The 1153433-nt window shown below is 37.6% G+C and overlaps 1 protein-coding gene across 1 annotated transcript; it reads right to left on the bottom strand.

The window, feature by feature from the left end:
- Positions 1 to 21699: 21699 nt before the first annotated feature.
- Positions 21700 to 800838, bottom strand: LOC124166453. The gene is made up of 8 exons (XM_046543984.1): positions 800835 to 800838; positions 799535 to 800116; positions 593115 to 593582; positions 420853 to 420975; positions 324343 to 324492; positions 283925 to 284461; positions 204805 to 205130; positions 21700 to 22773 (listed from the first exon to the last, which is right to left on the bottom strand). Exons 1-8 carry the CDS (start codon positions 800836 to 800838, stop codon positions 21889 to 21891), a joined length of 3075 nt encoding a protein of 1024 aa, XP_046399940.1. The 3' UTR covers positions 21700 to 21888.
- Between the last annotated feature and the right edge of the window lie 352595 nt (positions 800839 to 1153433).

Consider the following 1153433-nt stretch of genomic DNA (forward strand, 5'->3'; position numbering starts at 1 on the left):
CAGAGAATTTTCAGAGACTGCCCGATCCCTGCTTGAATATCGTGTGGAGGACATTTTAACCACAACACTCCGTCCGTCGGATGGGACGTAAATCACGGTCCCCTTGGCGCTTTTCTTTAAGAGCAGGCTAATGCCAACGCCGGGTTTCTCTCCACCCTTCCTTACCCATCCTTCCCTCATGGCGCAAATGACCTTAGCTGTCGGTCGCCTCCTCCAAATACCATACCATACCTTCAGTTATTATTATTACATTATTATATTATACATTATTATTCTCTATTAAAAACTCTCAATTTATCCGAAATTTCATGATTTAATTAATTATGGATATTTGAAATCGAACGATCTTTTTTTTCCACTTTCGGAAATTTAGCCTGGGGAGATTTTTTCTTGTGATTTGTTTGTCTATCTAAACATTTTCTCATGTTATTTTCTCTCTATTTTGCCTTTAAATGGTCTACATATATTTTTCTTCTTCCGTAAACATCGCGCACGAAATGATTCAACCTATCGTTGCCATCGGTATCCTGTAAATATGACAGGTTATGGGAATGGATCTTGAACATTAGACGTGTTTCTACTTCTGGAAAGTATTACTGGCAATGAAGAAATAACCCTCCGCCATTGGTACCTTTTTGAATTGTATTCGTGCTTCCTTTCTCAATTGTTACTTAAAATCTTCAGTTTTGAAAATATTATATATCTCTTATGAGAATGGTAAGAGGTTTTAGGCAGTGTGTTCAGAAACGACCGATTTTTCCAGCGGACTCATTGGAATGGTGTTGCTGCGTTTCTTAATCCTCATTTCAATGCCCTCCAAGTTTCTCCCATGTGAACTTTCTCGATTTCTTTGCATGGTAGCCGATGTACTCTTTCCTTCTCGATTTTATCTATTAAGTTACAGATTCCTCACTGAATCTCATGCTAATCTTTGAGGCTTGAATGTTGTGACTCTTTGTTGTTTCGCACATTACGCCCTGGTTACGCTTTATGATGCCGTTATGTCTTTCGTGTGACTCTGGGGACCATCTTTTTTTAAATGTTACGGCCTATTTTAAATAATTGATTCCTGTTCGTAGCGAGTTTTTTTTTTTGATAAGTGATAATGAAATAAGTTTCCATTGCAACCAACCCTGCGATTTAAATAAATAAAAGATTGTAACACATTCCACAAAATTACTTTTGTGGAATGTGCTACGATCTTTTATTCATTTAAATATGTCTAACTTCCATCAATTGAAGCCTGAATCTGTTGAACTTCATCCCACGATTGGTGAAAGTATAGAGTATTTATAATTCTATGATTCTCCACTATTATACTCAGTCATATTATATTCGTCATCATCGGCTGAACACATCCGTTGTAGGCTAAACACTGACGCACAGCAGCTTTATTTTGCATCGCTTTTGCAAGCGAAGGTTTTATCAATGCGTTAACTTGATGACATGGTTCGTGAGGAATATTGTGGCCACTAAAATTTGGAGCAAGTAAGTGGATGATCAGGAGTAGGTAATAATTTCTAATTATTTTCTGCTGAAGAAAATTTGCTTGCATTTTACCTACCATTGCGACAAAGTTTACAATGTATTACCGAAATCAGTTTCGAAGCAACATTTTCATGACTCAAACGAAAGCATAAATGAATTTAAAGAGTGGGTGGAGCATACCGATCGGACGAGATCCCACAGCCCAGCAATCATAAATCCGTCCCTCTGAGCATAACGTATAGTAATGAAACAGTAAAAATTTTGAATGCTTAATAATAATACTAAAAAGCGTTTATTGTTGGACCTTTAGGACGCTACAGACTTAGCATAGATAAAAATTTCACTTGCTGTCACAGGTTAGAAAAAAGTACGAAATAATATGATTTCCAAGACCTTCAAGAGATACCTTAACTTCAGCATAAAATAAATTGTACCTTGCATATTGAAAAAATGTTTCAACAATAACTTCCATTCAATAAATAAACCAAAAGCTATATAACTCAATAGTAAAAATAAGCCCAAAAATATATAACTAAAATAACACGTATTACAACGATAACCTCCACTCAGTAAATAAATAGATCTCAAACAATGCATCTGTAACTGAATATAATTTGAGAAAAATAAATTATGGAAAGTTCACAAAATATGAAAGAAAAAGTGATTGAACCGTGATATACAGTAGTATACATTAGAGACACCATGTATTTTTAACCTCTACCGGAAATCCAGGTTTACATATTTACAGAAGAAATAAATAGAGCATTCATAATGTTGATAACACTTAAGGGAGCCATGCGAAAACCTCAAGGACGTATCAAAATCTATTCTTGCACCCGTTGTCCCGTAAATCCACTGTCATTTGCCTAAAGTAAAAATATTGTTGATTAATTAATGTAAATAAAATAAATATATATTGTTGAATAATAGATCTATGAATCCAACACATTATAAAAGGTATAATTTCTATTTCGTACTTCCAAATATTCCCAATTTTAGACACGTATTCCATTTTACGAAATTGTAGGAAAGTTTTTGTACGAGTTTAGATGCCAAAAACATTTATGCTCACTTTAGTTTACGATGTAAAATTGTCATCTGTTGCGTATGGTTTGAGGAGGAGATTTAATTAGATTTGCCTTGAGCATAAGCGTGTATTTGGATGACATTCAAAGGTTAATTTGCCAAAGGCTTGATATTTATAGAAATTGAAATCAATGCTATTCTTTATTCGCCAAAATGTACGCCGAGTTATGTGTTCAGGAGCACTTATATAAAACAATTAATTAAAATATCATTTCAATCCCAATTCACGTTTTTTAATTTTCTCGTTTTAATTACATAAGTTTTGCAAATAGATGTAGTTCATTCAAATAGGAGGTCTACGATAGGCTTAGGTCTCAAACGAAATCCATTCAACATATATTTTTGCAATTACCTAAAATGTTTCACAAAGTACCATTTGGGACAATACTACTCGCGGATAGACAAACATTTGCATCTCGAGGCAACGTAATTTTCTGCGTTCAATAAAGAGTTTCCAGTGAAATACTTAGAAGAGTTTAGTTTACTTTTATAGTTTAATTTGAGACTCCGAGGCAGAGTGATATTTCCAAGAGTATCACAGTTTACACTTGGCCGGCTTTTTTGCTCCTTATCGACTAATTTTGTTTTCTCAGACTCAGGACGCGAGAAAATGGGCTCCTATTCCATATTATGCGAATGAGGACAGAGGAAAGCTCTACTTGCGGAAGGAAAATGGAAATTTCACTGATAAATTAAAATACTCCCGTTTGGATTTCAATTCAGGCGTTTGATACCACTCTACCGATAGGGAATGAATATTTGCCGACTCTTTTCAATGGAAATCCTTCTAGTGAAATACCATTGTTGGTTCTTAACCCTCTCAGCATCACTTACTTGGAATTATACTGCTGGGTGATGCCAAAAGTATTTAGAAGAAATGTATCACCCTCGTTAGAGAAAAATCTGCTATGCCATTCTTTGATACATCAAAATGATTTTTTTTTATTTTTCTACTAAATAAAAATTAATTATAAAGGTAGTTAAAAATCAATATGTTAATATTGATTTTTAACTACCTTTATAATTAATTTTTATTTTTTTTATTTAAGAGATTATTTGATGCATGATTATTGTTTTGAAAAACTACCGTCTTCAAAGCCGATGGTTAAGCTCGTGGTATTATTCATTAGATGAGGAAAAACTAACATATCGGCCTACAGCATTCAAGGGGTTTATTTATCATTTGATCAGTATTATTGGCATTCTGATGACAGTTTTTCCAATTCAATTGTTTCCAACAAAATTAATATTTTTGTTAAATTTTTTAATGAAAATTTGTGGTTTTCACGACCTCATAACCTACCTATCGAATTCCTTACCTTGACAGTGGTAATAATTTTCTGAAATCTAGGCCCCATTGAATGACAAATATCTTAGAAGTTTACTACTTCAAAGTTGAATTAAGACCGAACACATTCAAGTTTTACTTTTTTTTAATTGTATTTTTTCTTCGTTTAATTTCAGAGCTGAAATTAAAAAAAATATTAGTGAGGATGGTAAGGGAAGGCAAGAAGAGATATTTATTAATGTAATGATAACTACGCGGCTACTTAAAAATGTTGATGATGATATAGCAAGGGCTAGTTTCAAAGTAAACCTAACAGTGCATTAAAATAATGAAGGTTTTTTTATGAAATGAGATGAGATAATCATGTATTACTTCCGCGTATTATGCCAAAAATGTTTCAATTAATAAATATCTGCATATATTTTGAAGGAAATCCCTGATTTTGGCTCGGATGCTACACTGTTCCTATGGTGTTTAGTACTTTGTTTGTACAAAGAAAGCCATTAATCATATGATTACATCAATTTCCTAGTTTTCGGGTTGAAAAGCCATTTCCATAATTATGACCGAAGTTAACATGATGAAAACTCATTAATTCATTGTTAATGCTTCAAAAAGATTTATCAGGGTTTAAGTTAGAACTAGGGTCCTTACAGTGCCATTTTTTTACCAGCAGAGATATTTGTTATTGATAATAATAAATATGGAAAGGTAATGATCAACTCGGCCAAATAGAGAATTGTATGTATTCAATTAATTTTGTGGTCACTAAAAATCTAGCACATTTTCGGCCTCACATACATGCTATCTCCGCCATCTTCTCGTAATCTGCCTTCTCCAAAGTCATTGCGAGTTTCCTCATGCCCATCTTTTCGCCATATCCTCCTTCATCTAGCAGAATCATACATTACAATCACTGTTTGCTTCCAGAAAAAGTAATTGCAAAAAGGGGGGCAAAAAAGTTGATTTTCTTATTGAAAAAATTAAAGTTTTCGGTGATTTCTGTGGATATGCAAATATTCCTCAAGTCATTGTATATTTTCATTGAGATTTGCCTTATTGTTTTTCTTAATATCTTCGAAAAAACGTGGTCGTCTGTGTTTCACGCATCCCTTATAAATGTAGGTAAAATTACAAGTGAAATACATGAATGTTCGTTGTAAACACATCAGTCTTAGTTCGGCTTCCTACCTTACCAAGGTGAACCTATTTTTGGGCTCGTACTCTTCAGGTATCAAATGATTTGGAGCTTGAAGTTCATTCCATTCACGGCAACTGTCTAGGCAACTATATATATCTCATGATTTAACCCGCTCCGCGAGTAATTAATTTCTTCGTGTATAGAACTTAACGTGTCAATTTTCCGTTTGGATGCCATTCTCAACTTTGGCGTGTTTGATGTCACTCCACCGCGACTTCCATTTTGTTCACGTCAATCGCTTTGAGAGATATCTCTGTTTGCCTCCTTACCTATCCATCTTTAACTTTCCTCCCTTTGGTGTGACTCCAGCAGCTCTAAATCATCAGCCGATCTATCTACACCCACCCCTCCTCCCTTGTCTCAAGGATTGTATCCTCATTTCCTTGACTCCATGTTCGTCTTATACTCCCTTTTCCTCCAGCAGGAATCCATCTTCCTTCCTCACAGCGCTATTCCCTTCCCGCCCCTAACGAGTAACTACAAATATTGACTGCGGTGATCCGTTCCTCTCGAGAACTTTCCTTGATTTTCTTCCTTCCTCCTTCCATGTTCCTTTACAAAACCTCTTCCAATATCCTGAGCTACCCAGTTCTCAGCACAGGAGATGGAAGAAAGGGAGGGGACTGGTTGAAAAAATACATACTACCCCGCGAGCCGCCTAAAAAGTCGTGTGGCAGTGGGTATTAGGACACCAGCCGTCAAAAGTAAACACAAGTAAAAGCAAATGCTCAAAACAAATTAGGTACGCCTAGCATTTATTGAAGTACTTTACGGTTCGGGGGAAAAATATCTATCCGTTCAGCGCCATATCTATCTTTATTTATCGCTTCTTTCGGACCTAGTGGGGCTCTAGGATGATGACCTCCGTGTCGCTCCTAAAGATATTTATTCTCAAATGTTCAAGCAGCCTAGCGCGCTGCCTCTGAGTCTCAAAAATCTATCAAGTCTCCTTAGTCTAGATCGATAGATTAAAATAGATCAGTACCCACTGCAATGAGTGATATGGAGCGGAATTTCTCTTGTAAAAATCAGTTCTTTTTAATTCGATTATTGTATTAAACGGCGATAAGTTTATTACGCTGCGATAGGTAAAATGCTAAAATTAACCGAAAAAAGTTAATGGGCAAGGAAACTCTAAATCCATTTTTTGCAGAAATCAGTGCAATCATTATACTGCTGATAGTACAGAAAACTGGAGATAATATATTCAAAGGCAATTATTTGAATGGAATCAGTTTTTCACAATACTTTACAATGAATGGAATGTTTACAGCAAATTTTTTTCTAATCATCATTTGTAATCAAACGAAGCCTCAGACTAAGGTCGTGGATTCGAGACCTGGGCATCATCATATATTTGTGCAAAATGACATTCTATACCGAACCTAGAACCACGATGGAAATCACGTCACTTTGCATGGTGTTCTGTTAATTGACGTGAAAGTGAGGACATATATATGAGGGGGTGAGAAGCCAAGGGGCGGTGGCGCCGACTCCATGGGGCGTGAGGGGGCCCGAACCCCCTCTAAAATTCGTTATGGGCGTGAGGAAAAAATGTGTCAAGCTTGTCGATTTTCCCCGGAGTGTCCAGTTATCGAGATTCGAGTTATCAGGGTTCTAATATTCATCATATGACTCTTCAAAAATGCTGAAAAAACTTTAAACTCACTATTTATAAAATTTCCCGGAGCAAGATCCCCGGTTTGGGCCCCCTAATATTTTTTGTAAGTCGGCATCCCTGCCAAGGGGTACAAGTGATTATTTTTTTAAGCATAGTTGCATAAAGATATTGAAAGAGTACATGTATAAAAAGTTGGTGGACAAGGGATACGAGTAAGTCTCTGTTCTATTCTGACATCGAGTGTAAAATCAAATGCAATATCTAGTTGATCTCGTTTGTTTTCTTTACCTAATATCTGTACCTAACACAATTTAGAAAAAAAATCACTTTTAATCCTTGGCTTCTCCCTCCTCATATACAGATTTGTATAAACGGACAACCAATATGGCTTTTTTTCCCTTGCACTTACGAGAAAATGCGCCAAAAATATGTCGGTTTTATTTCTAAGCTACCGCCTCGTATGTACACCTCGCTGTCTTCTCTCTCTTTTAGCTTTCGCGGCAGATTCCTTCATTTCGCCTCCATGCCTTGCTTTTCCTTCCATGTTTATTTTTTTTGCCTCCTTTCGACTTCTACCACCAGGGGGTCGACCGCGTTCCTGTTTTGCGAACTCGATCTCAAGGGCCATGCCTTGTTGATTGTGTGGTTTTGTGCCTCTCTCACTCTTTACTTTCTTCTTCGTGTGTACATCTCCATCTTCGGAGAACTCTCGCCTCGCTTCCACTGCTTCTCTCAATAATACCTCAAAGCCTTTGACAAGTAGTCGCACGAATATTACAATGGGATAATTTCAACTGATTCAGGAGTTATACAGTGGAAGTTCGGCAAATTGAAATGAAAGGTAGTTAGACTTTTCAGCAATAATTTAATTCGTACGTCGCGTTTCGGAATAGGGTAATAGTTTCCTTCATCAAAGGAAATGAAATGCATTGATTGCGATTCCTTACCCACCATTAGCGTATTCATAATATATAAATATTTGGTTTTAGAAATCCCAGTTTAGACGAATGGCAACGGTCAATATTAACCTCATTTGAAAAAGGCCAGATTGGCGCCAATGCGATTCCACTCCACGTGACGTCACAGGGACCTAGTTTCTATACGAGAAAATAGGATTTTTACATTGTCTGAGATTACTAATGAATGCATGAGGCACAGAGCTCAGGGAAACATCTCTTAATAATCACATATCGAAAATACCTAACTTCGGAAAGTTTCCTTCGTTTGATAGGGGGATAATAATCCTTATTTAAGCCAAGCGCTACCAGCTAGCATGGTACTCTGCTACCTGCATGCATCCTGCATCGTATCAGCGCTCAAAGCCTCACCCCATGGTCACCTCACTTGCGGCAGCGGGAACCAGAACGACGTCACACGGAGTTTACCCCGCATTCATACTTACCCGTCGCGTTTTCGCGCGCTGGAAATTTTTCACTTTTCATTTAATCGCGAAAAATAGATATCGTCATTTAAAAATCTAAAAGCGTGAAATACGTACTCCAGGTGTAATAATCTTTCGATTTAGGCAATAAAAAATAATAGGAAACCACCCTATTAGAGAGCCATCGTCAGGTACAAGGCATTACAGTACGTAAGAGCGTCATATTTATGATGATGGATGTGTGATCCGGAACTCGCCGTACGAATTAAAGTATTGTGAAAAATTTGCTGCAACGTTTCATTTCAATATCGCAATAGGAGGGTTCTGTACATAAATACTCTACACTATAGTAATGTAAATTCTATGGTTCTGTAGTTGGCGGGGATCGGGTTAGTGTTACTTTGTATTGGTTTCAAAACAGTCAGTCCACGTTCGAGTCTCAGCGATGGTAGAAATTTAGTAGTGGCGACCCTATCCCTTCTTGAGAGCTTTGTGGTGAGCACTTTAAACCCAGCACTCCGTCCGTCGAATGGGACACTAAGCAGTTAACTCCTTTGCGCCAAGCAAGGTGACTGCATAGAGAAGGCCCAATTTCATCCCATAGAAGGCTGATTTCTGATGCGATCCACTTTTTCTTCCAATATTTTGCATCATGGTCCTTGCAAATGCGAGGAATAGAATTGGAAAGTTATGAATTTGATTGATAACATCTTCGTTCATATAAGTGTCGGTTAATACCGCTACTTATACCTTAATTCCCCTTGAAACTCGGATCACTTTGTCCGTCAGCGACGCGAGTGGCGACTTCTGTAAACCCATTTGAATGCGCGGTCGTTGACAGCACATTTGGAGGCCGACTTGAGGATCCTCTTTCGTAACATTCGTGGCGCCGGATTTCTCTCCACCTTTACTTCCCAACCCTTCCCTTCTGTCGTAAAGGACCTCAGCTGTCAGCCGCTTTCTCCTAATATCGTACCATCCCGTCGGGTATTAAATGCGTCGCCCACTGCGCATTTAAAAGGTTCACAAGGGTCGACACAAGCGTCTCTGGCAGCCGAGTTATCCGAATTTCACGGTGGATAAGCTACACTAACCATCTCTTTACCGAAATTTATATTTGGAGTGGTGTGCTCTAAAAATTTCACAACTTTTCAATAGAATTTATTGCGAGTGCAAATACTCCATTTAAAATCTTAAAAATAAATTGATCAGATTGCACTCCGAGCGGTGGAAATTTTCGAAAAGCGATCAAGTTGGGACGGACTGTAGCCTCCTCTATAAATATTGTGTATGCTTATGTTATGGAGGAAAAGTATCCCTCAGTTTGACGATAGAGGACAGATGGTATTAATCCAATGGTGGGCAGAGCTATGGGGATTTTTTCTCGTTATAGTCATTGTTTGATGTAACTTTGATCATGTATTTAAACGTGAATTTAAACTTAATTTTTTAAATATGGTAGAATGCATTGCAATCATAATCATCACTAAGTGAAGTAAAATGATCCTGTTGGAATTTTAGATCGCCTCTGAAAAGTAAACATTTAATTTCTTAAAAAATGAATAGATTCGGGCCTTAATTGGTGGATATTCTGTTTGTATTATATTCTGTTTGTATTCCGTCTCAGATCTATATGGAACGAGGAGGGAGTAATACGTCTTATTTTAACTTCCCTCGTTTGAATTCGGTCGAGGAATAAAGTACCGTCAGAAGGGAAATGGATCTGTTCGCAGCCCGTTGTTGGGGGGACAACATTTGTCTGGATACTTCTCCCTCAAAATGTAGACATTCACAGAATCACTATCGCAGGGTTAGTTTGCAGCAGGTATCTTTCTATCCTAATATTTTTTAGGCTAACCTATCATTAAGAATACTTTTCTTAAAGCTGGTTTGAGGCCTCTACGGTCTTCAAAGTCATTCAATGTGCTATCAATACATTGAACTCGATTTACCATGCTTCATTACACTTCTTATTTTCACTGACATATTAACTGTGGTCTGTTATTATGGAAGGAAACGTTTATATAATTCATCCAGTCCTGCCATATATCGACGATTAATCTGATCTGTAGATCTCCTTTTTTGGAACTATTAACAGCTTTAGGACTTGTTTTGAGAGGAAAATGGGAGATTATAAGAGAAGTTACGCATTCACGTGGAGTTTGTAGAAAGTTCTTTATGCCTTCAAAAGTACGTCTCTTAACTATTTGATGTATTCCATTTGCGAGAAAGCTTTTTAATTACTCTACTTAATGAAATTTGTGATTTTTTACTAGTTGATTTAAAGCAAATTGTTTAACCTAACGTGAGCGGCTTCATACAATGCCACAGGTTATATATATGCGTCGAAAAACACGCCCCGTTGTGTACTTTTCAGAGGAGACTTAAGGTCCTTATATCATTCCAGATCACAGGCATAACAATGTAAATATTTACACATACATTTTTGCTAAATGGATTTACCTGATTACCATATTAATGATTACCAATTGATGAACTCAGTTAATAAACGACTCCTTTACGGCTAAAATAGACGAAAAACTTGTTTTTGACACAATATGCTCGAGGCATTCCCCAATCTTCTCAAATAATTTACTAATCAAAATATTTGTATCATTTAGCCGTAAACGGTAATGATTGAAAAGTTTGCTTGGATCTCAGTGTAATGGGTGGTACCTAATTTCAAATTAAAATTAAAAGTAATCATCTAGAACAAATGCACAATAATTTTACAAAAGACTAAAGTCTCTTTTTTTTTTAAGGTTGACACAATGTTACAACTCTTGAGTTTCCATGTTATAGCACTTGAGTTTCCAAGTAATTATTTCCCATTGCATAGGGGGAGCCCTTTTCAATGACTCATTCATGCGTAGCTGAATCGAAAAGGTTAGTAACTCCATAATGGACGGATAATTAGGGTATTATCAGAAGCGGAGACAAAATTTACAGCAGACCCTACAACGGCCGCTGACGAGAGACATCTCTTTTCCCTGCCGTGAAAAATTATGCTCCAGCCTTTTCGTGCCCACGTAATCTTTACCGCCGAATCAAAACCCTTCTCCTTTATCAACTCACACCAAAAGGATTTCTCTCTCTGTCCGCGTGGCTTCCGTCTTTCATCGTAGAGCATGTAGGTAGGTACTTACCTTTGGCAAATGCAAAGAGAAAGGCTTTATCCGCCATAATTCTTCAAAGGACGTCGTCTATTCGCCATTCCGCTTGGATCGGATTTTTTTTTTCGAAAGTGGACTTCATTCCAGGTGAAAGAGTGAACGAGAAAGAGTTCGGGGCTCAGTTTTCCTGCTTCTCATATGAGAGATTCATTCATAACCTCCACTGTACACAGGCTCGGTAACACTCAACTTAACTAAAAATTTTTATACTGTTCACATGTTGACATTTTGGAGGAATATGTCGTAAACATCTGGTTGGCATGGAAGATAATGGGTACATCTTATGAGTGGGTTGACGAATTGATTGATGTTGGGGGAAAGACGGAAGACCTGCTGGAAAAATGGAGTTGGTGTATTAAACGACCTGGGTTTTTTTCCTTTTAAAATTTTTTCTGAGTTTGGATTCTTACATTACGTTTTTGAGTTAGTGTTTCAGCAATTACACGTATTTCCTCGATAATTTTCAGGATAAATATTGCTGGATAGAATGAGGAAGGTTTAATAGCAACCTAATTTCTTTCAATATTTATATTTACTTTTTTATTGTTCTTTGACAACAATGGCCCGAAAAAAGTATAGTCCGTAACGTCTTAAATCTCCTAATATTTTTCGTTAGCAGAGGTAGGTTGTTAAATTTCCTTTTCCTTTGAAGCATGCTGGCGATATTAGGTATTAGGACGAAAGTTATTAGGAATAAAACGCTGAGAAAAATGTTTTAATATATATCCCGTTTATTTGTTCCGAAAACGATTGGGAGAAGCTATTAGATGCATTTAAAAAAACAAATTACACCAATATTCTGTTACTTAAGCAGATCTGTCATCTTTAACACATTGGTGATGGTTGAGCTAATGATCCATAACAAAACCTAAAAATGAGAGAATAAAATCTAATTTATTGCCTTTTTTTATATTTATCTTAATTTTTTACTTCAATATGACAACAGTGGTCGGCTGACTAATGGCCTTAAGGTTGTACAATCCATTTCTTCTTAACTCTCCTCACAACAATTGCAACGGAACGCTAGGCAAAATATGTTTTGGCTCTGAATTTATTGCACACTAGGCCGAGAGTAATAGTAGTAAACAAACTTTAAAAGATCAAATCATATTTTATTTAAGATATTTAATAGCTAATTTGATTTTTATATCTAGTAATGCATGTTGCGGGGTGTGCTTGGCCGAAACTCATAGCGGACTTTTAAAGCTGCTTATGTCGCTTAAGAATAAAAAATGAGCCCTAAAAATTAGCGAGTATATCTTAATGGTGGCGAGTAACCGTATCTTAATGGTTTGAAATGTCGAAAACCGATTGTTAAATGGAGCATTCCCTCGTATTATGTGGAATCATTCATGATACTAACTCGGTCATATTTGGCTAGCTAAAATATATCATAGAAAAAGGTTCGATAAAATGTTAAAATCAAACCACATCTACTATGAGTTGCAATTGATTTTTCGCATTCATTGACTGTTTACATGAGCATGGGTTTCGTCTATCTCCCATGCACCGTTATGCATTGGTATTAAAAAGAACATGTATCTTCTCTTTTTTTTCAAGAACACTAAATTTATATAGGTCCTATTATGCTAGAAATTTATGTAATTGGTATATTTATAGGTAGTAACTTAGTCTGTAGAATTTGGAATAATAACACATTGCACGCTTTTATTATCACAGGTTAAAATAACGAGTGTTATGGAGAAAGTTGAGGATAGTGTAATTGTTTCAATAATAGTTATTTATGAAACCATCATTACATATACACTACTGCATTAATGGGTTAAAATATGGAAAATGAAATAACGCCTGAATTAGTTTCTTTTGGTGAAGGGGACGTTAGAAAAAGGAGCTGCCATCGGTAGAGCCAAGAGGCTACACCGAGGAGGAAGGAGGCTTGTGAGTAGTAGGGGAGAGCGGCCGATGGCGGTGACGAATATAAGAATGAGCTGGCGCGGTAGGGCGAAGTAATGCGATTTATCGGAAAAAAAAGAGTTAAATGGCGTATATGAAATAACTACTACTAATAAATGAGTCGGGGGAATATTCTGTCTTCTGTACTTCACGTTACGGTAATTCAGCCTATAACATAGATAACCTATAGATAGGATATAGATTGGCTCTTGTCTAAAAAAATGCTAAATATACTCCAGTTTGTCACCATCAAGCATTTGCATGAAGCTCTTATGTGAACGCAAAAAAGGAATGGAATGTTGGGCATTTTCTTATCTAGGTTGTTTCATTTAAAAATCTAAGAATCCAGCACCTATTATGCAGCTCATAATATTTCATTACAATTGCCGTCAAGGATTAAATTCACCACGAAAAAACCCTTTCATTTTATTGCAGAGCTTTTGATAACCAAAAGTATCTATTATTGAATGTTTTTTTCAGCATCAAGCTCTTTGTGAGAATGCCCTAAAATTTTGATCGGTCTTCTTAATAAAATAATGTGCATAGTTTTACAATTGAATCGCTGAAATGGGTAAGAATTATTTTATCTAGAATCAATAGTTGCAAACATACTTTAGTTTTATCAAGTTCCAAATATTCCTACGAAAATAACAACGTAATTACGCCTAGTAATATGAGGATTGAAACAAAAACTATATTTGATTTAATCCTTCAAGGGAATAAAATACAGAGTTCCAATAAACTTAATTGAAATCATGTATTGTTGGAAATAGCTTGCTGTGATCTCCGTAACAGCTAAAATCATAAAGATGTGAAATGGAAAGAATAGCACTCTGGCCATATAATTGTGCATAGATGGAACTGTCAATCTACCCCTCCTTTTTTGCCTCAGGTCCATGTAAAGGGATGACAATAATCTTTTAATATAGCTTTATCCATGCAAGTTTACCTTAGAGAATGATAATAGTCGGATTTATAAACCCAGTCAACACAACAATGATGGCCACAGTGTGGCCGAACTGTGGTTTACCTGTGGCAACTATGGCTATGGCTAGCAACAGCTTGCCATACTATGGCCAGACTGTGGTTGCCATGTGGCAAGCCATAGTGTGGCTTGCCAAACACATATGCAACTATGGCCACACTTTGGAAAGCCACAGCTGCCACAGATGATAAAGTTTGTTCACGGTTGCTATAGATGCAGACTTGTTGATGAGTTATCAAAATGAGAGTTGGTTGATTTCATTGATATAAAGAAAGTGTGTTAAAGAAAGAATAATATGTATTAAAGGCTTCCACATTATTTATTGATTTAATCTATTTCGGCGTCTTTCCGTGAGTACTGTGATGTTGAAATGTTGGGAAGATTAGATAGACTACCGTAAATGTTGAAATGACTAAATATGTGATTTTACCTGTTACAGATTGGTCCATAAGCCTAGCTAAAATAACTTGAGGTGGATATGTAACGTGTTACTGTCTCAAATCCAAGGCAATATTGTAATACTAGCTTATCTGCAATGTTGTTATGTTTTTTTAGTGGCTAACCTAGGCGATCATTAATGGATATTATATTATTTATGGTGAATTTACTGCAATAATAAAGTACTTACAAACATCATTTAGTAAGTGGGAACTTTTATTTGCATTTACCTTTCTGATAATCTATATCGCAAAGTGCTACTTGGGGTATGGGGTGCCAACCAGAGGGCATTTTAACGTATTTATTATTTAAATTGATAGTAAATTAAAATGTTTGGTTCGCATCTAATTTTCCAAAAAATCATTATTTTTGCATTGATGGGCATAGCTAGGATTGAAGGAGGCATAACAATACTAGTAAAAAGGAATTATTATATGTATAAATATTAATATACTAGTAGCGGAGCATTGTGGCTAGCTAAAATGTGGCCATAGTGTGGCTATCCACCCTAGAGCCACATTATGGCTAGCCACACTTTGGCCACAGTGTGGCCGGGGGTCAAAACCATTATGGCGCCATAATGGCAACCCACTATGGCCATAATGCCTTGCCACAGTATGGCCATAGTGTGGCCACATTGTGGCCATAATTGTTGTGTTGACTGGGAAGATACTAGCTGACCCGGCGAACTTCGTACCGCCTAACAATAACTGAACTTACAGTTTACTAACACCATTTATAAATCAAGAGCGGCTGTATCGTTTTTAATCATGTTTAATTTATTATAATAAAATAAGGATACAAATTCAATAAAACTACGTGAATGAGTACCAAAATTGCTTGTCAGAAAGACATTTTCTTTATTGAATCTACATAGGGTGGATCGGAGCACGTTTACGCGGATTTTTTTCAACAAATTTTCTTACGTTTTAGCTTAAGAAATTTTGGGCATTGTGGTTTAATAAAGCAGTTCATGAAATAAAAATTATACGCATTCAGTTGCTGGCTATTTGCGTTATTGACTGTAAAAAATGTTTTTAGGTCCAAGTCTGTTGCATTCACTTGGCCCATTCAGGGGGGAGGTTGACACAACCCCAGACCGACGCTTGACTGATGCTCAAAATCGTGCAAGAAAAGCCCCGATGAGGCAGCATTCGCATTAAATGACTTAAGGCGCGCCAGTTTTAGTATCTCTGTTTGGAAAAAATGCACTGCGTAAACGTACTACATGCGTAAACGCACCACGGTGAGCCCTACACATTCGGGTTTAATGTCTTGCGTCAAGCACCTTCTGATAAACAACAGTTTTTGTTTTGTTGTGTGAATGTTTGTGTGTGTGTGATATTTGCGTGAATCGCATTCATTACCAATTATTTTAATCACCAAACACGTTCCGTTGGATAGTTATGGTTGGTTTAGGCTTCGAAAGATCATGAACACAGAAACTACACTTTGCTGTAAATCGTGCCTTGCTTGGTAAGCCAGGTACGTCCAAGGACTTAAAATATTCAGATAGATAGTTGGTGATTTCGTCTTCGTTTGTTACACATTTAAAAGATTCGAATTCATGCAGATTACGAACTATTTGAATTTACCTCGTTTTAGTCATCCACATATTCGTACTTGCTCGCTAAATCAACCATCTTTGATTCTTTTGGCGATCAATCATATTCTGAAACTCTTTGTTGATGAGCTCACCTTCCGCTGAAACTAATTTTCAATCATTCCAAGGAAATGAGTTAAAACTACTCGATTCCTCGACAGGAACACGGACATTACCGTTTGTCAACAATTGCTTGGAGATTTGTTTACAAACACGGTAGTGAAGTGTCAACTCGAGCTGGGCCACGGCTGGGCTTACAATTAGCTCGAATTAAATTTTTAAAATGTAATTTCAATTTAATTAATATTTTGAATATATTTAGTAATTAAAATGTTATATTATATTATATATGTTATATTGTTACCAAATTCAGTTATTAAAGTGGTAAAAACAAAACAAATTATTTAATTTGTAATTTTGACTGACTTATCAATTGTTGTGTTACTATAACTCCTAAAAGCATGTCCATAGGAAAGACATGAATTTTTTTGTGAAATTATCCTTTTTTTAATGGCCTATATGTTATCCGGGCCTGAGAGGAATCCAAAGAACCAAATCTCATTGAAATCGGTGCAGCCGTTCTCGAGTTATAAGTGTTCTAACTAACACGATTTTCGACTTTCTTTTATGTATATAGATGTTCTCGACTAAAATGACTTATTTGTAATTTAAGTCGAGCATTTGTTAGGAGATATTGTCCTTTGAAAATTGAAAGTGATTTTAGGGAATTACAATTTGATAAAATGAGTTAAATCCCAGAAATAAATCATTCATCTATTCATCAATAGAAAATTAAATTTTTAACTTTTTGAATGTTCACTATTTTCAGTGTTAAAATTTCCGTCTGTAACATAGCGGCGTACATTAAATTTGAAAGAAATCAATTTTTTATACCCAACAGTAACATTTTGAAGTTAGCTGTGCATTTATTATTTGTCTAGATTCTAATGGAAATAGTTCAAAACCAAAGTTTTGAAGAAAAATAATATGAGTGTAAGACAGGGATCTAAAATAAAACCATTATTTATTCAAGCAAATAATAATAAAAACTAATACATTGCTGTCATTATTTTCTTAAATTTTTGGTTTCATTAACCTTTCCTGTGCTAAAATGTTACAACTTGAACGACCACGGCTTCCCCCCCGCTAGTTTTAATTCTGGGTACGACATTGATCACGTTGTAATGGGTACCGTCCCTTTTTTTTTTTTTTTTAGCAATTATCTAGTTGTAGCTAAACTATCGCTTTACGTTTCTCTTCTCGAAACTTGTTGGAACTTCAACTCCCATGAATATTTATAACACAATTTTATGTGGATATGGTTATTGTTAGTGATATAACTCAGTGATATAACTATTGTAGCGAGGCTGATCTTGGGGCGATCTTTCTCCCTTGCCGTTTCAATACCGCCAAATACCCTTGGTCAGTAAAACGGAGAGATATCAAGCCGTTGAAAAATTTTCACTCCTTTCGATATAGAATAATAGTCATCCCGATACTGAAGACTTCAAGGGAAATTTATCTTGTATCCCCTGAAGATCTACCGGGTCAAAACCTCAAATATTTTTGATATTATTGATTTTTTTCAAACTATCACTCGTTTCTCATTTTCAACTATACATTTTACCGACAGAGTTAGCTTTAAAAGGGACGCTCAGGAAATCGAGGCAGCAGTAAGAGGAATTTCTAAATACGGTGGTAAGTGAACGTCGAGAGGAACGATTAGGGAAGATTTAAGTTTGAAACGTAGGCACTTGAGGATAAGGCATCCTTAGAGGAAGAAGGGAACCGGTTTATAATAAAGATAATTTGCGTTTATGCATTATTTGTGACGGACAGAAAAAATATAGAAAAAATAACCTGAACGGATATAAATTGCCATAACTTTGTTCTAACCTTATTAGACAAAGATGTTTTCATAAAAATTTCAAATCCGGGTGAACTTTGCTGCCTAATGGAGAAGGAACCTATTCGAACGGTTTAATAGTGTCTCTTAATTCAAAATTCTAAGGATGTGGGCCAGATGAAAGGCATTTAAAAATGTAAATTGAGCTTTAATTACTATGAATTGCCAAACTGTACTAAACAAAACATTCTTTTCATACTACTTCTTTTCAAGCTAGTTAGCTGAGTTATACATTCATAGATTTGCCGCGAGGGCATTTTTCCTTCCTTTAAATGGTACTGAGCACGCTGACGCCAGCATACTGAATAACTTTTTAAGAATAAAATCAATTTTTTTTACATAAATGAAGTTTTATCTAGATCTATTACAAAAATATTCATGATTTTACCTGATGAAATACAAAATTAACCTGATTACCTGATTAATACAAAAATTTCAAAATAATATTGGGATAACATGAAAAATTTCGTTACATTGTCAACTCATGGAATTTTCGCATCCTTAAATTAGCAGTCCATATCAAATAAGCAACTGTCTTCTATCAGCACAAGAAATATTTGATAATAAAGAACATTTTAGCCAGAGTAAAGCGATATAGTACGTAGCAAATTCATAAATGGATGAGTTAGCACGTTAAAGTGGTATCACCGCTAAGAAACCGACCGTAAATTAGGCTCTTAGCCAAAATTTTATTCCAGTTAGTTTCAGAGTAGTTTTATGATTTACTTTTTGAGAAATTTTTACTGAAAAGTTTTATTTAAAAAAAATGAAATATAGCCATCGGTGTAAAAACTGAACCAGTGTTTGATAACGGTAGAGTCATGAATCAGAAGGATATTAATTTTTTGGAATTGAGGATTTTCTTTTCGTTTGTAACCTATTACCATAAATTGGAGAGGTAAAGGCTCAGTATTGGCAGAGGAGGAAATCAGGTATATTTATTGTTATTACGTAGACTCCTTTTCCACTGAAACTTCACTTGTGTTCATAAAAATATGTAAAATTATTATACATCTGTTGGATTGCAAAAAAATGCGTTATTTTTATCGTCAACGTTGATAGGAATTGATTCAGCCTCAACGGTGCACTGAAATAAAAAAACATTGTGAAAATAGAAAGCAATCGCTTAACCGATGGTATTATTGTGTAGGTATTGCTCTAAAATGAATGTTGGCGTAGGTTATAATAATAAAATATGTACAGAAAATCTCACTTCGAAAAGTGAGCAATGATAATTAAAATTAAATTTAATATTATGAAATTCAAACATCCTTCACTTGTCTTTTTCAATACGTGAAACCGTGATTGACATGCCAGATTTATGGGGTCACGCAAAATATTCCTCGTAATAACATATTTAAATTATTGGTCGAAATTTATTTTTTCCAAATCGAAAACAAATTAATATTTCCCCGGAAGACAACGAATGCATTCCAAATAATTTTTAATTAAAAATCATCCGTTTTAATAACTTGCTCTGGCGTTCGCGCTGCATATTTTATTCATCAATTCTAGGGATGCTTTCAGCAAAAACCAATATGCATTTCATTTTACAACCGTAAAATTACATGAGGATCCTTTTGATAGGCACCTACTTCCGGTTGGTTGTCATCGCTACTCACCTTTGAGTTGTTTGCTCCTTACTTACCTTAAAACCGCGCTTCATATTGATGAGAAAATTATTAATCACTGTTATTCTTTGAAAATAATATCTAGGAAGGAATATATTTTCAGTAATTTATATCAGCGGAGGAGAAGAGGCAAAGGCCAATATGAAGGTAGAAAAATAAACAGGAGGAGATGAACGAGTTCTACTAGGTACTTGGTTAGTCGAGAGGCCAACGCTGGCCACTTGGTTCAAAGATACATATTAAATGGATATCTTACATGGAAAAATCTCATCTCTACCATATTATTCCATACTATTATTGTTATTAGGTATTCCATACTCCCCGCACCCAAGTCATGACTCCCATCTCCGAAGCAAAGCAAAAGGGAAGAGTAGAATTGGTCCAAAGTCCTCTGGATTGTCGATAGTACACCAAATAGTTCTCTAACGCATAGAGTACGCATCGCTATATAGGAACCCGTAGAGTAATAATAGCAGTTTCTGAAATGATTAACCCTGTGTCACACTTGAATATATGAGTTTCATATCCGGAAAGCGTCCTGTGAAAAGAATGAAAACTGACTGAAGGAAGCTTAATTTCTAATTTTTCACGATTTAAAATTTACAAATGATCATTTATTGTTATTAATATAACTATTGTAGTGAGGCTGATCTTTGGGTGATCTTTCTCCCTTGTCGTTTCAATACCGTCAAATACCCTTGGTCAGTAAAACGGGGAGTTATCAAGTCGTTGAAAAATTTTCAGTTTTCGATATGGAATAATAGTCATCCCGATACTAAAGACTTCAAGGGAAATTTATCTTAATAAAAATGTCCTACTGCGTCAAAACTGGGTATATTCAACTTATGATTACCCAAAATGCGACGGAAATCGCTTATTTATGAAAAAACTGGGTCTATCTCCCTTTCCCCCGAAGACTATAGACGGAAGAACACAGATTGCGGATTTTTCAATTCCCATGGTGGAATTGTATGGAACGACTCGACCCTATGAGGGGGTAGTGTGGAGAACTGCCACCCAGAGGACTCTGAATAGGTCAGGCGATGAGAGCCCTCCTCAAAAAGAGGCGTACTGTAACTGCTGAAAATATTTGCGTTGAAGTGGGGCAGCAATTAATTAGGATTTACATTCGGAGCAGGCTACTTTACGGTATTGTGGCATGGATACTTAGAGCAGTGGCGAAATCAATTGTTGGAAGTCGGAAGCTGAAAAAAGATGAATGATTATTACTCTCAGGGCTACTATATAGCGATGCGTACTCTATGCGTTAGAGAAATTTTTAGAGTACTATAGACAATCCAGAGGACTTATGACCTATTCTACTCTTACCTTTTGCTCCGCTTCGGTGATCGGTGTCATGACTTGGGTGCGGGGAGTATGGAATACCTAATAACAATAATAGTATGGAATAATATGGTAGAGATGAGCATTTTCCCATGTAAAATATATCCATTTATTATGCATCTTTGAATAAATGTGGCGTTAAGAAAGAATAATGAGGATTTAATAGATAGTTAGTGCGGGTTATGATGAAGTTTTAAGTAGGGATGGCGCGTGAATCGAAACAAAATGTTTTGTTTCGAGCCGGAGGGAAACGAAAATACGAGGTCTAGGTTTAGTTTCGTTCCCTCACGCGATTAAAATCACCAAGGAGTTTAGTTTAGACCCTTGACGAAACTTTACTCCCACGAACTCATCTGAGTCTCACTGAGGAGCTTATTAAAACATTAGGCGTTAGGAAAATTAAGTGGAGAGCTTCGTGTAGCCAATCTTGAGGTCGATGGCTGTTGATGATGGTGATGTAAAAATACTTGTTTTTGGTGCGGATTTTGTTTGGGTGTCATTACTACTCACTTTCAAGTTGTTTTCCCAATACTCACCTTAAAACTGCTTATGAGAGAGGGGATAAAAATATGCACTGATATTAATTCATCATCTTATTTCTTGAAAGGAAATCATTTTCACGAAGGATATACACATCACGTGAAAGAAGCAGGTTTTTTAATCGCTGCTAAATCGAACACGTAGACAATTTTTTCCATAATTTTTGTACACGGTACAACAAATCATCTCCTTTTTTTGTTCAATTTTTTTTAGTGGTTTCAGTTTTTTTCTTCATCAGTTTTTTTATACATATCCATACTTTTTCTTAGGCAATCTATAATCCTGTAGTTCAACGTCCTTGTCCCGTACAAAAAACACTTTCACCACACCCGGACGATGAGTCCAGCGCAGAGGCGACAACTTTACAACGTGACGGAGCGGAGCACTGTGGGCGTCTGGGAGGAGGTGGCGTCGCGATACTTAGGACACAGAACACCAGGAGACAGGAAAAGGACAACAACACCAACATCGGGCCCAGGACTTGAAGGGTGGATAGGCCGCTGGCTTCGAAAGTGTGAAATTGGGAGGACAAACTCGCGAATACTGACGTGCAAACGTCCTGGGCGCCTGATGAGAAGACCGGTAGGAGGTATCCCAGGAAGAATAAGATGGGTGCAAGCAGCAAGAAGGTTGGATGGAGGATGTTTGAGAAGGGTGGGACAGGGAGTTGGGTAACGGATAGGAGCGTGGAAGGTAGGGATGGTATTAGGAGAACTGTGGAGGCGAGGAGGTATCTCGAAGGGACGGACCTGGTTGTGGAGTGAGAGGCGGAGGAGGAGGGGAAGAGTGAGGAGGAGGGAGAGGTGGAGGAGGAGAGGGAATCCTTGCTGGAGCTGGAGGTGTCCTTCCCGCTGGAGCCGGCCGAAGACGAGGCCGCTGGAGGGTTCCTTTGGGGATTGTTGCCTCCGTGACCCGTCGTTGACGAGGAGGAGGGCAGCGAGGATACCTGGTAGGGTGGAGGCTGTTGTGGCGGGGGCGGCGGCTGGTAGGCCGGGGGCGGAGGGGCGTAGGGGAGGACCGGCACCCCGCCTCCGTCCCCCGTGAGTTCCAGGTGGACCAGACCCTGGGCGACTCCTTCACTGCTCCGCACCACGAAGGCGTATTCCCCAGCCGTCTCGGTGGACACCTCGCGGACCGTGAGCGCGGACTGAAAGCAGTGAGCTGAGCCCCCGGCCTGCAAGAACAAAAGAATAATGATGTTAATACGTAGCATTATTATGTCCACTAGACCAATTAATCTGTCATATTAAAAAAAATTACTTTATTTAAGGTCATATTTAAAAAAAAATACTTTATTTAACCCATTATAACCCAATGTTGCTTCAAAGCAACATCAAAAACGTAAGCATTTTCAGTTCTATGTAGGAAATATCTAAACAACGCATTATTTTGTGTTGTATATTTTGATGACGAAATATTTATCGGCCTCGATAATTATGATTGAGTGCAAAATATTCATCTTTTTATAATGAAAAATCTTGAAATTTGATTTCTCCCTTAAGCAGCTCTGGGTTATAAAGGGTTAAGGTCATATTATTTTAAAATTACTTTATTTACGGTCATGTTTTAAAAAGCAAATTCCCAACTTATCTCTCGCCAACGAGCGAATATTCCAACACCTTGGCGAGCGATTCCATGGGAGTCAGAGGGTTTGAATATTTTCCGTGAACATTTTCAAATAGTTTGTTATTATCAAATAGTGGATGGTTTATTGAAAACTGAGGGATTTGGTTCTGGGATGGGCGAGAAGCAAAGGAAAAGAATTAATGAGAGAAATATTGAATTTCACCCATAAATGGCTATGCCAAAACAAAACCGAATTAATCAAAAATACTACTTAACAAAATTTATTGAAAATAACTTATCTTATTAGCTTGCACGATAAATAAAATATTATTGGGTGCCTGGTCATTAAGTATACATTTAAGGGGTCCCGAAAGCCATTATACAGAAATGTATCGGTTTCATACTTTTTAGATTAGTATTTTTATGTTTTAAAGGGTTCAATATCTGGTGAAATTATTATTGATATTTGAAATAAATGAACTTCAACAATAGGTACCAGGGTAAGTACAACGATTATTAATTATCTGAAACTTAATTGAATCATGCATAGTATAATCCAATAGTTTATAATTGATAGTAGTCATTGCTCCTGAGCATCGAAATATGTACAAAACTTACAGCTCTATGGTAGTAAATAATTTCAATTGGTATTTTTATCCTCCATGGAGAACGAAATTTCCTCTCCAGAGGACAAAATATTTGCTCACGAATAAAAATCTGGAATAATGTTGTTAAAACAATAACTAGTATTCCAGATTCAATTAACTTGCGGGCAAAATAAATATTTTACTCTTTCTAATTTGATTTCCAAGGTAAATTCAACCCTGGAAAATGTCAAAATAAATATCAAGTGGTAAAATAGATTCTGGAAAATGCTTTAATTGTAAGTTTTTACTTATCTAAAGAAATTTTATGAGAAACTTTAAGGCAATGCGAGCCGTGAATGTAGCTATTCAAGTATGAATTTGTTTGGCGGACACTGACCCCAGTTAGAATTTGAATTCTTGAATGGGAATCGTTTTGTGCCGAGCGAAAACGGAAGAAAATAACCCCGGGCGGCGACCCAAATGAAATCTGTTAAAACAATCTTAATTACGCATTTTCTCTCTCCCACTTCCACGACAGCCAGCCTTCTGTTTTTGTAGACCAACTCCTGGATTAAGAATTTTTTCTGCACGGAATAATTTCTGCTGAGTTATGGGTCCTTAATTATGGAAGAGGAAGCGAAGTAAGGGATGAATTTATAACTGGCGTACGGGAAGCCGTGGGCGATCGGGGATTCCACCGCCCGGAAAACGAAAGCACGACTGCGAAAAAAAAAACAAATGCGCTCCGGTAACCAGAAAAATGTTCGGAGATGGAAGGTACAAGTTCGATGAAAGAAATGCAGAGTCAAGGCTAAAGAATGGACGATAAAGACAGGAAATGTAAGCAGATGGTGCAAAAAAGAATATTTCTTTCTATAAAAGGTGCAGGGGCAGGAAAAAATTGAATAGATGGGGAGGCGGAACAGATATGCACAGTTGTAATTTTTTCTTAGTCCTATCGATTATATGAAGGAGGATAATGTTAAGGTCGCCATTATCATAGGATAAAATGAAATCATTCCAAAAGAGATTTTATCCAGTCAAGAATGAGCAATAACAACATTGCTTCTTTGCAGGTTTTTATTCAATTATTTTGTTTTTATTTTGCATCGCTTGTTTCTTCAAATGCTTACTTTACTTGCATAATTAAGGAATTATAAAAGTTTTCTTCGATTAACGCAGCCCAAATAAAGTAAAATTTTGTGTACGATTACCTAGTTAAATTACCTAGTCCCCCTTAGTCAAATCCTAGCTTCCCATTGTATGACTCGATTGTAAGCGGGTGGGTGTGTCAAGGTGCTATTTCTAATACCTGGTGCAAAGCATGTTAGTCACGTCACCAGGATGAAGTTTATCATTGCTTACGAATTGATTTTTGATACCTACTTTTTCGCCTTCTTTGTGAGCTATTGTGGGGTGAAAATTTATTCACAGTTTTAATTAAAAAAAATAAATCACAGAGCAGAGCCTCTACTTTGTGAAGTTTGAATTTTATATTAAGCAACAAAACACTTGAACGTGAATTGGACGATTGTATTACCATGATGCACAATAAATGAGGATATAATTATTTTTTCACAGAATTTTCTCGGTCGTTTTTATTGAATACTAGAAGTAATTATAAGTTCAGTTTAGTTAAAGTTATGAGCTTAGAGTATTGGAAATAAGGCTAAAAAAACATAAGGGCATTGGTTATCATTTCGTTCACCAGTACCAATCATAATAAATTATAATTGCTACATTAATATTATTTCGATTAAAATTTGAAATCCTGATAAATTGCAACGTTTTTTTCAGTTTTTACGCTTGAAATTGTTTGGAAAGGTTGAAAATACGTTGCAATAATTTGCCCCGAATAGCATTAATTCCAGGAAACACTCGCGTTTTATTTGCGATTTAAATGAAGTGGTATTTATGAGTAATTAGGCACTTAAATAATTATAATGTCATATAATTAAAAGTCATAATTTGTTAAGCAAAAACATGTTATGCTATCCTTTTAGAATGTTTTTTAGCCTTCCAGTATTATTATAGATTATGGTTACTGTTTTAGGCGTTAAAACATTTCAAATATACAATTTTCTTATTTCATCTTTCATGCTAAGTTTACACTTCATTGTGTTACGATTGACAGGGTGAAAAAAGCAGTTTTATTGAATTTTTTATGAAGACATTTTTTCATCACAATTGCCAATAAAATTTAATGTTTTACTTGTTGAAAAAATTCTCTCCTGAAACCAAAATTCAATGGTATGCTTAGAAATACATTTACTGCTGCCTTTATTATCGCCTATATAAACATTTCATTCCGAAGGATACATTGTTTCTCGTAGCAGTTTGTACCATTGTTCTATTCCCTACATCAGGATTTATTTAGGACTATCAGCCTTTTCTCAACGCTTTATGTCTCCGAAAATTTCCTGCTGATACAGATATCTTTTCACAGCTCCTCTTTTACATACTGTAATAGGTTTCTTTATAAAGAACGACCCTTAAAATACCAAATTTAACAAAAAATGATTTATTTCATAGCCTTTCTTATTTCTCAAAAAACGCGAATTTTGCCCGATCAAGTGAAATATATCGAAAATATAACAACTATGGAGTATTATTGTAATTGCAACTTATATTATTGTAATTGCAAAACATATTGCAATATTATTAGAGTATACCACAGGTCAAGCATGGAGTATTTTGCCGATCACCCCGGGCCGTATTACCTCCTTACTTGGATTTTCCTCTTTAATTCATGGTGAGGGCAATTCACTTTATTCCTGTCTAAAAATCCTATTTTCTTCCTTTCCTTCCCACGTTTACCCAACATTCATCCCTCTAATACTATTTTCAGCATCCCCTCCCCAATCCAAACCTTCTGTCTCCTCCGTATCTCATCTTCAAATTTCCTCTCCTCACGCACTATACCCATCACTTTGTCGTTCTTCCTCAGCTCTGTATATTTTTCTCACGTTTGTTCGCATTTTTTTACATTTGGTGAAGATTTTATTTTTAAATTAATTTTTAATTTACTTTGTTCTCTTTGCATTTTTTAAAGTAGCATACTTGTAAGAGTCTTTTATTATAAATTTACTTTATATAATTTCAAGAGTAACTTGAAAATGCATTTCTTTTTTGCAAATATTAAATGTATGGCGAGAGGTTAGATGGGACATTCTAGTCCCAGTCTAGGACAATCTCGCCCAATGAAAACGAATTACAGTAGATTCCGTTTGATGGGCCCACCGGTTACTTGGAGCAGCCGCTCAATCGGGGCAGATCTTGAAGAACAGAAACCTTTAGAGGAATATCCCAGAGTATTCTACGCTTATTTGGTGCAGCATGCCGCTTTATTGGGCCATGAGTCGGCGATACAGACTCTATATTCGCGACAAAATTAACTTTTTTTGTTTTCAGAATACTATTTTTTAGTATTTTCCTCCTTCGATTTACTTTTATTTTTCACAAATGGTCCCATTCTTGCCCGATTTTGAAAGCTCTAGTTGTTATACTATCCGCAAGAGGATAGGACTTTTCTTTAATAGGACTTAGTAAAAGACATTCATTCAGCGTCACCCGAGGCTGTGAAAATATATTTAAAAAAAAATATTATAATTCTTATAAATGATAATAATTTAACTAAACTCGCTGATTTATTAATCAAATTAATAGTTTAATAAACTTATGTTGCATTATAAACATTCTTTAGTCTTCTTTCTACAATTTAAAAGTTTTTTATGACCATATACAAGAGAGTTCGCCTAATTGGGGTAGCCGCTTAATTGGAGCAAAGTGCACAAGTCCCGATATGTCCCAATTAACCGGAATTTATTGTATTATCATCTATTCAATCTTCTCAATCGCTCAGATTCAGTATACTTTCTATCCACTATACATAACCAATGGCGTCATCGATAATAATGAAGTGCCGAGACTGTGTGGGAAAATATTACGCGCAGATGACGTTGATTTGCACGAATAGCATAAGCTACCACTCACGTTCTAGCGTATTCTAAATTGGCACGTTGACATGAGAGGGGAAAAAGCTTTTTTCTTTTACAGTCAATTATAATGTCCATTAATGTCATTTAATCTCCGTACATGATGGTGAGTTGAAGAATAAGGTCTCTCTTTACATCAAGTTTATTTTATTGCCAACACATTTAAATTCATTCTTTGAGCTACAAACTATCCAAAAACATTAGAAAATGTTAATAATATTTTTTTATTTCCACTCGAGGACACCGTGTACCATTTATTTTTTTAGGAAAACATGAGTTTATACCGCAGGGTTTTTCCTTCTTTTATCCATATGTTTGTGCGTTAGTTGCTACGACAATGTAGCTATAAAAAAACCATTTCCTTCCTTCCGAAAATTTTAATGTAAAGTGCTGAACTAAGTTCGGCCTAAATTTTAATGCATTCATGAGTAATTGTACGCCCGTGGGATTTTATTTTATTCGCTTTACAACTAAACTCCATTAGCTCAGCCACAGCGGTTGTTCCGGCCATTAATCTTGATGATATAGTAATTGCTGTATCCGGAGTTGACCTGACTGGATGGCGTCCGATAGCGTATCCAAAAGAGATTGCGCTAAAATAGAATATATATATTTGTTTTATAGAACAATGCAGTGCCCTGGGCTTCAAATGCGGGCTACCGGTCAGCTCCTTTACCCTTAATTAATTTCCGGAACGAATTTGTTTATTGTTAATTTTATATACGAGAGATTTCAATTTTATACGAAAAAGGCGCCTCGTTTAGCTGAAAGTAGCATATTGCCTAATAAGTAAAGTCTGCTGCAATTTATTTTGGCATCAATCATTTGAAAGTGGTTGCAGTCAGACCAGATTACAGTTTTTCTAAAACAGATGTGGTCACACTAATCTGGAATGATTCAATAACATCGGCGAAACGCAAATCTCAATTTTAGATATGGCATGGGCCTTTCAACGTGCAGCGTGACAATGTTGATACCTTTATCAATCTATTTTCCCGGTAGCATCTTTATACTTCATTCAAAGACAATATCATTCGATGAAAAATGGGCATAACATTTTCACAGTGCTCGACACTTACTAAGACAACTTACGAGACCTAGTTATAGCTCTCGGTTATAGGTTAACACTAAGATAGATGATCATTTCAGGATTGCTAGAATTTTTTTGAAGGTTATTTATCATAGCCTACGATCAAGTCCCTACTTGGTAATGAAGCGGTGACATGTGAATCATTGAAAATTAAACCGTACAAGTATGCTATTTTTGGTGTGCGAGTCCAATATGCGCATGGCTGAAAGAGAAAAATATGCTCATGGCGTTTCAAGTTTGATTTATCATAAATACAGTGATTTGAGATATACATTGGAAGTATTATGAATATTCTGCCCATTCCGCCGATAAATGCTCGATTATTCGCTATGAACATGTTGAGAAGTATTTCGTACTGATCTTTGTTCATTGCGAAAAGGGTCAAATATCACTTTCATATTTTTAGGGTGAGTCATCAAAGTATAAAAAAATAGCCACCTAGAAATTCATCATAACCGCTTGTGGATCTGATGTGGTCATGCATGCTAATTGCTGTTCAGCGTTTTACCTATCACGCAGTTTGTCAAGAAATTTGATGATAATTTTCCTCTTTATAACCGTGGAACGTGATTATTTTTTTATTCTGAACTCTATACATAAAATAATATTTTTATTGCAGCTACATAAGATATAATTTCAGCTCAGTAGCCTTTTATACTCAGTAACCTCGAATTCTTTGGTAGGTATTTCGACTGCTATTACCTTTCATAGTTATGTAAGATTGTAAATGGCACGCATAGAAGGAGGCTTTTTTGTTGGGAACAAATATGAAGAAAGAAACTGGAAAAAGCGGAAAAATTGGTTGACATGATATTTATGTTAAAAAAATGAGGAATGTTTCAATGATACTGAAGTTTGATAAAAATAAGAAAACGACCAAAATCGTAAACGACGGGAACGGAGTTGATTTTTTCTTCGTAGTTTTATTCTCTTACTGTAAGTGGAGTGAAGATAACTACTGCAATACTGAGTTATTCCCAGTAGTATCCGTCATAATACCTCGTCAGCAAAGGGATCATCCATCATGTTACTGTGTGTTATTCGGCCTTATCTCCCATGCGAAATCAGCATCTGTCCGTTTCCTACTTGTTCCTCTCTGCCTTGCGATCTGCGGTTCAGTCGACTGTACTTTTTTCGCACATTTTTCCGAGTAATGCATATTTAATGGGAATATAACGAAGGTGGGGTGGTATTGCTTTGATAAATTTTCTTTTAGGAATTTATTTTGAGTTCTTAGTTCTTGTACTGCTGTATGATTGATGGTTGGAATTACATTTTTTGGTGGTGCCATTGAATGGTTAGATTTGAGGGCAATTGCCCATTGCTAAGTACTAGCAGACATAAAGTTCTCAGAGTAAGTATTTGGAGATCATTAATGAAGTGGTCTGACAATCCATCACCAGTTTTCCATTCTTACGTAAATTGATATTACTTTTATAACTTAAGTGGCTATCGTTTTAATTTCTCTTCATTGTAAATAATAGGAGTTATAGATTACTTGACTTTGTGCTCTCCAAATAAGACAGCATGCTTGGTAAAGGTTTTTCCGAAAAATATTTGTCACACTCTCAAGTTTTTAACACTTACTTAGCAAGGAGGGATACCTTCTTTCAAGCAAAGTCGCAATTAAAGCACTGAAGATTACTATGTCAATGTTCTAATTTTTGCGTCAAAATGAACCAATAACTTTAGATAGTTGGAGTAGGGATTCTAGCGTGGGTTTATTCAAATTCATTGGAGGTATGTGTACTAGTAATCTTACGATGCATTCTGCAAGCACGTTAATGCACTGTTTTGAGGGGCAAAATATCCTGGTCAGGTCGGCGAAATATATTCAGTGGGCGGCGGTAACTCGTAGAATATTTAATGGAATTTAACATCCATAATGCCAATCGCCATTAGTTACATTAAAGTTACAAACTATTAATTGATTTACAATGAAATTTGAAACAATGACCTGAAATTGCCTTATGATATTGAAATATGCGGCACAATAAATTTAATCACAAATCAATGAAAACCCTCAAGAGAATGCATCAGACTCTCAAACTAATGCGACAAAACAAATCATTTTTAGGTAATAAAATATTACAAACCAAGTAATACTTTCGTTCTAATATAGAAGTATTCAGGTACATTTTTTTATGGAATAACACCCTCCTTTCATAATAAAGATATTCAGGAATAGTACCATACTTGAGAAGAGCTCCGCTATATTTTTGAAGAACTATTAACCAACTATTAACCCGACTGCACGTCACACGTGTCTATATAGATTTCCATTCGCAATGAACTCTGAGGGTTCAAAAACACTTCCCAGGTCGAAGGCCCCTGTGACTTGTCTTTCTTGATCTGCGTTAGACAGATGCGAGACCAAATAAAGGGAGTAGAAGCGGTGATTCCTATAGGGCGACGTTCGTTCGAGTTGTTGCCGAAAGTTTTCTGTTGTAGTACTCTGGATCCAGGGGCGATGCGCGGTCGGTATGACATATCGCTGTTTGCTTATTGACTCGATGGAGGTAGCGGAAGGGAGTGGGACCCTTCGCCGGTGCTTGACTTAACTCCTTTTCAGGTTCGAGAGGTCATACGTCCCGAAGTTTATTCCATGCGAGTGTTTGCGCGCCTCTTGTGTGACCTACCGAACTGTTGCGTCAGAGTGCAGGTAGGTTTCTGTCGCTCACCCAATATACGGCCTCAGTTTCTGCGTGACAGTACAAATCTTCCTTAAGGTACGCAATCCTCACGGCAAATAGTCGAAATTCCTTTGTATTTCAGTCGGTCAAAAATGGAATCGATATAAATTCACTAACTCTAGTTTTACTTTGTGGTATTCCATTATATGTTTCCTGGATATCAGACAATTACCTACTCATAATCAAATCCAATTACTCATAATCTCAATTAAATCATGATTTGCGCTTGAAGATGATGATAATTCATTGAAACTCGGGTCGCGCTCTGATAAAAAATAAGTGGTGTAAGTCATTGTCTGATATCCAGGAAACTTGGAATCGATATAATTTATGAAACAATATTCACTATTTTTCAACCGGTTTCCTTGTTTTCGTCGACTAAGTGTTTGAAAGGAGGCATTTCATAATTAATTAGGATTTTGTAGTTATTAATACGACATAATTATATTTGATTTATTATAATTATACTCGTATAATTATAGTAAAAAATCGTATACTTATATAAAGTAATACTGATATAATTATAACTTTTTAGTAATTAATTTAAATAGTAAACATCGACAAGTATTTAATATACGCGAAAATTTTAGTGAGAGTTACTTTCTTAATAAATATCAACTATCATTCTAAAACCAAGACAATTACGCTATGGGTGAAGAATGAAGATACCATAAAAGTACGTCACATTCCACAAAGTTCGGGAGATTCGATTCAGTCGATTCTATGCGCTGATCTGCAACACTTCGCGCAAGGCAAAATGCAGTTCGCTAAGCTAGCGTTCCATGTGATCAAAGAGACAAAAATCAAAGATAGTCAAGTCCTCAATACAGAGGTTGTGAGGCGACGACCTTCTCGAATGACCTGTTCCATTCGCTGAACAAGATCATCGTCCTTACCGGGCCGCCTCTATCATACACGACTGTACGTCTTGCTTCAAGATTTCTGACTGCAGTTTGCTGTCACTCATGAAAGTTTTACCGAAAAATTGCTATTCTCGATTAATGTTGGTATAATAGCATATCTCAGCATGGAGAAATCAAAAGCAAGCACTACACACTTGGCGAGAGACTTTTTTGCTGTAGGCTTGTTCACTTCTGTTTAAGTGCTCACTGCTTAAACTAAGAATACAGTTCCAAGAAGTCTCTCCAGAATCAATTCAGTCTATTCTCAATGCGCTTTTAATTTCGAAACTGATGGGATCTTTGAAAAAAATAACCCTTCTCAATCATAGCAAGATTATGAATGCTGAGATATGAAGTAGCCCCTCTATTCATAGCAAGTGTAACTGACCTCTTAGATAAACTCGGATGGGAATCTCTGTAGGACCGTAGATTGAAAAGTAGACTAAACCTTCTAGATAAATTCAAGAGCAGTGTCTTTTCTAACGAAGTTAACCATATCTTACGGACGCCAACATACTACGGAAGATCAGATCATATAAATAAAATAAGAGAGATAGATTGTAGAACAGACAGATTCAGAATGTATTTTTTCCACGATAAATAAGAGATTATAACGGCAGCGATAGAACTCATATATAAATTGCATGACTTGTAGTGTAGCATACTAACCTATGTAAAACTTAATGCATGTTTCTTAATTTTATTTTTATTTCTAACAGCATATAGTAGTATAATTTGTTGGTATACGTGACTTTTTTTTGGACCGTGTGGTGTGCATGTGGGAATCCAATTGCATGCTGCATGCTGGTGATTGGTCACCCCCTGCCAAACACCCTAGAGGTGGCTCGCAGGGTATTATGTACATGTAGATTTTATCCAGAAAAGATCGAACTGATTGTGAGATGAGTGTTACACAATAACTTAAAATTATTCTTTCTCAACTGTTTTCCTCGTCATATGCTGTGCGAAAGATTGAGAGGGAAATAATGTCGGATGGGAGAGATGGATGCAAGGGTTTGGAGGGTTGAAGCCTGAGAGAGAGTTGATGAAAATTCGAGGGGAAGAAGAATGAAGAAGATGAATGTGAGGAGGGAATGGAGGGGAGGGGGACGGAATGGATGTTGATGTGTGGGGAAGGCCCTTTTGCTGAGCAATGAGAGTTGAATCAGTGGCGAAGCGTCGGGGGAGGGGAGAGAAACATACTGGCAAAGACTATGAGAGATATTGGAGAAGATTCGAACGGGTTAACCGGACTTGGAACCCCTTATTCGCCAATAGGTTTCCTATTATTTTTTCATTGCCTAAATCGAAAGATTATTACTTCTGGAGTGTGAATTTCACGGTGTTAGATTTTCGAATGACGATATATATTTTTCGCGACTAAACGAAATGCGAAAATTATTAAGCGCGCGAAAACGCGACGGCTAAGTACGAATGCTGAGAAAAGTCCGTGTGACGTATTTCTGGTCCAGCTGTCGCCCTGAGAGGTGACCTTGGGGCGAGGCTTTGAGCGCTGATACGACGCAAGCTGCCAGCAGGTAGCGCGTGGTTTAAGTAAGGATTATTTTTACCCTATCAAACGAAGGAAACTTTCCGAACGTAGGTAATTTTAATAGGTGAATATTAAGACATGTTTCCCTGAGCTCTGGGCCTCGTGCATGCATCGGTAGTCTTAGACAATGTAAAACTCCTATCTACTCGTATAGAAACTAGATCCCTGTGACGTCACGTGGAGTGGAATCGCATGGGCGCCAATCTGGCCTTATTAAAAAAAGGATAACATTGACCATTGCCATTCGTCTAAACTGGGATTCCTAAAACCAAATAATTTGTATATTATGAATGCACTAATGGTGGGTAAGGAATCGCATTAATTCTTTGATGAAGGAAACTACCCTATTGGCGGATTGGCGGTGGTTTCTAGAACTATTTTCTGGATAGGTTTCTTCCTTGTGATGGGCTAATTTTAAAGCTTCATTTCCCGCGTGTTATGGTTACTTCATTTTTTTCAACAAATCCCGGATTAATTATCGAAGTGACCCATTTATAAAACGTTCGGATGAATGTTTTTTTAAAGAGGTGAAATATTCTATCGGATATTTAGCATTGTTGCCTGTATACGTCATGGTCATGGTCAAAGTAAGATTGGTGAATGTAAGACGGTTTCTTCGTCCAAAATCGAAGTCAAATTAGTTGTTTTTTTTTAAAGTTATAAATTTCTTATTAATTATTTCGTTTTGTTTAAGTACAAATAAAATTATGTATTTAAATTGTATTTTTGCAGTAATTTTACATATTTTTCAAAAATTTTATCGTGCGCCGACCAGGGGGTCCATCTATGTCATAGATGTTTCGTCGCGCCGATCGAATTTCATAGAAGTGATTAAGAATTACTAAATCCTCATCATATTAATTGAGTGGTAAATTTTTCTACCCGCATTAGATTCTGTTTTTTCATTTACAAAATTTATTCAAATAATTTATTTTCGTGAAGAGAATAATATGCTAGCGTATTTACTTCTTGAAAGTACATGAAAAATTACTGCAAAAATACAATTTAAATACATAATTTTATTTGTACTTATAACGAAAAGAAATAATTAATAATAAATTTATAACTTTACAAAAAAACAATTAATTCGACTTCAAATTAAAATGAAACAATTCGTCATTTTCTCCAATTTATTGAAAAAAGTCAACTTTTTTTTTGGTAAATATACATTTTGGAACCATATAATGTTTATTAAGATGTCTTTCAAATGGCCAGAAAGAGCAGAATCAGATTTTATTTTTATTTTTATACTTATACCGTTGGAAAAGAACAATGTACTTCATTTTAACGTACCCATATCTTATTGCAACAATCATTGCCGTATCATTAATTGCATTTAATAAGACAAAAGTTTAAAAATGGGATAAGTAATTATTCTTTTTTTAGATTAATAATTGACGGGACGGGAAACATGGAACTTATGGTTGATTTTGAGGGCTAATACTAAAAATGCTTTCTTCAGCGAAAAACTGCTTATCATATTGAAAAGGGATGCGATTTTACATTATTTTCCCCAGAATTTTATATAGAATAGAGAGTGGGATATTTTAATATTGTACTGTTCAGAGGCAATATTTTTTGTACAGAAAACATGAATGTGAAGTTATCTTTCCTATTACATTAGGCATTTTTTTAACAAAAAAACAATCTTAGTACGAGGGTTGTATCAAAAGTAAGGTTCCCATATTTTTTACAAATACAAAACTTCGTTTATTGATATTAATTTTCACATCGTTGAAAAGCCTACACTTTTGATTATTTTTCAACGTAGTCTCCGTGTGTCCGTCAACCAATGAGGGCTCAGGGGAGCCCGTCGAGGATACAACACACCGGGGCCGGGAACCAAGGCAGTGGCTTATACGCCCGATCACCCGGGGAGGGGCTGGAGAGGAAGGGAAAAGGAAAGAGGCGCCGCCGCGATAGGAGCCTGCCGACGCATATATAGGATAGGAGCGGAAGGAATGGGACGGGTAAAAACACCCCAACGCTATAGAAGCGAAGAGGGTCCTACTATAAGCGAAACCAGGCATGTCTTCCATGTTCTAACGATCTTGGAGGATTATTCTTTGAGGAAGAATAATCCAACGATCAGATCGTTAGAAATGACAGAATCGTGTGTCCGTCAAGAATCATGAGGGTTCAAGGGGAACCCTCTTAAGGGTACAACACACCGGGGCCAGGAACCAAGCCCGAGGCTTATACGCCCGGACACCCGGGGAGGGGCTGGAGGGGAAGGGAAAGGGAAAGAGGCGCCGTCGCGATCGGAGCCCGCCGACGCCTCTGGGAAAAGGATAGGAGCGGAAGGGAGGGGACGGGGAAAAACACCTTAACGCTACAGAGCGAGAAGGGCCCACTAAACCACGTGTGTCCGTCAGTCAGCTCGTATTATTCTCAATATAAAAGGGCTCGTAGTAGTGTATGATGGCATAAACTGTTTTAATTGGGAAGCAAAATATTTGCCATCCATCCTAGACGACAAGTGCTAACAATACGCCACGTAGGAGGAAGGTTTGGCTGGGATGGGGTGATGGGCAGGGGGCGGTTAGTTCGCTACCACCACTCGGCTCCTGTGTCAGGGGCGGGCTGGGGGAAGGGTTTGACTGGAAGGTAAATGGCAGGAGATGCATGGGAAGGGTTAAGAGCTGTGGTATCATGTTGCAGGGGGATGACGTGATGGCGTCAAGAGGGGGCGGTTTGGCCCAACGCCAGCCATGTTTTTTTTCACGGAGGGGATGGAGGTCGGGGTGAGGTCAAGGATTTTTTTAAAGGGTGGAGCGCCTCCTGACCTCATATGGTCGATTGACTCCGCCTGGTGTGTTCTTAAATATAAGCGTGATGAATCCCCGCTATCGGGCGAAAGTACATGTAGTACATGTAAAATATGTATCCTACATATTTTACATTATTTTCCCCATAAATTTATATAGAATAGAGAGTGGGATATTTAAATAATGTAGTGTTCAGAGTCAATATTTTTTGTACGGAAAACATGAATGTGAAGTTATCTTTCCTATTACATTAAGCATTTTTTTTAACAAAAAACAATCTTCGTATTATTCTCAATATAAAAGGGTTCGTAATACAGTATGATGACATAAAATGTTTTGACGAAACCTGCACTGCACAAACGCTCAACAATCGCCCACCGAATCAAATCCGTTCATCTAGAGGCCCCAGTATGACTATATGAGCTTTGTAGTACTAGATGTCTGGATATGATTCGGTGGGTGATTGTTGAGCCTTTGTGCAGTGGAGGTATCGATATGTGAGAAATTGATGCAAAAACCGACTATTTTAATATTTCCTACCGAATATACATGTTTTAAACGTATTTTATATTCCTTTAATGTCAACCCTCTCCTAAATATTTTTCACAATGATTTATTCAATATCCATTTTTTCATTGCATGAATCTATTTTTTATTTTTTTCTACTCCATTTCATACAAATTTAACTAAAAACAATTCTGTCATTTCTTAAGATTATTATTATAGTATTCTACCGATTAAGGTAGGTTTCCATGGAGTATTCGAGAAGTGTTCTGGGAGCCTCCCTTTCCTTCCAGCACTGCCTTATTTAATTTCTTAAGATAAGCGTGACCATTAAAAGTGCAGAAAATATTATAACAATTGCATTTGATTTATCGTTTTTCGCCTCTGATTAATTTGCAAAAAACATAGATTTTTATCGAAAAAGTTTCTACGACACTATTGTGGCAGCGATCTCTTAACTCTTCCTAACACAGCACATTAAGGTGAAAATATGAAAATTAAAAATGCTATTGTGTTGTATTTTCAGAAGTTTGGCGATAAATGTAGGTATTCTCTTTCAAGTCTATATTTGTTTAGGCCGAAGGAAAAATTGATCACCCTCATATCACGATCTTTTTAACTTTTTGTAACTCTTTAATGGCGCAAATGACCAAAGCTGTCGGTCGCCTCCTGCAAATACCATACAATACCTTCAACAAATGATTACCATCCAATTTGTGTCGTTTTTGGAGTCAGCAAAGGTTATTTAGGATAGGATAAGGATTGAGGCGTTGAAATGGGGAAAAGTTCGAATAAAGCATTGAGGGGTGGAGAATAATGAAGCCTATATTGGGGGAAGGGTGGTTGGAGGAAAGGGTAGGGACAAAGAGTAGAAAATTGTTCATGAGTGAGAGTGTAAACACTGGAAAAGAAACCGACGCATCTAAGAAACCACCAATTTCAATTCATTCTGTGCGGCATTTTGCGAACAATTCTTAGAAAGAATGATAGATGGCACACAGTTCACGGTATTTTTTCTTATGGACGCCCCAAAGATGTGAAGACAATTTTTGATGACTGCTTAACTTAAAGTTATTGTTAATTTTTATTTAATTCGGCGTTAAGGGAAGGGCGTGATCAAATAAGGAGTAACGTTCGTTATGAAGGCGGTAGATATTCTTCAACTTCAATGGTAACCAGCATTAAGTGGAAGATGGTTGCTACAAATAGCTTAAATTACAATCTTGCAGTACAAAATTTTAAACTTTCAGCACGTGAACATATTTTCGTAATACTATCATGCCATGCCAATATTACTATTACTTTTCATCGATTAGGGGTATGTGCTCTCTTGGCTGCCTTTGAAGTACCTGTGAAATTGAAATATATATCATGTTGGAGGCTTACTTTCGTTATAGATTTAAAGTAGCACCGTCATCTGTAAATTTTAAGCATATTCAATTATCTTGCAAGGAAAACGCAAAATGTTAGAATGCTCGCTTAATACCAGATAATTTACAATACGACTGCAGTGTATGATACTTGATTTTTTTAGTATGCAATTGATTATATATTGTTAGTTAGGTTCTTTAAATGATCTCTTCATAATATTTAACTTGCTTCAAATATCACACGTCTCTTCCTCATTTTCGCCTTGAAAATAGTTTTTTCATATCCGAAAATGAATTGAATTAATTATACAATAAATCTTTAATATAATAACTGAGCAATAGTTCTGATATTAATTTTCCAATATAATTCCAATAATGATGGGGAAATTTCGGAATGTCTCATTAGACTAATATTATGAACCTCCATTACATCGTGCCTCATATTATAGAAGATATCAGCAATAAGTGTTTTTTCGTAGAAATTGTGGTGAAATATTCTTACTTAGTCACTACTGAAGGTTTGGTGAAGATGTATACCTTTAACTTGAGTATCCATATCATCAGAGAAGTGAAACGGCCTTTATGTTTTGCGCGTTTCCGTCTTCCGGTGCGAAATCGTTGGTCATATCCAGTCATAATCGAGTTAGGAGAGGGATAAGTGTGCTAAATGGGATACTCGTTGACAAGGAGAGTGGGAGGGAGAGGGAGGGATTTAAGCCGGGAATATATGCGGTGGAGATTTTGGGGGTGAATATGTAAGAGATTGGGGTTGGATATGGGTTTTGATTTGGAGGGCTCAGCTTTTGAGCGCGCCTGGCTGGCTTGTGGGTAGAAAGGTGGATTTGCTGGTTGCTGGACGGGAGAGAGGGAAAATATTTCATTTCCCTCCAAAACCACAAACCAGTATGCCTCCTGTCTGATGAAATAAAATTTATAACTTGACGCTAAGCTGACGTAAGCCCATCAGCTAGACATATTATTTCACTGGCCATTGCTGTCTTTTTTTTATTATTTTCCGTATCGAATGTATTGCATGAGTTTGATATGAGAATTTGGGGAATATCAACCTCTCATTAATTTGACTGTAAATTTGAAGGCTGTGGGCATTTATTTTTATGCGCTTCGAAAAGACATGTTTTATGGCAGTACATGATTGATCGAATCCCATTACGTATTGCGATATATATACATTGCCTCAATATTGGTGTGCAAAGCCGTGGAATCTGCGTGCATGAGTGAGTCTTTAACCAATGACTTCATGGAGATGGGTAAGCTGCTAGTATCAAAGCTACTTGGGATGTCTCGGTGGCTGAATTCCAATTATGGGACTTCATAATCTTTCAAATACGTATTTTCTCCTCTCCATTTTGAATGGCAATATTTCGGGGTAAAATGAGAAGGGGAGGGTTAATTTAAAAAAAAAATCTATATCCCAATTCAATTGAATTTATTTGAGGACTCTCATTATATCTGATATTATCCGAAGGGATGCATATGCACGATAACAGAATCTTTAATTGAATCCGTGGCGACCTTCACTGCTGGAATATTTTCCCTCATATAAGGGAGAAAATGATTTTTTCTGCTACGGTCGGATGAACTATCCATCTCCAAAAATTCATCAACGCAATATGATTTTTCCGATAGAATTAATTTTCCCTGAGTAAAATGAAGCCGACTGTTAATTAATGTTTTACATCAGCTCATCCATGTCAATCTTTTTTAATATTTTCCTTTTTCATTTCCCATCATTCCAGCAGGGGCGAATTATTTATTGGTTTACCTGAAATATGGTAAAGAGGGATCACCAAGGGTAGCAATCTGAAGAGAACATTGATTAAATTATAATGCGTGGGGGATTAAATTATAATGCGTGCTTGTTAGCTTCGAGGAAGAAGGGTAGAACTCAGTTACTAGCTTATAAGTTACGGATATGTAGGAGAATGTAGGCAAAGTGAGATGTTAAGGGAGATTGATCAGCGAATGAGAGTTCATTCGAGTAAGTTAGCCGAGGAAAATGTTCAAAAATGAAAAGAGGAGCTAGAAATTTTTATAGCGTCGTACTTACGTACGTAGGGGATATATGCCGATAGTAGAAATATATTCGGTGTGATACATTGAGCCTTGCATGCAATAAGAAATTCACCTACTCAGTGATACATACCGCAGTTGTTAAGGTAAGGAAACGATTAGCTTCAACCATACTATGCCAAAGAAGTGATACTTTCACAAATTCAGGGAAATTAATCCGATGTCACCTTTTTGAACATGGCTATTTATGGTTCTTCGGTAAAAATGGTGATGTATCGCCGTATATATTAATAGACATATTTATTGCACTAAAAATATCACGAGATGATATCCGATAAACATCCATAACACGTCATCGTTTCACCCTCTTAGTCATTCAATCCAGAGGTTGGTTTGAATCTGTAAGGGTAGAGTTCACCCCGGACTAAGCCACATGTGTATATACTCACAAATTCTCCAGTTCCTTGCCCTGTGTCACCTCTTACCTGGAGGATTTTATGTTTGAGGCGTCCGATATCTACCGCCTTGATCTGAACCCGGAAATATACGATCAGCTGCCAAAAACTCCACCTACTAGACCAGACAACCTACGGCTGGCGAGCTGCATGTGGCTCTTTCGATGTCGAATTTCGACCTTCCAATTCCGTGCATGAAAAATAATAATTATATTACTTTCTTTTCCAAAATTAAAAAAATATGCAGACACGATGAAAACCACGGATGTAGAAGGCAGAGTGGATAAAGCGCCCCTATAATGAATAAATTGCAGGTAATGAAATTAAAGCACTGCCGAAATGTAGCCGCGGAGCTGTTTGTGTAACTTTATTGGTTATTTGTTTATTGGTCGTTTGGTTTTTCCGTCTCAAAAGGTTGCCGACTACTGTAACAGACTAACACCCGACCGTTTCACAAAAAGATTATTTCGAATTTCTAGAAACTAGAGTTCGCAAATGTTTCCTTATCTTTTAAATGGTAATGTATGATGCTGCAAAGTAAACTAATGTTACACCAAAAGCTCTCAGAGTGGTTTGTAGTTTAAGTTGTAAATCTTGTAAATCAACTGACCTAAATCCCTTTGAACTTAGCTTAATCGGGTAGATTACCTCTGGTAATAATATTCGAAGCAAGGTTATTGCTGAACGACACGCATAACTCCCGCTTGAGGGAAAATCCAAGATGGGATTGGGTGTGTAGGGTCTTGCATTGGGGGAACATCCCCGTGAAATCCTTCACGGTATTTGGCACGACCAGGGTAAGGAGGGAATCGACCCTAATTTAAGGGGAGAGGGGTTCAAGGCTCGGCGCCCAAGGTACCCCTTGTGTAACGCTGTGTTGCACCTCCTGCCCGGATTTGCCTGCCGGTCCTCTCAGCACGGCTATCATGTACTGGGTTTGGCTCCAAGGAAACGGATTAGCGAGTGAGGGATGGGATCTGTATCAGATCCCCATTCGGCGGCAGGCCCGTATCCCTCGGAACCCTCGAAGCATGTCGCAGTGTTATGTAGAATTTATCTGACCGCCGCTGTCCCTGGGCTAGGGGGAGGCTTCACGAATTAGCAGCGTATCGGGACCAAGGAGGGAAATACAGCGTGCTAAAATCTTAGTCTTCGTTATTCTTAAATAGAAGCGCTCATACCTTACTAAAACTTTCATGTCCCACCCAGTATCTTTGTAAATAAAATTTAATAATATCATAAATTTTGTCATCTAAAAATAAAATGTATTTTCAACTTGTCATTGATTTCGCCCAATGACGCTTTATCGAAGTAAAACTTGGTTTTCTACTGCGAAAGATCTTGCAAGTCTTTTATTGCGTAGGTAAAGAAATGAGGGAATATGGGTAAACATTTTGTAACTCAGTGTATGCGTGGTATATTATATAAAGAGAGTAATTTTCATATTTTTTCAGCTTAACATTTTTCTAACCTAAATTTAAAACTTTTGTCTCTAAAAACTTAAAGGATTATTAGACACAAAAGTGGAGTTTTGCAATCAAATTTGGGAGAAAGGCATTTAAAATCGAGTAAAAGTATCTTTCGGCCGATCAAAAAAATGAAAGCCGATATATGTTCTAGCACTGTCTTATTTAGCTATCTATTGGCACTATTCACTGCATGAAATAATTTTTTTCTTTGTGTCTTTTCAGGGTACAAACACGCAGATAGAACCACAAGCTGTAAAATGCAGCCATTTGGACATCATTTGGTCATCTTACTTGCGTATTGTACGAAAAACTGTAAGTACCTTTTCATGTATCTCCTTGTCTAATAACTTTGTAATAATTTCTATGGCGTAGAACTAAGAAGTCATGAGCAATATTCGCTTAAAATGACGAAATAAACGTCCTAATCATGCGAAATCATTACAATAAATAATATACATTGTACCGATTACTAGCACAGTTTGATTCCTACCTCTATTGTTTTTCTGAAGGCTTTTTAGCGCAAAAAATATTGTATTTTAGTAGGAAGGTGACAAAATGAGGCCAAGTGCCGTATAATTTAGTAACTCTATTAACACATTGCATATTTCAGGAAATCAATTCGTTATAACTTCCACAATCACGAATAAACATTTAATACTTATGTAACTGTATATGTAGTGGTAACGGTGCAATGATATGCTAATTGAAAATTTCTGAATTCTCTGGGAAAACTAGTTAAAGCACATTCTTACATAGGCAGCTTGTGTTTTCGGGTTTATGTACAACGAAGTAAGAGTCGAGATTGTTACGGGGTAATTTGCTCACAGCTGATTTCTACACACTCACTGTTGACTTTGGTTTATTTACATGTATCTTCCCACCCACATAATTCATTTTCCTATCGAGTTTGTTTTGGGCTATGATAAAGTAATCCTGGGTCCTCGAATAACTCTGTGAATAGGTCTTGGATACCCTTCTCTTATACACAGACTGGAGATCTCCGTTATTATGAGCCAGAAAACTCATTAAAAAAAACAAAATCATTGTTAACTCTAAACCTCCATTAATAAATTCACTATTGAAATGATTTTTACATATACGAGGCTTATTGATAAAGTAAATGTCGGACTAAGCCGCTGGATTTCACTGCTGTCAAAACCAATAAGAAAATTCTAGATTTTCGTTGGAAACTCTTTGATCACCCACCGTACAGTCCCACCTTGGGATCCGCCTAGCAACTACTTCCTCATCTTGCGCCTGAAACAGTGGCTGGGGGAACGACATTTCGAAATCGAAGAGGAAGTCAGCGGCGTGGCTCAGCTCTCAGGCGGCGAGATTCTAAGCAGTGGGATTAAAGAAGCTCGTGCAGTCGTAGGAAAAATGCTAAAAAGTGAACGGCGACTACGTAGAGCAGTGAAGTAGGTTTTTAGCTTACTAAAAGGCCCAATAAAATGTGTTTGATATGAATATATTTTTTCCTGTGACCAAACGTCTCTTACCTTTTGAATATGCCTCTTATTTTGATTCGCTGACTGCCAAGAAAAATATTTAATGCATATCCTCCAAACTAAGAGCTTTCAATGAAATGCTGTTTATGCCAATCGTGTTTATTTAAGATGCCTTTTCGGAATTATTGACACGCGTCCTACACAACTAAACACTGAATTGAACTAAAATCAACACACAAAATCGTAAACAGGAAGAACTGCTGGGTAAAACGCGAAAATAATGAGAGAAAAATATCAACAATCTTACATACTTGCTTTTGTTTACTTTGTCCTCACCATAAAAAAGTTAACGACGAGATGTGATGCAAAGTTTGTTTTCAAATGTATGTCGCAATTTCCTTGCTATTTTGAATGCATATGATTATCTCAGCCGCAATAAAACTTCAAAGTTATTGTCTGCTCTAATTATATTCAAGCAATTTCTTTGTATACAATGCGCTATTTTTTTGACTTGGAGAGACATATTAATTACTACTTAATCATTACTTTTGCAAGAAACATATTAAGGTGTGGTGGTCCACTTCAGGTTATATTTTTCGAGAGAATAACCGCACTAGAGCTTTCCTCAATTTTTATTCTTATGACGACTTTATAAGATTTGGAAATTTTACCTTGTCGTAGATAGACTTTTAACCAGACGTTTTCATAAAAGTTATTTCCCCATTGTCTTATTCATATCATTTATTATGAAATTGGTTTTACTCCTGTTGTGAAAACAATGGTAATCTCTCAGTCTTACCCCAGTAGTTGCTCAATTATAAATTGATGGGTGTAAGGAGGAGCTGCTTTGCCGAGAATGATGAAAATGTTAGGGCTGAATTTGTATCCATTTAGGGCTTATTCAGAGCGTTTTTTAAAACCAAAATATAACTTTTGAATGCCCAACTAGCACGAATTAATTGCCTATATCTTGTCAATGCAACCATTTATCTCAGTCATTTATTATTCGCTTCGTTCCCACGTGGTAAATGCATCCTATGTTCTTCCTGATCTAGTCCAAATAAATCTTCCTCGACCGTCCTATTCCTATCTTCCCTATCAACTTCGTTCCGTCCAGAATCATGTTTGGTTTTCCGATTTGCACTATTCTCTTGAAGCAAGTGGGATTATGCATAAGAGCTTCAAAAATAAATTAAAAGACGGGTCAGGTCTACAAAACATTAAGCAGCTTATTTGTAGCGATTCGAAAAACAAAATCGAGCGCTGTTTTTCATCAAGGGCCTCATACGCTCAGATTGGTACGGTGTAGCCTTATGGCTACGGTGGGCGGAGGTGTGTTAATTAAATATTTTTCATTTGATGGCATGTCAAATAATATAAAATTTTCCTTTTTCCATCTCCGCCAGAATCATCTATTTTCTTGAACTTCCCAAAACATTTACAGACAATATTTCCAGTTCCTGTTGAAACATTGAGTTTTGGTGACTGGTTGCAAATTTTTGGGGTGACAAATATATACGGTTTGACAATTTTTTTCGTGGCAACTGCTACCATCCCCCCCAATTACACCTGTTTATCCCTATGGTTATAATTGACACTCCCCCCCAAAAAAACGCGCAGCCTCCTCGTGCCAGCGTAATCCTCAAACGTACGACTGAAAGGTAAGGGATGAGTCGTGTGTGATTTTCCAGCACTCGGAGCGTGATGGCGGTTACTCGACCCCAATATCGCTTCAGGGCTTCCCTCTGATTTCAGCATCAAAAATCATGACATGGCGGTGGCCGCATGGCGTACGGACGGTTTTCCGAGTTACATAAAAAAATGTAAAAATAAACGAAAAAAATCGAATGGAAAAAAAGACGAAAGTGATAGCGTGGCCTTTTTCCAAACCATGCGTGGCTTTTCATTCCCGCCGAATGCCCAGTAGTCGACGTCCTCGCCCCCAGGGGGTACGGACTTTCGTCCCGCGTTACCCCTGGTAACCCAACCACCACACCAACCGTTTTATAGCACCACCCTCTCTCTCTCGTCACATTCGCATAAACACACATACACATGCGATCGCATCGCCATCTGTGCGGCAATCTCTTCTACTTCGTTTGGCGACACGGCGCACACTATCTTCGCGGACCGGGCGGGAGAGGGCAGGCCGGTCGTCCACACTACCACCACCGCCACCTACCTATCTGCACTGTAACACATACACGCCAGTTTCCTGCCCCGTGCGACCGTTTTGAATATCGAATTTCCCGTCCAGATTCCCATGGAAAACCAGCCGGTATTGGACCTGCGGGAAAGGGGAGGGTTTTCTGCCAATGGAAGTGCGAGTTTGCTTCGGGGAATGATAAAAGGGATGGGTTGGGCGAGCCACAGAAATATCTCCTACCGCCCGTAGCAATTCTATCTTTCTGCCTCCCTCTGTGTCTCGCCCTCACGTTGAATGAACAGTGAGTGTGTTGCTTAGCGTGTAAAGACCCAAAGGGCCACCTGCACACAACGTTGTGTGGATGGGAACCGCCAGTTCGGACAGGCGAACAATAGGCCTGGAGGACTCGTCATCTCCCTGCGAATGAGCTTTCAAAGTCCCCTTCCCACCTATCTCTTGTCCTTTCGGCCGCGAGCTCTATTTTCTTCCGATGACGCTGCCAGGGCAGATTGCTGATCAAACAGACGCTTCTGGCCTCTCCTGTGGATGGCAATGCTACGCATATGTTTTTTTCGTCCATTTCCTTCCAGAGTAACAGGTTTGTAAACAAAGTGGATGAGTGTTGAGGCTCTGACATACTTGGCTTATTTCCCGAAAACGGGTGGTAAAACTCTAAGTGGTCGTTTTATGACCTTTAAATAAAAATCTCTGCGTCGTTTAAAGCTACAGATTGAAATTAATTTCATTGAAATAAATGCGTAATTATTAAAGACCTGAGAAACAGCTGTATTTAATATTTCGTCTAATTACTCTATATTAAAAGATAATCTCTTTTCAATGAGTAAATTAATGGTGGAAATTCCATAGAATCGGACTCGCTTGATATTCGTACGCTTTAATTTAAGATTTCTGTAACGCACAATTCAGCATCACATTATTATCAACCAGATGAATTTTCAAGGAATTTTCAATTTGGTCATTATATTCCCTGCCGATGATGATATGCATATTTCTTGTTAGTTATTCATATTGGATCAGAGTATTCTCGGTTGGTTGAGCATATTTTGGTGATTAACCAGCTGAGCTATTATTTCCCTATTGCGAAAATTATTCTTGCATGGGAGGGGCTGATTACCTACTTAGTATAAAATTAAGATTCATTGGTAACTTAAAATGGATTTCTTATTCAGCACTCTGCTTTTGACACACAATCCAACCACGAACTCAAAATTTAACAAGCCGATAGGGTTCATATTCTGAGAATGCAACGTATAGAAATTAATTCCCCGAGGTGCCTTGAGTTTTTTTTTTATCTCTTAGGCGAAGCGCAAAAAAATTCATGCCTATGTTCCCTAGGGGCGTACACTTGTTCATGATAAATTTATGGCTCGTAATTTCAAGCAACTACAACAACATTTTTACCTGGATATTAATACTTTTAGAATGCTATTCGTTTAAGGTACAAATCTGTCCTCCTCCTCCGAATATGTCCTCGAGTTTCAATTCTTGGTACCTTTTGGAAGTTGCTTATACCCAATAGTAGGAATGCAAATGTTGCATTAAAGAAGAGGTGAACAAATCGTATAGATAGCTTTTATAATTAATAATATAATTGTTCCGTAAACAGAGGTATATTTGGTTCTTGTAACTGCCACCGGAGGGCGTAGTTGTACAACGATGTTCAGTTTTTTGTGTGTGTGTGCTTACGACGAGCCGTCGTAATTCTCGAAGTGAGTTGAGTCAGTGAGGCAACCAGCGAGTGGAACTCATGATGAAAGTGTGTGATGCCATCAGCTGCCCCGACCACTCCCCCGCCCCCCAGGTGTGCGCACGTGTTGGCCAAACGACAGGCAGGTGGATTTGCTGACTGACTGATGGGTGAAGTTTCCCCCACTATTGTATTGATTAGTGAAAGTCATTATTATTCATTGCTTTCTTGATATTGTTAAGTTGAGAATATATGTATTTTTTGAACGTTTAAAAACTGTGTTTCTCTGGTCCTTCGGGTGATAGTGGAAGGAACATCGTTCCTTTTGTCCCGTGACAATAATAATCAATCAATAATTAATATATACTAATGATCTTTCTCTTTCTGAAAATCATAGCATTTTTGTAATGTTTTTTAATACACGTTTAAGACGTTTTTTTACGAAATCATGCATTTAACACTCTTAATAATAGATGTTGCGAACGAAATGTCGTTTTCACTGGAGCTACCGATACCGATGAATCGGGCATGATTCCAAATCAATTCTGCTGACCTGACGCTGTAAAAAATGCTGGTAACGCTGGCATTGAAAAGTGACTAATTTTTAAATGAATGCCAGGTATTCTTGTGTTAAATCTGAATGGAACGAAAATATTTCATAGCAATTATTAATGAGCATTTGTTTTCACAATAGTCGATAATGCAAGTTCCTTTAGCGATGCATTACTTTAAATTGCACAGTATTACTTTACCAGGCAGCTGCAAGTGACTGTTCAAAGTAGAACTTCGTTGAGAAATTCTGATGTGAATGTCTTTGCTTCATTGAAAAGAAATTAAAAAGTCGCTATAAGACCATTAGTACGTTGATAATTTGAATTCCACCAATATCATTAGGTACTATACCCTATCAAACTATGAAAGAACTAACCATAAAAGAGTTGATTGCCTAAAAGAAAAGCCACTTTAGTTTAGCTAGACTTGAACTAGAATCCTTTCATTTCACGTAGAAAGCAATTCAACGCCCGATAAAAAATTAAGGAAACATAAAAAGTTAATGAATCGTTTATATTCTTCATTTGCGTTGACTATATTTGAGTTTGCCAGAGAAATTTTCCATGACAGTGAAAGACCAAATCTTAAATCAGAACATGTACCTTGATTCACGGATGTAATTAAAGGATGCAGGATTGAGTAGAGCCAGTTCCAACGGAAACTATCCCTGAGATAGGTCACCTTTCTGTACTGACGTGATGAGAGGGAACCACTAAAAGTACATCGTAAGTAGCACGGCGGCGTATTTAATAACGGAGTTTGACTTCCTAAATGGATGAGAAATAGGATTCCCTTGATTAAAGAACACGATTTCACCTTCACCTCCTTTTTTCAGCTTAACGGTTGAAAGTAATTTACGGCCTTTTTCGTTCAATCAGATTTCCTTCCACAATTTGCAACGAGCCATTTTCATTAAGCCAATTAAAGATGGATTAACTTCTCTCCGGTTCAGGGTTTTTAAAACCCTAGAAACACTTTTTTTCTTACGAGCAGTGATTTTATTGAAAACATCCGAGTTTGCCCTTGTCTCTTCACTCGTAAATAAACTTGAAATCCCATTTTTACGACGGGATATTTCGCCGAAAGGAGGTTGTAAATCATTTATGTCGGGACGCGGGGCGTTTGAAGGGACTTTTCCACATTCTCGCCTCGGACAAATAATTCATTCCAGATTTATCGACGGGAGCTTGTTCGAGTAATCGCGTCCCATCGTTGTTTGCACGACCGACGCGTCACGCAGCCACGATCACCTTCTTTTACGCAACCTTTTTTTTATATTTGTTTATTTATATTTTTTCTCTCGTTTCGCATCTTATTCGGTGCTGAGAATCTTCAGCCGTTTATTTCTTTTTTATCCTCAAAGCTGTCCCATCCTTTCTCGTTAGCGCATTTTCTTATATATGGGAAAAATGCTCTATCGTGTTCGGTTTGTCTGGATATATAAGCTATACATACTGATCTATACAAGACAAAATACGACACTGTGGTGAGTACTGTTCTTTTTTTCACTTATCTCCACTTATTCGGTGCTGAGAATCTTCAGGCGTTTATTTCCTTTTTAATCCTCGAAGTTCTTTCTTATCTGTATATCTGTCCTCACTATCACGTCAATTGACAGCACACCATGTTATGTAACATGATTTCGATGGTGGTACTAGGTTCGCTATGGGATGTCATTTCCCAAAACATATGATGATGCCCAGGTTTTGAATCCACGACCTAAATATGAGCCTTTGTTTGATTAAAAATGATGATTTTGTTTCGAATTTCACGAGTTTTGTATTTGATTGAGTTAGATAGACATGATTTTGATGTTAACATTCTAATAATTTTACAGTATTGTGAAAAACTGATTCCTTTGAAATAATTACCTTTGAAAATTATTATCTCTTGTTTTCTGTACTATCAGCAGTAAAATGATTGCACTGATTGCTGTAAAAAACTTATTTTTTTTCTTAAAGTTTAGGATTTAGAGTTTCCATCGTAATTCACTTTTTCGGTTAATTTTTAGCATTATACCTATTCCAGCGTATTTAATTTGCAGTTTGCAGTTTATTTAAATTGCAGTTTAGTATTCTAATTGCAGTAAAAAAAAACTGATCTTCACTAGAAAAAATGCGCCGCATATCACTCATTGCAGAGGGTACACACGAAGACTTTTTTTTGCAATTTTCACGAATTTTGCGAAATAACTTCAATAATTTTGATTGTGGTGTTTAGTATAAGTTTGCAGAAGAGGTCTTGAGTCTTGATCTTGACTAAAGGTCACCTAATTTCAGTACAAACTGAGCTATACAAGGCAAAATACGATGTATGCTACTCACTGTGGTGAGTACTGTTCTTTTTTCACTTCTCTCGACTTATTCGGTGCTGAGAATCTTCAGGCGTTTATTCCCTTTTTATCCTCGAAGTTCCTTCTTGTTCTTTTATTTTCCATGTATTTCCTCCGAGGTCCACACTTATTTTTTGGAACGAGAGAGGAGATACAAGTATAATGGCTTCATCGACGACGAACCTTACAGGATCGTTTTCTCTAATGGGCCGGAGGGTGTAAATCCCTGTCTTATTCCCGTTCGTTTATGCGACGTGGCAAATGATGAAGGCTTGGCACCTAAGTAATTTACGAGCGGCACGTACTCTCAACGCCAAAAAGGGGAAGCGACGCGGTGCATGGCAGGGTGTGATGCAAGGAAGAGATAGTGTACGGAGAAGCTTCGCGTGAAGGGGAGGAGTTGGCTGCTTGTGTTGGTGATGGCTTTGAAGAGGGTTTCTGGGGGTGGGGGAAAGAGGGGGTGTTGGTCCGGTCGCACACGCCCCCTGTCACTGTGTCAGGTCGTATTTCATTGGGAGTCGCTTCGCCCGTGGAATGCTTAATGCCCCTAGTCGGGAAGCGAACTTAGCGAACGAGAGGGACCCTTCCTCAACGGCCTCCCCTTCCGGAAGCACCGAATATCTCGGTCGGCAAGCCCTTCGGCCAACATCGCAAGTTCCGGAATTGAAAATGCGAAAGAACGTGACTTTCTCTTTCGTGAAGGGATTATTTCAAAATCTTTCGCTCCGACCTTTGAAGCGAGGCGTTATCAACACTGTGGATCGCTACTGTGGGAATCTATCGGAAGCTATTGAAAGGAAATAAGTGCCTTGGTTTTATTCCATGGTGACTCAATAGCTCAAAGTCTTTGCTCGGGACTGAATTAATTCATTCCAGTCAATGTAACTAAAATTTGAAGGGTGTCAATATCTAAAAGGAATTAATATACCATATAACCTGCCATAAATGTATTTATTTTCTTCATATGAACCCATTTATATAGCTTTTATTTTTTTCACTGTCTTAAATTTGGTATTCAGGCAACCATTATTACAACCTCTACGGCAAATTTCTTTTAAATTTCTATTATATATCCATGCATGCATCTTATGTATAATTTTAATTTTGCCTGCCCAAGGCCTGTTGTACCTATATGAGGTATTATTAAAATTTCATATTTCAAACTTGTTTTGTGGCAACCGTGCTAATATTTATGCATATATGTGGCCTTTGTTCTAGTATGGATTCTCCTAGCATCTAAATAAATGCCATTATGTTCATGGACTATTACTTCATCCTATAGTAACTTAAAAAAATCTTTAATTGTGATGGATAAATGTATTTTGGACCTTAGGTGCACGTAACATTTTACATGGCTAACGTTATTTCACGAATGGGATATTATTCTAACCTTTTTTTGCGATATAATACTAATTAGGCTTTTGTAGCCGCGTGGGAATCTCCCCAATTGTTCTTAGCCAAATAGATGGGCAAAAAAGTAATAAGATGATGGAGGAACATATAATTCATCTCTGCAATTTTCCACACACGAGCATAATTAACGAGGTTATGTTTTAAAATCGTTTTTTTATCAATAGCTCTGGATTTTTAACCTATATTTGTAATCGGATTGGTGAAATTATATTAATTTTTTGGCGATAATTACCGCCGTTGCTTAAACTCATAATTCTATTACGGTTCTTAAAATACGCTATGGCGATTAAATAAGGAATTACTTCGAAGTGGATGAGTCACCAAGTGCAACAGAACAGAACCTCCGAGTGATAAAATGTATAGGTGATGAAAAGACGCGCCGAAGATTTCATTAAAAAATTAAAGGCGAGAAAAACTATTTAAAACTGGTGTAACCATGGCGAAAATATAATATTAAAGTGATTTTGTGAATGGACATTTTGGCGACTGCGTCAAATTTCCTAATTTTTTAGGAAAAAAATGGTGTCTTCAGGTGGATTTCCAACGTAATTTATTATACAAGTTACCATTTAACCAGTTCAATAACTAATACTCAAGTATCTCGCTTATGAGTTTCCATTCTTAATTTACGTAATATTTTATGGGGCGCTGCATACTCTCCAGGTACTTATTATGCTGGTGACAACGTCTCGTCAACATAAGCCCTCTTCCCCTGAATTAGCGATAAATTTGTCAAAATCTGTATCAGATCACACGGAATCAGGATATGCGTAAACATATACTTGTCGTGAACAGTAAAATGACAGAGTTAGTCATATTCAGCCCGATTAACGTTCGTGGTCTCCCTCCTTAGACTAACTTAGTAGAAGATTTTAAGTTACTCCCTGAGTGAGTTACTCTCTGACACCAGGCGCCTCCTCAAGGTATTCATCCATGCATTCTTATGAACGCGTTAAAATCGTTGTTTCAGGGAGATCCACTTCAGAACTCTAATCACCTCGACACCTGGGCCAAATGAAACAACCCTCTATATATTGTATGTTTCGGAGAATCTTCCCCGAAAAAGTCATCTCATAAATGGAACTGTTTAAAAACGCATACTTTTCTGTACTGTAGTTCACATTTCGCGCATTACCATGCAAGAAAACAACTAGCGAGAATGGGAGGGATTATATAATATTTTCCTGTCATTATCACTGCCTTTTATTGCTTATTTTCAACAAATATTACAAAAATTCAATTAAATCAAGAGCAAACACGCAGGTGTGGATATAAACCAAGCGTTTTTAATGCATTTATTCAAGAAATAAATGGATTTCAAGTAGGAATATTGGTGTTTGAAAAACCATTTTCACTCTAATTTCGCATACGTCTTGATAACACTAATAATTCCGTGTCGAACTTTGAGGAAAAATAAGTGTTTTGAATAGATTCTTCAAATAATAATTTGCGAATATCCACTGAAGCCTCTGGATATATAGTCGTGTAGTCATCCAATAAGACATTCATTGAGGTACTGTAGTCACTAAGGTGGCACTTTTCCCTCACCTACTGGTTATCTGGAGTTAAATAGTAATTTTTCAAGTCCGGCGAAAATACCAACCGCCTTCAAAGTAATCAACTACAGTTACTACACTGGTAAACCCACCACGTAGCCTTCATGCCTCTGTCCTTCCTCTCGCCCCAAAATTTCCTAATTTTACCCCATGGTTTTTCCTGTCTCACTCTTTCCTTACCATTTCGACGCTACTGTAGCTTTAGTCTGGATTCGCCAGGCTACTGCAGTGTATTGGTACCGGCTGTCTCAATAAGTGGTTTAAGAAAATGGATAATTGCTATTTTATTCTCCAGCAGTGTATCCATTTTAAATTCAATTGGCTGGTAAGAGGATTGTAGTAATTTTCTTCCCTCCGCTACAAAAACCTATCGTTTACATGATAAGTCTTCGGAGACCTGCTGTCTTCGCCGCGACTTTTGCATAAGTCTTTTAAAACATTGAAACTTTCTCGTCTTTGATTATTGGAAATAAAATATTACTTGGTGAATCTAGTATATATTATTTGATAAAAATTAATTTTATTCAGTAAATATCACTTTTAGGTTTTCAAGCTGAATTAAATCTGAGGGAGTTACCGTATTAAATTATAATACGCGGCCCTTGAGTTAATTCAAAGACCAGTTTTGATTTCTCTGAAATGATTAGTTTCCCTTTGCAAATAGTAGAGTTTTCATCACTCCAGTATTATTACAAAGAATCAAATTACACTCGTGTATTACTATAAGGTGTCAATTACAAAACGAAATCGCTTCACTCTTTTTGAATTATACGGCTGTGTTGTCAACAATGCCTTACTGTTACCGACGTGTAACACCTTAAATCAAAAGAAAATTCGTTTGTTGTGCGTCTCATTGTTTTCTTACTTTAATTCGTCGTTAATTGATGTGTAAGATGAAAATTATTTTTAAATTGCGAAATAAAACCTTTTCCTTCACGATTGAATGGATTTCTCCGAAATAATATAAAACCTGTTTAAAACGACAGAATGACATTTAATGGATGCTAATTTAAGACCCCACCATTATAAAAGGGCTTTTAGTGCTTAATTTTACTGTTTTTTTTTGTGTGTGATGGCGAGTTTAGCGTTTTCCCGAGAAAACAAAATCCAGATTTCGAAAAGAGAAAGGCGAAACCGAAAATATTTAAGGTCCTTTCATTTCCTCGCTTCTCCCTGAAAATAAAAAAGAAGACAATCAAACGACGTAGCATTGGGTTGCAAACAACTCGCGAATGCCGAATCAGTCATCAATCCGAGAATTTTTGAATTTCAAATCTTCTCGTTTTTGTCTGCGCCTTTGAAAAAAGGAACTGGACCCCCGATTTCCTTTTCATTGTCAGCCTTCAATGGGGTGCGGGGCTGAAGGAATGGAAAAAGAATCCGATCCCATACTCAAGAGAACAGAATCCACTCTCCCTTCACCTTTATATTATTATTATTTTTTTTTTTTAGAAATTCCGGAGTACATTCTCTTCACCCCGACCCCTCTTATATCGAGCGACTACAGCGAAACGAAAATAAGAAAAAAATTCTTTTCCGTTTTACTTTTTTCCCTCCTCACTTCAGTATTCATTCCTTATCCTTCCTTTAATATATCCTTATTTTTTCCTTCTTTTTTCACTTCCAATTCCCACGGAAACGACCCGTTTTCTTCTCTTGTTTTGCGTCTCACACCGCTCAACCTCTTTTCTCCTTTTCTCACATCCAAATCTGAATTTTGTCAACGGATTCCGGTCCATGGAATTGTTGGCGTTTGAGATCCTAAGGTTTATTTATTAGTCAATATTCAGGGAACCATCTTCTTGTACCGGAGGAATTTATGATGTTTAATTCCGTTACATATGTTTATGATTATTTTAAATATAAATATTGTTTATACTTAGGTGACAATATTCACGTAACCATCTTCTTGTACTTGGACCATTGAGAATGATTGACCTATGAATATATATTGGTTCTATGCGCACTTTTCTTTTTTCCAGATATTTATGATTATTTGCAAATATACATTTTATAGAAATTAGTCAACAGCCAATTATTATACCAACCTTAAATATCGCATCAATTAAAAATTATATCTTACCATTCTCACCATAAATTATCATGAGCGTTTACGTGGATTCATGGTTAAATAAAAAACACAGTACTATTCCACAACCTTATATTTTGGAGTCTACTAGTTTCAACGTTACAACGTCATTATCAAGACTAACTAAGAGAAGCATACAACATCCAGCCTTATTTATCCAACAATAGTGTGAGGGAAGAAGGAAGAGGGAAGAAGAGGGAAGAAGTGTTTACGTGGATATTTCAATAAGGACGACGTCCAATATTGCTCTTAATGAATCACGATAACGCATTAATTATTTTACAAACGAACAGTTGGATTAAAATGAAGTCGTTAACATTTTGACAATCACTTATCTATAGGGGGTTGAATTGGCTCCATAATTCCACAACTCAACATAGAAATTATCAATTTGGACTTACATTTACCAGCATATATAATTGTTTCAGGCTTGATTTAGTGGAAATTCGATATATCCATGATAAAATAACCAGATAAGGCTATTTTTCATTTTGAAGGATGCTGTTAATGGGATAGTACCATTGCATTTCTGTTAATTTATTCTCGAAGTATCTTTTTAGGGATTTTTAAATTTAAAGCCTCTTGACGAATATGGAGTAAATTATTTTCATCTCGTACATAATCGTATGCAACATAAGTTGTTTTTGAAACGTTAGTTATCAGTTTGGTATACAATTAAAAATTTCTAATGGACTCATTTCTGGGATAAATTTATAGTGATTATCCATTCAATCCATTTTAACTCGCGACTATTTTCAAGTTGCGTATAAATCTCTCCTGTCCTGGTACACCACGCCATTGCCAGTCAGTATCCAAATTCAGCTTTGCCACCTGGCTCACTTGCGTCCTATTCGATACCACGCCCATTCAACCGATCTTGCGTCATTTATTTCCTTCAGAGAAGAAAAAAAAAGAAAGAGGAAAAGCGCAGTCGGATAAGATCGCCGGGAGGAGTGATGTGTGTGCGGAAGAATCGGTGGCACTGCGATGTGGAGCGACAGTTCGTAACGATTCGCATTCATTTCCTTCCCTCTCCCACCACTTCCCGTCCAAAATTTTCGGGTCAAGTTAAGTGCAGGGGAAGGCAAACCATTGTTGGTAGTTATTTGTGCCAAGGTTTCAAGTTGGACGCAGTTCGTATACTATTATTGAGAGGGTAAAATATTCACCTAGAAAAAATAGCACGCCTTTTTCCTATTATTTATCGATTACAATTTCTCATATTTTTCATTAAATTGGAAGGGATGCAATCCGTTTGAAATTTTGTGTAAATCCCCGCTCCTTCTGAAATTTGGGATATGAAGTGCATTGTTAGTAGTACTTGGTAAAAACTTTCTCTCAGTTATCACAGTACTTAAAAAAAATATTTGGTCCAATTTTTGATGCTCCTTTACGTCCGAAAATTTTGAGTAAAAGCAGTGGAGTAAATGCAAAATTTTTAGTATTAAGGGAATCTAATTGCTATCGTTAATAATATTGCATTTTATCTCTGTTTATGGATTTTGATAATCCAATTAACAATTGCCTTTTTCAGTAGCATGGCAAATTGACTTTTTTTGCGCTTAATCACATGTAGATGAAGATAGGATTTCACTTTGATGTCAGTAAGTGGAAGGTCGGTGACGAAAACGCTAAGGAAACACTAGGTTGCATTAAAAAATATCATATATCTATTCATGCCGTTAATTGTTATCATACTTTACTAATTTTATGACTAATAGCTCTCTGAAATGTAGCTAACACGAAAGAGATATAACAGTGGCGTTGAGAGATATCGTAGCTAACAAATAGGTGTATTTAGAAAAATATTTCTATGTACGCGTTTAGTGCTATCCAGTATTTTCACAAACAATTGAGAAAGAGAATGTTCTGTTCCAAATGTTTGCCCATTTAAATTCTTGGGAAGAGGATTGCATTATTAGTGTTATAATATCTAGTTCACATTGCAAAATGATGATCTTGGTATACGTCCCACCCTTAAAATGTGGAATAAAACATTTAGATGAGCATTTCAAATGACTTAAAAGAGTTCTATTTTCAATTATAGTTACAGTGTTTTCAGTTCTCTTAATTTCTGAGTAAACTTAATCACAATTTTATTTTTTCTACCCAAAAAACTTTGTCTTTCAGCTCTCATAAAAACTACGGGCTCAACATTATTTTTTTTGTGGAAAAGAGCTATGCAACCTGGATATAATTATCTTGGGTACAATGCATTAAAAACACATCCCCTTAGTCGTATCTTGGCTACGTTAGTTTCTCTCTCTCTCTACGTAGGCATATCTTTTCTCTGAGGCAGCAGCAGCGACTCGGCGTTTACCCTTTGACCGGCCACTGCCGCAGCGCTCTCGCAAATCGCATTTGAATGCAATGATTTCCGCGACACGCCCACTTTGACTCCCTCCTCTTTGCAACGCCTCGCTCCCGCAACCACCTTCACCGACACGCTATCAGCGCACCTGTCTTGCCCACCGCCGACACTATCGACTTCCTCTCTGCCTTTCCGCTCCCTCCTACACTTCTTTTCCTTCCTTTTCCTTTCGCAACCGTTTTCGCATATCTCTCGCCAAGCTCTCAAGCTCTTTTGTGTTCCTAAAATTTATTTAAAAAAAATCACGCATATTTTTTATACCTTTGAAGCATTAAAATATTATTTTACAATGCAGCTGAACAGTTCGTAAAAATATTGCGTTTGCCTTTTAGTGAAGCACTTACCGTTGCGGAAACGTGGACACTTAGAATGGAGGACGAGAGAAGACTGGAAGCGTTCGAGAGAGGCTTTTGTTTGGGTGTGGAGAAGGGTGGAGACGGTGAAATGGACGGAGAGGAGGGGGAACGACGAAGTGATGGACATGGTGGGTGAGGAGATGATGAGATACGGAGGAGATAGAAGGTATGGATGGAGGGAGTACTTAGCGGGGAGGGGATGTTGAAAACGGTATCAGAGGGTAGAATGTTGAGTAAACGAGGAGAATAAGATTTTTTAATAGAATGAAAGAGTATAGCCCTTATTATGAATTGAATACAGAAATCCAGTAAGAAGGGGAGACTGTAAGCTCTGCCTCACTTACCCACGCCAACCGCCAACCTGTAGTAAATACTCCATGGGAACCTACCTTAATCGGTAGAATACTTTAATAGCAATAAGGATTTCACCCCACATTTTAAGGGTGGTTTGCTTTTTGGCGCCATGTAGCATCACTTTCCCTCCTGTGAATCGCGAAGGCGTGATGCGGGAAAAGGTGAATTTTGCTCCTCAATGCGGTAGAACCAGATGAGTAATGTTTGGCAAATTACTCGCGAGGGATCACTCAACGATAAGCAGCCATTCTAAGACGCGAACAAAGGGCAGAGCAGAAAACGAGGCTGACATATTGCGGGCAGTAATGATGGAAATGCGTGACCATTGGGATTTTGGCGTGTGTGCGAATATTTATAAGCGAGAGCCATATATTACGGTGATAATGGGAAACGAAAGAGGTTCTGAATGGGAAAAAATGTCCATGTGTTAGAAGCAACAAGGAAAGAATACAGAAAGTTTTAGTGAGCCAAGGTAGTTGGCACGAGATTCTCTTGACCATTTCTTCGAATCGAATCGAATGGTTAATAAGAGGAAAATGTTATTTCAGTGTGAAGGTTCAGGATTCACACCATGTTATATTTTCCGGTTTGTAATCAGAAGAATTAATCCTTTGCCGTTTTCCCGGCGTATTGTATCGTGGAAGGTTACTCGGGATTTCCACCGGGTCAGGTTCTCCATCACGACCGACGTTTCGATGAACCAGTCGTCTATCGTCATCAGGGCATGCCAAGTCTCGATAATCATCCTCCTTATTTCTCTGTCCTCTGAATCCAGCCCCGCTTGATTTGACCGTCGTCTGTATACAGGGTGTCCCATTTATCTTGACCACCCGAAGTAACTTTATGTCCAGATGCAAATTCAAAAATGTGTCAAGCAAATGTTCATTAGCCGTCAGGGGGACATTAATCAGCATGACTGCCTTCCTAGTAGCTTTGTTATTTACAAAGATATGAACAGCGGTATTTCTTACGCAAATGGCACCATTTATTTTTTATTCGGCAATTCATTTCCTCCATTTCAAAAAGACATACCGCTGTTCATATCTTTGTAAATAACAAAGCTACTAGGAAGGCAGTCATGCTGATTAATGTCCCCCTGACGGCTAATGAACATTTGCTTGACACATTTTTGAATTTGCATCTGGACATAAAGTTACTTCGGGTGGTCAAGATAAATGGGACACCCTGTATAAGGAGAATGATTCTCGCGACTTGACATGCCCTGATGACGATGGACGACTCGAACGTAATAATTATAAAACGTCTTTATTGGGCGAGATTGGGACTAGAAAGTCCCATCTTCCATCTAATCCCTCGTCAAACATGAAATATATGCAATATATACATAATGAAATTGCTCATGAAATTACAGGCAGAGAAATTACATACAAAACGTAGGCCGTGATGGAGAACCTAACCCGGTGGAAATTCCGAGAAACCTTTGACGACAAAAGAATTTACCCTGCCGTTGTTCGTCGGGTAAGTACCAGACATTAAATTGAATGCATGCATGTTACCAGGCATCGGTACAATGTAATCACCAATTTTATTGATTTTTGAGTACATTGATTCCATCAGTTTTCTACCCGGAGGTTGGCGTGGGTAAGTTAGGCAGAGCTCAGTCTTGAATAGACACAGGTTTCCAGCCACTTTATTGGAATTTTCTCGGACATAAATCACAATAATTTTTTCCATTTTATTCATTGAAATGGAGCAATTATTAATCACGTATTCGTAGATTCCTCACTTCTTTTTAATAATATCTTGTACTCATTTTGTATAGAATTCCTTTCACGAGTGTTTCGTTAAGTGCCATCAATTTAGAAGAACCTCATTATTTAGCTGTAAGATGTTAAATAACATGAACATTTTATAAAATAAGTACAATGTTGGATGATATGCTATGAAGCTCGTCAGTCTGATTCACCTCTATCTCGAGTTCCTCTCGCGTCATTACTTTATCTGGTAAAAATAAATACCGGCGCGATATCAATACTCAGCTAATATATGCAGCAGTATAAACAAACTGGGGTGAGCTCTACCTTCACCTATTAATACCCTATAATATCCCCATCATTTATCATACCTACGATTTGAATTAATTGTACCTATAACATTTTTAACTGTTAACTATGTATATTAGAGAATGACCTTGTGAGGTTAACATCAATTATTAGGAACAATGCTGTGATTTGGCAAAGAGGATCGAGTGGATCATAAGTCCAATACTTCCATTGGTGCGTCGCTTGAAGTTCTCATCGGGGTGGATGTGTGGCGATAGTCTCCATCGATTAATACAGTTTAGTAATTAACAGCAGTAATTGATTTCCTTAGATGTGTCTTGGATTTTATTTGTTTCGAGTATCCATTGTTTAGAGCGCCTGATTATTGGTATATAAATACTCTTCTGTTTAATGCGGCGTTGATATTGGATGTAATATACAGAAATTAATGATGACCATTCGGGCAAAATCAATTTTTTAAGTGGAAGTTTACATGTATTTTGCTAATAATTCCATCTAAGCATTATTAATCTATTTTCGTCCATTACCTATATATTTATATTTCTTAATTTATTTTCTCACTTAAAATCATTATTTTTTCAATAAAATTATACGGCCGTTAATATCGTAGTAAAATGTAATCATGAATATTATTGATTATTGAGTGCATTGATAATCAGTTTTCAACCCGGAGGTTGGTATGGATAAGTGAGGGCAGAGCTCACCCTTGAATAGACACGGGCGTGTAACCACTACAAGTCAGGTTAGGGGGAGCGGTTCCTTTCCATCAGCCGCGAGGAACTTCGGAAATTTTATTTGGGGTTATCCGAAGTCGTTTACTAGGGTTTTAAACCAGAATCCATCACTTAGTACTCCATTTACTTGGCTATTACGTTCTCCTTGGGAATGTAGCCATTGCTGTAATACTTGACTTGAACATTTATCTTTACAAAGATGGCGATTTTAGGAATAAAGGAGAAAGCAGAAAAAGGAATGTCTATCGTTTTTGGGGGATTTGAAATGAAATCTAAAGTAAAAGAATCAATTTAGACTAAAGGTAGATTGCTACTCTTAATTTTGACTATATACCTAAGTAACATGTGGTGAAATATAAGCACTCATGTGGTAACGAACTCCACTTGTGGCGCTTGAGTTTTCATCATGTAAAGTTTTTGACGAAAAGGAATTAAAAAAAAATACATCTGGATGGTGTGGTCAAAAAAAGATCATTAGAACTTAGAATTTTTATGGTAAGAAACTGCATTTTTAAAATTCAGGTGTTCATTGCAAGAAAAATGTAGCAATTAATTATCAATGATGAGAACCAATGTATTAGCATGCTAAAAAGTTTACAACATATGCATTTATTACTCCACCTCGTAATAGAGAAAATACATTTCAATGTCACCTGTAGAAAATATTCAGGCTCTCCAGTGACTTGGAAACAATTTCGTACGCTTTGCAGAGGCAACATGAAATGATAGGCCATTAAACATTATAGTTGCGCAATACAGGTGAGACCTACTAAAAGTATCATTATTTGTTTTTGTCGTAGGTACTCTTTCCCATTACTTCAGTCCATTGTACATATTTGACTGTATGATGATGTCAACTTTAATTGGGCTGAAGTTAATTCGGATAGCAATGGCAATAACCCGAAAACATCGAACCTAGAGGGTACGCATCATTTCTACTTGTCCTTACGCACTGGCAAAGTCTGCGGTGAGCTCTACCCAAACCTATCCTAAGCAAACCTAGGAGTTGAGTCAGTGAGAGTACGCTGATGTCAAAATTTGCCTCAAGAAAAAACATTTATGCTTAGAAAATTCACATAGGTGTAATTTTTATATTATTTTTGCAGGTAAATGTTGATATAGATCTACTCAGTGTACTCTGAAAATCTCAGGTAGTAGTGTAAGTTTTATCCAAGTAACACACTAAAAAATAACCCAATTAGCGGGAGAGATGTGTCCAACTCTTCCGGAACAGCGCCATCTGTTATTGCGTCAAGAAGCACTTGATTTCATTATTCACCATCATCGACGCCCTTATCGATTCTTACATATTTTTGAGATAAATTAATGACGTGATTCATTACTGTTGTTAATTGCTACACTGGAGTAATCATGAAGATCAGCGCTAGAAATTTCCCTTGACGAGATCGAATGATAAATGGGAATATTTGCCTTTCGGTTCAGTTGCGCCACTTCACGAAATCACTGCACAATCGCTCGTAATAAATAATGCTTACCAGAGGAAGATAGGCACTATTTTTCTAAGAAGGTTACATAATGAATAGATAGTATGATTAATTAAAACCTTAGATATGAGTTCTTTCTATTGAAGCCATAAAATGAACATAATTTTCATTCTCCTATCTGTTTATTTTCATCCTTGGATCTCCACGAGTCCAGAGTAAGGTTTTATCTCGTTAGCCTACTTTCCTCGCCTCCCTATTCCAAGGTCTTCATCCTTCCGTCACAAGTATGACCATATCCATCACTGTCTTATCTTTCCACGAAGAAAATAACACTGGGCTACACTTTCCTCACCACATCACGACCAGCCAAGGCCGTAGCCAGGGGAGGAATCAAGGGGGATTGATCCCCATCCCCCCCGAAATGAAAAAAATTAAATAGATACTCTATGCTCGCTTGGTGCTCACACGACGATATTATAAAGCGGCGCAGGGACATCTAGTAGTCCAATGCGACTTAAGTCAATAATTATCAAAGCGAATTTGTAGGTGCAGTGTGTGTAGTTGTAGTGCAGTGTGTGAAATGATAGTTCTTTGAATTAGTAGAGGTGTGAGTGACTTATGAGCCTCCTGAGGGACCGCAGAATTGACATCGACACCGAGGAATTAACTCATTCGTTCGCTGCAAAGAAAGCTAGAAGGCTAAATTCAATTTTATAATAATATTTTTATATTTTCCTTCAAGGGTTTATAATAAATATGCATATTTAACCGTATAAGCTATTTTATCTTATAAAAATAATTTTATGTTTGTCTACTATTCCATAAACCCCCTCCGAAAATATTTTCTGGCTACGGCCTTGCGACCAGCCAGGCACGAGTCAGCCCTGACTTCTCACTCTTCGGGACAGACACTAGAATCGACGGCCGTGGATCTTCCCTATTCTACACTCAAAATCCTCTCACGCCTATGTGCATGTACCTCTCCCTTTGACGTCTAGATATACTGCTCCAAGCGTATAGTACGTCTTCAGATAGTGTCTGAATGTAAGACGTCGACGAAGGCTCCTCGGAGTACTATTTTTAGAGGTGATTTTAGCCCCACCTACTCTGCTGTAGGAATTTTTGACAGGTTTTTGGAATTTTCGGTCTAAAAGCGTGGCTTTGCGTTCCTAGAATAAATGTGCTGCGCCGAATGCATTGTGAACACTCCCTGAATTATTTCGACGATAGGTTTCAGCAGATCTGAAAGTGACAAAATCGAGATTTAAATATTGGACTGAGACTGAATTTCTATTGATTGATTTTGGGCACATTTCGCAGCTGTCAGTCAAAGTATTCACAATTTTCATTTTTATGGAGATACTGAGTACGCTTGCTTTTTTGACAGAACTAATACATTCGCTAGATGCTCAAAATATTTTTTAGGGCAACTCTTAAACTTATTCAACTTCAATTTTCTCCATTAATTAGAATATTTTAATAGCGTAATGATTTTTAAATTAACCTAGTAAAATTCAGCTTTTAAGGAGGATATAATAGCCTTAAAAAGTGCTGGTTAGTACTACCTCAATTGGACTGTTATAGAATATAATGAATGTAAATATTAATTATGGAAATAATACCTTAGGGAATAAAAAATTTAAGATTAAAAAGGTAGATGATCGATTACGAAAATGATGAAAGAACGGTTTAAGCTCATTAGAATTAATTAGTAAGTATTGCCATAAATTATTTTTTTTCTTGTTCGGCTAATTCATTCGGTACTTGGCACAGGGAAAATGTATTCATTATTCCTAGAAATGATAACAGACGATGTTGTATTCAGATTAGCTAGGGAAAAGTTTTGAGGGAGATTGAAAAAAAACATTAATGAGCGAAACATTTAATTACGAATAAGTGAAATTTCCTCGTATTTAAAAATAAAAATTGATGCTTCTTTTATAAATTTTAGCTTTTGTAAAAAGATAACCCTTCTTAATTAACATGGATACGATGAAATCATATTGCAACTGATTCCATTGTCCTAGTATGGCCAAAATATCTCAAACCTTCCATTAAAATGTCCAATATTTGTGGTTTAGGTTCTGAGCTTTCCCATAAAATATTAAGCTAGGGTTAATTATCGAATCTTCCATGAAATGTTTATTAACAAGAATCATACGAAATTTCCAATCCGATTTCCTCCAATTAGAAATATACCATGGAGAACGAGTCATTCGCCTTGACCGGTATTCGAACTCGGACCCCTCGATTTTCGGTCGAGTATTTTAGTTAGTGAATCTACCGAGACGTCGTTTACCCTTCTCGAAATTTCTGGACTTCACCGGACAAGATGGTGTGGATTGCTAAGCAAGTCATACGACTAGCAGTCCAAGTCCTCCGTGCTGTGCCACAGCCGGAGATTTGTGCATTGCAGTTGACTCCGTAAAATGTTTACCGTGGCTAGTCTCGGGATACTTAAAAAAAGTTCCATATTTTTAGTTTATTTTGTGGGCCTTCCCAGAAAATAATAAGCCATTGGATTAATCATCGACACGGTGATTTATTTTCTTTTTTATCACTTTTATATCCTCAGAAAATCATGAAGATTTTACCGCATCACGGTTGACATGAGGAATGCTGCGACTATCTTTTGTCGTGCCGCGTCATATCTTTTCAGTCTCCACGCCCATTAAACCGGTACCTCCTTCAAGCGAGCTACCTCTCTCAGGGCGGTATCACGGCAACCGAACTTTACGGCTGCGACGTCTGCCCTTTTAAGGTGTCGAATCTGGGCCTTAGTCCAAATCTTTCCAGTCGCGGTGTCAGATATAGAAAACGTCCTTCGCCTCCTCTTCTGGAGAGATTCCTTCCTTTTGTCCCTCGCACCACCCCATGCGCGCCTTTCCTGCCCTTAGATCTCTTCCTCTAGACTTTTCTTGCACTCCGCCATTTCCTCTGCCGCGCCGCTTGAAAAGGCGATCTATTTCTGTATAAAAAGAGGAAGGTAGGGTCAGGCGCTCAGGTTCGTCTCAAGGAAGTCCCACGCCTTTACTTAGAGAATAATTCTAAGCCTTTTCCTTCATCTCGTCCGACTTCGTCTTTCTTGCCAAAGATTCTATATTTAAATGGTCGAAACTTGAAGCGTATATTCAAGCCTTGTTATGGTCAATATGAGAAAAAAACGTACCAGAAAAATAAGAAAATTTCATAGTAAAAAACGATCGAAGTTGAAAAATCCAGTGATATTTCATCTAGTTATGTTTTTCATGAATTATTGGTAGTTGTTAACTGAAGGCTTCTAGAGCAGTTTGTTTAATGTTCTGAAAAACGTTTGGCTATTATAATGTATAAAATTGAAAATGCTTTTGTCAAACAGTCCAATTAATTACCGGAAATAAAAGCCTGTAATTAGAGTAAAAATAAAATGAGTAGAAACGAGCAATTATAAAATTAATTAAATCATTTTCCACAATTTGCTTGAAAAGAAGTATAAAAATATTTCTTTAGTAACATGTGCAAGACCATAACAGTGACCGGTAAAAGTAAATTTTTCAAAATCTTTAACGCAGAATATCTATCTATTGTTTCATAAAGTTGTAATAATAATTATAATAATGAAAATAATATGATTCATTGTTCTGGGACATTGTCCTTTAAGAACATATTGCGGTTGTAACATACAAAAGGTAGGGTAGGGTAAAATATTGGATGTGATATTCAATATCGAAATGAAACTAAGGACATTTTTAACGTCTTATTACACTTATATGTAAATGAGAATCTCTTTTCTACTTCTTATTTTACCATCACTTCTGAATTGAAAAGGCGCTCATCTCATTTTCTTGTTTAAATTGCAGAGGAGATACGTATGGGGATACGAAAAATTACGGAGAGGTATAAAGCGAATAAAAAAGCATTAAAAAGGGACCTGGGCGCAATGAATGATGGCGAAGATGATAATGACGACGATGATGATAATATTAAAGTAAAAAAGAGAGAAAAAGAGACCTCTCAGGGGGAGCAGTACTCCACATCGCGAACCTGCCTGTCCCGCGCATGCGCTGTCGCCGCTTGGCGCGACGAAAAGGAATCACGGGACATTTGCATTTTACGTCCGTGTTACTTGAAATGACGTTTACGACATTTTGCGGGTTTCGCAGCCCTAACCCATTTGCTTTTGCTCCCGGCTGCCAGTCTGTCTGTCTGTGCGCTCGCGAGACTTCTTTTTTTTTTACTTCCCCCATCCCTCAGCATCAGTCCAACCCTATCCCCCTCCTCCTTCCCCCCTCCAACTCACCCCCTCCCTCCCCTCTCGGGTCGCGACCCATATTCCGCGAGTGCGCTGATTTCTATGAGCGTTGTCATGACGCCAGTGACGACTGGGACGCCTCAATTTATTCACGCGGTTTAACTGCATTCGGTGGCCGAGTGGTAATCACTTCAATGGTCCCGACTGGACACTCGGAAGCGTGAGCTTTTTGGGAAATAATTAGAGAAGGAAGGATAAAATGTAGCTTAAAAATAGGTGCACAATTTTCTTTTGAAATAGAAGCACTGTTGGAACGTGGAAACTATTTCAAATTACTGGTTCTAACAAAGGTTTAGTCAAATTAATGTTTCAAAACCTAACCTTGTTGAATTTCGTTGCAACTCTTTGAATGAACAGACGTTTTTATTTCACTGTTAAAATTAAAAACAGCAATTTTGCGATAATTTTTTGGTCATCCTGAACACTTTATATCTGTTTGGGAAGGCTTGGTCTTAAAAAAAGGTATTTTTAGATAAACGAAGTTTTCTCAAATTTTTAAGTTCGGGTAACTTTTAGGAACGTATACTCAGAGGTCTCGATACTTTTTTTTACTCAATAATAACTAACGGGTATTCCCGTCTTGCATAAATGATTGATAAATTTGATGGCAATCACCTCCATGGACCTGACACTCGGAAGCGTGAGCTTTTTGGGAAATAATTAGAAAGGGAAGGAAGAAATGCTGCTTAAAAAATACATGCACAATATTCTTTTGAAATAGAAACACTGTTGCAGCGTGGATGTTATTTCAAATAACTAATTCTAACAAAGTTTTTGTCAAATGAATGTTTCAAGCCTAGTTTAGTTGGATTTCATTGCAACTCTTTAAAGGAAAAGAGATTGTTATTTCACTATTAAAATTATAAGTGGTAATTTTTAAGTGAATTTGTTGGTCATCCAGTTCCCTTGGTCTCTAATTTCGGATACTTGTTCTTTTAATAAATGGTATTTATGGATTTATGACTTTTTTTTTCAAATACATTATGCAACTTTTCAGAACATTTACTCAGAGGTATAGGTACTTTATTTCACTGGATAAGATTTAAGAAGTTTACGTTTTTATTACATAAACCGTGTAGAAATTTGAAGTTGTGTATACTAATGATGGCAATTGTAGGAACAATCTTAGAATATGAAAGTAAATGATGAACGTTGTAGTTTTGATTGTGAACATTCCATAACAGGCAATATTTCTTATGAAAACGTTTGCATCATCTGTTTATTCAAAATGTTCACAATCGTGTATCAATTCGCACTGATTATAAGATAAAAGTTTACAAAGGACAATGATAAATGAGAGTTATTAAAAAATGCTCCTGATATATTTAAATGTTGGCCAGTTTTGCCATGAGAGTGCGCTTTCTTCATCTTTAATTATGAAACTAAGAAATGATTTTCAAAGTACATTATAGTGGTTTTTGTTCGTAAGCATGCCATTTATTTCCACTATAAATTACAGAAATATTGACTAAAGAATTCGCCTCACCTGAATACACCAAATAACTTATTTATAAAAAAAAATTCCTCAAAACAGTTTTATTGGACTGAACTTGGAATAAAAATGGACTTAAAATCCCACAAATGGCGTAAAAGCTCCATTTCCTGTTAAAACGAACCTGTAGCATAAGGAAGGTAGTTCTGCCAATGATGCGCGGTTTGTGCTCGGATTGAAGTAATACACCATTGATAAACTGGTTCACAATATGTCAAGTTACATCTACATAATACCCTGCGAGCCATTTCCAGGGTGTTTGGCAGGGGTTGATCAATCACAGCATGCAGCATCCAAGAGGGTTCTCACTTGCACACCACAAGGTTATAAAAATATTACGCATACTAACAAATTATACTTCCACAGTCATGCAAAGACAATAATTGCCAACCACTAATGAAGGTGATCTGCAAGAATCTGCCTGAAATCTGGTTTAATTTCAAAGAACATGCAAAACATGCCATTAGAAATACTACAAAAATTCATGATCACGAATTAAGGAATATATAGGTCAGTAGATTATCTCACAAATGTTAAGTTAAGTTAAGCCAAAGTAAGTCGTTATCCCATATCTTAAGACCTTTTGCGCCGGTACCATCCTTGGCAGATTGCAGTCGCCTTCGAAAGACATTTTTTACACATCCCGGATTTTATTTTATGTTTTATAGAAAATAAATTTTTCCCCTCCTATTTTTTTCACCTCAGTTTTTCCCGCACCAGCTGGGTTCGTTTTTTCCCCATTCTCAGCACTCTTCCCTCGGCGGCGTAAAAAGGGGCCAAGACACTCCATCGTCAGGGTGAGCGCATATTGCCGACAAGAAGCTCCGCTCTGTACATTAATCTCCGTTCCCTTTGGTAGCGCCATCCTTCTGCAGTCATAGCGTGTGACGGATGGCCTTATATCCAAGTCGCCTGTATATTAGCCACCCATATAGGCTTCGGTTAGAAAAGTTTATGCCCGCATTGACGACGTTAATTCTATTTTGGGCCACATTAAAAACATATTTTATCCTAAAAATTGACTCAAAGCCACTTATGCAGCTATTCTAAAAATTACGCATTTTTTCTAAATGAAAGGAAAATTTCATTAATAATAACTTCACTCATAATTAAGGGCATTTTGAACAATATCATGTGATACTTTGGACAGAATAAAACTCTTATCACGAAAATAAAACTTGAGGTTCATAATACACGTATATGATACTCGTATATGCATATTTAAATATAGAATATTTGTATTTATTTTTATAGAGAGAATATTCCTTATTTGTAATTTGTTATCTCTTTCACGGTTTTAAGCCAAACAATGATCTGACAGTTAAGAGAACATATATGCCTTTTAATAGTATTTTTTTCGTGATCCTTATTATTCCCTAAGTACATATCAATCCTCTGTCCTTTCCGTGAAAACTGGCTTTCATGACAAGGCAATGATTTCAGTGGGAAATTCCTTTGAAGTTTTAAAGGTCGATTGTGAACCGTAGGGCGAGTAGTTCACTTATCATTGTTCTATCAAGTGAAGTGATAAAAATTCTAGATATTTTCAATTTTGTGTGAAACTTCCTCAGAGAAAAAAATCATACGCCTTGACCACCTTTTGAAACTCGGATACATTATAATTCGTTATACAGAGGTGAAATACACATTATAAATATGTGTATTTCACCTCTGTATAACCCTCTCCCTCCACCCCTGCCAGATTTTGAGTATATATTGGATTGTAGATATTACATAGAATGTACTTGATAATGACGCCTCAGCGTCGAAACGCGTCGTACGAATAAATTTTCCTGTGAAAAGTTACCAAGGTTGTACATTTTCATTTGAAAAAAGTATTCTCAATGTGTACCTTTTGGTCATTGTGGTTGACGGAGAAAATGGTGATAGTAAGCGTAGCTGATAGATTTTGAGAAATATTGATGATGATAAACTGCCGATTGGATGATCGCCTCATCCTCCTCACTAGTGGAGACCTTTTCCAGCAACACGGGACTCCTAACACGTTATGCAGCACGTTATACATTCATGTGTTGCGTAACCTTCACGGAATCTCATATTGTATGTTATAAGTGTTCGGGGCTGAAATGCTCGTAAGCCATCGCTATAGTAACAAAAGAGAAATACACTACTGCTGCATGTTCAGTAAATAACTAGCAAGGAATTTATACCGTGAATATTAAGTAGTGGGCAACCTATACATTTTAATTTGCGGTGCTCTGCAGGCATTCCTTTATAAAATTTTATTTTTAACTATGAATAATTTAACTGTCAAATTCGAAGGATATGTATGGATACACTCCAATAGAGCTTTTATTTACATGCTCGTAATAAAAGTATAATAAAGCATACTTGCGATTTTCACTTGTAGAAATGTTTAATGAACCCTTATCATTATAATTTATTATGCCACAGTTAATTTTCCTTTCACTGTAGGCCAGTAAAGGAAATCGTTCTGGCCGTTCATTTAATATTCTTAAAATTACATAATACTTTATGTGATATGCATCCTTTTAAAATATGTATGGATATACCTTTGATTTTACACCTTAGACCTTTTTAAAGTGATATTCAAGGCTACTTGGTTATATACGTATTTAATTTTCGTTTTCTTTAGTTTTCTGTAACTAACCGTTTTTTATTTTTCAAATAATAAATCATTGATTTCTTTTATTTTATATATTGGCTAAGTTATTGATTTTTTTAGACAATTAAAATAGTTTATGTTAGCTTATACAGTTGTAAAATATTTTACCCTATTTGAACTAAATACAAACAATAATGATGGTGAATAATGTAAAAAGATTGAATCCAATATCAAACGGTTCTCATGGCTTGAACACTCTCTCTTCTAAACCGGGAAACTAAAAATAAAGTGCCTTGCTCAATTTAGAAACTCCTTCAGATGCTACCCGTTGCCATTTCCTGCTGCTAAACTTGATTGCTAACGAGGAAAATAACCAAACATTTCCCAGATGTTTAACCACTTAGGAATGGGAGCATAAAAAAGCAAGGTTAGGAATGACGTGAATGCATTCACGAAGGGGACTATAGAGAAGATATAAGAGAAGGCCCCGCTTCTTCCTGTTGAAACTTGTTTTACAGATATGCGAATTTTAATCGGATGTCCACAACGCAGTAATGTATACAGGGCGATCTATTCTTTCTTAATATTTTCAATCCAATGTTTGCAATCAGGGGCGGTCTGGGGTGATAGTGAACCCTCGGCAGGGGCTCATTATGGGGCCCTCCTTACAGGAGAATTTTAGGAAATTGCATGCCCCGAAATGGATTTTGACGCTATTCCGGTTCATAAAAACTAGATAAAAGTTAATAAAAAATTCCAATTTTGCTAGAAAAAATAGTGTGAAAAGTGAGAATTTCTCAGGCTATAAAATTTAATTATGCATTACGGTTCTTTTATCTATTTAGTGCATTGATTCCTTGAAACTGCGCTTAAGTATATAACAACCTCTAAAATAAGCATCAGACACTCTTCACTTTTCTGACACGTTTATTTTATTGTTTCATATAACTTTTTTACACTGAATATGTTGTAAAAATAGCAAATTAATTGAAACGTAGACTTTTATGATTGCAAGAAAAAGCTTCGGTTCAAGTTATTCGAATCTTTTTGTAACACACATCATATAGGCATAACGATAGGCGCGGCGGTTTGGGGCCCCCTTAAGCTCGGAGCCCACGGCTACCTGGCCAGACCGCCCCTGTTTGAAACCTTGAGAAATAACATTAAAATGTTATGATTTATTTCGATCATATTATCTCGGCCTTAAATTTCGGCTGGCAGCCCACATTTAAGTCATTTCAGCGTGAAATTCGGATGTCGCGAGAGGCGACTTCAGTAAACCTATAAATTTGTGGTATATTTGAACGCTGACGGGAGAGTACCTACTTCAAATCGCATTATTTTTGGAATTGCCGATGATTCCAGCGCATTTAAAAAGGAGGTTATTCCAGCTTCCAAAGCCGTCCAATAATCCGTCCTCAACTTCTTCACTCCATTCTCCTTTACCTCCTAATCTGCACTAAGGTTGAGTTTGACTAATCTATCCCAAGCATTATGCTCTTGATAAGTAAGTTTATTTGAAAACAGTGGATTCCGGAAGAAAAAATTATGCATCTTGGGTCAAGGATTTAAGATGGTAACTCAGGTTCAAACGTTACTCGCAACAGCCGATGCGCAGATGATGAGTCAGTCATTGAGTGGGACCTATTCAAAATTCGGCCCTATCTCTATCGTGGGAGCCGTGGACTCGATTTATACGGACTGTTTGACTTTGAGCACTTCAGGGAGCGTACCGCTTACCAGGAGTCGGTATCGAAGGTGCCTTGTCGGTCTTTCGCTCGGACGTAATCGGATTGGCCTCCTTCCGCTTACAAAATTGACGCACCTACTCGGTCGCAAAAGCCTATGCAAACTCGGAAATTAATTGCATTCGCCTGGAATTCACATGCCATGGGTTTGCTTGTTTTGTCAATTCGGAGAGGTCATAAGTTTCCTCCTCCCTGGAACTTACCTAATTGTGCCCTAAACAAAAGTGGGTGAGAGAATGCCAATGACTGCGTGAAGGTTTCTAGAAAAAAACGAATGCGTTTTAAATAATACAGTAAAACAATAAGGAAAACAATAAAATACTGTTTTTCAAAAGGTACAATTGTGACAGATATATGCAAAAATGTATGCTAGCACTCATGGGCGGATTACTTTTAAGATAAGCGATTTTTGCGAATGACAATGAAAAATTGGACGAAATTTTATCCATTTTTAGCATCGTATTCGTTCATAAGTAACATGTGTCCATCATGGATGGATGCCGAAGACAGTAAAATAATAAAATTTTTAATTTTACAGTGCGTGAATTAGATATTTTCCATGTGAAAATGTGTTTACATGTATTTCTTATGGAATGGCATGAGGCCCATTCCAGGGCCTCATGGGCCCTAGAGAAGAATGAAAAATAGTTTACAACATATTCTCAGTCCTACTGAACATACACACCAAATTTCATAGGAATCTGTTCAGCCGTCTCGTTTGTCTACAAAAAAACTGTGACACGAGAATTTTATGTATTAGAAATTCTTTATTAGCATCCCTATTAGGGCCCCCGCGCACTGGCAACTTTTACAAAGCAACTATTTAGTTGCTTTGTGGAAGTCCCAATGAAACACATGGAATTGACTGTGGCACTGGGCACGGGTGACTTTTTAGTTGTCGCAACTAAAAAGTAGCAACTAAATAGTTGCCTTGTAAAAGTTGCCGGTGCGCAGGGGCCCTACTCATCATATAATGCCATTTCATGTATTCATGTAGAAGTAACAATAATTACTTCTTCTACTATCTCGTTTATTTCCTCATATCATTGTTTCAATCAAATAGAATTTCTATGCATTCCGAGTTTTCGCTATCTTTTAACTATTTTCTCTCGCTACATGGCCGCAGTAATCTATCTAACCAGTTTTTAGAAGAATGCTCTAAACCCCTGAATTGCTTTAAGAATTTGCATCGTTTGACAAAAAAAGCAATATTTATCAATAACGGCCTAAATTAACAAGTCATAAATATTAGTTAAAGTACAATTACTTATCAATAAATTATTTATAGATACACAAAAACTCTTCGATTCACTAAAATTACCATGATATATTTTCCTTTACCGAGTTTACGAGGAAAAACAGCCAACCAGGAATTCAATAGGAAATTAATTACTTATGAGCACTATCACTGCCCTAGATTTATTACGGGTGTAATTTAATTGTTTTGGAGGCACGCATTTTTTATGCCATTTCAATTTAATAATAATTTGATAAACATTTATTACCACTGGTTAAAAATAAATTTGAAAATATGAAATGGCAATAAAATCGGAGTCCAAAATGAATGCATTACGTTTAACATATGACGCTTCGACATAGAAAAAATATTGAATTCATAGGAAAAATTTTAAGAGCCTTTGTCTCAATGGCAATATCTGGCACGCATACTGAACATAGTCCTTTCATTTCCGTACGTTGGTCAAGTGGGGTTATATCCTCATCGAGTAGGTATATATCCTCTTCAGTAGGAATACGCAAGAGACAAAAACAACGGGGACCTGCGAAGTATAAGCAGGATGTTCAACTTCCTGAATAACAGAACTCTTTTCCTGCTGGGTATATTCTTATGCTACTGATGCAATTCGACATGGCGAGTTCCATTTTTTATTCAGTTCAAATCCTTATTCTCCAATACCTTATTCCATTGTAAAAGATAAATCAGGAAAGGATTCGCTGCACAATTTGATATGCTGTGAAAAATATATCGTATCAAAAGAGGCTTTTTATACCTAAAGGCATAGTAGGGTTCAATTCGTCAACCAACTTCGATAATCACATGCATAGAAATCCCTCGCGACCTTAATATTCCAAAAAATACCTGAATAAGGTCCTTCGCGTAAAATGAGAACTCATTGACGAAGCGGCAACTTTCATTGACAAAACAACAATTATTTAATTTATAGCCATTAGATCAAATACATCATATGACGTCGTCACAGATACATAAACCATATTACAGAGGCGGAAACTAAATAATACCGGCGAAACAGAAAAACTGTCGTATGCCATTGATTTTTTAATCATCATAGGACACATGAGGATAACCTCTAGCCTTTCCCGTGGTACACATGTCATTTCAATTAGTCGGAAAATGATATAAGATTTATCCCTAATGAATGTGGGTTCATAGGGAACCTTTTTACATTTACAGAGCATTCTTTCCAGCCTTTTCCCCCTCAAAAATGGATATTTTCCATATTATTCATATTAAGGCTTATTTCCTTTCATTTTATTCATTTAATCCATTCCCTTTTTCCAAATTTTCAGCTTACCTAACATTCTTTCTTCTTGCTCAGTTTTTAGCAATCCCACCTCGCTTACCTATTGCTCATTCAGACGATTCTCATGATCCCAACCGATATGCCCTTTGAGTTTGAACTAACTCAATGTCCAATTCGTGTTGCATTCGCGATGACGATTAACATATCACAAGGTGAGTGTTTGTGATCTAACGTAGAAAACCCATGTTTCTCTCATGTTTTAATATATATGTGGAGTGTTCACGTGTTGTTGGTAAACCATCCGATTTACTTGTTCTTGCACCTGACAATAAAACAAAAACTGTAGAACATCAGAAGGTACTTGACTCAAGAAATAATGCCGAATGCGTTGGGTAGGTAGGGGCACGTTTACGCTCTGCATTTTTCCGAACCATGTTATAACTGGCGCGCCACAAGTAATTATATATTAATGCTTCTTCCTTTGGGCTATTCTCACGATATTTTGGGCGTCAGCCAAGCATCGGTCTAACATTGCGTATACTTTCCCCGAGAATGGGGTAAGTTTACGCAACAGACTTGGATCTAGAAACATTTTGTTTTATCGTTAAAAACACGAATAGGCCTACAACTGAATGAATAAAATTTAGACTTTATTAGCTTTTATAAGACCACAAAGTCTAAATTTCCTTAGGGAAAACATGAAAATTAGAAATTTCACCATAAGCAATCCTCATATACGTGCCCCGGTCTACCTGATATAGATTGAATAAATAAAAATTCTTTCTAACAAGCCATTGTAATACTTATTTTTGTAGTGTTTTGATTTCTTTCTCATTTTATTGTGATAAGTCAAAAATTATTATAATCGGTATAGCCACTCTTGATTTCTTAATGGCGTAACTTAAATTATTCATTGATTCTTAGGTGGTACGAAGTTCGCCGGGTCAGATGGTAAAATAATATATCAATCTATTTCAGGGGAATTTAGTCAAATATATGCGCCTAGTTATGTAATAATTGCAATTCACCTGTCTTTTCATTCGAAATCACTGCTTATCATCCCTCTGCAATTATTAAATGATATAAAATAACTGCAGAGAGGCGGTGCAAACCCAGTGTTTTCAAGAAAATGGCAAGGTTTTGCGTGAAATATTAAAAGAAATCATGCATAAAAATGTGTAAATGCAATTTATATGATGAGGTAAGTTTTTTAAACTGATATCATTAATAGTAAAACCTGGGTATTGGGTGATTCCATTCCGGGGCTTTAAAGAGAAAACTTAGAATCTCAACTCGTAGCAACATTATGATCCCCCGACTCAATTTCAAAAATACCCAATGCATCGTAGATTTCAACCCCATATTCTTTGCGGAGCTTCACTTGATATGAGCCCGAGGTTCTTAAACATGCTTTTTCAATGATACCAATGCACCCCTTGCCCCCAGATACTCGTTCTATATGACCTGAGTACTCATCTATGATAGCGTCATTCTTGGTCCACTATCTTCATGGCACCTGCATTATGCTCTTCCGCAAAATTGCTCTCCTAGCTAGAAAACTCCCGGACATTCGACACAATGAGAAACTATTCCCTATACGACTCACTCTATTTGAACCAAACAGCTATTTTGCCGACCTAAAGACCTAGGTAACAGTGGACTGTTTACTTGTATGCATTGTTCGGTGTAGTTCCAGTTTGCGGCCTTCTAAGCGATCCATGCTTGTTGACATTGACCCTTCAGCGTGAATGGCTATTCGTACATGAGTTTTCTAGGTCACAATACGTGAGCTGGTGGCTTCACGACATTTTTACCTACAATGAGCAAGATCATCGACACTTGCTAAACCCCGTCACCAAACTTGAGAACCACAATTTAATCACGAGCAAACTATTAGCCTGCATACTAAATTAGGAAATTGATAATGAATATAAAAAACAGCAAAACATCACCAAAATCGCAATTTGCATTAATGAGTATTCTTTATTCTTTATCGCTTTGGAAAGTTATTATTGAGCTCAGTCTGTTTTTGGTAGTCATCAGATGTTTTGATGTTCGTTGCATTGACTCTTTTTTATCGAGTTACCGATGGCAAAAAAATGTCCATAAAAAGAAGACCAATCAGCAGTAATTATTTTTTTATGTTCCTCACATCGACTCTTGTTTTGTAGAGTATCCGATAGTAAAAAAATATCAATAAAACGTAGAACAATTAGCGATAGTCATTTTTTAATGTCATTTACATTGACTCTGGTTTTATCGATTAGGTATCCGATAGAGAAGCAAACGTCCATTAAACGTAGTCTTATCGGCAATATTTTTTTTGATGTTCTTTACATCGGCCATTATTTTATCTATTATCCGATAGAAAAAAATGTCAATAGAACGTAGAACAATTTAGTATTATGAAAATTACTATCACTAATTTAAATTAGTGATAGTTATTTTTTTACGTTTTCCACATCGACTAATGTTTTGTAGAGTGTCCGATAGTAAAAAAAAGTCCATAAAACGTAAAGCGATAAGTGATAATTAATTTAGTCTTACTTGAAATGACGCAGTGCTCCTCATTCAACAGTTTGAACGAATCAACCGAGTCCTTTTGGGCCTTTAACAAACTGCAACGCTGCGGAATGAATGAATGCAAGCGTTGAGCGTTTTTTGGGGTGTTTTTGTGAACTGTGCTCGACAAGTGCGCCTCGTGTCCCGGGCGGAAATCTCATTTTATTGCACCTTATCTCACGTTTCCCCCTTCCTACCCCCTCATACGTCACCCCCACCATCCCCTCCCCCCCCACACACACCCTCGTGCCGGCGCGGGGCGAGAAAAGATTTTTATTCGCGAAATCCCAAGTCCCCGGGATTGAACTGACACTCGGAGTGACATTGAGTTACAAACAAATCTACCAGCCAGAGCGCAACCCCCCCACCCTCAACTTCCGATGCCTCTGTATGCGTCGGAATATGGGATAGAAAGAAAACTCCGCGCCGAGTTCCGGATAAGAAAAATCACGGAGAGGAGGGAGGCGAAAAAAAATAAAGACGAGAAAAAAAATCATAAAAAGAACTAAGAAATCATAAATCCCCAAGGTTCCTTCTACCCTTTACGTTTCTGAATATGACAGGGAGCACAAGAAGCAACGTCATGCTGCATGATGAGTATTTTTTTCGCGTTAGTTCGCGTGTTTTTTTTCTAAGCATTCCCCGCTGTCTGCTCGGGAATCCTATAGGTTTCCGAAACCAGGAGAGACTAACCCCTTCTTTCTTTCTTTCCCTACTCTTTCTGTGAAGGCTTGTATGAAGGAAGAGACTGCGAAATTTTTCCGCGGACTCCTCCACAGAAGGGACCGTGTCTTCGTATCATACACCAATGCGCTTATATGTGTTTTTCCCCCAAAAATCCCTCCTCGGGAACACACGTAGATGACGCTGTATGAAGGATACAACTCGGGGAGTTGATTCCCTCCGGGGTTTCGACGATGACTATTTCTTTTCCCTTCCATCTTTTCTGCCCACCGTGGCCTATACCTGCCTTCCTTACCCCATGCGCCGTCGAAGGAAAAGATGGAGCGTGCGTGAAAGAAGTCTCGTTGGTGCGGTGAAAAGGAGGACCCTCTTCACAGGGACTTTATACCTCGCTTCCCGAGGAGAGTTGAAAGGCCTCGGTTCTCTTGGGAACGCGAGGCGAAGTATTGGTTATGATTGGTTCTTGAATTTTTTCCGCGGATCTTCGTCCTCTCTTCTGCTGTGGCATCGCATTCTTTCTTGCGTTTGTCTGTCGCAGGGAAACAAACCGTTTTCGCTGTACCATTCATTATTTTGCTCAATTCTTCCCTATGTTATTTTTTCCGTTTTATTTTCTCAACCGGAGATGTGTCCTGTATGGGTTTCTTCATGACCGCTTCTCTCAGGCCTCTACGATTGGTTTCGTGGTGGACAAATCCTGTTCCGGCTTCAATTTACGATTTAGGATTTTGCGCTTCGAGCAGGAGACAAAAGAAAATCGTCCTATTCTTGCGTCGGAAACGCCAGTGGCCCAAGTTGGAGGAGGAAATCGAAATTTTATGGCTTCTCTTGGCTCGTCCAGAGAATTGGGGAGTAGACATGTATACACTCTCATGTATATATTGTGTGGCTTTCATATGGGGCTGTAGAATACGTTCAAAATGTCGGAACCACAGAATTATTTTTTTTTCGTTTATTTGTCTTCCATTATTTATTCATAGGCATATTCTTCAGCATAAAACACGGCTGGATATTAAATTAATACCAAACTTAAAAAATAACTTAAGTTAACTTGGAAGTTTTTTGAGCGTATTAATTCAATGAATCTTTCCAAATTTAGTTAAAGAAGAAGATTTTTGGAGCTGCGTATATATTTTTTGAGTAGATATCATTGGCAAGTAAAATATGTAACTCAACATAATAATAGCATGAAGATCATGGAAAAATGTTTTGCCTTTAGATGCAGTGCATTGTGTTATATTTGTTTTTGCGAAGCGCAATGACATAAGAAATCGTTCATTTTTCCAAGATTGGATAATTTTAAGGAGATATATAAAAGTTCCTAATTATTTCTCATTTTAGGAGGAAATAATATAAAGCAGAAAAAATTCAAGTCCCAAAGGTTCATTAGTAAGGAGTTTACCGTAATATTCTACATATTCCAAGAAAGGAAGAATTTCCTAATGGTTTGGAAAGAACAGAAAGAAAATCTTGAAGGTATACTGAATTAAGAAGTAATTCTTGAGCATTCCTCGATATTGATTTCTTACTCCAACAACTTTGGAGAACTGAACAAATTTGAAATGTGCTCAAAATATAATTAGGCATTTTGAAGGATAGGTATCCACAATAATGTTCTGGAAAAGTCGCGAAAGTTTTAAATAGAATGTAGGCATTTTTTATGATATCACCCATATTTTTAGCACAAATCTCTCCCATTTTGCAATTATTGCGAGTAAATGCATAACCATTATAATATATTTTGTAAGCTGATAGGAAACACGTGAGGGATTCCGTTAGAATATCAGGAATGTCATAGGATGCCATAATGATTTGCAACTAATGTGCCTACTACCATCGACTACTTGCGACTACCATCTGCTCGTTTAAGCACATATTCTATCGCAACACTGAACATTGCATACCTCAACATATCATTCGCTTGCGATTTAGGTACTAGTTAACGATGTTTCGTTTATGAGTATATATTTAGCGCCATTTTCGCGGTGTTTTGAGGTTCATTTTTAAATTTAAAAGTTACAAATACATCAAGAACACGTACTTTTGTTATTTTTTTCAATACTGCATAGCGTTATTTTGCAAAAGTCAAACTGAATGTATGTGACAAAAAATGACTCGCTCTGGGCAGGCTTAAATTTCCTCGGGATATTTTCCTCCGACTGTATGCCACTTTGTAATATTCACAGCCGAAACTCACTCACTCCGCGCGGCGAAATTCTCGCCTCGACTTGCTATTGACAACGCTTCGAGGAGACGACAAATCCTCTGCAATTCCTCTTCGAGTCGCAAATTGTGGAAAATAGCGGGTTTGATTCCTCAAGGCTCCGACTGCACTTCGCGCGGATGCTATTTCACCGAAATTTTTCTTTTTTTTCTCTATTGTTCGGCCTTTTCTCTTGGAGGAAATAGCGTGACTATGATGGCAAAAAAAAATACATTTCCATTTCCAACTCTTTCTCTTCCACGGTCGAGTAGGTGGAGGTATATATAGATTTCTCGGTGCTGCTGCAAGGTATTTTCTTTCCAGGCTCCGTGACAACGGAAGCAATTCTATGCCACTGCAACGCCATGAAAGTCGCCCCGAAGGAACAGTGGTTTTTATAAAATATAAAGTGCTTCTTAATACGGAATCCATCTTCATTTCCGCTACTCTGTGAGAGATAGGCTGTCACCGTTACCTTGAAACAATTTTCCTCTGCGTGAGCCAAAATCTTCAAGTAGGCATTGGGTATTCCTTCATTTGATCGTCAGAATTATAATCCAACCTGTTTCGTATTGCTGTGGCTTCGATGTATCTTGAACGAATGGAATGATAGATAATTGCATACCTTTTGCTGACGTTTGTTTACCGATTCTAGTCAGTACCTTCTATAGGTATAACGGCTGTCTCCGATCTTATCTATCAAATATTAGGAAGTTAGTATATTTTGATAATTTTTACCGTGTTTGTGGAGATGATAATAGGATTACAGAGAAAGGGAATAGGATTGATTATTGATGGAATGAAAGCGAAAAAGGCTTACTGCAACTGAAAAGGGGAGTTCAATTAGGGAGGAAAGACAGGCTTTAAGGAACAATTCACAGTATGATTCATATAACCATGGTTTAACTCGTACAATTATTTGGTATGATCCGTATTTAAACACTTTGGAATGCTGAACTAAATTTAAACAAATTAATGCGAATATCGTCGGAAATAACGACAAATATTATAAGAAACCTAATGGTTGTGCGGCTAACTAAAATTAAGGGAAGGAAATGATTCATTCCCGACGAATAGTGGCTGTGAATGCCTCTCGGGCTTCCCGCCGGGATAGGCACTCCATTTCTGCCGACGTTTCGATGAAATACTTTTCCATCGCACTGAGGGCTGGTTGTTCCCGGGTGCTCAGGTCGCAGGTCTACATAAAGACGGGGTCAATTGGGGTCGGTTGTGATTGGAGAAGCCAGAGTTGGATAAAGTCAAAGGGCGTGAGTTTGATTTTGATAATAAATCGCGTTTGCCCCAAAACTGCGAACAAAGCCATTATTCAGTTTGATTGAATAGGAATAGTCACTTCTGCTCATCTTGTCTATTTTTGTGACTTACTACTCGTTTATAGCTGATGCTATCTTCTTGCTGATTCTATCATATTGAAAATTTCAGGGCATATAAAATAGACTTATATAAAGACAAATATTCATATTTTAACCTCTTTCCAAGAGCTATCACTTCATATTATCCATGACACTATGACCTATGAATCTTATGTGAGGTCAGTGCCGATTGTGAAGAATTTATCATCTAGGAACTAACGGTGAAGTCAATAATAATATCTTATTGAATAAAAGTGGTCTTTTGAACACCAAGAACACCAAATTTTTCACATTGAAAGTTCAATATACCCTTAGGCAGAAGCGCTTTCATTCTTTGGCGTATGGAAAAGAGCGGTTGTATTTATTCTCTGTAGGTAAATAATTGTCGAACAACATCTAAGTCTCCGAAGCATGCACATAATTTTTGGTATATGCATAAGATACAGTTTAGAGGAGGTGAAATGCATCAGAGATGTAAAAGAGAACGAAGAATAGCAAGGTAGAATTCTCGTTGAGCAGATGTGTCAGCAAGGACATAGATTGGAACCGTAAAATGCCAATTCACCGTCTGCAGTCTCCCAAGTTCCAGTCAAATACCTTCGCGGGTTTTTGGGACAGCTTTTCCTAATACAGTAGATTCCGGTTAATTGGGACATATCGGGACTTGTGCACTTTGCCCCAACTAAGCGGCTACCCCAATTAGGCGAACTATCCTGTACATGGGCATAAAAAAAACGTTGAAATGAAAGAAAGAACACTAAAGAATGTTTATAATGCAACATAAGTTTATTAAACTATGAATTTGATTAATAAATCAGCGACTTTTGTTAATTTATTATAATTTTTAAGAATAATAACATTTTAGTTAAAAATATTCTTCACAGCCTCGGGCCACGCTAAATGAATGTCTTTTAGTGGTTCCTATTAAAAAAAAGTCCTATCCTCTAGCGGATAGTATAGCAACAAGAGCTTTCAAAATAGGGCAAGAATAGGAACATTAATGAAAAATAAGAGTAAATCAAAGGAGGAAAATAAAAAAATAGCATTCTGAAAACAAAAAAGTTTAATTTCGCCGCGAGTATAGAGTCTTATTTCGCCGACTCATGGCCCAATAAAGCGGCATGTTGTCCCAATTAAGCGGAGAATACTCTGGGATATTTCTCTATCGGGTTCTGTTTTTCAAGATCTGCCCCAATTAAGCGGCTGCCCCAAGTAACCGGTGGACCCATTAAACGGAATATACTGTATAATTCTTCTTCCTGAGTCAAATTACAAAAACCATCCCTAATCCGGACCCTCTCCCGTATTTGATAAATACGATAGAAAATATCTAAATATATAATAATTTTAAAGATCAAAATAAAATAAAAACCAAATAAATAGTTAAAAAGATATTTGTTGCATTGTTTAAGAATTTTGATTTCACTATGCATAATCTTTATCCATTAAATTAAACTTGCAGGAACTATTAAAACCGTGATAATATTTTTAACAAATAAATTTTGGACTTTGCCTAATTTTAAATTCAATATTGAGAAAAAGCGGTCATTCTCAGAACCATTCTCAACCTGTAAAAGATCCAAATAAAGGAAGTGTGGTATAATTGTACATAATAATAGTTTAAGCAACCATGGCGTTAAAAAATAATTGCGTAGTAATTTTTACGTTACAAGTATTTTCTTGACGACGCAATAAATAACTAGGCCAATTTTTCCGTGACTGTCACAGGAAGATAATTTTGTTTCTTCTGCTCCTGAGGGAAGTGTAAAAGTGATGATGACCATTTTCCGGGAGTTCAAGTGGCTTAAGGATAGACAAAGAAAGCTCAGGTAGGCGAAAAAAGCTTGGATTGTCTCACGGATTGCTCGAGATTAGGAGATGTCAGCTACAGACAAAGTGGAAATACGACATTGAAGATAGGGGTGAAGCGTGAATATGAAACTTTCCGAAAGCGATCTGACGCAAGGGTAAATAATGCAGACTTCCAAAATCGGAAGTATTGCACATATGGAGGGCTTAATACCTCTTCAATGCATTAAAGGGAAGAAATTAAATTCTGTACATCAGCTTTGTCTAAAAATGTCGACCTATATTTATTTCTTCCGTGAGCATAGAACGCATAGAGGATGGAGGACAAAATAAACCGTTTGAGAGAAAAAAATTGAGGGAAAAAATTTGGGACTGTCGGAATAAAATGCCCGAGTCATTTTCTAAAAACAATTTGTTTTACAGACAACCGAAACTCACTCCTATCTTATCGGAAATGGAAAATCAATCAGATGGCTCTCTGTTTTGTTCAGCTTCTCACTATAATTCTAATCCTTAATTTTTATGCTATAAAATGGATTTTAAATGCTCTTTTTACTCTTCAAATTATTCACTGTTTTTTCTCGAAAAAAAGATAGACGAAAGTTAATTACTGCACAAAATAAAAGTCAGTTTGCTTGTTGAACTTAAGGGAATGCATTACTATCATTGCAAAATAGAAATGCATATTTATATCATAAATTCTATTTTGAATCCTTAAATCAGTCATCAACCTACAGAAATCTTTGTGAGATTTTTACTGAAAAGGGGATCCGATTTATCTTTAATGTGCATGCATTGCGCACATAGAATGGCAGAATTATTTTACTATGCATCATCTGCGTCAGAATTGAGGATTTTATGCATGAAAAATGACATTATTCACCAAAAAATCATAACACAAAACGGAAGAGGGACATATTCAGGGATTGATGGTCTAAGTGAGGCACAATGCGACGTATTATTTGAATTTCAGCATTGAATCTTGGTTGCATGAATGCAGGTTGTGAAATTTAGAATGGTAAAAATGAGGATGCGACGAAATACCTTTCAGAATCTCGGGTCTATCTTTAGAATTTCTTGCCGTACATGGAGGAGGTGGTGGTGAGGTCGCCTCTCGTGTTTCAAATGTTTCTTACTCCCAGATCTCGTGCTTAAGAGCGAGGGCCCACTTCTTTCAGCGTCTCCCACGAAACCCTTCTTACCTCTCTTCTCTCATCCCTCAATGATCTCTCCTCTTCTCTCAAGGCGACCTCGTTTTCCCTGGGACTCTCTACTCCATGGCGTCGCGGTTTTTTTTTGTTCAAGCGAGTAAAACACAATTTTTCCCTCTATTTGCTTCTCATTTTTCGTCTCATTTCAACCAGAACGATGAGTTTCATGTAATTCGTTTGGCACCATCATTGCATAATTCTATATATATGTTTTTACTGGACCTCTTTATAAATTGCTTATAAAATGGACTCATGTTTAGAAAGTAGTGAATATATTCTTCTCTTATTGAGCGCCTACCCTCTAAAGCAAGAGTCTGCACTCTGCAACCCTCGGCTCCCGGGGCGCTAACGGTTCGCAGGCTAATTTCTTGCGGCCCCTAGAGGATAAGGAACGTATGGTATCGCGCCACGCAATATAAAATATATATCTACGAACTCGTTAAAAATGAACAATGTTTAAAATCACATTGATTGAATATTTTAACCAATTAAGATTATTAGAATATTTTTTGTTTTTATTTTATTCTAATGGCGTGGTCGTAAAGTGACATGGAACATTTTGACCCTCCAGACAATGTGAAATAGATTTTTGGCCCTTGAATTATAAATGGTTGAAGACCCCTGCTCGAAGGATTATCAATGAATACGGTTTGTATAGCATCACTTTGACTCCCATCATATTTTATCAAATTTAGCATTGCCAAATGGAAAAATAAAGGATTTTCACGTAACAAATTACGCTTTATGTGATGTATAAACCTTTTAATGGTACAAATTTCCCGTCACTGATAAAGTAAACAAATTAGTAAAAGTGTTAAGGTTGAAGTTACTGAATTTCTCGTCTGAAAGTTTGTAGAATTCTTCAGTCTCATGCAACCTTCCACAAAATCTATTCGGCGAATTGAGATCTTCTTTTGAAACATCGTTTTGAACTGTTTTTTTTAACCGACGGATCTAAAGTAGCTGTGTGCAATAGAATTATCGGCCATGGATAATATGAATCAGGTTTTTAATGCATAGATTATTTCCCGATGATAAAAGCAGTATTGAATCCTCCATTTTTCGTGCTTATTTGATGAAATTAATAATATATGATTTTTTTAGCTTTCATTCAGAAATAAATTTTTTCTCAGTGGATTTCTGCGCTTATGTAAGTATTGATTTCACTCTGTTCTCCATGGTTATTTCAATGACTCTAATCTCGTCGATCCTTATAAATCATTGAAGTTCATATTTCGCATGGACTTAAATAATTTTAACTTTTTAACTTTGAATTAAGTAAAATCGGATGTAATCATTGACTAATGTGACTTATAAAATAGAGCCCAATATAGCGGTTATAGTTTGCTCCTTTAATTAGTATCTTCACATAAAAATTGCTTGGGAAATTGGTGAAATTATGAGTATGGTAAGGATTCCTATTGATTTTTATGTTTTTGTATTATTCCTTTTCACTATAATGAAAACATGATTCCTCTGTTGTGTGCTATATTTAGTAATACATCCGTTATTTATGCACTTGTCCCTTGAAGAATACTAATTTCAACCACTATAATAAGAAAAATTCCTCATTTTCGTTCTTTTATCTTTTTGTTCTATTCTGCGCTTCATTCGCCCTCTCAAACATTCATAAGTTTTCCTGAGCTCGCGATGAGGGAATATACAAATGTTGAGGGAGAAGTGACTGTTGTAGTGATGCGGGCCTCACGGTGTTTTATTTTTTTAAATTCAGGCTTTAAACAAAACGAACGGGAGGGGAAAAAATGGAAGCAATAAAATTTGCATTCCCTGGATTTTTCCGAAGCACCCTTCTTCCCTTCCAAACCTCCCATGCAGCAAGCGACTTGTACTCCATTCTCCGCTGACAAATTACTCCATTGTTTCCGCTTTTTCCGCTGCTTTTTTGCCTTTAGGATTAATAAAGCGGCGAAAATAAAAAGGCAACGAAAAGAGGAGTTGGCAAAGAGGCACCAGATGAGAGGGAAAAATGCCTTCATGGATTTCCGTTCATCCATTATCACCCGCAGTTTCATTATGCACGTACGCTTAATATTCCATCCCCACCATTGCATAATTTCCATTTTGTAAGCACAATGTTTCTTGGAGTTCTCTTGGCTACGTTATTCTCTTCTCTTACATTTCTCTTATTTCTTTTCATCTCACTTTCTTTTTGGCCACGTTATTCTCATTGCCGGACATCGGATTTTGTTTTCTTGAATCACATTCTTTTGTTTCCCTCGTATTTAGTGTCTCTTTTGCTAAATACTATGCAACCTTGAGTTCAAATTTATAAAAAAATCTTTGGTAACGCATGAAATTTTTAGCCATTTACTGCTAGAGGTCACGTTTTTTCATAGCTACTTCAGTTATAAAGAAAACGTTAACTTTGTTTTAAGATCGAAAATCTCTTTCTTAGGACTAATTTGTGACAGGTAATTAAATTAATGTCGTAATATTAATCAGAATCGAAGTCATAAAATGTTTTACATCTAGGTTATTTATTAAATGATTGAGTTTACCCCAATATCCTCACTTCTGATAATCTCTTATTTTGGAACTACGTTGAACAAAATGACTATCATTTCATACCTTGTCGCACTCACTTAGGCGTATACCAAATAGACCTTCTGTTTTTCAGGGGTTTGGCCGGGCATTATCTAATGCTCTTGGTAAGTGTTTATAATTACGGGATTAAAAATTCTCGAACATCAAGCCGTAATAGTATTCTATTCAAAAATTTGCAAAATAGGCTTTTTACTGTAGGACATCAAATACATCAGAGACTGTCTTCCAGAGAAATTATTGCCATTGTTTGATATCGACAAACACTGGGCTACAATATTTTCGGCTCCTAAAATAAAATACAATCCTCGTTAGATAAGGCAAGTTACCGTTGATCCAATGCAACTAAGTGTATAATTTTTCATTTAACATATTTTTTAGGTTTTAGGATTCTAATATTCGTTTTACAAAACTTCACTTCGATGTCGATAAAATTAGATTAGATGCCACACATCGTAGAACCATACTTGAAAATTAGTTTTCTTATGTATCATCCAATATTAGTGGAAGACTTAGAAAAAAAGCATATCCGTGGATTATTTAGCATCTCTTACTTCGAAATTACTTCCTCCAAAATATGAAAAATCTCTACGGCAAAATTACTGCCAACGGAAGTTATTCAAGCATATAATCACTATCCCCATTCACACTATTGCCTCAATATCTTAACGATTCACTTTCATTGATGGGGTTGTAAAATGTTTTTAACTTCGTTCCAGTTTTTCATTCTCTTCTCATATCTTCATAACTATATCAGTTAGACCAATAAAATTTGGTGTGTGAGTACATATTAGTATTCCACTTTCTGTTCAATAGAAATCAATGCAGAGGGTGGGCTAACTTTCGATTAATATCGAATCTGCGCTATCATAAAATATATCGAATTGCTTTAACATTCCGTGGTGGAATTTTAGAATTTTTCAACAACTTATGGACCCAAGACCCAACTACTTATGACACAACGATACCCACCATACCCTTCACTAACACGCTTGAAGAATTCAAGCACCAATATACTTGGACCTATACCTTTGTCGAAGATCGATCTTTTCAGATCTCTCACAAAAGTGGGAGGAATGTGAAAACTGGAAATGAGCCTTTATTCTCTTTTGTTTTTTTTTTGATCCCAAAAGTGCACTTTGACGCTATATGTTCACTGGCAACATTCTACAGGAGAGGCCAAAACAGGAACGCTGCTATGCGTACGGAGTATATTCGTACATTTTTATAAAGAAAGGCTTACCAAGCAAATAACTGGTTAAACTTTAGACCTCAACCGCATGTAAATTATTTAGCGCACTCGCTTTCTCTATTATTTAGAGCCGTTATTCGCGAATTTGATTATTTTGTATAATTTTAGAGGGATTAAAATTGCAGGTAGGCGATTTATTGACAATAGATATTTGTGAAAGACAAAGATTTTAATTTCTAGAGCTTTAGGACCTTATCTGAAAGAAGTTCCAAAATTTTTGTGACCATATTTACTGGTGGTTAATGTTTTATATATCTAAGCTTAAAGCACGAATTCAGTTAAATGATTAAAACTTTCATTGGAATAAATTTTATGCAAAATGATAAGACATTTTTACAGAAGCTCTCCCGTAGTAATTGTAACTGACCAATTTATTCGTCAAGAGTAGTCAAACACACATGTGCCCATTTTTCATCAAAGAATACTGTACGATGAATGCATTTATGTAAAATATTTTAGCATTCCACAATCTATATACATAAAAGAGGATGTCTGTTTGTCTGTCCGCTATGCATTTTCATACAGCAGCATGGATTGCCTCTTAAGTTAGTACATAGGTGCATCCCATGATTCCGGGCCCCGTAGTGATACTTTGCGTCGTTCTCTCATTATTAGTTACATCTCGTCACACTAATTTTGTGGCTGGTTATCCTACCTGGTAGGCTTACCTCTATACACTATCAAAGGGAAACCTATGTTAGCTCAAATAATACCACTCTTTATCTACCAATCCTCTCGGCGCGAACGTTTTCGCTGGGGTTGGAGTCACAAGATGTTTTTGGTCTGCACACGTATGGAAACATAGTGATCAATATCGTGGAGCGGGGTATAAGCTGATCCGTGCCTATTATACGTAAATAATTTTTTCCATTGTTTTCAGTTTAGCGTGCCTATAAATCGAATATTGGACTCTTTAGCAAACAATACTTATTTTTTAAGTATTGTATCTTATATTTCTATTCCTTTATCTTTTTTCTGTATCAAAATTAAGTATTGTAAGCTAATTTATGTAATAAGGGATCCTCATTACAAGGTTTATTATTCAGGAATCTGTGCACCATTACTATTGCTCTTGGAGGCCGTCTTGAGGGCCTTTTGGCCTCTTTCGTAATGCTCGTGCCCAAACCCATCGTTTGCTAAGTTAACTATAAAGCCACCACACTTTTTTGATCGCCTTGCTCACTCACTTCATGCAACCGCTCGCTCACACTCTTTCTCATTCAGATGCGAATCGGGCTCGAATTTTCTCTCTTTCTCCATCATCCCCAAATCCTGAGTTCCCCCCTCCCGCCTATCTCCTCCTCAGAAGACAGCATTCCTTTCCTCTTGTCTCTCGTTCACTCTGACTCACTCCGCACTCTCAGACGAACGGGACTTTTCGAAGAAACCAAACGTCAAGACCCAACCCATTTATATTTCCTCACCTTTTTTTTTCTTTTCCTATCCTGACAACCCTCCAACCCCCTTGCACTCCAGCCCTAACTTCCTTTCCTCTTTATATATACTCCATATCCCCTACCACGTCATCCCTCTATCCCTCCTAAAGAAATCCAATTTCAAGAGTGGGAGGGGATATTTGCTGGCTATATGGGGAAGGGATGATAAGGAAAGGGTGGAGTCCTCTCAAGGTACCGGGGGTGCTGGGAGGCCCGAAATTCTTCTTACGGCGTACGCGGAGGGTGATGGTGGAGGTGGAGTTGGGCACCGGAATTGTGAATTGTGGATCTGTTGGGTCTAGGTCGTCTGTTGGGGTTCAACCTCCTCCGATTTTCCCTCTACCTTTTTTTCCCAACTTTCCAGGCCAATCTCCGAGGCGTTTCCAGAAAACATACCCCCTCTTTATCTTGGACTCCTCCAGTTTGAGCACGTATTTGACTCAGCTTTAGGTCTCAAACCTTTAAACTGACGAATGAACTGGTGCCTCCCCGGCGAATTAACTGGATAAAGTGGTTTCCAATAGCAAAAAAATTCATTATGCTCATCGTTTCGAGGTACGTCACGATCTTAGTCTTCAGGGAATGATGCTGGTGCCGAGGTGTATTTTTTCCAATTAAAGAAAGAAGACTGGAGACCAGGAAAAAGTACGTGAAAACATTGTAAACAAACTTGTGAACCATAGGCAGAGCTTAATGGTTCACAAGTTTGGAGCATCCGAAAAAAGTGATGAGACAGAATAGAAGCCTTCGAAATCTGGTGCTGGAGGAGGACGTTGGAGATAAATTGGACGGGTAGGATGAGAAATGAGAAGGTTTATAAGGGGAATTGAGCATTAATTAGCATTCATTGGCATTTATTATGATCTTTCATTGTTAGAGTGAAAACGAATTCATCTATTTATTCGTTTGGCAAAATATCTCCCTCGATTTATCACCTCTGTTGGACCTAGAAGTATAGCCATGTTACAAGATGATGGTCTTCGTTCGCCCTAAAAATTATCTTATCCTAATTGCTCCTGGTATCTAAGCCTATCACGTTGCTTGCCAGTCTCTAGCGGCCCCCAGTCTTATTCATCTAAGTGCTGTTTTACGCTCTGATTAATTAATAATTTTTTCTCCTTGAAAATGCAATGATTTAGTTAAAACCTCAGTTCCCTTATCCAAATAAGTGCGAATATATGCCAATTTCTTCTTTTTCTCATATAACTTTACTTCCTTGACCTGAGGCAAGCTTTAACTTTAACCCCTCGAGGGGGACAACGGGAATAGAAAAGGGAGGGTTGCGCTCGCCTGCCTGAGGTCCATGGTTAGGGGCGGGTTCCAATAAAGACGATTGTCTCCCTCAGCTGAACCCCTTACTCCCTCTTTTGACCCTTCAAACCGAAATCCACCAAACCACCCCTGGCCTCTCTTCCCGCCCTTCATCCCCTGCCATACACCCATATCCCCTATCCCATTCCGGACCGCCCCCTTTAATACCGGGTGAGTTTTCGCGTGTGTGTGTGTGTTAGCGAAAGTCATGCAATCTCTGCAAGTCCCACCCCACCGACACCGCCAGCCAGTTTTCGCGCCAAACCTTGGGTTATAGTGCATCACCATTCTCGTCCGGACAATTTTCATCTCGCACCAAACTAGTATCCTTCGCCTCCCCTTTCCCTTATTTTTTTCTCCCTTTTTCCTGGAGCGATCCTTTCTCTTATATAAAAAAAAACTCGTCCTCTCCAGCACCGCCCCCTTTTTCGTCTTCCCGTTTCTTCACATATTCATACTCCCTCTCCCTTCTCACTTTTATGCGCGTCCTGCCCCGCTGCGAACGAAACGCGCATCCCAATATCTCCCGGAGCGATCCGAAATAGCAGATGAGGGGATGCGCTATCTTATCGCCGGTTTGCGAACACCTCGTTGACGGTCCAACGATCGTAGCCCTCAACATAACAAGCGAAGATATACAGGGTGTCCCATTTATCTTGACCACCCGAAATAACTTTTTGTCCAGATGCAAATTCAAAAATGTGTCAAGCAAATGTTCATTAGCCGTCAGGGGGACATTAATCAGCATGATTGCCTTCTTTGTAGCTTTGCTATTTACAAAGGTATGAACAGCGTATGTCTTTTTTAAATGGCACTAAATATTTTTTATTCGGCAATTCATTTCCTCGCCTATAACTCCCCCTGTTCATATAATTTTAAATAACAAAGCTACAAGGAAGGCAATCATGCTGATTAATGTCCCCCTGACGGCTAATGAACATTTGCTTGACACATTTTTGAATTTGCATCTGGACAAAAGTTATTTCGGGTGGTCAAGATATATGGGACACCCTGTATACATATTTTTACTGGCACACATGTCTAATCTATAGTGTGGATGTCTGGGAAGTGTTCTGATGAAAGATTACGGTATAGATTAGTGATTGGTACAATTGGGTTCATTGAAATAAAGTACGACTTCGGTTTATCTGACTTAAGTTTACTAATTAGAAGTACATTTAATTCTTAAATGTAAGAATTTAAATTTCATGTCGGGCACAAATCAAATATTCTTCAATTATTTCCCTCTCGGTTGAAATATTGAGTCAAAATTCTATGGCTTTGTTTTTAGCTAAACTAAAACAATGTCTTAGATCCCAAGAGGGTGAAAATATTGAAAAGTTCTTAAATGTTGCTGCATTTAATTTAATTTGTTACTTCTTTTGTATTTCCATTGTTAACAGTTATCACTCCTACAATTTTTTATTAAAAAATCTCATTTCTTCTTTAAATGCATGGTTTATTTTGTATTTGCATTGTTATTTTTATTGTTCTTGAATTTTGTTTTCTCTATTCCAATCTTGTACAGCACACATATATTTATCAAAATTGTTTTTGTCCTATTATTTTAAAAAATGTTTATCAATCAGCACCAGCCGCTGCTTTAAGAAATGATGGTTACCCATACTCAGGTATTCCTAAGGGGTATATATATTATGTTTACCTGCTTTATTTATTGTATACGTGTATTTTGCAATTTATGAATAAGTAGAATAAATATTATTATTATCATTATTATTATATTCAGTGCTGATTTTCGGGTTCCTCAGCCGCGTTGGTTGTTTTTGGATAACAACAGTTTCGGGAGCCATCCAGCTCCCGTCTTCAGGTCGAAGGTGAGAAGTTCTCGTTTTTGGCCGCCTTATATGGCTCTGTCCCGCTGCCTGCCGGACGCTGATTGGTCAATACCCTCTTCCAAACGTTGCTGAACTGTTGTCATCCAAAAACAACCAACGCGGCTGAGGAACCCGAAAATCAGCACTGACCATGAGCAACGCCGCGGAAACCTACGCCAGATTTATTATTATATTATTATTTTAGAATCGAAAAAGATTTCGTCACTCCAAAGGCCTTGCTATCGAATGCATTGGTATCTGTTCGGAATGCAGGTTTTTTTTTCGTTTGATGGAATTGATAATATAGAGGTAATAGAATCAAAAAATCACAAGGAATTTCATTCCATTGAAATGATCATTTCACAAATAGGTCATCATCTTGCTCTATCTCCCTAAATTGAAGGTTTTTTCCATTTACAGTAGCGGATGGTTTTGATCTGTGCTTTTCCCCTGAAACACCTCAATCTTCAGATTAACTCGGACAAATTTCGTGGCTACTTCCTCCCCTCACCTGACGGAATTCTTTTCACTTTCACTGTCTTTGAATTTGACAGAAATTGCGTGGAAAGCCATCGCTTCGTCACAAAGTTTCAATGCCTAATCAACTGTGACCATGTTGCCTTTTATTGATAAATATCCTTTGTAGCGCAAGAATCCTTTCATTTCCCATTCTTAGGGGAAAGATATCAAGTGAATCGTTTAATTTGATATTGTTTCTGGATAGAGCAGTAAACCTGTTTCATTATTTATTGAAAAAAAAAACGTTTCCTCATCGTGTTCTACACTGGTGTTTGATAAATGTAAATTCTATCATATGAAAGTGATCATACTCTTTCAGTTTACATCTCAAATGTGTATATAAGGCACTGTTTGAAGCTATAGAAACAATTTATATCTTTGATGTCTCTTGTATTTTTTCGTGCTAAGTATATAAAAATTCCGAGGGAATCTGCAAAGCAAATAATTGAGTGAGAGAACGCAGTACTGGATAAATGTTTGTAGTGAATGGCAGAGTCAGGTTAAATCAATTCTGACCAAAATTGTGAAACTTATATTTAGCTATATATTCTTTATTGTGGACCAATTTGTCGTAGTGCGTGACAGAGTTGTTGAACATTACATCTGTAGCTTGTATTTAGGCATTCATTTCCTACGTTAGGTAATTATTAAATTTGTGACTCATTTTGATGCAGTTTTTTCCAAGTGATGTGGGATTAGCTTTAAATACATTGTTTACATTAACAATAGGGTGGTTTCCTATTATTTTTTTTATTGCCTCAATCGAAAGATTATTACTCCTGGAGTGCGCAATTCACGCTCTTAGATTTTCGAATGACGATTTCTATTTTTTGCGATTAAACTAGAAGTGAAAAATTTCAAGCGCGCGAAAACGCGACGGCTAAGTAGGAATGATGGGAAAAGTCGGTGTGACATATTTCTGGTTCCAGCTGTGGGCGTGTGAGGTGGCCTTGGGGCGAGGATTGAGCGCTGATACGGCGCAGGCTGCTAGCAGGTAGCTGAGTACCCTGCTAGCAGGTAGCGATTGGCTTAAATAAGGATTATTATTCCCCTATCAAACGAAGGAAACTTGCCGAACTTAGGTATTTTTAATGTGTGATTATTAAGAGATGTTTCCCTGAGCTCTGTGCCTCATGTATGCACTGGTAATCTCAGGGGATGTATAACTCCTATCTACTCGTATAGAAACTAGGTCCCTGTGACGTCACGTGGAGTGGAATCGCATGGGCGCCAATCTGTTCTTTTTCAAATGAGGTTAAAATTGACCGTTTGCCATTCGTCTAAACTGGTTTTTCTAAAACCAAATAATTTGTATATTATGAATACACTAATGTTGGGTAAGGAATCACAATCAATGCCTTTCGTTTTCTTTGATGAAGGAAACTACCCTATTAGAGACATATACATTCACTCTACAAAAAACGCCAGGTTAAATCCATACATAAATTCAGAAACTTTTATATGGCTATAATATTATTTATTAGGATGGGCTCCAATATTATTTTTTTCAGTATAAAATTACCGATTGGGGATCACCTAACGTGCCGCTTCACTTCGTGTTTACGTCCCGTCATCGACTCGGGAAGAGAGAAACACAGTAGTGGCTGAGTGGGTAAGGTGAAGGGTATTTGGGGAATCCACACCTCTTGTATGTACTCCCTCTCTATTCAAACCACCCACCCCACGAGAGCGAGGTGAAAAATAAACCGTGTAGAATCGTCACGACGAGCTCTCACGAACTTGTCCCACCCGAAAGCAGCGCGCGGGCGCTGTGGCTACAGCAGCGCCCCATCCGGCCCAGCGGCGGCTCGGGCAAACACGCCGTTCGGGTCCGTGTTACTCGCACCGAAGGACGTGGGATGGTGGTCCAGTTGTTTTTTTTCATTCTCCTCTCTTCCTTCTAAAGTGTGAAGGATTCGCGAAAGCCATCAAGCCGGACTCGACCCCGGCAAGCACTCCCGGGACCGTTCCGCCGCTCATGTGTGCGCATGTGGGTGAGTTGGATAGGGACTAGGTAGGTCGGGGAGTCAGCTTGAAGCGACGGTACGTGAAAGTCCCTTAAAAAACCCTTCAGTATGACCCCTCTCCCCTTGTCGCGCTAGTAGATCATTCCCGTGTGAGCGTTGTTTTTTTTTTTACTTAACCCGGTCCGGCTCGGAGAGGTTCAGAAATCTAATAAAGCAACGGGGTTGACTATGTTTTTCGCATGCGCGCCTATGGCTCGTGAAAGTAAATTGAAGGCTGGGCAAAAAGAAAATAATGAAAACATACCTCTGTGATACCGTTATCGTCATTCGTTTATTTTTTATCTCCCACAGTACCCAGTCGTAAAATCGAGATAACGTTATCGCTGAATATTTTGAAAGGTTTTGTGTGTCATGCAGATGTTTTTGCCTCGTGTCACTCCTACGCATGGGATTGAACAGATGCCACTATATAAGCGATTAAATTGAACTATTTGTCGCATTACATTATGCCTGTTGTTATTTTCCTGCTCCTCTCCATTGCATACGACGCATATATGCCATGATTAATAACCCTATTTATGAATTGGTAAGAAATATTTCGAAAAAGTTGTTTACGAATCATTATACAAAATTTTGCTCTTATTTTGTGCTAAAAATTGTTAAATCTTTACTAGATTTTCGCAAGGGTTTTTTCCTTCTACTACTGGTTTAGGAATACTAGATGTATTTTTATCATTGATGGCGGTAAATAATGAGAGCTTTTGTCACTTGAAGAACCAGGGAGTAGTAATCATTCCTATTGTTGCTGTCTAAGCGGACTTTGATGTGCCGATTGATTAAACAAGCTATGGAAACTAACCTCCAATAAATTTCATTCATGCTTCAATCACTTATCAGGTTACTTTAAATTAATTCACACTGTGAGTAATACTTTATTCCTTGCATTCCGCATCAAATGAAATACTGCACGAGACGAGGATTTTTTAAAGATTTAAATGCACTGGTACAAATTTCGTAAAATCGAGGTGAAATTCGCTATGAAAAAAACAATTCCATCAGCTGGGATTCAAACCTGGATCCAGCGCTTGCTGGTTGGGTATGCTACCAGTTTCGCGACAAGATGTATTTCTGCAGGCTATTTATCTTCCATTCAAGGCAAATTTAAGCGTGAAATTCGCGTTGGAGGAAGATTCGGGTTCGAATACAGGCTAAGTCACATGATTTTTTAAAATGGAAATTTTCGTCCTTGGAGAAGGTACTTATATAAATATAAAAAATACTGATAAATTTTTTTCGTCGTGGCATTTGAATTGAGTTTGTAAATATTTAATTTTTATTTATTCCCATACCACCGAAAACAGCATATTGGTATTTAATATCGTTTTCTCAACAATTTAACAATTAAACGTGCACGAATAACCATGCCCTCGATAGGAGAAACATATAAAAGCGGGACTCGAACCCGCGTTCTTACTAATCGATATAAACAAAATAAAAAACACGCTTCCGTCACAGTTAGCGAACCAAACCAATCTTTTTGATCTTGGATTCTTTCCGCGTTAGACTTGGTCACATACACAGGACCCAAAAATCACTCTTGTTTCTTTTTAACTCTGTGATTCTACTCAGTTCTCTCGAGCAGAAAATATAGATGCAAACCTCCTCAAGGTTGCGACGGCGACGCTGCCGACAGTAATACTCGCCACCTTTGTTTGTGTTTTTTCCCTCTCTGTAGGCGAGAAATATTTTACACACACACTCGGCCATGCAGCGTATGGCATGGGAAAACGTAAGGAGGAAAAAAGCCATGCAACTGAGGGACCGTTTCCAGGCATGCAAAGTGATGCTCAGCCATAGAGAAAGTCGCATTCTCTCTGCCGCAATAGGTGTAAGGCGTGAAGAGGAGGAAGAATTAGATTTTTTTCCAGTCTAGAGCTTTTGTTTCTAGTTGAAAGAATACAGAGATGTGTCTCTCATATTCGCAAGATATTTTATTTCCATTACTTGCTCTAGTTCCGCGTTTTTTATCCCATCTAAATGGAGACCAGTTTCATGATAAAAATCGAACCTCTATCTCTTTGATTATTCATTCGCGCATGTTTTGTAACAGATAGTTTTCTCGCGAAAAAATATATAAGTAGTAACACAACGAATGCTATTGTGCCGATGGAATGAGGATTCTTTTTATTAGGAATTATTTGAGCCTGAATATTAATATATGAGCGCTTTTCCGCTATATTTTCTATGAATTTTCATGAACAATGCCCGAAGCACGTAATATATATGTCCTATTTCCTCATTTATTAAGCTCAAATGGCTAATTTATTCAACACTTTGTCATAATATGTGCTTATAAACAGGGAAAAATGGAACTATTTAATCCGGAGATAATTTATTTAATGCGCATCCGCTGATAATCCAGGTATTATATTTCAATTAATGGCTCTAAATTATGTGCTTATAAACGTATTCAGCACGGTCTCGAAAGAAAATGTTTTTTCTGTCCACATGAGTATGCGTTAGTTGGAGAAAATAATTCGAAGCATTTTTTTTAATTTGGAGACTCAGCAAACTGCTACTACATTGAATCAGTTATTTTTTTGGAACCTTATATGATGCTTAATCCAAGAAAATTATGCAAACCGGCGGGTTTGTACTGTCATTGAATGGCCATTATTTTTTGCTCAAGAATTTTTTTATATCTCCTATATATTTTCCCTTCGTCCTGTGTCTCAGCAAACGCCGTTCATATGCAAAAAATATCTCATTCAATTACTAGGTAAAGAATTTTATTGTTACCACTCACTGCGGCATAATTTCCTCGTTTCATCCATTTTTCTGAATACCATTTAATCTTTCTCAATCGAGACGTGGGATGGATTCGAAATTATTTTCGTTGCGAAAGAAACAGTAATAATCGGCTCCATTACGCAGATAGAAAAAAGGCAATATAATTTTAGATAAGTTCATATAAATTACGCATCTGATGCATGTAATGGAATGAGTAGGTGTTGCAGCTATAAGAAAGTGGTACAGGAAATCGCAGCAATGAAAATGATTGAAGGCCACTTTGGCAGATTATTTTAAAATTTATTAAGGGATCTGATAAGGATTTGACCTTATCACATAGGGCTGTATTTTAGATATTTGGCCATGAGTTACCTAGCCCCCAGCAGGTCTATTTCCATGGAAATGCATTTAACGTTTGCATCTAGGCCGGTCGTGAGCACTTCATCTTACTGCATGAGGGACAAGAGAATAATAATATTTGAAATTTTTATCAATACCCTATCGTGTGGAAATTTATTTTACTACGGTATAAAGAAAGGAATAATAGATGTAAGGAATCAGTTTATCAGAACTTACGTTCAGGGTGAAAAATCCAGAGATTCTCTAGGGAAGTGAGGAATGGGTGTAAGGACAGCAGCGAATAATGCAAGATGGTAGACATTCAAAATGTGGTGCTACAAAAGAATAATAGAAGTCACATGGGTCGACCAAGTGTGCAATGAGGAAGTCCTGAAAAGTATAGGAGAGAAAAGAAGCTTTTTGAAAAACTTAATAAGTGGGCTAAAAAACTTAATCGGCGATGTCTTGACGCATAAGAACCTGACGAAGATAATCGTCGAGGGACAAATGAATGGACATTGGGGAAACACAAGATCTCGAATAAAATGTATGGAGCAGGTAAAGAGGGATGTGAAAGAGAAGAAACGAGTAGATTAGATTACATGAGAATTGAGCGGAGAGCTTTGTCAAACCAATCTTAGGATTATCGACCAGTATTGATCATGAAAACCATAGTGCAATGGACAAAAAGTTACTGTGAATATTTGGACGCAGATTATGACACCAAAACTTTGTTTTCTCATTCGATTTTTCGGTAAATTGTATAGCAGGGATTAAATTCGCATCTGAAACGTGTCTGCAACTTTCAAGGGTAAATTAGGGGCTTATACGCAAATAAATAATTATTTTCGTGTAATAAGGCCTAGGGGTATAAGAAATTATGCTGTTTCTAAGTCGCCTAAGTTCCTAAGAAGGAGAGTTTTTCATGCTTTTATGGCATATGTAATTGATTTCAATATAAAAAGTGTTTTTTGGATGTGTTTAAGTCTCTTCAATTGGGAATGGTGATGAAACAAATCTAAGAGAATTATTTTAGTGAAAACAAAATAGTTAATCGGCGGTATGTTTTCATGCGCTTGCATTCAGTGAAGGAAAACTCGGTGGATCTAGTTTACTCATGTGAGAGAAATATTTCAAGTATGTTATGTAATCATATAAGGAGAGCTGAAAGTATTCAGATGTGTATTATGTAATGTATATTTTAATTTAATTTTGCTAGGTGTATTAGTTTAGCATACCTTTCATGGCAGATATTGTTGGATTGATATTTATTTTATTATTTTTTGGACATACCTTTTTTAGAGTAAGGTCATCTGATCAGAAATTTTGATGAATTTTAAGTATTGGATATGTATATGATAATCCTTAAATTTTTTCTGTCGCTCATTCCTCTTCACTGCACATATGCCTCATGAATATGTTTTCACCCCCGTGCGTTATATTTGGGAACTGAAATTAACCCTGCTAAATACGAAGTTCTCGGAAATCGCAAATCTCTTGTACACTTCGATTGCGAAGCAAAATATAATAGCCCGGTCAAAATAGACATGACCCTTGCATAAATTGCCAACAAGCTGAAAGTTTCCAGGAGCGTTAGGGATACCACTCTAATGAAATCCTGATAAGTCTCCATCGATCCCGTGAGTGCAAAAATTTTTATTCAATGTCAAAGGTCACAAAAATGGGTTTTATGGATCTTTCGGCCAAACGGTTGGTTTTACGATAAAAATTGCTCAGTTCAAAATTGTAGAGCAGTTAATTTCTAAAAAATTGTCATTATACTTTTTTCTCTAAGATTTATTATTTTTGAGATAGAGCCATTCGAGCAATACACGTGTTACGTGTCCAATAATGTTCAGAGAGAGAGCAATAATATAGTTATGCATATTACTGAGAATACAGTTACGGGTTATTTCGAATGGCTCTGTACTATTTTGCGGTGTACCGAATTTCCTTGCCGAAGTCTTTCGTTTGCTCCAAGAGAGGGAACTCTTACGCGCTATTCAGTGGATGGCAATTTGGTATGTTTCGTTATACCTTTTTTTAAAATAAAGTCTCTATATATCCATTTTGGGTTTCCGGATATAAATTCTAATATTTTTTCACCACGTCCAAAGTTACCAGTTTTTAAAAGATATATATGACATATATCGGCTGAAAATAAATTTTTAGTAGAGTGATATTAAATAATGTACCTATTAATCAATATTGGATCTACTGTTATACATTCCCATTAAGGAGTTCTCATATTGGTGGAGGATTTGCCACTCGTCATAATTCTGGTTTATTCAAGTAAACTTTTTATCTGTCATTTAAAAAGTGCGAATTATCTGATTCATTTGACATAATTTAACTATAAATCATTTTGCGTAGTAGAATGAAATAGTCTATGAAGCTGCCATGAAAATTATGATTGAATTGAAAATTTACACATTTTTAATGGCAAATCTTCTATTTATATATACCCAAAATAACTTTCGGTAAGAGAGTCATCCGAGAATTCGCTCCTGTAAATATTTTAGGCCTTCAAATTTGCATATTTTGATTGTGTATGAGTCTCTTAAGGGTAATCACGATTGAGATGATACTTTTACTTGCTCATTTCTGGGAGTCACCGGTATGCATAGGGCAGGTGATCTTAAAATTAATAAAATATTGTAGCCGTCTCTCGAGAAAATGAATTTCTTACATCATTGATCTAAACTGCACCATTCCAGCTTCAATTCCAATCGACGCTTCGGGATATACGGCTCAATCCATCATGACCCTTATTGTGCCCTTGCAAATGAAAGTCGTGAATATTTGAGCGTAGAAATTTTTACGATGTGACTTCCGGGTTTAATAGCCCATATTTCCCTTATCTTTCCCGTGCTCAAGGGAACACTATACTCCTCACTTCGTCTGCATGTATTCACGCTGGCGATTCCTTTCCTTTCGTCGTGCGGAAGGAATTTATGCGCATATCCTAAAGGCGGCTTCGACGCCGGCATCCTATTTCAGTTAGCCGCAAATGATATTGCCACTACGTGAGGCGACGCGGAAGGTATATTTTTTTCCCGTCAGATGTCGCGGAGACCGCCCTTCCAATGTCCGTGGCCAATGCCGCGTTTCCATTCGCCGCTGATCAAAAACTTTCATCCCGGCCCCTCCTTGCCATATTCCCGGGGACATTCCCTCGCCGCAGCCGGGAAAGATGAAGGAATTGAACGGTGATGGGATTTGAAAGCGACACATCTCCCGTCTTCCATATCGTCTCAGTACCATCCTTTCCTTTCTCTCTCCCTCTTCCCGCCACGATTTCTTCGAAAACAAACACCTTTCCCTCCTCTATTTTCTCCTCACGGAAATTCATGTGGTTATTCATGATGTGGTGTGCACGATTTCATATTTTCCCGGCGAATAATGTGGGTGAAATATTCACTGGCTCGCCACCAGGTACGAAATTAAAAGGACCGTTAATTATCAAATCAACGGTTAGCGAGTTCATTTCGTGGAATAGTGGCGTGATAGATTAAAAAATGAAGTTTGTTGAATTTCACACAGTATTTGCCAAAAATCTTCCAGTTGTGAATTTCTCAGGTCGCCATCAACAGATGAAAGTACAAATGAAATCCCCAACTCTCTACCGTCCTTGTAATTTCCCCTTTATTCTCCCCGTTTCTCACCGTTCAACTGTAGTGAGTTCCTAAGCACGAATGTATATCGCCCTGACTTCCTATCCATTTGTTCTTTTACCTCTTGATAACGACTTGTAAAGTTCGAAACCGGTATAGGCTTTAATAAATTCTGCGTAGAATATAGCAATGTTTGTTTTTGAATCTATCATATTTTAATTGATTAAGGGTAACTTACTTAAAAGAAGTATGAAATTAAAGCTAATACTATTTTTTGCCTTAAAGCAAAACCATCGAAATATTGGATGGAGCACTTCATGGTGTCATCTGCTGCATGAGTAGGCATGACTTCGCGACAATGAAGGTAATTAAGGCGACTGCTGAAATAGAAATTTGAGTTCGGATGCCCCAGATGTCAATAATGAAACCAATCTGTTATATGTGTTCCACGAATTCGAAACTGAGTAACACTGTACTTGAATTGTTTAAATTGATTGTCGCTTCTATTCCTGATGCAAGATGAAGTTGCCTCTTATGCCCTGTAAGGCAGCGCTTAAGTTGTCAGTGAATACGGAAAACTGAACCCAAACTCTTAGAGTGAATCAACTTTTGCGTTTACTCAAAATTTTAATTTTTAGACTTTTAAGTGTTAGCTCTTTCGAAATTGTTTCAATAAACCATACTTTTTTAAAATTTAATACCCATTCATTTGATTATTCACTCCACAGTTATGGTTCAGCTGTCATAGGTGGATATTTTTCTTTGAAACCAAATTATTCCACTTTTTTTGCTACTTGTTTCGATTGTATTGATATAGTAATCAAGCTTCTTTTGTAAATATTCCAAGTGAATCTCTGGTGCAAAATACAGAAATATTGATTCCACCAATTTTCTAATTTTGATCGTTTTATTTCATAGTATATATTTGACCCGATGTAAAAATTCAAAGATTAAATTATCTGTAAGACTACTAAAAATAGAGAAAACAGAATATATAACCCTAATTCCTCGAGAATCTACTTACCGACACTTTTAAAAAGCATTGGCTTTAAAAATTTTCAACTCTTCTTCTTCCGTTGATTAATTTCCCATCACCAAAGGATAATTAGCGCTTTTTTATCCCTCCTCCCTGCCTCCAAGACGACGTCGTCATTAAGAATCCATTTATCTCTTCGCCTCCATCTTTTGTTTGTCCCCCAAGCCGAGCACGTCCACGTAGCCGCCATACCTCCCGCGTCATTACACGTAATTCCGCCTCTCTCCCGCACCATTTCCCGCCCCTGTTGTCTTTGCGGAATCTTTGTCGACCTTTTCCTCTTGTCTTCTTACTCCGCCTCCCTTTCTCATATCAACAATTCCATTCTCTCCGTAATCTTACTCTCCCTTCTTTTTCCCTCGGGTCTTCCTCTTCCTTTTCTTTCTATCTCTCTCTCTCTCTCTGTGCGCTTTGCCCACTTCTTTTGTTCTCGTCTCCTCGAAAGAGACGTCCGCACATTCGTCCCTTTCTCAAGCGAGACACTATCTCCTCGCCACCCCCCTTCATACCTCCTCTCCCCTCGCCAATCTCACTCTTACCACCCTCATTCCACACCGAAACCTCCTCCCTATCCAAGGTTATGAAAAGGAATAAGGCAGGAGTGGAGGCGCGATATAAGTGAGATACGGTTGGATTACGAAGTGGCTACGAATATGATAAATATGTGGAAATGAATGAATAGAGAATGCTGCAGATACGAACAGTTTTTTATATTTTTATTTTTTTTATTCCCATATCACCGAAAATAGCTCATATTGACCTTTTACATCGGTGTTTTTAACAAGATAAAGTTTACGCGTGCCGGAGCAACCTTGCTCTGGGTAAAGGGCAATTTACTCAGGCGGGAATCGAACCTTCAGCCTCTTGTTTGGGAGGCGAGGACTTTACCCCGCCGCCTCCGAGGCCGTAAAACGTTATCATAGTTGAAATATCATTGACACGATTGTGGGGCTTGGGTTAAGTAACGCTGAGGACATTGTATAGTTTATATTTTGTGGAGTAATATAACCGAATTTAACGAATTCTTTAATTTTTGCTCATTAGTTTAGCAGGCGTTGGTTCAAAATAATTTGCTTCATCGAGTATTTCAATCATTTTTATTTATTATTATTTTAAAATTTCGACTTCACTGATCTAGTTTCATTTTTGCAATGTATTTTCATTTTTTTCATTTTCATTACACATTAACTGATAATACCTGGCAAATAGCCAACACGTAACTTGTACGAGGGCTATTTTTATTTCAACCTCCGATGGGTCGTGAACAGAAGACGAAGTGATAGATTATTAATTATGTCGTTGCCAAATATTGAGCAAACTTGTGGTGTCCTTTCGACATAAGCGCCATGGCGATTGAGGAATTGGTCGTGACTGTGTCAACTATATCTTCTTCATAAGTTGTTGCCAACAATGGCTTCCAATGAATCTTGCCCTGAAACTCATCGCCCGTTTGATAACGCTTCCCTCCTGGCCAGGTCTTCATTTCAGCGTAAAGATGGAAGCCACATGGCACTATGTCAGCATTGTAGGGCGGGTGATCGAAAATTTCCCATCAAAATTGCTGAAGGAGCAGTTGGGCTGCATCAGCGCTGAGAATCCAGACGGGCGTTCTCATGGATCAGAACACTTACAGAAGTCAGTATGTCTCTTCTTTTGATTTGAATGGGAATGGACGCAATGTTTCACACTGTGCAGCTGCATTAACGTTAAAATTATTCTCTTTCATCAGCATAAATGTCTGGCCAATGCTGAAGCCATTCGGCGAGTTTTTATGTCTGTCGCTCCACGAGTGCACACATGGTGGGAGAATCAGTTTGAATAGTGTAGTTAACTCTTTATAGCCCAATGTTGCTTCTATGCAACATCAAAAATGGGTAAATTTTCTGCTCAGTTTAGGAAATATATAAAGTACGCATTATTTTGTGTTGTAAACTGCGATGACGAGATACTTAGCTGCCACGATGATGGTGATTGAGAGCAAAATTATCAAGTTTTCATTGTGAAAAATGTAGAAATTTGATTTATCCCAGAAGCAGCTCTGGGTTAGAAAGGGTAAATGAGGTTGCTACTAGCCTTAAACTAACAATATGCGTAATTCTTCGTTAAAACTTTCGCGAGTGCTCGTAATTATGAATAAAAAACTTTTGGGCTATGTCGCCGCGTCGATTCTTGGGTGGCCCCAACGTTTCCCGATCCCTTGAGAAGAGTCCCTTAAGAAAGCGACCAGCATCGGTCGGGAAACGTTGGGGCCATCCGAGAATTGACGCGGTGACATAGACCAAAAGTTTTATAAAATCATAATAACAACATACGGTCAGAAATGACTTCAGCGTGTGGTGCGGAGGACGTGCAGTTGCCCTATCCGAGCAGTACTCACCTGCCGCTAGTACGGTGTTTTTGCTGAGCGATCGGAGGATGAAAAAAAAACAGCCCTCGTAGAATTTAATAATCATAATAAACTATGTCCTTTATAATTTCCGTGTAAACGGCATAAGAGTGCTTGATTAATAACAAGCTCCCCGAATGGCGTCAATTGGGAACGCAAGGAAGGACTAAGTCACAGTTCGCTGTGATGATTCCCCATTCGGAAAAGCCGGCAGGAGCCCGTCCAAAGGTTATAGGGTCTAAAATAGAGAGGAAGCGAAGTGAAGGGTGTCGCAGAGATGTGACGGAAGACGGGCAGCGGCGAGAAATTAAATAGGGAAGGGGAGATAAGTGAAGGGGGAAGGAAAATAGATACTGTATACATACATATATATATAAAGAAAGAGAAAGGACGGCAGTGTAGCGTATGAAGGCGCCCGCAGAGGGCCGCCACCGGGGGTGCTATGATAAATTGAAAGAAAGGAGAAGTGTCATGATGAACGGCTGGAGGAGATAAAGCGAGGGAGAGGGAGGCAGGAGGAGTATGAGACAAGAGATGATTGGGGGAACGGCTGGTCCCCTGGGCCGTCTGATGGGGGGAAGGGATAGGGAAGGGCAAGGGTACCGTAAAGAGAAGGAGTGGGGGAACGCATGTGTCGGGTTCGGGATCGGGTGAGAATTGTACAAGGGTGAAGGCCGAAGCGTGGACTATATCTTGAATTCTAACTCAACCTCATTGATTCCAATCTCAAATTGAAGTTAAAAAATTCGAGCTCGCATCTGAACTTGCGAACTTTCAAGTCCACTAGCTAATTTTTAACCGTGTGTAATTCATGTTAAATAAAATCATATGGGCTATGCCGCCGCGTGAATTTTTGGGTGGCCCCAACGTTTCCCCACCGATGCTGGTCGCTTTCTCAAGGGAGTCAGATGAGCGTTGACATAATCATCTCTCGAACATTTAATAAGTTCAATAAAAAGAAAAACGAAGACAAAAACAACCCCGCAGATGTCGCGAACTCCTCTACAAATGACCTCAGTGACCTTGCGTTTCCAATTGAAAGCATGGAATTATCAGGGGGCTTGCGATTTCATAAGTAATATTTTGCTGTTTATTCATAAATCAAAAGAACATACTACAGTGGTTGAAATATAGCAGTGGCTCATCATTATCATCATTAGAAGACCATACACTTTTTCAGGGATACCGACTTACAAAAAATATTGGGGGGGGGGGGGGGGGCAAACCGGAGATCTAGCCCCGGGAAATTTTATAAGTAGTGAGTTTTAAGTTTTTAAAGAATTTTAGGAGAGTCATGTGATCAACATTAGAACCTTGATAACTCGAATCTCGATATCTGGACACTCCGGGGAAAATCGACAAGCCTGACAAATTTTTTCCTCACACCCATAACGAATTTTTGAGGGGGCTCGAGCACCCTCAGGCCCCATGGAGTTGGCACCACTGCATTTTCTACAGGACTCTAAGTCTGGTCACGATAGTGGCGAATATAGATTTTGGTTTTGGGAGCGACCTAGATCAATGCAAGGTTAATTTTAGTATTTTAAATGAGGAAACCTTATGTTATTTTAAAGAGGGTGGAAAAGAATTGTCATGAAAATTAAACGCTTGATAGCTGATGCAAGTGTGAACAAAAATTGCTTATCATGTTTTGGTGGTAACCACACCATTTTTAAATTACAGAAGCTTTCAGCCAAGCGATCCGATTGGGCGCGAGTTTGCGTCATTGCCGGATGGTCTGGGCAACTCATGACTTCGAATGCTTTCCCTGCCGGAGATCGCAATGCGTCCAAGGCATCCTTTTTCAAGCCAAAATTCCATGAATAATGCGTGTTAGCATGCATATATAAAGCATGGAGAAGTCGGAATGCTCACTTAAAATGACCTTAAGAAGCTGGAAGGATGTTAGCACTAGAAGGATGGCAGGGGTTTATTATTTATACCCATTATCAGAATTCAATTAAATTTTTTTAAATATCGAAATATTTTTCACTTTCTTCATTTTGGTCTAAATTTTGATAAATTAGCGTGAATTCGACTTTAATATTTTGTTTTTTAATTTTTATGACATGTTATACCTAGAATTGAAAACTGAATATTGGCTGAACATGAGGCGTTAAAAAAAAAAAAAAAAAGTTTTAGTGGTCAAATGACCCCTAGCAGTCCTTCCAGGTAGCGCGAACTCCCGTCCTCCCAGTGTTAAGTGAATTATTTCATGACTCCGATGTAGGTGATGTAACTGCGTTTAGAGTGATAACCTTACGTGCTAACCGCGCGACTTTCAGTTCCAAACTTCCCAAGGCACTAAGACTAACATGCACTAACAATAAAGGAAAACTGTTACAATAAGGGAGGCATAGATTGTCCTCTTGTGGCCATAGTGAAAAAGCACATGAATGGTTCGATTAGGAAGCAGGAGCAAAATGTCTCTACTAGGATTTTTGCCGGATTGAGGAAGAAAAGACGACTAAAAAATAATTAATCCTCTCCGGATTTCCTCCAACGTTGAGAAAATATGGTGGAATTTGTTTTCGTAGCCGGTTCCACAGAATTTGTGAAAGATCATGTTCATCAGAATGCTTATTTTGGTCGATATACTCCCATTTTTGGTAAAAAAAAATTAGCTCGGCCGAAGGGAATCGGTGCAGGAAGTGATGCATCATCGCAGGAAACTGCGAAGCTATGAGTCGTGCAAAAATGAATCCAGCGGAGGAAAAACGCAATTTGCGAGGCCAATAGAAGGAATGTGAAAAGACTATTTTCCATGATTCGATTCTACGATGTGATAACTGGGAATTGATGATGTAACTATATTTGTAATGGCTGGATCGTTAGTTTTTAGAAAAAAAACTAAACAGGAAATAATTTCATCGATTTGCAGCTCAAGTAGGGAGAGGGAAAGACTGAGAATAAAAGACAATCTTGGATTTTATTGATGTTTCAGGTTAAAGGTGCTTCTCTTCGATGGAAAGAATGAATGGAATTTTATCTTTTGCAATCAAATTGGATTCACCCGCAACAATTTATTTCGTGCAATGAAAAATATTTGTCCAGGTGTCATAAGGTGAATTTTTTTCGTTTAAAAATTAAAACCATACTATATCTCACATAATGAACCCTGCAACGAGTAATTTCAGCACTGCTACTGCTCATCGAGATGCTAATAGCAAACACTTGTTGTAATAACGTTCCTCATCATCAGCAGTTAACAAATCCAATATTAGTTAGTCATATTGATGACGCTACTCTCCACTCAATTCTCCCATCGGCTAATCTTAACCTCTACACAATTATGCGTTATTTCTTTCATCGTCTGCTTTATGTATCTCACCCGTGCAAGCCTGCTTTTGCCGTTTTTCTCTTTCACCTGTCCCTGAACGATACTTTTATCGTGTCTCAAGGTGTGGGAGATTAAACTGTCTCATCTTCTGTCCACGATTTTCAAATACTTCTCTCCTGCTCTTCTCAGAACTGCAGCATTACGCACAAGATCTAGCTGCTTGTTATTCATCAATATTCTTTAAAATTGCATTTAAAACGCTTGCAAGCTTGAGTTCTGCTCATCTTCCATACCTCACTACCGTAAGAAAGTATGCTTCAAATGTAACTACTAATAAGTTGCATTTAAACATCAACGCTTATATTCTCAGCTGTAAAGAGACCCCTCTTTTTGAGGAAGGCCCTCATAATAAGGATTTGGGCTCTTGTGCTAGATATTCTACTTCTTGAGTCCATCATTGGTCGCTAGGTTACCCAAGTTGCAGAACTCTTAACCTCCTCAAGTTTATGTTTTCCTCGTTTCATATTTATGTCCGTCTCTCCTCCTGGAGACCAGCAATGTTTTTTACTTTGTATTGATTTTTAGCTTATATGTTTTCTATTGTTAATAGAATTTTCTTTATGTCCATCTCTGACTCTGCTAAGGATGCTATGTCATCGGCTTATGAGAGCATGCTAATTTTTTCACTGTATTCTAATAATCTAGTAGCTTTCTCTTTTATATCACTGGAAAATAAGGGAGAGATACAGCGTATTCGCGTGTGTGCGTGTCTTCCTTTCCTTATTCGTACTTCTACGCAGCTGAATCCATTTTTAATCACAGCTACTTGATTTGTAAAAATAATGGAAAATTCTGTCTTCTCCCGTATGATTACTTCCGCGATTTCCTATTTCGATTATATAGATACCTCTTCTTAGATAGTCTTCTACCTCTTCTTATGAGTCCATCTTTGGTGCATAAACTTGTACCACTACAGTATCTAACGGTTTTGTCGATCTTAACCATAACTATTCTTTCATTATACAGAAAACAGCTCTTCATCCGAATTCGGAGTTCTTTCTGAGCATTATCTAGACTCTCGCGTAGCCATTTAGAGAAGCAGTGAGCATATTCCAGTATCTTCCATTCCAGAAGTCTCCCTCTTCCAACCGCTTCAATCAACTTCAATCCGCTGCTCTCTAATACATCCACATCATTTCCACCTTCAGATGTTTAAACCTCCCAAAGGTTCGATGCGATCTAACGTTCCATTTTCCTATCCTTAAAACCTTATCACCTTTGATAGATGTATCCTCTCCGATAAACCCCGCACGAAGATCCAAATGCGGTCTAGTTTACCCCGGGAATATTTTACTCGAGAAAATGCCATCATGTCTTTTCTATTAATGATTAGATTATCTGCGAGTCCTTGGTTTTAACGTAAGTAACTAATTTGATATTAACAAAGTATCTGTCCTTAAGACGCACAAAATGACACTAAACAAAAAACTGAGCTTCTTTTAAAGACTACAGAAACACGATTTATCGTATCCTAATCCTTTGACATTCTACGATAGTGTTATAAGATCCACCGCTGCGCGCACATTAATACATTACGCGGGGTAGCGCAATGAAGAAGATATTACTTAAGTACCAACGGTCTTAGCTGGGAAAAGACTCATGGTAGCTAAATCTCTTGAAGAATGCACGAATGCCTAATTTTTTTTTCCTTAGGCGAATGTCACTCATACAAGGCTCCTGTGATTCATGAATCATGCATTTAGTGGATGATGTACCGCAGCTCAGTGGGAAGGTATCTTGGATCAAGAGGAATGTGCTCTTTTACGTTTGAAATTCCGTTAGTCAAGCACTCCCGTAGACATCATGCGCCTGACGTTGACCAAATTACTTCGATGCGGATGAAAGAGGAGGATTTTATCCGCAATGCTGTTTCTGATTATATTTCTACATCCACCGAATTGATCCTCAGTTTTCAGCAAAAGACTAGATTAGAAGTATACCTTGAATTGCATGTAAGAAAAATAAAATATACTTAATAATAAAGTAAAAATACTCCAAGGCTCTAATTTTTTCTGCAAGTGAGGGTATGAAAACTCATGAGTAAATCATGAGTCATAGACTATATTCTGGAATGGCACATAGCCCAAAGTTATATTTTATCAGTTAACCATTGTGTCATGAGAGTTATATTTAATCTTCTAGGAGACACGTTGATATGAATGCGATTATTCTCCTTTCTATTGCTATAAAAGTGATAAAGTTAGCATTTATCGCACACTTTGAGCAGAACTGGAACGGATGGAAGGATAATATATGCATCATTGCTTGGAGGCAAGAAAGGGAAAGAATATATGGTAAAAAATCTTTGAAAATAGATAAAAGAGGGAAAGATTTGGAAAAATATTGGCAGCAGTTCCGTATTGAATAATTCACGAACATTGAGAAGACAGAATATGAGCTCTGATTTTTGAGATATGTGTTTGGTGGGGATGGGCTCAATGCTGGGTATGAAGAATGGTGTCTTTAGAAATTATTATATGATCGAAAATTAATGTGGTGATGTTCAATGGCTAAAATTATATGCTGAATTCTAGTACGCATTGATAGAAAAGATTTCTATGGGAGGATTAAAAAAAAGTGATGGAAGCAAAAAAATGCGAGGGAGGACGAAAAAAATCAGAAAAAAAATATCCAGTCTGAAATACCAAAACGTAAGAGAATCTGAGAGCATATAATTAAACAAGCAGGCTTTTGGTAGATTGAGAATAGGAACTTATAATAATTCCAGATTTAGTTTATATTTTACCTATAATTTAAGTTGCGTAACTGTACGCTTGCTTGTATTTTAATGGCGTCCGTAATTTCTCGCATCTATGTGTTACTTGGTTTTTTCAACTGAATTCTCCACTGGATTTACACCATTATTAATTTCACACAGCCATTTTGTACTTTATTTCTTATGTTATAATTGTATCTTTATTCATTATTTTAACAGCTATTTTCACAGCTTACAGCGTTTTATACTTGTATAGATCATAATTAAGAAAAGTATACGTCAAATATTAGAGATACGTTATCTCCGTTTCTGCACTTCCAATATACCTACGTATTTCCACATACATACTTTTTTTTCGTCTACTATAGTAAAATATTAATTGAATCACCTCATTGTACGATTTTAAATATACTGTATGCCTGTTGAAACAGGCTCTAAAATTCTAAATTTCCTTGGATATTATGTGCTTATTTTTTCAATTTCACGAGTGATTTGCGCACTTTGCTATTTTGAAAATTTCACGTTTTACCAATGGTAACAGAAGGTTTAACTTTTATTTAAATACGATACTAATATTATTCTTGTAACCATTGTTTAAAAATTTTAACTATCCATTCTTGATGTATAGATAGAAGAAAAACAGTTTCACCAGAAAAATCATTTCGCATCAGCAGGTGTTTTATAACTCTGGAACATGCCGGGTGTTCTTCAATCGAATGATCAATCACTTCAACGTCAAGAGAGACAAGAAGAGAAAAACGCAAATAGAATCTGTACATGCTCTGTAGCAGGTGCTCGTCGCATATCACCGGAATATCTGAAATATGGTGTACTAATCGCTGAAATTCCGGAGAGAATGGATTCTCAAGTACCCATTTTCAATACTTCTCTTTAACAATTTCACCTATTTTCAATTCCTCGTATTTTTCATAGAAAACTCGTCTTAGCAGCAGTGTATTTATTCCATTTTTAGTGTCTCTAAAACCAGGACAGGCTCTCCATATTTATAGCTGTTTACTTGCTGAAGAAAATAACATTCTCTTCGGGTAGAATAAATGCTTCAAGTGAGAGTCGCCAGCCACGATTTGCTAGAAGGAATTTGTAATTTTAATTCTTTATTTTCACATTTTTTCAACTTTTCGTGCTAAGAGATTGGCTAGACGTATTGCAAATGAAACCAGTGACACATTATTTTATTAATTATACTCTATACTTAATCAAAATGAGTATGGAGACATAAGTGTTTAAAATAGGTTTTTTCTAGAATGATTTTATAGTGATAGGAACTATGATAGTGATAGGAACTATGATATTGACATCAAATTGCGATATTCAATCAGTGGTATTGCTTAATGACGATGAGATAACTAGACTTTTTCTACTCTACTAAGAGGTATGTGTGATATGTTGCATTATGTATTTTATGCATTTCATAGATTCCATGGGTTTCTTTCAAATTGACATAACAGATCCAATTCATAACATCGATCCCATTTGAAAAAATATTTACATTAAATCTTTACTAGCTTTTAAGTAAATACTTCCAGTATTTTCGTCTTCACAACGTTTAGCGTTTACACTTGCGCTAGAAAAGGAACGAAGTTTTGAATGTGCCATTTTACTCTAGTTTTGAAAAAAGTAGTCGCAGGGATTTATTTTAGGTCAAGTTAGTGTAATAACGAATAGAAGGGGTTAAAAGAGACAAGTATTTGTCAGGGAATAATCAAAATAGCCATCGAAAAGGATATAGCATGGTCACTTGAGAAGAACTTGCGATAAAATGGGGTGTGTGACTACGCCGTGTGCTAAAGATTGATAGCTCTGAATGGTTGCTGAATTAAGAACGGCTCATTTCACTGGAAAAAAAGTTGTACCAAATTTACCTCCTGTTTTGCGTAGTGACTGCTCAGTGCTCAGAGACCCGCGAATAATTTTGGCTTCAGTCGTGATTCAGATGAAATATTTCTCTTGGCTGACCAAAACTGGGCGAGGATTGATAGCCTATGACGATGGAATATTATGACTCGGATCTGAATTTTTAAACTAACTAAATTGCATGAATAATGCGATAAATCAATGGGTACATTTTTTCAAACTAACACAGTGAGTTGATGTGGTATGGTATATGTAGGAGGCGACCGACAGCTGAGGTCATTTGCGCCACGAGGAAAGGGTAGGTACGGAAGGGTGGAAAGAAACCTGGCGTCGGCATTAGCCTACTTTGAACGAAAGGCACCAAGGGGACCACCGCTTACGGTCCCAATAGACGGACGGAGTGTTGCGCTTGAAATGTCCTCCACACGACATTCAAGCAGGGATCAGGCAGTTTCTGGAAAATTCTCTGCCACCGTCGGGATTTAAACCCGAGTCCACGGGATGGGAAGCTAACATTCTAGCCACAAAACCAACCCGATCCCCCCCACAGTGAGTTTACAGAGTGAATCTTCAGGTTGGAAATATATGCCTGCGGGCTGATTTTTACTATTATTTTTCCGCTTTACCAATTTATTGTAGACATTTGTTATTCCATACAGATTCCCAATATTAGAAACTATAAATATTCGCATTATAAGCATATTGTATACACATGAAAGGGTGCATAGTATAACATGCGAAGTTTTTAAGTAATAATACCCTTGAGAAGCTATCCATTTTTGTAGAACCCCGCACTGTATAAAGTATGGATGCTAAATTCGTTTCTGTAGCTAGCAGCAAGTATTCGTCGCCATTCACAACTTGAAAAAAAAGTCCAAGTGCGGAGTGTTGAACATGTCGAGTAAAGCTTGAGACAACCAGAATTATGTAAGTACAATTCAGTGGGAGAGCATGAGGTGAGATTTTTATTGCTTGATTAAATAGTCTGCAGCTTGTTGCCTTTACTCGAATGTTTGCGAAAAAAAATTGTTTATACTATCGTAATATCCGCTGGTTGAGCAAAGAAATTGGTCGGAACATTAATCCTTTTTCATTTACGTGGCGCACGGAACGCGGATATCGAAATATAATCCCTCTCTTTTGGAGTTGTGGCGGCGGCGGATGTCTGGGTATTTTTTTCTTAAAAAAATAAGAGGAGTGACTGGGCACCCGGCTCCAATATGAGAAAATGAGATAGTGGAAACCTCGTTAGGCGTTCTTTCATTTCCCGCACTGGCTATTCCAACCCCTCCCCACATAACCGTCTGTCTTTTCCCCCTCCCAACGCTGTAAGCCTCCCTTTCCCCATTCTTACCCGATTGCAGTCAATGATGAAATAATCCGGGGCGGGGAGTGGGATAGCTAAACCCATTCTGTTGCCTACTACTCTCCACATCTTTCGGCAGTCTGCTTTAAGCCTCGTGCCCACATGTTTCGCGCGCGGCCGAAGAGGGGGCAGCACGATCGCAGGATAGGTTGTGGGGGTGGACTTCAAATCCCCTGGATGCAAACCTTTTTCTGGACCCAATCGGGCAAGACAAAGTTGGTCGAGATGGCGTTCGCGTAGTGAAGGATTTTCAAAGGAGTGGATACCATTTCGGAAAATCCTTACTTAGGCCATTGAATTTTGCATAATTCAACATAACTTGTTTTTATTATTTTAATTAGGTTTTGTTCTCCGCAGGAGACCATTAAATGTTGAACTTTTTTTTTAGGTTTTCTTATGTGCATGGTTAACACTACCGCTGCTAAGAATCTCAGAATAATAATTTTTGCGGATAAAAATACAAATTTTTAATCCTAAGTAGACATATGAAGCCATCGTGTTGCCAAAAAAAATAGTCTTAGCTACCATGATCTTTCTTTCAGGGTCATAGCTAGCTTTGAAAAACTTTAGCACTTTAGTGCCCATAAGTTTTAATTGCAGTGGTTTATATTGGCAAATAGTTCATGGCAAAAGAACTTTGAATCCAAAATCCTGATACCAAATATAAATAAAACCCAAAGCAAAATTTTTCCGGAAAAACACCTTTTAGAACTTAGTCTAGCATTGTGTAAAATGTTAGCCATCATATAATCAAGGCATCGCGGAATTCAGGGTGATTGAAGTTCAGAGGCCTTGAGCATTCTTACAAGAACTTTAATGAAAGAAAGACATTGCAAATTGAAAGACACAAGTATTGGAGTATCTTTCGTAATTGTCTTCTTTGCAACCTGGTACTACCCTGTCACCCTATTAAAAATATAATCTAAGGATTATATTTTTAATCGGCATTTTTGTATATGAAATATATATGATTTATATTATGTAATCACATAATATGTTATTCGGCGCATAAAGAAGATATTTTGCCACTAGAATCCAGAGATAGCATCAATCAGGCAATGTAGCGGAGTCAATAGCAGATTTTTGGGTAGTTTTCTATGTATTAAAAAAAAGTGGAGCAAATATGAAGAATTATTCATTCTAGGTATGCTCTAAAAGGGTATCCTAGCGTAATATCTGTACTTTAATATGTATAACCCCGCAATTCAAGGGCATCGATTCGGAAACAGTATTTTTGATATGTTGTCCCGCCCTATTAAATGGGAAAAGAATGGGATATTTTGTCCTGGGGTGAGGGAAAAATGCGTTTGAGATAGAAAAATAGTAATCTGCGCTGGGGAGGGCGGCTTTCCATCCATCGAACTCATCAGACCAAGGAGAAAAAATGTGAGTACTACGAAAAAGAAGAACACCCAATAAAACAGATGAGAGTTCCACGATTTCCCATTTTAGGGCTCGTTTCAAATCCGCTCTGTTGTTATTTTTTTTAGCGGCGACCTTAAGTGGGTAAAAGGGGATGGTTTTGGGTCTGCAAAAGGTTTTCATCGTATATAAATTTTTTTCTCCGACACGCCCATTTCCTCCCTCGGCTGTCGGCTGCATTTATCCCACCAACATATTGCATCTAACGCTTGAGGACCTTATTATCCCTACACATGTGCACAAAATCCCTCTCTGACTTATCAACAGATCTTCCGACTCCGGAACATTTATGAGATTGAAATTTTTCTTGTATGAGCGAATAGAGACGTGATTGAAAAACAAATTCGAAAAATGTGATCTATGGTGCTAGAAAATGTTATTTTAATCAATTTTAGGAATTTTTTAATTTTATTTATTTCCCAATTCCCCGTAAACAGCTCAAAACGGCCTTTACAACGGGTGTTTCAACATTAACAATGGAAATCACAAACATCAATGCCCAGGATAGGGACTACTTACCCTGGCGGGATTCGAAACTACGACCTACGGATTGACAGGCGAGTTACTTTAATTTATTTACTGTTTTGTTCCGCCTGTTTTTATGCTTTTTCTTGTCCTGTATTTACGCTTAGAGTAACGCTCGGCTTCATAAATACACCAGTACTCAACGTACTCCAGAGAACCTCTAAGCCTTAGTCCCAAACGTAGTTCGAATCTCTGACCTAGATTTCCACCTGCGCGGTGGGGTTATCACGGTTCTAATGCATTTTTTAAAAACTTTTCTTTCGCCTAAGGCAGTATACATCGTCAGTAATTTTAATTTTTTTCGTAATTTAATGCTATCTTCTATATTATTTCTACTGTATAGATACCATTTTCTCAACTTATACGCAACCAAACTCTACAAGTGAGGTACCAAAATGCACAGAATTTATCAGAGAACATGCGGCGGCATATCTTACTTCCTAAATATTGCTATTGTTTCCTAAAATTGGTTTTTTAATAATAAAAAAAACAAAAAAAGCAAAAAAAAACAAAAACCTGTAAATATTCCCGAAGTTAACGGCGCAGAAACTGACACATTTGTTCATTTGCAACAATATCTCGCATTCTTTAAATAACGTTTATCAAAATGCGGCTGATTCCACATTCAAGTCTCCTGTTGATACGTAAATATGAGTCATCATGTGCGTTTAACAGAGGATAGTGTAATTACTTCCAATGTTGTGTTTAAAGAGGTCCTCTGACCTCAATTCGTACATGAATATTCCAATTAAATTTGTACATGAGACCCTGCCTTTTTTTTCTACATTTTAAAATTAGAAACGCGCCTATCCCTCTGTGGACCTGCATTGAAAAGAGCGGGGTAAGCCCGCTGGGAGCGGGCGCAGCACGCTCGTAAGTGCTTAAAGTTTATGTTTTGGTAATATTTGGTGTTGCGTGTATGATATGGTTTTGTTAGCGTACAGCTAGTCCCTGGTAGAAGAAGCGGCCGAAGTCCTCGGTCGTAGTAGCTTAGAGTTGGGGCCTTGAAGGCCCTATAGAAAAGAGAAAAAGCTCTGGTCCTCAGGCCCATGTAAATTAGAATATAATAAAAGTCCGTAAAATAATTAAGGTAGTTGAGTTAGTGCCTCGGACTGTGAGTGCTGTTTTTCCTCTTAAACCATTCTCCCACGCGAACGGCCGCTACGGTAGGGATTATGGAACGCGTTGTGATGCTAGGACTATTTGCCAAGTTTTTCGTAGAAAATCATTGAATGAGATAATGAAATACTAGATGAGAAAATGAATGTCTTTTTGCTTTCGTGGTAGCACAAAATTCCTGGGAAATTCGAAACATATTTTGTGTGATTTTCCTATTTCATGTTTTACTTTGCATGATGAAATCTGGGGATGGCGCTAGAATGGTTGCTAGGGTGTTAGCTTCCTCTCTCCTACGGTGGCTTTGATTTTTCATCAGCTGCCCAATCCATGCATGAGGGCTTTGTGGAGGCTACTTCAAGTACAACACTCGGTCCGTCGGATGGGACATTAAACCGTGGTCCCAGTCGTACCTTTCGTTGAGAGTAGGCTAATACCAACGCCGGGTTTCTCTCCACCCCTCCTGCCTTGGCGTTCCCATTGGCGCAAATGGCCATAGATGTCATGCGCCTCCTCGAAAAATATCTGTTTTATCAGGATCACTCAAATAATATTACCCTCTTGAAATCTAAATGTGGCATATTCATTCTCCTTCTCTCTCTAAAACTTTCTTTTTGCCAATGCCATTCTTCTTATCGATAACACAAAGAAACATTTTAAACAAAGAATAAACAATCTAAAACATAAATCTAGCAAAACATATATTAACATATACATTATTGTTACTATCAACAACTCGGATAACGAACGAAATTAAATAAATAAAGTTAAATTAAATAAAAATGGATTTGGAAAAGACGATGTTACAAGCATACTTAATTGGTGAAATTTTGTGAGGAGGCAATATCATTCTTCGCATTTATTAGGCTGATAGCCTCTTCTATGGCTTTTTTTTCAAATTATTTTCCCTAGAGTTCGCGCATTGGTCTACTCAACCCTCCTCCCATGAATTACTTCGGTACGTGAGTCAGACGAGGAGTGTGCCGCGAAGAGAGGGGACGGTGATGCTTCCATCCAGCTTGAAATGAAATAAAAAGGAGAGGCATCCTTTGCCTCACCGAGCATATACATCACGAAACCCTTTTCCCAGAAAAAAACACCGCCCTTTCGTACCCTTTTATTTTCCAACTCGTCCGAAGCCCTGGATCACTTTGAGGATGGTTCATCCCTTCCACCCCGACCCAATAGAACCGCAACCCCCTCTCCTAAGAGAAGAGAACCCTTAGCGTTTCCCTTACCGTATAAGGGGGAGGGGGCACAGCCTGCCATACACCCACCCCCAGACTATATACATCCAGAACCCATCGGATTCTCCGCAGCGGATCCCAGCCACAACCCCGGGTGGTTTCCCTTGGTAACCCAACACCCCACCAATCTTTTTACATTCTCATGCAGCCTGCTTCTCTCATTATCCCCTGGGATTACAGACATGACGATGCTACGAAATATACTTGATGCCCGAGAGAGGAAGACGTCAGGCCGTGTAGCACACCGGGCAGGTTTCAGTTTGAATATGTTAGTGCGATGAGATGTGCATTTGAAGACTTTCGTGTAAAAAGGTAGAATATTCGAAGGGTAAATCCTCATTAATCCAAAAATATCTGTCATGAAAAAGAATGTGAGTGTTCATTTGAATATGTTCTTGTAAAAATGTAGTGTGCTGGAATCATTAATCCTCATTGATCCGCGCATGTCTGTCAACTTAAGTTATATTGATTTAGGATCAATATAACTTAAGTTGATTTTTCGTATTTTATCTGTCTACAAAATCATGCCACCGTGAATTATGGTAATAATGGTAAATCAGGTGATAAAAGAATTTCCTGAGCTATATGGGTTTTTGCTGTCAGAAAGAGCTGAGCTGGGCTGATATTTCATATTGATAGAAATATTTGTGTAGCAGTTATGTTAAAATTTAAATAAAAAAATTAATTGGCTTTACAAAATAAACTTAGCTTTAGCTAACGGAAGCCAGCAATTAAATTACAGTTGCACATGGAAAATTTTCCCTTGGTGACATCTATTCACTGGCATGGAATTTTAACTCAGGAACTAAAAGAGTCGTTATTCCACCTTTCAAAATGACAAGAACTTAAATGAGATAGATAATAGATTGGTACGGTCCAAAGATACGCCATAAAAAAATTAGCGATGTTAGATTTTAAAAATTAATTCATCCGGTTATAGTCTCATTGCAGGCAAAAATCGCTTGCAATTACTCTGATAACAGTAATAATAGATAGGAGAGTTTTTTGCGGGAAATAATTTCCCAATTAATGCAAAATTGCTCACTGCTGGAAATTTAGCAATTACAAAAAAATCCACCATAAAAGTTATAACGAATAGATAAGAGTTGCGCTCTTTTTTTTGCATCACCGCAATTATCATAGAAGTAGGTTTTACCAGAATTTCCAATATCTCCCTGCATCGCATAAAAGGAAACTCTGAAGTAATGACGTCCCTAATATAACAGGGAAAATAATCAGAGTTAAGTTCTCAAGGAAAATAAAAATGCGACGTTTTCAAGACAGGAAGAAAAAATTACCCTTTTTAAACTGGAAAATGATATAATGGCCATAATTTAGAAATGGTAATAGCTAGCTTGTATATACCTTTTTCCGCAAAGAAACAGGATACGTATCTCGAAAGCTCTCGTGTGGCTCTAAGGCAATTTAAAAAATGAAACCAAGAATGCTGTAGAAGGGATCGCACTGTATTAAACTGTTTTTTGAGACGAAAATAGGGAGACACTAGACAGCGTTCCCAGCTACTTTGAATATATATTGGCTATCAGTTTACCAGTAATGCATTTCTATATCTTTTATCAGTGGCTTGGTAAAGATTTACTTTTTGACCTAAAACTAACCACATTCTTTCCCAGAGATATTTTTTACATAGACGGAGCACTTGAATCTTTTGCATGTAGGATAAATTTCAGTTGAGGCAATGAATAGTTCAATTCTTCACAGATTTTTTGTTTACCACCCTGTAGGGAAATACCTATTTTTACTCACAGGCTTTTTTCCAAGTTCCCGAGCAGAGAAATTTCCGAATGAGTGGCGAAGTCTCGTGGATAACACTTACCTGAAAAAAGAGAAAAAGCGTGTTAATTATTTAAAAACATGGAGAGCTGCGCTTGATCACTATGAATCATGTACACTAGCTAATGAGCAAACTCGGAAAGATATACATAAATCTTTCCTGGATATACACAATTACTTATACCACTTTTTTATATAAGAGAGTGCGACCCGGGTTTCAATGAATAATCATCATCATAAGGCGCTAATTATGATTTGTTTATCCCGTACTTGCTTCATGAACAAAATTCACTAACTCTTGGTTAACCTTATGGTATTCCATCAGGCGCTAATTATGATAAACAAATCATAATTAACGCCTGATGATGATGATTATTCATTGAAACCAGGGTCGCGCTCTCTTATATAATAAAAAAGTGGTATAAGTAATTGTGTATATTCAGGAAAAACTTATAATGGGATACTACAAGGTTAACCAAGAGTCAGTGAATTTTATACACAAATCATCACTAGCCAGATTTTTTCAATAAATCTATCAGTATCAAATATCTCCCATTACGTACTATTAGTCCAGTCAATATGTTTAGTCAAGGCAAATCAGGTAGGTCAAGCAAACTTTCTTTCGCCGGAAAGTTTTGGTATATTTTTAATTTGTCTATCCTACACGTATTTTAATTGCTAATATTGCTAATAAATCCGAATCTGAGCTTTGCTAAAATATTTCGTGACGCAACATAGCATAAATCGCCAAAAATTGCTCATTTTTTTAATGTTTTATTTAAAACACGGAAACACTCAAATTACCATACAACTCGGTAGCATTTTTAAGTTTGACACTGTGCTTGTTTTATAATTCATAAGAAATTCAGTAGTAACAACACCCAAAGGTATAGCAGCCATTTTTTTAACCACTGTATATTGACAATTAGTGTTCAGTATTTTCCTATCGATAGATGTAAAGATTTAGTCGTTTTTTGTTTCCGGCTTATTCATTTCTTCAGCGACGAAATATCATGCCTATTTGCAAATTTTCTTCCTCTGAGTCCACATTCCCACCCCATATAGAAAGGAACTCCATTCCAAAATTTTCCTGAGTTTTAGAATTCGGTTCCCGACAATAGGTCTTAACTATTCTCTTTCATACCGTATCCCTAATAATGCTCTCCAGTTCTTATTTTGAACGTTTTTCTGGAGCGTACTACTCAAATCTAGCCTCTCAAAAATCGATTCATCCATTTAGCTACCTTGCTAAAAATTCATTATTTCCATTTGACTCAAACGTATAATTTCATTATCATGAAACCTTTTCAAAGTGATACTCATGGATTTCATTCTTACATTGCAAGCGTAACGTCCACGATAGAAAGTTGAATCGTGGGAATTCTCCCGTGTCCTCGTGGCCTTAGGGCTCTGTTATTGCAATTTGAACTTTAATGACAGGCATCCATGTACAGTACATTTTTACTCATATAATATTTAACAAAGCCGCTAATAGCTAGGAGCCGGCCATAACCAAGGCGACTCTAATGTCATTCAATCAGGGTTAAAATTTATTTGCAGGACGCCAATCATCATCTTTCAAATTCTGCTCTTAAGCCACACCATAGTTCATATGTTTTACTCCAGATATTCTACTTATCAGTTTTCTGAGAGAAGCACTTCGCGATGATTCCTCGTGAGACCTCGCGAAACAGTCTCTGTTACGTTTAGCTGTGTTTATGGATTATCTAGGCATATTAGCAGCGATCATGGGCCGGGATTTTGTTGCATGTGCAGCCGCTTATCAAGTTACATGAGAACCCTCCCCATTGGAGAGAATATAAACATTTCTCTAGATAAGTTTCAATTTTGTGCGTCATTTTTTAATTTTAGGAGCATGGCTGCATAGTGTGTAAAACCCTGCAGTACAAATAGAAGGATTTAATTCCGGGCGGAATGTGAATTCAGAAAATTTACTTGGATGTGCTCTACCCTTGTCTATTCTAAACAGCCTCCGAAATGAAGCCCTCAGATAGTGAATTATCTTTGAAAAGAGGCTCATATTTAGATAGAGAAAATTCAGGGTATAGGCTTCAACGCATTGACAATTTTTCCTACATTAATTTCGAAGAACATCTCTGGCATTGTATTTTGATAGAGAGTACGAAATAACTATATAATAAATTTTTACACGGCGATTTTTTGTAATATTAGTTTTTCGGACTATATAAAATCAATGAATATATTTTCAAGAAAAAGAATTAGAAAATTGCTCGGACCGTTTCGGGAAATACGTATTCTTTTCTTTCCCGTAAAAGTTTTAAGAAGCGAATTGGGTCGAGCTAACCTTTGATTACAACGACCTATTTACAATCCTTCTTGAATGCAAATCAGGTACCAAGTTAATTTTTTACCGGGGAGTTAACCATTACTCAATCTAACCTGATTGGCCAAAGGATTCGTAACTTTCTCTGTTGCAAAGAGGAATGAATTGAAGGCAAATAAAAGCTTAGAAGTACCTTTGACGTATACTCCTCTTTTTGACGACGTAAAAGTTTTATCGCAGAGGGAATGTATGCGCTTAGTTCTAAAGTCTTCTCCTCTTCGAATAAAAGAAGATCCTTTGACTCTGTGTCCTTTGCTCTTTCCATTCAAGGTATAGGCACTCTTTGAGCATTTGAAAATAGCGCAAGGTCTCTCCCCTAGCAAATTGAAGCTGCAATAACTAATGCAAGCACATCAACGAACTCTGAACTTACGTGTAATACTGATATCCCTAATTTCTAACCCCCCATTTCTGCATTCACTAACTCTATTGCATCAGTCCTACATTTTGCGATCTCCATTCGTCTAATAATGGAATTAGAAGAATATCTCTCCTATATTTTGCGACCTCGATTCGTCTAATAATGGAATTGGAAAAATTTATGACAAGGTTGAGGTGATGGAAGACTGAATTTGTAGTGTAGTCGGGCAATATTCATTGCTATAGCAGTCGTTTTTTTTAACGAGTATGCTGTGGAAATGCGTGTGACAAGAAGGGCAGAGTATAAGAATGGAAGTGGATTAAACTTGGTCGATTAGTTGACAATATGGTTCCAATTTACTGGCAAACAGGCATTACTCATCCATCATCATGTGTATCTACGAATTAATGAACGCCTTGACAAAGCAATGACAAAATATTGGACTAAAACTTAAACACTAAGCTATCCAATGATATGAGCAATTAATTTTTTTATTCTTGCATACATTTCATTTGCAAAAATTTTATGATTTTATATAATGCACTGTCGGACGAGTGTGCGAAGTGCTAATGACCTTGGTGGTCAACTCACCCTAACATCAAATTAAGAGTATATTAATGCTAGCTATTGATTCCTTATTTATAACGTCTTCAAAAATTGGCTTTATTGCTTGTCATCTTGTCCGAGTCAAAATTTGTAGCTCATTTTTAACCCACTATCCGATTATCTATCAAACTGAAAATTTGGGATAACTCAGAACCAGCAGATAATAATACAATATTTTAATACTTTTATATTGATTATTATTCAGATTTTAAAATTGATAATGGCGATAAGTCCAATAAATTGCCACAAAAATCCGATCATTTAAAGGAACGAGAATGATATAAGTCATAACATATTAGTCATTATAGTGGAACATACACCCAACGTCATTCGTTGTATATGGAGCAAATATAATAGAGACTATGTCAGGGTTATAGGTTTTTTTGTATTTATTTTAGTCCGAATCGTTTTTTTTAAATAAAAATTTATTTTTATTTCGCATTATCATTAAATTCCATGCGATTGGAATGCTAAATACATTTTCTGTTGATCGAATTCATTTCAATTGCGAAAAAAGCCATCCCGAGGTATTCCTTTTTCAGGAACTCAATGTGGGTCCTTCAGCATCGGCCTCCAGGGCATTCCGCAAAGATCTCACCATCGTCCAATAGCGTATCGATGACCCCGCTTTGTCCTCTCCAAACCGCACTTCAACCTGACGGCTTTGCTTTCAGTATTCAGTCTTTAAGTCTCCTATTACCTTCGACTTGAGCCATTGCAGGGGCATTTTCCGCTCCTCCTCCTTTTTGCAGCCTTATTTGACTTAATCTTGTGTTTGACCTTCCTTCCGATTTCCCTGTTTTCCGAGAAAACTATCTAAAGCCTTCCATTTCTTGGCTTTGCCTTCCAACTCTCAATGGAACCTTCTCTTCAGCGTATTTTCTCGTCTTTCTTAACCTGTTTTTATCTCATCCTTTTGAGATGAACAAGAGTGACCCAACTCGAGAGATCCCAGAGATCCTGAGTGCTGACGACACAGGACTCCTCGAATATCCGACTCCTATTTTTAGGCTCTCCTGAATTACTGGGCAGAAAAAAATCTCAATGAGATAGAAATGCTAATGTATATTTCATGGGATAACTCTTGATGCATAAATGTCATCTTCTTATGTGCAGGGCTATGATCATGATCAGTCCCAGAAATAATTAAAAGTTGCGATAAAAAAATCCAGTATATGAGATTGAAAGAAAATACGACGGACGATGATCAACTGTGGGTATGACTTGGAAATAAAAGCCGTGATAGGAATGATTACATTTGTTTACTGCAATGACTTTCTAGCAAAAGATTGCCAAAATACAGTGCCTCGGAGGTCGAACAAGAGGCTTTTATCCTAGCTTCACCCCATACTTTGCATGTCTAACTTCAAATATTCTATCTAATATAAGGGATTCGAAAGATAAACCTTGAGTTCTCGAATGCGTCTTCCGAGCAGTGCTGTCATAGATAATGCGAGCGTTGAAAATTAAAGCTGCTTTCGAAAACTTGATGCATGATTTAGGAAGGAGAAAATCTAAATGAATGGTCTACCTGTATTTAAAAATACAAATATGAAAGACTTGGTATTGACAGTCCAGCCTTTAATTTATCAGGAAAGCAAAACAATGTATAGGTGCATCTGTGTTTTTTGTCTTCTTTTTACTTATTCACGCCCTGGTGCTAGTGTTTTTGCTTTTTAAATATTTTAAAGCTTATTTATTCTCCTTTGTTCTTTCAAGAATTTCCAACTCAATTTGTTTAGCATTGCTTTTGCACTTTAACATCTCTGGTACTTGCTCAGAACAAACCGACCAACCTTTTTTGTACTTTTCCAATATCTTTATGTTACTTTATGTAGCAGAGAGTACTTTAGGCAGGGAATATGTTTAATTGAGTGGTATAAGTGGTAACCCAGTGGTATAAGTGAGTGTATATTTTGAGTAGCCTTCAGAACCCAAGCTAAGGAATTATCTGCTTACCATCCCTATGTATCTTTGACTGCTGTTCTCAAGGTAGCTGAATTAGAAATCGGCACTCAGCCCAATGCCACACTAATTAGAAATGCTTCCTTAGTAAAAACATTTCTTCTTCCATAGATGGGTCCCCTCACGTCGAGACTGTGTTGTCTTTCATCGCCTGGAGTCACATTGAATGTGCTTATATGCTGTTTGCTTTGTCCTGATTGATATTCGTGGCGACTAATTGGTCTGTGTTGACAGTTATGGACGGAGCCATGGAAAATACCCAGACTGTATGGAATGGACCTCTGCTGAGCTGGTTAGTTGAAACTCCCACAAATACCTATGCTTGCAATTTCCTGCTAGTGAAAATGAATTCATGCATTGTCAGTCAGATATTTCTCACCCTGTAGAATATTTACTATTCAATTGCACAACTTTAATCTTTGAGCAATAATTTTACCAAGTGAAGTCTGGATCCTTTGGGAAAGGTATCACCGTTGTGATATAATTGGAAATTGATAGGAATTCGTAAGGTTCGTTGTGACCAATTGGTGTTGAAGGATGGTGCCATGAAAAATGTCAATTGAACGGAATGTGTAAAGTTTTAGAAGGTTAATTAGAACTTTAACGAGCTCCTATAGGTCTATTTTCCTGCAAATTCCAAAATACAAGGTGTTTCAAAAAGAATATGCGTATTTTGAATGCATATATTTATTAAACTTTAAAACAGACGCATATGAAAATTCACCCACATATTTACGAACCTCTCAAGTTCAGATCACAGATGTTCAATTTGTCCATCATCAGTGACATGAACAATATCAAGGTGCGTTTACACTGTGTAACATGATATGTAAAACAAGTTACAAGACCTGCCTTAAGGATCATTTTATATTTCACATGTATCAATAGGTTTAAAAAAACAGGTAAATGTTATTAAAATTATCAATTATAAACCAAAAGGACATGCATATCCATCATTCCTTCCAGCGAGAGAAAGTCATTATTAAAATAATAGAAATTTAAAGTTAAAGCATCTCACGAAAGTTTCCAAAATTGGTGTGAAAACCAATTTCCTCTACTTAACTCACAATCAGAGATGTGAGCCAGGAGCCATTTCAGGAGGAAATGCAGCTACTGCTTCTAACACATGTGAGAAAAGCAAGAGCTAAAAAACTTAATTCAAGAGAGAGAAATTTGAACTGTCCCATACCTCCCACTGTCCCATTCCTTCTTTGTTTCCCCTACCGGTGAAGTTTGGATGGAAAGGACTGATATGGAAGCTAAAGATGTAAACGGCTTTAGGGTGAAGTAGATCTATTTTAAGAGGCTGGAAAATAATAATAATGATTTTTAACATCCGTGCAAATGGCTGTTTTAAATACCTCCAAAAATTTAGTTTAGCCACATCGAAACCTAGGTCGTACAATGCTAAATTTATGTGGAATTAATTTTTTTTTGCATTTCATTATTCAGGTAATTTTAATTTTAAAATCTTATGTGCAAATGAAAAGGGTACTAAACAGTACAGCATTTAATTTATTTGGAATTTAATAATGCTGAGTCGAATCCATGAAGTAGGCCCGAAACAACCACTAAAATATATAATGCTTCATGTGCGGTCTCTAAGAGTTACATTTGAATTTGAACGAGAAAAATATTACCTAGATTATAACTCCTACACACCTGATATGGTTTTGGAGTTTATCGTATTGTAGCGATAGAATTAACAATCTCATCACTACTTATAGTTTTGTTTACTTCCTTTATTCTTCCACTTTATCTTTTTTTAGTACAAAAAATTATATAAACTTCCGTGTTCTATCTCTTTCGTCCCCAAAAAAAAACAACCACCCATTATTGGCAATTTTCCATGACAACTTTATAAGTGGAGTTAATGAGGGTTTTCTATACACGTCAATAATCCCCCCCAAAACCCTCAATAACTAATTGCTAACCCTAGGCCTTAAGTTAGAAGTTATAAAACGTGGATTTAAAACAAATTTAATTTAGCGTGGATTTAAAACAAATTTAAAAATTTAAGTAGGAGCCTTTAGCGATAGTTTCACAAAGTTAAGCGTTGAATATCTAAATCGAGAAATAGCCGTTGAGATACGGTTGGCAATTATGAAAAATCCGAGCGAGTTCCCACCGAAGTCCGCTACGTGTCCCCGAAGCGTTGACGTGAAGACGTTGTTTGCTTGCCCCCGATTGAGAATCAGAAGCGAACTAATTTATGGCGGCCACGCCGCGAACGGATAACACAATGGCCCGCGCGGAGCCTGCCAAGCTAAGTCATTTCGGATTCACGAGTGCATGCGCCCGTCTTTGTCAATCGAAGGCGTCATCTGCAAGTTCATAGCATTTCGGCCGCCACATTCCGCTGGTTAGCATAGTCTGTTTGGGATTCTATTAATTTATATGGTATGGTATTTGGATGAGGCGACCGACAGCTGAGGTCATTTGCGCCATGAGGGAAGGGTAGGTTAGTAAGGGTGGAGAGAAACCCGGCGTCGGCATTAGCCTGCTCTTAACGAAAGCTACCAAGGGAACCACGGCTTAACGTCCATCCGACGGACGCAGTGTTGCGCTTGAAATGTCCTTCACACAACATTCAAGCAGGGATCGGGCAGTCTCTGAAAATTCTCTGCCGCTGCCGGGATTTGAACCCGGGCCCACCGGGTGGAAAGCCAACAATCTAGCCACCACACCAACCCGATCCACCCTATTATATATAAAGTGATCAACTTACGTTTTTCATAAAATTTTTAACACAAAAACTGCACCTTGCCCTCGGGTTTTCAATTAAAATCACAACATAATTGCTGACCTCGATTGCGACGGGGCACAACACTCTCTTGCTACTCTGAAGGTCGCGGGTTCGTGTCACGCCATAAAAGGTCATGAGTAACTATGCCAAAGATGTTCGTGGTTGTGCAATGTTATGCCTCGTATCCCTGCGATTTAAAGGCAATATAGAGCTGTTTTCAGGGTGATGAATGTAAATAAAAAATAAAATATATTTTTTTACAGGCAATATTTGTATATAATTACGTTCTGCCAGAAATATGAGTGACGGTTTTGTTTATTACAACTTAGATTATCGTCAATTTCGCTTAACATGATGCAAGATTATTTTTACGCAAAAATGAAGAAATTAAGGTTGGTTTTTGAAAGGAGGTAATGGTTAGACCTATTTACTTTCATTCTTCAAGACAGTCGTGAAAGTGCTCCTGCTCCTTGCCGATTTTTGCAGGCTTAATTTTTCAAAGTAATCATTAATGCAAGAGCAGTTGGTGAAAATATATATTTAGCTCTCTAGTAACATTGTGGTATGCTGAAATTCAAGAATAAAATTTCATACATTAAAGATACTGTCGCATATAAAATAACATTAAACGTTTGTAAAATTTTCCAAGTAACTATATGATATGATTTTATGAAACACATGTTAAATGTATGTATCTAAAAGGGTGTGTCATGTATATCGATTCTACAGAGATTTTCATGAATCTATTTGGGATTCTAGCATTTGACTTACTATTCATCTAAAATTTAGTCGCGTAATTTTGATGTTACTAATAAAAGATTTTGGATAACTTAATGCATCATATGTTTGCGTGGCATATTGAATTTGGTCCGTCTGTAAAGAGTTAAAAGGAAAAGAGTTGAGGAGACAGTTTTGTGATTTTGTATCCCTGCTTGAATAACTGAGTAAAGGGTTCATTAAAGGAAGCCTCTCGTGTTTTGGGTCATTCATGAATAATTCACAGGACATTTAGTTGGAATTAATGGTTCCGGGATGGCAAATAAAAGGATGTGGGTTCTTAATTAAACATTGAAGCAATCTATAATTAAACGGGGTAGACCGAACAACGCAGAAACAAACCCATGTAAATGAGGGCTAAATTTATCCTGAGTTCTTTCCGATCCGTCCTTTAGTCTCGGAAACCTTGTTTCCTACCTACTCTTATCCTTATTACTTAAGATAACGAAAGTTAGCGTCACATTACTCCACACGACAGTGATGATAAGTGATCGCAATTAGAGAAACATGTCAACACTATTTGAGAAACATTTAATGTCCTTGAGATTACTAAGATTTGCTTACGTGAAAAATTGAAACATTCATTTCATTTTATGAGACCCTAAGACTGGATTTTGCTCAGTTTTTTCCAATTTTTTATTCTATTGAATTCTAATTCAGAAAAATGAAGCGTAAGGAATAATGAAGCACTGGAATCGAAGGGTACAATGATTATAATTTAAAAATGCACTTTTAGTGATTGGTTGCCAATGGTTTTGTTTTACATACAATTAATTTGAGGATGCCAAAATACTCAAACCAGCATACAGACTCACATACACTAAGAATTACCAAAGGCGAAGGTAGAGTGAGAAAAGACGTATCAAGTAAAGCCGCATAGCTTTAGCACTCATTTAGTTGGGCAAATAATTACGATATTTCTATATTCTAATGCTAAATTATGCATTAAAATTTATCCATCATATATGAGGAAAGTTAATGTAATAGAAGAAAAGTGAGTTCGTCCTTGGTTTTCAAAATGCTATCTTTCCAAAATTTTATTTCTATTTCTCCATCCTCAACACATTACCTATCACAATAATACCTGAATCTAAAGGCTGCTATACACGGCAAATGATTACATTCGCATGATCATTCAGCATGATCATTCACCGTGTATAACGGAACAATTCGCGAATGAACCTCCATGCGCATGATCATTCAGTGAAAATTAGAACATGTTGCATTTTGTTCGCATGATCCTGTGAATGATGACGTGATCATTCGCATGATCATTCACCGTGTACAGCGGCCGTAATAAAGAAATTCAAGCTTATTCGAATTTATTTCCAGTCCAACAAATATCTTATACTTAACTCTACTTTGACGAATTAGAGTCTCCAGGATAGCGTTAGGAACGTGGATATCGATAGATTAATTATAGTATAAATATTAAAGTGTTTTTATAGTTATTTTTTAAGGCAATTTAACCATTTCATTATTTTATTGACTCCCATTTTGAATATCTTTTAATCACCTGCCAGTAGTAGGTCCTATTGTATTTTTATTGATAAGAATTTCATATTCAATACTTGGATATATTGACTTTAATAAAACGTAGGAAATACCTGTAATGTCCTCGACGTGTGAGTGAGGTGACGAAGGGGGTGACTGGCTGTAAATGGAATCTCTCCTTAGAACCCCACCAGGAAGGTGGAGGTGAACGAGTGAAAGGGCGGTATGGCATCGGAGAGTGATGTGGAGCGAGGTAGAGACACAAAGAGATAGTGGGTGAGGCGGAGGGAGTAGTGTTATTGGGTGACACTTTCAAAGTGTCGTATCTCGCGAACGCGAAATGTTCTGCGTCACATATTACGGGACGGATCAGCATATCATTGAAAATAGTTTGATTACTTATCTTTACGCTTCATTTATTACAACTACTGTTTTTTAAACAAAAATTTTCACATGTTGTGTTCAAAAGTAGAGCACCAGGTAAAAATCTAATATTATTATCATTATCGACATGTATTACTATCATACCCGATAGTTAAAACATAAGGAAAGTAGACACTTCCTCGCTAATTTGAGAGTGACGTACCATCTTCTAGTTTTATTGCCTATTTATCGTCAGGGTGAAGCTGTATGATAGGCAGGTAGCTCCAGAAATCCATCAGGAGGAGATAAACATTTATCATACCTGGCTAGATAATATTTTTTGTAACTGTCATAAAATATGGACATGAAACGGATTAAATATTGGGTCATTCGACAGAATATGTTTTCCTTATTGTACAGCTCATCAGTATTACTTGGAAAATAGAGCCAAGTCTTCCATATTTTCAAATAAGAGTCACTTTGCATTGGGTTAGTAACATACCAAATGCCTCAGTAAATAATTATAAAAATAATATCGACTCCATTTATCAACCGAATGTAAGACAATGTAGACCTTTCTTACAATTAAGTTGTTGAACATGCACATAAATCCATGAGCTGAATCGGAGAAAATCCTCGAAGTAGGAACTCGAAGCCTTGACCTCTGGATTAGCAGTCAAGGACTTTACCATGCCGTCACCGAGGCTGGCTGTCTTAAAAGTTAGTTTAAGTATTCGGAATACATTTAATACATATACGTTTAAGTATTTACGTAATCTGCAACTTTTAAGCGGTATCTTACAATGCGCAATGCATGCATTCAAAAGATTATAATGTATGCCTTCATAGACATAAATTGATTTCATAAGTATAGAAAGGTGAACGGTTCCTTAGGAACTCCATTGAAACTACTTATATTCACCAGGCTCTTTTTGCTGAAAAAAATACTTTTAATTCCACTGAAACGTTCATTTCATACTCACTTTATTTCACTCTCTCAATTTATGTCGCTATTAATGCCACAATGTCTTTTTTATTCACAGTGCAGCTCTATTCTTTTTTCCTGAACAAAAAACAGCCCCTCTCTCTTGCTAAAAATTACTCCTATCCACATGCCCTTACTCAGCACCGTCCAACACCATATTTCTCGCTCATCTAAGAGGGCGAGTCCCGTGCTCTCCTGGACTCTCTTCCCTTTTGCCCTGACCGAGGGAGGCGTTAAAAGGGTGGGAGGGTAAAAAAGGGGGTGGAGGATCGAACCTTTCATCTCGGTGCTGCACATGAGGGTCGACGGGAGACTCCTCCCCCTACCAGACGCCACCGTCCACCCTATCCCTCTACGCTCTCGTCCTAACTCACTCTTTGTGTCTCCATCGCTTCACATCACTCTACGATGGCATTTCCCCCTTCCTCACAACCACACCACCGCCTTCTTACCTAAGTTCCAATCTTAGATAATAGTAATATTGGCGTGACACGAACCCGCGACCTTCAGAGTAGCAGGAAAGTATTGTGCCCCGTCGCAATCGAGGCGGGCAATTACGTTGTGATTGTAATTGAAAAACCGAGGACAAGGTCCAGTTTTTGTGTTATATATGTTATGAAAAACGAAAGTTGATCACTTTATAAATTAATGAGGGGGATCGGGTTGGTGTGGTGGCTAGAGTGTTGGCTTCCCATAATAATATCTTGGTCAAATTTTTCGAGAACTGATGGGTTGTTCAATGGGAAAAATATTTTATTTCCGATTACCCAATATTTATCCGTTTTATGTCCGTATTTTATGAGCCACGGCATCAGTGGCGTATCCAAGATTTTGAAATGAGGGTGTTTACCGGAGATTTTGGGACCCTTCCGGAGTGTATGGAAAACATCCCGGAGTGCAATGAGGGTTCAAGGGTCCTCCCCCGAAAATTTTGAGATTTTTTATGCTGAAAACGTAATTTGTATGACTGAAAACAGTAATTTATGCATTATTTCAAATAAAGTATATAAATTGGATGAATTAAACGTTTTAACGGCTCAAGGAGGGTTGTGATCCGGAAACCCCCCCTGTGGCTATGGCCACTGTTACCCCTTCCCTACAACTTGCTTCGCCTGTTTGTCAGTGTCATCGATGGAATCTTGCAATTGATTTTTACTCGTTTCCCAGTGTCGCATCGGCATGATATTTTGCACCCTTGATTGCTAATAATAAATATAATATTCAATAAACACACATTTGAAATTTTCTTCCATTGCGCTCTAATTGATTATCTAAATTTACATTTGGAGAATAGTTTTAAATTATACCCGGAAAATCCCCCCCGTGGCTACGCTACTGGCTATAGTTACCAAAAGTATTATCTAGCCAGGTATGACGCCTGAGCTTAACGGTTATTTCTGTTTATGAGTCTCCTGCTCCGGCTGCGTATTTCGTTAGGCTAGGTACTTATTTCGTACCATTACCGTCATGGAGAGTAGCGTGTTTGTAATGTGATCGAAATCAAGGAGTCGTTGGCTTGAAGATATAATATGGGAAAATAAATGTTTTATTATATTTGTGGCATGTCTCCGGTAGTATTTTGTGTACTCTCCTTGTTACACCTGATCCTCGACATATTACTGACCGTATGTAAAACAACTCCTACTTGAGCATATAGAGGACTTGGCCATGATTTTCGAGTAAAACTGATGGCCTGTTCAACAGGAAGAGTGTTTTTTGCCGATGAACCAATATTTTCTTTATTTATGTCCTTATTTTATCAGCTACAGGAACCAAAAATGTAATCTATCCAGGCATGACGCGTCATGACGTAGGAGCAAAGTAATTTTTGATCAAGAGTCTCCTGCTCTTCACGCATAGCTACGTCTAAATACCCTTATACAGCTTCACCCTTAAGACAGATTAGGCTGGCAACAAATTAAAGACATTGTACATTTCTCTCAAAATTAGGGAGCAAGGTCTACTTATCTTATTATAGTACAACTTTTTTATTCACATAAACTATCGAAAATGACCATTGTATTTGTGTATTTCCAGGCATTCTAATTTTTCATGTAGCATTAGAAACGGCTTCTTTGAGCTTTTGGAAACAAATATTCATGGGTATATTGCTTAATAATAGCGCTAAAAGTTATTTGACTCAAAATAGAAGTAAATTAATAGAAAATTTTTGATTTATCCAATTATTTGGAATACTCAAGATGACTTCGTACGACTGTGTCATATTAGTTGATAGTGATATTTGAGGTATTTTTTAGCGCAAAATGAAACGTATTTCTGTAAAAATCACCAATGAGTAGCATAGCGGTGATACTTATTACCTTTATAATGATTTTCTATTGAAAAAACTCTGTAAATTTAGGTTACAGCACTTCTTGTGTGGATTTAAGGTAATACCCAAAAAATTACCCTCAAATATAAGGGGTAAGTATTCAAAATTTATTCCGTTTTTTCAGACCAGTTCCATTTTTTTCTGGACGCGACAAATTCCAGGAAGGAAACAAGGTTAAATATTCCCGTGGAAACGGTGTAATTGCCCGGACTATATAGCACCGCAGCTGAATGCATAAGTGGTTGGGAGCGTAAAAAACAAACATCAGTATAAGCCCCTCTTGTGGCCATCTCGAGTGAGGGAGAATGGTAGCTGGTATATCCTTGGGGAGCAAAACACGCTTGGACTCAGCAAGATTCGGGAGGCGGAGGGCCGCGGAGATACCTAACTAAACTCCGCCCACACGTACAGTACACAAACACAAGGGACCGGCCACATTTCTCCTTAATGGGTTAAGTGCAAGTGAGGGCAAATGGCCCACTTGAGCACTTAAGGCGGCGCGCGGCCCGTGATTCCTCCTGTCCAAGGAAAACTCCGCGCGGCCAAACCACACGAGAAAAAAACTTCGCTTCCACCCAACCTCCACGCTTCTTCTTCTTGCCTTTAACCACCGTCTCTCCTCTCTCTCTCTCCATATCTTTCACCTCCAATTAACATCTGGCTCTCTCCACCCGGAAAGCCCTTTCTCAAGAGCCGCTCCTTTTAGCTAACTACCCAAAACGATACCTTAGGAACCTAAAAAAACATCTAATTTCGTATACTAGCTCAAGAAACAAAAACCGCCCCTTCGTTCTACCTTAGCCAGCCCCTATGCTCTACGTACCAAGGACTGTAGTGCGGTATTACGCATGAAATCCTATGCGTAGATGCACTGAATTCATTAAAACCGCAATAAAGCGGGCGATTCAGGCCAGCAATATCTATTTTCACAGTTATATACGGAATTGGTACGAAATACTTAGCCTATTGGTCAGTGCAAATTCTTGTTGTTTTTTTTAACACTTTATTGATCAATAATTTCTAATAATGATCTCCGACATACGTTTGTATTTTCAGTAGAGTCTATTAAAGGTTAAGGTATCCACAGTTGGATTGCGTCTTGGCGCGAAAACTTCATCAATTGATCGAATTCGCCTAATAAATGATAATATCTTCTGTTAATAAAGTGAAAAATTTTCTGCAATGGGACTCAAAATATCCCGTAGAAATGAATATAAATGACTTAAATCAATCCTTGCCGTTTAACATACCTATATTTACTAATCGATAATTTATTATGGAAAATACATAAGTTTTAATTTTCGCAATGTTAATTTTATTATATTTCTCTTATAAATTACATAAATATCTGTGTAGAACCCCTTGAAATCTTAGATAATGAAAAATCACGAAGCAAATTTCACATACTCTCACGTACTTGGTGGTCCGTTTATATCCCTGGGAATTAAATAATTACAATTAGTCCTACAAAGGAAAATTTCTGGTGCCGAATATCCATGGACTACATATCGATTATAATCCTGGATACTTAATAATCTAATTTTTAATAAAAATAGCATAGCACTCAACACAATTATATTGCTACTACGCCGAGGGTCCATGAGGATCGCATTATTTCAACCAAAAGAGACGCATAATAATAGCATCATAGCGAAGCCATTATTCACGTGAGTATTTACGAGAAAAAGGTTGTGTCACGATATCATTAAATCATGAGCAGCCAGGGTCAAGGACTTTGTGCTTTTAAAACTGCTTCTCGTAGATCATAATTATATTCCACGGAATTGCATGAAATAGAAGTATAAGAGTCGACATGTGGGAACCACTCCTCGAAAACGATTCCAAAGCACGCAAAACTCGCATCTGTATGCATCAATGCCTTCTATTTCCATTCCTTAGTTTCCTTTTGGGAAGGAACTGGGCCCAGCTGGCAAAATGAACTGTTTTCGATTCTTCTTACACAACATGAGCATACTGGACTTCTTTTTGACTAGATCGGTTATTGGATGGTATTGTTTGTACAATGTTGCGAAAACCCGAATTTTTGCGAATATGCAGTGAATTATTACAGATTCTACACACGGGATTACAGGAGAAAGACTTAACGCAAATTGTAGAATTATAAAATCGAAACACTTTATTACCGAAATGGCAATAGCGTATCCACCATGCGATTTTCTACGTTTCGGTAGCTGGCCCTGTATCTTTTTCAGGGCCAAGAACGGGAATCATCAAATCCTCGCACAGCTTGTTCAAGACGAAAAACACCTTATTATGAACTAATAGAATTTTGGCAGTGGCTTAATTGGTACTAAAATGCAATGATGTTATTTAGAGGAATCTTATGTTCATGGGTCGAAAAACTGTTACCTTAGAAAAAATTATATTTCCATTGAATATTCATAAGTTTGAGGCCGAGAGTATTTAACGTGCTAGTTCCTTCATTTCCCTGTTGTTCATCTTCCTTGTATCCAGGGGCGGTCTGGGGTGACCGAGGGCCCTCGGATGGGACTCATGATAACGTCCTTCTTACCGAGGATTCGGAAAATGCATGCCCGGAAATAGATTTTGATGCTATTCTGGCTCTTTAAAACTAGATAAAAGCCTATAAAGATTAGTAATTTCGCAAGAAAAAATACCGCGAAAAGTGAGAATTTCACTGCTTATAGCATTTAACAATATATTAGGGTTCTATTATCTATTTTCCAAATTTTTATTATACTCGCTTTCTTGTTTGTCTGTCGGGGAAAATCTTACAACTCAAATTTCGGCCACTTCTCGATTACCTAGAGCGCTGAAAATTTTCAGGATAGTTCAGAACTCGGTGACAATGAAATTTTCTTGCTCTTATACCACGATTTGAACATTATTTCATTTAATATTTAGGAATAAAAATCAAATGTGGAGTTCCAAAAATGGTTCACCAAGATGCTGGCGCTGGAATCATAGCTCTATTTAAATGACTTTAGAACGTACCTACAACTTATGCCGTCTCAACAAGCATTTTTAATATCATATTTTGTTATTTATCTTTTACAGAAGCCTGTAATTTTCTGTTACTTTTCTCGGATTGCCCTTTGAATTATTTTTTAATGCGTGGAATTTTTGTTGTTTATCTTTAATAGAAGCCTGCTATTTTTTATTTATTTTTATTACTTTTTATGATTTGCCTTGAAAATTGTATTTTGCTGCGTGGAATTTTAGTCTTCACACATAACTTCTGCCGTATCTATGTTCAAGTCAAATTTAAACTAAATAAAACTATTGAAAATTGAAGGACGAAGTTCAAGAAATTGAACAAAGAGATTAAAAGAGAGTTAAATAAACAAGTGAACAAATACGCAGTGGAACTACATAATATTACAGTATGCCACTACATAGCTTTCTGGGCATCAGAACAAGGTAGGTTGGCAAGAAAAAGAGTTTAGTTAGAATATTTTATCCGATTAGCACACTCGCGTCAATTTGGTGTTGTTACTTTTACATTACAAATTATGCGTATGATGCGTTTTTAGGGAAAATTCATAACGACAATCTTGACTTCTCATCGTGACATTTTAGCATTACTCCTTGTAATCTCTTGTCCATTAAAAACAATATGAATTTTAAGAATTGCTTTCATTTTACAATCAGATAAATGGTGAATGGTAGTGAATGGAAATCCATTTCGAAAAAAAAATGGAAAATAATTATTTGTACACAAACTTCGGGACATTAGAACAAGGTAGGATGGCAAAATTAAGGGTTTACTTATAATATTTTGTCACATTAGCGCACTAAGGGCTAATTTGTTTTAATTAATTTTAACATTAAATAAATGAAGTGCATGACTAGTTTTTACGAAAACTCCATTACGAAATTCTTTACGGCTTTTTGAGAAACTGTTACGTAGGTTATTGAAAGTTTTTGTCAATTAAAAATATTGGAATATTTGATTTTTTTTCTTTCTTTTAACACTAGTATCAGATAAATGGTAATTGAAAATCCATTTTGGAAGTAAATGGAAATAAATGTTCTTTCACTTAATTCAAAATGTGAAGTGAATGTAAATAAATAGAATCATTATGATATTAGTAATAATAATACTACTTGATACAAAGTGGTTGTGTTATTTAAAGATTATTCTGTCTTGCCAATCAAGACAGCTCTGGAATGTAAAAACTTTCACATTTTTATATCACCGAAAACAGCATTTTTAATTCTTTTACATTGGGGTTTTCGATAAATCATCTTAAAAAAATCTTAAAAACTTAATCGTACATGAGCATCCATGCCCTGAATAGGGACAACCTGACCAGGCGAGACTTGAACCTGAGACTCGCCTCGGCTGAGACCTCTTTTTTTGGCGTGTAAGGCCATTACCCCTTCGCTTCCGGGGCCTGCACACAGTTTTCACAGTAATTGGCTTGCGATTGCGAAAAATAGAGGTCTGCATTGAACCTACGATGGCATTTGAACGCAGGTGAAAATGGCTCCGTATTGGGTCAGTGGAGAGGGCATAAGAGAAAGGTCGTGAGGAGGCTTGTGGCTCCCCCACCGAGAAGAGTGACAACTAAACCGTTTACCTCTCACAGATTCATTTACCTTTTTCCACTCCCCTGAGTCCGGAGCGCGCAGCGGGATTTCGATTCGGCGATTTCCAATTAAAATGGGGAGGACTGTGTCACCAACCACTGCCGGTTAAAATCCTTTGGGGGAAAGTGCTGAAAAAATCTCTTTTCTCTCCAATGTATTTGGGTGATTTCGCGGTGCCAAATGCCTATAAGCCGCAGGAAAACCCTTGGGAGTGAACAGAGCAGTTACAGAGAGCTACAGAGAAGACTGTTATACTTGAGTTCTCCGTACGCGTAAATTGTCATAAAAGTACATCCACGACATAAGAACACAAATGGTAATTTCCATACTTTTAATTCAAAACTCAACAACCGACCATGGTTTCAATACATTGTGTGTCATTTTCAAGGTTTCAAATTAAAATGGACCTTGAAATTGATACAATGTGTTGAACCCATGGTAAATTGTTGAGTTTTGAATAAAAAGTGTTGAAATTAGCATTTGTGTTCTTTTATCATCGATACATCGAAATTCCACAAAATCAAGCCAGAAACGATTTTATGCGTGATAAAACTATAGAGGTCCCTCCCTCTCTATGGATAAAACGCATACACACGCATGCCTAAGCATAGGCTACGTTGGATAGTTTTAGGCGTGACTTCGTGAAATTGCTTCATATTGAATAAAAAATCTTGTAGACATCATCAGAAATAATTTTATTTTCGACCATTTTCGTCGCCATTTTGTAACTTTGTTTGACTTAAGAACTACCCTTACCCTCCGTACTAGCTTCCCCGACTTGGACAGCCTTTCACCCCTACTAACTTCAGGCGCGCAGCTAGGAATTATGGCTGGGGGGGGGGGGGGGGTTAGGAGCATCTAATACTGGGGGTTATGGAATACGGGAGGTGCGGGTACCCTTCCCCAGAACGTTTACGGTAAATGGCCCAAAATGGTGAGTTTAACGGCTTTCAGTGGGATATTTTATTAATCCTTACACTATTCTATAAGTAATATTCATCCCGTTAAGTATAATGGATTTATTTTTAAAATATATCTGAGTTCTGGGGGGGGGGGGGAGGGTATATCGCTGCGCCACTGATTGCCTTAGTGTACTAAGCTCGTTCTCCTCCTTTATTTTCTCCTGACGATGTCACACAGCCACGAAACTGGTCGATTTTAAAATTGTTTATTTGAAATCTATAAGGTGTATTGATTGAACATAGGTTACGCTCTTCGGTCACTCTCTAAGCCTCCTGTGGAAATGGTTGCTTTGGATTTTACAGTGTTTGACACTTATCACCCTGGTGTCAGTGATGTGTGAGACTGGGGGTTACTGGGAGTTGAAGGTAAACTTAGAACACTGTTTGGTTTTAAGCTGAACTATGTCATTATAATAGCGGTAACAAATGCAGCTATTACGTCACAATGGGTATTGATAAGATACTACGCAATGTGACGATGACAAGTGGGTGGTTTTTTTATGAAGTTTTAAACCTTGTCATATGTTGTTCTCCTTTCCTTTGGGCTACAACCTTGTCGAGGTGGAAAGGCTTGCGCGTTCCTATGACCCCTAGAGCTGCACTGGCGGGATTAATTCTAAATTATTCCCGGTAGGGCCACCCATGCCAGATAGGTCGAAGGGTAGGAGCCAGACGAAAGGTAGTCCACGTGATGGTGTCACGTAAAAAACACTGTTGGAATGGAAGTGGGAAACCCTACCAACTATCTCTTCCCTGAACACATGGAGTACAACCAAATGAGCCTCGGAATCTCATCGCCCGGGACCCGTCCGCAAAGGGCGGGTGTCGGGCACGGCAGCGAGGTCGGCAAGGTCCTCGGGGTCGCCAACATGCGAAATCCTTGCAGAGACTTATCATCATCATCATCAGCTGCAGCAGCAATGGAGAAGGAAGAAAAGAAGACCAAGAAGATGGAGAAGAAGAAGTCGGCTATAAATGTGGGGACGTGGAATGTGAGGACTATGATGAGGGCGGGAAAGTTAGAAAATATCAAAAGGGAAATGGATAAAGGGAGGATAGATATATTAGGATTATGCGAGGTGAGGTGGAGGGATGGCGGGGACTATTGGAGTGATGGGTATAGGGTTATATATAGTGGAGGGGAAGAGAGCCAGCGAGGGGTAGCTTTAGTATTAAACGGGAAGATGGGTAAGCGTGTGGTAGGTATAGACCAGGTAAGCGATAGGATTCTGGTGGTAGAAATTGAGGCGCGGCCCACCAACCTGGTGGTGGTCCAAGTTTACATGCCCACTAGCAATCATAGGGAAGAAGAAGTAGATGAGGTGTATGAACAGCTCGAGGAAATAATTAGAGACACACCGGGTAAGAAAAATCTGGTAGTGATGGGGGACTGGAATGCCTCAGTGGGGGAAGGGAGGGATGGAAACGAAATAGGAGATTTTGGTCTAGGAATACGAAACGACAGGGGAGAGAAAGCAGCAGAATTTTGTAGGAGAAACAAATTATTCATCACTAACACGTGGTTCAATCATCATAAAGGGCGAAGGTACACGTGGAAAAGTCCAGGGGATGTGGGGAGATATCAAATAGACTACATTATGGTAAGACAGAGGTTTAGGAATAGTGTGAAAAACTCGCGCAGCTTCCCCGCAGCGGATGCGGATTCGGACCACAATCTAGTACTCATGAAATGCAATGTAAGATTCAAAAGACTTATGAAAGTTAGGAAGGCGAAGAAATGGAACGTAGGAGCCCTGAAGGGGAGTATGAGGAGAGAATATCAGGAACTAGTGGACATTAGTATACGGGAGATTGAAAGTACTAAGACTGTTGAGGAAAGATGGGATAATATTAAAACGGGAATAGTCAAAGCGGCGGAGAAGTCAATTGGTTACGTTGACAGTAGAAGGATAAAGAAGCCGTGGGTAACGGAGAACATGATAAGGGAATTGGAGGAGAGGAGGAAGTGGAAGAACGTGGACACGGAACAGGGAAAAAGAATGTATAGGGAACTGAATAATCGATTACGACGTGAAACTAAGAGGGCAAGGGAGGCTTGGTGGAAAAGACAGTGTGTGGAAATGGAAAAGTTCCAGAAGGATGGAGAAATAGGCGCGTTGTACGCCAAAGTTAAGTCGCTATCGGGTGGCAAAAGAGGACAAGCCATGTCTAAAATTAAGGCCAAAGATGGGAGGATGCTAACCGAGCGAGAAGAGGTACAGAGTAGATGGAAGGAATACGTGGAGGACCTGTATGACGGAATGAACAGACCAGAGAGATTGACTCTAGAGGAGGAAAGTGCAGTGGATGAGGATAATCTTGGGCCGGGGATATTAGATTCGGAAATAGAGAGAGCACTTCGTGATATGAAGGCTAGGAAAGCAGTAGGCGTGGACAATATCCCGTGTGAGCTTCTGAAGAATCTAGGGAAGGAAGGTAAGAATAGGTTTTTCGAACTAGTGCGCAGGATCTATGAGGAGGGATGCTGGCCGGAAGATTTCGTGAAGACGGTTTTAATTCCGCTTCCGAAAAAGAAGAAAGCTGTGGAATGCGGAGATTATAGGACTATCAGCTTAATATCGCATGCGGCGAAAGTGGTGCTGAGGATATTGAACAGACGAATGGAGGCGAGGGCAAACGAGTATTTGGGCGAAGATCAATTTGGTTTCAGAAAGGGGAAGTCAACTCGTGATGCAATAGCAATAATGAGGTCCCTCGTGGAGAGGAACCTAGAATACGACCAGGACGTATATGCGTGTTTCGTGGATTTTGAAAAAGCGTTTGATAGAGTGAACTGGGTGAAGTTAATGGATATTCTGAAGAGAATAGGTGTAGATTGGAGGGATAGACGACTGATTCGTAATCTGTATATGGCCCAGACTGCGCAAGTGAGGGTAGCGGACGGAGAATCCGGGTGGGCAAGCATTGGCCGAGGTGTGAGGCAAGGCTGTCCTCTGTCGCCGCTGCTCTTTAACGTGTACGCTGAAGAGATGGTAAGGGAAGCATGGGATGAGTTAGAAGCTGGAATAAAAGTGGGAGGAATGATGTTCAAATCAGTGAGATTCGCGGATGATCAGGCGCTGATTAGCCAGTCAGCAAGGGGGCTTCAGGCTCTAGTGGATGCGTTATACGAGCGTTGCGAGGAATATGGGATGAGGATTAATCACAAGAAAACTAAGGTAATGCGGTTTTGTAAAGCATCACGAGCGAGGAATGTGAGACTTAAGATAAAGATGGGTGGTGAAAAACTTGAGCAGGTTGAGCAATTCAACTATTTAGGCAGTACGTTAGAGGAAAACGGATACAGTAGTAAGGACATTAGGAAGAGAATTGCATTAGCGAAGGAGGCGTTCATGAACCGGAAGGAGCTTCTAAGAGGATCGTTATGTAAGAGTTTAAAGAAAAGGTTAGTGAAGAGTTTGATCTGGAGTGTAGCTCTCTACGGTGCGGAAACGTGGACACTAAGGAAAGAAGACGAGAGAAGATTGGAGGCATTCGAGATGTGGGTATGGAGAAGAATGGAGAGGGTGAAATGGACGGAGAGGAAAAGGAACGACGAAGTGCTGGATATGGTTGGCGAGGAGAGGCAGCTTTTAGATGAGATACGGAGGAGACAGAAGGTATGGATGGAGTTAGTGCTTAGTGGTGAGGGGATGTTGAAAATGGTGCTAGAGGGTAGAATGTTAGGGAAACGAGGGAGGGGAAGGAGAAGAATAGGATTTTTAGATAGATTGAAAGAGAGTAGGCCTTACTGTGAGTTAAAGAAGGCAGTGCTGGAAGGAAAGGGAGGCTCCCAGATCACTTCTTGCGTACTCCATGGAAACCTACCTTAATCGGTAGAATACTATAATAATAATATGTTGTTCTAAAACAATTCAAATTGAATAAAATCCGAGGTTTAAATAAGATGCTGTATGGTTTCACCAAATGTACTAGGGATATATATTTTCCTACAATGAATAGGGTAGTTTCCTTCATCAAAGAAAACGAAATGCATTGATTGCGATTCCTTACCCACCGTTAGTGTATTCATAATATACAAATTATTTGGTTTTAGAAATCCCAGTTTAGAGGGATGGCAACGGTCAATTTTAACCTCATTTGAAAAAGGCCAGATTGGCGCCAATGCGATTCCACTCCATGTGACGTCACTGGGACCTAGTTTATATACGAGTAGTAAGGAGTTTTACATTGTCTGAGAATACTAATGCATGCATGAGGCACAGAGCTCAGGGTTAACATCTCTTAATAATCATACATTAAAAATACGTAAGTTCGGAAAGTTTCCTTCGTTTGATAGGGTATTAATAATCCTTATTTAAGCCAAGCGCTACCTTCTAGCAGCCTGCGTCGTATCAGCGCTCAGAGCCTCGCCCCAAGGTCACCTCTCAAGGCGGCAGGGGGAACCAGAAATACGTCACACGGACTTTTCCCATCATTCCTACTTAGCCGTCGCGTTTTCGCGCGCTTGAAATTTTTCACTTTTCATTTAATCGCGAAAAATAGATATCGTCATTAAAAAATCTAAAAGCGTGAAATACGTACTCCAGGAGTAATAATATTTCGATTAAGGCAATAAAAAAATAATAGGAAACCACCCTATTCTGGTGATCCCATGGCACCAAGTACCCATAAGTCGCAAGAAAGCCCCCATCCTACAGCCATCGCTGGGAGCTTCGAAGTCCTTATGGTTGAGTTTCCCGTTGCCGTATAAAATGACATTGAACGTGTACGGACGTAAAGTGTAAGCATGGGTCTCTTAACTTAAACTCTAATAGAGATAATCACAGGGAATTTTGGGAAATGAAAACAAATGATAGAGAATGGTGAATAGCTTAACAAATCAGAGATCACTTTGGTGAAAGAGAAAAAGCATTATACATTTATCAGATCGGATGTAGGTTAATTCTGAATTTTATACTGGTAATTTTGACTTTAAAGAAGAAATACAATCCCGTTTTTATTATTGAAGCTAGCAATGTTTTTAATGAAGAATTAAATTGTATGAATTATAGAAACGGCATATACTATTATAGTGTACCTGTTAGAAACCCTAAACTCGAATACAAGATAATAGCCAAAAAAGTGTACAGAATTTTCCATTCCTAAATTAAAAATATAAAAGATGCCGGCTGTTATGGTTCGATTCGTGATGGAGGAGAATTTTCGAATGCTATTGGGCGAGATGTTTTTGTGTTCCATTCCAAAGGAAGCGAAAGGGTTGGGGCGTAGATCTTGTAAGGGTATCGCGTCCCCCAATATTAGGTACGTAGGATAAGTTCCCTTGAGAATTATATGAGGCCATAATGAATTACAGTAATTGTATTTTTTAGTGGTTCTCAAAGCGCTATTTTACCCAGAAACAGTAAGTTTCCCACAATCAATCAAAGCAGTAACTCAGCTTCACAGCCTTGAAACCGTTTGTTTTTCGTTATTCAACACTCAAAAGTTATGCTTTAAATTGATTGTTTCTATGAAATCGAATTAAAAAATTAAACCTTTAATTGTTTTTTCTCCTGGTGGGGTATAAAATTGAGTTAAAAATGCGGAAATTTTGTTAAAAAATCTTGATTTCCATGATTTATTTTTGCTTAGTTTCCGGGGGAGGGCCCATTTTCAATAGGAGGTATTCTATACCCCCCATACCACCTGGAAGCCCATCCCCCTCAAAGTTTTATTGAAATTGACGCCGATGGGTGCTGAGGTTGGGTTGAAGGCCCTTCGGAATGCCGAGCGGTCAAGAGGGCACCTTGAGGATCCCAGCGGAGGTAGATGCCGAGGTTTTTAAGAGCAGCTCGAGGGATTGGAAGAATCGGATTGAGAAAAAGGTGCAAGACGGTGGCGGACTTCGGAATGGGAGGGCCGTTGTCTCTTAACGGGTTCGAGAGGTCAGAGGCATCGCGGGAAACCGAGTTTACCCGAGGCGTTGGAAAGATGTGATTTCGTTTTAAAGGGAAATACGCGTTTGTTTTCGGCAATTCGCAAGCCCGTCGTGTGCTGTGTTGGCTTTTGCCGAGGATTTTCTTACCATACCTATCGACGCGAGTCCGAAACTCATTTAGACGGGGTGAAATTCTCACTTTGTTTCGGGCAGAATGTTCTTCGCCGCAGAAAAATTTCGCCGCCTTCGAGTGCTATCGGGCGAGATATTTTTGTGTTCCATTCCAAAGGAAACGAAAACTTTGGAAACTAAAGGCGAAGTCGAAATGGCAGGGAAAGAAAGTATTTCGATTTGGAAGTTGCAAGCATAGGCAACCTACACAGTAGACTGGAGAACAGGTAAAAGGCTGAGTATAATGGAGCACCATCATGGAAGGGGTAGGGATCGCACTGTATTAAAAGGCAGGACCTGAAAAGTTTTGGATTTGGATAATTTATAGATACTACTGCTTGAAGACGAAAATATACTTCAAATACTACATTGTGTGGATTCTTCTTAGGTAAAATTTATGGTATTTGAGATATTTTTAGGAAAGTTAGGGCCTTAAACTCCAAACAGTTCATGGAACACTCTGTTTAGATACAGCTACTATCTTTGTGGTATCAAACTTACGGTATTAACTTCAGTATTAAATTCTAATGAAGTACAAATTGATGGCATATGTAAATATGAGCACGTGCAGGAATGCGTTGGAAATTACTCCAAGAGAGAACCAAATCAATAGGATAAATATAGTGTACGAGAGATTTAACAAAACTTTATTAATTAATATTGAATTTACGAGCAATGAGTAGTTTTTAGAACAAATAAAATGCAAATGGCAACTCATAGTTGTACATAGTTTGATAAAAACTAAAGGAATTTTAATATGTTCTGGGGCGTTATGACTTAAGCAGAAATTAACAGTGTAAAGTGCTTTGCACCCATAGCTCAAGTTTCCCACTAGTCTAACGCTTTGCATTCATGAATAATATTAGAGTAGATTGGATGGATTCCCGTCCCATCTAAGAGCTTCGTAAGTTTAACCACATCAGACTCCATTTTGTGGATGTTTTTTAATATTCATTACTATATTTCTACTTTTTCAATAAATTTAAGTGTTAGCACAAAATGTTTCACCACTTACTTCTTCTTCATAATGCACGACGCCACTTTGTGAAGTAGTGGTAGACGTACTGGTAAAGCAGCGGATTTTCCAGATAAATGAATGTGCGCTCACTCCCTCACTGTTTTAATAGGTGTATCGTTATGTGTTTTCTTAAGTCGTGCATGAGAACAAACCAATCTTCTAGTGTCACCGAATCAAACTGAATTTTGATTTAGTGGCGCTGGATTTGTGAGGCATTATTTGCAGTAGCATTGCGGCATATGTTTTATATATTTTACGTTCGTTAAATCTCATCTTAAGGCTACAGCGCTGGTTACATGAAAATATACTCCGATGGATCAGGCAATTTACGAGAGAAAATAATTTGAAGTTCTGGAGGTGTATATATTTTCTAGCATTAGCTGCACAATTCATGAGGCATTAAACACATTTGCACATATCCCGCATTCATTGCCCTTTAATGATGCTGTCATAACAATATTGCGGGAGATGGGAATGCTGTTCAAATTTTCCTCATACTCATACATAGAAAATACCGAAACTCAATTTCTTAACTGCGGTGAAAGTGGGACCGCTCAATTTGTGATGAAACTTTTGGAAACCACTGTACATTTATTCATTGCATTAGCGGTAAACTATGCTGTGCGAACATTGAAATTTAGTGGAAAAGACACAAATGTAATTGTAAATATAAATATGTGAGATATAATATACATTCGACTTCTCGTGAGGGCTTCCTTTTATTTGAAAATGTATATACCAAGCTAATTTGTTTTCCTTCAACTCGTCATTCAACGTGGCAGAATGAAGAGCGCGTTTCGATGTTTGCATTAATTCCTCACCCTCTATCAGTTCATTTTTTTTGGGAGTTTGTCTCAAGGATGGCGTTTGAGCGAGCGTTTGAAACATTTTCTTGCTCTGTGAGTATTCTCGATAAGGTTTCCTTGAATTTGGAAGGTTTCCTCGTTTTCTTCTTTTGAACTTTGAAAGTGGAGTGGGTTGAGTATCTTTCTTCCATCTCCCTACGCTCCCTCTGAGATGTAAGGTTTCTAACTCGACGCAAACGCCTCTCTTTCATGACTTTCAAAGCTAAATTAGTTAGAATTTAGCAAGTTAATCAATTGCTGAAGGAAAGATAATTTCAGCTCGCAATCATCGAAATATTCTGATGAAGGTTATTTGTATTGAGTATGGTATAGCACTAGGTCTTCATTGCTGAAACTCAAACAAAGACTGTCAGCAAAGGCAGGTTCAAACTTACTTTTTAACGCAGTTATTTTTCATGATTATATATCATTAAACGGTTACACATATCAGAAATCACGAGATACTATTTCTCTGAATTACGGGAAAATGCATTACTCAATAGGAGAGTTGTACGTGTTCCCCTTCCTCTATTGCAGTTAAAGGCCACTATTGCTATTTATCTCGGTAAGAGTTCGTACGTGCGTCAGGCAGCGCAAAATTTGCGTTTTGGTACAATTTTTTTAGCGAATTTTCTTGTTGTGATCAAGAGAACAGCTTGCCAAATTTCACTGGATACATGTATGCTAGGAAAGAGGGACCAGTGTTCCCCTCGTAACTCACGCTAAGTAAGTGTCTTCTATGGTTATGAGTCTTACTTAACGTATTTTAAGTATGGCTATAAGCTTTAAGAATGCAAACGTAGTGCATCATTTTTCATTTCAGTATATTCCATACTCTGCTATAAAAGGACAAAAACCATAGACATCTACACCATATATTTTCTGAGAAAGTCAAGACAGGCTTTGGCAGTGGAATGTCCACTTAGCTTTATCTTAATAAAACAGGGGAATCGATTTTACTAATTGCTTTTTAAGAACACAGGTACGTAAATTCATGAAAATTCGAGTACATTTCCTCATTTACCTTTAAGTACTGATTTTTTCCGAAACACTTTCTGGAGAAGAGCAATTAAGCCTACTCTTAGCCCATGCATGAGCGCCAAAATTGAAAAATTCTTCGTTTTTAGTTTTCAGTCCCTCGGTTGATTTCTGCCCGGCGTGCGACCCGCTCATTTGCCTCCCTCTTCATTTCTTTGCAGTACTTAGAGTGAAAGTTATTTTTGCGTTTTATAAATTGGCATTATTCTAGATATTATTGGTATTATTCTAAATTTTATCATTTCCTTAATGTCACCTTTTATGCAGTTTTAAGTATTCTTGGAGTGAGAATAAAACCGATGAACTTGCGCCATCGTATTGAAGGAATAAATCGCACATTAACCATCGGCGAACTTTTACGGTGCCTTCGTAGTTCAATTAGCGGAACACCTAGTGCAATTTCGGGATATAAGGATTCGGATTCCGGTTAAGGAAAATGATTTTTCCTCTGTGGAATTTTTACACTGTATTTGTACCTGTCACCATGCATTTATATTTTTTCTCTGTTGCAATAGAGAACCTCATTGCTAAATTTAACGATCCATAATATTTCTAGTATCCTTGAGAACAACACATTTAAAATAATTCAAGTCTTTTCTTTTCGCCCTTAAGACCGTTGGTTTCCTGTCAGTTAGTAGTGGCCTACTCCAATTTTAGTATTGAGGAGCACCTACCTCAAATTATTCGTAAATAAGACGCGTAAAAGTGGAAGATAAGGCAACTCAGCTCTCCGATGAAACAACGCAGAGAATAAAATGTGACCGTGGAGAAAAACTTTCAAGTAACTTAGAAAAGGAATGCTCATAGCATGCGGGATAGAATAGTTCGGTTCCGTAACTGTGAGGAGGTTCGGCTGAAAAGGCATTGAACGAGAAATTACGTCTTCGAGCTGAGGTTTGGCTGGGAAGTACTTGGGAATTCAGGAGTGGTCTTCGTCGAAGGTCCACTTCTGTGGGTGCCAACACGTTCTGAGGGCCCCTTAATGACCTCCCGTAAGATCAGGTGGGTGGTTAGACCCCTTAAGGCTGTGGTTCAGTAGAGAAAGGCGGATGAATCCGTTCATGGGATCTCACAGTATGTGGCCAACGTACCTCTCTACCAGCTATTTCGTTCATCGGTTCATGAAAATCTTATTGCATCCTTAAGAACTTTTACCATTTTGGATTACATCGGAGTCTTTCATGGTACCGTATTTGAGGGAGACAACAGCTTAGGTCATATGCGCCATGAGGGAAGGGTTGGGGAGAGAAGTACGAAGAAAACCTGGCGTCGGCATTGGTCTGACCTTCAGTAATGTCATAGTGACGTAACGCGCCGGAACGCCATTCCGGCATTGATTAACAAAAGGCATGAGAGTCGAATAACAATTTTATCAATTTTGTTGCCTCAAAATTTCTAATACATACATTCGTAGCCAAAACAAAAAATGTAATAAAATGTAAATAGTAACTAGTAATAAAAAACAAAGAGTGATATTGTTCTTCCAAAACAAAATGTTAAGGAAAGTGCGTTACGGCACTGTTAATATTACCATGATGTCATTGCTGACCTTAGCAGAAGCTGCCAAGAGGACCACGGCTTAGCGTCCTATTCGACGGATGGTGTGCTGTGCATGATATGCTCTTCATAAAGGACTCAAAGTGCATCACACGCTATTGCATCGTTATTAGCCACCGTAAATATTCTTGACAAATTACGGAAAATTATCCATTTATAACTCAATATATGTTCATTTATATTGGATTTTGAATTGAGTTAATATTTCGAAAAGAATTTTTCATGCCAGCCTACCAGAAAACTCGATTATTTATACTGAATCATATACGAAAACGCATTTCGATATCAGCTCGTGAAAAAAATATTTTCAGTTTTGATTTTGAAATCCATTATACGGAGCAGAAATTTTTCTTATGGAAACTGATTACTCAGAATTGGTTATATGATATAATACGGCACGCTAAAAAGAGTGCTTATTAACATGTATCATAATTTCCATTATAACCGTGGACTATTAATTTTCCCACAGGCATTTTAATTGGGGAAAACTTTTGTTACTTATTATGGCTCCAGTGGGTCTAAGTTATCATTGCGATTGTTCAGAAGTATATAGCTCAGCTCTAAAGCCATAAAATAGCGACTGATCTCTGGATCTACGAATGCAATCTCCAAATATCAGCATAAATGATTGCTGAAATCCGAGAATCACTAAACTGTCATGCGTTCAAATGCTGTATAATTATTTCTTGTTACAAAAGACTATCCGAAAAAATGCTCTTTCTATAAAATATTTTATACTTGGAAAATGTTGAAATCTTTTGCGTTGAAGTAGTTTTTCATTTCACTACAATACAATATCGGTATCGTTAGGGTTCGATAAGGTTCTTCGCTTGGGAAAAGAATGAATGCAGTTAAGTCATGGACTCTTCATTATCTAGGTTCCCGTTTCTCTATGAACATACAAACAGCACGGATATTGCCGAACACCACCTAGCAAATTTGGCCATATAATATTCACATGAATGTGATCACAACACGAGGCAACTCTATAATTTAGCCAATTAAGTTCTAGCCCAAGAAAATGACATCCATGAAGTCCTGCCTCAAATCTATTGCTTCCCAAGAGAAGTCTCGCCATTTATATTTCCCCAAAATGCGGTTTTGAAATGCCTAATTTTGAAATTTATAAATACAAATTACTGCTTTTTTGCGGCTGAATTTTTGGAAATTCCGTAGTTAACTATGGCAACAAAAATGAGTTGGGACTTCATGAAAAGATATCGCTATTGAGCAATACATAAACATGAAGGTGGTATAATAAAAATTATCAACCGCAGACTTTGCCATAGATACCTTTTGAGTGCTACAATGCGGTGTTGATGTGTTTTGATCCGAGCTACCGAGAAATTGAAATTTCCGGGTGCTTGAGCTAGCTAATTACGTTTCCTTCTTCAGAACAGATCTTCTACAGCTTTTTGGTTTCAAATAGGAATCCAACCACAGCTCATATTTTGCGAAAAGGCAATTAAAGTGCCTTTATAGGTCTTTCACGCGTTTCAGAACGACGATAAATGTCATCATTTCACGCTCATTGAGACAGATTCCTTCTCATCCTCCTGGCCACAGATAAGAAATGTTTAGTCATGCACGATTTTTAAGGACACCCTCAAATGTAAGGGCAAAAAAATTACCTTACACAGGAAAGCACTGCGTGGTAAGAGGTGTGGGACTGTAGGTTTGAGATGAAAATAGTCCATTATGGAGGATATCAGTGTGATACATTTACGGAAATGAGTCCGTCTTTTCCTGTTGCTTACGTTAGGGGGGAATAATGTCCCAAAAATACTAAGCAAATTAGTCTGAGAAAAAAAGATAAAAAAATGGCTTAAGTTTTAAGTACCTATACTAAAGATGGTAAGGATTTTTCTTATATCATCCAAGATTTTTGAATTATGATTTGATGCTTTCCCGGCGAATGATGTGGGTAACCTATACACGGAATTCCCACCGGGTAATTTTATCCATAACGGCCGATGTTCAAGCTCCGATTAGGGGCTAGGAGCCCTGAGGATAAGCTCCGTAGACGGGGCTTGAACCATTGTACCACCGGCTTCTTCGGTCGTTTGGCACAGCTAAAAAGTACTTTTCTGGTGTTTTACGAGCGGTGTAATCACATCTCGGCACACAACAGTATACGTAATGTTTTCTCCCGCTCATTTAAAATTCTCCGTTTTATCTACCTTTCATGATCGAAATGACGTAGATTACTATGCGCTCCTTCTTCAAGCTATGCAGATGTCATGTGGTTCACTCGTCATCAACATGGCGTCGCCCGATAAATGCGTTTATGGAGCGGAATTCAAGTTGAAATTCCAAACTGCTCTAGTGGCGAAATTATTCATCGCTCAGTGGCAAAATTTGGTGAGAGCCTTTTTTTTACACCCATCGCATTATAAACCAAACGTAATATTTGGTAGCGTAATCCCTTCTATTGTAAGGCGAGAAGTATTGATTTTTCGCCACCTTATAGCACTGGCCATCCTTCCGCCGAGCGCTGAATGGTCAGCACAGACTTCCACACGCTGCCGATCGCCGCAGAAAAATGCGCAAGATTAATTGCAGTAGATTCCGTTTAATGGGTCCACCAGTTACTTGGGGCAGCTGCTTAATTGGGGCAGATCTTGAAGAACAGAACCCAATAGAGGAATATCCCAGAGAATTCTCCGCTTAATTGGGACAGCATGCCGCTTTATTGGGCCATAAGTCGGCGACATAGACTCCATGCTCGTGACGAAATTATACTTTATTGTTTTCAGAATACTATTTTTTTCTCCTCCTTTGATTTACTTCTATTTTTCACAAATGTTCCTATTCTTTCCCTATTTTGAAAGCTTTTGTTGTTATACTATCCGCAAGAGGATAGGACTTTTCTTTAATAGGACGTAGTAAAAGACATTCATTTAGCGTGGCCCGAGGCTGTGAAAAATATTTTTTACTAAATTGTTATTATTCTTAAAAATTATAATAACTAAACTCACTGATTTATTAATCAAATTAATAGTTTAATAAACTTATGTCATATTATAAACATTCTTTAGTCTTCTTTTTATCATTTCAACGTATGTTTATTCTACAGGATAGTTCGCCTTGGGTAGCCGCTTAATTGGGGCAAAGTGAACAAGTCCCGATGTGTCCCAACTAACCGGAATCTACTGTATTAAGTATTTGTGGCCGTTCAATTAATGTGAAATCTAATTGATTTCCGCAGAAAAGTAAAACTTGACCCTTTTTAAAGATGTTGCCTTAATTCTTACTCGAGCACGCTCGGCCAACGGAAGGTCACACGCGTACACCTTTACAGATGTGGCGTATGGAAGAGGCAAAAGGTCTCCGTGAAGGGAAGGGTTATAGGGATAAAGGACAGAGAGAATTTGAGATAAGTACTCGGCTCACTTCATCAAATCCCCTTCCCTCGTATTCGGGTGGGTTTCACCTTCCCTGCCATCATCATCATCTCATACACATCTACCGTTCTACTCTCCTACTTCGCTCGGCTCCAATCGTATTAGTTCCGCCTCTGCTTTCCCTCTGATCTCTGGTCTCTCCTCCCCTTTCCCCTTAACCATGTCTGCGTCTCGGAACATTCCATCAAGCAGCCGTCCTCGGTTATCTTCACCGTATCCGTGCTTTTAAACCTCTCGCCGGGAACGCTCATGCCCCGTTCACATTAGTATTGTACGAGCGATCGTCCTAAAGATAGTTGGCCGAACTTGCAGTGTGAATGCATGTCCTGACAATAGTTACTGTAGTTCCGAACGTTGCCACTTTACGATGGTTAGGCGCTGGGTGACCGGTAGAGGAAGCGACAAGAGAAAGACGAAAAGTTTGCTTTGCTCTATTTTTTTCATGGATTTGTCCTAGGAAGGAAGAATATGGGCGGAAGAAAAATTATTCGTTATATACACGCTGAAAACAGTAATATCTCGACCCTGCATACCTCAACAGCCTTGCTAACCGTCAATTTCTCCATCACTTTAGATATCACCACTAGGTTTTAACCATCGTTGTGTGGATGCACGATCGTTCCAACGATTGCTAGAACAATCGTAAGCTGAACGAGGCTGAGGTAAGGTTGTTAGAGATGACTGTCAACCCTATTCACTGGACTCGAGAACTTCTCATTTCATGCAAGGCAAGGAATATTTTAAACCTTTTGAATGAAATTTTAAGATTTGCACGAATAATTCACACATGACTTAATGACCGTATTGCCCTTAAATTAATCGAGATTCTGTGACAGATAAAGAAATTTCCCATCATGCAGTTCCTGAGAAAACAAAGCAATTGTTATCATCAGCATAACTTTCCGACGTTAATTTTCATGTAGCCATTTCATAATAGCATTTCAAAAGCGTTTGTGGTACAGTAACCGTTGAACGCTCATCGTCCTATTTATTTCGATTCATAATCGAAATTGAAAATTCATTAGTAGATAATCGATTTTATCTACTTATGATTGTACGATTTTTTTATGGAACACAGGATTTTTATCTATATGGTTATGAATGATTTCTCGAGCATTTAAATTAATACAGTTTAAGCATTTCCCAAAGCATGAAGCGCCCGAAAGAAGTATTTGCTTATAAGGCTTATGTAAATAATGAATGAGTAGATATAACGGAACTATTCTCATTGATGGGTCGTTAAATGAAGTGATATGAATCTTATTTATCTTGGGGAGATTAGAATCTATTGTGTATCCTCATCCGTATGAACTGAATATTCATTCTCCGACCTTTAGACGCAATCAAGATCTTACAGGTCCTTCAGCAACTAGGGTATCATACCGACGAGAATTTTGTTTTCGCCTGTATACGAATCAACATTTAGAGTAAACAAAGCCTTCAAGGACCAATGAATACCAAAGTTCTATTTTCCATGTGGAATAAGGAAAGATCGTGTGAATGAGTATATTATGTTTATATTTGTACAAGAGCAATCCAGTTTGCCGTCCACATAATTGAACCTTCATTTCCTGAGAATCATAGACACATGAATTTACGTTTATTCTCCGTCGCATTCATTTGTTTTGCTCTTATTTATTGTTTTTCATCGTAAGGAAGAGGAAAATTCAAGTTTTTAATGTGTGAATATTGTCAGTCACTGATATTCAAGCACAAGACGCAAGAATTCTCATCCCATACAAGCTGCGGTCATTGTTTGTTAGGGTTTAATTTTTTAAATTCCATTAAAAAAGTAGTTCCAAATGTCTTGTTGCTAACAGAACACGAGCCGAGTACGGTTGTTTATTGGTAGGAAAAATTCATAAATATCATTGCTCGCTGATAAAGAACGGATTTAGAATGGATATTTTCGTGTTATGCCAGTAAATATTTAAGGGATTTGCGCGTCATTCGCCACAAAAAATTGGAATGGAAGCCTCAGATTTATATGGAATTATAGATGACGTGAGGCTATACAGGGCGTATGGAGATGCCAAAATTATGTCAATTCATATATATTCAAATACTTGTATGTATTACTCAACCACTGACTTATTTCAGGCTTTAATGTATCTCCATTGTTTCAAAGTAGCCTCTAATTTGCTCCCCTTAAGTATAATAGCCAAAATTAGACCCCATATAGTAGAGCGTCTGGAATCCAAAATGTCAGCAATGGGCATTTTATACTTGAAAAATGATATAATTACAATCTTTGGGATATTTCCAAGTAATTTACCTACCCTAATGGACCTTTTAATTGAGCGTACTATGCTACGTAATTTTAAGGTAACATCATATCATTAATCATTTGTTATTAAAGCTGTCCTCTGAAAATGTTTTGAATTAATTATTACCACCATTGAACATAGAAATTTGTTTGAAAAGGTTGTTTGCCATTTTTTGAATCATAATATTCGAGTTATCGGAACAAATAACTGGTAAATTGGTATCAATATCTGTTTTAGTTACAATATGCTTATGACACGTGGGTAATAGCTCGTATTTCACGGAAAAACCCAAAATAGTACGGGAAAATTTTTGTTTTCGAATGATAAATGATAACTTTCTGGAATCCTTCCTTGGCATCACAAGATTCTCATAGTCTCACCAGAATCCTTCAAATTCTGATTTTCAAATGTTTCAGCTGTATACACGAGATCTCTTCCCCCGGGAAGAAAAGTCGACGGCGAAGAAAGGGAACGTGATTGATGGCATTTCACGTGGAAGTTATGAAATGAGTTTCTTGGAGCAGTCACGAGGCAGCGTTGCCTGAAACAAATTTGCATTTCCCTGCCCGAGCGACAATCCAATCCCGATGCCTTCCGCTGTCAATAAGGAAGAGAACATCTACTTTTTCCCATTCCTCTACGTCCAACAAAATATGAAATGACGCGCTCCGTAAAAAAAACTTACGAGGCAAAAGAGAAACATTCAACGCCGGCTGAAAAGAATGCTACTTCTTTACAAGCACTATGTAGCAATAGCTTTGCTAGTGATAGGAGATTGCCAGATAGTTTGTATGGGTGTGGGGGTCTTCGTCAGATGCCCTAGCATTTGGGTATTTCCCAATCCATGGAGCAAACCCAACGTTTATCCTGTATCCTTCATGCATACAACACATAAGGCCAATAACATGTAGTTCGATTTCTAATTGGCTTAAAAAATAGTTCGATTTTATAACATCTAGAGTTCGCTCAAGACCAATAAATGCAATAACAATTAAATTTAGCAAATAGACCAAGCAACACAATTTACACTGCTAAAATAAAATGTTACAGGTCATTAAAACCAAAATTCGCCTCATTTTTATGTCCGAGGTACCGTTTTCAAGGGACAAAATATTTTTGCGCCCGACACGGCAGTATGCTCAACAAACAGTACCTCAAACATTGCGTCAGCTGCTTGCGAGTCCTACGCTCGATCTGAAACCTCATATTGGTGAAAAATTATACAGATATGTATTTATATGAACTATCTTTGTGTATTATAAATTATATATGTACAATTATTTACGTAAAATATATACGTCTCTGTTATTGTACACAAATATGTATTTATTCTATGCATATCATTGAGAATCATGGATTGATCAATACTTTATCTATCAATTTAAAAGAAAGACTTTGATTCCAAAGCGATGTAAACAAGAAACGAGTCTCCGTGGTACGACTATCGGTTCACCGTAAAATTTCCGCTTGACGACTTAATTTAATAGGAATTATGTGCATAAATATTACACAATACGATTGATTCCCATTTCCAAATGGGACAGCAGCGCCTACATCTAATCTATAAGAAATAGGGTGGCTTCCTATTATTTTTTTATTGCCTAAATCGAAAGATTATTACTCCTGGAGTACGTATTTCACGCTTTTAGATTTTTAAATGACAATATCTATTTTTCGCGATAAAATGAAAAGTGAAAATTTTCAAGCGCACGAAAACGCGACGGGTAAGTAGGAATGCTGGGGAAACTCCCGTGTGACGTCGTTCTGGTTCCCGCTGCCTTAAGTGAGGTGACCTTGGGGCGAGGCTCTGACCGCTGATACGACGCAGGATGTTAGGAGGTAGCAGAGTACCATGCTAGCTGGTAGCGCTTGGCATAAATAAGGATTATTAATACCTTATCAAACGAGGAAAACTTTCCGACCTTAGCCAGTTTTAATAGTTGATTATTAAGATATATTTCCCTGAGCTCTGTGCCTCATGCATGCATTGGTAACCTCAGACGATGTAAAACTCCTATCTACTCGTATAGAAACTAGGTCTTTCTGACGTCATGTGGAGTGGCATCGCATGGGCGCCAATCTGGCCTTTTTCAAATGAGGATAAAATTGACCCTTGCCATTCGTCTAAACCGGTATTTCTAAATCCAAATAATTTGTATATTATGAAAACACTAATGGTGGGCAACGAATCGCAATCAATGGCTTTCGTTTTCTTTGATGAAGGAAACTACCCTATTAGAATGGTCACCCGCAACCCGTCGTATACAGAATACATGTAATAATCGGGAGTCTCCGCATAGGTTTCATGGGTCGGAGGTACGACACGCTTGGGGGAGTGAGGGAACGTCGGAAGAGTCATTCATATAGTCCCGGCAGCGTGAGGGATGAGCTGCGTAACAGAAGAAGGAGGAGGGGGAGGAAGGGATTCGCGAATTTTATTCGTGCGGGAGATGGCGTCGGCGAGGGTGGGCGGCAGCGGAGACGTGTTTGGGACGACGGGAATGAAGAAAAATGAGCGATGGAAATGGAGCCTGAAGGTACAGGATATACTTTGTCGTTGTCGATACAATTCTTTCCCGTCCCGACAACGATGGGAAGCTGAGAAGGTAGGAAAGCGGGTAATGAACATTCTGACTGCTGTTGAAAAATTCACATCGCCCGGAATCTCGAGGGGGGTAGGAGGAAGAGCAATGATAAAAAAACGCATAGAACAGTGGCGGCGATGAGGGCCCCGCAGATTCCCCTGGGGGCCCCAGTCCTAGGGCTCCCCCGGGACAAGCAGGGAAATTATAATAACCATTAAATAATGCCGTAAACTACATTTTCTTAATCATAAAATCTTATTTAGGTTTTCATATAGCATAGTAAGCCTTTAATTAATTTCCATTTATACAAATATGGCTTGTAAAGGGGACTTGCAAACATTTTCTCGGGGGGGGGGCCTCCATTCCTAAGCGCCGCTACTGGGATACAATCAATCTACAAGCTAAAATGACACAAATACGCAGTGCCTGGTCCAACTCAATTTTTATTTGTTTTATGTTACCTTATTTACATAATTTCGCTCGTCATTTGGGCAGTTGATTCCATTAATTTATATGTTCACGTAAGTTTTGCTAGTTTGATGTTTTAGACTGTTTATGGCAGCGAATGATTTGTAACTGTTTGCTTTGTTTATTTCAGGCATAGAGAGATTTGTTCGATTTTCCCGGCAAACCCATTCAAATTATGTTGTTATTAATATTTGGTTGAAGAATTTTTTCACCCTCGCACTTGTATTTAAGCCCGAAGGTTGGTTTGGATAGGTGAGGTTAGAGCATATCCAAGACCAGAGGTTGGTAACCTTTCGAGATGGAAGAGCCAACAGTTAAAATTAACAACATTCACCAGTTTTTAAATAGCCACTAAATGTTGTTTCAGTATTATGGTATTTTATTAGGATTAGGTATATAAATTTTAATGTTAAGTGCATGGCAAGGTCAATTTTCGAGGCCCAGGAGTAGCTGAGACTTGGTCAGCCGCTCAGGGTTGGCAGGAGTCAGTGAATTCATCGACTATGCCCGCGAAAGGGCCTGCTTTTCACAACGAATAGTTTGAGAAGCAGGCAACGGATCAGGAGACACAATAATACGAATGTATTATTTTAACTTTATGACAGTAGAAGGAAAGAAGGAAATTTGTGAGCGAGCCCATTCCATCTGAATTAATTTTTGTTCATACGTGTATCGTCAATTTAGGGAAATTGAAGATTTTGAGCTAAAAACGTACGGTGAAAAAAGTGATGAAGATGCCTGCGAATTAATTCAATGATATATGTATGAAAACTGCATTCCAATATCTATTGTGATCGTAATGGAAAAGAAAAAGACATTTCTGCAGCAATATCTTTCTCCACTTCGGTTCTACCTCTTACCTATCTTTACGAAAATTTCGAAAAGTTTTGGCATATCTAAGTGTAGGTAATTTTTATGCCTAAGCTCTCCAACAGCAGTGTTTGAATAGGAAATATATCCAATTATTGATTATTTTTGTCCCCAAGTCATGCTAAACTAAGATTGGTTTGCTGCTAGCTTTATCCTAATGCACAGGTTATTAGTTTTCCGATATTCAAAAGGCAGAATTCAGAGTAATATGTTTTTTCTTGCTTGTTCATGGATCGTCACCTTCGCAGCCACCTTTGATGTTGGAATCGTCCGCTCCAGCTGATAATGCCATATGATTGCGTGTATCAAGCTATTTATGCATTAATTTGCGAAATGTAAGGGATAAATAGAGCAACTGTAAACGGATTAGCTCCTTTCGAAGTCTCATTAGCACCCTAAAATAGATTGCTACATATGGTATCTGTCAAAGCTATGAATAACGTGGTGTTATATTTTCCTCATCTGAAGCCATGATATGCGCTGCTTGAATGAAATATTGCCCTATGTTAATTTTACTCCTTTCCTCCATTGGTCCTGACTGTTGAACTCAAATGACAACAACAATGTCAAATATATTGGTTCCTTCTTGCGTAGCAAACTCCGTAGTGAAATATTTACAATGAATACATTGCGCAGGAATTTTATTTTAAATCAGTAAATTTCGTGAAGCAGCGTAGACGATGGTGGATAAATATAGCCTTCTGTTTCCAGAAAATATCTCGCGTCCTATTTTAAGTAACTGTTTTAAATGTTCTAGTTTTCTTTTAATTTCTGATGCTTGATGATATCTCATTGCCAATTCAGATTTAATATATGAGTAAAAAACTCTTCTCTTTCTTTTAATGACATAATTAAAACTAATGTTGGTAATAATGTAAACTCTCATTGACCCTGGGTCCTAATGAGAAAAATTGCAAACATAAATAACATTATAATAGAGGGACTTAACATTTGAGGAAACTTGAGAAAGTTAAATAATTTGGTTGCCGATTTTAATCAAACTCTTCACTAACTTATTTAGTTAATCAACCGGAAGATTGGTTTGGATAAATATGGTTAGACTTCACCTCGGTTTCGGCCACAGGCATGCGAATTTTCCACATGAGGGGTAAAAGGAGTTAGATTCTATCCCTAAGCCTCATTGAACTTGGGTTTTTTTTAAATTTGGGATGACCGAAGGCTTCACCACGGAACCCGCATTTATTTTGGTAACGCCAAATGAGATGTTAACGAACGCAACATTTGAGAAAAACAACGTATTTGTTGATAAAATATGCTATATAGTATTAATTTATAGCTCTAATTCAGCGTTTTCATATTTATAATAAACATGTAATAAATTCTAATATCATAGCTGTAAGATGGGGCTTTTACGGCACGGTTGACTCGGCAAAGGTATTTAAATATTTACCTCTATTTATCACCGATCATTTCCTTTCGTAGAGTTTTTGTATGATATCTTCTCCGAAATTTGACGGCTAACGAAGCCAATGACACCCTATACCATAATTTCATATCCAACTAGGCATAGCATATACCTATACGAGAGATTTATAATGAGGCGAAGCCAACTTATGCTAACAGAAAATGCTTTCATCGTCCACGTGGAAACGTAAAGGCCGTAACCTTGACCAAAGGCTTATTGCTGGTGCCTCTGATATATTCTTTATTTTCCTCTTTGCTCGTTAGAGATGTTGATGACGGCTTCTGGTTTCTGTTTGAAGCGACGAGTTTTTAGAGGTACCCTACACGTGTTCATTTTTACCACGACAGTTTCAGAGGTGATGCCGTGTGTGTCGTCGGTGAAGCTATCGTAATGGAATATGACTATTCATCATGTTGATTGCAAACACTTTATACCAGAAATTGCGTAGCAGAATTGGAATGACAAAGATCTCTGTGGTAATATTAGTCTCAAATTGGCCGTTTGAACCTTGCGAAATGTTGGTTTATACTTCACATACAATGCTCCACTGTCATGCCTAGTGAATTGATTTATTCATCCTTTGGTAGTTTTTACGGTGGCATATTAATTTAAATACTTGGAGAGTTGTGAGAATAATAGAAACTTGATAATAAAATTGCTTGACCGAAAGTTAAAGCCAGTTTGATGGTAAATATTGGTTTTACATTCATTTTTCCCGTAAATTTAATTATTATGAATCAGGTAGCTAGATGAACAAGCGATTTTCGGCGTAGGAAAATTTTATTTTTCTCTCCCAATCAATTATTCGTAAAGTAATAACAAAATTTATAAAAAATTAAACCATTATTAAACCAGGTAAATCAAGGTTTAAATGGCCTTGTTTCGTACCCATTTTTCCCAGCGGAAATCTAGGAAAAGGATATCCTAAGCGATGCTTATGGTGATTGGACTGTAGCATTAATTGACGTTATAACACACTTAAGGTCATTGATGTTATCAAAGGTCCGTTTCCGGGAAATGCAGGCTAGGACCAAAAATTCACAACTCTCATTACCCAGTGTAGTGGGTAAAAATTAAGGCTTTCTTCACTATTTACACTCTTAAGTGAAAAAAATATCGAAATCCTCACATCTGTCATGCCAAAAAATAAGCAACGCATTGAAATCGGGAAATACCCTTCTAACTCTTAAAACTTTATTTAAATCGAAATTAAATAATAGAAAACAATCGAATGTTATCGGTAGATTTGGAAATTTCCTGAAAAGTTGGGTTTGCTAACAAGGCATGTCACTCCTGCTTGTCCAGTCTAACCTTCTGATGTATTACTTCCTGAAAATTACGTTATCAACTTGAAATGCTCGCATCGGATAAAATAGACGATTATCAACGTTTATCTCCATTTTAAATATTTTAAATTAACGAGTGACCTTTTTGAAGTAAACATTTCATGCTAGATCTACAATTAAATATGAAAAACAGTCTGATCGGTGTAACCCTAGAATTGGAAGGTGATGGCATTAGCTTCGAATATGTAATGCATCTGAAAATGGAAAATTAGAATCTGTGAATTCTCTGTGATACATCTTCAGAAGGAGAAAAAATATTACTCGCCTACATACCACCTAGCCTTTGTCAAAAATTTAGCTGGAGTTAAAATTGATTTCTATTTCAATTCATACAAGTTTGAATCAGAAATTGATCTAAAATTAAATATGATAAACAGTCTGATCGGTGTAACCCTAGAATTAGAAGGTGATAGCATTAGCTTCGAATATGTAATACATCTGAAAATGGAAAATTAGAATCTGTGGATTCTATAAGATACATCTTCAGAAGGAGAAAAACTATTACTCGCCCATATACCACCTAGCCTTTGTCAAAAATTTAGCTGGGGTTAAAATTGATTTCTATTTTAATTCATACAAGTTTGAATAAGAAAATACCGAGTTTTTATCTCAATAATGTATTTTATCGTGCCTGAATGCTGCTCAGAGGTATAATTTGGCGTCGTCCCTTAAGAATCAACGCGAACAAGTTGGAGTGGGATTACAGAGTTGAAAAAGATGGACCTGGTCTACGCCTGGGGGGTAGTGGAGGGGAAGAAATGCCTGGGGCTCGAAAGAAACTAAGTATGTGAACTGACAAGGATGAAAAAGCTTTGCGTTGACTGTAAGGTATCAGCCCGACAGAACATGGTGGGCATTATCGCCATTGCTGAGACGGTGGAGGCTTCGGGTTCCCTCGGAGTATATGATGGTGGTAAGCGGGTTTCATCAGGGGTGGATGAAGAAGAGGAATTGTCAGGGGGAAGATAGGGGTGGATATGTCCCTCCTCTGGCGGCAGACGGCGTGACAAATGAACGCCGAACGGCGCTACCGCCTCTTCACCGAAGATTGAGTGTCCGCTTCAGGGAGACGCATCTGTATTTTGCTGAGATGGGGGTGGTTTTTTTTTCGTAAGGATTTTAGCCGTGACCGGTCGTGTGTGTCTGTGCTAGCGTGATTTAATATTCTAGTCCCCGACGGATGTAGCGACGACAATGGGGCGGAAAGTGAGTTCTCTATATAGAAGGACGTATGGGGTGCGGATTTGGCGTGAGGGGGGATTTTGGAGTGACGACCCTCCGGCTCAGTCTGATTTCTGTCGGTGTACTGCGGACGAAAAGTTTGAGGGACAATCTCCAATCTGTCCTAAGGGTATCACGAATATTTTCCTCTCAACTTATTCTCGTGACGCCAAGTACTTGAATTTAGGGTTGAAAATATTTTACAAAAATTAGAAGACAAAGTAAGCATAAAAATAGAAAGAAAACGGCAGACAAAAATAAAAGTACAAATAAGAAAACTTTTGAATTAAATTCATTGCATCATTAACGTGTCGGTAAAATGCCCGCACTACACTTATGTATCGCGTACATAAAACTGAACGGAATAGTGTATGAAACCAACTTTTACATATATAGGTCCTCCCACTAATTTATAATGGATCTGAGGTGGTTGGAGGTAAAAGCGTGTAAAAGACATTTGCTCATTGCTCGAAAATGAAATTGGTTTAAGAGGAGCTTAGCAAGTATATCAATCTATGAGGCAGGCTATAATATTATCATGTTGTCTATTTAATTGCTCTTTAATCCTATAATTTTCTCAGAAAAATAGGCTATTTTTTACATTCACTTTTCGTGGCTTTAAATAGACGGCTTTGACGAAGGTGGGCGTTTAAATTCGGAACACTGATTAAACCATTCATATCTGTTTTCGAACGCTGCCAATTTCTTGTAGTCTTGGATAATCCATTTTTTCATTTTTTTTCAATCGCTTGTAGTTAATTTTCCTCTACTCTATACACCATGAGTCGACAAAAATGAAGCGCTGAAAGAAAATTGTTTGGTTTTAACCGAAAGTGCGATCATATTGTGGGTGCTGGATAGATGATCAACTGTCTACCTAAATTGACAAACCTTACACACCTTGCCGCGTCCCTAACGGTAACTTGGTGGATTTAAGGCGATGGATGTATAACAGTGGAATGGAATATAATATTGTATAAATTGCTGATAATATATAACTCTCTCAGTTATTCAAACCGAAGGTTGGTGTTAATCTATGAGGGTAAAGTTCGACCCAAAATAAACCACAGGGTGATAATTTCACCCATAAAGAGTAGGGTGACTAGCTCCTTTCCGTGGGCCACAACGCACTTCCAACATTTATTTTCTGAGGCAACAGCAGGCTTCCTTCGTGACTTAAACCAGGCACGTTAACGCCAGATATAGTATATTTAATAAAGTAAACAGTGCATAAGTATCGGACACCCTAACTCGCTCTTCACCTCAGCCTGGCTTGAGGACTCCTATAGCACAGTAAATAAAACATCGCGACGTCATTATAATGACAACGAGGATGGAACCCGGTAATCTACCCTACTATGAACTTGAACACCACGAAAATCTACATCAGATGCATTCCAGTGCATAAAATTTTATAAATTGAACACTGGTGGTAAGCCAAAACTGTAGCTACCACAAAAACCCGATCTCCAAGTTCGTTTGTTCGTCGAAAAAAAATTGAGGCACCACAGTGGAAAGTTTTTGACTCCCTCCCGTTCCTTCGAAAAAGTCACCGCACATGGCACCGTTTCCTACTCACTTCACTCAACTCGCTATTCTACGTCCCTTCTCTGTCGTCGTCGCGGCAGGTGATTGAGCACCAGCTGTGTTTGTTTCGGAGGAGGACGCGGGTTGATTTAAATCGGGTGTGAATACGAAATTGCGCCTCGATGGGGTTGCATCGGGTGGACGTAGGCGAAAAAAAGGTTCACGGAGACTTTGGGAGAATGGGATACTAAGATGGATGAAGTGATGTGGATTCTGGGTTAACCGTGAGAGAGTCTAGAATGGAATCGATGATGATAGACGTTTCGTCTCTTTATTTAGGCATGTGATACTCACATTTCCGTCTCCAAATTTATTTATTTTCTACAATTTTTCTCGGTCTGCACACCAGGGTATTGCAGTCATATTGGGGGACGTTTCGGAAAACGAATTGTTTTCCATTAGCAATGCGTGCTGATGTCTCAATAAAGGATTTCAAGCTTTATAGGATTTAAAACATATTAAGGTTCAACTTTTATTAGGATTTTAAGGTGTCTCAATAACGGATTCCAAGATTTATTATCACCATGAAAAATTTAAATCGTTTATTTATTTTCTTTTTTCTTCACGTAGTCGTGAGAGTCTAAAATGGAATCGGTGATGATAGACATATCGCTTCTTTATTTAGGCTTTTGATTCACACACATTTTGGTCTCCAAGTTTATTTACATGCAGGCATACCTCTTGGGCTATACACCAGGTTATTGCAGTAATATTGACCGATGTTTCGGAAAAGGACTAGTTTCCCATCATCACTCTGTGTAACTGTCTCAATATAGGAATTAACATCGTTTTCCGAAACTTCGGGCAATATGACTGCGATAACCTGTTGTTAGCACGAGAGGGATGCGTGAATATTATTCACCAGGATAAATATTTTTATTTGTTCTTTTTTCTTCACATAAACTTCAAAATTTGTAGTATATATTTGCGCTTTGCGTTGAAAATACATCGGTTATTGATGCAGGAATGAAGATTTTCACGGGGCACAAATGGTGACTACATATGAACAGGTTATCTGTATTTTAAGTTATCACTAAATTAATATTTTCGCCTTGAAAAATCGGGTAAAATAAAAATGAATAACAATGAAAATGAACAAATTGTGGAAGGGGACAGATCCTGGAAATATTTATCTCGAAATAAAGTTAACTAATTCGAAAAAAAAGCTAACTTATGTATCAGAAATAGGGATAAATATTAATTTGATCAAGTAACGTTAATCTGTCTAGTATTTCCCGACATGATGAATATAGCAGGGAACACTTCCACAAATTATTTCTTACTCCATGTGTATGAAGAAAACTCGATGTAATAATTTCCCCAAGCTCTTTATCAAAACGCAACATATGAATCATATTTTTTAAGGACTGATATAAATACCAGGCATGGTTCCTCATTAAATACATCAATAGTGGTAGAGATAATTTTGCTCCAATACGTAACAAGCCCTTTGAAATCTAAGCGGAAATTATAATTACGAAACCTTATTATTTTCCTTCGTAGAATAAGAGGTCAGTATATATCATGCATGTATAGTAGGGCGGATCGCAAAAATCGATTTTTTTCAAATCCATCTGGCCCAATGAAAAAAAGTTGTGGGACCGATCAAAAATAAGGCCTGAAACATTTGAGACCTGTACGTGAACCCCTGACCCTCGCTCAAATGGAATTTAGGGGGGGAGGGTCAAAATTCGAAAAATATAATATTTTATGGTCATTTCCTACAGATTTTGCCGAGTTACTGCCCTTTTAGAGCAAAATTTTCGTGCATTTTGACGTATCTGCCACCGTTTAGCCACAAAATGCCTAATTTGAGTCCGCGTCCGCGAAGAAAATATTCCAACGCCCACGCAGCATCGCGGATACCAGAGCCGCAGGCCGATCCCTTCCCCTCCACGCTCGCTTCTCCCCCTCCCACGCCTCTAATACAGCAAAATTCATCTCGCGCATGCTGCTAGGAGGTCGTTTATCTTTGATAACATAAATCAGAAGATGGTAGAAGGTAAAAAATGAACCGTAGTGAGACGACTTACCCCTTATTTGGCGCCTCGTCGGCGTTAAACAAATCGATGTTACCAACTTTTAGAGAAGTGATGAAATATTTTTAGTTCTGCGCACGCAGGAAAGGAGACTACGGTCTATGAAGACGCCTCTCGAGTGGCTATGAAGGTTTGGGAACTTAGGTTATGCACTTCTATTCCGGTATTGTCCGACAGCTGTGACTAAATGGATTTTGGGTGAAGGCCGCCGGCGTCCCCTCCCCGCTCCCCTCTCGAACGCCCCAGATGCACCAAAATTCACACAAAGTGCGTCTTTCTTCGTTAGTCTAACTAATATTTAATGTATCAGCATCGTCCAGTGAGGAACAATCACGAAAGAATTACTCAATTACCTGCTTTCCAGTCTGTATTTCTTATGTTAGTGTCATTCCTCGTCTTTTGCTGCTGTCAACAAAGTTTTGGTAAATTCTTTCGCGAATCTCTCGTCCGTATGTATAATAAAAGGAATATTGAAATTCAAATTTGAACTTTCATCAATATATTTTTAAATTCCACTGCGCTAAGCTCAGATATAGCCGAAGGAACCTGAGTCTCTCTCCAATATATCATCAGCGGGTAGTCCTTTACGTCGATATTAAAATCCAGCAATTAAAAAAATCTCGGATTGGTCGCCAAACGCATCCTTGCAGAAACGCAAATTGGGTCCCTAGATTACCCTCCCAACGTTTATGTCGCAAATCCAAGTCAACATAGTGCAATTAGCAAATAGACCGCTGTAAGGGATGAAATACGATTTGATGCTTTCCCGGCGAATGATGTGGGTAAACTCTTTTCGGGGTTCAGCAAAATTTATCCCTTAGGATGAGCCCCCAGTCGGAGCTTGAAATGTTGGCCATTATGGAAAAATTAACCCGGTGGGAATCCCGAGAAGAGTCTACCCACTCTGCAAGGGATTTTGGAATTATGCTTATAGCAAAGGAATGATGCCTCCTTTTTGGACGGTAATCGCTTGAAACCATGATAATCAAATCCTTTTTAATTCTGTGTATCTAATTTTCACTCGGAAAAGAATCGATAATCGCAGATTTTATAACTTTTACTAATCCTCCGACGGGGGTGGCAAACCTCCAAAAGTGGGAACCTGTTTCTTCAACTACCACCACACATTCCGCTCTAAACTTGTATTGATAAGTCCTCTTGCCTTTTTTCATCAGACAAGAGTGTAGTCTTTCATTCCAATAAAATAAGGCCCTTTGATGACACCTCTCTTTTCTTATTCACAGTATTTAGGATCTTTTTCTGTCTACGTAAGTAATTCTGGTACACTACCTTTGATGTATCTTACGAAGTTCTGACTTTTGCGTCAGCTAAAGTTGCGGGAACGATCATTGCTATTGCTTGGTTCTTGCATATACCTCTATCACAGTTGGCAGTCGCATTTTCCCCGAAGAAGTTCCAATTTGAGTTCATAGTCCTTAATATTTCTTTCGTGAGGAAAGTAGAGATACAAATCGGCTAATATCGCCAGTTTAATTTTCTTCGGATGAATTGATGAAGAAAATTGTTGATACCAGTTTCCCGTACAAGTATTGACGATGATGACTCAACGCTCTCCTACGATTCCCTTTTTTCCTCAGTTGTCGAGTTTTTTTAAGGTTCAATCCAGCAGCAATCATCTTTCTTTTCGTCTGATTGTCTCTCAAAATACTTCTTCATTGGGGGAGCCTTATGCTCCTCCATGCACTTACACGCAAAAATATCGCATAATTTAAAATGTTACTTTAAAATTGTTTGAGTCTTATACTTCAATAAAACCCTACTTCTGGACTATAACGATTTTCCGTAAGTTTTAGTACTTCCCGTGGTACCGCTAAATCCATTTAGTGACATTCATAATGGAAGAGAAGCGCGTCACCATAGTTCGCACATCTTCATAGCCACTCGAGAAGCGTCTCCTTTCCTGCGTGCGCAGAACTAAAAATATTTCATCACTTCTCTAAAAGTTGGTAACATCGATTTGTTTAACGCCGACGAGGCGCCAAATAAGGGGTAAGTCGTCTCACTACGGTTCATTTTTTACCTTCTACCATCTTCTGATTTATGTTATCAAAGATAAACGACCTCCTAGCAGCATGCGCGAGATGAATTTTGCTGTATTAGAGGCGTGGGAGGGGGAGAAGCGAGCGTGGAGGGGAAAGGATCGGCCTGCGGCTCTGGTATCCGCGATGCTGCGTGGGCGTTGGAATATTTTCTTCGCGGACGCGGACTCAAATTAGGCATTTTGTGGCTAAACGGTGGCAGATACGTCAAAATGCACGAAAATTTTGCTCTAAAAGGGCAGTAACTCGGCAAAATCTGTAGGAAATGACCATAAAATATTATATTTTTCGAATTTTGACCCTCCCCCCCTAAATTCCATTTGAGCGAGGGTCAGGGGTTCACGTACAGGTCTCAAATGTTTCAGGCCTTATTTTTGATCGGTCCCACAACTTTTTTTCATTGGGCCAGATGGATTTGAAAAAAATCGATTTTTGCGATCCGCCCTAATGTATAGCCATACTTAAACATCACATTAAAACAGCATTGGTTTAGTGAGATCAAGCAAACCTTAAAATTTAATAAAGTTTACTCGTGTGATAGATATTAATTCTGGTTAGAGCATGAAGATGAAACTTCAAATTAAATTGACTTGAAATTTAAATTTTATTGCATAACACGGGCACATGCCATACTACCCTTGATAATTGCACTGCTAATGAAACAAAGGTTTGTGCATTAGATTTTCCTTTTAGGACTCATCTACGTTTATTTATTTTGGCGAATTAATTGAAGTCTCCATATTGTACACAGGAGTAATATCTAATTATTATGACAAAAATTCGGAATCTGATTGAAGTCACTATCAACCACAAAATTTAATCAACTCGTGACCTTGTACTTGCGTAACAGTTGGTATACAATCTACAGTTTTGCTTCCAACATTTTGACTCATCGTGAGCAGTGATTTTATTGGTCTTTATAGTATAATAAAAGTACTAAAATTATTGATGAATAACCTACAAAGTCAAAAACAATGCTTCGTTCAGAAACTCCGATGATAAAATTATCATCCTCATTCAGGACATAATAATAATAATTCGAATTAATTGGGCAAGATTGGGACTAGAAAATCCATTTCCAACTAACCACTAGTCATACTTAAAATATTTGTAGTTAAATATGTTGCCAGGTTACTCTTCAAATTTAATGCTATCAACTATGGAAAAAGAGACATAGAAAAACGGTTTTAAGAAACAAAAAATGAAGTTCAAAGTTAACAAAGATGCATTTGTATAAAGATGTATCCAGACCATGTATTATGCGCAGTAACACTCATTGCATTTCATTTAAAAATGCCAAATATAAAGGGTATGTAAAGGTATTTATTAATATGCTTTAAATATAGCAATGAAAAACGTTAATATACTTTCACCCTGGTTATCGCGATGACGGCTTGTATTATAAAAATATCGTTTCAGGCTCTTATATTGTCCCACCTGCGGTTTATTACTTTCTTCGAAAACATCTTTCTTTTCCAAATGAATTTCCTTGCCTATGATCACATTTTCCTTGACGCCATATGTGACATTTCTGGGCTCCTTTCTTCCAGACCCGTGGAAATGCTGAACCTTAGTAGACAATCTTTTCGGACGTCGTTCATCGCTAAATCCATTTCCAGCGGTTTGACCTTAAAATGAACTCATAACCGGAGGTGTCCAGGGATATGCTGACGCGTGATTCTTCTTTTCATTCTCTTTTGGTCGTAGGGACTGCGCAATATCTATTCACGAAATCACTTTCTTACGTTTTATGCCTTCCAAGTCTCGAAAATTGATTTCAAGGCAACTTGAATGACACGTGGTATGCAAAATAATAAGATTTATTTTATAAATACTGAGCTATAAGATTGTGATATAGAATACGATAGAAATATTATAATTAAAAATACTGAGATAAAATAACATGATTTAGTGTCATATTTGAATCATTTCGTTTGCATTAGATAAAACTTATTTTCTGTGGATGAAATTCACTGTTGAATAACATTAAATTTAATAAATAATAATAATAAAATATTAAATAAAATTAACAATTAAATAAACAGAAAAACTTATTCCAATGAACTGGCTCATCGGCAGAATAATCACATTGTCCACTTATCCTGGGTTGACTAGTTTGAGTCCCGTCTGAGCTGGTTAAGTGCAGTCGTTTTGGTGTCTGTAAAATATTGATGCCTATTTGGCTTCCAGGGGTGGGCAGAAATTATGTGAAGATAAAATATATATGCTATTTTTACATTCAAAGATTTCTATATAAGTAGATTGAAATAGGTTGTATTGAATTTTTTTTTAATTTGGGGAAAAAATTATGTCGCTCGTGAATAGCTTAATTTGTAAATATTTCTTCTTATGTAGTCCGCATTGTGTTACATTTCATATAAGCATTTAAAGGCTTAGTCAATTCCGTATTTTGACAACCATGCAAGCTAGATGCATCCATAATTTTGTACAATTTGTACGTTGATGAAAACACTTGGAATATTAACCTTAAATGGTGTTTTTTCAGTCAATATAATCCTTACTTCATTCTAATGTACCTAAGCTAAGATCTCTAAGAGTTCTATTTACGTTTCGTCTATCTTCGGTCCCTTCAGTGTACCTATTCTATCTATATGGGTCCGTCTTCTGCGAAGTTGATGCAAACTTACCCTCCTTGGTTAGATCCATCGTCTTTCTCCTGGGCATCTCATTGGTCCTTTTCTCAGGAACCGCATCAGCATGGATGCTAATTTCTGACCTCTAGTGTAAACTAAGTTTCGTAGCAGAACCTCCTATGTAGTCATGCGAAATCTTTTCAGCATGCGGCCATGAGTGAACCTGCCGTCTGGAGACGGAGAAATCTCCTTCCTTGTGCCATTCGTTGAAGTACACGGCGAGGTATACCCACTTCGGGTAAACTATTATACTCACTTCCTCTTAGCCGTTCAACTCCGAATTTGCATTTGCCATCGGATTGAATGCTGCATGTTTCCATTGAAACCAGTGGAATAGCGAACGAACAGGTCACAAGGTAAGAAATTTTATTTCAGAAAAATATAATATTGGGTTTTCGTATGTTTACACAGTGATGTATGAGAAAATTAACATACATATTTTACATTTTTTTCCGCTATAATTGAGAAAAGATACCATTTGAATCAGCATTTAGTCGTAACGAAGTCAAATCTATCTGTATAGCAGGGGAAAAGACGAGCATACCATTTCTATCAACCAATAATAAATATCCAGATTTTCATAACTCAGGCAATTGATTAAGTATTTTGTAAACACCCAAAATTGTTTGCAACATAATTTTTATAGCCAATATTTGAGAAATTAATATATTTTCTTAATAAAAATACATATAGGTATATTATGTTTGTATACTTAAATGGAAGACTATTTGAAGAAACCCTCATAATGGTGGGTGACTTACACGTTAAATCATCGGGAGAGGAATTTTACTCCGCCTTCAGCAGCGCTCTCAGTTGAATGTTTTTCTCAGAAAAACGTTTCCATTCGTGGATTGATCGTTCAATTAAGAAAGATTGAGTTTTCCTCACTGAGATAGCTTGAATGAGGACCAAGCCAACATCACACCGTCTTACCTTACAACTAACGGGTAAGATGAGTGTTTTGAAATTTTTTTTGCGGGAAGTTCTCGCTGAAATCTGACAATTACTTGGAACGAGCAAAGGATTCTGCCGTCACTGGCCGGTAGGATTCTTGGGAAGAATAGAGGTGGTATGTAGCCGTTCCGGACGCTTTAATCACCGAAGAGGCATTCCGAAAAGCACCCTTGGCTAGTCGAGAAAGCAAAAGGAACGAGGCCTTTTTTTCTACGATCTCATCCGATTGACGGACGTATTAGTCGGAAGGCAGAGGAGGGGAAATGAGGGCTCTCTTTATCTCTCTCGGATATCTTTCGATCATTACGCCCTGGAGGTCAGAGACATGAACGGGTGACGTATTATATATATATATATATATTTTTTTTTTTTCCTAATCGTATTTCCCGTTCATTACAAGCTCGTGTAGGTTCCTCATTGAGAGGAAAGGAGAAAATTTCTTCCCACACACACGGATCCATTTGCCACTCGAACGTGTCCTTAGAGGCCGATTTTGCAAAGGCCATCCTTCGCCCCAAGCCTCCTGGACCGCGGTAATTGCTTCCGGCCAACACAGTTCTCTCCATCCCTCTCCCATCTTTGCTCTCGTCATCAGGTCGTCTGCCGGTGTCTCCATCAAGGAGAGGCACTTGCTCCTCCTCATCCTTACCAAGCCCTGCCGTACTCCCTATCCCCACCTCTGCCTTGCACACATACCTCGTCACCTTTGTCTCCTTCGTCACCTCGTTCGCTTGACCGTTCATTCCGGAAGGTCATCATCCTATTCGATACCCATTCCTCCTTCAACATCCTGGTCAGCTGTCGGGCGACGAAAGAAGCGATGTCACTTCCAGCTAGGCTCCTCCGAATTGTGATGGAGAAATACAAAGAATTGCTTGAGATGCTGTTAGAAACACGACGAGTTGGAAGAGGATAATAGGATAATGTTCGGTGAAGGAATTTCAACTAACCATCAATTTTTTCTAAAAGTGGTTATGATAAAATTGTTCATGCTACCTGTGCTATTCGTTACAACCAGAAAATGAGAGAAAACTGTCTGGGAAAATATTTCCTAGCCTTCATGAAAAATGATGTAAAGCAGCGAGAATTATAGGTAAAAAATAATCAAATTCCTAAAATTAATTGCTGAAACGGGCGATGTCATTTCCAGCAAGACGTTTCTAAATTGTGTTGACGAAATATAAAGAATTACCTGATACACGATGATTTGGAGGAGGATAATGTCCAGTGAAGGAATTGCAACTATTTAACATAGTGGAAGCCCTTGCCCATTTCCACACTTACATATTTCAACCGACACAGGTTTCGGCCCATACGTAATGCCTTTTCCAACGTGTTTTTTTACTTTTTTATACCTTGAAAATGGTATAACATACCAAAACCTGAGTAGGATGAAATAAGTAAGTGTGTTAAAGCACTTCTATTATATTATATATCAAAGATTTCTATCGAAGTACGATGGAAGCTATCTTTTATCCCAATTGCAACTACCTATCAATTTTTTTCCGAGAGTTCTTATGATAAAATGGTAATGAATGGGTTCCTCCATAATAGGTTTCCAACCATAGGTGTTTATCGAAAAAACCAATGATCATTCTCAAATGTTTTAGCACAGTGGAAATGAGACTACAGTGGTTTTTGGTTTAAGCTGTATAGTCCTCATCCATACCAGGGCCATAATTATCAACTTACGTGACGGATAACACTCCAAATTTCCGTTTCAGACATTCGTGAAAAGTTATTTGAACCAAATGCTTCAATTTTATTTTTTTAAATAAATTTATGAGATTTAATTGATATTGAGCTGAGGTTATTAATATTATCCAATTTGGAGGAAGGAGAGGTTTGAAGGTGTGCACTTGCGTCATAAACCTACGGCGAGGTTTAAACTTCCGACAATTTTTTACTACAAGTGAGTGTTTAAGGCCCGGTTTTATAACGTCCGGTTAACGCTAAACATAAGATCATGCAGGCTGTAACTTTATCTAGAGGTTAAATCGAAACTTTAAGCACGTACATGGTGGAAGGGCTCCATATTAATAATGAAATACACTTTGTTTCATCCACAAGTTTGTAAAAATTTGTATTGAATAATAAAATAGAAATTTTTATAAACTTGAGGAGGAAACAAAGTGTCTTTCATTGTTAATTTATCTAGAGGTGATTGGAAGTTTTGATTAACTTATATATCAGACTTTAAACTAGCCAGCTCTTTCAACCCCACCTGATAAAGTTGAAGTCTGTGTCATATCATTACATTATAACACCGCTTCTAATGTAAGCGGTGAAACTTTTTAGACAGACGATATGCAAATACCATGCAACTACAGAATTCATGGGCTAAATAGCTATTTCTTTTCCGAGTAAACCACCCACTTTTTAACGCGAGAGCTGAGAAGATACTTCCCTAGCTGTTCCACTTCGGGTTGCCGGACTGAAGCATCAAAACGCCGTAAAAACAGCCGAAATTATGGGTTTATGGCCCGTCATTAATAGGCACTTCCTTTTACCGACACATTAACAGTTCGTAGTACCAGTTTGCCGTATTTATATCTTCCTTTTTAATCACCATTTTAATAGCCCAGACCCTTTTGCTCCCTCCTTTCTTCCCATAACCGTAATGTCTTCATTCCAATTCCCTCTCTTCGAGCTTCTTTCCCTTGCCAACTTCACCTCCTGCCTCATTCCTCATCTCAACCACAAAAATACTTCCATCCTGTTCCACCTCGTCAATCGCCATTTATCTCTACTGTCCTCTCTTTTCCTCATTAATGGTCCCGTAACTTAAACAGCTCCCATACATCTCTTAACTTCAGGCGACGTGACGTGAAGAAAATGTCTCCATCTGGGCATCGTCTCACTGTCCACCTTTACCTTTCATCGCGGCGGCGCCTCTATCCTTTTTCCTTCCTCTCCAGCCCCTCCCCGGGTGATCGGGCGTATAAGCCACGGGCTTGGGTCCCGGCCCCGGTGTGTTGTATCCTTGAGAGGGTCCACCTAGAACCCTCATATTTCTTGTCCACCTTTACCTAATCTAGCGATTTGATCGATGGATTTTTCTTCCTCATAGGAAAATCCTCTAACATCGCTGGCACATTAACGGCTTTGCCTGGTTTCGCTAATAGTAGGGCCCTCTTCGCTTCTCTAGCGTTGAGGTGTTTTTCCCTCTCCCGTTCCTTAGTGGCGTATAAGCCACTGGCTTGGTTCCCGGCCCCGGTGCGTTGTATCCTCTAGGGGTTCGCCCTGAACCCTCATACTCTTTGTCCACCTTTACCTTTCATCATACATGCATCCAAATATTTTTCTTGATGGCAAAGAAGTATGCACATGCGCAAAAATGTTAAGGATGTTCATGTTCAGGGGATTTTCAAATTAACTAGTGGATGTTAAGAGAACATTCCTCTCTACCAATGAGTGAGTACGGCCGGCCTCGGTGTCAGTACGGGGTAAAGTCAGCAAAGTTTCGAGATTTCACATTTATTTTATTTTTGCACGATGTGTAACATTGGCATCATAATTTGTCACCAGACAGTACCAACTTATTTAAAAACTGGAAGCAATAAACTAATTCTAAGAAAACTGCGCTTACAAAAAAATCAAGGAGCTCTACTGATCACGCTAAAACGCATTTTCTATTTATTTATCTTTATTGCTACGAAAACAGCACTTTTTGAGGCCTTTACAGCGGGGGAATATAGCGCATAACAAATTAGGAATATCCCCTACAACCTTATCCAGGGACATATTTTCTGGGAGGAACTCGTGACCTTCGGTTAGACAGGGAAGGACTTTACCCAGCGGTCGCCAAGGGTGGGAAACAAGAATTATTCTCGTTGCTGCATTTGAATAGTAAGTTATATTACCCCTTATGATCATGGATTTTACTTCTATTATAATTACTTACGAGTGTTCCTTTAGCAATGGTTTCTTCAAAGAAGACCATAGAAGCAAATATATACATTTGCAATTTTTAATGTGCTGGAGATAAGTGCAGATAACAGTAGGTGGGGTACACAATATTGTTGTTACAAGGGAATACTAGTGAAACACCAGCATTCCCTTGTTATAACAATGAATATAATATTAACGCCTTATGTGTATTCAACGGCATCAATATATATGTACTTATCATTGTTTTAATAGCATCTCTTTGTTACAACAATATTATGCATTATATCAGCACTTATCTCCAAAAATTCCACTTGTACTCCTTGGCTTCTTCTTGGAGTAAGCTCTAGAAGATCCAACAATTGTACTAAAATGAGAAAAATACTTCTCGTTTCTACATTTCAATAGTAAGTAATTTTACCCTGTATTCTACTGCTTCTATTATAATTACTTTCTAGTGCTCCTGTAGTGACGGTTTCTTCAAATGAGGACCATGGAAGCTAAGGGGTACATGTGATATTTTTATAGTGCTGGAGATAAGTGCAGATAATGGTTGGTGGAGTACATAATATTGCTGCAACAAAGGTATGCAAGTGAAACACTGATAAGTATATTCATATAGATTCAGTGATTCATTAGTATCCCTCTGTTACAACAATATCGTGTACCCCATCAACCATTATTTATTTATTTTATTTATTTCCAAATTCCTCGTAAACAGGACAATAGAGCCCTTTCACAATGGAGGAATTAACAAAGTACGATACAAACATCCATGCCCTGGATATGGACTACCTAACCAGGCGGGAATCGAACCCGCGACCTACGGACTTTATCTCCAAAAATTATAAAAATTGCACTTGCACCCCTTGGCTTCTAGGGTCCTCAATTTTAAAAACTCGCATTTGTAAAAACCAAGGAGCTCTACCAATTGTTCTTAAATGAGAGTAAATCTCGTTTCTAAACTTGAAGAGTACCAAATTTTACCTAGAATGACCATAAATTTAACTTCTTCTGTTATAATTACTCTCGAACGTTCCAATAGTGACGGCGTCTTCAAATAAGGCATGGTTCCGTCCATTAACGTTCCCTATCGCATCCATCCTGTGTCACTCCGTGGGTGGTCATCCTCCTTCCTCTCCATCGGCAACCTGACTCAGCCACCCTCTCCTCACCCCACCCCACGTCCTTCTCTCCACGTCCGCCAATCAGCGAGACCCTTTCCCGCGGACCTCCCTCGTTTTCTCCACGTCGCCGCCACCGCCCTCTGGGACAAAAATCATCCGTTCATTTGGTCCGGCCGGTGTGTGCGTTTGAGGGGGATACGTTCGGTGGGGGTTGGCAGGTGGCGAGGGAAAGCGGAATCTGTGATTTGCGATGAAGGGATGTCTCTAACGAGGGTAACGAAGGTGATCGGCGCTCAGAGGAGGGGTGGAGCTAGTGCGCGGTCGAGGCGTCATTACGGTGCTTCTCACTTACCTGCGCACATTGGTCAATACCAGTGTTTCCCAAAAATTTTCGAACCCCCTTGGATCCATAAACCTATACTCAACGCCCCCCAAATCGGTGTCTTTAAAATAATAATCAGAACCACATACTAATTAACCAAATGAGTAACATTGTAATAATTAAATTAAAAACAATGCCTAATTAAATGACGAATAAATAATTAAGTTCTCTGTGTCGTGAAGTTGTACCAACGATAGACCAAACGAAAATAAACCCCTTCAAACGTTTCCCTTGTGCAAGAAAGGCTTGGGAATATTTTTCAGCTGCTCTTACTTTAAAATGTAAGAAAACACATGGTTTAAATTACTTCCATATGCGGGAAGCAAAGTAAACTTTAGAAGCGAAGGTTGAAAACGAAGAAAAAAGGAAGGTTACGGAACTTTCGCATTTGTCACATTGTCAGGACCCTCCGGCACCCCCCTGCCGCCCCCTTGGCACTTTTCGCCCCCATAGACTACAGCAACGCCCCCCAGGTGGCGGTAGCGCCCACTTTGGGAACCACTGGTCTATACTATAGAGGACTACCTTTCAAATACCGAAACGTTTTAACCCATTCGGGTAAATAGCCGGCGATTCGCCGGTTTGATACGATTTTTCTTAAGGTAAAGAGCCAGCAAACAGCCGGTAGCATGATTATCGTTGTTGCATTTGAAAATTGTTTATTGAATGAATATTATTTTAAAACTAAATATCATGCGAAAAAAAAACAAATAAAATCATCCAATTACAAATCCTATGCATCTTGTCATAAAATTTCATATTCTATAAAATAATAGGTAAATGAAAACCCTAGGAAAAATATGAAATTTTTCAATAAATCGTTAGATGGCGCTTTTACTCATGTACCATATCATTTTAATATGAATCTAATTTCATCAGTAATTATATTTAATACGTTTTACATATAACTATACATACAACCAACCACGCCGTAGAAGAAAAAATGTTTATAAGAATAAGTATATTTTCATGAACTCTATCTCCTTGTAAAACATAGTAGAGGTGGCTCTCAGGGAATGATATAGATAAATAAATGTCTTTTTTGCATTTAATAACAATTTAAACAGCTGATCTATAGTTTTCATAGCCTTTGCGAGTGGCAGGGTCAAACAAATGTAGATGAAAATGTGGTTAAATAATCAAATTAGGTAGAATGGTGTGGTAATAAATGCACAAATATGAAATTCCCCATACCAAGAGGCCTATTGAGCGAAGGTATTAGCTACGCTTCGTTCGGCCCTCTCGACCCATTTTCCGCCTAGGGGCCCCTGGCGTCACGGTCCCTAGCAAGGCGGCTACCGGCGAGAGCACGGGGGACAGCCTCCGCGTCGCGTCGGCCGGGACCTTCCCGCTTTGACGAATGGAATTTGGGGGAAGAGAGACGAGGACAAAAGTCGTTTCCTTGATATTTCCCAATAAATTTCTTTGCTCTGAACTTTTTATTGACTTAAAGGGGCAAATTATTATACAGCCGCTGAAAAAATTGATATTATTTTCATAACGTTTCCTAATCTCTCGAGTTTCATTAATATGAGGCTTTACAGGTATCCCGCAAGAAGAATTCTATTGCAACCCCCACCGCTACGATTTGAGAAGAATATAAATTCCGTGAAATTAATCTTTGGGTAGTGTAATAGGGAACTATTACGTTTAATCGTTTTTTAAAAGTGATATTATTTTCTATTCCCCCAGAAAAAATATGAGCCTTCAAATCTATCTGAAAATATTAAATACTGAAGTTTAATCGTTTTTATCAGGACTAGAAACAGTAATCCTTTAGTTCATAGACTAATTTAATATTCAATGAATTTTTGGCGTCAATATTAATAATTTATATTAGAAATCTTGATTCGGGTAACCCAAAAAGCCATTAATACTGACGAACATGGACCGCGAAAGTTATAGTAAATTGATTTTTTTTTTAGAATTGAGAATTTTTTACCCTGACTATTCTCATAGGTAAGTACGTGAGGAGCGTATACTGTGAACACAGTTGCAGTACAGACGAAATATTCTTTCTTTTCTTTCCAAAATATGTTAGTTGTGAAACATAATAATTTCTATAAAATATTCTATTGGATAGAAAAGTAATCGGTCGGTCACACCCAGAAAAAAAATGTGAGGCTTTACCTCTCATGGTTTTTCTGATTAAACGGCTGGTCTTCTAATAAGAGAGAAAATAGGGGTCCCTCTCTACCAATGGCATTAATGACTCTTGTGAATGAAACACGACCCGTATATAACCATTATAACCCTGCACTAATAAAGTTATCGGATATCTCGTTACACCTTCCGCTTGAGTTTTATTTCTTCATGAATCTTAAAATTGTTCCTAAAATTTTCCTGATGAGAAGTAAGTGCCTCTGAAAAGTGAATGAGGAGCTATTGGAAGGCCACCGTGTAATTGCCCAATTGATGTTTTATTGCGTTTTAGCGAAACTCAACTGAATTTCGGGTAGCGGCCCCAAACTATAAATTCATTACGTGTTAGCCTTTAAAAGTGAAAAATGAACTGTTATGGCAAATTTCCCGTTGAAAAGAAAAGGATCGTAGAAATTTTCATCCGAGTTTCGTGGAATTTCAGGTGGAAATTTTCTACCTATGGATGCAACGTTAAATCCTTAAATGCCTTTGGTAAGATTATGTAGGAGAAAAAGATGCGGTAATGACTTATTACACCCACTGTCCACTACTATTCATAATGTCCAAGTGCTTGCATCATACGCAGAAATTATTGCTTTCAATATGGCAGTGGCTCATTCAATCTACAGGAGTATCACGTTATGAAAAGTAATTATTTTATTTTACGTAATGATCCTGAGTACACTGCTTGAGGCATTCACCGAAATAATGATATTCCTTCCGCAGTTTTCTTAATGAATTTACCTGTCTATCGTCATCCTTTCTACTATTTCCAATTGTGGAAGGTCCAATGAATATTCTTTCTTTATGATATTCAGAGCCTACATCTATCATATTTTTAAATTAAATTACCCTATTAATATAACAACTTCAACTTTGAAAAAACTAAGACTTTACTCCGCTTGTTTTAGATAAATTTGACGGAAGAGCTTATTGCATCATTTTATGGATTGATTAATTAATTATTATATGGATTATGAAGGAATCCATTTTTTTCAGCGATCATAATTGAAATTTGACCCTAGACCGCAATAAATTACGCATTGATGTCAACCTTAAATGTACCATACGTACTCTACAACAATTAGTAAATATTTTATATTTTATTCAAGTCAAATAGTGAGGGAATAAAGGTTTTAATTCATTCGCTGGCAGAGGATGCCAGACAATTTAATTGAATATATTTTAGGGTTAAATTGTGATGGAAGAGTTCCTGGGAACACTGCTTTTTCCAGAAAATCAATTTGCTACGGGAAAAATCTTCCACGAATTCAATTTCGTGTTAGGTACAATTACCTGTTACATAAAAATCTTCATTGCTCACTTTATTAACTCTATTGGAAAGCGTATTAACTGCGACACGACATGTAGAGGAGGTTTAAATGATTTCTAAGAGTGAAAGCATATCAACATCAATGAGTTATATCAACTATATTCTTTGATTTTTAGCTTCTCGATTACATGTTTTGAATTGTACAATGTACAGTATACTCAGAGGAATTTCACAACTCTTACTATCATATTTGACCCAAATAAATTGGGAAATAATACTTGTACCACATATTGCGGTCTAATAAGTATCTGTTACTGTATGAGAATTATTTAAATTAGTTCACACTAATTACAAGCGAAACAAAATTATAGATTGGTCATCTCTCCGATAGCTTTAGCAGAACAATAAGCTATTAATTAATCTGAAAACTCACTGTTAATAATTTTTTATTATAGCAATGGGCCAAAGAAAATTAAAAGAAATGTAAGTATTAACATAGTTCATTTTATTCATTGCTCCCTAACCAATCGTGTCCGCGCTTTCACGGAAAATTTCAGCAAATGTCCTTGATAAAAACCAGCCAGCTTTATTGCAGCGCGAACTGTTTGAACAGGTCCCTGCTCCATTTCACCCTGAAGCTTGCTCCGACTCATCCCAACGCTTGCTGTACACTAATTGGGAGTGCAGGAACTAGAAACCTCACTTCTGCCCCGCTTGACTCGACTTTTCTCCAGATGGCCACGAAGGCTCTCCTAACAGCGGCGCGATCGGAAAAGCCCTTGACGACTAGAATCCCATTGTCACTGAGCAAAGAGGTAGTCGTGGAGAGAGAGAGAGAGAGAGAGACAGGGTGGGGCTTTGACGCCTTAGGCTAAGGGTCAATAGACAGCACGGTGGACTTGCAGCAGGCTATTCCGGCCTCACGACAGCGCTTGTGGTTGAACCACGCCAAGCGCACTCGTACCACGATGTGTCCACTAGTAGGAAGGGACGTCACCCTGCCCATGATCCATTGTTAAACCGCCGGCCTCGGGTGCTAGCTCGCTTTTCGACCTCCACCGAAGTTGGAGGGCGTATTGGGAGAGCTTCCCGCGTAGCAAACGAGAGATCGAACCAAAAACTTACGCCCCGTGACCTCGTTTCTAGTTCTACCAAAAAATGCGCCACTTCTAGCTTTGCCGTCTAGTATTTCTAGCTGCTCGACTTTGGCACATTTTGAGAGTATTGTCATCGTTATTTATCGTTATTTATTATTATGAAAAATTCGTTTTATTGTGAGGAAAGTGACGGATGGGGTAAAAATACCTATAATGTTTAATTGTTCTTGAACATCTTTTGAAATAATTTGGATGTAAGTATGGGAAATCCGTTGAAATAGAAATGTATCGCTTTTGACCAAATACATAGTTCAATCCGACTTGGTTATTTAGCCGAACAGTTATATTTACTGATTTATTTCTTAAAATAGAAGCTTTTATGGAAAAATAGATAAAACGGGAAAATCTATTTGCCTCAGCACTAATAAAATCTCATTTATTCGTATTTTAGCAGAAAGCGTTTTTTTATTAAGAATGATTTGGTATCTACAAAGAGAAGTTCCTTCGTTATAGTTCCGTAAGAAAAAATTCATGTTAATTGTATCCATGATGTTGCGGAATAAAATCATTCCTATGATTACTATGCACAAGATGGATCGCTGTTCCTCGACCAGACTTTATTATTGACGCAGAATAGTTTAAAACACACTCTCATCTTGAAAAATTGAGGGAATATGCATTTAATCCTTGTGTATATAACATATGAAAATTTACCTCAATATTATATCAAATATAAAATTCTCATTCATGAAATTCGGATAAGTCTTTCGCACTTTACATAGGCATGGAATATATTCAGACGATAGCGTAATAAATTTCAACAAGCATTACGTGAGGAAATAAACAAAAAATAGATTGAGCGGAAGTGATGTATCCTTTAAGAAACACCGATAGTAGTATTCCACGAAATAAAAGCAGCCAGCTTCTGCGTCATCGTCTCAACGTCCTGCCTACTGAAAAAAATGAGAATGTCCAATTAAGCCTTTTTTTGTCAGCAAATATTCTAACCAGCAACTGCTGCCACCCATTAAATATATAAATTGTATAAATATGCATTAAATTGTTCTAAAATAAGTTAATTCTTTCTTATGTCCATGTATTTTTGTCTCAAAATGTTGTCTAGAACAATAAGAGTTCTATGTTATAGAATAGACATCAGTTATGAAGACAATTGGCAAAAAATATCTAATTTACCGTGAATCTGTCTGATTTCATTGATAATGTGGTGATGATAAATACTTTATTTCACCTTCCTGAGGTTGGGGCACCAATTATGGGAAATATTTGTTGGAGACCCAGAAACACGGGGTCATGCGTTTCTTTCTCTTTCTCTGCGGGAAACTACCCGTTGAAGGCCTTTTTTAAGTTGAAAACGTGAAAGTCAAAGCAATATGGAACCAGAAAAGTCTAAGAGATGAGCACGTTAGTTGACTATGCCTTATTAGCATCAAGTGAAACATGAAAGCCAGTGGAAATTGGCAAACAACCACTGGATAAGTCAAGTGACTTTCGTATTTCCTTGGCTTTCTTCTCCAAATTGGTTTCTTTCGTCATTTTCATTTATTTATGCTCATGTCAGGAAATTCGCTATATCCGCTGCTTTGGCAGTTTCCGCAGTGAGCCTAGAACTAATGAGCTTAATTCATTTTTCGTCACACCTTGAGGTTTTGCAAAGAGTCAAAATGATATTTTGCGTACACCGCACAAACTTGTTAACATTGCTTAACTCAAAGAATATTTTGTAGACGTAATGGATCCAAGTCTTTCAACTATCGGCGGAAGTAATTGATGTAATAAGATACTGCTCAACCATCTTACATGAGATTCTGGAGCAAGTACATATTCACCATTTTTTCCATCATAACAGCTTCAATATTGTGGCCTTGGCAGAATTATTACAATTAATCTTCCCTAATTAAAATTTAACCGCATTATTTCTCTATAGAATTTATTTTTGCACGATCCATATTCTCCAATTATTCTCTAGTGATGCGTCACTCCCAAAACTGATTAGTTCGAGCCGAGATAATCTTTTTCTCAAGCAGGGATTCTTCACAAATGCAGGTCAACAGGAAATAAAATCATCTATGAATTTTTATGTGCGTGGTTGGAACTTCTTGAAAAACGATTCGATGATTTTTTTTAGATAGCGGTCTAGCAACTCCAGTTCCAGGGCTTTCTGGTTTAGAAAGGAAAATGAATATTTCTCAGAATTTCAATGAAGTGAGTTCCCCTATGTTAATGGATCTCCGATACCCAATTTCTTTTTTCTACACTGAATAATTTGGCGCTAAAACGTTGAATCGGTAACAATGAAACAATTCAGCGAATTGAAATCCTTATTAATTTAATTTAGGCTCTGAGACAACTTCTAATTAATCTTGTTCTTTTATGTCTAAAGAACCAAAAGATCAACTAATCCAGTCAAAATTCTATGACTGCGTACTTCTCGATTTTTTAAATGTAGGATACCTTTCTGATATACCTGTTCTGAATTGTGCTGGACGTGTTAGGCTAGTTGGCAGTCTTGATTATCAAAACAGAGCCTTTCTAAAATCTCTAAGAAAGTTTCTATGAGTGAGTGGCCTTATATTTACAGTGCAGTACTTACAGTGCTAGTGTATTTCTCTATTAATGAGATATATGAAATAAAGCCAAGTTCAAGCCAAGGTGACTGCACTGAGGTGGCCCAATACCATGCCATAAAAGGCTAATTTTTGTTGCCACTTCCGTCTGGTTCTAATCGGGTTTCAAAAATTTTCGCGGCGCTGTGATGAGTGTTACGCGATCCATTTTATCCCAATATTTTGAATTATAATGCTTGTAATTGCGAGGAATAGCATTGAAAAGTTATAAATTTGATAAATCACCTCATCATATGAATAAATTTCGGTTAAAACCCCATAATAATACCTTATTTCCCCATGAAAATGGGATCCATTTGTCCGTCAACGACGCGAGTGGCGACTTTTTAAACCCATTTAAATTCGCGGTGGTTGATAACACATTTTAGGGGCCGATTTGAGGATCATTTCTTGTATTATTCGTGCCCCAAGCATCGAAAAAAATTACTATAAGAGTCATCGATACCTGTAAACCCATTTAAAAGCGCGGTGGTTAACAACACATTTAGAGGCCGATTTAAGGATCCACGCATGTGATGTTCGTGGCCCGAGTATCGAAAAGAATTACTGTAAAGGGCCATCGATAAATCGATACCTGTAAACCCATTTAAAATTTCGGTGGTAGGTAACACATTTACAGGACGACTTGAGGATCATCTCTTGTAGTATTCGTGGCCCAGCATCGAAAAAATTACTGTAAGGGTCATCGATACATCGATACCTGTAAACCTATTTAAAAGCACGGTGGTTGACAACTCATTTAGAGGCCGATTTGAGGATCCACTCATGTGATGTTCGTGGCCCGAGTATCGAAAAGAATTACTGTAAAGGGCCATCGATACATCGATACCTGTAAACCCATTTAAATGCTTGATGGTTTTTAACGCATTCAGAGGCCGACTTTAGGATCATTTCTTGCAATATTCTTGGCCCAGCATCGAAAAAAATTACTTTAAGGGCCGTCGATACATCAAAGCCATTTAAATTCGCGGTGGTTTATTGCAAATTTAAACGCCGAATTGAGGATCATATTTTGTAATATTCGTGGCCTAGCATCGAATAAAAATACTGTAATGGTCATCGATACATCGATACCTGTAAAGCCATTTAAATTCGCGGTGGTTTATAGCATATTTAAACGCCGAATTGAGGATCATTTCTTGTAATATTCGTGGCTCAAGCATCGAAAAAAAATTACTGTAAGGGTCATCGATAAATCGATACCTGTAAACCCATTTAAATTCGCGGTGGTAGACAACACATTTGTAATATTCGTGGCCCAACCGTGGCCCAAGCATTTAAAAATATTAATGTAAGCCTCATCGATACATCGATACGTGTAAACCGATTTAAATTCGCGGTGATTGATAACACATTTAGAGGCCGACTTGAGGATCATCTCTCGTAATATTCGTGGCCCGAGCATCGAAAAGAAATACCGTACGGGTCTTCGATACATCGATTCGTCCCACGCATCCTTAGAGTTGACTCCGAGAGGCAGCAAGAGCGGTTTCCGGCCGGAGACGAATGGAGCACTCAATGAAGTGGACACAGCAGGAGAGAAGATTGCGTTAGCGCCCACTCTGCGGGCCAGGATGCGCGGCGAGGGAGGTGGGATATAGGACGTTGCGGGGAGGCGACAGTGGAGTGGCGGAGGTGCACCCAAGTCCGGGAGAGGTCAGACGAAGCTGGGATCGAGAGAGGAATCGCTAATGACAGGGCGGACCGTGGAGATAGACTTGGTAGAAGGAGATGGCTCGCTGCGCAGTAGCGTGAAATTTACGCTGACATTCGGAATGAAAGGATAAGAATGGAGAAGGTAGAAGTGGACGGAGAGGAGGAGGAACGAGGAAGTGTTGGATATGGTGGGTGATGAGAGGCAGCTTTTGAATTAGATACGGAGAGGACAGAGTATGAATGGAGGGTGTACTTAGCGGGTAGGGAATGTTGAAAACAGAGTTAGAGGGTCGCACGTTGGGTAAATGAGGGAGAGGAAGGAAGAGAATTGGAATTTTAGATAGAATGAAAATAAGTAGTCTTATTGTGATTTAAAGAGGGAAGCTTAGGAAGGGAAGGAAGACTGCAGGAATCATTTTTTAGCACTCCAAGCAAACCTATCTTAATTGGTAGAATACTTTAACAACAATTTGACCGCGTATATGCTCCCGTATAAATTTATGAAAGAGATTTTGCTAGCTTTTAAGGTTCTCTATCTTAAAAAAAAACCACTCTAGGCAATTCATTTTTAATAAACGTTACATTTTTTTTTTAAACGCACAGTCATTATCGAGTCGAGGTCAGAAGTCGAGTGACCTATTTCATTGTTTCATCCCCCGCCTTTCTGTCTCTAAACGTTCTTTTCTATTCAGACTTCCTTCTTCCATTATCTCCTATGCCAAATGTGTTCCAAATTTTGATCCTTTATTCATCCCTCACCCAACTTGCACCATCACTATCGTAATTTTCCCCCTATTCCTCGCACCACCCGATGACTATTCTTTGTTATTTATTTGTAAATACTGTTGAATATTTTTTGTTATTGTTGGTTACGTTGCTTAATATTATGAAATTGTTTTTCCTGTTATTGTAGTCCTCTGTAATTGGCCTCGTACTGTTTTTGGATTAAATAAATAAATAAATTTTAGTGGTAGAAGTAGCATAAATCAACGAGAGCAGTTTTGCGCGCAGCAAGAAGTTTGCTTGGCTTCCAGGTTCCACTGAAAGCTTTACTCACTATGCGTTTCGATACTCACACATTATTTTCAGGTGTTCTCAACTTCTTTTCTTTCCATTTATACGATTGGTATTCGGATACTACATCCATAGGACAGAGGGTACCGGTAAAAGTTTTGGTAATAAAGGTCCATGCTCATAATCATTTTCCTTATGAAGCATTTCCATAAAGTTCAATTAGATAAATTTTTACAAAGCAGTACAAGAATTGTGATAAAAATACTCGAAGTCACGCCACAATATTACTTACGGTCTACTCTCATCAATTATTAGAACTTTTGAAAGTGATTGTTCTTTTGAAACCCAATAATTTTTCAGACTGCTCACACTCACGCAGTTTAGTTCAGGGTGTATGTGAAGCAGTAACTGATTGTAAGGGCATTTTGCCATGGATAGGTCGTGAAATTTGTTAGAAAGTAAAATTACCTATAAGTATCGTGATCGTAAAAGTTCAGGTCATGCGAAAATATTTTGTTATTGAAGTATTCTACCGATATACCGATATATTCTACCGATATTAAGGTAGGTTTCTTTAGGGTCAAGTCCTTTAGCCAGTTAAGCTATCGAAGCGTCAACCCTTCCGGCAGATATTTTTGGACATTACCGGACATGGTGGTATGGACTGCTGAATATATGATGCCACAAGCAATCCAAATCGTGCGCACAGCGCTACAGCCGGAGAGCAAGGTCCGCACTTCACCTAGTCCGGTAGTGTCCACAAATATCCACATGAAGGAATGATACCTACATACCTTAATTAGCTTAAGCAATCCACAGGAAATTGGGGGATCCGGGTTCGAATCCCGGTCAAAGCGATTTTTTTTTCTCGGTGGTTTTTTCGCACACTGAAAACGTAAGTGAAATACAATAGCACGAAAATAGCGCACGATACGAAATGCATTTTGTGATGACGCCATTGAGATTATGATTGTTTGTGTAGTGAACATAGCGAACATCAATGACACCTCAAATGGGGATCCCAAAAGACATGCGGCACAAGTTTAATTTTTATAATATTGGAGATATGCGCAGGTAATGGTTGGTTGGGTACACAATAATGTTGAGTCAAAGGAATATAAGTAAATTACTAAATCCACGTACTTATCGCAACTAAGTTGGGACTGTATACTTCAAGTGAATAATTACTTTAACCATTTGGATTAAATTTTTATATTAAAGTAGTGCACCTCAACGCTAAATACTCCTACGGTGGACTAAGGTGGAGTTAATATTTCACATCCACTTAAAACATAATAAAAGAGAACAATGACCATATGTATCTACAGAAGTGGGTGAATTGAACTCTGCTGCCACAAAAATTCAATATGAAATTTATGTGATAACAAAAATAGCCCTTTAATAGTTTTTTTATGGTTTTGGTTATGATGGGAGGACCCTAGAAGCGAAAGGGTATGTTGGTACATAAATGGTACATAAGACTATGATAAAAATATCCTTTAGCAAAAAGGAAATCTCAGTGCTGTGAGGTGGTGGAGTACACAATATTTTTGTGGCAAAAGAATGCAAGTGAATCACGATACATATTATCTATACATACATACTTATGAGTGATTTACTATTATCCCTTTGCGACAACAATATTGTGTACCCCACCAACCATTATCTGCGATTATCTCCGAAATTATAAAAATTGAACTAGTACCCCTAGGCTTCTAGGATCCTCAAATGGCCTTGCGATACAGAAAATGATGACTTGAGCAATCATTTCACCCGTCATTGAAAATCCTAACTGAAACGATCACTGGATTTGGACGTGAAGCATGCTGGTGTGGTTCAGGCTTCAGCCGAGAGTAAATGGGTGGCGAAAGTGCCCCTAACGGGAGATTCGAAAGGGAAATCGCACAAGCGTAACCTCTATTCATTAGCAGCGGCATTGCTCAAGGGCGAATCAGGGAGAGGGAGCGAACGGACCCCCGATGGTGTGACCGAACACTTTCACGGCTTTGAAGTGCGCATTTCCAGCGGCCATTCGGGTCCCACCTCTGGGCCTGCTTCCTCCTTCCTCACAGAGGGTCACGTACCGACCACAATTGGTAGTAATTGACGGATGGCATTTCAAAACCCGATGATGATGATGATGATAATATCCGGACCCTGTCTGTAGCGTGAAAGTCTCTCACAGCACTTCTTCTTCTCCTCCTCTCCGAAAATTTTCCCTTTGTGCACTCAGTCGACCGGGGTGACTGAGCCAATGACAATGAGTGTTAATTAAGCACCCTCTCGTGGCTATTTTGGAGCGCAAAGCAAGCACGATAGGTTATAAAAGGACTCCGGAGTGATATTCTCGCGTCAAAGCCTTTGTTGTAACGAAGCGTATCTAAGATATCAGCGAAGTTATCGTTAAGTTTCTGCTTGAAATGATGAAGAGACACAAAGGAATGGGATTAGCTTGGTTGAAATTGGCTCATGAGAAAAATGATTAGTTATTTTGTGTGTAATCAACGTGAATAACCTATGAAAGACTAGATAGTTTTTTTATCGGGAATTAAACTATGCTGTCTGGAAAATTGAAGAAGTTAGGAGTAAATGGCATTGTTGGGTCTCTTATTGTTTTACAGTATTTGTGCCTTGTAGCGGTTTTTCTTTGGAGAGTTGCTATACTCACTGTAGGGCTCTGTTCTCTAAGTCTTAGCTGAACGTTACACCATCATTATGCTGTGCTCGGATTAAACAATCTCAACAGGAATATTTTGTTGGTTCGAATATATAAAACGAACACACAAGACTATACTAAGCTTGTTGTAAAAGTTAACCCCTTAAAATGTCATATTTTACGACATTTAAGTAATTTATACGTACACGAGGACTAAATTTCATATTCGTATCTAGAACTGGCATTATTTCGAAATCAGTCAGTATTGGGGTACGACTTTCTGTGGTTTTTCTCTCATAAGACTCGCTGAAGTATTCTAAAGATGTTAAATTAATAAACTTAAACACTTCATAGTCATTAATGTCATGTAACCTACCACCACATAATAGATGGAAATGTTTTGTATGAATTCCGCATGCATCAAGCGCAGACAGACTTAAATCTACCTTTATTTCACCTGGTAAAAATATTGCCTCGAAAACTGCAATTAATTCTGTTTTCCTGTCATTTCGCTCTCCGGTAGAGATTCGCATAAAGGCAGACAAGTGAGTGCGGCAAGTGTACGGGGCCAAACGCCGTGATTAGAGAGCCTCGGAGCCTCCGCCTCTTTTCTGAGCGACGCCGATTCAGCACGAGTGGTTGCGCGCTTGGGACATCCCATACGAATGAAGGTTAAATTAAAGGCCTGAGTGAGTTGAGAACCGTAGTGGCGTCGGCAGGAGGTCCATTGAGCATCAAGGAGAAGGGAACACGTGTGCGAAAACGTCAAACAAGCACCATCTTTAGGCTAATCATGAGGAAGCATTGCAAGAGATCATACGCTGTTTTCTCGCGACTAGATTGAATTGACAGTCTCACTTCATGGGCCCGATTCATAATGGAAATGACTTTAACGGTTTCATGGAGGAATTAAATTACTTTGTTCAGTTCCACAGAAATTTATTTTGCCATGTATCAAGCGCAGAGGGACTAAACTATACCTTTATTTCATCTAGTAAAAAGATTTTCACGAAAACTGAGATTAATTACGTTTTCCTGTCATTTACTCACGGGTACAGATTCGTATTAAAGCAACAAGTGAGTGCGAGAAATGTAAACGGCCAAATACCGTGATTAGTGAGCCCGTGTGCGATCCGTGCTTCCGCCTTTATGCCGATTCTTTACGACTGGTTTCGCGGCGGTGACTTCTCTTACTTATGTGACGTCAGTGTCGTAACTAGGAATATGATTTGGGGGGGGGATTAGAAATATGCTTAGGGGCTTTCCGGGTTACCTGGGGGGGGGGGGGGGAGGGTCGCCCTCCCAGGCAACCCGGGAAAATTTTTGAAAAATGACATGTCTGGGAATAAATTTACATCATTTTGTCACTTAAAATTTGACTTAAAGCAGATGGATTCATTATTTGTCAAAACTATACAATCGCTTTAAATATTTTTTTTTATTCCTCTGAGGGTTTGGGGGGGATATTTCCCCCTAATCCCCTCCATAGTTAGGCCACTGTATGACATAATGACTTTGTTTAGAAATATAATGACTTGGCCAAGTTCCATAGAAATCCGTGTGATCGAACTTGGTTTGAACTTGATAACTTCAAATAGTTAACGTTGATAATGAGATTTACAAGTACTGCCATGAGAAAAAATCCCCCAGGACTGGGAATCGAACCCAGCCGTCACGAAATTGCCCTTTTAATCGAGGAACTTGCGTAGCGTAGTTGTCTGTGCAATGGATTGGACAGCAAATTGCAATTCGTAAGGAAATGGCGATGCCAGGTTTCTCTCCAACCTTCCAAAAGGCACAAATGACCTTAGCTGTCGGTCACCTTCCTCAAATTATCTACCTTAAGTTCATTAATTAGAGCTTAACTTAGAGACACAAAATAATGGTAAACTTATTGAATAATAAAATTATACTAATTATGTTCATTCCGCAGACTTAGGCAAGACATTGTGGAGTATCATCAAAATAGAAATTAAACGAACGCTATTTCTCACTCCAATTATTTTAAAGCGTACACTTAAGGGCGATTTTATGAGGTGTAACCCATCGCCCTCGTTGAAATAATCTCCAGAAAAGTGTTTGTTTATTTTTAAAACATTTTTTTAATTCCTCATTGGGCATGGAGAACCTTGGACCATTACAATACCAAAATTATAAAAGCCTGGTTGCAAAATATTGCATTAAAATTATGTACACCCTAGATGTAAAAAATAGTTAAATGTCAGTCAATTAGCCAATTTTATTTTTGTATTTTATTACTCCCAAAGGAAACTCTAACACGCTTTATGGTTTATTGCTTATGTATAGCGTCAATTTTGAGGTAGTTGGAGTCTTTTTCTTATTACAGTTTTATTCATCATTGAATGAAATTAGGCGTCGAAATTATTGCTTCACATAACTCATTCATGTCATATAATAACCTACCGCACAAAATACTCATGGAAAAAATGGGATTTTACGTTGATGATGAAAACACATTGCTCAAACTACGGTAGGTCTTTCATGACAGAATAAGGTAATAGTGGTAAAAATAGGTCGAATGTATGGCATCTTGAATATATATCAGCAGAACTCATGAAATATACTTTTGGGTCGTCCTCTCACGAGCTGAATAGACGGAGAAGTAAAAAAGAGTTATCCCCACGCAAGTGATACGTTATAAATGACCAACCATGGTTCAGACTGATGGCATTCACGCAAAAACTAAGATGTATGGGAAGCGAACGGAGTGCACGAAAGGGTCAACACGTTGCGATTCCTTCCGGGGACGAGGGAATAAAATATTGAAGGATATGGACAGGTAGATATGCACAAAGTTTGGGAAGAAGAGGGAAAGAGTTGGAAAAGAATCCGAACAAAGAAGAGAATAGAGGGTATGATTGGCCATGCAGAGTGTACTTTTTAGATTCAGTATACATTGGCCAGACTGGGCGTGCCATAAAAACTAGGGCAAATGAACATATGAAGTAAAGCTTGATTGAAGCTTTCGCGGCTCATGATGATTAAATGATCCCTCCCACCTGAAATATAAAAAGGCAGCAAAAACCCAATCCCAACATTATTCCCTTGAAAAAGTGACCAGCAGTCGGTCGCGAAACGTCGGGGATATCTCCATCACGACACGCGGCATACACCCGTATGTGACTTATTTTTAATATGAAGTATAGGTTAAGAGGCGATTCAACCTCTAATTTTGCAAAACATCTGTTAGACTGCAACGATAGCAGTGGTTATAATGTCAAGGTTCTACACAAATAAAGGGAAAAAGCTGGACTTTCTGGAACAGCTAGAAATTTTAAGAGCTCATCTAAATAAAAATGTACGTTTGGTCAACAACCTTTTGTAACCCTTCTACTCCTCTCCTTTATTGTCAGTTCTCCTCGGGATCGGGTGGGTGTGGTGGCTAAAGTGTTGGCCTCCCACCCCGTGGGCTCGGGTTCAAATCCCGGCGGTGGCAGAGAATTTTCGGAGACTGCCCGATCCCTGCTTGACTGTTGTGTGGAGAACATTTCCAGCGCAACACTCTGTCCGTCGGATGGGACGTAAAGCCGTGGTCCCTTTGGCGCCTTTCGTTAAGAGAAGGCTAATGCCGACGCCGGGTTTCTCTCCACCCTTCCTTCCATACCCAACCCTCATGGCGCAAATGACCTCAGCTGTCGGTCGCCTCCTCCAAATACCATACCATACCTCAGTTATCCTCGACTCAACACGTCACACGTCAACCTACTGACCTTGAGGAATCCATTTCCTCGTTAGCTCTTCCCTTCTCACCATCAAACAACCTACTCTCTTTCTTTTTAATGCCCCCCTCCCTGTAAAAGGTATACATTAGTTTGCAAATTATATACCGTTGCCTTTGAAAATGCCAGAGCGTACATGTCGAAACCTGGGTCGGTTGAGTAAACTTTTGTGGAACATATAAAACTCAGTGTATCTTTTATTATGTTTACTGTTATCAAGGTCCATCAAATACCGCCGTCCAGCCTTAATTTGATTTTTAGAGCATTCCATAAATTTTTGGAATAAGCTTGTTTTTCTAATAATTTTTAATTCATTTATATTTTCTCCTTTTCTGTGGTGAATGATGTAGTCGATCAAACCAGAGCTTTTAAATAAATTTCTGTCAAAAATTTAAAACTGACTATTGAGAAAATTTAAAACTATTCTTCATACGTATATTTAGTTAATCAATTAGAATTCAATGGAACAAAATTTAAAATGCCTGATTATTGAATATTGTACTTTTAGTATAAGCAATGAAGGATACAAAATATCAAGCCGATCCGGCAATGTAAAATGGGTAAAATCAATTGCAAGATTCCATCAATGACAGGCAAACAGATGAAGCAAGTAGTATGGGAGGGATAAGTACTTATGTTTAGTCTGTCCAAACAGGGTAGGCGGTTAAGAGATTAAGGCACGGCTCGAGAGCCCAATAATAGCCGCGTGTCAGGCGTCCTCCAAACAATAAATAGCCGGGGTCCAGCCGAGCGCATACGCAACAATGAGTCAAGAATAGAATTCTACTCTCAAAAATTATAATAATAATATATTATAAATTTATTTCACTCATATGCAATTACATTGCAAGAGAAAACCCTTTAAGTACGGTGGAATATGTGGGTACCCCTTGTGAAATCGTTTTGGGGCCACCATCATACACTGTTTAAATACAGAACTGGTGCTATCAATACGTGACAAATAAATTTCTTTCGTTGAATTCAGTGATATATTTTTTTTCTTATCCTTTGCATTCAATTGTGATATTCCCGAAATATACGCGCACACAATGCACTTACACATGGTAACTAGGTAAATTGCTTTTAGAAACGCATAACTGTAACACTATTGAGCGTAATTTATAATTTTTTGACGTTTTGATTTCTACGTGTGATTTCATGATAAAAGAGTCTTAAACTCGACGGAGTTATGACAATTAGCTGGAGAACACTTGGTGTGACAGTTCAATAAAAGCAAAATACAATTATTTGCAACCAATAAGTTTTACATTACATATTGGCATAACTCAGTCGCTACGGAGAAACAACGCGTCGTGTTTAGTCTCCTTTTTCATGATATCACACGTACAAATTAAAAATGTTACAAAAAATTACAAATGAGGCTTACTATAGTGTGACAATTTTTCAGAATGGAGTGCTATTCGTGACCCATTTTAGCGCACGCAGTCGACCGGACCCCGGATATTGCTTGATACGCGGCTATTGTTGGTCTCTCTAGCGGCGCCTTAATCTCTCCGCCTTCCCTGTTTGGTCAGACTATATATAACTAAGATGTACGGGAACGAGAGGGTCAACACGTTGCGATTCCTTCCGGGGATCGGGAGGATAAAATATCGAAGAACATGGACAGGTAGATATGCATAAAGTTTGGGAAGAGGAGGGAAAGAGTTGGAAAAGAATCCGAACAAGGAAGAGAGTAGAGGGTAAGATTGGTAGTGCAGTGTGTGGGAAAGGGGAGGGTTGAAAGTTCGGGGGTAGGGAATACGTTTCGAGAGAGAGAGAGAAGTGTGGCATCTGCAAGGAAGAGGGGATTTTTCTTGGAGAGGAAGGACAGGGATGCGAATGAGTGGGGATATTCTCGTTGAGTTATGACGCGCGAAAGATGTCGGGGAAGAAGAATGAAATCGGAATCGGGAAGTGTGCTATATGGACTGGGGAGGGTCAGGGAGAGAGGAAGGAATGAAAATAGTCTGGTGTGATTTCATGAAAGGGGACGGGAGGAGTTTTGGGAGATAGGGGTAGAGGGCAGGGTGAAGACCTATGACGAAGAGGTTTTTTTTCTTTGGGGTTGAGATGGAGAAAGATCTGGACGCCAGAGACAGGGAGTGAAAACCAATGAGGATTCTGTTGAGAGCGTAAGCTATACTATGCACTATGGAATACTTGTATGATAAGTTAAGATTTTATAAATAATCGATTTAACATAAAATATTCAATAATTCGACATCAGTACTCTAATTAATTAAATTTCCATATGGAAAATAGCTTTAAATTTCTTCAATAGATGATGGTGTCAGTTATAAATTTTTGACAGAAATTTCTTTAAATGCTCTGGTTTAATAGATTTTATGATTAAGCACTAACAGTAAGGCGTATAAAATAAAATAAAAAATATTAAAAAACATGCTTTTCTGAAAGCGGTATATATAATGCTCTAATAAGTATAAAACTAGGTTTTCATAATTTTGAGAATAAAATGAACGCGCTAATTACATTTATTACTAATAGATAAATTTTTTTGGTTCAAATTTAGATTTTTGGTGAAAAGTCGAGCTTTTTATTTCAATTAATAATCTATTGTTCGAAGAAAAGATTTAGACCAAAATTTTTCCATCACCAGGTGGGTCAATTAAAAATTTTAGCGTAGCATATTAAAGGAAAACAGGTACAGCAGTATAAACATCAGAAAGAGAATTGCGTCGGCTAAGGAGACGTTCGTGAGATGGAAAAAACCGATGAGAAGAACTTTACGTAAGAATTTGTTGGATGCCTACCTCAACAACTTGCTTGCCCGCCATGCACACTAGGTGATCGGAGATGACTGCGAATTTGGCAGGTGGGCCCACGAAAGATTAAGGATTACGAAAAATCAAAATAATTGTGCGGATGGAGCTTCTTCATTGGATTGCCTTAATGTGTCATTACTGTTGATACCAAGAAAAATGGTAATACTCGGGACACCCACATGCTCTCATGAATGGCTCGCGACTCGATTTGGGCGACGCTATAAAATAAAAGTGGGTGCAGGGGGAACATGACGAATTACGGTACTTTTTGAAAGCTTTGGCAGCCTCAGAAAATAATTGAAATTTAAAAAGCACTGAAGGAACAAGTGACTTTGTACGCAGTCACGCGCACGGGTGCAAAGTTAAATACACCAAAGGATGAAGTTCGCCGTGAAAAAATATTTGACTTAGCCGGGATTCGAACCCAAACAGTCTTCTGCTGACTAAACCCTTATGCAATAAGTCCATCTCCAGAAAAATCCCCTGATGCAAATATTCCGAAGTGATTTCAAGAAAATGGACGGAATATTGGGCAAAAGGGGGGGGGGACCAATGACAAAGAATTCAGGAGGGGTGGAGAGGATATGGACGCCAGAGACAGGGGTTGAAAAGAATCGTAAAGGATTTGGCTAGGCGTTGAAAGCGCGCTGAGTTGGGGATGAATTGATTGGGTACGGCCTCTGGGAGAAGGGCAGATGAAGGACGAAATAGGATGACTGTCAGTGACAGTCCATTGTAGAACTTCTTTTCTACTTGTGCAATAGAGAGCTCAGGTTCTCCAAACTATCTCCCTGCCGTCTGCCGAATATAACAAAACTTTATATTATCCTTCCCCTTTTACCCATATAAAACTTTTTCACTCCCTTCACGTCCGGTATATCTTCCGGTAATTTGTACACGTCCGGTTTCGGTGGACAGTAAACTATATATTCTGCTGCGCGTGGCAAATATATATTGTCAGAACTTTTTTATTACTTCGCCGATTTCCCGATAGGATATATAAGTGGGATAGTTTATCGAATTTCTTTTACCTATAGACGCTGCCAAAAGTTTTATTGGGTAAGTTTACTGACAGTGACTGTAGTATCAGGCTGCTGGATATCTCATACATGTTTGAATAAAAAATTATGTCTTAGTAAAATTTTCAAACAAAGCGAAAGACCAATTCCTGAAACTGTGTATATTTCTCTTGCTCTTTTACACATTTGAAGACGGCATTTTCGATTTTATTAGTCCATACATTATCCCTCACTCACTTGAAACGTAATAACCCGGCAGTGCTTTTAAGTACTTATTATATATTATATTTAGTTGTTTGTTATGCTATTGATTTTTAATATTTCTCTCAGCTATCTCCGGAATTTTCATTTTTGTCAACAGTGAAAACTATTGAAGGCGTTGCATGAGAGGAGTAATTCTGTTGATTATGATCAATGTGAGAAGGTACAAGATCATTTTTCCGAGAATCTATCATATAGTGAAAGATTTATCGTATACTGTTTGTATTGTCATTTAGTGGACATTCCTCCCGCTATTCCCTCAACAACATTCATCCCAATTTAAATTATGCACTGACTGAGATGTTCCGCAAAATAATTAATCCTTGGAGTTTAACCAATGAATGATCATCAATAAATAATAATCAATAAAATTTCTTCCGTTGAACTGTGAATTCATCATTTGGTCTTATCATTTCCATGATGCCAGTTCCACGTAGTCACGTCACAGTCAATTATGTACTTCCACGGTCTTTCATCAATCATTATTTTTTTGCAGAATTGTCGTTCCCAAGCCACAGGCAATCTTTGGTAAAACTATGCTAATACAAATATTTTTTGACCAAGTTTTTAGAGAGAGTAGTAACCCAGTACAATTGTTTTAGAATTGATATCTCCTTATCGAGGACTTCAATCAGGATGTAGCGAATATGCAGGTGCGTGGTTAATTGTTGAACATTCAGATTTGCTGACTTCTCGTGAATTTAGATCTTCTCACACGAAGACAAATTACCAAATTACCATTAAAGCGGCATGCAACAGCAATCAAGAACTTTTCAACATGTTCATACTATTGAGAGGAATTTCCGTGAGGTTACTCAGATATGGAAAGATTTCAGCGTCATTACCATTTAACCTGATTAATGGTATCTTAGAACGTTTGCATGGTTCTCAAAATGTTATGACGGGGAGAAACTGTTCGCATTTATTAAGGAATCTAAGGATTGCGAAGCATGCAGCTCTGGCGCATATGATCTGCCTTAAAGATTGATCCAGCATTTATTAAGCTTTATATGCCAAAACAATACTCCATATTATTATTGATTGATGAGAGAAATTGTATTTTCTCACCTCTGCTCCAGCACCGTTTGATGTACCTTGCACGCGTTTTAAATGTAATTTTGATATTGATATAGCTAAAATAACTGTTGTAAGCTGTGATTCTGAGAATTATGAAAAAATACACCTAACATTAATATCTCATAAAATAAAATACTCAGCTACAGCTGTGCTAGTGTTCTTTAACGCTTTTCAAAGTACAAATTCATTTTTAATCTAATTAGATTATAAAATAAAAAAAATCAGAGCATAAATTATCATTTTTACCTCATTTTATTTCAGACAGAGGCAAAAGAAAATAATATTCATGCCATTAGTTCATGAGGATTGAGAGGAATGTCACCAGTAAGTTTTGATGGATAAGGTATCAAGAGCTTCATTAGCTGAAATGCGAAGGGGTATTTTGGATTCTCTTCGTGTGTCACCAAGGTAGGAGCGTCATCACTTCTTCCATTTACGGACCAGAATTGCCATCGTGGAGCTGTGTGTCCTGCGGGTGCTCCACATTTCGCTTAATTTCTAAAGGTAAGAATCCCTTACTTTTTTAACTAGTGTCATTATTTTGAAGGTAATTAGGTAAATAGTTAATTCCTTAGGACCGAAAGATGCTAGGCTCGATTTCCTGTCGAAGCTTTGGCGCACCCACACGTTCAAAAATCCTAGGTGTGCGAGGTAGCCCGGAGAAATGAACTGGTCCCCAAGTATGAATATTTCGAACGCTAGGGGCTTTGTACGGCGTGAGATCTGCATCAGTGAATTTCACGATTATTAAGTGTATAGTTGTGTTTTTTCTTGTTTTTTCAAGTCATTCCTGCTGCTTGAGTGGCAGTCATAACGACTGCTAAGTGTTGCTTTTAGCTGACCTAAATAAAAACAATGCTCACCATAACAATATGAGGAAAAGACTGTTTTCTTTACACTCAGAAATGCGATTGATGGGTAAGGGAGGGAGAATGAGAGAATTTTACCTTGAACAAATATACACATTATAGAGCATAGCCATATTTATGTTTTGACGCTTCACTCGAAAAATAAACTCAATATGCTCTTCATTGCTTACTTAGCCGTTCGATGCTGGAGTTGTTTTCCGTCTATTCTGAAGGTAAAATATTAAAACCAAATATATGGTGTTGATATGGAGAGTCCATGGAGGTTTTGAAGGATCGCTTCAAAAAAGAGCTTTAAAATATAATTTAATAAAAAAATTATGAATATAATGTTATATGCATGCATGATATATGTAAAACCTCCATCCACTCTACTTTAAACTTTCCTCAGCAAAGCTGAGGATTTAATTTCTCATGATACCAATAGGAAAATTAGTAATAAGATTATATATTAAAGTATTCTAAATGTAGTCTTTGTATTTAAAAAAATGAATGAACTTATAAATTTGTCTCGACTGAACCTGGGTAGGATTAAAGTAGTTTTCAAATCCCAAAAAACTGGTCCAGCACTAGAGTTAACCGTGTGTTATATTCAAATTAAATCGCTAAACCATATCATGAAGTGCGGTATCTACCTTGCTGTCAGCTTCGTTGGACGCTTTAGCCATATGATTAGCATCGACTTCACTGTGACATGCATGGAACACTTTCCGCATAGCTGAAGCAATCCGTTTTACATACGTCTGCTCAACTACCTCGCTCGCATTGGAATTTCATCTGCTGAAAATCTGAATAATCTACGTGCGACACGGCTAACCATGCCGAAATCCCTTTCTACGTATCGGTTTATGTAAATTCCTCTCTCTTCCCTAACGAATTGGTAACAAAATGTTTGTCTTCTTTGATTGATGACAGATGTTAATTTTTAATTATTCATCTGTTTTCATTTTATGTATTACGGTATTACGGATCAAACTTAAAATTAAAGGCTGGTGACGTGAATTAAGAATTATAGATAATAATAAAATTGTTGCATCAAATACTAAAATTAGATTTTACTAACTTTTTTACAGCATATTTTCAACTGGTTAGGATTATGAGATGACGGTGGGAATAGAGAGAAATATTTTTTTTAGAGATTTGTTTTTTTTTGTTTGTTCTCTCGGCACATTTCTATTTAATACTTTTTAAACACGCTTGCTATTGCTCCACATCCGAATATATTCTTCTAGTAAAATCTTCATAATGTGACAAAAATGTTTATTTGAGATGAATAAAATTCATTAACTGTTAAACTGTTCGTCATTTTAATGCGCAGAGCATATTTCGGTCTCCACTACCCATGATGATCTTAGTCGTGAAGTATCTACAATGTAGATTCTACATATTTCACCGTGTATTCACCGCGTTGATTGTAGAGAAAGACTACGGTTCTACTTCAATCGGACTAGCATCATCAGCTCAGAAATTCTGGTCTGAAGGTTAGGTTCTGGATAATGGATACTAGCAGGATTGGCAGCGATGCCGTGGTCTTTAGACGAGTACCAAAATTAAGTTATAGCTTCATTCCTTCATGCAGAAGTATCACCCTTTCCCGTCAGGCCTTAAGCACCGACGGGGACAGACGCAACCGACCAATGCGTGCGGAGCTTACTGAGGAAGTATCATAGAATTTCATGAATTCATCTTTCGTCCTGTATCGAATCAAATTATACAGGGCCAATTTGCTTTACTCACCTGCCCTGAATACGATGGCCGATTGTCGAGCATCGAAATATCTGCTATGGACAATTTACCCAGTGAAGAGTCGGAAAAGAATACTCTTAAACTAGTTTGCAGGTTTATAGTTTTACATGTATTACGTTCAGCGACGCAGCGATTGGGGTTGGAAGACCACCAAAAGCTCAGAGAAATTTCAAGTTAAATCTATTTTAGCTAATTGTATTAACATTACTCACAGGATAGTGAGAGGATTAATAAAATATCCCTCAGAAGGCTGTAAAACTCATCATTTTGAACCATTTATCTTAAATTTTTCCTGGCGGAGGGCCCCCGCACCTATCTCTTACCCTGACGGGTATTCCATACCCTCAGATCCCCTAGTATTAGTTGCTCCTAAAACTCTCCCTTGCCTTAATTCCATGCTCCACTCCTGATTATGTTTACCACATCAGTTTTTGCTAGAGCAATAAGGAAGTGATGAGGTAGAATTGTTATCTGCTTATCGTCACTTACCGTCACATTGTGGGCGATGAGTCCCCGGCTGTGGTCCCGGTCCCCAGGCCAGAGAAGGAGCGGTCCCCTGTGGTGATGGATGGGCGGGGGGAGCAGGAGGTGCAGGCGGTCGTCACCCGGCACCCGCACCCCCGCTGACGAAGGGCCCTCTTCCTCGCCTTCCTCCTGACGGAGCGGCTGCAGCCGCGCCGGCGGCGGAGGCGGCTGGAACATCCAGAGAGCGGCCGAGTGCGGAGGGTGGGCGCAGAACTCCACGGAGAAGGAGAGCCTCCGGGTGCCTTTGGCCGCTTTGATGGTCCTGTTGGCAGGGTACACCACGGGGCGACCTGAATAGAAAGAGAGAAAATGAAGGGTGCTAATACACGATTTTAATTTTTCCTGGTGAATACTTCTGACGATTATTTCTCGGGTTTTCAGCCAGGTTAAAACTTTTATATAAGCCGACGTTTCAGTAACTGATTGTATTATACACATTGATTTTCGGGCTTCAACGATATTGAGATATTACTTTAGATATCAGTTAATTGAAGAACATGGAATGGTTCGTGGCCAGTCCCGTATTTTATCTTAGGTCAATTTATAAATTCATTCCTGGAACACGGAAAACACAACCATTACATCGGGGTCTTTAACTTAACAATTAAATTTCACTTTTTAAACTTTTTAATAAATTTAACTTAACATCCATGCCCTGGATCGGGGTAATCTACCTAGGCGGGACTCGAACCCGCGACCTCTTGTGTGGCAGGCCAAGGCTATAAACTGCCGCCACCGTGGCCGGCCAAGAATTTAGAGAAATTTTATTTATTTTATTTTTTTATTTAATCTCAAACCTCCGAATACAGCTCATGATGGTCATTTTACATCGGGATATTCAACAAATTGTTACAAGTAAAAGTGTACGAACAACAAGGCCGTGGACAAGGGAAACCTACCCAGACGGTACTTGAATACGCGACCTCTTGTTTGGCAGGCGAGGACGTTACCCCGCCGCCATCGAGGGCGGCAAAATACAGATCATTGGCTTGTTTCACCTCCTCTAATCAACTTTTGATGACCACTGTTCACCCGCAAGCTGCCTAAAATGCGATCTACCGATTAGATCGATGGATTTTTCTTCCTCATAGGAAAATCCACTAGGATTGGTAGAATATTAATTGCGTTTCGCTTGGTTTCGCTGATAGTAGGGCCCGCCCGCCTTTGTGACGGTGCGGGATTCCTCGTCCCTTCCCTTCCTTCCCTATCCCCTCCCCGGAGGCGTCGTCGGGCTCTCATTGCGGCGGCGCCTCCTTCCTTGCTCCTTCCCGTCCTTCCCCTTCTGGGTGCAGAGGAGAAAAGCTAGCGCTTACAGTCCCTGCCCCAGGAGTGTATCCCCGCGAGCCCGCCCTAGGGTTTCGTTTCCATTGCCTAAAATGCGTGTGGCATGGGGTGTCAGGACACCAGCCGTTTACTCATAAATAGGACATGCAAAATTACGATTGGTATTTATTAAAGTCCTTTATGGTTCGGGGGAAAAACGAATTCCCATATCTATCCGTTCAGCTAAATATCTCACTTAATTTATCGCTTCTGTCGGATCTGGAAATATAGTGGGGCTCTAACATTATGTTCTCCGTGTCGCTCTTAAAGATATTCTCTCAATTGTTCAAGCAATCTAACCCTAGCGCGCAGCCTCCGAGTCTCCTGCGGCTCTCAGCCTAATTCTCTTAACATCTGGATAAGGCTGTCTGTACTCCCGTATCAGTGTTAGACGAGACGCGAATTATGTTTCGGTAACTGACCGTATTATACACTTAATTAACATCGGAGGTCATCGATCCATAGTTTTTCATTGAAGTTTGATGGCCGAAGTTGGCGATCGAAAAGCCAACTCGAAATGTGCTCAGGTGTCGGCGGGTTCGGCAGGACTCTCCAAGCCTTGGATCGAGGGGCGTAAACTTGGAGAATATGTACGTAGGTTCAGCCCCACACGTATAGAGAAGGCAGGGCAAAGGCTGAGTCAATATAATGCTTCACCTTACCTAAGGCGGGGAGGAGTATCATACATCGCGAGAGGGAGAAATTGATGCGGATGTAAAAGGATCTCTTTTGAGAGATGTGGATCATTGGCTTCTTTCGGAGGACGAATTTCTTTACGACTACTTTCATTTTCCATATACTTTTGGGTTATAGGCCGGAAAGTGTAGGCGGGTTGGTATATCTTTTTATGCCTAGTGGGAAAGTCGATTTTCCTTCAGAATTGTAAAACTGAGAAAGCTTTGTGAGACGAAATAAAGGCTCAATTTTTTTCGTTTAAAAATTGTATGTGTCCCTTCCGTCTAGGCTTATATTTTGATGATCTTTTAATAGAAGTGGTCGAAGAGAATGGAGTAGGGGAACACTGTCATCTCTACGTAATATATATGAAAAATAAGTTAAAACATAAGAAAATAATGTCAAAATTACATAAAAAATATTAATAACCAAATTACATTAAAACGTATTAATATATTATTAAAACATATTGATAACAAAATTACATTAAAAACGTATTAATAAATTATTAAAGCGTATTAATAAAAAATTACATTTTAAAAATTGGTCATGATAAAAGCAAATGGTAATTTCCACACTATTTAGTATAACACCCAACGACCGATCATGGTTTCAATAATTTGTGCCATTTTCAAGGTAAAAAAAATTGAAAATGACTAAGTGTTGAAACCATGTTCGGTCGATGAGTGTTAAAATAAATACTGTGGAAATTGCCATTTGTGTTTTTGTCGTGGATATAGTAAACTTCCACAAAATCAAGCCTGAAACGACTTTATAAACTTTGGTTATCATAATTTTTTTACTTTGCAAAATGTACATAGAGTATGTCTTGCTCGTATGACTGTTAAGTCTTTTAGTTTTTCGAAGGAGATGCTCCCAAATTTGATATTTCATGGAGTATGGTATTGAATATTCCCCAAGTTCCTTCAAACGTAGTGAACCGTGCCCCATCCAAAACTATGAACTTAATACGCTCTTGCATTTTATTTATGCTCGTTTTTTGATTACATTTTGCAAGAAAACACAGAGGCCTTACATTGGGAACAGCAATATTCTGAAACTGTCAAAAGAGAAATATAATATCAAGAAATGAATAATATTCAATATGAACAAAGAATGTATGAAACGTTAAAGTTAGCACTTAAGTATGTCTGAGGAAATCGTAAATAAGTTGGAAAAGCGAAATTACTTTCTAGACGTTTCTTAAGCTTTCGTGGAAGTGAGTGGAAATATATATATCTAGGGAGCTATGTCTACCCAATCTTCTACTTATTGGCTACGCTACGACTTTTACATTAAATAAGGAATAAAGAAAGTCTAATGGATGAACTCATCTAAAAATGGCATCGAAGATAATCCTATAGTTTTGCTGGATATATAATATTACCAGTCCAGTGAATGTAGAATACAAATCTTGATGCATGAAGAACATATAATAAAATTCATGAAAATTCTGAGCACATTATAATGTACACTTACGTGACACGTGTTGTCATCATGTATTCCTCTTTTCGCTAAATTTACAAATAAATCCAATTTCAAACATAAAGGGTAACTTTCTCCATGAATATGCATTTAAATAGAGGGAGAAATAAACTCAGATTGGGAAAATTATTGGTTCCAAAGCGGTGGTAACCGGTAAGCGGTGGTGTAGGGAAACCATCAGACCGAAGGGTCGATAGCAACCCGGGTATTGACATGCAAATATTTTAAATTTACTCCGGAACAGCGAAGCTCTGATCGACCACGGTTATGTTTGCAGAAGATACAGATGTTTTCGTTCCTCTGCTGTTTGCTGAATTGTCAATCTTGTTGGCTTTGTTTCCGGCTTGGTAATTTTCACACACGGATGTGTCCTGGATGTCTGTTTCTAATTCCGAATTCCGTCGTTTGCACTAGGCAGGCGGTGGCGCTGCCATCCGTTCGCTTTCCGGTTTCCCCTCCCCTCTCTGCGGCCCCCCTGCTAACCCTCGTGAATCAAATTTCTAAATATAATGAATACTTGGCATTAATTTATCTGCTAACGTGGAAGAAGGTTGTGAAATTTTTGGTATTAAAGACAAAAATCAACGTTGCATGTGGACAAAGTATACTATTTTATCAGTAGTCTAATCTACCTACGTTTAAACCTGGAACATTTCGTTTACTGCAACGGAAAATTTCCTGGTGAATAAATTTCATTCCAGCTCAAATCAATCACCGATTAAATTGGTAAACCTTAGGTAGTACATCATCATCATTAGTCAAAAATCCTAAAGACTGAATCACACGATCATCTTATCCGTCATTTCCTAGTGATCACTATCGCGATCACTCGCAAATGATCGTTGCCGTCAATTGTTTTTCGCGATCACGATCGCGATGATGATTCCCATCACTATTTTTCATCACTCGTCCGGTCGCTTTTTCTGCTACTAAAACCGTCACTAAAACTACATATCAGCCAATCGGAATGCATGCCCGTATGGAGCGATTGCAGCGCAACGTTTGACAATCGTGGGAACGACATATATAAACAAAAACGCTATATATCTTTTCTATGTGGATCCTATGACAACGAGCTGTCATATCGATATTTTTAAGGTAAGATATATCTTAAGATATAAAAGATCTTAGAATTGATTGGTTTGACGCAGCTTTCCATTCTCTCTTCTATCCGCTAACCTTTTTATAGCGACGTATTTCTTCTCTTTTACATTCTTTATAACCTCTCCTATGTAACTCATTCGGCCCTTCTTCCTTTCACCTGTCCTTCTACGATTCATTTCATCAGGCCATCATGTCTCATAATGTGGCCAGCAAGGTTGTCCCCGACTTGCCGATTTGTCTCATTCTCTCTCGGGTGGAGATTTTTCTCACATTACAAATTAAACATGCGGATTTATGCACGAAACATTTTTATATTTTCCAGTCTTCTTTAGATTTCTGTTATTCTTATCGTCTCCTTCCTCTTCCGCACATACCTCGAGTCTATTACCTATTTACTTCAAAAGCTGATATCGTTCTCCTCCGTTCCATCTTTCCCATTTTTTTTTTGCATGCATACGATGTATGGAGCCGCGTTTCACAGAAAGACCTATTTTATTCCAATAATTCAGAAGGATACGTCTTTTCTAGTGATACTCTTCGTTTGATGCCCATTTTGATCCACGGGAGTCCTAGAGATTGCCATCGTAAAGAAAGTTATAGGATTTTCGAAATTGAAATCTATCACCAGGGCCTTTTGTAGCAGCGCAGTCCCCTCCTTCAGCTCCTTCCTATTGATTTATGCCTTCCAATATCAAGTACCGTGGTACTATTTTTAAAGGAATTTATTCAGTGATATAATCGTTAGTTTGGTTTGGAGTAGTGAGGGTAGAATTCACGCAATAATACACCAGAATAAACCAGACGTGTGGAATCCATGCATTCAGGTCAGCTCCTCTGCTAACTAGTATTTTGAGGACATTAACGTAGGGCTTCGGTCAAACCCTGAGCTTGAACTCGTGATCTTAAGCCTGAATTACATTTTCATTTTTTCCGCCCCTCAGAGTCATAGCTCAAACGATGGGTTTACAGGGACCAAAAAGCTCGACTCACCATTTTCTGAATCACAGTAATTCCCACCGTCTTTTAATTAAGTCTCTCTGCACCGGATCCCATATGCTTGCAGCATATTCAAGGTTCGGTCGGACGAGTGCGAAGTAGCATCTTTCTTTCTTTTACTTTCTCATCCGAATATATAGGAATGGAAAAAATGATCGTGTTATTCAGGCTTTAGAGTAAGCAGCCTGACGCTCTGACCACTGGGCCATCAAGCTATTCTTTCAAACTAAATTATCGCATTTAGTTTATTATTGGGAACATTTTCACAAGAATTTGGAAGAGCACATTTTAAAATTAGATGGTAAATTTAAAGTTTTCATGTGCGGTCATAAATAAAGAGCTCTGTTTTTAATCAAATGAAATAAGAAATAGAAAACAGTTCGAATCATAATGAAGTATTTTTTATGCATTTTACTATGAAAAATACCAACTGTATTACCATCAATGTCTAATTTGTTGCTAATTGATAAATATATAAATTAGAAATGAGTCAACGATTATGAATGTTTATTATTATTATTACTTTTTTGGGTTTTCGACAATTGTCCAAAATTTAACTATCAATTAATCTACGTGTTTATTCACATTAATTGTCATGAGAAAAAATTCCTCTCGACCGGGAAGCGAACCAAAGATATTTGGTTTTCCGTTCCACTGCGGAGGTCACTAATTTATTCATACCACTTTTATCGAGTTTTAATGGTACTATGACTATCTTACTAGGTACTATCCTACGATAAGTATAAATTCCTAAACAATTGGTATAATAATAATACATATAATAAAGTATTTCCTACACAATGTACGGCCTTGATGGGGAATGTGTTGAAGACGGAAAAAGTGATTCTTTTTTGCAGAGAAGCATTTTGCTATTCGCGCACGATACATGAGTATTGTACCACCCCCTGGGAGAAAAACCTTCGCATGAAGTACTAGCGCGCGGCGAGTCGAGCCAATTGCGGAGACTCGAGTGATTGCTGGCATTATTAAACTACTATCGCTGGTAATAGGTTATGTATGTCCCCTGGTACTCCCCTGCACTCCATTTGGATACTGTAGCAAAGACCAGAAGGACGACGGAAACAGTGAGTGAAACCCAACCCTTGTCAATCAAATTCCCTAGCGATCAAATGGGGCGACAGTGGCTGGAGCTGATTCTCTCGACGTGAATTGACGTTCGTCAGACTCCACGGAGTATCTATTCATCTAAGAGCACAGCGACTAATAGTCTGATCGATTGGTCCATCGCTGGCATAGTTGCATGGAAACTGTTTCTAGCTTATGTAGCGAATATGCTTCTTGACCACGTTCCTAAAATAAACAAGTTCATAAAATTATTTTACTATATCTTGAGATATGGTTTATAAATATATTTAATTTTTTGTCATCGATTCGACAAATACATTTGTCGTTGTTGGGTTTTTTGGTCAATCAATCAACCGAGCTTTTCTCAATGAGATTTTATTCGGTGAAGTCGAATAACAAAATGACATTACATGACACAATCAGGTGCTTCTCCTCCCGCGTCTGGCTCGCGTCCGCATTATATACGTCCGGTCACCGGATACCTGGAATGAGAAGAGAGGGAGGGAACCTTCCCAAGGAAGGTGGGAAAACGGGGAAAACCCAAGAGAGAGAAGGAAAGAGTAAACTTGATGGGTTCCTCGACAATTCCTGTGCCTACCCCAACTGTCAACCCAGGCCACTATATCTATCTATAGCCACATTGTGAAACTCGTGGATAAATGACGACCTTTTAATGGCTTACAAATTAATTGAAATTATGTTTATGTAGTTTTGCATAAATTATGGATTACTACAGATGTCCTAATAACTTACATAATTCTTGATGCTATAGCACAAAAAACTGATAGGTAGGCTGGCAATAATGTTGAGAAATGCTTAAAATTTCAACTCTCAAAATCAAATATTTTTTACGATAAGGAGGACGGATCGTTATGACAGCGAACGTAATGATACACTTACACGGAGGCATGGTAACGCACTGTGCATAATCAGTGGATTGATAAATGGCAATTTTTTTTATCTACGGCTTTTTAACGGAAGTGCCCAGCTATGATAATGACATTATGTATCTTAGTCGAAATATTGGGAAAGAACTAGTGATATGCCGTCTATTTTCTTTCAGACATGTAATATTTCGTTGATGTTGAAATGCTAAAATGTTCATCTCAAGGATATCTGTCTCAAATTTTGAAGGTTTGAACAAACAGAATTTTGTTCCTGTGTTACTCTCACTAGGGCGGATCCAGGATATTTTCCTGGGTGGCACAAGGGTCTAACAGGCAAACGGTCTTCTCATATTTAAGAGTAAAAACAACATACAACAATTACGATGTACGAAATACTTCCTTTGCTTTCTTATGAAATACGCCCAAATCCGCCGAATACTCGAATGTACTTGTAACCTACATAAATCTAATTGATCAAGCAAAAGGAACTGATGCCTTATGATAATGATGTTGAGAAATGCTTGAAATTTCCACGCTCAAAATCAAATATTCTGTCGGAGAACGGATCGTTATAACAGCGAACGCAATAATAAACTTTCACGGTGGTGACGCACTTTGCATAATTGCTGGATTACTATATGGAAGTTTTTTTAAATCTACGAAGGAATTCAAAGGAAGTGCCAAGCTCTGAGAATGACATATATATTTGTCCAAATATTGACAAAGAACTAGTGGTATATCATTCCTATTCTTTCTGGCATCTAATCATTCGTAGATGTTGAAATGTTAGGATGTTCATCTCACGGATACCCATGTCTCAAATTGTGAATGCTTGAATTAGCTGTGTTTTGTTCCTGAGTTACTCTTATGTACAAGTAGCTTACATAATTCTTAGATGCTCAAGTAAAAGGAATATATGTACGATAAGAATATCGTTGAGAAATGCTTAAATTTCCATACTGAAAATCATGTCAATCATAGCATAAGGAGAATGTGATGATCGTTATGGCAATGACCGTAATAATACATTTACACGGTGGCATGGCAACTCACTTTCGCCATTTATCCCCTCCCTCTTACAATCTAATTCTTAGATGATCCAGCAAAAGGAATCGATGTTTGATGAATATAATATTGAGAAATGGTTAAATTTCCACGCTCGAAATCATAATACACTCTAGAGCATAAGGAGAACGGATCGTTACGACAGCGAGCGTAATAATAAATTTACACGGTGGCATGGTAACGCACTTTACCCATTTGCCATCGCCCTCACACTCTCATGCACCTCGTCTCGGTTGGCTTCCCAATTATCACCCCTAGATTTTCTTGCGATGCGGTGAAGGAGAGCTCCCGTGTGCCGCTAAGCTCCAGGCGGTGGGAGGAAGAGAGAGGTTTCACTTAGGCGCTCTGGAACTACATGACGGAGTCGCTTTGCTTTGGGTACCCACCCGGCAGACACAATTGCATTTCAAACACTCCGAATTGAGTGGAGAGAATGTGGGCGTTTTTGAAGGAAGGGACCGTATCGCACGGACTTAGGGTGAAGGGAAGGTGTCGAGAGGAAAAGGGAGCATTTGGTTTGCAAATTCTATGTTCGCGAGGAATTGACGTCGTGAGGCCCTTTACGCCGCCCGTGCAAGAATGTTGCAATCACGTTAGTTCGCTCCGGCCTCCCACCACCTTTCCCTAAGAGCGTCTGAGGAACGTTACCGTAACCACCTTAAGCACTCGTCTTTACGGGTCCGGCATGCTCTAGTACTAATTTTTTAAGTATTTATAACCCAGAGCTGCTTCTGGGAGAAATGAAATTTCAAGACATCATTTTAAGAATGCGAAAAATTTCTACTCATTAATAATTAGTGTGGCAGTCACATATTTTGCCAATAAACTTTACAGTGCAAAAGAAAACGTAGTTAAAATATTTCCTGAATGGAGCTGAAAATGTACACATTTTTAAAAGTTTATTTATTTATTTCCATTACCCCATAAACAGCTCATTTACGGCCTTTGCAATGGGAAATTAACAATTAACAATGGATGACATTCAACATACGCCCATGCCCTGGGTAAGGGTAACTTACCCAGGCGGGACTCGAACCCGATCCCTCATTATCATTATCAATACTGGTCACCAATCCTAGAAGTATTCTGACTCAGATCTCCACTCAATTTTCCTATCAGCTAATCTTTTCACACCTAGGCATTTCTTCTCTTTCACATTCATCTTCACCTGTTACATATATTTTATTCGAAGTCTTGCCATCTACTTGCCCTTCGACGATTGTATTCATCAGGCCATCCTATCTCAAGATATGGCCGATTTGGTTGTTCCATCTTCTCATCAAGGTTTTTACAAGGCTTCTCTCATCTCCTACTCGTCTTAGAATTTTCTCATTACTTACTCGATCTAGCCATTTGATCGTCATCATTTTTCTGTGGCACCCTAGGAATCTCCATGGCAGTCCATGACCATTATAATTCCTAGGATATTGAATTTTGTTCGCAGTTGAGAAGGCGGACTCTTACAAGAAGAAAATACTTGGCAAAGAATAATTAATTGTGTAGGCTAAGGGGTGATAGTCTCCATTCAAACAAAGCGGAAGAAATTTTTCCCTTATTTTTAGGAATCCTCGTCAAATCAGTAATCTAGTAATAATAAAAATGATAATGTCATTTTTACTAAAAGCGAATTTAGGGCTAAATAGTTCTTCCTTACATTTTACTTGTTTGACAGTCACATACATCTGTGTCCCGGATGGTGGTAAATCCAACCACGCGGGTTTTGAACCCGCGACCTTTAGGCTGGCAGACGGGGAAATTACTCCGCCGCCACCGTGGCAGGCAAAAATGTTCCCATACCGGGAATCGAACCCCGGCCTTCTGGGTGAAAGCTAGATATTCTAGCCACCAGACCACATGGGAGATTATACGTAAATATATCATATCCGCATTAAAGATGTGGCTATGATATATTTACGTATAATTTACATCCTTATACTGTAATCTATGAGGAGTACAGATGACGCGGAGGATGAAATAGGACTATCGACCTTGGATCTTGAATTCAAGTCCGCTGAGGGAATAACCTCAACTGAAGAAATTGTAGTACACTAGTGAAATGATTTTTCAAAAGTTAAGCGGCAATATGCACGTATTTGAATCAATGAAAGAACTTACCCTCTTGTCCAAAATATATATTTATCACTGTAAAGCCTAAGTTGGTTGTGAGATTTATCCTCATTATTCAAATTAAAATTTTTTAATCTGTTCTCAAATTCGGAGTCTCATTTTGATTTTCTTCCTCGCAATACTTTTAGACTTGCATACCAAATGACCCCTAAAATTACGTTGGTGTGCCTTCGTAAGATTGTTCCATGGAGACAAGGTCGGGCAATATCAAGTATAGGGAATATAGGGAAGGAGAAAGAGGTTGAATTTTCATCCATAAAAAAACTATAAGAAGAGGAAAAGGCGTGGATTGTCCTCTTTCGTGAATAGTAGCAGGTATTCATGGTAACCTTTTGTTTTTTTAGGTTGCACTTAGAAATGCTCTAAGTACTAACGTTTTGATTCAGACTGTCGTTAATGCTTTTGCATTACGTACGTGATCTCATTATTGCCATTTTCGTTGAATTTATCGATTCATGTTTTGCATTTTGCTATTTAATCCTAACAGTTTATTAACTAACCGAACATCTCTGGCACTAAGGTATTTAATGCATTCTAATTCGAAAGTAGACATAATTTACCCTATGAATGTGTAACAATTTTCGGGAAATTCCTGGTGCTGGCCAATTTTCATCCCCATTCGTCAATAAATTAGATTTATATCCGAAATGTTATGCTATTGGGTTTAAATTAGCAGTAAATGCAGTATATATCCCAAGCTTGATAGGAATAGTGAATTGTTGGGTATTTGAATATGTGATAAGATGGCGATATGAATGAAAGTTTATCAAAAATAACATACATAACTCCAGTAACCGGGATTTTGATATGAAGGGGTCTACCGGAGATTTCGGAGCCCTTCCGGGGTGTATTAAAGGCACCCTAGGGCAAATGGGGGTCCTCCCCCGTAAAATTTTGGGATTTTATATTGAGCACGTGATTTTTAGGACTAAAAAAAGTAATTTTGTACCTATGAGTATTTATTATAAGTTTTTTATTGGAGCTGTCTTACTCGTTTTTGGCGCCTATTTGATTGGCTCAAAGGCAGGAGGGAGTTGTAACCCGAAAAAACCCCCCGTACTAGCCACTGCATAGCTCTAAAAAAGGTATTTAATATATAGCAACCAAATTTTCTGTTTCATTTGAATTGTGCGCTCTAGAACTTGGTAAAATAAGTTGGAATAAATGAAAAATCTAATACATAAGTTGCAAATAGACATGAAACTCATATTACAGGTATTTTTAGGCACCTATAAATAAATGAATTAGCGTTGACATGGCGGACAAAGTATATCACAAAGGATGCATTGATACCAAACCTTATCTTTTTTGCACCAGAGAATCAATTCGCTATTTTCTGAGTTACTCACCAGTACTTAAATCCATGTGGTGATAAAAATTCCATAAAGAATTATAGACAAGAAACAGCGTATTCATTTCCATTTTGGTTGAAACCTCGCTTGGAGCTGAGGAAAACAATAGATTGGCTATTTTAATTAATTGGCACCTACTTTGTTTTACAATTCAAAGGATAGCAATAACTCTTTGCTTCTGAGAAGGAAAAAAGCTTGCTTTTGTTCGAATTATTTTTTTCTCTGGACTTTTCTCGTTGTCGCTCTGCTTGTACGATTGTTCTGCGCGCACCAATATGTGCGCTTTCATATACGCTGCGGTGAATATTGGAATTTTTTATTATCTATGTTTCAGCAAAGATGACTACTACTCTCCCGATTTTCCCATTGTTCGATCGCTGCAATTTCCAATCCAGTCACTCTTCTGTTGCGCGTCACACAATTGCCAGCGCAAGTCACGCACCGGCGCGGCTGTCCCCGCGGAATCGTCACTCGCACGCGGGTTTCAACATTCATTTGTTCCTTTGGCCATGAGACGATGCAAACGAGTGCGTCTGGCAGGGAACGAATGGCTCTATTCCGCGGAGGAATACGCGGTAAAAACATAGGCAGTCGTGTATATGTGGAATCATTGTTTTTTAAAACAACTGGTGCAAAATTAAGTCGACGTATTTATTCCCGGAAAACTAAGTAAGACGTTGTTGCATTTGCAGGAAGTAACTATCTCGGAAGGTTAATACGCGGTAGAAACATAGTCTTGTATTTGTGGAATCATTTTTTTAAACAGCGCATACAAAATGTGATCGGTATACCTACGTATTTTTTTCCGGAAAAATAGGTATGGCTTTTTTGCGTTGTGGGAATTGACTCATTTGGAATGTATAATGTTATTTATAAGCGTGGAAATGAAGTGATACTTTTGGAATATCCTTTGTCAATCGCACACGTTGCAATGAGCATTTGGGGCAACCTCATCTGCATTTTTTCCGGGTGAAAAAATGAGGGGAACATTTCCAGGTCAGGAAACTGTCACTAGAGGCGAAGAAGGAGGGTAAGGGTGTGGTTGGAGAGGATGATGAAGGACGAGGGAAAGCTGAAGTAGGGTGTGGAGAGAAATGGGTGTGAGGGAGCGAGGTAGGAGAAGAAAAAGAATACCTATTCGGGTAAGAGGAAAATAGTGGTCGAGTGTTCGCTGGACGAGTGTATAACGCCACCGACAGCTTATCCAAGCCGCGAAACAGACACCCAGTCTGCTCAAAATAATATCACGAATCTCAAACATTTTCTCAATCTAGGATGAAAAATTATAACTCAATCTTCATTTTGCTCACATGTCATGATTTAAACTCTATTTTAAGACGCTACTGACCCAGTCGAGCCTTACTGTCCGAACCAAAAATATAGAGACTCAAGTTTGAACGCTTATAAAAACCATTCTTTTTATTTTCATGGTAATGGCATCGTTACTTTTCTTGTTACATTGCGGGAAGATTGGTGAGGTTGAAATAGTTTTAGTGTACAAGGTAATATTCGTGCACAGCTAATCCAAAATGTACCGGTTTTCTAAGCATTTTTAAGTAAGGATTAACTTAAAACATTGGCAAGCGCTCCGCGGGCATTACTAACTTTATCAAATTTTTACACGTAATGAAGTAAGCCTCTATTGGCATTATTCTCAAGTTTCACAGAAGACTAGGTAATTATAACATTGTGAAAAATAACTTCTGATACTTAACCAATATCATGAAGAAACTCGTCTCTATACTTTTGTTATGGACAAGAGATACTACAGTGGGCGGAAATGGAAAAAAAAGCTTTGCAGAATTGGTCTACAGCAAAAAAATATTTTGCTGTAGACCAATGAGGGGTCTCTATGAAACAATATGGCGGAAACAATAAAATAGGGACGCTTCTTTAAAATCAAAAGCGCTGCATATAAGATACTTTATATTTTCCTAAAAGAATGATCAATGAGTAAAAACATCTATATGTAACCCTGAACATCTTTATCTTGGTCTCGATACAATATCGCCAATACTAAGGAAAGGAATTTCATCAATGTATTACACTGAAATTAATGTAAGTAATTTATTTATCGTTTTCATTTGGTATTAAGACATTCCATCCGATGTAGCTACCCTGCTTTTTTGTTTTTACTGTTAAGAAGCAGGTAATCTAAATTTTCACGGACAAAAGGGAGACTGCAGACTTTTTTGTGCGTTTCTCCAACATATTTTTATATCATACGCATCGTCGAAGTTAGGAAATCATCTCCCTCATGATGATATTGCCGAGTTCTTTTTTGCATCTGATTCGAATTGCAAATAATCGGCATAACGCAAGCATGTGACCTAAGGGTTGGGTTAGGTTGGTGATAATGGAATGGGTAAGACCAGCTGTGGCGTCTCATGATAAAAGGAGACGTCTACTTCGGAAAAAAAACACAATTTATGCAGGAAAGAGGGCAAACCGTCGGTGTTTTCACAAAAAGAGGCATTTGTATACGTCCACCGCAGCTGAGCCTCGAGATATCTATGAATAAAACAAATGCGTACCTGTTTGCGCGTTTTGATAGGTGCCTTGCATGTCTTTGAATTTCGATTGTTGGCGCATCGATTCTTCTTCGAATACTTTTCCGTTCGCGACTCCGTCACCTGCGTCGCATCCGTGCGTCTTTTGTTTAAGTATTTGATGCGGCAACTGCGCCAGATAGGTAATCAAGGGGAATGCTTTGACTACTTGCTTACTGGAGTGAACAAAAAAGTTAAAATGACAAAGGGGATCCAGTGCAAACTTGTGGCCAACAGCTCTGCCGCAGCGATGTTCTTAGGCATTATTAAAACAAAATAATACTAGGATTGGTTTGACAGATAATATTTTCATTACCTCGTATTTCTTCTTTTAATGTCTTTCTTTGCCAGCTACATATATTTTATTCGAGGTCTTCCTTTCCCATTCTTGCCATCTACATATCCCCCGGCGGTCGTTTTCAACAATGATTTTATTATATGAATGAATTTGGTTACAATTCCCCCCCCTCCTTGAGCCTATAAAATAGGCGTCAAGAATGAGTAAGATGGTCTCAATAAAAAATTATAATAAATACTTGTACAAAATCACTGTTTTTTGAGTCCTAAAAATCACATTTTCAGCACCAAAAATCCCATAATTTTCCGCGATGGGACCCCTGCCTTGGGGTGTTTTCAATACACCCCTGAAGGGCCCCGAAATCTCCGGTAAACACCTGCGAAACCCATTTCAAAATCCTGTTTACGCCACTGGAGTTATGTATGTCGTATCTATTTGATTGAAGCTCAGTTAGAAAAAAAATTATGTTAGTAAGAATAACACGCCTGTAATATGTAAAATAACTACTCGTTCCAGTATTTTTTCAGGCACAATACAATATATGCCAGAATGACTTGAAGTATTCGGAGAAAATTTACTCTCAGCTACATCTGGGAAGGAAAAATCTCAACTTCCTACCAAGAACATAAGTAACAAGTACTCTTTGGAATCTTTGCATCATAACTTGAAATATAAATGTTACAAAATGTGTCTAGGCTCACCATTCAAATGTCTCACGCAGAACGTTTTAGTGTCCCTGTGAAACATGATTTTTTTCACCACCTCGTGAATATATAATGCCTCGCCCTGAACATATACATAGGGAGCATACTTATACCTAACACATTGATTTAGAGTCCTAGTAACAATACATAAAAATAAAATATTACGGAGGATAAATTCATCAAATAACATCATTTTGATCACGAATTCAATGATATTTTATCCAAGAATTGGTATTTGTCCCGCGAAACCGGAGGTAAAATTTAGGAATCGGAAAATATTTACCAATATGGTGTTCTCTATTGAGTTTTCATTAAAATATCATCTATGTCTCATAATTTTTTTCACGATTTTTACCATATTTTTCATTATTTTAAATAATTTGACCCTGTCTAAACTATTTTTGTCATAGAAATTTACTGACACTTATTTCCATAAAAAGAAGCTTATTTGTCGCTATTGGAGAGCTTATTTTCGTTTTTTGAAATGGACATCCGCAAACACAAATGAGGATAACAAGTGGCGGAAATTAAAACATATGCTGCTAGGTATGATTCCTGCAAAGTTTGCGTTTAAGCTTATTGTTTGTGTGAAAACTTAAATTTGATGCATATGGATGAATTGGATTGACTTTTTTGGATGAGGTAAATATCAGCTTTTTAATTAGCTAGTGATGTTGGTACTAAACTTCATTTAATATTATATGGATACCAAGTAGCATTAATTATAGTCTCTTTCCATTGCTATATTTTTGCTATGTTCTTGTTTTTACAACGTATTATTTTGTGTTATTCAGTGCCATTAAATTCACAATGTTGCATCAATAGTGTTTACAGATGATTTTTTTCTTCAATTCTCTCGTAAAGTAAGCAGAAAACTAATATAAATATCGGGAAAAAACTAACAAATAGGTCAGAACGATAAACACCTTTAATTTGTGATGAATTAATTAAAAATTAAACTATACTCAATTTGAATATATTTATTTCAGCCTTTCTGCGTATAATAGCATTCAAAATTTAAATTCCGATGATTAGAAGATTTTTAAAGGGGACTAATTTTCGATATTTAAAGTGAAAAATTCATGATTTTTATAGTTTTAAAAGTAGATAAGACAAATTTAAAACCATATTTACAATTTTCAACGCACTATCGGAGAGTAGTATTTTTAAAATCATTATTACGATAATTTATAGAAACGATTAACAGGAAAAAAATCACATTATTACACGTCATTTCTCCTGGCTTCCTTCCTACTTCTTGGAAATTAACATTGAAAATTGAAGAATATTGAGTTTATGTCCATGATAATGCTTTACGTAATTTAAAGCTGATATTAGCGTAGTACTAACCATTTATAACTCAATAATCAAGCATTTTACTGCTGTCGATAGAATTAACCTGGCGGAGAACCCGAGAAGAATTCATCAATAGTATTCACCGGGAGAAATTAAAATCGTTTATAAAATGCTCAATAAGATAAAAGTACATATACATATTCATTTCCATTTGTGGGACACATTTTCAGCTGAAAATTCCGTCATTTTGAAGGAGATGCAACATATTTTCATAAGGGAACTATAGATATTGGAATTGAGAAAATATGACGGAAATATAAGATAAGTTCTGGGTGAAACACCTTGCTCCCCGAACATTATACATATACTAATAAGTGTTGATAGCTGTATTCTGAATTCATCACAAATACGTATATCGAGTCCTATGCTCATCACCTGTTTTTACCATGTCGCTGGAAGCAGTAAAAACATTTTTCCGGAAAAATATTGCTCATACCCCAACGGATATTCATTTTAAATGGCACAGGTAACCTGTTTACGCTATTTTTCGTGCATTTTTTCAATGCTCGGTACATAGATATTGAGGAAGTGCTTTTACAGTACGGATGAGATGAGAGGGAGGTAATTATTGATCGCTGCTCGATTAAAAAAATGGATCCAGCATAGTTTTCATTTTGAGGGCTGACAAAAATATTTGTGTGAGTCAGTTTTTGTTGATTTTGAGATATTTATGGTAACCGACTCCAAAGTAGTCGTAGAAATGCAATGATGTAAGGCACAGCTGGGTCAATATCCAAAAAACGTACATTTTCTGCAGGCAAAGTAAAAAAAAATGTTTTTTGCTAATTGAGAACCAAAGTTGTGTTTACAGTTTGCCAGTCATACAATTTAATGACATAAATGGAAGAGATAGTTAGTAATATTTACACTGTTTTATTTTTACTTTCCTGCTGTCTACGAACATGATATATATGCCCACGGATACAGCAGAAGAGGAATATTGTTTTTATTCACTGGAATTTTTTAAAATTGTAATTGGAAATTCTGTAACTAGTCAATGTCCATGGACTCCAGAATTCACGAACGTGATGTCCACGGACATGACGTCCACGGACATGATGTCGACTGATGTCGATTCCCCCATTTTCGTGTGTGTCCACGGACATTGCTTTTTTCGGTAGTACAAATGTTTTCTTATTTCATATTTAATATTATGAAATAAAAGCAATCCAGAAAAACTATTTTGGAATTTGTTGTTGTAACCCATTGATTTTATAATAAATTATTTAGTAATGGTTGTTAATACCAGTGACGGCGCTAGCAGGTGCGGGGCTAGGGGCGAACCTTCAGTGCGGGGCCCTTCACTTAAAATATTAAACTCTATACCCCATCTACTAACTCGAGCATTTTGAATCCCTACCGCTCTCTGGCTAAGTATGTGTTCCCCTCCCAAATTCAGACTTCGTAATTACGCCGTTATGATACCATCACGCCTTTGAGTTCAAAATAGTATAATACAAATTAAATTTATAATTATATTTATTCATAAAATTATAACGTAAAATAAACATAAAAAGCGCGCTTTTTACTTTAAATTACTGCATTATTATTCCTTTTTCATAATATTATTTTTTGTCTTGCACGGACTTAACAATACAGTAATAGTTGAAATTGCGTTTTCAAACTATCGTATATTTAAATTTTTCTTTCACGAACGCGGCGCCCCCCAAAGCGCGGGGTCCGGGGCAGTCGCCCCGGTCGCCCCACCCTAAGGCCGGCTCTGGTTAATACAATAGACACCTCCTCGAAAATCTATGTGGGACTGACCTCGGACATGACGAATCATAGTCTGCAGCCATTAAATTTGGGGAATATAATTTATTTCTTTGCTAATTTGTCTCTAAAATTAGTACAAGGGTACAGAAAATAATATCCCAATTTATTGTTGATTTACCAGTTTACAGCTGACATTGATTGCAGGATCACAACATTGCATAATGAAACCCAATAGTGATGAACTGTTCCAACTATTGATGGATAGTGATGATACCGATGACGATAATGCTGAGAACAATGGCAAACGCAAAACTGTAAAGTCTTCTCGGATTTTCCACCGGTTGAGTTACTCGTAGGCCGACGCTGCGATGTCTACCTCTGCCAACGCACCCAGGGTATGACAATCCGAAAATCGGCGCCTTCTCACAAAGCAGTCTGTTTTGCTTCAAAAGTTGTCAGGTTCCTTCTATTTAGCTCTCGCTAATCTGTAAATTTGCTAATATAATTTTCTGCCTTTCTTTCTTGATTTCTCGCGGCGCTGGGCTCCAAGCGGGGCTTAAAAGTTTAGCCAAGGTCACGGTTGAATTTTTTTGTTTCCATTCGGACCTCGACCCTAGTCGAAACTACATCACCAGTATTGTATGCCGGGAAAGAAGAGGATCATGAAACAAACACAAAGGTGTAACCCATTACAACCCAATGTTGATACATACTAAGTAACAAAAAAAATGTATACGTTTTCAGTCCTATTCTGGAAAGATTCAAACTACGCGTTATTTTGAGCTGTAAAGTTCAATAGCAAAATATGTAGATTCTACAATAATTATGATCGAGCGAAATATTTTTTATTTTTAAAATGAGAAGTCTTGAAGCATAATTTCTCCCTGAAGCAGCTCTGGGTTAGAAAGAGTTCATTATTGAAAGACTTTTCTCCATGACTTACACCGATATTTTTTTACGCTCTCCATTAATTTCAAGATGGAGATACCTTTCGTTTTTCTATATGCTCGGAGATCCCCCCTATTTTTTTACCAAAAAATCCACATCAAACAATTACACCCACCATATTCCAGGTCCACTTTTGACTCTCTCGAGGGTACGATCTTGGCGCGGAGAACACCGGCGTTGTGAACCGTTTAATTAGCAGTCGCGGCCACAACGCGATGCCTTACCCACAAGCACACGAACTGAGAAACCCCTGTCCTAGTTTCGAGTGTCCGGATTCCTTGCCCAAACCCCTTACCCCATGCATACCGCCCCTGGTATCGTCAGCAACACCCTTACCCTCCGAATACACTTGCTGGTACTTGCCTCGACTAGGTTCTCGTAGCGTTGAATAGAGAGTACCTTCTGGGGCACGCACGTAGCTACGTGGGGGTGAGGATGCTTTGGGGATCAAATCACCAAGAAATTATTTCTCTTGTGACGACCACCCGCGATACATCTGCTGGTATAGCATTGGTCTAAGTCCACTTACCATCTGGCACTCCTTTTTCATAAATTATACATTTCAAAATGTATCCTATGCTATGTAATACAATTTCCATGAGAATTGATGAACCTGGATGGTGTAGTGGTCTGCGCAATGGCCCGGAAAGCCAAAGGCCCGTGGATCGATTCCCGGTCCGGGGGAATTTTTCTCATGGCAATTCATGACGATATAGTATATATTACTTCCAGCATTCTGCGAACGGAATACAACGCAAATTTAATGAAATGCATGGTTTCCGATGTCCGAAAATTGACAACGAAATGTCAGTTTAGGCAACACGGAAACCACCTAAGCTCCAAGCTCCCCGTGCCTGCTCCAAGCTCCCCAAGCTACGTGCCGGTTATGGGATTCTGTTCGTTTATTTTATCAAAAATAAATTATCAAGGAATCAATTTTGCGTTATTCTTAGATGTATTGTACCACGGAATAATTTAAAATATTCCACTTCCATAAAACAACTTTAACACTTAGAGTGCTGGGGAGCGCTATCACGCTCCTCCTATCTCTCGCGAAAAGAGCCAGGAGCTCGATCGCGCTTTATCTTTCTTTAAATTACAAAAGTTAACTTATATTACCAAAAATTCGTCTAATAATACATTAAATAGGCGAAACTACATTTAATAAAGATTTCCTAAAGTTTTTGAAGCCAAAAATTATTAAAATCAGTACAACCGCTCTTGATTTATAAATGTGTTACTAAACTGATAGTTGATTATTAGGCGTTACGAAGTTCGCCGGGTCAGCTTGGTATATAATAAATACGTCCCTATGAAAAGGCTAGCGGATAGCAGAGATGAAATCGAAAGCTGCGTCAAACCAGTCTATTCTAACATCTTTTAGCTTTTGCAGAATTACCTACCCATAAAAACATAACCTTAAGATCAAGGTCAATTTTTGTCGTGAACTTTTACAATTTTTATGCTTATTTTGTTATCCGGGGTCGAGACAAATCCAAAAACCCAAACATCATTGAAATCGGTACAGCCGTTCTCGAGTTATAAATGGTGTAACTAACACGATTTTCGACTTTCTTTCATATATAAATGAATACATCCTTTACAACTTGTTCTACGTAACTCACTCGGGGACGTCACTTACCCTTCTTCCCTTCCATTTGCTCATTTACAATAGTTTTCATCAACCTCATTAAAATGAATTTTTATACTAAGAGTAACTGGAAAATAATAATATTTAATGGAAAATGAAGCCTTCATATTCGGAAAATTATCAGCCTCTGAAACGGCTAATTGCGCAGTTAAGTACTTAATTACTCAAATATTCAACTTCACAATTATGAGACATGATGTGGTCATCGTGTCTCATAATGTGGCCAACTAAGTTTTCCCGCTTTTATCTCAGCGTTTCAGAATAATTCTCCATTCACCCACTGTTTAAGCGCTTCCTAATATTTTTGTACTCGTAATCGCTTTAAATACTCGGATAAAAACTGATCACGGTTGGCAGCTACTACTATTCAATATAATTTGATTGATGGTATTTATTGATTTTTTTCTCAATTGTCCCATGCTCAACCTTATGGAAATTCATTTTATCGTAAACGAAAAGCAAAGCTTTGTTACGTTCCTGCAATGTATTAAATATCAGAAAATAAATTGGTGGAATGCAACAAAATTATTCTTTTCATTTACGAGTCCGTGTTATGTTTTTATTTTATAATTTCCTTTATTTGCATATACGAACTGGGTCCTTCTAAGCCACATGACTTGTCAGAAGGTTCCAGTTATTCAATACAACATGTGGCACATTGAGAGCATAGCATTTATATCACAAGTTTCAACTTCAACTTTAGGGGCTTTTAAATAGAACTATGATAATTTATTATATTTGGTTGGTTTTATTTATTTAGTTTGGTTTAATTATTTATATTAATAACACAATTCAAATAGGCTTTCAGTCCTTGCCTCGTCTAGGTTCTCGCGCACCTCATTGGCGTACTATTTAGCCTTTCATTCCTTCACGAACTTCGGCATGCCAAGTCAATGATAAAGGAGCAGAGCATTGCGTACGGCATTCTCTTGTCGATACAGTTTACTCCTTCCAAATCCTCCTTTCCCCCTCTGTCTTCCCCGCTTCGGTGATCGGTATCTGTGCGAGCATATATCTTCTTGTGCCCACATCCTGTCGACATGTTTGAGCTCCAATATTGTGACGCATTCTGCGGGCTGCTGCGACGCGCGTGCAGTTAATTTTTGATTGAGACCCTGGAGGATGTAATCAGCGCCGCGCACAACACCGCACAGGTATTTGATAGCAATTTCGATCAAGGACGTTCGTCGCTTCAAGTTAACGTATATAACTGGTAATTGAATATTTTATTTCATGACGAGGCTTGAAGGCTTACAGTGATGCGAGTTACGGGCACTAATAAAAAAAATGTTTAAACTAAATGCACCGTTTAAAATGCAATTGCCCCAAGCGAGAGAGTGGCGTGAATTGATAAATGACAAGTTTAATATTTAACTTTTTTATGCTCAGAGTAATTGGAAACTAGCGATATTTAATGGAAAATAATGTCATCATAATCATGAATTAATCAGAAAATAAACTCTCGCTGAAACAGCTAATGGCGTAATTAAGTATTTGAGTACTCAAAAACTGAAAGAAAAGCCACTGATTTTGCTGCAAAAATGGAGGAGAAACCATACGCAGCTATGGAGAAGGAGAAGATAATTGGGGAATAGAGTAATGGTATCCGATGAAATTACCAACTATAAAAGTTATTTGGTCAAGGCCGGTTTAAAATGCATTCCTCTTCAGCTCGTTGGCATTAAGTTAATATTAACTTTAGAGAAAGATATTTCGATACTCTACAGGGTATTACGGTTATCTATTCATACCTATATCTTTGGATTCATCCTTATCAATCGCAATAAAGTTATCCTTCGCTTTCAAGCTTATTAGGAAGTATGGTAGCCTGGTGTGTAAGGGATTGGCATCATTGGGTCCCCAGTTCAAACCCTGGTTGAATCTTTCGGACACACCCAAACAAAATTCCTCATAATGCGATGTCGCTGGGGAAGGGAACCGACCCACAGACGCCGTTTGTTGTGAAATTCACGCAGTCCGGGTTGACCCTCATCTATTCTAATCATTCTTCTGTTTAAATCTCTGAGTAAGCTTTTTCCGAAATATTATTGTTATTTTTTTAAACGGTGTCCTAATGTTTTGCTTTGAAATATCCTTGTATAACCAGTCACCTTTCTAATTTCCTAAAGCTATCAATAAATTAGCCAAGGAGTCATTGTATCTCCCTTTAACATCCCCAATATTCTACATAAATCAGTTTCATCAGTACATGCCTTTCCATCCCTTATTAGCTGGAGTGAATTTGCCTTTCGTGATTACGCTAGGGGAACATGACGCTGTTATCCTTATCGCATGATGAGAGGTTGTTCGGATGGATTTATAGTGGTTCAGCTTATGCGAGGGGGCTATGCAACCGAGCTGGCACGTCCGCCGCATCGCCTTCGCGTCGCTGCGGCCGCAGTAGAGGTCACGTGGACATGGGCTGGAGGTCGTATGCTCAGAGGACAAAAGGAAGCATCTGAGTCCACATTGGCGTTGGGTTCAGTTTGAGAAGGTACGCCAATCCCATTGGGCTAATATTTTTTCATAACATATTACACTCTGCAATCATACAGATAAGTTCAGGATATGTAGAGCCTTTGTCAACGTTTGACTTTTTCTCAAATTTGAAACGTCTCAGAATTAAATTTCTTTAAATTGAGTTGCTGGCAAATGCTGGGAAGGGCCCGTGCCTATGCCGTGCCTAAAATCATAGGATTGGTTTGACGCAGTTCTCCACTCAATTTTCCTATCACCTAATCTCTCCACTCCTACGTATTTCTTCTCTTTCCCATCATTCTTTACCCGTTCCATATATTTCATTCGAGGTCTTCTTTTTCCGTTCTTGTAATCTACTTGTTCCTCAACGGTCGTCTTCATCAAGCCATCATGTCTCAAGATTAGGCCCATAAGGTTGTTCCGTCTCCTTCTCGAGGTTTTCACGAAGCTTGTCTTCCTCTCTACTTTTCTTAGGAATCCCTCATTACTTACTCGGTCAAACCATTTGATCCTCATCATTCTTCTGTGGCACCACATTTAGAAGACCAATATCCTTCATTTCTCCGAGGCTGTCATTGTCCATGCCTCACTTCGGTAGGGAAACATACTTTATATATATGTTATAATAAATTGTTTTCTTACTTTTAGGAGAAAATTAAAATTTCCCACTGCAATTAGATATTTCTTTTGGTGAAACGCTCTCTTCGCCCGAGATGTTCTGCTGATAATTCATTCATTGTTTCTATCATCGCTGGTTATCTATTCTGTGCACTGCACGCCAATTACCGCTAAAGTACTTTAATTGATTGATACTTCCGCGTATCACTGATTGTAAATTGACGCATGCATCTCGGCCATAAAAAGGCGTGAAAGCCAACAACATTACGAACCAATCAGGGACCACCTAAGTGAGGGAGAAGGTGCATATATACCGAAACACTAATGACACTGGCATCATCGACCCTGAAGATGTTGGGAAAGTCTCCCAACATCTTCAGGGTCGATGCATGCAGACCCTAACCCGGTTGGAAATCTGAGAAGAATTCATTCATAAATTAACTTAGCTTGACGTTTCCCTTTCTCGTTTTGGAGGCATTTCCTAAGAGGACTACTGCACGCGAGGGAAAACGTCAGTGAAAGTAATGAAAATACGTGATATCTATCCAAGGAAGAAGTTTAGAGACTTAAGTACTATGTAAAGAATAAAAATCATATAATCCGAAGGCCCAAGCGTGATGGAATCGAATTTTTCTGTATTGAAATACGCACTTTGAATTTTCCACGATCATAAAATTTATTACCTTGTATGAGGACATCATATGCCAAGGGGGATAAGTCCAATTTTTTAATTTTGGAGATAAGTACAGATAATGGTTGGGGGGGTACACAATGCTGTTGAATAAAATACAAATGAATTAAAGATAAAGCATTTAAATCGGTTATAGAAACATAGATTCAGTGATTTATGTGTATATCTTTGTTACAGCAATATTGTGTACCTCACCAACCATTATCTGCAATCATCACCAAAATCATTAAATTTCACTTATTTTTCATCAAAATTCACTTAAATTTCACTCACCTGGTCTTCTAAGGTCCTCATATTATGATATATGATGATGTAGTGACATTTAAACCTAGCTCGTAATAGATGTTATAATCGTGGGGATTTGAAAATGCTTATTTCAATGAAATAAATAAATAAATAATAATAATAATAATAAAGCAAACCTCCTAAGGCAAAAAAAAAACTATCTGGAAACAGGACGTGGTCACCATCATCCCCATAGTAATATCATCAACAGGAATAATACATTCATCACTTAATTTTGGAATTGAACAATTAAAAATTAAAAGAAACACAATATATAACATTCAAAAATCTGTAATACTGGATACATGTAGAACAGTTAGATTGTTTTTAAATGAATTGTAACTTGAGGCAGCGTCTTGGCAAGGCCCGACAATGGCAGACCTCCAAGTAAATCTTGTGGAAAAATAAATAATAATAATAAATAATTTTATTACTCCTCGCACAAATTACATGACTATAGCAAAATTGAGTAACTTTAGGTAGCCGCGAAGGATAACCTGTTTGAACCATCTACCAAACTCCATCTACCATCCAAAATAATAATACATTATGCTTTACACATAGTGTAGCTCATTTTGTGTTACCTTGATAATCTATACTAACAAAGCTTAAGTGCGTACATGAAAAAACTACTAAAGTAGTATTTATTTATATATAACCGACCACGCCCACCCTTGAATCGTTCGAGAGACGAGGAAGTGGCCCAAACTGCGCGTGATATCCTCTTCCCTCGGCTTTTCCTCGGCAGGTGAGGGGGCACTTCGACCGGCTGCATTCGGTATGCATGCCTACTCCGTCTCGATTCTCCGTTCGTCCGTGGTGGGATGGGACGCTATGCAAGGTGCGTTCTTCCCTTTGCATCACAACTCCTCCTGTGCTTCGGGGCTGGAGGCCGCCTCAGATGGGACGGGGATTTGGCTAACATCCCTCTTCTCACCAATCCACACCTCGCAGAACCCCTTTCTCTCCACCCCACCCCTTATCCCTCACCTTACGTACGTACTACGTGGTCCAAGTCCTTAGGGGCTGAAAACATTTTTCCCTGGTATCTACCAATCATCATACGATGGTATGGATGGGAATAAAATTCATTCAAAAACTCAGAACGCATATCATATAAAATTTTTCGTAGTATATCGTACAAATGTATTTTAATAATGTGTAAAATGTTGTAGATTAGAGCATTGCCAGATGTCCTCATTTCATTGTTTTTCTCAAATAAAAATTAAAATCGATCAATAAATAAAAGTTGTTTCTCTAAACCATATACATTTCTCTTTTAACTCTACAAGCACTAATGCACTGTAATCTAATTATATGCATAGTTACAAATTTTACACACTTAACATATAAGAACGAGGAGGTAACTTAATGACTTATTAGTGCGTCAATTAATTAACTGATTTAGGAAATATTACTGCCTCGCCATGTCATTTAAATAATACATATAACATAAATATATATTATCATCTAAGTTACATATCACATGAGTTTCATGGTAGATTTCTTCAGTTTAGGTCGTAGTACAATTCATGTTAGTATTTTACTTTAAGAAACATTCAAACGGCTTCTTTTAGAGTGGCAGGTGGCTTAAATTACTCTATTTCGGTTTTACTAAGCACTTCGAAGATTAAAATAACGTCTTCATTAAAAAGTTCTACCAACAGGAAACGTTTTGCAGTGATGAAAATGTTTTTACCGAAGGCATTTTTCCTTTGCGACAGCTAATCGATACTTTCACAGGTGACTCTGCCACGACAGTAGTTGAGGATTGAATTCAATACATTAATTATGAGGAATGAAAAACCACTGACTTGCATTTTCAAGTTTACTAAAAGGTAGATAAAATACAGGTATTTCCAAAAGAGGCAAACAGAAGTCTAAATTACCTTATCGCCCTAAAATATTGATGTCTAGTGAGGGCCGAGCCATGAGTGCTTGAAAATTGTGGTAAAGCTTATTGAGACAAAATATATTTCAGGGAAAGCAGTGGATTTAAGGAGAAGACTTCTTTCACAATGATTACCGCACTCCGAAAACTTATCGTAAAAGCAGGTCTTTATGGAGTAAACGGAGTCTTTCGTAAGAGCACAGTTTTTCTGGTCCCAACTCTTCTCTCCTATGCAGCTGATTAATACATTGATTAGGGTGACGAAAAATTGAAACACAGTGTTGTGAATAGGGTAGTTTCCTTCATCAAAGAAAACGAAAGGCATTGATTGCGATTCGTTACCCACCATTAGTGTATTCATAATATAAATTATTTGGTTTTAGAAATACCAGTTTAGACAAATGGCAATGGTAAATTTTATCCTCATTTGAAAAAAGGCCAGATTGGCGCCCATGCGATGCCACTCCACGTGATGTCACAGGGACCTAGCTTCTATACGAGTAGATAGGAGTTTTACATCGTGTGAGGTTACCAATGCATGCATGAGGCACAGAGCTCAGGGAAACATGTATTAATAATCACCTATTAAAACTGGCTATGGTTGGAAAGTTTTCTTCGTTTGATAAGGTATTTAATAATCATTATTTAAGCCCAGCGCTACCTGCTAGCAGGGTACTCGGCTACCTTCTAGCATCCTGCGCCGTATCAGCGCTCAAAGCCACACTTGCGGCACCTCACTTGCGGCAGCGGGAACCAGAACGACGTCATACGGAGATTACCCGGCATTCATACTTAGCCGTCGTGTTTTCGCGCGCTTGAAATTTTTCACTTTTCATTTAATCGCGAAAAATAGAATCGTCATTTAAAAATCTAAAAGCATGAAATACGTACTCCAGGAGTAATAATCTTTCGATTTAGGCAATAAAAAATAATAGGAAACCACCCTATTCTTATTCCGATTAGCCTCGAAAGGCGGACGATACTCGTAAAAAACCCACCAGTTTCTCCTCCTCTGCCCCGCTTCCTCCTTGTACTTCAGCCGACGAGCGGTAGTAAACCTAGATTGCTATCCACTAGGATTACATTACATTTAATTTTATCTAATTACCATTAAATACCCTTTGAAATCGTGGATGCTGCAGACGCCCGCGGGGTCAATCCTGGGTTAATTCGTATTACGTCGTGATTTGGTCGGCGATTTCAGAGAATGGTTAGCAAGGCGCCGGCGTTTGATGTAGCTGATACATTAATAATGTGTCATCGCCTCCCTTAGTTACGAGGAGAGGAAACCAGGACAACACGAGAGGTATGGGACTCCTGCATGTAGGCCGCTCCATTGATAGGGAATTTAAGGCTAAATACGGTGGATCGCGTAGAGAAAATATGTAGTTGAAATGTTACAATGGAATTTTTTACCCTTTTTACGGTTCATTTGTGACTATGGTTTCGGATTTTTGACCCAGGTTATAAAAAATATTGTGTCAGTCCCATATTTTTTCAGGATGGATAAATTCATTATTGTGTGATTAAGAAATTAGTATTCACACTGAAATTAACCAAAAAATAGGGACGCCAACCTATTTTTTGCTTAATTTCTAAAATTTTACTTGCCGGAACGCGCACCAACGCATGTAAACCCTAACAATTTTAAATGTGAGCTCCTTCCCTAAAAATTCAGATTTTTCAAACTTGCAATAGAAGTTACTATAGGGAATTATGTTCTACCACATATAAAAATACGATGACATTTTTACACGACTCTATGTTCTCTAATAGGTGCTGGAACGGCGTTCCGGCGCGTTCCGGTTGAAAATAACCACTGCTTACTGTCACAAAGTTAAATGCCCTTAAAAAAGCTGCTGAGTGTCATTTACATGAATTTTGAAAATGATATTGTTTAGTTGAAGCCGTTAAGAAGCGTGCCTTTTTTTTAAGGAGGTGAATAATCAATACTTTTGCTGAGGGAGAAAAAATTGGTATTTACGATAACCAAAACTAAAGTAAAAGGAAAAATGACCTGTCTTGTTTCAAAACCATCCTTACGGAATTGTCATGCACTCATAACCTTAAATCTCGAAAACTGCGACCATCAAATTTAAATCATGAACAATTTGTTTGGGAACCATATTAACATCTATTAATTTGTATGGATATTAAATTTTAGATGACTGGAGAATGACGCCTTAGCGTCAAAACGCGTCATACCAAATATATATTTCTGTGAAAATTTGCAAAGGATATTGGTCGTCATTCAGGATGAATTTTCACCAAGTGTAAGCCGAATCTATAGATTTCATCCAATAACTTTTATTCGCTGTTGCCAATTGGTGGACTTTTAGTTCTTTGGTAAAACATGTAGGTGGAATGGTAATACTTCCATTTCGCCAATGAATGCGAGCTGGATAAATGAAGGTCTTCCTCTTTAACATGGAACGTGAGGAATTTTTGGTCCATTACAGTCGCCAGAGGACGGAAGCAATCGATTCCGTGGTAAGGGGCACTGTTTCATAATACTTTTTTTTTTGCATCCCCGACTGGGCAAAGAATGGCGACGGATGTCGCTCGGTGATAATTGGGAGCGAGGGACTTAAGTACGTGGAACCAGGGGCGTGCAATTAGGGGCAGAGGAGAGGTCAAAAAACGAGGGAACGAGGTGTCAGCCATCGATTGAGGGGATGCTGGCTTCTCTGGAGGGGGTGTGGTCTCTCATGGGCAGAACGAGCAAGCTGGACGCGAGACGAATTCGAGGAATAAGACGCAAGCCTCGTTCGACTGGGGTTTCCCTGCTGGTACCAGTAAATCCTGAGGGGTTCATCTACATATACATCTACGTAACACCCTGCGAGCCACCTCTAGGGTGTTTGGCAGGGGCTGAAGAATCACCAACATGCAGCATGGAAGAGGACCGGTTCCTCAAAGGTGTTTGACAGGGTGTGAGTTTTCACCGACCTGCACTACTTCATTTATTCTTCTACATCAGCGTAACTCCACGCGAGCAGCCTCGCGGGTCTTTGGCAGGGGGTGACCAATCACCAGCATGCAGCATGTAAAAGAATCCCCACTAGCGCGCTCCACAATGGAGCAATGGAAAGTATGCAATTGACATCTACGTAATACCCTGAGAGCCACGTCTACGGTGTACGGCACGGGATGGTAAATCACCAACATGCAGCAATCAAGAGAACCGCAACATGTCGACATATACATCTACATAATACCCTGCGAGCCACCTCTAGGGTGTTTGGCAGGGGGTGAAGAATCACCAACATGCAGCATGGAAGAGGACCGCCTCATGCACACCGCACCGTCATAGAAATATTACGCATTCTATCAAAATATACATGCATATTCATAAAAAAATTGCTAACGGTTAGTAATTCCTAGAGCAAAAACATGCAAGGTTAAAACTATGGAAAAAAGCATGCAATGAGCCATCCTAGCGAGTGTCGCCATTAATCCTATCAATTGAGACAACGTTGCTATCATTAATAGTACGAGGGAAGAATGGCATTTTAAATCTCCCTGTTTTGCAGTCTACTTCTTTTGTTTTCTTCTCATGATCACGTCGGTGATTAGTACGACGGTAAACGAAGAATATGATTCAAGTCGTCTGAGAAAATATCTTCTTCGAATTTCCTGAGAAATTTAAGCTTATACTTCGATCTACGATCCTGTAAAGATTCCCATCCAAACTCGTGTAACATACTGGAAACGCTGCAATTTTTGTTGTCACAACTCATCATAAATCTGGCCGCCCTGCGCTGTACTCGATTGATATCAGCTATTAGTCCTGCTTCGTAAGGCTCCCATACGCTAGAAGCATATTCTAAGTGAGGCCTCATTTGAGCCAGGTAGCTGATTTCTTTCACCTTTTTTAGGCATTTACCGAGAATTCTTTTTACAAACCCCAGTTTACGGTTTGCTTTCCAGCATAATTCACGTGTGTTTACCCCACGAAAGATCCCGGGTAATGGTGACCTCCAAGTATTTAACGAATTCGGCGTTTGATAATGGAATCCCGTTTGCGGTGTAGCTCCTTCTTGAAGATATATCCTTTTCCCAAAATATCATCTCCATACACTTTTCACTCCCAAGTACTGCACCAGTTATGTATGGCAACGAGGTCTTTTTCTAATTTATTCTATTCTTCGTTTAAACTTTCGCAGGTACTCTTCATGTTAGTTTAAAGCTTTTGGGATATGCCACCGCATCAATTTTCGGGTGGCCCCAACGTTTCCTGACCGATGGTGGTCACTTTTTCAAGAGAATCTGTTTTGTTTGTTTTTGTCAGATACCCTTGAAAAAGCGACCAGCATCAGTCGTGAAACCTTGGGGTCACCCGAAAACTAACGTGGTGAGTTATCTCAAAAGCTTTTATCTGACATGAGTTATTCTATATTTACGAATGAAAATGGCCACAGTCGGAGACCTAGTAGATCTTTTTGTAGACCGTTGTACAAATGCATTTAAACTGTCGTAAACTAAATTTTCTTAGTAATTTGGAGACGATTTTTTCTCAGGCAACTTGAAACATATCCTTCATTTGCCGTCATGCTATGGTAGGCGTGATCACGAGAAGAAAATAAAGAAAATTAACTACAAAAAAAGAGAGATTTAAAATGACACACTCTCTTCAGAATATCAGGGATAACAGCGGTGTCTCGATTAGTAAAAATTAATGGCGTCGACTAGTTTGGATGCAAGTTTATTTTTCCATTGCTCTAACCTTGGATTGATTTACTGTCGCAATTACTAACCGTTGGCAAAGGTTGCCTTTGCATGCATTACAGAGCGATTTGAAATGTCATTCTTTCCTCTTACTATCAGGAATAACAACGGTATAATTAATGAAATTACCATCTTAACTCGCAAAGAAGGCTTAATACTTAAAATTTTATATATACATTCTACTGGTAATTAATTAGGTTACAGCCAATGGAAATCTTACGATGGCGAACCGGTCGCAATAATAGTAAGAAAGTATGTTCACGGCTATATATTATCACCACTATATGACTATATGGACAGTTCAATATACACAGTAGTATGAAGAACGATCGGAAAACTCCGATGACAATCAAGAAGTAATTGTTACATTTTCATTTTATAAATTAGAGGCGATATAAGGAAAAGAATAGTTGATTATGTACGCACACTGCTTGAGACTAAGTCCGAAAATTGTCAAAAAAAGATGGCGGAATACTGACCACGCTTAAAACTCGAATACAGCGCCTTCAGATATTTACAACCTCCTTGTAACAGTCACCTTGGTGGAAGCGTATGCGACGACTCGAATTAGTGACGAAGTAGTTATCGGTGTGATATGTAGGGGACTCTGGGTAAGCCGTTACTGGCGCGCAGTAGTCGGTCGCTTATTGAACTTCCAGACAACGCCCGTATTCGGCTACATCGGTGATGTCATCCGGTTTCGAATACGTGTACCTACTACGTGTCACATGACTTAGATATCCACTCCGCTCACCTATCAGCTTGTATATACATATTTATATTTTTCCGTACATAATAAATTTGCCTGTGCAAATATTTCTAGGCCTTCCTTTGCCATTTTTCCCATCCACTTGTCCCCATGTGGCCGATTAAGTTTCCCCGTTTTCGCCCTCGGATTTTTTCGGAGAGAAATTTCGCCTCTTTTATCCCATTCTTCATAAGGCTTCCTAAATACTCATTTCTTCCGCAAGAGAAATAATTAATTAACAAGAGATTATACGAATAACCTACAAATAGCACACGGAGCTTAAATCATGCTCGAAAATACATTCGCTACTTTTTAAGCTTCACCAACGGGACCCAACACCAACACGGCCCTATGTAATCTCAAACTTATGCACTCATGTAACTTATGTAAGCTCAAACTTATGGAGAAAACTGCAATTTAACTGGAACAATACCAACTAATCTACTCGATCGCAAATGGCTTTGTTGTTCAATGTAAAGTTGCCATGTGTAATATTATCTTAAAAGAAAACACATTTTCAAAAATTTAGTCTATTATTTACTGTGAGTCACATTGTTGCGACTAGGCTTCCTACTACCTCTACGTTTAATAAATGCATTTTTTTCGTTCACTCAAGGAAATATAATGTGATACCAATGTAAAACATGACATCTAATATTTCGATTATTCCAAAGTTGAATTACGTCCTGTTGGAGCTTTCTAGTACTTCGCATAATTATGAAGTTAGTACGTGTCACCATACATAACTCAAGAACTGTGATCGATAGCACAGCACAGGAAACGAGGGGTTAATTACTTTACTGCAGAAATTGCCAAGTTCTTTTCTGAGCTGTCATCAAACGCACTCCGGTTAGAACCAGGCGAAAAAAATAAATTATCGTGTGGCTTACGTTGCTTCCTTGATGTGACGGAAGGCCAAAGGAAAATTATTGAGACATGAAAGTTTAATCAGGGTAGAAGGCCGAGTTATACTCCGCAAAATCCAGAAGAGACTTCCGAGAATTTCTCTCGAGGCATCTGGATAATCATTGAAGGAAAGGGTATATTCATTTCTGAGCGTAATTATGTGGGTGTAAAACGGAACGGGCTATATTAACCAGGTAAAAATAAGCAGAAGTTATGGCGCAAACATGTCATGAGCCTAAAAATAAAAAAAAATGTCTCCACAAAAGGCTGGGCCCTTTCCGTGCTGATCTTATGCCGCTTATCAGGGTGAACATTGTGCTCAATTTTCGTAAAACACCAAGTCCTAAGCCTCGTACAGATTGGCCTTTTTTTATCCGTGCCTCTTGTTGATTCCGAGCAAAGTAGTTGGAAGATAAGATATAAGAGACTCGTCGTCTAGCAGAACGAACCAATATGATTCTCCCCTTCCCCCGGTGGACGTATCGGAGGCAATTTAAGTTTACTAATCTCGAAGCACCGAGTCGGCTCTTCTTCAAAGACGCGGCTCATTGGTAGATGCCGGGGATTATCGAATTTGGGGGTGTTGGTAATGTGAGAGGAACGGAAGGTGATCAAGATAATCTGAAATCGCACAAGAATTTTGTAATCGACCAAGTTTCTGCAAAGTAATAGCTACATAAGAGGAACCCTACGTACACACTCATATCATGCGAAGACAAACAAAATGGAGTAATGCAAGCTGTATCAGAAAGAGTTAAATCCCCTGACTTGATTCGTGTGCGTGCTTATGTAATCGTCTACGTTTGAGGAGGAAGTTTCGCAAATGGAGAGAGAAAATCAGCAATAAAAATAGTAGCACCATGAAACTATTCACAAAAAATCGAGCATCTACTATCTCTTTGAAGGAGGGCTAACTTCATTTATTCGTCCTTTATACAGCAAATATCCAATTTTTAAACGCTGCTACATGCCCGACATGGTGAAAAAATGGTATTGCTATGCTGCTGACGGATACCCATTTTTTAATGAGTTTTTTTATTCCAATGTAGGAAGTACCCTATACATAAAATCTCCATTCCAAATTCCCTTGAGGTTAATTGCTGGTAATATATAGATGTAATTATGCTCTCCATAGATCACCAATTATTTTATACTCGTTAAATAAAGTTTTCTCTCTTTTATCAACTTGGAAATAAATAGTGACAATATTCCGCAAATAGCTTTATCTCACCAACGGTTTCAGTAAATTTTGTATGCCAGAAGATAACGAAAACATTATTGAGGCCGAAAGTGAAAACAAAACTACTCATGTAAAATTGCCAGACATTTTTTAAATTTATTAATGTGGTAATTAAGGTATTCAAGAGGTACCTCAAATGTATTGTCAATGCACGTCACGGGTGTTCAGCATTACTGCCTCCTTTTGGGGAGCGTACAAGAGACGGAGCAGGCAGCGAGGGGATGATGTAAATCCCGGTTTCCCGGTCTGCCTCCGAGAGGAACATTTTGCATCGTTACGGCACAAACGTTTCCCACTAGCGTAACGGGGTAGCCCATTCCGGCCAGCCCGCGAAAGAGAAGACGTGTATTAAGAGCGTCTCACGGGGGATGCTTCAGAAACACAGACGGCATATTCAGCTCACGCTTCTCAAGCCACGCTCCGCATCGCCGAATAGCTCTGCTGCGAGGGACCATGATCAACGGCGGAACATCCCATTAGAAGTAATTATCGCATTACTGCGATAGTTATCGCGCGTTCAACAAACAATGGACGGTTCTCGCAGAGTCAGTACCTTTAGGGAAGGGAAGAACGATAAATGGCTTCGTCGCATGAGGCCAAAATTTGCACCGTCGCGCCGGCCCTGGTGGCGGTTGGGCTTAAGTTCCTCCAGTACTAACCCTGAGGATGCAGTTTCGATTCTTGTCTGATTGGGTATTTCTCCAGATAGGATATGGGTTTATGACAATTTTAGCTGGAAGAGTACCTGGTAAATATAGTGGCAGGCCCTGTCGATTGTGAATACATTGGGTTACTGATTAACAGAATGATTACATAAAATATGTATTGTTCCTAGGGGGTGAGAAGCCATTGGGCACAAGCAATTTTTTCCAAACAGAGTTAAGTAAAGAAATTAGGCAAAGAAAGCAAACGAGATCAACTAGATATTTAGTAGTGCCTTTTATTTACCACTCGATGACACACAGAATAGTGACTCCTCATATCCCTTAGCCACCAAGTTTTTGAATATTTCTTCAATAAATTTCTGTGCCTAACTCTGTTTAGGAATGAATATCACGTGTGCCCCTTGACTTGTATAACACAATATATTTGTCGATTGTGATAGAGTTTGGATAATATTAGGATCTGTATTTTTCTATTCTCTGAAACTGAATTTTAAACTTATTGCCCCCCCTTCCCTCAATATGCTAACCCCTCCTTCTCCACCCCTTATCCCGCTGTTGTATACACAAGGCTCGATATTGCACGTGATATTTGAGATGCAGGCAAAGGTGGACTAGGGTGTGTTTTATGTGCCTGCCTATTCTGAAAATTTTAACCAATTTTTATTTTGAAAAGTTGGTAACATATTTTCAGATTTCATTTCGTGGAATTCTTATATAGGAACTGGGGAAATAAAAATTATTAGCAGTTGTCCGAAAATAACTTTGTCTCATGACCGGTATCTATACAATTTGTCTGCTAGAAGCCAAAAGGAAAAATATACTGGAACCGGTCGTGAGAAAAAAGGACTTTGGGTAAATTTCCACTCATTTTTACTCAATTTATGCAGTATGATAGGTTTCTACGAGTACAGAATCATCAATAAATACAAAATATGACCAATTTAAAGGGAGTGATACGTAATATCATGTCTCTGAACGAAGAAGTGGCATGTCTGGTGGAAGAACAGTGGAGAGACTGAGAATCGGTCATTGCGCCCTGACCCATTCCTATGTCTTCACCGAAGAGAGGACCCCACCGCGATGTGGCTATTGTGACTGCCCTCTGACTGTGAAGCACCTCCTGACGGAATGTGATGAATACCAGCGTCGAGGGCAACCTAGAATGTATTCTGGGGGATAACCCTGACCGCCTAAGCCGTGTCATAGAATTCATAAAGGAAACTGGTCTTTTAATTCAATTTGATTGGCTTAACTTCTACATCAATATTCTTAACAGTGCCGCACTAAACTAAAAATATAGTATATGCTTGTGCCGCAATTTGATTGCGTATGGTGCTAATGACCTTAGCTGTCGACGCATCCGTAACCCCAAACCTACTACTACCAACAGTGGAGAAATGCAGCGAGCGAACTCATGGGTGTGGCTATGGGACGAATGCGACCGTACGTGCGGTGCTGGTGAAGTTGAAAGAATCGGTAGATGGAAAGAGGGGAGTTCTTGGAGGGGAAGGTTGGGAAGAAGGGGCAGTGGCGTCTCTGGGTGCCCAGGGCCGAAGTTCGCGGTTAGGTAGCTCCGTGGACCCTGTCTCCGCGTCGCCGTGCATACGTTACACGGAAAGATGCGGAGTCATCTGGTGTTAGGGGGACCGTAAAACACGGCGACTTTGCGTGGAGGAAGTGGCGCGAAAATTTATGGTTCCAGTTAACCGTCGATAAAAAATGGCGTAAGCTGCCTGCATGTTATGGAGGCGGTGGATATCCAGCATTTTTTTCTTTCTCTCCTGGACTCGCTGCGTAACTGCAATTCATCTCGGAGGAAACAGTTTCGCTCTACTTTCCGATAAATCAAATGCTATATCTTCATTGTTTTCTCGCAACTAGGCCACGTGTCGTCGCTTTTCTTTCAGGCAGAATTTTCTTCGTCAAAAATACATTTTTTGCAAGGGAAGCAATTGAAGGTGATCAATTTTACTCTTGAAAATAAGAATGAGACGATAAATATGTTAATGACGCATCCTTTTTAAGAGAACGGAAACATTTTTAAAACCAAGTATCTCCTTGCTACGGTATCAAACAAACAGCCAAAACAATTGTCTGGGCTTGTGAAAAAAGGGAAATACTATGAACAAAGGGCAATGATGAGCAATTCATTTTGAAATATATACCCTAGATGAAATGAGAGAATCGATATAAACTGCTACAGCCTATTTTTGGGAACGATTTCCAACAAAAAATTACTTTCAATGCGGGCAAGAAGCAAAGGCGATTGCTGTTAAGCTTTCAAATGAACGATAAATCTGTTAGTTACGTATATCGTTACGTAACTGCAGTTCATCTCTGAGAAAACAGTATCGCTATACTTTCCGATAAATCAAATGCTATATCTCAATTGTTTTCGTGCAATTAGACCACGTGTCGTCACTTTCTTTCGGGCAGAATTTCCGTCGTCAAAAAATACATCTTTTTCAGGGGGAATAATTGAAAGTGATCAATTTTACGCTTGAAAATAAGAATGATACGACGCACCCTTTTGTACTAGTACGGAAGCCTTAATAAAACCAAATAAAATTTTATATTTTCGCGTTATCAATGACCTTTAGCCAAAACAATGCCCTGGACTTGTCAAAAAAGGAAAAATATTATAAACCAAGGTGATACGGAGCAATTCATTCCCAAATATGTACTCAAGATGCTATTTGAGAATCATTATTCAAGGCTCAATTTCCTATCTATAGTTGCTTTTAATACGGGCGAGAAAAAGAAGAAGACAGAGTTTCTGACTCTAATGGCAGCGCCACGAACCATTTTTCAGGACTAACGCCTTTTAGTCATTTCTCTACTAAGTAAAGGAGAAGACAACCTAGATATTTAAAACTGGAAACCTAAATCTAATGAATGTCGGCTATAAAAGGAGGGCCCTTAAATTCACGGGGTGCATGTGCAATTTTTATGAATTTGTAGATAAATGTAGGTCATAGTTGGTGGGGTACCCCATATTGCCCTGGGAAAGGTATACAAGTGAATCACTGAATATATAACTACATAATTATCAGTGATTACTTGTATTCCTTTTCCATAACAATATTGCGCACCCAACCAACCATTATTTGCTTATATACGAAATTATAAAAGTTGCTCGCGACGCCTTTTTAGGCCTCAAATCACAACTTAAACCATATCCATGGAGTTGTCTACGGTGTAAAAAACTGTCATCTTCCACACATAGACCTCCTGCTTAGCCAGATGGTCCATTTCTGACTTCCTTTACCTTTTGCTAGATATTATACGCTAGAGGAATAACGAGGAATATAATGAATAATGTGATGAAACTCTCTCCTTCTACACCAAAACAGTGATTCATTGTTGCAAGGTAGACGAGTATTGGGAGATATTATAGGGCTATTTTCATTTCATTTTGCAACTTTGTTGCAGCAGGGTTCAATTCTCCCCCCTCTGTAGCTACAAATGATCATTAATTGTCTTTTTACTACGCTTAAAGTGGATATGCAACATTAACTCCTACTCAGGTCATCATAGGAGATTTAGCATTAAGACGCACTACTTCAATGGAAAAATTTAATCAAAATAGTTCACAGTAATGAATGACTTGAGGTTTACATTGCCAACTAAGTTATGAGTCTATATTTTGATAGCCTGAATGTAGGAAAAGCAATCACCTTTTGAAGATCGAGTAGACGGCAGACTCAATTAGGACTGGAGTTAGATAAATCGCTCGCTAATTTAAACTTCGTGAAACTGCAGTTGTCGCAAGGGGCAAAGGTGAGATTCATCTCAAGTCATCAATGATTAACTTCCTGAAATTGATTTTCCGGCTGCCTTATCTCATTCTAACGAACCTTATAATCACCTTGCCACTAATTGGATATTAGTAGATTTCGCTCCTCCATTTTTTGAACTAAACCCTTGAGCTCTAAGCGTTTAAGGATTTCGACTGCTGTCTATGAAACACATAATGCTTCGAACCGCTTATATTTCCATTATGCTCTACGGATTGTATCCTTAAAATTGATTCCTTCCAACGTAAATACACTGCTTAACTTATACTTAATACTTATATACCGTCACTGAGAATGTAAAAAAAAATCCTCAAGGGATTTAATACCGTCAGGTTAAACCAATGAAGTTCTTTAGATGAATGAGGGATAGGATTGAAGGCAGGTCGTTCATTACGCATCAAATGATACGTTTAATTTCAGTATCAGACGACAATTATTACACAACCATAAAGATCACTTATGATTCTTCTCAAGAGCAACAGATTATGAAATAATGATAATATTTGGAAGTAGGTACTCAAAGTAAAGAAAAACAATTGCATTTATTTTTCTAAGACGTAAATCAGCTTAAATTAATTTTTTATAAACCTCTCCCTCAGGCAACCAAGCTGCTTAATCGGTTTAACCTAAAGGTATGAAATCCCTAGAGGATTATGTTTTACATTCTCAGTGACGGTGAATAAGTAATAGCCACCAAGGTACAAGCATCATTGCATATTTTACGGTATAAATCAGAGATAACTTAGCTTCTGGTAAATCTCGTGTAGCGAATCATAATTTTTGAGTAATAAGTTAAGGCGTAAATTATCAGCCGATTTACTTAATATTTTGTGCTTCCCCATTTCTCCTCATATTTTTATCAATCAAGCCTTATTCCTTCATTACTAACTCTCAAAGCTATTTTCAACTATTCATCTTTCCTCTAGAGTGGGTCTGAGTTTACTTTTCTCGCATCCCCTCTATTTCCGAGCTTAAATGAAACCCCGTGCAGAGGAACCGTGTTTCCAGTCTTTCCTCATATTGCGTACGGTTAGTGAAAGGGTTTGGGTGGACAGGCGGGGATTGCAATCTCCGATATTGAAACGCAATCGGTCGCTGGACCGTAAGGGAAGGCAAAGAAAGACGCCAAAAGGATTTTTTCTTTTTTTATAGTTCCTTGAATATACCTCCTATGACATTTGAGCTTCTTAGCTGCCTTATCCGTCCTAGTTTCAGTAGCTTCACCATCTCTGCAATCTTTCTACCCATCTTTTATGCGCATTGGTTCGATTCAATGGGTGTGATTGACTCGGTATCTCTTCCTTCCATCAAATTCAGTTATCCAGCAAATTCATTTATTACTGTTTTGACATACACCGAAAACAATTAAGTTTAACTTAGTATAAAATTAATTTCTTACACTTTCAATAATACATGAATAATGTATACAGAAGCAAGCTAAGACTTGGCTTCAAAGCTTCAGTTGGAATTTTGAGGTTTATATAATTCTGTTCAATTAAATATCTAAAATCAATCCTATGTAGTTGTTATCCATCCTTCACATGTTTCTAAGGGCACTTGCTATAAATTTGTTTACAACAAATATAATTCCCAGTATTACCGTATTTCTTACCCTTTTTCCTAATATCCTCGTCCTTTGAATGACTACCTTTAAAGGACTAGCGTTTCATATTATAAATTTTAGTATAAAGGATAGTGGGAATAACATAAACTGATTTGCGACTAATTCTTTCGTTGACATATTTCATGGAAATTCAAGTAAAGTTATCGTGAAAACGTAATTTTAATCGACGGAATTTAACTAACGTTGTTCATTTTGGGTGATAAGATATATGATTCAATTCGTTGACAAAGGCGATTTTTTTTAAAGCAATGACAAATCAAGAGAAAAATGAGGATTAACTCCCGCTCCGCGATGTGTTCGACTTATCTTGAATTTTATACGCTATCTAAACTGATTTTCAGCGCGCGATTAAAAATATTCCACTCGATTTTCTTTCAATTCGTACAATATGTTCTAGATTAATAGATATCCACCTTATTCATTAGTGAAACACACTTTAAATTAGCAATTTTTACATACTCATATGAAGTGATTCTTCGTCCGGAGATAATTAATTTATTAACGAAACACACTTTGACTTAACAATGTCTACATACGTTGATACTTTATGAACTGATTCTTCATCCGGAAGTAGGTAATGTAGATTCAATATACGATTGAATTTATTTACGATCGGTACCCCGAAACGGATTAATATCTTAAAGCGAGGGTCTAATGCATGTAGTACGTACATTTTTAATCTCTAGGGCTCGAAAAAATGTGCCCTATTTATTTAGTTTACAAACGAGTGCACATGTTTATGCATCCATGCACGTGCAAACTTGTATTACTAGGAGAGGTTCGTCATCGTGCTTCTCAAAGTTTCCATTTTTACCCATATACCTCTTAAAATATTACTTCTGTCTATTATTTCCTTTATCTCAACTGCATCACTTTCTGATGATGGTACTATGTATTGAAACCGATCGCAGTATTTAATAAATGGTGGAACCTGCCATTGTCTTCCCTTTCTGATACATCATGAAGGAGCTCCACTGACACAATTGAATGCATCCCTTTCTTTTTTACATGCATTCATTTAGTTAGGATAGATTTTTTCCGTCAAAAAACCCAGCTATAAGCACTAAAATGGTTCCCATCCTACATTGATTGTATACCATACACACGCGTGAGTAGATACCTTAAGTACTGTACTGTATAATACTGTAGACCCCCGCTTTCCGATGAGTTCGACTTACGATGGATGCGGCGCGCGATATGAGGTCTTTTAGAGCGCAAAATTTTAAACTTAGAATTCACTTATCGATTGTATAGCTGTAAACCTTATTTATTTACGAAGCTTATTTTAACACTAGAACCGCTGAACTTTCCAACCCCACCAAAACCTATGGACTTTTTTGTCCCATTGACAAAATACGTTGATCCTGTCATGTTTAAGTATAATTGACGGTTATTTTGTGGTTTGTGTTAACAAAACACGTGTTTAGGTAATGTTTAAAACGTTTTATTAAGTATAACTAGGAATACAGTAAAGTTATTTTGACAGCAAAAGTGTTGTTGACAGCAAGCTCAGACATGCAGACGCGCCGGGCAGAGGTGACGCGGCCGGCGCAGCGTGAGAGGGCGGCCGGCGAAGTGCACAGATTATTCCCTTCTGCGCTTCTAACTGGCAGAATAACGGTATCTGTGCATCGATCCCCTTCGTAATAAACTGTTATTATGCTAAATACAAAATAAGTGTCCAAAAAAACTGAAATTGTAATTTTTTCCCCATATGGGACAAAAAAGTCCCATCCCGCGGTTCTAGGTAAATCGTCGTTTTTCTCGCAAACCAAACATCGTACAATATGTTCAATATGGCCATTTGAAAGAGCATAAAAAATGAGTTAAAGTCAGTAAATTTCAAAGGGATCAAACCACTAGTACATGAATGGCAAACATTTGCAAAGGGCGAAGGGACAAAAAAGTCCCGTCCGCGGTTCTAGTGTTAACTTAGCGTTGTTTAGATGCGCCATTACAATATGAACTCATTATGCGTCCGAAAACAATGAAGATTCAATGCATAATACATATTGAATTTCTTTTATATAATCAGTCCTCAATTTTTTAATCACTATGGCTGTATGTAATAGTGTCAAAGAGAAAAATCGCCCCAATTTATTTAGCTTACACGTGAATGCACATGGTTATATATGCATGAACGCGCAAACTAGTATTACTAGGAGAAATGCCGCATCGTGCTTCTTAAAATTTCCATCTCCATCAATAGACCTCATGAGATACCGCTTCTATCTTTAATTTTCTTTATCATTTCTTAATCCCATTCTTTTTTGCATCTACTACATCATTTTCTCTATATTCCACGGATATCTCATTCTATCGTGGAGTGTGACCTTAAATCTTTGGCGATGGAATAGAATTTTCTGCGTGACATGCGTACCACACTTTGCATTAAAAATGAATAGAAAATGACTGCTCCCATTATACATGCTTTTTCTAAACTTTAACACGGTTTTTCACCTGATATTGCTTCAGGCTTTAGTGTTTGCATTATGTAAAAAACAAACATTTTTTTACGATTCATCCAAATTCAAACATCGCCTTACCTCATTCTGGTAGCGCTCTTTCTATTAAAAAATTGAATGTTATCTATTATCATCCTTCTCCGAGCCCTTAAAAAAGATAGGACATTATCAACCTCGGGGAAATAACTTTTTTCAAAGGCTCTTTTGTTGAGCCAATCAAAATTGCTAGGGTGAAAAGCTATTTTCGGTGTGACAATAAAAGTAAGATATTCGTCTTGCTCACCGCCCTTAAATAACGGTGAATAAAAAGCGTAGCCCGGTATTTTTGAGCCTTTGATGCAATTTTGTCAAATGCGAAGGAAATTGTCTCTTGCGAAGATTGTGGAAAATATATTTTTTCCACCTTTCAACTATTTCAGGTAAAAAAATTTAAAAAACTAGGCGCCACAGTCGAATCATCCCTTTTAAAATTCCTCTTGCGTGCACCCTATCTCTTGTCTATTTCAAAAAATGGTTGCCAAAGATTGCCAAGCGTCTTGCATGGAAATATTCAGGTCAAACTCTTGAAGCCTCTCATGGATTGAGATGCGGTGAAAGACATTGTATTACGTACTCTTTTTTAATACTTTTCTCTTTGATACATCTACATGGTTCCACAGGACTGAAGTCTGCACCCAACCTATCCCGAATTATTTCCTCTTACCATCCCTTTTTATGACTCGTGTATAACTTTAGTTTTCCTGCGATGAATATTTTTCACTGCTTATATCCGTCTCCAGATCCTATGTTCTGCAGTGTTTTATATTTGTAGTATATATAGCTGTTCCTTTGATTGTTTACTCATACCCTTAGGAGTTAATCACAAGGTTAAGTTATGAATATATTTAACATGATTAGGTCCAACTTAAGGGAGTGAAAAGTCAAGTGATGTTCCCGGGCTACTTATTGTTTACGTAAAAGAGTCGCAAAAAATTTAAACAAAAGAAAACACTATTAGGAATTAACTGTGAGTGCACTTTTGCACCTCAGCACAATGCAAACGTCAAAAATGATTTAAAAAAAGATATTTACAAGAATGAACTTGACTAGTTTCATCACTGGTTCGAACCTTTGCACACTGAACTATAGACGACACTTTTGACTAAATATTCGCAATCTAAGAGGCAAATCTTAAATAAATATAGTTATTCAAAAACAAAAGATGTGTACGACGTATGTAAAAGCCGGAAAGCCAAATTTATTTTCGTAATTTAGGCGAAGTCGGTGTATTGGTTTTCGTTTTGCGATGCTGGCACCAGAGATTCCCAGCTGCTTTGTCAGTTTTGGGCGGTTTTTCGCAAATATCTTTCTTATTTTATCATGGTCATATACTTTCCCGTACCTATTTAGAATTGCCGCGAAATATTTCCTCAAATGAGTGTTTTCTCAACAGCTTCTTGTTACAAACAGCTTCCCTAGCTCGAAAAAATCTTATTTCTCCTTTAAAAGCCCATGTCAAATTATCCTAATTTTACCGTCAAATGTCTCTAAAATGGGACATAGGAATTCTTTTTTCTTTTTATCATTGAAAGCGCTTCTTTTAAAGAATATTTGACCAAAGTTTCAACAAATCTTGTTGATTTTACCTAGTCGCTCTAAATATCTAATTTCTCATCATTATTTCTACAAAGCCCCGTATGTAACAGGTGGCTCTGTACGCAGTCATGCGCACGATTGAAAATTTATAGACACCAAGGATGAAGTTTGCTATGAAAAAATAATTGTCAGAGTCGGGATTCGAACCTGGATCTCCGGATAGCCAATCCCGAAGTTCACCCTGACCGGCAACCGGGAAGTCCGGGTTATAATCCTAAGCCAAATAGTTTTTATGGTGAACTTCCTTGATGTATATTAATTTAATATCATACTGGAGAATGAAATTGAGGTCTCACTTTGAGATAATGTTCAATAATATTGCTCCGTAAACAAATTCTGTAGTTTCCCTCGTGTATTGCTGCAGGAAAACCTACTTTTATCCAATTAACTTTAGTTTTCCGGCGATGAATATTTTTCGCTGCTTATATCCGTCTTCAGATCCTATGTTCTGCAGTGTTTTATATTTGTATATTTAAGATTTGCGACCTCATTGATAACTCAAAATTTCTTTCCATGTGCTTGAAATAAAAAATGTGATTATCTCTCTTATAAAATTAAATAAATATTGAAGGAACTATTTAATAAATGGAAGGAGCGGTGTTATTAATTATAATGTGTGAACTTCTTATGAAAATTATAGCATATTAATATGGAAAGGTTTATGCGTTTAAAAGTATGCAGATAAAACAGATAAGTACCATATTGAAGAATTCAATGTTTCGCTATAGGTGACTGTGACATTAGGAAGCCAATATTCAATTCCTTTGATTGTATACTTATTTAGCTTTTATAATCTTCAATTATCCACTATTTGGATCGATTTTTTCTATAGCTCTGTTGTATCTATCTCAAATTTAATGAATTCTTCCTTCTAGAAAAGTGAAACAGTGGATGATAGGTGGTTAGGCAGCGTGGCGTTCATAAATTTTGATGATTAAGTATTTTTCATGCTGGGGTTGGTGAACTTTTAATCATATCTTTCCGTCCCCAATGACCGAAGCCGCTTTTCACAGTGCACGCTGAGATAGACGGTGTTACACCGTCCGTGGGAATTATAGTCTGCGCTTGGTCTAAGGGAAGAATTTTTTCCTTCATCCTTTATCGCGAGCCGGCGCGCGGCGCATCATGGTCTATTCTCCTAGGTCGAGACGTCGCGTCGATGCATCTTCCTAGGATGCTCCTTGTGCTGTTTTTTACTAGCATCCCTTAGATTCGTGGCATCCTATTATTCTTCTACTTCCTTTGTCCAATGACGTAGAATCATAAGGGTGGACTGGTGATGTGGTTACCACTATCTGCCGTCAGACGCATAGAAGTGAAGATTTTTTCACGTAGAGGAATGATCTATGAACAAAGTCGGCTGTTACCGTGAACTGTAATCGGTAGACCGTAAGCAAAAAGCCAGCGTGGGTCCTACGGCCTGACGGTGTTGCTGACAGCTAAAGTAAGAACGAAGGAAACATTTATTTTCGTCACCTTTTCTTAACATAGCTATCATCTCACGGTGTTTCAAGTAAAATGCGGTGTAATTAGGTAACTTAAACCCTAAACTTTAGGAAATTAGTCAGTATTTTACCAAGGATACCTGCGATTCGAAGATATATTGCATTTAATTACTCATTGCCTATCCTAGTATGTTGATAGATTGCTTCAAAATAAGTTCTTCCTTTTATAATTAATATTTTTTATACTTTTTGATGATGTATTGTAGGAGGATTTTAGTGCACCAGTGAAGTCATCGATGGAAAATATTTCCAGACCGAGGGTCGCTTCTTACTAGGGGACAGAGCTTGAGCGGCTCATTAGATGCCATTACAGAGAATAGCTGGAGGAACTGGGTAAGTAACGTTTACTCTGAAATTGTTTTCATAAAATTTTGGACGGCATTAATAGCAAACTGTTCTGACATAATTCATAACAACAAAAAATGTTCAATGCATAACCCGTGACTTTTCATTTTTAAGTATTTTATGGCCATAAATATTGTTTTGTTAGGATTATAAATATTTACACCAACATATCTCGATTGTATCTAAATTATGTCCACTATTATTGCGTATTATATTCGACTCATCGTCAGCATTCAAGGAAAAACTTCGAAAATAATTTTTTCAAAGGGTTTTTGACGGAAATGAGAACTGACTGAAAAGGGTGTATCAGGAGGAATTTGCAGTACTTCAGAAGGTGGTCGGGGAGACAAATTTTAACATTTTTTATCTTTAATGATGGAGACGTAACTCCTTAGTTACAGAGCGATAGCTCAAAATGGGTGAGTTTGCAAGTCCATATTGTTGATACCCTACTCGCTCAAAGTTCTTATTTAATTTATCTCAAAGATTTAGACAAAGGTTTCAGACAATTATGACCCCACATTTTCATCTAAATTAAATTGTGTCCTTAAAAATCCAGAGTATAAAATAAAATGCAGAAAGGCTAGATACAAAAAAAAGTTTTCATGGTAACTGCAAACTGTATAGAAAAATTACGCTTCCGTTTCCATAGCTCGGTAAATAATGAGCTGCGAACCCAAGGTAATGGACAAAAAAAATTAAAATTGCCCCCTACCACCTCCTGAATTATTACAGTTTCCTCCTGAAACCCACGTAGGGCTGTGGAGTTAAAAATTGAGAAGAAAATATCTAAGATAGAGTTTTGCTGCCGGAAATTAGTAAAAAGCCTCATTAATATCATACATGGAATGTGCTTGGCAGGAATATTTCTCGGGTTTCCCACCGGGTGTCGTATGGGGTTGTAGTTCCCAATGTTTCCATGACTAAGTCCGTCATCGTCATCAGGGGTTAATGGGAATTAATTAACCCCTGATGACGATGACGGACTTAGTCATGGAAACGTTGGGAACTACAACCCGATATGACACCCGGTGGGAAACCCGAGAAATATTCCTGCAGAGCATACGCCGGGAAAAACTCAGATTCTACATGGAATGTGCTCATTCATAGAAAACCAATGCAGTGAATACTTTGCTTTCCAAACTTTCATTTGCTTTGCCAACTTTAAAATGCCATTACTGGATTTATTTTTTATCTACATCTACATAATACCCGGCGAGGCAACTCTAGGGTGTTTGGCAGGGGGTGATCACATCACCGGCATGCAACAGGATTCCCACATGCACACCACATGGCACAAAAAAACGTTACGCATGCAAACATATTTAGGCAAATCAATTACACTACCGCATTCATGCAAATGTAAAAATTGCGAAGAATTACTACTTTGAAGGAGTAGAAATAAGTAGCAAACGAAGTAGTAATTCTTGTGCGTGCAGTTAGGTCTCTCATTATTCTTGACGGCTTTCTCGTCTTCTGCTCACGTTTCTCCAATCATCCTTGCGGTCTCTCCCCTTCTCCTTTCACTAACATCCTGGCCATTAGCACCCTCATTTATCCGGCCGTTCTCTCTGATTATATCCATCGATTTGTTTCCATTCCATCTCCGGCTATAATTACATTTCGGTTTGCTATCTCGAGGAATACCGTAACGTGAGCTAAAAATGAAAAGATATTGATGGTGTCAACAGAGGGACTACCCAGAAAAAATGGCTTGAGTCCGTGAGTAGTAGTGTCACCATTAGTGACTCATTAGGGATGATACGAAAAATTATTATCGCACTGGCCTATACCAGCCTCAGGCTAGGAGAAGGCCAAGACAGGGGAGGAAAAACTTGAGACAAAGCAGTGACATATAACAATTGAGAATTCAATATGCGAAAAAGCGCAATTTCTATATTAAATATAGTAGGTACATTGGTAAATTGTCAGTCTCCTTTACTCGGAATCAGTCTAGTTTCCAACTTACAGCAGCATAATTGCGGTGAATATCTTTCAAGACCTTAAATCGAGGTTAAGAGGTGGGCTAAATACGGCAGCACCCCAAATTTTAACTTCTTTTTTCTTCTTGGTATGAAGAAAAATTCTGTAGATAAATAAGGTGATGAAACGTTTAAGTTCTGCATAATGCTTGACAAGAAGAATCAAAACCTTGGAGTCCTTTGAGTGATGCATCGTTTGAAACAGCCAGCCAGTGTAATAATGTTAGAGTAAATATAATGCAAGATAATTCTGCAATGATTTAAGACATACGTCAATTTCATTGGAAAGAATATCAATGAAATTCAAATCAGGGATTCATTTTTTTATTTTCTTGTATATTTTAACTTATATGAGGTATTCACAATAATTGATATGCATTTACTTATGTAAATGAATGTAAGTATGCATGAATGTACTGCAGTAAATGAATTTACATCCACGTTTTCAAATTATCATGTGACTCCTGAAATAAAACTTAGATCTCACCTCTGTTTCAAACCGCTAACTAAGGTAATAATACACAGTATGTATAACAACTTGAAAGAAATTCCATTTAGATAAATAAGGTGATGTATCTTAATTTTCCAACGACAAATGCGAATGTTTTCCATATTTTATCCTACGACTTGTGTTCAATTGCGCCAAAAACAAACTCAATTTGTTCCCTGCCTTTTTGATTACACGCTCTCCATATGATACATTATCCCCATTACGTCTTTATTGGCCAACAATCTTCTTGTGTTCCCAGATTTCTTCTTTTTCTGTTCTTATCATTTCTTTGCCACTATAACCATTTTTCAATCTTCTATCGCTGTTAAATACACATACGGGTGAAGGTTGGTGCGAATAAAGTATAAATTACACTTCCTATAGTGTGGAATATTGCGAGTGAAAATTGCTAGCTTATTAAAAATAAGCATGTTTTAAAAAAGGGTTTGCTGTTACTTTTACTACGTCGAGCGCAAATAGAATTACAAAGGCCAATATTAACTGCGATATCAAATCTATCAAATGCACTTCCGCCTTTCGGAGAGTGAATGATGTCCACATCTGTGATCCAAATAAATAATGACTACTAACCAATGTGGTGCCACTAAGGATATATCCACATATCAAACTTTGGTAGCACTTTTAAGTCATATATGGCCTTTTTGATCATTTTGTAACATTATGAGTGGATAGAAACTTGCTATAAAAACATGTAACAATATTTCTAAATATTGCTTTTTCTCTTAAGTATTGAGGGATTTGAAAGAAATCATTGTAATTCAGATGCAAAAATTGATATTCGCAAAAGGTGTAGTTAATGTCCACTTTAATTTTTTCACGTACAACTAGTTTCGATGCATGATTGCGTCAGAATTACTTGTACGTGAAAACATCAAAGTGGGCATATAGTCTTTACGTATGTCATTTACATCTTGTCCCAAAAATTTTCACCTCACACTCGCAATTACCTGGAATGGCAGCAAAATTTTTGAATTTCAGCATAGCAAAAACTTTCGAGAGAAGAACTGTATGGAATAAAAAAAAATCCGTGAAACCAAAAATATTCTCGAATTACCGAACGTGTTGCTCTTCCGATTTAAAAACGTTTTCTTAGTTTCTTCTACACATTTTCCGATACTAAAATTTCCGTGCCCCACCGATATGGAAATAAATATATTTTGAACTTTTTACACACTACTATAATACCTAAATATAGAACGTCGAATGCGTTTACATTTCATTTACCATCCTTCTGGTGTCTTTTACTTTATCCTTGGAGAGGTAGAACAAGTGGGCGGACTGGGCATTGACCGTCACATCCGGTCCTGCTATTCGCTATCTCCTGAGCCTGGCTTCCTCCGAACCCTCAGCCCAGATCCCTTACGATACAATCCTCTCTTTTCCCCCTTATCAGCCTCATTCTATTAACTTCGTTTTTTCTATTCTCTTCCTTGCCTTCCGTTATTTTTTTCCCTGAGATCTTGGAAGATAGTCAGTTTGCTCCTGAGAACTGCTTCGCGCAGATAATAGTTTTTTTTTCTCCCGCTTGAAAAGAAACCAAAACTATTCCGTGAGTCGTAACTCCTTTTTTCCGGTCTCCCTGGCATTTTCAATTACGAGCCCATTATTATTAAGGTCTTCTTTGTGAGGGATGAACATAACCGTAAGAAATGGGAGAGAATTCATCACAATGTTTCACCGGACAAGGTACAGAATTATATGGTTGGGAAATATTACACTGAGCCTGGACCGGATCTGTATTACCGGATAATTAAACTATGCAAAAATATTTTGTTAAATTTTCATTCATTGAAATTTCTGTGAATTTAATAATGAGATAGCAGTTTCATGGAATAACATATATGATCAAACTTTTAGTTGAATTCTTAGGTCAAATTTTTATATGTTCCTGAAAAAATGTAAGGAAATGGATTGTAAAAAATACTTTTTTTATTTTCCCCCACTTTTCACTTTTTATTTATGTGACACTAAATAGTCGAGGGATTTGTTTTGCGAAAAAGGACATTGATACTGATAAAACAGAAGAGAAGTGAAACGTGTCTATGTTGACAAGTTACTGAAGGTGGCCTGGGCTGACTATACAAGTTTTACATTCTTCGAACCTTAGAGGCGGATATAGTATGGTTTGTGTATAGAAATCATAAATTACCGTTCGTTACGCATATTATTCATCCATGAGAGCTGATATTCCTAGGGAAATATTAAAGCAATGGACTTCAATTGTATTGTATACTAGTTCGTCAGCATTTGACTACCTAAATATTTCGTTAATTCCGTTTTCACGTGTTTGCAATATTGCTAGCAAGTATACTTGTTCTTTCGCCACTTGAAGGTAGATAAAGTCTTTGTCAGAAAAAGTTCGATTGAAACTTATTTTCATTCCCATGTGAGGTAACATCTTCCTCTTTTTTGGAACGAAATCTTTCTTCGTAAAGCACTAGTGGTCCTTATAAACAATGTCACAAGTTTGGAACCAAAAAAGTGGGGTGAATACTTTTGGCTTCGAAATATCTTTTCAACAAATTGAGGTTCTTGTTAGTTAAGGCGCTCATGCCTCACGTCAACCTTATTTTTGAGGTTCGTCCGTTGAGTACCGCCTCAAATCTGTGGCCTCCAGCAGTTACTATCTCCTCATTTTTTTTCTCTCCCCCTATTCATGCAACATGCAAGAGTATTACGAAAGAGGATCCTCTAGTCAGCCTGTATATGTGTTGTCACCCACCGCGCATTTAAATGGGCTTTCAAAAGTCGCCACTCGCGTCGCTGACGGACAAATTGATCGAAGTTTCACAGGGAAATAAGGCATAAAGGCCGTTTTATATGGTACACGGAATTGCGCAATCTGACGTACGTGCGAAGGCGCAATCAAAGTTGCGTCCTGTAAAGCGGTGGATTGCAAGAACACATGCGAGAATGCGAGACGGCAAAATAGCCCATGTTCTAATTTCGTTCGTGTATTCGCGCAATTCCACGCCATTTTAGAAATAATTGCAGCTCTAACCTGCGCAATTCCGTGCCCCGTGTAGAACGGCCATAATAATCGATTTTAATCGAACCTCGCATACATGAGGATGATATTTATCAAATTTATAACTCTCGAATGCTATTACTCGAATTTGCAAAGGTCATACTGCAAAATATTGGAAAAAGTGGATCGCATTGCACTCATCACCGCGCCGCTGACATTTTTGAAATACGACCGAAAATGGCAACAGAAACCAGTCTTCTATGGGATGGAATTGGGCCTCCTCTATGCAGACCCCATGGCAATATATTTGGTCATAATGACCTCGAGTCTGTGCTGCGGGTTTGTCTTTCTCCGATGCGGAGGCGTTGATCAGCGGCATAGCGAATTCGGCGTCAATTCGGGAAAACATTTCGGTTCAATTCGAAGTAGAGCATCCATCTACATGTTGATAATACCGTGCGAGCCATCTATAGGGTGTTTGGCACGGGGTGACCAATCACCACTTAAGGGGTGGTAAGATTTTTGGGTCTGGGACTGTGTTCGGTCTTCGCGAGTTTATGACCTTTATATGGCAGCACATGGGCGGTGATATACTAGGCAGGGGTAAAGGAAAATAGTTGCGGGGAAAGTGAGCACATGGCAGGCAGAGCGATTAGTATACTGTCTTCGGCAAAGAATGAAATTTCAACCCTGTATAGAGCAATAGTCTCCGTGGAGCGTACTCCTAGCTAGCACCCTCCTCCCTTGGTCCCTCCGCCACAGAAAGAACGAAGCCCCCGCTCTGCACACCCCACCAGCAATTAGCTGGGAACAGTGAAATTCATTGAAGGTATGCGACTAATTTCGATGTCGCAAAAAATAGAAGTCCGAAGATGTCACACTTGATTCGAGAGAACCGGCCAGAAAATCATGTACTGCACTTCGCCGTAACCTTCCGCGGGGGCTGCAGCTTGATATCTTGGTGATAGCGCCCTAAAATTGTCATAGTTGCATCTGGACCGGTTAGGAAACAAGTAAATATAATACAACAAATTGCATCATTTCCCCTCCTCAACTTAGAGAGACGACTGAAGTACTTGAGTCCTAATAGCGAAGCATTAACGAGATCTTCATGCTATAAATATTTGACGTTGGACTATGAGGAATAAAACAATCTTAGTGCCTGACTCTTGATGGTCTATTTCTCATCAGTCTCTTCCCTTTGCGTTATATTTCAAAAGAAATGTCTAATACACTCCAAGTTTCGGTTTTGGTCCCAGTGAGGGGGAAAAAACATTTAATAAAGATTAGATCCTTCTAGAATAGAAAGGTTCTTCCTTCGCGCTTGGTTGAGGCATCAGCCGGAAAGAGACCCGACTAGCCTGTGGGGCGGAAACTCGGTATTAAAATTTATTAAATATAACCGTTCTTAGCTCTATTGATAATTGCGGAAGTAACATGATTTTTTCCTCAAATGAAAATTTATAGTTTTCCTCGAATTTCATACGCTGCATACGTTGGCCAAGATTGTAAGATACGAAAGTTTGCGGGCGACTACTTTTCACCAAACAAAATTTGATTTTCGTGTGATGTAAATATTGATAAAAATAATTCCGACCCACGTACTACCAATTAAATTAAAAATCAATGAAAATGAATATATCGTATTCATTGAATGTAACTGAAGCAGTTCGAAGTACCGTTCGCCGGAAATCTAGGAAAGAGCATTATGAACAGCCACGTTCCTGGATAAATTTATGGAAAGAGTTTCACAGCTTTCATTAAGTAGTGCATCAAAAATATTTTGAATTCCGAATGAAGCGTCTCCTGTTGTGATGAAATATATCTATTAATTGTTTCTGGCGTGATAGTCTGCTGAATTTACTCCTTGCAGTATTAGGACTCCACAGGGGCCCGTGTAGGACCCCCACTATTGTCATCTGCCATGCAGTCCTGGAGGGGTGGAAGCAGAAACTATCCAGAAAATACTTCATGTTTTAGGTTGATATATTTTAAAACTGCTGCAATATCCAAACTCTAGGCTCATAAAAGTGGCATAGTTAATGCCAGATTCTTGAGTTTATTATTTTAAATAGAAAACATTGTAAATGGAGAAGACGGCCTCCAGTGGTGTCCTTAATCAAAATGTTTGGCTCATGACTGTACTGATTAGGATGTTTCAGAAGCCCTGTGCCAAGATTTTTCACATTGATAAAATTAGGCTAATTTCGTCGCTTTCGTCCCTGTCGACGATTTTCTCGTTCGCGTATCTTGAAGTCCGCAATTTCTGTTCATTTTTACTCATTCCGCTTCGGCAAACATAACATACCTGGACAAGGATTCCTCAACCAATGGCCACCGGTTACAAGGGCGAAAACAATAGCCCTTCCGAGGTAACATCGTGGCTATCTCTCGTTCTGTTGCTGTTGGGACAAGGGTCCCATTCAAAGAACACGTGCCTTCATGCTTCGGTTGCACCTTCAACGCTTCGCTATCTTTCAGCTGTTGTCGTGTCGTAACGAGAGTAGCTGAAATGCTCTGTTTTGCCACCGCTCCGCTGTTCGGTCAATATTACCTCCTTGAACATACTGGACCACTTCTGGCACCCCCCCCCCATCCCCCTTCTAATTATCTCTGTCCCCATAGTCATCCCCGCGGGTGGTGGCGCTTTCCAACCGGGCTTTTGTGTCTCCATTGTGCACCCTCCACTGCCACCAATTGGAGAGGCTTCTAATGGGAATGGGAGTAGGTTCGCTTCCTCACCATGGGACGAGGAAAATTCCCACTTCCTCCCTCAAAACTACGACTTCCCTCGAGCCATGCGATAACATCATGTAGGTACACCCTAAAACAAATGTAAAGTGATGAGCCCCTAAGCAAATTGTTGCACTTATCGTATAATCTCACTGCCGATACCAGGTGAATGGAAGACAAAAATTAATCAGCTGTTTCCCTCCTGGGTTACAAATTTCAAGTCTACTCGTAGGCGTGTCTTTCAAGCTGTTCTTTCTCCTATTGACTCCAAGATATCTTAGCCTTTTCAAAGTTCACGCATATTTTTGCTCTATTTTGGTTCACTAATATTTTCTTAACCAATCCTTAGATAAAATGTTTTACGGTTTCCACATTAATTTGCAATTTAAATTGAAGCTATTAAGATATTTTATTATATAAAACTTGCATAGAGTTTTAATGTAGAAATGTAGTTAATTGGTTTTACATGAGTTTAATATAGTAATTTGTGAACACCCTCCCCAATAGTTTTATGTAGGTATATGGGATTGAAAGTGGATGAATATTATTTTTTCATGATAACCTCAACTTCCATAAAAAGAGGTATATAGCATTCAAAATTGAAATAAGTTCACGGCTCTCAAATATTCTTGAAACATGTTCGTTTTTACTGGAATATTGGGATTGAGCTGACAGCATTTTGATTGGTCAAACAAACGGTGAAATCTAAGCGCCTCCATTGGATTTTGGTAGCCTTTTTCAGAACTAAACAACGTATTTAATTTTTCTTTCTGAATATTACCCGAGACATTGTTCCGATCATAAAAACAGTGTGAAAACATTTCATTATCATCCATTTTGTGCTACTGTGGAAATTTCAGCGCTCTAGCTAATCAAGAGGAGGTCGAAATTTGAATTGCAAGGTTTTGTCCGAAAGGACAAACAAACAAGAGAGCCAGTATGATATAACGTAGTAAAAATTATTATTTGCCAATAATTGATAACGCGGAGATGCATTATCGGCAGATATCGATAATTTTACTTAATATTCTGTTAGCGTTAAATAGCTTAGGGTCGACATTTGATCAGCAATGTTTTTCCCGAATAGATACACGAAAAAGAAAGCGAGTAATTAAAAGGTATTTTTTTTAACTCCAACAATAGTTGAGTTATCAATAACCAATTCATTTGAGCTATAGTTCTTCCACAGTTCTTCTTGATCTCATTTCTCTGCACAGGTGTTGCCCACTGTTATATTTAGGCTGCCGGTGGACAATAATGAGTTACTATCAGGAGACTTCATTATATCTGTAATGATTTTGGTGCCTTCATTGGGTTTGCTGCTTCATAGATGGTTACATTATTTCCATCGACAGCTACTAGAGAGGTTGAGAGAGAACCCTGGTAAATTCTGCGATGCTGAGCAAATATTTCGTGCCATCTGCCTGGAAAGAACTGAGTTCGGTAATGCCGCACCCCACACAATATAGATACCGGTCAGAATCGTGGGTTCAGAGAGATTTTTCAGCCAGTACAATCTAGTTGCGACTGACGGACGCAATCAGTTAAAGTAAGAAAGTGTTCTTGGGAAACCTGTTCAATGTGAATATTCAATAGGGTAGTTTCCTTCATTGAAGAAAACGAAAGGCATTGATTGCGATTCGTTACCCACCATTGTGTATTCATAATATACAAATTATTTGGATTTGGAAATCCCAGTTTAGACGAATGTTAATGGTCAATTTTAACCGCATTTGAAAAAGGCCGGATTGGCGCCCATGCGATTCCACTCCACGTGACGTCACAGGTACCTAGTTTCTATACGAGTAGATAGCAGTTTTACATCGTTTGAGATTACCAATGCATGCATGAGGCACAGAGCTCAGGGAATCATCTCTTAATAATCACCTATTAAAACTGCCTATGGTCGTAAAGTATCCTTCGTTTGAGATGGCATTAATAATAATTATTTATGCCCAGCGCTACCTGCTAGCAGGGTACTGGGCTACCTGCTAGCAGCGTGCATCTCAGTGGCGCACATATTCTCGCTCCAAGGTCACCTCACACGGTGGTAGCTGGAACCAGAATGACGTCAAACGGGCTTTTCCCAGCATTCATACTTATCCGTCGCGTTTTCACGCGCTTGAAAATTTTCACTTTTCATTTAATCGCGAATAATAGATATCGGCATTTAAAAATCTAAAAGCGTGAAATGCGCACTCCAGGAGTAATAATCTTTTGATTTAGGCAATAAAAAAATATTAGGAAAATTAGTGTAAATGATATTCAGGCTGCCAATATAATTTTTAATTATTTACTTTATATGTTATTACTAACTTTATTATTGCTTTACCCCATAATTATTTAAACTATTCCGTGTTTTTTCAAATAAATGTGTTTCATCACACTTTTTCGTCAACAACTGGTGATACATCATGAAAATGTAGAAAAAAATAGAAACTACAAAAGGCTATAAACTGTTATTGAAAGTGCTTTAAAATTAAAATGAAAGTGCTATTTTCACGTGTTTCTAATGATGATAAAAGCAACGAATTACGTTCTTCCGTTGAATCTACCACTTCAAGGGCGTACCCAGGATCATAATTAGAGGGGCAAGCCATGGTGTAGGGGGAGGGGTGCAATCCAAGTTGTGACACTTTAGCATGGAAAAGGTGAATGAAACCAACATTTTAAGCAAATTAAAACAGCGCTTTTTTGTTTATGAGATTATTTCCTTGAAGAAATAGTTTTATTTTATGGAAGGTTACACGGGATTTCCACCGGGTCAGGTTCTCCAACTCCATCTCGGCCGAGATGGAGTTGGAGAACCTGACCCGGTGGAAATACCGCGTATTCTTCTACAATTCTATACGCCGGAAAAGCCTACGATCATTTTTCAGTTTTATTTTAATTACATATCTTATACTAATATGTATAATTTTTCGTGAGTTTAAAGAAACTTTGTTGAATACTTTCGTTTCGATTCAGTACTGATTTTGCTTAAAGACTTCTACGATTTTTGCTTCTGGGGGGGGGGGGGGGGCAGCTGCCCCCTTGCCCCTCTCTGGGTACGCCCAGGAACCACTTCTTCTTCCGTATCTCATTCCTCCTCCACGTTCCCGCCAATTCTCGTTTCTCTCCCTGCTCCTCCTTCTTCATGCATGTACCTATCTCTGTCTTTCCTTTCCTCTCCATGGCGTCGCACTCATCCGAAAGCTTCCTCCTCAATTCCTTCAACCTCCCTCACCTCGTAATCCCGGCAATTCCGCCTCTCCACACCTCCCACCGCATTCCAGAACCTCCCAACCCCCATTCCTCCAGCACCCCCCTGTTGTTCCACCCCAAGATTTCCGTGTGGGATGGGGGATGTGCTTCGGCTGCTCGCGGAATTAGGATCTGTTGCGCCTCACAAAAGCGATGCATGCGAGATTGCCCGGCGCGGCGCCACCGTCGCCGCCTCGTCGTCTTCGACAATTGACTAGCATCAAGCGGCTTCTATAGGGCGGGTGTTGGTAGGAGAGGGCCTCTTTTCCTCGCCTCGCGAAACAAGGGGACCTCTCGCTATCTATTCCACAGCCGCAGGCCGAGGATTCCCTTCCACGGAAGCGTTATCAGGCAAACGGTTCTCTCTTTCGCGAGGAAAAAAAAATGTATTAAAAAAGAAATATACGCGCGGCGGTGGTGCGAAGGCTCATTTTGCGGGAATTGAGGAGGTAAGGCTTTTTGCCTTGCGTGTGAGCCCGCCTTGGTCGGGGGCTTAGAGAATTCAAATGAGGGCATTACTTACGGGGAATTGGGTGGGGGGTGTAAAAAAAAAGAACGAATTTGAACTTTTTGGCGCATGAATCCTAGTCTAGTATTCCTTCCTCCCTTAGACCGCTTGATCTACAAGGAGTAGAGTAGGAGGTCGTTGCAGGAGATTTAGGGATGAACTAAGCTCTTCTAAGAAGAGCTGGGAATGAAAACATTGTTCAGTAATATCCCCTATAACAAATATATTTGGCTCATATTATAATGCCCCTTGCATTCAATTTAAAACATACATTTTAATGATGCAGTCAAAGGATCCTAGCATTACATACAGTCGCATTTAAATTCAATTTCAGAATTTTGTTCTTTTTCTTGATGTTCTAAAATTTAGGACCTGAAGAAGCTTTCGCTCTACGATGTTTTTCAAATTGCTACTAATTTCCATAGACTTATTTACCTCACTTCGTAACATGAGATTCCGAGTGTTCTCATAAATTTTATGTGCTCTTCTTGATAATCCCTCCTCAAATTTAAAAAGGATCATTTTTTAGCCTTATTGAAACGCTCGATATTGACATGAAAATTTAATTACGAATCTTACGTTACCGTCAAATATTGATGCCGGCGATCAGGTGCTGTAAGGTTGGTAGGAGGTGATTTGGCCAAATTACTACATAAGCAGCTCCTTCCTTCTAACGCACTGCCCATGTTGAGCTTGTATTTCATGCTAAAAAGCATTCAAATACAAGAAAATACAAAGTAGGCGAGAGGGAATATTTTGATGCTTGAGGAAATATGATTATAGTGAAATAGCTGAATGATGCTTCGCAGACTAAATGGTTTTTTCCCATCATAATAAATACGATTCTAAGACGCATACTTTGAGAACATGATGCGTCTTTGAATTTGAATAGATTACCTCCTGCTTCTTTTGGGTAGCGAAAGTTTATTGAAGTTATCTTCAGATTAAGGTTTTACATGGAGGGTTTTGCGATGTAGCTACGCCTGTCTCTCCTCCCAACTAGGAATTCTCTCTCCAATTCAAAATAAGGCCTACTCTCTCATTTTATGTCTATGAATCTATTCTATCTATACTTTTTCTCCCCCACAATTTGTTACCTAATATTTTCCCTCAAATACGAATTAAATATCCCCTTCCCTATCAGTACTCCCTTCATCCAAACCTACTGCCTACTCTGTATCTCAGCTAGGAGTTTCCTAATCTTGCCCACCATGTATAGCATTTCGTCGTTCTTTTTCCTCTCCGTCCACTTCACAAACCTCACTCTCATCCACATATCGAACGCTTCTTGTTTCTTCTCGTCCTCACGTCCAAGTTTCCGCGGCGTAAAGCGTTACTCTACATTTCCGACACTTCACTACTATTTTCTTCATACTCATTCATAATTTTCCTCGCATCAGCTCTTTCCTATTCATTATTGACTCCCCTTGTTATCACAATTATCTCCCAGATGCCCTTGCACAGCGAAATGGAAGGTAGAAAACAATCATTTGAACGGATTTAATTACAGTAACTTGGTCTTCCCCATTGTTAGATCTGGAAACAAAATTTCTTCGTTCAGAAAAATTATAATGAATCTTCCAATTCACTCCTCCATTCTGCGAGCTACTTCAGAAGGTACATTTTTATCATAATTGAAGTTATGACTTTACACAATCACGTTTTCTAGTCTGCCGCGAGGTAATGTACGAATAGGTATAGTAAATTTCACTTCTTTTGACTATAGGCCCTTCCATAGTTTCCACTCTTTAAAAATTGTTACAGTTCCATCGAGGCAATGGATTTAGGTTAGTGTTTTCGAATGATCATTTCCTCAGAAATTTTCATCGCAATATGGGGGTCTTGTGTTATGCACCCAATTCTTCCGCTCAGCGCCAATTTTCCCACCTACCTTCATGATCCCGAAATGGGTATATTCTTTCCCTCCCTCGTTTACGCTTTTTCCCCTATATCCCTCCCCTCTTTCATGGGATTCTACATCCCATTGGCTCTTATTACATCCCCCATTCCGGTTTTACGATGCTCTTTCCTCAACACACATCCTTCTCTCCTTTCTCTCTTCGCCATCCTATACCTCCCTCCCTCTCCCGAATTTCTTCCTGTAACTTCCTTTCTTCTTCCTCTCACAATGGCCGTCAGCTCCTTCTTTGTTCGTCATTCTGTCTCCCCATTGTATTCCCCCCTCCTCCCACTCTCCCCTGTAATCCCCCTAAGCTTCCGATCTTCAATCTCCCCTGGGATGAAGTCCGAGGAAAAGAGAGCCTTCAGCCCTCGTGAGCTGCTAAGACACCGGCAATATTCGAATGAGCCTCTGTATTTTTCATGAATCATGACGGTTATAAGTGGTATTGGTACTTATAATAGTATCCACTAATGAATGTAATCCTTTCAGCCTTGAAGCGGTGGAAATGCGATATGTTGTCGGCCTGGGTGGCGGTGGGGTAGAGGTCTCGCCAGCCAAATAGGGTAGTTTCCTTCATCAAAGAAAACGAAATGCATTGATTGCTATTCGTTACTCACCATTAGTGCATTCATAATATACAAATTATTTGGTTTTAGAAATCCCAGTTTAGACGAATGGCAATGGTCAATTTTAACCTCATTTGAAAAAGGCCTGATTGGCGCCCATGCGATTCCACTCTACGTGACGTCACAGGGACCTAGTTTCTATAAGAGTAGATAGGAGTTTTACATCGTCTGAGATTACCAATGCATGCATGAGGCACAGAGCTCAGGGAAACATCTCTTAATAATCACACATTAAAATTGCCTAAATGCGGAAAGTTTCCTTCGTTTGATAGGGTATTAATAATCCTTATTTAAGCCAAGCGCTACCTGCTAGCAGGGTACTCTGCTACCTACTAGCGGCCTGCGTCGTATCAGCGCTCAAGCCTCACCTCAAGGTCACCTCACAGGGCGGCAGCGGGAACCAGAAATACGTCACACGGACTTTTCCCATCATTCATACTTAGCCGTTGCGTTTTCGTGCGCTTGAAAATTTTCACTTTTCGTTTAATTGCAAAAAATAGACATCGTCATTCGAAAATCTAAGAGCGTGAAATGCGTACTCCAGGAGTAATAATCTTTCGATTTAGGAAATAAAAAAATAATAGGAAACCACCCTTTTGAAGGTCGCGGGTTCGAGTCCCGCCTGGGTAGGTATTATCCAGGAATTGGTATTTGTGATTTTTCATTGTGAATTGTTTATTCCCTGTCGTAAAAGGCCAAACTAGTGCTTATTCGGGGCAACTGGATGATAAAAATTAATAAGTATCTAATTATATAGAAGAGGTTATCGCCCAGAAAAGCCGGAAATACTGGTGAAGAGACCAGCAATATTCGAATGAGCTGCTGCCTTTTTCATGAATGAAAACGGTTCTAAGTAGTATTCATACATACCTGTAATGGTAGCTATCAACCTCCTCACAATCAGTCCCAGGATATATCTACCCTTATTTTTGGTCTGAATTTAATGTTTTCTGGATAATTAGATGTCAACAAGCAGCATTAAGGATATCTATGAATAATGCTTATGTATGATGCTGTCATCTGTATGTTCATCTGTATCTGCATCTCTATGATGAAACAGAATGTTTATATTACGACGTTTCACTTAGCCCAGCAGGAAAAAAATTAAAACGTCAATGTATTGCATGCAGTACAGCCTCACCTCAAGGTCACCTCACAGGGCGGCAGCGGGAACCAGAAATACGTCACACGGACTTTTCCCATCATTCATACTTAGCCGTTAGCCGCAGTACGCCTGGACCGAGGACGCTAAGCCAAATTGAAGTGGCTTTTCTTCGTACCGCGCACGAAAGGCATAATGGTTCTTGTAATGATTTTCCTCAAAATATTTTGTTTACTTTTTTTTAAAATGAGATTTCAAGATTTTTCGGAATTTTAATTATCCGGAAACGCGCTCAATACTAGTGTCTTTACTTTCAAATAGATATATTTTGGCTAAAAACATTTTTCTTTGTGTATGAGATACCATTTTTATTCCCGCATAACAAAAAAATTTATATTTTACTTGAATGAAGTTGATCTTAAGCAAGCTAAACCAGAGGATAAATAATTTATTGTTTACTGTTGATAGGTGTTATTTGCACCGTGCCCGTATTCGATCATGTTGCTTAGATTCTTGTTATGTTTTCCCTCACAATATTTTGTTTAGTTTTCTAAAAGTGACGGTTTCAAGTGTATTCGAAATTTTTTCAGCCAACAAGCAAGCTCAATATTTCAAGTAGATACAGTTTGGTTGCATATAAATTTCCTCTTAAGGTACTTTCCAGGTACTATTTGTTTTACACTTGTGTACCAATGTATTTTGAAATATTACGTTTTACTGGAAAGAAGTTGCTCGGAAATAACCTAAACGAGAAGAGAACTTATTTGTCGGTTCCTATCCCTCTTCTGATAAAGAGATAAAAATCCATCAGTTTTCTGCATTTTTAGTCCTAGAAGGCCATTATTCGGCAATATAATTATTATTAGAGGCGACTGAGCCATTAATAATTTTTTTTGATGATTTAGTTTAGCAATTCTATTCTTATAATATTAATTTATTTTAATTGTATCATTAAATATTTTACTGCCTTGCATAAGTATGCATTTTCATTTTCAAGTTATAAAGGGAAAAATAGTAATTTAGAGTGATTTGTTCGGGAAAGCTGGTTTGATTTAAGCATTTTTGGCCATTAATTCAGTGAGAGTAGGTACATGTTATTGCTTTCGATCACATGATATTACCACTACATTGTTTAAACTGTTGGGTAATTGCAATTTGGTTAATGAACCTAGCAAATCGGTGAGGAATGTTTCCGTCTTGGTGCGCCAAACGTACTCAAAAACTAATAAAACATTGCCGACTAAAACTTTCTTTTTCAAACCGTTTTGGAGCAGGATTAGAGTTACATATTAACATTCTCTTTATGATTTTTTCAAATGTTTTGAATGTTTTTTCAAGTTTCAAATTAATTAAAATACATAATTGCATGATGTGGCCTTATTAATCTTTTCCCAACTACTTCAGCGCAGGAAACAACATATGAATTATGCATTAAGCATTTTTAAAAGCACAGAAAGGAAAAATACCACGGAAAATCCAGCCTAATTAACATTGCGGTTGAAAACTTAATAAGCTTAATTTGCAACAACAGTGTTTATTTGTGAGTGTTATCGAATAATTCTAGCATTTCACGAACGAATCACATCGAAAATGTTTTGTGGAACCTTAAATTTTATTCCATTGTGGCTCAAATTCTCCATCGAATTTCAGCCTTTAAACATTTCCACAGGAAAAAATTCTACCTAAGGGATGATGCAACATCAAATTATCATATGGATAATGTTTAATGAAACTGCGCATTTTAATTACTTGATTTTTCTACAAATGCCATTGCCTATAACAGGGAGATACAGTTGTGTAACTAGGAATACGCTTTTGGAGGGGGTTGGGTGGCCTGGGGGGGTGACCTCCCCAAGGGTTCGGGAGGCCCGGGAAAATTTTGAAAAATGTCATTCCTCAAAATAAAATTTATATCATTATGGCCAATAAAATTTAAGTTTAGGCAGATGAAATCATTATAAGTAAAAACTAGACAATAGTTTAAAAGATTTTTTTATTTCTCTGAGGCTTGGGGGGATCTATCCCCCTAATCTCTTCGTAGTTACGCCACTCAAATGTGCCTAAATCATTAATCCTAAATAATTTTGCAGCACTATGAACTTTTTCAATTTGCATGATAAATTAATGAATAGAAATTTAACGAGATGGCTTAAATGAATGATTTATGTAACCTTATTTACCCCTCTTTATTTACCCCATACCGCGGCAAAAGTTTAAAGAACTACTAAGTGGACTACTAACTACTGATTGCAGTATAAGAATATAGCCTTCAATGTTGAATGCCTATTTTTTTGGATTGAAGCTGAAGTTTTAAACTGTGATTCGTTTAATGAGCTCTCAAGTATGAATTTTCCTCGAGTTGAGTGCTTTCAATTGGGATGGATATATGCATTGGAACACTCTCCGTCCGAGTGCAGAACCTGTGCCGAGGAATGTTGAGTATTTCCTCAGCTGCTGTGCGCTTAAGCGCATAACGTTTACAGATGCCGCAACCTACAACCCTTTGGTAAACACTGCCCATAAGTGCAACGGCAAACTCTCCCTGCGATTTAGACCGAGCTTTAGTTAGAGTGTGCACGATCACATTATGGAGGGATATTATGCTGCAAAATCTGGAGTTCCCATGGGAACCATCGTTTGCGGACTGGCCTCGTAATCTATTTGCTTCGTGAAATAATTTTGCATTTGTACTTGAGCTCACTGTTAGCGTTCGCCACGGTTGAATATTATTAAAAAAGGATAAAATGTCTACTTTATGCTTTAACAGCCGAGAAAAAGGGAAGGGTGAGTTTAGTAGTACAAGCAATCCAATGTAATATGTTGAAAGTGGCACCGAATATGATACGATAATAGCATATTGCATATAGCAACAAAACATACACCAGTATATGATACGAGAAAAACATCTTGAAAACGGCAACAAATTCACGCGAATGTTTCTGGATAGTCATCGAAAAAGGAATGTAAGAAATTTTTTACAAAATTACAGTTTTTATGTCTACATTTTAGACAGAAAAATTTGTCAACTTGGTATACTTACCAGTAATGTATCAAAACTTAATCTCCCTAACTTCCGGACTAAAAATTACTTTTAGCCCAAAAACGAAGGGAAATAAGTACGAACCAAAACCATAAAGACATCAGTGTTGCAGTTTACATAGTTAAAATTAAGTTTTAACCATTTGGCTTGACCAATTGTTTATAATAAGCTTAGATTATTTTTTAGGAATACATAAGATCAGATTATTTTTAAAAGTGTCGCATTGCTCAAAAACATTTACAATTTGGAAACTTTTCCATGACCCTGGTTGTCGCTTTTAGGGTTACCACATCATAAATGTTATCATCGAGATAATTTTTAGATGTATATACTTATGCTGTAACTTTTTCAAGGAAAGGCCACCCACTAAAACAATTAGTCATTTTTTCCAAAGGTGAAATAACAATATTAGACTTTAATTGGTAAAATAATGTGTATTTGATTTAAATGCTACGATAATTTTATGTATGTTGTATAAAGTATTTCATAAAACTAGGTATGAAGAAAAGAATCACTCTAATTTTTAATACTACATACCTTTCGCTTATTCATTTTTACCTCTTAATTTTGAAATATGTATTCACATATACTGCAAATCCCACCCAGAGTCACAAATATATTTTGCTAGCAGTCCTTTCTTCTTTATTTTGTAATCACAAATGAATTTGGCCGATTTTCGTCTTAATTTTAGCTTTATTTTGAAAAAAATTTCCGATAAAATTTCGCTTAGTATTTATTTTTTCCAATGATTCAAACTAAATCACCTTAAGAGCTAAAATAAATTAGAGGGAAAAAATTAATTGTCTATAAATATGTGAGTGTCGCCATTTCTATTTCCAATTTTGAAAGCCTGTGAGATTATTTTTCCCCACTGTCTGTTGGAGAGGATTAAATCAGTGACGAATATATTGATCGCCTTTGGCGTCATCGATCTTCTATCTAAACCATCACATCCTTTTAGTCAGACTAAAGCACCTGGCTCTTCCACGTTCAACTACGTTAAACTCTGCCAGCTGGCTTGCTCATGGCGTCTACCTCCTGGCTTCAACAATTCTCGCGAAGGCATTGAAACCGCATCTTACTCGTTACCTCCAAAATGTTTACAAGTTTTGGTAGTACAGGTGCCAAAAAACTTTACACCGTCAAATTACATCATCTGGAACTGCGATCATCACAGCAATCAAATCAAATGCATGGTAAATTCGGACATACAATAAGGAAAAATGAGAAGTAAGCAAGTTCCGTAACAAAGGGGAAAAAGAAACATCTTCTTAGTCTCGTCAATTGGAATTGACGTTAATATTAGAGGTCATTTTGACTTAGTTTTATTTACCCAGTCGAGTATGCTTACACACTGTTATGTATCATCGATTTTAAATCTGGAGATATTAGGATGTCTTGGCATTTAGAATTGTATATTGATAATTTTCATCTTACATTGAGTTTGTATTTTGAATATAAATAATTAAATGGCGATGGCCCTATGGTTATCATACCGTAAGTTAAAGCAATCATGTTTCTTGTCAAAACGCTGTTAAAAATGTGAAATGTGTAATTCCGACTTTTCCTGCAACATCAGCGACGTCGTAGACTTTTCCCATTAACGTCAAAAGTCGTCTGGGCAGAAAGAGTTTCAGGAGTTAAAACGGAATATCGTTAATATTTATCAGGTGTAAATCATTTAATATCATAGTTAGAATTGAGCCTGTATGAATACATAATATCTTTTTTTTGGTCGAGAAATTAGTGTTTATGATTTTGAAATCATTTTCACCACTTATTTCATGTATATTAATATCTATAATATCTAATATCTTCCCGTTTGTATTCATTCAATTTAATGCTTATTGCATTTACGTTGAACCTGAATTCCCGTCAAACCAAAACCACTGCTGAAGCTAATAATGATCAAGTGTGTTCTTCGAGAAAAAACTAAGTGAACTTTTCTCGGGCTGTTAACCAGTTTAGGTGATCCATTGAAACGGCAAAGCGGCGTTTCGAGTTCCGACATGTCCTTAGCTGTAATATTTAATAATATTGAGGTCAATACATAGTATATTAAAATGGTAAATTTTTACGCAGGTGATACGGAACGAGTTGAACCTTGACGATATAGTGTAATTTACTAATAAGCATATAACCCGGTATTCATTCATATATATTTGGAGTGGTATGCTGCAACATTATGTCAGTTCGATTCACTGGCGTATATCCATCATTTTTGGTATAATTTTTCTATTTAAATAAAAGATCGTAACACTTTTCCACAAGATTAATCTTGTGGAAAAGTGCTGCGATCTTTTAATTAAATATGTCTAACTTCCACAAATTGAAGCCTGAATCTGTTGAACTGATGATTTTTCTATTATGATTTTCCAGAACTCCACTACTTACTTAACTCTTGGAGCAGTTTTATTATGTCTGGTTAGCGCTAACCATAAGATGTGAAACCTTCATCTTTAACTCGCGGTGGCTCTCCAAAAACCTTTAGGCGAAGTTGAAGGCTTTATCACCTTATGGCTAGAGTTGACCAGACATTATATGGCTGACTCTTCCTATTCCTACAGGGAATTCCCCTCCAGTTTTTCCATCCATAACATTTAATATGCGACTGCATGACAATTACAATTTGTTCTTCATCTGATAATCATACTCAGCCATCCACATTTATGTCTCCGGTGACTACACTGTGTTCTATGATCAGCGCTTCACTCTCAGGAAAAGTCTACGCCTTTAACTTCTCTTTCTCCAAGCTTTAGCGTCCCTTCCTATTGCTATCTTTCCTTCCTACGCTCGCAGTAAAATATCTTTCACTCTCTCTTCCTCTCCTCCCTTCGCCTCCTTGGCTTTCCGGGTCCATTTCTTCCGGCTCTTCTCGCTCAGTTCTTCTAAAACCCTACCTACTTCATTTATTTCCTCTCTCCCTCGTAAAAAACTCTCCTTCCCTTTCTACCCATCTTCTTCTCTTACGGCTCTAGTCGGCTTCCTTTACTGCTCTTGTGACCGCCGTCTGCGCGAGGAGTCAGTGGAGTGAATGCTTCAACACTCACCGAGACCTTTTCGCACGATCTCATATATTTTCTGCAAGGGCAGGGATTTATTTTTTTATGCTCGATGAAAGAGGAGAGTGGTGCTTTGGCGTCAAATATGTGGATGTGGAGAGGAATGGAGGATGTGTGGTGAGAAAGAGCGGGGAAGCCAATTGGTTAAAACTTTCGTAGTGCATCCTTGTCACGCCATTGCTCCGTTTGCGCTACACTACTCTCAACTTATGCCTGAATGAAACGTTGCTTTGCATTGCGCTTAGTACCCAGGAACGGGCCAAGCATTCTCGAAATTAACCTTGCCTGAATCATTTGGTGGAATTAAGTAAAATTAAGTTGAGTTTGTTATTACATCACTAAGGAAAGCTTTGTGTATCGCGAAACGATATACAATCCTAGGCAATAAACAATTGTCCACCGCAACGCAAAGGTTATATGAGCGAAATTAGAAGAGTTGACAATTAGGTCCTACTGACTGTAATTTTCATTAACGAGGAATTGAAATAGGACCGCAGTAATAATAAAACAAAAAATACTCACTAGGGTGCTGGCGATGATGCAGCAAGCTGGGTCTGAATCGTATATCGTCAACATCGCACAAATCCTTGTATTCTCGCAAAATACTTGTTTAACGTCGTGTATATTGTGATTGAGGCTTCAAGCTGGTCAGAACTACATGATCACATTTTTAGAGGAAATATTAGAGTAAAAAGAAATAGGGGGCTTTAGAAGGCTGCACTATAGCAAAAAGCTGAGGGCACAAATGAAATATCACTATCGTGGTGAAAACTGGTACAAAAATATTTGGTGAAGTCCTCTGGAAATTTCTACGGGTTTCAATTATATGTAAGTATATGCAACGTTTCTACGGATGACTTATCCATTCTCATAAAATTGATTGGATTCAAGCGTTGTCGAGTCTCCTTAGGAAAGCTGGGTATATATGTTGATTTAAACCGGTGGACATCCTGAGAGAGCTAATATCAAAACGATATTCGATGGGAAAGAATTCTTTTTTTGGAAACATTTGTAAATTTTATACTTGAGTAAAGTCCTTCATACCCTGTATTCATTGTTAGAGTTGAATTGAATTCAAATAAGGTATTCAATTGAAATATACATAATGATAACAAACTTATCAGTTCAAGTCAAATGATGCCAGGTCAAAATCAGCCATCAATGATATTCTAGGTGCAGTCTAGATGGGGAAGGGTGTAGCGTTGAGGGGTGACAATGAATGCGGTTCAAAAATGCAGAAGGGTTGAGAAAAATGTGAAATCAATTTTGAAATGTGAGAATTACAGCTACCTTAAAAGCTCGTGGACATTCCTAAGATTATATATGCTGACATTGTGAATGAGGTACAATTACAGAACATTTTTTTGTATACATGCTTTGAGTGAAAGATAGAAATAATCCTCAATCACACCCATTTCTTGCCAGCAGCTTCTGAACAAACCGTACGAAATTCAGGACAAGGGGAGAAAGATAGTTGAGTACATGATTGGCATGAAGACTCACAAGCAATATGCTTAACTAATTACGAAATAGAGTTAGTGATTTCAGCCATGGGCAATTGTATTACGAACCAAAGTTAGTAATTTATTTTTGTATTTTGCTCCGCAGAGCAGGAATGGAATAACTAATAATTGTTTAACTAATTATTTATCCTTATCCAATTTGGAGTATTTACATTCCAGTTTTAGTTTAAGTAATATCAGTTATAGTTATATCAGTTAATATAGCAGTAATATCAGTTATATAAATATCAGTTAATGCAATTATATAACAGACGGAATTCAGTGTCACTAATTTAATTTATAGTGATTAATCATTTTTAGTTCTACTAAGCTGAAAATAAATAATAGTAAATTTTGATTAGTGATGGATTTTATGGAAAGTAAAAGTTTAATAATGCTAGCTAAAAGGATCAATATTCACAAAGAATCATTAATCGATTGTATTAGATTGGGGTATTTGCGATATCATTTCCGGTAATAAATTCAGTGTTAATGCTAATTTTTATGAAAATAGATCCTCCATTCTGACCACGGTTAATGTTTTAAGAGTTATTTATTCAGCCGGTGATGATTTGTAAAGAGCAGCATTTTTTTTAGGGTGTCAAAAAAGTTGAAAAATATCTCCCAGCACATGCGATAACACGAAGTGATTTTTTGTGGAGCTACAAGAGTTTCCGGCGTCCATTGATATTTACGATGTATTTAGTCTTTCAAAACTAATATTATGCAGATGTATGCAATTATATTTTCAGTTTTTCCCCATCGCCTACTGAGTAACATTGAACAATAAAATATTATCAGAATAATAATTTTTCTTGGATATATAACAAGAAGGATGAAGCCGGATGATCATTTATCTGGTATTTGGGTCAATTGTTGTCAACAGAGTGGATTGAATCCTCTACCGCGGATGTTTCATCGTATATTTAACCTCTGAGGTAATGTATTCTTTTAGCGTACCTCAAAAAATAATCTGAACGCTTATTCTAAAATGAATTATCCCTTGCCAAAATAGAAGCATCATGAAGTACTAGAATAACATAATTTAATACATTTATTGATCTAGGTTTATACGGCGATTCTATTCGAAATTTAGTTAGTTTTTCCGTTGTTATATTGAAAATGTAACTCCTCTCGTTATATTATTTCCTTGAAGATAGCGTGGGGTCCTTCAGAATGTTTACTCCAACTTCTTTTTGAGTTGGAACTTGTCCAATAAGGCTCAGCATTGATACCCACCTGAGATGCAAGCAATAGCTACGTATCGAATTTCATCGGGTTGATATAGAATTCCTTGGTTCGTCAATAGCTTTAATTCTCATCACTACTATCGGAGTATTTTTGCTTATAGTTTCCTCTCAAAAATAATAATGCTGAAATCAATTAATATCCGCCTTCCAGCGTTTAATCTTATGTTCAAAGGTATTGTGTACTAAGGATTAATTTGCATTCAATTTCGTTCATCAAATCAAGATATCGTCTTAGCAAAGGTTTTTACTTCTGTGTTTCCATTTTATTCGATGATAAGATCTTTGTTCTTCATCCAGGCTCTTTGGCACTGGTCAAAATATTTTTATTTCAGAAAGCGTTTTGCTCTGATTCGTGTATATGAATGAGTGAAATAATTTTCCCTTGAGAAATACTTACAAATCTCTAAGAGTAAAGCTGAAATATTGTTACGAATGCGGCAAGATGTTGCAAGAATGAATTTATACTAAATAGTTGTGCAATATCATTTGGATATGACATGGTGGATGTTAAAAAAACTGCGAGGACCTGGAGAAATGGAAATACACTTTGCTGATTCCATTCATTTTTATTAGGGACTTCGAATCTTGCAACTTCTACCAATACTCATTATCAGTGGCGAATCCAGGATAGGGACAAGGGGGGGGGCTAAGATTTCGATACTATCGAGTGTAAATTGAATCCCCAAGGGGGGGACAATAGCTCCTCTCTGTAACTACCTCTGGATTGTAATATACCAAAAGTAGGTACGTAAAATAGGCCCTAAGTTTAGAGGTAATTTGTATTTCATTCGTTAAAGAAGGTAAATATGTTGGGAAATGTAACTAAACACTTTTGTGCAAAGTAGTAACCCCCAAATACTTCCATTTTACCCAGTGTGTGTTTCGACCCAATGGAGGGGGGGTGCTATGGCCCCATTTCCCCCATAGATCTGCCACTGCTCATCATCAGCGATGAATGCATGACCTTTTCCTCGTTCGGGTCTCCCTTTCGGTGAGTAGCTCCAGCCTTGTTATCGCATGGATAACTCATCCAGGAAGAATCATACATATGCTCTGAGATAATCAATAATAACAATCATACGGAAGCAATGGGTATGATACCGAATGGGTAGTCCAAACTTTGTCGAAGTTGAAATCACTCATTCGGTGGGGGCCCTGAGAAATTCTTAAGCTATCAGGAATCACGTTTTGGTATTCGAGTCCAGACAAATTGCTATCATTTCATTTTCCTATGCATTGATCAGTCTATTAAAACACCCCAGGATAATTTCTTGATTGAAGCTTTCGCAGCTCATGATGATTAAAAACTGACATACGGGTGCATGCCGCGTAGTATATTGGATTTTCCCCGACTTTTCGTGACCGATTAGTGTTAACATCTTCAAGGGATGGCGGTGGCGTTTGGCACTGCCGACTCTTTATATCAAGTTTCGGGGCAAAATCCGATGTGTCTACCTCGCGGCATGAACCCTTATATCACATTTAATCACCTACAGATGAATGAACCCTCAGTGAGTTAAAATAGTGGAGGTATTTCCTTCTTCACTTACACTGGAAAGGTAATACTCGTCTCCTAAACTTGTTGTGTCATTTGCCCCCTTAGTGCGACTTAAACGCACATTAAAAACAGCTGAATAGGTGGTGGTGGCGCTAAGTATTCACCCCCCCTCCTCCGCGAAAATTTTTGGGGAGCCCATGTATTAGCTACCTATGTTTGCATAGATGGAAATGAATTCAAGGCTTCCTTTTCTATAAAAAAACCTACAAATGATTTTGTGGTGGAGAAAGTATAGTTTACGGCATGATAAAAGTAGAACATGTTTACAACTCTATCATATTTTCTTCATTTGGGTGCATTTTTTTGTAAACCACACTACTAATATTATGGAAAATTTAATTATATTCAAGCAAACTCACCCATTTTCCAGACACCATAAACGTAAACTGCAAAAGAAGTGTTCTCGTAGTTGACACTTCGCTCCCCTTTCTCAATTTTTCCCTTTTTTAAACTATATTTCATTTTTTAAATCATTGAGATCCTCTCAAATTTTAAAAACTTTTAAGCAAGTTATTTAAACTGGTTTTAATTTTTTCCCTGCTCGTCACGTGGTTTTTCCCTTCGGCCGGGCCCCCTCCCCCGCTCGGCGGGGTCTGCAGGGCCCTTATTGCTGCCGCTGTATGCAGATATACTCAACGGCAACTGGACCACTACCCAGCATATATGAAGGTAATTTTTGTAGGCGAACGAACGAACGCTATTTTCCTTTTGGAAGGGATAAAAAGTTCTGCCGGTCGATGCTCGGAGATTTCCAATTTGTTTCATATTTAATCGACGCCCCAATGCGGTTCAGATTACCGTCCGGCAGAACCTTGGGCTTCCGATTTCAGCTCAAAGGGGCTTCAAATTACACTCGCGGGAGACCCACCTCCTCCTCCTCGAGTATCCGTTTTGTCGCTTCCCCGCCCCCAAACATTCTCCACTCTATGGCTATGTAAGACGATCCTCCTCGCCTCGTATACGGCTGCCCTTACGAACGTCTGGAAGGCGTTCCGAAGTTCCTTCAAACAGCCCAAGAAGTCTGAATGACTGTAACTCTCCGTTCCCTGCTTCACCTCCTCAACGTCCTACATCTAACAGTGGCGTAACTATGGGTGGGGGATGAGAGTATAGATCCCTCCGAAAGCCTCTGAGAAATAGAAAAGTTTTGTAAAATTATTGTCCAGTTTTAAATTTTAATAACTGTTACCTGCTTTAAGTTAAATCTTTAGTGCCAAAATGATGTAAAATGTATATCCAGGTATGTAATTTTTCAAAAATTTTCCCTAAAAAGTTGCCTGGGGGAGGGGGTCGCCACCGCAGGCCATGCCATCCCCCCCAAAGCGTATTCCTAGCTACGCCACTCACCTATAATACATACTTGCTACACGTAGGCATCGTCACAGTCAATGCTGCTTATATTTCGCATTGCTGTCGAGAACTCTTTGATAACTATAATAAATGTCCAACCTATTATTGTAATATGTACTTGCACGTGTATGCGTCATCACAGCCAATTCACATTTATTTAGGGACGCTGTCGAGAGCTGCTTAATGACTACTAATTATCCCTCCGTTGGTCGGGAAAGCGTCTACCAGACGCCAAGCCATTTTCCTTTCTTCACCCAAATCGTATTTCCATAGTTGGGAAACTGTCCTTCCTTGTATCTTATTATTTCATGCATCTGAATTAGTCACCATTATGATTTTATGTTTCGTCGCATTTCTGGAATTAATACGAATATTTTGTTAAAATAACACTTCTGCTCGATTACTACTGTTCGTTGTTCCATTCCTAATACTTTTTTTGTTGAGATTCTACTCCATATGCTAAGAAAAAATTAGGTTTATAGACAAGATCATGAAGTCAGTAATACCAATGCTGTAATGACTACTTATTATTAAAATGTTCTAGAAGGGCTCTCTCTCGATCAGCAGTCACCATCAACGAAGTATATCGACAATCTCGGAGTGTTTCCATTTCCTTGCGTATCGGGTTCTTTATTTGTTTCCTCGAAATAAACCTTCCCCCCTCCCCTCTCTCTTGCCCGTCCTTCTCGCCTTACAATTCCTCCTTCCCCAAGATACTAATTGGTCTTCAACTTAGCCCCGCCCACCGGAAAAAAATGTCTTCTTTCTCCTTCGCGAACTCCTCGAGTTTCTTTTTTTTTCTCCATTCCCCTCCTGACAGAAAAGACCAGCCAATATTTATGTTTTTTTCTCTCCGCTATCGTGTTGACGGCCACCGTGGGAAGCTCTTAATGGCCTAACTTTCAACGCACTTACCAAAACAAACTTCCGAAACCATCTCCCAGAGTCGTGTTCAGTCCATTGCTCTGGTTACGCCTACGAGTACACATATACATATGTATGTATTCCCGTTTAGGAAACCTATGTGCTTTTCTCTCTCTTATCACGAGAAAACTGCAACTATATCTCCGCCATCGCCCTCTCAAAAAACCTTATTCTCCGAGCAGCTATGTGATGACATCTGATAGCGTCTCCCTTCAATGCTACCACAGAACATTAGTCCTTACGTCCTGCAGTCTCCTCTTTCCCGCTCGCTTGCCCATCCAATGACCCCATTCCTCTTCCGTGCCCCCCAGGCATTTCTCCTCCAGCCCTGTTTTCCGCACCCACGAGGATGAGGTGCTTTGGAACTTGTCAATGCCTCAGCGAAAAATGGTCAGAGTAATGGGGTTTTTGGAAGCATCAGGATGGTAGGAAGGTTAAATCTTCAAGACAAACGCCTCGGCCCCACCCATGCCATGACTTTACCTTGTTTTTAACGAATATTTCTTAAATGTTTATCTTCAACGTTGTTTAAATTAAATGTGAATCTACGTTGAAATTTGTTTTTTAGTATCTTAATTTTTAAAAATATCTTTTAACTTTTCCTTTGATACGCTCGAGACATCAATACCAGTAACGATTATAAAATTTGATAAATTAATAATTAGAGGCACTTATCTGCGAAAGCTTGAACCTAAATACCTCGGGATTTCTCCTGGTTTGACTTGAGGGCTGTACGAACATCAATTTCATTCAGGGTTTTAGTTCACTCTCGCTTCGAATGTTATGCATTATACATGGCCGAATTTTAATGCTGATGAACGATTCGTGTTATTTTATCCTTCCTGATTATTTAAATTGTTTTTATAGCTGTTGTTGAGCAATAATTTACGGACATTGAAAGAAAAAAGCGATAAAATTACGTAAATAAATATGTTTTGAGATTTTGTTTACTAAATTTTGCTATTTAAGTGATGATTTTGCAAAAAACATATTTTTCTCTGTTTTCATTACTCTACAAAAATTTGAACTCATTTATATCTTTTCAAACAATTTTTATGATTCAGTGTAAAAGTGTTTTCTTTTACCACTATCTTCTCCTTTCATAATGAGCGGTGAATAATTCCAAGAAGTGACTCCTCTGATGGTTGATCACTGGTAAACATAATCTTTTTGTCAATCAAAAGGAATTTATTCATTTGCTATGTACATACTCTTTTTACATGATATATAACATGTTGTGGAGAATAAGTATCGTGACAGAAGAAATAAGGATGCCGACATTTGAGAGAGTAAACGTAGGCGGCCTTGATCCTTCGCTTAAGCGCGTCTGAAGGAGAGGAAAGGTCGCCCTTCATCGATAAAGCAGATCGTTTACGTTTAACCGTTTCGTCCCAAGCTATCTACTTAGCATGTAAAAAGGGTAGCCGATCCCTTTAAACTCCCTGTTTTTTTTCCTCATACTACTACAAATTCTCGCCCTTAAACCGTTCCATTATCTTCCCTTTCGTCTTCTCTGTACTCCCCGCCAATGGCTTCGATTTTCCATAAGCCTTTATTCCGCGTGTTAAGCGTCGGCTCCCATCCGGTCGCTATGGTTACACACACTCATCTCGTCTCCCTCTTTGACGCGCGAAAGGGGATGCTTCGCATGAGTGGCGCCGGGGAGCTATTTTGGACGCTTATTGATGCATGCACATCCTTGTAAATCACCTTCGTAATTCGCCTCGCGAGGTTAAGCACCATGAATCGCTGTCTGACTCCCCGCCACACACGCGGGAAGTTACCTTGAAGTAGGGAATCATACGATTGATGTCAGGTTGAGCGAAGCTTGGCGTCCTTTACTCCATTCTCTTGACTTTCCACGTGTGCTAAAGTGTGTCACGTAAACTACGCATTCATCCATCATCAGTGCTTTATTGTAGTGCACCTAATTTTTATCAGATTTTTTATAGCTTAACTAGAGGCATGGGCGAACTCAGCGGGGGCAGTTGGGGGAGGCTTCCAACCCCCTAGAATGAAAAATTACAAAAGTCTTTAAGGAAAATCAGGACTGAATTGACACGAAAGTTTTCAACAAACTTTCTTTAAGCTCACGAAAAATAATATTAGTATAAGATATGCAAATGAAATTAAAATATTTTTCTAGAATCACATAATTTTAAACACTAAAAAAGCCTGTTATTTTTAAAACATTGGTTTCATTCACCATTTTCAGAGCTAAAATGTTACAATTGGAACGACCATGACTTGCCCCCACACTAGTTTTGATCATGTGTACGCCCTTATTTATATGTTTGATCGATAATAATTCATAATTTAACATTTATTGCTATAAATAAAACCAAAAGATAGAAGCGTGATGGAGTGGAATGTTTTCCATATTGAAATAAATACTAGAAATGTTCCACGATGCTAAAATCTTGCGACCTAGATCACAATTCAACTACATCATCTTCAAGGTTTTCAAGGCTCTTCAAGGCCACAAAAACACCTGAGGTTGAAATAGCGACAGTGAAACCTAGCCATGATGAAAGAACACAATTAGTAGTTTCCAAAGTTTTTAATTCCAAAACTTAACAACCGACCCCGGTTTTAACAGATTGTGTCTTTTAGAGTCCTTAAAAATGACACATTGTTTTAATATTTGAAATTAAAAAGTAAGGTAAGTGCTATTTATGTTCTCTCATCATGGCTAGGTTTCACTGTTACTATATCATCCTCAGGAGTTTATATAGCCTTGAAGAGACCTGAAAACCTTCATGATCATGTAGTAATATTGTAACCTAGGTCGCAATAATTTTTTTAATCGTGGAAATCGCTCATAGCCTCGCACCAAGGTGGCCTTGCTAAGCGGCAGCCGGAATCAGAATAACTTCACAGGTGTTCCCAGCATTCATACTTAGCCGTCGCGTTTTCGTGCGCTTGTAAATTTCCACTTTTCATTTAATCGCGAAAAATAGATATCGTCAATTAAAATTCTAAAAGCGTGAAATACGTATTCCATGAGTAATAATATTTCGATTTAGGCAATTAAAAAAATAGGAAACCACCCTATTGATCACTCGAACGATTATCGATTATTTATTATTAACGATATTGATTGCTCGTAATATCGATTGCTCGAAAAATCGATTATTTGAAAACTCGATTTTGACCGTCATTCTACCATCACCATTCCATAGGTGGCAAGGCAATTAAAAAAATAGGAAACCACCCTATTGATCACTCGAACGATTATTTATTATTAACGATATTCATTATTGATTGCTCGGAATATCGATTGCTCGAAAAATCGATTATTTGAAAAATCGATTTTGACCGTCATTCTACCATCACCATTCCATAGGTGGCAAGGCAATTAAAAAAATAGGAAACCACCCTATTGATCACTCGAACGATTATTTATTATTAACGATATTCATTATTGATTGCTCGGAATATCGATTGCTCGAAAAATCGATTATTTGAAAAATCTATTTTGACCGTCATTCTACCATCACCATTCCCTAGGTGTCAAGGCAATTTAAAAAATAGGAAACCACAAATTGATCACACGAACGATTATTTATTATTAAAGATATTCATTATTGATTGCTCGGAATATCGATTGCTCGAAAAATCGATTATTTGAAAAATCGATTTTGACCGTCATTCTACCATCACCATTCCATAGGTGTCAAGGCAATTAAAAAAATAGGAAACCACAAATTGATCACACGAACGATTATTTATTATTAACGATATTCTTTATTGATTGCTCGGAATATCGATTGCTCGAAAAATCGATTATTTGAAAAATCGACCGACATTCTACCATCACCATTTCCTGAGAGTCAAAGATTTCGAAGCTATTGTAATTTTCGTGGATCAGATACTCACCAGAGACGACCACCTTGAACGTCCTCCTCGCCTCCTGCCGCCTCGCCTCCTCCTCATCCGTCTCCACCGCCGGCTTCCTCCTCCTGGGGGTGCACTCGTAGTACCCTGCGTCCCCGTACAGCACCCTATCCAGGGAGAGGGCAGGACCCTCGCCAAGGGGGTCAGTAGCCCCTTCCCCACCCTCCCAACCCGACCCCCTCCCGTTGCTCACGCGGCCCCAGCAGGGGGCGGGACCGGCGAAGTCCTTGCCCTCGCAAGAGAGTCTGACTGCCCCGCCCAGGGTCACCTCCACCACCTGGGGTTGGCTCGGGGGCAGGAAGGGGTCGTGGGGCACGGAGACGGAGTGTACGGTCGGCGGGTCGTCCGTCTCATCCTCCTCCCCATCTCCCTCATCCTCTTCGGAGGCCTCTGGGCCCAAAGGCACGGGCCCCGAAGAGTCCGCGGGGGCCTCCGTCCTGCGGTTGTCGTGAGGGGAGGGTCTCCTCCTTGGCGGGCCCTGGATCGGGTGGGAGGAGAAGCCGGGGTCCGATTCGTCTGCTGTGAAGGGAAGAAAAGGAGAAACATATGATGAAAATGGCTTCTAAGAATAAGGTAGATTTTATTTTCGTTGCAACCTTTCTTAACTTTCCACCTTCTGGATTATTAAATTACTATTTTAACAAAGTTCAATATCAAGTGTGAGGGAAGTTTTACTGGGATTATAAAAATAGGTTTTATTGAAGAATAACATGAGATTGACTTTTTCGAGTTATCCCTGATAATTGTAGTGACATAGAGTTTTACATTGGTTTTCCGTTTTCAGAGTTTGTATTTGTATAGTTTTATTGACGCTTTTGACAACGCACGTGTTTTTATCTTCCGGTATCGTAAATTACTTGGAGGCCGGATTTACGCCATAAGGAACGGTAGGGAGGGAAAAGAGAGGAGAAATTTCGGTATCTACTTTTGTCTGTTCCTGACATCTAAGGGACCACGGCTTAACGTCCCATCCGGCGGACGAAATGCTGCACCTGAATGACTATCCATTCTACCCTCAGGCAAGGATCGGGATATCTATGATAAATTTGTACCACCGCCTGGATGTGTACCCTCACCCTCGGGGAGGGAGGCAAACACCCTGGCACCATACAAATCCAATACCCGTACAGATCAGAAACAAGGATTAGAGTAAAAGAATATGAGTTTAGAAGGATCTGAGTTTTTCCCGGTAAATTACTTGAATAAATACATCTCGGATTTATTCAAGTAATAGAAGGGATTACTCTACTAAATGCTATGCTTGATTTATAAAGCAATGGGTGTAAGAAAGCCTCTCACCAAATTTTACCATTGAGCGCTGAATAATTTCGCCCCTAGAAGAGTTTGAAGTTTCAACTTGAATTCCGCGCCAAAAACGTATTTCTCGGGCGACGCCATGTTGATGACGTGTTAACCTCATGATATCTGCATTTCTTGCATAAGGAGTGCATTATCGTAGGCGTTATTTCGAGTATAAATAAATAGTAGATGAAACGGAGAATTTTAAATGAGTGGTAGGAAACCTTACGTGTACTGTTGTGTGCCTAATGTGAATCTACCTCTCGTTAAATACAAGAAAAGTATTTTTTTGTTGTGCCAAACGACCCAGACCGAGGAAGGCGGTGGTACGACGCTGCACGGAGACAGCATATTCCCTCAGAGATGGGCTGTTATAGAAATTGTGAGGGCCATTTTAATGTAAGTCTCTTCTGCTTCTAAATGGGATTTAGTTTCCATTATTCCTTTTGTTGTCTTTTGCCACACATCGCAAAAGTTCGTATGTGCTTAAATACATACGCGCTCAACGGGAAATTTTACTTTTTAATTACAAATATATCATTATGTTTCAATTTATGTTGAATTTAATGATTATTTCGTGTGCATCTACTACATATTTGCCCCGGTTTTCACTCTTTGTTTATATCTTGCGCATTAAAAGCCAACTACTGTAACGGAAAGGGTCTTCGACGCTCACCTCGTGATGTGTCAAATAGTACAAAGTAATACATCATAATCAAAAATTTGTACTCCAGGAAATACTAGAATATCGTATTACTAACAACAAGCAGAAATAAGCACATTTGAGTTACGGTGCCGCCAGGTTTATAAATAGAAGCACAAATTGTAAATAATAACTTTTCTTTCTTTGTTAACTTTTCTAATCTTACAGCAAAACAGAGAAACCAAAGGCAAATGCGTACTGAATTAATACTAGCAAATAGTTTGAACTATCATCAATCGAAAAGAATAATTGCCAATTTATACAATGTAATGTGTGACTCCTCTCGCTAGACTTCAAACTGTACGTTAATGCCGACGTCATGATTTTATCCACCATTTGTTTTTCTCAATTAAAAAAAATTGCATTAGCTTCAATAAAAACGTACTAGCAATGACAGCGAAATTACGAATACAAAAAAAACCTGTAAATAAGAAAGAAAACGAGAGAAAAGGCTGAAAAAATTATGAAAGACAGTCCGGATCCCTCAACCTTTACTAGCACAGTTCATATCGATGGCCACTTGGCCGCCTAGGTAACATAAAATTACTCAAAAAGTAAGTATTGTAAAAAGTAAGGATGAAAACCGGTTCCAAGTATGCAGTAAATGCCTACGAAATAATCATTACAGCCTACATAAATAGAAGAGGAATGATAAATTTGCAGTATAAAATAATTTATCCCTTTGAGTGCATATATATATTCACTCACAAGCGGAATGTTAGTGGAGCACAGCAGAAAACTACGAAAGTAGTATAGGATACTAAATTTTCTTTAGAAGCATAAGTGGTGCCACAAACTTTGTCCTAAAACTTTTGAAAGTGACTGAACGTGTAGCTCAGATGTAAATATAAGGGAACAAACGGCTATTTTCACGTAAAAATCCCCATCTCTGAGTTCCTCTATCATTTTGATGACAACTGCTTACCATTTTTTATAGAACGAAACTGACTTGAAGAATTATCAGGAGCACAGTTGACCAAAGCGAGGCCTCTGCTTTAAAAATGCTGTTCCAACGAAATTTGAATGCTAATCCTAAAAGAAACTAAGAGAACCCCGAACTTCCTCACTTCAGAGAACAAGAAAACAGCTATAACTATAGCACATTTTTAAAATTTATTTCATAATTTACATGCGGAAACTAAAAACCATTAATAATTAAAGGATTTTACGATGGTAGTCCACAAATTAAAGCATCCACTATAATTGCCGTGATTACTGTCTCTATCAAAACTTTAAACATTTAATCTTAAGAAGTTTCATTTACATGAAATGATTCGTTTTAAGACAAAAAAATTGTTCATCGAGCTTCAGTTGATAATGTCAGTACATTTCGATAATCAGCCAGAACAAAATTAACGTTTTTTTTCACCATGATGACAAACTTTTGGCCACTATTTCCAGGAACCCAATCTGTTTACGGCTTCTTCAAGCGTTACTCCTGCGGCATTCATGAGGTTCACACGTCACATGGCGTCAGCCAATAGAAATACGTTTCGTGTCGTGGGCGTGGCCAAAGCTCCTAGCGGACTTTTAAAGCTACTTATCTCGGTTAAAAATCGAATTTGAGCTCTGAAATTTGGCGTGTGTGTTTTTCATTCATATCTTTTTGATTTAAAATAACGAAATCCAATTTATAATTTTGAGTGTTCCCTAATATTCTCCCTATGTTGTAAGCAAATCGCAAAATCACCAGGGCTGATGAGCTGATGTCAGTATTGCTCCGGTATATATACCCTCCTAAACAATCCTGGGAAAGCCAACAACAAAAGGAGCTAATCAGGGATCACCTAGGTGAATGAGGAGGGTATATACACCGGAAAAATGCTGACATCTATGATGGCATCATCAGCCCTGAAGATGTTGGGAAAGTCTCCCAACAAAACTTCGACCTACAACATGCAGACCCTAAACTGGTTGGAAACCTGAGGAGAATTCATTCAAGTTTAGAGTTAGTTATCAGCACCTTAAGGCAGCAGTGGTTTCTGATACATATGAAAAACAATTGAAATAGATACTCGAATTAAACCGTTGGTATTAATGCTTTATTAAACATATTCACCATATTCAACTAAAACTAATATTTCGTAGTCAAGTAATATGACACACTTTTCATGCCAGAATTTAATGTTAATATATGCCATACTTACTTCGATAGAGCCATTTAATTCTATTGAATTTATCATTAACATGCTTTACAGCATCCGTGGGCCTATAAAACTCATTTACGAGGCCAATTCATTGCAACAAAAGTGTTAAAATGTGGAATAAAGCTTCGGAAACATACGTGTCCTCTCGTAATTCGCATGGAATATTCGTGAATTAATTTTTTCCAGTCATTTTTAAAATGACTCCGATTATTTTTTAAAAGGCATCCTAACACACGCAAGGGAAAGTTATTAAATATGTTCACACTTGGGAAATTTTATTTCACTCTGTAGCTTTTTTTACTTTTTTAATTGGAAATTTTTTATGCTGAATTATGTTCATTGTTTTCATCGTGGAATACTTTATTCGAGCTTATTATTAACTCGTTTGGGGAGAATTTATTAACTTTCAATGCCAACATGATATAAATCTATATTAACGGAAAAAAATCCGAGCGAAATTGACTATGGAAGTGTATATAATCTCTGATTTTGACAAATATTTTTATAATTGGAGAAGTGATGGTTATTTTTTTTTACAAGCGCCTGTAGCAACAAGATTTTTTGAAAATGATTTTTTGAGTGAGTTGGAAAAAAGTCTGTGGTTAATTTATCTCTTTGATATCAAACAACAAATGAAAAAGTCAGTGATTATCTATCTCTGTGATTTGAAATATTAATACGGAATTTTAAAAACAATTGAAATCACTGCTGACAGTATGAGAGGTTTAAGGTATATATAAAATTGTCTATTGAATTGCTATATCGTTCAAAGAATAAAACATGTTAAAAATACAACAATCAATGATTTTTCGTACAGTTTTTTAAGTATTTTTCGAGGTTCATTAAAATAAAGTGAGTCGTCTGAAATGTGCCATTGAAGAAAATTCGGAATATGATTGTTTCACGCTTTGAAAAATATTTAATTTATTTATGATTAATAGATATTAATCGTATTTTCAGATATAGCGCCATCAATACATCGTAGTAATTAAATTTTGAGTCGATTTTTCTCATCAGCAGTTTATGTCATAGAGGAAAAAGCGGTTCTAACTTCAAATCCAAACGACCTATGATCCTTTTTCAAATGCTTTTGGATGTGGGTTTTCCCCATTTTTCCTATAATGCGAGTACCAATCTAATATATCAACATATGTTCCTAATATACTACTAATATATGCGTTAAAATTGACAATGAGACCTGCAGACAAACTTGCCTGCAGGATTCTTGGTTCAAAATTGCATTGCGTAAGCCGTTGAAAGCATAATAAATCCGTCTCGGTTGAATAAAATCATACATAATTGTGATCCAATTTTCTGGCCAATATTTCAAAGTAGTGTACTATTATGTTTAAATAATAAAAACTGATTGTAATTTTAAGCTTTTTGATTTGTAAAAGCTAAAATTACCTTTCTCTTAGCAAAATTCATCGGTAAAAAAACCATTTTCCAAAGTATAATTTTAGCCAAATTTGTCTTCCCTCCGTCAATTCTCAGTTACTTCTTTATTTCTGTGAGATATATAGTGGAAGAATATTTTTCCCGCGTATATAAATCATCGAATTCATATATATTTGTTTGGACATGGTTTAAATCAACTTCTTCCATAGCTTAGACATGACGCATTGCTCGGAAGAAATCTAATGGATTGCGAGGGACGCAGAGGACAATGGGACAAACAAGATGTTCATTGTTGCTCATTGAACCGCGCATTTGATTGGATTAGCGGTTGAGTCGTTTGGTAGAGTGGGCTTGAATGGTGTTCAGCGGAGTGGTGAAATAACGAATCTTTCGTGGGTGTAAAAATATATTGTTTACTATGATATATCTGAAGTATCTGACGAATGAAAAATAAAGTTTTTGACCATTATGTAACCTCAGGGGTAAGAAAATACTCTGTTACATCCTGTAATAAAGTATTTGCATAATCTTTTAAGCATCAATCATTATAATGCTGGTGAAAATGTCTCTTCGTTACAATATATTTTCTTTCGAGTAAGCAATGATGAAGTTACACCCTAAAATAGAGTATTTAAATAATTTTTTAAGTAAGTATTTTCATTTAAATTCAGGCAAAATTGTCTCTTCATTATAATGATTCCCCTCGTGTAAGGACTGGTGAAATCGCACCCTTTTATAACATGCTCCGATGATTTTAATATTAGCTCTAGAAAATATCAAATCTTACTAGAGGTCTCAAATATTCGTTTTATTTGGTGAGGTGTGCTCTATAAAAAATAATTATTGTGGTTAAGGATGACATGTTAATTCATTCCATTTGTCTATTAACTTCGCCAAAGCTATAGAGTGACTACGTAAATCCAACTCTTCTAACTTTCGTCAACTGCAGATTTACCGTTTTCCGCATCGCTCATCCATTGCTGTACATCAATGTTATGAGAAGGTATCTCTATACGGCCAATATGACTTTATGTTTATTGGCTCATTTATTGTGAATCAAGAATTATTTTGTGGTAGGTAACGGCAATGTAAACGCCGGAGTAAATGCAGTGCCTAGAGTCTGAAGCATCACAAGCATCATAAGGAAGAAACTTTGACACTAAAATTTAAATAGGAGAAATTTATATTATTTGCTCGCAAAATCCATCAGCCATGAATAATTTTGTAATTTATTTTATGCTCGCATTCTTTACCCTAATTTAATGTCTATTTTCTTGTGATTTTCTCCCACCATTGATCAACTACAAAGCAGTGGACGAGGTAGCCTTTTCGAAAGGTTTTTAATTTCTTTTGCCTCTAGCCTATAGTATATATGTAACTTGTGCTTTAATGAATACTATTTTGCCAAGAGTCGATCTCATTATTTGCCTCGTTATTTGACATATTGCTATCGGAAGCGTAGTGACTGGCGTTTTTGTCCTATTATGATCACCTACATTTACTTTATTTATTTTATTGACAACTTTCAAGCGAGCTTACATATTTAAGTCTAGGGACTTTTTGGAGTAAACGATTTTTGCGACATAAAAAAAACTTGAATAGAAGTTGAACCTGTTTCCTTTCTCTAATTTGAATTAGTGGTTTTATTGATTGTTCCACATTCCATGGACTTGAAAATTAGAATTATTAACTAAGGAAATGATAGAGGAAATTGATTTGAGTAAAATCAAATATCATTTTATTTTGTGCGAACCCTTTTTTTCCGTGAATGACTGATGTTTTTAAAGCGAACTGACTCAAATTCACCGTGCCATTACTATTATATGAAGTATTGCTTATGCTACGTAGACTGGGAATAGAACACGTGTTCGCTTTATTTGGCCTAATTAGTTTAATGTGCAGTGGATTCTGCTTTCATAAATTCTCTTGCCACCTTTCCAGTATATGAATTGCAATAGCAATTAATATAATATTTTTACAATATAGAAATTTTATAATTTAACAATAATTACTTCATTTGGGCTTTCAAGTTGATGTTCTAAGATTTTTAATTCTTCAAATAATGAAGAAGGCTTTCCGAAAAAGGATATACATTTTTGACAGAAATAGTTCTTTTAAGTAGGAGTGCGAAGCCAGGATAGGGTTGATTTTCTGAGGCGTTTTGCAAAAAAAAAGACTTTTAAAAATTCAACTCATGCGTCATGATTTGTATTTTAGTAGAAACTGTAATCCTCTGTAGATACTGTGTTTTGACTAGTGGGTCGTTCTAATTTGGTAATCACTAATTCATCCTTGGCTATATCCTATGTATAAATTAGTGCAAAAACTCAAACATCGGATTCGACGTCGTGGACTATAGCCTCATGTAGAATTTTATTTGCCATGCCATTTTATTAGTGTGGCAGCATGTAGGTACATATTCTTCTTAGTTGATATGATTTTACACGTGGGAAAAATACTAGAATATTATTAGAGTTATCCTGAGGAATTTTGCCTATTCAAGGTAAACATTTTTTTCTCTATAACTTACATCGATTTAACAATTTAATTGGAGAGGTATCGCATGCAGTACAGATGCGCAATGATAGGGTAGTATTTTATTATGGCCCAGTATCCCCGAAAAGAGTTAAAACTTGACATTTTTCCGTCTCGCATTGATACATTTGTACATTCAGTTTCATCGTCACACCTAAGCACGTAGATGCGACGAAATCATAATTAAAATGCATAGAAGGAATTACCTTGAAAAGTTAGCCGCTAATTAGTAACGCTGTATCTCCTAAATTGGAATCCTTTGAAAAAGTGCACAAACCTTTTAATTTTGGCTTTTCTTCCACAAAACATTCAAAGTAATATGCAGTGTCCTAAACTGCACCCGTCCATAATTCTTTTAAAATTCTCTCGGTTCCACGTTATGGATATCCCCTTCCACCGCTGCCTATTGGAAATCTGATTAATCCTATCAGAATACGCCTCTCCGTGCCAATTAAAGGAATGGAGTTTGCAATTGCGATTTAAAGGAATTCATGTGAATACCTTTTTTTTGCTCCTTTGTGCATTTTTTTGAATGCTTATCCTTGTCTCATCATACGTGGCGAAATAATAGGGATAAACTGTTTTGAGAAATTGGTACCCAAGGGCTGAATGTCAGAGAAAAAGTTGTCGCTCGCTAATATTTGTGTTCGAATCACTCCGGATCGTCTAAGTAAATAGTTATACCTACTTTAATTGCCTGTTATTCTCGTCAAAAGCATTGCTTTTGTTGAAAGATATTAGCAAAGAGAGGTTATTTAAAAGGCAATTTGGTTATGAATTTCAATAAATCAAACCAAACTTAGATAACTATTATATACGCGACAAAAATTATTGAAAACGTCCAATGCTATGTTAAATAGTAATGGTATAGTTCGTATTGATTTGATTCCTGCTAATTGTAGCGACATTGTGCGATGACGCATGTAGGGTATTTAGTTTCAAATTGGTTGCTTTGTAAGAGGATCTGATGAAAATATTATTTATCAAGCTGCATTAAAAATTTGAAATTACAATTTGGGTGAACTGTCTTTTTAAATATAGAAGTTATTATTAATATAGCTGACATTCCACCCGCCTATTAAATATAAAAATAATTAATATTAAAATTAATTAGGCATCAGGGAGTGCTTTAAATTTTTTCATCGGAGAAAAAATCGTGTGTATCCATTAGAAGTTAGTATCGTAAGAGCTCCCATGGCGGAGGAATCTCAGCTATAAATTCTTATTTCAGCCATTAGGCTTTTTGGTAGCTGGAAATCACCGATCTTCACCTACATTTGCCTATATTTGTGTGTTTGGTAGTTGAATACATGCTGTTTTACCATCAGTCTATCTTACTGTTTTCTTCGTTACATGGAATGTTGTCATTGGAAGTGTAGGTACTGGTATTTTTAGTTCTATTATGATAGTTCCATCGCCTTTATTTATACTACTGAGGATTTTCAATATTGCATGTTTTTGAGTTTAGGAACATTTTTGTGAAGCAAGCGACTCTTGCACCTTCAATATCCATTATAAATGAAGATGCTGAGTGGTCGCATTGCAAAGGAGTCACAATTATAAATTCTTATTTCAGGTCATATGGAGCTGGATATCACGGATCTAACCTATATTTGCTTCGAGACTACATTTGTGCAATTGGTAGTAGGATAGATTCCATTTTACCATTAGTCTATTCTACTGTTTTCCTTGTTATTTGAAATGCTGTAATCGGAAGCGTAGGTACTGGTATTTTCAGTTCTATTATGATCATTTACGATATAATTATCTTACGAATTAATTACATATTACTTCGTAAGTGATCATATTATACGACGGTTATACTGGTTAACTACTATAATTAAATATTATGATATTATGTCATTGTTTAGGCGAAAAAACATCGCCTTTATTTATGTTATTGACGATTTTCAAGCCAGTATGTATTAGAAAATAGGGAAATTTTTGTGTAGTAAACGATTTTTTTCACCATCTTTTTATCCATTAAAATTAAAAACTTAAGAGGTCACATGGCGAAGGAGTCACAGCGATAAATTCTTACCTCTGGTCATGGGCTTGTTTGGAACTGGATATCACCGATCTAACGACTGTAAATACGGTCTTTCAGCCAGCTTCGTCTTCCATCCTAACTGGCGCAACGATTCCTCGTCTACTTTTCATACTCGCGTCCGCGCTAATTTGGATCGCCATATTTCTCCTTTCATCCACCTCACTACTCCCTTACCCCATCCAACTCCTTTGATGTCCCATTGGCCGGTGGTATAACTCGTTTTCGCGTAGCGCCATCTTTAGCAAGACCAAAGAGAGATGGAAGGGACACAGGCAGAAGCAGGCTTATAGCTAATTTGTCGCCTTCGTTTATTCTCTCATTGCGTTTCTCTTCATTCTTTTTTTTATTCCCGTTCCCTAGTTTACGGTCGGCCGAACCGACACCGCATCCGAAACCCTTTCATTTCAATTTGTTATGCATGAGATGGGACGGTGTTGTCGTTTTGTCCTGGTTTTGTCTCGTCGTCAATGGCAACTCGCCTTGTTTGAAAGGCTCTTGTTTTTGTTCAAAAGAGAGGGTAGGGGGTTGCTGTCGAAAGTGCCATCCGTGGTATTAATGAATGTTAGAAAGGAATTCTTTGGTGGCCAAAAAAAAATGCGAAGTCAGTAATTTGAAAAAAAAAAAATATACGCCGAATGGAAATATCTAGGTGTTCCAACGAACGCACGATGTATATGGCAGTGACATGAAAAAGGTGATATTTGTTTCTAATAATTATGAATTTAAACTCCAGAAAAATAATATATGCCGCCAGCCGTTCCGCTCATCATTTGTTTTACCATACTAGTACTACCTTATTGAAATAACAGTAAAGGGAAGGGTGTAGCTTTTTTATGTATTATTCTGGAATATTTTTTTTACGGATGGCTGATGTTGAATAACATGTATTGAAATTATAACTTATTCCAATGACGCAGAATAAAGTGCACGATTCTTAATTGAAAAGAGATTATATGTGAATATTGATCCCAAAAATTGATTTTTAATACTGTCCAAGTTGTGACGACGTATTAAAATGAAATAGCGCAATGATTTCTGTCAACCTTTCTCCCACGGTTGTAAATTTAGGAAAACATAATAAAAATTACATGCTAAGTATTGCCATATATCGCTTTGTACAACTTCATAAATGCAGTAGTTTGTGAATAGAGTTCTGTCCCTAAAAATGCTCGATGCATTATAAGCTAGATCACAGTTTTGGGACAGGAAAATAATTGCTCTAATGATATGTGATTTTCAAAACGTATCTCTGAATCAATGAATAACTGTGGGATTTTTGTGTCCCACCATTTTTATTTTGTAGGATAACGATGCATAAATCTTTTCGTTATTCGAGCGAACTTCTCTACTTCAATAATTATCTATTCAAAATATCATAAGTCATACTGGAGATGGGAGATTGAGAATTATAAGTATCTACCAAATATCTTTAGGAAGTAATGGCGAAATTCATTTAAAAAAATAACTTTCAAGTGTAAAGGATTCATCTCATCATCATTATCATTTTTCTCTCATTGTTTCCTAATGTAGTTATCGCTATACTGCTCTACGCGTGGTCGTGTGATTCATAAGGTTTGGCGTGTTCCATGGGACCCTAGAAGTTATCGAGATACAACAACAGAGCAAGAATCAAGAGCGAAGGTATTCGAAAGGTTTCGAACTTAAATGAAAGGTCGATGAGAATTTTTTCGAAGAGATTTTATCGAATTTTTAAATAGGACTACAAAGTAATTAAAACTTTTTCCTTCCTTTCTTCTGCGCATGTCACACTGTATACATTTTAGTATAATAGTTACAGTTCCAAATTCGAAGCATTTATATTTATGCGAGCATAATATTTGAAAGGTAGCATCTCAATTCAAACTTTCTCCGGGAGTTATTTTCTTTTTACTTGAAAATTTTATCTCTCTCACAGATTTCATGAGCGTGTGTTTCTCATTCGATATTAAAATAGATTTGGTTTTAACGAATAATTTCTCTCATGTCTGCGACACACTTGTCAGCACTACATATATCTACCGTTATGGAGAAATCTACCAACTATATTCCTCTCTCAAAATTAATATACATGTCAATTTCACATGATACATGCATAGGCAGTAAAAGAATAAGGAGTGTGATATTTCTACTTCAACACCCAACTATGCAGAATAATCTATGGAAAACTTTCCGCGTGATCTCTAATAATAAACTACTACATTTACTGATTTTTCAATCATCCATATATTTCCGCAAAATTTGGCGCGAATGAAAACAACTGAGCATTATATAATCTGTATAACCTATTATTAACCCTTCGAGTGCCGGGAAGCGCTATCGCGCTCTTCCTGTCTCACGCGAAAAGTGCCAAGAGGGCGAAAGCGCTCCTCCTGCAATGCCACTCTCAGATGCTGATAGTTCAATAATCATTCAATAGTCATTATTCATTTTATTATAGCATTAACTATTTTCTTTAAATTATAAAATTAACTCATATTACCACAAATTCGTCAAATAATACATTAAAAGGGTGAAACCGCAGACCTATAATAAAGATTTCTTGAAGTTTTTGAATGCATACCTTTAGTTGTTTTTGACACATAATTTTTTTTCCTTACCTACTCCAAAATCAGCAAAAATGGCACTTTTAGCATAGTACCTAGAAAATTGGTTGGCATTCAAACGGTTAACAGTGTTTCAGAAAATGTGGTACCAAAGTAGTATATTTATCGGCGCAATAACTCATGCCTCATGGGAAAACACCAAGTTTTTGCCAAAAATAAAAATATTTATGGGTACAGCACACTTTTATGAATACTATTTTTACTTCACCTATTTTCTCTTTTAATTTTGCACAGGCTAAACCTATTTTTTTAACATTCAAACGAATTCCAGGAACAACGATGTCATTAATAAATATCACTGCTTTATAAAAATAAATTATTCCGCTTTTCACTCACGTAATATTTCCTGTCAAGCAAAACTACCTTTTGATACATTGTCATTTTTGCTGAAAATCATTTTAATTTTTTTGCTCTTTACTGATTTAACAAAAATTAAGAGAGAAAGTGATAGGGTGAGATAAAAATTTCCACATTTCAGTTTCGAATTAATAAATAAAATATTACAATGATGATGTGAAATTAATGACATGAAAATGTTTTCTCGCGGACCAAAATTCATCAATGACTTTTATGAATTCGAGTTTTCTTTTTCGCGACGACCGGACAGTGACATTCTCAGAGTTTTTTTAAACATTTTTTTATGCTGTGGTTTCCATTCGCGTTGGTTCGCATTCGGTCGTTGCTAGGACTACGCCTCCCTCGCCGTTAATGTCCGAGGGCCCTCCACAAAAGGCCACAATGGTCATTGGATGCGACTGGCTTCCCAAACACTCCAACCCTCTTTCTCTCTCTCCCACACCGTCCAGTTCTCCGCGCTATAAATCTGCGTAAATGGATCGGGAAACTAATTTGACGCGAAATGAGGGTGTGGTGCGAGGAGAGAATGGGTATTTACTGAGAAATATGATGCCAACGAACCGGACGAATGAAAAGTGAGCATTGGAATTACATTCAGATCCATTCCTGGTTTGCTTTCCACTGTAGCATCGGGCGACGCTCGGAGACCTTTTCCTTAACAGCGCTACTTTTTTTCTATTTCCGCTCCTCTTCTGTTTTTTTTTCGTAATGAAAAAGTATTTGAAACACTGACAGTTTCATCTCGCCGAGGGATCATATGCTGCCCCCCCACAAAAATCTAATAATCGTGCGAATAATTCATTTACGAGCGGTGAAAATGGAGATTCATGTTATCTAGGCGAACAAGGATTCGTACGGATGTGGAATTTGAACTAGCCTCTCTGGCTATTCATAGTGGCATGCTTAAGATATGAAAAATTCCATCGGTATCGCTCTCAGTTGCCCGATTGTATTATTTTTCCAACCTTCCTCAACTTCGTATGCCTGGTCATTTCAAATCGTCGAAACCTATGCAATCACGGTAGGTATATTGGAAGACATATTAGCAAACATAATTTCGCCGATTGAAAAAACAATTCTGTATAATATCATCTTGAATTATCGTGTCTGATTAGGATAAAGCTGTTTGATTCTGTAAGAATACCGATGAAACAAGAAAAAAAATGTATTGCCCTGATGCCAGTTGCTCTGGACAACTCATGATTTCGAATGCTTGGCCTGCCGGAGGTTGCGATGTATCCAAAGCATTCGGCAACAGGGCAAGCTCGCGGCCAATCGGGAGCTTGGCCGAAGTATCTGTAGTTACAAAATGGTGCGTTTTCGACGTAAGTATCATCAGTAATTTTGGTTTCTACTGACATCATCCTTCAAGGGTTGAAATTTTGCGAGAGAATTTTCCTCCACCCTTAGATCACCGAGATTAGGGCTCATATCCGCATGGCCCTCGGCATTACTTTGCAGCCATTACATTTTGAGTTGATTTTTCTTGTCAGAGGTTTATCTCATTGGGGAAAAAGTGGTTCCAAGTCCAACTTTAAACCACCTATCCTCTTTTCAAAGGCTTTTTGGAGTGTGTTTTCCCCTTTTTTCCCCTACAATAAGTGCAACAACTTAATTATTGTTATTAACACTACTATTCTATACGTTACAATTGGCATTGAATTGTAATCAAACTTCCCTACAAGAGGAAATTCTTGGTACAAAATGGCATGGTGTAAGCCGTTGGAAGCGCGATAAATCCGTCTCAGCTGAATAGCAGTCATGCATAGTTGTGACCATAATTTCTGCCCTATATTTCAAAATATGTGAACTATTATGCATAATAAATGAAGGTAATTATAAGCTTTTTGATATGTAAAAGCTAAAATTACCTCTTTTTTCAGCAAAGTGTATCGGTACTCAAGTACTATCGGTACTCAAGTAGTTACACCTGAAAAATATTGCTAACGTATGATAACTTTTTGAATTTACACCTTTATCTCGTCTAGTTATCGCACGTTCTCTGAATGAGTAGCTGATCCTGTCTCATTCACATTTCAAATATTCACCATTGCTTCAGTTTTTAATTTCAAAATGAGTACAAATTGTATGAAATTGACCTCATAAATTCTGCAAGGGATATATCAAAAATATTTTTGCCACGGCGCCCACTCTTAGTGGCAAGTGAATAATGGATTTTAATTCAATATTTCCTCACCATAACTACCCATGTAGAAAATACGTTCCTAGTGGTAATAATGCTTTATCAAATCAAGGTAAAATATGAGGAAAATGTGGCTACTATATTTTCATACAACTTACTTAACAGCGCTCGATGTTTCGTATTTCCAGAAAAAATGTGCGTAGGGTAAAAAGCCAAGTAGCTCTTTGCCTAATTGGAATTTTTCCTCAAATACGCATGGTCCCTCTGCAGCACGTGTGTTGCAAGTTATTTCATGGGGATACGACACACATTATCTGCAAGATGAGAGCGTTTTGAGCGTAAAATGTTGACGACCCGCGGGCACCGAAGCGGAGAAGAGCATTTAGCATTTCCTCCGAACCTGGTTTGACGACCACGAAATTCTGAAATGTCAGCGAACATCGCACGCACGGCTTAGGTATTTGAATAACGGCAATTACTTTTTCTCTGAAACCCCTGCCAACTTTGGAGAAGAAGCGAAATCTAATTGGAATTCTAAAAACTCGGTAATCCTTCTTGCAAAGTTATTTTTTCAGTAACCGAAACGCGTGACGAGCTTTCCACTTGACGAACGTACATTGATATTTTTTTCTTCTCCCTAACAAGAACGTAAATAATAATAATAATAAAATTGGAACGGGAAAGAAGAAAAAGTTCACCTCTTGAATATTTACGTTTCTCCGAGAGATAAAAAAATTGACTCTCTTTATTCTCTTGGCAACCAGCCGGTGCCATCTCACCGGTCATCGCGAGGAGAAAAACAAACCGAATGATTTTTAAAGCCACTCAGCTCGTGAAGGATTGACGGGACCATATCCCGTCTGATTCTCATCCGGCTCATCTCGTCCGAAATAAAGCACGTTGACTCTCTCCTAGTGGTCCTAATTCGGTGTGGCGCCGTGGAGACCGTAAAAAAGAATGGGTTCCGGCGCGTACGTCCGCAGAATGTCGGAGCAGAAGGAAGGCTTGACGCGTGTTGGGAGGTAATTTTTACAATAGGAGAGGGATAAAGAATAACATATAAACGGCCAGCGTGAAAAACCTTTGTTTTTCTCTTATTCCCGAAAGGATTCAGACCCTTCAGCCCCAAACAAATGACTGTCTACTCTTCGTTTTATTGTTTCCCAAAATATTGACGTCGATAAATTTGAACGGGATTTATGTATGGAAAGGTTTTTAATAACCTATTCGGGTGTTTACGTCGTTGAAGGAGAGGAATGAAAAGGTTTTACGTTACATCTTGAGGGGACTATTTCTTTGCGATGATATATTTTTTGAGTGTCGTAGAATCAAGGGGGAAATTCATTTTCCATAACATGGGTCTATATATTAAAAATTAAATGTGCCTGTCATGCCCTTCGGTTTCCTTATGTTTTAATTGGAAAGCTGAGTAAAAACTTGAGCAGTAAGGAATTTCGTCGTTTAATAAGTTTTTCAATTTTCCCTCAAGTCTTTATGTATTTTGCTCCAATTTACTTCAGTTCTCGAAATATTATTTCTATGGTAATAATACTTTTATTAGTAATCTGACCTCCATTCAGTCATTTTATTTCAGTTAGCATTTAAAATAATATACTTGTATTTTAGCGGTTATAGGACTTTCATATTTAGACGAAAGGGACTTATGTAATGTGTTGACCATTTCAATTTCCTATGGTTGTCATAAAGATGAATATTTATTGAATGGGTATTCCTTTTCCCGCTGGCGGACTTCATTGATTAAGAAATATATGTGAGAAAAAATGCTTTGGATTCTCTTTCTCGACTACTGTTTGGCTAAGAGTGCTCTTTCAAAATACAAGATTTTTATTTATTTTAAGCCAGTTTTCCACCAGAAGTTGAATCTTTGCCGTATTTCAGTGTGGCCTAAATATTTTGGAAGGTGCAAAGATTACATCGAAATGTAACGTAGCTCTAGGTAGTTTGATAAATGTTTCGTTTGAACTTTATGGATCTTTTTGAATAACCGAATGTAATGGAATGTAATAATTAATCTTACACAATCCTTGACAAATTACGGCAAGCATTTGAATATTGGACCATGACCAGCAGTTGTTTTACATGAAGTTGGTGCCTAAGCAGAAAAAATACCGTTTATGAGCATGATTTTTCTATGCCATAGTAATCATTATGGTACTTGGAGTAAAGGAATTCGGTAGATATAAGGAGAAAGTGAGTTAAAGCGAAAAAAATCTCCCTCATTCAGGCATTTTGTCAAAAGTTTAAAGTGACAAAGAAAAACTCGTAAGCTGTCATCCATGTATCTTTATTTCGTGGCGTCATTGGAGTTCTGGGTCATTGGCTCGTCCAGGGTGAACGGCCTTTTGAGGGAATGAATAGCTCATGAGTCTGTATAGCAACGAGCCCCGGAGGCCCTCGCATGGTAGAGAGCGGAACGTGAAAGGTTGTTACCCACTCGGCAGGAGTACGTGGCGTCATCAACTTATCTGCAAAAGGGTTGAGTATTATATTTTTTCCGCGAATATTTTTGGTAGTCAGGCCCCTCATTTCAACTATTTACCTTGCTGCTTACTCACCATCATAATGCTCCAGTTAGTTAGTAGTTGGTTAGTGGTGGCTTCTAGCCGTACCTCCTTACCTTTACTCCCCTGGTAAATACCTTACGGAGAAATAAGCGACGGATATAAAAGCGGGAAAGTTAGGGTCTTAGGGAAAGTTAGGGTTAGTCTTTATTTTCCAATCTCTATCACAATCGACAATAATTTAAATATTGATCGACGATACCTCTGGTATGAAACCGTCATGAGATTAATCTGGACTTGAACTGCGTGTTTTACAGGAAACAATGAACGTGGATCTCAAGTGGGAAGAATTGTAGAACGAAATAAGTCAAGGAGATTGGAGCAATAGATCAAAGCCGAGGGTTGCCTCGCTCCAGGGCCTTGGAATTGGAAGAAAGATAGCCTCCGAGGAGGGTGGAAGTAAAAGGTCGAGGTTCACTTTGCAAGTTGAGAGAGAGAGAGCTTTAGAGTACATTATGGGTCCAGATGGGTCGAGGTCAGCGCTGTGTGTTGGTTTATATATATATTGCCCGGTAGAGACTCCTTTAAACCATTTCCAACTCGGCATCCTCCCACATCTTGGCCTCCCAATCTCTCCTCCTGAACGCCTTGTATCTGGACCCCTTTTTGTTGCCCCAAGGGCGAACATCCCGATCTTTTACCCTTCGACCTCCACCCGTTCCTACTTCCCCCACCATTTGAACTCAGTCTCTATTCCCATCCTGCCTTTGTCTCCCATACTCCTTCTTCCAGTGTAATCTCGCCGCCAGCTACCACTCCTCAAGAGACCATCTACTTTCTCCATCGCTCTAGCCTCCAACCATCACCCCATGGTCCTTTTTCCTCCCCACCTTCCTCCTCCTATCAAAGTCCAATAAAGACCACCTCTCTCTCTCTCTCTCTGTTTCTCCTTTGGCTTTGAAGTGCAGAGTCAGGGACGTGTGGAGAGAGTATCCTCTTCTTTTTTTGTGCCGGCAAAATAGGCGACGGTAGACTTGACTACAAAGAGGGGTATCTTCTCATCGTTTGCCTCACGTTCGCTGCTGCTTCACACCTGACCCAACCGCAAGAGGGCCGTGAATTACATTTCGGGATGTGATTGCGACTGCTAAGCACGCATGTAGCTGACTTCCGTTCATGTTAGAAAAAAAATTGGTTTCTCTCGTTTTTTCTTCGATTATTATTCTGAGAAACTATCTATACAAGTGGTAAGTACTATCCGTAAGGCAGCATATTTTTTTCACGACTAATTTTGATTGAAAAAGTATGGAATTCCTTGTGCAGCACTTTTGAACATTCCTGCTTCTTCTCGTGTAATTACGTTGGCTTCCAATTGGTGACCGCTCTACACGGAGCTGTTAAAATGACGCCTGTAACGGAGGTGCGTTTATAACCACGGGCAGTGATTGAGTTTCTTTTAGCAGAAAACATAATTGTTTTTTTATTGTAATTCATATATTAATAGGTACTTTTAGCATGTACACAGTGATCTGGAAGTCAACAAAAGCACGGTAAGTCGTTGGACAACGCATTTTTCAATCTCGCCACTATGGGGATGATGAAGAAGTTATTGGTGCCGTTCGAATTGTCGCCGACATTGGCTTGTGGAATGGTACCGTGCAGGTATACAGGCTTTCCATTCAAGGAGACGTCAAGCTGAAGAATTGAATGGAGGTTACATTGAAAAATAGTGTTCTTAAGCTAAAAGATTGAGAAATAATATGCAGTATTTGAATACTGAATGAAACAACCGCCTTTTCAGAAAAAATAAAATGCATTAATTTTTTAACGCCCCTCGTATATAAGAGAGGATGTCTGTTTGTATGTCCACTAGGTATTTCCGTACGGCTGTAAGTGATGCAATATAAGCTAGTATGTAGGTGAATCCCTCTCCCAGGGCTACCACCTTATCGTGGTGGAGAGGTTTGAGTGCCCCAATGACCCGGAGAGCCAGGGGCGCCGACTTATAAAAAATATTGGGGGGGCCCATACCGCGGGTCTTGCCTAGGGAAATTTTCTAAATTTTAGATGAAAAATAGTGAGTTTTTTTTAAGCCTTTTAGAGGGCTCATATGATCAACATTAGAACCCCGAAAACTCGACTCTCTATAACTCGACACTTCGCAAAACTCTACAAGCCTAACACATTTTTTGGCTTTGAAAAAAGAAACAAAACATCAGCAGCACAGTATTTTGGTAAAAAGATAATTTCATTTACAGTTATTATTACGCTCATAGACTATTACAGAGTAGTGAATATATAGCTCTGAACAAACTAAAATTGTATTTAAATAAATCCTAAACTATCATAAAAAGAATAAAATCCAAAAATATTGCTGTTGCTCAGCAATAGCACTTTGATTAATAAGCGATGTAGGTAATTTAAGTTTACTTTGAAGAAGATTGCGCGGTTCATTTAATTAAAACAATATCTCAATGTTAATCCTTCAATATAGTTAGCAACGTTTATAAAGTACGCCTAATACTTTCAGTCAACAAGTATGTAAAGAGCGGGTTTTAATTGGGTCTTACACTCTAAAAATACTGAAGTACTTGAAAATAAATAATACAGTGCTATAGTACGAAACATAGATGTAATCATAATATATAAATACAGTACTGACCTATCACTAACATTTTGAAACTGAAAATGTAACATTCTGTATGTATATATCTGTTTTATAAAGATTTTTGATATTTCTATAAATACCATTATTAGAGCAAGAGTGTCTTTAGAAAGGTGTAAATATCGACCGTCTGACCGTATTACTGTATATGAAGTCGTTGATGACTGGTCGGATATCCAATTCATCCAAAACATCACGGTGGGCATGGAGAACAGCCAAGTTGTTCAATCGCTTCTGTCCCATTGTTGATCGAAGATATGATTTCAGACGTCTAAGGGCGCTAAATGACCGTTCTGCTGTCGCTGTCGTTGTTGGAACTACTTGGAGAAACTTAATGCACTTCACTACTTCACATAACATTTCTCCAACTGCAGGCTCTTGTGTAATTTACTTTCTTACGTCATGCATGTTTTTTAAGACCAGCTGCTTTTTATTAGCGATATCGGCTAACATATGTAAGTGTAAGCGCAATCTCTCAATGTCGAGGTCATTTTTGAAAAACTCAGTTGAGTTTACAAAATTTGTTTCCCCTCTGTTCACTAAAAGCAAACACTCTTGTTCAACTGCAATAACCTGCGTGAGTCCAGTGGATGAAAACCGCTCAGTAATGCAAGATTGCACCGTTTCACAAACTTCAATGTAGATAGCTTTGTAGTATTCCTTTGGAGTTTTGAAAGTGTGCGGTGAGCTGGCTTTGTCGTTTTCATATTTCTTTGGCATAAGTCGATTCCGAGGAAGCGAAGGATCATTAGATTGTGAAGACCCTCTGTTGTATCCAAACCCTGTATTCGTGCACACCTGAATGCATGGCTTATCTTCTCTTTTTGTTCAAGAAGCCTGTATAAGGTTTGCTTATCCAAAGAATCTTCATCCGCATCAGTTTCACTTCCTTCAATTTGTTCCTCACTTCCATCTGCCATCACATCATCATCTAACTCAGAGACAAATCGGTTGACCCCTGGTCTACCAAGTGCACTCCTAAGGCCCTGAAATCCTATTTCTCTTAAATCTTCCCCAATTTCAGTGACATGAGATTCTGAAAATGACTGCATCTGATGATCATCCATTCTGATGATGCTCTTTTAAACACAATTCCCAAAAGTGTTCAAAACTATCAAGCCTTCCATTCAATATACAAATCAAGCCCTCATATATTTTTCCGAGATCAGCAACACTAAGATGAGGGCATTGAATTTTTTCATTGACATCCTCTACTGGGTTCATTACATGGCAATAAAGACGTAAAAATAAATGAGTCTTAAATTGTAACATTGACTCAAGGTAGCCTGCACATTTGTAACCAGCCTCTGTTTTGTCCTCTGCACTAAATGTTTTAAAAAACTCTAGAAGTTCTTCAAAGTTTTTCACTATTCTCAAAATACTGGAAGCTCGCATTGTCCATCGAGTCGGGCAAAGAGGTAGTAGACCAGGTTAATCGTTGGCGCTCTCACAACGTATGCTTCGGAAAAGTCCCATCCTTTTGGTGGATTCCCTTACGGTGTTTATAAGTCATTAGCAAAAGCCATAATATCCCTCATACACGTAAGAGCGCGGAGACTGTCAACAACTGCCAAGTTTAAACTGTGAGCAGTGCAGTGCACAAAACGTGCATTTGGTTGGACATTCAAAACTAACTTATGTAGTCCTTTGAACCTACCTCTCATATTCGAGGCACTATCATAGCACTGTCCTCTCAAGTTATCCATTGACAAATCAAGACGAGCCAGAACGTTTTTATTATAATAAATAGAGTCTGTGATTCAGTGTTGGGGATATCGTATAAGCCAATAAAGTCTTCGTTGATGATTAAGGAATCATCGACAGAACGAACACAAAATGACACTTGTTCGTGAATCGAAGAATCACTTGTTTCGTCAACTATAATAGAATAATGCTCAGTCTTCTTGATTGAAGTCAATACCTTTCTCAACACAGTCTTTCCTAGTAGATCAATGATCTCGTTTTGAATATCGTGGGATGTCCACTTGTACCCCGAACGCCCTAACCAATCTTTTAACTCAGGTACGTCATTCTTTCGGAGTTCTAACAATTGAAAAACGTTTGAGTTTACACCTTCGTGCCCTCTAATTGCTAGTCCTTGTCGGCATAGAAATTGCACGGTAGTAAAAATTGTCTCAAGATCTAAACGGCTTTTCGTCATATCACTATCTAACTGTTCGTTCAGTTGGGAGACCACACTTCGGTTAGTGATAGAATTTAGTCTCAGAACACCTTCTTTATGCGTAAACGTATTTTCATGAAGACGGAATTTTTCCAAAGCCTTTTTCCAGTTAGAAAAGCCTAGGGAAAGAAATGCATCTTCTTCTTTTTTTTTTTTTTTAAGAAAATTGTAATAGATTTTTAGCATCTGCCTCTTTGCAGGTTTTGCAATAAACTTTTTCGGTAGATGCTTCATATTCTAACCATGCATATTTGGTCAACCAAGACTTCTGAAATGATCTTCCCTTGCCGGATTGTCCAGGTTTCGGCGACACACAATGATTGTCGGAGGTTGACTTGCAGTACCATCAACTTCCAAGCGCGCCTTTTTGGTAACAAATTTACCCATTGCAAACTTAATTCACAATACATTAAGAGACTAAAGTAAACAAATAACATATAGTCACATAAAAGAGTCTCCTAAATACTAAAGTCGAAATGCTAAACACGTCTGCACTGAAAGGAAATATCCACACTGAAGGACTGCGCCAGCAGGGTGAACTCAATATTGCCGCGGCGTCGTAATGTCTTGAAGTGTCAAGGCGCCGCGATGCGGAGGCGCGCAGGGTTTCAGGTGCTTCTGCTTTCTGATTCAGTCCTTTTGCAGTCGCCGCGGCCGCAGCGCAGGCCCGCAGGCCTGAAGATTGGTCATTATTACCATTATTGGCCATTATTTCTGCTGATCTTGATCATTAAAAGTCATTATAATTCTAAAAAGTCTCTAAAATTCAATTCTATACCGTATTTACTTACACGTAGGATGAGGATTTTTGTCGCTTTTACTCGCCTAAATCGGGGTTGTTATATGAGGGCGAGAGAAGGATTCGCGGCAGACGACTCCAAGCTGCGTATGCTTCGGAAGCGAACGTGTAGATGAGCCCGGTGTGGCGGCAATGTCATCTGATACCCAGGCGCAAATCGACAATTTCTGACTAGCATCTTTACTGCACCTTCCTCAGCAATGTAGTGAGGTGGATTGACCAATCCATCAACCAATGTCTCCTGCATACATCCTGTTTTGGTTGACCATGAAGGTAATGTAGCCAGGCAGTCAGGCGATAGATGAGTAGCATTATGGGAGGGGTGAGATTACAAAATGTACGAAAGTAGCGTGCGAGTGCTTAACCTCCACAACTAAGTTTTATTGAAGAACAATACAATGTTACAATACGGACAAGATCTTACGTAATATGGTTCCAGTCCCTCGTTGTTTAAGACCATGTAAGACATTCCTAACCCCCACTCTCCTTAAAACGTCATCCATAATACTTAGTAGGAGCGAGGAGGTCCAATTTCTTTTTTCTCTAAAATCCTATATTGTTCCCTTTTTCAAAGCCATCTTATGTGTGAGTAACTACGGTAACACAAAGGGTCCAAAACGCCACAAACCTCCCATTATTATCTTGCCGGTTTTAGCAGGGTTTATGTTGTATTTGGTCAATTTGTGATCATTATTGGAGCAAAAATAAGTCATTCTTCCATTTAAATCAACGGGGAGGCAGCTTACATCCCTCTTGGCCCGCCAGTTTGTACATGAAGGTTCACGCACCGGGAAAAATTCAAAGTGTGTCGCAGCCCCGAAACACTATCATGATTCACACCACTTTTTTTCAGTTAACCTGTTTAATACCGTAATAATTATTGTTTTATATCATCACTGAATGTATTTTAAAAGGTAACTATCGTCAAACAAGGAAAATAAAAAATACCAACATATTTTTGTGATTTTACAAAGCATAATATAACTTAATTAATTTCTTGAATTATTGGGGGGGCTCCGCCCCCCCAAACAAATTATTGAGGGGGCTCGAGCCCCCTCAGGCCCCATGGAGTCGGCGCCTATGCGGAGAGCTATGCTGGCGGGAGCGTATGCTCCTGGTAGGGCCACCCAAGCCAGACAGGTCGAAGGGTAGGGGACTGACTAAGTGTAGCCCACTGGTCCTCCAGGTTGGGGGTTGTGCGACAGGCCGGTAACCTGCCCATGTAAAACCTTCTTTAACTCATAAGCTTCACAGAGAGCCTCGGAATAGGTTAGGATTCAACAGACGACGACTAGGCAAAAGTAAGGACATGAATACGGGTATAACGGATATATTAAACATAGCCACATGGAATGTACAAGGCTTAGGCAATCACGAGTTAGAACTTAACAACACCCTTAAAGAATACAAAGTGAATATGGCGGTCATCACTGAAACAAAGAAGAAACTCAAAGGGACAAAAGACTTGGAAGATTACGTAATGATATACAGTGGAGTTGATCAGAATATAAGAGCACGTTGTGGAGTGAGTGTTTTAATAGACAAAAAATGGAAAAATAATATCAGGGAATACACTTTCATAAACGAAAGAATAATAACGGTGCGACTCAAATTTGATAGGGGTTATTTAACAATACTTGGAACATATGCACCTGAAGATGGGAAAAAGGAAGAAACGGAGATTTTCTATGAGCAACTGCAAAAAGAAATAGGGAAGTTAAATAACAGGGACTACTTAATAATAGCTGGTGATCTTAACGCTAGAATTGGGAAAGAGCCAATTCCACAATTGATTGGAGTACATGGAGAAGACCATCTGAACCAAAATGGAAGTAAATTAAGAGAATTTATAACATTCAACGAATTAAAAGTAACAAACACATTTTTCAAGAAAAAAGATGTCAATAAATTCACCTGGTCAGCCAGGGGTCACCGATCCCAAATTGATTACATAATTGTTAACCGAAAATTAGCCTTGAGGATAACTGATACACATGTATATAGAGGAGCAAATATATGCACCGATCATTTCCTTGTCAAGGCAAAAATACAACTATGGGCAAGGTGGAAAAAGCATAATACGGAAAAGAAACAATGTCAAGTAAAGAAAATCTTCAAAACATACATTTTGAAAGAGAGTAGTATTCGAAAACTGTACCAACACAGGATTACACAACTGCTCGAACAGATAAAACCAGAACATGACATCAATAAGGAATGGGAAAATCTTAAGAAAGCTATTTTACAAATAGCTAATGAAGTTTTGGGCACAAGAAATAAAAAGAAACGGAAAAGAGGTTTAAAAATCTGGAGCGAAGAGATAGCACAGGCCATCGAAAATAAAAACAAAGCATACAGAGAATACCTACAGAGAAAAACAGAGGAAACGAAAGAAAAATATCACAGGGTCAGAAACCGCACGAAAGCAATAATAAGGAATGCACATATGATATCATGGGATAGATTTATAAGTGGAGTAGAGGAGGATATTCATGGTAGGCAAGAAATAGCATATAAACTGATGAAACAACTTAACAAATCAGAGAAAGATACTGCCCAACTAAATGTTATACCGAAGGAAGAATGGATAGAACACTTTAGGAGATTATGGTATGATCCAACATTAGATGATACGATCAACACTCCAGAGGAAACAATAGGAGTAGACCCTATTGACTTGAAAGAACTAGAATGTGCTCTGAAGAAGACAAAAAATAGGAAAGCTGCTGGCATAGATGGAATTGAATCAGAGCTGATAAAATATGGAGGTACATCCCTACAAATAAGAATCCTCCATCTATACAACATGTGTTGGAAAAAGCTTGAAATCCCAAAGGATTGGAATGTGGCGAAGGTTGTTTCATTGTTTAAAAAAGGAAAAAGAAATAATCCAGAGAATTACAGAGGTATAAGCCTACTAAATACTGCATACAAAATTTACAGTAGAATAATAAATACTAGACTACAAGCTATCTCTGATACCATTTTATTAGAAGAACAGGCTGGATTTAGGAAGGGAAGATCTTGCATCGACGATGTTTTTACTTTAAAACAAATAATTCAAAAACGAAGAGAGTTCAATCTGGAAACGCATCTGGCATTCATAGATTTTGAAAAAGCAATCGATCGTGTAAATAGAGAAATGTTATGGTCAGTTATGCAGAAAAGAGGGTTTCCTAGACATCTGATAAAAGCTTCCCAGAGTCTATACAGAGACACCAGAATTGTAATTGACACAGGGAAACAGATCACCCAAGAAATTATCATTAACCGAGGAGTTAGACAGGGTTGCAGCCTATCCCCAACCTTGTTTAATCTATACATAGATGACGTTCTAAGAATGTGGAAAGAGAATAATGTATCACCAGGCATAGAAATAGGACCATCTCAATACTTAAATACGATGCTGTTTGCTGACGATCAGGTTATAATACAAGATAAAGAGGACAAACTCCAGATGGCAGTACACAGACTACACGAGTTGAGCAAGCTATACAACCTGAGAATTTCAAAAAACAAAACAAAGACCATGGCATTTTTAGGAAGCAACCCGATAAGAACAAAAATTGTTATTGAGGATCAAGTCCTGGAGCAAGTGTCGCACTTCCAGTACTTAGGATGCGACATAACATATGACGAGGAAAAAGATACAGAAAAAAGATAACAGTCCATACCACCTTGTCCGGTATAGTCCACAAACTTCCACAGGGAAGAATGACGCCTCGGTAGCTTAACTGGCTAAAGCACTCGGCCGGAAATCGAGGGATCCGGGTTCGAATCCCGGTCAAGGCGAATGATTTTTTCTCTGTGGATTTTTCGCACAAAAAGATATTATAAATAAGGTTAACACTTTCCAGAGAATATGTGGCACTATCAGAAGAACTCTAAAGAACAAAACAAGAAAAGAAACAAATAAAATTTTACAAAGTGATGGCAGTCCCTACTGTACTCTACGGATCAGAATGTTGGGTAACAAAAAAGAAGGAATTAAGCAGATAGAATCGTCTGAAATGAAATTTTTAAGATCAGTTAAAGGTTGCACAATATTGGATAAAATAAGAAACACTCAAATAAGAGATGAACTGGGTGTCCAAGCGGTCACTGACAAATTAAAAGAATACAATCATAGATGGAAAGAACATTTACTTCGAATGCCAAATGAAAGAATTCCAAAGCAAGCAATGGAATATCAACCATTTGGCAAGAGAAGTATAGGAAGACCAAGGAAAAGATGGTGATGTGGAGCCGGAACAGGCTTAGTAGCCTAATCCTGGAAGGAAGAAGAAGAAGATGTAGGTGAATCTCATGCTCCCTAACGCCGTAGTGCTACTTTTGATTGCGTCCGACGCGTTCTTTGCGTCGTTTTTTCACTACCGTTTGTTACGTCACGTCATACAACTCCTATGGCTAGCCATCCTGTCGGGTAGGCACACATCTTGATATGAGTGATTGAACGAACTACGGCCGTTAAACAGTTGAAAGAAAATTAATTCCCCAGGGCCGTACTCTTTGGTGGGTAGATGGGGGTGAGAAGTTATAATGCTAACAAGGGGAGTAATGAACGAAAACGAGATAAAACAATAAGTGACTATACAAACGCGAAACTCGCTCACGCACCTCGCGGATTTGCTCCAAGGAACAAATATCCGCGTAGGACACACGCACTCACTCACTCAGGTTTGTGAAGCTCTCGCTCACGACAGTGACCCACTCACACAAAAGAAAAAGACAAAATAATAAAATTAATCTTATTGATATTCTCAAAGAGGAAAAGAGAGAACAAAAAGAAATCAGGGTTGGGAGTGCAATTCTTTTCCGTGTACAACATTTCACCTTGAAATTTTTTTTTTAGTTTACGAGGCATTTACCCATTGCTTGAATGCTTAACCGAGTATTTGAGCTTATAACCTTGAGGCGTCTTCTCCTGCTAAGCCCCCGCGGTTCCGGGGAAAGTATTTTTTCTGAACAATATTATTCTAATACATCATTTAATTATAAATAAACGATCATATTAAAGTTCATAGTTAAAAAAACATGGAGTTTTTCCTTTCATTCATTCGCTGCTTATGCTCGAATCGTTGGCGGTGAAAAATGATAATATTTACCCTTTCACCATGAGGAGCCTGGAAAGTTGTTGACATTACCTGTCATTCCCTTACAATAAAAGGGTTGCTGCGCAGGATTACCTTTCCCTATTTCTCGGTATAATATCTCATTTCATCTTTAGCCTCTAATATTTTAGTTAACGCTCAGTTGATAAATATACAAAATTACTTTCTCGCTTCGATAATATTTTATAGAGAATTTCCTCAATCGTCTCCCTTCTAGTATTTTAGTTAATATTCATCTCAAAGTCCTTCCTTTTCCTTCGTTCTTGAGCTCTAAAATGCCACATATTTTTTAATTTCAGAACTTTTTGCCCATTTATTTCCACCGATTTATGACTATCTTAAAAATATATTCCTAGCGCTTAAATCTACCATTCTCATAAATTGTGCCTTACTTGTGGATTTAAGAATAATTAAAGCACCATATAATGTCCGAACAAGGCTATTCGGGCTTCCAGCCGGGTGGTCTCCCTCCATTCTGCCTACGTTTCGGAACACGAGTTGGGTTCCATCCTCAGGGCTAGTGATGAGTAGATGAAGTTTGCCAGCTTATATAGTCTCCCATTGGTAGTAAGGTCTAACGTGATTGGCCGGGAGGCAGCCAATCTTATTTTCTTAGGTGCCGGTTTCCATACATTGCTTAGTGAATACCCGGCGCCACGGTTGAGGGTGTTACTTGTCAGCTAGATCTCGATGGATTCCTTTACCAGTCTTTCCTAGAATTTAGTCTCACGGTATAGAACTTTCACGTGGTCCCACTTCACCCTATGGTCGGATTCAGTGGCGTGTTTTACAACGGCGGATTTTTCCGGTTGGCAGAGCCTAAGTTGCCTCTTATGTTCTTTGATCCTGGTATAATTGTTCTCTCCGTTTCCTCAACATACACCTGCCCACACTCGCAAGGAATTTGGTAGACCCCTGGAGTATCAAAACCACAAGGATCCTTGGATTTAACAAGTAGGTCTCTTAGTTTGGAGTACGGTTGGTAAATGGTGTCAATACTGTGCTTTTGGAGGGTCCTTGAAAATTTTCCGGACACCAAGGACACATAGGGAATTTTGGCTATAGTGATGGGCTTCGATCTTTCTTCCTCCTTTGAAGAGACTTGGTTTTTAATGCTCCTTTTTAGGGCCGAGTGTATCTCCTCGTTACTGTAGCCAAGGTGGTCTTCAGATGTCTAATCTCTTTTGGCAGGCTTTCTTGGTCCGCTATGACTTTGGCCCGATAAAAATGCCCGGCTAGAAGCCCGAATAGCCTTTTTCGAATATATTCGCCACGAAAGCATCAGATTTTACTCTGCAATGTCTCTGTAAATTCGTTTATTCATTTACTTGTGGTATTACTCGGTCGATCCATTTGTAGAATGATGAAGATGAAGTAAATCGACAGAGTAAGTAATGAGGAAGTCTTAAGAAGAGTAGGAGAGATGAAAAGCCTCATGAAAACCTTGATAAGAAGACGGAACAACCTTATAGGACGTATTTTGAGACATGATGGCCTGATGAAGACAATCGTCGAGGGACAAGTAGATGGCAAGAATGGAAAAGGAAGCCCCCGAACGAAATATATGAAGAGTTAAATAAGGATGTGAAAGAGAAGAAATACGTATAGGTGTGGAAAGATTACCTGATGGGAAAATTGATCTGAGAACAGCGTCAAAACAATCTTAGGATTTTTGACGAGTGATGATGATTACAAAGCGTGATATTACCTACTCTTTGACCCGTATGGACCTTTTCTCTTTTGATTCCGGTTGATCCTACCCCTTGTGTGAATAGATCACATAAATAAAGAGGGGGCAGTTCGCATCCCTGAGTTACATCCCAACCCTTTACTCAGGATTCGAACCTGGGGCAGTCATTTCCGCAGTCATTAAATTGTAATCATCCATGGTAGGTGAGAGAACATTAAGCATTTATCTCTTTCTCAATTCCTTTATTCTCAGTTTCCATTCCGATTTTAGACCAATGTGTGCTTTGAGTAAACCAAAACCAGCTTTATGCATATTTTATACACTTTTTTGATCAAGCTTTATACTTTGTATCAGAATAGCGAGTACATTATCCTCTTCGTTCGAAAAATCCTGGAGATACATCAGGATATTATGTAGAATTAAAAAAATGCTCCAATTGGGAATGTAGTGCCCATTTGGTAAAGAGCAGGTGCAGAGTAATGGAAAAATTCGAGACTTTGAGAGTAGCTTTAAGTATTTAACAGATGCCAAGGCTTTCATCGACTTTCTCGAATCAAAAGGGCAAAAATAAAATGAATGAATCAGTGTGGCTTTTCACCACACTCCCGTCAGAAAGCTACCTGTTGTTTGCACGCGAGAGCAGTTATTGACTGCTACTTGCCGGCCATAAAAACTTTTATTTGATATAACGCATCAATTTTTAAAAGCCCAGTCGATGAATGCAAATGTAGTCGTAAATTATTGATGGATTCGTCGTTGAACAAATATCTACTTCGGGAATCGACTTCGTGGGTGAAAATAAATTATTCTTACGATGAAAACTTAATGATACGTTTTTGGGTCATGGGCTCCCGGCAACCTATCAACATTGGTTTGATTGAACACGCCTTTAAAGTGTCTGGATACAAAAATAGTAGATTTATACGTCTCCGTAATAATTGTAGTAGGTTTTTATTTATGTTCTAGTATGCTTATATATTGATTCAAACTATGATTTTTAAAAGCTATTGATAAAGCCACCGAGAACCTTGAATTCCCAGAAGTAAAAGTTCACCGATTTGTCTCCATATCGTGTTGATCACCATTAGTGCTATTGATGTTTAATGATGATGATTAATGATGTTTGTGGTGATATTAACTCACGAATTCATTAAGCAAAACATTGTATCACATGGATGCAACTGGATTTGAATGCATGATGTGATCTACACACTATAACTTAGGTGAATGCTTGGCCGTGTCAGATCCAGGTTAATATGGGGGGGGGGGAGGAGGGCTAAGTGCAGGGGAGCAGCAGTAGAGAAAGTCCGAACAAAATCACCATTCTATTTAATGTAAATTGGATACCCAATGGGGGGAGGGCTATTGTCCCCAATATGATGATTAATGAAGTTTATGGTGATATAAACTCACGAATTCAGTAAGTAAAAAATTGTATCGCATGGGTGCAACTGCATTTGAATGCATGATGTGATCTACACACTATAACTTAGGTGAATGCTTGGCCGTGTCAGATCCAGGTTAATATGGGGGGGGGGGGGAGGGCTAACTGCAGGGGTAACCTCCCGTCAGTAGAGAAAGTCCGAACAAAATCACCATTCTTTTTAATGTAAATTGGATACCCAAAGGGGCGAGGGCTATTGTCCCCAATATGATGATAAATGATGTTTATGGTGATATAAACTCACGAATTCAGCAAAAAATTGTATCGCATGGGTGCAACTGCATTTGAATGCATGATCTGATCCACTCTACTATAACTTAGGTAAACGCTCTCCGCTTATGCTTCTGAATTGTAGCATACCAAAAGCGTGTAAAGTAGGTCCTTAGTTTAGAGCTTATTTGTATTTCAAATCGTTTAAGTACGTAATTATATCGGAAAATACAATCATTGGCGGATTTATGAGGGGATGGGCCCCTTAGAGGGCTATAGCGCCCAGCATTGAGTCGAGACACACACTAGGTAAAATCGAACTTTTTGGAGGTTTCTGCTTTGTACATAAGCATTTAGTTGCATTTTCCGATACAATCCCTCCATAAATCCGCCACTGACGCTTGCTACACATATTAAAATGCCCTTAAAACCATACATGGAAGTGATACCATTCAGAATACTGACTAGAAATATTGAAATTTGATCGTCTTAATGAGTTAGTTATAGAGGAAAGAATGAATGATGGGTAGCATGAGGCTTTCCCAGAAATATTATGCCTATCTGACAATTTTAAACAAAACAATGTTTTTTTTGGGAGCATAAATCTTTTTTTCAAGCCCATAGGAAGTTTATGGAAGTACAAACAATGGATAAATGAATGGGCGGCATCATTTGAAACAATTGAGCTCTTTGCATACCTTATGTGATGTCGAAAATAATATCCTAAAATATTAGTCGAAAGTATAACTACCTGATTAATTTACATAGATTAGATTCCACTCTCTTTTATAATTCATTAGTCAAAAAACTAGCCGTAGCTAAGAAATTGATGTTTTTTGGAGGAATAACTGGTTTAGATTGGCTTCAGCGACCTAATTTGACACATTATATGCATAGGTTTACCAAAGTTTTGTATTTATATCAGTGCATGCAGCGAAGGCGTGTTTGATTGTTTTTAGTTTAAATGCTATAAAGTTTTTCTCTGAATTTTCGTCGCTCGATGCTTCAAAGCGTCTACTAATGTCCTGCTGTTGCATTTGATAGTAATATGAATCTTCTTTATCGTGGGAGCTTTTTTCGGGCCAAATTAAAAGAATATATGAATGCAGAATTTTTTCTGGGAATAATAGAAATTAAATATTGAACTGGGTTTGGTTTTATTTTAGGAAAGATCAGCTTTTCAGCTATTCAGATTTTTTATCTTCAACTTGTAAATGAGATGTAGAGTAATTCTTTCTATTTAAAATTTAACAGCGGAGTAAGTATGAGTTAAATTTTTATGACCAAATGGGACACAGATTTCGATTGGGCGACGCAAAAACGTTGAAGAATAAGAATTGAGTCGTATATACCTCACAATATTTATTGCACACACCAAGGGGTTGACGTATCCTAACATTGTCGTTGGTGATAATACATAGTATATATAAGATATTGTTTTCTTGCGGTAGTTACGACTGGATTCACGTTCCTCAACATGAAATTTTTGCCGATTATCTTCCACAAATGTATGTATTCTGCCCTCCGTGACAATAAATCGTCACATGTTGCCTCAATGGAACCCCTTTATGTACTTCGTCCAAGAATATAGTCGGCATAATTTTTAAATGAGTCGCAACGGCTGTGCCAGTCGTCTTTTACCGAGAGAGGTGGTGGGTGATGGGTCCAAATAAGATCGGTGTGCGGCTTCTGCTCTACCACTCGAATAGCTTTCGCTATTTCTTTACGACCATCGGAGACCGCCGGAGAGACACCATCGCATCTAGCCCGCACCTGCTCCCTGCCCTTGCCGCCAACACATCAACGCAAGTGCCGCCGCGTTATCGCCTCTCATCCACGCCTCCCCTTGTTCAAGCACCCGGTGTCTTAGCCCTTTCCTATCGACTCACATCGCTAAAACTCGCTTTTACTCGTTGGGTGGACTCAGCTCCCCAGACCTCGACTTTCCTTGGGGGCATTTAGAGGCAAAAAATAAATCGATTTGTCAATTTTTTTAAATCGTATATTTACGTCCTCATAATATGTATCAAATCAAGTATCTTCATTTCATAACCACGCATTTCTGCCTCCCTACCGCTTTTATTGAATTCGGTGTCCTCCAGGTCCTTTATGAATGCCTTAGAACCTGCTCTGTTTTCTCCCCTACTTTCTACGGTTTCATGATCTCTTATTATCGCTTTAGCTAGACGTGAGTACCACATAAATTCAGTTATTTTGTTTCGTAAAGGGCGTTTCATAAATTATTGTTAGCAGTCTATAGGCAAATGTGTCCCGTGTACATATCAGACCCTTACTGTGCCTAAAAGAAAAACATCGTGATGGTTGATCAAGTATTAAGTCGCGTAGTACGAAGCAGGATACACGAGGCAGTAATTAGCATTATGTATATTAAGAAGATTTTGTCCTCTATTCTATATGCAGGAGAGTGAACTCGACTATCGATAAATGCATCGTGTTCTCCTAAAGCAATGACTGTGTGGTTTCAGTTGGAGTGAGCTGCATTTTTATCGTATGGATGCGGATTGATATAGCTCTTTTATGTAAAGTTCAAATACTTCTATTTTTATGCTGAAATTCTTAAGCGAGGAATGTGCCGAGGCTAATCAATATCCTTTTTAACACGCTCTATCATCATCTTACGAAAATCGGTGGATAATAGCGGATTAATTAATATCTATTGGTCATGGTCCTATTTATAGCAGCCAATGTGTTGTGCAGATTGATTTTTTCCAGTTTTGGCCAAGTTTGCCCAAAATATCCAAGTAACTTTGCCTCCCTCTCTCTATCATTAAATCCTTTTCTCGTATTTTTCGTGTCATTTTTTTAGATCACCTTTTTCATCTCCTACCATCTTTATCTCATCACCTTCCTTTTCATCCCCTTTTTTTCCTTATCTGGCACGTCCTATTTCTCCAAATTTATCCCCATTTCCTCCCTCAAGCCTTTTTCTCCCTTCATCTTCTCGTGGTCCGATTGCAAATGTATCAACTCTCTAATCGGTAATTTCATAGTGTTCTCCCGAACCAATGTCATTGTTTTTGTAGCGGGAATTTGTAGCATGTTAAACTTATGCACGTGAATTGATATAGTCCTTGTATGTGAATCACACATCTGTTTTTTTTTCTGTTTCAAACATGTTTCAAAAAAACAATTTTTTTCTTAAAATTCTAATGCGAGGAATGTATGGAATCTAATAAACACACTCTATCATCATCTTATGTAGAACATCAGTTAATAGAATATTTGAAGAATTTCGATTCCATAAGTTTGCTTCTTGCTACTGCGTCTACTGGAATATATTTCACTTCGTATATTTTATTTTCGAGTACAGTTTGGGCATGAAATGTCACAACCATGATCTCGAAAATCTTCACTAGCTCTTATTGAAGCCTAATATATAAAGCAGTTAATGTGTTGTACACATTGATTTTTTCCATTCTAGACAAAGTTTCTATAAAATATCCAGGCATCTCTCCCTTACATCAATTCCTTTTCTCTTGTCTTCACCTCCATTAGATTTCTTATCATCTTTTTCCTCACCCACCATCTTTCTCTCATCACCTTCTTTCCCATCTTCTATTTTACCTTCTCCTTCTTGTTCACTTCCTCCAATTTTTTCCCCATTTTCTCCCTCCAGTCTTTTTCTCTCTTCATCTCCTCGCTGTCTCTTCTTCCCGATACCCGCCCTCCCTCCTTCCTACACGCCCATTCCTTTGATGGGACTTCCTTAAAGGACCCTTGAGGCATAAGGTTCCCCCACCACCGAATTTCCTCCTCCCACACTTCCTCCACCCCCCTCCCACTCATCTTCCAACCCCCGCTCCATGTTCAGTTTGGCCGTGGGTGGAGAAAGGCGACCGCCCACCAATAAATAGGCGTTCGGAGTGAGTTTGGGGAAGAACGCCTTGCCAGGCCCTTTTTCTACGGTGGCCACGTGACCGAAGGGTGGGCCAGTAGAGGGGCGGGGGAGGGATTGAACGTGATCTCGATCTGGTGGTATCGATACCCATAATTAGAAATGGACTTGTACACCATTGTTTAAGAAAATTGTCGACTTTGACAGTTTGACGAATAAAAGTTAAATAAAGTATTTTATTTATATTTATTTTATATTTTATTTAATAAGTAAAGAATAAAGTATTTTTCGTTTTTCTTTTTCATCCGTTGCTTATTTAAGGAGAGATATTTGTAGCCACTATTCCGATATCTTCACTGCACAAACGCTCAACAATATGCCACCGAACCAAATCCGCTCATCTAGTAGTACTACGGCTCCTAGATGAGCGGATTTGATTCGTTGAGTAATACTAGGAGCCCTAGTAGTACTAGATGAGCAGATTTGATTCGGTGGGCGATTGTTGAGCATATGTGTAGTGGAGGTATCGATTCGCGGGGAAAAAATCAAATCCATGTACTCATCGAGATATTTCCTAAGAAAACTCGAAGGCCTTAAGGCTTTTTCGGATACGTTGATGATATGATGGGCTCCTGTGTTACCGCTCCTGAGCCGCTCTTCCGCCTTGTGAGTAGGCCTCACGCAGTTCGTTGCTGTTCACATTTTCGTAAGCGATTCCTTCCCACATTGTAATTTAAATAAACTAGAATACTAATTATGTTAGCAGCTCATGGTAAGTACAGGGCAAGGTTCGCCTTTACTTTTACTAAACGCATACGTGAATGGCTGGGTTAACTCTTACAAACAATCATATAATAACGCATTTATCTGATTTTTATCACAGGTTTGACTCAGGGTTATCTTTTCCCTATTTGCCAAAGTTTTTTGAGGACGTTTTTAGCTGCTTCTAGGCTTCTAATGGCATAATTCCAAGAGAGTATTAAGCAGAGGACGCCACAGAAACTACACGAAATTGTAGAGATCCGGTGTGAATTTGGAGAATTGTATTTTTGGTTTGTAATTCCGTTAACTTGGATGCTGTTCTTTAGTTTTGAGCCAAAATATCAATGAGTATAATCTAGAGTTAGCTGGTTAGTTGCTGGCGATCGGTATGAAAACTGCTCTTGTAGTTATCGTCGCCTTAACTGTCCATGGCTACGCTTGGTTTTTCCTAGAATTTTTTTTCTATATATGAACGATATGATAGATAAATTTGATGCTTTCGGTGAAGTACATCAGTGGAAGAAAATAAAATACTGCAGTGGATGAAAATCAAATACTGCACCTAGTGATGGGGTTTTTAGCAATGAAGTGTTCATTCTATCTAGACAGACAGAAAAAAGACAAGGCGAAGAAATAAAATATTAGTAATACCTATATTCATTTGAGTATATCCAGTACTAGAAAAATTATCGATGAAAACATGAAATTTTGAATGATGTATATCACTTCTTTTCTCCAACGAATTCTAGTGTCTCTATTTCATGCTCTATAAGTGATTTCATTCTTAAAAAAGATCTCCAACAATTCCGTCATAATTTTAGTGTTTCTAGAATAAGCGATACTGCTGAAATAAATGAAGTATATAAAGTAAATACACAAAATTTTAGGGTAGATCCTGTGAAAAAATTCTCACGGGGAAAATGTCAACAAAGAGGTACTATAGTGACATCGTTGGTATCCTTAGATATTCAAGGTTCCTGGTGTATTAACGGTTCAGCTGAACTGGGAGTTAAGGATCCTGAAGAATTAAAAAATGGAATATTGTTTATCTAATTAATTTTTTAAATGTCAGTGTATTTTACGTATACAACTTTCGTATCATTTTAAGTTAAGATGCATAATAACAACTTTTATTCGGAGTTATCAATTAATTGTTTTACCAAGAGAAAATATTTACACCTTAAAATCCTCACCTCGTAACGGTATACTTATCAATGAAGCGTTGATTTTATTGTAAAAAAATTATCAGTTCCCACACAATTCGGGGGTTTTGTTTGTGCTAATATTTTATCCTCTATTAGCAATTGTGTTGTGTGTATCAAGCAATACGGAAATATGAAAAATAAATCAAAATATATTAGTTAAATAGAATTTTGGGGAAAAAAACGATGAAAACATTGCCGTATAAGTACCGACACTGTGATATATTATGGAGATACATTTGTTTCGCTGGTTTCTTTCGAGAGGAGGGCGATGAGGGTGGACCAGAGGTTCAGCTGGACAGGAAGTTAGAGATCCTGGGAATGGGTGGATGGAATATTGGATTGAGAGAAAAGGGGTGATCAACAGAGGGGCAGGGTCCGTGAGGAGGTGAGTTGGATAGTCCGTCTGCGTAGAGTGAAGGGAAGGGGAAGGAAGAAGTTTCCCGTGTTTCGTTGGAGGTCCCTTTTCTCTCTCTCTAGAAGAGGATAGGAGGAAGTTGTGCCGTGGGAATAAAAGTGAGGAAACGGGGAATGGGAGTGGAGAGGTAAGCGGAGGAGATAGGGTCCCGTGTTGTTGGTCAGCATAATATTCTTTCTTTCACATCCCCTCGTAGGATTGCTCATTTCCGTAATTACTACCCGTATAGAAAGGAGTCCAAACCTTTGGTGGTAACTGTTGTCAGGTGTGTTATTTATCATTTTTTTACACTCAACTACCTTAGCGGAAATCATTAGCTGCATTCTCATAACCAAAAGATGTCGACAATTTTGATCCGATTTTTCCTCATGGTTCATTTAACTCGTTGAGAAGCCAACTGGTACATGTGATTTTTAAGCTAAACATAGTTAGGACAGAAATTGATATAGTAAAAATACAAAAAAACTTGTTGGCCAAGAAATACGAATATCTGTTCTATGCTAACATCGAGTGGTAAATCAAATACTCTACTAAATATTATCTAGTTCATATCGTTTCTGAACCACTCACTTGAGGTTTCCTTTATTATGCATTTTACCCAAAAATAGCACAAATGTGGTCTTTCACGACGGGAAATATTCAACAATTGGCCCTGAACGATTACAATCTCCCATTCCCTGCATAGAGGCTACCTATCTAGGGTCTCGAACCCACGCGGGCGAGAACTCTATCCGACCGACACTGAGATCAACTTCATCAGCTTAAACGTTCAGAAAAGTCAAGTCTGGCCCTGTTACGTTTGCCCATTACACATTATTTTCATTCATTATGTTTTCATTGAAGTGGTATAAATATTCACATTGGCTGATTGACACGGAGTACAGATTGTTTTACAAAGATTTCTGTAGCAAGTGAAATTCATTGACTTCAACTATAAAACATACTAGATCTAATGTCTTACCGTTGTCCTTCATAAATATTCGCAATATTCTCAGAGCTTATCCATAAGGTTAATTCTCTTTAATTGCTTTTCGCGTATTATAGACTAAAATATTGGAGAGTTACGTAAAAACGAGAATGGAGTTTGGTAAGAAAATGTTCAGGTAAAAATGTTGATATTGCCTGTTCGAATTTTTGTTCACTCAAAATTAAAATATTCCCAGTCTATCGGAGAAAAATTGACTCTCTTTCAGTACTCAGTTCCGTTTAAATGTAATCGATTCAGTTGGCCTAAGGAAGCAGTCACTGCTGATTAATGAGTTAAGCTTTAGCCATTCCCTTGTAGGGTAATTTGAATAATTATGTGGAAAGTAATTCATTCCGGGATATTTATGATGCTAACAATATGAAGCCAGATAGTGCGAGTTAGAATAGTTGTGTGTGATCAATGTATGGCCTCGTAATGGCTTTTCATACCATATAGCGATTAGATAAGCACGGCGTATTCAGAGCGAGGTCTTGTCTGGCGCGTATAACACGTGCGCCAATACCATGTTGGCTTTGGCTCTTGTACAATGATTTCACCGGAAAGTGCATTACGCGACCCATATCTGTGTTTGCGATTGCGGAATGCGTGAACGTGCAATTGAAGCCGGTAGCATGATCATCGCATCATCTCAGATCTACGAAGGAAACCTTTGATATCATTACCGAACAACCTTTTTCAAAAATGAAGTCAGTTAAGATAACCAATCCCAGTGTGGTTTTGAGCAAGATTCTCAAATATTGAATGACGAGGGATAGAAAATGTTTGCAAAATCATATCCATGTTTAAATCCAAATAGTTACCCGATATTATGGAAGTCCAATCTCGATCGTTTTGCAAGTGAAATATTCTTGCAAATCGCTATTCTCTCCCTCTCAATTCATTTTTCTCGATAAATAACGAAAAGGTTGAATAAAAGGGGAAAAATCCACTAAACTTGCTAAATGAACTTTGGGAGAATAAATAGGAGAATACCAATTGAGGCATGCGAAGAAATTGCACCGGAAGTTTGTAGTTTAAAGCACTGTATCAGATCCCACTAAATGAAAATAAAATGTAGAAACTTGAATTTTACTGATGTGCCTCCTTGAAGTTTACAAATTGGGGTTTCCAGCACATTAAAACTCAACAGCGGTTGAATGAATAAGTAGAAGAGGGCCTATGATAAAAATACTTTTTTTATCCAGGCAGTTGTAGTTTTTGTACCATTACCTGATTCTGGAAGAGGTTCTAAGTATATTGGAAGCTTCAGTCTACCATTCATGAGACTGCATGACTCAAATGTATTAAAGGTGAGTGAAAGCGACTTATTTACTTACATCTGACGTTGAGGAAGTATCCGATTGATGAGAAGAGACCGAATTTGTGGTGGGCGGTGCACTTGTACCACCCACTGTGCTCCCTGCCGATGGACGTGAAGTTGAGGAAGCCATCTTCCCCTGACTGGGGCACTCCTGGGTCTCCGTTATCTGAGGAAAAGAAAGATAAAACACCGGATGAGGATTTAAGGAAAAGAAAAGTCTCACCCACGCCTGAAATTTATTCGGATGGAATGGCTTACATTAGGGGAAAGACAAAAATAGAAGTTTTGGGAAACGCAGACGAAAATCAATTTGGCCAACATTTTATAAAAACATTTTTGACAGTATTTCTCAATCTATTTCAATGAATACTCACCTGAAAGAAAATAAATTATTAGTGGGGGTAGTGGTCCATTGAAACAAGATAAAATCAAGATTAAATTGATGAAACAATTACCACAAGTAGAGAATTAGAATATCTCGTTATGGAATCGTGTAGAATAATTAGAAGTACAAAATCTTGATAGCATTATATCAATCAGATCCATGGCTATCAATCAAAATTAGGATGAAGTTGAGATGATGAAACACTGTGGTCAATAAATTATAATGACAAAGAAGCGCAAGTAAGTGAATTATATTGTAATTGATTAGCTATATGAAACAGTGATTCGCAAGGAAGATAATCAGCACTTTACACCATAAACATATTTAACGCATGTATCAAGAAAGGATCTAAATTAATATCTAAGGCTTTCTGTGTTATTTTGCAATTTATGATATTGCTTTCGATTTTGGTTTCTCAGCAGTTTTATATTGACAGTGACTAGTTTGAGGACAACCATGCTGTTGGCGATGCATATGCTGTTATCATTGAAAATCCTGTCAATCTAAACTGCAGAGGCCCTAAAAATAAATAAAAATGTCCTTCCCAGGCACGAAAAGTTTTCTTACCGAGCTATAGGGAAAAACCTTTTTCAAATTGTAGCCGGTGATGTTATTGGAAATCATAATCACCTTTGAGAAAAATCACACAAAACTATAAATGAGTAAATAAAACTCAAATTTGGAAAACAAATTCTGATTTCCTCTCGAATTATTTTAAGATAGTCTCGGGTAGCCGAAGTCGGTATTCTATAAGAGATAAAATAAAGCTCTACTAATATTTTTGTATTGGAGAGGGAGCTCACTGTTAATAAACCCACCGCTTCCCGATATCAAAGATTAGATTAAGGAGTCATTTACTGAATTTTTCTACGAAATCGAGGAATATTTTTTGCAAAGATACTATTCATATCCTAAACCACAATTCAATTTTTTTAAATGTATAAACAAAAAACTATCCCACAGAAGGACTTAAACTAATCATTGTGATACAATCCATTGTCTTCAATCTTATTTTCTTTTCCTGAACTCTGTGGGAGAGACAATGGAGGCTAGATTGGATTGAATTTAAAATTTTCGCGGATCGTGAGAAAGGGAATAACAATAAAATCAACAGCAGAGAATGTGGAGCGTCGGACTTGTTTTTTTTTCTTCTTCTTTACTATCAGAGAGAAGGCCTGGATATTGGCTGTCGGAGCAGTTGCGAGGAAAATAGCATTAAAGAAAAAAAGAACTGTTGGGAGAGGCGGAAGGAAGGGGTGTGTCGGGTGGTTGGAAAAGTGGAAGAGGAAATTAAAAAAAGGCTAGCGTATATAAGGAGGAAGGACTAAAGGCATGGGAAGACGGGGAGATTTTAGGGGGAAATGAAAGCTGGGGAGGTGGGGTGTTTACTCTCTTTAAATGCCACGGAACGAGAGAAAAAAAAAGAAGTGAAACTGAGAAGGCTGAAGCCAAATTTAATAACAAAACTCGGGGCTGCGAAAATTTTATCAGAGAATTTAAGGCAGAATTAATGCCTCTCGATTTGTGATTAAATCGCTAGCTGTGGAGGTTGAGAGAATATTTTACTGTACTTCTCTGGGAACTTCACCAGTGAATCATGATAGCACCCATGTTAAAGGGTAGGGGACTTTCTTTGCTAGTGATAACCTCGCATATTTCTTAATTAAAGGAAGCCAAAATGTTTACCTATGTGTCTTTGCATGCAGTAGTTAGTCAGTTGATAAAATGAATATTCAAATTAAATTATCATAGCTCAAATGCATTGGTGTTCATTTGGTGTTATTTATGGGAAAAGGTTTAAATCTAGGGGTAAAAAATCTAAAGGTTTAAAATTTTATGTATTTGAAAAACGTCCAATTAAGGTATAGATAGTTTCAGTAAAAAGATTAAAAGATAATACTGGTTCTTAAATTTTCATTCAAAGCGTTCCTGTTTTCAGTAAAGTTTGGATAATGGTGTTTTTTGAAACGTCAAAAATGAAATTACCTTGGTTTCATGTTCACATGATGCATGACCTACTTCCAACGTAGGGGGCATCTACAGGTCATCACCGAGTTTAAATGACGAGCAACGAATTTCTTATAGTATTACATAGTCAGTACAGAAGACGTTAACTACTAGACGTCTCCCCCATTGGAATTAGTTCGTTAATTGTCATATGAGATGGCTGTCCTTCATCACCAAGTGACCTCGAAATATAGTTAACGCGATAATTAGCGCTTTTGAAATCGTCTAAAATCTCCTAAGTATCCCATTTCAATAATTTATCAACAACGACATGATTCCTTGGCAACCGTAGATTCGACTTAGTATAGCGGCATATCATTTAAGGATCTAATTCTCAAGGTATGTCTAGATAAAAATGGCCGGAAAATAAAAAAAATAAAATCAGACTTGTAGTGAAAAAGGGTTTTTTAAGACTTGGACGTCCTTGTATGGTATGAAAATAAACCATGATTTCATATAAGAATACCTAATTTTTGTTCTTCAATGAAGGAGTGCGACAGGGATTCCACTTTCTGTATATATATTTGGGTATTCTAATAAATAAACTGTGGTGCTACAGAAGAATGATGAAAATCAAATCAAATGGATCGACCGAGTTAGTAACGACGAAGTCCTAAGAAGGGTAGGAGAGAAGAGAAGCCTCATGAAAACCTTAATAAGAAGACGGAACAACCTTATAGGCCACATCTTGAGACATGATGGCCTGATGAAGACAATCGTCGAAGGACAGGTGGAAGGCAAGAATGGAAAAGGAAGACCTCGAACAAAATATATGGAACAAGTAAAGAGAGATGTGAAAGAGAAGAAATACGTAGGAGTGAAAAGATTAGCTGATAGGAGAACTGAGTGGAGAGCTGCGTCAAACCAATCCTAGGATTGTTGACCAGTGATGATGATGATGAATAAAAAAACAGCCAGAAGTAAACCTTTTCCGAGTCACTAAACAAAGGAACTCCACATAAATGACACTCACATCATTCTAAGCACAAAAATTCCACCTAGGTAGTATCATCGCCAAAATTACCACCCAGAATTGAAGTCATGATTTCTAGTAGGATTCAAGTCCAAAAATGGAACAACGTGAGACAAACGGATGTGGCTACCAGAGATTAATTTTCCTTTTTTTCTGTGAGTGGATCAAACAACCATTATAATCTCTTTTCACGAAGGAAAGTAAGCAATGGCATTGATAGTTTTGAAGATGCAAACACAAAATAAACTTAGTCAAAACTTAGCTGAATGCTCCAATGCTGAGCCAGAAGTCACGCCGTAAATGTTTGAGCTACCTCTGCAGGAACAGCGATTCATCAAAGCATGGTGACGAATAAGTGATTGAAAAGTTTGAGTTATAGAAATCTGCAGCAAAAAATACTTCATTAGATCACAGTGAGAAGAATTATCTTTTTTTGGACCTTGATTACAATTTTTATGTCCAGGAAGTGATAGAGAGAGGCAATTTACTGAGCGCTGTTGTGACTTTAACGATATTGGAAGTTCATTATTAATCTCTTATTAAGCTGTTATTTATGTATTTATTTCAGGCAGATTTTAATATGAAACACACTTGTTTAATTTAAAAAAATAAATTGACTCTCAGCGGATTTAAATACTCAGCTGAATACTCAGGTGGCGGTTATTGGAAAGAACTTAATCTAGTTTATTGGAAGATAACTCTTGCATAGGTAAATGCTCTCCATTACAAGCTGTTATAGTTTACTACATTTATTTCTCTTTCGTAGAGTCTGTGCCTTGATTAAAAAAGTACAGATCGAAAGGCCATTGAAATCTGTTATCCGGCATAAAAAATATATTTTCTGAACCTCGATTGGCTCCTGAAACGCTCCAATATTATCCGGAACCTTTCCGTTTCAGGCATCAGTTATTCGCGGAAGAGAAGCGTCGGGAAAATAAAAGAACCGCGGCGGGCGCTCGTTCGGCCGTAAAGACTTATCCGTCACCATGACGGGCTGACAATACTTTTTATGAGACCTGTCGATCTCAATAAGAAATTTGCATGCGAATACGGAGAAGAGAGGAAGGTTATCGGAAGGTGAAAGTATGAACAGAAGCGTGCGAGATTGAAACACAGCCATCGTTTCCTTTTTTTTCGGAGGATGGGGTATAGAGATATTGGATAAAGAAGAATGAATCTTTCCCGATAAGCGTATAAAAAGAGAGGTTATTAGGTATTTGGGAGTATTATAGAGTGCCTATATGGAGAAGTGTAATGGTTAGTAATTAGTGATGGAAAAATGTTGGCAAAAAATTGATTTTTCAATAAATCGTTTTTAATCGAAATTATAAGCTAGATCTTTCAATAAAAATCGAAATTTGAGCCAAGGGATCTATTAATTTAAAACACCGACGGTTCTTTAGAGAAAAAATACAGCTCATACAAAAACATGTATTTTATTTGTTCAAAATACGCATATAAGTGATACACAAAAATTAAAAAAAATCTACAGAGGATACAGCCTTGACTTATATTATCATCAGTAAAAAATAGATATTATATAGAAATAAGGAGATATTCCTGCCTGACTGCAGTGGCTGCATTTTGGTGACCATTTTTGGAACTCCAGATTTAAGTATTACGCCTAAATATTACACGAAATACTGTTCCGATCGTGGTTAAAGAGTAAGTTAATTGCATTGTCATCCAGTTCTGAGCTAGATATAGAGTTTCAGTGCTCTAACTAGTCATTAAGTGTGTTAAAATTGAGTTACAAAATTCCAACTTAACAAACAGACAGACAGTAAGTTAAGAAAAACGTTGTTAATTACAAATTCTTCTAACAATTAATTGGTCGCAACCTTAAACTTACGTAGCTGGTCGCGACGGATCATTGTGACCCGAGTTGAGTGTATTGAGATTTGCAAATGTTTTTTGTCAATACCTTGGTGTCTTTTTACTTCTACTGACTAAGTAAGTTGTAAGTTTTTTGAATAAGGTTTATAGATTTTCATTGCTAAATTTGCTGCTAGATATAGACAATAAAGATAACATAAACTATGGCCGATGCATAGAAAACGGTATCAATATTAATGTAGAGAAGATATCGATGGCTTAGTTCTAACAACACGTGTCTCAAAATTTGGTCGATTTGACACAGGTATCTTAAACAAGGTGTAATTACATTAAAAAATAAATTTCAAGCAAAAAACAACTGTTTTTTTGGCAAGTGTACGCTTCTTTTTCAGTTTTATGAATGTTTGTTTTTAAATACAAAGCGTACAATTTGAAAAAATTAATCGTTTTTTTGCTCTCCTGAATAGTTTCAATAAAAATAGAACATGTTCTAATTTTCGTTGAATGATCAGGCGCATGACGGTTCATTCGCGAATTTCTCCGTTATTAACAGCAATCGATTTCGTTCGCATGATCATTCAGCACATTGGCGTAACTAGGAATATGCTTTGGGGGGTGTCTGAGGAGTCTGAGGGGTGACCCCCCCAGGCAACGGGGTCCGGAAAAATTTTTGAAAAATGACATGCCTGGAAATAAATTTTACATCATTTAGTCACTAAAAATTGAACGTTAAGCAGATGACGTTAATATACTTCAAAACAAGACAATAGTTTTAAATATTTTTAAAAATTTCTTTGAGGCTTTGTAGGGTTGGGGATCCATTCCCTCTTTCCCCTAATAGTTACGCCACTGATTCAGCATGATCATTTGTATGATCATTCACCTCGTATAGCGACCTTAAGATGGAGCGTCTCCGTGACTTACTGCTGTTGCGCAGACGTGTTGGCTCACGGAAACGTGCTCTATGGAAGCGCTCGTCGTTGGCAACTCGAGCCAAATGAGATATCTGTAGGGAGACAGGAGTCTTGCGTGTTGAAGGTCGAGGGTTCCATTTCCGTGGAGTGGCTAGAAGTGTTTAGGTTGCGATGCGAAGGGCTCACATGATTGCCAGGGAAGGAGATGTTGCTGTTGAAAGGAGTCCCTCCTGGAGAACGGATGCGTGGGAGCTTTAAATACTGCGACTGTGTACACCCATGCATGCGTGGGACGAATGGGGAAAATAGGTCCTTACTCGGCGACATTGGGTTATTTGGTGCGTTGTTTCCTCGATGGCAAATTGCGCGTGGATCGCTTGAGAAGGAAAAAAAACTCAAGTATAAAAGTGAATTATTTTGTCTTTTTTTCTCCTAACAACATTCACTAACTCTTGATTATCATTGTGGCATCCCATTATAAGTTTTCCTGGATATCGCACCATTACTTATGCAACTTTTTTTCCATAGCACGACCCGGGTTACAATGCATTATCATCATTGTGGAAGGTTACACGGGATTTCCACCGGGTCAGGTTCTCCAACTCCATCTCGACCGACGTTTCGATGGGCGAGTTGTCCATCGTCTTCAGGGGATGTCTTCATGGCAAGACGATGGACAACTCGCCCATCGAAACGTCGGTCGAGATGGAGTTGGAGAACCTGACCCGGTGGAAATCCCGTGTAACCTTCCACAATTCTATACACCAGGAAAGCCTACGATCATTCTTCAATTATCATCATCTTTAGGCGCAATTTTTGATTACATGAAATCATAATTTGCGCCTGAAGATGATGATAATTCATTGAAACCCGGGTCGCGCTCCGTAAAAAGGAAGTGGTGTAAGTAATTGTGTGATATCTAGGAAAAGTTTTTTCTCCTACTGCTAGAATGGGCCATGTCCCGCAAAGAGTATGGAGGACTGGCCCCTATTTTGTACATGAAACGGAATCAGTAGTTATAACATGGTTGGATACGTACGTAGTGTTATTCCGAACCATTTTTATCCTCGGAATGCGTGGGTTTATCAGAAATTCAAAGGTCTATTTCCTTCACAGGATCAAGGTACTTATGTGCAATTCATGTGGATGAGGAGAACTCCAGTGCCTTACAATAACTTAGCAGCAACCACTGATGGCCACAGGAATATGTAAGGCGGGAAACATTTTCATGCCATTTTTTTTAATCTAAGCAACATATGGATACCGTGAAAAACCAATATAGCGTTGCGGCAATAAAGTTTGTGAAATTTACTCAGATGAACTCATCTGCTACCATACTACTTTTCGAATATTAATGCGTAAAAAAGTAATATATATTAAACTTAACTCGTGAAAATAAAAATTAAACCGTTAAATTTTGCCTTATTCAAATCATTTATCGTAGGCTGAATACATATAAGTCACGCTTAAGGGAGTTAATTGTGCTTTACTAGAGTAAGTAGTTACGTTTTCACGCCAGGCTTATGCGCTACTTTTGAAAATTGTTTTATTTACTTACTCTAGATTAATCAATTGGGTAAATTAGTTTGAGAAATCACTTTTGGGAGGCCACTTGGCAAGTCGAAATGTACACATCGAGTGTACAGTTATCGATTCCTCACTATTTTAGCCTTATTGTCCGATTTCGATATAATTTAGAACAATAACGATATCCCATGCACAAATGAGCACCTGAGCTAACTTACAAACTATTTCAAAAGGATAGCCTCGAAGCATATCTGACGATCATTGGAATGAAGGACGTGTGATAGCCTAATGAGTAAAATGCGGTAGTTATGACTTGTTTGGATTTTAATCTTACTGAAGCTTTTGGATGCCCCATCCTCGCCGTATGTTGTTCTGATATACAGCGAGTCTTAGGATATCCCACTCCGTCAGCGGATTATTAATCCCCTGAAGGCATTCATTCTCTACTCTTTCATTGGCTATTTTATCTGATGGGGATAGGTTATTAAGGTTTGGTCTCTTCATCGTAATAATTCGCCATCAACGTCTTGCTCTTTTATTCGGGCATCCTCAGGGCTAACTATGTAAAACAATGTTAAAATTACCGGTTATTATATTTGTAAAGAACTGAAATCCAGTAAAAAACTGAAATCCAATACACGTTCAGTAAAAATCGATTTTTTTCAAATCCATTCTGTTTTTATTCCAATACTTTTCTGTTTTTTTCCGTAAATTTCTTCGGCTACTTTATTCATCAGGCCAAATGTTATGAAATCAATGGTTTGCGAGTCATGTTGTGGAATGGTGACATGATAGATTAAAAAGTAATCTTTGCCGTATCCCACACAGTATTTATTTTAAATATCCAACCGATTTCAACCTTATCAAGCCATTATCTAGAGGAGAACAAATTGGTAGATGGACAGGATGGTATATATACTCGAGTAGAATATCTCAACAGTTGAACGGTGGGGGGAAAAGAGGATTTCAAGGATGGTGTTGAGAGGGTGATTGGGAAGATATATAAACGGAGGGAGAAGGTAAGGTCATAACAGGTAAGCGAGTAGGCAAACGGCTGATGGCTTGGGAGAGGGGGTTCAGTGACAGCTTATCTGGTTATGGGGGAAGGTGGGATTCTCAGTTATTAGAATGAATATGATATTTCAAATAGTTAAAATCGAATTTAAAGTAACTAGATCGATGATCTGTATTCTTATTGACGAATACAAGTAGTATTTGAATATTTGAATATTTTTATTATGCTCTAGGTAAAACCTATGTAACCTAAACCTCTAGGTATGAGAGCAAAAAATAGAAAATACAGGAAATGTTCTACTCTTAATAAAAGGCATTTTGACAAAGATAAAGCATTATGGAGATTATTGCTAGGCCAACAAGTAGTAGATATTTATACAAAAAATGTAAAATATTCATTACTAATAACACAAAAATATAAGTTTTAACTAGACAGTAACAGGACACACACATAGGTACATACACACATTTATGTAGAGAATGTTGATAACATCACAACTTTAAGATGATAACTCTAACGAGTTGAGGAGACTGAATCAAGCCCCAGACTTCATATAGGGATACAGCCTTCTTTTAAACGACTGAAGTGATCGTGACGTCTTTATATTTGGCGGAAGAGAGTTCCAGAATCTAGACGCAGTTGGATGAAAAGATTTGAAATATATATTGGTGCGGGCTTGAGGAATTTGAAGGTGAAGGGGATGAATAATTCGTACAGGTATGCAGGAGTCTGTTTTAGGAATAAGGAGAACAGAAAAGATCCCAGGATATAATCCCTTCGGCTGTGAAGGGGTAACCAATTCAGATCAGTGTAGAAGGAGGGGGTGAAAGATGGAGAGAGAAGTGGTAAGGGTTGCCGGGGGTGAGATAGGGCGAACGAACGAACGCGAGGGTGAGTGAGCAGACTTCTGGCGCAGATTTATAAAGCCATCGATTTACTGTCTCGTTTTTTCATACTGGCCGCCGGATTCATTCGGTAGCGCCCCCGAACCTAAGCGCACTCCACGCAAACACCGCCCAACGAGGGCCCCTCTAGCTGCTACCCCGAATCCACCTCACCCCTGGACCACCTCCTTCCCATTCTAATTTTACGCTCGTTTAACCCGGAGTCACACGATCATTTTTTCCATCCCTTTCGAGGGACAGCTTCAGCGATCACTCAAGGGATGGTGGAATAAATGACCGTCTCCGGCCTCGGTGGTGGTAGGGTAAAGACATCGCCTGCCTAGCAAGAAAGAGATTTTAACTGAACTTGTAGCTGATTATGTTTTTAGCAAACACTATAGAGGAGACATCAGGTATAGTTTAATTGAAAAAGTGAATTTATAAACAAAAATGTAAATATTACAAAGGAACAGAAGGAGTGGTTGCAAAATGTTTTTTAATAAAAAAAAATGTAAGTGATCTCTGCTTTCGCTCATTTCTCTCTTTCTCTTTTATTATATTTTGCTGCCTGTGTATACATTTCCTCTTTTTTATATGTATAAATATTTATGAAAAATGCATGTAAAAAGGTGTGCCATATAGCTAATTCCAAATATTTGTATAACTGTAGGCGATTTTAAAGGATATTTAAAAATATGTAAACATGTAAATGTTATATATTGTACTGTGCCAAAGTAAGCAATAAATGCTTTTTAAACGTGGTGGTAGGGTAAAGGCATCACCTGCCAAACAAGAGGTCGTAGGTTAGAGTCCCGCCAGGGTGGGTTGCCCCTATTGGAACGGTATTTGTTCGCTCAAGTGTAATTATTTTATTTTTATTTTTTTATCTCCGTTACCCCCGAAAATAGCACAATGAGGCTTTTACATCGGGAGTTTAAACAATAAACAACAGACGATCACACACACCTATGTCCTGGAAGGGGCAACCTATCCAGGCGGGACTCGAACACGCGACCTTCGGTATGGTAGGCGAGGACTTCTCCCCGCCGCCACGGAGGCCGACGAAATATTCAACAAACCCGATGCAAAAGGCCAATATGTTCTATTTTCAATGGTATGAAAATAAATATTTCTCGCTGCCTCTTCCATTCACTTCTCCACTAACGTTCCTTCGTTCCTCGGATTTTTCTCCTCATTTTCCTCCCTTCCTGGTCCGCACCAACTCTCTTCTCTCCCGCTTCTCACCCACCCCTCTTTTCTACTCCTCTTGCTTCTCCGCCTTTTTTGTAATAAAATTGGGTGGCTTGATGTAGGGTGGGCTACGGAAGGCACGCAGGGATCTTTAGGGTGAAGCCGTTTATTTTAGAGGGTAAAAAACCCCTTCATTATAACCAACGTGCAACGTGCCGTCCGTTACGCATCAAGTAGAGGGGACCAGAGCGCCATTGGAAGTATTTCGAAATCCAGTGGATTGAACGAAAGACAATCCTTTCAAATGTGGCCTGAAATTGCACAACACATCCAATTGCTCAGTTAAAAATATCTAATACTCTTCTACTACCACATTCCCATGATATTCAAAACTTATTCCACGAATTAAGTGAAATGTATAAAATTATCCTTTTTATTTTAAAATTACGATTCACATAAATTTTCTCGTGAGATTAACGTATAGTGGTCAAATAGCGGATGACTAACCAATTCCATCAAAAACGTATTCTCCATTCAAATACATTCCATAGTGAAGTACCGTCTTACTACTCGGCTCATGAAAACACATTTTACACTTGGAAAACGTCATGATTGCTGGGAGATGTTGCTTTTGAAAGTCGGAGGCCGTATTTACCGACTTAAAAACCCCGGGAAAATGGATGCATGTTAACTAGTTAAAAAAATATAAAAAATCAAGCATAAGGACGGAGAATAACCGATAAGATAATAATTAGGTCCTAGAATCAAGAACTGGAGTGAGGTGGTGAAGTACCCGAGTTATTTTTTTCGCTATGTTAGATCGCTATAAGTTTTAATGAGATTGAGCAATAATGGCAGTGGAATTGTTCCGTCTTCTTTTTGCCTGCCTTGTAATTTTTGGGAGGAGGTATCTGGGTACTCAATTATTTTGATCGAATTGTGCATCGTAATCTGGAGAAAGACATTGAGGAAATAAGGGGAACTGCTTACGAGCATGGCAGACACATTTCTTTTCATTTTTTCCAATTTAATTCCTTTGTGTGGATTGAACGGAGGCTGATAAATATTTTTAAACAATGTTGTAATACAAAATCTGGTTTTCTAGAGGTGAGAATGGGATAGGAAATATGAAGAAAAAGGCATGAATAATTGACGGATCCATTGTTACCGAGAGAGCAAGAAAAAACGGAAAGGTCAGGTTCAAGGGGATACGGTAGGTGGAGTTGTCGCAATGGGGAATTTAGGTTATAAGACAATGCATTCAATGTGCTCGTTTACCGATTTTCTTTCTATTCTAAACTGTATAAAAGTTTTGAAAATAAAGTAAACCGTAGTTTCCCTTATTTTGACCCGCCACCTAGGTGCTTCTGGTGCCAATTGCAGCGAAAAATGGCATACCATCCTTAACCCTTTCGCGATTAAGTGGACCACCGCACAAACTTATGACATGTAGATCACCGCTTCTCCGCTACTTCTCAGCCTTATGTGTGGGCCCATTGTTGCCCATTGTTTACACACTTGTTAGCGATTCAATCCCAATACGATCTAAGTTTTTTGACCGAGTAAATGTACCAGAATACAAATGACGTCACCGGCTTAAGAAAAACAGGCGGCAACCTTGGCCATTTCATATTTTAAATCTAGGAGAAAATGGCTGAATAGGAAATAATTTTTCGTTGTAAATTATTTTCCCCATCTACTCTGAATTCTTCTGCAGTATTGCAAGTCTGTGTGAACGGACCCATTGGTTTTAAGGAGGTAGGTGGTAGGTATGAAGGAGTACGGTGTAGCATTAAGTTGAAACAAGGTTGATGATACGCAGATGGTTCTCGAGTTTGGAATCTGGGTTGTGAAAAATATGTCTAAGGTTTGAGAAGGGTACAGTTATTCGTCAATTGGTTTAGACAGTAAATAGGTTATTTTGTGCAAAATATTTATCCTAGTCTTTAACATCACCTACTGGCTCCATTTTTTTCTCTCTTAGCGGTTTGGAAATTACAAAAGATGCTGGTCAAATTAAGGAGCATTAAGATATTCTGCCACAAAAACCTTCTTCCACTTATGGATGTGAAAATTGCCTGAGGTAGCTTGTTGGTGCATTTTCTAACCATCCGTTGACGGCCTTTTCCGTTTTCCGCTTTTACCTCGTCCTCGATAAAATTCTATTTCTTTTTACTTTTGTCTGCATGACTTTATTTTTCGTCTTATAGCGATCTATCAATGAACCATTGGAATATTATATTCTATTCGTATTTTACCAGTATGTTTACGACACTTAAATTCATTTAGATTGGTTTTATTGATATGATATTTAATCCATTATTGAAACATATTGACTTATGTTTAGAATGTTTTTTTTTAGTTGTCCTTGATTTAAAATAACCGTCCTCCTATGTATCAATTATTGTAATCACATGGCACGAAAATTGAAACTTAAAAAAAAAATCTCAGAGGATTAGTGAGAGGCTGGAGGAGTTTACATTACAATTTAGAGCAGGGAGCATGTAATGTTTTCAACGATACCGGCGAAACAATATAAAATAAAATTTAATAGCTGCATGTAGGGCGAAATATTAATAGAAAATATGTAACTTTAATGTTGTAACTTTATCTCTTTTCACCTGATATGTAAATGAAATATTTTTACTTATGTTTTCCAGCTACAGTTGAGGTGACATATATATTCGATTTAAAAATATTTCAGCCTGTGGCCACCTCACAGTTTTGTCTGGAGTATGAGGAGAGCTATTTTTAGGGCCAGGGTCATTAATTTAATTAGTTTTGGATGCAAAGCGCCGCATCTGCTCGTATCCCACAAAGTGTCAGCCGTTATTGGTGAATATATTATACGTGCGTTTCCCGGAAGGGAGGAGATGTTGAAAAATAAAGCATTCGTGTATGCGTCAATTGCCGCAGGAAGATAAATTAAATGTAATAAGGAACTTAAATCAACTGCAATAAAATTTTTAAAACCAGTTTATTCAACCCCATGGAGGCAGCTTTAGCGGAATTAAAATTAACGAATTTACCTAATTTTTAATACTAAAGCAATTTTAAACAGATTACAGTGGGTGATTGTTAAACTTAGCTGGTACCTTAGACACTTATTAGGTACCCTTAAATGCCCTAGCCAATTTCTCTGATGAGTTTTTCTTGGTAGCTAGGAAACTTTACTTGTCCCCTAAGACGAATACCTAAAACGCTAACTTAATTATAGTAGAATTGAGGAATCGTAGTGATCTGCAGAGAAAAAACTGCTTTTTCGTCAAATAGTGCGTGTGGAATTTAATTTGTCATTCATGACATTAGTACCCCTGCTGTAGAACTAGGAATCGGTGTTATTTTTGCTATAGCCGACGTATAGTCACTACCATGGTATTAATAAAGGGATTGTCTCCCTGCACCATATTTTGCTATAACAAAATCTGAAAAAAATGGAAAGGGGAAATTGATTTTTTTAGTTTCCCTAGGTAAAATTCCGTAAGAAATCCCTCCTAACCACCATGTTTCGGCATCAAGAAACGCTATAATACCTTTTCGTGGGCTCTTCGGTAGCATTTGACTAATTGTAAGTGGTGCATCTACTCTAACCTAAGCTACCAAAATATGTATCATAGTTTATTAGAATTTAACGTGAACAATCTCTTGAAAATAAAAAAAAATCTCTAAAAATGCTCCTATTTACGCTCATAAATAACTCTGCCCATTGGTTCAGGGATAAATTGATGAAGTTTTGATAGGATTGTAGCATAGGATAAGATTTTATTGGTTACGTGGCTACGGAATGCATTGCAGGATGAAGTGTGGCCAAAATAAATTTTCCTTTGATTTTTGTTTCACTAAAATGCATATATAACAGTTCAAACTGAAATAATGCTATTAAAATCGAATATTTACACATATTTTTTTTGCGTATAAACTGTATTCATCAAAATTCATAAATGAAATTCACGAAATATGCAACGCTTCTTTTGAAATCTGCCTTGGATGCTAAAAGAAGTCTTTTTTACACCTTACTGTAAGTCCTATCGTTTATTTTTTCAAATTGGTCAATTACTAGTGTAATTAAATAATTTTATTTATTTTAATAAAAAGTTAATAACAAGTAATGGAATGACAATGAATAATGTGTACGCTCCGCCATTTATTTTATGTGACGCTTGACCACGAAGAATAATATCGTTTGCTCGACCGAAAGGAAAATTTAGCAGAAAGGTGTTCGCATTTTTCATGAAAAAAGACATTCGCAATGTCCTGCGCTCCAATTGTATTAGCATGAGAGTATCAAATGTCCCTCAGGAACCGTGTAGAATTCGAAGTTGGGAACACAAGAGCCTCGTTGGCGACTGGAGAATTCATTAAGCTCATTGTTTCGTGAGGCAGCCGTCGGCGACCACGAGAGGTCCTTTCAATATAGGGCTATTGACGACGACCACCCTTTCGCTTGATAACACGGTATGAACCACTTCACCGGCGAGAAACGATCGAAGCAGCTCTGCTCTCTAAGCCAGTTCAAACCTTTTTCATGCATCTTCATTGATGTAGGTGTTGCCCGGGCTGCGGTAGGGACATTGATAAAGGCACGAAATGTATGGATTGGTGGAGAGGGAGGTAGAAAATTCTAGCCGTATCTCCATCTGCAGTGTCGGTTTACAAACGAGTTTAAGTAAGTGGATTACTTCTAACGATTAATTTTGCAGTATTTTGTACTCGTAGCGATATATTTTTACGAATTGTATGTAATTGTAATGTAATTTTTCATTTGTAATTGACTCCTAACGGTGAAAAAGTAATCATTTCTCAGTGCTGTAGTTGGGAAAAAAAATTAGGCGGTACTCACCAATATTAGCCAATAGCCGAACATGTATTCGCAAATGAAATGCAAAACTCAAACTCTTATATTAGTTCCAATTTGTACCACGAGAGAACTCTGAACAAGTAAATAATCATTTCCGATTTTACTTTCTGAAATCCATTGGAAATTTTACAGCAGGGTTATTTTTTACAGATTTAAAATGTCGTTTAACCGGTACGCTTATAACGAGTTTGGATTTAAGGGGGTACGCCGTACCGGCCCAACTACAGCACTGTCGTTACTTTCTTTATAACCGTTACTTGCTCGTAATAATCGACGTTCGCTTTCTCTGTTTGTCTCTTCCACTTTATTTCTTTGTTTAGATTCAGCCACCCTTATGTTATATCCTACCTATGATGGACACAAAATATGATACCCCTTTTGTTGATACAGCAGTTATGATTGTATACATTGCAAGTGAGATTGCAACTTTAGGAATTTATGTGACTCAGTTATTCCACATTTTTACTGCACTCTCCGACCATTTCCAGGTGGTCGTAGCGATTAACTTTCACGAATTGTATGTAATTGTAATGTAATTTTCATTTATAATTGACTCCTAACGGTGAAAAAACAATCATTACTCAGTGCTGTAGTTGGGAAAAAAATTTATTATGACAGATTATTATGATAAAATTTATTTAAATCAGTTATTATTATATGCATTGCAAGTGAGATTGCAACTTTAGCAATTTATGTTACTCAATTATTCCACATTTTACTTCACTATCCGACCGTTTCCAGGTGGTCATTTGAGTGAACAATCTTACAAGAAGCAATTGAACCTGTAATTTTACATGTTTTCTTTTAAAATCAGCAATTTGTACTCGTAATTAATTATCTTTTTGTTTACGAAGTAACTGAAATTGAGCGCCGTTACTTTTTATCAGCGATTTTACCAACACTGCTTATATATATGTGTTGCGTGGGCTGCGGTGGGGACTCGAATAAAGCCACGAAACGTATGAATTGGTGGTGAAGGAGGCAGAAACCCCGAGCCGTATCTTCATTTGATAGTGAAGACCCAGACCGAGCCGTCGGTATATGTGCTCGGAAGGAAAGCCAGGGGGACTTGGGACGGGCAGCGACTCGCTATTGCGTGACCGTATAGGAAAGCACCATTTCGAACGTACCTACTTAATAATACGATGAGTGCGACTCGAAGCTGGCGAATTTTCAACGAGAGTAGGGCTCTCTCTCCATCCTATAAATTTCTGGACGAATAAGCATCTCCTGGGGGCGACCACGTTCCCGTAAGGGAAAGATGAGATCAGTGGCCTTTGATGCATCACGGAGCGTATCCCTCAAGGCATTCATCGGTGTGTGACAGAGGAAGGCAGCCAGCCGAAAAGGGATACGGGAATCGGAATAGGGTTTTACGGGTTGGATTAGCATAGGAAGGGAGAGGGGCGGAGGGGCGTTATCTTGTTTTGAGCATCGCGCCGTGCTCGTGGGGGTGGAAAACGATGTGTCTACAGTATCTGGCGCCTAGTTTCCACAGAATATATTTCTGGCCAAAGGCAAAAGAGCTGTTTCACTGAAGAAAGTAGGCATTCCTTTCGCACGTGCTACTTCATTTCTATGTCGTATTATTATCATCTATTTTATTCCTTTGCCGTCTGAGGAGCATTTACGAAAGTGCCTTATAATTTGCGCGATTACTAAGAGCAACCATTCAATTCAGATTTATTCCCTTACTACCTCTATTGTCCTTTTTTATTTTTGCGTTAAATATACTTACCCGAGACTAAAATAATTGAATTGAAGTTTTAAGGATATGATTTGCATAACACTTATTGCTCTCATACAGAGTTGCAGCTAACGTAACTATGGTTTAAATTTATTATCGTCTTACCAAAGGTACTAAATAAGTAATAATAACTCCTTGTATACTAACCATTAATTCTATTTTGTCATCACAGTCTACTGACAAGAGAACAAATTTCTGACCAATTAAAATCCTTTAAATGTGCCTTACTTTCAATATGATAGTTCTAAATCTAAACCTTGGAAAGAGAACAAGCTTTTGTTTTATTCCGTTATCATGGGTTACAGTGACTACTTGAAAGATTACCTCACCTACTGACAGAGCATAGCACGCTTGAATGTTTGCCGACGAGAGGGATACGCGTCTTCCAGCTCATATTGCTTTGTAATCGGATTGCAAAGATGCAGAAATCATGGTCACTCAAAAATCGCATTTGATGTCTCCAGTGGCAATAGGATGATTACATCTATTGATGCACTTACCTTCCCGTTATTTATATGTAATTGATTATTTGAATATTTATTTAGTTCCACTACACCGAAATCAGTGCAGAAGACCTTTTACATAGGTTTTGTAAACAAATGGTTGAATAATAAAGAGCAACAAGAAACGAAAACATCAATAAAAAAACACGAAATAAATACACTCAGATATCACGTAATACTTCACTTGTGAGACCTCCTCATCCGCTGATTTGTAATTTAGGAAGGGCGGAGAAAGAAAAGAGGGATTTTAAGAGGAAGTTTCCTGATGGCGGTGGGAAATGATGAAATTAATGATGTTATATCAACAGAAGGAGTTTTGAAGGAGAATTGTTGGTAAGAGGTAGCCGCTAGTTGAAGCATCTATGGTCTGAGGTTTCAGGCGAGATGGAGTGGAAACGTGACATAATGAAAATGAAAAAGCAGGAGCAATTTCCACAATTTTACATTTATTAATACTACCGGTTTCGCTAAAAGCGAAAAGCGAAACCGGTAGTATTAATAAATGTAAAATTGTGGAAATTGCTCCTGCTTTCTCATTTTCATGAGGCATCTATGAGTCACAGATAAAAAAAGAGCAAAAATGTAAAATAATCACTTCTATAAATACTTATCCTTATTTAAATTATTGCTTCTTTTTAGAAAAGCTAATTTAAATGCGGACTGACCATTTACGATGCTCAACCATTAAAACTCTGGCTATAAATTGTAAACATCACAAGCGTGGTTTTCATAATTTTACGTTCGTTGGAAAAAGAACTTTTAGATATTTGATCGAATGGCCATTTCTCTTCCAGATTTATTTAACAGGTAGAAATGACTGATTTGGTGGTAGCAAAAACTTTTTTTTATAATATATATTATACATTATAATATGTTGTTTACGAATTGATTTGAAAATTTTTAATGTCACCATTTATGACCATTATTTATGGTTCTTCGAATGCCAGTTAAATCCAAAAATTGGAATATCAGCTCATATAACTGTCTCATAACTGGTTTGTTAGTAATGAAGGACTTGAGGAACTGCAATCATTCATTGAGAGTGTGTGGATTGAAGCACGGAGGGTCTAAATTTGGTCTATTTTATCGCTACGTTTGTTCGTGAATTGATAATTGTATAGGAATGGAGTGTAAAAATAGAGATAATTCTTTCAAAATTCGTGTGTCGTGCACTACTGCAGCAATCAAGTTTGGGCATGAAAAGTGTCCACGAAAAAGCAGGAAAGGGCCAAGATTGTCTTCCCGTAGGGGCCTTTTACTCTGCGCAAAAAATTAATCCTAGAACCCTCAGCATTGGCACGTCTTTCATTAAAAAACAGGAGTTAGCCCTTTGCATTCCCATCATGCATCTGCTCACTCAAACGCTAAATTAGAAAACCTCAAACAGTGCTCCAATCCAATAAATTCCTCGACAACATTCCAATTTACCTCAGATTATTTGCATCAGCTTCGCAGAGGAGTTTTTTAAATCCCCTCTGCCGCTGCAATATAAAAAAATGAGGAAAAGTAAAAGGCTCGAGGTTTTTCATTTGTTGACCCTACCTTCTCCATCTCGCGAAACATCTCTTTACTACTAGTGCACGTGGGATGGGAAGATACAATTGGGTCAGAAAAAAATCATAGCTTCAAGGTGGATAAATTCAGGAAATAAACTCGAAATAGGGCGGTTGAAAGGAAGTGAGTAGATTTTGGCACGCAATGAACCGTAAAATGGAAAAAATGCTTGCAAATGAAGACTTATGTTCTTTAGCTCTTAAGTTAAACGAATAGTGTGCTATTTAGGCGTAGCACTCCGTTTCTGCTTCATTAGATCTCCCTTTCTTATTGAATTCCACTTCTTTACACCGGATTATAATGAAATACCCATTGAAATAAGCACTTTTTACCAATGTGATTAAGAATTTCCCTCTATGACCCATTTCAAAGGTCTAAAGCTTCATTTTTTTGTTTTTTCCCCCGTTGCAGAAGGAGTATTTGCACCGTGCTTAATAGAAATAAAAGCACATTTCCGCTGTATATGGTAATATATTACCATAAGTTGATACCTTAATAGCCGCATTTTAAGTTGAAAGACTATGCTGTATATATTAGTGTAAACATTTCTCAATTATTTTTCACTTTGTATCTTGTATTAAATTACGCACAGTGTTCCAAAGTCGGAAAAAGCTGGACAATATTCCAAAATTTGCTTTTTTGAGATAGAGACTTAAAACATGGTTAATATGCTCACAAACAATCGGTAATCTTAAAAAATAAGTCATTTTTTTTTAAAGACCCCATTTGTTGCTAAGATTCAGAGGATTAAATAAGACCAAATTTCTAAAATCATGCCCGATATCGTATTTCTTCGAAAAACTTCAGAGTTAAGCTGCTGGTATAGTTTTGGAATGACGTAGCTACTGTCATGCGACTCCTTAGCTACACCGAGAGTGTTGGACACTTGGTGTAAAAATTTATGATTCAATACTTGTATGGACAGCTTTTATTTTTTATGTACATATTAATAAAAAATCACATTTCGTAAATATTCGTAGTTTACCATTTCCCTGGTGGATCATCTGATGAACCAAAATTACTTTTGAAAAGAAACCTTAAACATTACTTTAACCGTATCCGGCAGGTTTACGTAGATGGATTACAGGTTACATAGAGATCAAAACTTAGGTTTACGTAGATGGATTAAAGCTTATATAGAGATCAAAAATTAGGCTTTGATCTTGACCTAAAGAATCAAAGAGAAGATTTGGCCTGGCATAATAATACGGACACGAGAGGCACAGCTCTTTGAGTAGTGAATAAGTATATATAATAGTGAATAAGTAATAATGTGAATAGTGTGAACACCTGCAGCTCGATTCTGTAAATGTGATATCTGTGCTTCTCGTGCTTCGAACCACAGTGGAGTTCTCACGCCTCTCACCGTGAAAGACGTTCAAGCGATTCTGCAAGCCTGTGTCGTGAGATGTTTGACGGATTGCGAACGATCACTTCAGTTTCTTATGTTGGTAGCTGTGCGGATGCGAGGAACGAATCAGAATCTCCGACACAAACGTACTTCAGCGGCCAACTGCAACTTCAGTTACCATAGAGAAACAAACATATACAATGCCGTGGAATATTCACTCCCAAAGTAAATAATACTTCTTTACTCAATTTTGAGTGAGGTCTTTTCTTTTAAAAGTACCTATTAATGATAAGTTACGGTTGCTTAATTAGTTTATAGCCATAAACTGTATATTACCTCTTTTATATGTTGTCAAGCGCTGCGTATCGAAGTCAGTTATCACGTAGCGGGCTCGTAATTGCACAATTAGCTCTAATTTCCTCATAGTATGGAGCTAATGCTTACGTGGAATGATGACAAGTGTTATTTTATTATTTAATAATGGTTCATTCTCGTATGCGTTTGAGCTGTTCTCATCATTTCAGTACATAATTTTAAATGCGCTGTGGTACGTATAAATATATGTCTGATTGTGCAAGCACATGCCACTATTCACGATTTATACTGATAAAAATGTTTCTGGCGCGAATACGAGTAGATTATTAACAGTTTCTGCTAGAGGACGAGATATTTACATGTCTTAGTATTTCTATTGTGTCAACAGAAAAACGAATCATGTTGGTCGTGTTACTGAACGGCAGCAATAATGCATGGAAGAGATGGAATAGATGATCAATGTTTATCTTAACGTACTAAATATGCCCCGGCAAGCCATCTAAACGTCTACGAATTAATCGTGGTGTGAACTCAGTGATCCATCGCCAATCTCGCGTCTCGAAGGGATTGTTGATATCGCGTATCTGCCGCCGAAGTATGTGCATCTATTGCCTCCGTCGACATTGATGCTCATGCAAAAGTAGCGGAGGTATGTAAAGAGCCTCCATTCTCGTTAATAAAAACAAATCGAAGGCTTGAACTTACGAAACAAATATTAAATAAATCTGTTAACATTCAGTACCGCACAATACTTTTACCATTGGTTCTACTCCAAATTATTATGAACATTAAGTTGTGAGTATTTTACTTGTACATTCTAGAAGATGCACAAATATCAGATAATTGCCAATTACTTATGGGAAGTGACAATATGAAATAACCACCATCGTAATTAATGAATAATGTGCTATTAATTATCAATCACAGCTTAAATTCATAATGAAAAATTAGAGCGCATTGCAGCGACGAAGCTACCACGGGCCCTCTTGGGCGTGAATACTTTCACGGACGCGGCTGTGAGAGTGACGTCACTAAAACGTTTCAGAATCGCTCCAGCGTCAAAGCCGTGAATACATTGACGAAATCCGCTTGTGACGGCCATATCACATTTACAGAATCGAGAATCGAGCGAGGGTAGAAATTTCATACGTAAGGATTTATTGTGGGCGTAGGCATAACTTATCCTAAATTCGGGTACCTATTTATTATTTTATGAGTTTTTGCACGAAGAGTAAAATCGTTATAAAGGTTAAAGTTTGCAAAAAGTCATAAGAGGCTTCATAAAATAGACGCAAATTATTTTCACTTGAAATATAGAGGCATGGTCACAAATGACAGCAATCTCTGTGAGAGCCCCACTTATTTAACCTTTACCCAAGGTAAGGGTGTTAATGGTTAACCTATTTGTCAATAAATACTTATAAACTAAACTTAATAAATTAATAAATGAAAATTAATAAATAACTTAAGAAATAATTAATAAATTAATACTTATTTACAAAAAAGAGAGGTCCTCATCTTTGAATGTGTATTAAAAAATCGTCATTCATGAGTAGCATCCACAAGTATACCAAAAGGCATTAAATACCGTACATCTCGACGTTATAGCAATGATTTTTGTAAGCAGTTTGGCACAACTATGGTGCTAACTGTAAATTCCGTAGCATATTAAAAAACAATTATTTTTTTACCATCGTATAATCCCAGGTTAATACCTATGAAAAATACAATTTTAAGTAGCACCCATATCGATGTGGTGGAGCTTTTACGTCAAGTACAACAGAATGATTCGCAATATTCCACTAGTATATTAAAGAAATATGATTAATATTAAATTTAAGAGTGGAAAATTGTAAACATTTTATAAAGCTGCCTAGCCTTCTGCATTCAATCTCGGTCCGTCGGAATGGAATGTGCCTCATCATTCAGCATTAATTTGAACCGTTCCCCCATCAAAATGGAATATGTTTATTTCTGGTTGGAACCATTAAATTAACGCGTGGAACATCACAGCATAATTGAACGGAAACCGTCGCGGGCCGTTGGATTTCGGAAGCCCTTAATCCGGGTCTCACCCAAGCGTCAAGGGTCACGTCACCATGATGCAACCCCTTGTGCGTAGTCCTGAGTGAACAATGCCCTTGAGGACTCACCCACATCAGACGAGCTAGCGGACACGGGCTGGATGCAGATCCGGTTATCCTAGAGAGGAGACCCTCTCGGACGGGGCTGACTAAATTCAAACGTCCCCTGCTAAACACCCAGTTAATAGTCGCCCTGAGGAGGAGCGGCAGGAGCTGAAGCACCCTACAGACAGAGACTCATGTATATCTACATCTACATATATACAACCAGGAGTAGTGAAAACCGTAGCTATGGTTCTGCTCAAAAATAAAATAATGGCAACGATTGACTATAATTTAATCCAGGATAGTGAGTGAGTAATTATTGACTTGACTTTAGCTTATTTAGCCTGGGTTGGGTGAGGCCAGGTGGCCCCATCTTCCCCCAACCCAGGGCTCTCTGTACAGAGTTTCAAAAAACATGTCATGACATAGGGGTGGCTCGCAGGCCGGTAAAATGTCTGACTATCAACAACAATTTAGGTTTCATTTCTGGATCATCCGGCGAATAGGAGTCAAGCCTTTTGGGCAGCGTGGTGTTGCCGTCGCCGGAACGCCCCAGTTTTAGCCATATTCAAATAGAATAATGCTCAAAAATATAAAAATGGCAATGACTAACTATAATTTAATCTAGGATAGTGAGTGAGTAATTATTGAGAGATATTAATACCAATATATAACAGTTTCTTTCAAGCTGTGATTGCTATTAAGTTATCAACTTACAAAACGGAAGTGAGCTATTCTGTTAATCAGTGGCGTTGCCAGGAATTTCGTTCGAGTGGATTAAAATAGATATTATATTCCGCAAGTTATTTATTAACCTCATATGCATCTATGTATTCTTTAATATTAAATAATAACTGTGTAGAATATAGTTATTCTCGTTTTTGTCAATTCAATTAGAATGCAGTTTAACTAAATCACGCCAAAACCAATTCATTTCAGGCTCACTTTCTTCAGAGAATTCTTTTGTTAGAGGAAAAAGAGATGACTCCAGGAAAATATTTAACCCACGCTTCATAACTACTATGTGGCGATGACATATGATGGCCTTTCTGCCTCGATTTGGACTTGAGAGAGCTAATATTTAAGATAACAGGCTCAGATATGGATTTTCAACAATTTTGCCAATCAATTATTTTAGAGAGACGACTTTGTAGCACTTCGTTTTTATATAGAGAAAAATACATTTTTTTCCATTAACTAGTAACATCGTTGCATCATATATCTCCAGACTTGAATGGTGCACAGTATTAACAGCACTGAATTCTATGGCCGAAGGTTAATGAAGCAATGAAGCTCAGCGTAAAGTTTGTGTTGTACCTAACTCTGAATAAATGTTTCGCTAAGGTATATCATGTTAGACTGGTCCAATTTATCTATGAATAATGGTTTTTACTTCATCCTGAAAATACTGCAATAATCTGGAACGGCTGGTCTTGAATAAGGCAGGAAATGGTACCTGAAATAAGGAAATGCATAGTTGCTTATAGTAACAAACATTATGAAATTACGAGGTGGTCCGCGGAAAGACGCTACCTGAATGAGTGTATATCAAACGCCAGTGGCTTAGTACGGAGTGTACTCTGCTCGCACCTATCCAAATAAACCTTCAGGTTGAATAGCTGATTGAGTAACTGCCACTGTGTAACAACGTAGCCTTTAATTTTAAGGCGTTTACACTTAGATGAAACATTATTCCGGGTTACTTAGCGAAATTCAGTTGATGAAATTCATTGACACTGCAATTAGGATCGGCGGTCTTGCATATTTCGATTATTTTCAAGTCACGTGCGTCAAACTGCATACCCAATTTTTTGAAAGATCTATTCCGATTCTTTTCCAGGGGGCTTTGGCAAACTCGTGAGTGCCGTTTCGAATTCTAGGGCTTCCAGATGCAAATGTTGCGGATACAAAGGGTTGGGTTAGTTACTGGGTTGGATTCCTTTGATCTGAAGGGAGTTATTGAAGTGAGCGCTTGTTTTAACTGTCACAAACACAACTCAAGAGATGAGCAAATCGATGCAAAAGTAAAATTATCATGGAAAACACCAATTTATTCTCTTTACCGATCCTGCACATGCCTTTCTGAAAACGTCAACCTCAAATGTTGAGTTTTCCCAGAATAACTTACCTCTTTGAAGCATTTCTTTCCTATCGCAATGCATTTAAAAAGCTAGTGAAAATTATAACTTTTCATTTCTTTCTCATTTTTTATTTCTTTCAGTCCGCGATCTCAAGACCTGTAGATCCCAACTCAAAGAAATGAATTTAATAAACTGCGTGCTTTTGGTTGACTATGAAAATTGGTCGTAATTAAAACAGATATCTTTAGTGATCATTAAGTCTAAGAGAATAACTGCTATTACAGGTGAGAAAAATGGGATACGGTAGTTTTCATCCAAAACGTAAACACTTTGAAGGAAGGTGCCGGAGACAAGTGTGGTAATCATTCCATCATAATACCGAAAGTTACAAGCATCAATATATTTTTCGTAGTATTAGAAAAATCTACAAATGCCATTCAGGACTATACAGTACGCTTAATTGGCTCAGCGATATAGGTAGTTTTTTTTAGCCTTTTCTTTGGAGAAATTAATATGTGGTGAAATGCCTCATTATTGTGCTATCAGCATGCATTAATTTCATTATATATCGAGGCGAAAATTTGTCCAGAAAAAAAACTGCACGTAAATACGAGGAAGCCCCATATTACATAAATGTAGCCTCTTCATTTATAATTTATCTACCATAGTAATTTTGTGTGGAGAATAAAAAAAAAAATTCCGGCATATTTTTGGTCATAAAATCCCATATTTATACCAAACACTAATTTACATTCACAGATTATACATATCCACTATGAAGAGCAGCTAAATAAAATACGCTGCTTATCAACAATATTTTCCCGGTTTATTCCTGTAGTTATTAGGATTATGTCCATTATTTTTCCAAATTCAAGTAGTTATGAGAGACGGAAATTCCTAAGTTTGTTATTCGTTAAAATTTGCTGCCCCTAAGTACTTTTTAACTCCAGAGAATTTTAATTTATCGTACCTTTTATTTATTAGCTATTAATAGGTGGATGAAACGGAAAATCGCGATTTTATTTTCTTTTTTCCCTTTCGTTTTCTCTTTCCAGGAGATATTACTTTTAGTGTAATAACTGCTTTATATTAATGTACCAAATGGTATTTTTGGCGCGTCTCTGAGTTCATCTTTAAAAGGTTAAAACAAAGAATAAAGTGAACGGTTTTGTTCAGTGTGCTTGCTTCATGGCCTCACAACAGCAGTTAATTTTTTTCCTTACCCTCCAAAGAAAATAAAACTCCTGATCCAGATGCATTTTTCTTCGTCTTCAAGTAGTACCTTGTTCCCCGCTCCTTACTTTCTACCAATTCAAATTAATTTGCTATTTTTAACTTGGTTTTATCCTAAATTTATATTGAGGTGCTTTGAATTTCTGTACTTCTCTTTTATGAGGAGAAAGCCTTTGATAAAAGGCTGAAAATTATGGTGAAAAATGAATTTTTACGAAGTATATTAAAACTATTTTAGCTCTCTATACATAAAGATGATTTGGTACTCTCTTGTAAGGTTTGAGCAGAAATTTTGAGCAGAATCTAATTGCTTGCTCTTACTCGCCTTATCAGATGCAGAAAGACGTACTAAGTTGAATTTTAACTCTATAATCCTTCTGGAAAATTCATCTATTGATATATGTTAACTCAAGTTTCCCTATTACAGAGTACTTTTTTTAAGTCAATATTCTTGTTGTTAAGACTCCTAGGCAGTATTTTTCCTATCACTGCACAAGCGAGATAACGGAATTCTGACTTCCTAATGGAGTAAAATATCTTGCTCTTTGTTTTGTCCTGATTTAATATTTTGTTATGATTAGAATTATTGTATATTTCAATTTCGAAAGGGAAATGAGTTACGAAATGTTTTTTTTAGTATCCATTTCAGTGTCTCTTTAATTGAGGATAAATCTTTCATGCATATCTACTTTCTATCCGGGAAACAGCCCTGATAGGTATGTGTTGGGAGATGTTAGGGCTGTAGTCCGAGACCTGATTTAGGATACCGAAAAATTTGTATGCGCGCCAATAGTGCTTTGAATGTATGAATTTGACCAGGAATTCATAAAATGTCTATTAGAAAAAACGAATTCCTGCTGGTATATCTACGGGAAAGTAACTCTCTTGTTTATCTTTGTTGGATCTATGGATTTAAGCGCGGTAACCACGCAGCATTTATGCGATAAGTAATTTCTTTTGGGAATTATTTCATTCCGTCTGACCCTAAATCACAATTCATCGAAGGGATTCGCTTGACGGAATGGATAAGTCAGATAAGTTAATAAAATGCGAACGTTTCCGCCCACATGTCATGAGTTGGTGACGTCATCAGAGATTCGGTTCATTAACTCGATCATACAGAACAGCTCACCGAGGAGATGAGTCGCTCTCAAGACTGTAAACTGCGATGAATCTCATGCGGTCGATGCACGAGGGAGAGTGTTAAATGAGCAGCGATTGACGAGCGCGAGTAGTAGGCGATACGGGAAAGGTTGTCTCTACTTTAATACTCTATCAAATCCGAAATAAAAAAAATGGTGAAACAACACACGTTGATGATGCAACTAAATTCTAAATTGAGTATTTTCCTTTCTTTTGACTTCAATTTTAACGATGATTGTTATATAGGAGCATATTAATAATAACCATTGCCAACAAATCCTTGAAGAAGGTAAAAGTTGACTTAAATATTTGCATTTATTTGTTAATGCATTAAACTCCAAGATACTAATCAACGCCATTAGTTTTTAAGGTTTCAGTAAATTTTTGCGAGTATATTGAATAAAAAATCAAGCATTATGCGAAGTGTCTTTGTAGGCTCATAATGGCTTTATATATATCTATTTCATCCCCCCACTCGCGGGGACTTTTGACCCCCGATGCACTCATTTGATCCTCCACTACCTATGCCCATTAGGTCGTCCATCAGTCGGTCAGCTACGCCTCCCTCTGCTCAGAGAGCCCTATCTTCTGATTTGCGACAAAGGCCTCCTCACCCGTCGATAATTACCCGCGTGATGAAACGTGGGGTCGATCGCGGATGCCCTCCCATAATTTCAAGGGTTACCGAACTGCGGGTGACGACGTGGCACTGCCAGTCCCAGCACCGCCTCCTGCCTGACTGCTTGCTTGCCCTGCATGGGTCGCGAAGGGGGATATGACGTGTGAAAGGGGAGAAGGGTAAGGTAGTAGAAGACGGAGAGACAGGGAGTGGCTGGAGGGATGGGTGTCGATGCTTCCTCTTCCCCGCATTCGCTGCTCCCCCAACTCATCAATTCTCTCCTTCAGTTTCTACCTTTTATCCCTCTGCAACTAAGCGTACTTGTTCAATGTACCAATTTAAAAGCAACTACAATACGTTTTCATCACTGAAATTTATTTCTATCGTCTCGGGCACAACTTTGTGGAATTTCGTTTTTAAAATGAAACAAAAAAAACTTTGTTTTTTTGAAGGAGAATAAATTCCCCAAGGCCGTACTCTTTTAAAAGAAAATAAAAGAGTACGGCCTTGGGTAATTTATCTATTTCAACAGTTCAACGGCCGTAGATCGTTTAACCCTTTATAACCCAATGTTGCTTCTAAGCAACATCAAAAATGCTTAAACTTTCAGGTCTATTTAGGAGATTTCTAAACTAAATATTATTTTGTAGCGTATATTTTAATGACGAAATATTTAGCTGCCAGGATAATTGTCATTGAGTGTAAAATTTTCAAGTTTTCAAAATGAAAAATCTTGAAATTTGATTTCTCCCAGAAACAGCTCTGAGTTAGAAAGGGTTAATCACTTATAACTTTGTTTTATTTCACCAATTTATTTTAAGGTAAGTATGACTAGGTAAGCATTCATCTTCTGACGATGCGACCTGCAATGGCCGTGAAAGCACGCGTGACAAAGCGCAATACGCAGATGCTCCCGAAAGCCGTTGACAACAAAGTATGACTAGTTTCGAAGAAGCGGCGTGATCATCAGATACCTCAGATTCAAATTGAGCGAAATGAATCACTTAATAATGATCCACAAAAACCTTTATTGTTCCGACCAAGAGTTTTGACCAGCATATACTCATTATTGAAACACTGGTCGAAACCCTGGGTTGGAACAATAAAGGTTTACATGAAACATTACTAAGTGATTTATTTCGCACAATTGATATGTGGTTCCACCAAGTGAAGCCTAAAATTTTTATATATACCATATATCAGATACGTTAGATAAACTCAGGTACATTAGATAAACTCAGATACATTAGATAAACTCAGACAGGGGCGGATCCAGGATATCTTTCTGGGATGGGCACAAGCAAGGTCGTATCCAGGATTTTGTTCAGGGGGGGGGGGGCACAAGGATACCTCGTCATACAAAACGAACGAAATGATAATGGGACCGTATTAACAATCTAGCATATTGTTTAGGATCTGGGGGGGCACGTGCCCCCGTGCCCCCCCCCCCTGGATCCGCCTATGAACTCAGATACATTTGATTAATAAATAAAGAGTAAAAGTTAATTTATTAAAACAAGGTTTTTTTTATCTCTTCATTTTTCATAATCCATCCCAACAGCCTGAATAAAAAATTGGAGGGCGAGTCCATCATTCTTTTACCTCACACTTACTACTCATCTTCATTCTATAAATCAATGACTAAGTTCTCACAACACGTATTTAAAAAATATCAACTTTTCAGGATAGCAAAAAAACGATTTATTTTTTTTTTAAATGCACATAATTTTTATTGAAATTTAAAACCTAAGAAAACTGAAAAAGGAGCATTGATTGACAAAGAGTTGTTTATTGCTTGAATTTTATTCTTTATTAATAGTATTAACAATGCTAACTAAGACCGGCCAAATTTTGAGATACGTGTGGTTAGAACTTAGCCATCGAAATACTTCAGCACTTCCTCTTCTGTTTCAAGCTTCTCCGTCTTCGCCTCACCCTCTGAACACCAGGGGCGCTCTGGTCGGGGGTAAATGGGGTTTGGCAATGGACAGAGAGAGAGAGAGGGGAGGTGTGGCCGGCGGTCGGGCGATGGGATCCGTGGCGAAATGGGGACTGCAGCAGTCGTTTTCTGCTCGGACGGAGACGGGCGCTGGCTCACTACGCAGCGCATCGTTACAATCACACGCGCACAGTAGCGGGTACAGATGGGGGGCTAAGGGGGCGCGCGCCCCCCCTTGCGGTCCCGTCAAGGGGGGGCGCCCCCCTTGCCAAACATCGCAGAACCACAATTATAACTTTTTTATATCATGAGATGGCATTTTATTGTACATATGTGTAATAAATTTAATTAAAATTTGATTAGAATTTTCTTAAACTCTGCATGTTACTTGATTAGTTTTTATTAGGATAAAAGTAAAGGTAACTCAAGATATCTTTCGCACCCCCCCCCCCCCTCCTCGAGTTTTTTTCGAGTATCCGCTACTGCACGCGCATCAACGGTGCAGTCGAGTTAGCGAAAGAACGCATCGAGGGTACCCCCACATTCTCTTACTGGAATTACATAGATGAAATTCACTAACTCATCATTAACTTTGTGGTATTCCATTTGAAGTTTTCTTGGATATTATAATTTTACTTATACCACCGCTTTTTTGCAAAACGCGACCCGGGTTTCTATGTGTTATCATCTTCAGGCTTAAATTATGAACTATTTATCTTAATATTGTTACCCAGTTACCTAACGGAGGGAGGGATGAATTTTAAAACGGACGCCAGAATAGGGGAAAAGGATGGGTACATTTTAAAAATTACTGAAAGTAAGGAAAGAACTCTGATAAACGAATATCCAATCCTTTACCCCTATTCCGGGGACCGTTTTAAAATTCATCTCTTCCTCCGTTAGGTAAATAGGTAACAATAATAAGATAAATAGATCATAATTTGAGCCTGAAGATGATGATAATTCATCGATACCCGGGTCACGTTATGTAAAAAGGCATAAGGTATAAATAATCGCGTAATATCCTAGAAAACTTACCTATTAGATAGATGACTGTTCACATAACCGGCATCATTCCTTTTTCGAATAGGGTAGTTTCCTTCATCAAAGAAAACGAAAGGCATTGATTGCGATTCGTTACCCACCACTAGTATATTCATAATATACAAATTATTTCGTTTTAGAAATACCGGTTTCGACGAAAGTCAATGGTCCATTTTTATCCTTATTTGAAAAGGGCCAGATTGGCTCCCATGCGATGCCACTCCACGTGACGTCACAGGGACCTAGTTTCTATACGAGAAGATAGGAGTTATATATCGTCTGAGGTTACCAATGCATACATGAGGCGCAGAGCTCAGGGAAAAATGTCTTAATAATCACTTATTAAAACTGGCTAAGGTCGGAAAGTTTTCTTCATTTGATAAGGTATTAATAATCCTTATTTAAGCCAAGCGCTACCAGCCAGCAGGGTACTCAGCTACCCACTAGCAGCCTGCGTCGTATCAGCGCTAAGCCTCGCCTCAAGGTCACCTCACAGGGCGGCAGCGGAAACCAGAAATACGTCACACGGAGAGATTTCCCGGCATTCATACTTACGCGTCGCGTTTTCGCGCGCTGGAAAATATTCACTTTTCATTTAATCGCGAAAAATAGATATCGTCATTTAAAAATCTAAAAGCGTGAAATACGTACTCCAGGAGTAATAATCTTTCGATTTAGGCAATAAAGAATAATAGGAAACCACCCTATTAATTTTTATTGCGGAAATAGAACAAATAGTTACTCCTATCGCCTCAGGATCAACTTTATAGAAGTTTATTTTAACGCTAATGAAAAGAGAAACCTTTTTGCAATCGACATATTTATTTTGAGGTAAGTACAACTAGTTTCGATCCTGACAGGTACCCGAGGATGACGCCGCTGCGTCGAGACTAGTCGTACCTTAAAATAAATTGGTGGAATATAACAAAGTTTTTAATTTCATGAACGTTAAGCAGAAAGTTAATCTAAGAAGAAAATTTACCCCACATGAAACTAGAAAATCCCTCTTAACCATGGGGAAAATGTTATGCATAGTGTACTTATTTCATCTCATTGACTTACAATTAGAGCAAAAAATTAAAATTTCTATATCAGAGTCACAGTTCAAGGACACAGATTCAGAATTAGGTTCATTTTTTATTCGAGAACAATGAAATAAACAGCTCTTTAAGAACAGTTGTATATGAATAAATACACTAGAAAATCAAACTAGAAATTTTTTCTTATTTATGAGACCAATCCTTTATATTAGTGTACTTATGTCATCACCTAGACTAACCGTTAGTGATGCCTCGCAAACGCTTAAAAAATAACACATTTATATCAGCTGCGCAGCACTTTAAGGACACAGCTTTAGTATCCGTTCCATTTTTAATTCAAGAACAATATTTTTTCATCTGTATCCTCACGGAAAGACACGTGCTTACAATCCATTCTAACCAATGGTGCGTCGTACCATACTACCGACGGAGTGCTTAACTTGAACTGCCTTCCACAAATTACTCAAGCAAGGGTAGGTAAATCTGAGAAAAATCTCCGCCCGCCGGAATTGGAACCCGGTTCCACTGCGTGGAAAGCCAACACTTCCGCCACGGCATCAATCAGATTACCCTTGGACTTTGTTGAAGTCGACCTTGAAGTTTGAACTTTGGATTGGATAGGCAACGACGACAATGGGTGCTTTCCATTCATCGACACACGTCGACTTAAGTCGACTTGCGTCGCGGTTTACGAGTTCCATTCTATGTGTATCGCTGACTGTTGTGACACAAGTCAACAAACGATTAGGCGCAGGAATTAGAGAGTTATGAACAGTTTCCGTGAGTCGAAAATAGTCAGCGCGTGAGTCGCATGAATGGAAAGCATCCAAAGAAGTGAAGAGCTTATCTTATACTTTTCCTTATATCTGCTTCCGATTTCAGGCTCGGGTAGTGGAATATTCACTAGAAAGGCAAATCCTCAGAAACCACATGAAAGTGAACACAGAAAATTGTATTTCACTCTCGGACTCCGAGGGGACTGCATAAAGGAGGCCCAATTCCATCCCCTAGAAGGCTGATTTCTGTTTCCAATGTGCTCGCATTTTAATCCGTTTTCAAAAATGTCGGCGACGCGGTGATGTGTGCGATCCTATTTTTTCCATTATTTTGCAGTACGATGCTTGTAATTGCGAGAAACAGCATTGAGTTTTTATAAATTTGATAGTTCACATCATCATATTTATGAATTTCGATTGACACCCCTAATTATATCTTATTTCCCCTTGAAACTCTTATCACTTTGCCCGTCAGCGACAGGGGCGGCCTTTTTGTGTACATATTTTAATGCGCGGCGGTTGACACTACATTTAGAGGCGGTGCTACGGGTCTACTTTTGTAACATTCGTGCTTGGACTGATTAACCCTTTCTAACTCAGAGCTACTTTTGGGAGAATTCAAATATTTTTCATCATGAAAACTTGAAAATTTTGCACTAAGTCATAAATATGAAAATTTTGCACTAAGTCATAAATATCGTGGTAGCTAAATTATTAGTCATTACAATTAACACCGCAAAATAATGCGTAGTTTAGATATTTCCTAAACTGAGCAGAACATTTACATATTCTTGATGTTGCCTAGAAGCAACATTGGGTTATAATGGGTTACAACTGCTTCGAAGGTGACCGTAGCGTTTGAGAATCTTGGTGTTTCTTTGTATGAAAATCCAAAAATTTTCACTCACTTCAGGATGCCTTTCTTTTCAAGGGCCACTACATTAATTGAGTAACCTCCAAAGAGCCTAACACACATGCAAAATTTATTCATTGATATTTTCCCGTGATTACAGAAGTGAGTTTGAATGTTCGGCAGCGGCATGGAACGCTACGCTTTGAATCGATCCTTGGTCGTTAATTGAGATTCCAATGTGCAAACAGAGAATGGTATTTTTTTTCTGGGAATATTCTGACCACGTTCCATCGTTGCTCACATTCCGTCTGATTCAGTGAACTACGGAGGCCGCAGAGGGAAATTGTTCCTCGAGCCTAAGTCGGCATGTATCTCGGAACACAGCTGTGGGAAGATAAAAATGCATCAATTATGTTTCAGATATCTTTTTCCTGTTGAATATTAAATGAAGGAGTTCCTTGATCAAAATTCTAATATCTTTTGGAACTTTATAACTTAATTTTCACCGTTGAAATTTAAAATTCTCACCTGTAAAATAATGGGAAAAGTTTATTCTTACCTATGCCAAACTTTCACGATCACTGCTATACCAGGATTGGTATAATTTTACTGATTATCCTCACTTCTTTGTCCCTTTCCGTCTGACCGTCGATTGGGCCACACGGCCCTAATTGATTATTATTGATGTATATTTGAATCAGGCTAGCCGCGGTGACTCAGATAACCTATATTGTTTCGTACAGTAATATAATTACATGCTACTATCACGCCTACTGCTTTTCCACGCGCTTTGGTTTTTGACCAGGTCGTAGAATTCATGAAATATTCCTTGAAATCTTCTGATCAGTGGCGTTACTAGGAAAATGCTTAGGGGTATGGAATAGTCTGGGGTGGAAACAGCCCCTCAGGCTATGACGAAAATTTTGAAAAATGACTTGCCTGGAAATACGTTATACAGAATTTCGGCACTAAAAATTTAACATTAAGCAAATTTGCCATTGAATGTCAAAACAAGACATTTGTTTTAAATATTTTTTTAATTCTCCGAGGCTTTGGGAGGGGATCTATCCCCACATCCCCCACCATAGTTACGCCACTGCTTCTCATTGTAAGTGAATTTATCCCACATGCTTTTAACTATGCTAAGAATTGCTTAACAAAGTCTTATGAATTCTCAATTGACAGAAGAGCTGATTTGAGCCGTGGGTACGGTTTCAAAATGGACATTGTTACTTTTTCAATGGACCTTTGAAAGGCTCTTCTGGGGAAAATGCACCATTCAAATATTGGCGTAATCTCATCCGAGGCTTGCTGAGTCGATATGGATCTCCACGGAATCGATATGGATCGGAATTTCAATAAAGTAACGAAGTTCTCCATTCAGCGCGGAGCAAAAGAACTCGAGAATTCCACAAATTCTCCTTTACCCCTCCCGAGTTTTTTTATTTCATTTCGGAACGACCGCGTGAGCGAGAGTTCACTCGGCAATTATCCGCGCCATTTCCGCGTGGGCATTTTACAGCGGTGGCTCGGTCGGAGGACAACGAAAAGCCCACGTCTCGGTAGGGGAGAGACCGAATCGGAATATTCGCGTCGGTTTTAGCCGAGGGGAGGTTTTATTTTTTCTATTTTTCCCTCCGTTTCATTGCCTCCCCTCTCGCGAAGGTTGGGATTTGCGCGAGAACGGCTGGAAGGGGCGGAGGAGCAAGGGGATAGGAAGGTTAATTAGTCCCACCGGAGTTGATTGATATGTGCAATGATTTCGCGGAATGTTCCGGACGCGAGGCAGTCAGCCCCGGGGGCGTTGTAGCGTGGTGAGAGAATGCTGGGATGAGGGAACAGGTAACACTCGATATTCACGTGTGGGGATGAGTAGAGGGGAGGGTATGTGGACGAATTGCCGTAGGCGGGGAAATAACGCCCAAAATAAAAGCAGGAGAGAGAGAGAGAGAACGCCCTGAAGAATGCTATCATCCAGGATACAAGGTGACACTATTCACGTTTACCCTCCATTCCATCCACGCTTAAGGTAGAATGTCTGATTTGGAATCTATTCAAGTGCACAACTGCACCTATCAAATTGGGTGAGATAATTTTCGCAAATCAGATTATGTTGAAGTATTCTACCGATTAAGGTAGGTTTCCATGGAGTGCTTAAGAAGAATTTCGGGAGCCTCCCCTTACATTATGCACTTCCCTCTTTAATGTGCAGTAAGACCTACTCCCTTTCATTCTATCTAAAAATCCTATTCTTTTCCTTCAGCTCCCTCGTTTACCTAACATTCTTCCCTCTAACACTGTTTTCAACATACCATCCCCGCTAAGTACTGGCACAATCCATACCTTCTGTCCCCTCCGTATCTCATCTAAAAGCTGCCTCTCCTCACCCACCATGTCCAGCACTTCGTCGTTCCTCCTCCTCTCCGTCCACCTTCTCCATTCTTCGCCACACCCACATCTCGAATTCCTTGAGTCTTCTCTCGTCCTCTTTCATAAGTGTCAACATTTCTGCATCGTAAAGCGCTACCCTCCAGATGAGACTCTTCACAAACCTTTTCTTTAAATTTTTACTTAGCTAGCCTATCAGAATCTCCTTCCTGTTCATGAATGCTAGCTTAGCTAATGCATTTTTCTTCCTGATATCCCTACTACTGTATCCGTTTTCCTGTAACGTACTGCCTAAATAGTTGAACTGCTCAACCTGCTCAAGTTTTTCACCACCCACCTTTATCTTAAGCCTCACATTCCTCCCTCGTGAGGCTTTACAAAATCGCATAACCTTGGTCTTCTTGTGATTACAAATCAGATATTGCTCATTAATTATCGATTTATATTATCGTGCGTTGTACTCCAAAATTCGCTTTTTGATTTATATGTATTTGTTTTATAATCAAGTGGAAACGGGGTTGCTCTTTCGATGGGATGTTGGTGTTGTATATAAGTAATCATTTTAGGTAATAAAAGTCGTTAAAATCTTTGATTTCTCCGTTTCCCATTTACTGTTATTTTGTAAGCGTCAAGTTAACTATTTATTAACTAATATCCAACCAACCTGCAGTTGCGGTCGTAAAAATGTTGTTATTGTGGTGTATACTACTCTTTCATCTACAATTAAGTATGACTTTTAGTATGCTGTAAGCATAATTAGACATAAAATCAATGGAAGTTCATTTCGAAGGCCGAATGAAGAGCGGAGTTTACGCCCTAAGACTGATGGATAGCCAGAATTCTAAAATTTACAACCACCATGGCACATTTTTTACATTTTACCTGCATACAGTTGAAAGCTAGACGCCATAATTGTAATGCACAAAGGAATTGCATGCGCCATTTATATATCATTTATGGCCTTAAAGGGACTCTTTCTCGACCAGACCTTTTCCCTAACATAGTTCTTCCTCAAAACTTACTAGTTATCTATCTAAGGATATCACATGCTAATGTGCACGTACTTTATTTCTACCGCCTCTGCCCTGTACCTCGAATTTTAAAATTATGCCTTCGTATTTGCTCAGATGAGTAATTTGTGCACTTGAAATACACGTTCGTGATTTTAAGGGCGGGATCGATGCTTCCTTTAATAAGTGTCTGAATACCTAGAAACTCATTTCATCACTTCATATGCAATTGTTTATAAGAATTTTGGGGAGTACATACAAGGATTTTATTAAGTATACAGTATTTTCAGCATTTATTAGGTATGTACCACCATTACACTATGCCAAAATTGATGAGGAAAACTGAAGTCAATTATATTTTTATGGTTTTAATTTTTATTTCCAGCCTTATCGTTATGAGCCTAAATTTGGATTCCGGGGCTAAGGCGAGTCTGAATATAACCAAAGCAATTATTGCCAAAAAATTAACAAGTTTTAGCGAATTTTTTTTTCAAAGCACGTAAATCCACTCCATTTTTAATGAAGGCTTCAAATTCTCTGCCGAGCCCGTTGAACGGTTGATAAATTACACATATCTGCGTAATGGCCGGGAGAGGCTGAAGAACTCTCTTGAGTAATTCACCCTGGGAAGCCCAAATCACTTCTCCATTAGGGCCTCCATCGCCCTCTGCCCTTGTAAATGTAGGACGCTGTCATGGAGAAGGCTTAACAGGGCCCTAATGGAAAATAATATCTCTCTGGCTGGTCGATACGTGCATGTTCACATGAATCATCCGAATTCCCAAACCCCTATTGTAGTTCGCCTTTGCTCATGTTTTAAAAATTCCAGCAACCGATAACGGTAACTTTGATCTACATCCTGGACTATAGAAAACATCTATTATATGTAGATTACGAAAATCTTTGCACTTAATTTTTTGTTATGGTTTTCTATAGGGAGTTTTTTTCAGCTAAAAATAATTTGACGTTTTTCCCGTCGCATTTTGCCGATAAAATCCATCCATAAAAAAGTATAACCCTAATATTGAATTTACCATCTCATCGGCTGTATATTGTATACTATATCGTAATAAAGCGTAAAGAGTGGTAAAATGTTAATTTACAAGTTGTTGACCAGCCAGTATAACTTTTATTCTTCAGATTTTACTTCTTTTTTCTTTAATTTACTTTATTTTATGTTCTTCAGACTCAAACTTCAGATTTAGTCATAAGTCATGAATTTTGTGCCGTTTATGATGATAGTGCGGTTTTGTTCAAATGAAATACATATGGATCGTAGATAGCTTCAGTAACATTACTGACCAAATATTTTTTAAAATTTTCCCCTGTTGATATTAAACGGTCTAAGAATTTGATCGGCCCATTACCATCATCAAAGAATGATGCCATAGTTGTGCTATTTAATATAGTCCGATGATATTATTTGAAAAATATGCAAGATTTCATCATAGCCCTCTTGAATTTTAGCATTAAATGAAAAATGAAATACTTTAATCCTGAAATGATTTCGTCAAAAAAATATGGAGAAGTAATAGGTTGGAAACAATATTTATATCATGTACAAAAACTTTAAATGAACTTTTATTAATATTATGTATATTTGTAAGAATAAATATTGATATTAAATGAATGGCTAAGTTATGTATTTTGGATCTGTTAATTGCACGTTAACCCACGAAATTTTGATCGAACTAATGATAATGTACTTTAGGACGAAAGTTTTCTTTGTCTCCGATGGTTTAGAAAAGGGTTTTTATAGGATCCCCAAGGCTAATTGTCCATTCTATTTCTATGTCGTAAATTATACTTTCTTACGGAATAAATGCCTATCTGGTGCAGCAATTGCATCATTAAGGACGAGGTTGAGGGATCTCATCAGAGATATGCGCAATAGTCGCATGAGGCGTGTACCAACGTACGGGAAGAAAATTACGAGTAGATAGATGTAGACGCTCATGGGACGCTCATAGAGGTACCTAACTATGAGGAGCACACGTGAATGCCAAGATCGCTTGTGCCCTATTTAGGTTAGATGTGTAATTAGAGGTAAAGGCAAGACTTTCACGGCGGGCAGTAATCTGGGAGTCCGGAAATTTACCCGCAAGCTCGGAGCGGAAGATGATGAGGAACACTTCAAGGAGTGCTCGCTTCTCGCGGCATTTCGAACGACTACAAGAGAGTGAAGCTTTCCCTGTGTGTGTATGTATGCATGTGCATGGAGAGTGCACCCTTGCCTTGAGATTACCCGCGGGGCGTCACTCAACCGAACTTGCACCGCTGAGAAAACTACGGGGACAAATTACCCTGCGGTATTGCGCCCCACGCCCTTGTCTGGAGTTTGCGCCCCCAGTCTGTGGAAGCTTCGCGAACCAATCCCGGAGAAACTTCGATTTCGGTACAGCCTGAGCGGGAAATGGAACCTGCATCCGAGCTAAGCCATCAAAGTTATCTAAATTGTCACACTTTGTGACTGATCACCTCCCTGTCTAGCATCGCGAAACTTGTTACCTAGTAAACAAGCATATACTAAAGCGTGACATTAAAGACATTTCAAAAATACTCTTCTCTCTGGGATATTCTTCATGAAGAATTTCATTTTGTGTGCCATTATTATAGAGGAGAGTTGCTTGAAAATGCTTCGATAAAAAGGCAAAACAAAGAATTGTTTGACGCCCCGCCACCGCACCTTTATCTAGCAGGTCTTCCTAGCTTACCTTTTTACCTGAACACTGGCGATTTCCCGAGTAGTTCGGAGTTGCTGCTGTTATTGTAAGGGTACTCTCATTTTAAAATTTTGCTGCTTCCTTCTTCCTGCTGGTCATTCGTGATTTAAAGAAAAAAGATTAAAAATTGAATGTCCCACAGTTAAGCTCTTTACTTGTTTTCCCTCTTGAGATTTTGTTGACGAATAGCGTTCCTATATATTTTTAAACACACAACTGCTGCTGCTTTCGCGGTTACCGTTTGTACGATGTTGTTCCATGTCCATGGCCACTGACTTTACAATCCTCATTTCGGGGCATTTAAAATCACTGCATCCAAACAGATGAATTTCTTCGTCAATAGGTACATTTATACTATCTGAAATATGAGGTACAATGAGGTACATTTATACTATCTGAAATATATTTGCTGCTACCATGCTTCATCCGAACATGGAATTTCATCCGAAACAGGCAATAAGGGTCACAATCTAGTATTTTAACCATTGTTACACCAGCTTACCTTTTTACCTGAACACTGGCGATTTCCCGAGTAGTTCGAAGTTACTGCTAATATTGTAAGGGTACTCTCATTTTAAAATTTTGCTGCTTCCTTCTTCCTAACCTGGGGTTTGTTCTCCAGTCGAAGATGCCTCGCATGCCTAACCCATATGAAACTTCGACTTTGATAAAGCCTGAGCTAAATATGAAGCCTTCATCTGAGCAGAGGCATGAAAGTAATCTAAATTGACACACTTTGTGACTGATCACCTCCTTGTGTATGAACCCATAACACGAAATTTTGTAACTTACCATGCATCTTGGTGATATTATCAAAGACATTTTCAACGTACACCTCCTTCGGGATCAAGTTTCTTCATGTTAGCTCAAATTTATTTTCAATAATCCTGTAGTATCACAATAGGCAGGTACTTCTTTGCACTTGTCAAGCCGCACCTAGGATGTGCGACGAACATATGGGATCGAGCGAAAAAAGATTTAATCCCTGAACTTAATAAAATTCCAAATAAAGCTGCTCGATTCGTCAAAAAGTGGTACGAGTGAATAGAGAGCGTTTCATGACTTCTACATGAATTAGGCTGGGAGCCGTAAAAAGACGCGGAGGCTCCTAGCTAGGCTAAGATTCCTTGAGCTACTAAGAACACATATCTTTCAGAGCGACACGGAGAGCATCATTTCGGAGCCTCACAGTGTTTCTCAATCTGATCGAAACGGTAAAATAACGAGATAAAATGACGATCAGATAAGAGAAGGACTTTTTCCCCGTAAAGTAAAGGCTATCGTAAATGTTTGGGGGGAATCAGAATTAAAATATCTCTGGGCATACATTTTCTTTTTGTGAAAGGCTATTGTCATATACACCGTGTCTATTGTCATATACACCCCCCTCCCGCCACACGCCTATTCAGGTGACTTGCAGGGTAGTTTATGGGTATTAATATAGATGCGTAGGTAAGTTTTTCCTCATTGTTTTCAGTGAAATGTATAAGAGCGGCATTTATTACTCCACACCGGAGCACCTCTATTTAGTGGTAATCGCTATTCACCTTGGACGTGTGATTAGTTAAAAAAAGACATCGCTTACTTTCATTTTCATTATATGCTTAAACTATATTGGTGGACGTTTTCACGTAGAAGTTTATCAAATTTATTTTTATCTGTATTTTATTCCATTGTTTCATTAGGCAATTGTACTAAGTTTATGTTTGCTCATGGCATCGCAATAGAACACCGACACATCACCGACCGCTGAATATAAAGCTGAATTAAGAGATCTATTTCTTCAAGGATTAAGCTCTCTTAGTAAATATCGTGGCAAAAAAATTCCACAAATTACTACTCAAATGTGTGACAAACGCAAATGGGCTATCATTTTTCTAAGTAATCGTAGAAAGACCAGTTTTGCTTAGTACAGTCACCAGCGATATCTCACGTAATCGTAGAGAGGTACTTACCAGCAGTCAGTAATGATGGAAAAATTCCCTGCGGTGGTACTTACACTCTTCTCTCGCCATTGTCTGGAGTTCACGCCCTAGACGAGGAAGTGTCTCTCACCTCTCTCGTCCAAATTTCGATTTCGGAGCAGCCTTAGCGGCAAATGAAACGTGCATCTGAGCCGAGTATGCAAAGCAATCTTGTTTGTCACACATTGTTTGTAAATGCCTCCTCATATTCCATAGGCATACCTTGAAACATATTAAAACGAAACCATGTAATTTTGGAATGATCATCGAACACAAACTCAGAATACACTTTTATCAGGGTCGGAGAGGAGAAAGGTTCTCCTTGCCGGCTCAATATTGTATGAACAACCCCATGAAAATTGCCATTTATCCTGCGGAGTTGTTATGTAAGTCAGGCTTAACGAGAGGTATTTTTATTCGATAAAAAATTATTGCTAAAGGGATTCTACCAGCTGATGTAGGACTACATAGAGCATTTAGCGAGCTACTGCGCCTGCCTTTCATTCCGACATGGAACTTTCCTCTTCAATTCCCCGTAAATCCCATTAGCAAATATTCTATTTATAAGCCTTATTATATTCCCCTGCCCTCCCCGCTTACCTCAATCACGGCTGTTAACATCCGCTCCCAACTTAGTGCTCGCTCCGCGGGAACCTACTATTCCTCTTATTTCCTATAGAACCAGACACCCTATTTCCTCAAAGTATGCTATTGAATTTGAAGTTAAATTAGCCCAACATCTCACATGACAACACCTGAGAGACAGAACTAAAAAAATGAGGCAAGTGAAGCGTACCTAACGGAAATATTTTAGAGAGAGTTTCCTTATTCTCCAGATGGTTGTAAAAAATGAGGAAAAAAATATGTATACGCCCTAAAAGTTTTCCGTGAAGTAAAGTAACCTAATAAAGTTGCATGAATCGTTTACTTTTTTTAAGGAAAGACATGTAGATTATTCAGAAAATCATGTGGAAAAATGAATTATACGCCCTAACAATTTTCCATGAAGTTCACTTAAGTATAATAGTTGTACGAATTTATGTATGTAATATGTATGCCTATTGTATGAAATATGTATGCCTATTCTTTACTTAAAGAAGACAAATAATTAAGACTAGAAATCGAATATGTTTCCACGACTGTAAGCGCATTGTAATTTTTTGATCGCTGGTTAGGTATAGTTTTCGTAATAATTTATGGATGCATGTACGCTTATGAATTATATAACGCACCAATGAGATATTGAGTATCATTATAAACAGACCAACATTATAAATGGAAAGTAGTAAGTCATTAAAAAAAGAATAATAACTTCCTCGGGTAACCTGCTGGAGACAGTTACAAGTTCCCTATTTTTATCTTTTTCATTCGCCGTTGTCGTTGCGCTAGGGTGCATCTTTGAACTACGAAACCCTATTTGGACCAATCTTAAAATGATCATGAAAAAAATAATCATTCAAACATGAAATAGCCAAATGACTACATTGTGCCCAATATCGATATGTCAACCACCTTTCCTTTATGCAGCTACCTGCTACATCCAACGTAGGTTTGGCCTTCATTAGGTATATTTATATTCTTGGATATATTAATTTAAAGATGCCCATCCCCTAAACCTCTTTTCGAAACTTAGGCCCAGTGGCGTAGCCAGGGTGAGGTTCGGGGGGTCCGCCCCCCCCTCCCCCCGCGAAATATAAAAACACAATTATTTGCCTTCATAAAAGGAATTAAAATGTTGAAAAATCATGGATTTACAAAATAATTCTTCAACGAATGAAGTATTTTCGATTATGAAAAGTGTTCAAATTAGTTAAAACCCATTGCTAAGTACCCTATATTTTTTTAAATTTTCCCCCCTGTTTTTGGACCCTCCTCCGAAAGAAATTTCTGGCTACTCCACTGCTTGGGTCCTACGTTCTACTAAGCAGAGACACTGCAACGTCAAGATTTCCACTCACCTTGGGCTCGAGTAAAAATTTCGGCCGGCAGAATAATGCTGTGAGTTCGATTTCAGTTTCCATTTGCTCCCCCAAGCCACCTCATTAGCTAGTTCCTCGCATTCGAGCAGGCCTGTCCTTGTCTCACGGCATAGCCTTGTATTATGCAGTTCGTTCTACCTTTTACTGCAGCATCTTCTCCCTGCGTACGTGTGTATGTTTCCCCTTTCGTGGTATCGAATCCCAGAATCCTCATCTGCTGTGCTATTCTTCCTCGACGACCTTTCTTCGCGCAGTACCTACCTCTCCCTACTAATTAGGTCGAGTAAGGTGCACCCTTTTCGTCTTTCCTCGTCTTCGCGGACGCGATATCGTCGCTGGCGATGATCTTCCGCCGAGAGACAAGAGAACTGCGAACCGCGCATCGTTCGCCACCTTCCCCTTCCTTTGTTTATTTGTTTTTTCTTTATTATTTCGCCACCGATGCATTTCTTACTCGGCTCGGATGTTTGAGACATCGAATTGCTGGAACCATCGTTATAACCATGCATGCCGCAGACCTTGGTTGCCACGGGTAACAAATTGGATTGCGAATGATGTCCGATGGGGTATAAAATCATTTTTCCTCGCTGCAGTTCGGATGGTTTTCCTTAATTTGTTCGCTGGAATACTAGGATGTTAGAGGACGGTGCTCGGTTTTACTCGTATAATTTGCATTTCAATTGGGAACCGTCCTATTGTTCGAAATAGAGCCATGCTTATAGAGGTACGTATTTTATAGATCAGGACTCTACGGATTCAATAAAAATTCATAATTAAAACTTTTTATTGACAATTTCCATAGACACCAGTTGCCACATACTTTTTTTGTTCGCATTTATTTTAGCCTCTATTGTAGTGGTAATAAAACGTCGGATCGAGTTGGTTTCACAAGGTTTCTACTCCACAGAAATTTTTAAGTCTATATTTCTGTCAGTTATTGGGATTTGACCAAGTTCTTGTTGAACATTACATTTTAAGAATCCTATTAAAGGCCATGAAAATAACCCAAAAAAGAAAAAAAGTCCTGGAATTCATTGAGGACTGCATAAAAGGTATGAAATTAAAATATGAAAATGTAGGAAGACTTACTTATCGGTTTTTTTCTTTTGGTGAGCTCGAAAAAAAGTAAAAAAAGATTGATATAAATCAGTATTAACGTTTATTTTCAACTCTTTATGAGAGCTTGTTAGTATTAGAGCCTACCTATTCCAATGTTATTACCAAGGTTTCGCAACTATTACTGAAGCTCACGCCAAGAACAGCTCATTTCCATGTTATTTATTAATATTTCTTGTGAATGTTGAGTAATCTATGGGTTGCCAACATTACGACTTTTTCGATTTATTATTGATGGCATGACTTCGCTGGACAAAGGGGCCTATTACGAACGAGCGGGCGGTACGCTACCGCCGGGCGGAGTTTTCGTTCGGTATACGGTATCATACCGCCCCTTGCGATTACGAATGGGACGGTCGGCAAGTCACCGCCGGGCGGAGAGTACGTGTCAGGGGGTCGGTAGGAGCGATGCGGCGGAAGTGACGTTTGTATGAAAAATTCTGAGCTCCTTCAGCCCGAAAATGGTGTAGCCAATGGCAAGGGCGTGCGGTGTTCCAATTCCGCGGCAACTGTTCCTAGCAGACGAATATTTCGGCAAGAGTTGTTGGCAGTCGATAAAGACAATTAGTGGTATTTATGGATTAATAAGGATGTGTCCTTCGTTAATTCACCTTAAAAGTTTGACAAATGAACGAATTTTGCTCCTCAATTCTTACTTATAGGATAAAAAGTCGAATAAAACAATAATTAGCAGTGACTTGCGGAAGATATCATCAAAAAATCACGTATGAGCAGTCGCAGGCAGTGATAAATTGCATGGCAGACCATCGAAAAATTACGATAGAAGTGCTTTTAAGGCCAACGGGCAAGGTGAACCACCAATTCCATGAGAGATTTGACCGAAATGCCCATTCTTAAAAAATATATGAAAATCCACCACGAATACTTAGCTGGAGACCCTTAATCACAGACAATACGACACTCAACATTTGTGAAATGACAAAATATCTGTTGCTCTGCATTCCTTTCGTGTTAGTAACGGGGTTTGGAAACCTAATGCAAATTCAGAGAACAAGAAAGGCACTTTAAAAAATAACTTTTTGGCTGTTATCTATGAAAAGCAATGGAGAATTAAAAAACACAAGATATTCACTTCTGGTTACAATAAAATTTTATTTCAAAATAATGTGACAGAGTTTCACCATTTCTTTGGTTTAATCACGGGTACACAACCACAGCAAAACAGTCTGCCCACAATAAACATGTTAGATCGCGAATCGGTTCCTCGGCAATCACACACACAGGCTACAACTTATTTCAATATTTCAGGTAAAATCCACAATCGATACAAGCTCACACCATTATAAATAATGGTAAACAGGCAAATACGATCATCAAAAACTGGAAGTCACTACCATTCTTACATTCATCACGTAAACATTACAATCAAGAGCTCGCTATGATGAAAACAACTATATAATCACTGATTTTAAGCCTCACATTATCTTACGCAAGTGGCGCAGGTGACTTTTCTCACTACAATTCCTTGGTACGAAATTGATATACTAGTATATAAACAAATTTCACACATGACTTTGAACTTGATAGCTTGATCGTGAAATGTTATCTCTGCGGTGAATGACGAAGGTATAAACGCCACTGACAATCTTTACATTACTATCAGACACTTCTCGATAGCGTAAACCACTGTTTAAAAACCAACCACAATGGAACAGTGATAACTACAGCTCTTGGCAGATGTTTGTCAACCTCGTCAAACTTTGTGCATTACAACCACTGGTACTGTGATTAACGGTAGTTGTCACATTGAAAATAACACTGTTTTGAAACAAAACATGTTCGTAGAAATCTCCAAGCAGTGAGCAAAAGTTACATTCACCTCACTATTCAAGCAGTTATAACGTTGAAAATAACACTACTTTGGCACAGAAGATGTTCGTAGAAATCTCCAAGCAGCGAGCAAAAGTAGTATTCACCTTGCAATACAAGAAGTTGTCACGTTGAAAAAATAATATTTTGCCACAAAAGATGTTCGTAGAAATCTCCAAGCGGCGAGCAACAGCTGTATTCACCATACAATACAAGCACAGGCAGTCCTTAACGACGAATTTTCCGGCACCTATGAAGAAATGGAAGATGTTATTGCATATAAAAACATTGCGGACATTAAAAAACATCCAAATTGTTCTAATTAAATAAATGAATGAGGGTCAACTTACAATCAACGTATCCATCTCCTACGGCCGTGGCTCTCTCTCATCTCAGACGGCTACAACGTTGTTGTTATACGGGTATTATACTTTTTTTGTTCAACTGCTCCAGTCGGCTCCAGTTTGGTATTTTATACGCTTACTCAGACATTAATATTATAAATAACACAAAATATGATAGCTTCCGAGTTTCTATCGTCGGATATTTTGTTTTTAAAACGCCAGCTCGACCCGAAAAATGTAAACAGACGTCCGCCATTAGGGGGTCGGTATCTCACCACCGGGGTAGCTGGCCGTGGTATCATACCGACCCCTAAGCCGTGGTATGATACCGACCGGTGGCCACTCGTAATCGCTCGGGGGCGGTAACCGCGCTTCGGGGCGGTATGATACCGCAGGCGGTATCTCACCGCATGCGGTAAGCCGTTCGTAATAGGCCTCAAAATCTTCATATTTACACGGGGGGTTTTTAAAAAGTAAAAAATAATAATTTCAAACAGAGCATGATCTCAATAAGATCTGTAATTTTTTCAAGCATAGAAATAATTAACTGATATTACTTGAGTGGAATTTGTAAAATTAAGAAGTTCTCTCGGATACAAAATAGAAATTTATTAAAATTATTCACTTGAAGCAAATAAAAGATAAGTAGACGATAAGAATAGAAAAATTTTCCTCGTTCAGCCATTCTGTCATATGCGTCAGCACTGAAAAACGCGAAGGTTGACCCCCACTTTTCATGAGTTAGAATTCCGTTTCACCCATTTCAGGGAGAACCATTCATTTAGGATATAAATCACTAAAAAACAAGTGAACAATATACCACGCGAAGTCGATGCGAGGAGATGATTGGAACTGACTGATACGTTTAATATGAAACCAGGGTGTATGGAGTTAATCAAATTACCTATTTGTGAAAGGGTTAAGTTTTTTTTTTGCTGAAATAGCTCATAAGTGTGCTACGGATCTAAAATCGGAAAAATATGTCTCCTTATTTGTTACATTCTATCACAATCGACAATAACTCCTGAACGAGTCCATGATTCCGTGGATCTTAGGCCTTAGGTTGCCCACCTAAATATTTCGTTGAGCTAAATACTTTAATGAAATCCGTGGAGCAACGTTACTTTTTTACGCAACGGGAATATAAGACACTAAGACGTAGATATATTGTCGGTGCCCTCTCCTTGAGTATTTCCTGTCGTCCATCCCATTTTATTTCGTTCTTCAGGGAAAATTACCTCCATGCAGTGCGCTCATCGACCGGAACAAAAAAAAAACGGTAGCGTCTTCGCCTCACGACCTCCTTTTGTTTTCCTCCTCCGTTCTCTTTTCCTTGGACAGGTTTTCTCGTCGTAGCAACGCCACCACCCACTACACTCGCTTCCCTTATGAGACCCAGGGGAGGATGTCTTCGGTCAGCGGTCAACGGCTATGGACTCAACTTGTCGACACTAGTCTCCGCTTGTCACCAACGCCATGAATGTGCGCGTGAAAACTTCTTCGCCTACTTTTTTTTAAAGGAAACTCCCGTTTTCAATTTTTCAAATATTGCAAGCATTTACAAAACTCCTTAATTCTAGTTTTGCCGTACTATGACTTCAAAAATCAATAGAAAATAGGAGGCAGACCGGGGACCGGGTATTATATTTTTACTAGTTTTCTTTCCTTATAAACTGTGACGTTGGTAGTTTTGCACAACTGTTTAAAGGATTATTTTATTCCAAAGGCACAGAATTTTTTTGAATGTGAACCGTCTTTACGTATTCATTTTTTATTTAAATCCGATCGTTTATCAACCTGGTTCCTTTGTGTGTAAGAAACTTAGCAATATTAGTCAGGATTAAAAATATAGCATTTCATAAATTTCTGAAATTACTCTCTTCTTCTTTACATCTAACTAGTATCACCTTAGGTAATAAGGTTTATTTCGATCTCAAATTGAATTGGAATGAATATTTTTTCAAGAGTTGATACGCGCTGGAAACTTATTACCAATATCTTTTTGAAACCTATATGCTAAAAAGACCTTGGCATTTCCAAATTCCTTCTCTCCTTTTGCACTCTTACACCCACATAGGATTGAAATCAGTCGCTTAACCTTTCAAAAAATAAGCCTAGTTACCAGATCAAAGCAGCCTCTTTTGCTAAAGAATTCTCTACGCGATAATATTCCGCGCAGATTTGAGTGAAAAGAGTAATCCCGTATTACGCGCACAATTCTGAATAAATATTTCCCTGTGGCTACTTCCATGTCCAAAAAGACCTTATCGAGATGTATGTTCTTCTATTTTATTCCCCAAATGCTTTCAATTTCATTCCTACTTATGGGTATTGGCCATCACCCTTTAATAATTACTGTGCCGAAGGACTAATTTCCATCTATGAAAAGAATCTATGTAATTTTAGTAGAATGGTTTGAAAAAAAATGTTGACTACGGGATGATTTTAAGAACTGGTTAACCGAATTCAGTCTTTATTTCCACCATCAAAACGAGCAATTTTGTTCTATTTTACACCCGGTTATCACTCATGCTTACGATGCGTGGTTACATTTAGTACCAGGTGTATCAAAAGATTTCATCCTCTTCATGGAGAAATGAAAAAAGATATTTCTTTTTACTCTTCGTCTTTGTCAACCACAAAAAATAATGAAAAATATGGGAGCATTCTGTCACAAAGATATTTATTACCCTTACTCGAGTCTTACCATTACTCTCTGTTAGCAATGATTCTAGCTGGAATAACAACTCGCACGATTGATAATGGAATAGCCGCGAACTAATCAATGGAGTACCTTCACGGATTCATCTGTAAGTGCATGTACAGTGCAAACATACCTATTATAGAGTTGTTTGTCAATTATAAAAGAAAACAATCGCACGCAATCTTTTTCACCTAAAAGAAAACAATCCTGTTTTGAGTCATCATGATCGTCATCACATCTATCTTTTGCCTAACAGGGATTTTTTTGAGAAACAATCGATGCGGGTAATAACATCTTTTAATCCCTAAAATTAATTTTTTTAGAAGGTGATGTAACACATATTGAGGTCGGTGATGCAATGAGGCTCTAAAAACAGTTGAGCGGTACTAAATGCATTGCATATAGTTATTGCAAATAAAAACTTTTCCGCGCGGCCATTCTTCGCCAGAGTATAATGATTCGGTGCGAATGGACGGCGTTCTTCTTATGACTTCCCCGATTGCAAACACGCTTCTTTTCCGCCTGTGGTCGAATCCTCTCTCTCTCTCTGTCTCTATATTTATGAAACCTTTTCTCAATCCACTCTCTTCCATTCAATTTCCACTCCGATTTTTATCTCTCTTCCCGTATTCCTATTCCATTCCGCACTTACCCATTCCCTTCTTCCTTTATTGCGTCCTCCTCTCTGTTCTTTACTGTGTCCTCTTTTCCCGACCGTTTCGAGCAGGACCACTCCTATCTCTCCCAGCTATCCTCCTACTCTCGGAATTTATCGGCCAACACGCGTGTCCCTTTCTCCCCTTCCGTTTACGGCTTTTTTTTTATGCAGCACATCTCTTTGCCTCTTTCCCACGCTCAACGAACGACAACATCCCTACTATTCTTTCCAGTCCGCATTTGCCTTGTGGCCGTGCCATTTGAAGGGCGGTTTCGAGCATGCGCAGGGCTGTTTGCCATTCAATTTTATACTGTTTTGAGGGCAGCATATATATACTTACCTACCTTCGCTACCATCTCCATGGGGCAACCCGGAGGAAGGTTTTTGTGCGGTTTTTCGTGGATCTAGGTGTCGATTGTCGGCTGCGAAATCGCCGCTCTCGGTATGTTTATCCTAACGTCTAGGAATAAAATAAAAATACCTCCGCCTCCGTTGGACGCCTCTTCTTCCGATTCAATCCACAGAAAACTGCGGAGTAAGAGGACCTTATTTTCGATATTGGAGTTTTCTTGAATTCAAGGTGGTGCATAAAACCTCCTCTGCCGTGGACCTACTTGAGCGGTTGTATAAGAATCATTTGGCGAAAATTTGTCATACCCTTCTTATACCACCCATAACAAAGTACTCTTAAGCATTATTAAATTTGCAGTGGGGGAAACAATCTGCAAGTCTCGGAGATTTAAAGCGTACTCGATTGGAAAAGTTTTTTTAACATATAGTTTTCGTAAGCGAAAGATATTTAATTACTATGGGTAATACTTGAAGAGAAATCTCACAATTTTATCGAGTTACGTCATTGGACTTGACCGATTTTAACGCTATGTAGAGGTAAGGGGAGAACAAAAACCCTAAAAAAATGAATAAAAAGTTGGAGTAAGTAAGTAAGTAAGGAGGAAGTATTAGGAATAATAGGGCAGAAAATTAACTTCGAGAAGACCTTGATAAAAAGACGAAATAACTATATCGACCATACATATGTTGCTGATGAAAACCATCGTCGAGGGCCAAGTAGGTGGTAAGAATGGAAAAGGAAGACCTAAAATGAAATATATGGCCGAACTCAGTGGCGGCGGGGTAAAGCATATTTGCAGTTTAAGCATGTCCCCATTCAGAGCATGCTTGCGTTTGAGATCTTCCTACGCTATGACTCATTAATTCGCTGTTAAGGTTTAATATGAGCTTTTTCGGGCGATGAAGATAAATAAAATAAATGAATAAGAAACGGGTAAAGAAGGATGTGAAAGATAACAAATGCTTAGATGTAAAAATATTAGCCGATAGGCAGTAGCGTAGCTTGGGGGAGGACTGGGGGGTCCGCACCACCCCGAAATATAAAAGTACGATTATTTTCCTTCATAACAGAAAGAATTATAGAAAAGTCTTGATTTACAACATATTTTTTGAAAAAATTAGGTTTTTTTCGATTATGAAAAGTGTTTAATTAGTTTAAAACCCTCTACTAAGTACCATGTTTAAAAGAATTCCCTTTCTGGTTTTTCCCTTTCATGTGCAATTTCATGCAGATAAAGTGCAGATAATGGTTGATGAGGTGCACAATATTGTTGTGGCAAAGGGATACCAGTGAATCACTTAACCTATATTTTTATTCTTATCATTGATTCACTTGGGTCTCTTTGCCACAACATTATTGTGTGCCCCCATTATCTGTACTCACCTCAAAAATTAATAAATTTCACTTGGTACCCTTTGCCTTCTAGGATCCTCAAATAAGGAGTAAGAAAAAAGGTTCTGAATGAGATGGAACACGTGTGTGAGCGCGAGTATGAGGTGCCGAAGACAAAGGAATCGAGCGACACCTATTGCACTCAAAAGACACATTCTCCGTGGGCTATTTCCCCTCGTCCCTAGATATTCCCTTACCTTCTCGTCATTTACCGCCACGAGAGTCGATGGTTACCATGGAGACGTGTAATGCTGCCTTTCCCTTTGTGCAGCATCCCATTGCCTTACGTAAAGGCTGAGGAGTGGGGTGCCTGGGAGTAAGAAAGGCTTCCGCGTGGGTGGGATTGAGAATAGAAAGGAAAGTGAGTCCAGGTCCCCTCGGGCTCAGGAGATTAGGCGAGTAAAAGCGAACTTGGATAGGATGGGGGAGGCGAATGACGGTGAGGAATTGTATCGGAGGACAGGTGGACCCGTGGAGTCAGAGATGAGAAGGGATGCTTGGGGTGGATTTGAATGGTTGGGAACTATATACCTAAGGAAAATCGTGTTAGTTAAAACACTTATTAAATTAGGTTTGGTATATGATATTAGGTTCTTTGGATTCGTCTCAGCCCCGAATAACATATAGAACATTAAAAAATAGGAAAGGTTTAAAAAAAAAATCATCTTTTTCTTAGGGATATGTTTTTAGGAGTTGTTGACACTACAGCAATTGATAAGTCGGTCAAAACTACATATTAAATTATTTGTTTTGTTTTTACCAATTTAGTGACTGAAATTCGCAACAATATAACATTTAAATTGTAAAATATTTTCAAAATATTGAAATTATATCTAAAATATTTTATGCGAGCTAATTGTAAGCTCAGCTCGAGTTGAAACTTCACTACCGTGTTTGTAAACAAATCTCCAAGCAATTGTTGACAATCGGTAATGTCCGTGCTCCTGTCGACGAATCGAGCAGTTTCATTTCACTTCCTCGGAATGTATGCAAATTAGTTTCATCACAAGGTGAGCTCATGAACAAAGTGTTCCCGAATATAATTGATTGCCACAAAATCACAAATGGCTGATTGAGCGAGCAATTTTGACGGCCTTGAACGATGATGTGGATGACTCAAACTAGGTAAATCAGAGTCATATAGTTGGTACTCTGCATTAATTCAAATCTTTTAACTGTGTGACAAACGAAGACGAAGTCACCAACTATCTATAGGAATATTTTAAGTCCTTGGACGTACTTGGCATACCACACCACGATTTGCACCTAAAGGTAGGCTCTGTGTCCATGATCTTTCAAAACCTAAACCAACCAAATCTATCCAATGGAACGCGTTTGGCGATTAAAAAAACTAATAATGAATATGATTCAAGTGACTGTACTTAAAGGAAAATTCATAGATGAGGCAGTTCTCATTCCGTAGATTCCATGATCCCAACGTATATGCCCTTTTGGCTTAAGCGAATTCCAGTTCGTGTTGCATTCGTGATGATGATTAACAAATCACAAGGTCAATCTTTCAGTGTTTGTGCTCATATGCTCATTAAAAAACCCAAGATTTTATATGCAGTATGTTCACGAGTAGGTAAACCATCCAATTAATCTCTTTTTTCGCTTCGCTGTATTTATTTCGATTCATGCGATTTATCTTGCGCCTGATAAAAAAAAGAAAAACAAAAACTGTCATACATCAGAAAGTGCTTAACTCAAGAGATGTAAATGCGAATGTTTAGGTGCCGTGGTACGTTTACGCAGTACAAGGATCGAGAAAATGAATGCCATATCCCCTGATGTAGATACGTTTAAGTAAATGGACGGGCAAGGTCAGTTGAGAGTGAACTCAGTCTTAAATAAAGCCTTCATGAATGCACCACAAGATCGCCATAGATAACGCGAACATTGTTTGAAATTGCAAGTACAAAATTGGTTTACTCGATGGTCGTAGTGTGTACGGCGTCAAGGTTGCTTTGCAAAGTTCGTACAAAGTCAGTTGAGGGTAAACACAGTCTAAAGGCCTTTTTACACGGGACACATACTTGCACAATCTGACGTGTGAGCGAAGGCGCAGTCAAAATTACGTCGTGTGAAGTGGTGCATTACTACAACACATGCGAGAATGCGTGTACGTGATATGGCAAAATAGCCTCTGTTCTAACTTTGTTCATAAATTGGCGCAATTTCACGACGTTTTATAAATTAATGCAGATCTAACCTGCGCAATTCCGTGCCCCGTGTAAAACGGCCTTCAAAGAGAGCTTTCACGAATGCGCCACAAGGTTGCCACAAATCACGCGACTATTGCTAGAAATCGAAAGTACAAAACAGGTTCATTCAAGAGTTGTTTTCCATTCATTGCCATTTCATTCAAAGGTAAAATTATCACGTAATAATTTCTGCAGCTCTCATTTTATTTCTGCGAAAATGTCACGCCAATGTTTGTTCTGCTGCTTCGATTCTGCAGAAGGTTTGTAGAGGACGACACCAGAGGGAGTGGGGTGTTTCACCTAGATGAATTGAGTTTTCATATTGTAAGTATTTAACTCGAAGGGAGTTTATTTTTATATATTATGATAATGCCAGGAAAAAATAAAATGTGACAGTAACAGAAATATATTGATCATGATTACAAAAAAAAAATAACTACGATAATATGACAACTATCATTCTATCGAAAAGGGTTGCAGATAAATTTCTGGCTACGCAATTCGGTCTCCAAACTGATACGTGTTTAATATACATATTGAGGCACCTGATAAACTATAAGTTGGATGAACTGAAAATTAAATGAATTATGATGGTAACTTATTTATAAATTAGGTGAAATGGAAGATGGTTGAAATCATGAGTGGTAGTAGCTAGGACGGAAATGATACTTTATGGGTGTAGGAATTGTATTAATATTAGTAGTACATTAGAACTTGAATAATTCGAGCATCAAGGGACCAGTTAAACTTCGAATCATCCTAAAAGTCGAATTAAAGAAGTCCTTAATAAATAGGTCCAAAACAACAAAATCCATATTTCCAATAAAAACTCTTTATCTAGTTGACACTCTTGAAAGATAAATACTTTCATTAACGCCTATTTACAAGATTTAAGTATCCTTAACACAGGAATATTTATTTCAGCAAACTACGAAGTAAAGTGCAGTAATATATTCGTTCTAACCTTAAAATGTCCTCAGCAATATCTGAACTACTGCGCACTACCAATCTAACTCGAAATCGTATACCTTTAGACAAGATGTCATAATATAATACACTGCAATAGAATCATAATAACCAAAGAGATTAAAAACTTTGAATACGTAGTTTATGGACTGGCGGAATATTGAAAAATAAACATAAATCTCCTGGGATGTCAACCATAAAACTCGAATTATGAAAAATAAAATTCGAATTAGCCACGACTTTTTAGCATTGTTTGAATAAAAAATGCTAGGGACCAAGAGGAGTATTCGAATTAGAGAAAATTTCGAATTGAAGAAGTTCAAAATATCCAGGTTCCACTACAATACCATATACAACGGAGTTAAGGTTCACAAGGAAAGAAAATCTTGCTTGTATGGGGGAAGTTGAGATTCAGAAAACGACGCGAAAAATCGATGATTTCCTCAACCCTGAGTTAAGCTGATCGTGTCTTGAGATAAGGTCGAGAGGAGGGAAGGCTTCCAGTTTGCTGAAAGGAGTCGATAAACGCCCCTTATTTCCGTCTAACATGGCGATTCATTGGCGGTCATTAATCACCCTATCCCAAAGTGGGTGCTGATCATTTTTTTTCTCAGTTTACGCATTGGCCATTTTTTATTCCCCGGAATATATAGTTGCCTAAAGTGTCATATTACGCCCTTAGAAATTAATCTGATGATTAGGTGAGATTATTTTCCTTAATGACCAATTATATCCATGTGACAATCTTTCTGACCTAAATTTACTGAAGTTGATATATGACCGAGAATGGAAATTGATGCTAATGCTACTTGGAATCAGATATTAAGATTTCTCATTTGATTTCTTCAGCTATGACAAATCTTTAATCATTAACTTTTTGCGTATGATCAAGTCAAGTATATCGGGCATACCCACGATGATAACTGAATGGAATCGCCCGCGATGCACAAATTGTGCGAAATCATTCGCCTTAACTGGGATTCGAACCCGGATCCCTCAATTTCCGAACCTGTGCTTAAGCCAGTTAAGCTACCGAGGTGTCATTCTTCCCCGTGGATTTATGGACTATGGAGAAAATTATCACATTTAACGTATGACGGCTATTCGTAGAAGGAAGTCTTCAGTAAGAAGGAGACTATTGATGAATACTTCTTAATCAAATTAATATTTCTAATTGCTTAAATATTTGCCATTTCATATCTCACAAGACAAAGCCAGTGTTTATGGTACAGGTAATTTTTTCTATACCAGACTCATCACTGCAAATGGCATAAATGTGTAGTTGCGTGATTTTGGAAAGATTCTTATGACGGCAAAATTTTTGCAAAGAAATAATTTTTACGCACTTCAGTGTTTTCTGGAATGCAGTTCCTAATTTTTTTATATGTAACAATTGATTTAGGATTCCGAAGTACGGCAGCGGATCAACCATAATCCATGACATCCACATTTTCCTCCTTCATATGCCCCCGGTCCTCATTTTTATAATTTTGTCTGAATAAGTTATTGAGTAAGAAATATATCATTTAATTGGTGAAAGGAAAAGAACGCATAAAATCGTCTCTATTTTATGAAGACTTAACGACCGACCATGGTTTCGACACTTTGTGCCATTTTCAAGGTTTTTTTTAATCGTAGAGGAAAAGAACATTATTTATGAGAACGTATCTAAGACCTACACGAAGACATGATGATAAAAGTAAATGCAAAAGCCAGCAGTGACTGATAATCATGGGATTTGATATGGTAATATCCCTAGTAAAGGAAACCGTAAAAAAATCTTAATTATGCTATTCAAAACATAACTTTTGTGGCAGAAATAACTGTATAACTGGTGACAGGCTATGCTTTCATTACGAAAAAACTTCTTTAATTACCTACGAATGTGATATTGTTCATGTATGAACTTTACCTTCTTCCTTCGTAAGTCACGTCGTAACTTACTACTCTTGGATGTTGAAGTGGGAATTTTAATTTTAGAACTTTTGTGAGAAGTACTTTTTGTTTTATGCTGTTTGATACTACCTACTACCATAAGGAACCCCGTACAACTCTTAACTCATAAATATCTTGCCCTATCGGCTGCTAGCAACTTTCAGAGTGCTACAAGAGAATTTTTGTGTGTCGTTTTTTCTCGAGGAAGGAAGCACAACTGAAACAAGAGTCGGTGTAAATTGTGTTATTGATCCCCGTAAACTTCCGTCATTCTGAAAAATAATGCCACAAACCCTCGTCTTTTCGCGTTCAAAGAACCTCATTCCACGCTGGTTCTACTACCACCTGAATTGGGTCCTTCCTCTCACATCCAACTTTATTGTATTCATCTTTCAAGAAACTTTACCTTCGAAGATCTCGCCCAACTTATGTTCGTCGCAGTATCTTTCCAGAAGAAAAAAACAAATAGTCATTCCTTCAAAACTTTGGGTATACCTACTTCCTTTTCTCTAGACTCTAATACCAATAGTTCTTCCGCGGAAACTTCATTCGGTTTTGAGGGCATATGGAATCCTTGAGATCGGCTGGAACCCCAGCATCGTCGTCATCTGTTGTTTCGGAAGAAGCCCTAGGAGGAGGGGAGTCCACCATTTCCTTATACTTCGCTGGCCGTTATGAAAAAAAAAGGAAATGCAAATCGTCATTTTAACTTCCCGGAAGTGTTGGTGGAATCTTTCGAGGCTCTTTAATGCCATCCCAGGCCATGGAACTATTGGCTCTTCATTTTGTTAGTTTTTTGTGTTATCACAAGGAGAGGTGGTCGTAATCGGGGCTATTTCATTGAAGACGCCTGCATTTCGAATTTGTCTAGTATATCCTTGCATTGTACGACTTTGGTGTGGATGCATTGATTTTTATTGGAAACTAGGAGCTCCTATTTTTCAAGTACCATGAAAATTTGAGTTTGGTTGAGGAGCTAAAAGTCACCTCATTTCTTTTGTGTTACAGCTCGAGAGAGTTTGCTCCTTATGAAGAGAAATGAATGACGCAATGGAGATCTTTATTTTTTTATAAAATGCTAAGAGATTATTAAGTTTATTGCTCGGTACCCACAGATAGCGCATCTCAGAGTTATCGGTTATTGGTGAACTATAAATTTTACCATTTTCCTATACTCGCTTTCTCGTTTGTATGCCTTTCCGGGCAAAATCTTACAAGTAAATCCGAAACTTCGTGATTTAGATAGAGCGCTGATATTTTCAGGTTAACTCAGAACTGAATGACAATACAATGCTCTTATACATTTATTATGATCGGAACGGTATCTCGTTTTATGTTCAGATGAAAAATGGAGTTACATAAATGGCCACCAAATCCAATTGAGTCATTCTGCTTCATTCCTTACAGGTGTAATTAAGCCTCTTCAGAGCACTAGCATATTAATGCCAGCCGCAGGCTACTTGTTACAGATCGCGGCGACTCCTGACCGGGGAAGCCCGGATCGAGGTTCTCCGAAAGCGGTTTTTTTTTCGTTTAGTCGGTTTTCATCTATAAAAAAACTAAAAATGAAGAAATAATATCATATAAAAATTATTAGTTTTTATGAAAAAAACCACGCGCGCATGTAAGATTATAAAATTAATAGTCGCTGAAAAATATATATTTTTGTCTCTTAATGAAAGCGGATACAATATAACATGCACACCACGTTTTTAGTTTTTGATATTTGAGATGCTCTTCTAAAACTTATTGCCACTTTTCCTTAAAATGTTTGAAATTTTCAATGATTTATGGTACCGTAAGGCGTTATTTTGCTTTCCCTAAATTAATGCGTTTTTTATAAAATGATATTTTTACACTGCAATATTATTCTTATATCTTCAAGTTTAAATTTCTTCATTCAAAGCTCATCACCATGTGAATTTTCCGTTCATATTAACAATTAAATTTATAAAAAATATAACGGTACGCCTAAATAAAGACTCAAAGACCTAAATAAAAGAAAGAGAATATGATTAATTAAAGACCTCTTATAATTTATTTTATAATTAAAATTATAAAAAGACTCATAATGGTAACCTATGTTCCAAATTGTCATGAAATTGATGTCTGGATAGAAACCCTCACGTCGAACAATTTTTTACCTTTTTGGACAAAATATTGAACCAAGGTATATGCTTTTACATTTTTAAGAGTTTGGATGAGACTTCGTTCATTGGATAATTATTTTCTATGACTTTGGTCATTTGAATTTTAAGCTTTCGTTTAATGCAATGGTACATTTAAAACCTAAGTATTTTTTGTTGGTTGTTAATGTAATAATCATACTGTAATTTTCTCTTTTATGTCGTATATTTATTATATTGAAGGTCGGAAGAAAAATTTTGTTTTCGTTATTCATTTGTATCCAAATTAAAATTAAAAAATAAATTAATGAAATTGTAATTTATGACTTCTCGAAATGCAAACATCGTGTTGTTTTTCCAGCGTAGTACGCTCTGTTCCTTGGCTTCAAATATTTACATGCAACAGACCAATGGCTCTATCCTTTAATATATTGATTGCTTTATATCATAGAAATATTCACCTAAGCTTTGACATTTAACCTGCTATTCAGTTGAAGAAAATTTACTTTCCTTACCAAATTCGTCATGTAAAAACACTGGGCCTTTTTAGAGTAATGGAATGTTTTTTTGATAGAGCTGAGCACTGGCGTAAACATCTCATCGTAACCGGAGTAATGTATAATTAGCCATGTTGATATTTGCATCGAATGCGCGAAATTTTGGAAAAAATATGCAGTTTAAAAATATTTACCGGCTTTTACTCCATAAAAGAATTCGTAACGTTTAAACGCTATTTGCATAAGAGTTTTCTAGGCACGTTTTTCATAAAGATCAAAACCTCTTGTGTAATACGGACCCTCCAAGAGATCCTAAGCTACTGGGTCGTGGTCATAGATGTGTGAAACATTGGGATACGTACAAGAGCGTCATCCAGACCACACCTGTCCACTTGTCCATGAAGTTCGCCCAAGGAGAGGGCACACATCGCTCCGGCCCTTCTCACAACAATGATCCCCTCCCTACACAACGCTGAATCCACGACCTCAAACCAACCCACCCCCTGCCCTATTTCCACCACCTCTTCCAACCCTCCACAAACTCAACGTATCCTAAAAATAAAAAAAGAAACCTCCATCCGCACCGCAGTTATTCTCCCCCTTGCACCCTCGTGTGCTTTTTTTCCTCACTTCCACCATCAACCAACCATCCGTATCATCCTTTCCTCTTCATAAACCCTTCAGGAGAGACAGGAATGGGAGAAGGGTTTGACACACGCCTAGCCTCACGCTCGCTTTCTTTATGGTGGGTTTTTTGGGTGGATTTTTTAAAAAGCAATTCAGGAAAGAGTAAGGGTAAGTGGTTTCATGGATGAAGTCGTTGTCTTTGTGCCTCGCAGGATTGTCCTGTATTTTGTTGAGTGGTCACGTCCATGTTTGTTTAGGTGCAATTGAGCCGGTTCTTTTCTTCAAAGAGGTATTTAACATTTAGTTCTATTCATTCTGTAAGCAGTTGTGTGATGAAGGAAGAAGTAGCAGTAAAATTGCAGGAAAAGCAGTGAAAGAGTTTTTACTTCTTTTTTTCTCTCAGATCAGGATTTCGAATTTTTTTTCTTGAGAGAAAACTATGTTTGGGGTAAGCGTATCTCTGTGTGGAACAATAATTATAATTTCTTCCGTCTTGATTGAAGTTCAACCTGATAAATGTTATTCTCAAAGATGTGTACTGTTAGACGCTGCGATAATGTTAGCCGCTAATGGCCATAAGTTCCATTATAATTACCTATGTTTAAAAAAAAATTAGAATCGGCTTAAGGCTACACGAAAACATAAACCAGCTCACATTTGTTTTGTTTTTATTCAACATCATTTCAAAATAAATGGAATAGTTATGAGTGTTAGCAGTCCATATGTTGCTAAGATAAACACAACAGAATTAAGGCGTAATTTAGAATTCAATTAACTAACATCTACACCGCTTACATTTCAAATCAATTAATGAAAGAGTGCCATTTAAATCCTCTTATTCTCTATATGATTTCTTGTTTATGACATTTTCTGTTTTGGGACATGCTAACATTCTGAGATAATTTTCAACTGGAGTTTTGAATTTTTTCATAACTTGCCTGGTTGGGTCAGCTGATACTGTTCAATGCGAATTTGTAATTCATCCTTGCTCGCTTTCTGTGTTAAATTGTACCAATTATTCAGCAAATGGGGTACTCGCAGTATCATCCGTTGACTAATTATACGGATGCTCTGCAGTCTATTTTGAGCTATCCTGAGGATGGGGGTTGAAATGAATGGGAGCGCGCAAGAGAACATAGACATAGAGCCTATCTCGCTTACTCCGCAGTTAGGAAAATAAACATTTGCATGAGCCCAGTCCGTCAATGTAATTGATGTTTTCCGCTTATCCTCTGTACACCTTGTGCTTAAAATATATATCAAGTCCTTTCAGCCAACGCTGGTGGAAAAAATACGCAATTTTTCCCTCACCTGAATATTTACTGTTAAATCTCGGGCCTGGGAGAAGATTTTATATCATGCAAATCGAAAGAGCAAATTTTTTTATGCTTTCTAGAAATATTTTTTTATATTCAATCCGGTTGAGAACATTTCCCGCTGGCCTGATAAACGCGCCCGGTCATAAGAGCGCGGGAGATATTTCATTCTGCGCACACATCGACTTCGTGACGCTAAAAATTCACGGTAGAGGGGAGGGATGTAGCCAGGGCTGGTTGGTTATATGATATGTGACGCCCGGAAATTGTTTCTGAAGGGCTGAGTGGAGAATAACACTTAGCAAGGGCTCGGCTTCCCCTTCGACCCGTAGTGAATTTGGCGCTCGCCAGTGCAGATGACTGCCGCTTCGTGTTATTTGAAGGACACATGCAAGCGTCGGGCGTTTTTTCGAGTTGCTATTTCATCCCTCTGAAGCACAAAGTGTGGGAGGGTTTGGAGGAGGTTTTGCTGCAACCCTCTCCCCTGTCAGTATGCATAAAAGCGAGAGATATGCACCGTTTTCAAGCTGAAGTATTCACGAAGGTCACTAAAATTAACTGCGACGGCCGAGCGAGAAGCATTTCTCTTCGGATTAACCGTAAATAAAATAATAAAAATAAACGCGTTGATGTTCCGAGCGACGTATTCGTTGACCGTCATAGTTGCGAAACTATTCGGCTGGAGGAGTGTAGCTTTGACGGGACTCGGATGCAAATAAATGAAAAGGAAAGAAGAGATGGAGTTTTGAAATTGGTTCAATAAGACTTTTGTTTTAAGAATTTCTATCCGGGATTTGTCACGCTGTGCTATACGGAATTATACCTGGGATACATACTTGACTGGCCACACTATGCCTAAGCTTTAGCTCTCATCTCACGCATTCTAGGTAACAGCGCGTTTCATATTCACGCTATGAATTTAGGGCTGTAGTTTTCATGGAATGGTACGATATGTGGAGATCGCATTGAATATATATTTATCTCGACTCTTGCAGAAAGAATTATTTAACCCATCACTTTGCTATTTTGAGGAAGGTTTGATCGCTATCTCGTGGTTGCCTTGACCCTGCAGTGCAAACTCATTGCTCTTATATTTCGAAAACGTTGAATAACCCTCGCGGTCCATTGAAGATGTGGTTCAGTGGTGGTATGCGTGGTCCATTGTATATGTCGTATGATATTTAGTTAAGGCTCACTGAAAAATATTGAGATTGTTAATTTTATAGTTCATTCCAGCATGTTTCATCCGGTATTGGTATAGCAAATGGAAAAAGAATGTTCTGAGGTATCAAGGATAGGAAATATTATTGCATACTGGCTTATAATTAGTGTATTAGAACATACTTCATTTGATCATGGTTTGAGCAAAAACTAAATGAAATGCGTTTGCATTTTTTAACGTCAAATCACAGTTGGTATGTCGTAATTGCAGTCAAAGGTCATTGTATTTTAGTGAATGACCTTCTAGCATTAAAAAATGTAAAAAAAATATATATCTCAATTCTTTTATGAAAGATTGGCTTTGTATAAGCATTTTCACCCATCTACTTCGCTAACTACATCAAGGGTCATCAAGATGCATTTCATTGCATAGTCAATCATTATTTTAGATTTTTTTATCCTCAGTTGTATAAGGGACACCAGTAAAACTGTACTTGTTTTATAAAATCACCGATTTAAAAACGCAGACATTAAATGGACATGCATTAAATTGGATCGCTTTGCCATTAAAGTGATGTTTTCACGGGTCATTAATTGATGCAGCATCGCATTTCTATTTTAACAGCTTTTTGTTCCAGACAGTTACGGATTGTAATGAAAAATAAATCAGTTCCAGAGAGTACATCACCATTTTCGGAGCCAAAATCGTGTTTTCATCAGCTTTGGGGAGAAAATTTGAGTATTATCATCACGACAATTCTTTTATAAGGGGTTATTGTATTTGCTGGAATGCTGCATTAATGTTATTGAATTTTCACATTTTAGTCGAAGTAAGAGCGAATATTCATTTCTGGGTAAAATTCGGAAAACTACGCCTTTCGGTGGCATTTAAAATATAATCAAAATCATTCCTCAGTACATTTTTTGTGTAAATATAACTTAACTCAATGAAAACACAGTTAAAAAAAACTACTCACTCAGTGTCTGTCATCTATGCCTATTTTTGATAAAAATAATTCTATTTTGAACTCATTCATTGCATGCCCGATTCTGGTAAAGATAAATATAGGGCTATTATGATAATTGAATTCAGGGAAAAATAAATTCGACCACTCCTATTAGTTTTGGCGATAGAGTTTGAAAGACATTGGGCGATTTTTCATTATTAACGATGTTATCTTAAGTTGCGCAACCTTTTGCGTCGACTTGGTTTTTCCGGAGATACCATTATCTAGAAAATCATTACGATGTCTTCAAATCCGGTTAATTTTTATATTTAAAATGATAAACTCAACGTACTGAGACAGGTATGGCTTGGCTCGGAATTTGCAATCATTCGCAAAGATTGGACATTGTAAAGTGATAATGGGTCTGGTCCATTGTATTTCGGCTATATAAAATCTTAACTCATGTCTAATATTCAGTACAGTAGTGTATTTCTTAGAAATTGCTTTGAATTTTGCGAAGAAAAAGATTTTCACATTTTAGGGTGAGAATTTTTTCTTAAACATTGAAGCAATTAAACAAATTGACGCGTACCTGCGCGGATTATCTCTATGTGGTGTATTGTGCACGTTTCAAAAAGGTGAAAATTCCACGACGATACAATTATTTTTGTTCAACCGAGTATCACTCCCTTGAATTGCTTCGAACGTCTACTTTGTTATGCTGCTTTTGTAAATCATTCCACGCATGTAAACGTGGAGGGTTTTTTCGAAGGAGCCATGCGAAGCATACTTCAGTTTTTCGATGATTTATACTGGAATGCGCAAATGAGAAAGAATGAGAATTATCCGTTTTCCTTCGATCTGCTATGACGATCTCTGCCCAACAGGGAAAAAAAGATGAAAAATAATTCATATATATCGATTGCGTCGCATGATTTCCTTGTCTCACCGACCCAAAGTCGAGCAGCTGGCGGGAATAAATACCGAATGGGATTTCTTTTTTTTTTCGTTGAGAGAACTCGCCAGACGCTAAATCGATGGATCCGTCTCTTTCTTTCTCTATGTGCATATCTATGTATGCATGCATCCTATCCTCTTGCTCGCGAGAATAAAAAAATGGAGAAAAAAATTGGTTAACAAATTCCTATTCCTGCTCTTCGTCGCATCAAATGGAGGTTCCCTTTAGATAGTCACCTTACTCACGGAGTAGTGGAGGGGATGAGGGCTTTCCATATTCCATTATTTCATTTAGGAACACTTCAGGTTCTATATTTCCCCCTCCGTCGCCCATGCTCCACTTTCTGGCTCAAAAATTTCCTTAATTTCATCTCCCCGTCTGAGCCTTCATTCGCCACTCAATCCACTCCTTGCATCACTTTGCTTAAGAGGACCCCCAAGTGCTTCCTAGAACTTCCATCGCGTCTTTTTTCCCCATTCCCTGAATTTTGGAAATACAATTTCTACAAATGTACCCGCCACGTCTACTTTAATTATCGGAAGCGCAGATAAATTTACTATCCTCAAACTCAGTTGAAGGATTCGTTAGGGCATTAAAATATCTTGACAGGCATGAAATAGTATTTTTAGAACTCAATTCACGTACATTGACGAGGGATTTTAGCAAACTTGCAATTATCATCTTCATAAAGTTAAACTCTGAATTTTTGAAATGGAGCCAAACCTATTAATGCAAGCATGAATCGATTACCATATTTTGTTCAATTTTTCTCCCTTTTTGGGTATATATTGAGGTTTTTCGTTATCATTATTCTGAAGCATTATTCTTTACGATTACTAGAAATGATTATGAGTTGCTCTGCTTTAGATTAATTAGAAATGATTTAGAGCTGCTCTAATTTAGTACCGAATTAAATTTAGCACTGAATAACGGTACTTGTATATGTTGTTCATTTTCGATACCTGTCACTAAATAAGTACGCGGATAAAGATCCTTGAAATGATACATGCACGCAAAACGTCTAATGCAGCTTCGTAGAAGGAGGAAAAGGTTTTCTATAATGCCAATTTGAATAATATGTTGAATGATATAAAAGAGAAGAATAAATCAGTAGTAAAAATTAGCAACTACGTCCGGTTGGATTGTAACCATTCACCAGCGCTTTTTAATTTGTGCGTGGAGGAATTTTTACAAGATATAGGAAAGCAAGGGACAAAGGGGATCTAGGTGAATACAGAAGAAATGAACATTGTTTTGCTTGACGACATCGCAATCATCGTAGGCAATGAAGGAGATCCAGAGGCTTCGATGATCAAAATTTGAGGAGGCTTAATAATCTGAAAAAACAGGGTAAACCAATATTTTGCACCTCATCATTCATAAAAACAAGGACTCATGGGGCATTTTTGGTGTAAAAAAACTAATTGTGTTGCTAGCCTGATTGTCGACGAGTTGACTTTGTGGAACTCCATTGATAGTAATAATTGATACAGCTGAAGTAATTTTCCATACATTTTTGATCTTTCTCGACCGGTTTCAATGCTTACGCATCATTTTCAAGAGCTGTCTGTGAGCTCTTGAAAACAACAAATGAGTTGGAAATCGTTCAGAAGCGTTTCAACTAATTTATACTGCACAGACATACAGATGGAGACCACAAAATCTTCTTAAACACAGGTACGGAGGCAAAAATTGAAATTTTCTTTAGCATATGGCGGGTCGCTCCTTTAAATTGCTAAATCAAGTACTCTAGTGGGAGACGGCTCAACTTAAGCACTTCAGACGTGTTCCGCGCTTACTTATGTTTCCCTGATGATCCACCTAGGCGTCACGCCCACGTAATTGTCCTGCCTCTTAATTTCTCATATCTCTTTCATGAAGAGCGTACTCACCGTGCACGAGGCTTTATTATTTTCTATATTCTTCATTTAGTCCGGTAACCGCCAAGGATTTTTGCTTAACCGGAGCTGGGCCGTCTCATCTGCAACTTTGTCATCTCTTTCTTACATCCTGCAGCTCACTCTTGATCCAAACATGAGCCACATGTCAAGTCTTATCTCATGACTCTCTTCAGCATCCCCTGTCCTTAAAATTGCCCGCTTCTTTCATTCGACCGAGGGAAGCTCTTGCTACATCTCCTTCTATATATGACAGCACGTTTAAGACTCTTAAAGGCTCTTCACCTAATTTCCATTCTATTTTTGCCTTTCTGTTAAGTTTTACTCCATACATGTGGTTCTGAACTGACAGGAGTTTTACACTCCTTTTCCTAGTTTTACTTACTACTACCTTTTTTTTTACTTATTGCTTTCATCCTTCCAACTCACACTTTTTCTTACAGATCCTGCACATTCTCAACCAAAAACTGGAGCGTTATGCCTACAGACGCATAAAATCGGTTCTGGCTGGACATGGGGAAATTCGATGTATCCATGAAAAATACTTCAAATGGTAACTGCACAACTTTGACTTTACAGTACCTACATATGACATGGAATGTCGAAACCATAATCGGTAGAGGAATTTTATGATTAAGCGTGAATTTACCATTAGCATTTTTATCGTGGCTATATATACGATCCAAGTTAAGAACTTAAGTATGGTTTCGCCAACATTTCGAATGTGCAACAACATTATTTCCTAATCACGAAAGTTCCCTCTAACTGTGCACATATTTCGGTAGTAATTACTATAAAACCGATGATTGCTTGACACTAAAATCGAAATTTTAAAGGGAAATGGTATGTTTCAAAGCTTATTCCCGCACACCGATCGATTATTTCACGAGTTTCGACGCAGAAAAACTAATAAAAATTCCATCGTTACTAGGGTGCCCCTATTTCTCTACCACTGGATATTCTCCTACTTTTTTCCTATGGTGTGAGGATAGATGAAGACATTATTACGCGACACTGGGGACACCGCAGAAAGAACATCATGGACTTTTCATGAAGTGCTTATATCTTATCTAAGAAAAAAATTGAGAACAGTTCTTAATTTAAGGGGCGTCATTCCCCTGCGGTTGAATTTGAGAAATGTTCAAAGCAGTACTCATTTCGGCGCCTAGTTCTCCATCTCAGCCACATCTATCCCATTAAATCTCAAGACCACTGTGGAGATACACTCTTGCGTTGTGGGTGGTGGTAACTGACAACTTTATGGCGGGTTATTTCTCCACTCTCTTGCTTCCATTAACGGGATTTTATCGTCTTCGTTTTTACAGGTTTTCCAGAAAAATCACCGTCACCGTGGGAACACCATGCATTTTACTTGATTATCGCCTTTTTCTATTGCGCAGTGGAATTCATGCGGTGAAAATAAAATGTTCAGGGTGGGTGTCCCTCCTCGTTCAATGGTGAGTACTCTATCCAGAGGAATATTTGTACATTTTAACAAAACATAAGCTACCTTCGACGTTGAAATGGACTAAAATTACTGCCAGAATATCTTTCCCCTCATACTTGACCTTATAGTCTAGAGTTAAGGGTCGTCTTTTAAACCTTAAGCTTGTATTTTTTGCTATAACCCAAAGATACGTTGTACTTATACTTCGCCGATAAAGTGTATTGAAAGATATTGTAAGACAGTGGCGGATCTATTGGGGAAGGGGAGGCTAAGGGGGCCATAGCCCCCCCTTGGGTATCCAATTTACACTAGATAGAATGGTAATTTTTTTCGGACCCCCACTACTGCTGGAAGATTACTCCCACTTGCCCCTCCCCCCTTTTTCCTATCCTGTTACTGTTGTACGATAAATTATGATTGTACAATGAAGGAAAGGAACATGAATAATTGAATTTAAAACGAGCTTAGCTTCCCATTGAATGTTGTTAACCTATATTAATATCAGTAAAGAGTAATTAATTTCCTTCAGCCGGTGTCCCAAAGTGTTGTCAGTGCTTGTAGTATATTACATTAAAAAAATGGTCTGAGGATGAGCACTGGGCATTAGGAGCTAAGTTTTTGACGGCTAACAACAACGCTAATGCTAAAAAATAATAATATTGCTGGAACTGTGAGACCAACTCGTAATAAACAATCAAGCGTTTAAAATATCAAGACATCCTAGCTCTATCATAATTTTCCGTTCATCCCTCAAATTTCTTCGGAGCTACTGAGTTGTCACTTACTTGACTTTTTTTGGCAACATTAGACGATACTATCTCAATTGTTGAGGAGAGATAATAAAGTACGGATCTCCTGATTCCCGTAATCCTTTAAGGATTAAAATTAATTCTGCCTCCGCAAAGCATATTTTTTACCATTAATGTTAATCTTAAATACAATGGAAACGAATAAATTGCATTATTTTTTCGCGGAAAAGAGAAAGAAATTGTCTATCAAGCTCAAGTTTAGAAATGGCTTGCTTCAGTGAATAATTTCAATAACATAAAATGTAACTTTTAACTAGATTAAAATATATATATTCGCGGAGCTGTTTAAGCTAGTGCCTCTTCAGCATTACTGTTGTTAAACACTGTTATGGGAAAGGTTGGTCCGGCCGGATTCACCCAAGAGACGGCGGGAAACCTTTGAAACGAGCATCAGGCCTCTAGGGCACAATAAAGCATGTAAATTATCAACATTCCAAGTATGTGCTACGCCGATATAAATATATAGTTAAATACATAGATAAATGAATGAATAAGTATATAAATAGTCTTTCACTTCACTATAGGGGAAAGAGTACGCATCTAACAAAAAATTATGCATTCAGATTCAAATGGCAACTTTTATTTTAACAAAATTTGCCCACCGTTACATTTACTACAATTCTTTTGTTCCAATTATGAGGAAAAAAAACTGCCGTTAATTCACCAATATGTAAGAGAAAAACAAATAGGAATCTTGCCCCTCATTGAGGCTCAAGGTTCTTTCGTCTACGATTTAAATTCATAAAATATCATCCAATCAACAATTGGTGGATCTGAGTACAACTTTCCTCGACATCCATAGTGATCATCAGTTTTTCTGGTGAACTTAATTTTGCGTTTTCGCCCGCTAAGCACTACAACCATTTATCTTGTTTTTAGATATATTCTCGTCTAATTTCTGGGTGTGATGGGTGCTCGTAAAATTTTCAGATCGCTTTGATTAATTAAAGCTCCTTACTCTCAATTGCTCCTCCTCGGTGTTGTCCAAAATTTGTTAACGTAATGCTTTCCGATCGGTTTTTTCTTATTGTTCCGCATGTTAATTCAAAAGAATTATCAATAATATACATTTACGAGTACAATCGCAGAAACTGTGAGGTCATAGAAAAAAAAAAATGGTATAAATTGCACAGAAGTCGGTGCCCGTGGGGTAATGTTCCTCATGCAGACACTTTCCCCAGGACTCTTACCCCAACGGCACTTGAAATACCTAATAATTCATTGCACAATCTCATGGTTAGCTACAAACCAGATAGCTGCATGAATTATCGAGACAGAGAATGAATATATAGGAACTCTAGACAAACATAGAACTTAAATGAAGGCCCAAAGCACAGGTAAAAATTACGCAGCCCTACACATTAGATAAACATTGCGTAAAAATGAAAAATATGAAAAACTCACATTCTGTCGTTTGCTGTCTTCCACTGAAAGCACCCCTCTGCTAAATTCGGTCACGAAAATGAAACTGATTGACTATGTGCCATGAATGCCATCATCCCGGCATTCAGAGAACTAATTAGGAAAAGGAATCTTGCTTCATGCGGACTCTTGCCTCTCACTACCCTATCGCTTGATTATATTCTGTATGCTGGTTATATTTTCACTATATTGCCACTAATTGGGGAAGGGGATTTCACCGGCTCTTACTTCATTTTGTTATTATTCCTCCACCTCAGAGGAGACCGGGGGTGATAAAGAGTATAAGGGTTCAAGGGGAACCCTTCAGGGATACAACGCTCCGGGGCCGGGAACCAAGCCAGTGGCTTAAATGCCCGATCACCCGGGGAGGGACTAGAGAGGAAGGGAAAAGGAAAGAGGCGCCGCCGCGATAGGAGCCCGTCGACGCCTCTGGGATAGGATAGGAGTGGAAGGAACGGGACGGGGAAAAACACTTCAACGCTATAGAAACGAAGAGGGCCCTACTATAAGCGAAACCCGGCAAGCCATTAGTGTTCTAACGATCTTGGAGGGTCATTCTATGAGGAAGAATGATTCAATGATCAAATCGTTTGATAGACCGGGGGTGATAGAGTCACGGGGATCGAGTTATACACATGTAGTATGCAAAGAATGAAACTAATTTGTATGAATCTACGAGTTGCCTCCAAGCTGACTAGGGCCCTATCAGTATAAAAGGGACCATTTCACCTCGTTTATTCAAGTATCAGTTAGAGTTGCCATTGAACTAATGTGTTGCTATAACCCGATGGCTATTTGCATTCCCACGATACCGGAAAATCTGTCGAGAGGCGTACGTAGGTAAATTAGATAATGGTTATATCAGGCATAAATACTTCATTAGTTCGAACTTAGTATGCAGTTATCGGCATTGCCAATGTGTTCTCCCTCTGCCTTGATTTATGCTAGATTAGATTGCTATTTGATCTTCAACGAAAATATTATCGGTTACTTTAAAATACAATTTGATAAGAGTGGTTAATCATTGATGGACGTTTACCTAGTACATTACTTTTTAAAGGCGTGTATTAATTGTGACCAAGTGAAGGGTTAAATTCAAGAATCACAATCCCATCTGTTAAAAAATAATTTAAACCAAATTTCTTTTCATGCAATATTTATGGTTCTTCGCCTCCACCGCTAAATTTACTTCATACCAGTACAAAGTACCATTATACCAGTTTAATCATAATCTGAATATTTCTTTGTTTTTTTTAGGAATAAGAAATAAAATTATCCTTGAGCTACCTTAACTTTTCGCCATATTTTTCAACTTTTAATGTGAGAATGATGATTTACATGCGGTAATAAGGAGCAGTTTAGGTTTTAAAATGAGCAATCGTCGTATTAAGAAATCAGAGAGAGGACCTCATTTTGGCGACAGAGGAAATATTTTTCTTCACAAAATCTCTCGAAAAATTAATCTTTTTCCGAGAAAAACTTTCATAAGTGTTTAAGAATAGTTATTTTTATTTTTTCCTCTCAAAGCGCCGATCTCTTTGACCGAAGCATAAGTGCTTTCTTTCGGGAGTTCCTCGACTGAATCTGCACATTCTCCCACACACCTCTCTCATCTACTTCCCATTTAGGACTCTTACTGCGTCATCGAAAGAAGAAACTCCGGGAAGTGAGGAAAAAAAATAATACGTTGGCCCTCTAAGGAACTTGGAAGAGGCGTTCTGAGCGTAAAGAGAAGGGGGAAGATGGCGTATAAAAATATAATCGAGTCGGGAGGGGAAATGTTTGAAGAAGCGAAAAGATGTGAGCGTGTGTGCGCTTTCACGATCGTCTTCTTTTTCACGTCGCTCTCCCGCCTTCAATTTTTTTCTTTGCCACTCCCTCTCCCGTCAGTAGTGTCCATTATGGGAACCTAGATCCCCCTTTACCCCCACTATTCCCCCCAACTATTCTCTCCCCGTATCTCGTCGGCCCTCCCATAGTAGTCTTACCCACACACTCTTTCCTTTACCCCATGGAGAGAAGCGCTACCTCCCTCCACACACCACTTACCCACCCTTCGATCCTGTGAACGGGGTGCATCTACTAACTCCCACCATGGACCCCTTGCCCACCATCCCACACTCATTTGCTCCATCAGGGAGCTACAGATGGTGCTCCGACCTGGTTCTCATGCGGACCAAACTGCCAATACCGAATGTTCTCAGGCAGTAATTCCACATTTGGACAACTAGGGGGCGGGGCTATGATGATGTGGAGAGGAGGGACGAGGCTGTTGGGTGATTGTAGGGTAAAGGGTTTGACGGCTCTGCAGTTTTGGAGGGGTGGAACTAAAAACTAGTTGGGGTAAATTTTGGAGGATGCATTTATGAGCGCTTGCGGGACAGTTGGGAAAGCATTAAGTGTGCCTCAAAGTTTGTAGTTCGGAATCAGTCGGCTGGATTTGGTTTCAATGAGGAATATCCCCATTTCCATTTTAATTTGCTGTCATGAAAAAATATTTGTCCCTTCACGTCTCTAACATGTTCTTTCTTTCTTTTGTTTTCGTAAAATGCAATTCAAATCTATCGTGTTAAAAAATCTGTCACATTATTTCTTTTAATCATAACTTCCGAATCTTGAATTGCAGCTTGAAGGAAATGTTCATAACTTCCCCTCGGATAATAAAGTTAAGAGAGCTTATTAGTTTAAAATTTTATGTTTGGGATTTTGAGGCCGGTTTTGATTCAACCAGGAGTGGAATTGATGGAACTTTAATAAAAAGTTGCTCTAATTGTAGCGAAGTTTCATATTTGAGTTTTTATACCTGAGAAAAGCTGGAAACTGTTCCTTCATTGCGGTAATTGGCACTCCAACAGCGGCTAATCGTGAAACAATAAAAATGAAACAATACCTATACGTTCCTATTTATCATTAAGGAAGAAAATAATTATTATCAAGTGCATACCTGCGTTTAATCGTAGAAAATGGAGGTGGCAAAAGCCATTGGGAGAGATGGCTATTAGCCAGCGATATGTATCCTAAATTCATATTACACAGATATTTTGCGGTAAAAGAGCCAATGAAGTTAATGTTATAATTTTTACACAGAAATAAGTTTTTATGCTAAAATATTTTTTCTTTCTGTTACCAACACGAAAAAATCCGACTATAGTAGATGACAAGACCAATAAAGATATGGGAATTGGATTTTAATCAGTATTTTCCAAAAGGTGGGAAGACATTTGTTGCACGGATTTTGTAGAATATGGGCCAAGTGGATTTTGCTCCAAAGAGGGGAGGGCCATTTAATTATTTGCTGGTACCTACTCTTAAAACAAGTTTTTTTTAATTTTATTAAATTTCACTTAATATTTATTCATCACATCCACCCAATAATTCCATCACGATTTTTGAGCAAAATAATTAAACTGTAACCAGGGAACTTGGATTCCGATCATGTACAATTTTTTATCTAATTTTTCCACTGTTATACAAGAGTTAAGTTTCATGATATTAAGGACCGCCAGCTGCTGTTAACGCTTAGTGCTTGGTACTAAAATTGTTATGAGTGATGAACATTAAGCCGTTACATCTGGTGCATTTTTATTGTAATCAGTTATCTTTTCATAGCGTCGCGTTGCAGTCGTTTTAATGGTATGTATGTCGTTCATGATGATTTTTACGTGCTTAATTTCTTTTTACATCTTTGACCCATTTAACGCAATCGCTCCTTTTTCAACTCTTGATAATGTTATCTGTATCTTTTCTTCGTCATCATCTGTTTCATCCTCTCTTTTACAGACCTGGTGCTATGGAGTTTTATTTTTTATTAGTATCTGTTATATTTCATTCATTTATTGAAAGAAGAAATAGGTTTCTTTAAATTTTTAAAAGTTTACAACGTTTTTTGTTGATAAAGTGTTCTCTTTTAAACAATTAGATCCATTTATGCATTCCAAGAAACGTAATTCGTAAAAATAATTTCGTAAATGGAAGGGAAAGTTAGTAGTGATGGGAAATATTCCTAATTTAGCCATTACCTCATAAGTCAATTGAAAAAGTCAATTACATTAACATCACTTATTCTTTTATCGTAAACTAACTGTGTTACGTGAATAAACTAATCATATCGATGGCTAATAACCATCTCAAATGGCTTTTCTCACCTCGTTTTTCTACTATAAAATGTATATGTGCTTCGTAACAATGTTTTATTACCTTAATGATAAACTGGGACGAACACGCATTATTTATTTTTTTCTAGATCCACCCCTATTTGAGAGCCAATAACTGAAACACAATAAAGTGACAGTTTTCATCTTTTCTTGAGCAGAAAAAATCCATGGAGCAACTCCGATACACAGTTAGTGAGCAGCTATCATGAGGATAGAAAATTCGCTCTAATTAGGTCTTCTTTTAAGCCAAAACCCAACCTCGGAATTCGTAAACACTAAATTTGAAATTAATTAGCTTCCTCAGCTTTTTTGGAGCGGTTTATTAATATCAGTAGGTAGTTTACTTCATGCACATTCAACTTAAACTGCAATTTTCACTAATTATAATTCAGGATCATTAACTCTATGAGGGAGAACTGCTTATTGAGGGAAATAATAGCGGATAGACCTATGGATAACGAAGAACTAGGTGTGGCAATGACGCTTCAACCAGGGTTGTAACGCCTTAATTCAGGAGAAGGTCCTTTCGATTACTCTAGGTCATTCAGCATCTAATTATTTTATGCGATTTTACATCCATCTTTAAGGCTTCGACGCTCTGTTTCAAGTTTATTTAAGGTTTAATTTGGGCTTTGAATAAGTCCTGCGTAATTCAGTAAGTAATTTTGTTACTGCGATGGAGCTTGAGATGATTGCAATACGAGAGAATCACAAAAACATTTTCGCAATACACAAAACTTCCTACAATAAAAGCTCCTAAAATTGGTGAAAAAAACTAAGGAAAAGGTGAATGACAACCCAAAGTCAGGGAAAAACAGCGTTTTGATTGCACATATCTATCACGTTTATTTAAAACCCAACTGAAGTATCAGTGATTGTAATAGTCCAAAAATCCTGAGATTGGTTTAACGTACTACTTTACTCAACCTTATTGTGAACTTATTTTCCTATCAGTGTCTGATGATGATTGAAAGACAACCGAAATATGTGTAGAAGAGTTTGTGAAATTAAAATTATTTGAAAAATATCTTTGTGTATCGTTTTATACAGGGGCGGATCCAGGATTTCTTTCTGGGAGGGGCACAAGCAAGGCCGTATCCAGGATTTTGTTCAGGGGGGGGCACAAGGATACTTAGTCATACAAAACGAACGAAATGATAATGGGACCGTATTAAAAATCTAGCATATTTTTAAGGGTCTGGGGGGGGGGGGGGCACGTGCCCCCGTGCCCCCCCCCCTGGATCCGCCTATGGTTTTATATTCTGGTGCAAGATGTCTTGCCGGAAAAAAAATTGACTCAATCTATTCTTGTTCACGCATTTAATACACCCCTACGGAAAGAAGTAATTTCTAATCACACTTATTATGCTGACATTGGGACGAGAAATATGCAGAAGGTATCTCTTAAAAGCATCTTTAAAATTTCTATATCTCCGTGTTGTCACTTCAAATTAAATGGAAGCCATTAATAGTTTTAACTGCTGTATGGGGTACAATTATTTGCTAGAGGCTTCGTATTTTAACGAAATCGCAATATCGGATTCATCAAATCCGTATATTTCTGATTTTTAATACGGTATTACTTCACTTCGTCCCGTGAAAACAATATGACATTTTTGAATTCACGGGTATGGTACATCCCTTCAAGCGTGTGTGATTTCCCCAGATGATTTTCGCTCTGCGGTTGGTAATGAGGTTACGTATTTTTTTAAAAAAGACTCTTGCGATCCCACACATATCATTAAAAGGCTTCGCGTATTACTTTTTTGCTGTGACATAGTTTTGGAAGCGAATGCAACCACAATGTGAACGTTTTTGAGGACAGGGTAGCTTTTTTTATTGTATAAACGCGATCATTAAAGCTGCTGAATATCGTTTTGGCGCCAGCCCGTGGATTAAAATCACAAATATTGATGGTGCGGAGGATGCGAATGTGGGGATACATTCAGCGCGAAATTATTCCAGTTCATACCACCTCGTTGAAAGTTTTCCCTATGATCGTGGGCAGAATATCTGAACCCATTTTCATCGAGGGGCGCTGTCACACAAATGGAGTTTCTCAGTATTATTTTTGGACCAAAATATTCTCTACCAAATCTATGCGAAAATGTTTGAATTGTATGACAATGTTTCACGGCTTATCCAATAGCAGTTTTATTACGATTAAACCCCGTTCATTTACAGTTATGATTAACGTTTCCATCATGTCGTCACGCTACCAGCCTAAGATTCCTCAAGCGAATGTAATTACTATTAACTATACATTATTTATGATATATCTAAAATTCCACTCAATGTGTATGTATAACTACGTACAAATGAGAGAAAAAGTAAATAAAATGGAATGGTAAGAAAAAATCAAAGCACGAAAAATTTATTCTGCTTTTGGAAACAGAAAGATAAAACCATAAGACAGTTATGGCCATAAAAAATATTTTCCCTAATTTATATTCTCAAATGTGCATCATTCATGAATTTTCATTAGCATTGCTCCATTTTTCACCCATTCCACGAAGATGAAGTTTCCTGAAAAGATTTTAATAGTTAGAAACTATATATTACTTATAATTTATTCAATATTTCTCGCAATTTTCATACATGTACTTAAACACATAAAAATTATGACGAAGAGAAAGTATATAGAATGGCATGGTGGTGAAAAATGATTTTTGAAACAAAAAGTAGTAGCACTTTCACACAAGTATTATACATTAGGTACTTGTGGAAAACGAAGCGAAAGATTTATCCAGCTTCCAGAATTGTGAATGAATTTGATGTCTGTAATAGATAAATTAACAAGCCTGTGCAAGAAGTTATCGCATCGACCATATCTTTAATACCTTGCAGTTTGTTTCATCGGAAATAAAAAAAGAATTCCTCATGATGAAGATCCGGTAGAGAGAGGAGTAATGTAGGAGAAGTACAGGAGGAGATTCCTGATTAGCTATATAAATATGATAAAATATATGATGGATGGCATATTTTTGAGCGATTTTATAAGGAAATATTCAGCATTGGCTCATTCCTCATAACTCCTAATAATATTATTCCTCCCCAGGTATAAAGTTGATTTTTCACGACGGCCATGTTGTTAGAGCGAAAGACCCCGATTTCGCCTGATCATTATTATTTACTAAAAAATAAATAGTAATACTCATTTAAACCCCTAATAAACAAATCGCATTATTCCTCATTCATTCTCAGCGTTATTACAACAATAACGCGCAAGCTTCTTTTTAATGGCTTCCTTTAATACCAATTATAAATTTGGAGTAGGCACTGGCATTTAAATTACTACATAATATTGCGAATGTCACCATCATGAAATAAAGAATTTCATGAGCTTCAATTTTTGTAGTTGCAATTATTTTGCGGTCAATGAACAAGATTAAAATTGAAATTTAAATTTACGGTTTATGAAATTATTACAATTTAGGTTATAAATAAACCTATTTCGATTCCAAGTGCGTTTAAAAAATTGCCGACAAAGCATAATGTGTCCAATATTAACTTTGAAATTATAATTTTGCTGTTCACTTAATAGAATAAAAAATTATTCTAAAAAGTTTTAATGGAATTTTATTTCCTAATTTGATTTTCGTATGTACCCTGAATAATACAATAGTGTAGTCTCTAAGTTTACATATTCAAATCTGCCATTTTATATCATTCGTTTCCTAATACATATTGATTGAAAAGAAAAAACGATAATATAAATTTAAGTAGTTTATTATTATAGGATAAGCTATGAAGTCAATTTTGATCATTAGCTGTCATATAAACCAAATACATAGTTTTTTATCGAGTGTCGGGGAGGAAAATACCTCGGTTTATTCAGGCACGGGAAATATTGTTTCTGTCAAAATTTTTTTGTCGCAAAACGAAGCAATTCAAAAAATTATTTAAAAATTAAAATGTGCAAACATTAGACATCTGTGACGCCAATTGCCAATCTTGGTTCCTTTAATGGTGGGACATGTTATCATCGAAAATATAGAAAATTTTATGGAAAATGTTAATATAGATCTTTTACTCCAACTAATTCAAGAAATGAGAATTTGGTAAGGAAAATTGCCAAATCAAGAAATGAGAGTTAATAGTAATATAAGTATTCGTGCTTTATTTCCCTTCGATTCTTTCGCAGAACATGCATTTCCTTTCAAACGCCAGAAAGTTTTCGTCTGCGTGGAATAAAAAAAACTCTTCTCAAATCTCAAGTGCATATCCAATATTCCTCCGTCTCAAAAATCATTAGTAGGTTAGAGTCCAAAGGATGCGTTAATGGCTAATTGAATAGCCATGTATCCGACCCATATCCGGGCAATTTTTAAAAGTTCTTTTGAAATTTTTCTTTTTAACGGAAGGCACTTCTAGTTAGAAAGAACCGTTTGGGCGAAAATTGGCTGCTTGCTTTCCTACTGTGAATATTCAAATTCCGCATGATGAGAACCATATGGCAGGCCTTGAAAGAATTTATTTCAGCCCAAGAATACATTTCGCTGGGGAGTTTGAACTTCCTGTGGTAGCAGATTGCGACCTCTACTATGAGATTACGAGAAAATTTGGCACATTTGTAGCACTTCATCGTTATCCGCCTGGGTGAGGATTTCCCTTTAACTGACGCTGCATTTTATCTACGCTGAAGGGAAAAAACGCGAATTTATTTCCAACCATTTCTTATCCTGATAAACTTTGAAATAAAAAAGAGACAATGATATTTTGTACAGTATTGGCAATTCAAAGTAGTAAAGATCAGCTGGTTCATTAAAAATCAGACCAGTAGGGTAGTTTCCTTCATCAAAGAAAATGAAAGGCATTGATTGAGATTCGTTACAAACCATTGGTGTAATCATTATATAAAAAAATATTGGTTCTAGAAATCCCAGTTATGACGAATGTTAATGGTCGATTTTAATCTCAAATGAAAAATGCCAGATTGGCGCCCATGCGATGCCACTCCACGTGACGTCACAGAGGCCCAGATGCTATACGAGTAGATAGGATTTTTACATCGTCTGAGATTACCAATGCATGCATGAGGCACAGAGCTCAGGGAAACATTTCTTAATAATCACCTATTAAAATTGCCTATTGTCGGAAAGTTTCCTTCGTTGGATAGTGTATTAATAATCCTTATTTTATCTAAGCGCTACCAGCTAACAGGGTACTCTGCTACCTACTAGCAGCCTGTATCGTGGCGGCGTTGATAGCCTCGCACCAAGGTGGCCTCACACGGCGGCAGCCGGAACCAGAATGACGTCACACGGGCTTTTCCCAGCATCTAACTTAGCCGTCGCGTTTTCGCGCGGTTGAAAATTTTCACTTTTCTTTTAAATGCGAGAAATAGTTCTCATTTAAAAATCAGAAAGCAAGAAATACGTACTACTGGAGTAAATGTCTTTCGATTTAGGCAATAAAAAAATAATGTGAAACCACCCTATTCTTCCAAAGTTATCCGATTTTTACTGATCTTAGCATAATGAGCACACGTTACAAATGCAACTATAATTATCAAAAGAAGCTAGTTTGCATGGCATCCGGTTATTATCTATAAAATATACCCATTGGAGTTAGGCAATCTAATAAGACTAAAGACGTAAAACTAGAGCATAAGGAAGGTCATTTAGCATTTTTTATGTTTACTGTTTGCTGCTCGACCTGGCGTCCGTAAGTTCTACGGATTGATTAAGTATCTCATTACGGAATCCGATGTTCGTTTTTCCGTTTGGAGGCGGGAAAAAAGAAAAAGACCGTCTGGGTTGCGGTCGAGAGGTAGCGGGTGAATTCCACCCTACCCCAGCGAGATATCTAAGACGTGACGCGATCTAAGTTCCTGAGATATTCGAGTGCCCAGGGGAAAATGGAGGAAAAGGTGTGTAGGAAGGAAGCTAAGGAATGGGAATCAGTCTCGGTACGGGTAATAAAATAGAATTCAGAAAATGGAAATCGACAGCAGTTGCGTTTAAGTCGAAAATAATAGAGCAAGCATTTACAGAATATGGGGAATGAATCTTCAAAAGTATCTTGCGACATCCGATATACTAATTCTTCTCATATAAAAATTATATAAATTAATGTTCTAAAGGAGGAAGTAAAAAAAAATTTCTTTCGTGGAAAAAACTTATGACTCAAAACTTGGTCTCTCATTACGAAAAAATAACTGGCTACTGATCCCAGATTCCGCTTTCGGAATGACTCTGTAGTTTTTTAGTAGAAGAATCCGAAATATTATTCCATTTTATCGCTAATAAACTGACGAATCGTCAAAAATACAAAGGATAGATAAGCTCTAAAGTTGGAAAGTCAGACCTTACATTACTCTGACGAGTAGAGCCTAAACGTTGATATGAGCACCTGTTACCACTTTTTCTGTGGATTACCCCTCTGTTATTAATTAATATAGAGCAAATTTGTGTAATATTGGTATTTATATCAGTGAGGTGACGTTTTAATGTCAAACACGAACTACAGCACTCGAAATGGCCCCCGTCTACTCTATTAGGATATAGTTTGCTTTTCTGCTTGTGCATCAGTAAAATATTGAGGAAATGAGGTACAAAAGTAATCACAGATATGAAATATAATTTTCATGAATTTATATAAATCTTTTCCAAAATGGGAACATTGGACTGTAGACTGTTAGCAACATATAAAATAAAACCTAATAATAGTACCAAAATATTTAATAATTTAACATACAGCTATTATTAGAAGTGCAACTTATTTTTACCTGTGAACTTGTAGTTGCTTCTTCAGTGCATGTTCTTTTTTTAAAATCATTGTTATTAATATAAACCGACATTACTGATTATTCTGAATTTTGCTCATCATGCTATGGTAATGTGCCAATGGAACATATGCACCTAAGCTAAGCGATTTTTGCTAGAGAGTCGAATAAAACAAAAGAATATCGCGAGTTTATGAAGGAGTTGCTCCCATCTCTCTCTTTTTATCTCGTGATATTTTCTTCTCCGAGAATTTTTTTGCAGCTCGCTTATTTTTTACCTGTGAACGTGTTGTTGCTTCTTCGGAGCATGTTCTTTTTTTAAATCATTGTTATTAATATAAACCGACATTAATGATTATTCTGAATTGTGCTCATCATGATATGGTAATGTACCCATGGAACATATGCACCTGACATAAGCGATTTTTGCTAGAGAGTCCAAGAAAACAAAAGAATATCGCGAGCTTATAAAGGAGTTGCTCCCATCTCTCTCTTTTTATCTCGTGATATTTTCTTCCCCGAGAATTTTTTTTTGCTTATTTTTCCCATCATTCTTTTTTTTCCCCTTTGCTTTTTCCCTCTTCCCCCCACCCCATTTGGCGTGCGAGAGTTCGGGGAAAGGCCCAAAAGGAGATGTGATCGATGGCCAGGACGATGAGTTGGGGATTTAGGGTAGGAGAACCGCGGAACAGGAATACAAACGAGTTTCCTTACGGCTACCTCCCTCTCCGTTTGCCCCCTTCTCGCCGAGAAAATGCCGTCGAGTAATAGTGGGGAAGTTGCGTGCGAAAACTATTGTAATAAAAATGAATCCATTCCGACGGTCTCTCCGAAGATGTCCATCCACATTAATTATTCACCGCGCAGCGAAGAATCCATCGGACACTATGCTCTGATGATGTCTGCTGACGGGCGTTGAACCTTACAGAAATATGTGTGAAAAGCACGCTTGACACTTAATAATAATCATTATTTTTTTAGCTTGATTTCACACGAATTAATTATTTTTTTGCAAATTTTTCGCAAACTTCCACCACGTTTTCTTCTTTCTTTTTTAGGACTATTTTTCGGTCCTGGATTTCTCTCAAAACTGTCTCGCCGGGTACATTACAACCTTGGTATTCTTGAATCGATTTCGAAATATTATTCTTTGAAGTATTATTCTTCTCTTCTTATTAAACTTTTTATGATTATTTTGAGGATAGTTGAGCATCATGAAATTAAGGATATGTTTTGTCTGTGGAATTGGGTGTCAAAAGTTCAAAGAAATAAATTTTTAGATACGAGGAGAGACTGTTTTGCGATAAATGCAAAGAAGGCTCCAAGCCTGTTTTACCCGTTTCTATTGGGCGTTATTTTTGATTGATAAAATTTTGAATGTTGAAAGTGGGAAAATTCAATATTAATATGTACTTGAAAATATATTGTTTAACATGAATGGAAACCTGATGGCTATAACTCTGAAAAATGAAGCATTCGCGTGACAGCATGATCCGCCACAACTATCACCTATATTTAGAGAATCATTTTTATCGCTCACCTTTGTTCATATTTTATCGCTTTCATTTGAATAGACTTGAAATAAAAAGCCAGTCACTACCTCCATGGGTATATATAGCGCATTTTGTCCTGCCTTAGAGTCAATGTGCAATTAAACGCTGCTGTGAGTGAGAAATTGTATTTTGAATACAAAGGTTTTGAGGGAACAACTTCTTTCAAAGAAAGCCTCTCGGCTAACTAAATTTCGCAGAATTGCTTTTTTGCAGCACTTCAAAGTGCTATAATTTTAAATGGTGACGGGAATACAAGATCTAAAGGGTAGATCATTTTAGCGCCAAACCCGAGGTTTTACTACCTTTAATCCTGTCACCACTTCTAGTCCTCTAGTTTAGATTTAATTTTAACTAAATGGTAGTGAATATCGGGTATTTCAAACTGAATAGCGGGTGAACTCTTCTCAAGAAATCAGCAGGGTCAGGATGGACGTTACTACCAAAGTTTCGATGGGCTTCTCTCCCATCGTATCCAGGGCGAAACTAGGATGCTCATTCGCCCTGATGACGATGGCAGAGAAGGCCTTCGAAACGTTGGCAGCATTGTCCATCCTGACCCGGCTGGTTTCCCGAGAAGAGTTCATCAGCTAGATTTGTCGGGAAAGTACCAAATCCTTTGTGAATAGCGGGGTTATTATCAGGCTTTTTAATATTTACAACACTCTGGTTGCAGAAACAAATCACACATCCAGTGAGAGAGATACTCAAACCGTTTTACTTAGAAACCTAAAAGTGTTCAATGTGAGGACCATTCTTCACACAGTACACGTCAAAACGACGTGTGAGAAACATACGTCGATTAGTAAGCGTCTTTTGGGTATTTGTTGCAACAGTTTATTCAATCGTGTTTCTTAATTTAGGAAGGTCAGCTGGTAATGAAGGTATGAATGTTATTAGTTATGTCATACACAGTCATAGATGTTATTATGGATGTTATCACTAGTCACCAATTTGGCTAATAATGCTTTCTAACGGATGGTGTCGGATGCATTGCATGCCTATGCGTTTTGTTGCCATTAAACAATAATTTTTGAGTCGCTCTCTCATTTGATGTATTGCTTATAGCTGTATGCTGAGTTATTAAATATTTAGGTATTATTGTTGGGTTTTATTTTATATGCTGTAAATAGCCAACAGTCCATTGTTCCCATTTTGGACAAGATTTATGAAAATTCATGAAAATTATACTTCGTATCTGTGATTACTTTTATACTTATGCCATCTAAATAAAGCACAGAAGTATTTTTTAAAGTGAATCGTTTGACTTGTGTATACCATGGTCGTTAATTATTTCAAAATTGGTTATTTTCATCACCTCTGCAGTGAGCATGCGGTTTATTCGATATTTTTCCCTACACTCACTCTTACAGTATAAAATGCACATTTATTCAAATGATCAACTTATATTAAGATGTTGAGCTTCGTTTTTGGTCAAGTGTACATTTATTTTTCAAGCAGTAGCAAAATTTTGCGGTGTTTTTCCTTTGGGGAACATGTTTGAAAATGCATTTAAAAAATTTTGTTCAATTTTTCTTTCATGATATTTCTTCATTTGTTGTAAAATAAATAGTATATGCGAAAAAATAACAAAACCAGTTGGTAAGCTAGTTCGGTCTTTAAGGGATTAAATAAGTTAAATTAAATATGTAAAAGATTGTTACCCCGCTATTCATTTTGAAACACCCGGTATTTTTCTTGCAGTAACCAATCACGCGTCGCCATTTTACCATGAGTTATTGTTCACTAAGATATTTTGTTTGTTATACTTAAAAAAAAATTATAAAAATATTTAACATTAATTCACCAAAATCAGGCCATCAACGTGATATTCCATGTGTGGTGGAAATTATCAAGTGAGCGAATAGCTCCTAACTTTCGGAAAAAGTTCAGCTTCGTGGGATGTGTGAGAAATGGGGGCATTACTCTCAAGGAAATTCATGAATTATGTAAATGTGAAATATAAAGTTATGATAAATATTTTTTTATAGCCTCAACTGTCTTGTGGTTTTCTCTTTGTGTTTCCAATGAAGACAACTCATTCTTTATCCCCTTATTGACATTAATGCGCCTCAAGACTATTAGTTTGTCAGACCTCCATTTTTTTCTCGAGTGCAAAAAGTAAAAGGAATGATGGTGCAAGGAGGGTCGTTTTATGTAAATGTGCGTATCTTAAATATGTGAAAGGGTAGCCCTAATATTTTTTCACTTCTTCACACAAAAATTGTATTTTTCTCTTTATGTCTTGTCGTGTTTTTTTTCCTTTCATCCCTTTTCCGCCATAACTTTTCTTTCCTCGTCGTCCTACTTTGTCATCCTAGTTCCCTACCCTTATAGAGTGGTTGAAATTCCCCTTCTTGACCACACATCAACCATCTCTGCAGGACCAACGTCACCTCCCTTTGCAATACATATTCCTCATATATTACCATACATATTCCCATACAATATCCCCAACAGGTCCTTCTAAAATTTCTCCCATATTTATTCTCTTTTTATTTTTCCAACTTATCCCTCAGTATTTTCTAATTTTTGCACCACTGCCATATTTATATTGCGTAACTGACTCCACCAGACATACCTTTCCTTAGTAGTAGCCTCATACTTTTGTCTAATAATTACATACCAGTATTTACGTCTACTTAGTGAGGTAGAGCAGGTCTTGATCACTATCCAAGGAAGTTAATTGAGAATAGGAAAATCTCATATCTTGGCCACATTCTGAGGGGGAAAAAGTACGAAATCCTCAGTCTGATCTTGAAAGGGAGAGTTGCTGGAAAGAGCTCAAGAGAGGGAAGAAAATGTTCATGAGCACAAAATATCAAAGCTTAAAAGAGAAAGTGGGAACTAATTTCAACGGGCAAGAGAGCGATGCCTGAGAAGCCAAGGCATTAAATACTGTACGACATAAATAAGGAGAAGAACAAGTGAAGTAAGGAATTATTAAAATAACCCCTCTTCCGATAATACACCCTTACAATACTCTGTACAATCACAACATACTTGGTTTACCCTTTCGTGGTCTATGTTTACCATGTTTCAACAATATCTACATAAATACCCGTTGTAATTCGTAGAGGGACCATTCCACCCTGAGAAAGCCTTTACAAGTGGATTTGAAACGTTGCTGCAAGACCCATGAGAACGTGGACCCACTCACGGCTATAATATTACTACAATTCTACTACTACTAGTACTACATTACTATCAACAATATTCCCTACAAATAGCCTAAAATCATTTCCAAAATCCTCCATACAGCCTCCCGTGCAGTTCCACCTCAAACCTCCACAAAAACGCCCTCTGTGTGGTCTCCTGCAATGCCTCGAGTACAAACACTACAATTTACCCTACAATCACCCTCACAATTCCTTCTAAATCCCTCGTTTAATCTCCCCCGCAACCCCGTCTGCAAGAGCCTTTTCCTCTACTTCTTTTCTCAGTACTCACGCCTACCCTATGGTTTGCCCCCGTAAACCCCCCTCTCTTGTGCTTTGGATCAACGTAGTCTTGGCCCATCCATCTTCCTACTCTCAGCATGTCTTCTTCCTTTTCTCCTCGCGCCCTTCACCAATTCTGCGGACGTCTCCTTTCCTCACATTCTCTCCTCGCCATGCCTTTTCCCATTTCCTCCCCTTTTCCCGCCCTTCTTACTTATATCTATCCGCCACCAGGGGACTTCCTCATCTCTACTTCGCGCCCCTTTCCTTGCGGCTCGTACAGCTTTCCTTCCCACAAAAAAAAAGACAAAAGGGACTCAAACGAAATCGTGCTTTTTTATATTTTATTAGCTTTAATATCAAAATTACGAAGACTTTTTGTTGCTCTACTAAAAATGTTGGCATCAATTATTTTTCGGGGCTGGAGTTGAAAAAAATGATATTTTAATGCAATATACTAATTTAGAAACCTATTTACGTATTTGTCTGTTGATTATTCTCCAAAAGATATCGCTTCCTATAGGAACCTATATATTTTTTTATTTTGGCACTTTCATAGAAGTCTAGCATGGAGGAAATTACTAACAAAAATTGTACAATGGAGTTAGATGGTGGCTCTTTCCGGAGGCAATTTTTGCAGCGTTCAACTGCGCGCCATCGTTCACGTTGATGGTCTCTTCAGCGCCAGTTGTTCACCAACGAATGAAAATTGCGCTCTTAGAGTTAAAAAATTCGAAACAAAGAATATTTTAGTGTGAGTGCTTGTAATTATGATCCAGAGATTGAAAAAAAAATGTTTGAGGAAACTCGGTGTAGCGGGCGTTGGCTAGTTGTCAATGTCAGTAGTGCGGTGACACACAGGTCTATTACCTACGGGTTTGGTAATCTACGCTGCTGATCCCTGGACAATACATAGATGAGGGGAATAGAAACCTGGTCTGCTCACGGGTGAACGTCCAATATGGCAGAGTAGTGCTGTATTTGAAGTTACCTTCAGTTACTCTTGGTTAGCGGTCGAGGTTTCCTTAAAATTTAATGTGAAGATGGGAAAACCTGGGCCTCAACAGTAAAAGCCACCATATAGATTAAATTCACTGTCATATTTTTGGCAGGCTAGAAATTTCTCCTGTGTGTATTTAGGATAATGTTACCCAAAAGCTTTAAACATACGTATGTCACATATTTCTTTAATTTTTACGCACTTAGTTGAGTAACACCACAAATTATTTTTAAAAACTGGATTTCCCCCCTTCATCTCATTATATCAAAATTTCTACCTGTGAAATTGTCCTATTTCCAAATGATAGAAGAAATAATAGTCGTAATTATTTGAGGTATATAATATACCAGTCAATTCATTCTATTCCAGGAAATGGACAATGTACGGTGTTTTCTCACCTCAATTCTTAGTGTCTCGCGTAGTATATTTAGTTTCCCAATCGTAATGATGAACTCCAAAGAAAATATTATCTTATTTTGTAAGATATGTTATCCAGTTTAATGGTTCGAACAAATGTGCTTTGCTTGGATTTAGGAAAGGATTAGAAGATAGAATTCAGGTAAATTTTAAGTGAATTAAAACATAATTTGAATTAATTTTTCAAATAAAAAAATAAGAATTCAATTCCTTGCAAACCAAGCAAGTTTTTGGTCACACCGTTTAATGAAAAACTGACTTCGATTGCAAAGCATTACCCGTATCTATTCCAACACACGTAGGACGCTAGAACCAAGGCGTAATCGACTATCATAGAGTCCATATCCTAAATAAAAAATTATATCCCAATCGTTTCCCAAGAGTTGAGGTTGTTTTGCCATATATTAGCGCTAGACACAAACTGCTTTTGATTTGTTACTCTCTCAGTTCCACCGAATATCGCTTCACCCATGGGTAATCCTCTTTCCTGTTCGTGTCTCAGCACTTTGAGATCCAAACATTTTTTTCCTCATCGCAATTTTACGCTACGATCGCTCGCTTTTTTCTTCAAATTCCCTTTTAAATCCAATCTTTCACCACTTTCACCCTCCATTCCTCCAATTCCTTACGTTTATTTCCCGATTTCCTCCCTCTCTTGCGTTCTTTCCTTCCTTTGGGATAGCGTGGAAATTCTCACCGAGCTCCATTTCCCTATAGGTTTCGTCCCGAAAATATCCTTCTTGGGATTTCACTCTATCCTTTACCCCTTTTTCGCTTTTCAAACCCTTCCTCCTTCTCCCCTTATCCCGCTCCATGTTTCCAACACTGCAAAACTGCTTCATCAATGGTGTAATATATTGGTCGATGAATAGTGGATAAAAGTGTGGCTTGTTATCCAAGCAGCAAGCGATATCCAACAGGTATCTAAATAGCGTAACATATATCCAAAACACGTCGTGATTACACGATGGATATTTTGACCACGTTGCATATATATCCTATTTGCCACACCCAACACGATTTGTAAAAATAACGTTGCATAATTATTCAATTTGTAATATCCGTTACATTAAAAATATGTTATTTCACACAGTATCCAAAGGTGGCATAAGTTCTGTATAGAATTGAAGAGCATAAAAGTTTTATTCGTTTATCTGGGGATACCACAAAACATAATAAGTTCACCCATTATCTGCTCATTAGATGTTGTGAAGATATCTAAGAGGTATTGAAATATGGACCTCATTGTCCACTATTGGACATTGCTGCAACGTTGTTTGGCCGGTGCTTTGGATATTATACAGATATCCGTACAACATTAAATGGATTTACGTGGATATTGCATGGATGCAGTAGCGGATCTACGGGTGATATAGCCTTTTTTAACTTTAGAGACTTATTTGACTAAATGGCCGCATTGGACAGTCGAAAGGTCTCGACAGCACGACCCAAGCAGCAATCAATATCTCAACAACTGCTACCCTCCCCCCCAATTGAATCGAAACACACACTAGGTAAAATCGAAGTATTTGGGGGTTACCACTTCACACAAAAGTGTTTAGTCATATGTTCCTACATATTTACCTACCTTAGCAAATTGAAATACAATTTAGCTCTAAACTTAGGACCTATTGTACACACTTTTGGTAATACATATATTAAAATCCAGTGGTAGATCCAGAGAGGGGCTAGGAGGAGCTATAGCCTCCCCCCCTTTGGCATTCAATTTACTCTAGATAGAATCGTCATCTCAACCACCCAGTCCCTATCCTGGATCCGGCACTGCATGGATGCCACATTTCAACGCCGGCAATGTTGTCTGGATGTTTTTGGGATATTGATTGCAGCTTGAGTAGTGTTGCCGAGACCTTTCGCCTATCCAAGTTTGCCATTTAGACAAAGAAGTCTCTGCCACAAATATGTAATACAATCATCGCGCCATGAGACTGCGTTTGTACACACATTCTCCAGGTGGACCAGGGATCCAATGCCTAGCGATCCGTGCTCCTTTCCGCGGAATAAGACAAAACCTCTTTGTAAGCATAGTTAAAATCTGTCCTTATGATTTTAGAATAAAAATATAAAAGGGTGTTCAACAACTGTGCTACTCACATCTTCCGCAGAGAAATGCGTAGTCTAACCCTATCAGACCCAAGGGCGAATCCAGAATATTTTTCTGGGTAGGTACCAGAATCTACTGGCAAACGGTGTTCTTATATTTGAGATTAAAAACTGCATGCAACATTTAAACTACGAAATGTACTCTTAATTTTAGTATAAAAGTTATTAATATGAAAATATACCTAGCTTTTATATTAAAACTAAAATTTTGGTGTACAGAGCAATTTCTATTACTTTAAGTGCAATATAATCGTTTGCAATTTGTTTATTTATTTTTGTTATTCCGTTGTGTTTTTTTTTCTTAACGTATTATTGAAGTTGTTGATTGATGTCTTCCTTTGAGAAGACGTTCTCCATCTTGTTTTTGATTAAGTGTTACTAAAATTGATCAAATTGAATATCCTGTCGTCTTAATAAACCTAAAAATATCAGCATAAATCAAATTTTTGCAATTAAATCTATTGCTGGCCATCGCCACATACTGTTTGACAAAACTTGCTGCTTCTGATTTTTATTTAAGCCCAAATGATACCGTAAAATGTATATAATTATCCACACAACTTATTAGGTACTGAACTCCATTATATGCAGGTGGTGAAATAGCTCCAAAGAGATCTGAGTGAACCCTTTCTGAGTGTACAGAGCAATTTCTATTACTTTAAGTGCAATATAATCGTTTGCAATTTGTTTATTTATTTTTGTTATTCCGTTGTGTTTTTTTTTCTTAACGTATTATTGAAGTTATTGATTGATGTCTTCCTTTAAGAAGGATGTTCTCCATCATGTTTCTGATTAAGTATTATTAGAATTGGTCAACTTGAATATCCTGTTATCTGAATAAACCTAAGAAAATAAAGGGAATGAATTATTTGTATTACAAATCACGTCTATTTCTCAAGCACCTGGGGGGCACCTGCCCATGTACCCCCCTTAATCCACCTATTTTCAGACCTGACTTGATTTTGAAAGAGAAAACATCGTTTATTGATATTAATTTCCTACAAATACGCACTTTAAAGGTGAACTGGTAATTTTGCGATCGCTCACTTTTTTTCTCCAAATTTCCTTTTAAATCCAATCTTTCGCCGCTTTCATCCTCTGTTCCTTCAATTCCTTTCGTTTCTTTCCAGATTTTCTTCCTCTTTCCATCCCTTGGGATACCCTGGAAATCCTCACGGTGCTCAATATCCCTCCGGATTTCGTCCCGAAAACATTTCACTTGGGTTTTCGCTTTATTCTTTTCCTCTTTTTCGCTGTCCTACCCTTTCCCTTCTACTCTTCTCCGTCTCTTCTTATTGCTACCCTCTCTACTTGTGTGAGTACCGCTTTCTAAAAACCCTTTTTTCTAATCCCTTCTGGCACCCTTTCTCGGGGCATTTCCCTGGCTGTGGACGCGGCGTAAAATTAGGCTGGTAGTTACGGCCAGTTTTTTCCCCCAAGCTCCTGTTATGGCCGCGTTTTAGGGGAATCATTCCGTTTTAAGGGGAAAAATTTCATTCGTCTCTGCAACCAGGCTGTTCTCTTTCGTCTCCATGGGGCTTGAAACAGAGTAGTTTTGGCTTTTGAGACTAGTGGCACGAACTTGAAGTTTTCGTTACGTTAAAAAACAAAGTACGAAGTTTTCGGTACCCTTAAACGAATTTTGGATTCCATAGTCGTTGGAGTGAGTCATCAAATTATTCGCAAACAAAGCGTCAAAATAACTTTATTTCTTTTTCCCTGGTACGTAGCTCCAGAGCAACCTCAAGGTGGCAATTGAAAAATACTTCGTATACCATACCGAGAATTAATTTACCATGGGGGCGATTCTGTTTTTTTTTCATAATGATATAGTATGCTTGGGCAAAATAGCGTATACCGCCCACGCATTCATTTTTCGCATAGCGCCTCAATTAGCGTAATAAGTGATTTATGCATTTAGTGTGATCAAAAATAACTTTTGGTCTTGGAACACAGAATAGCTATTTATGGGCTGGTATTCGCTACGATCCCCGTAGTAATATTAAGACAGGATCAGTTCTTAAATATAACGAAAAATAAAACAATCGTGCAGGCCCAGAATGGCAAAGGAAACTTTGTTTTAAAAACCCTACGTACTTAACGAAAAATGTCGAAACTTTGATTCTAAGATTGATTGGCATAAGCTTGAATGGTTGGAACTCTCCAATCTTCTTATCTCTCCGCCTTCCTCATAATTTCCTCTGTTTCATTATTTGGCCTATACACAGGAGTCGTGGTCTTTCTCTGGGACTTTTTCCATCAACATGTCCCTCTAGGATTGTCAATATGATTGCTCCATGCCTCATAATTTGCTCAATAGATTGGGCCCTTCTATTGACGACCGATTTCAATATGTTTCTTTTCTCTTCCATGTTTCTTCATTTGGTATTCTGTCTGTCCACTTAATTTTTAGCATTCGTCAATAACACCACAGTTCGAATGAACTCATCTCTTCATATCCTCTTGACCCAGAGTCCATGTTTCAAATCCATATAAGTCCACACTCCATATGAAATCTTTTCCTAATTTTAATCTCATTTTTATATCTATGTTCTAATGCCATTACTATACCCAGATTCACACTGTGGCAGTGAAACAGGGACTCTATTTACTGCCACACTCTCTATGTAGTCTTTGAGATTTATTTTCGTAATTTTAATATCATTATCTATTCCTAATCCTCTATGTCGTAGTGCCATTATCATATCTATGAATTTGATTTGTTATGAAATAATAAAAAAAATTCTAAACTCGACAAAAACAATATTTTATTTCGTTTAAATACAGCAAAAGATTAAAATCTCAAGCCTGATGTGTTTTCTTCGCAGACGGGAATGTCTTACACGAGGTGCGGTTGTGGGTAGCAAAAATCCTACTCAGGCTTGTGGTGGTTTCATCTTCTTTTTCCGCACCTTCACGTCATTATCTCAGTTTCATCTCGCAACCGTGGATACCGTTGCGCTGTTATTTTTCAAAGAAAAGACAAGGTACGAATACACGGGACCATATATCATCCTATAATCGCTACAATCTAGGTCACTCATTTTCGTTCATTAAACAGATGATTCTCTCATACTTCCAATGTCATCTCTTTCTTGCGATACTCGCACATACTTTTTTTCTTTACAATGTCATGACGCTTTCATCCCGGAGCTCGTTTATTCCATTCAATGACTTCTCATTGCATGACGACTATTTCTGAATCCAATGCCCCACTTGCATCTTAATTCTCCATATTTGATGTAATTTTCAGCAATTGCCTCCACTCATATCCAATTTTGTCCCGGCCATGTGTCTGCGTTGAAATCTTCGCGTGATAAATTGCCTTTTCATCATCGAGTATCACTAGCACCATGCTCAAGGTGAGGAATATCAATTTTTTTAAGTACACACTTCGGTTGTGAGATATTTAATAGCTTCAACATAATACTGAATGGGGAAAAAGATCAATAAAGTTTTAAATTGTTTTCTTTACTGCTTAAATTTATTTAACTAAAATTTGATTACTGCAGCCTTGATAGCTTTCATTGACTTTTAGCACTGCGAAAATTCTTTCGTAACCTCTCTTTTTGCACAGGGTTTCACATCCTATGGGTATAGCCTAGGTCTTGTATCTCATCACGTTTTCCCATCCGATTTCTGTATCAACTTTATAACTCCCTTACAATCGCTATCTTACTGTTTGCATATAAAACGCTGGTAACTATTAAAAACTCAACTTCAAAATCTTACTTTTACATCAATTTAGACCTTCTTTTTTCCAATATATTGTAAATAAACTTTTCTCATAAATGCGGAGAGAAATTTTAGTTTTACCATCAAGTATGTAGTTTGACCCAAGTTGAGTATTGAATATGTCTTACGCTTCGGAGAGTAAACATATTAGAAGACATTATTACCTTAGGCTTACGCTTATTCTCGTGAAACTGCTATATCTACTTAACCCTACGATATTCAAGATCCAATAGTCTCAAACTGATTATATTTCGTTGGAATTCGTTACATCTCTTAAAAGTAGCTTAAATGAATGCTTAACGGATGTATCCGCGATTATATTATCTTTCCACGTTAAAATCAAAGTACTTTAATCGCATTATCGTTTTCAGAAAAAATTGTATGTAGGATACCTAAATGGCTAAAAGTGAAGTATTTAATCACCCTCAAACTCCAAATCTATTTTACCACGTTTCATTCTCTCGGAAAAAAATCGTGGTTAAATAGATAAGCTTTAATTATAGGCAATCGTAATGAAATGGTCAGACGCTCTTCTTGGCTAAAGCCAAGCACGATCTGAATATCATACACTACCTTATCTTGAAACATATTCTTTACACGGGAATGCATTATGAATATTTCCAGTTTTAATGCTGATTTAACTACCGGTTATCTACTCTATATTTACCGTGTCCCGTAGGTCTAGTATTTTATTACCTATGCATTATTCCTTTAAGACATGAAGCATTTATTTTCCTGATGAGATATTATTGTAAATCCTCTTAAATATACTAACACTATCAAAAATCTTTATATTCTCATTTATTTTTATTTCACTGTATAATTTTAATCTGTACAGACTCACCACCATTTGCAGCTTCATGCATTGCTATTATAAAAAATCTGCATAATTATTTGATACTGTCTCAAACTTATATTCCGTAATTTATTCTTTAATTCTTTAATTAATTTATAATTAAATCCAAAATTGTTTAAGCTTGCTGTCCATAATTTATTCTAATAAGTTTAGTCTATGATAATGTTTTATCAATCAATTCTCTTGTTTTTATTTTCTATTCTGCATGAATTCCTTTTCCCTGCCCAGCCTAACTTTTGTCCATAATTTATTTAAATACTTATACATCCGCAATTGTTCAGCTTTACAATTATTTATCATTTTTTTCTGATAATTTTAGTCATTCATAAAGTTTTTTTCAATGAATTCTCTCGCTTTTGTTTTCTATTTTACACGAATTCCTTTTCTCTGCCTTGCGTATTCATAACCAATCCTTCCAACTCACACGAATCGAGTCCATCGGCATTTTTCTCCGAAAAATCCGCCCCAGTCCCTCATCGTTTCGGCTAATATCCTTCCGCAGTTGCCCCCCCCCCAAACCCTGAACCCTTCGCCTCAGTATGATCATCCCTTGGACACCCCTATCCCTGCTCACCCTTCAGAGAGCGCCATCCTTTTGGACCGCCGTGAAACGAATATCCTCTTACCTCGTTCCACTCTTGGCACAAACAAAACATTCAAAAGCACCCTCTCAATCTCTTCTGCATCCATTTTCTCCCACATTCTCCTCTCCCACCCTAATTCATCCCTGTTGTCTCTTCCACCACCCTGAGATGTCTCACACTCACACACTTCTCATGGTTTCGGCTACAAAAAAAATATAAATGTTCCTTCCTTTTTTTTCTCCTTTGATAATTCTTTTTACATTCCATAAATATTTATGCCCTCGTTGAATAAATCCCGCACGGAATATAAAAAAAAGGAAGAAATCGTCCCCGTTATTTTCACGGCGGCATAAATTTCATCGAAAATAGTTGAGAGAGGATCCTTTGGAGTATGAGAGGTAGCTGGAAGTATGAAAATAAAAAATAAAATGAAAGAGTAGCGGAGAGGACGGAACTATCGTTTTGATTATGCAAGGCAGGGTTTTATTTGACGCATTAATATCCGATCTCTCACGCGCATGTGTGTGTAGAGCTCTTCCCTCTCGTTTCCCACTGCAGCAGTGATATCTCGTGCGGGAAGAAAAGAGTGGAGTTAGATATGAAGTAATGGCTTTCGAAATTTCTTCAGAAATCGTTTCTTACGACGCGATGGGCGGCGCTATTGTTGGGAGGGGAGTGGGAGATCCAGTAATTGGAATGACTGCCCGATTTATGACCTCTCTCTCTCTCTCTCTCTCTCTCTCTCTCTTGAGTTACCGAGAAACGGCATAAAATGCGGGCACATAAAAATGGTGAAATTGTTCTCCGCCGAAACGGTCAAAAGGATGGCGCGAAATAGAAGGAATAATTCAGCAGGTCTTACAGTCGGTATTTCTGGGGCCTAAAGATTGAAAGCTGCACTTCTGAATATGATAATCAATCAATAGTATTTTGTTCTCGCAACTGTGTATCATTCTGTCTCTTTACATTGCGTAGATAATGAAGTTATTAATGCACCAAATTATTTCGCATAAATTGATAGTGAACATAATATTTTAACAAAAAATTTGTAGCGTCCAAGGTTAACTAAATAATATATTTGCACACAGTTGTCCTCAAAAATATGGAATTGTATCATAGACATGAATTCAAAATTACAAATGCTTTTTGTAATAATAAAACAGTTTATGGATAATGAAAATGGAGCTCACTTAGGAATAATACACTTAAACACTCAAAGACACACTTATGCTGCATGAGTTGCTCTTCCTACCTTTCCTCCAAAGCGGCGTCGCCGGTGGGTTGGAATCCACGTCGCATTTCAGCGATACGGGCATGCCCTCACGGATAGGAAATCCGAATCCAGGTTCACGGCTTATCCCGAACGAAGGGCTGTCTGATCTCCGGAACGTTATATGGAAAGATAAGAGGAGGAAAAAAAAAACAGAACAATCCATCAGTTGAGTGGCATAGGTAGAATGAGAAGTGAAAGGAGATAAAGCTAAACAGGACCAAGTACATTACAATGACAGCACAGAAAATCCAGCTGGGTTTTTTTATTCCCCCAACCTCCTTGCTTGAATCATCAATCTTGCCACCCTCAAAAGCATCTTTGTAACATCTCTGGAAATCGTGATGAAAAATAAAGGAAAAAATAGGCGTCATGCCGAGAATAGATACCACCATCAACGGTTCGGGAACCCTCTTTGCTGCCTCTGCACCCGTAATTTTCAAAACGAAGGAACATTCTGCTGTGGCAATGAAACTCGTCGGCGTAAGGGAAGCGAAAATTGCTTCCTTCTCCGAACCGTGAAACATAACAATGGAAAACAGGAGCCAATATAACGTTCGCAAATCCGTAGCCTTAGAAAAATACATAAATTAATGAGGGGCTTTGTTTTCGAGGCAAGACTATCAAAATACAGCTTCAAAGTTTGCTTATTCAAGATACATTTTTTTAATGTATCTGCATCTTGAATACTGTTTTATCTAATACAATTTTATACTATTTATAAAATTTGAAGACCCTGCTTAGAAATGATCATGATAAAATGCTTTCATGGATTTTCGAAATGTCCATTTTGACCTATTTAAGATTAGATAAAATCGTTTGAATAAAGACATACTTTTGTTCTTATACGTTGGAGAGATAAAATTGGTATTAGATGGAATAATTTTTCTATCCTTGCTTTTTAATATTTTTTCCTGATGAACTTTTATTATCTGTATAAATCTACAGTAAAAATTATACCATTATCACATCAAATGTTGAAATGAAACAATGCTGTGGTAAATCAGACTAAAAGCACTTTTTGCGGCGTTTACTTAGCGAAAAGTGTTAAGTGTTTGAATAAACTAGGTAGATAATGAAAGGAGCAGCCTTAATGATCGCGGCAATTTGTTTGTTTCGCTTTGAAATTCAAACAACATTCAAAAGTGAAAGAAATGCGGGTACTATTTATTTTAATCATGTCCAATAGCCAGAAATCGGGAATATCATCAGTACTTCGAAACACGTGTTAAACTACCTAAGTGCTCATTAAAGTAGTTAAAAATTGTTTATATTCGGAAGCAAACTAACCCAATGTGGACTTATATCGCTGGATTGCAGCTGTGACTGCATTTCAATATCGGCTAATGCAAACAGCTCACGCAATAGAAGTAAAGTAGAAAAATTAGATTGAGACGTAAATAGATAAATCGTTAAGAACCAGTATTATTGTAATATTATTTGATATATTAAGCATATTTACGAAATCTTTTCATTTTAAATTTTATCAAGTTTTATGAGATGGGGTCTAAACTGGTAGTACTAATAATAATAATAGGAATTCGATGCCAGAGACTGCATGCTTTATTCTTCACCGCCACTCATCGAGCAAGGAGAAACGCTTTTGCACGCTGACCATTTCATTATTGCTCTACACATAAACATTTCTATCACATTTTTCCATTAACAAGGAGAGAGTAAAACTTCCTTGAGAAGTTCGTGTAGGAATAAGCAATAAAATATCTCCGTATCCCCGCCCTTATTTCACGAGACTCTCTGTCGTTCTCCATCATATTGCCAACACTTTAAGACTGGAAGATATTTTCTAATGCTTTTATTTCCTCTCCCGACGCTAATTTAGGTTAAATTTCTAAGTGACTTGGAGAGAGTTTGGAAACAAATATGCTGCAGAAATACATACTTTTTTTAGAATGAATTGTTTATTCACTCTTGCTACAGTTCCCCTTCGTTCCGGCTTCCTGCCATTCTTTCGCTCAGGATGCTCCCTAAATTTTTTTCTCTCTCCTTTTTTTATTTCTAGAATTTATTCCTCGCAAGCAAAACCCCTTCCTGTTACCGCAAGCAATCCCCTTCTCACTTCGTGTCTCCCTTCCTCCGCAGTTGAGGGAATCCAGCACTTTTCCACCCCCCTGCAGCATTTCCATCAGGAGAACCACAGTTGCCGCTTCTTCCTCCTTTTTTCATTTCTTCAACTCCGGAGACCACGCCTAAATGCTCCCATTGTCCAAGAATATTGACACTCTTTTCTGGCACCCTCCCCCTTCAATAAGGATCCCCTTAGAAGATAACCCCCTTCCTTACACCAACCCCTGTTCCCCTCACTCACAAAACTACCCTTGCTATTCTCTTCCGACTCCCCCCCCACCCCCAAAATAAAGGATTCTCGAACCGTCTTTGGTGCCACCTTTCGATGGCAAACAGAACTACGGGGAAAAAACACTCCTTACCTCCCCTCATATATTCCTTTTTCACGTTTCCATCCCCATTTGTGCTTCCCTCAAATCCACCGCTTCATCCGCCGGCCTAAAACCAACACATCTCTCCTCTCTTCCCGCCTGGAGGCACGACGGACCTCATTTCCCCCAATTTCAGCGCCTTATCATCCACGTACACATTCCTGCCACCATTTTCTTCCGCTCCTCTGCTGCCACAGTCACTGCCTAACACTCTACCTTCGTACTCCCAACTAACTACTCTACCTATTGTTTAACTATTCTGACATAGCTCACCAGGACCTTTCTCAAGAACTTAGTTATAAGCTTCAACGTTCCATGAATAGATGCATTAGATTTAACTTACAATTATTGGACCACATAAACGATTACATTACTAAACTTTTATGGCTAAAACTCGCCTAGTGACACTGGCTGCATACTCTTTCCCTCCCGTATCAAATTCTAAGCATAAAAACACCTCCTTACCTATCATGCGAATTGATACTGTCCGCATGACAAATACACAAGGGTTCCCAATCTTGTTATATCTCATCACCGAACTGTCATTTGCAACCAATAATTTACCGTTACTGCATGTAGGGAATGAAATAATCTTAACCTTTCAACTCGGAACTCATCATCATTGGCATCTTTTAAGAGGAGGCTCCATAGTACTTGCTGTATTTTACATGTAACATAACATTAGTTTTCACTCAGTAGGTTTTCGCAGGTTTTTCACGCCCCTCTTCTTGTGTGGGCGTTTTCCTGCCGTGGGTTTTTTCTCTGAAGGATACTCACTTATCCTCTTGTTTTTCCTACAAACCGAAATATTTTTTCTTTCACAAAATTTTCACATGTACTTCTTTATCTTGTTTGACATTTCACCAGTAGTGAATATTGTATATTTTTGTGTTGTAAACGTTTATTTTCCCTTTTTAAATAAGTTTGTATTGACGATATCGAGAGGTAAGGTGGAAGAGGGGACCTATTAGTCTCAACCTTACCCGAATAAAGAAATCTTATTATTAATACCTACCTACTACCAACTACTCTACTTACTAATATTACTACTTTACCTACCTACTCTTCCATTTACCTCATTCTCTTCACCTTGCACTATATTCTAGCAACTTTTCGTCTACTAATTACATGACGCTGCGTGCTCGGAGTAAAAAAGTGTATAAATAGGCTCCTGCGTATGGGACCTGGATTCGATTGTTAAAATCCGAGGTAACGTGATGGTTACGATTTGCTGACTACGGTTGCTGCGTTTGTTTTCACGTTATTTATATCGAGTTAAAAATTTGTCCCATCTTTAATGTTCACGAAGAAGTTGCATCATAATTTTAATAAAATGTATTTATAAAGGTTGTGGGTTTTAGATTTTATCACTGGCCTTGGCTTTTTTTTGTCGCCATCATATTTTGTATATATTCTCCCATCTTATTATTTTTACGGCTTTGTTTTGATGAGGTTGTCTTACCCATCGATTACTCTTTATGAGAAAGGAATATGCGTGTCTTAGTAATGAATTCATGTGATAAAAATTTAATTGTTGACTAATTCAGCACTGAGTGACTCATGAGTAAGTTTTCAACATAAGTGATGATTGCTAGAAGCCATGTGTTAGTGTAGTAAAATTTCTTTCGGGAAAAATGTCATTCAAGATACGTTTATCAAAATTGTGAGATCTTAAATAAAGAATTATGGATTCAAGCACTTATTATTGCTTTATCTAAATGACGTGATTAACTATCAATGATATCCGTGAAACTATTAGTCTGATAAATTTTCTCATCGAATGAAAGCATTGCTACTATTCTCCCCATGCTATTTTTCATGCCGTTTAATGAAAATTATATTATGAAATTCTTATATAAATTGGGAATATAATCGAGAAATGTACCATTTAAATATCAGTTTTACCATACATAGTTCAAGAAAAAAATCAGAAAAACTTCGCTAAGCAAAGCATACTCCTGTTAGTTATTTTTGTAGTCTAAGCAGCTTCTCATCCCTCTATCCGTTTTCCACGCAAGAATATAAGTAATCTTTTCATCTATTTCAACCTCCTTTAATCTTCATGTGATATTTTATTCGATGCCTACTCGTTTCATGCCTCATCCGCTACAAAACATGTTCATAAAATACTTCACACATATAAGCTAGCAGCTACTTTTGCAGCCATACCTTCCATTTATTTTCATTTTCGGGGATAATTGTCCCATATTTTTCATGAAATTTCTTGTTTTCATTTTCTCGCTCGTAGTGCGTAATTTTTCTTTCTCTTGACGCATGGAATCGTGTTGCTTCGTTTTCATATTTAATTATCCAACTTCTTCGAATCTTTAGCGCTTCGGCAGAATAAGTTTTCTTAAGTTCTCCTGCCATGAAATAATTTATCGATAGCTCCCACGTCCACTATTCCCCTTTAATTTTTCATTATTTGTTTCTAAATTTCCAGGAGAAAACTCTTTCCTAATGGAACAGTAACGTTCTAACAACGTCATTTTTTCCCTCCGCGGACGACCTCCGAACTTCCCCAATAGTCTGTCCTTTCGTGACACCAAAACTCATCTGTCCGCTTAGTTTCCTTTATGTTCAAATATTTTTTACCATTCAATGAGTCCCTTTTTTTTCTTTCCTCTCGCTATTTTGCTTTCATTCTGCGTTATGAGCATAGTCCTTCTTATTTTTCAACTTTCACATCCGCATTTCTTTTCATTTTCGGGGATAATTGTCCCATATTTTTCCTGAAATTTCTTGTTTTCATTTTCTCGCTCGTAGTGCGTAATTCTTCTTTCTTTTGACGCATGGAATCGTGTTGCTTCGTTTTATTGTTTAATTGTCCAACTTCTTCGAATGGAGGGAACCGGCTGGAATCGTCATTATTTCCTTTACGGTTTTATAAAGACTATTTTTTGTATGTGCGAAGTTATAACACACGACGATGTATACACAATTCTTACTGCACTGGCATAATTGTTTTCCTGGAATATATTTTTTACAATTGGGTCGAATAATGATTTAGGTGCATGAATAGGAAACACCACAAAATTTTATTTATAAATTCTTTTTTGCCAATTGGATATTAAAAATTGCACGACAGCTGTGTTGAAAATATTTTTCGTAATATTAATATAATATTAGGAAAAATGGTCCTCTACTACGGTAGGAATCCTTTATTTTCATTCGCAATATTACTTAGGAAAATATGATATCACAACAATTTTTCGTAAATCCTATTTTTCAAAAAGGGCCATAAAACTTACGTAAACATAGATAAATTACATAAATATTCGGCCTCACTTTGTATCTGTGACAACTGACAAGAGTAGTTACTTTCACTTGTCCTCCGTTAGTCACTTCTTCTCATAATACAATCAAAGAATGCGTTAAAAATTTTATCCTATAATTTATGAAATAGCTAAAAAAATCAATAACTTAACTTCAATTTGTGTGAATTCTCTGCAAGGATTTCTACATTCTCATTTTCTTCACTGTGCGCAAGAATATATTTTCTGTTGTTAAAACCACCATTATATCAAAATATCGTTTTTGGGACTTAATTCCAATTTATGTGGGTACACCTGATAAATATTTTTACAAGCTGGTTCCCACGGTCAAATGAGAATGTAGCGAATAGTATCAGCCCGAATATGTGAATGCCGTGCTAAATTTGGTGTTTACTTGCTGTAAAAAAAAAGTAAGTGAAAGGCATGAATATAAATTCTCAAATTTTAAGCTAGCAGCCAAAGTTTTAGATGCATTAGTAAACAAAAATGACCGGGGAAAATTGCCAATTAACTTTGCGTCTTTATGTGGCGAAAATCGCTGAGAAAATACGAGAACATTTAAAAATACTCCGTTAATTCTTCACCAATAATAACATTTTAATTTAAAACGCCGATGCGATTTTGATGATGGCAATAATGCTGGAATTCCGCCAATGATTAAGGATATTGCTGTTGTACATTTTAGTTTGAGATCGTCCTTTAATGTTTGCAATATTTTCCAGCACTTGTCCAATTACGATTTCTTTTTTCGCCCTCTGATACTTTCTTATCTTTGCTCCGCAGAAAGAAAGAGAGAAAAAAACTCCTACTATCCAATTGATTTCATCCATCTCCCGGAATTACTTTGCCGATACATTTTGTCTTTCTTGTACAGATTTATCGTCGATATCATCTCGGCTGAGCACCGCGCTGATCTCCGCAATCTTAGTTTTTTTCTCTCTCTCCGCTTCCTCCCATACGACGCCGAGCTGGGAATCAGTCTTTCTCTCTTAAATCTCACCACTCCCAACTTTTTCTGCGCACTTACCCATTATTACTTCCATTCCAGACTCCATGCCTCCCGCGACTAGCCCGCTATATTTCCCGCAACGCGCCCTCCAACTCATCCTCCTCCAGCTCCTGCCTTCCTATCCTTTTTTTATACTTCTGTCGCTCATCCTCCTTCCCCTAACTCCTTCAACACTTCCACTAATAACTCTTGCGTCCCGCACTTCATAATACCCAACTCCCACTACCACTCGGCACTAAAACCTACCTTCTTCCCGATCTCTCCCCTCCTTCAAAAAGCTCTCATTCCTCACCGGCCGGTGTAAGGTCCTAACGCCAGGCTAAGGTCCTTCCACCACCACTAGGTACCTCCTAAAACTCTCCTACTGAAGAATATCACCGCCTCCCCACTCTCACGCTAAAAACCTCTTTTATTCGTCACGCCCACTTTTAGTCCTCAGCTTCTCTTCTTCGTTTGATATCTTGGCTCCCTGTGAGGATATAGGCTCCTTTCTACTCTCCCCATCCACCTTTATGATTACAATTTATAATTTTTTAGTTTAAACTATCAACCTGATTCCACTGTGGCTGTATTATTCAAGACAATCAGTTTATTAAAACTTAATACGCATGCTTATAAAACCGTTGTGCTTCTGGCATAGCAGGCTGGGATATTTAGGAGCAAATTTTGGGTTGATATAGTATGGAAAAAAATTAATGGAGATATTTTGAAACTAACGCTTTTTATAACTCTCAGTCAGTCCATTTCACTTGCATGGTAATTCTTTTAGTTCAATATTAAATTTTTTTACTTGACTTGTTAGGATTTAACCTTTTCCTGCGACTGATATTTTATCTTTAATTACTCCTATTCTAGGATAGCTTAAAAGCGCCAGTGCAAGCGTGCGGCTTTCTGCCGCACTTTAATATTTTTGGTTTTCCTGAATATATATTAAAACGAGTCGATTGGGCGCTTGAATTCATCAAGCGGGTAATTAGGGGGGAGGGAACATAGTTGTGTCACGTGTTTCCGAGTCATGTGCCCATACGTGGTTTAAAAAACGAAAGAAACACTCAAAATATCGTTTAAATGATTGAAATAGGCGGGCAATACGCTCATTCACAGACAACAATACTTAAGACCTTCTTAGTAACCACGGTGTCAATGCTTCGGGAAACCGTTTTGATGTGAATGATATACGCAATATAGAAAAATATATAGTGTATGATAGATGAACATGTGAAATGTAGCCGATTTTTCGTATTTTAGCCCTTACCGTAGGATTGTATCACCTCTTGATTTACTAACCTATTTTTGATTTATTATGTTTGAATACAGCAAACTTAATGAAATTAAGAACATAATTTTTAGAAAATAAACGAACAGAGACTAATGAAATGATTATCCGAATAAACATGCCTCGAATAATGAAGTAATGTTCGAATTTCACTGACGATGTATGTCTCTCAATGCTATCATTTTTTATATCTAAGGAAGGTTTATAACAACAAAGCGAATTGATTACAATAAATATAAGAATACGGTTAAGAAACTTGAATTGGAGAAAGAACCACAGAATGTTCAACTGTCCCCGTAGATGTTAAATTCTGCAAGTAATAGCAGTTCGATATATTTTACAAAAACGTGGATACGATATGTGTCGAACGGGAGCTTGAAAAGCATATATTTTTAATGAGGAACTTGCATGGGTCGTAGATTGCTCTAAAAACTATTTTGAATAAGTCAAATGGATACATTAACTCGCAAAAATACCTTCAGTTTCTCCATTCAACATCAAAAGAAATAAAAAAATTGCATTTAAAATCGAGAAAATTTTCTCTGAGCCGACCACTGCGCGAAGACACCCGAGCGTTGCCGAGGCCAGGCGTGACGTCATAGGTGCCTAAACAACCGTGGGGAGTAGGGAAATACGCTGAGCGCTTGGAGTAAAATTTGTTTTGAGGGAGTATTTAGCCGCTAATCGTCACTTTATTTTGTTCTGTTATTCTTGGGCAAGTTTTCCTATTGCTATTGTGCCTAGATTATTACTTGGGATATTAATAATGCGGCATCGGGATGATGAAGTACAAGCGTTTCACTTCGTGTGTTTTAGTTATCAGAAAAATGGATGATAACGTTGCCACTCGTTCGAATAGTACACCTGAAATTCATCTACGTCTACATAATACCCCGCAAGCCGCCTATAAGGCGTGTGGCATAGGATGTTAGGACACCAGCCTTTTTTTAGGACACCAAAAATTGATGCCATGACCCTCATGGAATTTGTTAAGACAAATTATTGCTATACGTTGGCGGCAAATCGAGTTGTAAAAGAAATAATATAGGTAAATCCATAAACAATATACTAGCATATACCATAAAAATATAGCGGGAAATAGGCAAATACTTTTATCAAAAACTGGATGTCACTGTCACATTCTTATATTCATCACGTACAACTTACAATAACAGAACTCGTTATGATGAATACAACTATTTATTCATTGATTTAAACCCTTAAATTAGACCACACAAGTGACACAGGTGACATTTCTCACTACTATTCGTTGAAATAATGGAATAACAAACTTCACACACAGTTTTTATTTCAATGGCGTGATCGTGAAATGTCATATCTACGGTGAACAACGGAGATTAGCACGCCACTGACAATTTTTACACTACTGTTAGACATTTATCGATAGCGTAATAGCACTTTTTACAATTCAATCACGATGGAACACTGATAACTCTTGGCCGATATTTTTCAACCTTGTCAAACTTTGTGCATTACAACCACTGGCACTGTGATTATTAGCAGTAGCTTAACGGGAGACGTCACGTTGAAAATAACACTATTTTGGCACAAAAATGTTCCTAGATGTCTCCAATCAGCGAGCAAAAGTTGCATTGACTGGAATTCACCTCATAATACAAGCACAAGCAGACCTAAACGACGAATTCTCCGGTACCTACGAATAAACGGATGAAGTTATTGTATATAAAAGCTAAGCGGACATCAGTAAACATCAAAATCCTTCTAATTGCATACTTAAATGAATGATATGCCGTCGATAACATCAACTTACAATTAACGTATCCCCCTTCCAATGGCCGTGGCTCAGACTCCTACCACGATGTTATTTAGGTATTATATAATATTTGGTTTAACTGCTCCAGTTTTATATTTTATGCCCTTACTCAGATATTAATATTATAAATAATGCAAAATATGAGGGCTTCCAAGCCTCTATCGTCGGATATTTATCTTTAAATAAAAAATAATCAACACGTCTAACAAACGAAGCTCACACAACTGCTGGCAACTATTACAAACAATCACAACAATAGCTTCGCGTGATGTTTAGGCACCTTTGACGTCATCGAGGCTTCGTCGGCAGTGGCTTGGGGGGTGAGGGAGTTTTTCCCGCGCTTTAAAATTCGTAATATTTATCATTAAATATCTCGCGAAGGAAAACTCAGATAAACATGCGGTTTTCTTTGTTGTATTCAGAAAATAATTTTCTATCCGTCTGTGAAATAAAAAAAATTCATGCAAGTTCCCCATTGGTGCAGCATGAATAATACCTTAATAAACATATTCATAAAATTTCTTCGGTCTAACATCATTAGTAATAAAGATACGCAAATTAGCATATTTGCTACCATAATCATAAATAATTGTCAAGTATAATCACATGTGAAAATATAAATTCGCAATCCTATTGATTTATCTTCCCGTTAGGTCATCTACCCTATATTTCATGGTCAAATACGCCCGCGGATGTAAAATCCTTCATGTTATAGCAATTCGATATATTTTAAGAAAACGCTGAATCGATATATATCAAATGAGACTACTACATGCTAAACATATTTCCATTGGGGTTTGTGAATAATACCAGGATGTACACATTCACCAAATTTCATAGGTCCAAAGGATATACGAATCAAGTTATGCCATTTTGCGTATTTTCTATAATAAACGATTCGATCATTCGATTATACTGCATCTGTAATGTAAAATTAGCAATGCTTTTGATTTTAATTCCGGTCCATGGCCATTTATCATATAATTCCTGGTCAACTTTGCCCATTGATGTAAATTCCGATGTGTTATAACAATTCCATATATTTTAAGAAAAAGCAGATTCGATATATAACGAATGAGAGACTATATACAAAAAATGTTCCCATTGGGCATTGTGAGGAATAACAATGTGTACCCATTCACCAAATTTCATTGGTCCACCGCATATACTATTCAAGTTATGCCAATTTGCATATTTGCTTCAATAATCGATTCGATCTTTCGATTAAACTGCCTTCTGCACTGTAAAAACCGCAACGCTGTATATTATAATTCCAGTTAATAGTCATCTACTCTATAATTCCTGGTCAACAATGCCTGTGGATGTAAAATCCTAAATGTTAAGGCAAATCGATATAATTTGGAAAATGAAGATTCGATATATATCGCATGTGAGACCATATACAAAACATATTTCTATTGGGTATTGTGAGAAATATCATGATATACCCATTCCCAAAATTTCTTTGGTCCAACTTATATAGCTATCAAGTTATGCCAATTTGCGTATTTGCTATAATTATTGTATCGATCTTTCGATTATACTGACATCTGTACTTTAAAATCCGCAATACTATTGGTTTAACTTCCAGTCTACGTGTATTTTCTATATGATTCCTGGTCAACTATGTCCTTGGGTGTAAAATCCTATGTGTTATAGCAATTCGATATCTTTTAAGAAAAAGTAGATTCGATATATATCGAACGTGAGACTACATACAAAACATATTTCCATTGGGCATTGTGAGGAATTGCAGGATTTACCCATTCACGAAATTTCATTGGTCCAGCGGATATAGTATTGAAGTTATGCCAATTTACGTATTTGCTATAATAATCGAATCGAATTTTCGATCATACTGACATCTGTACTGTAAAATCCGCAATGCCATTTGTTTTTACTTTCAGTCTATGGGTATCTACTATATAATACCTGGTCAACTATGCCTTTGGATGTAAAATCCTATTTGTTATAGCAGTTCGATATATTTGAAGAAAAAGCATATTCGATATATATCGCACGTTAGACTACATACAAAACATATTTCTGTTGGGCATTGTGAGGAATACCAAGATGTGCACATTTGCCAAATTTCATTGGTCCAACGGGTATACTTTTCAAGTTATACCAATTTGTGTATTTGCTTTAATAACTGAATCGACTTTTCGATCATACTGACATCTGTACTGAAAAATCCGCAATGCTATTGGTTAAATATCCAGTTAATGAGTACCTCCTATTTAATCCCTAGTCAACTATGCCTTTGGATGTAAAATCCTATTTGTTATAGCAGTTCGATATATTTGAAGAAAAAGCATATTCGATATATATCGCACGTTAGACTACATACAAAACATATTTCTGTTGGGCATTGTGAGGAATACCAAGATGTGCACATTTGCCAAATTTCATTGGTCCAACGGGTATACTTTTCAAGTTATACCAATTTGTGTATTTGCTTTAATAACTGAATCGATTTTTCGATCATACTGACATCTGTACTGAAAAATCCGCAATGCTATTGGTTAAATATCCAGTTAATGAGTACCTCCTATTTAATCCCTAGTCAACTATGTCCTTGGATGTTAAATCCTACATGTTATAGCAATTCGATGTATTTTAAGAAAAAGTAGATTCGATATATATCGAACGTGAGACTGAATACAAAACATACTACCATAGAGTATCGTGAGGAATACCAAGATGTACCTGTTTACCAAGTTTCATTGGTCCAACGTACACACTTATCAAGTTATGCCAATTTGCGTATTTGCTATACTAATCGAATCGTACATTAGACACTGCTGACATCTGTACTGTAAAATCCGCAATCCTATTGATATCTCTTCTATGGTCACTCCCTTATCCCTGCCTTCTCTAATATCCCCGCTTTCAAAATTTAGCCTATGTTCTTATATTGGTGACGTAGATAGACGGGATGCGTGTATTTCTTACGGGAGCCTAATACAAAAAGATATAAATTCAAATCGATGTATCTTCATAAGGAAACATAATTCATCTACATAATTTATGTGTGCGCATAATTCATTCTTTTCCTTACATATTGTTAAAATTTTTATTTCCGTAACTATGTAAATAAGCCCAAAAAATGGCTCAATCGAATACAACCTTGTATCGATCATAACTTCGAGTCTAATCAATCGATCCGCTTGATTTAACTTTTGTCGGATGAAACACATTATCAGTTGTATTGTGTACGACTTTCATGTTCAAAACTTGATTAACAAAAAAGTTATTAGCGATGAAAGCGTATCCAAGGAGATTGGTATCGATATAACTCGCACATGAATCAATCGAGCGGAATGGTCATCATTGCAAAAGATGACTATTTTAATGATGCTATTACCCTGAAAATTTCATTCATCTAGCTGAAATGGTTGCTAATATATTCAAGGTTGTATGCTCCACAAAAAAATGGCGACAATGATTTTTCGCGTGCAGGACATTTTTCGGAATTTAATTATTAATTAACCAAGAGGGTTACGGGGAAAGTAGGCTGAAACGTGAGGGTACGAAGTACCCTCTACGGTTTTTCTAGGAGATTCCAAATTTTCATAAAGCACATGTCTCAACGCCGAAATCCGAGTTTGAAAATTCGCCCTTCACGACAATGTAAAATCGAAATCGTTTATTCCTCGGAATTGTTTCGGCATATGAAAATTTCAAGATAGCCAAAAAATCAACCAAAAAATCCTCCACCAAATAAGTCAAGGAATTTGTCGTACGATTATTGCAAGTTGGTCAAAAAAAATCCTAAACTTTTTCCATAAGAAAAGCATAGAAAACGTTCAAAAAATAATAAAAAATACTAAATATCAATTGGTCGCCATGACAACCGTACCAAAAAATTGACCAAAAAATCTTGTTTATGTCCATAGAATACCATGTTCCTCAAGATTTTCAAAGTACAAAATAAAAGCGAAAATGTTTTAGTCCCATAAGGCTCCCATGTTAATTCAAGTCGATATATCTCGAAAACTAATCGACTTTTTCAAGTTTTCAGATTTTTCCTCCCGTTGAATTTTTTTTTACTTTTGCGTCCAATAAGCCAAATATCCACACCTACCACAGTTTGGGCTGTGAATTTTGATGAGTCAGTCAGTGGTTAACCAATTTGCCATCTTATATTAGCTTAATTTAGGGTATTTTAACGCATTTGGTTTACTCCTAGTAATTAATAAAAAATATTTTTATATTTTTAAATATTTCATCTATTTTAAATATTTTTATCTTCATTTATATACAAAAATAAACCATATTAATATGCAGATTTCTTGATATATATTTTGAACAATTTTTCTTAAGGATATGTAGACGAAAATGTTCTTGGTCGAGGAAAAAGTACAGAAGTATAATACCAAAGTGTTCCATCAGTGATCCATACGCAGGTAACGCGCTATTTCGAATTTCCCAAGTATGCGACAAAATCCCTGCTTAGCGAGTAACTATGGGAAATACATCGTGAATCTATGCATGCATTGAATTAAATTATAAAGCCCGTCAACGATGAATACAATCAAGTTAGTGCTCCCTCTATCTCTACTTGTTACCTTATAAAAAGTTCCTTACATTAAATCACCGTCTCTCCAATGCCATCCTGAAAAACCTGTCTTCTGTTCGCCAACTTCTATTCCTCAGCTGCTATTCTACGATTGGAACCTCCCGTAGCTTCCGATTTGACTTAACACACTGTTCTACCCTCCAACTGCCGCTCATATAACTTTTCGAGAAGTTTACTGCATAAACTGACTTCGTAAGTAAACCTATTATAATTAAAAACAAATAGAGTACTCCAACTTATTTCAAAATTCTAATACAAAATTGAGCTGTCTTCCTTAATATGTTTTGATACCAAGAAGTAAAATTTGGAAACATGGGATTTGGGTGAATCAACGGATGTATCATTAGTTTTGCTCTTCAAATTAAGTCGTAATCATGTGACGACTCCCGTACCATTTTCCTCGCATGGTTTAATTTTACTTCGATATTCACCTAATACCACTTATGATCTAGGAAGGAAGTTGCATTTTCCATTGAATTTCCTCTTCTCCTTCTCACCTCTTTGCCAACGATAACTACTCCCTAGAAATGTATTAATTACTTTAGAATTGATACGTCATTAATACGTAAAATTGAATTTATAATTTAAAATGTAGTGCGATTTGTTATACAAAAACCCGTGTTGAATATCATTCTTTCCGCGTGTATTTTTAAACAAAAGCATCATTGAATGTGTTAGCTCTCGGTAATTGATTTGTGAATTCATTGGAAATAGTGTTGTGAGGGATCGCAACTATAAGCAAAATTGCGGATGTCTTCAGCTAATTAATCCTCTTTAATTTATCGCAAATGATTCAAAATTTGGCCATGTGTTACGTACAAAGGAATTATTATCTGGTTTTTCAACCCTTACTAATGTAATACTGATAACTTCGGGTCAAGATAGTATTGTATTCTCTCTCTGCTACACGCCAAGACACAGATTACGTGAAATCAAGCATTGGCTTCTATTTCCCCCCCAATATTTCGCTTGAATCTTGAAAATTTATCCAAGAGCACTTGGCAGTTAAAACTAGTGTGGGGAGAATGTTTTGTGTGGGTAGCTTGTCAGTGATTAACACCCTGAGGACCTCTCTGTGTTCAAATGATTTGTGTTTGTGGTGCATAGTTGTGGATTTGAAAGCGTGCAATTCATCTTTCTTCAAAAGCAAGAAGGGCGTGTGGTAGGGTGAGAGATCAACTCCTTTCAAGGGTGAGGCGAGGGGTTGGTGCAACTGCTCCCCCTCCTCTTTCTCCCTTGTCTTGTCTCCTCGTCTATTTCTATTTCTTTCCTTCATCCCCCCCTTTGCTTTGTTCGTATTTCTCCTTGGGGTCGCCCAAGCATTGTGTATCCTGTTTCATATAGTGGTCCTGAACCATGGGCTGTGCCGAAGCATACTCGACCATCCTTCTAGATCTTAGAATGAGGTTTTGTGAATGAAATTTATGTTGGTGGTTTCTTTGCCATATTCTCTTGCAGTAAATATGCATCTAACTTTACTTCTACTTTTTACCGCATTAACACAATCATGACACATTTTACACACTGTATTACATGCCGTGATAATTTTTTTCAGGATTTTACATTATTGTATGATTTTGGCCCAAAAATGACAGCGGATGAGCTATTAGCAACGACTGGATTTCTTTTTATTTTTCTCGTTATTATGAAGACATGAAGGATTATTGCAAAATTTTTTCACTCTATATTAGAATGAAAAATATAAAAAGAATTCATTCGTGCATAAATTATATCGTCTATTCTGTTTCATTTAAGTACAATTTAATTATTTTTATATTTTTTATTTTCTTATAATTTATTATCAATCTTCAAATACCTGAGGTCAGGAAAAAGGAATTAATTTACGCTATAATGACACTATTTTAAGTGGTGTCTTTAATGACGAGAATTTTTTTTTCAGAATTGTGCATTGAAGTATGAGCTTTTGCCAAATGACAGCGGCTAAGCCATTAGGAATGAATAATCTCTGTCCCTTGTCTTGTCTTCATGTCTATTTCTCTTTCTCCCCTGCATCTCCCCCTTTTTCTTTGTTCGCATTTCTCTCTGGGGTCGCCCTGGCAATGCGTAACTCCTTTCATATTGTCGTCTTTAACCACGGACTGTGCCAAAGCATGCTCGACCACTCCTTTTGAGCAAGTGACAGGCTGAGTGAGGATAGAGGAGCTGTGGGGAGAGTGTGTTGGATGAATGAGCTGCAGACATGACATGGGAGGGGGCACGGGTTTTTAGGGTGTCGGGTTTTGGAAGGGAAGATATAGAAGTAGTAGGTTGGTAGGTAGTTTCAGCACCCAGGGAAGAGTGAATGAGTGAGGGGGGATTGGCGTCAATGTGAGGTAATGGAAGAGATATGGTCGAAAATGGGAGCTAAACAAATGAGCTTAAGTATGCTAAAGTATATGTTAACATGAAAAAAAAACTACAATAAAAGATCGAACATTATCAATCACAGTAACACTTATTTTTATTTAAAAAATCCAAATTAATGGTAAGAATGATATTTTACTAACCTACCTACGAGTACAATCAATAAACAAAGTGCAAATAAAGTATATGAAAATTATTTTTTTCCTTTATGTACCATGTCATTCTTTTATATTTTTATTTTATTATTGTAAAAACTGTTGTGAAAATTGCTTATGCCTTCCTGTATTAATTTATTGTAACCATTATTCGTAGCCCTGATAAAATATAACAATAAATGTCGAAACAGCAAAGGGTTCTGCATTTAATTTCCCTAGCCTATACTCCATGTCTATATTAATTTCATTTAAATAATATTGTAGTATTGAGAAAGAAATCGGTTTAACTAGGCATTTTTGTATGTGTGCGTGAGGATTTTCGTCGGGTGAGTCTGAAGGCAAAAGGGCTCACCACGGTGTATTAATGACGCACTGAGTGTGCATGCGTGATACACGAAGGGATGGGATAAGAAGGGTGTGCTCCCTTTTCTGATTGAGCCCATGGCTTCCAGGGGTGGAGCGGAGGAATTCACTTTTTGCGACGCAAGGCATTAGGGTTCGTACTTTTCATTTGAAAGATCCGAGATCCCGGCAGGTTTATCAACGTTCTGGGATAATGAAAAGGGTCGTTTTCATCGGCAGCCGCGTAGAAATGCAGTAATTAATGTAGCGAGAGAGGAAAAATGATGCCTGTGAAATGCTTTATCTTTTCCAAGTAATTGAAATACATTTGAGTAGTGTAATTAACTTAAGAGACTTGCAATTTTCCACTAAATAATTTATAAAAGACTGGTTTTTATTAGTTTCATGAAACGATGCATGATTGTGATACGAGCCGAATCGATACCTGTAGGAAATAAATAATTTTTGTGGAAATCACCAAAATCATCTATTGCTATGCTCAGTGGTGCCGCTAGGAGGGGGAGGGTTTGGGGGGTTAAACCCCCCCCCCCCCATAGCTCAGAGAAATTTTAAAGTTTAATCCATTTTGCTGAAATGGATTTATATTACTTAGCGTAAGGATTAATATATATCCCTCAGAAAACCTTAAAACTCACCATTTGAACCATCTATCTTTTTTTTCTGGGGCGGGGGGGGGGGGGGGGGGGGGGCTCGCATCGCCCGCTTACCCTGGCGGATAATACATGCCCTCCAGACTCCCTAGTATTAGTTGCGCTTAAAACCCCCAATAGACTTCATTCGTAGCTACGACCCTGACTATGCTACATTTTCACCAGATGGGTTGCTAAAAAAAAAAAAACTTTTTTACATACACATAGCCTTCTAACTCAATTTTTGTTACTTCCGACCAATGCATACATGTAAATATGAAAAGATAAGGTTACAATACCCCCACAATTTCTTGAAAATTTTTCGTTTCATAAAGATCACTATTTGGAAATATTCAGTTTTAAAACTGTATTACCTGATTCGATAAAATTGCTATTTAAAACTCATGGATATGAAAGGCATTCGTTTTGCAATTATATTCGTCGGCTAATAATAATTCCTTAAGCTTATGTCTTTGTGTTAGAACTGTTTTCACCAAATAAAGTCTGTGCTGAATCTGATTTTAAAGATAGATTATATGAGGCCAAGAAGGCCAATTACTGCTCTTATCCAGGAGATTAATGTCAGTCCTTCTCCATTTAAAAACAGGTATAAAAATTTGACCTGAGAAATCTTAATTTTGCCGATTCAATCCTATTTATTATCAAAATACGTGTATTGAAAGGGTTGAGTACGACTAATTCGACCGTCGATTCAATTTAATTAGACTAACTTTATCAATTTTAGTAACCCATAGATATTAAACCAAAATCTCTTTCGTCAGTCATCTAACTTTTTATCATTATTTTCCGAAAGCATTTTATATTTATGCCCAAATTGCATGATAACTTGCACTCTGTTGGTAGGAAGCCACCTTCCTGACGGAGACATATGCGTAATTATCGCATTCTATTGCCCTGGCCACCGGTCCTTGCAGGTGTTCCTCCGTCGTGACGACTCCATTCACAGCCTCCCTCACACGATGTCGTTGAGGATAGCGCGTGTCCCCAGTCAGATGAGCGAAATTGGAGAGAATGCTTTAGTTGAGTTTGTGGGGACATGTCCTGCTGCGAAGGTCCCTGCATTTGGCATTTCTCAATGTGAAGAAAGGACGAAACTGCGAAATCCTTAATAGAAAGCGAGAAAAGGGGATCTGAACCACTCGCACCAATGTTTACATTTACCATTCCCGTCCATCCTCATACCTCCGTCCTGTTCCGAAATTTTGCCAAGTGAGGGGAAAGCTATTGATCGCTGTGGATTCGTAGCTGTTAGAGACAGGTATAAGGCCTGCGTTAGTTCCAATTAGCTGAGTAGATTTGTTTCGTATGGAGTTAGGGCTAATGAGGTAAAATAATATGTTTGCCAAATAGAAAGGTTTTATCATTTATTTCAAAATACGACTGGATGATGATTGTGGATCTTATAAATTGAAATTACCTATCAATTTGTCTATTGTCTATTGATATATTACTAAATAGACTAAAAATCTGGATCTCACCGATGAATGTCGGGAGTTGAGACATCAAATGATAATTTGTACCAATGAGTTTTCAGTTAAAGTAGATCATTTATTCCCTGCTTCGCCGAGCTATCCGTAATGGCATTATCAGGAATGAATCGCTATGGTTACCTGTGATGAGGAGGACGGTGGTTGTGGCATTTAAAAACGATGGCAGAAGCTTACATTTTTACTCAAAGATCTGCGGTAACTTCCTATTCACCACACATCTATAAACATAATTTTGCTATTTATTTTAATATAGACGAAAATTAACGTAAGAATTCCTTTTTGTGGAGGATTCTCCAATTGCGAAAGACATGATATATTAGGTTAAACTCCGATGGTATATTTTTTCTGCCTTCCACTTGCCTTACGATGAAAATATTGAATTTTCGACAAATTTCGAGGTCAAATCATGTTCACTGGATATCGTATTCACAAATCGAAATTTTGATTGTCATGGTAATCATAGTTTAAGCAGACGCATATAGTTGATTAAAAAATAGAGAATCAATAACGTTGCCACTAATATCTGATTAGCTAATAAAGTTATAATTGAAGTTTAATCACGTTAGTTACGCGATAATTGTTCTTCAGCTTACTAATTAATTATGCTTGAGAAAGCATCAGATTGAAAATGTATGCGTTGCATTGTATGCTTACAATTCTACGTCAGTCATTTTGTTTTTTTAACATCAATGGATATCTTCTATGTAAGCGTCCTTTATTTTTATTTATTTTTTATTTTCGTTTGTTTCAATGTAGTCTTTTGATGACTCTATACGTTGTATCTTTACATGTATGCATTCATACGTTCCTTCGCTATTGTCAGTGCTATATCTTGCTCTTCACCCATGTGCTTCCCGTTGGTCTCTACCCTTGCGTAACAAAAGAGGGGATAAACTGCAGACGCATATCTTACGCGTGGTTGCTCTCACAACCAACGCACTTGCTAACCCTGCTCTCTTAATTCCACTCTGATGTGCTTCGTATATCTTTTCCCTGCGTGGAAAATCTTCCTCACCACTCCCCACCAGTGGTTAAACCATGGGAATAATGGGAACTAGAGTATAATTGCTGTTGTGCTAAAAAACTATGTTGTCTTCAAAATCTGATTCAAATTCTATTTCATTGCAGTGAAATCAAAAAAGCATAGGCGTATCGTTCCAACGCATTTTAAGTTATTTAGCTAATGAATGCTGTATTTGAAGTCAAATCAAGCTTTTTACGCGAAAATATTTTAGTCTGCTCATTGTGCTTAGAAAAAATGTGCTTGAACAAGTCATTGAACTGTCCGTATTTTGTGTAATAATTTTCTTTCTACCATTATTTTTCCTTTCGTCATCAATTAAGTCATCTAATAAAGCGAAAATGTAAAACTAAATGTTTTATATTTTCTGTCTCGTTGGATTTTCATGCTGCCACTTTACATAATTGAATAACCCCAGCTGTCATTCTACGCACTGAATAACCCCATTATATTCTAAATGAAGAAGTCCAAGGTAAATAAGTCATATTATTATTATTACATAAATTGCCCGATCTCCCCACATATATCCCTACTAGAGTGTCTCACTTTTTTCTACATCTTTATCCACATGTCATTCAGTGGTCTTCAGTCCTTGCGCAACACGCGTGGGGATGAACTTCAGACGTAAATCTTACGCTTACGTGCACTCACGAGCCAACGCACTCACTCTTAATTCCGCTCCGCTGCGTTTCGTCTGTCCATTCTCCTCGATGCCGAATTTGCCTCGCCACTTCTCTCCAGTCTCTTCGCTTCGTCTCACCTAACACACCAGGGTCTGCCACCTGCTTGAACACAGCAGACCGTCCGGTGGTACCACTAACGTTCCCCCTCTACCCACATCTCTTAATCGCTGCGATTCCGTCTGGCTGTCTGCTCTTCGCCGAAAATTTCATCTCCCCGTTTCCGCCTTTACCTTGCATCTTACCCTCATAATCTCTCTTGCCCACCTCTTACGACCGTAGGTTTTGGTTTCCTCCACTGGAGCTTTCGTCCCCAGGAATTCTGTTTTGTATTAGCTAGAGATGGGAATTTAGTGCGAAGTATGGATTTTTAATGTCAATCAAGAAGCATGCGGTTGAACGATTAATGATTTTACGCGAGATCCTGGCCACTATTGCGGTGCACCCTGTTTCAGTCAAGGCAAGTCAATACAAAAAGGTACCTTAACTGGTTACTGTTCAAAATAAAATATGGAATGAAAAAAATTAATAAAAAAAAACAAAACTTTTTACATAGTTCATACAAATAATTGCCATGCATGAAGTCAGGCTACTTACTTTAGTTTACTCAATTAAATACACTTAAATGAATTTAAATTTATTATTTGCGGTTCAAAATCAGTCGTAATTTTTGCTAGACATATTTTTCTGCATCATGAACGAACCTGTCTTTACAAACCTATGGTAATGGCAGGGTTTTTCTTGCTTCTTAAATTCTACAATGAAATACGGTACATGCGCCAAATTCATCAACTGTTAATGAGCTTGAATTCAATAAGTTCACGTCATCCTATTGTTTATTGTTAAAAAACATTTTAATCCTGTAAAATCCAGTAAAAGTAGCCTTAAAAGGTTTTCATAGTACTCATCCTTACTTGAGTATATTAATCTGCAATTATTTGAAAGGTTTTAACCATAATATACTTAAGAAAAAGTAACCGAAATGTGATAAATTACACCTTAACTCCAATGGAAACTGTAATATTCTCGAATATACTATGAATTAAGTAAAAATTTTCATCTGTACATACTCTACAGTTCATCTAATTTCCGTCTTCATAATCTGGAAGATTTACTATTCATGTTATAATACTGTACTCCTCAAACTCCCTCGCCTAAAATCCCAAGTAAATTTTCAGCAAGGGACTTCAGTGGTCGGTTTTCACATTCTCCGTATAGTTAATCTATTTTCCGTCTTTATAATATGGAATATTTACTATTCATGTTACAATATTGTATTCCTCAAACTCCCTCTCCGAAAATCCCAAGCATATTTTCAGCAAGGGACCTCGGTGGTCGGTTTTCACATTCTCCGTAGATATAATATTTTTATCTTCGCGGAAGCCACATTTCGTCGCTGGACTTAAATTTCCGTCGGCTGGTTTCTCATGCACCACTGGCTGAGGGGGGTGAAGCATTATTTCTCCCAGGGTTTTTATCCATACTGGGTCTGAAGCCATTCTAGGGTCACTTGATGAAGATAGCAAGAGTTAGGTGCTGGGGCCTTTTTCTCATTCTCGCCACTGGGACAGTTAAACACTAAAAGGGTAGGGGTTGTATCGTAATCTAGGAGGACTATTCCCCGTCATTTTGACGGTTATCTATTGATTTAAATATATCTCCGTTTATGTTTATATTAATTGATATCTTCATCAAATTTTACATTTTAATACCTACTTAATAATTTTTTTAAAATCATTTTACAATAAAAAATTTAAAATGATCACAGGTCACCTCGCACCTCCCACATGCAACTTGGTATGACAAATATGCTGCTTATTTCCATATAAATGGAATGAGGAATGTGAAGAGAACAAATGTTATAAGTAAAACATCAAAATAGCCAGGCGTTTTTTAGAGTCACGATTTCCTGAATAAAACACGCGTTATCGTAACAAATAAATGAAAAACGACTGACTCGGAATTTTGACGGGTGTTGGAGTTATAAGGTAGACAGGTAGTATAACTCTATTTCTACGTGAACAAATTAAATTATATTTTAACGGAATACGAACCAAAGAAATAATCAAAAATCAGAGAACAATACGACGATAGAAAAAAACCCCGAACAATATGATTAAGTTAGTACGGTATACGCGTCTAAATGAGTGGTCTGGTCCTTCTTATGTTTAAAATGTGCTCCAGCAATATCGTGCCTATATGCATGTACTCACACATTGCATCTGAAACCTTGGCTTTATACAGTGATGGTGGCAAAAAAAATAAGCCATTTGCACTTAAAACCTGTTAGAGCTTTTTACCCTGTAAGTAGAGATGCTATCGTAATTTCGTTTTATTTGTGCATAGTTAAGTATTTCGAAAGCGTGGAACTAAAACTGGAATGCAACTGAGTCTTAGAGGTTTACCGTGTAATGACTAATTACGCATCGTAAGGGGAGAATTTTTTTAATCGGGCCTTAGAAGTGCAAGAGGGCTCAAGGAAGCACTCTGCTGAGAATCAAGGTGCTAGAGACTTCATAGCATCAACTTGATAGCCGAGGCATAATTAGGCTCATCCTGGAGCTTTATGCATCACACATTACTTAAAAGCTCATGCCGCAGCATACATAATAGGCGTACGACTTGATCCCAAAACCGCCTAAGCTGTGGTAGTTTTAGTGCTGCTAATTTACATAAGAGATGAGCGCGCGTTAGGCTCGGGTTCATATCCCTTGGAAAATAATATTTATGATACTAACCTGACTCCTATTGGGGGATCACCTGAGTATAATGTTTCTTCCGTGACGTGTCATTCTTTTATTCGAATTAGAAAGAAACTCACTTCAGTTCCTCTCTTCTACTACGTTTCATCACAAATATTTTAGAAAACAAGTCAAAAGTAATATTAAAATAGGCAAAAAACTTGTGGAGGTGGATATATTCTGTTATTTGGGAAACAGTATAACTAGTGATGGGAGAAGCAGGAAATATATTATCAGCAGAATAGCCCAGGCGGAGAGAGCATTCCACCAAAAGAAAGATCTACTTGTGGCGAGAAATTTTAACATAGAAGTGAGAAAATAGTTTACCAGAACTTACATTAGGTGTATGTATGCTTCTCCACGAAAGTAAGGCATTGACAATAGAAGCCACTGAGAAATCATTCATAGAGGAGGTCTTCGAAGTGTGGTGCTATAGAAGAATGATGAGGATCAAATGGATCAACCGAGTAATGTAGGCTTCAAATGTATAGGCTTCAAAAGTAATGAAGGCTTCAAATGAAAAGGAAAACCTCGAATGAAATGCATGGAACATCTAAAGAAGGCGTGAAAAAGAAGAATAAGTTAGCAGGTGTGAAAAGATTAATTGAAAGCAGAATTGAGTGGAGAGCTGCGTCAAACCCATCTTAGGTGTTTTGACCAGTGTTGATGACGTACACATTTTTAATGTTCTAGTGCACCCTTATCTGAGATGCCTATTTATATGAATCAGACTGGTAACACGCTGATAATGATCAGTCCTGCATTCTTGTCCCTAACTCAACAAATTGTGTTCTCAGCAAATGTAAGTTCGCTGCTGTTGTTCCGCTACATCTTCGTTTTCATCTTCAATTAGATTGTTATGTTTTCCTTACTAAATTTCAGTTTATATTTTGAATCTGGGAACGCATCTATAAATAAAAGTCTTTTTCTATTCCTTGATCTCATTTAATGACGATAAACTTCTCAGATTTAGGTATGAGAATGATATGCAAATTTTTTTGCAAACGGTTAGATATATTTCTTATATATTCTTCATTGCCCTGAAAAAGATCTAAGATATATATTGAAATGCTGGCAAACAATTTCATTTTCAGACAAAAAAGTTCAAAAACAAAATCATTGTCAGACCCATACTACCAGACGTTATCATCATTATATAAAAATAAGGAAATAGTTGTAAGATGCTAGATACAATTGGACGCTACTGTTGCAAAGAGTATTGTTCCTGGTGTCATAAATGCAGTCCAAAATTGCAAATAATTATTAATGAACTTTTGAATAAAGGAAAACTCCAGAGTCTTTGCACCACAGCATTTTACTGTAAATCTTTGAAATAAATATCCCGATAAAGTTTGAAGAGAGAAAATATGTACTTTTCAATAGCCTAATATGTATCTTTTTCATAAATGTTGTGATTAAGTAGAAAAAATGTATCAACAACGACGTAAATCTTTTAACAAGGGAAGCCGAAGAAGTGTTGTAAACACTAAATAGCACGGAGTTGAATTGCATACGAAGGTTGAGAATAATTAATTGTTGACTCTATAAATTATTGGAAAATGTGACGGAGAATTCAAAAAGACTGACAAAATGCAAAATAAATATTTCATAGGAAACAGCATCTCAAATAATTACGAAAAAGCGGAAAAGCTCAATGGGTTAAAAAGTAAATTTTACTTTTCCTCGCATGGATTTTTGTAACTTCCCTCTCCAAAACTAGCATGCAATAGATATTTATGCGAATCCTGTTTGTAAATGAATTGCACAAATGCGTAGCATGTCTCTAACGCCTGAGGTTGGAAGGAGATTTTCCGCGGAGTCCCGGAGCGCTGTTCCATAGACTTTATCTCCTGAGTCTGCAAAGTTGCCTCCGGGAGTCGTCTTTAGCGAGTCGACTTGACTTCTGGAATGAAACATTCCGGATCTTTCGCGAAATGTGGCCAGCATACTAATCTGCCTCGAGTGACGTTTCTGATAAAATGCCAACGTTGGAAGTTAAGGAGACACGCAGTCCTTTTGTTGCCACGGAAACGTGTTCCCTCCCCTTCCCTCCACTCCCTAAAGAGACACTTCCTATGGTAGTATGGCGAAGAGGAAAGAAGGGGTAGGGGGCACTAACGGCTCGTAACTTGCCTTTTCAACTGGTACCTGATTACCCCGAGAGATGGCGTCGCTGCAGACACCCCATTTCTAGCCCCTTACGTGCATCTCTTTTCTCTATGAGGAGATTTATGTCTGACGGCAATGCGGGAGCATTGGCCATATATAAACCTTCTCCTCTTTCCTCTCTACTTGGAACCGGTGAATTTCGACGCAGGGAAACCGCTTGGTAGGCGATTAACTTCTCACGCAGCCACCTCTTCGCATCGTGCACATTATTGGTACCAGAGATGGAGACGAAAATTCTCGCAGCATAAAAGTGTAAAATATAGTCGAAGGAGCATTTCAGTAACGTTCAAGTACTCCGATATTTCAGAAAAAATTCCATTAATGAGCATGTAGTCGGCTGAAATTAAAGGATTGAATTCTAACACTTGGCGAATAAAGTATAATTAAAGTGATTCGATATAAAAGCATAAAAAATCAAATAGAATCGTTTAAGGAAGGTAAAGTGGGTTTAAATGTTATTTTACATTTTGAAAAGAAACTCATCTAAATACATTGCTTGCCCCGATCAACAAAAACATATGCTACCGTGTTCATACACAGAGTTAGGCACGACAATTTTAGGCAGTGAATTTCGTTTACAGTTGACCTCAGGTCATTTTTCACGATCCTCTCTGGCTTGCCCTCGATGTGTCGCTCTTGATCGCGCCGGGGCAATGTACCCGTTTGCCACCCTAAAGGTCACGGTTTCGAATCCTGCCTGGGTGTGAAAGTACCACAATCCAGAGCATGGTTTTATGAGATTTTCAAACAAGTAAATTGTAAGAAAGGATTGTATAGTCTTTAATTCAATTGTAACAAATACGATATTATGCTTATTACTTTTCATCACATACACAGCATCTCAATCCGAACGTTGATTTGGATACGTGAAGGTGAAGTTTATATTCTTGTTATTAAAGTCGTTTTCTTTTCCTTGATCTCATTTAATGACGATAAACGTCTCAGATTTAGGTATGAGAATGATATGCAAATTTTTTTGCCAACGGTTAGATATATTTCTTATACCTTCTTCATAGCCCTGAAAAAGATCTAAGATATATATCGAAAAGCTGGCAAAAAATTTTGCATAACATTTTCAGACCCATACTACCAGCCGTTATCATCATTATATAAAAATAAGGAAATATTTGTAAGATGCTAGGTACAATGTTGGCAAGTAAATTGTAAGAAAGGATTGCAAAACCTTAAATTCAATTGTAACAAATACGATATTATTACTATTATTACTTTTCATCACATACTCACACAGCATCTCAATCCGAACGTTGAAATGGATAGAAGAAGGTGGAGTTCATATTCTTATATTCAAAGTCTTTTATTCAAAGCATGTGGACCAGATTGGTTATCTAGGCCACCATGCATTTCGAGTATTTTCCTAGTATCCTAAGGCTTTAATTATGATCTTTCGATCAGCAGTCCAATGCTCTACCTACTTGACTTTGATTACCACACGGAAAAAAAGTTTGATTAGAACTATCGATTTCTGATGAAATTTATCAAACTTTTCGGCTCATATGGAACATTGAAAAATTTGGTAAAAATTACCAAATCAGTTTGATAAATTCTATTAAACTGGTTTGGTAAATGTTACCGAACTGGCCACAGCAGTTCGATAAAAACTACTAAAATCAAAACGATAATAAAACCGTAAACGTTGCGTGTACATATGAAAGATTTTCTACCCATATCGCGAATGATAACACTTTAGGAATACCTATAATTTATATTTCAATGTGTCGGAATACACAAACATTTCCTTATATCTTAATATTCATGATAATACGCTATTAAATCATCTTGTGGGTAGGAGATGACAACCTTTGGTAAACAAGATATAAAGAAAGTTGTGAATCTTAAGATGTTAAAAGCTAAATAACTTAGTCACTCAACGAAACGTGATCTTCGCAACGCAAAACATTGAAAATGAAATGCCCATAATTGTACTTATCCTACGTATTCTAGCATTGATTGTCGTTGATGCACCAGCTTCCAGATAACATTGCACTTTAAAGCAGAAATAAACAGAAAAATGAACGTAAAACAGATAAAAACGTTCTCTATCGCTACCATAAATAACGAAAATAAAATCATTTCTACCAACCTTTTTTTTAAGTAAGGCTTGTATAAGAATCTTTCAACTGCAATTGTGTATTGTGTGTATTGATATAAACAAAAGATGAACGATAGGACGTTGGATAGATTACGAAACACGTTTAGTAAATTATATCAATCCAAATTAGGCAAACAATATAGAGTTTGATAATTGTTTCAAAACAAGCAATCACCACCGTAGAATTAATCATTACTTCGATGAAAGTTACCAAACTCTGAATCGTATTGAATTAATTCAGTTATTTTTACCAAACTCTTTCGTACAATTGACCAAATTATAAAATATAAAAAAAATTGATGAAATATATCAAGAGCATTTGATAATATAAATCAAGTTCTGATCAAAATACATCAATTTTTGAGTATATTTAACAAAAGTACTCACTATCCAACCAGTTTGATAGTTTTAGTCAAATCTTTTTTTCCGTGTAAATATAATTTGAAGGCTATATCATATTACTGTTAAGAATAGCTAGAAATTACACAACCGACAGTTATAAGACATGGTATTGATAAGTCACAATAATATGAAGAATTTTTTAGAGGCATGAAAGCTTATAATATAAGTAAAACTCACGCATGTGCTCTCACTGATCACGAATTGAGGAAATTTCTCAAATGTCTGCAATTTTCGTCGTCACCTTTTTCAATAGGTATTCTGTAAAACATCGACACGGCCTAGGGAAACAGTAGAATTGACATATACAAGAAGAGCAGAACACTGGCACGTGTTTCGGAAACCTTTGAACGGCATACCTTCGCGTCCATTTACTGGTATCTTCAATCTTACACATCACGTTTTCTATGTTCATCTCGTGATTTGTGTTTTTAAATTTTCCCCGACACGAGATAGGCAGCGAAGGCATGCAACTCTGCTCCTCCGTGGACGTCGTCCTTCCGCCCTAACAACAGGCGGCGCCTTAAACGCTGTGAAACGTCCCGGAAGAGTTACGGGCTTTCCATGCCAGGAAAAAGAGCGGAGGAGTGGAGAGCTCTAACCATCTTCCTCCCCGTCGCCTAGCGACTCCTTCCCTTGACTACGGATAAAGTTATGGCCCTCTTCGAGTATGCCTTCCGGAAGAATGGATCGGGAAAGTCGTCGGAAGAATAAGCGCAGGGAGGATGGGGAATAAGTGTTGAGGGTAGGACTGAGGAAGGAGCGATATTTCGGCAGAATTTCGTCCTCCTTTTATTTTTTTAAATCCCAGACCCCTGGCATCTCCTCCTCATAGATATAAAGGAGGGTAACTTTTCCCATCCCCGAGAATTAAGATTATATTTTTCCTTCGACTGGGTGATAGGATGTTTTATTTGGAGGACCCACCGAAAAGATAATGCATTTTTGTGCGTTGATTTAAGTAGGATCTTTCTTTTTCATAGTTTTGGAAATGGTCTTGTATTTGCCATGGAATTAAATTCTTTGATGTGGAAATAAAGTTAGGAAACATTCGTAGAAATTTATTTAGCAGGATGAAAGTATTCCTTACGATGGGCTGAATGGGGAACTTGCATGATTTTTTTATTTCACAGGCGGACAGAAAATTATTTTCTGAATTAAACATAGAAAACCATGTGAATCTGAGTTTTTCTTCGCAAGATATTCAATGATAAATATTACGAATTTTAAGGTGCGTCAAAAACTCCCTCACCCCCGTGGGCCACCACTGACGAAGCTTCGATGACGTCATAGGTGCCGAAACATCACATGAAGCAATTGTTGTGATTGTTTGTAATAGTTGCCAGCAGTTGTGCGACCTTCGTTTGTGAGACGTGTTGGTCATTTTCAATTTAAAGCAAAATATCCGACGATAGAGGCTCGAAGCTGTAGTATTTACAAAATATTAATGTATGAGTAAGCGAATAAAATATAAAACTGGAGCAGTGAAACCAAACATTTTATAATACCTAAATAACATCGTTGTAGCAGTCTGAGCCACGGCCGTTGAAGGTGGATACGTTGATTGTAAGGTGGTTTTATCGACGGCACCTCATTCATTTACGTAACTACAACAATTGTGATATTTTCTAATGTCCGCTATGCTTTTATATACAATAACTTCATCTATTTCTTCGAAGGTACCGGAAAAATCGTAGTATACGACTACCTGTGCTTCCATTGAAAGGTGAATGCAACTTTTGCTCGCTGCTTGGGAAATTCTACGAACATCTTTTGTGCCAAAATAGTGTTATTTTCAACGTGAGATTTCCCATTAATCTACTGCTGATCATCACAGTGCCAGAGATTGTAATGCACCAAGTTTGACAAGGTTGAAAAATATCAGCCAAGAGTTGTAATTATCAGTGAAATATCAGCCAAGAGTTGTAAATATCAGTGTTCCATTGTGACTGAATTTTAAACATTTTTATTACCTACACTGTCGATAAATGTCTGACAGTAATGCAAAAATCGTCAGCAGCATGTTTACCTGCGTTATTTCACGATCAAGCTATCAAGATCAAAGCTGAGTGAAGTTGGTTTTTTTTAGTGTATCAACCATATCAACGAATAGTCGTGAGAAAAGTCACCTGTGCCGCTTACGTGGGTTAATTCAGTGAATAAATAATAGTTTTCATCATAACGAGCTCTGTGATTGTTATTTGTAAATACGTGATGAATATAAGAATGGTAGTTTTGATGACTGTATTTGCCTATTTCCCATTATTTTTAATGGTGTGAACTTCTATATCGTTCGTGGATTTTTCCTGAATTATCGAAATACGTTCTACCTTGTGTGTGTGTTGGCAGCAGAACCACTTCGCAATCTCACATATGAAATGTGTGCAGTCTGTTTTGCTGTGAATTCGTATTCGTGGAACCAAGGAAATGGTGAAACTATGTTACATTATTATCAAATAAAAGTTTCTTTTAATTGAGTAAGTGATCCTTTAATGGTATACACTTCATATTTCACTTCAATAATCTCACCAAAAAGAGGCGTTTATGCCATCCCAACTATATTGAACTCCCTTGTTGCAAAGGGCTAGTGACCTTGTTAAAACTTAAACATATTATAGTCAATGCATCTAAAGACGTATAGGTGTGTAATTCCATAGGCCAACACCAGGTATTTCCACCAGTAAACCTTTCACGTAGATACTTTCCGAAGAACCCTTGAATATCTACAAGTGTGTCAAGTAATAAGTGTTTTCACCTAAGCATAAAATTTGATGAAACTGTAATAAACGGAGTGGCATATGGTTAGAAAATGTACCGAAGCATAGATCATCCCAATAAATCGGTAAAATTGAGACATTCATGCATAATTAAATTGATCGTTATCCTCTAGTACTACAAGTTTCTTTTACGTCGCGATTTTCCGCCTATGTACAGCAATAATTTGTTATAACAAATTCCATGAGGGTCGTGGCATCAATTTTAGGTATACTATTCCAGCTAGAAGCAACGTTACCATCCATTTTTCTGATAACTGAAATATACGAGGTAAAGAAGCTTATATTTTATCATCCCCATGTCGCATCATTAATACCCCAAGTAATAATCGTGGCACAATAGCAATTGGAAAACTTGCCCGAGAATAACAAAACAAAAATATGTGACGATGAGTGGCTAAATACTTCCTCAAAACAATATTTACAGTATGCACTCAGTGTATTTCCCAACTCCCTACAGCTCTTTAGGTACTTATGATGTCACGCCTGGCCTCGGCTAAGCTCGGGTATCTTCGCGCTGTGGTCGGCTCAGAGAAATTTTTCTCGATTTTCAAAATCAATTTTTAAAATTTCTTTTGACGATGAATGGAGAAACATGGTATTTATGCGAGCTTATATATCCTTTTTATCTGTTGCAAATAGTTTTTATAGTAATCGACGACCCATACAAGTTCCCCTTTCATATTTTAATCAAGAAGGCCGTATTTTTTAACGACGATCATTTCCTTGATGGATAATAACTTCTCATCTTTGTGCTCCTTACGGGTGACACATGTACTTAAGTACTAAGTTTTAAATTCATAAAAGATCCAGAGCAATTTTATTTCCGAGCGATTTTAATTTGACCTCATTGAACTTAAATGCCATTAAATTAAAGCCATGATTCTAGCCACAATGTTCTTTATCGTGTACAATGTCTTTATGTACTATGTACTTTATCCAATGCATATCTCTTAGGATTTTATAGTTAAAATATTAATAGCTGAAATTATACTGCATGTGTGTATAAATTGTATTGCAATAAGCCTAATTGTAATTCTGTGTATATTGGTCAGACCGGACGTGCCATAAAAACTAGGACAAATGAACATATGAAGTGTTGGGTAAGAGGCGATTCAACCTCTAATTTTGCCAAACATCTGTTAGACTGCAACCATAGCAGTGATTTCAATGTCAAGGTTCTCCACAATGTGTGTAAAAATAAAAAGATGGATTTTCTTGAGCAGTTAGAAATTTTAAGAGCATGTCGAAACAAAAATGTAAGGGTGGTTAACGACCTTTTGTACCCCTCACACTCCTCCCCTTTATTATCAGTCCTGCTGGACTCGGGAAGTAAACCCACTGACCTTGAGGAAACTATTCCTCGTTAGCTTTTCCCCTCCCACCATCACCACCTCCTCCCTGTCTTAACCCCCCTCTCCCTAAGGTATATATAAGCTCGCAAAATTTTTGCATATTCACCTTGATAATGACAGTGTGTACTGCCGAAACCTTGGTCGGTATTAAAAACTCTTGTGGAACATACAAAAGTGTATTTTCATTATGTTTCCTATACTGCATTTATCTGGCAGTAGTGATATTACTAGATGATGATGTTCTAGGGCTTCATTTGGGCATTGTCTCAAGCAGAGCTCTTTCATTAGTTTTAATATGCATTGTTTCTTAAGCTGAACAATGATAAGTTTTCATTTCTACTAAGCACCTTTTGAGGTATTTTGGAATTTGAATGATATCTTTCGGCCAATTTTGTTTCTGCAAATTTAGGGCGATTAAATTAAAATTTGGAATTCTCACACAATTACAAAGAAATACATCTAATTCTAATTCTTCATCTAATTATTCATTAAATACATCATCTAATTTTTTGCGAGTTAAATGTTAACATTTTGGTACCCTCGGGAAAAATGAATTGCTCTTCTTCCCAGCAGTGCCAACTCTTGAAATAAAAAAATCGGACAGTTAAGCATAGCAAGCGTATGTTTTTAAGCTACAGAATTGTGGGAGAAATGGAAGAGAAGATATTGTTGCGAAGTCATTAAATGTGTGAAAGTACGGTTTGTTGCCAACGTGAATATTTGCCAATAAAACTGTGGAATGAAAGAGAAAATCCAGCATAATTGAAAAAAAATGTGAGCTAAGCGTTTGGCCTTCGATCAACCCCAGAAAGCTCTTAAAAGAAAGTGTAATATCAAAGCCAAAAATTTATGACAAGAATGCAAACATTGTAGCACAGTGATAGAGGATTTTTCTCTCATTCTATCGAGAATGGCTCTCAGAAAAGAATTGAAATAGCCGATGAAGGCCAAGTATGAGAGAATCAACGCAATGCATGATTTTAAAGTTATGTTTGTAATCGATTTTAACGTTTACATTTCTCAATATAGATAATGGGTTTTCCGTTTGAAAATTTGATGCAAAATTAGTGATTGATTTTAGAGTTTAGATTAGAGAACGCTTTCCATCCATCGATTTAATTTTTTATGCACCGAAAGCGCTGAATGTTCACGGTATCGGTGAAACTAGAGAAGTATGGTAAAAAACCCTTAGCTGTGAGTATACGGTAACTACTTCTTCCTTTGATCGAAGTTAAAAGTGGAGAAAAATGCTGAATCGTCGAAGTTATTACAGACGAGTTTGAATTGAAAAATTGTGAGAAGACGAGTGAGAGATTGAAATTTCCATGATAGTCTGTTATGTCTTGTATGTTTATGCATATGTGCTAACACATTTCAATTTTTTCATTCTATTATAGGGATATGTTTTAGTGATGATGATAAATGTAACAGTATCTATCAATAATAAACGTAGCTACACCTATTCATTACTCTCGTGAGAATCCAGCTGCATTCGAATGAAACTTTTTCAATGCTTATATGTATTCGATAAGTATAGTACTGTCCTTCTGTATGCATTATAGAAAATACATAATTATTAATTAGGATAGATGAATAGAATTATATATGAAAGACAGTAATTACATTATGCTATATTTGTTGAATGTCAACCGCATTTCTTCGTGAACTATATTTCTCCATTTAATTCGCTTTTCTGGGATGAGGTAATAACTTTAAGCAGAGGACTAAATTTAAATTTCGAAATAGGAGCTAAAAAAGCATTTAAAATTTTAGGAAAAGTCGGTATTTCTTCAGGCATTTAGTTGCAAAACCGGTAGTCATCATTGATTATAGTAATTTTTTAATCGGCTAACATTTTGCACAAATCACTCCAATTAGTTTTGAGATGACTTTCGAAATATTTTTTAGTTTTTCTCATAAATATGGCAAAGTATCGAGACTATATTACCTCCTTATTTGTGCTAAATATTAGTAATAAAGTGTTTGTTTTAATTTCTGGTTGAAAACAAAGTATTAGATACGTAGGTATTTTATTCCTCCGAATAAGTTATTCAACTCTTTTGCTTAAATATTCATGATAATATTTTTATGCATTAAGTTTTGTAGTGAATTGGATACATTTCTGGACGAGTAAAAATATAATAAGGATATTTTGGAGGTGAGTTTCCTAAAATGTGTTCGTTTGACTATAGCAGAAATTTAATCTGCTTACAACGGAGCCATAAGCCTACAGTAACTTTTGCTGCGCTAATAAAACTTAAGACCCTGTTGATGAAGCAGTGACTTTGAAATTAATGAGCCATTTCATACTTGCGTTAGGAGATCAGTCTTGAACAAAGCTCTCCATAATTGTCGAGCGAGATTACATGCAACGTCTGCCCACCGCCCGCACTTGTACTGCGTCGCGTCGGTGTTTCTTTCAAGTACCGTTTCACGCCACTCTTTTCACGAAACATTCTTCACACTTCCACGGTAATTATATTTTCTGCAAACAGGCTCATTTTAGAGCTACGGACGTAAAAGCGGTTACAGTCCCATCTTCTTTCCTTTCTCACGAGTGTGATATCAAAACAATTCGTCAACTCCTCGCCTCTTGAACGCTCCTTATGTAAAATAAAATTCATGGCGATTTAAAAATGAGGATTTACGAAGGACACATCGTTCTTCGTGTAACTAGGAAAAAAGCAGTGAAAGCGCTTCCCTATAGGGCTACCTGGTCACGCGGCTCCATCCGAGGGAAGGTTTGTTTTCCTTTAATTTTATCCCAACGACTTCCTTTTCATTAATAACGAAGTGGCGGTTAGCGTCCGACGACCGAGGAAGTCATTTGACCCACTTGGAGCAAGCAGTTAATTAAGACTGGAATTAGGTGTGAGAGGAGACACCATAAGAAGGAATAAGCCAGGTCACGGTTGGCCTAGGCTCCATCTAAATGAGGCGCGGTTATGAACACGGCTAGCTCAGCTTTGCATAACTTGGGCTGAGGTTTAACCTTACAGTAATTTTGATTGGGATGAATTTATGCACTCCTGTTTTTTCAGGCGTAATCATGGGAAAATAATTTGATTTTTAGCTATTGTATGCTCCCCAAAGATAAATAAGTAACACCGGCTAATGAAAATATTAAGACAGACGTGCGTTCAGTAACTTTGTGAATCAGGCAAAACATCTTAGTGCACTCGCGATTTTCTCTCATAATATAACTTGAATTTAATATTTTTTTCTTGAAGAAAATTTTACCGTATGTACATTTTTGCTTCCAAATACCAAGACCAAATTGTATGAAGACGTAACGAAATTAATATTTATGCGACACTTACTTTTATGCCTTCGTCTTTAATATACTTAATATCTCCTTGAAAATAATTGTCTTTAGAAAGCGAACGATCAAATATCACTCTCATACGTACTTTTATTCTTCAAAAATAAGTAAATGGTCCACATTAAATTACAATGAAATGAATAGGTGTGCCTTTAAATGAAAATTAATTGGAAACTTGGTTTGGCGTATTTTATCTATGCTAGCTCTCGATACATTGATTCTTGAAGTTCCCTTCGCTGGATTTGTTTTGAAAGCTTCAGATGACGGTTAAAATACCCTCTTCTATAATTACACGGTTGAAAACCTGTTCTAGAAATGGGATTGAACAAGAAAGTATTATTACCTTACGTTTGTCTCCGACGGAATCGTCGTATGAATGGCCTAGTGTTTAAAAATCCCCATCAATATATTCTCAATGCATTTCCAGCTCTTGCTCTTCGTGGCTATCACTACCATAGCATTGGGTACGTTCGCATGTTTTGATTTCTCATACGCCTAACGATTCCGCTTTGTTTTGTTTTAACTCCACATATACGCTGCGCTTTTGCGCTTGCTAAATTATAGCGGGATATTTATTTCCCTTGCAGAGACCATGGTGCTATCATTCTGATTTCCTTTATTCATGACTCTTCATTTGTTGCATACACTGTTCCATAGACACGACTAATTGCTATCAGTTGTTGGCGTCGCGGTAAAATTCAATAACCTCAATTCCTGAGCTTAATTTTTTTCTCTCATTAATATTCTTAGTGTGGCTATTGACTTTCATTAATGAAAAATAATTCAATACCAATGCTCACCCGTGGTGGATATGGGAGGCAAACTCTTTTATTTGAATTTCACTGGAGGCAAAAAAGTAAAGTCTATCCCAATTTGTGTCATTTATTCACGCTCTCCTGACCGAGCGAAATTGCTGTGTCACAAGCAGCAATTACCTTAATGAATTTCGCGCATTTTAATGACTCAAAACGAATGTCAAATAGAAACTACTTCTAGTTTCTTTTTATATAATGAAGTTTCAAACTTTGTTTTTAGTGCGTCATATCAATTCTTTTTTTTTTTTAAAAAAGACATCAGTTTCATTATGAGTTTTAAAATATTTTTAACTCTAGTGTTGTGTACACCTATCCCTATTCCAAGCTAGATATTTATAAAAATTGCGTCGCACCACTTTTTTAAAGAATATTTTAACCAAATATTGTCAACCATTTAATACTTTAACTGACTATTGTGGCCTCATTGTTTAACTCCAACTTATATTCTACGCTATTAATGGATTTTTAATTAACCTTCTCGCGTATAGTCATTGTGTTTTAAATATCTATTTATCCTAAATAATCTAGAGAAATTTCAAATTATTAAAATCATGGCGGTTTTAATTTCCAAAATGCAAATATTTTGTACGTACTTTTTGTATAATTTCTAAAATAAATTCGAAATGTGAATTGTTTATGTTGATCGTAATTGCAGGCGTTGAGAGTTCGTTACCTCAACATAGCTGACAGAATTTATGTGATATATGAAAAACTATCCAACAATTTTCTTCTGCATCTACCCGTCAGAATGATATTGTGGTCGAACATTTTCAATTTATCTTGAATTAAAAAATTAAGGGAAAACGTGAGGTAATTATGAACGACCAGGTGAAGAGATCCTTTATAATATTCATTTGGCAAAATTATTTGAATGCCATCTCTAAATTGCGAAATCTATGATTCGGATGTGGTTTAAATATAATAAAGATCCTTTGCAATTTGATATTTTTAATGGTAAGATTTATTTTCCCTGAGAATGACAATTCAGTCGGTGTAACACGAAAGGCGAAAGATACGTCCATTTATAAATGAATGATTGATATCAGTCTTTATAACTTTTATATTATTATAGCAGTCTTTATAACTTTGGAAATATAGGTAGTCCAAATAATTTCGATAGATAGTTCATATTTAAGACCGTATTAGTCTTCTGTCACGTATAGCAGACAAAATAAGCTTATGGTGTTCGAACACCCAGCAATACCGCAATCAGTTACGACTTATTGCCTCAGGATTAACGAACATCTTGAGCCTAAAACTATGGTTAACTACCTGCCAACTCTAAAATGCCTTAAGGTGCAGAGGTATGCCCATGGATAATAATAACTATTGAACGGAGCATACTTACGACTGAAAACTAACTATTGTATTATAGTGTGACCCACAGGAATACTGGGCTGCAAATCTGATATTCTTCAGGTTTATTAATCATTTTGCTATCAGCTGGGTGTATATATACACCACTGAAGAAGATGGCATTTTTGTATTTCATGGGGGAAATAATTGAAAGCAATCAGCGCTTTTTTGTAAATTAGGTTTAATTTTAAAACAATTTAAAGTGAGTTTTCCTACTTTTTTGCCCGTAACAACTTCTTGGTCATTTTTTTTGGTAAGAGCCGTAGTGGTGGTAGCAGCTGATACGAAATCAACCACCATAGCGTTTTGTTTCTCTCAGACTGAATCTAAAAGACAACGCAAGTGACCTCAAAAGCGGGCGACCGTACCATTCTCTTCTCAGCAAAGGACCTCTGCACTTTTGTTCAGAGAGAAAGTAAAAACACGCCGTCCTTATATTCAGATCAAATAGGAACAAACCCAAGCGGAGATTGACTACCTACCTGGAACTAGAAGGTGCTGATTTTTTTTTCATTTTCAAGCGGAGGGAAAAAGAAGGGAATGATTCCTTGCCAATGCGTTTTGGTGTTCGTTTTTGCTAGGTGGGGGTGGTTGCGAGGGTCCTGATATGTGGATGATGGGGAAGGCTTAGCAAGGGATCTTATGGGGACAGTTTTTGAGTGCCCACCCGTATCAGCAAGGGGGCATGCGGTAAAAAGAACCGTGGAGCAGAGTTTGGCAGGCGGAGATAAAGGGTTGAATGACGTTGGTTGGGGTCCTCGTAGGGGGTTGAAAAAAGAGAGTTTGAGGGAATTTGTGAGGAAGAGAGGGTGAGACTGTGGGGAACTGGGGAAATATTCAAAGATAAAAGGGGCCGTGAAGGAGAAGTAGAAGAGTACCTGTGAGCAACGCTCCCGTTATTTTGTTTCCGGAATTTAACTTGGAACTTTTCATTTTAAGTATTAATTCAGGTAAATTATATGGGAACTACTGCAAAAATACAACATTTTAAATATCTGAAAGCTGTCTTCACCGATGCTATTTCGCGCTCCCATTAAGGAACACATCTTTTTTAAGTATTGCTTCCAGAATCATGTGTTGATTTGAAAAAGAATTAGTGTATTTAAAAACAATAATTAAGTATAATAAATATAAAAATATATCTCGATTACGTAAAAGACGTAGTTAATGGCGTTAGTAAAACCATAGGCAAGATCATTTGTAATCGCAGGATATTTATCCCAGATAATACAGATTGAACGGTCTGGTAAGGAACATAAATAAATTTAACGCACGCAGTACTAAATTTTAAGTAAGTAAAATTTCTCAACCAAAGAAGTCAATTTTGTAAGTACTCACACGTTACTGCAAGTGAAAAAATATGAATGCCTTTGGTCACGTTGGAATTAGCGTGATTATTTACGCGTAAGGCAGTAAAATCTTTTTAACAACTGTAAAAGGATGCAAATATTTTATTTTTGGGTCATTTGATTACACTTACCAAATCTCTGTGACACACAATAATTATTGATTGTTTTCTTTTGTCAGCGATTGGAAAATTTTAAAACCGATTTAGCAGACAAAATAATTTTGAATTGATTTTTCCGCTATGAGTTTTTATTTCCAGTGTACTGCATGCTATAAACGTAAACGTCTATTCAAGGTCAATGCAGGGTGCTCATAATGGCGAGGGAACATGTCAGAAATTGTTGAGCGAGTGGTAATTGCTGTGGTAAAAGTGATAAATGTCTTAGTCAATGTGGAAAACAACTTAGGTCTACGTAATAATAGTGGGGATACATTTATACGCATGTCATTGTGTCATTCAATACGCTTTGAATTTTCCCATCCACCAAGTTTCCTGATTCCTTGCCACATTACATATGTAATCTGACTGTTTAACTTACTGATTAATTGATTCCAATTCTTTCTAACTGCCGAAAATGCAGTAATACGAGACGTATTACTGCATTTATGAGATTATATGTTTTAAAGTGACTTATACCTCTGCATAGAAAAAATTACCGTAGTAATTTATATCTTTACTTATTTTTTATATTTCACTTTCCTGTTTTGTTCTCATGCATAGGTGCGTTCCTCATAGGTGAAGAATAGTTTCCTGTAGACGAAAGCATTCTCTAAGTGAGAACATAGCATTCGATAGGTACGGTGATAGAGGTCTATTAGAGGGAGCAACATGTTTCGTTATAGTAATGAACCCGTTGCAATGGTAAATTTTACAGCAAAAAATTTGTTCGTAACAAAACATTGGTTCAACTGAACTGTTCCCGACTGTTACAACTTCCACTAGGAGAGCACCCTTACTCCTTACAAATAATAATCTCTTCGTTTCCTTGTATTTTTACTTACTCAGCGGTTTCATCCCTCACTTTTATTTTTATTCAAAGTGGAATTATACCGGTTGAGGCAAAAATTACACCCTCGAGGGCGTTAAAATTCAGATGGGAAGGAAAAAATCTGAATGAGAAAAGGATAAAATCATTTCATTGTTCGTCTTGCATTTTTTTTAATGCTCCCTGGTTTTTTGCTGTCTGGGGTTGAGGGAGAATGTATGATAAAGCAAAAAACATGGAGTATTTGACGAGAAGGCGAAAGTTGAGGGCGTAATAAAAAAAAGGGGAAACACTTTATTTGTTGTGGTGCTGTTAAGCGGCGCCTCTGTGCGTGGTGTACAGGGTCAATAAAAAGTATATATGCTGCACCTGTGGTTATATCGTCGCTGTTATGCGTTCCTCTTGTGGTTTAATGCGGGAATTGTATAACATTTCCGTACGCATCCTCATTTATTTGAAAAATAACTTTCCTTTTTGTCTGTGGTAGGATACCAAGAATAAAATTTGCCACAAATATTTTTGGGCTTCATTTTTAATGAGTCATTAATTTTGCTTCAAAGTGAATGGCCGTTGCATCAATTGAGATATATATATATATACCTACTCTAAATAACTTCCATAAATCTCTCTAATTCAGGCGCAACGTAGTGAAAAGCGTCTATTTATCAATCCGCTAATTAATTAACACTATGCATGCTCTTCCTGTAATCGGGGATGCGTGTAAGAGTGACTTTTTCAACACAACATAAATTGGAATGTATCAGCATAATTATTTGAGGTATTAATTCGGCAGAACAGAGTATTATGATCGATGGGATTGCAATAAAACTGATGCAGACGGCGTTATTAATCGAAATCTCCTCTTTGAGAGACTTGTAAAGACATTTAAACAAATTCTCTGTCCTTTTTCTAATAACCTAAAATTTTCAAGCATAACGCGTGCATAAAACACTTTTTTTGCAAATTTTGCGAAGTTATTTGATGCACATTTTACATATAAGACGAACAAACTCACATTATGCATAAGAATTTCTCAGTAAGACCAGCAACATACATCTTAGCGGGCAGCATATATTTACAAATTAAGCTACAATTGAAGAACGCCCAAGTCAACACTTGTTGGATTAGAGGTATAATGTGTAAATAAGACTGTGTTTCAATAAAGAGAATGTGATAGAAATCAACAAGTTTTACCACTTCGGGGAAAAGGCTAAGGTAACCTAAGTTCTTACATATTTGTGCTATTGAAATGACCGTAAGATGACGTTGCTTATGGTGTATGAACGTTTCAAATCCAGTGGCATAAATGGAATTTAATCTAATGCAAAACGAGTCCATCCGCAATGAATTAAAAACGTGTGAATCAATCTCATTTAAAATAAAACATTTTACGGGCGTCATTAACGCTAAAGTTCGCGAGAAACACTGGTGATTTTCATAAATATGCGACTTATCCGATGAATATAAATATGCAATCAATTCATAATATAACTTGTGATATCTAATTACATTAGAAATTAAAACCGTAAATTTCATTTCCTTTTTTATTTTTACGCACGTAATTTGTGAAAGCGTCACAGCCAGTGGAAGGAAATGAAATACCAACTCTAAAATTCAAACGAGTGGAGGAAGAATGATTAGAGATAAAGCGGAGGATTCAAAGTTTCAAGCAGCAACTTTTTACCTTCGTGATTAGGGCAGATATTCGAGGGAAGTAGGACTATCGTTCGGAAATCGTGCAATGAACTCCAAGCCAATCAACTCATAACCCCCAGCTCCACGATCGTAAAGTCGGCACAAAGTCCCTGCCCTTCGTTAAAAAAAGAAAAGGGCGATGTTAAAAAATCGAAGAACTAGGGGGAAATTAAGAGTTTTTTTTTCTCATGGACGAGATACCGTTAAAATGAGAGCTGACCACAGGAAATGAGTCTAGTGCTCCACCTTCTCTCTCTGCTGGGGAACTTGGTGGTAGCCGGCTATATACGGAGAAAACGCAGGGACGAGATAAAATCAGTCGTTAGATGGGGAGAAAACCCTTTTTATATTCCCCCATCCCCTCTAGAAAGCAGGAATTTCGCAATTCTGGAAGTGGGATCCTTTCGCACATCTCCGACCGACGTAGAGGTGGGTGGTGGTAGGGGAAGGAAAAGTCTGGGGAGCGGTCGGGAGAGGAACGAGCAAATAAGGGATTTGCATTTGCTGCGCGTCCCGATGAAAGATAGTCCCGAAAAAAAAAGAAATGAATGAGCAAGTCTCTCCCCGACTGCATCTCCATGTTGGGAGGGAGCTTCGACCGTAAATAATACGTTTCCCGCGGGAAGCGGAGGGCAGGAGGAGGAAATATGAAAATGGAGCAGTACCACAGGGTCTCTCTTCACAATGGGCGCATTTTATTTCTCCGCCTCGGTGAACTTCCACACTGCCTACTTCCTTCAACTCTCTCTCTCTCTCTCTCTCTCTCTCTCTCTCTCTCTCTCTCCGCTCTGCCTCTTTACTTACCGCTTTTATCTTCACGATGACTACATGCCACAACCATCAGCCCTCAAATATTTCAAGGAATATTTTTCACAAATCAAGATTTACCATAGGTACTACTAATTCGTATTTCGGAAGCATCACCTGCAAAGATACAGATGCCGATTAACCATTGAAATAAATCATTATGCAACGTGATGGAGTGATTAAGCAACTACAGCAACTGACTACATGCAACAACCATCAGCCCTCCAATATTTCAAGGAATATTTTTCACAAAGCAAGATTTATCATAGCTACTGCTAATTCGGATTTCGGAAACATTACCTGCAAAGATACAGATGCCGATTTTACCATTGAAATAAATCATTACGCAACGTGACGGAGTGATTAAGCAACTAACGTTTTGAATTTTACATTTGGACGTCTGACGCGCATGAACCAAGACTTTTTGGCTTTGACATGAATGTATCACATTTTAAGCCCTTAATTTTTCAATAATGAGGATCTTTGTTGAAAATATTTGGTTGGCACTCGTGTGGAAAAAAAACTTTACTCTCTTTTTAAGTTCTTCAACTGGTTATTCTCGACAAAGGTGGAGGCAGAAAAACTAAGTGACTGCTATCGGTGAAATCGCTTGGTGCCTTTGACTAGTATCATTCGACTGACGGTATTTTACGAGGATGTGGTTCAATTTCGAGAAATTCTGGGGACAAAATCACAAGTTCCTCGTTTGCGATATTTGTGCATTAGTGCATATTTTGATATTGTTCATTACAATTTGTTAAGCGAATAAATATCGCCACTTTTCATACTTCCTTCTTTCCCGATTTATATCTCACGCAATCTAAAACAGAAGAGCGCTTTTTGCATGCGAACTAATTATTTTTCATCTAGACCTCGCGGATCTCTGGCAGTGTTGAATTTAAATTACTCCATTCAATCGTATTCTTTCCACGTATATGACCTTTAATTACTAGCTGACCTTTCATTATTTTCAATTACTCTGGTTCCCAGTGCAGTTATTTGCCTTATTTCCCTCGGGGTTGAAATTTCGAATTCAGCTCATCTCTAAATCCTTTATGAATTCAGTTTTTCTCAATCAAGCGAGGATTAATCCGAAATGATGGTTCTATAGATCGTCTGGCTTTATATACGGTATTGATATATTGAAATGTCTTTATTCTTAAAAGGGTTTAACTCATCATATTTATTTATTCAGAATCTATCGAAGCCTTTGATGTAATTTAAAGCAGACAAGCGGTTTATATTTCTCAGAATATAACGATTTTAAAGATACGGGTCTCAAAATCGGGAATCTATTGCCTGCGCTTGGTTAAAACTATGTTTCCTGCGAAATATTCGTTTTCTTGTTTTTTTTTTTGTAGATTGAAGAAAAATAATCGGTGGGATTTTGGAGGCAGAGCTCAACTGTACATGAGGAGCGACTATTTACCGAGGTCCCCTAAATGATAGAATACTGTTCATCTCATCGAAGAAGACAGCGATTCTTAACCATGTATATAACAGCATTTTTTGCAATTAATTTATTTTTTATTATTTTTTGCCTTAATGACTGCACTAATATTTGAAGCATTTTTTCAATCGGGGGTAATTTTACATTAAGATCATGGCTACTGAGATCTAGTGCGAAATATATTCATAGAAACGAGGAAACAAGTACAGGAGAGCTATATATCTCACTGATATCGATATTTTATAAATCAATTAATTAGTCTGTTTAAAATGCATGGGAAATATATAGTTTACAGTGATTATCTTTCTATGTTAGTGTTAAAATTGGGTAAAATTTATGCCTGCTAAAGTTAGTTAGAGATGATAGATTTATTTCGCAAATTAATTTTATTGCAACGAATGAGTACTTCAGCCCCTGAAACAGTTCAGATATGGTGAATCATGACGACGTTCTCATATCTTTAGTATTTAACTTCGTTGAACGCTTCATTTTTCATTGTACCTACAATTCATTGTGTTTTCTCCGATAAAGAGATCTTGAATCGCGTGATGTTTCTCTTTTTCGCGTTTTTACTCCCACTTCCACACCGCCCTTTGAAAAGAGGAGGCAGGTGGATCTCAACTCTTCTCCTTCAGCCTCTTCCATCTCTCCATTCTAGACTTTTCTCTGTCTCTCCACGCTATTCCCTCCCGCAGGGCGACTTGGCTGCATGTAACTCGCCACCCTTTCATTATCCACCCCTGAGATGGCTTTCCTCTCTCTCTTGCGTCTACGTGACAACTCTATTTGTTCTTTCTTCTCCGCCACCGTCTCCAATTCCCCTTCTGTCCCCATTCCACTACGATGTTTCTCATACTACAGCCTCCCCATTCATTCTTCATTTCCCCCTTCTTTCTCCTCATACCCTTTCCTCATCACACTTGGCGACAGGTGTCTTTAATCTTCCGCAGTTAAATCAAAACATCACCTTTCAATTAATTAAGCACTCAAGTACTGTTTGGGGAAAATTAACCTACTTTGATATCAACGGCGGAAGGAAAACTCTACGAGGTCTGTCATTAAGGTTGGTATAGTAGCGGTCCAGCGAGCGGTGAATCTATGTGTAGTCACTTAGCAAAAGCGCAAAAAATCCAAGTTATCCACAAAGGCAAAGAAATTTCCCTTGATCTAGGTTCACACCGGAATAACCCCTCAAATTTGCAATCAAAAACCTTTAGTAATTTCTGCGGCGACATTGCTCCTGCAGGCGAATAATTTTTCTGTCAATAAAAAACATGACTTATCTTATTGATATTAGTAGAACTACACGTAGCTGATAAAACTTTAAAAAATATTTTAAATTATTTTTTATCATTTATACGAATTTATATAAAACATACTATCTTAAAAAAAGACAAACTTCTTTCGAGGGGAAATACTCACAAGTGAGCATTAACAAAAACATTGTTAGTTTATTATAATATTCAAAATAGAAAAAATATTGCCCACTTCCTCTCTCCACCTTTATTTTTTTTCTCCGTCAACTCCGCTTCCCTAACGAGATGGTAGCAGTGGGAAGGGATATTCTTGGTTCGCTCCTTTAGGAGACACTCCAGTACTGGCTACGGAAGAAAGGCAACTATGGGACTGAATAAACCAAACGTATCTCCTCCTAAGGGAGACTCCTAAAACCTCCTTTGATCAAATTCTCCGCTAATTGAATTTGAATTTTTATTGCATTTAAATCTCTTAATTGGCTTTCACCGTTTGTTTTGATTTCGTCCTCTTTTTAAAATTATATTCTCTTCCATTATTTGTCTCTCCTCTCAACGTGGTCACAGTCCACCCTTCGGCCTTAATTTAATGAATTCCAAGATTGAGTCTTATATTTTTCTCCTACCAGGCAAGTCGCAAACGCAAATTAAATTCTCCGAAACACTGCTGAGGAAAAGTTGAAAGAAAGGCATAGGAAAACACGGATGTTTGGATTATTTTTATGCCTACTATATTCATTCATCACGTTTGTTTACAAAAAAATATTATCCATGACCTTCTTCCATGGGGAAACGTGTATCAAACTCACATGATTCAATGCCGTTGTCGCTTGCTTAGAATTATTGTTTTTTTGTGGTCAAATATTGTAAGTGATTCAAAACTCTCCCGGAGTCAAGAATAATAGATTTATAATTTTGGTAACAATTTTTATGATCATACTTAATTATATATTTGTATTTTTTATGAAATTGTTAATGTGGACTTGAGCTAAATCTATAACATTCTTCAATCGGTAAAGTCGATAAAGCCATCATGAATCATAGCCATTGTTGCCTACTTTGATTTCAAACCATAAGAAAATAATTTTGGTCATCTATTTCTTATAATGATCAATTTGTCCATGAGTAGCTTTGGAAATTAAATATTTTCCTATGATAAACAGTCACGGATGCTGTTATTTTGAAAAGCATTTCTGAATTTCCACGTTGCGTGGATGAATTAAAAGATGATAAAAAAACTCTTACCGTGTTTTTTTAAATTCGAAATTCCCCCTTTATAAATTTATTATTTCAAGAATTAATGAATATAATATAAGCTAATGAGATCAACATCACTGTTCAACAACGTTAAGATTTGTTTGACGCAGCTATCCACTCAATTCCGTTGACTAATTTGTTCACTCCTATTTCACATCCTCCTTAACCTGTTCGATATATTTTATTCGCGGTTCTTCTTTCCCAACTTCCTCATCTTCTTTCACCTCGACAATTTTCATTAAGCTATCATGTCATATTATTTGGCCGATTATGATTTTTCGTCTTCTTATCAAAGTTTTCACTAGTCTCCTATTCTCCCCTACACTTCTTGTACCCAATTATATATCTTTGGTGATGGTTTGCCTCCAGTAGAAGCTTTTCCGCAATATTTTGTATTTATTTATAGTTTCGAAGCGCCTTATTACATCGTAGATATTCCAAATATCTTGCAAAGTAAACGCTACTATTAAAGGAAATAGGCTGGGGATGCAAAACTTTTCTGCTTTGGTACAGTCAGAGACTAAAATACTCTAAATATTTTTTTTTACTGAATACGGGAAAATTAGAACGCCCTAAATTTTGTTTTATAGTTTTAGAATACGTTAAACCTTTTTAATACGTAATGATGAATCATTTAAGCATGGTAAAGTTGATTATATTTCGTTATAACACTGAAATGCTTGCATTATACGAAGTTTCAAAAGTGCTGCGCTACACTCTCAAGTTATCCAATTTTCCTATTGCGTATTTTTTCCACTCAAATGTACGATAAAAAATAAAATATAGAAATAAATTCATATAAAAAAGAGCTCGTTAAAATTAATTACGGTTTTATTTACGCATCGAAAGTTATGCATGTTATCTTCTCAGGTTTTGCACAATGCATTGCGCCACATACAAGCTCATATTTGGGGATACTAACTATTTGCCTTGCTCTACGTCTTTCTTAGCTCATTTCAATGTCTACTTTACTGGAGGAAAAATCATCTAAAGTTTCCATCGAGGGAAGAAACTTACGTATAAAATTTAAGGGTTTAATTAATAAAAAGAAAAGACGACCCCAATAAAAATGTAAGATATTGTAGCTAATTTTTCCCCCTTGAGCGAGATTGAGAATTGACGAGCTCAATCGCAATATCTCTCATCCAGCGATGTCTTTCATACCATTGGTGACTTTTAAGGCTGTAATTAATTGCTTTCCGCGTACATGAAGTTTCCTTAAAAAATACTGGAAAACATGGTAAGCATCCCTCAGAAGACAGTGAAGTGAGGTATTTCGTGGAATACCTTGAGCCGGGACGTAGCGCGTCTGCACCCGCATTTTTTTGCTCGTTCTTCGATTGAGTTCTGTTTTCTCAAGAGCATTCTCCATTATTATGCATTCTGGTCGTACCCTATGTTATGCATTCACCGTCGCGTCGTCTGAAAGATGAAGTCTTTTCCTTCCTTTCTTTCTCGCAAGTCTTTCCATCTTTTCACTGTTCTCCATACACCTTCTGGGCCTTTCTCAAGAGTTAGCCATTTCTCTCTCACTCTACCCGCAGACACTAAGCCTCCACGATCCATCCACTTCCCTCTAAACACCTTTTCCAGCTTCCACCGCACAAAACCAGCCCCTGTCAATTTGATTTCACGGCCACGCGCAACAAGGAGGTTCGCTTAATAATTCCACCTCCTTGGTTAACCTCCTTTGTTGCCTGTCGCTCTTTCAACTGGCAACAAAGATTCCACCTTCGGAACACGTCCAAAACCTCCTTTGCCGAATTCCTTCACATAACCCATTCAGCGCATGACATACATTCTCCCAGCCTGCTTCCCGAACCCACGTGACCTACCACTCCCTACAGTGGTAGAGGTCACGCCCTATGTCATTCCTTTTCGAAGGCACTGGATGTTTCACTTAATATACTTCTCCGAGGCTTAAAACGGTTCCGGTTCGCCTTCTCTTGCCTATATCTACTCGTCGAACTATTATTTTTCCTCTAACCCTCCGGCATGCAGCGCTCTTCGTCAAAGAATAGCAGTTTCACGTTCCAATCCTTTTCTGTGTCAATAAATTCGGACGGTAAGCGAAGACATTTCTTTTCATTTTGAAGTATCCCTGTCGCTATCCTTTCTTGCGTCCTCGAAACTCATCACTAATCTTCATTAATGTGAGGAACGTGGGAGTAAGCAGTTGATTCAACAACGTTTTAAATATATTATACCATATTTAAGTAAATAAAAGATCGTAGCACTTTTCCACAAGATTTTTTAATGCGTACAACGCGTTTCGGCTCACTGAGTCGTCATCTGGTACAAGACCAGACAGTCTTGTACCAGATATCGTGGCACTTTTCCACGAGATTTTTAATGCGTACAACGCGTTTCGGCTCACTGAGTCATCATCTGGTACAAGACCGGGCAGTCTTGTACAAGATATTGGCTCAGTGAGCCGAAACGCGTTGTACTCATTAAAAGATCTTGTGGAAAAGTGCTACGATCTTGTATTTATTTAAATATGTCTAACTTCCCCCAATTGAAGCCTGAATCTGTTGAATATATTATACCATGACTATTTCTTTGACTAGTTAAATATAAAAAACTAAGCGAAATGGAATGCTTATTCGTATATATGGTCCAGCACTCAGCACGACTTGAGTTATTTTAAATTTCAAAATAAAAGTCACAATTAATCAAATCAGTCCTAATTCTTAGTTTTCTCTTTTTATTACGCTGAAACGCACGCGGAACTGTCATAAATATACAGAAATATTAATTGCGATTAATCCCACTCCTAAAGCTGAAAGTTGAAAGGTTTAGCCTATACATTTTCTGCTCACCAATCCTCTCCCGGGTTCAATAAAATTTGTATTTATGAATCTTGAATGGCGAAAAAAAAACACTTTCGCTTTCTTCTTAAATATTTTAAATGCTCCATATGGGAAAAATACTAAAAACCTTAATTTTACGGTATCAGTGAGAGTCAAACCGTGTGATTGTAATTATATTACGTTCGATGTCAGCAACTAACGGAACAACTTCGTGTTTTATTTAATTTTTCCAAGGTAATAAAGGTAATTGTCGTTTGTAAGGATTTGGAATACTGCAAACTCCCTACTCCAACTGTAGGTTATCGCAATGCAATCTGATTAGATCAACTATATTTTATTCAAAGAAACAGGCGTGGACCCTTCTGAGTCAATCGTAGTGCCAAGACTCGTTCTAAAACATATCATATATTCATATGATACCATACCACATATCATAAATTACAATCAAATAATAGGAAATAAAGTGATAATAAAAATAATAAGTAAAAAAATATCATCACTTAATCTAAATTGCTAGGCCGTAAGTCCTGCTACCATCAATGTCAATCATTTTAATTCCGCCTACATCAGTAGGGGGAGAATCCCACCAACGGTTTTAGTACAGTGAAGAGAAATGGGGAGGAAGTGAGCAAAATGTGGAAAGGTGTGATGAATCTTTCAGAGCATTTATCGAGGTACCTATTGGTGATGATAACTTAGATTTTAAGCTACCGTAACTGGCCTTTGATTCCGAGGTAAGACTTGATTCATTTACATTATAATGACCCTATTTTGGTATTTCATCTCAATCACACTCTGTAAAGGTTCGAGTCGATTTCGCTACGCTTATCATATTTTGAGACCTCATGCTTTCAGGTTATCACCTGATTTGTTTCCTGATTTTGAAGAAATCTATGTCTCAATGAGAGCATCCTGCGTTAGTATTTCTATCACCGATGTTACCTAAAATTTTACCATCGTGAAATACATATTAGCTATAATTAAAAAGCAGCCACTGATCTTTTTTCGAATACATGTTGGATACCCTCTGGTCATAAAGTGGGTGAAACTGTCACACATGTATTCCATTCGAGCTACCTTCTGAGGTTCACTGTTTTCCTCAAATATGCCATTATTTGTCGAACGTCATAAATGAACCCACATCAATGTCTTCTCTTCTTGCTGGCAGGTTGGTAAAGTAGTAAAAAAAAGTAACGTCAATGATGCTTTCGTGTATGTTGCGTTCCGACAAAATTGTGGAATAAGATAAAAATGACTCTTTACGCTTGCCATAGCGGTAAAAGTAACGTTATGCAAAACTCTGAAATTTCAATAATAACTATTATATTCATCTTCGAGACCTATTTTTTATTTTGAATGGGAATGACGCGTTTACCTAATGCGGATATCTTTTATGATGTTATGCAAAGGTATAAAACAATCAAATTTATCAATTGCTTGGAAATTCATGCACCGTGATTACGAGGAATAGTTAGAGAAATGGGTTAGTGTAATATAATCACAAAAATGACAATTACGAAAAAAGTCTCCATATCAAAGCTCGGGAATAAATTGCCTAAAATTTTAATACAATCCTTCAATTATTGACTGCATGAATGTTTTTTTGATCTTCTCTTCTGCCAACAGTGGTGAATGTTGAGCGTTACATGGTTGCTCCAAAAAGAATTTTGCGGAAGTTGATACTAAAAATGAATTTTTTGGTGTAGTTTCAATAGAAAACAAATTACGGAAAATAAGCTTGATTTCACGATATTTGGAGCGGTCTTATTACGTTGAATAAACTTAGCTGCATATTAACACAAATTAACTACTTTTCAGGGGCGATCCTCCTGTTTTTTTCACCTATTTACGGCATACACTGCGGTCAGCTGACATAAAAACAGCTTTTGATGATTAATGTTACAGTTCCCATTCAAAGTCTCAAATTTGAATTTTTTGAACATTGCTCTTGCCACACTGAACGTCACCTCATAATCTACTCAAAAAACGTTAATAAAATACAAAATATTAAAAAAACTAAATGGCATAGCTCATTTCATTATTTAAGATTTCATGCTTGAATTTTAGAATGTCCGCATACCGCCATTCAGTTCTTTTGATTAGCCTTCTGCGGTACCTAACAGTGTTGGCTTATCGTAATGAAGACTATCTCTGCATACTAAACCAATCTAATTAAAATTAAACGTAAGGCAGGATTTTTAAGGTGGTGCCACATTGAATAAAATTTTACTCGCATAGTTTAAGCAATATTGATGAACGGTTTTCCATCTCATTCCCTCTTATTTGAATCTTAGCGTTCTAAGGCCCGCAAAACATTTAAACCATTCATGGAATTTAAAGTATTGATATAAATTTGCTTGTATAGAATGCCAGGAATAGTTTATTACTACAGTTTTCATTTAAGTGCATACGTAAACGTAACAGGCACCTATACAGGCGGAAGGTCGCGTTTAGTAGGTAAAAGTTTTTCCTTTGAATTGTTAAATTGGTATAGCACTAACACCTTTGGGCTTCACTCCAGCTTCTGTCAAGTAGTTTTTACCATTTAATTAGGTAATTATATTTAACTCTCGATATTATAACCGTTGCTTTCTTCGTTTTGAAGGTGTCATTCGAGCTAAATATATATCTATTATATCCGAGTATATTTTTAAATATGTTCACTCTAAAACTTATTGCTCCATGCCAAAGAAATTTGCTTAATTTCGTGATGAAGAATCGAAAACTTCATAGTATTTTCGACATGGTAAGCACATCGATATCTCGTGCATGGTAAGGATATTTTCCATCATAACTGACGCCCTCTGCATATCTTTTGGGAGTGGATCACATTCTATTCCGGTCCGGAAAAATGTCAAACGGTATGATGAGGATTCGAGGTTTGCAAATGAGTGTTGAATTTGAGGGAGGGAGGTTGGGAAGCCAAACGAGAACCGAGCAAATGACAGTCGAGGACTCGGGGAAAATTACGAGGAGGGAGTTCGAGGGAAAACGGGCTGGCGGGACAAAAGAAGAGCGAATTGCGCGAGTCAATTCGAAAGGGTTGGTCGCCTCAAAACGCCTGATTGACTCATTGCTCAGCTGATTGGTTCCGTCGCATAATTGAACCGCAATTAGATCCACTCCGTTAAATCAAAAGGGGGTGAGGGGAATGAGTTAGCTGGCCACGGGTACGGTATTGACATCAAGTGAACCCGGGGTGTATGTGCGCGGATGATTTGAATTCGGTTTTTGGGACGCGGCGCTAGTGAATTGGGGTCGTGAGGGAAAGTTGGTGGAAGGATAGGCGATGAAAGCACCCAAAAAGGATAATAGGAAAATGCTAAATGAGCTGGGTGTGCTGGATGATCAGGCCGGGTCGGGTCGGAGGTGATTATTAAGGTAATGATTTTTGCCTAGCGGTGGACAAAGAGAGAGAGAAAGGTTAAGGGTGGATTTAGCCCCGTACAGACCGGGTCGCATATCCCTCTACCGTGACAGCAAAAAAGAAAAATAAAGTACTGGATAAATATCTCCTATTAGGAGAAGGTTGGGAAACGTGGTTCATCTATGCAGTTGCAGTAAAATAGAACTGGGAAAATGATTAGACTGTGAGAAGGAAAGTGGATATCTGGATACTGAGAAATATGTAAATTAATATGCCAATGAACAGAGTTTATTGAGAATGAAAGGGGAAGCTGGTTATTATGTATAACGTAAGAAATACCACTCGAAATTAGGCCTTCAAGGACTAATTACTAATGCAAAAGAATAGACTTTTAGTGGATCTAATTTTACCGGTTCATTCTGTGTTCTACACTTGCGTATTCGTTAATCTATCGATCTATCAATCACTTAATTTTCTTCCTACCATTTATCCAAACATTTCTATCAGTATATACGTGATCATTATCGATATTTTATTTTTAATTTAATTTTTAATTGCTTATTCCCATACATTCTCAGAAAATTTTTATTGTCATTCTAAATATTTTGTTTTCAAGCGTAGAAAGTGGGCATTTTGAAACAAATTCATTCCAGGAAATACACAAGATAGAACCAGTGGCGTACCTTTATGGAGTCACCCGTGTACGCTTTGCTTGAAAAATAAAAAAAAGCATGTGCGAACTTTCATCCTGATCAAAGGGAATTAATTGTGGAATTAATGCAATTGAGGATTGTACCTACTTGTCGATAAACAACGATTTTGATCGGTAATCGATGATTGATTGATAACCGGTGAAAATTGATGTAACTTGCTACACTTAACAAAATCAACGAACTATTTTATATTTCTATGATTGAAGTCCATTCCAGATTTCTCCAAACCATTAAAAATCGATTGGGTTCAAATCAAAGAAGCCTCTACCTACCTGCTTCTCCGGAAAGAATATTGGTTGAGATGAAGATGAAAACGACGCGTGATAGAGGGAACTTTCCGATGAAAAACGTTGTTGAAGGAAGGGATTGAGGGTAACGGAGTGTGCAGAAAGGGATATGGTCCCGATAACGAATGGAGGAAAAAGAATAGACACGTGAGAATAAGACGGGAGGTCTTACTTTTAAGGTTGGACCGCTTGTACAACATTTTTTCCACCCTCATCTTCCAATGGCTACGGTTGATTTGAGAAGGGATGATGATGCGAGGGAAAAGGTAAAGGGGGGGTGGGTTGTGGGGGTGAGGGAGTGGTAAGAGGCGTAGAGGGGTTTCCCCCCCGAGCACTGGGTTATTCCGTTCGGATTCATGTAAAATTCAGAAGTGATTTCTCCGCCCCATAGGTGTGGGAAGGAACAGAGATTTTTTTTAGTCCCCTCTCACTTCTTTTATATTATGAGGGCGAGTGATTGCGGAAAAATCGATGAGGCGGTACGGAACGGATAAAAAAAGAGAAGGAAAGAATTGATAAGTGAAAGTAGGCATGAAAGAAGAAAAATACAACGCAAAAAGAGTAAGAAAAGAGTGAAAAAAATCGCCATGAAAAAAATCTTTGCCTAGATTCAGACTCGGACCTCACTATTTTAGGTCAGATATGCTACCAATTAAACCACCGAATCATCTCGCTCCATGGTAAATTTTATCCTTAGTTTTCCGGGCAAGATGTTCACGGAAATTCTAGGCAAGACACGCGAGGCGGAGATCGTGATTACTAAGCCGCTGTTTGCGAGAAAAATCTATCTTGTTATAACTCAGTGAATGAGGTTTTCCAAAATACTGTACGCAGGAAGTAACTCGGGGCGTAGTCACGTACTCACGTGCAAAGTCACTTACACCAAGAGTAAAATTTTCCATGAATAAATTATTTAGCTTAGTCGGAATACGAACCCGGATCTATCAACTGCTGGTCAGGTGTTCAACCAATTATCACCGAGCTATTTATTTATTTGTTTAATAAAACGTTGAAAATAGGCCAATGGCCAGGCGGCAAATAATTAGCATATAAAATGTACAGCCTGTACTATGATTGCATTATTAGGCAAACAAAAAAATGAAGAATTGTGTAGAATAAAATCCGGAGAAGTAAGGCAAACAAAAAATGAAACAAAATGAAAATTTAAACCAAAGAGAAGCTCAAATCCAAAAAAAGCTAATATAAAATGAGGGAACAATAAATTAATAAAGATAATTTTTTCGTGTAAATTATTTATAGTTGATAAATATTAGAGAAATGTTGCTAAATAAAATGCCACCATGCAGATGACAGCGTAGATAGTGCCTTATTAAATAAAGTAGTTTTATAAAAGTGAAAGTATCGAGGAAAGAAAAGGAAATGAACGTGAGGGAAAAGAACCGATGCAGTGGAAAGAGAAAGGGATATTGAAGTCTGAAAGAAGTAAGGAAAAGAGGTGAGGAGAAAATCGCATTATCCTCTGGAATGAAGGAAGGTGCTGGAGGTATAAATGAATTCTGAGACATGCGAGGAGATGGAGCGGCTCGAAAAAAAAGAAATAAAGAGAACTTGGGGGGGAGGGGTGGAATGAAAAATCTTCGCAATGCATTTGCGGAATGATCGAGTCAGGAGGAAATGGAGGAGAAGATTGAAAAGAGAGAGAAGACCAAAGTAGTTAGGCTGCATGAGAACGAAGCAAAAGATTTGGAAGTGAAAGAGTGAGGAAAGAACCTTCGGGCCTTGTTCTAAGCCTTCCTTAAAAGAGCACGAAACTGATGGATGGCCTTTTCAAAGAATACGTATTCCATTTTGTTTTCTCCGAAGCATGACGTGGATGTTTTCTTTCACCTCAATTTCTTCCTTGTCATTCTCACGTAAGGACCATCTTGTATCATTAATGTATGAAATTGTTACTTAATGTATATCAAAGAAGTGTGGTTTTACTGCTTCTCGTTTGGAGAAACACATACTCGAATATTTGCGTATAAATACTCCTTGGTTATTAACTGAATTGATCCAATTGAAGTAATTCAATGCCGTAATTTGGAACGAGGTCACTTTAAAATTATTTATCAAACGAAGACGTACATTTAATCACCAATATATCTGCATATGAGATATAGTTTAATTATAGATGGTATAAATGGGCTTCACTCACAATTGAATTTTCTTTCATAATTAGATCCTTTTACATGAAACACAAGAATGTGTACCGTTATTTAAAGATTTGCTATGAAGAATATAAATCTAAATATTGTGTGTTCAAAGCATTTTTTAAGATAGACCTATTGCACTTCGACTTACAGACATTTAGAAGTTAGTATCAGGTACAATCATAGCATAAAAAGTGTTACCCATTGAAAGACGAAATTTTACGCATTGGGCGAAAGTAATGTAGGAAAGTCTAGTTTTATCGAAAACCTAATTGGTAAATGAATGAACCAATATGTGTACAATCTGTATGTGAGAAAATTATTATGTCATGGTTTGCATCCGAGTTATCATAGAGCCATTCATTTCGAGGAGTATGACTACAATACTTACTACGTAGCAATTTTAATATATGCTTCAGCAGCAGAGATTAGAGTTGATCATTCCCGCATGTTTTACTATTTACTTCTTTTACTTTTCCACACTGTTTATGTGATTATTTCCCGGTTATTCAGATTAAACTTTTGTTTTCATGTGTATATAACTCTTTTTCCTTGGAAATTTACTTAAAATTCCTAACATTGTATCGTAATTTTTACTCTCTCGACGTCTCTGTACCTCAAGTAATCCATAAATTTTAGATTATTTTAGTTCATTCGATTTTCGAATGCTACATTTTGTGTGACATTATCGTTTCCCTCCATTTAATAGTTTCAAATTTGCGTTGGTTCGTGTTTAAATTTTCAACCCTCTAGTTGATTGCCTATGGGAGTCTTTTTAACCATTAATAGGTATCGGTCGTAGCTGGGAATTTAGAAGGCAAAAATCACTCCATGAAATCGATAAATCTTACTATGTACATTCTCTAAGACTAGACTCACAGAAGGGGATACTTTTCCGTTTTTAATAAATAATTTTTGCAAATATTCCCCCCCCCCATTTTAATTATCTTTACGTATTAAAAACGGAATTGATATTCGCGAGTGAGGAATATACTGATGACGGTTCCCGGCTTTGGGGGAAGTACTTGATGAGGAAACAAAATAGTCAAGTCGTAAAACACGCAACAGCGCAGGCACTGCCTACTAACCACTGTTTTGCACACGAGGGAAGAGGTCCTCTTGCGACCAGCTGAGTAAGGAAATTAAGCGATGGGGGAGAAATCACGCAATTATACCCACGAAGGACATTCCATTCATTTCAGGGAGACTTCGAGGGCCGTGGGCAGTCATTTCTTAGCGAGGTTAATGCAGGATTGGTCTAGGGGCGGCGAAATTGGGTCAACGTAGGATTTGAACAAGGCTGCGTGAAATGAGAAAACTCGAATAACAACGAAGGTAGAAAATGGTGAAAATTTGAGCTGCGTGCACTCGATACTAAGGTGCCAAGAATTTCCTATCTGATGAAATGTTCCTGTTTGTTGAGCTACTTTTCCAAGATTCACAGAGCTGAAATGCTGAGTGTGAAATCCAAATCGAATAACATTACAGTGCATTTGTAGACTAGCTTCCTTGATACGTTTTTCATTAGCAGGCTTTAAGGAGACTTCGGTTGTTCTCTGTTAATTGTAAATCCTAATAAGTAAATGTGATATCACATTTTTTTACTTTTGCAGTCTTAGAATATAACATTAAAATCCATATTTTTCCAATATTTTTTTCATTAGCTTATACTCACTTTTGATTGAAAAGGATGGTGGTTGTTTGTTACGTATCATAATGGCCTTTGTATACCAAGTCAAGTGCTCGGTAAGCTAATCCATCTTAAGATTACTGTTATAGGTAACTTTTCACTTATATTAAACTGTCCTTTTCTTGCGGGTTATCAACCCTAATTTCATGGGAGATGAAAATGTCAATGTTCATGCATTTTCAATATACCTTATTTTAACATAATCACTACGTTTTTTGGTCGTAGGAAGTTGTTACATATTGTTGCATCAGGCATCTTTCGGGTAAGCCTCAGTTACTGTTCAACCGCAATAGTTTCGCCAGCTGACGCACTGAGGTCTTAACTTGTGCCCTGTATTGATGTACCTCTATAGCTCAGATCAAGATGTAGATATTGATGGCAAATGATGATAAAATAGCAGACTGTCTTGCAGCTGAAAAGGACAACCATGAAAATAATTGATCAGCCCACTTATTTTCCTACCGATGAACTGTCACTGGAAAAAATTAATCATTGAATTGTATAAGCCAGTCACAGTATTGATGTACAACTTTTCATTTGAGCTAGTTTGTTATTACTCACAGTTTTTACAAACTTCATGGTAGAGAAAATTCTTATCCACAAGTGTACGGTCATGGTTGAAACTTACCTGAAAATAGAGAGAAAGCACATACGTCAACATAGCACAGCAGAGCACATATGATTTTATCCTAATTGATACATGCTTTTATAAGTAGACAGTGTGGAAATAATTGGTAAATGAGTTGCACAAAAATTATATATGTGAACATTAATACTTCAAAAACATTCATAATTTACACTCTCTGTCGCTATGAACGCGCAAACCTTACATAATACCTGAAAGAATCCAATACAGATGAGTATTTGATGATTGTGTGTATGTCTTGATTAAATGAGTAAAAAAAAACCTAATGGAAAATATTTTGTTGGGTAGAGGAACAATGAATGAAAAAAGGGTTAATGGCATCAAGGTATTGAATGACAAACACTCTTAATCGATATGATAATCTGGAACACCAGCGGTTTTAGACGCATTGAAGAAAAATCTATTCATAAAATCTTATGTCAACTTGCACAAGTGAATAAAACCTGACACCGCTAGAGATTCTATTTTAGTTTTGGCCCCACTAAGGCAGTGGTGATTTACTCCGTACCATCCCATCTTTATTTATAGAAGTATAAAACGTGAAGGACATATATAGAATGTAAAAGCATTAATCTGCACTAGTCACTAGAGAGAGAGAGGAGAATGATCTGAGACAAAGAAAGTTGAGCTTTCTTGGAACTGAAAATTCGGCTCGAAAGTGAGAAAAAAATCGACTCTTATGACGGTCTACTTATCTCTCTATGCTTTATTTATTCTTTCTCATGTCTTCATCCAGTCTCCAAGGTAACTGCCACGTCATAAGGTAGCAGAAACACGCGAATTATTCCGCTACTATTCGGATGAGGATGAAAGGGGAGAAGAGGAGAAGATAAAGAAGTAAAGGCGAAAGAGGAGAAAATAAAGAAGTAAAAAAGAAATAACGGCAGGAATTCGTTAGCGTGCAGAGCTTGTGAGGGTGGATTTTTTTCGCAAGAAGAACATAACTGGTGGGTCATTCTGACTCAATTACAAGTTGCTTTTTCTCCATTTATATATGCATCTTACTGTTTATTTTATTCATTACGGATAATAGGCGCTAAGCAGCATGTTAAAATGCACTTACTTCCAGATTTATTAACGCCTCAGACTGGGAAAAATGAGGACTACCATAAAATCCGCACCTGGGTCATTTTTACCTGGGATTTACTTCTTTATATCTCCATGATTTTTCTCTTCATCTCCTTGGAGTTGTGAGGTTACAGCGATGATAAGCATCATAGTTCCTTTAAAAGGAAATTATTTTCATATTTAAATGGATTTAGTTTATGATGATGTATTTTAAGTTTTTCTAAAATACATTGGTCTATAGTTCCACTTTTCGCAGTTTTGAGTTATCTAATGTAATAAGGTGATGGGGTTTGCATCAGAAATTAACATGACAAAGATAAACCTGCACGGGGTGTGGTCTAACTTACATTAAATTTTCATTATTCTATCTTCTCTTTTACGTCTTATTGTTCCTGGATCTATCCAGTCAGGATGATTAGATGAGAAAAACATGCACTCTAACGCACTATGTACATATTGGTTGCTCTTATTCTAGACGAAAAAGAGGCAAGCCTGTTAATAAATAGGAAAGAAAATAAAAAAGAAGAATAGCATAAATATGAATAAGGGAATAGCGTGAAATCGTTATCAGACACATTCTGACAGTGGTCACTAGGGTTTTGTGAGACGATAATGGAACTAAAATAAGAATTGAAGAATGAAATTATTTTCACATTGAAACGCAATTAGATTACGATGAAATATTTTAAACTTTTTCTAATATTTATTGTTAAAGAGTGGCACGTTTTGTAGTTTTTTCATTTTTAAAATAAAATGGTGCAATTCGTAACATAAATGAAATTGACAATTAAATCTGCATAGTGTGATCTCACTTAATTAAATCAGGTCTGTTCTTCTACGTCATATCGTTCCTATATTTGTCAAATGAGAGAGAAATGCCTTCTGGATAGGAAGTAAATTTACCCTAACACACTAGAAGAGAAGAAATGTTACTCTAACTCATAAGGTGCTCAATGATTTATCTTATACAAGATGGAAAAGAGGCAAGAATGTTAATAAAAAGGATAAATAAATGAAAAAAGAATTAGAGAAACGCGTGAATTCGTTATCAGACCGGGGTTGCTGGGGTTGTTAGAGACGAAAATGAGATTAAAAAGAGAATTGAAAAATGAAATTATTTTATATTGAAACGGTTTTAGTTTACGATGATATATTTGAAACATTTTCTAATATTATATGCTCTAGTGCCACGTTTTTTAGCTTAAAAATAAAATAAAATAAAATAAAATCAATGCAATAAATTCAATTTATGCAATATATTTATATTTATAAAATAAATGCAATTTGTGACATAATTTATCATATTGACAGTCAACACTGTAGAGAGTGTGATCTCACTTAATTAAATCAGATCTGCTCCTCTACGTCATATCGTCGCTGTATCTGTCAAATGAGAGTGATATGGCCTCTGGATAGAAGGTAAATTTACTCTAACGCACAGGAAGAGAAGAAAGGTTACTCTAACGCATTAGGTACTCAATTATTGCTCTTATGCTAGACGGAAAAGAGGCAAGACTGTTAATAAAAAGGACAAATAAATAAAAAAAGAATGAAAGAAAAGCGTGAATTCGTTATCAGACACGTTCTGACGGGGGTCGCTGGGGTTGTGTGAGACGACAATGGGATTAAAAGAAGAGGGCGCTGAGTAGTAGGGGGCGAGGAAACGTGGTCATACCTCCGCCAGGCGGATGAAAAGGAGAGGAGGGGGGATGACTTTACTTGTGAAGGCTGGTCGGGGGATGAGGAGACGCGCATGGAGAGATAAGGGGTGGGGAGATGAGGGACAAGAGGGGATGAGGGGGTTGAGCGCGAGCTCCCATGAGCATTGGAGCAATTGTACGAGATCTCATTCACTCCGGGAGGGTAGAGAGAGCATAATAGGGAAAATGCAGTTAGAGAAACAAGAGGCACACAAGACAGGAGATGTAACCGAGAAGACGGCAGGCAAGTGAGCAGGCGAACTGCTTAGCTTCAGGGAGGGAGCCTTCCAAAGTCTTCTCCGACTCTTAGATTAGGATCTAATCGCAGAAGCGGAAGCTCATTGTTAAATTGGACGTCCTGAAAATGATTCGCTCCTCTACGGAAGCGTTGTGAACAGCATCCATTCGATGGAAATGCATTAAACATTCCGCGTCTTCCGCTCCGAATTCTTTCGCGCCGTTTCCCAGACGACTTTGACGTCCTTGCAAAGGCATGTTTAGCTTCGAAGGAAACGTAAATTTAAATCTTAAAGTCGAAGTAGGCACGACTCTTGAGTGAGTGCGAGATAAGATGGATGTTTATCCGTACAACATGTATATTTTACGCTGAATGGAGGATCTAGTGATTTTGTTCCGAATCGACTAGATAAACTTTCCATGTGTTATTCCATCGTTGCCGATTTTTCGAGACCTGAAACGTTCCTAATAAGGAGCTTAAAAAGGAAGTTGTCGTGCCGTCTAACATGGGTAACCTTGTTATCACTCATTCGCAAACGTGAGAAGCCTTTGCCTAGGTTACTTCTAGGTATCTTCATCAACGCAACACCCAGCAACCCGCGTGAAGGGGTTTGACAGGGATAGAGGCAATCTCAATCTCTGTCAGGTAGTGCACATTAATTTCTATTTGATAGCTACATTAAATTTACTGTCATATTGCCAACTTTTTTGTAAGTCACTGACTACAGATTACTAGGGAAATTATGTAAAATGAATCACCTTAAGGGAAAAACATTACCTCTGCCTATGTCCATATAATTTCTATTCATCTAATTCGGGCTCCTTTACATTTATTAAGAGGAAGTAGTTACTGACAGGAACATTATTTTTAATTGCCTAAAAATGCACTTATTGAGGTGCCGTAAAATTTAAAACATATTTGGAGTAGGAGATATATCAGACCATCATATTAATCGTCCCGAATTAAAAAAAAACTTCACTATGACCAGGCACACTGAGAGAGTTAAAAAGTACACAAATAATTTTGTTTGAGTAACCATGTCGTATTAATAGCTATACATAGTAGTCACTTTACATGAGCGATATAAACTAATAGCCATGAATCATAAATAAATTATGGATATATGAATGAAAAATAATTACTACCACGCTAATCTACATGAATCATTTTGGAATGAAATGATGAGTTCTTTAACATATTTGCTTCTTTTCGTATTATCGCATTTATAAATACGCAAACACTAGTGAGCTTCCACCACCACCAAGTTTAATTAGTTCTACGTTCCAGTAAGCGCTAAGAAATGATGTAGACTAATAGCCACATAGTTTGCCTAATTAAATGGCAATAGATTAATATTGCCACATAATTAGGCAAACTATGGAAATTATTGTAAAAAATACGTTAGTACCACGAAGGTGTAAAATTTTCTCAGGTGCCACAGCAATACATGCATAGCAAGGGCTCAACTGTTTCGATGCCAACACAATATCTCTCTCTCTCATATATTTAAAATTGTTATTCTTTGGCCGTCAGTTTTGTCGAAGTAAGATATTAATTGTGAGTTTATATTAATCCATACTGAAGGGTTATTTCAAAAGAAGAAATCAATTTTTCTCGGTGAATTAATTTATGACTAGTTTCGGCATTTATGCCACTATGAAACAGTCGGTGAAGAAAAACGATTTTACACGGCGAATTTAAAGGTTTTACCGTCTGTTTATTTCATACGACTCTCCAAATTCATTGCATGCCAAAATTATTTTTGGTGCGGTAAGGTCCATCTTCTACATGGAAAAATTGCATATTGCGTCACATTGTTGGAAATTTATCGCACATTTAAAAAACTCAAAACCAAAGGTTGGAGGATGGTTTTCATATCATTAATCTGGTGAGTTTATTCACCGCAGAGAGGGAATGGAAAGTTCAGAAGTCATTCCCATTTCAGTTTTTTTATCCATAGACGTTTTTCATTGGCTCAATGGCTTTTATTCATCTCGTTTGTCGCTATTCCAACCATGTGGCTGGTGAATTTCACATTATTTTTCCCAGTTACGGGCGGAAATTCTCTAAAATAATAAATCCTGCGGGCGTTCCCTTTAGAAAAATTGGTAAAACGTTATTGCTGGACCTCACATTATAATCGCTTCACTTATAGGTGAGGTATTGCCTCAATGCGCCTGACTGCATGTATCATTCACAAACATGCTTAATTGGCTATTGTGGGGTATTAGTGAATTGATGATTTTAGGTGGATATCCGATTCAATTCTTTGTTTGGTCCATGCGACTTTCTGAGCGTATATATTCCCCTGTGTCTGGTGCATTACCAGTTAATGTGAGGTGAAATTGGAATACATATGTGTTTTCACCAAAACGTAATTAATGATTTACTTATATACTACGAACTCTTTTCTTCATGCATTTGCACTGGGAGATATTTTCTCATAAAAATCCTGTCAGAAAAAAAACAATTTTTCTGAATCATTATCATTCACAATGTATAAAATAGGCTATTGTGGGGGATTAGTGAATTGATGATTTTTTCACAAGTGATAATATTACAGCGTTTTCGAATTGAGGCCCAAAAGCGATGATTATGATAGCAGGTTTAACGATTTTAACGACTATTAATTATTATTATTCTTTTAAGCTTACAATAACTAATCTAAAATGCAAACCAAGTTTAGATATTTTCAATTCGAATGAATCTATATTCAACAAGCATCGCGTTTAAATTTGGAACTTATTATTATTATTTTTATGTTCATTATTCATGGTTATGGCCATACTTATGTTTTATTTTATGTATGTTTTCTTTTATGTACATTATTGTCCATTGCAGAGCGAAAAACGTCTCTGAGAAATAAAAGTTGAAAGCTCTTATGAATATTATTTGAAAGATTTGGGTAAGAAAATAAAATATTAACAGCAACTGTGAAACCTTTCAGCGCCACCTCTGAAACTGATACCCTAGTAATTTCCGAGAACAGGAAAGATATGCATAAATAAGATACGAGGGAGGTTTTTTTTTTCAACCTCCGATAGCTCAGTAAAAACGCCATACAAGCGACAGGCGGGTACTGCGCAGGTAGTGCAATTGCGCGTCCTCCGCAACATGCCCTCAAGTCATTTCTTACCGTTAGTTGTTAGTTTGAGGTTGGTAGCAACATAATTAACTACACTGCCTCAATTGATTCTCCCGCCAAGTGTGCACACAGGAGAGACAGCCAGAAAACTAACCGAATGGCTTCACCATTGACATGCCTTGCCCTTTATGCCGATAAAAGAGAATTTGTCTTTAATGCAATGTGGCTAGAATGTGAAAAAGTGTTAAATATTACATGCATTCCCATTCAAATCAAAAGAATAGACATGCTGGCTTCTAGAAGTGTTCTTATCCACGAAAACGCCCGTCATCTCAGCGCTGATGCGGTCCTACTGCTCCTGGAGCAATTTCAATGGGACATTTTCGATCGCCCGCCGTGTGATGCCGACCTGGTGCTGGGGGACTTTCATCTTTAAGCTTATATTAAAATGTGGCTAGATTTCAAGCGTTTTCAAACGGGCGATGATATTCAGGACAAAGGTCAATAATTCATTCAATTCAAGTCATTGGCGGCAACATTCCATGAAGAAGGTATAGTAAAGCTTCTCCACAGGCACGACCAATTCCTCAATGGCCGAGGCGATTATGTCGAAAGGATACCACAAGTGTGTTACTTTTAGCAATGAAATAATTTTCAATCATTCACTTCGTCCTCTGTTCATGACCCATCGGAGGTTTAAATAAAGCCCTTTAAAGCCACTTTTCGTTTTTATTTCTCCTAAGATGTCTCCATATTCTCTCTAAGATGTCTTCATCATTTCCCCCACGTTCTTCACTTTACTTAAATTTCCCTCCCACATCTGGTCCTATTTATTTTTCCTGTGTGTTTTTTAAAAGTTTTTTTGCCAACGGAGAATAAGATAAATCCATGAAATGATGAGAAAAAGATTTAATTTTTTAAGTATCAGGTTATTAAAAATGAATATGATTTCTCCTATCGCTGTACCCCTAGTAAAGTTAATTAACTAATAAAAAAATATTTTCAGTACGCATTTATATTGTTGTGTAATTATCATAATAGTAGCGTTATCCAGCGCTGAGAAAAAATTTCAGTCGAAGTATTAACGCGTGCATGTACGCACCAATATATTTACATTATAAGTAACAGTAAATATGTAAAATTCTGCTATACGCTCTAGCATGAAATTAAATCAACCGGAAATGAGGCCTTAAATACAACCTTGTGATTGCCTTGTGAAAAATTATTTTTTGAGGATTCTTACCGAATTTTCTGCGCCATTGTTGTTTATTTATTACGCTAGTGGCTAAATACAGAGACAAATGCATTAATTAACTTAAAATTCAAACTTCTGTTAAATTACTTAGCTGAATAATTAAACTGCTTGTAAAAATCTCGGGATTTTGAATTAGTACGCGAGATGAAAGTCATGTGGAAACACCTTATTGCTGTGAGGTCATTAATTTCTGGAGATACGTTTGGAAAGGAGATACTTGAAAACATTCTTTAACCTTTTAGATTTGTTTTGTAGCACGGCGATTTACCCTTCACACTAAAATGGGAAAATTCAACTGATTCTAGGAGATACCTCTCTCATTTCTTGATAATGACTATGAGCTACAAAAATTGCATTCTATCCGAATGATTGGTATTCTAAATATTCATGAAAATCGGCGTACATGTTTTGATTTATGCTTTTTTTGAAGATAAATAATACCAAATAATTGTTTTTATTATATCCTGTTTGAGGGAAGGCAATTTAATTTTTATAAATAGGCACTGCTATCGTCAAACTCACTAACCTAATGTGATGTTTAGTGATAGCTTGTGAATTCTTTCCAATGTCTCTTAAGAATTTAACGGCAAAGCTCTAATTGTGTGTTTCTAGTACAAAGAGAATGATTTCATTCCGAGAAAGGTAAAAAATATGTAATTTGTGTGTATTATTTTGATCAAACTGCTTTATACTAGCCACTATCGATTTGTTAAGTTATCCATTGTTTTCCTGATGCATTCTAAGCAATAGTAGGTACCCAAAGGTGACCTATATTTCACGGTTGGCATTACTTCAGGCGATTATCTTCCATTCGCATCATGATTGGGAGTTAATCATGTTTTCCCAAAGCGTGCATCTCTTTTGCATCATCCCCGCTGATATCCCGCTCGCCTGCTATTATATCCAACTACGGATATACACGTCGTAATTCCCTCACACCAGGCACTCGCTGTACCCGTGTCCGACGGATTTACCGGGTTAATTAGGTGAAGTTCTTGTTTAATCACGGGTAATGGTGGTGGCCACAATGCTCGACAAGAAACTAGTCGGTGAGTTTCTATGTTAAGCCGGGGTTATATCTTGCCTATGCAGCTCGAAAGCATAATCGAAGATCAAATGACCGCAGAGCAGGATTAAAACGCTTGCATTATTCAGGCCTAGGATTCAAACGTCAGCTGTAAGTTTTTTTCCCAACTAGACTACGGTCACGTAAGTTACATCCGAACACACTCATCCAATTTCATGAATGAATTACATGAAAAGACTAGAATAATGGACAACTCACGATTTCATACAATATTTTGCTTTAGATTTCATTATTTCTACCAACGGTATAGGATACCCTGGTATCGACAAACTGAGTTGTATTTAATTAAAATGACTTTATTTTGGCTATAATATATTTTTTGCTGGAGGGGCAGTGGGTTAGTACTGCCCCTGATTTTAAACCTGAACTCTCAGGCCTTGGGTAAATGATTGTTCCTGGGCCTGTTCTATTGTATTAATGCACACCAAGAATGAAGTTCGCCAGGAACAAATATTATTATAAAAATACTATTTAACCACATTTACATAATGACAGTTTCATGATATAATATCCCTATCCATATGAACTCTGTAGAGAATTATTAATTAATATAATAATTAAGGAGTAATATTACTTTTGGCGATCTTCACTTTTGGAGTAGGTATTTTTATGTTGAATTTAAGTTTCATTGGAAATCATTTTGGAGAGTATATGAAAAACGTAACTCGTTTCTCAATTTTGAATTAATTCATGTTTTCTTTCTTTTAACCCCTGATGTACATAACAGAAAATATTATTGTTAGCTTACATGGAAGTTGCTGCCACAATTTTTCCGGTGTATAAAACTGTGCAATGTCTAATATACCGATAAAAAATAAATTTAGTCCTACAATGATATTTTCATGTTGGAAACATTTTATTTTGTTTGGGAAAGAAAACACGCACATAAATTACCTGCTCGGTACGTTTGAGATCTTAAATAGAGTTTAAGGTACCTTTAGACCGCGTTTTATGCATCAGTAGACTTTCCTGGCGTTGAAAAAAGCTTTTCGATAAAGTTCAAGGAACGGTCCGTATCTTCGCTTTAAGTTTTCCCACAGCAAGGAGTAGTTAAATTTAGTGTGACATTCTCTAACTCGGTCAAGTCTGCTAATCTACCTCGGATACCTTGCCTTCTCCGACCCTGTTTTCTTCGGCCCTGGATTAAGGCCGATCGGCGGTTCGATACAGGTTAATCCTTGCGTATGGTGAGTGAGTGCTTCGCTAAATTAAATGCCTCTGTGATTAGACTTCTAGATACGTGGTTCGCTGGCCAAGGTCTAAAGGCCGTATCACACTAGCGACTGCGGCCGGCGCTGCGGCTGCGACCGCGACTGCGACTGGCCCGTCGACCAATCAGAGCGAGGCAGTCGACGCTGCGACTGCGACTCCGAAGAATAGCCGACCGGCTATTCTTCAGAGTCGCCGTCGCAGTCGCAGCCAATCAGAGAGCTCCATTTCAATCTCGCGCGCTGGCGGCAGACGTGTTTGTTTGTTTTGGTTACCGTAGCGAGGGAGTTCAAGAAGGTTATAAGATAACGCTGAGATAATTTCGGATTTTTAAAGTGAAGATGGAAGCCCAGTATATTGGATATTGCACCCGAGTACACAGGTGAATGAAAATGAAGTACGTTTTAACATATTTTAGGAACATTTTCAACAATTGCTGCTCTCTATCCATTCTTTGGGCTTTCGTAAACAAACAAGCCACAAGCAGAAACGTTCATACGTGCGCATGCGCGATCGTGGCGTCGGCCGCAATGTGTGATGGGTTGTAGTCGCAGCCGCAGCCGCAGTCGCGGTCGCAGCGGCGGTCGCAGTCGCTAGTGTGATACGGCCTTAAAGAGGTCCCGCGTTTGCTCTTTCCGCAGTGTCGCAGGGTTTCATCAATGGCCACGTCATTCAGTTTCAGTTCCAAGTGGAGTTTGAATAGTACGAAGTAGTTTTGTGTGTGAATTATTATGCTAGAAATGAATGGAAATTCAAGAAAGTCAACTAATTTAGTAAATATATAAAATTATTAGTTATACATTATATATTTTAGTAATATATTTTTTATTCAATTCAATCGATGCTTTTGGTTAAATTGCAACGTAATAGGGAAAGCTTTGACTCAGCAAATTAAAAATTAATATGTCAGATTCTCAACTCACTGGTGTTATATACGTCGAAATGTATGTGCTTTATTGGCTGAAAAAGCATTCACTGTCATGTTTTTCATCAGAGTAGGTAGAAAAGCGGAGCTTTTTTTAATAAAAGAAATACCGTGCCTTCAAACTGAATACCCACAATGATTAGCTCACGACTAGTTACTATAGTTTTAAGATGACAATTATTTGTTTAAAACAAATTGATCAATGCATTGATTTTTTCAAATCAAATGAATGTATGTTCGAATAGCATCGCGTTAAAAATTGGAAAAATCACGTTACAAACCACGCTTATGTTTACTTCGATGTATGCGGACATAATTGTACATTGCAGTTAAAATATTTTCCATGTGAAAGAAAATTATTGAGCCCTTTTAAACATTATATGAAAGAAATCTGGTTAAATAAAATATTTAGAGCAACTGCGCAACATTTCAGCACCCGTTCTTAAGGCCGTATCACACTAGCGACTGCGGCCGGCGCTGCGGCTGCGACCGCGACTGCGACTGGCCCGTCGACCAATCAGAGCGAGGCAGTCGACGCTGCGACTGCGACTCCGAAGAATAGCCGACCGGCTATTCTTCTGAGTCGCAGTCGCAGTCGCAGCCAATCAGAGAGCTCCATTTCAATCTCGCGCGCTTGCGGCAGACGTGTTTGTTTGTTTTGGTTACCGTAGCGAGGGAAGTTCAAGAAGGTTATAAGATAACGCTGAGATAATTTCGGATTTTTAAAGTGAAGATGGAAGCCCAGTATATTGGATATTGCACCCGAGTACACAGGTGAATGAAAATGAAGTACGTTTTAACATATTTTAGGAACATTTTCAACAATTGCTGCTCTATCTATTCTTTGGGCTTTCGTAAACAAACAAGCCACAAGCAGAAACGTTCATACGTGCGCATGCGCGATCGTGGCGTCGGCCGCAATGTGTGATGGGGTGTAGTCGCAGCCGCAGCCGCAGTCGCGGTCGCAGCGGCGGTCGCAGTCGCTAGTGTGATACGGCCTTTAAACTGATACCCTAATAATATCCCAGCACAGGAAAGATATACATATAAGACACATGGATATGACATCAAGTATGAGCAAACGCAAAGCCATTTCTAGCCGTTGAAAATATAAAATATTAGGAGCTTAAAGACAAGTAGTTGTGATATGGATATTTTGCAGAACTTCCGGATTATATCAACGAATGGGATGTAAAAAATGATACTAGGAATATTCAAGTGGGATGGCACCTAATTTCTCGGTAGATACGCAAATTCAATCGATTCGTCCCATCTTTTTCGAGGGAAGTTGCGAATATTCCTGTTTGAAATAGAGTGGCTTCGTAAGGCACGGAAAGATATGGATATAAGATACATATGTAAGATATCACGTATGTGTAAACGAAAAGCCGTTTATAGCCGTTGAAATAGATAGGAAGAGCTTAAAGACAAAATATGTTGAGCTTAGTTGTGATATGGAAATATTTGCAGCACAACCTGATTCTTCAAAGAATAGGATGTAAAAAATGACATAAGGAATATTCAAGAGGGATGGCACCAAATTTTCCGGTAGATACGCAAATTTTATTTAATATTCTCATATTTTGCGAGAGAAATATGCCCCTATTTGAAATAGAGTGGTTTCGTAAGTCTGGTAGAAAAATTTTATGAATCAAAGGCTTTTAGGTTGGGTGTTATATTCAATTAAAAAAAGATTAGAGCCATCAAAAAGGATATGTAATTAGCTTACGGATATGAAGTTTTTAAATGGAAATATATGCAGAACTATTTTATTGCTGAAAAGAATGAGAAGTAAAAAAATGATATTAGAAATAATTATCCAAGTGGGGTGACAGGAAATTGTCCTGCAGATACGCAAATTCTATCTATTAGTCCCATCTTTTGCGAGGGAAATATGTCCCTGTTTGAAATAGAGTGGCTTCGTACGTCTGCTTGCGAAGTTTTCTAAATCAAAGGCTTTTTGGGTTGGGCGTTAAATTCGATTGGGAAGAGATTTTTTTCCTTCGCTTCGGCTCTTCTCGGCAGTAATTTAGTACTGCCCGAGAGACAACCAAAAAACTCCCGATGCATCCGAGAGAGGGCAGCACCGAGCGAACAATGCCTTAAGTTGATTAATCGTCGGTGCGAGTACTTTTTTTGCCTTGCTATGGTGAAATAGCTATGAAAGCGCATTAGTCCAAATCATACCTTATAGTCCGGGTCGAATCCAAAACCCAGCCAGTCGTTTGCGCTTATCGCCTCGGAAGCTCACTCGCTTTGCATATTCAAAGTCTCCGGCACCGTTGCTGTCCTGCACAAACACCCTGTGCAATTCAGTACCACCGAGTTAGTCCACCTGTCACTGATTTATAAACGCTCACTCGTAACCCGGGGGACGGCGTGAGTTCAACGACCCCTAGCGAAATTCGTACTGTCAGGACGAGTGTAATGAAGTGGTAGGGATACGACGAGAAGCGTCCTTTGTCCACTTATCTCTCTGGGCTCTTTTTTGTCTGCATTAGGGAGTGATTTAGAAAATATTAGGGCTTTTTATTGAATCTAGACCGAATGCAGTCTATGCTAACCTCCTCTAATGTTTGTATATGTTTCTAAACAATCAGTTTTGAAGAAAATAGAACCTATACACCAATGAAATACTATTTTTAATTACATATGGAATATTCAGCTTGGGCGATCAAAACTAGAAGTTTGAACAAAGTGAAACAGCTCCAGATTAGGAATGATATCAATACGTAATAACGGAAGTCACGAACTGTTTTATTGCTAATATTGAGCAATGTAGATGTGTGGACGTATTTTTAAGAGTTTGCGATGCAAAAAAGAAGGTTTGGCATAATCGAAAATCCATGTCCTCCGAGTTCCACGTAAATTTTACATTCCATTTACAATATAACCTTTTTATACATTAATAAATGTTATTTTCCGCATAAAAATGTAGAAATAGTGTAAACATACGTCTCATACTGGAAGAAATCCTTCATGACTCAAGAGTCAACACACTATGTGATATGAAGAATCTTTATGATGTATTTCAAATATTTATTTGTCCCAAACAAATTACTGAAAGAAGACCATTACTAGTGGCTGTGTGTGATATCATACTCGTGTATACATATCAAAACAAGGATTTGCTCGAAACGCGACCTGAGACGTGAGAAGCTTAGCTCCAGCATTGAAATGAAATTTATCGGTTAGGATACCCGATTTCCTGCTAAATCGGAATATTTGCCTCTTTTATGAAGATGGATTATAATTGCCGACCGTTTCTGCTTCATACATATGTCTCCCACACTTGAACGAACTCAAACGTTGATATTTCCTTTGAGTAAATAAAATAAATGCCTATCAAATAGTCTTTTAATTTTTTTACCCGCGTATTTGACGGATAATTATTTATTTTCATCCATACTTGTTTATATACGTATTTATTTCCATACGTATTCGTTTACATACGTGTTTGTGCATATAAGTATTTATTTTCATACGCATTTGTTTACATGCGTATTTATTTCAGACGTATCTGTTATCCAATCTTATTCTTGAACATTTTTATGTCTGAGAAACATTCTTGCGTAGACGATCGAACGGAATCCCATTTACCCCGACCGATTGTTGTTGTAGAATTTTAAGATCTTTGCCCACTGTTTCTCACCGAACAAACATAGTCCAGGGAGGAGTACGTACTCCCAGATATCAGTGCTAATCCCACTTCCCGAGTCTTTTCATTTGTTTACATACTTATTTGACGCATGATTAAAGTAACAGCAGCAGATGATATATAGCGGAATGACACCCTATTAGTATTGAAAGAACAGAGAACCATTTTCCACAGGGTTATTATTGATAGTATGACGCGTTTCAACCATCAGGTCATTATGAAGTTGAAATCCTCATTGAAATTCCTCGAATACAAATCTTCGTTGAAATGAAATCCGAATTGTACTTGATAAAGACCTAACGGTCGAAACACGTCGCATCGTACATTCAATGATAAACCTTTGGAAAAGGGCAATCTCTATGTTTTTCAATAGTGACGTATGATTATTTATTTTTAAACGAATGTTTTATAGATTTATTTATTTTTATACACATTCGTTCGCATGTGTATTTATTTTCATACTTTTTTGTTATCCAATCTTATAGAACGAAAAATTTTATTATCGTTATGCCTGAAAAACATTGGTCGAGTAGAATCTAATTTACAGCGCCCGACTGCCGTTGGAGAATTTCAGAACCTCTACAGTCTCTCACCGAACAAGCATAGTCAAGGGAGGAGTACGTACTCCCAGACACCGTGGCTAATCCCACTTCCCCTGCTACACTCGTTCACCTCACTCTATGCTGGATCTCTTTAGACGCCACCGACACTGCTGCGGACCCCGAGGCGAATCCGAGACGGCCATAAAACCTTCTTCCCCTGTCTGTTTCTCTCGCCTCCGTTCGTTCCCGCCTCCACTGCGGAAGTGCGCTCTCCGACGCACCCCCTGTTATCCAGGCTCTCGGCCCCCCAGGGGGGCACCTCACGCCAATCCTCAGCCACACCCGCAATTAGATTATCCGCACCAATACTATCGCTCCATATATTCTCCCTTCTATCTCTCTCACACTCTCTCCTTCGTCGAAGTCCCTTAACTTCCGAAGGGAGGCTTCAAACTCCCTTCACATCCGACGCCTCGCCGCCCCCCTTAACCATAAATAGGGATGCGCGGTTTATTGGCGTATCGATCCTGGATTTGCGTTTTTAACTGCTTTTACTGCTCTCAATGTGCCGGTTACATAGCTTGTGCTATAGTGGTAAGTTTGATGTGAAAATGGTTTGGAATATAGTCAGGGAAAAAATCACTAATTGTAAGCCACACCATATATGTCATAAAGAAATGTAAAAATATTGTAATTCCACATAAATTAAATACTAAAGAGCTTTATAAGTATCGACGTTTCGATATCCAGCTCGGCCATTGAAACGTCGGCAATTATGCAGTTCCTTACCCGGTGGCGATCCCGAGAACATTTTACAAAGTCTGTTCGCCGGGAAAGCACTATATCTTTCTTCAATCACATTAGAGATTTCATTTTAATTCTCTAGGGAGAAAATAAAAAAAATAGTTATACATAGTTATGGTATTGTATAATAGTTATGGTATATTTATAAGTGTACTTATTGTATGCTCCAGGCATATTTGTTTGTTGTATCGATTTTCCATTAATTAATTAATTCAGGATATTGTTACTATTAAAAGACGTTCTATTTATTTAGTAGAGTTATACTCATCAAGTGCTCTCAGATAGGCTACGATAGTATATGCTGGCAAACGACATATTTTGAAAATAATTATAGTCTAATATAATGTTTGTCGCTAAGTCGATGACCTCGGTGGCGGCGTGGTAGAGTACTCGAATGCCAAACCGACGGTTCATGAGTTCGGTTCTCACCTGGATAGGTAGCCCCTATCTAACACATGCGTGTGTATCAGCGTTCATTTGTTAAGTGTTGAGTAATCCCCCGTCGTAAAAGGCCAAAATTGTGCTGTTGTCGGGTCAGCTACGTAATGAAAGAATGAATAAAAACATTACCGATAACAAAATAAAGCTCCATTATTCGTACGAATGAAATGTGTCTAGAGAAAAAAAATAAATAGCGAAAGAAAAACTTCGGAGATAAAATCCGTGGCTGCTTTCTTTGTACCTTTATTCAAAGTTTGCTTCAATCATAGATACATATATGGGCAATTCCATTTGTGACGGAATTACCTTTAGAGAAAACTATGAAATAGGATAATTCGATTAAATAGTAAAATAGTAATAATTTCAAAAATTTTTACTGTATATGATAAAAAAACATTAATGAAAGTGAGATTCATACGCAGAAACAAAATTAATTATCGAAATACCTTCTAAATATGTACGTCCATAATTAACTTTGACGGAATTACTACCACGTCAACCTCCTAAGTGTAATGATTTCAAACATCTTCAAAACCATGTGAATCGAAGTGTTATATGAAAACTTTTAATAAGGCTATGAATAGTGTTTCAAATACTGATTTCATAAAATTCAATCATTTAGAGTTTGATTCATCAAGATAAAATACTTCCAGCCTCAATTTTAATTCGAGAAAAAAGTTGACATTATCATGGAAATGCCAGTATATATGGTGCACATCGCTCATTCCTTTCCAACGCAACCTCACTCTCCTATATTCAAACGGAGTCAGTTTACTTCCTCATCTACCTCTTTCACTGCGTTCAAGTTACACGTTACTCTTTCTCCAGCCCTCAACTACCCCCTGCCTCCGCTTATCTCATCCTATTTCGCCCTTTCGAACTTCTCGTTCTTGCCTCCCACGCCACCAACTTATCTCTCTTCCGCCCAGAGTCTCCCAGAAACCTTTGCCCGTTCTTCCTCTATCATCCCGAATCTGACGCCGATCTATTCATTAAGCCGCTTTAATTCATACGGCGGCGATGTCGCTTCGAGGGAAAAACTTCCTAACGCGAACGGATCGGAAGTGGAAAAATGAAAACGTCTGTCCAATTTTTTTATCTTCTTTTGCCTCTTAGTTAGACAGTCAGAGTCACATCCGCTAAAATGTCAAGACTTGTAATTGGTAGATAGATTTATTTCTTGAAATTTTGCGTCTTCCATGAATTTTATGGTGCAAGTGCCTCTGATGCCAAATTTTAACGTCATTCAAATAATATTATGATTTTCTCTTATATTTTGCCGTTTGAGACTATAAACACTACCTACTATCTTGACGAATTACAGAAAATATACCGCATTAAATCTTGTTTCTACTGAACTAAATTTTTAATGGACTTGAAAAATCATTTCACCATGCTGTAGCTAAAATTGTTCATCTTATTTTCGTTTAAGGATATCTGATATTTCTAGTTCGCTCAAATTTGGTTTATCTTCACAGTAATATTGCTACAATTTTTGTCAACGGGCCTTTATCTAAGAATTTTTTAGGAAAATTAACTTGTATGAAAAATTCTATGTCCTTGGATGGATGAGTGAATAAATGTAAGAGCTAGTTTTGGTTGAAATTAATTAGATTTAGAGAATGCGAAAAAAGAGTTATCAAAATTTCGCTGTATGCAATAACGTCTTTATTAACAGATTTGATGCTTTCCTGAGGAATAATGCGGGTAAACTACACGAACTAAGGTCTCTAGTGATTGAAAAAGTACTCCAATAACCTACAGTTCTATGAAAATGGACCATAATAGATGCCCTCAAGAAAAATAGCTCTTTTAACCCGACACTAAACAGCAAAAATTAAATTTAATATTGAATTTTAACACTATCTGCCGTGTTAAAAGACCTTCGGCACCTTTGAAAGCCCAAAACCTCATTTCCATGTTTTGTATTCCTAACTGTGCAAATAATAGCCTTGATAATATCAACTCTTTTCCAAATCAGATTTCTTAGTGTTTTCTGTTTTTTTTTCGAGGAAAATGCCTTATTAAAAGTTATTGTAGGGTATAATGAGTTCCGTTTTAATATTATCTGGGAAATAATTTGATTTTTCTATATTATAAAGAGCGATTTTCTCTCGGCTCTATCCTTTGATTTGATACTCATTTTAGTGTGTTGTAAACATTCTCCACCTTTTATTATCTCAATTATTTTTAACCTGCTTGTATTTATAATTTTCTTAATTTTTCTCCTTCTTCTTCCACTTCCTTCCGCTTTCCGTTGTTCTTTTTTTTTAAATAGACTCCAAGGTTCCCTGGAGCTCCGCAGTGTTAATCCCCATGCCTCGCGCACTCCTTCGCCAATCTTAATTAGTTTTTCTCCTTTTTCGGTTCCGCCTAAGCAGCCCCCTTCCCCCGCTATCGCCCCCTGACTTCCAATTTCCTTCCCCTACGACCGCTCTTATATTCTGGTTTGGTTTCCTCCCCCATTACATCTCCCAGGACTCCGGAATCCTGGAGGAGAAAACTCATTAATTTTCGTTGTTTGGGGTTGGCAACACTGCGTGTCGTATTTACAATGTCACCGAAATAGTAAAAGGAAAGGGAAAGTACTATGCTAGAAAAAACTGCCAAAATTTCACTGAGTAAGTACAAAATATTCAGCATATGGGATCAAAATCATAAAAAAAACCTGTTATGAAAACCGAACCTTCTATAAACACTTAGGTCTATGGAAAACTTTCAGAACTAGTCCGATGCTTCTAATGTCAATTATTTACCACCGCAACTTATAAAAAGATCGCAAAAAGCATAGAGAAACGTGAATATTGAGTCCTTTTAAAATTCCATTGCATCAATTTACCCGTGATTCGGCTATTTCTGTGATTAATTCCACATAATTTCACATTAATTTGAAGTTTATATTGCTAGGATAGACAGAAATGGCTGGAAATACAATTCAAGTAGGGGTAACTTGTTGTTAAAGAACATTGAGCCTAAATGTATATAAATTTATGCTGGAACTTACCACGTGAAAAATTTACTCGACTCGTGTAACAACGTACAGAAAAGCTTATGCATCATAGAATTGGCGACATTTCTGACTTAAAAAGACTTTATTTTTCGCAGTGACATTTTACCACGTTGTATTATCCTCGCTTTCTTGTTTGCCCTTCATGGAAAAAATCTTTGCAACTCAAATTTCGACCTTTTCCTGATACTAGAGCGCTGAAACGTTCAGCGTAGCTCAGAACTGGATGACAATGAAAGTTAAATAAGTTTTAGAAGAACATTTTAGATATCTAAAAGAAAAAAATGTGGTGCGGATGTAAGATTACATTCGCTTTCGATAGGAAACAAATCTGACGTAGGTATATTGACAATGAACTATTAATTTTATAATCCCTCATGCGCACCACGTTTTTCGTTCTAGATATCTGAAATGCTCTTCTAAAGCTTATTTTACTTTCTCATCGATAATATTTGAAATTTTCAGTAATTTATGGGGCCGTAGAGAGCTATTTTTATTCTGTTGAACAAGACGTAGTTTAAAAAAGAAATTATTTTTATTCTTTACTATTGTTTATAATATTGCTATCAGTTGACAGTTCTCCACATCAGTATCCGTAGTATATGTGAATTATTGAAAATCATACTGTGCCAATTTGTGTAATTAAAAGCAAATTTATTATAACCCACAAAACAGTGCATTCAGAACACCTAATTTACGAATCGCGAGGAAGCTATATTATCAGTTTGGAGAGGACTTGTCATTGGTGAGGATTGTTTCAGTTTTTGATTAACTTTTATCCACCAAAGTATTCATCGTATAAGTGAGTTTGTGAAAATGATACTGTGCCACTTTAACTTTAATTTTACTTTAAAATTTGAAGAGAATTTTTTCGTGTCACCCACCAAACGATGCATGTAGAACACTTAATTTACTTAAATCGTGGGGAAGCTATTTGAGCAATGCATCTACAAGAGGAGAATATGACTTCATGTTATCAGGAAGGACTGCGTATTCGCTGGCTGTGAATGGACTCGCGGGTCGATTTGTAGCTCAGATAAAAGGACCACCGCCATTGGTTGACTGATATTAGCTCGTGCTTATCTCGAAGAAATGCTCATTTTCGACGCTTCCTCGAAATAAGAGCGCCAAGAAGGCACTGTGGCGTGTGTCTAAAGAAGCTCTTTTTGTCTGCCTGTTCATCCGAATCCACTTACATCTCTATGGTCCTCATTTAACACGGGCTTCCTACGCGCACCTCAATTTCTACCTCAATTCATTCAACATGGACTGACGGGTTGCAAGACGGTAGCCACGTAGAGGTCGTGTATAGGCTTTGTAACCAGTTCTGGTGATTTTATCCCGCTGCCTTCTCACATGGCAGCCGCAGGTTTGGGCCCAACACTTCTATCTTAACACTTTGCGTGCCATGGACGTAATATTACGTCCTGTTAATCTTTCTGAAGATTGCCATGGACGTAATATTACGCCTTTCTACTTAATTGGCTTTGTATGCGTGAAGCCGCAATATTTTGCCCCTGGTTCTTCTCCAGTTTACTGCTTAGTGGTTCTGTTATTTCAAAAATCAACTGCTCGATGGAAAAAGAGTTCACTTTATATCTTGAGGACGAAAAGTCCTCTGTGGCTACCGGTATCCTCATCTTAGGCCACTTTGTGTGAAAATTCTTGGGGCCGATGAACCGTTGGTTGAGGGTGCCATGACCGTTTTTGTCATCCAGGATTTATAATGCTTTGCTTGGAACAATTTGGATTTCCAAGCTTTAAATAGTTCAAATTGAGCGTAATAAAAAATATTATACATGTTATGGCGGTACATCATATGTTGCAACTTTTTTTTATTTTTCAGAAACAGTGGGTTTTCATTGTTAAATTATATATTTAGAAATTAGCAATAAATGTTATTCAACTTATTTACAAAGAAGAGCAAAGTCCATTTTTATTGAAATACAGATAGATATAAATATATTTTTGATGCTAATATTATAAAAAATGTACGAATTTAGTAAAAATGGCTGGATTTTCCAGTATGGCTTGAAAATTAGCAACCGGCACTCAAAGTGTTAATTCAACGACTGTTTATGTATCCTAAACAAGTAATAAGTCCAATTTGAAAACACTTTATCACCTTAATTTTCTTCTGTAGTGTAGATTATGCAAGTTCTCTGTTTCATTGAGACATATTAGAACCTTGAGACTTTAATATCCAACTCATGTGTCTCCTTTCTTTTTCAGTGCCTTAAAATTCTCGTAGGTACAGGTCATTTCTTGGCGAAACTTAGCTTCTCTCCACGAATGCACGTCTAGCTAACATTGGTTAAGTTTTGAAAAATGTGTGCATGAAGAATAGGAACTTTGGAATTGATGAATTGATAAAATTAGCGGAAAGAAGTTTTAAAAATTTAGGTAGAAAAAGACAGAAAAAACAAGGAATTATTTGTATAACACATTTGTAAAAAAGTGGAACTCATTGACTGTATTGAATATTTGAGAAGAGGTGAATGAAGATTGTAAAAAAAACAATGCAGATAAAAGAAGAAGTATAAAAAGAAAAAAAAATTCTTTAAGGAATATCATCGTAAGAGAAAATGGTTGCAGGAAGATGCGACGGAAGAAAAGAAGTAATAAGAAAGAATAATTAAATTATGGGAATAAGAAAAGGCAACTTTAGTAGCGGGCTCCATAGGTAAATTGCACATAGAGGGGTATAATTAGTAAGAAAAGTCATTTTTGTGGTTTAACAAAATGCTCGATTTTTTAAGATAAAAAGCGATTAAAATTTTGAAAAATACTGGAAAAATCAATTAAAAATTACAATTATCAGTAAAACGTTTTTAAAGAAATTTTCGGAGAAAATAAGACTGATATTTCGTAGCAAAAAAATAACAATTTAAATCAAAGATTGGTTATAGGCAGAATCAAAAGAAAAAGAAGTTAAATGGGACAGTAAAACTTCTTTGGATTCCAATTAGTCCATTAAAAAAAGTTATTTTTGATGATGAATAGGTTTTTTTTACAATAAATCAAACGATTAAACTACAATAATTGCTATCTATTCTAGAACAATCGATTTTAAAATTTTAATAATGATAATAAATAAATCATTTTTTAGAAATCTAAAAATATGACTTATGTATCTATGAAGAAAACTTGTTATTTAAACCAAGTATTGGTTATAGGTACATAACAAAGAGATGGAAAGAAAGGGAAAAAGGGAAGAATATGAGTCAATTCGGAATTCAACGATGACGTGAATATTCGCGAAAGGAAGATGAGACCCAAAGAAAGATGAAGATTGAGAAGGAGTCGGAAGGAAGGGCAAGAAGAGGCGGCTACCGCATGACGGGAGGCCGCACCACGCACCCGGATGTGGCGGAATACGTGTGTTGGTGGCCGATGGTGCCCCCAGATCGATACTACTGCCAAAGGAAAGGGGCTCTGCGGAGGAGAAGTCGGAATTAAAGCCGGGAGAACAGTCGCCTGCGGGGAGATGCAACCCCTCCACCTAAACCCCTTGGGCCGGCCAAATCATCAGGGCGCCAGGAACGCCATTGCCAAAAGCACACACACACACACGCAAGGCCGTGGCTGAATTCAGACCAGGACCCGAGGATTTGAGGGGCCCGTGGTCAGAGCTACGTGTGTGGACGATGTGAGCGGTGAGGATCAAGCACACGGTCGGAATGGTCATGGGTGGCCCGGTGGCTCCTCCCTGTGTCTCCGGACTGAATGTTGGGACAGGGACCAAATGATGTGTGCGTATGTTGTTCAATGCGGTGAAGGAAGGGCAATGACGTACTTAGAGATAAGAAATGGGTCAAGAAGTGTGGTTGATGGTTTGAGGCGTTACTAAGTGGAACTTACTCGTGATGAATAAAAATTTTTTTTAAGCAATGTTTAAAAAAAAAGTTTAAAAACAGTAAAAAAAAATTTAATTCATCAAGAAATGTGAATAAAGTCTTTTTGGCGCATGAAGAAGGATACATTTTTAGTGAATTCAGCACTCATTGTCATCAAGTTTAGCGTTAATATGCATTTTTTATTTTTTAAAATTTTATTCTCAAACCACCGGATACAGCTTTTATTGGCCATTTTATACCGGGGTATTCAACAAATGTAACAAGTAAACGTATACGAACCATGCCCTGGACCTGGGAAACCTACCCTGGCGGGACTCGAACCCGCGACATCTTGTTTGGTAGGCTAGGATGTTACCCCGCCGCCACCGAGGCCAGCAAAGTGGCCTATGAAAGAGAAGGCGAGCAGCTAACCAAGTAATCTCACCTTTAAGAATAAAATTGAAAATAATTGTAACAGGAGATTCGAAAAAAATTAGATATCTATTCAATCAATTTTTGGCCTACTTTTTCTGCACATTTTCAAAGCCACTAAAGCCATCACTTGGAAATTTTCCTAATAGGCATTATTATGTTATTAATATTCATTGATAGAAAATATCAAAGCAACAATTTCTAGTAACTAATTTCTTCAAAAGATAAATATAAACACTAATCACAAATTCTTGCCAAGTAGCCGTTTAGAAAATCTTAGCTTCACATATGCACGAAATAAGTCTAGATTTGGCTGTAAATATACCATCTCTCCTCATGAGCTGGAAAAAAATCGTCGTCGATCTATCGACTTTACGCTAATATTTGTATGGAAAAGGATTACTTGAGTAAGAAATAAGAAGATACCTAACCCCAAATTTTGAACAATTTCAAAATAGGCCCATTTTAAAAGGAAAACGGATAGCACTCTTATCGACTGTAATATAGATGAATTATTATTAGTCTCATCCGCATGCAAAATCTTGTCCCGCATAAAAATTGGTGATAGATAATCTTTGCCCTTTTTCCTGTCTTCATCTTCATTTAACTTAGTATTTTTTTGAAACTTATTACTTCATATTATTCCCAAATATTAGTCGCATTGTCAATTAAACTTTACCTTTATAGTTTTTTTAAATAACTGTGAGGCGAGAAATATTTTTTTTATTTTTTACCTTATATCATTTTTTTGACCTATTTCCTCGGCCTCGCACATCACTAACTCTAGTTCTTCCTTCTCAACAAATCCCCTTCTCTTATTAAATCATTGGCAAATATTCACTTCCTCCCTGAGTTTTTTGGAATGTTTCCCCTTTTTATATGCCTGTGATATTTATTTGAATTTTCTATGTATTTTATTTAAAATATTACCTACTGTCATTTTACCTATGAAATTGTAATGATTTTGTCTTTTTACCGTGTTTAATGCGGAGAAGGCTTTGTTTTATTCCTCGTTTCTCCTTTTCATGATCTTTTACCCATGTGGATCTCGGTGCATCGTCCCTCCTCTTCTCTTTCTGAATGTGTCTAAATTTTTTTATCATCCTCACGCAAATATTCATTCCATCGCTCACATCTATATTAACATGAGTTTCTCTCAATTTAAATTCCCATCTTTCTCAATATTTGCCAACTACTCTTAATATTTAATCTAATTGAGTACAGATAAAAATATTCTAAGGTTCCTTCTTTTAATCTAACTAGGCGTTTATGTATTCTTAATGAAAATGTACAGTCCAAATATGTGCTTTATTTTTCAATACAGTGTTTACTTTACGATTTTTAGCTACGATTGGGATATTGTATATAATAGTACAGACGTGGCATTTTCATTTGGCTGTCGTTATATTTTATGTTTATATTATTTGTCCTGTCTTATATTACCATAATGCACTGATCTTATATTATTTCAGTCTCGAAGCAAAATTTATTATCCTCTCCATTCCTTCATAGCAGTGATGTCATCTACTTGTTATCAAATAATATCATCTGTAAATGCATTTCTCTTAGATATATTTTATCTATGAGTATGCATATTCTTTAATATCCTTATATTTTCCTTTTCTACAATCAATTACTGGTAGTTAAATTAGCGCCTATACATTTTCATAATTTTCCGCTTCAAATAATAGTGTTTCTTTAGTTCGTGAATAATCAATTTTATAGTTGCGTTAACAGATTAAAACTAGCTATACAACTTGTATTGGCTCACGTTACCAACTTCACTGACGCTGATCATTTTCCCCATATTTTTTGGATTCTAAAAAGTTCCTTATCCCTCTCTCTCTTGGAAAAATACTCCGCCGCGAATTTTTTATTACCATAATCGTAATGATCTTCCATATGAACGTAAGCATACGTTTAAGCTATTTGATTTAGATTCTAGGAAAAATGCTATTTTTTTCAACCATCACAGTTATATATTTAATCACCAGAATTATTCATAAATAAATTTAAGCGGATGTAATATTGAGCTGCTGAAATAGAAAACACGAAAACACATTCAGGCACTGCTAGCACTGGTAGTTTATTTTCGCACTCTAATGGATAAACAATGAGCAATAGCTAAATACTAATAATCCTCCGTTGGTCGCGTGACGTCTGCCAGACGCCAAGCCATTTCATTTTCTTTACTCAAATCGTGTTTTCAAAGTTAGGAAATTGTTCTTTCTTGTATGTTGTCATTTTATGCTTCTGAATTGGTTACCATTATGATTTTATGTTTCGTGGCATTTCTGGAATTAAAACGAATATTTTGTTGCTTTTGGCGTCTGGTATACGCCACACGACAACTTCAGGTACAATACGTTATATGGTTATTCCCTCACGATAATAATGGCAAAATTTCTAAAAACGTTTTATAATTTCAAAAAAATATTAACAACTATTTAAAGCATTAATTTTGGGGTACGCGATTTTTTTCCACACATTTATGATTGTCGACATGTTAACATCATTTAGTTGTAATGGAAATGTAAAAAAAACGTGTGCTAAGTATTTTATTAATAAGAATATCTCCATCTTTATCATGCATATATTTGATGCCCATACATGAAATTAAATATTATAAGAATGATTTCTTGTAGTTAAAACGATTATTTCTAATGGCATGTATTTTATTTATCCCTTACAGAATGGTGTCTGTGAGACGCCGCGCAACAAATTGCGTTCCAAAATGTGACACGACAAACGCAGGATTAATATTGAATGAAATACTGAAAAAATACATTCGTTTAAAAAAGAAATTCATTTAAATTAAGAAGCAGTGAAACATTGAAAAACTATATAGTTTACACTACGTAACTTTTTTAAAAGCTAGAAAACAATTTTCTCTAAGCTTGCCTTCAGAACATTCTCTTTAAGACCGTGAACATAGTATCAAATACCATGAAGCGGTTTCCGCGTGAGAAGCGGTCGGAGTGAGCGTAACGGAAGGTGGTGTTCTTTTATTTACATGGCAGATTACCGTGACCTTCCCTATATTTCCCCTGTAGAATCAGGACATCGCAGATGGGTTTGGTGCTTTCAGCGAGACCACGTCCAGATTTGTGCTAGATTCTCAACGGTATGGACACGAAACGAATTCACCTTGAGGTCACCGTGTCCCATTTGCTGTAACCATTAGACTTCATTCATTATTAACACTTGGAGCGCCAGTATTCCGAAGGAAAATGCTCGCTAAGACAAGCAGTAGCGAAACTGCACTCCTTAGGAAATGTTAGATTTTTTCCGAATACCAATCATGCATAGGGTTCAAATGCTAACATAAATTTTGTCTCTCATTTTCAGAGTATCTACTTAAATCTTATTATGCATATTCATAACTGCCTCTTTGTTCACATGAATTTCAATCTGAGAACACTACGATTGCTTGAACAGATTTTTTGATCAATGGTCCTAATAACTATCAATCGAGACAAATAATAAATTGCGATTATTCTTCCGTCGCAGTGTACGTTTTACGTGAAATCCTGGTTTCCATATTCTTGCATTTATTTTAGCTTGGATGTTGAAAATAACCTCTTTTCAATGGGTATAGACAAACGCCTTCAGTCATAACCTTCGCTTGACTCCCATTTGTGGTAAAATTATTTAAAAAGGAAACAATTTAATCGCATACAAACTCCATCGTTGTGATTATCATTTACTTACAGAACTACTGGACGCAATTGAATGAATCAATTTAAAGACGTATACATTATTTTAAAGCCGTAAAAAACCATGCTGTTTTGGTAATCTTCACTTTATTTGCTGATGTCGCAGTGATATGAGAACGTTTTCAATGAATGTAGATGTTAAGTACTACCATTACACTACAGTAATGTACTCAGAGTGGGGTGTAGAATTAAACTGTTTCTGGCGAGTTAGGGAGAGTCAGTTTCCAACTAATGTAAATTGTATGTTCTACCCCTCCAATACAAGAATGTACTAGCTGCATCGGAGACATAGCTAGTAGGTTGTTCCATAGTCAAGGAGAAACTATCAGGGTGAGATGTAGATTTAAACTGTTCCTGTTGAGTTGGGGATAGTCAGTTTCCAACAACGAGGTATTTCCCTCCTCCCTCAACATCCGGAGCGGGCCTCGCCTTAAACCGTCCCATTCACGCGCTCTGGACGTCGCAAAACGACCACACTCCCCACCGGTCGTCTCTTCAAATAACCAGCGCCACAAACGCCGCTTTCAGCTCTCGCGCCGAGCGGCTGCTGGCTGCAAGCGTCAGGTTCGGTAAACGGTTTACAGGGGCCTTTCGCGGAAGGGCAGACGGTGTTCCCGACACCACCACCGACGCCGCGGCCGGCTACGGAAGGGAGAAATCTCCGGGACGAAATTGTTCCCTTAAACGCCTTTGACCCCTTCCAGAGGAATTCCATTGCATGGGAAGAGAACTTGTCTGCCCACCCCTTCCCTCATGTCCAGTAGAGAGGCAGACCAGTGGACGTCTTCAGCACGCGCGCATCCTGGTGATGGGAGAAAGAAGTAGCGAAGAGGAAAAAAAACCGTTTCCGATGCGAAGACTCCCTCTGGAAGGAAGTTCGTTTTATAAAGAACTTCCTCTCCGTGGTGAAGTCCCGATAAAAAAAAGAAGAATGGATCAAGAAGGGAGAGAGAGGGAAGTTGAGTGTGTTGTACAGAGAAGAGACGTAAGACGCAGAGGACTATAAGCCTCAAGGCTGGGGCACAATCGATGTTGTTCCCGGTCCTTACGGAACAAAACTCGAGGGAAGCGTTGATTGCTGACTAGATAGGAGTTAGTAACCTGCAACTTTCGTGACGTCTGTTACTATCGTACTCAATCAGAGAAATAAAATATTATATTCTTTAGTTTTGTTTTTCATCTAAAAATTCAACATTTATCTGAAATACCATATATAATGCCGTTTAATTGTGGCACAGAAACTTCTCCACCGAAGAGTTGGTTGTTACTATGAATTTGAGTTGATGAAGCTTTATTTTTAAGAGTTTTGATCTTTTCTTAACCTGTTGTTGGTATCTTCGGTGTTATAAATTCCAAGTACTTGGAATTTCAATTTATTGGACTATTTTCGTTCACTACAACGTATTAATTCACAAATTTTATTTTCGTTGAAGTTATTTTACATTCCTTTGCACGTTGCCGTAATATTTCCTTTCTTTGGCGCAATATATTATGCAGGATATAACGAGTTCACCATTCTACCACGATTACTCCACCTGCCTTATTTGTAAAGGATTTCCGTCATTTCCCAATCCTAGAATTTCTTTCGAACAAGGCTGCGAAAGCTCGGTAAGATAGTTCAATGTGCGTAATGAGAAAATAGTAAAATCTTATCACAGTGTATTTACCCTCAGTCAGTTATTATCGTAATTTTTAATCCGAAAAAAGTGTTTCCTGCTAACCTGAGTTCAAAATGTTCCAATAGTTTCATTGAAAATGATGGCATCCTTCTAACTTCAATGAGTTAATGTTTTACCTTCTTGCTTTTTTTTAACTTTCACGAGATAATGGCAAAATCATGCGTGAATTTGTTTTATGTCAGCATTTACGGCAACTACTTGTTCATCTCTTTTTGTAGATGAGATTTAAGTACAGGCGTAAATTTGGAAGGAATATTCAAGGTATGAAGGCAGATCTTAAATTATCCTGGATTTAACTGATATCATTTAGTATGTTAATAAATATATTCATGCAAACATTTACATTAAATGACAATACACAGAACATGCCCAAATTTGCACAGAATGATACAGAAACTAATTCGCATGCTTTATATAATTCGCAAGGCGGACTTGGAATTAATTACTTCTTGGTAGATTCTATCCAGATCAAAAGTATCATGGATTCAGCATTGACAGGGCTAAATCCAAGCGTTAATAACCGTGATAAAAACCTATTAATCTAATATTATTATTAGAAACCATTAGTACGGTTGAAATTGGTAATTTTACAAAGTAGCGTCTTTCCTCATGTTTCTCCCTTGTTACAACCTTGATCAGCATATTTTATGATTATGATGGAAGCAGAGGAAAATATATCGATCGCCAGGCAATGAATTATGGTTCAGCTTAGCATCCTTTTCGGGAGAGTAAACTCTTTAATTTGTAAGGGAGAAGAGGGAAACTTGGTAATATTTTCCCTCCCGTTCCCCGCGGCTCTTGTTGGTCTTTCTCGTCCCTCGCCGCAGTTTACAAATCCCTACCTCCCCCGCTATTCCTCCTCAGGCGTCTTCTCCATCCCATTCTCATTCTCATCTCCCACTCATGGCTTTTCTCCTTCCCGAAAATTATCATCTCTTTCTTTCACATCTTTCTCTAATATTGGAAATGTAAGATAATGTTTACTCTTGTACTATGGCGGGGTACGAGCGATTAATAACGTGATAATTTACTTCACCCTGAACGTATGAACAACATATTAAAGCATACCTCGTCTTAAAAAACTTAAAGCCATTGGAATAAAATTACGAAACTCATTGCGCTATAGCCGAGTTTTTCATAAAGTATGCCAAAGTTGATTTCAAAGAAAAATGTGAAACTTTACGATTATAAGTATAATTTCAGACAATTGTGTAGCGTTAAAGAAAATCAATTGAAGTCATTATATTCTTCATTTTTTAAGAAATAGTTTGAGAAAATTCGAGAAGCCTACTTTGAGTGAATGTACTTTTAAAAATTAAAAACAATTAAACCACTCTACCGGTTTCAGTGACTATTTATTGGCCACCAGGACTATTTAAGAGGCCATTAGTGCCAGTAACAAGTGTTCAAACATTTTCCTTGACTGAATATATTTATAAATAATAAATCCGGTGACATGAATTATTTTTATAAGAAATACCTCTTATAGCAACTCATTTTATGGCATAGGTATATTTATCTCATCAATTATATCCAAAGACCACTTTAAAATTTACATTAGAATCCTTATAGCACTAGGTCATAGTCGTCAAAAAATCACTCTGTTTAAGCCAGTTCCCTTTTCCCCACTTATTAAAGATAACCCAAAGGGGCTCTGGCAGTTATTTTCAATGTTTGATAAGTGGCTGCATTTTATTGCCTACTAATGTATCATTAGTAAAAATTAAGCTAACGCTCTGCCATTTTACTTGGGATCAAATGAAAATTTACAAATAATCTTTTGCGTAGGTTAAACATGAGGGGTTAGAAGTATTTTTAAAATTCTAAGTGCATTTAAGTGCACATGTATTTGTTTAGAAAAGTACGGTGGAAACATCGCTTTGCATTCGTATGCTCCGTGATGACGTTTTTTGCAAAAATATTCTTACATCTCACTACGAGGAATCCGAATTCATCTACTCTGATAAGTAAAAGGGACACAATTTGCTCAGCTAACAAAGTTGAACTAAAATTTGTAAATTCTGTCATTGATATGTTAATAACTTCATAAATTACTCCTTTATTCTCCATAAGAGGAGGCTTCCTGTTGAGCGAATACCGTTTCACAAAAGGAGTTACGCAAAGCTTATTTCTTCATGTATTCTTTGTCCTCCTCCTCTTCATTTTTTTTCCAGTGAGCTTGGTTGAGAGAAGAAAGGAAGGGGATAAATGGGATGAAAAAATGTATGCAAATGAATACGGTTTAAGCATACATTCCCGTGCATTTTTTTCATGCGCGTTGGCAAAGAGAAAGGCGAAGAAAGGAAAGAGAGATGGAGAGAAAAGGATGCGTAGATGCACGGGAAGGAGATGAGAGGGAGGCTTCTGAGGTTTTCCGGAACTTTTGCAGGGCGGGATGCTAAAAAGATGGTTTTGGATGCGCATTCCCTCAAAGACCTCCGTCCATCCAGGGCTGGATTTAGGATGCGGGTGGTCACGGGGCCATTTTTGTTAGCCCTGTTTCAAGGCGTTAACAAATGTTAACGTAATAACACTAACATTAAAATAGGGAAGCAAAAACTGATAGAGGTGGATGAATTCAGTTATTTGGGAAGCAAGATAACTAGTGACGGGAGAAGCAAGAAAGATATCATCAGCAGAATAGCCCAGGCGAAGAGAGCATTCCACCAAAAAAGATACCTGCTTACAGAGGGAAACTTAAATATGGAAGTAAAGAAACAATTTATAAGAACCTACATTTGGAGTATGCTCCTATACGGAAGTGAGGCATAGATAATGACCGAAGCGGAGAAAGCAAGGATGAATTGTGAAGGCCTTTGAAATGTGGTACTACAGAATAATGATGAAGATCAAATGGATCGAACGAGTTAGTAACGAGGAAGTCCTAAGAAAAGTAGGAGAGAAGATAGAAGACACTTTGTAAAAAAGTATTTAGTTATATTTCCGATATATTTACCTACTTTAACGAGTGGAAATACAAATTTGCTGTAAACTTAGAGCCTATTTTACACGATCTTGGTATGTTACAAACCAGTGGTAGATCTAAAGAGAGGCTAAGGGTTTTCGGTTTCCAATTTACACCAAGTGGAATCGTAATATCAGCCCCCCCCGTTGTCCCTATCCTGGATCCGCCACTTGCGGGAGGCTCAGGCTTGGCGGGTGGCCCATTGCCCGGACCACTTGGGCCCCCCTTTGATCCGGTCCTGCGTTCATCTCAACGGCCTACATAAACAAATTCTATTACTTTTGGTGTTTTTTTAAGAGCGTTTTCTCATACATGGGAAAAAGGGGCTATTGTATTAGGTTTGTCTGTGTTTATATATCTGTCCTCACTTTACGTCAATTTGCAGAACAACATACAATTTAACATGATTTTGATAGTGGTTCTAGGTTTGTTATGGAATGCAATTTCCAAAAACTTATGATGATGCCCAGGTTTTGAATCCACGACCTGAGTCTGAGGCTTTGTTTGATTAGACATAATGAATTTTGTTGCAATTTTCACAAATTTTGTTTATGATTAAGATTAGATTGAAATATTTGTACTTACTGTAAATATTCCATTAATTTTACAGTATTTTGAAAAACAGATTCATTTGAAATGATTTCCTTTGAAAAATATTATTATTTCTAGTTTTCTTTACTATCAGCAGTAAAATGCCCGGATTGCTATAATGAAAACGGATCTAGATCATCCTTCTAAATTCACTTTTGTAGGTTAATTTGTACATTATACCTTTCGCAGCGTAATAAACTAATCGCATTTTGATGTATTAATCGTAGTTTAACATTCTAAAAAACTCATCTATACATGAGAAAATGCGCTGTGTGCCACTTACAGTAGTGAGTACTGATCTATTTTTTGTGATTAATCCGATTTTTCGGGTAATAATCCCGCGAGGATCGTGGACTAACGTAATTATTCGCAAGCTTTATTGTAGATACTAGTGGCGAATGTTCGCGTTATTTGTGCGCCGGTTGTAAAGTCTACACCTCTTAAGTTTTACTTGTGAGGGTGGAGTAAATGAATTTAAAAGTAACTAGGCTACCTGATTTCGATTTTCACGAATTTTGCGAAATAACTTCAGTAATTTTAAATTTCCTTCGCCATTTACTTGCACGGTTAATATTAGCATAATTTCCATCGCAGCGTAATAAATTAATCACAGTTTAATGTACTAATCGTAGTAAAAAAACAATCTGAACAAGAATTATGCTCTGTTCGTCACTCACTGCCTTGAGTACTGATCTTTTTCTTTCTCTCTTTGTCTGCAGGTTTGCTCTTTCCTCCTTAACATTCTCTGCTTACTGAATATCGTTTGGTATGCCTAATGATGATAACAGTTCGTGGAAACTGCTGCCTTTCAAGAAAAGGGCGTTCTCTCTAGGAAAAGGTATAATTCTAGGAAATAAGGAAAAGTGGAAACAATGTATTTTGGATCCCCTTTCTATTTTGTATTATTTCCCGGCAGAGTGATCGCTGTCTACTCTTTTCCGTCTGAATTCTCGAAACTATGTTTTATATTTTTCAACCACTTTTACAAATTTTGGAGATACCGTTTGAGTCGCGGTTAGGTTGACTAATTTTTATTCCGCAGAGTTTTTAATTTTCCTTAAGTAGTATGAAATCGTCTCACCAGCCTACTCGGTGTCTTTGATGCCAATTTTTCAAATTTTTCGTTTTTTACCAATACGATGATGCTTTACGGTTTCCAAGCCCGAACTCCCTTAGCAGTATTGCTTATTTTATTCGTAGCCATAATCTATTATTTAGTTGACTAATGTCTAGGGTTGAAAATATGAAAATCATTTAAACATCTCTAGGTAGAGCAATAACTATTATTGGTGATAAAAACTGACCTTGCGTGTCTACATCTATCCCGCGTAAGCATAAGATCATGTCACGATTGTAAATAACAATTTTAAGTATCCGCGTAAGGTGTTAGTGGTTCTAATGCTTCCGTTTTACCAGATTAGCAATGTACACTATTGAAAATTCGTCGAAATATACAGTATTAATCATAAGAACCATCTTCACGGATTTATATGATTTCCGCCTATTATAATATCAACTTAGAGCAGCACTGCATAAAGATTGTAATTGACGAGTAATAAAAATGATTATTTCTAAGATTAAATGAAAAGAAAACTTTGCTACATTCCACCAATTTTTTATTACAAGCAATATGGCAATAAATTGGTGAAACATAACGTTTTTCTTTTCATTTTATATGAACTTCCACAAGGTTGTGCCGGAGACGATAGAGACTATCATAAAGATTATTAAGAGAGAGGAACGTGTAAAATCATTTAGTGAGTACAGTGCCAAAGATTCTTCTTACAATTGCCCAAAACTTTATTTTTACAGCGTTTCTAAAATCGTGCGCTATTAAAGGCTTCTTCCCTTCTCAGTAATCTGTCTCCGCACCGCTGCCGCACTCTCTGCGGTCTCCTCCATCATCTTGCCCGCTCACATTCTCCTCCTCGGGCATTCCATATTCATTTTTCATGGATTTCTCTATTCTTCCCACCTCCTCGACCTTCCCCAACCTCCCTTCCCTCCATATCCCTCTTCATATTCTGCGAAGTCCCGCGGAATCCTTAAAGGTGTTTGCACAAGGTCTCTATGGGTTACAGCGTGAGGAGAAGGGCTATGCGTGCGTGCGGAGTGCGTGAGTGTAGAGACGGAGAGGGAGAGAGAAAGATAGAGAGAGATGAGCCGAGTTCGTGAAGCGGAGCAACGATGAAAGTGAAGGCATCATGTTTGGACTTCAGGAAGGTTTTAAAGGGGAGAGACGTGAGTGAAATCCTGAACGATCAGGTTGAAAAAGGGAGAAAAGAGTTATGACCGTGAAAACCTCTGAACATGCGATTTATTACTAAAATATCGCAAAATCGTCATTGAAATTGACACACATACCAAGAAAATACTGAACAGTACCAAATTGCACGGTCTTATTCGATTTGAAATGTTGTCAAAGGACTACTTATTTCTTTGTTTCTAACTTAGAACCTCAAATTTTATTTGTTGTAATAATGTAACGTAGAGCAGTGGCGGATCTAGAGAGAGGCTTGAGTCCCTTGTTTGTCCAATTTACGCTATATAAAATGGTAATTTTGTTTAGTTGACGAATATATACAGGAGAGGAGAGCCCCCAATCCCCTCCTCCTTTGTCTCTATTCTATATCCACTGTTGGCTCGGGGGATACAATGATATAGGCACTAAATATTACCGAATTTCTATCCATATATCCTAGCGAATTGACCAAAAATGTACCACACGGAAATTGGTATAATAGTTCCCCTATGGTAGAATTCAAGAAATTTTGCTGATTAGGAATAAGTTATAGAAAAGGTAAAATAATAATACAATTATGATGCGTTTGGTACCAGTAAACGACTTATGCGCGACAAGTTAAAAGTGACGATTATAATAAGTCCCAGATACATGTTTTTAGATTTGAATTCATACTAGTACCTTTACAAGTGCCTCCTCACCTTCACGTTCATAGGACTCGGTGGGTACAAATACTTATTAACTTCAAATGCATGGAAAAGTTTATAAAAAGCTTCATTTTTTACCGGGAATTAATTAAAAACCTTTGTTTGATACATGACAAATAATTGTCGATCATTCATATAATTCCCCGAAATGCAAATTCATTTCGAACTGTTTGAAACGAGCGCAGGAAGTAAAAGCGGTGGGAAAAAATGGGAAAGGAGTTTGGGTGCTTGACTTATTTGAGGGCCACATGTCACCAGAGTATATGACGAGGGGAGAAAAGCAATACAAGGTAACCTTACAGACAATCGATGTGAAGGAAAGAAAAAGTCATGAAAGAGAGAAAGAGGATGAAAGAGAATTGAAAGTTGGAAGTCAAAGCGGGCGGAGGAATGGGCAGGAAAATCTACAGCTAGGTTTACATCTTCATACAATCCCGCAAGCCACCTATAAAGGCGTGGGGCGAGGAGTGGTAGGATATCAGCCGTTTACGTATGAAAAGCAAATTTTCACACAAAATTACGATTTCTTAATTAGTTATTAATAATTATTATATAATTAGTTTAAAATTAGTCCTTTGCGTTTCGGGGAAAAACGAACGAATATCAGTTTGGCAAAATATCTCTCTTTATTTATCGCTTCTATCAGACTTGAAAATATAGCGGAGCTATATTTGTGTTAACAGTGGACATGTGATGCGTCCATGCAGATAAAGAATTATGGTCTAATGAAACATTAGCGTGAATTACACCTAATTTTTCTAATTCTTCTTTTTTTATCGGAACGATACTGCCGAACGCTTTCAAAGCCCTAACTCCCTTAACAGCACTGATTATTTCCTTCGCATTCAAGGTCTTGTCTTTAGTTGACTACTATTTAGGATTGAAAATAAGCAAAAAATTGAAAAATATCGAGGTAGAGCGATAATTTGTATTGGTAAGAAAAAATGACTTAGTGTTACTGCGTCTATCCAGCGTTATTAGTTATGTAAATACGATGTTCTCCGTGTCCCTCTTTAAGAAATCTCTTCTCAATCGCTGGAGACGCGCAGCCTACGCGTCTCCAGCGCCTCCCAGCCTACGCGTCTCCAGCGCCTCCCAGCCTAAGTCGGTTGGGCCAGCCTAACTCGGTGATTTGTGATGGGTATGTCCCGGTCTGGCGTGTGAAGTGCTCTGGTGTTCTAGCTTTCCTTCGTTGGTGATGTTGTGTTCTGTCTCCGAATTGCCACCACACCCTCTCCCAAGAAGCAATAAATATTCGAACAAAACCCAGAAAACATTGTCGGCGTTGACATAGGGCATCCGTGCGATATCCAGGTTAAACAATTAACGTAGTACGGGTATCCGTCAAATATCCAAAGGGCCCGCCAAACTACGTTTCAGCGATGTCCAACGGTGGACATGGAGGTCTACATTATAACATCTCTAAGATATCTTCATAACATCTATTGAGTAGATAATGGGTGCGCGTATTATGCCTTGCAGTAATCCCCAAGCATACAAAGAAAACATTTATACTCTTCATTTCTACACAGAAAATATCGATGGCTAAGTTCTAACAACACGTGTCTCAAAAGTAGCAACTTTTCAGGAGAGCAAAAAAACGATTTTCTTATTTTTGATTGAAAATGTATGCTTATTTTTCAGTTTTATGTATTTTTGGTGTTCAATTTCAATAAAAATTGTATACAATTACAAGAGTTGTTTTTTGCTTGAATTTTATTTTTTTGTCATAATTATCTGTATTAACTCAGATCGGCCAAATTTCTAGATACGTGTTGTTAGAATTTTAATAATTTCTAATATCACGTATGTTTCAACATGGATGTCTATGTAACGTTATTTATACAAGTCGTCTTTTTTACAATTTTTACAACGTTCTTTTTTTTGATATATCAATCTTATTTTGATGCCCAATAGATATCATTTACTGCTTGAGTCTGAAGGAGGAACCGGGAATTACGAGTTTTAGAGCCGTGGAAAGGTATTGACCTGCCCGCCGGCGTATGAAGGGTTTACTGGTGTCTCAGATGGGGTCGAATCTCGGCTGAAATGCGAGAATGGGTCCGGCTATATCAAGACCTCGCCACATGACGCCTCTGCAGAGCGAAACGAAGGGAAATATCCGGGCGGAATCAAAATATGCCGCAAGCACCTGGACAGCTGTCCCGTCCTTTAACCCAGCAGGGGATACTGATTAAATTTCTGACCACCCCTCTCCTCCCAAACCCTTTTTCCTGTATTTGCTTTGTGGTCCGGCATTAATTAAGGGGGCAAACGGAAAATTCCAATCCCCTCCATGACCCTTTGAAGGCGGAATATCTTGATAGGATGGGGATTCCCCGAGAAGAATCCAAATGTGTTTCGGAATGAGAACTCGTTATTTTTTTTTAGCAGCGGTGAGAAAACTCGTTGTTCTCTCGCGGTATGAAGGAGTTTTCTATTCGCGTTTTCTGTTTCAAGATTTAAAACTTCATACAAAATTCTTGGGTTTTAATTTTTTAAAGTTACTTTTTCATTACATTGCACTCTTTTCGTTGTATTGCACGTGCAATAGGAAATGGCTTTACTTGAAATGCGGTAAAATAACTCTCGAATCAAATCTAATCCAGCGTAGCAATTTTTGTGGATACCATTTTATCCCATTCTCATCCCAAAATTGAGTTTTTTCGGGAGATTTTCCACAATAGAATGCCAATTCTCAGGTCCTCGTCTCAACTTTTCCATAATGCGTGTGTAATACAATAAGAGATAGGGAGAAAGGGCATGAAAATTTTAGGAGGAAGGAAGTGTATGTGAATAGGGCAACTTTTTTCTGAGGAGCGTGAACTAGGAAAGCAGGACACGAGAAAAGCAATTATTTTATATAAGTAATAATGTAATCATATTAGAGTAAATACTCAGCGGATACTATCAAATTTAGGAGCTTTCATTATAGCAAGAAAAATAGGTTAAGATAAGTTACAACACTGTTATAATTCATGAAAGATACGGTTATCTACTGCGAATTTTATTATCTGTGTTAGCAAAATAGCCAAAGTTTAATTCTCATTCAATAATTTTTTTCCTTTTCACACTGTGATATCGAAATATACGTAGACTTGTAATATGTAGATATCATAACTTGTCATCATCATCATCATCATTGGTCAACAATCCTAGGATTGGTTTGACGCAGCTCTCCACTCTATTCTCCTTTCAGCTAATCTTTTCACACCTACGTATTTCTTCTCTTTCACATCTCTCTTCACTTTTTCCATATATTTTGTTCGAGGTCTTCCTTTTCCATTCTTACCTTCCACTTGTCCCTCGACGATTGTCTTCATCAGGCCATCATGTCTCAGGATGTGGCCTATAAGGTTGTTCCGTCTTCTTATTAAGGTTTTCATGAGGCTTCTCTTCTCTCCTACTCTTCTTAGGACTTCTTTGTTACTAACTCTGTCGATCCATTTGATTTTCATCATTCTTCTGTAGCACCACATTTCGAAGGCCTCTATCCTTGCTTTCTCCGCTGCGGTCATTGTCCATGCCTCACTTTCGCATACTCCAAATGTAGGTTCTTATAATTTTTTCTTTACTTCCATACTTACGTTTCCTGCTGTAAGCAGGTCTCTCTTTTGGTGGAATGCTCTCTTCGCCTGGGCTATTCTGCTGATAATTTATTTCTTACTTCTCCCGTCACTAGTTATCTTGCTTCCCAAATAACAGAATTTATCCACCTCTATCAGTTTTTGCTTCCCTATTTTAATGTTAGTCTTGACTTCTTCTCTTCTGCTGCATACTAAGATCTTGGTTTTCTTTGTGCTTATTTTCAGTTGATATCTACTCATTACCCTACCCATATTAACTAGAATATTTTTCAAATCCATCTCTGTTTCTGCTATAACGGCTATGTTATCGGCAAATCTTAGCATGCTAATTTTTTCTCCATGAATATTCACTCCCAATACATTTTCTTTGATTTCATTAATGGCTTTCTCAATGTAAACGTTGAAAATTACGGGTGACAATGTACAGCCTTGTCGCACTCCTTTCCTAATTCTTGCTTCTTCACAGCTGGGCCCTGATTTTATCACCGCTACTTGGTTTGTATGCACGTGCATTAACATGCTGGGCAATCATGAATCCAGAAGCAATCAATTATGACTTTTCAATTTACAATAATTTTCCTGTGGAGTTCCCTGAAAATGTAAACGTGGTAATACAGCCGCCGAAAGTTTTTGAGAAAAATATAAGAAACGTAAAGATTCAAAGGGCGATAAGAGGGAGGGGATGAAAAAATGAAGATAACTGCGGAGAGAAAATTAAAAAAAAAAAATAAACGGAAAAACTTCAAGTCCACGAGGTTGAATATTGGTGATGAGATGTTGAGGATATATACGGGGGATGAAGAAAAGAAAGAATACTGCGTGTTTATTTTTAAGATGAAAAAATAAGGAAAATTCGATGGCTCCAAAAAGAATGAAGGGAAGAGGATTCTGGGAAGAACAAAAGAAGGGGGGAAAGCGGAGGAGCCAAGGAGTTTTGCAAAAAAGAAGTGGGTATCGAGTCAAAAAGAGTAGAAGGACGAAGTTGAGAAGGCAGGAGAGAGAGAGTAGGAAAGCTTAGGAATCGTGTAGGGTGGAAGAAGGAGGGTAGATAGAAGAGGAGTTTTGCTCTGGGATCGCCTTTGCCTGGAGAAGAACACGGGTCAAAATGATGGGTTTCGAGAAACATAAATCCCTACAGCCTCGCTTTGAATAGCAAGCCAAAAACATATGCCCGAAAGGCAAAGAAGAGAAGGGATAGCGAGGAGTAGTCTGGGTACGCAAGGGATAGCGCTCCTCCTCTTACTTCCCCTCCTCTCTCCATATAGCCCTTCTTTCTTTCATCGGAGAATGGTGGAGGGTGTGAGAAAAAAGGATTTTCGAGTTGCACGTGAAGGGTGGGTGAAAGATGATGTAGGAGCGGAAAGGGCACGAGGGTTATCCCGAAATCAATGGCGTTCGGCCTTTGTTTCAAGAGTGTACTTTTATTCAAGGGATGCGAGGGTTCGTGTGGGCTTTCATAGAGCGTGACTGCTCTAGTTCTCATTAACGCTATTACATTTGCCTTATTTACTTGCAGCACCTGAATGAGCCAGATGTATCCAAAAGAAGGCGTTTCATCCCATCGAAATTCGATTGACTCGTGAGTTCCTGTGGTAAATGCCCATTTTATATTCCCTTCGTTCTGTGGTTTATCGTGTTTTCGTGTCATTATCGATATCTTAGGAGGAGTGCATTTCTTATATGATGTCATTAAGGTGGAGTGTATGGAGACGATTATGTACGACTATACATCCGAGGGAACGATGTATGTATGCTCTCAAAATTTTTATTCGGTTTTGGAAAGAATAGTTGTCGTACCATCGGATATAGGCGGAATTATCATAAGTTTAGGTTAGCATAAAAATTTTCAAAGTACTGGGAAGTTCTTACCTTTAAAAGCGAAGAACAGAGATTAAAAAAATGATTGCATGCTTGATTTACTTATCAATAATCTTAATGTATAAACTAGCTACACTCCATTTAAGAATTATATAATGCAATTTATAAAAAAAATAAATATTGCTGTTAAAATTTTCAAGCAGTTCCATACTTATTGTAATGAATGATTAAAGCATAACTTTAGATTCTTATCTAAATACCTCTATTATCTAAATACTAAATTTAAAAACTTTCCGCGATGCTATCCTTGATGAGCCGCGAGGACCTAATATCTGGTACCATGAGCCTCGCTACAATTGCCATTGGAATTCAGAAGCCTGGATAGTCTAGTGGTATGCGCAGTGACCCGGATGAACAAAGGTCTGTGGTTCGATTCCCTGTCCAAGGGAATTATTTTCTCACGGCAATTCATGTATATTTCACCACCAATCACGCGGCAGGCTTCTAAATATTACACTCGGAAGAATGTCCAGCCTTTTTATTCTGCTACCATTACAGTCGCTGCATAGATAATGACTGCCATTCGTTAAATTGTAACAAATGAAGAATCGGTTTCGTCCAGAATGGCATCCAAAGCACCATGAGAGAGCATGGAGGACCTATTACTCTCAACTCCGAAAGAACATTCTAGGAGTACAGCCAATGGATTGTGGAGCTATTTGTTGTTCGAATGGGTCTGTCGCCGTGACATATGGGAACAGAGTGTATTTGTAATTTCCTCCTGTAACCGTATCATTGGTAGATTCATCCTCATAAATGGTTTATAAAGCGTTTTTCCGGGGAAATCGCTCGAGCTCATATAATAAAAATGGAATTGGAAGAAGGAAACAGTGGGATATTCCGCATAAAAGGATGAATGGAACTTTTGTTATTGGCTTTCAGCGGACCCCTGCCAAGCCTTTTCATTTTTTTTTTTGCGTTTGCTTATAAGCCAGGTTATCCATCGTAATGTCGCATTAAATGTCTTCTTCAGGGCAAGAATTTCGAGACTTCATTAGGAGTCCATCCATTGGAAAGCTCGTATTTCTAAACGAAACATTCTCCTCCTCTGATAATAAATATTTTATTTTGCTTCTGAGGTTGATTTGCATGTTGTTGATGTAATAGTAAAGCGTAATTTTTTGTATTTTTCTCATGATATACCTTTCATATTCAATTTTTGTGCTGAGATCCCCCATCAGGGTTTGAAAATATTTATTTATCCTTATTAATTCCTGTTACATAAAAACAATGCCATTTGCCTTCAATATTGGGGGTTTTTACTTCAAAATTAGCGTACACGACCATCCATGCCCAGGATAGGGGAAACCCAAGCGGGACACGAACACGCGTTCTCTTGTGTGGCAGGCAAGGACTTAACCCCGCCCAAACCGAGGGCAGCATATCACAGTATGATCAACGGCCTCATACCTTGAAGTTATCATAGTAAGGGGCTCAATAGAGATATATATGATCGGTTTAAAAAGTTAACGCAAAAAGGATGTAAAGAATGCCAATTTCTACACTCCGAAAGCAATTCAGTAACACATACGAGCCTATAAATTGATCGAGATTAATATTGACCACTGCCTCACGCACTTTTTTCGAAGGTTTTGCTGTGCCTATATTGATAGGAAATAAGTAAGTTGCATAAAGAAATATCAACGAAAGTTAAAAATCATGGTCAGTCAGTATGGCTGCTTTGGTAGGTGAAAATAAAGTTTGGCTACTTTTGGCATGGATTAGATAAGTGAGAGTCAAATCAAGAGGGTAAGGATTACATCTGGGTATTAGTTAATTTTGATGAAATAACTTTCGAACATACATTCTTGAGAATTATTGTTGATATTAGTTAAATTACTGCGAAAACTTGAAATAAACGACTACTTAGAAAATTCTTTCCGTTGTTCCATAACTCCAACACTGCGTTGCCTATCATATCACACTGAAAAGTGATATAAACGCTTCCCGAGTATCGCGCAGCAGAAATTATATCACTTGTTTACGGAAAGTGAGGGAAAGAAATAACCAAGGGCAGGTAATGGTTATAAAACCCAGGCAATTCATAAAGCGGGAAGAAGATATAAAGATAAGACTCTTACCCAATTTTTACCCAAATTTAAAAGTTTTTTTTTGTCCTATAACCATTAATAGTACTTAAAATCTACCGGCGGATTTATTTCCTTCCCTTCAATATTTTCACGAAAATCATTCATGAAACAAGTAAATTCCTGCGTCGTATCATGCATAAAGGAAAGATATGAAGTACTGAGTTTTTTTGGGCTTCATACTCACATAAAAATATCTACCTCCAGGAGCCCTTTTTTAAGGTCATCCGATCGAAGAATAATTACTATTACTTTGACCCCAGGGTTACACGCAATACATTTTATCGTGCGCTGAACTTCACATTTCGACAAAGATGTGGCCATGAATGCCGTAAATATTCGCAACGGTGGACTGTGACCCAGTTTACGGGCATACACACACTTACTATATACATTTGCGCAAAAAAAGAAGGAAGAGCACCTTTTTCTATTTCATAAATATTTTGAACATTTTTTTTCACAAATTTTATTCCCTTCCCGCCCTACCACCACAAGGTTCGCGTAGAGCCAGCTTTTTGCCACAATAATAATAGTTTCCCGAGCCGTTTCCTCAATGCTCCTTTCTCTGCACCAAAACGGTGGCCTTTTCAAAAGCGTATAACCTCGCCGCATTCGCTATCCGCCTTCCACACGGATAACTTCTCACTCCCGAAGCTCCACTCCTCTCCTCTTCCTTTAAAACCCTTCAAAAGACGCCCTCTGTGACCTTCCTCCGCTTCATCTCTGATAAGGGACACGGCTCCTTATACTATTCATCCCCATAACCCCTCCCGCGACTGTCCCCGCGAAAAACCCCTTCCAAAGGTTCCCTACCACGCCCAAGCAAGCCAACCCCCACTCTTTTTTCTCTTTCTCTCTCTCTCCTACCTCCATTCTACCCTATCATCGACCACCGACGCTTTTAGAATCGCGCGCACGCTTCACACTCTTGACCCTAAGAATGCATGTGCTGCTGTGCCCGCAAGCAAGAGACCCTTTTTACACCCATTCTATCCCCTCCACAATCTCTCCTTCTCCTCCCTCTCCATGACCCTGCGAAAGAACTTTCCTTCACCCCTTTTCCTCCCCCGCACAATAAATCCACCCCCTAATTTAAGCGACTCCTTAAAAGACGACTATCTAAACTCTTTTACCCAAGGAAAAAGACTCTTCCCGGGGTTCTAAAAGTTATGCGATTCCTTATGGACGTAAAGAGAAGCAAAACTGTGGTCGTGTGTGAGTGAAGAAAGGTTTTCTGGGACACGGTTAAAAAGGTATGGAAAGAATAATAGCGAGTGCAGGTGCGGGAAACTCACGTGGAAGAACGAGGGTGTTTGGGTGGTAAAAGTAATAAAATAAAAGGAAACAAAGAAATATCCATATGAAAGGGATGAAAAGGAATTACAGACGTCCTCACTACACTGTTCTCTATTCTTGTAATTCAGAATGATGCAATAAAGCGGCAATTTTTATCGAGGTTACTGAGATAAAGGGATGTTTGTCGTTTTTTTTTCAGAAGAGGGAGTAGAGATAAGCGAAGTCCTTTCTTTTTATTTTGTGGAGATAGAAGTAGGAGATTATGATGATAAGCTCTCCTATTTTTAAACTACTTCTATATTTCTCTTTTTTTTCTGGGATTTCATTGAGAACGAATTCTACAATTTCTATTACGTCTCCTATTTCTTTGTTCTTCTTTCTCTTTCTCGTTCTCTTTATCTCTCACTAATCTCGAATGCTTAAGCGCAAAAAGGACGAAAAAAAGGACTGAAAAATTTTCCCAGTCGCGCGGAATCCCATTAATGGCAACATTCTCGACTCTTTTCATCCGAGCGCTTAAATTTTGCAAATAATGCCAAAGTGACCCTTTTTTTTCAACTCCTCCCACACCACTCCTCACTTCACGTCCAAGCAGTGGAGTTGATCTCCTGGCCGGAGACGAGATATGTAAATGCATTCACGGGCGTTACAGCGTGTCTCTGTATGAATAGATAATGGGATAGATCAAAGGGAGGGAGATTTTTCTTCGATTACCGAGAGAGAGGGAAGATAAAAAAATGGGAATATAGGCTCCACCTCTCGCAGAGGAATTTCCGTGGTTACGGCTCCGCAATTGTTTTTTTTAGAATTATTTTTTTGATTCCTTCCCACTCTTATAGTCTTGGCTTTGCTAAAGCTAGCCACCTAGTAAACCGGCATTGTTGGATCCTCATTCTCTGTGATTTCAAGAGAAACCTGTTTGAACTTTCGCTAGGGCCGGCAAAATTCCCTTAGAATTGAGCAAACACTACCGGTCATGTAAATGGATGCTATTTTAAACAATACACTGAAAGCACACACGCGAGGGTAATGGATTAGCTTCCTTGACTTCGGCGTATTTGCCAGTAAATGGGTTTTAATTTGGGAACAAATCCAGTTGTGTACATTCACTTCCAACTTTACCATCATCTGGCCGAAACTCGAACGATGCGTACTTGGAAATCGATGGTATTAATGTGATGAATCACCCATAAAAGCGCTACGGGCAACAGTGTGCAGAGACTTTCGATATCAGTGGCACAAAAGTAAAATCGAACTGGCATATTTGATAAACCTTATTCTCTGCATCAAAAAAAGCTTTCAATGCTCACTGATATCTCACGCTGAATCAGTGATTGGAACGCAAGTAAATAATACACCGATTGGTATGAATACTGGAATATTTTAAATTTAACGCGACAAATGAATGTGCAATAGCAAAATATTTCAGTTAGATAAACCAATCGAGTGGTTTCGGAATATTTTGTTTAATTTTAGTTCAAAATGTATCCTTGGTATTTAGGTAAACATTTGGAAGAATAATTTTCTATTTTGAGCGCTGCTCTTATGTACGAAGCAAGTAAATAATTTTGGGTCACCGAAAAATCTCAGTAATTCATTACCCAGAGCTTCTCTTGAATTACCGACCATAATGCGGTTTACAGAAAAATGTGCTGAATTTTTGCTAGAATTAATAAACCTTTGAATTGCTAAAAGTGAAGGCATAATCTTAAGTTAAAAAGGGCTATGAACGCACTCACTCATTGATTAAACCCAAAGGTTAATGTGAATAGGAAAGGATAGAGCTCATCCCGTATTTTCCTTCACTGAACCATCTCTCTCTTTTAGGATTTAATTTGAGATTTCCTGAAGGCATCCATCGGGATTAATGAACACTAAAATCTGCCGATCATATAGATATTTTTTTATTCACCCCGATGTTACATCATTGGTATTTATTTAAGAAAACGCAAAACCATCCACGCAACAAGCGTGAAAAACAAGTTCTCCATACTGTACTTTCATTGTATTAATGGAATCGCTTTGCATCTCATGACTATGTATGAACAAGCCAACAGTTATATAAAAAAATGACCAATGCTTAGTTTCAACTCTAAATTAATGTACATCTTTTTAGCTCCAGATAGATTAATAATGATTCCTTGTATACAGAAATTTATACCTATATTTTTTAAAACCTAATGCTCGAATTACTTAAGCGCTTTTATTTCACTAAAACATGATAATATTGCACAGCTTGGGTGTTATGTAGTCCATGTGAACCTGCCATGAATAAATTCCATATCGTTTGCCGTTAACATAGCTCATAAAAGAAAAAAAAATCTACCAATCGTTTCACTCCAGTTTGTGTCCTTAGCATTTATGGATATAAGTTCAAATACTCGAATTAAAATAGAATTATTATTTTCTGAGATGAGGCTAAATTTTATAATAGTGTGTTAGTTATAGATGAGTAATGATAAAGTTAACATTACTTCAGTGTGAGGAGAAGCTTATCCTATATAAGAGCTCAAAATAGTGAACCATTTGCATAGGAGAATATGGGAACACAAAATCATTTCCAAAGGCGATAATAAGTGTTCACAACTTGTAAATAAATTAGTGATAATTATATGTAAGGGACGATACTTTAATAAAAGTTCTTTTCGTCTGTATTGCCAAGCCACTATACCAAGGCTATAATCTCAAAAAAGCTGGATAATTATCCCGTATAAAAATCTATTTAACTTATTTAATAGCCAACGTATTTTCACCTCTCTGATCAAACGTCAATTACCAATTAATAATTCACAACACTAAACCCTAAGCCATTACCGGCAACCACCGTGGTTTACTCAGCCAATCTGTTATCGGAGCAAGGGGGAAGTTTAGCCTACTCCACGATTTAGCTTTTAGATTTTTCTATCCTCAGCAAACCTTTATAAATTTAACGCTAGAGCAATATGGCGAGGAAAAAAGTCGAGAAAAAAATTCTTTCGAACGCTTACAAGAGCCTCAAATCCCCAATCGCAGGAAACATCAAATGCAATTATTCTTTGGAAAGTCAACTGCAATAATGTGGTAAAGGCTACGTTTTGTTCACATAAGGGATTTGGGTGATATTTTCTGGAGCTATAAAAAAATCGTTTGTCACCAAACTGCAGGCTTTTAAGTTGTCACAATCGGTATGATTTTAGAATTTCAAAGCGTTTTCATTCCAAACCTAAAGCAAAGCAATTTTGATGATTCTTTATTTTTTTCCGCAGCGAACAAGCAATTCTGGTTCTGTTGGAGTAGTAAGTTTTCACATCGAATCATGTCGAAGTTCAACTGTCAAAAGATCGCATTTTTGGTTCGTCAAAATGCGTATAAAAGCACTTTAGAAAAGTTCAGAATTACTTTATCTCTGATGGAAAAATAGAAAGGCCTTTGGAAGGAATAACTATATAAATACTTTTGTAACTATATTGTGTAAAAAACGTAAAATGAATTTTTTACTACCTTTTATCTTATATGGTCCTAAAAAAGCCCAAATTTCGTTCGCATGGCGAGAAATTTAAATTTGTGCGTACATAGATTGAATGCTTTCGGCTTCAGGACCTGCTTACTACTACGCAGTGTTCGCGAATGTGTTGTGTTAATTTGTATTTCTATCGCACTGTAACGCGGTTAGCTTTCTGAATCATGTTTGCAGTAAAATGAATGCTTTGAATTCCATTAGTTTTGCTATCCTATGAGCTAGTTTTTCTTCGGCACAACGGAAGTAAAATTGTTGTTTATGTCATTAATTTTTATTGGAAACCTACATAAAATATAAGAAGATGCTGTTATTTTGTGATCGTGAAGAAAAGTACACACATATGATTTTCAACTCGAAAGTAAGTGATTATCCTATCAATATTTGTAAGTTACACGATTCTTGTTTTCATCCATAAGTCTACGCGAATTTGTGGAGCCTGCATTTTGTACTACATGGATTAAAATAAGTTGTTTTAATGTGTCATAAAAATGGTACATCAAAACTGGGTCGTAGTATATCTCATAATTGCTTTAAACGATGTTTCTCTGAGGTTTCCTGTGCTCACTCAAGTAAAAACTCAATTTTAAATGGTTAAATAATCGTAAAAATTAGGAAATCTCGATGACAGAAACGTGTATAAAGCATTATGGGCCAAAATAACCAAAGCCCATTCATTGAGTGTTGAATGCACAAGGTTTTGTTTTCATAAATTTTCTTTGAACAATTGGACATGTATTTTGAACAGAATTCATGAAAATCTAGTAGTTTGGAAAGCATTTCCACTTCAGAGAATATCAATATTCGGCCTAAGCGCTCATGTTTAAAATGTGCTGCTTTAAAAATGGCCTCTACCTCGTATGCTACCCACTCCGGGTCCCTATTCATCATTTCTCTTGAATCGGCATTCAGATATCTTCTTCCTCCCTCTAACCTCAACCCACTTCGTTCAGACCCGCGTAGCCTATTACGTAGTCATATCGCTTTCTCGTATCTTCTTCAGTGGATGCCTATAAACATGGCTTTTCGTTATGAATTTTCGGACTTTTTCCTTCTTTTTACTAGATTCCTTTACTAAGCTCTCAAAAAATTATATCCCACGGCGGATAATACTTTTTCAATTTTTGTTTCTTTTTCTCCTCGACGGCCGCTGCATCTATGAGTGCCTGTTTGTTCAAGCATGCTACTCAAATATGATAAAAATAGTTTATAGGGTACAACTATTACAATGTACGGGAACCTTCCTCCTGTGACAGCAAGTGCAAGGTTTTTTTATTTCTTAATAATGATATTTATTGACACTTGGCATATGGCATCAAAAATGTATGATTAATGCATTATAATATTTTACGAAGTTAGTGCATAAACAAAATATTTTTTTATTTTCATTAATTATGTAAATTTTCTAAACAATCGTTAAAATTTTGGTCCTGCTAAGCCCGTTAGCACTTGCTAGCAGGGGCCAGTTTTCACAAAGTTCACCTTGAATTTTTATTTTTCGGACCTTAATTAAATATGTTTATATTTTTATACTATTATTTCCTTTTTACTTTATCGTAAAGTACGCAGTTGAGTTATCTGGTAATGTATTTTATTAGCATTCTTTTACTTTTTTACACCTCATTTATTTCTTAATTTAATTACTTTTTTCAATTCGTAAATTTACTTTTCGCTTTTATTCTAGTTAATCGGTAAAAAGGATCGTTGAGATATGGACCAGTGGCAATAACTATTACAATAACATACTGGCAATAATGACACTTGGTCATTGAAGGATGAAGATTTACGCTTCCAAGGCCTTATTGTCTCTCGTCAATAGACTATTTATATTTTTCTGAAAACATTTTATTCTAATGCTCTTCTGTGCGAGTGTGCGACCTTTATCCATATCATTTCAAAAGCTTTATTTATCCTCCCACGCCCTCTTTCAATCGTTTAAGGGCTTCAACTTCCCATCTACCATCACAAATACCACCCACTTTCTTTCATCTCCTTTGAATTCGATTCGGAGAACTCCAGCAAACGGATGAATCACACTATCAGAGTTGTTTTTAAAACAAATCACTTCCCAGTGGAGCTTAATTTAATCTACGATTATATTTCCTGGACTCGTTTGTACAGCTATCAAAATTTTTATGTATCGTCCACCTTTTAATGACTGTGAGCCCCACGGCTTCCATGAATCTATCTTCCACTATCTAACCTTGCTTCAAAACTGTGCCCACTTGATTCTATGGTTAGCTCTACTTTGAAACCTATTTTTAAGGTTATATTACCTAAAACTCAAGTTAGCTTCCAGTTCTATTTATGCACTCAAGTTCCTAATTATTTAAAATGCTAAATTGTAAAAAATATGAAAATAGATGTTGCATTTAACATTTTTAAGTCGAAATCGATTTTTTAAACTCGAGCGCAGTTCAAGTAACAAAGCAGTATGGGATAAGGCATCAATCCCCTCGAAATTAATTAACATATAATCATATGAGGAAAATAATAATTATATGCATAAATTTTAAGCAATTTTTCTTATATAATCGAGTGATAGGAAATTTGATTAAAAATTTACCTGTCATTATTTATGATTCATGCAAAGGCGTCATGATCCTAAAGATCATTTCAAAGATTCACGTCCAGAAAAATGCGCAACATATGGAGTATGAATTATGAATCAGGGACCTATTTTGTTCATATTTCAATTGATAATGTGAGTATTAAACCAAAAAATACTTCCTTAAGGCAGACTATCCACCGAAAATTATTGTTAGGTACAATTTATTTACTGATATTGGTGCCAGGGCCAGGTTTCAGGATTTCATTCAGCATCCTCCTCTCCTCCTCGGACGTATTCATATCTTTTCCTCTCTTGCGTGTCATGTAGCCTCCTCTCTTTCCTCTCTGATGCGCATTCTGCATTTCATTCCGTATCCTTTTACCTTAAGCCGTGCCGCGTCCTTCCCCTTTCATTCCTACCTCTGAGGATTCAACCCGGTCTGGTAGGCTCGTCTTCATATTGAACGGTCCCAAAAAAGGAAGCCCTTTGGCTACTCGACGCGCGTAAGAAAGATCGAATGGGAATGTAGAAAAGGATGGCAAAGGGAACGACTTGAGAGAAATTGTATATTTGCTTCGAGCTGGAAGCACACACTACTGCCGGATAAGGTGGATTAACGATGAACCGGTAGAGGCACGCATCAATCCAACTTTACCGGTTTTTTCGGAACGAATTTATTTTTTAAATCCTCATATTTTTTGTCATCTTAAATTTTCCACTTTTTCTTAGTACACTTGGGGTCATTCAATCATACCCGAAGACGTAGTCACTCAAAATAAATGTTGGCAGTTAGAAGGTAAATATAAGTTAAAACGAAGAATAAATTCCTAATTCTGTTATTCTCTCATGATTTTCAAATGAAAAAATGTTAAAATTTCCACCCACTTTTTATGAGTTGATGACGTTTGAGTTGAGAAGTTTCGGCTTAAAAACTCGTAACGAGTATAGTGCTCGCTGAAAAAAAAAATATTTCACAAGAGCGTTAGCAACGACGAGCCACGCGAGGCCGCAGATTAGTGGAGAATCAGTGAAGCGCTCGCCAATGGTACATGGCGTCATCAAGTTATCTGCGCAAATAACTTGATAAGTACGCAGCAGAATGGAAATCGGAAAAATTGGGTCTCTTACTGTTTGAACCCATAGGAAAATAGACAATTTAATCAGATTGGTGTAAAAGGTTAATTTAAAACTATTTCAACCAAGTAAATTTCAGTGCAACGTTTCCTCAAAGGTAGCATTTTACATATGCCCTGCAGGTAAATGTTGAAAACAGTGTATATTACTCACCGTGAAATTTTCAAGATGATGAGTACTATTATATATTCCAAATTTAGCAAACAAGGTATCCGTAAGTTCCCCTAAAATTCGGAAAGCTCGAATGAATATTGCATTTAAAAATTGCCTATTTTTCCTGCATAATAAGCCGCCAGTCGCGTGGGAGATTTTTGAGTTTATCAAGTTCTGGAAAATGGCGAGATAGATGTTACAAAAATTTTGGATGAAGTGTATCTGTTGATTTGGTAATATTCAATATAGCACACTGCCAAGTTTTAGTGCGCAGATGTGAGCTTGGAGAAGGAATGGAATGAAAAGTAATTGGTCATGGTGGATTGGTGTTATAGCAGGGGTGGTGGGAAGGATCATGACCGTGACGTGGCAAATAGCGAGGCGGTGGGGATTATAAATGGACTGTTACGCGGGGGATTGTGGGTCTTTATAAGGGGAGAGCTAAGGTGGTCAAAGCTCGGGAATATATGACGTATTTTTAAAGGATTGCAGAAGTGTTAGAATCTTTGCCTACGAGATATTTAGTGATTTTCTGGTGAGTGTTTTCATGTGAGAAAATCCTTGTCGCTGATAATAAGCGTTAGAATCATCTTTCTCGAAGGTTACATTTATATATCTATTGAAAATGAATGGTGACAACGTTCTATATTACGCACCGTGAAATTTTTTATGATGTGTACATTTATTCGTTCAAAATTTAGCATACGAGGCATCCGCAAGTTCCAATAACATTCGCGGAATCGGAATTGCACATGCACATTATTTTCTGCAGTTTGATACCATCAGAAGCATGGGAGTTAAGCAAGTTCACCAAAGTCTGGGGGATGGCGAGATATATGTTGGAAGGATCATTGCAATTTTTGAAATTCCTGAATTTCAAAAAGCGATCAGAGTAGTTTTTTTCGCTCCAAATGTAGTATACGATGCTTTTGTTAGCTCCATTTAAGTTTGCAAAATTAGGATCCAGTATGCACATTTTTTGCGGTATAATGCACTGCCGGTATCGTAGCCGCTCAGCGAGAGTACAAAGGGTTAGAGTGAGAGAGAGATGTATTCAGAAATAAACGTTGATATATTCAACACAGCGTTCATTAATAACTACCGATTTCAGCTTTTTCAGTTCATTGTCAAGAGCTTACACGATAGTATCTGGTCCTTTTGCTGTTACCTCTTGGAATATTGCGTTTATTTTTTATTATATCATGACGCTATTCCACAAAGTGGACTCGTTAACCATTGATTTTAGATACTGAGGGCTGTTGGAAAGCTACTGGATGGCGCAGACTCCATGCTTAGGTAACATTCAGTCTAGGAAGTGGCCAAAGTGCGACTTTGAAATTGGAGCGGTGGGATAGAAAAGAAATTGGACTGAAATTGGTTTTGCGTTATGGAAGAATGAGGTGAGGACGGGAGACGGGGTTGGCGTGGCAAATGGCAGGGTGGTTGGGATAAGAAAAGGATTGGTACGAGCGGGAATAGTCAGTCAGCCTGAGGGCAGTGATGGTCAAAGATCCGGAGTAGATGACGCATTTTTAAAAGACCGCAGAATTATCAGCCATTTCTTAGCTCACGAGGTTTAAGCAATTTGCGAGTAATAGTTTTCACGTGGAATTTTGCTGATTATATGCGTTCGTGTCAGCGTTTTCAATACCTGAATCTCAAAGAGCGGTTAGAATACATTTTTTGCGCTCCAAATGCACTATATGATTTATTAAGACTTCTCCTTAAGAGTTCAACTCCGAACGGTAGTAGGCCAGCATACTGGGCACTATCACGTAAAAAGACATTTTCGTCTACTGGGGGTAATAGGCTCGGATAAGTATACAAGGTGCGAGATGTGAGAAGAAACGACAACCCATTTAGTATGCAAGTGCTCTTTAATCATGAGGACTCGATAAAGATATTATGTAGACCTTATGTATAGTCCAAGATAGCAATAGATCTTTCCATTGTGGACCTCTTAGCCTTCACAAAGGACATAGGCCTGTATAGGGGATCAATCAGCGGCAAATGGACCCTTAGATCTAAGTCCTTCGGGAGCCTAACTACCCGACTTCTTCTTAAAATCTTATCTAATACGATTTACTTGTAAGCTCCATTATAATTTGCGTGATTCTCATCCGCTATGCCCATTTTTGCGGTAAAATGCGCTGACTCTGACTGACTCCATGTACTTCGCGAAATTTGGATACAGTATGCCCATTTTCTTTCGGTATCGTGGGTGGTTAGCGATAATACCAAGGGCTAGAGAAAGAGAAGTAGGAAATCTACTGGGTGGCGCAGACCCTATGCTTAGGTAGCATTCAGTCTAGGATGTGGCCAGTGTTCGACTGTAAAATTGGAGTGGTGGAAATGGAAAAGAATTGGACGTGGTGGTTTTGTGTTATAGCAGGCGTAGTGGGGACGGGAGATAGGGTTGGCGTGGTAAATGACCGGTTTGAAGGGATAAGAAATGGATTGCTACGAGGGTGGATTGTCAGTCAGTCTGAGGGCAGAGGTGGTGTGGATGAAGATTGGGAATAGGTATAAGAGTGGGTGGAAATAATAATAAAAAAAGGATTGCAGGTGGGGTAAGACCTTTCTGAGAGGATGAAGTGATGGAAGCGCGTAATGGAAAGCCGAAGGGGTCCCGATGGGGGGTGAGCTGGGTATCCATGGTTACAGCCACGTGATACCTTGCGATCAACCACTCGGGGTTGTGGCTGGGGACACACTGTTCCCAACTGATGCGGGAGGTAGGTAGGTGAAATTCTACGTAGAGTAAATGCAAAAACCGAAGAGATCAACTCATTTTTTTACGTTATCTCGTGTGAAGTTAGTACTTAAAGAATCATAGCTTAATACAGTTATAACATTGACATTGTTAACTCAAATATTATTTCTTGTAAGAATGATCCCTCATTTCTACTTTAAGGCACAAATTTCACTACTGTTTCCTTATTAGCTTAGGCTGTGTGCTGTTGAGTGAATGAATAAGTCTATGACTCAATTGGCCAGGAAACCTCGCTGCATATTAGTAATTATTATGTTATAGCATATGGCGTATTTATCATAGAATAAAAACCGAAACAACAGGTAATTTTATACAGTTAATGCATTGCATAGGTTTTCTAACAAGGTACTATTTTACAGATAAACTTTTAATGTACTAAAAATTAACTCTGAGAAGGTAACCTGACGAAGGTTTATTTTACTCCTATATTTGCACTTATTACTTTGTGATTCCAGAGCCTTTATCAATTTTCAGGATGCGTACGAATAATATACCCAGGTATTTTGTTCTTCAGCCATAACCGTTGCAACGGATTTTTGAAGAACAGGATTGTGAGCTTTCATCATCTCAAATAGTAAAGTCTTTGATTTAATACTATTCCGTGGTCTAAAAACTCAGCAAGTAAATATTTTTTGGCCTAAAAGGGCAAAAAACTACGTATTGCATTTTAATGCTCTACATTCAATAATATGCCGCAAATACAACATTATTGGAAAAATGACAAATAAACACCAAAAATAAAAAAAGCATTTGTAACTGGGACTTTATATGGACGTAAAAAAGCCTCTCATATCAACTACGCAGAATGATAGCATCTACGTAGAAATGATATCTAGTACTCTGAGGGATAACGGTTGCAGTTAGAAAAGTGCATGCTTTTCCAAGAGCCATCTACAGGTTATTGGGGTGGTGCATCGCATCGTTGATGGTGCGAATTAAAAAAAACAATATGGCATGGGTACAAACATTTGATAAATATAATTTGATAATATCTTCATATGAAGAATATAGTAAAACAAGAAATCCCTTCACTTTTAATAATTGCGTCTTAAATAACATGCTGGAGGTATTATAAAAAATATGGTTATAATTGACAGGAATTTGTCACATGCTGAATACGTATTCCGGAGTATATATTTGTGGGAAATTCTTTTTGCAGATAGATATTCAATCTATGGAGGACTCTTATCGGTTTATTATGGCTACTATAGTTTGTTTTATTTTTTAATGAATATATTTTAAGTAATTGCCGTCGACTGATTATGGTTTAAAAATCCAGTGGCTCCATTATTTTCTCAATTAATTCAACTTTGTAGGAAATAATTTTACTTGAAATATATTAGAATATTCACATTAGATGTATTAAGATACGAAAAGGCGTAATAAATTAAAGGTATCGATACTTTATTTATTGCCGGCATTTACATTTCCTCCCTATTTTCACATTTAGTTTTTCCCACATCTCTTTCGAGAACAAAAAAATTAACCAACGAAGGGATTGATTTGGAGGTTTCTATTATCATTCATACGGAATTTCTCAGCTTCAATTACAGTGGTAGGACACGATTACAATTCGAGATATAAGCACAATTATTATCGTAAATCATTAGTGCTAGGCATAATCCAATTAAGTTTTACTCTATACTAGAAATGTTTTCATTTCATAGAAATAAACCTCTTTCCTTCACTTTTCTTGTTTGTATTCTAAATTGCTTCTTTACGCAATGCGGAAAAATCTGAATATGATTTTATCACACGATGGTATTTAACGCCAGGATCAGGACTGTATTATATTTAAGCTAGGAAAATGTCAACTTATTTGCATTGCGAATGAGAATTCCTTGAGGCATTCAAGATTTTCTCACGTTTACATAATTAAGTAAAGATGTAATAGTTCATCATGCTTTTCTTTTCGGCTTTCGCTTTGAATACAAAGCGAAGGAGTTAGGTATATGGTAATGAAACTCGTCGCAAAGCGCTATGCTAAACATTTAATGCTTCTAAAATGAAGAAGGTGAATACGGATTTTCTGTTTTATTCCGTCAGAGAAACATTAATTAAGATAATACCGCAAAGCAGAGGCAATGGCTAAGATGGTTTTAAATTCAAACCGAAATAATTTTATCAGCGTGTGATGAGAACAAATGATATTCGCTTTCCATGAATATTAAAATGTACTTCATATATCAATCATCCCTTGTCTTCACTTATTCAAATCAACCGGGGAAAGAGGTTCATATCTTGGCCCGATCTCTAACCGAATTAAGGCCGTGTGTTGTCTTTCTTTTATTGTAGAATTAAAATAATTGTAGGATTTAGACTCGTTTGTTGAACATGAATTTCATTTTAATCGTGCCATATAATTAAACCATTACACACTAGCTATACACAAAGCAAAACTGAAGCAAAGTTACCAATAGTAATGAGTCAAATTCTATCGTAACTATAATAATGGGCCCTAAAATATGTCAAACTTTTACGTTGGTCGGATTCAAAATTTGTGGGACGACGAAAAGGCTTGCTTTAAACTTTGCTATTCGAGGAGGAAGTCATTCCTGATATCACGTGTTTTCCCATTCTGGAACGGCTCATGGTACAAGAACGTCCTTTCTAACTTAGCCCATATATTTCGTCGCCAGTCAGCAGCACTAATAGCCTAGCACGAGAACAGGCATCTTTCTTCCATGGTGAAAGAGCTCTGGATGCAAAATGCTTGGGCAGGGCAAGGAAAACCTTGACATTTTTTGGTTGCGTTAGCAACGCCTCTGCCAAATCGCTCGTACATACGACACAGCAGTATCATGCTAGCGTTCACACGATAGGATTCGAGATGTATCGATTTCCAGCTATTTTTTCCAGAGAGAACATAGGTTTTCGATGAAAAACATGAGGTTTAGGGCCAAATGGGCATCTCGAGAAAGGCTGGGTTGAGAAAGCTTGCATATTATACAATTTTTCGGCCCCGTTTGCTGTAAGGTCAATTCTTCGCCTTATAATCCAGGGGTCGCAGGTTCGAGTCCTGCCTGAGCACGGTTTTTGCCGCTCAGGATTTGGGTTTTTATAAAATTCTGTTCGTCTGCTTCCTATGAAACCTAAACGCCGGCTATGCCTCCTATAAGTCCGGGGTCAAAAATGGCCTGGGCCAGAATCTTCGGATTAAATAAATAATAGCACAAACCCAAAATCTGTTGCTCTCTGTTGAGACATCGTAAAAAAAGTAATATCTACATAGCCTATGGCTTTTTTCGTGTGTAAATTACAGTAAAATGTGCGAAATTAACATTGAGCTGGGTCTAATGGCATTCTATCAATATTGGCAGACTTCTATTTTTAGTCTGAGCGCTGAAACGCAACGGTTATGCATATCGCGTATCCTTTTAGACTTCTTCCGTAAGATACAAGAAGGATACATAATTATTTCACAGGAAGAAGATAAAGGAAAAATTCATAACTGAAGACAAAAGGAATAACATCACTGTCAGCCATACCAAATTACGAGGGGTTTGACCTTTTTTCAAGTAGTTCTCGAAACACCAGCTGGAACGCTAAAAGCAATATTTGAAACGCTCTCTTTTCTCTAGATTTTTCGGTGTGATAAAGTAAACGTTGGAAAAAAATGCTCGTATTCTAAGGGTACTGATCGGTACTGATTGCTAAGGAGTCATTATGATGCACTTAAATGCATGCTAAAACTATTACCACAAGGGTATAAATGATCAAAGTTTAGTTTAATTGAAATTGATTAGAAGCGAAATGAATCATGGATAATTGGATAAATTTTATGTAGGGGGTACATATTTTTGTACTGTGCATTATGGCTTTCATTATTGAGTTTCTCTTGGAGTATGTTCGTCACTATCGGGGTTAAACTTTCTAATAATTCCCATAAGACATATTTTCACGCTGTGCCGATGAAATATTATGCTAATTTGTTTTTACCCTTCTCGAAAGTTCTGCTCTGCTTCACCTGCTATAATATTTCCCAATCTTCTAAGCTGCCTCATTTATATACAATCGTATAACTATTGAAAACATTCCTAGAGAGCCAAATGTTTAAAAATATGTGCAATTACTGCACAAAAATATTGTTCATTGATATATTACACTTACTACTACATTATTTAATTATTTTGTTGTAGAAGAAATTTTTATACCTATATTGAGGATTAATGGTTATAATCCATACCATGATTTTTTACGCATAATTTTGCATACGCAAATTATGGATTTGCATTTTTCAATAAATGCTGGGCATTTATTACAAATAGGTTATATTTCATTGGGAATTTTTTAAATACACGCGATACCCCTGCAGCCTGACGTCAACATCAATCGCTGTTCAGGAATCGAACTCTTTATTTGTACCCTTCCTGGGTTAATGCTCATTCCCCTCCCCGTGAATGGTTTTCCAGTCAATCGTAAACCAGTGGCAGTGGTGTTAAAGTTTTCAAAATATAATTGGCATAAGGATTGTCTTTTCTTCGAACATTTTCAGTTTGGTAGCATTTTTGGGCTGGGGTTTCAGTAGAAAACAAGGATGTTATTCAAAAGTTGCTTGCTTATGTCCTTCGTCTACTTTTAACTTTTTTCCGTTTTCCGTTACTTTTAACGTCGTTTTGTCTTTGTCACTGTCAGCAATACTGGATAGCATACCGAGGTAGCTCTACGAGCCATTTCCTCTGTGCGACAGACCGCTTCCAGACATTACTTTCCCTGAGTTTATCGCGGTGGTCAAATCTTCCTCCAGTGTGTAGGAATGAAAAGTGAATGTTAGTGGTAGAGAGATAAAACGAGGCAAGAGGAGAAAAGGGAAAGGGACGAAAAAAAACGAAGTTTTCGGGTGATAAAAATGGAAGTCTTCCCCGTGAAGAGGGCGCTAGCAAACAGTGGAGGAAACGCCTGGACCATCAGAAAGGAAGGGAGAGGACACCTTTTACCCTAACGCGAAATGCGGAACGATAAAATTTCGATTATCATTCTTTGATATTCAGCTAAATATCTTGCGGCATCTTATATATTCAAGGGTCACGTATGAAGAATCTTCATGAACAATGACATTGAAGATTACTCGTGTCTCTCACCGAGTATGGTCCTCCATTTCTGCTTCCGACGTTTCCATGTGCTTGTACATCCAATGTTGGATGCCTGAATACCCGAGGACCATGGGTGAGCTGCACAAACGTGGAAACGTCAGAAGGCTATATGGAGGACCTTACCCAGTGTGAGGGCCGAGAAATCTTCCCTGCTATTCAAGGGTTGTTTACTACCATTTTCAAATACATGATTCTGAAAGTAAATATTTTTCAATACCAAATGCCTAACTTTTAATATAACTGTAGCGCAGTATTGAAGTTCTTAGCACTGTCCATGAAGGGAGAAATAAAGTTTGCGGTGCAACCCAAGCATCATTCTTTTTCCCCTTTGTTTCCTCCGGATTTCTGATAACATCACTATTTTTTCCAAGAGAGCGCTTGTGTTTCCAGCTTCTTAGTTCTGGTTCAAAAATGAATTTTCGTGAGTGGAAAAATATTTTTAGCTGAAGAAATACATTCCAATTACGTGAATTCATGAATTCCACTTGAAGATTGCTGTGAGAATTAGCGAACGATATATATACTACTAGTGCATTAGAAATTGCAAAATCCCAATTCTCAATTTCCGTTGTTAGCGGTATAATCTGCTTGGCATGAGCGATTGGCGATCTTTGTGAATTAGTAAACCAATGGCTCTGGTGGTAGGAAAATTCAGTCGTTGGCTACACCGTATCAACTCCCAAAGAGAATATTGTGGAGGGTACAATGCAAACTAGGAGTTATAGTTAGTATCTTGATTTCCAATGGTAAATACCTCGAATCTTAGGGCCGCACCTCGTTGCGATGAGCTGTAGTTCCCATTTCATCGAGTCTTAGTGGAGAGGATTTGATATTCTTATTTATATTATATTCATTTAAAGAGCAAATTTTTCATGATTAACTACGACTTTTCGATAACTAACTCTTCATCTTCGTTTTAGCTGATAATAAATTTCTATCATCAATGCATCTATTGTCTTCAAAAGCCTCTGTAAAGTGAAGCCATAATTCTAACTGACTCAGTGGTTATTCTAAATGACTCAGCTGAAGAAGCGCTAGAAGTATCTATCGATATTCATCTAAATTTTTTCATGAAAATATTGTTCTCATACTCAATACCCGAAACAGACCCATTTATTGCAACTCGTTGCGACAAAACGTTAATTTCGCTAAATTTTACAGTGCAATATTACGTGCGGCGTGAACATTCGGAGATAACGGGCATATTGGGTGTTATTATGATGACAATGATAGTATATAGTGTTGTAACTGCAATAATGATACGCACGAACGTAATATTTTATCGCCTCGGTAAATAATGCCTCGTAATAGGTTTTGAAACTGGCATGAACGCAATGGTTTATCATTTTTCATTATCATTAAACTGGGTGTGCTATTAACATGGCGCCAAGTGAGATAAGTACATGTCTCATTTATGAGCTGAAATTCGATGATAGGGTACTCCTATGAGGACGACTACACAGTGACAAGAGTTTTGCTTCATTTGCTCGGAGCCGTCTACTTTTGATGGCTGAACTTCATCTGAAGTGCAAAGTTTTGATGATTTGCCACCATGTTTCGATAAATAACTCTTCACCTACATATTTACTGGATGATCAATTTTTGCCTTTTATTGATCACACTTCGTGATCGTAATATTATCCCAAATAGTCGTATTCAGCTTTGGTTTTCTCTTTTATAGACAAACTTTAACAATAAATTATATTTTTGTTGCGACTCATTTTTGGTTACCGTTGGATAGTTTGTAGTCTTATATTTATTTATAGCCTTCATCAATCAAGCATCAATTAATGTAAACCAATTTTTATTTCAATAAACATCAAGGACGAAATCACTATGAGAAAGTCATTTGCTTACGCCGGGATTAAAATGGGGATCTCTCGATTTCCGGTCAGGTATGCTACCATAACCATACTTCGTTAAGTTGAAGGTGTAAATAACTTAGGTGCAGAGAGAAGAGTTGTGTGAGGATATTAGTAATTTTTTTCGGTCTAGATAAATGGTTTTTATCACGATAAATTTCATGTTTTATGTTAATTTTTTAGTTTTACTTAAAAAAAGCTATTTTCCAGCACTGTTTTTTCCTCATAAAACGGCTTGGGAAAGCAGTTTTCTATTAGGTATCAAAATAAAATTACGGCAATTCATTTACATCGAAATTCTACATCGTTTTGTTGACAGCCAAAACCATCGACTATGATTTCTATTTAATCAACGAATGAAAATAGCCTTTTGAATGTTAGCTTCTAGGCTCCGCAAACCGCACAGCGAGTTGTCACCATAAGGAAAAACATCCCCCTATTTCATTCTCCCCTTCCTTTAGTATCCCCTGTAGCAAAGGGAAAAGGGAAGTAAACCAATGTTTGTATCCATTCCTCTCCCACGCCTTTCTTGCTTCCGGATTTTTACCGTTTCCCAGGACAGGGAATATCCATTCCTGTCCTACCCGTGTACCCACATTCTCTCGCGTTTTTCATTCGCCCCAACCCAGAGGGCGCGCCCATTACTTAAAAGTCTTTCCCCAAACTTTTCCAAAAACCCACACCCTACCCTTTCTCTCTCCCACGCAAAATCTCCCACTTTTCCATTACTTTCTCTCCGCTGTCCATTTAATATCTTTCTCTCTTTCCCTTAACCCTTTATTTCCCTCTGTCTGTCTCTCTCCCTATTCCTGTTTCCGTCTTTAACCTTTAGCACCCCCTGGATTGCTTTGACGAGGAGACTAACTCCCTAAGCCAATACCCTCACCGCGCACGTGGTCACCCTTAAAGCCTGGCTCCCTCTTTTAACCCTCCTTTTCTCTCTCCCCTCCCACTTGAGACTATGTCTACTTATTTTTAATCTGCAAAAGGTGCATAGCCTCGTCTCGCGCACTAATTTTCTCCTGACTGGGTAGTATCTCTTCAACTGGTCCACGCAATTTATCGGAGACACTTAGGAAAATCCTTCCGCTCGATTTAAACGAAATATTTTCCCCTGTTTTGCATTCATGATCTCGCAGACCGGATTGCGTGTAAGCATGAGTTTGCAAATTGAAGCGCGTGACCTTTTTAGTTCCCATTTAAAAATTATAGACGATAAATTTGTTAGTGGTGAGCAAAATAGAGGGGATTATCGGCATGTTTTCAGGGAAAAACAAAACTGGAGATATACTGAAAACAAAAATACCTATTTGCTGTTACTCAGATTATATAATTCTTAAAATGTTTGATGGAAATTAATTACTGAAGAATATAAGTATACCGGGAATAGCCACGGCGATAACTTCACGTGAGTCACCCGCAATGCACAGTTTGTGTGAAAAATCCACAGAGAAAAAAATCATTCGCCTTGACCGGAGTCCGAACCCGGACCCCTCGATTTCCGGCCGAATGCTTAGCCAGTTAAACTACCGATGAGGCATTTTTCCCTCTGGAAGTCTCGGTCAAGGCGAATGATTTTTCTCCGTGAATTTTTCGCATAATTACTGAAGCTTGAATATCAGTTACCTTTTTCCCGTTACTAATGAATGCTAATGGCGGAATACACAGATAATGGAGGGAGAATGAAGTATATTGGAGACGATCTGTGGAGGGAATGTTGCACCATATACTCTTCTGAATATATGCTAGGTGTCGCAGAAAAATGAATGGAAAGTAGAGCGAAATTATGCCTAAAATTATTATTTTATATAGGCGGTCAAAACTGTATGGGATATGGATTCTTTGGTAGGGAAATGACTTGGCAGCTGATCAAAGTGTTCCAATCCCGCGAGAAGCTTTTAAACACCCCCTAAAAATCCTCATAGTGCTGAGTTACCCAGGGAAAGGAACTGGCCTCGAATCCCTAGATTTAGAGGGGAACACAGTTTCTCGGTATTCATGAGTGAGCTCACCTATCCGTACTAGTCTTCGGGTTAAATCAGAATCAGCCATTAAGGTTGAAAAAGAGGACACATAAGTTGGTAAATAGGGGAAATATGAGCTGATTTAGAGATTTGTCTAGACAGCTGAGATTCCTGACCAGCAAAGATGATGATGATGATGATGATATTTTAAGAGCATAACTGATATAAATGGTATGAATGACCTCATGGATGAAGCTCAAGTTACAATTGGACCTGAAATTCGGGACAATAAATTCTTATGGCCGCAGTTTCCTCGCGTATTTTTAGCGCCGTGCAATGGAATTAACACCTTGGCGCTAATCCGCGAACTAATCGTAATCTGATCCGTAATGGTAAAATAATCGTAAAATAATCCGTGCCGCTTACGTAAAAGAATTAGTTGCCAATGATTAAACATTGAATGTGGACGATTAAGAAATGCAAAACTAAGATTAAATATTGAGAATTCCAGTACTGAATACATTCTGGGAGATATATTTATTCCTTTCAGCTGAAAATGTGTCGGTTGTGGTTTGGATTTGTGTTAGGTTTCGGCAACGCGGCGGCTCCTACCTTTGGGTAAAATGCGTAGATTTGTGCGTAGAAGCTGCAGTGTCCGTAGAGGGTAACCCGGGATGCGGGTGGAGAGATATTTTTTTTCGTGCGTGCATGACAAGTGGTGGTTGGTGTCGAGAAGAGAGAAAGAGGGTGTGTTTTGGTATTCAGGTTTCTCCTCTTTCTCGCTCCCAGCATCTCTTTCGATATTTCCCTCCTGGACCATCGTCAAGTGGAAGGAGGAATGGACCCGCACACACAGGCTTCCGCTTTCTGCTTTCCACCCTCTCCCCATTATCATTTTCTTCTCCACCCCAATCCACCACGGTAGGTTTTTTCTCCCTCTCTTGTATCTCATGTCCACCTTCTTTTTTGGCACCACCAGTCACCAGCTTTGTGGGAACTGCTATCTCCAGGCTTGCCTAAATTTTAATTTTAACCACCGAGATATTTTTGCAGGGAACGTAACTCTTTCATTTATTATACGCACCTGATTTTTGGTGACTTGGATACTTTATAATGAATAGTACCTCAGCCAACACAGGAATTTGTTTAAACGTTCATCAGATCACTACTTTTTATAGAAATGGATTTAAGAAGATGCATTAAAAAATGAAAAATTGGCTTTAGGCCGTTTTACACGGTACACGGAATTGCGCAATCTGACGTTCGTGCGAAGGCGCAATCAAAATTGCGTCGTGTAAAGCGGTGAATTGCTAGAACACATGCGAGAATGCGTGGATGCGAGACTGCAAAATAGCCCCTGTCCTAATTTCGTTCATGCGTTCGCGCAATTCCACGCCATTTTAGAAATAAATGCAGCTCTAACCTGCACAATTCCGTGCCCCGTGTAAAACGGCCTTTATGAATATATGACGAGACACGACCCTGAGCATCAATGAGAATTGTATGAAATATAGTTTTACCGATTTACAAAGATGAACTCCTTACTCAAACTTACTTCTGTGGCCACTGGAAAACTAAATAATCTTTGGCCTCACCAAACAAGCGCCTCTACACTCTACGGTCGCCTACCACATGGACTCCGAACTTCCATTCGGAAAGGTGTTTATGCGAAAGTGAACACCTTTCCAAATCCGAGAGTACTGATTGATTGATAGATTGCCAGGGCCCTGAAAAAGCACGGCGTCACCACCAGGTTTAACTGTACGACAAAAATTGGTGACTTGCTGCCCTCAGCCAAAGACAGACTACAGCACGACCTTCATGAAGGTGTTTACAAGGTCCCTTGCTCGTGTGGAAAAGCGTACATCGGTGAGACTTGCCGCTCACTCAAGATACGGATGCAAGAGGACAACGAAAAACAGGCAATTCCAGCTGTCTGCCATATCGGAGCACGCCTGGACCCCGGGACATGACATTAAGTTTAACAACGCCAAGATAATAGTGAAAGAAGGCAGATATTTTCCCAGACTCATCCGCGAATCCATCGAGATAGCCAGGACGGACAATTTTTACAGAGACGACGGCTACCATCTGGATGCCCATTGGAGGGCTCATTAGGCGAACCAATAAGAGAGCGGCAGCCACAACTGACGGGACTGACCCCCTATGTAAGGAGGACAAAAATCGTGGACCGGCATCATCTTCGACCTGAAGACGCTGGCAGCAGTGCCAGCGAAACTGTTGTCATCACCAACAAACCGACGCGGTTGCACCGGAAACATGGAGAAATTGGAATCCGAGAGTACTATTTATTTTCATTGTAGTAGATGAATCATTTATTTCCTAAGTGACCATAATATTGAAAATATTTTCCATTATTACATCCGCTATGCTTTCACTATACGAAGAACATTATCGAATTCACCATAAATTTGCCATGTTGCACTTCACCGTGAGATCTTTATCTCAATTCACGCCTAACATTAAGAAATTCGCTGTAGTGAATACAATTTCATTTTTTTCTGGCCTTCGTTCTTCTTATGGCAATAGATATTTTTGTACCTAATTACGGAGAGCAATAGCAACGATGTTCTCTTTTTTCACTACTTGCAATGACATGCACTGCTCTGTTGGGACTCATTGATAAATTTCTTTCTATCGTTACCTAAGTTCCTGCTATTATTACATAAGTTCAAGTCACTCAAACTAATCCTTTATCACTCAGAGTAGTCACTAATAATCTCTCACCCTCATTCTAAATGTATTAAAACATTAAAAGCCTTACTTAGGGTATACGGGTACAATTAGCTAATTTTTAATAAGCATTACTAGGTTTAAATTTTCCAACAGGAATTATTCTGTTTTGATTCTCAGGTTTATATATGCCCGTGGATACCAACGTGTTTTAAGGCATGAAAATTATGTCAACTATATGAAAAAATGATGATCGGTCGTGATAGCTACTAATGCCGGTTGATGAAGATGTCTCCTGAAACGGAGTTAGGAATTGGATTTTCGAGTTGAAAATCTTACATCTTTTCAATTTATGTATTATTCTCAGCAATATCTGCATCTTCGCAATATTTTGTCGCATTCAGTGGACAGAACTTCGATATTTGAATATGTACGTTTCTCTACTTCGAAATACGAACCTCGATGCATTTTAAATTATTCACACTTCAGAGGAACTCCTTGGATAGTTCCTAATATATTCATTCTGGACAAACTGTGAAATTTTGCCAAAGGTTCCTTGCCAAATTATGCAAGACAGTTTTTTCCTTACTAAAATGCAAACGGATGGCAACATTAAAATTCATGAACCACAATCTTAAGATCGCGACATTCATTTGGGTCGGGGAACTGCCGCCTTGGAAGCTGTTTAGTGACCCGAGAACCAAGCAGTAATAATAACCCGAGAAAAATTATCATTCCTTTTACAGATAAGTTGTAAAAATGTTTTAATTTTTTATGGTAGATAGAGCTAACGATTTAATGACGTCTGGTATAAGTCAGAGGCGCTTTAGTAGGAAAACGTAACGGAATAGGTTCAAAAACATTAATTTTTAGAGTCGAAAAAGTTTATTCAGAACCTAACGAATCAAAATATCGCTTGGCTGGTGTGAAGAAATATTTTATTTTCGTCATTTTGAGGGCATGTGTATATTTTTACGTCATCACGAGCCAGACATTTCACTAAACTTACCAAAAGAGTAATGTAAAATGGAGTAAAAGGACTGTAAAACTGAAGCATCGAAAATATTTTTAATACAAGGCTTACATAGTCTTTAGCCTTTTAGGAGCTAAATTGAGTTAAAAAAACAGCACTAATTTCCACTTTCAACCATGACGACAGTGACTGCGCTGCGTGCTTCAGCTGAAAAGCATTACCTTCTATTATACGTAATTGTTATTGAGACCGCGCGAAAACAGTCTTCACAAGGATATTCTCCCATAATCTTACAAAATTATGTCCGTGGGCTGCCGTAAAAAATACCAATAATATTAAAATAAAACCAAATTGGCTTATAATTTTATGAACTCTTTTATTACTTTTAGTGACAAATAAGTAAATAATAAATATATTTCACAAATTTAATGTCTACAGACTACCTGTATGATTCGTCATGTCCGTGGACAGCGCCACATACATTTTCGAAGAGGTGTTTATTGTATTAACAACCTTTACAAAATAATTTACCTATTATTAAATCTATAATTGAATAATTTGCATCAATATAAACTTCCAAAATAGTCTTTTTGGGTTGCTGTTGTTTCATAATATTTATCATAGAATGAAAAAAACTTTTGTTCTACTCAAAAAGCTATGTCCGTGGACACAAAGGAAAAAGGGGGAATTATTCATAGGAGATGGTGGCACCCCTGAACAACCAGTGTGTTGAGAGGGAGATTGATGGCAATATTGCATTGTTTTTTGTTTACACTTGGTTTAGTGAATGTTTTAATGCTGGAAGGAAAGGTTTTGCTCAGTTTGTTGAAAGAGCCAAGATCATCAGTCATGTCAGTGGACAAGTAAAAAGAAGTACTTTTGCACCTTTTACTAATTACACTTGAGATGTCTTTTACGGCTATAAGATACAAGTTCAATGAAGTAAGGACAGCATCCTAACCTATTTTCAATCCCAACTGTAGCTTAATGTAGAGGAAATCGTTATGTCCGTGAACTCTGCAGTCCACATGGCAAATGGTAACAGACATGGTACACTGTGACTAGTTAGAGAATGTGCAGTAAAAAAATAAAACCAACTTTTTCTCGTAAGTAAACACATAATATTCCTCTTCTGCCGTGTTCGCGGACATATTTATCATGCCCTTAGACCAAAAAAAAGTACTTAAAAATTAAAAAAAAACGTAAATATTACTAACGACCTCTGCCACAAACATCATTAGCTTATATGAATGACAAACTATAATTACTCTATTTTGGTTTAAAAAAAATCAAAATTTAATTTTTTCATTTTGCCTGTAGAAAATGTACTTTTTTGGTAAATGACATACAAATTAGGCGTATTTGATATATTATAGCTAAAAATAACTTCGAAATAAACTCAATGGCCACTGGCTCATTTTTCAAACCTTTACTATAATTCCTATGCTGATCTCTTTTGTATAGGATAATTTTTTTCTACATTCTAAATTTACCATTTGTTTGCCTCTCTCTTCCTCTTTATGCTTAGCTTCTTCTTCTCCACAAAAAGTCGTCCTCCTCTCTTTTTTTTACGATTCCCATGGTCCATTCCGGATATGCGCGGGAGAATCAATGGTTCTTCACCCATAACGTTTCCTGTTACCACAAATTTCAAAGCCAGTTTTTTTTTAAATCTGAGGATATGAATAAAGCGTTTCCTTCCCTCTTGGGACATCACTTATTACCCCAAAGACTCCTTTTTAAGTACAGTCCCCTGTCTCTCTTATTCGTCGCGGAATCTAGAAGGAAAACCGAAAGACTTCGTTGATACGTCGTTGGGAAATTTCAATTTTTTTATACTCTATCTCTCCGATGTAAAACAGTTTTGTGTTTTTCTTTTTTTTACTTCGCTCATGTTTCCCAAATGGTCCAAAGTTTTCTCGCCACGACAGTGTTTTTTTTGTCGAGGTGAAAAATGTAAATATAACACGGATATAAATTTCTGTGCATGCCTAGGTGAGCGTAAAAAAGAGAAACCATTCCTGCAGCCTTGCTTTTTTTTGGAGTCAAAAGGGTTGCGAGAAAGCAGGAAAAATGAATCTCAAAAACGCTTTTTCAAACGCAGCCTGTGTTCCGGGACTGTAAACTATTTATCGGATTTCAATTAAAGCCGTTTTTAGCCAGAGGCGATCCGATAAGGAAAAAATAGTTTGCATTTTTACTTCGTTAAACTTCACATATTTTTGGGCTTCGATGCGTTCACAGATAAATATGGTCACGACAACAGCTGGCTTAGATACATGTGGAAGGCCTAAAAAAATCATCAATAAATTTCCACACCTCCAGCGATGGACTTTTAATTTGACAGTTTAGATGGTATTATATTTTAATCATATTTCCACTTATATTTTTCTGCTACATAAATTCGGCGTATTGTTCTGGAATTTTATCATCTGTTAATTCTATCTACGGTAATGCAGAGCTGGTGATTTAACACTTTTGGTTCTTTAGACTCATTTAAGCTCACAATTGTCACATTTAGATACTCAATGTTTACATGCGGAAATAATTAGTAAAATCATGAATCATGCCATTTTTTACTCTAGTACATATTGAAATGCACTAATTAATCCATAAAATGATTGTTACATCGTATGTGAAATTTTAATACTCTCTCTTTTTTTATTCTCACAATTATGACTTGGTGATTCCTCCTCGTACTTTTATGAGAATTGCATATTAAAATTTACAATCTGCTAGCTTATCAGTTTTTGACACAATTTTTCTTAAGATTTGATCACCTATCCTATTGAGTAAAAGTCTTGGCAACTGACCGATTACGTATCCTGTGTAAAGCCTTGAGTCACCAGCAAGTAAAATCTTCAACCTGCGAGACGGCCCTGGGAAATGAACTGACCCTATTGCCTTGCGTCCGTGTTATTTTATACTTATTAAGATCAAAAGTTTACCAGAAGGGCATTTGCCTGAAGGCAACATGGAAATAATATTATAATAACTGACATCATTACAAAAACACCTCCTTCTTTAATCGATTATAAAAAATAAATAAGTTTTTCGGAAAAGGCTAAAATATTTTACCCTAGTGGATGATTCCAGTCCCGTAGTGAACTCTGAAGGACTGGACTTTCCCGCCTGAAGGAAATCGATGAGTCAAAAGAATGATGTTCAGAAAATCACATCAAGATCATAAATGTTTTTGTATCTATTTGCATATTGCGTTTTACATTGAAACTGATTTTTCTCCCGCACACTTCTTTTTATCATTTTATAGTGTTTTCATAACGAATATGTCTTTTATAATTATTATTTTCATAATAAAAATAATTATTATTATTACAATTATTATTATTATTATCAAAGACAGCATATGCACCCTTGATGATTAATCTGTGAATTCCAAATTCGAATGTAAAACACGCTTTGTCTTCTTTGTTACTACCTTGTAATTTTTTCTCGCCTTTATTTTTTTCTTGACCCACTCTCCACATTTCCGGGAATGCGTGCTCCATGGGGAATCTTCCATTTTCCCTTTTCCACCCAACAATTTTCTCGAACTTATCCCTTCCTGAAGGATCACCGTTTGTTTGTTCATTCTTTTCCTCAACCACTCTCACCCCCCTATGCTTACTAACTCTTGTGTTGTTTCTGCCGTTCCACCTCTTCGGGAAGGTACATACAGCTTTTCACCCTCAGGGCCTTCAAGTGCCGTGGGTGCTTCTTCGTCCAAACCCTAGCGGGCCCTTGGCTTGTTCCCACTAATGTCAATCCGACAGACTTTTCCTTTCATTCCCTCGTATCCTCTACCCATGTCTGTTCCTCTCATTCTCCTTCATTTCTTCTTTTGCTTTTCCGGCTTGGAAAGAATAGCATGGAAAAGTGTGCTTTCTCCATTGCCCAATTTCTCCTTCTCTTTCTGTGTTTTCTTGTTGCTTTGACCTTATCCCTACAAACCTCTTCTCTCCCATCCTAATACACTATCTCTCTTCCTCTTTTCAACACCCGCGGACAAACACGCGTCGGTATTTTCTCGTTGGCGTTCAACTTGACCTCACATCCCTGTAAGGTTTCCCATCCAGCCATAACATGTTTTCTTCAAATGATCAGCCAGAAATGCTTGTCGAAAATACATCCAGATCAAATTTTTTTTTAAGATTCTGTTCTATCTAATCTATCTAATTGATCTATCGATCTAATTGCATGCTGCGTTTTATATTTTAAAAATAATTATCTCCTACAAACTTATATTTAATAGTTAAGGTTATTTTCACAACCTAATTCGGATAAATTTTTATCTATCATCCTCTACCTGGAATGTGTGTAATTTACACATCTTTAGCACAGTCTGTGGTGAATTCTACTCTCACCAGCCAGAAAAAAACTTTGGATTGACTTCCTGTGTTGCTGACAATATGTGCATTTAATTTTTAATCTCAGCTTCAACGATCACATTTTCGTTTTAGTGCAGTTAATTTCTATGTTGCCTTTTCCATATGTTTAGACCATTGGTCCCGTATAAATATTTCTTTTTACTCATAATGTCTCTAGCGGTTTTGCCTTTATATTCTAAATACATACTAGGTTGCAGGATGTACCATTGTTCCATTACTCCCCAGTGAGACATTATTTACTGAAAAGCAGGATAATAATATTTATACTAGCAGGTATGTTACCAATTCGAGACATAGATACAATCTGATTTATTTTTAAGAAAATTTCCCCATGATATTCTTGAATTTTTAATTTTACTTCGATGCATTAGTGCCTAGTGTTGATAATTAATTGCCTCCTCTCGGTTGCTTTTTTTTTAAGGAAGACAGAGTTGATGGATGCATTGAAGAAAGGTTTGTCTTTCCACTTGGTTTCTAAGAGTTTTTGCAATCCCTATATTTCAATGACCTTGCTCCAAGGGCTTCTTCTGCAGATACATTATGATTTTGGTTTCTTTGGGTGTTGAATGTGACAGGGGTTACAGCAATTCACCTTTGCTAAAAGTTCTCCCTCGGATTAAGATGCATTTCACTCGAAAATTGAGAGAGCGGGAGGAAAGGGAAGGATTTATGAGGAAATTCCACCCAAAGGAAGAAAGCGATAGTGGTAAGAGAATGGGAAAGTGACATTAAGGATAAAACTTAAAAGGAGGAACATTGTTTGAGTTTCGAACTCCCAACGAGTGAGTTTCGGATTCAGCGCAGCTTAAGTGGAAAAGGACGCGGTAAAAAGGGGTTTCAAGAATCTGAGCGTAAAATATTTCATTTGGCTTTATTTTCATGCTTGGAGGAGTGAAAACTGTGAGCTGAAATTTTGTAGTAATTATGGAAAAACTTACTTTCCCAGAGTTTCCGCTCTTCCAGAGCAGGGTTATGCTTGCTCTACCAAATGCCCATGCGGATGTGAACGCTACTTTGATTCATTTTCTCGACTGCGGGCCGAATGTAACCGTCTTGTGTCTTCTTGAATATCATGCAGCCTTATTATCCTGGGTGCTAGGAATGACCCTTCATCTTAATGATACAATGTGTGCAGTGCAACTTTCACGGCTCTTTCGGCGTTTATGCCCCAGATCAAACGTATGTTAAGAGAGGAAACGCGTCCCTTTCCTAATTTAATCTAAGTGATCATAATTTAAACGCAACTACATTTCCTACCAGTAATAGTCACACATTTAAGAAGTTACGGCGGAAATACATCTCATCTATGTGCTTGAAGCAACATTCAAAATAGCTCCTGTACAACCCACGCTATAATTTTTCCGAGCAACATCCACGTAGTTAATGATGCGATTCTGCCGCTTAGAAGTCCACAGGATTTTATTTTGCTTGTCTCTACACTCAAGCACGTAAAAGCTTTAGAAGTTTCGTTAACTTATTCGCTTGCATACAATGGAAACTTTTGTATGGTTGCGATTCCCATTAGGCGTTAGGCTCAGATAGTCACAAGAGAATGTAGGTAATATTCCGTAATTTTTCAGGATTTAAATATTTTATTTGATCAATCGAGTATTGTACTATATTCTACCTGTATTCTGCTACCTGTATTCTCTATCGTATTATAATCTCATTCTCATATTTACCTCGGGAGGGTAAAAATCCACTGGGGAATAAAATAATTTTAGAATTTATCAGAACTCCAGAATTAGTTCCTTTTAGGAGCATTTTAGGAGGTAAAGTAACCTAGCATTCAAAGGGCTTGGCTTCTAACCTAAGAGTTCTGGTTCCAAAAACTAGGTGAATATTTTAAAATACCTTAAATAAAATCCTCATAGTGCTTTGTGGTCTAGGGAATAGAAAATAGCCCCTTTTTCCTGAATGATCCTCACTCGTCTTAACCAATGATCTCAACCCTTCAGTAAACGAGTGAGAGGGTGAGTTTGTGCCAGTTTGAATTTTTATTTCTCAGCAATTTAAACCATGCACTATTGTTGGAATGAATTCATTTATGAATTTATTTAATTTAATCACTGCGTGCACGTAGCAATCAGTCTGCATGGAGCAAAATGTCTTCGATGAAATTATTTGGTCAATTGTCACGTCATCCTTGTTAGGAATGTTTGAAGTACCCATCGTTAACATGGCACATTGAGAGTGATTATTATGCTTCAATTAGGAAATATGGAGAAAACATCATTAAAATATTGCTCAATCATATTCAATTTTACTTCATCCCTAAAATTGAAGTCGAATGTTCGTGATTTGAATGAATATATTGCATAGTAAATAGAATATATTTAACCGTAAATACAACACTTGACAAACTGAAGGCCTAGATATGATTTTTGTGAAAATGAAGAAACCTCGTTGATAATCTACCCCCGCCTTTAAAAATTATTTCCTAATTACTACTATTTATTAGGTAAGGTATTGGCTCTTATAAAATGCAGCTTTACCTTGAGGTAGACAATTACTCCTTATTTATTACGCTTTCACTCTATAATGATTTATTGTATGTAATTACCATCATGAAACCCCATTCATTTCCATAAAAGTTGAAAAAATTACCGCATAGTTTTTTATTTAAATTTCTAGACAATAACTCATGGAAAAACTTTGCTGGTATTTTATCCAAAGAGGACATGCTGAGAGGTTTACTGAGGCCTTATGAAATTCCCCCGACCCTTACTCATGCTATGATTTTTTTACCCAGCTTTACCCTTCTTCAGTAGTCCCCCCCCCAGATCCCTTTGGTTTTCCTCTTGGTTACATCCTGGGTAGTGAAATTAGAATTTTTCTCGGTGCCTTTTGTGACCCTCTGCCTCGCTGTTCGAGATTAAATTACAGGCATCGAAGTTGATGCTCCGCACGTGCATGCTCGGGTTTGCACATTTAACAGCTTCCTTTGATGACGTTTCTTGTTGGTTTACGGCGAAATAGCCACAAACGGATATCATGTATTTATAAAATTGCTGTCATGTGTGAGAACCCATTCCTCATGCACCTATTTGCATCTAATAGTAAAAAGATTGTTGAGTTTTTGGTAGATTTGCCAAGTTTGAACTATTTATCGCTTTTAAGGATATAATGCTTACTCAGTCAGCATGGAGGGTGAGAGCTATCTCACATTTTTTTTAACAGGTGATTAATGCAGATAACCACTACTTGATTCAAAAAACACGCTTTATGAAATACTAGAAAAAATCTGCTCATTTAAAATTAGTTTTTATATTCGTCCCTTATTGAGAAGGGTACTCATCAGTCACAAGATATAATGAAATCGTATATAAGGGAGAAATTCATGGAAAGGTTTAACTCCCACTTGATATAGCGAACATTTCGTTCTTGATTAATTTTGCTTTGGGGTACTATCCACAATGTGAAGTTAATGCAACAATATTTCGGAAGCTAGCTTCACCAAGGTATTGTTGAAAGACGATTGCATCCAAATAATGCTTTAAAACTACCCCCGTCGTCATTTTCATAACCATCGAGGATATCAATGGGTCTGGTGTTATACTTTAGGCGTTCGTGTACCTGAAAGCCATACAAATAATATCTGAGCAACGTTAATCGAGGGAGAAAGAAAGCTCGTGCAGTAATTCCGCATTTTTCACTTCAGGAAACGGTAATTAATACAAGAAATGTTTTCCTCATAGCGTTACCTTGTAGCTGTTAATAACAATAAAAATGTATTTGTCGTTTTCAAAATATCCTCAATTGTGACTGAATGTTTTTTTAAAGAATGCATACATAAAATATTTTGAAAAAGGTGTGGATATACTTTTTCATTTAGTTGAATTTCGAAACAGCCGTAACCTGCTTCTGAAGGTATTTAAGGAAAACCGCCGAAGTTATGACTTTATTTTTACACCTCCATTAAATTTATTTTGTCTAATATAGTCAACTTTCGCATACTTTAACCCTAATATACCAGTATAATTTAGCCAGTATGAACCTATTATAAATCACTTAATAGTTTATATCTTGTCATCAACATTTTTTGCCTACTTTTGGCCAAGATCTGCTGAAAAAAATTGAAAACGTATAGTAAAGTCTACCATCATGTTTTCGTTTTGTTCCTAACTCAGGTCCCTACAAATGTGAATGAAAAAATAGTTGACACTTCCGAATTTGCTAAATTAAAAATTCTGGCGTTGTGGTTTTCTAATGTTCAAATCATTGCTTGCACATGGGATACGAAAAAAAATCTTTGGTATTACCATATGATAATTCTGGTAATAATGTTTTTCAAAGCAAATATATCAAACCAAATTAAAAAGAAGTTATGTAAAGAAACCTGTTCTCAAAGGATGTAAAGCGTTGCTTTGCATGTTAAAGTAGTTTTCTTATGCCCGAAGGCTTAGTTTCCTATGAGCTACGAAAAATAAATATATATATTAATGATTGTAAGGCGATAATTTTAGTGATTCATAAATAACAGAAGCATCAACGCAATGTAATGACCATCGCTGAGATAAATAGCAATTTTGTCTGGCTTTTGCGGAGCAAATATATCAAACCAAATTAGGAAGAAGTTATGTAAACTGTTCTCAAAGGATATGCAGCGTCGCTTTAGATGTTAATGTGGCAAAATCGTTCTTGCGCCGCCGAGGACAACGACGACTCTTCTTTTCTCGAAAAAATTATCCTTTCCCTGTAGCGCGTGAATAACTCCGGAGAGGCGGGAGGAAAAATAAATTTCTGGCGACATCTCTTGGAATGTGGGTTGGCAAACTCTAGATTTCCATCCAGTCTCCCTCCATCTTTTAACCTCCCAACCCACTTGAATGCTCGCGGACACGTAGAGAGAGGAAAGCAGTGGAAAGCCCAACCTCCCTTCCTATCTTCCTTGACCCCGAAGACCTCCTCTCCCTCCCCCCCTATTCATCCCCTCCCGGCAGCTTTTGACCTCCGGATGCTGAAAATGCGCGCCCCATACCCTCCTCATACATTCCCCCAAAAGACCCCGTGAAGGAGAATCCTGCGGAAATGACCTCTTTCCTTCCACGTCGGGTCTCTCTCAGTGTATGTGTGCACAACCCCCGCCATACACCCCCCTAGAATCCCTTCTCCTCTCCTTCCCCTCCTCTCCCGCTTCCTCAGCCTTCTCCGGTCTTGCCTCAAGACCTACTATATCTCACTCCTCGACTCCTTTTCTCATTCCCTTGCCTCACTCTGTTGGATACCATCTCCTTTCAAATCTCACGCAAACCTTAATTTCTTTTTCTCCATCTCATCTTCTTCGCCCTGAACCTTAAACGCTCGATAACGTCGTTGTCACACCGTACTTGCACTTTTCTTGCTGCTACATATCTTTATTATTGTTGTTGCTGGAGCATCTTGTTTGGCAGGCGAGAACTTTAACCCACTTCTACCGAGGCCGCCTATTTTTTTTTGTTGTTGTGAGGTCACATCGAAATTAGGAATTAAGAACAGTTTTAGGCGGGGATGGCAATTGAAACTTAGCGAAAGTCTAAACCCGTAAAATTTCAATAGTTTTGTTCCCGTAAGCAAAATGTAGAAACGCAACGGAATAGATTTTAACCAGGAAATCTTAAATCCTGGTCTAAACGGAATCGGAGTCAAAACTACTTCGGGTCGAAACAAAACTAAAAATCTGGCACGAAACGAAACGCAGATAATGCTTCGCACCGGAAGGACCACGTGCTTCACCTTCGAAGAGTTTAGATTCAGCCCACACACCGAGTACCAAGTATGGTTGAATGAAGTGGAGGTTCAGCCTACCGCGATTAGATGCATGGGGCACTCATATTTTCAACACTAACAGGAGAACGGTGAACGCAAACTGGCCATTCGATTTTTAAGCTCTAAGTTTTAACCTCCCTACAGGTATGCCAAACGTTATGGGTCGGAACCATTCCCTCTAATCCACTTCCACTCAACTTCTGGGATGGAAACTTAACTATGAACTCACCTACAAATGTCTCAATTGTCGGATGCCAAAGCAAAAGATCGTGAATTTTTGCTTCAAAATTTTTTTTCAAACACACTTTTTATTTTCGTAAGTAGTTGATAATTTCCTACGATAATACATGGACCTGCAAATCAATTTTTTCCCAAGGATTCATCAGTACGTTTCCCTACCACTAGCCACACGTCTCATGAGTGTTGCTCTACTTACGAAATCCCTATATCTCTGAAAAACATGTCATAAATGGTCTCCACTAGCGAAAATATAAACAGGGTTACGTAATTGCAGCGGGTTGATATTGGGACCAACTTTCATGATGATAAATGTATACAACGGCATTTGTGCTTACGTATTTTATAGAAGGTATCTATAATACCTACTCTGGAGTTACACTATTGACGAAAGAACGAATTGAAATGTCGATGAAAAAATTCGTGAAATATTTCGAGTACAATTTCTAAGGTTTGATTTGTGCTATGTATATTTAAATTGGGAAAACCTAAGAAGAGTAGGAGAGAAGGTAACCTTATGAAAATCTTGGCAATAAGACGAAAAAACCCTGCAGGCCATATCTTGAGACGTGATGGCATGATAAAGACATTCGTTGAAAGACAAGTAGATCGCAGGAGCGGAAAAGAAATACCTCAAGCAAAACATATGGAAAAGGTATATGAGGATGTGAAAGAGAAGAAATTCGTAGGTGTGTAAAGATTAGCTGATAGGAGGATTGAGTGGAGAGTGGTGTCAAACCAATCTTAGGATTGTTGACCAGTGATGATGATGTAATTTAAATTTAGCGTACCCATCATGATCGTGGCAAGGATATTAGGAAACCACCCTCCAATCTGTGCTCATAAATTCTGGTACCAACCCGAGTGCTTTTCGTATCATCATCTTTTCCGGATTTACCTCTCCGAGCGGTAGCTCCTTTTCCGGTTCATGTGCCCGAGTCGTGCCGTGTTACTGGGGGATTAGTCGGAAATCAATTAGCAATGTGCGTCGCCAAAAATGTTTTAAGCAGATTACGTGGAGTCATTTATTTGCGTATTTGTTTATTTAATCTTTTTGGTCGCCGGGTGCATGCGATCACACATGAACTGATCTGAATCCTCGAAAAGCTTGTTTCACAGCCGCCAATTTTTAATGCAAGCATCCAGCGCGTTTATCTGATTAAAAGTCCCATTCATCTGTTTTTTGCGTGATAATAATTGCGCTCCCAATAATCGAAGCAAATAATTTCTCCCTCGATAATTTGGTGATTTTTTTTCATTTATTTTATAAACAAACGCGTCTAAAAATTGATTTACCCCAAGCTTATGCATTTTATTTACATTCTGTTCTTCAGCCTTTGATATTCTATGGTACAGTGGGAGTACATTTGGTTAAGGTATCCGAAAAAATACAATGAAAAATATTTTTGGCTGAGGTAACGAAAATTATAACGAAGATGACTAGAATGTTCAAGGTTTTAATGGCATAAAACGTTTTTCCTTGAACAAAATTTATACTGAACGGAAAATATAAATGAAAAATGCAAGAAAAATTAAATTAATTTATTTTAACGCGTTGAAATTACCATTTTAACTGTGTAAATTAAGAATAATGATTTTATAAGTACCTCTTACGTTATTAGCATTACATCGGTGAAGATTTTTTTTCTACTCCTTTCATCTGGTCCTACGAACTTGTCAATTGCGAAGCATTACTGGAATTGACACTATGGTAAAATTAGGAATTGATAATTATTTTATACCAATGGCCTATTTATGTTGAAAATTTTGCTTAGTATAACTTACTGCTTAGAATTGTGTTTAAAACTGAAAATTACTAATATTTTTATGTTAATCGATTGCACTGGCTAGAATTATCTCCTTGATCTTCTAATTATCGCCGCAGAGACTGTTTTCGACCTTTGCCCTCACTGTTTGCCCAACATTACCTTTCTATTTATTGCATTAGTATATCATCGCCTTTCAGAAACACCTCCAACTCATCCTGTGTAGTCTTCTTCTAGCGAATTTCTTCTATCCTAAACTCCAGTTAAAGCACAAAGCATCATCATCAAAATCTCCTGAATGGTATGCGCAAGGTTTTAGTAAAACAGGTATCAAAGCTTTGGGTACAAATTCTATCAAGTCTAGCTTGAGTGCTTTAGTTTTGCTCCCAGGAACATTCATCTCAAGCTGTCAATTTATTCTCTTATCGTACTCACCGTGTTTCTATATAGTTTATTCAGCCTGCACACCAGCTGGTTTCGTAGCATTTGTATAACTGCATCCGTGCAAACCCTTTTTGTCTTCAAGTACTTGACGAGAAATACATACTTTTTAAATCATTTCCTGTTAGAATGATATTCAAATCTCCATTTGGTGGATGCTGTCATCATAAATACCAGATTGCGGTCTAAACTGCCTTTTGTTCTCCAATTTGACTTTTTCAAGCCTTTTAGTGCTGGTTAATAATTCGAGCAATTGGGATTTTCCTTAAGATTAAAGCTAATCCTATATTTACGCGAAGTTCTGGGACACATTTGTTTTGAACCTGGGGATACTATTCAGAGTGTTCGCTTCACACAACATTGTAACTCAATCCTCATTATTCGGCAAATACAGCTGTATGTAGGCCTAAGAATACGATTTATCATCATATCGCCCGAATATTTTTGGTAGAGTTTGTATCGCCATAATCGTAATTACTTCTTTGCCTTCATTTCCAAGTACTACATAATCTCGAATGGTTTTTCTAGAGAAAATATAACTTTTAAGATAACGGAAAAATATATTTCTGATGCTACTCATTAAAATTTACCTTCGTAGGCGACCTAAGGGGAGTTATCATGGAGTAGGCGTCTGAACAAATCTTATATGTTGCAGTCAGTAACTCCGTTTATGGATGCATCCTGTGAAAGTTGGAGCACAGTGAAAAATATTATAGGAATAAATTCGTTTTTAACAATTTAAATAAAAACTCTGAGTTGAATGCACATTAAAATTGTTCGCATGATAATTTCTTTTAATCGGATTAAGTAATTGAATATAAGTTAGCATGGACTTTATACGGTCAGCTGGTATGGACATCTGTTTATTTTTATTGCCTTCTCATCCGTAGGATTGCCTCATGTATTTCAATTCGCCTATTTTTTATGAGACAAAAATGACTGAAAGAATTTTCAGAGTGAAATCAATAAATAAATTGCATTAGGTGCATTGGAATAAGCAAGAGAACCGCAAAAAAACATTCAATACTGTAGGTCACGTTCACAATATCTAACAATGAGATCCTTTAATTTTTATAGCGTATATCGCCGAAGGATATAGAGTCTACATGCACCAATTTGCAATGTATGATTCTAGTCAACTCAACATTGCGCTTATTACGGATACGGCATGCATTCCAGCGAAACTGCTCCTGCTTATTTTTTTAAATTCTGTTTGTTTTTTTTCAGTTTCATACTCTAAAGGTTCATACATGTTCTACACTATATTTTCTGCTAAAATTTACAACTGTAATTATTCTGGAGAATCTAAACAAAAAATAGTACATCGTCATGATCGATTAAATATCAATGGTTATAATTTCTTTTCCTCACGGCGATAAAGCGTTGTTAATGAAAAGGCGTCTGCGAAATTGTACTCTATGAAGTAAACTAAGCGAATAAATTTGTCACCACGTTAGCCTGCATCATTTTTGTGGCCTTTGAATAAGATGCAACAATGAAGAAAGTCAAATTTCAGTGCAAGAGTGAAACTGGCGCCACTACATTTCTTGGGAAATTTTGTGTGTGTTATAATATGAAAAATATAATATACCCTGAGTGCAAAAACATTCGTTACTGTAGGCTAAGTTCTTCATTGTCTAAAAATAAGTACCCCCTGCATTTTTACCAGCATTTTTTTTAGCAGAGTGTGGTTGAACCATTGTCCACTATTCAGTTCTTAGTAGTTCGGATCAGCATTCAACATATGACGAATACGACCTACATTCTAGTGAACCTACTTCACCGTCGTGGCTAATCCTTTTACTCCACACTTTTACCATCAGTTGGCATGCTCAAGCATGAAGTTTTAGGAACTTAATCCCCGCAAATGCTAGGTGGGGATTTAATGGAGGAATTAGCCTGGGATGAGACTTCTCTGGGGATTTAAAGCTTGACTTGAAGCCTTCCCTCAACGGGATGATTTTGCGCTTTTGCATTACCAATGACCTATTCCCTATCCGTATTCCCAGCCTCCATAATCCCAGGAAATCAGAACTGCAAGAGATACAGTGAGTATAAAATCCGTGATTGTTGAGAGATGGTTTCACTGTCGAAGAAGGAAATAAAGTATTTGATTATCCGATCAGTAGGTGTTGTGATATTGACGTATATTTCAAACTAATTTGGTGCTCATAACGTATCGACAGTGGATTGATACACTTCCAGGCAGCATTTCATTACTATATTTTGAATCTTTTGATATAGTGATTTGGATCACGTTACTACTATCAAGTACGGGCAGATCAATATGTTTCTAATATTTATTACCTACGTTTTTCTGTGCATCAATGCATAAAAATATATCAAACGATTGGAATACACTTACCTATGAAGGAATTGGGATCGCTTCTCCCAAGTAGAAGTTCATTTGGGAAAAAAGCGATCGTCATTCAGAGAGATATTCTCATCCTCATATAATGGATAACACTTACATTGATGAGATAACTATTGGTTTCAACTCCTGTTTTATATTTGTAACTTTATGGTGTACAAATTGGTATTCCCTCAACCTTTACTTCCACTTATAATAAAAGTTAATATTAAGCTTCGTCGAGGTCTTGCATAAAATTCGTTCGGTTGCATGTCCTTTGCTAATAACTTGCTCCGTCGTGCTTTTATTCTCACAAAATTGTTGTTCGACGCTTCCACAAGTATCGTTTCACTTATAATGTCATTCTGTAAACGTCGTTTGCATCATTCAGTGGCGTAATGTATGAACGACCATGAAAAAAAGACAGAGACACTGCGAAATAATATTTTTACCAGACATGGTGTTAATCCTTGATTTATTGAGTTCCACTCAGTTATACTGCGCGCCCAAACAGTTATTATAATTAATGATGCCTCATTTGTGAAAGGAGGTCCTAGTTTGAATCCCAGTCAAGACAAACGATAATTTTTTGGCGAATTCCTTTGATATTTTAATTTTTGCCATCGTGCTCCTGTAAAAATATCACGGGGAAATGAAAGTGTGACCTGTACGGGATTCGAACTCGATTCTCCTGATTTACAATTCCGTATGGTACCAGTATTTTGTCATTATCATGTTACGTGTTGAACGTAGTGGCATACCTGGTCGGGAATTGGGATAATCAATTACCACGAAATTACTCAATACGGAATTAGCTCAAAGTCCGATGAAGTGAACTTTTTTCTTACCGAGCTTATTCCAGTGGTGTTAATGTCTCTGCGAATATCTCCTTTTGAAATTTATATCATTGCGCCCGCGCTAGTGGCAGAGAATAAAGACTGGCTATCCAACGTTATGATGCTTCCGTAGTTTCCAAGTAAAACATTCGTCATGCTAAAAATATTTCCTCCCTCCTTCCTGACCTTATTTCATGTTGGTGAACATACACGATCCTTCATAAGGTTCTCCATTGGCCGAAAAATCACCCCGGACCACTTGAGTAACATTCTATCTATTAACGTATTCTAAGTTTCACGTGTACGCATTGAGATTCATGTGGCGTGAAATGATATTGCTTTAAGCAAAGGTCCTCACGACTTCTATCAGAGAAGTTTTGATGTTTTGACCAATATTTTTCCCTAGAATCGCTACCATTGTTTGCATGATCGATATTCCAAACGAGAAAATCACACTTGAACGCTACTCTTCATTAGAATAAATAATAACAAATAAATAAATTGTTTTATTACTCCAAAAAATAAAATAAAGAGTACATAATAGAATTAATTACATAAAAAGGAGTAACTTTAGGTAGCCATTAAGGACAACCTGTTTTATGGCTACCATCATTTACAAAGATTTATGGTGACATATAAACATATTAGGCACAACATTTGAATTGAAGTAAGTACGTACATGTATTTCATGGTGTTATATCAAAGAAGGTTCTGCAGCTGATGCCAAAGCCTTCATTTTATCTACTCCTTGTTTACGTTCGAGCACTATCTGTAGTATGGAAAGAAGAGGTTTGATATAATATCTGGTGCCGGGAAGGAGGTGGGTTGATTGTCGCCTATGAAATGGCGGGGTGTTGAGTGTACGGAGCGGAGTTCTAGTTTCCACCTAGGATGCGCTATCCCTGGCGCCATTTTAAAGTGAGGCGCCGGACTCGACATGCCTTGTAATTAGCAAGCTGCAAGCAGAGAGGTTGAGATCACCCGCTAGGTACGGTGGTCGGCCTCTTTCTCAATTACGGCGGCCGTGAGATGTTATTACGTCCTCATGTACTTTGACGCATCTCGCTATGCGATCCGTATTTATGACTCGGCACCCGGATGATGTGATTGCGATACGGAGTATGGTGTGAAAACAGATAGGTATTTCGTCGAGGAATTCGTCGGCTCTATTTATTTAGGATGCTTTTCGCGAGGTATTGTAATTTGCAGTATGATGGATGAGGCCTTTCATTCAGTCCAGTGTGCCTAAAACAGTTACAAGGGCTGTTTTATTCAGTTTTCATTCATGAATTTGTGCATTCATTCCGAAATTTATTACTTTGATTATCACGGTTTTCTACGATTCAGAATGTGAGCAAATCGGAGCGTATGGTACTCATGTATAAAATAAATTATTCAATCAGGCTCTTAATACTTATTCCACTCTTATTACTATTATCTATCACACCTTCTATCTCATTGGGTAATGGTACCTACAATCAATTTTAATTTGGAATATTTCCTTAAAATTTAGGATTCAGAAAGAAAGCCATCGTGAGTATTAAACTTAAGTGGGTTGATTAAAATTATCGTTGGGATCCAATACAATCAAACGTACCTAACGAGGCACATGTTGCAACGTGAAATATAGCAACTAATTCAATTCAAAGTAGAATGAGTGTGATTATTTAAATTATTTATTGCAAAACCGCCAAATCGAATTCCCCAAAATATATTTCAAATATGGTTCACCTGGCGCCCATAATTCTAGTCGATAATGTGACAAAGGAGATTTGTGCTTAACGTTTTTCGCCACACGGTAATAGCAATTTTTTATTCCTTAAAAATCACGCCTTGAAGCACAAAATGCTAAGCTTTTTCTAAAAAAAATTCTTTGCGATTTGTTTATTTTTAATCCCAACACTGTGAAGGGAAATCTGCGGTGTTTGTGTTTTAGAATTTCCCTTAAAGCTATCCTCATCCAGGCTAAGTTCCATACACTTGTTACAAAATAAATATATTCGCACAATCCAACGCAAGATGTGGACATATTTAGGGCCTATGGGTTAATAATACCAGCCCAAGGGGAAATAGAAATACCCTCTAGGGGAAAGAAAAATATCCAATGAAAAACGCCAATAAGGTGGTTTCAGTAGCGAATATAGGATAGGAACAAGGAGGACTTGGTGAATGGTCTTGTTGGTAATCTCCCAACAGTAGTGGGGGCCAGGGAGGTTACGAAAATGTTTAGAATTTAGAGGATTGTTGCAACATTTTGGGCGGTCTCTTTACTAATTTTCCAAAGAATGAATATTTAAAACAAACATTCTAAACATAATGCATTCTATTTTGAATTACGTTTTTATATTCGACAACTGAACAAAACTTCCATTTTACCTGCAAAAAAATGAAATACCCCAGGAAGGTAATACAACGAGATGCTATTTCTTCAGTTTTAGTTCGCGTATTAGTGCACTAATTGCCGCATTTTCTCACTTTACACGTCGCATAGCGTATGATGCGCATGTTTAAAATTACTTATTTAAAAAGGCTTTTACGACTTGCCATCACAATTTATTATCTATCACATATCATATTGGGTGATAGGACCCACTAATAATTTATAAATTTATAACATTTCCTTTCAGGAAAGACATCGTCGTAAATATAATTAGACTGGGATGTCTAGGGGGATGCCCAGGGAGAACCCCAGTCCAATCTTCTCTTTGGATCCGCCTCTGAGTGGTTTCAATCGCACCTCGTAGAGCGGTGACATGGTTGGGGGATGAAAATGAACAGACTACGCCACAAATTTATAGGACAAGAAGGGTTCAAAGTGCTCGTTTGGTAAGAGTTTGCTCATGGGATCAACTCGACTTGACTTTTCTTTTTCTTTGTTTAACCATCTTTATTGATAAAATGTACAGTTTCTGCCTTAATTCTGAGGAAATCTTTGATTTTTAGCATAGTGAAAAGTATTTTTGTTTCCACTCTTATTAAGGCATTTCAACCGCCCATTTTTTAGCGCTTACTGTAATTTCAAGGTGAAAAGAGTATTATAAGCCCCGAAAATGGTATTATGTGCCAAAACCTATGGCGGTTGGAATGAATAAGTAAGCGTGGAAGGAGAAAAAATACCTTTCGATATTCTAAACATTCTTATCGAGGCGTATAGTAGAATAATATAAAAATCACAATAACTTTGCTTCATAAAAGAAAACAAAATATTGAAAAATCATGAATTTAAAAAAATTTTTTAGACAAATAAAGTTTTTAGATCATGAAAAGTGTTAAAATTGGTTTAAAACCCTCTACTTATAAGTACCCTATTTACACTATAGTACCCTGTTTTTCAAAAACTTTCCGCCTGATTTTGGAACCACACCCCGAACGAAACTCCTAGCTACTCCACTAGCCTACGGGTTAATAATAACGGTCCATAACGCGCTATCTCATTAGAAAGAAAATACCTACTACAAAACACCCTGAGTGTGGTTTCCATGGCACCTCGTAGAGCGGTCGCAGGGTTAAGGGGATGAAAATTAACGGACTACGAGAGAAATTTATCGGACAAGAAGGGTGCAAAGTGCTCGTTTGGTGAAAGTTTGCTCACCGGATGGGTATCAACTGTAGAGATATGATGGATGAAGTGGATAAGACAACGAGATGCAAGTGGAAATCGAGTATCTGGAAAGGGGTGTGAGCCAAGGATTCGGTAGATGGAAGGGATAGTTTACCCGTCGAGGACGACGGTTCAAATATCCGGGTTCTGCGCGGCAATTGCCTTAGCGGTTCAGAGAACAAGGCCTCACAATCCCCCAAGTAATATTTCTCCTGTAAACAGTTTCGATCAGAAAGGTAAATGTTTGCCTTATTGTACGTCCTCACGCTATCCGTATATGCTACAGCGCTACAACTTGGAATAGCATAGCAATGGAATTATTCCATTTAGCTTTACTGATCAAACAATTGCGAGAATACGAATGTATCCTTGTTGATGAAAAAATGTGACAATAAGGAAGTGAACAGAACGTTGTATTTCAGTCAGTGGTTGTTTAACCAATGTTGAATTTTCACTATTTGCTGGTATTTTATCGAATGACTCAACCCTGTCGAAGAATCTTTGAGTAGCCTGTTATTCTTTTTTTTCATTATTATATAAGCCTCTTTTGGTAGTCCTTCGATGATATTGGAAAAACAATAATTGTGTAATTGAAAAAAATCAGCCATTTTCTAACTTTCAGAATTTTTTTTAGGCCAAAAGAGATTTCCTTTTAAAGGGTTTGATTTAGAGATTTATCGCTTAATGTTTTCAAAGTCGTTTGTACTCATAGTTTATAGCCTCAGCCTAACCCTATCTAACCCACGGGAGAAATCAAATTTCAATATTTCTCATCTTGAAAATTTGATAATTTTGCGCGCAGTCATAATTATCGTGGCAGCTAAAAATTTCGTAATTAAAAATTACACCACAAAATAATGCGTAGTTTAGATATTTTCTAAATAGGACTGAAAATGCATACATTTTTGATGTTGCTTAGAAGCAACATTGGGTTATAATGGGTTAATATATGTTACACTCATGTCTTCTAATTTCGAAAGGAATATGAAGTATTATGATAAATTCGGATTTCAGAAGATATAAATGTTTTATTTCGGCTATCACCACTATATAAAAGAGGATGTTACAATATATTTTGTGAATTTCTTCGGGAATTAACTCATGCATGCGAGAGATTAGGTCAGGTATTACTCACCTCCTAGCCAAGATTTTTCCCTCAATGCACTTCGTCCGTCATTTTTCATCAGGAATTTCATTGAATCCTGCTATTCAAGTGGTCTACCGTTATAATAATTCATTATACGGTTACATTTCCACCACTAAATTTAGCTTGGTGAAAGTAAATACTTCCTTTGGCTTTATCAGGGAGTGTGTTCCTAAATGATTTAATTCTGCATCTAGGCATGTGATCCAAATCTCTTCATCTCATGTAGACAAACATCTCATTCAAATTTTATCCTATGATATTATTCATGTGATATAGGTTAATACATCAAGTTTCACCAATACCTGAGCATTACCCCTTGATGTGAATCAGTAGCATTAGAGCTACAGGGGAGAAAGGTCTCGTTGGTGACATTTACATTGGCCCGTGTTTATTTTTGCGCACCAACATCACACGGTTTTCGACTCTCATGTCTTGCCGCCTGTCACACGTACGTTTCCAAATGAATGGAAGCGTGTGTGTCCCTCAGCGCAACTGAGATTCGACCCGAGAGGCAAGGGAAGAGGGTGTTGGTAAAATGTACGAGAGAGGTGTGGTAGAGAGGAGCACGGGCGCAGCTAGGAATTAAGTCTGGGGGGGTTTAGGTGCAACTAATACCGGGGTGTGTGGGGGTATGGAATACCCACCAGGATATGCGGCAGGTGCGAAATTAATAAATTGCGGAATTTTAAGATAAATGGTTCAAAATGGTGATTTATACGGCTTTCTGAGGGATATTTTATTGATTCTTACACTATTCTATTAGTAATATCAATCCAATTAAGTAAAATGGATTAAACTTAAAAATTTCTCTAAGCTCTCTGGGAGCTCCCCCCCTCGCTGCGCCATTGGGGAGGAGGAGATTAGATAAAAGAGATATAGATGAGGGTGTAATGGATGTAATAAGAAAAAAAGTAAGTGGGAGGGAAGGTTAGTTCTTTTTGCCCTAACATCGCGATGATATTTAACAGCGTGAACCCGGAAAAGTTTTAACATATAACAGAAGACACGGTATCAGGCGTTACTTTGTGGAATTGTTTCATCATAGAATAAAATAAAATTACTTTGTTGCATTATACACTTTATTTTAAATAGCACGACCCGGTTTTCAGCATCTAATGCTATCATCATTATAGCATCAGATGCTGAAACCCGGTAAGTAATAATTTGAAATATATTAAAATGAAATTGCGTTAATGCTTGGGATAACATAAATCTAAAATTAATAATAACGCATGGTAAAGACACGTATAAAAACTTATAAAATTAAATAATTGTCAAGTATTAAATTATTTCATCATAATTTAGATATTAACAGATATATATTGATAATTTATAGAGTAAAAGATCAGCTAAATACAACGTACCAGGCATTTTAATTGCATTCCTAAGCACCTTCCAGATCTAAAAGGAATGGCAGAAGTGAAGAACTACGTATATGTATGGAGGAAATTTAAATATTTGAACTAGTTACGTTCAATATATTTGGTAAAAATGCTTGCGTCTTGAAAAGATGGAATGCCTAAATGTTATCTTTATATTTAATGTCTGCTTGTCATATTAATCCAATTTTCTGTTAGGTTTTTTGCATATCATGCTCCAATTTTCCGCATGGTATGTATATATTTGGAACACTCAGACAGACAGGCTTAGGGAGACCATGCATGCTTGACGCAATAAATTGATATAAAAAAAGCAGAAATAAAAATAACTAGTCAATAGGTGTACATGGTACAGTTTTCAGAGTAACCCCACGTGAATGTGACATTTGTCCCTCATTTTTCTTGTGATCTGGACCAGTGTGAGGTAGTGGTCAAAATCGCCTCTTCCCTGCGGCCTCGAACCCTGGAGGTCTCTCTCATCCCAGACACCAGCGACGACGGTCGCCGACGGTTTAACTTCCACTCTCCCCTTAACTACCTTGGCCCTAAGATCATTCCGTGTCCCGGATTATAGAGTCGGAGGGAAAGGACGGGACTGGACGAGGGGGTGGGGATGTCGGAAGTGCCTGGAGGGGGTAGTGCTGGAGTGGTAGCTTGGTAATTGGGATGGATGAGGAGAAGAGGAAGTTATGAAGTGGGTTGCGGAGAACGTGTGGCTCGAGGGTCGTGGCGGAGGGAATATACGAGGACAAATATAGAGAGTTGGGATGAGGGAGGGAGTTAATATACCGCAATCCTGCGACGTTCCACGCAAAATCGTTGCAAGGATGTAGTTTTTGAGGTGTTAATACATTATGCATGAGATATGAGCTTCATTTTGGTTTCATCAGGGATTTAAAGTAGATATGCCTTATTTTTTTATGGAGCAACTCGTCAGAAGGAATCTAATTACCTCACCTTTATTTAATTTTATTTTTTCGTCTGTTAATTTAAAGATAAAGTATATACTTGATGGAACTTATAAACGTATGCCTCTGTAAACGTTTTATCTTTTGTAAAATAAATTTAAATTTTCAGCAAAATATTGAGTCAGTATAAATATATGTTAACTTCAACTTTTTGTTGAAAGTGGATCTCAATAGTTATTATCTGCCCGAATAGGAATATAAAATACAAAAAAATAAGACATAGAAAATAGAAATACACGCAGTACGTTTTTATGTATGATAATGGGCCTTAAGTTGAAATATCTTCGTGTGGATTCTACATAATTTTATAATGACATTAAAAAATCGTATCGTTAAGGTACACACGTAGTACTTAACTAAAATTCCAATATATGTGCATCGAGAAATTTTCCTCTCTCTTCCCATTTATAATACCTTTCGGGAAAAAAATGTCCCATTGAAATTGCGCAAGGAGAAGTCGGGCTGCATCAGCGCTGAGATGACGGGCGTTGTTATGGACCAGAACAATTCCAGGAGTCAGCAAGTCTCTTCTTTTGTTTTTGTATGGGAATGGGTGTAATTTTTCACACTGACCCGCTGTATTAACGCCAAAATCCTCTTTTATCGGCATAAAGATGAAGCTGAAGCCATTCGGTGAGTTTTCTGGCTGCTGCTCTGCAGTGCACACTTGGCGAGAGAATCAATTGAGGCAGTGTAGTTAATGAGATTGCCACTAACCTTATACTAACATATTACGGTCGGAAATGACTTGAGCGTGTAGCACGGATGATGCGCAGTTGCAGTTCCTATCCGTGCAGTACCCGCCTATCGCTTGTATGGTGTTTTTGCCGAGCGATCTGAGGTTGAAAAAAACCGCCTCCGTACATTAATGGTCATTATATTGATTATTAGTAGAGTATTAGCAGAGATTTCAAGCGAATAATATTCTAATTGCACTTTTTGAAATTGTTCGTATTATTTATATAGGTCGAGAAAACTGAATCTATTTCCTCCATTCTATTCAAGTATTATTTTATATTCACCAATCCTAATCGTACACTGTTGAACACTCCCTTAACCTTAATTCCAATCTAATCTTACAAACTTTGATAAAAATGTGCGAGTAAATAATATGATAAGAGCTTAGCATGCAGTGGTATTTGAACAAGGTGCTGCAGATGTTGGAACGAAGAGTAAAATAAAACTGTGCCACTTCCAATCCAGCATCACACCATCCCTACACGAACTGGAATGCCTTCCTTTAAGCTGACCTGCATCCCCCGTTTGTTTCCCATAAAGTTTTGATTCGAGATTAAGTGCCCGGCGCCTTCCGGCCAACTGGATTCGACCCCATCATTTGCATTTAGCCTGAGGGAGATACAGCGCGAGCACCAATGGTGGGACTGGACCGGTGTGTGTTGGATGGTGGGAGATTTGGTTTGGGAAAAAAAACTGAAGTGTCACCGAGGACGCTGGGGGATTGGCAGGTGCCCGGTTTTGTTCCCTGCGACGGGTCGCTCTCTCCCAATGCTATTTGAACGAGCGGGTTGAACGCCGAGACTAGGAGGATCGCTAGACCGGAAAGCTTTGGAATATGGGTGAGGCTATGGAGGTTATGGGTGCGAGGCGGTTTGACAGTAGTTAGCGAGGACGCCGAGAGATGGGGGTGGAGCGGTAGTATTAGTAATGGTGGGTTGAGGAAGAGTGATCGTCGAGGACTCAGGAGGGAGAGTAGTAGTACTGTTGTTGGTCTATCCTTGGACACTGCTTCGTAGGACGTGTGACACACAAGAGCATTGGATTCGAGCGAGGGTGGAGTGGGGTTTATTACGGGATAGAATTTGGTGGGTGAACGGTTGCCTTGTGCCCGGGGGCTTAGTCGGGTTCACCCAAATGAACGCCAACCCCTTCCGTGGAATTGGGCTGAGGGAGGTTGGGGGGTGGTGGAAGAAGGGAGGGAGGAGATTAGAGGGTTGGCATTCTCATTGGAAGGTTGGTGATGGTATGGATGCCCAATTGATCGATCATTCCTTGTTTTGCCTTGATCACAGTGAGCTAGATTTCGATGCTAACTGGAACCCTACATTTGGTTGATCAGGAAAAAAAATCCAGAGAGACAAGAGAATATCACATTCGTAACAGTTAAGCTGAAGTTACTACTTATGAAACCTGTTACTAATTTCAAAATGAAGCAGTGAATAAGAAAATAATTCGGTTATTATATTGGCTTAGTAAACGTTTTATGTGAAAAAGATAGTGATATCATTATTTAACGAAATTAAAAGCTTTAAAATAATACACAATTAAGAATTACATTTCATGTTAACTTCGTACACACTTTACAAAACTTTTCAGAACAGAGAAGTCTTAAAAAAGAGATCCGCATAACAACTGATAACATGTAAAGATGTACAGAATTTTTATTCAACGTTAAGCAATAGATAATGACAAGCATAAAAAAAGTTTTAAAATCCGTTCAAAACGCAGGTGTTGGAACAAATTGGAAAATATAAAATCACAACTCGAAATTTCGTTATGATTATTTTCGTGGGTATGATCCTTTTTTCTACCTTTTCTGAAAAATTTTCTGTGTTTACGTTGATATTCTACATTTTCTGGAAGTGTGGATAATGTTAAGTAAAAATTGCTTGTCATGCGTCAATAATTTTGCACAATTTATTGCAAATTATTTCTTGAGTAAAGGATAGAATCCATTTCCGACCGTAGAAAAATTTTTGAATGACATCTTAATGCCTCATATTATGTACTGCCCATCGGTCTTTCAGGTTAATAGAAGGTTTTATCACTTTTAACCTCGCGCCTATTGATATGGACTGGAGGGCAGTATTTTAATGATGAAGATTAGCGATTAATAGTAGGTACTATATCATTCAACAAGGAGGATGCAAAATCTTTCTGAACATTACAGAATCAATTGGCCATTGACAGTCGATAAGCATGATAGAAGAGTCCCAGACACCGGCATGTTGCATTAACAGCCCATCCAACAATCAAAATCTTTTCACAGCCATATGTAGGCTATCATACATGTAGTCTGCCCTCAGCATCATAGATATAACGTGTTCAATCAACTCGTTCCCTTCACGCCTGACTTAACGTTCTAATAGGTCTGTTTAAGGGACTCATAACTGGGATATATTGGTATCGTCGTACAAGCAGGCGTGAGCATTTGTGTGGCGTAGTGTTATATTTGAAAGATAGCAACATATAGATACATAAAAGAAGCCGTGCATGATGATAAAAAGTACACATTACCGCTTTTTATTTATATTTATTTATTTATTTAAGTAAATTTCACCTACAGCCGTGACGCCAATTTACAGTGAAATTTTTAACAATGAAACAATAACTATAAATTCCCGACTATGAGCACAGGGAAAGAAATTCGCCGCAAAAAAAGTACATTTGATATGATCGGGGTTCGAACCCGGATTTCTCGATTGATTTTCATATGCAGGATCTTCATAAAGTTTCAGTTATCCATCCATATTATCCATAAGGTAGCTGGGATTTTTAAGAGGTTGCCCAATCGTGTTTGAGTGCCTTGAGGCACTTCAACTCCGTGTGTTTGCCACCGCCGAGATTCTAACCCTTAAATTGTATGATTCACACGATTAGCTCTGGGTGATTTTTATCCTTACCTAACCCAACCAACCATCGGTTTGAATCTCTAAGGGAGTGGCCATTGGGGCTCGCGTAATGGCGGTAGAAAATCTTAAACTGGGGGAACGAATTTGATCAATTCAGCTGCAAGTACAGAATCGAGTTCAGTTTCATTTATTCAAAATATCGAGCGATTCATGATTACACTTCCGAATTCATGTAGCACCCTAATACTGTGGATTGTGACAGTAAAGCTTACAATGAGATAGAAAATCTATTGACGTTTAGTTTCGGTCTATTAGCGAAGCTGAATCAGTTCAATTTTGAACTGAGTAGGAATTCATGGCTATGGATGAATCGTTAGCGGAAAAAATTGATTTTGACTACGCAGGCACACGTTATACGCACAAATTACTTTTTTAATTTTATTACGTATAAGGGATCAATGGTAGACCAACATTGATTTAATCTTTCTTAAATCCTTTCTTTAATGAATTCTCAAGAGAGGAGAGCATATGTATACTTCTCTTTCGCAATCGTAATTTATTTTATTCTACATCCGCTATCAAGAAGTAATATTGGCACTCCAAAGACGCCTCTGCGTTGAAAATAGTTCCGTGATATCGTTTTGAAGCTACTCTCGTAGCGGTCTACGTCAACTTGTAACCCAGGGTTTATCGAGAGATTCGATACGTGGAGGATATGAAGAGAGTCGTGCTGGAATTTGGCACGAAGGGTCGAGGGAAGGGTCCGTGTTGTCGGGGCTCGACCGGGACAGGGGCGGGAGGCCATCCGGGGGTGGCCGTTTCGCCTGCAGCGCCGGGGGGGAGAGAGGGAGGAGAGGGAGGGGGCATTAGCCCCCCTCTCTATCCCTTCCCCTACCGCGCCGCCACGTTTCGCCTGGCGCGCTACAATTCGTCGCTAACGAGGCCGCTTCGGAACTCGCTCCAGGGGAACGGATAATGCCCCATGAGTTTTCGGACGGCTGCGGTCCTCAAACGCTCGCGAATGAGCGCCGATTTACATTCGGTCTCTCCCAATAATAACGCAAAAAAAAGGAAAAAGAAAATGCTAGGGAGAGAGAGAAAAAAATAGAGCCAGAAAGATAGGGACCGTAAAAGGTAGAGAGAGGGTATGGAGTTTGAAATAGGGGTAGGAGAAGTAAGGATGGGTTATGGGGGGGGGGATGAAAGGACGATTCCCAATCTACATTACTAATGCAGTTTTTCTATTAATATAATTTTATGAAAAACACTTCCCTAATAAAGTCATTTCTGGCGTAAAATTAGTTAATTAAATATTTTTAAGCTTATAAAAGACGCAACATTTTCATAATTCTCGAAGAATAGATTATTACAATTTGTGGTTTGGAAAAATTGCACTGGAAAAATTGATCGGGAAGGGAAGGACATGTCGTAGGGTGGAAATGGGTGGGTAATGATGGGATGTGGTAATTGGACATGTTGCATAAAAATCATAGGGCGCAATTAATGCATACATTAAGCGTTATGGCCACTCATTTAATAGTCACCACTATTGCCAACAAAATGGAGGTGAGGGTTAACGATCCCAATTAATTTTATTACGAAAGTTACATTCAACGTTCCATTTTTAAACTATTGGCATTTTGCTCCAACCCTCATTGAGTTTTCTTTTATATCTTTTGGCCTAAATTGTCGTTTTAAATGATCTTTTTAATTTCATAGTTCTTTAATCAATAAATCAATACTGCTAGAATAATATGATCCGTAAAATTCGGAATGAGTAAGAGGGATATGGAGGTTGAAATAAGTTGAAATATTTGGGGAATGAAGGACCTAGGTGAAAGTAGGAGGATAGTATAATATTCCACTTAACATTATTACTAAATTTTCATTCAACGTTCCATTTTTAAATTATTAACATTTCGATTAAAAAAGCCGTAAACCTCATTTACTCTTTCGTCGTTTTACATGACCTTTTTTTAATTTCTTAGTTCATTAAATCAATAAGCCAATACTGCTAAACTGATATGATCCGTAAAATTCGGAATGAGTAATAGGGATATTGAGTTTGAAATAAGTGTATTTGGGGGATGAGGAATATGCCGTTTAACATTATTACTTAAGTTTCATTCAACGTTCTATTTTTAAACTTTTAACATTTCGATAAAAAAGCCTTAACCCTCATTTACCCTATTATCGTTTAGCATGACCTTTTTTTAATTTCATAGTTCATTAAATCAATAAAAAAGTGCAGCTAGAATTATAGGATCCGTTAGGGTTGAAAAGAGAAAGAAGGATATGGATTTGGAAATAAGGATAGTTGTGGTATGAGGGAGTTGGGTGGAAGGGGGAGGATGGATATGCCGGAGGGTGGGAAAATCAAGGGGTGGCAGGAATTAGTTTGCGCGAACGTTTTGCCTCCCCGTCCCACTTCATCCGTTGGTCATAGGCCTTCGTTCGGCGTTCGTTCAATTTCGGAGGGACGACCCCGAAAACTAAATAATCTTTTGCGCCGCGGGCTCTTTTCCCGTATAAAAGAAATCGGAGTAAATGCTAACGAGAGGGAATAATATTTTTTTAAACACGCAAATGATTCAGCCATATCTTGAAAATACAGCTTTATAGGCAATTTGGAACGCTCCAAAAACTAGTGTCCTTTTTTTTCGAGAATTCCGAGATCATAATTGATCTTCGGAAACACCTACTGCTCGTATATCAGGAGGGACGTAAAGCATTGATTTTTTAAATCTAAAGCACACAAAAGAGGCATTCAAATCTCTGACAAATGCTAAAAAATACTGAGGCGTGAAAGTAATGGATAAAGTAAACAAAAGTGGATATATGCTGCCAATTGGCCGAGCAGTTGTCATCAAATTATTGCAGTGTTTTTTTTTAACGACTCGGATTAGAGGTATAATCATCATTAATTATCTCTTCGAGGTATTATAACAGCAATGCTAAACTACATATGGTCATTGGATATGGTATATGTAAATAACTTTGTACAGTGAATGCATGGACAACGATTACGTTCTACTCATCTGCCTCTAGTACCCCCCCCCCCCCCTATTGAAGGACGCTGATTGCAACTTATGCTTTTCATGTTATTTTTATGCTTGCAAAGTCAGATTTTTAGATTATCATGCTTTTGATCGAAAAAATAATCCTAAATAGCAAATTATACGACTTTTTTTAAATTCATACGGGTTATTATGCTGTTAACTATTCTATAAATAATTAGACATATTCCATAAATTCATTACTAATAAAGAAAACAAATAAAATATATTTTTAAAGTCAGATTGATTTTTTACATAACGCAAAATATCTACCGAGTAATACACTTTTAAAAGTCTTGAACAGAGAGAGATGAATCCATCCAATATTTTTTGTGTGGGTTTTGTATTTTTCCCCCAGGTTTTTCCTGTCCGATACAACGTGAAATATTAGTAATAAAGCTTCTTACGACCCGACCGGTGCAAGAGAAGAATTAACTGGACGCTGCGGTGATTCCAAAGATATGAAAATACTTTTATTGGTTTCTTTTGTAGAATCATTCCTTAAATTGGTTACTAGAATAGAAAAAAAAGCAAAAAAAAAACGCTGTAATTGGCTTTGTTAGCAAAATATGTGTCCGGAAACCAAAGCACCCATTTGAAACCGCCAAAAGAGAGGATACATTTATCTTTATCTCCGCGGGTGGAGTAAGCTACGTGCACGTTGAGACTTCATATGAATCATTAACTACGATAAATATCGACCGCCTTTAGGGAAAATATGCCAAATAATCAATTAAGCAAGTAATTAGTGCTCACTTCGGTGAAGCATATTCGCTGGAATCATAATATATTTAATTGGTTCCCTTACATTCTCTGTAATGATCGTAACAAATCCTGATTTTATAATTTTATTTCATTATAAACCAATTACCTCTTTGTAACGTTAATATTTTTAAAATCATTGAATTCACTAAACATAAACGTTGTGATTTATCAGTGTTATGGCATAATTCACATCGCATTACAAATTATGCCATTTTCTGAGCTCATACGGAATATATAAATACTTTGCTTAATGCATATTCCAGCTTTACTTGATGTTTCTTGTTTCATATTTAAATGTTGATTACATTCTTCAATTTAAAATATTTATTTATGCATATAATCCCATTGAAACCTGCTCAATTCTTCTTTTTAATTTATTTGACAAACTTTCCCAGGTTCATTTTTAAGCGAACTTGTTAGGCCGTTTATCATAACTTTTTAGGATAATCATATCAATTTTATAGTTGCATCCCTAATTATGAAATATCTTAGCATACTCTATGTTGATTTAATCTCTGGTTTCCATTATACAATGTATACTGAGTAATGGGGGTGAAAACGTGTTTTGACAAATTTTTTTCTAATTCACGGTGATCTTATTGATGAGCAAGGAAATTAATGCTAACTCATTTCCTTACGCGAGCAGTTGAAAAACTAAATACCGACGGCCTGACACGTCATGATATTATATGACATGGACGATGGGACTCAACTTCTGCATTAGGCGAACTTTGTTGTATATTGAGAGAACTCCACTCATACGTAGGTCATCTAACTTTAGGGTTAAATTGCTATGTGAAGGATACTTTACCTTTAAAAATGGCTATTTTATGTAGAGCATGTGCTATTCCTGTCTGCAACGCAGTTGCATGATGTGAATTTCTTTCCTCTGAACAGCTGGCTGAACTAAGTCCAAAATTTGGCTAAAATCTAATATTGTTGGAATGAAGAAGTTTTTCAATGTTCAGTGGTGAATACAATCCTCTCCGTTCACAAATGAAAACTTTTTGACGAAGATGTAAATAGTTAGGTTCGCACAAAACTTAGCCAAGCCAATGCTAATGAATATTTAATTATTTGTTTATTTGGGATCCTCATCTTCGCCAGGCAAACTAATGAATATTTACCTCACATTTGATTGATTATTGCGTCGATTTGCGTTTCATCATTCAAATTTCCTGCGAGAATTAGCTCACAGCTGCTATTTCCTATGCTCGCAACATTCATTTATATGGATAGTTGGTTTGCAATTTATTTTCTCGAAAAAGAGAATTAAGTTAACAGCATGAAATATCACCTAATTGCCGTTTCAATAGTATCCAAGATAAACTGGTTGCCCTGGTGGTTCACATTTAGACTCGCGTAAGTGAATAATTGTAAATTAATAGTTAATAATAAATAAAAATAGTAATGCTTCTTTATTGGAGCAGATCGGGACTAGAAAATCCAATATTTCATCTAGCCCATCTTCATGCATTGAATAACAGTAAAAGAATTGTTTGGAAAGTCATACTTAAACGAATGGATGCAATAGTAGGTATGACTTGAAGTTTATTTTTAATTTCTGATGATACAAAAATTGCCTTCTTACTTCATTCATCATTTTAATCTGATTGATTTCATTTTAAATTTCTTGCACCACGACTTTGTAGCGGCAGCTTAAAGATGTCAGTAGAGAATTTTGTCTAGGTGAAATAATTAGTTGATCCACCTCTTAATTGCGTGTTACTATCCATTATGTTTTTCAAAACTGGCTTAGATATCATAAGCGTATATAGACAACGATTGCTGTTCATGCAAATTCATTCACATTATATACCTTATTGTTTCCGAGTCTAGTTTTATATTCTTGTGCGTTAAATAAATGAAAATAATACGCGTATGATGACTAATTCTTCATTATCATCATAGGTCAACAATCCTAATATTGGTTTGCCATAGCTAACTACTCAATTCTGCTATCGATTACTTCATAGAAAATAGTTCGATCCTTTGAAAAGTGAGCATGGACACTAGCTAGAGTTCCGAGACTGATAGACCTTTTCCAGATCATATTTAGCATAATTCTTTTTGAGATTTTACCACCCGATACGAATTGGCTATAATAGCAGTGCTATATATTTGAGTTTCCATAATAAGCGCGGTAATTACTCTGCATTAAATAAGTTTTAAAAGAATATTTACTGTCAGAGAATTTCGTGTGAGGTTAGCATGAAGTGAATTTATGCAACTTGCAGTGTGTTATGTTTGAGTTACCATGCTCGTGGGGATAAAAACGGACGCCACTCGTCTGAATGAGGTGGAACACCGCTCAAAGCGTCCCCATTATTATTACCGCAGCGTGAATATATTTTTGGAGACTCCGCTTTCTAGAAGAGGGACACTGAGTTGCCCTACTTTCGTCCCCTTCATTATTTGCTTTTAATCACATGTTTCCATTATTTCTCCATTCCTGGAAATCTTCCCTCCACGTGCCGCTTTTCCTGGCGTTGCATTATTTCTCCCTCCCACTCCTCCATGGGACGAAGAAGAAAAGTAAATAGCCTTCGCGCACTCTTCCGCATACTCACGGGGGAAAACGCATCTAAGAGATAAGATCTAAAAACTCAGCTATATAGGTTGGAAAGATCACCAATACAGGATGAAATGTCGGCCTCAAAGCCTAACGTAAATAAAGTTCTCATTTCTGAACAGGACGATTAATGATTGAAATAGACTCCCTGCAGAAATGTTTCAGCCCTATCCTAGAAACATAAAGATTTTCAAGAAGAGCCGTTAAAAATTTATGTTTGAAAAATAATTTCATTGCTTGTTTTTAATTTTCGATTTCAATAATATAGTTTCATTATGGCAACGAATGTTCATTTATTCCATTTCATATTAACTGCTACCACCTGCCAAAAAGCCAACTTGTAACTTGTAATTTACGATATAATTATAATAATAAAAAAATGATTTTTAAAAATGATAATGGATTATTGTATAATAATAATAATTATAATTATAATAATAATATCATCGTGTATCTCTACCTTTTCTTCATTCACTGCTATTTTCTCGTAATAGCATGCCGCGATCTATATGTAGCCCTCCGAAATTGGTCTCTTTTCATCAACACTTATCTGTATCAAGAGATTTTGAGATTTTCCACCAGTGACGTAACGAAAAATGTATTTTCGAACAGTGCTTATCGAGTAAAATTGGGAGGTAATTTTTTCATTATTTTATTTTGCGCTCGATAATTGCTGGTGAGTTATCTTCTGTACTTTTGATGATAAAATGATTTCGCGCAATTGGTCAATATGTGGGACACAGTTTTCAATATACATAAAGAGTGCGTGTAATCTTGTACAGAATTGAAATTTTTTACACAGCAGAGTTGAGCGGTAATCTCATGTATATTTTCTTCTTGTGATGACAACAGGGACGAATCTGGGTGAACATATCTTTTTACGAGTTCATATATTCTAACACTTCAACTTTCACTTTTTATATGAAATACATCAATATATGATGTTGAAGCATGAAATACCTTGTTTTGATGATCTTACTTTAATAATGTGACTATGCCAAAATTATCGCAATTTCACCCAGGCCTTCTCTACTTTTCGTTGACTGAACGTTGCTATAAAGTCTAAGCCTCGATAACAGTCTCTGTAGTTTTAAAGCTACCTAAAGAGGTAAAACTCTGCGTTGCGTAATCCTTACTTGGGAATGAGTAGGTACTTGAGAACCAAGTACCTACTCAAGTACCTACTCATCATCATAGTTTAAAAATTCCACCAGTACTTAATACCACACTCATACCCAGCACTACCTTTCTGAGATACGGCAACACTTACTGTATGCCATCATACCATGATCTACGCCAAGTATCTTATCATCATAATTTTACGATTCAACCAGTCCTTAGTACCATACTTATACTAGCACTGCCTTACTGATATACGATTACCCTTACTCTGGCAGTCCTCTTGTATTTTTGCTTTCATTTTAAATTTAAATATTTTTTCCCTTTGCTCCAGCATAGCGCACACATGTGAGCCTCGAGGGAGTTGAACCGCTCCCTTGAACCCTCACCCCACATACCCTTCGTCAATCCCTCCCCTCTTTGCTTCAGCGGCCGAAAACACAGCCCGCCACCCCTTTCTGCCCTGGTAGTCGGCGACAAATGCATCCCTGGGTCGTTCATCTGCGTCCGCGTGCATGTGGCCCACTCCCGGCGCTAGCGGTGACGAATGAAATAAAAACAAGTGAGCGGGTCGAGACGCTAAGAAAAAAATAGGACAGACGCGAAGCGATACCAGAGCTTTCGATGCTAATATGGATGCCTCGAGTTACTGCGAATTAGGGTTAGTTGCTCTTGGTAAGAAATGGAATCGAGTCAATTTTGGTGTATTTAAAGCAGCATTTATAATTATACTTTGGACGCTCCGAAAGAGATGCAAATCACGGCATAAGTGACCTCTCCTAGAAGGTAAATCCAACTAGGAACAAGGGTGTAGAAAACCAATTCAAAATAATCGTAGTATTCTCACATTCGGAAATTGTGCATATAGCATCGAAAGGTGTTAAATACTTCAGTACCTATAGGAAGGGTTGATCCAAAATTTGTGATGCTAATATCGATTAATTTTTCTTCTATAAATATGGTAAAAATGTCAGTAGTTCATGAATTAACCCGACGTTAACATGTTTTATATTTTGGCTAACTATATCGACAGTCTGAAATGACATTTTATTTAGATTTTATCTCGACTTCTTTAATTTACCAGACGTATATCCCGAAGTTAATCAATTCCCAGGCATGAAAATATTTACATTTGTCTTTTCAGATATTCCGTGGTACAATAATGAGGGATTTAGACGAATAATCATTACATACCATTAAACTGCTTGATGGATTTAAAAAAGGCGAATTGTTTTTGCGAATGCACCTTCGTTTGGAATGCAATATAAACGAAATGTACAATTTTATTCATCAAATAAATTATGTCATACTATCAGCAACTTCTGACGCACCAAGTAACAACCGGGTATCGGAAAAAAGGTCCAGCATCAATAGAGCTACACCATATAATGTAGATAGATATTGATACAGATATACATTTAATCTATTTATGGATTAATCTCTAATGTAATTAATAATGTCTATATGGAGGTCTTAACTCACGCCTTTTTGTACAAATAATTATACCCAGGAACCTTCACGAATCACCTTGCCAAACTACCTGATCCTTTTATTGTCATTTTGAACCTAAAGTAAGCATAGTCACGATTACATTTATTCATCGACCAAATCCATTATAGATACTATTATCTTGTTAACTAGAATCACGACATAACTGACCTTGCTTAGAAGCTAAGTCCAAATAAGAACGAGGATGTACAAAACCAATCTCAAAACAGTCGATGTATTCCAATAGGGAAAAATTATGTTTTCAGCATAGAAATCTGTTAAATAATTCATTATAGGAAGATTTAAGCCAGAATATGGGATATCAATATGGATGATCCGAACAGATATTATTTATGACATAGGTTTATTTTCTTTTCGATCGGCATGAATAGGGTATGTTGATATGCGATACAATAAGGAAACTGGGTGTCTAAAATTGTACGAAACTTATTGATGGTCATGAAATGAGTCATATGAATATGATGATCTATAATGGAAATGGTCGATACTCGATTCCTTCAGTCGGTATCGACGTTTGCCTGGTTCCAAAAATCGAAAACGTGGTGTGGAAAGAGGCGTGGGCGGGGACGTCACAGCCCAGAGGATGGAGGGCTAACCCATTCCGCCTCAATGACAGTCTCGAAAAAGCGCCGTCTATCACCATGGGCGCGACCGATGCAATGGAAGGGAAACAAAGCAGAATAAAAAAAACGAAAAAGGGGCACACAAAACTAGGCGAGGGCGAGATACGAAAAGAGGAGAGGGATGTGGAGTTTTTCGGGAGGGTTAAAATGCGTTCTGCAAAGTGAGGGAGAGAGAAGGGAACGAATTGGTAAGTTTGGAGGAGGCATTTGACGGGATTCGTGGATGCCTCTCGTGTAGAAGGAAAACTGGCTGGAATAGCAGATTGAGGAAAACGTATGGATTTAAAGGTAGTTACCCGTTCACGGTGGGAAAAAAACACACACACACACAGGGCCGACTTTTTTTATAGCAGTCTTCGTTGAAAGCTTTCTTTTTTATTAGTTCTAGCCTTCCCCGTGATGGACTGAAGGCGTGTGGATTGATGGCGGGACGAAAGAAACGAAGCGTGATATTTTCTGCTGATAGCGTGTTTGTCATTCAGTTCCCGCTCAATATTTTAAGGGACGAAAATAAAGGTTTGGCAACGCAGGATGGGTTGTCAAAGAATCTCTCCCTTCCCCAGTAGCGAGTGCTTGGGACTCGAAACATAGAGTGATTTTTGGTAACAACTATGAATCAGAATGCTAATAAGTTCCTTTAATTTTTTATCTTTATATAATTAATTGTAAAATTCATTAAAAAATCGTTTAAAATAAATTTAATTACACTCATGCTGACCTCAGGCTCAAAAATGGAAGATAAAAAGATTGGGAGTGATTGTATAAGATTTCTTTGACAATTCGTTTTTACATATACCACTGCTTTATTATATGACGCGACCCGGGTTTTGATCAGGCATAAATTATGATCATAATTTATGCCTAATGATGACGATTACTCATGGAAACCTGGGTCGTGTTATATAAAACAGCAGTGGTATAAGTAAAACTGAATTGCCCAAGAAATCTGTCTTAAGACCGTCATTATATATATCTGTCTAGATAATATTTATATCAATATCTATATAGATTATAAAGCTTTGAGGACTATGCACTTATATCCAAACATGTTTGCCACCACAAAGACTTAATAATTCATAGCCATGGAATCGATTATCTTGAACAATGCTACTAATTTAACAGCTCATTTGTCATGAATTTACAGGTTTCGAATCTATGTTATAAATCAAATAACTATTGTCTTCCTCACCATCCTTGATTAGAATATATTAAATTCAGACACAATGAAAAATACTGTTTAACGGTCAGGATATAAGCCCTTTTGCCACTGAGTCGAAATAGATTCAATTGAAATAATAATGCATTTACGAAATGCTAGAAAAAAAGAAAATTTATACGCCGTACCTCTTGCAGTATTGCAAAATTTGATACTGCTGATAATCGCAGAAGGCAACTGTCACTATGATAAGGAATAAATCTTACACAGCCAAGCATAATATTAGAACATATTTCTCCTTTTGGCCAACTATTTCTGGCAGTCTGATATGATTTTTTTTGTAAATTTTATTCCGCCTTCTTACATATAAATCCTAAATGTTTACCTCTCCTTGGCATTCGTTAGAAATTCTCTTTTCATTGCATGCCTTTATGCGCAGCCTCCGAGTGCATCCCTTTTCAACAGTTTCCAGTTATAGGATTGAATGTAATATTTCCTTTATAAAGAAAATAAGTCCCCTTTCCTTCTTATCATAGCCTGTTTAGCATGTTTTAGCCTCTACATTTTCCAGATAGAGGCCTTTGAAAGAAATCAGAGGGTATTTCATTTTAGTGATCATAGATAATTCTTCCGAAAAGCCATTTTTAAAATTTTTATTGAATCCTTCATGACTACGCAGACGGTTAATCTATTCAAATTATTCTTCTTTCCTTGTTTTGCTTAACCTCCTTCCAAATCCTAGAATATGTATCTATTTAAATATTCTTTTGCTCAAAATCTCTTTTTATTATCGTTAGTCCTCTTTCCACCAAACAATCTTTCTTATATTTACTGTTGATTTCTATATCCAGTAGCTATAATGCACCTCTATATTAAAATCATCTCATGAAATTGAAAGTTAGCATGGTAATTTTCATGAACTGAGTATCTCTGTTGATGGAGGAAAAATGTGTGTACGTATCCTTTTGAAGGAAAATGTTTCAGACGATTATCATGCATTTTTATAAAAAGGTATAAGATTTTCTCAATTTCCGAATACAAATAGCTACTAAATCAGTTGGTTCAAATTTTATATCAATATTTTCCTTATATGACATAAATTGAAATTCAGAGGATTTTTAAAAACATTTTTTCTCGATATAAAATTTCAATGCACATATTTTTTGGAAAATGGTATACAAGAAAAAACTTTGCTCAAATTCTCAACGAACGTTGCGGCAACCTAGGGAGTAAACAGTCGAAAATGTATGCCTAGAAAGTTAAATATGAAATTATACTTAATAGTCTAAAAAGTTGTCCGTAAATGTTAGAAAAATTCATCGTATAATTTACTATTTTCCTAAGTTGCATAATTATTCAGCTTACAGCATACATCAATTCTGATTATATACATCAATGTCTTTTAATTCAAAGTTGAATCTCTAAAGTCAACAAGTTTCCTATGATACTTGTACTTGCAGACATAATTTTGACTTCCTCTTCAAAACCATCACACTGAAATTCCGTATGCCTACAATAACGTTGCTTTAAAATAGCTTAAAAGGGTATTTGACCTGAAATGAGAAGTGTGATCAATTGGGAAATGATTTTTCCCCTCAAGGAACATGTTTTTATTAATAACTTAGGCCCAGTATTTGGCTTACAATTAAGTCATCGATAAAGCTAAATATTGCGTTTTGCTACATTTACCTATTCAACCTCTAAGAAGATACAAGTGGCGGTATCTTAAAAATCCAATGGAAGATCAAATCAATAGACAAGCAACTGTCTCCACGAAGTCAATTTTTATGATGATAGAATGTCATTGATAATATTTCGTTTCAGTGGTGAGTTATTTATAAATTAGGCCCAATATTTGGTTCGGGGTTATATGCTTAATTTATTCAAGCTATAAGTCGATAAAATTGGCATTTAATGCAAAATTGTAATGCAAGATGAAATAATTAGATGGACAATTGTTTCTACGAAATCAATGATGATTATAGAAGGTCATTAATATTATTTCAATTGAGTGTTGAGTGCGTTCATACAGTACTACTTCTTTTTTTAACCCCAATTGAAATCAGCGAACTATTATGGTAGTTTTTAATACACGAAGTTCTTCTGGAACAATAGAGCATTATTCCGATCATCCTCCGATGAGGTTATTAACTTTTTGCCACGAACTGAGCGCCCTGATTTCTTTCAGCGAGAGAGATCAACGATCTCCTCCATATCGACTGGCGTGGCAGCACACTCTCTCACACCCGGCCTAATGTTTTAAGTCCTTCCTCATACAGATTTGAGGCTTAAATCCGGGAATGATAGCGGTTTCGTGGGCTCATTGATCAATGGGCGCATATTTGAAATGGGCGCTGCATATGGCGAGCCGTTAAACCCATTTCGACCGAAAGGGGAAATCGACGATTTGGAAATTGGATACGGCCGAGGATTAACTTCTGTGGAAGCGGTAATGGATGGCTTTTATCATCGGACGAAGTGGACTTTCTTTAATGGCATCACAAAAGGTATAGAGACGGTGATGACCCCCTCGTAATGGCATTCCGTATCGCCCGTTTTAATGGATGCCAAAATCGTGCGTCCCATATTTTATAATTAGATTTCGCATTTTTTTGATACCTTTTGAATTCATGCTTGCATACCGTAGATAAGAAATGCGAAAAAAATGTATTCATGCAAATTCAAAGACATTCGAAGCAGTAACAAATTGAAGATTATCCAGGGCAGATAAATAGAGGCTTAGCATTAGGATGTGTTCAGCTAATTTCTGAATGATAAATCATTTGCTCCGTAAGAAGCAACTTGTACTTTGAACTTTTGTATTTCAATAAATCTTGAGTGAAAGAAGGCTATAGGAAGGAGTTATTGCTGAACTTTTGGTTATGGGAACCCACGACGAGCCTGCATGAATACACGTCTTTAGAAGGTATTGTATAAGCAGTGTGGCGCTATAAATGTGTAAAAGGTAAGAGATATTTAATACGAGAAGGACACAAAGCTGCTACCGCCAAAAGGGAAACATTTCACAGCCCAATAGCGGGGAGACCGAAAATACGAAATTTTGTGATAATTTTTTTATCAATCAATATATTCACAGCAAATATTGATCATCTTCAAAGTTCCTCCCATTAAATGTCACACATTTATCTAGTATTTTTTCCATTACTCAAAACAAATTTTAAATTCACTTATTCCGATGTTGTTTAGGGCTTCCAGGGATATTAATTTCACCTCTTCTACAGTACCATAGCGTTTTCCTTTCATATCCCCTTTCGAGTCTAGGGAATAAAAAGAAGTCGCACCGGGCTCGTACAAAGGCAGAACATTGGTGATCTTCCAGGAAATCATTTTTCTAGTGGTTCCTTTACAGCGCACGGAACTGTCTTCAAGGGACCACTCAGCATTCCCATTCTTTCGCATTTCAATAATTACGATAGTATGATGAAATATTGTACCTTTCATGTTAGCAAAACTTTTTGGATTTGTTATCATTCATGTACTGTCTATTACTGAACATATATGATTCATATGTTCGGAAAACACACTTCACAGTGCTTCTATGAGGTTAACGAAGCATTCATATTGTATGATTTTGAAGCAGTATATGTTGTAAAATTTTGACTAGCAATTTCTATGCAAGTTTATTTCTATAACAGATATGTGACTGAAATATCGTGCATTTTTATAATGCTGCTAACCAATTATCGAAGATAAGCAACCAGTAAACATGCATTACATCATATGTTTACTTGAATTCTTACGCCCAATAATTTGCCCAAACACTTTCAGATTAAACCCATATTATGAATATGCAGATCTCTTAATTTATCATCCATTCTTACAATACATTCGGGTTATTAAATTTTTATTTGTGAAACCGTAAGCCCCTGGAACACTATTTTTTTATGAATATTATTCCTTTTTAAGAGTGCATAAATTTACATGAAGACTTGAGGGTTATATGAGAGGCTTGGATGTTCGAACTATAAAGAACATCTCTTACATCGGCATCGGCAATTTATTCTTAGAACCTCACCATGAATATAGGATAAACATAGAAGAAAAAATAAAAGAGATCTATTGCAAAACGGATAGGTATAGTTATTTGTTTTTTATCCTAACCAATAAATGACGCAACTAAATGTAAGGTGGAATTCAGTAGTCAAATAAATCCAACGTGCCCTTATTTTTAATTCAATTTTATTGATGAAGTGATTCTTTCCCGGCGATTGGAGTACGTGAAGTGTTCTTAGGATTTTCAGCGGTTAAATTAGCCGTATATCACTTACGTTATGAACTATATTTATTTTTTTTAAATCACCGTTGTTGTCCTAACACCCCCTGCCACATGCCTGTGAGAGCTGCTGGTGGTGTAATTTTTGAATGAAGATATTTGCCAAATCAAAATCATAACCCGGACCATGTATGAATCAAAAATTTATTCTTAATGGAAAAATTAGCCAAAATTAGTACCTACGGAGCATGCTCCATTAGGTTTTTAATTATTCGTTGAAACCTCCCGTCGTTTTTAAAATAAAAATGAAGCAATAATAATTACTCATCACTGCGTCATTTATTAGCCGAAATCCGTTGTCCACCCTTTCCATGATATGACGGTCATGTCAGATCGTTTTACACGAGATGCTCTTGATATACACGTTATATATAATCAAAGCAGAAGGGATTTTCCGCGCTGTTAATTTTACACGACGCTTGAGCGTGAGACATACTCCAAAATTTTATTCCAGGGCGACAAGTAATTTTTTTCCTAATTTTATATCATCATTAAAAGCATCAATTTATTATAATTTCACTTAAGCCTTATAAAATGCATCACGTGTATACCATCAATTTAAACGTGGAGTGCCAGCATTTTTAAATACCACCTTGCGCGTAAACTATTTTGTGGTTATTCCAGTAATGAAAATAAATGCCATTACATTTATTTATTACCTCATTTCCACTTTTTAAAATATCCTCCTCTCGTGGTGTGATTAAATTTACCAAGCTGAGTAAAATGTTTTTGTCTAGCTCATACTTTAGCAGGCTGAATTTCTTATACAATTAATTCAAATACAAATAAATTCTTTATAGATAATTTTGGCACTATTAATGATTGGATGAAGGTGAGGGAATCATTCTTATACCATAAGAAGACATCATTGACTGAATCATGGACATGATATGCATTTACTAACTTTTTGTTTTGGTAGCAAGATGTCGCAAACATTCACGATTTTTCAATTTTTCAACTGAATCACTTGATGCAGAGAATTTTCTTACCTATTATATTTTTCCATGCGTAATATGTAATTTATGTAATGCTTGCGGATGGAAGTAAGCAATTTTTAATGGGATTATTCATTACGATCCTCTCGTACTGAATGTCTATTTGAATTTATTGTACATTTGTTTCGATATCATCTCTTTAACCCACAGTGTATTCTATTTTGGTGGCCGTATTTTGCAATAATTATCGCTGTATTAATTAAAAAATGTAATAGTAACACGAAAACGGTTCGCAAGGTTAGGTTAGAATGTTTTGGCTTAGGTGGTATTGGTCAGTATTATAACATTTTATGTTCTTTAATTTGGATTGTATCGAATTCCGTGAAGATATGAAAAAGTGTTTCATGGGCCAAAGGAAAAATATTAATACAAACTACTGGGACACGGGATTGTAGGTTAAATAATTATAACTCAAAGCCGCTGTAAGTAAATATATTGGATAATCATGGATACAACTGCGGGGTATGCTGGCTACCGGATGAGTGAACGTGAACACGTATCCCAGGAACAGCTTTGCACTCCAAGCCACCGAGTGACAGACCCGTGAAGTAGTATCCCGGGTAAGGCGCTCATTATGAACCTAACACAAACAACCTACAGATGTGAAAAACCGTAGCTTTCCTGCCAAATGGCAATTGACGGTTGTGGGAAACACGCAAAACTGGAAGGCCAAAGAGTGCATTGAATCACTTTCTAATATCCGCTACCCCTCCCACGAGCGTTCCATCCTCCGCCTAGCTTCTGCCTCAAAATCAGCGTTCACTCTTGCTCATTTGCATACGTAGCGCGCCAAACTCTTTTTCCCGCAGACGGGCGAGGAAGTCCACCGTCGCTTAGTCGGTCCGCTGCGCCGCCTGCGGGCATTGAAGTCATTCACTCGTCGTCCCAATTTGTAATTCTCATGAGGATGCGTGGCGGGGAGGTGGTAACGAACTCTGGAAGTAAAATGAGTGACTACGTCATGGGGAAAATTCAACAGCCCATTTTCGTCGCGTTGGCCAATATGCTCGAGAGTTAGCTGATATTATACTACGGCAGGAATGGAATTTATCTCTATCGAGTAGGATAAGAGCGATAGCACCTTCAGGCGTGACTTTTTACTGTATATTCATGAATAAGTTGATTTCAAATTGTATATTCCACAACATTATTGTTATTAATGGAACCGACTGAGTTTTTAGTACGACGATTTTCCTGTGAAGGCTTAAGAATATGAGCCAATAAGTTTTAGTAAATTTTCTGGATGAGCCTAGCATAAAAACTCATACATAGAAAATACTGTGCCGTAATAATGAATTAAAGTAATCAAAATTAATTAAATCTTAAATTGAGCAAAGAAAACACTAAAGTAATTCTTGTAACAGTATACCTTCCTTCTTACATGCTCGCAGGACCTGCTAGCGCGAAGATTCATACGCAAATTTAATGTAATCTAACCACTCTTCCATAGAAATAATAGTTAGTGATAAAAAAGTTTTTTTTCGGTGATAAATATTCAATTGAGAACAAGAAAAATGAGGTGTCTAAAAGAAATTTAAAAACTTGGTAGTATAGATCCAATTATAACTACTCATTACATTCTCACCTACACGCACTCTGACATTATCCATTGTGATGTGTATTGTCGCAATAGGTTTTGCTAATGGCCTACTGAAAAAAAATTGAAAAAAAAATTGAAAATATTTAAATGATATGATATTACTTTTGTAATTTTCCTCAGCGCCGCGGCCGCCGTTTTCTTTATTAGATCTCATTTATTTTCAATGTGAACCTATAAGTAATGTTGGTGTGTTTGCAATCAATCAGAAAAGTAATAGGCAGGTACCTTTTATCAATATTCATATTTTTATGAGAAATAATATGCTTATTTCCATACCTTCCAAACAAATTTCCTTTTGTTTTTAAGGTTGAAATTTCCCTAGATTTCTCATGTGCTGTCATGGCTGTGTTACTTTTTCTCTCCTCTTTCATTTCGGATCTATTCGTTTGTTGGCGACCAACAATGAAGCGGAATAGGGCTAATGGTTTTCACATTCCCCATGAGGTCAGTATTATATTTTTTTGGTGCTTTATTATATTTATTTGCATTAAATGATTTCGGAGTATGAGATGTTGAAAATCATTGGGATGAACAACTATATTGGAAATTGGAGATCGCATGGATTGATTTAACCATTTTTAAGACTAAAAAGACGTGATGAGTTATTACCATATAAATGAAATTCAAGGATCACTGGGATGTTTTCGATCTTAGTAGTTGAAAAGCAATTTTTATGGAAGTTTCGTTTTGGAATTGCATTACCTTAAAATATTCACCATGTCATTTTAAATATCAATCACTGAGGCTGCAGTGAGCTGGAATTGTTTCATGTCCTCTGAGAATGTTTCTCGGCTACATCTGAAAACATGGCCTTCTATATTTGTAGCAAGTGAGGCTGCATCCGCTAATATTTGCTCATTTCTTCATTCTCGCAAAGAGAAATTGAGGTTTTCAATTCTAACTTGAAAGTGTACACAACCATTAGAAATAGAGTTTTGCTATTTATTACTGCGTTACTAGTTCCTAGGGGAAAGGAATTGTCGGTTCGCGAAACATAATTTTTTTGAGATATTACTTCTTTCCATTGAGATGAAGTTTAACTGTGACTCAGGGTCCCAGAATGTTGTTTTCAGACACACTGAAAATGAACATAGATGCTGTTTACCACTCGTTACCACGATCGACCTCTGGAATTTCCCCGAGGCAAATGTCGTATATTTCTTTTTCAGATAATCGAGAAAGAAAGTTTTTAAGTCTTTAGTATTTCAGGGTTAGACCAGATGATTTCTCATTTACAATCTGTTCAAGAGTCGATTTTGTGGCATTTTTTCAAGTTATTATTTGCTAGTGAGAGTGTTAGCAATTTATCTGCCCCTTTTGCAATGGGGATGACCGTTTTACGCTTTAAAATCGATCATATTTTGATTTGGCCAACATTGACACTGGTTGAACGCTCTCCATCGTCCAAATCCTGATAGGCACCAGTCGATTTATTTTGCACTCTGGCTGTAAAATGTCAGCTTTGCTACTGCTGAAAAAATGTTAGCAATTTATAGAACAACCGAGCAGAAACATGCTATTATTTTTGGAAGAAAAACCGCATTTATTAATATGGAATGATAATGAATACAAAAAAGATCTCGATGGCTAGGAATATGCCAATACATTAAGCTATCAATTGGCGCAAACGTCTCCTAATTCTTTTTGTAATTTTATTTTTTCGGTATTATGTGGCTAGGTATTTTTTGACAAAATCATGCTTTTCGGCTTCTGTTTCATTCTCTCCCTTCTTGTGCTGGCTTCAAGCACTAGGTGACGAAGTCTTGGCTCTAGGCCACTTTCTCATTAGTACGACTTATCACATTGCGGCCACTGGAAGTTTAAAGGCAATGGAATACCCCCAGTGAAACGGGGATTCCCCAAAAACATTGTTTCAATTAGTCTTCGAAAAGGCATTCAAAGTACTATTCAAGGCAAAAATTTATTAAAACTTTTGATGTTTTTGATTTTCTTCTACTTGAATTTACAGGTTTCGTACTTTTTTTGGACAAATAAACATTTAAGTTAAGAGCCCAAGATCTCTATGCCCCAGAAAGCTCTGATAATGCATATGGGCCACTTGGACAATTCTCTATACACTCCTTGGCTATGGCTCATTGTATACAATACATCAACGTTTGTATTTCTTACCACTTGGATGTGTGACAAATCGTTATTGCAACTTGGTTAGTGTTTCCTGGCAGATGACAGCATCATATAGAAGCACATAATTATATAATGCTGTATGTTTACATCTAATAAAGCAGAAAATATGAAATTCAGACCACTTGGAGAATCAATTACACCCTCCTATTGTTATTTATTATATTAGTGGCGTATTGTATACAATACATCGACGTTTGAATTTTTTACCACTTGGATATGTGAAAAGTCGTCATTGCAACTTTGTTAGTCCTTCCTAACAAATGACCGCAACATAAATGACGCACATAAATCGCCAAAGTTGCTCGTTAGCATCTAATTAACAAGGAAACATGAAATGCAGACCACTTTGATAATTCTCCATACACTCCCATTGTTATTGGGTAGCCTATTGTTTAAATACATCGACGTTTGAACTTTATACCACTTGCCAGTGTGAAATGTCGTTATTGCAACTTGTTCAGTGCTTCCTAGCAAATGACAGCATCATACTGATGCACATAAATCGCTAATGCTGCTCGTTAGCATCTAATTAACCAGAAAATGCGAAATCAGACCAAAAATAACGACATTTGTCGAGGATAATAAGGGAAATTCAAGTGCAGGTACTCACACAGCACGTTGAGTTTGACGGATGCAGTGAGGGTTGAGGGCAGGGCAGGATGTCGGGCGACGCAGGAGACGCGAGCGCCATGCAATCCCCGTCCCACGCTGCCCACCATGATGCCGATCCCTTGCGGTGAGAGTGACTGCGAAGAGAGGTCCGTGGACGCGTGCGACGCCAGCCGGTCGTCCAAGAGCCAGGAGAGCGAGGGAGGCGGTCGACCACCCTCTGCCACGCACCGCACCGTGATAGACGCGTCCTCGCGGACCTCCACCCCGTCCCCGCTCACGCCCACTTCATCATCGTCTTCTTCATCTTCGTCGCCTTCATCGTCGTCTTCATCATCCTCATCGTCTTCGCCGTGATGTCTACGCGGTCCTCCGCCTTCGTCAGAAGCCTCAAGGCGCATGCCCAAGCCGAGGCCGGCCGCGCCAACTCTGCGACCGTCCACGGACAGGTAGACTCCATGCGGGGGCTCTGTGGAAGAGAGAATGAGGGAACCAAATTAAAAACTAAATATGTAACCCGCGCGTCAAGCGTCGAAACCATGGTAGTATTTTAATAAAAATCCTGTGGAAAAACAAAGTAAAAATTTATTCATCCAAAACGTTCATCAAATCCCACGAAGTAATTCCGGAAATCACCAACTTGCTCATGTTACGTTTCTTTGATTTAACTACAGATTTAACGGGGTTTCGAACCTTTTTTTAAGTTAAGAATTGAAAAAAACGTGAGGAGTGAATACGCCAGTAATCGACATGGAAAAATCAAAACGATAAAATCAAATAATAAATGAGTATAAAGTGAAATTTGGGATTGTATTTTTCGTTAAACGCCAGTGACGTAACGTTTCAAATGATGCCTATTTTATCACTGTAGGTGGAATTTTAACAGAGCATATACGGAATGACAGAGAGCGATGTTCCTTAATAATATATTATGTATGGTACATACGAAATTCCTTCAGTTACCGTGAATAAAAATTCACCCGTTGCCTCGAATTTTTTGGTGGCTTTCGCTATTCAAGGATCTCTACACCTTCCGGATTTTCACTTCGTTGGTTATCAGAGGCTGGCAACCAACGCTGGATATAAGGATAATCGCCCGCATAAAAGCCGAGAATATTTCGAGTTGTCAATTTGATTATAACCTGCAATACCGTATATGTACAAAAGGTACTTTACCAACCTCATAATAATTAGCCGTAAAACTGAGGTAAAATATATTTTGTGTAAACCACGACTTAGCCTGCTTCACAGCCACGATGAAAGTGTTCTTAGCAGGTATTGCCAGAAATAACTTTTGAAGCCCCATGGACATAATCATTGCAGGATGCGTCAATATTTTCCCATAAAAAATAGAACTATCAGAGGCTGACCACTAACGCAGTGAAAACCCAGCAAAAAGAAACATCCAAAAATTCACCTGTTCCGAAAATGGAATACCGAATTTCCGGTTTTAATGATAATAATGTGTTCTGTACTCACTAGGTGAAATTAATATCTACTACCTTTAATCTGTTTTACATTAAAATAGGGGATCGGGTTGGTGTGGTGGCTAGCGTGTTGGCTTCCCACCCGGCGGGCTTGGGTTCAAATCCCGGCAGAGAATTTAAAAGATATCCCTATCCCTGCTTGAGTGTTGTGTGGAGGAAATTTCAAGCGCAGAACTCCGTCCGTCGTATGGGACGTTAAGCTGTGGCCCCCTTGGCGCCGGCTTTACGTCCAATACGACGCCGCCGCCGGATTTCTCTCCACCCTTCCTTACCTACCCTTCCCTCATGGCACAAATGACCTCAGCTGTCGGTCGCCTCCCCCTAATACCATACCAGACATTAAAATTTATCCATGCCCGGGAATATTCATAACCCATCCAGTTGGAATCCGAACCCGCGACCTCTAGGTTAGAAAGCGAGGGCTTTATTCCGCTTCCACCGAGGCATGCAGGGCATGGAGGATTTTCGGGTCCCTAGGTGACTCTGGAGTGAGGTGATTCTGGATGCAGGATGAAGCCTTCGCACAGCGCCATCCAAAAGCCCACTAACTCTTCATAATGCGAGTTAGCCAGGGAGAATCGTACACCTTTCCCTGTATGCGTAAATTACGCCGGCCTGTGGCTCAATCTTGGGTTAGCTGTGTTACGATTAATTTCACACATGCCACCTGAACAGCAGTGAAATTGCCTTAGCAATAATTCATTTCAACCGGGAGTCGAATCCCGGATCCTTTGACCACTGTGGGGATTTCCTAGATACTGCGGATACCATTTTCTACTCATACGTCTACATAATACCCTGCGAGCCACCTCTTGGGTGTTTGGCAGGGGGTTACCAATCACCAATACGAAGCAATTCCAACATGCATTTCGGTATCAAGGATTTTTAATTTCCATGGAAATTCCGTATGTAACCTCATTGAGTAAGAATTAGAAGGTCCCGTTAGAAAGTACTTGTTGTGAGATGGTGAGATAAACAATGGTTTAATTATTAAAGCGCAAACCTATTGAAGTTCCCAGGTCATCAAATAAATTACAATAACACAATGTAATGTTTAGTAGTCTGTTGATGTAAAAGTGTATGTATTTGAATTTGAAGTCAAAGTCTATTTTCTTGCAAAAAAACTTAATAGTAATGGGAGTGAGGTAGATGGAATAAAACTTAATTATTTAAACTAAGTTCTCACAAGAGTCTATTTGCGTGACCTGATAGGATGAAAAAAACAAACAACCGCGTATAAAAGAATGGATAATGTATTTGGGGAAAAAGAAACGTAACAAGGATTACACAGGTCAACAGTGGTTTTGGTGCCGGAGCTTTTAAAGCTGATTCCAAGTATAATTGGGGTGCTGAATCCAAATATGATATTAGTTTTTTCCTATCAGCTCTAGTTTTCAAGATACAGATATGTTGTTACTTACGTAAAAAAAGTTCAATATGATGATATTACATAAATGATAAAACCCACAAAATAAAAAGACTTGATTTATTTATTGGAATGTTAAATCACCTACAATTACAATAGTTTTACAATACAATTGAATACAAATAGTAACATTTTTCACTGAAATAAAACAATTTAAAGAAAAAAAAGACGTAAAAACGTCACTAAACACTACGGAAGCTCCTTTTGCGCGATTTTCTTGCGTGCACTTTGTTAAAACAGTCTCGTTTTAAGCACCAGTAGTAATCTGCCATCATATATTTATCTTCCTTGGTAGCGATCTTACATTGTTTTGATTTCCTGGTGAAATCATTCGCCTTGTTTTTCACTTGTGTCGCCTAAATTTTCAGGAAAACAGTCTAAGTGACTGTGTATAGTGAACTTTTATGCTAATATTACATCCAAGTGGTTTAAAGTTAGTGAGCATATTGTTTACCTGCTCAAGATAATTTCTCTCGCTAGTGATTTCTCAGAAAAAAATTTATTACCTCAACAAATGAAAGCCAACTGTTTTTTTAATCTCATTCAATGGCTTGACAAAAGCAGTTTTGTGGCCCATCTGTGTCTGATTTGTGGCCCATCAAAACTACCAGCTTTAAGTTTTTCGATACTTATCTGCGGCATTTTTATTCTTATGTAGCCGAAGCATGGTTCATCCTTGTCAAGAACCTTTACAAATTGCTTCAATAAGCCTAGTTTAACATGAAGGGGCGGTAAGGTGATTTTCTCCCGTTCACCAAAGACTTAGCAATAATGTTTTTACCCAATAATTAAGTTTTCTCCTTTTGACCACTCCTTAATCCAGTGGTTTGTCTGTCCCTGCTAGCACAGAGGCACCAGAAACAAGGATATTTTGTGTTGCTAAATTGCTGCCCAAGAAGAAAGTTCACCAATTTTAAATCTACACAAATTACCTAGCGATGTCCCTAGTATTTTATCTTCTGTAAGGCCAATACTATTGTATCATATTCTTCTTTCGTTTCAGTTGAATGAGCGATTGGTATTGAGCCAAACTTGTTAACATTGTGAAGAACACATTTTAAACTACGCTTGGAGCTATCAATGAACAAACGCCAATCACTAGCTTCATATTGCGGTAGTCCCATTCCTTTCAGAAGATCTCTAACGTCTAAACAAAATGTAAGATTGTCTTCTTGAGTAAAGAGGGGTAGCAGATCCTTTTCAATTGTGGGATAAAAATTTATTTTTTGTACCTTGTTCCATTAAATTCTTTTCATGCGTCCTTGAAGCTAGTAGTTCAGATGCTTCCTTCGGTAAGTTCAATTCTCTAACAAGTGTGCTTAGTTCATCTTGATTGATGTTGAGGATTTGTTGATACTGCCTCGTAGTCACTGCCACTATCGTCAATAGAATCAGGCTCATATTTATCTTCACATACATCACGTAATGTCTGAAATATTAGGATCGGGATTTCTTCTGAATGGGGTACCGGGTGTCTAGCTGAAGGCAAATCTGGATATTTCCATTTGTGGCGATTGTTTCGATTAATTCCCGAAACATTTACCATGCAAAAATAACAGTCGTCAATATGGTTTGTAGGTTCTCTCCAAACCATTGTCACACCAAAATTTAAACTTTTCCTTTTTCCTGTAGTTCAATACCGCTGATGTTCTGTACATGTTTTACACACAACATGCGGTGCCTACTTTTTACCTTGGTCACCAAGCTGAACACCAAAATATCCTAGGTATGCACGTTTCACATAGTATGTAATGTTTTTCCTATTTTCTTTTAAAGTATATTCCCCACAAATGTAACAATACACATCACAATGATTTACACAGCTTCTTCGAATTGAGCTCATTTTTAGAGGCTACTTTACAAAAACTTTGAGAATTTGACCATTTGTTTTCGGAAATCCCCTTACAGCTTATTTACTCCCGCCTCTCCATTTTCAAAGACACACTCTCTCTTTACCCTATCCCCCCTTTTTTACTCTTTTTATAGATTGATTTAAATTTGAAAAACATTTTCTGAAATATATCAGAAATTTGAAAGAATCTAATCATAAAATGCACCGTATCTAAAAAAAGTAGAGCTGTTACATAAAAACGGATATCATATTTGGATTCAGCACCACTAATATTGTTAATATCAGCTCAAAAACTCCCGGCACCAAAAAAAATGTTTTTTTTGTTGGCCTGTGTTATCAATGTCCAACAATCCGCAACAGGATTGAAGACTTATTGCTTACATTTCCGTTTATTCATCAGCCATTCTATCATTATTTTACGCACTTAGCATCCTTCTTAGATGAAAATGTTATAATAAATAACTGCATACATTTGTACACTTCCTGTGCACTTCCTATCGTTTTTGTGGGAAAATATAATATGTATAAAATATAATAGATTTCAAACAAAAATCATATCTTCTTAAATAATGAGACGTAAGGTATTGATTTCCTGTTAAAGTTATCGATAAGACAGCGTTTTTTTTACTTTTGTGCAGATGTACTCAATTATCATTCATTAGAATAGGAATAAATATTTGATCTGAGAAAAAACTCACAACCACCTATTACAGTTGCGTATATAAAAACAGCCAGCAATTCTTATGTTTTTCACGCACTTCCCAGGTTTGCTCAGGAAAGACTATTATACGAAATTCATGCTACATCGTGGGCAAACATATAAACGCGTGATCGACTTCTAAAATACATCATTCCGTCCTAGGTCTAGATATTTATTGATATTGAAGCTTAGTTCAAAAAAATCGGTAAGATAACATTTATTTCCTTTTTATACATATGCACTCATTATCCGTGTGTATGGGAACGTAAATATGACCCGAGAAATATCCTTTCGACCACCACAACAACTTCTTGTTTAAAAATAGGCAGTATTTCCTTATTCGTGATTTCATTGTGGAGGAAAATCACCAAACGTCCAAGCATCCGCAAAAGGGTTTGGAGATTTGATTAGTGGCACGTCGGCGATTCGTCCGAATGCTCCCATCTGTCCGCGATAGCCAGTTTTCCGCCCAAAACCGCCGCCACGGCCACCAAATGATCTTTTTCTCCCTGCCCTGTCTCACCCGCTCCGGGGCTTCCGTCAGCCGGGCTCGCAAACCGTAGCGGGCACTGGCTTATCCGGACGAAGCGTTACATTTCGCCCGTGTCCGACGCGACAAGATCTGAATTAGCGATGGACGTGCATTGGGTCCCCTTGATTTATGACTTCGGCACCCGCCAATCAAACGATTGGGACAAGTCTCTCTCTCCCGCCCTGGGGAAAATAACGCAGGGCGCGTAGCGGCTTCATTACGAAGCTGTCCGGTCTCATTCAATCCTTTGGATGCACGCTTCCGTGATCCCACTATCTGGCATCACTATCTCCCTCAGCCACTGGCGTTGGTCACACATGCACGGACCCTGGCCACACGCTTTGCCCCCCCCAGACCCCCCTCTATTTTCCCTGTGGCGGAATTAACCCTTTTCCGTGGAAATGGAGGGTTAACACGGTGCGGTCCGAACGAACGCGTTACTCCGCAAGGGGACGGCGAGGCGGCGCGTCGAGATGACGGAAAATTACCCCATCATCGCAATCTGAATTCGCTCTTTGTCCCTCGTCCATATTTGAAAGTCATCCATTTCGTTCTGTCGTGGGTGGGTGATGGTCTTTATATGCTTAGCGACTGCGGATGATGAACTTCATTAAGTTCAGTCCTCCGAATAATTGAAGAGAGACCAAAATATTAAGAGACATATTAGAGGAAGTCACTCACTCATCTTGTGATCTCTTTAAAGACTGATTGTTTACATGAACCCATCATGTTTCCATTTTCAGCAACAAATTTTAATATTGATAATCAGTTTTATCAAGTTTTTTTTTCAATTTAAGAAAGACCGTTAACTTTTCCAGCAGTAAAATGACGGAAATTTACCCCATCATCGCAATCTGAATTCGCTCTTTGTCCTCGTCGATATTTGAAAGTCGTCCATTTTGTTATGTCGTGGGTGGAAGATAGTCTTAATCAGCTTAGCGACTGCGGACGATATATTTCATTAAATGCAGTCCTCCGAATTATTGAAAAAAGACTAAAATATTAAGAGACAAATTAGAGGAAGTTACTCAGTCACCTTGTGATCTTAGGCTTTCCTGGCGTATGAAGATGTTAAGGTTTTCTCGGGTTTCTCACCAGGTTAGGATCTCCATCTCTGCCGACGTTTCATGGCCGTGTCGTCCATCGTCATCAGGGCTTGAAGAACTGATGAAGATGGACGAGACGGCCATCGAAACGTCGAAAGAGGTGGACAGCCTCACCCGGTGGGAAACCCGAAAAAACTTCAACGTCTTGTGAACTCTCTCGTGACTGATTGTATACGTGAACCCATTATGTTTCCATTTTCAGCTACAAATTTTAATCTTGATAATCAGTTTTTATTAAGTTTTATCCGATATAAGAAAGACCGTTAACTTTTTCTGCAGTAAAATGAGAGAGGTGCTCGAAGAACTCACTCATTTTTTATCCGGAAATCAATTTAAAACTATCCTATGACTATATGGTTTTTTGCCTCCAAAAATGGTGGGTATGTCTTGTTTTAAAATAAAAATTGCAGCGTGAGTCCTGATTTTAAGGATACGGCTTATTAGAAATGATTGCAGAACAGCTTGATAGGTGAGTAAAGAGCGACACCCACGCTTTGTTTTCCAGTATTAAAGAGCTAATGCTTCCTCATGAGATGCAAGGTATTGAATTCCGGTTAAAATCATCGGTAATAAACAATTGTTTTTTAATTTTGTGCAGTTTTACTCAAGTATCATTCATTAGAATAGGAATAAATATTTGACCTGAGAAAAAAAACCCACTGCCAATCCTACCCCTCCTTTTTGCTTTAGTGCATTTTTTCCTGATTTTAGAAAAAGCGTGGTTTTATCTCTTTAATTTCATTGGTATTCAGTATATACTTGTAAATTTTAAGCATCATTTTTTAACCCATTTTAATTTAACTTTATTTTATAAAAGTGCGGCATGTAAGACAGCAAAAAACTTCCTCCTATAAGAATGATAAATAGGAAAGCCCAAAACGATGGAAGACGCTTCAATTCAGCTTACTAACAACATCATAAAATATGTGGCGATTGCTGCACTGAATAACACTTTTGTAACGATTACTACGCTGAATCACACACTTGTGTGGTTTCTGCAGTGGAGCATTTATTGCCACTTCAAAGTACAGACTTACTGATTGTTGGCCGAGATGGCTTGTTACACAGGGTGTTCCATTTATCTTGACCACCCGTAATAACTTTTTGTCCAGATGCAAATTCAAAAATTTGTCAAGTAAATGTTCATCAGCCGTCAGGGGGACATTAATCAGCATGATTTCCTTCCTTGTAGCTTTGCTATTTACAAAGATATGAACAGCGCTATGTCATTTTTAAATGGCTCCCTATAATTTGTATTCGGGAATTCATTTCCTCTCTTTAAGACCTATTCAAAAATGTAGCAAAGTGGACCATTAACATAAACGCAACGTTAGGAAAACATAAAAAACTCGTCCACTTACTGGAGTTAGCTGTATACAGATAAAAACCAAGTGAAAACATAACACAAAAGTCACTTTGAGCCCGGGACCACAACCGCGTCCACTTACTGGAGTTAGCAGTAAACAAATGACAACCAAGTCAAAACGTAACGCAAAAGTCACGTGGATCCTCCTGTACTATAGTACTGTACAGTACAGTACAGTACATGACACATTTTTGAATTTGCATCTGGACAAAAAGTTATTTCGGGTGGCCAAGATAAATAGGACACCCTGTATAGTGACGGCGAACTCTCTCGAAAGCCGCGTCGGAACATTCTGGATTTTCTCTGAAAAGGCCGGCGTCGGGAATCGAATGCGGGCCGTCCGATTGGTAGTCAAACAGTGTTGCGGCGGATACTGCACCACAAATATAAGGGAACAAATTGACTCCTCCAGAATTCGTAATTGTAATCTTGTGGTCGCTACTTATACACGTTAACCCTCAACCGGTGACGTGCGGTCTGAGAGACCTCTGCGTTTAAAGAATTATGAATATTTTCGAATTGGCTGTTTTTAAATATCTAAAATCATCGTTAGCTTCATATTTTTGTATAATAAGGATTTAACACTATTAAAATTAAACGTTTTTATTATTTACTTCTGTAAATTTACAGATTAATTCGATTAACGGTCTGTGAGACCTCACGTCACGCCTGCAGAATGCATCAAGAAAATGAACAAACGAGATAAATTCAAATGTTTCCTATTAGTAAGCCATATTTCTTTCGCATTTTTAGCCCTTTTTTGAATTATGGCGAGATATTGACGCTTAAAAGCGTTAATAATGACTGAAGTGTTTTTGATATCAATTTTTGAATCCTGTTTTAAATTACTTTTTTCACCAAAAAATTGATTCGTATTGGTAACGCATAAAATATAAAGTTTGAAATAGTTTAGAAGATAAATAAACATAAACTTAAGCAATGAAAACACCGTCGCAACATTTTATGAATATTTGATTTACTGCGGTCTCCCAAACCGCAGGCCACTGGTAGTATAATAAATATTTCACGTCACTGGCTAAGGGTTAACCTTTGCGCCAAATGACGCCCGTTATGTTGTGCGGAATAAAAACTTAAATGCTTACCTTGAAGTTGAGCGATTAATACAGATATCTATTGTTGAAACACGTTGCTCATACTACCTCTAAAGACCAAGGAATTGTGTAAGAACAAATTTTCATCTTTTTTTGATTTGTACTGAAATTTTCAAGCCGAATCGACAGTGGGAATTGGGTTTATAATAAATTATAAGATATCATCTATAAACAGACGAAGCTAGTTAAGAAAAAGCGTTTAAAATACTTGTGAACATACACGGAAATTGGATAATAATAACTTAAATAAGATGTTTTCCATTTTGAACATCAATGAGACTCCACTAAATGGAGAGAATATTTCGCGGAGGTAATACGATATTCATTGCTCCATCACGGAGGCAAAGAATCGCTACATACAATGCGAGATGGCCATTCGCCTCAAGGTGATATCAGAAACCGTGAGTCGGCCCTTATTGACGCCGTAAGCTGAGACAGATCCTACTGTTGCCTAGAAGAATCGGTGGAACTCCTCTTTCCTAGGTGATTGTTGAAAATCGGGGAATTTCTTTGGTGAAAGCAGTGGGTGAAATGATGAAAAGACAATGAGGAAAAAAAATCATCGAACGAAATCTTATTCGGTAACGCGGGGGCCGTAATGAGAAAAGTTGGATCCGAAGTGAGTACATCTTCAGGGAGGGTGTTCAAATCAAGGAGGTATATTGAAGGGGGAAAACAAAGGGGTGGGTTTGCATTTTGCTGGCAAGATGAAAAAAGAAGGGGTGAATTAGAAAGAGGTATTTGGAGTGAGGGAGAGGGGGTAGAAGTAAGTTTTAAAGACGTTCGCACACATTTCGGAGGGTGACGTGAGCGTCTTTGAGCGAATCACAAAGGAGAGGGGAAAAGAGGCTGGAGGAATGGCAAACCGGGACATGAAAGTTGAGGTGACTCGATTTCAAATGCCAATTATCGATTCCACCGATTCTCGGGCACGGAATTGAAATCGAAGATTGATTGAAGAAGAAGAAGACAATTTCGGGAAGATAAATATTTTGAAAATAGATTGTCCACAAACTGCCCACATTAAACTTCAAGTCCAGTCTAGGGGCAACCCAGAACATGCTCCTCACAAACATCTGAAATCGTGACCCAGCAATTCCAACTACATACAAACTGCCGAAACAAGCAAATCGTTTATCAGTCTTTTCTATGTATTTCCTTCTTATGGAATTAGCAAGTAAATTATTGATAAATTAACTGTTCAAATATTGACATATAATTTGCTTTATTTTAGAAGAATCCAAACAAAAAATTATAAAAGAAAGAAAGCTGCTAATTGCAAAAATGATAAAAAATGAAATTGGCAAAAAATTAAAAAAAAAACAATGGAAAAAATAAATATTAAAAAACATTTTCAAAATGATACTGTTTCTCTTTCTCAAAAAGTTCAATACAATTATTAGTTTTAATTTTTTCTGCTTACACAAACACAGCACTACACCCACATCATAAACAAATGCGCATAATATGAAATGTAATGTAAACTGGCTAATTAGGGTGAACTTTGATTTACCGGGACGGCAATAACGCGCCCGCGGCGCGCAAATTAATGAGATGATACAAGTTTTTGCTAGAGGCTTTCGCTTATAGTCTATGCAGTTCTCTCCATAGTTTCTGGGTTAGCTTCGTCGAAGTATTGTGGTATTTGGAATGTGACTAGCCTTTGTAGCACAAAAAATTAAATTTGAGTTTTTTTTTAATTGTGTCCGGTTACTTTTGGTTCCGCCATCGTAAAAATCCAAAAATTCGTTTAAGTTTCTTCACCAACAATCGAGGTTAATATTGAAACATATTTTATAATTTATTGAAACCGCATATGAGTCAAGTTGTGCTGGTGAAATTTCATAGCAGAGTTTATATTAGTCTTCTTCATGGAAGATATAATATAATCTACTATTTCCGGCATGTACCGCATCAATTCTTGCATAAACTATTCGCAAATAACTTGCATTAAACATCTCATTTTTCTACAAAATTAAGCATCAAAATTAATTTCATTTAAAAAAGCTTAGATCGGCGGCACTATGGCACCCCTACGTCTGATGTCCCGTCGAATTTCACAAAATATTTTACGAGTCTAGTACTACGATCTTTCCGTCATAGCGTAAATGATAATCTATCTTCGTAACAAAGAATAACATTTTATTATTATATTAACGAGTACCAAAGGTGTTTGGCACAGAGTAAAAAACGCTTTAACCCATGTGCCATTTTAAATAGAGATTACTTCGAAGGTGACTAGAGTTTGTAACACAATAAATTAAATTTTGAAAAAAATTCCGGTTATTTTTGGGTCCTCTCTTGAAGGTAGCCCGAGTATGTCACTTTAAGTTGCTCTAAATATGTACCTTAAAAGAATCGTTGGAAACATTCGGGAATGGGAAATAGATTTCATACAATCGGAAGTGGAATCGGAATTGGAAAAAGTAGAATCGATTCATTTCTACATGAAATGAGATAGTGGGAAGAAAGCAGTTGGAAGGGGTAAGTGCGCAAGGAGGAAGGGGGGAGTAATGAAGTGCGTGTCTTTTACTCGAGGGGATGAGGGAGGTTGTTGTGGGCGGAAGAAAGGAAGGAAGTTGAGGGGTGGAGAGAGAGAAAGAGGGAGCGGTTTAAAATCTTCCTCAATTTCCCATCTCACTCCATCACCCCCCAAGAAAGACAATTCCCTTGCTTCTGTTCCCCAGCCATGCTCCTTTTTATCAACAACCACAAGTAAACAATTGAAAAGGTATGGTAGTTTTTCACACAATTTATTTAAGACGACCGGTTTCGTCGTCTTATTTTTGTTGTTATTTTTTTGTTTATTTAATGAAAAGGGCTGACTTAAACGGTTAAACTCTAGATAAACTACAGTTGGAGGAAAAAATATATAATTTAGATTCCATGTCACTCTGCTCGCTTATCTGTGTCACGTCAAATCCGCGAAGTACTTTTTACTTGTTAAACGTACTAAAACACTCGAACGTATATAGAAATTTTCACCTCCTACGTTGAAATAAAATCACCTTTACTAACACCTCTTGAATGATAAAAGATCGTAATATTTCCAGGCGAATTATATAGACACAATCATTTTGGGTTTGCCACCGGGTAAGGCTGTTAAAGGCAACGTAAATAGCAACACATTAACTATTAAAATAACGATGTCTGTACCTGAAGATGTCGCCTCTGCGACAATACCGGTCGTCTTGAATAAATTGTTTGAGGGAAGTACCATGCCTTCTCAATTGTTTACAATTGATTTTCACAAAGTTACGCCTGTGACCATCGAGTTTAACATCCCTCCTTTCTTTTCTTCTCTCCGTAATTTTTCGTGTCGTTCTGAAGTAGTGGATCTCTACATCTTCCGGTTTTTCGCCGCGTTGGTTATCAGAGGCTGAATCTAGTCCTTCATTCACTATTAATTTGTGATTCTCAAGAGGTTGGTGAAGTTTAGTATGAAATTTAACTTTCTCCGTCAGTCAACTCTGATGACGATATGAGAGTTTCTCATCGAAACGTTGGCCTTCAACAGCCTTACCCGGTGCCAAACACGAGAAGATTTTATCAATAGTATTCGAATGGAAAGCTTACGATCTTTTATTACTCAAAAGGTATTAGTGAGGGTAATTTTATTTCAACATAGGTGGTGATTTTTTCCCAAAGTGTTAAGGTTTTTTAGTACGTGAAACACGTAAAAAGGACTCGGTGAATTTGACGCTACTCAGACAAACTAACGGAGTGTGACATGCATGTGCGTAAAAGGGGGTGGATCATCCCCGAAATATATAAGCACACTTACTTTGCATCACAAAAGTAAACCAAATATAGAAAGATTATAATTTTACAAAAGATTTCTTTGAAAAATGAAGATTTTTCGATGACGAAAAGTGTTAAAATTAGTTGAATTCCTCTACTTAGTACCCTGTTTTTGAAAATTTTTAGCCCCCTGGTTCCCCCCCCCCCCTGAACAAAATTCCTGGCTGCGCCACTGTTGTCATTGAATTTAAATTATATTTTTTTCACCCACTGTAGTGTATCCATTATAGTATAGCGTAACCATTATCAGTTGGTCCTTGACATTAAGTAGTCATCCAATCAGTGGCTGGCAGCCAACGCAGCGAATACCCGAAAGATATCAAAAAATTCACCTGTTCCGTAAATGGAAACCGGGATTCCGGGCTTTAATAATTTTAATATTACCTCTAGTCATCAGAAGAAATAAATCTATATTACATTTAAAATGCTTGAAATTCACGTACATTAAAGCCCTCGAAGAATGCGGAATCCGAACCCATGACCTCTGGGTTAGCAGGCGGGGACTTTACGGGAGGGATAGTGTTATAATCTTCCCAATTTCCCATTTTACTCCATCACTTCCCCAGAGAGACAGTTTCCCTTCTTACCCCCCCTGCCATACTCCTTTTTATCAAAAACCACCAGTCTTGGACTTGCCTCAAAACCCCTCCTTTTCCCCACCTTCCTTTGCTCCACACCACGCCAAAAAGAAAGTTATTCTCCCCTCCCAACTCTGCCTTTTCGTTCAACTCAACCTTTTTTTTCCCCCGTCTCCCTCCTTCACCCACTAACACAGTTCCGCGCGTACGCCGTGGAGAGAAAAGAGAAGAAGATGGAAGCCTTTTTGCCATTCCGTATCTTCCTGCTCGCCAACCCCTTTAATCTCGTCACGAAATGTCGCCTCACTTATCTTTCTCAAAACCTTTTATTTCCTCCGACACGACGCTATTTCCACACGCAGCCGACTCCCTTACTCTTTCTCTCCCTCTTGGGGCTCTCATTGTTTGTCCAGATGTGAAACAAATGGTATGCCTCAAGGGAAGAACGTGAAGAAAGACAGCGGGAAAAACCGCGTTGTTCATTGAAATATACCTGCAGTTTTAAGTGTGTGCCTCTAATGGCGTAATACAACACCTTGGAAGTCAGGTAAAAAGAAACAAGAAGTCTGTGCTCTCCAAAAGAGGGAATATCTGCCTCTATAAAAGGTAATTTTCGCGCTTACCCTAAAATTTCTAGCATCGGGCCTTTTGAAGAACGTAGCTATGCATTTTTTTGTATAAGTGAATATCTAAATTCAATAGGCAGCAATTTCGCTTGATAACCGCGAACGTTTATTCGTGGCTGGTATTTGTTAGTTATTGCTATGCTCCTATTTATTGCTCCAATCGGTGTAATAGTTTGAACCTCTACTTAGGGGAAAAATAAAGCAGACCTTCAATTTCAAAAGAAAACGAATTTTTTTATTTCAAATGCAGATGAAACGGATTGTTCTCTCTGATATTTACGTACTCATCCCGACTCGATCTCTTGCACTACCACATGGCATTTAGACTCCAACTCCTTGTTCATGAAACTATCCCTGAAATTCTAATTGAAATTTACCAATGACCATTTCCTTTTCAAATGCAGTTAATATTTGTGTGTAGAAAATATTTATGATAAAAATTGTTTTTTTTTTACTTTCTTCACATACATGGGCCTGAAAATACCATACGTAAAGTCCGAGTTCTCATTGAAAATAGAAGTACTTTGAAAGCTTCGGGACGGAATATTTGTGAGGGTAATACAAACGGCACATTAGTATTACGACATGCGGGTGTGGTGAAGACTATTGCTAAAGACCAGGTAATGGAAAAGAACGGCAAAGGAAGGCCTAAGATCACATGTAATCACATGGGGTAGGTTATGAAGGATAAAAAACTGCAGGATTATTTGTATTTAACTGTTTATTGTGGGTACAGTTGTGCCAATCTTTGGATATTCAACCTTTTATAGGCATAAGATAAGAAAATAAAAACTTTTCCTTCTACAAATAAATTTTAGTTGTCGACTGATTTCGATACACTGTATCATCATCAAGACTAGTAGTGATGTCTTTACCTAGTGGAAGTGAAAGTTAATTTGTAGGAAGCGAAATATTTCATTTTCCTAACTTTGAATGAAATTCTAGAATGTAAAGGCCTCAAACATTCAGTGCATTTTATAAGGATGATGGATTCATGTGATGAACTCATTGTTACGCGCAAAGTAAGGATGATATAGCTTGGGGATCGGGTTTTTATTGTGGTTCAGGTGTTGGCTTCCGTCACTGTGGGTCCGGGTTCATATCCCGGCGTTGACAGCACTCCGTCCGTTGGAAGGAATGTTAATTCGTGGTCACTATGCCACTTTCCGTTTAGAGCAGGCTATCGCAGAGGCTGGTTTCTGTCCACCTTTCCTTTCCTACCATTTCCTCACAGCGCAAAAGACTTCAGCTGGCGCCTCTCGGGATATAATACGCTGCAAATATTATGCCTTGAAAATATCCATTCATCGCTGATGAACAGCTACGTTGGATTTGTCCTCTACAACCATGGCGTTCTTATTTCGGCTCGATCTCCTGAACTACTAAATGGCCTCTCAAAACCTAGTTCTGGAAACTACCCCTGAAGTTAATATTGATATAATTTTTTCCGTTGGTTGAAATTATTAGAAATTCATTCATGACCATTTCCTTACATGAAATATCATTCGTAAAACTGGACCATTTCCACGTGTATGATTTTATGAAGGTGAAATTTCTTCCGCCTTTCCTCCAATGAATGATTTCAACGAAGTTACGCCTGCAGTACGGCAAAAAATTCCGTGGAAAAGGTCTACATGCTTAGCCGCGGGAATAAATAGGAAATTTCAGCGCAATGTCTTCCATGATTTCGCGGCAGGGTAGCGGAAATGACGTGGACGATGGGCTTATATCAGCGCGAGTCAGCTTGCGTCACTGCAAAAAGGATGGTTGCCGAGGGAATGAGATCAGATCCGCTGTGGGAAAATTGGATTGTTGAGTGAGGTTGGGATTCTGGGACAGCAGTTGTCGGCGGATTATGAGGGATCAGCCCATGACTGGTATTCGGTAAATCAGTTACCGCGGAACCGCCGTACGCCGCAGGGGACCAATCCGATTCATCCAATTGCTAGAGGTCAGTGCAAGAAAATACCTACTCGTCACTAAGACTGGACAGCAAATCCAATATTTTCCTTCACATTTTTAGCTGCAGTACGAGAAAATTCCTCCAGGTTTTGAAATGCATTGCTGGAATTCTATCACCCACATAAAAACACTGTGTTCTTTCCCATCAACTGAAGATTTTTTGGGGTAATGCGTTTGACCCTTTTTATTAAGGAAAACTGCCATGTTTTCATTGAAAAAAACTTTTTTGGGGTTATAACTATGTGGGTTTTTTTTCCATCGTATGATAAAGAAAAAAAATCGCATGGCAAATGCGTAGACAAGCTTTTTTCTGATGTTGAATTTCATTTTTTAATAAATCGATGTTTTTGACACGTTATTGTGTCATTAAATCATCAAGCATAAGAAAGATCAGTGTGATAGCAATTGGCGGGATGTAATATTATCATTGTAGTTAGCATTTTTTTTATTTTGGACGAAAATTTTTTTATACTCCTTATTAACCTGAGAAGTCAGTGGATGAAATTTGTACCCAGCACAATATTTGGTAAGGACTCTTACCCCATGCATACAACGTAATTACCCCCATACGTGAGCAGATAACAATAAATACTGGTTCATGGCATAGATTACCCCTCCATGCGCAGTATTATGTATTATCTGTCGATATATTTCTGTATATTAGCAAGGTATACACAAGAGAGAGTCTTCAGTAATGTTACATATTTTAAAATAACATCTAATGAAATGTCAGAGTGTTTGTATTTTTTAAATCCTATGTTCCTAATTAATGAAAATAATAATATCCGTGATTAAGCGTGAAATTAAGCGTGATGGATTGGAATTTTTAAATTAATACTTGTACCTTTTTACGATCATGAATCAATAAATATAAAATGAAAATTTCCACGATTATAAATCTAAAAATATAAACTTAGGTCGTAATAAATATAAAATTTATTGCAACCTAAGTTTCAATGTTACTATACCATCGTCAAGGTGATGTAGACCTTAGCATGTAGACCTTAACAATCAAATCTAGGTCGTAATTAATTTTATAATCGCGGAAAAATGCAAGTATTTATTTCTGTAATGAAAGTAACGGGTCGTGAAGTGCTGTTGAGTGTTTTAAATAAAAGATCCCTCCTTGTATTTCATTTTCCAAGTTATTCCTTTCTCTAATTTATATAAATGAATTTTGCGAGCTTCGGAAATTACTATTTCTCATGTTTCTCCTCTATTCGTCAAAGGAAACCTTATATTCTTCAACGAATCCTTTTCCCGTCAAAGTTTCTCATCCATAATAAAAAACCTTACTTCTGAAACTGTTGATTTTGAATGTAGTAAGGCTTCCTGCCTAAAATGCTCTCATATTGAGTCGCTCATGATGTTTTGGTACTCTTGCTCCTGATTATTTAAATTCCTTGGTACTAACTTTAACTACGTCGTAAATAAATTATGGTTAATCTATGATGAATTGAGGTGATTAAAAATGTCAATATCCCATCTACATATAGTTATAAATGATTCCTTGTGTTTCGCTTTTGAAGGATTATTTGAGAAAAAGGTTTTCCAATGTTGATAAAAGATGAGTTAATTTGGCTCCTCGCAAACCCTACCGGAATTGTAGAATTTGAAAGTTATTTTCCATAGTACTCCGAATAGGAAAAACAATTGCAGCAAGTTTTCTTTTGAAAATAGTATGCCACGTATTAGGAAATATTTGACATTCTTAGTTTTCCAACCGAGTTCAATTTATTTTATCAAGAAATTAATGTAGATTCCGTCTTAACCTATTTTGGATTTCAACATCTTGAGTCTTCCTTGCCGATAGAATTGGTAATACCACCGAATATCTCGGCGAAGAGATAATAAGGGACAAGGAACGAACATTGTATGGTGAAACGCGGAAAATACTCCCAAAATGCTAAATCGGTATTCGTTTTAGGCTTAAAGGTACGCCAGTCCGCATATTTGCCGTAGATGAAATGAAGTGGAGATTAGGGGCACCGTGATAATGTTTCTTGGAAGTTTGCTAAATGCATCCGTAGGGTTCTGAGAATTAATCTGGGTATTCTACCGGAATGTCTACGGAGTGCACTTGGATTCGTCTTTATTTGCTAAGTTCAACTGCTCTAGCACAGAAACTCGAGATTGCTTGTGGTCATCTTTCTCTTTTTTAAACTGCAATCTAGAAAAGAGACTTGGATAAGAGGGTTCATTTTGAGAAATAAATTTCGTATAGACCTCTGGTAATTCTCGTGGCATGCACACTCTTCGTTTTAATTTTGAAACAAAATTTACCGTTTTAGTTATTTTTCACATCATTTTATGCTTAAAGTATGTCTATTTTATATCACAATGTCTTCTAGCGAGAATATTAGAGGTAACATGCACAGAAATTGAAGCGAATGCGAAGTGACGATTAAAAGTTTTGGATTGGCCATTATAATATCTAATTTCTAAGCATGCCCCTCATGTAAACCTTATTCCCAAAGACAGTGTTCAGTGTATGTTCCGGCGCTTATTTGGGAGCTTTGAGTACTTCAATTTTAATAGGGGATTTTCACATAATTGCGGCCGAAAATCATTTATTTCAGTGAAGGTAGGTCATTAAACATGATCGAGAATTTTGGTAAATAGTAATATGTTGCCTATATTGTATTTATATGGCTCGTCAAGAATCAGCAATATCACGAATTTCTTTGGCTATACTATGAAGAAAATTTTGTTTTCATTTCTTCATATAATTTATGGATACCAATATAATTACACATGGATACCAATAATTCGTTCATCTAGCCATAAGTAAAAGTAGTTTTGTACGTAGTTAATGATAAATCTTGCTTCTTTTTTGGTTTTTCCTTCATTCTTTTCAATAAATAACATAGAAACTCAAGAATGTTTCAATGAACTTAGGCTATTCTTAACTCTCGGAATAACACCTACATGAAACTCCGAATGAGGTTGAAATCGTTTTTTTTACATTTAATATTGATGTTCCTTTCACCAAGGTCAGAAATTAATCTTGTTTTTTCAAATCTATCTTTCTTATGCGTGGGGTTTTCTATGAATAAATTTCTATTTCATGTATCTACGAACGTGATACCGATTTCTTTCTTTCCATATTCCAACTTTCTTTGGAACACGAGGATCCCAAAGGAAGTTCCTTGGGGAAATCTCTCAACGCTGTCCGGAGTTATGAATAGAAGCGTGGGGTGGAAGGAGAAAGTGAGAACCATCCCCATGGCAACTGAGGGTGAGTGCATAAATATTATTTTATGAATCTGATTACCTCATGCAAGTAAGAGATATATTTTGATACATTATTTACTTGCTAAAATTGCGTCCGTAAGTGGTGGTAAAGTATATTTCCAATTCATCATTATCAATCGTTTCTTCCGTATTTTCGTATCAAGTCTTTTCCATGTAATAATTTTGTCAGTAAAATGTAACGAATACCTTTCAACGCGTTTTCTTGTACCACTTGTTCTATCATGATAAAATTGTAAATAAATTGTTCGATGGAACAAACAAATGGGATTCTTATGCCACTTGCTCTATTACGATAAAATTGTACATAAATTTTTAGATGGAACAAACAAGCGTAGTACTTTTTCTTCCTTTAAATGACATGAAAAAAAAACAAACCCCGCTAGAGTCGGAATATATTTTTGCCTATTCTGTTATTGAGTTTAAAAATATCTCAACTCGTTGTCTCCGGAACGTGCATTGTGGATTGAATGTTCGAACAAAATGTAGCGAGTGATCTCTGGAAACAGAATAGTCACCTGACGTTGTGAGAGATTGATTTACATTGCTAAACGATTCTATTTACCGATTTTGTAACCTATTTCCATTCGACGAGACTATATCCTCACCATCGACGAACCTGCGATAGGAAGGGAAGAGAATGATCCAATGAATTACAGCCATCAGCAAGGGCAGCTCATCCAGACAATTTGTCGTATTAAATTCAAAGTTATAGTGAACACGGCGAGCAATATATTATGGCCTTTTATTTTTTATCATTATGGAGCTGTGATAGCTCTGGAATTTAAATTTCTTCTGCACATTTCAACATATTCTACCAAGTAAATCCTTCATGTCGAATTGCCTATTATATGCCATATCTTAATGATTGTGTAAGATTGAGAGATATGTTGTGGCTTCAAAATGTTATTTCCCGTGTCGAAATGGATGAGATGGTTACGAATAAAAATAATTTGAGTTAAAAAAGATATTAATGCCTTTTTTTTCTTCAAAAACAATCAATAACCGCCATGACTACTCTTTGAAATACAAGAGGTGTGAGGAAACCATGACGCGAATCAGTATTAATGCTAGTAGAGTAAGAGGATTGGGAGGTCGTAAAGTCACGGTAAGGAGAATGAAACGTCTAGCCCTATGGGAATAGAGTTGACGGCTCGTCAGGCGGGCGACCTCCAGGGATGGCGAAACATTTCGCGAACATATGGACCGGAGCCAGCTCCTCCAACGCTCTGAGGACGAAACACGGGGTCTGTTCACCGAGCAAGGCGATTAATGCTCCGCGAAGCTCTCTGAGGAGGAATACGAGACGTATATATATGCCTCGCTTATGCGTCGCCGTGATACCCCAAGGAAGGGCGTTGTCATAACATCTAGGTGGTTTGCGGCAACGTAGTAGAGCGAGTGATGTAGAGTTTTGATTCCTCAAACAGGAAAGGAGTAAAAGTGAGGCAAATTGTGTGAAGTTCAGCCAAGTTCAGTGATACTTGTGTGATCATAACAACACGCATGAGGTATTGCAATTCTATTTTTGGTGTACTGCAGTCCTCTATTTCCCCCAATCCCGTCCTTGTACGCATACTTCTTCTATTATTATGTATATATCTGTTTTACTATGCTAACAAGGAAGGTCCATGAAGTGTCACCACTAAATCTCGTTCAAATTTTGATAGGTGATAGGGAATAGATACCTAATAGGCGTAGTGTTTGTTTCAGTTGCAAACGCTCAATACTTTTCGAGATACTAGCGTTGGGATTTAACAGGAAAAAGCCTAAACCTATGCAACGCACAGCACAACAATACACCCCCAGTGCTCTTCATCCTGGCAACGGTATATAAGGGCCAATTGTTCCATTGCGTGTGGCATGAAGTTAGGAATTACCAGTTACTTTCCGTCACTAAAATCTCCAGAAATATTGAGCGTTGGCAGCTTAGACAATTACTACACCTTGTTTTTATTTTAGTTCCAATTATGAGATACGATCTAAAATCAAATGATATGAAATTTGTTCTTTAATGGAAGATTTTTGGTAATTTCTTTGTGGTATATTTTCATTTGTTAACGATATCAATTTATTATTATTATTATATTATGACATCAAACCGGTTGATGAACTGTAAACTATTTGAAAACAATTCCTAAATCGAATGTAATTATCTGAAAACAACAAATTATATTATTATTATTATTATTATCTCCGCGTAACTCACTCTAGCCTTCCAATTGGTCTTCACCATCATACTCGAATGCCTACAGTTGAGGAATTTTATCCTTTTCGAATTTATTCCAAGGGTAAATGCTTCACTCTAAAATGCTTTCAAACTTCAGTATCTTACATCTACATTCCTACTTAATGCCTATCCGACGAGTAAATAATAAGATATTGGAAGGGTTTTGCATTTCGTCACTCAACACAAACCAAGTTTCATGCCTCAATCATAGAGTAATAATTTTTTCAGTGAAAAGTTAATAAAATAGCTGTAATAAATTGACAGTGTAAGCTTTGAGTGAAATAATTTATGATGGGTAATCCCTATTGATATGAATTGTTAAAACCCACAAGTTTTAGAATCTATTTCCCTGATTTAAGTTCATATCTCAATTGGTCCTTATGAGACCGATTGATTATTGCATTCATTCAACCCATATGACAGTAAAATGGTTTCTGCGCCTGATATCATGAATGATCATGTAACGACAAAAATTCCTTCAGTGCAAAAGATTCAACTGCGAATGCAATACTCGTATTTAGATTAACAATTTTATTACTAGGCGTCCTAATTACGTAATCATTACAGTTCTAAGCGTTAAATACGCCTACATTTGTGGCTATATCCCCGGTATTCAGACACCAGATTACAAATCCTCCGCTGCATTCTGATTTCCTTGCAATCCCAGACTTTTACACTGCTACTGATGTAATTTAATTCGATCAAATTCCATTCCACTAATGTGGAGTAAGACACGCGGGAAGTGTGTTGCACGTATTGTAGTTGTGCATTGCACGTATCCGCGAGTAATTGCGAGCTTACAAGAACCATCCTGCTTTTTAATTGCTTTTATGGTACTTATTTCAGGAAAACTACCTGCTTAACAGGAAACGGCCCATTAATACTTCTCCTAGTTGCACTATCTTATTCTTACATTAATCTTACTCTTTTTTTTATCCGTGGATGACTTTCCTCAGATTTCCAAACAGCTTGCATTATTTTTTATGCATAAGTACTACGTACGTATGGATGAAAGACAAGTCACAAGCCATTCATTAGGAAAAAGGTTGTCCTTCGAATGTAACCCTCGTCAAAGTATTATACCGCCCATAATAACATTTACAGGTATTGTAAACTCCTCCTAATGAATTTTTAAACCTATATTGACTCTTTATTTAGAATATCATCCAATAGAATCAGTTCTTTCACGATATTTTGGACAGCATCTAAAAATATCTATCCCTAAAACTTAGCTTGCGTTCATAATGGAGGCAAAATATGGACTTTTATTTTTGCAAATTCTTGACTCATAATGGTAACCCAATAGTTTAATTGAATATGAAAATTCCTCATTGCTCTTCTCAGGCTATCTAAGTGACCAAATCTGTCAAGTAAAATACCTAATCACCTTGAAAAGAAATGAATTTAGGTTTCATTGGAAGGGTAAATAACGTTGATTTGCTTTCAGAAAAGGACTTTGTCTCAGAAGAGATCACCCAGCTTAGTACTGTCGTTCATTGCTTGGTAATAAATCAGGAAACATTTTCGCTTTTTTGTTCAACAATTTGTATTCTTGCTCTCCTTTATTTTCGTAAACTTTTTCAAAAAAGACTTGGACAGGCTGCATCAGTCAATAGAAAGGATTTATAACTATGAATAACTCATATAACTCATAACTATGAATTTTTCATAACATTTTGTACGAAACAATGGTTTAAACATTACATTTTTTGCAAATTCTTGACTCATAATGGTAATCCAATAGTTTAATTGAATAGGAACATTCCTCAATGCTCTTCTTCGCAGGCTATCTATGTGACCAAATCTGTCAAGTAAAATACCTAATCACCTTGAAAAGAAATGAATTCAAACATCTCAAGTATAATAGGTTTTAAGGTTGTGACGCTAACATGTCACTCTGCAATGATGAACAGTGCAACATATCATTGCCCCCTCAACAATTTTGTGAACCGATTCCAATTTCACCCAAAACGGTTTCAAGTAACACTTTTCTCTGCCATGACTCAAGCCAGTTACTAAGCCCTTTTTGATCTCTCTGTATAATCTACACATACGAGACGTTAACTGTTTCTTTCTCACTAATGACCCGCTAAGACCTTCTAATCCGAGCAATGCGAGAGGGACTTCGGTTAAATTTGCGGGAGAGGAGGACGCGTTGAGCAGGGGATGGGAAAGTGTTTTGGTTGCCAAGGAATCCTTCGAGGAGCGCGCGTTGGCGTCCCCTCGAGAAACGGCGCTTGAGGGATGGACTAATAAGCAGGCGATAGGCGTTTGTTTTCCCTGCGAAGGAGGAGGTAAAGAATGGGCCCGCGTCTGGCCCGAAGGCAAGGGAGAAAGTGCAAGTGAAAGGAATGGAGGGAAAGGGTAGGATATATGGCCGTTTGCGGATGGTAGGAGGGTTATATCAGAGCCACTAGGGCTTGAGTAATGGAGATGAAGATGTGGATTCAGGAGGTATGGGTGGAGACGGAGAGAAATATATGGGCGCGTGTGCTCTGCCAAGTATGCTAAGTTCGCGGGATCGAAAGTCACGGGCATCCTATCTTTCCGAAATTAAATGATTAAGAGATTACTGGAGCACACATTAAAATACAGTTTGTCTCCGGAATTGGACCGAGATTCGTTCCCGTAGTTTATCACAGGCTCTTGAATGTTAGACAATTTATGCATCCACACGAGACTCGAAAACAATCTCAAGTTTTTCGGTTAGGAAGCTAGCCGTCACTAACATGGGCTACTCAGTGTGGCTTAGTTTAGCATTTTTGGCATCCCGATGGATTTATTTCCAACAAGAGGGAGGGCAGTTTCGTTTAGAGACAAAAAGTTGGGTAGACCTTGAAAAAAATCAGATGCCAGACGCTTTTTTGTTCGTGTTATATTACCAAAGCAAGGAAGCAATTTGCTCATGAGCTTGGGTTCAATTGCGTACGTCTGCTACACCGATAAAATGGTAAAACTTTATAAAAAAATTGTAATATTTTATTTCGTGGCTTAATTTATTTTCAAATGAGTTTTGTGATATCTAGCTTAGTCCAGCGCATGGATACTAATCAGCTTTCCAGTTTTATGTTTTTCTTAAGTACTGCATGTGACAAGCAACTTTGTTCGCAGTTGCTACGCAACGACAGACGTTTTTTCCAATTACCACAAGCAACACCTAAAAAATATTTTTTACGCAGTCACGCGAACGGAAGCAAAGTTATTCCATTCAAGGAAGAAATTTATTATAAATTGAGGCAAATAGTTTTTGCATGATACATTTTATCGCCAGTTTAAATAACTTTTCTGCTGTGCGCGCGACTTGGTTATTGTCACTTGTAAGTTGTTCTATGTGGTAAGTAATCTGAAAAACGACCGTCGTTGCGTAGCAACAAAGTAGGCTTTTTATTTCCGTCAAGAGCTTAATAAGCACGACTGTTCCACGTTCACGTGTTCCACAGTGTGGACATGACACGCAAATCGCCTTGTTTGATAATTTAAGTCTGAAATCCACCTCGTTGATATAACTTGTACCTGATATGTAATAGGTAGATTCGTGCTCGATTCCTGGTACAGCCTAATGAATTTCATCTTGGTTTAGAAAAAAAATTACGGTTTCTGACAGAGATAAATTTCATGAACACACACGATACTTTTTGATATTGTTTTTATAATTTAATGTTTCAATATTTACATTTACATGGCTAGTATTATCTCAAGCCAATAATATATTACTTTATGATTTATTTATGTCTAACTGGCTAAAGAATACGTATCGTACGTCTTCCTGTTGAGGTCATCTTAAACAGTTACCGATTCATATTTTTCTGCCGTACTAATACCAAAATTTGGTGTATGGAAAGTAATTTTGTACACTTCACAAATTTTCACTTTCACAATTTCTCTCATAGACTTATTTTGCCATGCTAAAATGAATGTGCTAAATTTTCTCTTCTAAATTTCAAGGGAACGTTATGAGAAGAATGTGTAAAATAATTGAATAGAACTATAACAATAACCCAGAACCGTAGGGGAAAAAAACTAAAAAAATGAACTTCATTGAATAGTCTTCCTTTTTAAAAGCTCTGCCTGAATGGTTCGCATGAATTTTTGAAAACTGTTATAAAATACAAGAAAATAAATGAAATACTGGCTTTCGTTTTGAAAAGTGGTTCATCTAACAAAAGTCTGTTCGAGAAATGTGAGATTACTTAGAAGAGAGCGTTGGTTCGTATTGATCTAAGCAGGTTCCCAATGGATAAAAGGATATTTTAAATCCCTCATGTTTTCTAAGTAGCCATCATAACCCCATGTTTTCTGGTGAAATATCAACACTAATGGATATGATTAGCAGTCGGTATGAGCATTTCCCAAATCAGCCAGGGTATCGATATTAGCAGTCCATTAACTTCTATCAAGCTTTCAAAGCACTCCGTATATTTTTTTGCAAATAGATCGGTAATACCATGTAATGGAAACGGATCAGTTTATTCACGTAACATGATGAAACGTAGGTTTTGTTTGTCCATTAACAAACCAGGCCACAACTGAACAGATGTATTAGCAACTGACTGTTATGCATCTCCTCCATTAAAAGTAAATTCCCGGTAACTACTCTGGGCAAATTCAGATTCTTCTACTCTTATGAAGGAAAAGACACAATCTAATTATAATTAATCATTTTAAGCTATATTCACGGGTATTTCACAATATATCGAAAATTTTGTCTGAGGTCGTTTTTCAAACATTTGCAATCGATTTTAATGTAAGTACAGAAAAAAATGAAAAATATTGGAAATGAGACCAATTGAGTCTATATAGGTAGTGAAAATTTCTGAGACAAATATTATCAGAAATTTTGAAATCGAGATTAGAGATAGGTAAAATCGTATAACATTTTTACAGGTAATATTGGAAAAAAATAAGATTTAGGAATATATATTTAGTGGGCAATTTGTTTTTTTTTTTTGAAGAGGGCAAAATGATTGTAAGAGAGCTTAGATGATGAGTCAATAGAGAAATGGATTTGGCAAAAAATGGATTTAGATAAATCCAGTGATCATATGTTAGTAAAGAGAAAGTTTCACGGATCCAGAAGGAAAATGAAGCAAGAAATAAGTAGAATCGGGGCTTATGTGGAGGGTTATATTTATATTGATTATTTCAATTAATACATGTAAATAAAGATATGTTCTTATTATACCCTTTGCAACTAATTTATCCAGTTTGTAGTAGCTATATATATATATATATATATATATATGAATTCACGCGTTTATTCCTCGAAAATATTCAAAACGCAATAAGCCTTGTAGTCTCATAGTCAAACATTCGTTCTAGTAGTGAAATTCTCGCGGTAGAATATTTCTCCATTACTGTTTAAACCTTGTTTTATTATGTTTGCGAAATATTGTCCTTTTAAAAATTCCTGAGCAACCCATAGGCTAACGCCAATTCATTTTTATTGAGGAGTTTCTTTTTCCGTTACATACCTGCTCATCGAATGAATGTCGGAATATATTTTTCTTCATGATTCACATGTCAGTCTTTTTCCATAGGTTCTCAGAAATACGCTTTCCTCATAATAAAAAAAATACTTTCCCTCACCGTCGCAAAAACAGCAACAATCGAAGCGGGGACGAATGTTATCAGAGGTACAAAAAATAAACTATTCGGAAGGGATCAAAAGCAAACGGTGGAAGGAAAAAACGCTCGATGGAGAGGACTGCAAGGATTTATTTGCATGGGGAAAAAATAAAATAAATATCTGGAGGTCGGAGAGCGGTTTCTTTTATTCCACTTAACTCGCATGACCTTAGAGGATTGATTGAAATATCAACGGAGCAGTCAGAATCAGCGTTTGAGGAAGGGAGGACCATCCGGTCAGGAAAGTACAAATGCCGGCGGCGAGGAAGCCTTATTCGCTTCACCTGTCATGTGGTGCCGCCCTGTCACTTTCCGACGATTACGGGCGACCAACGGGGTTGCGTTGAGGTTAGGGTCGAACTGGAAGGGGAGGGGTAAATGGAAAAAGGACCACTGGGATTGGGTTTGCGCCCTACGCACCGGATGCGATGCTAAGCGAGGCAGTACTACTCTTTACGGCCCAGCGAGTTGCAGGCACAGGGTCCGTCAAAGCTCACGGACAGAGCTGGAATGGTTTCCCAAAGGCTCTGGCGGCTGCGGCATGGAAAAGATACATAATAGTGAGAGGTACTACACTTTAATTATTATGTGGTAGCAAAAAAGTGCAAACGAAAATCATATCAGAACCGCACAATGGTTCCAGCTCTGACAGAATCAGAGAATTAAGAGAGATATTTTTCCGAACGGATGGACTTACCGATACATTTTTGCCCTGAACAACATAGAGCTTCTGTATATGTAAGGCCATAGTGAAATCGCTCTTTCAATGCACACTTCATTTTTAGTACATATATACCGATAAATGGCTAGTGTTGTAACAGCTCATGCTATAGGCGTATGAAGGTAATAGACGGCATAGGGTGTAAGTGGGCTCCTAGATGTATGATGCATTTGGTGAAAACCCACCCTACTCCAAGCTATAAAACACCCTTGAGTTGGCAACCAGGGTATTATGTAGATTATACTTAATGCTAAAACATATCTACGACGTAGATGTAGATGTTTGTATTTCGTCCTATAGCTCACGTTCAGCGTTAAGTAACTGCAAAAGATAAAGCCACAGGCTACATTTTACGACACGTAGCGAGGACACCTTTCTCACTTAGCGTCGCTCTCGGTGTTAGGTGGCTTTTATTGACGCCCGGAGCAAGACCACCCACCCTTTGGCTCGCATCTTCTGTGCAATTTCCGCCTTCCCGTCAATGAGTTTCCGCCTGGACAACTTCGGACCCCATGTAACTACCTTCAGGGTACGGGGACTGGCGTTACTGTACGGAGTGTCGTTCTCTACGCAAAATTTTACATTTTGTCCGCGAAAAAGTTGTTCCAAAATAGAGGCACACGCGATCTCTGCTTACCTCTCATCACGATGGGTCAGCAATCCGAAAATTGCTTCGACGCAGCTCTACACTAATTTCCCTCAGTATCTTACATACTAATAAAATATTGGAAGGGTTTTGCATTTCGTAACTCAGCACAAACCAAGTTTCATGCTTCAATCACAGCGTAATAATTTTGTAAGTGAAACGTTTATAAAATCGCTGAAATAAATTGACAGTGTAAGATTTGAGTGAGGTAATTTATGATGGGTAATCCCTATTGGTAATAATTCTTAAAACCCACACTTTAATCAATCTATTTCCCTTATTTAAGATCGTATGTATCTCAATTGGACCTTATAGGACCGATAGATTACTGCATTCATTCAAGCCACATGGATTGACAGTAAAATGGTTTCTGCGGTTTACATCATGAATGATGATATAACGACAAAAAATCCTTTAGTAAACAAGGTGCAACTGCAAATACGCAACTTGTATTTAGATTAACGGCTTTAATAGTAGGCGTCCTAATTACGTAATTATCCCAATTCAAAGGGTTAAATACGCCTACGTCTGCTGCTACATCCCCGGTAATCAAACACCAGATTACAATGCCTCCGCCGCATTCCGGTTTCCTTGCAATCTCGCGATCTCTGCTTACCTCTCATCATGATGGGTGAGCAATCCGAAAATTGTATAGACGCAGCTCTCCTCTCAATTCCTTTCTCAACTAACGTTTTCACATAAGCATACTCTTTCATATGCCGGCCTCGGTGGCAGCAGGGATAACTCCTCCCCTGGATAGATTTCCCCTATCCAGCCATGGGTATGTGCGTGATCGTCAGTTGTTAGTTGTTGAAACTATTGATGTTAATGTATTTTTGTGATATTTTCGGGGGTAATTGTGATATATAAAATATAATGTCCTTCATTCCTTGATCCGACATTATCCTCCTTCTCCCTCATTACTTTCCACTTGTTCTTCAACGATTGTTTACATCAAGCTATCGTGTCTCATGATTATGTCGCCGATTATGTTGTCCCACCTTCTTCCAATTTTTTTCGAAAGAATTATTTCCTGTTATTCTGAAAACTTCAGCATTGTTCACCCAATCTATTTCATTAACCTATCAAAATAAATTTCTTTTTCTCGATGTTTTTCACCCATTTAAAAAAATGTCTTTCACCAACTTCCCGTGCAAAGGACTTCAGCTTGTATAATTGGTATCCCTAGTCCAAATGAATTCCATATCTGTTTGCTTTGTTAATCAGTAGATACATTTGAAAAATATTTTTGGTAAACAAATCAGATGTCAGTAGAGGCGTAGTGTGTAAGTATGGGTTACAGGCGTTGTGCTGCTTTATGGAAGGAATGAAAAACTGCAGCCATGGAAAATGCGTTAGTATTATCCACAGAACTTTTAATATGGAGCGTTCAACCGGTTTCGCCTAGTTCTGTTATCATCAGGTACAATGTCACGCATTCAAATATTTCAAGTAGTACGCTCGGTATTATAAGTCTTTTGGAAGAAAAAATGTTATTGTTGATTGTTTTTGTCATTTCAGATTACCATATCACCGTTGTAAAGAGCGTAGCAATAATCTTCTGTCTTCAAATAATGGCATAAAATGTAAAACCTAACAAGTTATATTGCGAATTATCCCTATGTTTGATGGCAAAAATATTTGTCACAATATATTTTTTTCAGTTGAAATAAGAGGCTAACGCAAATGAAAATAAGATAAAAAATAGGAACAAAATTTGAAAAATATTCTGTGGTAAACAAATCCATGGATCCAATCCATGGATAGCCATGTCGTAGCGTATTAGCGTGTAAGTGTTGGTTACAGGTGCTGTGTTGCTTGATGATGATATTTGAATGTGTGACATTGTACTTGATGGCATCATAACTATGCGAAACCAGTCGAACGCTCCATAATAAAGTTCTGTTGATAATACTATTGGTAAGTTATTATTCATTGCTACAATTTTGCCTTAGGAAGGCACCTTGTACAGTATTTTCCTCTATACAGTATTTTATATCTATCCGAAAAATGGATTATTTAAAAAAAGATACTTTAGCACAATCTCTGCTTCTCTTTCGATGGCTTGAATTTATTCGGAAGATTTACGACTAGTGGGATAGGTGACCTATAAATGGGCCCATAAATGTACCCACCTATCCTTTGACATTATATTTAATCCACGGAATAATACCGAATCGATTTGATGGTGCTCTTCATTTCTTTCTTTCAGTCTCTTTCTCTGAGGGGGTTGGGATGCAATTCCGACATGTAATTCGTACTTTATCGCGAGCGCACTCGTATACGTCATGTGATTAGCGATTCCGTCGCGGCAACGATTTGGGTGTGTCGGGCGCATAAATATCAAAATGCAGATAATCCAATCGCAACCGCCACGCTCTGAATACGAATTATGACAGCCGCGGAAACACGCAAAAGGCTGATTAAGTTTTCGCGAATCATGCTAGGTGAGGAAGGACATTAAAATTTGCCAAGGGCGATGGAATCTTTTTCAGAAATAATTCCCAAGTGAAATATGGTCTTGGTATTGAATTTCCTTTTATTTCAAAACGATTATCGTCATTATTAACATTTTGAACATAGGATCTCAATTATGAATTTAAAAGAGTGTTTATTAAACTATCAAACATTTAATGCGATTAAAAATATATATTTAAAAAAACCTCAAAGTAGCTAAGCTCAACTCCCTTGGGTTTTTAGTCATCGCTTTTCGCTTCCGATAAATATTTTGGTACCAGCTAAATGAAATTATGATTTTTAATGCGGATGCTGATCAGTTAATATGTTCATTCATTATAATATGTGGTCCATTTGGCTGGAATGAGTAAAAATACACTTCATGTTATCGGTCACTGGATCGAACTTAAATTTATCCTCTATAATTGTGCAAACATTTTGATCCTAAGAATTGAAAATTACGGCAAAACATTTTTAATGCCATTTTTAGACTTCACTTCATAAAGGGAAATAAAACTCGGCCGAAAAATTAGCCCATTTGTGGAGCATTTTCTACGACTTGCAGAAAATGTCGAATACATGCTAAACTAAGAAAACCTTGGTGGCCAAAACGATGTGTGTTTTACCGCTCCTTCGAATAAATTAGTTACGAAAAATATTAACCCCTTACAAAGCTTACATGATTAAATAGAAGAACGAAAAAGTTAGGATATATAAACTCAATGGAATAGCATCAAAGCAGGATCACGATAGACGCGATAACGGCTTGCAGGAAAGTGACCATGCCGTAGAACAAAATAAGAGGTTCCAATATGTAGCCTTTGCATGAAAACGGTCGCTTTCGCAGAGCTTTTTGTCAGCTAAAACCGTTAGAGTAATACATAAAATCATTCTTACTCAATGTAGAATGGTAATTATATAAAACGGTCGCTTTTGCAGAGTTTTTTAACGGCTAAAACCGTTAGAGTATTAGATAAAATCATTCTTACTTGATATACCTAGTTTAGTTATAATATGAAAATCATATTTTATTAACTTTACGCTTGATACGGTGATTTATAAATAGCAATTATTTACCATGTTAAATTCACCTCGGTTCCATATCAATGTTAATGTTGACTCAGCATCATCACTTCTTTTAAACAAGTACCTTCCTGTCCCACCTCTAAGGCCGAAACCTCGAAAATAAATGCCAACTAAAGAGTATCCGTGTGAGGGCTCATATTAGTGTAGCAATTGGTTTTAAATGCTTTGTACTGTTATTGCTAGTACGTTGGGGTATCAAATTTACACCACGTAAAATTAAGAGAATGAATACATTTACTTGAAATAAATACTTCCTTGTCATGGACGTCATGAATTGATCCCTGGATAACGCGGGCGTTTGTGATGACCCGGTCCGATTTTAGAAATTATTTCGAGTTTACCGTGAGATATCCCATATTTTAATTGTACTTAAATAGCTATCCAAGAAAAAACTAAAGTAAATATTCGAAACTTTGAATTAATATTTATTGAGATTACTACATATAGAAATATTACCTCCTTTCTTATATTTGGAAGAAAATAAAATCCAGGTAATTGATTAAGCGGCTGCTTATAAAAGTTCTATGCATTTCACGCAGTTACTTTCTTTATAATTTAATCATTTTTAATCCCTTTTGTTTAAATACCTGGCGGGTTAAAAGGTGACAAAACCAGTATAACGTCTAAATATTTGCCAATCCCGATCAACTATGTCAACCGTGATTAGATAAAATAATATGATGATTATACTTATTTGATGAAATTATGCATATTGTTCGTCTTTTATCAATTTATTCCATATTTTATATGAATGATGTATTATATGTTTCTTCATAACTATCACATTTTAAATGTTTACAGGGATGGGCAATAATACTGTGAAGGATTAACGACAGAAGAGGCCTACAGATTGGGTAGTTACGAAAGTATAGCGGCATTTAAAACGATTGGGTAGAACCTACTGTACCAAAATATGGTCTTTTTCAGCAACTGTTACAGCCCACTCCACGCACACCAGCCATCGTTCATCCATAACTTTTGTTTTAATTTTTCGTCGAAATGGTATTTTTCTTTCACACTCCGCACATCCCGGATACTGTTTATGTGCTTGTAATTTCCTTCTCTCGGAATAGCTCCATGCATACACTGCTGCTGCGTTAATACCTCAGGCGTATTGAAAACAAAACAAAAATATACGTTGAGAAGAACTCTTCCTGTTCGAAGCGGTAACAGAAGGGGTGAGTCTTTCTGGAATGTGTCGAACTGAATAAACTCTCCCAGTGTGTGAAATGAGAACCATAGGGTTATTCTTTCTTTTTTTCTGCGTGAGAGAAGCTCTGCGTAGGAAGGGATGGCACAACAGCTCATGAATAAAAATTGGGAATTGAGTGGCTCAGCGTGGGGTGAGAATCGAGTACGAAGAATTGAGAGATTTTTCCCGGGTTTTCCAGTTAGGAAGCAGTGGTGTGAGATGCTCGGGCGAAATTTTTCGGAAGTGGATTGCTATGGTCTTACGTTGCTCACAATGGAATCCAGGTGGATCGTGTGTAGGAAGGGAAAGTCGACTGTCAGACCCAATCCAAGGGTATCCCTATGTCTAACTTAGTTTTGCCTTTCTCGCTCCATCTTTATTATTTTCCTTAAGCTGGTGTCTGAGCCTGTATTGGCTATGTATACATTTCAATGGAACTACTGTTTCATTGAAGGCATTCATTACGTAGTAATTTCATTTTAATTTTATCATTTATGTAAGGCTATCATATGCGCTTTTGATAAAGTGGTTTAATTGACTGGTTTAATGGATGTACTGGACATTTCACCGTACTTTTAAGTTGAAGTAATGTTATTTATGCATGTTGCAATGAAGGCTAATCCCAGTGTCTTCCTTTCTCTACCTTAATTAGCCTTTATTACTTCAACTTCATAATTTTCCTCAAGCTGATACCTGAGCCCGTTTTGGCCAGGTTCAATTAAACTACTCTTTAATTTAAGACTATCAAGCACGTTTTAGATCGTATTTGTAGGTCAAATTGATATACTGGATACTTTACTGAACTTTTTGTTGTTTACCGAATTGTCATTTAAGCTTGTAGCAATATAGCCCAATCCCAGTGTATTCCAAATTTACCCTGTTTTATCTTTCTCACACCATTTCTATTACTTCCCTTACCCATTATACCCTAATGTTTGCTCTGAGTAACATGAAAACTATATAAGTTATCAGGTCTATTCAGCCCATGATGGCAAAATTAGCAGTGCCGGAACGCACACTATTTAGAAGTGAAATATTATACAGGATGCTTTTTGTTACTTTTTATCATTTATATGCTATCACAAGTTTTTTGGTAACGAATTTATATATTAGAAATTTAGTGGTAGAAAAATTGATGAAAATTTTATTTGACTATTACGCAATTCGTTGCGGCACCATGACACCACTGCTATTCAGGAAAGATTTAAACGACGTATTCTTTTGTGCTTTAAATTTTAATTTGCATCTGTCAGAAAAAATGATGATTGAGTATAAAATGTTCACGTCTTTATAAAGAGAAGTCTTGAAATTTTATTTCTCCCATGAGCATCCCAGGGTTGGATAGGAGTAAGCGATTACCTGAGACCGCATTGACTAAGTTTTAGTTTCAGTGAAACTACTTTTTCGTCGAAGGATATTCTGCGTTTTTTAAGTACATTTTTTAAATTCAATTGAAATACGGGACATTCGACCAAACTTTTGAGTTAAATTTCATTGAAGCATATTGCAGTAAAGCTGAATCTCGGCGTATTTCTATTTCTACCGTATTTTGCCCTCGTCATACCATCTTCATTATTTCCCTCATGCTGGTGCCTGATCCTGTAACGACTACCTTAAATTTTCAATGAAAATACCCTTTCACTGAAGGCTATTAAGAGTGCTTCATATATAATATCTGGGATAAATTGAAATACCGGACGTTTTACTACGTTTTTCCAGCCTTTATATCAACTCACCAACCTGTCTGTTTGTTTGTCTGGTACAAATCTTGTAACTCAAATTTGACTCACTTCCTGTGAAGCAAAAACGCTGAAATTTTGCACACTTCTTCATTTCCGATGACAATACATGAAAATATAACTTTTTCTCTCCAACCCCCCTTTAACCACCCCCCAGTCAACCTATAGCCCCCCAAAACATGTTTTTGATCTAAGAAGTTCCAAATGGTCGATTTTCGTGTTTTGCGACCACAGTAAAAGTTATCCACTTTAGGCATATCCACATAGCAGGCATTCAAAAGCATAGGGGTGGCATTTTGAAACATAGGGGGCTTACCATTCACTGAAAATTTAATAAATATAGTGACTTTTTTAATACGTCACTTTTGGTTTTTTGGGGTCATTGAGTTTTTTTGCTTTGTGTCATATATAAACGTTGCTCATCCCCTGTAATCTAAATATAAAGGCTGGTTTTTAAAAAAAATTTTTTTTATAAGAGCTTATTAATTTGATTTATTTGATAATTTACCATGTTGTCTTACATACTATTCTAAACGATGGACTCGTTTTCAAAAATTCTCTTGTATTAGTTATTACAAATTATAAAATTTACCAAATTAAATCAATATCAAAGATTATGAACAATACTTAGTAACTTCTACTTTTCGTTGGTATGAGATTTGTTCATTTTGGATTCATACTTGAATAAAAACAAAGCATTAAAAATGTATCCATCATTTTTATTAACTTGTACATTAGATTCGATGAATATATTTTAGCTTTTATATGCTGACTCCTTTCGAAAGAAACCAAGGATGCATCAGTTTAATTCAAAACACAAGTACAACTCTAATGAATACTCGGTCTCATCGAATTAGAACACAGATATTTTCACAAGTACTGAGTGTTTCAATATTCGGATGTTATTAGCATCGAAAAAAAAGTTAACTTGACTATCGTTCGGATTTCTGTCTCCCGTTTCATGAGATGGTATAATGTAAGACCTCAAATCATCATCTTTCAAAGCGAATTTCGACGGTAAAGTAGACCAAATGAGTTGCTCACATCTCAGCTTCACACAGTGCCACAGGGGGAGAGGTCATACTAAAATCGGACCTGTATCAGTTTTTATTTTATTTTAAAATTTCTATTTTATTACCAAGCCACCGAATACAGCACATTTGGCCATATATCGAGGTATTCAACAAATATAACAATTAAACGTACACGAAGAACCATGACCCGCATAGGGGAAATTTACCCAAGCGGGACTGGAACCCGCGGCCTCTTGTTTCGAAGGCGAGGGCTTTACCCCGCCGCCACCGAGGCCGGCAGCTGCAAATAAATGCCATTTTGCAAGAGCGCAAAGTTTTTCTCGTTAATTTTCCGAGCCACATACGAAAGTTCAAACTCAGCTTGTACAAATGGAAAATGCATGCATGAATTTTCAACGAGACAATAACTATCTTGCAATTTTTGTAAAGCCTTCTTTTCTCTTGCATGGTATTCTATGGACTTCTCAATTCAGGAATAATTGGGTCATTCACAATACAGGTGATACGCAGGTGGAGAGAGAAGTTATCATTTTACGAATGAACTTACGTGTGTGCTTCACAAAAACCCTTTTGATGGTCTTCTCCGAGAGAATTTTATTCGCTCCCTCTGGGTGAGTTTTCACTTCGCTTGACCCCTTGATTAATTAGCCTTTATACGCATCGTTCATTTTACACCAGGACACCGTTTCATCAAGAGTATAATCTCCATTTTTCTCTTTGAAAGTCCATTACCGCAAACTAGGCACGAGTTTAATGCACTGAAGTTCCCATTTGTGCTTCTATGAGCTCTACCGCTAATGGTTAGACGAATTTATCGGGGCTCGTATGAGCTAGTAAGGAAAGAGGAATTTTTTTAAACCTAAGTGATATTTTTCAAGTCCCTCTGTAGCAAAAGTTATGGCATATTATTAAAAACGCTAATCAACCATGAAAGGGTGACTGATACCACATTGTCCGGTATAGTCCTGAAATTTCCGCAGGGAAGAATGACGCCTCGATAGGTTACCTAGCTGAAGCACTCGACTGGAAATCGGGGGATCCAGGTTTGAATCTTGGTCAAGGCGAATTTTTCTCTATGGATTTTTCGCATTGAAGGTTGGTTTTCATGGAAGTTCCCTGCTTACCATCGGCTGTTCGGTATATCTTATAACGTATCGGTTAGGAGCTACATGCCTTCAGAGCATGCATTAGCCCTGTTCACCATTTATTTTCTATTAAAAATAGATTAGCTATGATGATTGTAGGATTACAGATCCTACAGCCGCGTTATTTTTACATTTAGAACGAAAACAGTTTCCGAAGCTACCCTACTTTCGTCTTCAGGCTGAAGATGATAGGGTTATTTCGTAATTTATTACGGTACTGGCCGTCCTCCTATTTCGTAAATGAAGAGCAAACTTAGTGCATGTCCACAGTATTTTTATATGGTACGACGCGTTTCAGCGACCTTACTTACTGATGATAGCGAAGTAAGGTCGCTGAAACGCGTCGTACCAAATAAAATTACTGTGGACATGCACTAAGTTTGCTCTTCATTTACCATTGTATCATTATGTTCCACAACACCTCGCCGAACACCGTTGAATACATCTCCTATTTCGTGCCTATAGGCTTTCGATGTAAATGATTTGTAACTCTTCTGTCGTGAGCCTAGCATTATTTCAACTCTCTGTTGCCAATATCTTTGCTCCCTCCAAATCAAATTTGTGGTGGAGAGGCGGGAAAAGATCGCAAGCTAATCAGCACAAACCAGGATGATCAGCATTATGTAATGCATCGAATATATCACGCTTCTTCCCTTACAACTAGACCTGAAGTTAGAACCAGGATGGCTTTTGAAACTCTGTGAGTTAACGAAAGAAAGTCAACTAGAGAACTCGGGACACTACGATCATCATGTGCATCGAAGCGGAATGCTACGAAATAATTTCGCTATTTACTATCTACTAACTTATCTATGACAGTAGTCATCAGTTCTTCTGCCCTTGGTACCAGATCCATTTTCAGATGTCTGGAATTAACCACATCGCGCCAGTTCTCTTATTTGAGCTCAATTAGTACATTCTACTTCCAAGTTCGTTTTCGCTCCACTAAGCATCTTCATGATCCACTATGCCTACGACTAATCTCTTACTCCCCCCGCCAAGTAAGAGTTCTTGCACTACACAATAGGGCGGATCGCAAAAATCGATTTTTTTCAAATCCATCTGGCCCAATGAAAAAAAGTTGTGGGACCGATCAAAAATAAGGCCTGAAAAATTTGAGACCTCTACGTGAACCCCTGACCCTCGCTCAAATGCGATTTAGGGGGGGAAGGTCAAAATTCGAAAAATATAAACTTTTATGGTCATTTCCTATAGATTTTGCCGAGTTACTGTCCTTATAGGAAAAAAATTTTTCGTGCATTTTGACGTATCTGCCATCGTTTAGCCACAAAATGCCTAATTTGAGTCCGCGCCCGCGAAGAAAATATTACAACGCCCGCGCAGCGTCGCGGATACAAGAGCTGCTAGCCGATCCCGTCCCCTCCCCGCTCGCTTCTCCCCCTCCCATGCCTCGAATGCAGCAAAATTCATCTCGCGTGTGCTGCTAGGAGGGCGTTTATCTTTGATAATATAAATCGGAAGATGGTAGAAGGTAAAAAACGGTGCGTAGTGAGACGACTTGTCCCTTATTTGGAGCCTCGTCGGCGTTAAACAAATCGATGTTACCAACTTATAGAGAAGTGATGAAATATTTTTAGATCTGCGAACGCAGGAAAGGAGCCTGCGTTCTATGAAGACGCCTCTCGAGCGGCTATAAGGTGTGGGAACTTAGGATATACACTTCTATTCCGGTATTGTCCGACAGCTGTGTCTAAATGGATTTTGGGTGAAGGCCGCTCGCGTCCCCTCCCCGCTCGCCTCTTCCACGCCCAAAATGCACCAAAATTCACACCAAGTGCGTCTTTTTTCGTTGGTCTTACTAATATTTGATGTTTCAGCATCGTCCGGTGAGGAACAATCACGAAAGAATTACTCAATTATCTTCTTTCCAGTCTATATTTCTTATATCAGTGTCATTCCTCGTCTTTCGCTGCTGTCAACAAAGTTTTGGTGAATTCTTTCACGAATATCTCGTCCGCATGTATAATAAAAAGAATATTTAACTTCAATTTTGAACGTTCACTAATAGGATTTTCATTTCCACAGCGCTAATGTCAGATATAGCCGAAGGAACCGGAGTCTCTCTCCAATATATCATCAGCGTGTAGTCCTTTACGTCGATATTAAAACCCAGCAATTAAAAAAATCTCGGATTTGTTGCCAAACGCATCCTTGCAGCAACGCAAATTGGGTCCCTAGATTACCCTCCCAATGTTTATGTCGCAAATCCAAGTCAGCATAGTGCAATTAGCAAATAGACCACAGTAAGGGATGAAACACGGATTTAATGCTTTCCCGACGAATGATGTGGGTTAACTCTTTTCGGGATTCAACAAAATTTATCTCTTATGATGAGCCCCGAGTCGGAGATTGAAATGTTGGCCATTATGGAAAAATTAACCCGGTGGGAATCCCGAGTTGAGTTTACTCTTTAATGGATGTTGGAATTATGCTTATAGCAAAGGGATGATGCCTCCTTTTTTAATTTTGTGTATCTACTTTTCACTCCGAAAGGAATCGATAATCGCATAATAATAATTTTATAACTTTTGCTAATCCTCTGACGGGCGAAGCAAACCTCCAAAAGTGGGACCCTGTTTCTTCAATTAACACCACACATTCCCCTCTAAACTTGTATTGATAAGTCCTCTTGCCTTTTTTCATCAGACAAGAGTATAGTCTTTCGTTCCAATAAAATGGAGCCCTTTGATGAAATCTCTCTTTTCTTATCCACAGTAGGCAGGGCTGGGCAAAATACAGGCCGAGGAGTATTTGAAATACAAAATACTGCACAAAATGTATTTGAAATGCAAAATACCAAATATTTTGGACTTCGGTATTTGAAATACAAAATACAAAATAGTATTTTAAATACTTTTTAAAATACAAAATACACTTGTAAGGAAACTAAGACATCTTTTAAAAAGTTCTAACACATAAATAAACATAAAAATTCTAACATACACATATACATTTGAGATTTTTCAAAATAAAAATTATCAAATGTTGCTCTCTATGAATGAATTATTCCCCTTGAGGAATACAAGTATTTCAAAAAGTTTGTCTGACAGAGCTCCCCTCACAGGGAAATGGATAAACCCAGCAAGTGAAAATAAGTCTTTCCACTGGTGAAGATGAGCATAGGCTTGTATTAAATCTGATGAACATTTTCTTAATATTCGGATAATTTTGTAAACTCGACAGCGATTTGTCAGTATGTAGCATCTTTTTCTGTGTACGTAAGTGATTCTGGTACACTAGCTTTGATGTATCTTACGAAGTTATGACTTTTGCGTCGGCTAAAGTTGCGGGAACGATCATTGCTGTTGTTTGGTTCTTGCATATACCTCTATCACAGTTGGCAGACGCATTTTCCCCGAAGAAGTTCCAATTTGAGTTTATAGTCCTTAATGTTTATTTTATGAGGAAAGTAGAGATACAAATCGGCTAATTTCATTTTCTTCGAATGAATTGATGAAGAAAATTTTTGATACTATTTTCCCGTACAAGAATTGACGATGTTGACTCATCGATCACCGATTATTCCCTTTTTTCCTCAGTTGTTGAGTTTCTTTAGGATTCAATCCAGCAGCTATCATCTTTCTTTTCGTCAGCTTGTCTTTCAAACTACTTCTTCATTGGGGGAAACTTATGCTCCTCCTTGCACTTACACGCAAAAATATCGCATAATTAAACATGTTCCTTTAAAATTGTTTGAGCTTTATACTTCAATAAAACCCTACTTTTTGTCTATTCTAATTTTCCGTAAGTTATAGTACTTCCTGTGGTACCGCTAAATCCATTCACATTCACAATGGAAGAGAAGCGCGTCACCATAGTTCGCACACCTTTATAGCCACTCGAGAGGCCGCTTCGTAGACCGCAGGCTCCTTTCCTGCGTTCGCAGATCTAAAAATATTTCATCACTTCTCTATAAGTTGGTAACATCGATTTGTTTAACGCCGACGAGGCTCCAAATAAGGGACAAGTCGTCTCACTACGCACCGTTTTTTACCTTCTACCATCTTCCGATTTATATTATCAAAGATAAACGCCCTCCTAGCAGCACACGCGAGATGAATTTTGCTGCATTCGAGGCATGGGAGGGAGAGAAGCGAGCGGGGAGGGGACGGGATCGGCTAGCAGCTCTTGTATCCGCGACGCTGCGCGGGCGTTGTAATATTTTCTTCGCGGGCGCGGACTCAAATTAGGCATTTTGTGGCTAAACGATGGCAGATGCGTCAAAATGCACGAAACTCTTGTCCTATAAGGGCAGTAACTCGGCAAAATCTATAGGAAATGACCATAAAATTTTATATTTTTCGAATTTTGACCTTCCCCCCCTAAATCGCATTTGAGCGAGGGTCAGGGGTTCACGTAGAGGTCTCAAATTTTTCAGGCCTTATTTTTGATCGGTCCCACAACTTTTTTTCATTGGGCCAGATGGATTTGAAAAAAATCGATTTTTGCGATCCGCCCTACTACACAACGCTGACCTGCGCATTTGACTGACCGCTAGCATATTTTTAACACTTCTATAAGTTATCATGGGACAACGGGCAAGGCGTAGAGATAAAAAAATGAGGTACATCGTTATCGACTTAAGAGCACATTAATACTGATTAGTAACTGAAGTCCATGACTGCCAGCATTATACCCATCATGCTCAACATTTTAACTATGGTATATCTTACGCTTGATCACTCTCTTGCTTCAAATACTTTTCCCCAACGCACTGCAGGGGATAGTTTATATTATTTTTTCAATCCTGAATGATACCAAATCACGCAGCTCATTTAACACATTTCTGTTAACGATTTTATGAGGCATGTAGACAAAAATAATTAAAAATTACAAGCCGAAGCGTTGGAAACATTTTTATTTAAATTTCTTCAAGACATAAACTCCAAGAAACTGAAACAAAATGAAACATGGAGGTCAAGGGAACGGAGAAAATAATAAATAATGCATACATCGATCTGAGGAGAGCCCATGGCATCCAAATAATCGTTTAACAATGGAGAATACGGAGCATTTGTCTTCGGAACCAGCACTTAAAATAGAGAATGACGTTGAATTAAATGGTTAAACGACCTTAAACGACCTCTATGGGGAATAATAGTGAGAAGAGACTCTTCGGAGAAAATCTTCTGAAAAGAAAACCAGACCCTTTGAACAATTGACTGACTTTGGACAAAAATAAACTCTCTTCCAGCGCGTTTCCAAGGGAGACCAGCATATTTCATCAATTCTATGAATTCATTGGAGCTCCTCTCTGCCAAAACAAAGACGAAGCCTCGCAATACTTTCCACAATGGAATACTAATCGCTTCTATTTGTTAAAATGGCGATCACTTTTACTTTTGGGTCCCTCATCAAGGAGGCATTCAAGAAGAAGCCCGCTGAGTGAACGCCAAACTAATGAATCACAGTTTTTGCGGACTAAATTAACTGAGACCAAATGATTTATTCATGGCCATCTCTCCCTTTCTTTAAAGCGACCCCTCAGTTGGGCACGCGTTTACTCACTCACTCCACTGTCAACCATCCTTCTCCACTCTCCCCTACTTCTCTTTCCACCCTCGCCTTCTCTGCTATTTTCCCTTATCACCTTCCCACCCATACCTAACTACCCATACCTAACATGCTCCCAAACTCCACATTCAAATGGCCCAAGAGAGTTTCCCCTCCTTCCCTCTTTGACGCGGTATGTGCTCTTTCTTTTGCATTCTCCGAAAATAAATATACGTTTTTTCTCGCACTTTCTACCACTTATTATAATTATCATTACTGCTCTCCAAGTATGGGAATTTCATACTTCCGAGCATAAAATCAAATAATGCAATTCTAATGCTTCAAATTACTTAACATCCCATCATTTTTGTTATTTTTAAAGAACCAGTTTTGCCTTCTTTTACTAATGATCTAAAATGCGGAGAATATTTTATTATTCTCACCACTTATTGAGTCGATAAGGTAATCATTGTACCCCGAAAAGGCTAGATATTCTTTCAGTGTTAGGCTAGTCAGAAAAGGCTAGATATTCCATTAGCCACTTATTGGAATAGTGTGTTTTGTACATCATTAACCGTAGATGAAGTCACTAAGGGCTTAAAAATTCGTTGGTAGACTCTGTTAGAGAATCTTGAGAGAAATAAACTCAACATAAGCAATAATTTCTGTATTTCAACCGTATTGAAACAATGTTTTCCTGGATACATGAAGGTTGACCCATTATTTCTGAATATGTGGGCCGATAGAGCCCTGTTCAGTAAGAAGAAACGAATAAAAAAATCTCTTTGGTAGGATTACATAACTTTGGCAATATTTTGAACACATTATTTGAGGTAAATGCTGGGTTTGAATCTCCTAGAAGATTATGGAAATATTTTCTTAAGTGTAACCCCTAAAAATGATCTTCCACTTAGTTCACCAAACGTCTCCCTCTTATGAACCAAGCCCTAAAATTTTTCTCCCTTGTCTAGTTCTTCACTTATTGATTTAACTTGTTAGCCATTGGTAAGTATTAAGCCAATAATATGAGTAATATTTCTATACAAATACTTCAGTTGCTATTAATTTTCATGCAATTTGGGATACCTATTCTACGTCCCTATATCTATACTTTTAAATAATTTTTGCCATCACTTTCTCCTCTTCTAATTATCATTTTATATGACATTTGGCCTACTTGAATTAGAAACCATTTTCGTCGTACAAATACAACTGATTAGTTTAAAGCCTTTGTGATTGCGATCGGCCACCTTAAGCATTCCTTCCTCAAAGAACAACATAGCTATTGATTTCAGGCATCACGTCACTATGTGTTTCAATTCGTCGTTTTGAGAACGTTCTCCGGCTTCCTCATTCTTCTAATACAATAGCAATTATTTTGTCGGATGTTACCATGCCTTCGCTACATACGGTGGATGATTTAACTGATCCTAACCAAAACAGTTGTTATGATCTTGAGTGCTCTGGTTTCGTCTCTGATGAGATAACTAGTAACTACCCAGAACCACCTTCAAACTGTCCCAAAAACATGATGGTGGTTTCTATTCATACCCATACCAATACAATCCTAAAACTAACAAATTTATCGTCCAATATTCAAAATGCTAATTGAATACTTCCGATGCACAATTGGTTGCCGCATATTGCCATGCCCGACCTATGCGGTGGATGATTGATGTTATTCTTACAGAAATGGTAATTAATGTTTTCAGTGCCATGGTTTCCTAATGGATGAGATAACCAAAATTCACGAGGAACCATCTTCAAACCCTCCCAAAAATATGATAGCTGCTGTAGAATCTGAGTTTTTCCCGGCGTATGCTCTGCAGGAATATTTCTCGGGTTTCCCACCGGGTTGTAGTTCCCAACGTTTCCATGACTAAGTCCGTCATTAACCCCTGATGACGATGACGGACTTAGTCATGGAAACGTTGGGAACTACAACCCGATACGACACCCGGTGGAAAACCCGAGAAATATTCCTGCAGATGATAGCTGCTATTCATACCCAATAGGTTGCAGAATATTGCCACATCTGAATTATACGGTGGGTGATAACACTGATTGTAGTCGAAATAGAAACTAAAATGTAGGTTTCGTATTTTATGAAATAACTGGTAATCATTTGGAGCCATCTTCAAACCGTCCCAAAAATCTTTCAAAAATCAAGATTTCTATTCATAGTAACTTAGTCCTAAAACTGACAATTAAGGTTTTCAGTGCTGCGGTTTCGTACTTTATGAGATAGCAAGAAATCACGCGGACCCATCATCAAACCGTTCCAAAAATCTGACTATGCTTTCTATTCGTAGCCATTCCAACACAATCCTAAAACTGATAAAATTATCGTCCAATATTAAAATGCCAATCGAACCCACACCACGCAACTCTTCCTGCATTTTCCCCTCGTTACTCCTTTCCATCTCTCTCTCGTACCAATTCTCCCATAGCCTACAATCTCTCATCACGTCCTTCAGCGCTCATTCATGCCAGGCAGGGACGGGATCTTGTCAAGTAAGGTTGGAGGGGGAGAGGACGGAGAGGGTTGAAAAGAAAGTAACCAAGTCCCTTTTAAATGACGATGAATCGTCGCTCTTCGGGACCTTATCTGCGAGACATTCAGGATCCCTCTTCCCACGCCCCGTTCCCTCTTTCCCTCCTTCAACTCATCAGAATAAGAGTCCTTGCCTCTGCCCTCTTCCGCAGGAATCCTTTTCCTTCCTCAAAGGCCCCCCCCGTCTTTGATTTTTTCCGAAACGTCTTTCGCTTTCGTCTCCCTCCTTACGAAAACTCTTTGCGGTCCTTTCCTCTATCATTTCGCTCTCCCTTTATTTAAATTAAGGTTGCTCTATCCGCAAAAGGCTCCTATCGTAATACCTCTAGCTTTTCAGACCTTTTCAAATACCGATTCAATTTATTCCAAGTCTATTTATTAAGATTCAGAATGCCTCCAAGAGAAAATCTGTGCCAGTCTTGATTCTCTTGACCAAGAAATACCCGGGGGATTCGCTGTTGCTCTTAATTGTTTTATTCTGCTTTCAATAAAATCGCTAAATTTTCCACTGTATAGGTAATTGAAACTGTTGGAAATATTATTTTTCTCGCATAGGTGAATCGAAGTGAAGGAGCCAATATATCGTTCGTTGTCCCTTTTCTTTAAATAATGGTTTTGCTATCCGCAAAAGGCTGCTAACAAAAAATACCCATATCTCTTCAAACCGTTTCAAATGCTTATCCAATTTATTCCACGTCTACTGATTGATATTCAGAACTCCTTTAAGAGAAAATATGTATCATTATTGTTTCTTTTGACCCAGCGATACCAGAAGGCTTTGCTGTTGTTTTAAATTGTGCACATATATTATATTTTATACTACTTTCCATTGAATAATGGAATTTTCCACAATAGAGGTAGGTAATTGAATTTATTAAAAATAATTTTTATCGCATGTAAGAGAATGGAAGTGTAATCAATGTTAATTTTTTTCTTAAGGCCGTTTTACACGGTACACCGAATGCGCTATCTGACGTATGTGCGAAGGCGCAATCAAAATTGCATCGTGGAAAGCAGTGAATTGCTAGAACACATGCGAAAAGGCGTGGATGCGAGACGGCAAAATAACCCCTGTTCTAATTTCGTTCACGCATTCGCGCAATATTACGCCATTTTAGAAATTAATGCAGCTCTAACCTGCGCAATTCCGTGCCCCGTGTAAAACGGTCTTTATGCTATGATGGCAAAGGACGATTGTCTCGGAAAATTGTCTTCTTGATGGTTACGTTTGTCTTTCTTCCTTACATACTGGCATCAGCTATTCAGAGTTAAAATTTCGTGAAACAATTTTTATCCACAGTTTGTACGTCATAATCACCTATAGGGATAGCGTTATTTTAATGAGACGTTTTCATGAAAGACAAGGTACCGATATGTTCTTTACGCTAAATGTAAAAAAAAAACTCGCTGGAAGACTAGAGCTCTTCATAAAACACTCCTAACGCCATTTGGTTGGTGAGCGAATAATAAAAATGAATGTGACGCAGCGTGGCGTCATCGGAAGTGTAAGAGCGTCACAGTGGGCCTCGTTGAAGTTCAGTGAGATCGATCAGTGAGGCAAGGGGAGCCACGCCTCGCCTGTTTCCCCACGGCAATGTCTTCGCACCTCCGCCCGAGGAAAGCTGGGCCGATCCTCACTTTCTACGTCTTTCACACCCCTCATCACTTCCAACCCCATCCCATCCTCAACGCTCGTCGACACCCTTCAGCTCCTCTGCCTTCTTGGAGTTGCCCCCTGAGGACATCTTCGCCGCACCGGGTTGGTGCTACTCTGGAAGGGTTTTTGCGGAAATAATTTTCAGATGAAATACGCTATGATTGCACTTACGTTGATGGAATAAATATAGTATTTTTAAAGGCCACATTATAAATACGCGACTGGTGATTTTTAGGCGTCTCACTTGCATAATATTTTCATCTGAACTTTGAAATTTTTTAACATTAGATGTGAAACTAATTTAAAAAATAATTTCCAGTACATAACAATTTGATTTTCCTCAGCATTTCCACAAACGTAAACGTTTTATGTCTGGCATATATTGTCGAAATACAATGGTATATTCTTCGAAAATTTTCAAGTTGCAAAAGTAAGTTATAAACGGTTATTCTTTGGGATCAGGTTGGTGTATTGGTTATCGTGTTGGCTTCCTACCCTGTGGGCTCGGGTTCAAATCCCGGCGGTGACAGAGAATTTTCAGAGACTGCCAGATCCCTGCTTGAATTTTCAGTGGAGGAAATTTCAAGCGCAACACACCGTCCGTCGGATGGGACGTTAAGCTGTGGTCCCCTTGGTGCCTTTCGTTAAAATCAGGCTAATGCCGACGCCATGATTCTCTTCAACCTTCCTTCCACACTCTTCCTTCATAGCAAAAATTACCTCAGCTTGTATATAAAATATATATATTTGGTGGAATCATTTGTCATCACAAATTTTCAATTCATTTTTGCCCATGGCGCAAAAAATGGATACTTTGCCATATCCATTATCTTTGGGCAAACATGGATTTAAAATTTGTGATGGCAAATGATTAATTACGAAAAGTTTTGATATAATGTTTAAAAAATCCTTTCCTAAGAAAATTCATAAATGCGCACTGCAGTAATTTAATCATCAGTATTTTCAGTGCAGGATTTTGCATTTGATTTATATTGGCGCATTTGAAATTAATTTTGCAAATAATAACTTTTTAGAGTACAAAAATGTTACCCTAAAAGAATATTCTTCATTTCTTAATGAAGAAATGTCGTTTGCAAGGCTCCTCTAATTTTTTACGTTCTTAGACATCAGGATTAATCGTTTATATCTATATTCAGAATTGACATTTTTAAGGCCTATTTTTGAGTAAGAGCGGGTGTAGCAAAAATCCTAAATTCTGAAATTCCTTTAACCTAGCAATTTGTGCTGCACAGTTCCTAAAAATATCAGACCATGTGTCGGTCTTTTGGGGTACAATTAGTCTTTGAATGAATTCAAATACTGCCTTTTTTGACAACTAAAATTATCTCTTACTATATCCAAACTGTCAGATTAGCTTGAATGCACATTTTGAAGATAGGGAAATGTTTATGATACAGAGTTCAGGCGCTTGAAATAATCTATTCATTGAAAATTAGCCGAGGCAGCAACCATCAAGATTTGATATATTGATCTCGCAGGGTAGCAAATTTGTTTACTTATAATCCTCTGAATAACTATCTTAAATCCTTGTATTAGACAACCTGCTTGTACGTAAGAACTAATTGTACCTATTTCATTGTCATTGAATGCTTTTGAGGTCAAATGCAATTGAAAGGTCAAATCTCTTCAATGAAATATGTAATTTTCGTCTGTTATAGCCACGCGATCTGCTAATTAATACCGTAATATATCACATTTTGATAAAGTCTTTGCCAAGAAAAGTTCTACTAATGATTTTAGTGTGGCAGGAACTTGGAATGCGCGACGAATATTCTGTTTTCACCATGAAATAGAGTCAATAAAATTAAGAGTTTAAGTCATCATTGTGAAGATAATTTTATAAGATTTATAAATTTGAATATTTTGTCTCTAATTCGCTTGCAATAAAAGATATGTTTGAAATGTGCTGTGAAAAACATTTATGCATCAATCGAAGCATACAGTAAACAATAAATATACATTTCACAATGGCCTATCATTAGCTTAAAGACGCGTAATGAGCCATAAGCAATTATTTTTCAGAGCTACATCCATATCATAAAACTTTGAGGTTAATAATGAAAACTTCCACAAAATTCAGAGTTTCTATTTTATTACCGGTTTCGGCCATTACACCATTTTCAAATACATACAATATATGGTGGGGGCAGGTATATATATAGTGGTTGTTAATGTGGGGGTGGGGGAAAAGGTTTGGATTCAAGCTGGGATTGGTAATTCATGGAAAAGAGTAGGGGGGGGACACGGTTTGTCAGGTGGGTTGTTGGGGTGGGGGATTTATATATGATGCCCTGCCCCCACCATATATTGTATGTATTTGAAAATGGTGTATTAGCCGAAACCGGTAATAAAATAGAATCTGTGAATTTTGTGGAAGTAACAAAGTGTTTTTCATTATTAATATGGAGCCCTTCCACCACGTAAAAGCTTCAAGTTTCGATTTAAACATTGAGATTACAAAACGGAAGAGAAGACTCTGGTAGCGTTTTAGTAAAACTAAAACTCTTATGAAATGGTGTACATCCAGTTTTAATGGCGCAGAGCAGTTATATTCCGCCCATGACTTATCTTAGGAGCAAGCGCGAGAGTGCATGTGATAGAAAATATTTTCAAGGGTTAGTTTTGCCTTTCCGCATAAAAGAAAACGTGAAGTAAACTGTGCGTCGTTATGCTAAACGATAAAGTTATAACGTGACAGAGGCCACGTGGTGTTTCCGAGCGTCTAGGATCCCCCAACTTTTCCTCGGAAGAGTTTTCTTGAAAGCTAAGGCACGGAAAATGTTTTAAAAGATGGAACTCTGCGGGAGGCACAAAAAAATGAATGCTATCGGATGAATTACTTGGTAGAACGCAGGAGTTGACGAGCGAACCTGCGCTTTCTTTTTTTTCAAAAAAAGGAAGCCCATCTGACGGAAGAATTGCAGATATGAAAATATTTATGTTTCACTCACATTCTCTTTTCACATCTCCACCCGATATTTTTTCCACTCTTCTTTCCGATATCGATATTTTCATTCCTCCCACTACCAAGTCTTCTCGATCTCTGGTTTCTTGCTGATTTTTTTCCCACGCTATCCCCTCCCTCTTTTGTCGTCCCAATACTTATTCCCACCCCTTCTTTCCGCTCACCCCCTCAGACTCGTTTGCGTATTCATTCGAGTCTCCATACCCTACCGAAACCTCCTACCCTACTCTCTTCCTCCAGCGTCCCAACCTCCTCCACGAATACCGAAGATGGAATATCATTTCTCCGTCTATTCCTTCGTATATTTCTCCCCCTCCCCCCCGTCGTCTGTCGAGATGAGATGCTATCGCGACGGGTAAATTGGAATCTCTTCATTTTTTTCTTATATATTTTCCCTAATTTCTATCTTTTTCCTCCTCCTCTCCTCCTACTAGGAACAAGTCCATGACAATAAAATAAGAAAATGAGAAGACAGTGGAGGAGTAAGGGTATAAAAAAATCCAAGTTCTGCAGAAGGTTCGCTTTCGTTTCTTTTTTTTCTTTCCGAAATTTCAAAATCCCATCCGCTTCCCTCCACGAAAAGTTCTTACGACTACTATTATTTTATATTTTTTCCCCTTCAATTTTTTTCACCGCCATTCTTCCTCCTCCCCTACTCCACCCTGAGTAATAATAAGTTTCTTTACTCCGTCTCCCTGCATTCCAAGAGTCCATTAGGATATAATGGGGTGCCGGAATTCGGGAATTATAAATGTAAATTCCTCGTATTGAAAGGGGGAGTGGAGGGGGTGAGGTATCAGCAGCCAAGGTTTTAATTCCGATGGAGCAATCTTCGCTGGTGATGGGGTGGGGTAGGGGTCTGCAGGATCTGTTTTTCTCCTCGAGACCTTATTGTGCTCGACGATTTTTGATTTGAATTCCTATCCAGTGGGAAGACATCGTGTCGCGACGCGCGCTCAACCGTCTCTCTGCCCTTAATGAGGGTCCGATATTTGAATACATCCGTGGGAGTGAATTATTTTAAGTCCAATGAGATTTTTAGGGACCTAATTTCTCTCTTTCGGATGAGTCTTTTATAATTTCGCAAGGGTCGTTTTTGTGTAATTGGATCTGCTTGAATTGTTAAAGCAGTAAAGGTTAATTTTTCATTTTTTTGTTTAATTGCTTTTTTAAATATAGTTGTTTTTTTCGATAAATTGAATGGTAATATATGAGAGCTGATGATTATTTTTAACGATAATTTTTCTTTCCAGAGAGTGCGTTATACGTGCTTGCTCTTAAGAATGATCTTGCTCCTAAGTTCTTCCTTTTAAATATTGTTTGTAGCCAAAATGTCTATTGTGTGAAATCTTTTTTGAAGCCGAACATCATCATTAGAATTTTCATGAATCGAATGCATATATATTTTACTCTACAATGGAAGCATTAGTTTCAAAAAGAAACACTGCTACAAAATTGTAGGTTATACAAAACATGCATTATACAAAGCTTACGGAATTATGTAATTTATATCGCAATACTACTCGAATACACGGAGCACTCGATATATATTTCTGAACAGTAGAAAGAATTTCGACAGCAAAAATTTTCAAGGGGCGAAAAACAACGCACCAATATTGGAGCAGGCATGTAGTCCAAGTTTTTTTTTCATTTTTTCATCGCGTCGCCGGGGCACTTTATTACTGTGCTATGACTGTTTACCCTTGCAATGCCTGTTGATTTTGAATTCATTACCGACGTAAACTGAGACAAAAATATGGTTATATGCAAATGAATATTAAGAACAGGTAATACACTTTTAGATGAAGATACACGTGCAGCGCGTTTTAGTTAATTAAATATAGGGTAAAGTAAGATCTTTTATTGCCCATGCAAGTTATCTTTTAATGTTCGCGTCCAACTTGAAAATTATACCTAAAGAGTCATTAGATTGCAAAATATGCTTGCAAAATATTTTTTCCAGTTCCCTTACCAATATTTAAAAGTTGAGCTGATAAAAACGTGCAAACTTTATGCAGGAGTCCTCACTGGGTCATCATTAACCAGCCCCTTTAAATTCTACATAATCTAAATACTACGACGCGGACGTGGCGTCCAACACATTAGCAACGAGGGACTGGCGATCTGGCTTATATCCGCTTTACACAAAATACAGGGTGTTATTACCTTTAGTTAAAGGTATATTCCGAACTATTTTTTATGAAATGCTCACTTAGGGTTGCACAATTAAAGAGTTCGTAGGGGAATACAGTATCTGCGCGTTTTTATCATCTAACTCGCAACAAATATTTGCAAATAGTTTATTTTAGCACATTTGGGCGAATATTTTTGCAATAAATCGATAATATATACTCAAAGTTTTCACAATCGACCAGCATTTCAACCATAGAATTGTTGTTGCGCTTCATCACTCATTGCCCTGCTAGCTTTTGAAATCTCTTTACCATGGAAAAACTTTTAGCGGATATTCGATAACTGCCCAAAAATATTATTTCACGTATCTTTATTTTTTTATTCCTGTTTAAATTGTGCGAAAAATCCACGGAGAAATAATTATTCACCTTGACCGGGATTGGAACCCAGATCCCCCCGTTTCCCGGTTGTTTAGACAGTTATGTTACCGAAGCGTTATTCTCACGTGTAAAAATTAGAGGACCATACCGGACAAGTTGGTATGGACTACTGAGTATATTATGCCACATGCAGTCCAAATCGAGCACACAATGTCACAGACGGAGAGCAAAGCCCGAACTTTGACCACATAGAGGCGGTCACTCTTGACTAGTTGAAGTATATCGGGACTAGCCTAGGTGCCAAATTGCCCGGTATAGTCCTTAAATTTACACAACAAATAATGACAGCTCCGTAGCTTAAATGGGTAAAGCACTCGACCGGAAATCGAGTTCGAACCCCTGTCAAGGCGAATGATTTTTTTCTCTGTGGATTTTTCGCAGAATTTGCGCACTGCGCGTGACTCCGTGAAGATATCACCGTGGCCAGTCCCCGCATACTTAAATCCTGTGTAAAAGTATCTTGGAACCTTCGAATTTTCATCAAACACTAATATGTGAGTTAGCTTTCTGAATAACCTTATCGCCTTACTAACAATACCATCCCACAACTCCTACAATTTTAATTTCGCCCGTAGCATTTCCACATACTCTGTTTAAAATTATTGCATACACATTTGGCAAAATATTTCTCTTAATTTACCATTTCTGTTGGATTTTTAAATATAGTCAGGTTCTAATTTGTTGTTCCCGCGTCACTCTGAAAGATAATATTCTTATTTGCTCATGCAGTGTAAGCCTTAGGCAAGCATACTTCCGCGTTTATCCATTTTGCTGGACAACATTTCGCTAACTGGAACGTCGGCGAACGGTGAATAATCATAGTCATAATCTCCGCAGAAGCAAACTTGGAAACAATATAAGCCTTTCGTGTAGCCTCCGAGTCCTTATAAGCTCCCAGTCTAACGTTTATAAAATCTATGTAGCGTATTCTGTACCCTTGTGGCTGTTTTCGGCGAATCCCGCAACTTTTCTATTTTATTAAGTTCATGGATTTGAGGAAGAGCAAGTTTTCCTGCGCCAGATCCCATATGCTCTCTGAAAAATCATGAGAAGTCATACAAACAGCAGAACGTTTAAAATGAAACACACTTTTTATCCATGTCATCAGTAGAAATTAGGTGAAGTGGAAGAATACGGGAAAAATGGTGGTGTAGCATAGGAGGGATGAATATTAGGGTGAAGAGAGGTGGTTTTGTGCCGAAATTACTGTAGTTAGCGTCTCACTTACTCCAAAAAGGAATACGCTTCTCGCTTAATGGAAACGTTTGGGGTAGAACCAGAGGGAATCAAGAATCATCTGTTTCAGTTTATACTCAATTGAATGAGTCAGATCTTTTTCAATGTCACATATTCGGTTGATTATTGTCCTTTTCTTGATTTTGCAAAAAAGGTATATAGAAAAAGGTAAGTCATATTCTTTAATAATCTCATCTTATAGTTTTATCGAATACCCAGGTATTTTCAAAGACTTATTTGGTAATCATCTTTTCTGATTCCACCCGATTTTCAACCTGAATGAGTAATATTTAAATGGCCATAGCAGTGGTACAATATGCAACGATTCTTTGCTGCCATCCTCTGAGTGGTATAAATTTCGAATGCACATTTTCCTCCAATTCTGAGCGCTAAGGATAATGCATTATTGTTAAAAACTGGGAGTTGGAAGAATTTGTGTGAAACGGCTGAGGTTAAGAAAAATGGGTGAGGAGGCAGAATTGTGACTCGGGTCTATGCAAGAATTGAATTAGGAAGGAAGGAGGCAGCTCACTTACCGCCATTCTTGCCTCCCATAGACGAGTGGGGAAATGCCTTTTTCATGCTGCTAAGATTGCCCTCAACCTGATTTACATCTTTGGCAGAGGTAAAAATATTTCAAGAACGAGCGTGATGCGCCTGCTCCCAGCGGGCTTCCCCCGCTCTTTTCAATGCAGGTCCGCAAAAAATATAATAATATGTAACGGAAACTAAATTGGTATCAATTAAATATCCTGAAATAAAGGTTTGCTCTGCACCATGGAGCAAGTGCGTGACGTCAAGATGGCGGATCGCCTCATCGAAATATCAAGGACCATTTCTTAAAACCAATTTTAGGAAACAATAGCAATATTTAGGAAGTAAGATATGCCGTCGCATGTTCTCTGATAAATTCTGTGCGTTTTGGTACCTCATTTGTAGAGTTTGGTTGCGTATAAGGTGAGGAAAAGGTATAATCTATACAGTAGAAATAGTATAGAAGATTTCAATCAACCACCTTAATTAATCTGTGGCATTAAGTTATGTGTAGATACGGAGGTAACTATAATACCGATTTGGTTTTCAGTAAGGTTGAACCAATTTAATGAAAACAGGTATATTCAACATTTGAAAGTTCCTGCATTCCTGGAATTAGATCTATATTTGTGTCCTGGAATAAGTCTATATTTCAATTAACCACCTTAATTAATCTGTGGCATTAAGTTATGTGTAGATACGGAGGTAACTATAATACCGATTTGGTTTTCAGTAAGGTTGAACCAATGTGATGAAAACAGGTATATTTAACATTTGAAAGTTCCTGCATTCCTGGAATGAGGAGTCTTAAAAATTTAAACTCTATACAATACTACCGCATCCAGTGGTCAACCTCTCAACATAAAACGCACCTTCTAGCAATTTTTTTTTAAGTTTAAAGGTTGAAATACCAGTAGCAATGATACAACGTTTAGAAAAAAACTCTTTTTTTTACAGATTCTCCTCCGAAAAGGAGTTTATTAGCTAAAGTGGAAGAGTTTGAGAAAAACGGCTTAGGCTAAGGGGGGGGGGGGGGAGGGAGAGACGAATATTAGCGGAAGAAGCGGTGGAGTTGGACGGAATTAGGACGATAGGCGGTGGCTCTCACTTACCGCAAAGAGGAATTCTCGCTTCCTGGAGACTTGTGGGGTTAAAAGCATGCGGGAATCAAGGATGAATGCCTCGGAGGGAAGACGCAGAGGGAGGAATGGGATCTTCACCCGTCTTGGCTGGCTGGCGGCGTGTTTGTACGACTGCGGGGAGATGAGCGCTCGCAAGAAGACGAAGAAGAAGAAGACTCGTGCTTGACAGCGAGAGAGGGCGCGGAAAGATAAGGACGGCGGAAGAACGCAATCATGCGGGAGGAAAGGGGAAGATTGGGGTTTTTGGCGCGCCCTCGTCGTCTTTAGCTCGCTTTTCGTGAAACTAAGGGGGGGGGGGGGATGAAATGGGGGAGGTTCTCATGAGTCATGAAGGAGGGATGACTTTCTCTCCGCGAAAACTTGCCCCCTTTTGCTCATCCGAAGATGAGCCAACCACTCTGCTTCGCCGCCCTCACTTCCCCCTTCTACGCGTCTTTATCGCCTCGAAGAAGTTCCACCAGCCGCAATTCATTCCATCAGAACTTCCCTCAGTTACGAATTTTATTTTTTCATCTCCTTAAATGCGTCTTATCCTGCCATATTTTACTCTTCTATTCAGATAATAGAGATATAATGTTTGAAAAAATACAGATTTAGAAACATTGGAGAAAATTGTTTACAAATAAGCCAATCACTATTTTTGAGACCTCATTCGATCATTTTATTTATTTTTGAGTGCCAGAGAATTTTGTGAAGAGAAAATGGGAGAGCATAGAGGTGTAAGCACTACAATAAATGTGGCCGTGTTTACAATGTGTTCGATTTTATCACGAGACATGTAGTATTGTAAGAAACAATACATAGAATACAAGCGTGGCTACTAATTCATAAGAAAACTTTTCATCCTATTAGAGATGTAGAAAGAAACATGAATACTTTAATTAGGCCTGCCTACTATGTTGATTTGAAGACGGGCCATTTACTCTTCTTCACCACTCTACTCATCCTATCCCCTTCCCTCTGTCTTTATCGCCTTGAAGAAGTTCCACCAACCTCAATTCATTAAATCCGCAATTCGCTCAGATATGAATTTAATTTTATGTTTTGTTTCCTTAACTGCATCTTATCCTCCAGTATTTCACTTCTTAGATATTTGTGAGATAGGGTTTGGAGAACTACAGATTTAGGAGCAGTGGGGAAAAGATTTGTTTAATCGTATCACCGTTTATCACCGTTTTTGATACCTCAGTAAATCAATTCACCTATTTTTAAGTAACAGAGAATTTTAATAGGAGAAAAATGGAGAGTTCGGAGTTGTAACTGTGCGTTAAATGCGGTCCTGTTTAAAAACTGGTCGATGATACCATGAGGCCTGTATGATTGTAAATATAGCTAAGTTACTACGATCTAATCAGAGAATTAATTTATCCTTGTAGATGATATAGAGAGATGCATGAATTATTAAGTCAGGATTGTCTACTATAATGATTTGAAGATGGCTAATTTACTCTTCTTCATCGCTCTCATTTAATCTGCCCCTTCCCTCTGTCTTTATCGCCTGAAAGAAATTCCACCAGCCGCGATTCCTTCCATCCAAACTTCCTTCGTACACGAATTTTATTTTTACAGTTTTTTTTCTTAAATGCATGTTTAACTCCCATTTACTACTCCACTGTTAAGGTAATAGCGAGTAAGGATTTGGAGGAAAAAACCGTTGGGAGTGTTTGAAAACAGTTGACAAATTATAAGTTTAGTTATTAGTTAAGTAAGTATTGGTAATGCTCCGAAAATGATGAACGCCGAGCTAGAAAACTCTACATTAAAAGTAGTCTTGTTTAAAACGTGGTCGAATTAACCCAAATCCTGCTGCAGTAGCAAAATCAATGTAAAATATAGATACGTGGCTGTTGATTAATTCTATTGTCTTATAGGTTTTACTGATTAAAGATTTGCTAAAAGGATATTTTGAAATTGTGAAGTACGTGAATGAGAAATAAAGCAGTTCCTTAATGAGACCTCATTTGTAGCACACCCTAACTTAAAATGGGGAACAGGTATTTACTTAATATAAATGAAGAAATAGAAATTAAATGCAGTCTCTTTTGGAAATTTGGTCGATTTGTTACTTATTCTTCTGGCTCTAATTAGACTACAAGATAAAAATGCGTCAAAGATAATTTATCTATACCGTTGGAGATGTAAATCAATCGAATGAATGAGTGATTCTGACCATATAGCTCTATTTTCTAAATCATGAAATAAACCATTCACTCATAATTAGATTTACCATGCCCTCTCGATCAAAATTGTTTCATTACTTGACGAAGATTCGCAAACTGATAGTCATTTCCTCCTAACTTCCCACATAGTCCGATAGAGCTTTTATCTTTGTTCAATCTGTTTTCCTTACATAGACCAGGCTGCCATTTATTTTTACGTAAAAGGAGGCAAAGATGATCTGAGAGGAGATATGGGGGTTGTGAATAACAAAGTAGAGGAATAAACCACTTGTCGTCTTGTCTTATTTTGGAAACACAGTAGCCATTTTGCTTTGTATTGTGCTAAAATTAGAGTTTTATATTTCATGAACTGCAAAGGATATGAAATTTTTTCATGCTTGGCGTGGTAGAAAAGCTATACATCTATAGTAAAATATAAGCATAAAAATTATTTCTTATACTTCAATATATAAATCCACTGCCGGCCATGGTTTCGACACACTGTGTCAATTTCAATTTGTCCAAATGATGCAAATATCAGCGGCTAATTTCTCTAATTAAATCTTCATGACTCAGGGTTTTCTTTTCACAAAATATAATTATCTAATTTTTATGGTTGACCGAAGGGAATGAAACATGACATGAATGAAAAATAAAGAAGAGAAATGATGGATTAGATTATTCAGGGAATGTTGAAGTACACCGACATTTTGTTACCGAACACGCGATGGAGAAGAAGTATAAAGAAAGCCAGAGAAAGTACGCTCCACTCTCTGCCATTAAAATACCTTGAAAATGACATAGGATGTCGAAACCATGACCGGTAGTGGAGTTCTACAGGGTGTTTCATAAAGAATATACGTATTATAAACTAGTGTTTTGTTCAAAATATCGATTGTTGCAACTTGGGTGTTTCCAAGGCTGCACGAAGGCAACTTCATTTTTAACAAGACGGGGCACCCCCTAACTGGAGTCGCCATGTGCGTGAATATCTGAATGAAACTTTACCGAAACGTTGGATTATTCATCAAGGAGCTGGTGACTTAGCATGTTTTAGCTGGTCTCCATGGTCAACGGATTTGACGCCCTGTGACATCTTCCTGTAGGGTTCGCTAAAGAAAACGTTTATTTACCACCACTGCCGCAAAACATGGATAATTAACTAGATCCGTACTGCTATCACATCAGTGAGGAAGGATATCGTTGACCGAGTATGGGAGGAGTTTGAGTATCGATGTGATATTGCTAGCATCGCTGATAGAGGACATATTTAACATCTGTAGTATAAACTTGAGAGGTTCGTAAATATGTGTGTAAAGTTTGATATTTGTGTGTCTTAAAGTTTAATGCGAGGGTTGCCCAGAAAGTAATGCACCATATTTTTTAATTCGACATGTATTGATTGAAAATAATGAGAATTACACACACGAAAGAATGATGTTTCAGCTACACTCCCTATTTTCCCTCGTAATATCCGTCCCATATTACTTGCCTTCCTCTAGCGCGAAATAAGGGCGTGTTTTCCCTGTTGGTGTCAATATTTGTCCTGATCCCTGACCGCTGCAAATCTTGGAGTGCTGCTGAACCACTTTCTCATGTCCCCGTCCTCTGAAACCAGCGACTAACTCAACTCCTGTTGGCAGCAAATACCCCTTAGACTTTGCACAAACATTTTTGAATAATCCCTACAGTTTCTTTTTCTACAGTGAGAAATTCAATGACGCAACGCTGCTTTCAACGTACATTACTTACAGATGCCATTTTGAAACGGTCTTGCAACTATGCTATCTGTCGTAGGAGCCAGAAATTTTTGCGCGAGCACCCAAGAAACCTCAGATAATGCATATGTGACGTTTTGCATTCCCACCATTATTGTCGGCTGAGAAAAAGACTGTGGTGCAATACTTTCTGAGAAACCCTCGTAAATATATGCACTCGAAATTCGTAAATTCTTTTTGATACACCCTCTGTATTGAAGTGTGGAAATCGTCATTTTTTGTTCATATATTTTTAATGCAAATGATAGCTTAAATTCAGTAGTGCTTTAAAACATCATCGTTAGAATGTTTCTAATAACTTTAAAACTTAGAAACTTTGAAACCCATCAGCTCTAACGAGCCGGCGCGTGTCACGTAACTACGTGGCTATAACCGCGATGGAAATAAATAGGAGATCTGACCGGCTGAGTGGAATTACGTATCGTTGTATATTATATCACGCAGTCATATCCCTTCGCGATGTCAGAGAGCCGGACTTGCTTTCTGTCGCTTTTTCTACTTCTCTTCACTCTTGTGATCTGGAAAAAAATGTCGTTGTACTTCAGCATGCCGTCAAGATTCTATGTCATTATTTTTCTTCTTCTATCATGTGACATTCCATTACGCTTACTCAACCATTATAATCCTACATTAAATTTTGTAAATTATGATGAAAAAATGAAGAATTGGTCAGAGAAATGAGGCTTAGGTACTTGAATTCATTTTTGCAGAAAACAGTAGATATTATAGAATGAATAATTTCCGTTGCAGATGATAAAATTTTCATAGGATGAAGTTGTGGGTGCAGTGTTGCCCAAATAAATATACTTTGACAATCGTAAATGCGAATGATTTTTTAAATCTAGTGAAATTAGAATACAAACCATAGAAAAAATCAACTTGATCACGCAATATTTGACCCTAGCGAATCCCATTTGAAAATATTGATTATATTTAATCGTTAAGTTCGTATTTCGGGTTTTTCTGGATTCTGCGTATGATTTTTCGATAAGCAGTTAGAGAATAACCTTAGATTTTAACTATTACTGTTGAAAATCTTTTTCTGAATATTTAATGAGTTTAGAGTTGTTTATGGAAACTTTAACCTCACCTCAATCTCAGTAGTCTCATTATTGAGAAAAAAATCCGTGCGGCTGTATCACAGTTATTAAGTTCTATGTTTTTCCAACTATTCACTATCATCGTTCCAACCAATTTTCAGAGCCTCGACCCACAAGTTCCCTCGAACGACATTCACATTTCAATCTCACTCTCTCACGCAGTTGTAATTCAATGGACTATTTGCACAAAACTTTGTCTCGGTATTACTTTCTGTCTTTATGCAAAATATATTTAATTTCACGAAATGTTCAAATTGCATATTTGTACAAAATTTTGTTACTATATTTTGTTTATAAATTGTCTTGTTGAGTCATCTGTATCACTTTATCTTTCCTCAAATTGATTAAAATAAATGGTCCGCTAAATTATGGAATATTTGCACACTACAGACGATTATTCTCTTGAAATTTATAGAATGCTCATATGAGGCTGAGTGGCGTACGAGTACGTCACAAAATTTTGTTTAAAAATTATATATTGACATTACGAATTACGATAGTAGAGTCTAGCAATGAAAATCACTCCGTTACTTCCAACTGATACTTAAAATTACTACCGGTGCATAAAAGTCCGGTACATCAAGTACATAAAAGATAACGTCATAACAGCCGAAACCGGTAGTAATTTTTAAATAAATCGTGGAAGTTACGAATTGTTTTTCATTGCTAATATGGATTCCCTCCACCACGTTTAACCTTCAAGTTTAGATTTCATCGAATATACAGACGACTTTTCTCTTGAAAATTTATAGTACCCTCATATTTTTTTGAGTAGCCTACGAGTACGTTTCAAATTTTTGTGAAAATATTCTGTTTTGGGATTACGAAATAAAATATTTTCTCCTTCTCTTTTTCTCACGCGAAGGCATTCCGATTCCTTAGGAAGTACGCCGGGATGGACAGGAAAAGCAGAGTCTGAGACGGAAGTTTCCTGCAGGCGAGCGTAAGATCATGGGTCAGGAGGCACTGAACGCGTAGGCAATACAGCCAATCGAAAAAAAAGACGACAGGGCGTCTTCTTGTGGATAATATGAGAGAAGAGAGTGGGGGAAGTAGGAAAGATATCCGATTCGAAAAAGAGGAGCAGGGGACGTATAAGGAAAAGAAGGAAATTGAAGAAAATGAGAGAAAGCTCTGGAGAGACATATATTGAGCCGAAGAGGACGGAACGGTTGTCATGCGCTAAGAAAATTATTTTCCCCCCTTTGATTGACGAGGATTACGGCATAGGGGATGGCCCATCATCCCTTTCGGCGATAAGATTGATGACGAAATTCGTTCGCTTTCGATTCTTGCCGTAAATCCCATTCAGGATGAGCCGGATCCGCGATCACAAACGGAATTGATGACGCGCGTAGCACAATGCTCTAAGTGTTTCCACCCAATTCGTTGATAACGTTCCAATCTTCTTCTCGCAACCAGACGCTTGTATCGAGCGATACAGCGTTCCTTCATTATATTTTATTTTGATCGGATGGTTTGGAAGACATCCATTTACTTATAGCAATCATGCTACTAAGTGCACGTATTTTCAAAACTAAGTTGAAAACCTTGTCAAAAACTGTGATGAATTGGGTAGGTACCGTAGCCGTATAAAAAATAAACAAATACAACTACAGTAGTAAGAAAGTGGCTTTTGAGAGCATGATAATGGCATAATGAAATAAACTTCATCTTTAGTTCCTATATGCTGATTAAAATCCTAAAGTATATTAAATGAGTAACTTTTATTAAATCAATTTATCAGGAAATATTGAACAATAGTTTTGATTACCACCGTAATGCAATAAAATCTTAATCGGCTCGAAAATATTGCGTAACTCGAAACATTGGTCAATACGGTTGTTTTATGGCATTGAATTTCAGCAGGCTATCATTTTCCCGGATATAAGGTACACAAGAGACTGAAAATCACTCCATTAACGGCTGAAGCTTATACAGAACATATCCCCACGTAATATCATAAAAATTGGCCAAACAAGAAAGAAGATACAAGATTTTACAATGGAAAAATTATAATTAAACACTCTTTAGTTACACAATTTTTCAGTCCTTAAATCCGAAGATAGGTTTACTTTGGTGTTGGTAGTAGTCGCCATGGAATGAGCCACAGGTAGAGTAGATATGAGTAAGATCGATTTTCGCCTTCTGCCGGCCTAGATTGCAATAGCAAAAAGCCGAGATTGGATCTGATCGGTTGATAACGATGATAGTGTATAAATTCATGCTTTTGATTTCGACTGTAAATATTATACCCACGATGAAGGAAGTATTGACAATAGTAATACTATATTTAATATGAATATTTATTTCATTTGCTCATTTTATTCATTCCCCATAGTTATTTAGATGTTGGGATTTCCATTGGCCACAGGTTTTGATTAGGTATACGCCTCCACCGTGAGGTTTTATGTATGTAGTTATTATGTGGTTATACTCAAATTGTACACCATTTGGGTGTTGTGATTCTTCTCGTGAGCCAAGTTGCACTTACAGATTATACAGAAAGTGCTTGAGTAATTCTTGTAAAATTTGATCCCAATACCCTTTAATCAGTGAGTAATCAATAATCCATCTCTCTCTCACTTTAAATCATGGACATAAAAATTCCCATCGATCAATTATCCGGCACGCGTCCAGTGTGGCGCAGAGCCCTGATTAAGGAATTTACGAGGTGAAGCCATTTGCGAGAATTTATATGTATGTTAAGTGCACGCCTCGTCTTTAGCGAGATCACTGCCATCTGGTGACGAGAGAGTAGAGGCTTAGGAAGTGAAGACGGGAGGGTAATCAACCGCTAATACCGGAGGTTGGCTGGCGGTGAAAGGTTTAAGGGAGGCGGCGGAGGTTATCGTAGGGGTCGCGCCAAGCATTTTGGGGTCGGCGGGGTGAAGGTTAGTAAAGCGCTGCATGTGGAAGCAGTAAGGGCGGTAGCTATACTGCCTCCTTTGGATGAGAAGGGGGTGGAAATTTTTTTTCTCAGTTTCCCATTGGGGAAAAATGCTGCGGCCGGGTTGGATAAGGGAGGGTTTTCCAACCCCCTTCCTCCCTCACTCCCCACACGAGGAAGGGGTTTACCCTGGCTTCAAGGGGACTATGTTTTTTATCAAGATTGATGGTGCCTGACGGTGTGAGAGGCTCGTGAAGGGAGGCGGGCAGGTTTTGGGTGGCAGTAGAGTTGGGGTAGATGTAGTAGTAGTGAAGAGTGTGGGAGAAATATAGGGGAGAGACAGAGCAGATAGGTCTGCCGGGAGGGTTGGGGGAGGGAAAACGAGGGTGTCATGGTGACGCTGGAGGCCGTCGGGGGTGGATGTGTGGGGCGGAAATGGATGTAGGAGAGAAAAGAGTTGGCACACGAGAGAGAGAAAGAGGGTGGCGTAGTTTTTTGAACGGGTTGGTTGAAGGGAAAGGGAGGGAAAAAAAGGAGGGACAATGATTAGGCACCCTTTGGTGGGATAAGGGGTTGGGCGCACAGTTGCGAGTCGGAAAGGCTTTCTGCTGCGGGAAAAACGGGAGGGGTGGTTTAGGGGAAGGAAAAGAAAGGAGTGGTGGTAACTTTCGACACTTCCCAACTCTATCCCACCGAAAGGAAGGTATTTCAAGTGTTTGAGAGTTTTGGGGGGGGAGGGGGAAGCTTGGCACAAGAGGACTTTTCCGATTCCTCCCTTGGTTCGAGGAAAGAACTATCCTAAATCATTAGGGCGGAGTGTTTGCTGGAGGCTCGCTCTTTTTTTTCGAAGAGAGGTTGAAGGAGTGTGTTTTGTTTATTTATGCATTTCGTTCGTGGGCATTTGTTGGTGGCTTTTGGAGGGAAATGTAGAATAGAACGCTCCCATATTCGAAGAGATGTACTAGTTGTATATTTCAAATAGCTTGTAGGAATATTATAACCGACTGCTATTTTTTATGAATTTCAGAAATAGATATTTTATTTAGGCATTTTGAATTAATTATAAGACCACTATGGGATATAAAATTAGGGCTTTTTAGTTTATACATGCATTTCATTCCATAGAAATTTCTAGGTGAACATTTTATTACTAAAATATCTATGAAAAGACATAATCGGGTAAAATAGGCATTAAAGGCCACAGTTAATAGGTGACGCGTTCAGCAAGTAAATGCCGTTTTTTCATAGCGGTTGACGAAGTTATCTCTTCCTTCCTGAAAGAATGACTCCACCAAGTGGGACAGCCATCTTAGCTCGAAGCGCTACACGGCGATTATATACCAGCCCATGCTTCAACTGCAAGAAAAACTAATAGAAGTAGTTGAAATTTCAGAAAAATCATCAATTATCTTTTCCATCACGAAATCCCTATCCTCACAACTTTTTTCAAATACTCCTCCAAAGAGATCTTCTTTGAAAACAGAGTACCGACTACTCCGAGCTTCAATGAGGGCATTCCATCGCCATTCGTTTCTTTCATTGAAATTTATTGCCTATTATGTCACCATTCTATAGCTCATTGCATTTTTATGCTTTAATTCTTGAAACTGACAGTAAATTTGAGCCAGCTTCATGCTCATGGCGTTCGAAAACAAAATCGCAGAGCAAATTTCATAGTTCAAGAATGCTTTACAACTTTTAAAATGCACGCAGTTAAGAAAATACATTAGAGAAAACAGCTAAAAATGGGTAAATTGAAGAAAAAGAAACAAGAGGGCTAATTCACAATCAGGAAGCAATGACAGTTCAGCTGCGGTGACGCAAGAACAACACGGTACTTAATTTTTGGATGCGTCACGTATTTCCAGTTTGCACAACAATATCACAGTTTATAAATTCAGGTGCTTAGGATCTCGCACCAAGCATAAGTCCAATGAATTCGGCGGCAATGCTGAGTGTGTGTCTATCTGAAGTGAGAATGTCTTGTGCTGCTCTCTAAGGCTTATTTCAGGCTCAATTCTTATCTCCCAGCAGCCTAATTGAGAACTCATTTGTAATCGTGAGTGATGTTTGAGGATGTGTATGATGAGGTTATTTATTAAGGCAAGTTGCCAAGCTCAAAACTAATGTTATAACGTTGATTATAAATGAATAAGCAATTTATCGATATATGTTAAACCTATGCTGTACCCCATCGTACATTTGTTTTGCACTTAAAAATCAACCAAAATGTATTCTAGTATTACCTTTATAAAGTTTGTTTAATCAGGGTCAGTACCTATATTTCTGCTGGAATATTTTCTGTATTAAGGAGTGCGATGAAATAATTGCAAAAATTGATAAATGCTTATTATATCAATATCCTCCATTGCATTTCAACTCATTCAATAACTTTGAATTCTCTTCATTAGTTACATATAGTCAGATAATTTTTTATGATTATTCAGATTTTATTTTTTAGAACTAGATATTGATTTCGAAGTATAATATTGAGCAGACGACCGTGATGGACTTAAAATCAGGACATAATTTATTAAGCATTTCATTCTGCAGATATTTCTAGGCTATCGTTCAAACTAAATCTGATGTTATACCGTCTGTAAAAGTTTTGTTTTAGATAGGATTAGTACCGTTATCAGAATATATGCTGCATTCGAAAGAGTGGTGAAATCATTTAATTAGTTCAAAAATCCCTATTTTAACATCTTGTATTCCCCATCTCACCTCGTTAATTTCAATGCCCGCGGGGCATGCGACAAAAGTTGTCCTTTGGGAAAGTTATATAAGCTATTATTTTTTAATAAAAACTCGGTTCAATGCATTATTTTCTTTTTCGATAATTGACAATTATCGCAAATACTACAATGGACTTACTATTGCCAAGTTAAGGAAATTTTGTGGGCATGATCAATAAGCAAGTGGCAATAGCGGTAAGGGGCAATGCATTTATGTAAAAAGTTGTATGATTTGACTGATTGTGTATGTTTTGACTGATTCAACCATTCGGGGAACCTGATGTCTTGTAAAAATAATTGTACCTATAAAAACGAATGCATTCACATTGTTTCATGCGTTAATAATCACGTTTTTTGATGACATATTATGAAAAACCCAGTCCCATTTTCTCTTCTCTAACTATCAGTAGAATATTAAATTATTGGCACAAATATTAATTAAAACTGCTTTAATTATGGTTATGTTTAGAAAATTCTAGGAAACTGATTTTGATTTGAATTTAATTGTGATTCATACAATTGCGCTTAACTTTTAATATATCATTGCTAACGTTTTCACCCCCCAAAGTTAGCATGATTTTTTTTCTTTGTTCATTAAAATGGTTAGTTTGTTATTACATTTTACTCTGTTTAGGTATTTTATTACTATTGAACATAATGAATTTTTTAAAGCACATAATCCATGAAAATTATTTCCCTTAAAAATCGTAATTTTTATCATGCAGATGAAATTATCTCACTAAGCAATAATTGAAGTTTCCACATAAAACTAAAAAAAAATGGCTATCCATTTTCTATGTTTTAAATGCATGCATGGGGAATCATCTCTTTATTAATTTTAATTTTAAATACTTGGAAACGTATGAGTTTATATTATTTATTTTATTATTTATACTTAGGCTACAAATGAAACGATGCGTTCAATGAAAAAGGCTTATTTGTTTCGCAAATTTCTACCCCATATTGTGATAATTTCTTTCATACGAAACTTTTTAGGTGCCTATTTATTCATTTCGTGTATGAACAAAATTAATACAAGTAAAAATCATACCATTCTCGATAAATAAGCAGATTAATATGCTTGGGTTAGGGAGATGGGAATTAATTTGGTTTCTCAAAATAAAGTGTTGCGGCCTCAACAAAAACCGAGTAAGAAGTTAAAAAATAATGCTATTAGTATTGAAACTTCCTAATTACTGACCCACCGTTTGGCAAAAATTTCACATTCAAATAGTTAGAATCATATTACAGAACGAAATATCCAGTTTCTAGTGATAATAAAAATGCGTATAGTCACGTAGAACTTAGTGAGTATAATGATAAAATACTTACGTTAGAAATGTTGACCAACTTATAGACTTTCCATTGCGGAAGTAGTGACTCTTAGATGGGCTAAATATTTAAGGTAGTGCTTCACTCACCTGTAACGAAAGGAAAAAAATATTAGAGCCAGTCTCATACCTTGGCTCCTATACGGTATTTAGATGCATAACATGGCTTTGAAATTATTGTCAGTATTTTCGCTTTCCCATGGCATAAATAATTTAAACCTATTGTCGATCTACCTACTGTGGGTTACGAAATCATTTTTCTCCAGTTCGTAGCAAATTATAGGATCCGCTCTCCATTCCTATTTACAATATGGTAGAATAGACTGGTTCGAAATTATTACACAGGCCAACAATGAAAAAACTTTTTTACTGAAAATACCTTATTCTTATGTTTTTAAAGTTGCTAAATCCAAATATGATGGTTTTAAAGTTGTATCACCCACCATTTATTCACATTTTATACTTAAATTTATGAATTCAAGCAATATTTTTAGAATTTAACAGCTTTTTATAGTTATAATAACATTGAAAAAGTAGGTCTAATGAATGAAAATAATGGGGGATTTCTGTTGTTACTTCACCGAGAAGTTCAGCAAGCGATTCATCGCAGAAAAAGCTACACAAGAAGCTTCAAGGAAAAAATGGTAAGAAATGTTGACCAATTCCAGTTGAAAAGTGAACTCTGTATTATCATGCTGTAGTAAATACAAATAATTTTTTCACGATGTAGTGAACAGTAAATACAAACAATTTTATGATGTAACAAAGAGTTTCATTGATTTCCCTGCATACCGTTTAGGGGTATTAGACTAAATATTAAATACATATTGCTTGGAAACTATGGGTAATACAAAAAAACTAAGGCCAGGTTTCGATTCGGCACATAAAAATGTATAAAGATATGTCATTAAAATAAAAAAGTTTTCAAACAAGATTTTTTTGTTGGCCTGTGTTATGAATGCGATGATGACGGCAAGAGCCAGAGCCATAGGCAGTACTGTTTATATTATGACTGTTACACTTATTGTAAATTATCTTCCCCTTATGGATTCATGTTAACATCAAAGGATTAAGTTTTGTCATCCATTTAAATTATCCCTTTTTCTATAATTAATTGCATTACAAATGACCGAGACGTTACGCAAGAAAATACTATTTGGTAAAATATGCATATTTTCCTTGTTATGAAGAGTAAATTAATTCAAATTAAATATTAGAAGGTAAACTACAAAGCATTCAAATGAGTAATGTATATATTTTTCAATTAATGCCTTTTTGAAGCTTCATCAGTATAGGCAGCTTTTTAAATACACGTACCAAAATTTAAACTATTTGGAACCCTAATTCATTACATGACGGCCCATAGAGTAGGTAAAGTCCATACATTCATTGTATTTCAATGTTAAAAGTGGTATACTGCCACCATACATTTCTCCCTTTACCAATCTAGACCTTGTAGTTCCAACAGTTCTTCTTCTTTTTTTTCCCCAAATTTTAATGCCTTAGTACTCCTGTGTGGTAAAGTTGAAGTTAGATGAAAATATTTTGAAATTGAACATAGTGGTATATAGGGGTGCAGCTAGGAATTAAGGCAAGGAGGGTTTTAGACGCAACTATTACTAGGTACGGGGGCCCTCTCCCAAAACATTTTAAACATTTAATACTAGTCCGAATACTCGAAAAACGGTTCATTCCACATGTGCCTATATCTCACATTTTAGATTCAGACAGATGAACAGAATAGTAGAGGCCTTCACGTTGTAGAAGCAAAGTTTTTCATTCACAAATCAGTGATTCAGACAGATGTTCAAATAAGTTATATTCTACATTCCCTGAACATTCCAGGATGATAGCGTGAACTATGACCAAGAAAAACTGGATAAAAAAATACCGGTTGCTGTCATGTTTAAATATTCATGGTTCATAGAGAAAACTCTTAGCAATAAATACCTATTACGCAAATACCCCTTTATTTTCCAAGCCGAAAATCTCATATTTTGAGATAAAATTAAGTTTTTACTATTACGATCTGTGATTGTTCTGAACTTTTCTAGGTAGTAGCTGTTTTTAGCAAGTTATACATTAGGAAAAATGATTTCAACGGCCTTTCCAGCAGAACGATACGTCATCTAAAGGGAATTTAAACGGCATTCAACCTTGCTTTCTGCAAAGAGAGGGACGCACGTGTTCTGGGCATTTATTCGGAGTGTGTGTCTAATGTATTCCTTGAATCGATCTCTGCCCAAACCAATCAACCCGCGTATCTCTCTCATCTGCGACTCAAGTACCGCAACGCATCCCACTTACGAGTTTCTGCGAATCCCACCGCAGATATTTCGCCTCGTGCGTTCAGCGCGTCCTCTCCGGGCCCTTAACCGAAATCTTAATCACATACTCCGTGGAGAGTTGGAGTGAGGAGAGAGCTACGTCGGGGTATCAGGTCGACTCATCTTCTACTCGAGAGAGTTGCCGAGGAAAACTTTGCGGCTGCCTTATGTGGGAACACCTTGTAGTGCCCTTTATTGCTTGGAACTAGTTCTCTTCTCGTCTCCCGGAGACTGAAACCGGGGATGGGCAAGAACGCTTTTCGCCCTCTGCGCATGCGGCCAATAGGGTGGTTTTCTATTATTTTTTTATTGCCTAAATCGAAAGATTATTACACCTGGAGTACGTATTTCACGCATTTAGTTATTTAAACGACGATATCTATTTTTCGCGAATAAATGAAAAGTGAAAATTTTCAAGCGCGCGAAAACGCGACGCGTAAGTATGAATGCCGGGAAATCTCTCTGTGTGACGTATTTCTGGTTCCCGCTGCCGTCCTGTGAGGTGACCTTGAGGCGAGGCTTAGCGCTAATACGACGCAGGCTGCTAGCGGGTAGCTGAGTACCCTGCTGGCTGGTAGCGCTTGTCTTAAATAAGGATTATTAATACCTTATCAAACGAAGAAAACTTTCCGACCTTAGCCAGCTTTAATAAGTGATTATTAAGACATGTCTCCCTGAGCTCTACGCCTCATGCATGCATTGGTAACCTTAGACGATGTATAACTCCTATCTTCTCGTATAGATACTAGGTCCCTGTGACGTCACGTGGAGTGGCATCGCATGGGCGCCAATCTGGCCCTTTTCAAATGAGGATAAAAATTGACCATAGCCATTCGTCAAAACCGCTATTTCTAAAACGAAATAATTTTTATATTATGAATACACTAATGGTGGGTAACGAATCGCAATCAATGCCTTACGTTTTCTTTGATGAAGGAAACTACCCTATTTGAAATAAAAAAACTCTCGTATCACGTGATCACATTCTCTAACCATCTTTCTCTTAACTTTTACGCAAAATTGAAGATTTCTAATTGGCTGATTGCTTTGATAGTCTTTCTTGACTCTTAGGGGCCAGTTTGCTTGTCATTTTCCCTTTTAAGTGATTCAACCCAAATTAAATTTTATACAAGTGAGGTTAGAGCTCACCCCTCAGCAGAATAATTTTTCTGCTACCTATGTGGGAACACCTTGTAGAGCTCTTTATCGCTTGGATCTTCTCGTCTCCAAGAGAACCAAGTGAGGGATGGGGAAGAGCAATTTTCGCCTTCTGCGTATGCGGCCTATATAAAACGAAAAACACCCGTCTCACGTGATCACCCATCCTCTGTAATCATCCATGTAAAAATGTAGATTGATGAGTGGCTGATAGCTTTGCTTGGCTTGTAGTGGCCAGTTCGTATTTTGTTCCTCCCACTAAGTAATTCAACCTCAATTTATAGAGGGCGTAGAAAATTTGTGTCCCGAAATTTTAATCCATGATAACAGATGTCATTAGGAACCAAAATTATGCAAGATGTTTCTGTCGAAAACGCACCATTTTTAAACGACAGAAACTCAGAGCTACGCGCTCCGATTGGACGCCAGCTTGTTCTGTGGCCGGATGTCCTGGATATATCGCGATCTCCGGTAGGCAAAGCATTCGAAGAAAATTAGTCATCCTAATACTGGGCAAACTCGTGGCCAATTGCAGAACGTGACCCAAAGTTTCTGTCGCCTAAAGATGATGCGTTTACAATTTAAATCAAGGTAATTGTCATCATCAATAATTTTTGTTCTTAATGGCATATGCCATCCGCGATTAAAATTTCGTGAAACATTTTTCTCCGCCCTGTATAGGTGAGGGTAGAGCTCAGCCCACAATAGGCCATATACCTGTGAATTTCACTCATTCAGCGAAGGAAGGGGGGATAGTTCATATCTCTGAATCATCATGTAATTCCATACTCCAGGAATATGGTTTCGGTTTGTAATATGATTTCAGCCCGGTACTTCAACAGGGATCTCTGCATTCAACCAAGTCAGCCGTGATATAAAGGAAGTACGATATATTGAAATAATAGGTAGCTGCACGCTTTCATAATTATATTTTTGCTAATTTTTGTTAACCCTAATGTTACTGGGAAAAGTGAAACTACAGTTAATTAACGGAACCCTTCTATTATCAGCCTACGCCCCACCCACTTGGCTTCTACGTTCTCCCACATGCACTTAAGCATGATTGAGAATTCTTTATCCTTGAAACGTAACACTCGCGAAAACGGAGAGGTGACAGAATTTTAATAAAATCACTGTTAACGACTTATTAGTAATCGTTTTCCAGCTTCAGTAATACAATGGAAATAATTTAAAAGTGAAGAAATCTCTATATTTTCCCCAGGTTTTAACGCCAACATACTACGGTAGATCAGATCATATAAATACAGTAGGAGAGATAGACTGTAGAACTGACGGATTCAGAATATCTTTTCTTCGACGATCAATAAAAGACTATAACGGCAGCGTTAGAGCTTACAAATAGATTATATAACTTGAATGTAGCCTACTAACTTATGTATAACTTAATGCATGTTACAGAATTATCTCAAGATTTCTAATAGCATGTTTTGTATGTTCTAGTTTTATTAGCAGATTTCCCTGGTGAGTAGTTGGCCTTCGCATGAATGTGGTTCAATAATTTGTTATCAAGCGTAATATTTTTGGACCGAGTAGTGTGCATGTGAAAATCCAATTGCATGCTGGTGATTGATCACCCCCTGCCAAACACCCTAGAGGTAGCTTACAGGTATTATGTAGATGTAGATGCTTTGGTCTTGCTGAGCCATCTCTAGTGCTTTGTTAACACCCACGCAGATAGTGACGAGAAAGCCTTGTGGCGCCCTATATTGCTCGGTACAGGCTCAACTGTGAACTCCATAAAACCAAACTGAACACCCCTTTGTAATCGTGTGTAACGTGAAAGCGGGGAATTTTGAGACCACTTATGTTTATCGACTATAGTTATTCAGGTTAGCTATTTAGTAGAAATATCGACGTTATTAGGGTAACCGTGAACAGGTCAGTAGGCCCATGATAAGCCTAGCCTATAATCCAATAAGAGCCAAACTCCGGGATGTAAAGTGTATTCTGAAGATGATTCATGGCATGTCCGTTAATGAATTTCGGCTGGAAGCGGTTGTAATTGGATGTGTATATTTATTCCCTTGCATTAAAATGCAAAAACATAATTTTTACGAAAAAAATTATTTAAATTCAAAACTATCCAAAAATTAATCTTCATGACTTTGTGGGTTGGTTTATGATATTTACTTGATTTATCATAGGTTCTGATCTTAGCGTGTGACGTATTTATGACCATCGTTTTTGACCCACCAAAAATATCAATACTACTTATTTCCAAACCAGCTCTTTCTTCGAGGATAAAGTTTTCCAGCTTTTATATATCGTGAAATATAAAAACACTTAATGTTCATTATTTCTATTTTTGACTTGTGTCCTTGTACATTCCGATGTATGGGCGGTGAAATATTTAAGTTCTTAACTCTTTTGGGAACGACAGTGAGGTAAGATTGCGACGTTACTGGGTAATTTTGTCCTATCACCATAATCATATGTTGAATTGCACTTCCCCCGCTTGCGGACCTTGACGAATGTTTGAACTTTTATACAAGGTGGAAATTTTGTTATAATTTTATTTTTGATGCTAGATAAGTGACTGAATTATTATTTCGCCGTTGGTCTATATATCCACCAATTTCTCGATTCACGTTACTCAATCTGTTTCGAGTGAAAGGACCCATTGCTGACCTGAATGCGCTTCTACTGGGAAAACAACAGAAACTAAATGATGACGTAGATATCGCTATAAAGAAGACATATTGAGGGACTTGAAAATAATCGAGACTTGATAATTGAAAAGCAAACAGAAGTAATCCTTCTCCAGCTTTTGGAGGATTGTGGTATATTTCACTCCTACCTCGTGAATAGAGATGAAATTTAGATAAACTGGTGCAGGATAATTATCATTCGGGCCCAAAATTGAACCAAGGACTTGTGTGAGCATATATTCTACCCAGGTAGATTATTGCAAAACCATAAAATTTACCCTAGGAGGTGACATTTGGCTAAAAAGCACCTTATATACTAGAATGGCATCAAAAGCACTCTTCGAGTCTTTAAAGCAAAGAAACTGTGAGAGGGTTATATGGTAGTAGCTTAACACTAAGCCCCAGTTTTGAGGGGTGAAGAGAAAATGGGGAATGGAAGGAGATTATTTGAGGGCACAGGTAACGTACGTTCAGGGTGGAAAGATTTGCGTGGAAAAGGAAGTTCAAGTGGAACGGAATACCTCATTTCTCGATTCTCTACAGAGCCTCACTTCTCATGCGTACGACCTCTCATTACTGCTTCGCCATAATTCGAGCCCTTATTAGAGCTCGGTAGAGAGGGATTACGCATGACTCAAGGGGGTGGGAAGCGTACGCTTCAGGGATACGGATAAACGCTTGAACCCTCGTGGAATCAAGGCACGAATTGGCAGGTCCATTACATTTCACATATGATGACTACCAAGCAAAACACAAGACATTTAATATCTAGCAGCATTAATATAAACCAGACTAATAATTCGTTTCTCCGTTTGCCGAGCCGAGGCGTAACGATTGATAGTTTGGGAAAAGTATTACTTAGTAATACGTAAATATTTTTGAAACACCCTGTACTTTAATGTGGTAAGTAAAATGGTAGAAGATGACTTCGAGTGAGATACATAAACCAGATGATGAAGAATGTTAACACCAGCGTGCTCGATCAATCCTTACACCCTTTTATGCCCAAGTGAGTCAATTTGACCCAATGTTTACAGGTTTGCATATTTTACTTAAAATAGTTAATATTTTCTGAGTCTTTTTATTAATATTGTTTATAAAGCGTTTGGGAAGGCAGTAGAAAATTTAATTAGACGAAAAATATTAAAATTTTAGTTGTTCAACAATCTCTATGTTGTTATGAGAAACTAGCTTCCACAGCTTTGTGGATACCTATCACTTTTCCTCTGATGTGTTTGGGAGGTACAATGAATATCAATGGTGTCAGATTAAAAAAAATTACATATGTGTTTTGAAAAAAAATCAGTATAAAACACACAGTTACAATGGATACAAAGGAACAGTAGAAAGGCTTCATATAAATTTGATGTTCTGGGTCAAAATGACTCCTCCGGGCACGGTAGGTGTAAGGGATGAGAAGAAAATAGAAAAAATAATACTTTCAGACCTAACTTTTGCACAGTAGTAAACCAAAACAAATAATTAAAAGTCACGAAATATGAGTCTAAAATGTTTCTTCTTTTCAAAATAATCAATATGAATATTCTCTAATTGGGTCAATTTGACCCAGCCGTGCATTCTAGTGTTAAATAGAAGAATAATGTGTGAATCTGATTAAGTACTAACTGGTAGGAGAAATATCTGATGATTCTGATGATTATTAGATTATCTACTTCTTCATCAAGCCTATCATAATCATTAGTCGATAATCCTAAGATTGGTTTGACGCAGCTCTTCATTCGTCTCTCCTATCCACTAGCCTTTTCAGAGTGACGTATTTTTTTCTTTGTTACACCCTTCATAACCTGTCCTGTGTAACTCATTTGGGGCCTTTTCTCGCCCTTTTTCCTTTCCACCTCTCCTTCTACGATTGTTTTCCTCAGGCCATCACGTCTCATATTGAGATCAAATAAGTTCTGTGTTCTTCTCCTTAAAGTTTTCAGAAAAAATCACATTTCTCCCACTCTTTTTAGTACTTCCCCGTTACTTACGCGGTCTATCCACTTAAGAATGTTTAGAGAAGCAAAAGGGTTAGAATATCAATTTATTTTGAAGTTCTGATAGCGTCACCACTGGTACATACTCCACCCACCAATGTTTCACCCACCGCGAATGTCTCATCTCCTTTCCAAGCCATCAGTCTCCTTTTGTCCCATATATTACCTAATGGTCAAGTATATTAGGCATTATTATACTTTACAAGGAGAACGAGAATGGCAGAGGATGACTTCGAGTGTGATTCATAAAGGAAATGATAAATGATATAAAATACAAGAATAATCTTAGCAGTTATGTAAATACTACATGATAGGAGAGTTGAGTGGGGAGGTGAAAAGAGGGTACAGCCAAACTTTGCATAGCTGTTGATGATAATCACGATTATTAGATTACCAATTTCCTCAACAAGGTTATAGATTTTTTTAAGGGACAAAGGGTGTAAAATACCTACTTATTTAGTCAATAGTAGGCGAGCTTACTTTGCAGAATCGCTATAAGAAGTTAACAATATGTGGGTATGATAGATTAAAAAGTAAACTTTGTTGTATTCCACACCAGGGGCGAAGCTAGGAATTAAGGCTGGGGGGGGGATTTAGGTGCATCTAATACCGGGGTGTGTGAGGGTATGGAATACCTGCCTGGATAAGCAGTAGGTGCGAGATTAATAAATGCGGAATTTTAAGATAAACGGTTAAAAATGGTGAGCTTTACTGCTTTCTGAGGGATATTTTATTAATCCTTACACTATTCTATTAGTAATATCAATCCAATTAAGTGAAATGGATTACACTTCAAAATTTCTCCGAGTTCTGGGGTGGGTTTTAACCCCCAAACCCCCCCACCCTCGCTGCGTCACTGTTCCACACAGTAGTTATTAAAAGGCTCAACCGGTTTTGACCTTTACGGGTCATTTTCAAGAGTTGAAACAACTTCAACTCTTGATAATGATCTGAAAGTCATTACTTACTTCATTGATGACTTATTTCATTGTTTTAACCTTTTTACGCCTCATCGTTTACGCCTTTCTGTCTCAAAACGCTCTTTTCTATTCAGGCTTCCTTCTTCCATGACCTCCTATTCCAATCTGTTCCAGATTTTGATCCTTTTTTTTCATCCGTCATCCATTTTGAACCATCTATATCGTAATTTTCCCCCTACTCCTCGCACCATCCAATGAAATCTACCATTCTTCGTTATTTATTTTTAAATACTGTTGAATATAATTTTGTTCGTTGTTGGTTACTTTTTGCTTAAAATAATTAAATTATTCTCTTGTTATTCTCTGTCCTCTGTAATTGACCTCGTGCTGCTTTTGGACTGAATTAAATAAATAAAAATGAATAAATGAATACATCGAAACCGGTTGAATTTTTTTTATTAATACTATTTTGAATACAATAAAGTATACTTTTTAATCTATCAAAATCATTTATTGTTAACTTCTTATGGCTTCACTAATGGTATACACTCCACCCTCCAGTTTTTCACCCGCCTTTTCCAAGTCCCTTCCGTCTCGTCTTACTGTTGTACACCAGCAGCAACTGTCTCATCCCATTTCCAAGCCATCCATCACCTTTTGTTCCAGAAAAAATGATCTATTTATCCGTTTAATTAATAGTTAGAGGGAAATTTATGTCGTCTTTACGTTGAAAATGGTAAAAATGTCGGAAAAATGACCATTATTGAGGTTTTATATTTAAGTCTGGAAATTATCATGCTTAATTTATATATTTTATCTAGGATACATCGCATTTTCACCAAATCAAGCCTGAAACGATTTTATATGCTGGTAGGAGCATTGAGTGTAGAGTTGAAAAGTGGGTAAAACTAATCCACAATTTGTTATCTGATGATAATGACGAATATTTAATTATTTAATTACAAGTATATAGAGTGTTTAAACGGCCAAAAGGGATAAAATTGCCACTCATCTTTAAGATCTTTTAGCTCCACCACTGATATGTACTCCATCCTCCAGTGTTGCAGTCTCCTTCTCCGAGTCCCTCCCTTCTCGTCTTACTGATGTACACCCGCAGAGGCTGTCTCATCCCCTTCTCGAACCATCCGTCTCCTTTTGTCTCATTCATTACCTCGGAAGCTTCCCGAACCCATTTATCTCGCCTACGTAATCCTCTCCTCCTCTTGAGCCGTCCTCATCTCTCTCTTTCTGTCGCAAATTAACTCTTCATTTCCCAGTCGCATCAATGATGCCAACCCTCTTTTCCGCGGCCGTCTCCTTAGGAGGAAATCGATGGGCAGACCGCCCTGGGAGTGGGATATATCCTTTTGTAATTTTTCTCCTAATCATTCTGATTCCTTCACTGTGAGCGTGAGAGAACTTGTTAGCAAATTTTAAGCAGGAAGGCTAAATATTAGCTTATTTAAGACCAGACCAAAAAGCATTGAGAACAAAAACTAGAAACTTTGTAACTACACATAACATTTCAAAATATGAGAGTTACGAGCCATTTTCGGGTAAATGTTGGTTTATGTAAGACAACTTTCGAGCGTCTAAAAGAATTGAGAAAAAAAACAGTAGCTTTGCAAATCCACATAAAACTTAATACATCAGAGTTACAAGTCGTACGATAAGTGGGCACAAGTGCTCCGAAAAAAGTTTTATGTTTAATCGGAGTCTTTCTGCCTAATAATTACACTTCCTTCAAAAGCTATTTTGCAAAGAGTGTTGACAGTGGTTCTAGAATTGTCTACTAATCGTCCAGTCAAATTTGACTTCCCTAGACACTAATTGCGAGGATTTTCAGCAACTAAATAAGGCAGTATATATATACCTTACAAATGCTTAATATTTGATCATGCAACACTATTTTTGCATTTCTAAATTACTGATTTGTCTCTCTGTTTTCTCTAACATTTGTAAGCATGCGTGTCTCGTAAGATTAACTTTTTCGTAGGAAATGTTGATGCACTAATTCTTCTAACACTATTATCACGCAAGTGAAATCATCACGTTAACCTTAATTTGATATAATCTAATAACTTATTCATGATGGCCGTTGACATCATCAACGCTATCAGTCGTAGGTATGTCCATACGACGCTATAGCAAATGTCAAGGCTTTTGTGAGCTGTTGAGAATGATTTTGCGATTGGATCAAATGGGTTTCAGTTCTTCACAATATGTCATTTCAGTAAAATCTGGAAATTAATTATGACCTCATTTTCGACATTTAAAACTTTATTTGATACTTTCCCGCTAAATTCTTTGATACCGGCCCAATGTGTTAATTCCCAAGCTATCGTAGAAATGAAAAATTCGCATGGAAAATAATTACATGCCTTTCTTAAGTACTTATAGCAGTCATGGTTAACAGCTTTGTAGTTATACGACGGAGAATTAACCTGGACGCCATCTGCCTTTGTATACATATTTGTTTAAGAGTCATACAGAAAACGAACGAATAACTTCTTGACTTGACGATGAATCATCATCTAATATAATTTTCATAATCACAGTTTAAATTAATTTTATACAAAAAAATAAGTGTCTTTCAATAAAAAAAATTAAATGCCATATTAACCAACCCCATTAGGGAAATATAATCACCTCTATCTTTTTTAGAGTTCCTCATGGTAAATGTGACATTACCTTTCATATTTTAAGTGCCGATGTGTCACCATTTGTCGGATTTCACATATTACGCACCGCAGTTTTTTATTCCTGATAAAGCCTTTCATGTCTGATTCGAACCGTTCCAGTGACACTAATACGTTTGTCACGCTGTTCCGTTTTCGTTCCGCGGATTATATTTCTTCCTCATTATCCTTTCTCGCTGACGTATTCCAGTCCTCAACTTTACTTGGCTTGAAATCTATTCACAGTCCAATCTCCTCTGTATGACGGCTTTTTTCTTCTTTTTTAGTCACGAAAACCAGTACTTTTGACCTTTAAGGCGAATCTATGAGTACTTCTCCTCTAGCATAAGTTATAAATTCTTATTATTCGGAGGCTATGGGAATTTTTTCAACGATGTAGTTTTGCTTCAAATTAAATTAATGTTGTAGGAAAAGAAGGAATAATAACTTTACTATTTCCACTTGGTAATTTATTCAGACCGAGCATGGTTTTGTTACAGCGTAACATTATCAAGGTGAAGAATTACAGGTAATTGACAAGTATGTAAGTATAGCAGAACCATTCTGTAACGAAACCATGGTCGGTCTCAATAAATTACCATGTGGAAATAGCAAAGTTATTACCTATTCCTTCTATTCCTTTGATAAAGGATTTCCACAAAGTTTCGCCCGCTACTATTAATTATAAATTATTATTATCCAATTGTCAATGTTATTTGGGGGATCAAAAACAAGTGGGAGTAGAACATTATACTGCCCATTATTTCATGTCCATGTCGAACATAATATCGAATTGCTAGAATTTTGTCCAATGACTGCCCACGTGAAAACAGAATAACGTATTCACATATATTTTGACTGGTGTTACTGTCACTATACAACAGGGTACTCCAAAAACAGCCTTGACATAATCATTATGGCACTCTAAATGAACACGTGGATGATGCACAAAATGGTACACTGCGCGTATCATTTTTTACGTCAAATTATTACTTCGTCTGAGCCAAGAGAAAAATTAACATATGAGTGACGCTACAAGTGAAAAAAGTAAAAAAGGAGAATGATAGCAAATTTCCACCTTTTATTTCATTTATTCTTCTCTGTAATATCGGAGTTAAATTATTAGCAGAAGAGAATATTTCACCTTATTGTTTGCTGAGAAATTATACATCATCTTTCCATAGTATAATTCTAAAAAGATGTTTTTTGTAAGTCATTTCACTGTCCCGCTGAATTCCATTACTCGACAAATTTATTTTATTTATTTATTTTTTTATCGCGTTGTCTTATATAGTGTTGCAATTTATTTTTGCACAAAATATTCCCAAAGCAAAACTTTTTGTCAATCTTAAAATTTCCCTTACACGCTCCGTGTCATTTAGTGTTATACGCGACAGCTCTTCACATGGATAAAAAAATTTCGTGTGCATTAAACATGAAGTCAGGAGAGATCATTCATTCATATATAAGTTCCTAGATATCGTTTTTTGAAACAAATACAACCAATTTATAGTCAATTTAACTTTTTTTGGCTTCCTAAATTCGTTTTTCTTCAATAACCTCTCTTGTCTTTGGTGTGGACGCACTACCACTCTGGAGGCTGAATATATCTCCGTCTCTTACGCAATTAATCATGCTCTTAACGTTTCTGCCTAGTACCATCAACTATGCCTTTCATCTTGTCAGCGTGACCGACCTATATATTCGCCTACCTCATTGGTGTCAGATATGGGCTGAACTTTTCTCTATGCTTGATACGATAAATACGACGTATTTTTGGGAGTAATTTTATAAATGTGTGCGTGTAATGGGCTTTTTCCAGCCAGTGTACCGTTAGTAATGTTGCAAATATATTGGGCTCTGAATATACTCGTGTCATACCTACATAGGAACACACATGTATATTCGGAGTGTATGATGGCCGGCATTAATCGTAGAAACAAATTAATTCATTGCTAGTGGAACGAATTCCTCTTCTTAAAAGATGTTGGTTTTCATTAAAATGTTTTGAAAATCAGGAAATAAAAGTGCTTAGAGTTTGCTGCTAATGTTTTCAATTGGCAAGTATTTGGCCGCGACTATTAAGTTCGTAGCCCTTTAATAACTTCAGTGAATCAATTCTGAAAACGAACTTAAGGTTTATTTGGAAAGGATAGGTTTACCGTAGACCCATCTTACGTAACTCCATGTCCTAGATCTAGCTACAGGCGATTCAATTTCTCTCATTCATGAAAAGGTTTCTTTCCCTTCCTTTTCATGAACCACTGCGTCGCAAGGATTTTTTCTGAGCTGTCAGTATCGTCTTCAGAATGCTAACGCGGGAGCCATTCAATTGGCCGCGGTTGCTCTGCCTATAACATCAACTTACTTTACCCTGACTTACTGCAAAATAATGCTAACTTCAAGTACAAAGATTCCCATATGTGTTCAAGAGCATTGTTTGCTATGGTCGCTAAAGAAAGACTGCTAAAGACTATCAAGCACTATCATTCTGATGTACAAGCCTTTTATTTTTTCATGATGCTGTAAATGCTGACACTTGATGTTTTTATCGGCTAATTTTCAGGGTGAATAGAATATTTTTTCACAGTAATGTAAGCCTGAGATTAGCTTTTTATAGCCCTTCATATCACCCATTCCCAAGTCGAGAACTAGTTTTTTCAGTTCCGTGAAGTTCCGTTCCGTGTTTGTTTTTCACAAGTCCTTCATCTTCCCCACTTACTTATCGCTTGACCTTACCATGAGGACCTTTTCTCCAACCGTTCCCTCCGCGATATTCCTCGCACAGTTGATCTTTTTTTGGCATGATCTCTCCTGGCCTCTCGTGATTCCCAGAAAATGCAGCTCTGAATTTAAAGTATATATGGTAGGCATATCAATACTTGCCTTTATCTCGAATAAAAAAAATTTTCATTTCAGAAAAAAGAACAAATTATATTTTCAAGCACAATATTCAGGAAATTTTTTAAAATAATCTACTCAACATACCCTAACCAATTCCAATTGAAAGGGTAGGCCTTACACAAGTAATGTGTTATGAGGATAGACCAGTCCAGCGGGACTGAAATATCCTCTTAAATGTTTTCAACGCCTTCCAGGTCTTTGCTTCTTTGCGAACTTAAATTTTTTTGCAATAACAGAAGTGATCTAGCGCTTGAGTCATAGAAGTGATCTTTTGAGGATTCCAGTCAAGTTCTAGGAAGAGGGCTAATTTCCTTTTGGCTTAAATGAAAAGTCGAGAGTGATAGATAGAGAAAGAACCGAGTTCTGGAGAATCTCTGCTCGCCCGTGGAGTGAAGGAAAATTTTGGACGATTACTTCGTCGCAATCCTCCCCCATTTCTCGCTACTAAACGCGTGACCTGACCCCCGTCATGAAAACTACACCCGCCCACAGCCCGCAGACGAACTCCTCTTATGCGTTGTCTATTACTTTAAATAAATATGTATAAAATCGCTCAAGGTGTCAGCGCAGTAGCCAACGTTGACGTCAACAATGAAACCCCAATTTCAGAGTGATTGTGGGAAATGAAAGAGCAATCATATCTCGTAGTACTTATAAATATATTTTATTAAAATTCTGGTACTTTTTCTTCTTCGTGAACATTAAATTTAATAGTAATAAAATCGATTTCATAAGAAAATGAAAATTAAATCAAAAATAATTTCTAATCAAGGTGAAAAGCATGAAAACAAACACTATCACCGCAGTCCTACTCGGGTATTGCCATTCAATTTGTGGTACTTTCCTCGGACGTGACTTCGTGTAATTTGGTAAATGAAGTGATTGAATTGTAAGGACTTCGTAATTCCATATAAATTATTATTATTAAGTATATCATGGTTTTGACGAATAAATTCATTATCACATAAACATGGTAACAGAAAAAGGTTTTCTGACATCATCATCATGTTATGATGACATTCGTCGCCAAAATCATGGTCGATTATTTTATTGGTCGTAGGTGTAGAATCCAAATCGCTCTTATTTTATAATGTGTGCAATGAGGTATTACAACACAATGCTTTACCCCTTTATATTCTCCCCTTTTAACTTCCTTGTCCGGCTTATTTCCTTCGTGGTTCTCTTGAAAGCTTCACATTCCCTTTCCCAAACAGCCGTTCTTACGATCTTTTGAAAACATCTTCCACCGCCAAAAAGTACTTTCCCCTTTTTGACTACCTATCTCTCTTTCACTCTCTGCTTTGTGTCTTTTCTGGAGATAACTTCTGCCATCAATTATTACATCCATACCTGTTTTCATCTCTTGATGTGTTCCTCCTGGTTCACGGCTAGAGTAAACAAAACACAAATGAAAAGCTCATGCAAGAAATGACTACAGTCAAGGGATAGCATAGAGAAGGTCCAATACCATCCCACTGTAGGCTGATTTCTGTTGGCAATTTGATTGCATTTTAACCGACTTTCAAAAATGTCCAGAGCGCGTTGATAAGTGCAGTGCGATCCACTTTTTTCCCATATTTTGTAGTACAATATCAATAATTGCGAGGAATAGAATTAAAGAGTTATGACATTGATATTTAACATCATAATGAATGTAAATTTTGATTGACAACCCTAATTGTACCTTATTTCCCCATGAAACTCTGATCAAATTGTCCGTAGGCGACGCGAGGGGTGGCTTCTCTAAACCCATACACGTTGCGTACGGATGGCGAGAATTCTCGACATTTTTTTCCCGAACGTTCCGGAGGGATGACGAAGATTCTCGTCATTTAGGCGCGTCAACCTAAACAATTTTAAAGCGCACAATACGTATTCGTTAGTACGTTTTCAGTTGTTGTTCGTTTTTCACAATGAATTGATGCATTATAACGTTTGATTGGGTATGGTAATATTCTAAACATTAGCTTTTTAACCATGTTTAAACCAAAGGCATTACGCCCTAATAGGCACATATTTCCAATCTCGGCGTTCCTAGGAATATAAATACCCCGGTACGCAACGTGTTAAATACGCGGTAGGTGACAGCACACTATGAGGCCGACTCAAGATCCCATATTGTTATATTCGTGACTATAGCACTAAGCGGTCAACATATTTCACGCAAATTCCACATCGACAATATCCCACGCTAATTTTTGTGTCAATAAGGCCACGTTCCACGCTGTTTTTTTCTAAGTGATAATTATTTAGCGCTAATAGAAGGCACTATTTTTTTACAGGCCTTTGAACTACGTGTATTGTCATCTCTCGCTAAGTGCACCCGACGGCTAATTAATTGCTAATTGCTTCCATGAACTGACTTGAAATCCCTCACACTCTCCATCCTCTTTCACTTCCTCCTTTTCCGAGCTTTATCTTCTGCAGCCAACAAACACTTTCCCTTCCTGACTTTCTTTCTCTCACGATGGATGGCGTGGAATGGCAGTAATTGAAATGGAGTTTCAACCCCATTTTGGAGGAATTATCTGAGGTGGTATTAATTCCAATTCCGTCGGCCCATCCTTCTTTCCCTCTTATCGCCAAACCGCAACACTCCTCTATCCGAAGCGTCACATTTCATCATTTCTATCAAGGAATGCTAGCAGAAATATCATAATACTCCCTTCACCTTAATAAATATTTTTCCATATTCACAAAAAAATTGAATATAGTTAAATCTGGATAAACCGATTTATAACTTAAAATTTCTAATATATAAATATATAATAGAGTAGAGCCCATTTATAATATTTTTTGTGAACTCCAGAGTATTTTAGATCCTTAAGAACCACCTCTTAATCTGAAAATATCCTAATGTATTGGTCATTCATTATTATGTAGCCTTCTGTGGTTATTTTCCGGAGAAAATTGACCCAAGTGATTTTCTTTGGTGATAATATTTTTTTAACTGATTTAGTGTTTTAATAATGAAAATCAAATAAGTACGCATATTCAAGAGAACGTTTACTATAATAATTTATCAAATTTTACTCTCCAAATAAGCTACCCGGAATTTATACATTTCAGTTTTCCTAAAAGATAACCACTTTTTATTGAAAAAAGAAGAAAAAATGGAACATTGGTTAATTGAACTTCTCCGATGCATTCGATTCCTCTTGCGTGTTTCCCATGCCATGTTGGGATGAATTTTTATGAATTTCAATGCTACGAGGTGAATGAACTTTGAAAATTCCGTTGGTATGAAAACCTTCCACAGAAAAATTTTTGGAAGAAAGAATTCAGAATATCATGCATTTGCCGTGACGTGTTCAGATGCCAATGAGCTTGGTGTTAATTCGTTTTTATTATTATGCAGTAGTACGTACTTGATTATCATCATCACATTTAAACAGAATCATATTTTTTGGAAATATCTATTTACATCGAAACCCATCTTTTCCATTCGAAATGAAAAATTTAAGCAACTATCCAAGTGGATCCTGAGCATATATTAAAGCAACTGATGAAGGTGTATGAATATATCAAAACGTTGAAAAAAATTTGCATTTAATATTCTTAAAGACCTATACTGTATGGCACTGGATCAACATGAAACGCAAAGGTCAAGAGAAAGAAAAAACAATTAAAGACATGATTTCGTCAATGATTTAATTTTAAGGTTAAGGTAAGAGTTAATTTTCTCTTGAAACTGCTACTGAATACTCGATATGCTTACAGATCGCTGACAAACGTCTCTCCTCTTACTCATGGTCAAGGAATGTAGGTGAATTAAAGTGAAATCATGGCACAATCTATTTCACTAATCTTCCCTCGACCTTCACACCGTTTTCTCCACCAATTCAGGGTTACTGCTCCAGCCTCCCAGCAATGTGGCCTGCGGGGAAATGTGCTGGGTATTAACAGGATCTAGTTGTCAACTCCTTCTCCAAACACCGTCATCAGAGTGGGGCTTACGAAATCCACGCCTTGGGCACATTTTTCCCGCTTACTCAAGAATCTCCGACTCCATTTTTTTTGGTCATCGATCCAGAATTGGTAAACATCGTCAACACTCTGCAAGGGTTGGCTGCTCAATTATATATATTCAACCTCGACGCTGGAGCAATTTTCCGATACTCGCCGGAGAACGCGTTGCTAGGCACCAAGGGATATTTTTTCGCGTTTTTTTAGCAAGCAGATTAAAAAAATAAACCATTTCTCATTTATTATTTTACAAATACATACCAAGTTGATCCGGTTCTGGATGTGTTTCTTGGTGGAAAGATTCAAACCGATAATGGACAGAGAAAGCGTGCCAATTTTTTTCACTTTGAGAATTTTCTCATGCTCAGTAATAGAGCCTCAAATGGTGTATAGTACAGAGAGTTACTCGGCGGAGAAAGGGATGAAATTATTCACTTGGCATTATATTAGAATTGTAACCAAAACTTTTTTGATTTTGATGCAATGCAAATTTTCACTCGACATTTGATATCGCTCTTATCAGGTTTAAGCACCTTCTTCCGACCTTTTCCTTATATCCTTGTCCTTAGCTTTAATTTTCCGCAGGCCTTCGAGAAATATCGCAACAGTCTTTATTCGTGCATTCGACAGGGCTTCATTAATGATATTATTTAATTATCATTGTATTTTGGATGGCATTTACTTTTGTTAGAAAACTTAGATAAACATATGCATCCATATTTTGGCATTTTAATTTATGGTAAACGGAAAAATATGTTTTCGAAAACTTCCTGTAACTACCCGTGTAAAAATATATTCCGCTTCAAAATTCTGCATTATACAATCTTAGTCAAATTTTCTGCAGTCAAAGTATATATCCGTTACACATCGAGCGAGGTATCGGTTTTTCGTAAATTATAATATTTTTTTTATTTGATGTGTTTCAATGCAGAACTTCATTATTGGCTGCAACGGAGTATCAGAATAATGACAGATTTATGGAGAATTAATATGATGGGGAAAGAATGCTGTATAAGAGAATGCGATTCTTGCTAGAAAGACTAGTATTTAAATGGAAAGAGGATTTTATGCCTGTTTTAAAATTTGAGCGCTGAGTGCCTGATTTCGCTTTAAGCTGTAATTATGAGTTTTACATGAATGTAAAATATCAACTGAGAATAGAAAATACTCTTCAATATTCGATAAATATGACATCTAACTGGGGAGCGGGAGAGTACATACATTTTCACCATGTAGGCTCATTTTAAGGGCTCCGAGTTGCTAGATTCCGCTTTCACTACTCTGCTAACTTCCGTATAATGCTAACAATTATAAATTTTTTTACATAGTATTTGATTTACAGACCAAAATTATTTTGGATATTTTATAGCACTTATATGCTAAAATGTATAATCTTCATCATTCCTCAAAATAGTCGCCTATGAGACACGAAAATGCGACCTGCGTAAAACACGATTAAGATGACATGTATCTTTTGAATTTCACGTAATATCTTTTGCTTGCATGCTTTTTCATCACAAATTAAGCGATGTACTGATAAACTTCATTAAATTGAAATTAATCTCGATAAACCAGCACCGACTTCACTACTAAGGTTTAAAAAATCCCTTGTCCTAATTTTGTGAATTTGCCCTAAAGTGGTGAAAATTGAAAAGAAAAATCAAAGCGTTTAAAGTAATTTGGTCCTCTCAAAAGGTTCACGATTATGCGATTTTGGGAAAACCAGGCTGGCCGCTATCGCATCACGCCATCTAAGGGCTGCAAAGCATCTTTTTTATCAATTAATCCGGGAACCGCGTCAAGAGGTTGGCCACTAGGGAGGCCGATCGTTAAGAAGTGAAAACTTTATGGGATCTCGATAATACCACTGCAGACATCGTTGCGTGACAGTCGCGTGTTCATATTTCTCCACACCGCTTAACCCTTTGGCTACCCGACTTACATGTTCTTCGAGTGATTCTAAGAATAGATAGCAGACGACGAGATTGGTTTTGAGAGCATGAGGTCAGACGAAACCAGTCGTTTTTTTAAACTGCAATTATGCTGCTTTAAGATGCATTGATTGCAGATTATTTTCAAACGAAAAGTTTTCCATATTCCTAGGATTGAATGAAGTTACACAACATTTGTGAAATTTCACCGGCTTTTTATTCACAAAGGTTATGTATCTTTGTTTAGCATGATTATTCAACAAAAGAAAGCCAAATCGATCAAAAATTCTTCTCAAGGTTCTAATCTTGGACAGTTAGATTTATATTTTTCTGCCGGCTGAGTGAGATCATCATCACCCAGCTATTAAATATAATTTTCTCCGACTTGAGGGAAAAAATTGGCAAAGTACTTCATACTAAAGGTACTTTTTTATCAGATTTTTTTAATAATGTAGTACTTTTACAGAATGGTTCAACAATAAAAATGGCAAGTAATATAAAAAAGTCCTGTGAAAATGATAAGTTGGAATGAATGTCAACTTTACAAAAATACACCTGTAAAAGTAAACCGGGTAAGAAAATTATAAAACTCTCAATTATTAAATTATTTATCGATAGAAAGGTGTTCAATTACTGAAGCTTAAGGGAGAGTATTCCTCTTCTGGCTCAGGAATGATAGCGATTGACCTTCGTTATACAGATTATTCAGACATTATAGAACTTATGCCTTGTTTTCAAAGTTTAATTTCTCTTTTCAATGAAATATATGACTACAACATTTTTAAGCACCTAGCACATTTTCAACCTTGCATTCCATCCCCCTAATTGCCGGCCTCGGTGGCGGCGGGGTAACGTCCTCGCCTTCCAAAAAAGAGGTCGCGGGTCCGAGTCCCGCCTGGGTAGGTTTTCCCGGTCCAGGGCATGGTTGTTCGTGTACATTTACTTGTTAAATTTCTTGAATACCCCGGTATAAAATGGCCAATAAAGCTGTATCCTATAGCTATAGTTTTTTTATTTAAGGAGAATGATTATTAAATTTTTATTATTGTTATTTTTACTAAATAGGAGACAAAAATGGCATTTTTCACCAATCATGTATTGACCACATACTCTATAATGAAAATACTGATTACACTGTAGGCATGCTAATAAAAGAAAAAAATAGCTTAACAATGTAAATCTCCCAAAGTTATTGAGTGATTGTTTTATTCATGACACAGCATCAGAACAGTAATATGTGGTTCCATCGAATACACTCAAGTTTCTTGTTTCCCGAAGCAGAAAACAGGATAACTTTAATTTCACGGCCGAATCCTCTTGACTTCAAGTGCAGTTATCGTCATCGCTTTTATCCCACGTCAATTCACGGTTACTTTCCCTGGGAGAGAGACAAGAGTAAAAGGAGAGAAAAAAATCGGATTGAATTCTCGCGCTGAGAAGCGATCGAACGTGGCTTAAAGTGGGGGAGTGAAGTGTTTTTTTTTTCTTCTTCTCTCTTTAAAAAAATAAAAAAAGGAGGAACGAATCTGAGGAGAGAGACTTTCCTTCCATACATCAGTCCTCCTTTTGCTTCTTATTTCACTTAGTCTGCGGCGTTTGTTGCTGGTATTTCTTTTGGGTGGGTAGTAGCAAGGGTCTTAGAGTTGTTCCGTGAGGTTGGAAGGTCTCAGGAGCGGGATGTACCAAAGGTTATTTATTTATTCTAGTACTACCTGATTTACGTCAGTGAATTGTAAAATCTTCTTTACCGTAACCACAATTATCGTTCTGTACTCGGCGTAAAAAATTGTTATACATTGTAGGAATTACTTAATACGGTGGCGCCGGGGTAAAGTCCCCAACTGCTAACCTAGAGGCCGCGGGTTCGAATCCCGCCTGGGTGGTTTGACCACCATCCAGGGCATGGATGTATGTGATTGTCAAACAAGTTAACTGTAAGGGAGGACTATCTAGTCCAAAATTCGCTTGTGAAATAAAGACGACATTATTATTATTAAAACATGATTAGTCGTTTATCCTCATTTTTTCCCCCATGTAATCACCCGGGTACTTATGATGTGACCGACATTATTTGGGGATTGTTTTCGATTTCTGTTGTTTCTCATTGGTCTATTTTTCCCTTTTGCCCGTTTGTCACCGAGGAAGTGATTTCACTTGCGACCTATTGCATATGGCCCTCAGCCGTTTGCTGAGAGATTTTCTCGTGGACTTTTTCTGTATATTTTCGGATCGTGGAAACTTCCGGCTTCTTCTCCTCTTTGTTTGAAATTTGATAACTGAATTTTATGTACATTCCAGCGCTGATTTCAAAAATGCAATCCATTTTTCCCTATCACGTTAGGTTTTCTCACAAGCTTCTCTTACTGCTTGTCCGGCTGTGGACTCGTTGAGGATCATCTCTTTTTATTATCCAGAAGTAGTTTGCTGTCATGTTGTCATGTTGACGTTCCATCTTTCTTGATATCTTCTTTCCATTTCTCTGATGTCTTACTTAAATACACTTATGTGAATGCTCATAGTAAGTAAGTGCTCATTCGAGAATCCGAGTAACCATTAGGGTACTCCAGTCACAAGTGAAGGTTATTCTCTGATAACCGCCAGTGAACTCTCGTATATCGCAGCTAGTCTCTATGCTGAGGTTAGCTGTTGCATATCTAAAGGTTAACCCACCATCCGCAACCCCGTGGAAGCACTCGGTGGCTTAAAACTCAGCCGCAAGAATTTGAATGTGCAATAGGGTGGTTTCCTATTACATTTCTATATCCTAAATCGAAAGATTATTACTCCTGGAGGGCGCATTTCACGCTATTAGATTTTCGAATGACGAAATCTATTTTTCGCGATTAAACGAAAAGTGAAAATTTTCCAGCGCGCGAAAACGCGACGGCTAAGTAGAAATGATTGGAGAAGTCCGTGTGACGTATTTCTGGTTCCAGCTGCCGGCGTTTGAGGTAACCTTGGGGCGAGGCTTGAGCGCTGATACGACGTAGGATGCTAGAAGGTAGCTGAGTACCCTGCTAGCAGGTACCGATTTGCTTAAATATGGGTTATTACTCCCCTATCAAACGAAGGAAACTTTCCGAACTTAGGTAATTTTAATGTGTGATTATTAAGAGATGTTTCCCTGAGCTCTGTGCCTCATGCATGTATTAGTAATCTCAGACAATGTAAAACTCCTATCTACTCGTATAGAAACTAGGTCCCTGTGACGTCACGTGGAGTGGAATCTCATGGGCGCCAATCTGGCCTTTTTCAAATGAGGTTAAAATTGACCGTTGCCATTCGTCTAAACTAGGATTTCTAAAACCAAATAATTTGTTTATTATGAATACACTAATGGGGGGTAACGAATCGCAATCAATGCATTTCGTTTTCTTTGATGAAGGAAACTAACCTATTATGAAATCACTTGTTTCCTCAAGTCATCACCCAGGTACTTAAGTAAATGCATTTAAGTACTCGAGTAAGTGCTCCTTCGAGTATCCAAGTAATCATTAGGGTACTCCAGTGGCAATGAATGATTACTTCAGGCACAACCACTAATGTTATGGGTCGAAGGGAGGAAAAAGGCGGGAGCGGTAGATTGGAGCAAGGCATGGCACAGAAGGAGGGCAGAGGGTTTACGTACGTTTGTGTCTGATAATGATTCCCGGCGAAATGTGGGACATGGTGAGGAAGGTGTAGTGAGAGAGGGAGGGTAAGGGTGCCGAAGGTGGCGCTGAACAGAGAGAGCGCGGCTGTGTAGCGGGGGAAGGGTAAGCTCGCCGGGTGCAGCCAGTGTGTGGGGAGCAGTCAGTCCGCTTTAAGGGCGCGGAGTGCGGAGGTGTGGGAGCAGTAACACGGATCCGGCGACACGGAAGGAGGGCAGGGGAAGGAGCAGCGCGGAGATAATAATTTATGAGGGCGCGGATAGTGCAAGGTGTTTGTATGGAGGCACACATTTGTGTTTGAGTTCCGTGAGGGGATTCTCTGGTAACTACGGTGGGTCAAAGGAACGGATATACCTTAATGGTAAAGTTACATAGCAATACAGTACTAACGACATCGATTGCATGCTGTTCCAAATATTGCGGTATAATATCTGATCTTATTTTATCCCTATATGTGTTAAAAAACAAATCGATGTTTGACGAGAAAGCTTTATGATCGTATGAATTAATATGGTATCAAAGCATTGCCTTTTCATTGGAATCTTCTGAATCACAGTAATATGGTGTGGATCGAATTTGTTCATCGGATATTGAAGGCTATCTCTTATGCGTAGAATTGTCCTCACATTGAATTGTTGAACGCATTAAAAGGCATCGTAAAACTAATAAGGTTGCTATTTCATTTAAAGTTTGATTTATAGTTTAAGGTTTATTATAATTAATATTAGAAAGCGTTAAAAGTTAATTATTCATTTTGAAACACCCGGTACGGTGCTACAGTGCTTTGTAAAATCTCCTCAACCGTTACCACAGTTATCTCTCGGTACTCCGCGCCACAAAAATTATTGCTATATATTATGATAATCTCGATAAAACATTATCGGTTGATGTACGAGTGTCCAACTCTGGCTTTTTCATGTTAGGAGAAGAAACAAAGGAAGGGAGTAGGGATGAGATATAGAAGAGTTCTCGACATTCTGCGCGCCATACGTAAAAATATTCCAATTTGTCTATTATTTATAGGAGTTTAGAATTAACCTTACGTTATAAAACCGTATGGTACCCTGTGTAGGATAAGAGTAGATCAAATAAAATTATACCATACCAAATATTGATATTTTTTAATATTTTATACTTTAAATATTTTGTCACATAGCATTGAATTCCGATTTGCAGGCCATTCAAAAATATACGGGTTTTAAGCATAGGAAAGGGCTCCAGTATTAATCGCCTACAGGTAAACTTAGGGTAACACCGCGTCAGGGATTCAAGTTTTCAAATGCTTATCGAATGTCTGCTGCACTGCCAATCGAATATTGTTCCAAATCCGATATTTTTATAACAATTCCCATTACCTTTTATGTGCATGAGGAAATAAAAATAATACTAAGGTACATAATATGTGTAAAGCAAATAATTATGCCCCCATTTTAGGTTATTCAGTGTCACTGCATTTTATTTAGAGAATTACCTACTTCATATTCAGGTGGTTCGAGATATCATTTTTTTACCAATCATATCCTATCAATTATCATAAGAAAGGCCCCGTTTTGTACAGTGAGGACCCGTAGAGATGATGTTTCAATGAGAATGCGAGGAAGATGTTTGCATATATAGCCGGTCCCAAGGAGAAAATGCAAGGTCTGGGGAGGTGAATATATATAGGGTCTCAGTGGTAGGGCTGCTCTAATTTTGAATCCCGAAATTACATTGTCCTGATGGATCCCTCTCTCCTTATCGAAGATGGAATGGATATGTATCCATCGTTCCGTAATGCACTCATTACTAATGCTCGCTTCCTTCGAGTAGGCGGGGAATATCTTCTTACACCTTGCTGGTTCACATCCATTGAATCTCGCTTCGATGAAGGAGACAGCTTTTTTAGCACAGGCTACTAGGAATTCGCCGGGGGAGAGTTTTTTTTTGCGATAATGGTGAGGTTGGTTTTTCCGTAACTGAAATTTGATTTTATGAAAGAATGCTTAAGAATTGGATTCAAAGTAATGCTCAGAAAACAGGGTCGAACTTATTTTAAATGTCGTAGAAGGCGATTATTCCAATGCGACCCAAATCCGGGGCGTAGCTAGGAATTAAAGCTGGGGGTGGGGGTTTTAGACGCAACAATTACCGGGGGTGTGACATTCCCGCCGATAAGCGGGGGGGGGGGGGGCGACTAAATTGCATAATTTTAAGATAAATGGTTCAAAATGGACAGTTTTACGGCTTTATGAGGGATGTTTTATTAATCTTTACTATTCTATAAGTAATATCGATCCAATTTAATAAAATGGATTAAACTCAAAAATTTCTCTGAGCTCTTGGGGGGGGGGGGGGGGGGGGCTTTATCCCCCAAAGGAGGCCCCCTCGCTGCGCCACTGATCCAAATGGATATTCAGAACCCCCCCCCCCCTTAGGTACATTCAAGTGGATATATTTAGCAATCAGTGGAAATAAGCAACTCATTTAATGATGAAATTCCTTTTCAGTCGAAAACTATTATTTATGTACCTTGGCACTAAATGGCACACTGCTGGTGTACAATAGTGACCTAGCTAGGATTTTGAAGTAGGGAGTTTATTTGAGACTTCAGGTCCTTTTGGGTCTATGGAAAACACCCCAGGGAAATGGGGGTCCGGGGAAAATTTCGTAGTTTTAGATGTTGGAGACGTGACTTTTATGACTCAAAACAGTAATTTTGTACGAATATTTATTAAAATAAAGTATATAAATTGGATGGAGAAAAGGACTTTAAAGGCTCAAGGGGGTTGTAACTCGGACACCCGTGGCTACACTACTGGTCTTCACTGGACCGTGAAGTTTTAAGGGATCTTAACTGCACTGAGAGCATCTTCCTCAAATATTAATGAGCAAATAATTCATGGTTTTTTGGGCTATGTGATCAATTATCCACATCTTGAATCAACTCATAATTTGCATTATTTTAGTTAGAGCGATCTCACAATAATTCATTACCTACGCTACAAACTACATAGTATATATACTACGTAATGTAATCAAAGTATTCCTAATATATATAATTTTAATTGTTTTCAACCAGGAATCTTATAATATTTACGCAACAAAATTCACACAATCAATAAATAAATAGGATAAATCAGATTGCACGCATATTAAATTTTAATTATGGTTTCATTCTAGCCTTTAGCTGAAAGGTACCGCTCGCCGTATTACACGGAATTCAATGTATTATTTATGATATATTTGAAGTTTGGAACTAAGAGTTAATGAAATTACTTTTTGTTCCAGACTCAATCCATTGGAAGCAAGCTCATGTAACTTCCAGACGACAAAGGTGAGATTTAAAAACTTCATTATGTTTGATATTTTCCGTGGTATCTATGGGATTGGGCTTATTCTATGATCTAATGTGGCACTAGTTAGGCTTTTCTACATGATGAAATGACACATTTGCGGTTATTAACACCGCCTTGATAGCTTTTCTCTTTAGAAATCATGAAGGTTTTTTTAATTATATATTTGACCGAAAGAAAAAATATAGCGGTTCTGATGATGCTTACTGTTACAGGAACCCCTTTTCTAAGATTTTTATTGTCATTATCATCATCATCATCCGTTTTATAACATTATATGTTAGACGGAATGTGACTGTGCTACAAAAGCCAACATCTAGCATATATTCGAGGAATACTCTTACGTGACTCCAAACGACATCCCTCAAGAATTAGGTCTTACGTTCTCAGTTCCCTGGTCACAGACCTTGAGAAATTTTCTTTTATAATATGCCTAGCTGTGCTTGGAAGTTACTTCTTCGTAGTATTGAACTGTATTATTACGCATTAATTACCCAAATTTTTTATGTTGATGCTATCGTGATGTTTTCATTGCATTCTCCGATTGGTATCCGCAATGCTTGTCATTATATCGTCATATAATATCCAGAGACTCGAGTTGGGTTGGTAAATTTTCTCAGCTCATATTTCCTCAATTGCAAAGACTCTCTCAAAGTTTATCGGAAACTTTTATGCATACACCTCCGCTTCTTGTGCCCTACAATTTTATCTTTGTGAGGACAAATAAGAATTACCTTAGGCAATTCATTCAGAAGTTCTGCAATATGGCATATATATCAGTCTTGGGTTATCCCGAGAGAGGTTAGTATTTACCAAAAGGGTAAGAAAATTTAGGCCCAAAGAGGGTGTTACGCTCAAAGCTTAAAACATATTAAAAAAAATAAGAGAACCATATTGCGTAATATGAGCAGGGGTGGCTCAGAGGGCCCTGACGTATCCGCGTGGTTTGGCAAAGGGTTTTTTTTTGAGAAGAGGAGAAGTAGGTACAGGGAATGGGACGGACACCACTGCGGCAAAGTGGACCCTTTTTAATACGTTTGCATTAAGATGAATTCCGAATGTTAATCGGTATGCATGGCAGGGTGCCTCGTCTGCACATCGGTATTAACTACCTCCAAAGGAGCCCATGGGCGCAGATTAAAGGGAATTTCTTTTTAACACGCACATTTTTATTATAGGATGCACTTTACTTGCTTTGATTCCTAAATAAACATAATTATCTACTAAGTTAGCAAAATCTTGTACATTAAATAACTCTACGAATTCGTCGGTGTATTTTTAAATGTGTTGACATAAACATGGTTGCCACGAGAGTTGAATAAACGCAGTAATTTATTTTTCCACTAACAGTGCTATATGCATGAAATGAAGGTAAAATTATCGAAACCTTTGGAGGCAATACTTAGTCAGCTTGTTAAACGCAAAGAAATAATGTTCTAGATCTGGTATCAGTAGTGTTTACCTATGGGAGAGAGAGAATATTTTAAAGGGGATGGAAGGGGAGGGGATTTTGGAATCACGTATACGATATGAATAACCAGGAAATCTGTTTCAAGTCCTTCAGGCAGTTTGTTTTATATTCACCTTAATTTACCACTTTGGTTATCCATAAAAAGCAAACGTCTCTTCTTTTTGAAATAGGAAGGTTAAAAGAAGGAGTTTATGTCTTGTGCAGTATTAATTGTTATAATCAAGAGAAATTACATATGGTTAAATACTTACACTTCAGTGGTACCTGGTGTTTGTAAACTAAAATAATTATGTGAAGTAGAAGTAGCCGGTAGATTCAATGAAATGTGTGTAGCGGAGACGAAAATAACGGAAAAGTGGTCATGATTAGGTGGACCAATTCCAGTAAATATATTGAGTTAGTATTAGATCCACCATTAGTTATCCACGCAATACATGAATGAAAAAGAGTCGAAAATATAAATAAGTTGAGTACAAAACGTTGTTAGCAGTTCATTACTTCTCCGCATTTTGTATATTATTTTTCCAGTTTTTATTATATTGGCAATAAATATGCCTATATAGCAAATAAAAAGGTACTCCAAGCATAAAATACTGTAAATATGCTAGAAAACATGGTTGAATACGTAGGAAGATAAATAATTACAAGGTATATCTCTTGTAAGATAAAAAATTATTCATTAAAATACTTAAAATCACGAATAAACTAATGGAAGTTATGCATATAGCTCGGTTTCCATAATCTTTGGAATGATTATTTTAAATTTATAATTACGTTTACCAAAATTTTGTTCTGTCCACATATTATACTTTATTCTTGCTTATTGTAAGTTATTGTATCACATATATGTTTCATAGTGATAATGTTTCAAAAAAATTATATATACTTTCTTTTTGTTTCTGGTCTGCCGTCAAATTAATTTTTTAAGATGGTAGCTCCCATGCTGGTTTTTTAACCATTGGAGCTACCTAAAGCTCCATTTGTGTTGTCCTGTTAAAAAAAAGTGTACATTCAAGCTTGGAGTATTAAAATTCAATTCAATTCAAAATTTGGGAATGCAATTTCAAGCTCGAACTTCTATAATATTCCAGAGAGTGGTGCATTAAAGTGGTATCATCCAAAAGACTTCTGCGTTCAAAACAATGAATATCGATAGCTAAGTTCTAACAACACTCAAAATCTCAAAATTCGGCCGGTCTGAGTTAATACTGCTAATACTGCTAATAAACGATAAAATTCCAGCAAAAAACAACTTTTTGTTCGCAAACGTATGCTTTTTTTCAGTTTTATGTATTTTTGGTTTTTAATTTCAATTAAATGTATATACAATCGAATAAAATAATCGTCTTTTTGCTCTCCTGAAAAGTTGCTATTTCTTTGATACGTGTTGTTAGAACTTAGCCATCGATATGTAATTCTGCATTTATTCTGTATTAGTATCAAGACCAAGTAGGAATATATGTAAATATAAATTTATACTAGAACGCAAAATAATTACTTCAACAAAAGCACGCATAATTTACAACGTACGCTTACAAGGGAACACGCATGTATCCTGAAGTGGTATAATGCGTAGAAATATTAATTACATAATTAATTAGTAGCAGTACGCATGAGAAAGAGGAAAAACCGGTAGGATCGACGGAATATTTGTAGCAGGGAAAGAGATGAAAGAAAGTGCGGCAAATGAGTGAGTTGGAATGAAAGAAAGGTCATAATTAGGAGGACCCACTTAACATTCCCCCATCCACTTGAGCTCTCTTCATTCCACCCTTTCTCACCATGGAAACCAAGCCCCACTCATGCCCATCCCCACTACCCTCCACTCTCAACACCCTTCCTCTTTCTTTCCCCAACTTCGTTTATAACTCCTCGCAGGGTCCAATTTCGTCAACCCCTTAATACGTTCCCCTGTTCCTCCTCCCACCACACCTAAGTCCCGCCTGCTCCCATCCCCTTGTCGGGTAGGCAGTCCCTGAGTTAAAAGCACGCCTTGTTAAACAGCACACGCAAGAAAAGCTTCTGGACCAGTGGGTTATGATGAACGCACATCCTTCTCTTTCTATCTCTCACTCACAAATTTGAGAGACCTCTCTCTCCATACTCCTCGTCGTCCTCTCGCGAAATATTTTTATTTTATTTTTTTTCCTCGCTTTATTTCTCCATTCCTGCCCCGTCGTCACCTCAGCCGTGTTTGAGGGTTTTAAGATGAAGGTATCGCCTGAATTAAACATCAGTCTGGGCGACTCTCTTCCCTTCTATTTTGAGTCTCTCTTATCCCCCGATTTTCCTCTCCTATTCAAACGTTCCCCTCCCGCTTATAGCTTCCCAATCGTTCCCGTTCAACCCCGTGAGGCAGGAGAATTTTTGGTAGGAAATGGTGGAGTTTCTTTATATATATATATTTTTAGGCCTAATTCGTTTGTTCGCGAATCTTGCGAGTTTTTGTATTTCAGGAAAAGAGGATGTAGTCTCAATAAAATATAAGAGCCCTCTTTCTTCCCCCATTTTGTAGTCCCTTTTCCGAAATCTCCGAGATTATGCAATTCTAGGTTTCATCAAGAACGGTTCCATTTCGGCGATTATCATCCCTAAGGACTGAAGTCGAGAAATATGAAAGCTTTCACAGGGGAATTTTCTCCCAGCGTCTTTCGTTTAAATATAACCTTTTCCCTGGTAGTGATCTTCGTCTTCTCTTCCTTGATTGAACTTAAATTAATTACGTATTAACGCCCGTTTCTCGCTCTCTGCGTGAAGTTAGTCTGAGATTCTCCCCTCTTATTTCCAGGTAAGGGTATTTTGCATCTTCTGTGGAAAATTAGCTACTTCTCATTCGACAGACATCATTAAAATGTGTTTTCTTTTATGTTATGTTGTTTCATTTTTTCTTTTATGCTAGCGTTGATGTGATAAAATGCCTATATTTTTATTGTTTCGATTATTTTTTAAAACTTGAAGTAAAAACATTTTCAAATAATATCTGAGGTCACGTGTTAGATCAATAATTGAAGAAAATTAAACTTCCATCCCCTGCGTTCTCTTAACACTATCATTTACGTAAACTGTTGGACCTCGGTAGTAATTATTTGCGATAAGTTTATTCTAAGATTAAGCTGATACGATGAAATACTAACGTTTCAAGTTACATATCCTCTTACTTTCTACAATAGTTTTTGATACATTAGAAGTTCTGATTCTTTTATTTTGAATTTTCTGTTCTATTAATAATTTGCCAAACTCATGCGTGAAAGCCTCTTTTAATTAATCCACAGCCACGTGCACTTAGTGAGAATGAAACGTTGCGCTCTGAAATGCATATCGCAAAATGTCCACTAAATATAATGATATCAATTTATTTATATAATTTTGAACATATTGTCCGGAATACAAACGCATATTAATCCAGATTAGTCCCTAATGGCATTCTGTGATTTATGTTCACTAAGCTTACCTATTAAAAATAAAATTTTCCACTTATTGATGCGGACTTTCACGGTTAAATTGGGCCAAATTCGATACGAGTACTGGGGTACGATATCATAATATGTTAGGGCATTGGGCCAATTGAAAGTTAGTATAGAATATTGGACTAAATTTTATTTACCTCAATTGGTGCTATTGATTTTATGAGTGATAGCATATGCGTGCTAAAAACTAAGCATATGGAGTAGAAAGAGTCGATGCATTCATTAATATTTTGGTATTTTACAGCTTTATCCATGGAATCGTTGTTTATCGAGCCAAAGAGAGGATGTGATTTACAGTATAGGAGGAAAACTTGCTCGCTGCCGGTTTTTTTGAGTGAATTTGGAATCATAATAATTAATAAGCATTAGTAAATCTAATAAACAGGGTAGTTACCTTCATCAAAGAAAACGAAAGGCATTGATTGCGATTCGTTACACACCATTAGTGTATTCATAATATACAAATTATTTGGTTTTAGAAATACCGGTTTAGACGAATGGCAATGGTCAATTTTATCCTCATTTGAAAAAGTCCAGATTGGCGCCCATGCGATGCACCTCCACGTGACGTCACAGGGACCTATTTTCTATACGAGTAGATAGGAGTTTTACATCGTCTGAGATTACCAATGCATGCATGAGGCACAGAGCTCAGGGAAACATGTCTTACTAATCACCTATTAAAACTAGCTCAGGTCGGAAAGTTTTCTTCGTTTGATAAGGTATTAATAATCCTTATTTAAGCAAATGGCTACCACCTAGCAGGGTACTCTGCTACCTACTAGCATCCTGTGACGTATCAGCGCTCAAAGCCTCGCGCCAAGGTCACCTCACTTGCGGCAGCGGGAACCAGGACGACGTCACACGGAGTTTTCCCATTATTCATACTTAGCCGTCGCGTTTTCTCGCGCATGGAAATTTTCACTTTTCATTTAATCGCGAAAAATAGATATCGTCATTTAAAGATCTAAAAGCGTGAAATAAGTACTCCAGGAGTAATAATCTTTCGATTTAGGTAATAAAAAAATAATAGGAAACCATCCTATTGGCAATTAATGATTGCTTTCCGTTTATATTGGAGCTTATTAATGCATTTAAGCACAGTTTTTGTGAATATTTCGTGAGGTTACCGATGGAGTATCTGATAAGAATTCAATTAATGTTCATGTTGCTGTGTTTGCTACCTATTGCATTTATTTGACTCCCATGGAAAAGAGTGTATGCTTATGCATATGATGGATTCTGTTTTGAGTGCTGCGTGGTTTTGGCATTGCTTATGAAAAAAAGTTTGTGGATGCAATGGGGATGGATTTCTGTATAATGTATTCCGCCAAACGGATGATTATATTTTCAGTAATGCTTAGAAATTCACATGGAACTCATATATTCACAGTGAAATAATTTCTAAGCTCAAGGTAGCTGAGGTTGGATTATGCTTCGGCTTCTGCTTGGTAATTATAATAACTCTGAAGGTCATCTACGGTTTAAAAAAAAATTGAAGTGGAAGAATCATTGGATGAAAAATGAGTTTTTACTTCTATCATTTATTTTCGTGAATCTGCTCGTGAATTTCCAAAATTGATAAATGTTGAGATTCTACATGTATTTAACATTTGAAAATTTTTCAAATTAAATATACTTCCATAAGTGAAACCGAAAAAACTATTTTGTTTTAATGCATTAACGATAAAATATCCTAAGCATATATTATTTTTGAAATCTCCATAATGGCTCTTGTACGCAACTTATTTTCTATCATCGATTGTGTAACTCTATAACGACTCGAGATATAATTTTTTCCTTCAATATGCGTTATTAATTAATTTCAACTACATTGGTTATTTTTTCCACTGGAAAATTTTAAATTTAATTGTAGTTCATCTGAACGATATGACATTTGTATTTGCTCTCATTTACTATTTTACAATTTTTTTTCCGGCACTTACTCGTCCATTTAGAGATTAATGTGTCGCTTCAGTGCTCAATTTTAGTTTTTTTTTGAAGCATAAAAAAATGTTAGTTGGCTTTCATTGACACCTTCCAAACTACTCTTTGTGAGAAAAATGTGGGGCTCTTTTCCTGGATGTTTTCATTGTGACTCGTCAGCTTTCGACAACCTTCTGGAGCTTTAGGCAAATTGTGTGCCTGACAGCTGAGGGAGATATTAAGGGATCTCACTTTCCGCCTTGCTTGACAGCCCTGAACGATTATTAATTGGAAGTCAATCAACGTCTCCCCTCCAATTTTGGCTGACACCCTTCTGGGAAACGCTAATGATTTTTTTCACTCTCATAACGTTAATGCGTCATTGATACGATGGCAATCGCCACAAACACCCTATCTCATAAAACTCCTCCCTCGCTGTTTCCATTAAGAAAGATCTTCTCCTCATCCTTCAGTGACTTTCATGTGCATCGGTATTTTTATTTGAGAAATCGAATTCAGAATGTCATTCCAAAAATACACTGGGCTCATACTAAGATTCCCATGAATAGCATATTTGCAAGCATAAAGAAAATAAACTTCCTTAACCTTCCTCAGCAACGCTGCTGGTTCATGCTGTGATTGGTACTACGATAGTGGGGTTGTACAGCCAGCGTCAATAATGACATATCTCTTGGTAGTTAGGTTACTTGGTAGGAAGGTTACTAATGCCTTAAATTTTAATTAATTTACCGGGGTTGTGATGGTGCAGTCGTTAGAGCTACCGGCTGCTGATCTAGGGGTTTCGGGTTTGAATCCTGCGTGAATTTCTCTGACAACCCTAACGAACTCCGCCAAGTTTGAGGTGACCAAAGGGAAATAATTGGTCACTCGACCCTAAATGTCTGATATTCGCAGGCTTGGAGCTTACTTCAGGCTGAGCTCTATCCTATGCTGTTCAAACAAGCCTACGTGTTGAATCACTGAGTGAGCAAATTACGGTACTCAAACTCTTAAGTATTTGCTATTACTGTTTTAACAGGGTGGAATAATAAAAAAATGGGAAAAATAATATACGATTTTGATTTTTCCTGGTGAATACTTGTGACGAATATTTCTCGGGTTCAATCCCAAAACTTTCAATCGGGACACCGGCTTTCATCTAGGCAATACATGGATACCTGTAATCAGCCGTATAAAAAATATAAGGGTTGAACGTGAAGAATTTCAAAAGACCTACAGCCAATCGGACGACACCTGAGCCGCATTGTTGTCCTCGGTAAACGTTCGATCCGGTTCATAGTGAAATTGGACTTCCATAAAGTAACAAAGCCTTGAGGATGGGAGACAAGTCGTCTCCTGAAACGTCGGCTTACATAAAAGCATTAACCTGGCTTAAAACCCGAGAAATATTTGCCACATGGGAAAAATAGCTTGTGAATTGCCTTTGCTCTGTGCTATTCATTATATGGTCCAATATTTTTTGTATGAAACATATAGGCTAATGTAAAAGTCCTGAGTCTCCCATATGCCACAAATCAATGAAATGGATACATGAATAAGTGTTTATGGCTCATACCCTAAATTATTGCAGCAGGCATACATAAATATTGAAAGAAGCTAGGTAGATTTAGGAAACCCTGAACATTTTCACCACCAAATCATTAGGTTTCACCAACATTTTTAAACATACCTTTGGCAAAATTCAATGAGTGAGTGGACCATGTATACAAAATAATTTAACGCCCCCCTTCTTTAAATGTATTCACCCAAAGCTGAACGCAAATGATGATCAGGGTTTTTATAAGGATACTGAGGGAGTTGGGATGAGACTTCCTCTTTCCCTTTACTCTCCGTCCGTCTTCCAAGCTCCGAGATCTTCCAAGGAGCCATTATTTCGAATCCTTGGCGCCTTCTCTCATCCTACTTTATCCTTCATTTTAATGTCTCAAGGCCCACAATTCCGCGTCGCTGATCACTAGTTCAATATTTATTTTTTTATTTACTTTTTTATAATAGGTTCATATCTTGCTGTCGAATGTTTCCTGACTCTTAAAACCTCCTTTCCAAGGGTTATGTTTCCACCGGATAACTCTTTCACGATTTCCTCTTCCTTTTGCAGCGTAAATACCTAATACCTTTTTTGGCAGCATACGAAGGCTCTCTTTGGAAGGATATGGATTGTTGTTGGTCTTGAATAAAATATTGTAAACAATTTGAACTCATCTTTAAATTAAAAATCTTAGTATGATAGTGCAATTAGTTGGATTGGAAAATAATGCAAGAGTTCGATGTGGCGGGCGATAGGCTGCTTATAAGGTAAAACATTTCTTATAACGGTGGCGGTGGGCTAAACCAATTTGAGTACGCAACTAACTTTAAAACAAAACTACGCCGAGTACGCCGCTTAAAAATTTAGTTTTTAGTTTTTACCTCTATCTTCTTAAACTTAAAATGTGTGCCATTCTCACTTAAAGACCTTTGAATATTAATTAATAGTTTATTTATTATTACCGTAATATTCGGAGATTGAGCTCATAAAAGTCAAGCTTCTGGTTAAGGTAAATGTTTCTGATCTTTTCTCATTGTATCCGTCCAACTTAAAAAGATAGATACCTTGAAATAGCAGAAAAAATTACATTTCGGACTCCAAGCGTATTGATTTGTGTCGAGGATATTTTTTCCCTCGTGTTCCTTCCTTTTTTCCAGATTTTTTCGCGTTGCCTACTCTCCGCGTCTTCATTTAATCACGACGGAGTACGTATTCCCCCATGGTCTTAGGGGCCAGCCGTGGATATCTCTCCTCACCGTGGCGACCTAATTCCGAGGCCCATTCTTGTGTGCACCCTTTTCAGGGGCGTCCAACGCTAGTGCTAAAGGGTGCTACATTTGGATACATCCGCCTTCAAGCCGAGCTTCTTTAATCACCTCCCCGAGTGCGAATTGCATTGCCTAATTCTTTATCTTTTTCTCCTTTCTGTTTTCCGGTCACTTCATCTATGTAAAGGTGGTTCCGGTACCTGGTTCCATACAAATTCTTGGATACAACTCATCGTGAATATGGTGTTTCAAATGCTAATTTAAACTATGTAATTCTTTGATGCTACAATACTAGTGAGGGTCATTTAGGACACGTATTTCTCAATTAATATATTTTTTATTTCAGTCTTTTCCTCTAATTTAATGCTTGTGTGTTAGTATATTCATCAAGCGCATTAAGGCTTCAAAGTTTAACAGATGATCCACGAATAAATGCGAACAACACATTATTATTTCCACACTTTAATATAACACTCTAACTCCACTACGGGCCGTGGTTTCCACTCTCCCTGTCATTTTCAAGGTCCACTTATATTATAAAATGCCGTAATTGCGGTCGAAAGTGGAGTTACATATTAAAGCGTGTAAATTACCAATTTTTTATTATATTTTAACATGGATATACCATTTCCACCATTTCAAGCCTGAAATGAACGTTGCGTTGAAGAGTTGAGATATTTGTGGGACGCCCTGCATTAGGGGAAAACGGACACAACAGTGAGAATACCGAGAAGGGAATAAGGCTATTAAAGGAGGCGTTAACCCTTTAAAGACCGAAATAACTTACCAATTGATTGTTATTATTTTTTTTATATCATATTTATTTTGCAACTAATTACGAGGTATGATGAAATAAAACCCGAACAAAAATTGCCTGTTCATAGAATAACCTTCAGAAAACAATCATAAAATGCTTATACAATTGAAGAACAAAAATATCTTCTACTTGATCTTTTCATACACAAGTAATATACAGTAATGATACAGTGAAGAAAAACAATGGAATTGAAGTTCTTAACAAAATTAAAACAGGAACATGGTTTGAAAATACTTAATATCCAGTCTACTGCTATAGTAGTTAACTTTATCAGCCAGCTTTATCATAAAAAATATCAGTCATGATTTTAATTAATTAATCCGTCGAGCAATCAAATTATATCCTTCCACATTGCATATCCGTTCTAACCCTTATGTACTTCTCTTTCTTTCCACTAACCGACCTCCTATAGCCTCAAAACTTTCGAGTGCACACTGGTTGCGCATAGAGGTAATAATTATAACATATGTATTGCTGCTTACACATTTAAATATTTTAAAATACCTTAGATAAAAAACGAGATTGTAACTTTAAGATGACCCCAAGTTGGTCGAATCACCTTCAGAAACTATTCTTAATACTGTGTATATTAGTGAATGACAAAAATTTCTTCTATATGAACTTTTGTTGCATACGTCATAGCATTAATGAATACAGCAAAGAAAAAAAATGGACTTTATCATAACTTAAAAAGATTAAAAAAGGAATATGGTTAAAAAATACATTCTATATGCCCTATAATCCAGTTTTCTGCATTAACAGCAAATTTCGAAGAGCTGATTACATCTTTAAGACCAAAAGTGCCAATTACGATTTTGATTAATTAATCCGTCGTGCAAGCCAAATTACATCCTTCTACATTGCTTCTCCGGCCTAAACCTCATATCCTTATTCTCCTTCCTTCCTTCTTTCTTTCTTTCCGGTAGGCCACCTCCGACGGCCTTGGCCTCGCCATAATCTCTTCCTCTCCTTTTCCTCTTCCGGTGCCTCACCTCATCTCCTCCTTCTCCTCCATTTTCCCTCTGACCTCTCCCCCCTACGTATCTCTCCCTCATCTCTTACTCTCCTCGCTCGAGGCTAGAGCCTTCCTCGTCTTATTTTTTCCTCCACGGTTAATAAGCCAGGGTATCACTCCCTCTCAATCTCACGAAGCCATCCCATTCCTCTTTCCTCCTACTTGGGTCCACATCTCTCTTCCCCTGCCTGAAACCGTGCCAAATAAAAAGAAAGAAACATAATATCCCTCGCTCCTCAAACTACACTCAAATCTGAGCCTTTCTTCCCTTCTCTCCCAACTCGATTCTTGTACTTTTGGCTGGTGGTGTTGTCTCCGGTAGGTTGTTTTTTTGCACGGTTCCCATGGTGTTTTCCTTCGTCGAACCAAATCAGTGGATAGACATCGGCAGAGATGTCGAGAAAGTTAATATCTAAAGTTGGCTATCGCAGTACTCAGGCGGGCAGAATCTGAGTAAATTTACCTAAAACATTTCAGTCAAATTAACCATTTATTTTAAATAGAAAAATTAGAGTGTTGTAAAATTCACTAACTCTTGCTTTACTTTGTGGTATTCCATTATAAGTTTCCTGGATATCAGACAATTACTTATATCACTTATTTTTTATCAGAGCGAGACCCGGGTTTCAATGAATTATCATCATCTTCAGGCGCAAATTATGATATGTAAGTGGTAACTGTCTGATATCCAGGAAACTAATGAGAGTATAGTGCTAAATTTTTGTAGTTTGCCCAACATTAGTTATTGGATACTTTTCCTGTCACGTCCTTTACACTTTGTCACGGTAAAGAAATAGTCTACTTAGTCTTATCGAATGTAAAGTTTATGAGCGGGCCCTGATTGTAATTGATATGCGACACAGTGGGCTATACACTAGATTCAATCTCTCAACCAATTTTTTTTGTAAATCATTTATACTCTAATACCAAATCTAATACTTATGTGTGAAGATATAAAAACTACATTAATAATAAAACGTTATTGTACTTTTCCACACGATTTAATTAATAGGACCGGTTTCATCGCAGAGGCGACATCATCAGGTACAGAAACCGTTATAATAACAGTTATTTTTATAACCGTTATAATAACAGTTATTTTTATAACCGTTATAATAACAGTTGTAATAGCAACCAGATAACAAAGAACAAAATAACTGTTATTATAACGGTTTCTGTACCTGATGATGTCACCTCTGCTACGAAACCGGTCGTAGTAACTAAATCGTGTGGAAAAGTACAATAACGTTTTATTATTAAGAATGGATTTTCACAAAGTAAAGCCAAAAACAATCGAGTTTATTGAAAAACTGCATTTATAAGTCTCTTTTCTTGAATGTTGATAAAAGGAGCATTATATACCACTCTCCTTAGTCACTCATTTGTGCCTTTTCCTTCCCTTCCGTCTCAATTTTTGTACTTTTAGATTGTGTTCATGACTCCGGTTAGTTGTTTTTTTCACGGATGCGTGACCTTTATCTCCGTTGAAGATATTAAATCGATCGGCAGAGATATTTAAAAAGTAAGATCTGTAGTTGACTCTTTCAGCTCGCGGATAGAGAGCATTTTATTATGAAGCCTAGCGTTAAGTAAATTTGATTTAGATATACGCTTCAGCTGATAATTATAAACTAAATGCAATATCTCCTTCCGAAAGCTTTGATTACTTCATTACCTCATATATATTTTGGTTATTCTCCTTATCACTGATGACTAGTTACTTAGTATTTATCCTTAAATAAATGGTTTCTGGATGTATTCGTGGATCACGTAACCATCGTGATCCTCTGTTAGCGGAGATTTCTCGGAAATAACTAAACTACTGCAAGCGATCCCATTTCCTCTGCGTCTTTTATCTCTGAGCATCGATTAGAGAACTGGTAATGAAAGATGTTTTGGATAATAACTTTATGAGTGCTTACTTTCAAGCGAACTGAATTGAGGCCTGTGTCAAACCAATTATAGGCCTATACACGAATGATGATGATACATCGATATGAATACTGATTAATGTCAAACAGTGGTGTAGCGAGGAAGGAGGGGGTCCGGACCCCCATCCCGAAATATAAGAACACAATACTTTTTTTCCTAAAAGAAAAACTTAATATTGAAAAATCATGAATTTACAAAAGATTTCTTTAAAAAATTACGTTTTTTCGATTATGAAAAATGTTTAAAAAATTAGTTAGCGATGTTAAAACCCTCTTCTTAGTATCCTATTTTTCAAAAACTTTCCTCCTAGTTTTGAACCCCCCCATCCCCGAAAAATTCCTGGCTAACCCATTGATGCCAATAATTCTCTTAATACTTACTCATAGTAGAGAACCGGACTGCTTAGTTATTCCTGAATTAGAAGTTGATTATCAGACCTTGATTTTGGTATTTTTACATGCGGCCAATGCACGCAGCGCTATATTAGATTTCTCCATCGTTGTCATCAAGCATTTGCCAATTACGATCTCTGTTTGTGTTTGCAAAGGTATCATATTTTACCATGAATTATATCGATTTAAGCGTACGTACACGGAAATGCTGCCTAATTATCAATGCGAACCTAGTTATGTTTTGAAATAGAATAATAATAGCAAACATAATAGAACGGCTTAGTTTACAGACTTATTTTCTGTCATATTTTACATTTATCAGCAGTATATTACATGTTGGCCTTCATTTTGTGCGGTCTAATTTTAGTAAATGAGAGTTTAGGGGGTTGAGTCTTATTCTCTGTGAGATTCACCATGGGTGCTTAACTTTTATCGGCTGCTCAGATTGATTGGCCATCATTTTATTAACCCGTCAACGCCTTGTATTGATTTTATTTTCGTCGATTTTTTGGCATTGTGATGTAAATTGATATGAAAAATTTCTCCCAAACGTTTTTTTACGTGATATACATGAGAATTAGAAACGCAACCCTTGCACAACCCATTACCATAGGGTGTCTTGATGACCTGAGGAAGAAACGCGCTCCAAATCCATCAAAACCTGTCGACATGGTCTATTTTTACCTTTTTAAATGATAAGAAAAAATTGTGATGACATGCAGTGAGTAAAGCTGGGATTTGTGAAGTAAAATCATCTCTACTAACATTAAAATAATTTTCCGCGCTGTGTAATTACTAATTTATTATTGATTAGCAAAACCTGTATCCGAGACTTGATTCAACAAATTTACTTGAATAACTGATTTTTTTCTCCAGAAGATGACAACGGTGAAAATCATGATCGTGATTAAACAAAAAAAAAGTCTGTGAAAAACAAAGTATATAAGTTATTCATTCAAAATATTCAGTTAATTCCACTACAAATGCCACTTGGCATCCAAATACGTGAAAACCGGTCGATTTATTCTATTTTTACCTTTTGTCAATGATAGTAAATAAATTTTACTGACACAGAGTTAGTAAAGATTGGATTTGTTAAGTAAAATCATTTAAAATTATTCCCAGCGCTGTGTCGTTGGCCTCCATTTTCTAATTTAAACTTAATTAATACAACCTATATCTGAGTCTTTATGCGGCACATTTATGCTAATGATCGCATTGGGCACTCATGCTACCTTCGCTAGATCACGTCCCGTCTAATATCTTCATTCTCATTTGTCCTCCTTCAAGTTCTCCTTCCCCCTCTTCCAGTCTCTTCGCTCTGCCAACAAAATCTCAATTATCCGAATCTGTCTCGCTATGCCATCAGTTGGAGGTGTTGGGTCTCATACCCCTTCTCCCTCTATCTTCCACGCTTGTTATTTTGACTCATCTCTTCCTCCAGCTTCACTCTCAGAGCCTTTCCAACTTCATTCCACCCCCCAGCAATCCAAAAAAGCTACCTACCTCTCCCCGTCGCTTTGCGCTTCTAAGACACGGTCGTTATTCTTCCTAGCGTAGACACTGAGGTAGGAGTGAGATGCCCAGGCTCCACCTCCTTTTGAGGAGTCCGATGATTTCTTGTTTTTTTTCCATCATCCCCCGCGTACTTTTATTATTTTTCTTACCAGTAAACGCGCGCCTGCTCGGAAAAATGTTCCCTCTTGAGATTAACCTCGACACGACTCTGGAGAGATGCTACTCCTCCGTACGACCCGGACAAAAATATAAGTGCTTCTATTCATTTTACTCGGTATCGTTCTTAATGTGTGCGCGGAGGCTAGGTCCTTAGGGAACTTTGAAGTTAATAGGAGCTGTGGGACCTCTTATTGACTCAGGGTTCATCTATGTATAACTGAAATTCTACTATAGACTTCCTCATTTCATCCATTCCCCAGGAAAAAGTGATACCGGAGCGTTATATCTTTGCCTCTGACCACGAATCATTGGACTCCGAGTACCGCTTCGATCGTTCCCGTACGACCCATGGACATCCCAATGTCCATTCCTCCTTAAATTAAAGATACAGTGTCCGGCATGATACCTTGATAATGGCACAAGTTGCCGAAACCATGGTCGGTGAAAATAAAAGAGTGTGGAAACAGACTAGTGTTTTTAATAAGCTCCATTACTCCTTGCCTGGTTCTAATGCCTCGTTCAGACTATTATCGTTCCAGAGATCGTGTGAACTTGCATCCGTTCACACAGCGACGGTGAAACCTGAGCTGAAATCTAAAGTGAACAAGAGAAAGACGGTTAGCAAAGCTGTTGAGTTGAATAGGGTTAAGATATTACCGTGTTAAACGTGTATTTAATATGGTATATAGCGTATGCTTCTTCTCCGCCCAGATTCATCCTTTTTTGGACAACTCCAGCCTCGGAGGCGGTGGGGAAAAGTCCTCGTCTGCTAAAACTGTAGGTCGCGGGTTTGAATTCCGCCTGGGTAGGTGATCCCCATCAAGGGCATGGACGTTTGTGTCGCATTTTCTTAATTCCTCTACTGGAAAAGGCTTATGTGCTGTTTACGGGGAAGTTGAAAATAAATAAATGAAACTCCATGATTCAAGATGGGAACTTCACCAAATTCTCGTGTTTCCCTTGTCGCTTCATCTTCCAGTTTCACAGCGTCTGACCATAGTTAAGTGGCAAGGTTGGTAACTACGAGTGCTACTCTCCGGACATGCGTTCACACCAATAGTTCCGTCAACTATATATAGGACGATAGCTACTACGATAGCAGTCTGGAAGAGGCATAAGGTTTGTAGGGAGGAAGTCAACCGCCGCATCAAACTTTTCCCTGGGGTGCTCTTTCTTCATATCCCCCTAAGGATGCGGTCAACTACCTCAACCTCGTCCTTGAAAGCGTCATATAAGACAGTGTGCCTAAGGTAAAGGGAAAAACCAGAGTACTTCCTGCCTGGTTCAAAGCGTATACCACGAGTAATACAAAAGAAGATCCTCTAGTCAGCTTCTAAATATGTTGTCACCTACCGCGCATTTAAATGGGTGTACAAAAGTAGCCACTCGCCTCGCTGACGGACAAATTGATCCGAGTTCCACGGGGAAATAAGCTATAATTAGCGGTTTTAACCTAAATTTATACAATTAATCGTAGCGGGCGTAACTCGGAGGAAATCCATAATCGCAGGAATAGAAGGATCACTCCTGCTCCTCTCAATCACACTCCTCAATCACTCTCCTCCTCCACTTTCCCCCTTACTCACCCACCCCTCCACCCACCCCACCCACAGTGACGCCAAACCCAGCTCCTACCCCAACCCTTACCTCCCCCTAACCAACGGCTCCCGGAATTTTCCCTAACCAACCTTCTGCTATATATACTGTCAATTTACCTTCATTTTTCACCTTGATAATGTTACTCTGTAACGAAATCATGGTCAGTGTCAATAAATTACTATGTGGAAATAGCAAAGTTGTTGATCCTTCTATTCCTGCCAAAATTTATACGCATGATGATATGATGTATCAAATTCATAATTTTTCACTGCTATTCGTCGCAATAACAAACATTATTCTGCAAATATATTGTAAAAAATCGATCGCATTGCACTCACCACTGCACCGCGGATATTTTTGAAAACCGAGATTAAAGTGCGACTGAAGTGGCAACAGAAATCATCCTTTTATGGGATGGAATTGGGCCTCCTCCATGCAGTTCCCTTGCTGTAGACTTTACGCATTTCTTTATTCATTTATTTCCATACCACCGAAAACAGCTTTATACGACCTTTTACATCGGGGATATTAACAGTTTCACGTACAAAAACAACCATGCCCTGGATAGGGGTAATTTACCCAGGTGGGACTCGAACCGCCACCGACACAATTCTAGGAAATAAGTACCGTGATTGGCAAATCTACAAGGCATACCCAAACAAACATTCCATCAATCTTTCAAAGACTTGCGTCACTATTTAAAATTTTCTCACTCATCGAGATTATATAGAGTACACCACCCATAACGTCTCCTCATACCTTACTTCCTACCCGAGAAACTTTTGGTCGATTGTAAATCGTCGCCTCCGTAGAATTCCTGAAATATTATCTCTCACAGATAATGGTGCTGTGGGAAGGAAAAGGACGAGCCTTTTTCCTATACTCTTTTCTGAAATTATAATACCCCTATCCATCCCGCTTCTTACGCAAGATCACTTCCATTCTCCTGCTACTTGTAGTTGTCTTCATAGTATCCAAACAGACCCACCTGAATTTCTCAACCTCAAAATTACCCACCAATGCTCTGTAGACCCTGATGGTCTTCAACCATTAATCGTTCGTTACTGAGATAAATCTCGCTCAATACCTGTTTTGCTTGTAAACGGCTCTATTTCATTACTTACTTCGTACTTACCTATCACTTACCGCTAAGGTTATTAATATACATGATTCCCGAAAATTTAACGTGTAAAACTAAAAACTCATCTCCATACTCTATTTCTCTCTTCTGTGTGTGAGAGGAAAATACTAAACCGTCTTTATTGTTTCTCATCCACTCATTATCTCAATATCAATTCGGATTCCTTCCAGGTCGTTTAAGCAAGGCTAATTTAGGTGTATTACAGTTTAATACCGTAAATTCTATAGATAAAAAAGTACAGTTGGATACAATTTTCCTGGATTTATTGAAAGCTTTCGGCTCAATCAAGCATAACCTCCTCATTCGCAAATTCAGTGACAATATTTCCAACAATTATTAGAATCTTCTAACTTTCTTATCTATCGAAGTCAACGTGTCAACCTATCTTGCTTTTTTCTTCTTGGTCTCCCTATTATCAGTGGTCCCTCAAGGCAGTGTTCTTGGTCCTGTTCTTTTGTAGAAACTTTGTTTAGTTGCATTTATCATTCGAAATATTTTTGCATTTACTGTCCTAATGAAACATGTTGATATAAATTCGATGCAATAACAACAGTAATAAACGTCAAAGTAAGTAGTATTAACTCTTTTATTAATACAAATATGTCCATCATTATTACTCATGAATTTGTTGTCCATTCATGAAATTAAATATTCAATGAATGATTTCTTTATAGCTACAACAGTTATTTCTACTTTACATGTATTTTGTTTAACCATTCAAAAATGGTATCTGTGAGACGCCGCAGGGCAATTAGCGTTTCAAAATGCGACGCGACAGATGCAGAATCACTAGTTAGCCTTAAAATTTTGAGTTTGCTCATTCCATTTTTAACCTTAATCCACTCACGAGTACCTAAAGGATTCACTCAACTGATGAGAGTCACATGTTTCAAAGTTGTCGAAAATAATCTATAATATCTCATCATATTTATGCCCAATTGTTTTGTGACTTCAGCACTTTTAATTTCCAAGTGAAGAAGAATCTATTAATATGCTATGAAAAATTGTCATACTTCCCAGCATTTGTTCATTTCTAATCTTTCGGTTTATTTTCCGTTTTTATTCGGTCCTCGGTATTTGATGAATTCCAATTGAGGTATATTAAAATATTTCACGGAATGATCTCCTTTCTCTTCAGTAATTCTGATCAAATGCATAGATAGTAAAATCGAAAAAATGTATTTTCAGTCACACCTTAGTAAAACCAGCCACCTATCATACATGCGTTTATCTCCATTGTACCTCTTCGTTCCTTTGAAATTAATAATGGACTATGAATAGAAGTACCGAATTTTTGAATAAGTATAGTTTATTTTAACAATGTTCGTAGGTATAACTACAATAAAACATACAAAGTATGCCTCCCGAGTACGCATAACATTTACATTTAGTTTATATCACAATCATGTAAACAAATTGTTCAACTGGAATAATATATATCGCTATTTGCGAAACAAATTCGGTGCTTCTAGCTATAACTCTTTTTAAGACAATGGAAATATGCAACCTCAAAATATACCGTCCCATCTTTAGAGCGTCATTCCTTTTATGACATAGAGGACCCTTTTTTATGTGTTAAGGGCAAATTCTCTCAATTACCCGAAATGAAGCGTACAGGGTACAACTCGGAGTAGCGGAAAATTTGATGATTGCCTGGATTGGGACCACCCCACCCGTGTCGCCCTGGCGACCGTTTCATCGCCCAAAGAACATTCCTCATCTTGTCGATGCCCCTTTTGTAAGGATGTTATTAAGCTCGGGGAGTGGAGAAAAAAATTCATTCCTTCTTCCAATCCTATTACACGGCGCTCATCGCCATCTTGCCATTACCCACCTACGAAATCAACCATTCGGAACTAAGGTGCTGACGCTAAGAGGATATAAAATGGAGACCTAAGCGTAACACGATGCTTTTCCATTTCATCCCCAATCGGGCCTTATTAGCTGCCTTATTATCAAAGCTAAGGAATTCGTCCTCTCCTTTTTGTTTGCAGACGGAGGGAGACAAAAAGTCGATTACCCATGGTTGTTTACGTTCGTCCGAAATTCCCTTTTACAGGGCAACGAACTGGTCCAGTTTTCGATACCCTTATAATGACGTTTCTCTCTTGAGATTGGATCATTTGAGATTCTTGTTATTGCTAATCAAAACTTTTGCAACTTGCTTATGATTCGGGATTGGCCATTATAAAACTTGTTGGGAAGGTGAGATAACATGCTTGAAATCATCTGAATTTCTGGTTAACAGAGAGTGCGGAAGAGGCCTACCTACCACCAACTCTGTATGCCTCTGATTTACGAGGAGAAAAAAAGACATGATAGAATAAATAGTGTTAAACAGTTTTTCAAATCGGTCATGGCAGTATTGATGTTATAATGTTAAGAGATGTCGAAACTATGTATAAGGAAAAACTATTGCTCTAACTTTTATGGCCATCAAAAAACGTCTCTTGCAACACTGCTCTTATTGTTAATTAAATTTGCACTTAACCTCTTCTATTACGTTCAACAAAAGTTTATCTCGGATTAAATCGACACATATGATATAGGTACTTAGATATTTAAAGATTAAATACTTATACGTCTTATAATAAATGAACAATTAGTAGAAATGATGGCTGATAAAGTTAATAGGAGTCATTCTAATCCAGCTCAAACTTGAAATTGAGCTTTAAGTATACGCCTTCATGACTATATTGCCATAATAAATCAAGAGAAAACGTTAATTTGCCTTCGGCAATAACAGTGGTAATTTTCCCTCGTTTGTAAAAGGCCCTGATTCCTGCGGGTCGAAATGAAGAATTTTACCGTAGGAAGTGAATGCACGGCCGTCAAGAAGATTGAGGTGTAATCCCTTTGGAGATGAAAAGGGGGCGAAAAGTCTGCGAGATTCATCATTTTAATTTGACAAGTTTGTTTCGCCTAAGGAGGAGGCTCCGAAGTTTGCGTGTGGCCCATTCGTTTAGGAACCCATGCCCTCCGGGAACTGAAAAAGAACATAATCAATTGCGGAGAGCAGGGAGTTAACCACGTTACGGATTGCTTATCTTTTTTTTATTTCTTTTGCGGGCGTCCCGCAATTAATAAAATCGTAATTAATATTCCTCCGGGAAGCAATTAGGTTCGTGGGAAGATTTAGAGCTATCTATTCCCTGTAGAAGAACGAGGGTTTCATTCTAAGAATGCCTAAAGATAACGAGGTGAAATTAGTATTTTCAGAGCATTTCTACGATTCCCTCCGTTTGATTCATAGTTTGTAGTTATCTGCTCTCCATAGCGTAATGAAAATGCCTATGACTAATAATGCTTATTCATTTTCGCTGAGAAGGCTCTTTCTAATTTTATGCTTCAAAACGTGTTTAACTTTCTTTCACAAAATTTTTTTTAACAATTTTTAACTTTTATTGGAATTTAAAACAAATAAATTAGAAAAAGTTCACATGTGTCTTTTCTGCAAAAATAATTGGTTGAACAAGTTACTAGAGTTTCACATTTGATACGAATATCCACCAAGTTATAAGTGCGCTAATTTACTCGTCCGAATTGCTATAAATGTACGTACCACTCAACAGAACCGGAAAAGGAATTCTCTTAGTTATTTTGAGTTCTGCCCACCTCACCTCCCTCATTAAGAGCTTGGTAGAAATCTTGGCTTCGCCTATTTTTGGTGCATTACAGATTGCATTAGATTAAACTGTAATTTGAGATTCAAGTAAAATCGACTGCATGTGAAGCTTCAGGGAGAAGCACAATAATAATTTTTCAAGTCGTGGGAATGAACTATTCAAGCATCGCGAAAAAAAAACACGAAACATATTTAACTTCTTGCCTATGATAGGAAAATAGTCTACCAGAAAGCAATCAGCAATCGGAAATATTCGGCAGAGAAAATTTCTATCTTTAGGGTTGACTATTAAGCAGTTTCATCATTGTCTAAACAAAAATCATGATGGTTGGAAGAAAATTACTTTGCTTTTCTACAAAACACACACTTTATTGCCGACTAGTTGTCTTCTGATACAAAGGACAATCTTAGCTGAAATATGAACTAGATCTGTGGATGTGGAAAATAAATCGCGGAATCTAAGTTGGGTTCACGAAACTTGTGAAAAATAAGGATTGAAATTACTCAGATGATTATAGAAAAATAGTTGGTCTGGATGAGGATTGATTACAAGGAAAATATGCGCAGGAATGAAAAGCTTTTCAGGACAATGGAGTGAATAGGTAGTCGAACCAATCTTCAGATTGTGACGGTGATGATGAGTGCCTTTGGTTAAACTGGGATTATGATTCTCATCTGGAGTAATTTCTTTTTAATTTCTGCAATGCCGCCATCCGTATTTGCATCGTTGGTAGACGGCAGAGTACGGAACTCCCTGAGTGGTACCAAATAGAGTAACCCCTTGTCTCCTTCCCTCTCATACTCCATCCCCTACACCGCCACGTTTCGCTGTCACAACCCTTTCCACCGCACCTCATTGCGTATTCCAAATCCATCGTTTCTTCCTGCGATGTGCAATATCTAACTCATTTCTCTCGTTTTTGGGGCGAGGAGGAAGGGGTTGAGAGGACGCGTTGCGAAGATAGGGGGTGAGGGGTTGGGAGGGGGTTGTGGAGGGATGTTTTTTTCCACCCCCGAAAAGTCTTCGTCTATTTTTGTCTCTCCACCCCACTCCCCCTTCCTTTCTCTGCGTCTTTCGGGCAACCACCCACCTTCCGATATCAACCCCTCCCTCCCACAAGTCTTGAATGGCTCTCATTCGATATGCAAATTCCATTCTCCCTGACGCATCCCCCGTCTCCTTCTTCTTCGTCTTCTTATTCGGAAGAAACGTAACCCCTTCTACCTCCGTTTCTTCTTCAACTCCCTCACCCCTAACCCTCACTCCCGACCCAATATTCCCAGAGCCGAATCAATCCTCCTAAATTCTGCTCACCTCTCTTTCTCCAACCCCTTTCAAACCCCCTATCTTTTCTGATCCCATCCCCGTGCGCACATAACCATCTATTTTCTCTCGTTCTTCTTGTCTCTTTCCCAATCTATTCCCAGACCGCTCCCACTGGTTACACCCTTTTACAAACCTTTTTTACCAAACCCAAATGTACTGGCGATAAATTTTCCCCGTTCATCTCCCTAAAATTATAAAGCTTTACCATTAAACTCGAAAATTATTCGAAAGCTTGCTTGAACAATAAAAAATGACGTCTAAGCTATCAAATAGAAATAATAAATCCACTTTGTTCTTTCCACACTTATTTTAATACTCGGCAACCGGTTTTGACGTATTCTAAGTCATTCTAAAGCTCAACTTCCGGCAAAAACGTGGAATGATGTAGAAGAATGATATAGAAGAAGTCAAAATTGTTTTCCGAGTATTAAAATAAGTGTGAAACTTACAAAGTTACTTTATTATCACTTTGCAATACTTCCACAAAGTAAATTCATCCACTATCAACTTCATAACCTATTAGAGTCCATAGCGAATCTACTTCGCCTCTACCTCGACCGGTTACGCCTCCTTACCCATCATTTCATTTAGTAACACTTTTTTACATAATTAGATTTATTCAACTTCAAACTCGTGACATTTAGGGTAGATTTTAGGGTGGATCTTAATGGGAAATATCAGTGTATTTTATTAGATATTAGTTGTTAAAATTTGGGGGTCTTTCAGGGTGTTTTTTTTAGAAGAGAGTAGTTTTACTTTGTCTACCACTAGTTGTAGTGAAATATATGTTTTAGGTTATTCCATGTTCATTAGTAGAGGTAAATTTTAAATTTTCGGTTGCGAACATAATTGCGGTAATTGCCAGCCAAATCCACTGCAGAAATGACTTTTTCATAGTTCTCATGCTATTGTGAAGCAAGCTGAGTTGCAGTTATTTGCGATGCTTATATAAGATGAAAAAATACGTGTAACTATTAGAGGGTGCTATACAGATTGTAAAACTAATCACTTTTTATTAATATGCTTTCAATATCTTATATAAATTTATACATTTTTAGATTACTTCCAGGAAAGAGGAGAGAATGATCGATGAGTTTATCAGGGTTATACGCACTCATGACATATTATTATTGATTTCATGCGTCCAAGACATCTGTGAATATTCGCAAACTTTGCTTGATCACACCATTTCTTCTAACCTACACTATTTCCTAGGAAATCTCTAGTAATATCATTTTTATCTCTTCTTCCCCCTCCTAACCCTGGCACTCCATCTTTTCCCAAGTCGTTCGCTTGACTTCCATCACTACTCACACACACGCTTTTTTCTCTTCTTTATCTCCCTGACTTTATACCTTTTTCTCTCCTCCCCTCATCCAAAATAGATCCCTTTGAGTTACTTTTCCCTGCACCCCTTTGACCTCATTTCACTCTCCATCACTCCCCTTCGAATGTGTCGGAAACTTCTATTCATTGTGGATCCTATATCCCACTTTGGAGCAATAGTCTCTCCGTGTTTTTTCCAGGATGTGATAACTTATATAGCATCCCTTGCCTTATGCCCCCTTTCTCCGTCATATCCTCAAATTTGGCGATGCTTAAGTCTTTTTGGAATCACGAATAATTTCATTTTCGTCAATACGTCGGGTGAGATGTATACAACAGGTGAACAGTGATAAAACAAAAGAATTATGCAAGTATTAGAAGATTAGTTGATTGGACAATTTAGTGGAGAGGTCCTTCAAATAATCATAAGGGTTGTTAATCATTAATAACGAGCATATTGTGGACATTCATGATGATAAACACCCGATTTATTTTGTCTCTATTTATGAACTTATTTAATGCAAGTCAGTTGATAATTTTACGAATATCATTATTGATTCTTCAGTAACTGCTTCAACAAATAATACGATGCATTTAACTATTCTTCATAAATTATCTCATTCCTCAGTCTATTAACTACGGGTTGATAACAAGTAAGCAATAGCAAAGTTGTCACTGATTACATTTTAACTGGCAGTAAAATTTCTCTCCTTGGTGAAATATGTAGATGTTTTTTTCTTTGCAGTTACTTGCAAGATAAGAAAGAAAATGTTGTCTCCTCCTGAAAACTGTGATCTTCAATTTACAGTACCTTTTCAATATTGCCGCAATAATGTCGAAGGATTCTTGCCCCAAAATTCCTTCATGAACCAGGCACGTTAACTACTCTTACAAAAGCTCTTACTTCTCTCAACTAGATTTGTTATTTATGCGACTTCTTCTTTTCTTTTTTTTTCACAAAATCCCTCAATTCTGATGCTACCGATGGATATAAACCGTATAAATGCTGAAATATTCTCTGTTTAAATTTAATTTTGGTCCATGGAAAAAATAGTGGTTTCATTTGCTCAGGGAAAAATAATGTGTGGCTATTAATGAGGAGAGCATTTGGGATTTCTTTCTAAATTCTCATTTATAAAAGCCAAAACAATATCTAGGGTTTCTATTTTGGAAATTTGCTCGAGAATCATTCTTGTCACCCGCTCTTCCAGAACGTCACGTAGCTCGAAGCTAAACGTAATCCATATGAATGAGACGCCGCTCTGTGATAATGTAAAAAAAACTTATCTTACTGAGAAATGCTTGTCTTCAGAGTAAGAATTGAAATCATGGCACATTTTTTTCAAAACGTTCTCCTGCATTTGTCCTGCACCGTTGCTCGTGAAGCTCACGAGAAGCTACAATATGCACCGCGACGCATATTGTAGAAGCATGGGGATTTCATTAAAACATTAGCCAGCTTCTTGAGCTCCAGGTGACTGAATTAAACCCAAATCTAGATGAAGGCTTTAGAAAATTGGATTTCTTTGGAGGTACACTCTCAAGAAACATTATCTTGCCATTACTCCACCTTCAGTTTATTCAGAAAGTAATCTATCCCCGGAATTTTACAAAACTGCAATAAAAATACAGCCATATCTGTTTCTTAGCGTAATCAAATTTTAAATTTGCATTCAAAATATCTTAATTGAATAATTCTTCATTTAAATACTTTGTATTAAATTATTTTATAAGTATGTAAATAGATTTAAGGATCGTAGATACCTATACATTCCCCTGGTCTTGTAGAGACTTGGTGCCTGAAATTTTCCTTTTTTTGTAAGTACCTGATTTTTTTCCTTTAGTTTTTGAAATGCGTATCGCACATAATGCAACCGAAACTTCTTTATTACCTTTTATTTGCTATAAAATTGAAAATTTGTCTTTTCAGCTTACTTTCTAATTCATCGCCGCACGGTGTACAATCCGATGATTTATCATAACGTTTTGTGAATTGGTGTACTTTTTCTATCGATTTCGAACTTTTTGGACGTGCGATCCCTAAAAATAGCTATTTTCATACGTTACGGTGCCAAAATGGGAATAAATATTTAATTTATTTACTCATCATGTTTTTTTAAACAACTTTAACCATTCCAACTTCATATCGTTCATCAATGTATGTAAAATATTTACAAATATTAAGCCTTGAAACACTTTGAGTAACTTTAATATCGAATAAAAGTGATATTATTGTATAATTTCTAGAGCTCCACCATACAGCAGATATTGCTTCCAGATTTTCTTTCCTATCATGCAAAAAACTGAACAAACACATACATACTTCGTTATAGTGTCTCTCTCGCTGGTTTTACACCCAATTATTGGAAGCAAAACCGTAAACTTAATTAGTTTTTGCTCTCTGATATTATTTCATTTCAATTCAGATATTCCAATAATAAGTTCTTTGATTTACATTCCGCCTTTTCTCCTCCACTTCTCTAATCTCTTATCTGATTACGTTCGTAAACTTTCCACATTCTATTTTTCTATTTATTCAGTGATATTTTTTTCCTTCTTTTTGCATCCACGTTGCGTATTCCTCCCAATAGCACACGGTTAATTTACATTATTTGACCTTTTCTCGATTATCTTTCGTATCCTGAGCCTCAATTTTTTTCCTATTTTCTTAAAACTCAAATAATATATTACTGTTTGAAATCTATGTTCCCTTGAATGGTTTCTTACCAAAATGGCTGAAGGAAGTACCACAATACTCCATTCCTTTTCATACATCGGTATCAATCCATCTCGACTCAGTCATTCCAGCAACGTCTCCTCTACGTTCATCATATCATTTTCCCTTCAATCCCTCGTCTCATTATTGTCTTAAACCTTTTACCCTCCACTTTCGTATTCATTCAGCGATATTTTCCTCTTTTTTTTATCCCCGCTACGCATTCCTTCCAATAACACACGGTTCATTCACTTTGCTGTCTTCGACGAATCTCTTCCGTTCTCTCGACCATTATATTGTCTCCGCCTCCTCTCAAATCCATGGACCCAACTCATCTCCTTCACAGTCCCAAATAGGGACCCTCAAATACCTTTACAGGCTTTAACCAACTTTGCCCGCCCCGTCTTCCAATCTCCCAACCTACCGAGCTACTTCCTCCCTGGAAGCAATCTCCTTTCAACCTTCGTGTTTCAAACCCCTTCCCTCCATCCACGAAATGCTTCCATCAGCATCACTTGATAAGGTTCGCCTCCCTTGCCCCGCATACCCTGTCCGTTATATGAACCAACGGCTCTTCCCGATCCCTTTTCAGACGTCTACTTTCGGGAGAACGCTCCTTGGTACATACAATAGCAGCGCCCCAAACCCCACCTTTTCTCCGTCGCTCTTCCGCCTGGATTCGTCTCGTAGCTCCATTCCCGCATAATTAGCAGCCGTAGTCTCTTTTCTCAATCACCGCCCTCCGCTCCATCGGAACTTCTCTCACTCTCTGCGGCACCCTGACGCCCTTCTCTGATAAGTGTGATTTCAGTAAGGGACTCGGGGGTACAGAAAAGACAACGAAGTGGTGGAACACGAATGTATTCATAGAAGCATATCAAATACGTCTCATATTGGATGGAAAAATACAGATCTATAATTAGTGCTCAAGTTGTACAGTGCATTTGTAGTGCAAATAATAGCACCTACATCTACATAATACCTTGCGAGCCACCTTTTGGGTGTTTCGCAGGGGGTTGTCTATCACCAAGATGTGAAAGGACTCCCACATGCACACCACACGGTCCTAAAAATGTTACACAGGCTGAAAAATTATACCTCTACATTCATCAAGTGGCAAAACTTTCCAACTACTTATGAAGGCAATCTACTAGTCATTAAAACCAGTGCAGAGTGTAATTTCAGGTAAACTGAGGTACAGAAACGAAAATGATTGACTAGGCATGAATGTGTAGATCAAATAAAAATGGAGAGATCGATCAGGGAGGAACATTATTCATATATTATAGCCAATTTATGAACCTTAGCTTAATTAAATATGAAAAAAGTCCTCTTCTATACGGAAAAATACTGTAAAATAACAGCAAGCAGAACACGCAACATTGAAAACTTAAAAAAAGCCAGATGAAAAGGAAATGATAGATAGAAGACACTCAATGGCACAGAAAAGACAATAAAGTGAAAACATAAGTGTGTATAAATTGAAGGGAAGCAATGGAAATGATAAATGGAAGGTGATACCAATGCATTAGTGGTGAATTTTGAGTAACAGTAGTAGAATATGATAAACTCTCATTAAAAGTAGCACATGATCAGTCAAAATTATGGAAAATTGAAAATTCCATACTTTAAGCTCTATCCCTGCATACTTATCAACCGTAGCCCTCTTTACCAGTCACCGGCCTCCACTCACTTCTCTCTCTCTCTCTGCAACTTCCTGCCATTTTCTTCTACATTCTATTGTGGAATAACTAAGATCCCCATGGGTGCAGTAAAGACAGTAAGTAAAGGCAAAGCATAAGTAAAGTGGTGAAACACGAGTGTATAAATCTAAGAAAATAAAAGAGGTCTATTACTGGATGGAACTATACAGGGTAATAAGTAGTGCAAACTTAAATTAAGATGGCAATGAAATTTTAGTGAACTTCGTTTACAGCATTTTTCAAAATTGCTAGTGGGCATTAAGTGATTTCAGAATTATTGAAAATAAATGCTTTAACGACAAGGAAGGTTCATTTGTTAGACAACATTGGTGCCAAAGGCTACTAAATTTAGTTTTAAAAAATATGTGAATTAAATTTTCAAAATTTTCTCGGCATCCCTATTTTAAGAAATCATGCTAGAATCTATTTCGTCGAATTTCTTCGTGATCACTTAGGACTAAATGGGACTTAGTAATTCTACTATATTAATTTAAAAAGGTGACCGCTGTAATACTGTAATCTGAATTATTTTAATGGATGATATATGAGGGCTGCGGTTTTGAAGTGGTATCGGTCCTTATTTATAAAAGATACAGTTTCTGGCGTAATTCGGCAGAAATCTTAGATATTAAACATAATAAAAGCACTTATCTATTTCCACACTTCTAAATTTCTACCGATCCTGGTTTTTGCACATACCTTATCAAAGTCACATTTTCAAGACCATAAAAATGGCATTAAGTGCCAAAATATGGGTCCATAGAAATAAAGAAGGTAGAAATAGAAAACTGGTTTCATGGATGGATAAATGGATGGTCGATTAATTTTCAATATAAAAGTCTAAGGTGTCTTCTTTTAAAATTAATTGACGAAAAATTAAATTGATCTTGGCCCTTCCCTAAAAAATATAACCTGCATGACGTAAACTTAAATTGATATCAGACCTTCCCTCAAAATATAATCTGAATTCGCTACTGCTATGGGACCTTCTCAACCTACGTCATGGCCTCCCAAGGGTTGAAACCCCTTGATGCCGATGATGAACCTGTTTTCTCAATCAACTCCCTTCTCTCCATGCCAACCACACGCCCACAACCTCCTACCTCTTCATCTCTCCATCCTTAGCGGAACATACTGCCTCCACACTCGATTTCCTGCTTCCCCTCCACGCTCTCACCTTTCCCCGCCCGACCGACTTAGAGTCTCCGAGCCCTAATACCTCCCACGGCTCCCAAGGGTGTGTTGCTTTCCCCGCTCAATTGACAGTTCGCCGAAGTCGCTCCATTTACTCCACCCCACTATAAACTCAACCTCTTCCTCCTCCATCGAAGACTCCCTCAAGTCCTTCTGCTCTCTCTCCGACGATCCGCAGACAATCTCATGTGTAAGAGCGGAGACCCCGTCTCGCAATTAAGGAGAATCGTCTTGGAAGCGAGCAGTAGCACTTAGCACGTCGCGTGTCCTGACAAACTCAAAGGATATAATCAATTCTCAGACAAGAGTGGTAATAAACCCCTAGCGTAAGAGTATATTGCTCTCTTTCGGTAGTTTGAAAAAAATTATTTCGTGCGTGTCTCTCATGAACTCCAGAAAGTGTCGATTGCTATGTGAACTGCGTATCGCGATGACTGCTTTAGTACACTTCTCTTATTGTAAATTCAATCTATGTCTGATTAAATGAGAATGATTTCGTATGTATTGTTACGAGAGACTATTTCTGCCTTCAAGAACACAAAAAATTCCTTCCGATGCAGGTTTCATACTTTTCAGGTTTTCTTTAATGCATTTGAAATATAAGTGGAATAGTCTTTAGCTCCTAAAAAAATGTGTTCCCAAAGAGTTTGGCCACATAGGTAAAATTTCCTTTTCTAATATACTGCTAAAATCAAAACTTTTCTGCGGCTAACATGTGTATCATGTTGAATGGGTTGCAGTATAAATGCAAGTGAAAGACCTTACTGCTCTCTTAAGTTGAAAGAAATCTGTGAGTGTCTGTTATGAATTCCAAAAAGCCTCATTTGTAAATCTAGCTGCATAATATGATGATCGTTGTTGAAGCCTCTGTAAAAGTAATATTATATGTTCATTCTATGAGCAGTATCAAGTGCATGAGTACTTTCAAGTATTACGGTACTTTCAGGACATTTGCTGGGAAAAGAGCGTAAACCGTTTTTTCGTTAAAGTCGTACCTCATTTCTTAATAGCTACGTTATGAATTAGATAACATGTCATGTTGCACTAACAATGCACTAAAATACACTCATAAATTTTTTTCATGCTTCTAAAAAAATTCTTTTTGAATGTATCACGCGAAATGCAGAAAATGTAATTTTTAATGCCTTTTGAACATCTACCGTAATATGACATAACTTTATACGCAATATGTACGCTTGAGGTTGTACATAACGTACTGATTGGCCATATGGGCAAAGCATATATTGCTGCCTTTCGGTAAAGCAATACTAATTTTCTTAACGGATAAAGTTGGCATCAGGTTTTATCGAATGCAGTTGCAATGTAAGTGGAAGAGTCTTTTTCCTCTTTCGTCAAAACATCTCATTAAATGTCCAGTTAATTGAAAGACATGACGTGTTATTTGTAACGAATATAACATTTCACTGCGGCAGTTTTAGTAGGTTCTCTTTCCCACTATACTAGTCCTAATTCTACAAAAGCTTCCGCATGCAACAGTTTGTTTAAATCATTATAAATTAAATACCGAAAAGTTATCACAGGTAGTATTATATTTAACAAATTGAGTGTAGGCTTCTACATCTACATACTACCCCGCAAGCCGCCTAAGAAGGCGTGTGTCCGGGGATATTAGGACACCAGCCGTTTACATATAAAAATCAAATTCTCAAACAAAATTAAGACTCGCTTTATTCGAGTTCTTTATGGTTCGGAGGAAAAACGAATTCCTAAATATATCCGTTCGGCAAAATATGTCTCTTAGTTTATCGCCTCTGTCGTACCTTAAAATATGATGCGGCTCCAAGATAATGTTCTCCGAATCACTCTTAAGTATAACTATTCTCAATAGGGTGGTTTCGTATTTTTTGATTACCTGAATCGAAAGATTATTACTCCTGGAGTACGTATTTCACACTTTTAGACTTTAAAATTACGATATCTATTTTTCGCGATTAAATGAAAAGTGAACATTTTCCAGCGCGAAATAGCGACGGCTAAGTATGAATGCAGGGAAAAGCCCGTGTGACGTCATTCTGGGTCCCGCTGCCGCCGTGTGAGGTGACCTTGGGGTAAGGATATGTGCACCGTTGCGATGCAGGCTGCTGGCAGGTAGCACTTGGCTTAAATAAGGATTAATAATACCCTATCATACGAAAGGAACTTTCCGACCGTAGGCAATTCTAATAGGTGATTATTAAGAAATGTTCCTGAGCTCTGTGCTTCATTCATACATTGGTAATCTCAGATGATGTATAACTTATGACTACTCGTGCAAAATCTAGGTCCCCGTGATGTCACGTGGAGTGGCATCGCATGGACGCTAGTCTGGCGTTTTTCAAATGAGGTTAAAACTGACCATTAACATTCGTTTAAACTGGAATTTATTAAATCAACTAATTTGTATTCGTTTCGTCTTGTTTGATGAAGGGAACTACCCTATTTTTCACGCAATCTGATTATAGCGCGAGTAATATTGGTTTCTATCGATAAGTAGAGATGCGTGAAAATCGAAAATGCGATATAGATGCGATGTGCGCAAATAAATGCGATATAGATGCAATGACTGGACTTTTATGATATTTTTACGTAAAGTTGCCTTTTCGACGGCAAAATTCGTACATTTTGTGCCGAGCGCAGTTTAAATGCTCCGCCGACACTCTCCGCTTAAAACATGTGAGCGACTGGCCAGCTGTTAGTTGGCTGGGACTCGACGTGGCCACGAACTACAAGAGGGCGCGGGCAAGCTAAATCTCCGCCACTATATGTCTTATTCCTTAATTTATTATTGTTCTACATCATAATTATTTAAAATATTCTGTATTTTGTCGTATAACTGTGTTTCACTACATTGTATCGTCATCTACCTCATTATGAAAATAAAAAAATAGACGCTACAAAATGCGATAAACTGTTATTGAAAGTGCGATAAAATAAAAATGAAAAACGCGATTTTCACGTATCTCTATCGATAAGTTATTAGCAAAATTTGTGTAAAAAATTTTAACGCGGAAGTCGTTTTCCTTTAGAGCATTACCTACCCGCCACTTTTTGTTCGCGCACCCATCAACTAACTTCCCACCTGGCGCAAGAACTGCCCTCCTTCATCTCCGTGTTCCTCTTTTTAGTCTCCCCTCCAATATCTCTTGCCACCTTACCCCAACTCTTCCTCAACCTCTCTCACACTTCCACGCAGAGCTTTCGTCTTTGAGGTCGGAACGTGTGATCTTTTAGGTAAGTTCCCGATTTCTCGCAGCCCTCCTCCTGGCAGGACGGCCTTTTCGTGATGGCCCTTTAAGGCGCTTATAAAAGAGAAGACGGCTGTGGGCGTGGCTACACGGTGTGGGAAAGAAAGGAGTTAGAGGGAGGAACAAGGGAAGGAACTTTGCTGGAATGCAAAAAACCTTCCCTCAAGACAGAGAGACGGAGAAGAGTGAAGAATTGAGAGGAGAACCCCCTTATCTCATTTTTTTCCTTCTCTCTCTCTCTCTATCCCTGCATAATGTCTTCGCGTGAAAGATATGAGTCAAATTTCCCCCCGAAAACAGATTACCAATATCTGTATTCTGCACCACGCGATCCACTTAGGATCCCCGTTTTTATGAATGGGTACGTGGACTGGATGGTGAATTTCATTATGAAAATTCGATTACTCTGACGAGGCCAATTAGTCAGCTCTTTCGCTGAGCTTTGAAAGCGCGTCACAGAATGGGTAGTTAGGCTCGATTTTGAGAGCGCTCAACTACCCCATAATCATCGGAATCATATCCATAAATAATGTAATCATTTTGAATAATGATGAAATTATAATTTATGTCATGAATGCTTAAACAGCAAAAGTTCATTCCGCAAAGATTTTAAGACGGATCACATCCTCTGATCATTTTTAATAACAATTACATCCTCTTATCATTTTTAATAAAATTAAAACGTCTATCCTTCAATACACGTACTATTTTCTGCAGTATTTTTCATGGAAACAAAAACAAAGCGATTGCTTTAAGAGCTGAAAAATTATACATGTAACTATTAATTTCCAAATCATTCCTGGTGAATTGATGCCGTTTTTGGAAATAATTGATCAAAAAAATTTGCGGAATACATTTCGTATGCCTAAAAACTTTTCACTGCTATTCCTTATTGTATAATTTATAACTTCATTCTACTAACGCGAAATTGGTGTTTACCACTGTTCTATGTAGCAAATTACCAAACTTTAAAATTGATACGCCTACATCGCTGAGAGGTCACGCGTCACGTCATTGCAAGTTTTGAGCAAAGCCTGTTCAGATTAAATTATTATTAAAATATGTTTAAAGCTACTACGCTTTATACACGCACTGAAAAATTTGAATGAGATTGTTCTCCAAAATGAGTGCATAGATATTCTATACGCTTCAGTAATTATCACCTTCCCTCAATCATAAAGGAAGTTACCATTTAAATTATGCTAAAAGTTATTCCTATATATTTAATCACAAACTCCAGGTCTTCCCCAGATAAAATGTTTGGTCGTAGATGCGTAAGAGATGCGTTTTATTATTCATTATAAATTTATGCTGCTACGTACCAATGAGGGTGATGATTTGTTTGTAGTGTAACAGGTATTTCTTACGTGATAGAATGTCAGTCATGATAAGAGTAAGGCTAATATAATTTATGATTTAAGGGGATCGCACTGGTGTGGTTGTAGGAGTGCTGGGTTACATTTCCGGGCTCAAATCCCGGAGGTGACTGAAATTTTTCATAGAAGGCCCTATTTCCGCTCGAGAATCCTGAGGAGGGCACTTAACTCCGTCCATCAGATGGGACGTTAATCCGTGGTACCTTGGCGCCTCACGTCAAGAGCACGCTAATGCCAACACCGGGTTTCTCTCCACTCTTCCTTCCTCACCCTTCCCGCATTGTTTAAAGACCTCAGCAGCGCTTTATCCCCTTCAGTTACTCTAAAACACCATTAATCACTTTATGACTACTGTAATTAATTTCATTAATAGTAGCGGCCGTAACTTGGTGGAAATCCATAATCGTAGGAATGGAAGGATCAACAACTTAGCTATTTCCACATGGTAATTTATTGAGACCGACCATGGTTTCGTTACAGGTAATGTAAGTCTTGATAATGTTACTCTGTAACGAAACCATGGTCGGTCTCAATAAATTACCATGTGGAAATAGCAAAGTTGTTGATCTTTCTATTCTTATGACTACTGAATTAATTCATGAATTAAAATAATTATCACTATCAGCTTAATCAACTTGATAACATTCATTTTGGTTAAAGACAGGTGATAATTACTGAAGTAATGAAAATATCTTTGCTTTATTTAGGACAAGAGTCTCATTCAAATTTTCCCGTACAAATGTAAAGCATAGCTGTTATTAACATTCGTATACTACTTCTTCCTTCTTCCAGGATTAGGCTACTAAGCCTGTTCGACTCCACATCACCATCTTTTTATTGGTCTTCCAACACTTCTCTTGCCAATTGGAAGAGATTACATTGCTTGTTTTTGATTACGTTTGGCATTCGAAGTATATGTTCCTTCCATCTGTGTTTGTATTCTTGTAATATATCAGTAAATGCCTGGGCACCCAGTTCATCTCTTATTTTAGTATTACTTAATTTATCCAATCTTGTGCACCTTACACTGATCTTAAAAATTTCATTTTAAGGATTCTATCTGCCTTATTTCATTCTTTTTTGGTACCCAACATTCTGATCCGCAGAGTACAGTAGGGACTGCCATCGCTTTATAAATTTTTATTTGTGTTTCTTTTCTCGTTTTATTTTTCAGAGTTCTTCTAATTGGTCCGCAAATTCTCTGTAAAGTATTAACTTTTTTTACTAGCCCTCTCCTCGTCACATATTATATCGCATCATAAGTATTGGAAATGTGACGCTTGATCCAGGACCTGATCCTCAATAACAATGCTGTTCGTACCGGGTTGCTTCCTAAAATGCTATAGTTTTTGTTTTGAATTTTGAAAATCTCAGGTTGTATAGTTTACTCATCTGCTGCAGTCTGTGTAGTGCCATTCATGTACTCATGATCTAATCTGGACGAGCTACGCTAAAAACTAGCGATGACGTCACACGTGACGTACGCATATCCATTCAAAACTTCATTACTTTGTTTCATAGAGAATATAGCAAGGGTAAACAGCAGTTCGCTTTTGATTTACAATTAAAGCATTAATTATTCAATTACGAATAGCACTGGCAGGTATTTTGACATAAAGCATTCTTTCCGATAGTTTTATTCACTCAATGGAATCCAAAATAACGCGGCACGAATAAAAATGGTATTTGTGGACTAAAATAACTTTTGAAGGTGCTTAATGCAGTGCATTTTTTATATTCAAGCTCTCTTTTCTCCCTCCTTTGGAAAACGTCCCTATATCCCGGGTATCTTCGGTGTGGCGGGCGAAGAAGTTTTTAAGAATGGACCCCACTATTCACTCCTACCAGAAGCCGTCTTGTTAATCATACAACGTGATGTCTATCAACGCCGATGCCTCCCTGAATTTTCTCATTCTTTCCATGGACGAAATCCATCATTTATCCTCCTCTCTCGCCATATATTTTTTTCCTTGCGTCCTCCTCCCTCAGATACGATCCGTCCCTACCGAGAAGATGGTCCCCCCTCCAAACCTTCCCAAATTCTCCTCCTCCCCTCATCCAAATTCCTGTCTCGCCTCCGAGATATGTCCCTTACTCTCTTTTCCGTTCTTCGCGCCCACTTTCACTCCTCATCTTCTTTCTCTTTCATCCTCCTCTCTTTTCGCCTTACGACATTCTTCTTTCTTCTTTCCTGATCTTCTACTCTGTTGTTTTTCCCTCATTTGTAGCATGGGATCGGGTTGATGTGTTGTATTCCAGCCCCGTGGGCACGGGTTCATATCCCGTGTGTATACGAGAGTTTACAGGTTGCATAATAGCACCTTAGGTTTTTTGTTGGGAACTTGTCAAGTTGAGGAGTGCTTCCATCAGATCAAGTTCAGTACCACGTCCGTTAAGCTGTGGTTTCCTCAACTTTCATTTGGGTTAGGCTATTGCCAAGGCTGGGTTTCTCTTCCCACGGTTACATTTTTTTCAAATCCCTAAAATAGTTTCATTAAAATATGTATAAGTTTTCATGAGAACACCTATCAATTAGTAAAAACGGCATCGCTGATTCGAAGAAAAGGTTTATTGACAAAAATTTTAAAGAAAGAAAGGAGCAAACAAGAAAATTTCCATGATATTATTTCTTAGGTACCTATCATCCCTTGCCAGCAGAGATTTCTCGGGTTACACGCCGGGTAGTATCGCATATCTTCTTCCAACGTTTCGTTAAAATGCTCGTACATCATCTGTAGCAATTAATGTATCATACCCTGCTTTTCATCTTCTGTCCCTTAACTTCTCCATTAGGGATTTGTGGATGAAATTGGAAGAACCAATGGAAGATAATTGAGGAATTGCCATTATATTCTCAGCGACTGTCTCCTTTTTTTGGCAGCAAACCTAGAACTCTCGTAAAGCAAATCCAGGAGGGAGAGAGATCATTAGTGAAAGTAATCAGAGCTTGTTTACTCGTTACGCCACCGGAGCTATCTCCACGATTGAATGAGTAATAGCTTGAGAAATTGCCCCTCTCTTACTTTTAAATTATCATTACCCTCTCTCTGTCAATACGTCTCATTCTACAGCCCCGCTTTTCTTATTTCCTTTGTTCGAGGAAGACCCTGAATAGCAAGCTCTAATGCCTTCCTTGGCCCATAATTACTGAATTTCCGCCTCCTTCTCACGTTTCCAATTTCGCCGATGAAGGTGCTACAGTAGAACGTTTGTTGAACCTTCGTCTCCTAACATCACACCCTTTTCCTTCTATTTTGTCGAGTTGTTGTCGTAGCCGAGTCAAAATGTAAATATCCATTTCGTCGTATTTCTCCGTATCGAGTGAAGACCCATGGAATGGCTTTTGCAGAGTTTCTACGAAGGAAAATAAGCTTAGGGAGAGTGCTAGTGTTATTTTTAAACGACCTTAATTGATGTACATTGTTTTCTTTTTGAAAACGAGTATCTCTCCTGATTGCAGACAATTTTCCGAGAAATTTATAGAGAGGAAAATTTCTATTCAATTTTATTGGGATAAAAAAGACCTCGCTCACGTTATTTCACCGTACGGAACTTCTGAAACTGGCAAGGGTAGTCATGTCTCTTTTTGAGTTCAAAATGTAACTGTACTTTAAAGTTCTACAGTTTAAAAGGTATATTACATTTTTCTAAACTAATTTTTCTATGGTAGATATACTTTTTGGATCTGTTAAGTTAGTAAGTCGGTTAAAACGTATTTCATAATATTATCAGCTAGTTTTCCTTAGCCGCGCAAAGTTTGGTCTCCCTTTTCCTGTAGAAAATGAAACAATACTTCTGGTATTAAAAATAATAGTTCTACTATTAAAAATGTGGTTTTTCCACGCTACACTGTTATCAAGGTTTTTCTTTGAGAAATAGAAACACAGAATTTGTAGCGGTTGATTAAAAAAATAATAATGTTCATTTAAATTTCTGGCAATCACCGACATTTATTTTTCATTTTTAGGTATTTATCGTGTGGAATGGGACTAGTATTGAATTTTACATTTCAATTGTTGATGTAATTGATACCTTTATACAGTGGGATGGAGATATTTACTGATAGAACATAGGTACCATACTTCCACTCTTACTTAGTCCTACGTTTTTTGTGACATTACTATGTAGTTTTTTATTCTTCGGAAAACAAATAAAAACTAAGAGGAAAATGCGTTATTCTTGCCATCAGTGGGACTGCAGAGAATTTACTATTAAATACTTGATACTGGTACTACGTTCAATCTTTGACGTTTAATTAGGATATTTTTTTAGCTCTAATTTGTCACAAGAACGTTAGGGATATCTCCTGAAAGAGCAATGTTTTCTTACTAAGACAAGCAACTGGGAGGTGTTTCTTATTTATTTCGACTCACCCACTTGCTCATGGTAGATACTTCTGGGAAACTTAGTGATTAAATTAATATACATTTTATTTAGGGTGTGTAAGTGAGCTTTTGTGGTATCTTCGGTGGGCTAGAAAAATTTAATTCTAGATTTAATTTCTTAGCCATTTAGATCGTTGGAAGACTGATCAATGGATCATAGCAATTGTTGTTGACCATTTTCCCTGTACACGCTTGTTTTCATCGTAATTGGCCTTGGTAAATTACGCCGTCGGCAACATGTTGGAAGGTCTCTTTAAGCAGTATTTGTTTACCTCTTGATTGAAATGGTGAACAACCTTGTCACAAAATCACGCAATTCTACGCAGCATTTTCTGGGGTGCAAGAATCCAAGGATAAGATTATATACACTGTCTAACAGCATAGTTAATGATTACGAATGAGTTTATATGCATTTTTTAGAATCCGTTCCGAATCACATGAAAAGGCAATAATAAAACGTGTATGCTCTCTCCAAATTGATGACATCAAGTTTTTTAAGAATCATAAGCAAAAAATATTGATTAAAATAAAAGAACTTATTTTCCGATATTATTTCCTTTACCTAGTAGCATATTTAGAATTAAAATTGGTAGGTACCTAAACGTGGAGATAAATTACATATTTCGCTCATTTAGCATATATCAGCTTTTTATCACCAACGATTCGATTGATAAATGACAAATAACTGAAAAAATTACCAACCAAAATTAATGCATTGTAGGAGCTGAAAACTTACCAACTGGACGGTATCTTTATGGTATGGACAGGAATTGCAGAGGCTTCGGTACTCACCTGAAAAATTAAAACAGGATTTGATTAGTTTTTAGATACCGGGTCAATTGTTACCAAATACATCTCCTTGATTATAAAGTGCATAATCTACACATTTAAAGTCAGATCTAGACCGGAACAAACATTAAAACAGCTTCATATATCAGCTATTAAATGATAGTAGACGGTACGATTAACGAGATTAGTTGATGATTATCATTATAATTTGATGAAATATTGCCAAGCGGATAGCCGCTTCTCAGCTAAAAACCCTCGGCCATGAGCATTGCATGGGTCGGGTTGTTTACACTATTGTGATCGATGCCTGCTTTTTGAATCATTAAATAAACTAGAATTCTAATGACGTCACCAACTCATGTAAATTGGGCGGCAAATTTGGCGTTTTCTTATTTTTATCTCAAAGTGAGAATCGCTGAATGGCGAAGATTTTTTGTCGTAATTCCTGTATACTTAGGTTTTCTTTTTATGCTTCATTGAGTAACTTCATGTTTTCATTTTTATGTCCTGATGTTAGTTGTGCTGTATTCCATTTGGAAATATTTGATATATTTTGTAAAAGTTTATTTTGTGAGCTCTTTTGTATGCTGTAGCCATTGTATGTTCTTAATGGTCAATTGTCCGAGAACAATAGATATTATTTTACTCTATATATTACCCAGCAGCATCAATAGCCTAGTTTTTCATTGCGTAGATCTTAGCTGCTTTCTTCCAGGCCACTTGAAAACATTCTTATCCGGAGAATTGCTCATAAGCAACTCAATTGCGGTCAACTTCACATCCTTGGCGTTTCCATCTGCCTCATTCTATCCTCAAGCATTCATTTCAGTAGCTCCTTTCTAGGTCATCCCGTTTTCCAAAAACATTACAGCTCGCTCCTGCAGTTAAGCCCGATGCGTTGCTCAGGGACGCCTTAACATCTCCTCGGTCCCAAGTAATTCAAGCCCAATAACCCTGAAGCCTATCCCATTCCATCTCCTACGCTTAAGGCCTCTTTCTATCTTTTAGTGTGAGCCTAGCTATTCTCAAGTACATTTTGATGGAGGCGTCCCACGTGAAAATTATTCTGGTTAGTTATGAAGTTCAAAGTCCTGTGGCCTTCACAATGTTATCTAATGTTGTGACCACGGTTGATCATAATGTAGTATTGAACGCAAGAAACAAAGTGTGCATTTTACAGAGCAAAACGTGAAACTTTACTCAATATACATAGTTAGGAAATAACCAATTCTAAAAGACAGTTTCGCTATAGTTAACAAATGCTCTTTAATGCACCAGCGCAAATAGTAAAATTGGCATGAAAATGGAGAACGTTATGATGTCTGAATTATTCATGTTCTTATATTTTAATTTCCGGCACCATTGTTATTTTGGTTAAATTTTTTTCTTATCCTTCCATCTCCATCTCAGGACCGAAATATTGAGATTAATAAAGGATATGTTTTATGCTGTGGCTCCTGGTTAGTCTACGAAGGTCTTAGGAATAAAACTGAAATTGATGGTTTTCCTCGACTGCAATAGTCTTGCATAGTTACCATTCTTATGTATTCCCTCCAAATTTCCCCCGCTTTAAATTTTGAGTAAATGCTGAATTCTCCGTAGGTTGACGGAAACTGGTTACTATGGAACTTGATCTGTTTTTATAACTAACGTATACGTTCTTTTCCTTCCACCCCAGTAAACCCTTTCCTCAGTAAATTAAAATTTACTGGGATTTTTTTACTGTAATACGAATACTTTAATTTTCCATTCACGACCGCATTCAATACATATTATGTCACCTTCTTGTCTTTCTTATCGACACGATGAAAAAGCTATCGTAGAGTATCTTTATCACGTTGGTATTCAAGAGATATCATCAATGGGGAATGACGATAAAATGAAAATAGGACAAAATGCACATAAAAGTGGGAAAATTTTGCACAGGGTACCCATTCCGGCCTTAATATCGACGCCGCATCTGGCAAGACACTTAGTTTTCCTTGAACTTCCTTTTCTTTCGACACCATCCCACTGTTCTATTTTCCTTCTTCCCTCTCTCCTAAGGCAATTTAGCAGTTCCTCTCTTTGGTCGCCTTCCTTCACGATGAGACGAGAGGATGAAGGCCCACGGATGTGTTTTTCCAATTAAGCTATTTGTTTACCCTTGGGCCTTGGGGAATGTTATCGAGTCAAGCAAGGGGGAAAAACAAGGGATATAATCCTCATCCAAACTTTTGATTGTTTTTTCCTCGGCTCTGTTTACGGAAAGGAAAGGTTTCGGATATTTAAAATAATAATGAGAACTAGGTTTAGATTATTTCTATATTTATTAAAATTAAAAAAATGATTGAGGAAATGGATGCTTTGTTATTGAGATTATTTTTTATTAGTTTCTTCTTCTTAGCACAGTTTATTAACGGTTATAAGAATATTTGAATCATATTTTAAGGTAGACATACTTTTTTGTCGTTTCCAAAGAGTTCAAGCAAACATTTTAGGGAAAGCCGTAGGAATGTAAGGTTTTGCGGTGAAACCACCGCTAATTCCCAGCATTGACTAATTATTTTGGTGCTATCTTAGATTTTAGGACCACCTGCTGCATAATTAATTTACTCATTCTCTTCTTGACGCAACGAGACAATTTGTATGTTTAGATGCTTTGTTGTTGAGGCTATTTTTATAAGTTTTTTTTTCTTCTTTGCGGTGATTATTAAAGGCTTTAAGAATATCTAAGGCACATTTTAAGATAAAGGAATAATTTTCAGTCGATTCCAAGGAATTCAAGTTAACATTGAAGAAAAGTAAGGTTTTCTTATAACCACCGCAGGCTTCCCCACATTTACTCTCTTTCAGATTTCTTAGATTTTAATACCTTCTACTGTATAATTAAGTCACTGATTCTCTTCCTAATCGACCGAGACAATTGTTATCATGTGCCTAATTCAACTAGCATTCTTATGATATCGACTGGCAAAAAGTGCCACTCATAGAGAATGACACACGTTCGTGACCTAATCTAGGCTGAGCTTTACCCTCAGCTAAACAAGCACTAAACCCTCAAATATCCAAGCCAACCTTCGAGTTGAAGCTCTTAGCGAGGTTCTAATCGCAGTAAATATGAAAAAATAGGGAAAAATTAGACATTAATAGTATTGATTGTTTTTTTCTCAACCAATAGAAGAGAAGATTTTTCGGGTTCTTCACCGGGTCTGGACCTCCACATCTTCAAACGTTTGAACAAGCAACTCGGCCATCACCTTAAGGGATTCAGGAATCCAATGATTCGATTTTGGATAAGGATTTCTGAATCCCTTAAGATGATGAGCGAGTTGCTTGTCGAAAAGTTGGAAGGAGATATGCAGGACTTAACCTGGTGCAGAACCCAAGAAATCTCCACTATTATTAGTATATTGCTTGGAATAATTTTCGCTAAGGCCGTGACGCATCTCAAACTCGTCTCAGACTCATCGTATTGGTAGGATTGATTTATTTATCTAGTGACAGGTGGCTACATTAGGCATATGTTAATGCAATAACTACGACAGGAATTTAAAAGCAATATCATCACTTTTATTGATATATTTAGTGACAGAAGGAAAAATGGAGCTGAAGATACGACTCAAATTCTTAGCAGCCTACATAAATTTATTTTATTAATATCGACATTGATAGACTGATAAGTAACCAAATTATAAAGAAGGATATGGAGTGTCATCGAAGTAGCTCAAAACATTAACTTTTTGCTACATCTATAGAAATAATGATGAAATGAATAGTAATGATAAAAATGAATTACACGAAGTGATGACTTAGGAGCAATAATTGCGTAAATCGTCTTAAAAATGCAATTTGCCGTTGAAAAATCGAATCACCTAAATTCTGGGTAGTCTATTCACATTTCCAACCTTTTAAACAACTTAACGTTATTTTTGAACAACGGGTGTCTTCATTGAACCACCGGGAATATTATTAATTAAGTCAATGATGTCAAAAAAAACATTATGTCTCAGTAGGTACATTCAGTTCCTCAATTGATCATCTGCTTGGTAAAAGAGATCTAATTAACTCTCCTGCCATGTATAAAGACAGTGTTTAACGCGCCTAATGGTAATAGTGGGAGTCTTTTAAGCAAAAAAATGACACCGGTATCTGATTTTTATTAAGATCACAAGAGCTTTTCGAGTCATGGTATCTACAAATGTTCAGGAGATAAGAAAAAATCTTGGAAAGTGGTAAATAGGATAATGTAATATTCTTCTTAACTCTTATTTCTGCAAAGGAGACGTGAGTTTTGAGTGGCATGTCCCCCTAAGCTCACAGCTTACCTTCTCTCCAAGCAGGAGAAAAAGGGACCTGGTGAAAGGGAAAAAGATAACCGAGTTGGTGTGGTTGAAAGGCAGCTTGCTCTGCCGCATAGTTAGATTCCAATATCCCTTCTTCCACGAAAGATCTGCATCTACGTCCCGGCCTCAAAGCCGTCTCAACCCTGTTTTTCAAAGTTGTGTCTTTTCCTTCACCCTCTGCTCCGTAAAGCCTGAGTTGCACCTTTCTAAGCCCTCCGTTGGCCGTGTGGCGTCTACCAAACGACACGCAATTTTCTTTCCTTTGGCCACATCAAATATGATTCAAAAATATTCACCAAAATGATTACATATTTTGTCACATTAGTGGAATAAATTTTGATATTTTGTTCTTTTTGGAGTCTGGTAGACGCAAAGTGACAATTTGAGTTATATTACGTTACATCGTCATGATTTCGTGATATTCATCGTAAAATTTTTTAAAATGTTTATAATTTAAGCTAACATTTATTTGAAACATTAAATTTTTGACATGCGACTTATTGCTACGAACTTTTTAATATAATAAATTTAACACCTGAAGAAAACTATTATGGCGAAAAATTTACCATGGTTCTTACACAATTTTAGTGAGCTTATGCGTATAATACACCGTTTACCCATAAGCTAAATACGTTTATGGTGGCTTATTACATTGATATGAGATGCATGACATAAACCGTAAACCGTAAAATGCTCGCACAAGAATACTGTTAATTATCCCGTTACTAGGCCAAGTGTAGCACGTTTTAGAACTATCATGCTAGTGTCCTGATTCAAATCTATTATGATGGAATCCTGCACTATTGGTAGCACCATAGTTATTATACATGCTGTCATCATTAATGCATGGGTAGTGGCTTTTTTTCTCCTCGTAAGGCGTAGCAGTCGTCGAAAAATCAAGATGCAAACAACAAAGGTTATGGAAAAAGCAAACCTTAAGAAACATGGTGCTACTGAAAGTACCAATACTTTTGACTTGGAAAGGTCCTGAAATTTCATGTTTATATTAAGGAAGGCCTTTTCTATAAAATTACTTTCTTGTAAGATTTTTAGTATTTTTTTCATGATAATATTCCTAATTTGTTAAATTTTCTTACTTGGATCATGAAACTAGTGATTAACAATGTGTAAAACAATTAACAGAATATGGCTGCAAGTTATTTTTCACTTGAAAAGCCTTGTGTCTACTAAAATTGGGTGCACATATGTAATTCAATAATTCAGGGCATTTTTCTGGCAAAAATGCTAAATTAATTAAAATGACCATAAATCGCACGGATTACTTTTTTGCTGAACGGTCTTGTAGCATGAAGGGCAATAGTCAATATCCTAGTCCCTTGTATATGCCGCGGGAGTGTTGAAACTGGTAGGGTGACAAAGTCATTGTGGAATATTACAGCATCTATTTTTTCTAGGGAAATTAACTCCGCAAACTGACGGCCAAAGTTTTCTACGTAATTAGAAAATTGTTTTGCACGTTCAATATTATTGTAAATAGTTTGAAAACCAAGTTTGATCTGAGGCTTCCGGGCGTTCGTCCGCGTTTAGATGTCCATAAGCGACGACAGTTTCTCCAGCCATCCTGCTGGCGTCTTCACATTTCCAATTTTTGGTACAAATGAGTGGAAATGAGTTCCACAGCAGTTCCAATTCTTCTGACCTGAAGTCGCCAGCAGGATGGCAGGAGAAACTGTCGTCACTTATGGATATCTAAACGCGGAGGAACGCCCGGAGGCCAAGACTCATAAGTGTTATACCAATTTTGATGGTATCCCAAAATTAGATATGTAACCCAGTATTGGATGTATTGATGTTGTAATAGCTAACTGAAATAAAAATCGGGGGATACTAGAATTATTATCATGAGTGAAAAATAGTGATTGTCTATTGCTTCAGCTCTCATATGATGAATTTGGAATCATAACCAATCAAAAAGTATGGTTATCAGCTGATAAGAGGTGGGTTGTAGGCATGAAACAAACCCACATTTGAATTAGTGATTGCCGATCTGCTGATAATATTTAAAAATTAACAAACGTGAGATTATTAATACGCATGAAAAAGTCATGTCACGATTTTGTGGTGTTACTCTCCAGCAAATATTTTTTTCCTCCTTCTCTTTCATCTTATTATTCCTCGCTTCTTTTATCCAAAATCACCTTCACCTTTCTTAACACACCTGGAGCTTACTTGAGCGTATCCTCGCTTTTTATCATTCTTGAACGTTCTTCGCAATGGGAGCATTCTCTTCACCCTTGCACCCACTTTTCACCGCCTTCACCTGATCTCCACGCCCCCGTTCCAGCCGATACCTATTCTTATTCGATACGCCGCCGCACCGTTCAGATCCGTCGGTGAATAATTCATGCATTCCTTCGGCATTGGTGTGTAGCATGGCATCCGCGGTCAAGATTTTTGCTTTACCTCTGGGATCGTTCTCGACGTGCCTCTTAAAAAATTTACGCCACATGAAAATCAGCGAAATGTTTAAAGAGGAGTGCAAGGCTGTGCCACGACTTCGTTTAAGAGTATGTAATAAAATAATTATTATAGGCTTGTGCCAGGGTACAATGGTTTATAAATATGCGGCATTAAAATCATTCATTTGAATAAAACAAAATTACTGGAGATCGTAGAAAAGGTTAAGGTTTTTGCAGGAAAAGCGACTTATATCCTATGACGAAATGATAAATACATCTAAAAGGGATTAAGCTAGAATTACACTCCTGGATATATTTTTGTAAAGTACGCAATATAATTATCGTAACAGTAATTCAATGCATTTAGGGACAAAACAAATTAACTAATTATTCGACGTCACAGTTATATATTTATCAGACAGGCATCATGCTATTCCTAATGAATGCAAAACTCGTTATTTTTTGCACGCATGCTTTTTCCAAAGAATTTCAAACCATTTAATGTCATGAATTCAATATATCTTGGGTTTTAAGGGTGAAAAAAATATTTTTGTTGTTTGAAGCATTTTGTGTCATCAAGTGAATATGCCAAACAGTTGCACCAACTAGGCACAGCTGGTTCGCTAATAATACGTTTGCGCGATATTTACACGTGTACTTTAACTAATAATGCAGGTAGAATGTAAAAACATCTCACTTAATGTTCTCTATTTACATTTCTTTTTGAACCCGTTTTCTAACGGAGAGTGAGGAATAATTTTTAGTCATGATTTGCAGTAGCATTTGAAATTACTTATCGCCATTCTTCTCTGTGCTTAATAATCCATAACAAAATATGTATTGATTGTTATAAATAATGACACCTAAACACACAGTTTTAAATATGGATAAATATATTTTCGATAAAATTATATTCTAATTACCTGTCAATATTAGGAGAGAAAGTTGCCAATGAAATTATTATGCATTATTTGTACTTAATGGAATATATGTCATTGTCATACTTAAAACTCACTTTTGAGGATTTTATTATATACTACTATTATGGGATAAATTCGATTAATCGTCAGTTTTATTTTCATTTCTAATATAGAGAAGCGAAAAAAGATGAAAAAAATGGCGGAATCATTTTTAATAATATTTTTAACTACAAATATGGGCTCTCGTTGACTTTTTGTAGTATTTCGTGAGCCTTATGCTTTCTGAATCTATTAAAAATGAAATATGCCTGCAAACTAAAATATTCACCATTTACTGCGTTACCTCACAGGGTTAAAGTATTGGGCCATGGAAAGAATTTTAGTGCAAGGAAAAAATGGGAGAGATTTTTACCTGCTTCAAGATTATTGCTCGAATATGTGGCCCTTGTGCGTTCATATTTGCAACGTCTTCAAAAAGGTACATCATTACCGTCCTCTGCCAGCTAGCTCTCTGTCTGAGAGAACGGGAATTCCATAAATGTAGTAGCAAAAAATTCTTTCTTTCTACCAAAGCCTGAAGAAAGCTAAACACTAGATGTACCTTCGACACGACCTTCCAATATTCGATTGTTCAGAATCCTATCCCCGATAAAGCCATTCCAATACTTTTTCAACATCGGAAATGGCATTTGTGATTGTGTTCACGTTGTATCTTTGATAAAAATTGAACTCTTTGAAAGAATGCTACAGAGAAAGAGCAATTTATTGGAATAAAATCTGACGAGAGAGCACTTGTTACTAGCTCAAGAAAATGCAAAGGAAAGGGTACATCATTCATACTCAAGAAAATCGTAGTTTATTCGTTTTATTCTTTTCAAACTACAGATTTATCTGAAGCAGTCAATAAATTTATTTCGACAACGTTTGCGAAGGTTTTGAAATCTCTCTATTCCAAATAACGCAATTTTAGTACCTAAAATAGTATGAACTTGCCAAAATTTATACCAAGTACGACGCCATTTACCTCTCAAACCTTCGATAAAGATACTATAGCTATATTCGTGGAGAGTTACAAGGACAGATTTTCAAAGATGCTGTAGTAACCAAGGAGGAACGATCTTAGTAGGGCTATAAGTAAGCTGAAATAAGTATTTAATAGGCCTGTTTCCAGAAGATGCTATAAGTATTTTTTTCTATGCTTTGACTTTAAATTTATAGAAAATATGTGATAAAAACCTCTGTGGAAAGATTCACTCTTCGTCCATTACATAAATGGCCGAAAAATATTATCTAAGATGTATAATTCTGGGCCAAATTTAAATCGTTAAAAAGCGTTTCATGCTAAAATTAAGGCAAATAGGGATTACTTTCTTTTCAATCTACAAATGTTGTGAGGTTGTGGATGGAATGAGGATAAGCAAGCCTTACGCTGGAATGAAGGGAAAATGGAATCAGTGAGGAAGAATGCGTGAAGCTGGAAACGTTTATTAGAAATTTGTATCCACTAAGGTTAATAGCAAAAGTCACACTGAATGAGATACCGCTGCCTAGTGGCGCCGCTGAAAAAAAACGCGCGAAATGGCAAACAGATATAATGCATTTATTGCTATGTTTTTAAGCCTCCTTTGCCTGGTTGTGTCGAGCACTTTATGACTCGATTGTTTCTGAACAATTGCAATTTATGACTCTTTTTACGGTTCATTTGAAGACCCAACAGCTCTCCGGACATTACTCCTTTACAATGGGAAAGACAAAATAACATTCCCTGGGATTCTGTCCGCGCCTTGGGTTTCCGCGTTGGCTTCACACCAACCCCGGGGACCGCTCTTCGTGATTGGGTGTCTCCCTCGCATGCACCCGAGGCCAAGTAGATGGGAGAGATTGGATTGGACAGCGGAAAAAACTTTTGAAGGAACAGGCCGGGAAGAAGGTGTAGGGAATTCCTATCTTTCAATTTTCTTCGCCTTTTAGTGAAAGAGGCGAGAATTGCATTCTACTAACTTTATCGCAAGGCAAGTGATACATTCAAACAATTGGGACTTGCTAAAACTACCTCAGGTTTCACACTGTCTTGATCAAGTTTTGTCTTTTGTGCATGGTACGAAGAATCCCCGAAGAAAGAGCGGAGTCAGAGCCTTAGTCAGAAGCATATTTTAAAGTATTTTTAAGCTACTAACATGGGCTGTCATTGACTTTCTGCAGTATTTCTTGAGCCTTATTCTTTCTGAGTCTATTAAAAATGAAATATGTCTGCAAAACAAAAATATTCACCATTTACCGGGTTACCTCACAGGGTTAAAGATTCCGGGTCGCCAAGTGGTACACAGATGTAGATGAAGATTTTAAATAGTGTATAGCGAATATTGAGTATAATTGGATAGCTCTCATTTCATTGACGCGATTAAGAAGATATTTTACTTGTGCAAATGACCATGTTGTCGACGCGACCCTAAAAACGCATATCACGTTTTAGTAAAGTCTATTTCATCCACTCAGTGTTTCAACCTGAATCAAAAGAAGGCGATAGAGCTCACCAAAACTAAGTCAAAGCATAGATTTGTTATAATTATAATAGTATGATAAAAATTTCATTACTATTAAATTCACTTATTATTTAATTATTTATTAATTAGAATATAATAATTTATAATGATAATAATAATGGTTAAAATTTATCATTGCAATACCAGTTTCTTTCCTAGAGGAAACTAGTATTACCAGAATTTTCGCTTGGAAAAGAGCTGGGCCCACTAGGCTACAACACTCCTGCTATTTACAGATACTTAGAGTAATTATTATTTATTTAAGTTCGAAAATTTTCTTACTGAAATAAAAGCTCAGGGTTTAAATGCTGGCTTCAGCTTCCGGCAATTGCGCAGCACTGACAATATTTACTCCAATCCTGTCGTCAATCCCTAGGTGAACCATTGCACGTGATTGAGTGGACATCACTTTCACTCCTGGCCAAGTTTCGGATAAGATAAAAATTAGCGAAGGATTTTGATAGTAGAAACAGGCTGAGGTAGAGGCAATGATTCCTATTCTTTCTTTTCCTCCCAAGTCTACTTTGCGAAGGAGGCATTGAGTGTATGACGCGACAACTACATCAGGATTAGTGACAATGCCCGCACACAACCGGTAGATGTACTACTTTTACTTCATTGCAAAATCCTTGCGGGATTTAATGTGTGTTGTATGACCTGAGAAAATTCGTATTCCGTTCATTTTTCAGGTTTATGTTCATTTGGGAGTGGGTGTTGAGACGAAATGTTTAACTATCAGACCGTGGCATGAGAAAATACACTTAATCCTTCTTCACGGATTGGCAAATGGAACTCCAATATACTAGTACTTAATTTAATGTATCAAAAAAACATTATCAACATAATTTTCACAGAACTTATTGCATTACATGAAATCTTCCTATTCCTGAATATTCACCTTTAGAAGTCATATTTCGAATTCCTCAATTTCCATTCAAGCATGTAATTGTGTACCAACATTGCCTATTAAGAATGGCAAGTAACGATGAAAAATCACGCAATAAGATTAATGATAACGCCTTTACGTATTAAATGCATTACTGGATTCTCTGAAATCATATCCTGCGATTCAATATATTATGACTGAGAGTTAACCCTCAGAACTGGTGATGAAGCTATAATTCACTAACTGAACAAGTCCGATTGAACCACATTCATGCACGAGGAAACGTGAAGCTTTTCTTGAATACGACTCCCGCTACAAAAAGGGAGAGGCTCGACAAAGCATTTCCTGATCAAGTAAAATAGACTAATTACCTAATGATGCAGTAATTTTGCACGAATCAAATGTACACGCACGATATTACTGCTCCCAACTTCACAATCATGACATGAATGAAGCTTTCCTGTAAGAGCCTTGATTGCAAATTGGAAATACTAGATCTTCTAGCTATTTCATTTTTCGGTGATACATACTACTAAATATATTTCAAATTATTTCCCTAATCGTAGTTTTCGACTTTCACTCATTAACATTTTTAAACGTTTTTTTTTACAATGAAAAAATTAACATTTTTTTTCATTGTAAAATAAACGTCGAATTTCATAAAAGATAGTTTAATCATAAAAAATTGATCTAGGAATGAGGTATTCAATAAACCCTGTACAAAAAAGAGTCAATGCGGGGTTCATAGGAATTTTTCACGCTGAAATATATCTACTATCTGGAAACTTGATATTGGATCAAATATCCGATATCTGGGAAGAATAAAATTAATGATAAATAGAATCAGAGAATGCGTAGGACTTTCGAAAAATGAAGAGGTTATAATCGGTTAGCATTGTCAAATAGTTCATCTAATCACCGAAAAAACTATTACAAGCACATTCCTTTAACCCTCATATGGATTTACAAATTTAGTTACGTCGTTGGATTTTCGGCGCCGCTGCGGCGCCGCGTCATTTATTGTTATTATCTTTCCAATTCAGCGTGAATTTACAATTTTCGTGATTGATAATGGTAAATACATCTATTATCTTTATTTCTCACCGTGTTTTGCTATATTTGACCCATTATTGTGGAAGTTATAACAAAAAATCTTGAACGCTGCATTCTTTTCCATTTGTTGCCGTAATGCTCTCTATTTCTGTTCCCTTTGTTTCTTATTTTCGAATGAAAATTTTAATTTCGTGTGTAATGGTTGTTACAAATATTTTTTCTGGTATGCTGTGCTGGAAAAACTCCGCTTTTTAATGTTTATATTGTTTATATTTTTATGTATCTGAATACTAAAAATGAGGACCGAATAAAATTCATTTATGCCTATATTACATAATTTTCCTTCACTGTGTCCACCCATTTGTTTCTTCTTTGCAGTGTATACAGAAGGATAAGTTATTAAACGTTAATAATGAAACAGCTGTAGGTCAAGTGAGAAGAAACGAGTGTTACTTTCGTGATTTTCACAGGATTCTGGCGATCAATGCAAATCTCGCGAATATTCTGGGAGCTTATAACCTGCAACTTAAAAAAAAGTCCTATGTGTTTTGAAATATAACGAATATGGTATATTTAGCGACGTTTCCAACAACACAACGCCGCTTCGGAGGTGGAGCTAGAAGAGCCGGTATTTTTTTCCGACCGCGGAGCCCCCTACCCTCACTGAGGACGTTTCCTTAGACACGGACGAGTAAATGTGATGTGTGGGAGTGCACCAGCTGAGGTTTTACTCCTGGATTGGTGGGAAATCCAAGAAAATAACTTCTTAGAAGTATGGGTTATAGGTGGTAGGGAAGAAGGAACAGGCGCCTATTTTCTTTCGTCCAGCTCTGCATGAGGGACAGATAGAAGAATGTTCTGAGGTGACAAAAATACCCTCAAGTTTGGAGGACTTCCCTCATCTTTATTTCCGTAGAGTTTTACTGACCCTAACATTGAGACGATCCATACCTTCCCACTAAGCTTCCTTATTCGTCATTCACCGCCTTCTTCCCCCCTCCCACAAAACTTGATTGAACTTCTCTCCACCCTAATGACCCACCCGAGCTGGACCTTCTTGGAATGAAGGGAGGGCCACTGCGAGGCGAGGCGAAAAGAAGGCTATTGTATCTAATTGTCTCCTTGCACTCCCAACCTTTTTCGCGATAAGGGTTTTCTACTCTTACCTGGCCTAACGATCTGGGTATTCCCTGATCCTTGGCAGTGGACACACTACCAACCCTTCACCTCAAACAACCTACCTGGCATTCCTTCTCCTTACTCCTCCTCACTCACCCCTTCACTTAAGTAAAACCCCCAATAAATAAAATATCTGTGCATTTGAGTACACAAAGAAACGAGAATTATTTTCACAAACTTTCACTTAACGGAAATTGTCTATTCTCCTATTCCTCATGAAACGATTTTTACCATGTAAATACTGAAGTTATGGTCAGAAAAAAGAAATAATTTTCTATCACACAATTAGTTGGGTAGTTATCTTGATTTCACCCCAATGGTAAACTGATACGTCATCGGTAATTATATAAACGCCAGCAAATCTGTATAGACTATCGTAGCTGCAAAGGAATATTTTCGAATGAGAAGTACAAGACATATAACAGTAACCGTGCGATGTGTTCTTCACGGTAGTCGGTGAAACCTCTGAATCTCCTGGCAAGTACAGTTGCTCATTCAACGAGAAATATTCACACGACGGTGAGAAGGCAATATTCTACGATTTCAGATAATGCATTGTGTTAAAATTTTCTTAGAATTGCTGATTGGTGTAATTATAAACAGAGTATCACTGGGATTTACTCAAAGGTGACTATCACCATGGCAGGCATGTGGACGCGGAGCGGAGAAGGTGCCCAAGGAAAACTAAGACGGAAGCCATGGAATAAACAACCTAGCGTAGCCATGGGTTTCTATGAATAATTCTTGCAAAACGATGAAGTTTTGTCAATGAACGAGGCAAGCATAATGATTCTTAGCTGAAAGAAAAAGCACAATTGGTATTGTAATATTCTTCTTTTGTTTAACAATTTCACTTGATTTATACGTTTTAAATATTAAATAATATTATTATAAATAGATTATAGCATTTCATACGAAGCATAATTGCTTTGACATTAGCTTTCCGAGTGCAGTTCCTGACGTAGCGACGAGGAAATAATCGGCGCTAGGAAAACTTAAGTCGGAGGCCCAGGAAATAAACAACTTTAGCCATGAGTTTCTGTGAAAAATTCTTGTAAAAAGTTGAAGTTTTGCCAATGAACATTATACCGAGGGACATTACGATTCTTAGTGAAAATAGAAAGCAAAATTAGCATAGTAATATTTTACTTTTGTTTAACAATTACAATTTGTTTATAAAGTTCAGAAAATTGAATAATATGATTATAAATAGATTATAGCAATTCATACGAAACATAATTGCTCTTACATTAACATTGAGAGTGCAGTCCCCGACGTAGCGACGAGGAAATACTGAGCGCCGCAGCGGCGCCATAAATCCAACGACGTAACTTTTTTCATTAGAGGCCCATAAAATTTAAACTATCAACACTATGCAAACAAAATTTTAGACATAGACGAAGAAAGCAGAAAAAATAGACTACTGAAAATTTCAAAATGATCCATTGGAATGGAAAATTTTTACACCACTTTAAAAACCACGAGCGCCGCTAAGGCGCAGCAAATCCATATGAGGGTTAAGGGAATTGAATTTTGATCACTTTAACAACACGTTAAATAGGAGCTGGATAAATAATTAAGGCCATACTTGCATATTATTTTAATTATTGGGAAATATATGTTCAAACGAGAAGCGAAAATCATGATTTTCCCGATTTCACGGTCAAAGGTGTTGACAAAAGTGAGCAGCGAATGATAGCTAGAGTTTCCGGTGAATTTCTCCCGGAGGATCCTCCACATCGTTAGGACAGGACGACCAAAGGGCATGCGATCAAATTAATTAGTAATGAGAGGTTATTCCTCGTGTTTACCGATTTGGGTGAAAGGTCAAAGGTTTGTCGACGTGGATGTATAACTAACTTGTACCTCAAGGGGACAGAATTATCTCCGTGTTTTCTTGACCAGATGGAACTTCCTGAAGATCTTTCCGTTTCCATCTTCTGAAATATTTCCCTGAACATGACGAGTTATTTCTTTATCTCTTCCAACTCTCCCTTTCTCTTTGCGTGACCAATGAATGTGTACCTTTCGTTTTCTGGTACCTGCTCTACCTTTGCTCACATTTTTTCCATAGGCACCTAATCGCTTTTTCCGTTGTCTCTAAATATTATATATATATTTCGCGTAAAACATGCATCAATGTTCCCGTGTTTTCCCACAGCAACTTTTCCATTTTTATTCTCATAGCGTTCCTTTTAATATTGTGTTATTCCCGACAGCTAAGAAAATATTTTCTTATCTGTATCATAGCCACTCTCTATCTCATCCTCGGCTCTGCTCTTAGATCACCAATTCACATCTATGATTTATTCATTTATTATTTGTTAATCACCTGATGAGGTCTATTTATTTAATTCATATGTTTTTTCTGGCCTCAGCGGCAACGGGGTAAAGTCCTCGCCTGCCAATCAGGAGGTCGCGAGCTCGAGTTCCACCTCAGTAGTTTGCCCCTACCCAGGGTAAGATTGTTCGTACTTGTGTATGTGTTACAGTAGTAAAAGTAGTATTTAAATTTAGGGTGCATCGACGGCTAGGTCATTTCGCACCACTACTGTGTCATTCATTTCCAAAACTTATGTAGAAATAGAGCCACTGCATATGGTGTCTTCGTAAAAAGAGTGAGCATAATAAAAGTTTATTTAAAATATTTATTTCTTTGAGGAACTAAAATGTATAATTTAAGTTGGTAGGGTGGTCTCCTAAAAGGGCTTCTTGGTCTCCCCCTAGATTAATCCGTCTTCGCGCGTCGCGGTACTTAACACAATCTATTAGGATACGTCTAATATTTAACGGGCACCTACAATCATCACATTGGGGATGTTATTTCTTTTCAGTAAAGAGATACGCATGGGTCAGAGGGCTGTGCCCTATCCTCAACCGTGTGAGTAGTACATCCTGTCTCCGGTTACTACGGGAAGAGGAGGGCCACGCTGCTATTACGTCCTTGATGCCACGGAGCTTGTTATTATTAAGAATCCTCCACGACTCCCTCCATTGTTCCAATACCGCATTTCTTAGAGATGCTCTTAGGTCCTCGTAGGGAACCAGCGTTGAGAGTATTATAATGCATGTTTTACATTGTTGAAAATCCTGACGCAAAAGTTGCTGCTTTATGTGGTATGAGAATAGATAAATAATTTTATCCAAAAGTAATTCATACCCGAAAAATGAAACTTATTCCGATGATCTGGATATTTTTTGTAAATATGATGGGTATAGTAATTTTTTTTTAATTAATATAAGGAAAACAGCAATACATAACTGAAACGAGTGAAAAAGTGTCATTAAGTGAAATAGAGTAATCTCATCCAAGGGTTTGCCCTTAGATTACGGGACCTCATACATATTCATTCATTACCTACAATTTAGTATCTTAGAAGGTCTCTTTCATTAATTTACAATAATTTAGAATAAGTTGAACCGATTCAATTTTGATGTATAAGTGGAATTTCGGCATAAATTATAAGATTTTATCAGGTGGTTGTTCCCATTATTATCGAAACACACGTCAATGGCTAATATCAGGTTAAATAAAAAACCTTGTAGATCTCACAAAAATAATTTTAATATTGACCACTTTCATCACTGTGCAACATTTTCATACACTCAATGCATATGATGCTCTTCCGGTATCCTGCATTTGCTCCTGACGATGTTGCCCAGCGACGGAACATGGTCGATATTGTTGATAAAATCTTCACGGGAAATCAGCCGCGTAAGGATGGACATTGCTGCCAACGTTTCAATGGCCTTCTCTGCCATCGTCTTCAGGGCGAATGATGGCAGAGATGGCCATTGAAACGTTGGCAGAAATGTCCATCCTTACTCGGCTGATTTCCCGTGAAGATTTTATCAACAGCATTCGCCGTGAAAGCACCAAATCCTTCTTCATGGTCGATATTTAAATTATTTATGCAAAATATACTGGGTTTTTTGATTCAACATGAAAAAATTCCACCAAGTCATGCCTCAAACTATCCATTTCATCAATTTCATACTCTGCAAATGTAATTCTTATACCAATTTTCAAAGGTTAATGTCAGGAAAAAAAAAACAAAAATTACTTTAAATGAGAAAAAAATATTTTTTTAATTCTTGAAAACAAATAAGGGGGAGTGAAAACTTTGAAACACTCTTCCCTTGTTTCTCCTCCGAGCCCTAATGCATCGTGCCCACAAGCCAGGAATCACGTATCCTGCTCTCTGTCTCCGAGTGCCCCTTGACACAGACCGGGGGGAAGAGGAAATTTTTTTCCTTATTTTTATTCGCGAGCCCCCAGGGGTGGTCTGGGATAAGTGAGGTTATAGGAGGAACGCTTGTTAGGGGGTTGTTTTCCTGTCTTAGTCGCATCGACACCCCTTTCTTTACTTCACCACATCTTCACCCTCCCAACCACACTGCCGACGGCACGAAAAGAAATCGACGTGCACGTAGTAACCAACGACAAGTAATTGAGGCAGGTGAGATGTAGTGTAATGACATCTTGATTTAATAAAAATGATAAATGAAAATTTCACATTCCTCATTCAGTCGTTATTTATATAGTTCCTAACAAGCTCTCCTTTAATTTTTAATAATTTATCATAAGGTCTTGCCACTTATGCTCGAAAAATGAACATTGTTTGTAGTCACTTGTATGCTGGCAAACCATTCTCTTCTAATCCTCTCATTGGAAGCTCATCTAAGATTTAAGTTTGATTTACGCACACTTCTTGAATAAAAATTAGCGGAATCCTCTCCAAGGATTAATAGTAGATAAAAAACAACTTTTGACAGTTTCAAAAAAAAGAAGCAAACTTCACTTGCTAAAGCATCGTTGGGTCATTGGGTCGTCAGATTAATTAAAGATACCTGAAAATGCAGTATAAAAGGCAACCCAGCTCACAATCAAAATTTTATTTTTCTGCTGAATGGATGAAAGTTTTTGAGTTTTTGGTGATTGTGAAGTTGTGCTTCACAATTATGCCCGAATCTTGTGAGCTTTTTCATCTAGATTTGACCCCGTGAATAAATAATTGCCCTTTCAAATTATTGTAGAGTTGATCTCTTTAACACACTTTCGTCTTAAAGACATGCTATGGTAACATTTTCGATCTAGGATAACCTATGGTGGAGCGAAATATTTGTTTTCATTAGAAAGCTTCATTTAACCACGCATAAATTGTTAATTAGCTGTTTTAGCAAACGAATTGTGCAAAGGAAATTGAAATAAGCCAATCAATATTTTATTAATTTTTCCAAGCAGTATCTAGAACTATTTATTGTGTTTTTTTTTAATGTTGATTATCTATTGTTGTTTTTCGCGCAGTAATTCCTTCTTTTTTAGTAATCGTCGGCCGATCATTTAAATTTCCACTCAATTTCTTTTATTCTACTTCAGTGTGGAATTTAACTTCCTATTGTTTAGAAAGGTTTTTCCCGTTTATCTAAAGGCATCACTTTATATGGAGAAAAACAAATTGTACTGCATTATATTTAATTCTCATCAAAACAACTCTTTTATAACAACTGCAATGCTTATTTATATAATGGAATTGTGCAGTACTCAAGTGAATTTTTAAACGTTGCTGGAATTGAGCAAACAATGTACCGGGTGCATTGTTAATTGAGAGAAAATAATTGTGAGATAAAATAATACTTTAGTGAGATACATAAAATAATACTTATTGTGAGATAAATAATACCTTTGGTGATATTCACAGTGTTTACGGTACCCTAGGTGTACCAAGGTGGAATATGCTCGTTTAATTTTGCTAAAACTATCCAGCATTACCATCATTCTGTTTGGCTCCGAAATAACTTTGCCCAAATGCATCTTTTCTCGTAGGGAAAAAAGAATTAGCTGAGTGAATTCTCTCATGCTTAGTCGTTGCGTAATTATCCATTATTAAGAGATGTGTAGCCTAGTTTAGCATGGTATTCCTCTTTCTCTATCGATAGCAGGGATAATTAAGTAACGGAATCATGCTCGTAGACAGATTGGGTTTAATTCTTTTTCAACACATGGTCATAAACGTAGCGTTGGTACAATTCACTAAAGTAAGTTTTTTTCAGGCAGAAACACTTGATCTTGATGTAGTTTCAAGATATAATTTTGTAGACAGAATAATTATCATGTTAACTGCTATAAATCCATCTTATTTTCCCGTTAAATCACAGGCTGATATGGTTTCTCCCCCACGTCGATAGAAATTATTTTATGATAGGCATTGAATTTTTAAAGAGAAGAAATTTCTTGGCTGTTACCGGTCTATTGATTTTATTTTCTCTCGGGGTGCGGTTAAGCCCTTCGGCCGTGGACGGAAGAAATTAATAAATAAAAATAACTAGATAAAGAAATTTATCTCAGTAAAATAAGCACGCTCATAATTATTTATCAACAATAGGCCAGTATAAAATCTTTCCGAAAGCAGGCAATGTAGGGAAATTCATCTTCCACGTAATTTTTGGTAACCGAATATTTTTTTTTTAATTAACTAGCCGGCAGTATTGATACCTTCCTTATTACAGACATTAATATAGACAGATATCACAGAAAACTATCGGAGATATTGGACCAAACATAAATAGTCTATAGATAAACTGTAATTATGTAAAACTGTCGTCAAAATTTACTCAACCATCGAGAATAGCATTTCAATGCTTAATGTTAAAATTTTGCTTAAATATTAAATATTAAGCCAATATTTTTGCAGCTTGAGCATAAACAGAAAGTTTTTGGAAAACGAAAGAAAAAATTTTGTTAGGTTCGCTTATATATTTGAAAAGCCTGACTCGGATTTCATAACATAGTTACATCAATGTTATGAGGTCGTGCTTTTTCAAACATATGAGTGAGCCTAACAAAGTTTATCCTTCCATTCTCTATGATGGAAAGGTTTCACAAGGCTAACAATAAGGCTGAAATCATAAGTTTTGCAGAAAGTTTCTGTACGGTTAATAGGAGTTAGCTGATGATCGGTAAAGGGTACTCTTACTTCCATACAGGGAACAATGCCATAATTGTATTCTTTTCTGGTGGTTTGTAATTTAATACCACTGTCTTAGCTCATTCATTATATTCATCATTGTGACCGGAACAATGAGTTGCTTCATTTTTTCCTCCTAAAACCCTCTCTTAAAAGCCTTTCTGAATATCCCACCAATGCTCAGACTCCCTTCACTACTGGATCCAGAGCTCTCATCTTCCTTTGCGCATCTTGACTCTCACATTTTCCCTCCCCGCCGCCCCCCACCCCTCCTCTCTCACTTCCCCTTCGTTTCCATAGTTATTCCTCGCGGCGTTTTACCTTCAAGGCTTTTTTTTTATTCTTCCTTCTCCGAAGCCACCACTGAGCACTTGGACACTTTGACACGGCAACCTGCATCCCAGACCTCATCATTTTCACGAGTAACCCTTCCCTACTACAGCTTCCCCCAGGCTCACTCAGCCACCTTCTTCTTCAAACACACTTCCTTCCGAGTCTTCAAACTCAACTCTCCACCACGCCTTCCAAACACAAAAACATCTCATTTTATTCGCATTTTTTTTCGCGAGTCACTTCCTAAGGAATCCTCCTTCCCCCTTTTTTTTACTTCTTTTTGCCATTTTTTTTATTTACACCACCCTCCCCTTCTCCTCCTTATCAGACGTGCAATTTTTCGTTTCTCTTTCTTCATTTCTCTATCTCTCTCTTGCTCCTTTCATCATGTGAGAATCATAACACAAGGGCCCAATTTATTTCGCCTCTCCAATTTTATTTTTCAACCCAATCCTTTGAGAGTTCTCTCATCAAAGCGTCTCAAGGAGAATCTCTCAGTGTCTAACGAATTTCACACCCCTTGACTTGGATTGGTGATAGGCATTTCGCAAGAAATTGTTTTTTATGCTAATTTTTTCTTAGCTTAGATGTTCTTTTGTCGAACCCATCAGTCTGCGATAAATATACAATGATCGATTCCGCTTCTTTGTGGATGTGGATTTGTGTGTTTTTTCCCCTATATTTGAGTTTACCGCGTAATTGGAAGTAGTAATTCACTTATTTTCCTATTTTTCGAACTAAATTTATAAATATATATATATATTTTTTTTTCTAATATTTAGATGATTTAAATCATTGCTTCCGTATTTTACGGTGAGGGTTACACTTTCCCACGTTTAAATATATTTTTTCCGAACAAATAAAAATCAAATAACTGAATTTTGCTGTTCAGAAAGTTAGGTTAAGTTACTATCAGAGCGTACAAATCTCGTGCTCGTACAATATAGGTTTCTTAGATGGCCATACAGATGTTGTGTCTGTTGCCAATTGGCATCACGATTAAATATTCTATCATTTCTCTTCCGATAATTATTTCTCGCATCATTAACTCCCTGCTTCATACCTATGCTACCATTTTCAATGCTTCTATTTTAACCCTTTTACTGTCGGCGGGCAGATATATCGGCTCTCGCTGGTTGAGCGAAAACTGACAGGGGCCTATCGATTTACCGGCCCGATTTATTTCACTTTTTTTCGTTGTTGTGGCCTTTTCAACGGCGATTATTTATATAAACCCTCATAATCTACCTATGGTTATAAAATATAAATATATCTTAAGATTTGGGGAAAAATCTAGACCTATTTAATAAAGTTAAGTACCTGAAAATGTTTTAAATCTGAAATGTTGCTAATTCCGGAAAATAGCCTTGGAAGTCTTCGTACATCCCACTTGAAATGGGCTGGCAGCGAAAGGGTTAATAATAAACTAATTTGATTATAAAAATGCAAGTGGGGACATTCGTTAAGATTAAAAACCACTAGTCACTAAAAGAATTCTGTGTATGTAAGGGAAAGATAAGTTACGTCATGTATAAATGTCTTCATCCATTCATGCGTTTTCTGTCATTTCCATCATTTCCTTCATATTCGCTCACATTCGCTCCTAAGTTTACAATAGGAATACGTTAAATTTGCAGTCCACTTTTCATAAGTTGGTGACGTCACTGTAATTCTGGGTGATTGACTCCTTCAGGGGGAATCTATCTCTGCGGGAAAGAATCAATCGTAGGAGTGTGAAAAATACCGAACTTCGGCTGCGTGCATGCTGGCCATATGCGAAGCCAAGTATTAGCGGAGAAGCAATCACTCACTCGTATGAGTTCGTGACGTCATCAACTTAGCAGCAAAAGTGAAAGGGCCGTCGTTTTTTCGCAACGAGTACTTCGGAAGTAGGTGGCGGATCGGAAAACTAAAAAGTACGCATCACTTTATGTCTCTGGTACTCCAATATTGAAAATAAAACAAAATAGCTTTCCAGCTAATTTCAGAAACTGATAAACTTAGGACAACATAACCTTTTCCTAGGATGATTATCACCCTTAAATATTTTCTGGCATTTAGTGGTTTAAAGTTGTTAACCCTTTCGCAGCTAAGTTGATGACATCACAAACTCATCCGAGAGAAAGGTTGCTTCTCCGCTATTCCTCGGCCTCGTGCATGGGCATCGTGTGCTGTGGTATATTTTACATTTCCGTGAGTGATTCTTTCCCACAGTGATAGGTTCTTCCTGAAGCCGTAAATTACCCAATAATATAATGACGCCACCAACTCATAAAAAATGGAATGGCAAATTCAGAAATTTCCTATTTTAAACTTTACTAACGGGCAATCATGTTGCGGACTGCGGACCGTCAGTTACTAGTAATTATCAGTAATTCTAGAAGTGGAAAGCGATGCACCTTCGAAATGCTCTTACTCGTATTTTCGGAACATTTTCGGCCCCTTTTTGATACATTCCCTCTGGTGACACCAATGAGAACCATCGGTCAACTAACTCCCATATCTGAAGTTCTAGGGAACTCTGGGGAGGAGCAATAACCCAGGATCCGCAACTTTGGAGATTGGATTAACGATGTATTTCTTATCTCTTCTATCCGATATTTGTTCATCTCTTTCACTCCGACTCATGCTGTTACTAGCTTATCCCCTCTATCACGTCCTCTTCAGCCCCTCACTAATTTTCTCATTTACTTTAGCCAGTCCCCCAGAGGAGATACCCCTAAGGGCTTACTTCCACCAAAATCCCCCTTAACCGTGTTCTCCCCATTATTTCTTCTCCACGCGAGGACTACTTCTCCGCGGGGGATCTCGAGTGAAGTTTCTCTCTGCCCTTAAGGGAGACGATTCAGGTCCCGTGGTCACGAAAAGCTCATCTTTCATCCGACCCCTGCACGTTGTTCGATTGCGCTGTGAGCTCGTCACGCTGTGTTTTCAGTGGGAGCCTTTACCTAGAAGCGTAGACGTACTAACCAACTTTTTTTCCGCTCTACTTTTTCTTTCCTCAAGAATCTCTCCCGAGGGAATGGTAGTTGAATTTTGTTCCTAGGGCTCATCTTTTTTTGTTTCGGACCGAAGGGATTGTTAAAGAAGTTGCTCTGCTTTATCAGGTGTATGCCGCACTAGAAGATTTGTGTTGGTTCATTCTAATGGGGTGGTTTCCTATTATTTTTTTATTGCCTAAATCGAAAGATTATTACTCCTGGATTACGCATTTCACGCTCTTAGATTTTTGAATGACGATATCTATTTTCGCAATTAAACGAAAAGTGAAAATTTGCAAGCGTGCGAAAACGCGACGGCTAAGTAGGAACGCTAGGAAAATTCCGTGTTTCCGTATTTATGATTCCAGCTGTCACCGTGTGAGGTGACTTTGGGGCGAGGCTTTGAGCGCTGATGCGACGCAAGCTGCTAGCAGGTAGCAGAGTACCCGGCTAGCAGGGAGTGCTTGGCTTAAATAAGGATTATTATTAACCTATCAAACGAAGGAAACTTTCCGAACTTAGGTAATTTTAATGGGTAATTATTAAGAATGTTTCTCTGAGCTCTTTGCCTCATGCATGCATTGGTAATCTCAGACAATGTAAAACTCCTATCTCCTCGCATAGAAACTAGGTCCCTGTGACGTCACGTGGAGTGGAATCGCATGGGTGCCAATTTGGCCTTTTTCAAATGAGGTTACAATTGACCATTGCCATTCGTCTAAACTGGGATTTCTATAACCAAATGATTTGTATGTTATGAATACACTAATGGTGGCTAAGGAATCGCATTTCGTTTTCTTTGATGCAGGAAACTACCCTATTGCGGCGACGTTGCCAAAAAGGTAGGAATACTGTGGCAGAGGGAATTGTGACCGTCATTGAATGTTTAAAATTGATATGAGTACTAGCCATTGATATACTTTGACGCCACGAACTCATCCGAGTGAAATTTTGCGTCGCCGCTATTCCTCGGCCCCGTTTAAGGGCAGCGTGTGCTTTGGTATATTTTATACTTGCATGAGTGATTTTCCCACAGTGGTAGGGTCTCCCTGACGGAGTGAATTACCCAATAATCCGATGACGTCACCAACTCATAAAAAGTAAACAGGTAATTAAGCTGTTTCCTATTTTATACTTTACTAGCCCTCAATTACGTTGCGGACTGCGGTGAAATATTGGTTTTTATTGAAATAGTAACGCAAATATTTTCATAATAATTATTTCATAAATACTAAGCTATTCCATGTAAATATTCCAACTGCCCTAAGGCTTAAATGCATAGTTACGAACATACTTGGAAAGATATTGACGGTAGGGAAATGTCTACAAAGACGACCCTCCTCGATGAAGATAGAACGAAGTCAACAGGAAGGTGTAGATCAAATTTAATGTGTAATTTTTCAGAGGAAGCATCTAGAGGTTGCGTGGACCTAGGTTCCTTTTTTTTATATTCTACTTTTATTGTTTCTATCTCCCCAAGGGGATGAGGTAATTGGATGTTACTTCTTGAGCTAATCCTTTTGTTTCAGTCTATGTAGATTATAAAAGAGGTTGTGCTACTTCATCAACTGCATGTGCGTACGTTAGTTTTCCTAGTTTATACGGAATAGATAGATACTCCATGCCAAAATGAAATGTTTGAAACGTCGAAATTCTGAATTGATTTCGAAAAGCTTTGAATGAAAAGGTGTTCATATGGGTTATCATGCGAGTATTTTCACAAAGCCATTGAAGGTGTGATTATGTAAATACTGTTATGTAAAATGGAAATAAATTGTTGATTTCGAACTTAATGGACAAATATCACAAATCGGTAGGGTTGAAAAAAAGTAAAAGGTCAGATGAATATAGAATTTAATGTGAAAATTTTTAGGGGGAGTGTCAAATAAGAGTGTAAATGTAATTACCAACTTATTTTCGGTCTGCATTTCTTTCCTCTAGTGTCTCTCCTGTGGGAATCGTAGTTGATTCCTGTTCCTTGGGCTCATCTATTTGTTTCGGACCTAGGGGAATGTTCGAGGTTTCTCAATAGGCGTAAGTTCTAAAAATTAGTGTAGATCCATTCTGCCAGCGAAGGCTGTATGGGGTGTATGTTTTTAAATAAATATATAACTCCCAATTTTTGCTTCGATTTGATTTAATATCCCCAAATAGGAGCTTTCGTATTTAAAACGCCGACTTTCATGAATGAAATTATTACGAAAAACTTTCCACATAGCGTGTTTATTGGGTGTTTAAAGCAATTATTTCGAAGGAGCGATTTTTAACAACTCTCATGCATGAAAAAAATAAGAAAGGGAAAATTTTATAGGTAAACTTCACTGCTCTCTGATTATGGATCAAATTCAAAAGACGGATGTTGATGAAATTTGAAGTTAAAGGTTTCAGAGGGGGTCTTTAGCATAAGCGTAAACGTACCGGCATTTTTCCGATACCTTCTCAAGCTTTTCTTTACCCTAGTATCCCTCGTAAAGGTACGTTACTTGGTTCTTGTTCCGAGGGCTAGCCTTTCTCTTTCGGTTCCTCGAGAATGTTAGAGAAGATGCCTTACTTTTATTATATGCGCGGTACGTACTAGAACAATTATGCTGGCCGATTTCATTGGCAAAATGTTCACTCAAAAAGTAAGGATATGGTGTCAGAAGAAAGTGTGATTGTCACCACATGCTCCAAGTTCATACAAAAGTCCCAACAATTGATATTTTGGTTTCGAAATTTAAATTTTTATTGAAATTATTGCCGGAATATTTTCATGAAAACGTTTTGTTTAGGTTTTTTAATGCAATGATTCATAAAAAGTCCTAGGAGGCGTAGGTAATGAAAACTGTCTGACTTAAAAAAGAATTATTAATTATTAAAAACCTAATTTTAACAAGTATTGCTGTGGTGGAGGCGAAGCAACTTTAATAGAACGGTGTACATCAAATCTGTCAAAAAATTATGATAAAAATTGTATCTTATATCTTTCCGTAACTAGCGTGCCTCTAAACCTATGACTATGACTTGTGTAGTTACTCAAGCTTCGATTCATAGTTGAACTGTTCTCTTGCTGCATAGGGAAGAAAAGGATTATCTTCTTAGCAGCCATATTTATCTCAAAAGTGCCTACCCATTATATGAGAAGGGTCATGCATCTCCTTCTTAACTTCGTTCCCTCATTTTCTACGAAGTATATCCGATAATCAACCCGAGTCGAGTGGCTACCGCGTGGAAACAACAGAAAAGGTCGAGACACTTGTCTGAAGAAGGCGCAATTACTCCCTCAACGAAAGGGTTATTTGTTCCAGGGCCGAGAAGGTCTGCACCGTTCGATGTGAACCCAATTCTTCCCCGTCTCATGAGTTTCGGAGTCGGAGAAGTTCGTCTGAAACGGAAACGCGCTTTGCCAGGAAAAAAAAATAATGCCAGCATTTCCCTTTGAAGCAGATTCAACCCAGAGTTCGTCCCTGCCGTCTTTTGGGAAGATAGCTCGCGAATTGAATCCAGACCCTGGGGTCAACCGCCTGCTATTTGAGGGACGGTCCCTAATCCTTCTCAGGCATACGACAAGACTAGTCAACTGGCCAAAGGGCACCCTCTCAAATCCTTCAGTACTCCTCAACTTACAACTGAGCTGTGCCTCCTGATGCTTGAGGATTAAAAAACCTTTATAAATTGAATGTAGTATTCGTAAAGGCGAATTTCAGTCTCAAAATTTTCTTAAAGATTTCTATTAGTATATTTTCTGCGGTCACAAGATTCCAACTTCCAATGATGTCGTACATACTTCACTATTTTATTGCGCCTTCAATTCATCTCATTACAGAATTCTAGATGTATAACCTCTTCTTATTCTTACGCATTAAAAATACATATATTGAGACGCGTAAAATATTTTTGCAGCATATAATTTAATTTCATTTGACAGCACTCATAATTTAAATGAGTCACGATTCCGTAACGATCAACTACAGGAAAGAAAATGTATTTTTTCAGAGAACTGTTGGCTATAACAAAAAAGTGGTTCCTTTTAGGAAACCCAAGACCCTATTTTGGAGAACTAACACTCCATGAGGGCAATACTATTATCGTGGCGAACTATAATACTGAGGTTTCAATGAACTTGAGCGTGAAATTGTGTTTGTGCATACCCACAATTATTCCTACGTGATTCCAAAGGAAGTACGCAGTGATACACCAGGTACATGATGGTATTGATTACCCGTATGTTTACGGTCTTTTAATTGTCGCACATATTGGATCCATTTACCATTCATCCATTTTATATAGGACTCTGTAGATAACCAAGGAACTGACAGCACTCACATTTAATTGATAATACTTATCCTTTAAACTTCAGTTATACTTTAATATCAAGGGATAATAGACGTGAGGATGCAATACGCCTATTATCTTTGGCACTGCATGGTTACCTACCGGTGAGGTAAACGATAGCCAAAGACTCTACATGGTGGATTGTAAAAAGGTAATATTTCCTTTCCAGTTACTAAATCGCGCGTTGATAGCTATAATAAACCGAAAAAAGTACCGAGTGCGACGAAACCACATCATAAATCTGTTCCAGCCTTGGATAGGTTTAATTGAATTCAGGCCGCTTCATGACGCTTTAATTGCCTTGAATAAATAAACGTTCAACTTTTAATTAACGTCGGAAAAAATATTTAAATTCCTCGCATTCCGCTGCAGTCACTTTCTCTCGACGACGGAGCTCCACTTTCTCCTCTGATGCTGATGTTTTCATTATTGCCCCTCTCCTCTTTTGTTACTTGGCAACCTCCGACCTTGCTCGCAACCGTTGGCATAGCATGCATACCGCCTTACTCGTCTTCCGTCTTCCAGTTTCGTGCATCGATGGAAACAGCTCTTCCTCCTCAATTCTCTTCGGGGCGCTAGTGCTATTCGCTGAAACTCTACCAGGATCTTGTTCCTCCCGTCTATTCTCTCCCCCCGCACAAGCACATTCATTTAATTTTCCACTCCCGCAGCCTGATAAGGGGCAAGTGACACCGTACATAGCTCGCGCAAGAGTGAGCGAACACGCTGCCTAGCATGCGTGCACGGCTGATGGAACACATCACGCCTCGTTCCCCCTACCCCTGTCTCCAATTCGCTCCAACGCCATCACGCCACGCCCTAGCGGTATAGTCTATGTCAGTGTATCCACCACGCCTCTTGCTTTTCATCTAATGAGAAGCACAATTGCCGTCAACTCGGGTGTCTTTTCCTCAATTTTTTTGATGTTAATACACATAAAATATGCTCGAAAAAGCCTAAAATTCTACTCAATAATATTAAATAATTTTTTTTGCAGAAGGATTTTAGTAAAAAACTTATAGCCTATTTTTAACTTGTCAATTATTTCCTGAATTCTAGAGTTTATTTTGTTGAATCCGGTCGATTTCGCCATGCCATGGGGTGATTTTGTCTCACTGAATAAACATTTGATTATTAGGAAAAAAACTGGTAGGCCCAGTGAATACGATTTTTAGTAATCAAATATCACTGTACATGATAGGAATCATTATAACAGCAAAAAAAGTTTTCGAGGTGGAGAGATAATACATTTTACTACAAAAGTCAGTGAAAAAAAATGGTAGCTCTCTTTTTGGTTTACCCGGAATCCTGGTATTGAAAAGATATTTAGAAAGGTACTCCGCAGGATGGCGTGGTTATTTTTCGTCCCAAGGTATGTATTTCATATTCCCAAAACATTTATGTGAAACAAAATGAATTAAAATTTATTCATTTACGCTAGCAATGAAAAATTATCAAAATAAATCGATATAAACGAAAAAATATATTTACAGCTATAACCTTGTGGGAATTTCACCGCTTAGAAATGAAGAAATGCCTCTTACAGGAAAAAATATGTTCATATTCATTGTATTCCTCGCCGTAAGCACACTTACCACCCGGTATAGTCTAATGCAGTCTCTTCATCCTACCCGCCGCTTTTCCTCCACTCAGATAGGTACTCCGCGAATTGTGGGGGAGCATGGATTTTTTTGTCGATGTATTACTAAATTTAAATATATTTGAAAATAAGTACATTATGTGTCGCGTTTAAGTTATTCCACTACATGTACATATCGTGTAAAATATATCGATTTTTCGATGAAATGAAGAGCGTTGCATCCAAGTGTGAAGATTGCTGAATTGAAGGGAAAGACATACCAGAACTATCCGTGGCAGGCGTTGCTTTCCCAACGCCTGCTCTTCTTTCCATTTCATTTTATAATGCTATGAAAATGTAAATGATTTAAAATATGACTATTCACATATTTTTTATAACAGGTACGGACATTATTTTTGGAAGTAAAGAAAATGAAGAAATTTCATACATTTAATACATTAATGTATCCATATGAACAGAGTAATTCGATGGTCTACAACTAGGTTGTAATGAAATTAATAAATTTTATTCCACAACACATAAAATACAAGTCAAGGTTGCAATATGAGTGAGTATAACTGCACAGAGTATAAATTAATTGTGCAGGTTTTTTTCTCACAGTAATATCCATAATGTGGTAAATGAGTGTGCGCTAAACATTGGTATTAGAATTTGGTTCTTTTGGAATGGTATTAATTACGTGGAACGTATTACTTGAATTCTTCCATGAGAGTAAAAAAATAACTTAATAAAAAGAAAAAGTTATTGCACTACTCACAGCACCTCGAGACATGGAACTCTATATATGCGAGGCCGGGAAAGGAAAAAATATGTATTGCCTCAGTATGGCGTGAACTTAAAAAGTCTCTCCGAAATTTCTTTACGCATAAAACTTACTGGAGGCGTCTGTGAGGGAATAAGCCCCGTATATTTTTCGGTGTGCTCTCTTAACCAAGTGTAATATCAAGCTCCCAGGGAAAGTGTTTTACGCAGGCAAGAACTGGGAAGGCTTATTTTCACCGAACTCATCCATTTCCGTCAAGTGGATGAATAGAAGGAAAGAGAGATGTATTGCGCTGCAAACATTTGCACCTTTTTATTTTATACCCACTACTAGGCATAACGGTGTATGCCTGTTCATATTCCCGAGTCTGGTGCAGCAATGGCTTGAAGAAATGGCTGTTGAGTCTATAACAATATGCAGCAAAGACAAAAAATAGCAGGTTTTATTTAAAAATATTTCCACCTCTTGAAAAAGAAATTGATTCCCAAGAAATGGTATCACCCAGACTTTAGGACCAAATCAGCTTAGTATTCAGCTTAGGGGAAGTGTTTAACCTATAGTTTATTGATGTCATATATTTCCACTTCTAAATAGGCATGGAAAAAGTTTTCCACAAACGCAGCGTCGTATCTTAGGTATTTTTCACCAATAGATTTAAAAAATTACACTAACTCTCAGCTTAGTCTACTGAGCAATTACTGAGGATAATATTATTTTTAAAGTTCTTATAACCTCGTAATTTGTTGCATATTGTAATTATAAAAACCAAGAAAATTACGAAGTTAATGGATAGAGTGAAGTTAGATTATAAAATGTAACAATGAAGCATAGTGGTGTTTTACTTGCCCAATATAGTAAAAATATTTTTCTTTCTCGTATGTATTACCATTCATTACGTTTCATAGTTTGCTCTGATTTTCAAATTTATGTGTTTCCTCTGGAGTTAGAAGAGAGTCATAAATTTCAAGTAAGTATTATCATTTAGAACTTTTCGTAATTTGATCTTATTTGTGATTTATATGATATTTATTATTTAAGGAGAGAATCATGAATTGCTCATGGTTAATGAAATAATTTTAAATGTTAGTCTACTCCGCACACTTTATTTGGTACACTTCGACCGGTTTCAACACTCGCGTATTATTTTCTAGAGGATATCATGTTCAATTTTACAAGAAGGAAGGGTGTACTATCGAAGAACATAGATCATGAAATTTATAAGTGTATGCCCTATTAAAACCGATTAAAATAGAAATTAATGTTTACGAGACCAGTTTTTCAATTGACTAGGCAACCATTATCGGGGAGGAAAATGCTTCTTAACCTGTATAAGAACGTGAAAAATAAATATTTTACTCCCATTCCATAGAGGAATGAATAAGAATCGGGAGTGTTGAAACCGGCATCAACAAAAGTGGGTAGAGTAGACATAGCTATCAACTCGTTTCATTAACTTCAACCTTTATTTTAAAACCACTTTATGTTTTATTTATTTATCCAGACATCCGTCAGCAATCAATGTTTTCCAAACCAGTCTCTTTCATTATCGACGTGCATTAGGTTTTCCATTTTCAGTAGGAAGTCTTGTTTCCTTTTATTTTCATCTCTTTCGATTCACGAATTAAATATGCATCCGCTGAAGTGCACTCTATACCAAATGAAGCCGAGTTTTAGTGAAGTAACGGTTTTTTGTAATGCATTATTAATCGTAAGGCTTCAGAAAGCCCTTTTCACTTGCTCTTTTTTTAATTATTTTAAAGCAAAATTTTACAAGTAATTAGATTTTCTCCAACAGCAAGGTGAGATGAGTATCTTCCAACAATTTCGTTTCCTACTACACGGGTATCTTAATTTTTCGAGGTATGTGGGGTACCTTTGAGATGAAACCTCTATGCAGTATTCATGATGGTTCTCAGATCTCCTTGGCACTCAAAGAGCTCATTAAGAAATGCTCCGCCACCGGAGTCTTAATTTGTTCGAGATGTATTCGAAGAGTATCAATAGTAGTTTTTGTATTAATTCTGCAGGCATAGAAGAAGAATTAATCTTTTCTGTACCAATGGAATCACAAAAAATCTTACTTTTCGAAGAAAAAACTGTATGAAACTTTGAACTCTTGAACATGGAGAGCATATCTATGAAATGTAAAGGATATGTTCATTTACTACGGGATAAAAAATATAAGTATAGTATTTCATACATCCTGTTCCATGTATAAAAAATGTATTAGTTTGCAAAACCGATGCTTAAACTTAACTGGCAATGAAAAGCTTTGATTTTCAATATGCAACCTTAGTGATGGAAAAGCTAGATGAGATGTTAAGTTCGATTTTTATAGAAGGATGCGGTGTACTATCTTAGTACATAGAAGTTAACAAGTGTATCTTCTAAAGTTTATTAAAATAGAAATGAATAACTCTAAAACCGGTTTTTCTCTTGACTAGGTAACCATTATTTGTGAGGAGAATGTGGTGAGACACATTTTTCTCCTCGATAATGGTTGCCTTGTAAACAGAAAAACCTGTTTCGAAGATATTATTCATATTTTATGAGCTGTATAAGATAAATTTCTGAATTTCATTCCTGCCAGTCCGCAGCTCCATCCAATTTTCTTTAGCAAAGATCATGCGTCTCTGAAGGTAAACGATAATTAATGAAAATGAAATTACTAGTAAGGATAATTTCAAGACAGGATAGTTGTAGAATAAAAAATAATTTCATCTTGTCCACAGTACATTAAAAACCAACTTAATTTAATCTAACGCTTTAAAAAAAAGGGAATCTTCGCAATGTACACATTTTCACTTTTTGAAACGTACACAGCCTTCAGAAACGATTTTTTGTTCTGCGTGGATGCTAATTGACCTGTTTGTGACGGCAAGTCATGGCTTGGAATCCTACGTTATTGATTTACGTGTATTTGTATTACGCAGTCCAACGGTGAAGGACATTCATTCTCTCTCAATTTATCGCACTTGCCAAATTAATTAATCGCAATGTGGGATTTCAATAATTCTCCTAATGTAGAATTACGGAGTGTATTTAAAGCTATTTTTTCTCTTTTGCTTATTTTGGAGCGTAGTGAGTACGTTTTGAAAGCCTTTCATTATCTTTTTTTTTTGCCTCATACGATATCGAGTCGTCCATATATGATTAATTGATGGATTAAACGCTTTTGCGGCGGAAGCATAATGAATGTGTGATTTTGTTAATGCGAGATGTATTTTCCTCGTAACTTTTCATCGCAGTATGGATTTGCTTTATTTCCAATTATTAACGCATTATGAGCAAAAAATTAACTGTCTCTCTGCATTTTCACTTCGCCAGCTCGCTCTTCATTAATTGGCATTTCCCATCAATCGACAGGGCCCCTGAAGTGGAAATTTTTTAATATAAAGGGATAACGTAAAATGACGTTGATGACAAATACCGAATGTTTAGTATTAAACTATATTTCACACACTAAATTGTGGCCCTGAACTTAAATGTAGAATTAAATGCCATCCGTACCGAAGGCAAGAGGATTACTCATGCGTGATGGAAAGATAAATAAGTGTTTTAAATCGGATTTTATGTATATTCTGTCTGCACCGTATTTCTACTAAATATTGTTTGGAAATTATTATTTGTATTCTATGCAACAATGTGTACTGCATATAAGTAGAGGCATGTTCACCAAAAAAGAAATGATGCGGGCAAAAAGCTTTTGGAAATTCTCACGTTTATGTAATGGATCTTATACGATCTTTATAGCCGCACTGTCCTTTTCCAATCAATTTACTGCGAGTATTACCTCATATTTAATAATTTGAATCATTTAACGCAGAAGAAACATTGTTAAAAGTAGCAAAAACCGTATTTGACGCTTTTTTACTTGAAAACTGTTTTCGAGACGAAAATCCATAGCATTGAAAAGAATATTCAGTACAATTAGTTAAGGAAGCTATTAAAGCAAATATCGCTCAAATGTTAAGCAAAATCGTACAAATATAAAGTAAAATGAGTTATTAACTGTATTCGAGTTTTGGGCACGATGATATTTGATATCCATATTAACTGATAAATTTGGAGTTTAATCATGATTAAATGGCCTATTACAGCTGAAAATTATTGTCATCATTGCAGTTTCAAGAGAAGAAGTCTAATTTGGCGTCATAAGTTTGATGAACGCTATTGAAATAAGGCTCGTAGTTCACGTAGGCTATTGGCTCTTACGATTATTACAATGGATGAAGCAATTGTATGGTACTTTTGGTTTAAAGCTAATGTTTCTTTGGAAATGCTGAGTTTATACTAATAGTGAGTTATTGTTGCTTACGCCTAACGGGGAAAAAGGTCTCCCAGAATAGATACAACAGAGTGGTCACTCATGGTCATTTCTAAGGGGTGATATATTCTAGTTACTAATAGGTTCAACATTGAATTTATGTTTGGCAGATAATAGCTACGTGCATTGACGTCATGATATTAATGCTGATGCTTCGAAAGTTGTAAACAGACTTCGGTAGTAAATTTCATGCCATATTTATTTCCGTAACAGTCTTTGTTGTGGAATTAATATTATATCCTTACCATCTCCTTAGAAAAAATAAACCGTCAGCTTGCTACTCATAAATTTATTTCATAAAATGCAAAGTACTACCGACTAGTATCTTGCATCGCATGTGAAGAATACCATGACTATGCTCTCTATAAATATTTTTAAATGATAATGATAAGGTTGCACAGCCCTACAAGGCGTGTTTGAATTGGCTTGCAATCATCATAAGTTACTCTACATGATTGGGTGGCAATCAAAACACGTGGTTTATAGTTGTGCAATAAGTTTAATTGGGCAGTTCGATATCTTTTTTGTCATTTTATATGCTGCTTCGCGACATCTCTCCATCCAAGGTTGACTTTAGAAATAGCTCTTCCTACAATAGTTAACCCGAAGAAATGCGAAATGCGCATTTATTATGGATTCTTACCGTGGGATAGTATTTATTATTTACCGGAGTTAGTATCAAGCAGACGGAACACTCTAGTTAGCAATTTGCAATTGATATCAAATGCATCCATCCGGTGGGACTCGGAGTTAGCGTCAACATCATGCTTAAGGCCGGATTTTCAATGAAACCATTTCCTCGATATCCCTCACGTTCTATTACGAGGAAACGCTCCGCGAGTTATTCCGAATGACATCTTTTTATCTCTCAGGTAGGAAACGCTATACCCTCAGCACTCTCGACTATTTTTAAACCATCGCCCCTTGTTTCAATGAATCTCCCCAGATTTTGCAGTCTCCTCTTCCCATTCAGGAACGGCGCAAGAAAAAAATGAGAAACGTTGCACCAGCAGTCATTTGTTATTCTCTTTTGGGGCGTTTCGTACCAGCTGCAGTTGCCGTTCGCTCCCTGACAGGCTAAACCCTGCTCTAAACAAAGATGCTTTTATCTCGAATTCTTTTCTCTGTATTCCCGTCCCCTCTCCGTATACCTCCCAGGCACATTGCCTCCCACCGAAGTGAAGTTCGAAGCTTCCTCAAGGCATCCACCTGCTTCAAAGATCGTTCATTCCGTCTATCCGTGAGTCTGTTCTACTCTCAGGACAAAAAGGATGTGGGCTTCGAGCCAAAAATCCCTTCCCTTGGATGGATCGGATTTATAGTATTAATCTAACGGGAAAATTTTTTTATTTGCAAATCAGAGGAGCTTTGCTTTACCGTTCCTACTTTTTTCTGTTTTCCTGCGAATTTTTCGATCGATCCAATGTCTATTCTGAGAGACTTGAATCTCATTTTCTCGTGTGCAAAGATTTATTGGCTTATAATTTAAATATATAAATGGCTATCATATACAATTCCACCATGGTCACGTAGATCTGGGATTATTTCACTCTCTTTCAGTTACCACTTTTTATGTATTTTCATCGTATTAAAAAGATATTGAGTATCGATTTGCTATTTCAACAACCTGTGATTAATGATTTAATAATTCTTTCGCAGGGAAAATAATCCTTTTATGTATCATTATAAATAACTTTATAAATAGGGGAGGCGATTTCACTGGATGAACTCTATTCAAATCACACTCATTTGGGCATAGTTGCGTTTCTCATATAAAAATATTTTGTACCTTCATCGAAACTTCCAGTTTATCTTGGCGAAAAGAATTGAAAATTTCCGAAACATGGATCCCAAGAGTCTAAATTTTACCTTAAAACATCATTTGACTAAGCTTATCCCAGCGGTGGATGTATTTAATTTGAATTCATGATGCTTATATAGTAAAAATCCCATGCGTAGCCTAAATACATTGACTCAGCAAAATTCTCAGTAAGTGGGATAGCTTGGTAATGAATACCCCTTATTATTTCCAGCCATCAGTTTCACGCATCATGTGAAATACAATATTATTATTACCTGGGCATTGACCAATTATTTATCATCTGAATTCTGAGAATTCCAATAGCTGCATGACATAACTTTTAATTGTTATGGGAGGCGTTTCAAAATTGGGGCTTAAGTGTATCGTATCATTTGGGACTGTTTACATTTGGTTTTCATATTTACTGTCAATAGCTATTGATTAAGTATTTCATCCCGTATCATAATCATTACAAATTTTCACGAACGCTAATCAATTAAATATCGCTGTATCTGATCCCATACAATCCCATTAATAACACGTTATGCACACGGTAAATAAATAAAATATTAAGTAACTCATCATACCAAATGCATTGTATATACTTGCTGAACAAATTTTCAGTTAAGCTATAATATCTGTTTCAGCAATACGAATTTTAGGTTAAGTTGCCAGCAGTAGGCAATTGATTCCGTTCTGGAAATATTTTCATAGTTAATGGTAGATGATAGCTTGCATGGAATCATATCTAAGTAACTGAATAAAATAATAGCCTAGGAAACCATTCATTTTCTTCAGTAGCCTTTATCCTTGACAGCGTTTCTGGGGGGTTCTCCTGAGTTGAAATCTTACAACAGAACATAGCAGTACCTGCTGTACCACTGCAACCCTAAGTAATATAGTTCTCGGTCTTTGTAATCTCTATTGCTACGCAGCATTCCTTAATAATTCTTCATTTGGTGCTCTCATTTATGCCTTCGTGTTGTTTTAGGCAACCTTAATTAAGAGTTATATTTATTTTTAATTAAAATATCTCTCCTCTTTTAGGAACACTCTATTTATTCACTCAACCTTATTTATTTGCAGCCGAATCCCATTTTTATGCCTGCATTCTTGAATACCTCTCTGATTTCACTTTGAGCCACCTTCTCAATACGCCTCATTCCCACGTACGCCTTTCAACTAAGATTATATTTCACTAAAAACATTGCGTTCTTCATTCCATTTCTTTCGGGTGCCTGAATACAAATATTTACTCTTATAATGCTATTTTTGTTTTGAACCATTGATTTTATTACTAATAGGAACTGAACGAAGATTAGATTGGCATATACTATACAGCACTTATGCTTCGGAGTCAAGAATAGATTAATCGATTTCCCTACAAATTGGAATTTTTCTATATCAAAAGATAATAATTCTCAGACCGCAGATTCAGAACGTCACTCATTATATGGAAAGTGGAATTTTTTTCTGGCTGAAATCAAAATTTTCATTGATGATTATTCTTCTCTGAAATGTAGGTACCTAAAAATTAACTTCTCCCAAAATAGATGCTAGAAGTTGACCTGAAAACAATATTTTGCACTGAAAGACTCAGCTTTTACGAGAAATTCTCCCTTTTTTAATCAAATTATTTTTCAAGGGTATGCAAATAGGATTTTAATTAAAAATTTCTACAATCTTAACTTATGACTAGTCCTTAATTTAAAGCAATATTTGATATCCAATTGGAAACACTAGGTAGAATATAATGTTAGAGAAGAATTGAAGGATAGAAAGATGTAAATGTATTGAAAGGGAAGGCTCGGCGTCGGACATTGTAGTGAGTACGAGCGAATATAAGGGCCATTCTGGGCAGCCCGTGTCCTCTCTATGGAAAGAGAAAAATTGAGAAATAACTAAGCTTAGTCAGGGGGATAAAACTATCTACCAAACACCGCTCAGAACTATCATTGTACTTCCATTAAACTACAAAAATTACTGTCATTTCTTTTTCATGTTACATGCTAGTAAAATATAAATTTCATCACTCCCTCTACCATTCAACCTAAAGATTGGTTTGAATACGAATATTATTTCATTGCAATATATTCCGGTCAGTTTGTCAGGCTTTTTTTGCATAAGGCTACAACCTAAGATGGATGGAGATATCGCTCGAGTATAAACGAGTTCTCCCACCCACTACGGGATTCGATTGTAAGGCTTGTTTGAATGGGGGAGGGGAGCAGAGCTCAACCTTGTTATACGTATGCTTATGAAATTCATTCATTCAGGGTAATGGGGCAAGATTCTTTCCCTGTTCCGTCTCGTAGTTCGAGGGTAATTTTTGCGAGTATTCGAAGGATCTCCCTTCGACCAAGAGACGAGAACTCCACTCTCTTGTCTAACGTGATCCCATAAAATAGAAGCGTATGTCAGGGATGATTTTCTTTTAATGGATGGGCCTAACTTTATGATGATCCTGACACCCTAAGCCAAAGCTGTAATCTCTGTATATTTAACCTTCCGTCGGGCGCAATGGATCTGACAGGCTCGGCGCAAGTGTTTTTTCACTTCTCCGTGTCAATAGGTGGTTAAGACCCTTAATGATCATAGTAGCTGTTTGTTTTGGCACGCTATATGCGGCCTTTCGCTTTTCGCATTCATGCCGACAGATCAGTGTCAGATTATTTAGCATAATTCAGCAAAATAATGGCAAAATAAAGCGAAATAAAAGGATAATTGGAAATTAAATGTAGAAAAATTAAAAAACCTAATCATGTAGAATTCACATACTAATGTATATTACATATAATAATACCTAATAGCTTAAAGAGCAGATTATAACGCACCTTATAGGATCGGTCCGGCACGATGACGGTGTGCATAGGGGTATTACATAGCAAATAAGAAATCATTTATGTGTTGGACTACACTAAAAATGGTGCTTTAAAGTTTAAAGGTGTGCCACTGAGCCGCGCTAAGAGTTAATTATGTTATTTTATATCTCTACCTGTTAGACACATTGCGCCTGAACTCAGATTTTCCAATTTTGCGCCTGACGAAAGGTTAACATTGAAAGAAGAAGGATGAGGAATGAATGAAGAAAGATAAAAAGGACGAGAAGGATATAAAGTGTAGAGAAAAAGAGGAAGATAAGGATGTGCGTATGAGGTAGAGAGGGGAGTGGATTGCTGAATCAGGACTTTTTCGCAGCCTGGAATTCCTTCGGAGGAGGACAACGTAATTTTCTCGAGTGAGGATGTAACTCTATCCAGCGCATCGTCCTCATTCTTTTTCCGGTCTGCTCGCCTCCCTGCCATCACCACCACACTCCCTCATCCCCCAACCCTCTTTCTCCACTCCAAAAGCCAGTCCCCTTTCATCCACAGAGTAATAGACCACCGCGGAGACCTCGACCCCACCCCGTCACTCCAGTGTCTTTTTCATTCACTTCACTCAACCTTAACACTTGAACCTTGAACGGACTGAGATATGAACCTAAATCCGCAGATGTGGAAAAAGAAGACCATTTGGGAATGAAAAGTATAAGAATCATTCCAGTGTAAATACCTTCAGTTTACATTTAGTTTAATTTTGATACGATGAGTTTTCATGCTACTTTAAAGTACCTGTCAACCATGTGGCATTGGGACTTTGCTACGCACCTCAACTCGCATATGTGGCAAAAAATTCCCATTGGGAAAGATGGTTGTACCAAGTATTATTCCAATGCTACATTTTAAGAATTTAATTAATGTTGACGAGATGAAATTTTATGTTAATTTAGCATAACTTTTCAATCATGTGACCTTGGAACTGTGCTGAGCACCTAACGCCGCTGATGTGACAAAAGGGGATCGGGTTGGTGTGGTGGCAAGAGTGTTGGCTTCCCACCCGGAGGGCCCGGGTTCAAATCCCAGCAGCGGCAGAGAATTTTCAGAGACTGCCCGATCCCTGCTTGAATGTTGTGTGGAGAACGTATCAAGCGCAACACTACGTCCGTGGGATGGGACGTTAAGCCGTGGTCCCCTTGGCGCCTTTCGTAAAGAGCAGGCTAATGCCTACGTCGGGTTTTCCTCCACCCTTCCTTACCTTACTTCCCTCATGGCGCAAATGACCTCAGCTGTCGGTCGCCTCTTCCAAATACCATACCATGTGGCGAAAAAGTTCAACTGGTAACGACGGGTATTCCAAGTATTAGTGAAGTCTTTTTTTTACATAAAGGTATTGAAATAATTTTGACTGGAAAAGAATTTTGCATTGATTTAGAGTATCTTTCCAACTAAGTGGCCTTGGTAATGTGATCTGCTGTGCAGCTAACGCCGCAGGTATGGCAACAAAGTTCCATAGGGAATTAAAGGTGTACCAAGTAATACTCAAGAGTTAAATCTCTATGTTTACGTTTGGGATTTGAATTACTCTTCGAAAGAAGAGATTTTATATTAATATAGAAACGTCGGCTGCTTTAGATTTCCTGACACGCGCGAAAACCCGAGAAAAGTTTATTCTATCTTTTCAATTACCTTTCCTACCCACCTTACCTACCATGTGACTTTTTAATATATCCTTAAAAATCACCATTTATAAATTATCTCCTCACGGTCTTTAAGAAATAAATATTTCATCATTCTCATGGCTTAAATACACTTTATTGAGCAAATTTCTTTAAATATTTTCAGTTAATAGAGTTTTTTATGATATGTCGTCGGATTTTCCAATATTAATTGCAGGGCTATCGTTAAGGTGTTTTCTTGCCTGCCAGATCTGCTCGGCCTTGTCCCTTCAATTCGGCACTAAAACATCAGGAATAACCTGTGCAACTAAAACCATAGATTGGACAAAAAGTTCCCGGGGGAATTCTATTCCAGATCTCTGTTCTCAATTCCTCAAGCATGTGAGCCCAGCATTTAGGTTCTGAGAGAGATTTAGGCACATCTCCACAAAGTGCCAAACAGTGTGTACATAGAGGGGACCAAATTTCTGCATCGACACTTTAAAGGACCTCAGGATGCCAACTGGAGCGATAGACTGACGGTTATCTACCAAACGATTTGATCGTTGGAGTATTCTCCCTCATTGAATGATCCTCCAAAGTCGTTAGAGCATTAATAGCTTTGCTTGGTTTCGCTATTTAGAGGGCCTTCTTCGCTTCTATAGCGTTGACGTGTTTTTCCCCGTCCTGTGCCTTCTGAACCTATCCCTTCCCAGTGGCGCCGACGGGCTCCTATCGCGGCGGCGCCTCTTTCCTTTTCCTTTCCTCTCCAGCCCCTCCCCGGGTGATCGGGCGTATAAGCCACTGGCTTGGTTCCCGGCCCGGTGTGATGTATCCTTGAAGGGTTCCCCTTGAACCCCCATACTCTTTGGAGCGATAGCGAAATATGTTCCAGTAAAATTGATAAATGTGGATGGAAACCCGGAAGAATCGATACTTACCATTTAAAATAACTATAAAATATTTTATTGAAAATGTGAGAATAGAACTGTCCACTTTATTAGAACGCCTTATGTGTGATGATCCATAACCTCTATGGATGTCGTACACGCGATATTGCATGGAATTCGCGAAAAGGTATCGTTTGAATCAAGAACAGAGGACTTGCCTCTTGAAAATCTACCGTCGCTTTTTCCAGGTCAACCGTTCGATGCCATTCTCGTCGCGTTTATTTTGCTCTTTTCGCTTCTTGTTTCCTCCTGCTACGATTCATAATTCCTGGGTTGGCTCTTCACGTTTATAATGATATAGTGGGCAGCTCAATGGGTTCAAGGAGACCCGAAGTCACGTCCCACGAGTTACTTTTGTTCAGAGTGCGAGTGTTCAAAATTCGCAAAGAACTTTATACCAAGTGAAGCGTGTGAGAAAGGATAAGAGTTACCTCTAAATTGACAACAGAAATTATGATCCAGTAATTTACCACCTAGTGAATCTCCGATTCCCTTACCTCTCCACTGCTGTTCAATTAAAAGTTTCCCTTTTATCAATTTCCCCCTTCCCTCTTACTGACAGACCTTAATTTTTAGAAGCTATTATGATTATTTTTTCAATCACTTGAAAATGATGCTATAGGTACATTTGAACATGAGTATCGAATTTTCTGTCTTATCGTCTCCAAAATTCGAGAATTACGCAGTTAATACCATTGTATTATTTGATCATTTCCTTGGATGTCATTAACCAAGTTTCGCGATTATATTCTTTAAACCTTCCTCCCCTTTCCTATTTTAAAGAAACTATACAGGAATTTGTCTTATAATCGAACTGAAAAAGATACGCGAGCTTTGAAATGGCGGTGCCCGCATTTTTTTTTTTTACACTCTCCAAAATACGGATATTCGAAAACTGACGTCAACTTGACCTAAATTCAAACCAAGATCCGCCGATTACGAACTGAGTGCTCGTGCCAATTACGTCACCAAGGTTTGGATAGAGCTCTCCGCCTAAACGCTGAGGGTTGTAGTTCGAGTCGATGGCTGGGAAAGATGTTTTTGTCTGCTGAATTTTTACACTTCGCGTACCGTCGCGACTGACTTCTTAAAGGTTCACCGCTGGCTCTCAGGTTGTTCCTTACAATCCCCGTAAGACATCCTTAGCTTTTCTCCTGACCTGATTTGTGACTCTTTCCCAACTTTTCTCTTATCCTGCTCCTTCCGTTCCACGGAAGAAAAACCTTACCTTCTTTCACGGATTTCGCGGGACTGCCTTATCTCTTTTCACACCCGTCGGCTCCTTGTCTTCCAAATGCTCACTACATCTTTTTCTTCCCGCTACGTTCGTTTGCCATCACGTCCAAGTGTTCGCTGGGTGGAATAGCCGCGTCTTTTCCGTGGGTATCTCTCTCCCTCTCTCCATCTCCCGTGACTGATTAATAAAAATTCCTCCGCTTCCTCACCTCTCTTCCCCTCGTCGGCATTCTTTGGCGGTGGATTTTGTAATGCCGCGAATCCCAAGAGGCACCCTACCAAGCCAAGATATTTCAGGTAAATTCCGCGAGAAGGTATTTTTTTTATACATTTTATTTGTAATTTGCACTCGCTTGCTTATTTCACTGGAATTCCTTCAGACCGGAAAACTTTTATGAGTGCGTCCTTGCTTGTTTTAATTTAGGAGACAAAAAACCTCTTTTTGAAATCTGGGACAATCAAGCGGATACAGGGGACATTCCCTTTTTTACGTGTGGTACACCTTTGCCTTGGAATTTATCTTTTCCTCCGAGACATGTCTTTTTTGATTACGCTAGATTTCTCCCGCGAGAACGTTACGAGAATTTCTTTAACCTCTTCTTTAGATTTGTTATTCCTCGTCCGGGACAATGGACATGCTAAAAAACATTAAAAAATGTTTGCATTCAGTACCATTTAGGATATGGCAGTATAAGATAGGCCATCCCATTAACATTTTATAACATTTAACAGGCTATCTCAATGATACATTCAGCCAGTGAAGATGCCGTGACTTGGCGACGGAAGGTCGCCAACAATTATGCCTCATATCACCCTGGGGGGAGGGCAGCAGCTCTTCTTCATATGGGTGTTAGTGGAGACCACGGTGGTCAGCACAGCCACACTCATTTCACTGTGGGCATGGTAAAATTTATTTTAACGGATGTAGGACTGCGATGTGGAGGGCAAGGGAAAAACATCACACTATCCCTAGGAGTCGCAGCTACTCAAACTTTAAATAATGAGACGTGATCGAATTCTCTCATATAGAGAGAGACATCAAGAGCTGCGTCAAAACAATCTTAGGATTGTTAACAAATGATGGTGATGATGATGATAACACCATCTAGAGCTTAAAACTCTCACTCATTATCTCCATGTGGCCTTGGGAAGGCATTGAAAAAGTGACTTGAGACTGCCTGTAATTGACTTGAATTCCATAGCTGATAGCATCTTTTCGGAAGCTGTCTATAACCTTACATGAAAGTTAACGCACATTTTCAGTTCTTTCGACGGATAAGGAAAAACTTACTTTTCAGTGAGATTATAATGACCATCCTGCGATTATTCTACCATAGTATTCGGGGCACCCGAATGATTATTGGGCACGGATAATAAATGGTGTTTTTGATTCGCTTCATATTCTAGCCTACATCATTTATGTTATCTAAAAAAGAATTTACTTATGTAAATACATTTAATTTTTGGCTGGCTATGCATTAACTTCGTGTATACAATTCCTTCTTTACACACATTATGTAAGTACATTTATTTCAAAGTATATTTTTAAATACTCTTACGCTTGTGCATGAACATTCTTAACAAAATATTTTTATCTGCTTTTTTTACAAAAAAAATGTTGATGAAGTAGTGAGGGAGTTGAATAAAGTGAATATAATTCATTAATGTGACTTTTTTTATAAAAAATGGACACATTTCCATTATTAACACATGTTGATTCAACAGTGATCCTATAGAGATATTTTGAAAGTTCAGCGTTGAGTTCATTTGTCTCTCTTCTTTTTTGTTTCAGTTGCTTCAAATAAATTAAATTCAATTTATTTTTGTTCAAGTAAATTAACAGATAAATTATGGCAGCCAACGCTGAAAGTTGTACATGATATATTTCATATAACGGAAAAATCGTCTTAGGCGTTTCTTTTCGTACGATCGGTTACGTGATCGTCTTAATATAAACAGAAAAGTTGCGAATTCAGCCAAAATATATTATCTCACCCACTCACTTTCCGTGGTAGCTCTTTAATTAATTTAAACTTTTCCCTGTTGGTAAAATAATTCCTTATTCATGGAGGCGGTGTTTTCTGGGGCTTAAATAATCCGAACTTCATTCTCTAAATTTTTTGGCTTCCATGCATCATGTTGCGGAAAGTTTTATTTGGATATAATATCAGAAGACTCCGGTATGGTAACTCTTCTATTTCCATAACTCTTCTATTTTCGTCTTTGATTTGTTAGAGTTCATCGCCCGAGTCATTAAATACAAACTCTTAAATACACTCCTTATTAGACGCTTTCCTTTTCCTCAATCATTCCGTTTTTTGTCTGAGATTAAGTATTAAGTTTCAGGGAAATAAGCTTTTAAGGAAGTAAAATGCTTTCCATCAGGCGAAAGCGTACAAGTACATGTGGTGAGCCATTTGACTCCAGTTTCTTCTGCATAATTCTGAGAACATTTGGAGGCGAAAACGGTAGAGAAGCCGTTATAGAAGTGAGTTTTTTATTCTATTTTTCAGAAACGAATGTATGAAATACGAAACTCACTATCAGCTATGCGGCCCTCAAGGTGTTCTGCTGCTCTAGGAACTGTGAGGAAATTACTGCTCTGGCAGTGGCCGATTGAAATATTTCCTTCACTAGCGCTGTCGCTCTACATCTTTTCAAGTCTCATCGGAAAGTGGTAGGCATTCTTTGGAGCCTTATCCACTCATGCGGCATGGTAACACCTTTTATAGCGAAATCCCCTTCTATCTCGCTCCGATTACACTTCTTATGCCAGAAGTATTCATTTCGATTCCATTTACCGACTTACAGGTAATATCACCGTTGGATTCCTCCATCCTCACTCTCCCTCAGTGTCTCTCTACCTCAGTTGCTCATACGCGTAGGTAGGTATCAAAGAAGATATGCGTTGATTATGTCAACATTTCCAGCGTCTATTATTCATGAAGTCTCATTGTTAACAAAAAAAATTCTTTTTAATTTTTGAGAGTTTTGAGAAAAATTTAGTCACCAATTATTTCATTCCATCGAATTACGCAATATTCAGCATTGTGACGAAAAATCCGCAAATGGGTGGACCGTTTTAAAAGTTTTCATGAGACTATTTCGGATACAAGCCAGTGGGAATGCCACTATTTTAAATTAGTCCAGTTAATGAGCGACTGATGAGTTGTTTTATCTAGCGATTTGATCTATGGATTTTTCTTCCTCATAGGAAAATTCACTAAAATCGCTGGCACATTAATTGCGTATGCTTAGTTTCGCTGATGGTAGGACCCGCCCGCCTTTGTGATGGTGTGGGATTCCTCGTCCCTTCCCTATCCCCTCCCAGGAGGCGTCGTCGGGCTCCTTTCACGGCGGCGCCTCCTTCCTTGTTCCTTCCCGTCCTTCCCCTTCTAGGTGCAGAGGAGAAAAGCTAGCGCTTATAGTCCCTGCCCCAGGAGTGTAACTTTGCGAGCCCGCCCTGGAGTCTCGTTTCCACTGATGAGTTGTTTCAAGAGAACGAAATTATGTGTGGAATACAGTTCCAATGTACTATTGAGCCTAGAGAATGATAATTCTGTCTTGCTTCCGTAATCGTTACACAATAACCCGCGAACTGAATAAAATTCAAAGGAAGGCTGCGCGTTTCGTCAAAAACTGCTACGGGCGTACAGACAGTGTTACCCAGATGTTAAGCGAATTAGGCTGGGAGCCGTTGGAGACTCGGAGGCTGCGCGCTAGGCTTAGATTGCTTGAACAATTGAGAATGGATATATTTAAGAGCGACACAGAGAACATAATATTAGAGCCACACTATATTTCCAGGTCCGATAGAAGCGATAAATTGAGAGAGATATTTTGCCGAACGGATAGATATGCGAATTCGTTTTTCCCCCGAACCATAAAGGACTTTAATAAACGCTAGTCCCAACCCCGTTAGAGCCCTTCATATTTTTTTTTAATAGCTGTAAACGGCTGGTGTCCTAACACCCCCTGCAATACACCTTTTAGGTGGCTTGCGGGGTATTATGTAGATGTAGATGAATCATCAAACTTTTTCAATGATTTGCAATTGAAAACGTTACTATTATTGATGAAGATAGAGAATTGCGAGTTTTCAGTTATTCTACAGAAATTTAGGAACAAATGTGGATTTGCACCATACCAGAATGCGTGTCATCCAAGTAGTGTGAGTTTTGTTATCATAATGGTTAAATATTCAAGTAATGGTCTTGTGAGTTATTTATAATACTCTAGGCACTGAGCGGAATTTTTTTATTGATTGGCTTTAATAAAAATTGAAACCTTGATAGGAGTAGACCAGGTAGATGTTTGATAGCGAGAAGTCTACATCAAGTAACTTTTCGTTCTCTTAATGTAAACATGTGAACTGTGGTGGTAACATCTTCAACCAGCTCGCAGTCACTGCAAGCTCTCATGTCAACAAATGCAAAAGAACTGTAAAAATTTGCATCATATTGCGTAACTAAAGCAAACTCAGTTATGCTGCATGTTTTACAAATTATATTTTGTCAATCCACTTAGAATTGTATGAGGTATTTATTATTTACTGATCCGAGTTCCCACGTTATATTGTTTTTTCTTCGCGATCATATATTTTTTTCAGGGAGACGTTTCCTAACCACGGGATAATATGTTCATTTCAGATGAATAAGGTATTCAAAAATCAAATCCGTATTAAGTTTTTTGACTCTAGTTTTCTAAATATGAATAAAGAACTAGTTCCCGTTATCATTTGTGCAAGAATGTGGGCCATCTGAAGAATACGGAATTCTTCCTCGCCCGCAGTTCATTACTTTCCATTCCAAAAGTGAACACTCGGTTATTATTTACTTTTTTTCCTCGCTGGGTCGTTTCCTTTTTGATTTTTTTCATCCTCCTTAACGAGTTGGTCGGAGTTGCTCCAAACGTTAAAAAGGGGAAGTAGACCGAACTTCTGATATTCGACGCGAAATGTTTATTTCCTCATTTGCGAGTTTCCCTCCAGCGAAAGGCGTAGTACACGGCTCTCCGCCATCGATTCTGTTTCATTTTTTCTCTACACAGCAGGTCTAGGGGTGTGGGAGATGTATGATTAGAATAAATATTTGAACAGCAATTCTGAATATAACGTTCGTGTTCGTCCGAAAGAATATAGTAATGTTCTTGTGTATTTTCCACTGTACATATTTTCCGCTCTACGAATATATTTGGTTTATTTTTTCATTTGGCAGAATTCAGAAATTTCCACCTCGCTTATTTTTGGCACAATTTGTTCTTGAAGTTAAATTGAAAGGAAAATAATTAAAGCGCTGACATGGGAAAGTTAGTAAGTCAGAAGAAATCGAAATTTCGCTTATTCATGTAGAAGGTTGTACATGCATACTAGGATAGTCCTTATTTTTCTATTTTTCGGATTTTTTTCGGGACACCCCTTCATTTTATGCCAACTGGTTTAAAAAAATATCCTGGAAAATATTATTATACATTGAATAAAGGGAAGACGTGCCGCATCGCACTCAAAGTTTAGAAATTGTGGAATATTTGGCTGTTTTTGGGACATGAATGGCAATAAAAAAGCGCTGGTATTTTTCCACTGATTTTACATGGTAACCAACGATACATTGAACATTTTACATGCTGGTACTAAAATATTTTCCATTTTTGACTAGTGGTTCCCGAGATAAGGCCCTAAGAAAGAGCGCGTGTCACCCCAGGCAAACACTTTGATTCTAAATAGTAGTTTAGATGATTTTTATGGCGTATAACTCCAGTTTTCATCTCTCGGTGCTTCAATCCAAATGGTGATTAGTTAAAATAAGGACAGAATTCACCGTGAACTAGTTCAAAGGCGAAATAATTTCCCAAATTCATGGTATAGGGCTCTGAGGCCCTCTCCTAAGGCTCCTCACAATATGCAGTTTATATTTGGGTGTCCTATTTCAACCTGCTACCTTCGAAAATCTTGAGTGAGATATTCAAATATATAACCAGAAAACATTGGAGATTTTATAAATATACAATCAAATCAAATGGACAGATAGGTTCCAGACAAGAGGTGAAAAATGGGAGAGAAAAAAGGAAGTTTTACCCAAGATGGACTAGCATCACCGACTTCGGGCTGCCAGAAATGCTTCGCGTCTATCGGGTTGTCGTAGTGGCTAGAGTGTTGCCTTCCCACCCCGTGAGCATAGGTTCAAAGTCCGCCTATAGAGATTTTTCGGAGACTATTCGATTCCTGCTTTGTGGAGGACATTTCAAGAATAACACTCCTTCCATCGGATGGGACATGAATCTGTGGTCCCCCTGGAGTTTTTCGTTATGAGCAGGCTAATGCCAACGCTTGATTTCTCTCCGCCCTTGCATCCCTCGCTTCATCCATTTCGCTAATGACCTCACCTGTCAATCGCTTCCGCCAAACAACATAACAAGTAAGGGAGATGTGGTTCACCATACGCTGGAGAAGACCCCAAAGGTTAGGCCTTAAATATAACAGAAATTAAATGAAGGGCAAAAAAATATATTTCCCTGAAAAAGACGAAGAGGTAAGTCCTACTTTGGGGAAATACGGAATATCCCAAGGAAAAACATCAGGGAATTAAACGATCTAGCTTGAGAAAGGTAGGACTGCAGAATATCAATCTTTGGACTGCAGCTCTTTAAATGAGCGAACCATAAGTGCCTCGTACTGAAAAACCATCATTGAGGATATAAATCACTTTTCTGCTAGCCTATTGATGTCTTTAGGTGAAAACATCATACGTAACTTGGTATCTCGATAAGTTTTGGGTAATAGGTTAAGCATATTGGAGCTGATAATATCCAAATTTCGGTGGTAGATTGGAAGTCAACTTCCTCCCATTCCTATTAGTAATGTCCTATCAAGATGATACCCAAAAATAATCTTATTGTAACCTCACGCAGCGAGGGTATAACGTTGAAAAATACGTTCCAATCAAAAGCACTGCATCGTGGGACATCTTGCTTAGCATATACGCAACGCTACTTCGCATCAATGGAACATGTATTTGTCCCTTGGTCCTCGCAAGTGGAAGCTTAGATGCCTCACCAAATGTACATCTATTTGCGAGGCTTCTCCTGCAGTAAAAGCAGACGTCCGTTTCGATAGAACAGCTGAATTCTGTCCCTCTATTGTATCAACCGTGATCCTAATCTTCTTGCGCTGTTCCCTCGAACCCTTCATGTGAGCAAGGCTTCTTCTCCCATGCCTAATACACCTAAATCTCTTGGACCGTTCACATTCTGTCATTTCATAGACATTTTTGTGCTACCCCCTGCTATTCATGAAGCGGCAGTCCTGGGGATTCCGAAATTTTCCGCATCCTCGCATTTTTTCCGAATTTCTCCGATCATCCATCAACTTACATGAGCATTTATCACTTTTTTATATCATATTAATCATGAGCATTTTATTTGTCCGAAAAATTGCCATTGATGCGGAATAACTACAGAAATGATCCCATATAACGAGCATATTTGGACCCCCAAAAAGGTAAATCACTGTTGGATGAAATTAGAGATTTGTTTTAGTATTTAATGATAGTGGAAATCTTTGCACAATATAGGATATGGAGGGAGGATATGATATATGTTCGACTTAGATTGCCTACAGCGCATTTATTTGTACTTTGCCATTTTACAAATATCTTTCTTTGCTTTTGTAATTGAAGATATTTATGAAATTAATATCGGCAAGATTGTCTTCTGCTTTCATTAATCATTAAAATCTATTTAATTCTTTTCATAGTCACCATAAATATGGACATTTTCATTTGCCATTAGACAAGTTTACATCAACCGTTAAATAAATGACTATAAATGTAAACGATAAATGTGTGAGAAAATATAATTACAAAGAGAGTCACTGTGATGAGATGGACAAGATTCTAATAGGAATGCCAATTTCATCACATATTTTATTGATCGGTGAAGCTCTATTTTCACATTTAATTGATAGCCCCAGGTGTGAAAGTTAGCATTGTTTATTTGGATTATGAATAAGCATACAGCAGCAAATAACTAGAATTGAATTATTTTAAGTCTAAGAGTCATTCATCGATACGTGAAAAATATTGGAAACTCAAAACACTGTGACATATTAATCGGAGAATATAAAATTTTCGTAAAATAAATAACTTATTATATGGAACACAATCGCATAAACACTAACGGGGTTCTCAAAATTTGCTCAAACGTTCATAGCTGCAGCTTCATGCATAAAATATTTGCAGAAAGATGCTTATCCGTTTTTATTTCTGATGGTATCTGGTTATTTGTAAATGGCTAACGTAAAATGAAGTAATAAACATAATTTATAAGATCGTATAAGAGCAATTTCACAAATATCCAACGCTAGCCTTACGCTGAAAATAAAAAGCTCATTTTTAAAATTCGCTAAAACATTTTATGTGTCTACATTATGCAAACCTCTTTTGCCGCGATACTTTTAAAGAAGAGTGGAGCTGGATGAGAACAATTTCAATGCTCGCGACAAATTTAATGTCTTTCTGATTGGGTAAATTTCTCTCCCTTGTCATCAAACATTGGCATCAAAGTTTTTTTTTATCACTGAAATTGAACCACTCCGTAGAACATACGCAAAAATTTGCGAAAAAGAGGCACATAACTCCTAGATCCCTTCGGAGAAGACGATAAACTCGACCAGTTTCCCAAAGTATTCATTCCAACTTTTTTGTGCCGCTTTCAAACCATGGAGGAAATGCGAGCGGGAGTAGATGAGGCGGGAGGATGGAGGGGGGAAGGAATACGGTTTTTGGTGGATGAGAACGTTTGGGAAACGGAGGGAGGAGGACAGCGTTAAATGGTGCAGACTGCTTTGGATTTGAATTACGAGCTCTCTGAAGGTTCCACTAGAGGGGGTTGGAATCTGGGATGTTTATACGGGAGAGGTCCCATCCAAAATAGTTTTATCCCCTCCCCCTCAACTCCCCCCTGTTCCCCTACCCCCTGTACCCATCCCCCACTCCGTTGTCATCTCGTACTATACCATCTTTCTTGCCGCGTCCGCACCTGCCGGAGACATCCTAACGAGGATACACCGTCCCAGTCCGTACGCCAAATTTAACCCTGGGGCGTCTTCCCCTCCCCGACTCACACCACTGCGGCTCTACCCTCTCCGCATCCTTCGCTGACTCTTCTTCCCATACCCCTCCGCCCTTCTACAAATGCCCCAATCCGCAGAGTGGTAGTGGTAAGAATGGTCCCAGCTTCTCTCTACCTTTCTTCGCGCTCTCCGGACATTTCCTATCGCTCATTTAGTCACTCACAGCACCTCGCAATAAAAAAAGTATCGCAAGGTGGTCTGTAGAGGCCATTCAATTCAAAGAAAATACATCATTTACTACGCGTTTTACAAATTACAAATAATATGAACGGGGTATTCATAAACTGCCGCTGAAAACGAAGTTAATCTATGCGTCCTAATAGGACGACGTGTAGAGTCTCGGACCGATAATGGGATGGTTATGGATTCGTGTCTAAGTTAGGCCGTGTTTTAATGTTTGTATCCTCTTATGCCTGGCTTTCTGCTGCAGGACCATCTTAACCTCTTTTCTATTTTGTGTTCCTATCCTTTTCTTCCGCCTTCTTTGAATATATATTAATGTATATAATGGATATTAAGTGTCTGGACAGCTCCCTCCTTTTTGGTAAATAGTATAGCTTTCCCAGGGCACTCTTTGACTCTTATGAGAATGGTTGAGTTTTATAGCACATAAAATACTTGATAAACCTTGATTTAAAAGGCTTTCTTATATGAAAAAACTTGCAAAGAGGCATAAGTCTCTTTCAGCGAAGATCTTAAGCTCAGAAAATCCCAGCATCTCTTGAGTGGTGGGGGTACGCCAAGTTTCCCTCTGACCGCTCTCTCGCTAACGCAGTCACTCACAGCTTTTCCCTAATTTAAAAATTTGTTGCTCTTTGCAAATCCCATTTTGAAGACACCACAGTTAATGTGCATTTCACAGTGTGTTATTCAAAGAAATATTGATATGCATGTTTTATCTTAATGCAATTCGCTGTACGCTGACTAGTGACTACTGCTAGATTTTAAAGAAATTAGCGTTCATAGCATGACGATTAGTTAATGAATTAGTGAAGGAAAGTGGTCACCTTATATACCGGTCTCAGGTTCCCTCTGATTACTTGGATGGATGAGGCAGATACTTTGTGGAGATCCATTATGAGATATGAAGTGAAACACTTTGCACTTTCCACATAAAAATTTATTAAACTAAAGTCGACATGTTTCGCTGCACTGCAGCATGTCGACTCTAGCTGCAGCAGCGAAACATGTCGACTCTAATAAATTTTTATGTGGAAAGTGCAAAGTGTTTCACTTCATATCTTCCCTCTGATTGATCCTTGGTTTAGGTTGGACGTAATCTTAGCAAGACGGATTTCCAGTTGCTGCTCAGGGAGTAACCATCGTTTCTATTCATAATGTTTTCCAACTACCGGAATTGCTACGGCCTCCTTGGTAATTCTTTCCCAAAATTCCTTCGCTCGGGATATGACCTTCACATCTTCCCAATGAATAGAATTGTTTCATTGAGGCTGCGTTCGGCCACCGCTGATATTTCTGATTGACATAGCTGAAATGCCTCTGATGCCCTTTTATTCTCGTAGTGATTGTCCTACCAGTTTCTCTCAAGTAAATATCTACACATTCACAAGGAATCTGGTATACTCTGGGTGTCGCGAGGCCACAGGGATCGTTTGCTCTGACTAGTTGGTCCTTAAGTTTATTTCATGGCCGAAAGAAGGGTTCAAATCCGTTTCTTTTCAAAACCCTGGATATTTTGCCTGAAATCGTTGATACATACGGTATTCCGGCTCTTGCCACAGTGTCCTGGCGTTCTTAAGCCTCACTTCCTCACTCTTGATCGCTGAAAGCCCTTTTTAGGAACACAGATATCTCCTCCTTGCTGTAGCCATTCAAGGAGAGGGTTTTCTGGAAATTTTAAATCTCCTGTGCTAGGCTATAAAGGTCGGATATGGCCCTTTCTCGGTGGAATAGCGTGGAAAAAATCGTTCTTCTTCGGGAAGGAGGATGTTGACTGCTTTAGGCAAAGGTCGGTGTGCGTTGGTTTTCGGTAGACACTGTGTCCCAGTCTACCATCTTTCCGGCAGTGGATCAGAATGCGATATTCAGCCCTGACTTTGGAGTATGACTCGTACCACGAAACGTAGGCAGCCATGGAGAAGATTACCCGGTGGAGAACCCGAGCAACCTTAACTATTAGCATACACCGGGGAAGCATCAGATCTTTTTTCTGTTTATGAATTTATCCATAAATGTTAAGTTTTCTCAACTTTTAATGCATGTAAAACACTGTTGGGTTTGCAACTAGGTGAAGTTCTTAATTATTTTCGACGTTTCAATGGATGACTAGGCCATCGAAACGTTCAGGATATCCATCGTAACGTGCAAGATTGTAGTCAGCTATGGAAACGCGCAGATTTCCTTATCGTGAGGATAGTGGACAACTTAGCCATCACAACTTCGGCAATATTGTAGAACCTGACACGATTGAATACCCAAAAACTGTGACTAAGTAGGTTTCCGCGGCGTCGAGGTTCGAATGTCTCCAATCTTCCGGTGCTAAAATCCTTGATACATACGGTATTCCGGCTCTTGCCACAGTGCCGGTTGCGTCGGTTGTTGGCTTAAGACAACAACCTACGCGGAAAAGTTGGTCTTAAACCAACCACCGACGAGGTTACACCGGAAAAATCGAGACATTGGTACCCAAAAACTATATATTTTCAATCACAAATGCTAATATTCTGAATCGTATATCTCAAATTCTTTCTCAAATTGATGCGGCAAGAAATGATACGTTGTGCTTTGGACCATTTTTAATTAAAATCAATTACCTAATTTCTATTAATTGATAAGAAAGATTGCGAAATCATGCCATTTTTTAAATCCAGTAGAGATAAAATAGACGGGAGAGATGCCAAAGTATTCCAATGACCTTTAAATTTAGGTGATCTCTTTATCCATTTTTTCTTTGCAACGTCCTTTTTAATTTCTTTTAATGATCTGGCTCCGATATAACGTTACAATAATGACAAGGGCGTAACATGGCTTCCTCTTGCGAATAGAAATGGATCTAATGACGTGGGTGTAGAGGTAAACGACCCGGAAAACCAGACACTGTTGAAAATAGAGAAAAACGCTTCGTGAGGCAGTTTTAGACGGTGTTTTACGATTTAATAATAACTCCCTGGCTAAAACTGGAGAAAAGTATAAGTTCTATCAATGAAAGGACGAGTTCATGACCTTTTTCCCAGACAGAGAAAAAATCATGTCGTAAAAAGGTAGCTACAACCCTTAGGAATTGATATACCTACGTATGTTCAGGATCTCATAAGAACGCATTTTACCGTGTATCACTTCCGTTATAACGTGGAATTCGTCTGTCCGAGTGATTTTCATTCGATCATGTATTATTCATTTTTTATGTACATTTCCATTTTTTATCTTCATCACCACCACCTGCAAATCGCAGACTCAATGATTATGATATTCACGTTTTTACGAGCTAGTTTATTTAATTAATTTCGAAAATTACGCTAGTGTCATTTTCTCTCGCAAGCTACGTCTACGGACACAAGGTTCTGGGGTTAGAGACCGAATGGACGCTTTGGACTCCATCGAAATTCTGAGGGTGACATGTCACCCGTTTAAATAAACTGGCCTCCACACATTGAGCCATGGGCGTACCCAGCGGGATGCATTGGGTGGCAGCTGCCCTCCCGGGAGAAGCATTAATAAATTTAGTTCAAAATGAAAGTTTTGAACAAATTTTCTTTTGGAGAAAAATTATGTGCGTAAAAGATAGGCAACTAAAAAAATAATTATATTTTCTTCAAGCAAATAATTATAAAAATAATAAATTACCGTGATAATTTTCTTTAAATTTTGGCTTCATTAACCTTTTATGTGTTAAAATGTTACAACTTGAAGTGTGTGAATTTCACAGGGCTGTGCCCTATACATGTGTAGGCACCACCCTGTGCAATGTTAAGAATCCCGCAGGTTTGCCTATAATCCCAGTCTTCTTTTTGACGGGTGCTTTATGCGAACAATTAGGCATTAAACATATAAATCTAGCTGCATTAAGAGGCAGGGAAATTAATATCGGTGAGTGTATTAGCCGCAAGGTCTCATTATCACTTCATTATTTGCTTTTATTGAATTAAATAATGAAATAGAGACAATTTTTTACTAACAGATACTTCAGTTGAATTAATATAAATGACTTATATATCCAGAAATTCTTTTTTCTTATTTCTCGGAAATTCTTCTCTTTTCGATGAAGAGTATGTGGGGAATTTTATTGGTATTTTTGTAATCAATTTAAATATAATTTGGTTGCCTTCGTAATAGTCATTATCAGATCAGATATAATCAGATATGACCAGATCAGATAATAGTCAGAGGGCCTTCGTTATTAGTGTATTGGTATTTCGAAAAAATAGTTGAAATCCTTAAGTTTGAATCGTGGGCAGCCATAAAAAGAATCCTTTTTTTATTCGCAAATAAATTCAAATGGAGGATCAGTTATGAATTAGTTGTCACTGGTGGTGCAGCTAATATTTTGGAATTGCTGGCTGAAAGGTCGTTAAGACGTTACAATTTCTTGACTTAGATCTGATAAAGTTACAATCAGTATTAAAAGAACATATTAGATTATATTTGATTTGGAGAATAAGTATTAGAAAAACGATAACAGCATAGGCACATAACCCTAATGAGTAGCTAGCAAGTTTTACCTTCGCATGAATATGGTAGTATAACTTGTAAGTTTGCGTTTCGTTTTTTGGACCGTGTGCATGTGGGAAAGGAATAGCATGATGCATGCTGATGATTGATCACCCCCTAAAAAACACCCTAGAGGTAACTCGCAGGGTATTATATCGATGTAGATAATTTAAAATATGAAAAAAAGAAAGCGTCAGCATTTAAGGTTATATTCACTTTCGTCTAGAGACAAGGATGATATCTATTGATCAGTAAGCATTAATTTTATATTCTTTCATGCAAATCAAATTATCAGTATTAGCAACTGAACTGTGCTTCTATAACTTTTTAAATATTTCTCATCAAACATATTTTTATATTTTCAATAATTTAAGAGGCTGTAGGCAGTGATTTTCTGTTTTTTAGCGAAATGTGTTTTTTTTTATGAAATATGATACTTTTTATATTTTAATATTATATTGGAGCAAAATCAGTTGAAAAATTACAAAATTTCATTCTTAAATACCGTTAATGCATGAATACATTTAAAATTTATGTTTATTAATCTCATTTTTACCTTTCTTGGAAATTCTTCCAGTTGTTTCAAAAAAGTTGGATGCTTCGTGGTTTCCGAATTCCAAGATATTTCCTAGCAGTTTTATTATCCTCAGCTGACGTTTACGGTGATCAAAGAGGAGCACATCAATAACCAATATCCATGAAGCAGACTGTGAATTTATCTTTTCAATAAAAAATTTCTCTTTTCAGAAATGAAATTTCAATAATGCAATTGGTATTGCAGTTAAAGTCAGTTATTTGCGGAGAAATTGCACTGGAACAACGAATCTAATGATCAACGAAGGCATCGTAATGCACACAAATTTTAATATATATCAATTTACAACAAGTGTTTTCATTGTTAAAAATCATCATCAGGTACTAGCACAATAATCATCTGCTTAGTACTTGCTGATGATTTTGTAACAATCGAAATATGTGCAATAATCTGTCATGATAACATTTGTGGGTAATAAAATTTCTTTGTTGGTCATTTCAGTTAAATCAATTAAATAAACATTTTCACTTTGAATTTCAATGGTTATTTACGCATGAATCTACTTTAATTATATGTTAATTAATCCCATATTTACAGTTATTGGAAATTCGTCCCATTTTTTTTTAATGTTTGACACTGCGCACTTCCCAAATTCCAAGATATTTCCTGGAATTTTTGTTAACCTAGCCTGATTTTTGTTATTAGTTGTTGACGTTTTGTGAACCGTGTGGTGTGCATGCTGGTGATTGATCACCCCCTGCCAAATACCCTAGAGGCTCACATTGTATAATGTAGACGTAGGTGATGTTCGCCGTGATCGGAGGGTGGCTCACAAAAATTCATCTGTACGAAGTAGACCGTGAATTTATTCATTTTAATAAAAGTTTTCTCTTTACAGTAAATTATATTTTTATATTATCTTGCTGTTAAATCAGTTAAATAATAAAGAAATCATTTTCGCAGATTATTCACGCATGAATACACTTTAGTCATCCATTAACCCAATTTGTACATTTCTTGGAAATCCTTCCCATAATTTTAAAATTTTCGATGCTTCGTAGTTTCTGAAATTAAAGTGCCCTCCCAAATTCCAAGATAATTCCTATTACTTTTATTGGCCTAAGCTTAAATTCGGAGTGATCGAAGGGTGGCTTATCAAATATTCATCTCAACGAAGCCAGCCGTGAATTTATTCTTTTTAACAAAACGTTTTTTTTATTATCATAACATATTTTTATATTGCAATATTATATTGCAGTTAAATCAGCTGAATAATCACAAAATTTAATTCTCGAAGATTACTTATGAATGAATATACATGAACTAAATGCTCATTTCTTGGAAATTCAACCCATAATTTTAAAATGTTAGATGCTTCGCAGTTTCCGAATTCCAAGATATTTCCTAGCACTTTTATAAACCTCAGCTGATGTTCGTGGAGATCGAAGGGCGGCTCATCAAAAATCCATCTCAACGAAGTCATGATACCACGGAACGAACTGCTAGACTTTCTTTTATATTTCCCACACCCTTCCTTTTTCGAGCTCCCAAATACGACGACGTTCCGTGGCGCTCGATGGTAGAGGGGATGGAAGCTTCGCGGGTCAATTATTAACCGGAGAGGAAAGAGATCGTGTTGTTGGTAAGATTTTCTCGGGATCGAAGCGGGCGTGAGGGGAGTTTGTACGGAAAGTTGGGAACGCGATGCGTGGGAGACTTTGGGAGCGAAGGAAAACACAGAAGTTAGCGCGGAGTGTATGGAGAGGGCGTTGTGGCTTCTGGGAGAGAGATTGTGGGGAGGGTTGCGATGGTAAGGGTAGGGAAAAGTAAGGCTTGGGGGATGGCAACGCGTGCTGTGGGCAAAGAAGGATGGGGGTCGGAAAGAAGAGAGAGAACCTGAGGTTTTTATGGGAGCTCGGGGTGGGCTAAGGAGAGGCGATATTGGTGGGATAGTAGGGGATGGATTTAATAGGGGTTCCTTGCTGAGCTGACTCGTTCATGAATGGATCGTTCACAAGGGGACGCATTTTATCTAGATTGCTGGGTTGAACTGAGACATTCATGAGTGAATCGTTCACAAGTGTTATCTTTGCATGAATGTGGAGATATATTTTGTTGTATGCGTAACATTTTTATGTCTGCGTGGTGTGCAAGAGGGAATCCTCTTGCATGCTCGTGTCACCCCCTGCCAAACACCCCAGAAGTTGCCCCTAGGGGATAATCTGCTTGTAGATTTAATAGGGTTTGGTGGATTTGACTGAGTCGTTCATGAGTGAATCGTTCATAAGGGGACGGATTTAATAACTTGGTCGCTGGGGGGAGGTGAGTCGTTCATGACTGTATCATTCATAAGTTGAGTGATTTAACAGGGATTGCTGGGTTGAGCTGAGTCGTTCATTAATGAATTATTCATTATTATCGGTTCATTGTCACGAAATCGATAAATTTTTAAAAAATTGGTATAGATGATATATGGATGAGGCGACCGATAGCTGAGGTCATTTGCTCCTTGCGCGAAGGGTGCGGAAGGATGGGTGGAGAGAAACCCAGCGTCAGCATTAGCCTATTCTAAACGTGAGACGCTAAGGGGACCACAGCTTAACGTCTCATCCCACGAACGGAATGCTCCTCTTGAAGGGCCCTCCTCAGAGCCCTCGAGTAGTAATCAACAATCTGAAAAATCTCAGTCACTACCGGGATTATAGACCGGCCGTGGTAGTTCTGCTATCGCCTAATGGGAACAACCTAAAGACAATGGAAAAAGGATAACACACTCGTGGTTTCCAGTAATACATTGTTTTTTTTTCAAATTTGCTCCATTTTGAACAATTTGAAAGACCACTCGTCGGCATGAACCAAGTCGCATGATTCGAATCATCGAAACGAATCTAAAACCTACCTTTACGTCTGCCGGCAAGGAAAAAGTTTACGAATCCCGCGATTCATCTCATGTTCCGTATCATTATTCATCAGATTATGGCGGTGGATTTCATGACTATGTTTTCGTAACTGTAGAACTTGTTCGTTTATGGTACCACGTAGACATCACGTACCTCTCTCTACATACGCTCCATAAGTTTTCCCAGAGACGCCCTGTAGATAACGACACTATAAATACAGTTTCAACAGAGACCAAGGAAAAAGGATAACTGACTTTATTCTTCTCATTTACTAATTTCTTATTTATTTCAAAATTTGGTCAATTTCGAACGATTTGAAAGACCCTCACGTCGGCTTGAACCAAGTCGTATGATTCGAATCATCGAAATGAATCTAAAAGCCTACCTCTACGGTTGGGAGTGAGGAAAAAGTTTACGAATCCCGCGGTTTCTCGAGGGGAGATCCCATTGGGGGATGGGGCGCGGCATACACTGGAGGGGTGTGAGCTGAGGCAGTCGGGGTTGGAAAGAAACTGTGGAAGGGGAAGTGGAGGGGGATGGAAGTGACTGGGGGTGGTGGGGATAGGGAGGAACCTTCTCCAAAACCACCCCTACCTCCCCACGGCGCACTGTAGAGACCTTCGATCAACAAGAAACTACAGGGGAGCGTTCCCTCGGGATGTTCCTCGGGCTCCTCATTTGAGCAGAATACTTGAACAATATAGGGGTTGATTCGCGGCGAGTGTGTGAGTCGTAACAAGTAATCAATTCTCGTCCTTTTGCTCAAAGGAATACTCCCTTACGAAGTTAAAAAAAACTTCTCCGCATGCCCCAATACTTCTACTTACAACACTGTAAATATCCCTCCACTGGTTACGTTAATTCTCAACTCAAAATATCAATTAAATGAATCCCGTGCACTTACCCGGGTACTCGAATACAAGGAAATCGAAATAAATAATGTTTCTCACTATGAGCTTCCGGATCGTCGCAGATCAATATTTTAGCTACGCAAAAACTTTTTTCATCGTCAAGTTCAGGTGACTGTGGTGATTTTGTTGGAGGACATAAGCACACCTAAGACTCTAGTGAAGTATTTCACCCATAATAAGTGTTACTAAACAAAAATACTTGGTATATATTTGCTGACTACTTGGTATTATTACATCACTCATTCGCGTTTAGATCGCTTATTCATCATTTAATTGCCTGTAATTAGGCCAAATCGCTTCTTAAGCACGAAAAATAACGATTTGGCAGCTATATAAAACCTTTCCTTCCCAGCTGCAAGCGTATGTCTTCTTCAACGATTTGCGCACATCCATTTTTGCACCTTCTCATTAAGGTACTTGGTCTCAACATTAACCCAGACCGCTGACCTCTTACGGATTATATTGTCACCTGAGAATACCCATTCAGGCAGTTGATTCGGGTTGCGCATTTGCTTCACCTCTCATAATGCGTTTGACACTATTGACACCGAGCAAGCCCCTCTAGAGATTATTTTGATGATGGAATCACTCAATATTTTTCCCAATGAATGAATACTTTGATCAAGTGATCGAAATATAAAGTAATGTAGACATTAAATTGTCAGCGCTTTATTTGGAAATAATTTTTTTTATGTGGAAAAAAATTTCACGCAAAAGTGGGTACGATCTCTTGATTCCTGTTTAGGTGTTTATGAGGGGAATATATTCCCACAACAGGCACTAAGCTGACAAATAAAGCAGAATGAGGCAATCGGATTGGCGCCTACGCATTTTTTAAGTAAATTGATTTTCATACTCCTTTTACCCTTCGCAGTGGCGCCTCTATCACCTTCGGATTCTTCAAGAGTCGCTCTAATGTATTTTGCTGGTAAACTTTAATATTCCTGTTTACCTCCCGCGAGAATGGATATCCTCAAGAGTATGAGATTTCTCTTACAATGTTTTTTTCCGATATACTTCAAACCATTCTCGGTTTTAGCTTCAGTGTCAGGTAGATTACAATTTTAAGCACTCCCGTTAGGTTTAGTTTCCGGCTCAACTTTATGGAAGTTGAAGTTCACAAATTAAAAAATGACTTCGTTTCCTTCCACGTATTTTTTTGGAACAACATGCTTCAAACTCAAGTTTTCAAGTAATTCAAAATGACCTCTTGAGGCTGAAACATGTCGCACCAAAAAAAAAGGTGGAAGGAAACAAAGTCGTCTTCTCATTTGTATACTCCAGTTAGATTTATAATATTCTTATTTGATCTTTCGCGAGCCCATTTACGTTGGGGTTCAGTTTTTATCGAAGTTATCTTTGCTGATATTTCTTAGACATCGCACGATATTTTAGAAATATTGAATGGATTATGTAAGAATTTTGATAGAAATTCAGCCATAATTTTGCGGTATCATTACGCGGAGGAAATTAAAATTGTTATAATTCTTCCCCGATGTTTACCCCCAAAATAATTTTGGTACTCTAAGAACCCTTAAGCAAAGGAACTAAAAATTCCTAACAATTTATGAAATAATTTAATTAGGGTTTGAAAAAGGTATAATTCGGATTCGGATAAATGTTCATATTTATAATGGATATGACCATCCAGGAAAATGTTTATAATAAGTCATATATTAGGTGTTCTACCAATAATGAAATGTGGTGAATGGTGGTGTTGTCATGATGTAACTAACGGGGTATGAACCTGCTTTACCTGATGAATGCTCAGCCGTGTCAAATTGTCAAATTTCTCACTGAAGAGTAACTGGAACATTCACGTGACATCTCTAGTCTCGTCTTGCATGGGAAAATTGAGAAATAAATACAAAAAATAGGGTGAAGGGAGCGCCGCTACGTTATCAACCGCCCAAGTTTTCATGGCGGGCGTTCCAACGAATTCCTATTAATAGGAACGTGTATTTTTCTCCCCCTAACACTCAACCCATGACGCCCTCGTAAAGGAATGGGAGTTATTGAGCAACTCCGTCGTTTGTGGCATTGCTCGTAAACAAGTTGTTCAAACTAAACTCCTGTGATTGGTTTACTAATAAAAAAGACGTCCTCGCTGCCTCAGTTTAACTTTGGAATCAAATGAGTTCTGTGCCCGCGCTTTCCATCACATTTTATGGCTCGTCAATGCTCTTTCTTATTGCTGGAAGTGATATTTTGCGACAGCCGTTTTATATGGAGTGAATAAATACGCCGGTGGAATTCTCAACCAGCTCAATAATTTTAAACCTTTAACTTTTTTCTTTACTTCGTGATATTTCAATCAAAAATTAAACGCTGAAAAGTATCATGGTGAAATTTAGTTGTTGAGCTACAAATGAAATAATTGCTTAGTACGTGACAGCATTATAAAAATTAATTTTATGTGTACAATTAATCAAATTTTTAAGCACTTGGGATTTTGGGGATTTAGCTGGAAGATAGCTACTGATCTAAGTCTCTTGTAAAGTTCTTCACCCGCAACCTTTACTTAACGCATAGGCTGAGTTTATTTGATATTTTCACACCATTTGATATTGTTAACAATTTCGACACTCATTTGCATTAATGCTTCCTCAAACAAGCTCATTCACCAATCAAGTACCTAGTATTTGAGTTAAAATACCTTGCCCTTATGTTGTATTCGAACTCCAATTGATTGTATCATTGTTATTATAATATAAATACGCCAACTATATTAATTAAGCGTTTAAGTCGTTATCTGTTTGTAATCATTGACAAATTGGCTTATTTGGAATAAAATATACGCCTTTTAATAACTGCAATGAATCCATAGTCCTTGAAAGCGGCAATTTTAAGAAATTAAAACAAAAACCTCGATTCAGTATTTGGAAGGCTTCTCGCACTCCAAATCAATTTTTCCTATTTCCTCATTTTTCATGTAATCGTGATTTTAAGTTCGCGTAAAAGTCCGTCTTCTTGTAAAAAATTAATGATCAATACACCGAGGAGGATATGGCGTACCTACTTCAAATTAAATACGGAAAAGAGGGAATTTTGGCTTCTCCGCGTGTGATCAAGATTGAAATGGTGAAACCCGATATCACTCAATTAGTTTGACTGGATGACTACGACGTTAGCGATTTTTACGTGTTATTTCTAATGGAAATTTTATTTCCATTCCATTCAATTCAATTTAATTTCCATTTATTTTATGTTAAGAGGAAGCATCAGAACTTCAGACAAAATCCACCTTAACACATTTTATTTTCTAACTTTTTTCCATTTTGAGGATATGTACACAAGCCTTAGTTTTTGGTAACGACGCAAAAACCTTAAGCTCTTTTTTTATATTTAAGCTATTTTTTCAAGTTCGGCATCGGGCGATCCATATTAATCCTTTCGCGCATGCTATTGGAAAAGGTTTTTAAACCATTATTTAAAACGAATGAGGTTATAATCAAAATTATGGTACACATTATGTGGATTTATCAATCCTTTCATTTTTACGTTGATATTTTTTTCACCTACTTAAGACAACGGCTTCACTATTTACAGATAACTTATGTTACTTGAATTACAGCATTTCTTATGACGCAATACGTGGTACGGTGACGTTTCTACACTTTTTAGCATGATAATATTCTATAACGAAAATTATTTTAGATTAAAAAAAAATTAAGCATGTACTAGATAATAGTAGCAAATGCTTCGCCTATTTTCAGACATTTTTCACCTTTGAAACCTACAGTAAAATTCTAATTTGAAAAATGAATATTCCCGAAAATATAGAACGGGAAGCTTATTTTTTGGGACCTCGTTCGATGATGCACTATTCAAAGTGTGTATTTTTAAATTTGTGTTCGGAAGACTAATGCATATTTTTTCACGCCACCTTCCTTTATCTGAATCTCCGATTACCATGCGAGCTAGAGTGGCAACAATGCGTACGGTGGAAGTGAATGGATTAGCCTCTGTTGGCGAAGGAAGAGGGTTTTATATTTAAACAGGAAGACATGACGAGAGAAGATGTTGAAAATAGTTCCCGAGAAGTTCTCCGGAGGAAAACTTTCCTCCCTTGATTTTTATTCTCGCAATGAATTGGCGCCGTTATAACCTGAGCTCCGGAAGTTTCGTCAGGGCACTTAACAATCGTCGTCCGGGTTTTGTCTCGTAGGGAGTTGGGGGCGAAGAAGCTTAACGGAAGGGAATAGTATCTTGTGTCGCCGTTTCAATTCCACTCTCCCTCTGCACACCTGTCTTGTGGTTGCTTTTGCTCTTCTCATATATATTTCCCACTCTTACATCCTCACTCTTTCACTGCTCCCCCTTTATTTGTTTCTATCCCTTCCTTCTTTACTTCCCTCTCCCTTCAAAAAGTCCAACAGTCCCATAAGGCACCCGAACTCCTTGGAGACGTAACTTCTTCCTTTTCCTCCAAGTGGCTGCATTCCTCGTCCACCTCAAGAAGCCTTCCCAAGCCTCCCCCTATGACTTCCTTTAAGGGACCAAGGGGGAGGGGAGCCTTAACAGCCCAACCCCCTTTCAAAAACGCCCCCTTTTATGACTCAATTCCCCTGGCGGGGATTGGGGGAGGGAAGAGGGAGGTTACCCCTGCATAACCACCCCCTGTCTTGGTCCTTCCCGCCAGCGCAAAGGGAACACAGGGTTGTTGGGGAAAAGCTGGATGAGCCCTCCGAAGTAAAGTGGTTATCCCGGATCAATTTTCTCATAGTATTTGCCCTAGGATACGTCGTAAAGCAGGCTGCGCAGCCTTGATGGAGACTTCTGAAAGAGCCAGTGCTACTGAGATTCTGGAGCACATGTGACCCCCGTGGCGCTATCCGTTTTGCTCCCGTCGGGGATGGCGGGAAAGACCCGCCTCATTAAGCGTCGACGTGGTAAAATCGCTGGTAATCTGAATTAACGAATGAATTTCGCGTAAGTTCAACGCATTAGAGAGAAGTAGGGTGGGTTAAAGGTGGAAGTTTTCGGTGGAGTCACCTCCTATTCAATCTTTGTGCCTCACCTCCGTTTCGTCGACTGCACCAGCCATAATTCGACGAGCATTCAAATTTTGCGCCGGTAATAGTGGAAATTTCTCGCTAATAATGCGCCGATTTAGTAAATTTCTTGCTCAAAAATATACTTTTGTCTGTAACAGGAAAAATTTCCTTATTTTTGATTTTTTAGGTTTCGAAGATAATTTTTAATTTTTTTCGCGCTAAAGTTGAGACTTTATTACAGTTTTATTTAGGTAAATTTTAGGCAGGTATGTACCATCATAGGTTTTCTATATTGTCACGAGTTTCTCCAATAGAATGATATAATTTGTTATTTATCCGGTATAAGAAATATAGTTACATGAGTAATCCTGTTTTAATATTTTATAACTTTTACATTAGTTACTATCTACTTTCATTTATTAGTTTTATCTCGCTTTTACTCACCTGAGTGATTATAATGAATAATATTCGTCGAAATATATTCGTTAACTATATCTTCCAAAGCCTTCTATTTTCAATCCATATCAGGATATAGTTTGGACATGGAGGATTGTATGTTACAAAAATGTTAAATATTATTAACAGTAGGGGTGATAAGTGAAAATAATCTTAAATGGTGGACTTTTTTGGCTACAGTTAAATCCTATCGAATACCAATTAATTTTCGCACGACATTATTGCATTTCTTTCGATGTCGTATCTTTCTTTATAACAAACGTCTACCATAAATTCCTCTAATGCTTCTTTCATTAATGGAAAGAAATATTTGTTGCAAGTTTTAGTTAGTTATAAACACGAAAGCTGCGCTTAAATTGTTTAAAGCTGTTCCAAAATTACCGAAAAATGAGAAAATATTACACTGCTGTCTCCCAAATCTGAGACATTTTAAGGGAAATTCAGATTCAATATCTACCTTTCTTAATTTTTTTTGGAACTCGAGTTGCAACGAGGTAACATTATAATATCTACTATAGGAAAATTTCTAACACTCTGATAATTGTTTGACCTAATCGCCCGAGAATACAATTTATCTGTAACAAAAGTTCTTTTGAGAATTTGAAATACTTGAATTCAACAGAGAAGCGCTAAAATTCCTGCCATAAGATGAGATCCTAGCGTCATCTTCCGAATGTAAGTGAGAAGGAGCACCCAAATCGGTTTCATAACCATGTTTACAATGCTGCCCTTCCGTGATATAGCGCTTTGGCGAAACTTGGAAAATTGCGCACGAAATCCAAAGACTGCTTGCGAGAATGTGGAAGTATTTCCTTGTCCTCCGGACGATATGAGAAGGAATAAGGCAAAGCACGCCTTATTTCGTCTCATATCGTTTCAACGACGTAATGGGTGCCGGAAGTCCTTCCAAGACGTTGTGCGCGCATGATATCTGAGACGCTGTCGTCGCAAATTGGAACGTCTTGATGAAAACTCTTAAAGAATTTCATTCCCCTCGAGGCTTATGGCTGAAAGCAAAACATGGTATTCTTTTCGTTATCCTCCGAAAGAAATCCTTGCTCGGAGTTGAAATCAAAACGCCCTTATTAGAATACGGAATGAAACTTATATTAAAAAATTTTCACTGGTATTGGTCTTCATAATGAGATGCTTCCTTGTAGTTTTTCTTGTGAGCACTTCGATTTGTCGAAAAAAAATCCCGCGAAGATCGTGACGCAATTTTTTGCGAGCGATATTTTTGCCGCTCTTGCCAAATAGTCTCGTCATTTGAGAGCCAGTTACATCTACTCATCTGAAGTTTTACATATGAAGGAGGAGTAAATGAATAAAGTAACTTACCTTCCTCTAACAATTACATTTTTGGCACACTACGTTATAAAAATAGCGTTCCAGGATTAGAAATGCAAATGTACGGCGGCAGACAATGTGCAGCAGAAAAATTATGACTTTGAAACATCTAGCATGAAACCATAATTTCATTCAAAAAGTTTGTTTGATGAACTTCATGGTAGAATAACCTTCAAATTCATTCTGAATAATGCCAATGAATTATTATTTAGATGGAAACAAATAATCATGGACTATATTTCAGAATTATGGGAACTAAACAGAGATCAATGTTACCTTAACTCACAAAAAAGTAGCCGAATAATATTCTGCTTACCACCAATGGCAGCTCGTTGGAAGAATTGAGTGGCATCATCGGATATGCTAGCGCCTCTCTGAATATCGAAGAGCAAAGATCTTCAAAATTTCAACGCCGATAGATCGCACAGTAGGCAATGAAGCGAAAATGGAAAAAAAGAAGCCACTTAATTTTCCAAACTACGCTTGCATTGGCAGTTTAGAGGATGTATCAATATCGATCGACTAGTCTTTATATCACGATGAATTTCTCGAATGAAATTTTTCCAAACAAAATCAATCCCTTTGATATTTCCCGGTCATGCATGGTAGACCCATACCAGCATTTTCCTGCATCTATAATTTAAAATTTTATCCTCCTTATATTTTAATTTATAAAAATTTGATGAATAACATAAGACCAAATATTGAAAAGGTCAAAAGCGGAGCTTGCTGCTTAAGGGAGACTTCATTACCTTCCGTGGTGCCTTGGATGTATGCAACACCTCTCAGCGTTGATGCGTCCGAAATCTAATATACGTACAACAGTGGATTTTAGACATTCGTCAATTTTTAAATCATAGTTTTTGAAGATTCATCGGAGAACAACTATAGATTACTATTCTTGATTTTTTTTTCAGAAATTGGGGAGTAATACGTTCCTCTTAATCTGCCACTGATAAAAACTTACTTAAATTGCCAGAAATTTACAAGATTTACACATAAAAGTTGAATTACGGTTAAGAAATTATTCAGTTAGGAAGTGCCTTCTAATAAGAGATTTGGACTCACCACAATACGGGTGAGCAAACTATCAACAATTCTGCCTTAGTTATGATCAAGCCCAAAGTTTTTAACGGTACAAGTGACTCCGAGAAATAATGAGCCGAATCAATGCTTTCGGCAATGCTTTTTAATCTTATAGACAACTATAGATCCTCATCAAACTTAATGCACCACTCATCTATTCGCTTATTTTGCAATTTTTCTGCATGATATGATGCAGTAGAGTCTGTGCCTAGAGCAGTTGTCTTCAACCTTTTTTAATATATCTAAGGGCCAAAAATCGATTTCACCTCATCCGGAGGGCCGCAAAGCTCCACTTCACTTTACCACCACATTAACAAAATAAAAAAACATAAATTTCAAATGCAATAATCTTAATTGGTTAAAATATTCAATCAATGTGATTTTAGACATCGTTTATTTCTGACGAGTGTGTCGATATTTGGTTCGCGATAAAATATTTTACTTATTTAGCCTTATGGGGGTGCAAGAAATCAGCCAGTCGCATGCGACCCGGGAGACGCGAGTTGAAGACCCCTGATCTAGCCCTAAGTTTTTTTACGATAAAAGTAACTCCGGGAAACAATGAGAAGAATAAACGTTCCTGGTGATGCCTTTCAGCCATATAGGCACCTATATATCCTCATCGGACTTAATGCATCACTTTGCTGTTCGCTTGTTTCGCGATTTTTCCGCTCTACATGTAGCGGCGTGGTGCACGCTTAGAGGAAGAGTCCAAATCCACGTAGCGATTGGTTATCCAAGCCCGCGGGCAATCTCCGTGTATCTCTGTCATATCTCCCATCCCCATGGCGGCTCTTGCCCGGGCTATTCCCGCGGGAGACCTTCCTTCTCTCGCGTTTATGCCTTCTCCTTCCTTAAAACGCTCCCACCACCCACTCTCAGGATTCCTTATCTTTTTTTATGCCCTACCCCACCCTCCCAGCCGGGGAAAAAACTATATCATCTCCGAGGAATTGCTCCATCCATCCTGGAGAGATATCTCCCAGAGGGGATAAGATTGGAGCTTTTGTTTTTCGTTCGCTGGTCACCATGGTGAGGCGAGGAAGGGAAGATGGCCTAATGCGTGCTGCGGGCGAGGCAGGGATCCATTTATCTAGCTGCGGAAAATATACCCTTTTTTCCTTTTATTTTCTTCACGGAAATATTTCCGTCGTCAAAATATTCCTGCCTCGGATTTTTCAGGCGGCCATTTAGAGCGCTAGTGGACTGATTCACATAAATATATTGAATGCGGCATGATTGATTGATGGAAGACAAATAATCCATTGTGCTCTGCACTTTGCGGTCTAAACCTTACGTCCCATGCTTATTGTTATGTAAAGAATTAGGTTCTCAATTTCATGCATAAGGTTTTTAAATATTTTACGGAAAAATACTCGGATTTAAGATTTGTACTGGCGTCGGTTTGTTTCAAATATAAATTAACCACCCTTAGGCAATGCACTCCGCCAAATCGACGATTTTCGTCTTTTTGGTTTATTTTAATAAAGTGGAACTATACAAGCATTTCCTTGCATGAAAAATTTAGAAATATTTTTTTACATATAGCATACTTAAGATATTTATTTTCTTTTCTACATTTCGGATATTGAAATCTATCTTTCGGCGATTAAAAAAATAAAAATGATGAAAAATTCAAATTTTCAAATCTATTAATAATGCTAATACATTGTTCTCTCTTTAAAATATAAAGTGAAGTGCACCAATTAAATATTTTGCCCTTTACGAGATGAAAAGTACAAACATTTTGCCGTTTTCATGCTTTTTCGTGTGCCCTTCTTCACTCACTCGGTCACAGAAGCTATATGTTGACGTTTAAACAATTTGTAATGATTTATTGTTGTAGTCAAATTAAAAATGAAGACAACGATGTTTGACGACCCTATGGAACATCGGCAGGATTTTATACAAATGCTTAAAAAACCTACAGCGCCCCCACCTTTTTTTCGCCATTGGTAGTATATAAATAATGTGTCACTTACCTATCATAAGGACCTCGACGGGGAGTGCAATCACCTCAACGCCTTTCCTCCTGCAGGTCCACGTGCCTTCGTCTCCTCGTCCGGCCCCCCTCACCCTCAGGATCATCTTGAAGGGCCCCACCCTCTCGGCAATGAACCTTCCGACGGGACCGTCATTAGAGCCCCCATCGCTTCCACCGACCCCGGAGTGGGACCCGTCGCCCAGAACGTGGGCCCCGACGTCACCGAACCCTAAAGACCTCAGAACTTCGGAAGTGGAACCCCCAGAAGAGGAAGAACTCGAGGAGGAGGAAGAAGAAGATGAGGAGGATGATGACCTAATGGTCTGTCTCTCCGCCATCACCGGGATTCCCTCGTGGAACCACTGAACCTCCTCGTGCAACGTGTCCGTGTCGGGGATCTCTGCTGAGATGGTGGTGGAGTTGGGAGCCGGGGTGAGGTCGCAGGGGATGAGGACGTCTTCAGCCTCGCGGAAGAGCACCTCGTGCCTGGCGGCCGTGGAGTTGGCTTCGGCCGGGTGGGACTCCGGAGGTCGGTGGGCGCCGTGGTGGCGTAAGGAATGGGATGTGGAGTCAGCACCGCCTATGAAAGAGATGAAACAGGAGGTCAGTTTAAGATTCGGCTCTTTCATTTGTAATGGCATGCAAAATTGTAGTGGATAACATAACGAAGTCCATAAAATAGTGTTATTCATTTACAGATAGTCTCTGCGAAATTTATGGTGATAAGAAAAAAATATCAGTTCATATATGAGTGGTTTGGAAGCCAAGGGGTACAAGTGATTTTTTTCTCGTCAGAGTTAGGTAAAGTTAATTGTTAGAAAAAATACACAAAAACCTGGTTGCCAAGGGAAACGATTGAGTCTCAATTCTGTGCTGACATCGAGTGGAAAATCAAATGCACCACTAAGTATTTAATTGATCTCGTTTGTTTTCTATACCTAATTTCTGTACCTAACTCTGTATAGAAGAGAGAAATCACTTGTAGCCCTTGGCTTCCAGCCCACTCATATATGTGATTTTTATCTTCGTTTACGTAGCTATGGGTTGTATTCATGTAAACCTCCGAGTATTACGCAGCAAAAATATTATTGGGAATATCAAATAGAATTTTCAAACCGAATTCCTTTCTTAAATTTTGTTAATTCGATTTCAATTCCTTTATTATTTATATCGTGTCTTTAATGTATATTTCTCAGTATCAAAAGTTCATCTAGAAGACATTTCTATTTTTCAGCAAAATGGACTTTATTATGATTGTTATTTCTGAAGGTAGTCCCTGCAATAGCCTCTGGGTTCACCCATTATTATTATTCCCATATGTAGCAATGAGATGAGCAGGAAGGCATGTTTCTTTTTCGCTGATGTTCGTATGTTTCTGATCCATATATAACTACAGGTTGTACTATGGTTTTATACATTCTTATTTTAGTGGTTTTTGATAGAATTTTGCTTTTAAATAATTTGATTAAGCTCCAGTATGATCTTTCAGCAGCTGCGAGCCTGTTACGAATTTCAATGTCTTCTCTATTATTGTTTGCTTGAAACGTGGGAATTCACCAAAAAATCTCAGAAGAGCCTCAGTACTTTCGAAAATAAGACATTGAGAAGGATTTTTGGACCGATAAAAGAAGGAGATACATGGAGGATAAGGAAGAATAGAGAATTGAAAGAATTGTATTGGGAGCCAGATATTGTGGGCGTAGTAAAAAGTAGGAGGTTGAGGTGGCTGGGCCACATTCAACGCAGAAATGAGAGAGAAATGATAAGACAAGTGTTAGGAGGCAAGCCAGAGGGTAGGAGACCGCTAGGAAGACCAAGGGTGCGATGGATTGACGAGGTGACGAAGGACTTGAGAAGAATGGGAGCAGAAATAGAGCTGGCAGAAGACAGAAGTGCATGGAGGCGCATGGTTGGTGAGGCCAAAGACCACTTAGGTTTACAATGGCCACAGGAGTAAGTAAGTAAGTAAGTTCGTATGTTTAATCATGGAATATCTACAGTACTGTCCACCTAATCATTGGCATAAATTTATCCTTAGTTATCCATCACGGGGGCTCGCCTCACCCACCAAAATTCCCTTCTGACCTTGAAAGCAGATTCACTCCATAAAAATAAGGAAAAAAATAATAACTCTAAAATCGTGATTTTATCTTCGTTACATTAATATTGGTTACTATGAGAGGCAATGGGTAATTGTTTAGCCGAAAATAATAATAATTTGATATCTTTATTCCGGCGAAGTTGAGACTAATAAGTCCCCTCTTCCACCTAACCCCTCGTTAGCGTCAATGCAAACATATTCAAAAACAGTAAATAAACGTTTACAATACAAAAATATACATTAAACACTATTAGTGAAATGTCAAACAAGATAAACAAGCATGGGTGGAAATTTTGTGCGAAAAAATATTTCTTTTTTTGGGAAAAACATGAGGATAAGGGAGTAATATCCTTCAGCGAAAAAAACCACAGCAGAAAAACGCCCACACAAGAAGGGGGTGTGAAAAACCTGCGAAAAACTACCGAGTTAAAACTAGCAGATGTAAGGGTGTTTGATCACGGACTTATCTCCGAACTGTTCACCTCATCTTTAGTCTCTGGTCAGCATAATTGTATCTTAAGTTGTCCATCGCCTGGGCCCGACCAGGTCGCAGACATTTCTCTAAAGGCTTGGCATATTACGTACCTACGAGTGCCCATGAGTGAGGGGCTTCTCACCGAGAAAAGAGTTACGGCCGCAGAGTTAGGAGAACTAATTGCTCGGCTCATGGGCCACGAGGGCCCTGGAAATCCAGCACCTCTTCACTTGCAATGCTACACTACACATTTCCAATTTTGAACGAAATCAGAGCGGAAAACTCCGTAAATCTTCCTTGTCACAGCCGAAGCTGCAATGTATGAATTTGGTAGGTTGGTGGATGGGACAATAATTATAATAATTAGTGATCAGCCATTACTTAATTAGTAAAAATAGAAAACGTGAAATTTTCCGTCTAGTTTTCCTGAGTTATTGACGTCATTAGATGTCTGATTCTTTTAATCGTTCAGTGAAGCCTTTTAATGAAAGTGAGATCAAAGATACAAGAGTACGAATAAAAATAACGCGATCAAATCATACAAGAGTGAGATCAAGAATTAGGTCATAGCCGTGACCATGACCGAGGAGTGGCTGATGAGTGGTGACCCGTTTGGTATGAGCTCGTGACGTCATCAGCTTATCTGAGGAAAGGATAAGGCTGTACATTTTTCATCGCTAAAAGCCCATAAAGTAAGCTACGAATCTAACGAGGGGAAAATACTGGTTTCTTCATCTTGAAAAACTCTTATCATACACAATGATTAGAAAAATTGGTGGACGAATTTATGGTGACTTGTGCAATTGACCTCAATTTCAAACTAATTTGCTGAAATCTTAGCTTTAACCATTTTGAAGGCATAGCTACGTTAGTAACATAATATCCATTATCTAACCCGGCGTTACCAATCTTACGTTTGGAGTGTAGCAAAACTGTTTTTTTTTATTCGTTAACAGTTTTAGTGATTGGAATAGCTTTACGGCCTCATAATGATCGGAGGTTACCGTGAAAACAGTACATTGGCAGCCATTGTTATTTCATCTTATAATTTCAATACGATTTCATTACACATGGACTTTTATCCTTGTAAAATCCACGAAAAAAAGAGCTATTATAGTAGAAATAATGATTTTAGAGCAAATCGTTTTAGTACTCAGACTACTGTATCCAAATAATTCGCGAATCTATGTGTACAAAATGTGCTTTTTTGTTTTTTGTAATTTCATGGTGAAATAGACTAAATGAACGTACTTTTATTTTAATCAATGACACTTGGACAAACATTTCTCTCACAGTGTGACCACTCAAGCATAACTCAAATGCAATTTCTACCTAAGTACTTTCGTTGAAATCATTGCACGCGGTCTTATCATCATTGTAGTGAATGTTACTCCGAAACTGCCTTTGAGCATTTGTTAAAGATCAACATTGTCACGGGAAAGGTTCAATAAAGTCCGAGGAAACTCAGTTTGACAATTAGCCAAGTACTTCTACCCCTGAAAGGGCATAAAGGCTGAACATAGCAAGCAAAGACCAGCTCGTATTTTACTGCGTTTAATTCAAGGTGAAATTTACACAGCCGTGCAAGTACTGGCATTGATATTTTAATGGAAATTACGCCCATATCTCCATAGAATGATTCAATTCCATCCGAATCGCGTAAATTTAATAGTTTTATGCTAAAAATTTAACATCGATTTTGTTTGAACTAGGACTAGAAATCGAGGCAAAGAGGAAAAAGCATTTAATGGCCATCCATACCCCATCCGATAGTACAATATCACTCATTAATTAGCTTAATGCTAATTAGTGCGGATCACATCATGCGAAGTTTTCAAGGGAATGGGTAATTCTAGAGCGTTTCCATCGAGGACCGAGCTGCAATTGCTAACGTAAATTTTCGAATTAAAATCGTTATCTGATCGAAATTGCACGTTGGGTTTTAAGCTAACACAAACTTAATTTATTATTTAATCACACTCGATAGCTATTAAACATGACTATCATGCTAAAAGGAATTCGCAAAGTAATATGCTAATAAACCTAAACTTATTTTTAATTTTCATAGTCTCATGAAAACTCATAGCATGTGAAAGATATTTTTATTTCAGAAGTAAAAAGTAGGTCGCGATCTATTTCGAATGCTATTAAAGAGGAAATGGAGCCATACATATCCATACATGTAATCAAATGATATATTTTCCATATAATCATTGTTGTTGTTTGCCTTGACTTCATACACATGCTCTTCGTTACAGTTTTACTTTCAAATCGCTTAGAGTAAAATTAATTTTTTTATCGCTTGCCTTTTTCTTTTATCGCCACTGAAAATTTTTACTCATGTATAAAAATTTGCAGTCGCTGTGAGTATGTGTGTTTTTTCAATTTTTGATCTTTTATCTCGTGGCAATGTTTAATAGCCACTTGAGCTACTGCGACTAAATGCTAGTTTCCTTGGACAACCATGGCTGACTTAGGCTACTTAGGTAATCGCATCCATAAACTGTCGTCTATCATTTTGATGACCCCTACGCGTAGGTAAGCCTCAATGCAAGGCGCAATAAAAGTTTCTCTTTGGTATTTCGCTAGGATTCTAAAAACTGTTGTAACTATTTTAATATGATGGGTATAGTGTTACAATAGTGATTCTACTGCGTAATATTTTAAATAATTTCTAAGAGACTTTTCTCAGCAGTTATGGGAACAAGTTTAGCTTAGGAAGAAACAACTAGGTCAGGAAATATTTCGAAGGCACTTCATCGAGGAAATGGAAATATGCTTTTGGCTGCAAACGAGTGTGGGCTTTGTATTTGGGGGCTATAAGAAACTCCCGTTCATCTATTTTTTTATAAATTGAGAAAGCAAGGAGGCCTTATCCCTACCCTTAGTTAGGATAGGTTTACTTTGGGATCCGTGGGATATAGCGGACTTTTCATGACATTCGTTGCTCACCTTAGTTATAGAAACCAGTTGTTACAGCCATGGTCATGCAAATTGCTTGGAGTAAAAATTTTACCACTTTATTATTGTCGCAGTACAGGGATGTAAGAGATAAGGGAAGATGAAACGCTCTGAGGGTTTTCCAGAGATAAAAATAAAGAAGATACAGGATGGGGACCGCAATTTTATGAAAGGGATGATCGTGCTAAACCACAGTCGCTGCGGTGTGTGTTTTTTTTCGCTAGAATCCTTCCCCCGTTCATTTTTTTCTCTCTCCTCGGCTTTATATTCCTCGTGGGAGGCGTACCGTTGATTGCGTGTTCGCGAGACCACAGATAAAACGTTTTTCCAGCCTTCAGATGTTCTTCGGGAAAAACGACTGGAGCGCTCTGGTGGCGCTCTGGCGAAACTGTCCCTCATTCTCTCCCCCCCGCGCTTCGTTCTTGTTTTTTTTCCTTTCATGTCCCTCCTATTCTTTTCGGCCTCCTAGCTTTCTCTCTTTCTCTCTCGCTTGGACAATGAGACGTACAGCCTCCGCACCAAATACGACCGCCACAATCGCTGTGCACTCATTTGTCTTCTCCCCTCTTGGAACTTCCAGGGATAAGAATTTGATAGGTTGGCTTTGGTTCAAAGCTTTTGTGCTCCCAACCGATAAAGTTTCCTGCAAAAGGTCCCGGATTATTTCCGTCTTTAGCGCTTTTTTCCCGGCACCAATCGCTTTCATTGCGTTTCCAAGGCTGCTCAATTTAATATTCACAATGCGCGTTATTTATTTCGGGTAGTGAATGCGATTGTTCATCTTATTCCCCTAAATAGCACTCAGATCTTACGACTTCATCTAAAAATAGCTTGTTAGGGTTTAGAATTATCAAATATTGCAAGTTAGGAAGGCTAACAATGTTGCTTTCTTCGAATCTACTTTTACTCATCCACGAGTTTCAATACACTGTATCATTTACAAGATTAGTCGTGCAAAACTTGTAGAACTTTCCTGTAATGCGTTGCTGACACACTTGATGCACTGAATTATTGAGGCCTTAACCTTTTAAAATTCCATTTAAATAAATGCAACACCTGTACTTACTCGTTGATATAACATCTGGCACTTAAGGTCAGAATGTTAGTGTGGCTTATAATAGGGTAACATTGGAACTTAGCCCTGTTTTGTTTCAACAGTTGCTTTCGACTATTATGTATGATATATGGAACGATGTGGGGGAATTATTAAAGCTTATGAAAATGAGATATTATAGAGAATAAGTGTGCAATGTCTCATTTTATGGCGATTTCTTAGGAGTGAAAGGGGTTGAAACTTTTCATCCGCGCTACAAAAAATTCGTCCATGGACTGCATTACTTATTTTAGCAGCATATTCTTCAATAGTTTGAGGTTGAAATGAACTGTATCACTTGGTTTTAAAGTAGAATGACGCTATGAATCCGCAAATATAGGGGGTGATGTAAAATATTATGTGGAAAATCTTATTAAAAATACATCTGTTACATAAGAATAATTTAACTAGCTGGTGATGTTTCACACCTCTGGTACCTCTGTCAATGGTGGTGACTCTTCTATGTTTGGGACTCTCCTAATTTATTTTTTAAGCTTAAGTCTCGAGAATTCCACCAGGATCTATAAGGATATACAAAAACGCAGCCAGGAATATCCTTGAGTACATTAAATTTGTTGGTGTTTGGTACCTTCACCTAAATTAGAAGAATTATTCTTACAGGCGCAAGGTATGTTCGTAAGCTTCTTTTGGTATGTTTATTAGTTTGCAACTATAAGAAAACACATTTAGAAAACGTTGCGAAGGAAAGGAGATTACGGCCTAATCTTGCCGCCAGAGAATCAAATGAAGAGATTTATTTCTTCTGAGGAAGAATATAACCGTATTTTAGTTCGACCTAAACTGCTACTTAAGCTGTCTGACTATTCTGGCTTCAAATTTAATTTGCTGTAGTGATTAATTTTCGCATATAATTAGGGTTAGTAGTACAGTCACGGCGGATTGTTGATATTATTTTCACTTCCTACCATAGGGGCAAAACAGGTTTTTAGTTAAGGTGTATTTATAACGAAGTATGATCAATGATTTCCTCAAGGCTCATTTGAAACTAGTACTTGTAGATTGAAGTCTCATTTTAATTATTTATGTACTATATTTCTTTTGTATCACTTTTAAATATTTCTTATAAGCAAGTAGAAACAAGGTTATGAATCTAACTTGAATATGATAGATTCTTCTTCTTTTACTTGAAGCCGTACATTATTCAGTGCTGTAATTTCTCAGGTATCGCTCTCTTGACCGTTGAAATAAATCCCCAGAATCTCTAATTGCTGATCAATCTTTATTTTTTTGTGTCCATGAATTATTGTGTCCATTCTCATTACACTCCCCAACTCTCCCTTCCAAGATCAGACTGAATATATCGTACATTTTCCCTCTCAGAACGTGGCCAAGATATGATTTTCCTCTTCTCAATTAATAATAGAATAAATGAATAGATTATACTTTTCAAAATTTCCAAAACGTCTCACTCTGTAAAAGCTTGTGATTGGGGTTCACTGGCGGTGATCTATTATACGTTTTGCCATTCATTGGTCTCACCAACCACAGTAAAGCTCTTCTATTTCACCTCCCAACCTTACGGAGAATTTCACGTAAAATTATATTTCTCTTAAGCAAGGTTTTGAATAAATAATTTGATAATAAAAGAATGTATATTTTAGAAGCAGCCAAGGTAGAATGTAAATGTTTCATCTTCTACCTAGGGTAGGTTTTTAGCTGAGGTCTAGTCAGGATGATCAAGAATTTCATCACGGCTCTTATGGAACATATAATAAATTTATGAAATTAGTTTAAGAACTATCCATACTAGTAATTATTTAATATATTTCATTTTTATACCTTTCCATAGTTCTTATAAACAAGGTTTTGTATCAGTACTTAAATCATGATAGAAAATTTCTTTTAAAACCTCCAAAACTTCTTATTCCGAAAAAGCTTGTGACTTAGGTTCATTGACGATATTCTAGAATGAGTAGAATGAGTGTTGCCATTCATCTGGTCTCACCAATCATAGTTACGCTCCCCTATTTCTCGTCCCAACTTTAAATGTCAGTGAATTTCGCGTAAAATTGCATTTCTCATAAGCAAGGTTTTGAATCAATAAATTATTAAATTGAACAGCTTTGCTACCCGAAGAAAATTTTTTTCTTTCAGAAATACTAAGTCCCACATTTTGACCAGAATAGCTCCTGATTTTCTCATCACCCCCACCACAGAACTACGAAAAGAATATAATCTTTCTCTATTATCGGAGCACGATTATGAGACACTATTTCAAAGGATGAGAAAAAATCTCTCTCTGTCTATTTTCAAGCAAAGATATTTTCGATTTATACAAACCCTTGAAAGTGTATAACTTCTTTTGATACCTCTTACCTTTTATATTCTTATGTCATTTTTCGCAGCAATATATCCACCTATGACTATCATTTCCAATTATAAATTTTGTTGAGTTCTTTTGCGTGTATAACCACAATATGTTCTTAATGAACAATTCCCAAGGACAATATATGTCATATTTTTATAATTATTATGATAGACTAAATCTTTCAAATCTTCAAAACTTTTTATTCAGAAAAGGTTGTGATAAAGGATCTATGCTGGTGATCTAGAATGAATTTCGTCATTCATTGGTCTCGCCGGTCATAGTAAAGCTCCTCTATTTCACGTATCAACCTTTAATTCCTTCAATTTCGGAGGTAATTCCAGCTCCACGTAAAATTACCCATCCTCATCCCTCACATCGTACCATTCCTTTTTCTCGCCTCTACTCTGCCAATAGGTCACCTCACTTGTCCTCTTTCCGCCGCTGCATCGTGCCTCGACACTCCAGCGACACTTAAAACTCCATTACATCGTCTGACCTTTTCGGGCCTCACAACAAATCTGCCGGAGAGTGAGCCAATGTTTTCGCTTCGCCATTACGACCGTGTAAACGCGATGGCGCGGGTCCAACAGAGGCTTTCGTGTGTTTGCCACGGGATCGCAGCAAATCATAGGGACGAAAGGCCGCAGCACAGAAATACTAATAACGACACAAAATTCGGTTCCGGATCGTGAAGCAAAATCCAGCGTGGATTAAGGGTGCCTTTGTCACTTCATCCGTTTGGTAATTGCCAACGCATAATTCAAGGCTGATTCCAGTGGCTCGATGCAGGCCAGACAAATAGGTACACCGTCTGATGCTCGCCAGGAATCGAACTAATTCAGATAAGGTCATCTATCGAGAATTTTTTCGCGAAGCAATTTACTATCACGTTAGATTTTTTCGATTATTGCCACTAGGAGATCACTCATGAGACTCGAAAATATACCTGGTCTCCATTACTTGCAGCTTTTAGGCAAATAAGGTTGGGAGCCGCAGGAGACTTGAATGGGAAGTAATAAGCTCTAATTTTTCTCATATAGATAGATAGTAAAAAGATACTAAGAATGGATATTTTTAAGATGATATATAATCTGTTGATGGATATATTCACGGATAAAATAATCTTACAACCGCGTTACCGATACTTCCAGGTCCGACGGAAACGATAAAGTAAGATAAATTCTAAGAAACTATTTTTCAAATGGCTAGGCCTTGGATTATTTATTTCCTCTTAAATAAATAGCTTGTGTAAATTCTGCGTCAAACTTTAAATCTCGCACTGCTCAAACCTTAATATATTTTTGCATTCTCGCTCAGGTTAACGAATGGTGTCGTAGCACCTACAGTTACGCAGGCGACTTGCAGGGTAGTAGATCCTCTTACTTACTTTAAACAGGTTCCTTAAACATATGTTAATTGGAGGCGGCTGTATTTAAGCAGGGATCAGGGTTTCATATAACACTGGGTAATGCGCTTGTAATAGCTACCGGTGCATATACACAACATTTATGTAGCGATCATAGCGAATTATTCTACAAAGCGTATTTGAAGATTACACAAGTGAAAATCAGCTTCATTTGAAAAGAAATATTCATTTTTTAAGTAATATTAATATAAGAAATTTTCTTTATGTTTTTCGGTTGACAAATAATGGAATAAAAAGTTTTTTTCTTTACATTTCTTAATTCCTCATTGCTGGAACTTCTAAGGAATAAGTGTAATTACTCACATGATTTGCTACGTTAACAGCTCAGGATTTGAGTGTGGCAGCATTGCAAACTAGAAGTTAGAACTGGGAGTTACAAACTAGGAAGAATCTTGTATCAACCAGCTGAATTCGAATGGATATGAAGGAGTGCATCTCAATATAAAGGTAATGGTAGTCTGATCTTCTCATTATCATTTCCCAAGGCCTAGATCTCAGAACTAGTGAATAATTCATCGAGGGTAACCATTTGAATTAGGGTATTTTCTCCCCCTTCGTGTCTCTGTCCTGATTTCTCTGGTCTGTCATTTCTCTTACGCCGAGACAAAGGGTAATATCAAAGGGCAATGCACTCAGAACGCAAATAGCAATTTGCTGAAAAAAATCGCATGTGACAGGCATGTTACGTCAAAAAATAACAAGTCATGCAAATTCAGCCGTTCTCTGATAAGTTTAAAATGAAAAAAAGCGAAGGTTTCCGCCCACATTTCATGAATTGTAGTCACAATGAGAATTTTGGTTCAATTACTAGTTATAGGACAACTTTTCAGTAAGTATGAAACAAGTAGTTTTGAATGAGGTACGGGTAGGTTATATACACTCAGGGTGAAATTCGCCATGATAAAAATCATTAGGCTCAGCCGTCCGTCACGGAAAATAAGGTTTATTTCTCTCGCAGTGACTTAGTAAGCTCGACCTTCGAGTACTGTGTCAGACTCTCACAGTGTGGACTTCAGACGTAAGACCTCATTTGGTGAGCTCAGTCCGAGTTTACTCTTGGAAGAATATGGTATGAACTATCTTTTGGACCATGCGGACCATACCATCTTCTTATACCATTCATCCATCTATTCATACCATCTTCTTCCAAGGTAAAAAATTGGATTATTTCTTATGATTAAAAAAAAAATAACTATAGCACATATACCTGTAGGCCATTATACCAAATGAACTATAGATAACTATGAGGTTACACCGTTCATAGCATGTGAATGGATGTTTCAGAATATAAATAACATCTTCACTTGTAGATTTTATAAAATAAATATTTTTCCGCTATATATGCGCATTTTTATTCTTTCTTGTTTAGTTGTGGCAAAGAGTGCATCACTATAAATAGGTATTGGTACTTTTTTCCGTACTATTATAGCCAAAGGCCTAACTCTCAGCACTATGGTATTGATGACCAAGGCTTAGCATTCGGATAAGGGTGATAGACTTAGCATTCGGATAAGGGCGATATTCAACATCTCCCCCATTTCTCTGCTTTGTCATTCTTCTTCCGCCGAGGCAATACTTTCCGCTCATCGCTTGATTCCCGCCGCCTCCGTCACATCTCACGCGAACACGTGCGAACAGCCCAACGCCCTGAAGGGAGCTTAGCAACGCCGCCCCAATGTGCGCACCCTACACATAATGTGCCGTGTGACCTAGAAAAGACCCCTTCACTTACACCCTCGCCCCTCAACCCTCCTATATTCTGCTCCATACTCGCCTCTCTAGAATCTATAATACCCGCAGAACCTTAATCAGCCTTTCGCCTACAACACCCATTTGTGTATGCCTTGATAAGATAAAAAGGTGGCAAAAGATCTATATCAATAAGTAAATAAATAGTAATAATTAGTATTTGTGAAAAATATTCCGTCAAACCCTAAAAACTATTGATATTGTTTTGTGGAAAATTATGTACTCTTTGTGTTGGTACCACAAAAGTTAATTTTAATCTTAATTTGTACTTCCATTTTATAGTGAAAGTTAATTTAATCTAATTTTTTCTTATATTAAAAAAAATTTCATGTAACATGTGCTCGAACGCAACAAAAATATTTTAAAAGTCTTTGTGATGCTATTTCAATAATGGATATTATTACTATTTTATTTATTAAGCAGAAAAAAAGTTTTACGATGGCTGCGGTAAAGAAGAGAATCCAATGTAGTAGGGTTTTCAGGTGAAAATAGGCTTTTATCTCAGTTTCCATTATTATGCTGGACGATAATATACAAGATTAATTAAAGCACCATGATTTTATCTTTATTATACATATACCCTTTTTGAGATCATGTGGAAGGTTCAGGAGAAACAAGTGATTTTCTTTGTAACACAGAAACAGTAACACTTCTTGCCACTCCCAGGGCCCCTTAGTATTAGCTTATTTCACTCAGAATGAGCTGTATTTCCGTATTTAGAGCCAAATACGGGTCACAACGCAAATTTAATCAACTACGAGTATTTTATGGAAGTTTTTAAGTTGCCAATACTAAAGCGCGAGTCCCACTTCCAATGGATGGGTTCATTTCCATCGTTTCCTCGATTTTATTCCGAGCAATTTGAATGACTCACTCAACCAATCATTTTTAGATTAACAGCTCCGCGAATGTGTCCAACATCACTTGGAAATAGAGAATGACCCCCAGGTAGGACATCACTTAATAAGTATTAACTTGTACGGATGTTCCGTAAACAGAAGTGGTTTTTAGTTGTCGTAACCGCCACCGGAGGGCGTAGTTTTATTTTGATTTTCAATTTTTGTGGGTGTGCGTGCGACGAGTCGTCGTCAACTCCTCAATCAGTTGTGTGTGGAACTCAGAGTGAGAGTGCGTAGTGCATCAGCCGCTCAGGCTGCCACAGCCCCTCCCCCGCCCCCAAGTGAGCTCAAGTTTCGACGGAACTGGAGGCAAGGAGGCTTACTGACTGAATTTGACTATTTTTATTATGCTCTTGGTAAAACCTATGAGAGCAAAAAATAGAAAATACAGGAAATGTTCTACTCTTAATAAAAGGCATTTTGACAAGAATAAGGTATTATGGATATTATTGCTAGGCTAACAAATAGTAGATACTTATACAAAAAATGTAAAATATTCAATTATAATAACAAAAAAATGTAAGTTTTAACTTATACAGTAATGAACACATACATACATATACACATTTATGTAGAGAGTTTTGATAACATCACAACTTTAAGATGATAACTCTAACGAGTTGAGGAGACTGAAGACTGACTGATAAGTGAAATTTTCCCAACTATTTTCACTACTGCTATGATTTTGTTATGATATTATTACAGGGTAACGAATATATTTGTTTTTGAATGTTTAAAAAAGCGTTGTGTCTGGTCCTTCGGGTTTATAGTTTTATGAACATCGTTTTTCATTCCGTAACACCAAGATTCAACCAAACATGTTTAATTGTGTGTACTTACTTAAGATTTGAGAGACGGCCTATTGCCGTTGGCATAACAGCATTATGCGAAGTTTGCACACTCACGGTCAGGAAATTCAAGTCAGGGGAATTGAGGAATACGGACGGTTTGCGGTCAAGGCAGCTTTGGGCACTGTCCGCAAAACGGACGTTCTTATCAGCCGAGGCAAGCGATAGGGTAGTTTCCTTCATCAAAGAAAGCGAAATGCATTGATTTCTATTCCTTACCCACCATTAGTGTATTCATAATACACAAATTATTTTGTTTTAGAAATCCCAGTTTAGACGAATGGCAATGGTCAATTTTAACCGCATTTGTAAAAGGCCAGAGTGGCGCCCATGCGATGCCACTCCACGTTACGTCACAGGGACCTAGTTTCTATACGAGTAGATAGGAGTTTTAGATCGCTTGAGATTACCAATCCATGCATTCAGCACAGGGCTCAGGGAAACATCTCTTAATAATCACCTATTAAAACTACCAATGGTTGGAAAGTTTCCTTCGTTTGATAAGGTATTAATAATCCTTATTTAAGCCAAGCGCTACCTGCTAGCAGGGTACTCTTCTACTTGATAGCAGCCTGCATCGCAGCGGCGCACATATTCTCACCCCAAGGTCGCCTCACTTGCGGCAACGGGAACCAGAAATACGTCACACAGGCTTTTCCCAGAATTCATACTTAGTCGTCGCGTTATCGCGCTCTTGAAAATTTTCTCTTTTTATTAATTCGCGAAAAATAGGTATCGTTATTTAAAAATATAAAAGTTCGAAATGCGTACTCCAGAAGTAATAATCTTTCGATATAGGCAGTAAAAAAATAACAGGAAACCCCTCTATTGTGCGGGGTACGGATAAGCCGCGCATCGAAATGTTTGAAACCTTCCCCGTTGGCATGTGTAATATTTCGAAGTCTGCCGGGAGAACGGTGGAGAATTATACATGAATTTCCATGACAAAAAAACTGCTCCAGCTGAAATCGAACCACGGACCTTTGGCTTTACGGGCCAGATTCCTCAATAAAATTCCATTACGCTATGCACGGCTTTAGCGCAGGTTTGAGTATCTCAACCGGATGTGACTTCATTGAAGTCTATTCTGCCAGGTGTTGCCATCTTTGATGGACCGCCAAACATCTAGTACCATATCCTAGGTACAGTTGCTATTGGATATCAGGAAGCTGGATAACCTAATGGCCTGCGTATTGCCCCGGAAATCCAAAGGTCCGAAGTTCGAATCCCGTTACAGAGAATTTTTTGTTAGGGTAATTTAATAATAAGTTCAAAAATAAGTTAAAAAATGCAATGCCCTTTGCCGTTAAGACACAATGGTTAATACCCCTGACTTCCCGACCCCCAAGACTCCTTTTGCCAAATACCGACTCGTGACTCGGTCATCGGAATGAACGAACTCCTCTTATCATCTCCAGAGGGAGTAGCTACCGTCCCTCTCCCCCCCCCCCCTCTTGTTCCTCTTTCCTCTTTGTTACCTCCCCCTTCTTAAGCGCCTAAGCTCCTAAGGCCTTTACTTTTCTCTCTTTTCTCCCTCTCACTGATGACTGTAAAACACACTCTTTCACTGCGCACGTGACCGGGACTTGGAGGTCGACCCTAAACGGCCCAAGCAAGCGAGCGAGCGTGCGTGACGCATCCGACGACCGACGACGCTCGTTTTGCGTACGGGAGGAAAAAAAATGAGAGGGTGAGTTGGAGGGTGGAGGGTTTTTGGGAGGAAAAGGAGAAAGGGTTGTCCCTGCCTTTTTTTCTCATTTGGGAGAGTGGATGAGAAAGGGAAAAAAGAGGGTGAAAAGGAGGCGAAGCTGCAGAATAGGAGGTAAAGGAATGGAATAGAGAATCGATTTTGGAGGGAGAGAAACTTCCTTTCCATCTACCTGCGTCCTTACAGTACTGGCCTCTTACAGAAACGCGTTCGTCATGGAATGAGAAGGGAATACTTGGGAATCCATGGGAATAAAATAAAATGGTAACCTTCCACACAATGTTATTTACTTAAGTACCGACCCGGTTTCGACACGTAGTGTCATTATCAAGGTCGGTACTTAAAACTAAATAAAATTGTGTGGAAGGTTACCATTTTATTTTATTCTCATGGATATAAAACATTTCCACCAGATATCGCCGGACACTGTAAATTAAATACTTGGGAACATTTGAACGGATTAATGCTTTGTATGCGCCGAAAATCTACCCTTCCTTAGGATTTTTACTTCATTTTATTATTGTAGCTTGCAATCAAAATTATATCTTACATAATTAGGGAATATGAGTAACGGCTTTCAGGTGTTCCTCCGCGTTGCGTTTTCCGTAGATGACGACCGTTTCTCCAGCCATCCTGCTGGCGGCTTCAGGTCAGGTCTTCATATTTAATACATCATTTTATCAATAAGCTGCAATACTAAAATGCAGTAAAAATCAGAAGGAAATTCATATTTAGGAGCAAATAAAAAAAAAAAGAATCCATTCTAACGTGACAAAGTATTGCCTACTTTTTGAATCTAGGCTTTCCGCGGCGTTTCTCCATATGAGTCACGGCTTTCGGACGATCCTCAGCGTTGTGCTGTCCGTAGGTGAAGACGGTTCCTCCAGCCATCTTGCTGGTGTCTTCGGGTCAGAAGCGATGCCTAAATTTATGCATCTCTACTTTTGCAAAACATTCCTCGGAACGTCTATCCCCTATTTATGTTACGCTATTACGCCATTTTTTTCGAATAGACTTGAGGGGGCACAGATTTAGTTACAGAAATTGATAGAAGAAATATACTGAAATATTGTGGCCAATGGATTCGAGTAAGTCTCTGTTATGTGCTGACATTGAGTGGACTATCGAGTGCACTTCTTAATATCTAAATGTTCTCGTTTGTTTTCTATAGCTAATGTTTTGTTTTCCATTGGAGACGACCGTTTTTCCCACCTTCCTGTTGACGTCTTCAAGTCAGAAGTAGCTATGCATAAATTTGGTAGTCTTATATAAATTTATGCATCGCTTCTTACACGAAGACTCCAGTAGGATGGCTGGAGGAACTGTCGTCACCTACGGACAGCATAACGCTGAGGAACTCCCGAAAGCCGTGACTCATATGGAGAAACGCCGCGGAAAGCCTAGATTCAAAACGTAGGTAGTACTTTGGAACATTAGAATGGATTCTGATATTCTTATATGCGCCTAAATATAAATTTCCTTCTGATTTTTACTGCATTTTATTATTGCAGCTTATTGATCAAATCATATATTAAATACGAATTTATCTCCGAAAAAAATTTTCCCACGGTAACAATCATTTCCACTCTTCAACGTTCGAAACAATTTCTACGCTAAAATGCGCGACATGTAGCAAGCTAAAAATATGGACTCCTAATTTATCTTGCCCTACGCGAATTTTTGCATGCTATCAATCATTGACTTCGGAAAAATTTACATGCCTCCAACAAGAAAAAGATTTCAATTCAATAGAGGCTGTTGTACAAATCAGGAACCTCAGAAAACTGTAGAGAGCGAAGGTACGAAGAAATAGCCAAAATAACGCCGATTTCCTATCGTTCATTGGATGAAATCTTTATTCGCATGTAATAATGTTTATAAATCCCCATAATGATCTTTCAAGCTGTCTAAGTTGGGACGTGAGCAGACTATGGGCCATGTGAATATTTCTGCTCGTGTTTCAAAGCTGCCAGAGAATATGATAATTAATGCTTTCTGAACGAAAAATACCCATAAATGTATCATATGCCAACTCAAGCTTATGTTCAAGGAGAATGGTGCTGTCAAATAACACGTGAAATTAGCTTTGCGGTATAAATTGCTACTTCTTCAACGTGCCATTTCAGATGAGATACTACGATTTATTGTACTTGGCAAATTCGTGGTGCATTAAAATCAAAGCGAGCATAAGTTAATGTCAGACAGTGTTTCTTCATGGGTATAAAATTAACTATGCTCAGTTTTCAGCGTGAATATATGGCCTTAACAATCGTTAAAATTTTCAATGTGGGTAAAGATCTAACGGATAAGTTTAAAATTTTATGAACATCATTTGAGGAATCATCGATAAGTATCTTGTTTTATTTAATAGGTATATTATTTTCTCCGTCCACGATTCTCATTATGACTTTTCTCATGCATACTTGATTTTAATCCAGGCATAAAGCGGCGGTAATTCTATCAATTTCCAGTTTTTTTTTCATTTATGGCTTTAAATATTTTCCCTGATATATATTTACCTGTCGTACTGAGAGAAAGTTTTTTTCCGGCAAAAGGAAAATATTCTCCTCATAAAATGATAAGCATACCTTAAAAGAGAAAGGCGGAAATACGAGTCACATTCCTCCCTATGTCTCACCAAATGTAACCCTTTCCGTAGCACTTTCCAACATTTTATGATGGCAGCTTCGAACGATATATAATAAAATTATGTCTTACACATGATGTAATCAGTGAAATATAATATACGCACAAAAAGTTCTAATGCGTGCATATGGTGCACTTCTATTCCTGGAAAATTCCCGATGAGAATACAACGAGGATTTAAGGATAGTTATATTCATAAAGAAATTAGAATTTTGTGGAATGGAAAATATCTGGAAAGCCCGGCAAATTAGTGAATTTTGAATATCTTTAATGAAACCTAGGAAACATCGTATACAATTAAACCGTGGTAAGCTCCTACAAACAACTGTACATTCCGTTCTGGTTTGGCAATCAAATTATGCTCTCATGATGAGACAATGGTTGCTGAAACAACGTAACAGTTGAATAGATAATTATAAACAGATGAATAACTTTAAGTATACCGGGAAAAGCCACGGTGATAACTTTAACCCATTTACGGCCAAAGGTGCGAAAACGCACCATTTTTTAATTAGTTCGTGAAAAATTATTTACTCCGTTATTTAATAGTTTTTCCATGGTAAATTACCCTTAAGATGGTAAACTTATTTTTAAAACCATTTTCTTTAATAATTTTGACTTGATTATTTAGTTATAATTTTTCAAGTTTACTAAATTTCATGCTCATCGAGGGCTATCAACTTAATATTTTTTTACGAGTGCACTAAGAATATTTATGAATCCTATTACTAGTATTATAAGTGTACTAATAATGCTTAATTACTCAGATTTTTTAAAACCAAATAATATATTTAGAGATGTACAATTTTGACACTTGTATATAATGGTGCGTTTTCGCACCTTTGGCGTTTGGGGGTATGGCGGATTAGGGCTGAGGCACCGTATCGAGAGACAAATGTAGCAAACCTTGGTCACTAATATTGTACGCCGCCCTGTAATTTTTCGGTGAATCAATTTAATCACAGTTGGGTTTTAAATACCATAAAATGTACTTTCTTATCTTATTGGTCTCACAGCTGTCGTCTTCTAAAATGTGGCTTCTTTTAGCCAATATGTACTAAGGAGCAATTTCATTACCCGCCACGAGACCTATCGGTTTTCAACTGTGTGTAATGTACTGTTTCTCAAACAGCGCTGGTAAATCAGAAACGGATCACTGCTACGTAAAGTTCAATGGATCTTACCTTCTAACGCTAGAAAAAAGCTTCAAGAAGTTAGTCTCATTGGTCTATTCGCATTCGTTAGGTATGACGGGTGTAACTGGGTGATCCTACATCTTCAATATCAACGTTTCAGGCAACGTAGGAGTGAAAAAAATTATCTTTTTCATTTCATCAAATTTGCCAAGACTACTGTAGGTGGATAATAAAAGAAGGTGTATGTCCACCCAAGATATCTTGACCACTTTAGAGGAAACCCTGGATTCTGTGGATGACGCCACGGATGTTGTCTAAATACCGCCAGACGTTAAGAACTTGACTGATGAAGAAGACGTCGATGATAACATTTGAACTGCGAAGCCGATTAACAATGACATCGCGGTAACATTGCAAACGCATCGAGGCGATGGCATAGTGGAGCACCGGCTGAGTGCGCAAGAAGAAGAAGGAAAGCCATCAGAGTACCAAAAAAGATATTCAGTCGTCTGATAAAAGGCACTAATTTTCCAAAATGGAAAAAGGATATTGATGCTAAGTTTTTGTGTCGTCCAATATCAAAAGAGAAGGAATATGACGAAAAAATAAGACGTAAATTTGGAGGTATGTCTCCATCTGACATTTTCCTCCGGTTTCTTGATGACGAGGTTTGGGAGGGAATGGTATATTTTTCAAAAAAAGTAATATATGTTACTTATAGCAGTAGGCATCAGTTACAATTAGTATTGTAGACTTGAGAAGTGTCTTGAGATTTTGATTCTGTCTAGGTATCATGTGCTCCCGCAGCAGGACTTGTGCCTGTCTAAAGATATTATAAATATAAATGGGTTGAATTAGTTCGTCAAACTGTGAGTAGAAAGAGATAAAGGAAAATATCCACCTTTTCTCTCGACAAAACGGACAAATGTGCAAAGCTGAGACCAATATTTACTATGCTGAATGCTAATTTTTTGCAGTTTGGAGTTTGTCCTCGTAACCTTTCTATGGATGAGCAAATGGTTCCGTGATTTGGACGCCTGTCAGCGAAAATGATGATAAAACATAAACCGGTTTGATTAGTGTTCAAATTATGGTGCCTTTGCTCTTCAGATGGTTACCTCATCCAATTTGTCTTCGTATGCAGGGGCTAAATCAATCAAACTAAAGGAGTGAAGGTAGGATTAGGAGCTATCTTTGTTTCCCATCTCTTGAAAATAATTCCCGAAATTACTCAGCATCGGTTATTTTTTGACAACTTCTCTTATACATGTTTCTTGTCCCAAACACTGAAGGAAAGGCGATCCTTTGTAACTTGAACCACTCGGGGAAATAGAACTGGAAAGTGCCCGCTTGAAGACCCTAAAGCTTTTGGAAAAAACCTCTGAAATTTGATAATGCTTTTGACGAGGAATCTGAATTGTTCGCGGTCAAATGGAATGAAACCTCTGTTACAATTGTGGCCAGCAACAAATAGCCAATTTACCAATTTGAGAGAAAAGCCATAACTATTCCCCAGCTTCTGTCATTCCAATAATCCCATAGGTGGATTATACATCACGATAATGCAAACGCGAATTATAGAATCAAAATCAGAGGGAAAAAAAGGTGATGGACATTGTTAACCAATTTACTGGAAAGTGTGTTAACTAATTCATTGAAAATCTATAGGAGGGCAAAAAATGTCATCAATTGATTTTTCAAATATCATATGACGCGCTAACGTCAATAAAAGGTGACCGATTCAGTTATGGCAATCACTAAGAAATACATGCAGAAGGACCATCAAATCCGAAAAAAGACAAACCTTCTCGTAATTCTTTACTAGCAGACACTAAAGAAGATAATGCAGGTCATATTGTCGAAAAAAAGGTAACAAGGAAAGGTGTAGGTAATGTTAAAATGTTAGTCAGTGTTAGGGCACAGTGTATATTTTTGGGTAAAATTTAATGTGCCCTTATATTCAAATAAGTTTCATTAATAAAAGGGATTTTTTATAGTATGAACGCTTACTTAATGATTTTAAATACTAAATTATGCGTTTCTATGTGTTTATATATTAAAAAGGTGGAAAAGAATAAGATTTTAGTTTTTCACGGTATGTTAACCGAAGTACCCACATTCCGCCAAAGGTGCGAAAACGCACCATTATTTTTTTGTTATAAATAAATTTTTTACAGCCTCAAATTTTTCAAAATTTCTTTTCTAGTATCTATTAAGACTAAATATGATGATAAATTCAAATATTTCTACCGAATATTAGCCTTGGCCGTTAATGGGTTAAGGGAGTCACCCGCAATGCACAAATTTTGCGAAAAATCCACAGAAAAAAAATCACTCCCCTTCACCGGGATTCAAAAGTTGAGTAAATAATTATCCGATTGGTTCCTCGTTTGTATGTGTCTATTAAATTGTTTTAAAAATTACACATAAATATGTATGGTGATACAATAGTTGCACTAATTGAATGAGTGATAAAATGAATGAGGAAAACGAACGAGGAAGAGCTGGAGATAACTGATGGGAAGAGAAAACACTCAAAGGAAATTTGGAGGAGACAGACCGCTTAGATACACCTAGTACTAGAAGAGAAAATAATGCTGAAAACTGTGTCAAAGACAGAAAATTGAATAAGCGGAGGAGTACGATGACCTGCCAATGGATATAACGCAAAATAAAAGTATTAATAATGATGTAAAGAGAGATTTTCAATGCAGGAAGGGGAACAGACCCGGTACATTCGCTTCATATAATCCCACCTTAGACGGTATAACATTAAAAAAGAAAAATAATGAGGATTATCGTTACAGATTTTTAATTGCCGCTTTAATTTATCTAAAGCGCCTGAAATCATGGAATGTAATTCTATTTTTAATGAAAAAAGTAGGATTCTTCATATTTTACTCCATGAAGAGATAGTTTTTCAATATAATGTCGGTTCTATAGGCTGAAGGATTGCAAAGAATATTTATAGGTAGCATAATATTTTTTATACTATGACTGCAAAGTTATTCTACTAATTAGTTAAAATGAACCCTGCCTGCTACAGTTTCAGTTATTTTATGCTCTTCAACATTTTTTGGTCGTAATAAGTTTAAATATAGAGAAAAAACTGAGTTGAATGAATGATTATATACTCACTGCAAGGCATTTGCGCCCTCTCTACTTTTACTGGAGATTATTAAAAATGAAGAAAAAAATATAAAACGTGCCATCGTTATTAGAGCTTGATAAAACAAATTGGCTCGTAAATTGAGATAAAATAGGATGAACTTCGACGTGATTTTAGAGGAAGATACTTTTCACTTCATGGAGAAAGTTGCACCCTCCAATTTAACCGCATTGTTAATTAAAAAAGTGCGCACCGAGAGATGATCAGCTGAACCGAATGCATGGTTAACCGAAGTTGGAAAAACTTTCCGTTCTCTCCAGATGTAGTCGCTTATTTTTGCTTGCATTGAGGACAAAGAAAATAATCTAAAGAGCTGGCTTCAATGCGATTAACCCTTGCGGGTTAATCACCCTGGGCCCTCAAAAGGTTCCCATCTCATCCATAGGAAGACATGTCTCATCCCTATACCCCATCTCTTCTATTTCGTAATCCACCTTCATTTTGTGTCTCGCCCTTGGTAAACAAATGGAATGTGTTTCCTCTCAGTACTTGCTCCGCCTGTTGAGACTCAACGTACACAACGTAGCAACATTCGTCTTTCCAACTGCCATCAACCACCTCTTTTACGTCAGACGAACGCGGTTCCTGAACTGTTACACATCGAAGAGCTTTCATCGTGTGTGATCGTACACGGAAGGCGCCGACTAACGAGTTTTATTTCCGGGTTTCTCGTTTGCTATGAACCGTATGCCCTGTTTGTACAGCGTATGTATTTAGGATAAATTAGGGAGAGCTTCCGCAGATTTTGTAAAATAACTTTATTTTGCTTTTTTGGATAAGCCAAGCATTAAATATGGTAATCAGTCTTGATTCTGACGCACAGACAAAAACGTTTGATTATGTCATTCTTTTTTTTTATGTAAGAATTATTTTGCAAAACATTCCTCGGAACATTATTATTAATGAGACAATGTCTCATTTTTATAATATTACGAACTTCCACCACATCGTGCCAAACATCATAAAAGATATTCCTCCGAACGTCTATCCCGTATTTGTCTCATACCCAAGTCACCCTACGTTCACTTAAATATCTCATTACGCCATTTTTTTCGAATAGAATTGAGGGGGCACGGATTTAGTTACAGTAATTGATACAAGAAATACACTGAAAATTTGTGGCCAATGGATACGAGTAAATCTCTCTTCTGTGCTGACATTGAGTGGATTATCGAATGCACTGCTAAATATCTAAATGATCTCATTCGTTTTCTATAGCTAATTTCTGTACCTAAATCTGTTAAGAAAAACATCACTTGTACCCATTGGCTTCTCACCCCCTAAATTGTAATGACAAGAAATTAATGTAGGTGTGTACTTCTATTAATGGAGTGATTATTCCCAATAGCTTAATATCTTCAATGAGACTTTTTAATTCAAAATATCAAATATTCAAGTCATAGTCAAGTATCATCCCTTTTGGAACATATTCATTTTGGTGAATTACTTTTTAAAAGCTTTCATCTCGAAATTCTCAATGCGTCAAGACCACACCTTATTATTATTGTTTCTGTATCTTAAATGTAAAATCGGGAATTGAGAAACGTATTCCTGATTACGGTTTCTTAAATCTTTTTACCCTGCTAGCAGCTTGTTGGTAATCCGTAAAGATTGAGTTCGAAGAATGTTCAGCTAATATAATATTTATATTTTCGAGACAGCAGTTAGCATCGAATCAGAACGTATAAAAGAGCAGTTTTTTTTTAAACTTCGGGTGGCTCATGAACAGAAGGAGGAGTGACTGCTTGAAAATTATTTCAACGCTAAATATTGATCACGCTTGTGGTGTCCTTTCGACGTAATCGCCTTGGCGATTAAGGAATTAGTCGTGCCTATGGACAAGATTTATTATACCTTCTTCATAAGATGCTGCCGTCAATGAATTCCAGTGAATTTTGTCTTTGTCCTGAAGCTCATCGCCCGTTTGAAAACGCTTGCCATCTAGCCATATCTTCATTTCAGCGTAAAGTTGGAGGCCAAACGGCTCTTGCATGAATATATGGCATTGCAAGTCGGCATTGCACGGCGGGTGATCGAAAATATCCCATTGAAATTGCTCAAGGAACACTTGGGCTGCATCAGCACTGAGATTACGGGCGTGTCATGGATGAGAACGCTTCTAGACGTCAGCATACCTTTTGATTTGAATGACGTAATTTTTCACACTCTAGCCACAGTACATTTTAAAAATTTTCTTTCATCGGCATAAAGGACAATGCTAAAGCCATTCGGTGAGTTCTCTGGCTGTGTATCCGCAGTGCACAATTAGCGGGAGAATCAATTCTACATCTAAATCTATATAATACCCCGCTAGCCGCCTAAAAGGCGTGTGGCAGGGGGTGTAGGGACACCAGCCGTTTACAGCTTTAAAAAAAAATTAATAAATAAAAATGAAGTACTCTAACGAGGTTGGTACTAGCGTTTAATAAAGTCCTTTATGGTTCGGGGGAAAACGAATTCCCATATCTATCCGTTCGGCAAAACATCTCAACAATTGATGCAATGTAGTTGAGATGTAGTTGTAGATGAGATGACTACTAGCCTTAAACTTAGCAACTTACGGTCAGAAATGACTTGAGCGTGTGGTACGGAGGACGCGCAGTTGCCCTATCTGCGTAGTGCTTGCCTGTCACTTGTATTGTGTTCAAATATTCATTACACCTGGTAACCTAAAAATCTTCCTTTTTTTATAAACGGAGTACCCACGCCGTATGCCGCATGAGAATTAGAATAATCTAGGCTAAAAATTGATGAAAACATCGAGTTTTCAATGCATCGATTTGATCAAAGTATCGAAATTCTCGTTTTTCGATGTTATCGAACTTCAAAACATCGATTTTGCGACCTTAAAAAACTTTTAAAAGCCTTCTTTAAGACACATTTCTAAATTTGATAAACAAAGCATGTACTGCGATATCTGTACCTAAAATAGAATAACTAAGAATGATTATATTGTTTTGGATTCCAAAAATATGCTCACGCGTTACAATTCTCGGAATATCCTGCATTTCGTCCATTTTTACCTCTCCCGCTTTCTCCCCTGACCAGCCGCTATTCCGCGAATTCCCCATTCCCTCCCATCTGTCCGTATTATGGCTACTCCTTCGCGTGGCGTCGGAGACTACGCCCTCAGAGGCTAATGGCCGCACTACCCATTAGGGTGCTCGGAAATAGCGCCTTCCTCAAGCATCGCCTTAACGTCTCCTTCACGGGCTACGCAACGCTCATGAGAAGTCAAGTGCTTTCTTCTTAGAGAGAACGTGTTATCCGCTGAACTCTTGCGGTGCTATGAATTATTGAGCCCCTTCTCTTTCCACACTTGCCATTACGACTCCCTCATCGCCTCTTCCTTCGCACGATGGACCATTTCGTGTTCACGCCCACTTCATCTCCATCACCAAAGGGATGTTCACGGTGGAATATTTATCCCACCTGGAACTTGGCTTAACCAAGGAGAAACGGAGTAGGCTCCAGTGCGAAAATCTTTGTCATTACGGCATCGTAAAACATGCCTATGTGGGCTAATTCGTCGACAGGTGGATTGTTCCACAAAATAAAAAAATATAAGAAACGAAAGCGATGTTTTAGAAAATGTTGAATTTTATTGTGATTACAGGCACTAACAATGAGCAAAGAATTGTAGTAACAATTTTACCCTTACTTGAAAACAAAATTTTCCAATGTTATAAAATAAAGCATAGGAGGTAGAGAGGAACTTTTGAAATCCAAATTTTTTAAAGGAATAAAATGCCACGGTTAACTTATCGTCTAAAAAAGTAATGAAGAAGCCGACAAGTTAAGTGAAGAATATTTCGAAACTTTGGGCCATCAGTGAATCAAAATAATCATATTTGTGAAAAGAGGCTGAGAGAGAGGAAAAATGATTCTGGGAAACATTCTAGGAAAAGTCCTAGACTAGTCATTCTAATAGGTGGGTATTATTAGAACGGAAGGAAATGATGAAACTTATGTGGGCGGATGAATTATTTCCCGAGAGAAAGTAATCAAAACATCCAACATAATAGGTACGTCTAATGTTAACTTATGAAAGAAATTATATTATAAACTCTTTAAATTCTACATCAAAGGAAAATTAACTTCATATCGATAGTAACCAACTGAAAGGTCAACGTAATAAATAACACAGGCAGAAATCCTTGGAAAAATTTGCTATTATTAAATATAAACACTAAATTAAAACGCCTAAGGCTTAAGTCATTTTAATTATGACTAAATTTTCGAAGTACGTAGAATAAAAAAAAAACTTTCTATGCATTTCCTAATGAGCATTGGCATTCTTAGAAAAATTTTTAGACCTCACGTTGTGAATATCAAGTAAGTAACTGAAGGTTTTAGCCATTAAAATTATAACTTTAGATATTCAAGGTATCAATAAGAATAATTATTCCTGCTAGGCATAGGGAGTGTGGATAATAATGGTGATTTTTGGAGAAATGGAATTCTTCGACAGGAAAAGAAATAGATGTAAAGGAAAAAAAGTTTCCATTAATGAATCGGGTGAAGAAGAGAACAATTGATTATAACATATGGCCAATGAGAAATAAGTAATTAAATTGAATCAAAGGAAAAACACATTTCTGGAATTAATGCTTTTGTCCGTATATTAAGGCATGCACTGAAGCTACCTAATTTCCTTTCTGGTACTCATTTTTGCAATATTGAATTTCTGGTCGTAGATTTTTTTCAATCCAAATTTGGTGCTTTTTTATGAATTGTCTCATTAATTTTATACTTACTAGAACTCTTATCCTGACGATAAATGAAAAACCCTTAAATTTACCTTATTTATTCATTTTTATTCAAAACTAGCTGACCCGGCGAACTTCGTACCGCCAAACAATCAATGAACTTACAGTTTACTTACACCATTTATAAATCAAGAGCGGCTGTATCGTTTTTAATCATGTTTAATTTATTATAATAAAATAAGGATTCAAATTCAATAAAACTACGTAAATGAGAACCAAAATTGCTTGTCAGAAAGACATTTTCTTTATCGAATCTACATAGGGTGAATCGGAGCACGTTTACGCGGATTTTTTTCAACAAATTTTCTTACGTTTTAGCTTAAGAAATTTTGGGCATTGTGGTTTAATAACGCAGTTCATGAAATAAAAATTATACGCATTCAGTTGTTGGCTATTTGCGTTATTAGCTGTAAAAAATGTTTTTAGGTCCAAGTCTGTTGCCTACACTTGGCCCATTCAGGGGGCAGGTTGACACGACCCCAGACCGACGCTTGACTGATGCTCAAAATCGTGCAAGAAAAGCCCCTATGAAGCAGCATTCGCATTAAATGACTTAAGGCGCGCCAGTTTTAGTATCTCTGTTTGGAAAAAATGCACTGCGTAAACGTACTGCATGCGTAAACGCACCACGGTGAGCCCTACACATTCGGGTTTAATGTCTTGCGTCAAGCACCTTCTGAGAAACAACAGTTTTTGTTTTGTTATCAGGCGCAAGATGAAGCGGATGAAGCTAAATAAATATAGCGAAGCAAAGCAGTGACGCAGCGACCCCCCCCCCCCCAAGAGCTTAGAGAATTTTTTTATGAAAGATTTTGTTATTAATATTAGGGGGACGGATGACTAACAAACAAAACATATTTAACTATTCACACAGCCACAAAACCCACTATTTTGAACCATTTATCTTAAAAATGTCTGGGAGAAGTGCCCCCACACTTCCCGCTTACCTTAGCGAGTTTACTATACACTACAGACCCGTGGTATTAGCTGCGCCCAAAACCCCCTATCCTAGCTACGCACTTGAAGCGAAGGAAGAAATACAGAGTATGGTTTATCGGCTCGTGAACATACCACGCTAAATTGACCATGAGAAAATATGGGTTTTCATGAGCACATGAGCACAAACAACACAAAAACTGAAAGAATGACCATGCAATTTTTTAATCGTTATCACGAATGCAACACGAATTGTAAATTGAATACGTTTAAGCTCATAAAGGGCATATGAGTTGAGATCATGGAATCTACGGAATGAGGACTTCCTAACCTTTGAATTTTCCTTTGAGTAAAGTTGCGTGAATCACATTCATCACCAATTTTTTGAATGATCAAACACGTTCCGTTGGATAGTTATGGTTGGTTTAGGCTTCGAAAGATCATGAGCACAGAAACTACATTTTTCTGTAAATCGTGCCTTGGTAAGCCAGGTACGTCCAAGGACTTAAAATATTCAGATAGATAGTTGCTGATTTCGTCTTCGTTTGTTACACATTTAAAAGATTCGAATCCACGCAGAGTACGAACTATTTGAATTTACCTCGTTTTAGTCATCCACATCTTCGTTCTTGCTCGCTAAATCAACCATCTTTGATTCTTTTGGTGATCAATCATATTCTGGAACTCTTTGTTAATGAGCTCACCTTTCGCTGGAACTAATTTGTATTCATTCCAAGGAAATGAGTTAAAACTACTCGATTCCTCGACAGGAACACGGACATTACCGTTTGTCAACAATTGCTTGGAGATTTGTTTACAAACACGGTAGTGAAGTGTCAACTCGACCGGGGCCACGGCTGGGCTTACAATCAGCTCGAATTAAATTTAAAAAATGTAATTTCAATTTAATTAATATTTTGAATATATTTAGTAATTAAAATGTTACATTACACGTCTACATTTCTTAGATAACAGTGAGTGCTTGTAATTTAATATGAACTTAATATAATAGCAATAAAGCTCAAATTGATTCTACGTTTTAGTTAGAAAACGTTTGTATGTGAAAAAGAAAAGGGCTGTTTTTAGGGTTTTCCCGGCAATTATTCGATTTTTTCTCGCCGTAAGAACCATCCTTGGACTTCAACGAACATTTTAAAAAAAGAATTGGCCAAATTGGTCCACGCGTTGTTGAGTCATGCGCTTACCAACACATTTTGCGATTCATTTTTATATATAAGATAACGGGTAATCTTTATTTTATTTTTGTTGATTGCGTGAAGTATGAATTTACGAGTGAAAATATGAATTTATTGCAATAACAGCATAAAAAGTCGAGTCTTTGGATCCAATCCGATCGAGAATTCTTCCAATTTCTCAGGAAGAAAGCGAAAATCTTTTTATTGGCGACGCCGCGTAGGTTCCTCTATATAACCAAAGTTTGCATTTAAGAAATATATGGCCGAAAACGTTTTACTGAGGTGGGTATTCCAAGGCTCTTTTCGTAGCATATATTCCCTTGCAAGTATTGGCATAAATTCCTTACCATCGCCACGTGCATGCATATGCTTGGAGTTAACTTTCGACGGCGAAATGACCTCCGTACATCAAATGGAAACTTTACTTGGCAAACGATATAACTCCTGGGCGCGCGTGGACCATATGTCGGATTGTACACAACGCGTCGCGACCAATAGCTCGAACCAGACAACTGCCCTAAAACTTTTTACGACCTCAAAACCCCTCGCTTACACAGACACTCCTACGTATTTCCCTTTCACTTGATGCCCCGAACGCATTACAATATTCCCCGAGCGTGGAATGGGGGAATATCTCCTGAAATATATGGTCCCGATACAAGTTGCCTTTATGGACACAAAGACGGTGGAGAGAGTTGGGAACAAACAAGGACGTTTTCAGCGTTCAGACTTTTCGCATAAGGGTAAACTTTTCCCTTCGATTGGCATGTAGATCTTCCATCCTTCTCCCGGGTCACTCCTGACCACTTTTCGACTTCTGTAACGCGTCCTTCCTGAAGCTTCCCACGTGCACCATAAGGCAGGGGAATAAGACAAATAGAGCACAGCATGGGAGGGCTCTCTGGACACAGTAACGTTCATCACAATCACCGCTTGGGGTGGGTTCAGTAAAGGAGTTATGGACAGCATTCGAGTTTGCGGCATGCGTCGAAAATCATGTCTCTTCTTCGGAATCCCTTCCACCGTCGTAAACAGACGCGAAATGGTGCTGTGTTGCTGGGAGATGAATTTTAGGGAAGTGACGCGTTCTAAAATGAATCTCCGGTTCAATTTGAAAATTTAATGAGTCACGAGTGACAGGAACCGACGAATTTATTTTCATTGCATGCACGATTTATCTCTCGAGGATTATTTCTCCCGGATTATTGCGGTATTACAGGGTTTATAGCAGGTACATCTCTCTTCGTAAACCTTATGTTCAAGGCATAATTACTAAATCAGTTTTCATACTGAGGAAGAATAAAATTACGCATAGCCTTTCATTGAATTATTCCTTTTTTTAAGATAATTGAAATTAGGTACTCCACGCAGCCAGCCACTGTGAAGCAAAACCATGCGTGTGTGAAATATTTTGCAGGTCACCAGAATTTTATTATCTAAACCTACATTAGGATTATAATTTTTCTGTTGTTCTCATTTAATCCATGTTTATAAAATTATTTTTTATAATTATAGAGCCATTTATGTTTGCATATATTGAACATTTTAAACGTATATTGGGAAAAAAGCTCATTTAATCTACACCTTATATGTTTATAATACCTCCACTTAGCATGGACAGTTATATTTTGACAGTTGAAAAACGGCGTGAATAGGAAAATCGCCAATTATATGTCTATCAGCATTGAGAATTATTGCTGAAAAAATGGAGGAATACATTCATTTGTCCTTCTGAAAAATTTAGGTCATTGAAACGATAACTATTCTAACAAAATTAATACTTGTAAGTGATACAACCAGTTGTAACATAAGATAGGTAAATAGAAAAATCTATCCAATGTATTTTCTCATTTCAGCCGAAAAATAATCATAACAGCGACTATAATTATTTTCGAAATAATACATTGCATCGATTAAAATTTTTAGTGCATTATTTACAAAAAGTATCCAAAATACCTTTTGGGCTATGGTCACTATATTGCGGAATTTAATCCCTGAGGAGTTATAAAAACCAGTTTGGAGTTATTTTCCACATTAATCTATTGAAATAATTTCTCCATCAACTATCCAATGTGCTATTATACTATCGATGGTCACTCTAATTCATTTCAGCCATATTATTTACAAACAAAGGGCAAGAATAAATTGCGGTTGAAATAACTTTTTCCTGCAGAGCTGTTGTCTTTTTGTGTTCCCGCTCAACATTGCCAAGTCAAAATTAGGTGGGGAGGGGGGGGGCAATGAATAAATTCGCGGGGTGAAGAGGGGTTTCTGGCGCACCAATTAGACGGCTATCTGGGCGCCTCCGGAAGAGCATTCTATAGCCATCGATGGGGCTCATTACAACCAAAACACGTGTGTTGCGGCGCGCCGCTTAATGACCCACAACTTGCTGGAATACACTCCGCCGCGCGGGCAAATATAGCAACTTCCGTCGAGCCCTTATTATAGGCAACCGCCTGCCCTCCCACTCGAAAGAATCCGTAAGGAAAAAAAAAGAAAACACAATTCGCGGCAATAAACGAAGCAAGCAAATTTTTTTCCGAGATAATATCTCGGACTTCTAGTTTGTTTTTTAACTTCCTTTAGAAAAAAATAAGTTCCGTTCGTAGCAACTTCACTTGGCTTAACTTAAATTTTTACGGCGCCGATCCAATGATAACAGATACCTTTAACCATAGCACCAGCCAGGCATCAGTAAAAAGGAGGACTTACGATTTTTTTGGAGGACTTACGATCCCCTTAATGTTTCTCGGTAGACTAAAGTACCCTATTTTCTAAGAGAACTCCAAAAGATATTAGCGCTTTTCTCAACTAACGGCTTCCTTAGCCAAGTTACGGAATTTTAAGCATTATGAAACAATAGACGCTCTTTCTGAGGTCTCAATAGCTCTACCAAGTTTAATTATTTTGTTAGGCTTTAACCTACTTGAGTATTTTTGTGAACTTTCACCAGGAAATGTATCATTCCTTTCAATTCTTTAAAAGATGTAAATTCTGAATTTTACCTACTGTACTCTAGTTTGTCCCTCAGCATTTCTTAAATCATTTGTTTAAAACAATTTATTTGAACTAAAAGTGAAATCCGCCATGATATATCATTTGGTTTAGCAGAATTTGGAGCTCGGATCTTCCGGTTTCTGAAGGTGTAATAGGTAGCATAGCAAACCGTCTAATGGATGATATGTGTTCAAGTCCCGGCTAAGACAAATGATTTTATTAGTGCTGGATAACAGTTTTGGTGTAAATAACTTTTCATCGCGGTGCACTACTGCGTAGAAATCTGTTTGACACATCCACTACTATGTATGGTATTTTGTTGAACATGTGTATTATTTTCATTCACCTTTCAGTTATGTTTATTTTCCACTTTAACAGGTGGGAACATATTTTTTTCTTTATCTTGACCTCGTTTAATCCATGTTAAAATAGTTCTTGGAGTGTAGGTCAACGTATGTTAAGCAAAAAAATTTTAGCCAACGTACCTGTTTATTTTAAACTATCATCAGGGCTTAACTTTGTACATATTTAAGCGATTTTACACATTTAAACGATTTTATATATTTAAAAATAAAAAAATAATAAATAATTACTAATAATAAACATGTAAAATCGTTCAAATATGTACAAAGTTAAGCCCTGATGATAGTTTAAAATAAACAGAAACGTTGGCTAAAACCTTTTTGCATAACATACGTTGATCTACACTCCAAGAAATATTTTAACATGAGCATATTATTGGGAATCACCACAACTGGGTCTAAGGTCCAGAGGAAAAGTTAACAGCATAAGGTGGTGCAGGACTATTTTTTCCCTTGACAAGTCCCAATTTCCTAGGATGCTTATTTACTTTCTCTAGAAAAAAACAAAAGCTTCTTTTACATTTCCCAGCGGGAATGTATGCTGAATTCACCCTTTCTTAGGTTACCTAAAAACTCGAAACAATTCGTTGTATCTATGCAAAACATGTGTTCTCTTTTTCTAGCAGCAGTTATGTATACTCTCCCCATTAACCGGACCGTAAACAAGGGGCTGAGTCACCCATTAGTCTTCACTAAAAGAGTCAGTGGTAGTCACTAGCCCTGGAGAGTGGTAAAAGAAAAAAAAACAAGCAAGGTAATTGAGGATTTCCGTGAAATTCAATTAGTGGGAACTCTCTCTATTTTCTTTCTTTGGACCTTTTACCTTACCTAGCGGAAATTGTTTTACAAAAATAAAAACTGCTAAAGACGGTCACTTGAATTACAACGAAATGAAGTTGCGCGGCCGTGGGAAAAAAATGAATTGCAATTAGTTCTGTTTCAGGTTGCAATCATAATATATTCTTGGTTTCTCGTAGGAATTGCTTTACTTATCTGTAATAAATGTGTAAACGTTATAAGAACAAGAGGCCGAAAATTATTGCTCGCAACTGCACGTGGTGAAATAAGCAGTTAAACCAACCATTGTTTTGGATGGATATGTAACTATTGTAAATTTTGAAAGATGTTACGGATGTAACGCATGTGAAAACAAACAATAAAAACAAACGTTTGACCATTGCTCTATTACCCACGGTAGTTTTCAAAGTGTTTAATGCTATCCGGGCAGTGTCCAAGTGCACTTTCCCTCACTGTACATCTACATCTACAAAGTAACCCGCAAGCCGTCTAAAAGGCGTGTGGCAGGGGGTGTTAGGACACCAGCCGTTCTTACACAAAAAGGAAGTGCTTAAAGGAAATTACGACTAGCATTTATTAAAGTCCTTTATGATTCGGGGGGAAAACGAATTCCCATATCTATCTGTTCGGCAAAACATCTCTCTTAATTTATCGCTTCTATCGGACCTGGAAATATAGTGTGGCTCTAATATTATGTCCTCCGTGTCGCTCCTAAAGATATCCAATCTCAATTGTTCAAGCAATCTAAGCCTATCGCGCAGCCTCCGAGTCTCTAGCGTCTCCCAATGTAATTCGCTTAACATCTGGGTAACGCTGTCTGTACACCTGTAGGGGTCGCTAATGCTGCTTCACTCCCCCCGGTCATCCCTCACGGCAAGGAGTGCCTCCCGGCATATCATATCGCACTGCCCATTTCATATTGTTTCCTACCCGCTTCACGCTGTTAATATTCCGGCGAAAAGTGCCCAAATGTAGGCCCATCCGTTGCTAAGGAAGAAAGAAAGAAGGGTTGCTCCGAAATGTAAGGATTCACTCCTTACGAAACACTCGGCTAGGCTATTGGGAAAATGATTTTTTAGTTCTCTCCGACACAGACAGGTAGCTACTTCTAAATTCAAGTACTGAAGTGTTAAACGAGAAAAATGAGGGATTTTTAAATGTAAATCTCGATTTGTTTTAAATTTAGATAGATCACTTAATTCCTAATATTTTTTATATTTCTGTACTTCAGACGTATAGGAAATTGTATTATTTTATCTTTTTATTTGATATAACGTACGTTTGACTTTTTTTCATTAAATCCAAAAACAGTACATAAGACCTTTTACATCAGATTTGTGAACAACTGGTTAAATAATAAAGTGTAACAAAAAATAAAAACAAGAACAACAAAAAACACGATTCAAATGCACTCAGATATCATGCAATGTATAAAAGCCTCATCTGCTCATTTGTGCTATGGTAATGGCGGAAGAAAGAAAGAGGGATTTAAAGAGAAAGTTTCCCGATGGCGGTTGTAAATGATGAAATTGAAGATTTTATATCAGCAAAAGGAGCTTTGATGGAATTGTAGGTAGGAGGTAGCCAGTAGGAAATGGATCTCTGAGTCACAGATAAACGGTGGAGAGGTATAGGCCTATTGATTATGTAGAAATCCGTGCAAATCTGTAATGTAAAATGCAGTAAAAGCATAACCCTGAGTCGATTTTTCTTCTAGCAGATACAAAATCATCAGTACGAATATCTTGTATGATGTTGGGCACGATATGGTGGCAGTTCTTAATATTATTAAAATAAGACATTACAATATGTCCACTGAATTTTATTATTACACAACGCGTTTCGTCTTTACTAATGTTGTTTGTAATGACGAAACACGTTGTAATAATAAAACTCAAAGGAAACATTGCAATGTCTTATTTTAATAACATCTGTACGAAGCTTATCTCAAGCCATCTTATAAATGATTCTGTTTCCCACTTTCACCTTAGTCCACCATAGCTGGCGTAATTTGCGCCATTAGGTAAGGGAGGGTGGAGAGAATCCTGGCGTTAACATTAACTTGCTCTTAACGAAAGGCATCAAGGGGACCACGGTTTAACGTCCCATTCGACGGGCGGAGTGCTGCACTTGAAGAGCCCTCCATAAGGCACTAAAGTAGGGATCGGGCAGCCTACCGTCTGGATTTGAATCCGGACCAATTGGGTGGGAATCCAGTGCTCTCACCACACAAACGCGATTCCCATAAATTTTATCTCAATGACTTATGTTTTCCAAACTTTCCTTACAAAATATCGCCATATTCCGTTCATTTTCTTGATCCATTTATTCCATATTAAGGTTTCTACGTTCTGAACTTCACATCGCCAAACTTCTCGGGACGCTTTCTATGCCAAAAGCTAACTTCTCCTTCTTTCCGTATTTAGCCACTTCTCGCGCCTTATTAACCTCTGCTCCCTTATCCTTTCTATACCACTAATCACGTTTCACCTCCAATCTTTTCCCCGAAAAATCTCCAACGCTCCCAAATCCCACTCACCCCTGATTACGCTACCCACCCTACTGATTCGATTAAAGCCGACCTACCTCAACTATTCCCCATTCACCGGGTTAGAAAAAGACCTTCTTAGGAAAAAGAACAACCCTTTACCTCCACTTTAGATTCCCCTGAACGTGCTTTACCTTTATGAGTAAGTTAATTAAAACATTGGCGCAGCTATGGGTGTCTGTCGGCGTTCTGTGATCGGCAAATGTGTACTGTTAACCTCCCTCTGCTGCGTTCGTCTGATCATCTCGTCGTTCTTCTCTCTCTCCCTTAGCCCAAAAACACACCCCCTTAATTTGGCAAACCAAAACTCACCCCCACCAACTGTTTCGTCAAAAAATAACCCTTTCCAACCCGCGGTCCCAGCTTTCCCCCGGAGGGAACAAAGGGAGCTCTTCCTGTTTGGAGTGTGGGGGTTGGTAGACAGGAGTAGACCGCATGATTTCCCTCCATCGGAGGTGCACGTAGTGTTTCCAACCGTCTCCGCCCAGTTAAACTACCCTGCCTTCGTCGCTGCAACACGTGCGCGAAAACCTACCCCCAGTTAACATCCCCCACGTCTCCCCAAGCCGAAATCCTCGTGAGCTGAAAGCCTTTTCGTTCCCCACACCCACGCTCCACCCTTAGTTTGCATCGGCTCCCGAGAGCCAACAAATTTCCTACAATTACTCCCTAATTACACGGCGTGTTGTCTTTATCAAGACCCATCGCTACCCGCCCCCGGTCCTCTCCGCACACACGCGCGTTTCATCACGCGGTCCTCAAACGGGTTGGCTCGGGCGAAATTAGGGCCAGAGAATCCGCCCCCTCTTAATTGGGAAGACCTAAGCAACGGTCATTCGTGCGATCCGGAGTTCAGATAATGGACAACTACTTATTGACCATATGTGGTCCGTTGCGGGAATGGTGATTTTATTTCTAGTTGATACTTTATTGAACTTTCCGCCTTATTTAAATGACCCCTCAAATTGCGATGGCAATGCAAAAAATTGTTATTCCACTCGCAAAATTGTGGTAAGTTTGAAAGCACCTTGAGATATTTATACTTGGGATAAAATTTTCGATGAAAAATTGTTTGAATGTGCAAAGATTCGAACTCGGATATGCTGATTGATAAACCATTGTTTCACCTCCAAACCTGTAGATCGCATCTGTCAGTGGCGTAGCGAGGGGGGAGATTCGGAGGATCCATCCCACCTCTAAAAATAAGAACGCGATTACTTTGCTTCGTTAAAGAAAACAAAATATGGAAAATCATAAATTTAGAAGAGATTTTTCGATTATGAGAAGGGTTAGATTAGTTTAAAACCCTCTACTTACGTACTACCCTCCAGTAGTACGCTGTTTTCCCCCCCTGGGCTTAGACCCCCCGAACGAAGTTCCTGGCTACCCCACTGGCACTGCGTCCGGCATTTGGGAGGTACGGGTTCGAGTTCTGCAATAGTTAATTGATTGTCCAGATAAATTTCACCCATCAGTATATATAACTTTTGAACCAGTGCGTGTGAATGACCTGCATGATTCATGTATCACTTTAAGGCTTTGGCTGTAAATGCATAAGAAGGAGGTTTATTTAGCTCTGAACTGATTGTGAGATTTCAATTGTTGAATCTGATTTTCCCATGGAGCGCGTATCATGTAATTTCATATCGATGGATTACGATTTGCAAGGGCAAGTCTATCTCTTGGCCGATTTTTTAAATTGTCCTCAAAGCTTTTATTTTACTGATTTCATTGAAAACACATTTCTCGCTGGTATTTGAAGTAATTTTATTTGGGGCCAAGCGTTAGATTTTTTACGGGCAAATTTTGTGCTTTTCAAATGTCATTTATAAATGGTCGTAATATGGCCAGTGCATGTTTCCCTGTATTTCAATATGGTTGAGCACTAGACCTCATTTTTATGGATGTATAACCGATTATTGCTCAGAAATTCACTTTGTATGCTTACCTGAAGAAGTCTAGCCGATTAGAGGAGATATAAGTTTCACTTATTTGTTTTACCTTTTTTCCAATTACTACATGGTTTTCAAATAACTTCTACAATAAAAACAATATTCAGAGATTGTTGGAAAGGAGCATAATGTTGTGTTGAGCATAATTATTTTTACTTAAATATTGAATCATCTCTAATGAAAATCCGGAAATAACTCAGGATAGGCCAAAATTCACTATTCTAATCAGCATAAAATAACTTTGGCAGAAATTTTCGAGGAAAATATTCGACTGTAGTGTTCCTATTGTGCTATACATATTACAGAATTTCTCTTTCTGTAAAAAATGAGTCGTTTCATACCATTTGTATCTTTACATGATTTTCAGAGTTTTTGGAGGTGTTTTTGTATTTTTTGTGATTCCGCGATTTTGAATTACTTTAAGACCTCACTACAACATCTGAAATCTGCGAACATGGTTGAGATCGCGAAAATTTGTTCTTGCGGAAATAAAATTTTTTCCGACAAATCTGAAATTCGATATGGAAGAAGATGTTTTGGTGGTGCAACACGTAGTATACCTTACGGAAAATTAAGAGATCCGTGTTCGAGTCTCGGTAAGGCCAAATGATTTTTCATGAGAAATCTTAAACTTGTGAATAACTTTTTACAATTTCTCGTGATTTGGTACAACATTACTTGATGAATGTAGTAATTTGGAGGGTATTCTAGTAAATTAAAAAATGCCAAGCAGTTAAAGTCTTCAGTATAATGAATTTAAGTGACTCGCTTTACCACAATTATAGGTTTTCTATCTCAAGACGCTCAATTGAAAAGGGGTAAAGGGCAAATTTGAATTGGTTCAAAAAACGATAGTTTCCCTGGATTTGGATGAAGGCTAATATTATAAAGTCTCTGCCCCAAGAATAAAAAAGGAATCATTTAAATGACAAATTCGAACTACGAAGTAAACCCTTTTTGCTTTTCTTGGATAAGCTTTTTCACCCAAGTGACTTGATCCCAGACTTGGTAATCATTCGCTGCCGAGGCACATAAATTGATTGAAGCAATGATTGGCTCGAAGAATCCTCCTCTCTTTCACGACCACCGTTCCAATTTTCCCTCCGCAGCGCACCCAACCTTCATCTTTCCGCCGAACTATTTTTCTCGATTCTCCGTTCCCACTTGGCTCTCATCCAAGAATCCACTGCCACTGAGCTAAAGCTAGCAAAAAGTAACTTAATTGAACAATTTCCTTAGCGAGAAAGCGAGGAATATACAAAGGATGAAGTAGTTTTGTGAAAAATCCTATCTTAGTATATTTGGGAAAGTGTATTATCCAATCCTATTTTGCCTTTTATTTCAGTCCTGAAATTGATGGATTTTAATGCTTCAATACACATGAGAACTATATATACAACTGTTTCAGTCGTGAAAGCTTTCGGTGATTCTGTAATGCCATAGAAGTAAATCGTCTGTTTAACAAATAAAGGCGAAGTTCAATGGAAAATAAAAGAGGATGTGATATCATCTGAACGATAAGCACAAAAATTGATTTGTCCCATTCCATTCTGAAATTTCTCATGGTATCGTGAAACTACATAGATACAACTTCATTTTCTTTTCTTCACATTGGTGATTTAACAAATATTCAATACCAGCATTAAATTATGTTCGAGCAAAAATTAAAAAGTAGTTATAGGTATATACTGCTGCTCGAAACCCAAAATATACTGCTTAAATATCAGAAAGAATGTCTAAATAGCTCTCTGAAAATTACAACACTTTGCGGTTTTCTAAACCTTGTTGTACAGAAACCGTTAATTTAAAACTTGATATATGGAATATAAATAATTTTTAATACTGTGACCAATTAAAAATGGATTAAATTCAATTAATAATGAATTTAATTTAATAAAAATCCTTGGATCAAAAATCGAATAAACAGATATAGGCACTCATCTTTTATCAGGAAGGATGTTAGTAGAGAACTTGCTAAACGCAAAATGTTTTTACGACCAACATTTTTCTATTGTCGGTTGTATTATCTTAAGTAGCCCTTAATGCAGTGACATAAGCTCTAAATGAAACAACGGATACCATATATCTGGGATGTTGACCCTGCTGGAAGGCTACTAGGATTTTATTCACGAAATACATTTGGGATTGGAACATATCCATCCCACTACCCTGTGAAATATTTAAGTCTTTGTTAGTGGAATACGATACACATACCTCTTGAAAAATAATCACTTGAGGTTTTGCTGCAAGTTGACATCAGCTTTACATCAACGCAGTGAATTTGTACTCGGAGGAAAACGATATTGTTCTCTCATTATATGCATCCTGACAATGACCATTTAGAATTTTACCACCGATTTTAACGTTTGCTATTTAATTATTTATTTTGATGTTGCGGGGGAGTTGTTAAGAGGTAGAGATGAGGGATTGTTGAGAGAGGCAAGAAAAAGGGAAAGTTGATCGAAGGAGAGAAGAAACAGTGCCTTACAGTAAATGAAGAGGATTTGGGAAAGTAATCGCCTGATGTTGCACGGATCAAACCACTAAATTTGTATTACTTCATTCCCTTATCTCTTTATCTTTAGCTGTTTCCGTATTTTGTGCTAATTTAAATTATGCATTCCGAGTGTGTCTTAAGAGACCCACTAAATCGAGGAACACGATAAAGCAGCCGAAGACAAGTGCAATTTTGTTGAACTCTACCCAGTTTTTGGATATTCCATTAAATTTGATACATTATGCGTGATATTTGATGCGGGCGGGAAAGTCCAGAGTTTAAGCATACGATAAAAACGTGGTTGTAATACAAATTATAAGCTACCACCAGACCACCCGTAGTATTCATCAGGCCATCATGCCTCAAAATGTGGCCAACTAAGTTGTCCCGTCTTCTGCTTAAGGTTTTTAGGAGGCTTCTCTTTTCACCCACTCTTCTTAGCAATTCCTAGTCCAGGGATTTAAAAGAAGGAAATTCTCCGACGTAGGTAGGCACTAACTTTGGTCACAATCCGTGCAGCCATATGTAAATGCATAGGGAACAGACAAACAGGCATCCTCTTTCATATATATAAATTCAAGTTCGTAAGATAACCAGATATAAAAGCATAAATAATCTCAATTTGCGCTGCACTTAATTTTTTCCCCCCTTATCCTTTTCGGCAGTCCCCCTTTTTATACTCACCCAATCCACCCATCAGTTTCGCTATCCTCATTTCCTTCTGTTCCCTTTCGGCCTTTCCCTTATCTTTATGTCTGACCCAACGTTTTTGCTGAGTTATAATCGCACATCCTCCCTCTTTCCTCAAGCTATCTAACTCACCTCGTCCAGTTACCCCTGATTGTTTTATTCGAGTCCATTATGGTCCCTGGGGGGATTTCATCCGAAAAATACTATCTCGAACATCCTTTCCTTTTCCTTCTATAATTCTCTCCGAATAGTTTCTCCTTCTCCTCTTTTCCTCCCGGTATTTATATAAATATCCTTTTCCTACGGTTTTTTGCTCCAAAAGCTGGATACACTTTCCTTGTATCAATGAAATATTATACGTTCCCCTGATTTCTTTTCATTTCCCTCGTTTATATAGCAGTGATGGAGAAACCGGAGAGTTTTTTTCACTTATAGGTTGATGAAATCATTGAAATGTCACTCTGAAACTTTCTCCTGGAGGATATATTCAATTCATCTATGTAGACGTTCATTTTAGATTGGGGGCATAAATTTGAATGCTTCCTTCGCTACTCTGCGTTTAGTTAAACAAAATCAGTTTACTGTAAATTAAATACGATTTACCCTATGCTCTAATGCATTTCCAACGAAAAAGATTTTTAAGGAAAGAAACCCAACAGAAAAAATTTAAAAAAATCCCATAAGCATAAAGCATATGTCTCGTAAGCACATAAAGTACCTATGTCAGAAGTTTTCACTGTGAAAGAATCTGAAAAATATGGCTATCTTTATTACCATCAGTCATTAATATATTTTATTCAAGATTGAATTAAAGAAGTGCTAAAACGAATTCCTTTGAAAACATGACGGAAAAGGAAAATATGAAAAAAGCTTGTAATCTTGGAATTAAACTTAAAGCCTACCGTATCACAGATTATTAAAGCCACTTGGAGAAGATTCGGAGGAGGAGGATTTTTTGGAAATTAGATATTTAGCGGAAGGAGTAGTACACGACCGTTTTAAAGGAAAGACTGTAAGGAAGTGGAAAAAGAGAGGAATGAAATTGATCATTTAGATAGAATGACAGCAGGGAGTCACAAGGATTGACTCATAATTTTCCGCTGGCATAGGGATACTATTCTCGAACCAAGAGGGAAATTTATTCATATACCTGTTGTTATTTCTATGTTGTTCATCCCATCACAACGGCCTTAACATTGATATTTCACAAGAAGCTGATCTTCGCAGAACTCCTTGTTTATTCGCTCTTGTGATGCATTAACTCAGATCGTTCCGCACTCACGTTGAAAGTACGATTGATTTTCACAGGAAAGTTGTAAGGAATAGGGTTTTTCAACCAATTGGAAACATCAATTCATAGAAAAACTCATGCCAGCTGGTTCACGGAATTCGTCCGTGCACGTTTCCAAGAGAAGCGGTCGTCAATAGTGCAAAACCCCTTCACGAGGACGAAGCAAAATAGCAGAATGCGGTATTTGCGCAATCGAAAAATCTAATTTTTAAGTCCGTCGTTGCCTACACCAAACCATGCATACTTAACCTCTCAAACGCCGAATAAGAATCATAATGCGGAACAAGAGTTAGGATATGAAATATGGATTATCGCGGTCGGTAAATCGGTGACCGCGGCCACACCTGTGTATCCTATTATTTATTATGGTTTGAGAGGCTGAGAATAAAAGAAAACTGACTCAAGCGTGTGGGAAAAATATTTTAGTTCATATTAAGATTATAGCATATCGAGGCCAGCTATAGTGATAACTTTACGGAGTCAACGTGGCTAGTTGCGGAATACTAGAATGAATCAAGAGGGAGCACCTCTATTGTTCAAAGCTCGGTTATTTGCTTTCCGGCTGTGGGGTATTGTTGTAGGAATTGTACTGCTATTTCCATAATATGCTCAGCAGTCCAGGCCATCTTGTCCGGTAAAGCCCACAAATTTCCCTAGGCTGGCGCATCAGTAAATTAACTCGATAGAGCACTAGACTGAAAATTGGGGAATCCAAGTTAGAATCCGGCCGAAGTGAATAAATTTTTCTTGGGTGGAGTTTCTCACATTTGTGGATAATAAGAATCGGAAATCCCAATAATAAGAATATATACAGCATATATACAATACATATGCGCAAGACTAGCTTCCGACTTGCTTTCGCAAGCGGTAAATTTCGAAAATAAAACCTTATTGATGAAATCGCTGCAGTTCCATTTAATGATTACACTTGGAGCAGTATGTAGAGTTGACTAGTTTTCAGATTAAACATATTACGGCTGATGGTACACCGTCATTTTTTTATTGAACCCTTCACATCTACGTTAATTAATATGTATTACGTTTTGGCATCAATTCTCTACTATAACGCTATCAGTGACTCAAGAATCTGTAAAAATTCTCAAATTAGCTGGAAAAAAGTCAATAACACTTACAGGCTTAATATTTTAGCGCAGCCGGTAATATTACATGCAATAACAAAGGCATATTTTTAAAACTTCACGAAAGTAATCTGCGACTCTCAGTTTATGTGTTTTCTATCCTTTATCTCTTACCTCTGGGCGTAAATACCACTCCACTCTGAAGGCTTTTTCGAGGAGGGTGGTAGCGGAAGGCGGGGGGAAGGCCATGGGGTGGGAAGAGGGTTGAGATATGCTGTAGGCAGTGGAAGGGGTACAAGATGAAAGGTCGCAGGAGTAGAAGAGAAGGAGGCTGGGGGTGACTTGAGACCCTACTCGCGTCGAGATGAGATTGAGAGGTGAGATAAGGTATAAAATTGAAAGTTTCGCGAAATTCATCTCCCAAAACCATTTTAACCCCCTGCCACACTCCCCCACCGCCTTCGCTTCATCCTTCTTCGTCTTACATCTTCTGTGCTCTTCCTATCCGTCCCTTCCATCTACTGGTCTCTTTTCACTCCCATAAGCCGTCCACTTCCTCCTCTGCAAGCTACTCTTATCTTCTCGTTCGACGTCACCTTTTATTAAGACCGAGATTTCCCGGCAAAAATTCTCACGGTTCAATATTTTGCTGGACCTTCGTCTTCGGCTTCTTCACCTCTCTCTGTATCTAATCATTCACTGTTATAGCTTTTACCTCGTCAGTCCTAAAGTTCTGTACACAACATATCGCCATTTGAGTTTTTATCCGCTTGACCAAGTTAAATGTCTTAATTGCAACTAGTTCAGTGCTTCGCAGCAAATAACAGCATCATATCATATCAGCAAATCTAATGAACCAGAAAATATGTAATTCAGGACGGCACATATGTCTCGGTGCGAAAGGGTTGAGTACTATTGTAGGTATTTCTTTCTTGTGTGTTCAGTATTTCACTTTGTTTTTCCGATCCTTCCGGGCTTGCATGCACACAATACAAAGACTTAACCTTTCTCAATATAATTTCACAAAGTTCCCGAATAAAAAATTTATCTTTTTCTAGTTCCTTGGTCTTACGCGTTTTCCTTTTTGAGGTAGGCTTCACGCCAATGGTAATTTTTCAGAAAAAATGGCGATATAGGTATTTTCTTTCCCGATATGTTGCGCTGCATTTACGTTTATCCCCGTTTTTTCCCGTAAGTACTTTCATTTTATTTTTTCCGAGTTTGAATAGGTCAGCTTTCAGCCATCATAGTTTGCTCACCGTAATGTTATACATGCGGTTATAAAATATTTATACACACCTTTTTACTCTCTGATCTTCATCGTAAGATGGTGAATGCGAGACTTTATTTATGATTGATGACAATTGCAACGACCATTAATGATAAATTCCATTATCAAGCCAGTTTTTGCTATTTTTAACTGAATTCAGCATAAATAGGTGCAACAAGTAATTTTGTTTTTATCGATTAAGTGCTGCTGAATGCAAAATGGAGGCATTAGTCAGCGTCTAGAGTTTGATAAATTTTTGGCGGAGAGGGTGTAAAAATTCAGCCTATGAAGCTTAAAATTGATAAAACGAATGATTTAAGTTATCTCTCCTTAAGTATTGAAATATTCTGTTTGACATTTCAAATGATTCACTCAAGCTGGACACTGAAGTATTGACTCTCAGTCAAGATATAAAAAAATACGTTCTTTGAAAGCTAGACAATCATCCTCACTGAATACGCAGCATGGTTAGGTTATCAAGAGAAAAAAAATACATTGCAGAGCAATTTGAAATCCATTGCGACGGAGAATAGGTACTAGCGTCAATGTCACTAAATGGGTTTTTATTCCACAGCACGTTAAATCAGCGGTATCCTTCAATTGAGTCATCAATCATTTGGTTCTAATCACCGCATGCACCATGTATACACCATGCACCATATATATCTCTCTGTTACTTGAATATTCAGCCTTTGGCTGTTCTGCCGTGAGTGATGAACTGTGCATTTCTAAAATACGATTTGCACTGCGGAGTTTCGGTGTGATAGCAACTGCTCATTGAGCGTAAAATATTGAATCCGCAGCAATCCGCCTTCAAGCTGATGCAATCCGTTCCTCGGTTTGCGGAAAGGTATTTGAAATGCTAACTCGGTGGATGAGGCCTGTTTTTGCATCAGAAATAGCTGCATGGAGTGAAGTGTCATGTCTGCATTAAGTGATGTTTTGGCACGGCGGGGGCGCTGTTAATTGCTGAAATTGAAGGGGTTGGAACTCGGGCAGAACGAATACTGATTACTCAATCGGTGGACTCTCTGGTTGTCAAATCTGATCAGGCAATATAATTTCGACGCAGCTTAATGTGCTCACGGGTTGTATGTTTATCGTGATTTGTAAACTCTGTGTACACATAATTTGCTAATAACGGATCGATAATTTAACGCCAGAACTAGGTTCTGCAGCAAAATTTTTCTTCCACATAACTAAACAAATTTTGAGAGTTCGAACCCTTGGAACACTCTATGCAGCAAAAAGTAGTTACTCATAGCCGTCCTATATTTAAATGTTTATTTAATTCTAAAAATAATAATTAATCATCAATTCATATCATTTTACTAATCATAATTTAATTTTAATGCCAATGCAGTACTAATGGGTATGAATGAAACCAGCCTTATTCAATGGTTAGGATTGTAAATCAACTAGATTATCCATCCATCGTACTAATTATCCATTGTACTAAAAATGCTATAAAGCCACATGACTGGTTGTGAAATGGAGACATTTCAAAATAAATACATACATCTGTTAAATAGTCAAGGGACATTAAAAGTCTCATCGAATGAGTTTTTCTTTACACTTGATGATTTTAAAACGTGGATGCGAGGATTATTGCGACGCATCAATCGTTTCTTAATTTGGTTGTTCACTCTGGCTGGATATTGCAATTCAAAAATAGAGTTCAGTAGATAGATAGGAAATGTAGGTTACGACGAAAACAAAAATCTTCCTCATTCAATCATTCCCTCACAATTGTGTAATAAAATTATCCGTTTGCTGCCGCCCATTTTACATGAGTTGATGACGCCATTAGAGATTCGGCTGATTAACTCATTCAGAGATAATCGCTCAAAGAGGGAAAGACTTGCTCACATAAGCGTGAACAGCAACGTCCCTCGCGAGGTGGATGCATAAGCAGCTAAAATGCAGTGACCCTACCGGTGAGAGTACGTGATGTCATCAATATATCTACGAAAGGGTTAAGGCCGTCAATATTTCGCAACGTATAGTTCGACAAGTGGATGATGAATCGAGAAACAAAACATGCGGGTCCTTATATTTTTCTTTAAACTCTATCACTGTCGAAGGAAAAAAATTATTGTTGAAAGAGTCCATTGACGCTTACATGTATGTAGATGCTTACAACGCTGTGCTTATGCGTTCAGGGGAGCATTGATCAGTAAAAGACATATAAGAAAAATACGAAACAAATCATTGACACTATGATCCAATTTCAATTAAAAATAAGTAGCATCAGAGTATAAGGGTTTTTATTGGATACATTGGGTTATTATCTAATGGTACAAAAAATCTCACTGGCAATTATAGCTACAATAATTCTAATTGTAGTTTCACACAGCCTTTTTTTAACAGTTCGCAAAAATTCTGTTTCTCAGCACCATCTTCCCTTTCCCATAGCTTTTCTGCCCCACTTCCTTATCCTTCCTATTACCCTTAGGCACAACCCACCCCCTGTTCTTTCCGAAAAGCCCTACCCCGCAGTTTTCCCCCTCCCCCGGCTCTCTTTGCAATCTCACCCCCGCCGTCTCATTGCAACGCAGTCCAACTCCACATCGCCCCCCTTTTTTATCAGCGCTCCTCCTTTATTTTTTTTTATTTAATCGCATTGTTGTTGACAGTGGGAAATTGGTTTTGATAGGCGAGTCGTACTTCCAGCGCCGAGTCGGGAAAAGGCTGGCTGGGTGGCGAGAATGGGAGATTGGTACGAAGGCGATAGGGGATTTCCTCAAGGTCTGGGAAGAAGTAACAGGACTGCAAGTGAGGATGGGGGGTGCGACAAAGGGGGTTGAAGGGTGAAATGGAAAAGGGGTGACGTAGAAATAATGGGAGAAGAAGCTCTGGCCCCGTTTTCTGACGACGCGTCGTCGCGGTTCCTCCCGACGATCGCGGCACCGTCGCGTGTTGTCTTTAAAAAGCTTTGTGTCCTTGAGGGAATCGGTGACAAAGCGTAGGAACAGAAAATATGTTGATACATATTTAAGTTAATACTTGGCTTTCTCAGGTCTATCAACGTCAATCGATGGTACGCAACTGGTTTTAGAGGCTTGGTTATAAGGCGCATCAATGGGTAAGATAAAATGATGGAAATGAGTTATTGATACTTTGTAATTTAACTGATACTCATTATCTATTCGAAATGTGGTGCTACCGAAGGAGGATGCATACCAAATAGATCGAATAAGTAATGAGAAAATGCTGAGAAGACTGGCAAAAAGAGAGTTATCCTAAAAATCTTGACAAAAAGATGGGGCAACGTAGTTGGCCATATTATGAGGAATGATGGCTTGATGAAAACTATCTTAGAAGGACAGGTGGAAGAGAAGAATGGCAAGGGACGGCCCTTAATGATTTTATTAGGACAGGTTATAAAAGATGAAGTAAAAATGAAGAAATACATCAATATAAAAAGGCTAGCGGATAGGGGAGAGGAATGGAGAGCTGCGTCAAAAAAATCTTAGTATTGTTGATATATGGTTATCATCATCTATAAATGAAAAAAGAGGTAAATAAATATAGCAGTGATATTCAGCATGAACGATTGCATTACTAATGTTTTAAATAGCTCTGCATCTTTAAGGTGTACAGATGAAGTTAAAGATTAGATAATAACGAGCCTTAATGACTAGGGTGGTAAAAAATTACCGTAAACGTCGACGCATTTAAAAGGACTCTACTACTCTACAAGTTAATGAGTAAATTTTTGAACGCATGGATGATAACAAAAATAATACTTTGATTCATTCAACTTTTCATGGATACGTACGTGATGTGCTTCGGTCCACCAATGTCTTTCATGCATACACGCTTTCACTCGAGGCTGTTAATAAATCGTGGTATCAGGGCTCTTAGAGAATATTAAGTAATTGCTACAATTATTAAAAAAATATTTTCTCTAAAATTTGCCAAATTTCGAGTGAAAAGAGAAAAATTTATTTCTTCCCGCGCGGAAATTGCGTGGTATTTTAATGTAAACCTCCATTAAGACATTGAATCTCGGGATACAAAAATAGATTTTGCTCAGTGTCATCAGCAGGCAGATATCTCCGAAGATGATTTACCGCGAAAAGAAATACTTAGTATTTTAAGTATATTTTACGCGTTGAAGCCTTTGAAATAAAAAATCCATGTCGCATACAAAATCCATGAAATCTAAAAGTATCACTAATGTTAAATTAACTGAAGTTCAAGGGGTTAAAAAAGGTAATAATACAAATAAATTCTATCCAACTTCGTCGCTGTCAGCTACCACGCCAAATTTATTCTTTGCCGAAACGTTATCTTGCACGAAAGTGACAATATTTAAATTTCAAATTCATCTAAAGATGAAAGTTGTGTTCCAAAATTTCACCCAAACGATTATGAACGAGTATTGAAAAGTAATGCCTTGGTGACAGTACGGGCAAGCTTCCCACAGAAAGGCGAGGGAATCATTTCCCGGCAGTGCTCTTCATTCCATTTTGCTGAGTATTTACACAGACTCGGGAAATAAAAACTCGTGGAAGACGGCGCGAAAACCATGCACTCAGAATCTCCTCGAGGAAATTGGTTATTGCCCCGATCCCAAACGAAAATATTTCCCGTCGATAAAATCGGAGAGTAGAGTGACGCTTTCTCAATTTAGGTTCTCGTTGAAATGGCTACTCCGCAAATAAAACTGCAGGGGACTTTTATTTAGCGGCTAGAAATGTCATCGGGGGAATTTCCCATTAGTTGGTTTTCCTATAGAGACGTCCTTTCAGCTTAGTAGCCGCCATAGATAGAGCTATGCTTGCAGCCATAGGCTGATTACCTTAAGATTGCGAAGAAACAAAAACGTAAAAGAGAGTGTTTTTCTAAACTTGATTTCCTCCGAAAACGTTTGTCATTTGCAAATATTTCCCTGTGTGTGTAACTAATATTTGCTCTGTAAGTATCAAAGTAAATATTTTCTAGTTATCAGTTGGAATTACTAATGGAGTCATTTGAGTGCCTTAGCAAGAGCAGTACTTTTAAGTTATAATAATGCTCTTATTTCCAAAGAAGCGTATATAAAACAACAGAGAGCCAAATGACCAAAATTCAATAAGCTGTTTTACAGCAGCAAAGCATGGATTATTGTGGAAATAATTTACCTCGCGAACAAGTGTAACTCCCAATCCACCCAAGCATAACTGATGATGTAAGTAGCGTGAGGCTGCTTTGGCATTGAGAACTGTATGCATTTTTTTTTCATATTATAATAATGAAGATGTAATTTCAACAATATCAGATATGAAGATACGAAATTACAATGATTGAGATAGTAGACTATCCACCTTAAGTTAATTTTGCTAGCTAACAAGCAAGGATTTGAAATTCGCTAAGAGTTATAGAAATTTAAAAATGAGGATTTTTTTCTTACGCACTGATTCATTAGACTTTCATAGTATTTTCCTCCAAACAGACTTACTGTTGTTTGTAAGCCTAGAATTTGTTAGCATGATTATTGACTGGACATATCTGGGACACAGGCTATTGGTTCGCTAAATTAGAGATACGCATTTGAGAGTGTCTTTTTCAATCCAAATTTATACCCCTAATGCATTCATTTATTAGAAAGTAACGTAAGACTCTTATGATGTATTCTTTGTCGTAGTTCTTCGCTGAAGTCTTTCGTAACTTCCATTTCCTAGCAACAGTTTGCTAATCAAGAATTACAATTATCGATGTGAAGTTTGAAGTAGCTGTTGCTGTTCATGTTGGCCTAAATTTTACACAGTTTTTCAAATGTCGTTTATAACATGTTAAAGCCAAGAAAAATACATCGCAAAGAAGAATAAGAGCTGCAAGATGTAATTTTCAACAGATTGTAAATTGATATCCTTGACAGCGCAAAGACAAGTTTTGCTTGGATGACAATTTTAACATAGTTGCTCATTTTTTAACCCTTAGTAAGTTGTGTAAATTGATTTAAGGGACAAAATCTTAATTATTGAGGACGGAAATGCGATTTATAAGGAATGAAATAACCATTGGCTTTCATTTTTTTTAGCAAGAAACACCTACATGTAATATAACCTTTAATTCTAGATCTTTGTCATAGTTACATTTTCTATAGTTATTTACGAAAAAGCAATGTAATCTAATAAAAAACAGCAATGACAGAAAATTTGTAAGCCATGGTAGTTGTAAAGAAATAGGTAAAAAATAACGGTTGCAGCTTGTAATAACGCGCTGGAATGAGTGTATGACTTCTCCATTAAACCTCAAAGTTAAATTTATTAACGCCCTATTAACGTCCGTGCTGTAACTCAACCTTCTGTGAAGCCAGAATTTCTATCATAATGCTATATTACGGGGCACAAAACTTCAACTGTGAGGGTTATGTCGTTTTTAAGTGAAAAGAAATTCACGCTTTTATCAATTTATTTACCTTTGCCCATATTTTACGAAATTGATGCCTCATTCTGTGAATTTGTGATTAGTTCGCAAACATGCATACACATCCGCTTACTCTTCTACTTAACCGTGGTTATTAACGTGCTGTATGTATACTACCTTATAGTAATTGATTTGAATCCTTTGTAATATAAGCTATAATTACCCAAATACCATACTCTCTACATCATTAAATTTTCATTTAACTAATGTAGTGCATTAATTCTTCAAATAAGTCACATAAATAAGCTTTTAATAATTTCTGGCTTCATGACCTGCTTAATTCACTTCAAATTGTATTTAAATTTACAGTTAAATAGGCTTGCGCAATATTCAATGCAATACAGGAAACATTTGATTAATGTCATTTATTTGGCATTAAAATTTTTTAATCATTCTTTGCTGTAATTGTTATCATCATAAGTGGGGTTATTGGAATTCTACGAAACAAAATGATAAACGATCGTCCTACTGCCACTAATTGGGATCATTTAGTCTCATTTATACTAATGCTTTAGCTTTAATTATATCATAATATTGATTTTATATTCCGGATAGTCATGCTTAGACGAACTTAATTTACATATCGGATAGGCATTTATTTTTCCCAGGTTTGTTATTTCTTTTTTTCCACTTCCATTAAAATGTTTGACTGATTCAGCTCAGAAACGCCTAGACCATATCAGATGATGGGCATTTTTTTCAATAGCCTCTGACATTTGTAAAAATGATCACGCGAAAAAATAAATGTCTTCGACTGCTTTGTTTCCTTCTAAACTGCGGGAGAAATTTAAGGTGCGTTTCGGATCCATTAATCACGTGAGATGGGGCCTCAGTTTGGCGAAACAAGCATTAATCCCAAGGTTTCTCCTCAGAAGGGGAGAGAAACTAATTCGACTCGGAATAACTGCCGAAACACAGCCCGCAGTTACAGCTTTGGGGGAATCATTATGGGGTTTTAAGTCTCAATTAACGAGGACAGCGGAGGAATACGACTATGCGGCAGTAACGAGGAGTTTTCAGAACAGGTGAGAAGACGTCTGACAGTTTGTATGGGTTTCTTTGTTAAGGAAGAGGTATGCGCGGATGGAAGTGGTCGGAAAATGGGAAATTCCTGGGTAGTATAGAGTTTGTGGAGGGTAAATAAAAATACGAATGGTTAGGGGAGCGATTAAATGGTTGGATATACATGAGATGGAGACACGGAATGGGGGATTTTGGAGATTAAATGTGAACGATCAAGCGGTATGGCAAAACCAAAGCCGCGGTATTATGGCTTGGGATACCGTAAGGAAATAATTGGAAGTCCTCGTTTTGCTGGAAGAACCTATAGATTGAACAGGGGTCTTAACACGTTGCGGACCGGGTATTTAATTCCAATCTAATCGGGTAGGACCGGGCATTTAAAGGAGCTTTAACCTAAATGACACTGATTCACGAAAACACTCATAAAATCTTTACTTTTTAACGTATTTTAATAAAATTTGAAGCGTTTTACTTACCAGAGGTGTTAGTACTTAGTTTTTGTATGGTATTTGGTGAAACATACTCCTTTGTGCAGGGGAACCTTGCAGAATCCACAGATATACCGAGTTTCCTTCCTAAGTTTATTAGCAGAACAAACTCGACACATCCGCGATGGATATTTCTTCTTCCCATGCCCCACTATCTTCTCTAGAGTGTGTTTCATCATTCCCCCTGCTAGCCTTGCTGGGTTATCCTGCCTAGGCGCTCGCTGAGTCGGCCTTCCTATATCGCCCTCTGTGTCATCATCGCTGGAAGACGCACTTCTTCCCTCCTCACATTTAGCCCAGCCCTTGGCTACTTCCAAAACAAATTTTTTGAAGGTCAAACGGGTAGATGTGTTCAATGTTTTGTATACCACAAAAGAGTTAAATAGGGCACAGTTGATCAACCACAACACCACTTTTTTGTCCACTTCATAGTTTTTCTAAGTACTGAAAAGTAAGCCAAGTACATATCAGCTTTATCTACACCTCCCATGTACTTATTGTACTCCAAAATACAAATCGGTTTTTTCTGTATATGCCCCGTCCATCTGTTTCGCTTTCCTTCGCCCATATTCGAGTTGTGGATTGTGGAAATCATCCTCACCTCCCTCTTGTCCTTCCACGCAAGCAGCAGAACTTCCCCCCGTCTACAAAATGTGTAGTCACCTTTCTTCATACTTTTTATTTCATGCCTAAATTCAGTGGGAAGCCCCCTGTTGGCACGAATGGTTCCACAAACTCGAGTTTTTTTCGCTAGAAGATTTTCAGCTATTTGTACGCTATTGTAATAATTATCTTGGAACACATGATGCCAACGGTGTAAATACGGATCTAAAAGGGTCGATATGGTTTCCTCTAATTTTTTTCCTTCAGCTGTGTATATTTCTATGTTGCAAATATAACCACTTTCACTCTCACACAACATTCGCACCAATAATCCGTACTTCACCAATTTCCCTGGATTGTATGTTCTAAATCTCAATCTTCCCCTCCAAGATATTACTCCTTCGTCTAGAGAGAGATCACGTTTAGGCATATACACAGTTTTAAATTTTTCTAAGAAATATGATAGTATTGGTCTAATTTTATGTAGCCTATCGGAAGATTCAGAATTTGATTGATTATCACTGAAATGCCAAGAATTCCAAATTTGTTCAAATCTGTTCCTGCTGAGCAAATTACTAAAAATCGGTGTATTGATAAATTCATCAGTGCTCCAATATTCCTTGATTGAATCTTTCCTGACTTTTCCCATCAAAATTATAATAGCCAAAAAAACTTTCATCTCTCCCACCGTTACATTTTTCCACTTCCCAGTTTTCTGCGAGGACTTGTATCTGCCTTCGTTCTGCATTCGATACAAATTGGTCTCATTACACATCATTTCGAGAAGATCATCCCCAAAAAACATTTTTGCCACTTCTAAAACACATTCACAATTATCAGGAGCATTGATGATTCCTGCCACTCCCTGAAAATCTTCCAAACTTCTTGGAAGGTCAATTTTATTCCATGTCACCGAGGTGTCTTTCACTAAGCTACCATCGCTATCACTTGCATCGGAGTCACTATCATCAGTGTAAACTAACTGTGCAGCTTTTCTTTTATGTTGTCTTCCACCAATATCAAAACCAATTTCACTATCTGAGCTCTCACACTCGTCTACACAATCATCTGGCACGTCTGATAATGCATCCACACAAAGTTCTTCATATATATCCTTCTCCGTCATTCCGCAAGCACCACCACTAGTTGACGCCATTACTATAAATAAGGTCGTATTGTTTTTGGAGAAATTTTTCGGTTGACAAGATACGCAGGAATTATTGCTGGAAATTAATGAAATTTACGAAGGCTACGTATGCGTGCACTTTCATAGGGTAAACGTACACCAACTTTCATCCAAGGAAATGATTCCACACTAAACTACGTGACTTCAGATCTCTAACGAAGAGAGTAAAGAACACAAGAACGTCCCAAAGAAGACTAATATGCATTCTTAGCAAAGGGAAACATTAGAGACTAACAAAGATAAGCGTTGTGGCCATCTGGTCCTTTTCTATCAAGGACCGAAAGATAGGGTCCCGCTGAAATGACCCTCATAGTCCTTGGCCCTCGAGACTCGTTGATGTGTTTACGTTGAGCGCTGGAGATAGGATGTCTTGTGAGAATCCAGACCATGGCGCGTGTGAAAGACAGCCGAATGCACCCAGAGGTGAAATATACATTATTCACTTTGCGCCATTCATTATAATGTATGGCGCAAAGTAGGCGATGAGAGAATTACCGACAATAGATTTTGTTGGAGCCAAAAGAAAAGGACCGAAGAAATCCAACCAAAATTATTCCTTATCATCTAAAATATAATAATTCGTAATTTCAGAACATTGTAGAATTTAAAGAGTTGCTGTTATAGAAAAATGAATGTTTGATCGAGTTTTTTTCACACGTTACGGCTTAGTGACATTCTGATCCTATGCATTAGTTAACTCTAAAAGTGGATTACGTTCATCGAAAAAATATTAATAAATTTATAATTTGAATGTTATAAAACTAATCTAAATCAATGAAAGCACATTCTGAAATACACCAGAAGCAAATGCGAACATAAGTAACAAATATTAAAAGAAGCAGAGTAAGTTTTATTATCACATGCGAAAACACGGAAATCTCCGTGGCCGGTCCTCAGCGTTCGGCACGCAAAACACGGAGATCTCCGTGAGCGGTCCGCAACGTGTTAAGATGTCAACATTTCTTTTACTGCGAGTGCACATGAATGAATGGGTGTTTATTGTGATCAAGGAAAACTTATACAATGAAATTAAAGAAAATACGTATCGATGGCTAAGTTCTAACAACACGTATCTCAAAAGTAGCTCCTTTTCAGGAGAGATTCATTTTTTCAGAAACGATTCATTTTTTTTAATTGTGTATAATTTTAATTGAAATTAAAAATCAAAATTGCATAAAACTGAAAAATAAGCATGCATTTGGAAAAAAAGTCGATTTTTGCTTGATTTTATTTTTACTATCAATATTAGCAGTATTTACTCAGACCGGCCTAATTTTGAGATATGTGTTGTCAAACTAAGCCATCGATATAATGTTCTGCTGTGAAAAAATATCATTTTATCATAATATTCCATGCCAGCGGAGCAAAAAATAAGTTTTTAAGGTTTTTGATTTCGGCTTCAGTTTTGGACATGTACCTGACGTAATGATTTCCCGTGTTTACTTTCGAATATTTCTATTTCAAATCAATTACAGAGCCAGAATTACAGTATAAGTAACAATGACATTCTCAAACCAACTACCAGGTGTTAACAATGATATTTTTATCAATGCTCATAGTATTTTTGTCCATTTTTTGTGCCCCAGGTATACCCGTTATTCATATTGCTGCAGTGCAACCCTATTTTCTACATTCATAGTAATAAATAGCTAAGGTTGGAATGCTGCATCCCTGTATTACTTACTTTCTCTAGATCGCTAGGTACAATAGTTACATGATGGTCTTCATCATTGTACGCATTTTTATCTCCCAAAAGTATTTATCTCAAGGCCATCCTTGGGAATCTAAATCTTCCATTTTCCCTGCATTATATTCTTGAGGTAATTGCAATGTTTTGTGATAAAACTCATCCTCCTGATCCTTCCCTAACCTATTGTGCTTAATAGTTTCATTTGAGGCTACCAAAAGAGGGAATTTTTATAATGTATGCAATGGAATATTATTATTCTATTTGTATTTTAGCGAGTAGGTACCTCCAAGTCATTTACTTTTCTTACATTTTACAATGGGTGAAAAATTTGCTTGCTTAAATTCAATTTTTTTAATGACTTACTCTGAGGCGTTGGTACCGCCAACTTCTTACTGCAGGACGAGGCTAAATTTTCCGGAAAGGGTGAACGCTTTCGAGACGCAGTCTAAAATAAGATAGCTGCGGTGTTAAGAGATGACGGTAATAGGAATTTACAGCTAGCACGGAGGAGCTGTCACTTCTGCTTCATGATTCGTGAGCTGTTAAGGTTTGGAACACGCGGTATCCGTTTTATTGCGCGTTGCAGAAAATTTCTTAGAAGTACTTTTTGAAGAAAGGGCCTCTAGAATTCGCTTAATGTTACACAAATATATCGTACCTTAGTGTATAAATTTAGATTACCATCTCGCACATGCTACGCTTAAGCAATTGAACTCAAATCACCTAATGCTCAAATAGAAAATAGTTTCACTGCTGTTATTACCACGTGAATAACACGTGCACAGTAGATTTGGTGTGTAGTACATATTTTTCAGGCCTCACATTCTGTGACTATTGCATAAAAGGATAAATATTGCACGTGCTAATTTTGGCTTAAAAATTGATTGTGCTGCAAAATATAACATATTTAAAAGAAATAAAAGTGAACAGTTTTAAGAGCTTGTAAATTACTGGAAGTTCACAATTATATCTGTGCATTAAAACTGTACCTGAGAACGACATAATAAGTCGAAACCGGTCGAATTGAGCATGCTAATAATAAAATTTCTACATTAAAACGAGGTAAATTATTCACTTGAAGTTTTAGTTAGATATTTTTATATTATAGTGATAAACAATTCAAGCTATAGTAACTTTCATTATACATGAGTATAATTTTTAAAATTTCCACGATCCTTACTTATCCTAATTTAGTTTTAGACCAACTGTTCTTTCAGAGTCACTATCTAATGATTCAATAATTCGACCGAACAAAAATATTCATCGTAGTAATGGGATATTTAAGTCTTTTACTGCTAATATTGCTATGTTAACTTCAAGCAAATAAAAATATTGAGCTGAAAGCCCAAAACAAAAATCGGTAACCGCTCAATGGAATTGCTTTGCTTGGGTATTGTAAAAAAATAGTGAAAATTTGGTATTCTCAGGCAATTATAGTCGTAACGTGCCTTATTTCTAGTTCAGGAGAAATTTATGCAATAATTTATATTGCTACTCCTCCAAAGAGGTACGCATCCACCAAATTTCGCTATTATGAAATTTCCGTTCTACTTCAAATAATACCCGCTCGCTATCCATTTCCATACACTGTAACCTCCCGTCCAAAGGGCCCTCTCTTCCCACACCAACTTCGCCCGAAGGAGGTGGTTATTATTTTTAAAAATGTAAATATTAACCAAATGACAAATCTACGGTAGGTGTTGGGGCTCGCCCGCGAGGGATATACATAAGACTGTGATTAAGAGAGACGGATAGCCACCTTACATTATAACAAAACAATTTATTGAATCGACAAGATCAGCCAATTGGGCTGAAAAAAAAACAAAAAAATCTTGACTTGAAAAAACGAATTAAATGAATAAACCACCATCTTCTGTCTAGGGCAGAGAAAAGTATAAAAACCACACCCAATAGTACACACGCGCCAATAGCACATTCACCGGGATCGGGAATTTCACTTCTGGGGGGAACGGTAGGGGACAGTACTTAACACAGCCGGGTGACCACAGCTCCGTGGTGCCGATTCCTCCTCCTCTGGCCTCCTTCCCTCCCCTCTGCTTCCACTTTTTTCCACTATGTTGTCCCTTTCGTACACTTGTCACCTTTTCTATTTCGTCTCCCCTTTTCACTCACACGTCTGTCCCTTTTATACCCTCTCTGGGGTTCGGCGGCGTGCGGAACTCAAAATTCGATGCGAATTCCGACTCATCGGAATTGGACAGTGCCCGCGAATTAAAAAGAAAACATTACATACATGTGCACTAAGCGGGTAGAGGCTATCTGTTGTAATATATAACTGGCATTTTATTAGATGGAACTTGTCAACGAGACGAGAGGTGGTGGAGGGTCAAAGGGTCAAGAATAGAGGAAATCAAGCATAAAAAATTAATGCCTCTAGAGTTCAGGAATCATTCTTGAGCTCTAGACCAGATTAATTGAGTCGTATTGACCTACATTTCTGCCTTTAGATTGGGAAATGCAAAAATTCGCTGTCGCTCACAACGCTACTCAGACCGCATAATCAAGAATCTATCGAGATACACCCATTTAAAAAATTCAATCGTGTTACTGGCTTTCATCGAAGCAATACTTGGATACCTGTAATCCATTGCATAAAAGCATGAGGAATGTACACAAAAGGCCATCAGCCAATCAGGTGACATCTGAGTCTTATTGCTGTACTCGCCAAACGGCCAATTCGGTTTAGTGTGAATTTGGACATTCAGGCAGTGACACAACTTGAGAACGGAATACAAGTCGTATTCCGACAAGTCTTCCAATACGACTGAATTAACATTTTTTAGATCCCGAGAAGAATTCCTTATTATTATTCATTTAGAAAATATTCATCAGAAAAATTTAAAATTGTCTTTATAGTTCATTAGAAAATAATGTGCAGTCCAAATGTTTATGGCTAAAGCATTGAAGCAACCAATATAATATAAACGGTTGGTCTCAAGCAATAAAAATAACATACACTTTGTAGCCATTTAAATTTGGTGATATTTGAGTCCTTTCGGAAGACGACGTAAACAAAATCCACACTAACCCCCTTGCTCCCGCACTTGCTATGAACCCTTGCCATGATATAGCTGTAATTTTCGTCGCCTCCTTGAAAGAGGGGGACCAACTGCAAAGCATCAGTGGACTCTGGGGAAATAGTAAAAAGTCAAGCCGGGATTATGTGTTGCAAAGCTGAGCAGGGACTTAGAAAACTTTCGGGAGAAGAGGGGAGAGGAGAGAAGATGCTGCATAGGGTATGACAGGGACGGGATAATGAAAGGATTTCGCTCGCGGGCTTAAGGATTGAAACGCGGTGAGGAATCATAAAAAAGTAACCCCCACAACTAAAGCAAGGTGATGGATTGGGAAAGAAAAAGATCGCTTCCGCCTCGTGTGAGAGAAGCTCTTTGAAAGAAGACTGACAAGAGTACTAGGACTAGTGGATAATGTGTTTGTGTCTGGGTCTACGTTTGAGGAGAACCTTTCGGCTAGACTCTTATTTTCAGGGTTTCTTATTTCCCATTCAAGCGGGGATAGCCACGTTTCCCTGAGGGCTACTTCGCGCCATTTTCTCCCGCCCACATGTCCGATCTAAAAAACCATTCCCCCCTACACTGTGGATCTGCCCTGTCCTTTCTCATCGAAGGGAGACACCCTACTCGGAATACCAACACATCTCAAAAGCTCCCGAACGAGCGACTTCCCTTTGCGCCTTCCCTTCACGCTAAGTCTTTCCTTGAGGCACACCCAACACTACGGACCACCCCTCTCCTTCCTTAGCTCACACCACTTCTCTCCTCCCTTAAAATTCCACCCCCTTTAATCATCCCTCAGTCTCATCTCCTCCCAAAAATCATCCCCTCATCTTTCAGCCTCTTTACACCTCCCCCCGTTATTATGCATAGCCGTGCTAAGCCCAAAAAGAAACCACAGGACTAAAATGAAGGCTAGCGGTAAACGTTAGCCTTCATTTTTGGGAGAAATTTCATATATACATTCACCATATCTGGTAGTACATACCACTGTAATAATTGGATTTTGGAATTGTTTGATTGAGACTTATTTTCAGTTTGTCCATCTCTAGCTTTACTAAATACAGGCATAAGCTACTAGTTATTTATTGTATCAAAAATGAAATACTCTATTTGATGCTGCTTTATAATCACGATTGAAAAGACAATGTAAACTTTTGTAAATAGAAAATATTAAAGTTTTATTTTTCCCCGATATTACGCTGAGGAAGAAATGGCTGAACATCTCAAATTTTTTTAGCATTTCCAAATATAAATCACGTATACACTAGTTGAATAATTCTAGGAATCGTGCTCATGATGTATTTTTCTTGAATTCATCACATACTTTATTCCCGTAAAGGTATTAAACTTCTCATCAGAATTGTAGCTGTTCCTGTAAACTGTTTCTGAAACACGATTAAAATAAAATATATATTTTTAAATAAATAAATGAATTGGAAGATAAAGTTGTACACTGTTAATTCAGCCTTATTCAACCGTACATACATACCTAATTGAATATACTTCCAACATTCGTGAAGCCCTCTTGGCCCTTTTTTTACTTTACCCCTTTCAGTACTCAAGAATTAAAAATTAAAATTTCTACGAGGAACGCAAAAATTATTTTTTTATTTTAATTTTCAAACTATAATTTATACCCACATCAATATTTTTATTGATGATGGAACGGCTTCGCGAGGAAACGCTCAATATCCTTTCTTTCAGAAGTACGTCATAAGATAGAAGAAGGAAGAAGTAGATAAATTTTATAATCGCGGAAAATTGCAATTAATTATTTCAATAACTTTACACTGTTATCAGAGTTTCCAGTAACATGCAGTTTCGGACTATTTCGGTTTACGGTAGTTATGTATTCAGAATTATAATTCTATGGTCTTTGAGTAACGCGAAAATGATGTTTTTTTTTTAATTTCGGCCTAAAATTTATCACAAACACATACATTTTTAAATTTTTGACGCAACGAATTCGCGACGCAGTGCTCAATAGCCAGAGATATTCTAGAGATACGCCGTTCACATCCTAATATATTTATATTCATACGTTTCCCATGTAAAGTGTCCTCCCTATATATAGAATAAATCGGTACAGTAAATGTATCAATTATTATAGATGTACATCATAATTTTCAGAATAATTGCAATATCTGACCAATAATTTTAGGCGTAGAATAGCGATTTGTAGACCCCTTTCCATACTCAAGTATGCAATATTAAAATTTTGTATGAGGAACGCGGAAATGATTTTTTTAAATTTCAGATTAAAACTTATGCCAACATCAATATCATCATGAATAACATCAATTTTTGATTGTTTATATTTGATTCCAACTGCTTTACGCGCCGCAGTGCTCAATACCTTTCTTCTATAAGGACGGCGTTCACATCACCTCCCATGTTCGTTCCCCATCAAAAGGGTCCCCTATATAATTTGAATGATTTGACATGAAGATCTTTTCGTTGACTATTAATTGCATGGCAATCAAAGTTTTCAGTAACATTTCAGTTTCTGGCCAGTAATTTTAGGTTTATGATAGCTATATAGACCCCTTTATCTACCCAAGTATTCCAAATTAAAATTTCTGCGAGAAACGCGAAATATAGCTTTTTTAATTTTTAGGCTAATTTTTATGCCAAAATAAATATTTTAATTTGTGATTTTACGGCTTCGCGACGCAGTGCTCAATACCCTTCATTCCATAAGGACGCACTTTACATTCTAGCCCATACATGTAGTTATATAATCGTTCACAATCACTAGGGTCGTCTCAATGTATGTGATGATTCGGTACAGGAACTTTTTCATTTATCATTCTTTACATTGGAATCAAAGTTTTCAGTTATATTCCAGTTCAAGACTAATAACTTTAGGACTACGATAGCTTTGTGAACCGTACTCAAGTATTCAAAATTAATCTTTCTTCGAGGAATGCAAACATGTATAGTTTTTTTAAGTTTGAGACTAAAATTTATACACACACCAATATTTTTATTTATGATTTAACTGCTTCGCAACGCAGTACTCAATACTTTTCGAGAATTATGTCGTTCATATACCATCCCATACATTTATATAAGCACCCCACCAAAATGGTCCTTTCTATATAGCGAATGATTCGGTGCACGAACTTTTTCATTTTCCTGATTAAGTTTTCAGTAACATTGCAGATAACGACTAATTATTTTAGGCGTAAGACAGCTTTGTACAACCCTTTCCATACCCATTCAAGAATTCAAAATTAAAATTTCTGCGAAGGATTCAAATTTATTGATTTTTTTAATATTCTTATACTAAAATTTATACCCACATCAAGTTTTTAATTTCTGATGTAACGGCATCACGACGCAGTGCTCAATACCCTTCCTTCCAGAAGTACGTCGTTCACATCCCATCCCATACATATATATTCGTTCCCCATCAGAGGGGTCTTCTCTTCAAGCCCTCCCCCAGCACCAAACCCTTTGCTCTCGCATATATGGCACCAGCCTCTTCTTCATCCTTATCCCATCCCCTCCGCCTCTTTCACCAAGGCGAAAGGGATTATGCAAATGAGGCACTGCCATCCTTGGAGCGTTTTGCACTCATTAAACTCCTCGGCGTACATAAAACCCTCCGACGTGATGTAAAAAGTGTTTTTCTCGCCTCTCCTTCCCTTCGTCTTCTCCCGTTTCAAACTCGCTTCATCTCTGGATCCATACCCCTCACCCTTCCTATTTCATCCCCCCCCCCCCGATCTTTTAACGAACCCCTAGAATATAATTCTTTCCCTCTCCCTGTCTGCTGCCGATATTATTCCTCCATGATCTCTATCGTAATATATGTGCCACTTACGAGGCTCTATGCTGAGGATATGATGTCATCCTATTATGCAACTATTCCATCTTCGGATATCATTCTTCATCTAGAGTCTATTTATCATCTATTTTTTCTACTGTTAAGTGTCTATAATCCTATTTTAGACTATTAATAGTCCCTTGCGGCTCTTTATCCAATGTTTCAGCTCCCAATTTACATTTTGAGCGTACGCTTTCAATAATTCATTTTAAAACGTAATATTAAACTGTAAAAACACATTTAAAAAGCCAAAAACTGTATAACTAACGGATGAAAAATGTCAAAATCTCAAATTTTTAAAACTTAAGCTGGTAATGAAAATATTATGAGTTGGAAATACGAGAAATTCGCGAGCAATGAGCTTTACTTGGAGATTTTCTTACGCTTAGCAAATTTTCGAGTATTGAAAGTGTCTTATGAATAGCCTGAAAATATTCCTTATTCAAAGGAAATTGATGTTGCAACGGTCTTCTGTGATGATAGATATTAAATATGTAATTATAAAATGTATTCATACCGTAACCAATAAGGCTCAATTTCGAGAGCATTAATTATATAATTAAAATATTTTTTATATACCGGCTATTCGACAAAAATTTTTAGCCAAAAGAATCTACTATTATTATATTTCTACTTAGCTGGCTACAGTTTTTGAAATGAATAACCACATCATTATGAAAACTGTTGTCATAAATTTCTACCTATCTTCTTTCAATATAATATTTAGCCGTTAGGAGCATGAAAATTTTTTTCAAGTGAAACTAGCTAGTTTTGATCGACAAGGTTCATTTGTTTGGGCTACCGTGTACATGACTTGAGATGTTTTTAACGACCTCAGCATCAAAACGAGGAACTGCACGTCAGCGTCTTTTAGCAGTTCTCCATGCGCTTTATTGGAGTACAACTTTTGCGCCGTAACCTTTATGTCAACCATTTCGCCTCTATCGCATTCGTAATATACCCTGCTCGTCCCGTCGGTCAATTCTCTTTTCACGCTTTTCTGGGCTCCAAATGAGATTGCCAAGGGTCTTCGTCAGCAGTTACCATCTTAACCCACCCTTGAGTAACGGCGCCATTCAATGCTTTGGGAGATCATTTCGTCTTGTGATACCAATGCCATGACGGAGGGGGCTGAGTGCTTCAGCATTTTGGTACATTGCTACATTCATAGTCGTCACGAAAATTATGTATACGTTTATATCACTCCATTTTGTAAACAGAGCTCTATAAATAGATCAGAACGAATAATTTCCGGGTTAGCTGCCTTGTGGAATACAATTCAAATGCTCAACGTTTCATTCCTCCAGATGAGAACGTCGTTATAGGTCTTAACGGGAATTATCCGTTGTTTTTTGGGACGATCCATTGGAATCCCGACCATTGTTGTCTTGGATTCCAGAAATAAATTAAGAATAAATCCAATAAAAATGAAAAGAATATTTAAAAATTGGAAAGGATATAGATCTACATCCAAATTACGGGAAATATGTCAAGTGATGGCCATCATCCTCATTAAAATTTAAAATGATTTTTTTGTCTTTTTTCTGACCTCTATATTGACCATTAATTTGAATCTTATAGCTGAAAATAAATGGGACGATAAAGGGATAATGGAATCGGATATGTAATGCCGCAGCTCACCAACTAACCCAATAAAATGGATCGATGTATTAACAATGGCAGCATCAATAAACATTGCAAAAAGCCCTGATGATGATATCTAAATAAATCGATCAATGCAATACAAAACTTACGATTCAAATTTTAGACCTAAACTCCAAGATTCAATTTCAATATTTAAATTTAAGAACCGTTCAGATTTCTTGAATGCCTGCCTAATCATGTGAGAGTACCTAACACTGGGGAACGGTTTTAACTTATTTTCTGTTTACTCGAATTTTTTAGCTGCTAGAGTAATAAATACGCACGCTGATTTCAAAACTCCAGTTAGTTTTGTTTTACCACATAAAGTTTTTCACACTTGTGTGTTTATGACCCCTGTCGGCTAGATTGAGCGCATAGGAGGCATCATTGCTCTCCAATTGGCATGGCATTAACTTTATCCGACTGTTGCCGAGTAACTGACGCCCTAGGAGACAAGCGACAGGAGTATATTTCCCTAAAATTTGCTTCGTAAGCGAGTTTTGGTGTCGTACGGGTTTCCTACACGGATATTATTTTGTAAGCTCAAGCGCAACTGTACCTTTGTAAATTGAATAATTATATATGGGCAGTATAAAACGTAAGATTCTCCTATAATTTCCTTCATTTGCAATATTTAAATTACGTATGAGACAAAAAGAAGGTATCCTATAGTTTAAATGTTTACGTGATGGATAAAAAATAGATAATTTCAGAGGCCAAAAGTCAAAAAAAAGTAACAGATCTAAAATATCAAAATTGCTGTTCCTCAGTGTAATATTCGGGTTTTCTATGCAAGTAAAACACTGTATATCTATTTTTCAAACTCATCCTCTCGTAAATTTGGTTCGGCTTGTTTCCACGGAATCCTCCCACAATCACGGACTGCACATATCTCATCCTCACTTGATCCCACCCTGGTGATCTCCCACCATCCCCCTCACGCCCATCACCCCTTCTCCAACCCCATCATATTTCACCCTTTTGAGAATTTTGAAACCACCCCTCATCCGTTATTTTCACCCCCCAAAAAAAAGTTCTCAGTAACGCTGCTTGTTAACTCTTGTTAAGGGGAAAATGCATTCAAGACATGTTTTTTTTCCTCGACGCTAAGGGTTGATCACGAAGTCGAGGAAAAGGGTGTAAAAATAAAACACTAACACATTCCGCACCGTGCCGAGATCTAGGACTCCTTCGGCAGTATCACGTTTAAGACCCGGTCTTTACCCTTCTTTCCCATTTCGCGTAAAATTTCTCGCGAGGCGTTTGATAAGATGTCCCAGTGTCCCACGTCCCTACGAGATGCGACGCCGCGTCGATTTATTCAACGATCTCCGCTTTTGAGTCCAACTTGGTCTCCTTATAGAGTGCTTATTTTTTATTAAGCTGCGAGTCGCCCCCACTAAAACGTAAGCGGGTCATTAAAATGTAAACGGCGATGCCTTTTCGTGACATTTATCGTTTTAATAAGGGACACTCGCTAGTTTAAGATTGCATTGTAAATGTGACACCACATCGTCGTTTTCTTCATCACCTTCTTTCCTGATAAGTTATACTCTGAAGCCTTGGTTACCGTATTAAGTCTTAATATAGTAGAAATGCCTGTTTACTGTAAGAAAATACCGAACTTTTATTAAATGCATTAGTGAATTCAATTAATAATGGTTTTAGCGTTGCGATAGCCGTAAATCATTAATAAATTAATTTTGAGAGGCAGTATTATGTATTTGGCTCATTGGATCCAAAATAGATCTTGGGTTGCTAATTTTGAGAAGATTTGGCAAATCGTCTTCACTTCCTTAGAAAATGAAAACTAACTAATTCGTTATTTAATGCATGCAACGGTTAATAAGGTGTATCAATTTTGTAAAATTGTAATTTTACGAAATCGTCTGTGCATTAGAATCTTCATGTCTCAGGAAGTAAGGAGGATACATTATTCGGTGGTGTCTCATTACAAGAGTCTTGGGTTGAACAAGATTAATAATGGATATTTGTATGAAATTATAAATGATTTTATATTGCCTATAGCAAATTCGATTTCTGACAATGTACCTGTACAGCAAGCCTTTCCATTTTCCTCATTTTATCCTGCTATCCCCATTTTCCTCGTACACTAATAATCATGTTTTGTGATACATATTTACACGAATCACGCATTTTAAGCTGACGAAAGCCATTGAAAAACCAGTGATTTCAATTTTAAGAAGTGACTGTGACATTGATTAGTAATTGACGAGTGAGTTTAAAATTCAACAAAATTTTCATTTGGAATAGGATTAGATGGAATACTAAGTTCTCCTGGATATCAGACAATTACTTATACCACTTATTTTTTTATCAGAGCGCGACCCGTGTTTCAATGAATTATCATCATCTTCAGGTGCAAATAAGAAGATGATAATTCATTGAGACCCAGGTCGCGCTCTGATAAAAAAATAAGTGGTATAAGTAATAGTCTGATATCCAGGAAAACTTATAATGGAATACCACAAAGTAAATCACTTCTTAATATCAGTATTTTATGACATATTATTTCGGAAATTATGACACATTATAACGGAAAAAAGGAAGTACTGCAGACAAATATCTGCACTTCCTCTATGTTTGTTATTATGTACGAGTATGATGAATCAACAATTGGATTAGCTTACCGTTTTAAAAAAACATATTACTCCGATTTGGCTTCAATGATATCAGAATCTCTAAATTCAGGAAAGTGTTGACAGTATCTCATTTTGCTTCTCGGCGGAAGAGAGGATCCACCAGTATTTAATCGGATTTATACCCTTTCCAGGCAGAGAGATCCATCACAGGAGTAAGAGAGTGACTCAGAAACTTGGGAAACTAGGGATTAGTATGGAAATACAATTTTTTTGGACCGGGACGAAAGGTTTGTGATTTTTTTTTCCCTCTAGTGGCTTTAGGAGTATGTATGGAGAGCTTTAGAAAGTGTGTAGGACCAGATGAAGGAATAAAAAGAAAAACATCGACGCCCACATTCTCTGGGACCTGAAATAAAGCAACTTTTCCCCCAAAAAAAGTGGAAGACGGGTGCAGGAATGAACGTAGGATTAACTTCATTTCCACAGGCACGAAATCCTTGGCAAAAATTTTCCTCGGAACAAAAGACGCAACGAGAAAAAAACAAGGTCGACGCGAGTTCATTTTTGCAGGCGGGTTTTGGGAAAGAGTCACGTAGTAGGACCAACAATAAGCGAATTATAACTGTCACCATCTACTTATACCCGAACCGGTCGTAAATTACGAGGGAGATTCTGGGTGAGACATGGGATGCATTTGTACTGTCTGGTTTGTTTTTTTGGGGGTTTAAGGCTTCGTTTTTCGTGTATATGATCCCTAAATCTCTCATGGGTGCTGAGGGAGGATGCAGATTTAATGCGAGGGTTGGTTACATGAGGGATGGTTCCAGACAGCATCGGAGCAAATCGGATGTGTAGCCAACGGGGTGAAGGATGTTCGAGATTAAGCAAACCGTCACCCTTCTCCAATCGTGGCCCGCGACCGGCCATCCCCATGAGGAAAATCCACGCCCAGCAATCGCAAGTCCTCTTTTTCTCCTTTTCTTTCAGCAACCATAAGTCCTCCTTTTCTTTGCGCCATAACCCGAGACCAAAATGTAGGAATAGATTTTTGTTCCTGCCACCCACACCCAGACTGCTATTACGCCCTAATATGGCTTTAAGAAGTCAAATTCATGAGGAGGAAGAGCTAAGAATTGACCCGCATTAATAACATTCGATAGGTAATGGGAACTAAATTCAGTCCTGCACCACCACCCTGAAAAGTACTATGCATTTAAATTCATTTTTACATTTTCATACTATTTATATATGAAGGCGAAGATACTTTGATTGATACTCATTATTTGATTGCGTAATTATTCTTGCAAATAATTCTGGGTTATTTTTTCTTCGCCATTTCGCTATAGTCCATCACGGAATGTTGAGAATAAACTTTACCTCTCCCATACTAATATTGAACTCTTAAATGGTCCCAGAGAGAAAGACTTTACGGAGGAATAGAGCTTAGTAGTAGCTCAGCATTAATAATCATTTCATTAGAATATGAAACTGAATTCAGCCCACTTAATCAGCCCGAAGTAACACCCGCATATCAAATCATTTCAATTTATTAAATTGATTTCATAGCATCAAACGGCATCTTTAATAGGTTTGAGTACTCAAAAATTGATTATTTCTCTATTCTTTCCAACACCCATTCTATATTTATTCATCGATTCGCCCGTCACCGAAGGGTGAGATTCAACTTTTTTTGTACCGCCCTCACTCAGACTAAAATGAAGACCTTCATGGCCTTAAAGACAATGAATTAATGGAGAAACAAGTGCATACTTATCGGGCCAACGCTAGATACCAGATAATAACTATGTTTAAAAGAAGAAATTCCCAATTCCTAAAAAAGCACTTTTATCTACATTCTTATTATTAAGTTCCTTATTGAACGTTTTACTTATCATACTGTTCTTATTTCATAGGTGCTCGAATATTTCTTTTTTTCTCTAGTCCAGCAAATATGATTGCTATTGTTTTTCATATCCCTATTTTTCTTTTTCAATTTCTCACCGGAAAGAGAGAAGAGACAGTCTTTCTCTTCATATCTCACCTGCATTTAATATGGCCTTATATGGCACATGATTTTTTTCTAGTTCTCTTAATCTCTGGTAGATATTTCTTCAATATCTTGTCGTAATAACGCAGAGTGGACTATGAAGCATTGTCATGCAGTAAAAAGGATATGATAGTACGTATGAGAGTACGAAAAGGACCGGTAACCATAGGAATATGGTCAGTATTAATCAGTACATTCACCGATTTCATTCAAGTATTTGCCTATGAAAAGTTGTTTGACAGATTTCACACAGTAGTTCCTCCTATCTTTCATCTTTAAACATACCTTTCACGGAAGATAAACAAACTTGCGGTATTTACGGTTAATTTCTTAGCAGTATAGGCTTTACTATTCCCAGTGGCGTAGCGAGGGGGGATTTTGGGGGATAACCCCCCCCCCCAGAGTTTAAAAATATTTAGTTTAATTCATTTTACGCAATTGAATTAATATTACCTAAAGTATAGTCTAAGTATTAATATAATATCCCTCAGAAAGCCGTAAAACTCACCCTTTTGAACCATTTATCATTAAAATATTCAGGGGGAGGACCGCTGAAACTCCCTCTTACCCAGGCGAGTATTCCATACCTACCAGGACCCCCCCAGTATTAGTTGCACCTAAAACCCCCCCTTGTCTTAATTCCTAGTTGCACCTATGACTATTCCTACAAGCAATTTGTTAGTATTGGAACCGTCCTAATTGTATCATTGAGCATATTTATGGGTCATCAATGGGTAAGTAATCGGAAAATAACGACCCACGTTTCAAGCTCCGTCTTGGAGCTCATCATCAGGGTGAAGCCGTGAAGGCGAAAGAATGAACGAGACGGAGCTAGAAACGTTGGCCGTAGTGAAAGAATTAACCCGCGGGAATCGCAAGAACAGTTTACCACATAATTCGCCGGGAAAGCATCAAATCATATTTCAATCAGAAAATAGTTACAACGCATGGAGAAATACCGTGAAATAAATCAAGTGGCTGACTTTAATGGTCTTCAATCACGGTATTTAAAACTTTCCAAAATCCTTGTTGAGAAATATGGTGGAGTAATTTTTTCAACTTTTCTTAATATGCTATTTTCTTATTTAATCGTTTCTGAAAACATTTTGACGACGTTCGGAAAGGTTTTATAACAGTGTTAGTGACTTTATTCATTCTACTTCTTACATAAGACTCGTAGCTCTTATCAGACCATAACGTTGATTCTTAGCGCTGTTTTCTGATATCCATACCACCCCCTTAATAATTATAACCAATTGAATCTCAAAGATACCCAAATTGCTGGAATAACACTCCAATTGAGGAAAATATTCGTGCGTAGGTTTCCGCGGCGTTGTTCACGATGACTGCTGATTTTCGACAGACGCGGCTGGAGAACCCGAAAATCAGCAGTCATCGAGGAAAATATTAGTTGATGAGAAAATAATCCTAACTCTGATGCGTTTGCTGTAGTAACAATCATTTTTACCTTCAGAATAACCTAAATTTCTCTTGGAAATAATGTCTCTTTCTTGAAACTCTCATTCAATTTTTTTAAATGAGTATTAAAGTATCCATTCGTCATGTTTTAAAATCGCTAAATTGACATTGTTACTGTGGAAACATGGCTAAATATCGTTGAAGAGAGAAAAAACATTGAAATGACACTTTCTTTTCGTCTCGTACAATGTTATCCGAAATAACCCCACCATGTATTAAATCTGGTGCAAGCATTCTCGCCATAAGCAATCCTTTTTACGACGCCGTGGTCTCACAAAATCGACTTTTCCCTCCCGCAACGCAGCAACTCCTGAAACCAATCTCGGAGCGTAACCGGGTGCTATTTTCCGTTTATGTGTGCCTATCCGAAGTTAATACTGCAGTCCGAGCATTACACGGTTCCTCTACCCCATCTCAACGGGCGGGCCCTAGAGCTCCTTTCCCCTTTGGTCTCGCTAGATGGGTACGTACTCCTTGCCGCATCTAAGTCACGAAACGAAAACTCGTGAGGGTTTTTCACGGTCGGGTGCAGCGAGAAGGCCGGAAGCCGGTAGGGAGCGTTGATGAGGATTTTGAGCGGTAAAGATAGGGCCGGGTGTTGTTGGGGTTACTTGGCATCTGCCAGTGGACGAGGAGGAATTTAGGGTTTTTATCCGTTTCCTCAAACCGATAAAGAAGGTCGATCACGGCGTCTAGACCTCGAAAGGCGTCTTCTCTGAGTGGCCAATAAAAAATCCATCCCCTTTTGTATCGCTTTGTCCCTTCTTGCTTGTATCGACTGCAAAAACAGCAAAGAAACCCGCGAATTGAAGGTTTCACAAGAAAGATTGCTGGTTCACTCTGAAATGGCTCTACAAATAAGTTGATTAGTACGTACGGCTGACTGCAGCAATATTTTTTTGCATTGTGTAACACAAGGTGATAAAGAATATTTATTTTTATCGAGTATAGAATTTTTTTCCGCTTAGTATAAGATTATATAATGCTTCAGTGGTTGATATCGAACCCTTTTTTGGGAAATGTAAAACAATGTGCCATCAAAATTAGTGAATATTCTCGGCCCTTATGAAAATACTTTTGGTAAATGCATGGTTTAAAGTAATAAATGCTGTAGTACCAGCCTTATCCATTAACATCTAATAAGCTTAAATATAAAACTTTTACATTTAAAGCTAACTATCGTACCTGCGGTGGTAGTGGAGACAGGATTTGTATTGCATTTCATTCTAGAGTGGATTATTACTTTTTGCTGCATGTGGGGTGCTACATGGAAGAATTTTGGCTCAAATAGGGCTGCTGTCATACTTTTTCATTGATTTGCATAACTGCATAGCATACTGGTAAAGAGTTTTGCTTTAAGTCAAGGCTTAAAATAATGGGGCAACAGAGGATGCATCGAAAGCATATCATGATATGTAAGAGCCATAAAAATGTCCATCGAAATGCGTAATTCTTCTTTCCGAATATGCAAAAAATGGTTTTTATGAACTTAACTCGTAACACTAGTCTAATTTATTTGCTTTCATTATCGCAAGAGTATTCTGTTTACAATGTATCTAATATTTTAGGGGCATAAAAATATATTATTTTTTGGCCGAGGCCCTGGTAATAGAAAATTACTACAGACTTATTGGTTAGTCGTAAAAATAGAAAATAATTACTGTATAAAGTTATCATTAAAAATTAGATTAACCTATATGAAATTTTTCAAACCTACTTCGTTAGAAGATCGTGATGAAAAATTTACAGAAACTAACTGAATCATTCGCTAAAAGTAACTTCTCCTAACGATAGATATCCGCTAAAAATTTGAAACAAAATAACATAAATAGAACGCAGCAAAGATTTATAAAAGCAGGATTCCATTCTAGATATAAATTTCTATCAAAAATCTCAGACGATGAATAAGGTACCGTTGATTACCTACAGTTTACCAAGGTACCTAATAGCATTCTCGCTGGTGTACATAAACGCATGATATAACTTGATGGAAGGAATTATTTACAAAAAGGGTACTTATTCGAGTTTGCTTAAATTATTACATTGCAAATTAGCCTACATACCTACCAACGCTGTTGTGGGGATCATCTCAGTTGCACTTGCAAAGCGCTAAATTCTTGTGTGCCTTATTACATTGTCGTGCGTGCTTCCCGGAGCGTCGTACGCAATCTGGATATGGATGTAAATTCCAAAATGACGATAGGTCCTACATACTACCTTCTCGTTGAGCGGTGGAAATGCACGCTTCGCAGGCTCATTTGGCTCCATGAAACGGAAATAGGTAAGATATGTTCTCTGATAAATATTCATGAGAACTATCTGCGGCTGCAATCTGGGTCTTCGCCCAATGCTCCATCCAAACCTGACTAATCCCAGCTCCCGGTTCGCAGGAAGACTATCTCTCAAAATTTTCTGGGTAGAACGACATAGTAACGTGCTTTTTCCTGGGGTTTTACCTTAACATCATTCAAATCCACGCATGCTAGATGTGGCATAATAACGTGAGTGAGGTATTGTTATTTAATATTTAGCCGCTGGTCGTTTCCGTCATGCTCCACTTGAAAAATTGTGATTTTAGATCGAATTCTCTTTTAGTAGCATTGATCATCAATAAGGAATCCCACCTTTTTCATTTTGATTGGGAATAACATAGCATTGAATTCTTTTTTATGTTTTTTTTACCAAATATTCCAGTCGAGTGATTGTAAAGAAGTCAATATCCATTGGTGTATAGGGCCATTTAGAACGTTTGAAAACGACAAGACAGTACGAGGATAAGGAGAAGAAGGAAGTTGCATGTAAAGAAACCTATATTAAAATAAGGCGTGGCTGTGAGGATTCAACAGACGAGTAATCCTTGCTGAAATAAAGAGTATTCATGTACCTACTGCCTGTCATTCCGGTGCTTTCTAAAAATTATTTCATTAGGAAGAGCTATGATGCATACTACGAATCACGTTTATATGGAATACACGTAAAACAAATGAAAATCAAATTGATAATGACAATAATGATACTAGCGTACGTCACTACCGTGATGTAATCCGTTATTCAAAAAATTTATCGCAATTCCTAACATTAACAATCGAAAAGATCGATCAAAATGTACAAGAACAACTATAGTAGCTTTTAGACAACCTTGATGTGTCAACTAATAACATGTCAAAAATCCTTCGATACTGTTGGAATAATGACATAAAAATTGGTTGGACAAGAGGTTGATGCGATGTAGTAAGTTTTAATTCTATCATCACTGTGTAATTAAAAAAAATATTTCATGCAGCATTCTAAGTGTTTAGATGGATTTGATAAAATACATGTAAGGAACGGCAGTATAACATCTTTGTTTGCTCTAGGGCGTGGCGATAAAGGATTAAATGGACCCCTTCACCTAGCTCTAGGAGAGTATTTTATCGCTCGCGTGGAATGAGTTACGCAGGATTCACAAAGCACAGTAAATGACAGTCATGCGTGCTCCACGATGAAGCCGATTGCTTTAAGGCTTACAGCTCCGATGCGATAAGGGTAACATAAACCCGAGCAAATGAGATTCAACCACGCGACTGGGGTGTACGCAGGCGTGCATATTTGCAGAAATTGACCGTCATGAGAAGACTGAATAGTCACTGAAAACTTGCAGGTGTGACAATAAACTGTTTGTCCGGTTGTAGTTTAAAAAATATAACGGTTTTTTACGCTATTCACCGACAGCTTCGTGGGAACGCCATTGCACCATTTTGGTTCAGATGTATCATTGGTTAATGGTATTGTGGACTGGAGGATTGCAGAAGCTATTTAAAATTTTTGTGTGTTCCAACTATCAGAATAACAATGAAACTGTAGAAAAAAATTAAATGAAAATAAATTATATTATTATTGATAAAGATTTTCTCACCGAATATAGGTGGATGTCGGCTTTCAATCCTTTAGGGTACTACTGACAAAACATTAGGTTTTCGGCTGTAAAAAAAAATTGAAAATTTCTTATAAAAGCACTATTTTTTCAACTCGTAAGTATTTTGCAGGATTTATTCGCTCTTACCTTAAATTAAATAGAATCTCGTGAATTCCTGAGAGCAGGGAAAAGCGCAATCATTCGGTCAATCAACCGTGAAAGCAATCTAGCGTGATTTTTGTAAAACCTTTTACAAACACGTAATAGATTATTAGCACTAACACTTTTATTGCCTTATCATTACCGCAGAGCTAGATTTCTACAGGAAGCTTTTTGATGGATGCTACTCTCAGAAGAACTTGAGAAACAGACTCAAGTTAGCGTAAAATATTTCGTAAATTAGAAGTTGTCGTTTTTGTTTACTGGCAACTATCCGTTTCCCTTTAAGCCGTGAGTAAATGATGGAAAACTATTTGTTTACATTGGCAGTTACTTGCAAATGGTGATTTACTCGAATTTTTTTATATAAACCCAGGTTCATGGAAAAGAAGTATAGTCATTTGTTGATTTTAAATTTCACGAAAGTTCTCTCGAATAATTGTTTGAATGAGGCACTGCACAATTTCCCTCCCAATTCGTTGGTTCATGACCATATTTATTGCGGATGCAACTGCCTCGGTAATCCAAAGCAATGAATGCATTGAGTGACTATGTGCGTAGTCGCGAGCGCCGGTACAAATACCCTCGCTGCCTTGACAATGTTGTGGTATGCAACGCAACTCAACGTGCGCCTAAATACTGAGTGAAATTTGTCCAAAGTCTCATTTCAATTATGCTAAGAATTTCGGCCATGTAGTGCCATCAACTATGTATGAATCTTGAAAAATACATGAGGGAATCTATAATAGTTGAGAGCCGTAAATAAATTAGTATGGAATAGCTGAGTGTATTTTTATGCATATTCTTCACAATATTCTGTGATAGAATGGAAAATATTCATAGTCTCATCTAAAATATGCTACGAATTTCCACCAAATCGAGCCACCAACAAAGTATTTATATCAAATAAATACAAGAAGCACGCGATATTGGTAGAGATTTGTAAATGAGTCATTGTGGAGTTGATAAGTGTATTTTTTTCAAATATTCGCAACAGTACTCTGCGTGAGGGTGGTAAATTATTCATGTTCCCATTTAAACTATGCTAAATATTTCTGCTGTATCGTGCCACCAGCTATGCATGACTGATGAAAAATACATGAAAGAATCGATTTTGATTGAGAATTGTTAACGAAATTGTTTGAAATAGCTGAGCGTCTTTTTTCACTTGTTCGTTAAAATATTCTGTGAGAGAATTTCATCGTTGCAAGAACATCTGGCGTTCTCGTGGGGACAGACGCGTTTCTATGTGTGCGGATGCAGTAGCAGTGCATGAGAAGTAGGCACTAGTCCTGTTCTCCCTGGTGCGGTAAGTGAAGCGGTCTTTGCCGGCCACTGCTATCGGGGGCGGTTCTCGCTAGAGCCAGTCATCCGACTGATCGCCTCACGCCGCTGCATTCTGGCTGGCCTCTCTCCGACCAGGCGGCGCACGTTGCGGGCGACGGGAATGCTGGGAAGGGTGGGGTGGGGAGGGATCTATAGGGATGAGCGAAAGGGAAGGGAGCTCAAGTCCATCCGGATCTAGACGCAAGTGCAGTGCATCAAACCCTGGAGGAGATTATTCAAGGGTACGGTAGCGCGTTCTCCATTGTTGAGGGTAAGAGGCGGGGGCCTAGTAGGAATTGATAGTGATGTTTAAGAATCCGCGACTTTACGATTTACAGCAAATGCTTTTCGAGAATACTACGGTCAACTGGGTAACTGGGCCTCTTTCCAGGTAACTTTGGCCCAAGGGCGTAGAGATTCATAGTATTGTATTTTACGATTACCATGCAAATTTTGAGAATAAATCCCTGTATTTAAAATACTTTGAGATTCAGAAAAACAGCCTTTTATTAAAATTGTGTATTTTTTCAATGAATTAAACCCTTTTATATATTTATCACCCCTGGAGGAGGCTCCAGGGGTATTATGTAGACGTGAATATACTTTGTTTATTAATTTCAAAATTCGATAAGTTTGTTTGTTTCCAAGAAATCATGAAATGTCGGAACAAAGTCACCCCATTTGATGGCATTAAAAAAGTTTTGTCATTGCCAACGGCAACAATCAAAGTTGACAAAATTAAGGTACATAGAATGTGGGTATTCGATTCTTATATTTTAATATCATAACTTTTTTGTTCCACTCGTGTCCTTTATAATGTGCCTTAAGTGATATCACCTAAATTACGGAATTGATTTATTAATAATTCAAATTATAACTGTCCGGAAACCAGCCTAAGTATTATTTATATGCATTTATGTGTTATACAACGAATATCACATCATTTTTTGTCAATATGGTATAAAAAATATGCATGATATACACTGATGACATTTTTCTTATGCTACACTTCAGATTTTTCTGATTTACCGTATTGAACATGTAGACATGTGGATATTTATAAATAAAAATTTCAGAAAATACACCTCGGATATCTTTTTTGTTAGAACTCAATTAAATTATCATATTTTGAAACTTTCATCAAACTGACTCGTACGTCGTAGGGATCTACCCGTTGAATACATTAATATTTACCTAAGACGAGGTGAATACCTTAGTAATTTATCTCAATGAATACCCTGGTTAGGAATGAAAGTGCTTATTTATTTCGGGGTACAAACCATTCTTGATCCATGGGAATCACAAATATTTTCAATTCGAAAATATAGAAATTGCCCTGCAGACAATTAAATTATACCAGTGACTTTTCAAACTTTTCGAAATTGGTGGTATACCTGACTAGAATTGGTAAATTGGGGTTTAATTCACGGTCTAGTCAAATCGCTATTTGTTGCACATTTTACAGACACTGATTCAACGTACCAAGTCCTGAAGGAGATTTATTCGTTATGCTTTTCTCTCGTTACGACCAAGAGTGACGTTTAGGTTTTTATAATTATCGTTAAATACACCGAATAATCTTGTGGAATTTATTAAGTATTTATACTTATTTTTGAAGTGAATAAATCGGGGTACAGATTACACATAGTAATAATTAGGGTACAGCGGGGTTCAGTAAATCAGCACAAATTTGAATGTTTGCCAAGCCGCGTTATGTGACAAGTAGAGCGATAGGAATTTCACCGAAAACTAAGGTATTATTAGGGATGTTAATCGAAAATTATATTCGTGATGATATAAATTATTAAATTCATAAAGTTTTCAATGCTGTTTTCCCCCTTTTTTAAAATATTATTTACTATACATTGAGAACTAATGGATCATCTTCACCTCACCACCTGCCTGCGGTCATTTTTTTGGAAATTTGATTAAAATACGCCCAAAAAGAGACAACAGTAATGGAATAAATCAAAGACGAGCACAAATTACAGAAGAGGATCCTGAAGTCGGCCTTTAATATGTTGTCAACCACCACCGATTTGATGGGTTTACATAAATAAGATTTACTCTGGGAATAAAGGTTTTAGGGTTGTTAACAAAAATTTACATTCATGAAAATGTGACTTATCAAATTAATAAATTTTCAATGTTACTGCAAAGACCATAATGCATTATATTGGAAAAAAGTGGATCACACTGCACTCATCACAGCGCGGACGTTTCAGAAAACTGATTAAAATGCGACCGAGGTGGCAACAGAAATCAGCCCTCAATTGGATGGAATTGGGCGTCCTTCATGCAGTCCCCTTGGTTAGCACCTTTACGAATTAATTTATTCATTTTCAGTCATAAAATCACGCTCGAAAGAATGCAATGGAAATCTTTAATTAACTTTCGCCCGGTAACTTTTACCTGTTTTATTCTGTCGAAAATTATTTAGGTAATGAGGGCAAATTTAGCCCAAGGTAGATGCCGAGACACGGACGTAAGACCTGAGCACTAAGGGTGTGCCGAAAAAAGATTTTTTTTCCTGATCAAATTTGAAAAAAAAATTGTGTGCGAGATCCTTGTATCATTTCGCAACTTTCCCGAATAGGGCAAATTTGATCAGGAAAAAAAACCTTTTTTCGGCCCACCCTACTGAGCACCCAGTCCATGTCTGAGTGGCTCAATATCGCATCGCGACATCTTTCGTTTTTCATCGTTCGATAAATGGTGGTATCGCGGCCCTGTTCCAGCCACAGCACCTGTTCGGCACACACTCTTCCGTATCCCTGCCTCGTGTCTTCACTCAGCTCTCTTCCGTCCCTCTGTCCCATCATGCTGTGCGCGGTGGCGACGGCTGCAACAGACGGTGCACGTCCTCTGCTCTGCACATGCACTTTCCGTGGACCGCAATTCTCCAGGGTGCACACTGCCTCCATCACGACCACCGCTGTCTCATTCTTATTTCCGGGATCCACTCTTCTCTTTCCGACTCCCGCTTTGCGTATTTGGCACGGTTCCAGAATCTAATCTTCACATGTCCCTCGGGAATATCTCAACAGATTCAGTGTGTAGGGTGGAAATGTTTATGCAGCAAATAAAATGGATCGACTGAGTAAATAATGTGGAAGTGCTAAGAAGAGTGGGAGAAAATTCTTCTAAAAAATTTAGGAGACTTTCTCGTTAGTCCTTCTATGGAATTGATTTGCTTACTCAAAGCATACGAAACAATTTAGTTGGCCACGCTATCATCTTCAGACGCTATTATAAGGATTATTGCGATTGAAAATTATATTAGTGTCAAAACCTGTTGTTTAAAAAATTCAAACGAGTGTGTACATTGATTGACTGCATGGCAGATAGAAGATATCGGAAATGCTTATGAGTGAAGAGCGCTGAAGGAGAGGTAGAGGGGAAGGAGGAACGGTCTACGGCCTGTTTGGAGGCAGGGGTGAGGCGGGGGAGAATATGGTGGGAAGGGGTCAGATGGGGTGGAATTGCTTTGCTTACTCAAAGCATACAAAACAATTTAGTTGGCCACGTTATGAGACATGACGGCCTGATGAAGACAATAGCAGGACAGGTGGAGGGGAAGAAGGGCAAGGCATGATCCCAATTCAGTTATATGTTACATGATATAAAGGATTTAAAATAAGGAATTCGTCGCTAAGAAAGGCTAGTATATAGGGCAGCGGAATATGGAGAGCTGCATCGAATCAATCTTAGCATTGTTAACTTTAATGTATTTTGAAACCTTACGAAGCCAGAAAGGAGCAGTTGGATAATTTTTAATGATTTCTAGGATAAATTTTTATTTCATCAGCGCATAACTTTACAACTAAATATATTCGTATTATCCAGGACCGTTTATTGAAATTATCAATTGAAATTAGTGAATATTATCCAGGATCAATATAAAAATATATTTAATTAAATATTGAGTTTTGATCAATGATAATTATCATTTCTTTTTCTGACGCCAAAAACTCTCAACGCTGCGAAAACATGTTTTCATAATCAAGGAGCGGATTAGAGTATGGAGTATAGCCTTTTATGAATTCCTAAAACAATTACAAATCCAACAAAGAAATAATAATCTCGAAAATATTAGCATCACACAAAAGTAAATAGTTGTTTTATTAGTCAAAGCTGAGTTCTTTTGACTCGAAAAGAAAAAAATGCAATAAAAATTATATTAGGTGATATTAACTTGGCGTTGCCAGAAGAGAAATACGAGATAGTATAAAGCAATGAAGCTTACTTTGTTTTCTTCAAATCTTGATCTCATGATCAGCAAAATTTATTGAGTGAATCATTTCAAAGCTTTAGTAAAGACCACAGGAATTATTTATACTTATATGATGCTAGAGTATAAGGGCTTGTTGCTAAGTATTAAGTTTTCATTCGTGAAAATATCACGTTTCTCAAGCAAATCTTAGTATCAAACTCGGGTTTAGGGATTTTTAAGAGACGCATCTCCCTATAGCAACTCCAAAGTTATTACATATTTTATATAACTCTATCATGGCGGCAATGCCTCATTCTTATTTCCATGATCCTATCTCCTCTTTTTCCATTTTTACTCTCGCCCTGCGTATTTGGCTCTATTATAGAATCAAATCTTCTCAAAATCCTATGGAATGTCTCAGCAGATTGGGAATTACTTCCAACAAAGCTAAAAAAACTACGCAATGCATTTTCTTGATTGCATCTTGATTTCACTAGTACTTAATTACACAGGGGTTTTTTGACGAATATGTTGTAAAAAAACAAGCCTATATGCGGGACAATTTTACACATTTTTGTAAATTTTGGACAAAGCACGCATGAGTTTATGCTGAAAAATTATGCTTTTAAAGCGAGAAGTAAGTCTAGAATGGCATGTTATGTACAGTTTTCCGTAAATTGGCCAAAGCATATATCGCTTCTGCAGTGGTGTGTACTGACCTGAATAATCCGCTAAATTGGCAGTTTTTAAGCGATAAAGATATGTTTTCTTTTATTATTTCATTGATACTCCACAAATGTGTTTTATCTCTTTCTCTTTTTTAAAATTTGTATAGATCCTTTTAATAAATCGTATATCTAATGACCATGTGATATAAACCTCATATTTTTTGACAATACTTGTAAGTTATTCATAAATAAATGGATGTAGTGAAATAGCACGTGAACAGCTGAAAGGAACTAAAGACTCCCTCAAAATTTTTTACGTTAACTTCTCTTAGTTCTATCTTTGTGTTTGAATGTTTTAAACGGTGATGTGATAGTGATTCATTAAACGGCTTTTGAAATGCACTGTGCTATCGAATGCAGTTATCATATTGTCATTTGTATTTTTTGCTGTTTTTTCCTACGAGCGTTATAACTATGCGATTAAGTCAAACCCATAAGGTTGCTGGGAGTCTACCCCTAATGAGGTCTCGCCAAGGACATTTTTTCATGTCTTTTTTTTAAACTTCCTAATTATGATTGTGATTATTCGCTATTTTGCATATTTTCCTGTGAAGAGGTCGTTAGCCGTGCTTATTACAAAAAGTTTAACGAAGTCTTCGTCAGCAGACTCATTGCCTTCCTGGTGATTTTCGCAATAAGGAGAAATTTTCTTCTTCCCTAAGTCCATCATTACGCAATAAGCCCTACGTAACACAAAGTACTCCTTTCATCACATTTCCCTTGATTCTTGGTATTTTCCTTGGACTTTTTATACTGCCTATACTATCATTAATACCATTAATTTATGTCTAATTTTCTTAATCATATCTCGCAAACAAGTGTATAGCTATAGCCTACCATTTCATTTATATAATATAGAATATATCGTTTGCTCTAATAGTGATGCAGCCGCCGCATGCTTTTCGGATAGTTGAGGGTAGAGCTCACCCCTCTTTAAGCCTAAGGAAAGTATGATTCTAGGAAATGGCGGATCCAGTACTTTTTTCTGGGGGGAAGGTCTGGTAGACAAACGTTCTTCTCATATTTGAGAATAAAACCTACCTACAACAATTTTTCTACGAAATTTAATCTTAATTTCAATTTAAAGTTATAAATATGTAAGTATTGATAACTTTTATAATAAAATATATCCATCCATCCGTCCATCACAAATTCACCGGTAGAAAACTTATTGTAAAAGGAGTGGGCTCCATTGTGCGACTTCTTAAGTCACATGATATAGAATTGATTTAACAGCACGCCATAATATGTGTGTGTGTATAATGTGCGCGTTGCCTTGAGGACTCCCTCACCTCGCTTATGATTCATCTTCCTGCTTAAAGGGTTTAATTATTAGTAGTAATTTGGGTAGAATTATGGATTCCTATTTTTTAAATAAAAAACGCATCGCATCAACCTAATCGCTTTCAACACTTGACGCTAAATCAGCCAAATTGTAACATTAATTTCCAAACCATTTAGAGGCAGTTGTGTCCGTGCGTCGTACGACGAACGTAATATCATGCCAAAATTGTTCTCACCCTCAGCACTTCTGCTGTGATTAGAACTAGCATTAAAAAATCTCAGTGCCTTTGTCCAATTCCCGGTCCCTTCACGAATGGACCTTGCCACTCAGGGCTACACAACAATCTGACCACCCCCATAACCCCTCGGTTGACGCAGATGAAGATTAATTTTACACCCTCTCAAATCGACGCATATACAAAGGGCGTTACGTGTCCACTACGTTGTCCAACCCAACCCATTCTTGTCCCCCAACCTCTCCTCCCATCTGGTGGTATAACTCGAAACCACCCATCACTCAACCCTGTCGCAGCATGATGCACGGACTGAAACCGACTAAGGAGACAGGGATTGCGGATAACGGGGAGGTGGGGTGGAAGCAGGGTTCCTCTTAGGGGGTATGGCTGTTAGTTAGTTCTGTGAGGAACAAACGTATGGGACAGGGAGAGGAATACATCAGTAGCGAAGGGTTGACGCTATATGTGTACGTCGCAGTAAGGGGGGAAGCTGCCGCTTTGATGATGACCTACGCGTTGAGAATTGCGACATGGGGGAGGGTTGACCACCCTCGGCGCACTGGCTAGCCCAGCACGCCACTAATAATAGCGGCCTCCGTCTGCACTAAGGGGTCGCACGCGCGTGCAGGATGTATGCACGCCGTGCAGAGAGAGAAGCGACTCGGCGAATTGTCTGGGCTGGTTGTCTCGTTCGCCGCAGTCGCGACCCATATAAAGCAAGGGCCAGCTGAATGCATCGGTGCACAGTCCCCCGGCTTATGCCCCCGCGTCCCTGGGGACCGGAAATCCTTTCCATTACTCCCGAATAAGGCATGGCCTGGCTATAAAGGCTGACATCTCCCCTCGGCCGTGAGGAAACTCAGCTGTGCAGGAACATTCTCTTCCTCTTTAGTACCGAATACCACTAATTTCCACATGGAAACAAGGGAGAAGGCACTTTTTTAATGGAATTCTGAATTTCTGAGAATATTTCATGCCTTCTTGAATTACATTTAATCTGCGGCAGAAGACAAAAGGGTCCAGAGAAAACTAGGTGACCTTATTCTTCTATTTCTCATCTAATTTGTATTTAAAAATCACTACTGAACAGCCTTTATATGCCATCTAACATTACAATTGCAGTTATGGTATTGTCGTCCATTTATTAATTCTAATGGAGAGAATATCATAGACGTGAAAAAACGGTCAAATGATTTCATGGATCGACAAAGAGGTGCAGCATGTTTTTTTGTGTGTCACCAACGTCAATGTATGTTTTAAATAGCATTTTCAATGGAGTTGCCACGTGCGTCATCAGAGGAGAAGAAATAATAAAGTTCTTATTTTAACTATCAACTCCCAGAGAAGCCTGAGAAATAATAGTAAAAATGACGTAAGATTTTAGGCGGAAAGTATACTGAAATAACGGTTACGGTTCATTGACAAAATATTAACATTCCCCTCCGCTTTACGCCCAAATCCCACCAAAATCCTCCTCGAAATAAGCAAAAAGATACTTCACTATGAATTACTATGAATATACCTATGTCCCAATAAATTACCTCCAACCTATGGGGTCCAGAATAAATCCGGTGGGATTATACTTGTACTAATCGTCAGAGGCGGAATGATTTTCCAATGGCCCTGGCGGCCACGTATTCACAGGGGACGCAACGGGAAAATCCCCGCTTCCCTTCAAACATGATACGGGATGCATTGAGGTGAGCAGCTTTTTATGATAAACAAGGTAAACAAAACAATCCAATTTAGAATTTAAAGCCTTTTCAGTTCTTCTGACATCTGAACTAACTTGACAATAACTTTCCTTATGTATACTTTAAAAGCTAAGAGTCTTTCATTGCTGATGTATCTTAGTTAAAATCAAACAAAAAAGGGAGGTAAAAGCTATACCAGAAAGGGAAGGGAATGGACCCCTGATCCTCAATTAATCTTGATAATTACAATATTAGATCGTTTGAGAAGGCGACAAGAAAGACGGACCGCAACCACTGCAGTGGTCTCTGTGTTTTTTCTGTACGCAGTTAACGCGCTTACAGTATTCTAGGAAAAGGGAAGATGCTGAAAGAGCCCAGGGCTCCTTGGACCGTCTGGGGCCTTCAGCCTTGGATCACCGCTGGAATCCCACCACCACCTCTCCGCCCTTGCAAATCTTATTATTTCTTGTTTTCACAACTCACGCTGTAGACTATGGGTAGCATTGAAAATTCATCTATGATCTGTTATCGGAGCTTATGAGCTTTCTACTCCCCAAATCTTCTCCTTCCCTATCCCATCTCCTCAAAAGTGCTGCACACCCTTTTATTCTAGACTTAACAAATCTATAATAGTTTCTGGGTTTTGTTATGAACCACCTAATGATGTGATGAAAGTCTTCTACGAAATCGGACAGTTGCATGAAAACTTTCCGCAGAAGTTTTAGCAAGTTGCGCTTTCACTGTTAAGTTCCCTTACTTTGATTCATGTTATGTGTAAGATAATAGGTATTAAATTCCATAAGATAGTTATTAAACTCTATTAAAATAACAAAATATTTTTCTAAAAAGGTGATATTGAGCTGGATGTCATATTAATTCTCTTTTATTGCAATGCATAGATAATACAGATATTGAATAAGCTCTTTTATTTCATTGATAGTTTTTTTCTTTTAATGCCGACTATAACGAGTAGGTATTCACCCTGTGGAATTCATCTCTCTCTCGTACTTCTGGCTTTTCTAAGCTGAAATACCATTACCGTTCATCAGATTGTTTTTTTAACTCTTACTTGGTTGTAAAACGCATAGAATATCCATGTTTTACACAAATACATCCCAATTTGTAGTCATAGCGTGTAGGTAATCATAGGCAAGAGGAAGCTGTAAAAACTCCCACTTTTATATCTCTTAACGGAGATTTACGCATGCTGACTCCATTATTAGCTGTTTAATCAATTGGTCGAAGTTTTGTGATAGTTAGCTTTCCTAAGATTAAGCATGTTGGCATCTTTCCCGTATTTTTTAGGTGTTGATTATCTGAAAATAATCCTAGATCTAAATAGTCTAGACATTCGGACTTTTTAATGGTTATGTATACCATATTTCCGCAGCTGAACCTCTTCTTCGTGCCAGCTGCCATCCGAGACCATTTATTTCCTGAGAACTGACGCGTAACTAAAAAAAATGGAGTGGAGAAAATGAAAAGATATATTTCGGAGAGTGAAATAAGTTGGACTAACGTATCCTTGAGACGTACTTTGTTGGATAGACGAGAAAACAGATTGGTTGAAACTTTCATAACAAATCCATTAACTTTAAGACAGGAAAAGCAGCAGTATTAAAAGCGGGAAGAAAGAAATCACAATGGCTGGCTCGCCAAAATATGTATGGATTCAAGGTCTATTTGGTTGTATTTAGTTCCAATAATTATTAAGACCTATAAATTCCAGAGCTTGAGTAGAAGAGAATGATAAATACGTGACCATAATGCGAGTTATTTCATTGGTGACTTTATCCCTATTAGGATACCTAGAAAATAATTGTATGATTCAACTTGCTTCTTAGATTCTAGATCATTAAAAATTGTTTTTATCTTGTCCATGATGAGAGTTTTTGTTGTCAATTTGATCTAAAATTGAATTTCAGCAGAATTAGTTGTTTAGCATTAATGCATACCTTTATTTCGAGATTCCTCACGAAAAATTTGTTACTTTGGTACTTTAAAGAAAATATCATTAGTGAATCCGAACAAGAATATTCAATCTTCTAAAAATTGAGCTTGGAAAGAGCATTCAATAATTTTTACTAACAAGACTCAAGTTTATCTTTGAACAATTTATAGTTATCATGTAAAATTGTTTATACAAGGATGTACAACTTTTTTAAATTTGAAACTAAAAAATATCCTAACGGTTTCATGAGATTCTCACTTAGCCTTAGTGGCTAAGGCAGCCGAGTTTAAAACGGCGAAAATCATCCTGAAGCTTTTAAATAAGGAATTTTAAAAAAATTGGATTCCATGAAGCTATATTTAGGAAGCATTTTAACGTCAGTAAATAATATTTCTAGTTTCCCCGAAGTTTTACACGTCAAGGTATAGCTTGCACCATCATAATACGCAGATGCTACATGCAATGAGTCATGCCATAAATTATAGGGCAATAATTATTTTCCACGTGCCTATGTTTATTATATAATCTCAAAGGAGAAAATATTAACATCATTAACTTAACCTGGAATAATACGTTAAATGGAACACAAATTCTGAACTTTTACAGTTTGATCTACGTAAAAATTCTCCGCGTTTTCCAAAAATTCCGCGTGCTTGTTTTTTATTGTATTTATTCTTGTATTTAATGGGAGGGATTATTAACATTAAAAGTCACTAAATGTGAATTTTACAGGAGACAAAAGAAAGAGGTTTGCCAACAGCGTGAAGCTTTTATTAGTGTACAAACTTCGTCAATCACAGAACTACGTATTGTACCAATTGACTTCCTACCTTGTCCATGCCATTGACATGTAGATATAATAATAATAATAATAATAATAATAATATTTATTATACGGACAAATGTCCTTTTACAAAAAATTACCATAGAAATTGTTACATTGAAATAAAATACAAATGAAAGTAAAGTTACACATTTTGGCGAACAAATTTTTTGAATGCATTTTGGGATAAATGAAAAATATCTGATGAGTTACAATGTTTGTTAAAATCCCTCATTATCTGAAAAACTGGTAGGTGAAACATGTAATTGGTTCTCAAATGCGGAATATGAAAGAGGAAGTGACATCTGGAGTGAACTGATGGAACCCTTAGGTTAATTAATGATAAAAAAAAGATATTGTCTTAATCATGAAAAAAGGAATATCGATTATTTATGACTTACTAACTTTCTCATATCAGCGCTTCAATTTACATGGATAGTATGTTTAATGAAATAGAAATGCTGCAAATTAACCTATGTTATAATTCTCCGTATTTTACAAAATAGGGAGTGGGAAATTTTACGGCGCAAGCCCTCTAGATAACGACGGTGAGGTATTTTCATAAATTAACTCAGCAGCACCTGTTTCTTTGAAACTTTTCTCAAGGAGCGATTTCGTTCTCCTCGGAAGTAAGGGATTTCTCGCTACACGTACGGCTCCTCACCTAAATTTAAAGCGGCGAACTTGTTGATTTACCTTTCTAATTTGGATGCCTCGACCGTTCCTCCGAGGGATTTACTTATCGAGTTCTGCACAACCCGGATGCCTCTCTCTCTTGTATTCTGTTTCCGGTCCCGTCCAAAATACAGTCGGGATTCTGGCTTTCACCATCGTTCCTACGTCAAAACAAACTTTCCTCCTCCGACTTGGTTTAAATCCAGTCCCGTCCCATGACCTACCTGCTTCTTTTTGACTTCTCGCACACGACCCCCTTACCTTTAACTGCTTAACCACACAGCGATATCAAGGGCACCAGTTTACCCATTCACTCAATGGGTTTCCTCCTCTGGGACACGCTAACTCTCAGGTATGCTCTCTCTAATCTCATTCCTTTCCTAACCAACCTTCACTTGGAATCCCCAATCTTCATTACATCTCAAACGATTACTAAGATTCTAAATACATTAACTCAAGAGGCTCATCCTGGAACGCATATTGTGTTATAAAACACCTGAGACACTTATGCATATATCATAATAATCATAAATATTTTGTGAAAGTACGATTTACTACGCTTCCCAAATTTTTAATTATATCTGAAAGAAGATAATCCTAGAAGCCAGCAGTATGGCGTTTGTTTTCTTCTTTTTATGCCAATATAGATTCAGAAAATTCCTACCAAAATCTAGCTTTGCTCTTCGTGTTTCATTTAAGTACTATTTTTATGCTTTCCGAGAATCAAGGTGCAGAGGTATTTAGGCATGAACGTGGAATCCTATAAAGCCACCTATAAGCTGATTAGCAGGATGTTTTCATCCCTTTGTATGCATTTCCTTGCAGAATGCAGTAAAAAGACCACACATTATGGAAATTCTGTAAATCTCTTTGGCACTTCGGGGAAGTATGAATGAAAATAGTATGGATTTATACACACGAATAACACAGCAGAGAATTTTTACTAATTCACCCATCAATTCTCGCAAGAGCAAAAGCTCCACAAAGGGAAAATAATTCCCTTGCTCTAATCTTTATCTCAAAGCGTTCAATCTGTGTCCATGTGCTTGCATAGTTTCCCCAAAGAATTCATTTCGTCAAATGGTATCATGGTATTATACACTTATCGGGGAAGGAAATTTTTGTAACGTTATTACGCTGAGGATGGTCGTTTTTCCTCTGAAATCATATGATGAAGAAATTGTTGCGAATAAAATATCACAGTATCTCATCTCTTTCTCGATATCATGGGGAAGAAGGAAATGGATAAAGTAGGAACGTGTGCTTTGCGACCAAAATAGCAACGGGTTCCCCGCCTTTCTGACATATCGCCTTCCATTTCGGTCCTAAACATGACGTTTATATTCTACGGAAGCGATCAGAGATCAGTTCAATCTCTTCTTCTTACTCTCTTGACCTTCCCGCCATCTAGCAACAACCCTCCACGAAATTCCCCCAAATACAAGACAAACTCCATCGAGGGTCCCATTTTCCCACCCCTCTTAGACGCGTTAGACGTTAAGACCGCACCCCCTTACACAACCAAGACCAAAAACCGCCCTGCACATTCAGATATACCCTCTTCATCTTGTCCCCTCCACCGAGGCTCTGCTTGACTTGGCTCCATCTTTGCCACGCCCTTACTCTGCAATTCCTCTCATCTTTGAATGCACTCACGCCCGAGCTATTCTATGAGAAATTCCACCATTCAATATAACAAATGCCTACATTAATTTCCACGAGAAAAAAAGCCCCTGTACCAGGAATTCGACCACTGGGTATTTGACTTTCTGGACAATCAGCGCAGATCACTATGCTATACATGTTGCTGAATTCACATGGCAATTGCAACGAGGCTCTTGGTAATAGATGTTAAGCCCTACCGGTCCATCAACGCATTCAGGAACCTGGATAGCATGGTGGTCTCCCCGGTGGCCCGGAAAGGCGATGGTCAGTGGTACGATTGCTGGTTAATGGGCAATTTTTATTATGGCAATCCGTGTATCCACCGCTCTCGCAGTAGGCTTCAAAGCATTACAAATAACAAATGCAGTTTTTGCTACTCACAAAGAAGGAAACCAGGCGTGGTGAAAGTTTTACAAAATTCGATGTCCACATCATTTGATGATGAAATGTTTTCATCACTGGGCCACGTGCATTCATAATAAGTCTGAATTTTTGTCATTAATTGGAAGTTGTGATTTATCTTTAGCAATTTCCAATCTATTGGATTCTTGCTCGGAGATTCACGTTCCAATATCTTTCCAATATTATTTTGCTTAAATCTAGCCGTTAACTTCTAGTGTAATGCATACTTTGAATTCAGTAAGTACTTTGAAGGCTAGGAACTTCCTCAAAGATCATGTATGCCGTCCTAGTCCCTGGTCGCGAACAGCGCTCTACGCAGTCACGCTTTATGCGAAGAGAATCCCCAGCGCCTCCCCCGTCAAACTGCCTTCATCTCCACAGGAGCATCCCCCCGGACGGAAAAATCACCCCCCACTTCCCTCCCCTTACCACATCAAGACCAACCCTCATCCCTACCCCATATACTCCGCCGACATGGGGAGAGGTACAGAGAAGAGGTCCTCCCTCTTCCAGACGAGGCATACATATTAACACAACTCCCCCCTCGCCATCTCCCTACCACTCGCCCCCGCGTCTATCTCAGACTCCCTTCTCCTTGACGTGCCCTGTACACCACGTTTTCACCCCAAACAGCGCTCTTTCCCCTCTCTCTCCTCTTAGTACGTGCCCACGCTATTCTGCGGAGCCATTCTCCAACCTCCCGCCGGCTTCTCTTCGCCCTGGCCCGTCCTGCAAATCCCCCGTTACGAGAAGAAGTTCCCGAGCCTACTTCCCTCTCATCTCTTCTTCCCCCCTCCTCCCGTCGTACTCCCCTCTGCTATACGTGTATGCGAGAGCGAAAGAGTAAGTAAAGCACATATTTTATCCTGCTGGAATATTATGTTTTGGAACAGCATAATTATCGCAAGATTAGAGAGTAGGTGTAGCTTCGCCAAAAATGTAGTTTGAAAGAATATCTGATGATGTGGATGGAAGGGGATTATTTTGCCCTAATATAGTCGTTAACTGGTCTTTTAATGTATCCAATTAATTCAATAAGTACCTACTTTGAAGGCCCTTCTCAAATAAAGTCAACTTTTTTCAGGAGAGATATAGCGGAACAGAATATAAAATTATAAACAAGTATATAATACTAGCCACTTGAATTTATTTCTGAGCACTGGATACATATTGATGATGATTGCAAGTCAATGGAAACTACTATCTTTATAATTTATCATAGTAACTCAAAGATTATTTAAAACATTTGAGGATGTGGTGACTATTTCAGAAGAGTTATAGTTGCGTAAGAAAAATTCTTAGAACAAGCTTTTTTCCGCATCAATCCTTATAGGAAAGATTTTGTCTATGTTCCGTGTGTCAGTACTCTAAAATTAGTGAAATAACAGCAGTTAGGTGGAGAAGTTAGCCAGAGTAATCACATGGCAAGTTTAATTAATAGATGGTATGCTAAAATGCTACTATAGATAAAATGCTTTTTCAGAAGCAGATAGTAGCAGTTTCAGAGAGGAAAAGGTCGAGCCATCTATGCTGCATTTCGATCGGTCTTAAAAAAATGTTTTATACTTTATGGTCATCAATGTTTTTCAACTTGCTAAGTGACCGTAGATTTGTAGGGATGTTATCAAGCGTCCTCAGAGAACGATAGTTGAAACGACTGCATAAAACCGTCGCTACTTGAAAAGACATTACGTGATAACTCCCACAAGAAAGAAAAATATATTCAGCATGGTGTGCAGCAGGTTGGTTGGGTACATCGGTGAAGACACCCAAATTGCAGTAGTTGTATTCTATGTTATCATTATTATCAAAAAATATGATTCATTCTCAATTAAAAAGACCAAAACCGGAATGAATTCATGGAGCTTTTTAGCGTCGTCTATTCGTTTTTCCCTAAAGATAAAAATCTGAAGTATATACAGTACTCAGTCAATTGTTCATCCATTTTATGGTTACAGAAATCATTTACCACTAGTTATGGAGGGGGGTCCAAACCCTTGAGAAAGAACACCAGTTGTAATTTATAGGATTTAGTAAAATTTCTATAATTGTGCTTGCAACTCGCTTGAGAATAATCTATACATTTTTTTTCTCGTTGACGATATCAAAGTGGTTACCTTAATCCTATCTACTGGACCTTTAAAAGTTTTGATGTGCAAACTGCTGAACTACATACACAATAGGTACTATTAAATCCGAGCACTTCATGTGCGTACAGCTTTTAAACGTATTAGCCTTTCATCCCATATTGGCATCCCATGTTAGGGCACTATCGTTTGATCCAATAGGTGGAGCACGCAGGAATATAGGTCGCTTTAGAAGTTTTACTAACCTAACCTTTTTACGGCCTCTTGACAAAAGAGATCTACAGAGTTTTCCATGGTAAAACATTCCTTACAAAAGCCCTCGCGCCACTCTTTAACTTTACAAATTACCCGATGATGGTGCTGAAAATCAGGGTACTTTGAAAGTTCCACTCTAGAGGGATAAAATATTTAACTTTTCCGAGGAAGTTAGCTGCCCCCTTTTTTTACGCGAGAGAAAGGATTTTTTCATTTTTTCATAAGTTTTGATGTGACTACGTACGCACGCAATGGTTAAATATTAAATCTGAAATAATTTCGCCTCAAGGAGGTCGGGCGTTTCATTCTCAAGCAGTCCCGAATTGACTGGTCGTATCAAAATAATTAATACAAAATAACAATATTTGGTGACTAATTTGATTAGCAGGGGTATAAAATACACACAGAGATTTCAGGTCCCCATGATTTATCCTCCAGGTTAAGTAAAGTATTAAGCTGCATTGGAAATTAAATTGCGCAGACAGCTGGCTGCCAGCTAGCCATTATATAAAGCGCATGAATACTTATGAACCACCGAACGTTCACTAAAACTGAATTTACATGAGTGACTTATGGAACTACTCAGCTCAATTTAGGTTGTGTAATTTTACGGCAGTGCTTAAATGAAACTGATGAGCTAGATGATAATTAAAGGTAGTATGATATAAATATTTATTAAATTATTGATACGCCTTGTAGTCCTTAGGGCCAAGATTATATTTTAAATTTTCTCTTTATCTTGTTTAATATTTATACCTTAAAGCTCTAAATAAAAAAAGAAAATTGAAGCTATGGTTCGTTAATGTAACTATGAGCATGTAAAACTTTTAAATGACCAGACATTTACAAGTAATATTAAATTATTACATTTTGGTTTCAATATTTCTTAAAATTTTCTATTTCATATTATTTTTTCGAATGAAATTAAATTTTTAAATATAATATAAATGTTATAGTTGCAGTGTGTCTCTATTCAATATAATTGGTACCTAACGACAATCCTAATGGCTTAGAATGGTCATGTTGTATATGCAAATATATAAAGTATAAGGCAATTATTTTTATAAAATATTTTTTGTAGTTAATCATAAATTAGTAATCATAAAATGTAATCGCGTAGTAGGGTATGATACATGCCTGATTCGTTCCTACTGTGGAGTTTTCATACATCATGCTTAAAATCCGGGCAGAAAAAAATAGCAAAATTCTCGTTAGACCTATAGTGTCCCTTCAACGACGTGACGTAATATTTCCTCACCGTGACCGTGAAAAATTTTATGGTGACCTAGCTTCCCGCATTACCGGATGACTGATGTTGATGTAACGGCAAGCGCCATCACCGTGCACAAGCATCACTCTGCGGTCACGTGTTGTTGATTCCATACAGCTTATGACCTCCGTCGGCCGCATAGTAGACACCATAAACATACTACCATGCCAAACCATATGGGGATTGCCATGCTGGAATGGTGCAACATTCATCAGCCTTGCTATATAGGGTTGATCGAGATTCTCGCATTTATGGCAGATGGCGCGTTGAGTGATGCGATGTAGGAAACATGACAGATTGGCAGGCACACAAAGAGTAGCATGACCACATACTCCATTGCGCATCCCTTGCTCCATCACTAAGAACATTCGTGTTATATATCAGCACATGTTGAATCAACAAGAAGACTTAGTACTTTTGCAGAGGATTATGTAACTTACAATCACGGTAGGTATGGTTTTTTTCTAGCTCTTTAGACATGATTCATAAATTTCACAATTCATGCTAGATACCACCCTATTCAACTAGTATTAATTCATTTCGTGCATTAGGGATGATTAAATACGTTTTAAATAATGGCGTCATTCACTCTGATCTGAAATCACAAGTTATCAAAACAGTTCGGTTGATGGATGACTGATACAACTGCTTAGAGCTGAGGCTCTTTAATTCATAAAAACAAAATCAATAAATGTTTATCCAAGCACTGTGAAAGTAATATTGCATAAATATTCTACTGAATGGTAACTTATCGAGCCTACTATGTTCTTTTCTGTCACATCATGACTACAACTAACAGGACGCACAACAACTTGGGAAAGTTATATAGAAGAAAAATATTTGACGAAAATTCGTGGTTGGAGCCTTAGAATTTCTCTGCGAATCATGAGGCTTCAGATATAGTGAGTCATTGGTAGCTTGAGTGTAACTGCACCTGATGCGTATTTGGGGATCTTGATCGATTTCTGGTTTAAGCAACTGGTTTTTTAATCCCAAGAATCTTCGCTCTTAGAGAGATCTTGCTGGCGACTTCTTCTACGTTGACGAGGTATATTTTAGTGTCTAGTTCTTTTCCGTCGAAGAATAGCAATGAAGAAGATTGGTTTAAGGTCGGTCGCCGGTTAAGGTCCTCCATATCTCCAACCAACGCTTCGACAAGCAACTCGGCCATCGTATTCAGGGGTTCAGGACCCCAATTGATTGGATTCATGGATCCTAGAAGACAAATTGCTGGTCGAAACGTTAGAAGGAGATATGGAGTACCTTATGCGGTGCAAAATCCTAGAAATATTCACTGCTGGGGTGCGTTGTACGTTGGTAGAGGTAAGTTACTGGTTATTCTGCGGGTGTTTCATAGAAAGAGGATGCAAAGAGCTTCCGACCTCCCGGATGAATTAGGAACAGATATGAAGAAACAGCGGAGGCAATTTCGCGTATTCGGAGAAAGACATGGGCACTTGAATGAAACGAGATTTCTTGGATCAATATGGAACCCCGCGTTTTCTTTGCAGTATAATCTCGAGGCTTTAATCCTGAGGCAAGAATCCTGCATCTTCTCATCCCTGCCAGAGTTTCTTGCGTTTCCCGCACCAAAAATACTCCCTTACCGCTGGTTCTACCGACCCCTCCCTCATTTTCCTTAGAATCAACCCCGCTCCCTTGCCGTATTTTCCACTAAAACCACCCCCAATTTGACTTCCCCTGCACCTGCATCCCCCAAGAAACTCTTAGGAAACTCTGCCTCCGCTACGCACTCCACGTGCAATCTTTCCTTCCTTCAAACATCCATGCTGTATTTCACTTTAAGATTGGTTCTGTGTGCTTTCATTTGTTCTTCAAAAGCCTGCCAAATATTTCTCATTTTGCCTTCCACCTTTACTGCATGATAATTACGTATGAAGTTTGCTTAGTTTATATTTTAAATGCATGTTCAGTTCCAAAGTCTTCGGTACTCTTGATTTTTCATAGAGATCAATAGTCGCCATATTTTGAGCCAAAAATCACCGCTTAAGACAATAAGGTTTTTCATTTTTTTTTTTCAGCTTAACATTGGAACTGGAGTACAGTTTAAAAAATTCCAATTCAAAGAAATAACCTGTCTAGCCTTTGCGAGTTGCAATTAATTTAAGTCAATTTTGAAGAAAAATAGTTTAGGCTAGGTTTTATCTTCATTACGTGCCTATTCTCTTACTATCTTTGAAATGAAACAGTGTTCATTCGGACCACCGTCCGATGTATGGTCATTCATGCCTTGAACTTGGACCTTTTTCAAACCAATCTTTCTAGGTGTAGAGTATCTGGGCACGTGATGAAAACCTTTCTATTATTGCTATCTATCTATTCACAGAAAAATTACTTCAAATAGATTTTTTTCATTTTTCAACTTTTAAAAATTTTACAGACTAAATGAAATTTTGGTAAAAAAGGAAAGATATCCCAAAGAAACTTTAAGGAAGCTATTTATTTCCGTATGAAAATAGTATCCATCACCACATTAAGGCATGAGATTAAGCTGAAATTGAGAGTGTACAGGGACAAGTCTCAGGTTTTTTCTAAAGTATCAACAGCGTTAGTACAAAAAAATGGAAATACGTTTTTTGATAATATAAATTGTGTATTTATAGGATGAAAATGAGGAAATGCGTAGTAATCTCATGCAAATTTGCATTCGAGGCAAAATTTTTTCAAAAATTTTCCCTTTTGAAGGAGCATTTTTGTTCTTAGCTTAAGAAAATGTACTTGTCAATGTACTCATGAAAATGTACTCAATGTAATTTTTTATTTTTTATAGGAAATATAAAATAATTTATAAATACATCAGCCTTATGTATTACTGTTTTCATTTAAAACATGTTAAAAACCGCACCATTCTTTTATGATAACCGTGTACTTTCTTGCTTTTGTAAGCCGAAGGTTTCCTTAGCCTTCCCTTCTCACACCTTCCTTCCTCCCTATTCGCAGCTACTCCCCAAGTTACACTCCCCATTTTCCCCCTCCCTTTTAGCCCAAGCCCCTCATTTCTCAACGACCCTTTGCGTCTCAACCATCTCCACCCAGCTCCCCATCTACGTAGGGAAAACAGCAGCACCCTGGAAAATGCGCCCAGGGTGTTGAGAGGGCTTTTCTGGTGCCCTAACGGCACCGGGATGCCTCGACACTCTAATATGACATCGGCTTCGTAACGGCCTGCGGCTCATCTTCCCTCAAAGTGGACTTCATCGCCCACCTTACGTCACATGCTTAACCGCAGACACTCGAGGAAATCTGTCCTCACGCTCTCATCGTTCGTGGGCTTATTGGGAGAAAAATAAGTGGTTCGGTCTGTTTAAAAGTTGGTTGCCCCTGCGTGGACGTCAGTTTTGTGCAAAGTATGGTATGGTATTTGGAGGAGGCGACCGACAGCTGCGGTCATTTGCGCCATGAGGGAAGGGTGTGGAAGGAAGGGTGGAGAGAAACCCGGCGTCGGCGTTGGCCTGCTCTTAACGAAAGTCGCCAAGGGGACCACGGCTTAACGTCCCATCCGACGGACGGAGTGTTGCGCTTGAAATGTCCTCCACACAACATTCACGCAGGGATCGGGCAGTCTCTGAAAATTCTCTGCCACTGCCGGGATTTGAACCCGAGCCCGCCAGGTGGGAAGCCAACACTCTAGCCACCACACCAACCCGAACCCCCTTTGCGCAAAGTTTAGTCTATATTTAAGAATTGCTGTCACGTGGGGGTGTGGGCTTAAATTGACATTTTCAATTGGATGTTGATTCCAATCAACATCTATGCTCGACTCAAGGGTACTCCATCAAAAAAGGCCCATGAAAATGGCGGTTAAGCGTTATATCTGTAGCTGTTTTTAGCTCAATTTATTTGGCGGCGCCAACAGGCAGCTGTTCCTCGTTCGGTGTTTTGCCATTAACGAATTGCGTGGCCAGGAATTTCGTTCGGAGGGGTGTCCAAAATCAGGGGGAAATATTTGAAAAACACGGTACTAGGTAGAGGGTTTTAAACCAATTTTAACCCTTTCCATAATAAATTAAAACTTTATTTGTCAAAAAAATATTTTGTATATTCATGATTTTTCAATTTTTTTTAATTTATGACGCAATGAAATAATTTTTTTATAATTCGGGGGGGGGGGGGGGAGGAGGCTGGACCTCCCACCTCTCTACGCCACTGCCAGTAGTGATAGTGGTCATTTTTAGCTTGAAAACGTCTCGGATGCGTTAAATGTGTTCTTTATATACTTTATTGGGTCGGTTACATATTACTGTCCTGTGATTCTTCGTAAAAAGTGGATGTACATGACTCGTAGCGCCGCGAGTGGCAATTATGAAATCTGATTTTAATGCGTTCTGCACCCAGCAATTCTTGCGGTGGACTTGAGATTTCTCTTATGTAATATTCCGAAGTGCTTCGTCTCCCTATCAGAGTTCCCCTACCATAGCCACCTTCCCCTTCACTCGCTGGAGTTCTGCTCATTCAGTAGCCACAAAAATTTTGACCGGACTGTAAATGCCATAGTTAATCCATCTTTTTTCCATGCAAATGTGGCTTCGACAGGCAGAGCAATTTATGCGTGCAATAAAATACTTAATAGCCAATTTCACGTGCAATCTGGGTATTTCAATGCCTCATTCACTTTTCGTTCCCACGGCGTTAGTTCAGTAGTTAGCAAAGAAATTCTTTTTGATGTTACCACATGTGGGTTTTCCTTCCAGGTAAGGAAAATATCATCGCTCCTCATTTAAATCCTTATCACTAAAATGGTGGAAGGTGAACTTACGAGATTTTAGTTTCACCCCCTGCCCCTCAGCCATCTTCCCATGGACGTGGGAAGGACAGCAGCACCCTGAAATTTGCGCCCATGGTGTTAAAAAGGCTTTCCAGGAGTCCGCAAAGAGGTTTGCGTCGTCACTCTAACACGGCTTTGGTTACAAAATTGCCTGCGGCTGATCTTTCCTCAAAATGGATTTCAAAGCCGCCCTTGAGTGACATGCTTAACCGCAGCTCATTTAAGAAATTTGTTGAGCACGGGGTCCTAACAAAGTAAACAAAGGTTTTCTTATGGGATTGAAATTTAACAATGGCGTTTAGATTGGTGAATAAGCTTATTTACCATATTTATGCAATGCATGGGGGAAGTTAGAGAATATCGTTTGAAAAGAAGGTGATAGAACTTTTTCCCAGCACGTACCTGAATTGGGCCTACATACTGACTTCCTCCTAGAAGTTATAAATATGCGGCGCACCGAGATAGATAGGCACCAATGAGCAACGAGTGATCGGCTTGGCAAGGAATTCCAACTACCTCCTTAATAATAACACCTTTTCAAACCCATGCTCTTTGTTGTTTTTCACATTACCTCTCGGTAGATGCCTACCCCCTCTCCACACCCCTCCTTCCACATTGACTCTATATGCACTGCACTGGTACCTCATTGCAACCTGAGGAGGGTTTAACCCTTTATAACCCAGAGCTGCTTCTAAGAGAAATTGAATTTCAAGGTTTTTCATTTTGAAAACTTCAAAATTTTGCACTCAACCATAAATATTGTGGCAGATAAATATTTGGTCATTACAATTCACACCGGAAAGTAATCTTTGGTTTAGATATTTCATAAATAGAGCAGGAAATTTATAAATTTTTGATGTTGCGTAGAAGCAACACTGGTTTATAATGGTTTAACGGCCGAAACTGGTCGTTTTCAAATAAATATCTTGTTGAAGTGCCTATAGTCTGTATACCGTAAGGTGGCGCATGTGCCCGCCGGTCCTCGGTCGGTCCTTTCCTCCCCCCTCCGCTCGCGGCTCGCGGGCCAACTCATGTATCTGGCGGCCCGTGCGCCACCCTGCGGTATACAGATTATATGTAGGTAATATTGGCTCCGTATGTATAGTTAATAACTTATTATATTTGAAAATACCAGTTATAATATGTACCTATGCATTTATTGACATGCTATAACCCATGCATGAATAGCTTACTACGCTACCTTTTTTTGGTATTACTAGTAGTTTTATTTGCATGGTAGCATTTTCGCTTCCTAAGCACTCCCCTAGTTTCTGGCCTGACCGCATCTCGCTGACTTGTTTGCTTGGCCTGTGTCCGGTAAGGGACCGCGGTACCGAATAAGGCTAGGATGAGTGCTGCATGCCTGGTGGGGAATCACCCCGTGTAATACACCTTTGTGACGGCTTTCACGGTAGATGCAGAAGTTTATCCTTGTATAGAGCTCATGGCAAGCAAGCGCGTGTGTAATTAAGGCTTGGATGACTGCAGGCCTAGTGTGGAATCACCCGTGTCACTCATCCTGGAGGCTGCTTGCATGTTAACCCGTAGATGTAGACGTTGAAGTTCATCCTTGTGAGGGCCTTACGGCAAACCACTACGTGAAAGGTTCAGACTTTGATTTTATTTAAGATCTATCAATTAATATTTATTTGTTTATTTAAATTGCCCCTAAAACCGCACAAGGAGGCCTTTACATCATCGGGAGTTTTAACAATGAACAACAGGCGCTCACATACATCCATGTCCTGGAAGGGGCAACCTATCCAGGCGGGACTCGAACCCACGACCCTCGGTTTGGAGGCATTTGTCCTGTCCACTATCTCATGTATCGATTTATTTAATTATTTAAGTGTTCTATCGATTAAGATAGGTTTCCATGGAGTAATTAAGAAGCGTTCTGGCAGATCCCCTCATGCGTGTACTTCCCTCTGCAACTCACCATAAGGCCTACTACCTTCCATTCTCTTCCTTCCTCTCCCTCGTTTGGTCAACTCTCTACCCTATAACACTGTTTTCCACTTCCCCTCCATGCTAAGCATTTCCTCCATCCATACTTTCTGCCTCCTAAGTATCTCATCTGAAAGCAAGCTGCCTATCCTCACCCACCATGTCCAACACTTAATCGCTCTTCGTCCTCTCCATCCACTTTACTTTCTCGATTATTCTACACACCCATATCTTGAACGCCTCCAGTCTTAGATAAAAAGGTGAACTCTACGGCCTCAAGGTTAACTGGGAAATGAAAAAACTCCAATGGCCGTAATAAGGGACCTCGTCGCAGGTATAAACAAAACACTGTGTTGGTTTGCTGGAACGGGAAGATTCGCAGCAGTGACCAAACCCAGCCTCTGTACCGGAAATCGTTCACAAACAGTCGTTCAACTATGATGAAAACTTCGCGAGGGTTTTGGGGGACCTCGCTAAGGCTGCTTCCGTTGAATAAACTCACACCCAATCACTCGCTTAACTCCGAAGGAACCTTCGCGAGGGGTTTGGGGGGCCTCGCTAAGGCTGCTTCAGTTAAGAAATCACGCACATACACAATCAATCACACACACGCAACACTCACTCCGTGGGTTACACTCCGGGAGAATTTGCTCAAAAACGAGCGATAGAACTGCCACCTGAACGGGAGAAGCGTACCGGTTTCGGAATCCAAGATTTCTTCTCAACGCAACTGAGGATTTAAGCTTCACTTCAACAAGGTTGTGTGAAGTAAAAACAATAGACGCCGCTGAAATATATAGCTAAAGAGGGGAGTTCCTCTTCTCATGCGTCTGTTTATTTTTAGATTACTCTATTTATCCTTAGGCTACATAATTGCTTCTAGAAACTTCCTCTCCTCAACTACCACGTCAAGCACTTAATTGTTCCTCCTCCTCTTCGTCCACTTCACCTTCTCATGATCCCATTCTGAAGTCACCGCCTCTCTCCGAGCTCATGTCTATGATCTTCTCCTCCTTTCTTTTCATCGTAACCTTTCTTCTTCAGCGGCCACTCCTCATCCTTCAACCCTCGAACCCAGGGGTGGTCTGGGATGGTAAATGAAGAGCAAACTTAGTGCATGTCCACAGTAATTTTATTTGGTACGACGCGTTTCAGCGACCTTACTTCGCTATCATCAGGTACAAAATTTTTGCAAAATATTTTGTACCTGATGATAGCGAAGTAAGGTCGCTGAAACGCGTCGTACCAAATAAAATTACTGTGGACATGCACTAAGTTTGCTCTTCATTTACCATTGTATCATTATGTTCCACAACATCTCGCCGAACACCGTTGAATACATGTGGTCTGGGATGCTTAGGGGCCGGGGTTCGACAGGGGCTCACGATGGGCACCCTACCGGGTGAGGATTTGGGGGTCCTCCTCCGGAATATTTTAGGAAAATGCATCCCCGGAAATGGATTTGACGCTAGACTGGCTAATAAAAACTAGATAAAATTTTATAAAAAATATCTATTTTGTTATAAAAAAATACTATGAAAATTGAGAATCTCATAGCTTATAATATTTTAGCATCTATACTGGTTTTATTATCTATTTAGTGAATTTATTCCACGTTACTGCACAGACATCTGTACATAAAACCTTGAAAATAGCCTTTTCGAATAAGCCTTTCAAAATAGCATCAGGTTCTCTTTTAGCTTCTGACGCCTTTATTTATGCAATCTTATTGCCCTGATAATGTAGTATATGAGGCAATAAATGAAAACGTAGAATGTTATAACTGCAAAAAAACTTAGTTTCAAGTAATCTGAGTCTTTTATATTTTTCATACACGCTTCGCGGTAGACGCGAGCGTTATGGGGCCTCCCTAACCTCGGAACCCTCAGCGACTGCCAACCAGACCGCCGCTGCTCAAATCCTGCCCCCTCTTTCGCCACAATAACTCAAGTCTTCCTGCCATTATACTCCCTCCTTCCCCTCATCCCCCTCTTCCATCTTATCCTCACACCCCTCCCACCTCATTCATCGCCTCCCTACACGTCCTCGTCATTTCTTATCCTTTTCCTCCTCGTTAGCCTTATCTCCTCCCAACCGTCTGGAATCCCAAAACTCTCACGACCACCCAACAGCCTTCACTCCTCATAGCCCTTTAACCTTATGAATCGGAGGGGATTTCTGATGTTGGTCGGCAAACTTAGGATTCAAAGCAAATACGTTTCATGCGTGTTATAACCAGGGATGCCGACTTAAAAAATAATTGGGGGGGCCCAAACTGGGGATCTTGCCCCGGGAAATTTTATAATTAGTGAGTTTTAAGTTTTTAAAGCATTTTAGAAGAGTCATATGATCAACATTAGAACCCTGATAACTCGAATATCGAGATCTGGACACTCCGGGGAAAATCGACAAGCCTGGCACATTTTTTCCTCGCACCCTTCAAGAATTTTTGAAGGGGCTCGGGACCTCTCAGACCCCATGGAGTCGGCGCCACTGGTTATAACAATAATTATAACGATAATTATCGGGGAATGATATAGCCTTCATGAGCGACATCCATTGAGGTTAATAATGAAAGTAAAGAGAAAACAGAAGGTGACTGCATCGATCCGTTTTTATGTTATCACTTTTCCCAGCTATTTGAGATGACTATTAGTCTATTTTTAAGTAACGAACGTGATTTAGCGTAACCACAGGAAATATTTGCAAAGTACTCGAGAAGTAGTCCAGATAGGGTCTTAAGGGTAATTTTTACAATTATTCGTATGCTGTAACGGAAATTATATCATTTTTCAGTCAAAAAGACATGCCAGCTCTAGTAGTGATAAAAGTTTTCTAAGAGTTACGAATGTCACATCATACAACCTTTATTAAAATAAAGATGATCTGATTAAATTACTTGAAAACATATCGAAGACAGACAATATTTCGACCTTTAGTCGGCGCACTACAATTTAATGCGAATGTTTTATAGCTTTCATGAAAATGACGTGAACTTTGTTTTTCGGCCCAATCTTCTTAAGCACTCAAGTATTTATATATAATCACGTAAATACCTACCCCAGCCAAAAATGTAGATACATGTCCAGGTTGCAAATAAAAGTAGTTAATTTTATCCAAGTAAAACTTAGGAACAAGCGATATTATTAATGAATTTTCAAATTTACGCAGACGGCGTTACCAAAAATGCAATGAAAAATTACCTAAGTTAATTCAAACTTGGTGGGTAATTAATTTTCCAGCCATCGAATTAAGTTCCTAATAGCTTTAAATGTATTATTTTGGCTACAATTCTCTACATTTACCATGTACCTTTTCACAAAAGGCATTACGAGCATTGCATAATTTTTATTGAAAGATATTTATTTGTGGGGGAAATTGCCATTTTCGTACGCTTTGGTAATATGACATGTCATTAGATTTCAAACAAATAGGTGGAATTTTATTGTTGTTTCCAGAAAATAAATATATTATGGAAAATATGTTTGATTGGTGTTCTTAGAAGATGAAGTAGAGCATATTTAATAGAAATGTTGGAGCATATTTTGATGCTCTCATGAAAATGTCAAAAGTTTCGTTTATCTAACGAACATTCTTAAGGTTGTAGGCCCCAAGCATATTCCCTTCTCATGCCTTCTTCGTTCTCTCAAGAGTTTGAGTTCAAATGCCACTTACGTCGCCGACTCAGCGATTTTGGTACGTCAGTCTCGGAGGTGCACTTTCCTTCCTAACGAAGCCTCTTTGCTCAACGGGCGACATCTTCACTTAATAGACTTAAATCCGGCGTAACAGCCCTGCTGCTATAAGCGGATGGGCTCCTCACAGCACTTGCGGTAATGCGTGCATTAGCCCTAGTTGCATATAAAAGTTGGTTGCGGAACTTTCAGGACCAACTTGCTTCGCTCGTTTACGTAATAGCTGCTACCCGTTATCTACTCGAAACTATTTAGAAATGAACACTTTTATAAAATGCATAGGTTACATTTCTTATGATTTTTGCTGCGAAAAAACATATTAGTGATGCGTATACCGGTTGGGACATAAAAGGTGAATATCAAAACAACAGCAATTCATTCGGCTGTTTTTTTTTAAACAAACTACTTTATCTGCACTTCTGAAAAGCTACTAAAGGCAAACATTCGAAATGTTGGCATTCATGAGTATGATACACAATTCAATATCCGTTTATAGAAAAAATGGACACGGTATGAACTCTAGCCTCAAAATAATGCATAAAATCAGTGGTGGATCAATTGGGGGGAATACGGGGCTATGGCCCCTCCCCTTGTATACCCAAGTTACACTAGATAAAATGATAATCCAAATGCTAGATAGAATGGTAAATGGTTCAACTACCACTACTGCTGGGAGGTTACCTAATATTTAGCCCCCCCCCCTTCCTTATCCTTATCCCTATCCTGCACTGCCTGATCCGCCACTGCATAAAATAATTAAAGATTTACAGATTTACACACTGATGGATGATGAAACGTTACTTGTTCATTGATTGGCAAAAGAGAGTGGAGCACTCAGTAAAAAGCTACTGCGAAGTTGAAACAGTTTCCCTTCAAATGCAGTAGAAGTCGATGACTATGGATATAATGCCAAGCCGAAAATATTAATTGAATTACGAAAGCAAAAATATATTGTCCTATTGGGTTTTTCAATTTAATTGCATTTAGGAATAAATGCTAAACCGAAATATATTTTTATTTCCTCATAAATGAGAGGATATAAAATGATTTTTCTTTCGCGAACGTCATTTCTTTTAAAATATCGCGGGCTTTCCCGTCGAGTACTATTGATAAAATCTTATCTGGTGAGGCTTCTCAACGCCGACGTTTCTACGAGAAACTGCTTCATCATCAGGGTAATGACTGGCTTAAGTAAGTCGGTCTATGGCAAGTCAGCCTTAGCGATGACGGCGATGAGGGAGCTTCTAATCGATCTGTCGGCCTTAAGCAGCCTTAACCGGTGCCAAGCACGAGAAGGTTTTATCAAGTCACTTCTTTTATTTCTCTACCTCTACTACAATCAGTGGTAGATCTATGGGGGGGTAAGAGGGCTATAGCCCCCCCTTGGGTATCAAATTTACACTAGATATAATGGTAATTTTTTTCCGACCCCCGCTACTGCTGGAATTTTAACCCCACTTAGCCCCCCCTCCCTTGTCCCTATCCTGGATCGACCACTGACCACAATGAAGCATATTGTTGTACATTAAACACTTGCAGTAGAAGCGATATATCGCTTCGAAGCTACTGCTACAGCATTTTACTTTGATCAGTATAAACCAGACCTATGTGTGGTACCTACTACGGAATTCAGGCACTGAATTGATTTGTGAAGCCTCGAGGTGGTACCTCGTTAACCCTCTCCTCCTTCATTAACCTCCCTACCCCGGCCTCCACGTCACTACGTACACTTCCGTCGTCACCCTCGTTTCAGGAGATGAAAACGCGATGAAACTTCCTCACGTGGATCGAAGAACGGAGGTCATCTCGACTCGCCTGTGCTAACCACCCCGCAATTTCATTAATTAAATTGCGCCGCTGTCACTGCATGATGCGATTTTTAATCTCCATGGGTCACCCTGAAACTTTCTCCGTTCCATGCAAAAATAGTTTATTCTTCACTAGCTACTTTACTCAGCCTGCAAATTAACCAATATTTGAAACCATTTTGGTTTGTTTATAAGACTGTTCTCAGAGTGGCGATTAAATACAAAAGATCTTATCTTTTTTTTCAGTAATAATTTGCTATTGCATGGAATGGCATTGAAGAGCTGTGAAGTTGATAGATAACGTAAACTGAAATATGAATTTTGGTCAACATCCCTGATTATATCTTATTTCTCCGAGAAACTAATGGATTTGCCCGTTAGTGGCGCGAGTGGCGACTTTTTAAACAAATTTAAATGCACAATGAGTTAGAAGACGTCTAAAGACCGACTCGAGGACTCTCTATTTCAATATTCGTGCACGTGATGTAGGGATTGTGTTACGTCCGGAGTGATTGAGGAGGTAAATATATTATAGATGGGTTGCAGAGAGAAAAAAAACGTTGAAGGTTAGGTTGCATGAATATGTTTTAAATGTAAGTCGCAAAGGTATACATTTTTTGCAGATTTTTTTAACAATTACAGTCTTCACCCTCTTTTATGCGCATTTAAAATTTCTACTTTGGACTTAGGTGTGTCTGTGGTTAAAATTATTTAGGAATTGCATTATGAATTAGCCCCTGCTTCGTACCCTAGCCTTGGGGTATTCTTTAGACGTGCCTTTTCTCCATTGGCTTAAAATTCTCTACTACCACCCCTATGATGGATACGACGAGAACGAGAGACGGGAAACCCAAACCACCGGGGAAATAATAGCCATCTCTACCCACCACACACACAAGCGTTCGCACGCCCAAAAAAGGGCTTAATGCGACCAACTACCCTCTTGCCACGTTTACCTCGCATAATTTCCTCTGCCCAAATGGATTCTCCGCCGAGAATGCTACTCTGGCGTCTCAAGTCTTAACGAGAAGTGCCCTAATAGACGACCGGAATTAGAGTACGTACTTAGGTGGGTAACCAGTTTCTTGAAGCAGAATTATGTCCGTTGGATGAGAGTTAGGTTGACATAAAGAGACGAATTATGGGGTGCAGGTGACATAAAATTATTACTCGTTTGAAAGGGAAGCTACGTACAGGATATATAATTGCTTTTGAAAGTTAAATGCAGGTGTTTAAATTTTCAAATCTCATCTTCCAGATTCCATTGGTGAGCCAATGAGCAGGGTAACGCAAAAAAAATCAGGTATGAGTAATTTCTCATCCTATTCGTATCTGGTTCCAATAAGATATACCCCATTTTTCGACATAGAGATGAAAACTTTAATAATAAATGGGTTTAATGAAGACAGAATTATCTTTTCCAGGTGTGAGCCTGTTGAAAACATATAATTGACGTATGGAGGACGTTAGAAGACTCAATTGCAGTGGAAAAAATATGCAGACTGTAGAAATACCTTTATTTCCTTTAAATGTTGGCATTTAACCATCAAATGTAGCTCAACAGTTTCAATAGGTTCCAACGTTAGTCACAATAGATATCATTAACCCCTTATTCCAAGCGTCTCCGCTCTTAATCATAAGTGATCTAGCTGCAAAACGGAACTATAGCACTTTGAGTTAACCAACGGTTTCTGTGGATAGAATTAAATCCGTCAAATTCGAGCTAGGTGGGCAACATGGGCTGATATATGGGTGTAGCTACGGGTGATAGACGTTATGATTTTTGCAATACTTTGGAGTGAAAACCATGTAGACTGGGTAAACTGGACCTTCTTAAACTGGATCATGTTTTAAACTAAACTGGATCATGTTTTACTCCTTTCACACTTTATCACTGAGGTTTACTCATGGCAGTGAAGTTATTATTAAACGCGGAAAGATCTATTTATTCAGTGGTCACGACGAAAATTTTTATGGGTCGTTCAAGCACTATCTTTTTATCCAGTTCCTTCATCTTCTTAGTTTATGCAGCACAGTTTATGGTATATTTTGGCAGGAAAACAATGACTTTCATGTGTTTAAGTGTGAGACAATGAAATAATTATTAGATCGGATGGAATAGAATTAAGAACTGTTATGTTCTTATCAGAAAACAGAGAGATAAAAAAAGGCTAAAAAAGTAAATTCGATGTAAAAGATTCAGAAAGGAAAAAAACAGTAAGAGAAAGTCGCAAAAAATATTAAATGCATGCGTACAATATGTATGCGTACAAAATTGAACACATTTATATTTCCTGAATTTACAATTTATAATTCAATTCTTAATCACCACCTACACTTTTATGTAAGCACATAGTGGAGTGCCATAATATCTCGTTCAAAATTTATCAAATATCATCCCCATTTCATCTATCTGTTGCTAGATGTATGTACTTGCGTATTAGGCATTACCTTATATTCATCATTTTTCGTTTCTCCTTTAGTTTCTGGTTCCTCCCTCTTCTCTTGTTCCCAAAACCTCACTCCTATCTTCTTCTCCTCTTTCATCATGCGAGTAGACCCTATCTCTCTCCTCCATCGCCCCCTGCTTTCTAGCTCCTCAATCATTCCTCGAATGCCTCATTTGCACATTATGCATGAGTCGAAAGCAGCCCGCCGCCTCACCTCTCAAACTTCAAACGCAGAGAATGGCTCAAAAGCATCGAGGAAGGCTATTATTATAATATATTCTCTCCACTCCTCCACTCTCGTGGGAGTATACATAATGCGACCCCACTTTCGCATGACACGGTATAATTATAAGGTAATCGGATTTCATGTAACCTGCATTTTTTACCCCTTTGTCATAGTCATGCCTTGTTCTTTTTTTCCGCAAAAGTCACCTCGCTGGCATAACTCACGCGAAGTTTGTTTTCCGTGTTATCCGCATAGCTGTTGGGAAAAATAATACGTTTCAGGTGGGGTAGCCTTGATCCACACCCAATTTAAATCAGCCGAGGAAGATTTACATTAGCAATTTGTCGTCGATACGAATTATCAGTGATGTAGGGTTCACTTAGCTCCAAATAATTATAATCTTCACGTGACAACGTCTTCCGTTTTTCATTCACTATAGAGATTACATCAGCTGTTCTTTTTCATTGGTATTCCGATAAGAAAGAAAGTGCTTCTCGTGTATAAGCTAAGATAAACTTTTTCTCCTTAGTTGAGTTCATAACATTCGCTATCCTTCATTCTTTAAATTAAAATTTAATGCATATATTAATATTTCAAGTACATAAAAATTGGTGTCAAGCGTGGGATATTAGTGTTATAAAATATTCTTATTTTTCAAATTAGCATTTACAAATGTAATGGTAAATTTTTCTTATATTAAGAACTCGGATACTTGGATCACTTTTAAAAATTGATCTTACATTAATTTGCCTTCATTGATTAGGATACAAGCACAAAGCTTTGAATTCATATGTATCATAAGACATAAAATCGAAAATCGTTTTGTATTATAACCTTTAATCACCTTTAGCTGTTTGAAATAGAAGTGGTTGATTTCTCCAAAAGGAACGTTTTTTTAATACTTCCCTTATGTACTTTTACATGACTCTGAGAATCAACTTTATCATTGCAAGTAAATCCCATTTTCATATCCCAATTCTGTACAAAATAACTTTTTCGAATAGTTAGTGTTATAAGGAATAAATTTATAGCGTTGTATTCTAGTTATTCTAAAACAAATATGGCCATAACAATACCACCATCTGTATATTCAAGTTTTAACTGGCTCTGTTAGATCATTTCCCGAGTTCATGAAATAATATTAGCAATCTCCCATATGGAATTGTATTGCAACATTCCATTTCTTATTCTATTTTTTGTCATTTCATTTGTTATATGGTCTTTTTTGAAAGATTTTCCTTTGGCCGCTAAAAATACTTGTTTTTTTGAAAAAAATATTTTTTTCATTCCAGGAATTTCCAGTTCTGTCGACAATATCAATGAGCATGATTCAAGGATAAAGAAAGGTATTAGGCTCTTTTTCAAACTTCAATGTTCACCAGAAAACTCAAAATATCCCTGTGATCCGCCGCCCCCATCTCATTCGTGATACGAGGGTTGCAGAGTTCAGGGAGATATTTCGCAATTCTTACGTGAGTTGTTTGACAATCGATCGTTGTGTTAGTCTAACGGCATTCAAATAGGAAAGTTAGTAGCGTCATTATAGCATTTTCATGATTACAACAATATTTTCTATCCGTTAAGAATGAATGTGCAAAAACTCTGTAGTTAGCGCGTTACTAATGATAGCTGTTACGAATTCATTGACTATAAGTATCGCATACTTTCCCTGTGTTAACACGTTGCGCATTTGCGTATGGGGGTGTTTAAATTCCTAGGAACGCCAATTATGGGTGGAGGTGTTGAGATTGGAAATATGCCTTTGGTTTGAACATGGTTAAAAAGCTAATGTTTAGAATATAACTTTACCCAATCAAACATTATGATGCATCAATTCTTATGAATAACGAACAACAACTGAAAACGTACCAACGAATACGTATTGTACGCTTTAAAATTGCTTAGGTTGACGCGCCTAAATGACGAGAATCTTCGTCATCCGTCCGGAACGTTTGGAAAAAAATGACGAGAATTCTCGCCATCCGTATGCAACGTGTTAACTGAGATATGTTCTCACTAATTTAATTAGGGTTATTTTTCTTTTAAATATAGCAATGGCTGGAGCACTTGACGCTCTTTTCAATATTCTCTCTAGGTTTTTACTCTCAAAGATCCATCATCGGTAAAACATATTTCAATTGACCTCACCCGCTTAGATCGTAGCTGATTTAACGAATAACCTATAGAGAAGCAACGGACATGACTTAAAATAGTTTGCAACAGAAGTAAAAAGTATTTTTTTTTTAAGTTTTCCTATTTTTTCTTCTGGGTAAATCATTTTAAATGATTTCGAGAAAAGAGGAAACACATTGTGGAAATCTCGTTTTTATTTGTGCCGCTAGTTAGGATAAAATTTATCAAATAGTCATCCACCTCAATTATACACCCGTTCCGTCGTTTGAGGTAAGTACCCTTTTAGATGTGATCCATACGTGGGTTCCGTTCATTATGATTCAGTATAGTGTAAAGATTATCATTGTAATTTAACCTCGTCTTAATCGCACGTTTTAACCGTTGAGGATACAGATTAACCATTCCATAATGTCTTTCAACTATTTAAGGAGGAAGAAGCTTCACCTTTCCAAGTTTTAGCGAGCGTAAAGCGTTAATGACTGCGCTTCTTTTTTTCGATCCCCATTTTCGCGAGCACAGAATGCAAGAAACATTTCTGGAATGGTATTCAAAGCTCTAGCAGACAGGAATAATCAAGTCGTGTCTTTTTCAACGGGAATTTGACTATGAACATAGGCATACCACCTTTTAAATACCAATACCAAAATTTAAGTAACAATTTTAAGTAGTCTTAAGATTATAAATTATGTAGAATAACGGATGCTTTCTTTTTTCTTGATTTTTGATTTGATATTTCCCTCCTAAGCCGTTCCCGTTCCCTTTTCTTTTATACACCCATTTAGTTTTATTGAGCATCCTATAAGTTCTCTCAATGTAGCGTTTACTTCGTTCTGTGACTGAAATCTTAAAATTCAATAAATATTTTACAAACTTATATATTTTGCGGTTTTTGGAAGTGCCCAATCCCATTCTTAAAAATAATTTACGGTTCAAATACGGCCCCTTAATACTTAATCCAAATATCTCGAGTTTATTTACTAAGGAATTAGATAATTCCGGCATTCCAAAAGGTGGCAAAATAGTTTATAAAAATAATTTGGTCAGTGATTTTTCACAGTCAGTCCGTCGCGTCCTTAAATACCATTTGCATAATTAGGGATAGATTCCCATGAAGATGAACCGAGGGGGTTGAAATCGGTTGACTGGTATATAATTTTGCATGTAACGTAATTTTATTCAAGTATGAACGTATATTCTAAGAAAAAAACCAAATTCCTTGCTTTAGGGTGCGTAAAAAGTAACTCCATTTTTGTAATACCTTAAATTTCATCTCCCACTAAAAACAAAGTTTGCACTGATTGTTTTACTTGAAAATTATCACTATCATTTTAGGATTTATTACCAATATCATTTTTATTGGGATAATCAACCTTGCTAATGGAAAAAATATATTGAAATCTGAATACGTTGGATAAAATTTACCGAGGTAAATTTGGCGCTATTTATGAGAGGTTCACAGGCTCAGTGCTTTATATTTTAAGTTCTTGTTTTCAAAGCGTCATCAATGTAGGTTAATTTCCCGTTATAACTTTGCTTACGCGTGAAAATTCTCATATTAATATCATATATTTGCTAAATATGTAATCAATTCACAAATTTCTTAGGTAAGCATACGTTGTATTATTGTTACATTATATTACATTATTATGGAGATAAAAATTCTTTCTTAAATATTTATGCTAAGTGGTGAGCTTTATAAAGTTGTGGAGACCGTAAACCAAGGTTTACGCCTTACTGGGGAATGCACTGCAATTTATCCATCCTTACTAAAGGGCGCTTGCATGCCCTTTGCGTTCACTGCCTTGCGATGTGATGAAAATACAGCAATGAACGTTATTTTCAGGGAAGAGGTTGTTAGCATTAAGAGGTGGCCAATGGGGATAAGGTATACAGGAGGCCTGGCATGCCAACCGGTTTTAGCTCCGACTCGCTTCCCTTACTCAAGGTTCAAGAGGGAAAAATGGGCTTAGGTTTTGAAAGGAAGTTGGACGTGGGTGTGGAAGTCGAGGACTGCCAGTGGGCGTTGTGTTATGGGTGGAGGAAAGGACAGGAAGAGGACCCTCTTACGACGTTCTGCGAGCATGGCGAAGAATACGAGGATGGGCATATATATGCTCCGTCGAGAGAGGAGCGCTATTTCCATCTTTGCCGTACAATGTGGAGCATTATCATCTTCTTTCCCTACCGTCTGCAAAGTACGCCATTCCCGAATGCCATCTCTTCAGTTATCTTTTCTTCTCCATGTAACTACTTTCATTCATTTACTCCGTTTCTTTGTTGCTCCTCTATTTTATTATCCTACCTCTAGTTTCTCTTTGCTTCTTAAATGTTACATTCATTTTTTCAGTATAATCAGGCTAATTTTTCAATTATATGATACTAATTTTAATGTCGTCAAGAAAGATAAATATAGCTTACAAAACCATGTAACTGAGGAAAACCTAATTTTTCTAATACCACTAGAATATTTTACCTAAAAATCGGAAAGGAATCGAAGGAAATGTCAATTGAAATAGAAAAAAAAAGAAAATGAAAATCTGTTATTTTTAATGGAAAGTTAAGCTTATGGTGACACTTAAAGCAAGCGGCTTTGGAACAATGACAAAACTGTCATTAATATTGGAAGAATGTGTAATATTCTTCCATTTAAGAATACCTAAATTATATTTTTGAGAGAATGTAAGAATCACGTATTCTTGCGTTCTAACTACGCTGACATAATGTATACACTACCAAGGCAATTCCATGGGAAGATGTTCATAAAACACACTCTACCTCTGAGGTGCATAAGTGAATATTTTGGTCAGTGATCAATGGACACTAAATGAGACTGAAAATACGCCTGCGGGCTATAGAAGAAGCATTTCCAAGCACCTATAGTTATTGGAGATCTACGTTTGTAATACATTTATGTCACGGTGGTTTCAAATTTCGAAATTAATTTCAGAGGGAGCATACATATTCTAACCATAATGAGAGAAGCAAACGATTTACTTGAAGGAAGTAACCAAAACAATATGGTCGAGTTGATAAATACTCCGAACACGTGGCATCTATGTCATCAGCTAAAGTAATGAATCTTCATTGCAAAGCTAATACAACAAGTGGTTTAGCTACACTTCAATAGAGGAAATTTTGGCGCCAAAATAATCATCACAAGGACGTGTAACGCGTTGGACGCAAAAGCTGGGAGCTGGGAAAATCGCGGAAAATTTAATTTGATCTGTAATTTTTCACAGTCGGTTACACACCCACGGACTCGTGTATCGCTTGAGGACACAGGTACGGTTTCTGGCTACGATGTTCTGTTCAAACAGGGGACGCATACGCAAACCGGAAGGATATCTGCCTTATCTTCCTGAAATCATCGTAGAAACTTGCCAATCAACGTAATGCAGAACCGTACCTTACCCTTAAAGACTAGTGTTGCAATAGGGAGAATTGTGTTTCCTGGGGAAGGGATACATGTTCTGTGAGAACGTATGTAATCCTGACGTACAGCGGAAGAACAAGGTGGCTATATTTTCATGGAAAAAATGTGGAAATATTAAAACTCATTGAACTTACGTTGAAAGGCATCTCGATGTGTGTATGTGAATGGAGGCCAATCACAAAACGCACATACAAATTTTGATTATGCATGAGTACTATTGGAATTGGTTTATTATTGGTTACGTGTTCGGTTATATTTTATGCTCATCGTTGCAAATTTATTTTCTCTATAATAAGTTAAAAGGTAGTGACAATGACTTCATAGAAGTTAAATCTAAAATAATTACAATACGAAAACTCAAAAGTTTACGACTTTTTTTCGAGTAATTACCATAAAGTTTATGTAGAATAATATCGATGAATCTTATACATGTATTAAGCATTTACTGTCGTTAGAAACCTTTCTTTTTAGCAGTGGAAGGCCAAATGCTTTTGAACTACTCACTCTTCGTGAATCAACATTCTGCCTTGATCCTTTGATTACATTCTTGCCACCAATGCGAGAAATGGTTTTGGGTTAATGTGCTTAATATACTACCTTCTTACATTTCTTTCCAAAGCTTATGCAGCGATTGCTGAAAATACCTCCACCTCACCCAAATCCTTCTGAGTCGCACAATTTTTCCAAAGGTTTTCTAGGACTAAATAAAATGATTTTTGGCTGGGTTATTGTAGATTTATCATTTACAACTTTTACTTGCAAATATGGAATCTAGCTTTAGCTTTCTTACCTTTGTTTTTCGTTCTTAATAAGGCTTTTTAGTTGTTCTTGGTCTATTTGATTGACTAGAAGGAGGTGTTATAGTAAGGAAACCCGATTAGCTATGTATATTATTTTTCGAAAGTGACTGATTTTATTTTCAGCTAGAGGTTGAAGTATTATTGACCGTTGATTTTGGGGCCAAACAAAGTGTTGTTCTTTTGCTAGGCACCATAAAGATTTATACTTCTACGTTACGTAAACTGGACTCAATGTGATCTCTTCTCTTAACTTTTCATTTCTTTCTTGCATCCTTGCAACGTCTGATACATCCTCATTTTCCTTTTTCACATCTTGTCTCATACCATGCAACAGCTGTAGGAACTGGGTAACCAGAAATGATTTTGACGTTTATCTTTCGTATTTTCTAACACTTTTTTCGTTCCCTCTGGCCTTATTATTCCTTTTTTGTTTCCATCTCATATCTCTCCCTCTTTCATTCTGATTTTCTTTTTTCACATATTCTCTCGAACCAATGCAAAGTCCTTCAAAGTCACCCATTCTCTTTCTCGGAAAAGTCGTCCTACTTAGCATCTGCGGCAAAGCTGTGGATATTCATCCTCCTTTCCTCCGAAAGCAGGGTGGTTCCCTCTTCCACGTCTCAAGAAGGAAATAAGCACTTCGTGGAATGGCGGAAATTAATTTGCAGAGGAACTTGGCATGCCAGTAGTTAGGGTGGAGGGTAATATTTTATAAGTGCAACAAAAGTAGCTGCAGAGAGTCGTAAAGGGGAAGCTCAGAAAAAAATTAAGCGTTTAGGAAACCGAGGTACCTTGAAAAATGCTGAGAATTCCTACTTTACTTTTGTACTCCTTGAAAGTGATGCTCTTACGGCACTAATATGAATTTCTGCCTCCATCTCAACGCAGCCTCCACGATTTATGGTTAATAACGCAGCAGTTTTTCTACAAAGTGGAGATGTATTTTATCCTCCACGAACCTTTTCCTAACCTAAATAAATACACGCATTATCGTACTCAGTTATTAACTGAAGTGTTGAATGATTTAGTTCATTCATAAAATGCCATTATCTTAGTGTAGACATTGGATATTTTATTTTTTTCACGGTTTTATGCTATACTCATTTTTCACCTATTTTTTTAATTATAAGCAATCAAGTGGTTGATTATCAATGTTAACAATTGTTTTACAATTTAAAAGTACGCTTAAATTTTCTCAAAGCTATTCACTTTGTTTTACACAAAAATACACAGCATCATCCGTTTTTATTTATGCAAACCTATGTTTAAAGAATGTACTCTCACGTACATTTTTCACGTGTAAATTTCATTTCTGCCAGATTCTATTCTAAACGATTCTTGATTTTCTAAACAATTTAATATTGAGTGCATGGATTTATCTGTTATTTTATAGAATAAATGGCCTAAACGGCATCCCATGCTGACATTTTTGATCTGTAACTGAAGATGCAAAGCGCCTAGTTCAGCGATATTTCTGCAAAGATTTCTTTTTGATGTGGAGATTTATCTCGAAAAAGAATCTAAAAATAACATTCCACATAAAGCAGGAACTGGAAAGCGATGTTCGCGAGAATAATGGGAGGTTGCACGTTTCGTAAATGATTAATGAGAGCATATCCCAAACAATAGCTGTCCAAAGTGTTATGTGGCGAGGTGTTATGAGGTGAAAAACGGGAAATTGCGCAAGATAATTTTTGTTTTGCACACGCTGCACGTAAGAACTGTGAACTCCAGAAGTGTGGGATCATAGCTGCTTGGTATTCCACAGTACTTCCGAGAGATCAGAAAGGAGCAATATCCTGGGAAAAGGGCAAATATGTTGCGTCCAGATCAGAAAATAAAGCTTTTCCATACGGAAGAAAAGATTTATCTATCGCAATGCAATGGGGAGATTTTTATCTCGCATGAAAGTGCCATTATCTCAGCGAAGTACTGAGTGTGAGTTTCGTGATAGATTTGAAATAATTTGCCCAAAAAAATCGTACATTAGTTTTCCATATATATCAAATGATATGAGGTAGAACTGGCTGTTTATTGCATATCACGATTAGTATAACAAATTAAAACATATATTCAATACCATTGCTGTCGCATGAAACGTATGAAATGAAATTACTTCGTGTGTACACACTGGAACTGACTCTAAATAATCTTTGTAAGGGATAGATGTGTTTTTTTTTTATTTTTTGGCAAATGGGTATTTTTTTAAGTGCTGCACGGGGAAAAAAATTAATTATGCATTTTAAGAGATTCAGAATCATTCCTGAATATGAAGAATGCCGCGGAATATAACGGAAAAATGGATATTTATTGAATCATTTATATCGTTTCAGGCTATAATAGTGCTTAAAAACTTCTTTAAATCGTTTTTTTTTAAACTATCAATGTGCAGAGTAATACCTATGGAGTGGCACTAAAAACGGATTTGCTGAGGATGTCAAAAAGATATTGATAAGGATGCATACCTGTAATTATTTAGACCAAATATCAAAATGAATTAATAAAAACTACATACTCGTGAATTTGATGGTACCCTTGGGTTTTTGTTTTGTAAATAAAACGTATTTTTTTAGCTGTTGCAGGTATATATTTTATTCATAACTACTAAATGTCCCACATCAGAGCTGCGATATCCTTCCATCTCATTTTTTTTCTTTTTTGCTGAAAGTGGTTACTAAGCAGCGTATTTCAGGAAGTAAAACCAAATTATACCAAATTGTAAGGAGTTTTAATAATTTATTTTGCAATTTACCTTTTTAACGTTTACAAAATGCATAAATTGGCTTTCATAAAGTTTTAAATATTATCTTAACTGATTTGCAACATTGTCTTCGGCCATTACGAATGGGATGCAATTTTTCATTGTTCATATCATATTGGTAAAATTCAATTTTGATAATTAGACCGCAGAATTTCTACAACATGTGACAATTAAATTACCTCTTGCACCTATTTATCACAAGAAAGTAGTTGGTAAAAAGTACGAATAGATAATAGCCGAGCACTAAAAGCCTGATAATGTTTTAAATTTTTTTTCTTTATGTTCCCTATTAGTAGATCTCTGTTTTAGGCAAAAATAACTTATAAAATCATTCCTTATCTTTATATTTTCTTATTTTATATCAAATATTATATAGAGATAAGATATTGGTAGGTAAAAATTAATTTATGAGGTGTATGTGTTTGCCGCGAGAATCATAGAGAAAATTACATGAAACGGTTGTAATGTTGATAACTGCAAGCCTTGAAGGTACATAATATTTTATTTAGTGATAAACTTTAATGAAACGCATTTCCTTCGTAAAAATTTCAAATACGTATGCGCTTTTTATTTGAGAAACACATTAGTCTCATAGTCTCAGCGGGTTGTGAACGATTTTATTCCTTATCCCTCGATAAAAACGAAATCATCCGCAGTCTCATTAAATCTTAAGCCACAATCCTGTGAGGTTATGGGCGTTTAAAAAAATATATACACGCCGGAATCAAGCGAGCAAGATTCGTCGGGGGCAAAATAGAGGCGTTTGGCGTCTCGCGGATGGCAATCAAAACGGAAGCTGTGATGCCCCGTGGAAACGAGGCCAGACACCGTGGTTCGGCTTTAATAATAGGCAAAATACAGCCTCGGGAAGATAAACGGAGCTGAGGGCAATTCCGACGCGAGAATTGTCCGAGAAGCAAGAGCCCTTGGGAATGACTGGGGGCATTTCTCGTCCGTTTTGACAATCCGCGCGGCCGGAGAGTGGTTAACGAGCTCAAAGCCAGCCATATCCCCATCGCCCACGTCCTACACTACCATACCTTAATCCCCCCGACCCGCAAAACTCCAGGGTGCCTAACACCACTCTATGTGGTGTGAGTGATAGTGGCGGATCCAAAGAGGGCCAAGGGATATAGCGTATCCACCTTGCACTAGATAATACAATGCAAAATAATTATAAATATTTATAAAATACGATTTTTCTTTGTTTTTTATAACCAGGCTGCAAATAAAATACATATGCATATAAAAACAGACGTTTGTTTCTACAAAATGCGGCAAGAATCTGCTTCGTTTGCCTATCAAGAGGAATAAGTTGGACTAAAAATAATGAAAAAATAATTGTACAGCGTTGGAAACCGGATATTTTTTTTCAATTCTTTGTACTATTCAAACCACAAGGGTATTTCATATTTCTTGAGTCTGAGATAAATAATAATATTCCTTGTATTTAATTTTTTTTATTTTATTTTGAATACTATATTCAAATCAGATATCCGGTGGCATCGATAAGTCGTAATTTTTATGACTCTCGTTTGCAACAATTTTTTCATCGCGAACTAAAAGGAAAAAAAAAATTGCCCATGAGCCAGACGGAGCCTCTAAATTATTTTCTTCATATAGCGAAATATTTTGGGCGGAGGTTCCACTATAACACTTAATTCGTAAATAAATTTGTTGTTTTCACCCTTGTTCCTTTAAATGAACGCAACGCAGCCATCGACTTTCGTTGGCCATTTTTCGCACTTATCACCATATTTAATTTTGAATTCTGTATAAAAATCGAGATACAGTAAAAGTCGTAATCAAAGTATTAGAATAGAGCATTGCCATTTGGTTCGGGTTTATCCTCAAAATTTCAGATTGATAGCTAATCGGAAAGTGAGTTAAAATTGATTGGCAAGGATTTTACGCGTACAAGATGAGAACAACAACGGATGTTAATAAGAACATTATAAAATGCTAATTTTGTTCAGTTTTTGAACATATATAGAGATAGGTGAACCCCAAGATAGCTTTAAAGTGTTATTACAAGCCACAAAATGTTCGTGATCTCTCGGACCCCCACTACTGCTGTGAGGTTACTCCTAACCCCCTCCCCTTCATAGCCATCCCCTTGTCTCTACCCAAGATCCACCGCTATTGAATTGTGTAGGAAGGTTGTTCTAGCTAGAGGAGATGGAGACAATAAGCTAGATGAGTAGCTCGTTGGAGGCGGCAGCACTCGGAGCATGGATTCCAATACAAATTTCTAAATTTAACATCTACTAGGCGTATTCATGGTAAAATAATTGGGGATCAGCTAGGCTGCCTCGCTTTGTCAATATTTTCCCGGAGCGGATGTTCATTTGAAGCTATCCGGATATCTCATAATAATTGGACTGCTACAGGATTGTGTCATAGTTGGCGGCGCCTTTTTTATCAATCGAGAGTAACTCTGATACATGAGATTGGAGTCACCCAATAATGACGTAGTGAACTTACGGTTTTATTCCGTACCGTAAGCAATGAGGGAAATTCTAATTCTGGTAACATTATTTTTTAAATATCACTTAATAATGTGATTGTCTTCGTTTTTACAGTGATATAATTATTCGGAGAGTCATAAAACTCATTTGCAACTATTTTTGCTATAATTTTTTGTGAAAGCTAGCTACAACACTACTATCATTGCCTAACAAATCTTAGACCTCAGATTAAAGCTGTCGTTAGGTTATATATTTTTAAAAATTCCACTTTAACATAATAAACATGTAAATTGCATTTTAAAGTAATCGAGAAATAGAGGTGTTCAAAGCCTGTATTAGGCTACCTTTCATCTACACATTCTTAGCTAAAGACTTTTCCTAGTGGAGTAAGAAAAAAAATATAAAAAATGTGTATTCTAAACAATTTTGATAGACGCTGATAACCTCATTTACTATATTTAAGGTATATTTAAAGTGGCTACATTAATTTTTATCACGATTCCTCGGTACCAAAAAGATTTATGTCAGTGCATTGCTAAGAATATTTTTCATCCAAGAATCTTCCATGTTTTACGCAATTTGAAGGATGATGATATCGTATAATTTCTCATAATAGTATCGCTATAACAACTTAAAGAATGTATTTGAATTTTAAATGGAGAGTCCTGCTTTCAATGGCATTGCCTCAATGCCGAAAGCCATCATTTTTGTATTATGTTTATATACTTTCTATCAATTGTGTTTTTCCTGTAATTATGTTGTTGGGAAAACAGTAAAAACCAATAAATGAATAAATATTAGTCAGTTAATCAGAGGTTGACGTGTCAAAAACACTGCTCGATAATGCAAACCTTACAAAGGAAATTTTTGAGTACGATTCTAAGCTATGGAAATTTTTGTAATTGGAAAACACAATAGAAATTACATGAAATGTTGAATACCTACGCAAAATTATCCAAGCATTATAATGCAAATCGTTTGACCTCAACAAGAAAAACATCGCCGAGGAATAAGTAGATCGCAAGAAGGGAAAAGGGAGACCTCGAACAAAATATATGGAACAGGCGAAGAATGATGTTAAAGAGAAGAAGTTCGTGGATGGGGAAAGATTAGCTGATAGGGTAATTAGGTAAAGAGCTGTGTCAAACCAATCTTTGAAGTTTTGACCAGTGATGATGATGAGGATTCACCCGAGATTTGAACCACGGACCTCTCGATAGGAAGCCAAGAGACAATAATAACATATTACGAAATTTACACGTCAAGGGAATTTATTTCTTCCCGCGAAGTGGAGCCTTCTTTAACTGCTAGGTTGAGACGAAGTGAGAAGTAGGAGGATACGCGTGGGGGTGGTTTTAAGGACCTCGGGCGGCGTTGGAGGTGTTTCCGAGATGAGCTTTTGATAATTGTCCTCATTTGGTCGGCGTCACGCAATCTTCCCAAAGTCTCCTGCACGTCCGTGTTCCTCTAACACGCCCGACGTGATCGCGAGAATCTCTCGTGGGATGAGCGGCAGGAAATTATACCGTCAAAGCCATAGTCAGGGAGATATTCTCGCTTCCTCTACCCAGCTCGTCTCCTCAGGCTTAAATTCTTTTGGCATATTGAAAATCGGACTATTCAAAAAATAAATCTTGGCACTATACTTCCCAAGCTTGCATTAGGCAATACATGATGAAGATAGAAGAATATTTAAACCCGCTTAGAGCAAAAGAGTCGAGAACTTTAATTCATGTTAGTATTTTGATGTTAGCAGTTTTTAGAGCAGTATCCCTAAGTAAAGTGTTTCCCTAAGAATCTAAATAAGATTTAAATAAGAGCTAAATAAGATTTACAAAGCCACCTTAAAATGTCATCTGAATAATTCACCATTGTCTAATCAATAGTGCCCCTTCTGATGCTTAAAAATTTTGTTTTCTGTTAGTTTTTATTTATTGTGCTTTGTTTGTTGTCTTTTAGGTATTATGTATTTAAGGAACAGCCAATGTAAAAGCCTTTGTGCCGTTTTTGGTGATGAAATAAATAAATAAAATAGAAATAAATAAATAAATACGAATTATATGAACTGAGGAAAATAAAGTTGTACTATTTATCAATCATTCTCATGAATTGAAATCCAAAAAGGCCCTTCCCAAAATTGGCAAGTGCGTTAGTTTATCGCCTTTTATCTGGGAAAGCTTATCATTATTCCCTTGTTGAAAGCCAGCCCTTTTTTCACGTACGTTATTAGTCTTATGGCTTACGCCATTTAGGTAGGTAGTCCACAACAAGTTAGTTTCATCGGATTTCCTATGAGAAGCGTGAAGCGGGTGATGCAAGTGGTTCAAGGACTGGTGATGTGTGGTCTAGTAAATAGTCCATCGGATGATCTGGTTAACATAAACGCTTGTGAAAGATTTTGACAGTTTTATTCTTAAGCAGGTATATTTTTTCGGACGTGTGGTATGGCTTAAGAAGAAAGATTAAAGTCAGATTTCAGTAAGAAGATATGTTGATAACTGAATAGTACAATTTATTTTTTATTTTTTGAGGAAATTTATATAAATTGATATTTACTCCTCAGAGTCATCTCGTGACTAAATAAGTATTTTTATGGGGACCAGTATTTTAGCCATAAGTATTCACTGGGTTCTATTACTATTCGAAGGGTTTCTGATAAAATATAACCATTGCAGTTGCTCACACATTAACTCAGATATCGGCAAGGCCTCAACTCAGGCCTAGAACGAGGGTGAACGAGACGACGACAAGGGGTTAAAACCGTGGATGAAGAGGAATTTAAAAGGGTGGCATGGCAGAGGAAAGAGAAGGAAACGAAGAGAGAGTGGAGAAAGGTTGGATAGCGGAGACAGAGGGTCGCGGGGATGCCGGCGAGGGCGGCTTATGAGAAGAAGGGGAGAGGAGGGGTCCCGCGAGGGGGATTTCACAAAACCCGGCGGAGATAGAGGCGAGCTGGGAAAAGACAGAGGGAAAGGGGTTGCATGGCGAGGAATAAGTTCTTCAGAGATCGAGGAAAGTTGAGGAGAATGGAGGGAGGACATATTGTGTGGATGAAGGAGCATTGGAAGGTAGGCTTTGGGAGAAACAGTGATTACACTGGCGAACAATTTTTAACATATTATCTGTTGACTTCAATGTTTGATCGGCTATATGGTAAAAAATGCTGATTTCAAACCGTAGTTAGTTTTCTTCTACCTCGTTAAGTTTTTTTTCACTTAACCGTATGTTATCAATATCAGACTCTTTTTTACTGCAAATAAAATATTTATAAATTTATATTTTATGACCGTTTTACATTTTCTGTATTTGATAATGGTGTAACAGCCGAAATCGGTCATAAAATAGAAATTTATAAATATTTTGTGCAAGTAACAAAGAGTCTGCTTTTAATAATACGGAGCCCTTTCACCACGTACAAGCTTCAAGTTTCCATTTAAATACATTGCATGTGATTGGAATCTTTCTCTGCGCCGATCAAAGGATGCTCTCCGATTGGCTGAAATTAAGCATACGCGACTGTTGCCAGGTGACTGAAGGTGCTGGTGCGTTTACACTGTGTAACATATTATATAAATATTTTATATGGACCAGTATCCTGTAACACTTGTTTTATAGCAAGAGCCCAGCGGAGCCAAAAATGCACAAATAACATGTTACAGATTCAGTCGCTACGCTAAAAGTTTTGTCCATTTTCACCATCGCATCAACATTTTTGTTTCTGTTCTTGCAATCTTATGCTAAAGGACCCCACAGCAGCCGTAGCTCTCTGCATGACTCGATGAGCTGAAGCGCTTCTGCCTGCAGCCGCTCGACCATTGTAGACTTTATTCCAAAGCGATATAGCACTCACTAAACAGCTCAATACCACACGATAACTAGCCCACCCGTCAACTGGCTATTCCCATCATAAGCTTCACCTCTTTTCTGTAACATGTTACACATTTTTCCCACTTCGTGTAGGAAACCAAAACTTTTTGTATAACATGAATTTTTGTTTTGTAACATAGTGTTACATGTAATATGTCACACGGATTTGTAACTCTATAGTAAAACATATTTCATGTAACTTTTTTCTATAACACGTTACGCAGTGTAAACGCACCTTGATACCGTACGAAAGCGACAGGAGTTAGTTGTCTAGTTATGCAGTAGATACTATAGTGAGACGCAGGCATGTAGTTCAAAATTTACTTCGTGGGGAACTTCACTGTTGAGCTGGTCGCGTACACTGATATTTTGTTGCGAATTCACACGTATCGGTAAACCATTCATTCATCGGTAATCATTCTGTATGGGCAGCATATAAGATAAGATTTCCCTCAAAATGCATTCATATGCAATTTTTTTACGACAAAGGATACAAAAAAGCGTATCCTGTTGCTTAAAAACTGAGGTGATAGACAAATACTGATACAAATACAAATTATTTTCTTATCCAGAGAACAAAAATTAGTCAAAAAAAGTCTCAGATCTAAGACATAAAATTGGCCGTTCCCCAGTTCTATCGGTTAGACGGCGAAAGTGGTTTCAACTCGGCAATTGAAAACATCCTAAGAAGGGGATATCGAAAAAATAAACGACCACAAGGTTGAAAAAATGCAAAAAAATAAGACGGTAGAGCTGCGGGATGCCTTTCCCTTCTCAACCTCCTTAGTCGAGTTAAAATTTCCGGGAAGAAAGTTTACAAAAAATATGATTGCTTTGAAAGTGATCTGTTTGACGAGGTATTATTCTTTCCCGGGAAAAGAGTCTCAAGCAGATTTTCCACAGGGAAGTTCCCAGATTACAGTACGAAGTGTGTTGATAACTAAATTGTGCCTCGTTTGGTAATTTTTTTGAGGAAAGTTATATAAATCGATATTCATTCCCCAAGGTCATGTCCTGACTCTATTGGTGAAATATTGTTCCTTGTATTCATATCAAGTTGTAACTATTGTTTCGCGAAGGAATTTAAGTAGATTACTTGCTGATCGAAGCCTACTTTACGCTGCATACATTGCTTTTTATTTAAATGTGTCGTTTAAATGTTCTTTCTACACTGAAATCCAAGTTTTTGACATTTTAAATAACCAACTCGCTTTAAAGTATAAGGAATGATTTAGGATCTATAAGATAAGGATTTTATTGTTATTCATGAAAATCTGAAAAATAAGCGATTGCAAATAAAAAATTTAATATATTATATATTAAATAGAAAAATTTTATTCTTTCAATATTTTCTTAGCTTTTCATCTATTTATTTTAATCGATTCTATATCTTTATGCTACGCTTATTTCCATGAGTCCTCTAACTTTCATGAAAATGATTAAAATGCAATGTTTTAGGGTATTTCACGGCGCTTATTTTTTAGTGATGTAGAATTAATTATATATGTCAACTTGGAGCGCTATATCTCTGGTCAAAAAATTATAAGATCCATGCGAAATTCTTATTCTTCTTCATATTATCAATTCATGTGAGCAAACTAGGGCGTACCCAGGATCATAACTAGGGGGGGGGGGAAACCATGGTCTAGGACGGGGGCAAACCAAGTTGTGGCATTATGAGATTATTAAGTAGATAGATAACTAGGAAGATAATTTATGGACATTTCTATGTGGCAAATAACAAGCAGGAATACAAGATGAAATATATTCAATAATTTAAGCTGTAACATTAATAAATGTTAATTCCTTATTTTAAAAAGTACCACCCTGCACTAAAATGTTTTTAGAAATAACTAAATGATATATATGATTATTTAAACTGACATTACTTCCGTTTATTCTATGATTATTCACATTTAAACAGGGTCACAATCGTGTCTTGGTCTCCTCGATAAAGAAAAAAATGATAGCTAATGGGAACAACGTCACTGCAAGATAATTTAGCCATAGAAATCATACATTTTCTTCAAGTGTTTACTATTGCCGATGGCATTGCGTAGTGAGATACTTTGAAATAATTTAACTCTATGTTCTAAGAAGTGATTTTTGGGAGGGGTGGGGTGAGAGGACACCACCGTTTATCTCTTATTTTTAATTTTTATGACAACATTTGAAATTCGTTTCAATGAATTTGAATGCTCTTAACTGTTGGCCGCAGTGTTTTATTCACGGTATGTTTTCCCTTCCTTGAAGTGGCTTGTGGCAGTATAGCGGGGAAGTGTCGGTCTCATTCGAAATGTAAGCAAAACAATTTTTTGAATTCTACGCATGTCATCAAGATTGAAAAGGAATAATACCCAATAGCCAGGTGATCGCTAACATCTCCGATCTTTCAGTGTAAGGGAAGATCAACGATTGAATTATTGCGATGAGTGATATTTTTTTCGATTTCGAATTATATTTTCATTGCAGTGACCTGCCACAAGGCACCATCATTTCAATAAAAACTAACTACAAATACTTTATTAAATTATTCCATTTTGCTGAACAGGAATTATTTTAATTTGACATTGGCCTCAGCCTGTTGTTACAGCCCAGTAACCCGGAAAAACCACGTTTATATTTGCTCTAAGGCTTTACTTTATTTATGCATACTTTATAAGGCTGTATACTTAAAGATCCACGCATAGGCAAAAAGTATGGCTCCGAAATCCCCTCCTACTTCTTCACAATTTTGATCATTCTGCCTGCCACGAGCTTGCTTTTAAGCTCCTTCCTATCCCTTACCCCTCTCCCCTATTTTATCGCTTTTTTCTTATTTTTATTCTACACACACATTTAACTGTACAGTGGGCCCGTTTAATTTTGCTGCGCGGTTTGGTGCGCGGGGCACACTGGTGGCCCAAATTCAATGTTCTTTATTTCCTTAAGTTTTCAACATTTTTAAAATTCATCAGTTAACTAGGTAACAATAATAAGATAAATAGATTATAATTAGCGCCTGAAGATGGTAACAATTCATCGAGACCCGGGTCGCGCTATGTAAAATAGAAGTGGTATAAGTATTAGGGTTATATATCCAAGAAAACTTTATGTTGTAAAAAATTTTCCAAACAATAAATTTGGATTGGAAGTCCAGTGAACTTTTTTTCACTAGGGAATACATTTATAATTTATATTTGAACACAATGCATCCCTACCCCCTCCCCAGCGAAAAGGCCAAGGTAGCAGGTCACTTCCCGAGGTACCCATAGAAATAACATAAACGTGCCGAATATTGTTTACGCGTCAAAGCAGGCTCATATCATACAAAATTTGCTATAAGCCCAGCCCAGCTATAAGCTATGCTGGCGGAAAAATGTTACACAGGCGCGTGGGCCACATACGTGGTCCAGTCACGTCCCCTTCCATTTGAGCGCTATTTATTGCTAATCTTGTGCCGATCACTAACAAACAACTATGTGAGGCTTTTGACTTCTTTTGACGTTCTTTTCCGCTCTGTTGAATAATACTTTAGATTAATGAGAACACAAAAGTGGTGTACACCATTATGGATATTCACTTTCCCCTCAAGTAAGATCTGAATAGCGCTATTACAAAGCTACTGAGAGTATTGATTAAATCTGTGCTAAAATAATTGATTCATGCGATGAACAATGTTTATGAAAAAATAAAATGAGCTTCATAGCAGAAAAAATGTAATTAAAAGCCATTATAACTGAAATACCTTCTAATTTTTTTATTCGCATTATTTTACAGTCGTAATGAATTTTTGCTTAACGCCAAGAATGCTAATTTTTTTACTAAAAAGCAAAAACTTCTATGAAATTTGACATTTAATGAAAAAATCAACCAAAATTTTAATGTAAAAACTTAACATAACGACGCAAGAAAAAAAATCACCAGGATCTAGGCTACGAAGATCATCAGTGTGCTGAAGACTTATGGACTCATGGGCACCAGTCGATATTTACGACCCCACATCGCTCCTTGATGGACAAAAGGGCTTCGTGTTAACTGGGTGATCTCCTTGGGGTATAGTTTAAGTCCCGCAGAATGGGAAAGCCCGCAGAGAGAGAGAGAGAGAGAGGTCTGCATCGGCCAGTCGGGTCGACGCCTATAACTCCTTGTCCGTCTCGTCCGGTGGAAAGGGCAAAGCGATTGCAGAAGGAGGAACGTTGTGGCGAACGGAGGGAAGCAGAATTAGAGCTAGTGGCTGACGTTGATTGGAGAAGGAAGGCGAAGGGGGAGGGGTTGGTTGGGAAGAGAAGGAGGAAGTGACACACTTGTGCGGGGCCCTTAACTGACGCACGCTAAATCTCAATAAGGGGCAATCGGAAGAAATAGGAAGGCACGAGGCCCGGCCCTGGGTGAAGCCTTTTCTTTAAGATCTTCTGGGGAAGATGGGAACTGCAATGACGACGGTTTCCTCGGAAGAAGATACAGAATACTTGCTTGCACCAAGCTATTTGAGGCTTGATGTTGCAACACAGATTTTTGTGGTTACCATGGCCGAGTGAATTCCGCATGAGACTAAAATTGGGTATTTCATTTATGTCGTCTATTTATTTCTCTCGTTTACATTTAGTATGAGGTCGACACTTCTCTACCGTACTAAAGTTATCTCTGTCAGGGAAGGGACAACATCCCCTTCATGATAAACTGCGGCCAACAGCAGGGATATTCAAATTCATTGAAATTGAAATTCAAATTTGAATATTGGTTAGAAAAAATTGATCTTAAATAAGAATCTTAAATATCTTAAATAACATCCCGATAGGTGGTGCTGTTCGTTTAGCCCCAACAATTCCGCAATGAAATTGAATTTCATCGTAATTTAAACGGGTATTCCCACAGTGAATTAATTGTCATAAGTGATAACGAAAGAAAAAAGTGATCGAGTTTTCAGGAATTTAATCTAAAACATATCAAATCATCCCTCTATTTCATCTCAAACAGGTGTAATATTTCGTCTGAAAGCAAAACTCTCTGTGGTTTTAGCTACGTTAGAAAAATTGTAGCCACGTCTTGTTCGTCTAAATGATAATTTATGAGCAGGTGTGAGATGAGCAGGTGAAAACTACAGGCTAAATTAAAACTACATCGAGAAAAACCGTTCTAGTACACATATGACCCTTCTAGTGATGTTTGTAAATGTACGTGCTCAGTCTTCGTTTACTTTAACTCTGAATAACTTTAAGACTACTATTCCTGGCACACCAATTTTTCCTCTCGCCTATATAACCTTCTAATTTTCTGGAACACAAACAGTTCCTGCTGATGTCGTGATTTAGCGTGTCTGATATTACCTTCAAAAAGTTCCTCAAAATAACAGAGGAGTTCGTTGATGAGATATTCATTCCAGGGCCCAAAAATACATAAATTATCTTGTATACTTGCCATGCGTAAACAAAGGCTTACAAATCTGATGCTTTTCCGGCGAATATATTAAAAAAAGGCTATTCGGGCTTCCAAATTCCTTGCGAGTGTGGGCAGGTGTATGTTGGGGAAAGGGGGAGAACCATTAATACAAGGATCAAAGAACATAAGAGACACCTTAGGCTCTGCCAACCGGAAAAATCCGCGGTTGTAGAACACGCCATTGAATCCGGTCATAGGGTGAAGTGGGACCACGTGAAAATTCTATGCCGTGAGACTAAATTCTGGGAAAGACTGATAAAGGAATCCATCGAGATCCGGCTGACAAGTAACACCCTCAATCGTGACGCCGGGTATTCACTAAGTAATGTATGGAAACCGGCACTTAGGAAAATAACATTGGCTGCCTTCTGGCCAATCACGTAAAACCTTACAACCAATTATTGGTATATGAGCTGGCAAACTTCATCCACTCACCATTAGCCCTGATGATGGAACCCGACTCGTGTTCCGAAACGTTGACTGAATGGAGGGAGACCACCCGGATGGAAGCCCGAATAGCTTTTTTCGAAAGGCTTACAAATTCCATAAATATTTCGGTTAAGTGCGAACTATTCATGCATGAGCTGAGAAAGAAACCCATTTTATGGGTGTGGGAGGCTAAGAACTGAACTTCATCTGAACGGAAAGAAAACATGAAGCTGCATTCGTAAAATTTGAAATGAGTTGTCACCTTGACGATAATGACGTCCTCTTTTATGAAGGACGCTGCACAGACTCTGGAGTAGACTTGACTCGTCGCGGGTAAAATTAGGGCAGTGTTGCAAAAGAGAACTGGGTTGGTAAACAAGTCAAGTTTTCTGAGCATTTATGCATTACCGCACATTAACATGTTCACAGGGTGGCACTAAACTAGTTTCTTTTGTGCAATAATTAAATGACTGTCGATTTTTTAACCTAGATTTTAGTCTAGCAAAGTTTAGATGTTGTGCTTCAAATCAAGCTAAAAAATTAATTGAAAAATACTGTATGAGATTAATTCCTTCTTCTATCTGTCGAAGAACTGTCATTAAATCGTATAAATCGCATTATTCCATGAAAATAGCCTGAACTTGCTACCATTCTGGCGATTCTCATAATTAAAACGGATTGGAAAAAGATGAATAAATATATCATTCGTAAGTTTAAAATAGATGAAAAATTTCGCTTTTCTTCAGAATATATATTTACACACGATGAATTATAAAATTTTGCGATTCAATGGTAAATCAATTTTTCGTTGAAATCAAAGGGACACCATAGTTGTGTTGGAATTGTGATTTTTTTATTATATCAGTCTCTTTTAACCTGTCCTTTTTAATTATAGGCACGTTGGTTTATGATTTTTTTGGTTGATTCGGTTTGAAGTTTTCCCAAAAGTTTTCGTAATATTGGTTATGGATAGAAATGATTCAATTGAAAGATCAAAACTTTTATTTAGACCCGTGTACTGCAGTCGATTAGGTAAACTAAAAGGAAATATTTGAGGTAAGTGTTTCAAGGGGTTTCATATTACCATTTATCGTGCATCTTAGTCTGGAATACCTTCATAATTATTAAAATCAAAATATTAAATGCACTCATGCTCAAATATAAATGACTTTCTCATCCATATCCATTCCAAATTCACACCATCTGATCAATACGATGCTGTGAATAGACCCTACATATTCGTACGTATACATTACTGAAACCTAAATAAATGGTATAGGTGGAAACTTCTTAGGACTAAATTTTGAAAGAAAAATTCCTCCGGGAAACTTCGTGTCGAGTTCTACGGAGGAGGGAACCTTTCGCGTATATGTAGAGGAGGCGAGCATGTCGACCCTTGCATACAGAAGATTCCGTGGAAGGAATACGTGTTTATGCATTCGCTTGGTGGAGAAAAATGATCGGAATACAAAATGGGCGCGTGTATTGAAGGCCGAGGGATGAGTTTTCAGTGGGAAGGGCGAGAGGATGGAGCAACGGGTATTTGAGGAAAGGAAGGCGCTGTGGCGGATCTTGAAGGGATTAAGCGTCACAGAAGTGGGCGGGGCTCTTGGTTCTTGTCCATGAAATGACAGAATGGGTGTAAGAGTACCAAAAAAAGAGGTGTAAATGTGAAGAAGGCGACTTTACAGCGATGGTCGACGAGCTTAAATATAAATTAAGCGTTGAAAAATTCTCTTTGAGCAGTGGCGCCGACTCCATAGGGCCTGAGGGGACCCGAGCCCCCTCAAAAATTCGTTATTGGTGTTATGAAAAAATGTGTCAGGCTTGTCGATTTTCCCCGGAGTGTCCATATATCGAGATTCGAGTTATCGGGGTTCTAATGCTGATCATATGACTCTTCTAAAATGCTTAAAAGACTTAGAACTCATTACTTATAAAGAAAATCCCAGGGCAAGATTCCCGGTTTGGGCCCCCCAATATTTTTTATAAGTCGGTAGCCCTAGAAAGCCAAACTTTGAGTCAACCTTTGAGTACCTTTCATATTGAACGCATCCGGGATTCTCATCTAAAATTATACAGAATTGGTTTCATTAATACGTAATAGAATGTTGAAAGCAGATGAGATGTTTTCGAGTAGACTAAAGGTAATGACAACAGCATATTTTGGGTGTAGTCTTCCAAAACTTCATGCATGGATGGCAAGGTGACCAAGGTAAATATGCAGGCTTCCCCACCCTGAGCGCATGAACTTCGCACACCTTTGGATTAGTCCGGGTAAAACCATTACTTATTCAGACCAACCTAATGGATGAATCACTGTATGTGATAGATAGATCAAAAGTTATGATCCTAATTTGATCCTCTTTTTGCTAGTTTAGAATCAAGTGCTGTAAATTTACTGTTTCCTCCAAAACCTCGTGTAATTGAGTTTGGATATTAATGCATAAACAAAGCAAAACCTATTAGCAATAAAAGAAACTCACTTTAATTTATTTTGGCATGGAAAAAGGCCACATTTTATTTTATTTTTGATTGCATTTGAAATAAATGGGAGTTGGTCGGAAACCATTGGTTACGATGCTTAAGGTAAATATTAATAATTATAACTCATAATATGAAAACAAAGATTAGTGGAAAATGCTGTACAGCACATACAAAATATTCGTCCTTTCTACACCAAATGTAAGTTTAAAATGAGTTTCTTATGAAGAAGAAGGGATACCTTCAGTTCAATCAAGTGTTAGATGAATTTTCGCAATTAAAACAGTGATTTTATTCAATATCTCATAAAATACGTGTGGAACCGCTCATAAGAAACAGTGCTGTACCAATGCTTTTAACTTTGAGTTTCACTTTCCAGATCACTTGCTAAGCTGAATGTAATTCTGCTTTTAGTATCAAATATCGATAGTTTACAGGGTGGGGGGGATCCTCTCCTGTTGTCTGCTGTGAAGAATGGATATCGGGGCATGAAAAGAAGGACTGTTGACGAGATAGTTTTCATAAGGTCCCGCGTGCTTTTGAGACGAGTTTTAAGTCGCTTTTCCTCATGGGACAAGCCCTGCTGAGTTGTGCTAGTAAGGAGGAGAGGTGATTCGCCTCAGGGATCGAGAGGTTAAGGAGAGGGGGTAGGTATACATACATGAGGTGGAGGAAAAGGGATAGGTTAAGGCTTTTAAGGTCTCGGCGCGGAAGGAGAACAAGTGACTGCGAATCAAGGTGCGAGCGGGAAAATTGAGGAAGTTGGGGAGGCAGGCACGTCAAGGTTATTGTTACGCCCTGAGCCAACTTGTAAAGAATCACCCCCTCTGTATCCATGTCGTGAAAAGCAATAGACCTCAATTTTGAGACGGGCGTGATAAATCAAAATTTATTGGTTAAGACGAAAAGAGGCGGGTGAGAAGAGGTGGTAACTTTCTAAACTTTCAATCTTTCATTATTTGTCTTTTCCTCCGAGGCAGCAGCCTCACAGAATTAGTTACCCTCTGAGATTCTGATGAAGGCAATCGCTTAACGGTTCACTATCCGTATTTGACGCATGCTATGTGACCCTGTGCCGATGAAAAGTTTGATAAGATCAATCAATTTTACTATTAGCGGATTTGACTAAAATTTCTAGATCGATGTAATAGACTGTAACGTTTCCCCTTCATTCAACTATATATGATATTGTCAATTGGAAACATATGGCTTCGAACTTTTAATTATGCGCTGTGATGAAGAAACAAGAGACTTTATAAGGCATTTCAATTATATTAGGTTTCTATTTTTACATATACATGTATATTTATTTTCCTAAATACTGTGACAAATGTTTAGACTGAAGTATATTTTTATTAAACATTTTAACATATAACCTTTGAAATGATATAGATAAATTATTAAATAAAATATATTCCTAAAAGTTTGACGTCGATAACACTCCCAGTCATCTATTCTTTAGAACTATTTCTTTATTTTTACCGCTAGTTAAAACCTAATTCAATCATGAATCATTTAGCTGTAGTAGGCAATTTAGGCTTGAATTAATATCTATTTGGAAAGTCACCCTATGCACCCTATTATTAGGAAGCATTGTAGACTCTTAAGGCAAAAAAGCACTGAACTTAATATTTCCTGAATGTATGAGTAACAATGTACTATATATTTTCGATATTTCGCAATATATTATCGAAAAAAATCCTTTTTTCTCGGCAAGAAAGATATGCGTTTCATGCTGAGTTTTCCGTGTAACATAAATTGCCCTATGTATGCCTCTTCTCTGTAATAATAAAATCATGCTTCATTCCTTGAATTGAAAAGCTCACCTACTCATGAAGTGTTAGGTAACACATGTATTTGCTTGAAAATTTATTCCAGGCCGTTTATCACTCAGTAAAGAAAATGGAGAAATATTGAAATCTCCGAATTTCGTTCGCGTAACCCAAAAAAAGAAGAATTTTAGGCAAAATATTTCGTTCGTTACAACTTGTTCATACTATGGTTCCTGAAATGTTATCAGGCAATATTTAAATGCTATGGCAGGTGACAGAATTCAGGTGCACAAACAACCCCCAGAAATATATACCCCCTTCGAATGAGCTACATCTCGAAGGGTACTTAGCTCGTTTCTCAAGGAACCTAAGCAGATATTTTTTCTGACTACAATATCGCATTTGCTATTCGTTTACTTCAAAGGTTTCAGTGCATCATCTATCAAGGTACACAGTTTACACGTATCTGTACGCTCATGAAAATATTTTTGACCCTAAATCACTCACTAAACACACGAGAGAACGTTATTTTTTCCGGAATATTAACCGGGTCGAGTTATTACCCGTGTTTATCAGTCTGGGGTGGAGAAGAGTAAATCTCCGGCGGAACCGCTTGCATGCATCAGTCAAGTTGTCGCACCCGACAACTTCCGGCCGCGGTCCTAGTGCCGCCTTGCCAGGACGGTGCCCTAAATGTAGATGTTACTGAATGCAACACGCCGACACGTTCGGAAAGCATTGCTCCCTCTTCCGCAATATTTTCCACTGCCTCTGGGGAACCCAAAAACGGACTTCCGAGCGAGTCGTGAAGCAAAACGGGGCAAAAGGGTCCTGCCAGTCTATTCCCGCGCTGTAGAAAAATGCCCCTGATTCCCATTCTACTTACCCCATTCTACGCCGTAGTTCACAGCCTTTCGAATGGGTCGAAGCGGCTGTTAATAACGCCGCTCTAGTTTGGAATAGCGAGTGATTTATCGACCTCGTATCTCTTTCGATCATCCTCCACTTCCTCTTCGACCTCGACGCCTGCTGTTCGATGCAGGAGCCCTTCAGTACAGGCCGCCACCAACTTCCGGATTTCTCGCTCCCAATAATTACGCGCGTCGGCCATGTTTTCGATGGCTCGGAGCCAGGAACTTCCGCCAATGCCACTTTGCTGAGTTTTACCCCTTCACCCGTCATCTCCGACCTCTTCCCCCCGCCCTCATGGGAGGCATAAACACGGAAGCATTCCATCTCTCGGGAGTCGTGGAAAGTGATATGACGGGCGAGGGACTCGGAATTGCATCAACGATACGGGATTGACCTATCTCCTTGACATTGAAGCATGATATAATTATGTTACAGCAAAACACACGTTAATCACGATACCATCGTGCACAGGACTATTATCCTACTAGTATTTGAAACACATAAATAGCAGTTGCAGGAATAAATCTAGGTCGAACTCGAATCTTAAATGTACCGCGGACATTTCATTGCCAATGATGAAGAAGATAGCCAATCTAAGTTCATTAATGTTCGCATTCTTCCGCCAAAATATCGCATATAGAATGGTTTTGTATAAAGAAATATATCATTCCGTTATACCGCCGAGAGGAGTAAAACATTTATTTTTCCACCCTTTCATCTGCCATGAATATTTATTGGTTTGTGAGGGAGAAGGTTGCGATCTAAGTTTATCTACATTGGTATCTTCCTTCACAATATTGCATATAGAATGCTTTGGAGTATAGAAATCACATCATTCCGCTATACTGGGGAGAGGATTATTTCTATTTCTATTTCTATTTCGATGAAGCTATTTCTTTTTCTACCCTCAAATCTACCGTGAATATTTCTTTCATAACGAGGAAAGAGATAGCTTATGTTATATTTCCTTCAAGAATGCATCATTATTTCAATGTAGAGGAAGTCAGAGGGTGGCATTCAATACTGACCAAATAAACGTTTTCATGTTTTCTTGCCAACCAAGAAATGACCACGCCGAAGGCGCGTGTCATAAAGCTTTACAGATGAGTATCAATCTCACCCTGTAACGGAAGGCATTCAATTTATTGCGTGGGTGTAAAATATCACCATTTGGACACATAAATCGCGAAGGTATAAACGGCTTGCATTGCGCAATAGCAAATACGTTTAAGGCATTTGCGATAGCTTATTATACACTAAATGTATACCTAATGCATTTACAAAAATATGCACTGGCGCATTATAACATGGTAAATGCAATGAATTTGACGGGAAGGATAATTAAAGTTCACATTCATTGATGGTTAACCTACCTAATATCGATATTTTATCTTGACTATGACATCTATTTTTTAATCTCATATAATTTCTTATAGAAACTAGGAAAAATACTTTACATTACAATTAGGTACATTAAAAAATACTTTAAATCGGACGCTATAGAATGAAGTAAAGTGTCATTTCCCTTTATTTTCTTGACGTTTTTAAGTTTTGAGTAGATACTGCGTGAATAAGTTAATTGAAGCTTACCAGTTGTTTAAAGTTTACTAAAACTTTTCGGTTGCGTCAGACGTTTCTTTTGGTATTTAAACGCTTGAAATTGTTGCGTTCCAAACACATTTTTGAATACGTTTCCCATCATCGTTACAAAGTATTCATCTCTTTTATAACCAATCTACTGTTAAATATAACTATGTTCGCACTGAGTGACCTTAAAGATTTCGCTTTATTTATTCCGGCCAATTTTAACATTTCTACAATAAATATATTTCCCGCCTTTATAATATTCGAGCGCGTTTTATTTTTATTTTTCATTCATTTGGTTTGCTCAAGGGAAGGCTCTTCACTTCCAGCACTTTGGTTTCCCCACTATTCTGCCTTCATTCCCTCGGCATCCGCATCCTTGTGCCCTTCAAACCGTTCCCTAGGAGTGTGAGCGTTAGATCTCGTCTCCCTCTTTCCATTCGTATCCCGAGAACATTAATTACGACCCGTTTCTCTCTCCTGCTTTTTGTTTTTTATTCCTCGATTTCTGAACTCTCTGGGGTCCCCGCGTGAGGCGGTAGTGTTAGTTGATGTTTGGGGAACCATGGGAAGGGCGCCGAGGTGAGATACCTCTCTTTCTCGTCCTCTTTGCCTCGCTTGATTTGTCGTCTGAGATGGTTGCGCTCTGCGAGCTTCTTCTTTTTTTTAAACCATTTTTTTAAATCTATTTATTTTCTGATTTTTTCCCTCAAAATGAAGGTCGGACGTCACGATCCTGAGAGAATTAATCTCACCACTTTTTTTAGACGACGTAGAGTAAAAAAAAATAATAAAAAGAAAACGTATTCTTTGGCGTTCATTTTTACGATATCGGCGACGACAACCGTAAATGGATTCGTGTGACTACTATGGGAAGACTATTTTTGAATGCTCCAAGTCCCTCGCTCGGTGGAACTAGGCGATGGGAAATGTCGCATACACCTCCAGGGTTATCAGCTAACGCCAACCTTTTTTTTATTATTTCGCCTACTCCCCACTATTTGTGTTTCTCTCGCTCGGAGCAGTTTCCGGAAGCGTCTCGGAACTAGTCCTGAGTCGTCACGCCCCGCTGCGCAACAATACGATTACGCCGGCAACGATGTGACCGCATTGAAAAATAAATGAATTTAAGGCGGTCGACTAGCTGTTTAATGTCTCCACTCTTGCGGTAGTAAGTACCTCGTGTTATTTTCACTTAAACAAGCAACATTTAACTATCGTGAAATTGTCGCGAATCAAATTTAATGCGGATTACTTAAAATTGAATTGAAAAGTTATGATTGATCTTTTCCCTGGAGAAAAAAGGTAGAACTTATGGATAGATTATTTGTTATACATTGACGTTTCATCAATTTTAAAGTTCCACCCCGCCCTACCCGTTCTCATCCACATGCCCATTCCTAGACTTTCGCTCACTAAACGTTCGTTTTTCTACCGCATTACTTCTGTGTTGAACTCACTCCCTCCACACATCGACCCCTTTGCACTTCCATTGAAATCCTTCATAAGCCTTTCCCTATCCTATCTGTCACCGAAGTAGTCTGTCACTGCAGTTTCTTGTTGTCCTTTTGTTTTTGTAAATGTAATTATTGTTTTCTACATGTTATATTGCGTCTTCGTCCTCTAATTTATGTATTGTTACCTGGCCACTATAAAATGGCATATGCTGTATGTGGTTATATTTCTTTAAATAAATAAATAAATAAATACATGTTTTACATTTATTTTTGGTGCTAATAAATGCCATTTATTTTCAGTCTATTTTGCTGCTAGGGATGTTTATATTTCGATAGAATTTGTCCATCATTTATTGCTATTCATTAATGGTTATTATTTCCATGGATTATTCATTTTTTAATCGTTCTTAGTTAACAGTAATATTATTCGTAAAGAAGCAACTTGCTCGTTTAAGTTCAAATTTTGATTAAGTTTTTCAAGTTGATTAGTTTTTGAGGCGGGCATGCAGGGATGTATACCAACCCCAGTAGTGGGAATTTTTCACAGTCATTAGCAATCGCCTGGAGAAATACATTTCATGGTTTCAATATTGCTTTACTTTCTTTTTTATACTGGACTGCAGTAGTTTTGATTTTTACATGTTCTATGTCAATTCATCATCCATATTTTTTTATTTTTAACAGTATTGGGGCAAAGCAAAAATTTACAGCTCAATGCTTATTATTAAATACCTATTATTATTCGTAAATCTACCAGTAGAAACTGAAAAAAATGAAAATTCTCTGTAAAAAATACTTTTTTTAAATAATCATTCAAGAAATTTTTCCTAATTTAAGGCGGAAAAGGCTAAATTTTCAAACAGGCCAAACAAAACAACCATTTCACATCCCTGAAGATAAATTTTAAGCCTTTGTTTTGCTACTCGGCAGTATTGTTTTGAGGCAAAGTGCTTATCCTAGGTCATGATATGAAAGCGTAAAAAATTAATGAAATTGAATGTGACAGTGAAATGGTACCTTACTGATTTCATTTTTTTCATGAAGGACAAACCATCTTAGAAGACCGCGATACTTAACATACTTCCAAGGATCGGTAAGTTGATTAGCAGTTATTATTTTTTACAGAAGCTGATATTGCATGAGGGATTAAATTTTTTTGAGCACCCGGCAGCAGGGAAAACCCGTGGCCAATTGGAGCTCACGGCTAAAATTTAAAGCTATCTCTTTAGAAACATATGGAAATAAATTGTTGGTTGGGTCTGACGAAAATTTTAAATATCCAAGAGAGAATTCGACTGAGTAAGATGAAAGCATAGTTAGTTCTCGCTTGGCTGGAACTGCTGTCGTTACGAAGCTTATAATTTTAGCACCCCTCATATAACCGGCAGTTCAGTTCCTACCCTCACCCCTCACTCAGTGAGCGAAGCTACACTAAAGGTATTAAAGGAAAAACTGCATCGCACAGCTCTTTAACTTCCCGATGGATGCCATAAAGTCTTTTATCTGAGGGATTCCGACCATTATATTGTAAAAAAAAAGGTAAATAAAACCCGTCTGTGAAACATTTGGAGCACATTTATTTGAGAAGGCTTTAAGTCTTCTGTTGCCCCTAAATGTTTCTCCTCTTATCCGGGTTCACGGTAGACTTACCGCGTTTCAGAGTAATGGTCAAAAAAAGACGATAATATTACTGCGAGTAGGTTACGTAAATACTTTGAATGACACTGAGACTTGACTTTTATTTATAATGACTTGGTGTCACCGGCATTACTTGTCTTTTATCACTCGAAAGGTTTTTCTGGCAGGTAACACTTTTTAAAAGAGTAAAGCGTATTTTTTATATGTTTATACGTATTTTTAAGGTTCATTCGTTTGCAGAAAAAAGGGGAAGTCAAATATTTTACCGCTGTTGATATTTATTGGCAAAGCAGTAATCAAGAGAAACGCACTGTCGTTTCATTGAAAAGAAAATTCATAGAGCTTAAAAGGTATCGAGAATCCCTTCATTAAAATAAATTGGTCTTGAAAACTTAAATACCATTATTGCTTTAGTATATCAATTCAATAATGAAAACAAAAAACATAAATGAATGGTGAAAAAAAATTCTTTTCGATACTAACTGCGTATTTTCAAGACCAGATGACACAAATTTGCAAATCTTCTCTTTTTAATTAGAGGGTTTTCCAAAACATTCCTTTGTTTTGCCACAACTATTCTCATCCACATTAAGACGATTTTTGTTTTCTGTAGTACATGTTTTACCGATGACCTAAACAACTAAATCTTTTTTTGATTCTTTTTACCAAAAAACGAGTAAATTATTCATAGGTTTTCTTTTGTTACGTGTATTTGCTGCGTTAAACATTTTTAAGAAACTTAATTCTTGTATACTTTCCTTTTATTCGACCACTATTTAAACAATAATTTTACTGTTGCTATACGTTTTATGTTTAAATTGAAAAAAAAACAAAGCTTCACAGTTGTTGAAACCTCACGGCTTTTTTTGCTTTTTATTTTAGTTGCACAAGAAAGCGATGAGAGAAATGACTATGATTACAATTCACTTACAATCATAAAACTAAGAGTAGAATGTAATATAAATTTATGATTCTCTTCCTAGGCTAAGAATGATTATAATAGTTTAAAGGTAGATGTATCTAAATGCAGCCCAAAAACATTCGTAATTCTATCACCGCAATACTTAGAAATTTCTAAAATCTTACGTAGTAGTTGAGATAATTTTGTACGTGTGATTTGCCACTTACTTATGTTTCGTTTAATAATAGTAAATGAAAAAAAACACTTATGTTTAGAACACTTCACGGGAATATTTTATAATATCATGCCCACTATTAAAATAAAGAAAAAGTTATGTAGGTATGAGGGTCTCGCTCATGATAAATATGAAGTTTCAAGAAGATATTAAAATCACTGTCTCGTAAACGAGCTTTAAAATGGGTGGTAAGGGGATTCGTGGAGGCCATATTTTTTCGCTTTTCCTCTGACCTCAATCTTGCGAAGGGAGGCATCAAAGATTGACTTTTTTCGCGACATAAAAATGCTTTCTTCACCCCAAACCAGAGGGTGTTTGAAATTTTATGACTGGTTGTCAACAACCGTATCCCATGGCGCCGTAAAATGATACAGTTGTCGCCTCTAGATCTCCTCCGCGTTTTCCCGCAGAGCTGTGAATCTTTTACAAGGCATCTCATAACCTTCTTGGAAGCTCCACCCTCGATCATAACCGTTTGTACTCTTACATCGATGCGAATAATCTTACCTATGTGCTACACAGAGATGCATAGATCATGATTCGGGGCTTAACGTATTGTATCTTAGAAAAAACCACATCAGATGCACCCTTCGGGTTGCAAAAATGTTTGCTCATTCAGCTGTTTTATATTCACGCTTCGGTGCCTATTAATAAATTTATCAAAAAGGAGGATTCAACGGGTTTTTTTTTATTTTTTATTCTATTCTCAAACCACCGGATACAGCTCTTATGGGCCATTTTATACCGGGGTATTCCACAAATGTAGCAAGTAAACGCACACAAATAACCATGCCCTAGACCGGGGAAACCTACCTAGGCGGGACTCGAATCCGCTACTTCTTGTTAGGCAGGCGAGAACGTTACCCCGCCGCCACCGAGACCGGCAATAGGCCGCCACTGAGGTCGGGTTACAGTAAATGTGAAATATTACCCTAGTCATGTAAAATCGTTACTTTCTTGATTTGGTGGAAGTTCAATATATCCATGATGAAAGAACACAACAAACTCAACAACCGACCTTGGTTTCAACACGTTGTGTCATTTTCAAGGTCATCAACCATGAAACCATGGTCGGTTTTTGAGTTTTAGAATGATAAAGTGTGGAAATACCATTTGTGTTCTTTCTTCAGGGGTTACCCTAGTCTGACAATTTGTTGTCCTAATGAAAAATACTAATGACTTCAATCGGTGGAAAGAGGCATGAGCGAGTCAATAAATGACACATTTTCACACCGAGTAGGTACTGCACTGTTCCATTACGTCTTAAAGCTGTCTCTATGCTAACATATGAAATAAAATAGTTGGCTGTATCTACGGAAAATTTTAAATATCCAAGGGAATAATACGATTGAGTGAGATGAAAGCATAGTTAGTTAGCTCTAGTTAAAAATATTCAATCAGGTATGATTGTAGTTATGGATCTTTTGCTGCTATGTGATATGGACCATGGTTGTCATTTTGAGGAAAGGATACGGAGCGGTGACTTGAATTTCTGTTGCGCATTAGTGGTATGCAATACCTTTCAAAGACAATGTATGTGAGGTCACGTATGCGTAGACAGGTATCCATCAATACTTTCAACAATGTTTTTAAAGGCTGGTGAAGCATTCTCTTTCATTGGAGAGCCGCCTTAAAGATTGCCATATTTTCCATTTCCCTAAAATTACGAGAAGGCAGCCGCTCTTACCGCCCCTTCTTGATCTGCCACTGCTATATCAATAGATACCAGATTCTTTTATAAATGTGATAGAAATTCATATTTAACAAAAGATACCTTTGCCATTATCATTCAAATGTAGGATGGCCAAATATCACCACCAATATTTACTGCACTGTTCCATTACGACTTAAAGGTTAACGACTTCAATGGAAACATATGAAATAAAATAGCTGGAAATTTTATATATCCAAAAGAAAATTCGACTGAGTAGGATGAAAACGTAATTAGTTCTCGCTCGAGTTGAAAAATATCCATCATGTAGGTAACGAAGAAGTGCTAAGAGTGGGAGAAAAGAGGTCTCTAAAAACCTTAAGTACAAGACGGGACAACTTAAGTTGGCCACATTATAAGACATGATGGCCTGACATAAACGTTGCCAAAGGACAGGTGGAAGGGAAGAAGGGCAACGGACGGCCCCGAATGAGTTTCATAGGAGAGGTTATAAAGGATGTAAAAGAGAAGAAATACGTTGCTATAAAAAGGCTAGCGGATAGGAGAGAGGAATCGAGAGCTGCGTCAAACCAATCTTAGGATTATTGACTGATGATGATGAATATTTGCTCATCCCAACAGTGCTCTACGTTTAAAATCAAAGCAATACGATATTGAAAGTTCATAAAATTGATTCTACATTCCACAATTAACGTTTAAAATATATTAGGCTCAGGCATAAATTCAAAATATTTGAGATAAAATAAATGATGGACAAATATTACTTTCTATTACTTACCAAATACTGCTTCCCGGATACTGAACATGACAAATCCCGTCCTGATCCTATATTTCAATAAATCGGGTTTTATTATTGTTGGGTATCACTACCACAGTACCTATATGGTATCGCATTAACCCGTCGCAATACATAAATAATTACCCGTGCCATAATTCTAATAATGCAAATGAGGGAGGCACTATGGTCTATGAACGCAAAGAAGGGTGGATTCTCCGCTCGGAACCCCGTTTCCCGCCAATGGAATATCGCACCGTGGCGGGCATCACGCAATTTGGCGCCGCCACATTTCACGAGTGTTTGGAATGATGGGTGGGAGTTTTCGGCTCGGGCGTGGTTTGGGCCATCCTTGCCTACTTCAGATTCTCCGTCTCATGAATATTAATCCTCCACGAGAGTCCTGGAAATGCAGAATTCCACAAAGCGCACCGACAGCTTGTTGCCATGGCTCCGTCGGTCCGCCATATCACCTGCCTCCATGACTGACTTGCAATACGTACACACACACCCTACCAAACCAACCGGCCCCTTGCATAATTCTCGGACCGCTTCGGGTCAATAAAGCAATAACCTTTTAGCGGCGTGATTGCCTGAGGTGAAGCGCACGCCAGCCGGGCGAGTAGTGGGCACGCCATCTTTCATGTTCTACCACGTGGGATGGGAGGGGAGCGTTCGAACGGGTGGCGGTCTCTCGTAACCCCTTCCTCTCGTTGTGGCTTGGAGTTCGGGTGGGCGAGGATGTGCGGTGTTTAAAAATATACCGATACCCTGCATTTCCTTCTATTTGGAATTCACAGGGTATCCGATGGGAATCTGGAAAAAATTCCCCATGGAATATGCATAAATTTAATGACATTTATACAGTAAAAATCGCTACATCGGACATATCAATTGACAATTCTCTTATAGCTGCAATTTTATGGATACTTAATTAAAATTCCCAAGTATTTCAAATAAGCCGGTTATATAAATATGCGAAATGTTGCTTTTTACTAGCCGGGGCAGTGGCAGAACCAGGATAAGAACAAGGAGGGGGCTAAATGGGGGTCATTTCCCAGCAGTAGTGGGGGTCCGAACAAAATTACCATTCTATCTAGCGTAAAATGGATACCCAAAGGGGAGGGCTTTAGCCCCCTTGGTCGCCATAGATCCGCCACTGAGTCGGAGTATAGTAGCGGTATACAGGACCTGTTAATAGACAGTTATTGCACATTTAGGCTATTCTTTTTTTTTATGAATTTTCGTATAATTTTCACCTTCCCATATTTGTCGTCAATCTTATTTAGTTTTCAAATACCAGGAATCAAACTATTCGTTTTAATAAGTTTCACCAACCACAGAAAACGAGATAGCTCACCAATATAATAACAGCAGCAGATACTCAGCAATGCGTACTTAATAGGCGTTCAAAATCAAGGTAAGAGGAATTCATTACATACGTGTAAAAAGAAAAAAGTGCTTACACAATGAATAGCATTAAATTTGCAGACAATTCTAGTCTCTCTAGCGACATTTTCAAAAAACCTCACGATTAACGTTATTAATTTAAACACCTTATGCATACTATATGCAAAAATTTTATACGTCGAATTGGAGAAATAACATTTTTATAAATTATATCGGGTGTCAATGTTCAGAAAATAACGCCAATTATAATGGTACTATGTCTACTTGGAAAAATATATACCTGTCTGTATCGATTTATTCGAAAAAACATGGTGCTGGTACGGGTGGAGTAATGTATACCGCGTCCTCCCCTCTGCATGGGTAATCCCCCGAAAACCGCTTCGCTGCGCGTGCCGCACCCTCGGACCGATCTTCCGCCCCACACGACGGGCAAGGCGGAATGAAAAAGCCGATGGCTCTCTGTCCCTATCGGTCATTCCCTGCTGCCAGTTCCATCTCGGAGGTAATCAACCATACATCACTTTCGCCCTCGACCTGGAGGATGAGGAACCGAGCAACGTCGAGCCGAGTGACCACGCCATTACCAAGGAGACCTTTTGTTGGCCAAAAAAAAAGGCCATCAAGTTTCCAAAATTTGTATGAAATCCCACAAAACAGGCTCGCAAAAAGCAATTTATATACTTTTGAACTCTCTAATCATTTTTATGAGCGTTTCAATTACGGTTCAGACTAGTAATAAAAATAAAACGAAAAAGATTAAAAAGATAAAAAACTCCGTTATTACGAAAAAAGTATATAATGCATAAAAAAGGATAAAACAAGCTTTTCGTCTCTCGAAGAGTAATGCGTAGGAGCTGATTAGGTTAATTATGAATGAGTGTGGAATAGCGGAGAAAGTGCTGTCATCTTTGCTTTATTCGCTTCGCTTCGAAAATCTTATTATATGCTTTTCTCTTTATTTCATACTATTTTATTAAGCATCTTTAATCTTAATTGGAAATCCTTTTTATAGAGAATCATGTATAAGTCATCGAAATACTGAATCTCAAAATAATCTTATTTAGTATAATTTTTACAAATATCTGATTTTGAAATGTAAATAAATTAAATTTTGTAAAATACAATTCCGGAATAGACTGGGCTAGAACTCGTTCCCTCCGGCAACTTTTATGTCAACATTTTGAGAAGGAATTCACGTCATTTATGGAAGAACTATAAACTATTTTTCCACATGGAATATTTTGTTTATTAATTTGAGCACAATGGAATGAAATCACTGATGTGTTATTGTTGAATACAGTATTGTCATCACAGGTAAGCATGTTTGAAAATTTTCAAGCCTAATGTTAAGACAAAGTAAAATCGTAAAAAAATAACCATTAAAACATTCCATTGATTTAACAGGCAGACAAAGCAATATAAGAAAAAGCGTTTAAGAATGAACATTTCTCTCCGTCACTCGTTAAGTTATTTTTTCCTAGAAACATTTAAGGGATTGTGAAAAAAATGAGAAATAACTCACATGCATGCTTTTTTCACAACTTCCACTGCTTGGTTAGGAAATTTAGAGACTTGGATTTTATTGTTGAGATAATCATCTTGCTAAAGTTGATTCATAGCAAGAAAACGTAACAACGAATGTCATTGTGGAAAACACCTCAATGAGAAGTGATTTTATCTAATCATTGATATGAAATTTCACTAGGTCATTATTTATTACGATATATCACTTCCTCCACGGCGGAATATAATCGGCAGCGTCAGGTGTAGGCGTCAGCTATAATTCGTAATGAGAATAAAACTACAATATTTGACTTTAATGGATAGGAAATAATGCCAAGAAATAAATTAACGATGATGGAAAAATGATTAAAAATTGAAACAATCTAAGTAAGAAATAGCGGAATAATCGGCTAAATAAGTTGTATGACAATAAATTAAGTACTCGGAGACTTTTTGTCCTAAATGCCATAATTTTTTAGCGATAAAAGATTGATGAATTCCTCTGTAAATAAAATCTTGTAAACAATAGATGCCATTGACAAACTAGTTGGCCGAGAGAAAATAACTATCAACCCAACCTGAATGTGTGAAATTTGAATGTATTTGATTCATATGCCTGTTGTTAATTTTGAGTGAGCTCTACCGTCACATAATCAAACCTATCTTCGGGTGGTGCCATAGTTAGTGAATATTAATTTAAATTTATATTTCTTTCATTGTGTGAGTAATTTAAAATTTCATTCACCAATAGAAACGTTTAAAGCTATTGGGAACAAGTTTATCTATTACTTAAAATTACGAGAATAAACTGTGACGGGGTCGGATGAAAGTTCCTATCTCACGTAGGCCGTTAGTTTGAGTCAAGCCATGGATCAACCAACGTTACGCTTTGGACGTCGTGAAAAACGATTTCGCGGCTTCCAGTACGTCTTTGTATCTTTATGAGTTCCACCGCGCGCGGGATGTCATTTGATATGAGCTCTCTTAGTTTTTTTATTGCCCTTTCATCTCGTATTGGCCTCCAAGGCCATTTAACTCCACTTACCCGTAAAGAACGAAAGAAATCCATCAAAAAAATTATTGCCTTTTATAGGCTGTCCACCAAAACGATTGTGCCGTGAAATTAATGGCGAACCTCTCTCTTCATCTGCAGTGGAAATAGAAAAAAAAATATATTCAAGCCTTGCCCTGCGGATGTAGGAATATGCATAAATATGGCACCTGTCGTCGATTGCGTGCTTGCGTGTGGTAAGACTTTGTCACGAGAACTTATCACAGATGTGCATTATGATATATACTACGAGATCGACGGATTTATAATCATAAATCGCTTGTTTTACACAGGAAAGTATATTTTCTTGAGTACCCATAAAATAAAATACAGCAGCAATTTGTGATATATTTTAAATGGTAGTGAGCGCCTATTTGTGGCGGAATTTTAGCCGTCACATGGTCACGATATGGGGGGGAAGCGTTTACTAGAGCATTTCATGTCAACTCATGAAAAGAGTTTTTTTTTTTTTATAACTGCCCGCTCTATGGTTGCCGTATTGAGGCAGTTACGTTTAATCTCACACGTACTTAGTTCGGAAAAATGTGGAAAATAGTAAGTGCACAACGAAAAAAAAAGATATTATCTTGCTGTGAGACCCAATAGCACTGCTATACCATATGACGTTGCGGTGCTGATCGTACATGGAGGCCGCTAGCAAATCACTTTGTTCGCAAGAAAATATGACTTTCATGGTCTTGTATCTTCACTACAAATTCCAAATCAGATAAATATTCTCTCTTTTTTGACCATTATTATCCAGCGGACATGCAAGAGTGTATTCAATTTTTGTTATTAATTCTAAAAAACGATATCAGCCTCTTCTGCTAAGAAGAGAGTTTAAGTGCGTGTATGTAGAGTAAAATTTCTTACCGTATTTAGATCCATATGATTGAGTTACATTTTAGACGTTATGGAGATGTGGAGTGATATAAATTTCTTTCCATTGAGCCTATTGTGATTCTTACATAAGTTCTTCTAAGATGTGATCCTCAAAATCTGTAATTTGATATACTGTAGTGATTTATAAAAGCCTAAGAGGTGAAACTTATAGCGTATGCACTCCGTGAATTTATTCCTTGAGGAGGACGAAGTTCAATGACACTATTCCAATTGCGAGCTATATGGTTTGCATCTATAGCATGGTGCAGGAATGCGCGTTCAAGGAATATTAAATAAGAAGGATTACTTCTGCTTTGATTGTATTTCATGCGTGACCTATATCTGGTTTAAAACATGTGATAACAATTTAATGTTTCCAGGATGTGTAAAGTAGTACGGAGGCATTATTTTTCGGTATTAAAAAATATTTGAAGATTTTAGGTACCAAGTTGTTTTAACGAGTGTAAAATTTTTGCAATATGAATACAGGTTAATGTCGGCAAAAGTTTTCTCAATAAACCCTGAAAATACGATAACGATAACAGTAACGTTAGTTTTTCATGATTAATGCGTCATAAAAAATAAGAAATTTAATCATTCCAGAGGGAGTTATTTGTTCTTTCAAGTATCAAGGATTTTCACGTGGTCCTTTACGTCCCTCATCTTAGTTCTGTTGCATCTTCCATAGAAATCACGTTATGTGATAATCTTATCGGGCTAGTTGAAGCAAGGTAACAAAACAGGATTACTTGATTTCGTATTCCGGGGGAAGTTTTTCCCGCCCATCACGTCAGTTTTCAGCACCGTTCCTCGCAAAATGACAGGGTTTCAGATTTCATGATAGGTGGTCCTCCGACTTGCTCCTCACTTTTCGGCTCTAATCGGTGGATGGATAATTAGTAAGCGGAGTCAGGTCGCACGCTTCCTCGAAAATCGAAGTGCTTCAAACGTGAGCGCGGGCCTTGTGCCCACAGCCAGCCTTCCGCGGGCTAGCGTGACCTGGAGTACTGAAAGATTGCTGCCGTAACAGGCCAGGCCATTATGGTCATTTCACACTTGGAATTTTAATGCGCAATTTGATGCGTTTGCGAAAGTTCAGAGAAAATATCATCATTTGGAATAGCAGGTTTGGATGAGAGCAAACATGCATGGCTGTTAACCGAAAAGTAAAGCCCATGTTTTAATTTCTTTTGGGAACGAAAGCCTACGTGAATGACTCCATGCATCCATACGCATTACAGTGAAACAAGTTTGAAGAATAATTTTACCAACTCACTGGTAAATTCACCTGTGCCTGAAATTGGAATACATAACAAGGAGTATCATGGTTGCTTACAATATAATATGACATTTTTTATTACATGGTGTCACCTTAGCCTAGCGAGTGATACCTTTGAACTTAGAAAACCCTGCCTATCTCGTTTTCGACATTTTCTAAACTTAAAATTGAGTTACACTATGTTTCCCTAAACATCTACCTAATTCTATCTGAATCACCAAAATCTGTTATACCTATCATGTATCATTGGTTGCTTGAACTATTATATTTTAATTTCCATTAAAATGTTTTGGATAAATTGCTATGATGCACCTTATTGTTTTATATTTTGGCATAAAATGATAATTTTTGTCATGTCCTTCATTATGTCGGTGAATTTAAGGGTGAACGTGTTTTCAGATTATTTCCGTATTTGAGTGAAAATGATAGGATAATAAGTTTGAAAAAAAAATAGTTTGAAGTTTCGAATAGCGACCTCAAAATAAATCGTAGTTATTGTTTCTCTTTAACTTTAAAATTAATTAATAAATTGTATTAATGATGAGGATATAGAATGCACTTTTTTCTATTCCTAATACTTTCATCTCCGATTTGTTCTTTTTCCTGATACCATCAGTGTTAGGTGAGTCTTCTCTTGGAAAAATTCCGCAGTTATCACTATTTTATTTATTTATTTACATTTAAATGTGTTAGCTTGATTTTTTGCAAGATACTATAAGAACGATTATTACTGAATGGACAAAAATGTAATTGCGAAAACAAATTCTTTTTTTTATTGTTTAAACTTTTACAATACAGCATGAAGTCAAAGAACGTAAAAAATTGTTAATATTGTTGTTTTAAAGATTTAAATAAAATTATAAATAATCGAAATATCTCTCTCAAATTTCACCTTATTTGCCACTTCGCGTCCAGTGGGTCGTTTTCGACCCAAGGTATTACTACGACCTGGAGTACTAAGGAATTTTAAAAGTATTTTTATAGTGTTTCTGAGACCATTTGCATCAACCCTTGGGAAAAATGCAATAGCATATGCGAAAATAAAATTCTGGGCATAAATGGGTTAAATGGAAATTTGGAATTTTTTTATCAAAAATGTATTAGTAAAACCATGCAATTAAAGACAATAAGATATTAATAGGCATTCGATAAATTGTTTGGTGTGATAGCTTGTGCGCTGGCTTCCCACCCCGCTGACCCCGGCTCGAATCCCGACGGTGGCAGAGATTATTCAGAGCGTTATCTATCCCTCCTTAAGTGCCTTGTGAAGGACATTTCGAGAACATGACTCCGTCCGTCAAATAGGACGCTAAGCCGTGCTCCCCTGGACACCTTTCGTTAAGAGGAGTCTAATGACGATGCTGGGTTTCTCTCCGGCCTGCCTGCTCCACTCTCCCTCAAGTGGCAAATGACCTTGCATTGGGCAGTCTGTTTGGTAATCGTGACACTAGTGGACTTTATTTCTATCGCCGAAAGAGGGCAGTGAGTAATTTGCGCCTTATTCCCGACACCTGTCGGTAATTCTTTCCTTTACCACCATTTTTCTCTCCTCCGAGCTCAGTTGCAGACTTGCCGTGCTACGGTCAACACCCAATCCTCAAACCAACCGACTAGATTTGAAGAGGAAACCTTGCGGGTGAGTTCACAGTTTCTCTGGGCCATATCTTTAGACAGTTTACTCTTTTTTAATATTCGACGAATACCTAGCTCCCTCACGTTCTTGCCAATTGCGGAAGAAAGTAGAGACACAATGCATGGTGCTTAATATCACCATAAACTGGTCAATTAAATTTCTATTTAACAAAGTGATTCATTTTTCCTCCCACCCCGTGGACCCCAACTAAAACCCCGGCGGTGGCAGAAATCATTCATAGCGATCTCTATTCCTGCCTAAGTGCTTTTTTCAAGCGAAGTCAAGTCCATCGGATGGGATGCTAAGCCGGGCCCCCCTTGGCGCCTTTTGTTTAGAGGAGACTTATGGCAACTGGGTTTCTCTCCGAACATCCTTCTCCAAACTTCTCTTATGAGGCAAATGACCTTTTATAGGGAAAATGAGACATATTGTTGAAAAAGCCTATGGGTAATCAAAGGCGCTAGATATTACCACCAAGTTGCCAATTTTCCGACGAATAATGTTTTGCAGTTTTCCTCAAAAACTGCTATGGGTATATAGACAGTGTTACCCAGATGTCAATTGAATTACACCTGCAGCCACTTGGGCTGCGCGCTATGCTAAGATTGCTTGAACAATTGAGAAAAGATATCCTTAAGAGTGACACAGAGAACTTCATATTAGAGCCTCTCTACAATTCCAGGTCGGGCAGAAGCGATAAATTTAGAGAGAAATTTTGCCGAACGGATAGGTATGGGAATTCGTTTTTCACCCGAACCGTAAGGGACTTTAATAAATGCTAATCGTAATTTCGTTTGACTGTTTGCTTTTTATATGTAAACGGCTGGTGTCCTAACATCCCCTACCACATGCATTTTAAAGCGGCTTGCAGGGTAGTATGTAGATGTAGTTGAACTCAGGCTGTCCACCGGGTGATAGTCTGCATTGATTCAGAATTTTCGAAAACAAAGTCGATTTTCGTCTCAAAGGCGAATGAAGACGAAAACTGACTAAATTTTCAAAACGTCGGCACGTCGATGGAGGCATTCACACGCGGTGGACAACCCGAGTTCAACTTCAAGTTGTCAATGAAATTTCTATTTGACTTTCATACTCATGAAGTGATTCTTTTTCTCTTGGTAAAAAAAGGTTGAGTCCAATCTTGCTGCTTGAGATACTGGCTGACTCTCCTATGCAAGAGGACTGCATAGAGGAGGCCCAATTCCATCCCGCAGAAGGCAGATTTCTGTTGCCACTTCGGTCGCATTTTTTTCGGTTTTCAAAAATGTCCCCGAGGCGGCGATGAGTGCAATGAGATCCACCTTCTTTCCAATATTTTCCAGTATAATGTTTGTAATTGCATGGAATACCAGTTAGAAAGTTATGAATTTGATAGATCATACCATCATGTATATAAATTTCGGTTATCACCCCATAATAATAGGCTTTATTTCCCCGTGAAATTCGGATCAATTTGTCCGTCAGCGACGCGAGTGGCGTGTTTTGTAAACCCATTCAAATGTGCTAATTACGGTGGGTGAAAACACATTTCCAGTCCGACTTGAGGATCATCTTTTGTAATATTGGTGACCATGAAGTTGCCAATGAAATTTCTATTTGACTTACACACGCACGAAGTGATTTATTTTCTCTCAGTAAAGGCCGTTGAGTCTATTCTTGCTGCTTGAGGCACCGGCTCGCTTTCCCATAGCTAGATAGCTTCTCTCACCACGGTCTCTCCACCTATTATTCAGCTCATGCTTTTAATTTTCCTCCTTACACTCATGCTTCGCGCCACAGTCAATATCGACGTCGTTCCGCCAACCTTGATTCCTTGTCTTCTGCCTTCCTCTTTCCTTATTTTTTATGCTGTGTCCAGGCCCTGGCGTCCCTTCGGGAATGAAAATTTTTCAATACGAGGTCGAGTATCTCTCCCATCGCTGGTGCTCGGGCAAACGAAGCGCGGAGTGGAAATATTGCATCGTCCGACTCAGAACTTGACACGAGCGACCCACTTTCCGCAAGGTCAAGGGGAGATCGTAACTGACTGAATACTATCCGATTATCCTACGAAATTTGTAGCGTCTACAATATACTTCGACCTACTACATATTGGTAGGTTAATGGTGATGCAAATTATAGTACGAGTTAACTGCCATCTTAGTCAATCGAGGTGCAATGTAAAATTTATTCATGGGTAAAAGTTTTGTTCTATTAGCAAATATGTGTATCATACCATTACATTAGATTTATTTATTAATGTTTTTTTCTGTTTCCTCTATCTCGTGATCCAACGAATAACACAAATGATGCTTTCCTGTTATTAGAGCTTGATTTACAAGTACATATCGTTTTTTTTATTTTAAAGTATTTATTTTATATCACTTTACTTGGTCATGGTGATGTCCCAAATATAGTGTTTTTAAAATGAATAGGTAAACTTTAACGTATTTTTAGCCAAGCGTCTATTAAAAAGTCAAAGATATTTTCATTCGGCATAACGGCGTGAAATAGGTTAAATAGGAAGGTGATGTACTTGTAGTGCTTTTGGCTGTATTTTAAACTATTTCCAATTATCCTGCTCTATTTTATTCTTCAGTTCGGCATATGTACGAAATCATTTACTCTTGTGCATGAACCTAGCTCATCCCATGCTTAATATCTTTTCTCCCATAAATATTTTCATCACTTCTTCTCTCCGAAGAGCAATATTCAACCACACACTCGGAAACTCACGTACACTTGCTAACGGTTTCTTTCCTCACAGTTATTAGAAACTCAGTGCCGTACTTAAAATGTAAGTTTCAAAAATATAATTTAAATTCACCAAATTTTTTACTATCCGTCAACATCGTGCAACAATCCTTTGACCATTGAATATAAATCTTTAATAAAGATCACGGTTTATAAGAGGGCGAAATAGTTGATTTGAAAAAATGAATATTGATTTAAAGAAATTCTGAATATTGAGTCTCCAATTGGAAAGAAGAGATAGAATTGGTGCATTTGAGCTTTGGAATGAATGCCATTCAAATAATAATGAATTCCAAAGATCAAAATACACCAATTCATTGAATTGTTTTAAAAATTTGCGGACGATGTAGTTTTTCGTATGAATTTATTCAAATTTTAAATGCCTCGTTTGTTGCCTTTATTTTGCTGTTACTCCCTAATTGGCTCGTTTCGCTTGACTATTTATAACAAATACTCGCAGTTTCCACAAATTTACGGGGGACATTTTGCCGACGGCAATTGAACGAAACCTTTTCATTCATTTTGTTTCCAATTTGGAGCAAACTCTGAGGTAATATTTCTCATCACAACAAACCTGTGCATAAAATGAACTAATTGGTGTTGCCTGAGTAGAATTTTTTTAAATTGGATATAGGAAAGTCATGATTGCATTTGAGATGCTGCGCACTAATTGACGGGATAGTTATTTCTAATAGATTGTTTAATCAACAATAATACAAGTTCAATGATTGGCGTAGATCTTCTGTAGTTTCCCTCCTGGTTATGGTTTAAATGATGGATGTCAAAGTTCCATGGGAAACCTTCCTCAACATCCTCAGGGATGATAATGCCCTTTATGTGTACCATGGGTCAAACATTTTTCACAACTCACAGAGTAAAACAATGTTTGTAGGCTATTTGTAATTTCCCCTCCTATATATAGTTATTCCAAGGCCGTGGAGGTCCCCCCTCCCACAGGAATATAAAAATACAATTACTTTCCTCCATAATAGAAAACAAAACATTGAAAATTCATGAATTTACTAAATATTTCTTGGACAACTGAAGGTTTTTCGATTATTCAAAGTGTTAAAATTAGTTTGAAACGCTCAAATTTGTACCCTGTTTTTCAAAAATATCTCCCACCCTAGTTTTGGACCCAGCCCCCCGAACGTAATTCCTGGCTACCCCACTGGTCTACATCTCAAAGAACTGCAATTGAAAGTAGAATTTAAATAAGATACGGAAAATATATTCTCAGTATCCAATTGGGTAAAAAAGCATACAAAGGTCTTCATATATACGTACTGTTTAAATGGACTTATCGTAATCCCGTAATGGGATGTTAGTAAGTGAGCTGAAGATAACACTTTGTTGGCGAATGAATTTACTTCACCTTTTATGTGTTTTGACAAGTCGATTAATTACATGCATTTAACCGAAGTCAAAATTTCACGCACATTATGATAAGGTATTTGTCGTTGCAATGAAGCCTACGAAAAATATGCCACGAGAAAATGTAATTGAATTTTTAACTATAGCGTTTTGGTGGCACTTGATTTGTGTAGAAACTTTTTTCCCCACAGTACCTCCAACAGAGGAACCAATTACGGACGTTGTAGATGAAGGAGGAGTGTTGAACACCATACTACAGTAGCCATTGTCATAATCTACCCCAAGAGCCTTCATAAAGCCTTCCGACAAATCGTCAGTATCCATGAGTCAGAACCTAATGCGGTGGAAAGCCCGAGAGGGATCATCCCGACTAGGTAGTTAGGTTTCTCGATTGTTTTACGTCACGTCATTTATATTTATGACACCAACGAGATTTCCGCGAGCAAAGAAATTGGATTCTGAAGATGGGGATTGTGGTGCTACTTTCATTGTTTAGAAACATCTTCTCCCATAATACCTCCTTCAGGAAAACCAATCAGGGACGATGTGGGTGAAGAAGGAGTTCTTTATATCAGATTAAAGCATTCGTTGCCGTAATCTACCCCAAGAACGTTTAGATAATCTTCCAACAAAACGTCAGACTCCAACATGCACATCCTATCAAGGTGGAATACCCGAGAAGAGTTATCCCGATTTGATGTATAGGTTTCTCTATTTTTTTTATTCCACGTCATTTTCATTAGAAAAATTACATTGATATAGCTCTGAATGGGTAATTTAAATGCCGGAGCAACTCTATTACAGTTTCCAATTTCTGTGCGCTGCGAGGAGTGGAGAACTGAAACTGAAATTCCATCTTTTGCAATTAAATCGTCACCGTAACATTGCGAAAGAAGTGGAGCTGGGGAATTAGTAGCCTTAAGCAAATAAAGTATCCGTTTGCTGTCGTAAATCTCGGCTATCTTTGAACGCCTCATGGATGAGTTGTGGGTACGGCACGTGAAAAGGTGGTGACCCTTCCCGGCAGCCATCGCAGGTCTCGGCCATTTTAATTCGTATTCCGCCTTAGAATGAAGATAACAGAGGAGCGGGAATTAAGTGGGTACTCTTTAATTTAATCCCTGGCCTAGATTTACCTCAAGATTGGTTTTTTGCCTTGCGAGAAGAAAAAGTATGAACGCAGTTGGGGATAAAATATAAAGTGGTGGGAAGTTCGAGCAGCCAAAGCTATCCAACATTTCAGTCCGTGAGTGCCTACTGATTACGAGATTTATTTTAGTGCCGGAGCTAGTCGAAGTTTATTTCGCGGACCGTTGGCTTGTGAGCTTACTTTTAGCATTTGAAGAACGGAGTGTGCGTTTGATTCTTTCTCTTTCAATTTTTAATTTTTTTCGTAATTACAAGCTGGGTTTTCATTAATCACATTCATTGGAGGAAAGTGTATTCCTTCAAATAACTTTTGATAGTACGGCCGTGCAATTTAATAACTTAGCTGGTATTTTTTACAAATTTGCACTCGGTTGGTAAAATTAGCATAAAAACCCGTCTCTAAGTAATAATATTACTGCCTTTGGAGATAATGATGTAAACTAGAGGACAACTTGTTGCGTCTTTTCAATGTTTCAATTTAAATTAATACCTCTTTTAAACTATATTCCTTATATTACAAAAAATGCTCTGAAATAAAATATATAAGAATATAGTCATATTTAATGCCAGATATGTAAGATACAATATTAAAACCTCATCTGGAAGGAGACTATTCCATGTTTATTTAGTGAATTAGGTATAATTCTAATATTAAAGTTTTTCAACCTAGAGGCTACAATCCTTCAAAATAAGGATTTGAATATTTTATCCCTTAAAATACTTCAAACTATTTTTGCTTCATCTCTTTAAACCCTTCTCTGAGAAATATATGTCTGAGGTATTTGATCATCTTCATTAAAACAAGCTTACTCCACAATGTTACCTGCTTTTTCTGAAATAAAAATAGAAAATTTTGATTGCCTTCATTAGCTCGCTCTATTAAGATGCAATTACTCTTTCACAAATGCTCACTTTTTCCGGGTCCAGTAAGGGAGCTCATGCATTTCCATGTGTTCAGACGGCGGATTTAATTTTTTCTTTTGCTATCTTTAAAGCGAGTGGAAGCCCCCTGTACTTCCTCCCGCCCTTCCGAAAACTGTCTCACACGCAGAAACGCATCGTGGATTGGTAGTGTATATATATGTAAAACTCCCGCCAGCCTTTTAAAAACTCTTGTGAAGCCATTTTGAGACTTCACCGGGCATCAAAAAAGTTCACTTCAAAAGCGTCTCCAGGGAAAATGGTGGGTGAGTAGTTGAGTGAGGGAGGGAGGGTTTTTTTCTGAGGGAGTGGATGGTTCTGGGGTTGGGGAGGGTGGAAAAAAGATGAGTAACCATTAGCGCAAATTTGAGAGACGAGGCTGTAAGTAGAAAGGAGAGAGCCTTCCATCCCCCTACTCTTTGCCTTCAATAATTGAGTGATGCGCGTAAGGTCTTCAACCACTCTCTCCCTCCATCTCATTTACCCTCACATCAAACTATTTCACCCTTGAACTGCACCCCTTCCTTACACATTACCGCCTTTCAAAGCAACCAGGCTTTCTTAGGATACTGCCCTGGGATGGGCATTTCTCGCACTTTGCCTAAATAAATGCATAGCTTTTTTATGTGCTAAGTTTTATTAAATGTCTCTCATAAACTTACTAATATTACAAGTGAAGGGGTAAGGAGCCAAGATTTTAACATTTTATCATGAGGAAATAGTGGTTAAAGTGGTTAAATGTATTGCAGGCATAAAAACAAATATCTTTCTGCAGATTTCAGCGCAGATTTAAGATCTAACTTTTGTGTTTTGACAGAATAAAGGCTGAAAGATACGAAAATATGAGGGGCTGAGAAGCCAAGAGGTATAAGTGATTTTTGTTTCTAAAAAGATTTAAGTACAGAAATCGATGAAACAAATATTCAAAAACTTGGTGGCCCAAGGATACGAGTAAGTCTCTGTTCTGTGCTAACATCGAGTCGAAAATAAAATGCGCTACTAAATATATAGTTGATCGAGTTCGTTTTCATTGCCTATTTTCTGTACTTAACTTTAGAAAAGCTTTAACTTAAGTGATTTTTCTAAACTAAAAGACTTAACTTTTAGTTTAGAAAAATCACTTTTACCCATTGGAATCTCATCCCCTCATATTTTTTTGAAAATTCTTAATTCATAAGGGAAAAATCACTGGAAAATTTTGCATAACTACGTATCCTCCTGGTTAAAAATATTCACATTTTTCTAAGCATAATGTCCGCTGCCAAGCAAATTTCAGTGGAAGTTATCATTTAAATGCTTATCATAAGGAGACAAAAATTGACTCTCTTTATATCACAGAGATTTTTATGAAGCTATACAACTAATTTTTGGTATCACGTAAATTGGGGAAATATAACAGGGAAAATAAGTGAGTTGGATATGTTACGTGTTCAACCCCTCTACGTTTCTCATCATCCCTTTTACCCTCACTTTTAATTACTTCAGCATTGAATTGCTACCCTCTCACACATTTACCCCTTACAAGTCAGTCCAGGCTTGGTCGACTGCTGTCCGTATTACGCTCATGACGCTTATGCTCGCATTTTACCGAATTAAATAATTGCATGATTGTTTTAATAAATCAGTATGAGGGATTATCTTAAACTCCACGACTACAACTACATGTGCTATAGTGCGTCTACCCACTACGCGGTGCCGTTAAATAGCGTGAATATAAGAATACCGTCACATATCGAAGCCATGAATACGTAAGAATATTATTAAAAACATTTCGTTCCGGAGTAATTGAGGCAGGGACAACTTTCTCTCCAAACTTTTTTCAAATAAACTTTCATCTCTACCTCCAACCTCACTAATTTGATTGCTAATTAAGAAGTGCGGTGAATTAAAGGTCTAAATTCCCCTTTACAATTTTTGCTCCTATATTTGTTATTTGCTCTTTCGCATAAAAGAAATTAACGACTCCTGCCATGCTTCAAAATGATGTTAAATTTTACGTAAAAGTCGAGAGTAAAGTAAAACCACAAATTCGCCACGCAGTTAGAACATTTTGTGAAATTTCCGGTTACATTTCATGCTTATCAAGGTATGTTTTAAGTGCTACCTGTATACATAAATCTAACATTAGCTGAATCTCACGAGATGATACGGTTTACCAGAATTGTCAATATGAAACCCCATCAGTCAAGCAGAAAATTATACTACTGCAAAAAAATCACAAAATTTAATTCTCGTGAGATGGTTCTAGGTTATTGTGTAAAACGGTTATATTACCGTCTTTGATCATGTTCGTATTTATATTGATGTTTAGTTAAGGGACTAAGTGATTGCCGTCCTGAAATTTAGGGATACAATCATGAGTATAAATCCCAAAAATTTATTGAATGAAGAGACCTTTTCATCCCATTGGTCTTTAAAAGATCCGCCTACGCGTCCATTCCCCTATGAATGCCATGGCAATGTTTAAGAATGTATAAAATTTTGAAACAGGTTTATACATTTTTTTCACAGAGGTTAACAGTCAATAAATATTCACAAGCTCGAGAAAAGCGGACAAGCGGCTCTTGGAATAGAACCCTTAAAAGAGTTATGCTTGCCAGAGCTAAGTCTACGCTGATCCACGGTCTTCCGCGATAACAATCGTATCTCGACCAATCCGGCCCCTCCTAACGCTGGGCTTCAACGGTCACTTCGAATTTTCTATCAGTAGCCGTGAGAATGGGTAGCGAGTCGGTACCCGAAACGTCGGCGCTCTGTTATAATCTTACCCGCGCGGTATCCCGAGAAGATTTTTCAAAAGCGGACAAATTCTAAATTTTTTCACTCATTCATCCATTTCCATGTACGGTTTATACCTATTGCGTGAATCAGCATTCCGAAGACTTAAATAATCCAACAACCTGCAGGAGTAGATATATTTAATAGGGTTTTGAATACAAATAATGAGCCTGAGCTTAACTTGAGTGAGTAACGTGTAGTAAGAGGGGTGTGGGAGCCTGGGTAGCTTTGGATTAAGCCAGTAGCCCTTGGCTTCTGATCGATAGGTTCCGGGTTCTCAACCGCTTGAAGCCTTTCGAAATCACTTCATAAAACTCCTCGATATTTAAGAAAGCTTAGAATGAGAAAAGGTCCCCGTACAGAATGTACACGCTAGTAGTTCAATATAGAGTGAGCTTAACTCTAATGTATGTGAGTCATTCTCGTGGCTTTGGAACTTACTATGATTAATAAGCATAAATTTCTTCACGCTTTATAGTCAGGGATGGCGTGAAACGAATCGAAAGTCAAACCAGTAAAATTTCAATAGTTGCGTTCCCAGGAGCGAAATGTAGGAACGAAACGTCAAGTAATAAAACCCGGGGAGCTGCTCTCAGGGTCGAGACGAAATAGGAGTAAAAATTAATGCATGTCGTAACTAAACTAAACCTCTGGGACAAGACGAAACACAGAAAATGTTTCGCAGCAGAGGGACCACGTGCTTCACTTTCGAACAGTTTAGTTTCGGCCCACACACCGAGTACGAAGTATGGTTGAATGAAATAGAGGATTCACCCACCGCCTTTGGATGCATGGGGCACTCATCTTTTTACCCCTAATAGGAGAACGGTAAACACAAACTGGCCATTCGATTTTTAAGCTAAACGTCTTTACCTCTCTACAAGTATGACAAACGTGATGGGTCGAAACCATTCTCTCTCATTCCCCTCCACTCAACTTTTTATTAGCTATATATATCTTTCAGTTAGCTATATATAGTTTTCATTAACTCTTTAGTTTCGTTCCCGGGGGAAAAAGGGGAAAATTAACTATTTAGTTTCGTTCCCTTGTCCTTGTTGATTTTAATTTTGTGCGGAAACGAAACTAAACCCAGATCTCATATTTTTGTTTCACTCCTGGTTGAAACGAAACATTTTCGTATCGTTTCACTTGCAATTCCTGCTTATAACAGCTGTGAATAACACCTTTGGTCATCTAATTTCTTAAAAATGTAATCTTAACCATTACCTGATTAGCATATGTTTAGAGATGAATTAATAGGAGTTCTTAGTGGGTCGATGTGGAATTATTATTTCGTTTTTATTCGCATTCTTTTAGCTCCGTACAACAATAAGCATTTTTAAATAAATCTATTTATATCGTAAATTCAGTACCTATGTAGCACTTATAATGTAAGCGAGCCATCTCAAAATATTTTCGTAAATTTTGTCCAGAAATCCTGCCAAATCATTTCAAAAACTCATTTATGATTAATGCGTGGAGAAAGATGCGTAGTATTGGCATATTCATTGGTCGTTTCAATTGGAATATATTGATTGCGAAGCAAAAAGCATGTACATTGTGATTTTACGCCAATAATTATTGAACTCTAGCAATAACAGCCACATTTATTAAGGTAATACCACAATGTTATAGTTACATGCAACATTCCACAATGTTGAATGACGCAATGATATATTGATCTATCAACAATTTTTGAATGTTATATTTAGGAGTAATACAAAAATGTCTAATTTCATGATTATTAGTATTTTTTAAATGAAGTTTTATTCATTTACTATTGCAGAATCTAAGCGAGTTTTCTCTTTAATTTGGTACCTACCTATCCCTCCTCTTAGTGAATACTACTTTATTATTCGCATTATTATTGCCAATTAATTTACTAAGTTATGACTAGGTTTTATAAAACGTTTGATATAAACGTCTATATCATTGAAATACATTACATGCAGTCATTAAGTGTTACAGTTGCACTGAACTATGGTTTATTAGTGAATATTCATATCAGATAATTTGATGGGAGTCTGTTGGTGGATAATGGTAATGAATGTATTTGAGGAGGCATTAAAGATTTTAATTTGGTTAAGGGCCATTTTTAATAACTTCCTAGAATATTAGTATCCATATATTAAAAAGGCTCGAATTGGTTCAGATTATTTGCACGAATTAGTTTAACTTGATGAAACACCATATAGGCGTGGCAATTTCATACAAATACATCTTTCTAATGTGTAACCACAGAAACAATTGACAAAGCCACCATTATCGTATTCGTTGAGTAACTGCAAAGGAATCCATAATATTTTGCAGGGGAAGTAGATCATCATTATCATTGGAAATCAAATTTTCTCTTGGGAATCGTCCTCAAAGCTTCTGTGGACGAGGGTATCGTTTAGCTCAAGTGTTGCGGAGGGGTATTTTATAACTTTCAGACTTGGACCTCTTACGGTAAGAAAGAGACTTTGATTCTTCTTTCGTTATTTATGTCCTTATAACTCGTTAAAAGCAAGGAGAAGACGTCTGTGAACTTTTCTTTGGGTCAAAAGACCACTTTTGAGTCCTCAGAAGCTCTTAAGAGTTTTTTATTGCGTTATTTAGAAACCTCCAAGATTATATCTAATTTGAGCCAACGGCTAACGAGGCATTTTCGCGAGCTTGACGTGTTCACCTTTGGCATCTTTCTCCATTATAACTTCTGTCTTGCGAATTACTTCCGGGAATTAAAACAAGCAAATTTAGTGGTGCCTGTAAAGTGGAGAAATTTGTATTTGCAGGAAGTGCGATGAAAGGTTTGACATTACAAAAAAAAGTCATGAGCGAAGATCTTTGCTTTTTAGGAGTCCTTAATTTATGATGAATTTTTTTTATAAAGTGGAAGTTATTTTTTAACAGTTTTTTTGCCTTTGTAGAATTATGGTTTAAGATTTCAGAATTCTCTACAGCATTACGTATTGAATTGGTTTAAAATCAAGTTCCCTCACGGTCGAGTCGAATGCATTACATGTATTATTTAAAAAAATTTGGTTATATTTATGCAAATATCTTAATTTATAAATAAAGGTTTTGATATGAACTTATATTGACTATGCGTAAAAAACAAAATGACCTTTACCGATTGTTGCGAAGTTAGTGAAATATAAAAAACCGCTGATTAAAGCAAGAATAAATTAAATTTTACCCCTCTTCATTTACATTCGGATATTTGTTAGAATTCCTATTATTACAGTAAAAGGTATCCCATTGTAAATTTATTAAAATGAAAAGTTTCTCTTGTGTAGCTGAATTTCCCGCGTAATACTAGCAATATACGGACGAAGGAACGGAGGCAGAAACTGTGAATGGACCGTTGAGCGAGAAAAATTTGAATGCTGATACTGCGATCGAGAATGACCTGCTAGACAAAACAGATGGGGACAAAATGAATAATTTTTATGGATGGTATAGAAATATATTTTCTCGCTTTCGTAGGTTTGTGAGAGTAGCGTTTTCGGAAAATACTTGGAGTAGGGTATGAATACATTTTCCAGGCTCTGGATTGAATGTGAAATAAATAATACATACTTTCCCAAAGGATTCATCTATTAGCGATTGATAATAAGGTATTAGTTTTCTGATAGTAGGATTAATTTTTAAGGCCTACTTTGAGTTAAAAACTAAGCTCTATGACATCGTAACCTTAATTTCTATGCAGTATAAAAAACATGCCGGGATAATCGACAGAAACATCGCGCAAAATTCAACCTCATTATCCACTGCGTACAACGAGGCTAAAAATATTTGTCACACTTTATCCAAAGAGGTTGCCTGATTAAAAATGGAAATATTTTTAATCAGGCAACTAAGGAAGATTCTTGATGAAAGGCAATAATTTTCCGGGGCAAAAGTAATCAATGTTTGTTGAAAAGTTACTCATGCTTGTATTTCACTGAATTTGTGCACTATATCCAAATGAAGGGTCTAATTAAATTTATGGGACTATTCGTCTTCCACATGAGCTTACATTATTACGGGGCTCAGCGAAATATCCACAAATTAGACGATGGCGTCAGAGCTTTGCTCTATATAAATGCCCTCCACGGAGAAATCTTAAATGAAGATCATGTTTCAACGCCACTTAACCGGAAAAGGAGGAGGATTAATGCTTCATGGGTCAAGGCGATATCTCGTGGTGACCACAGTTTCCATGGTCGAGTGTTAATAGATTTGAGCGTCTCCTATGTTCCAGTTTCAGTTCAGGGTCCAGTTAAGGCCAGGTTATTGATACAGCGAGGTGGCAGGTGTTAGGAACGGTGCGAATTGTGATTGGCTTTCGCCATGTTCTGCGTCAGTACCTCATGTTTTTTTTTTAACTGACTGATACAAGCATAACTTGTTTTCATAGATACATGTTATATTACAGCCCTTAATTAACTAACTATTTGAATAAAAATCAAAGATAGCGTTTCTAAAACTTATTTAAAATAATCCAGCTAATAAGCCTCCTAAGGTGCTTGCAGAATGCAATAGAATAACAATAGATGGATAGCAGTGCATGATTTTTTTCATTATCTGAATGTATTTTGATGTAAAGAGATTTCTCAAGAAGGATTTTTTAATACTAGACCAAAGATTAGTTATTATTTCTTTACCATATGGAAATACAATAATTCTGTAACAAATTTTATTTGAAAGCGTAAAATTGTGCTTAAAAGTTCTGTCGCAGGGGAAAAAATACGAATTTTCCGCAAAGGGTTACATTATAAGGGTTACAATACACCTTGATTTTAATTATTGCATTGATTTTTGAAGCTAAATAATTTATTTAATAATCTATTGATTAAATCAATTAACATGATAAAGCATTAGTAGATGCTACTGAAGTTACGGGCTTATTGCTAGTTACAAACTGTCCACCAATGCGGGTTTTGTACCCCCAGCAAGTAAAAACTCTTCGGTACCTCAATTTTACTTTTTTAAATCAGTTATTCCTCGCATGCTTCCATGTAAAAATATAACATTGAATATTTCATGACAGCAAATCGAGTAACACAGATTCCACTTACGAATATTCCTCCATTTTGAGTCCACTCTCTCTCATAACTGAAATCTATCTTCATCATTTTCGTCCACATTCTCGTTATGCCTCCATAGCTTCGTCCTCTCGTTTCTCTCGGATTGTCTTGTTTTCCTTCGTTGCCTCAAGCGCGGTACATCGCTTTAGTATTCCGCCTCAGTCTCTCCCATATATTTCTCAGAAGATATGCTCTTCCCTCTCCCCTCCCATAAACCTCCACGACTTCGGCGTACTCCTCCGAAAGCATTGCAAAGGGCCGAGTCCAACCCCTTACAGAAGTTTGGGCCCAGCCACCCTTTTCGGCTTAATTTTTGCTCCAATTCAAGCCGCTGCAGCGTGCTCTTCGCATCCCTTTCCACTGTTTCTTGCCTCATCCGACTCAGCACCCCTCATTTACATCAGATAACCGTTAAATATCTCTCATCCTCATTCTCTCCCTCCGCTTAATTTCTTCGCGCCGTAATAAGGCGATTTCGGATACACGAAATGGTAGTCAAGTTGTATCTTCCACCAACCCATATTTCTGTGCACATGAGGAATGTATCGCTTTCTCAGATGTTCGACTGAGAAATTTTCTTTCCCTGCTATTCTAATATAATAATAATAATATATATTTATTCCACACTATGGTACATGAAATTATAACAGCTTACTCAAGCATGAGTTTTTACAAGGTGGAATATAGGCACCCCTGTGGTACGAACCAGTGTTGGGGTTGCCATCTCTTAAATTAATTTAAAATAAGTAAGAATAAAATATTTAAAATAAGTATTGATAAAATTATTTGAGAGGGATTGTCGGATTGGAGATATTTGTCAAGGCCAAGAACTTTGCCTTCGAAGAAGCTCGTGACTTTCACAATTAAAATCCTTTGCATTGTGTCCACACTTTTGACTTTTACTTTAACCTCAACTACCGTCCCAGATTTCAACACATTTGTGCAATTGTCTAGGTGTGCTTTGGTTCTTCTATCTATCGTAATATTGAGGCCATCCTATGCCTCAGATGGTGGAAAAACTGCTAGTAGAAACCAAAGCTTTTCATTAGATCTAACATAAGTGTCATGAACACTTTAAATTTATTGCGTTATTTTTTAATTTAACAATTTATATACACATAAAAGTAGTCCATTGTGGCTCTCACGATCTTAGGTTGGGAGAGATAAGATTCTCCTCTCACGATTTTCAGCTGATGTTGAGATAGTAAATATTTAAAACATGCATCGATATTTATTTAACGACAAATATTTTTATGATAGATAAGAACGTGGGTGACAGTGATTGAATTTTACAGGTGGATTCACTCATTCAATTGTCCGCGTCAATCAATTATAATTATTTTGACCTCATAGCTGCACTCCGCTTAAAGATACATTTTGGTTAAAGACTTCAGCCTTTTCTAGATACATCAACACGAGCTACAGTGGCTGGCAAAGGAGTTCCGATATAGTGATATAGAGTGACCACGAGGGGAGTTATGATAGTCTGATAAGAGGAAGAGCTCGACTCCAAATCACTGACTAGCCTCACAGGTTTTTTTTAGTGAAATATATAATCCGTTATGTACGTGAATAGATATGCCCATTTTTACAATGCGTCGTTGTTTATTGGTGCACTTATGTCACATTGATTATATTTTCACAAGAGGATTCTATTATTAGCTACGTTTCCAGCTTTTTTTACAGCCGCGCGTGCGCAGTGCGACTAATGACGCGAATATGGCTTGTGGATCACGGAAAACTCTTTAAAAAAAAGTTTTGACGTTGATAAATAATAAAAACTATATTTCACTTGTAATTCATGTTCCGTTTACATGATCAAAGCTCTTTAAATAGATACATCACGAAATGTCAGCACAATAGAGTAATATAATTAAGCAATTAGATATAGATGACCACTTCTCTCTGGGTGCAAAGCGGCAACTACTTCCAAAATTCCTCTGCTTATGCTATAAAGGCCATTTTACACGGGGCACGTTATTGCGCAGGTAAACTGAAGACATATTAAAATTGTGAGAATACGAATTTTGAATTAGAACAGGAGCTATTTTGCCGTCTCACATTCAAGCATTCTCGCATGTGTTCTTGCAATTCACCGCTTTACAGGACGCAATTTCGATTGCACCTTTATACATACGTCAGATTGCGCTATAATGTGCCCCGTAGGTCCTGCTTATGTGTGAGTAAGTAATAAAATGAACCAATTTCACCACTGGAAGGGAAAGGGGAGGAGTAAGCGGGGAATAAGGAAGAATAGGTGGAGAACTGTAGCGTCTCATTTATCGACCAAATGCTCCTTTATCACAGTTTCCCTCCTTAAAACCCGTTACACTCCGCCTCCTCTCCTTGCATGCGAATATTGCTCCCAAGACGGGTATTTTTGCTTGACACTTAATACGCACGTGGCGCCGCGTGGTGGTCTTATTTCAACTCTCGCCAACCCGCCTTCCTAACACTCTCCCTCTCAAAGAACACGCCTTCGTCCTAACAATCCCCAAACCCCCGCTCGCTAACTCCTTTGCGTACCCTAGGGTTTGTACGGGTGCAGTGTTGCTGGTAGGCGATCGATGCAATCAGAGGGGTAGAGAAGGCTGGAATAAATCATAAGTTAAGGGGCCATATCTAACGACCCCGTTGGTACGATGCCGTAACGAGGAGAAACTGCTTACACGTGGAATACAGTGAGGCTCCTTGGGTGAAATTCTTGGAGTATCACAATCTAGGCTATTGCTGAATGGGAAAACAAAAAGTTTTCTATAGGACACAATACCCTCACTCGGCGTCTTATTGTGATTTTATTTCTAAAAAAGTTAATTTAAAAAAATCTTTCTTTAACTTCCTCGGTCCTCGCGTATTGTATACCGTACATCGAAATTTGAATTTGTAATCACTTGGCTAAGTGAAATGTTATTGCAACTATTATTGTACAGTGCTTCCTGATAGATGACAGCATTATACAGAAGCATGAGTCACATAACTAACTAATGTTGTTTGCTAACATCTAATTAATCGGAAAAATGAAATTAAGCCAAAAACAATGGTCCCACGACTAAGAAGAAATTTGCGATGTTCTTACTTTGTAAGATTCTAACGCATAGTTGGTCGTCACATTGACGCAAACATATGTTCTTGGTAGAGGGAGAGGTACAGAAATAGAATGCCAAAGTGAGCCATCAGTGATTCACATAAGTACAGTAAACGCGCTATTTCGAATTTTCGAAAAAATGCGGCAAAATCCCCGCTTAGCGTGCATTTAAGGGTTAAACTGTTTGTACTTTAAAACTGTAATTTTGATATTTGGGATGCACAAATAGTGGTCTCTACAGGTTTGTCTTAAAGAAATGGTGCGGTTTTGAAAATGGTTTAAATTAAAATAGAATTACTTGCAGTTTATTTTTTATTATCTGTCATTTCAAACAATTTTTACGTCATTAGTTAATTTCAATATGTGCGCCCTTATTCACTCGACAAGAGAGAAACTCAGTCTAGTCCTAGAAAAAGGGGCCAATGGGACCAAGACTTCATGCCCCATTCGACGGACAGAGGGCTCCACTTGAAGTGCCCTCCTCAAGGTACTCAAGCAGTAATCTGCAGCCTCTGAAAAATCTCTGCTACTTTATCCCTACTATCTTCCAATGAATTACGGAGATCGCAGTATTCCTTTATTATAACCCTGCCAAAAATGAAATTTAGCCGCTGAGAAACATTAATGTAAAAAATTCACATTAGAGATTAAGTTATTCCAAATCGTGTACTCCATATACCTACCGTGGAAAGTTGAAGATTATAGTTTATAGGTGATTGAATGATCTATGGAAGTTTACATTTTAAACTACATTTTAAACTGTCAGACAATCACATAAAGTAAACGTGAGTTAAGCTTCCCTAATGCACAGGGATACCATATGGCTGTCAAAAAAACAGTAGATTCTAAGTACCGTAAGATTGTTAAAAATAGGAACGGATAAAGATGAGAGAGAGAGAGAGAGAAACGGTGCAAAATGACGTACTGCGTAAAAGCAATCTTTAAATCCAATCCCACTACTATTACTTTGGGCTTATAAATGCTTGATATTGCATAAATTAATGCATGGATAATTTTAAAAGGTATTCCCTTCCTTGAGTATGCCCATTCTATTACCTAATATTGCCTCACATTACCGCCTGGCATTTAGCTCCATCTTGAGTGTTACCAAATTGCAACAGCTGTGCCCTTTAACGCCTGCCTGGTCTATCTGCCGTCATAACCATTAAGAAATTCAGCCGCCTTTTGTCGCCTGCCGTCTTCATCTCCTAATCCCTCCCACTAATCTATTTAGCACGCCGTGGTCGCTGTCATCTGCGAAACTCAGTGTCAAATGTAATTCCATTGGATGTGCACTTCAGACACATAATCAATACACCTCCTTCCTTAAAGCCAGCCTACCGCATGTGGAGTGAGGACGAAAATTATGGCAAAGTAATTTCCGGACTCCAATCTCGAATATTTTCCTTGTTTTGAAGACAAATTTTCAAGTAAATACTATCGGTATCATAAAAATGGTATGCTGAATACTAACGTAAAATTTTACAGGGTATTTATTCCGTGCTCTAAATTTTTAGGTGGAGAATTGCCTGATTATCCGTTTTCACTTTTTTAATCTAGGAATGCAGATGGACTGGCAACCTCAAAGAAATGAAATTAATAAAAACCTTCGGAATTAATAATAGCTTTAAAAGAGATATTAAAGAAACATGGCGGGAATAAGATGACATAGGTTTGCAATGTATCTGGACTAAGAAGACTTCCTCTACTCAACCCAATAGTGTTTATGACCGAGAGTATTTGTTCCTTGCAGCTAAAATATGGTAAAATAATAAAAATTAGAGCTTGTCTCATTTATCGATGCATACGCAATTTAGATCATTTGGATAGTATTATATTCAAACCTTCAGACAATAACATAACTTCATATTTTAAGCGTTGAGTTGTCCAAGTATAACTATGTGCTCATCATTACCATACTCCAGATCCTTTTACGACTGCTTATTCATTGCAATTTCTAGTTACGTGATGATTGCCAAAAATATTTATTTTTCGTTAATGGCTAAAATATGCAATGGTTTCCTAGATTCGCCGGAAAAACATCAGTAATTAAATTTTTGTTAAGCAGCCCATGCAATAAAATTGGAGTGGATTTCGTTTTGATTACGAAGCACGTGCTACTTTCCTTGGACCTTTTTTATTTACTTTGATTGATAGTAATAATAGATTCACGAAGACAGCCATAAAGGCGAAGCCAGTTATGCACGTACACCTTGAGGTCTTGTGGTTGGGACTTCGCTCCTAATTCCTGCGGACGATGTTGCAGGCTAATTAAGGTCTTAGAATACATTGCGCTGCTAATAAATGTTACCACAAACGTATTACAGTGACAGTTTAGTAGGTCAAACTTAAATACTGAAATCACGGTAGATTAGAGGAAGTCATATAGTTACCATGGTTGCCCAGAGAACGCCAGAGACTTTGGTTTTGCCGGGGAATCATACCAAGGGCAGAACGTTAGGAGACTTGAGCGCTAAAAGGGTTATCTGATATTGCAGAAAAATAATGAGGTCAAAGGCGTATCATGAAGGGAAATTTTGGAACTAATAGTTTCATCTCGTTATCACAAGCGAAACGGGAGAAGAGACAGGCAAAGAGAACATGTCTGAGTACATGAGAGAATACAAAAGAAAATAGCGGATTGTTGTAGCCTGGAGTTATGGTATAAACCCTTAACTGAGATAGAGAGAAATTAATATATATGCATTTACAGGTACATACAGATCACTCTTCATTCTGTTACTCCCATTCAACTGCTCCAAATTTATTTTGCTTGATTATTATGCCTTGAATTTCTACATCAAATAAGTATCGATAGATATCATTGGAAGTATTTGCTTCGTGTATGGATAATAATTTCGGTATATGTTTTCCACAACAAGAGTTTCAGCCTCACCCCGGAAATTTAAGACAAAATCATTTCGAGAATTCCAGAGAAATAAAATGTAGCAGACTAGTGGTGAAATTGAATTAGTAGCATACAAGTATATGTGCCTATAAAAAATTATTTGCTTAGGTCTGAGTAGTTTGTAATGGGCTGAGGACCAATTCCTAAGTCATAGAAGGTAAAAAAATCGCAGTATTGATAACAACTGAGGATACTTTTTGAGAAGTCATATTCTCTCCAAATGATAGCACAACATTTTTAGGAAGGAAATAGTGAACACCAAGACGTAAAAAAAAAGAAATTATTGTCATAATTGGAGGCTAAATAAGGCCTCGATCCATCACAAAATCCGGTTTAACTGCAATATGAGGTTCCCTTCGCAATTTTATATCATTAGGCCAGATAAAGAGTAGATCTGAGTACAATAAACATGTTTTTATGAGGTTACGTTTTACAACTTTCGCGGAGAAAGAGATATGGTTATAACCCGCATCATTGGTGTTTTCAAATCAATAGAATTTCAAAAAGTATTTTTTGTCAAAAATATTGTAAGTAAATTATTTCCACGAGAAGGATCATGAAAAATGAGACTTTCCTTCAGAAATTTTTGCTCATATCCAATTTACTACTAACCTCATTCCTCCTGCAATCTAACCCAATCTCACGTCATTTTTTTCTATTAGCTTCATACGAAAGGATCCGCACGTCTTGGTCAAAGGGCGATGTAATGACAGCTACCCAAGCCTATGGCCTCCCTCGAGAGAGGCATGTATATAAAAAGAAGGGGGTTGGTGGATTTGCTAGCGACATGGGCGCCCCTTCCTGGCGTATTCCATCAGTGGACGACACAGCAATCAGTCAAGCCGTCAAGCGCCCGGCTCGTGTCCTTGCTTCGACCGCGCGGCACACGCTGCCTCCCTTCCCGGCCGTGGACAGGGGGCATTGGGGGGTTGGGGTATAGCATAGACGTGCCGGAGACAGCAGTTGAAGGCACGGGAGTGGAAGACAACAGCCTGGGGAATGGGGAGACTGATAGCTCGCGTCATTAAAAGGGAAGTTTTAGAGACAAGGGGGCAAGCGAATGAGGTTGTGGATACACAGGGATAAATAGGGGTGGAGATAACAATTATTTTTTTTTTCTTTTTAATTTTTCTCTGAGCCTACGAAAAAAATAAAGTGCCGAGGGTAACCGGATACTCTCCCTCATTCCACTTTTTTAAGGCAACAATGTCGTGTGTCCTCCCACACGAAAATATAGGGGTTGACCGACGCCAAACTTTTTTGGGGAAATAATTCCGTGACCAGAGCGGCGTGATATGTCAAAAAATTATGTCTTCCTTGATTTTGATGAAATAATTAGTCATAAAAACAGAGAGTTTTAACAGTACATAAAAAAACTAGTAATATCAGTGGTGGGTCGATATTGTTTTCAAAGTACTCTAGGATAGAAGAGAGAATTGAATGTTTTAATATTGATATGTTAGTGTGTATTCGGCATCGATTAACAAGAAAACCAAATTTATTTTTAATAAATTTCAATAGTTTAAACTCCTATTTTTATTGAAAAACTTGTTCGTATTCGAATAACACTTGAAATTTTAAAATTATGCATTTTTTCCGGGCCACAATGCTATCATCATCTTAAGTGTATAAATGAAACGAGAGGGAATATTTTTCGAATTTAATTTTCAATTCGGTTTCACTGCATTATGGAAAATTTAATTTTAATATTGCATCTCATAAACATAAAGAATAAAAATCCATGGAGAAATTTAGCGAAGCGTTCACCGTGCTTTATCATCGCAATTTCAATTAACACAGTCACATTGAAATTAAACTTCAGTTGAGTGATGGATCTTGCTTAGCCATATTTCATCTCGTACAAAAGCAATTTACGCATAAAGAATAGGTTTACCTAATAAGCCGATATATATCCCATCTTATTTTGAGTTCGGTATAAGACTTGATTTTGTGTAGGTAACTGATTTCTCGAATTTGTACGTACAAACGGATCGTAATGACCTGAGCAACTGGCTGAGATGAGAAAAAACCATCCTTGCCAAACATAACTTACCGTCGACAAAACGATTTGGCATTGGAGACATAAATTACTGCGGCGTTAAAGTTGGAGCAGTCCATTTCATGATTTTTTGCCCCGCCAAGAATTCGCGTTACCTTGCTGATTAATCGCCTTCCTCTTTTCTCGAATCTGGAGTGATTTATCGCTACTAAGTGCCGGGTGCATTGGAACTCGACTTGTCCTTTGCTCCTACCTGTTTGAAAGGATCTACTTACATTATTTTTTATCTAGATACCGAGTTTTCAGCTTCTAGTGTAAGCTGCATGCAATATTTGTGTGATTGAGAGCAAAAAATGACACTGCATGTAATGATCCTGGTTATGGATACTAATGATCCATATAATTTTCTATATTATATTCTTGCTTAATAAGCAAGCTAAGTTTTCCCTAGAGTGAAGTTATTTTTTTCTTGATTGGAGAAATAAATCTATTCGATAGTTTTAACAGTAATGCCTAAAAGGCCCAATGCAATTCTAGCGATTCCCTTGTTGAAAGCAATTGATTGTAACGCTCTTTCGTTTTCGTACGATGGAAACCGCATTGTACCGAAATAATCAGACAGTCATATTCATTTCTCATTTCAGTGGAAGGGGTAGAAGTATAGGTATTAACACTGAATATGCTTGGTTTCTTCGAAATAATTATTACTGTAAATTAATATATACGATATTTGTACATTGGAATAGTTTCAAGTACTTCGCATACAGTTTGAGAATTGTTTCGATTTAGAGTTGTGCTCTGGTAAAATCTCACTAATATTGTTTGGTTATTATTGGTACTCATAGGAAGTGTGGATTAAGGACTGAATTCATTTCAGTCAATATCAATCTAAAGAAATTCATGATTTTATAGAAGAACATTATTTTTAGCAATAACAAGCAATTCAAATATTTCCAGGAGCATTGAATGATTTAAAGATTTTCATCCACCTCATTTAATAAAAACTACAGCAAGAAGAGAGGTATTTTTTCATAACTAAGTTAAAAAATCACGTCAAACACTGGTCTGATGTAGTTATTATGCATTTATTTTCCTTTTATGTGTTCAAAAGTGATGTGATGGATTAGTAGCTCATCGATGATCAAATGCGTGAAAAGTTTGATAGCAATTTGAGTTTTTGCTGATCCTGGAAGCATAAAATTTACCTGCATGTGCTTTTCCGTGAGCGTAACAATCAGGAGCTAGTCTCAGTTTCCACTCCTGTTACCGGTCATGCCTATAACTTGTGTATACCCTATGAAACTGCATCTTCACACATGGTCTATGCCGTGCAGAGATAAGAAACAATCGCATTCCTCGCGCAGCTCTTGGATAACGGCGCGATCACGTGACTTGGGAGCTAGCCAGCGAGGATTCACGCCAATAAGGGGGTTTCCCCGGTGAAAAAAATGGCGCGTTTGTATGCCTTATGACGCCTCTTGCTCGCGAGAACGTTCGCTAAGGTTTCTACATTTTTTTCATTCACCTTCGTACGTCATTTGCTGAGGCAGAGGGATTTTTTTGTGCATTTTCGCTGGGAACCGGAATCTCGATGTCATAGATATGATTTTGGTGGGCTAATAAGCATTAAAAAGCTCGCATTAAATAAAACTAAGCATTACTTCTGATGAGATAAATATCATTTAATTGTTAAAGTAGATATCTTAAAATGAATAACATTGTAGCGCAAGTGCCCAGCGCAGCTTTTGATATTTCCCTCCAAAATATATGTACAGTATAGTGAATTCAGTCACTTTGGAGCTGCTCCTACATTCTTAATGGAATGATTGGAATCTATAAACAACGTAGCTTGCACTAATGTCAATTAACCATTGTTATCTGTTTCCTCTTCAGATAAAAATTTCAATAATTACATTGGCAAAGTAAATGAAATTGCTACGAAATAGCTCAAACACCAGTGAAAATATTGATATTCTCAGTTAAATAATAATATATAACATTTCTTAATTCTTCATCGGACTTCTTGTAGCAAATGGGTGTTCCTATTTCGTAAAAGGATATGGAAAAAAAACGTTAGGTGATGAATATGAAACATGCACAGTAAATATGATTTTTTATGACAATATAGATTTGAATATGAATACGAAAAGATATCACATGAAACATAAATAGAGATAAAATTATTATTTAGATTCGATATCTGAATGATGACTTGTTCAATATATTTTTGCTCTGGGAAAATACCTTTTTTATTGGATTTTCAATAGTATATATGCATATATTTTGACGAAGGTGTAAGACGGGTTTATCGCTTCCCTCCTTCAATTTCTTACCAACTTAAATACGAACCAGGAAATGACGAAATTTCACCGCTTAATATTATTGTATCTTCAATGTTACCCGTTGCATCAGAAATACAACAGCACCTTCCACTTCACTTCTATAGCTGCCATCTGGTACTTACCTGAAAGGAAGAAAGATATTTCATTAAAAAATAACAATGGAAGGTTGATGACAAAAAATTACATAATTTGACGTTAATCAATTGCTATGAGATGGAATGTGACATTTTGATAACGTTCACATGCATGAATTTTAAATTGATCTAAAAAAGGATCTTTAAATAAGGTATACAATTAAAATTGCCCATAGTTTCCGACTCTATTTGGTTTTAGAAGAGCGCTCATGTACAAAGTAAAACATTTTGTTCGTCGGCAGATGTTTCATTTTTTAAAGCATTAAACAAGAAGTTTGAATTCCGCTTTTCTTTTTCAAGTAATCCGAGCGCATTTGAGTTTCCCACAGTAATAGTTGAATTCCTCACCGATGATAAAAAGAGGGTGAAATCTAAGGATTACATTGAAAGGTGAATTAGCTCCCCCAAATTCATTTTGACTAGAAACGGAAACTACTACGTCAGTGTTTTCGAGTTTTAAACGATATTGTTGACGAAGATTAGTAAACCGCAACAGCATCTGTGAAAAACACTGCTGGAGAAGATTCAGTAATGTATCATCTGAGCTCAATATGTTTTGCCAATAATTAAAATGGAATATACCCTCGTTTCATAGAAAAAATAAATTTAACTTAATTATGTTCTGTTGTCTTCAAAATCCAGTGCAACTGCATAATGTCGTGATGCGGATATTTCTAAAGATTCCCTAGGTACTGAATCATTTGCTGCCGAAAAAATGTTGTCTTTCCAATGAGGTAAAACTATTGCTTTATACCGTATTCACTAAGCCATCTTTGGAGAAAATATTTTTGCAAAGCTATTAAGTCGTAGCATATTCTATTGAACGTTAAGGTAGTATTGTATTTTTGTGCATATTAAGTGCTTAAACTAATGCCTTTTTCTCTATTTCAAAGTTTTCTTGAAATAGAGAACCATGATCAGCTATTTTTCATATAATTAAAAATTCCCTATCAATTAAACCGGCATTTTCATAAAGCCATTAACAAGTTGGAATAAAAATGGTTAAGCCGGTAGGTTTTTTTGATAGGAATAATGCTGATCTCTCAGAATTAAGCAGCAATTACGTGAAAATCGTACAATTAGGGTAGCGAGGGCTTCGATCATCTACTAGAGTTCCTTTTCATGAGTTTCTCGAATCTACGAGTTTTTAACTCTGAGTGCTCTCCAGGATGTCTTATTAATCTGAACATCCCTGCAGAAGCACCGAATTAGTAATGAGGAAGTCCTAAGTAAAGTGGGAAAGAAAGCCTCATGAAAACCTTAATAAGAAGACGGAACAACCTTGTCAGCCACATCTTGAGACATGATGCCCTAATAAAGACAATCATCGATGGCAAGTGGATGGCAAGAACGGAAAAGGTATGCCTCGAACAAAATATATGAACGGGTAAGGAAACATGCGAAAGATATGAACTACGATAGCGTGAGACTATTAGCTGGTAGAATAACAGTGGAAAGCAGCGTCAAACCAATCTTAGGATTGTTGACTAGTGGGATGATGATGATGAAGCCTAGTGCTAAACTTCAATTGTGTTATAGTCAACTTCTTTCTGAGGGATATCGTGGAATAACATATCGAATGATAAACAAAGATATCGTAGAACCCACTAATATTATTTAACAGCTCACAACAAGAGTTTCGATTGCCTAAACTTCTTTATCAGGTGCTGTATTGCCTTTCAATCATCATCATGTTGAATTAAACTAGTGGATAGTACTACACCATTGTTTATTATAGGCTTTAGTATTTTAATATGCCCCTTTGATAGAAAAATATGGGACCACTTGAAAATCTACGGCTTAGAAGGACCAAGGATGTGTATACTCGATGAAGGATTATTATTTAATTATATAAAGTCCGCCAATTCCCTCTCCCCACGAATATCTGACAGCTCTTCGTTCGCTGTCTCTCCTTCTCCTCCTCCTCTTCGCATTCTTCCCATTCCTCCGCCAAAACTCTTTTCCCCCTTCCTCCAAATATTCGCGCCGTCGCGTCCAGTTAGCGGTCAGGATAGCAGATGTGGCGAATGAAATTGCGGTTGAATATCCACCGGAGGGAGTGGAAATATCCCTCACTCAATAATACATATGCACGTGGAGGGATTTCAGAAAGTAGGGGGTGTTCACGGAGGGAAGTAGGATCTGCAGAATGTGACGCCTAGACTAGAAAGGTTAAAAATTAGGTTTAAAAGAGTAAAAATTTAAATCTAACCAAATTTCTAAATATCATTTGCTTCTTGAATAACTTCGTTTAAAATAGAACTTTTCTTAATTTTTGGCGTGAAAAAAATATATTTTCAAAGGCTCATTTCAACATTGTTTCTTGAAAAATCTGCAACGTTAACGTTGAAAAGGAATGCCACTCGCGGACCATTCTTCAACATTAGAGTAACTTCCCGCCACACCCGTTAGACCTTCATAGTCCACATGCCAATATCCAGACTTAAGTAATTGAGCGGTCTCTATTTCACTGACTGTCCGTCTCTATAAATTCCCTGCCGACTGGTATTGACCTGTTTTTGTTATCAATTAACATTTTTTATATACTTGAAATCATTTCATTTAACGCGAAATGACTATGTAATTTTTCAAGTAATGAGGTTGGGGTCACTGTAAGTTTGCTGCTTTTTTACTGTCTGCTTAACTGCACTATCAACATTTACTACACTGTGTACCTTTGACTATTTACTGTAACTAGTTTATTTTATTCAGTTTTAATTTTATAAGTGCACTTTAAATTTGGATTCGCGCAGTATGTGTACTGTTTTATTTAATATAAAATAAAAATCATATAAAAATTTACAAATTCAATCGTCCAACACCTCTATAAACTGTTTATGTTTCGGATAATTTCATTAAAAATAAAATAAACTGAAATTTAATGCAATGCTATTCATATTTTCAAGACGCATGTTATCATAGTTCGTTGAAAAAAGATCTGCAGTCTGTTCTCTTACGACGCCGAAAGACTGTGAAGTGTGGGCGTTGAATATATTTTCTTTAAAAACTACAGTGCAACATATTTTTTGTTATTAAAAAGAGCTCCTACAAAATAAGGCCAATAGTCTGTAGCCTGTAGTTCGCAGTAGTTAAATTAATGAGATTTTTGTGGGAGTGAGTGCTTAAATTGAAATATACCTTCATCACTAAATAAACTCGGTACATGTAAATATTATCTTCTTGTAGCCATGCTAATTTTAGGAATGCGGTAATCAGGCGGAAAAGGCTTTCTAGCCCCAGGGAAGTGTGCAAAAATAACATTGTGTGTTGTTGGTCATTCTTTGATGCCACCCACATCAGCGTGACATTTTATGACATTTAAATACCTTGTGTCGCAACTGTCGTCACATTTCTACGGAACTGTGCGGATAGATTAACTTATTTACTTATATGAGTTATTTATAAAAAAACACATGCAAGAATTTTGTATTCTCAGGGATCTCACGTAACAGTTTGACCCGTATGTTAGGGTAGCGAGAGAAAATGGATCCAAAGTTTTAGGGGAAAAGGAGATATATAGGAGACAAGGTGTCCGTATAATTGGTGTGGGTTGAATAATTGGATGTGAAAGTTAATCGGTCTTACATGCCACCTTAATGAATTTTCTCATTCCCTAATAACATAGTGGGTAGAACTCTTGGCTGCTGATCTAAAGGTACCGGGTTCAAGTCCTAGGGGCACCTCCAAACAAAAAAAAAAACTTCGTAGTGCGTAGCGGTATCGAGAAAAACTGATCCAATAAATAAAAGCAAACAAACTATGTATAAATCCACCAATTTATTTATGTGGTACTACTAGTTTCGACGCAGCGGCGTCATCATCAGGTACCTAGTACCACATAAATAAATTGGTGGATTTATTCATAGTTTGTTCGCTTTTATTTATTACAATGAACCTCCACAAAGTTGACCCTGTTACGATAGAGAAAAACTGATCCTTTCGAATGCGTTTAACTTTAAACGACCATGACTTAGTCCACATGATATCTACCTTCACCTGTATTAACATAGCCATACTGTCGTCAACATCGACAACCAACGCGGCAAAAACCCGGAAGAAATGGAAAGATCCACGAAAACATTAAACTGGCCACCTGGGAACAACTTGAGACGCTATCCACAAAAGAACGCATTCTCTTGTCAATGTCGTCTAGTGAATCTCCCTATTTTTGATGTTGCCTACTAATAATCTTCTAATAATACCCTCAAACCTCACCCTCCACGCCTTGAGATAAACCATACCCACATTTATAGTGACCATGACGTATGCAAATGGATTTTGAAATACGAACTTAATGTACGGGTGAAACTGGTCGTATCAATTAAAATTATTCAATGAATTTTACTAAGTATTTAATTTTCCCCTATTTTTTTTATTCGCCGTATTTATAATGAAGATAATATTCCCCATTTTTACGCCTGAGTCTGTTATCTATACATCTAGAAAACACTTTGAGTTTACTGTGATGCAGATATTCCAGTAATTTCTTCTCATTCAATTCAATTTTCTCGGGAAAACTTGAGCGTGCTGAATGAAATATGGTGTTAATCAAGGGAGAATTATTAATTAAAATGACATTGAGTAATTGATAAGCACGCATTCATAAAATAGCACTTCACCTTTTCAGCCGCACATGTAATTCGGGGAAAATCGACAGCAAAGGGACCAGAGGAGAAAATAGGGGAGGCTACGTTGCACGGGGAAGGATTACACCGTTTTGGGCGGGCGAAGGAAAATAACGCGTTGTGACATTGGTTTCATGGAACGAATGGCGGAATTAGCCGCGGATGAGGTGGGAATTATTCGGTCGATATCGGACCGAAATATCGCAATCGAGCGCACCAATATCGGCAGCGTGGAAAAGGATGAACACCCACTGCTTCCTGTCTGTCACAAGCGTTGGCACCAGAGCCTCTGCAGATGCGGAAGTTTCGAGATATTTTGGGTACTTACGAAAGGGCCCGAAAGAGGGCCGCACGAACTAACCATCTGCCAGGGATTAACCGCCGACAGAAGCTCTTCAAAAGGATTATCCGGATGAAGCTCTCCTAAATACGTCCTCGTATCCTTTTTTATATTTTTTCTATCTCTCTCTTCAGGGTGAGTACCGATTCCTCAGGGTATTCCCTTCGGCAGAAAATGCTGCTGCCCGTATTACTTTTCAATCAATCGGGGTATCGCACGGAGGCAGGTCACGCGAGGTAGCTGATATAATTTTTCTCGATGAGATTTTGCCAATAAAAAAATTCGACTTAGTGAAACGTCCTCCTTCCTGATTAGATATGCCATAGGACGAACGATTGAGGAATTTTAATAATTTACTTTTTGCGAATTCACAACTGTGTCGGGTTGTAACGGCAGGTACCTTTTTTACGATAGCTACTTCTTCTCAGCCCCCAATTAACTAAATTTTGGAGATATTTTGTCTAACTATTAAGGAGGTACAATATTTATAACATTCTCAAATTGACAGGTGCTTCCGGTGTAGGTTTACTAGAAACGTTTTGAAATTCAACCGATGCAATATTATTTACCTCTTTCTCAAAATAAAGGAGATTAGAAAACAATTTAGATTCATCAATTGGGGCCTTTTTTGCTGAAATAGATTTTAAATAATACTTGCAAAATTTATTTCTCAACTTCGTACTTAAACTTAATAAAGGGAAATTTAAAATAAAGTTTCATGGACAGATTTGGAAAGTTATCTTGGCGCATAACTCTAGCAACAGCGGCATTCTAAATAATCAAAGAATACCTTATCCTTTGGTTCCCTTTATTCTGAGTGTAGATACCGATATTTTTAACTAATGCTACTAAAATTATGTGATTTGAAATTATATTGGTTTCAGGGTTTGTGATGAAATTACTTTTGAGAACGATATTCGTGGACTGATTTCGGGATGTTAATCTGAAACTGCAATTTTGCACTGTCCTAGAGGTCAAGGTCCTGCCTTCAAGGGCCTATTTTGAAGTAGTCTTGGGAATCATTTTGAGTTAAAAGTGGGCAGTACATTTTGAGTTTTGCATGCGAGAGTGCGGTTATTTTGTTATATAATTCTATTTTGGACGGGCATTATAAGCTAAATCTTTAAGTCTTTCACCACTTTACCGCCTTGCTTTTTTGAGTGAAAAATGGTCTCAAAAAGAAAGAACTATTCTTTACTTTACTACATTTCAAGAGAACCCTGTTTTTATCGATTCAACCCAAAACATTTGACTTCGCTTAGTCCCGAATAGGCGGAGTGGTGTGGACCGCGGTGGTTGAGCTTCCGAACGCAAATAACCACTGCTCGATGATGAGTGAATAGAAACGTCCCGTCGCGCTTAACCGGCTTTTCGAGGAAAGGTTTTCACGCCAAAACTTTCGCCCCTGCCGACCGGTGAGCCGAATAAAACTGGAAACATCGCTTCGAACACGGCCATTGGGAGAAACAGGCCGGGCTCTCTGGCCTTTCAATTATTCAGGCAGTATCCCACGTTCGTACCTGTGGCGCCAAAATGTGAGTCGACGGCTGGGATTGGAGGGAACCTGAAGGAAGACCATGAAAGGTTCTGTTTCCCCTGGTTACGCACATATACCCACTAAAATAAACCCGCACGATCTAGAGACCGTTCTGTTTCATAAGCCTTATAGCGCTCACCGGGTCGGACCCTTTCCCATTGGAGACAAGGGTGATGCTGGATTTCAGTTTTGTGAGTGGGGTGTGATTTTTTTATATTTTCATTCCTTTTTTTTAGTATGCAACATAAGCCAAACCTTTCACCGCTTTAGCTTCTTTCTTTTTTGTTTGAGAGATGCTCTCGGAAAGAATAAATCATTCTTCACTTTACAACTACGTTGGGCGATGTAATACCGATGCTGTAATGACCTACTCCGATGTAATTATTCAGTCAAAAATTATGCTGCCTTCAGAGGTCTATTTTGAAGTAGTATTGGAAATCATTTTGAGCGAAAAGTGGGCAGTATATTTTGAGTTTTGCATGTGAGGGTGAGGTTTTTTTGTTATTTAATTCTATTTTGGGCGGGAACTATCAGCTAAACCTTTCACAGCTCTACTGCCTTGCTTTTTTGAATGCGAAACGGTCTCAGAAAGAATGAATTATTCTTCACTTTACAACTACATTAGACAATTCGCAACCGAAGATATATTTTCAAATCCTGTTATAATTACTTAGCTAACAATTATACTAACTTCAGGGTCTATTTTTAAAGTATTCTTGGGAATTCTTTTCGAAGAGAAGAGGGTAGTTTTTTGTATGAGAGATCAGAGAGAGTCAGAAAGTAAAAATTATTTTATACTTTACAAATGCATTAGACTATGCGCTACGGAAGTTATATTGACTAATTCTGTTGTAATTAGTAGAAAATAATACTAGCTAGCATTTTAAAAGTACTCTTGAGAATTATTTTCGGGGGAACCGGGTAGTTTTTTTAAGTTTTTATACGTGTGGGTGCGGTGCTTTAGTTTTTCATTCTTTTTTCAAGGGGGCACTATAAGCCAACCCTTTCACCGCTTCACGTTGTTTTTTTTGGCGTGGGAAAGGCCCTCAGGTTGCGTCCATAATATATGAAGACACCTTTTGAGGTGTTTCCGAAGAGACCTGCAGAGGGATAAGTGGAAAGCGACTCACAAAAGCAAGGGGCCATTCTTGCAAGCGGTTTGTTTGAGTGTATACACAAAGAGAACTTGACCTTTTTTTTGGGAACGGTGGAAGAGATTTTCATTCGGAACCTCCAAATCTCGACCGGTATTCCTGGAGTGGTACTTTCGTGAAAAATGCAGGCGGGAAAATTTAAAGAGGCGTCCCGGAACCATTTTAGATCGCAGGCGGTAACTCCCCAAAGTGACGCTCAAGCGAAAGACTGCTATTCATTCGAGGTGTTGAATACAACTACCTGCTTTTATTGCCACCGTGGGGGGTCTCAGAGCGTTTTGGCCGGAATGTTTTTTTTTTTTACTCCCCAATATCGGGCGGTTTACGACTTTTTTTTAGACCATAACAGTGATATGAAGTGATTTTAAATCACATGATCAAGCGCTTTGAGAGAACTTTGTTCTCAAAACTGTCGATCATGATAATTCAATAGGTAATGAAACGTTTTACTTCTGTTGCATTTGCTACGTGCAAAAACATGTATTCATTAACCCCCTTAGTACGGTCGGCCGATAGATCGGTTTTCGCTAAGCAGTGAATAGTTCCACGAACCAAAATATAGACTTTGAGGTACTTACGTAGTTTATTGTTCAAATTAATAATTATGCAGCTACTAAACTGTTGATGAAAAATTAGTATTATTTTGCAGTCAAAAATTAATTTCATAAGTGAAAAAATACGATTTACCAAAAAATGATCAAATAATGTTTTTCTTTAAAATTTTGCATTTTATTTATATACCCTTGGCATTTCACGCCTGCATCACTCTAAGTTGGTGACACTGTGAGGGTTAATAGTCGTATGTCTACATCTACATAGTTCAAGAAGGATATTTCGCTTCCGAATTTTCTTTATTTTCCTCGATGCAGTTTTCAATTCTAAAATACTATTGCGTTTGATCAATTAGAAGTTCATTAATGTTATAATTGTGTGTTATTTCCACTTATTGATAAAAATATACACCTATTATTCATCAATCTGACGCTTCGAGTGCTTACAAATATTCGTAAAGAACTCTTTATTACAATTTTGTCGCCGAAATGTAGATAATCCACGACCCAAAAGGTTTTTCCATCACTTTAGAAAAGTGACACAAGGCACGTGAAATGTGTAAACACCACCAGAAAAGTTCAATGTATAGTTTGCACAACACAAACAATACGGTATTGAATAAAAAATAAAAACTTAAACGAGCAATTCAAATGAATTAAATGAGTTCCCTCCTGTAAGACATCGGTTGACATAGTAACGAAGTTGGTTAGAGAGGAATTAGAGTCACCATTAGCAATAGGAAAGACTATACGTTGATAACGTCGTCATACACCAGCAACTTCGTCCGGCTGGAAACGTAATAGTTTTTGTTTTCGGATCTGCCCGTGAAAATTTCTACAGGAGAATCGACCAATTTATCGCATCTATCGGAAGAGCCTCAGCGAAGCGGTTTCTTGTTTCGCTGAGTCCTCTTATTGTATCGGTCGTCCGAGGAAACTTAATTTCTCTCCATCGTTCGGAAGAGCCACCCGAGCGACATTCTCATCTTGTTCCAAATCATCCACTGCCTCCTCACCGCCTCCCCGCGTCTTTGTGACCCGCAGCGAACCGCTCGCTAATCTCGTTGTCCTAATCGCCTTGTCTCTTTCATTTTTCTCCCTCTTACCTTTTCCCTTGCTCCTACTTCCATTCGCCCATCAAATTACGTGCCTTCTGCCCCATCTAGTCCATCTTCATCAACTCTTGGGGTGGTTAGACGAGAAGAATCCCCCCACCTAATAGAATATTTTATGAGTTGGTTCTTACGAAGGCTCTATAAATATGTGTCGTCCGCCCTTACAGCACCGATGGTGCGATTCATAACTTACGAGATACTTTTATGATACAAAAGATGTTGTTGTTATCTTTGATTAGGTGTCTGCTATTTTTTATTTCATAACTCGGTCGTTGTTGAATCACTTGGTAGAATCACATGGTTGATGGTCATTCCATCATAATAAATAATTCGACCGATTTTTGCTCCTCACTGTCTATTATTCCTCGATTTTCAATGATAAGTTAGATTTTTAATGTTTATATACTTGCGAATGTGGACTTATGCTCAATATTCAATCAATAACACATACAGTATTATGCACATGTACAATTTCTCGTATTTAGGTACCTAGGTAATTTTAAAGAAGTTTTACCGATAACCATTTCATTTTGGTAATGTATTTCTCATTTGCAATATTTTTGTTTTCTTTTTATTTTGTATAAACTGTTACTACCTGGCAAATAGCCAACTTGTAACTTGTACAATGTAATAATAATAACCTTTTTATTTCTGATAATATGATTACCACCCTCGTAGCTCGTCTTATTAAGGCATATGTACCATGCGTCATTGGAATGAAGGCTGGTGACGATTACAGAAAGACTTATGTTTAACACATTCCTAGGCTTCACTTCATGGACCCACTGAGCAATTATTCTGAGTTATTCCACTTCATAATATTCCTTGGAAATGTTTTAGATTAGTGACGTAAGTTTTCTATGGATATAAGTATTACTATTGACTTGTAAACAGTTGACGTCTAGGCCCGCGAATTAAAAACTTCCTTTGGAACATTACGTATTGAAATAATTTCCAAATGGCAGAAAAATGTAGCATGAACTCTATTTATTAGTACTCCGAGTTTATATCGGACAAAAATGACGAAATATCATCGAAGATTTTAATGAGAAACAATGACAGCATATGAACCTCACACAGAGTCGACCGACAATAATCAAAGATCACTACTAATGAACAGAAAAAGAGATTTCCCCCCTTTGAGAGACATTAACCGGCATTTTCATCTTATCCGGAATCAGCTTTCGCCTCATCTTGCATCTCCGGTTCCTTCATCCCGCAAACTTCATTGCCCCGATCACCTTGTCCCCTTTCATTTTCCATCCGGGCTGTTGTCCCCTTCCGACCACCTCCCAAGTTCAAACAGCCGCTTCAAGCTCTCAGCCTCTTCCTATAGCTCTCATGGCTTCACCCCCTGTCAGGGGGGTTGCCCCGGCAAGAAACCCCCTCCCCGTAAGCATCATGTTCCCCATCCATTTGACGCCAAACTACGACCACCTCTCTTCTACCCCCCCCCCCCACCCCCTCCATAGTGTCCCCAAGCCCAAAACACAGCTCCGCTATTTTGACGAAGCGCCCACTGCCTCTCCCTTCCGGCTTATTCCTGTTCGATAAACCATCTCGGGCGGCTTGGCCTTCAGCGTCGTGATGGTGGCTCTCGATATCGCTGGCGCAGATCAGTGTAAATATAAACAAGGGAGAGTATGGGCTTTTGCAGTGGTGACCGATATTGAAATGGCAAAATTCCAGGTCACGTGATCTCCGATGCGCCAGATGATTCCGACGATTGCGTTAGCTTGCGCTTTGTTTGTTCCGATAAGGGACTTATTGCAATCATATTCACCACCTATATGATGAATATGAATATTAATTCATTTCAGCTTAGTAAAACCACTTGTCTGTTTCCACACACTTTTATTCAAACCGACAATGCTGAACCTTGACAATGGCACAAGTTGCCGAAACCATGGTCGGTTTAAATAAAAGTGTGTGGAAACAGACAAGTGGTTTTACAAAGCTGAATATCAAAGATTTCCACCGTATCACGCCGGACACTGTATCTTTTATTAATTCATTTGTCAGTAGCGATTCAAGTGTATGCCGTTTTTTTTGTAGACTAATTCAACCGAGGAGCGGTCATGGTATATTATTGAGTAGCTTTAGCATAGTGAGGTTCTGTATTAGTGTAGATGAGCATTTTCCTGTACACACCATCCATCATTTCTTGGTGAAAAGATAGTAGGATCAGATCGGAGCGTAAAGTTATAGCCATTTCATAGTCACAAGGAATCAAGTATTCTAGGTCATTGAAATTTTTAAAAATCATGATGAGACAATTCACAACGTGGTAAAAAATCTCCTGTCCTTGAGAGCTAAAGATATCGGGCAATCGATGAGCAATGACAATAATAAACCACCGAAAAAAGATGAAAATCATAAATTGAAGTGCGGTAAAAGTCTGCGATGACATCTCTAAGGCAATCGACGGACGAAATCTATCAACTGTAGAAGATCATAACGATCAATAATTACTGAGACTCCTTGTTTTTCGCGAATAAATTTGTTTGAAGCTTCATATTTTTAATTTAATTTTTTTTCCACGATTTTAAGCATTTGTTGCGTTATCTAAGATTATCCTCCAATTTTGGATACTTTTAGGACCTTACTACCACATTTAAATACTGCAAACAATTATGATATTACGAAAATTTGCCCAAACAATTTGAGACCCACTATAAATGGAAGCGACATGACTATCGAGTGCTACACTTTTACTCTACCGATAGAAATTTTTCGGGTTAAAGATGCCATCGTAGATTTGTATCGTAATTCTGTTGATGACTGTCATTTATTTTCAAAGGTTTCCTATTGTTATTTTCCGCCAATTGCCCTATATCATTGGCTGCCACCGCATTGCATTGGCCGCCATTGCGTTATATCATTGGCATTGGATGTTTCGATCGAAAATCTAAAACCATACGCCCATAATTTAATTTACATGCAGTCCGAACTAATCATCAATATGAGATCCCATCGATTAATTCAACCTTTAATATTCCACGAAAAAAATCACCCATCCTCAGAGAGCAGGGTTTGAGGGAGGGTTACCTTCCCTCAAGGGGTCTGAATATCGGGAGGGGTGGGTGAAAGAAAGGGTGCTGGGGATGAATGAGGGAAGTATCTAAGGCAATAGACAGACGAAATCAACTGTGGAAGATGATTACGGTAAGTAATTATTAGAGTTCCTTGATTTTCACATATAGAATATGTTTTTGGCATCATATTATTTTTACAATTTTACATGATTTTTCAGTATTTTTGGCGTTATTTGCGATTACCCCCTAATTCTGTATGTGTTTGGACCTTAATACCACAATTATAAACTTCGACGTTTAATGAGATCAGGAAATTCCACATTCGTGAAGATCAAGGAGACCTAATATACAGGGTGTCCCAATTATCTTGACCACCCGAAATAACTTTTTGCCCAGATGCAAAATTCAAAAATGTGTCAAGCAAATGTTCATTAGCCGTCAGGGGGACATTAATCAGAATCATTTCCTTCCTGTACCTTTGTTATTTACAAAGATATGAACAGCGGTATGTCTTTTTTAAATTGCACCCTATATTTTTTATTCGGCAATTCATTTCCTCTCCTATAACTCCTCCTGTTCATATCTTTTAAAATAACAAAGCTACAAGGAAGGCAATCATGCTGATTAATGTCCCCCTGATGGCTAATGAACATTTGCTTGACACAGTTTTGATTTTGCATCTGGACAAAAAGTTTTTTCGGGTGGTCAAGATAAATGGGACACCCTGTATATCGATCATCGGACTGCGCGAGAGAAAATTATCGATAGTCCATATGCCAAACCAATCGAGATCCATCACTGATAACTATCGAGTGTTGCACTTGTAGAAACTTAACGTAAATCGGAAACCATACGCCCATCATTTAATTTTCCGACAGTCCGAAGCCATCATCGATATTAGATTCCATCGATTAATGCATCCTTTGATATCCGACGAAAAAAAATCACCCATCGTCAGAGAGCAGAGGGGATGGGAAGGAGGTTATCTTCACTGGAGGGGTCCAACCATCATGAGCCGAAGAGGTGGATGAAAGGAAGGAGGGGGTGCTTGGGATGAATGGGGCAGATGCCCTTTAAAAACCACCCCCTTCGCCAGCACGTCATCCGGGGAGACTAACCGAACGGCTTGTGACGCTCGCAAATATCCCCTCCAGCCAAGAGGACCCTTATATCCCACACAGAGGAGGGTAGGGGTCGCAATACATACCCACCCACCCCTTGCATGCCGCAGACACTTCACAGGGCTTCCTTTCATCCCCGCTCATAATATTCCTCACATTAGTCTGTTGCGCGGACATCATAAAGCCTACATGCTTGTTTCTCCTTTACTTCCGATCGCCCGCGATTGTTTTTTTTTAATAGAGACAAAGGATAGGAAGAATTTTGGTGGAGTCTGACGGTGGCTTTTGATCCACGATCCATTACGTGCGTATTGTACGCTGCGTTCCATTGCATATGGAGTAAAAACAGACGTTAAGGTTGGCAGAACAACATATGTTACTATTTACTACTTCTGGTGGAATTTTAAGAGCATACACGTAATGAGTTCATAATTATTACGAGAATTTCTAAATTGTGTGCATATTGTCTTTCGCATTGTAACACGAAAGGCGAAAAAATAGAAATTAAACTAGTTAGAACAACCACTACTACTATTTACTAGTTCTATTGGCATTTTAATAGGAAATACAGGTGCATTCAGAAGATAACGAGAATTTTTATATTAAAGTGCATATTGTCTGCTGCGCTGCATTGCGAGAGGTTAGAGTGCGCTGAACTACTAATGCTATCATTTACTAGTTCTAGTCGCATGTTAAGACGAAATAGTGTGTTCAGTTAAAAACGGGAACTTTATTTTTTAAATCTCTCGCTAATTTATAGAGGGCGATTGTCAATTTTTTTAAATTTGTCTTAAATGCCCCTCACATGAAGCATTACAAAATTTTCAGCTGTATTCATAGTCTGTGGTCTAAGGTTAGACGTGTTTTTATGAACTCGGCGATTTTCGGCACACACTTCATTGCTTTTTTGTGAATTTTTGGTCAAAAACAATACTGTCCCCGACCCTCCATATTCACCAAAAATGGCTCCATGTGACTTTTTCCGGTATCCAAAAATAAAGATAATCAAAGAGAACCGTCATTTTATGAGCATAGATGGCATTAAATGAAAACACTGACAAACGCTACCCCAAAGATCGAATTTGAGAATTAAGTCTAGATTTAGAAGAAGCTTTGTGGTCTAATATGAAAGTGACGACATTAATGTAGACGAAAAATATATTTTTTTAATCAAAAAATTACAATTGCCGTCATTTCTTTGACACACCTTGCATATGCAAAAAATTGAGATGAGTGTGGCGGCTAGTGGGAAAGATATTTTTGTTTTCGAGAGAAAGGATTATAAGCACATCATGTGCTTATATGAAGGAGAATATTCACAATCAAGGAGATAGGGCAGTAAGCTGTGCTACGAGAGTTGTCTTCCTATCCTGTAGGTTCAAATTCTGGCTGTTTTGGTGATTGCTGCGATCTCTCGATTCCTGTTTGAATGCTTTGTGGGCGGCTATCCCAAGTTCAGCACTTCGTACGTCGGATGAAATGTGGAGCCGTGGTCCCCTTAGCACCGATCGTTAAGAGTAGGCTACTGACGGCGACAATGAGTGCTAAAAGTCAACGAACGTAGAAAACATTTGGGAGAGGCAAGGATAAGTTTGAAATGCGAAATAACATTAATAATAATACCTTATTTTTATAAAACTTGGGAATTCATAGCGTTTTGTATATTGTCCGCGCGGGTGAATTGAAATCGAAAGTAAATATCCGCGGAACTTACCGCGCATGTTTTTACGGGAAAAGCAATTTCAGGTGCTAGCTGAATAATTAGTATTGTTTCATATTTTTACGTGGGTCAGGCTTAAAAAAGTTGATAATATAATTACGTATGTAATTAAAAGATTTCCTCGTAATATTATAACATTTAAACGTCAATGCCTGTATTCAAATCGATTAAGTCCATTCATACTCAATGGGCAATGATGAATAATAATTTAAGGAGTCAGAAGAGAAATGGCTTCATATTGGAGGACAAAAAGAAACATTTAATGTCACATTAAAGAAGATAACCCCACTCAATTAATGAAACATTATCCCTTCCTACTTATACCGTATAGCTAATTTCTTTAAACGTCCTGTATTGTGTTTTCAATACTTTTATGAGAATTTACCAACTTGCAAGAAATGCCCTCGTGACGAATATGAAAAACTGTTACTTCAATAAATACCAAGATTCTGCTCGCTTTAACTGTTACTGTAGAAACACAACCTAACGTAAGAAAAAGTGAGACACTTGGTACGGCTTACCATTATCTATTTTGAACTTTATCGATGTACCGCAGTAAATTCCTAACACAACCTATCTTTTAGACCGGCGAAACGGTCTTACGTTTGCTTCTGGTCGCTAGTTTGTCTCCATGAGGAAGTTTCAAACTTACTCGCTGAATGATTCAAAGGGTTTCCTTACTATGGTACGGAAACCTAAAGCCATAGGAAGTTCATCCTCTAAGGTAAGCTCAATTTTGTCTGAATAGGGATTAAAACTGCAAGATGACCAACAAGTGGGTGCATTTATTCGTAGCTTAGTCGCTAATGGATATTCAACTGAATATTTACCTAACTGATCCCATGCTTACAGCGTAATACCTAGAATCCCCCAAAACTTTGTCCAGAAAATTCAGGTAAATCCATATTACCGCTACTAGTACTTATGAGCCTATAGAGTTTAAGGGAGCTTTTAAAAAAGGCTAGCGGAAGATTAAGGAAAATTAAATTATTTTCTCAACGATCCAAATTTTTTTTAAACAGAGGAATCGTGAAATAGATATTTTACTTTTAATGCTGAATTCTCAAACAAAGCTGCCTTATTATTTTGCACGGTAGTGATTCAACTTAAAAAATAAACTTACCTTATGTTTTTTAATTGATTCATAGGTAAATAAAATCAACATTTTTAGGCGTAACTTGGTGGAACGATGAGATATTCATGGTTTAATAAAAACACAGTACTATTCCACAACCTTAGCACATCTCTCTCCTATAAGGTTGTGGAATAGTACTGTGTTTTTATTTAACCATGAATGATTCATAGGTATTTAGCGAATCCTGGGAATATTATTAATGGCATTTATTCTAATAGCCAGAACATTAATATATATACTTGTTCATCGTACCTTAGGTGTTACTTCGTGGATATATATTTCTTTGTGATACCTAACACTTTCTCCGTAGGAATGTGTGAACGAAACGGTATATAATCATGAGTACTTTATTTTCTGCTTCTACTGCACACCAACGCATTGAAAGGTATTTGAAATCTCCATATATACGCATGCGTTATTATCTTTATAATCGTAAGTAACCTAATCTATAATTTCATAACATGGGACCGCGAAATGTGAGAAACACTATTACCTATTAGATTGAAATATCAATGCCACCATAGGAATAAACCTCTAGAAAAATCCTTGGCACCACTTTTTTCTAAAATTGATAACTTTGGATCTATTTTGGACGGCAATGCTTTCCAATGATATTCATAGATTCATGTTGTAGCACTTACCCACCATTACAACTTTAATTTATCTCCCAAGCTACAATCAACTCGGGTAAATATATTGTAGAATATGCCTGTCATAGTACTTTAAATTTGTCCAAATGCTTTTCCATGAGCGAATTATTTGTATTTACATTTTAATACCTGTACAATCATTACCGACAAAATTACAGTTGAAACTTAGCCCCTCATTCAGAGGTTCAACTTGTAACCTAAGCAACATTTGATATTCAAAGACGTTTACCTTAACTTATAGCTAAATTGGGTATGCGGTATTCTACACATTACATACTGGAATAACTATCTTGAGACCTGCAATTGAATTCACCTTAATAAATAATATTTGAAAGGAAACCAAAAGAAGTGTCCAACTATAAATTCAAACTAAGAAAGATAGGGAATTACAAATGTATAGTTAAAATTTCAGGTATTTAAAGTGTTAAGGTAAAAAACCTCGATTTATATTCTTAAATTTACAAGGCCAATTCGTAGCTAATACCTTCATTTTTCATTTAATCATATTTTTACTTCAGGTATAATTGATTGATGTAATTTTTATATGAAGACCTTTTAGTATGATTCATGTAAAATTTCTGTTGAATGAAGTTCAAAATTTATTCACAATGAGTCCACAGGGAGATTCATGCTAAATGTAGGCCAAAAAGGGTCAATGAACTAAGACTTTAATACCCTCAAAATTCTAAATAAAAGAAGCTGTTCAGATGAAACGACTTGAATCCAGGAAGTGGGATATCTAAGAAGAGTCATAGGCTCATGAATACAATACAATTTCTTCTCAAAGCAACTCCTCAAGGTGTTCGCTAATAATTGGAAGGAGACACATGTCTCGGATTCGTATTGAAGAAAAACGATGAACGTAGCGTCTCGCGTATCAGTCCATGGATTAATAATGCTCCCCTCCTTCCCTTTTCCGAAGATTCCTTACAGAGATCAAACGTTTAAAAAGAGTTGGGAGAGGCTTGCAAGTGCAGGGGAATATTAACGTCCAATTTATCACGTGCTTGACTCCGGCGGAAACATCCGGAAGAAGACCCACGCCACCCTCTGGTATCCTCGGATCATATCACGTTACAAAAGAAGCCGGGGCCTTTTCGCAATTAAGTCGGCCGAGGAATCCAAAGGAAGAAGCAGAAGAAGATCGGAATCCGGTGTCCGAGCAACTTCCTCCGTTTATTCGAAGCTAGACCCTCTCCTTATCCCCTCAATTCCCCACCCTTCCGTCTCGTGTCTACGGCAGAGCGTTTTCAAACAGCGAGTAGCCCTTTCGAGGTCAATAACAAAGAGGAATTCAGAAGAGTATAAAGGAAACTATGAATAGAATCAGATTTTTGCGTGGGTCAAGGGGCTTAATGGTAGAGTATCGACATTTCCTTATTGTAATCGATGTTGTATATGTTGCAATTTTGCATAATATACTATATTAAATTCTTACCCATTTCAATACTAGAGTATATAAAAGATTGGTCATAGTATGGTAATGATGGTAAATTTAGCACATTTTATCCTTTATTCTCTTATGTCAGTGGCGTAACTATGGGGGGGGGGGGGGGTATGTATGCCCCCCAAAGCCTCAGAGAAATCAAAAAAATATTAAAAAATCTTGTTTGGATATGATACATAATAACTGCCTCTGCTTTAAGTTCACTGGGGAGGTTGCCCCCCAAAACTCCCTCATCCCCCCCAAAGTGGATCTCTAGTTACGCTGCTGTCTTATGTCAACAATAGTTTAATAAGCATTCGGGATTCAAGTGTCTAAGTATCTATGTTAGCTCGTAATTTTTCGTGGCGTTCTCAATTTGTGGATTATTCCATCTTCCGGGTTTTCGCTGCGTTGGTTTTCAGTGATTGTGTCAACCTCTGGCTACCAATGCGGCGAACCCCGGAAGATGAAGAGATCTATGTATCTATTAATTTTGAATATTGGGGGACATAGGTAGATATCGTGGAATTTCTGATTCATTGTATTGCAAGCACTCGGTGTGAAGTTGAATGGGTTTGTATTATTCTTCCCAAGTTTCGAAGATATATCTCAATGATAGGACATTAGTATTTCTTCATTAAATATATAAGTGATTTCTAGAAAGCATTTCAGCACTCATTCTTAAAATTTTACCTGATGATTACATTATAAACGTGTACATCTTCTGTACTGATGCCTGATATTAATGCCTTAATCAACGTTAGTTCACTCTTCTAGTGTCCTGTTTTAGCTCTTCTCTTTAATCTATCAAATATCATGGAAATTTGCCAATGACATGGCATCGGTGAATGACATCTTATACACCTCTAAGTAAGCCTTAATCGATATAAATCGGTACAAACTTCTTCCATTAGGCAACCTATAGCTTATTTATAGTGAACACTAGATTTTAATAGTGTGTAAAGTTCAGTGTGTGTGTATCGTTAAAAGTGTATCCTTTCATAAAAAAAATACGAAATGGAAGTGCATCGATAGAAGAAGAAAAGATTCCGATTTATGCCTTTACCGCCATTGTAATGGAACGCCTCGCTCTTTTTCCTTCGGGTGAGAAAGGGCGGGATGTCAAATAAGAGAACGAGTCTTGCCGACGGGGGAGTAAGAAATTTAAAGGGTGTCAGGGAGTCGGACAAAAGCAAGGGATATGATTGGAGAATGAGTTCGGGGTGCGTCCGGGATGAGAAGGGTGGTGTACTCGACCGAAGGGTGCTGTATAAGAATCGAGAGGGTGAGGAGAGGCTCATATTTAAAGGGGGCGGCTGACGGACGAGGGGTGGTAATGCGTCATCCATTAGAGGTGTTTTGGAAAAGGAAAAATCTTCAATGACGCATTGGATATTTGAAGGCGACTGAGTGTCAGGATGTGCTAATTGTAAGCAGTACACCAACCTATGTGATGTACTACTATAGATTTTTGCTTATCATCATCCTCTCTAATGGTGAGAGTTTTCAGAAACATTTCGTCGTTATTTCTTTCTTAAAACCTAATTAACGCTTGGAATATTTTTCACTATATTTGCAACTGCTTGTATTTGTAATAACTGACAACATGACTAAGACACCTAAATAATTAATCGCATCTTGATTCTTAGTATCAGCATCAGAATGATGTGCCGCTGTATTATGTTTGTTTATGTTTGGGCCTGTGCGCATGCTAAAATAATGAATATGCGTCACTTTAAAGAAAACTTTGTTCTTAATTCCGATGTATTTTTCTACGAATGAATCAAAAAGTGGACACAACAGTGAACGCAAACTGGGAATTCGATTCTAAGGTCAATGTTTTAATCTCTCTACACGAAATCCAAACGTAGTGGGTCGAAAATATTCCCTTTTATCCCCTTTCACTCAACTTTTGGGATCAAAATTTAACTATGAGCAGCGGGGTTCCGATTAATTTAATTTCCTTCCCGAGAGTAAACTTTCGTCCCAGGTCAAAAATAAACTCCTTGGCGATTTTAATTTCGCGCCGGAATGAAACTAAACCCAAGACTTACATTTTCGTTTCCCTTCGGATCGAAACGAAACATTTTCGTTTAGATTCACTTGCATACCCTGCTGAAAAGTAAAACATATTTTTTTCCGGCAATCGAAAAAACAGACAGGTATATAAGCATCATATATTTGCTAAGAAAATTTGTGAATTTAAATTATGGCCAATATTTTGGATGCATTGCAATTCATTGTCCTCGTCCACGTAGTCGTGAACCTGACCTGCTTAGTGGCACTTGAATTCATCCACGAAGTCACGCTGGATGTTCGTATAGAAGGGGCAATGTATGAGAACATGAGGGGAAGGCAATGCGTCACCCGATTAAGGGTGGCGATGGCGTGTAGGGGTAGAAATTCATAGGGGGGACGGCGAGTGGGAAGTTTTTTAAAGGGAGAGCCAATATCCCGGGGCGCGGCGTCGTAGGAGAGCCGAAAAAAATAAAAGAGAAGAGGAAAGCTGTAAGTGGGGGCTGGGCGGGCTCTGATTGATTATTTTTCAGCGGCGGGCGTCCTTTTTGCAGTATTTAGGGCCTCGTACCACACACACACAGACGCCGAATGGATTAATGACCGTGAGGGAAGGCCCTCCTAGGGATAGGGGTAGAAGATGAGGAAGGGGTGTGGTTGACGGAGGTCATTAAAAATGGCCATACGAAGAAGAGTAAAGAAGCGGGTGTTCGGGTCTAAAAAGTGGAATGTGTGGCGCTGCGGTTGTGGGATAATGAATCAACAGCTGGGGTTTCCCTCTACCACAAAAGTAGTTGATTTTTCGCATCCCTCGAGCGCTGTGCCTGTGAATATACATTTTACTTTGTAGATTTTTAATCCATTTTCTTGTGAAGGCTGCCGCGATGAGTAGTGGATGCTCTCCACCACGTTTTTTTCACGTCTTATTACGATAGTATCTGCACTCTTCACTCTTGACATGTAGATGCTGGCGGTATTGCCGGCGATACAGTCGTTATAATACATGAAACAACGCTGTGGTTACCCAGGAACGATGAAGCCATTTTGTTATTTATGATTTAAATAATCGAACGTTCTTTAAGCCATGTTTAAATGTATTCAGCGAGAGAGTTTAAAGTTGTTTCACTGCATATTTTTAAACCCATATCTATTTTCAGTGAGGGAAATTCCTAGGCCTAAATATTTTCGCTTCCCTTCAGACTCAAATTCGCTTAGGAATTCTATTTGTTGGTGTAATGAATATAAATATTTGAAAACATACGTATAAGCCAAACGTATAACTGAGGTGTAGTGCCAGAGTAACCTACTTTTGAAGGTCCTAGATTGGGAGTAAATATATCTAATGATAAAAGCCTTGGAAAAGTAGGAAATTACAGAGCAAAAGAGGAGAAAGAAGCTGCTGTTTAATTTTTTAAAACTGAACAGCCGTCGCCAATCTTATCAGTTTCTATGTGATTACTTTCCCACTTCCGGATAAGATTTACGATATCCGAAATTTCGATGTTTCGTCATCGGGGTAGATTCATCAATCTATCTTGAAGACAATGAGTATTACCCTGTTGGTGCTTTTCAGCAAACCACGATGACCATTTTATAGTGAATAGACCATTCCATTCCCAAAAACATCCCCTGCGCTACGCCGTAAGCTTTAGCTGGACATGCATTTTCTATTTCCCAGATTGCCTCCCTTTTGCTACGCATCCTTGTTAGTGGCAGTTAGTCCATCGCGCCCGACACGCGCCTTAGTCGTGTTTTGTTTGGAGTATTGCGTCGATGGGGATGTAGATAAGGCCACTTGAATGCTCCGAACGTTCTCATTACCGCCCTCCTCTAATGCTGCCGGTCACGAGAGAACTTAGCCTATTTCTCTCGCCTCAGTTCGCTACTAGCCTAAGCGTTAATAGCACGCCCAACCCCCTAGCCCTTCATATCTCCTTCTCCCTATTGAGCGTTGTCTCTTGTTTCCAGGGAGCAAGTGGGGTCGGGAGATAAGGTGGCATTAGGTTGATGGATGGGACGGAGAACGGGTGTATGTGAGAGGAACGAAAATGCAGAAGGAGGAGTGGGAAGACCGGGCGTTCTATAAACTAGGTGGGAAACAGGTCTGTGGGAAAAAGCACATGGGTTATGCGTGGATATAGAAATGCATGCCTTATTATTTCGTTATCATCATTTTCAATTCTCAGGATGCGCAAAGAAGAATGTATATATTTTGTTAATTCTTTGACAAATATCGAATAAGCGTGATAATTCGAAACCTATCGTTCACGCGCAAGGCTTCGAAACGTTGGTACAATTGCCATGGTGACTCAGGAAATGGAATTGCCTAGTGGCCTACATAGTGGCCCAGAAATCCAGAGGTCCACGGTTTGATCCCCGATTCAGAGTAATTTTTTGTCATGGCTACTCAAGTATTACCTAAAATGTAATAATCATATGTATTACAGGGGTATCGATCGCAAGAAAACTCCATTGATTAAAGTCACCCTACTTAGATGACCTGCTTCAATAATATCCGGTTGGAATCCCAATAACTTGAATTATAGGTGAAGAAAATGCTAGAAATGATTCAAAGGTTTCCGCGGAAATTACAATGGGCACTGAGGCTTTACAAGTACTCCATCCGAGAATGCTGTCATTCTGCTCCCCAAACTTGGAAAGCTTAGGAGCGCATAAACAACACAGTTTAATTATACATGTTTGTTGCATTTATTATCACTTTAATATTATATTTCCGCACATATTCTCTTAAATAAGTGGTGTATTAATCAAACAGTAGATACGCGTATTTACCTCAGCACGCAAACGGGAATGCTAAGTTTCAGGTCATTACAAAATATTCGCTACATCTGATATATTTGCGGAGTACGCCATTTTTAATTTAAACGTAGCATTTGATTCAGCATTCAATGAAACTTTATTTTTATCAATGGCCCAAAAGATGCATTAATAATTTTACACTTAGCGCTGATTTAGGGGGAGAAAGCATATATGTATATGACAGAGTGGTTGAAATGTCTTGGCTATTGATGGGACTGGAAAAGAATTTCAAAACTCATAGTTATTCAGCTTAGAGGCCATATCATATGCATTTCCTAAAATTGCCTTGGGCTATCATTCATCCACTCCCATTCATTTCCAATTGTATAGCTAATAACGCTCAAACAACTCTCTTTCTAAGCTGGTAATACTTCCTATTCATCCAATCATTGGTTTACATGGTGTACAGAGTAGTAGAACGTAAAATCACCTCGGTGGGTTCAATTAGCCGACATTTCGATAGAAAAAAAGGAAAAACTTGCAACTAAGCTCCAGATTACCATATGCGACGAACGAATTCACGTCTCGAATTCCATTTCACTGAAAAGATACCTCCCTTTTCAATTCTATGCCCCACTTATACACATCAGTTAAAAACATCTTCCAAAAACCCGTAGACGTCGATCGATGGTTGAGGAATAATAAGAAAGGGCGCCGGTGTAGGCGGCCTGTCGTCTTTCTCGGCTCGCGTAATTGAGTCAGGACGGAGGCTAGATTCTGAGGCGGAATCCCAGGCGATACGCTGACAAATTATGATTGATAAGCACCGGTTCTCAACGTTAGAGGAAAACTGAATGCTGTCGTTATATCTTCCATGATACGTTCCGTTTCTTGCCGCGAAACAGTCTTTATGGATAAATTCCAGTTACTGAAAAATATTCAAAATTTCATGCGCGTTTTTTAATATTTCATGAGTTTTTTTATTCCTGTACCACTGAAAACTGCACCACAGGATTTTTAAATCGCTGTTTCAAACTTAAATTTGAAACTTTTATGAAAACCCATGCCCCCTGATATAGGAAACCTATCCTGGCGGGAATCGAGCCCGAGAACTCTTGTATGGAAAACAAGAGCTATACCCCACCGCCGCCGGGGCCGGTGATATTCCATTTGAAAAATCTATTTACTAAATATCACCTCTTTATTGATGTATTCCAATGCGTTTTAGCCCATACTCAAGTGATATCTATCAAGGCTAAAGTTTTGTCCATAGCTTTGTGACTAAAGCTCATCGAGGTCTTGAAATTTTGAAATTCTTACTTGAAATAGGGGGTATTGTAGGGGGTAGTTGAATTTTAATTGCAAAATGCGTCTCCTCCGCCAAAACAAAAGAAGAAAAAATGCTTTTGGGATTCTATAACTTGTACTGAATTTGGAAACATGAACTACGTCATGGTGATTTAATGTGTTTTTTGCGATAAAGGTATTAGTAATTCACGTCATTATCTTAGAAAAACATTATTCACGGCACTTATTTCCTTTTAATAACTCAATATTTTTATCTATTTAATAATAAATACTTAATTACTTAAAACTGGAAATCTTTCTGTAAAGATAACACTATCCTTTTAGCTTACGTGTTACTGTAAGAATACTCTTTGCTCAAGATGGAATTTTAAGGCTTAAAATTGTGAACATTATTTCTCTCAGGCAGCTCGGAAGGAAAATGTTGTTCCCTTGATTTCCGTGGCCATCATTTGATAAGTTTTAAATGGACTGCATTAGCTACACTAGAAATGAAAAACTGTAGGATGATTTGATTCTTTCCCGGCAACGGTGGCTGACATTTGGAGATCGTTTTATCTATTGTAAAATTAAATCAATATAAAGCAATTTTGATGATTGCAATGAGAAATTAAGTTGGCTATGAATGTTTCTTGGGTTTCCCACCGGGTTGGGCAATCCATTTCTGCCGACGTTTTGATAAAATACTTTTTCATTGATCTCATGGCTAATTAATGAGTCCTGAGGTCGATCGAATCATCGAAACATCGGCGGATATCGAGTGCCTAACAGGTTGGCAAACCCGAGAGACAATCACATCCATGAACTACAATTACGAAAGTATTAGTACCACCTTATCTTTGTTTATTTTTGGAAACATCGCCTTTTCATATCACCTAGCATCAGGAGGCGTGTGGGTGGTGTCGTGTTTGTATTGGTAATGTTTTTGTATTTATAAAATAAACAGGACGTGTTCGTCTTAGGGCCATCGAGAGAATGTAAGGCGACGCGACGTGACATTGAGTGAGTGACGGCCTCGCGAAACGTTACTTGGAAGGCTTGCGGATGACGGCTCTTCCCCCTTCCCTTCTGGCCTGTCATATGAGCGTCCATATCCTATAAGGAAAAAAAAGACATTCCGCCGTAAAGAGGACAAGAGATGGTTTTAAGATTCCAAATATCATGAAAAACGATGGATCTGAGGGCAAATATGAAGGATTGGAGACTGTCAGAAGCATACCCATCAATATGTTACACGAAATAAATACGGAATGAAAAGATAAAATATTGCTTGCGGAGATGTTTTGGGTTAATATAATTCAATAGAAGGGCGATTCATTTAGAAATCTTACTTAAAGTATTTTTTCTGGCTTAACTTGGCGGAAATGCGGTATTAAATTATAAAAATTTATAAAAATTATAAAAACGGTAAAAAATATAAATGGTAATTTCCACACTCAAATGTTTTTATGAGATGCTTTGGGTTTGTATAATTCAATTGAAGGGCGATGCATTTAGAAACCTTTCGTAAGGTGTAATGTGATCGCTTCAGGCTTCACTTCAGGTGAAAATACGATATACTTATCCAAAACTAAAACTATATAAGGTTATTTCTACACTTCAGTATAAAACTCCACTACCGACCATGGTTTCGCCATTCTAAAGTGTTTTTTCCTAAAATGTTGACCTTGAAAATGAAATTGAGCGTCTAAACCGTGGTCGATAGTGGAGTTTTATATTTTAGTGTGGTATTAACCATGCGCAGTTTTTAACGAGGAAGTAAAATGTGAGTAACAATAATACGTTTCCGGTTAACTTGGTATTTAACGTACACTGCATAAAGCATTGTAAGTACCTTAGTTTTTACACGGCAGTTTCTACACATTGTTTAGAGTTTTGGATATATGAATCTAATAAGGTTATGATAATTTTCATTTCAACCGCTTCATCTACAAGGAGCAATACATTTTTTTGTGACGTCTTATATCGCTTTCGGGATGAATGCTTCTGAAACCGTGTTTCTGATTCCAAGTAGTAAGTTTTCATGCTTGAAGAGGTGTTGATTATAATCAAGATTATTTAAGATTATTTTTTAAGTATGAGACTGCTCAGTCTACCAACGAGTTCAACTCGTATGAGTTTGAATATAAATTTGGCAGAGATCAATTCGATCACAATGGAATTCAATTTGAAGGTAGGATTTTTATATTCTCATTAGCGTTGGATGGAATAAAATGCAAAAATACAGCAAGAATTTTACTTTACTTAATTTATGATACATTTTGACTTCAAATAGTGCGTAAAACTGGAATACAGGACTATTGCTGGAAATATATCATCGGTGGATGAATATGTCAAGTTCACCATGATGGAGGGCATAACCATAGGCAGCACTGTATGCGATGTTAAAGTGTTTAGTTCTATCAACTTATGTTAACCAAATGCCTCATGATGAGAAGTTTTTGCTCCTTACGATTGAGACGGGGTGAATATATTCGTGCATATAACCCACAAAGTATGATTTAGAATTTTATTTATCCATGCATAGTAGAGATAATCTTATTCTAAAAAGATATTTAACGATAAAATAAGCAACTAATTACATTTTTTCTTTGTCTCCATTGCATTTGCTTATTTTTCATGGCTGTTTCTTGAGGATAAGTAACTAAAGAGATACTCAAGGCATTGGTATAAATAGCATTTTTCCGCTAGGTGTGGAAAAAGTTTAGTAAACTTAAAGGGAAAGAGTAGTGGTATTCAAAGCGCTTGAAGAAGTTTGGAGTCTAGAGAATTGTCAAGTTTCCCAAGTTTTCGAAAAGTGAAAGGTCCCTTATCCGCCTGTGGTTTTTTTTTCTTTTTTCATAGCTTTTTAACGGCACCTTCAAATCTCTAGCTCCACTTAAAATCCTACTTAGTCCTGTGTTGGCCCATTAAATTTAATAATTCACCCCCAAGAAAAGTGTGACCAACTGTCCACTAGCAGAGGCTTTCGTTAATTTTCAAGATTATGAACGAAATAAAACTGGTGCACATGAACTGCTTCCGCCACAAGAGCTGTTTTACACTCAAATCATGGATCTTTTAGCGAGAAAAGGACTGTTAGTCGCTAAGAATCCGATGAAAATTTAGAGGACTTAATGTTTTTTTTCCTCCGTTCAATTTTGGCATTTAGCAAGCTTAACATTTAGCATTATTACCACTCTTAGCACTAAAGAGCTTTTCGGAAACTTGGACGTTAGAGGAAAGAGGACGAATAGGAAGAGGAACGACGAAGTGCTTGTCATGGTGGAGGAGGAAGCTTCTGTAGGAGATAAAACCTTTAGATGGAGCGATTAATTAGCGGAGAGGGGATACGAAAAACCGTTTTAGAGGTAAGAATATAAAGTAATTGAGGAAGGGAAGAAAAATATTAGCACTCGTAAATTGAATGATATAGAAAGAGAAATTGACTTTAGAAAGGGGAGGTAGATCGGTAAGAGTCACGCAGTACGGTTCGTATGTGAAATAAGAATTGTATGTAAACCTACCTTAACAGCGTGAGTTCCACAGTGAAAATAAAACCACTCACTCCGCGAGTCTCTCGGTAGACATGACTTTTTTATTGCCGGTACCTAATATCAATAGGGTATTGAACTAGTCTTTTCTAATGAGTGGATACGCTAACCTGAGTTACGCGGTAATATGCTTTTGTTTGCCAGTAGGCGCTCTAAAATGTTTCGACACCAGTGTTTAGCTACGTGAAGCTGCTGTTATCAAGGCCTTACTGAAGTGATATAGGTCCGAGGCTAATTCGACCCTTTCTTTGTAACTTTAGTATTTCCATTGATGCAAACTTTTCAATTCTATGCTTTTGGTAAAATTGTAATCATTATTAAAAATCTGAACCAGACAGGCAAGATGTAAAAGAATGACACCCTGATTTAGTGATAAAGATAGATAAAAATCTTTCAAAAATTTATTTAATAATGTAGGATGCGTTACGACCGTTAGGTCATTCTCAATTATTACGTCTCAATGACATTGTACTCAAAGGTCGCATATATTTATAGATGACGCATCACTTATTGCTATTTAAATTTGTGGAAAATTTTCATCTCTCTTTATCATTTTTTAAAATCTGTTTTAAAGTTTTCTTCGACCATTTGACTTCACGTTAAGAGCGTCTGCTTACTAGGCATCCGTGGTTTATGCATTATAAATAGTTACATTAGGACTTCATGCTACTCCACGAGAATTTAGGCATCAGGAAGTCTTCACGATGACCGTTCGGGAGGATTTGAGAGTACTCACGCTATCGACCGGCTAATCCCTCCATTGGTTGCAACCCATCGATTGAAGATTTCCACATTGTACTCCATCATCATTCTTCCTCAACAATGGGTCCAGCGCATCAGATCTGCGAGCTCGTATTCCGAACCTCAAAGGGAGCGGAGCGAATATGTATTACGTCGATTCGAACGAAAAGTTTGCTCTTACCGCTTATGCTCCGAAACTTCCCTCGCCGCGCCATTGAGGAATATGCGGGGAAGTTAATTCCCCGAAAATGATGAAAGGAATACGGGAGTAAATGGGTGGGCACGATCTGGTTGCGTAGGAGGAGAAGCTTTATTCTGGATTTTCGAAAGAGATCGCTTAAGGAAAGGGTATTTTATCATAATCAACCGGAATTTTTTTCAGGAGGTAGTATAAGGGCTGTCTTTGGAGCCTTTTGTCATTAATTAGGGTGGAACACGAGATGTTAAGTTATGTAAAATATTAGACCATAAGTCTCTTTTTTGAAAGAACCATCAATAGTCGATGCGTTATGAATGCCTGATTGTTTGAAGTGTCTGGTGAGTATCTGATTGAAAAAATCCCATTCATCTGACTTGTGTATAAGAAGGGAGAACTTTTGATTTTAACATCAAATGAAATTAGTGAGAAGAGATATTTAAAGGCCAATTTTAAAAGTTTTCTTACTTAAATAAGACCTCACTGGAATGGAACAATTTGCAAATAAACAACTTTCTATGGAGAAGGACTCTATGTGTCTTTTAATTTTTTAAGTGTATCAACGCTGCAAAAAATAGTGTAATTAATAATACCACGGTGAAAAATAATGTTTTAATGTCGCAAAGCGTGACATTTATCTTTTTTGTATTCACTCTACATGTTATCCCAGGTAATATACATCGCTGAAGCTCTAGCGCTGAATCACTATTTAGTATACAATATCAAAAAGTTTTATGTCCTATTTCGAATGCTATAAAATCGCTCTATAATTTCGTTGCTTTTGAAATTCCCAGCAAATGTTTATCTCAAATCTGATCTCATCCCTTCTTGTTTTTTCGGTATTCGCTATTTCCCTTCGGTATTAAAAAGAGCTTCCTCTTTTCCATCCATTTCCATGGAGTAGCTATTTAATTATTAACTCATCGTTCAATAACGTCATAATAACTACATTTATTTTAATGGGGCACTATCACAAATTTATCTAGAAGATTTTTAACTAATTTTTCTCTACCTCTTGCTTGTTTCTGTGTCTCCATTGTTTACTCGGGGTAATTTATGCTTTGGGTTAGTTTTTTTTCTGTTTTGTGTCGCCAAGAAAATTGTACCAGACGTATTTTTATTTTGTTTTTTTTTTGGCAGAAATCATTGCATGTTTTTAACTCTCTTATCGGGAAACGCGGAGTATTTATAAACTTTCTTTCGAATGATTCACTTTAAAGCCACACGTTTTTAATGTCTGAAATTGAAACACCCACTACACGCCCATTATGTGTAGCATGTGAAGATGTAAATATTTCCACAAGAACCCTTTCAAATTCCATCCTCTTCTTTTCAATTCACTGCATGTATCCCGACTATATTCTGTGGCCAGGACCACATTTTCTCATCTTTATCATATGCCATCGCCTCCGTCGCCGTCAAATTTTCCGAAAGGATTTTTCCTCTGGTCGTTTCTTTTTTGTTTCAGAAAAGTCTGTCACGGATTTTACGCGCCGGAGTCCGATGCCATCCAGTCAGACTCCACGCTTTCCTCTTTCGACGATGCATTTTTGATCAAATTCCTTGCCTCATCCCTATCCAGACAGAAATCACATTGGACCGCATTTCTTTTCGTTTTTCTTCCAACTTCTGGTGGAATCCAATCCGTTTTCCGGCGATTAAAAAACTTCGCAATTTGAGAGGATTGGATGAGGAGTGAATCTGGAGTATGAGACCGCAAGTTCGATTCTTGGCGAGATTAGCTTAGATGATTCGGTGGACATGTTTAACATTTTCCAATCCGGTGTAATTTTCGCCGCATCGAAAATATCCCGACTGGAATTCAGACGAGTTAAAAATGAATTGAATATGTTCCTCGTAATGCTTTGCAGACTCTTTTGTCCGGCGTTTCTGCGATAGGTACGATTTGTTAATGCATAAGTTTTGGGAATGCATGGGATGATGAGAGAAAAAACGGGGTGTTCCAGGAGGAATGTGCAATACTTCAGGATGTGGTAGGGGAGACAACATTAAACATTTTTTCCATAAAAATAGGTTTACAACTCATTTACTGAGCTTTGGCGATGCAAAGACTTCTTTGGATGAACTTACTGGCGCACCTACCATGAAATCTGTTTTTCTTGAGTATCCAGACTTATTGAATTCTATTTAATACTCCTGATTTTTAACACTTTGAGTGCCGGCTGCTAAATTTAAAGCTCTACTGAATAATCCAGCCATTTTTACTAAATTCGTACATTTTTTAAAACATTAGTATCAAAAATATATTTATATCGATGTGAATTTCAATAAAAATGGACTTTGCTCTTCTTTATGAATGAGCTGAATAACATTTATTGCTAATTTTTAAATATATAATTTAACAATGAAAACCTACTGTTTATGAAAAATAAAAAAGTAACAACATATGATGTACCGCCATAGCATGCGTAATAATTTCTTTTAATACGCTCAATTTGAACTATTTAAAGCATGAAAATCATAAAAAAGTATTGTTCCAAGCAAAGCATTATAAATCCTGGATGACAAAAAGGGTCAATGCACCCTCAACGAACCCGAAAGAATTGACCCAAAGAATTTTCACACAAAGTGGCCTAAGATAAGGATGCCGGTAGCTAAAGAGGACTTTTCGTCCTCAAGACATTAAGTGAACTCTTTTTCCATCGAGCAGTTGATTTTTGAAAAAACAGAACTATTAAGCAGTAAACTGGAAAAGTACCACAGGCGAAATTTATGGCTTCACGCATACAAAGTCAATTAAATAGAAAGACGTAATATTACGTCCATGGCAATCTTTAGAAATATTAACAGGACGTAATATTACGTCCATGGCACCCAAAGAGTTAAAGGGCAATACATGATTAAGGTTGGACGAAAATGTGCTATTTTGATTCCTTGAAATAATTGATCTCACAATGAGTGAGACTGTTTAATTGTATTGTTAATATTAACTCTAAGGTCTCGTTTAATTAAGCTCAAAAATGAATACCGCCTTGGTAGTTAATATCTTTCCAGGATATGGGTGATTTTGTCTTACATTGTTGGTTGTTTTTGAACCCTTGATGTGAAGATCATATAATGATGATAATATTGATGATGATATGACGATGATATGATTCAGGGGTAACATTCATAATTTAATATTGAATGAGAACGGAAATAAATAAATTTTCTATGCCAATATGGCCTTCCTTTCCTTTCCTTCCATTATTTCCTGTGCCTGTTTTTAAACCAATATTTATTTTATTTCTGACGTATTTACCCATTCCTCAACGATTTGCTAACGAAATCTTATGTTTACTACCTATGTCCACCTTAAATGACATATTATTCATTAATAGGGAAGTGCACTAATTTTTTTTTATTGCTGAATTTGAAAGTTTAGCCTAAAAAAGAAACATTAGTATAGTCACTTTTATTTTCTGCATCTGGGGTATGCACTTTAAAACGTTTTGAAAGTCGGAAAATTTCATGTTGCGCTGAAACACAGTGCCTCCATCTTGATTGAGATGTGACGTCACAAGGCAGTAGTCACCAGTGGAGTATCGCTGTATTCCGTCGCCTTCTTTAGCGCGGCGAGAGTTTCCGGGAATCGGTGGAGTTTGCTTCCTAAAAATGTCGTCTAGTACCGAAAACATGAATTCAAAATAGAATTATAAATGATTTTTTGTTCCAAATTTCATCTCGACGTCGAAACAAAAGCCTGGAGAAGATATTAATTCCCGTGCCTTAAGCACAAGCTATACGGAATAAATGGTTCAAGGCTGCTCCTGACTCTTACCTATCGATGATATTCTGTTTTGAAGATCATTTGAAGGTATTGTAAGATCAAATTGATATTTATATTATAATAATTTAATTAATAGGTACCTCAGTCACATCAGAAAGTGTGTTGAGTCAAAATATAGCATCTTCCCCGTAGACCTACGTAATTTATTAACTGAAAGTAGTTTGGTTAAAGAATTATGGCGCGACTGTTTTTTTACACGACCGAGCAAAATGCGTACTTTGCCCATGATATGTGCATATATGATAACAAACGATTTTTGTTAAAGTTAATCTTTATTTGTTGAAATTAGTACATTTATAGGTGATACAGATATAAAGGTACACGGCAGGTCGCGCGGCGTAATTTGTACTCCACTGGTGACGGGTTCATCTTGCTGATCTAAAAAATTAGCTACAATACCTCGAACTTTGAAAACTCGCATTATAGGCAGTCAAAGTACATTGTAAGAATACACGAGACCATTATAGCCCAGAATGTACGTACAATGTCGAAATCCTTGGTTTTCAAAGATTGACGTATTGTATACGCCAGCGAGCCCGGTCCAGGGTTATCAACTTTTGTTTCATCCTATTTGTTAGTTGAAATTATATTTCAGAATGGTTCTTTTAGCACTGCTACTGAGGTAAACTGGTAGGTACTGAGTACAAGGTACTGAGGTATGTACTGAGTAAGTAAACTCCCTTTGGAGTAATGTGAATTACAAGTGTTCGAGATATATGGCATTTTATATTCGCTTTGTGTTCTTATTAATTATGCCTGTACGCATATTGTTGCTTGCCGCGAGCCTTTAATGGTATGTGCTCTTGCAAGAGTGGTTTTCATTTTTAATGTGGAAGTTGGTCAGTATAAGCAAAGAAGAAATTAACATTTTAGCGCACACCAACCCTTGTAGTCATCGTATCTCGGCGTTTGTAATGACACTGCTAAAATACCTAAACGCCATAATGACGATAAAAAAATTGTCTCATGCCAATGACTGCTGCAATTATAATTAATGATAAACTAGACGCCGTATGATCACAATGAAGGCAACAAAAAATTTTGCGATAACGTAGGCTTGAGCCACGGTCCTTCGGATAACATCTTTCCTATGACTCGTGCACTCTACCACTGCACCATCCGACCCATTGAGAAATTGAGGATATTTTGAATTTATATACATAACTTGTAAAAAGTAACGCATGAAAATTAATTAATTACAGCCTAACTAACGCCCTAATTGAAAAAGATGCAGCAAGGTACGCGGTCTTCCCTTGTTAGCCTTAACGTCTCGCATTTCCATGGAGCGTTGAACCTGTCCTCCTTATTCAAAAATTCAGTAACCATAAATACATCAAAGTTTGGTATACCATTTATAAATCGTTGGAATTTTCCTTCTCCCAACCAAGATTATCTTTTCTTGAACCCATCCTGGACAGCGAACCATTGCAACAACCAGCTAGCTCGGAAATAAGGCTAACATCCCATGATTCTAGTAGCGAAGGGCGAACGTTCCGGCCGGCGTGAATACATACGCAACGAATAAGTCTTGCAGCAAACGTCTGAAATAGGTTTATTAGTTTGACTCGGTTCTTACAAAAAAAGTTTTGGCATGATAAACGGCATTGTGCCAAAATATACCCAGCGAAAAATAAATGCCATCATGCATTTATTAAATATTCAATGTGCTATTCGTACTACTCTTTCCAAACTTGAAGTTGACACGTAAATGAATATTAATATATTACGCAATGATGAAGTCGTTTACTCAAAAGAGAAGCAGCCACATATATAATCTGAAGATATTTTATGACAGCAAAAAACGGATACCCTCAAATTCTGTAATTTTTCTATGCAATAATAGTGGTAGAACTAAACGGTGTAGAAGCTGCCTTCTGCTACTGCCTTGTGACGTCACGGCCAATATTCAACATGGACACCCGTTTTCGCGGCCTTTGAATTTTTCCATATTTCAGACGGTCATCTCGAATCAAGTATTCACTATTAGGATTTAAACTGTGGTTTTACGACATTATGTTATTCTGAACTCTAATTTAAAAAATGTGTTTGGTGCATTTGAAACACTAGTGCACTTCCCTATTGATGAACATGATAATTTGAAACTCACGAGTTAAGAAATTAGTCGACTTATTCGAAAACCAGTAGCTCAATTCGTAGTGTGGTAGCAAAGTACTGTCAAAGTTTTGTGGTGAATTATATTTTTTGTATTATATTTATTACAATAATATCTTAATCCACAGTCTTTAGTTAGTAGTTATAAATCAATAATAAATATCAGCTATAATCGCCGTGGTGTTATTTTTATTTATAGCCAAGGCGATAACTTACCGAAATGTTATTTCATTGTTAACGCTAAAATTCCTTGGCATAGGATTGGTGTGGTGGCTTAGGTGCTGGATTCACACTGTATGAGCCAGAGTTAAAATTCCGGCAAAGAAAGAGAATATTCAGAGGTTACCGGATCCCTGTTTGAGTGTTGTGTGAAGGGCGCTTCAAAAATAGCAATCCGTCCGTTAAGCCGTGGTCCCCTCTGTGCTTATCATTAAGAGCAAGTTAACCCGGTAACGCCTAAATTAAAAAGTTTCTCCGATTTTTGTGGTAATCATGTAACTAAATTTCAATGAAATTCTGAGTCATTAGGTGCAAAATTTATTCTTTTACTACTAATAGTTTCGGTACCATATGGTACCACCAAAATATTTTGCATCATATACATTAGGCTCCTATCAAATAACCATACTTTATATGGTATAAAAATTTTATAACAGTCATAATTACATAATAAAACTTTTATGTTAACGGTACATAAGGCGTAGGTAAAGAAAATTGAAATACTTGCTCTAAAAATTCCGTTTTTTTGGGCCAGTTGATAATTCTAAATCTTCAAAACGGCTCTAAACGCTTTAATTACATCTTTAAAATAGCAAAATTTTCGGAAAATTTTTTATGTAAATATATTTATTAATTTAAATTTCTCAAAAACCCTAGCAAATTACGATAAATGACAAAAAAGTTACGTTTAGCACTGCACTACCAGCTGGTACCATTTGGTACCGCTAGGCGTTAACGGGTTAATGCCTAAGCCAGGGGTCCCCCTCCCCTTCCTTCCCTATAGCACAAATGACCTAAGCGGTATGTCGCTCTCCTTCAATTACAATACCGTATAAAATTACTGAACAGCTTCCAAGAAGTGTGGAGGTATTATTATAATAAAGTGGTTGGTAAAAAAAACGTAACCTATTATATTTCTTGCTTGAACGGGCTATTTTTTCTGGCGTATTACAACGTAGAATATTTATCAAGCTTCTGTATGGGCAATGTGCTGGTTCAGATGGTTTATACCACCATCATTTCGGAGGAAAAACCTTCATATAATGAAGAAAAGGCCTTTTTAATTTGGATTATGGCATATCTGCCACCAATTCCCGACAAAATGTGAGAATGAGACGTTTTAATGATATGCGGCTAAGATATCTACAAATTTGTGTAAATAGCATGGTATAGTTGGGAGTAACGAAGGCCCTTCAGTCGATATCGTTCAACGTCATTCCCAGATTCCCAAAACGGTGACTTTACGTTGTTTGTTAGCCTTTCTGAAGTGTGTTGTAACTTTGATGTATAAATGTGACATTAATCTTTTTCCCCGTCAAGCCCACGTTTAAGAAACTCTGAAGGTGGAGAATAACGTCTTCTCCGTAACGTCAAAGGCATGGATCATCTGAAACAGCACAGCACACGGGTGGAGGCCAAAGAATAGTTCTCCATTATACGTTTTGATTCGATCGCTTACCTCCTACTCGAGCATTTAGAGGGCGAAAGCCGAAAGTTTACGCTGAGGACTTTGGGGGTGTTTCGACGAATATTGGTGGGCAGGTGGGAGCACCCTCCCACCCCATATCTGCCTCCCCCAATCAGCCGCTATCTCGGGGGCGTGTTGAGCGCCGTTCAAGTGAGGCCCAGGCGACTGCCAGGGTTAGCGCACCGAGGCGTCGACACCTCTCCCTCTCAGAAGTTCTATCTGCCCTTCCGGGCCCCCACCATCTCGCATTAACGAGAAAACTTCCTTAGCAAGGCTCTCAAGATCCTCATCCGTTCTGCCGTCACCTTTTCCGTTCATGGAGGGCTTGTGAAGAGTCTTTAAATTTAATTGGAGAAGTAGTTATGCCAAAAAAAATAAATACCGACCGGAGCGAATTATGAAAAAAATATGTATACATTACATGGTAAAGGAGTTCGGTGTGATCTATCTGATTGACTTGTGTTTATATATTTATAACTCAAGTCTGCTTCAAGTGCAATAGCTTAAACCCCTTGGGAAACTTTTAAATACTTCTTGCACCATCCACGTACCGATTCATAAAAAAGGGAAATACACAAGAAGAAGTTCGTAATAAATACCAACTGGAATGAATGCCAAAAAAAATTATATACTACACGCGAAACGATAAAGGTGTGATATTTCTGATTGACTTGCGCCTATACATATATATCTCAAGTTTTCTTCAAGTGCATTAGCTTCAACAACCCCTTGGGAAACTTTTAAGTACTTCTGTTATTGCTCATGATTCGATTTTATAAAAAAATAAAAAAAACACAAATAGGAGTAAGTAAAAAATACCAACTGGAACGTAGCCGAAAAAATATGTATACATTAAACGATAAACGAGTTCGGTGTGATCTCTCTGATTGCCTTGTATTTATATATAACTCAAGTTTACTTCAAGTGCAATAGCTTCAACCCCTTGGAAAACTTTTAAATACTTTAGGTATTACTCACGAATCGATTTCATAAATAAGTAAAAAATACACAAGTAGGTGTGAGCGTTATATGACGAATGAATCTGTAGTGATGTTTCTGGCTGACTTGAGTTTTATGGCACTCAGCTGCGCTTGAATTTAAACGATATTTTCGCCCTCGAGAAAACTTTCTGCATTTCATAGGCCTGGGGTTTGCAAATTACTAGAGTGCATTGATAAATCACGCTCCTTTCAAATTCGCTACGATGTTTATCACTGACTCGTGATTATATATCACTCAAGTTTTCTTCCATCTAACCGAGTTTCAGTCCTGTGGAAAACTTTTTAATTGCTTGCGTATTCCAATATTTCCAATTGCTAAGCGACGTTGAGATTCCTTAGGTGATAAAATCCAATAATTTGATTTACAAGATTTCATAACACGCTTTTTTCACATTGAGTAGAGATATTTGTCAGTTTAATTTCCCTATAGATGCCTTTGAAGAGAATTTTTCGAGGTGAAAATCATTGGAAAATATTTCGTTAGCCAAAAATGACTTACTTGTTGCTAAGGTTTGGTAGTTTTCTGTGTAGTGCTCTGGCCAATTAAAGTCTATAATTCAAATTCTATACTTCTCCATCGTCTCTTTTATGCATTCTCCCGAAGAATACGCTGAACAGTCATTAAAGGGGCGTCGTGATTTTCACTTGGGGAGGAGCGTATTTTGCTGTGTGGTGACAACCTTTATATTTAATGAATCAGCAGAAATATCAAATGTGATATTTCTGCTGACCTACATAAGATACCTGACCTAGATAAGAAGACAAGACAATTTATAGGCCAAATCTTGAGGCATTATGGCTTGATGAAAACGATTGACGCAGGAAAAGTAGATGGGGAGAACGGAAAAGGAAGACGTCGAACAAAACGTATAAAACAGCCAAAGGATGTGTAAGAGAATAAAGCGGGCGTGTAAGGAAAATAAAGCTGACAGAAGAATTGAGTGGAGATCTGAGTCAAACCAGTAATAGGATTGTTGACCAGTAATGATGAGCAGAAATGTATTCCTAGATTGTTTGAAAATTATCTGCACTATTAGATTCAAATAACTAAAATTCTGCGAGGCTACCTTACATGCAATTATCAAATTCTTTACTCATAACATTAATTTTTTATTACCCAAACGTAATATAAATGACAGATAAAGCATCCTTAAAAAATTTTTACCACTTGACATATTGGTAAATATTGTTATTTTTTGGCAGTTGATGAATTTGAAGACTGCAGATCTAAGCAAAATGCTTTCCTGGTTTAGATATTATATGCTGCGTAGTTTACAATGGAAATGAACATGCAGTCACCCAGTTCTTCAAACCTATGGATTTTTGGATGCAGAAAGATATTGACCCGTTGTAGATCATTTGTTATTTCAACATCGAATACTAATCGGTGTAAGGATATCATTTGCCTGAGCCGAGCACATGAAGTCAAAGCTTCGTAATTTGTGCATTTGTTTGTATCTATGTACAGACTTCCCTCACCCTTCTTTTAACCATCTTACTCTCTCAAATCCACTCCGTTGGGTTCAAGCTACTCTTCCATCACATTTTCTAAATAAAATATGGACTGATGAAAAAAGAAACGTTCCCTAGAAGTGTGTGACATATAACTGCGTGAAAGAAGAACTGATTTCCTATCTGCGCAGTATTTCTTTCCATGATTTACGTTGCCGCTCGGGAGTAGAACTGCTATTGTCCCGTAGAGCCCATGACAATCCACCCCTATTAGATATCCTCTCTGGACCACTCGCCTACGTGTAAGGCCGTGATGTCAGCCCGCTTCCCCTTTGGTTTGACGGTGTTAAGGGGGATTGTATGTGCTAGAAAAAGTTTGTCACTATCACAGGCCCCGTTAGTGTGTTGAGATCATTAAATATCCAATTTGAACGTGAAGGCTACCCTCGTCACTTGTCCCTTTGGCCACAACACAGGGAAAAGGAGATTCTGTGCCTGCATGGATCCACTCCAGCCTCCACCACGCGGCATGACGACCGGCAGCCGTCGCGTCGTATAGAAACCGAAACAGTCACAAGGATGGAAGGCGTGGGGACGATTTGTATTGTAGTCGGACACGCGGGCATTACTCGTATACTAGGGAAACGGCAGCATTCACGAAATAGGGAAAGAATGACGTGGTATAATTCCTAAAAATGAAGAAGTATAATTTGAATTTACTCAGGCGATACGTAATGGAACAAGGATGAAATATTGTAAACCATACGCTATATATTATTCCACGTCATTAATTGAAAACCTGATAGGTTTCTACTAATTTTCATCACTGTATATGGCGCATTAAAGATAAAAGATGTATGATGCATGGAATGAGGTACCGCAAAAGTATCTAGAAATGGATTGAAGGCATGAATTCGCTGGGAGAAGGAACGTGCTGAAGCAACATATACCCAATAAATTCTAGATAAATGCGTCGGAATCGGTCAGGTCTGGAATGAGCAGGGTGGAGTAATACATTTTTTAATGTTTTTTTATTAATTAGGAAGGGTTTGAGAAATGAAGAGTGAAAATAATAGATTATCGTTTTTTGTACACTATGTGTTTTTTTTCATTTTAGGCTATTAATAACGAAAAGTTATCTCTTACCAACGTTTAGCAACTTTTCGTGAGCAATTCACTACCAAATAGTTAACAAATTAGTGGTGTGCCATTATCAATGATATGAACAACTCATAGAAATTAATGCTCTGAATTTGTTTGGTACTTTGAAAATATATCCAGTTTTCTTGAAGCTACTTTTTTGCCAATGCCACCACCCTGCTCTGTCACTTGCTGTCTATTGAATGCCACATTGTTGCAGCGTTCTTCCCTCTTCAGAATCTTCCAAGTAGTTCGTTAATTTAAGTTTAAGATTTAAAATGAAATGCTAAAATGTTTCTTTGCTAACAAAATATTCTCTCCATATCCCATAGAAGCATCATGGATCTCTCTTCAGTCCAAGCAAGTCACGCGACCATTCAGATGGGTTCCTCGGAGACTAGGGCGGACATACGGCCACGATTGTCTCAGGGGATCCAAGAGGGGGTCGCATATCATGCCGCCTGTTGAGGGGACGAAACCCTGGACCGTCCAATGTGGGAGGGAAAAAGGGAGGCAGGAGTAGGTAGAGAGAAAAGGAGTGAGTAGTCATCGATGCAGAAAATATTGCAGGGGGTTGAGATCGAAGCAGAGGGAGGGAAATATTAGAGATTTAAGGAGATTGGTGAAGGGTGAGAGGAAGGGCGGGAAAAAGAGGGATGGTTTAGGTGGGGGTGTGGGGGGAATAAATCGCCATAGCTGGAATTGGATCGGAGTGAGATTCGGAAGAGTAAATGCGTGCCCGATAACGAGAGAGTTATGCGTTGGAGGGGTTTGGAGAAGGGCGTGTGAATGGGGGATATCGCATTGGATGAGGGTACGGAGAGAGGGATCGTTTGGTGGTGACAAAGGACGGGGGAAATGCGTGAGAGGAGCGCTCCGGTCAGGATGACCGCGGTCGTAACTGACGATGAATTCACAGCACCACCATCCATAACTGACGCCCCTATCACACGCGGGAATAGGAAGGGGGGCGCTGCGATTTGAATCTGCCCTCCAGGAAGCACTCGGCAGAAAGGTCGCGAGAGATGGTGTCGATAAAAGTGCGCGACTACGCCAAGGGCACCGCTAAAGCACGCGATTAAGTTGTCTCGCTCTGAACCATGTGATGTTTTAATCGACCCACTGTTTAAGTATCCCCTGTTGAGGTTTCTCAGTTCATTGTTCGATACAAACCTTCCTTAGGCTTAAAAAAAAATAAACACATATGACATGGCTATGCAGTGAATGAGACTTGAGGATCGAAATTGAGGATTTGTTTGTACAAATTTCTCTTGTGGATTTATTTCGGAATTTACTTTGTGTATTTCGGAATATACTTTGTCCCGGAATTTACTTTGTCGTCTTTTACCATATGGCTATATAGCATATTTTTAACTGAAACTGATATAATCTAATGATGCATTTTTCGATCAACTCAAGCACCATTTCCATCTAACCCTGAAAACTTTTTTTGACCAATAATAGATAATGTAGGGAGAGTTCTAGTTCTTTATAGTAGTGTGGACTATAAAAGGAACTGTAGTGCACTGTAGAAGTGACAGACTACTTTTTTCTATAATTAAATCAAATTTTATGGTTAAAGTTTGCTTCCTATTCGATTAAAAATTCTTTAACTGTTGCTTGGAAAATATTATCTGCAGATTTCTTAATGTTAAGAGTAATGGAGGAAGAGTTAGCTGTTTAACTTTAAGAATATTCTCTCCTGTATAAAGAGTGAATAGTGGCTGACGAAGAATGTAATTGTTTAATTTTTAATTGGTTGGACAAAACCGCGGTAAGAATTAAGCTTCTGCCACTTCTCCATCTTCCATTGATATTTGCATGACTAATTCCTTGCCTAAATCCCCGAAATTAGAATCCGCAAAGAGGTACTTTTGTCCGATGGTGTAAGCGAGGTCCTTAAAAACTTGATGAGTGACGACCATTCCTAGAAGTACGTACCAGCCTTGCTGGTGCGTGAAACGCATATTTTTCGGTCCAAGGCCTTCAATTCACGAATAAAGCAGCGCTATTTTCTAAGAGTTGAAAATACAGCCCTGGTTCAAAAGTGGAGATTAATGAAACAAATTATTTTTTCCGGAAATATTTTAGGCAAAAATCGATTTTAGGGAATTTAATGGTTTAGCGTGCCATGTTATCTGGGGGCCCTGAATTTCTCCAAACTGGCCAGACTCCCATGAGTCCAATAGGCAGCTAGGGGTCTTACTGGACTATGTTCACGTGTACTATGTATAACTTAATGCAACGTTCAAATGGCAAATCTGATCAAAACTTTTTTTCTGTGTTATTTTATGTACTATCACGTAAAATTGCCTGTATCACTTAATACTTTCTTGTTTTTTCGTATTAATTAAAAATGGTCATCTAAATACTGGAATGTTTGCACGTTATAGAGAAGTATTTTCTTGCAAATTTATAGAATGCTCATATGCAGCTCAGTAGCCTCCTAGAGTAGCGTACGGTAGCAGTGTATGTTTTAAATGTTCACTGAAAAACTCTGTATTGCGATTACGAAATAAACTATTCTCTCTCACAATAGGAAGGGAGCTAGTATTGTTCCGTTATATTTGTGTCACCGCACTCATGCATCTATTTTTATGATGCATTATACTTATTTATTTCGCTTGAGTTGACCGAGACGGGGGTTGTATTTGAAGGAGGGTGGACTGGCCGGTTCCGTCTGCCATAATGGCCCGAAAGACGGGGGTGAGAACACTGGTTTTAGCGGCAATGTCCCACTCGGCGGATGCATGACGGACGCGGGCGGCGAACGGCGGAGCCTTTGTTGGCGGTCGGGAGGATCAAGGCGGCCTCGGCGCGCGACTCCTGTCGAGCTTTAAGAGCGGTACACGAGTCATGTGATTACGGGCGGGGGAGGGGGTTGGGGGGCGTGTAACGTAATAGGCCAAAGGGGGGGTGAGGGAATGGGAAATGGGATTGGGGCAGCGGTAGGTATAGTAATAGAGGGGCACGATCAACAGCCCATGGAAATGCATTTACCCCCGTTTTTTTTTTTTCTTCTCTTCATCTCTCTTTGCGTCCCTTCCCACCCCCCTCCTCAAATATCATTGTCATAGACATCCGCTTTTCCCGGCGAAACAGCGGTTTTAATCCGGGTTTCCGCTTAAGCCTCAGGTATAAAAAGGGGCATTCTTTTGTCCGAAATGGCGGTGTTCGCAGTCTTGGAGAACTATTGTGAGCCTGTTCTCCGGAAAGCCCGCCTACTTTCCATGTGCTTTTCGGGTAAAATGGCGTGTTGACAAATACGAGTCGAAGCTTTTTCCTGACAGAAAGTTTAAACATCTTTCATAAAAAATATCTTATTGCAGTTGCACCATATAATTTATTGCAGCACTCGTAAGGAAGAAATGCTTCCATTCAATTTTGAGTACCTAGTCGAAAAAGATATTCTTTTGCGTTTTAAAAGAAGACATCTTTTTTATTTCATTCAGATAATATTTTCGGTATTATGATACTAATATAAGTCTTCATTTATTAAACGGCAAGTACTCTCGACATTACTTTGAAATTAATAGTAATCCGTCTACATTTCTCTGGGATTTCAGAGCTACAACTCCGATTTTTTCTATGAATGGATATTCATGGAAGAGTGGAAGTGATGCCTTTGCATAGAGAAAGTAGTTTGTCTGAAAGTTTTGCTGAATGCATATGTACTGTTTTGAAAATCACGGCCTCAAATCATAACTTGTCCACTAATAGTAATGTTTATGGAAAATAATTTAGTGAAGAATGGATGACTACAGGTATGGAGAGGATCCTGAGGGCAAAATGTACATATAATTAAGTGCTTGGCAAGGTGTGCATTTAGAAAATGTTTAATTTTTAAAGGCTTATTTAAAAAAGGAAAACATTGAGGAATTTATATGAAGTGCAAAATATCGAATTTGGAAATAAGTAATTCATAGAAGGAGAGAGGAATACAAGATAGGGTAAATGGAATTAAAATTCATCCGCCATGGAATAAATCAAGGTGACTACATAGGAGGCACCAGTTGGTCCCATTGAATCTTGATATTTACTACCATTTCGGGCGCATTTTAAATGGTTTTCAAAAGCATCCTCGAGCTATAAGCTTGATAGTTCACATCATAATGAATATAAATTTCGATTAAAAGCCCTAATTATAGCTTATTTCTCCGTGTAATTCGGATCACCTCGCCCGTCAGCGACGCGAGTGGTGGCTTGCGTAAATGTGCGGTGGGCGACTAAACATATAGAGGCCTACTGGAGAATGCTCTCCACTATAATATTCTTGGATTTAATCGTGGAAGTAAAACGTTCTTCTTGAAGTAGCTTACGTTTCTACTTAAACGTCCTTTATAAGGAGAGCGTATCTGAAAATGATAAAATGCATCATTATCGTAATTATCTTTAATTATATTATCTCTCCGAGTTTTAAGCGGTTTGCCTGCGTAAATCGTCATATAACGACGATATTCATGCAAGGTAATATGACGCTTGTTCAGATTACTTAATTTTCTATCCCTTCAGTCGGACACAAAAGAGTATGCATGTGCTATAACAGCAGTTCCTCGGTAATCAGGCAGATATTGAACCTGAACACTGGCGGATTACCGAAAACGCCGGATCACATAAAATGACGTCGTTAAAAGGCGGATGTTATATTTAATTGCATGCATAAATGTATATAATATATCTTATGATACAATGAATTAGTTCAAAGACGCAGTTGAAGAGCTAACGTAAAATAAAATAATTAGATTTTCTTTTTCTTATCTTCACCTCATTTAATTGATGATTGAATAATTCCTGGAGCATAGGTCATCTCACATCATAATACAAAAAGTTGTTTACCAACGTTTCTGTTTTTTAACCTTTATTTATGTATCAATACTGTGTATTATTATTGAAATTTTATAGTACTATCATTTTTTTCATTCATAGCCCTGATGAGGGTTTTAAAATAAACCGAAACGTCATACTCCAGGAATTATTTAATAGAAAAAAAATATAATAGAGAAAATGGCGGGAATAAATAAGTCCTCCCATTCGACTTCAGATTTGAAGGGGAACCATTCTCTTCTACTTCCTCACTCCATACCCACCGCGGGAATACTATTTGTGTATGTCTTCCCTCTAAGTAAGTTGGACTGGCCTGCGAAGTAGACTTCTCAAAATAGACTACCGAGCAACCTGCTTCGTGGGTTGCTTCCCCTGAATATTAAAACGCCGTATTACTGGCTGGGCCTGAGAAGTGAGGAGCCATATTACGGAGGGAATACTGTAGTTGAAGACAGTATTAGTAGTGTTAATTGAGAGGCTGTTATTTGTTGAAACATGAGGTTAACAGAAGGATAGTTGGTGTTTAGGGAAAGGGAATTGATTAAATTCTTAATGGAAAGATCAGTGAGGGGAAATTTTTTTACCCGAAACTATACGATTTTAGAGCAAGGCGTATTTTATGTGAAAAAATAGGTGTTACTATTTTATTTACCCTTTTATCTTTCAGAGGACGTATGCTTACAATAAACAAATAGATTCTGTTAAGTAAAACCATTCCTTTAAAAAAAATCTTGTAGTCTGCCCGTTAAAATGATGGCTTCCTCTAGACCTTTTGTATCCAAAATTCTGACGCAACCTTATTGTACCCTGTCTCAAATGATTGTACCAAGAAAAAAAATAAATCCTCCATGCACTATCAAAGGCATCGTAAAAGGAAAGAGAAAATGCAATACTTTCCCCCCTTCCTTTCTTTCTCTGCGGGCCTTATTTCGTTTGAGGTGAATAGTGAAACTTTAATCTTGTACCTCTGAGCTTTTTTTTTAAGACCCGACTATGGCAGTGCGCGCTTTTTTTTATCTTTCTTGCTTCCACGCTGGCGACCCCAAGCTCAGGGAATTCATTCCCCGGCCGTATTCCATTGCTGTGGTGGACCCTTTGGCTATTCGAATCCAGCTCCCAATTGAAGGTTTTCAGGAAAGAAATGAAACGGATGAAAGAATATAAATAAAAGGAGGAAATCAAAGCGTCGAATGGTTGGTTGTAAAACACACGGAAGGGGCAGGAGATGAGGACATGTGGAAAATAGTAAAGAGGGCCAAAGGATGTTGATACAGAAGGACCTATGCAAGGGAATAAAAACAATTGAAAGTAAAACTCAAGCTATAAAAGAGTACCCTAGTGATGAATGCAGTTCTTACTACTCTAATAGTATCTGCTTGATGATATTTATTTATTTCCGTACCACCGAAAACAGCTCTATTCGGCCTTTTACATCGGGGTTAAAACGTGTTCACAGTTTTAAACGTACACAAACAACCTTGCCCTGGATAGGGGCAATTATCCCTGGCGGGACTCGAACCCGCGACCTCCATTTGGCAGGCGAGGACTTTTACCCTGCCGCCACCGAGGCCGGAAAAAATTTTAGCCTCCACCCGGACCCACCGAGGTTATTGCCAGAGTATCGGTGAAATGAGTTGATATTTTGTGTTTAGAGTAGTATTTCACATGATTATTAATAATTTTCTATTTATGGTGCGACTAGAATTTAGAATTTTGGATAAAAGGGGAGAGGAAGGAAGGAAATCGGTTTTTTTTAGACAAAATGTAAGGGGTTAGGCCTTCTTATGAATTGAAGAGGAAACTCCATTGGAGAGAATGGGGAGGAATGGGGAGACTGCCAGAATACCTACATCTTAAATACTATAAGAAAACTTGCCGTTTTTGGTAGAAAACTCATTTTCTCATTATACTCGCTTATCATTTCTATGATATCCAGGAGACTAGGATATAACATTTTCCCAATAAGAAACTGGAGATTATGATTGAAGCACATGGTGCTTTATTAGCGGTTTATAATAACAAACCTCGCTTTTAAAGATAGTTATATCTCTTTCCGCTTATTATTGATGGAATGATGTTGCAAAGAGATTAAAAAATCCTACCAGCCAGAAAATAGAGATTTTGGTAGCATTATATTACCACTCATGAAGTGAGCACTTGAGTAATTGTGTTAAGAATCTTTGAACCATCTTTCGTCGCTAATTTCTTGAGCACAGTGGAGCTTATGCAGAAAATAAACATGTTGTTGAGCTAGATGTGCCTTCATAGATGAAATGATGGAAATACATTTGACGAGGCCCATAGTTTTAAAAATTTAGGAGTGATTTAAAATCTCGATCTAATAAAATTAAAACGTACTGAGCCCCCGTGAGATTAGCATGCTTAGGAATTATCAAGATATTACGGAGGACATTATAATCCAAATCTACGGATTGACTCATTCAATCCAATCATATGAGACGGGAGAATGTTCTCTCCTTTTTTAAATGAGCATCACGCTCCAAATACGCATAATTTTAATTGAACGTGGCTTTGTTAAATATGATTTTTTCCTAGTTCCTTGTAAAATTCACGTGGCTCCGTACAAAAATAGTAGCTAGAAAAAAAACTTAGGATTTTGTGTGAGCGAAGCAGGGATTTTCCAATTTCAAGAGATGGCATCATCTATGTATCCACTTTCCGAGGGATTGACCCTTACGTGCTTTGCATAAAATACCAAATTCATCCACATTATATTCATGTTTCCATTCCCTTTCAAAATCCCATGTAAAGAACTTATTTTTCCCCCTCAAAGGAAAAAATAATGCTTAAATATGTTCTCCAAGCAGCCTATAAAATAATCCAAGTATGACAAAACATATGGATGCAAGAGAATTACTTTCGTAGGAGTAATAATGTAATCATCCGCACATTGCTCGTTACACTTAACCCCTTGCATTGAAACGACGAATCTTGCTCGTCCTGAACTTCCGATGCCAAATTGCGGGATGACGAGTCTAGCTCTTCATGAGATGTTCATGATTTTAGCACTATTTAGGGATGCAATATAAATATTTTGAAGGTTTAACATAGCTAAATATCCATTATGTACATAAAGGAAACATATTTCATGATTTTTTTGTTGAAATTACAATTCATTTTAATTATTGAAATGAACTTCCACAAAGTTGTGCCTGAGACTATAGAGATTAAATATGATACATTGGAAGGAATGAAATAACTTTACACGAGAAACGATAACTGTGTACTCGATGTTTAATAATCACTTTTTATTTCACTTTTCTACGGTGGTTACAAGCTACAAAAGAATTCTTTCATTACCTACCATTCAATTTAAAAACAACCGTAGAAAAAATAAATGATAGATAGGAGCATGATGTTCAGAATATAAATTGTAATGGAAATAGTTAACCGGTTTTGACACTAACTATTCAAATAAAGGAGTAGAATAAAGGTTGCAAGGAAAACTAATAAGTCGTAATAATGCCCACTAATATATCAATATTCTACAAAGCTGATCCAATGACGATTGCATTGAATTACTTTTTCTCAACGTGGACTCACTTTTAAGCTGTCTTCAATTGCCATAAAAGTAAGAGTTAAAATTACCTCGCGAGGGAAATCACGGTCATTGTTCATGCCAAGGAATGATTGTGTCTTTATCCATGTCGCGTCGCAAAACATTTTAAATGCTTGAAAAAAAGTAACCGCACTTGAGAATTTTGCCATCTTAAAGAGTTCCTCCTACCACCTCAATTCGCAATCTGAGTTAAAAATACGAAGCTCGCTTGAGGTCAGCCCACGGAGGACTTCCACATTCAAAAATTTCCACAAAATAATAAAAAAATGAAACTACATCTCACAATTGGCTCACCTTCGTTCAGCAAATTAGTGGAGGTCTGCTTTCTCGCCTGGTATTCCAGTCCCTACTTAACCTCTCTTGGCCTATTCAATTCACACCAATCTCATGCCCACGCTATCGCCGTGAAGGGAACCCGGTGTTTCCAGCTTCAATTCCGGCGGGGTGTCTCCCAAGCAACTCCGGACCTAATTTTCCCTTTCTCACGAGAAAAATATTTCTTTCTCTAAGGGGTGGGGTTTCCTCACGACGTCTTCGGAGTGGAATAGGAAGCTAGCTAAGACGCTTGGGCTCCGTAAAGTGCCTCTTCCAGGAAACCAGGGGGAGAGGCAGGGTATACACCGGGCTGCAGTAAGGGGGGGCCACATTTGCCTCTCAGAAGTAGGGGTTGAGTTGCCAAGTGTTTTCGACCAGGGAGTACGGCCTTTTATTCCATCACCTCATGGAAAATTAAATTCTGGTTGGGTATTAAGGAAGAAATATGAAGTGAGAAATAGTTCCATTGCGTAGAATATGACGTAATAAAGAGTTCTGAGCATGGATAGATACGAAGCAGATAGGCAGAGGTGTTAATTTTTGGAGAACTTCGGGGAACAGTAATGGATATCAAATATCTGGACCTAGGAAATATAATGAGGTTTTCAGTTCACTTTATTGGATATTTGATTTCTTTAATTTTGTTTTTTATCCAAATGAAAGACTCAAGTGAAATATACCTTATCATCTACGGGCTACATTCGATTTTAATGGGCCAAATCAAGAAACAGCTCCTGCAAAAACAACAAGTTGAGTTGCAACGTTTTTTCTGCCATGGGGGAGTACGATCTTCTATCCCATCACCTCATGGAAAATTAAATGCCTGTTGAATATTAAACTTTTCAGTGCAGGGATATATCCACATGTTTCGGGTCAATAAGATGTTAGAAATTAACATTAGTGTTTTCTGTGAACCATGCTTCTCTATGATGCTGCCATTAGGAGATTTAGTCTTTTTTATTTGCTGTTTTTCCAAATGAAAGAGTAATGCGATATATACCTTATCATCTAAGGACAACATTCATTTTGGGCTATATTAACTAACTTACTTCATTTTACGCTATCAGGCCCAGAGGACCGCGTGATGATAAAACTAAGGCTTTCCATTCTCTTCTGTACTCTGCTTTGTTCCGTCAATTGAGCCAGTTTTAGCTGTTGCTAGTCTTCTCTTTCTCATTAAATCCATCCCTTGCGATGTCTTCCTATTGGTCTTATTCTGTCATATCCATAGCCATCATAGGAAACCTTTCCCCACTCATTTTAACCGCGTGCCCCATTCCAATCTCCTACTCCTTTGCACCCCTATAACGTTCGGTTTTAGATTCAGATTGTATAATTCTTCAATGCGTCGTCTATATTAACTAACAGATCCTGCTAAATCACTATCTCTTTGAGCGAGAAACTGTCCCAAAGCCTCGTTCAAAGCAACTTAGCTCGACGTAACTTGGCTTTATATCGCCCAAGTCTAGTTGTGAAATACAGCTCCGACTGCGCATAAAACGTGAAATCGATTTAAGAGGAATTTCTGCACCTTGACGTTGATATTACGTTTCTCTTAACTACAGGCTAACTTTAAGACAAAATTCTGTTTTTCCCAACTAAACACAATTCCAAATTGTGTTTACTCCGCTTTCAGTTGTTGTGGACCCCTAGTGCAATTATTTTTAATTCGAATATATTTTCATTGAATTTACTTTTTTTGACTTCCAAGGAAAGTATATCTTTTTATTGAACCTTAAATATTTATTTGATTTTCGAGTTAATTCTAACCATCAAAAAAGAGACTACATATTTTTGGTGTAAACAAATATGTTAATAAGGATAGTAGTATGTAAACTCCATCGTATTCTTGTATAAAATTAAAATGAAACCTTTTTATGTATTTTAATGCCAACTGCCTCCTATTTGAATCGTAGGAATGTCTATCGGTTGTATTCCTCAGATCTCACCGTTATCATCGCAATTTAACAAACTTAAGGCAATATCATTTAAAAAGAATACTTTTCAAAACATAACAGAAAAAGAATACTTTTTACTTAGCAGCTTCAAATAAAAACTAAGCCAACACCAAGGGTGAGTTCTCGTGATTACTAAATGATGATTGCTTAGCATAAAAGTGGACCGCTTGCAAAAAAAAACAAAAACTTTCCAGAATTAATTACTTCATCAACATCGCATCCAATCGTTTAACTAATTACAGTTAAGAGTCCGCACATTTGGAAGTCAAATTTTAGCTTGAAACTGACGGCGTGGGGAATATTGAGGGAGTTTCTAGAGTTTGACGGCGCGAATTTGAATATTGCTCGCCTAGGAGTAATGCATTCTGGCCTTTAATGCTCTTCGCATCGGCGAGACGATTAACTACACTCAACTCGTGAATAGAATTACGCCTCGGGAGCGGCTATATTCGATGGTCTGAAACCGCCAAGGGTGGTTATAATATTATATCGTGCGAGATGAGGCCCAAATGGAAAGTGGGCGGACGTTGGGTGTATAAGACGGACATTGGAGAATAGATGGAGAGGAGCGAAGAATACATGGTATATATACATATATAGATATATAGCAGGGTGATCGTGGGCGCAGAGCTTGCCGCGAGGACTACACGGAAACTGGAAGGGTTGATTACGGCGCAGAGTCGCAGACGCGCTAAGGAGGAGAATATACCTACCTACCTTGCTGCTGGCGTCTTGGATGAATTTACGGGGGGCATTTCGCCAGGACGAGTCCCTAAGTGGTCATTAAAAGTAGCCATGAGGAAATTTTGGGTACGGGGGTTGAAGGCAGTAGCGGTTTGCCAGTTAAATATGTAGGTAGGTATGCACATACATACTTACACCCATGAAGTGACTGTGCTACACTCTTTTTTTTGGAGGTTTCAGGTACTTCTTTCACTGTGTATTATTGCATACGCCTAATTACCTTGGCTTGTCTCTCTTGACGCTATTATAGTCACCTCACCTCAGGGTAACTTTTGTAAGGTAGTAAAAACCAAAGTAACAATTAAAATATATTATGTATGAGGGTGATGATATTGCATGTATTTGCGATATGTAAAATTGGAAAAAACTCATGATTTGGATTTAACAAATTTTCAGTCTGAATGCTAGGGGTACTTATGTATTAACTGGCGTACATGGACGGAGTAAATATTTTGGTGATAGGTTAAAAGATAGTTTACGGGTGCCAGTTGTAAAACATAAAAGTATATTCAATGGAAATAGTTGAAGATTAAAGTAGGTTCTTCACATTCATCATGAAATATAGATGAACGATATCGGGGAAGCAGCAATTGTAATGAATAATTTATCAAAGGAAAAGGAGTTGTGGACATAGTCAACTTTGTAAAAGACATTTTCTGTCGAAATAGTAATATATAAAGAACACAAAACAAGGAAATTTTTACCACTAGAAATTATAAATTTATGAAAAATCCTCGATGAAATATTCGGATAGATTTGAACAAGAAGAATGATCTCTCAAAATTCTCAATGAGTTCATAAACTGCGTTTTTCGAGGTTTTGTTTCAATTGTTTCGAGGCAGATGGCTTTTTCTACATGAGGTATTTATAAAGTAACCCTTTTTGTAATTTCTTGCATGATTGGCACTCCAATCCTTGATTGAAAAACTCTATCTCATTATCTAGCTTAACGGTTCTCGCCAACCCCTGATTTTTTTATCTTTCACTAAATACGAATTCCATTAACTTGGCTTTCTGTTAATTGATCTTCCAGGCTGTATTTATTTGCGGCTTGATCGATATTGAAATTTGATTATCGGTGAGAGCAGCTCTACGCCTAAATGGGTCTTGAATTCCGGCTTGGCGCTCAACCGTGCTGGAATACCTTTCAAAAAGCTTCAGCGCACCCTCATCGCACGCCACCCCAAGGCTTTCATTAGCGACTGGAATGACTCGTGGCGGGTTACACTGACGAGTTCAGGCGTATCCTGTCAATTTCGCGTCGGCTTTTTGGTTTTGATGGGAGCGCAAATTAATCTCATTGGCGGAATACTGGCGACGGAGTACTTAAAACTTCTATTCCATTTCCCCTTTTCGCTTTTTAAATACTGCTAAGCTCAAGTCTTGAGGATGGAACGTTTTGCTCCCGTGTAATCTCAAAAGTTCCTTCAATGACTCTCCCAAGTTTATGGAAGCTCTTAACTCTAGTTAGACGGGATATGGAAGTCAAACTTGCGTTGGTGATAAATAAAGCAACGGGACAAGTCATTTGCCAAGATAACGTCAACTCGCGACTAAAAATTTGCAAGTTTTCCTCAAGTTAGTTAATCTGCGTCGTAAAAATTTTACTTTGAAGACATCAAATCTCAGAAACGAGGTCTATTTACTCTTTTCTAGTAAAACTTGAGAGCAGACATTAAGCATGCCTATAAGAGAAGGTACGATAAGGTCTATTTAGTCTTCATTTTTCCACGAGCCTATCGTTTAAAGAAATGTCCGCCGTTCTATATAGTAAAGTAAGGAGAAAGCACATCTAGGTTTTAAGCATTCCCATAAGTACTCACGAGTTGGATGCATGGGCAGAGGGGGCAAGGGAGCCTGGCTTTTAATGGTAATTTGTCCGAAAAAAGTACGAAACTGTGCATTCAAGTGCAATGAAAACATTAAAATTAAAAGTTTATATAAATTTAAGTCTTAGATAGCCCTTAACCAGTGACGTGCAATTCTTGTTACACTACCAGTGACGTGCGGTATGGGAGACCGCAATAAAACAAAAATTCATAAAGCGTTGCAAAGCCATTTTTATTGCTTAGTTTATTGTTTCATTGGCTTCTCAAATATTATATAATTTATATATAATATTATCCATTTCCAATACGAATCAACTTTTTCAGTAAAAATTGTTATTTGAAAGAGGATCAAAAAAACTGATATCAAAAACACTTGAGTTATTATTTTTATTGTGGTACTTTTTTTGATTAATCACTTAATTATCCACGTTATGCAACTAAAATTGCTTCCTTACCAATTATTAATTATTATTATTCTTGAAAAATCACTAGGAATAGTTTTTAACAACTTTTTGAATCATTTCCAACAGCATTACGTTTATGAATTTTTCCAATTTAGTGACGTGAGGTCTCACAGACCGCTACTCAAATTCACTTTCAAATTTTGAGAAATCAATAATAAGAACGTTGAGTTTTAAGTACTATGTCATTATTATACAAAATTATGACGCTCATGAGGATTATAGATATTTTGAAAGAGCAATTTTGAAATTATTCATAAATTTAGATACGCAGCGGTCTCTCAGACCGCACGACACCGGTTAATGGATAGTATTGAAAATGCTGTTTTCAGAGGCCAACATAAATGAATTTTATAGGAACACATATGGACTCCCCGTTTCACTGGGGGATGTTCCATAGCCCCTAAACCCCAGGCAGGATTGCAGACCCCCCCCCCCCCCCCAACATGAATTATAAACTTCGCCCATGGTTGAATGGGCCAAAAGCAATAGCGTTTTCTAAGCTGGTAGTAATATTCCGTGAAAATTATCATTCACTAAGTGATTCAACGCGATGAATGGTTTCGATGGTGAAGGTAGAGTTCACCCCGCAATTCAGCACATGCCTATGCAATTTAATCATACACGTAGGTGGCCGAAGCTCATTTCCCAGCTTCGCCTTTTACTCCGAGTATTTTTGGGAATGTTCGCAGGCTTTAACCGTGTACCAACTACCTGGGACTCATCGATGAGTGACCAAGCGTTAGACCAACAATGTTTCCATACTTTTTTGGGAAAGTATATATTGTCATTCTGAGAAGGTTTATTGAATGTTTTCATCAAGTGATAAGTCAAAACACCCGTATTGTATGTATTTTGGGCGACATTTCGTTTTGATTTTTTTTTACAGTTTTACTCATGATTTTATTAGTTTATTTTTATCAATTTTATTACGTTAGTGGACTTTAAATTGACAAACTTGGTACGTATCTAACATTTTTTTAATTAAAATAAATCAAATTTATGGCTTAGGATACATACGCAAGCATATGCCTTAGGTTCTAGGTACATAAGAATTGCCTAGAAACCATTGACCGTAATGGAATGATTTCTAAGATAGCTGCCAGAGCTCAAGTTACAGGACTGGCGACACAAGGTGTCTTTAAAAGACGTATCATGACATTCCAAGAAGCATGTGTTATATGAGTTATCAGATAAAGTTCCAAGCTTTAAATTCACATTTCCAACTACTTCTGCTCCAACAGTTGTTTTTTTTTCCTGGACTATTATACGTCGTCATCATAATTTCATTCTCCAAATATTTAAGGTGCACATAGGATTTTCAAAATAAATCTGTACCTGAGATAGGAAACAGTTTCTTTAAAAAATGCTGTTCATAATTTTCACATGTGTCTCCCTAGTAAATGCAAAGAGATCTTCACTTTGTACCCTATAAACGGAGGCAACTATCCCTGTGTGCTGTAGATGGTATCGACGTAAGGATGACGTATGACGTGAAGTATCTGTTTGTTACGATAAATTCGAGCCTGCCAAGGAGAAAACATAAGAAATAATTGAAAGAACCCCGTAGAATCTAATATTCGTCAAGCGCATTGTGGGAAGATTTTCAGATCAGAAAGTGAAAGAGAAGCACTATTTCACACTCGTCCGGCCACACCTTGAATATGCAGTGAGCATTTGCGATCCGATGCAGAAAGACTTAATCCAAGAAATAAATAAAATAGTATTGAAGAATAAAAATATCATTTATATAAAAAACACGTTTTATTAAAATGAAAAAATAACGGCCTACGGCACCTTAAATTATTGAACAATTCAAATCTGATTGATTAGAAAGTTAAAATAAGTTTTAGAAGAGCATTTCAGATATCAAAAACGAAAAACGGAGTGCGCACGTAAGGTTACATCCGCTTTCTCTAGGAGACAAGTCTATTATATATTGATCGGCAAGTTTTAATTTTATAATCTCAAGTGCGCATTCGAGACTCCACCGCACAGCAGTTGCATATTATAACAACTAGCCTACGACGGATACTATTGTAGTTACGTTTTTAATTCAGGTAGATACAGCTATAATGATTTGCATCGCCTGCATTTTAGCGACCATATTAGGAACTCCAGATTTGATTTTTATTGCTAAATATTACACGAATTACTGTTCAGATCGTGGTAAAATTGTCATCAAGTTATGACCTATCCTGTAAATTTCTTTAGGTGATCGAGAACTGGTCAAAATTTGAGTTACAAGATTTTCCCGGGCGTACAAATAAGAAAGCGAGTATAAAAACGTGGTAATACAAGCGCGATTCGTACAAGGGTGCTAAGAGCGTAGAGAGAGCGTTACAGAAATATTTAAAGAATTAGGCTAGGAGCTGCTAGAGACTCAAGAGGCTGCGCGCAAGGCTTAGATTGCTTGAGAAATTGAGATATCTCTAACAATAAGTGCGGCACGGATTATAATAGAATGCAAGGTGAAGAAAAACCCCAGAACTGCTCCACAAACTTTTATTTTCTGTCGACTAGTTTTGACGTCTGTAGCGTCATTATCAAGACAAACAGAAGGAACACTTAGGCCTCGGGTACGAATCGAGCGGCGGGTGGCATGCGGCAAGTGGCGTGGGCGGCACCGCTCTAATATCGGGCCTCATTTAGTTGCGTGTAACTCTATTGAAGGCGGGTACGATATCTTTGAGCGGCGCCGCCCAGTGCCGCTCATGGTTCCAAGTCCAGACCAATTTCTTTTCCACTGCCGCTCGCCGCTCAGTAGTTTCATCCTTCAGTGTAGTTGAAAATGTCAGCGGAGAAACATAGAGTGATAAGGATACGACAAAACAAAGGAAGACTCAAGTTAAATTATGTAATATACAAATAAAAGTTTTAATTACTGAGGTTCAGTCCAGAGAATTTATGTGGAATGATCAACATTTTATATTAGTATTCTACCGATTAAGGTAGGTTTCCATGGAGTAGGTACTAAATAAATAATCAGGGAGCTTCCCTATCCTTCCAACACTGACTTCTTCAATACCCTGTAAGGCCTACTCCATTTCAATCTATCTAAAAATCCTATTCTCTTCCTTCACCTCCCTTGTTTGCGTAACATTCTACCATGTCGAGCCTCATACATCCGACAACAGTAGGGGGGTGGGAGATCAGATTAGGGAAGTGGGGGGCAGGTTAAAGAGAGGGTAAAAACTTTAATCTGGGGAGGAAGAGACAGATAGAAGGTCAGATGGTGATGAGGTTGATAAGGGGAGGGAGGATTGGCAAGGAAGAAGTCAGATTTTAAAACAGCTGTCAAGAGATGGGAACACTTGAGTTCAGCCATTTCAATTAAAATTGTAGTATTAGCTACAAGAATGCATTTAGTGATCTAGAGAATATCTAAAACATCCGGTCAAACACTTTCGTCGAATATTTACATCGATGGCTAAGTTCTAACAGCGCGTGTCTCAAAAATAACAACTTTTCAGGAAAGCAAAAAAACGATTTATTTTTTTATTCTATTTAATTTTATTGAAATTAAAAACCAAAAATACATGAAGCAGGAAAAGAAGCTTACGTTTGCAAACAAAGAGTTGTTTTTGCTTTAATTACCTTTATTGATATAACGAATTGAATTTGATTAACTAATTAATATTTGCTTGTTTATTAACATTATTAGCAGTATTAACTCTGACCGGCCAAATTTTGAAATACGTGTTGTTAAAACTGTAACGCCTAATTTTGAGTTGTTTTGAGTTGGAAGTTGAGTGACGATTGATGGGAGGAGGACAATGAAGCGGGCAATAATGAGCAGCAGAGGGAAATGGATCAATTGTTGTCGCGGACAGAAGGAGGTGAAGGAAGAGGATAGAATGTTTAGATAGATTGAAATGGAGTAGGCCTTACGGCTGTGGATCAAGCGCGGGAGGGAGAGTAGAGGAGTTGGATTGTAAAAGTTGTGGCGTGCGGATGTGTTTTTGCTCCCGAGTTTGTTTACACAGTGTAATAACAATATTTGTGAAGTTTGGAGTGGAAAATAAAAAAAGTTACATTTTGGCGTCCCACGTTGGGCGGCAAACTGTAACGTTTTTTTTATTTTTCTCTTCAATGGCTCACAAATATTCTTATTACACTGTATAGACAAACTCGGGAGCAAAAACACATCCGCACGCCACACTTTTACAACAATTCGTCGCGCGCCGTCAACAACAATTGATACATTCCCCTCTGCTGCTCATTATTGCCCGCTTCATTGTCCTCCTATCATATACCGATTCGATCGGTGGATTTTTCTTCCTCATAGGAAAATCCACTAGAATTGGTAGAAAATTAATTGCGTACGCTTGGTTTCGCTATTTAGTGGGCCCTTTTCGCTTCTATAGCGTTGAGGTGTTTTTCCCCGTCCCCTTCCTTCCGCTTCTATCCTTCCCCAGAGGCGTCGGCGGGCTCCCATCGCGTCGGCGCCTCTATCCTTTTTCCTTCCTCTCCAGCCCCTCCCCGGGTGATCGGGCGGATGAAGCCACGGGCTTGGGTCCCGGCCCCGGTGTGTTGTATCCTAGAGAGGGTTCACCTAGAACCCTCATATTTCTTATTTCTTCTTGTCCTCCTATCAATCGTCACATCAACCGCCAACTCAAAACAACTCCAAATTAGGTGTTACTTCACTTAAACTTAGCCACTCATACTTAGTCACGTCTAACTTAGCCACTAATGTGTAAAAATTATATCAGAACCCCACTATATTTCCAGGTCCAACAGAAACGATAAATCAGGAGAGATAGTTTACAGTACGGATAGGCATGGGAATTCGTTTTTTTTCCCGAACAATAAACGGACTTTAATAAATGTGAGGCGTAATTCCGTTTTAGCATTTCATTTTAATTTGTACACGGCTGGTGTCCTAACAGCTCCGCCATAAGACTATTGAGGCGTCTTGCGGGGTAGTATGTGGATGTAGAATTGCACGTCCGAAGTATGAGTTTAACCCTTAGAGTGCCGGGTAGCGCTATCGCACTCCTCCTATCTCTCGCGAAAAGTGTTAGGAGAGCTATCGCGCTCCTCATGCAATGTCACTCTTAGATGCTGATAATTAACTAATCATACAATTGTCAATATTCATTTTAATTTAACATTAACTATTTTCGTCAAATTATAAAAATTAACTCATATTACCAAAAATTCGTCAAATAATATAATAAAAAGGTGAAACCACATATAATAAAGGTTTCCTAAAGTTTTTGAACATATCCGTTTACTTGTTTTTGAGACCTAATTATTTTCCCTAACCTACTGCAAAATCAGCAAAAATTCCTCGGCACTTTTAGCATAGTACCTAGAAAATGGATTGGGACTCAAAGGGTTATGCCTCATTCACATTACGATAGTCCGAGCCGTCGTCCTAACTATAGTTGACCGAACTAGCCGTGGGAATGCAAGTCCTGACTATAGTTGACGTAGTTCCGAACGTTGCCACTTTACTATGGTTAGGCGCTGGGAGACCGGAAACAGAAGCGACAAGAGAAGGACGAAAAGCTCGTGAAGCTCTATTATTTTCATGGATTTGTCCTAGGAAGGAAGAATATGAGCGGAAGAAAAATTATTCGGTAAATACACGTTAAAACAGTAACAACTTGTCAATGCAAACCTCAACAGCTTTGCTAATCATCAATTTACCGTTCACTTTAGATGTCAGCACTAGAGAGCAGCACAGGTTTCAAACATCGTTGTGTGAATGCACGATAGTTCCGACGACGGCTCGGACGATCGTAATGTGAACGAGGCATTAAAGAACTTATGTATCATGACGTCAGGCTGGTCGAGCGGGTGCGAAGCATCTTTTAAGCATTACTTTTTCACATCTACCGCAATCAAACTGATACATGATTCAACAGGAAATTAACTCAGTTTAATTACATACTTATAAGCATCCGTAAGGTCCGGTGACTATCCTAAGCACCTTCAATGCGTGAAAATCGCCCTCATATCGATCCCACCCATTTCCCGTTACCGGACCGCTTTCCAGCAGCGGCGTTTGTCATATCCCAGCGGCCGGCGTCCAATGCGTCTTTCACACCTCCAAAACCGCAGGAGCGGACGGGAGCGTTCCGTGCCAACTGCCGCCATTATAATCCCACAAGGCCGTGCGTCAACCTCATGGTCTATAGCAGAACGTTTCCCGCCACGCCTCTCCTCCTCTTCCCCCACTATCCAAGTTACACAGTGAGGAAAAAAAGGCTTTCCCTTTCTGGATCCGACCGCATTCATTGCCCTTGTTCTCTTAAATCCCTTTTGAAAACATCACTCACTCAAACACTCTTGGTTTCCACTCACAGTCTGCCACCTTTCCTCCGTAAAAAGACTGTTGAAGTAAAATGTTTTCCTTTCCATCAAAAAGTCCATTTTTAGGTGCTGTATCGTAAGTTTGAAAGCACTTAAAGATGGCAATTATTACCGAAATTAATAAGAGAGTGTGAGCTCCGTGATTAAAATTCGACAGTAAAAATCATAGTAAGGGTTTTCAGGACTGTTATTTGGGCTGGTGTTCAGAACTTTTCTGCGAGAATACTTACAGAAGACGCGTCGCTCCTTCACAGTGGGCCTTTATCTTGAAAAAGGCTGGAGTAAAACATAATATATTTCAATTTTGAGGGTGAATGGAATAAGGTTTTTCAACATTTTACTGTGCATTATATTGTGAAAATATTATCGCCATATTTTCTCAACTGAGTTTGTATTTTGGAGAACTACTTTTGGAGAAAACTATCAACTGTATACTTTTATTCCATACTAAGATGATACTATAAGTTTCTTTGAAGTAGGTAATTTGCCACAAAAAAGAGTAAATGTGACCGGTCAAGAGAGATTTGTGTCTTCTTTTACGCTCGTGATTTTAAAAATTAATTTCAAAGAGAGAGCGTTTTCCGTTCCAATGAAATTGAAATGATATATTTCTGAGGGTTGAATTGTTGCTCTGTCCCCCTTAACTCTCCCAAACAGTTACATTGGAGCAAAGGAGGTGCGAGTTTATGTTCCGTCCCCTTTTCTGAGAACACAATTGATTTACCCAAAGGTAAGACAATGTGAACCACATTCCGCCAGACATTTACGTAATGGTCACTAGAGCAGAAATACATGGAGAGAGTTATTAAATATTGTCGTTCACTCACACCCAAAATCGCAAATAATTAGAAAAATTCTGCAAACGGAATGGAAGATATGTAACGGCAAAAAATAAACTTTCCTAGTTCAGTGATTTTGTTTTATATATATGTGGTCGTTCGAGATGTAGGTCTAGCGAAGATAGAAGAAAGTGAAATGGATGCTGATATTGAGGAACGACGACCTGTTGCAAATGGTGGGCGAAGAAGGGTAGCTTCTACATGAGAGAAGGAGGAGACAGAAGGTATAGGTGGAGCGTAGGATAAGGGATGTTGAAAACAGGGTTAAAATGCTGGGAGAATGAAGAAAGAGAATAAGAGTTTTAGGTACAATGAAAGAGAGTAGGCCTCATTGTGAATTGAAGAGGGAGGTCCAAAAAGGGAGACTTCCTTTATACCTTATCTACCTTAATAGGTAGAAGTATTATTTTTTATCTGTTTACTCTGAAAACAGCATCAATTTGGCCATTTAGGAAGGGCGTACCCTGGGTCAAAACTGGGGGGGGGGGTGGTTGTTCAAGTTGTAGGTAAGATTTAAGCATGGAAAAGGTGAATGAAATCAACATTTTAAGGAAACTGTGACAGCTCTTAAATACTTTTTAAATATTTGCTTGAAAAAATATTGTTTTCCTTACATACACGCGATTTTTGCTTCTAGGGGGGCCAGCTGCCCCCTCCTGCCCCTCGCTGGGTACGCCCATGTCTATTACGACGGGGAATATTCAACAATTAACTATGAACGATCACCAATACCAATGTCCACTAACGGGATACCTACTCAAGCGGGGCTCAAACCCGCGACCTTCGGTTTAGTAAGCGAGAGCTCTACCCCGCCGCCGATAAAGCCTTTCACTATAGTAAATAATGATTCCCTAGTATTGTATAAACGCTCCATGTGGTCCGATGGAAAAAATTATTTTACAAACGATCCATATGTCTACCGTTTCCTAATGAGTGTCGCACCATGATGCATGTAGGTATCATTTGGTGGCGACAGGACTAGTTTATAATGAGACTGATTTATCAACGAGAGCTTAAACGATGAGTGAAGACGGAGGATTGCGAAATTGAGTTCCCGAGGCTTGTTCTGCGCTGGCCTTACCTTATCTCCCAGAGGAGATTGAAAAAGTTTTTCCCATTGCTCCGACGCCAAATTCCAATTTCGATTTCCGTCTCCCGATTGGATTTCTTTTTCAGAAATACCCCCACTACCTCCGCCTATTCCCAGTCGAAGTGTAATATACGAGTCGGGGTAAACTATTGGTGTATTGGAAAACAATGTGCATCTTTCCTCGGCCATTTTAACTTTTTGACGTTCGAACAAATTGTACCCAGGTCGAAGACGTCATTGCCGATACTTTTAAGCAAGTTGATTTTCTTTGGGTTGAAGATATAAAGAAAAACTATGCACCTATGTCTTAGTACTTCAAATGGGAATGTGAACATTTTTATCACAAGAAATGTTCCTCTTTAGACAAGGACGTATATATTATATATGTATGCGAAGTGAAAAAATATATTGAAAGTGTTGTTCTGCAAAATTATAGGATGATGTAGGCGAACAAATTGATCAATTTCATATCTGTTGTTAATATCTTGAGAGGAAATTAAAACTGTAAGAGGTCCATGGGAATTGAATGAGGAGAAAATTTTTTTAGAGATGAACGTTGAAAGTATTCGTGGCTAAAACGATGAGCTAATAGAGAGAAATAAAGGAAGATAATATGCATAGCGAATAAATGAAGGTATCATGATTGTGCTCATTTTCATACTTGCGACGCTCAGGCAAGTTCTTTAAATTATTTTTAAAAACGGGAAATGATGGAAAGCCCTTCCTATTAAATACTGCATTAAAAATTGTTTATGTCTTTATAATGTAAACGTTGCGTACCTATACTGCTTGTCAGATTGTGATGCTCAATGAGAAATATCACCCACCTACCTACCCTAATATCATATACCCTTAAAATGGGTTTGAAGGAATGGATAGGGTTTAAGACTCCTTACATATGTGGCTGTAATAAGCATTGAAGATTGTTTTTGACGCATGATTCCACCTTACCCTCCGTGAATGCCATGCGTAATGGGATCATATAACTTTAATGACGGTGTTAGCTTCGGTCCTTTGCCTCAGTAAATTTCAACGGAAAATATACAAAGATGTTATAATTCGTCTTGCAGTACAACCATCAAAGCTCAATCTTCATTGGAATGCGGGAAAACTCTACCTTCCGTTATCATGTATTTTTATCCTCTTTTATAGATATTTGTTTCAAATGATTTGGAAACAAGTGTGTCGTTGTAGCTGGAGGAGGTAATATTTAGAAGCATTAATGAAGTTTAAGGGCTTAGAGATAAATGAGAATTTTTGACTCATTTGAAGTTACTGGGTCAGCAAATTCAGTTCATTCATCTTCTCGTACTTGAAGTATTGCAGTATAAATTTCGACTACGGCACTGCGGTAACGAAAAGTGGAGTTCCAGAAAAGTAGCAGGTACGGTGTTGACTTATAGGAGTTCAAAAACCTTAGCGCATCGATCATTTATGCCTCAGACGTACTCACGAAGGTAGGTGAGTCCACAGGGGAGATTGGGCTGCATTGGGTTAAATATCTGCAGTACCTACTCATTCGCTTCGAATAAAAAGAGGTTATAGTTTTTATTTCCTGAGCCCAAAATGTCTTAAACAAGGAAAAAGAATCTGCGCTCATATTTCGTCGTTAGTTTAAATATGCACTCTTTTGGGGCTAAAAATATGGAGTTCCTGAGTTTGAGTGAAAAAATACACAAGCAATGCACTTACTGATAGAACTGAGTTACCTATATTTCTTTGGTACAGTTATTACGTTTTTTACGAAGGTATAGTTTCACGTCTTTTTTGTTTAGGCTAACGTTCCGGTTGGTGTAGAAGCTGTCTTTTAACTTGGTCGTTAATGTGCAATGAGCATGTGCATTTGTTTCGAGCATTTCCGATAATTGTGATAAGCATATGAAGTCAATTTTTTGGCTCTCCACCTTTTAGTACCGAGTTCAAATCTAAGCGGTGGCGAAAATTTTCAGGGGAAGTCCCATTTCCTGTGTATACAAAGCACTCGCACTAATTTCATTTTTAAGTTCATATCATGCTAATTTTGAGAGTGCTTTGTGTAGGTACGTAGGAATCGGGCATCCTCTGAAAAATTTCCGCCGCTGCTGGGATTGGAACCCGGTCCTACATGGTGGCATGCCAGAAAATTTACTTCATATATTTAGCAAGAACAACATTCCGTCCATCAGATGGGACGTTAGGTAAGCCGTAGTCCCTTTGGCACCTGTCAGGCCAATGTAGTCGCCAGATTTCTACACATATATCCTTTCTTTAACAATTCTCCCCATGCCTACGGAACATTATATCCGTCTGAACATCTCATATACTTGTCACTTTCTCAGAATAAACAGCCCAAGGTAGCGTTAATGTAGCGTAGCCAATACAAAGAAATTTATTCAAAGCTTACACCCATTGAAATATCAGAATATTATACGCGCGAAGTAAAACCTGTGGTTTGAATTGAAGTGAAATGAAAATTTTGGAATCCTAGTTTCTTGGCCAAACTTTTAATAAATGCTGAAAAATTATTTGTATAGTTAATCGGCTGTTTCAAGGTGCAATGTGTGATGTATTTGGATAGAGCTGCGTGAACGGTGGTGTACATGGGAGTATGATTTCTAATTGAAATATACTCTCCACCAATTTTTTTGTATCGTAGGTACCTTTGACGTGATTATATAGTAAAGTATCTAATTTTTTTAACACTAAATGCCCTGAGAAGCGAGTGGATAAATAATGAAGAAAAAGAAAGTGTACAATCAAGTATTTTTCACTCAGTATCATATTCATTACCAACAATTTCATTTTGAACTCCTAATTATTCATTAAATGCGGTGAAATGAACGGAAATTTGAAAGTAAATAGCTTTTGAAAACTACTTTTATTTGAATAATAACGCATAATTTTAAGATAGTACCCTTTTGAGAGGCTATTTTTCGCCTATTGATGACAAAGGAACTATTTCAAGAGGAATGAGTATTTCATCTCATTCTTTAGCATAAATATAGGAACCGTAGAAGTATTCTGTAATAAAACTTGTGCCAGCTGAGTTTAATAATGTTGAATTGCCAGTTGTAAATTTTAAATTAGAACTCAAAATTAAACTCCATACTTTACGATGACAGAGACTTTAGTTTGCTATAGTGAATGTGCTTTACTCTGAGCACCAAACTGCAATAATGTGTGGCTACCTCAGGAATGAAGTAGCTTAAAAGACACCAATAGGTTTCTATTTTTGAATTGGCATTTCTTGCCAGCACTGAATATATTTATCGTCAATTTTAAATCGTCTATAAGGAAGACAGGTTCCCTTGAACGTCAAGCAGGTGTTTATCCATTTCATCTATAAAATTGATGACTGGGAAAAAACGCAGTTTCACCGAATAGGTGTTAGAAATCATTAATCTTCATGGTGTGGAGCACGAGGAAAATGGTGACAAGATGACAGAACGATTTGCCAAATGCCAAATTATCCCTGACTGAAAAACAAGTGAACCGGGAGGTCGGGAGTTTTATTTTGAGTCGAATAAGATGATTGATATGGGTTAAAGTGCACGTCATCCCCTGAAGAAATCCGTGGGTTATTTTCAGGGGAATCATTTTCAAGCGGTCAATGGCATCAGCACCGTTTCCTATTGATCTTGAGTGTAGCTACTTTTACATCTACAAATGATCGTTAGAGACCATAGCTCATTCCCAGTTATTACCTGCTTTCTGAATGAGAAATTGAGCATAGGAAATAAGAGGAAATATTTCTATTACCTGTTCGCTCTTCGCATTCATAGGTTACTCAATTCTCTTGTATTTTAAAATCCCAGGTCCATGTAACTTATTTTCTTTATACTTTACTTCCCTTCCTGCCTCGCAAAGCGTAATGCCTTTTATTACACATGTCTGTATCCCAGGTCCTAAAATTGGCTTTGATATTTCCTTTCTTTTTTTCGTCAACGATAGGAAGAGGAAACTATGGCAAAACGTGGTTGGTGATTTAATTTTTGTAATGAAATTTATAAACAACTGTATTTTCTACCCTTTAGGAGGATCAATGAGCTTTTGAGAGGCTATTTTTCCCCTATTGATAACAATGAAGCTCTATTTTAATAGGAATGAGTATTGCATCTCATTTTTTAGTACAAACCTAGGAACCATAAAAGTATTCCGCATTAAAACTTGTGACTGCTGTGTTTAATAATTTTGAATTGTCAGTTTTAAACCATTTTAAATTAGTTATCAAAAATTAATCTCCATACTTTACGATGACAGAGACTAATTTTCTTTGCATACCAATACTAAACAAAACCACTTTCGATTATCATAAGTTATATTTTAATTTTTATCTCATGCATAAAAATCTCGTTAATCAGTGACTAAGCACCAAGTAAATGGTTTTATTTTACTTGAATCTGATTTATCGCTTGCAAAAAAATCTTAGTGTCGTAGTGCGAAGGATATTTTTATGCTGAACAAACGCAATGTGAGGACTAGCGTTATATTGTGCGAAAAATAAAATTCCTCAGGTTGTTTTCTCATTTCAGAATACTTTAAAATGCTGCATTACATCAATGCATACCCTCTCATAAGTATCTCTCTTCTTAGGTAACTCATGATTACATAAAATACTGAAAACCTCAGAAAAAAGTATGGTATGATTAATAAATTTATTACTCCAAAATGATCGAAAACATTTACAACTTTGAAAACAAAAATGAAGGAGCTTTAGGTAGCTTTAGCGGTTAACACAAGGATGGAAACTGTCATCCTTAAATTTAAATGCAATGCTAGGCACAAAAATTACTATTTTCTTATACAATATAAATATGTCATTACCTATGGCACGTGGCAAAAAACATATCACGGGAAGAAAATGTTAGTACAACAAGAGAAAAAATTGGAGCATGAAAGAAAATACGGAAGTATATCTTTTTAGCCAAAAACATAACTTTTTAACAGTTCGAGTGCCAAGGAAGTAATAATACTTGTAAAACAACATTATTTATGATATCCTCGAATCAAATAGCTCACATTGAACACACATGACTTAAAATAAAAAATATAAACAATTTGATGGCTGTAAATCAATTGTTTAAATTTTTTTTCAAAGTAGGTTTTCAGTGCTGCATGACATATTTGAAAGTGAGCAAATTTTTTTATTTAACGCATATATAAATGATTAAAAAGTTCTCTTTTTATTAAGATTCTCTTCGTAATAAAAATAGTTTTGCTGCTAATGCCCTTAAAAATGTATGGCTTTATAAAAAAAATGTTCTAAAGATTAGCGAACGGCACTCAAAGTACTAAAACGAAAAATGTTATAGTAAATTCATCAAATTATCTATTTGGGTGGCTGGGAAAACTCCAGATCTTTCGCCATTGATAATGGCGAATATCCCTTGGAAGGGGGTGGAGGAAATGGCATGAAGCAATTCGCGTGTCGAATCATGAGATGGCCTGAATGGTGAACGGTTTGTTGGGTCGCTGAGGAGTGATTGAGACGCACGTTAGGCTTTCGGGAATGGTGATGGGTAGTTGCAAGTGGGGATGGGAGATCACACGGCACCTAGATTATCTGGTCCACTTGGGTGGCGTGAGAGGTGTTGGATAGAGATTCGCCGAGCCGTACGTTTGAGTGTCGCCGGAGAAGGAGTCAGGGCTGGTGGGTACGTGGATCGAGTGTAGTGGTTCTGTTCTGAGTGGGAGGGATGCTGATGAGGGTACGCGGGACTTTATAAGGGGACTGCTGTCTCACGAGGGTAGTTTCCCTCGAACCCCTTAAGGGGTTCCAGAGGAAGGGGGATAAGGACCCCTCGTGAAGGGGCCCAGATAGTAACGCCCCATTCAAAGCGACAACCAATGCAACCGATCAAGATGCATTCGAGCCGCTGGAGAAGTTTCCACTACGACAACGGTTCAAGTGGAAACAAACATACTGATCTACAGGTTACGCAACGTTTTCACTCTTTCTATTACATTATTGACACCTCTCATATTTATGCGCATGGCCTATTTGCAGTTTTTATTTTTTGGTGAGTTTCTAAAAATGTCTATTGAAAATATTTTGGAAATTATAGTCGATACAGGAGACAGTGCCTAAATTTTTGAGTTTCACGTCAATGGTCTACTAAAGTTCATGTCAATGAAAAATTTGTCATCGCTCCGTGTAGAACAAACGGATATCAAAACTTTTTACTCAAACATTGGGTATAGGCGGATTTAGGGGGGGGCGGGGGCACGTGCCCTCCCCCTGTCACTTAAATAATAAACGAGATTTTTAATACAGTTATTATTAAATTTTATATTTTAATATAAAATTTATTAATATTTATATATTAATAACTTTTACAATAAAATTAAGAGTATTTTCCGCAGAGTAATTGTTGCATGTAGTTTTTAAATCCCAAATATGAAAAGATAGTTGACCAGTTAGACCCCCGCCCCCCCCAAAAAATCCTGAATGCGCCCTTGACATTGAGTACATTGCATTAATTGGTTCTTGGAGAAAAAATGGTATTTGAAACAACGGTAAGTATCAACCTCTGTATCAGGTAAATTCCATGAAAATGAATTACCCATGATCGGAAATCGATCGCGGACAAATGCTCCGATGGATGCTTGAAATTAGAACAGTGACTAATTCGTGCACTTGCGCTCGTGCATTTGCTCAATTTCGGGTGTATACACGGTGTAATTTTGATGCATGTCAAGTATCTTTTTGTGCGGGAAAATTCATCGTGTGAACACGCCATCAGAGCATGCTGATGATCAGTAGAATTTGCAGCTACCCCCACAGTTTCCTCTTTTTTGAACAATTAAGTTTCAACAATGAAAGTAAGAATGGTTCACTCCAAGTATCTTCAAGTATTCACTGGACGATGCGTAGATTAGGAAGCCTTTTTGCTAGGTTACGAAATCTCTGAAGAACATTAGACTTGTTTTCCTTTATAAAATTGCCTGCGGGTAAATTCATCGTGTTAACACGCCTTACGGACAAGTTGATGATATTTAGGATGCATAGCAACTTCGAGAGATTTCTCTCTTTCAAGCAGTGAAAGTAGGAATGGCTTACTTAAAGAATCTTAAAATAGTCACTGGACGAGTTAATAGGTTAGGAAGCCTCTTTGCCAGGGAAGGAAAACTCTAAAGAACACTTTAATTCTTTTCCTTAATAAAATTGCCTTCGGGTAAATGCACGGTGAAATGACGCCATTAGGGGAATGTTGATGATCTTAAGGACCTACTGCTATCTCTAAAGTTTCCTCTCTTTTGAGCAATGGGAATTTAACAATGTAGGTAAATTGTATTTCACGTTAAATAGATTAAAATAGTTTCTGGAGGAGGCCATAGGTGAGGAAGCCTTTTTGCTGGGGAAAATAATACCCTGAAGAATACTAGAATTTTTTCCTTTATTCATCTCCACAAAATGCTGCCACTCTTTTAAACAATTAGGTTTAAGCAGTGAAATTAAGAATGGGTTCTCTAGTTATCTTCAAATAGTCACTGGAAAAGGCCATAGGTTATGAAGCCTTTTTTATCAGGGAAGCAAAACTCTGAAGAACGCTCAAATTGTTTTCCTTTTACACGCCTCCACAAAATGCTTCCGCTCGTCTTTTTCGACTTTTCCTGCCACCTGCTCTTTTTCTCTCCCCCCTTTATGACGTTCCCTCACACACTAGAGTGCAATTTTTTTCCCTTGACGACGAGGACTTACCAACTCTCCCCCGCCGACGCACCACTCTCAGTTGAAGACACTTCTCCTCCATTGTTGGTCGCCTTCGGTCAGGGCAACCACAATTCCCTTGCCCACCGCATCCCTTAGCGCCTTTCCAAAGTCCACTCATTCACACTTTGGCTCCCCCTCGCACCGTTTTCATTCTCTACAGTCAACCGCCCTTATTTTTCCGCCCCTGGGGCTTCTTTCATTCTCTCACCCTCCCCCTTGTTCCCTGGACCTCGGACTGCGATCTCCACTTTTTCCCATCCTTTCCATTCTTTTGTCATTACGGTAAAATAGGAAATTAAAGTTTACCCTGCACATTCTATATTAATACTTTATTCTTCTCCATAGTTTTGACGATAATATATTATAGGCATCAATAAAAATATTAATATTGCCTTAATTGCGTTCAAATATCAGCATAACTATCGCAAAACAGAACTTTAAAGCCTCAAACTTATTTTAGAATTTGTAAATCAAATAAAATAACTGCCGTAAAAAATATGCCTGTTTATTTGATACTCTATGTGTACCTAATCATTGTAATTAAGCTTTAATAGGAGCGTTCATGGAATTACATGGCATTGATAATCTATACCTCGATCGATTAAACTCGAAGAAAGTTACTGTTTCCTAGATTCCCCTCCATTTTCACCAATTCAAAGACTGGGCCCTGTGTTATTTGGGAAAAATTAAATCACTAATCCATCATAAACTATTTCAATTCCTGGACTCACTTGAAAGTTTGAATGCAAAAAGTAAAATCCGACGAAATTTGCGATGAACGACGTTATCCACACCGTTACCGCAATGTTATGCCATTATCAATGTGTTACTAGTATTTTCATTTATCAATTATTGCTGTTGAAACTATGTTCAGGAATAGTGTCGTATAAGCTTACGGTTACGTGAATAGATGATCAGTTAAACCAACATTTTAACGCGGGATAAACGAACATTTTAACCAAAAGAGGGAATAACGTGGTAAATAAGAATGCCTCATTTCAAGCAGAACTTTAATCCGCATTCACTATTAGAGACTCAAATGTAGAGTCTCAGTCAATCTAGAAACGTCATTTTACTTCACTACGCTCATTTTATAAGATATTGAGATCACAAACCAATTCATTTCTCATGCCTAATGTAATCAATAAGTCATGCGATTTTAAGACTTAGTGGTAGGAGACGTTTCATCTCGCGATATTTATGATGGTTAGGTATGTTTTATGACATTCCCTAAATTAACAAACACAATTAAGTGGTGGTTGATAAGACAAAAAGTTATTACTATTTTTAACCACCCCGGAAGACTTTGGCTTTCAAGATATCTTTAGGTTTCATAGTATTATTCACGACTAGGTATAGTAAGGCAATCAAATTTTATGGTGAGCGATTGTTGAGGGTAAACTGTAGCAGCTAATATGTACCTATACCGCAGTTTGGTGGATACATTTTGCATAACTTTGCGAATATAAAACTTCTACGGCCAATTATTTAGTTGTTACGATTAGGCTACATCTAAGCTGAAGATAATTATCGTCTTCGTCATAAAGGTATTAAATTTCTGGCTGAAGTGTATAAAACGACGAAAAACATTAAGCAAAAGTCAAGGAAATAGCAAATGTAATATCCAAAGGATATACAACGCATAAGCATCAGTATCTCTAAATAGAATTCCTTCCTAAGAATGCGTATATCTCTTTGTACCGCGTTTGTTAGAACTTTTGTTAACTTGTTGGCATCTATGACTCACACCGCTATAATACCCATCAGAAACTCCTTGTGCAATTAATGATGCCTTCTTTTATTCCATTGAAAAGTTTTCCCACTTTTCCATGGAATAAAAGCCATGCAGCACACTTTTCCTTTGTTCCCCAGTCTCATCCCCACCTCTCCGCTCATCACTCAATTCACACTCCTCTCCATATTCTAACCTCTAACGAGGAAAAAAATGCACTATGCTTCCTCAATTTTAAGAGCTATCACGAGAAATACGGCTGTAAATTATTTTCCAGGTGTGCTAAAAAGGTTGATGAGTGCTTTAGGCATAGAGAACGTTTAACACTTTGAGACCGAGCGTCATCTATAGTTGACGCGCCGGACTCCGCCCAGATCTGAGCGTCATCAATACATGACGGCGGACTACGCTACTAAAAAATTTTGGATCTGGGAAAAGTTACAATTTTTACCCTCGGGCTGAAATTGTTAAAAGCAAATTTTCTTTTCTCCTCATCGACTCAGGGGGTGTATTCCGTGAAGAGGTGGGTGACCTTCAGCTTCATATGTTGCGGCATTTGCCATGTATAGTATCCTGAAGGTCGTAAATCCTCTCGGCGGTGGAAATGAAATTGCGGTCAATTTCAATTGCCATTCAACATTTTACAAATCAGAAGACTCAAAGAGAAGCCCTGGAAAGCTTGGAAAGCAGAGCAAGGTACGATTTTTTATTTTATGTACTTGTAAGGCAATTTTGGAGTTAGGTCAAGTTAATTTAATGCCTAGGAGTTTCATCCAATTCTTTCCAATATTATTCTGCAAAAAACTGATAGTTAGTTGTTATTCATGGATATTTGCTGTCACACATTAATTCTCAGAAATTAGGGTCACATAACAAAAGAGCGTGAAGAAGAAACTAAAAAATATAATGGATGACATTTAAATACTCATTGTTTCCTATTTTAAAGCCTACTTTTGTGCCACCAATCCTCAGTGGCTGGTTTTCAAAATTCTTCAATTTTATATGTAAAATGTAAGGAAAAATTCTTTGTGTTATCTTCTCCATACCACTCATTCTTTTCCTACGAGGGTTAATCTGAAGAAAGTAAGTCCCCGCATTCATTTCGTGAGAAATTTGTATCACGGTGTTTAAAAATGCATACGGGTGTGCGGGTTGATCATACCGCCTCTTGGGTTGCCCTTCTCTCGATGGAAATGCAATCCTGCTTCGACTAATTTCCCCTGAGCTTTCGTATATGCGCCGCTGACTTGATGCAATATAGTTGCTCCGATGACCGGAGGAATTCCTGGAGGCCCTTGAGAGCGGATTACGGTGGTTGACTCTGAGGTTATTGCGAAAAGTAATGCCATCTGAAGTCGGAATTCGTGCCTTCGACATTAGCATGCTAGACAGCACATTTTCAGTCGTTCAAAATGAATTGTGCCTGATGCGGATTTAGAAAGAAACCGTAAAATACGTATAGATGACTTATGGGTGGCTAAATCTTCGACATGCACTTCTTAGTAACACTGGTAACAGTGTTTTCTAATTAAGAATGCAATCGTCTTTTAGCGACAGGTTGCGCAATGAACTAGCGACATATTTCGCAAAAAATTCATTATTTCGTGATTTAAATATCCGAGACTTGGTATTATTTTTAACTGTTTAAAAACTGAAATTAGTACAAATATGACTATGAATAACACTTTTACTGCATATTTTTGTATATAACTATTATATTCTCAAAGACTATGACAGAAATTATCTTCGGTATTTCCTAGTTCTCCTGTAGAGTAACAGTGTTTACCATCAAACAATTTAATTGTACATATAAGTTTTAGCCTGGGCCATACTCTGCTTCTTTTTTGCTATTAAATCTGAGAAAATTTGTGTAAATATGGGAATTCGTTTACGTTTTTTATCGTTTGCTCTCACTGTGGGCAATTGAAGCTGAAAAATCAGCGATATTCTTCCACCCTCACTTTCCAGCAAGCGATTCGGCTAAATTAGGAACTTGTAATTTTTACGCGCCTTAATACTACTATTTAAATCATATGGTCGGAATCTAACGCAATTTCGTAATGAAACCATTTTATTCGAAAATACCGATATTGTATACGATCTAAGAGGATGCCGTTTTACGTCAGATATAATGTTCACAATAACACTAACGGATTTTAGTACAATACTTAAAAGTCTTGAGTATGATTTGCGTAAGTTAAGTTGGTGAACACATGTACTTCCTCTGAAGCCCTTATCTTAGGATTGGATAGCACGCATGTGAAAAAAGGACTGGATTATAATATCAACATGCCAATTAAAAGTAGTGAAAATGAACAAAGAAAGGAAAAACCTTCTCGGTATACTAGAATGGTTTCTGAAATATGTCTACGAAATAATGACACGGAAATTTGACATCCCGAATCCGACGTTCTGAATGAAAATATTGAGGCTCAAAAAAGACAGGTAGGCTGTCTCATTTTAATAACGACGTGATGGCAACTAGAAATAAAGGACTCGAAAAGAACGAGGACGAATGTGTCGGCCTCTTTTGGGAGGAGTGGGAAACGAACAAGTGTGATCAATGTCGAGGGTAAATGGAGAGCTGGAGAAAAATAAACGCGGGGCAGGTTGTTGACGGGCGATAATAGCTCGCGGTTGCAGTAGGAGGAATTGGAGGGTGTAATAAGAAGATAAATGAAAAGTCCCCTTTTCAAAGAGCCGAGAGCGGGGAGGAACAATGGTTCGCGAGTGAAAAAGAGGGGCGGTGAGCAGCGGTAAGAGGTAGTCAAATGGGGTTTGGCGCGTGCAGAGTGACGGGAGGAAAAAACAAAAGAAGTGTGAGAGAGCGCGCGGGGGGGATTCCCGTAAACAAACGCGTTTTTCTGCGAGTGTGTGTACACTTTATGGTGGCGATGGCTCAAGAAGAGAAAGAATGCCTTCTTTTCCGTTGCGGGGAAGGGATAAAATTGTCCCACTGGGAATTGGTTGTGGTTGGGAGATGTGTACGAAAAAAGCGTGTCAAACTTGTATGCAGGGGCGTGAAATAAAAATAAAAAAAATATGAAGAGAAAAGCTTGAACGGTCTTCAACCTGTATGGTCTCTTTTACTCACCCAGTTCCCCTCTCTTCCTCTCCCACACTCTCTCTCTCTGCCGTCGAGAGGCGTTATAAGCTGGGAATCACGGAAACAAAGGAGGAGCGCGAGGCGAAAAACCCTTTTATGCAACGCTCTATTCTCTCCCTCACACCCCAATACCCCTATCTTTCCCCACCGTTCCCCACCTAACCACCAGATCTGCTCAAGCGGATTGCCTGTCGCGGAAAGGCAAAAGCTTCTTGCGCGCGTCTCTTTGCTGCTACTGCACGGTTAGGACGGCCTTGCCGAAGCGGTGTGTCGCCACTTTAGAAGCCCTGCTCTCTCTCCTAAAGGACACCGCATCGCTCGCTTGCAGCCGACGTCCTACGCAAATGCTCGCTTTATTTCTATTTACTACGTAGCGAGGTACAGGATTGAGGTGCATGCAGGCGACCACGCAATCCGCTCTTGTCGGGAGAACGCAGAAAAGTGTGCAGTCCCGGCTGCTTGCAAACTTCGCCTTCCATGTTGCCGCGATTGATGTTCATTTTTGCACGAAAGTCAACAAAGAGATGCGAATCCTATCATCGTATCTTTTCGATGCATTTTTTTTATCGCGCTCGGCCTCAGTAACCACTACTCGTGAACAGAGCTGTTTGTGAGCTGGTTCGTAATCGGCAGCTTTGATTATAAAATGTATTTTGGTAAAAAATGAAATGCAAATGCCGAAGAGACATTTCGTAAATCTGAGGCTAAATATGGAATCTTTTTCACCTTATAAGTTCTTCAAGTTACCCTCGTTACGAGAACTGATTCTCACTTAAAAGCTGGTACCGAATCTGAAACTTTTTTCGACTTCTTCTTTGTGTTTCCTTCGTCATTTTTCGTCAAATGTTTCGCTAATAGATTAAAAAATTAACATTTTTTAACCCACTCGGTATTTATCTTAAGTTTTATTGAAAACTTAAAGAAGTAACATAACTAATAATACGGTGTTCAATACATAATGAATGAAATATAACGACGTTTATTTTTCAATAGATCATGTTAGCATTCCACAAAGTGGACTCGCGAACGATTGATTTGAAAATGCATCACTTACTAAGAAACTTTGCCAGTAAGGCGACACAAAAGCCGATAGAGTTATAGTTTCAAAGAGCTACGGTTAGATCAGTTTTTTTTGCTATAAAATGCAGGCATTGGAGAGATAAATATTGACGATTACTACTTTATTTTCATTACTTAAAAAATTGGCGCGTGATTTTCGTTTTTGCTTCAATATTTACGTAATGGACTGAATTTCTATCATCGAACTCCTAGGGTGCGTTTTTTCATCTTTCATAACACTTCCTCCAAGTTAACCTACCAGTGAGCAGGATGGAAAGACTGCAGTTCATATGTAAGATTTTTTTTCTTTACTCAAATTCGGACTTGATAAACGTACCAGATGTAGGTAGAAAATGAAATACCGATATTAGAGAGGTTTTAGCCAGCAGCTCTATAATGTCGATTTTTTGTTTCGGTTTTGCCAAAGGTCTGACGATGAACGTTCATTTTTTTGTCTAATCCTCACAAATCATCATACTCATTCAATGAGGTTTTTTTCTTCTCATAATTTTCATCAAGCTCGGCAGCAGAAACCACTAGCTTTCAACTGAGCTGAGTCCAAGCAGAAGAAAAACACAAGCTGTGAAAAATTAAAAAAAAAATATTTTACATAGTTCATAATCGGGAACTTTGAAAAGGAATATTTTTTAAGAAAGTTAAATGCGGTTATTTGAGGAACATGAATGTGAAATATATAGGTTTACAGTTGTTATTTTCATTTCCTACAAGGAAATACAGCAATATTTGCTTAAAAATTCACTATGGGGTGCTGAATATATATAGTTAGACTTTTTGTGATGAGTTTTTCCTAGCCATTTTTTTTCATCACAGTCGGCCATGGAAATCATTGTTGAGCTGAGCCGCCAGTGAACTGGCCGAAGTTTTTCAGTCAATTTATTACGCTTGGTAGAGAATTTTTGCGCACCGTCCGGTGCCAATGTTTGAGAAATTTTTATTATACGGTAAGATTAATTTACAATCGCCACTTTTACAGAAAATTACCTTGTTGATGTATTTTTGCGTTATTTAATTGAAACGTCGTTTAAAGATGTGTTTGCCTTTGTGTTCATATCTACTGACTGGTTTAAATGACTGATTTAATTATTGACTGAGTGAAATTACTTACAGACCATATTACTGTTAAGTATACGTTCATTTTAATTCTTATTACCTCGTGTGCAAAACATGATTCGGATTTCTGCCCGACCCAAGCCCACCAGTAATTATCAAATCGGATCCAATTTTTGATACGTCCCTAGGCTTCAGTCTGACTCAGTCTCAGACTCTAGTCTGACTTGCAAGGGTGAAGCGTGTTAGCCACAATTCGGAGAGGGCAAATCACTAACCGCCTGGTGGTATGCAACCTCTGTGCGCTACGTGCGTTTCTTTAAGGTTTGTGACGAATCGGAGGATATGTCTCCATGTTTAAATCATTTCTATGAACTTAGAAACCACGTAAACGCATGAAATTACTTGTGTTACCACGCAATTTGATACAATTATTGTTTTTACTTTAGACTGTTCTTAATAATTAAATCACATCTTTAATTTTATATGCAAATCGTTGTAAATATTCAGTATTTCTTTGATAACAAGGTATTAGGTGGAAGAATAGACGTCACAGTCACAAATTCACCACATATTAAGGCGTTTTGTTGCTATGATAACAAAACGATTCATTGGGTTCTGGCGAACCCGATACTCTCAAATATTTGCAATAATTGCCATTCCATGTGACATTACGTCCCCAAATCAAATAGTGATACGCTTAATGATGATACGAAAGAACAGTTTTGTAAATCAATAAATCACTCTTTATTTGTTCATTCTAAGCAATGCAATGTCGGAAATAATAAATAAAATAGTGATTAAACCAATTAGAATGATTTTGTACTCAAATAATCCCAGATTCATTCTCACTTATAGCAGTTCAAGCGGTAAATTATTTCACTCTAACTAAGCAAATATTAATGCCTCTCATTAGAGGTGGAAAAAAAACAATTATTCCATTTCATCCAATAAAGTAGTTGGTAGCAACGATTTTAACAATTTTCTTCCGTCTGAAGCAAAGAGGTATTTATTTCTGCAAGTATTATTATCAAGTAAACAGGCCTTATTTTCTATCCGTGGAACTTACATTATCGCACCGTCAAACCCGCAGAAAATATGTTCTAGTTCAATAAGCAAGGTTGGCATAAATCGCTTTGTTTTCCATCATTGTAGGCACTCCTTTCCTGGAACTCGTTAACTCTACTGAGTAGTGTGTAGGTGGTACTTTCGCAAATAACCACTGGGGAATTCTCGATGTCTCATTAAAATACTTTCCCCACTGCAGACCCTTATTGCTTTCGCTTATCTCTTTTTATTTCTTCCATTCCCTTGTCTGTCTTCCTCATTTATTTGCTTTCTCTTTCCTTTCGCTCGTACGGACGTGAATTCCTCCTCGCCCGAGGGTGCATTAACTACTTCCAATCGATGAGAGAATGGAAAAATACGCGAAAAGAAAACCCTTGCTCCACCCTTGGCGAGATATTTCTCTCATTTCTTCGTTCTCATTTCTTTCTTTTCGATTCCCCATAGCAATATACTATCTTAACCTTTACCTTTTTTTCTGCGAAAAAAACAAACCAATCCCATTTCTGTTCTCCCACGCAGTTCTCGCATTTCTTGGAATTCCTTAGTTGTGTGCAAATAAGTTTCGCTTTTTTGGGTTAAGAAGGCTGGTTAATGTACCTGCGGTCAAGTCTGGTGTAGGAAGGGACTTTCATTTCAAAAAAGAGGCTCTTTTTTTAAACAATTTCACCGTGATTAGAAGTGGTTTAAAGAAAATCTAGGAGAGAAAAAAGTTCTTACAGAGCTGTTTTTTCTTCTAGGTACAGTACTTACCCCGGAAAGAATCATGGTGACTTAAAGATTCAAATAGTACGATATTAGTTAATTGCGCACGTAGTTCATTCAAAGAATTTGACTTATTGAACCTACACCCTCCTTTGTTGCCTTATCTAAATGACTTTAAAATATGACTAGCTTAAATGTTCAATCAGTTAAATTATGCACAGGTAAAAAGGAAATTCTCATCAGTAGAATTTTTATTAAATATTTTAGGAAGCTCATGTGATTTGAATTTATTCCTAAAGGCGTAATATTTATCCCAGTAAGTTCTCTTTTAAAGTCCCGCCTTTTGCTTTCCGAAGAATTGAATGATAAGGAAAATCAAAACGGGGCTTAAAGCTTCTTCCTAAGAGAAGGAATCTATAATTGGGGAAATTGGAATAAAATCTCTCTTATTTCCGGGAAAAGTTCATTCTCGCAAACAGAAAAGAAGGAAGTCGAGGATAAAAGCAAGAAATAAGTCTTAGGAAAGTAATAAAGGCTAAGAAAATAAAAGCCACTATTATCTGGCATAATTTTCACTTCTCTTAGACTAAAATAGCCAAGAGTATATTCAGGTAGCTACTATCTTCTGGCATGATTTTCACCATTCAAGACATTTCTCGGCCGTAGCACTGACTCTTCTTCGGATAGCCTTTCAAACCCACACTCACCTCACAAGAAAGGCCCCTGAGAAAATTTTCCTGTTTATTGTTATTTTATTATCTTTTTAACGACCACCGCTGACGAACATGTGTTTTTATCGAGGCTGCGACACGAGAGATGGAATTAAAGGGAATGGAACGGTTTCTTTCCCCTCGCATAGCTCTCGAAGGAATGGAATTTCACGTGTGTCGCATTGAATTTTTTCACGAGAGATGGAACCGCTTTTGGCTTAGAGGTTTTTAGGAACAAAGGCATTGCTTGAAAAATAGACAGGCGGTAGAGAAATAAGAATGCTCAAGATGAGGAAAGAAATCTTTTAAGTTTTATTTTCCCCTTTTGTTCTCTCTCCACGTAATAGAGAATATTTTTTCGGAAAAAGTGGAAAAAGTGCAAGATTTTCTTTTTCTTTTTCATACTACCCCATCCCTCCCGGTTGCACCATGCCCTCACTGAAATCGTTTTAAAGAGACTAGCCGACTTTTTCATGTGTGTGCTACTAATTTCTTTTCCCCGTGTAAAAACTCATGGTGGAAACATTAAAGCATTTCAAATCCAAGTCCACTGGGAATATTCAAGCATTTCATCGAGAGATCACAAGCCTTAATCATAATCTGATTTATGCTAGGCCGTTCATCTGGCAGGCTTCAAAAATTAAACATACGCTGGTAGTGTTCTGCGATTTCCTTCCGAATAATGTTGTTTGGCGTATTAAAGCAGAACTCATTTGCGCTAAAAATGATTTTGTACCACCTCCTTAATCATTCTCGGTTAATCAAGCCCGGTTAAATCATTTTAGTAAAATCAAAATTGCCAAGATGGACTTTTTCATGCAAGTAAATTATAAGCAGCGTATAATAATTAGTTCAATTTATTGGGCACTAATGAACCTGATCTGAGTAAAATGATTAAAAAAATATGATTGCTTTGCAAAAACCACCACGCCGCTGTTGGAACTAGAGGGCCGTGAAAATCGTATTTGACCATTAATTTCATACTTAATTTGTTTGAATTTCAATCAACCCATTCAATCAATAAATTAACTCGATCATCTACCAAATAGTATTTAAAATATATTTTATCTGATCTTTGACCAAAATTTATCTTTTTTTTAAGAATATCTGTCGCATGATCCGAAGGGTTATAGTCACCAAACATTTACCGCATATCCTCTTCTCCGATACGCGATAGCCAAAAAATGAATATTTCAGTGCCTCGTCCTGCGCTGATATTTATCGCAGATATATTTGACCCTGTCTTACCGTAAACGTAGGTGCTTTTTTTCGGGGAGCATCTGCGTAAGGAATATAAATAGTAAGATTTTACGAAAGGGAACGAAAGGGAGAGCATGATAAAGAATGGTAGAGAATAGGAGGGGTTGGGGAAAAAGAGAATAGGGAAAAAGTGACAGGAAAAAGCGATGTTTTTAAGGGTTGCGAATGATGAAAATGGAGGCAACTGGTGGGAAAGAATTGGATTTGCGAAACGGGAGGTAAGGAATGGCGGACGAAACAGGGTTGTAGAATTGAAAGAAGGGAAAAAGGGGCGACCTGTGCGAGGGAGGAAAAAAAACATCCACTTCTTTCGCATCCGGAAGGAGCCTTGGGACGATTTTGTGGACGGGAAATGGATGGCATGTGAATGCTTTGAAGGATGCGAAAGAAAGCGCCTCCCGTGGGGTCATCCAAGCGCCAAAACCACAATGTCCAACCCCCTTGAGCCTTGTATTTGTAATGCAGGATTTGGAATAGGGATGGACAGTCAAAGAATGTGGGAAAAAACGTAGCTGTTGAATCGGACGTAAGATTTCCCACATGGTACACTTTATTTCAGTTTCTAGGGAAAATGTTTGAAGGCAGTTTCATCAATGGTAAAATTAATTCGATATAGATCAAATTAAATGATTATATCGTAAAAATGAAGTTCTTTATTAAGCAGATTCTGCAAATTTTCCCACTTTTATATGTGCGATTTATATGTCTCTTTGTGTGCAATTTATTTTGATCGTATGTAGTAATTCCTGTGTAAATTTTCATTTCTAATTTTTTTACGGTGCGCGATAATTTATGATTTATTTTTATGGCGAAAAAGGATATCGGATGTATGATTAAGGGACACTTTTCATATCCTTTAGCTATCTTCAATCGCATATTTTTGATTTTTTAAGCATTTTAAAAAGAATTTTTCAATTTTAGCTCATTAAATGCCACTCGTGGGTTTTGTATTCGCAACGCAGGATTTGAGATAGGGATGGACCGTCAAAAAATGTGGGAAAAAAAGCGTAGATGTTGAATCTGACGTAGGACCTCCCATATGGTGCGCTTTATTCAAGTGTATCTAGGGAGAATATTTGAAGACCGTTTTATCAATGGTAAAATTAAATCGATATACCTGTAACCCAATTTAGATTATTGTATCGAAAAATCATGACTGTTTCTGAGCATTCACTGTAAATTTTCCTACTTATATAGTTTTTTTTCTGCATTTTATTTTGATTTCGGGTAGTGATTTCTATTTTTTTACGGTGCGCAATAAGTGATGGTTTAATTTACTGTAAAAGGATATCGATGAATGATAAACGACATTTCTTATATCCCTTAGCTGTCTTCAATCACATATTTTTGATTTCTTTTAGTATTTTTAAAAGAATTTTTCAATTTTAGCTCATAGCATGTGCCTCGTGGCGTTTGTATTTGCAACAGAGGATTTGGAATAGGGATGTATGGTCAAATAATGTAGGGAAAAAACATAATGTTGAATGGAACGTTGGATTCCCTCCATCTTGCACTTTATTCAGGTGTGTTTCTTGGGATAGAAATTGGAGATAGTTTTATCTATTGTAAATTAAATCAATATAAAACACTTTTGATGATAACAATGAGAAATAAAGTTCGCTATGAATTTCTCACGGGCTTTCCACCGGGTACGGTACTCGATATCTACCAAAGGGTCGTTGAAATACTTTTTCATTGTCCTCAGGGCTGGTTAATCATCAGTGATGATTCATTACCCATTCATCCAGCCGCCATTTCCCGGGAAAGAATCAAATCTTTCATGGAAAGAATCAAAGACAACATGTTCTTTGTTAAGCAGTCACTGTCAATTTTCCCTTTTTATAGTTTTTTGGAATGCTTTTTGATCGTGATATCTATTCACGTTTTCATTTCCATTCTCTTACGGTACGCAATAATTGTTATCGATAATGATATATTTTCATTCGTAACGATATCAATGGAATGTAAAGAGACGTTTTTATAGACCTTGACTGCCATAAAATCCCTGATTTCAATTTTTTATTAGATATTTTAAACGATTTTCAAATTTTGCCTCATGTCATTAATAACTCAAAGAAAAGCGCCTCGCGTGGGGTCATCCAAGTTAATTAAAAAAGAAGACCATATGAGAATGTAAAATTTATGAAAACTTAATAGAAAAGGCGGAACAACTCAATCGGCCATGTTATGAGGCCTAATGGCCTGATGAAGACTATCGTCGAGGTAGAAGTGTTTATTATTAATAAAGTATTCTACCGATTAAGGTAAGTTTCCATGCAATATTTAAGTAGAGTTCTGGGAACCTCCCCTTACATCGAGCACTTCCCTCTTAAATTCACAATAAGGCCTACTCCCTTTCATTCTATCTAAAAAACCCTATTCTTTTACTTCCTCTCCTTCGTTTACCTAACATTCAATCCTCTAACACTTTTTTAAACATCCCTTTCCCCTTTAGTACTCTATCCATCTATACCTTGTCTCCTCTGTATCTCATCTAAAAGCTCCCGCTCCTCGCTCACCATATCTAGCACAGAAATAGAAGTAGATAACAAAACTTGATGATGAAGATCTCGCATAAAAATATAGAACGGGTAAAGAAGGACGTGAAAGAGAAGTAATACGAGGGGTTAAAAAGATTAGCTGATAGGGTAATTGAGTGGAGAGCTGATGGAAATAACTAAGGTTTATGTGGAATTAGTCCCAATATAGTCCAGTAAAAATGAGTAAGTTACTTAGATATACATTTGATCGTTCCATCGTGAAGTTGTCTTTAAAACAATCAAGTTCACTTTCTACTATTATGGTAATAGATATATAATATATTTTTCTCCATGAGCAAGATGGACTGTGGATATATTTTACATGTTTGCACCTCGCGTAGGTAATATTTGGGAGATAGATTGTTCTGATCTCAGATTCATCTGGAAAAACGGAAACAATGATCAGAGAGAAGTAACAGAGCTTTTGAGAAACGAAGAGAAATGGAAATAAAATGATTTTAGAGAAGGGATTTACCGTGGAAATTTTCTTGAAATGCAATTTGTGAGAATAGTTGCCCTTTCATTTAACTTTCATAAAATCTTTAAAGTTGATTACAATTTAATATCAATATAATAATGTTACAAAAACGATTATAAGTTGTAGAAAGATATTTTCTGGGTTCATTATCAGATTTTCCAGATATAATAGCAACACAATTCTGTATTTTGTTGTCCTTTCTGCACCGAAATTTTCATTACCTCTTTTAAAGAAAACTACATATCCGCCAGTGGTGAACCAAAGTATTGTCTTTAAGAAAGTGATCACTCAACTCTAATTACTCCAGTATTAACTGAGCAAGGAAGAGGCAACTTGGTTGAAATGTGACCACCTTTTACGCTTTTGCTAGAATGTTGCTGTTACAAATTGAATTAGGAAAACTTTTGTGCTTTAAATTATTGGGCCATTTCTGGCATAATTTTATCCTTCAGGTCCTCTCCGTGTTATTTTTGATTCAAATGTCAGAATTATTTCCTCTAATGCATTAAATTAAATCATGACGTTCTCTAATAAAATCTTCTTCAGATTCATTGGCCGTCTCGACAGTTAACCGTCGTCGCTGACACTAGGGGGACGAAATCTGGTGTCCTCCCCATCACTTGGGAGATTTATTCAATTCATTTGTGTCTCCGGAACCTCCGCCAAAGCTTCAGTTTAACTATGCATGTCATTACTTTGGGCCTTATGGGTTTTTATCAATTGTTCAATAAACGATCTGAGAAAAATCAATCTTTCCGAGTTCCAATGATTTATTGACATCTGTTATCTTCATTGTAACTTTTTGATCTGAGTTACGCTTTAGCATGTGTAATTGGCTCATTCAAAAAACTTTTGTTTAAAGTAACTCTGATATTTAGCTAATAAAACAGAAATACGTTTAAGGAGTCAGTTTTTTTTGTCATTTGAAGCTGAAGTATTTTTACTTGTGAAAATTTCATTGAAATCATCCCCAGTAACAAATATTATGGATGGCTTATCTAGCCTAAAATTTATGATCTATCTAGCCTAATCCTTAGATTTTTTACGTAAAGGTTTGAAAATATGGAAATCTGATAAGTATCATTTTCGTAAATTGAATCAGTACCTAAATTTTCAAAACATGTCACTCAGACAGTGATTGTATAGTACGACATTTATCAAAACTCGATATTTTTCATAAGCTAAAAAATTCTTTGTACATATCTGCTTGTTGGGCCATTTTATAGTGGAAGTGAAACAATTTTTATTCATTCAATTCCGTCTTACGTAGCTAATGATAGCATAAAGCTTAAAATAGCATAATGCTAGATATAAAGTCTATAATTACCTAAAATTCAGGTTTATCCCCAATCCAGAATCATCTAAAACCTTGATTAATCGAAAATATACATTTATGAAAAATCTAGGTCGATTATTATTTCTCGGGCCTCGAGCCGGAATATTAAGCACCAATTTTACCGTAGAATCCAAACAAAAATCGTGAAATGTTCGTAAATTTCACATTATCACTTCCCTTGTAGATGTATATCATTGCGCTATGTTTTACCTTCCAAATTTGCCTTCATATTTCGACGATCTAGCACGAATTTTCATGTACAGATGATCACTTGATGGTAATAAAATCGCCTAAAAATAAGTCGAAATCGATACTTCTCCAAACAAATGCGTGCAATAATGGGGTTTGACTCAAATTGGCGACTGAAAACCAGAAACGCGAGCTGAACCACGAGTGGTCAAAGAGACGCGTATCGTTGGCGACTATACGTTGGCCGCCAGCGTTTTATCTCCCACTGATTCCAATGGCACACGACCGTGGACGAGAGTCACACAAAAGCGAATCCTTTCTGCTTTTGTTGGTGGAAGCAAAGAGAGAACCCGCAGCTGGGTGACCCGATTTTAAATCTTATTTGGTTAGCACGCAACTGCGTGTATTGTTTTCGCAAAATAGGCGGTGGTTTTGGCTCTTGACTGAAAAGGCACAAACCCTCCTTTCCTCTCTGTGGCTGTAACGAAGACAGCAAAAGGTTTGGATTTGTGTGTTCAAGGGACGTTAGGAATAGGGAAGCAGGCGATACGTCGATATTATGTACATGTGTGAATTATCCACGATTAATTTTTTGATTCACATGACATTGACATTTTATACAACAATACTATATATCAATTACGTCATATTCCCGTTCATTGTTTCTTTCTATCGCATTTCTATGAGACAAATAAATGTGCTTGATATGAGGACGGCAGATTTACCGGAAATCGAAACGTAAAACCGCCGTCCCTGTAGCCTGTGATAATTCATAAATGTATAAAATATAAAATATTGTTTGTTAAATGTTGGAATTTGAAAGTCGTTTCTGTCTTGGTCCTTTAAAATTGTAATATATCAGTAAATCAACAATTACTGGCAATTTGCCAACATTAAGGTTTTTTTCACACATAAGCATGAATAACCAATGGTACTAATGAAGGATAACAACCTCATTTCATCTAATAAATATAAATGTATCCCTCTGCTATTTATTGCACTTTCATTGATATCACAGCTTTGTAGCCTTCATATACCACTGAAAATTATAATATTCTTACATTTTAAACAACTTTTGTCTTCAATTTATCAAAATAAGGATTACACTTTGGTATGCATAAGCTCACACACTCCTTAATGTCTAGAATGCGTATTTAATAGTTTAAAAACAGGTTTTTAGTTTGAAGGAATACTTTGGCTTGCCAGATACAAAAACACTGCTAATATCATATAAATTCGGTATCTTAAAGATATTATTTTTTTTAATTTATGCAAATTTAAATATACCGTTTACTAAAATTAAGCTTACTGGAACATTTTCCGATTTCTTTGAGGTCCAATGTTATAGAATGTATAGGTATCGGGTTGGTGTGGTGGCTAGAGTTTTAGCCACCCACCAATTGTATCCGAATTCAAATCCTGGTGGTGTCTAGAGAATCAAGAGAATACCGTAGCCTGCTAGTTTCAGGTTTTTCAGTATTCTCTCGAACCTATCTTGAGTGCTCTGCGGAGATTATTTCAAGTACTGCTCTCAATTCGTCAGATTGAGTGATAAACCGTAGATTCCTCGGCGCCCTTCACTAAGAGCAAGCTAATGTCTACGCCAGATTTCGATCCACCCTTACTTCATGCCGCGAATGACCTCAGCTGTCAATCGTATCCTCGAAATGCCATAACACTCATCCGTCAAGAATCGATATTGCGCATACGGATATTTATCGATTTATTGAATCAAAATTTCGCATCGATATCGCGTTCCTTTGCTATGGAATGGGATTGGTGAGTGTGGCAAGGCTCTCAAGGGAATGGAATTTATTCGCCTCGCCTTTGAACGTATTTTACATTCCGCGACCAGATGAGTGCGGGCGTACCTTTATGCTCTGTCGCATAAGTGGTGGTGGGGAAAAAGGGTTTCCCACCGGGATGCAAGAAGGATGATTCCCAGTAACCCTATTCCCACAACCGTCACCGTTTCCGCCCACATGAAAATCGCTGTTGGCCTTCATTACACAATTTAGAGGTGGTTCGTTTTTCACAATTAGCCCATTTTTATTTTCTTCCACGCCCACCTTTGCCATTCTCTTATGAGCCTTTATCGTTAAAAGTCCCTTCCAACTATACAAAATTAAATGTTTATTCACATTGATTGTCATTAGGAAAACTTTCCCTGTATCGGGAATCGAGTCACGGACCAGTGACCAATTGATTGGAACGTTTAACGTCAGGAAGTCGATCGAATTAAAATCTGTTTACTAACACAGCTGTGTAGACTTCGGCATATATATTAAACATTCGCCTTATTAAACAAAACTAGAATAAAGTATTCTTACGTCTGACTTATATTTTGACTTTCGATATCTTTCGCCGATGGCACCCGTTAATATTTACCCGCTTCAAGTGAGTCTACCAGATTGAATAGAAGAAGAATTGGAAGAATTTTTTTTAGTTAATGGTGATAGATCACTGAGGGAGGGATTAGTTTGGTAAGAAGGGAGGAGTACATTTGTACCTATCAAGAAAGAAGGTGTTCCAAGGAAAAAGAAGTTATACAGATAAAAAAGGCTGGTGCAGCAGCAGAAAAGACGAAAGGATTGAACTTGCTTACCCGTGCTTAGGTACATGATCCCTGCAGCTGCAAGGTTTACGCCGAGATCGTATTTTATTTCTTCTCATTTCCGTATTTCGATCGCCTTTTAGAAAATCAGATTACATATTTTCGCTTTAATGCCACAGTTATTTTAGGAGTATGTAATTATGTATGTTCTTTATTATACGTAAGTAATGAAATACCATGTATTATATTACGTTTTCAGTATTGTTCTTACTTAGTATAAATCCACAATGTCATGTAAATATACTTTTGCCGCTTTGACTGATTTGGAGAGTGGAATAAAAAGGGGAAGAAAAATATTTGAGTTGACAGTTACAGCAGCAATCAAACCATCAATTTACACTTCTATGTAACGACTTTTATAAGGAAATTTAAATTATGTATGCAAATTTTGCATTGTGTATTCATTTTGTCTTTGTTCAACATGTATTCAAAATTTCATGTACGTTGCGTATTTGTTGCTTTTAAAGATATATTCCCAGAGCATTGAATAAATCTCTCTCTTAAATCAAAAGCCACGCATTTGCTTCCGATATCACGCGAAATTAATTCGAATTTAAGGCACGGGTGGCGCTATGACGCCGACAGGAGAAACAAGGTTGCCTCGTCATACAACGCTGGATTCGAACAGGGTTGAGTGACTTTGAGTGAAGCTCGGGTAAAAGGCATCATCACCATCCCGCTGAGATTCCTCCGAAGGTGGGTGAAAGCTCTTTCTCACCCATGGAGGCCTTATTATCGCGGGACAAGGCCTTGATGAAGGCACACACCCTCACTTCCCCTTAACTCCACCCCGGCTTCCTCCGCTCGGCTTTTCTGGCCGCCTTTCAAAGGGCTAATGAGTCATCGAAGAACATCACATAATGCTCTGCACGACTGATTCTATCTCCTAACGCGAATTCTTATGCTGCGTGCCTTGTGCACTTGGCGTGACCTTCTTCCTCGGTTGAAAGAGTTAAACTCCCAAAACTAGCGTGGTTTTTGCTAATTGCCTAAATTTTTAATTTTCTTCCTTTTTTCATTACTTCATGCGGTTTTCGAATGTTTTTCCATATCACTCAATCGAAGGATGAGGTTTGTAAGTTGATCTGTTTCAAGCTTATCTTATGGATACAATCATTTGACTAAAGTTTATTTCGCACAAATTTTCCACTCAAACCACTCTCCGCTTAGCTTTTCTGGTAATATTTCAAATAGCTAATGAGACAACAAAGAACCTCGCGTTATGCTTTACACGACTGCGTCTATTTCCAAACGTTAATTTCGATGCTCCGTTCCTTAAGCACTCTTATGCACTTGGTGTGACCTTTTACCTCGGTTGAAAATGTTAAGCTGCCCAAACTTGCGTGTTTTTTTTTGTAAATTTCCTAAATTAGTGCTCTTCTTCATTAATGCTCTACGTCGTATGGTTTTCCTAATTTTTTCCATATTATTCAATCTAAGGATGAGGTTTGTCACTTCATCTGTTCCAGACTGCAATTTGGCACACTCATTTTACTAAACCCTATTTCACACAAATTTCCCACTATTGCCTCCCACCGCTAGGCTTTCCTGGTTGCCTTTCAAAAAGCTAATGAGTCATCAAAGAACCTATGCCGTTATGCTTTGCTCGACTGGTTCTAATCTACCTCCTACTAATGTGGATTCCGCTGCTCCGTTGCTTACGCACTCTAATGCACTTGGTGCGACATTCTTCCTCGGATGAAAGTGTTAAACTACCCAACTAGCGTGGTTTTTTTTATTAATTTTTGTTAATTTGCCGAAATTGGTGTTTTAATTCACTTATTTATTACCCGTTTTGGTATTTATTCCATGTAAGCCTAATATTATTCAATCTCAGGATAAGGATTTCAACGTCATCTGGTCCAGGCAAATATTGACTTCCATTGGATCGCTCTACCCTCATCGTTGCAATGCAAAAATTTTGGAAAACGAATAAAACGCGTCCAAAGTCGCAATTTCAATCAAGCCTATACGAGATGGACTTCGGTCACCTTTATTCCTTCCTCTTGAGGGAAAGGTGCAAGTCAATTCCAATGGTAAAATGTGGAGTCCAGTAAGGAAAATTGTAAGAATACGATATGGTTCTGCATTAAAACCATTCTTAATTTTCCAATATACATTTCTGTCCATGTCCAACTGTTTTACAATAATTTCATCGCTACTCAGAAAACTCATCATAAAACACCACAGGTTTAATCATTTTTATGCTCCTAATCATAGTTTCAATGATGGAATTTCGCATCACTAGGGCCTCAAAAACGATGTGGCTCGAAATATTATTGAGAATAAAATTGATGCCATAAGTGTCAAGAGTAAATCATAGGCGTTCATTTATCTGCTCATAATGAAGCTTAAAAATTCCATAAGTTTAATGCGCTTGCCTTTCTTTTTCATTAGTTATTGGAGTAATGAAGTTCATTTTTCACCCCCTTTTTAAAAAAATCCTGTTGCCTAAAGGGATATGTCTTTGAAGCATAGGCCTTGGAGAACATGGAGTTGCCTAATGACCTCCAATATTTAGCACTTTTAGCTCAGCAGTTTTAATTAATCCCTCTGCTCATTAGCCTTTAAATTCGTTTATTTTTTTAAATTCATGATTCATTCCTATTCCTCCAAGTGGTGACTTCAGGAAAGTGGCGCCGGTTGTGATTTATGGCGATTTTTCTGGAATCCTCAAATTCGACTCAACGAAGCCATTAAAACCTTATCTTTTTGATTAATGGAACACAAAAATATGGCCATAAAAACCAGTCACCCGATTTTCGTCCCGAGCCATAGATAACAATCAATGTAAATTATTTCATTGAGTATAATTCATTTCCCATTTTTTTTATCTTCCCATCGCATCGATCAATGAACGTGAATATGGAAATGTTTCGCTATTCATATTTAAATGCGTATTTCTTCGCTAAAAGTCGAAAATATTCGCGGATATATTTGGTTTCCATTGATCCGTGCCCGGTTTTCTCTCCTTCTTCACCCATCTCCACACTTAATCTTTAATTTGACTTCGGAGCTGTCACTTCAGGGGAGATTTAGGAAAAAATTTATGGTGGAAATGAGAAAAAGGATGGGAAATTACCTCTAAAAGGGCAAGGAATAAATCAATTTGAAAACGGAGGACCACATGTTCTGGTTTCATTTTAAAGTCAAGAGGCCATATAATTGGATAGAATGAATAATAACTCCGCGATCCATAAATAGCGGACGTAGCTGGAACAGATAAAGATGCTTTTTTCATTTATTTATTTGTTTGTTTCCCACGCCTGCATTCCTTTCGTAGCCTTTTGTATTTTCCCCAGATTCCCACCACACGATTCGTTCCGGAGTGCAGGGAGATTTTTAGCACACGGACGAAGCGACCATAATTCGCTCCGGGAGGTGCAAAAACATTCTCACGCGAGAGGAGAAGAAAAAAAAATGCAAAATGCGAAGGAGCAAGGATGGAACCTTGGCGTATGCATAAACACCATCAGCCGGGCGCGCTCAAAAGATGGCGTTGGTGGAGCCGGGCCAATCCACTGACCCGCCAGGCCGTCCGATGCTTTTTTGTTATTCCTAGTGAATGCGTGTATTCCGAGAGGGCCGCAGGAGAGATTCGTGTTTTCTTTTCCTTCCAACTCTACGAGACGTTTTCCACCCGGCTTCTCCTCATACATATGATACCTCCTGGCCTCTTTCTTCTCTCCTCTTTTCTTTCCCGATTCTTGAATCAACCCACGTCCTTTGGGCCACTTCACATCAAATACCGCCGCCTTTCACTCCTCCATCCATTTTGCCTTCTCAACATTTCTCTTTTTCTTACTTTTCTAACTAGTATCTTCATTGCAAGGGAGTTTTCTTAGTGCTTTCAACATCTAATGATGCCATCTGAAAGTCATTGACGAAATCGCAACACAGGTGAATCAATTGATGTAGCTATTGGATTACTTGGCGTTCTTAAGATAATAGTACCATTGAACATTCATTATCATAAAGCATGTTGGAAACACACATTGGCATTTAGGGATGGTTTTTTCCCGAAGTAAGAGGATTCAAGGTTACCTCAGCTCAAATAACTATAATTTATTCTTTTTTCATAAAATGAAATAAATACGTCAAAAAATTATTGATAATATTAATGTAATATTGTATACTTTCCATTGTCCTTTCAAATCAAAAAACGCGTTTTTATCGTGATCAGCTTTTCAATTCTCACGGATAACATATCACTATAATTATCTGCGATTGTCAAATGGCTTTCCATTTCACAATGAGAATTTCCAAGGATATCTGGTGGGGGAAAAATGACAAGGGTAATATAAGATCTTGGGAACAAATAAGTATTTATATATAATGGAAGGTTGTAAAAATGTATTATTTTGGAGACAAACAGTTTTTAGATCAGTCCGGTTGTCTATTGATCGCAGGATATTGCGCAAAAGTCTACAAGAATTCCCAGTGCTTAAGGTTACCTCGGAAATTCAACGTCCGTGAACAGTTTGTGTGTCATTGAAAGACCTCTGACTTAATTTGGAATGAGTTACCCTAACCTCTCCGAAACAGCGTTCAGGTTAAAGCAATTGATAATTGGGAGTGACTAATAATAATTATCATCCAGGTAGGCTAGTTTACTTCGCAACCTCTAACTATGGGCCATGTTTCAGGTCCTCTATTCCACGGGTTATAGTCTATTGGACCTCGATATGATTGCTATGACAAGATAACTTGAGTCCATAGCACCATCGAAAGGGACGTCAAGCTGGTACCCACTTGTCACTGTTATTTAACAGAAATCATTTCGAAGCTTTCATACATTCTCTATGCTTGAGGTTCATTGGAACAGTAACTGCTTCATCCCTATCTATGTGCGTATGTGTGTATACTTTGTCTATTTGTGTATACTTTGTACCTCATTGACCATGTTGTATTTTACAAATAACACGACTTTAGCTTTCAATCAGTAGGTTTTCGCAGGTGGGCGTTTTTCTGCAGTGGGTTTTTTCGCTGAAGGATACTACACCCTTATCCTCATGTTTTTTCCCACAAACAGAAACCTTATGTCCACAAAATTTTCACATACAGTTGTTCATATTTTTGACATTTCACAAATGTTGTATATTGTACATCCTTTGTATTGTAAACGTTTGTCTATTATTTTATAATATGTTTGCGTTGACGCTATAGAGGGGTTAGGTGGAAGAGGGGACTTCTTAGTCTCAACCTCGACCGAATGAAGGCATTTTATTATTATTATTATGTGCGTTTTTGACACAATTCCGGTTTCATCTAGAATGAATTACCCTCTCTTATCCACCTAAACCAGCGTTCAGGATATTGCAATTGATAAACGAGCGACTAATAATAATTTAGAGGCATGGAGGCTAGTGTTCTTAAGTACTACTCTGGAGACCAAGTTCCGAATCCTGCATTCCATAGGTTACAGCCTATTGAGCGTCAATATGATAGCTATGCAACGGTAATAAAGATGAGTCGTTTCTTAAAAATTTGCTGTTCTCGATGCTCGGTTTCAATGTTGTATTCTTATTTTTTGAATGAGTGGCAAATTTAAATGAACAACCATGGAAACTGAATGAAAATAATTTCACTAATGGGGTATACAAGTAGGTAAGTTATGCAAATAACCTTAAGATCGTCTTCGTATTATAATTTGCCAAGTATAAAAGGTTAAACAATAATGTTCAAAAAGAATTCATGATCAACCATGTCATATTGCATCAGGCAGCCACAGGTGTCTTCTCCAGGTTTTTTAATCAAAATTTTTACCCTATCTGAGTCTAATCCATTGCTTTTTTCGTCAAAATATTGCCAGTCGTACGGAACAGTCGTTCACTGAATACATCAGTACCTAGATGGAATAAATTCTCGCCACTGATCCGTGCCGGTTCTTAAGTACCGACTTCATGCGATCGGCTATTGCCGGTTCCAAGGGCCAAGAACCGGCAGAACCGAGTACCGGAATCGACCCATCTTTAGAAGATAACTTGAGTTCATTGCTCTATCCATCGAAAGGGACGTGAAGCCGGAACCCACTTGTCGACTTTCTTCGAGAAGCACGCTAATTTCTCCACGCTGCGTCGCTGGTGGGCTTCCCCCTCCTTCCTCACCTTTCGCCGCAATTCAAATACCTATCCTCCGTGTTTGAGACACCGATTTGTGCGAGACAGCCAGACATTTGTGCATAGCAGCCGGTAGATGCAATACCTATAGGTATGTTCACGTACTCCCGTTGCATTCCGTGTCCTCGACGGTATAGGATTCCATCCCATCTTCTCCCCTTTTCGAGTGTGCACCCTGAAAAGACCCCTTGCCGCAGTCGAGCATACCCTACCTCCGCAAAACTCTCGTTCGCAAGGACCGTGAGGGGGAAATTCCATCCCGTTTTTTTTTACCCGAGCCATCCGCAACCCTTCCAGTACGGAGAGAGAGAAATGGGTTGGAAGGTTTGTGAGCGGGGGCATGGACCGCAAGTCATGGTATTCAGGAAGGGTAATCGAGGAAGGGTAAGCTGAAGAGTTATTGAGGAGAAACCCCGCCGACGTTCGGGTCTTGTTATTCCTTTTGCATATCCCGCGGTGCAGTCAAAACCTATCGTACCACACCGTCAAGTATTTTTACTCGTAACTCAGGCGAGGAAAGGAGGGAGAGAGATGGATTTTTCTCCTGAATTCCCTTGCTATTGAACGTGAAGAGATATTTTTGGAAATGTGAGTGAGAGTCATTGGCTCAAGAATTTTCATGGGTTTTCTCAGAGTTTTATTTGCGTAAGAGTTGATCTTTCGGCTGAGAGACTTATCGCTACGTATCTTATGGTCGATATGTCACCATTAGAGTTGGCTTCACGGGCTATTCAACGTGTGAGATTGTTGGTTTCAAACGGCGCTCGACCTGACAAACGACGGTCACATTTCGATGTGAACACTTCAGATATAACGCCGATTTTCGGTGGTCGTCTACTTATGAAGATTTTCGTAGGCATCTATGTTCAAAAAAGGATAAAAACTCGTGCGAAAGAGCCACAGAGAAAAAAATCATCCGCCTTGACCGGGATGACGCCTCGGTAGCTTAACTGGCTAAAGCACTCGACCGGAAATCGGGGGATCCGGGTTCGTATCCCGGTCAAGGCGGATGATTTTTTTCTCTGTGGATCTGTCTCACGATTGTGCATTGCGGGTGACTCCCGTAAAATTTATCACCACGGTTAGTCCCGATATACTTTACAGTAGGATAAACACTGCTGATTAAAAGACCAATAACAATCATTTCCTGTGAAAAGTCAACATCACCAACAGTCATAGAAATTCGGCAATCGATATCCAATAATAACGATGATTGTGAGTATGCAATCATTGGCAATCAATTGTCGGCCTAAGATGGTTGCCAGTGAAAATAAATTACTTCTATAAATCGACTACATAAAATTAAAAATCGATTGAAAACAGTGACAGCAGTCGACTATTACGCTCAACTCATGCATGATAGCAAATGCACTAGCGGGACACTATGTATTTATTTATTCCTGTACCATCGAAAACAGCACCACTGGCCTTTACATCGGGATTTATAATTTAGCAATCAAACGCAAACGAACATCCATGGCCTGGATAGGAGCAAACTACGCAGTCGGGACTCGAACCCGCGGCTCTTTGTGTGGCAGGTAAAGCAGTACTTCGCAGTCAACTCGCAAGAGTCGAGTCTCAGAAATGAATTGCTATAGCAGTGTTGCTGAAGTGTTGCTATAGTAATTCATTGCTAAGGCTTGATTCACGGCGAGGAAACATAGATTAAAATTCTTGTTTGTGGTTCTGATCAGTATAAATATCGATTCGAATAGAACGGATGGAAAAACGTAAATAAAAAAAACGCGGTATGAGTTTTCTCCGGACGATGTTGAAGAGCGAGGCAGGAAATGATGAGGCCACGAGAATTCGGCCGATCCGTGCACACACCTTTGTGTGGACGCGACAAAAGAGTGTGGAGATTGAACCCACGAAAGAGAGGGGAGGACCCGATATTTATTCTGTTACTTCTCTTCTCTCCCGCGCGTACGGGGCTGCAACGCTCGAGGGGGTTGGAGGGGGGGGGTGGATGCTGGGTTCTAATTCATCGTGGGAGGGATTTGCGGAGGGAATAGCGTTGTGTCCTCTCTTTGTTTTTCCTCCCATTCCCGCCTCGCCTCGGGGCGAAACCGGCTGTTTATCTCGTTTCTCCGTCGAAATCGATAAAGCCCGCTGCTGGCCCTCCTCTAAAAGTGGCACCTCCAAAAACTTCAGCGCGGATCTCACGGTCGACTCAAATTGGTTTCACACCCGTGGAGTTATTATTGTTGAGAGATGGATGGTTTCGCTTCATTGCTACATATCTAGGGAAGAAAGTGGGCTAAGATCGGATATCTAGCGATCCTATGGAAGTGGCGTAATCATTGGGGAGTTCTGGTAGCTAAAACGGATGATTAGGCTAGAAATGGTTTATCGATCAAGTCTCTGCTACTGCGTGGTTCATTCGAGGAAACTGTAGAGGTTCTGTTTTTGGAAACTAATATTAATTTAATTATTTACTATATATGTAACTTATACATTATGTTTATACAAAAAAATTAAAGTTTTTATCACTCAGCTCCCTTTGAATTGGACTTATGATCTATATATATATTGGTCATTGGTTTCACACCCACGGAGTTATTATTGTTGAGAGATGGATAGTTTTGCTTCTTGCATACATATCTAAGGGAGAGAGTGGGTTAAGATCGGATATCTAGCGATCCTAAGGAAGTGGCGTAATCATTGAGGAGTTCTGGTAGCTAAAACGGATGACTAGGACGGAAATGGTTTATCGATGAAGTCTCTGCTACTGCGTGGTTCATTCGAGGAAACCGTAGAGGTTCTGTTTTTGGAAACTAATATTAATTTAATTATTTTCTTTATATGTAACTTAGACATTATGTTTATACAAAAAATTATAGTTTTTATCACTCAGCTCCCGTTGAATAGTACTTTTAACTATAGATAAACTTCATCAAAACGTGAGCCATGTTTCTGTCCGCAAATTGCTGGTTCAGCCAGGATTTATTCATGATATTGTGAATTTTATAAAAATTCCACTCTTTTAGAATAAAATATAATTCTAAAATATTTATTTTCACCATTTTTATGGATGACATTTAGGAAGATAATATAAATTACATAATCCATCCCTTTATTAAGGGAAGTCCGTTAGACAGTGACGTTCATAGGTAAGAATGTTAAAATTACAGAACTTGAAAATTTACTCGGTTACAGTATAAAATTAATGGACATTCTAATTTGTATCGCCAGTGAATATAGTTTACAAACATGAATACCATCTCATTTGTTTGCTTGAGTACCTGATATCAATTTAAAACTCCTCTCGGAAAACAAATGTATGGTGTTTCGAAGAATATTTGCATCAAGATCATCGTTTTGCAATTGGTGCCCGTTTCCAAGAAAACTAAAATACATACTGTATAGAAAAAAATTGTATATTTAATACCATTATCTAATAATTTGAATTAGAATAATCAGAACTTTAGCTTATTTTGAATTTTTTTGGTGGGGGTAATGACTTATGCTGGGGCCTGTGTATAAAAAAGATTCCTTAAACTCATTAGCTGTGTAATACGTAGAAGTTTACCTACGCCTTTCAAAATATACTTATTCCTTCAACTAAAGCAAAGTAAATGCACCGGCAGGTAAGTGAGAGAGTATTAATGTCAGTTGATGTGGTAGAAGTGTTGCCGTTTCAGGATTAGGAAATCGAGAGATCTGGGTTCGAGTCCCGGTCAAGTCGAATGATTTTTTTCTCTAGTGATTTTTCACACAATTTGGGCATTGCGGGTGACTCCGTAAAGTTATCACCGTGGCTAGTCCCGGTATACTTAAATTAGGATAAGGAAAGACTTATGCTACTTTTCAGAGATTTTCCGGCATTTCAGCAAACTTACTAGTTATGTTCATGGTTTGAATATGGAATGAAGTATCGAGACTCACTCGCTGCTGGGAACTAGCCGCCAATAGTATTAGTAAAAAGCATATTTATTAGCCTTATCCTTGAAATTCATTACAGGTTATACTTATACGCATTCAAAAACAGTTTGCAAGAAAACAAGCATGCAAAAATAGTCAGTCATATGAAATATCAGACATTTTCCGTGAGTGGGAGTGGAAGGTGTTCTCGGGTTTTCCATCGGGTCCAAGGGCTGATTTCTTCGGAGGGCGCCGTCCGCCTTAGTCTCCAAGGTAATCATCCCCTGAAGACTAAGCCCTTGTAACGTCGAAAGAAATCAACTTTGGACCCGTAAGATGACGAACTAACTCATATATAAACTTTTCACGGGATACCGCGCGGGATTCTCGGGATAGGCGCTCTAACAAAATCTTTCCCGCGCGAAATCCCGAGAATAGTTTACATATTCCATTGGCCGGAAAAGTGTAAAATATTAAAAAGCACTCTTTCTAATACGATGAAATATGGCAAATCTTCACTCGAAGAAAATGGCGTAACCTGAGGTAGTACGATGGCGCCGTTTGAGTGTAGGCATTTAGTATTGGGGAAGAAGGGTAACGGTGTCATTTCTCCAGGGACATCGCAGTGGATGTGGAAAGATGGAGGATGTTTTGTCGACCTATTTTGTGGAGGACTGAGAATTTGGGTAAACAAAATTCAAGTTCGCTCGACAAAATGTCTGAAAAAATTTTACCAGAGGTACAAAGTAGGATTTTAGGTTATTTTCAAATAAGACGTTTGTCACTTCTTTAAGACGGTGGCGTTCTTTAAGTCGATGGAAATTTTGAAAATTCATTTTAATTCAATATTTTGAAATACAAATCAGCATTTAGTGTTCATATTTTTCCCTAAATATATGGATTATATCTTACATTAGATGAAATAACAAAAACTTATTCCTTTTTTTTCGAAAATTTACAACGCCTAAAATGAAAAACAAATAAATATTGTTTATCCAATATTATCTTCTTTGTATTATAATTTTCACAGCGATAACCGCTCATTCATCATGGTCAGTGTTTTCAATAATCGCCGAAAATCGCCGCTATTAATTTCTGTGATTACCCATTGGCTTTCCATTCAAAAATGAGGAATGATCAGACTATTCATGAAATTTAGAACCTCATAAGACAGGTAATGTAATCATTTCATCATTTTACTCTATTAAATCATGATTAAATGTTACTGAATAGTCAGCGATTTTTAAGGCGAAAGGCACGTATGATCAAATGCACTAAAAATTAGTATTTTTTCCCAATAGTTAGCTAAACATTAGCTTAAACCGTTTATTCTGCATATGTGAAGATAACCCTTTACAAACTTGAACAATAAAATATAACATTAGATTTTAGCCCCATCGACAATTAATACGAATTAAATAGAACAAATGAAATCGCATAGCCACATTGTTCATCAGAGTACTCTTTGAATAATCTTGAACTGAAGTTTAAAGAAGATACTTTAACACTAATAAAATGAAAACCTTTGTTGCATTCCACCAATTTATTTATAGAAACGACAAGTTTCGACGCAGTGGGCGTCATCATGACAATGTACCTCATCTCATCGTATCTGAGGATGACGCCACTGCGTCGAAACAAGTGGTATAACAAAGATGCAACAAAGATTTTCTTTTCGCTAACGAATTATTGTTATTTAAAATACTCATGACCTTATAATTTGACTGCATTTAACCTCAAGAGTAATTTGAAAATATATTCCTATGCAACTATTTAACGTATGACGAGGGGTTATATGGAAAAATGGACTTTACTCTCCCAATCTCTCCCAATGAAGACGAAACATTGTAGTTTTTTTATTATCATCATTATTTCATTATTATTTTAAATTATTCATCGCCATTAAACAATAAAGCATGATACTTTTAGGTGCCCTTTAACTTCTAATGTCAAATACCTATTGCAAAATTCACGAACTAAAACATTCAAAAGATTGTGTTAGCTTGTGAATTTTCAAACCCAAATAAATTCACTTAGAATACTAGAAAATTGTGAAAAACGTTTTATACAATTTTCACTGAGTTGTTTTTTTCGATATCTATCTGCGTTTTATTCGTCTCGCATTACTCAGCAAATTGCCCCGACAGACGTGTGTAAGGAAGTGTTAGGACACCAGCCGTTAGCTTTCACGACAAAACAAAAACAAGTAGGCGCATGCCATGAGAGGCTACATCGCCTTATTTCCACCGAGCATTTGTTCAATAAATGCAGTACCCTTAATTACTCGAGGTAAAAACAAATTCCAGCATATGGCCTCGGGGTAAATATCTCTCTTCTTCTATAGTTAACAACGGACCATGAAATAGAATGATATTCTAATATGATTCCCTATAGAAAAAATGATCAAATGCTTTTTCTCTGCCTAGTTTGGGGTCAGATGAATTTTTGTCCTTCTATCTAGCATCGCATTTTGCCCCCGCTGTGCGACGCCGACGGAATCTCCCTGGTCCACTGAGCATCCACGTCGAGACGTCGGAGAGGAGCGTAGCCGTCGCGAGGAGGGAGCGGGACGATCTCTCCTGAATATGTATGACTGCGGCTGGCCCGCGGTGTGGGTCTTGGAGTGCGTTTCCATGACGACGGAGGGCGTGGGCGAATCGGTGGGGGGTGAGGTGGGGAGTTAAGGGGTGCCGTGAAAGCCTCTCCTCCCATTGGAGGGATCTAAGGGTAGGGGGTGAGAAGGGAGACGGAGTGTTGTGGAAAAAAGCAGGCTTAGCAGCGGAAAAATGCTGTGAATAGGCTCCATCCATAGGCGCCACGGGAAAGGGAGGCCGAAAAACAAATGCGGAAGCCGAAAGCTTTGGTTGCCACGCGTCGAATTGGCTGGATGCGAGTACTTGGGAAATTCATTTGAAGAATTGCCGATCCAATTCGGCAAAAGAGGCATCTAAGAAGTGAGCATCCTCAGAAACATTTGGAGCCATGTCCGTTATAATATTCACTTCAATACACGCCCAGGGATGCTATTCTATTTACAATACGAATCATGTTATGCGATTCAATTTCTGATATGATTGAGTGATACATTCATAGGGACCAACTCTAAGGAATATGAAATTTTTTTAAACACTTTTAGTAAAAAATGCAAAAAGAAACTTTAATTAACATCGCACATAATATTTTTTTATTGTACTTTAGTATTATAAAGTAAGCTATTGGATTTTTCACAATTGAAATTTGAAAAATGTGTACCATAAAATAAAGCGTCATTAAGGAGTGCACGTGCTGGGCGGTGAGGAAAGAGCAAGCTTCGCAGCGGAATAATTCTTTGAAGAGGCAACATAAGCATCAGAGGAATGGAAGAACGAAAATACACGAAAGTCGGAAGTTCGGCTGAAATGGCTAGCTTTATTGGTAAACTCATTCGCAGGTCAAAACAGGCAGAAAAAAAGCATTTTATCATTGTTTACAGAGGGAATAATTCTAGAACGACATTCTATTTCATGGTCCAATGTTAACTATAGAAGAAGAGAGATATCTGTCTCGCGGTTATGTACTGGAATTTGTTTTATATCGAGTAATTAAGGACACTGCATTTATTGAATAAATGCCCGGTCAAACTTAGGTGATGAAGCCTCTCACAGTATGCGCATACTTGTATTTGTTTTGTCGTAAAGGCTAGCAGCTGGTGTCCTAACACCTCCTCACACACGCCTATTGGGGCATTTAGCAAGATAATACCAGATGCATATAGCGCAATTAGACGTCGAATAAAAACAACTCAATGGACATCATATAAAAACGCTTTTTATATTTTTCTTTGTTCAGCTCTTTGGGTTTCAACAATAATATACATATGCAGGTATTTTTACACGCGTTACTTAATCTATGATCTTACTCAGGGATATTTTGTCTTCCTTATCACGCAATACAGTACAAGTGGTATTACCAAGGATGCTTCTCCACTAAAAATTCGGATCATACATTAACCAAATGAATTTCTTATACATTTAATGATTTTCATAGATTATTCATAATTTTGAAATAAATTTTAATTTGTATCGCTTGAATTGTTAATGGTTAATTGAAAATAAACTACATTGTTATAAAGATCTTTCATGATGTACAGAAATTAAAATGGGTTTTTGAGGCAATATTATTCAAGACTGTTGTTCATAAAATGAAACGTCATTAAGGGGAAGTAATGAAGAATACTGAGTACTTTGGAAAAAGCAGGCTTGACAAAGACAAAACTGTGAACAGAGGCACCCATCCATAGGCGCCCGAGGAGGCGAAAAGAAAACTTCTGATTGGTTTGACGTATTTCTCCACCCAATTCTCCGATCGGCTAATCTTCTGAAACCTGCATAAATCTTCTGCTTTACGTTCTTCATCGCCTGCTCTATGTATTTTTTCCGTTGCCTACCTCTGCTGTTCTTCCAACCCATCTATTATTTAGTGTTGATTTTCATAACACCATCTGATCTCACGATGAGTCCAATTTAATTTTCATTACTTAGTTTATAAACAACTTAAAATTAGAACGCCTACAAATAAGTTCAAGGAATAACGCGAAAAAATCTGCATAGCATTATAATCACCATTCAGAAAAATTCACTTCATTGTGTCAGTTATGCACTTCAGTCCAATTTGTAATGTACAATGATATTTTTCTATTAAATACATGGTTCATCTGTTAAGCAAATTTGTCTCTGTCAGAATTTAGTTAAATAATCAAGGCAAGCAGTTAGAAAATATATCATGAGTTTAATAAGCAATTTTACATTAGCATGTAGCGCAAATAGACATCGAATACCTACATACAACTCAATTAACATCGTATGTAAACGTTCTTTATAATTTTATAACAATCTAATTTAAGCTCTTAGGGTTTAAACATAAATATTGAAGATATTGTGCATCGTATAAAGCATTACACCATAAATAGAGGAATATTTCGTGTTGCGGAGAAAGCATGCTTACGAATAGAGAAGTACTACGAATAGTTTCCAATGGCGGCAGAGGACAGAGTAGGTGATAATACTCAGAAGGTACGGAAAGACATATTGGCTAGCTGTGAGGAACATCTAGCACATTTATTCTACAAATATTAGATCAAAATAGGTAAATTATAGCATCTATATCCACAGCTTACAGTATAAAGCATTAAAATATGAGTTTTTACTCACTATAATCAGCACAGTAACTGTGTTCAATAGGTAATGTAATGGATCGCTTATGATTACTACGATCGTGGACTTCTTTTCTGCTAATAAGTACAAAACCCTTTTGATTTTACCTTTCCCTGTCTCAGAGTCCACTTTCACCCAAATCTTGATCTGGAGTAGAGGGGAAAACAGTGCACTCAAACTCTTAAGTTTAAAAAAAAAGTAACTGAAGAGTTTTCTAGTTAGATGTGATAGTAGTTGTGACCAGACCAGACCGTAAGGCTAAGGGACGTCGAAAGAAGGTTTAAAATGAGTTTTGGAGGGCTGGAGAACTTAACATCTTCGTCGGCTAGTCAGCAGAGTGGACCAAACCCTGCGGTCGAATATAAAGGACTTTGAGACGAGTAGAGATACTGAGTAAAGCGGAGAAGGGGTGGTGTTTATAAACTTAGCACACTCCCGAGACGTTAGGGAAAGAATTTATAGGTCACGAAGTTGTGGTAAAGTTAACGCCGACAGCGATAAGCCTGTGTAGCGGGAGACTGGATAGGAACCGACCCGTTTCGCCCAAAGAGCAATTAAAAAAGTCCTGGAGATGAGGAGATCAGCAATTCACGCACGGATAAGGACTTGAAGGGTCTTCAAGAGCAGAAAATGTTCAGATTGGCCCGGAGAGAATCGAGGACCCCTATAAGTGGTCGATATTCATTCATTTTCTACCCAACCTTTTCCTTTCATTTTCCAGTTCCGAAAAGATATTACTTTAAAAATTTTATGGGCCTTCACTATGCATTTTCTATCAGGAATCGTAATAAAAAACGTGTCGCTTACAATATTTTGAAATTTGGCCAAATGTATTAGCTTCCATCTACAAAGGAATTTGAACTTTTTCTACATTGCTTTCGCTCTGTTGCCAAAGCTTAGAAATGGAGGATTTATTGAAAAATTATTACTATATTTTCTTTGTAGATTATCGACGCATGTATTAAATATTTTAACAATACTACATTAATAATCTTGCTCTTGCAAAATAGATTTCATTTAGTGACTCGAAATGACTGATATCGTGAGGCAAAAATGAAAAATAATCGTGAACTATGAGAAAGAAGTGAGAAAATTATCTTGGTGAGTTATATTGTTTTACAGTGCAAATATACCTTTAAAAATTTCCAATTTAAAATAAGAAAAGCTGTCAAATATCATCAATATAAGTTAATTAATTTCATAATTTAATCATCCGCGCCTTATACGTGCCGTTAAATATCCGTGCGGTACATAACTATTACTGAAATACTATACACAATAAACTGACCATACATAGATGCATTTGCTTCATCTGAGAATGGACGAAGGTAATGATCATAAAGACCGAATACAATGAGGGTTTGCGTTTCAAGGCAGAAATTTTTTATACCTACTGAACGCAGTTGCGTAAGGAGAGGACTTGCTGTGAACATCTTATTTCAAAAGAAGTGCAATGGCCACCTGTGAAAATTTCTATCCTCTCGTTAATCCGAGAGCTTCAAAGCATTCGGTTTACCGCGCCAACGTTAAAAAAAAGTAATCATCTCTGGGGTTGGAATGTGCCATATACATGTTTACAAAGAAATAGCCTCCGCAACATTCCCATCAAGCGGTGGAATTAGGAGGCAGCGGGCAAAAGACGGCTACTATGCGGAGTAGATGAAACCACGAGGAAAACCCCGGACCGTGAAATTAACCAGAACCTGGCAGGGAAATGCATTAGCGAAACGAGCAGTAATACGGGGCAAGGGGAGGAGACCCAAAAAGGAACGGGCGAAGACAAGAGATAATCTCTCAATTTTCACGGTGAGCGGAGCAGGTCGAAAATTAAAAAAAAAGAAGTTAATCTGACCCGCTTAGGGGGATAGTATGGAACAAGGCTGGAGCTGGAGGATGCAAGGATGAAAATGTAGGAAGGATGAGTAAGTTGAGGGATATAATGGAATGGAAAGAGGGTTGGAAGAGGATGACCGAGATGAAGTGGTGCCCATGGTTGGTGGGATAAGGGGTCGCAACCCTCCTCCATTTTCTACCCTTTGACCCCTACCGACCCCTCCGTTAGATGTATGCTTATTAATTATTATATCTTTCGGAAAACGCATTACCTGATCGGTATTTTTTTCTAAAGTTAACTTATTCAAAACTTCTTTCAGCACATTGAAATGGGAAGGTTGCACTTCTCCACAATCAATTTATATACGCGACGTGATTCGGCTCATTGAGTCATCATCTGGTACAAGACCTGGTCTTGCACAAGATCACGCAGCTCATGCACGGCTCAATCGTATGATAATTGTGGAAAATTGTAAAAAAATTTCGTTTCAAAATGTCGAACTTCCACTTAATCACGCCTGATCTTATTCTATCGTCTTGAAGTTGTATATTCTATGTTCAGGATGTATTTAGTCAACAATTTGCATTTTTTCCTCCATCTGAACTTGAAAAATTTCTCTTCAGTGTTTTCTCAAATTTGATTTTGTCATATATGAAATACAAAACAATGTAGATAATATTGATACTACTTTTTCTAAAAATTGCGATGTAAAAAATTTAAACGAGTAATCATTATGACTCGTCAACAATACTAAGATGGACTTGACGCAGCTCTCCACCCGATTCTCCTATCAGCTAATATTTTCACACCTACGTATTACTTCACGTCCATCTTTACCTGATCCATATATTTTGCTCGAGGTCTTCCTCTTATGTTCTTGCCATCCACTTATCCACTTGTCCTTCGACGATCGTCTTCAGGGTTTCATTCCTCATGCCTTACTCTATGGCCTACAAAATTGTTCCCTCTTCTTATCAAGGTTTTCATGAGGCTTCTCTTCCCCTCCTCTTAGGATCTCCACATTACTAAGCTGGTCGATCCACTTTATCGTCATCACTTTTCTGTAGCGCCGCATTTCGAAGGTCTCCCTACCCGTGATTTATTCGCAGGAGTCATTTTTTCATGCCGAACTTACTACAAATGTAAGGCCATGATAAATTTCTTCCTTTCTTATACATTGCAATATCCCGCTGTTAAGTTGATCGATCGGACAAATAAAATGCTACAAAAAGACAAAACGCGGTAGGTCTTTTTTCGAGTTTTATATATTTTAAGCATTAGATAAATTTATTATATATTAGGTATGCATCAATCAGCCCTTTCGTGTTCTTTGCCTAGTTGACGGTTATCTTTGTTGACTGTAACATATTCTATGGGCGTTCAAGATTACATCTTCATGCCAAAATTTGCGACAGTGACTTTATTCAAAGCTAGCACACTTAAAGATATTTTTTACAAAATATGTGAATGAAAAAAGTCTTTCCGTTGGCAGCAGATATACTCATTACAATATAGGTACCTTTTTATACTAGTATATTGCTGGTAATGGCATACTTTTGCTCTTTAAACTTTGAAGGATTAATGTACTAATTGAGAGGCAAGGGAAAAATGCACCGACAACTGATACCACATTCGCAATTTGAGAAACGTTAAAATGGTCTCCGTTAATTCTGAACGACCAGATAGGCTATTTCCTTCTCCCTTCAACCCGGAAACGAGGTCGCATATTTTAATGGCCAATCACATGCCGAATGGAATTGGGATTATAACGCCTCTTTCCTGGCGAGTTAGTAATAGACGGAACCGAGCCTATAATGCGATTCCAATTGATGCGTATTACTTGTGCCTAAAGGTGCCCGTCCGTGGACGAAATTATCCACCGCAAATTAAAATGTACGTAATTTTTTCTTCGTTATCGAATGCCTAATAGTGAAGAAAAATTCTTTATTTTTTGTACGTTCATTCTTTCCTCAAGGTACGCTGAAAAAACTAGCAACCTCCAACGCTCGGAGCATAATGCTGGTATTTATTTATTTATCATCTCTCGGAGAGCGGAAGGAAGAAAAAAAATAAGCGTAAAAAAACTGGAATTTCGTGAAAAAAAATGCTATAAAAAACTCGTTTCCGCGCGATTAATCAAGCGACCTTCCCCACTGACGGACCGAGAGGGAAAAAAGTAATCGATTTGTGAAGAAAATATTTCATCTCGGGAGAGGTAGACCGGATGCCCGCTTGAGAGGCTGCAGCATCCTGGTCCATTCTATCAGACCTTCTCGAGCTCTCCCACTTACCCCAACCACTTCACCCCAACCCATTTATATCCTCCATCCTACTTCCCTCATGGGGATGTTCATTTGAAGTTATTCTCCTATGAACTTCAGAGTGCACTTATCAATGAGCCATCATGTCGATAGAATTCATCGGAATTCGAAGGTTGACTCGATGGTTTCGATTGTTGATTGTAATCGATTGTCACGTGGTATAGTGCGGATAGAGGACGCCTTGAACGTGAAATGTATTGAAGGAGGTGATACCATCATATGGAGATACAGGAGTATGAGGATATGTAATGTGGAGTTATAAGGAGGTGTTCAGGTTTACGAAGTTAATCTCAGAGCAGAAGCAGTTGAATTGTCCGAATTTAGTTAAAAAATTAGTGGCTAATTTACAATGTTCCTTTAATGTCATTCCCGATTTGTATGTCTATGCATCATTATCAAATAGTTTTCCTAAAAATTGTACATATATATTCAAAACTGTACCGAACTTAAAAGTAAGTACTGGAAAAGGACTAGTGTTTTCCGTTTATCGTGATATATTTACACTGTCGCACTAGGCCTGGTTCACTCAAACATTACCTCACCTATACCTTGCTCTTATCTCCCTTATGGGTATGTTCATTTAAAGTAATAAATATTCACCTAAGAACTTCAGTGTGTAGCACAATCAATTAAATCTTATTTCGAGAGTATTCTTCGGAATTCCGTTTACTCGATGAATTTCGATTGTCTATCTTAATCGATTCTCAAGTAGTAAAGCGTGCATCGAAGAATTTTTCTACGGGAGAAGTAAGGGAGGAAGTTATAAGAACATGGGATGCGGTGATAAAAAGTGTACACATATGTGTTGGCAAAGATAGTCTCAGAGAATATGTGGTTGAATTGTCCAAATTAAGTTAATAATACTGTCATTCCTCCAATGTTCCATCAATTTCGTCGACGATTTCTATGTCTAAGCATCATTATCATATTTTTTCTTGAAAGTGTTACATGGGTATTGTAACTCATAAGTAACAATGGAAAAAGGGGCAGAGTTTTTCGTTTTTCATGGTATATTTACATTGTCGCATCAGGCCTGGCTTCCTCAAACAGTACCCTCATAGTATTAGAGAAGTGCAGCGTCTAGAACGCTATCGGAAATATTGTGAACAACTAGTGAGAACTCAATTGAAAATTATCATTCTTTCCCTTAAGGAAGACCCTGGTTAGTACATTCTTTATTTTTTTAGAAAATAAGTTTTTTACACTTGCTTCTTCATCAAAACATCAAAATCTCCTCTCATTATATCCAAAATATCCGCAACCAAAAGATATTGTGCCAACAATACCATCAATAGCCACAGGCCCAATGGAGATACTAGGCAAGAGTATTTTCCAATTATTATGTTTTTCGGATCCCTCCATTTTCCGGGATTTTGCCGCCTTATTTATCAGATGTTACCGGCGAAACTGACGTTAACATCTGACGATCAAAGCGGCGAAAACTCGGAAGATGGAGATATTCACGAATACACAACGCAACGGAAGACTACGAGCATTTTACTACTTTATACGTATTTACCGTAGTCCAATTCTAATTAACCTTCATAGAAAGCGGCAGTGATAAACTCTTGAAGCAAACAAACCTATTTCAATAAAGGGAGTAATATAAAACTTACTTACTGGGAAAAATCTCAACAAAAAAATGTAGATTGATGGAAGAAGTTGATATACTCACCTGAAAAGAGGAAGAAAATTGAATTAGTTTTTTTAAACCATTAACATTGAATTTTGCATTTTACACCATTAAAACAGTAAAATTCATCCACCAAGTACGGTAGAGGTGAAAAAAACTTAAATGTAACTAGGAGAAGTGTACCTTCAATACACCCAGTTGTATCAAATCAAAAATGACTCTTTTAAAGTCTTATAAGCTCAAAATATCTTACCAAATAATATATAGTCGCGTAATTTTAATAGGTGAGAGTATAAAACTGGCACTATTTTGGTGGATGTAAAAAAAATAGTCCACGACTAAGTTTATAATATATGAAAACTACTATTTAAGTTAATAATGGGTAAAATTTCACCAACTCTATTAAAAATAAACAGATTTAGAATTTTGCAGAGAAATATTTGATTATTCCATGTGTACCACATTCACTTATTAGCTCTTAATTTAAATTTTGCATCTTAAATTTTTTAAATGTTTGAGCTCCAACATTTTTTCTCCATAACATATTGGTTACATTTAGATGATCGATTCCTAGATTCATTGCACACTTTAATAGCTTTGAGTAATGCCATACGCACTGATAATGCCATTGCATTTTTAAAACGTTTGCGCGACACGTTTAAATTTTACATTCATGACAGACATACCTAAAATGTAATTATAAATATTCATGGAAGTCACCGATAAAAAAATTCAAGAAAAGTAGTTAACGTAAGTCACGATAAATTAGATTTTTCCCTGGTATAGCACGCGAGTTGCAGACAGAGAATAGAGGTCTTTAACAGGTCCCGATAGGAATCTACCCGAAATGATTCGAACGCACCTACCCAGTATCTAGTAATTTTTCCTTGGGCTCATTTCTGCTTACAATAATGGTAATTTTTATGTATTTTTTGAATCTACAATGGTGCTACTAATAGTAGCGACTCCAACTTGATGTAATAACAGGTCATACAACTTCAATCCTCACTGCATTTGATTGTAGATTAGATTTGCTGAAAAAAATTAACCATTTTGTCTCTGGAGGGGTTTGCTTCACGCTGTTAGGAATTCCTCCGGTCGGTTCTCAATCCGAACGGTTTATTCTGATTGGTTGCATTACAATCGGACTTTGTTGTGCTGGTAAATTTTCACTCGCACGACTCTCTGCGAGGGCTCATATCATCGTCAAAATGGAAATTTTGAAATACGACCCATTACAATCGTGTTGCTAACCAATCGGAATCAACTTTTCGAAATGTCGGAATAATTCCGGACATGGTCAAGTAGGTACGCCCTCTCTGGCCCGTTTTGCTCCTGACATTCTAGAAGGCGTTACCAGGGGTTAAGAATTTCCTAGGACTGAAACAGTAGAAATTTACACTCTCCCGTTGTCCTTAATTGCGAAAATTTCACTCAGAAGGGGTTCGAACCCGCGATCTCTCGAGGCGAAGACTTTACCCAGCCCCACTTAACGCGCCCCATTTCTTATTATTTTTTAAAATTTACTTAGCTCATATCGAATTATTTTAGATTTATTATTAAGAATGAGGGCTAAAAAGCTAAAGGCCAATTATGAGATTTTGATTTTACGACTACGCGTGAAAAAAATTAATATATTTTAACCATAACGACGTACCTATCTTTTATGGGTGATCCTGACATTATCCCAAACCATGGCGTTCCACATTTCTGTCCAATTCTGTAACCCCTTGATCCTTAAAACAAATCATCTCTGCATATATACAGGTATCTTCAAACTGATCCACGGTGCCACGATAGGAAATAAGTTACGGCTTGCGGCGGATCGGGGAAATGAAAAAATGAAACCTAACGACTATATTTCTTGTTGTCTATTTTTTAGGTTCATGATTAATCTTCTGTGGTGTGACAAAAATTTATATGCTTTTTTATTCGTACACAGATGCATAAACGGCTTCGGACAACGCGGTTGGGATCGTAAACTGTTTTGGGTCGCCAGACGGGAAATAAACAAGCATTGTGGGGGACCAGATGGAACGTGCCCCGAAGATAAATTCACGGCCTTGATCGCTTGAAATTCCAACCCCGTGGGATTTGGTCACCTTCCTCACACCGTAAAGTGAGTAATCGCATTCAATTCCTTAACGTAATATTTACTTTTTTTGTCCTTTTTGTCTTTTTTATTTGTCTCCGATCGAATCAAACTTTCGCCTGTTGCGTCCAAACCCTCAGGCTCGCCCAATCATTTGTTATCCATTGCATTCCAAATATTAGTTTTTTTTTGTGAAAAAATTATTTATGCATAGCACCCATGTGAGGGAAAAATCAATACATTACTTCTATATTATTTCTACTGTATATATACCTTTTTCTCAACTTATACGCAACGAAAATCTACAAATGAGGTACCAAAATGCACAGAATTTATCAGAAAACATGCGACGACATACCTTACTTCCTAAATATTGCTATTGTTTCCTGAAATTGGTTTTTAAATAATTAAAAAAAAAAACAAAAGCCGGTAAATATTCCTGACGTAAACGGCGCACAAACTGATACATTTGTTCATTTGCAACAATATCTCGCATTCTTTAAATAACTTTTATCAAAATGCGGCTGATTCCACATTCAAGTCTCCTGTTGATACGTAAGTATGAGTCATCATGTGCGTTTAACAGAGGATAGTGTAATTACTTCCAAAGCTGTGTTTAAAGAGGTCCTCTGACCTCAATTTGTACATAAAAATTCCAATTAAATTTGTACATGAGACCCTGCCTTTTTTTCCTACATTTTAAAATTAGAAACCCGCCTATCCCTCTGTGGACCTGCATTGAAAAGAGCGGGGGAAGGCCCGCTAGGAGTGGACGCAGCACGCTCGTATAAATAAATTGAACAGAACTTTTTATCATTGATTTCACACCTTAGCTTATTAAATACAGATATTAATATAACACCTTGGTTGCACTTATAGCTGGAACGACACTAATAATGCAACAGTGAAACCTAATATCACAATTGTGTGTCCTTCCAGAAGTTATTAGACCTTTTCACGGTCGAGAGTTTTCATTTTTCTCAGAAGAGGTTCATCAAATATTCGGACGATAGGGATTAAATCCTATTTGATCCATGAATTAACTCGTGACCATGCAAAAAATTATGAACTTCCTTTTTTTATGACCAATTCATGTAGTAGAGTTCAATTATCTCTCTCGCTGTTATTCCTTATATGGTATTTAGTTTAGAATATAGCCGATAGAGGTCCATAAAATCATTCTGCCCTATTTTCCACTTTTCTAGCTGCAAAAATACATTATGTTTTCGTGCACCTGTTTCAGTAATTAAGAATCTTTCAGGGCTATACAGAGAACATCATCTTAGAGCCCCACTATATACCCAGGTCCGGCAGAAGCGATAAATTTAGAGAGATATTATCCGAACGGATAGGTATAGGAATTCATTTTTCCTACGAACCATAAAAGACTTTTATAAATGCTATACGGAACTTCGTTGGCGTAATTATTCTTTATTTGTTAACGACTCATGCCATAACACCCTCCGCTATGCACCTATTGAGGCGACTTGTCAGGTAGTATGTGGATGTAGGTGAACTTTTGAAATTTGCTGACGGACAATCTAATAAAAATATCCCTATAGGTTTTGGCCTTGTTTTTTTTTTATTTTCCGATTCACTGGATTCCATCACTTCGAATGGGTAACATGAGTTCAAAGATCCCTATAATTGAAGTCCATGCTTTTGAAACATCGGCAAAGATGTGATGGGAAAATCAGATTAACGCAGAACATAAATGATTAAAATCATGATATGAGGCTCACTTGTTGTTTTTTCTTTTGAATTTAAGACAAGGATTGATTTTATTTCACGAGTGCTTTTTAAGACCCCTGTCAAAGGAGGAAGAGTGGTGGAAAAAAATTAGTTTTGATTGAGCGACAATTACTCAATGACATTGATTCAAATAGGATTAAATATTTGGAAGTAATGCTATGAATTTTGGCCCCACTACCAATTGAAAAGAGTAGAAAGCTTCTCCTGAAAATCGTGAGGAATTCTTTTAGATGCACCCCAATGCATTGCCTACATGACTGGCTTCACCCAGTGCGCTATTGTAACAAAATTACTGTCTCTTCATAATAGCAGCCCAAATAATTCTCATCTTTCCCGCCAGTCTAACCGTCCCTCATTCATTTTGACATTGGTCTAAAAATATCAATATTGTTGCCTACCTTTATCTCTAATTTTTGTCAGGGCACATATTCCTTCTATTTTTTTCTAATTCCAAGTTTCTTCAGCATAAAATTCACCAATAAGTTGTCCTAAATAGTAATAATTGAGACAACTGTGGTATTTTTCCACACTTTTTAATCTTTTTCAATCGGTTTCAATACTTACGCATCATTCTCAAGACCTGTTTCTTGAGAACAGATGCGTAAGCATTGAAACTGGTTCAGTAACATTAAAAAGGTTTAGAAAAATACTACAGTTGTTTCAAATATTCCTATCAATGGACTTCCATGAAGTCAACTCGTCGACAATCAGTCTGGTTGTCTTCAATAGTTGCCAGCAATTATTATTGAAAGTATGGTCTGGCTACAAACAGGGTGGTTTCCTATTATTTTTTTATTGCCTAAATCGAAATATTATTAATCCTGGATTACTTATTTCACGTTTTTAGATTTTTAAATGGCGATATCTATTTTTAGCGATTAAATGAAAAGTGAAAATTTTCAATCGCGCGAAAACGCGACGGATAAGTACGAATGCCGGGAAAACTCCGTGTGACGTCGTTCTGGTTCCCGCTGCCGCAAGTGAGGTGACCTTGGGGCGAGGCTTTGAGCGCTGGATACGACGCAGGATGCTAGCAGGTAGCAGAGTACCCTGATAGCTGGTAGCGCTTGGTTTAAATAAGTATTATTAATAACTTATCAAACGAAGAAAAATTTCCGACCTTAGCCAGTTTTAATGGCTGATTATTAAGACATGTTTCCCTGAGCTCTGTGCCTCATGCATGCATTGGTAATCTAAGTCGATGTAAAACTACTATCCACTCGTATAGAAACTAGGTCCCTGTGACGTCACGTGCAGTGGCATCGCATGGGCGCCAATCTGGCCTTTTTCAAATGAGGATAAAATTGACCCTTGCCATTCGTCTAAACCGATATTTCTAAAACCAAATAATTTGTATATTATGAATACATTAATGGTGGGTAACGAATCGCAATCAATGCCTTACGTTTTCTTTGATGAAGGAAACTACCCTATTGCCCACTGGAAATCAGGGTGCTTAAAAATATTTTCTTAAAAAACTAAATGTTGAGTAATTGGTTTTCAATCATGATTATAGCAATGCCTAAGCATACAAAAGATATGCTAAGAAGTAAACCTATGAAAATTAAACATATTTTTAAAGAAATAGAAGAAAATCTTTTGGGGTGTCAGGGACACCCCACGTGACTATTTAAGTTAGGAAAATGGGCGCGACTACCGCCGGGTTAAATTCGGCCAAAATCTATAATGTACAATGAGGATGCCTTATCTTGCGGTTATAATTTATTTAAAGTGTATTTCAGAAATCAAAATTTTCATATTCATACTACATGGAGTTTTCATAAATTTTTCTGTGGTGATCTGTCTTGATTTTAAGATTACACTTTATTATTATATTTTGATATGACAGTCATATCCTATAACAATACAAATAAAATGGTATATAATGGTATACGTGCGTTTGGATGGAAAGTGAAAAGAAAATTATAAATAGGGTGATCCCCGATTTCGGTTTAGCAATATAAATATAATTGTTTTGTCTTGAAATTTATACATCATTACTCCAGAAGCAGGAGAAAACGCCCTCATCTCTAAATTTCTGTGGGTGGTCTTCATTCTTCAATTGATCTTCTGTCTACAAGAGCGGAAGCGATCTTTGTAAGTCTTTTGAGGAGCCTCATCAGGAGGCCTTAAGTGCCTACGCAGGAAAGTCTTTTTTTACGTACGAGAGTTCCAATTAATCTTTTTCCTCATTCAAATTTTGTCCTCTCTATCGCTGATCTTTTTTAAAATATAATAACAGATTAAACCATAGTGAACTTTTTACAAATACCTTATATGCTTTGAAAAGTTGTATTTTTTCATTTCAGCAGCTAAAGTTTATTCCCCCCGGCATGTAATTTATAGCTTTTTTGACACTGAGTGTTAATGAATGTAGCAGCTTAGCCAACTAATTACTAATTATGGGGATGGATAATAATAGGGTTAAAAGATATCTATCTTGCTGACACGTGAGGTGAGAAGATACGATTTTCTGGGCACACTCTCTTCAGTATGAGTATTGAGAAACATCGTACTTTAGCTCGAAAAGCACACCTATTTCGCAAAATGAAAAACTGACATCTGTAAAATGTTGAACTCTTTTTCAGGCCCAAAATTAACAAAGCAAACACCGTAGAGACGAAAAAAGTAATCAAAATCCATCGCAAATCAAAGGCATCAAACGTAGCTGCTTAAATAGTAGGTTGAAATGAAATTTAAAATATATTGACTAAGATTCCACGACCTAATTCAACTCGATTCAACGTTCGGCCGATGATTCGATGCGAAACGCGAAAGATGATGGTGATGGGGATTTTGGAAAGGTGACAAAGGAATTAGAGATTTTAATTCCAATCAAAACTCCAATATCACGCTCCAATCACATTAATAGTTCAGTGTTCTGAGCAGAATTCGATTCAAAGGTTCCTGTCGCTTTCCATGCTTGCTCGGCTCAGTTATAATGCAAAGTGCTAAGGATCACCAACTCACAGAGTGCTAAACTTATTTAATTAAAAAAAATTATATAAAGGCCCCTCCATTCCATTCTCTATCACCAGGTTCGATTGACAAAATGGACTTTCATGCTAATGGATACAGATATGCATGCAATTTTGCTTTCATCAGTGCAGTTTGACTACCTCCCTTTTTGGAACAGAGGCGTTATTTGAGTTCAAAGAAAATGCGACTCTGTACTATGGGTAGAGTGATATAGGAATGGAATTACACCAATCGCAGGTTTGTGTTTTATAAATCAAAATGTATTTATTGCCGAAGACATTTGTTTTAAGTTTCAAAAGCCCATCATGATATAGAATTGGGTTTCACTGGATGAAATATTTTCATGATATGTTGGTAAAAAATAAAGCAAATACGCTCATTTTAGCCAATCTGTTAAGTATTCCTCCGGGATAGCTCTTTCAAGTGATAATTTCTCACATTAAGTCAGTAATTATTGAGGTATAGCCGATTGAAATAGATAACATCTTCTTATAAATTAAACTTTCACCTCTTAAAGGTAACAATTTCTCATTGACATTCGTATCTCTAGTGCTGCGATCAATGCTTACTCATAAGTATCTATTTATTTAGTGATTTTAAAAAGTGGATTTTTGGTAAAATAGTAATTGATTTCAATATTGCTCCGCATAGTTTTGTTGCATTGTACTTCAAGTGCTGATTGTTTTCAACATAAAAAATATCCTTTTTTTCTCTAGTTATAATTTTCCTAGCTTTACCCATGGCAGGAACTTAGGCGACTTCATTGAAATGAATAATTGCACTTTTCCACGATTATAATATTTTTCCAACCTACGTTTAGATGTTACAACGCTTATATCATCTTCAAGGTACAAAAAAATCAAAACCAAGGTCGGAATACTTTTTATAATCGTGGAAAATTGCAAGTGTTTCTTTCAATATGGAAAAAATTCAACTTCATCGCCTTAGCACCTTCGGATTTCATACTTCGGCGTCTCTTGAAAGTGTACTCTTTCCTAAAAAGGTAAAAGCAGCTAAATAACTGGAAATATAACCTTTTTCCTCCGTCGCCAATCATTTCCCTACATCTCTTCCTTACGTGTGACCAGAAACTACATTTCGATAAAAAGCTACCGCCATTATCCCGCCTACCCTATCATCTTCTAAATTTCCTGTTTCCTATGAGGCCTTACCCTCCTTTTTCTTCCAACGTTTGCCTCCTCGCATAACATATTACTGTCCAACTCCGAAGACTCTCAACTTTTCATTCCATTTTATATCCAACCCCACCCGCCAATCGACCCTTAAAAATCTTAAAATCTAACAATAACCCAACTTATATCCCAAGCCTTCTTAAGAATTGGAATGCATATGGAACACACATTAAAATCATCGTGTTATTAATGGATAAATTTACCTTCCCATTAACGTATGAAATGAAATTTTGAGTTCTTTTCGGATTGAAACTGACAAAAAATGTAATCGAACTTCATCACAAATCAAAATCTTCAAACGGAAAAGAATTTCAAAATGTATTTATAAGATTTGAATGTGAAAGGGATTATCAAATTTTAATCTTTTCGCTCCATCGTTAATTTTCAAGAATACGTCTCATTATTATTTTATTCTATTAATTTTCCGGAGTAATTCGGCAAAACTCTTCGATACTTAACATAATGAAAGCACTTGTCTATTTCCACAATTCTTTTTATCTACCGATCCATGTTTCGGCAGATAATGCCATTTTTAAGTTCGGTTTCGGCACATAAGCTTGAAATGGCATTATGTGCCGAACATAATGCCATTTCATGGCATTGTGGTCCGTAAAAATGAAAAAGTGTAGCAATAGAAAAGGGCTTTAATTATGTTAAACTATGTTATCTTTTTAATGACTTCCTCATTTGCTTAGGCAATACACTTCCAAACAGTCCCTTCAAGTTTTCCGCTTTAAGTACAAAGGCACATCTTTAAACGTGACTGATATATATCGTAACTTATGAATAAATATGGTTATCATCAGTCGTAAGGTGAACCTACATTAAATATAATGTAAATTAAGTATCGTTTACATTCCTGAAATGAAGTTTTGTCTAAAAAGACTTTCATCTTAATCCAAAAAAGAGATTATACGTGATTCCATAGTGGTTCTCGATCAATCCCTCAGCCCTTTTCACTAGAACTACAGTCAACTTTTCATTACTTTTCAGGCACTTAATTACTCAGCCTTTGCGATTAACCTCATCAGAGTGGTTTCCTCCTTTCTATCCCACTTTTTTCAAGAGGCTAAAGAAAATTTATTTTTAAGCTTCTCTGAAAGCTTCCATAATGATTAACATTTTAAAGCTAAAAGATTTTCGATATTTTTATGCAAAAAGTATTTTTTTTAATCCTTTCAAACACACGGGTGAGTTCATATTATGTTGCGCTCATCTAATTGACGACTTCTTCGACCAGGCTTTTAGGTTTTGTATCCTAAAACCTACCCCTTCCTCCTAACTTTCCGGATTCATTTCGTGGAAACCCTTTTTTCCTCTAACTACTCGTCTGCTTTATCTGGCTATTATCCCCCTTCTTATGCTTCCCTTAAAACAACCACTAGGACATTAAAGAGAGCCGCAGGCAAAGCCTCCCTCAAACGCATAGACTAATTTACACCTGAAACTTATTCAACCCTTTAATACATAAATCTATACTTGCTAACGCAAATGCCGACATTTGTTCAATTTCATTTTTGCACAGCAATTTTATGCACAAATCTGACCTCTGACTAGCTCATTCCAATCCAAATGTGTTCATATATTTATAAATATCAACTTCAAGGGCTATAAATCTTCTACTGGAGGAACTTTTGCTAACTTTTGAACTGTTTTGCTAACCAAAAAAATATCTTTTTCCTATTTATTTATAACTTTAAATCATCAAATTTTTATCTAACTCTTGCATATGTCCTCAAATATTTTCATCGATATTATCGTACATAATCGCCTAATTATAGTCATTACCTTTCAACAATAGAATTTTTGCCCTGATTTTCCCGAGCACCATTTCCGTTCTTATAATTTGGAATGTGGTACTATATGAACGTACTTTTGGTTCGGATTCCTTGTTATTCCTGATATTAATGATTATTTGATTTATAAAAATAGGTAATGTTTCTTAAACATCCTATATAAAGGAATAATATGGGCGGAAGAAAAATTATTCGTTAAATACACGTTGAACACGGTAATATCTTGACCCTGCATACCTCAACAGCTTTGCTTACCGTGAATATCTCGGTCACTTTAGATGGCAGGTTTTAACCACCATTGTGTGAATGCATGATAGTTCCACCAATAGGGTAGTTTCCTTCATCAAAGAAAGCGAAATGCATTGATTGCGATTCGTTACCCAACATTTGTGTATTCAAAAGATACAAATCATTTGGTTTTATAAATCCCGGTGTAGACGAATGGCAACAGTCAATTTTAACCGCATTTGAAAGAGGTCAGATTGGTGCCCATGCGATGAAGCTCCACGTGACGTCACCGGGACCTAGTATCTATATACAGTAGATAGGATTTTTACTTATTCTGAGGTTACTTATGCATGCAGGAGGCATAGAGCTCAGGGAAATATCTCTTAGTAATCACCTATTAAAACTGCGTATGGTCGGAAAGTTTCCTTCGTTTGATAAGGTATTAATAATCCTTATTTAAGCCAAGCGCTAGCAGCTAGCAGGGTACTCTGCTACCTGCTAGCATCCTGCGTCGTATCAGCGCTCAAAGCCTCGCCCCAAGGTCACCTCACTTGCGGCAGCGGGAATCAGAACGACGTCACACGGAGTTTTCCCGGCATTCATACTTATCCGTCGCGTTTTCGCGCTTGAAAATTTTCACTTTTCATTTAATCGCTAAGCGCTACCTGCTAGCAGCCTGCTACCTCCTAGCGGTCTGCATTGCGTGCGCGTGACTGCGTACAAAGTCACTTGTTCCTGCAGTGCTTATTTTTTATGGAGATGTTTTTAGAGACTGCCCTATCTCTGCTTTAGTGCTTTGGGGAGGACACTTTGCGTAAATCACTCCGTCTGTTGGTTGGGATGTTAGGCGTGGCCCTATAGGTGTTTTTCGTTAAGAGCAGGCTAATGCCGACGCCAGCTTTCTCTCCATCTTCCCTTTCTACGCATCCGTCATGGCACAAATAAGATCAGCTATTGGACCCCTAAAAATGCCATGTAATTCCACGAAAAAGGATCAAGATTTTGGCATAATTTATATAGTGAGCTATCAGATGAGGTAATAGACATTTACTTCTAGTATGAGAATAGAAAGTATATATGCCCAAGTAAATAATATATTGGTCGCTGTGATCCAACAAAGATAGGGAAGGGTGATGATAATATTGTGGATTGAATGAAGAAAAGTAGTTTTAACTCTGGAGTCAAGTGTAATATCTTCTGTAAGGACACCTTTCGATGAAGTAGACGTTGCCGACGGTATAAAAACCTACCAAAGCCAATAGTTTAATTAAAGTTATAATGGTTAATCCGCAGTTAAACCTTAGTAAACTCACTCGCTCATGTAGGGATACTGCCCACCATAGAGGAGGATAAGATAGTGGATAGAATAAAGAAAAGTAGGTAGCACTCTGGAGTCAAGTGTAAAATCTTCCGTAAGGACACCTTCTCTCGAGGAAGTAGACGTTGCTGAGGGCATGAAAACCTACCTTATCGAATAGTTTAATTAAAGTCATAATGGTTAATCCCCAGTTAATCCTGTAGTAAACTCATTCGCTCACGTGGGGACACCGTCCACTTCGCCCAAATCTTCTCATCTTTTCCCAAATCCACCTTCGCCAGTTCCCGAGCTTATCCCTTCATTGCATGTTCCTTTGACATTGCTCCGTTCCTCGCTAAAAGCCTTCTCTTTCCCAACCATTCCATCCCACCTCTATCTTTTTTATGGTCTTTTTTATACTCCGTTTAACTCCATCCGAACCGAGTATCTACCAAATTCTCTTCCTCCCTTTTACCCACATCTCTTTTCCTCACTCCAACTACTCTCCGCAGTTTTTCCCCACCCTCTACCACCCCCCCCCCCCCCCAGAAACGCAAATGCTCCTCCTCTCTGTCAATTACACTGTTCAGCGCCCTCCAATTGGATTAAGCAAAAGCTCTCTCCCGTGTGCCCCATGCCCGCAACCGTCCCACCGCTGTTTTAGCTCTAGAGCTTCCTCTCCTCCCACTTTCTACGGTATCGCCCGCGGTGAACAGATGCGACTATTCTCCCAGTGCTTGAGGATATACCGTAGTGACGTAAACCGATAGGTTGTAGTCAAACCATTGGTAGTTCTTCTATCCGTAGTTTGCAAAATTCCTCAGTCTACTTTAGGGATCTTCAACCTTTTTTAATGCAAGGGACAAAAAATCGACCCCCAAATAGTCCGGTGTGTCCACTTTTATGAGTGTAAGTTTCTTTTATCGTCGGCAACCCGAATGTAAACCTTTATTTTATCAGTGATGGAATTAAATCGGCACAGATTTAAGCATAATGTAGTTGATGGAGCAATAATAATATAAAAAGGGTTATTTTTTCAGAAACTTAGACATAAATGATATAAAATTCATGCAAAACAAAAAGACAAACTTATTACTTTTTTGGATTATTTATTTCACGGCTATGGTCTTAAATTTAAGCGGGTTTCCGTCTTATAAAGGTATGGACTTGCATTTAGACGTCATTATTGAATGTCACCGACAAAACATCTCAATACACCTCAACCCTAATCCACCATCAACGAATAACCTATTCCCTCCCTGGCGTCCACATCACCTCTAAAATTTCCCCAAAACCCTTCCTCACTTCCCATCACACGTCCAACCTTTGGGATAGGGTGGCGGAAGGGGAATGGCCGGCTTTTTAATCTCACTCGGGTGGGTATCGCCGGCGGCGAGGGTTAACCCGAAACACGGCCCCAGGGGAAAGGACGTGCTTTTCCGGACCCGGAGTGTGGAGTGTGTGTATATGGAGAGAGGTTGGGGAGTTAATGGTTACGGATACGGCGAAAAAGGGGTGGTGTGCGGCAGGGGGTGTTTGGTAGGAATGAAAACTCGTGGCGGAAATAGTCGTGTGAGGGAGGAAAATGAAGCTCCAGGCCTTGTTCGGGGGACGGAGAGAATTAGGATACCGTGAAACCTTTGCGGCCAAAAGGATGGAAAAGGGTTTCAGGGGGAAAAAATCATGATGACGATCTGACGAAGAGACAACGATCAGGTTTATGGCGGCGTGGGGTCATCCGGGGACTGCTTGCAGGAACACCCCAGGGCGAATCTCTCCATCAACTTTCGATTGCTTAAATTAATCGATAGGCTACGGTATCGATTATGATTGTCAAGCCATCGGATGTTGAAGAGAGACGTGATATGTTGAATAGAGGAGAAGAAAAGTTGTGGTCGATTTCTGTCCCCTATAATCCGTTGATTTTTACGAGTACTAGAAGGCCGTAGGAACGGTATTGTATATTGTCCGCTTTCTATTTTACATTGGCCGATTACCATTACCAATCAACGGTTATTTGTGATCTATTATTCATAGATAATAATAATATAATAATAATAATAATAATAATAATTTGTCTTTATTATACAAGCGAATTTAGGACAGCATTGTCCTCTCTTACAATTAACTTGTTAGACATTAACAAACATCCATGCCCTGGATGGTAGTCAAGCCACCCAGGCGGGATTCGAACCCGCGACCTCAAGGTTAGCAGTCGGAGACTTTACCCCGGCGCCACCGAGGCCGGCAAGATGGTAGTAGGACAATCGTCGAAAGATAATTTACGTGAAAGAGGAAAGGCTATGGCCCAAAATGAGCTACAGGACAAGTTATTTAGGACGTAGACGAGAAGAAATACGTCACTTTGCAAAGGTTACAAAAAAGGTGAGTGGATTGGAGTGCTTCATCAAACCAATCTTCGAATTGCTGACGAATGATGACGTTGATAACTATGAGATAGCATTCATTATATGGTAAACGAGAGTCATCGATTTTTGAGGGACTTGTTGTTTCGATATTTTTCGTCTCTATCAAGTCTTTATCATTACTCATATTAACGAAGTCAGCGTAGTACAAACCTAAATGTTGAGGTCGATAAAGGAACACATGAGTTCGTTGTGTTTATAAAGATTTTGAGCAGTATAAAGGGAGTAGGTAGCTAAATCTTTTTTGCAATTTATTACAGAGAAAACTGAATTATAGTTGCTTTTTCTCATTAATTTTATCTCCAATTTCCTTTATTTTAGTTTAATTATCGCAATTAAACATTGGAAAGGGGTGCTAAGTTTGAGCAAAACATGAGAAAAATGATATTAAGTTTATCATTGTTCCACGAATCACGTAAAAAGTTCAACAAATGATCTGAATGTCTATAGATTGGGTACTTCTATTTTATAGGAAAAAAACATCTGGTGCTCTTAAGCACATTGCCTTCAGGACAAAATGTGAGACGATACCACTTCCCTTATTGTAAAAATTAGAATTCTCATAGGGGTCCAATAAAAATAAAATTTTGAGATTGGATAAAGTTGTGAGCAACAGGCATTTCTTGTGGGCTTTATTTTTGAAAAAATCTCTTTAGTGAGGAGATTCTTGGGGAACACGTGGCCTCTAATTGGTTTTCTTTACATTTCCTTGGCAATTTCTTTTGTCCATAATACAATAATTGGTTCGTTATTCATGTAAAACCTACTTAGCTAATTGGTTACTCGCGCTCCACGGACCAGTTTTATAAAATATGCACTTCAAATCAATTAACACTGATTAAACAGCCGACTCATTCAGATAATTATTTGTCTACGAGCATAAAACCGAGTTAGCAGCTGATTGTGAGTGCTCCCGCAAATTTTAATGTACACCCTTGTTTTAATTACATTTCCCTAAATAATTAGTTGAGTAGCAGATGAAATTTACAAGTATGTGCATTAACATTAATGACTTAATCCTATAAACAAAGAAGAAATTAATATTTTCTCTGTGAAGCTTTGACTATGTGCTCCAAACTTTGACTCTGGTTCCAAAACGACACTAACATTGCACCTTACAACAGTGTAAAAAGTACGTTTCTCGATCACAGTCAACTACTCTTCTTAATGTTTGCTGATGATTAGACTGCATTTGTATCGTTTGTGGATTTTATATTTTTCATTAATGATTTGTTTTAGGTCCCCATTGCAAATGCAAGGCAGCAACATTTTCCTCGGTAGTCAAGTCCGAGAAATCTTGGCTTTTTTCCATGGCTTCTATCCTATATTTCCAGTATTAGCATTCTATAAAAGCATTTAGTTGTTTCATATTGTTTCGTTGTTTACTTTTCAGTACCGAAAAAGTTGCCGAGGGAATCACATGATTCTCGTATTATCGTTGCTTATAATGTGAAGTTCAACTAGTTTCGTGAATCAAATATCGTAGTTGAGCTAAATTTAATGCTGATTGACACTCTTGGAAGCGACCTTGTTTATCCTATATACAGTAGATTCGAACATAAAACCCACGAATGACATTTCATTTCGTAATATCAAAAAAGAATAGTTTGGTAAATATCGTATTTTTTTAGTTATACGCTTCCAAGTAAAAATGAACGTTTATATGCTCAATTTAATTAAGGTTCAAATCGAAGATGAATCACTAACTACGTTTATTTTCAAAATTTGGCTCTAATATTCATGGAATTAATAACTGGACATACTATCTCCTATTTAAAATACAACTTGCAATTCGATTGCTCGTCAATTGCGTGGCGAGGAGAAATTAGTCTCCCTATAGATAAGTCATTTTCTCCGCACGATGCATTTACTCCACGTGCAAATGAATACTGGAGCGTCAGTGATAACTTCACCTTGACCCGGTATCGAAAGCCCGCATCTAACTTCGCCCGTTTGTTTGCTTTGGTCGTTAAGCGGTAGAGTCATCATTAATAACAGCTTTGACATTCGAGGAGTTGATGAGACTGCAGGGTACAAGTGCTAGGGTGGATCAACAGAGCTTATTCCTCAAGGCCTTGGCATTATTTTTTTTACCCTTCAGGGCATTAAAAGTGTAAACAATTTGTGCCTCAACTCTTCGAGGCCATTTCTGAGGCTAGTTGGATAAGGCATTCATTTTTTTTTAAAGTTCCAAAATTCCGCACAAATATAAAACACATTATTAAGTGAATTTGATACAAAATTACTAATTTTCATTATTTCCAAATCATACCTCAATGCTTAGCAAAATCTATAGTTAAAAAAAATTTTAAGTATTTAAAAAATTTTAAAAATAAAAAGTTAACTTTTAGATAAGGTGACAATGTTAGATTTTGTAGTGACGATTACGAAAACAGATTTCCACATCATAATATATGATTTGATGCCAATAAAATGTCTACAAAATATTTAACGGTTACCTGGGCTAAATTTTAAATTCATAGACCAAAATGTCTCCAAAAATTACTCCTAGAAAATGCGTGTGCCTTTTAAATGGAGCAAATTCGCCCAGTGGCTTAAAAGAACTTACAAAAAGACGCCTACGGTAATGCATATATTTTTAGAAACTAAGCGAGAGAAACATATTTATATTACGCTGCACATGGGGCTTCATGTATACATAAAAGTTAATAGCATTTATTTCTCCTATGGATACTACTTAGAAGTGAGGGATGGGAACCTGCAAATGCGTAAAATGACCCACCCTCTAGGTTCCAATTAATCAATGGTCTTGGATCTACATCTTTCTGTTGCTCCGCAAGCGATCTTTATAGACATGAAGCGGTATTTCTCAGCATACAATCCGTTTTCCCGTAGATTACAGGAGAAATTAGGTTCTCTTTCAGAGAGATTTGACCGCCTCTGATCGACTTATTTACGGTCCAAATCCTTTATTTTTCTTGGGGAAAAGGAATTTCTTTAACTACCCGTTCGATCGTTTACATCTCATTTTCAGTGCTTTCGTTGGACCTTTATGACAGTAAGTAATAAGAGTATGTTCTTCGTGTCATGGATTTGCTGATTTGGATTATGAACGTTAAAATTCTTTACCCGGATTGATTTTCGATTATTCACCGTCCCACACCAGAATGATCTCTCAGTGTCACTGAACTCAATTCCAAAGTTTGACGATCGCAACATACCGCGTATGGAATCAGGCAAAGATAGCTCAACCATACTGGGAATTATCAGTGGAAGCTATAATGGCCAGCGTAATTTAGAAGGGAATACGTATGAAATTCGTAATTGTAGCTAAATGATTTTTAACGTGCATTAATGATTTCATCGTATTCTAATGATATCGATTCAAATAAAATATAAATCCAAAGCTATGAGGTAGATAGAATAAGTTTGCATTAATTTACAAATAATTCAGACACATCCCCATCCTCAAAGTTATTTTGCTATATTTCTGGATGCAAGGATATACGTAGAAAGGAAATAGAAGTATGCCTTAAATTGACAACTGCCTATGTATAGTGCCTCTTTGCCCATGCGTAAGGTATTCATTCGTCATTAATATTGAAAATCATGAAGCCTGATTAATATATCAGTCTGCCCTCCCTCGGATTCCATGCCGTATTAGGACACCATTCTTGAGAAAATTGTCCCTGATAAGGTCACAAGGGGCCAAACAAATTTTGTCAATGGCTGTATGAGCCTGGCTATTGTAATGGTCACCCCACTCAAAGCGTCCATCCGCAAAGTTAGGCGGCGAAGGCGTATCATTCCTCTGGTTTGATCACTTAAGTGATGGTGTCACTCTTGAGAAACAATTTCGGGAGGGGGGATAGAGAGGGAGGAGTGTCAATCATGCTCCCTCTAAATTATGACTGACACTCGGTCGAGTGGAGAATCTAATCTTGGGTCGCTCCGAGTTCATTGTCTGCGAGGTCCGGCATCACCATGCCGACCAAGCGTCCGCTAGCCGCTCACCGAATCAGCCCACTCTTATCCAACGAAATACTTCTCCTTCTTCCAGTGTTATTCACCGTGTTCGTTATTTTTTAATGACAGCAGTTTTGCCTGCGTTCCAGGAGGCGTCTTCAGGTCGAAGTGGTTGTGATCTGTGTGGTCCGCTTTACACAGACCCGTCTTTTGGTCCCGTTTGGCACCAAATTTCTCCCGTCCTTCTGATTTCCTGGTAGGTTTAACGTCATGACTAAAATAGTAACGAGTAAATTTTATAAAAAGGCTGAGATCAAAAAGATCGCAAACTTTATACGGGAACAGTGGACAAAATATTTTGAAAACTTGAAAATGAATGAGGAATTAATCATCATGGACTTAACTATCATGAAAACTAATAGCTGGAATAGATATAAAGGGACGGAATTGTATGCTATAAATTTAGGCAAGGGCAGCCTAGTATGGGGAAATAAGATGTTGGACACTGCGAAAAATCGAATGACATTGACTAGTGCAGGTGTACGCTGCTTCCAACACCGTCACTTATCACTTCGACCTGAAGACACTTGCTGGAACGCAGGAAAAACTTTTTCCATTAAATAACAACGAACACGGTTGGAAACCCCGGAAGATTCTACCGTTCACCACGCAACAATGTGGAATCCATTGAACCTACTTCTCTTTCGTATAAGAACATTAAACACGTTGTATTCATCGACTGGTATTATTTCAAGGTAGTCTCAGTCACTGAGAAGATCAAATTTTTAAGACGTATCAGGTAATGAAGGATTCATACAAAGTCACTCTAGAAAATATTCCAAGGACGCAATTTACCTACAGAAAGACACTTGGCAAAAAGTTAAATTTGAGCCCAGATCTCTCGATTGCCGCTCAGGTATGCTACCAGATATACCACTGGCAATTAAGAGACCTAGGTTTGAATCCTGGCTGGGTCAGACCTTTTTGCAGGAAATAAATGGCCCATTCGAGAAAGTTTCCTTCCATGATGAATGATTCCTAATAGTTATCATAAAATCTTTGATCCAAATGCTACGTGAATATTTTTATACTTTCAAAATTACTAAAAATAATAATTTTGCATTATTTATATGTTTTAAAACTCTCTATTATTACTCTACTCTATTCTCTCAAAAAAATTAAGTAATCAAAAGAAAACTTTGTGCAATTCTTTTTCAAATTCATGCCTCCTTAAACAGCTTATTTGGCGGACAAAAAAGAGGCTTCTATTTTGCAGCAACGCTGTTAATTAATATTCTCCCGTCAAGAGCCAATCCGGGTGATATTTCACGCAAGTCAGAAGGATACAGAGAAGCTCAGATGGGAGTGATATGAACTTAATCCTCGGACCAAGGGTTGAGAATAAAACGTTAAAAAACCATACCCATTGAAAAAATGCGACAGTTGAAGGAATAAACAGGTTTTTTTACCTCTGAAGGAAAATAATAACCATTTATTAAATTATTTCGGACCAAAATTCATACTTGAAAAAGAACTCGAACTGGGTAACTGTTTTCTCTCTACTTAACACAATAAAGCCATAATTAAGGCCTTCATCCAAAAGGTTGGCTTCTGCCCCGACAGAGACCACTCACTCCCCGCATGTCATGTCAAATATAACATATTAATTACGTTTCACACTCATTAAAACTTATGAAATTGTTAATGTAAGTGTCTCTCTGTTTTGCAGACACTTTCACAGTAATTATCACGAGTCAACGAGCAAAATCAGCTTAAACATTCATTCAGTTCCGATTAAAGTGGTCTATGAATATTACTATAATTATCTAAACCCTTAAAGTATTGTTCTGCTACAAAGATGTGAAGAATTTAGTTTAAAATGAGTTGCGCATTAAATTAAGCATCGGATTTAATTTTTTATAACGCCCATTACGAGTGGTTGTTAAAATAAGTTAGGGCTATGCCGCCGCTTCAATTTTTGGTTGGCCCCAACCAGTGGCGTAGCCAGGAATTTCGTTCGGAGGGGTCCAAAACCAGGGGGGAAATTTTTGAAAAACAGGGTACTAATTAATGGGTTTCAAACTAATTTTTCCACTTTTCATAATCGAAAAAACTTCATTTGTTAAAATAATATGTTGTAAATTCATGATTTTTCAATTTTTTTTAATGAAGGAAAATAATTGTGTTTTCATATTTCGGGGGGGGGGGGAGGTGGAGGGGGGTCCGGACCCCATGGATCCCCCCCTGGCTACACCACTGGCCCCAACGTTTCGCGACTGACACTAGTCATTTCACAAAGCGAATCTGGTGAGATAGCAAATTTTATTCACATTTAAAGGGTATACGTGTCAGAAGTTTGGGGATAGGGGCGAGAGGATTCAGCGTAAGAATAAGATATAACGGGTGCTCGTTATTCAAATGAAATGCCTCAGTTCTGCAAGGATATAAAGTTTTTCAAATAATCCTTAGCCTCTTTCACCGCATTTTTTGGCTATATTTTATTATATAATTTGTTCATGAAAACGTCGGTATAGAAACTTTAATTAAATAATTGTTGAAAATTAAAGGTAATCTTGGCAAGGTAAGGTACGATTCTAAAAAATAGCATACAATATTGAAAAGAAAATGTAAATGTTGGCGAGAAGAAATCAGTATATTGGGGGTGATATTCAGCCCTCAAATAATATTACTCAGTAAAAGAACGAAACCTCCACAGAGTAGTATTCGATCGCCTATTGAATTTGATATTTTATGTCCCAACATTACATTAAATTGTGCGGTGGCATCGCTGTGAATGTTGATTAATTTAATTTTGATTTCCCTTGAAATTTTTCTTTTAGTTTCTCTCAAATGTCCAATTGTGCACGTATATGTGCCTATCAAGATACCTAACGAATGGAAACGTCCAACAATGTATCCCGCACGCTCACCCCCAATAGAAACGTCCTAGTTATCACATGTGCCCCGAGGGACTTATCCTTTCCTATTTTCCCGGCGCAGCAACGCGGGAGAAAAATATCTGTTGCGACAGGCATCTGCTGGTGCAAAATGTGATGTGAAAGGATTGGTTGGATGCGCCGGGATGAGGACCCCAACGGGGCCGCCTGCCGTTGCTCTTCTGTTTCTTTTTTTTTGGTACCCCGCGAGCCACTCCCCTCGATTGCCATAACAACGCCTCCGCGATTCCCCCATCCTGCGTTCACGGACCATCCCAAAGTACTCGTGTTATTTCTACCCCTCCTGCAATCTTTCCGCTCCATATAAAATTCCCGCGGGATCCCATGAGGTATCAACTGCGCACTAGAAACAGCTAGTAAGCCCACGGGAATAAAAATAAATGGCTACTCTATCGCTTGAACATATTTTTATCCGGTAGAAATTAGGGTAAAATTGAACATTCTGATATTTCTATCTCATTTTTTCCTTTTCACTGCAGTTTATGAATCTAATATTATAATTGATTTTAAATAAATTCAACTGATTTACGCTAGGTGCAAGTAGTTGAAGTTTGACGTACTCAAATGAAAGTGGTTGGACTTTTCCGCAGTTAATTTAACTACGCATATGGCTTGAAATCATTTTGGGAAACTGCAATTTTTTTTAAATATTTACAATTGAATAAAGAATACTTTATTTTTCCATTTTAATGGTCCTGCTAAGCATTAAGCTTATCAGCAGGTTCCATTATTATCTTTACTCTTACAAAACATTTATTAAGTTTTTACACACAGACAATATACATAACCCCAGCATACAATTATCTCTCATTTCATTAGTTGCTTTTCTTAAGCAGCTATTATTCTCTTAGGAGTTAGTTTTTTCCATTGTTACAATCGTAATCCAAAGTAATTCGCTGATTGTTGTATTTTTTTAAGATAATTTTTTCTAAAAATATTTAAGCTTTATGAGACTTGGGAACTTTCATATGCTGGATAATTCGATTTTTGAGGTGGTGTTATAGCTATAAGTAGTGGTGATTGATGGATAAACTAGGCATTGAATATATATTTTTGATGGCCATCGGTAAATTAAAGCCACGACGTAGAAAAATTCATAATAACATGCCTCGTGGAGTGAAAACAGATAGGGATTCCCACTGGGGTCGCATGAAGAAAAGTAACTTAAGGTACTCATCTTTGTGTTTAGAACGTCCATAAATTTGCAAATAATGTTCATTGTGTATTTCGATTATTTCGGTGCATTGTGTATAGTCGATTGATTGCTCTTATATTAATTTCTCCGTTGGAGCTTTCGCCGGTCAATATAGCTCTTGATAATGTTTTACGGGTTTTCTCCGCGTAGGAAACACCTTCGAAGGCCTTCATTAAACTCCACAGTGATATAGATAACTTTTAGCGCCGTTGAAATTCACATGCTTCGATGAAAATTGATTGATTTCATTCTTCAATATCGTGATACACATCGCCCATGCAGCCTCAAACTCATACCGTTGGAATTCGGGCTACAAATGCTTGATTAATGGTGCCAGACTCGACTAATGCGAGGCAAGCACAGCGGAGTGGATACGTGCGAACGAAGAAAATTTTTGGCTTTTTGCGATTGTGCCGCGTATAAAAAAATTATCAAGTATTCCGAGGTGAGTGGCCGGAAATTAAAATCCTTCAGTAATGAAACCGGCGCTCATCCAGAATCCCTCCAATGAATATTAAAAGTTTCGAGGGGAGATAGAAGCTGTTTGATTTATCACGTATAGGGAGTTATCCTATATGCGGTCGTGTGATAAGCATGCGTTTGGCCAGCAAGTTATTCACTCTCGTTACCAGGAAATCATATTCATGGATTCCAGCCAAAATGAATGATGGATATGGAATTCGTAATGGAATTATGTTTAAATGTCTAAATTAGGCGAGATGTCCCCAAAAATTACGTAAGTATGCAGGTATGTAATTTGACATAAGGTGGATTTTACACTGGTGTGTGATAGGCATCCACAATATCGATATGGTAACCTTAGATGTATTCGGAATAAATTGAGTTATTCCTAGGAAATCTTATGCTAAAAAGTTTTCTATATTGCCCCTAAACTTGAAATCTGGCCGCTAAATTAAAGCCAACGTTTTTCCGAGCAGTGGCATATTTTACGGTAAATAAAATAATGGCAATCAATATTTTTTAAGGAATGTATGCAAGGAATCCGCTTTTCATCGGTCCACGTTATTGAAGTATCTGATTATTTGCATACAATTTTTTGTGTGAATAGTTGTAAAAAATCTTTCAAAATTCAGGCTAATGTGACATTATTTACACCAAAATCATGTGATATTGTCTAGTTTGGAGTATTTTGCTAAAGCAAATTCTTACACCTGATGCATTTATACTAACACGTCTTTGAAGTTTGACTGGACAGATACCACTGGCTAATTTCTACAGAATTGACATTGAAACTTTTTCCCACCATGTATGCGTACTGACTAGAGGCCCTTACTTAAATTTCTCGGATAATAATTGCCAAATTCTGAATATTCAAAAAATTCATGAACGAATTTTTTTGCGGCTCAACAGGTACACTTTGACCTTTAAAAGATATCACCTTCATTTTTTTTAACATGGTGTCGTTTACTTTCCACGTTGACGAGCAAATGTTTACTCTCCGGCAATACTCGCGGCACTTTCAGTCAATAATATCCCTCTGTATGCTCTGCGATCATTGGCTTGGGGATAGGCTTAAACTGCTGGCACGCACGATTTTAAAAACACGTCGTCCCGCTAGCGACTGAGCCGCTCTGAAGCGATGAGGTGGTGGCAGGCAACGCCGAGCCATTCCCCAGCAAACATGGAATCAGTTTGTGTGCAGTGGCGCCTCGCTGTCTCCGCTCGAATAATATTCCCGCAGAGAGATACACGTTCCGAAATTAATTAGCACAAAACGGGGCCAAGGAATTCGTTCATCCTCCCTTGGCTGGTTAGCGGAATGGACCAGTACCCATATAAACCATGCTTGGACTGCAGTCTATCCGGCTAATTGGACGTATGTTAATTTAAAGCAGATACGCGCAAGCTGAAAAAAATGTTTAAATATCGAATACTGAAATATAACACTAAATGCGAGTTATTAACTGCTCAAATTCTTTTGAATAGAAGGGGATCCTTGCTTGAATGTTGTGTGGAGGATATTTCAAGCGCAACACTCCGTCCTTCGGATAGGACGTTAAGCTGTGGTCCCCTTGGTGCCTTTCGTTAAGATCAGGCTTATGCTGACGCTGGGTTTCTCTCTACCCTTCCTCCCCTACCCTACCCTCATGGCGCAAATGACCTCAGCTGTCGGTCGCCTCCTCCAAAAACTATACCATACCTTTTAAATAAAATTCTATCATTTGTAATAAATTGAAGGGATGAGAAGACCAGGGGTAAAAGTGATTTTTCTGAACAGAGAGAGAAGCCAAAATCAAGTTAAGAAAACAAACGAGATCAACTATATTTATACTAGTGCATTTCCTTTTCTACTCGATGTCAGCAGAGAACAGAGAATCACTTGTATCCCTTGGCCAACAATTTTTTATATATCTTTTATCAATTTCTGTACCCAGCTATGTTCAGAAATAAAATCATTTGAAGCCCTTAAATTATCACCCCCGCCATTAAGCCTGAAATATTGTGTGGCCTATTCTTCATGGAAATATAATTCAACACTGGTTTGTTCCATAAATTGATGTAATCCTTACCACCTGGTTTTCATCATGAAGTATCGTCTCTAAATATGAAACAAATTCACGGTCATCAACATTTTAGTACCATGCGTTCAGTTAATTTATAAAGGCGAACTTCTACTTGTGAAGTTATCACCTTAAAAGTACGTCTATAGTTCTGAAAATAACCCGCTACTTAGATCTCACCCTAACAGTATTTACCCAATATTATGAGTAGAATTGATTTACTCTTTGGAATGGATTTTTTTTCTTTGGAGAAGTTGCTATATTTTCTTGAATAAACTATGTATCACATAAGTAATGTAGACAATTAGTAAAATTACAGTGTAGCAAAAATTATTATTGGTAAATTCAAATCTAAGTACTATTTCGTACGATTGTGCATTGCGGGTGACTCTCGTAAAAGTTATCACCGCGGCTAGTCCCGGTATACTTTGAATTATTTCTATATACCTACTCAGTTTACCAACTAAATAATTGTTATCGCAATTGCACCAAAACATCTGCTAGCATAGAGTGAGCCACGCCTTTCTTACGCACTAGCACAGGTTATACAAACAGACGCAAGAAAATAGATGTAAAACCACTCAGAGTAGCGTATAATTATCAAGTATGTACTTATGGCGAAAACAAGAAAAGTCTGTTGGAAACAGATGCAAAATATAAGTACGCATGATCTACGTTATGAAATCTTATTTTTCTCGATCGAGGCCTCATTTTTTCGTTGTTGCAGAAATGATTGAGGTGTTCTAATGTAGCAGAGCTTTTAGAAAGAATGTATGAATGAATAAGCTCTTATAAAAATTTTTTTTTTTAAAACCAGCCTTTATATTTAGATTACAGGGGATGAGCAACGTTTATATATGACACAAAGCAAAAAAAATGCCACCCCTATGCTTTTAAATGCCTACCCCTATGTTAAAAATGCCACCCCCCTATGTTAAAAATAAACATGTTTTGGGGGGCTATAGGTTGACTGGGGGGTGGTTAAAGGGGGGTTGGAGAGAAAAAGTTATATTTTCATGTATTGTCATCGGAAATGAAGAAGTGTGCAAAATTTCAGCGTTTTTGCTTCACAGGAAGTGAGTCAAATTTGAGTTACAAGATTTGTACCAGACAAACAGACAAACAAACAGACAGGTTGGTGAGTTGATATAAAGACTGTAAAAAATGAAGAACGCTGAAAGATTTTCAATTTCGCGAGTAATGAAATCTCTCTTAAAAACCCGTAGGTACTCACAATGTCTGCCTATGGCTTTTTCCTTCCTCAAAAGTCCGGTACGTCAACTACGCACGTTATCTCTTTCGGAAAACTTTTAGAGCTAGGATGCATTTTCATGCGTAGTTTGTAACCTGTCAACCGAACACGTTTCTTTCAGGATCCAAATTAAATGTAGACGTCAAAATCTTCCTCCAATCCACTCCAGGGCTCCGTTTCCTCCTCATACCTTCTTGGAAGTTGCCGGTGGCGCTTATTTGGCGCGAGAATGGGATGATTACATTGTCACTGAGCAACTTTAAGAGCCGCGTCACCAAATCCCACGCATTGTTACGTCGTAAGTGGTTTGGCGTCATCGCTTCACGGCTCCAACCCGGAAGGCATTCCAAACGCCTCTTCCCTGAAGGAAGCTATCGCAAATCACTTTGTCTCCTTTCCCGACAGGTGGAGCCACGCGTTGGGAACGCAGCGTGGGGTTATTTTTAACTTCAAAAAGCTTTTTTTTCTTAGTTAAAATTAGCTTTTGGGTAATCTCCCTTTTGGTTGCTTTTCTTTCCGAAGGAAAACTCAATTAGCCGTGCCTTTGCCATTGTTGCATGAAAAATTTGAGAGAGAAAATATGGTTACAGAAGAGAGAAATATGTCATCTCCATGTTTTCATTTATCGTATATTTTTTGCTATAGCAGTAACCGTTGCAGGGACTACTCCATCGATTCACACCTTTAAATACAAAAGGAATGATTTTTTTTTTTTTTAATTAATGTAACGTTAAATAGATTATAATATCCACATAAATAAAATATATTTTAATATATAACTATCCACAAAATTTGATTCTCCAACTAATAAAAAATGGCCATAACAAAACAATAAGAAATAGTCCTTGAATAGTCTATTTCTTCTTTAAGTACGAAATCGGCTTGTATGCAAGTACTCGCACGGAGACACCCACGAAACACATCGTTGCAGACCAATTCAGACGTATTCAGACCAATTTGGAATAACACTTATCTCCTTTCTTCCACTACGAAACTTCTGATAAGCCTTTTCCTTAAAGTTAATGTTCGTACTTCCTGCAACAACTCATATCACTATATCTGGTACGATAGTGATAAATGCGTAAGCGAGAGCCTAGAATTAACATTACAAAAAAACTGCTGGTATCATATTGTAGGCAACGTAAATTCAATATGAGACATGGCGGTAAAATGGCGAATTTCATACAATAATTTGGCACAAAAGTCCACCTAATGATGTGTCTTCAGTGGTTAACCAATTTTCCATCACTTCGGAAGGCATTTTTCCGTCTCCCAACGATGCTACTATTAATGCTCTGCCCAATAGGCTACTTTTTGTACTCCATGTGTGAATACAGAAGACAGTTATTCATCGTTACTCTTTTGTTAGGCATTCATGATCTATTTTCGGAATTACTGAGAGAGTAACAGATACTATTGCGTCACCTTGATTTTTAAATAATAAGTGAAATTAAAACATAATTCCATCAAAAATATGACGTGAAAAAATGTATTTGTACTACTGGATAAGTGAACGTATTTCTCTCTCCAACAGACTAAAAATGACTACAGCAAATATTGAGTACCAATTTAAACACTCCACCTTTTCGTTCGGTTTCGACGGTTCGTGTAGTCTCAGAAAACTCTCGGCCGCCGACGCGATTTGAAGCCGAGCCTCCAGAATGGATGCCAACACTCTAGCCATCACACAATAGGAACTCCAATTTCCATTAGAACATATGCTAATTTGATTGGGTCATATTCTCCAAACCTAATTAGTTAAAGCGTCATTTGTTAATACTCATTGTTGAAATGAGCGAATTATTTTTTTTTAATTTCGGAGAGAGGAATAATTAATTATTTAGAAATGATCCTCAGGTATAATCAAGATTTAGTGGAGATGAGGGTGTGGCTGTTTCAAGTGAAATTATTCTATGTCTTATAACGTATCATAAGACAGTGAACTCTCGCTTTCTTTTCCCACCAATCACAATATCCTCTCTTCGCCTCTGGCACACGTTTCCCTGCGGCTGTTTATCCTCATCTTCCCTCCTCCTCTCCACTGTGCCATCCTCCTTTCTTCCTTAATTTCTTAATTGAGTGTCCCCGAGGCAAATACAACAAATTTACCTAATGGATACCTCGTGGTGCAAATAAAATATATAAAGCATGCTCCTCGTAAGAGTTCTCTAAATTTTTGTCTCACAGACTTATGATATCTCATTTCTCTCTTTATTTAATTATCTCTTTTCTTTGTTTTTAAGACTAAGTAATTATAAGTCTTCCAAATATACTATGCTGCGAAGCAAATTTAATGGAAGATATGATCTATACACGTTGGACTAAGGAAAAAAAAGGCCTTATGCGCCAGCACATTGGTCTTTACAACCATAAAGAAGATTTATACATTTTACCGGGAAACAAAAAACAACAAATGGTTCCTGTGCCAAGCACCATTGAGACTTCAAGTAAGTACAAAGTGCTATGCAAAAGTAGCGTCGACAAAATGCATGACCCCTTAGGGAATAGTCTGCTCTGGGTAAATATTTGAAAAAAAAGAGAGTTAACTATTTTTGCATTAAAATTGACTCTCTATAAATAATAAGTCGGTATGTTATATCACCACACCTATGCCACCGATTTTAACTCAGGCGGGGCATGGACGTTGACAGCAACAAAGAATTAAAAGCGTGGAAGCATTTGGAATGTGGTGCTATCGAAGAATGATGAAGACAAAATGGACCGACCGAGTAAGTAATCGAGAGTGCCAATGAAAGTGGTGGAAATGAGAAACCTTAGGGAGAAGATAGGACAATTTAGTTGGCCAAATTCTGAGACATGATGGTCTGCTGAAAACAATCGTAGAAGGACAGAAGGGAAAGGGAAGAAGAAGGAATGGAAGAAGGGTTGGGACAGCGCGCCGTTCCTTGCCCTTCGCAAGATGGATAGAAGCAACCTACACAGGCGGGACTCAAACCCGCAACCTCTTCTGTGGCAGACAGGCAAGAAATTACCCAGTCGCCACCGGGGTCGGCTTCAATTGTAAAGATTTGAAACGGTACGGTATAAAAATAGGGTAGTTTCCTTCATCAAAGAAAACGAAAGGCATTGATTGCGATTCGTTACCCACCATTAGTGTATTCATAATACACTAATTATTTGGTTTTTGAAATGCCGGTTCAGACGAATGGCAAGGGTCAAATTTTATCCTCATTTGAAAAAGGCCAGATTGGCGCCCATGCGATTCCACTCCACGTGACGTCACAGGGACCTAGTTTCTACACGAGAGGATAGGAGTCATACATCGTCTGAGGTTACCAATGCATGCATGAGGCACAGAGCTCAGGGAAACATGTCTTAATAATCACCTATTAAAACTGGCTAAGGTCGGAAAGTTTTCTTCGTTTGATAAGGTATTAATAAACCTTTTTTAAGCCAGGCGCTACCAGCCAGCAAGGTACTCAGCTACCCGCTAGCATCCTGCGTCCTATCAGCGCTCAGAGCCTCGATCAAGGTCACCTCACAAGGCGGGAGGGGGAACCAGAAATGCGTCGCACGGACTTTTTCCCATCATTCCTACTTAGCCGTCGCGTTTTCGCGCGCTTGAAATATTTCACTTTTCATTTCATCGCGAAAAATAGATATCGTCATTTAAAAATCTAAAAGCGTGAAATACGTACTCCAGGAGTAATAATCTTTCGATTTAGGCAATAAAAAAATAATAGGAAACCACCCTATTGTATTATCTCCTGAAAATTTTACGTAAATGTTCTAAAAAGTTCCTAAATATTGCCCAATTTGTTGTAACTTTGCGAACTCTGCATCTGAAAATGTACTTTCCACTTGTAACAGCTTATTACGCGGACACAGCAGCAAAACGATTACATTTTTGTGGGCTTTGAGTTGTAGATTGAAGATCTGGCTTTTGCGCTTTCTGGCGCTGCGCCGCCGAATGGACAGGTTCTAAAGGATGTAAAACAGAAGAAGTACGTCGCTATGAAAAGGCTAGCGGATATGAGAGAGACATGGAAAGCTGCGTCTAACCAATCTTAGGATTGTTGTCTAAAGATGATGATGGTGTATGCTCACCCCTTGCCAAGCACCATTGAGACTGCAGGTAAGTACTACGTGCTATGCAAAATAGCGTCAACAAAATCCATGACCCCTCCTCCTTCGCCATTACTCCTCCGGGGGTGTCTCAGTTCCCACAAGCTCCACGCAACAACGGACCAGGGTATTAACGAAGGACGCCTCTGGTAATTCCTTGTTTTAAAAGGGGGAATCCCCCCCTATTTTTTTTTCTCTCTAACAGAATGTTTACGCTCGCGGCTAATCCGAGTTTCCTTAATCTTTCGCCAAGTTTCCTCCCGCCCGGAGTGTGTTTGCGATCCGGGCCGTAATTTCTTCAGGGATTAAGAGCGCGTCGTAATACACTGCCTACTTCGCTGGTTTCTCCTCCCGGAGTTTAATGCCTCTTGCTGCACCACGAGGGTGTGGGGTGAGGGAAACTCTCCGGTGCCTGCATGAGCGGTGTTCGTCCCACACAGTGACACGGGCGTGTCGCCCGGCTGTGTCCTTATCTGCCCTCTTCCGTCTCGGCCACCTGTCCCCCATCCCCCGGACAACCGAGCCCGTCTCCGCATTTCAACGGCCCATCCAAGAACGTCCATCTGGAGTCCACGCCCCTCGCCTTGTGAACGTGAGTGCAGGCATCAGTCCGTTCTGTTTAATCCAATGTTGCTTTCAGTGGCGTAGCCAGGAATTTCGTTCGGGGGGGGGGTCCAAAACCAGGGGGGAAAATTTTTGAAAAACCGGTCACTAATTAATGGGTTTTTAACTAATTTTAGCACTTTTCATAATCGAAAAAACATAATTTGTTAAAGAAACATTTTGTAAATTCCTGATTTTACAATATTTTGTTTTCTTCTATGAATGACAATAATTGTGTTTTTATATTTCGGGGGGGAGGGCTCCAGACCCCCCTTAAGGCCCCTCCCCCTGGCTACCCCACTGGTTGCTTCTAAGCTACATCAAAAATGTTTAAACTTTCATCTCTATTTTGGAAGCATCTAAACTACCCTCGTAATGAATTTCTGGAAGAAGAATAACTCCCTACAACGTAGCTATATAATTCGGGGTACCCAATTAGAGACTGTTGAATCCGTGAAATATCTAAGAGTTAGACTCAATAATGATCTATCGTGGAATAAACATATTCGAGAAATAACCGGTCAAGCTAATCGTAAAATGGGTTTTGTTAAAAGAATATTAGGAAAGTGCGACGACAGGGTGAGAGAAATTAGCTACTTTTCCCTCGTTAGACCACATTTGGAATACGCTGCCAGTGTTTGGGACCCTCATGAAAAAGGCTTAATAACAGAGTTAGAACGCGTGCAAAGAAGAGCTGCCAGGTATGTGAAAGGTCGTTACGATAGTCTTGTTAGTGTAACTGACCTCTTAGATAAACTCGGATGGGAATCTCTGTCGGACCGTAGATTGAAAAGTAGACTAAGCCTTTTAGATAAATTCAAGAGCAGTGTCTTTTCTAACGAAGTTAACCATATCTTAGGGACGCCAACATACTACGGAAGATCAGATTATATAAATAAAATAAGAGAGATATATTGTAGAACAGACAGTTTCAGAATGTCTTTTTTTCCACGATCAATAAGAGATTATAACGGCAGCGATAGAACTCATAAATAGATTGCTTGACTTGTAATGTCGCCTACTAACCTATGTAAAACTCATAAATAGATAAGAAAACTTGTAGTGTAGTCTTCTAACTTATGTATAACCTAATGCATGTTTCTTAATTTTATTATTATTTCTAACAGCATATGGTAGTATAATTTGTTAGTATACGTGACGCTTTTTGGACCGTGTGGTGTGCATGTGGGAGTCCAATTGCATGCTGCATGCTGGTGATTAATCACCCCCTTCCAAACACCCTAGAGGTGGCTCGCAGGGTATTATGCAGATGTAGATGTACCCATAATTATGTAGAGTAAATTTTAATGACGAAATATTTAGCTGCCACGATAAACATAATTGAGTGTTAAATTTTCAAGTTTTCAAAATAAAAAATCCTCAAATCTGATTTCATCCATCATCATCTATGGGTTAGAAAGGGTTAAGCAATTCATTTTATCATAGTGTCTACAGTAGATATATCTAGTATTTGCCCTCACGAGGAATGGAATTGAAAATTTATCAATTCCTCAGTCCCGCACTTTTTATCCTCACGAGTATAAATTTGCAATGGCGGTCGTTATTTATAACTTATTTTTCCGTGGAATTCGGTTCAGACTAATGTCAGCGAGTTTTTTAACCTCATTTTAAGTGGATTTTCTTTGCGACGACAGTTTCTCCGGTATTCCAACCGGTGTCTTCAGGTCGATGTCGGGATTCATTAGATATTATCCCAGGCTAATAAAGGAGGCTATCGAAATGTTCAAGACACCTGAAAACATGAATAGAGAAGACGGCTACCCTCTCCACAACTCGTGGAAGAGGGTCACACGAGAAAAAAAGGAGGTGGACCAATCAACATCCAGCATGAAAAATTGGCGCCAAGAATGAACTATATAAGTCACCAAAAATTGAATCCCGACATCCCATCATGAAGACGCCGGTTGGAATACCGGAGAAACTGTCGTCGCAAAGAAAATCCACGCGGTGGAACCCAGAAGCATGGAGACATTATCCCTTCTAGAGTTCAAATTATTTTGTTCGTGAAGTATGAAACATGAATGTGGAGTGTATGGAATTATTGGAATAGGCGTTTGGCTACAAATGAAGCGTTCCAGGTAAAGCCAACAAAGTCGCAAAGAAAATCCACGCGGTGAAACCCAGAAGCATGGGGACATCATCTAAACAACGCCGCGGAAAACTACGCATCAACGCCAATAATTTATATTTAAAATACGATGTAAAATAGAGGGTTACCAACCTATTTTTATCTCCTACTCTCCACCTACTTTTCCGCCTGTTTCCTACTCGTATCCCTCATGAGTGCGACCTACCCCGGGGCGGTCTCGAGCGCGAAGGAGAGCCCTCAGACCCCTTCCTTCGATTCATTCGCTCCAATCCAAGCGTGGCTTCCCAGTGAATCGATAACCCCATCCGCTTCCCTCCGCACTCGCTCTAACCTCATCCATTTTTCTACCGAGGCACACACCCACACCACCGAAAATGAAGGGGAGAACACCGGATGCTTTTTTTTATTCTGCATTATTCACTTTTTCGCCAGTCATTTCCCCTTATACAGCTCCACCAATTGCGGGCAGAAAACCTGAAAACGGTGCGCGAGCCTCCCTTTAATACTCACTTCACCGCCATCACCGTCCTCCCTCTCACAAAACCCGTTCTTCCTTCCTTTCTTTCTTTTTTTCAAATAACCCATTTACATCCGTAACCACATTCGCCACCAATGCCATATTCAACACCATTTCCCAATTCAATGCGCCTCGTGCACAGAGCCTCGCAATGAACGCCGAACCCTTGCTATCATCGTTGATTTTAAATCGTGCCTTCGAGTTTAAATAATTTAACATGTATCACAAAGATTAATTGATAGAAGTGTCGAAGATTTAACAATACTAATAGTTATAATTATTATTCAACCACATAATTAAACACAAATTAATATTTCTAACATAAGTTACTTCAGGTAGCCAGGGTGGAAGACCTGCATTTGGGCTACCATCATTTTTTAACTGGCTATGCGTTTACCTTCTCAAACTAACATGGATATAGGTACAAAATTACCAATATTTAAGATGAATCAACAAAAGTAACTCATACGATAATGACAAGCTATCCTCTTTACCTTCTCAACAACTGGAGCTATTGATTACTTTTACACAATAACGGTTTAAAAATTATTCCCGAAGTTAAGAGTCGATGTCGATATCTTTTGGATCACGTAACTGGTGCATAATTGGCATTGAAACGTTTTTTAATGTTCACAGCTTTTTTATTATTAACCAAAAGAGGATTCGAAAACTGGGTATGACTTTTGTAAAACTTTATAAACCTTGAAAATGGCACAGTTTGTCAACAAATATCGGTTAATAATGCAGATCCGTAGACCATACAAATAATTTTTTGTCAATTGTGTATCCTGATAAAAATATTGGAAAATCCTCTGCATTAATAGCTTGCTTAGTGTTTCATCCCAAAGGTTGGTTAGGATGAGTGAATATGGAGTTCACTTAGGTTTAAGGTACGGATTAATCACACACATTCAATACAGGGGCTCATTTCCAATTCCTGAGATAGCTCGCACCACGACAACACAACCCACCTCCGTATAAATAAGGCGTGACGGTATTAGCCCTATAAGGAAAATTAGGAGCACTGCGACCAAGTCGTGAACCACTACAGTTACCGATAAGTATTTTTTCATTGAATATTTATGTCTGCACTCTTGATACATCTGCATGACAGTCATCTTCATTAGATAACTCACAGAATTTATAAATTCATTAACATGAGATGGTAGACACATTCTTTAATGAAGCCTTTTGATTAATAAAAATTCCTAATTTCAAATTTAATTCAAAAAATTACTCCCAGTTTTTGCGATACCTATCACAATTATTTGGTAGGAGATCTCAGATTCCTCTGCATAAAAATTGCTTGAAACGGAGTAATCTAGGTCGCTGCGTAAGCAAATTTGAATGTTCTCTAAACTCGTGAACACATACGTTGATTGTTACCTTTAAATCATTAATATCATTAAAAATTATCTATCTGCAATGCTTGCTTTAAGAACGTTACAATCTGTAGGTACTGCTTATAAATTTTATTTATTTTTCATCCAAAAGAATGATATGGGGCATTCATGACAATGCGACGCTCTATAGATAGATCCCTACACGCATTTCTTTTGCCCTTCACGCGAAGTTTGGTTTCCTTATTTATATATTTTACGGTAATATCGGAGTTACTTTGAGTTGGGAGTCCATGCCAGATTATTTGTGCCGGAGGACCCTGAAATATACCCATACCCTTCACACCATCCCACTTCTTTACCCCACATTTCCTTTCCAGTAACGAAAGCACTCGGCAATGTCCTTAAACCACTTCCTCCCTTTCCCTTCAACCCCCTTTTTCCCCATTACAATTCGCGCCCACCGCCCAAACTCCTCCCTCGCCACCCCAAATTCATCGTTCGATGAGTGTGCAAACTTCGCTTCTTTTTAATGAATCCCCATCGGCCCCGTGTTTGAGAAGAAGGGCTGGCGGAGGAGGACTGGAGTGGTGTATGTATGCACCATCATCACTCGTTACACGACGCTTCGGGAATTAACATTTCCGTCGAGTATTCTTCTCGCCGGACGAACGCCGGAACAATACCCTTTGGGACTCGTCCATGAAGTCCCAACCCTTCCCATTCGGCTGCCTCTCCCCAACCCTCTCACCGATTCTCCGTTGTTTAGGAGACCCTCTTCACCACACACACACACAATCCTTGTTCCACCCACCCCTGATTTTTGTGTACTGGCAACCCTTCCGCCGGAGCCATTAAGAGAAACCGCTGAGTTTTTTGAAGAGGTTGATTCTTGCTTCTTTCGAAGAGATTTTTTTCTCAGTCAATGTCAGCTTAAATTTCCGCCTCTGAAACTGACTAAGGTATGCATGATAATCAGCCAGATTGGGCGCCGAAATCTTAAAGGACAAAGTTTTTCCAGCATATATCAGTTTCAGCATTTTCATAGTATCTAAAATATAAACAATTTATGGTGACTTCCACACTTCAATGAATAACTCTACTGCCTACCATAGTTTCGACTCTTTGTGATTTCCATGAGGGGAAAACATAATTTTGTTGGTCGGTAGTGGAGTTATATACTGGAGTGTGGAAATTACCATTTTTTGTTTACATGCAATAATGGATATATCGCATTTCGACCCCAAGTCAAGCCTGAAATAATTTGATAGCTTCAAAATTTGCTTATATTTTATTATAAAGAATCTGGATGTTACACTTCTATTTCCTTTTATAAGGATATAGCTCAGGATAGACGGAATACTTCCCCAAGACCATTGAAAGATATCGCTGAGTTTTTGAAGAGGTTGACTCTTACTTCTTTCGAGGAGATTTTTTTCTCAGTCAATGTCAGCTTAAATTTCCGCCTCTGTAGCTGGCTAAGGTATGCATGATAATCAGCCAGATTGGGCGCCGAAAGCTTAAAGGAAAAAGCTGAAGAGATGTCTACAAATGATGATGCAAAAGAAATGTCTACAACAGAACACAAAAGACTAATAAATTTAGGACTTAAATTCAACCTAGGATTGAGATAAAAATCAATTCATATAGAATTTTTGTTTTGCAACAATATAAACAAGATTAAAATATAAGATTGCATGTATACTTCAGCAAAGTTCATTGCAAATCATAAAATCGCTTTGCATCATGTACCTAAGCCTGATACCTACATATCGCTACTACTGCTTGCTTGATAATTTTTAACTTGATATTTATTCTAATCAAAGATCAATTAATCAGCCAAAAGTATGCAATATACACTTATATCAAAGGGCTATGGTTCATGGTATATCTAACTATGCAGTAATTCTACACTAACCCATTTCGTTTGCCAGATACCAATTTATAGCCCGATAAAAAAATGGAATTATTGTAGTACTTTCACTGCCTTTCGGAGATAATTACCTAGTACCTACATCGTGGTTTGTTAGCCTAAAGATAATCAATCGAATCAAGGTAGCAATTTATCTCGTCAACATCGGTCGTTAAGATAAACAGGCTTAACAAATGGATTCGCGCCATCGAAACGATTTGGTTTAATTACAACTACGCTCTCTACTGTACGTAACTGTTCAGATCCTATTTCCCTCCGAAGCACCCCGCATATAACTCTTGTTTTCCTGCTCCCTTTCTGCAGTTATGTCGATATTATCGCACCATTTAATTGGCTCGCAAAGCGGAAAGGCTTCAGGTTGCATGGCGCCAACATGGCAGGGAAAGATGGTTTCAAAGCGTACCTTATCATTTCTTGCTACCAGTTCGTGTTTCTACCTAATTAAGGAGGTTCCGACGCTGTGGTTTAACTTTAAGTTATCATTCAAGCCTAACCTTGGGTTTAGAGCTCCAAAGCTCGAAGGATTCCTCTAAAAATTGAATTTTTCAGCTTGGTTTGTTAGGCAACTAGGTGTACATATAAATATAATTAAGGAAGAAAAAGAATGTTCGTTGGTAATTTAAAGCTTTGCTATGCCGAAATTTTTCCGCAAGTAAAATTAAATAAACGGATTACACTTAAAAAGTTTTACTTGATGAACTTCACTGAGGTATACATGCAATCTTATATTTTAATCTTGTTCATATTGTTTCAAAAGGAAAATTCTACATGATAATTTCAATAGATGCCGATTTTAACTAGGGACTTTCATTGCTGAAAAGTATGTCCTGTTGCGGTGAAAATTTTCATGAGGAAGAAAAGAACCCTGGTCAGATCGTAAAGAATGACAACTGAACCTCACAAAGCGGAATCATTTTATTTTTACAAATAGAATATATTTGATATACTTGTTTCATGTAATATATTGTTTCTGATGTCGATTTGCGGACTTGATAGTTTAGCATATTAATGCTTGATTGATTTTCTGGTCGGATGACGTCATCATGTATTCCAAACAAATTCACATGGTGGAGTTGAAATTAAGATCATACCTTTGAATGAAGCAATATGTAGTTATCCTACCTATCTAACTGTACATACAATTTTACGTTTGATGGTTGCAACCTCGCACTTTTCTCCCTGCTAATTTTGTAATGGTTATTATTAATTATGGACAGTGTGTTAACATTAATGTTAATAATTTTTCCTGTCTTCAACCCTAAATTTAAGGTTGTTTGAAAATTTTGACATTTATCAGCGATAAATTCATGATAATTAGGAATGAATAGTGATACACTAACCAACATTTCTCCATGCTATCTTTGAAGATTAAATACTGGAGTTATTGCAGTCATAGCGCCACAAATTGGGAAATTATTGAGGATATTACTATTGAGAAATTTTTCATAACATTATCAACCAGTTCTTCTTTTAAATTTTCATACTTTTCAGTTTATCAATTTTAAGTGTACATTTTACGTCACCACAATGCGCCTTCTAAGATATTGGGAAAACAAAACATCCGCTTTTTGACTTTGCATAAAGAATTTTCATCAGCACAGAGAATTCGTAACTCTTTTGTTTACATATTCATCCGCCGGCGTTCATTTTTTTATTTTCTGCCGTATTGTGATTTTTTCCCTTCTTTACCACGTCATTCAGATCTAATGCCCCACTGTTTTTCTGTCTTATTTCTTGGTAGTCATTTTCATATGGTTCACATTACTTTAGGCATATTTCCGCTTCCCGTATTGATGTTAGCCAGATTCTTGCGATGACTCTGTTCTTATCTAAATACTAAATTTGGATTTTCTGGAATTTGAAGAACTTTTTTCAATTTTAATCTCCTTGATGTAACGGTATCTATGACAAAGTTGGAAATCAGTCACAAAATTTTTATATCTTGAAAAGCGTTTGAACGTATTGAGTCATCCATGGCAAATTTAAAGTGCAAGTGAGCTATAACAATTTTATTTATAATCTTAATTGCAGTGGAAAACTTTTGTGGAATTGTATGGCAGGTATCTCGACTTCACCCTCTAAATATGGTAAGACATGATATCGTTTGGGAGAGTTATTTTTCCTGGCAGAACTGCAACGATGAAATATGATGAATGAGAGAATACTATATCGAGGCGGCAGCCAGTCTGCATCATTTTTACGTGGAAACGTAAGAATTTCATAAAAGTTAAAATGCAGTCAAACAACTCCCAACATGTCTAAATATCCATTGTTATTTGTTTCAGATTGATGGCTGATTATCCAAATCCCTCTCCTTGACCATTGTGCCGCATAACAATGTAGCTTTCGGTGAATGAAATAGTAATGGGGTAAGCTGCAATTTAAGCTTTAGAAAACATTATACGTAGGTATTCATCAGAATGAATAAAGAAGAACTTTCCACTTTATCCGGTTTCCGTCGCGTCTTCTAGGAAAACGGAACAACGCAGTGAAAAAATTTAAGCTTTCTGGAGAGAGCTGGTGTCATGGAGTTCCAAAAGAAAATCATTTTTAGATTCTCTAAGCTCGCATATGCATGCACTGCATAATTATGTGTTTTCAATATTTTCCTTTTTTTATTGCCACATTACAACACACATGCAGTAATTTGAAATATTTTCCATTAATTTCCCAATGTTTTCCGATGCAAGTATACAATGCCAAACAAATGATAACAAAGTAGCGAATGTAATTTCGTCTTTTGAATCTTCTTAGGCTTATTTAGCGTAATTGATTGAGAAAAAGTTATAAAATTTGGGAAATTAAAACATGTCAACAAATCCTGATTTCCTAAGTTTATAAAATTCGTGTTTTTATATTTTATCGCAGTAATATGCACATCGGAACATGTCATCTCATTTTTTTAAATCAAGGAGTAAATACCCTTCAAGCCACCTTTAGGCTGTTTGGCAGGGGTTGACCAATCACAATATGCAACACTATCATACTATGTACACTACGCGGTCATAAAAATATCACGCATAGTAACAAAAACACACTTCCTCATTTAATCTTATCATTTTTGGTATCAACACAAGTTATTGTAGCAATTATGGTAGTTGTAACCTTATCAGCGAACCTCTATTGAATGTCGTGCAATAGGAGCGGCTAGCGTAATTTTCTTTGATAGACGCCAAAATGGCTATTTGGGGTTTGACGGTAATGCACGCTAGAGATGCATCGTATCATAACATTTGTGTATCGCCTAGAAACTCAAATGTTTATTCAAGATAAACGGATCCCAAGGACCACGCAGTTGGGTACTAGGGCATATTGGATGAGCAAACTTGATGTAGGGATACGAATCAAATTCCAGTTCAGGAAAACGGAGGAAATCGAGTGATGTGTCCTATCGAGTGGTGTGTGCATATCGCTTATTTATTGCTATAAATTTCTAATTTGAAAAAAATCAGAAAAAATAGTAAGATAAAGTAATCAACGGAAATAATAATAATAAACGGAATAGTAAGGTTGAATCAACGGAAAGTTTTGTTTGTATGAGGTAGTCTTCTTTGCCACATTTGTCACAACGATTTAGATCCTCAGATTTCGCACTCGATTCAAATGAGGTAAATAGAATTTAATTTCAAAGAAAACTATGTGATTTCGTCAAACTCTCCATAGAGTACAAAATGACGGTTATGAATTATCAGTTAAGCAGTAGTAGTGATATATAGGTAGTAAACTAAGATAAATGAAGACAGGAGAGTTCATGATTTGTGATGAACTTCACTGGAGTATACATGCAATCTTATGTTTGAATCTTCTTCATATTGCTGCAAAAGGAACATTCTACATGATAATTTCAATAGTTGCCGATTCTAACTAATTAGGGGCTTTCATTGCTGAAAAGTATGCCCTGTTGTGGTGAAAATTTTCATGAGGAAGAAAAGTGCTGTTACGTCTCCGAAAAATTAGAAATAATTGGCCCAAATAACAGCCGTACTAGCTTCACAAACTCAGCGCCGAAGATTGCAAGGGCAATTAGAGATTAATATTTTATAAATATCTAATATTATAGAAAATAAAACTTTTATTCATAAGTTAAACGGATTTATCGAAGGAGTGCCCTTTTTAACCCATAGCTGATTATGGAAGAAATCAAATTTGAGGATTTTTCATTTTGAAAACTTGAAAAATTAACACTCAATTATAATTATCGTGGCAGCTAAATATCTCGTCATTAAAATTTACTCTACAAAATTATGGGTAGTTTAGATACTTTCTAAATAGAGCCGAAAGTTTAAACATTGCTGATGTAGCTTAGAAGCAACATTGGGTTATAAAGGGTTAAAAGATTCTTTATTTGTCATGAATAATATTTTCAGTATCTTAAAAGTTACGTCACACAGATTCTTACATTATTTTTTGTAGTCACTTGCACAAGCAAAGTTCTAAAACGAAACCAGAAGCGAAAAAATTCTCCAGGAAACAACATTCAAAAAATTAAGTGAATCAGGCAAAAAAAAAAGACCTGAAAGTGATTTCTTTCCTTAGCAGAGAGTTGGCGCAAAAGTTTGTTCGAATCCGCTTCGAGAAACCCTTCTCTGTTGGTAATTGGAGAGAATCCCTTTTCCTCCGCGTTTCCATACGCTTTCTCGCCGATCGTTCGTCACTTTCCCTTATCTCGCTAAGTTTTGATCGCTGAAAGGAAGGAGAGAGAGAGAGAGACCTTAAGGTTCCCCCGCGGATCCCTCCGGCTTTTCCCTGCGTCAACTACTCCCCCGGGATGAATAATGTTGGCTTGAGCTGCGCCCACCAGAAAAACCACCACTGAGAGAGAGCACAAGGCTTTCTCCACGTGATACCCACCCAACCAATCCACCTTTCCTCCTGTAGACAACCGTTGTCTATCAAGAGCCACGGCTCCCGCTTAAATGCGCCGAAAGACAAAAGGTAATCGTGATGCGTGCCTCCTCCATCTATTCTCTCTCTCCCTCTATATAGAGTAAAAGCTGTGGCGCCCTGAAGGGGTACGATGCTGCTTCAACTAACTGTGTACACACAAACACAGACGGGCTGAACTCGCGAACGGATATTTCCAGGTTAAGCATCCACACCAATTAGGTGCTTTCATCACTTAACAATGGACCGCGTTGCGATGCAAACATTCAAGAGAAAGAAAAAGTGCTATTACGTTCGCGGTGAATGCGCTGTAATTAGCCCACTATCAGTCATTTATTTGGTGCAATTTTCGCGCCGTTAATGGGGCAAACTAAGTGTGCTACAGCAAATGATAAGCCATGTTTAGAGATACGTGAAAATAGCACTTTCATTTTAATTTTTTCCTGGATATACACAATTACTTAGACCACTTATTTTTTTATATATAAGAGCGCGACCCGGGTTTCAATGAAATATCATCATCATCCGGCGCTAATTATGATTTGTTTAACAAATTATAATTAGCGCCTGATGATGATGATTATTCATTGAAACCCGGGTCGCGCTCTTATGTATAAAAAAATAAGTGGTATAAGTAATTGTGCATATCCAGGAAAAACTTATAATGGAATACCACAAGGTTAACCAAGAGTTAGTGATTTTTTTTACTTTCATTTTAATTTTATAGCACTTTCAATTGAAGTATATAGCATTTTGAAGCGTCTATTTTTTTCTTTATTTTCATAATGTATCACTTTTAGTTGACGACAAAGTGGGATTAAGTGGTGCAATGCTAACTGGTGTTCAGATTTTGTGGGGTGTAGAATTACCAAACTCAGTTTTTTCTAGGCAGATGGTAAGAAATATTTGCTCAGCATCGCAGAATCTACCAGGGTTCTCTCTTAACTTCTCCAGTAACTTCCGATGAAAATACATGTTAATACTATGAAGCAGTAAGGCTCAACATCCAGTGCCGTAGCGAGGGAAGGGCTCGGCTCTAAACTTACGAATTTAGCCATCGAAAAGGTAAATTTACGGTTAAAATATCATAAAAGTCCAGTCGTCGCGCGTATGTCGCATTTATTAACGTGTATCGCATCAATATCGCATTTATCGCACCTACAATTTTCACGTATAACTAGTCATGTTCATTTAGTTCTATGCTTTGATGTACATAAATTCATTTTCGTTAATATATTCATGCACACAACTATAACTAAGCCTATTGTGCAAAAGTTTTTCTTGTTAATACCTTATTAGTAGGAGCTAAAACGTAGCTGGTGACGGTACAAGCTCGCCTTTTAAAATTCTTACAAACGATTCTTCTATCTAACGAAAATTGCTTTAATGGCAAAAACCGATTGAATAAAAGGCCCCTAAAAAGTGATAATTATATTAGCTTCGTATTTTTATAGTCATTTTAATCATCCGACCAGAAAAATTTTCTAAATTGAATGGAAGACTAGCCTTGAATAATATTTTTCCACTAAATAACTCTATTGAATTGAAAATGAAGTTGATATTGATAGGCATAATAATTGGGTCACTGCTATATTGTGTGAGCCGTCACACACGAAGTAGGAAACCTGTTCATAGTCATTACGTTTCCGCCGTATCTTTTGAAAGAGAATGATTTAATTCTTTTCACGCTCGAATACGCGGCTTTTTATGAAATACAGCATTTAATGAGCGAGTCTGGATTCGTACAATTAGTATTCAAGCCAACGATGTTATTTAACGTGCTAATAATATCTAGCGTTAATTCAGTACTTATGCCTGTTCCAATTAACGACACAGAACTGCATTTAGCTTGGTCCTACTTCACGTTAAAATACGAGTGAAAATAATTATTACTAGTGGATATAGCCCTAATAGTAGCAACTTCGAAGATTGAGGCAACCCTGAAATATAGATATTATACTTATTACTGTGAAACGCGTGTAGGTGCCACAGTGCTAAAAAATTTGCAGGGGATATGTTCCTTCATGATGCTAATTTGACAGGTACAGCTAAGATTTAGCTTCTATGATTTGGTGTTTTGGGGGGAGAAGAAGACAGAAATGGATACATTTCATGGAATAAAAGTCCCATCGATAGGTAGAACAAAGTTTTGCGCCATCGACGAAAATTGGAAACATATTGTTACGTCATTTTCATAACTCCGAACCATTCCGACGAGGAGTTTTCTTTGGTCTCTATGAATAAATGCTTGATTATAACTTAGTATCCAGGCATGGGATTCTATCCTGACTCCTCGTCCTCTTAATCCCTGTCGTTTGTTCTCCTTATCTTTTACAACGTCACCTCGCCCTGTGACCTCCCTCTCCTACGCTATTCAGTATCAAAATCAATAGTCCGTTAAAATATGTACAAAATATATTTACAAAAATATTACATATTACTTTGATTGATTGCATTGGAGAAACTATATAACTTTATTTTACTAGGAACATGCAAATTTTTCTATAATTATCACTTTCTGAAAGGTCTTTTCTTCAATAATTTTGTCATGAAAGCACTTTTCGTTGTGTAGACACGCTTTAAGAAAATCTTTTTTATGGTGCGGTTGTAACTAATGGTTATTTGGTATGATGTAGATAATAAATATCTTCTAGTACTTGAAATACTATAACTTCACTTTTTACTTCTTAAAACGATGTTACGCTAATTCAATAGAAACTTCAATACATGGGTAGATACGAGGCTAGCAAGAACAATGCGTACCCAGTCACTAAAATATATACTGAAAGATAATAACTTATTTTAAATCTTAAGTTATTCTCCAGTAATCACGTTATCCGCATTGTACCAACGTATCAGCAAAAAAGAAAGATATTTAATAATTTTAACGTAATCATATCAATTCAAAAAACAGTGAACTTCAATTGAATGCTTACAGTAGTCTTCAAACGAAACATTATTGATCCATAAATTTTTAAGTTCCTATATAGCATCAATTTTTCACCGATTAGTTATATCATCAAAATCTTCATGAGCTCTATATTTTTATTTGCAGTCATAGATTCAAATCCGTAATGAAATAATAGGCAAAATATAGTTATAACACTGATAAAGTTAATTTTAACCCTTACCTGTAGAGAGAGTAGACAAACTTCAAACTTCCCTGAGTAAAACGTTTTAGCCACCTTCTCCTTTCAAAATTCAGTCATCGAAAAAATTGATATCCTCATTCTTGAAGTCTTCATTTAAGTCTTATACGGTGGCCACCTTTTAAACCTATTAAGGTACTTTTTAAGAGGGAAAATCCCCATGAAATTCCATTTATCAGCCAGACTTCTTTCACCTACTCCTCTAATAAATCTATTGTGCCGTCCTTTTTCTCATGAGTTACTACTGATTCGATTATGCAACCAGCGAGCTTGATAACGACTCCCTTTGAAAAGAAAGGAACACCTCCGTTTCACACATCAATGATGCAGAGCCATATTGCCTTCAATCTGCGTGAATTATTCTCGCTAATAGACCTAAATTATTGCCTTCATTTCACTCGGTAGAGACCTGGATCTTTTTTATACCGCGGGTCAAAATAAATCCCTTCCATCACAAAAAACTGGAATGGCTTTGATAAAAAAAATTGCGGCTATGAAGTGCAGCGATATCTCTTTTCAATAAGTCCCGAAATTTATCGAATGGCTTTATGCTTAAAACCTCCATAAAATTTAAGCCGAGGAAGAAAGAGGCCGCATTATGGGAGATTCATTCGTTTACCATAGTTCTTTTCTTAGTCAGTTTTAAAAGCCTAAGTTTTTTAATCAGCCAAAACTTTGTCCACGTGGATTATTATTTTCAGCTATACAAAGGAAAAATTAATGGTGGCTTGAGACTACATAGCCGGCTTGACGTGAGATATCATTTACTTGCGAATACACATTTGCAAATAAACTTGGAAAAATTCAGTAAAAATTTATTTTAGCTTGTAAAAGAAAATCATTCAACTATTTAATTTTTAATGTGATTTGAATTTTATTTTTTTTAAGACTTTTTTATCATTAAAATATGAAAGAAAAAAAATTGCTTCATTTCTTTACTGTGTACGCATACATAAATGAGCAGAAAGCTACGACCTGCAGATCCAATTCTGCCACATATTTTAATTTTCTGAAACAGCAGCGTGTACTTCTCCAGCAGTTGGTAAAAAACATGACACTATCCATGATAATGACCAAATGCATGTGCTCAAAAATGGCAATGAAAACGTTTTTGATATGGAGAATTCAATCACTGGTACAATTGCAAATTTCCTCGATGAATTCGATTCCTTCGTTGTATAATAATTCACTTATGTAACTTAAGTACTTGACATTCTTAACGAACATGAATATTTTAATTTATTTTGCAGCATGCCTTTGGATCAACATCAACAACGTCCGTATGAGTTCCATTGAACTCACACTGACTTTACAACCTAAAAAAATTCAATGTTGGCAGATTTCGGTATCTTATTGGCAGTAAAACTAATTGCCCTGTTGCCCCATATTTAAATGAAGGATAATTATTTTTTATTCACAGTTTAACTACATTTTTTTAAATCGTGAAATGGCATCAATTTTGGGTTACTATTCAGACATGTTTAATCGTGGAGATGGGGAGGTAAAGACGTAGGTATTACTTGAATGAGTACGTGCCTCATGGCTTGAATTGGGAGTAATAGCCATTTTAATTAGGTTGTTTACAAAAATGTTTTGCACCTCAGTAAGTCACTATAAATCTTACTCCTGCCCTTACGACAGCAGTCTTATTTTTTCCTAATACATGGAACTGCAATTTCCGTTTGTGTCCTCATCCGTTTAATCTTTAAACAATTACAACCCTATTTTCATTATCCTTTGAAAAGTATTTCAATTGCTTGACACATAAAATAATTGATTGCCTTGAGGTTGATCAGCGTAATCTACTTCAGAATTAAATCCCCGTCTGCGTTGTGAGAGGCATTGTTCGTAAACTAGGTAAAATGTGTGGCTCTCTACTAAACTAGGCAACTAAGTAAAATATTACGCTTTTTAGCTTCCAAATTTATCGTAGGTTCCCTTCCTCTCTCCGACACTTTCAAAGGCCCCTCCCTCATTCCACTCCGGACGAGAATTTAATATTTTACGCTCTTCTTTCCTCAAATTTTCACCACCACGATAAGCTGTCCATACGGGCTCCCGCCGCACATTCCTCACTATTCTAAAACCTCTGGCGAGGTCGCAACCATCCGATTATTTTTTCTCCTCTCCCAGCCTCCAATCCAATAACCTGTGGCCTTCTTTGTCATTCTGATAGCCAAGTGAACCGCACGTAAACTAGCTTTGTCTCCCTCGCTCCTGTAGCCTTTCCACCCGTACAACACGCTGAAGGAATATTCTGTGGCCAATGAAAGGCGGGAGAATGGAGAGGAAAGATTTATTCAATTTTTGCACGAATAAAAAAATTATAAAAATTCGCGACGCGTAACTGCTTATAGTGCAAAATATGTCAACCAGAGTATGATCGATTCCAGGCTTCACATGACACAGCCTCGTGTCGACGGAATAGGTGCCCTATTCATGAAACGTTGCATTGCGATATTCAGCTGTCAAAAAAATGCACCAGTCGCTGCCGTTGCCGTACGGAACGGACCATTGCCTACGGTAACCTATCATCTGCGGTAGAAAATGTAGGATACAGAAATAAATATGTAAATGGTGAAAAAACTTATTCGTGAACTTAATCGTTTTTGAGCAGTACGCGGCGGAATTCTGATTTAAATGTGGCAATTTTTCGGTAGATCGAGTTATAATCGATGGTAAATCGATGTGGTCCATCAGGCTGATGAAACTTGCGCTCTGCTTAAAAATACATTTGAGATCCACCATTTTCCTCGGTGTTTTGTGAAAAAAATAGAAATGAAAAGAATGTGATAAAATATTAATATTTTATAGCGTATATTTATTTTATCATCACTAGAAAAGTTAAAAGGATATTTCGAAGTCTTTTCGTCACATCCTATCAGTCTTTCATTCCTAACGGTAATGGTTGTCTCTTGCACCATTTAATGAATGGATTGTGAGAAACTTGACAAACGTATTTTGTTGATTACATACAGGTGCATTCAGTAATTTTTATTTCTTTGAATGATTTATGAATATTGCACCTCAGAAGAGTCATAAATTATTTTAATCAAGTGAGGGACCTAATATTTAGCCATTCCATTTTTTTAAATACAAATTAGAAATCACCATATCCTGATCATTACGTGTTATTTAATGAATGCCTAATGTAGCTATTGCCCGCCTATGTAATTGTTCCTATTTTTAGCAATATCCCTTCAATTGAACTAATTATGTGTCTATTACACCTTTGCTTGTAGTTTATTATCTAACACCTATCGCAGCGGCAGCGCCCTTGATTGCATCTTTCTCTCATATCTGCTCTTGTATTTTCACACTGCTAACATTTCCTGTAAATTCTAATACATTGCAATGGTAGAATTCACATAGGAAGCCTTAGCATAATTAGGTTCACGCACCTTGGAATAAGGGGAAATTTTTTTCAATTCATTTTATTCAAGAACCACCTCATTATTTTTAATGATATATAGAAAAGGCGATCGACAGCTTTAAATAGGGTAAAACGCACATATTAGGGAAAGGTTAAGAGAAAATAGGCGTCGTTATAAGCCGTCTTGAAGCAAGAATAACACATCTTAATAGCCCTTTCGGCGGATGAAGTTTTGTACCTGAAGCGCCATTGTAATAAAATTGGCATAAATGGTAGGGCAATTATAAAATTTTTCATTCGCCTGAGTTTCAGCCCTTGCTATACGATGATTAACTAGTTCGCTAACAAGTACAACATACATCTTCCCTGTCAGCCATTTGATCGCAAATGTGTACGAAGTGACAATGCAACAAAGTTTCCGCTCAATTTTTATGAGTTTTTGATGTCCTAAAAATCTGGCTATTTGCACATTCGGGGAAAAACTTTCACTGAGGGAAGAAACGCTTAAAAGAGTGTGAAATATATAATAACCCACAAGATTAGTGCGCAACGCGCAGGAAAAGCAGAGACGAGGTGACACGTATGAGTTAGTGACGTCATTAACTTCCCTTGCGAAAAGGGCTAAGGACGTTTATTTTCTCGCCGCGAATATTCCAATAATTAGATGACGGTTTGAATGACGGAAAAATATAGGTCTCTTTATTTCTCAAACCCCGTCACATACAATAACAAAGGAAAATTAGTGAATCATCAGTCTATCACACTTCGGCCATCGAATGGGCTTCGAATCACTGGTATTATCGCTAAAAGACGGCCGATACCGACGCCGATTTCCTCTTCACCAAATAATGAGATGATTCTTGAATAAGATTCTTGAGCCCTCAGTTAAATTAATGCACGATGCATCGGGGAACGCGTAAAAATTCAAATCTCGGCATGAGTTAATGACGTCATTCACTTTTTTTTACGAAAGCCTGTCTATTTTTCGCCGCGGATATCCCGATAATTAGGCAAAGGATCGATGAACGGAAAAATGCCGGTCCCTATATTTTTCAAACTCTATCACACATAAAATAAACAAAGGAACGAGCCCTTAGTCAAAGTAATGGAGTATGCAGCGAGGAGCGCGTAAAAATGCAAATCCATCCACAAGACTACAATTTTTAAATGGTAAAGTGACGCAGACGAGTACGAGCTAGCGCAATATATTTTTTTCCTCAAAAAATCTGGAGTGCCGTCGAGGAAGAATAATTGAAGGAGACTTTTCAGAGGGGATTTCAAAAGGTATGAGGAGCAGTGCGGAGTTGCAATGAGAGGGGAGAGGGCTCGCTTTTATATAAGGCAGCAAAGGCAGCGCGGAAAGAAGGGAAGCGGATAGAGGAAGAGGGAAAGACAGTGGGAAAGGAGTGAGCTGAGGTTTAGTGAGTGATGAGATCGCTAGAGAGGGCGAAGTAGCGAGGGAGTTTTGAAAGGATTTTTTTTCCCTCTCCATTCTTATTTTTTTTACCCTCCCCTCTCCCCACACTAGGTGTTTAGTTTTTCATTCTTTTGTGGGGTGGGGAAGCGAGAGAGAGTAGGGTAGCGAGGTGGCGGGGGAAGAGGAGGGGGGTCAGGGGAAAAGGGGAGAATGGGTTTGATGGAGTTCATTGAAATGCAATTTCGCGGATCGATGACCAGCAGAGGGCTCTGGAAGCGTCGGCGGGGTTTGAGGTGTGTGAGTTCGCTCGCTCGCTACTCCACAGCCCCGCCACCCCAACCCACCTTACCCCACCCCAACCAGACGAATCTCCCAACCCCCTAGTCGCCTATATCTCCGTCGAGCGGACCACAGCCACCTAGCCATCGCCACGCATCCAAATATACCACTATACCCAACCAGTTGCAATAGGGTGGTTTCCTATTATTTTTTATTGCCTAAATCGAAAGATTATTACTCCTGAAGTAAGTATTTTACGCTTTTAGATTTTTAAATGACGATATCTATTTTTCGCAATGAAATGAAAAGTAAACATTTTCAAGCGCGTGAAAACGCGACGGCTAAGTATGAATGCTGGGAAAACTCCGTGTGACGTCGTTCTGGTTCCCGATGCCGCAAGTGAGGTGACCTAGGGGCGAGGATTTAAGCACTGATACGACGCAGGATACTAGCAGGTAGCAGAGTACCCTGCTAGCTGGTAGCGCTTGGCTTAAATAAGGATTATTAATACCTTATCAAACGAAGACAACTTCCCGACCTTAGGCAGTTTTAATTGGTGATTATTAAGACATATTTCCATGAGCTCTGTGACACATGTATGCATTGGTAATCTCAGACGATGTAAAACTCCTATCTACTCGTATAGAAACTAGGTCCCTGTGACGTCACGTGGAGTGGCATCGCATGGGCGCCAATCTGGCCTTTTTCAAATGAGGATAAAATTGATCATTGCCATTCGTCTAAATCGGTATTTCTAAAACTAAATAGTTTGTATATTATGAATACACTAATGGTGGTTAACGAATCGCAATCAATGTCTTTCGTTTTCTTTGATGAAGGAAACTACCCTATTAGAATCTTAAAGCTTACCGAGCTGACCTTAGTACCGTAGGTCTGTACCCCGGCACTGACCATTTTCAATACTTTTGTGTTATTTTATAAATAACCAACCTTTGATGCGTGGGATGGCGTTTGATGTCATTTAAGACAATAAATTTTGCTTTTTTTCATTTGTTTATTTAGAGGTTAGTCACACTTTTTTCAAGAAATGAAAAATTACGATTTTTCATAAGAGGGATGGCGTAGTATAATGCCCGAGGAAAAATCGTAGGATTTCACGAGGCGTAATATTACGGCTATAACATGAAAAGTGTTAATATGTCACCCCTGTCAGACCTCGATATCATTTTAAAGAATGAATTTTGTTATTTTTTTGTTTTTATTAGTAGCACCACTTTTTTTTAATTTAATGCTACTTTGTTTTTAAAAAAATGGCAAAATACGAATTTTCGAAAGACGGATGGCGAAACTTTTTCATTTTCATAGTTGATAGATTCATAAAATACGAAAAAAGAAAATTCCTACAAATGCATTCCTACAAATGTGTGGACCGCCGATAGCATGAAGACAATTCAACAAAACAAAATTTTCAGTAAAATAGAAAAGATCACCCAATCATGTAACAGACTAATTATAAAAATCTAAGGTGACTTTTTCAGTGAAAATAAACGAAGTAGTACCAACACTAGAAAACTGATTTATTCTCACTTGAAAGGCAAGACAGATTTCACCGGACGAGGCCAAAGGTAACATGTGAACAGACGTATGAGCACAGCACCGGAGTACTATGAGAGAAGTGCCCTTGTCAGAAGGCTAGCGCTCAGAGAAGCTACTGGCCCTGCGCGAACAAGTTGCGCAGTAGAGTTTCCCTAGCGGAAAGAGCTGAAACTAGAAAATACGCTAGGGCGAACATTTTAGCAGTGAAAAGTCCGCAACAGTGACAATTCATGATGACAATAATGTCAAAAAACAATATTTTATTCCAAAAAAATTAGGATTACACTTTGATTTAATACAAGCCTACACTCAATTCACCGTTTATTTACATGCTTATCGATAAATAATAATTAGGCTATACATGAGTAGAGACAATTTTAGTATAAAGTAATAACTACTCGCGCCGATGTTTTAGTACTTAAACTACCCAACTGTGAAAACTACCCATTTCCGAGCGGAACAACGACACGGCATTGTAATTTTATTCTCGGAGTTTAGTATGAAGAGGAAGTTCATCCCCTATACTTGGTTTTCCTAGTGCCTAGCATATACAAGGAAGGTAAATGCCATGTTATTATGAATAATGAAATATATTAACCAAATTAAACTACAGAAATCGCGATAAATTTCGAATTTATGATGATTGAAAGGATCAAAAAGTTCAATCTTAGATTATACATGAAAGAGGCGTAATATTTTGTCAACAACTCCTCACTCATTTTGTGTCATCCCATAAACAAAACAATTATTTTTCTAGCTTTTTCTACGCTACCTTCGATCGTTAACTTATTGTTAGTACTCATATTTCTCTGTCATTCTCATGCAACATCGTTGTGAAAAACCTATAGCCATCGGAACAAACGAGAGATAATTGATTTTCCTCATTAGCAATTGTATCTGATACTGTGACCATCATCTAACTATCATTCATGGATTACAAACTTTTCAAGCAGGAATTGCTCCCTTGAGCCGGAAAGATAGGCATTGGAAATAATGCTGAAGAAAAGATAACAACCCTTCATCGATAACATTGCGCATTCACGCAACCGCTAAGCCGTATTTTCATGATAAATGAGTCCCCGATGATAAATGCGTCGATAAATGGTAGAAATTTTTCCCAGGAGTGGAATAGGGGCTATTTATTTATGAATCTATGTTCTCGCATTTATTTATACTGGTGAATGCACATTACAGTTCTCAGCGAACCATTTTTCGGCTTGCCGATAAACCAGTATCAATATTCACCACTCAGTATTATTTAATTCATATTATTGATGAATAAATTCTCAAATTAACCAGCACACTCTTTAAGTCCTGTCACCAACCATATAATATTTTTTCTAACAAATAGTTGTTGCTTACAAATGTCAAAGTCATTGCCTTTGAAATTCTAAAACAGAAACCTACATGGGTAAAGTTGCACCTGTATTCAAAAATCTAAAATTATAAATCTTTGTTATTACATAATATCACCGTTGAACCAACTATGGCATAAACCTGAATAATTATAAACCCTGCAATCATATAATAGTCCCCGCAACAAATATTGTTTGCACATTACTTTCAAAGTCATTATTTACGAAATTCTAAAAATAAAAACCCACACCATCGTGTGTCTCATAGCAGATTTTTTATTAGGTAGCACATTTAGCATTAGGCAGCGAAAAAAAGGGGCATACAGAAAAAATTCCGTTACAGTTACCTGCATGTGTTGAAAAAGTCTCACGACGAAAATTTAGTATCATTTTAAAAGACTATCCATTCTGAGGGTATCATTTTTCATTTCTCCCATATTCCAGCGGGAGAACGGCATTTTTTATTTCTGGGTTGCACATTATGCTGTGGTGAAGTGAACTTTAGTGCTTGGCCTGTTAGCTGGAGTTAGCAGTCAAGTGCACCTAAGCTCAAAGTAGGTTAGCCATTGAACAATTAGCTCGGCTGAAACATTTTCTTCTCCTTCAATTGAACAATTTTCTCTCCATAGGCAGGTCTTTGTCTCCACATCACCCTCTTTACTGAACCATTGTTGCGTTGATTGCTAACTCAGTGCATTGTCTTATTTTTGTTCTCAGCGCTGCGAATTTTTTTATGAGTAACTTTCGAACTATTGCCTGTATAAATTTATAAAGAAACATCGTAATTAGAATGCGCATAACATATGACTACGCTTTAGTGCCTAAATATTTATTTTCTTCGTCATACAGATGACGCGATTAAGCATGATTTAAAAGACCTAATTTTGAAGGAAAAACAATAGCCTCCCAAAGAAAAACTTTTAATACTAAGTCAATTCTTATTCAAATGTTACTTTCAATGTTTATACAATTGGTATGAATCGAGCTGTCTCGTATTCTGCAGTTACTGCTAAAATATTCCAACGATTACCAAATATGTTTCCAATGTCTTCCATACTTGCGAAATAAAACAAATGGCATTCACTATGATGAAATTCACCTTCCAAGTGACTGTGAAACTTTGCTTTTCTGTGTTGTTATAGCGTAGAGTTTAGGAGTGATTCCTTTTACACGCAAACGTCTACAAAAGGGATTTTACCAGCACAAATGCGCAAGCATGTATTTTATTCGTACTAGTGACTCAAATGGGGTTTGTCAGAAGTTTCATGAGTTCTTATGATAATGATGGGGTCTGATAAGTTTTTTTTGTTGATAATATTGTAGTGCTGGCTTATTGTGATTACTGAAGATAACATTCACTCGGATATTTACACTTTGAATGCCATTTATTGGAACAAATGTCTTTTATGCTTTATCTCAGTCTATTGGAAAATCTTGTTACTTACCAATCTAGAGTGATCGGATTTGATATTTTATTACACGAACAATTTACTTAATTTAGGAAGAATTATCGTTCAAAGGAACACTTCCTAGGTAGATAACTATGATATGACATCACGGATTCTCTATCAACCGCTTGAATTGATTTTTTCGCAATTAAAAAGTGGAGTTGTTGCTTAAAATCTCATCTTGTTAATGGTAATTTCATAAATTGGAGAAATTCGTCGTGATAAAAGCATGTTACTTTATAAAATTTCGGTATCTTATTTTTTATATTTTGAATGTAGTTAGTTTCTTCTGAGAGAGGTCTTACGCGGTTAATTCTATCATTGGGTCCTACATTTCCTTTATCGGCTCTATCTTATTTTTTGTTGACCTGGAAAGTAATTCTTTAAAGTCGTGTGTTTTATCTGTACCATCAAAGCCAGAGAAGCGTACATATTCAACTCTTGCTTACGAAAAAAAAGAAAAACAGTATCTACATGTAGACAAAGTAACAAAGCCAATAGGTGCGTAAAATTCGTCGTTTGGTAGCCTCGCGTCACAGTTGACCTCGTTTTAGGAATGTCACAGTTGCCTGACCTTTTCAGGGAATGTGCGAGGTTAGAAGTTTTAAGAATGGAGGTTAATTTACCTTTCCGACTTTCCTCCCATGCCTTGTAACCGCTGAATGCATTTAAGCTTGGTAAAATCCGCTGTCATTTCAAACTTGTGCTACAACCAGCTTCGTTTCGCCTTCACAAAGCGAAGCAACTTTACCAGCACTCTTTGAATTACAAAACGGATAGTGATTGACAAAAAATAGGAGTATGGCGTAACTTTTTCTATTTAATAAATGACGAGATGTTTGTATATTTAAAAAAATCATGAGTATCAAAACTAACTAGCAGTTACAAAATTACCCCATAATATTTCACTTTACAGTGTCTACTATCAAGATGCATTACACGTGTGCATGCCTATAATTTCATACAAGTTATCGCGGTAAAACTTCGCCCAGGAATGGAGCAATAAAGGTTTTCGAAAAATGGTTGAAAATTCCGTGTAACGTAATAATAAATAAGTATCCGTTGGTCGAGATTTTACATTTCAAGTCATAAAAACCAAATCTCACTCCGCGATAAAGTAATGCACCTTAAAAACATTCTCGTTTCGTCACCTAGTTGCATAGTTTTAAGTAACATTAGTGACTAAATCGAGTAATAGTTTTAAATTTTACAGAAAAACAACATCTTCCGGCTTTAAGGCTAAAATTCGAATAAAAAGAAAAAATGCATCTACTATTTTGTTCGTCCAAAACTGTCCACAGCTGGATGGAAACGTTAGTGGCGAAAGAAAGGCAAAAGAAGTTAACGACAAATACGGTGTTTCTTTATCACCCTATCTTAAAAAAACCGTCGAATCGTAGATGAAAAATTCTGTGCGGGAGGAATGTATAAAAAAAGTTACGCATCAACGGTAAAACAGTGTGCGCGACTATGAGTTTTGTGAGCCGTGCGCAAATTAGCATTCCGTATCGCCGCTAAATTAGCCCATTGCTACGAGTTAAAAACCTGCCTCGCGAAATACTTCAGGCCAGTTGAAACTTGGATGTGTGCGCCGTGCTAAGTATTCCTTGTCGTTCAGTCGTCAGAATTGGGGTAAAAGGTCGCTTTGAATTTTTTTCAGCGTTGAGTAACAACTAACGTGGTCAATTTTGCCCGACCACTCACCTTTGGATTAATGGATTATTTTTCATGTCAAATATATTTGATATTTACCCTCCCATAATAATCCTAAGTCGATCAACGCCGTTTAAAGATGCCTTGGACGAATTATAGTGGAGAATTCTTTTTTATGATTCAATGGCAGAAATATCGTAAAACCTAAATCCCATGCACAGTAGCATAATTGACTTCAATAAAAATCAATGACATATTCTTACGATCACAATATCAACCGTGAATCGACAGTAAAATCGATTCTAAATTACCAAAAATAGTTTTAACTAATGGATTGTATTTCATGTAAAAATAAATTCGAGATTTACCCTCCCATAACAATCCTAAGTCAAGCAACGCCGTTTAAAGATGCCTTGGACGAATGTGTGCTCTTTTTGGGTTTTCAACTCTATAGCCACCTTAGTTGAGTCGAGTTAAATTGCTGGGCACAAGACACACCCTTTTGTAAAGACTTGTAAATTGTTACTGTTTTCAACCAATAAGACATTACTACTTTTTTATATTATATTATTACTATTTTTATTATCTACAAGTATCGATTGTGAATACATTTCGTGACTGATACCCGTAATCACATATTGCCGTCAGCTTTGCTTCCATTTGGATGAACTATCTTGCTAACATATTCTTCATTGAAGTTTCTCGAGTTGACTTCCCTTCCTTGTTAATAATACCCTTATACTTCGATTAAGTTTGTCACCTGTTTACCTACCTGCTTACAAATGTGTCCATTATCTTATACTTAATGTCGGATTTTAAAGTATAGAGCGGCTATATAACCGTATCCTTTGTTGAAATACAAATCTTTATGCAAATTTTGTACTTTCCTAGTAATTTTTTATTTCTAAGATCAGACACGAAAAGATACAGAAGAGAGCGAAATTGTACTACAGTAATGTGTGTGATTAGACATATCTCCTTGACATATCCACAGGACTCGTAATATAATTGTGCCATACAGATGCTCTTCAGTCTGTTGTATTGCAATGTGGACTCGTCGACTCCTCATTCTGGAAAGATGGTTTAAAATTCGCTCCGGTGGAAGACTTACGCTAAGTGATGTAGCTGGTAGCATACATGACCAGACACTGGAAGGCACGGGTTACAATCTCGGTTAAGCCAAATTATTTTTTCCATGGAAAAATTCATTCTTGGTGTAATTACCTTTGATTGAATTCAAACCTCGTTAGTTTAAATGAAAATGACACGACCGTCGTCTCACATAACGGAAAAGCTGTTTGTCGAAAAGGGTTATATTATCCTTCTTATCAGTGCCTTTATATTGTTGTTGGGAACGGCTATAATGGGAAAACTTTTCCCCGATGATTTTCGTGAAACGCATGTGTTTTGGATCGCCGACCTACCTCCCTAATTTTTAAAGGTGACGGCTCCGTTCATATAGTGAGGAATTCTCGGAAGCAAATAGAACTCAGTGCGCGCGAAGTCACCTCGGTGGGAAATGGTTTTCAGCACACTGCTTCTTTCCCCCTTTGATCATTCCCATCCCGCTGGTATTAAACTGGATTCCTGAAATTGCGGCAAAATCTTTGAATGTAATTGGCGCTAACACGTAGCTCCTCGTTGGTAAGCCGCCCATTAATGATGAAAATTAATTATCTACCCTACTGATTAGTTTGATATAATTCAGAATGTGTATCTATCTAACCTTCATTAAAGTAGATGACAGAGCAAGATACAGATTCTAATTGGCAGGAGTTCATGGAGGAAGAGGCTACCATGCGGTTAAATGGAAGGACTTGGTAGTACTAATTCTGTTAATATCAATTCATTCATTACTTTTGGAAAACATGTGGATTTATTATAAAGAAAGAAATGTTCTTCCTCGTTAACCCAATATTCTTCGATTCCAATCAATGGCAGAAATATTGTAAAAAATTATCTTACATAAAGCAGCTTATATTAACGTAGCTTACATTTTATATATGAACCATACTAATCCATGATATATTCCTTCAATCGCAGCAAAAACCGCACATCAACCGCAAAATCGATTTGTAAGGACCAAAAATAGCTCCAAAAGTAACCTTAACTCGAGAGGTATCCCAAAAAAATATTTGAGGAAAAATATAGGAAAGAAAACCTCCAAACTAGGTAGTTCAAATAGGCTGGCCCGCCAGCAAGGATATCCGGGCTCAAATCACGGCCAGATAAATGACTAATTCAAAGCAAAATCTATTGTAAGTATTAATAAATTAAAATCAACTGGCAAATTTCCACAGCTACTTTAATTTTTCATTACTGCCGGTTTAAATACTTTTTGTAGACGGTGTAAAATTTAGGGAAACCGGTCGTGAAGCATAGTTTAAATATTTTTAGAAAAATGCCAGTCAAGTTTCTCCAAATTAATTTTTGAGAAACTTAATTGAATTCCCCAAAATAATTTTTGAGAAACTGTCTTTTTACTGCCTACAAGTATTGATGGTGAATATATCTCGTGACTGATACACGTAATCTGATACTGCCTTCAGCTTTGCTTCCATTTGGATGAACAATCTTGCTAAGATATTCTCCATTGAAGATTCTCGAGTTGACTTCCCTTCTTTGGTAATAATTCCTACCCTTCTTCTCCTGCGGTCAAGTTTGCCACCTATTTACCTAACTGCTTAAAAATGTAGCCCTTACTTTATATTTACCGTCAGATTTATAAGTACAGAGTGGCTATATAACCGTATTCTCTGTTGAAATGCAAATCTTCATGTAAAGTTTGAGCATCTATACTTGCCTTGTCTTTTTATTTCCAAGATTAAACACGAAAATGCTCTATTGTGTCCATAGCACTTTCATTGAAACTTGCTGTGAGAATTCCTGATTTTCAGTGGATAAATGCGAATATGCTGAAAAAGCCATTGCGAATTGTTGCTGCTATTTTCTTCCTTTCCTTGCGGTCCTGTGGGGTCGTTTATCTAAGGCTTTATCTCCTCGCCCCGTCAAATGCCCCTTCTCTATCTCCTCCTCCTCTCAGCGTTATCCCATTCAACCCCTTCGCTTCTGGCGCCATCTACCCCCACTCCCGCTTCTTCTTTATTCTCTGCCACTTATTCCTTCCGACGTTCGCCGTGGTATTGATTATGGGTGCAGGGACGGGGGAAAGAAGAAAGTGTGTGTTGGTCTCGGGTGCTGCCGCTAGCCACGAGGAATCTCCTGCTTCGCATAAGAAAAACGAGAAGTCGCGATCTCAATACTTGCGCAACTCGGAGAGGGTTCTCTCGGTTTCCTTAGTGATGCAATTCCTCTTAAGAAGGCATTAGTCCTCCCTGTAGAAACGCTTTCATTTCACCTCAATGCTTTCATTTATGACTCATTGACAATTATGCCATTTTTCCGAACTGACGGCGGCTGGGAGGAAAATAGAAACAAACCAATGAGAAGCGCTGCCCCTTCCACCTCTCCGTTCCCCTCGATCCCCTTCCCTTTTCCCCTCCGCTTCCCTCCATCCGGCCGACCGGCGTTGCCATCCTTGGGAATAACGGTACTTTCGGGGTGGCAGAACGACTGCTGTGCGATCTCCAAAGATTCGACTTGGCAACACTGCTTGCTGGAGAGCGATGTGCACTGCTCGGAGTTCGGAGACTGCGGGCTCTTCCTCACTTTCTCCTGTCGCTCTTCTGTGATTGGCTAGAAGAGTGGGTGGGTTTCGAGCACGCTCAAGGTCGACCGCCTTCAGTTCAGAAAAATGGTATAGTGGTTCAATTCGAAGGTTGTTTCGGATTGGTGATGGTAGAGTTCACCCCTGATTTAGGCGTGTAAATATCAAACTTTGAGGGTAGAGGGCCCAGTTCCTTTTCCTCGGCCATCTTGCTCTTGGACAACATTATTTGGGAATTCTGAAATTTAAACCCCGGGAATTGAAACTGCTAACCTTCGATTCGCAGGCAATCCCTTTACCCACTACGCTACCGCGCTCATTTTCTGTATATTATATTTTCTTTCACGTAGTAATAAATTATAGGGCATAAAAACGCATAATTTGTTTTTTCGTCTTCCAACAAACTCGAAAAAATTCATAATATGCATTCATGTTATACTTTTGTTATATCTTTGTCTTTATATCAGTGCAGTATATCACAATGTTTAGATATGCTCGTAGAGACTAATCTAATTTATTTGCTAATATCACTTCGTCTTCGATCAACAACAAAATAAAGTATATATAAAAATGTTAGCATCAAAACGTATATTATAAAACGTTAATCATTTTCTTTGGGTGCCTCTTTTGTTTCATGAATATTTTCGTCTGAATAAAATTCTAAAAATGTACGTATCATCTAAGTGCTTATAGCTTATTTACACCAGTTATGTACTCCTATCCCTCCTCTATTATTTCCTCAGTTCAGCATGTTATATATTTCTATCACGCCTTTCAATAAATTCCACTATCATCTTTTAGAATCGTGGATAAAATATCTGTCCTAGTACACAGCGGATTTTCTCCACCTTCATATTTTTGCTATTCTAGCATTTTTTCCTGAATGTATCGTGTTTATCTTCAATATATTATTCATTTTCATGTGTCCTCCTTCCATCAACCGCTAATTGTAATTACAAATATTTCTGAAGTGCTTAATGAATGAAGTTATGATCGGAAGAGATCAACTGACTTGAAGCAGAACTTAAAAATAATATGAGAATACCTTTTTTCAAGCAAAATCTATTATTCTTTTACCAACCAATTAGACAATGATTGATGCCTTAAAGGGCTAGAAGTTGGAGGAGTGAAAAGCATTTAAGGTAAGATGCGATGTGTTGCCAAATCTTTTTTAGACTATCATGTATAATCCCATTGAAAGAGATCAAAAAGAAGTTTATCCATAAAGTTGAGGTACTACATGAGCGTGTTGACCTTAGCCTGAATCTTCCTTTATGACCACGGCTGTTTGCGGGGGTAACAAAATCCCTCTGGTGAACTGTCTAGTCAATTTATGAGGAGGTATTACGGCCATAGATGTCCAGTTCTCCACTGCACAGCGCGAAGAGGAATGCGATATTTAAGGGTACCTCCAGCCGTTTTTCATTCACGATGCACTTCCGAACCTTATGCTCCTGGGTCATATATTTTCCATACTTCTCTTTGCTGATCGCATCATCTCGGGCATAGTGTTAGGTCATAAATAGATCTCTCGTCTGACCCTTGCTACATATAACTTAATTTAGAGTCCAAAATTCATATCAATTCTGAAAATATATGAATGGACTCGGGTAGAATAGTAAAAGAGATCAGAAGCTTACTCTTTTCATTAAATTAGAAGAATCGCGCATTATTAGGCAGGGTGAATAATTGAGAGAGAATACCTGAAATTATGCACTAGTTAACTTGTTTTACGGGCAATTCATTGCACCAAGTCACTAAACTATATGCACAAACAATATTCATATGAATTCATTAGTACCCACGAGACGAAACATAAAATGTTAAATTCTTATTGAACAGAAAAAGTTCCATCTGCGCAACAAGCCATAAGGTGCGGTTCTTTTAGCGCGTAATTTTGCGATTTTTATTGTTAAAAAAATTTTCCTCCTGTTCAATATGTTTCAGGTTAGATACCAGCTTTAAGCTTTTTTACATTGCTTTAAACAATCACTCATCTAGGAAAGAATTTATTAGCAATACAAATCATGATACTTAAAATAGCACTCAAAACTCATTTATATTAATTTTAGTGCAATGCGATACGAGGTGCACTATTTTTTTCTACCGACAGTTGTGATAACTATCAAATAATATTGTGGCATACAACCTATATACTCCTGTATTATCAGAAAGAAATAATTATGTTCTCGTGCTGGAGGGTCCACTATTTTGTTATTCTATGCTAGATGTAACTATTTCCTCATATCAAAAGGAAATCAGATGAAGGGAGTTAAAAACTACCGCATTTATTTTGAGTATATTCATTTAGAATACACAGGTTATCATCCGATGCGTTATTTTGATGGAGACTTTAATAACTAAGAAAAACCTTTTTACTATTTTCTCCTACTTATTGTAAATAATTACTGTGCTGGAGCAAAAATCGAAAAACTGTGACGGTTTCTGGTAGTGGTGTGCTGTTCAGGGACATAATCGTCTCTTCGACTCATATTCGTAGGAAAAATATAAGAAGGTTTTAACTCTCTTTATATGAATTTTCGTTTTTTAACATGCTTCATTCGACAAAGTACTCCAACTGCTGGAGTCAACAGAAGGATGGAAGAATGACTGAAGAAAGGTCTTGGTCGGAAATCGATGAAGAATAGCAGTTTCGGACGGGATTAAAGCTATTGGGTTGATACCACGCGGCCTCTAAGAATTCTCTCCCGGCACAGCTTTTAAAGATATATTTGTCAAAAAGCAGACACTTTGGGCGCGTAAGAATGTCAGATATGTCAACGGTGAAAGATATCGGAAATATACGGCGAAAAAAAAACAATCTCAATTTTTCCGCTCAAATCCGGAATAAATATAGTCTTTCTACCTTTTTAGTATGTACGTATTTCAGAAATCTATTTTGTGCATAAATTAAACAGATGTGCCGATAAGGGAAGGAATTGCATCTCTCAATAACATAAATTCAGCAGATATTGATAGGGGGGGTAATTTTTCCAATATCCTCGTTATATCCATTTCATTAATATTTTCAAATTGTATGCAACGTCACAAGATCCCTTTATGTGTAAATACCACGTAATGTACCGGCAAGGTCATACCCGTGTATTTCAGATACATTTACTGTTCCGGTATTTGCAAATTATTATTTTCTGAAGGATAATCCGCATAAAATCTGGATTAGAATTAGAAGTATCAACTAACTTAGAATATTGGGCGTAGAAAAAGGTGGGAAATTGATTTTTCTTGGAACTACACACCTATTGTTTAAATGTAAATCTTGTTTTTTTAAGCCGGTCTTACTAGGACGTCTTGAGTGCACCTAAAGTAGAGTCGATGAATAGAAAGATAAAATGGATATCATCGAGAATCTGACGTAAACGTATGAAGAAATTGATTTTGTAACTATGCTCAATAAACTAGGAATCCAATTTCGTATTCCTAAATGTGTATTTAAAATGCTTTCTCTGTGATTTAATTAGCCTCAACCTTCATTGTTTTTTGAACATTGAGATGTTTACTTTAAAATTTTAAAGCTGGCATCGATAGCTATTTATTTGTGTTTAAGTAATTATTGATTGCTAACCGTTCTAGTATTCACTATTGATTTATCTATTTTTGACATTATTTTCTGAGGTGGTGATGAATATACTAATTTTATTATGATAATAAATCTTCCAACAAAGCCATGTATTGGCTTTAACATGGGGTATGCCTTACCTTGATTAGAATAATGATAATCGGTAAGGAATTCTTAGGCTTGGAAGGCGTTGGTAATTAGATCTATTGAGTGGATCTATAACCGTGTTATCATGAACAGCATGATCTACGGTTGAAATGGGCTACGATAAATGGGTAAACACGAATACTGGCATCCACACATTATTTAAGATCTAAGACAGTATAAAAATGGTGGAGTTGACAGTGCATATATTAAACACTCCGAATAAAATACAGCCGTCATAAATCTATGAGTTTTGATATGAGAAAATAGTCCTTCGGGTAATTCTTGCATAGTTAGCTGTAAGATTTTATTTGACAAGACAGTGCATATATTAAACACTCCGAATAAAATACAGCCGTCATAAATCTATGAGTTTTGATATGAATAAAAAAGTCCGTCAGGTAATTCTTGCATAGTTAGCTGTAAGATTTTATTTTACAATATCTAAATTTTTATCATGGCTTTGACTAAGCCATAATATTATATTTTACAGAAAATTTAGCAACATTAACACGACGAACCTCGGTTCCATCATTTAATTCAATGATATATTAAATCTGTACAACCGGGATATTTTACTACCCCTGACTATAATATTAATCGCGTTGATAGCTTTATATTTTTTAAATAAAGGGTATTTTCATCCCAAAATCGTGTGCTCGCTCTCTATTCAGCAGCTAGGTACAGCATGATTTAAAGCAACCGGTATGTGTGCGAAATGATGGATACATCCGGAAGATTACCATTTTTCTGCGAGTTTACGTGTGATGAGAAGTTTATGGGAACAATTATTTTTTTCAAGAGAGAAACGAGAATTCAAATTCTAGAGTTTCGGTGCCATACGTTATTAGGAAAACAATGAGCGGGTATTGTGGCTGGAAATTAATCATAGTATCTGACTATGGGTCAGAGATAGGAGGTAATTATTCACCTGAAAAATGAAACAAAGGGATTTAATAAATGTGCGGTGGAAAAATGTATAAAGGCTTGGCACTAAATTTTGCGAGTATGCCTTTCTAAGTATCAAGTATGACGGCTGAAATTATATATGTGCGTATAAAAAGATTATTCCTGAAAAGCACTTGCGGGACCCATTCATTTTTACATACCTACTTCTATAAGAGTTATTATACCAGTGTATTTTCCGCTGTTCATACATACTATTTCTTCTCTTTCGTCCTAGCTTTTGAAATTCAAAGAAGATTCTACTTATTATTCGCATATCGCAATATTTTAATAGCCCATCCATCATCAACTTAGCATTGAACGATGTATGTAATGCTCATCTCAATTTCTAGGACTTTTTTATAGTACTTTGTTATCAGATAAAATATTTGAGGCAAGTCAACGTATATTTGCTAAAAATTGGTCAGTGTTACAAGTAATTTTGCTTCAATTTAGTATATTATTTTATATCGGTAGTTTGAATAATATATATAAACCAGTGATTGAACGTTCTAGTAAATTAACCTTTCACTCTAAACTAACAGTAGGGAAGAGGGAAAACTTGTTTAACCCAATGGATATCGATCCATTATTTAATTTTCGGGAGTTTTTAAAGAGTAGCCTTAAGATTTCAAAGAGCTTTCGCCCAAAGTAGAATGGAAATCATAAGGTATCCACTCAGTTTAGGAAACGCGATATCCAGGAAAGGATAATATTTTACGGTTTTAGAGCACCAGTTATAATCCACTAATTGTGTACCTTAAAGACGCATAAAGTTTCCCACAATTCTGTTTACCTATAATTTAATACGGGACCGAAGTTCAAGCATAACAACAGTTTGCATGCGCGGGATATATTTTGCTCGCGTCATCCCTTTTGTTATCAGCACGCATAGTCCCTTTTGTATGTTTATCGTCGAGGCGATTATGAAGATTAATTCTCCCGAATCTAACCACGTGTTTACCGAGGCTGATATTCAACCCTTCGCACGTATCCTAAAGGGGTTTGATTCCAATAAACCCTGGCCATAAACATTCCTGATAGATTAAAACTCTTGAGGGATATAATTCGAGTTTATGTGGGGATTCTAGTCCTCTCCCTTGCGACGCTAATAAGAGTCATAAAGTCACATTTTCAATGATGAAACCGAAGCAATAAAAGTCGCCGCGGGGTGCTTAAAGGAGATGTGCCAGCGTTCAGGGGTCTATCGGCGGCGCTTCCAGAACAGGGGCAGGAACGAACAAGCGGGGTAAGTTGAAACCGCAGGCTGGATTCGGCATCGTTTTTCACCTCCACCTAAGGTTCCTCCAACGGGAAAAGGGAAGCAAATCGAGTTAATCAAGAGATCAAAGAGATAATTTGATAGATGGATAGAGAAAATCTGAATAGATGACCGCGCCGTATTTCACTGGATATCCCCGTTGGAGGTGGTGTCAGAGGATGGTTTTAGACAGCGGAAGAGATGGGAAGTTTAGGTTGGGGAGGGGAGGATTTGAATAGGATTTTGGAGAACCTGCTTTATGATTCTCACTTGAAATCCTTTGCCTGACCCTTCCCTTTGACCTTTACGGCCATCCAACACCTCTTTTCCGGTCCATATCCCTAATCCAACACCGCTCTGGAATAGCATGAAAAATGGTTTTTGGGAACAAAAGTCATGACATTTCATAGAAAAATAGGTTTGGATGGTTATCTTTTACACCCTTCTCTTTTGCTAGCCAGCGTCTGGGATGCTAATGCGTAATGCATTTATCAAAATAAATCATTTATAACCTGAGAAGATTAAACAGAATAGGTAAACGATCGTTCGTGCTCGAGTTGCGATCATTTGATGCGAGGCCGTTTAAATAACCATCTATCACATATAATATGGTACCATAGGTCACTTCATATCAGGGTCCTCTTAAAATGTAGAGGCATATAATAATTATTATTCCAGCACATTCGTCAGTATTTCCAACTTATGTAGAGTATCTACCCATAAATCTGACCACGTTTGAGTGGTTAATTTATGAGTAGGTAGTGAGCTCAGTATGTCCTGTTCCCTTTATTCCTACCTGTAAATCTTATTTCTTCCTCCCTTTTAAAAATAATATTTCAAATGCTCGCTCATAATGTTTTCTATGTGAATCCTTTCTTTTCTTCCGCACCTTATGTATAAATTTCATCTCCTCGCCCACCAAATCCAGCACTAAGTCGTACCTCTTTCTTTTTGTCCACTTCACCTTCTACACCTTTTCATCTCAGAGGCCCTCAAGTCTTTTCGCGTCCTCTTTCCTTTTCACCCTAGTCTGCAAATCACATAGCTCTTCACTTCAGATCAAACTCTTCATTTGCTTTTTCTCAACACTCTTGCGTTACTATCCTCTTATTAGCCTTTCCATATACATAAACGCCTGCATTGCTGGCTAAAGCTTCTTCCTGACATCCCTACATTCGAGTCCGTTTTCCTTTAATGTGGAGTCCAAACAGTCGAACAGTCGCTCTATATGCTCCTTTTGTGACCACCTACTTCTATATTGAGGTTCACAGTCCTCGCACGCGATACTAAACAAAACCGCCTAACTTTAGTCTCCTTGTGATTAATTTGCCCCACATATTCCTCGCAGTACTCATTAAATGCATCCACCATTGCCTCCTACTATCTTGCAAATAAAATAAAAATACTTTTCAACGCAATAGAATTTAACATACCTATCTGAGTCCTAATCACTAAGCAACAAAAAGCAAGTTCCTATACGCGGGACTTTTAAACCAGGATTGGAGTCAAGGGAGAGGATGGGGCGTAGGATCAGAGTATTAGAGAAAAACTAATAGTTTTGGTGAATGACTATAATTTACTTGAAAACGTGAAGGCTATTGACAGCAATGAAGAGTGAAGCGGAAACACATAGTCACTCAAAAGGCTTACATTTGGTCATAATAGCCTCGCAATCTATGATTGTTCAAGCAAATTCAGCTCCCCTCCTTCATATCCTGTTGGTAGTACATCAGGGGTTTAATTCACACTCATTGTCCTCCACGACTTGATGTTCTGCGAAACTGAATCTACTGACAAGCGGTCAATTTATTCAGTCTATGAATAATGAATCTCTTAACAGCAGCCGATAAAATAATTTAACATAATACAATGTGTTCTCTTCTCTCCTGTTTGTAATACTTCAGGAATTTAATTTACTCTTATTGCCGTTCCTGAATTGATATTTTGCGAAACTGGATCTATTGACAGCGGTCAATCCATTCAGTTTATGAATAATTATTTCCTATCAAATAAAATTAATTTATATAATACAATGCGTTGCTCGATTTTAATAGGATTAAATTTTCTCTGCGTGCATGACAATACACACCGAGGTTCACCTACTAGCTGCTTATATTAGATAAAGATTTGGGTGGTACAATGGAGTCCATCTTCCTAGGTTTCCAGGGCTTTGAGTGGTCACTCTATGAGGTCAGTTGTGCTTTAAATTCGACTCACATCCTCTCCGATGCCCTGCATGGACCCAAAAGCCCATTTCTCTCGCTCCCAACCTCTACGGACGGATTTCATTTTTGATTTACGCTCCATTACGCATGAACCCAGAGAGTTTCTCTCGGAGCATGAGTTCTCGATCCGACTGGCTCTATTCTCTGGACCGGGTCTTACAGCCCTCTTTTCAAGCATCAAAGAGCCCGATTGCACACACAGAAGCCGGGGCAGTGGAGTGGGGAAATCTTGAGGTCTCAATACAGCGAACGAGTGAGGCGTGAAAATATTAACGGAGATGCATTTACCAGAAGCGCTTTTGTCAGTGGAAAAAGCGTAACTGCCCCCGAAATTTTATGTGGAGATTATTTTTCTTTACGCCTATTTTTTATTTCAGGTTAATAAATTAAAATTATCTCTTGTGGGGATTGTTTCTTATTTATCGCCTTTTATGTTCGTCATTCTTTTAAGTATTGCATAAAATTCGATTCTTAACTTATATCGACTTTTGTATTCTCCCTTCCATTCCTCTGTAGGTTTTCGCAGGTTTTGGGCGTTTTCCCGTTGTGGGTTTTTTTTCAATGAGGACGTAAGTCAATATCCTTAGGTTTTTCCCACGTTGGCTCACATCTTTTTACACTTCGTAAATGGTAACTTTGTTCACTACTGCTATCTCGACAGGTGCACAAATATGTTTGTTATGCAGGGGTTACATCAACTCTCTTATAATAGCATGCATCGTCAAAAAAAGCTTGTTGTAATATGAAATTACAGCGTCATAAAAACAAAGTATACTCTATTATGGATGAATAATGGCTAAATTAAATTTTATTAAAGAACTCAAAACGTATTGCTTGTTAAATCGGCGGAATTATCCATTTAAAAATAAAATTAATATACTTCCTTTGCTTTTTTGCAATGAGTCGATTAAAAAAACGATCTTAAAAGAGAAAATATATCTGAATTATTAACCTTGAATGCATTTTGCAAGATTTTTAGTTCAAAATTTATTAGAAAACAAATCAAAAGGGCTTCTTGTACCCTGATATCATGGTGGCATTTAAGAAGTGTATCCTCATTTTGTTTCTTTTGGCCCCAAATGACTGTATTTTATAATACAACCAAGTTCATATGGAAAAGATGGTGGTGACTTCAAGCTGTTTAGGCTTACAAAAAAGAAAATAGAAATTGTAATAAAATTTATTCGCAAGCATCCGTGAGAATATTCAAGTTTCTAGCTGATACTGATCGAGGAAACCAATATGAAAAATCTGACGATTTTGATGGATTTTCTCGCTATAATTAATGGAAAACTTTTCCCATATATGCTTGCACACTCTCCCATTATTTTACTTCATCGATGTAAACCCTTAAACTAGTTCTACTCACGTTTCTAGCCTAGAAAGCGACGATAGACTATATATACTTTTTTTTGGCGTGACTTTGTTGCAAGAAGTATGTCGAGAAGTTTCTTTCAAGCTTGACAATTTTCTTCAAACTCCACGGAAAACTAAAATTTTAATCGCTGGCGGGTTTTTTTTTCGCGCAGCCTTAATCCTCACGAAACTTGCTGGCCTTGTTCTACATTTTATTTCGCCTTCCAAAAGTTTCCCAGCCAATATGTCAAGGATTTCGATTCACAAACATCATCCACGGCCATTCGTTTAATTTTTCACCCCTCCACGACTCTCTCGTCTTTATCGCCAATTTTCTCTCCTCTCCTTTCTTTCCTCCAAATTCTTCCATTGTATATCATTTTTGTTTCTTTTTTCCCTTTAAACTCTGTTTGCGTTCCCCCCCCCCCCCCCAAAAAAGAGAATGTGGAGGAGTGATGGGGAAAGAAAGACAGACAATGGAAAAGTCATTAGCTTTCAGGGGTGAATGTAGTTTTGAAGGTTTTTGTTCCCCTTACCCTTCTTTTTCTGCCCAATTACCCTCCCACACACTGTGCATTTTCTCTTCTCCTTCTCTCAGTTTTTATGCGACCTCTCCTCTCTTTTTTTACTCTGTTCACAACGTTCGTTCCGCGCCGCTCTTGTGGGTGGTCTTCCATTCGGTAAAGGTTTCCTCGAGAAGGTTTTAAAATTTAACGAAAATTTGAAAAAAAAATTTTCTCGCTAGGGCACGTACGTCTTTTTTAACCTCAGTTTTTAACATACTCCAATTTGTTGGCGAAGCAACTTGGAAGAACCGTTGATAATGGCTTCCACTATTGGAGGATCCGACGTACGAAAAATTGAAGAAGGACCCGACTGCTAAAATTGAACGAGAAGTAAGGGAGCTAATTAAGCGCTCTTCCATTTCTAACGAAGAACAATTTCAAATTTTGCCTTCGTCCGCCAGACCTCCTCGTCTCTACGGGCTGCCGAAGATTCATAAAGAAGGAGTTCCGCTTCGTCCTATCGTCAGCTGCATTGGGTCACCAACCTACGAATTGGCACGCTATCTCGCCAACCACCTCCAACCCTTCATCGGACAGACGGGATCCTGCGTGAAGAATTCGAAAGAATTCATCGAAGTTCTGAAACAACTGAGAATCGCTGACAATGACATCCTCGTCAGTTTCGACGCTGTTTCACTTTTCACAAAGGTTCCCATAAAAGAGTCTGTTGACATCATAAAAAGGC

This window comes from Ischnura elegans, chromosome 10, assembly GCF_921293095.1.
Source record: "Ischnura elegans chromosome 10, ioIscEleg1.1, whole genome shotgun sequence".
Taxonomy (NCBI): Eukaryota; Metazoa; Arthropoda; class Insecta; order Odonata; family Coenagrionidae; genus Ischnura; species Ischnura elegans.

Excerpts from the sequence above, each read along its gene's own strand:
- LOC124166453 (XM_046543984.1), bottom strand. Across the intron at positions 593,583-799,534 it reads CGTCGAGGTCCTTATGATAG|AGCCCCCGCATGGAGTCTAC; the intron begins GTAAGTGACACA and ends TCTCTTCCACAG. Across the intron at positions 284,462-324,342 it reads ATACTTCCTCAACGTCAGAT|CAGACGAATCGGACCCCGGC; the intron begins GTAAGTAAATAA and ends TTCCCTTCACAG.